This window comes from Podarcis erhardii (assembly GCF_964252035.2).
Source record: "Podarcis erhardii genome assembly, chromosome: 6".
Classification (NCBI taxonomy): Eukaryota; Metazoa; Chordata; class Lepidosauria; order Squamata; family Lacertidae; genus Podarcis; species Podarcis erhardii.
In genome coordinates, this window is record NC_138510.1 from 8,761,998 (window position 1) to 9,670,869 (window position 908,872).

General features: G+C 44.5%; 11 protein-coding genes and 2 long non-coding RNA genes across 32 annotated transcripts; 5 read left to right on the forward strand and 8 right to left on the reverse strand.

The window, feature by feature from the left end:
* Positions 1-7,782: 7,782 nt before the first annotated feature.
* NKAIN4 (sodium/potassium transporting ATPase interacting 4) lies at positions 7,783-571,993 on the forward strand (the record flags this gene model as incomplete). 4 transcript variants are annotated; one of them, XR_014158000.1, is made up of 8 exons in its annotated part: positions 7,786-8,132; positions 49,702-49,839; positions 53,891-53,971; positions 67,194-67,391; positions 89,790-89,850; positions 100,845-100,929; positions 103,695-105,161; positions 571,845-571,993. XR_014158000.1 is itself a non-coding variant. In XM_081868137.1 (7 exons), exons 1-7 carry the CDS (start codon positions 8,079-8,081, stop codon positions 103,702-103,704), a joined length of 627 nt encoding a protein of 208 aa, XP_081724263.1. In that variant the 5' UTR covers positions 7,786-8,078. The 4 variants fall into 4 exon arrangements, 3 of the variants coding, with proteins under 3 accessions (XP_081724265.1, XP_081724264.1, XP_081724263.1); XM_081868137.1 differs by lacking the exon at positions 571,845-571,993 and having other exon boundaries at positions 103,695-105,461; XM_081868139.1 differs by lacking the exons at positions 100,845-100,929; positions 571,845-571,993 and having other exon boundaries at positions 7,783-8,132; positions 103,695-105,461.
* On the reverse strand, positions 112,106-131,940 carry BIRC7 (baculoviral IAP repeat containing 7). The gene is made up of 8 exons (XM_081868013.1): positions 131,509-131,940; positions 122,475-123,236; positions 121,022-121,121; positions 116,562-116,640; positions 116,398-116,443; positions 115,454-115,525; positions 113,848-114,056; positions 112,106-112,550 (listed from the first exon to the last, which is right to left on the reverse strand). Exons 2-7 carry the CDS (start codon positions 123,076-123,078, stop codon positions 113,857-113,859), a joined length of 1,101 nt encoding a protein of 366 aa, XP_081724139.1. The 5' UTR covers positions 123,079-123,236; positions 131,509-131,940; the 3' UTR covers positions 112,106-112,550; positions 113,848-113,856.
* On the forward strand, positions 132,982-150,060 carry YTHDF1 (YTH N6-methyladenosine RNA binding protein F1). Of its 2 annotated transcripts, none has more exons than XM_081867748.1 (5): positions 132,982-133,023; positions 135,807-135,891; positions 138,171-138,250; positions 143,533-145,056; positions 148,397-150,060. In XM_081867748.1, the coding sequence occupies exons 1-5, from the start codon at positions 132,997-132,999 to the stop codon at positions 148,421-148,423; spliced, it is 1,743 nt and encodes a 580-aa protein (XP_081723874.1). In that variant the 5' UTR covers positions 132,982-132,996; the 3' UTR covers positions 148,424-150,060. The 2 variants fall into 2 exon arrangements, with proteins under 2 accessions (XP_081723874.1, XP_081723875.1); XM_081867749.1 differs by having other exon boundaries at positions 135,867-135,891.
* Positions 395,314-418,349, reverse strand: LOC309345215. 2 transcript variants are annotated; one of them, XR_014158105.1, is made up of 5 exons: positions 418,272-418,349; positions 416,160-416,250; positions 413,697-413,767; positions 412,888-413,006; positions 395,314-395,389 (listed from the first exon to the last, which is right to left on the reverse strand). It is a non-coding gene; the product is annotated as an uncharacterized lncRNA (long non-coding RNA). The 2 variants fall into 2 exon arrangements; XR_014158104.1 differs by lacking the exon at positions 413,697-413,767.
* Positions 571,994-580,888: 8,895 nt separating the features above from the next.
* Positions 580,889-583,254, forward strand: BHLHE23 (basic helix-loop-helix family member e23). The gene has a single exon (XM_081866275.1). The coding sequence runs from the start codon at positions 581,676-581,678 to the stop codon at positions 582,417-582,419; it is 744 nt and encodes a 247-aa protein (XP_081722401.1). The 5' UTR covers positions 580,889-581,675; the 3' UTR covers positions 582,420-583,254.
* Positions 583,255-650,215: 66,961 nt separating this feature from the next.
* On the reverse strand, positions 650,216-686,925 carry SLC17A9 (solute carrier family 17 member 9; the record flags this gene model as incomplete). Its single annotated transcript, XM_081867891.1, has 13 exons — positions 650,216-652,972; positions 654,271-654,300; positions 656,562-656,617; positions 659,160-659,275; positions 661,604-661,638; positions 662,709-662,796; positions 665,743-665,839; positions 669,903-669,999; positions 670,716-670,846; positions 671,871-671,970; positions 673,625-673,764; positions 674,716-674,913; positions 686,792-686,925. The coding sequence occupies 13 exons, from the start codon at positions 686,923-686,925 to the stop codon at positions 652,809-652,811; spliced, it is 1,386 nt and encodes a 461-aa protein (XP_081724017.1). The 3' UTR covers positions 650,216-652,808.
* A 4,845-nt stretch (positions 686,926-691,770) lies between these two features.
* GID8 (GID complex subunit 8 homolog) lies at positions 691,771-700,982 on the reverse strand. The gene is made up of 5 exons (XM_081868121.1): positions 700,865-700,982; positions 697,332-697,461; positions 696,665-696,861; positions 695,843-696,040; positions 691,771-694,651 (listed from the first exon to the last, which is right to left on the reverse strand). The coding sequence occupies exons 2-5, from the start codon at positions 697,447-697,449 to the stop codon at positions 694,478-694,480; spliced, it is 687 nt and encodes a 228-aa protein (XP_081724247.1). The 5' UTR covers positions 697,450-697,461; positions 700,865-700,982; the 3' UTR covers positions 691,771-694,477.
* Positions 700,983-703,518: 2,536 nt separating this feature from the next.
* On the forward strand, positions 703,519-770,665 carry DIDO1 (death inducer-obliterator 1). Of its 9 annotated transcripts, none has more exons than XM_081867429.1 (18): positions 703,519-703,648; positions 717,875-718,057; positions 719,064-719,262; positions 721,297-721,395; positions 723,919-724,792; positions 726,171-726,489; positions 728,724-728,930; positions 730,668-730,893; positions 748,433-748,913; positions 749,500-749,659; positions 750,193-750,309; positions 750,456-750,563; positions 751,515-751,650; positions 751,942-752,488; positions 753,419-753,572; positions 755,995-756,084; positions 757,203-757,398; positions 765,527-770,665. In XM_081867429.1, the coding sequence occupies exons 2-18, from the start codon at positions 717,890-717,892 to the stop codon at positions 768,820-768,822; spliced, it is 7,377 nt and encodes a 2,458-aa protein (XP_081723555.1). In that variant the 5' UTR covers positions 703,519-703,648; positions 717,875-717,889; the 3' UTR covers positions 768,823-770,665. The 9 variants fall into 9 exon arrangements, with proteins under 9 accessions (XP_081723555.1, XP_081723560.1, XP_081723554.1 ...); XM_081867428.1 differs by lacking the exon at positions 703,519-703,648 and adding an exon at positions 703,975-704,100; XM_081867430.1 differs by lacking the exon at positions 703,519-703,648 and adding an exon at positions 703,987-704,063.
* LOC309345158 lies at positions 724,802-774,850 on the reverse strand. Of its 3 annotated transcripts, XR_014158025.1 has the most exons (13): positions 773,579-774,850; positions 765,503-765,607; positions 759,690-759,807; positions 754,087-754,282; positions 751,935-752,070; positions 750,169-750,280; positions 748,342-748,422; positions 744,633-744,749; positions 735,760-736,424; positions 733,029-734,577; positions 730,599-730,707; positions 728,263-728,400; positions 724,802-725,856 (listed from the first exon to the last, which is right to left on the reverse strand). It is a non-coding gene; the product is annotated as an uncharacterized lncRNA (long non-coding RNA). The 3 variants fall into 3 exon arrangements; XR_014158023.1 differs by lacking the exon at positions 754,087-754,282 and having other exon boundaries at positions 748,355-748,387; XR_014158024.1 differs by lacking the exon at positions 754,087-754,282 and having other exon boundaries at positions 748,342-748,387.
* A 6-nt stretch (positions 774,851-774,856) lies between these two features.
* Positions 774,857-788,968, forward strand: TCFL5 (transcription factor like 5). Its single transcript, XM_081867787.1, has 6 exons — positions 774,857-776,941; positions 779,430-779,622; positions 781,204-781,360; positions 786,306-786,543; positions 787,108-787,249; positions 787,884-788,968. The coding sequence occupies exons 1-6, from the start codon at positions 776,211-776,213 to the stop codon at positions 788,004-788,006; spliced, it is 1,584 nt and encodes a 527-aa protein (XP_081723913.1). The 5' UTR covers positions 774,857-776,210; the 3' UTR covers positions 788,007-788,968.
* COL9A3 (collagen type IX alpha 3 chain) lies at positions 788,164-867,693 on the reverse strand. 4 transcript variants are annotated; one of them, XM_081867707.1, is made up of 33 exons: positions 867,331-867,693; positions 865,494-866,499; positions 855,729-855,797; positions 846,683-846,718; positions 842,156-842,227; positions 841,789-841,842; positions 836,746-836,781; positions 834,579-834,602; positions 833,472-833,525; positions 830,553-830,606; positions 827,286-827,327; positions 824,721-824,777; positions 821,758-821,811; positions 820,003-820,056; positions 818,626-818,679; positions 816,737-816,790; positions 814,101-814,154; positions 813,249-813,302; positions 810,723-810,776; positions 808,964-809,017; positions 808,697-808,741; positions 808,368-808,421; positions 807,363-807,416; positions 804,530-804,583; positions 802,854-802,925; positions 800,373-800,408; positions 795,941-795,985; positions 794,786-794,818; positions 794,046-794,192; positions 793,338-793,392; positions 791,619-791,801; positions 790,986-791,063; positions 788,164-790,253 (listed from the first exon to the last, which is right to left on the reverse strand). In XM_081867707.1, exons 2-33 carry the CDS (start codon positions 865,542-865,544, stop codon positions 790,078-790,080), a joined length of 2,013 nt encoding a protein of 670 aa, XP_081723833.1. In that variant the 5' UTR covers positions 865,545-866,499; positions 867,331-867,693; the 3' UTR covers positions 788,164-790,077. The 4 variants fall into 4 exon arrangements, with proteins under 4 accessions (XP_081723833.1, XP_081723831.1, XP_081723832.1 ...); XM_081867705.1 differs by lacking the exon at positions 867,331-867,693 and adding an exon at positions 858,044-858,290 and having other exon boundaries at positions 865,494-865,546; XM_081867706.1 differs by lacking the exons at positions 865,494-866,499; positions 867,331-867,693 and adding exons at positions 858,044-858,290; positions 865,317-865,445.
* Positions 867,694-869,082: 1,389 nt separating this feature from the next.
* On the reverse strand, positions 869,083-887,317 carry OGFR (opioid growth factor receptor). The gene is made up of 8 exons (XM_081867635.1): positions 886,902-887,317; positions 883,129-883,176; positions 879,768-879,830; positions 879,279-879,360; positions 874,816-874,894; positions 873,334-873,400; positions 872,126-872,274; positions 869,083-871,170 (listed from the first exon to the last, which is right to left on the reverse strand). The coding sequence occupies exons 1-8, from the start codon at positions 887,193-887,195 to the stop codon at positions 869,550-869,552; spliced, it is 2,403 nt and encodes an 800-aa protein (XP_081723761.1). The 5' UTR covers positions 887,196-887,317; the 3' UTR covers positions 869,083-869,549.
* Positions 887,318-891,732: 4,415 nt separating this feature from the next.
* Positions 891,733-899,952, reverse strand: MRGBP (MRG domain binding protein). 2 transcript variants are annotated; one of them, XM_081868104.1, is made up of 6 exons: positions 899,509-899,952; positions 898,533-898,654; positions 896,614-896,695; positions 894,702-894,776; positions 893,206-893,336; positions 891,733-892,392 (listed from the first exon to the last, which is right to left on the reverse strand). In XM_081868104.1, the coding sequence occupies exons 1-6, from the start codon at positions 899,804-899,806 to the stop codon at positions 892,345-892,347; spliced, it is 756 nt and encodes a 251-aa protein (XP_081724230.1). In that variant the 5' UTR covers positions 899,807-899,952; the 3' UTR covers positions 891,733-892,344. The 2 variants fall into 2 exon arrangements, with proteins under 2 accessions (XP_081724230.1, XP_081724229.1); XM_081868103.1 differs by having other exon boundaries at positions 891,733-893,336; positions 899,509-899,950.
* Between the last annotated feature and the right edge of the window lie 8,920 nt (positions 899,953-908,872).

The following is a 908,872-nucleotide window of genomic DNA, read 5'->3' on the forward strand; positions in this document are numbered from 1 at the left end:
TTCAGCCTCCCCTAGGTGGATGGGTATTTTAGCTTCACCTGAGTGCTCCTGCTGTTAAAGCTTAGGCAGGTGGCAATTGTGGAGAGGGAGGGCCTTTTTGGTACTGGCCCCCTACCAATGGAACAACCTCTTTAGACATGTTAGGCCAGCACTGATGCTTTTATTGTGATTTAGGGAGCAGATGGAGAACTTTTTGTTTTCCTAGGCAGGTTGTGGTTCTATCTCTTTGTTATAGTCACTCCGTTTTTGCCTTCTGTTCCCACTGAATGCTTTTATTGAATTGTTTGGTTGCAGACTCGTTTTTTCCACAATTAAAACACTGGCTATTCTTTTGGAAAAAAATATATGAAAAACAGCATGGAAATATTTTTAATCAAGTTAAAAAATACCTGGGTGAATTTGATGCCAGTCAGGTTTAGCTTGGCCCTGAATAACTCTCTTATTGGCATAGGTCCAAATTAGCAATGCTGATTTGGCGGAACATGCCTCTCTCTCAGACTGAACACTTCATACACATAGCCTCAAGGGAGCACTGTTGGACAGCCTTTCTCATTTCTCTCTCTCCCCCCCCCCCATTGTTTTCCCCTCTCATGCTCTGCCTTGGTTAATTTACCAGCCAAGAATATTCATGCACAGTCTGGACAGCTAAATCAGTGGCCGTGATCAAAATTGCCCCCAGTCAATTGGCAAGCGCTGATGCCGCTTTTCCACAGGAGTTATGATTTACAAATTGTCTGGAAAACACACAGCTAGTGCTTGGTTGGTATATTTGCCACAGTTCTTCAGTAGCTCAAGAGGGAGGCAGAAAGCACATTAAGGAATGGTTGTGGGTGTTCCACCGTGGGGTGCTCAGGCCCCCATAACTAAGGAAATTCATGATGGCTAGGGAATACTATGCATGACATGGGGGGCAACTGACGGGCTTGGACTTTCTCAGCTCTCCTGCAGTAAAATATGCCTGGATGGGAAAGGATAAAAGAGGCAGACTCTGACTACAGAGGGCTGCTTTGTACAAACAGTGTCAAATAATATTTCAGGAGGGCAGGTTAAGTCTGCTTGGCTTGCGGCTTCCTATCGCACAAGGAAATCACGCAGTGCCGTAGCGTGGGGGGTACAGGGGGGGCTGGCCGCACCGGGCGCAACATCTGGGGGTTAGGGTTAGGGGGCGCAAATCCACGGGTTAGGGGGGGCGCAAATTACTTGCCTTGCCCCGGGTGCTGACAACCCATGCTACGCCACTGAAATCACGTTGGCTATCTTTCATTGGGGTTTCCCATAATAAACAAGCTAAAAATGTGCAGGGTTGATGGACATTTAGAAGAAAAAAGATTTAGAAAAGATCATAAGATAATGTGAGCCCAGAAGCCCTGATTGGCTGTTCTATGGCACCTGTACACAGGTTTTTTAAAGAAGCATGCCCCCGTTCCCATTTTATATGCTGCAGGATATAAGATTGCTGCATAAGCCATGGAGGTACTTTAACGCTCAGAGGTGCTAGCTTTCACTGAGTTTCAAACAGGATTTGAACTCGGGTCTCTGTGAAGGCCGATTATTTGGCAGGAGGTATAGTAGGGAGAAAAACAGAATCTATGAGCAGTATTTGTCCAAAGCATCTGTGTGGGTTGTTTCATGATAATTATTCTTCAGGATCAGGTAGATTTCAAATCTTTTGCCCCATGTTGGGCAAAGAAAATCCCACATTGCAGGGGGTTGGGCTGGATGACCCTCGTGGTCTCTTCCAACTCTATGATTCTATGATCCCAATTCCCAGCAGTCCCTGCCAGCATGTGCAGGCACTGGGGATGGTGGGATATGCAGTCCAACGAAAGACGAAGGGTCAGAGGTTCTGCCTTATAGGATCCTCGGCTGCATCTGTTTCCCATAAGCCTGAAGTTGGATTGCTGTTGTTTAGTCATTTAGTTGTGTCCGACTCTTTGTGACCCCATGGACCAGAGAACGCCAGGCACTCCTGTCTTCCACTGCCTCCCGCTGTTTGGTCAAACTCATGCTGGTAGCTTCGAGAACACTGTCCAACCATCTCGTCCTCTGTCATCCCCTTCTCCTTGTGCCCTCCATCTCTCCCAACTTCAGGGTCTTTTCCAGGGAGTCTTCTCTTCTCATGAGGTGGCCAAAGTATTGGAGCCTCAGCTTCAGGATCTGTCCTTCCAGTGAGCCCTCAGGGCTGATTTCCTTCAGAATGGATAGGTTTGATCTTCTTGCAGTCCATGGGACTCTCAAGAGTCTCCTCCAGCACCATAATTCAAAAGCATCAATTCTTCGGTGATCAGCCTTCTTTATGGTCCAGCTCTCACTACAGTGGTACCTTGTGTTAAGTATTTAATTCGTTCCGGAGGTCCGTTCTTAACCTGAAACTGTTCTTAACCTGAAGCACCACTTTAGCTAATGCGGCCTCCTGCTGCCGCTGCACCGCCAGAGCCCGATTTCTGTTCTTATCCTGAAGCAAAGTTCTTAACCTGAAGCACTGTTTCTGGGTTAGCTGTGTAACCTGAAGCGTGTGTAACCTGAAGCATATGTAACCTGAGGTACCACTGTATTGGGAAAATCATAGCTTTAACTATACGGACTTTTGTCTGAAAGGTGATATCTCTGCTTTTTAAGATGCTGTCTAGGTTTGTCATTGCTTTTCTCCCAAGAAGCAGGCATCTTTTAATTTTGTGACTGCCGTCACCATCTGCAGTGATCATGGAGCCCAAGAAAGTAAAATCTCTCACTGCCTCCATTTCTTCCCCTTCTATTTGCCAGGAGGTGATGGGACCAGTGGCCATGATCTTAGTTGGGGGTTTTTATGTTGAGCTTCAGACCATATTTTGCGCTCTCCTCTTTCACCCTCATTAAAAGGTTCTTTAATTCTTCCTCACTTTCTGCCATCAAAGTTGTGTCATCTGCATATCTGAAGTTGTTGATATTTCTTCCGGCAATCCTAATTCCGGTTTGGGATTCATCCAGTACAGCCTTTCGCATGATGAATTCTGCATATAAATTAAATAAGCAGGGAGACAATATACAGCCTTGTCGTACTCCTTTCCCAATTTTGAACCAATCAGTTGTTCAGAAGTTGGATACCTTCAGCTAATTAATGTGATGTGTTTATTGAGCCACCAGATCACTGCAGAGTAAGTGTTTAAGAGCAGGGGGAAAGCCCTTTGGTTTTGCAGGAATCGCCATGTTCTTCTCCTTAATTTCCCTCGACAGCCCATGCCTGCCATGCCCCGCGGCTTCATTTTTCAGGAGTATTCACTTGTAAAAGTCTGAGGATTCCATTACAAGGAAATGTCAGAAAACCGTGCCCTTTCCCTTATTATTTCCCTTAGCCTTCTTCGTCTGTTCCGATTCACAAAATCCCACATCCCATAGAGAGATTTCTTCTGTGCGTGTCCCACTTGCTGCTCTCGACTCTCACAGGGTTGGAAGGATGCGAGTCAACAAACATCATTTTGTTAGAAACCGGCAGTTCCCATCTTCCAAGACTGATACCTTATAAAAAGAAGAAGTTATTCGCACAAACAGGCCCAACACTTCTCTCTGGGGGCTGCTATAAAATGTTTGGGAAACTGCCAAGCTATCAAACACTCAATTCGTGTTAGTGCTACGTGAAACTTGTTGTCTGTATTGAATTACTAGCTGGTCACACTCTGCAGTGTGTCTGCAGTAATGCTCTTGGCTTCGCCTACTGCGTGAGCCTAAGTCTTCCAACGCTGGCTGTGACAGCTGGCTTTACCATTCCTTTCTTGCAGGGCGTGGGACTAAATGAATCTCGGGGGGTCCCCTCCACCTCTACATTTCTATGATTGCATGATCATATACAATCGTAATGAAACCTCAAAGCGGGATAGCAGTCGCTTGACACAATATTGGTGGAATCTACACACATATAAAAAAACACAGCAGAAATGTTGTTGTTTTTTGGAAAACGTTTTGAAAAACACATTGCATTTGGCATAGCTCACTATAGCCATCTAGTGTCACATGTGTAGATTGCACTTTGCAACACATTTAAAATGTTTTATTGTACAACGTCCACTGTAAAGGTAGAAGGTAAGGTAAAGGACTCCTGGATGGTTAAGTCCAGTCAAAAGCGACTATGGGGTTGTGGCACACATCTTGCTTTCAGGCTGAGGGAGCCAGCATTTGTCCACAGACAGCTTTCTGGGTCATGTTGCCAGCAGGACTAAACCGCTTTTGGCACAACAGAACACCGTGACAGAGACCAGAGTGCATGGAAACGCCATTTACCTTCCTGCCACATGGTACCTATTTATCTTTTTGCACTGGCATGCTTTCGAACTGCTAGGTTGGCAGGAGCTGGGACAGAGCAATGGGAGCTCACTCCATCGCGGGGATTCGAATCGCCAACCTTCCAATCGGCAAGCCCAAGAGGCTCAGTGGTTTAGACCACAGCACCACCCGCTCCCTATTGAGTCCATTGTATACTATCCCTGCAAGCAAATCAGAACAAATCCTCTTTAAATGGCTTCTGTCATTTCAATGACCTCCCCGCAAACTTTGTGCAAACAAGCCAGGATCAATGCTCACCCAGAAGGAACCGTAGCCCCACCTGCAATGTGAGAGTGAGGATGATTGTGATTCTGCCTTGCAGGGTTGTTGTAAGGATTACCCAAACTACACTTATCCTAGAAGAACCAGTCAAACAGAACTGGGAAAGCAGGGAATGAAAAAAAGAGAAAAGCTATGTGTGGGTGTGTTGGTCTTCCCGCTAGATGTCAATCAGCTGAGCAGCAATTGGGTTTGTGGGGTTTTATCCATGACTGCGTCTGTCTCATGCGCAAGTCCCCACTTGCCATTGCCATTGTAATCAAGCCATAAATGTCACTCCTGTGCCAGGTGAGGAGACCTGCATTCTTATGGGCTTCAAATGGGGGGTGGGTTTTTTATTCTCCCTGCTGTTTTCTCTTCTCTTTTATTACTGTTTGCTGATTTTCAATATCCAGCCAGCTTGAATTAATCTTGTTGTGTTAGCCTTTTGGGGAGCCTTTGCTGAAAGGAGGTGTGGAAATCAAATAGCAAGACATGTGTGAATGGGCTCCTCAGCCCTGTTCCTGTGGCTGTAATTTAACTGTTTTTAATAATGCATTTCAAATTGTTGTATAGAGTGGGGAACAACTTTTGCCTCATGTTTTCATTTCTGCTTTACATTTCTCCTTTGTGTGTTCTATGTTCCGTTTGTCATTTTGATGGGCAAAGGCATCTGAATTATTTTATTTTTCTGCTCTTTTATACTCCTGCCATTTGATATACAGGTATCTCCTTTCTCTGTGTCTATCTCTTCCCTATCTATTCATTTCTCGTAGCCCACTGGGTGTATGATTCCAGCAAGTGTGTTCAATTTAGTTTGATGTTTTAATAATCAAATAAAATGGTATCACCTTCCTTCTTGCTCTTTATTGCTTATCTCTCTCTCTCTCTCAAAAGATATTTATTCAGGAAATGCAAAGGGGATTACAGCAAAGATGCTGTGCTCAGATTCTCTGCCACACCATCAATTTTGCAAAAGGGGAGACTGCTTCATCAGTCATGATTTATGAACGTAAGTAAATTTGACATTTCTATCCCATGAGCTACGGTGTGATCCAAGTACTACTGTAGGTTTCATCAGGTCAGGCAATGGAAAGTCCTGGCATTTCAAACCAGGGATTCCTAGAATCATAGAACCACATAACTGTAGAGTTGGAAGGGACCATGAGGGTCATCTAGTCCAACCCCCTGCAATGGAAGAGACTCCATCTCAGGATATTGCGAAAGAACGATGTCAATCAACATTTGATGATCTCCTTCTACTGGTGGACAATAGAAAGTGTCCTTTCATACTGCATCACGGTGTGGTGCGCTGGTTTGACATCAACTGATAGGAAGTGCCTACAGAGGGTGGTGAATACAGCACAAGATATTATGGGCTGTCCCGTGAATCCGCTGGATAAAATAGCGGAAGAATGTTGCCTCAGGAGAGTGAGGAAAATTCACGCCTTGGCCAGCACTTTCTTGATCTCCTGCCCTCAGGCAGAAGATATAGAAGCATGATGTCAGGGAACTGCCATTGGGGCCAGAGGGGGAGAGGGGGCTCCAGAGGGATTCCGGAGAGCATCCCGGGATGGGGAGAAGCAGCCCATCTTCTGGGGAAGGAAATCAGCGTAGCACCAGTGGAGAAGAGGGGCAGATGGGGGAATTGGCGAGGCGGTGCAATGACTCCTCGCCGGGGACCAGCGGGGAGAGCACGGGTCCTCCGCTGCCCACACCCTCCTTGCGCAGAAGGCTTCCGTGCAGGGAGAGTAGGCGGAGACTTGGCGTCAAAGAGCTTCTTTGCTGGAAGAAGTTCAAGAAACGCCCACTGACGGATTCTGCCAGCGATTGAGACAGCCACGGGCAAGTAGCTGTCCGGACAGAAAAGGTTCACTCAGGCAACCCAGCCAGGTGTGGCCGCCGGTTTACGCACGAGCAACCCCTAGAACCATTACACATGATTAGTCGCACCAACAGGGTAAAGAACAGCTTCTATCCATGGGCTGTTAGGCTGCTGAATGAAAAGATAACAACAGGGCAACTGACTTTTGGGTTTGGTGGGTGTGCGTCAGTAAAGGAGGGGAATTAAGACTAAGAGAGCTGAGTGGGGGGTGCTCGTGTAATCTCACTGTGTACAAGTTGTACAAGTGACAATTGTTGTTGTTGTTTAGTTGTTTAGTCATGTCCGACTCTTCGTGACCCCATGGACCAGAGCAGGCCAGGCACTCCTGTCTTCCACTGCCTCCCGCAGTTTGGTTAAACTCATGCTGGTAGCTTCGACAACACTGTCCAACAATCTTGTCCTCTGTCGTCCCCTTCTCCTTGTGCCCTCCATCTTTCCCAACTTCAGGGTCTTTTCCAGGGAGTCTTCTCTTCTCATGAGGTGGCCAAAGTATTGGATCCTCAGCTTCAGGATCTGTCCTTTCAGTGAGCACTCAGGGCTGATTTCCTTAAGAATGGAAAGGTTTGATCTTCTTGCAGTCCATGGGACTCTCAAGAGTCTCCTCCAGCACCATAATTCAAAAGCATCAATTCTTCAGTGATCAGCCCTCTTTATGGTCCAGCTCTCACTTCCATACATCACTACTGGGAAAACCGTAGCTTTAACTATACGGACCTCTGTTTGTACAATTAAAATTACAACCATTGCTATTGTTGACATGGTTTCAATTGAGTTTTTATGCACGTGCGCATGTGTGCGCACACACACACTGCTTTTTTTTCTAAAAGAAATGTTTAGGGGTACTCTCATTTTCCTACTCGTATTTAAATACTGCCTCTCAATGAGGCCAAACTTAGATTCACAAAAAGTTTAGGGGTATGTGTACCCCTGCCTCACCCCAGAAAAAAAACACTCTCTCTGTGTGTGTACATATACACATATATTTCCATACACATAAATAGTTCTAATTCTCTTTACTTGTTTCTTAACGGTTATTTACCTCCCCACCCCCTATGTTTTTAGCTGTTATTATTTTTACCTGTAAGCCGCCTAGAGTCCCTGTCAGGGTGGAAAGGCAGGGTATAAGCATATTATTATAATAACAGTAGTAGTAGTAGTAGCAATTTAATTGCAATTAAAATGCAAACCAGCAGACAATGGGGGCCACTCTCGTCTCTGCGAGGCAGCTTTCCAACCAATCGCGGGGAAGGTGGCCACCTCCGCGTGGCATGGCCCTTTTAAGAACCCACTCCCCCCCCCACCCGCGTTCCCAATCTCCCACCCACTCATCCATCCATCCAAGGTGGAGGTTCCCTGGCGGGGGCTCCTTCACAAAGCCCCAGGAGCACCTCCCTGGCTGCTCGGAGCAGCTGTTAGCTCAGCTCAAGCCCGGCTGCTTCCCAGGGTGGAGGGGGGTGAAAAGGAGGAGGGGAAGAAAAGAAGAAGAAAGTCTGGAAGAAGGACTCAGAAGCTTTGCGGGCTTTGGGGTCTCTTCCTCTCGCAGCGCAGCGCCGCTGAACTTGGAGATGGTAGCCGGGAGGTCGTGGTGAGGCGCTCCCTTGGATGAGGCGCCGGCGGGGTCCCCCAAGGCTCGGGAAGGATGGCGTGCTGTACGGGGCGCTGCACCCTAATTTTCCTCTGCACTTTACAGCTGGTAAGTGGAAGCGGCTGGCGCGCTGGGGGAGAGGATGCTCCCGGCGAGAACTCCTGCCTCCGGGGTGGTACCCAGGCCATTGGTAAAATCAAGGGTGTCGATGGTGGAGTTTCGTCTCCCTTTTGGGGAGCGTCCCATGGAAACAGGCGAATCGGGCTTCTTCGATGGACCACATAGCTCAGTGCTGTCTACACTGGCTGGCAGCAGCCAGGAAGGGGGCTGGGCAGTGGCAGACCCACATTTTGGGAGTTCTGAAGCTGGAACTGGTAAGGTGGTCTCTTTCCCAACCAGTTGTGGGTCACCACTGTTACCATCTTCGGTAGGGGTTGTCCCATGACAGATCTCCACTTTTTTAAAACTACTAGATCTCAGGTTTGGATTAAAATGGCTGTAGTGGATTGTCTCAAGTGTCCAAGTCACTGGTGTGAATTAAAAATATATATTAAGCAACGTGGATTAAAGTCGCTTCTGGGGCCCTCTGGGATCAGGGCCCCTTAAGGTTTATTAGTTTCCTAGTAGATCCATCTTCGGGGTGGGGGTCCTCCCCCAGCCTTACCAGGAGATGCTGGGGATCGAACCGACTATTTTCTGCACTCAACGCATCAGCTCTGCCAATGAGTTGCTTCCCTTTCCGCATGCCTTTTGAGTCAGTTTGTTGAATTTCTAACCTGCCCCACTTCTTGGGCTTAGGGTTGGGTGCAACCTTCTTATATTCCCCAAATGAAAGCAGTAATATCAAGAACAAAAACAGCAATAATAGGATAATTCCTGTTTTCTCAGCTGCCCTCACTTTTCTCTCTAAGTTTGCCTTGTGCGTCCAAAGCATGTCAAGTTATCAGCCTTTGTGTGCAGCACCTTGCAAAGTGTTAAGAGTTCAAATTCCATACAGTTTTAGTGACCTGTGTGCCTTGCAGCCATGGGTGTGATGGTGCAACTCTGACCCCTTCAAAAGGCTGCCTCCAATTAATCCGGAATAACAGCCACCTCCTTCTGGAAGTTGCTCCAAATTTGTTTCTGTGGATTAGGAAACTGGGTTCTGACATAGGAAGCCGTATCATTACAATGGCTTCAAGTGGATTAGTTCCCCCTTAACACGCTTTTAAGGCAACTTTTAACATTCCCTCCCATCGTGGTCACTGAAGAGCAGTGAAATAAAAGCAGATCTCCCTTTTGTAGGGCTGGAGGAGATTCTAATTCCGGTTAGTGATGGTCCAATTTATCACTAAGGTTCATGCTGTTCTGGATTAATTATGCCACAGACAGACAAGCAAGCAATAAATAAATAAATTCACCCTTGCAGATTCTGTGCACAGTGGTTAAAATGTTGTAAAAGGGCTAGCAAATCCCTGGTAAATCATTTCAGTACATACCACCGAAAGTCAGTCCTATAGCCTCTTGCATTTTTCCTCCATCTGCCTTTCTCAGAGGCGAAAACTGCACAGCATGAAGGGACATAAAAAATATTCAGGATAACAACAAACCAGAAAGATTGTTGCATGCCAGGTGAGGTCCACATCACCACCGCTGTTGACATGCGCTTAAGCTGGTTGTTGAGTTGCCCTACAGAACTAGTGGCTTTCGGAAACAATTTGGCTTCCAATTTCTTTTTGCCCTTCCATCCCACTTCTGTCCTGTTCCAAATTAGGGATTGCTGCATGGAAAACCCCAGACCTGGTTCATTTTGTGTGTGCATGATAGAGAAAACTTCCCATTGCTTTCAGCTCTGAAAGGAAAGGGAGGTCACACAGACAAAAGACACCTGGCTGCCAAATTCTTTCAAAAACCCTTATCCTTGAAAACTGGGTTTTCAACAGCTCCAGAAACGACTGCCTTTGCATCCACCTCGTTTTGGTAATAATGTGCTCGTGCTGTCCGCTGTTGTGACTTACAGATATTTTTCCTTCCAAGTTTTAAAATGTAATTTTTTTTTATTTTTGGGATGGAATCCCCCCGTTTCTCTGTCTGTTTGGGGAATAGGAGCGGTCTTGGCTATTCCGCTTGATCTGAAACTGGAATTGGAACGGCCAGGCTTCTCTCCACCCCCCACCCCACCCCCCGCTATCTGCTAACTGCTGAAGTTCCACACATAGTCTCTGGAATAGTCATGATGAGCAAAACTGCCAAAGGTCATAATTTATATTGAGTAGCATATAAGGCTCTATTGAGTGTGCTAATTCTTTTTCCCTGCTATAGCATGTGCTTGGCCAGTGAGCTGGGATGTCTGCCAACCTGAAACAAACAGCTTAAAGCATTCTCAGCGTTACAGATTGCAAAGTACAGTTGGTGGGGGATTTCGTCTCTCTCTCTCTCTCTTTGGGGGCAGGGGGACAAATTCTTGTCTGAACTGTGCATGGAGGTCAGCTCTCTGTTGAAATAAGGCTCCCACCCCACCCTTTTAGGCATTCCACATACTTGCCCAGCACTGGACAGCGATAAACAAAGGTTTGGCTGTTTTATGATTGTCTGCGGATTGAGCTCGTAGCTGGAAGTTTCCCTACATGTCAATTTCTAATAGGAGACAGGGTCTTTCTCGCCTTAAAAGGGCAATGCGCTCCGTTTGTTTCATTGTGAAGTTGGCACAGCTCCTCAAATGCGCTTCGTTTTAAAAAGAGACTCTTTAGGTCTTGCTTGGGAAAAGAGGGACGTTAAACAAACAGGTTGTAAGCTAACGTTAGGAAATGTTTCAGCTGAAATAAGGTGCTTTCGGGGATTAGAAGCGAAGAGGAAATTTTAATTTGGGATTGAATTTATGCTGATGGGCTGGTGTCTTCCGTTGTTCATCGTCACCAGTGAGCTCAGACGGTTTGTTCTTTTTGAAAACTTTAAATACTGATATAAAATTTGGGTGCTTGTTCAATGTAATCACTATATTTCTGCAGAAAAGTACACACGTTTGCGTTTCATGCATTAAAATCAATAACTAGTTCTCACTGTAGTGAATTGTTTTTTTTTTTAAGTGCATGTTTATCTTGGCTCATCTTGCTGTTTAAATATCATCGTTGTCCTTTAATATGCACTTTTGCATCGTTGGGGCTCTTCTTTAATTCCTCCCCCCCCCCCAGTAATTATTGTTGCTGGCCTTCACTTTTGACAAGCGTGGGAGTTCTCTGGTATCCAAGATACTGAAACAAAGAACCCCAGGCATGTTTTATTTATTTATTTATTTTGAAGAGGGAGAGGGAGAGAGACCCTCCTCCCCCTTGAAGAATCAGCTTGCTCATTTTCTCCAGCCAGTTTTGGATGCCATCGCCTTAGAGACTTCCCACGGCATTTGCCTCGGTGAAAACGGGGAGGTCAAAAAATGCAAAGTTGGGGGGTTTCTAAAGCACGCTATCTAGCATCCCTGCCCATGTCTCCCACCCCACGCTCTCCCCCTGCTTTCTCTCCGAAGAGTGAGATCACAAGTTATTGGCGAAACTCCCAGTGAGTTACTGGGTGAAACGATGAGATTTTGCCTGGTCTGTTTCCAATTGCTCTGGTTCTACTGTGTGACATCATGCATCTGGCCAGCGATGGAACCTAATGGGCGCCACCCAGCACACGTTGATGGACCCCATGAAGCATATAAAATAAGGAGATGTCCATGCTAATTCATAAAGTATAATGAGATGGAGCCTTTTTGTTCATCGCTGTGGCTTTTTTTTGCTGGCTGCTTTGAATTTGTGGTGTCCCATTGCTCTTCCCGGAGAACAACGCTGTGAAATCACTTGAGCCAGCGGGGAGGTTGGGTGCTGGGCAGCACTGTGCTAATGGTTAACTTCCTTGGCACCCCCTCCCCCAAAACACAGTTCTTTCCACCACCCCTCCTTGCCTTTTTCCTGGCAGGAGACTCTGCAAGTCCTTTTCTCTGTGTCTTTCTCTGAATAGTTTCCCTTCTGCATTTAGGTCTCCTTTGAAGAAGCTTTCTATTAGTATTACAGGAGCGAGCACTCTTTAGCCCTCTGGCCCTTAATGGATTTTACTGCTTCGGCAATCAGCTTCACAGCCTCCTCATTGTTGCATTTCCCCCTTTAAAAAAACCCACCCCTCCTAATTCCTGGTCTATGCATGTACAAGAATGAATGGGTGCCATGCCTCTTCCAGTAGGGCAAGGCAAGCTCCATGTGAGGTCAAGGAGACTCCATCAAACTTTTCAAGGTTTAGGAAAAGGCATGCTGCTGGCGAGTGCAACTTTTAATCTGGCAAGAGAAGCTCACTTTGAGGTCATCGGAAGCCCATCAAACTTCTCCAGGTTCAGGAGAAAGACAAATGGTCTCCCTGTTATCAAGCTGAACCTTTGATACACTCAAAACGCAGCAAGATGTCTTTATAGAGCAACATTGGAAAGGACACCCCCTGCCCCAAGTTGGGGAAGAAGCAGGGTGGGTGGCAAACACAGATTTCAGAAAGCAACCAAGGCTAATCCAAAATTGGTGGAGCTTTGTATGTAACTTTTTCATGATATACATAGGAAGCTGCCTTCTACAAAACCAAACCATTGGTCCCTCTAGCTCAGAATTGTCTATATCAGGGGTGGGGGGCCTTTTCTACAAGCTGCCAATCCCTTGTTGCCATAGTGACATCAGTTGACGCTGTGCTTTGAAGTCCCAACTGCCGGGACTTCAAAGTGCAGCATGGGGCTGTTTGAAAGCGCTTTTGCAAACAGCCCCACCTTGCTCATTGACCTTCTGAAAACCAATATAAGCAGCAACACAGTGTTGCTTGCAAAAGGGCTTTCAAAAAGCCTTGCCTTGAGCTTTGGGTGTGTGTGTGTCTGTTCTGAACTTGGGAACAGGTGTGGGCAGGCAAGCTGAGCAGGGTTGCACTTTGCGCTCACCAGCTGGTGAACAGAGTCTGCAAACCTGCCGACTCCAGAGGTTTGTTTCTTCAGAACATTTCCCACATTCCATCCAGGCGAAAACACTCAAGGAGGCTGTGAAGCAAGGGATGTTGCCTGGAGGGAGGGAAGTGTGGGCTGGAAGGAATTCCAAGGGTAACAAAGAGAGGCCTGGAGGCTGCATCCAGCCACTACACCTGAAGTTTCTCAAACCATCTGTACTGCCTGAGATTGCAGGACAAGGCCTGTATGATATGGAGGAGAATTTGAATTCCCTCCACCTAGAAACCTAGATATGAGGGAGAAGGCGTCTAACCTAGTCTTTTCTTGTCACACCAGATTTTTATGAAAAAGGAATTCCGCCCACCCTTACAACACACCAGTCTCACACTTGAGGTTTCAAAACAGATGAAGCCATGCTGAAGAATATTTCCTGCCTTATTTGCAGGTTTTTTTCTACGTGCATGGAAATGTTGGCATGCAAACTTCCATTCCAAGGTGGTATAGTCCTACTAAAAGGTTGTACCAGCTCAGAAACCACACACACACACACACAGAGAGAGAGAGAGAGAGAGAGAGAGAGAGAGAGAGAGAGAGAGTTCAGAACCGTCACCTTTCCTCTGGGTTGCATCCTGCTGCTCAGCTCCCCAGCTCTATCCTACTTGATGTCTTCTCATTTGAGCCAAGCCCTGGATACATTTGCTTCTTAATTGATGCCTGCTAATGGTTTCCTTTGTGCCAAAAAAAAAAAAAGTGGGAGGAGGGAGGAACAAACCCTCTGGATGGTACATAATCCAGACTTAAATGGACTGAGCCTCCGGACTGCACTGACTGCCATGGCCCCCTTTCTCACAGAAGGTCCCATCTGCCACCTTCACTCCAGGCTCCCCACCATCCATCTGCTTGGAAACCAGGTGCCTATGAGCACAACAGCATCACGTGGGATGTTTGGAGGAAAAAAACAGGGCGGAAAATCCCTTGCTACTAATCATCAGCACACGCAAGCACGGTTTTCAAATAAGCGGCAGCTTTTGCAAATTTGGTTACAGTAAAAAAGAAAAAGAAAAGTACACCAGAAGTAAATTTTGTTACACACATATAACTGTAGTTGGAAAACGAACAGGCGTATTATCATTGGCAGCTAATTTTCGGTCTTTCTGTAATGGTCAGAGACAAATGTGGTGCTGTGTTAATTCCAGGGTGTGGACCATGTCCAACTCCAAATATGTAGATATGCATGTTGAGTCAGGCTGAGGGTATCTAAACCCCCTACAGGTCTGAAGTGTGGGGTTGCCTCTTCCAACACCCCAGAGAATAGGAGGACATAGGAAGGTGCCGCATTGTGAGTCAGATCATTGCTCCATCTAGCTCAATGTTGTCTACTTTGACTGGCAGTGGTACCCCAGGGGTTTTCCCAGACCTAACTTGGAGGTGCTGGGATTGAACCTGGGATGTTCTGCATGCAAAACAAAGACTCTTCCACTGAGGATAACATGACTGGGGGTGCCACATGTCTCATGTTTGAAGGGATGTCCTGTCTAAGACCAATTTAAAGATACGTGAGCATAAGATGGACAGCAAATTAAGTAGGCACACAGGTCACTTCCACCATGGTGAGATGGATTGTTGTTGCTGTTTCGTCGTTGTTTAGGGACATGTTGAAAGGGTTCAGAAGGGTATTTCATATGCTTGTGGACCTATGCTTTGTTGTTGTTGTTGTCGTTTAGTCGTGCCCGACTCTTCGTGACCCCATGGACCAGAGCACGCCAGGCACTCCTGTCTTCCACTGCCTCTCACAGTTTGGTCAAACTCATGCTGGTAGCTTCCAGAACACTGTCCAACCATCTTGTCCTCTGTCGTCCCCTTCTCCTTGTGCCCTCCATCTTTCCCAACACCAGGGTCTTTTCCAGAGAATCTTCTCTTCTCATGAGGTGGCCAAAGTACTGGAGCCTCAGCTCCAATGGATGGATAGCATTTCTATTTAAATTATAGTAATTATTTATACCTTTGCACGTATACGTATAAACTAGCCCAGGCAATGTTTAGGGACACCTGCACCCTCTCTTTCAGCAGCATGCAAAAAAAAATTGCAAATATAATTCTGCTTGCTTGCATGCATTAGCGTGCTAAAAGAGTAGCGCTCAAGGAACTTCTTGGTTCATATAGCTCAGGCTCTCATCTACCGTGATGCTCCAGCTAGCAGGACTAGCCCAGCCCTGCAGATGGGAATCAAAAACACATTCTTCTTGACGGTTGGAATGTAAAGGTAGAATAATTCTGGCAGCTGTCCATGAATATTGGGTGCTGATGCCAGGCCTAGGTTTACATTCTGTGCAGCTAAAGGGGAAAATGTGCGTTCTCCACAATGCACAGCAGGGCATTCCCCATTCTAATTGCTGGCTGTAAAGGGAGGGGATGTGGGTGGCACTGTGGTCTAAACCGCTGGGCCCCTTGGACTTGCCGATCAGAAGGTCGACAGTTCAAAGCCCCATGACGGAGTGAGCTCCCATTGCTCTGTCCCAGCTCCTGCCAATCTAGCAGTTTGAAAGCACACCGGTGCAAAGAGATAAAAACAGGTAGGTACCACTGCAACGGGAAGGTAAATGGTGTTTCCGTGCACTCTGGTTTCCATCACGGTGTTCCATTGCACCAGAAGTGGTTTAGTTATGCTGGCCACATGACCCAGAAAGCTGTCTGTGGACAAACACTGGCTCCTTTGGCCTGAAAGTGAGATGAGCACCACAACCCCATAGTTTGACTGGACTTAACCGTCCAGGGGTCCTTTACCTTTTATAAAGGGAGAAGTATTTATTACACCCTATCCTTCATCCGAGTGACTTGAAGTGGCACACACACACACATTTGTGTACATGCATGCCCCTTTCTTTTATCAACACAACAACCCCGTGGGTGAGGTTGGATCTAGCTCAGCTCAGCTACTTGGCTGGGGGTGGTTCTGAATGTGAGGCACCACCGTTCTAACTCTGTAGCCGCAACATCATGATGACTTTTACCAGGTGTGGTCTTTGAAATTTGAAATACTTTCTTGTCACTTGTACAACTTGTATACAGTGAGATTACACGAGCACCCCCCACTCAGCTCTCTTAGTCTTAATTCCCCTCCTTTACTGACACACACCCACCAAACCCGAAAGCCAGTTGCCCTGCTGTTATCTTTTCATTCAGTAGCCTAACAGCCCATGGATAGAAGCTGTTCTTTACCCTGTTGGTGTGACTAATCATGCTTCTATATCTTCTGCCTGAGGGCAGGAGATCAAGAAAGTGCCAGACAGGGTGCAAATCATCTCTGAGAATTTTCCTCACTCTCCTGAGGCAACGTTCTTCTGCAGTGTCATCCAGAGGATTCATGGGACAGCCCATAATATCTTGCGCTGTATTGACCACCCTCTGTAGGCACTTCCAATCTGTCGATGTCAAACCAGGGGACCACACCGTGATGCAGTATGAAAGGACACCTTCTATTGTGGACCAGTAGAAGGAGATCATCAATTTTTTGTCTCTGGGCAAAAAAAAAAAAAAAAAAAAAAAAAGCACGCTCATTAAATAAAAACAAACAGCTTCACCAAGAGCTTGGCCAGAGATAAATAGCTTCTCAGGGAAATAGGAGAACCTCTTTAGGAGCCTTAAAGGATGGGTGGAGGGGCTTCAGTCCTGTAATGGCTCATTCACACATGAAGGTTACATGAATGACAGCTCACACAAACAATTTTTCATTGACGGGGGAATGTGCACCTGTAGATCTTTGTTGATCTCTTGGCTTTCAGTACCATTGACCATGGCATCCTTCTGGATCAGCTGTCCATGTGGGAAACAAGTGATATTCCTTTTCAGTGGGTTCAGCTCTTACTTTTGGGGACCTGACCCCAGAGGCTGGTACTGGGGAAGTCTTGTTTGGCCCTTCAGTGTGGGGTTCTGCAGGACTCACCCTTATTCCGTGTGTTATTCAACACCTGCATGAATTCATTTTGAGGAACCACCCAGGGTTTCTGAGGGCATTTTCAGCAGTGTGCTGATCGCCTGCAACCCTATTTCTCATGTTCGTCGCAAGCAGTTGTAGCAGTGGATGTGCTGAACCAGTGTCTGGCTGCATAATGGCCCCAGATAAACAGAAGCTCAATCTAGATAAGACACAGACACTATTAGTAATAATTAGTAAATTCAATAGGACTTAATCCCAAACAAATGTGTATAGGATTGCAGCCTCATTTCATTGGTTCTGGGGTGTACTTTTTAATTGCAGTGTGAGGAGAATTATAAATGAGGGGTGTGTGTGTGTGTGTGTGTGTGATGTGAAGCTTGCATAATGCCAACTCTCCCTCCCAATTCTCTCACCAGCAGAACAAGAAGCAGATTAAAGGGTCAGTTTGAGTGCCCCCTCTCTCTTTCTCTCCCTCCCTCCCTCTCCCCTTCTTCAACAGTCAGTTAGGGGTTGATGATGGTGCCTGTTGGCTCCTTTCCCCTCACACAGAGCTCCCTCCCCCTCTATGTTGTCCTCTGCCCCAGTTTTCCTGGTACTTGCTGTGGCTGGACTGTTGATGGGAATGGACTACCATGGCTTCGAACTACAATGCCTTAAATGGCTCAGGACCGCAATACCTCAAGGACTGCCTCTTTCCATATGAACCTACCCGGACCCTGAGATCATCTTCTGAGGCCATTCTTCGTGTGCCTCCTCCATGAGAGGTCCAGAGGGTGGCAACATGAGAATTGGCCTTTTCTGCAGTGGCTCCCCATCTGTGGAATGCGCTTCCCAGGGAAGATTGCCTGGCGCCTTCATTATACACCTTTAGGTGCCAGGCAAAAATGTTCCTCTTTAACTAGGTCTTTGGTTGATTGGATTGACATCCTATCCCCTTTTGGGGGAGGGTTATTGGGTTGTTGTATTTTGTGGTTTTATATTCTGATTTTATCCTGTGAGACCCGCAGGTATAGGGCGGTACATAAATTCAGATAATAATAATAATAATAATAATAATAATAATAATAATAATAATACAGTGGTACCTCTGGTTGCGAACGGGATCCATTCTGGAGCCCCGTTCGCAACCTGAAAGGAATGCAACTTGAGTCTGCGCACACGCGGGTTGTGATTCGTCACTTCTGCGCATCTGTGTGATGTCATTTTGTGCGTCTGCGCATGCGCGAGTGGTGAAACCCGGAAGTAACCCTTTCCAGTACTTCTGGGTCACCGCAGTCGCAACCTGAAAAATGTATCACGAAGCAAACGTAACAAAAGGTATGCCTGTATTACCATCAGCACATAATTCTGTTGCCCAAAATCTGGCACTGGCTTCATACCCTCCAATATCTTGAGTCCCAAAACCAGGATCTGCTTCTGTGAGAGTCATGTGACCCATGTGAAATCATTGAGCTTCAGTGACACTTTGTTCAGGGCTGTGCTCACATGACACCACACTTTTTAGAAGGTGAGCTCTCAACACAAGAAAACAGGATGTTCGTTTTTTCCAGGACACTCCCAAGATATGTGGCTGCCCATATATTACTGGGCCAGGTTCAGTGGCCTAATTTACAAGGCTAATAATAATAATAATAATAATTTTATTATTTATTGCCTGCCCATCTGGCTGGGTTTCCCCAGTCACTCTGGGCGGCTCCCAACAGAACATTAAAACAAAATAAAACTTCAAACATTAAAAACTTTCCTAAACAGGGCTGTCTTCAAATGCCTTCTGTAAGTCAGATAGTTGTTTATATCCTTGACATCTGATGGGAGGGTGTTCCACAGGGCGGACGCTACTACCGAGAAGGCCCTAGCAACTTGGGTTCAAGTAATGTTACATGTTGGGTTTAAGCCCAACCACTGAGAACTTTGGGGGATTCTCATGCACAGCTTTTAACTGCTAGAAGCCATGCATTCATTGCTGTTCACCTGTGGATATCCTTTCTGATCAAGATTAAGTTAAGAACCTCTGTCATATAACAAACACTTTCTTATTCCAGGAAGTGTTTCCCTTGGTTTCATGTTGACTTTTCACTCTTCCGTCTTCTGTTTGCTTCTTTCTACATCCATGCTTAAGAAATGCTAATGAGGAAGCAGACTACAAATAAAGAAATGGGTTGAGAACCATCCCCAAGGAGAAAACATAGGGGCGACAAGTTGCAAGGAAGAGGGACCAGGAAAACCAGCTCAGTCAGGACCTCTGGAGCACATGAGGCAACTGACGTGAAGCAGCCTCTTGCTTACCAGAGACTCTTGGAGCAATAAAGCGGCAAATCTCCAAGGTGCTGTAAGACCACTTTTACGAATCTAAATAAATAATGATTATAATGATCAGCAGGTCCGGAGGCCTCAGCTGGTGCAGAGCAACATATGGTGACTCCCATTAACTTTTGGATCACGCACACGGTTTCCAAATGGCCTCTTTCGAAGCTGCTCTCCTGTGTTTGGTTACGTTCCTTTGTAATAATAACAGAGGTCTCCCTTGTGAGTTTGCTCCACTGTCTCGATATGTATTGAGTAGCTGCAGATTCACGGCCGGGTGTATTCCCTTAGCGGGGAGAGCTGAATGCAATGTGTGTCAGGAGGCCAAGCTTTGATACGTCTCTGTCCTTGACCTTTCCCCTTTCCCTGGGCATTGTCTGGGAGAACATGGGGCACAAATTCAGGTGGAGGTCAATATTCTCTGGTTCCATCAGCTGTCTTTCTTGCACCACCATCACACAGCAGCTGTCACCGACTGAATTGCCAGTTTAAGGTGCTCACTCTAGTGTTTAAAGCCCTAAATGGCATTGGCCCCAGGTATCTGAAATGCAAGGTCCATATAGTTAAAGCTATGGTTTTCCCAGTAGTGATGTATGGAAGTGAGAGCTGGACCATAAAGAAGGCTGATCACCGAAGAATTGATACCGACTGCATTCACTGGATGGATTTCCATTCTGGACATGGCATGAGTTCGCAAACACCATCAATTTCTGCTCCTGTTTCTCTTTTATTTGGAATTGTCTGGAATTGTAACTAGAGGTGGTGTGGATTGAACCTGTGCGTTTGAACCCTATGACCAAGGATATGAATGCTGAGCTGTGCCTCCCAAACCACATAAGACACTTCATAGTCCATGCAGAAACCTGCTTGCTGCAGGGCACCAGTACCTCATAACATTGTGTGTGCATTCTGGATCTGGGCCACTTTAGGAGTGTAAATGGGGCAGTTCAAGTCTCCCCTAAAACCACACTTGGCTGTGAATTGTGCAACTGATGGCAAGAGAGCGAAAGGCGTAGTAACAGAATATGGTTTTCAACAAACGTCTGGGACAAAAAGGGGATTGTACGTCTTTCCAGCAGATGAATAATGTCCCCTTTGTTCCGTTTCCTAGATGACAGTTGACTTTACAAGTAGCAGGATCCATTCCGTTGCCAAATATACACTTGCAATCTGTGAACTGGGATGGAGAAAACTCTTGAATGAAACAAAGGGGAAATAAAGGGGAAAAAGAAGGCGACGGGCCAATAAATCTCAGAGTTGGAGTTAATTCACGTGATTAGCACAGCAGCCATTGCCAACCCAATATTTTATACTTTCTTTATTGCAAAGAATGGTCTTTGGCAGAAGTGGGTTTGTGGTGCAAGCCCTCCCAGCCAACTATTAATTGTGCAAACTGAATTTCCTGGTATGTGATCGAATTGTTATGTACTGAGCTGAATCCTAGAACAATAGGATCCAGAATGCAGCAGTCTGATTGGTCTGCAGGAGCCACCCAATCCAGCTCCAGGTGGAAGTGAACCAGCGACCTGATTGGCCTGCAGGAACAGCCAATCAGGCTCCTGGATGAAGTGAATCAGCAACCTGATTGGCCTGCAGGAGCAGCCAATCAGGCTTCTGAAGGAAGTGAAGCCGCAACCTGATTGGCCTACAGGAGCAGCATGGAATTAGCCAATCACGCAGGGCCCATTGTGTAAACAATGTATATATAGCTAGACGTTTTGGGGAAAGCTTCATTCATTGCTACTGTGAGCTGAATAAAAAGCAGTACAGTGGTGCCTCGCAAGACGAAATTAATCCGTTCCGTGAGGCTCTTCGTATAGCGGTTTTTTCGTCTTGCGAAGCAAGCCCATTGACAGCTTAGCGGATTATCGCTATTAGCGGTTTAGCGGCTTTTAGTGGATCAGCTGATAAGCGGCTTATCAGCGGATCAGCTGATAAGCGGCTTAGGGCTTAGGAAAAGGGGGATAAAGGGGAAAAACCCCGCAGGAACTCGCAAGACATTTTCGTCTTGCAAAGCAAGCCCATAGGGAAATTCGTTTTGCGAAGCGCCTCCAAGACGGAAAACCCTTTCGTCTAGCGGGTTTTCCGTCTTGCGAGGCATTCGTCTTGCGGGGCACCACTGTATTTCAAAACTCTTCCCCAAAACAGCAACATTCTGGAAGTACCTTCTGTCCAACTCATAGCCACTGTATTCCACCCAGCACTGGGGTTCCTCAGGACTGTGGTAACACACGAAACAGATCCTGCAAGCCTGAAGTCTGCCCATCCCTGAAATTACAGATAGAGTTGTTTACAGTTCTGCAATAATGGAAGGAGGAAGGCACTCAGGCATAAGATCATAAGAGGAGGCTGCTGGATCAGGCCATTGGCACATCTAGCCCAGCATCTTGCTCTCAAGGTGGCCAACCTTATGCCTGTGGGAAACCAGCAAGCAGGATTCGACCCTAAGACCACTCTTCCTTTCTGTGGTTTCTAGCAACTGGTATTCAGAAGCATTACTGTAGTAGTAGTAGTCTGTAGTCTGTAGTAGTCTCCCGCTTGGACTACTGCAATGCGCTCTACGTGGGGCTACCTTTGAAGGTGACCCGGAAACTAGAACTAATCCGGAATGCGGCAGCTAGACTGGTGACTGGGAGCAGCCGCCAGGACCATATAACACTGGTCCTGAAAGATCTTCATTGGCTCCCAGTACGTTTCCGAGCACAATTCAAAGTGTTGGTGCTGACCTTTAAAGCCCTAAACGGCCTTGGTCCAGTATACCTGAAGGAGCGTCTCCACCTCCATCGTTCTGCCTGGACACTGAGGTCCAGCATCAAGGGCCTTCTGGCAGTTCCCTCACTGCGAGAAGCCAAGGTACAGGGAACCAGGCAGAGGGCCTTCTCGGTAGTGGCGCCCACCCTGTGGAACACCCTCCCACCAGATGTCAAAGAGAACAACAACTACCAGACTTTTAGAAGACATCTGAAGGCAGTCCTGTTCAGGGAAGCTTTTAATGTTTGATATACTACAGTATTTTAATTTTTTTTTTTGAAGCCACCCAGAGTGGCTGGGGAAGCCCAGCCAGATGGGCGGGGTAATAATAATAATAATAATAATAATAATAATAATAATAATAATAATAATAATAACTGCCTCTGCCATCAACAGCGCTCTCCTCCACCAATTTGTCTAATCCTCTCTTAGATCGAAGAGCACAGCTTGAGCTATTTGCAGGGCTGTGTGTGAAATAAACCTAGATTCTTTTCAAACAAACAAAGCTGGCCTTCATTAGCTGTAGCCCAAAGGACATCATAAGAGTTTGCTGGATCAGGCCAATGGCCCATGTAGTCTGGCATCCTGTTCTCACAGTGGCCAACTTGTGAGATGCCATTGATAGCGGGATCCTCCATGAATTTGCCCCATCCTCTTTCAAAATCCACCCCCTCCTTCCTTATTATAATTTCAAATATTCCAAAGCAGAGACCTGGAGTGGAGAGCAGGTTCTAGGAGATAAAGCTGGGATTAAGAATAAAGCCCTTATTATGTTTTTGTCTCTTTTAAGATCCTTACGACAGGTTTGGCCTGCTGCCCTCTCGTAAAGAAGTCGATTCGCTTTTGAATAAAACATGAGTCAGCTGATGGGGGGGCTGCTAGCCTGGATGACAAACACAGGGAACGGGGCTTGTGAGCGAGCGAGCGAGGGATGGATGGACACGAGGGACCGTTGTGAACAGAAACTTAATTGGAGTGTTTGTTGGTTGGAGGCCAAAAAAGCATACATAATAATGGACTCGGGAGTCAAGTGTGCTGTTGAGAGATTCGGAGGAACCAAAACAAATTGCATAGGATGACAGGGGAGATAAATGACGCTCTTCACTGAATAAGCAGTGCTTAAACAATGCCACGTAAATATCCGTAGTTACCAACACACCTCCTCTTGGCTTCTCGAAGGAGCTGGCTACATGTTACACCCTGAAGTGTGCAATAGAATCCTAGCTTCTTCTTTTGTCTTTGAAGCCAAGACTCTTCAGCAAGGGGTTGTCATGGTCCAGTCTACGGGTGATCAAAGTCCTGGCAGAGGATGACTGGACTGGGGGCAAGATGGCAGGGTGGGAGCAGGAACAAGAGTCCAGAAGCCAGGGCTCCGAGGGTCAGGAAGCAAGGAGTCCCGAAGTCAAGGGTCCGAGGGCCGAGAAGCAAGGAGTCCCAAAGTCAAGGGTCCAAGGGTCGAGAAGCAAGGAGTCATGAAGTCAAGGGTCCAAGGGTCGAGAAGCAAGGAGTCATGAAGTTAAGGGTCCAAGGGTCGAGAAGCAAGGAGTCATGAAGTCAAGGGTCCAAGGGTCCAAGGGTTGAGAAGAAAGGAGTCATGAAGTTAAGGGTCCAAGGGTCAAGAAGCAAGGAGTCAAGGAACCGAGGTCCAAGGATCAGGAAGCAAAGCGCCAAACGCAGCAAGGCAGGAAACGTGTTCCTGTGGCAAAGAGCCAAAGGGAAATGCTGACCTTATATCTCTTCCAGGCTCTTGCCACCAGGTGCAGTGAATTACCAAGCGGCCTCACCTGTGTGGCCACGCCTTGCCTCTCCAGAACAAACTTAGGGAGGCCCCAGTCCTGCGAAGCCCTACTGGTCACAGGGCCTGGATCCTGCACACACTCCTGCCAGGGGAGAATGAAAGCAGCGAAGAAGGAATGCAGAAAGCTGCCCTTATACCCAGTAAGAGTACTGGTCTATCTAGAACAGAGGTTCCCAAACTTTTTTGGGGAGCGGCCACCGCATCCTTAGGTTCCATCAACTCATCCCCTGTGCCCCCTACTCTACTCTACTCTATATGATGCGTTTTTCAGAACAGTGGTTTGCCATGAAGGAAGATACCTGAAGGAGCATCTCCACCCCCATCTTTCTGCCTGGACACTGAGGTCCTGCTCTGAGGGCCCTCTGGCAGTTCCCTCACTGTGATAAGTGAGGTTACAGGGAACAAGGCAGAGGGCCTTCTCGGTAGTGCCACCCGCCCTGTGGAATGCCCTCCTGTCATATGTCAAGGAAATAAAACAACTATCTGACTTTTAGAAGACATCTGAAGGCAAGCCTGTTCAGGGAAGTTTTTAATGTTTGATGTTTTATCGTGTTTTGATCATTCTGTTGGAAGACGCCCAGAGTGTCTGGGGAAACCCAACCAGATGGGTTTTATATAAATGAATAAATAAATAAATGATGATGATGACAGCATAAAATTTGAAGCACTAATAATGGATTGTGCATTTACTCAAAATCCAATGAAAACTGTTTAGTTTGATTAGTTCAACAAAATGGTGAACTTGGTCCAGTGATACCAGCTTTTCAGCGCCTGACAATCATTTATACCTTGAGCTCCCCAATGCATCTTAGTACCACCCTAAGCAATCCCACCACTCCCTAGTGGGTGGTATCACCCACTCTGGGAATCTCTGATCTAGATCACGGATGGGGAACCATAGGGACCCCTCTATCTTGTCCTCTGGACTCTGTCTCAGGCCACAGAAAACATACAGTACATGCATACATATACATTTATTTTTATACTGCCTTTCTATAGTTTCATACCCATCAAATGTCCTGGGAAAAATGGGACATCCCAATTTTTTGTGCGAGATCACAGTGGCAATTTTGGGTGCCATGCTCTCACCCTGGAAAAAGCACTTTTGGAGGGCCACAATCTCGCTGGCATACAGTCCCTGGAAGGTTGTTCAAGAGGGAATGTGTCCCTCAGGCTATTACATGTTCCCCATCTCTGGTCAAGGCAAGCAGTAGCCTTGCTGCAGTTGTCACTTGTTTTCTGTTGCCGCCTGTTGTTTTACCCCATCCCTGTGGTCAAAAGGACTGAGCAAGTGAATAACATTGGCAATGAAGAAAAAGAGAATTGCTGTCACTTGCTTGCCCCACCCATCTTCTGCTTGGTGAGCAAATAGCCAGGAGTGATGGTGTTTCACACCAGATACATCTTGCTCAGGGACTACAAAAACTGAAGTTGGCAGTGTCCTTTTTCACCTATGTACGCCTGTCCTGTGATCTGGTCCTGCTCTTCTCCATACCAATGAGGTTTTGAAGAACAGCACACAATCTGAGGGCCCCTCCAGAATGTTCTTTATATTCTTTGTGGGTGTATTCTGCAACATGCTGTTGATGCAATTACAGTGGTACCTTGGGTTACATACGCTTCAGGTTACATACGCTTCAGGTTACAGACTCCGCTAACCCAGAAATAGTGCTTCAGGTTAAGAACTTTGCTTCAAGATGAGAACAGAAATCGTGCTCCGGCGGCACGGCAGCAGCAGCGGGAGGCCCCATTAGCTAAAGTGGTGCTTCAGGTTAAGAACAATTTCAGGTTAAGTACGGACCTCCGGAACGAATTAAATACTTAACCTAAGGTACCACTGTATAGTGCATTTGTGGAGGAATTATACTGGACCACTCATCCTCCCTTCAGCTTTATTAGTTGTTCTGTGATGCTACAACATTATCAGGCTATTGCCACCTACATGGGTACTCTTGCACTACAGAGCAACAAAAGCGGGACACAAAAAAAATATAGTGGAATAATTGCGGTATAAAAAGTTACAGGAAATTTTGGGATATGCACCGATTGGAAGCGAAGCACTGTGACACCCCCCCCCCATAAAACTTTTGCAGGGGCAAACAGTATTGAAAATGGGATAACATAGCACCGACCGCCAGTGAAGCAATTCAGTCCAGCCTGCAGCTTTTGGAGGTGCAAAGGGTATTGATAGTGGGATCACGTATAACCACCCCAATACCATCATGAGCACAAATAATTGGAAATGAACAATGAACAGACTGTCTGGAGGTGCCCTGAGTGATGAGGTAGGCAAATAGTTTCTAGGAGCAAAGGGAAAAGAAGTAGAAATGCCAGGTCAACTCAAGACTCTGAGTTATCAAGGCCCAAACATGAGACATAGGAGCAGCCCCTGGAGACGGAGGTTAATTGGGAGAAAGGAGTGGAGGAGGGTGGATCCCCTAGAGTAGTGGTTCTCAACCTGTGGGTCCCCAGATGTTGTTGGACTACAACATCCATCATCCCTGAGCTCTGGCCTTGCTAGCTAGGGGTGATGGGAGTTGTAGTCCAACAACATCTGGGGACCCACAGGTTGAGAAAGGCTGCGAGTGTCTGTGCTGTAATTTGCAGCCAGCTCTTCCTGGGATGAAATTTAAAAGCTGCATGCACTTCTTGGTACCCCACACCCCTCATTATTAAATACACTCTCACTTACCTAGAGATTGAAGCCTGTCACCTGGATGAGGCCAGGCAAACATGGAGGCTTCAGGTTAGCCCTGGAGATCTGGCAACTCCAGGCTGAAGCAGGATGCAGCAAGGCCAGAGAAGGGAATGTGGCTGTGATCGAGGAGGGAGGCGCATGACCAGAGCATGAACCCAGTGTTTTTGCCAAGGGGATGGAAAGGAAGAGGTCAGGAGCAAGTGAAATCTCTCTTCACGCTGGCTCGTGACTTCCTAAACCAAAGGGAAATCAGCTTGTCACAGCTCAGCATCCCCATCTTGCATTCCCTTCCCCATCCCTTGAGAAAATAAACACTGCTTTGCTGTATGTGGGGTGTTACCTTCCCCACTTGCCAGCAAAAACAGAATCTGGGCCTGCCTGCAATGCTTAACATACATTTATTCAAGGAAATAACAAAACTGTTGCTTCCTCTGCTCGTACTCCTGCCTCTCAAAAAGAAAGCCAGCCAAGCCTTTGCTACAAAATCCTATATCAAAAAAATCTAAGATCTTGTTTTCCCAAATTTGATCCCAATATTTATTCTTCCTGGTCTGAGAATAATTAGAGGCAAGTGACCCCAAAGATCCCAATTGTACATGGGGTGGAATTTTGATGTGTGTGTGGCTGTCCATCCATCCATCTGTCTGTTTGTCTGTAGCTTCATTTGGCATTTAGGTATAATAGGGAGTTACAGCTGTGAAGGTTAAGTCTAACCCACAGAGCTACAATTCTCAATGTGGTTTAACGATCGATTCCTCTTCCAGAATCTCTGGGAATTGTAGCACTGTGAGTGGAGTAGGGGGTCTCCTAACAGCGCCGGTGACCCACAACAAATTACACTCCCCAGAATTCTTTGGGGGAAGCCATGACTGTTTAAATGGTGTGAGTTACAGATAGGTAGCCGTGTTGGTCTGCCATGGTCAAAACAAAATAAAAAAATTCCTTCCAGTAGCACCTTAAAGACCAACTGAGTTAGTTCTAGGTATGAGCTTTCGTGTATCTGAAGAAGTGTGCATGCACACGAAAGCTCATACCTAGAACTAACTCAGTTGGTCTTTAAGGTGCTACTGGAAGGAATTTTTTTATTTTGTTTTAAATGGTGTGAGGCTACTTTAAATGTACAGTGGTACCTTGGTTTACGAACTTAATCCGTTCTGGAAGTCCGTTCTTAAACCAAAACAGTTCTTAAGCAAAGGCACGCTTTCCCTAATGAGGCCTCCTGTCGCCAGTGCCCTGCCACCATTCAGATTCCATTCTTAGACTGAAGTAAAGTTCTCAAACCAAGACACTATTTCCGGTTTTGCGGAGTTTGTAAACCAAATCTTTCTTAAACCGAGGTACCACTGTATAGTCCAGTAGGTGTCCTCCTTTTTTGGTGATGTGTTTCCTCTTTGGGGTTGAGGCATGAAGTGTCCACCCAACTCATTATCTACTCATTATCTAACAATCTCAGCCCACCAGATGAGTTGCATTGCCTCTGCGACTGTATTGCAACCCACTGGCCAGGAAACAGTCATTCTGGGTCTCTTCCACCTATTCTGTGGCTTCTGTCAAGAATGGATACATGGAGCTTCTCAACAGAAATTCCAGCTGTGCTATAAAGGACATTTTTCTGTGAAAAATCCCTGAGATTTTTCTTGTCCTTGCCTCTGAAAAATGAAGACCACTTTGCAGAACTCCAAATATATATTGTGTAGTGGAACAATGCTAGAGCCAGGATTGTGTGGATGATGCAAAATGGTAGCCAGGCTACCAACACAGCTGTGGCAAAACAAAACAAGACCCTAAGGAAGGAAGGAGCTATGTTGTGCAGATGCCTGATTATCGTCTTCCAAAGCAACTACTCTATTCAGAACTTTAAAACGGAAAGCGTAATGCTGGTGGTCAACAAAAGAGGCTTAAAGACTCTCTCAAGGCAATTTTTTTAAAAAATGTAGTATAAACACCAACAACTGGGAAGCAGTGGCTTGTGAGCACTCCAACTGGAGAACAGCCTTTACCAAAGGTGTCATGGGCTTTGAAGACACTCAAACGCAGGATTCAAGAGAGAAACGAGCTAAGAGGAAGGCACGCTTGGCAAACCCTCACCTTGATCAACTCCTGCCCGGAAACCAATGTCCCCACTGTGGAAAGACGTGTGGATCCAGAATTGGCCTCCGCAGTCACCTATGGACTCATTGTTAAAACCATGTTTATGAAGACAATCTTACTCAGCTACAAGGGATCACAGAAGAAGAAGAAGAAGAAGAAGAAGAAGAAGAAGAAGAAGAAGAAGGTGAACCACAGTTCATTTCATATTATTATTATTATTATTATTATTATTATTATTATTATTATTTCAAGGGCTGTGCATTTTCATTTTGCCCTGCATACATCACTGTTTCCATTCAGCTGCAGTTTGTCTTCTCCCCAAAACTCTTTTATTCACCTCTCTGTCTTTAGTGGTGAAATTTTTTGTTTTTTATTGCACAGCTTGCCTAAGTTACAGAAACTACATTGTCATTTCGTTATTTCGTCCCATTCATTTTGGTGCAAATGGGAGGCAGAGCGTAATTGATTGCCTACTGCTTGTGGACTGAAAGCAGCAACCTGGGATCTGCTGTGCGCAGAGCAGATGTTCTGCTACTGAGCTCACAGCCTCCAGCATTTCTCCAATGAAAATTGGGACGTCCTATTTCATCACCATCACAATAATTTTATTATTTATACCCCGCGCAGCTGACTAGGCTACCCCAGCCTCTCTGGGCGGCTTCCAACAAATATAAAAACCATAATAAAACATCAAACTTTTTTTTAAAGAAGTTCCCTATACAGGGCTGCCTTCAGATGTCTTCTAAAAGTTGTATAAAACAAAACAAATTCCTTCCAGTAGCACCTTAAAGACCAACTAAGTCAGTTCTTGGTATGAGCTTTCGTGTGCATGCACACTTCTTCAGATACACTGAAACAGAAGTTTCCAGACCCTTCGATATAGTGAGAAGGTGGGGAGGGGTATTACTCAGAAGGGTGGTGGGAATGGGTGATTGGCAGATAGCTGTGATGAGCCTGTTGACGACTCTTAACGACTGCAATAGGTCTTACAGGAAAAAGCAAGGGGTGAAAAGGTGAAAAATGGCTTTGTCATGTATAATGAGATAAGAATCCAAGGTCTTTGTTCAGACCAGGTTTCTCCATGGTTTTAAGTTTGGTGATAAGTTGTAATTCAGCAGCTTCTCTTTCCAGTCTATTTCTGAAATTCCTTTGTAGTAAAACAGCTACTTTGAGATCTTGTATAGAATGTCCTGGGAGATTGAAGTGTTCTCCTACTGGTTTCTCTGTCTTGTGATTCCTGATGTCCGATTTATGTCCGTTTATTCTTTGGCGTAAGGTCTGGCCTGTTTGTCCAATATAGAGAGCTGAAGGACACTGTTGGCATTTTATGGCATACACAATGTTAGACGATGAGCAATTAAATAGTCCCGAGATGGTATGTGTTTTCACACATCTCAAAGTAGCTGTTTTACTACAAAGGAATTTCAGAAATAGACTGGAAAGAGAAGCTGCTGAATTACAACTTATCACCAAACTTAAAACCATGGAGAAACCTGGTCTGAACAAAGACCTTGGATTCTTATCTCATTATACATGACAAAGCCATTTTTCACCTTTTCACCCCTTGCTTTTTCCTGTAAGACCTATTGCAGTCGTTAAGAGTCGTCAACAGGCTCATCACAGCTATCTGCCAATCACCCATTCCCACCACCCTTCTGAGTAATACCCCTCCCCACCTTCTCACTATATAGAAGGGTCTGGAAACTTCTGTTTCAGTGTATCTGAAGAAGTGTGCATGCACACGAAAGCTCATACCAAGAACTGACTTAGTTGGTCTTTAAGGTGCTACTGGAAGGAATTTGTTTTGTTTTGACTATGGCAGACCAACACGGCTACCTATCTGTAACTAAAAGTTGTATAGTTACTTATCTCCATGGCTTGGGCATAGCATCACTGAAGCCCTTCCACATTTTACTGAATAAGGCAGGTAGCTGGAGACATTTGGCACATTTACGGCCAAACTATGCATTCTGATAAACATGCTCTTTAAAACATGCTTGAACTGGTCACTACAGGCAGCACCTCTGGGGCAATTGGGAGCCGACCTTCCACCCCCCTTTTAAAAAACATGTTTTTCATATCTTGCTTTGCCCTTAGGCTGCAATCCTGTGCATTCTGGACCAGGAGTAAGCCCTGCTAAACATTGCAGGGCTTGCCTGTGTGAGTCTCTGGAGGCGGTTGGAGGATGAATGGTGGCTAACAGATTGAGGTTGAATCCTGACAAGACAGAAGTACTGTTTTGGGGGGACAGGAGGCGGGCGGGTGTGGGAGACTCCCTGGTCCTGAATGGGGTAACTGTGCCCCTGAAGGACCAGGTGCAGAGCCTGGGAGTTGTTTTGGACTCACAGCTGTCCATGGAGGCGCAGGTTAATTCTGTGTCCAGGGCAGCTGTTTACCAGCTCCATCTGGTGTGCAGTCTGAGACCCTACCTGCCTGCGGACTGTCTCGCCAGAGCGGTGCATGCTCTGGTTATCTCCCACTTGGACTACTGCAACACGCTCTACGTGGGGCTACCTTTGAAGGTGGCCGGGAAACTACAACTAATCCAGAATGTGGCAGCTAGACTGGTGACTGGAAGTGGCCGTCGAGACCACATAACACCAGTCTTGAAAGACCTACATTGGCTCCCAGTAGGTTTCCAAGCACAATTCAAAGTGTTGGTGCTGACCTTTAAAGCCCTAAACGGCCTCAGTCCAGTATATCTGAAGGAGCGTCTCCACCCCCATCATTCTACCTGGACACCTCAGTCCAGCGCCGAGGGCCTTCTGGCGGTTCCCTCAGTGCGAGAAACCAAGTTACAGGGAACCAGGCAGAGGGCCTTCTCGGTAGTGGCACCCGCCCTGTGGAACACCCTCCCACCAGATGTCAAAGAGAACAACAACTACCAGACTTTTAGAAGACATCTGAAGGCAGCCCTGTTTAGGGAAGCTTTTAATGTTTGATGTATTACAGTATTTTAATATTTGGTTGGAAGCTGCCCAGAGTGGGTGGGGTAGAAATAAATTATTATTATTATTATTATTATTAATAATAATATTATATTTCAGGGCTTGCTTCTGAGTAAACATGCATGGGATTGCCCTGTTAGTATCCTATGTGGAAACCTCCCTTAGCTCGTATCAAGGGCAGGGCAGAAATGTTTTATTATTATATCAAGGGTAGCAATCTCATATTGCGTGTGCCCCCTCCCTGCAAATGCACACTTTACTCAGCTAGTCTCTAATGAATTCCCTTCTTTTGCCTGACATCGGTTTGATTTGTAATGCAAATTAGCAGGCCCGGCATAGAGAGGAGAGCACTGCAGGGTTCTAATTACAATTTTCATTAAACTCCCGTCTGCTTCGAACATCCAAGCAGTTGTGGGGCTGCAGCAGGAGAAAGAGGAAATTAAAGTAGCATCATTGCTTAGCTGCAGAGGACAGAAAGGGTCAGCCTTGCCTAGCTGGCTTGGGAGGAAGCAAACCTGAATCTGTCACTCTGCTGCCTCCCTGCCTTGTGGGCAGAGTCCGGGAGAAAAAAAATCAAATTTCATTGGCTGATACCTTCCCCCCAGCCCCCACATGCCCTGAATGCAGAAAGAGATTTATATCAGAAATTGGCCCACTGGTGTGCTTTTTAAATTTTTATTTTTAAATCGAGCAATCCATTCTTGACCTAATTAGGAGGATTAGCCCTTCCAGTCTTGCCTAAAAGCTGCAAGGGCCAATCTTTGTTCCTGTAAAAGTAATTGACAGGGGTTGGCACCTGCCAGCAACGCACAGCGTGAAAAGAGGATCAGGCCCTTCCTTTTCTGGACTGAAGGTTTGGCAAAAGACGGGAAACTTGTGGGCATTTCCAGAGGGGACGCTCTGGGACAATTTGCCTGTTACTCCCAGCAGCGTGGAGAATGGTTTAAATTGATCCATGTGGCGGCTATCAGCTGTGATCAGCCGTGTGTGCCTTAGTGGCTTGCCACACTGAGTAGATTCCTCTCCTCCTTGCTGCAAACACACTCCTCCGTTGTCTCCCGAGACAGGAGGATGCCAACAACAACTGGGGATAATTATTATTATTACTATTATTATTATTATTTATACCCCGCTCATCTGTCTGGGTTTCCCCAGCCACTCTGGGCGGCTTCCAACAAATATTAAAATACAGTGGTCTGTTAAACATGAAAAGCTTCCCTAAACAGGGCTGCCTTCAGATGTCTTCTAAAAGTCTGGTAGTTGTTGTTCTCTTTGACATCTGGTGCGAGGGCGTTCCACAGGATGGGCGCCACTACCGAGAAGGCCCTCTGCCTGATTCTCTGTAACTTGGCTTCTCACAGCAAGGGAACTGCCAGAAGGCCCTCGGAGCTGGACCTCAGTGTCCGGGCTGAACGATGGGGGTGGAGACGCTCCTTCAGGTATACTGGACCGAGGCCGTTTAGGGCTTTAAAGCTCAGCACCAACACTTTGAATTGTGCTTGGAAACGTACTGGGAGCCAATGTAGGTCTTTCAGGACCAGTGCTATGTGATCTCGGCGGCCACTCCCAGTCACCAGTCTAGCTGCCACATTCTGGATTAGTTGCAGTTTCCGGGTCACCTTCAAAGGTAGCCCCACGTAGAGCTCATTGCAGTAGTCCAAGCGGGAGATAACTAGAGCATGCACCACTCTGGTGAGACAGTCTGCGGGCAGGTAGGGTCTCAGGTTTCATACTTATGCTATCCCAGTGAGCCTTGGGTTCAGATTTCTATGGAGCTTCTTGTGATCTAACGTTTTTCATCTAAAGAAAGCAGGAGAATGTTGTGCGCTAGGGGAACAAGCTCCTTCTTCTAAGCTGCAGGAGTAGATCCACAAACTGGTACCTGCAGCAAAATGGTGCTGTACGCAGTGCTGCTCTTCAGTATCCCAGCCAGCCAGCCATGCTCTCTAACAAGATGCTCCTTGGCCCATTCTCTTATCCTCTAGGTTTCCCTTTTTGTTACTCAAAAGGCAGTCAGTATCCTGCAGCCAGTGAGCTACTATTTTTTTAAAAAGATATTTTTATTAGTTTTTTAACATATCATTTTTAACAATTATTAAACATACTTTTATATCTTATACAATTTTTTTGACTTACATCAACCACATCTGAAAATTTTCCAATCTTTTCACTTAATATACATTTCTTTCTTTCACTATGACATTTAAATCTCATAACTAATGTCTCTCTTCTTTCTTTTCTTTGCAATATTTCAACCAACTAGCATTGTTGATTACAGCTGCTCTCCAAATAGTTTGTATATTTCTTCCAATCTTCTGTAAATCTCTGGTCCTACAGGTTTCGAATCCTTCCTGTCATTTTATCCAGTTCTGCGTAGTCCATTAATTTTGTCTGCCATTCTTCTTTTGTCGGTATTTCTTCTACTAAAGTCCTGATGACAGGCATGAGCCAGCAGTAAATCACATGAAGTACCGTAAGTGAACTCTGACATGTGGGGGGGGGTTCCCACAGTGATAACCACTGCACCATCCTGGCCCCTCATATGCATTAGAGCAGGCATAGGCAAACTCCGGACCTCCAGATGTTTGGGACTACAACTCCCATCATCCCTGACCACTGGTCCTGTTAGCTAGGGATGATGGGAATTGTAGTCACAAACATCTGGAGGGCTGGAGTTTGCCTATGCGTGTGTTTTAGAGCACCTCTATGAGCCTGAGAGCTCACGACTGGCCGGTTACCTCCCAAATTCCCATTGCCACCTAAAACATGGCATATCATGTTTTATAACAGCATGAAAAAAAAAAATCCAAGCAGATAAACTGCAGTGAAATAGGATACAGGGCATAACCACGTTGGCCATTAGATGAATTTCACCCACTCCCACTGCAAATGATTCCATCCTAAACAAACCACATGCGCTGAATTTGGCTCCCGCAAGTTGAATCTGTGCCTCCTCCTAATAAAATTAATATTCCAACACTTATCCCAAATTTGTAACACTACCCCCATCAGAAATAACGTCGAAATGCCTGGTAGATTGCCCTGGCTTACATCCTGGAGTGCCTGATTAAGCAGCATTATAAAGGGATTATTGTCTTGTCGTCTTGTGTTTAGCCAGGATATGCAAGCTGTGTGAAATTGCTGGCTGAAACAAGTTCAACATCCTATCGCTGTTCAGATGGGTGACTTCCCAGAATGACTCAAGGCTGAGATTTATTGCTCCTTCTTACCGGGTTTTGCAGAAGCTGGAGCTATCTGTCTGACAAAAGGGGGATGCCTGAGAGAGGTTCTCACACACCTTTCATTGCCCAACTACAGCACAACAGCCCTGCAGCGCTACCAGTGGGTCTTACTCTCTGGTAGTCACTGCTACTACCCTCCCATTTACTCCAGCAATATCAGATGGAAAGAAACCTGGGATACACTAAAGCAATCACTTTTTAAAAGGTTCATCTGGCACCTTTGTGGTTTACTTAGAGTGTAGCAGCAGCCCACACTCTCTCCGAGTCTCTCCCAGACCTCAGGAGAGCATGCTGGTAACTTATAGCTTCAGTCCTGAACTCCCAGTAGCCCAGAATGCTGAGTGAATAGGCATGTGGGGATTCTTAAACCCTGAAGCTAAAGCAAACACATGCACTCCAGCGGTCTGGTTGAAGAACTTTATTAGGACTCAAAGGTAGAGGGGAAACAGGCAGAGAGGGAAAGCAGAATCAAAATAAACCAGAACCCCGTGGCTCTAAAACTGAACTAATCCTGGCCTGTTCGCTGTGCTCGTTCATGTTTAAACCCAAAGAATCAGCAAGGCTAGTCAGCTTCATAAGGATCCTGTCTTAGATCCCTAGTTTGGGAAAGGGAACTGGTTCCCCTCATATTGGCAAGGGAACAACGGTTGCAAGAAGCAGCTCAGCTTTTTATAAACTCTTCCCCCTTTCATTGGCCCTTTCTGGTCAGGTATCTCACAGCTTCTCAGGTAAATGCGCTGTTTGCCTATGAAAGGGCTTGGCAGGAGATACGTGACAACTTGACTTAGGACTCCTTCACACTTCCGCTTATCCTGTGCCCAGAAAGCACAGATCCAAGCAATTTTGCCCTTGTGCCACTGCTTTCCTCCTGAAAAACCTGCTGTTTAGTGATAAATTGGAGCAAACGTCAATATGGGGGGACGGGACACCAATTGACGTTTGCTCCAATTCAGTGGTAAAGAGCAGGTTTTCCAGTGGGGAAAGCAGCAAGGCAAGGGCAGATCTGGCTGAGCCCTTAGAGAAACAGCCTCATTTGTCAGAATTTGTACATGTGAAAATTGAGGAGCAAGGAGAGAATGAAATGTCAACCCTTGTTTTGCATACACAGTTCAGCCCAGTTTTTTGCTTTAGATATGTGTTACCACTTTGGTAAGCAGAGACATCACCTTGCCAACAAAGGTCCATATACAGTACTTAAAGCTATGGTTTTCCCAGTAGTGATGTATGGAAGTGAGAGCTGGACCATAAAGAAGGCTGATTGCCGAAGAATTGATGCTTTTGAATTATGGTGCTGGAGGAGACTCTTGAGAGTCCCATGGACTGCAAGAAGATCAAACCTATCCATTCTGAAGGAAATCAGCCCTGAGTGCTCACTGGAAGGACAGATCCTGAAGCTGAGGCTCCAATACTTTGGCCACCTCATGAGAAGAGAAGACTCCCTGGAAAAGACCCTGATGCTGGGAAAGGTGGAGGGCACAAGGAGAAGGGGGCAACAGAGGACAAGATGGTTGGACAATGTTCTTGAAGCTACCAGCATGAGTTTAACCAAACTGTGGGAGGCAGTGGACGGCAGGAGTGCCTGGCGTGCTCTCGTCCATGGGGTCATGAAGAGTTGGATACAACTAAACGACTAAACAACAAACAACAACAACCACTTCAGACATTTTTGTGGAGGTGGACTGCGATCTTAGGGATAAGTGCAATGGAGCAGTTCTGTTCTGTGAATGTTCCAGGATTCCAGCATCCGGGCCAGTTCTCCCCTGCTTTAATTCCAACTGGAAATCCAGATTCTGGAATGTGTTGGGTGGGATAACTCTCCTGCAGCGAACCTATGCAAATCTTTGTCTGTCTTAGGTTGGCACTTTGCTTCGAACAACTTAATGGAACCGGTTTAAATTAATGCAGCAATGCAACCCTGCCTAAAATCAGCAAAGGGCAACCCTCCACATTGGGAGTTGTTGATCCAGTGGGCAATCCATGCTTTGGGCACAACTCACTTTGCTGTTGGTTGCAGAAATGGAGCCACAGGCAGACCTTTTTAACAGTTGGGCTGGTAGAAAGCTCATTTCCATCACCAGGCATGAGAAGATGTCTGCCTGAAGGAACCATCCTGAATGGACCATCAGCCTCTCTCTGCTTTTATTTCTGTTTTGCAATTTTGAATGTCAACAGCTTCAAGGTGCAAGAGCGTCCATCTCCCAGGAAGAAGAGAGACCGAACCTAATATGGAACAGTGTTTATTTATTAAATGGCAGTGCTGACCAAACATATTTTGGAGACGGAGTGGCAAACAGCCCCCTCTTGCTCAATTACTCTTTTGACCTCTCGGAGCTGGAGAGAGATGCTGGGGTGGAAGTTCAGAGCCCCCAAGGTATGTTTCCCTGACAACCATTGCTGGAAAAGGAGAGGAAGGGAAAAAAGAGAGATTTCATAAACTCAAGCAAGTATTGGGCAAGGGAGCCGTGACCTTAGGCTCTGCTGGGTGGCTTTTGAACCGGGAATGGTTATGGAAATGATGGAGTTGGGGGAAAAACACTAGACTTTGCCAAGTTTAAACTGGCAAGTGTGGGTCCCATGTACACAACAGCAACCAAGAAATAGCGACTGACCTAAGGTCATGTGACGAGCTCCGTGGCCAAGAGGCGATTTGAACCCTGGTCTCTCACGGGCTAGCCCAAAACTCTCACAACCAAACCACACTGGATTGCACTGTTAATTCCCCCTCCTTCCAATGCACATGCACACCCTCATTTTGACACTTTTAAATGGATTTCTGAATAGTGTTATCATTCCACAGGCAACAGCACATTTTCTGGCATTTTCCCTGCTCTTGCTGAGTTGGCACAGATAACCTAATGTCCCTGGCTATAATTCATAGTTAGGCTGTACTGCTTTCTCCTTAAGCCTCCCTGCCTCATCCTGCCCCCCTGCCCCCCAGCATGCAATGCATAAAATGAGGTGTGGGGGAGTGACTAATTGGTGCTAAGTGATCCAGGGGGGTGCCTTATGCTGGAGTAAGGAATTGCACGCATCTCAGTTGTGACAGTTGTGTCGGGCTTTGTTCTGGAATGCTGGTGAAAGTAAACCCCTTTATTTATCTTTTTTTAATAAAAGAAAAGAAAAATGCAACTTGGCTCTCACATAATTTGGCAAGCCACTGTTAAATCTTGGCACCTGAACCCCACAAGCCGCTAGGACTCTGAGTAGTTGTATTTAGGGACCACTTGTCTCAGCATCCTCTCTCTTTCATGAGAGTCGATAAAAGTTATTGATAGATCATCACTGGCCAGGGGAGCAGAGGCCTTTAAATCAACCTTCCCCAACCTGGTGCTCTCCAAATGTTTTGGATGACAACTCCCACTAGCACATGGGTAGGCAAACTAAGGCCCGGGGGCCGGATCTGGCCCAATCGCCTTCTAAATCCAGCCCACGGATGGTCAGGGAATTAGCATGTTTTTACATGAGTAGAATGTGTGCCTTTATTTAAAATGCATCTCTGGGTTATTTGTGGGTCATAGGAATTCATTCATTATTTTTTTCCTATTTGCTGATAGGAAGCTTCTGCCGGGCTTAGGGAGGGAGTCACGCTGTCAGGACTTTGCTCCCCCCAATCGCCCTCGCAAGCTGCTGTCTCTGGCCCTAACTGCCCCCCTACGAAAAATTTCACCGCACGCCAATGCTGACTGGTTTGCCCTCACTGGGCACCGAGCTGAACGGGTGCCGCAACAATGACTTAGAACAGAAGGCAAGAGGCAAGGGGCACCAATTTGGGTGTCCCACAGGGTGCCTCTGAAATTTGAAAGCCCAAAGTCCACCACTTGGCCCTCCCAGCTACAGTCCCTATTTGAGCTGGGACTTCTGCTTTGGCTCCCATGCCCCTGTGTGTTATTATGACACAGTTCCTGGGTTCCCCCAGGACACTCCTTTTCTGCAGGAAGCAGTCAAGCGCAAGCTGTAAATTTAGGTTTGTGCCATTAAAAGTGGATTAAAGCTCTGTTGCAACAAATCCACCTTTTAAAAAGCAACAACAGGCTTTTTGTTGTTAGGGGAATGATGGGGAAATGCACTGAGGATTAACGGGAAGGTGTAAAAAAATTAGAAAAGCCCTGATGGATGAGAAGAAAGGCAGATCTTGTTCAGCATTCTGTTTTCACATCGGCCAACCAGATGCCTGGGGGAAGCTTGAAAGCAGGACTTGAGTGCAATAGTAACTCTTCCTTCCTGTGGTTTCCAGTACTGTGGTACCTTGGAAGTTGACGGAATCCATTCTGGAAGTCCATTTGACTTCCAAAACATTTAGAAACCAAGGTGCGGCTTCCGATTGGCTGCAGGAAGCTCCTTCAGCCAATTGGAAGCAGCGTCGGACGTTCGGGTTCCTAAGAACATTTGCAAACTGGAACACTCACTTCCGGGTTTGCGGCATTTGAGAGCCAAAACGTTCAACTCGCAAGGCGTTCGGGATCCAAGGTACGACTCTAACTGGCATTCAGATGCCTACAGTATCTCTTTCAAGACTGGAGATGTATAAAAACCCCCACAAAGGATGAATGCTCAATAATCAGGTCATCTGGATGAACCCTGTGACTGAGATCAAGAAGGAAACAGATCCGTTCTTATAGTCCTCCTATCTCTTGAAAAACCAACAAGTTTGGACCAGTTTTGCCGATGAGTTTACTTAGCTGATCCTGTTGCGCTGTCTTGAGTACACAACTCATTTGAGTCATTCTGTTTGTTATTGCCTGTGGACCTTGGATAGTTTCTTTTTTCCCTCTTTTTAAAACCAGATGGTTGCTCTTCCCTGCCACTCCCCCGCATCCCTGTTGCTAATTAATAGAGTTGGAGCATTAAGCACTTTAGCAGATTTGTCCCCTTTGCACTAACATCCACCACAGGCCTCAAGGATCACTTGGGAAGGATTATCCAGGCTGGGTGTGTTTCCATGCATCGGTGACGTTGCTGTGCAAATATGGAATCTGGAAGGGAGTTTGGGAAACTGTGCCAGATTCTCCTATAGATATTTCTGCACTCACATTCCAGATGTCTCTGAAGATGCACATCTGTCTCATTCCTCTCCACTTTCTGAAGTTTCCTTTCCTGACAGTGCAAGGAGAATTACAGTCAGAGTGGCCGCAGGGAGGGAAAGGTAATAGATTGTGTTTGGGGACCACAAAGTCTTTTGCCTGAGAACAGTGGCGTAGCGTGGGTTGTCAGCACCCGGGGCAAGGCAAGTAATTTGCGCCCCCTAACCCATGGATTTGCGCCCCCTAACCCATCTATTTGCGCCCCCTAACCCTAACCCCCAGATGTTGCACCCGGTGCCTGAGAAATAAATGCCCCGTCTCAAACACATCGTACCATTAACTTAGGAACAGTAATGGTCACTTTATGGTCATGGCAGCAAAACTAAGTAGACCAGGCCCCGCCCTCTGTTCTCCTCACTTGCCTAAAACATCTGAGTATTAAAAAATGACATTTCCCACCAGAAGCTACCAAACACTGGCTGCCCAGAGAAGCGTTCTTGCCTGGACAAACAGCTCTCTGACTGTGATGGCCTGGGACTTGGACTTGGAACCAGAGGAGACTCAGTCTGCCTCTTTGCCTCAGGCATCATCTGAACCAAGTCTGGGGCCTGATCCTGAAGAGTCCCAGTCTGCACAGCTTCCCCTGCAACACCAGCTGGGCCGAGTCAGGGGCTCCAGATGCGGCGATGACCTTGTTGCCTTCAGCTGGGTCATCACTTACAGCTGCTCCACTACTGGTTTGGTCAGGGGAGGCTGAGGTGGCCCCTGGGTCTAGTAACCTGCCGACATCTCATGAGCTGCAGAGACTGAGGTCTGAGAGAAGGAGAGACCTGAGTACTCGCGGGAGGAGTGCTCGCCTTTGGGCGAGACAGGGAGGTGAGTTGCTGGGGGATCAGGATCGGCTGTTACCCCGACAGAGATAAAGGGCTGTCGGACCCTGCCCCAGGTTGCAGGAGCAACATTGCTGTATGCCAGATCCTGCCTGAGATCCTGTACCTGTCCTTGCCTGGGTTCCTGCCTCATGTCCTGCCTTGGTCCTGTTGGGCTGACTCCTTTGGATTCTGGACCAGTCCTGGACCGCGTTTCATTTTTTTTTTAAAAAAATAATATTTATTAACAGTTTAAAGATTACAAAAGAAAAGAAAAAGAATTAAACAAGACAATACAATACAAAAACAAAAACAAAAACAAAAACAAAAACAAAAACAAAAACAAAAACAAAAACAAAAACAAAAACAAAAACAAAAACAAAAACAAAAACAAAAACAAAAACAAAAACAAAAACAAAAACAAAAACAAAAACACCACACAACACAACACAAACCCTAAAACATTAAATCAACCAAACAAAACAAAAACAATTAAAAACACATCCAATAATTTCAATATCTTATCTTTCGTTCACTTGTTTCAGCGACCTCCTCACGCCTCCCTTTTTGTCTTCCACTTCAATTAACTGTTTCAGCAATTCCTTTCCATCTTCCTCTGTTTTCTGTCCTGTAATTTATCTTAACATATTCTAACCTTGTTTTTTCCCTTTGCTACATTAACAATCTGTACCTAATTCCTTATAACATTTCTGCTAAAGCCATATAACTTCATTCCATCATTTTTATAACATTCATTAATTTTACAATATTTCTGTAAATAATCTTTACATTTTTTCCAGTCTTCTTCCACCGACTCTTCTCCCTGGTCTCGGATTCTGCCAGTCATTTCCGCCAGTTCCATATAGTCCATCAACTTCATCTGCCATTCTTCCCTGGACCGCGTTTCATGGGTTACCCCCGGGCCCAGCACAGTGACAGAGTAGAGTTAATCTCTCCCTCCCCAAGGCAAGTTAAGTCTTTCTTCCCCAGCTATGACACCCCCTCTCTGAATACACCCTTCCTCTTCTGGTGGTGCATTTAGACTGGGTTGGGGGGAACTCTGGGGAAGAAGAGTCAAATTATGTCCCACCTCTCCCCTGCTGCATTTTATGTGAAGGCTCCCATTTAAATGCATGCTGTTAGTGCATACTGCTAGTAATGTATTAGTCCCTCTAATGAGTTGCTGACTCCCCACAATTTCTGCTTTTTTCATTGAATGCAAAAATCAGCCATGTACTCTCATACCTTCACTGCTGAAAATGTGGATATACTTGTAACAGTGGCCAGGTTGCTCATCGGAGCAAGACGGTTTGAGCATATTGCACAGATCCTGGTCCGACTGTACTGGCTACCAGTTAGTTTCCGGGCTCAATTCAAAGTGCTGGTTTTGACCTATAAAGCCTTAAATGGCTCAGGACCGCAATACCTCAAGGACCGCCTCTTTCCATATGAACCTACCTGGACCCTGAGATCATCTTCTGAAGCCCTCCTTCGTGTTCCTCCTCCTCGAGAGGTCCAGAGGGTGGGAACATGAGAACGGAGCCTTCTCTGCAGTGGCTCCCTGTCTGTGGAATGCTCTCCCCAGGGAAGTTCGCCTGCCACCTTCATTACAAACCTTTAGGTGCCAGGCAGAAACGTTCCTTTGGTTGATCCAATTTATATCCTATACCCTTTTAAAATGTGTTTTTTTGTGGGGAGGAGTGCTACTGGGTTGTTGCATTTATTTTTATTATGTCTTTTGTGATTTTATATCTTGATTTTATTCTGTGAACTGCCCTGAGACCCCCTGGGTATAGGGCGGTATATAAATTTGATGAATAAATAAAAATAATAAATAAATAACACACCTAACTTCACGCCAGGGATCTAAGGTTGCCAGGTCAGGAGCATCCCAGACTCTGAGATTTCAGGGCACAGACCTGAGACCCAGCCCCTGGTGATGTCAAGGGAGGAGAGCCCTGGTAATGTCATGGCCATGGGTCCTGGAGACGGAGGTCAAGTGGGAGAAAGCCATTTCTGAGCTTGGGAGGAGAGGGTGTTGCGGGCTATCCCCTCCCACACACGCGGGGGCTGGTCTTTTGCCACCGCGAGAACAGGGAATCCCTGGGCGTGCCTTCGACCCAGCCCGCCGGCTCTGGGCGGGTGCGTCATTGGCCACCCAAGCATCCAGTACAGCAACGAGGCCCTCTACAGATGGGATGGCGTGCATCTGTCAGATGCTGGAAACGATATTTGGTTGGGGGACATCATAGCAGGGATTAGGAATTGGTTACAGGTTTGAAGGTATTGGCGGCGAGCCTTGCTCGAGTGGCGGTTAGGAATTGGCAGGGGTTAATTTGTATGCAAATGCAGGCGGGGAAGGAAGCGCCATCACCTTCCCCCAATGAAAAGGGTAGTCCGGTAGAGGACTCCGGGGGGCGTTGCCTTGTCTGAAACCTAGGGAGGTAAGGGCCTCCGGCACGCCCCCGAGCGGTGACACCCGTGGGATCCTAGTTGGCGTACTTCAACAGGACTCCCACGGCTTGTGGATAACCCTTCCCGGTCTCCATGCCGGGTAGTCGATAGGAGCCAATGCCTAAGGCCAATACCTTTCAATTCTGTAATCAATAAAGTTGTGGCCTTTTTATGCCCATTAACCTTAAATAATGTGTCCAGTGTCTTCATTTTACATGGGGGAGGGGACTTGCCACGCAAAGTAGCAAATTCCCTAGAGTGTCTGTTCTATAAGTTACAACCAGTTCCTGCTGGGATGAAGCTTGCAAGTTCCTCTTAGTGTTATTGCTGCTGCTGCCTTTGTTGTTGTTATTATGACAATAAAAGACCCTCTGATCCATCTGGAGAGTCAAGCCCAGCGCCTGCCACCAGGAAGGGACCAGGCAAACCGGGAGACTTCAGGTCAGACCTGGAGGTCTGGCAACACCTACATGAATCAGTACTGAGCCTTCACTCTATCTGCATAATCACAATCATTGTGACAGACTCTGCTCCGCTCTGCCTGCTGCTTTCATTTAGCTTATCAGAGCCTGATCTGCATTCATTTAATCACAAAGAGCATGTATATGGAGGTAGGATTTTCCCTCCTATTACGGATATGCAGCTAGAAATAACAACAACAACCACAATAATAATAATACTGTTTTTTCCCCAGCCACTCTGGGCAGCTTCCAGCAAAATATAAAAAATAATAAAATGTCAGACATTAAAAACCTCTCTGAACAGGGCTGCCTTCAGATGTTTTCTAAAAGTTATGTAATTCTTTTATCTCCCTGACATCTGATGGGAGGGCGTTCCACAGGGAGGGCGCCACTGCCGAGAAGCCTGATTGAATTACAGTAGGTTACAGGAACAGGTCAAAACCTACATTGGCGTTCGCACAGTGGTGCAATGGCTAAAAGTGTTGTGATAGGACCTGAGAGTTCAGGGTTCAAATCTCATTCAGATAAAGAAGTTCACTGGCTGAGCTTCGCCTCTGGATCCTGAACCAGATGGGCCAATAGTCTGATCCATCAGGGCTTTAAAAATGCCTCTCTGAAATAAATCTGAGAAATAAATGATATTAGAGTGTGATGGCCTGGGAATCCGATTCAGAGGCTGAACCGGAGGAATCCCAGCCTGCACAGGAGTCCCCGCCTCCAGGGCCGGCTGACTTGGGGCAGGGCTTGGATTCTGAAGCGCCTGCACCTGTGTTAGATCCTCAGGAGCAGGCACCAGGTGATCCCACTCTGGCTCCAGAGGTGGTTGAGGACTCAGTGCCTGCAGGTGAGTCTCCCCCTGGGCCCAGTAACCCTTCAGCCTCTCCTGATCTGCAGAGGCTCAGGACAGAGAGGCGAAGGGAACTGGTTTCTCCCAGGAGGAGTGCTCACCTTAAGGCCAGGAGAGGTGGGTCTCCTGGGAGCCGGGAGCGCCCCTGGCCTCAGAGAAGATAAAGGCCAGTCAGCCCGGTCCCAGGTTGCGGGAGCAACGTTGTTGATGAGCTGTTTCGGCCAGCATCCAGTCCTGTTTCCCCCAGAGTTCCTGTCCTTGCCCGGCTTCCCGCTGTGGACCCCGAGGAGGACTGTCTGCCGACCCTCAACTCAGGTCCTGGACCTTGCCCCACGGTTACCTCCCCCTTGGACCAGCACATAGAGTGAGGTCCCAGTAACTAAGGACAGTCGTAGTATGTGCAATCTGATGAACTAATAACTTTGCATTTCCTAAATCAGGGGTCAGCAAACTTTTTCAGCAGGGGGCCGGTCCACTATCCCTCAGACCTTGGCTGGACTATATTTTGGAGAGAGAAAATGAACGAATTCCTATGCCCCACAAATAACCCAGAGATGCATTTTAAATGAAAGCACACATTCTACTCGTGTAAAAACACCAGGCAGGCCCCACAAATAACCCAGAGATGCATTTTAAATAAAAGGACACATTCTACTCATATAAAAACACGCTGATTCCCGGACTGCCTGCCGGCTGGATTGAGAAGGCGATTGGGCCGGAACTGGCCCACGGGCCTTAGTTTGCCTGCCCATGTTATAAACCTCTCAGACCTCTGTATGCCAATTTATACCAGCCAGCAGGTGCAGACTTTGGTCTTTCAAATTTCAGCGGAGCCCTGTGTGAGCCCAAAATTTGGTACCTCCTGCTTCTTGTATTCCGTTCTGTGCTTGCACTACGTCATAGTTGTGATGCCCCACCCCCCACCCAGTGCAGGGGAACTAGTCACACTGCCCTAAACCCACCTCTGCAGCCAGCATAGGCACTTGTTCCCTAGCCCTTGCCAAGATCAAATCCTGGCATCACAAGCTGCGATGCTGACAAAATGAGTAATTGCATATCAATGCAAGGCAAACCATGTAAGGAATGGCTACATGGCAGAAACAGAAGGGAACTGGCCGGCTGAGTCTGGCAGGTACTGGGCAGTAGTCAGGTAAACCTAAGAAGAGCACTGCTGGGATCAGACCAAGGTAAAGGTAAAGGTAAAGGTAAAGGTAAAGGACCGCTGGATGGTTAAGTCCAGTCACTGGTGACTATGGTGTTGTGGCGCTCATGGGAACTGGAGTCCAACTGCATCTGGAGGGCACCAGGTTGGGGAAGGATGGCAGGGCCACTGGGCATTCTTCTTGATAGAGCTCAGAGCAGTAGGTTCATCTTACCTTCTTATGCACTCATCTCAGCCCACCTACATGTTAATGTCAGTGGCAGGCACTCTCTCCTGCCCACCTCTGATAGCAGTTAGATAGTTGAGTTCTAGGAAAGCGCCATCTTTGTCATGGCCCTGTGTCTCTGGAAAGGCTTTCGTCTTGGGTCTGGCAGGCCTTATCATTATTACAGATGGAGGAAGGATCCACAGTACCAAAAGGGGTTCACCTCATCTGATCTGAGTAAAGGTAAAAGGTAAGGTAAAACTCAAGATTTGCCCACACTGGAAGATTGGCAGATGCAACTGATGGACTATATGGAACTGGCAGAGATGACTGGCAGAATCCGAGACCTCGGAGAGGAACTGGTGGAGGAGGATTGGAAGAAATTTAAGGACTATTTACAAAAACATTGTAAATTATATGAATGTTAAGAAAGATGTAAGATTCGTAATGATATGGCTCCAATAAATTAGTTATAAGGAATATAAGTATAAATGCAAAGGAGAGATAAGACAAATTTTGGATAAATAATATCTTAGAATTAAGATTTAAAGAATAAGAGTGATTTTAATTCTAAAATTTGAGACTTAATATTGGACAATTACATAATATAAATCGAAATAAGTAAATAATTTGCTAGAAAATTTATGTGTTTAGAGTGCAGGAACAAGAGTTGTGAGGAAGTCCAAAGATGAGAATGAAATGTGGTTATTGAAAAAGAATATGTTTTCATGTATGATGTTTATTGTTTAAAAATTTAATAAAAAATTATTATATATAAAAAAAGGTAAAGGACCCCTAGATTGTTAAGTCCAGTCAAAGGCGACTATGGGGTTGCGGTGCTCAGCTCGCTTTCAGGTTGAGGGAGCCGGCATTTGTCTGCAGACAGCTTTCCAGGTCATGTGGCCAGCATGACTAAACCGCTTCTGACACAACAAGACACCCTGATGGAAGCTAGAGGGCATGGAAACGCTGTTTACCTTCCCACCGCAGCAGTACCTATTTATCTACTTGTACTGGTGTGCTTTCGAACTGCTGGGTTGGCAGGAGCTTGGACAGAGCAACGAGAGCTCACTCGGTTGCAGGGATTCGAACTGCCGACCTTCCAATCGGCAAGCCCAAGAGGCTCAGTGGTTTAGACCACAGCGCCACCCGCATCCCTATGATCACACCAACAGTTCATTTAGTTCAGCATTCTGTTTCCTGCAGTGGCCAATCAGGCATCTCCAAGGATATCATAGGCGGGGCTTTGGGGGCAGGAAGCTCCCAACTCAGCAGACTATCTCAGGACATGGGAAGTTTCCTTATAGCCAAGTGGCTTCCCCTGGCAACCTGCAGCAAAATCCTCATCCCTTCATGCATGCTTTAAAAGTATAGAGCTGTGGTGTTCAATTAGTTAAATTTAATCCATCAGTTAAGAAGTTGCCACCGATTAAACAGACAGCAGACTCTCTTTTTTCCATGCAATTAAAAAATGCAATTAAAAATTGCAGATGGCAAGATGTCTAAAGAGGCATACCTCCCTTTCTCTCATGTAGGAGGGCATGAATGCCTTCGATGACGGCTACGATGAAACATAAAGAAATAAAGAAAGCCTCTGGCTTCAGGAGCATTGTTTTAGTGCATGCAAATTTATTCACATTTAATTGACAGATTAATTAAGTAAAACTCTGCCAAATAATTGATTAAGAAAAAATTCAATCAGGTTTCCGCCTTGTTTAATAGGAGTTGTTCTTTTAGAGGAGCATATGCTCTGATGTTTCCTGTGAGCTAGATAATGATTTGGTTGGGTTGCCCTCCCAACGCACAAGGACAACGACACTTACTGGAAAGTAAGGAAAATATCTTCATTCCGGCTGAGAGCAGTACAGGCACAGTGGCAAGCAGAAGGGACAGAAGTCAAGATTCCATGGCACATGAACAAGGCAACATACTTAGGACCAAATGGAAGCTATGGAGGTGTGCGGTGACAGCTTCCTCATTGATGGCCCAGCGCTGCCAGGCTGTCCCCACCAGGGGACACAACACTTACCCTGTCCTGGCCATCAGCAATCTGCGCTGTGCCACTGGGGAGAACACAACCCTTATGACTACTAGCTTTTGAAAGCCTTTTATTTCGTGAATCTGTCAGATCCTCTTTTAAAGCCATCTAAGTTGATGGCCACCAGTCCCTTTTGTAAGAATGTTTAACTACATCCTGTGTGGAATCTAGATATACAGTGGTACCTCAGGTTACGTAGGCTTCAGGTTACAGACTCCGCTAACCCAGAAATAGTGCTTCAGGATGAGAACAGAAATCGCGTAGCAGCAGCAGGAGGCCCCATTAGCTAAAGTGGTGCTTCCGGTTAAGAACAGTTTCTGGTTAAGAACGGACCTCTGGAACGAACTAAGTACTTAACCCGAGGTACCACTGTAGTTGCTGCTTTGGATCACGATACTCTTTGGTCCCAGCGATTGCAGGCAGGAAGCAAAGTCAAGCTCACTTCTCGCAAAATCCAGAAGGCATGGGGTTATCTCTCTGTAACATACACCACTGAAGGGTTTCCTTGCTAAATAGGTAAACTAATATATGGACGGGCTGGTGCTTTATCTACATTTCTGGGCTCAAAGTAACAAACAAAGCCAATTAAATGCCCGATTGGATAAAGTGATTGCGGTCACGTGTCCTCCAGCCAGCCAGCCAGAATCCGGGACTCCTAAATGTCGCTGCCATTTGTGCTTTGATCCTTCTAATGAAAGATTAAGGGCTTAACACATTGCTGCTGGCTCTGATGATGCAGAGAAAATTGATTTTGAAATGAATAATAACCTTCCAGTGCCACTTTCCCAGGTATGGGACTTGTTCATTCAGTAGCTCGCGTGCTTCCTGCAAGATTGCTGATGGCACCTGTCTGGCTGTTTAATTAAATTGGCTCCCTTGGAGTTGAAGAATGCGGCTTTCAAAGCTGTCAAAAAAAGAAGAGCGAGAATGATTGTTAGCTGTATCCCGCAAAGATGAGAGAAGAGGTAGTGGGCATGATCCCCAAAGTTCTCCTGCATGAGTCTATTAGACAGAAGGAGTGGGTGATACTCAGACAAGACACATGGAAATTAATGGACATGGGTAACTAAGGTACATTGGGTTGAATTCAACATGGCATTGTTCCATTTGTTCCATCTGTGCAAACATCTCTTTACTCTGAATACCACTGCTGTTCCTGGCTTATTAGGACCTCTTGTCTAGGCATCACATTGCCTCTTTGTGTGTGTGTGTAGTGTGTAGTCAATCCCATTTCTTTTGCAGCAACCTCCCCGCCCAAATCCACCCAGATGCAAATCACCCTCAAATATTTGCAGAATGAATGCATGTACGGCTGATGCATTGCACAGGGAATTGGCATGTGTTCATACTGCCCTGCAGAATTTATTGTGAGCATAAAAAACGTTTTAGTTTCTTTGGTACACAGTCAGTCTTGGCGTATGGTGAACTTTCAGAGGACATGGGGGAAAGGAACTAGACAGAGTTTTCATCCAGAGGTCCTTCCTATGGAGCATTCTTCCTGAGCTGCTGGCAGAAAAGTTAGAGCAATCATTCTAATTTGCTTGCATGCAGCCTATTCGACATCGCCCGATGTTGCTGCAATCTTGCACTTTCAAGTACATTTCCCCATCTTTTTCCTTACCCAAAAAAAGAGCTCTGCTTCTTTGTTGCACAAGAGTGCTCAAATCCACTTCAATCGTGCAACCTAAATTTGCTGCGTACGATTGTATCGTTTGCACTAAACTGTGGCAGTCCAGAGATTGCCACCAACAGAGGAACAATTCCATTTTTTGAAAAAAACAAGCATTTTCAAAGCAAGCCTTCAATTTGCAATTGTTCATCACAGGATTGTAGAAATTGTAGATTTGGAAAGGACCCAAAGGGTCATTCAGCCTAAGCCCCTTGCAGTGCAGAAATCACAGCCTCCTTTTCTTTCTTTTCCCAGCTTGCTGCCTTAGAGAGACAAGTGTTTGATTTCCTGGGATACCAATGGGCTCCAATTCTTGCCAATTTCCTCCACATAATCATTGTCATCCTTGGCCTGTTTGGTACAATCCAGTACAGGCCACGCTACATCGTGGTGGTAAGTAGCAAAGTTCTGTTTGGTTTTTTTAAAAAAAGATTCCTAAAGATGAATTTAAGACTGGCTCTTAGAAACCAGGGGGTGGTATTTAATGGAATATTGGTGCTAGCACAAGGATTAGGTCTAGTGCAATGGGATTTCCCCACTCTCCTCTCCCTGTGTGAGCTTCATGCCATCTTCAAATCTTTGAAAATATATGGATGCCTGTGACCCATGTATATGGGGTAAATAATAAAAGAATCAGCTGAATGCCTGGATTCAAAAAGCAGGACTAAACATACAATCCAGCAAGAGAGAGCTACAGCAGCAGAGTTTAAACTCACAAAGTCAAGCAACACAGTGAAGCGTTAGGAATGTAGGCTGTTAAGCCTTTTGTACATCCTGTTTAGTTGCATATAGCACTTTCCCCATTTTCTATTCCTCTCGCAATGAACAGATCACACTGTTAAGTAAGTTTAAAATGCTTTACTTACTAAATGTAAAGGTCTGGTTCATGCATTATTCCATGTAGCAGCAAGGAAAGCACAGGTAGATAACCCTTGGGTGCAAAATACAGCTTATAGTTTCAAACATGCGGTCTGAACTTGGAGCAAGTTTAGGCACACCCATCCCGGTAGGTTACCTGGTGCTGAGAAAGTGAGGGAAAGGAAATAGAAGCAGCTTCACTTCCTCCCTTACAGACCTAGCTTCCTAAGTGACCTAGCTGTGTCTAGGAAGAGCACTCTCTGATCTTAACACTTTCATGCACTAACTAGCAGCAGCTTAGCTGGGGTGGGGGGAGTGGAGTGCACTGGGCACCACTTACCCAGGGGTCAGCACTTACATTGGGGCCTGCAGCACACCTGAACCATGCGTCTCTCCTGAGAGTGACACAGTGGCTTGGGCACCTGCAGGCACTGCACTGCCTTGTAGCTGAGAGGAGGTGGCAGGCAGACTCCATGCAGACCCCACCCAGAGTGGGCATGGGGCACACATGCAGGGTGTAGCTACCACCCCAGATGCCTGAGCAGTTAGCTACACCGCTGCTAACTAGCACTCATGAATAGTTATGTTTGACTGCAATCTCCCACAAAATGTGCTCTGGAGGGTTGGGGGAAACCCCAGAACAGGTTTAGGAGAAGGAGACGGGGGGAGTGTACTGTTGCACAAGAAGAAATCCTTGCGCTGACGGAACCTTGTCCTCAGCGCTACCTTGAATACATCCCAGGGTCCAGCTCCCAGGTCCCTATTTGCCATTAAACTACTACTTGGTTAATTGGGTGATAAATTCATTTTATCATATGTCCTGAGGACTGAAGGGCAGCATTCCACAGTGCTGCCAGCAGCAGGGAGCAGGGGGAGAATGAAGGAAAGAAAGAAACTTATTTCTCCCCCATTCACCACTGTCAATGCATGTACAGAGGGAGCGAGAACAGTTTGGGTGAGCTGCAATGGGTGGGTTGGCAAGGTCAAGGTTAGTGGTGAGTTCGGAGAGGGGGAAGCGGGGTGCTGAAGTGTAAAGGTATGGAGAATGGTGAGGGGTGGGGTGGGGTGGGGTTGGAGGGGGAAGTGAGCAGGTATGTCATCCTGCAGTGTATACACACACACACACACACACACACACACACACACACACGTGTACAGTGGGTTTCTGTGTCACACTGACCTTGATAGTAGTGCACATAGTTCTCTTCATGGGCCCATAACCGGTTTGGATCTTTCCTAGATACAGTGCGCATATGCGTCACAAGACTTTGGCCGCCGGCTGACAGTGGGGCAGCTCCGATTATCAACAAATCTGCCCTTTCACTTGCTGCTTCCAACAGAGTGTGCATAATTTATTTTAATCAGGCCGCTTCACTTTATTACACAGCCTTTTGGATATAAATTAAATTACTGCGCTGTTAATGGGACGAGCAGCCACTGCCCTAATTGCCAGTTTGAAGCGTGCTGCTTTGTGCAAATGTCTTTCATTAAGGTGACCAATCGTGCCTCACCAACTCTGGCTTTTGCATTCTGTGATGGAAGGCTAGCACTTTGGTGCCATTGCTCAGCTCCAAATAGCTGTGGAGCTAAATGTTCCTGACTTGGCGGGTCAGAGCTAGGCAGAAAGTTTTCCTTGCCCACCAAAATGAAAGGCATCTTCCCCCCAGTTCTCTGAGATGCTCTGTTTCATTTCGGTGGTGTTGGAAACTTCCTTTCTGGAATGGGTCCATGCTATTTACTGTCTTTGAAGCCTCAGGTGCTCCTCGTGGTTTCTGGAAATCTATATCAAGGAGGCTTTTCTGCCTGACAGATGATTTGTATATTTTTTTAACCCTCTCTCCGCCACCTGTCTCCCACCCAAGCCTGGGTTTATCACTGCCAGTTAATGAAGAGGGAGATTCCTCATTGACCGGCATCATTGCTCAAGTGATAAAGTCCACCATCAATGATCTTGGCAAGCGAGGATTGCCAGTCAATCTATTGCCGCAAGGCTACAAACAAGCACAGAGTTTATCTCTGGACACAATGAACACATCGGTTGATTCACCCTCTGGTCTATAGCTGAAGGACAGGCTGCGATGGATCACCATCAGTACGGGAGGAGGGTGAAAGAAGGTCACTATAGTGACCTGATTTGGAATCCAGGGGATTCCACATGTACACTAAGGATGTCAGAAAATTCTGGCGGAAGCAGAAACGGGGGGTCGAAATTGCCAGCGTTTCTTGACTTGTCCCAAGTCCGGAATGGAAATCAGTCCAGCAAATATGATCAGTATTTACTGTTGCTGTTACTTTCAGACCTCAAATGATATGTAATTGATTATACCCCCCCCCCCATATATTTGCATTGTGCTTCTTTTGCTTTGAAATGGATGGGTTAGAATAACATAATGACATGGCTCTCTAATTAAGAGCTCCTCTCACACCCACTGCTGTGAACTGCCCTTTGCAGCCAAATCTGGACGGGGAACCACTGCTCCAGTCTTGAAACTGTTCAGTCTAAATTCCTAAGGCAGATATTCGGCGTCCCCACCTGTGTTCCAAACGCAGCATTACGACTCGAGGCCTGCCTTCCATCTGTAGAAACTCAGACCTGGCAAAGAACATTCAACTATTGGCTTCGTCTTAATCTAAATCCACCTGGTCTACTGCCTCTAGTAATGCAAGACCCTCACAAAAGCAAGTGGTTCAAAACTGTGCATCAAAAACTCCTTACATGCGGTTTGCATTCACAGTCCCTACTATCAATGGGCCTCATTAAAGCAAAGAGTCTAATAGGCCAGCGCCTGAAAGACATTGAACGGCAAAACAACCTGACTATCTTAAAGAAACTGTGCCCATGGTATACCTACTCTCCCCCTTCTCATTTTGACTCCCCAGCTTCATATCTGTTTAAATTAACCATCCCAAAATACAGACGTGCCTTTACATTGGCTAGATGGGATGTTCTTCCTTCTGCCGTACTCGAAGGTCGTTATCAAAAGACTCCATTTGAAAAACGTCTCTGCCCATGTGGAGATGGTAACACGGAAACAGTGTCCCACGTCCTCCTATCCTGCCCCATTTACAAAGACCTAAGGAATGAGATTATTACTCCACTCATTCTCTCCAACCCCGGCCGCTCACCAGACATTACACTGTATTTTCTCTTATCTGATACGGATAGTCAGATAACAGAGAAGGTCGCGAGGTACATCGAGAGAGCTGTGAAATTGAGGGCCACCATCTGAGTGACAGACTTGTTCATCTGACGGACCTCCTTTTGCCTGCTCTTTTCTTCTTTTTATTCTTATTTTTATTTTTAATTCTTGTATAGCTGTGGCCTGTTGGCTTTGCTAATAAAGTTTTGATCTGATCTGCCCTTTGCAGCAGCACCCAGGGGGGCCATTGTTGCTACCCAATGCTAAGTCTTTGTTCTTAGTTGAAATCCATCAGACCACCAGAAGCACATAGGGCTCTGACTTTGTTGCTGTTCAGACCATGGCGTTGAATGTTCTGCATCTGCAGTGCCAGCTTTGGAGAGCTTGTGCTCGTTTTGCTTTTTTCCTCTTCTGCAACTTTGACTTCTTTCTCTTTCTCCACCCAGTACGCCATCTGGACAGCCATCTGGGTCACTTGGAACATCTTCATCATCTGCTTTTATTTGGAGGTTGGCGGTCTTTCGAAGGTGAGCAAGGCTGGCATCTGAACGCAGCCAGAAACTGTCCAAGGGAAGGAAGGGACAGAGAAATGCCGAGAGGATTGAGAAGAGGGTGTGGGATGGAGACACACAAACACACGAACAGAGGGGAGGGGAGCATTCACATCAAAGTGTGGCCTGAGAGGGCCTTGTTGGACAAAACGCCGCCTGCACACTTTCAGATTAAGGGTAGAATGAAAAGGGGAGGGCCAGAGGGGATTAGATTACTCTTCCATAAACTGAATCCAATTCAGTGCTTTAATGCCTCTCCAAAAAAGGCTATCAATCATTGCAGGCTCCTAGCACGATTTGGGTGGAAAATTAATTTCCTCAACACTTTCAATGCAGATATAACACTGCTATTTGGGTTTCTGTTGCCCTTACATGTCCCTCTACCCCTTTCATTCCCTTTAAGCACTTGTAAAATTCCAGATTTGGAGGGGAACATCCCAGTTGCACTTAGAATATGCGTTATTCCATCCTGCACACTCCAATGGCTTAGATTTGTGGCAAATTTGGGCTCAAGGCCTTTGCGAGTTTTTGCTTGTGGCTCCTGCCTTTCTGTGCTGTTGCATGACATGAGTGAAATGTGTTGTGTTTGGGGCAATGGCCTCAACAGTATGGAGCTGAACCAAGGTTACAACAGTACCCTGGACAGCTCCGGAATGCTGTGCTGGAGACTCAGATGTTGTTTCAGCAGCAGTCATCTCCGGACTAAGCTTACCTAGGAGGAACAGCTCTATCTGATGATGATAAGAATTTACTGTTTAAGGACCAACCAGTATTGGAAAACAGCTAGTAGCTAAATTCTAAATTCTGGGATAGCCCCAGCCACTCTGGGTGGCTTCCAACACATATTAAAGCATAATAAAACATCAAACATTAATAATAACAATCTGATCCAATATGAGAAGTCACAATAACTTTGAAATAAACAACTTGTCTAAAATAAAGCAATATTCAATAATTCATTAGAATCTAATAGTAAACAGTAAAATTAAACATCAGCCAATATTTTTTTAAACAGTTTACACTTATCTATAATCAATAAAAAATAATGGCAAGTCTCCCTGCATAAATTGTGGTATGTTCCTGTTGTACATTTAAGCAGTCTCCATGTAGATGTGCACATATAAAGGCACATGCCTTAGAAACTCTTTGGGGGACAAGCAGAAAGAGAATATTTGGGAATGTCTTTGAGGAAATGCACTCAGATACTTGCAGGTTCGTCTCCACAATATTGACCTTACCTGTGGAGGAGTGACAGGCGTGGAAAAGAAATCTGTATAATACTGATGCTGCTGTCATGGCTTCCCCCAAGAACCCTGGGAAATGTAGTTCATTGAGGGTGCTTATGAGCCTCGGAAGGGGAAAAGTCTGATGAAGAAGGTTTGCATCTGGTGCCAACCTGGTGCCCCCCAGATGCCATGCTGGCTGGGGGCTGGTGCGAGTTTTCGTTTAAACCATCTGGAGGAAGGAGGACCTTGGGGTCAATATGCTTCAATAGGTTTCCCCTTCTTCTTTCTCTCTTTCTTTTTAATGAAATGTGGTGTGCTCCACCTTTCATTCACATGTGAACCAAACAAACCCCACTCACCCACCTGCCGGAACCCTAAAGGTAAAGGGACCCCTGACCATTATTAGGTCCAGTCGTGACCGACTCTGGGGCCGGCGTACAGCTTTCGGGTCATGTGGCCAGCATGACTAAGCTGCTTCTGGCGAACCAGAGCAGCGCACGGAAACGCCATTTACCTTCCCGCTGGAGCGGTACCTATTTATCTACTTGCACTTTGACGTGCTTTCGAACTGCTAGGTTGGCAGGAGCAGGGACCGAGTAATGGGAGCTCACTCCTTCTGATCGGCAAGTCCAAGGCTCTGTGGTTTAACCTACAGCGCCACCCGTGTCCCTGTCGGAACCCTAGTTTGGTCTACATAGGCAGCTGGTGAACTCTCAACCCCTGGAGAGAGAAAGAGAGAGAGGCTTCCTTTTGCTCTGCTCTAAGTCTCTAAAAAGGAAGAATTATCCTATTTTTCTGCCTTCCCTTCTGATCTCCTGGGGATTAGATGTTTAAGGCAAATGCATTCCGAACCCTCCTTGCTCTCCTCCTCACACACACCCTGCTCTTTTACATTTAATTTCTGACAAAGTAGCTTGGCTGTCTCAGCGGCCGGTTAATTTGTAGTGACAGAATGCAAGGAGGTGCAGCGAGGTGGAAAGAATGGAGATAGTCAACTGGCAGCTGGTGGTAACGGCTGCCCGTTTGAGTCTGCAGACAGGTGATCAGCCAGGTGGAGAGAAAGGTGTGTGTTTTAGGAGGGGAGGAGCTGGAGTTCAAATTGCTCTAATTGGTTTCATAAATATCTACTGCAAAGCTGGCAGTGGGGGTAGGGGGAGAGTAAACCTCCATAATTGCTTCTTTGGGAGAGCCTTCCCCATGATTTTTGGGTGTGGCAGTTTTCTGATTTGTTGTCCATAAAATCACAGTACTGCATACCCTCCAACATTAATAATAATAATAATAATAATAATAATAATAATAATAATAATATATTTATACCCTGCCCATCTGGCTGGGTTTCCCCAGCCACTCTGGGTGGCTCGCAACAGAATATTAAAAAAATGATGAAACAAGAAACATTAAAAACTCTCCTAAACAGGACTGCCTTCAGATGTCTTCTAAAAGTCAGATAGTTGTTTATTACATGACATCTGATGGGAGGGCATTCCACAGGGCAGACGCCACTACCAAGAAGGCCCTCTGCCTGGTTCCCTGTAACTTCACTTCTCCCAATGAGGGAACTGCCAGAAGGCCCTCGGAGCTGGACTTCAGTGTCCAGGCTGAATGATGGAGGTGGAGACGCTCCTTCAGGTATACAGGGCCGGGGCTGTTTTCTCTGATGAGGGACGTACTATTCTGTGATGATAATTTTACTATTTATACCCCACACATCTTACTGGGTTGCCAGTGCCACTCTAGGTGGTTTCCAACATATACGAAAACATAATAAAGCATTAAACATTTTTTTAAAAAAACCTTTCCTATGCAGGATTGCCTTCAGACTGCTCAGGGGTCGGATAACTTCATACCCTCCAACATTTCTCCAATGAAAATAGGGACCTCCTAAGGAAAAGTGGGACATTCCAGGATCAAATCAGAAACTGGGATGACTTCTGTAAATCTGAGATTGTCCCTGGAAAATAGGAACACCTAGAGGGACTGGGACATTCCTTGTTGTTGTTGTTGTTGTTGTTGTTGTTGTTGTTGTTGTTGTTGTCTAAATCAGGGATGTCCCTGGAAAATAGGGACACTTGGAGGGTCTGGTACTGTAGGGTTGGAAGCATCTAGCCCAATCCCTGCAATTCAAAGAATCACATCTAAATAATCCTTTTTTAAAAACCCCAATAACCTCTTAATTCCATGATCCAGCAAGGATTAAAATCTAATGGAGGATCCCACTGTTGAATTAGCCAGGCAAGGGTAAGAAAGGATTCTCTTCCTCCCTGTTTTATCTTCACAACAGTCCTGTGAGGTAGGTTAGGCTGAAAAGCGGGAACTGGCCCAAGGTCACCCAGTGAACTCCATGGCTGAGTGGGGATTTGAACCCTCATCTCCCAGGTCATAGTAAAATACTCTTAACAATTACAGTGGAACCTCAGGTTATGGTGGGGATCTGCCGCAACCCAAAAACGACACAGCCCAAAGTGTCAATTCTGCGCATGCGCGCACATGATTTAGTGCTTCTGCAAACCCGGAAGCTCAGTCCCTGCTCCTGCCAACCTAGCAGTTTGAAAGCACGACAAGGTGCAAGTAGATAAATAGGTTCCGCTCTGGTGGGAAGGTAAACGGCGTTTCCATGTGCTGCTCTGGTTCACCAGAAGCGGCTTAGTCATGCTGGCCACATGACCCGGAAGCTGTATGCCAGCTCCCTCGGCCAATAAAGCGAGATGAGCGCCACAACCCCAGAGTTGGCCACGACTGTTCCTAATGGTCAGGGGTCCTTTACTTAAACCCAGAAGTAACCCATTCCAGTACAGTGGTACCTCGGGTTACATACGCTTCAGGTTACATACGCTTCAGGTTACAGACTCCGCTAACCCAGAAATAGTACCTCAGGTTAAGAACTTTGCTTCAGGATGAGAACAGAAATCGTGCTCCAGCGGTGCGGCAGCAGCGGGAGCCCCTATTAGCTAAAGTGGTGCTTCAGGTTAAGAACAGTTTCAGGTTAAGAACGGACCTCCGGAACGAATTAAGTACTTACCGGTAACCCGAGGTACCACTGTACTTCTAGGTTTGTGCTGGTCTCAAGCCAAGGATGGCGTAAGCTGGAGGCAATGTAACCTGAGGCTCCACTGTACACTGCATGAGCTCTCTTCTCCAAACTTCCAGTTTATTCAGCATTTTTCCTGATTCGGCTGCAGCCTTCTAAAACCAGGCAAGGTTAAGCCGATTGGCTTTAGCTACTCTCACTCCTACACTCGCCTAGTGGAGTTATTTTGGTCCAAGAGTCCTCCTCTCACTGCCTTTCCCCTTTGCTCACATTTTCTACAGGGGGACAGGATGACATTTGGAAATGTTCTTTCTGAGTCCTGTCATCCCTTCTGCAGATGTTATATCTCCAAAGGAGACGGGAGCGGGGAGCAAAATCTTGTCTGCCAAAACTTTGCTAGGTGGACGGCAGAAGAATGGACAGGTTGGCTGGTATATTAATAGATCCTTTCTTTTCCCTGCCACCAACATCTCCCCAAAGGTCTTCATGACGTAGGTTTCGAGGGCACTGCAAGCATTTGAGCAGAGCTGTCTCAAAAAAGCAAGCACATTTCCTCAAACAGCTGAAGACGAGATGGAGGCGAACACAGCTGTGATTTCCGGACATGCTGTCGATACATAAGACAGTGTTTTGGTTTTCCTCACGGCACCATTAGCATACATTCTGATCTTTCTATTCCATTGATCCCTGCCACGAGGAGCCTTCTATGTACATTTTGACGGCAGAAAGACAGCAAAGTAGTACGAATCTTTTTGATGGTTTGCCCATCCTGGCAGGAAAGAGCAGATAACATAAAAGGCAAGCAGTGAGCTGGTCCTTTTTGCAGAATGGAGCCGAGCATTGTGCTGTTCCCTACTAGATCGCTGCAGAGTTATGGACAAGCCATGCGATCTAATTCAGGGTCCTTCTGTGATGCTAGAGTATCCCTTTTTTTTTTTTTTTTTTTTTGATGCTGAGTAGCAACAGGGAGTCAGTGGTACCTCGGGTTAAGTACTTAATTCATGCCGGAGGTCCGTTCTTAACCTGAAACTGTTCTTAACCTGAAGCACCACTTTAGCTAATGGGGCCTCCTGCTGCTGCCACACCGCTGGAGGACGATTTCTGTTCTCATCCTGAAGCAAAGTTCTTGACCTGGGGTACTATTTCTGGGTTAGCGGAGTCTGTAACCTGAAGCGTCTGTAACCCGAGGTACCACTGTAGTGGGAATGGTGAGGCAAAAGACCCTGGGCCCAAGCACACATGCATATTGTATAAAGTTGAAAGGCCCTTCTTTCACACCCTGTGAAACATAAATGCGCAGAGTTTTTTTAAAAACTGGGAAATGGCGCGCTGCTCGCCTGTTACTCCCGAGCGTCCCCCCATCAGTCAAAACAAAGGGGGAAGGGGGCAGGAGATGTGTACCACTGGATGTCCCTGGTTCCCCTTTGGCAGTGGCAATGACAGCGGCAGTGGCAATCAGCAGCCCAGAACCAGCCTGATAGCGCAGTTGGCTCTGGCTGGCTTCAGGAGCTGCTCGCTGCCGTGGAGCCCACCATTTTTCCTCACCGGAAGTCCCAAAATGATTTCATAGAATCATAGAGTTGGAAGAGACCACAAGGGCCATCGAGTCCAACCCCCTGCCAAGCAGGAAACACCATCAGAGCACTCCTGACATATGGTTGTCAAGCCTCTGCTTAAAGACCTCCAAAGAAGGAGACTCCACCACACTCCTTGGCAGCAAATTCCACTGTCGAACAGCGCTTACTGTCAGGAAGTTCTTCCTAATGTTTAGGTGGAATTTGTTGTGCACAAGACACATCATATGGGGACTTCCGTTGAGGGGAAATGGCAGGCGCCACCACAGCGAGCAGCTCCTGAAGCCAGCCAGAGCCAACTGCTCTACCAGGCTGACTCCAGGCTGCCGAGGCTGCTGCTGCCACATTTCCTGGGGACAGATTTGCAAATCTGGGGACATTCCGGGGGCGGAATTTGTCCGGGGACAGATTTGCAAATCCGAGGACTTCTGGTAACCCTTTGCTAGAGCAGCACTCCCATTGAGCGTGACGCTTCGTTTGCCCTTTGTCTGCCAGGGAATGTGGCATTTTGGTGCCTTGCCACACAGGGCAACTGCACCCAGGTCCAAAAACCATGTGCCAAATCCCAGCAGCTCCTGAAGGTGCCTTCAGTCCTTAGACCCTCCAGCTGGACCCATCTTGCACCTGGTGCCAGCATATCAGTGCTGTCAAACGTAGAGGAGTCCCCAGTGATAGTCATACAATTGGTTCATATAGCCCTGCGTTGTCAACAATGACTGGCAATGGCTCACCCAGGGTTTCAGGCAGGGGTCTCCCCTAGCCCAACCAGGAGATGGCAGGGATTCAGCCTGGGGCCATTTCGTAGCTCTGCCACTGAGCTATGGCCCTAAAACATCAGAACTGGGGGGATATGTGTGTGTGTGTGTGTGTGTGTGTGTGTGTGTTGTGCAATTTAAAGCACCAAATGGATGCTAATCGCCCCACCCCCATCAATCTTATCTTCCTAGGCTGTAACTAAAATCACATCCTCACCAAACATTTAAAGCACTCTTATGCCACTTCGACAGACACGGCTTCCCCTAAAGAATCATGTGAATTGTAGCTGGTTGAGGGTGCTGGGGACTATAGCTCTGTTACAAACTACAGTGTAGCTTCCATGGAAGTCACTGTTTTAGACAGGATATGAGGGTGTCGCAGGCCCAAGTCACAGCCTTTGCAGTTGCTTACAGACCCTTCAAGTGCCCCTATTTTCCAGAGCCAGTCCCTGATCTGCAGAAGCTGTCCCAGTTGCTGATTTCATCCCAGAATGTCCCAATTTTCCTTAGGACATCCCTATTTTCATCAGAGAAATGTTGGAGGGTATGGAGTTATCTGACCCCTGAGCCATCTGAAGGCAGCCCTTTATAGGAAAGTTTTAAAATAATGTTTTATCGTGTTTTTATATATGTTGGAAGCTGCCCAGAGTGGCTGGGGCAACCCAGTAAGATGGGTGGGGTATAAATAGTAAAATTATTATGATGGCGTAGGATGTCCCTATTTTCATTAGAGAAATGTTGGAGGTTATGTGCTTATACGAAGGCTTCATAAAGTACAGATTAGACATATCCTGTTCAAGTAATGGGTTCTTTTGGGGAAAAGCTGAACAGAGACCTCTAGTGTCCTTTTATTCCACGACTCAATAGCAACATCATATCCACAACCACACTCACCCCCTGAACCTGTTTTTTTGCCTAAAATCCGGCCCCGGAAACTCATTTGCCCACACCCCCATGTTTGCTGTGCCTCCAACACATGCAACCGGTGAGAGCTTCAGGCCAGAATAAAAGCTATCCCCTTGCCAGCTCAGCGAGACACAGCCGCTCATGCCACTGGGAGATAAAAAATGACGGTCTCCACTTTTTTAGCTGATAATAAATTTCCCCGCCTTAAAACATGCAAAATTATTCAACCGTCGAGCTCTCCCAGGACTTGCCTGGCTGGACTCAATTCGTCTGGAGGGCTATTCTCTGGTAATTAATGAAAGGGAACGAAGGAAGTAGCGAGTACAGGAGCCCAGCTGCTCTTAGACCCACCCAAAAAAGAAACACAAGGCGTGTGTGTGTGTGTGTTTGGAATGAGGATTACGTGTGTGCTGCATGGCTAATGGCGTGCATGGATGACAATAAAGAAAATTGCATATTATTTTCATAATCTTACAGAAATGCATTCTTGGTCTGCTTTCCTCTCCTCCAACCTTGCCTCTGCATTCAAGACATGAGTCGTGTGGTTCCCCCACAAACTCCTCTCTGAATGTCAAATGAAGTTGTCATTGGAGAGGGTCTGCAAGACTCTGACTCAGGGGATGGGAGAGGCCCTTAGCCTTGCATACAGTGGGTCCCAGATCAATCCCAGGAATCTCCAGGTTGGGATGAGAAAGACTGCTGTCTAAGACCCTAGAAAGCTGTTGCTGGTAGTCATTGCAATGTTCAGGTCCTTCCATGGTGATGGAAAAGGAGAAACCTCCAAGCTGAGGGACAGTGGACCACTGAGTTACATTTACTGGCGAGCAACTGCAAGAGAGGACTATTGCCTTCAAGCCCTGGCTGATGACTTGTCTACAACATCTAGAAGTCAGACCCATTGATGCATCTAGCTCTATATTGTATTCACTGACAGGCAGCTGGGTTTCTGGGTTTTCCATCTTGGAAATGGCTCTCCCATTCACTTCAGTGGAGGGAGCTGGTGCTTGTAGATGCCTCGTGTGCATGGAAGTTCAGATCTGCTCCTTCCGTTGAAATGAATGGGGAAAAGCTTGCTTGCGCAAGAGTTCCCCGTGCTAATGAAACTTCAGGTGGGTTGAAGATGGCAGTGTCCAAGTAGGAGAAAAGAAAGCTAAGGTGGGAAGATTGCAAAGGGGAACTTGAGGATGGTCGCTCTAGTCTCCCAGATAATGCTCTCTTTACTGACAGAGGTCAATAAGCTATTTGCCTTGAGTGCTTTCGCCTATTCCTCTCCATCAGTGCAGGTGTCCCCCGGAGAGTTGCAAAGATCCTGGTCAAAAGAGTATATTAGCCTTAGGGCACTGAGAAAACATCTGACTCAAAGCAGGGAAATGCTTGTAATAGTTCATTAAAATAATTTGGGTCCAGAATGGTTCTGAAGAGTGCAGAATCATAGAGCAAATGGAAACAAATTGGGGGGGGGGAGGAAACTCAGGTGTTGTTTATTTATTTAAAACATTTCTGCCCTTCCTACTCTTAATGGACCTCTCCTTTGGGCTGGGTTCAAGTCCTGCATGTTGGCTTCCCTGAAGCACCTGGGTGGCTGCTGTGGGAACAACATCTATGAAGTTGTTTTTAAAAGGTAAAGGGACCCCTGACCATTAGGTCCAGTCGTGACTGACTCTGGGGTTGAGGAGCTCATCTTGCTTTATTGGCCGAGGGAGCTGGCGTACAGCTTCCAGGTCATGTAGCCAGCATGACTAAGCTGCTTCTGGCAAACCAGAGCAGCACACGGAAACAACGTTTACCTTCCCACCGGAGTGGTACCTATTTATCTACTTGCACTTTGATGTGCTTTCAAACTCCTATGTTGGCAGGAGCAGGGACTGAGCAACGGGAGCTCACCCTGTCGTGGGGATTTGAGCTGCCTACCTTCTGATAGGCAAGTCCTAGGCTCTGTGGTTTAACCCACAGCGCCACCCGAAGTTGCTTTAGGCACGTGCAAAATGCAGACATGTGAGTGCCCCTTAGGAGGGGTGGGGAACCCCAGACCCGGATGCCAAATGCATCCCTTCACTGGATTCTCCCCACGCCAGGCCCTCACTGGATGTTCCTACCTGGCTGGACTGTGTGCTTAAACTCTGATAACGCCTCTTGCTCGCCTTGGTGGAGGACAGAGATGTGTTTGTGTGTGTATGTCAGGGCTGGCTCAGCTGCAGGTCAGCATGGAGACTCAGAGATGAGCAGTGAAGTTGGTTCTTTCTTCAAGGAAACTAAATACAAACAGAGAAACCTCTGGGCAAGGCTGGTTCCCAGTAAAGTAGTTGCCAGAACTGACGACCTGTGCCTCCCACTTCCCTCTACATCTCCTCATTGGCCAGATGTTTTCCAAGCAGACTTCAGCTCCATTGAGGAGGGGTCTTCTGTGCTCTTTGTTCTGTTACATGCAAGGCCCTCCATGCCGTTGGAGATAAGCAAGGAGGGGAGCTGAATACAGCAGGCAGGGCTGTCTTAAGCATATGTGGTGCCGGGGTGCAAAGATCCACCCAGCGCCCCCCCAATGCCCAGTCCCAGGTGTCTGGAGGCCAAAGCTGGCCATCCACCTCAGTGTCTCACTGGCTTGGCCGCCCCCAAACTCGCAGCACAGAGCCACCCACAGCAGAAGAGCCCGTCGCAGTGCTCCGACCAATGGGCGGGCTCTTCCCTGGACTCAACTCTCAGGCCCTGGACTCTCGGCCTGGTGCCCCTGAGAGCCTAGCGCCTGGGTGCCCCACCCTCTAGCACCTATGGGTAAGACGGCCCTGACAACAGGACTAGCAGGCTCCTGTGAAGTTGATGCAGCTTCTGTCCCCTCCTCCTCAGCCACTTGTCCTGTATCTGCAGGGCTTCCTGCCCCTGCTTCCTCTCTCTCACTCAAGCCTGTCGCTTGTTCAGCATCCAACCATTCTGCCTCTGCTTCATCCTCTGACCTGTCTTTGGTGTCCCACCACCACTTGCCCATAAGGAAATGCATCCCCCAGGTTGTAAAACGTCCCCTGACCTAGACAAAACAGTATCCATCCCTTCCCCTTCACAGTCCCCACTGCAAGGTGTAAGTGAAATTTATTGTTTTTGCTTGGAAACACTTTTTGGAGATGCCAGCCTTTAAATGGATTAAACTCATTGGATTATGGGGAGCACTGAGTCTTGGGCTTGGCGTGATTGATTCAGCTGCCTCTGCCAATTGCAGAGGGACATTCATGAGCGGCACGAGGAAGAGGCAAGACAATTAAATGATTGCAGCTTTATCTGCAATATAAAAGTAATCTGGCTGGGGTGCTTGCAGGGCGCATTATTTATCTGCCACCCGGAGTGAAAAGGTGTTTGGTTCTTTAAGCTGCGTTGAGTTAAGAGATGTTAACTGTGCCTCATTGCTCTGGTTAAGAAATCCTTTTGCAAGCTGAGAAATACTGTAAGCTTTCTCTCCTACCAATACTTCCATGCTGGGAAACTGGAGCAAGCACCTGAAATGAGCAGAAATTCTATGTTTGTGATGCTGAAGGCAGAGAGGGCCTTCTCAAAGAGAGGCCCAAACTTCCCAACCTGGTGCCCTCCAGTTATTTTGGACTAATGCACCCATCAGCCCCAGCCAGCAGATGAGAGTTGTAGTGCAGAACATCATACCCACCAACATTTCTCCAAGGGAAATAGGGGCATCCCAAGGAAAAGCTAATGGGACGCGGGTGGTGCTGTGGGTTAAACTACAGAGCCTAAGACTTGCTGATCAGAAGGTTGGCGGTTTGAATCCCCGTGATGGGGTGAGCTCCCGTTGCTCGGTCCCTGCTCCTGCCAACCAAGCAGTTCGAAAGCACGTCAAAGTGCAAGTAGATAAATAGGTACCACTCCGGCGGGAAGGTAAACGGCATTTCTGTGTGCTGTTCTGGTTCACCAGAAGAGGCTTAGTCATGCTGGCCACATGACCCAGAAGCTGTCCCTCGGCCAATAAAGCGAGATGAGCACCGCAACGCCAGATTCGGTCACGACTGGACTGGTCAGGGGTCCCTTTACCTTTACCTTTAAGGAAAAGCTGGACATTCCAGGATCAAATCAGAAACTGGGATGGCTTCTGTAAATCTGGGAGTGTCCCTGGAAAATAGGGACACTTGGAGGGTCTGGAACATCCGGGTGACACCAGTTTGTTCCTATTAGGAATTGGTGTGTCCTTCCTATTCCTTGCAGACTCCTGAACTGTCCCCAGCATACAGTGACCTATAAAATCAAGGGAAGCAAACATGGAACCGAGCAGGAAGGTGGGGAAAGGTGCAAGGGAACCACATAATAACTGAAACAGCAGAGGAGAGATGATTTGAAATTCTGTAGGGAGATGTACATTAAGCAGCTATTGATCATGCCAGGGGTCAGTTTCTTGGAGTAATTTGACCCAAGAGGTTAATTGTGACGGAGGTCAATAGAAGACCTGAACGTGCAATGCATCAGAATACCAAAGGGAATTGGCAAGAGAATTTATGGAGGATGCTTAGTGCCTCATGGCACAGAGGAAATTAAACCAGCCAGTTAGGAAAATATTTCTTATAACTCCAGTTCTGGCTTGTCATCTCGCATGAATGCAGATCCTGTGTTTCTCTCTGTGAGTACGCAGTATGCTATCTCTGTAGTTAGGGATGGAGGAGCAATTTGGTTTTGTTTGCGTGAGAATCTGTTTAATTTGCACTTCTTGAACCAGTGTGTGAACCATAGCCTTTGAAATTCACACTTTCCTGAATTTTGTGATCCAGCCAAACAAGGTGTTTAAAAGTGCATATGTGATGTACATAAAACATATATTAAGCAGAACTGCATGCCAAGCTGCATTATATAAATGGAAATCACCATAAAAATGGGCATATTTGTCAAAACCGCATACAAAAAGAAAAGTGTGTTTCTAAGAGAAATCTGCAATAAAAGGATGGCGAATTTCCAGGAGGATTTTATAAAAAATAAATAAATCACAAATTGCACAGAGATATGAGGCAGGATTCACCTAACTTGCCCCATCCGCGGAATCTCCATGGAAGGACTTTTGCTTGTGCAACTTTGAGCCAGTCAGCCTAACCTACTTTGCAGGGTCGTTGTGATGATAAAACGGGGAAGGGAGAGAACATGTACATCACCTTGAGATCCTTGGATTAAAAGTTGGGACATATATGTAATAACAAATAAATAAAACGGTACATGGTACTTATTTTTATTGCTATATTTTTGTAACCTGTCCAGGACCTTTTGGTGGGCTGCAAGTACAAATAATTAATAAATGAATAACATTTCTAAGGCATTTGCAGAGGGCCTTCTCGGTGGTGGTGCCTGCCCAGTGGAGCGCCCTCCCATCAGATGTCAAGGAAATAAACAACTATCTGACTTTTAGAAGACATTTGAAGGCAGGGAAGTTTTTAATGTTTGATGTATTTTCCTGTTTTTAATATTCTTTTGGGAGCTGCCCAGAGTGGCTGGGGAAACTCAGCCAGTTGGGCGGAGTATAATTAATAAATTATTATTATTATTATTATTATTATTATTATTATTATTATTATTATTAACCCTTTGCTCTCTTTAACTGAAGAAGCCAGGGAGTGGACCTGTGCAAAGTGAAAATCGATTCAGCAACAACAAGAGATTGGAAATGTGAAGTCTTTAATTAGATTAGTATTCTGGGTTGTTGTTTTTATTGTCTGCGTATTTCTCCCTCTGCAGGACAGCGAGCTGTTGACCTTCAACATCTCCCGACACCAGTCCTGGTGGAGTGAAAACGGTCCTGGATGTGTAAGGAAGGAGACTCCCATGGTCGGCATCAAGGGCTTGGACAGCCATTCCTACGTCTCCGTGATCGGTTGCGCTTTGGAATATCGCTACATCGAGGTCATGCACAGTGCAATGCAGATTCTGGTGGCGGTGAGTGATGCCCTCAAAACCCGCAAATCTGAAACTGGGCCTGTTTCAGCAATTCAAAACGGCCACGTCTGGGTATTGGATATCCTGGGTGCCAATTTCAATGCAAAACAGTCATACCTCTTCTTGTGAATACTTCATGTTGCGTTTTTTCGGGTTAAGAACGTGGCAAACCCAGAAGTGTTTACTTCCAGGTTTCACTGCACACGCAGAAGCATTCTGCGTGGTTTGCACATGCACAGAAACGTTCTGCACTGTTCGCGCATGCGTAGAAGCGCTCTATTGTCTTATTGTTGTTAGCCGCCCTGAGCCCGACTTCGGCTGGGGAGGGCGGGATATAAATAAAATTTATTATTATTATTATTATTATTATTATTATTATTATTATTGCACTTCGCACATGCACAGAAGTGCTGCTCTGGTTACAGACTTTTCGGGGTGCGAATGGCACCCCATAACAGATCGTGTCTGCAACCAGAGGTACCACTGTATACGGGGGGGGGGGGGCAGGTAAGCCCTGCCGTGCATAATCGGTCACAAGATGCGGCTCATGCACAACATTTGAATGGCAATGCCCATTAACTTGGGGCTGGGGGCTGGCCCCCTCTAATATTTTATTGGGGGAGCCAAAGGGACCTCAGCCCCTAGGAGTTGGCTCCTATGCTAGATATTTAAAAGACATATTTTGAAGACATGTGGGTTGTGCCACATGTTCTCGTGTGTGTGAAAGAGAGAGTTGGGGGGAGAGAGAAAGGGAAAGTGAATAAACCAGTTTGTATTGCATGCTGAGCCAAACCATGGCCCAGGGTAAGCCAAGGCTCTGAGAGAGATAGAACAGAAAGCGCAGAGACAACAAGCTCAGATTACCCGACGTAGGAGTGACATAGATTAATGGAGACAGAGGGGGTGAACCTTAACTGGGAGCAACACCATTTCTAGACAGCTATGCATTCCTTTGTCTCTCGCTATGATTATTAAAGAAACTATCTGGTAAGGAAGCTCCTTTCATTTGTTGTTGTTTAGTCGTTTAGTTGTGTCCGACTCTTCGTGACCCCATGGACCAGAGCACGTCAGGCACTCCTGTCTTCCACTGCCTCCCACAGTTTGGTCAAACTCATGCTGGTAGCTTTGAGAACACTGTCCAACCATCTCATCCTCTGTCATCCCCTTCTCCTTGTGCCCTCCATCTTTCCCAACATCAGGGTCTTTTCCAGGGAGTCTTCTCTTCTCATGAGGTGGCCAAAGTATTGGAGCCTCAGCTTCAGGATCTGCCCTTCCAGTGAGCACTCAGGGCTGATTTCCTTAGGAACTGATAGGTTTGATCTTTCATTTGATCTGCTTAATTACTGCCACCGGGGGTGGGACCCGATTCCCCAAAGACTGACACCTGAGGTGGTTGCTTCCCTCTGCCCAATGGCCATGCCGGCCTTGGACGTAGCATGTGTGTGTGGATACAAACTTGATTTTTGACTCCTGTTGGTGACAGGGGTCATCGTCAACTTGCTGATTTCAGTACTTGAACACTGTGGCTGAGATCTGAGGTGCTCTTTAGTGGGGACTTTTGACTCACACTGTTTGAACAGGATTGAGATCACACGGAAAATGCTTTTGAAATCCCCCTTGGTTTCATGGAGAGACTGTGGAGGAGAGACAACAGAAGCATGATGCCAAAACACCCTTGGGAACATACAAATAACTTCAAAGTTCTTTGGATCCTGCCCTCTCTGAAACAAACAAACAACAAACCCCTACACTCATTGCCCTAAATCCAACAGTAATTACAAATTACATAAACTTGGTGTGTGTGTGTGGGTGTGTGTGTGCAAGAATATGATGGATTTCCCCACTAGTCTCAAATTCTTTTTTCAATCTGTACAAAACAAGCCCTTCAGCCCATTACACCAGGATGTGACTCTGGTGCTGAGAGAGATTGTTCATTTAAAGTAAACCCAGGAAGAAGAAAAACAAAGAGAAGCAAGGCTCAGGCTGATATAGAAGGAGCATTTCCTCAGCAATAGGTACATCAAAAACTTTACCAGCCAGCGTGACTGCGATTTAAATATTTATGTGTGAGCGTCAGGGAGGAAGAAGAAGTTGCAGAAAGGGAGAGAATCCAATTAGGCAAAAGGCTGTGTGCGGCTCCCCCAAGGATATAATAATACACCCCGTCAGAAAACAAAGCCATTCTGACGCGCACTCCCGCCCCCCCTTCTGTTCCTGCAGACGCCAGCAGTTTGCACAAAAGTTGCCATCAAATGTCACAGCGCTTATGTTTATCCATACCCTCAATTATTTATTTTTTTCATTAACATGCCACAGTAATTGGTGCCGCCCGGTAATTGATTCTCGTTTGCTGCGGAGTAAACTGAAACAAAAAGTCTATTGTCTTCATAAAATGCCACTAGAGCCCATGTACATTTTCTAGCATCTCAACAATGGAAGCCACCGTCTTTTAAAATCTGCTTTGCTTTGTTTTGCATGAATATAACACTGTGTCTCTCTCTATATTTTCACCAAGGGAGCTGATCTTAGTCCTCCCTGTCGCATGACAAATGTCATGTGTGAATCAGAGAACCATAGCCATGGCAAGGCAGCAATTTTATAAACCAGGATGAATTCATGGTCAAATCTGTGGATGTGAGAGCAGGATGCTAGAATAGATGAGCCACTGGCCTGACCCAGCAGGTTCTTCTTACATTTTCATCCCCTGTATGAATATATTCCTAGGGATGGCCAACGCTGGCTGCATTCAGATATCACAGATATTTACTTTACCTGATAATTTCTGCACTCTATGTGATCTTTCTCACAATGCAAATGCCGCTTCTGGAAATCTAGTGGCATTCATTTCCAAGCTGTTTCCAGAAAAGAAAAGAAAAAACAGATTGCAACCCGATTAACTCAGAAAATCACGAGAGTTTGGTGTTGCAAATTCACGCAACAAAATATGTAAAGGTGTTCTAAAAGGTAAAGGCAAAGGTACTCCTGAGCATTAGGTCCAGCATGCTCATCTCGCTTTATTGGCCGAGGGAGCCGGCGTACAGCTTCCGGGTCATGTGGCCAGCATGACTAAACCACTTCTGGCGAACCAGAGCAGTGCACGGAAATGCCGTTTACCTTCCCGCCGGAGCGGTACCTATTTATTTACTTGCACTTTGACATGCTTTCAAACTGCTAGCAGGGACCGAGCAACAGGAGCTCACCCTGTCGTGGGGATTCGAACCGCCGACCTTCTGATCGGCAAGTCCTAGGCTCTGTGGTTTAACCCACAGTGCCACCTGCGTCCCTATTATTATTATTGACGACAAAAATATGAGGCCTTGCAAGACGTCCCTGAGAGACGGAAACTTGGTTGCTCACTAGGGAGGTCAACTTTAGAGTGTGCACACACAGAGGGGAACATCATGCACACTTGGGGGTGCATTGCGGACACTCGGCAGTCCACCAAAGCACAAATAAGGTTCATCTTTGGGGCAGATGATGCCATCTGTGGGTGCAATTGGGCTTGCACGCAGCCTTCATTTCCTTACCCTTGCTGGCTGAGTGGGGAAAGAGGCCCTTTCCTTTGTGAAAGATGTGGAGGGAAAAAAGCCCTTAGGGAAAACTGGGACTAATCAGATGCTGCTTGGCCATCCAGGGCCTTGCAGCCCTTGTCTCTGAGGGTTAAAGGCAGCCTTGCCTGTCTTCTTAATCTCATTTAAACGCAAATAGGAGCAGAACAGTCTTTACCCTTCCACTCCCCCTCCCTGACCCACTGTGCTACAGACAAGTCGAATGGCTATTTTTCGATGGCGTTCTTGACCCTGCCTCCCTGGAAAGTAAAAGAGAGGGGGAGATGTGAGGGGTTCGACCTGTTGCACTCCTCATTTGCTGAGTTTTTGCCAGGGTGCAGAGACCTGTGCTAATTGAAAGACACGTGTGTGTGTGTTTCTCAAGCCCTTTCTAGTCCTACACATGAAAGTAGCTTTCATATGCTACATCAAGGTGTGGATAGCATCTGTGCAGGTTTGCTGCACATCTCCCCTCCCTGTTTCCTGCTTTGTCTTTTCCAAAATATCCATTCCACTTTAATAGTTTTTGAAAGGCAGGAGGCAGGCAGGTGTGGAGGACTCCCTGGTCCTGAATGGGGTAACTGTGCCCCTGAAGGACCAGGTGCGCAGCCTGGGGTCATTCTGGACTCACAGCTGTCCATGGAGGCGCAGGTCAATTCTGTGTCCAGGGTAGGTGTCTACCAGTTCCATCTGGTATGCAGGCTGAGACCCTACCTGCCCGTAGACTGTCTTGCCAGAGTGGTGCATGCTCTAGTTATCTCTCGCTCTGTGTGGGGCTACCTTTGAAGGTGACCCGGAAACTACAACTAATCCAGAATGCGGCAGCTAGACTGGTGACTCGGAGCGGCCACCGAGACCACATAACACCGGTCTTGAAAGACCTACGTTGGCTCCCAGTACGTTTCCGAGCACAATTCAAAGTGTTGGTCCAGCGCTGAGGGCCTTCTGGTGGTTCCATCGCTGCGAGAAGCCAAGTTACAGGCAGAGGGCCTTCTCGGTAGTGGCACCCACCTGTGGAATGCCCTTGCACCAAATGTCAAAGAGAAAAACAACTACCAGACTTTTAGAAGACATCTGAAGGCAGCCCTGCTTAGGGAAGCGTTTAATGTTTGACGGTCTATTGTATTTTAATATTTTGTTGGAAGCCCCCCAGGGTGGCTGGGGAAACCCAGCCAGATGGGCAGGGTATAAATAATAATAATAATAATAATTACAGGCATGCCAATTGGGAGGGGGAGGCAGGGACTAGGCCCCCCAAATTTTTGAATGAAGGGGACAGGCCCCCTCAAAGTTCTGCGGCGGCCATGTGCCTCAGAGTTGGGACTCAGGATGAGGTTGAAGTGCTTGTATGCAATGCAGGAGGGAGGGAAGATGGATCGTTTAGTTCCAAGATCCCATGTGCCAAAATGGAGTTTTCATTGGAGAAGAACCTGCCTTGCCTGTTGGCTGTTTCCATTTCCAAACGACAGCCTGGAACGCTCCCAGGAAGATGGCAAATGTTGACTTTGATGGCAGATGCTACAGCGAAAGCTAGAATGAGAGCCACCGGCATATGCTACATTTCCACCAGTAATAATTGCCCCCCAGCAAATGAAGGGAGTGTGTGTGGGGGGAAACAAAGGTTGCAGGCTGCCATCTGCACATTGCTGTGATTTCGTCTTCACCAGCTGCTGGTGGGAGCTTGCCTGCAATTCTGAAATGCGGGCGAGAGCTTGGGTGTTGCTGGGGCCTGTCCCCCCCCCCCCCACTTCCAGCATGGCCAAAGAGAACAATTTTGCTCCATGGGATTTCATATGACACATAAAATTAAATATATGGCTGTATGGTGAAAGATTGCTGTTGTTTTTATTAATAAATTTTTAAGGGGTTGCTTTTAAGAGTAGCTTGCAGGATTAAAACATACAACAAAACCCTTTTAAACCAAAGTCAGCGGTAAACAATAAAGAGGCAGTCGGCCCCACAGTAAAAATGGAAAGCGTATTGCTGGTGGTCAACAAAAGAGGTTTAAAGGATCTCTCAAGGCAAATCTTTTAAAAATGTAGTATAAACACTGACAACTGGGAAACACTGGCCTGCGAGCGCTCCAGTTGGAGAACAGCCTTTGCCAAAGGTGTCATGGGTTTTGAAGACACTCGAACTCAGGACGCAAGGGAGAAAGGTGCTAAGAGGAAGGCATGCTTGGCAAACCCTCACCGTGATCAACTCCCGCCCAGAAACCAATGTCCCCACTGTGGAAGGACGTGTGGATCCAGAACTGGCCTCCACAGTCACTTACGGACTCATTGTTAAAACCGTGTTTATGGAAGACAATCTTACTCGGCTACGAGTGATCACCAAAGAAGAAGATAGAATACAATTCAGTAATAAAATGTTGCCAATGGCACATCTGCAAAATAAGTTTAAAGCGCTGTTATACTGGTTCGCCAGTGGTGACTCTCCACTCCCCACAAAGAATCCTGGGAACTGTAGTTTGCTAAGGGCATTGAGAGTTGTTAGGAGACCCCTATTCATCCTTACAGAGCTACGGTTCCCAGAGTGATTTAACAATCAACCCTTTCCCCCATGGATCTCTTGTAGCTTTTAGGAGGGGAACTAGGGTCTCAGCACCCTTACCTAATCTGGGACACAGGTGGCGCTGTGGTCTAAACCATAGAGCCTCTCGGGCTTCCCGATCAGAAGGTTTGCGGTTCAAATCCCTGCAACGGAGTGAGCTCCTATTGCTCTGTCCCAGCTCCTGCCAACTCCTTCCATCACAGTGTCCCGTTTGGCCAGAAGTGGTTTAGTCCTTGCTGGCCACATGACACAGAAAACTGTCTGTGGACAAACGCCGACTCCCTTGGCCTGAAGTGAGACGAGCACTGCACTGACTGGACTTAACAATCCAGGGGTCCTTTACCTTAGCTTTTACCTTTACTCAGATCAGATCAGGTGAACCCCTTTTGGTACGGTGGATCCTTCCTCCATCTGTAATAATGACAAGGCCTGCCAGACCCAAGACAAAAGGCTTTCCAGAGACAAGGGGCCACGACAAAGAAGGCGCTTTCCTAGAACTCAACTATCTACCATATTTTTTGCTCTATAAGGCGCACCAGACCACAAGACACAGCTAGTTTTTGGAGGAGGAAAACAAGAAAAAAAATATTTTGAATCTCAGAAGCCAGAACAGCAAGAGGGATTGCTGCGCAGTGAAAGCAGCAATCCCTCTTGCTGTTCTGGCTTCTGGGATAGCTGTGCAGCCTGCATTCGCTCCATAAGATGCACACACATTTCCCCTTACTTTTTAGGAGGGAAAAAGTGAGTCTTATAGAGCAAAAAATACAGTAACTGCTATCAGAGGTGGGCAGGAGAGAGCGCCTGCCGTTGACCTTAACATACAGGGGGCTGAGATGAGTGCATAAGAAGGCAAGATGAACCTACTGCTCTGAGCCCTAGCAAGAAGAATGCCCAGTGGCCCTGCCATCCTTCCCCAACCCGGTGCCCTCCAGATGCAGTTGGACTCCAGTTCCCATGATTTCCCAAGTTAATGGGATTGCAAATAGATTTGGGGGTTTTAACATGAAAAGGACCATGCTGGTGGGAATCAATCTCTGTGTAGCAGCGATGGGCTTTAAGCTTCCCAGCCAAGCCTCTATCACTGCACATTTGCGTATTTGCACATTTGCGCGAGGGCCCTTCCAGGCTGTCCTAGCCATCTGCCTGTATCCAAGAGAACGAGGGATGTGGGGCCACATTTGTCCTTTACTGTCTTTACTGGGGGTGCAAGGGTGCGGGGCACCTGGGCGCTGAATTCTGGGGGGTGCCAAATGTATACCTACTGTATACCGGTCCCTCTGGATTGGTGGCAGTGAAAAGCAATGGAGTGAAAGTCCCCTCCTCCATCGCTCTGTTACTCTTACTCTGTAGCGTCAAATATTCCCGACGAGTCAGGAAACAAAAGCAGTTTTTCCCCGCTGTGTTGTTGTTACAGGCGAGCAATCCCCCCTACAAAAAAGCTCAAAGCTCAACAACTTTGAGTTTGCCCCTCCTAAAAAAAAAAGCTCAATAAAAGTTAATTTGGGGGCGGCTAAACTAATTTTTTTGGGACGCGGGTGGTGCTGTGGGTTAAACCACAGAGCCTAGGACTTGCCAATCAGAAGGTCGGCGGTTCGAATCCCCGCGACGGGGTGAGCTCCTGTTGCTCAGTCCCTGCTCCTGCCAACCTAGGAGTTTGAAAGCACATCAAAAGTGTAAGTAGATAAATAGGTGCCGCTCCGGCAGGAAGGTAAACGGCGTTTCTGTGTGCTGCTCTGGTTTGCCAGAAGCGGTTTAGTCATGCTGGCCACATGACCTGGAAGCTGTACACATGAGCGCTGTAAACCCAGAGTTGACCACAACTGGACCTAAGGGTCAGGGGTCCCCTTTACCCTTAAACTAAATTTGGGGGCACTGGGAGGATCTTTGCACCCTGGCGGCACATATGCTAAAGCCAGCCCTGTTTGTCCTGCACTAGAACCAGAGGCGACCTCCAAACCAGCTAGGGAGACAACTTGCTGTAGCTTTTAGCACCTCCACAAGTGTTGAATGCGGCTGTTGTCAAACCAGCATCTGTTCAGGGTTGCCCCGAGTCGCCCGGTGACTTCCTGTAACAACTTCATGGTGTGTTCTGGCACCTATTTTTCTCGGGGTGGGGGTTGGAGAACGCTGCCCAGAACTGCAGTGCTGAAGGTCTAAGAATGCTTGATCTCTATTGCCATAAATAGTTCAGTTCTCTCCTCCTTCCCTTTAGGCTCCATCTGAAAGCAGAATAATGATGAGGTCTCTGCATAACCGTTTGGTTATCCGTGCAGCTCTTTTAATCTTCTCTCTGAAGTCCGCCCCTCCTACCTCTTTACCATTTTCCCCTCCTTCCAGCTCTCTTCGATTTCTGATTAAAATATTTAAAACTGGGCAAATGGAAAGGAACTTTAATGTAGGTCAGAACTTGACCCTCAAATATTTGAAGAGCATTACTTTTTAAATCTTGGGGGGCGTGCGTGGATGTCTGGAGGACAGGAGAGACATGAGGGAGGGTCTATTATTCATAGCACCGTTTTTCTTTCAAAGCAACTTTAATTTGAAAAGAAGTCTCCATATTTCACTTTATTTTATTTAAAGAAGAATAAGGGCCTGATTTCATGAGGTGCGGTATGAACTGTGCCGGTTAGAGTCATGTATAATTCAGGCTCTGAAATTACAAGTTGGAATCTCTTGTCTTTCAAATGGTAGATTTACATTTCCAGACAGTTACACAGATGAAGTTGAGGGAGCACCGTCAGGCCGCAGAGACTGGCACGGCTCCATTAAAGGCTTCTGGGAAATCGGGTCTTATATTTTAGCGCATTCTGGATATGTCTCCCAGAGGGACGAGAGAGCAGGGGCTGCTTAGCACTTGACGGATTCCTGCCTCCAACAAGAGGAAAAGAGATGGAGGGAAAGCGGCGAATGCGAAATCAAATGCCAAGTGGGATCAAAACCTGAGAGCCACCTCAATTGTCAGGGAACCATAGGAACGGAGGAAGCTGTCTCATACAGAGTCAGACCATTGGTCTGTCAACCTCTGTATTGTTTACTGTGTGTTGTCTATTGTCTAGCAGCAGCTCCACAGGGTTTGAGACAGAAGACCCCATACCCTCCAACATTTCTCTGGTGAAAATAGGGACGTCCTATTCAACAACAACAACAACAGGGAATGTCCCAGTCCCTCTAGGTGTCCCTATTTTCCAGGGACAATCTCAGATTTACAGAAGCTGTCCTGGTTTCTGATATGATCCTGGAATGTCCTGTTTTTCCTTAGGATGTCCCTATTTTCACTGGAGAAATGTTGGAGGGTATGGAGTTTTGCCACCCGGGCGCAAGGAAAGCTGGCCCATTGCCTCTGGGCAGGAATCGCCTGCTTAAGCAGAATTCTGTTTCCAGCCTGCCCAGCTGATGACCCAAGAAACTGAACACAGTTGACCAGCACATCTGCCGTGGTCTCCCAGATGTTTGACAAAGGAGCACAGGAAGCTATCTCATACAGAACCCGTTCATTGGTCCCTGTAGCTCATTATTGCCTACAATAACTTGGCTCTCCAGGACTAGAGAAAGGCATCTACTTTGAGATGCCAGGAACTGAACATAGCTGTCAAGCGTCCCTTATTTGGAGGGACAGTCCCTTATCCCAGCGCCATGTCCCGCTGCTGTCCCTTATTGATGATGTCCCTTAAATAAGCTACTGAAGGTAATGGGGCCCTTTCTATGTCCAGCTGTCCTTTGTCAACAACAAATTGTTGCTGTTTTTTTGTGTTGAATATATGCTATACGGTAATTTATGGACCTAATAGGTATCTAAAGCCATTTGCACGCAACAAAATATGTATTTTATCAAAGTAATTGTTGATCCCTTATTTTGGCTACTGATCCCTTATTTTCAAATCTGTAAGGTGACAGCTATGGAACTGAACCTGGGACCTTCTGCATGTAAAGGAACTTCCTTACTGCCGAGCTACAGCCCATGCCCCAGCGCTTGCCATGTTAATGCAGTTGACAGGAAGATGACAGTAGGAAAAGCAGGTTCAGTGACCCTTCAACAGCGGGCTGCCCTACATGCCTGGTGGGCTGCAGTTGGCTCTGCGGGTCAAAAGTTGTAACGCTTATAGGTATTTGTTGGGCTTTAATAGAATTCTAATGGGACCCATCTATCACGGAAAAATGCATTCTCGGTCTATTACAAGCTAGGCTTGTTCAGCACCTTTTGGATCACCATGGACTCTTCGTCTCTCATGGGTTCTCCCCGCCCCCCTTCCTTGCTCCCCTCCTTTCCATTGTCCTAATTCTCCTCTTGATAATTTCCTGCCTACGTTGACCTTGAAGCATCTTCTCCTGTGGGCAAACGCCTTGATGGATGGTGCTGTGATACATAGATCAAAAACTCTTTGCCTTCCATGCTGAGACAACGGGGGAAAAGTAATTTCCCTCCGCCCACTGCCACCCGATCCATTCTTGCTATTGCCAGAGGATGCTCGTCTTTAGAAGACTTTGGGGACATTTTAAGGCAATTGACTCTCTTTTCCACAGAACGGATTAATACACACGCACAGAAACACACACAAAGAGGTCTGCATGACGTATTTTTTGCAGGTGGGGTGATTGTGTAGGAAATTCATTAGCTCAGTGGTAGCAAGCCGACTTCAATCCCCAGCATGTGAAGGACATCCGTGAAGGATAACACTATCAATGGTACTGGTTTTGATGATTACATGTTACCAGGGATCATAACTAGGAGTGTGCTATTTCACTCATGTTTGTGCTGGTCCAGGGGGGAGGTTACTGTGGGGCGAGGTCCAGGGTTGGCAGACAGTCCTCCACGGGCGAAGCGGGGTCCACAGCAAGGAGCCGGGCAAGGACAGGAACTCTGGGGGAACAGGACTGGATGCTGGCCGAAAAAGCTCTTCAATGATGTTGCTCCCGCAACCTGGGACCGGGCTGACTGGCCTTTATCTTCTCTGAGGCCAGGGGCGGTCCTGGCCCCCAGGTGACCCGCCTCTCCTGGCCTTAAGGCGAGCACTCCTCCTGGGAGAAACCAGTTCCCTCCGCCTCTCTGCCCTGAGCCTCTGCAGCTCAGGAGAGGCTGGAGGGTTACTGGACCCAGGGGGAGATTCACTTTCCCCTGACAGGGCTGGGAGAGGCACACCTGTAGGCAATGCGTCCTCAATCACCTCTGGAGCCAGAGTGGATTCATCTGGTTTCTGCTCCTGAGGATCCGGCACAGGTGCAGGTTCTTCAGAATCAAGGCCCTGCCCCAGCTCAGCCGGCCCTGGAGGCGGGGACTCTTGTGCAGGCTGGGATTCCTCTGGTTCAGCCTCTGAATCGGATTCCCAGGCCATCACAATGTCCTTCTTGTGGGTTTCTCACACGTCATAGTTTGAATAAAGCTATAACAGGACGTATCAGAGCCAGCATGGTGTAGTGGTTAAGAGCGGTGGACTCATAATCTGGTGGACCGGGTTTGCTTCCCCGCTCCTCCACATGCAGCTGCTGGGTGACCTTGGGCTAGTCACACTTCTCTGAAGTCTCTCAGCCTCACTCACCTCACAGAGTGTTTGTTGTGGGGGAGGAATGGAAAGGAGATTGTTAGCCGCTTTGACACTCCTTAAGCGGAGTGAAAGGCGGGATATCAAATCCAAACTCTTCTTCTTCTTCTTCTGTGGCCAGAGAACATAATAGCTGCTTGAAGGAGAAGCAAGGAGGCTGTAGCTAAATGGAAGAACATTTGCATGCAGAAGGTTTCAAGTTCAATGCCTGGCATCTCGAGTTGGGCCGGGAGAGATTCCCTGAGAGATTCAGAGGGCTTCTGGTCAGACTAGTCAATGCTGAGCTAGATGAACCAGCCGTCTGACTCATTATAAGGCAACTTCCTATGTTCCTATATGCTCCTATCAATTCCTGTGGAGCAAGAATCAGCAATGGATTCACTTAAACGTTTACATACCTCAATGTTATGCTTCCTTCTTTGCATTGCGCTTTACTGCTGTGACCTTTCAGAGTTTGATTTTTCTCCTGCTATTGGCTTTATACCATTCATATTTCATGCAGAAGGCAAAACGTAGCAGAGCTTCCAGGCGTTTTCTATATCCCCGAGGTGCTGGCTTTCATTACAGCTTAGCATGGAAAGGCAGATCAGGCTCACATGATGTGCTCTTCCCTGAAACCCTCTGCTTGCTCTAGAAACCTCTCTGATCCTGATGAGCTGGGAGGCTGATGTAACCTCTTTGGGTAAAGTAGGAGAAGTGAAACAATTGAATAAACAGTAATTCATTATTGATGAAACCCTATGTTGGAAAGTCGTAGGCAGTGGGGGATGAGGTCAAAGCAGAACAAAGGATTTAATCACTAAGTGGGATGTGTTGGAAACAAAGTCAAAGGAGTAGGAGTGAGGAATAAGATGCACAAGGCCAACGAGAGGCCTTGGAAAACTGCTATCTAAGGATGTGTCCTTGGGGACATGTTGAAAGGGTTCAGAAGGGTATTTCATTTGCTTGTGGACCTATGCTTTGTTGTTGTTATTGTTGTTGTTGTTGTTGTTTAGTCATTTAGTCGTGTCTGACTCTTCATGACCCCATGGACCAGAGCACACCAGGCACTCCTGTCTTCCACTGCCTCCTGCAGTTTGGTCAAACTCATGCTGGTAGCTTCGAGAACACTGTCCAACCATCTCGTCCTCTGTCATCCCCTTCTCCTTGTGCCCTCTATCCTTCCCAACATCAGGGTCTTTTCCAGGGAGTCTTCTCTTCTCATGAGGTGGCCAAAGTCTTGGAGCCTCAGCTTCAGGATCTGTCCTTCCAGTGAGCACTCAGGGCTGATTTCCTTAAGAATGGAGTGGTTTGATCTTCTTGCAGTCCATGGGACTCTCAAGACTCTCCTCCAACACTATAATTCAAAAGCATCAATTCTTCAGCGATCAGCCTTCTTTATGGTCCAGCTCTCACTTCCATACATCATTACTGGGAAAACCATAGCTTTAACTATACAGACCTTGGACCTATGCTACAACCCTAGAAAGCTGTAGAGCAGTCTTTCTCAACCTGTGGGTCCCCAGATGTTGTTGAACTGCAACTCCCAGCACCCCTAGCAAGACCACAGCTCAGGGATGATGGGAGTTGTAGTCCAACAACATCTGGGGACCCACAGGTTGAGAACCGCTGCTGTAGAGAAATGCAAAGGACCCTTGAGCACAAGGGGAATCTGGGAGACAAGCAGGTACAACCGGCAGTCTAGTATCCCATTTTGTTGCCCTTCCATTTTGAGAGTGTAAGAAAGGACTTCTTATATTCTCAGAGATGGATATAAGTGACGTGCTAATTAAAAATTTCCTAAAATGCTACTCAAGGCCAGTGAGATCTCAGTGATGCCCAGAAAAACCTGGTTTCTGTCTTATGCCATTCAGAGACTTTGGCGTCCATTTCCTATGGACTCGATTATTAGATTCCTAGGCAGAGATTTAAGGTAGCTGGGTTAAATTTCCGTTACCCTAGTCTTGAGCCCATGGGATACAGTCAGCTATAAATAATCTGATCGAATTAATAAATGGAAGGATCCAGTTGCTTATTACCTTTTCAAGGACATGGGAAGTTATAAATGTCAGCAGCCAGGGTTCATATTTCTGGGGCAATGATGAATTTTTAATCCTTTGTCCAATGCTTAATGTATTTTGGTACTTAACTTTCCTACGTGTCATACAGTGGGCAAACAATTAGATTGAAGGATATTTGGTTTAAGCTTGCCGATAAAAGGAAGGTAAACGGAGTTTCCGCTTTGGGTCTTTGAAGCTGGGCAGGCTTCCGGCTTCTGATTTTTGGTGAGTTTCCTCATAGAGTTCAGGACATGTTCAGCTAGAGAAAGTGGGGATCTGAGAATTGTGCCACATCTGACAGCACATACATAGAAAGGCATGGGGGAAATTGTAAGAGATATCTCTCCCCTGAAAACCCAGCAAACCTGGATCTGGGTATCTTCCAAGAAAGTGCAAGATATAGTGGTACCTCGGGTTAAGTACTTAATTTGTTTTGGAGGTCCGTACTTAACCTGAAACTGTTCTTAACCTGAAGCACCACTTTAGCTAATGGGGCCTCCTGTGGCTGCCGCGCCACCGGAGCATGTTTTCTGTTCTCATCCTGAAGCAAAGTTCTTAACCTGAAGCACTATTTCTGGGCTAGCGGAGTCTGTAACCTGAAACGTATGTAACCTGAAGCGTATGTAACCCAAGGTGCCACTGTATTCTGCTTCTCATTGGCTTTTGGTGGCCCCAGATATAGCGTGATGATGTGAGATGAAGGTGATTTAATCAATGCACTTGGAACTTGATGATTTTAGGTTATTGTTACCTGGGTGTTTGGGATGTCATAAATCAAAGAAGTAAATAGTGAAACACCACTTCCACAACAAAAAACCCATGCTGGATGTTGCTCACAAAAGCAACACTCTATTCCGAACTTAAAAATGGAAAGCGTAATGCTGGTGGTCAACAAAAGAGGTTTAAAGACTGTCTCAAGGCAAATCTAAAAAAAAATGTAGCATAAACACTGACAACTGGGAAACACTGGCCTGCGAGTGCTCCAGTTGGAGAACAGCCTTTACCAAATGTGTCATGGGCTTTGAAGAAGCTCAAACTCAGGACGCAAGGGAGAAACGTGCTAAGAGGAAGGCATGCTTGGCAAACCCTCACCGTGATCAGCTCCTGCCTGGAAACCAATGTCCCCACTGTGGAAGGAAGAGTGGATCCAGAATTGGCCTCCACAGCCAATTATATGGAAGATAATCTTACTTGGCTACGAGGGATCGAAGAAGAAGAAGAAGAAGAAGAAGAAGAAGAGGAGGAAGAGGAAGAACAACAACAACAACAACAACAACAACCGTGTGCAGGTCATTGTTTCAGCACCATGGCCAGCTCCAGACCTGCATACCTCTAAAAGCTTTCACCTCCACTATCTCAAAGGGCATGCATGCACTGGGGTAAGAAATCATCAGGAACAGTCTGGGATTGTATTTTCCCTTGGCTTTTCAGCATCTTCTTTGCCCCAGGCTCCTGTGCCTTAGCCCACTACAGTGGTACCTCAGGTTACAGACGCTTCAGGTTACAGACGCTTCAGGTTACAGACTCCGCTAACCCAGAAATAGTACCTCGGGTTAAGAACTTTGCTTCAGGATGAGAACAGAAATCGTGCGGCAGCAGCGGGAGGCCCCATTAGCTAAAGTGGTACCTCATGTTAAGAATAGTTTCAGGTTAAGAACGGACCTCCAGAATGAATTAAGTTCTTAACCCAAGGTACCAATGTAGTGTCCTAAATGGTGTGCTGTTGTTTTTTCATCAAATCAATTTACATTACCAATTAAAATTCAAACATTAAACATCAACATCAACATTTAGGATTCCATGAATCCTTCAACTCCCTCTGCCCTTCCATGGTTACCATTATCAATCTTTTTTCAACTGCTTCTCTTATTTTTTCTTTTTTAAAAAATAGTCCATTTTTACCATAGTCTTTAACACATTACAAGCATTACTTAAATCCTGCCAAAGTGTTTAGTTGTTTACAGTGTTTTCTTAAATACATTGTGGATCTTCCCCATTCCTTCTCAAAGTTCTTCTCTTCCCGGCTTCTGATTTTCCCTGTCAACTTTGCCATTTTGGCATAGTCCATTTGTCTTTGGTTGGGACTTTATTTTCTTTCCATCTCTGGGCCAGTAGTAGATAGCTGTCAACTTTTCCCTTTTCTTGTGAGGAATCCTATTCAGAGTAAGGGAATTTCCCCTAAAAAAAGGAAAAGGTTGACAGCTAGGCAGTATCTGCACTGCTGTCATTGCATACATAAATAATTGTTTCTGCTCCTTCTACATGGTAGGTTTTGCCATGGTGACCCCTTGAGATGAATGGACTCATCCTGCTTTTCTTTCCTCCTCGTGAGTCATGTTGCTTTTTGTGTGTGTGAAAAACCTCTTACTAAAATTGTACAATGATGTGTTTGCACGGAAACCGGAAAAGCACAGTTGCTGTAGATTTCCGAAAGCTTGTGTTGACCATCTGGAAAGTGCTGGGTCCTCTTCTTGTTCCAGCCACTGAAGGATTTGAAGACCATCTGGAAACTGCTGTATCCTCTTCTTGTACAGGGGATTAAAGACTTCGCTTCAGCTGCATATTTATTTAGGCAGAATCCTTCATTTAGGACAGAATAGGTAGTCAGCCAGGGAGAGGCTGCCTCTGAGCAGCTTAGCATACACCTGAGCAATCAATGTCTGACACTGCAGTCATGCCAGTCGCAGCAGCTTTTATAGGACCAGGTGGAACCCCAATTGGCCGTTGATGTCACCTGATCTCTGTCAACTTGATAGCTGCAATGCCATCCATTAGCTGTGTGTGTGTGTGTGTGTGTGTGTGTGAGTGAGAGAGAGAGAGAGAGAGAGAGAGAGAGAAGAGTTTGGATTTGATATCCCGCTTTATCACTACCCGAAGGAGTCTCAAAGCGGCTAACATTCTCCTTTCCCTTCCTCCCCCACAACAAACACTCTGTGAGGTGAGTGGGGCTGAGAGACTTCAAAGAAGTGTGACTGGCCCAAGGTCACCCAGCAGCTGCATGTGGAGGAGCAGAGACGCGAACCCGGTTCCCCAGATTACGAGTCCACCGCTCTGAACCACTACACCACACTGGTGAGAGAGAGAGAGAGAGGTGCAGCATTTTCTTTCTCCTGGATGCAGCTACAGCTGTGGAGTGAGTTAGGTGCTCAGGCCCTGCCACTGGAACCCCCTGTACAAATACCGTATTGGCCTGAATATAAGCTGCACCTGAAAATAAGCCGCACCTTTAAAATTCGGGGGGGGGGGGGGAGTCCGCAACCAGAAGGAGGAGGAGTACCAAGAGGAATGGAAGAAATTTAAAGAGTATTTAGCTAAATATGTTAAGATAACTTAAACAGAATTACTTGCGAGCACCAGATTGGCCTAGGATTTAAATAAGTGATGTTGTAGAATACTATGGTTAAAAAAAATGAAAAGAAAGAAAGATGTTAATTAGTGTTTCCTGCTTGGCAGGGGGTTGGACTCGATGGCCCTTGTGGCCTCTTCCAACTCTATGATTCTATGATTCTATGACTAAATAAATTTTATGTGAAAATAGTTTTGGAAAACTGCTATAATGATTTATATGGAAATTCAGCCGGGGGATTCGAGGAAGTCACACAATAATGTTAGCAAAAGTGGAATTATTACAGTTAGGATTAATGTTTGTCCCTACAGGACCCGTGCAGTGCACTGGGAAATGTTGGGGGGCTACTGAAGAGGCCCCAACACTCCCCCGAAGCACCAGCCCTACAGGGTGCAGCTGGGGGGAGGTTTGCATAGGGTGGTGGCAGAGGCAATGGCCTGCCTGGGCAACTGCAACCCCCGCTCACTAGGGCTACAGCAGAAGTTAAAGACTTGGGAGCAGCGGGCAGCACGCTGTTGCCCCGCATTCCTGGGCTGCTCTCTGGGGGGGGGGGAGCTGCACCGCTTCCCCCTTCGTTCTGATGGCTCAGGGGAGGTTTGGGATTGGTGGGTGGGACGGGCACCATTGTATGGCACCCTCAACAGCCCTCTTGGTGGCATCCTGGGCTGTTTCAGCAGTGATATCGTGAGGTCGCGAATATAAGCCGCACTTTAACTTTTCATGGTCGGAATTTGGAAAAAAGGTGTAGGTTATATTTGGGCCAATACGGTATGCCCCCACGCCAGCGCTGCTTTCTTGGTTTTATGGTCTGTTTGAAATTTGTATAGGACACATCTGCCTACAGGCTTTTTGGCAGCAGGTGAAAGAATCTCCACAACTTTCTTGAAATGCTTACATAGGAGACGTAAGGTAGAGGCTTTTCAGAGCCTTTCCATGAGTCTGCGCAACATTGCTGGTGAAAGGAGGGTCTCAAACCAGGATCCCTGGCTCCTCCAGATCTGCCGGGCACCTCATTTTTAAGGTTATTGTAGGCCTTAATTATTTGTTTTCCACTGTGAACTCAATCCACTTTAACGAGGAATTAGGACCAAACAATTACTCACACCGCAGGAAAGCAGAATGATGTATGAGGGGACTCTGGAAAGTGGAGTCATTCATTTTTAATACAAGAGAAACATACATCACACCGCTGAACAAAAGGCAGGCTAATGAGGTTTCCGTGGGAGGGATTATGGAATGCATTTGGGTTTGGCAGGTCTCTTCTGAAAGCCCCGCTCTGAAGAGGTTGAGTAATGTTTTACATTGTTTTGCAAAAAAAAGCTGCCTCACCAACTCTGAATCTCCTGAGCATCTTATTAAGAGTTGCAAGGATGACGGAATGCTCACTTTATTCTCCTTGGTCTGATGGACACCAGGAAGTTCAAGCCAACAATACATGCGGGTAAAGGCATCCATTCTTTGGAAAGGTTGGAATTTGCTTTTGTGCCTGACAGAAGGAACAAAATGGATTCTATTGAACGATGGCAGGTGATTGTAGTGTTCGGGAAGAGACAATGGCATTAGGCATCCTGGGAATGTCAACATCTTATTCTTTTATAAAGCAAGTTTCTGCAAAATATAAGCTTGAAAGCTTGGGCAGCGTCTGCAAACATTCAGAAGGTGTCTCACTGAGAAGGCTAGCCAAAACCAGGATAAATTATGGAGGAACCACAACTCAGTGATGAAGTTTGAGTTTTGCATTGCAGAAGGTCCCAGGCTCAACTCCTGAAATCTCCAACTCAAAGGATTTAGGAAATGTAGGAAACTGTCTTATATCAAGTCAGACCATTGGTCCATCTGGCTCTGTATTGTCTACACAGACAGGCAGTAGCTCTCCAGGGTTTCAGTCAATGGATATTCCCAGCCCTAGTGAAGATGCCTGGGACTGAAGTTGAGACCCTCTGCATGCAAGATAGATGCTCTGCTGCTGAGCTTTCCCATGGACCTACGGTTCTTCTCCCAAAGTACCAGCTGATGAGAAAGTTGGCCTGGTAGACTGCTGTGAGAGTTAACAGTTCCGAACTAGATGAACAAACCATCTGTTTAGAGAAAAGAGCACTTCTTAGGTGTCTATGTAAAATCTATAGGGTTGCATCCAATATTAGTCTTACTCAAATTGACCCATTAAGATTTATCACCTTGACTAACACAAGTGGAACGGTCTCCCTTGGGGAGTTGTGGGAACGTGTCCAGAGGAGGGCAACCAAAATGGTCAAAGGCCTGGAAACGATGCCTTATGAGGAACGGCTAAGGGAGCTGGGCATGTTTAGCCTGGAGAAGAGGAGGTTAAGGGGTGATATGATAGCCATGTTCAAATATATAAAAGGATGTCACATAGAGGAGGGAGAAAGGTTGTTTTCTGCTGCTCCAGAGAAGCGGACACGGAGCAATGGATCCAAACTACAAGAAAGAAGATTCCAGCTAAACAGTAGGAAGAACTTCCTGACAGTAAGAGCTGTTTGACAGTGGAATTTGCTGCCAAGGAGTGTGGTGGAGTCTCCTTCTTTGGAGGTCTTTAAGCAGAGGCTTGACAACCATATGTCAGGAGTGCTCTGATGGTGTTTCCTGCTTGGCAGGGGGTTGGACCCGATGGCCCTTGTGGTCTCTTCCAACTCTATGATTCTATGATTCTATGATTCTCCTTCCTTGGAGGTTTTTAAGCAGTGGTCGGATGGCCATCTGTCATGGATTCTTCAGCTAAGATTCCTGCATTGCAGGGGGTTGGACTAGATGACCCTCGGGGTCCCTTCCAACTCTACAATCCTACGATTCTATGTTGTACGACATGGGTAAGTAGAAGGTGGATCAGAATCTGCTGGCTGATCGGACTTCCGGGTTAGCGCGAACGCGAATGGCGGATTCCCTCCGAGCTCCGGAGGGAATCGGCTCCGCTGAGGATGGGTCTTGCCGCGCCGGCGACGCGGGGACCCTCAGAAACCTCAGGCGCGGATGCCTGCGGACCTGGTGACTCGGTGGGCACCTTAAGCGCCCCCCGACTCATGAAGAGCCTTTTTAAAGGCTACGGAGGGGTACGGAGGGCGGCGTGGTGCTGTGAGTAGATCGCTACCTCAGTGGAGTGAAGCCGCGAGCCATGACCGGAGAGCGCTAACTTTCTTCCTGAAATTTGGACTGTAAAACAAGCTACCCGTGAGTAGAAGGGAATTTGGACTTAAAATTTCTTGGCTTTGAATTTGGTACAACCGGGGGATGTGCTAAAGGGAAGTCCGCACCCCCCCTATCTACAAACGATCTAAAGCAAGGATCGGAGAACTAAGGTGGAAAAATTGCTGTCTGATCAGGGAAAAAAAGATCTTTCCATGAATTTGACAGGTGAAGATTTTGTGCTGGAGGGAAAGGGAGGAATTTTGGAACTTTTAATGTAACCCCCCCCCCCGAACCCGAGAGCGTCTTGCCGGAGGGAAAAAGAACAAAGAGTTTGACAGCTGTCAAAGGAGCTGTCAAACGAGTGGCCAAAGTTAAAATCTTGCTATCTAATAACTCTCTCTTTTAAAAGTGATACATTTAAAATGAGATGGTTGGAAACAAAGTAGTAAATAAATGACAAAGTAACAGACTGTTGGAAAGGACTATCGAGCAATTGGAATCCCCCTAGGGGGGACTAGAGGCACTACAATGGCTGCAGAGGGAAAATTACTGGCAGAAATAGAAAAAATGTTTTTTCTCGTGGGAATTTTACAAGAGCAGACTACGGCTATGAGCAAAGTACTTATGACCTTGAACTCCAAAACAAACAATTCTGCCGAATGTACAAACGACACGCCTGAAAAAGAATGTACAAACGACACGCCTGAAAAAGAATCTGCAGCCGAGCCACAAGGAGGGATGGAAAGGAAAGGAGGAAGGGAGACAGTTCAAGTGGAAAATATCAACCAACTAAATATTAACCAAAAGCCTATACTGACAGAAAGTAAAGAAGAAGACCTTTGGATTACAACTCTGCAAAAGATGAGAAAGATGAAGAAGGAAGCCTCTGGATTACTTGGAACACTGGAATTTAAAAGAATAAAGAAATATGACCGAGACTTTCTTCTTAGGCATGGGCCTGATCTTCAGAAACAACAGCTTTTAAACTTTTTGGATGGAAGAAAACTTGATGGGACTGTGACAGAACTGTTTCGAGAACCGAAGACCAACAAAAAAGACTACCAACAAAACTGGCAGAGAGAGACTAACAGAGAATTAAGGGCCTCGGATGTGAGGAATCCGGGCTAGGAACTCTTTTTGGGGATGCTTCTCTGGGGACGGAAGCCGGGGTAGGGAGGGAGGGGAGAACAAAGACTTTTAAAACTTTATAATCTTTTATCAGGCCAATTGGATTTATAAGTAATATTAAAGGGAGAAATTCATGGAAGGGAAATGGGGTCGACCTTAGGAAAAAGAGAATTGGAAAGTGAAAAGTTAAATGTTTTTAAGTAAAATGTTTCTTCTTTTTTAAAAACAATAATAATAATAATAATAATATGTGTAAGATAATGGATAGGAACTTGCTGAAATACTTATTGAAATTGGGATGTAGGAAGAGGGGGTGGGGGAAGTCAGAGAAAGAGGGTAATGAAAGTAAGGGCATGAAATTACATACGTGTTGGTCTGTGTCTTTTTGTGTATGTATGTCTTTATAAAATGTGAAAATCTAATAAAAATTTATATATATATAAAAAAGAATCTGCTGGCTGATCTCTGGGTGATCTGTCGCAGATTGGCAAAGTTTCTATTGTTGGGAGACGATGAAGGAGAGCACCCTTGGGGGGTGAAGTCAAGTTGTTGGAGAATTACAGTGTCTGCTGTGATTGTAGAGACCGATACGGGAGAGACATGTTTTGTTGCAGCAGGGGCAGATGAAGGCGTCCGGTTGTCCTGCTGCAGATGCACCAGGGCGTTTCTTCTTTCTGCGCTCCCCCCAGTTGTCTAACAATAGCGATAACTAGTTAGCCAAAGGAGGCCCAAAACAAAATGTTAAAATAAGAAATAAGCTATAATCAAAGCTTTTCTCCCTCTCGTGTTATTCTGGAGCTCAGGGCTATCCAATGAAGCTGAATGTAGAAAGATTCAGGACAGACTAGAAGTAGAAGAAATTCTTCACACCACAAATACCCTCACGTTCAGACCCTCAAGATGTAGTGAGGGCCACCAACCTAGACAAATCCATGGGCCATATTGTTATCAATGACTTCCAGCCGTGATGGTTACATTCTACCTCCACTGTCGAAGGCAGCACTTTTGACTGTTGTTTGTACAGCGCGTATATTCCTTTATGTAAGCACTAGTTTTGGAGCAAATATTATGATTATGATTCCTTTTATCTTTTCCTCTTCCAGCTGGTGGGCTTCGTCTATGCCTGTTACGTTGTCAGTGTTTTTACAGAAGAAGAAGACAGCTGTAAGTATTTGCCGCTGGACAGATCCCTGGCCATGGGTCTAATCTGATGCCCTTCCTCTTAGAATGAAATTTATTTTATTTTATTTATTTATTTATTTATTTATTTATTGCATGTATATCTCACCAGGGAGCTTGAGGTGGCCTGCAGAGAGGTTTATTGAACACAGCACAAACATTCAGCGTCCGTTCACATCGTGTAGGTGCTCCCAGTTGAGTTCCTCCCTCTTCCCTCTAGTTACTTCCTGTGGGAATGTTTAGAGATGCGGGGGAGGATATATTGTCTAAGATATCCTATCCCAACTTGTCTTTACAAGTTCAACAAAATCAGCAGAGTTAACATTCCCCCTTTTTTAAACACATGCACAGCAGATAGCTTGCTCAGACTCGTTAGAGTCTCTGTAAATATTTCCTGGTATTTCCCCTGTTTAATCCCTCCTAAGATAAGACGCTACGCAGTCTTCTGTAGAGTATAAAACATTTACTCACAAGTAATCATCTGTTCACACAATGGTTCCCAGAAGGCAGACTTGAAAGGTTAGAACATAGTTTAAATGTGGTGACTATCTCCTTATGGGAGAAAGCCCCCCTTTTCTTCTCTTGGCCTGGAGCCAAGGGTGGATCTTAGTAGTGCTGTTGTTAAGGTGGCATCGATAGAGACAAGAGAGACAAGATGGTCGCCAGCCTGTGGTTCTTTCTACTTCTTGAGAGGCCATGCTCATCTCAATTTACACATAGGAAGTTTCATCTCAGTCCTGGGAAGCAGGAAGTTCTGGCTGGAGGACTGAGACAACCTTCATGTCTACTCTAGCAATGTTGTGTTTGACTGCACCTGATTCTTACATCCCACATTTCCGTCTTCCCGTTTCCTCACCACATGATCCCTCCACCACTGAGCCTTCTGAGACCCTATCCAGATGCCTGGCTCTAGGACTCATGCCCTGCACACTTTCTAGTGAGGGTGATCCAACCAGCTCTCTCTCTTCCCGTTCCTCTCCCTTTGATTGGTCTTCGCCCAGCTGTCAGTTTCCGAACTGTGTCCTTCCTCGAACCATTTTTCTAGGTCGATACTATCCTCCTGCTCCAGAGGAGTGTCAGGATCAGGCCCTTGTTCAGAGGGAGAGGGGGGGCTCCCACCATTTCTCCTCAGAGCAATACCCTTCAGTCTAGTTCCTGACATCTAGAAGCATTCTCGCTGCCGTGGTTGCGTACATGAACAGTTTCTTGTCTTCTTCTGGTATCTCTTCACCTATTATACATAACAAAAAGGCTGCTGGTTTTTCAACAAAGGTTTTCTTAAACATTTTCTTTAACTCATTATATATCATTTCCCAGAAGACTTTTACCACTCCACAAGGCCACCAGTCAATGACGAATTCTTCAGTCAGATGGCAACCCTAACAAGCTGATTTCTCAGTGTGGCAACATTTGGCTACTTATTCTGGCTCTGCAAGTCTACCCCAATGTTTGCTCTGTTGGGGGCTTCCAATGAGCTCATGCGGTGACATCTATTACATTTACTGTGGGGCTCAGTGTATTCTTTATTTAAAAAAATATTTATATTGCTATTCATAAAAAACATAAGAGTGGTTAACAACAATTGTACATCAAACCATGCAATAAAAGCCACGTGAAAAGTTGAAACCAGAAATTAGCTAACTATTAAGATCTGTTCTTAATTCCTTGCATAACGCTGGCAGAATAGAAAAGTTTGAGGCAGGTATTTATAAGTTGGAACAGAGGGTGCCTGTTGAAAACCAGCTAGCAGAGTATTCCACAATACAGGGATGGCTATAGTAAGTCTTGGTTTCTTGTTATTGTCAAATGAGCCTCACCAACTCGAGGAATGACCAGTGATGCTCTGCAGATGATCTCAGGGATCGAGTTGGGATAAAAGGGTTCAGAGGGATCTGCAAGAGGCCTGATTTCCACACCATATGGAACGAACCTCCTGAGGAGATAAGTGCAGTGATCAATTGTGTATAAAAGAGATGAGATTATAAGAAAGCAGGCAATTAAGAATACATACTTCCACCATGGTTAATCAATGTCTGCTTTCAACTTTTTGTGGTTTTTCTTGTACGGATTTATGTTTCGTTGCTGTAAACCGCTTGGATATATTTTTATGACAGTCTATAAATATTCATATAAATTAACAGAGCGCAGTTCTGGCACACCTCTCAGGTGGGCGCCATTGCAGGCTGGCACCCCCCCCTTGCTTTTACGTACTTGCCTTTATGTACATTTTGAGAAGCCCAAAATGAACATTTCAAGTCAGAATGGAAGCTGGCCAGTGTGTGCAAGTCTACACTTTTTTTTTTTTTAGATCTGTGACTCCACCTAGCTCCTTGCCACTCTTCCCAGTGATTGGTCAAGCTACAGGCCAGTTCCTATTTTCTTTTCGTCCATCCGTTTCCTGTGTAGCAGCAACAGGCTTTAAGCTTTCTAGCCAGGCCTCTCCCATTGCACATATTTCAAAAAGTAGACGCCATCTTTCTAAAAGTAGATGCCATCTTTCAAAAAGTAAAAACCAGGACACCCCAAAAGTTGTTGAGCTTTTTAAAGGAAACCCCCCAAATCACCTGCCTGAATCTAAGAGAATGGGGGATAAGGGGACACATTTATTTGGTCTGCACCAAAACCAGGGAGTGATTCTCAAACCAGCTAGGGAGACGGCTTGCCATAGTTTGTCCCCCCCCCCCAATTTTTTTTATTGATTTTCACAAAATTGTAAACAAACAAACAAACATAAATCATAACTTTACTAAAATTACACTTATTAACATTGCTAAGTGACTTCCTCGCTTCCCCTTGGTTGAATTTCAATGCATATCTTTTTAATGGCTCTCCTAATCAAAGTTCTTATAACTTAATCATTTAACATCCTTATATCTTTTCAATTCAAAATTTAACATGTTAAACATCACTTAACTTATATAAATTCCTTATATCTGTTTCCTGCAAGCTATTTCCCATTAGTTTAACTTAACAAATTTAACTAAGTAATCATTAGATTTTGTCCATTCTTCCTGATACTCCTCCTCCTTCTGGTCACGGACTCTTCCGGTTAGGTCGGCTAGCTCCGAAAAATCCATCATCTTCATCTGCTACTCTTCCACCGTTGGTAATTCTTGGGTTTTCCACATTTTTGCTAGTAAAATACGAGCAGCAGTTGTGGCATGCAAAAATAATTTAACATCTTTCTTGGGCAATTCCAAACCTGTTATTCCAAGAAGAAAGGCCTCTGGTTTCTTTATAAATGTATATTTCAACATTTTTTTCAATTCATTATAAATCTTTTCCCAGAAGTCTTTCACCTTGGGGCAGGGTCCACCACATGTGGTAAAAAAGCTTGCCATAGTTTTTAGCACCTCTGCGGGGAGTGAACTCAGCTGCTATCAAAACAGTATCTGTTCAGGGCTGCCCCGAGTTGCCCGACAACTTACTGTAACAACTTCTTGGTGTATCTGAAGAAGTGTGCATGCACACGAAAGCTCATACCAAGAACTGACTTAGTTGGTCTTTAAGGTGCTACTGGAAGGAATTTGTTTTGTTTTAACTTCTTGGTGAGTTCTGGCACCTATTTTGGGCGGCAGGGCAGGGGGAGGTACTGTAAGTAAATAAATAAAACATAGTAAGAGCCTGTTAGATCAGGCCAATGGCCAGGGCCAGATTTAGGTTTGATGAGGCCCTAAGCTACTGAAGGTAATGGAGCCCTTTATATGTCCAGCTGTCCTTTGTCAACAACAAATTGCCATGTTGAATATATGCTATATGGTAATTTAAGGCCCTAATAGGTATCTAAAGCCATTTGCACATAACAAAATACGTATTTTATCCAAGTAATTGTTACAACCAGTCCATGCAGAATGTAGGCACCCTATATATAGAAATGGGCAAACCAGTGATGTTTTAGGGAGCAGGCTAGCAGGCGGGGCCCATTACTTACATCACAGGATTATTATTTTATTTGTTTTTTATCTGATGTTTTGGAAATGTACATCCAGGGGTTTTTCCCCCCTTTTTTGGGGGGGGGGGTCAAGAGTGTTGGAATTCTGCCTCGGTCAGAGGAATATGCCTACCTCTCCAGGCACCGGCTGAATTCCTTTTGACCTCCCCCTGCGACTCCCGGCAGGTAAACAGGCGAGGTCTGTATCGGCGATTTTTCCCAGACTGTGAGAAAAACACACCATTGCTTCTCTCTCCTCCCTGCTACCCCAGGGAGGCGAATCAGACTCAGACAGAAATGTATCTACATGCTTTTATTCCTGTCTTTAGCAGCCATACAGATAAAGATGTCTGCACTCTTTATAAACAACAGCAGAGAGAGAAAAAAACTCCACCCATGTACATCCTGTACAGGTCATATGACACACACTGAGCTAACATCCGGTGCTCAATACGGAGAATGGACTGCCCCTTTCTTGCCATGGTAACAGTCACAAACATCCTGTCTGGCTTTCCAGCCACCTGCAGCTGGCTTAGCTGCTCCTTGCTTCTGCATTGCTTCTTTATGGTAACAAAGAGAGTGGGGCCCTAAGCTATAGCTTGTTCAGCTTATACACAGTGGCATCTCAACAGGGGTGGGGGGGCAGTGTTCCCCGGGTGCCATGTCTGAGGGGTGACAAGAAGCCCCCCCCCCCGAGGGCTCACGGCGGCGCAAGCAGCCATCACTCTGCCACAGTCACATGTGGAATATCCTCCGTTTGTGGCTGCAGCCGCAAGCAGAGGTTCCCGGCGCTGGTGGCAAACCACTATGTACAGTGCATGTGCTGCATGTAATGCTGCCGCACATGCGCTGTACATAGCGGTTTGCTGCCGGCACCACTCAAGCGCCATACAGACGGCAGTGGAATCCCTCCGTCGCCGCTACAGCCACATGTAATAACAACAACAACAACAACAATAATAATTGTAAATTATTATTGTAAAATATTATTATTATTATTATTATTATTATTATTATTATTATTATTATTATTTATACCCCGCCCTCCCCAGCCAAGACTGGGCTCAGGGCGGCTAACAACCAATAATAAAAACAAGTTGATTAAAATACAATTTAAAAGATTAAGATACAACATTAAAACATTAGGGTGCAATCTCTTCATAGGAGGAGAAAGGAAAAAGAAAGAGGACGAGTGAATCAAACTGATTCTAAGCCAAAGGCCAGGTGGAACAACTCTGTCTTACAGGCCCTGCGGAAAGAGATCAGATCCCGCAGGGCTGTGGTCTCAGGAGACAGAGAATTCCACCAGGCCGGAGGCAGTGTTGAGAAGGCCCTGGCTCTGGTTGAGGCTAATCTAACTTCCTTAGGGCCCGGGAGCTCTAGGGTGTTGCTGAAGGTCCTCCGTGGGGCATACCAGGAGAGGCGGTCCTGTAGGTATGAGGGTCCTAGTCTGTGAAGGGCTTTAAACGTCAAAATCAGCACCTTAAATCTGACCCTGTAATCCACTGGGAGCCGGTGCAGCTGGAAAAGCACTGGGTGAATATGCTCCCATGTGAGGAGCCTCGCTGCTGCATTCTGTACCCGCTGGAGTTTCTGGGACAGCTTCAAGGGCAGCCCCGCGTAGAGCGAATTACAGTAGTCAAGCCAGGAGGTTATCATCGCATGGATCACTGTGGCCAGGTCAGGGTAGAGGATCCTCTGTTCGCAGCTGCAGCCGCAAGCAGAGGATCCCGGCACCGGCCGTATGGCGCTGGAGCGCCAGCACCGGCAAACCACTATGCACAGCACATGTGTGGTGTCGCTGCGTACGGTGCATGAGTCGTACATAGTGACACCCGCCCTGGGTGTCACAACGCCTTCGTTCGCCCCTGCTTATATGTAAATCTGGCACTGCCAATGGCTCATTCAGCTTCCTGTCCTCCTGGTGAACAGCCAGATACCTATGAGAAACCCACAAACAGGACCTGAGCTAAACTTTAAGGTAGCCTGGTCTGTATTTATTGCGCTTATTCCTGGGGGACTGTGCTTTAGGGTTGCACTGTTTAAAGTGCTTAGCTTTGGCTGCACTGGGCCCTAAGTGTTTATTGGCTGGCTCGACAAGTATTGCAGCCAGGTCACTAATCTCCTGTTAAACAACGCATTAAGTTCAATTGCTGTAAGTGGCTGTATTTATTTCGAGTGGAGTAGTGCGAGTGCTTTTCCAAATTCTGGGGTGGGCGGAAAGAGCACTTACTCCAGCAATCTCTCTTTGAAACTGTCTAAAAGATGTGTTCTTCACGGTGGTTTTATTGATCGGCATTGCATCAGAAGCTGGCCTTCTAATTTACAACGCTCTAAAATGCCTGTAATGAACAGCTTGAACCACTTTCATTGCCACCCCCTCTAGTTAGGCTAATATATCTGTACTTGGTCGAGAACTGAGCTTAGGAAGATGCTAAGATACTTTGCACGTTACTGAGGATGTTGACTAGCAGCTGGGAGAGATGTTGTGTTTTTTTCTTCGGGTGGGGTGAGTCTATCCAATGGTAGCCAACTTGATACTCTCCAGATGTTGATGGACTAGCTTCCATCAGCCCCAGCCAGTGTGACCAATGATGCTGAAAGTTGTAGTCCAATAACATCTGGAGGGTACCAGCTTCTGAAGGGATTATCTGGTCCTCCAAATATTTTTAGATTGCAACTCCCATCATCCCTGACCATTGACCTTCTTGGCTGGGGATGTTGTTGGAGTCCAGTAGAAGAAGAAGAAGAGTTTAGATTTGATATCCTGTTTTATCACTACCCAAAGAAGTCTCAAAACGGCTTACATTCTCCTTTCCCTTCCTCCCCCACAACAAACACTCTGTGAGGTGAGTGGGGCTGAGAGACTTCAAAGAAGTGTGACTAGCCCAAGGTCACCCAGCAGCTGCATGTGGAGGAGCGGAGACGTGAACCCAGTTCACCAGATTATGAGTCTACAGCTCTTAACCACTATACCACACTGGCTCTCAGTAACATCTAGTTCCCCACACTGATTATAGACTTAAAATCTATCATTGTTGCTTGAGAATAAGAAATAATTTCTGTTCAGAAAACTGGGCTCAGGGCAGCTAACAACAAATTAAAAACACTTAACCATAATTGATGCAACAAAAAACCAGCATGTGCTTAAGATATGAAATCACCCCAAGGGGGCAACCGTTGAATTGAATTTGTGAAGCAATCTTAGTGGCCAAATCCTATCTATTGCCCCACTGGGAGATTAATTCTAAAAAGTTACATAATCTGGCCACATTCAGCTGGTTCACTAGTAACCTTAAGACTTGACTGCTGCAATGCACTCTGTGTGGGGCTGCCCTTGGAGGTGGTTCGGAAGCTGCAGTTACTGCAAAATGCTGCCGTGGGGTTGCTGCCTTGAGCTAACTGTGGTCAACATAGTACACCTTTGTTGAAGCAGCTGCACTGGCTGCATATATGCCACCTGGCAGGGTTCAAGGTCTTCTTACTTGCTTACAAAGTCCTAAACAACTCTCCCCTTCAACCTCTTTGCCAAGCTATTGCCTTCTATGGTAGAGAACCTTTTGGAGGTACAAAGAGATCCTAACATTTGCCTTCTGGCCCCAAGTAATGGGGCTGTCAGTGTAGGGGGCTCTTTTAACATGAAATTCATTTAACTCTTTGCTCCAATCATCTGTAATTTCAGGTGCATGTTTAAGACCTTGGTGTTTACCCACACCTGTTCTGAACGAAAACCCAGAATTAATGGATTAATAATTAAATAAAGACATGATTAAACCATTAATCATTAATCTTCCAATGTCATACTGTTATTCTAACCGTATTATTTTGGGTGTATGTTCTACACTTACTTTTGGTTCTCTGGATGCTGCTCTGATATTTTATAACTTGAGCAATATATATATAAAGAGAGAGATGGAGAAGAGAGAAATGGGAAATAACTTGTAATTTAATCAACCAAAACTCCCACTTATTGCTGGAGAGAAAAACTGGATTGTTAATTTTGGCTGTGGTTTGGTTAAAGGATTTTGTGGTATATATATGTATATATATATTAGTTTGGATTAAAATAACTATGGCTATATATTTGCAATAAAAGGAGTAACTTTGATGGGGGGTAGGGAGGAGGTTGATCAGGCTAGGTGAGGGAGGGTGAATCTCTAGAGAAAAGCCAATAAAATAAAAAGAGATGTCACCGAACTGGCGGGGGGAGAGTGATTTATTGAGAAATTCACAGCAGCTAATTTCAGCGCCCCCCCCCCACCATCCCCAGCAAATCCTTTCCCCCTCCCCTCTTCCGGCATTCCAATTCCGAAATGCCAGCCTCAATAATTAACACTGACAAACCATCAATATTTCACACTCTCAGCAGTAGAGCCTTCCAGTGACCTGAGCCAATTTGAGCTGCCTTTTAATTTTCTCTCCCATTTGTGGGTTTCTTTGAAAACGCTCCTTTGCTCTGGAGCAGGAAGTCCTTATAAGTGCAGAGGTGCCTTGCCAGGCGCTAACACAATTTACGCGCCATTGTGGAGTGGGGGTGGGAGGCGGAAACAATAACGCAACCCGCTATTCACACTTTACTCAGTTTGCGAGTGATAGTTCAACAACTGGGACCTGCATTATAATGTTGCAGCATAGAGTTGGCCTGTTCAGGGTTTCAACTGGCCACCCGTCCCCTTTCCCGGGCTACTTGTTGTTGCCATCTGTCTGTCTCAATAAACAATGGAGTGCGCTTCTGGGGGCAAAGTCAAACTGCTGTTTTAGCAGCACCAAAGTGACCTCTCTGGGGCGCAAACCTGGGCAGTGTGTATGGAGGTCCTGGGCCCCCCAGGCAAGACTCTTCTCTTGGCCTTGCTGGTGTGGTCCAAAGGAGAGCAGAGCAGTATGTTTGGTACCAGCTTAGCAGCAGGAGCTGCCAGAAGGAGGCATACAAGGCACCATCCAGCCATCTTAGGGACTCCATTCTGGGTTAACCTTTTCTTCTCCCAAAGATATCCCACACGGCAGCAGAGGTTTAGGCTCAGAGTTTTAGGCTCAGAGTTTTTCTTCCCAGCTTCCTTCCCAGGTTGATGGGCCCCATCTGCCCCTCACTTCCCTCTACAGCACATACAGAAACCACCTTCTTGACCGTTGGACCTACTATTGCTCCTGCCCGCTCAATCCACCAGAGCCTGTCTTCTCATGCAGGGGAAGTCCCTCAGTCACTGAGAGTTTGAGACCCATCGGCCACCGTCATTTAGCCAGCCATTTCCTGGGGTGTGATGGCTGTCGCATGTTGGCAGCTTCCAGGAGCTTCCAGGTGACAGCTAAGTGCAGGATGGGGACCAAAGGTGGACAAACTGTTTCTGAAGCACCATGACATGTTCTCCCACCAGAGGTACTACCCCTCCACTAATACCCCCCACACCCCACACAAATAATAATACCTGAAGGAGCGTCTCAACCCCCATCGTTCAGCCCAGACACTGAGGTCCAACGCCAAGGGCCTTCTGACGGTTCCCTCGCTGCAAGAAACCAAGTTACAGGGAACCAGGCAGAGGGCCTTCTCGGTAGTGGCGCCGCCCTGTGGAACGCCCTCCTACCAGATGTCAAAGAGAAAGCCCTTGGAGCTGAACCTCAGTGTCTGGGCTGAATGATGGGGGTGGAGACACTCCTTCAGGTATACCGGGCCGAATTGGGAGCCAACGTAGGTCTTTCAGGACCAGTGTAATGTGGTCTCAGTGGTCGCTCCCAGTCACCAGTCTTGCTGCCACATTCTGAATTAGTTGTAGTTTCTGGGTCACCTTCAAAGGTAGCCCTACATAGAGCACATTGCAGTAGTCCAAGTGGGAGATAACCAGAGCATGCACCACTCTGGCAAGATAGTCCACGGGCAGGTAGGGTCTCAGCCTGTGTACCAGATGGAGCTGGGGATGTGCTTGGAGTGGGCCAGAGGAACAAGGACTTCAAGAGCTGCTCTCAGACTCCAAGGCCTCTCAGACCTTCCTGCAGCTGGGCTGGAACCCCAAATCTTGAGCCACTGCATCACTGTGATAACTGTGGAAAGGAACCCATTCCTTTCTGGATTGTTTTACTGGTGCCTGACCAAAAGAAGTATGTTGTAGTCCTGGATGGTTATTTCATCATGGAAGTCCACATTGCCAGCATTTCCATTTTAAATGTTTATTTATTTTATCGCATTTATATCCCAAGGAACTCAAGTTGGCGCACATGGTTCTGCCCCATCTCATTTAATTTCCCGCAACAACCCTGTGAAGTAGGTTAGACTGAGAGACAGTGATGGGCCCACTGAGCTTCATGGCTGAGTGAGGGATTCAAGCCTTAGTCTCCCAGGTCACAGCCCAAGACTCTAACCACTACACCACACTGACTTTCTTGATAGGAATTTGCAAGGAACCCAGGGAACAAACTAGCTAAAGCTAAGGATGGTTAAAGGTAAAGGTGAAGGGACCCCTGACCATTAGGTCCAGTTGTGGCCGACTCTGGGGTTGCAGCGCTCATCTCATTTTACTGGCCAAGGGAGCCTGCATACAGCTTCCGGGTCATGTGGCCAGCATGCCTAAGCCGCTTCTGGCAAACCAGAGCAGCACACAGAAACGCTGTTTACCTTCCCACCGGAGCGGTACCTGTTTATCTACTTGCACTTTGAAGTGCTTTCGAACTGCTAGGTGGGCAGGAGCAGGGACCGAGCAATAGGAGCTCACCCCATCACGGGGATTCAAACCACCGACCTTCTGATTGGCAAGTCCTAGGCTCTGTGGTTTAACCCGCAGTGCCACCCATGTCCCTTAAGGATGGTTGCATTCATTTAATTTCAGTGCAGGCGAGTGAAGTCTGTCCTTTAGTCTCCCATTGAAATCACCAAGGCGTGCATGTGCTTAAATTTGGCAGGATTCTGCCCTCAGGCTTTGCTGGTGAGCACCTTTGCATTTGGTCTTTTCTGCACACCCCCTCACCCTTTGGTTTACTGTTTGCCATCTTCACCCTCCTTCTGTTTTGTTTCAACCACACCATTGTTTTATGCATGAGTTTTGGATTTTCTTTCTTTCAGTTGATTTCATTGGTGGATTTGACCCATTCCCTCTCTACCATGTCAATGAAAAGCCCTCCAACCTTTTGTTCAAGCAGACATACCTGTAAGTATGGGCCCCTCCAGACCTCTTTCCAACTGTGCATTCGGGATGATTTGTTCTCAGGATGGTAACCGGGGCGGATATATGTTGGACTCTCTGCTTTGTGCCTGCAAAGGTTTCAGGGTAGACATACTGCTCTGTTTCAAATTGGTGCATGGTCCATGGGTTCCCTGCTGGAATCCTGCAACAAATATTCCCAGGCCTGTTTTCATCCTGCTTCTGTTATGCGATAATGCAAGACTGGCCCTCCAAACATCAGTAACGCTGCAACATTGGGGAAACATCGGAGAACAACTTAAAAAGTGGAATGATGTTTGTACACTCCAGTATAAATCCACCACGAGTGCCCCATTATGATTGGAGACTGATGTTCCAGTCATAGCAGGAAGCCAAGGTAAAAGGTAAAGGACCCCTGGGCGGTTAAGTCCAGTCAAAGGCGACTATGGGGTTTGCAGCGCTCATCTCACTTTCAGGCCGAGGGAGCCGGCATTTGTCCACAGACAGTTTTCCAGGTCATGTGGCCAGCATGACTAAACTGTTATTGGCACATAGAGGACCGTGACGAGTGCCAGAGCACACAGAAACACCGTTTACCGCCCCACTGCAGCAGTACCTATTTATCTACTTGCACTGGCATGCTTTTGAATGGCAAGGTTGGCAGGAGCTGGGACAGAGTAACCGGAACTCACTCCACTGCGGGGATTCGAACCGCCAACCTTCCAATTGGCAAGCCCAAGATGCTCAGTGGCTTAGACCACAGCACCACCCGCATCCCTACAGGGAGGCCAACAGTAGGTGGAGCCAGTGCTAATTCTGATTTTGTGTCCCTCTACTTCCCTGTTGAGTTCTACAAGAGCAGTGCTAAGATTTAAGGGCTCATCTGGACTGCCTCTTTTTACAATAACTCCCAAGGCATGTTACAGATAGGTAGCCTTGTTGGTCTGCCATAGTCAAAACAAAAAATTCCTTCCAGTAGCACCTTAAAGACCAACTAAGTTAGTTCTAGGTATGAGTTTTCGTGTGCATGCACACTTCTTCAGATACCCATGCACACGAAAGCTCATACCTAGATCTAACTTAGTTGGTCTTTAAGGTGCTACTGGAAGGAATTTTTCCCAAGGCATGGATAGTCTAAGGCACTCTCCCTCTGATCCTGGGAGAAGCATATAGCCAACATGACCACAAAAACCTAAGAAGAGCCCAATGGCCAGCATCCTGTTCTCACAGTGGCCATCCCCTTTCAAGGATGTCAACGTTGGTGGCCATCACTATGTCTTGTGGCAGAAAATTCTGTAAGCGAACTGTGCTCAGCGTGAAGAAGTCTTTGCTTTTGTTGCTCCGAAATCTCGTTTTGTGACTGGTGCCAACAGTTTGCAAAAATGGCCTGAAGTCAGCTCTTAAAACGCCAGCACCTTTGGGTTTTGTTTTTGTTTTTGGTCCGGAACTGCATTTCCCCCCATTCTGTCACCCTGTTTAGATTGATGAGGCAAGAGATTAAATATTGATTTCCAGCACTGTAGGTTTTGCAAGGAGGGAATATGCAATGCCTTTGGAGGAGGATCTGAGGCAGCGCCTTGATTTACTAATCCAGCAGAAGGAAGCTTGAAGCTGAAGTAGAACAAAATGTACTTGGGGGGGGTTCTCTTTTGTGTGTGTGTGTGCGTGGTTGGGTTGGAGGACCCCCCAAAAAGGTGTAGTGTAGATTCAAAGGACAATCCTATGAAGGTCTACATGGAGTAGGAGTGTCCAGGGTCCATGTGTCAGTGGCAAGCTGGACCAGAGACACACAGGGAGGGAGGCTGGGGAGGAGCGTTGTGGCCTGGGGAGATTCCTGAGAGGTAGAAGAACAGGCATTTTTCTAGTACCGTAGTATTAGTAATAGGTAGCATTTTCTGAAGATACACCTTTTTACCCTAGCCTGAGATATGTGCTTCAGGACCCCACCTTATTCTGATTTTAATTCAGAATTTTAAAATGCTTTCCTGGGACATACCAGTGAAAACCAGATGATACATTTTAAAACGATAATACCACCAGCCTCATTAGTGGTACATGCAGGCATGCAGCCGAAGAAATATTATACTTCCTGTGTGCGTTGTAAGAGTCCCCTAATCGCACAGAAATGTGTTTAGAATTCAGCACCTCAATAACCTCGACCTGAACTTGTTTCTCGGTTGTTTGCTGCTTAAAAAGTTACTAGTCCTCAGGACTGCAATTGTAATGTAGAGGGGCCATGCTGGGTGCACTCTCTGAAAATGGTATGGAGGCTGAGCAGGATTTCCAAGGGACAAGAGGAAGGAGTTTCATTGGCCTACATAGCTCCTTGACTGCCATCTTTGCCCCTCCCCATGCTCAGTGATGTCCACACACATGCGCTGAATTTACATATTGCATATTTCACATATAAATGTTTTTGTTTAAAATATATTTTACATAAAAATATTCTTTTTTAAAAAAAATCAAAGGCAGAATTCGGGGTGTTTGAGGAGTGCGGCAGGGAGAGAAACGTTCTTTCTGCAATATACCATGCCCTGTTAATGCCTTACTTTACTCAATTTAGATACTCTTAGTGGGAGGAGGGTATTTGAGGAAAGGCACCCTGACAACTGCCTTTGAGTATGTGCCATATTCTGAGCTCTCATCTGATGTCTTTCTGTCCTTCTTTCCTTCCTTCCTTCCTTCCTTCCTTCCTTCCTTCCTTCCTTCCCTTCCTTCCTTCCTTCCTTCCTTCCTTCCTTCCCTCCCTCCCTCCCTCCCACTTTCTGCAGGCCTGCGTAAGTGACAAGGATCCAGACTCTGGACAGACTGAAACCATCCATCCAGATTCCCCAAATGCCAGATGTCCCAGATGCAAAGAGATGGGAAACACATTCCCCTTGAAAGAACACAAAAACACCGACACACATGCAGATACGCACATACACAGCAAGATGACTGAACTCCGACAAGTGGGCATTCAGGCCCAAATATCGTTTTGCTGGCCAGCCACTCATGCCAATGTCTCTTCAATGTGCTAGCTCATTAGTGGACTTGCAGGTTTTGCTGTGAATGAATGAATGAATGAATGAATGAATGAATGAATTGGGGAGGAAATACTGTTTCCCTTCCCCACACCACTCCATTGATAATCAGAAGAAGGTATTTGGAGAATCTCCACTTGACTCTGTAACACTCACCTTTCGTAGGAGCGCCCTTGAGTGCTGTTCACTTCCAAGATATCATTGCTTCCACTTCATTGTGACAAATGGACTGATCCAGTAGAGATTCAGATAGGTAGGGTGGAAGACAGGGAGGCCAACAGTAGGTGGCGCTAGACAGCATAGCTGAGCCAATGACAGGCAGGGCCAACCAATTCTGCTTTTGTCCCCACCCTCTTTCTCTACAGTTCTTCCCACTCCCCCAATCTCCAAACCCACTTTGAACTGTTTCACCTTACCGTTTCCCATAATGGACGACGTGTTGGTTGAACTTACAAGTTCCTTGGTGGTGGTTGTTTTTTTAGATGTCATAGGAAAACTATTTAGAACCCAATTCTATGTTATTCTGTCTCTCTGTACCCTCATCCATTAAGGTCTGCAGAGATGTGGAGAACTATGATGTCCGTCAGCCCAAGCAGGTATGACCAATGGCTAGGAATGATAGGAGCTATAGTTAAGCTATATTTGGAGGACCAAAGCTTCCATCCATATGGTCTATTGCTTGGGTGGCTACCTGGCAAGCCCCTTTGCTGGGTCCATCTTCCAAGGCTATTTTTAGCTGGCTTTCAGTGGGCCTACCTCGTTCCAACTGCAATGCTGTACAAAGCTACCCCACGGTTTCAGAACGGTGGTGAGACATCAAGTTTCTGCACTTGTAACAAGACATCCCACACTTAGTAGATCTCCACAAGCATATAGATCGTCCATGGATATCATGGGCCATGGCAGATTTCTCAAGCCCTTCATGCTAGAAGGATCCCGAGACTGATCTTTGCCCAAATGTTTTCTTCATCCTTGTGGTCTTATAAAGGGATTAGATAAATTCATGGGTGGCTATGTCCTTGACAGCAGCTGTCAGTCATGTCGGCATTCCTCCAAGCTCAGAGACAGCTTGCTGGTGAGTTCCAGTTGCTGGGGGGCACCAGAGAAGATTATTCCCTTCACGCCGTGCTTGGGGGCTTTTCAAAGGCCTCTGATCAGCCAGTGTGAGCAAACAGGATGCTCAACTAGAAGGACTTTTGCAGTGACCTAAGCAGAGTTCATCTTATCCCATTGTCCACAGAAAAAGTCACGTGCCACATATATTGCGGCTGAGAGTTTTCTCCTGTTCTTTCACTTCCATATAACAGGCCCCTCCCCAAACCGATGACTCCATCCCCCACCCTTTCCCACTGTCCCTGCACTACTTCTCCTTCTCTACAATTCACACCTACTCCATGCCATGTCTATCTGCTGCCTTCCATCTTCATCCCAGAACACAACCCCATGCTGAAGCTGCCGTCAGGCCTCCTTCAGCCGTCAATACCACTTTTTAGCTTCCCTCTCCCCCCCCCCCCCAATTATGGATGCCAAGCAGAACATTTTCTGGTTAACACACCCATGCGCATTCTCCTACATTCACTCTCTCTCGATTTGAGATCATGCCTACCGACAATGCCCTTTGTGCTAAACGGGGATGGGGAGTTGACTTTATTACACAACTTGACCACTTGCGAAGCTCTGGACTGTTGTCTGCAAAACCAAGTGGCCTTTTGAGAACACTGATGCATAGCAAGGCGGCAAGTGTTTCAAGCAAAAGAGCGCCTCTCTGCAGAATTGTTCCGTCTGCTGTGGTGCTAAGACCCTGCATCTGTCATAGGCAACCCACATGTGCCTTTAAAAATAAAAAGTTCATCTGCAACAGTCATATCGCAAGGACTTTCCAGATGCTAAAAAGGAGAAAGAAAGACTCTTGTTCTTAACATTCTTCTCTGGGGTTGAGAAGCCAGGCGACCGATGCTCAAATATGACATTGTGTGAATCGGATTGTGGGCTACCTAAGAGCCAAGTCAAGTTTCAGGACTCCCTTCTTCCCAGCCTTGCAAGATAGCTATGCCCTGCCTCTGCCACAGCTGGAGGCAGGGATGCTTCTGAATACCACGAGAGGGTACAGTTACTCATGTCCTCATGTCCTGCTCCCTGGTTTCCCACAGGCATTATGGTTGGACACTGTGAGAACTGGATGCTGGACTAGACCAGTGGACTAGATCAAGCCATTGGCCTGATCCAGCAGGCTCTTCTTATGTTCTTAAGAGCGAAGATCCACACGTGTGTCCACAGCCCACATTCACAGGCAGACAGCTTCTGCCCTCTCCATTAAGCCATATAACCTATAGGGTTATGCTAGTGACCATCAGCCATGACTTGCATGCCTGCACCTCTGAAGAGGACCACAATGTTCCAAGGAGAAAGCACGAAGGAAACACACAAGCAAATCATCGTAGTGGCACAGGACGCAAGGGTGCCAAGGATCGGGACCACCATTCAGCCCATTGCGTTGGTTTGGTTGAGCAGACATTTCCATGTGATCTGGCCTGGTGATCTGTGAAGGGCTCCATGGTGGAGTCCTCTAGAAGACAGTAGGAGGTTTTGGTTCGTTTGTTTTTAATTAGCATGATTCTCTCTGTTCTTTGTTACTGTTCTAATAAATTAATGCTTTAAATACACAAACCTCATTTGACTTGTCCATCACTCAAGTGTTTTTTTATCAGACATCACAGATATTGTCTTCTCCTGTTCCCCTCAAGGACGGTGACAATCCTGTTCTCCATAGCACAGCTGAGAGGGAATAATTGCTAGAGAGGGGAGGAGGCAGATATATTGCCATTTGCAATTTTTTCTCTGATTGGAAATAAGGCTAGATGAGGATTCTGGAATCACCTTGCCACACAGCCAAATCATTTCTGTAAACATCCTCAGTTGAGCTCAGTTCAAAATCAGTTTGGTATTTACTAGCTTTCTTGGATAATTCTCAGGGTGGGGGTGGGGATTCACCTTTCCCCCAAGCGCTCTGTTGGCTGATGCGTGATGATGGCACATGTGCATCTCATTACATTGCCCCTTGGAAATTGTAGTTTTCAATGCACCCTTCAAAAAATAACAACATACCAAGGAACAAAATTATGTTATCAGTGCTTCTACCCTCCCCCCAAGGATCTCAGGGGGTCTCTTCCCTTTGGAAAACACCTGGTGAGCTCTTCCCTTGGATGAGTTTAAAACTTTTCTCATCCTCAGAGCCCTTCTGAAATCTGTCCATTTAATCAGCCTTGTTTTCCCCTTAATCCCTCTATCACAATCCGTGTAGACCAGTGGTGGCCAAACTTGGCCCTCCAGCTGTTTTGGACTATAACTCCCATCATCCCTAGCTAACAGGACCAGTGGTCAGGGATGATGGGAACTGTAGTCCCAAAACAGCTGGAGGGCCAGGTTTGGCCACCACTGGCGTAGACAATACTGAGCTCTGTGGACCATTGGTCCAACTCTATATAAGGCAACTTCCTGTGTTCCTACCTTCAGTCAACCTTTTCCCTCATTGACTCACCACTGAGGTGGCTAGGCCCAGAGTTGCATCCTTTTCCTGTACCCTAAGCTGCTATAGAAGGGACACGGGTGGCGCTGTGGGTTAAACCACAGAGCCTAGGACTTGCTGATCAGAAGGTCGGCAGTTCGAATCCCCACGACGGGGTGAGCTCCTGTTGCTCAGTCCCTGCTCCTGCCAACCTAGCACTTCGAAAGCACATCAAAGTGCAAGTAGATAAATAGGTACCGCTCCAGCGGGAAGGTAAACAGTGTTTCTGTGCGCTACTCTGGTTCTCCAGAAGCGGCTTAGTCATGCTGGCCACATGACCTGGAAGCTGTACTCTGGCTCCCTCGGCCAATAAAGCGAGATGAGCACCGCAACCGCAGAGTCGGCCACGACTGGACCTAATGGTCAGGGGTCCCTTTACCTTTTAAAGCTGCTATAGAGCAAAGGTTGCCCACAGTCTAGGTCTTTACTCCTTTCATTTTCTGCTACTCCTCCATCCTTGATCTTTTCCTACTTGGGACCCTCACTAAATGTGCCATGCACCATGCCTTGATCCTTCTGGCTTATTGAGTGTCTCTCCTCCTCATGAGGGGAGGTCTTCTAGTCTATCTGCCTCTCTCCAAAGCTGACCATTGAGCTGGTAATCAGGGAGCTGTTGCCACAGCCACTCCTGGCAGGGTTCTAAACCCGGTTGAGGAAATAAGAGAATTGGCCCAAATGGAGGACAGACTCGCCAATCAGCAAGCTGTTTCTGATCAGGTGGTCTGGGCATGTTGCTTCTCAACTAGCGAGCCACAGTCAGGAGCCAACATGAACTACGATTGTGCAGTCATCTACAGAACAGCTTCATGAAGCTGAATGCTGGCTGATGCTTGATGAGCAATGTCTCATTTTGTGCTCTAAATATGAAACTCCCTAATTTGCAGTTCCTCAAGCAATATGCAAACACAGACATGCTTCCAATTTTGCACTTCTAATTTTACTGTACGGTTGTCCAACCCAACGATATACAGAATGATGTGTGCATTAGGGGGAAGCATGCATATGAACATAACAGACTAAGTTGCGGGAAATTGCTTTGGAAAAAAATGTATTAAGGGAAACTGCATACCATATTTACTCAAATCTAATGCTCAGCTTTTTTGGTCAAATTATGTTGCAAAAATTAAGGTGTGCATTAGATTTGGTGGCACATTTACATTCGCCAGCAAATATTTTTTTGGTTTCAAGGTTCTGAAATTGGAGGTACGCATTAGATTCGATGGCGCATTAGACTCAATTAAATGCGGCATAAAATTGTGTGTAGCAGGATAAATATGAATTAAAGTGCTGGGACATGAGGGCTTTTCTTGAAAATAAATCGCAAAATGAAGCAGAACTGTGGAAGACTGAACATAAACATTGGCAAAAGGTGAAACTGAGAGAAACCAACATTAGCAGATCAACCCATCCTGAATGTTGAGCCAGGAAATATCTCCCTGGGGAAATGGCACTTGATCTGTAATGCACCCAAGCATTTGAAGCTAGACGAATTCGTATTCTGAACCAGGCAGTAACAAGCCATGAATGAGGCTGCTCAGGTAAAGGCGCTAGTCTTGTTACTTTGGTACCTAAAAGAAATTGTGCCGAATGAATGTTTTTCAGCAGACAGCATCATGAGTGCGCTCACACACAAATAAAGTCACAAAATTGCTCTATCATTGTGGTAGAGAAGTGTTCACTGTAAGCGCATAGGGATGGAGATGAAATTTGATTCTGATCACATTTAAATGCAAATCGATAAAAAAAAATGCACTTCCCAAAACATGAGAATTGAAACACAATCATTCTTCAAAATTTGCAGTTGTCTGCAAAATTTGCAGTTGAAACACAATCATTCTTCAAAATTTGCAGTTGTCTGAATTTGAGATGCAGTTCTCAAACCAAACAATGATTACAAACATGCATATATTAGATGTGCATAAAAATGATTATATTCATGAAAACAAGATACAAAAACAAATTAGATTAGGAGAAATTGCTTGCAAAAATGTGTATGTTAGTCACATTCCCTAACCAATTCCCCCAGCCCTTCTTCGCAAGGCTTAGTTTCTAGACCTCTGCTCATCTTGGTTGCCCTCCTCTGCACATGTTCCAACTTGTCAACATCCTTCTTAAATTGTGGTGCCCAGAACTGGACACAGTATTCCAGGTGTGGTCTGACCAAGGCAGAATTGAGTGTTGCTATTACTTCCCTTGATCTGGACACTAGACTTCTGTTGATACAGCCTAGAACAGCTGTTGCATCACACTGTTGACTCATGTTAAGCTTAAGACCCCTAGCTCCTATTTCCTCCACCTACAGGCAGCCTCTATACCCTTGCCTTCTTAATTTAGCTTTGGGGGCATCTTACCAGAATGGAATGCAATTTTGCCCAAGTGGCACATAGTAATCTGCCTTACACCAAGTCAGAATACTGGCCCATCTATCTCAGTATGATCAGCAGTGACCAGGAGCAGCTCTCCCAAACTTTCAGACAGGGTGACACTGCCAGTTCTACCTGAAAATGTTAAGGGTCAAACCTGGGACTTCTGCATGCACCTCGGCTGCTCTACCCTGAGCTAGATCGTAAAACAATAGTGGTATTGATCTAGGGCAGTGATTATATATACAGCCTTTTCTCTGTCTCTCTCTTCTGGACCAAGTTCATAATCTACAGAGGAGGCTTATTACTAGGCTGATGCTGCCCTCTCCTGGAAAAAAGCAGATTAAATGCACTCATGGCTTCCCCCCTGCCTGTTATAGCAAAGTGCCATGTTTGCAGTCCTGTGCCCCACTGTGGAAGCATGGGTTGTAGGGAGTGGAGTGGCACTGTGCATGTAAACACATGCTATGTACAGCCCACACAGGCTCCTTCTCACTGAAGCCTGATCCTGCATTATTTAATTCCATGCTTTAGCTTATCCTAAAGAAGTGATTGGCAACCCTTCACCAATACAGGAGAGGTTAAAAGAATGCAGTGGGAATCAGAGACTATTTATTCCATTTCTATCCCACCTTTTCCTCTAAGCCCCCCCCCCCCATTTAATCCCAACAACCACCCTGTGAGGTAGGTTAGCAGCGACTGGCCCAAAGTAATCCAAGTGTGAGATTCATGGCCAAGTGGAAGTTCTTGATTCCTGGTCTCCCAGGTCTTAATCTGACACACCATACTGAGTGTGTCTTTCAAAGCAACCCTAACCCAATTCACTTTCCTCAACAATATACACAACCATCCTTTGAAATTCACACGTCTCCTAATTTTGCTATGCAGTGCCAAGTAATATGTATAAAACAAAGCCGCAGAAAGCTTTCTCTCAATTGAAGCGCAGAGTGTTTGAGGGAACATTCGCAGGGAAACCCAAATGCTTGTTTACAAAGCTGTTGTACTACCAACCTTACTGCATGCTTGTGAAACATGGACCACTTATCAACGCTATCTCCAACTCCTCGAAAGATTCCATCAACGGTGTCTCCAAAAAATTTGACACATCACTTGGGAAGACAGGCGAACTAATACCAGTGTATTGGAAGAAGCAAAGATCACCAGTGTTGAAGCAATGATTCTTCAACATCAACTTCGTAGGACTGGTCATGTTATGCAGATGCCTGATTGTCATCTTCCAAAGCTTCTACTCTATTCCGAACTTAAAAATAGAAAGTGTAATGCTGGTGGTCAACAAAAGAGGTTTAAAGACCGTCTTAAGGCAAATCTAAAAAAATGTAGTATAAACACCAACAATTGGGAAACACCAGCCTGCGAGCACTCCAATTGGAGAACAACCTTTACCAAAGGTGTCATGGGCTTTGAAGACACTCAAACTCAGGCACAAGGGAGAAACATGGTAAGAGGAAGGCACGCTTGGCAAATCCACACTGTGATCAACTCCCGCCCAGAAACCTATGTCCCCACTGTGGAAGGACGTGTGGATCCAGAATTGGCCTCCACAACCACTTACAGACTCATTGTTAAAACTGTGTTTATGGAAGACAATCTTACTCAGCTATGTGTGATCACCAAAGATGATAAAAAGTGCATACTATGGTTAAGTGTGCACAAAAGATGCATCTTTGTGAAAACATATAGAAATGCATTCCTTTAGGGAAAATTGCTATGCAAGCATGTGCATATTTGGAGAAATTTGTATGAAAATGCTGATTAATTTTCCATGAAACTTTGAAAAGTGTATCAGGAACGGATGTGGAAAATATGAAGAACTGAACTTAAGGATGGAAAAATGAGAAAGTGAAATTGACAGACTTGCCCATTCCTAGTAGGGATAGCATGAGGTCAAATGCTAAGCCCAATTTTGGTGATTCCAGCCAATCAGCATTATACCAGTTGCTAGCTGCGTGGCAAGAGCCTGCATTTTATTCAGCTAAAAAGTAGGTTGTAACAATATTAGGAACTAATTTTAAATAGGCAAAGTTAGGTTAATTTGTTTGTAAGTGGAGGGGTGCATTAATTGGGTGGGGGCATAATGACAGTATAGTTAAATAAATGTTATATAATAATAAGTGTTACAGCTTCTGTATAGGAAAAGCCATAGCATCTGAAATATTAAATTTATTGTTCGGTGAAAGTGCCTTGCAAGAATTTGTTACAAAGCAGTCCCCGAGGGTTAAAGGTACCTTTATTCAAACAATGTATGTTCCAAGGAAAAAATTAGTGGTAAAAAAATAGAAATAAACCACCAAGTTACTAAAGAACCTAGACAAAGTTTTCTGCTCCAAGACATTACATCAGCAAGGAAGGAACCATCTTTCAAATCTGAAGTACAGTAATCCCTTAAAAAAAAGAGAAAAGTCAATAGTTTCACAGAGCAGAAAGTCCTTTGGGATTATTTTGTCCTTGATCTTTTTTTATACTGCTGTAAGGGAAATCCCAACAGCCCCAAACAGCACACATGGAGAAGTCCTGCAAGATCATTTCAGCTGGGAAGGAGGTCCCTCGGGGTGCCAGCACCCATTTCAAAGCTCCTTCAGTTGATGCCCCCTCAGGCTGGGTCATTGTGGGCCAAAACGGGTCCATCAAGCAGCAAGTATCTGGCCTCTGAAGATTCTGAAAGAACAGAGGGAGCTATGTCATCATACAGAGTCAGACCATTGGTCCATCTAGCTCAGTACTATCTATATTGATGGGTAGCAGCTCTCCAGGATTTCAGGCAAGAGTCCTTTCCTGGAAATACCAATGTTTGAACCTGGGACCTTCATGCAAAGCAGATGTTGTGCCTTCCTCATGCAAATCATTTCCTTTCAATTCAGGAACGCTTTCTTCCGGCAACCTTTCCCATAGGAATTGCTACTTGCCAATTCCTCTCATGCATGAATGAGTGGCAGGTTTGTCTCCCACCTTTCTGTGCACAGTTGCAGTATTCTTCCCAATATCAGTTACTGGGGAATCACAAGCGGGGAGAGGACTCCAATACTCAGGGTCCTGCTGGCCGCTGTGAGATCAGGATGCTGGACTAGATGGGCCACTGGCCTCATCCAGAAAGCTCTTATGTTCGGTTGCTATTCTGGCATTCTGAACAGACAGCAATGAATCCACACACTATTCCAATGGATACATAAGGAGTGCTTCAATACAGGAGTACTGCCAACATGAAGCCTCTCCAGCTGACAAATGGCAGACGGGTCTTCACAACATCTCTCTGCTGGCAGGTTTACGCGAAATGGCTCTGCAAATCTGCATGGCCAGCTCCATCATGAGGAGAAATGACACAATTGGCAATTCTCCCCTTACTGGAGGCCCTGCATACCTCATTATTGGCTACTGAACCTGCTGCCAGCACCCTTGGCTAACCACCAGGCATACCAGTTCTAGAGGGCCAAGAGCTCTGCAGCCCCTTGAATATTTGTTGGAAGTGGGCTAGGCCCCCTCAATATTGAGGGGAGCTGGCTACATCGCACGCATGACATCACATGCATCACTTATTGTGCGTCGCAGTATCAATAGCCGGCTCCTCCAGAACACTCAGCTTCGTCCAGACAATGTGATGTCACACAGATGACATCATACACGTGTGATACATGCTGAGCCCCCTCAGTCTTGGGGCAACTTGGCACCTCTTCTGACCACTCAGTGAGAGTTTGTCACACACACACACACACACACACACACACACACACACACACACTGCCTTGCTTTGAGGAAGGGCGAGGTATTCTGGGCAGGGTGGTTGAGAACGTACCTGAACCTGCCACTATGGTTGGGTATGGCAGACCAAGGCTGTAAAAGTTACTTTGGCTTCTATCGCATGCACCATTAAGTAAGCATAAGGATTATCGCTTGTGCAATGGGGCTTGGACAAGATCCTCAGTTCAGCAATATTTTTTGTAGTCCCCTCTTTACCCACCTTCCCAGTTCAAGAGAGGAATGCCTTCATACTGTCATGGATGACCCCTCTGCAGATGGGGCAGCGTCTTAGATTAGGAGCGCATTCTGTGCAAACCACTAAGTGGCCACAAGGCACCAACACGATGGACACGTCTTTGTCCATGCACACTTTGCACATGCGCTCCTCCCGCAGCCGGCGCAGCTCCTCCTCCGTGTCCACAGGAGACTCTAGCAAGTGGAAAGAGAAAGGTTCAGGAACAGCCCCAAAAAGCCGTTTTGATTGCTTTGTGCCACACGACAATCTTGCAGTCCAGAGTTTCCATGTTGTGGAAAAAAGGGATTGGGCTGGAGCCCAGGAAGTCCGGGGAAAATCCCTGTTCTTCCGAAAGTTTATACTGACTTATTTGTCAAGGGAAATTAGCACCTTCAGTCAACATTCTTCCACGGTGAAAATTGGTCATATGAACCCAAACACTGGAATATTTTAAGAGCCAACTAACCCTTGACAAATGGACAAAGCAAATGGACTTAAGCAATATACATTTCACAACATGGCTCTTTTGAATGGTGCTCAGTGCACTGTTTTCTGAACAGTTTTTATTTTGCTGTGTTGCATATAGTGGAACAAATTACGTGTGTTTTTTTTATATAAAAAATTAGGAACTATGTTGATACCAAGCTAACACCGACAGACTAGACTTGCTTGGCAACAATCCCCCTAAGAAATATGTCACGTCAAGTTGCATCTACTTTGTAGCCATTAGTACTATAACCTCTTAATTCTATCAGCTGAAATTTTTCATACTCTTGAAGTAGTTGGGTCAAGAGTATGAGAAACTCTTAAACCACACAGACTATCCCTGCCACAGCTTTCTATCCACAAAAACCACATTAAAGCCACAAGCCAGCCATCAGAATAAACTCAGATATTCGGAGTTGTATCCATTGTTAGTCATAATCAATGAAATTAATGGGCAGGGCCGTCTGGTTTTAGTGGGTCTACTCAGAGTAGATTTTAGTTTCATGCTGGTAATTCCTAACAGTTGTGTCCAAGCCCTTTAGCATCCAAAAACATCCCCCAACAAGTGTGTTATGGGACACATGTTTATAGAGCTGCATTCACAACTTCTGTTTACTGTGCACTCGCTGCATTTCCAGCACTGGGTTCTTAATTTTTGTTCTCACAACATTGCTCCCAAATGCATATGCATCCTGTGCTTTGTTGTGAAACATTGCTATTTGATGCATTGTTTCCCAAACTAGCTTCACGCTGATTGAAGTCCTTAAGCCACTCCTAATTCGTCTCCAGCCAAGGTGGGGACACATTTGCAGGAGGTGAAGAAGACATCTCCACCCTGCCAATACTCAAAGAGAAATGAATCAGAAACTAATTAAACTGTACTGATGTGAACATCTGGGGAAGCACTGTGGAAACCACCAGGGAACACAACAAACCTCTTCATTGTGCTCCAAGACGGTAATGTGAAGACACCTTGGTCTCCAAGCGCTTTTGCCAGTCTTTAGATGTGTTACAGTGAAATGAGTTATTTTGCTTAGCCAAGAATTAGGCTACCTGCTCCTATCCCACCTGGCTGCTCTGGTTCCCTCTCTTCCACCAAACTTACCTCGTTCATTTGGACGTCCTGTTTCTGCCTCTCTCCTCACTCTCTGACAATCTGCTTGCCTCTGAGCAGGCTCTGAGCATAACACACAGAGAGAGAATATGACATGTTTTGGGAGTCCCCGTTCACAAGTTCGGTTTCCCTACTCCAAATATATTTAAGGTAAAGGGACCCCTAACCATTAGGTCTAGTCGTGACTGACTCTGGGGTTGCGGCGCTCATCTCGCTTTATTGGCCAAGGGAGCCGGCGTACAGCTTCCGGGTCACGTGGCCAGCATGACTAAGCCGCTTCTGGCAAACCAGAGCAGCACACAGAAACGCCGTTTACCTTCCCGCCGGAGCGGTACCTATTTATCTACTTGCACTTTGACGTGCTTTCGAACTGATAGGTTGGCAGGAGCAGGGACCGAGCAACGGGAGCTCACTCCGTTGTGGGGATTTGAACCACCAATCTTCTGATCAGCAAATCCTAGGCTCTGTGGTTTAACCCACAGCACTACCCGACTTTAGAAGTTCGAGTGTCTACATGAGAAGCAGTAGCATCTTAACATGTGTGAAGGAGTTATTTTGTACCAGAATGGGGCTTTTGGCATGAGCCTTGCAATAGTTGAAAAAAAGGCAGAACGATATTGGGTGCCTGACTATAGGAAAGGTGGGAGAGAAGCTTTGGGCTTCACTACTGCTCTGCTCCCTTCCTTTGGACTCCCTCCCTCCAAATTCAGGTGTAAATATGTGAATAAATCATATTTCTTAAAGCTAAGGAAGCCTCCACTGTGTCTGTGATTATCAAAGGAAAACAGACCCGGGAGTGAGCGCTTGGAACACCTCCTGGACTTTTGCCACAGCTTGGCAGAGATTGGAGGTGGCATCCAACCTTTGGAACAATATCAACAGAGGCAAGACAAACCTCCTGCTGAGCAAGAGCTCAACATTACAGAAGTACTTACCTTGGGAGCTGGTGGGATGTTGTTCAGGCCAATGTAAGTTGTCCTCCTGGAAACAAATGATATGCATCACTTTGGAATAACTGCATGTATGTGCACACTTGCACACACAAACAGACACATGCACAAGCACACACACACACACACACACACACACACACACTCACCGGGAGTATAGGATTGATATGTGCTTCTTGAACACTGTTGATGAAGTCACTCCCTCTGGACTGCTGCAAGAATTTACACCTATAGATGTGGGATGGGAGAAGAGAAGATGAAACAGTCACAATACTGTGACAGCCAACTGGCTTCCTTGAAAACACAGCCCCAAAATGAAACTAATGGAAAGACAGAGATTATTTGGAATATGCCCGAGTCCTTTCTCATTCCTGGATCCAGCAAGGACTCAATTGCTGGAATAGCCAGGCCAGCTTCCTGGTGAGGTAATGGCCTAAATATGGGTCATTAAGGTAACAAAGGAAGTGGCTCTGTGCCAGAGGACAAATGAGTGCCCTCCTCCCTCAACTGGCTGTTAGTTAGAAGGACAAAAGCCAGAGTTTTGGTGTGTGAGAGCTAGAAGCTAGAAGCAGGTGGGAGGCTGGAGCCTATGAGGAAGAGACATGCTTGACTTCTGCTGGAATCCAAGGCTATCGCTAAGGGAGAAGCACAGCCTTCTTGGAGTGTTAATGCTGTGAGCCCTGCCAATGTAGGCTCAAGTTGTATGTATGTGCAAATAAACAACATATCCTAAAGACACCACAGTCTCCGCTGTCCCTCATTCCAATGAAACAGAACCCTAGGTAAATGCCTAGACCCCCTGGATTCTCACACAGCTCAGAGATTGAGGTGGCATGCAACAATACTAATGAGACTATTGGTCCAAAGAATTTAGTATGTATGTAGTGGAGAAAAGAGAATCAGTTAATATAGCAAGTGGTCTTTCTTCTATGCAGAGACAGTTCCGCCTAGGGTCTGGCAGGATGAAATGGGTACTTAGATGAGGACTTTTCCCAGTTCTGCCAGCAAATAATTTTAATTAAATAAAGCCACACTTTCACTTTTGATTCCAGCTTCACTCTCCTTGCAGTGTCCAAGAACACCACCTTAACTTTCAAACCTCTGTAACAGGAAGCACATGTATCGTTCTCTGAAAACCTTCTTGCCATTTTGAAGGTTTTACTTCTTGCCATATGACATCTTTGCCAGCCTGGTTTCTACCTGCAGAGTTGACAGCAGTGTGCTGAAATGCCAGTCACTTAAGCTGAAACAGATGCACTTAAGTGTGTGTGCTTCTGGTCTAGTTAATAGATCCCCTTTCCAGTCTATGCACTGGGATAATGGGCAGGTGGGAACGACATTCAATGGCATGGTCATCAGATACTCTTAGATACACACACTTGCTTCTCAATTCAATGGGACTTACTTCCAGGTTTGCAGCGCAGCTCAAGCCTAGCAAGGGCAATTTTCACAGGTGCTTCTGGAAATGTTCACATTTTTGTCACCTATGGGCCAATTCTTGGGTTACATTTCCATTTGTCACCTATGGCTGATTCATGGGTCACATCTGTTTAATATACAGATGTGTTATCAATGAGGCAAAACGCAAGTATCATAAAAAGATATTCTTTTTTTAAAAAATAGAGTGTCAGAATTTGTTGCTGCTCTCCATCTCATGTAAAACTGGGTTTGATACCACAAAGCATGTAGCAAGAATCTAAAATCCAAACTCATATAGGAATAACAGTGATACTCCAAGCATCATAGATAGCATTTACTTTTATTTCAAGTCATTTCACCATCAGTCATAGCACATCACCAAAGTGGATTTCACTTGTGCTCAGACTGTGACATTTTGGCTTTCTGTCCTCCCTTTGAACTGTTGACTCAGACTGTATAACAAAATGCTTTGGGAATTTTCATTATTTTCCAGAAGTCACTTGCCACACAGGAGGAGGGGAGGAACCCCAGCCATAATAATATTACTATAAGGAAGGGGGGGGAATACCTGTGTTTGCAGCTGCAAATATGTGAAATGGTTTAGGAACTTTGTTGCTACACTTCTACATAAAAAAGCCAGCCAGCAGTGACCTCTTGCACAGAATGCAAAAAGGATGCAGAATAGCAAGCTGGTGTGTATTCAGGGGAAACTGCAATGCGTATCCATTCAGTCCAGTGTGTTCACTAGATAGTCAGGGGGTCTGTGCCTTTCTAGCAGAAATCATGTGCAATTAAGCTAGGTCTCTCTGCTTTCAAATCAGGAAAAGAACGCTAACATCTGAACGCTTAGGCAAACAATTGGAAAATCCTATCCTTGTAAACACTGAATATCTACTTCTGGGCACAGGTTTCCTGAACATGCAAGGTTATTGTTTAACAAGAGTTTCCAAGTTGAATCTGGGAAAGTTGGACTGAAAGCTTTTGCAGATGACTTGGTATTAACATTACAGGAGCCAGTCTCTAGCACTAAAAGAGTGTTAGAATTAATTTCTGATTTTGGTTGGGTGGCGGGATTTAAGCTGAACAAGCAAAAAACTAAGGTTCTAGCAAAGAATTTGACAACTACAGAAACAGATGAGTTCCTGAAAGAAACAGAATTAAATGTGGTTAAAAAAGTAAAATATCTAGGGGTGTACTTGACCTCCAAAAATTTGAATTTGTTTAAAGACAATTATGAGAAATGTTGGTCAGAAATCAAAAGAGATTTGGAAATATGGTCAAGATTGAAACTTTCCTTGTTGGGCCGGATAGCAGCTATAAAGATGAATGTATTGCCGAAAATGTTATTTCTGTTTCAGGCCCTACAGATCGTGGACAAAGTGGAATGTTTTGGAAAGTGGCAGAAGGATATTTCCAAGTTTGTTTGGCAGGGCAAAAAGCCCCGAATAAAGTTTAAAATACTAACTGATGCGAAAGAAAGAGGGGGATTTGCCCTGCCAGACTTGAGATTATATTATGAATCTGCAGCCTTCTGCTGGTTGAAAGATTGGATCTTATTGGAAAACACTGATGTCCTAGATCTGGAAGGGTTTGACAATGCTTTTGGGTGGCATGCATATTTGTGGTATGACAAGGTTAAAGTTCACAAATTGTTTAAAAACCATATTGTCAGAAGAGCAATTTTGATGGTCTGGACAAAATATAAGGACTTATTGGAGAGTAAGACTCCGAGGTGGCTCTCACCGGTGGAGGCCAAGGCACGTAAGAGACTTAACATGGAAGCCTACTGGCCTAAATATTGGGAAATAATTGAAAAAATTGGAGACAATTGGAGGCTGCTGAGCTTGGAAAAATTGAAAAACAAGGTGCGAGATTGGTTGCATTATGCTCAAATCCAGGTGGTTTTTAAAGTGGATAAAAAGGTTGGATTCCAGGTGGAAAAATCGAAACTAGAGACAGAACTGTTAGAGCCAAAAAATAAATTACTTTTGAGAATGTATAATTTGCTGCTTAAATGGAATACACAGGACGAGACAGTCAAATCCGCCAGGATAAAATGGGCACAGGACTTGGGGCACAACATTATGTTTGAAGACTGGGAAAGGTTATGGAACACCGGAACGAAATTTACGGCATGTAGTGCCTTGAAGGAAAATATTATGAAAATGATATACCGGTGGTACATGACCCCAGTCAAACTTGCTAAGATATATCACCTGTCTGATAACAAATGTTGGAAATGTAAAGAGGCGGAAGGGACATTCTTTCACCTCTGGTGGACTTGCCCGAAAGTGAAGGCCTTTTGGGAGATGATTCATAATGAACTAAAAAAGGTACTTAGATATACCTTACCTAAGAAACCGGAGGCCTTTCTTCTGGGCATTGTGGACCAGAGAGTACTTAAGAAAGATAGAACTTCTTTTATGTATGCTACCACAGCAGCAAGGATCCTGATTGCTAAGCATTGGAAGACACAAGATTTACCCACGCTAGAGGAATGGCAGACGCAGTTGATGGACTATATGGAACTGGCTGAAATGACTGGCAGAATCCGAGACTTGGGAGAAGAAACAATCGAGGAGGACTGGGAAAAATTTAAAGACTATTTGAAAAAACATTACAAGTTGTATGAATGTTAAAAAATGCTCTTTTTAGAAATTCTTGCTTCAGCATTGGTAAATTAATGAAATGGAAATTAAGGTACAAGAAGTTAAAGGTGGAATAATGAAATAACTTTATTATGTTTAAGTTAAAACATATAAGATTTGGGTTACAATAGTTTTGAAATTAGGCAACATGATAAAATGAAAGATACAATAATGTCTGGAAATAAGTTAACAAATTGCTGATTTTTTGTACTACAGAGAATGCAGGGTTTGGAGGATGTGGGGAAGTCCAATAGATGTGTTGGAAAAAAGGATTATGGAAATTTGTAATTTCTCTACTGTATTTTTCTATCTATGCCTTTATTTCTTTTTTCTGTACTTCATAAACTTAATAAAAATATTATAAAAAAAAAAGAATCTGGGAAAGTTGGCATCGCCAGTTAGGTGGGTCAACTTGCTATTGTCCTGTGGGACGTTACTAGCTATACGCAGGAGGTTTGTGAATCCACATATCAATTGTTCTCTGTTCCTGAAAGAGGGGTGTGTGTTTGTGAGTGTGTGAGGGACAAATAGGGATGTGTTACCTTGGAAACCAAACAGCATGCTCCATCCATGGGTCATCTCCATGCTCCCAGTTCCTCAAAGCGCCATCACAGTAGAAACACCGCACAAAATCCCCCTGGCCTGAAAACAGCCATGGCAAGAGGTCTCGTGTTAATCACTTAAAAGCTGAAACAGCTGCAGGGGCCCACCAACCTTTTGGGCCAGGGGACCCATTTACAATTTTGAGAAAGTGACATGGGCACTGGCCGCAAAAGGATTGTCTTCCGGGGCGGGGGGAGGGGGGGGAGTGGCACAACGCAAAATTGCTGGCATGCCTAAAAAGAAAATCAAATCAAATAATAGGGGAGCAGAATAAGGCACCTACATCAACCACCACTGCAGTTGCTCACAGAAAGCAGCTCTTTGCTCCTCTCCTCTGTGGGCATCCAATGTAATGTGGACATGTTTAAGGGTGTACGTTCCAAAGTGCAAGAGGTTAACCCAATGCAAACAGAAGTGAAGCAAGAAGACTGGTTTCTCTCGTATTGTGGCTTTCCAAGGAGATATTTACGGAGGCTTTTTGTGGGCACCATAAGGGGTACTGCTGGGCAAACTGTCACTTGTGGGCACCACATTGGCAACCACCACAGAGAATGTGCATACTTCATATTAGCTGCACACTGACACTCCATGATGATGCTGATACCTTACAGCAGGGCAAGGGAACCTTTCTGGCCCCATGGGCCAGATCCTTCTCAAGATCAGCCTTGTTGGCCAACTTTGGCAAGTGGATGGAGTTGACCAACTGTCCATCACATGATGTCACAATGACAACATTTGCAGAGTTCTTTGAAGTCGCAAGTGCTGTTAAATGGGAGGTTTGCCCCTCGCCCAACATTTTTGCAGGGGATTCCATGCTGGTTTGCTAAAATGGGAAGCACCATTTAGCAGGAGAATCCAGACTGGCAGCACTCCCTGGTTGGGACTGGAGACAGGGACGGGAAAGAGGAATAGCACCTCTGCATAGATGTTCCTCCACCTAACCCAACCAAGAGCCCCACAGCACCAAAGCCCCCATATACTCCAGGCAGAGTATCCTACCTTCCATGAGGAGCATGGGGTTTCGATCCTGCAGGTGCTGCTTTTGCATTTGGGGAAAGCTCTTGTGAAGCAGAACCCCAACAGTATCAAAAACCGCACCCATCTCAAACCAGAGCAGCACTTTCGCAAAGGAATTTCAGGCTGCCACCACTCGTTTGAGCTTCCCAAAACTTCTGAAAGTTAAATGCTTTATCAGCGCTGGTTTTATTTATTCATTTTTCATATAACTTTTTTTAACATTTGATATCTTTTGTTCATTGCAAACAGCTTAGGGGGAACTGCTTCATTCTAGAAAGCTGTATATTATTATTATTATTATTATTATTATTATTATTATTAATAATAATATAAAACAGCATAACCCCTTTTTTCAATTCTTTTGAGCTTACATACCTGTGTAGAAAAATCCTGCTCTGGCGAGCGACTCTGGAGTCACCCGAGCAGAAGCTGGCCAATTTTCAAAAGTCACCAGGCGATCTCCTTCCGTCTCCATATCTGGGTATTCTGGTTGAAAGTCTACAGTGGCCTCTTCCATGCTTAAGTTTTGCAACATGCCAAGGAACTGTCCATCCACAGCATCCTGAAGGCCCTGAGCCTGAAGCATCTCTTGGTTTCCTACATCCTTCCCCTGGATGAAAGAGCAGCTTGGGAAGAACTTCTTGTGCTCTGCCTTGGGGTCGTCCTCAGCAACCCAGTCAAACAACACCCCACCGCAGCAAAAACATTTCACCCTGTCCTCAGGCCCAATGAAAAAGAAGCCAGCAGCGGCCAGGTCAGCTGGGGAAGTAGGAAAGCTCTCCGACCAATGCTGGAAAGTCTGTAGGCGTCTCTCCTCAAATCGCATGCTGGACTGGGACAGCCAGGAACGTCTGTTCCTAGATGCTCTTGCAGATGAGCTGTCTTCCATGTCCCTCTTCATTGAAAGGATATTAGCCATTATATTATCGACAAGCTGGTTGATTTCAATGGAAGTCTGCCTCCAATAAGTAGCCTGCATCCCTTAGCTCTCTCTGGCTCAGCCTCCTGCGAATTCTGGAAAGCTCTTGAACTCAGAAAAGCCACACAGGCTCCCAAACAGCAGGCGGGCACAGGGTTCCGGCTTTTCTACAGCCTGCTGATTTGGTAGTTGCTGAAGTACAATTGCTGCCCTTCCACCTGGACAGAGAACAAAAAGTTTTACAGGAAGACAAGGGAGGGGGACATTTGTGTGTTTTGGTGAAAAAGAGGGACAGAGAAATTCAGCAGTGGCTTAAAGTGGAGGCAACAAATTTGTGCAATAACTCCTTTTTTACACTGAATGCATCCATTAATTCTGGGCATTGTAACAGCAGGACAAAAAAGGAGTCATCAGTGACTTATTTAATAACTAAACAAATTTTAACATTTTGTTCCATTTGCAGAGACAAGAAATGCAAAAGATCGATTTTAAATATCAAAGCTTCCAACTCACTGTTCCTATTTACAAAAACCTCCCTGTTACAAGTTACATTTGACAGCCAAATTGTCATCTACAGAGCCATTTCCCCTTAAGTATAGCTGATAATTAGGTGGGATGCGTCAATGGACTTGCTCCAGCCAACATCACTCAGTGAAGCTAGAGATGCTTGGGGAGAAAGGCAAACGTCTTGTAATTTCTTGCACACAATTGTCAAGGAAGTCAACTCTGTGGGGGCAGAATGAGATCACCCAATCTGCAGTTCTGAGATTATTTTGTTCCCACACCCACCCAAAACAGAGGTTCAAGTCAATGATGAAAGTGTTAAGAGGGCTTTCCGCCATCAAATACTGATGATTTGTACAAGAACAATGATCCAATTAAACCAGAATAAATGTGAACACAAGACAAAACAACAATTCTGAAAGCTCATGTGCTTTTTCTTTCTTTAAAGGGCAGGGGGAGATAATCTGTGACCTTTCAGATATTGCTGGACCACAGCTCCCATCACCCTTGAACATTAACCAGGCTGTCTGAGGCTGATGTGGGTTGTGGCAACATCTGGAGGGCTAGAGGTTATCCCCCCCCCAGCTCAAAGGTCTGTAAGTGTACAGTACAGCAGGTCCTTAAAAGAGGCATCTCCCTAATTTCCCATGCCTACACAGGAATGTCTTTAGTGCATTGCATAGTAGTTACAGTGCCGTATCAGACTATGCAGCTTAGCAGCTCAGAGCTCACTCTCTTCACAATCATGCAACCACACAAATCTATAGTTGCAGGTTTTGTAGCCTTATTTATTTATTACAGTAGTTATATCCCACATTCTTCTTCAAGGCAGAATACATGGTTCCCCTGCTGCCTCAATTAATCTCCACAACAATCCTGTGAGGCAAGTTAGGCTGGGAGGCAGCGACTGGTCCAGGTCACCCAGTGAGTTTCATGACCAAGTGGGAATTTGAAGCCTGGTCTCCCAGGTGCTAGTGAGACACACTTATCATTGCACCCTACATCTTAAGACTTCATTGTTATTTGCAGGTATAGCAATCCTGTTTTATAGACTGTAGAGGATAGGAACAAGATTTTAAAGAGAATTGTATGACCATTCAATCAACCCACATCAGAGAAAATATGCAAACTCCTGCCTTGTAGGATTTAATGTTACATACGTTTTCTGAAAACGGTTTTCATTACTCATTTTGTTTCTGTATATGTGATAAGTGAGTTATGATTCCTTCTTTGCTTTTTAACTCACTTCCTTTTTTTTAAGGGAGGGGATTACAACAAGTAGCCAAGCTTCCCAATGAACATGATAAGGCAGTGGTTCCCAATTAGATGATTACTGAGGACCCCCTATTTTAAAAAGCCAAGCCACTGGCCCCCTTCTTTTGAAAGTTTTGATAATTCTATAGTAGTTACCTCTGCAAAACATTTTTAAACAAACTGTGGGGCAGCACTAAAACAGACCAAAAATTTGAGATATTACCATGCAAAAATAACAAAAAAAAGTTGGGGGAGGCAAAGAATGGGGACATGGACCCCCTGGGTGTCCATGCAGTGTTCTGCAGACCTCTAAATGGGAACCACTAAGATAGGGGATTATTTGAGAGTTAGCACCCTGTGTAAAATGAGAGAAGCCAGACCAGCACAGCACATCTTCAAGCTCAGTTGCTACCTGAAGATTGCCAGCCATTTCTACCCCTCCTTTTCCCATTAACATGATAAAATATATCATGGCGTATACTCAGATAGGCAAAACATATCTGCACAATAAATAAGCTCTGTAGAGCTCAAGCAAATAAACCAAACCTCAGGACCAAGTTAATATCCACTACTGTACTTAAAGCCTCTAAATATGCAAGAGCATTATTACAATGCATTTTGTTGTTACGTATGCATGCAGGGTACTTACTTAACCAGAACAAACTGGAAGATCACTCAGTCCACAAAGCAGAGAACAAGTGTCTAACACTGGCTTTGGGGGCTCCTTTACCTTCCAATCTCCACCCAAGCAATTAACCAATTTGTGCCTTGAATCAAACATTTAAAGCTGCAAGCAGTTTGTAACCTGACCGAAGCAAAAAACCTGATAAGCCAGTGTGGTGCACAGACAGACACTGGAGTGTAGAAACCACCATCCCATGGAGACGTGGGTTTAGCTCTTCACTCGGGCAAGTAGCTCAGTGAAGTAGCTTTGGACACAAAAAGGGGAGTGTGAGGCAGAAGGATGCGTGTCATGCTCTGAGCCCCTTGGAGGGAGGGCGGAACAGAAATGTGATAATAAAGAAGATGCTCGTCCCCCTTGCTTGTCACTTCAGAGCTCGATCTCTCATTTGTGTTTGCCTTATTCTGAATAAGTTTAGTAGCAGTACCATCCAGATGCCCAAACTCTGAACCTTTCTAGAAGAGACCAGTCGAAGGGCAGATATTTGGATGTAGCAAGAAGTGTGCATGAGTTGGTTAGAGAATGGGGTGATAATGCCAGGGTTGCAAATTCGATCCCTGAATGGGACAGCTGCATGTTCCTGCATTGCAGGGGGTTGGATGAAATGATCCTCCGGGTCCCTTCCAACTCTACAATTCTATGAATGCCCTCCTCGCCCCTCATCAGGGGGGCTCCTTTAACAATTAAAGAACAAATGGGTGTGGTGATTTATTTTTTTTAAACCAACCCTGTTACTCTCACACAAGGCTTTTTTGTGACAGTACTCACATGTACAGAGTACCAGCCGCACTATGTGCATTCACTATCAGACTTGTTAAATGGCCAGGTTTTCAAATGTGCTCCAAAAGCAAGCAATACTCATATGATCAGGATTGCCTTTAAGATACCCCTAATTCAAAACAAACAAACACATATGGATTCACTGGTTTAAGGTGATAGCAAGTACCTATTAAACTCTGTATTGGTTGGGATCCAGGTAATTAAAGGAAGGCCTCCTCCCACATCAACCTCCCTAGACATCTATAAAATCAGTTTCAGGCTTCGGGGGCTTGGCTTCCCCCCTCCCTTGGTAGTAGATAAGCAGTACAAAGAGAAAGCAGTCTTTTACCAGTAACAGAAATGTTTAATGAATGCAGCAAAAGCACAAGCGGCCATTCTCGGAGTGCAGATGCTCCCAATGAAGGTTCCGCCCACTTCCCTCTAGTACGTCCGTCCTCTCATCTCCTAGCCACCTGTTGTTCTCGCAGCAACTGAGCCTTTTGCAAAGCCACCTTAACTAATCCCCTAGCCGTGGGACTGAGAGGCTGCCCATCTTCCAGTGAGAGAGAATCGGCTAGCTCGCTCTCTTCCCATTCTTCTTCTTCTTACTGTTCACCTCCCAGTTCTGCCCAACTATCATCTTCCAAACTGTGCCCCTCAGCAAACCATTGTTCCAAATCAACACTACTGCCCTGCTCCTGTGGAGTTTCAGGATCCTGGCCATGAACAGGGGGAGAGGTAGGCTCCCACCATTCCTCATAGTTGTACTCCTCAGCCTGGTCTCTGACAATCAGAAGGTTTGGGCAGGGTGATTTAGAAGCTCGTGCATGGACTGATTGGCCGCAGGGCTGTGCAATCTAAGGCTACTGGGGGGAGTCATTTCACCATTCCTTGAGGACTTCCAAGTGGCGGATAGAAGTGCATGAATTGTATGCATATATTGCTTGCTGCTTAGGAATGAAATCATCTTCTTCTCACTCGTGTTTTGTATTGTTTCTGAATCTTTTTAAAAAGAACCATTTTACATTTGGAAAGACCCCCCCCCCCCGGATATTGCCCAAAATGAAATGCGATCCTCAGGTTGGAAAAAAATGGTTGGTTCCAGGCAAAGTCTTGCAGGTAGTTTTCAGCACCACCTTCCAGTTATGACATTTATTGGCTTTTTTATGTTGCTGTTTTTATTTGCTGTTATAAGCCTACCCTGGGACCTTTTGGATAAACAGCAGTCTATAACATTGAAACAAACAAGCCTAGTTAAGGCTGCGAAGAAACCTTCTGCGCAAAGGTTTCCTCTGGATTCCCCAAACTTTGGCACTCTGGTCTGTCCCCTAGTGCAAACAGCAGCTCTGAGCTCATTGCTTGTGCTTTGAACCATTGGGAGCTCTGCAAAACCTTCGAAGAAGCTTTGTGTGTGTCACACATTGACAAAAAAGCCCAGGGTGGGATGCAATGGAATCACCAAGGGGAGGAAAGCTTCCTGAAACTCAGGGAAGTGTAACAAAGCCTGTTGTGAACTGACTGGTGATGGGTGAAGTGAAGGGTCATCTGTGGCCTCAGCCCAAACACATCATCCTGCCTTATTGCAACTCATGTATACAAAGTACTCTTCATTTAGTTGCATTTGACAGGCCTTTGAAAGTGGGCTTTTTGGAGGTTGGTGAGGTTTCTGCATTACTTCCATCAAGCCCTTTGTGGCAGGAGTCAGCTTGCTTCTACGGTGTGTCTCAGAAGAACCAGTTCTTTTCTATACATTCATTCTTCAACAACAACAAGAACAAGTGATAATAATAATAATAATCCTTTGCTACCGACATTGGATCTGTAAAGAATCCCTATAGTAAAGAATTTGTTGAAGGTTTGATGCATCACCCATCTATTCCCATGGAGACCTTTATTCAGAAGCAAGTCCCATTAAGTTAAATGGAATTCACTCCCAGGTGTGTATAATTGCAATTAATTTGTTGTGACACAGCAGAACCAGATGTTTAGTGCTGTGTCTTTAATTTCCCGGTTAGTGCCAGGAATTGGTTCTTAGGCTTTCTTCAGAGGTCTCCTTAAGCAGGAGAGCTTGCAGCCTTCCAGATGCTCTGGTCTCCAACTCACATCAGCCCTGAACAGAAGGGCCCAATGGTCAGGGATGATCGGAGCTGTAATCCAGCAACACCTTAAAGCAGTGGTTCTCAAACATTTTTCTCTGAGCCACGGAATAAAAATTTGATAGCACCACAACCATATTTTTTAATTGATTACAAATACATTAGGGGGCGGGACGCAACAACTCCTAGCAATGTTTGGCATGAGTCTAATGCACCACCAGACCTAATGCAGACTTCCATTTTCAGCACCTTGAAACCAAAAAAAGTATTTGCTGGCAAATGCCAAAGTGCCATTGGATCTAACACACCCCTTCATTTCTGCAACGTAATTTGGCCAAAAAAGGGCGAGCGTGAGATTTGAGTAAATGCAGTATTTTGTAGTATGATTGTGGAACACCCACAAAGTGTAAAGCAACACAGCTGCGCAAGAACACGAATTGTTCCCAACTATATAATTACAAATGAGCCTTTTTTTGACAGAATTACAAGCCTGGTAGATGAAGGGAACACAGTAGATGTAGCCTACCTTGATTTCAGCAAGGCATTTGACAAGGTGCCCCATGATATTCTTGTAAAGAAGCTGGTAAAATGCGGTCTTGACTATGCTACCACTCAGTGGATTTGTAACTGGCTGACTGACCGAACCCAAAGGGTGCTCATCAATGGTTCCTCTTCATCCTGGAGAAGAGTGACTAGTGGGGTGCCACAGGGTTCTGTCTTGGGCCCGGTCTTATTCAACATCTTTATCAACGACTTGGATGATGGACTCAAGGGCATCCTAATCAAATTTGCAGATGACACCAAACTGGGAGGGGTAGCTAACACCCCAGAGGACAGGATCACACTTCAAAACGACCTTGACAGATTAGAGAACTGGGCCAAAACAAACAAGATGAATTTTAACAGGAAGAAATGTAAAGTATTGCACTTGGGCAAAAAAAATAATGAGAGGCACAGAGTAGATCTCGGGGAAACTCCCACCTAAAGATGATTTTATTCCTTCTCGACAGGGCAACCAAATCTCCATAGTTAAATCTAAGATCCGAAAGGTATTTCAGGACGTCTTTCAAAATTTCCACTCTTGACTGTTGTTCTTCTAAGTTCCTCTGGTATTTCCAACAGTCTCTTATTTTGTTCTTCTCTTTTTTCCCTCCTCTTCCAAGTCCGAGAGTCCAAGATTAAAACTGGGAGTTTCCCCGAGATCTACTCTTTAGCCTCAAAGGAAGGAAAATGAAAATAAGATCAGTGGAAGACAAAGTAAAGTTCATGTATAAATATGAAGAAGACTCGCAGAAGGGACTTGGAAAAGAGTTAAGAGTATCGGACAGAAGATCACCAGGTTGATGGACTATAGGGAATTGGCGGATATGACAGGCAGAATCCGGGACCAGGGAGAAGAGTCGGTGGAAGAAGATTGGAAAAAGTTTAAAGACTATTTATAAAAATATTGTAAAATTAATGAGTGTTAGAAAAATGTTGGAAAGGAGCTTTAGTAGAAATGTTACAAGGAATTAAGTACAAATAGATTATTAGAGTATTAAAGGGAAAATAAAGTTAAAATATGTTAAGATAAATTTCAGGACAGAAAACAGAGGAAGATGGAAAGGAATTGCTGAAACAGTTAATTAAAGTGGAATACAAAAAGGGAGGTGTGAGTTCGTTGAAACAAGAAAATGAAAGTTAAGATACTGAACTTATTAGATGTGTTTTAAATTGTGTTTGTTTGGTTTTGTTAGTTTAATGTTTGGGGGTTGGTGTTGGGTGGTGTTTTTGTTTTTGTATTGTATTGTATTGTATTGTTTTAATTCTTTGTCTTTCTTTTGCAGTCTTTAAAATGTTAATAAATATTATTTATTAAAAAAAGAGAGGCACAAATACAAGATAGGTGACACCTGGCTTGAGAGCAGTACATGTGAAAAGGATCTAGGAGTCTTGGTTGACCACAAACTTGACATGAGCCAACAGTGTGACGCGGCAGCTAAAAAAGCCAATGCAATTCTGGGCTGCATCAATAGGAGTATAGTATCTAGATCAAGGGAAGTAATAGTGCCACTGTATTCTGCTCTGGTCACACCTCACCTGGAGTACTGTGTCCAGTTCTGGGCACCACAGTTCAATGACACTGACAAACTGGAACGTGTCCAGAGGAGGGCAACCAAAATGGTCAAAGGCCTGGAAACGATGCCTTATGAGGAACGGCTAAGGGAGCTGGGCATGTTTAGCCTGGAGAAGAGGAGGTGAAGGGGTGATATGATAGCCATGTTCAAATATATAAAAGGATGTCACATAGAGGAGGGAGAAAGGTTGTTTTCTGCTGCTCCAGAGAAGCGGACACGGAGCAATGGATCCAAACTACAAGAAAGAAGATTCCACCTAAACATTAGGAAGAACTTCCTGACAGTAAGAGCTGTTCGACAGTGGAATTTGCTGCCAAGGAGTGTGGTGGAGTCTCCTTCTTTGGAGGTCTTTAAGCAGAGGCTTGACAACCATATGTCAGGAGTGCTCTGATGGTGTTTCCTGCTTGGCAGGGGGTTGGACTCGATGGCCCTTGTGGTCTCTTCCAACGCTATGATTCTATGATTCTTTTACATAGGTACCTTACTTATGTATAGAAACATTCAACAGGAGGGGTGAACTTGCAGCATCAAGTGATGCTCTTGCTCTCATTTTGAAAGTAAAAATGTGTGTGTGTATAGAGCAGGGCCGGATTTAGGTTTGATGAAGCCTTAAGCTACTGAAGGTAATGGGGCCCTTTCTATTTCCAGCTGTCCTTTGTCAACAACAAACTGTCGCTGTTTTTCTATGTTTAATATATGCTATATGGTAATTTATGGACCTAATAGGTATCCAAAGCCATTTGCACATAACAAATAGCAGCCTACACAACACAAAACACTGTAGCTGTATGTAGATTTTATTTTTATTTTTTTAGCTTGTGGTTTGGAAATGTACATCCAGGGGGGTTTTTTTCCCCTTTAATTTTTTGGGGGGGCCACCAAGAGAGTGGGACCCTATACAGTGAAATGTTTAAATGCTTTTCTGAGTGCCCTGGAATCTCCCCGCCCCACTTGCCATCCTCTCCTCGTGCCAGACCCCTGGAGAACCAGCTCCAGCTCCGAGGAGGGACCAGTCGACGTGCATTTACTTCTGCCATTTTGGGTGCGCCAAAACCCCGCTCCCTGCCAGGGAACGTACCCAGAAGTCGGTGGCTGCGTCATGGCTCCCGTTCCTTAAATATCGCCGCCTGCCGTGTCTCGCCCGCCTTTCTTCCCTTCGCGGCGCAACGTGTGAAGAGCCCCTCATTACACGTGAAGCGGGCCGAGGGGGGGGGGGGCCGGGAGGCTGCCGCTTCCTCCCCGCCAGAAACTCAACAGGCGAAGCTTCTCGCGCCAACGGCCGCCGCCCGAGCAGCACCTGTTGGATTTCTGCCTGCGGGGACAAACCGCCCGAGCCACGCCATGGGGCAGCAGCAGCGGCATACGAAGACTTAAGGGGTCGGCAACCCCCTGCCCACTGTGTGTCAAAGGAACAAGTAGCCATTCCCCCCCCGCCGCCCTCATGAGGTAAAACAACAACCGGCCATCCCGCCTCTCCTCAGCGTTTTCCCTCCTTCTTATTGGCTCCTCGATTACAATAAGGCCCGCCTCCTGTCAATCACGCCCCCCCTGCAGTCAAACGACGGCGGGCTGGGCGGGAACTTAAAAAAAAACGGGGCCCGGGTGGAAAAATGGGCGGGGCCTGATCCGCGGAACTGCAGCCGCCGCCGCCGCCGCCACTCTCGCAGCGCATGCGCGGCAGATGATGCGTTTGCTCATTTTCCCCCTCCTCCCCTTCCCTCTCGGGTTAGCGTGAGAGGCTGGGGGGTGGTTCTTTTTTTTTTTTTTTTTTTTCCCTCGTCTCCTCCCGGCATGCCCCGCGCGGCAGTGGCGCTGACGTCACCGCCGCCCGGTCCCCGCCGCCATTGGAGTTGGAAGGCTCCTCCGGCAGCCAAATATATATATATAAATATATAGAAACATATCTATATATATCTCTCCAGCACCGCTGCCTCTTTCTCTGAGGGAGCCGCGGTCCAGCTGGGGAAGAAGGGGGAAAAGGAAAGAGCGGCCGGGGAAAGGCTTCTCCCGTCTCCCTCAGGCCCAGAGGGAGGCGAGCGGAGGCAACGGCAACAGCGGCTCCCTCAGCCCTGCGCGAGGAGGAGGAGGAGGAGGCCCGCGATGTGAGGGGAGCGGGGAGGAGGGACGGGCGCGCGCACGGACGGGCCGGCGAGGGCGCGCGCGCGCGCACGCACGAGGGCGGGGGGGGGCGGCGGCAGCCCTCCTTCCCCCCCTCCCCTCCTTCCCTTGACCTCAGACTCCCCCCCCCCTCACCACACATACACACCCCTCTTCGCCTTCCCCGCCACGCGCGTGCGCAGCGTGCCCCCGCCCCCACCACTCTCCCTCCTTGGACCCCCCCACCCCACCACGCCTGGGAGAAGCGGGAGGGGGGAGCGCGCCCGCCCACCCACATTCCAGCCATCTCCCTTTCTCTCTGCCTGGGTCTCTGGACACCCACCCCTACCCTCCTACTCCCCTGCCCTCCTCACCCGCGCCTGGCCTCGCCCCCCCTCCTTCTTCCTCCTCCTCCCTCCCCTCCCCCCCTCCCCTCGCTGCCACCACCACTTCAGGGCGCGCATGAGAGATGTCTGCCACCAGCGTTGACCCCCAGGTAAGCGGATCAAGGGTGGGCGTGGGGAGAGGGAAGAACGGGCAGCGCTCGCCCCCTTTCTCCCCTCCCAGCATTTCCTTCTGTTTGCAATTTAAACCTCGAGCTCCCTTTAATTCTCCTTTCTGGGCCTATGCAACCCACCCAGCCTGCCTTATCCACACTCGCCCTTGTTTCCCTTTCCCGTTTTATGCAAAACCAGCCCTGTCCTTTATTTATTTTTTGGAGGGGCGGGAGGGATGAGGTTTTTCTTTTATTTCTTCCGCCTCTTCCTTTCCCCCTCCTCCGGGCCTTTGTTCGGTCTCGTAAGAGTTTGGCTGTGTCACACGCACTACTAGGCCCTCGCAGGGGCTGTTACAAGCGTTGTGCATCCGAAGGTTGTGTACATTAAGTGCACGCTGAATGTGAGGGTGAGATAAACACATATGTGCCTCTACCAGGAGCTGCAATTGGCCGTGATTTTGTTGAGTACTTGGTGCCAAACCAGGGTTTGCATTTGTGCAATGTGTGAACTGGACATCTGCAGTCATTGTATGGGTCCTTTTTGAGGAAAGATAATTGGATGTTGCAATAAAGTCTTGCGACTTAAAGGCTAATAAATGTATTGTGGCGTAAGCTTGCATGGACTATGGTCCATGTCATCAGATTCATGAAGTATTATTCTGAAAGATGTACATGCACACATGCCTTGGGTTGCACTTCATGTACCAAACGCTTCACATCTCTTCCCCGCTGTACAGTGTAGGGTAGTGATGGGAAACATGGTCTTCCAGATGTTGCTGGACTACAGTTTCCATTGCCCCAGCTAGCAAGGTCAGGAATAAGGAGAATTGGAGTCCCAACAGCATCTGGAAGGCCACAAGCTACCTATTCAAGTGTAGGGCCTGTATTATCTTCAGCCCCCCTTCCACTTTCTGGATCTTTCCTCCTTTGAGATACATGCTCCACATCCTTCTCCTGGAGGAACTTTTTCTCTTTGCTGTCTTGGATTTTTGGGGAACTGCTTCTCCCTTTATTCATACATGACAATTCTGTAGGATTTTCAAATGGTCTTCTATTATCTCAGTAATTCTTAACAATAGTACTGTAAAGTAGGTAAATAGTATATATTTGTGTCTCAGTCTGTGGCTAAGAAGTAGTGGCTTGCTTAAGGCTACCTTGTGATACCATGACTGATACAAGCAGCCTCACAGTCATAGCCACAAAACTGTATCAAGGCTATGTATTTTCCAGAGGTGTAACTATGTCTGTTGCAGTAAAAACTGCAAAGAGACTTGTGGCATCTTGAAAGACTAACTAATTTACTTCATCAGCTTTGCCTGCAAAAGCTCATGCCATAATAAATTCGATAAGGTACCTAGATAGCCTTTCTGATTATTACTGTAAGTGCCCTTTGGCACTCTTTACAAAACTTTAGTTTATGGTTGCCATCAATTTTGATTTTAATTCATTTTAATCCATTTTTATAATGTTTTATAATGTTGTACTGTTTTAGTGTTGTTAGCCGCCCTGAGCCCGGCTTCGGCTGGGGAGGGCGGGATATAAATAAAATTTATTATTATTATTATTATTATTATGGTGTTCAATTTTATTTCCCACCTATTTCTTGCTTTCTTACCCTGTGTATATGTCATTCTTTGATGTGCTACTTCTTGATTTGTTTCTGAAGGGGGGGGTGTTTCTCTGGTTTCTACAAGACTTAACTTTGTTTTTTTGCTTTACTTATTTCTTAAATTTGGAAATGTGGCTACCTTCCCTTCCACCTTTCTCTTTGTGCTTGGGATGCCCAAAACTTTAGTGTTCCTCTTCATATGTCTTTCTTAACAGCCAACATTTCCCACATCTTTGGTTATCAACCTTTTTGGGCCCAATGGCATATCTGCAAATCACAGAAACTATCATGAGTGCAAAACACACACAGCAAACTTTTCTATTGAATGCAATAGGATGTTTCTTTGAAGTCTAATTTTAGCAGTAGAGTGGGACCCTGTAGGTACCAGGGAAGGCCCTTGTATGATGTGTGCCCACAGTGCCCCCTGTGTAAACTGTTGCAGCTACTCTGTCCCCCTGCAGGTTTTTAGGTATTCCTGAAGGTCCCAAAGAAGTCAACTGCTCTTTTCTTGGTTATCTCTCCCTAGCAATTCCTCCCTTGGCATTTCATACACATGCTAAAGCTAGGTGCTGTTTCCCTTATCTGTTTCTCTTTGTTTCTGCCTTTGCTCTTGAGTTGTAGTTCTTTTCCAGTGTGTGTCTGCCTTGCAGTCCCCAGCCTTGTCTCATGAGGTGGCGAGGGGTTTCTAAAAACATCAAAGAGCCTTCTGGATCAGGATAATGTCCCACATAGTCCAGCATCCTGTTCTCACATTGGCCTACCATATGCCTCTGGAAATCCTAAATGTAGGACCTGAATGCAACAGGAGTCTCCTCTTCCTCTCTTAAAAAATATCATGCTCAATACTTGACTGTCATCGTTCTCTACTACTGAGTGTTCATTTTGTACTAATTTCTTGGGAGTCATTGAATACTGTTCATGCAGTACCCTTGACCATTTTTAGCTGGAACTAACAAATACTTTGAGATGGTTCACTGTATATACTGACTGACTAAACTGGTAACAGATGCAGAAACCTAAGATCAGAAAGAAAGGGCTGTAGTTGGGAACTGTAGGACTTTACATGGTTTTGCCCTGTCTGTCAGTGTAGGTTACAATGTTATATATTCTTTATATATCATGGATTACTATATATATCTAAATTGGAATGATATTTTGCTTTATTGTGGCTCAGGAAGTGACATATTATCTGCTCTATCTCTCTTTATCTGAACATGTGCTTATGGCATCACAGAGACCGAAAGGACAAGATAATAAAGGTAAGGAAATTTTTAATTTAAAATAGATGGTTCATAAAGTAGATCTAGACTAAATATACTGGATGAAACTTGGCTTTCACTGTTGAAACAGATCTTATTAAAATGCAACAGGATCCTGTGTAGAAGTAAGTCTTATTGAATTTCAGTGGCATTTACTCAGGATGTTTGATTAGGATCAATGTGTTAAACTATTTGTATGTTTTCACACCATTGTTTCTGTGCAGACATTTGTCTAAGTTTTCGTTTAAAAACGATGCATACCTATTTATTTTTGCACCAGCATTGTTTTCATTTGTATAAAAGAAAAGATAAAATAGGTAAATTTTCCAAGAATGTATTAATTTTGTATTGCAGTTAGGCCACTTCCTCTTCTGTCACCAGAGTATTATTGGTAGTTATGGGATTATAGGTCATGGGAGTTGACACATCACTGCTCTTTTTTCCACTGAAACTATTTTTGGAGCACTCATCCCAAAGTTCAAACTCCTCTTGACTGCAAGATGCAGAGATTATGTATAAAATAGCAACATTTGACACAGCTGAATGTAGGAGAGCAAATAGTCACCATCACATTTGGATTATGCTGTTACCTATTTTATTTAGATTTATAGTCCACCCAATTCCGAAATTTAAAGGCGGACCACAATACATCAAAATCAAAAGTATAATTTGCATGTTCAGATGAGTCGTTCTTGTTTCCACAAGCAATTATGGAATCGTTTAGCATCATCTTCCAGATCTTTTCTTCATACTAGTTTAGTATTTGGAATTTTAAATCTGGTGGGAAGTTATTTAAGCCTATATGTTTTCAACAAAATTAAGAGGGGTTTAAAAAGGTTTAAAAACAGCTTTAAAAAGTAAGCATGGTAGACAAGGTGGAAAACTTCACCATATCATTTGCTATGCCATGCTATGCCGTCAGTTTCCTGTTTTTTGCTGGATCCCTGAGTACAACCCAGAACAGAGTTAGGCATGCTAGAGCCCATAGATTTCAGTAGTCCTTGGCTTTGGCATCTTCTGTCTAGTGTTCTTGAAGTGCCCTTCTACAGCGTTTTAATTGTTCGCACTGTGGTTAATCCCTCCCTAACAATTAAGTATAAATGCTTTCCCTTATTTTGTTACACTAAGCCGTTTAAAACTCATAATTGCCCTAAGCTATCATATTTGTTTCCAGTATGGGGGTTTGTAGTTTCATAAAGGCTTAATTTATTTATTTTTGCATAGCTTAAGGAAGATTCTGATTTTGTGTACATAAAAGAGGAGAGGTTTCCCCTCTAAAAGTTATCTTTTTGATATCTATCTAAGGTGGTATTTGAACATTTATTATGTTTTACTTATAAAACTCTTCTGGTAACTTAAATGCATGTGTTAACTAGTTAGTGACTTTGAAACCTCCTATCTTCTTGGAGTTCGTTTCATATCATCTGGTCTGCCATCAAATACCTGCACACTGTGAACAGTTCTGGATACGGAAGATTGCTGTAGGCTTCCCGCAGCAGACATGAAGTACTGGCCAGACTTGTTGGGCTTCAGTGTATCCCTGTGTCAACTGAGTGCACCTAAGACCATGCCTAGCACTCCCCTGAAGATGCACATTACAATGGAAATTATAATAACTGTCAATCTGTCTTTCAGGGATACTTGTCTGTATTGAAGGTCTTCTCAGTGAGGAACCTGTGATAAGCAAGAATCCCAGGGTTCCTTAGACTGCAGTCTGAAAAGCTGACTTAAAAAAACAAATATTTTTGCTAGTTATTATACACTAATAAAGAGCAATACCTATAATAATCCAGATTGTTATGAGAAAGTATAGAGTCTCCATTCTACATAAAGGATGGACTTGAACTTTAAAGACCATTCAGCTAGCATTTTATTGACCTCTTCCTGGCATGCCATGCTGACTTGGAGGCCTCTCAGATTTCTGCTCTTGCTTGCTAAACTTCTCTAGTCTTCATTCTCAGGCGAAGAGTATGTTAGCACTTTGTATGAATGTTACTCCTGTTCCTGCCAAAGCTGTGTTGCAGGTTGTTGAAAAACCTGCTTGCAAGCTGCTCAGTAAATGTCATTCAAACTAGTCTTATAGGCAACAATGGCATTTAGCGTTCCTGTGAAAGTTTTTTCCATCTTGTTGAAATCTGACCCCTCTGCCTTCTCTGAATTTACAGTGCCATAGGATAAAAACTGCTTTGTTTACATATGCTGTCACTGTGCTTTAGGAAATGGTTCTTACTGAAACTTCAAGAATGTACACGGCTATAACTTCAGCTCTTTTGTTTCAGTGCAAAATGGTTCTCTTCATCAGAAAGATACAGTTCACGACAACGATTTTGAGCCTTACCTTTCTGGACAGTCAAATCAGGTTAGTTAGCACTGCTGAAAATATTATTTGTTTCTTTTTTTCAAAAAAGGGCGAGAGTGAAGATAATCAGAAAGTTGTGTATTTTTTTTTTAAGGAAATCATTGTAATATATGGTAGAGAGAGCCAAACTTTTTCAGGCCGAGGGAGCTGGTGTTTGTCTGCAGACAGCTTTTTCCGGGTCATGTGGCCAGCATGACTAAACTGCTTCTGGCACACAGAACACTGTGACAGAAGCCAGAGTGCATGCAAATGCCGTTTACCTTCCCACTGCAGTGGTACCTATTTATCTACTCACACTGGTATGCTTTCAAACTGCTAGATTGGCAGGAGGTGGGACAGAGCAATGGGAGCTCACACTGTTGAACGCATTCAAACTGCCAAACTTACGATTGGCAAGCCCAAGAGGCTCAGTGGTTTAGACTACAGCTGCTACAGCAGCACCATAAATGAATTTGGGGGCTATTGGGAAGGTGTTCTGACCCTTTTACCCCCTCATTGATCCTTCAGCTTAAGTTATCCCCAAAGCTGCTATTTGATGCAGAGTTTTCCCTCTGGGGATAATGGCAGCTTCAGGGGTGTAGTTTGAATTGGAGGTAAAGGGTTCAACCATTTTCCATCATGTGTAGTTTGATCCTCAGTTGCATCGATGAATGATTATAATGGAAGTATAAAAGTATTTAACTGTCATGATAGCCCTGTGAGTTAAATCTGTATAAGAGGTACTGGCTCCCCAAAGGCCACCCTGTGAAAATAGTTGAACTGATATTTAACTTAGTTGGTACACACTTCAGCCCAGCTGCCTATGTTCAACACATCATGCTAGCCCAACACTTGAAATAGGCAAGTTGTTTGGGGGTTTCTTTTTCATGATGAGAGTTTTATTTTGTTGTAAAGTTGTCTTGACGTGCTTCTTTCTGTATAAAGCAACTAAGAAAGGCCAAATAATAATAATGTTACTTGTATGGCACTGCTGCTGAGCAGTTGCCCATCATCTTAATTAAATAACTAGTTTGTATAGGATTCTATACACTTTTTTCCTTCTCAGTCGTGGTAGTGACTTTGGAAAATTTTATCTTCCCCAGTAAAGTGATGCTTGACACACTTCGCTTGTCAGCTGAATTTGTTCCTTATCTTTTAAGTAGTTTGGGCATATCATGGTTTGCTCCTTTCTGTTAACTACAATGCTATAACTTATGCGATATAGAGTTCTCCCGGAAATAGTTAGATATGGAGAATCATGCTTTATTACAGGGTAATGAACTAGGTTACCTTACTGCTCTGCTTTTTAAGGATGGTAACTCATGGTAACTAATTGCTGAAAAGAAGTACTGGAACTTATATGGTGCATATTCTTGATGGCCTGTAGAAATTCATTTTTAATAAAAATATCATATTTGTATTAAAGAGTTTTAAAGTCTGAGTTTAAAAATGTATAGGTATTACCTTGAACAAATGACATGCTCAAATTTTAACAGACCACCCAAAGGCAGAATATTTTTATCAGTGGAATATTTTAACAAGTGGAATATTTTCAACTCAGAAAATAGGTTCCAGTGTAGGCATGTGTATCAACATTGACAGTGCTTGAGTAATTTGATTGAATAATCTGAACTGATCCATCATTTTTTTTGGGTAAGAGTAGTTTGGAAGAAGTCCACTATGAGTAGGTAGCTATTTGCATGGTCCTTTACTGTGACACAGTCCTTCCATGTAATTGTACATGAATTTTCAGCAAAGCTTGATGAGGCAATGCCTGCTGATGAGACTCTGGCCACTTTTTCAGCAGAAGGTAAAGGGACCCCTGACTGTTAGGTCCAGTCGTGGACAACTCTGGGGTTGCGGTGCTCATCTCACTTTACTGACCGAGGGAGCCAGTGTACAGCTTCCGGGTCATGTGGCCACCATGACAAAGCTGCTTCTGGCGATCCAGAGCAGCACACGGAAGCGCTGTTTACCTTCCCGCCAAAGCGATACCTATTTATCTACTTGCACTTTGACGTGCTTTTGAACTGCTAGGTTGGCAGGAGCAGGGACCGAGCAACGGGAGTTCACCCCGTGGCGGGGATTCAAACCACTGACCTTCTGATCGGCAAGCCCTAGGCTTTGCGGTTTAGACCACAGCACCACCCGTGTGGTCTAAACCGGGTCTAAAGTTAAGAGTGTATGAAATGTCACTTCTGGGTTTGTGGCATTCGGGAGCCAAAGCATCCGAGTACCAAGGCGTTCGAAACCAAGGTACAACTTGTCGTGAGGAAATTTACCAAAGATGAGTAAAACGGCTTTATTCCGCTACGGCTGCACATGGAAATGTTAGACTTGGAGTTATGAGATAGCGTCAGGTCACAAAGTTGTGCTAAAAAGGTTAGGATATCAAAAATACCTGAGGTTGAAGGTATGCTAGGTCACTTGGAATTACGGCTCCTTTTAGCTTGAATGGTGTGTGGTCTTGTAAAATAGCAAAAGTCTCCACGGTTAGATGTAGTGCAAAGTTAGGGTGTCAAAGTGTAAAAGCATCACCTGTTAGGTAGGAATCACTGTTTCTTCCTATGAATTATTAATGCTTACCTTTTGCATTTGTTGTATCCAGTGGCACTGAATAAAATGTGTCTATTTTAGCATAGACGCACCAGTAATATGGAACACTGCTCCTGTTGAAATCAGAGAGGTGCCTACAATCCTGATACTTTTTTGCCTGTTGAAAATGTATTTGTTTTGTCAACTGTGTGTAGAGAGTTAAATTGATTAAGTTTTGGCTTTTTGGTTCTATATTTTGAAAGAAGGTGATTAGTCAGGGCTGTGAGGAAAGGGAACGTAACAGGAAACTGGGCAATGTAGGTAAGGAGACATAATACCTTAGGACTGGAATGGCGAGTTATGTCCCACCACCTGTTCTTTGACTAAAACTCCATAATCCCTGGCTGCTGGCCATGGTGGTTGGGACTGATGGCAACAATATCCAAAGAGACACAGCTTCCCCATCCCTGCCTTGAGAACAAATTTGTCTTCCTGGGCTCCTTTGGGTGGAAGGGTGGATATAATAATAATAATAATAATAATAATAATAATAATAATAATTTTTATTTATACCCCGCCCTCCCCAGCCAAGGCCGGGCTCAGCGCGGCTAACAAGCAATAATAAAAACAAGTTAAATGATTACAACTTAAAACAAAATTAAAATACAACATTAAAATATTGAAACATTAAAATATTAAAATCCCTCATTAAAATGCCTCATCACAGGAGGAGAAGGAAAAGAAAAAAGAAAGAGAGGGAGGGAATCAAATTGGCTCCAAGCCAAAGGCCAGGCGGAGCAACTCTGTCTTACAGGCCCTGCGGAAAGAAATCAGATCCTGCAGGGCCCTGGTCTCATGAGGCAGAGCGTTCCACCAGGCCGGAGCCAGAGTTGAAAAGGCCCTGGCTCTGGTTGAAGCTAATCTAACTTCCTTAGGGCCCGGGACCACTAGGGTGTTGCTATTTATGGACCTTGAGGCTCTCCGTGGGGCATACTGGGAGAGGCGGTCTCGTAGGTACGATGGTTCTAGGCCGTGAAGGGCTTTAAAGGTCAAAAGCAGCACCTTAAATCTGACCCTGTACTTCACCGGGAGCCAGTGCAGCTTGAAAAGCACTGGGTGAATATGCTCCCATGGCAGAGATCCCGTGAGGAGCCTCGCTGCAGCATTCTGCACCCGCTGGAGTTTCTGGGACAGCTTCAAGGGCAGCCCCGCGTTGAGCGAATTACAGTAGTCAAGCCTGGAGGTGACCATCGCATGGATCACTCTGGCCAGGTCAGGTCAGGAAAGGGAAGGGACCAACTGCTTGATGAGGCGAAGGTGGAAAAATGTTGCCTTGGCTGTTGCTGTAACCTGTGCCTCCATGGAAAGGGAGGCGTCAAGGATTACACCCAAACTCTTAACGGAAGGCAATGGCACTAATTGGGCCCCCGCAAGAGAAGGGAGTTGGTCCCTCATCCCCATGCCATCCCGACGCAGCCATAGGACCTCTGTCTTCGAAGGATTTAGTTTCAATCGGCTCCCACGAAACAATCCCGCCACAGCTTCCAAGCATTGGTCAGTGCGTTTGGGGCTGAGTCGGTGTGGCTATCCATCAGCAGATAGAGCTGAGTGTCATCAGCATATTGGTGACAGCCCAGCCCAAAGCTCCGGATAATCTGGGCAAGGGGGCGCATAAAGATGTTAAAAATAAATAAATTAAAATGAACTGAAGAACTCCCTTGCTAGATCCAGTGACGACATTCACTGTAGCCGGCCAGTAGAGTAAAAGGACAATAAGATTGAGAGATGTGAAGTAGAACCAGTGAGTTGTAAAATGTGATTGAAATAGCTGGCAAGATGAAGAATGATGAGAACAATTCTGAACAGACAAACTGAATTACCGGTAATCTGAGTGAGAAATGCTAGTGAGATTAATGAGTGTGCAAAATAACCAGAGCCATGGGCCAAAGAGCAACAGAGAAGATTGCAAAGTGCCAGGACTTTTCAGGGAGGCAGAAGTGACATGTTCTAGCAGGTAGTTGAAACAGAGTGAACGAGGAGAGTCAAATACGAGAGTTGTGCATTTGCAATAATTGGGGGTGGAAATGTTATTAGAACTTGCATTTATATTATATTTTCTCTCTAGGAATGTTTGTGATTGCTTGCACAGTATCACATTTTTCATACACTTCGATTTTACCAACTAACTTCATGTGCTGAAATACTGCATTTGAGAGCATTCATATAAGTCGTTAGGCATAAGTAACCCATTTAATAATATTGTAATATTGTAACATTGGCATCTTATGAAAGTACTTTAGTCACAACTCACTAGTTGGCTTAACATGCCCAATGAAGCAGAGAAGACAAGGCTTATGGTTTAGGTTTATTAATTTTGTTTTTCAAAAAGTTTTGTGTTTCTAAAGTCTCAAAGTGATTTACAAGCAAGTAAAATACAGTAACAGAATTACGAAAGCAGATGAAAAACAGTTTTCTGCGTATAATAAAATGATAGTGGGGCTGCCCGGGAAAACAAAAACCTCTCCATGTCTCCAAGATTCACCCATGAAACTGTTCGTTGTAAAGCTTGTGAACTAATACTAAACCTGTTTTCATCTGAGAGGCTGAAGCAGTTGTTAAGAAAGGGGACACTTCTAAACATTGAGGGCATTTGATAGCTCTTTCAGTTACAGCAGCACATAAGATTTGTACTTTTCTGAAGCATCTCTTCTGGTTTGAATAACACTGTAAATATCTGAATCTGAAATTACTTTTCTTGTCTTTAACAGAATAACAGTTATCCATCAATGACAGATCCCTACCTGTCCAGTTATTACCCGCATTCTATTAGCTATCCCTACTCTCTCAGTGAAGCACCATGGTCAACTGGAGGAGACCCTCCTATTCCATACCTCACTCCCTATGGACAGCTCAGTAATGGTGATCATCATTTCATGCATGATGCTGTTTTTGGACAGCCTGGTGGACTGGGGAACAACATTTACCCGCACAGATTCAATTTTTTCCCTGAAAACCCACCTTTCTCAGCATGGGGAACAAGTGGATCCCAAGGGCAGCAGACTCAGAACTCAGCTTACGGAAGCAGCTACAGCTACCCGCCCAGTTCCCTCGGTGGTACTATGGTGGACGGGCAGACAGGATTTCATAATGATACTCTAAACAAAGCTCCTGGAATGAACAGCATCGAGCAGGGAATGGTTGGACTGAAGATTGGTGGGGACGTCACAGCTTCTGCCGTGAAAACAGTAGGTTCTGTGGTCAACAGTGCTGGGATGACAGGCCCTTTGTCTGGCAATGGGGGATCAAGTATAAACTTGCCGGTATCTAAGCCAACCTCTTGGGCTGCAATTGCTAGCAAACCCGCAAAGCCTCAGCCCAAGATGAAAGCAAAAAGTGGTCCTGTGATAGGAGGGGCTTTACCTCCGCCACCTATTAAACATAACATGGACATTGGTACCTGGGATAATAAGGGGCCTGTGGCCAAAGTTCCAACTCCTCAGCAGATCCCTTCCCCTCAATCAGTCCCACAGCCACAAATCATTCAGCCTATTCCTGCCCAGCCACCTCCACTGGCCCAGCTGCCATACCAGAACCCTCAGCCGCCGCCATCTCAAAACCGGTGGGTGGCGCCTCGTAACAGAAATGCAGCTTTTGGCCAAAGTGGAGGAACTGGTAATGAGAACAACTCGCCTGGCAATACCCCAGCAAACTCCATCCCAGGCAGCGAATCCCACCCTGTCCTTGAAAAACTGAAAGCTGCTCACAGTTATAACCCTAAGGATTTCGAATGGAACCTTAAAAATGGACGCGTGTTCATAATAAAGAGCTATTCTGAGGACGATATTCATCGTTCCATTAAATATTCCATTTGGTGTAGCACAGAACATGGCAACAAGCGTTTGGACAGTGCTTTCCGCTCTATGAATAGTAAGGGTCCAGTCTACTTATTATTCAGTGTCAACGGCAGTGGACATTTCTGTGGAGTGGCGGAAATGAGGTCGCCAGTAGATTACGGCACCAGTGCTGGTGTCTGGTCTCAGGACAAATGGAAGGGGAAGTTTGATGTCAAGTGGCTCTTTGTGAAAGATGTGCCCAACAACCAACTCCGACACATCCGACTGGAGAACAATGACAACAAACCAGTTACAAACTCCCGTGACACTCAGGAGGTGCCCTTAGAAAAAGCAAAACAAGTGCTTAAAATTATTGCTACGTACAAGCACACAACTTCTATCTTCGATGACTTTTCCCATTACGAAAAGCGCCAGGAGGAGGAAGAGGTGGTGCGGAAGGTAAACTGGCTCTAGAATGTTTTACTGAACTTGTGGAAATATAGGAGGGCAGGGGGAGAGAGACCTAAAGGCTTGAAAGGGGCTTCTGATTTGTTTTAAAAAGCAAATGCCTATGTTTCACGTCTTGTGGGTATTCCAGAGATCCACAGCATCCATACGTAGTAATCTCTGCTAGTTGGTCTAAGACAGTGGTGGCCAAATTTGGCCCACCAGCTGTTTTGGAACTACAAATCCCATCGTCCCTAGCTAACAGGACCAGTGGTCAGGGATGATGGAAATTGTAGTCCCAAAACAGCTGGAGGGCCAGGTTTGGCCACCACTGGTCTAAGATGTCAGATTTGGCTTTCATCTTAGAAGTAGTATGGGTGGAATCCAAACCCATCCACTACCACTTGCTACGTCTGCTTGTGGGCAGGGACAGGAATGCATTCTGAAGACAATCTCTTGTTCCTTATGAAATGTCATTCTGGGGAAGGTCTTCCCCCACCCCACAATATTGGAGGTCCCATTTGAGGAAGCTTAAAAGCCTCCCTGTGTGAGTGGAACAAGCACAGCTGGATCTTGACCTGTATTCAATAAAATTGGTGTCATTGTTAGTACTCATCAGCTGCACCAAATATTTTGATACCCATTGCAATTGAATTTGTACCCTTCTAATAAAACATTACAGGTCATATGTAAGACTGAGAAGGCAGCCGTTAAGTAACTTGCAAAATTTACTGAGCGATTTTTTTTCAACTGAACTCCACGAGGGAAGGCCCAGGAAAGGGGGGTTGAACAGTAAATGAGCTTTAACTTTGAAGTAAATGGTTCTTTACTGGTGTAACCCCTCCTTCCACTTTACGTGCACAGTACAACAATAATACAAGGCAGAAAATTAAAATCTGTTGAAATAATTGCCCTCAAAAATTGCAAAATGCAGTTCATTGGGAATTTATTGTACTTTTTTGTTGTGAACAGCCCTGGGATCTATGGATATAGGGCAGTATACTACTACTAATAGAAAGAAGATAAGCATAATAGCAGTAATCAACATGGATTTAAAGGGGCCAAGAATGTAGGAGAACTGGAGGGACAACTAGGCCAAGGATCTAGAACTTCCATCAGACTGGGCAAAAGGGCACATGATTCAGGCATTGGGGATAGTGCCCTCAGCTTCAGTCTGGAGAATGCTCCTTGTACATCTCTACCAAGTATAGGCAGCAAGTTGGCGTCTCAAGTCAGATGTGCTCCTTTCAGCTTCTCCACTTGCACTTGCTCCTACCTGATGAGGAGGCTGTCTCAGCTGCTGGTTGCTTCAGGTTCCAGGTTTATCCATTTTTTAAAAGAGAGCTTCTTGTCCATAAATTGCTGATAAACCTGGGAATGTGTTGTATATGTAATGCTTCCTAGGGAAAAAGTAAGGCTGAATGAGTTACCGTTGACTTACCTAAAATGCCTCCATTTTACAATTCCCTGGGGAGTAGGGAATAAAGTACTGTTTCCCTAAGGAAGTGTGGGATCTGGTTTTATGAGTAGTGCTTTAGAAAATACAGCAGTGGAATTTTTTATGCCACTTAAGTATATCAGAATAACATACAGAACAAATTCCAGCATTGTAGACTTGGCCTAATGCTTGTATTAAAAAATTCTAGTGACTGATAATGCAAAAACAAAATTCTTAGGCCACTTTCCAGAAAGTAATTGGTGTGAGCAAGGTCACTGTTTCTTGCAGCCTTTGTTGTTGTTTTTCTGAGCAGCAACTCCTGTTCCCAAAACAACAAGCTACTGTCAAGTTTAAAATACTACTTCGGGCCATAGTTTTGGAGTTGTTTCTTCATTACATAAAAGTGTGCCTTCAAACTCGGAGAGCAGGCCTGTTTAGGTGATCAGTAAGGCTGCCGTAGTTTCCTTCTAAAGAACAGTAGCAGGCTGGGATCCAGTGAGCCTCTTTCAGAAAGCCTAGGAACTTGCATGGTCCCAGTGTCATGTGGGGTAGACTGTGGTCGAAGAAACACAAGTCACAAGTCCCCTTCTGTGTGCTTGTGAGTCTTTGCAATAGTTCTTCTCTTGCTTTTCAGCCAAAGGACTCTGAAGAGTGGCTGACAAAGATTTAAAAGTGATAAAAACAACAGTAAAATGAACAGAGCAGCCAAAGCATATTGGTCCCAGACCAGCTTAAAAAAGCAGTTGCAAAATCATAAAAGAGGGTGTCAGATTTGCATTCACATGACATGCTAAACCACCCCTTGGCTTGGCAGGACCATGCCAAGCCGATGTCTGTTTTATATGTATCTTCTAAACTGGGACTTGTGGTTAAGCTCAGTAGCTCCAAGCTGCAGGCTTCTTGGAAAGTGCATGGAGTTTCATGTCGACAAATTAGGGGGCTGGCTCTGTGCCAGTAGCAGCGTGGGAAGGGCGGCATTCCTTGCCTAGCTTCCCAAAGATGTGCATTACTGCCAGTTCCCAAAACGGAGTTGGAGAGGCAGCAGCCAAGTGTGGTGCTGGCTCAGCAGCAAGAGCACAAGATTGGGTCCACCATTTTGCTCGCACTGCACTCCCTACTCCCTCACCCCTCAGTGTCTGGGTAACCAGAAGTGGCATACACTTCTGGAAAGACAGAGAAGCTGTGCCACTGGTCACTACTGGGCTGTGCCCAACATAAAAGGTGAGGTAGCTGCCAGGAGAGGTGGGCTTTTCTTTTTCTACCACACACTAGCAAGCTAGTGAAAAAGGTACAGGCCAGGGTCTATTGTGAAGTTCTTTGCAAGGTATTTTCTGTTTTAATTTGCAAGCAAACATTTTCCTCCGTACTGGGAAGTCTGCTGAAAATATAGAAGCCATTGTCTTGTTTTTGGGTGGCCCAGTTTTGCCTTGAGGCTGATGGGCACACAACCACCCGCGTTTGGCTTTATTTGTTTGCTTAGTTCACTGCTTACTATTTTTTAGCTGGCGCCGCAAAGAGTACAGTGGAAGGTCCTGCTTAATCTCCATAGGCAAGGGAGTTCCAAAGTTCAGGTGCTGCCACACTGAACGCTTGAGTTCATACCCAAAGGCTCGTTTATTAGAACAGATTGAGATCTTACCAAGGCACGCTCCTTCATCGTCTCCCAAGAGAGACGGATGCTGACCATTGATCATAGTAAGTTTTTAAAAATGTCTGTTGTATAACAGTAGAACCCAAGTTGTGTCCCCTTAATGAGGGAATTTTGTTGCATCCTTGTTCGTTGTGCACATGGAACAAAACTCCTGAAATACGGAGAGAATTCTATGTCCCAATACTATAAATCTGTGGTCATGGCAGTGCATCTAAGGTACAGGTACAAATAAGTGTTCTAATACGATGTTTTTTTCTTTACAGGAACGTCAGAATCGAAATAAACAATAAGAATAAACATATATATGGTTTGCTATAAATATATATATAAATATATATATATATATACTAGAACTGATATTAAATTTGATTATGAAAAATTGAATCTTTTTAAAAATTTGCTCTGATGCTGTATTCTGGCATCAGGAGACTGTAAAACTTTCAGCTCCAATATCTTTTTGTGCAGGGGAAATTAAATTGTTGCATCTTTTAAGTACATTGTAGTGTGTGTTTGGTTTTTGTTTTTTTGGTTTTGTTTTTGTTTTTTTTGCCCTAGTGAATATGCATTAATTTGTACCTTTTCTATGTAAAATGCTGTAGAATCCACAAATAAAGGTGTTTTGCTGGGGTTTTTTTAATGGTTAAAGAAGTTAATCTATAATTGAAGTTTCTGATAAATATTAGTATTTCCCAAAGACTTTTTACCTTCAACACAAATTATGTTTCTAATCTGAAAATTCACTATAATTTTATATTTATGTACTGCAGATCCTCTTGTTTCAACAGTCTCCAAAATTGTCTTGCTCCTTCATGGCAAGCATACAAAAAAAACCAACCTTGTGTGTGTTTTACTTTTTTGTCATTTATTTGGCGAAATAACATCCAAGTCAAAAGCATTGACAATGCAGCAAGTTCAGATCTCTTTGTATAATTCACTTTTTATCTGTTTTGTTGATTGGTTTTTTAAAAAATAATAATCCTGAAAGCACTTTTCTGTCTTGTAGAAAATGAAAAGGGAACAATTCACAAGTATCACATCTTGCATGGGCTGCATAGATGAAAATTGTACAAATGCAATTTTGCACTTGCAAAATTTTCAGTCCTTTTCAGTGAAGTTTGCATGAGAAATTTTCCCCTTGGGTTCTTCCTCATGCAATCTAAAAACAGCCTTTCATTCATATCTGATGAATTTTGTGTGCACCTGCTATATCATATCCTGCAACAAAAAGATGAAATTTTCTCTGCCATATTTTTTTTGTGTTGTAGTTTTTTAATGGTTTAAATGTTTTCAGCATTGCAGGGGCTTGGGGGCAATGTGGCTTTTAAAGGCTTTTTTCAGCTTTCTAATACCCATTAAATCATTTTTAATCTGTCCCCTGTTTTTGTTCTTCACCCACCTTCTCTAAAATGTCATTTAAAATTTTATACCAATAATGGTGAGCTTTAATATAGAATCTTAGTACAGACTCATATGATGGATTATGCTTCAGATGTTTAAAACTGTGTGTATGTGTCTTATTTTTTTTTCTGTTGGATGAGTAAAAACAACTGTTTTAAGAAACGGAATTTGCTGTCATGTTTTTGTGGAATGAGGAAGCTATTGAAGAAATGGCCACCAACCGGAGTTTCAAAATTAAGCATGAATTCTTGATGCTCATGCCTGTTGCTCTAGCACACCGAACCTGCACGTGTTTATTGTAGAGGATCTTTTACTTATATTAGAAAGCAAATATCTTCTGAAATCTACTTACTCAAGAGGACCTCCAATTTAAATGAAAGTTTAAGCTGTATCATTTAGACTTGTATTTAGAACATATAGCTTTGTCTCTGGACTGTTGCTTCCGATGTAAGGAGTAATGGGACAGCATCAGATTAACTTTTTTCCTCTAGGAGAATACAAGCCTTAATAAATAATACCTACTTCGCAAGTGTGATGTCATCTCATTTCTTCCCCCTTAGCACTTGGAAGCACTGGCTTGTTTGCCCTCTGCTGGTCAAACGCTGTGGGGAGGGAAACATGGTGGAGCCTTGCCATAGAGATCGCCTTGAGGGCTTGATAGCTGCTGACATGGCCTTATTGATGGATCAAAGCCCACTTTGATGGATCACAAGTGGTGCCTCCAAGGAGGAAGTGGCAGTTAATGTGAGCGAGATTGGTCTTCTTCTCGTGTTGTTGGTGCTGCTTACCTGGAGCAAGGAACAGTCATCCTCTGTTTCATTATGCTGCCACTTGTTGAATATGAGTGCATATGTGGAAAGTGGGCTGGATCCAACTAATAATACTCAGTGTCAACTCACTGAAATCAGTGGGTGTAAGTTTATCCTATCTATTGATTTTGATTAGTCTGTACTAAGATGACTTAGTTGGATTCAGTCCAAAAGAGTGTTACGGTCCTGGGAAAATAATCGTGATGCAATGTGTTGCCTGCTTTCAAACTCTGTATGGCTTTGAGACCAAAAGAGGCCTGCAGCCACAAAGCCTGCACTTACTTAGAAAAATCATAAAGCCTACTTAAATTACATTAAATCGTTTACATCACCTCTTTCCTCCAGCGTTGCAGCTAGGGTTATTGTTCATATAGTTTGAGAGGAGCCTTCTTTAACTTCTTTTAAACTTTCTATAATTTGTTGAAACTTCCTTCTGTCTTTAATGGGGTGGGCGGGGTGTGTGTGTGTGGACTCCAGCAGAATGGGAGAAGAGAGAAGCTCCAGCAATTCTTTCCCATCCCCTGACTCCCCTGACCTCCAAATCTGCTATGGAGGTTCTGCCAGCCTGTTGATTAAGTGTTTGCCCAATGAAGACTAGCTTCCAGCAGTTAATTCTTTAGTAGATGGATCCTTCAATTAAGAATTGCAACTCTGATCCATAATTTTTGATCTTGGTTTCAAAACAAAAGGTTACTCATTTCTTCCTCTGCTTTTGAGTTCCGGTTCAAAAGCCTACCCTTAGGTGCCTGGGCTCACTCTTTTGATATTTTCTTTAACTTTGCTATTTTTCCTGGTAATACAGATGCAGTAAAAACCTGTCTCTGGGCTGTATGGTTTAAGGTTGCAAGTGCATGTTCATAAGTCTGAATGTTCTATATAAAAATTCCACCACATAGAGAACTGATATATCAAAAGGATTCTAGCCTTTTCTCCCTACCACCCTACTTTTTATTGTGAAGTGGTTTGGGGTGAGGTATGCTTGGAGAAGAGTTTAATCATAAACCCCTTCCAGAGGCCTAAGGTAGTACAGTCCTCAAGATTACTGCCTTGGTTATGGCAGAACCCCTGCTTTTAACTTGTCATATGGCAGCAAAGCATTCCACATGCTTAAAAGGACTGGAGTTGATCCTGGTCTCCCACATCTTTTCCAAGAATCTTGAGTGCAACAGCTGTTGCCGTAAGGGCCAAACCGCTCTCTCATGAAGTTTCAGGCATCAATAGGGAAAAGCAGATGTGTGTGTGTGTGTGAAGCAAGCTTTGAGGTACTCCATAAACCAGGGGTGCCCAAACTTTTTTCAAAGAGGGGCCAGATTTGATGAAGTGAACATGTGTGAGGGCCGACCAAGATTGTTGACCCCCAAAGTTGTTGACTCCGTTGTGAATGCTCTGTATTCTTGAAACAGAAATTTAAATCAGAACCAGTGAAGGTTCTGTGTGAATGCCTGGAGGCGGTTTGAGGTTGGATGGTGACTAACAGATTGAGGTTGAATCCTGACAAGACAGAAGTACTGTTTTGGGGGGGACAGGAGGTGGGCAGGTGTGGAGGATTCCCTGGTCCTGAATGCGGTAACTGCCCCTGAAGGACCAGGTGCGCAGCCTGGGGGTCATTCTGAACTCACAGCTGTCCATGGAGGCGCAGGTCAAATCTGTGTCCAGGGCAGCTGTTTACCAGCTCCATCAGGTACGCAGGCTGAGACCCTCCCTGCCCGTGGACTGCCTTGCCAGAGTGGTGCATGCTCTGGTTATCTCCCACTTGGACTACTGCAATGCGCTCTACGTAGGGCTACCTTCGAAGGTGACCCGGAAACTACAACTAATCCAGAACGCCGGCAGCCAGACTGGTGACTGGGGGTGGCCGCAGAGACCACATAACACCGGTCTTGAAAGACCTACATTGGCTCCCAGTACGTTTCCGAGCACAATTCAAAGTGTTGGTGCTGACCTTTAAAGCCCTAAACGGCCTTGGTCCAGTATATCTGAAGGAGCGTCTCCACCCCCATCGTTCTACCCGGACACTGAGGTCCAGCACTGAGGACCTTCTGGCGGTTCCCTCCCTACGAGAAGCAAAGTTACAGGGAACCAGGCAGAGGGCCTTCTCGGAAGTGGCACCCGCCCTGTGGAACGCCCTCCCGCCAGATGTCAAAGAGAACAACAACTAGCAGACTTTTAGAAGACATCTGAAGGCAGCCCTGTTTAGGGAAGCTTTTAATGTTTGGTGTATTATAGTATTTTAATATATTTTTGGAAGCCGCCCAGAGTGGCTGGGGAAGCCCAGCCAGATGGGCGGGGTATAAATAATAAATTATTATTATTATTATTATTATTATTATTATTATTATTATTATTTGGCTGAGAGGAAAGCAAGATTCTGAACCATGGGTGGGAAACCTGTGACCACCCAGATATTGATGGACTACAAATCCCACCCTCCTCAACCACCACGACCAATGAGTCAGGGAAGATGAAAATTGTAAAAAGGTAAAGGACCCCTGGTAGTTCAGTCCGGTCGCAGACAACTGGGGTTGCAGCACTCATCTCGCTTTACAGGCCGAGGGAGCTGGCCTTTGTCCGCAGATAGATTTTCTGGGTCATGTGGCCAGCATGACTAGGCCGCTCCTGGTGCAACAGATCACTGAAACCAGAGCAGCGCAAGGAAGTGCCGTTTACCCCACCCCCAAAAAACTTGCAGTTTTTGGGTGTACAGTGGTGCCCCGCAAGACAGAAAACCCGCTAGACGAAAGGGTTTTCCGTTTTGGAGGCGCTTCGCAAAACGAATTTCCCTATGGGCTTGCTTCGCAAGACAAAATGTCTTGTGAGTTCCTGCGGGTTTTTTCCCCTTCCCCCCCCCTTTTCCTAAGCCGCTAAGCCGCTTATCAACTGATCCGTTAAAAGCTGCTAATAGCGCTAATCCGCTAAGCTGTCAATAGGCTTGCTTCACAAGACGAAAAAACCGCTATACGAAGAGCCTCACGGAACGGATTAATTTCGTCTTGCGAGGCACCACTGTACTTTTGAACTGCTAGTAGTCCATCAATATCCAGAGGGCAGCAAATTCTCCATCAAGATTCTGGTGGTTGAAAAGCTACAGGAACAATAGCTACAGGAACTAACAGCACACATGGCTTTCAGCTGATCCTGCCGCTGCAATTTCTTCCTCACGGTATCTGTATCAAACCTTTCCTCTGCTTAACCTTTGAAAGTTCATTTCTAGAGCTTAGTCCTTTAAGCTTATACCAAAGTCTGTTGCTGCAGCGCTACCAGTTGCCATCACTTAAAGGCGTCGACAATAGAGCTGGAATCCATTCCCCCTACAAATACCTGCAAATATTTGGTCTTCCACCGCAGCATTTGACATAAAGCTGTTTTTACGGTGTCTAACTAGGGCGAACGCAGTAGTTAATGAATTGCAAGAGGCGTTTTTGTTTCGTTCATTTCACCACTCAGAAGACATGAGTTCTCCACTCGCAGACAACGTAGGTTCAGAGAGACTGGGTCAACTTAATAGTAATGGCAAGATTGTGTAATGGGAGATGATCAGTTTAGGTAAAATGGCAACAATGGCATCTCCCATGTCTGAGTCCAAATGCTATGGTTGGCACCACTGTGTGCAGGCGAAGAAGAGGTGCCCTATCTTGTCAACTAGTAAGCTGCAGGATGGCACCTTTCTGGGAGCCCCTACCCAACCCACATTTGGTGGGATCAGTGCTTTTGACTACCAGTTCCTGGAAACCATGGCAAAAGAGTTGCTTTTGTATTCTTGTTCATCTGCCTGGTTTTTCTCTCAGGCATCTGGTTGGCCCCTGTGAGAACAGGGTGCTGGATTAGATGGGCCATCGGCCTCATCCAGCAGCCTCTTCTTGCATCCTCAACCCTGGAGTTGGCCCTGGGGCACTCCAAACGCATTGGTTCCCCTTTGGAAACAAAACAAGATCACTCAGAACTCCCCAACCGATGAGCACTTTCTCTGCCTACAGAAGGTCTCGGAGTCCGTCCTCAACATTACCTGGCGGGGTTGGGACGTTTGCCAATAAATGGTGTGACTCTGAATAAGGCAGCATCTTGTTTTCATCTAAATAAAGGTAAAGGGACCCCTGACCATTAGGTCCAGTTGTGGCCGACTCTGGGGTTGTGGCGCTCATCTCGCTTTATTGGCTGAGGGAGCTGGCGTACAGCTTCCGAGTCATGTGGCCAGCATGACTAAGCCGCTTCTGGCGAACCAGAGCAGCGCACGGAAATGCTGTTTACCTTCCCGCCGGAGTGCTACTTATTTATCTACTTGCTTTCGAACTGCTAGGTTGGCAGGAGCAGGGACCGATCAACGGGAGCTCACCCTGTCGCTGGGATTCGAACCGCCAACCTTCTGATCGGCAAGTCCTAGGCTCTGTGGTTTAACCCACAGCACCACCCGCGTCCCATGTTCATCTAAATACTTCCTTCAAAAAAACCCTGAAACCCTGCAGTCTGCAGAAAGTTAATGGTTTTTGTTTCTAAGTCTCTCCGTTTCGTCGTTCAGCAAAAGACCGTCTTTAGTTACTAATTCCTGACCTTGCAGTTTGCAGTCAGTGGGCCACACGGGGTTTTGCCACTGTTTGCATTTGGAGATGGAAGGGTGGAGGGGGAGAGAGATGCACACAGTTTTAAGAGGACTTGTTTTATAACCTGTCAGAGGGATTTTGTACCTGGAACGTTCCCATGACAACAGATTGCCGCTCCGTTTTTATTTAATGCCACAGCCGTGCCCAATTATCACGCAGTAACTGCTAAATCAATAGGGGTCAATAATGCTACATACTACTTTCATTAATGGAGGCGTCCTCCTTGGGCGGCAAATATTTGCCTTCCCAGATCTCTTCTCTTCAAGGCCTCCTACAGTTTGGATTGTTTTGTACCTGGGAGAAGAATTTTGTGCAGAGCTAGTGCAGCTCAACTTGGATATTGAAAGGGGTTTAGGTGGTGAGGTAGTTGGAAAGGTAAGAAAACTGTAGGAAGCAGGGAAACAAAAACAAGAGGAAAACAAAATCATTGCATATTTAATGGAGAAGGGTTTCAGTTCTCCCTCCCAATCAAAGATAGAGGCAGGGCTGTGCAGAGCAGTGGCGTAGCGTGGGGGTGCAGGGGGGGCTGGCCGCACCGGGCGCAACATCTGGGGGTGCGCGCTCGCCGCCCCCGGAGTCACCGAAGAGCCTCGGCACAGGCTGTAGCAGAGCCCCATGTCTCGCGGAACCGACGAGCTGTGCGTGCATCCGGGCTGAAGGCGTCCAGCAGGCAGCAGCTTTCAGTGCTCACCGTGGTCCCCGCACGTCAGGGCTGCGGAGGGTGCGCCAGGCAGCCCCTCCTCACAGCCCCGCCGCCGCCGCCGCTGCTGCAGCTGCTGGGCCATGTTGCATTTTCCTCGCCTCTCTGCCCTCCTCCTCCTCCGGGCAAGTGGCGTCGTTCGGGCGGCAGCGCCAGCGGCAACTCGCCTCAGATCACCTGACACGGACCCGCCGCCGTGGCTACCTTACCGTAAATACCCCAGCCCAGTCAGCAGCAAGAAGAAGCTGGCAGTGGCGGCAGGTTAGGAGTTAGGGGCGCAAATTACTTGCCTTGCCCCGGGTTAGGGGGCGCAAATTACTTGCCTTGCCCCGGGTGCTGACAACCCACGCTACGCCGCTGGTGCAGAGGTACTTCGTGCAAAACTAAAAACACACCAAGGAAATACAAATATAGCACCAAGATATACTGGGTTTTGCAAAGAATTTTCCATACATATTTTTTCCCTTTATGCGTAATTGGAATCTATTTAAAACGATTAAAATATATGGTATACCAATTGGGATTCTTGTTCTGCAACCTGTTTGGGGGTCTCAGATTTCAGCAGATAACTGCCCACAGTATATTCAGCTGACTTCCTGATTGGATTACTGGCATGCACTCGATGTGGGGCGCCCTTTGCACTTGACCCAGAAGCTGCAGCTAGCACAGAATGCTGCAGCGCAGTTGCTGGCAGGAGTGGGACCCTGTCAACCTCTTAACTCCTCTGCTCAGAGATCTGCACGGCCTGTTCCTGCTCCAGTCCTAAGCTCAAGGCGTTGCTGTTAGCATCAGGGCCGACCCAAGACCTTTTGGCACCTGAGGCAAACCACAAAATGGCGCCTCCCCCCAGCCAGGGAAGAAGGAGCAAGGAAAGATCTACACCAGGAAAAGGGGAATAAAGATCTATATTGGGAACAAGGGTGGGGAGAATCAAATCAATGTTATACGATGGTTGAAGTGGGAAGCAAAGCCATCATGGTGGGGGAAAGGAGCATGGCGGGTGGGTGCAGACCCCAGGAGACCCCAGAGGGCAGTGTTAAGTTGTGGGTGAACATATCAGACGACACAGCGATTCTTCAAACATCTCTTGTTTATTCACAGGCCAGAACAGAACTGAACTGAAGGCTTCAGCCAGCCTGCTTATATAAAGCTCCACTACAACGCAACAGTAACCACTTTCTGTAACTATCCAATCACTGAACGTCACTTTCAATCCCTTATTTGCGTATGTGGACCTGAGTGAAAACTATCTACAGTATCCCCCTGCTGGCCCAGGGTGAGAGCTTCAGTACATAACAGGCAGCCCTTGCCATTTCCTCCCAAGGAGTGGGAGAAGACCAGCAGCACCTCCTCACCAAGAGGCAGCTGTAGAGGCAGCATGGGTGCGGCTGCCAAGGAGCACACCACTGCTGTTGGCAGCAGCAGCAAGCAATGCACTCCTTAGAAGCTGGATCTGTTTCCCCTGTGGATCCTGCTGCCTAAGGCAGCCTCCTCACCTTGCCTCATGGGTGGGCCGGCCCTGGTTATTAATAATTTTATTAATTATATCCCACCCATCTGGCTGAGTTTCATCAGCCACTGGTTGGTATGCCTTATATTGCACCTTGGGACCAGTTTACCTGGATTGCCTGACTTTATATATGCCCACGCAGCTGCTCTGATCAGGGTTGCAAGTGCCCTGGAATATTTGCTCCGCGCTTGTAAGTCATTGACCTTTCAGCGTGGCAGTGCTTGTGCGTACCTCCCTTTCGCGTACGCAGGTGTCCAGCAACCCACATCCAGTGGAGCTGTGGGCACGCTAATGCAGTAGCAAAGAACCAGGAAGAAGTGAGTCTGTGGAGGCATTTGGCATCGCGAAAGCTGCTCTATTTTCAGCAAATCAAAACAACGAACATAGCTAGTGTGAGCAGCAGCTTCACACATGTCCTCTTCGAAAGCAGAGAACAAAGAGAGAAAGTACAAAAGCACACAGAACAGAAGTATAGTGTCTGAGTTCCATTCCCACACTCCTATCACTATGGAATGTAAACAGTGGGTCACAAGATCCAACAGCAATGAGAGAATGAAATTACTAATAGCACTTGCACTTTGGAATGCCCTTAAGTAGGCAATGCCAAGGTAGGTGGCCAAGCAAAGTCAAAATGGCCTGGGTGGCAGCCTCCTCTGTAAGCATGCTAGTCCAGTGGTTCCCAAACTTTTTTTGGCCATCTTGCTTCCCAAAACTCATCCCCCAGAGCTTGGCTGCAGGAGTTGCTGGAAGGAGGAGTAAAAGGCCCCCATCCATTAGGGGCTCCACTCTGGGTTTGTGGAGGGTTTCCTCCTTAGCCTTTTCTTCTCCCAAAGATGTCCCACAAGGAAGCAGAGGTTTAGGATCAGAGTTTTCCTTCTTCCCTCCCAGGTTGATGAGCCCCATCTGCCCCTCATTTCCCTCTACAGCAGGGGCAGAAGCCTCCTTCTTGACCGTTGGACCCACTCTTAGTCTTGTCCACTCAATCTGTGGGAGCTTGTCTTCGCATGCAAGAGAAGTCCCTAACTCACTGCAGGTTTATGTCAGGCTTCGGGGAAGCGGCTATCTCCTTCCCTTTGGCCGTGGATAAGCAGAACAAAGCAAAAATAGTCTCTTACCATTTAATGAGATCACAGTGAAAGAACAAAGAGTCCATTCTTGGAGTAAAGGTGCTCCCAATTAAGGTTTACTCCCACTCCCCCCCCCCCGAGTCACTTCCTCATCTTGCAACCTGATCTCGCAACCACTTTGCTTTCTGTGTTGCCACCTTATTTGCTCGTTGTGACCTTGGGCTGGGCGGATGTAGGCTTTCCAGCGAGAGAGTGTCCATTAACTCTCTCTCTCCCAGTTCTCCGTCTTCTAGCTGTTCACCACCCAGTTCTTCCCAACTTTTGTCTTCTGAACTGTGCCCCTCTGCAAACCACTGTTCCAAATCTATACTGTCCCACTGCTCCTGGGAAGATTCAGGATCCAGATCAAGAGCAGGGGGAGGGGGAGGGGAGGGGGAGGCTCCCAACATTCCTCATCTGTGCAGCCCTCCACACAGTCCCTGGCAGTTTAAAACCCATCATCTACCCTTTCTTGGTTTAGCCAGCCAGTTGAAGCCATTCTCGGAGTATGGATGCTGTCTCATGTTGTTAGATTCCAGGAGCCACAAGTGAGAGCTTCTACGGAGTGTGGGGTGGTAATTTATCCTCCTTTGGTTCCCACCCTGTACCTAGGTAGGATAGACATGGGTGTGGACGTATGAGCAGAAACTAGCCTACTATAAAAAGGTAAAACATTTACATCAGTTGCTCTGCCTACTTTTGCCCTGCCTCCCACTGCCATGTGGCCCCTGAAAGGTTCTCCAGAAGGCGAGGTGGCCCTCAAAATGTTCCCCCACCTCTGCTGTATGTCACTCAATAGACCTTTGATGTAAGTTAATGGGGGAAGGAGTAGAGACCACTGAGATAGCTTCAAAGTGTAAAAGCTCCACCATTCATGCTCCCAAGCACTTGAGTACCGAGATTTCACAGATCCCTGGATCTTACACAACTGCCTCAGAATCAATGGCGATGAAAATATTTGGGAGGAGGGAAATAAAAGAGGAGACGGGTAGCGTGCCAGGTGGATTGAAAGTTCATCTAGCAAACATTTCGTGGTGCTAAATTTGAGCAGTGATGTCTAATGAGATCCTAAGGGAGTGTTAGTCTAGCTGTGATGAGGAAAGATGAGTGATGAATGCTGAATCCAGAGCAAGCAATCAAAATATCATCATTCGTAAGCCGGGGAGACATTGTTTCCTCCAGATTCTTTTCCCTTGCCGTTTTAAGGCAACTGGAGGTAGATAAGGCTGGGCCGGGGAGTGCTTTTCTAATAGCTCCTAGGCTCTTCCTTGGCCATTTGAGCTGCAGAAACATGTGCTGATCTGTCCAAGTCCGTGGAAATTTGAAGGGTCTCTCCACAGTTCATGTATGGTGGTTTTGCCTGCAGAGAGAACCAGGGGAAATTGTGTGGCTGATCTTGTAGACTGGTGTTCTACAACCCTGAGCCTGCAGATATTTCTGGTCTAAGACTCCCATCTTCCCCAGGCAGCTTAGCCCATTTCCAGGGATGATGGGAATTGGAGTCCAGCAGTATCTGGGGCTCCAAAGCTGAAGGACACTGTTCTACACCTGAGCACCAGGTAAAGATGCTCCAATCCCCCATCCCTGGTGTATCTGCTGCTGCGACCGTAAATTATGTGTCAGTGGAGACAACAGTGCTTTTCAGTGACTCCTCTCTGGCTGGACTGGGGAAGAATTAACTTTGGATAGGTAGTGAATAGGAGAAGTAATTTGTGGCCTACATATGTGGAGTTATGCCCCTCCCTTGGCACTGCAACCCCTCCACGTGGCTTCGTTAAACTACAAAACTGCAAAAGTTGGATGGCGACAAGTCAGGGATTATTTAGCTGTGATTCCTGCATTGCAGGGGGTTGGTCTCTCATGGTCCCTTCCAACTCTACAGTTCTACGATTCCAGAGCATTGGGAGAGCCATCTCTTAATTATTATAATAATGCTCATCTGGCTGGGTTTCCCCAGCCACTCTGGGTGGCTCCCAACAGAATATTAAAAACACAATAAAACATCAAACATTTAAAACTTCCCTAAACAGGGCTGCCTTTGGATGTCTTTTAAAAGTCGGATAGTTGTTTATTTCCTTGACATCTGATGGGAGGGTGTTCCACAGGGCGGGCGCCACAGCCAAGGAGACCCTCTGTACAAGGGGTAAAGGGACCCCTGACAATTAAGTCCAGCCACAGACGGCTCTGGGGTTGTGGCGCTCATCTCGCTTTATTGGCCGAGGGAGCCGGTGTACAGCTTCTGGGTCATGTGGTCAGCATGACTAAGCTGCTTCTGGCGAACCAGAGCAGCACACGGAAACACCATTTACCTTCCCGCCAGAGTGGTACCTATTTATCTACTTGTACTTTGATGTGCTTTCGAACTGCTAGGTTGGCAGGAGCAGGGACCAAGCAATGGGAGCTCACCCTGTCACGGGGATTCGAACCGCCGACCTTCTGATCAGCAAGTCCTAGGCTCTGTGGTTTAACCCACAGCGTCACCTGCATCCCTGTACAAGGGGTACAACTCCTCAATTTTGTACTAGCTGTCATTTGATAAGCATTTCCCACACTTGTTTATCAATTTTACCGGAGAAGACATTAAACAGCCTTCCCTAAAGGTGCAGATTTTATTCTCTGAATGCAAACAAAGTTTTGGCATGTTCATTTTAAACCTTTGAAATGTCTTGAGAAAACCACAACCAGGGAGTGCAGGAAAATATTCTTGCCTTCAGTGAACATTAGCTATCCATTTGCCTCCCTCTTGTCATGTTCCATGCAAACCGGCAGAAATCTGATGTCAACAGACGTCATCACTGCAGGCCACAAAACTGGCTCAGCATGAGAGCTTCTGGGGACCAAATCTGTGGGGAAGGGAAAGAGTCAGCACAAGGGTAAGACAGTCAAATAAGCTGTTCCTAAGCAAAGGAAGAGTGCTTGATTTTTACAGGAATGGGACTGGATCATGCCAGGCCAGCTCCTGTTGTACCCTGTGCTGAGCAAACCCTGCTAGCGTACCATGAGAAATCAGGCAATGAAACAACGGGCTCCCTTGAGCCCAAATCTCCTGGTCCCATAGAGGATGCTCTCAGCATTTCTGTACAGCATTATATTGCTCTGGGCATGTCTCCTTCTAGTCAGGTAGTTGTTGGGTACAAGCAACCTTGCACACCTCCATCATCATCATCATCATCATCATCATCATAGAATCATAGAGTTGGAAGAGACCACAAGGGCTATCGAGTCCAACCCCCTGCCAAGCAGGAAACGCCATCAGAGCACTCCTGACATATGGTTGTCAAGCCTCTGCTTAAAGACCTCCAAAGAAGGAGACTCCACCACACTCCTTGGCAGCAAATTCCACTGTCGAACAGCTCTTACTGTCAGGAAGTTCTTCCTAATGTGTAGGTGGAATCTTCTTTCTTGTAGTTTGGAACCATTGCTCCGTGTCCGCTTCTCTGGAGCAGCAGAAAAGAACCTTTCTCCCTCCTCTATGTGACATCCTTTTATATATTTGAACATGGCTATCATATCACCCCTTCACCTCCTCTTCTCCAGGCTAAACATGCCCAGCTCCCTTAGCCGTTCCTCATAAGGCATCGTTTCCAGGCCTTTGACCATTTTGGTTGCCCTCCTCTGGACACGTTCCACTTTGTCAGTGTCCTTCTTGAACTGTGGTGCCCAGAACTGGACACAGTCCTCCAGGTGAGGTCTGACCAGAGCAGAATACAGTGGCACTATTACTTCCCTTGATCTAGATCATTTATTCCCTTGATCATTTATTACCATACTTTTCCGTGTATAGGACGAGGTTTTCTTACTCCAAAATAATGTTCAAAAACGTGCCTCGTCTTATACATGGATAGTGAATGGGGGGGACGGGTGATTGGCTGCAGCCGTAAGCAGGAGATTAGAAGGGCTGCTTCGGATTGGCTGCTGCTGCTCTACTTGGGTTGGTGATTGGTTTCTGCAGCAAGGAATGCTGTGGATTGACTGTCACTGCTGCAGTTGGTGGCTGCTGTTCTGAGGAAAGTGCAACAGTCAGCGTCCAGCTTTTCTCAGTTGGGTTAGTGATTTTCTGCTTGGGAGGGGTCTGTTGGTGATCGGCTGTTGCTGTGGCAAGTGGGCGGTGGATTGGCAGCTGCCGGTGATCATCAGCATCGGTGCTGCAGGTGAGCAATTTCCAGCAATCTTCCCCCCCCCAAATGCTGTTCAACTCTGGGCAATCCCCGCCTCATTTTCTTAAAATTTAGTTGCCCAAAATAGGGGGCTTCTTATACATGGGGGAGTCTTATACAAGGAAAAATACCGTCTTTCCCCAGCCACTCTGGACAGCTCCCAACAGAATATAAAAAACACAATCAAAATCAAACATAAAAACTTCCCTAAACAGGGCTGCCTTCAGATATCTTTAAAAGTCAGATAGTTGCTTATTTCCTTGACATCTGGTGGGAGGGTGTTCCACAGGGTGGGTGCCACTACTGAGAAGGCCCTCTGCAAATGCCTTAGAAATTTTATTCATTTATTAATTATTTGGTGGGATAGCTCAGTTGGTTGAGCATGAGACTCTTAATTCCTGGGTCATGGGTTTGAGCCCCACGTTGGGTGAAGATTCCTGCAGTGCAGGGCGTTGGGCCCCTTCCAACTCTTCTTTGTATACCTTGGAGGATGGAAAGAAAGGAACGAGCCCCAGAAACTGAAAAATGGTACCCCACCTATTCTTTAAGAAATGTTTGGTAGGTTGTGAGATTTTAATTAAAATGCCAGTAACTCAAGCTGACTGTAACAGTAAAGAAAGAAAATGCATCTAGGTGGTTTCTTACTTTTCATTTCTTTTCACCACATGGGGGAGATGTTGCTATACAATCTGAGCTTCTTTCCCTATATTCCCAAAGCAACACTACATTAAGCGCTTTATAAATACGGATCATCACTGCCATCCAGCATTTTTGTCCCTTGCAGAACTTAATGGTTCCTTAGCACATTAATAAATGCGGGGAGGGGAGGACAATGCACAGGATTCATTGTTGACAGGCTTATAAACTGGAGCTGGTTTATGAAATTGAACCTCTGGGTTCTGGGCTGGTTCTGAAATTCACAGGAGCCTCTGGCATGTGGGATGGGGCTTTCCTGCCTTGTTGGGGAAGGAGTGCAGCCCAGCTGGGAGAGCATCTGCCCTGCTTGCAGAAGGTTGCAGATTCAATCCCTGGTATCTCCAGGCAGGTTGGGAATGTTTGCTGCCTGAAACTTTGGAGATTCACTACTCGTCAGCATCAACAGCAGTTTGGGGTGGGTTCCTCAGGACTTTTCTGAGCCCTCAGGACTCTCTCCAGGACACACTTCTCCCTGGCTCAAATGTATCTTATATCTGTGACCCTGCTGGGGTCTAAACCACTGAGCCTCTTAGGCTTGCCGAGTAGAAGGTGGGTGGTTTGAATCCCCATGATAGGGTGAGCTCCCATTGCTCTGTCCCAGCTCCCGCCAACCTAGCAGTTCTAAAGCACACCAGTGCAAGTAGATAAATAGGTACTACTCAAATGGGAAGGTAAACAGCGTTTCTGTGTGCTCTGGTTTCCGTCATAGTGTTCCATTGCATCAGAAGCGGTTTAGTCATGCTGGCCACATGACCCAGAAAGCTGTCTGTGAACAAATCCCTCCCTTGGTCTGAAATCGAGATGAGTGCCCACCAGATGTCAAAGAGAACAACAACTACCAAACTTTTAGAAGACATCTGAAGGCAGCCCTCTTTAGGGAAGCTTTTAATGTTTGATGTATTACTGTATTTTAATATTTGGTTGGAAGCCGCCCAGAGTGGCTGGGGAAGCCCAGCCAGATAGGCGGTGTATAAATAATAAATTATTATTATTATTATTGTTGTTGTTGTTGTTGTTGTTGTTATTGTTATTGTTACCCCACAGTCACCTTTGACTGCACTTAACCATCCAGGGGTCCTTTACCTTTTACCTTTTTTATAATGCTGGTGCTTCTGTCTCATTTTCTTTTTCTTTTTTTAAATTCTTTTTATTAATTTTCACATTAAATCACCAAAAAGAAAAACAAATCAACGGTTACAACAGTTGCAAAAAAAACCCAACACACACCCACCAAAAAAAACTAAATATATATCAAAACATAACATATAAGTAATAGCTGTCTCATTTTCTAACGTTCCCTTCACATTGCACTACCTGTTGTGCTATTAAAGGGGGGGGGGGGTAAAATGCACCAGCATGTTGTGCCAAGTTTCATTCACCTATCTCCGTAATCTTCCCACATTCAGGTTCATTAGATGGCCTCGAATTCTAGCATGATGAAAGAGGGTGGGCCTCTTTCCTCTGTCCACTTTCTTGACACCACACATACAGTGGTACCTTGGGTTAAGAACTTAATTCGTTCTGAAGGTCCGCTCTTAACCTGAAACTGTTCTTAACCAGAGGTACCACTTTAGCTAATGGGGCCTCCCGCTGCTGCCACACCGTCGCTGCACGATTTCTGTTCTCATCCTGAAGCAAAGTTCTTAACCTGAGGTACTATTTCTGGGTTAGCGGAGTCTGTAACCTGAAGCGTCAGTAACCTGAAGCGTCTCTAACCCGAGGTACCACTGTAATTTGAATTCATCTAGACCAGGGTTTCCCCAAACTTGGGTCTTTAGCTGTTGTTGGACTATAACTCTCACCATCCTTAGCTAGCGGGACCAGTGGGCAGGGATAATGAAAGTTGTAGTCCAAAAACACCACAGGGTACCGGGTGGCAAGTCCAAAGTCTGGTTCCTGCCTCTGCAGCTGATCCAGGGGTCAGGGCACCCAGAGGTCAGTCTTGAAGAACTTCCTGGAACATCTTAGCCATGGTCCAACCTTAGCTTTGCTGCCCTTTTATATTTTGCATGCTAACTGCAGCATCGCGGCTTGGTGAGGCGTGTGACCCTCGCCTGTTCCAAGCCTGTTCCAGGGACTCAGCTACATTAGTAAAGAAAAAGCTTTTTCCATGCGTTATAACACCATGACACCAGATGGCGCTGTGGAGTCCCGTCTTTCACCGACGTGATTTCCCATGATGAGGTTGACAACGTGTTTTCCTGAGATGCCTTTTCAATGTGTCTAGATCCAGTCCAGCTGAGGAATCACACCCTTCCTCCCAGAGCTACACTAGTGGCCAAAATTGTGGAAACCTTTTGAGGAAAGGATATTTCCGTGGTTCGATGGCACATAACACCTGATTGGCTCTCTAAACACTCGTACTCATTGGCTACATTCAAATAAAGGAAAACTACTGCATATCAACCTAAGCAAGTTGTGCTTCCTTTTTCTGGTTATTTGGCTATACTTTTGAAAGACTACAGATAATTGAACAAACTTTTGTTGCATTACATTCTTCATTAAATTATCTTTCCATTGATATATAATTTTATGGTATTACTAAAAAAAAAGTGGTGTCATGAGCCATCAAATCTCAGAAATACACTTTTCCCAAAAGGTTTCCACAATTTTGACCACTAGTGTAGCAAGCCCACCGGGCCAGCTAGGGAGCTGGGCTGTGAGCATTTGTCTACCTTTTGGAGTGTACCTCCTGCTGCTCCCTACGCCTCAGAGCGCACCAGGGAGACAGGAGCACCTCTGGCTCTGCTGATGGGTCCCGCTGCTCTGGTTCCTGTGCACTGATCCCAATCCCCTCGCCATCCTCCGTCACCCCTAAATGGCCTCAGTCCTGTATACCTGAAGGAGAGTCTCCACCCCCATCGTTCAGCCCGGACATGAGGTCCAGCTCTGAGGGCCTTCTGGCAGTTCCTGCACTGTGAGAAGTAAGGTTACAGGGAACCAGGCAGAGGGCCTTCTCGGTGGTGGCGCCCACCCTGTGGAATGCCCTCCCTTCAGATGTGAAAGAAATAAGCAGCTATCCTATCTTTAAAAGACATCTAAAGGCAGCCCTGTTTAGGGAAGTTTTTAATATTTAATGCTGTACTGTTTTTAACACTCGATTGGGAGCCACCCAGAGTGGCTGGGGAAACCCCACCAGATGGGCGGGGTATAAATAATAAATTATTATTAGTAGTAGTTGTAGTGATAGTAGTTGTAGTACTGCCAACACTAACCACTCCTTCCCCATTCCCTGCCTGTCTTGGTGTGTCCCAGTCCTGGCTCCTTCCCTCACTGGGATCCCTGTCATTCTGCCAGTTTATGACATCTGCTTCACACCCTCATTGTTTTGTATTTTTTTTGCCTGGCTGGACTGTACCCTTCAACTCCAATGGTGCCTCTGTGTGGTGCCAGTGTGGTGTAGTGGTTAAGAGCGGTGGACTCATAATCTGGTGAACTGGGTTCGCTTCCCCGCTCCTCCACATGCAGCTGCTGGGTGACCTTGGGCTAGTCACACTTCTCTGAAGTCTCTCAGCCCCACTCACCTCACAGAGTGTTTGTTGTGGGGGAGGAAGGGAAAGGCAAATGTTAGCCACTTTGAGACTCCTTCGGGTAGTGATAAAGCGGGATATCAAATCCAAACTCCTCCTCCTCCTCTTGTCTGCCTGGCCAGAGGATAGAGAGTAGTGCTTGGGTGTGTGTGTGTAGAAACCAGACAATTGTGCAAAGATAAAATTCATATTTATAGCTCCACCCACTTTTGCCTCTGGCCCCACCCACTACTGCCATGTGGCCTCTGCAAGGTTGTGTAGTGGTTAAGCCAGTGTGGTGTAGTGGTTAAGAGCGGTGGACTCGTAATCTGGTGAACTGGGTTTGATTCTCTGCTCCTCCACATGCAGCTGCTGGGTGACCTTGGGCCAGTCACACTTCTCTGAAGTCTCTCAGCCCCACTCACCTCACAGAGTGTTTGTTGTGGGGGAGGAAGGGAAAGGAGAATGTTAGCCGCTTTGAGACTCCTTCGGGTAGTGATAAAGCGGGATATCAAATCCAAACTCTTCTTCTTCTTCTTGTCCAGATAGGAATGTGGCGCCTTGGATTGAGCAAAACCCTCCACCCTCTGTCCTAAAGTTATGTTTTCCTGGACATACATCTGTCACCAAAGTGCTCTAGAGCACTTGAAACATTCTCACATCTACAGAAAAAACCCTGATATCAGCATGTATGCAGCCATGCAAAGGGCAAAAATCCCACAATTCCCTGTGAGTGGGACTTCGGAGCAATTCTAGTACAGAGCATGTAATGAGATTATCAAACTGATCAACCAGTCTTTTCTATGGTTTTGGCAATGCAGGCCCAGTTCTTGAGGACCAGGAACTTGAAGTAGTTATGTCTTACAACCAATTTAATTGGGAAAGTGAGGTGGGGGTCCTTCTTAACCCAGGATTATATAGCTGGCTTCTGGTTTGGTTTGGTTTTTTGTTTTGTTTTGTTTGTAACCAGTGATATGAAGAAATTTGCTTGGGTTCAGTGTGTGAAGACCCAGCCTTAAGATAATCATACAAAATATGTTTCAAGTGGAAATGCCATAATTTGGGATCCCAGCAAAATCTCTGCCCCCCCCCCCCGCAGGCTAAGTGGCACCAGAAGGGACAGTGGCGAAATCTTTTCTTCCTGTGAAGCCACGCTTGAGAAGAGGAAATCAAGCACTAGCATGATTCAATTCGGAGATGGTTTTGATGGTTGTTTTCTTCTTAACACGTCCAGCTCATCAACTGGAATTCAACAGAATTGGCGCAATGCTAAGGAAGGAAAGGTTGGCTTGTACAAGGGGTTTTGGTAGTTCCTGGCTGGCTGGACAACTCACCCCCAAATCTCTCAAGGTTCCATTTTGAACCCCAAACTTCATGTTTGAGATGTGACTTTTAACATGGAAGCTATTTGTTTATCTTCCTATTGGAGTTTATCTCTAAGTAGGCCTTTGGCTGAAATATGTTCCCTACGCCACCTTAGGACCTTGGCAGAATCCCCAACAATTATCCCTACCCCACAGATGGAAATCACATTTTAAAAACACCTGTGCCTCAAATGTAAAGATGCATTTTGTGGGGCATTATTTCAGTCAGACCAACAATTCATGTTTTGCCAGGTAGGCAACATAAAGGGACTGAGGCTCACAGAGCTTTCATACAAAAATTGCTAGAGAGAACTCTGTGAGGTCACTCCCTTTGTCTGCCTTCTAGGAAGCTGTAGCACAACTTACTTACTTCCTGCCAGGGCAGCCTCTTCCTTCTTCATCATGCTTCCAAACTGACCACACTTGCATGTCTGTGCTATGCAGCTCAGATATGATTTTTGAACTTAAATTCTGCTCTTCTGGAGCTTAGATAGTAGTTATAAACCTGCCTTCATTTTGCTACTGTAATTGCTCCTTCAAGACCTAGGTTATGTAAGTAAATCCTACTTTTATTTCTTCACAAAACAATGTGTGTGTGGTGGTTGTTTTAAAGGGGCAGAAAAGGGGTAAAGGTAAAGGGACCCCTGACCATTAGGTCCAGTTGTGGCTGACTCTGGGGTTGCGGCGCTCATCTCGCTTTATTAGCCGAGGGAGCCAGCGTACAGCTTCCAGGTCATGTGGCCAGCATGACTAAGCCACATCTGGCAAACCAGAGCAGCGCATGGAAACACCGTTTATCTTCCCGCCAGAGCAGTACCTATTTATCTACTTGCACTTTGATGTGCTTTCGAACTGCTAAGTTGGCAGGAGCTGGGACTGAGCAACAGGACCTCACCCCGTCGCGGGGATTTGAACCGCCGACTTTCTGACTGGCAAGTCCTAGGCTCTGTGGTTTAACCCACAGCACCACCCGCGTCCCTAGAAAAGGGGTAACAGCAGGAAAATCCAATCTGCCTTAAAGCAACCTGGATTATTGTTCCTATAAGGCTAAATCAACCTTGTCTTAGCTTCCAAGTTTAGGATGGTACTCTGCTGATTTCACTCATGTGAGCAAGGAAGTTTAATGCCTAAACAATATCTCCTCTCCTAGTGTTTAACCCATTCCTACACATTTGACCTTTTGGGAGATGCAATGGTGTGGTGGCAGAAAACCACTGGAACTGAGCTAGCCTCTCCCGACACATGGCCATCTACCCCACAGGGACCCCAAAGCTTTCTGAAATGTATTTGCATCACCCAGACTCACCTGAATCCATCAGCAGCGGATGATCATTCTCAGCACAAATTGCAGCTGCAAACAAGGCTTTGTGTTCCCCATTCCTGTCATGTTGCTCCAAAAGGTCAGGCTCAGTTTTTTGGAAAGATGGTTAGGATTCCAAACAGACATGCTCAGTGGCATGTTGACCGGCTGTTGAGTAGAGAGCTGGGAATGGAAAACTGTAATAAGGGAGTGTAGGGCGGAATGGAGTGTAGGAGAAGAGGCCATGGCTAAACAGGAGCCCGATGATTGGAGTGAGCATGCTCAGTGGTCAATCAATCCGGTTCAGTCATCAGGAGTCCTGAATCATAGAATTGCAGAGTTGGTTGGGACCCTGAGGGCCACAGAGTGTTTACTGACAGCTGGGTGGGTGTGTAAAAGATGATGATAGGAGAATGGGAATGGAATGGAGTACCCAGAAATCTCTCCATGCAACAACAATTTGTTGCAGCTCCATTTGCATGGAATAAATTAGTTTGGCAAATATTTGTTTATTTATCACATTCACATCCTGCCCTTCCTCCCACAGGAGCCCAGGGCTGAATTGCAGGAATTTAAGTTGTAAAAACGGGCGTGGGTGGTGCTGTGGTCTAAACCACTGAGCCTAGGGCTTGCTGATTGGAAGGTCGGCAGTTCGAATCCCCGCGATGGGGTGAGCTCTTATGGTTCGGTCCCTACTCCTCCCCACCTAGCAGTTCGAAAACACATCAAAGTGCAAATAGATAAATAGGTACCACTCTGGCGGGAAGGTAAACAGCGTTTCCGTGCGCTGCTCTGGTTCGCCAGAAGCGGCTTAGTCATGCTGGCCACATGACCCGGAAGCTGTACACCGGCTCCCTCAGCCAGTAAAGCGAGATGAGCGCCGCAACCCCAGAGTCGGCCACGACTGGACCTAACGGTCAGGGGCCCCTTTACCTTTACCTATTGAGATATTGCAAACAGGACTTTGGCAACAGGGTTTCCCTGGAAGGAGTAAATCCGGGTTAAATTGGGGGAAACTATGGGCCGGCATTTTGATGACAATGGTGCTGTGTGGATGCTGGGGTAAAACCTGTGCACCTGGGCGGCACGGATCCCACAATAAACCGCTGTCTGGACACAACCTGTGATATCTTTGCCAAAACCTTGAATAACTGGAACTGTTAAAATCAAGCACCTTTATTTTCTCTTTGGAGCTGTTTCATTTTACTTTTTGGCCTTCCAGGCAGTGATGCTTTTTGGTTTAGATTGTTGATCCTTCCCTCCCCCCCCCCCCCCGTTTGCACTTCTGTTGCACTTGTTAATAAATCAATTTTTAAAATTACAAAGTAAAAATTAAACGCCTCCTTTATTCCATCTGCATGTCAAGCCTGGGCAATGAGACCACACAGAGGAGTTGTTGGTGCTTCTATAATGCCATTCCTCTCGAGTTGTTCCAGGGCCTGAGTATTCCCCACCCCACAAAAACAAGGAAAAGATTAAATCTTCCCATTTAATCTTGATTTTTAGTTAGGCAGAAGCTTTCAAGATCTGCAATTTGGGCATATACTCTGCTCTGAGTCTAGCTATATCTGGTGATGTGCTGCATAATATTTTAAAGTTATCGCTCTAACCCCTGAACCCTAAATCTGAAGTGATAGGCATCTTTTAAAATGTCAGAATTAAATGTATATATATACTTTTACTTCTTACAGCTTTGGGCAAAATCCAAAGATAGCAGCGCATGCTTAAATCTGACTGCAACCGGTGGGGATTTAGTGCGCTACCATGTGCAACCCAGTCATGCCCTGTCTTGTTACTTATAACTAATTTCATGTTGCTCCATGACCTAGAATCAGGACTGAGGAAAGATGAGATATAAAGCATTAAAAAAAAAAAAAAAGGATTTTTCAACTTAGTGTGCATGTGCTGGCATTGGTGTAGCATGGGGGGTGCAGGGGGGGCCGGCCGCACTGGGCGCAACATCGGGGGGGGCGCTCGCCGCCTCCGGAGTCGCCGAAGAGCCTCGGGCGCAGGCTGTAGCAGAGCTCCAAGGCAGCAGCCCAGGCAGCAGCAAGAAGAAGCTGGCAGCGGCGGCAGGTTAGGGGCGCAAATTACTTGCCTTGCCCCGGGTTAGGGGGTGCAAATTACTTGCCTTGCCCCGGGTTAGGGGGTGCAAATTACTTGCCTTGCCCCGGGTTAGGGGGCACAAATTACTTGCCTTGCCCCGGGTTAGGGGGTGCAAATTACTTGCCTTGCCCCGGGTGCTGACAACCCACGCTACGCCGCTGTGTGCTGGTTTATCAGGACCGAGCCTATTATGCAAAAGCACTTGACGTCTGTTTTAGTAGCAACCTTCAGTGCACACACTTCTGGACAGATGTTCCCAGGTGTCCTGCACAAGGATAGTGCAATACATTGCTTTGCATTCAACACATATTTGGATGGGTAAGAAGCACGCTCTGATCCTGCACACATTGGCCCCAGGCAAGATGGCTGCACATATAGCAGCTATACAGCATACATATAGAAAGTTAGCCTCATATCTTAGGAATTTGTACCCACCTATCGGCGTTTATTTACCAGCTAGATTAAATGTATTTCCATCGGAAGTACTCAATAATGGGTAGGCAAACTAAGGCCTGGGGGCTGGATCCAGACCAATCGCCTTCTCTATCTGGCCCGCGGACAGTCTGGGAATCAGCGTGTTTTTACATGAGTAGAATGTGTCCTTGTATTTAAAATGCGTCTCTGCGTTATTTGTGGGGCCTGCCTGGTGTTTCTACATGAGTAGAATGTGTGCTTTTATTTAAAACGCATCTCTGGGTTATTTGTGGGGCATAGGAATTCGTTCATTATTATTTTTTTCAAAATATAGTCTGGCCCACCACAAGGTCTGAGGGACAGTGGACCGGCTCCCTGCTGAAAAAATTTGCTGACCCCTGTTCTAAATGGTAGGCTGAGAGGCACCCCTACCAGAATAGACTTTGTTTATGTTCTCAGGACGTCGATTGCATAAACCATATCCTACTGCATTGTGGGCAGTATGAGCAAGCAAGAGATCAACTGATCAAACCTTTACTAGCAAATTTGCCAGGAAAATCTGAAGCCTCCCATATTAAATACCTTCTGGAGGAAGGTCACTGACCGCGACAAAGTTTCTTTCGGAGGTCACAAGAAACAAAGACCGTCACGCTCTAGACTTAACAAAATGACTACCTCGTTCACTTTGGCTTGTTGTTTGGTTGTCTTAACTGTATCTTGTTTTGAAACTGTTTTGTGGGTCTATGGACTGCAATACACACACACACACACACACACACACACACACAGTCCCCAAACCAATCATTGGCAAGAGCCCTGAACATCTCTGTAGACACTACAGTTTAGAGGAAAGGTACACAGGTAACATCTGAATGCAAGCTCAGCTTCCTCTTCCTGAACAGCTGGTGATATTGGGGTGATATGCATGCAACCCCCCATTCCAGCTGCTGGATTGAGCCAGAAACCACAAATATGGCATTATTTTATGCTACTCCAGCTAGTGCTGCTGCTTTCCAGAACCTAATCCAGCTAAAGGCAGCGGAAACTAAGTCCCTTTGGTAACCAACCCAGAATGGTCTTGCGCTGTTAATAAAGACCCGTTGATTTCAGTGGGAGTTTGGACAGTTATATTTTGCTGCACTGCATTCTCTTGGCTTGAATTCAGAGTTCTGCTGGCGTGCTAAAGGCTTCCCCCATGCATCTCAATGGAAGGTAGAGCTGTCGAAGACCCACGCTGCATTGCACCATCTATTGAAGTGAATGGGGAGTCTGCACAGATAGGAGCTCCAGATGCACATCGGAGCATCTGCAGAGTATCTGAATTTTATGTACTTATTATTACATTTCTATCCCGACGAGCTCAAGATGGCATACATGATTCTCCATTTCTATTGTCACAACAACCCTGTGAGGTAGGTTAGGCTGAGAGGCAGTGAGCTTCATGGCTAAGTGGGGAGTTGAAGCCTGGTACTCCAGGTCCTAATAATAATAATAATAATTTATTATTTATACCCCGCCCATCTGGCTGGGCCTCCCCAGCCACTCTGGGTGGCTTCCAACAAAACCCTAAAATACAATAACCTATTAAACATTCAAAGCTTCCCTAAACAGGGCTGCCTTTAGATGTTTTCTAAAAGTTTGGTAGTTATTTTTCTCTTTGACATCTGGTGGGAGGGCGTTCCACAGGGCGGGTGCCACTACCGAGACGGCCCTCTGCCTGGTTCCCTGTAACTTGGCTTCTTGCAGTGAGGGAACCGCCAGAAGGCACTCGGTGCTGGACCTCAGTGTCCGGGCAGAACGATGGGGGTGGAGACGCTCCTTCAGGTATACTGGACCGAGGCCGTTTAGGGCTTTAAAGGTCAGCACTAACACTTTGAATTGTGCTCAGAAACGTACTGGGAGCCAGTGTAGGTCTTTCAAGACCGGTGTTATATGGTCTCTAATATGACAATTCAACCACTGCACCACACTGGCTCTCTGAATCTCACAGTGAGTCAAAACTAGGAATGTATCTTTCTGATTTCTTTTGCTTATTGGTATCTGGTGTTGGTACAAATCATTGGTACAAATAACCAAGCTGGTGTACCGGATATGAAAAAAGTGCAAGGTGTCCTGTTTAAATCTGGCCTGAACTGAATGGAGGAAAAACTTTTTTTAAAACAACAACAACAACCTTGACAACCTTGAAATGAAAATGTTGTGGTCTTTCCTTCTTTCTTTCTTTCTTTCTTTCTTTCTTTCTCTAATAATTGAATCAATCTTCCAAAGGGGGAAAAAATGACACCATGGGCAGGACAAGGCCCCCACATAATGCGAATCTTCCCAAGAGACCTGTGGGAACCTTAAACGTGAATTTTTATCTGCAAAACCCTCCAATGCAGGCAATTTTGGAAGGCAAAAGCCAGTCCAGGCCCTACCAGCAGTGGAGCCAGTAGGTGGCGATATTTGACGCAGGAGAGGACCACAAACTTCGAAGGATGCTTCCTTCCCCCTTGGAAAATAAAATAAAAATAAATCAGTATAGCGGTTTGATATCATTAATTAGTGGCTCTGACATTTTAATTTAACTTCAGGAAAAATTAGTTTGCCTGAACAGGGTGGTGATGGGGGGCAGGCAGAGAGATTAGCCACATGAAACAACATAGGAATGGGCTTGTTGGATGAGGCCAAGGCATTGACTCCACATTCTGCCCATCCTCCTGGGATGGAAGGCTGTTTGCTCCCAGCCTGGGGCACTCAGAGATGCACTGCACCTCTTCAAGGAGGTTCCACCGTCGACATCCACTGACAGACCTCCCGGACCTTGAATTTCTCTAACCCAAACTATTTAAACTGGTTTCCCTCCTCACACCCGGCCCCTGCCAGCAAATTTCAACAAGTGATCATTTGCACCAACTGAAAGGAGGGCTCTCTCCTCCCCCCCCCCCATATTGAATATTTATTTATTGTTCATTTATCTCATAAAACGTATACACTGCTTGATTGTAAAAACCCTCAAAGTGGTTACGAAAAGAGAAAACAATAAACTTGAGAGAGAAATCGCAGGTCTGAAAAAGTTAAAATAGTGAAACGGATTAAAATGACCTCGAGTTTCTAAGCACCAGAGTCGGCTTGTCTGAACGGGAATGTTTTTAGCAGGCTCTGAAAAGAATAAGCGCCTGCTGGATCGCTATAGGCAGGGAGTTCCAAAGATCACTGAACGATTGAGTTCTTACAAACATGAAATGGTTTGGCACCTATAGTGCTGCCAGTTCCACCGACTGAAGTGGCTGAGTGGGCACATGGCAAAGTGATCTCCTAGGTAAACTGGCCCCGAGTTGTTAAAGGCTAACGGTAACATGTCAAAATTGACCTGGTAGCAAATGGGCAACCAATGCCAATCCCTGGGCCACAGGCGTTCTATGCCGACAAGGCCTCCCTCCCGTCAGCAATCGTGTTGCAGCATTCTGCCCCGACAACAGCTTCCAGATCAAACGCAAAGGAAGGCCCCCCAAATGGCGCATTGCAGTAATCCAGTCTCGAAGATTTGCCGTTCTGGTTTGAGGAGCCCTGCGTAATGTATTCCTGCATTTCAGATCTCAGCATCTTGCCCAAGCATTGTGCATTGTTCTGTAACCATCTGTTTTGGAGATGACACAAAAGGACGGCTCGGTGCTGGGCTAAGCACATTTGCAGCTCAACCCTATATATGTTTGCTCAGAAGTAATCCCCACTAGGTTCAATGTTGCTTACTGGCAGGAAAGCGTGCATAGAATTACACTGCAAAAACAAAACAAAACACAAAATATGTTGATTTTAATGGGCCGGATCCAGATTTAGTGATGCTTGCAGCAGCCGCAGTGAATGGAAGGAGACTTAAATATGACTAACTTTAAGTCCCACCGATTTCAGGAAATCTACTCACTGGTAAGCCTGGATTCAAGATGGTGGGTTTAAGACCAGGATTAACTCTGTGTTGGGTTGTATCTGCGGATCTTTAAACTGCCCCATAGTTTTGGGGTACACAGAAATACATTGCAATACAAGTACATAGATACACACATAGCATGTACCCTGGTTTTAAAATATATGGGTTGTACCCAGCTAAGCTTTACTCAAGAGTAGACCTACTGGAACAGATGGGCCTAAGTCAGTCTTGTTCATTTATTTAAGTGGGTCTCCTTGGAGGGCTAGCATTGGCTACACCCCTCTGTATACTTTGTAAGCCGGTTGTGTGACGCTGAAAGGGAAACAGAAATCTCGGCCGCGGAGCGGGTGCCTCAAAGCAATAAGGACAGTTGGAGGCTGGCGCACTCCTGCGATCAAAATAAATCTGAGTTAATTGCAAATGATCAGAACAAGATGTCAGTAAATCCATCTAAACCACCTGTGAGAAAAACAACAACAACAGATGAGAATTAAAACGTTATAAGTCTTTAACCAGCAGCCTTTATTTATTTGGGGTTGGGGGTTTTTTCCAATAGCATGGAAATACGTACTGGGGGGGGGGAGGAATCAGAAGGGTAATTCTGTTCATAACCAATCTTTGCACAAAAGAAAAACCAACAGCCTTAAAAATAGCAAAAATCCGTACAAGACAAGCCACCATGAATTAAAGCTGCATAAGAGCAATAAACAATAAACTTTCAAGGGAATAATTATAGATTTCCATTAATAATATAAATAAATGAATAAGAATGCATCTTTTTGGTATTTCAAAGTTTTTCTAGTGTCATCTAATTTAGCTGTCCTCTGGGCTGGGAATACTTAGATGTTATTCAACAGAATCATACGAAAGGCAGACTCAATAATATCATGGCCTTGGCTGTCTTAAGTCTGCCAGTTTCCATTGATAGGATGTCGTCAGAGACCATCAGTTTATTTTGCGAAAATTTAAAGAAGCGCTTCTGGAAATACCCATTGATGCAGAAGGAAGGGGGAAATGTTCTGTTATGAGGATGCATTTGGAGACCAAGTCAAGCTAAAGCAGGTCACACACACACACACACACACATGATTTGCCCCTAAGACGCCTTGCCTCAGTGCAACAGAAGGAAGGAGAAATGGCCTGTAGATGGATGGATCCTAGACTCAAATGGATGGATGGATCTGTCTCTGGATCAGTTATGTCCCACCACCTCATCCCTCGATTAAAAAAAGTAATTGCGTGAACCTGGGAGAATATTTGCAGCTACAAACCAGAGTGGCTCTGGGTCATCTATCCCAGAACCTGGAGCCCTCCAGTTCTGGCGGACTACGGTACCCATAATCCCTGACCATTGGCCAGGCTGGCTGGGGCTGATGGGAGTTGGAGTTCCGCCAACATCCCCAGGGTCTGGGAAGGTCGTTTTAGGCTGTGACAGGCCACTGGGAGCCTGTACAGTGGTACCTTGGGTTAAGAACTTAATTTGTTCCGGAGGTCCATTCTTAACCTGAAATTGTTCTTAACTTGAAGCACCACTTTAGCTAACAGGGCCTCCTGCTGCTGCCGCGCCGCTGGAGCACGATTTCTGTTCTCATTCTGAAGCAATGTTCTTAACCCGAGGTACTATTTCTGGGTTAGCAGAGTCTGTAACCTGAAGCGTCTGTAACCCGAAGTACCACTGTACTTTGGTGCTTTTTGGTGGTAGAATTGGAAGAGGTGGGTGGGAAGGTGTTAAAGGCGACCCCTGCTGGAATCTGCCAACATAGCAGCCTGACCTTATATTCGGTGTCCCCGGCCCAAGGGGGACTCTCTGGGTGCGGGGTGGGGAGTGCGGGGAAGGGGAAGGGGAAGGTTTCGGCTCAGCCTTTCTCCTCTTCTGCCCTTGTCGTGGTTGCGGCGCACCCTCTAGTTCTGGGGAGGCCCCAGCTGCTCTCCCCGTTGCAAGTCTGGGTTTGCAAAAGGAAAGAGGGACATTGGGGTTGGGGTGGGGCAAGAGGCAGGGGTTCGTAGTGGCGCCCCCCGATCTCAGCTGGGATGTCACGGGGACCCTGCTCTTGGCATTCACCGCGTGCCTTAATTGTATGGACATTAAATCAAGGTCCGCTGTGAACACGCAGAGAAGGGCCCGGGAGGGAGGGGGCGTGGGGGGGGGACCTTGGGAGGGGAGGGACAAAGCCAAGCAAGTTGGGGGCGAGTTGAATAAAGTCAAGGGCATAATTAGGATAGGGACAGCAAACCTGGTCCCTCTGCTGCCCTCCCCACCACCAACCAACACACCTAACACAAGGCGGCCATGCAGACTTCCATAAGAAGCGCATCCGAAGCCACCCGGTCCTGCACGCTGGCGCCCCCAACCGTTTCCCAAAAGCAGGCGCAACCTTGCACCCAGACTGCAACGCGCGCGTACTCGCATAAGATGTCCTCACTTCATTTTAGAGATAGTCCCTTTAGCACACGCATGTCAGTGCACACTCATAACACACGCAGGTCAGTGCGCACACGTAACCCCAGCTCTTTCACACATGCAAGCATACAACGAACTACTTTCTTGCTGTACCCCGGAAAACCTAGTTTTTACGCGGGCACGCACGCAGGCACACACACACACACACACACACACAGAGAGAGAGAGAGAGAGAGAGAGAGAGAGAGAGAGAGTCTGTCTTAATGCAGAGAAAGGACAAATAACCTTCTTTGCACGCGCCCATATCCACACACACACACACACACTACGCACTCTGGACAACACAGCTCAGGGTCATAACAGCGACACATCCCTCCTCTCTGTATTCGTCCCTGCGCAGGCCGAGGCAACCACACAAGCCAGCCTCCCTCCTGCGCAGGTTGCAGTGACGACGTGTGCTTAAGCAGGGTATCCAACTGAATAAATCAAAGATACGCAGAGCAAGGTGGATGCATTGCTCACCTTATCCCACAATAAGCAAAAGCGCGTGGGGGAAGGGGGAGGCGCAAAGGTCTCTGAAACACGCGCGGGTACGCGCATCATTGCCCAGCGCGCGCACTTTTGCGCACACGTCTTCCTCTTCTCCACCTTTCCCAAATCCTCTCCAGTCCAGAGTGCCCTGCACACATTCCCCCTCTCTCCCATCCCAAGGAAGCCTCCACGAACCCCATCGTGAAATTTTGCAAGGAGCCTGTTGTAATATTTTTAAAGGAGCGCAACGCTCTCAGAAATTGCTGCTTAGCTTACAGAGCGAGCCCAGGAAAATGGAGCGTGGCAAACGCACCCACGCGCACAATCACACGCAGGGGGTTTAACACTGCACTGGGGAAATATATATATATAGTGCCCCCCCACAAGAAAATAAAACATTATAAACAGCAGCCACGGGCACCCCGAAACAATCTGCTCCAGACTGCAGCAAACGGCTTGAGAGGAGTCCCAATCGCACAGTCAGGAAGGTTTTATATTTAAGGAGTGGGGAAGATAGGAAGAGAAGATGGGACTTTATCTAAGCGCTCCCCCAGCAACTCAAAGAAGGCCGCAGAGGAGCTGCAACGCCAGGCAACTTCGCCTGACGCCCCGATCAGCAAGCGCGCCATCCATCTCATCACAGGACACTCAGCAATTGCAGAAATCGACCAAGCCTTTGCCTCGACGGTTAAAAGCCTGCCCCATGCGCCGAATAAAATCCCGAGTAACACTTGCGCTTTCCCGAAAAGCCATAAAACGGAATCTAACAGAAAGAAGCGACTTTAAAAAATAAAAAAGAATATTAGAAATAATATAAGACTTGCCCCCAGGATCCAGAAAGGTGGGAGACAACAAGGAGGAAATCTACCCTGAGCAGCTCAGGTGGGGCAGACAGACTCAAGGAGAAAATGTCAAAAGTTTTGAGGCAAAGCGTTTGGGGATTTTTTTGTTTTGTTTCTCTAAAAAAAAAAGCAGCAGCTTTGATTTTTCAGATTATCGCCCCACCCCCACCGCCGTCCATCTGCTAATTTGGATAAGAAAGAACGGCTGCACTCAGTCTTACAATTTGCAATACACGGGGGGGGGGGGGGGAGATGTTAGAAAAAAGAATCCGATTTCGTGCCAAATAAATTTGACTGCTCCCCCTCACCCGCCTTCCCAACGCCACTCACCTCCCTCCCCCACAACATTTGCAACCGATATACTAACAGGACTCAAATTAAAGGCGTTGATCTTCTGATGGTGAGGGGGAACGCCATGTCCTTTCGCCGTCAGCTCCCAGCCTCGGCTTTAGCCGATTCAGCGCAGGCTGGGTTTTTTCTTGTTTCTTGGAAAGCCCATTCCGACCGAAGCATCTCCGGGACCCACAAAACGCGCCTCTGGTCCAGCGCCTGGGCGCGCGCATCATTGTATTTTTCTCTCGCGCCCGGAGAATTACATTAAGCGCATCTCTGAGGTTCTGTTTTGTTTTTAAAGCCCACCAAAATCGAACAAAAAAAAAACCTTGCAAAAAAATCTGTCGAAAAGACCTCTTTTGGAGAGTCATTTAGCTATTTTTATTTTTTAAAAAATAATCAGGTGCTATTTTTCTCTCTTTGAACGAAGAAAGCGGCTCTTGTTGGAGGACGCATGGAGAAGCGCCAAGATTGCAAGAATATAAAGATATTTTTTTAAAAAAAAACAACGGCAAAAACCAGATTCCTTTGCCGGCTGACCCGCTTTGCAACGAGGAGCGAATAGGCTTCCTACGCGCCGCCGCCGCCCTCCTCCGCCTCTCTTTTCTCTTTCCTCCTTTCCGTCCTCCAGCGCTCTTTTTCAAAAGACGCCCTTTCTCTCTCCACGCCTCCCCCTCTTAGATCTTCCTAGGCTAGCAAAGGAGGGCTTGGGGAAAGAGAGGGAGGCGGTGGGTCCTCTCTAGTCCTGGCTGGCTTGTGCTGATCCAAGCTAAAGGGTGAGACCTTCTTCCTCTCTTCTTCCTCCTCTTCTTCCCTTCTCTCTTTCTCTCCCTCCCTCCCTCTCTCTCTCTCCATCCATCCCAAGCTCCGGAGCGCATCTGCTGATTGAGGTTCAGCGCAAGAGGATTACATTGGGACGCAATGACGTCATGGCCAGGACAGAAGTTCGCTTCCATTAGCCAAATCCTCATCAGCAAAGATGCCCTTGAAACTGCGGGAGGGGGGGGAGGGAGAGGGAGATGTGGGGGGGAGGGCGAGTTTGGAGGTTGGTCGGGTGGCTGGGCCTCTGCAGGATTTGGGGAGTGAGGAGGGATGGGGTTGGGGTTCACATCTCCAAGGTGATTTTTTAAAAAATAAAAAATATTATCATTTTGCATGGTAGAGGCGGGTGGGTGGGAGGTTACTAAGACATAAAAGGCTCACGGAAGGGGTTGCAGATTTAGGTAGGACCCTGATCACCTCCCCCCCACACACTCTCTGTTGCAAAGCTGGGGTTGCCTAGGGGAGGGCGGCTCTTAAGAGTATGGAGGCATCCTGCAAAGGGCCTACGGGCCGGGTTGGAAACTGAAGAGGGCCACTGGTAGTCAGAAATAACCCAAAGACATCCTCCCTCCCCCCCCCTCAAAAAGAGGGAGAAGAGGAGAGGCAGAGAAAAGAAGGAGGAGGGCGGAAAAGGAGAGCGGTCTAACCCATAGTCCTTTTCCTTAGCTCAGAAGACACCCGCAAATCTCACCCACCCACCCGCGCGCTCGCCTCCACTCACGGCCCCCCCCCTCGGCCCTCCCCAGCTAGTTGACGTGCATATCATTTGAGAAACAGATCCCAAATCATTGGAAAGCCAGCCAGCCTCGCCCTCCCTCCGGCTTCCAGCCCTCCCCCCCCCAAATACCCCCTCCTCCCCACGAACACACACCTGGAAGGAAGGAAGGAAGGAAGGAAGGAAGGAAGGAAGGAAGGAAGGAAGAAAGAAAGAAGTCATGGAAACAAGGCGGAGAGAATCCGAGGACAGAAAGAAATCCCGCAAGGGGGAAAAATCCTCGAGTTGGGGAATGGGGTCCCTGATCTGCCACATAAAAGATCCCCTTCATCGCTCGCTTTTAGGGTTTGGAATGAGGGATCATTTTGCTTTCTCGGTCACGCGCGGAGAGAGAGATGGGCACGGTATACATTCTGATTTCATCGTCTCACATTCTGTCTCTCAGCAGCACATATACACACGTTCTCTTCCGGCCCGATCGCCTGTGCGTTTGCTCGGAAGAAGTACTACGGTGCGCATAAAGGGCCTTAAGCTTGCGTAAAATAACACACACACACGCATACATTAAGATTGCACGCGGAGATGGGGAAATTGGAGCTTAAATGCCGGAGTTCTGGATCCTGCCCCAAAGAAGGGTGTTCCCCCCCCCCCACCACAACTATTGGGAGAGGTCTGAGCAAGACCTGAATGCCTATCTGCTTGCCTTCAGTCCTTACGTTAGGCTGGATACGATCCTCACGCAGGATCTCTTTTTTCGGGAGGAGGGGGGGGTCAGGAATGGCCACGATTCTAGCCAAGCCAAGCGCTGCCACCAGCGGGATCCTATGGGCGTCCACTGAGAAGCAGGTCCCTGCGAAGGATGATTCCCAGGGCAGACTGGGCACAGAGGACGGCGCAGAATGGAAGGTCTATGCTGGATTGGGCCCCAGTGTAAAGGAAGGAGCAGGGATCCCAGCTCACGCAAGCGCGCTGGGAAAGATCGACGGCCTCCGGGTTACATAACCGTCCACTTGTATGAGATACGATGCCTGCGCTCGCCCCCACCGCGCCCTGCATCTAAACCCCTCTCGGTCCCTATCATTCTGGTTTTTCTGTTCCCTGAACTCGCAATAGCCCCTTCCCTTAAACTAGGTAAGCTAAACCAACCTTCTTCCGTCTGGTTCCAAAACACTGGGTCTCTCTCATCTCGATGTATATATATTTAAAAGTGTCCCTGACATCCGTCTTTCCAATCAAGTGTAGAATAAATAATATTATTATATTATTCAGAAGCATAAATATCAGGGAAGAGTCTTTTTTAAAAAAACAATTCTCATGTATCGAGATATATACGCACACCACGCAACTGCAAAACGCCAGACGCTCCTGATTTTTCGATATTTATAGCTGTAGAGACGGAAGATAGTGTACACACGAACACACCGCACTACTGCAAAAGCCAGCTCTGAACACACACACAAAACCTTCCACTGGTTCTATTGTTTCAAGGCAAGATTTTGGGGTGTTTTGTCATTCATGACTATATTTTCAAGATAAGAATATATATATATATATATATATATATATATATATATATATATATATATATATATATATATATAATTTAAAGGCGGCGACGTGGGGGAGGGGGGAGGTTTGCAAATACGAAGGGCTCTCCCTCCCTAAAAAGCACTGGGATGTAACCAATTTTTGTTCTGAACGTGGCACTCAAAGACGCCAGGGGCCAAACAAACGGACGGATTCTTCTTCTATTCCGCCCTTGGAATAGATCGTAAAACCATCCTGCGGTTGCTGGTGGCGAAGCGGGGCCGTATCCTTACCCAGACCGATCCACAAGCCTGTTAAGGCGCAGCACTGAACGGCAAAAGCCGCCCCAGTCCCAAGTTTTCCCCGTTTTGAAAAATTGAGCAGGGAACTGGCGGGTGGGTGGGTGGGGAGAAATAAAAGGGGAAAAGAAGGGGGGGGAATCATAATCCGGGTTTGCAAAGCAGCAGCAGATCTGTTGAGGGCTGCAGATTCTTGCAGCACCACCCGTGAGAAATCTCAGCCTTCGAGGTGTGTGGGGCGTGAGTTGGGGGGGGGGAGATAAACAGCAGCTACCCCCCCGCTTTTGTATGTGTGCATCTAAGCCCAACTGTATTTTTACACTCAAACACTTTTCTGCTTGAAATATTGGGGAGGGGGCGATAGGAAGAGGAGAGCCCAGCCAACGTTGCGCGCTCTCGGGTAGCGAATGCAGTTCCATTCTCTCCGTTTCTCTCTCCTCCTGCTTCCTGCGCAGTCAAGGACGAGCGAGGCTCGGACGCCTCGTAAACTGGTTTAGCCTCCCTCCAGCTACAAGGCCGCGGCCGGCGGAGCCGAAAGCGCATCGTTTACTCGGCATCCACTCCCCATCCTTCAGCTGCGTTGGGTCCTCGGCTGCATCTTTCCTTCCCAGCACAAGTAGAGTCACATCCCAGCTGGGGAGAAGCGAAAGGAAAAGTCCCAAAGCGTTTCCGGCTTGTGCATGTCCCCGAGATGGCACTTTAGGAAAATAACAATAAAGAGAAACGGATCTCTGGAAGCCGCGGTTCCGGCCACAGTGGAAGCGCTGATCCCACTGGGAAAAGACGCAAAGTTTGGGGTTTTTTTTTTTAAAAAAAAACGCGCGAGTGTCATTGCTGACTCTTTCAAGAGGACTGACTCCGGAGTAAACCTCCCCAATTGAAATAATAATAATAATAATAATAATAATAATAATAATACAACTTTGGCTAGCTGGTCTTCCTAGTTCCTGTCATCCAGCTAGGCCTTCCAAACGCCTCCAATCTTTCACATTTGAAGAATTCAAAGTCAGGCTGAATTTCTAGGACGAGGCTGCCTTTTTTTTTTTTTTAAGCCTTCCCCTCCACCTCCCGCATCTCTTGTATTCTTTAAATCTCTCCTCCCCCCGTTTCCCTTTTAAAAAGGCACCAAAATGTGGGAAAGGAGGACATTTTTTGGGAGGGGGTAGTAGCATAGGGCAAGTGATTATTTTTTGGGGGGGAAGTGAAACCCCCATTCCCTCTGGTGGGCACCCCCCAAAAAAACCCCATCAAAAAACCCCCACAAAAACAAAACACCGAGCACCAGTCACCCAAACCAGCTCACCCCTCTTGCCACCCGTGTCCCCTTATCTCTCCGGGCCCTTGTGCCCCCCCCCCCCGCCTCGCCGTTCTCTGCCTGACCTAGCAAAGTTAGACGGGGTGAGGTGCAGTGGACGGTGGCCATGCAGCTGTGCGGTCCAAATGGTGCTGAAGCGCCACCGCAGCCAACCGGCCCGGCTTCGAGTTTCGGCGGCGGCGGCGCGCAGCTTCGCTGTCCATGGTATTGATGCAACCGGCGCTCGCCTTCCCTGGTCACACTTGCACCCCACCTCCACGTAGGCTCAGTTTTGCTGCCTCTGCCTCCCTCCCTTCTGCTCCCCTCGCCCCCACCCGCTTCTCAGTCTTTTCTTTTCTTTAAGCTTGGATCCCCCTTCCCCCATAAATCAAAAGTATCTGTAAGATCAACGTCCTTCCTTCCTTCCTTCCTTCCTTCCTTCCTTCCTTCCTTCCTTCCTTTCGTTTAGGAATATAAAAAATCCCAGCGATAGATTTTGGGTCCTTCCTAACGCTACAATTCTATTATTCGAAATCCTTCGAAAGGCCGTGGCTTTTCACCGCGGAGCGGGACGTTAAACGGAAAAGGGGTAGTGGTTTTTTATTATCCGCGGGTGCATATTATCCACACAGCGACCTCAAGGCCACCTGCCTTCTCTCCGGGCGCCCTGCCGTTGTCCTTCCTCTTTCTTGATTGCATGTTCTTCGGGGCAGAGAGCCGCCCGCTCTCGCACTGAAATTGCTCTCTGAAGCGCCCCACTTGACAGGCGCCGGTGGGTGAGTCGCATGTGGCAAGCAGCAGCAGCAGTCGACACGTTAAAGCGCCTCCTGGGCTTCCTCAGTGAAGTCAATTGGGCTTTTAAAGGCGCCTTTTAAAGTTGCTAGTCCCCAGTAAAGACCGATCGGCTAAGTCCCATATAAAGTCTAGCAAAGTTGACTGAGGGAACGGAAAAGGCACCACAATACAAACAAGCGAGCGAGCAAGTACACTGAAAAGCAATTAACTAAAAAAAGCAAACGAAGCGATTTGCAACACAGCTAAGCTTACAGACACCAGGAACTGCTAGACTACAACCGCAGAGCCAATGCGTTCAGTACTATGAATGAGAATTGTTTGGCCTGCATTTCCAGCGTCTCCGGCTTAAGCGGGCTGAGGATCGGGGCAATTAAAGGTGGCGGTGAGAGATCTAGGCCGTGTTTCTACTCGGCTGAGTGTGCATTGCGGCGCGCGCGCGCGAGGGGCGGGGGGTGGGATGCGGATTAAAGTCCACCTGTCATTGAAATCACCATCGCGGCTCGTCCTAGCAATTTTGCATTTAATTGTTCAGCCTCGTGGTCTTGAAAAGAAAGGTGGGAGCTGTTCTTCCCTATCTCAGTGGGACCAGACCAAGAGAAGGGCGCAGGGAGGTGGGGAGACGTGAAATAAGAACTTTGGGGTTTTGAAAAAGCCGGAGAAGGAAAATCGAAAGGTTTGTGCGCGGAGCGCTGATCTCTATGCGCCATCTGAATACCGTTTTGTTTTATTTTATTGTTCAGTCCCAGGATTCGATTGTTTACAATCGACCTTATAAAGCGCCTTTTCTTTTCATTTGGAAGAGGGGTGTAGTTATATCTTATCCATTTCGCTGAACATTTCTCTGTTGGCATTTTCACCCTCTCCGCTTTAAGGCCAATTGCATTTCTTTAAATAATGCCCCCAAATGTGTCCATTTTCTTTCTCTTAATGATCAGAGGAGCCAATTGATTCGAAGACCTTTTCTTCCTTCCTTCCTTCCTTCCTTTCTTTCCTTCCCCTCCCCCCAGACCACCACCTACTGTTTCTCAAACAAAGAGATCGTAAACGTGCGAATTTCGCTCCTTCCTTCTCCAGACCTTCCAATACACCCGCAAAGGGGGGGGGGAGCGTATTAAAGGGGGGGGAACCACCCCACCACCCCATTCCCCAGTCCATAGGACCAGAAAATCCACCAAGTAAACGATTATCCTTAAAAACTTGCCGGTTCGGCACCTACCCCAAACGCAACACCCCCACACGCACCTCGGTAAAAATTTAAAATAAAATAAGAAACACACCAAAACCTCTCCATGCAATTGACTAAAAAAGCCAGACTTCTCTCTAAAAGCAAAACCCGTCGTTCATTTTGCTGATCTGAGCGATGCTCAAGAAATTTCTCCTCTCCGCATCTACAATCTTATTCGGGCTACCGATTTCGGCACCTCCATCGCTTATCCCCCCCCCCCCTAAATGCTTCCCAGTGATTTATAACTGGGAAGATACTATATATATAGTAAGAAGGTGCGTACACACAAACATCACACATCAGAGAGAAAGGGAGGGGGCAAAATGATATATTCGCAAACGGGCACATGTTGTCAGAGTCAGACCACATATTATAGATTCTCTCTCTCTCTCTCTCTCTCTCTCACACACACACACACACACACACACACACGTCCTGTATATTTTATAAAATATTCCCGCTTCACATTCTTATCAAGGCGCACACAAACAGGCGCTCCGTAAACGCAGGTGGATCTTTTGTTGCAATGTCCCAAAAAAAATCTAGATTTGGGGGGGGGGAGGGGAGAGGGAGAGAGAGAGAAAAAAAAAAATCCACGTGGAATTTGAAAAACGAGGACAAAACCCGCTTTCTGGTTGAACTTACAAAGGGGCTGCAATCTTCTCTGGTCTTCTTGTCCTTCCCTTCTTCTTGGCCTCCTTAAGAGTTGATGATATTATTATTATTATTATTATTATTATTATTATTATTATTATTATTAAAAAATAAAATAAAATAAAAAACATGGTGTGCAGATCTGCAATAAAAATAAATACCAGTGTCTCGCTCCCCATCATCACTCACCTTCGACAGCCCCCAATCTACCTCTGCGTGCCCCCCTTTCCTCCTCTGATTTCTCAGAGTCTTTCTCTAGGTTATAAAATGAGGGGACGCTGCGAGCTTTTCCCAAGGTACTTCTGAGATCCCGGCCCCTCAGCCCCTTAAGAAAGGAGGTGGGGCCCTTTGAAACGCATCCCCCATTCAATGGCATTCATTCTGCCCGCTCCTAACGGTCTTTGGCCAGCAAATCCACACCAAGGGGAGTGGGGAGGGGGGTCTCGAAGCCCCCCTCCCCCCTCTCCTCCTCACCTCCCTGTCTTACGAGCACACAATAGCCACCAGCTCACCAGCTCTTTCTCAAACATTCGCCGAGCAGAAGAATGCCTTCTCCTCCCGCCCCCCCTCGCCTCCACACACCCCTCACCGCAGCAAACTCCCACTGCCGCTTCCCTCTCTCTCACCCGCCCCCCCTCAGCCCCACACACTTCCCACCGGCTCCTGAATGTATGCAGAATCGCAAGGAGTGAGACCATCGCCTTCAGGGCGCATCGCCACGTTGGGGCTCCAACCCCCCGTTTCTCCTGCCCCGAGAAAATCCTGGTGCGACTCACAATGACAAGGAAATAAAAACAATTCCAAAAAATGCACCTTTATTAGCAGGAAGGGAGAAAGGAATGATGATTTTCCCAATCTACGCACCCAACACCTTCTCTCCCTTTTGTGAACTAGATAATGGATATATAATGTCATTTTATGCCGTTTTAGTCGTTTCTCAGGACAGCAAGGACTGAAATGGGGGTTTTGCTGCCCTGCTTTGGGCTGTCTGCACCCAGTGATTTTTTTTGGCTCATTGTGGGATGTTCTGCAGCTCTTAAGATCCTTGAAATTGCCACCCCACAAGTTAGGAGAAGATGGAGGAGGGGTTAATTTGCCCCTAGGAATGGTCAAGCAAATTTCCATTTATGCTCAGCCCTCTGATTGCAAGTGTGGGTTTGTGGGGATGCTATTTTGGGCTTTCTCTGGCCAGGTTGTGGTGCATTTCCCAGTAGCCAGTAAACACTGGTGCAGTAGAGAGTCTTGCTGGGTACTCACTTAGACCAGGCAAGAAAATGGGCACCTGAGATCATATTGATATTGACAGCGATAAAAGCATTGTTAAACAATGCCATGGTTTATCCCCACCCCACACTGAAGCTTGCTTTTAAGATGGCAGTGGTGGAGGAGGGGGTAAAGCAATATGTCAGTTTGTCCAGAGGCTTGGAAAGGGCAGCAGGTCTGCTGGGCAGAACTCCTGCCACTCTGGTTTGCTTCATGTCTGCAGCCTAACACTGCAAGGCACATTCAGCCACTGAACATTGGTGCTGGGGAAGAGGAAAAAAAAAGGCACATTGTGTCATCTTGCATTGTTGTTGTTGTTGTTGTTGTTGTTGTTGTTTAGTCGTTTAGTCGTGTCCAACTCCTCGTGACCCCATGGACTGGAGCACGCCAGGCACTCCTGTCTTCCACTGCCTCCCACAGTTTGATCAAACTCATGTTGGTAGCTTTGAGAACACTGTCCAACCATCTCGTCCTCTGTCCTCCCCATCTCCTTGTGCCCTCCATCTTTCCCAACATCAGGGTCTTTTCCAGGGAGTCTTCTCTTCTCATGAGGTGGCCAAAGTATTGGAGCCTCAGCTTCAGGATCTGTCCTTCCAGTGAACACTCAGGGCTGATTTCCTTCAGAATGGGTAGGTTTGATCTTCTTGCAGTCCATAGGACTCTCAAGAGTCTCCTCCAGCACCATAATTCAAAAGCATCAATTCTTCGGCGATCAGCCTTCTTTATGGTCCAGCTCTCACTTCCATACATCACTACTGGGAAAATATAGCTTTAACTATACGTACCTTTGTCGGCAAGGTGGTGTCTCTGCTTTTATGTTGCACTGGGGACACTGAAAGTGGCCTTCTGCTGAGTCAGCCCATTGGTCTACCTACTTTGACTGGCAGCAGCACTCCATTGTTTCAGGCAGGGTTCTCTCCCAGCCCTTCCTGGAGGTACTGGGGACTTAAACTGGGGCCTTCTGCATGAAAAACTGATGCTCTACCACTGAGATACCGCTGAGCCTGAAAGCAGCAAGATATTCTGCACAACAGCTTCTGAGCAGGAGCAGCCCATTCGGGTGGCGAGAGATTGGGTTGTTAGAAAGACGCTTGGTTGTTTCCTTATTTTAGCAGTTCCTGTGGCCTCCAATGATAAAGCGAGCTGAATTCATTTTGAACACACTGGACTATAATGAACTGGTTTGTGGGGAGCAAATTGGAGGCCTAGGCAGGTTTACCTGACAATTTATGCCTAATAGTATGACTGGGCCAATTTGTTAAAACATATTTTCAAGTCACATTGTTTTTAACTGGGGAGTTGGAGGGAAGAGAGACTGGAATTTGTAAAAAAATACTTAACTTTGGTGGGATTTGGAGGCGGGCATTTACCACAGGGAGGGAGGAAAAGAAAGACCTAAGGCAATCCATGCCCATATTAAACATTTAAAGCACATAAGCTTACCCCAGTAATCATGGGGACTGTAGCTATTTTAAAGGGTGCTGGGAATTGCAGTTCGGGGGGGGGGGTGGAGTGGGATAAAGTACAGACTAACAAGGCCAGAAAATGCTGTTTGGGAGAATGTGGCTCAGTGGTGGAACATCTGCTGGGCATGGAGAAGGTCTCAGGGTTGAGCTCCTGGCATCACCAGGTAGGGCTAGGAAACAGCCTGGCCTGAAAATCTGGAAAGCTGCTGCCAGTCAGTGTGGACAACATTGAACTAGACCAGGGTTTCCCAAACTTGGGTCTCCAGCTGTTTTTGAACTACAGTTCCCATCATCCCTGGCCACTGGTCCTGCGAGCTAGGGATATAATAATAATATAATAATTGCCCGGCTTAGTATATGATAGTTTCATATAACAAAGGTGAGGTTTTCACTCTCTATCCATTTTTCTTACCTTCCTTTGACCCTGTTTCATGCAAAGGGGGAAGAGAGAGACAAGGCAAAGTACGGTAAGTATTTCTGATCGTCAGGCCTATGAAGTTGCCTTTCGGAATCCCCTTTTCCAGAACAAAACCTGTTTGACTGGAATTAATATTTGCATTCCACTTTCCCAGCAACAATGCTGAGCTCAGAGTGGCTGACAACAATAACCTTAACACCAAAAATTAACATATGCCACAACCTCCTTAATGATGTCAAAAACACAGTTTCATATAAATAGGGCGAAAAGCCCCAGCGAAATTCATCAAACAATGAATAACACAAGCTCATAGTGATTCAAAGTATCAGAAATGGCTGCTAATAAACACAAAAGCCCTTTGCCAGTTGGACACACGGTATTTTGCTAAATTTTGAATCTGCAGCATTAATAACAGTAATAGATTTCCTTTAGATCTAAAAGTTCTCTCTCAAACAGCTGCACATTTTGCAGCATAGTAAACCATTCCAGGCTAGTTATTGCAGTTTCCATACATATGGCATGCCAAGATTTTGATTGCCTCTCTTTTATGTCACCTTAACAGTCATGGCTTCCTGCAAGGGATCCTGGGAATTGTAGTTTAGTGAACTGCGACAATTTTCCTGTCTGAGACCAGTAACCTTCCCTCGCAGCGTTAATTCCCACGGTGCCCTGTGGAAATAAATGACAAAACTGTGCAATAAATCTGCAGCGCAGAGGAGCACAGGCTAGGCTTTTCAAAACAGAGAAACGCACAGAAGCGGGATGGAAATTATGGAATGTGTTGCGGTTGTGCATAGGCCATATTTGCTGCTAAACGCATCTCTGCAGTGTGGCGAGTGGAAAAGAGTCTTGTGTGAAGATAATCAGCACTGATGCATTTATGTACTTTGTGCATTTACTTTGTAGGCAAATCTGAACTGCTGATGCCTTTCCACAGGGTTTCATGCAAAATCTCTCTCTCTCTCTCTCTCTCTCTCTCTCTCTCTCTCTCTCTCTCTCTCTCTCTCTCTCTCTCATTGCAATCAGTTCCTGCTTGCAGGCTTTCCACAGGCATCTGGCTGGCAAATGTGAGGGCAGGGTGCAGGATTAAATGGGACTTTGGTCTGGTCCAGCAGGGTGCTTCTTAAGTTCCAATGCCCACTAGACATTGGCTCCAGAAACAAAATGCCCCATTGAGGTGACTTGGATTGGTCTGCATGTCCTCCGATTGGCTCAAGCAGCTCAAAAAGGTACATACAAGTGTGGTGTAGTGGTTAAGAGCAGTGGACTCGTAATCTGGTGAACCGGGTTCGCTTCCCCGCTCCTCCACATGCAGCTGCTGGGTGACCTTGGGCTAGTCACACTTCTCTGAAGTCTCTCAGCCTCACTCACCTCACAGATACAGATAGGTAGCCGTGTTGGTCTGCCATAGTCAAAACAAAACAAATTCCTTCCAGTAGCACCTTAAAGACCAACTAAGTCAGTTCTTGGTATGAGCTTTCGTGTGCATGCACGTGTGTATCTGAAGAAGTGTGCATGCACACGAAAGCTCATACCAAGAACCAACTTAGTTGGTCTTTAAGGTGCTACTGGAAGGAATTTGTTTTGTTTTCACCTCACAGAGTTTTTGTTGTGGGGGAGGAAGGGAAAGGAGATTGTTAGTCGCTTTGAGACTCCTTTGCTGTTGTTGTTTAGTTGTGCCGGACTCTTCGTGACCCCCATGGACCAGAGCATGTCAGGCACTCTTGTCTTCCACTGCCTCCCACAGTTTGGTCTAGCTTCAAGAACACTGTCCAGCCATCTTGTCCTCTGTCATCCCCTTCTCCTTGTGCCCTCAATCTTTCCCAGCATCAGGGTCTTTTCCAGGGAGTCTTCTCTTCTTTGCTTCAGGATCTGCCCTTCCAGTGAGCACTCAGGACTGATTTCCTTCAGAATGGATAGGTTTGATCTTCTTGCAGTCCATGGGACTCTCAAGAGTCTCCTCCAGCACCATAATTCAAAAGCATCAATTCTTTGGCGATCAGCCTTCTTTATGGTCCAGCTCTCACTTCCATAGCGCAGTGATAAAGCAGGATATCAAATCCACTCCTCCTCCTCCTCCTCTCTTCTTCTTCTTCTTCTTCTTCTTCTTCTTCTTCTTCTTCTTCTTCTTCTTCTTCTTCTGTCATGTTGCAGATGCTACAGGGGTGAGATATGGAGCTTGCTCCCAAAATAAGTCCAGGTTACTGTCCTCTTGAATGGCCTTTCATCACATTGCAAAGCCTTTTTGATTAAATCATTCAGTCCTGCCAGAAGCTGTTTTGATTATTTTATGGAGCACCTTTGGATTATTATTTTCATTGAATGGGATTTTCAGGCCACTTAGTCATCCATAACCATTAAGTGGCTTGCAGAGTATATTTAAAAATATTGATAAAAGCAAAGATTAAAAGCGATTAAACCTAAAAAGCTGATCGCGAATTGATCAGTGTTTGTTTAAAATATGCATAGTAAAATGAAATTGTATGTTAAAATTGTATGCCTGGGTAGCATGTTATTACTATTTCAAGTTCCTCTGCTCCTGTATTTATTTTCATTCGGTTTTCATTTGCTGTTCGCCTTGAAGTCTTATGGGAAGAAAGGTGTGATAAAAAACAGACAAGCAAATAAACAGAATGAATCTAAAGCCTGATATAATGCTTGCTTATTCAGCCCGATTCATGCATGTTTACTTAGCAGAACCCTCCACCCCACCCCACCTGGAATTCAAGGTAATCTGTTCTTGCAAGACCTTTCTTGCCTCTTGAATCATCAGGGGTGGCTCTGCTCCATGTTTTACCTCCATCTAAACCACAGAGCCTAGGGCTTGCCGATCAGAAGGTCGGCGGTTCAAATCCCCGCAACGGGGTGAGCTCCTGTTGCTTGGTCCCTGCTCCTGCCAACCTAGCAGTTCGAAAGCATGTCAAAGTGCAAGTAGATAAATAGGTACTGCTCCGGGGGGAAGGTAAATGGCATTTCTGTGCGCTGCTCTGGTTCGCCAGAAGCGGCTTAGTCATGCTGGCCACATGACCCGGAAGATGTACGCCGGCTCCCTTGGCCAATAAAGCGAAATGAGCGCCGCCACCCCAGAGTCAGCCACAACTGGACCTAATGGTCAGGGATCCCTTTACCTTTACCTAAGGTTAAATTAGTGGGCATGTGGCTGGTGCCAGGTTTACAGGGCTTTGTTATTACTACATTTCTATCCCACTAAAGCAGCCCAGGACAGCAAATGCACAAGCAATAAAACAACTGAAATGTCTGAAAACGGAGGCAGGCTGGGAAAGATCTTTGCTTTAAAAAGCTTGTAGAAGAGGAAGGTCTCCAGCAGGTCCTGAAGAAACCACCAAGATAGCGCCAGTGTAATATTCGGGGTAGGGTGGGGGGATATTCCAAAGCGTAGGTGCCACAAAACAGAAGGCCTGGTTCCTATGTTGTGCAGAACACACCTCCTGATAGAAGGCATCTGCTACAGGTCCTTTCCTGCAGAACACAGTGATCAGTTGCACATATAAGAGGTGAAGTTGTCTTTCAGGTATGCTGGCTCCAAAGTGTGGGAATGTGCAGGGAGGCAGGAGAGGATATATTGTTTATTAATCTCCTTCCTAACTTGCGTTGGCAAGTTCCTTTACTTAGCAGAGTTTACATTCCCCTTTTACACGCACAGCAGATAGCTGGTTGCAGGCTTGTGTAAGCCTCTCACTATGAGGTTCCTGGTAAGTTCCCTTATATCCCTCTTAAAAGAATAAACAAGCCACAATCTTATTTAAAGTCAGTGAAAGAAGTTTACTCACATCATCAGTTCACAGTTGGATCCCTGAAGGCAGACTTAGTTATGGTTAGATACATGTGGATCTATCCCATATGGAGATAATCCCAATGTCCTCTGCTGCCAGAAAGCAACAGAGCATTTCTAGCTAAAAAGCTGCTCCAATTATGAATGGAGAGAGAGAGAGAGAGAGAGAGAGAGAGTGCTGTGTGTCCTGTCCTTTTGTGTTACCTGGACAGGTAAGGTCACACCCACCTCTAGTCACATGCAAAGGAAGGATGTTCCAGCCCAGGAGGAAACAGGAAGTTTTCGACTTGCTGGACCAAACATTCCCCTGCGTGTCCATTCTAGGAAAACAAGGAATGTTGTACTTGACTGCTTCTTATGTATCACATCCCACATGAATTTGTCCTCTTTTAAAGCCATCCAGGTAGGTGGCCATCTCTGCCTCCTGGGCAGTACCATAGTTTGACTGGGTGTTGGAAAATTTAGGACAGTTAAAAGAAAATATTTTCTTTTAACTGTCCTAAATTTTCCAACACCCAGATTCATTTGATGCCCGTGAGTTGTAGTGTTTGGAGAGAAGGGGAAAACTTTGTTTCTATCTGCTTTCTCCATGCAGACATAATTTCGTAAGCTTCTATCATGTGGGATGTGATCCATGAGAGGCAGTCAAGTACAACATTCCTTGAAATGCTAGAGAAGACATGCAAGGAAATGTTTGGTCCAGCCAGTCGAAACTTCCTGTTTGTCCTGGCTGGAGCATCCTTCCTTTTGCATGTGATAGAAGGTGGGCATGACCTAAGCTGTCCAGGTAACAAAAGGACGAGTCATGAAGCAACCTCTCTCTTTTTGACTCCCTTCTTCATTTGATCAGCTCTCAGTTAGCAGAAGCACTGGGATTATTCCCCCCTATGGAGTAGATCCACATGTACGTATTTGTAACTAAGTCTGCCTTCAGCAATCCAACTGTGAACTGATGTGAGTAAACTTCTTTTACTGACTTTGAATAAGATTGGGGCGTCTTTATTCTTTTAAGAGGGATTCAAGGGAACTTACCAGGAATGTACAATTCAATCTGAGACAGACTGAATTGTATAATAGTGAGAAGCTCACACGAGCCTGCAACCAGCTATTTGCTGTGCATGTAAAAGGGGGGGGGGAAATGTAACTCGGCTAAGTAAAGGAACTTGCTAGCACAAGTTAGGAAGGATATTAATAAACAATATATCCTCTCCTGCCACCCTGGACATTCCCACAATTCATGGTTGAGGGGGCTATCAATGGATACTAGCCAGGATGTCTATGTTGCACCTCCACAGCTGGAGGTCATAATGTTTCCAAATACCAGTTGCTTGAAACCATGGGGAGGGAGAGGGCTCTTGTGGTCACGGTCAGCTCCCTGGTTTCCCACAGGCATCTGGCTGGCCACTGTGAGAATGAGATGCTGGACTAGATGGACCACTGGACTGGTTCCAGCAGGCTATTCTCATGTTCTTATGTGCAGAGGAAAGGGAGAGGATGTAGCACTGGGCTGCCGTTCGCAATGACAGTCCCCTCTTTTGATCATCGCAGGTAGAGGCAGACTAACTTCCATGTTTCTGTGTGTAGCAGTATTTTATATACAGGCGGCGACCATTTTGAGTGGGCGAGAACATTCCATTGCAGAAAGAGAAATCCTTTCATTGATGGAATGTTCATTTTATGTTACCTTTGTATAGAACCAAAAGCAGGTAGCTCAGTAGCAGGCCGACTCAGTGCACAGCGGTTGTGAAAAATCAAATGCCATGTTAGATATCACTACGAAAGGCATCAGAACTAAAACTCTCAATATCATGATGCTGTCATACAAAATTTGTGGGTGTCCGCACTTAGAATACTGTGTTCAGTTGTGGTCACCACCTCAAATGAGGTCTTGTTGAGGTGGATTTTAGGTGCTGCAAGCCAATAACATCTACGGGGGCACAGGTTAGCTACTCCTGATGAAAGCACTGGGTGAGGTGAGTTTCATCATCATCATTTATTATTTATACCCCGCCCATCTGTCTGGGTTTCCCCAGCCATTCTGGGCGGCTTCCAACAAAAGATTAAAAATACATTAAAACATCAGTCATTAAAAACCTCCCTAACATGGCTGCTACCAGACGTCTTCTAAATGTCAGATAGTTGTTTATTTCTTTGACATCTGATGGGTGGGCATTCCACAGAGTGGATGCCACCACCGAGAAGGCCCTCTGCCTGGTTTCCTGTAACTTCACTTCTCGCAGGGAGGGAACTGTGGGATGTAAACACAGGAGCAGTCAATGACAACATTCCTAGAGTGTACATGTTAGAACATGGGGAGGGATGTCTGTCCAGCAAGCAGGTAAACTTCCTGGGGACGGACTTCCTCCGCATGTGACCAGAGGTGGGTGTGGCCTCACCTGTGCAGGTAATGATAAAAGCACAGGGCAAGCAGCCATTCTCTCTCTTGCCTCTCTCTCATCTTCATCTTCTGAAGGAGCAACATGCCCTCTTGGCTCTCAGCCAGGAGAGGACAGTACTATCTTCCTATAAGATAGATTCTAAGTGTATGTAACCTTTTTAAAGCTGTCTGCCTTCTGGGATCATATTGTGAACAGAACGTGAGTAAACTCTTTTATACTTTTATAAAGACTGTGTCGTGTCTTGTATTTTAAGAGGGAACAAAAGGGGAAATTACCAGAGTAATTATTATAGAGGTTCTAGCGAACCTGTGCAAGTGTTACTGTTGCGAACTTAAAGGGGAATGTCTATAAACTCTGCTGATATTTTGGGAACTTGTTAGCACAAGTTGGATAAGGATATAATTAGTCAATATATCCTCTCCTGCACCCCAGAACATTCCCACAGGAACCGCCAGAAGGCCCTCGGAGCTGGACCTCGGTGTCTGGGCTGAATGATGGAGATGGAGACACTCCTTCAGGTATACAGGAACGAGGCCGTTTAGGGCTTTAAAGGTTAGCACCAACACTTTAAATTGTGCTCGGAAATGTGCTGGGAGCCAATGTAGGTCTTTAAGGACTGGTGTTATGTGTTCTTGGTGGCCGCACCCAGTCACCAGTCTAGCTGCCACATCACACCTCCCCCTGATAGACCTGTGCTCATTTTTTAAAATAGAAAAATCAAACCAAAACCAACATGAGCCACTTTCAGAGACCATAATGGTCTGACATTTATCTTGCTTATTTACCACATGGCCTGGATGGCTCAGTTGGTAAGAGCGTGGTGCTGGTAATGCCAAGGCTGCAGGTTTGATCCCATATGGGACAGCTGGATTGCAAGGGGTTGGACTAGATGATCCTCAGGGTCCCTTACAATTCTATGATTCCATACCCCAACTTTTGTCCAAGGAGCTCAGATTGATGTACACAACTCCCCTTCTTTCCATTTTATCCTCACAACAGGCCTGTGAGGTAGGTTATGCTGAGAGTGAGGTCATCCAGTGAACTCCATGGCGGAGTGAGGATTCGAACCCTGCTCTCCCAAGCCGTAGCCCAACACTCTAACCACTACACCATGCTGTCTCTCCAGAGAGTGAGAGAGCATCATAGGAACCTGTCTTATGCTGAGCCAGTCATTCAGTTCCTCAAGCTCAGACTGGGTACATCTCCAGCCCAGCTTTACCTGAAAATGGAGGAGATTGAACCTGATAGCCTTCTGCATGAAAAGCAGATGTTCTACCAGGACAACAAAAACATAATAAATACTTTTGGAATGGTGTAGAAATGTAGGGGAGTTCTCTGCACTGTTTGGCAGGACAGAAGCTTGCGAAATGGTTGCATCAGTGATGGACTTAAAGGTAAAGGTAAAGGGTAAAGGGACACCTGACCATTAGGTCCAGTTGTGACCAACTCTGGGGTTGTGGCGCTCATCTCGTTTTATTGGCCGAGGAAGCCAGCGTACAGCTTCCAGGTCATGTGGCCAGCATGACTAAGCCACTTCTGGCGAAACAGAGCAGTGCACGGAAACGCCGTTTACCTTCCTGCCGGAGCGGTACCTATTTATCTACTTGCACTTTGATGTGCTTTTGAACTGCTAGGTTGGCAGGAGCAGGGACCGAGCAATGGGAGCTCACCCCGTTGCGGGGATTCGAACCACCGACCTTCTGATTGGCAAGTCCTAGGCTCTGTGGTTTAACCCACAGCACCACCCGCGTCCAGTGATGGACTTAGGGCTCTCAAATTTCAGCGGCACCCTGAGTGATGCTAAAATTTGGTGCCCACTGCCTCTCATGCTTTGTTCTACAGCATTGTTGATGTGTCCCTTGCAGTGTGGCGCCCAGTGCGACTCAACCAGTTGTGTTGCCCTAAAACTGCCTCTGGTTACATGCACCCAATGATATGCTCTCCCTCAGCAAGTGTGTATGCTATATAAGTTAACACTTGGTACATGAACATCTGCATTCAGCCACTCTTTCCTTAGGAAATGACTTATTCAGGCTTACGATCACAACATCTCAACATAACCCCAAATATGATGGATTCTCCCTATCTTCAAAGGACGCATAACGGCTTGAGTTCTACTTGCGGGGAGGGGAAGAGGGAGGACTTTGCTGACAGCATTTATTTCACCAATTCGTAGAACCAGCTGTCTCCTTGTCATTCCTGGACTCGGTTCTTAGTTGACTGCGAATCCTTAATTTGTAAATCTCTGTATCTTGCATGTGCTTCCTGCGTGGCTTGCTTCAGGATTCAGACGGCGACTTGTGAGTGAGCCCGCCTTCATGCCTAGCCGAGAATCTGCAAATGACAAATTGTGAAATATGGATTAAGCCGATTATCTTGCGCCAGTCAAAGTTTGTCAGAGTTTTTCCGAGGGTGTGAATGTGATTCTGAAGACTTGTCAAGAAGGGGGAAAGATGTGGCTGAATATGATTTGCGGAACTGAAAAAAAAAAGCCTCATGCGGTTTATAGGACTCCTTCTACCAGTTCAGTCCCGTGAATATTTCCTAGATCAAAGAGAATGATTTCAAAGTCCAACTTGACAAATGTTGGGGCAGGAGAGAGAAGCAGGCATACGTATTCCACATTTCATATCCATTTATCTGTTTCAATTCAGTCCTATCAGATCCAAAACTCACATTTAACTGCAGTCTGCAAGACCAGAGCCATGTTTTTACTGTTTGTTTGTGTTTGTTGCTGCTGCTGCTATTGTTGTTGTTAAATTTCTTGAGTTCACATTCTAGCGCTGCAATCTATGACTTAAAACAGAGTCATCTGCGCACTCAGCTTTACAAAGCAACCTTAGCATACCAGAAAGAACTCTGCCCCAAGGGGGTTCCAATCCCGAATTCAATGGATGTGTGTGTGTGTGTGTGTGTGTGTGTGTGGAAGGAAGGAAGAGGAGGCCAGGAAGGTGGGGAGGGGGAGGGGAGGAGAGACAAAGGAGCAAAACAACTGAGAGGGTGGGACTTTCTCTTTAGGGGTAGCAGATACACAGAGGGACATATCCTTTCTTCATTTTTACAGCTGTATGGAGGAAAGAGCTTGTCAGGGATAAGAAAAGCTCAGTCCCCTGAAATTCCCTGTTCTGCATAAGAACATTTGTTTGTGTCTCCTTTGTTTTCCTCCTCCCTATTCTTCCCTCTTCTCTTTAAACATCAAGAAAACCCTAAACCTAAAAAATTATGACTGGTCTAATCAACCACAGGTCAGGATGCAACCTCCTTCTGGGTCCCAGTCCGCTTTGTGTCCTCGTCTTCTTTCTCCACCAGAAAAGCAGTGGGGGAGAGGCAATGAACTCCCACCTTCCCAGCCAGGCTACCTCTACTCTCTTTTTTCCTCCTCGCAAAGGACCACCTCCTGGAGCAGAAAACAGGAAGTGATGCAGTAGTAGCAGTAGCAGCAGCAGCAGCCCAGGAGCTGCCCATGTGCCTGTTTTCTCCCTACGCTTTTGTGACCCGTGATTAAATGCTTTCTATACATTGCCCTCCTCGTCTTGTCAAGGCCAGTTGGCCCATGGCTGCCGCTTTCCCAGGCAAATCACACCAATTTCAGAGTTGATGTTGAAGGTCCATCTTAGCACAGCAGGAGTCCCCGAGAAAGCTCTCATCCATAGAGCAGGGGTCAGATACTGCCTTATTTCCTTAGCAGAGGGTTCTCTCTCCTCTCCCCCCCCAACACACTTTGCAAATTCATTGGTTACAATAAATCTCTCTCTCTCTCTCTCTTTCTCTCAAACCTTGGCCTTGCCAGATTAAGAAACTAGGACTGAAAAGAAAAGGATAGGAATGAATGGATGATACAGAATTCCCCCTCCCAGCAGTTCCTGCATGTTTAATATCCATTTTCTCAATGGCTTGTGGACTTCATACATGTAAATTTTGAGAAGGTATTTAAAAAAGGCTCCAAATTGCAGATAAATGCAAACATAGACACACAGAGAGAAGATAGATAGATATATGTGTGTTTGTACACACACACACACACACACACACACACACACACACAATGTATATATCTGACATAAGAGCATCCAGTGCTTTTCTGAATAATTTAAAGAAACTATTGTCTGCTGATCACCTTTTGATGTTGTATTGCAATTTTAACTGCTTTATTTCTCCTGAATATTTTACTTATTTTGGACTCCTGTTCACTGCTCTGATATTTTATAATGTGAACAGCATATAAACATTTTAAAATAAAATAAATACATGCATTATATATATATATATATATATATATATATATATATTACACTAGTGAATATGTCTACATATATCTGTGTACAATATGTTTATGTGTGCCAGTATTTACATGTTCATATAATATCCAGAAGTTAATACATTTGCACAAACCCATATGTATTTGTTTCCTTGTATGCCTGTACTACATTGTGTGAATGAAATATACATTTTTCTCGGTCTCTGTATGCAAACACAAACATACATACACATACATACACGCACACACACAAGAATTGGGGACTTACCTACACATAGGTCTGTGTGCAATATTACGTTGCCATATAAAATTTAGATATTGCAAAGGTGCCACCTGAAACTACCATTTTAAAACTTTTCCCCCCTTCCAGATAGCCATAGGGATAAATGGCAGTATGAGTAAATAGATGGATAATGGCTGCAGATATTTTGCAATAAAATATATTTTTGCCCCCAGACACTAAGAAGAGTGTTGGTTATTCACTGTCCCTCCCATTCATATATTTCTCTCTTCCAATAAAAAAAAATACTAGTATTTTTTAATTGAATTAAAGCCTCAATAATGTTTTCCTAACTACAGCCCTCTGCTCCCTTTCGGAGTTGCTGGCAGAAAGGTATAATTTTGCAAACACTTTCTTGAAGAGCTGAGACTGAAGGACCCTCAACAATGTGGGCAGAGAGAATGGGAAACACCTCCACAAAGGAAAGGATTCTTAATAGCGGAGAATCTAAAAGGGACCCAGAGCAGGCCTGTCCTTCACAATAAGGACAGAGGGCCATGATTTGAATGGAGGGGGCCCCTACTTTTTAATCTGGACAAAAACAAAATGGTAATTAGGTCTGAAATCCCTGACTGGTCAAAGCTGTGGGGGCAGCAACTGGAATCTTTAGCTCCCTCCACTGCCCCCCTCCACCCAGGCCCCAAACAAGAAGAACGCTGTCTGTCTCCTCCTCTTTAACTTTATTTCATCAATTAGCTCTTTAAAAAAAAGTGGCTAAGGAGAGAGAGAGTCCTAGTCAACCACAGAAACTTTTAAAGGGGTGGGCTTTCAAAAAGAGGGCTCTCTTCTTCTTCTTCTTCAGAACTGAGGGAGGCAAGACTTCCAAAGGGCAGGTAGGTTTTTGGAGATATTTTGAATTTTTAGCAGCACAAAGTGGACTGCTGAGGGAAGTTTCGTTTGCATTGAAATTTAGGTTGGCTCTCTTCCCATCTCTCAACATCCCCTTGGCTTTCCCCTCCTGCTTCTTCTAGATGCACCCAGCTCCTACAGATGTTACCTAATTTTGTAGATTTCTTTTGTTTTGTTTTGTTTTAAGTGTGCATATTCAGGACTGGATAGCTTCCTCTCCTCCCAGCCCCCCACCCCCTCCTGTGATCTTATGAACACATTTACTAAGGGGCAGATTCCACTGAACTCAGCTGAAGTTACTTTTGAGCAAGCGCACTTTGCTAGCTTAGCAGTGCACACACCTTTTTGAAGTTGCAGCCACTCAGTTAACATGGAGGAGGTGGGTGTGAAGTAATTTAAAACGAGCAGGTTGTAGCTGGTTTCGTCTCAGGATTTGTGCAGTTGGCATTTCATATTCCATTCATCCATGGGCCAGGAGCTGACTGTGCCACATGTTGGCGTTGTTCTGCAAAGTCGGTATGGTTGGAAACAGACAGTAATTATTTTTTTTATTTTGTCCCCAGGGTTTTGGGAGGGGGTAGCTGCATCCTTTCTCGGGGTCTGGGAATTTGCCCCCCCTGATGGTTTGGAGTCAAACCATATAGCACTAAAAGGAGAAAAACCCTGTAAGAACTATCTGAGCAAAGTTGAAAGCAGGATTATTATTATTATTATTATTATTATTATTGTTGTTGTTAAAAAGGAATTAGTTTGTGCAAACACCACAAATGACTTTGTGCCTGTGTCAGACCCGTTTCAGCTCTCTGAAAAGCTACTCTCTGCTGTCCAAAGCTATGGCTGCTGTCCATAATGCAGTTAAGCTGCAATGCTTGCATCTTTGATGCTGATGCTGAACAGGGCTTAACTCGTTTGTGGATGTGATTATGTCCTACATATTTTGGATTCGTTCATTCATGTTTAAAAAGTAAAAATCGTGTGGTTTTTCTTGGGGTGCGGGGTGGGAGGCCGGGAGTTTAAGCACCGAGATTTCAGCAAATATCCTGATTGATAAGCGAAGGCAATTTAGAGGAGGGAGAAGGGAGAATGTTCCTAATCACACTTCCTGTTTCCTAAGATTTGGGGTCGGTTGGCCTGGCATCTGTTCACCCCTTTGTTTGTTTGGAGGAAAACGAGTTTGGATCTTCCTACAAACTGATGGTCTTGTAAGCAACACAACCAGCCTCCGATGTTGAAGAGGGTTTTGTATACACGCGTCTGTGTGCGTTATGGGAATGTAGGACCGCCGTTATGTTTCCCGTGTCTAAAGACCGCATTGTTTCAGCGATACTCTCGGCTCCTGGGTTCTTTTGTCCCACAACTTTTATCCTCCCTTAAACAGAAGTCGTTCCTGTCCTCACGCAGATATATCCACACCTGTCCCGTTCACAAAATACGCCTTCCTCTGATCCGTATTAGTTAACCCCAAAACCTACCCCGGGATGAATATCAGGCATTTAGAAGCGAGCAGGAGGATCTGGACTCGCCGCTCTGGCCAGAAGAGGGTTCAGCATGTGTGTGCACGCGCGCGCTCGTGTGAATGGTGATGGAGAAGGCAGGGCAGCTAATCCGGAGGCAAAGCGATCTGGGTTGGTTCCTGTAAACGCAGACCAAAGTGTTCGTCTGTAGGAGCTGCTATATACTGAACAGGTCTAACCTCAGCCAGGTGGTTGTATCTGAATCGTGCAGAGTTAGAATGGACTCCAAGAGCCGTCTAGTCCAATTGTGTCTCTGTCTCTGTGTTTGTATTTCAGAAACTGATATGCTTCTAAGCAGATAATTCTTCGCGCACTATCAAGCCCTTTCAACCCCCCCCCCCGATTCCTTGCACAGTTGCCCGCAGATTTCAAGTGGGAGGACTTAAGCAACTGCCCTCTGATATAAAATGGGCCGCAGTGTTCTTAATTTTGGACCGAATGCTGCCTCCCGCCATTCCCAAACAGAGATCAACGAAATGGTTCATAAGAATTCCTGGTGCGTCGGTGGCAATCTGCCTTTCCTTTCGGAGAGCTCAGAGTTGCGTCTTTAAAATAAAATAAATAAATAAATCCTCGCACAACAACCTTGCGAGGTAGGCGACGCCCGGGAGAAAAGAGAGCTGTCGGGCGGAGGTCACCAGCCGGTGTGCTGGGTGCGGTTTGAACTCAGGCCCCAAAGCTCTGTTCAGCCAGAAAACACCCCGCTCCCCCCTCTTCTGATCAGATTCTGTGGATTCGATCTGAAACCGGTTCTAAGGAAAACCAAACACCTGTGATGCGCAGATTATCCTTCCTATCGAAATTTAAGAGACAGGGACACGCACATTCTGTCTGGTGCAGTGAAATATTTAGCTTAGCTTTTGCAAACGAGAGACTCCCCGTTTGGGAAAGCACTGCAATGTGTGCTTTGGGTGACACGCTCCGAAATGTATCATCTCTGCCCTGACGGGAGTTAATTGCAAGAGAGTTTGGCCACAGTTTTTTGGTTTTTTTTACTACGCTCGTTTTTCATTCGTTCCTTCGTCCGTCCGTTCATTCCATTCATTTATTTTTGTTTTTTTTTAAATGAGGCTAGGATGGTGCATAATTTTTCCTCCCTTACAGTCAGCACAGTGATTATTCTACTATAAAACCATTAATGCAAGAATCAAATCAAAATAGTTTATGGGCCAAAGCGCTCGTGCGTTACTGGAAGTAAATCACTTCCCACCCAGCCCCCTTCTCCAAAACGCAAACAGAAACCAGTCAGGGAAGGATCATAATTGTTGCATTAAAAAGAGGAGGGGGCGAGAAAAATACCCCCCCCCTCTTTAGACAATGCGAGCCTCAGCCCTTAATGTTTACAATTCCACCCCCACCAAAAAAACCTGGTGAATTTAGATGTGTTAGATTTCAAAGTATTTCGTTTTTCTAGGAGGTGTTTACAATTAAATACTTAAGAATACCTGAGCCCTGTGGGATGCCATCTTATAAAATGTGTCTTTTAAAACACACACACACACACACGAACACACGAACGCAAACGCCTCCTAAAACGATACCAATTAAAAGAACCCATTTTAGAAAATAAAAAACCCTACTTCCCTCTTGATGTGAAATTCTATTCTTCCAAGGAAAACGGCTTCCGCTTTAAAAACTTTGCAGACTTTTTTTTTTTTAATTCTTCTGCTCAGGTTAATATTATTAACTGTGAACAGTTTTTCGCTTTGCACCCACCCCCTTAAATGATGAAAAATCGCAGGGGGTCCCTTCCCCTCCCCAATCATTCTCCAACATCCCAAGCCGGAGCATAAAAAATATTTAATCGCAAACTTTATTGCGTGAATAACGCTGAGAGAAAGAGGCAATCTTTCAGTTTCAGTTTAGTTTTTGTTTTCTCTCTGAGTCATTAAATGTTGCCAGAGTGGGGCCAGAGAAGATGGATTTCTCTCTCCTGTTTTTCCTTTAGCAGGAAGCTGTGCGGCGGGGCGGGGGGGGGGGCGGGGAAGGCAGTTGCCTTTTGTTATTTATTTATTCATTCCTTTCTTCCTTAGATGTCCCAAAACGTTCTGAATTCTAAGGAAACAGCCAGCTGATTGATTCAGAAGAACTGCCTCCCCCCAGCCAAAAACGAAACAAAGAAAAAAAAACAAAAAAAAAAACCCCAATAGCACAACATAACCAGATATAGAGAGCATCTCTTTCTGGTACCCAGAAATGCTGGATGAAAACAAGCTTCCTTCCTTGATTCTGCTTGCAGGATGTGTGTGTGTGTGTGTGTGTGTGTGTGTTAAACATCAAGGAGAATCCATTGGTGGTTAAAATGGGTGCGCCAGAGATTATTTAAGGGATGGTGTGGGGCGCAGGGGAGGGAGAGCATAGTTCTTGTTGTGCTGTTTTCCTGAGAAACCATCACACAGATGCGATACGTTTATGGTTCTCTTAAGCAAGTAACTGCAAAAGCATTGGGGTGGTGATGGTCTCTCTCTCTCTCTCTCTCTCTCTCTCTCTCTCTCTCTCTCCCTCTCTCTCTTCCCTGTGTGTGTCTGCATTTGTGTGTGCTTTTATGTGCCAGTGTGTTGTGAGACCCATCGCCTCTTTGCCTCTCAGCATCAAACTCCCATCTATTCCCAACATGCAAGATGCAGCTTTCCTGTAGCATCAACTGGCCTAATGATGCACTCCTGCCAATCTCGTGGGGGCAGCTGCCTTGCCACTGGGGCGAAGGGGGTCACTGGGGTGGGGGCAAAGTGGGTGGGTGAGAGAAGGCGACCACGAGTCCTTTGCAGGTCTGCAAACTTCTGGGTGCGGCAGAGAGGAGGCAAAACTCTCTGTTGTTGTTGTTTAGTCGTTTAGTTGAGTCGACTTTTCATGACCCCACGGACCAGAGCAGGCCAGGCACTCCTGTCTTCCACTGCCTCCCGCAGTTTGGTCAAACTCATGCTGGTAGCTTCGAGAACACTGTCCAACCATCTCGTCCTCTGTCGTCTCCTTGTGCCCTCCATCTTTCCCAGCATCAGGGTCCTTTCCAGGAAGCCTGCTCTTCTCATGAGGTGGCCAAAGTATTGGAGCCTCAGCTTCAGGATCTGTCCTTCCAGTGAGCACTCAGGACTGATTTCCTTCCATATGGACGTTGGGAAGAGGGATGCTTTTAATAGAGGGGAGAGCCTTTGATACTAAGTCAACGGAAGGAGGGGGAAGAGGGGCCAGGGTTGTCCATCTCCCCCACTGCCCCACCCAAATAGTTGAGTTAAACTGAAGGGCTACTGGATGCAGCTCATTTGCATGCCCACGTGTAAATGAAGTCCTGCATAGTACAATAGATTCTATGCCAGTGTGGTGTAGTGGTTAAGAGTGGTGGACTCGTAATCTGGGGAAACGGGTTCGAGTCTCCGCTCCTCCACATGCAGCTGCTGGGTGACCTTGGGCCAGTCATACTTCTCTGAAGTCTCTCAGCCCCACTCACCTCACAGAGGGTTTGTTGTGGGGGAGGAAGGGAAAGGAGAATGCTAGCCGCTTTGAGACTCCTTCGGGTAGTGAGAAAGCGGGATATCAAATCTTAAACTCCTCCTCCTCCTCCTCCTCCTCCTCCTCCTCCTCCTCCTCCTCCTCTTCTTCTTCTTCAAGGGATAAGGAGAGCTAACCCATAGCAAGGTACCGTATTTTTCGCTCTGTAAGACACACCAGACTACAAGACGCACCTAGTTTTTGGAGGAGGAAAACAAGAAAAAAAATATTCTGAATCTCGGAAGCCAGAACAGCAAGAGGGATCACTGCGCAGTGAAAGCAGCAATCCCTCTTGCTGTTCTGGCTTCTGGGATAGCTGCACAGCCTGCATTCGCTCCATAAGACGCACACACATTTCCCCTTACTTTTTAGGAGGGAAAAAGTGAGTCTTATAGAGCAAAAATACGGTACTTGGGAGACAGTGGGTCTTCCTTCTTAGTAGATGTGTAAGGGGATCGGGCAGGAAGCTGGCAGTGGACTTTGCCTGCAATGGGTTGTGTGTGTATGTGTGGCTTTCATGCCACCATATCGCCTTCATTCAAAAAGGGGGGAAAAATGCCACCTTGGTTTCATATCCCCAGAAAGGAATCTCACTGCTCTGCTTGTTTGCCTCCTGAATCTGGGTCCCATTGCACCTTGTTTTAAAGAAAGCGACAAAGAAATATTTGCAAATGATTATGAGGGAGTTAATGCAGCTGGAGGCATGGAGCAATTCCTCAGCAATTCATGTGTGGAAATGGATTTCTAGCTCAGAAATCGGTCAGAGAAGAAACATTGCTCAGATCACGTCATCACCATCACTTAATCCTCAGAAGGTTTGATGCACAGAGCTCCAAGCTGAAATCCCCAAAGTCAATAATGTTCTTCCCAAAACCCTATTCATTTCAGAGGGACTTCTAAAACAGCATCCTTGAATATATCTCATCCATTTCAATAAGGCTTGCACGACTTCTCTGCTGCTCTCCTTCTTTCCCTTCTCCTCCAACCCCAGAACCACCTGGGATGAAATTCAGGGTGTGCAAGGCCAGGCCTGACCGACCTAGTTACTTTAAAGTGGGGGTGGGGAACAGCCTAGTCATTATTATCTTGGGGTCTCATTATTTCCTTATTGTAGGAAACAATACAAAAGTTTAGAAAAAGTGCCCTCAGTTCAATTCTTTAAAAAAATTCTTTCAGTCATAGTTGTCTATCTATCTATCTCACATCCAGTGTTAGAAATTAGCCAGGCGCATTTTGTCACTGGCGTAGGTCCAATTGTGACCTATATTTTTATTTTTTTATTATTATAAAATAAACATAATAAATAAAAATAATACATGGAAATTTCTGGGCATTAGGTTGGCAACCACATTTTAAAAACCGCTGCCTTAGTTCATAGTTAATTTCCACTGAGCATGTTTCTCCTTCTTGCATAGTGGCATAGTGAATTGTTGTAAGAGCAAGCTACAGTCAAGCAATGTAGTTTAGATAATAGAATCATAGAATTGTAGCATTGGAAGGGACCCCGAGGGTAGGGTTGCCATATTTCAGTCGGTGAAAATCCAGACACGACAGTTGTTCAGCTTTTGGGGGCAAAGTTGTTGAACTTTTCTATTTTTGACGGGGAGGCAAAGTTGTTGAGCTTTATGAGGAATAGCACACCAAAAATAATAATTGTTGTTGAGCTATTTTTAAGGAAAATCAGCAAAAACGACACTGCCGACATGGGTTGCCATACATCCAGACATTTTTGTCTGGGAAATTCTGGATGTATGGCAACCTTTCCTGAGTGCCATCTTGTTAAACCTCCTGGTGAATAGACATTCCGTTGTGGCGACTGCAACCTAGATTTAAGGTGGTATTTGGCACCTAGCTTATATTATCTGAATTTTTAACACTGCTCACATAACATCCTCAAATGCAGCTGGCTTCAGAACACCTCACACATTTTGTTGTATGCTTGTTTCTGCTCTCCTCTTGGCCTGGATGCTAGCTATGATGTAGGAGCATCCTGTCACCCATAGGAGGACTATATATTCTCCTTGAGTTTGAATCCCACCCCTGATTGCTGCCATTCTCACCACACAACAGCACTAGTCGGAAGTTGAGTCCTATAAGAAGTCACTAGTCGGAAGTTGAGTCCTATTGTCTTAAGTGGGGTTTTTAGACCCAAAATGCTGGGGATTAGGGTCACACATCTAGAGAATTAGCTGGAAGGAAGAATAAAAAGAGGGACCCAAGACATCACACCACAGCAAAAATCGCTCATTATTTTAATTCTTATTAAAGGGATCTTTATATCTCTTCCATTTGCAAGAAAAGAAATGAAATGCCAAATTGGTGTTTTGATGCGGCGTGTTACTTTTCATGCATTTTCTACTGCAACTGTTTCCTTCTCACGTTTCCCCCCCTGGTTTGGTTTCTCTGATGCTTAGGTCAGCCGAGCTACACAGGCACAAACTAGTGCATGCAATTTCCAATTTCTCTCCTTTGCTCCCCTCTCCTGGCTGGAATTCTTGCTCCATGCAGCTTTAGCAAAATGCAATTCAGGCTGTTCGGAGGACAAGGGGTCCAGATACCACCCAAGCTGGCCTCCAGCACCGCATGGCCTCCAAGATTAAAAATCTGTCACAATGGGGAGGTAACATCCACCTTCTCTTAATAGAGTTTCCCGAGGACATGGATTAGCCACGCTGGATCTCAGCTCTCAAACAAATAGGGAGGCTCCTCAGCTCTGTAAATGACCCAAGGTGCAGGGGGATTTTTGATATTATTATTATTAAGTTCTGTCCTTTAGCTCTTTCCATTTTCAGAATACCAGGGATGAGAACAGGCAACCCACCAGCCAACTAAGTCCAAAGTCATTGCCAGAAACACCACCAGAGAAATACCGTATTTTTTGCTCTATAGGACGCACTTTTCCCCCTCCAAAAATGAAGGGGAAATATGTGTGCATCCTATGGAGCGAATGCAGGTTCCTTGGCTTCAGCGATAGCAACGCGAAGCCTCCGAAGCGCAGAGGGAGAGCTCCCCCCGTGCTCTGGAGGCTTCGCGTTGCTTTCGCTGAAGCCGCCTGAAGCCCCCGGAGCGCAGGGAACTCCTGATGTGCCCCGGGGGCTTCAGGCAGCTATCCGCAAGCCTTCGGAGCGCAGCAGAAGTTCCTGCCGCACTCCAAAGGCTTGTGGATAGCTGCCTGAAGCCTGAAGCCACCGGAGCACTGTGCGAATGCCCACTGCGCTCTGGGGGCTTCAGGCAGCTATCCGCAAGCCTTTGGAATGCAGCAGGAGTTCCCGCTGCGCTCCGAAGGCTTGCGGATGGCCGCCTGAAGCCTGGAGAGCGAGAGGGGTCAGTGCACACCAATCCCTCTTGCTCTCCAGACTTCACTGCACTCCAGAGAGGCACTGCACAGTTTTCTCTCTCTGCGCAGCGCCCCTTCAGCGAAGCGGGAGGAGAAATGGAAGGGGCTCCGTTTCTCCTGCCCCTTCACTGAAGGGGCACTGAGCAGAGAGGGGGAGAATTTCCCCCCCCCCTGTTCTCCCCCTCCTATGGTCTGGTGCGTCTTATAGAGCGAAAAATACGGTGATCAGTCAAGAGACTTTCCTACACAAGTTTGTTTCAATGGACATAAAATATCGGAAGCTGCCTTATACTTGGTCCATCAAGTTCAATATGGTCCACAATGACTGGCTTTGGCTCTGCAAGGTTTCTGGCAGGGCTCTCTCCCAGCCCTACCTAGAGATGGTGGGCATTGAAGTTGGAACCTTCTGCTTGCAACGCAGAAGATGGTCTACCACTGAGCTACTGCCCTTCCTCTTAAAATAAAGTAAGATTCTAGTCCTCATGGTGGGTCTTTATCTGAGAGATCTGACTGCTTGGGGTAGCAGTGATGGATGTGTGTTGAGGAGTGAGTCCTTTGCCTTGATTTTATTTATTAGATTTGCATCTCACTTAATACTTTACAATATAGACCGGGCTAGCCAATGCAGATCCCTGACCATTGACCACACTGGCTGGGGCTGGTGGGAGTTGGAGTCTATAATATCTGGAGGGCCACAGGTTTCCCCTCCAATTTCACCCACACATCTACCCTATGAAGCATGTTAGGCTGAGAGATGGGGACTGACTTTGCCACCCAGTGAGTCTCAGGGCTGAATGGAGGTTTGGATTCCATCTTCCTGACTCTAGTCCAACTGCTACACCACACTGTCTCTGGGTTATACAGGGCTATGCTATCAATATATTCCCATGGCAACATCAAGGACAGTTTTTGTGCCTGAGGCAGATATGAATGCCCATCCCCCTATCTCAATAATCCACACTTGGTGGAGCACCCCAAACCATATCTTTCTGCTGCCATAATTTGTTGCCGCTTTAATTCTCTACGATTGCAACTCACCAGCTATGATTTAGTCAGGAGCATGAACTTGTGGATAACTCTGAACTGGTCTTCTAGAGCAGTGTTTCCCAACCTTTGGTCTCTAGCTGTTTTCGGACTACATTTCCCATCATCCCTGACCACTGGTACTGCTAGCTAGGGATGATGGGAGTTGTAGTCCAAAAGCAGCTGGAGACCCAAGGTTGGGAAACACTGTTCTAGAGGGTATATGGGTTGTCAAAGTGGCCTCCATGACATCATCAAAGGCATTCATTGGCACCCCTGGGGCCTTATACCCTGAGCCAGCACACCTACACATTGCAGCCAGGAAGAAAGTTATGGAACAAAATGTCCAGGTACTCTTCCAAGTGATATCTGTGAAATGAGCCCATCTGGCTGCTCCTACTCTCAGTGTTTTTAGCCAATGAATGAAGTCAGAGTTGTGATTGATAAGTGAGTTGTTTGGACATTAGACAATAGGAATCTCTGGGATTCCGAAGAGCTTCTGTTTCCCCTTCCCCTTTATTGCACTAATCCTGCTTCCTTATTTATAGTAGTTCTCAGAATCTTTGTAGTTTGCCTTTCAATTTGAAGCTTCCATTTTATTTTCAGGGATGCCATCCACAGGCACAAAGGTTTACCTTACCGCACAGTAATAATGGGACCGGCCATCAGAATGTAAACATGATGACCAATATCAACCCTCCTCATGAACAATATCTTGAAAAGCTCCATTTGCAAGGCCCAGGCACCTCCCCCTACTCAGCTTTTGCTTCCCCTCCTTGCTCAGTGAACCTATCCTTCTCTCCCGTACTTTTTAGAAAATGTAGGAAAACATAGGTTTATGCAAATGTGCCTGATTTGTATCATTTGTGTGGTTCGCTTTAAGTGTCAAAAGCCATTTATCTGCAATATCCCAATGATCCTTGGAATATTGATAGCTCAGTTGGTACAGCATGGGACTCTTAACCCCAAGGTTGTGGGTTCAAGCCCCACGTTGGGCAAAAAGATTCCTGCATTGCAGGGGGTTGGACTAGATGACCCTTGTGACCCCTTCCAACTCCAGGATTCTGTGATTTTATGAATCCCTGTAAGTTTGTCAGTATTATTATCCTCATATAGGAGCGTCTCCACCCCCATCGTTCAGCCCGGACACTGCTGAGGGCCTTCTGGCGGTTCCCTCACTTCAAGAAGCGAAGTTACTGAGAACCAGGCAGAGGGCCTTCTTGGTAGTGGCACCCGCCCTGTGGAACGTCTTCCTATCAGATATAAAGGAAATAAACAACTATCTTACTTTTAAAAGACATCTGAAGGCAGCCCTGTTTAGGGATGTTTTTGATGCTGTATTGTGTTTTTAACATTTGGTTGGGAGCTGCCCAGATGCGTGGGGTATAAATAATAAATAATAAATAATAAATTATCATCATCATCATCATCATCATCATCATCATCATTATCATTATCATATTGCAAAGGGTATGATCTAAAGCAGTATGTGTGTGTTTGTGTGTGTGTGTGTGTGTGTGTGTGTCTTGTCCAGGGCCACTGCAAGGGTTTGGGGACTATGGCTAGATTTGAACCAGGGTCTTTAAGGGTCTAATTCCAAAAGAACACAGGAAGCTGCCTTATACTGAGTTGGCCCGTATAGTGACTTGCAGGGTTCTAAACAGGGCCTGTTTCCCAGCCCTACCTGAAGATGCCAAGGATTGAACCTAGAACCTTTTGCATCAAGAGCAGAAGGCTAACCACTGAGCCATGTCCTTCTGTCATTGGAAGACAAGATGGTTAGGCCCACAGGCTAGTGGGGGCTTGCTACCAATCTACAGAAGCTTTGGCACTCCTACTTTACCTCCTAGACATTACTGTCTGTTATTCTGCCCTCTCCAAGCATTTGTGAACAAGTGAGAAGAAGCTTCTCTTTGCCCTACTCTCTCTCTTTGGACAGTGGTGGGACGGGCTGCTTCTCAGTGGCAGAACATGTTGAAGGTCCTGAATTCATTTCCTGGCATCTCCACATAGGATTGAGAGAGAATCCAACCGGAAACCCTGTACAGCCTTAGCCAGCCAGTGTAAAGGTAAAATATGGGTTTGACTCACTATAAAGCAGTTCCCTTTGTGGTGTAGACCAGGTTCAGAGGTCAAGTAAATGGGCAGCCCTAACAGCGATGCCCCCTTAGAAACCTATTGCCCAAACTCCTACCCCCAAATTCCTGGAACAGCCCCCACTCACAGCTTTCACTCTACGGCAGCGAGCGCAGAAATTAGAGGTTTTCTAGTAGAAGAATTCAAAACGCCTTTAATGCACGAAAATATACGCAATCCCCCAGCCGCAGGCATCTTTCAGGGATCAGCCCCAAGTTAACAATTTGCTGCAGTAACCAAGCTTTTAAGTCTAAATAATTGCATTTCACAAGCGTTCTGTTGCGAATGCCTCCCCCTATGGTCTCACAAAATGTCACCGTTCCTAAAATACAGATGAGCGCTAACAATAGCACAGTTTCGCGGGCGAAGGTGTCTAACGGCTTATGCCACACAAGATTAGGCAGCGGTGCCTAAATTAGCAATGTGTATCCTCCCCACCCCCATTGTTTGCCTGTGAATGCCTTCCCCCGGGCAACAGTTGAGCAGGATGATGGCTATAATAATTCGAGCACCACCACTCCCTAATCCCATCCGAAACAAACGGGAGTGTGGTTGCATTTGCATCAAATAAGAACCACCTCAGTAACTTCAAATTCTCCTTTATGTTGCCTGTAGGATGCTGAGGAAGGCTGCTAGATAGTTAAGAAGTGGGCTCCCCCTGCAGATTAACAGGCCATTTCTGATATGATTATCATTATTGCAGCTCCCTGGCTTGCAATCCGAAAAAGCACACAGGGAAATGGGTCAAAAAAGAACATGCAGGTGTTCCACCTTTTTTTCAGTGCTGGGACATTCAGAGGTGAGAGCACCAGAAATTTGACTTACGGGGTAGGGACTATGGAGCGTGCGAGAGGTTCATCTCCTTGCCAGCATGCCCATAAAGAAGACTCAGGAACCCCTTATTTGTGGAGAAAGGTTATGGTATTTTTTGTTCGTTTTTGTTTGCAAAATGTGACAACATAGAGGAGCTGCAAACAGGAAATAAATATAATTAAACCTAATCAGCTAAATCAATATATAGTCCAGGCGGGGAAGTTTCCTAAGGCTGGAGGGATCAACTGCTCCTCACTCCTGGGCAAGTTTACAGGCTCATTCTGTGGCAAAGGATTGAAAGCAATTTTTCCTCCTTGCTATGTGAACCTGGATAGGCCCACTGTGGCCCTGCCAGCTCAGTGTTCACTCCGGTGTCACCCGAGAGTGCCCGTAACCCATCAACACGTCAAGTATTTGTCTTATGAGATATCAAAGTTCTCTTTCCTGTCCAGACTAAAAGCCAATTGAACCAATTAAAAACATGATTTCCCTAAAGTGTGGAGAAGATAAAAAAGGAGAGTCCCAGGGCCAAAGAGGATTTTTTTTGTTTTTGTTTAAATGTTGTTGGTATCTTGTTTGTCTTGAGAGACCATGGAGTGCGCCTCTGGGAATGAAGTCAAACCACTGTGGTCGCAGCACCGAGAGGCTGAGGATTTATCCCTACACTAATCTGAAGGGCGATCCAGATGTTGCCTTGTAAACCTCCCTGCAACCAAAGAGTGTTTCCCTTCAAAATCCCCCTTCAGACCCTAAAGAGTCAACCAGCAAAGCCCCCATTGCACAGGGAAGAAGGGTGTTGCCGTGTGAAGAGAGAGGAGCCTGCTTGCAAAGCCAACTGGATTGGCTCCCCACTCTACATGATCGATTGCAAACTCCTCCCTAGGGACAAGCCATGCCAAGTCTTCTTCTGGGGGTGGAGTTTGGATGTGGCAAATAGATGCAATTTAACCCTTAATTGGCATTACACCAGCATGCTGAAGTTCTCCCACTCCTAATCTACACGTATGCCGTGGGATAATCTATTTGAATATACACCTATTCCAAAAGCTGCCATGCATGGGTCAAGATACATTGACATGGTGAAACCAATTCATCCATTCGTTCTCATAGCTTTCCCCCAACACCTTTATGCCAATGGTGCCACCCCAATGGCCTGCAAAAAGACTATTGTAACAAATTATAGTCAAGTGACAAAAAAAATTGAATTGATAAAGGATAAGATTTCAAAAAAATTGAATTGATAAAGGATAAGATTTCAAAAACCATAGAACCAAATAGCAACATAGTAGGAGGAATTGTCCCTGCCTCCTTACCCCTTGTAAAGACATAGCAAAAGGAAAAAATTCAAGTCTCCACCTGAAAGTTATCAAAGTGGAGGTCCTGCTGTTATTCAGAGGAAATTGGCTCCAGAGTGAGGGTGCTGTATCCAAAAGCACCCTGATCTTAATACGCATGAATGTCAATTTTTCTAAAGGCAGATCCTACCATTCATCTAGTCCAACCCCCTGCATTCTACCTTACATGATAGCTTTCCATAAGCAGCATGATTTTAGCCCAGAGAGGCATCAAAACATGCAGTCCTTTAAACTTCCTGGGGTTAATGTGAGGGACTGTGTCTTGTGCCCTTTCTAAGTCATAGGAATCTTAGAATGGTTATCATAAGCTCACATTCTGGGCCATTTAAAATATTCCCCCCATCCCAAATTCATCACTCACAAATGGTTTTTCCCTCTTGAAACCAGGGAAATTAATTGAATTTTCCTCATGAGATCTAGAACACAAGGGATAGAGTTTTCAGTTCAAAACAAAACAAAACACGATAGTTCTTTTAAGGTAGAACGTACCAACTTCCAGAATTGAAGTCCCTGTGTAGAATCTTTTGCTGTGACTGTCAAAGCTCTGTTAGTCTGTTCAAGCTGTTTGCCTCTAAAATAAAAATATAAATAAAATGAATTGAACTGGGCGAGTTTCTCCCAGAAATGGGGGTCACACGAGTGCCTAACCCAGAGAACCGTCCCCAGAAATAAGCCATCAGTGAAGCTGACATTTTTGAAGGATTTGGTCCAAAGATTGTATGATTCCAAACTGACAGAAAATGGCACATGGCCAGTTATTTACACATTAAATGCCCTTTCCTATCTCGATGATAAAAAAAAGCTTGGAAAGGTTAGCTAAGAACTGATCGATTGAAGCTGACAAACGGCAAAGGTGGCAGAGAGGTGGGGAGAAGACCCCGATAGTGTGTGTCTGTGTGTGCGTGTGTACGTCAAATAAACTGTTCCTTGGCTTTATTGCTTAGAAGGGCAATATCAGGTCAAACTTGCCTCTCTGTGAGTATGTGTTCTGGCTTTCGAAAAGCAAGCTTTCCCAAAGCTTGAGACCGATAAAAATTGATTGCGTAAAATTAAAACAAAATCCAATGGAAGAGTCAACCCTTTTGACACCTCATTTCCCACATCTCATTGACCCCTTATTTTTTTTTTTTTTTGGAAGCCATTCCACATTGCAGGAAGCAGGGAAAATGAAGACATACTTTTCTCTCTCCCCAATCCCCCCCCCCAACAATACTTCTGGGTTTTGCAAAATACAGCCTCTGCAGTCGAACCATATTTATTTTGACCAAGCAGGACTATTCACTATTGACCTCAATGATAACTCAGATGATAAATAATCAAGTGTGTCTTTGTTATCTTAATATGGTTTTGCTCCATGTTTCCCATCATTAGTTTCCCTTTAAAGGAAAGAGCCATGGAGTCTTGCAATTAAATTTGGAATACTGTTGTGCAAGATGATTGTGAGAGTAGTAGTTACTACCACCATCACTATGAGTAGTAGTACAACGACTGCTATTTGGTCTAGTGGTAGTACCAGACATACATAAAATTCTGTACTGAGCAATCCACATTCTGTGCCAAGAAAAGATTCTTGTGAGCTCAGCTGATGTGACTTGGTATATCTTCCTATATACATAAAAACACAAGGCTGTCAACATGCAATTCCTATTGGAGGAATTATAGTGCTGGACCACAGACCCAGATATGCATGAAGTTAGGTCAAGGGAAGGGAGCAGAAGAGAAAGGAGGTTTTTAAATGGCGGTTTTAATCTACAGCAGAGGTTAAAGTAAAGGAGGGATGGAAGGAAGCAAGGGAGTTGTGTGGGTATTGGGGGAAGGCCTTGAAGGAATTGTGACGAAAAGGGGATGGAGTGTGAAGGAGCTGTGAGGAGATGGGGAGGCTGCAAGGTTGGCAAACAGTGTGAGCAGGGGCAACAGTTCTGTGTGTGTGTTTACAGAGTCAGATAGTGAGTACATATGTTAGATATTCTATTCTAGTTACAAAAAACGGACTAACAGTGCTAAAATTAAACCTGTCTGACAGTTATCTAGGTAACTGGCTTTTCCCATACTGGATTGAGTCCTTAATTAGGAAAAAAAAAAAGCATGTGCACACACTGTACATTTGTTTCATTTGCTGACATAAATAAAATGCTTTAATGATCAGTTACTATTTCTGGCTTCTGCAGATTTTCTCGTCTGTCCATCTCTGTACCTGTGAAAATCTGTCACGCTGCAGTGTGACCAAGGAAGAGAACCTAGGATTGGGCTGAGCAGGCAGGAAGCAGGCGTCTCTCACTTCTTAATGGCTTGTCCGGGAGGGGGGTGTGTGTCACTAGGAGCAGGGAGCAGGTTTGGCCGCTCCCTTCAATGGTCTTCTCCTGAGTGCACCCCTTTCAGTCTCGCTCAAATAAAGGAAAGGCTGCTGTTTGTTGTAATGGTACGTAGGTGTCATAGCTCAGCTGCAATGCAGGCGGAAGGTCCCAGATCCGATCACTCAGTCATTTCCTTTTTCTTTAGGTATCATAGTAGTTGGGAGAGCTGTGGTTCTTCAGAAACTATTGGATTCCAAATTCCATAGGTCCAGGCTGCAAGGCCAATGGGATGATAGGAGTTTGATCAATTGTTTCAGAAAATTGATATACCTCTTGATTAAAACAAACAAGCACCACACAACAACAACAACCCTCCAAGAAGCTTGTTGTTGTTGTTTAGTCATTTAATCGTTTCCGACTCTTTGTGACCCCCTGGACCAGAGAACGCCAGGCCCTCCTGTCTTCCACTGCCTCCCGCAGTTTGGTCAAACTCATGCTGGTAGCTTCGAGAACACTGTCCAACCATCTCGTCCTCTGTCGTCCCCTTCTCCTTGTGCCCTCCATCTTTCCCAACATCAGGGTCTTTCCCAGGGAGTCTTCTCTTCTCATGAGGTGGCCAAAGTATTGGAGCCTCAGCTTCAGGATCTGTCCTTCCAGTGAGCACTCAGGGCTGATTTCCTTCAGAATGGAGAGGTTTGATCTTCTTGCAGTCCATGGGACTCTCAAGAGTCTCCCCCAGCACCATAATTCAAAAGCATCAATTCTTCGGCGATCAGCCTTCTTGATGGTCCAGCTCTCGCTTCCATACATCAGCCAGCTGGGCGGGGTACAAATAATAAATTATTATTATTATTATTACTACTGGGAAAACCATAGCTTTTACTATATGGACCTTTGTTGGCAAGAAGCTTAGAAATAGAATAAAACAAGAACACTATCAGGAAAAACTGTTAAAGAGAACTATTTACAGCATTCCAAAAAATAAAATCAGCAATAAACTAATACTCTCTCTTTTTCTTTTCTTAATTAATTTTCTGGTTTAAGCAAACAAATACAATAAATTTCATCAATCATCCACTCATTTCCTTATCCACCACTCCACCCAGCAATGACTTCCCTGCCTCCCTCCAACTGGTTTTCCTTTTTCAATCTACTTCCCGCAGTTTCTTCTTATTTTCCCAGTCCACATCGTAAAATTTATTTCAGTCCTGCTAGTGTCTTCAGATTCCTACAGTTACTATTTATATAATCCATAAATTGACTCCAATCTCTTTAGAATTTTGCTTCATCCAGGTTTTGGATCCTGCAGGTCAGTTTTGCTAGTTCCACATATTCCAACATCTTTGTCTGCCATTCCTCCGCTACTGGCAACTCCTGTACTTTCCATTTTTGGGCAAACGAGATTCTCACAGAGGTAATTGCATACATAAATAACCTTTGATCTGCTTTTTCAATTTCCTCTCCCATCAAGCCCCGCAAAAAAAGCTTCCAGCTTTTTGGGAAAGGTATATTTAAACATCTTTTTCACTTCGTTGTAAATCATTTCCCAAAATGATTTTGTTTTTTCACATGCATGCCCACCAAAATCACCAGAGCACGGGAGCCAAAATGGGATGTCTGAGATTGGGATCAATCCAGGATGTCCTGCTTAAAACGGGACAGTTGCGCAGTATGTGTTGGATATCTTGTGAATTTAATAAAACATGCATAGCCTCCTGCATTGTAGGGGGCAGGACTATATGATCCTCACGGCCCCTTTCAACTCTACAATTCTGTGATTCTATGACATGGCAAAAAAACAATTTCAGGACCCTCATCTGGGAACAGCGAAGTCTATGTTTACGATTTAATTCTTATCAAGTACCTGGGTGTAGAGATGGAGGAATGGGACTGGTGAACTCAGAATGGCTTCCTTGAGAAGCCCTCTAAGAAATCTTTTTTTAAAAAAACTTGTCATGGAAAAAAAATTGGTTTGCTGCTCAAACATCATTAGAGAAGCCTTCAATTCAGGTCCAGATCTCTCACAAAACAAGGTGACGCTTCCACATGTGAGGCTATATAGCACAGTGCTTTCTGTCATCTCAAAGCCGTTCTTATACGGCGCTACAAAATATTTTTATATATACTTCCTGTCCTCTCTCTCCCCCCCCCCGCCACCCCGTCTCCCGCACCTTCCTTCTGCTAGTCATTTAGAGAGCATCAAATAATTCCCAGGTTCCAGCAGAATGCTGTGATTCAGATGGAAGCAAAACAAAGGAAATGAAAGGGAGAGCCATGGAAAGTTTTGTTGCAATCAGATTGTGTGGGAAGGAGAAAGACAGAAAGCTTGTGATCAAAAGGGCCTTAAAAAAAAAAAAAAAGTACAATGCCTTAAAATAAGATTTTAAAAATCAGTTTACTTTTTTTTTTTTTGCAAGGCTTTTTTTTATAAGCCCCACATCTGCAGCACAGTTATATAAATACCAGCAAGCTGAGGTTGTTGACATGCCATTTTCTAATAGCGAGGAGCAGACATCCGAGTCACACATGCAGGGTGGAAAAAGAGGAGGCCAGCCTAAATGTGGTGCTGAAGAGAACTTCCCTCCACAGGTCAATAGTAGTGTTCTGGGGAGGGGGGTTGTGTGTGTCAGGATGGGAAAGGGCTGATTCCTCTCTCCTTGCTATGACCCTGATCCTGTGTGGGCATCATAAAAACCAACAAACGGAAAGAACCGTGAATGCTCAAAAACGCATTCAATGCCACATCGATTTTGGCTCATGCTGAACATTTCTGGAGTGGAAGGGGCAAGCCTGGAGCAGGGGCAAAACTAGGCTTTATTTCACCTGGGTCAAAGACCCAGTTGGGCACCACAACCACCCCATGTGCATTTATGTACACAAACACACACAGGCTGGGAGATTCAGTGGTTTCCCTCTGCAGGCTTCACCTGGGGCATAAAAACCGGCTAGCCCCCCCCCCCCAATAACTACTGCACTGCCCTAGAGCAACCTCTCTTTTCAACCCCAGACCCTCCAAGTGACTCTATTTTCCAGGGAAAGGTCCCATATTTACAGAAGTTGTCCTGATTTCTGATTTGGTCCTGGAATGTCCCACTTTCCCTTAAGCTGTCCCTATTTTCATTGGAGAAATGTCGGAGGGTATGGAGTTATGCAACCCTTGACCCAAGGAGATAAGTAATTATATAACCTTTAGAACAGGCTCCCTCAACCTTGGCCCTCCAGATGTTTTGAGACTACAGTTCCCATCATCCCTGACCACTGGTCCTAGCTAGGGATCATGGGAGTTGTAGGCCAAAAACATCTGGAGGGCCGAGGTTGAGGAAGCCTGCTTTAGAAGATATCTGAAGGCAGCCCTGTATGGGGAAGTTTTTTTTAAAAAAGTTTAATGCTTTATTATGTTTTTATATATGTTGGAAGCCACCCAGAATGGCTGGGGCAACCCCATCAGTTCATAAAATTATGATGAGGATGATGGAATAGGACGTCCCTATTTTCTTTGGGGAAAGTTTGCCGGACATGCAATCCAGATACACTTAAGCGGGTCACAGCTGAGGGGTACCACACCTGCTTTTCATGGGCAAAGTCCCAGGTTCAGCCCCTGACACCTCCAGGTAGGGCTGTCCAAAACCCTGGACCGCCACTGCCCATCAGCACATTTTCTACTGACCTAGATGGACCAATAGTCTTCCTTAGAATCATAGCGAAATGGACATTTTGCCTTCTGGATGGAGAGAAGTTAAATCTACTTAGAATCATAGAGTTGGAGGGGACCTTGGTGACCATCTAATTCAACCCCTGCAATGCAGGAATATGCAGCTGTCCCGTATGGGGAATCGAACCTGCAACCTGCACGGTATAAGACAGCTTCCTATGCTCCTCTAGGGTTGAAATCTGTACTACATTCCCCAGGATTCATTGTGGGGAGCCATGGCCATTTCAAGTGGTACAAGAGTGCTTTAAATGTGTACTGTGGGCATAACCTTTGTGGAAGCAAACCCGAACCCAACGCTCAGTAAACAGGTTGCATGTCTGTGTCCTTCTTGAGCAGCTCTTGCCCACAGGCTCTATTGTGCCAAGGAAGGAAGAATGGATGGTGGCTAAGCAAGGTGATGGTTTGCCAGCAGTTAACAAATTCACCCAACAGTATTCAGAGTCCCAACCCAACCTATCTAGAAGTTGCATTCAGGGGGTCAGAATTTATGACCCTTGGGATCACCCAGCTCTACAATTCTATGACACTATGATTCTAGGATTCAGAAGAACAAAGAAAAAAGACCTTTTGCTAAATCTAAGGACCAAGAGAGTTACACATACAGTGGTACCTTGGTTTAAGAACAGCTTAGTTTATGAACAACTTGGTTTAAGAACGCTGCAAACCTGGAAGTAGGTGTTTTGGTTTGTGAACTTTGCCTTGGAAGCAGAACATGTTCCGCTTCCTATTGAGTGTGTTCCATTTGTAAATTGAGTCCCTCGCTACTATGGGAAAGCACGCCTTGGACGCTTTGATTTAAGAACGGACTTCCGGAACGGATTAAGTTCATAAACCAAGGTACCACTGTACATAACTATCTCCTGAAAGGTTGTTCCAGTATGACTTTGGGGCTACAGCTGTAAAGGCCATGCCAGCTATCTCTATGGTCCCCACTCTCTATGGTCCCCACTCTACATAATACCATTATGTAGGGTCCCCAGGACCCTACATAATGGTATTAAGAAGCTGTGGACTCAGAAGGGGTAGGGCATGTTGATGATGATTTTATAAATCCATGCGGTTATCCTGCCCCTCCCCAAGCTTTCACACGTGTAGTTTATAAGGCATTTAGAATGGCTTATTAGAGCAAGTGGAATAAATGCCTACAGTTGTGACACGCACTGTGCCAAAAATAGCTGCGGAAGGTGGATCTGGAACACAGAGTAAAGACTGAGACACTTTGTAGTGAAGTTGAGAATTTCTTTTTGTTGTCTGAGTTAGCCTAGTAATTATGTTCTCATTGCAATTTTCTTAAGAGTGTTGATATGGAGGCTGTCAGTTCCTGAGACACTTGCCTGTCTTTCTGGGGCTTCTGGGGGGGGGGAGGGATTTTGTTGGTGGTGTGTGCATTTTTATGCCACAGACATTTAAAGAGGATTCTCTCATGGCATGTTTAGATCTGAAATCTTAAAGTCATTGGGCAAGATGGAGGCTACTGCATGGGGTGCAAGGAAGCTATGCTTGCATTCATTTTGAAAAAAAAAAGAATGAAAACCTACCCCCCCCCAAAAAAGAGACCAACCATTTTGGTTGCTGTGATCTCGTACTATTGCGCACCATGATTCCACCCCCAACAAAAGCACATTTTCTAGGCATGGCACCCCAAAACATGCATATTGGGGTGCTGCATAAGATCATGGGCCCCACAAAAGTGTTCTTTTTTGGGGTGAGGGAATTGTGGTGTGAAATCGTGTGAGATCATAGCAATCAAAATAGCTGCCACACTCTTGAGATAAGAAACAGGATGTCCTGGTTTTTCTGGGACACTTGTGGGTTATGCAGTCGTAGAAATGACCCAGGTTTGGGGGCTGTCTCGGTGGCACTACTGCCACTCAGATCTAGTCCCTGGAGATTCATTAACCCTTTGGGTCTACTTCCTTAACAGAGTCATGTATATACTATCGTATACTATTGTATGACCAATAGTATAATGTAGCAAATGTGGACTAGCAAACGTCAAACCTCTACATTTCCCAGATAGCTAGCTGTCCAGTGTCTCTGCTGGAATGCATAGGCTTGCACCTTCTCAGAATGCATTCAGAACTGAGCCCTGGCTTTGGTTGTAGGTAGGGTGGTTTGATACTGTCTCTGACTGATGCTGAATTGACATAGCAGTTAATTCCATTTTCCCTTTGCTTCCAGGAAAAACAAACTCCCAAAACCCATTGGCAAATAACACATAAATAAACACTAAAATTGTGCTATATTCGCTATATTTCTGGAAGCGGTTTTTATGTCGTGCAAAAACTCAAACATAATACGGAAATTAGCGGTTAAGGAAATGTCAGTGGAATAAAACTGCTCTGTGAATGCAGCCTGACTGAGACGTATTGTTGCTTATCTCTTTGGGTTTTGTTCATGATGCACCAGCCAGAAATGTTCCACAACTGTGACACGCTTGACGGATAAGTGCTGCTGACTTCACTGCACTCTAAAGGTGTCAGGGTTGTAGGTGAGGCACACATGAAACCAAAAGGAAGCAGCTCCCTCAATGGCAGATTTCAGGTATCGTCTGAAGGGGGCAAATGGTCCTTCTTTTTATATTTTTTACTCAGAGGCACTACCTGAACTAATGTCACAATGCCTCGACTCCGAAAGCTGTCTGGCGTACTTAAGCCTGCCTGCGTTGTGCCTTCTCTGCAAACCAGCAAAGCAGGAAATGTCTTCTAGGTAGTGCGAAATGGAAAGGAGAACGAGGCTGTAGAATTTCTCCTTCCACTATATACTGGGGGAGGGCAGGATTCTGTGAAGCATGTGGTGTATTCTGGATTTCAGTTTTGAGAACCGGAATGTGGATACAGTTGTCTTTGGCGCTGGGGTTTGGTGTGCTATTCCTCTCAAAGGTTAACAAATGGTATGCAAATCCTCTTAAGCCGCTGTGTTTACAGCAGGGCTTAGCAACCGCTGATTCTTATTTTTTACCTTTAAAACTTGGTAGCCTATCACCCGTCCCTTAGAGCGATTTGTTCTGAGATCAGGCTCTGTCGAGGGATTGGTGGTTGTGTGTGTGCGCGCTTTGGATGAGGAACAAACAAACAAACACCCTCCCCCAGATACAACCTGCCACATCATCCTTCTTTTTATACAAATGATGTTGCTGAATAAGCGGGCTAGGACAGGGGTAGACCTAATGAATGATGAATAAGGAGGAGAAAAGGCCAGTTCAACAGAGTAAATGCTCAATAACAGCTCATTTAATCATTGGCAGAACAGCTGCAATAGCCGCATTAGCATTAACGGAAGGCTGAAGTAGTGCCATCGGTGCCTCCCCAATGCCTGATCTTTCTATTGGACGTATCGGCTTTGAAAATGTCAGGTTCTCGCAGCCAGATCCTGTAAAGTGCTGTTGCGAGTTTGGGGAGTGGTGGAGATTAGGCTGTAGGCCCAAGTCCCTCCTGCTTCCTGGATCCAGAAAGGATCCAATTGTTGGAATGGCCAGGCCAGCTTCTTGGTAATGGCCTAAGTGGGTCATTAAGGTAACAAAGGAAGTGGCTTTGTGCTAGAAAACAAACAGGTGGGGCTCCTCCCTCCCTTGGCTGTTGGTGACAAGGTCCAGAGAGTTGTGTGTGAGAGAGAGCTAGAAGCTTGAGGCAGGTGGGAGGCCAGGAGTGCTGGTTCCTGGTGACCAATCCCTTTCGGCCCTCCTATATTTTGGGGGGTAGGGCCCAAGCCCCCCAATTGCCCCAAAGCACAGAGACGAAGCATGGAGAGCCCAACGAAACCGGACCAGTTGCTTCCTGGTGCAGTTCCACCCTCTTTCCCTCTTGGTTCTGGAGCTCTTTCCCCGCCTTCTCTTCTCCTTCCCTCCTCAGAGGAGAAACTTAGTGTGAGCTACAGGAAGTGACAGGATGCGTGCGCCAAGTTCCCTGCCTCCAGAGCCTGGAATGGGGAGGTAGGTTTGAGGCGGTGAGGACTACTGTGATGGCCTGGGATTCTGATTCAGAGGCTGAACCAGAGGAATCCCAGCCTGCACAGGAGTCCCCGCCTCCAGGGCTGGCTGATCTGGGGCAGGGCCTTGATTCTGAAGCGCCTGCACCTGTGCCGGATCCTCAGGAGCAGGCACCAGGTGATTCCACTCTGGCTCCAGAGGTGGTTGAGGACTCAGTGCCTGCAGGTGAGTCTCCCCCTGGGCCCAGTAACCCTTCAGCCTCTCCTGAACTGCAGAGGCTCAGGGCAGAGAGGCGAAGGGAACTGGTGTCTCCCAGGAGGAGTGCTCGCCTTAAGGCCAAGAGAGGCGGGTCTCCTAGGGGCCAGGACCGCCCCTGGCCTCAGAGAAGATAAAGGCCAGTCAGCCCGGTCCCAGGTTGCGGGAGCAACGTCGATGAAGAGCTGTTTCGGCCAGGATCCAGTTCCTCCAGCATTCCTGTCCACGCCCGGCTTCCTGCTTCGGACCTCACCCCGCTCCTTGTGGACTATTTCCAGGCTAGTGACCCAGGACCGGACTTTGACTGCGCCTACGGTAACCCTTTCCCCGGGACCAGCACAACTACTACAGGTCCCAAGAAGGCCATGCTCAAGAAGGGAGCCTAGAAGTCCTGGCCTCTCTTGCATCCTGAGACATGTACCAAGAGAAAAGAGCACACCAAGAACTTCTGACTTCTGCTCCATGATTGAAACTAAGACCTTCATGTCGAATCTGACTGTGGACTAACATGAACTTACTGGTTTCTGACCCTTAATTGGATATCCATATCCATATGAGTTTGAGTTTGTAATCTCTGTTTGAGTTTGTAATCCTTGTCAGAATACATACTTTTGAATGGATTAGTTTTTGTTACTATTGACTATTGATTTGTGAGTAGGGACCACTCCCACTATTGAAACTTATATTGGCCTGAGTTCTTGGTGTGCTCTTTTCTCTTGGTATATTTAATAACAAGAACTCCTACGTAAGACATGTAGATATCCAGCAGCTGCTCCAAAGGTGCAATAGCTTTGGAAGCATTGCATGCTGGGATTTCCAATTCTCATTCTGCAGAACTCGAGCTGCAAGCTCAGATCTGTGACTCAGCTGTTGCCAGGGGCTGGAGTGAGGAGGAGTGGTGGGGATCCTGAGAACAGGAGGACAGTATAGATTTAGAACAGTGGTTTGCAGAAGGACATAGTTCAGAGGCTGCAGAGCGGAGAAGCTGGGAAATACTGGGAGAGCAGCAAGAAGAAGCACCAGGGGACAGACAGCTGGCAGACTCAGTGTCTTTGGAAAGCATTCCTGACCCCACCTCTCCCACAACCAGGTGGGTGTTGAGGGTGATAGAACAGAAAGCTCAGAGGCAGAAAACTCATCTTAGGCAGTGGAGGGATGATGTAAAATAGGAGAGACAGAGGGGGTGGGACTTTACTTGGAGCAACTGCCATTATTTAAGGAATACTGCATTCCTTCTTCTTTCTGTGAATGTTAATAAATTGCATGGTAAGGACTGTTATTATTTCTCTGCTTCTTGGCTGCTACTGTCGGAGGGATTGGATTCCCCCGAAGTCTGACAGCTATACAGTTACAAATACTACTACTACTACTACTACTACTACTACTAATAATAATAATAATAACTTTTTATTTATATCCCACCCTCCCCAGCCGAAGCCGGGCTCAGAGCGGCTAACAACAATAAAAGTAACACAGCATTCTAAAACCAATTCATTCTAAAATCAATTCAAAATCAAATTAATGGCAACCATTGGACTAGAGTTTTAAGTGTGTTTAAAGTGCAATATGCAATGTGACACTAGATGGTGATGGTGAGCCTTATGGAAAATTCAATGTATTTTTTTTTAAAAAAAAACACGCTTTGAAAAAAAGCATTTTCAGAGCATTTTTTTATACGTGTGTAGATTCCACCCTGGCGTGCCTCTAGCAACCAGCTCCTTTCCCTCCAGCTGTGGAGGGGGAGGAGGGTCAAAGCGGCCTGTCCCCGGTGGCGGCACCAAGAGGCTGGCAGAGGAGAAGCCATTGAGCTGCTTGGCCACTGCATTCAGCTCTGCTCCTGGCTCTTCCTGATGTCCTAACATCATGCGCATTCCTTATGAGGAATGGTTGAAGGAGCTGGGTATGTTACACTTGGAAAAGATGAGGCTGAGATGAGATATGATTGTTGTTGTTTAGTCGTTTAGTCGTGTCCGACTCCTCGTGACCCCATGGACTGGAGCACGCCAGGCACTCCTGTCTTCCACTGCCTCCTGCAGTTTGGTCAAACTCATGCTGGTAGCTTCGAGAACACTGTCCAACCATCTCGTCTTCTGTCATCCCCTTCTCCTTGTGCCCTCCATCTTTCCCAACATCAGGGTCTTTTCCAGGGAGTCTTCTCTTCTCATGAGGTGGCCAAAGTATTGGAGCCTCAGCTTCAGGATCTGTCCTTCCGGTGAGCACTCAGGGCTGATTTCCTTCAGAATGGAGAGGTTTGATCTTATTGCAGTCCATGGGATATGATAGCCACCTTCAAATATCTAAAAGCCTGTCCCATGGAAGATGGAAAAAGCTTGTTTTCTCCTGCTCTGGAGGCGAGGACCTGAACCAATGGCTTCAACTTACATGAAAGGAGATTTCAGCTAAACATCAGGAAGAACTTTCTGACAGTAAGAGCTGTCCGACAGTGGAATGGTCTCTCTCTCGAGAGGTGGTGGACTCTCCTTCCTTGGAAGTTTTTAAGAATAAGCTGGATGGTCATCTGTCATGGATGATCTAGTTGAGATTCCTGCATTGTAGGGGGTTGGACTAGAGGACTCTTAGAGATCCCTTCCAACTCTTCGATTCTATGATTCTAACTCATCTTTTCTAGCATTGCAAAACCTGCAGCTTCCCTCTTTGGCACTTGAACCTTGATAGCAGTTATTAAGCTTGTCATTGTTATTTTATTGTATTTCTTTTTTTTAAAAGAATCAAGTGCCAATGGTTTATTTTATTGTGCTTAATGCTAACATTTATGAGGTTGATGGGTACTTTTTTGTCTTCCAAGGCACTACGGTATAACTACGTTTCCCGACAGAATCTATTTTTATCTTCAATGGTTTTCATAACAAGGTCATCATTTTTTCCCCCCGTCGCGTAATCGCTGGCTGATTTACTTTTGTGTTCTGTCTTTGCTTTTACACTCATTTTGATAGCCTGGAGTGACAGGCTTTGGTGCTTGCTTGGCTGATGAAGGGCACTTCAACAATTCTCTGTTGGCACGAATGTGTTTTCCTTTTTCCTTCTTATGCCCTTCTTTAAAAATCCTGTTGAAAAGACCTATTGTGCGCACATTAAACTCCGCTGATGTTTGTTTTAGAAAGACTTGTTCCTACATTTCACCGAACATCATCACAACAGCAGCAACAATAAAAATGTCTCAAATCATAGTGGCTTGGGTATGCATTTCCAGATGGGAGAGATGATACCAATGTTTTCATGTTATTTCATTCTGATTGCTTTCTGCGAGTTCAGACACCCTGGAAATGTACAGTTTGCAAAAATCGGTATATTTTGCTTATGGCTGGGGGAGAAATTCAGTTTAAAAACATATCTACCCTCCAGGAAATTCACAATCCCTGAAACAATACATGAACCAAAAACACTCAAAATTTGAGTGGGTATAAGTAATAAAATTGTCATTATTATTTGTCCTTCTCTGGATTTTTTCTCCAACTAAGTCATGTGTACGAGAATGCATATAGTAGGGGATGGCATGCAAAAAGATATATTTTAGTGAAAATAACATACAGAATGCATTATATTAGGGAAGATTGCTTGCAGATATCTGTGTTTCATGAAAAACAGCATACAAAAAAAATCGGAGGTATTTGCATGAAAATGTGGGCAGAATTTCAAGGAGGACTTAGAAAAAGAAAGAAAAGGATTTCTGCAGCCTAAAATAGGAGTGTGGAGAACTGAATTTAAGATTGGAAAAATGGGAGATGGAGAGAAACACACATTGACAGATATGTCCCCCCCCCCCCAATTTTATATTCATATGGCATGAATGAATCAGATGGAGGAGAAGCAGTCAGCTCAGGGTGTCTTAGTCCATGACAGGAGATCTTATAGGTCACAGATGCCAAGATACTCGGACCACGTTAGACTGTTTCTATTTAGCCTCATGCTTAAGCCTGCAGTGAGATAATGGACTGTTCCATTTTAGACTGCAGGTCTAAAACGGCCTGGTCTCAGTGACGGCCATGCAATCTGCACAACTCATTTTTTCTGGTCTCGAGACAGGGCTTTAGCATTTCAGGGAAAACCCATTTGTGCAGAAAACTGCTGTGTGGCTATCGCCGGCGCAAAGGCCATTTCGTGCAGCATCTTCCAGGTGGGATCCACGTGAAACAGACTTCACTGGAAGGGCTGAATTGTGTTTGGGACGGCGATGCTAGCATGCTCTTTTGCCTGCCAAGATTTGAGAGTGCGTTGAAAGAAACGTAGCCTTTGAGAATGAGGGCTGTCCGAGACAATGCATTTGAGAGGGGCACCGTGCATGTCATCAGATGCCTCGCGTGTAAGTAACACAGTAAAGTGTGAGTGTCAGAAAAGCAGGCATATAAATGCCTAGTGCAAAACTACCATACAGGGGATCTCTAAGTGAAACCAGGATTTGTTACAGGGTGTAATTACAAGGATTGGTTCCAAGACACAGAATCACAAGAAAGGAGAAACAACAACAACAATTTATTTATTATTTATACCCTGCCCATCTGGCTGGGTTTCCCCAGCCACTCTGGGCAGCTCCCAACCAAATATTAAAAACACAATACAGCATTAGACATTAAAAACTTCCCTAAACAGGGCAGCCTTCAGATGTCTTCTAAAAGTAAGATAGTTGCTTATTGCCTTGACATCTGATGGGAGGGCGTTCCACAGGGCGGGTGCCACTACCCAGAAAGCCCTCTGCCTGGTTGCCTGTAACTTCACTTCTCGCAGTGAGGGAACTGCCAGATGGCCCTTGGCACTGGACCTCAGTGTCCGGGCTGAACAATGGGGGTGGAGACGCTCCTTAAGGTATACAGGGCTGAGGCCGTTTAGGGCTTTAAAGGTCAGCACCAACACTTTGAATTGTGCTCGGAAACCTACTGGGAGCCAATGCAGATCTCTCAGGACTGGTGTTATATGGTCTTGGAGGCCACTCCCAGGCACCAGTCTAGCTGCCGCATTCTGGATTAATTGCAGTTTCTGAGTCACCTTCAAAGGTAGCCCCACGTAGAGCACATTGCAGTAGTCCAAACGGGAGATAACTAGAGCATGCACCACTCTGGCAAGACTGTCTGCGGCCAGGGAGGGTCTCAGCCTGTGTACCAGATGGAGCTGGTAGACAGCTGCCCTGGACACAGAATTGACCTTCCTAACTAAACCTTAGGAAGAACTTTCTGACTGTAAGGTCTGTTCAACAGGGGAACAGACTACCTTGAAAAGTGGATGGCCATCTGTCAGGGATTCTATACTGTAGCTGTGATTCCTGCACTGCAAAGGGTTGGACTAGATGTTCCTTGGAGTCCCTTCCAACTCAACAATTCTACAATTCTATGATTCCTGTCATAGGCACCAACTCTGTGTGGCTGAGGACACCTCAGCTACCCCAAAGTATATTGAGACAGAGGTGAGCGCTCCCAATCTTGAAGAGCTGGGACCCATCAGACCTCCCTGTGGCTGCGGCGGACCTCATGACATCATGTGCGTGTTGTATGTGTGACGTCACACGTGCACGACGACCCGCAAAAAAGTTGGGTGGAACCTGGTGCCTATGATTCCTGTTGAGCTGCCCCAAGGTGGTTGTCTCCAATGGAAGCAAAGGCTCTGAAAAGACTCAATATGGAGTCCAAATGGCTGAAATATTGGGAAATTTTGGAGCAAGAAGGTGATAAATTGAAATTGCAGAGTTTTGAGAAATTAAAAGATAAAGTGCGAGACTGGCTTCATTACCATCAGATAATGGAGGCTTTTAAACTGTATAGGAAAATTGGCTTCCAGATGGAAAAATCAAAACTGGAAACAGAATTGTTAGATCCTAAAACTAAGAATTTGTCAAGGATGTATAACCTGCTGTTGAAATGGAATACTCAAGATGAAACGGTGAAGTCTGTTATGATAAAATGGGCACAAGATCTTGGACACAACATTATGTTTGCTGACTGGGAACAGTTATGGACCACAGGTATGAAATTTACGGCATGTAATGCCTTAAGAGAGAATATTATGAAAATGATATACAGGTGGTACATAACCCCAGTCAAGCTCGCAAAAATTTATCATTTGCCCGATAATAAATGTTGGAAGTGTAAAGAAACTGAAGGTACATTCTATCACCTTTGGTGGACGTGCCCAAAGATTAAGGCTTTCTGGGAAATGATCTATAATGAACTGAAAAAGGTATTTAAATATACTTTCCTTAAGAAACCAGAGGCCTTTCTTCTGGGCATGGTCGGCCAATTGGTGCCAAAGAAAGACAGAACTTTTTTTATGTATGCTACAACAGCAGCAAGAATACTCATTGCGAAGTACTGGAAGACGCAAGATCTACCACTCTGGAAGAATGGCAGATGAAGGTGATAGACTATATGGGACTGGCAGAAATGACTGGCAGAATCTGAGACCAGGGAAAAGAGGCGGTGGAGGAAGACTGGAAGAAATTTAAAGACTATTTGCAGAGGCATCATAAAGTTAATGGACATTAGTGTGATGTTGGATAAAAATTAAGTGGTTACCATCTGTAATGTAGAGGTTGAGTAATAAGTCATAATAAGTTATAACAAGTTATAATAAGGATTTGCTGAATTAAGAATTTGAATTGGAATACAAAAGGGGGAGGTGAGAGGAGGTCTGGGAAACAAGTTAATGGAAATGAGTAATGGAAATTATATTTGTTTTAATTGTTCTTTTTATTTTTGTATTTTTATTATTTCTTTTTTGTGTATGTTTACTTTTGTTGTATTAATTGGAAACTTTAATAAATATTATATACATATATATATATATATATATATATATATATATATATATATGATTCCTGTTGAGCTGTTTGCTCAGTTGCAAGTCCAAGCTTACTGCCATGTACGTATGCAATACATGAAGCAGCCCTATATTGGCAACCCAGGTTCATTCTCCAGACTCCCCCATGATCTCCCCCCTCCTCTATTTCCCCTCCACCCTTTTGTACATGTGCAGAGGCACTGCCTTCTGTTTCCACTGTGAGCATCCGCATTCCAGAACTCCGATCTAGGACATTTTGTAGCCTAACATGCTTTCGGCTCCTGCTACTGCTTTTGGGGCTGCGCTGGAACTGCTAGAGTTAACAAACAGAAAAATATTCCTCTCATCTTCCCTCCCTCCCTCCCTCCCTTCATAATAATAATAAAAATAATGGCATGCTATTTTCAGGAAGAGATGGACTGTACTGGCCCAGTGCCAAAGGCAATAGTCTCAGTGCCAGGGAGCCAGATTCAGTAGTCTCATTGCCAGCCTATCTTTGGCAAGGACAGAGAAGCTTCAGCAGGTGTGATTAAAGAGCATACCAGAGTCTCAGTCTGGCATGGAACAACTGCCACCCAGGTGCCACTATGGCTGTTTTGATGCTTGAGGAGCCTGTTCAGCAAGTAAATGAGATGCCCTTGCTCTCTCCAGCTACTCCTAGGAAAGCGGGTGTCTTGCAAGTCATTCTGGTGGGTGCCAAAGCTGCCCCAAGGAGAGGGGGAGAGTGAGCCTCTGGTGACACATGCTGGTAAAGATCCTGGAGGTATGAAGGCAATTCCCCCCCCCCCCACTTAATTGACCCCCTACCCAAAAACAGGAGCCTTGTGTTGATTAATAACAACTAGAGGGTGCAAAGCTCATTGGAAGGACAGATTGTGAAGCTGAGGCTCCAATACTTTGGCCACCTCATGAGAAGAGAAGACTCCCTGGAAAAGACCCTGATGTTGGGAAAGATGGAGGGCACAAGGAGAAGGGGACGACAGAGGATGAGATGGTTGGAGTTGGACAGTGTTCTCAAAGCTACCAACATGAGTTTGACCAAACTGCGGGAGGCAGAGGAAGACAGGAGTGCCTGGCGTGTTCTGGTCCATGGGGTCACGAAGAGTCGGACACGACTAAACGACTAAAGAACAACAACAAGAGGGTGCAAATGAGCTATGCTGTGCAGGGCCAACCAAGATGAACAGGTCATTGTGGAGAGTTTTGACTAAATGTGATCCACCTGGAACAGGAACCGGCAAGCCACTCCAGTACCCCTGCCAAGAAAACTCCATGGAGAAAAACAACAGGCATATAAAAGTTATGATGCTGGGAGATCCCTGGAAAAGACCCTGATGTTGGGGAAGATGGAGGGCACAAGGAGAAGGGTACGACAGAGGATGAGATGGTTGGACAGTGTTCTCGAAGCTACCAGCATGAGTCTGACCAAACTGTGGGAGGCAGTGGAAGACAGGAGTGCCTGGCGTGCTCTGGTCCATGGGGTCACGAAGAGTCGGACATGACTAAAGGACTAAACAACAGCAGGGGGTGCAAATGCAGAATAAGAATCCTGAGGAGCAATGGCACTTGGGTACAGGCAGAAAGAGCACAAAAATGACCAATGGAGGGGGACGTTTCATGGAGTATTCTGTTCCAGCCCCAAAACTATAGTCCATGCAAGTTGGGGTGTCATTTCATAAGACTTCATAAAACACTTCCTAAAGAGGAGAGGGAGAGGGGAGGCCAAGAGTAGAGGGAGACAGAGAACATTCTGGGGAGAGGAACCAGTAGTACATATAGTTCAATTTCTAAAGACACAAACATGTTACTTCCAGGTAGGGATGGGCAAATCTATCAGATTTTGTTTCTCTCGGTTTCTCATTTTTTCAGCCTCACATCCAGTTCTCTGCATTTCCACATCCGTTGGCATTATATATATATATATAAAAAGACTTCATGAAAATTCATAACCATTTTATTGTGACTCTCCTAAATATGCACGTTTCTATATATGCAATTCTACATAATATACAGTTCTTTTTTTGCAAAGCTGTGTTCCCTAATATAATGCATTTTTGTATGTATTTGTATGCCATTTTCACTAATGGCATAGAGATTGCTTGCCTGCAGAAATGCACTGCAAAATTTCAAAATGCGCAAATTCTGGAGAATGCCTGCATTGTTTCAGAAAGTGCAAATTAGGTTGGTTCACCTTTGAATTTACAGAAGCTGTCGTGGTTTCTGATTTGATCCTGGAATGTCCCATTTTTCCTTAGGACATCCCTATTTTAATTGGAGAAATGTTGCAGGGTATGGAATAGAATGTTCCCTATTTTCACTGGAGAAATGTTGGAGGGTATGTATTCAGAAACCCTGGAGATTCAGAATAGACAGCGCAGCTTTGCATGTACTTATGGCCGCCTCCTTCAGCAATTGGTGCCAACAATTCATCGGCTCGCTCACAAGATGTTATTTTGGGGCCATTATGTCAAAACAAGAACAGAAAGTACCACTACCTTGAAAACCTCATTTTAAAATAAAATCCCCTGGCTTCTTAAACACAATGTCCCCGTGCTGCTGACGGAAATTTCATTTCAATCTGACTATGCAGAGCAAGGAACAAGCGCCAGGGTAATAAGTTCCCCTCCATCTCCCCGCTCCTGAAATCCTTCCGTACTCCTCAGCAATGTTGCTTGGAGATCAGGGAACTTGCAGTCAGCAGCCTGCTGTGGCAGATGGCTGGTCATAAGCCCTCGTGCTAATCTAATGCCTCTGCAAAACAAACGAGGCCTTGGGATGTGCAGGGAGGGGGGTGGCTGGGTGGAGGCAGTACCTCGGGCTCAAGGCAGGAGCATGATGGAAATCAGCGCTCCAGGTGACATGCCCTCGAAGGATCGCCTGATCCCCTAGGGGACTGTCACACATTTCGGCCAACAAAACGACGAACTGGAGATGCGCTTGCACAACGAGGCCAATGTGTTTTGGGGGAAAAAACAAAACCCCACAAGCTTCTTTTTTTAAAATAGCAATGGCTTAAGAAACCATATTATTATTAGCAACTAACATCTGAATCACCACCCTCTCCTCCTGTTAAAGACCTTTCAGTTCTCAACAATTCCAAAAGGGGAAGGGTCCCAGCTTGGTGTTAGAGCATCCTCCTTTCATGCAGAAGGTCCCAATCCCTCATGACTCCAGATAGAGCTGGGAGAGGAACTCTGTGTATGAAACAATGGAGAGTCACTGCCATCAGCACAGACAATACCGACCTCAATGGACCGCTGGGTCTGAGTCAGTGCAACGCAGCTTTCCCATATTCATTTTCTGCTGTCTGGGTTTGAAAACATATCCAGATCTGTTTCTATTAAGTGCAAACGTGCATTGTGGGTTTGACTGCATTGCAAATATCCCACAAGCTGCCTTACCTGCAGAAGGTGTCGGGTTCATTTTCTGGTTTCTCCAGGTGGGATTGGACATTGCCCCAGTCTGATAACCTGGGGAGCCATTGCCAGTCAGTGTAGCAATGGTCTGACTCACTATAAGGCAGTCCTCTGTTTCCAGTGACACCGACCAAGTGGTTACTGCATAGAAGCTGCAGTTCTTGCCACCCTTTCTATTTGTTCTGCTTCCTATTAACTTTTTTTGAAAAAATAAAATTGCATTTGTAACTTATTTCACTGTTTAGATTCATGACCTGCATGCATGATTTCCTACGCAACTTTGCACGCATGGAATTGCTCATATGCTCACTGTTTGCTCAATGGGCCCTGGTGTTCTACGTTTTCCCAGGAAGGAAAAGAAAGGAAAAGAAAAGAACATTACTGCAACACTGGCCAAGCAGGTCAGTGATGCCAGCTTTACAAATGAAGATGAACTGTCTGTACTGCTTTGCATTCAGTGGTTGAATGGGTACTTAAGTGTAGAGATAGCTCAGAACAGGTGCCCCCCCTCCCCCACCAAATCCCAGTGTCCCTGGCAGTTGCTAGGCTCGCCTGCACCAAATCTAGCCCTGGAAGGTGGAACACACAGATTTCCTCAATGGCAAAATGCACAAGAGGTATGTGCAACGGGCTGAAATGTCCTTTCCCTTCCCTTCCTCTGCTTCTTTATGTCATAAGCAGGACTCCGCCTGCATTCCTTAGCAGGCAGGGAATATGGATAGGTGAGGACAGCTGGAATGATGAGGTAAAAGGCTTGGCTATGGTTTAATCTTTCATTGCCTCTGAGCTCTTAGTAACTGGCAAAGTGCTGGTTCTAACTGGTGATACTGCTGAGAGGCATAATTAACCAGTTTGTGCTGTGAATCCACTTGGTTTGCATTTCTTATACATATAATAAGGCATGGCTCTGATGCACCAAAAATGTAGTATGTTCATAATAAAAAAATGAGTTTTATGATGGGTTAATTTCTCCCCTTTGCGCCTGCATGATTGGGGAAGTTGGCATGACTAAGCAGTCAAAGTCGGAGCCAGTGGTATGTTTCTGCATGCTCAGATATGACCCTGTTTACTTTAATTCTATGGTTATCCTTCGTCTATCTAGTAGTTTGTAAATAAACCACTTGCAGTGAGAGTCAGTTAGAGAACAGGGCACTGAGCAAACATGACTCTGTGATGCACCAAGACAGAAAAAGAACAGACCACATTTCCCGAGTGTATTTTGGTAATGTGCATGTGCTAAAATTCATGTGTGATTAGAGGCTCGGGGTGTAGGAGAGCTTTCTACCAAGTTTTCATTAAGCTGTGCCCATAATTCAGAGCCAATTCTGAATTGTAGCAGGATCACTCAGATCTAATGCAGATCCACATCTCTTGATACTAGTATGAATGTACTTTGCATGATTAACCCTAACCCAACTCAGAGTGGGCAGCTCCTGCCTGGCTCCCTTACGAACTATTGTGCTCAAAATGATAGGAAAGTCCGTTCCCACAGTTGTGGATCTGCAATGCCTCATTTACATGAGTCCAGAGTTGTTGGACACTGCAGTCAATGAGTGATCAGTGTGAATGTGGGAAGATCAGCATGCAGTCTTCAGGCTAGGAGCCCTACTGGAGGTGGGGAGATAAGGATGATTCAGAACGGGCTAAAAGGATCTGGTGTCCTGGTCTTGGTTTGGACTTGACAGATGAATCCAGCACAAAGGCGAAACTCCGCTGGCGCATCGTCCTCGTAAGATGCTTGTGAAATGTCGCCTTAATAATAAACAGCTCGGGCTAATGAGATGAGAGAGAATTTCTGTTTATATCCACTTGCACAAACCCTCCCTGGCATCCTAGCGAGGGAGGGCGCGTGTTGGGAACGGAATGCGCGGAAAATGAAAGGAAGAACAAAGCCAAAGCGAAAGCACAACAACAATAAAAAGGAGAGACTCAGAAGCGTCCCGGCGGAGTGCTTAAAGCAGAGCTGGGTGCTTTATTTTTAGAACCCTTTTCAAAACCAATATGCAAGTCCCCATTGTGCTTAGAAATCCTCACTCCAAATAGGCCACCCAAATGCCTTTCTGGAAAAGAAGGCAGGAGAGATGCTGAATATTAAAGGAGCCAACTCATCATCAAAGATGTCCCAATCTGTCTCCCTCTATCAGCATTTACTAGGATATATATATAGAGAGAGGGAAGGAGGGAGGGAGGGAGGGAGGGAGAGACAGACAGACAGACAGACTTATTCCTTACAGGGAGTTATACACACTCACGTGAAAGCAATGGATTGAATTCAATGTAGTACTAAGGAGAATGTACCATCAGCGCCAGGATTTCTCCTTGCTCAATGGACCGCTCTCCCCCTCCCTCTGTGCACCCCTAAATCTGTTCTGGGTCCCCCCCAACCCTCCAGTTGGGGGTGGTGTGGGTGTCCATGGGGGGGAGGAGAGAGGTGCAGTGGTGTAGCATTGGGGAGGCCCACATGGGAGCATAAAATTGTTAGGGGCATAAAATTTCAACACCCGGTGCTCTCTCAATACAGCTGTAAGCTTCCATTGCTGGGCTCCATTGAAAACAGCTTCTCCATGCAAACCAGGAAGTGGCCTCTCCAGACAACAGAACACCTCTTCTTTTCTTACCTCTGTGGCTGCAGTCTCCTGGGTGATGTGGACGCCATTAGGCAGCTGAATGTGCATGTGTACTCTATCCGTTTGCCTCACACCCCTCTGCATGCAGCCTTGGGACCTGGCAACCCATGCTACACCACTGGAGAGGTGGAAAGTCCCATTGTGCTAGCACTAATCTTTGTGCTACTGCAAATCTTTAGTCAAACACCACCCAATATTTTTAGAGTTGGTGTGGTGTGAATGTAGCAGGCTTACTGTCAGCCTGGAGAGCTCAGTATTTAAATCTCCACTCATCCCCGAAGCTCACTGGGTGACCTTGGGCTGGTCACTAGCTCAGAGTCCAACCTACCTCACAGGGGTCTTGTGAGGATATGATGGAGAAAGGAATGTAATAATAAGAATAATCACACAGAAGTTGGGTATAAGATGTACCTGCCTATTGCTTTCAACTGGACACCGAAATCTTACTAGGGGACCATTTAACTAGCCTGAGCATGCAATGAGAAAAAGCTGGGACAGGGCTAGGAGCATGAAGACAAACCCTCACTCCAATGTTGCTCTATATATCTTGTGTGTTGGGCTCTGAGCAGGAAAAGGGTGGGCGAACCTATCTAATTTATACTTCCCAAAACAACGCACTACCTGAAAAACAGATATCCTTCAAAATCCACTTCTATCAATGCAATCTCCAACCAAATATTGTGTACAAAAATACATGTGCTAGGGTAAAGTGTACATAAAAGCACAGACATATGTATTACTGAAAATAACAGTCTAAAATGCACCGTATTAGGAAACATTGCACACTAAAACGAATATATTATACAACATTGCAAACAAAAAATATATAAGGAGAGAGAGAAGTTGCTGTCATCTGTCTATCTCAGGAAACAATGGAGGAGTGTGCCTTTGGGGGTGAGGTCAAATTGTTGGAAATTTCAGCGCCTGTGTGGCTGGAGAGACTGATACGGGAGAGACATGTTTTGTTGCAGCTGGGAGAGGGAGGGGGCACTAAAATGCTGGTGAATTTTCGTGAATACTTTTTCAAAAATTTCAAATGGATAGGGAAATGTGATGAACTGGATTTAAGATTAGAAAAACGATAAACCAAAATGGTCAGATCTCTTCATCTCTATCGCAACAATGTTCTTGCAACAGCCACGTTTTATTCTTAAGGGATGTTGAGACCCTTGTGGTTTAGAAGTCTGACTCCACATTTACTAATACAGTGGTACCTCGGGTTAAGTACTTGATTTGTTCCAGAGGTCCGTTCTTAACCTGAAATTGTTCTTAACCTGAAGCACCACTTTAGCTAATGGGGCCTCCTGCTGCTGCCGCGCCGCTGGAGCATGATTTCTGTTCTCATCCTGAAGCAAAGTTCTTAACCTGAGGTAATATTTCTGGGTTAGCAGAGTCTGTAACCTGAAGTATATGTAACCTGAAGTGTATGTAACCCGAAGTACCACTGTATATCGTTCTTGCTTCTACAGCAAAGATTCCCTGGGTGAAAGTTCAAACATGGTATATGATATATATACAATATCTTTATTGTCATTGTCCCATACAGAACAATGAAATTGAAAAACTACATAAAACATTCAACCCCCCTAAAAACTCTGAACCCCCATTTTAAAATACACTATACTATAGAGACCCCTTATGCTGCGTTTAGAACCAGAATTGCATTTGCCTAGAAACTGTTTCTTAGGTGGCTAGTCTTGGCCTTTATAACCCTATACCTTCTTCCAGAAGGCAGAAGCTGAAAGAGATCATTTCCGGGGTGCGTACTATCCCGCGCAAAGGTGTTGAGCCCTTTTGGATTAATAAACGCTTTAACTCATCTGCATCTTCCTGTGGAAACTGTGGTTGTTTGGGAACAGCCCCTTGAGCCAGAATACAGCCAGGACCATTGCCAACAACCCCACCACCACCCCACCCCTGAAGGGCTAAAAACTGGAACTGGGGAGCTACCAATTCCCGTTTTGTGCCCATAAGCGCGTGCCGAGATCTCTGGGTGAAAGAGGCCTTGTCGAAGCAATGCTGATCCATGCCAAAAGTTGCAGCCGAACAGAAAGACAAGCGCACTCCGGCGCAGTGGAACCATCTCCAGGCAGGCGAGTTCAAGCAATTCCCTCAGCTGCGCTTATCTCTCCGTGCCTTTGCTTGGCACATTTGCTTGACAAAGGGGGCTTAGTGCAACTTGGCAAAGCAGCTGGAGTGGCGGTGGGGAGGAGGGGGGGGGGAAGGAACCTGTTTAAAATTTCCAGCAACTGGAACAATTAAGGGAGCTTTAGAAAGATTGTGAATAGGGGCTTTCCCTGAAGGATTCCTATCGCCAAAGGATAACATTTGCCAGCTTTATCCGGGGAGAGATGTTATTTTGTTGAACAGTGGTGCTGACAATGATGATGAGACCAGGATATTGCTTATTCTATCGGGGAGGGTATCATCTCCTACAGTTGCTGGAGCTTTTTGGAAGGAGGGGGCCAGGAGAAGGTTTTTTTTGGTGCTGCCGGCAGCAGATCTTTCAAAGCCCGATTTTTGCAAGCGCTAAAAATGAAAGCTGCCATCTTTCAGACGCAGTGATGTGCGGTCAGTAGACTAAGGAGGCTAGGCTAGTTGCCTGAATGTTCCCCTGGCACCCCCTTCCCCAATGGTGGGAAGCTTCTACCCAGCTTAGGGAGGGAGGCACGATGCTCCTGTCTGGCTTGGGGAAGGAGGAAGGAGGACTCTATAGCATCCTTTCACAGACCTGACACTTCCTTCTCAAAGCCCAGGTAGCTTCGGCCCGGCTTAGGGAGAGAGGTGCAATGTTCATGTGCACATCCGCCCTCGCAAGCTGGCATTTCTGGCCCTAACTGTTCCCCTGTGAAAAATTTCACCACTCGGCACTGTTCAGAAGGGAAGCTGATAGTGCAAGTTGAAGCTGGAAACAAGCAGTCGTTTTTAAGTGTTGAGAGGCACTGGCAGAGGAAGAAGAGTGTGGGGGGAGCGTACTGTCCCCAGCAGTGTGATCCCGATGGGGTGCCATCGCGGCTGCCCCCTGCCCGTGCTGGGCGCCACGCCCCTGCAGGTGGCATGCCACGCCCCCGGGATGCACGTCAGCCCCGCCCCTGCCTCCTCTCCACCACCACCCCGGTGCCGGAGCATGAAGCTTTGCCACTGTTGAGAGGGACTGTGGGAATAACAAGGACAACGGGAGGTTGACTGCAAGTGAGCTGTGCAGAATTACGCTGGTAAGCATGCTCCAAGCAAGCTGCCGACTAGCTCTGCAGAGGCTCCTTTTATTAGCAGAAGTCAACAACTGGAAACAGTAGTCAAACCACTCTGAACATGACATATTTCCATCTAAGCGCATTTCCAGCATTAGCAAATATACGTGTCAGCAGGTGTTTCCCTAAAATGTTCCCCGATACTTGATTACGTCTGCATCCCCCGTCATGCTCCAGCCAAGCGTTATATCTAGTAACCAAATCTGTGAGGGGACAAATGGTCAGGGGGAAAAGGCAAAAGGTCAGGGAGCGTGGGCGCAATGCTCCTTGGCACACTGTTGCATGCCTGGTGCGAGGTTTGCCTCAGCACAAGCAGAGCATCACCTCCACAAGGGACTTCATTTCCCATGGTGCAACATATACGCTGGTGTGGTTTTATTTTTTTGTTTTAATCCCACCAGTGCCTCTGGACAAAAAGGTCTGGCAGGTTTTTGAAACCTTGCAAAACTTGTTTGTGGAATGTGGCATGGGTGTGTTCACCAGCCTTCCCATCAACCTCTGCCAGCACATGCTGCTGGGATTTTACAGCTCAAAGCACCTGGGGGCACCTGCTTGGGAAAGGCCGGTATGCGCCCTCAGCAATGATCCCACTGGAAGAGCCTGTCTCATAGAATTGAGGAATTGTAGAGTTGGAAGGGACCCAAGGGTCATCTAGTCCAACCCCCTGCAATGCAGGAATCTCAGCTAAAGCATCCATGGCAGATGGCCACCCAACCTCTGCTTCAAAACCTCCAAGGAAAGAGAGTCCATAATCTCCCAAGGGAGACCGTTCTACTGTCAAACAGCTCCTACTGCCAGAGAGGTCTTTTTGATGTTTAGTTGGAATCTCCTGTTGGAAGTGTTGGGTGTGTGTGTGTGTACTGCACAGCCCCTGAACTGAGACACACCTCTCTGGGCATCTTATTTATGGAGCACAGCCCAGGATGTTCATAACTCTTCAGTCCCGGTGCGCAACAGCAACACATATCTGAAAATATGTGCACACTCAAACAGCAGAGTAAAGCTGGAAGCTGAGGTGATGAGGTTTGACATCTAAGTTATATTTATTAAGCTATATATACAGTATAGGACAAAGCAATCATGGCATCCTCACACATCTTCTCCAAGAGAAAGAGAGAAAAAGTACAAAAGTACAATACAACGGAAGAGATAGGACTGGCTTCCGTTCTCACACTTTCCAAGCATGGAATGTAAACACAGACATGTGAGGTAATAATCACACATTCAGGAATGGGAGAGAATGAAAATGCTGACATCTCCTTTCTTGTAATTTGAAGCCACTGGTTCAAGTCTTGGTCTCCAGAGCAGGAGAGCTTGCTCCATCTTTCATGTGACAGCCCTTGAGATAGTTGAAGATGGCGATCAAATCTCCTCTCAGTCTCCTCCTTCCCAGGCTAAACGTACCCTTAATTCAAAAGGAATTTGTCCTCATAAGGCTTGGTTTCCAGACACATGATCACTCTCCTCTGCACACTTTCCAGCTTCTTAAATTGTGGTACCCAGAAGTGGACACTACTCCAATTTGGGTCTGACCAAGGCAGAATAGAGTGGTACCATTACTTCCCTTGATCTGGACACTAGACTTCTGTTCTTGATGGGGTTACACAACCTGTGAAAGATCTGGTTTGTACCTTGGGGATCTATTACTGTCACTTGAGGATCAGGTAGCCTCAGTGGCGCAGAGTGCTTTCCATCAGCTTCAGCTGGTGGCCCAGCTGCACCCCTATCTTGGACAGGGATTGTCTAACTTCTGTTGCCTATGCTCTGGTAACCTCTAGGTTGGATTACTGCAATGGGCTATATGTAGGGCTGCCTATGAAGATGGTTTGGAGACTTCAGCTCATGCACAACTCAGCAACCCGGTTGCTCGCTGCAGAGATTTAGGGCAGCGCAACTGAGCGCTGAACTTAGGGGTCACTGCAGGATTTCACAATTATGATGTAGTGAATTAAACAGAATGGAAAGCGAGAGGCGGGGGTGCCAAATTTTGGCCTTGCACAGGGTGCCGCTGAAATGTGAAAATCCACTCCTGCTTGCTGAAACAAGGCAGTTTGAGCATATAATACCAATCCTGGCCCAACTGCATCGGCTGCCAATATGTTTCTGGGCCCGATTCAAATAAGTCAAAGAAATACATAAGTGAATATTGGGTCATTTTAATTGTTTGTAGGTATCTGGCCAGCAACGGCATATCCAGTTTTCAGGACCCAACTTATTTTTTGTAATCTTGTTTTGCATTGTTTTTTAATATTATTATTTAATATTAGTGATGTTTTCAGTTGTTGTAACCCAGGGGTGCCCAACAGGGACGCGGACTTATAAAAAATATTGGGGGGGCCCGGGAAAGCTCATGAATAATAAATAAGCTCATGAATATGCAAATAAAGTGGCGCCGCCTCCTCGTGAGCGAATAGGGGAGAGCGTGCTGCGCCTATTAATCAGCTCCAAAGGAAATTGGGTGGAGCTTTTGCTCGGGAGGGAGGGCAGGAGGCATGCAGCCCGCCCCTCCCTGTGCATTTTGGGCTGGGGGAGGGGCGGCGATGGCGCTCTGCTGGAGGGGCGCCGGAGATTATTGGGGGGGCGGAGCCCCCCCAAACGAATTTTTGAGGGGGCTCAGGCCCCCTCAAGCCCCATGGAGTCGGCGCCTATGGTGCCCAAACTTTTTTCAAAGAGGGCCAGATTTGATGAAGTGAACATATGTGAGAGCCAACCAGAGTTGTTGTTAACCTGTCCTTATACCTTATGGTAAACGACAACAACAACTATGTTTTTAGCATGTTCCAGCCTGTGATAATTTAAACCAGTGGTTCCCAATTAGCTAAGTACTGCACACACCCTGTTTTTCAAAGACCAAGCTATGGACCCCCTTACTTTTGAAAATTTTGGTATCTCTGTGGTAGTTGTTGTTATTTGAATGGTTCCACAGACCACCTGGGTGGGTTCTGCAGACTCCCTGTGGTCCAAGGACCACCCATTGGGAACCACACAATTGCTTTGCACACTTAGTTTGGGGGAATAGAGGGGTTGTTAAAAGAAGCATTAAGAAATATGTCATGGAGAAGCTGGAAATTCACCATACGGGCTTCAACCTTGCATATTATTACTGACATGATCCTGCTCTGTATAATCTGTTTTCATCTGTCAGGGGGAGAGGGGAGTCTGTTGTCCCTATTTAGTGTCGTCGCTGATCTTACATCCACCCTAGGCTCTTTTCCTTCTTTGTGCTTTAAATTTTATATTAAAACATTGCTGGAGAGATGCCATGCCGACACAAAAAAAATGGGGGCGAGCAGTGGGGAGGGCGATCAAGATTTTGGAGAAGGATCTGTAGACAAAAATAAATCCAATTCAGAAATGATTGCACGCTACAGCACAAACAGTTGCTTTATTATCATAAAGGGGAAGGCGGGGGAGGGGGAGAGAAAGGGAGAAAGACACTCAAAAAGATTTTAGGATCAAAATATACAAAAGGAAAATGCAAAACAAAATTAAAATGAAGTCAGTTTATTCACTTTGTCAGCAGTTACTTTGTCATGGCAAAACATCTCCTCAGAAGGAAATGCAGGGGCCTGAGCAGAAACCAAAAGGAGGAAGCAGACCCGGCATTGCCTGCAAATAAAATAAAATAATTAGGAGGAGGGATACACACTTTCAACTGCCGTAATGGGTCCCTGAGGTTCATCCGGAGCAAGCAGCTACCAGGAGAGCATTGTAACTTCAAATCAACCATGTGGACACTGAGGTGGGGACCCAGAGGGCACCCAGGCTACCGGGCTAAGATCAAGGTGCTTGTTCTGGGGTATATAGCCCCACAGCTGTGTAATGCAGTGGTCAGTGTGTTGGACTAAGACCTCCGAGACTGGGGTTCAAATTCCCATTTAGTCATGAACTTCTCTGGATGAACCTGGGCCAGTCAGTGTCTCGTGGCGTAACCTTCCTCACTGGGTGTTTGTGAGGTAAAATGTGGAGGGGGAGAACAGTGTGGGACACCCATCAATCACTGTGCTATGCAGGTTAGGGCCACCTTGTCAGGAGGTCCATTCTGCATGTATATTGTTGTAGCACCAACCCTTCGGAATCCCCTCCAATTGAATATTAGACGGGGGCCATCATTGTTGTCTTCTCAGCTTCTACTGAAGACCTTCGTCTTCCAACAAGCATTTCAAAGTAGAGATCTTTCCCACTCTGCGTTTGTATTGGAATGGGTTTGGTGGGGTCCCCTCCCCACCCGATGTTTTTAGATATCTTAATTGTTTCATTGCTTGTGTGTTTTGCTACCCTGAGGTAACCTCCGGGAGAAGGGGTGGGGTGTAAATTGAATACATGAATAAATGAATAAATAGCAAGTCACTAATTGTAGCATGAAAATTGCCTCCGAAATCAAAGGCTGTCTGGTAGTGAAAATATCCCTGCTTTGCTTGCTTCCCCTCACCACAGTGCTTGGTGAACAACTCTCATCAATTCATCTTTAAATTCTGGAGCTCAATATTATGTTTTTATATTCTGTTGGAAGCCGCCCAGTGTAGCTGGGGAAACCTAGCCAGATGGGCGGGGTATAAGGTATAAATAACAACAACAACAACAACAACAACATTTTTTTAAATTATTATTCCTATTATTATGGCAACAGCTACAGGTGATAATGCGGCCAGCCATTTACAAAGCACATATGCTCTTTCCATAAGACAGTCACCTAAATCCCATGCAGATCAGTGATGTAGCATGGGTTGACAGCGCCTGGGGCTGCATAGAGGGGGGGGTGGGAAGGAGGGAGGGAAAGTACAGATACACATTCAACTGCCTAATGGTGTCTGCGTCACCCAGGAGATCGTGGTGGCAGAGATAAGAAAAGAAGATTCATTCCATTGTCTGGAGCGATCACTTCCAGGTTCACATGGAGAAGCTGTTTTCAACAGAGCCCAGCGATGGAAGTGTGAAACTGTATTGAAATTTCACACCCCTAGCAATTTTCTGTCCTCTGTAGGGCACAGAGTTAGTACTTACTGATACAGACACAGGGTTCTTTCCAATCAAGAACAATGAAGGATGAAAGTGTTTGCATGGTGCTAAATATTTTGACAAATATGGGAAAGGGCAGCTTCCTTGATCCTGTTACCTACATGCTATGCATTGAAAAAAAAAAGATTTAAAAAGGATTTTCATGCTGCACACTCAAAGTGTTAAAAAGGCAGGTGTGAACCGACCCTTAGTGAACAATAATTCTGTTTACTAGTCGAACTACCATTATCTCCTTGCATTTGGAACTGCCTTCCTCTAAGAGCAAAATTGTGAAGAGTCTTGAATTTTCAGCACACATTCACCAGTTTGGGTATGTGAAAAACACACCTAACCATCCATGTAAGACATTTTATTTCAGAAAACCATTTTAATGACTTCCGGGGGGGGGGGGGGGAGGGAACGCTATAAGATGCTGGGGGAAATAAATCGTACTCTGTGTGTGTTTAACTGCTGCTTCCATCTTCTTTTCGTAGTGACCTTTTCGCAACAGTTTGACCCTCATTTTGCTTAAATTTCAAGGAGAGTTATTAAGCAATGGATTTGGCAGCCAGCTCACTATCACGCTGCAAAGGAGGCTGAGGACATGTATCGTGGAACCTCTCAAATATCAGAAAGTCAGGTTTCAGATTCAGAATTGCAGATTTTGGTCATGCAGATGTCCTGCTCCAATATTTCTGCAGGAAAGTGGCTATTGCTAAAATTCAAAAAAAAAGAAAAAAGAAAAGAAAAGAAAAGAAAAGAAAAAAGAAAAAAGAGGGAATCTGAGGCTGCACCTTGCCCTCTGATTCAGAAAATAACCACACCATTCACTTTAAGAAACTAAGCAAATTGCTCACTTTAAGAAACTAAGCAAATTGCTCACCCCAATTTCCCTTTGTATGCCTGGAAAATTGGCAATGTAAGGAAAACGAAGTTCGTTAAGTAAAATGCGGAGAGTTTAACTTTCTCCCCCTTCCGATAAGCACACAAACAGGAGGATTTTGTTGTTGTTGTTGTTGTTGTTTTAAAAAAGTCAGTGGACCTACTTAAATTAATAGGCATGGCAAGAAATATACGAACTATTTGAAGAGCAACTGCAATCAACAAATTACGCTAGTAGGACTACAAGAAGTTTTGTAAGGAGAAATATATGAAATATTACAAAGAAGAGAGACATTAGTTATGATATTTAAATGTAATAGTGAAAGTAAGAAATGTAAATTAAGTGAAAAGATTGGAAAATTTTCAGATGTGATTGAAGTAAAAAAATTGTATAAGATATAAAAGTATGTTTAATAATTGTTGAAAATGATATGTGTGTGTGTATATACACACACACACAATATATATATATATATATATATATATATATATATATATATATATATATATATATATATGATGTGGTGGGGAAAGAGAACCCTTGAACATGAAAAAAGAAAGAAAGAAATTAATAGGCATGACTAACAGGTTCATTTATTTCAGTGGGTTTATTCAGAGTAGGGCTGGTATCAGATATGCAACTCAATGTCACTCCCTGGCATCCATACATTGAATTGTTGAGGCGAGGCGAAGCAAATCAAATTGTATCATTCTTACTTGGGCTTGTGGTGCAAAACATGTCTGGAGTCTGCTAGGGGTGGAGGAAGGCTCCTATATCTGTGGGAGGAGCATGGCTGGGAGGAGGGCCAAGCCAGGGGAGGAGGGGGATACAACACAGACAATTTTGTGCTATGCCCTCTCCTGGCTCCTCTAACCAGGAATACAGGATTTGCCCTGTCAGCTAGTCCTCAGGTCTGTGGGTGCTGCTGCTGAATGCATGGTAAAGTTGGTCTCCTCCCAGTTATGCTCACCTGGGGTTCTGGTGCAACACCAGTGAAGATGTTATGTCTGGAGTTTGGATCCTAGAATAATCGGCAGGGAGGGTTTTAGAATGTAGCATTTGATTGGCCGTTGGAGCCGTCCAATCTGGCTCCAGAAGGGAAGTTTGAATGAGCCTATCAGGTTTGACCTAGGGTGTGAATAAAGGATATATAGCCTGGGTCTGGGAGGGGCCAGCTAGAGGGGACACACCCAATGACTGACTGTTTTTATCACAACACTGAAATAAACTCCATGAAACTGATGACTTTTCTCTGAGTATATTTCAGAAGACCTGATGGGATCCTCTCTCACCCACCCCCTAGCAGTGGCGTAGCGTGGGTTGTCAGCACCCGGGGCAAGCCAAGTAATTTGCGCCCCCTAAGCCCCAGATGTTGCGCCCGGTGCGGCCGGCCCCCCCTGCACCCCCCACGCTACGCCACTGCCCCCTGGGCCTGGTGTGAAGGGGCATTGGATTGCCAAGCCAATGTTTCTTGTGAGCTGCTTTGGCAACCGTGGAAAGCAGCACCTAAACAATAAACCATTGGGTTGTGTTTGTGGGGGGGGGGTTGCCCCCCATGAATCTCAGGCTGCTCAGTGTCAGTCCATTTAATTCAGGGGGGTGGGATGCGCTTAATGCCATCGCACCCCTGACATCTCTTTTCCTGGGTCATGTGTGGAAGGGTGACAGGGGGAGGCATAGACCTAGCAGCCCTCAGGTCACCTACAGTGTTAATTACATTGCTCCTGTGACATAATAAACACTAAGAACGAATCCAGGATGGATTATTTATGACGCCACCTGAACTCCAAGTAATTATAACCATGTAATTTAGCTCTCCCCCTTTGCCATTTCATATATAATGTAATATTTCAAAACATTCCGGTCTACACCTATCTCTGATTCTATATGCAGCCTAATAAATTGTGATCCTCTTTCACAGGTAATATATCAGCCGGGGTCCCTAAGGGAGGGAGCTGTAGTCTTGTCAAGAAAACCCATAAATTAATTTATATATAAACAGAGACAAGGAAGCTCTTAGCACCAGGGACACCCTGTTTGCAGCCAATGGATCTGCATTTGCCAACATCCAATACATTTTCGCTCTCCTTGTTCTTCAGAGAATGAAGCATTATAGACACTCTATCCGTCTCAGTCCAATAGCTTTCAACAAAACATTTCCCTGTCAGAAATATTAAATCTGCTGAGGTAAGCCGTGGAGGCAAGACGGAGAAGGAGTCAGCAGCTAACTCGTGGTGAAAGGAAGTAAAAGCTGCACATTTTAAGGCTGGTAATTATATATTTTTTAAATTACTTGGTGTGCATGCTTATCACATCTGAATCCCATTTACACTCTACCAAGGAGCTAAGGATACCCACCCCCATTTTATTGTCACAACAACCCTGCAAGGTAAATTTAGCCAATAGGTAAAGGGACCCCTGACCATTAGGTCCAGTCATGGCCGACTGGTGCTCATCTCGCTTTATTGGCCGAGGGAGCCGGCGTACAGCTTCCAGGTCATGTGGCCAGCATGACTAAGCTGTTTCTGGCAAACCAGAGCAGCTCACGGAAACGCTGTTTACCTTCCCGCCGGAGTGGTACCTATTTATCTGCTTGCACTTTGACGTGCTTTCAAACTGCTAGGTTGGCAGGAGCTGGGACTGAGCAACGGGAGCTCACCCCGTCACAGGGATTCGAACCACCGACCTTCTGATTGGCAAGCCCTAGGCTCTGTGGTTTAACCCACAGCGCCACCTGCATCCCTTTGCCAATAGGTAGAGACTGCCTAATTTTGCATGACTTGGATGCACCGGGAACCTCTCATCAGTTGCTGTCAGCATGGCCAAGGGTCAGGGATTGTGGGAGAGAACCCTGCCTGAAACCCTGGATTGCAGCTGCCAGTCAGAGTAGACAACACTGCTAGATGCAACAATGGCCTGACTGCAAGGCAGCTTCTTAAACCCTACTGTGTTTGCCAGTCCCATTTGAGCATTTGGTGCGATGACTGAAAGGGGACCCTGCGTATGTAAATCTAGCTGTACTTGTGCAATAGTCTCCCTACAAGATCAAAAGCAACTTGGATGACAGGCAAAACTCAGGATGGGAAAGAAATTAGTCTCAGTTCACATTTAACAGTCTTCTTCTTCTTTGGCAATCCCTCGTAGTCGAGTAAGATTGTCTTCCATATACAATGAGTCCGTAAGTGACTGTGGAGGCCAATTCTGGATCCACAAGTCCTTCCACAGTGGGGTCATTAGTTTCTGGGCGGGAATTGTTCATGGTGAGAGTTTGCCAAGCATGCCTTCCTCATTTCACTCTTGCGTCCTGAGTTTGAGTGTCTTCAAAACTCACAACACCTTTGGTAAAGGCTGTTCTCCAATTGGAGCAGTTGTCAGTGTTTATACTACATTTTTTTTAGATTTGCTTTGAAACTGTCTTTAAACCTCTTTTGTTGACTACCAGCTTTACACTTTCCATTTCTAAGTTCAGAATAGAGTAGTTGCTTTGGAAGACGATCATCAGGCATCTGCACAACATGACCAGTCCAAGGAAGTTGATGTTGAAGAATCATTGCTTCATCACTGGTGATCTTTGCTTCGTCCAGGATGAGGAGATTTCACCCCTCCCATATCCAAGAATCTCCTGACGAGTCTGCTGATTCTCCAGAGAGGAGGAGCAGTGTTCTGCTTTCTATTTATTCAGCTCCAGCACCAAGTCAGTCAGTCAGTCAGTGTGTCGGAGAGAGAGAGAGACTGAGTGTTAGAGATCGTGTGTAGAGATAAGGTTGCTGCTAAGAGCAGCTGCAGACACTCAGTGCAGCATTCATTTATGCTTAGACCTATTTAGCTCTGTATATAGTTTTGTATTATAGTTGTAGTTGTAGAATAAAAAAAGATATTCTACAGAGCTGCTCTCCGAGTCGTGTATACACTGCCAGACTCTGCTATACTCTGCTGTGCGACGACTGTATTGTGGAAGTGAATCCGGTGCTCACAACTCTAAGCTGTGAGTCCACAGCACTTTGACCTGGTGGTCTCTGGAAGTGCTACCCAGCTCGCCTAGCCCAGTCGGGGTTGAAGTGCATGAGTCCAGTTGGTGACACTGGCTCAAGGGCGATGCTGACACAGTACACTGGCATTAGTTCACCTGTCTACCAAAGTGATGTGTAAGATTTTTGGAGACCCTGTTGATGGAATCTTTCAAGAAGTTGGAGATGTCGTTTCTAAGTGGTCCATGTTTCACAAGCATACAGTCAGGTTGGTGGTACAATAGCTTTGTAAACACACATTCAGAAACAGCATACATGCTGAAACACAGGTATCATTCCAAATTCACGCTTCTCTGAATTTTGCAATGGAGATTTCCAGTCAAGTAAAGTGTATGGAAATGCATCCTCACGGGGTCTCTGCCATGGGAGCATATTCACCCAGTGCTTTTCAAGCTGCACTGGCTCCCGGTGAAGTACAGGGTCAGATTTAAGGTGCTGGTTTTGACCTTTAAAGCCCTTCACGGCCTAGGACCCTCGTACCTACGGGACCGCCTCTCCTGGTATGCCCCATGGAGGACCTTAAGGTCCATAAATAGCAGCACCCTAGAGGTCCAGGGCCCTAAGGAAGTCAGATTAGCCTCAACCAGAACCAGGGCCTTTTCAACACTGGCTCCGGCCTGGTGGAACACTCTGCCTCATGAGACCAGGGCCCTGCGGGATCTGATTTCTTTCCGCAGGGTCTGTAAGACAGAGTTGTTCCACCTGGCCTTTGGCTTAGAATCAATTTGATTCTCTCCCCCTCTTTCTTTTTTCCTTTCTCCTCCTGTGAAGAGGCTGCATCTTAATGTTTTAATGTTGTATCTTAATCTTTTAAATTGTATTTTAATCAACTTGTTTTTATTATTGGTTGTTAGCTGCCCTGAGCCCAGTCTTGGCTGGGGAGGGCAGGGTATAAATAAAATTTATTATTATTATTATTATTATATAACTAAAGTAAAGCATGCATAAAAATTTCCAGCGACTGGTATTCAGAAGCATTTCTCCCTCCAGCTGTGGAAGTAGAACATAGCCAACTTGGCTAGTGGCTGTCAAGAGCCCTCTCCTCCATGAATTTGTCCCATCCTCGTAATGATTAAATGGGCAAAGGATTTTGGACACTCCTTTCTGATGGATGATTAGGAAAAACTATGGAAAATAGATTTAAAACCCACAACTTGCTACACACTAAAGGAAAATTTTATGAAAATTCTCTATAAATGGTACTTGACCCCCAGCAAATTGGCCAAAATATATAAAACATACTCAAACATATGCTGGAGGTGTAAGCAAATGGAACAATGTACCACAAATGGAACAATGTACCACATGTGGTGGGGTTGTGAAAAAAAAAGGGCGGGATATGGTCTATGAAGAGTTTAAAAAAAAAGTTTAAACAATCATTTGTGAAAAAGCCAGAAGCCTTTCTAGGCATTTTGACCTCTGATGTACCAAGTGATAAGAGGAGGGTTTTCATAAATACAACAACAGCAGCAGCGAGAATGCTAATTGCTAAAAACTGGAAATGAGGGAAAACCCCTACAAAGGAAGAATGGCAAATCAAATTATGTGAATACCTAGAACCAGCAAAATTGACAGAGGCAATCAGGAACCAATCAAACCAAAAATTCAAACATGAGTGGGATTGTTACAGAGTGTATCTGGGGGAAAAACATTGTTCCCAGACAAAGTCCTTAATTTGCCTTGACTAAGTTTCACAAAGTAGACAACAGATAGATAATGTATATTATGAAAGATCAATGAATTAGAAGAAAAAAGGACACAGTAAAAAAGATAAGGAAGAAGTAAGGAACTATCAGATGTTGAATTATTTTGGTTTTGTGGTGTGTAGCTTATTATGTCTTGAATAATGTATGGATTAACTGTATAAATAATGAAACTCAATAAAGAATATATGGGGGGGGGGATTTGTCCCATCCTCTTTTTAAGCCATCCAAGTTCATGGCCATTATTGTCTCCTGCAGGTGTGAGATTCATAGTTCACCTACATGTTGCACAAAGAAGCACTTTCTTTAATCTGCACTGAATATTCAGAGATTGCAATTACATAAATAATTATAGTAAGTAGAAATGGGGGAGAGGAGCGGGGGGGAAGCAGTGAGTGTTTGCATTTTGGAGTTTGACTCGTATCTGTTGCGTTAGTCAAATCGGAGGAAGGGGTACAGTGGTATATTGACTGCGCTTGCAGTTGGCACTGGAGATGTTGCGCTGAAACATTCCCAGGTTTCCATGACATCATACAGTAAGCTGTGGAGCCCATCAGTTAATTAAATACTATATCCATGTGTTCTAGTTAATTGATGCTTCCTTTATATGGCACATTGTGCTGCAGCTCAGCAATGTTTCTGTCTCACTGAGCAAACACAGAGAAAGAGGAAGACATACGCTCCCACATTCACAGCAATGGTGCGTTTCTGCCCAGGGCAAAATTTTTGGAGGAACTGCTGTCTCCATAGCTCGAATAAGTGGGATTTCTGGCGGAAAAGGTCTCCTCCACTCACCTTGGTAGTATCATTCCAAAAGCGTTCCTCAGAACATTGAGACTCTTCAGCATCTTTTAGAACTGGGCCATTGACCAATGGTAGGCACATACCTTGCAAATGGCATGTCCCATGTACAGCCTTCAGCATCTCTTGTTTGAAGGGCCACATAGCAGTCCTGGGCCTTGGATCATAGAGCAGAGGTGTGGACCCTCAGGCCCAGGGAACAAATATAGCCCTCCATATTTCTCTGTCTGGCTCTCACACCTCTCCCTGGGCCATCGCCCCTTCACTCCTCTGCTCACTCATTCAGGTGGTCCATAACATGTCTGCCTAAATATTCATATTGATTCTTAATTGCTTCTTTTATTTCTCACGTTGTATTTTATTGTATTGCAAATGACTGGTATGAATAAGAAGGAGAGTCTTTCTGCATTCAGAAGAACGGGAGGGTTGCATACCATAGGGACAGAATCCTATATAATGGGAAAATTGGGTGGGGAGGGTGAAAGCTGAACCACAAGATTTCTCTCTGGGTGCAATAAATTGTTCACCAGCTTTATTTCCTGCTCCCTGGCTCTGCTCAAATACATTGGGAGAGCAAGCTTTGTTCCACATAGCAGAGAGGGCATGCCACAATCAATACAGCCGAGAGAATGTGTGTGTACTCACTTGGTCCTCAGAGGTCTCTTTGGCTGCAAAAAGCTTGCGCAACATCAGTGTCTGTGATTGGCTGGCAGTACTAAATATCCCCATAGACCATGACCAACTGGAGGGAGCTTTGTTGGACAGGGAAGAGGGAAGAAGGACACTGACAAACTGGAACGTGTCCAGAGGAGGGCAACCAAAATGGTCAAAGGCCTGGAAACGATGCCTTATGAGGAACGGCTAAGGGAGCTGGGCATGTTTAGCCTGGAGAAGAGGAGGTGAAGGGGTGATATGATAGCCATGTTCAAATATATAAAAGGATGTCACATAGAGGAGGGAGAAAGGTTGTTTTCTGCTGCTCCAGAGAAGCGGACACGGAGCAATGGTTCCAAACTACAAGAAAGAAGATTCCACCTAAACATTAGGAAGAACTTCCTGACAGTGAGAGCTGTTTGACAGTGGAATTTGCTGCCAAGGAGTGTGGTGGAGTCTCCTTCTTTGGAGGTCTTTAAGCAGAGGCTTGACAACCATATGTCAGGAGTGCTCTGATGGTGTTTCCTGCTTGGCAGGGGGTTGGACTCGATGGCCCTTGTGGTCTCTTCCAACTCTAGGATTCTATGTGTCAGAGCTGCCCAAGGTCCCAGCTCACAGAGGACCAACGCCAGGTCGTTGTTATATACAAAAGTCTTTATTGAAGTTCAGTCTCTATTTCAAAGCCGTGGCGCGCAGCTCTACGTCTTAAACCCTAGACCACCAAAGCTCCGTCTGAATCTCCTCCCCTCTGACACCAGTTTAAGACTCTAGCCCTGCTCCACCTCTTCCTCTGCTCTCTCCTCCTCTGGGTCCTCCTGTCCACTGGGGCATTCCCCTTTCTGGACTCTTCTGACGCTGAGTCCCCTGACTCCTCCCCCTGCCTCCGGCGGGCTTTAGGACCTGGTTCCCAATCCGGGTTCTCTGCTGTCCCGCGCGCCTGTACATTTGAACTTGGCGCTCGCGCCCAGCCAGTGACCTTCCTCCTGACCGTTACACTGCTTCTGTCACTGCTTCCCTCTTCCGGGATGCTGGCTGGACCTGACCTCCCCTCCGTTGCCTGACTCTCCGATGGAGGCGTGGTCAGCCCTGACTCATCTTCTCTCCCTGCTGGGGGATACGCTGGCCCCGATACCTGGGACTCTTCCCCCCCACTATGCTCTGGTGGGGAAGCTGGTCCTGATCTCCAACTGCTGCTCTGGGAGTCCCCGCTGGCCCCTTGCTTCTGGAGTGTCCCCCTTGGGACCCCCCTTGCCCTGGCCATCGGTGCCCCCTTCTGTGAATCTTCTGATTCGCTGGAGAGGCTCATGGAATCTCTCGGGCCACTGTCATCTTCTCCTACGCTGCCCTCAGATTCTTCCCCTTCGCTCTCCATTTCCTCTCTTCCCTGTGCCTCTGCTCCTGAGCCCCTGACACTATGATTCTATGATTCTATTCTAAACTAGTCCAGCCCCCAGCAATGCAGGAATCTCAGCTAAAGCATCCATGACAGATGGCCATCCAACCTCTGCTTAAAAACCTCCAAGGAAGGAGAGTCCATAACCTCCCAAGGGAGACCGTTCCACTGTTGAATAGCTCTTACTGTCAGAAAGTTCTCTGTTCTTGTAACTTGAATCCATTGGTTTGGGCCTACCCTCTGGAGCAGGAGAAAACAAGCTTCCTCCATCCTCCATGTGACAGCCCTTTAGATATTCAAAGATGGCTATCATATCTCCTCTCAGTCTCCTCTTTGTCAGGCTAAACATACCCAATTCCCTCAACTGTTCCTCATAAGACTTGGCTTCCAGACCCTTGATCATCTCGTTCGCCATCCTCTACATACCTTCCAACTTGTCGATATCCTTCTTAAACTGTAGTGCCCAGAATTGGACACAGGACTCCAGGTGTGGTCATACCAAGGCAGAATAGAGTGGTATTATTACTTCCCTTGATCCAGACACTATGTTTGTGTTGATCCTTAACCTCCTAGGAGGAAAGGCTAGATTTACATATAACAATAAATACCTCTGACCAAAAGTGGCTTCTCCAACTCCCCAGTCGATCGGAAGGTCAGTGGTTTAAATCCGCTTGATGGGTTGAGCTCCCATTGCTCTGTCCCAGCTTCTGCCAACCTAGCAGTTTGAAAGCACACCAGTGCGAGCAGATAAATAGGTACTGCTGCGGCGGGAAGGTAAACAGCTTTCCCATGCATTCTGACTTCCATCACAGTGTTCCGTTGCACCAGAAGAGGTTTAGTCGTGCTGGCCACGACCCGGAAAGCTGTCTGCGGACAAATGCTGGCTCCCTCAGCCTGAAAAGTGAGATGAGCACTGCAACCCCATAGTCACCTTTGACTGGACTTAACTGTCCAGGGGTCCTTAACCTTTTTTTTTACCAGTTCTCCAGTGATGGCTGCGCTGTGGGCTATGGTGATCAGGTACTCAAACTTTGAGTGGAGAATTTTCCTCCATAGGTGCACTGTTGATTTTTGTGAGTACTTCTCTCTTTGGGGCACATAAAATTTGTGCAGGTGATTTTATCCTCCTAATTGTGGTGGGAGATATTGTTTCTGAAAAGGAAATGTTCAGACTTCCTCAATTCTCCTCCTCGAATTTCCCTTTTTAATTTTAAAAATTTAAATTTAAATTTAAAAATCTACTGTTGAGGTGGAGATGATATACCCGTATTTTTCGCTCTATAAGACGCACCAGACCATAAGACGCACCTAGTTTTTGGAGGAGGAAAACAAGAAAAAAATTATTCTGAATCTCAGAAGCCAGAACAGCAAGAAAGCAGTGAAAAGCAGTGAAAGCAGCAATCCCTCTTGCTGTTCTGGCTTCTGTGATAGCTGCACAGACTGCATTCGCTCCATAAGACGCACACACATTTCCCCTTACTTTTTAGGAGGGAAAAAGTGAGTCTTATAAAGCAAAAAATAAGGTACACACTGAGTTTGGCCCATTGTCTGGTTAACACAGCCATGCATGTGGTGGCCTGCTGTCCTAGCCATGCCTCCGTGCACCCACCTTTCAAGGATTATAAAGGTGTTGTTCTTGGTCAAAGAGGGATGCCATAATAGGAAAGACAAGTAACCATCTTTTTTCCTGCACCCCTCTGTAGTCAGACACCTCTCACCTCGCCACCACTGCCACCAATCTGCCTTCTTTCTTTTCTAATTACTGCACATGCTTATTGCAATGGGAGGGGACAAAAGGGATGAGCAAGATGGTGGAGGGAGGGAAATTCTGCGGCAATTTGCATTTAAACCTGGCGTTCAGCATTATATCTCCCTGTTCACCCATTGTCTATAAGCATTTTAGCTCTTCCTTCTGCCTCATCAGAATGAATTCAGCATTTTCACTCCACCTCCAGCCTAATTAGAGTCATTTGCTATGTTGACACAAAGGTGGTTATATCTGAGAAGATCTCAGATTTCCAAATACACAATGGCAATGCAGGAAACCTCTGGTGGAAATGCTAAAGGATGGTTGGTTGGAGAGTTGACAGTGATATTTTCCTAAGATATCCATGAGAACTAAGGCAAATTCATAGAGGGCTATGTTATAAAGGATTACTAGCCATGATCGTCATCCCCTCTCCACGGTCTGAAGCATATAGAATTGTAGAATTGCATAGTTGGAAAGGGATCCCAAGGAATCTCAGCTAAAGCATCCATGGAAGATGACCATTCAACCTCTGCTTAAACTCCTCCAAGGAAGGAGAGTCCACCACCTTCTGAGGGAATCCGTCCCACTGTCAAACAGCTCTTGCCATCCGGAAATTCATACTAATGTTTAGTTGGAATCTCCTTCCTTGTAATTTGAATCCGTTGCTTCATGTCCTACCCTCTGGAGCAGATGAAAACAAGCTTGCTCCATCTTCCACCTGGTAGCCCTTTAGATATTTGAAGATGGCTATCATGTCACCTCTCCATCTCCCCTTCTCCAGGCTAAACATATGCAACTCCTTCAACTGTTCCTCATCAGGCTTGGTTTCCAGCCCCTTAATCATCTTTGTCATTTTTCCTCTGCACACATTCAAGATTCAGGATTACCTGATATGGTAGGGGATAGAACTATCTCTCTTTTTGCCTAGTTAAGTGGTTTGCAAAAAGAAGAAAACTAAAACTGCAAATATATATATGTGTGTGTGTGTGTAAAGGTAAAGGGACCCCTGACCATTAGGTCCAGTCGCGTACGACTCTGGAGTTGCGGTGCTCATCTCGCTTTATTGGCCGAGGGAGCCGGCTATACAGCTTCCAGGTCATGTGGCCGGCATGACTAAGCCGCTTCTGGTGAACCAGAGCAGCACACAGAAATGCTGTTTACCTTCCCACCAGAGGGGTACCTATTTATCTACTTGCACTTTGACGTGCTTTTGAACTGCTAGGTTGGCAGGAGCAGGGACCGAGCAACAGGAGCTCACCTTGTCGCAGGGATTCGAACCGCTGACCTTCCGATCGGCAAGTCTTAGGCTCTGTGGTTTAACCCACAGCACCACCCGTGTCCCATATATATATATATATATATATATAAAGCTCAAAGCTTTAAAAAAGTTAACGCAATGGAATCCTGCAGTTTTTACCCTTCATATAGTAGGTTTTTTAAAAACATATTATTTGTTATCTGGAGTAGAGAGGATGTATGAAAGAGCACAATAAACTGATCTAGCAAAGGTATTCCTTTTTGTATTGTGTCTTATTTATTTTATTTGTAATCAGTACAGCAAAGTACACATTATGTTAGATACATAGTTTGGTGGTATCTGCTTTTTTATTTTAAGAAAACCTCTTCTTACTGGGTTTTAAAAACTAAAATTGGTTGATGTATAGTTTGTATAGCTTGTAGAAGAGTTTAAAGCTGGGAAGCTGGATCTATCAAGTTCTTTTTTTATATAAATAATATTTATTAAAGTTTCCAGAATAAAAAAGGAAAGATAGAAAGAAAAGAAAAATAAAGTTTACACTTAATTTCATTGACATCTTTCCAGGACTTCCCCCCCTCCCCCTCTTGTATTCCATTTCCATTAAATTAACTCCACAAGTTCTTACCCCAAATTTTAAAGCCTTATTATAATTATAAATAACCCATTTATTCAAAATTAGTTTATCTTATTTAACCATTTCTCCTTGTATTTTTTATACTTCCCTAAGATCGACCCCAGTTCCCTTCCACGCATTCCCCTATTTTCATAAAACAAGAAAGAAAAAGAAAAAGAAGAAAGAAAAAATATGTAATTTTACAGCCTTTGGGTTCCAAATCTCCCCCCCCCCTTCCCTGGTTCCAATCCCCAAAGTTCATCCATCTGTCTACTGCCAGCCTGGAGAACCCACGTCCATGTCTCAGTTCCACTTTGCCGTCTTTTGATAGCTTTTAATTTCAGAAAGTCCAATCTCGGAGAAACTCTCAGAAAAAATCATTCTTCTTCCATCCAGACCTCTATGTTTAAGAGTATAACTCAAATTCTGTTTCTTGATCCTTTTAAAGTCTGGATGTCCCAAATGTTCCAACTTCGAGTTTAGTCCAGCTCTTATTCCTTAGGTTTCTTTTTCCTGTTCTGCTGCAAAAACCTTCTAATTCAGAAACTTCTTGTTCTCCACAGAGGCTTTATTTATTCAGGAACATAAACTTACGTCAAGTCCCTTCCTTTCTTCAATAGATAAATCCATTGTCTCCTTTAGTGTAGAGACCTCTGTAGACAAAATAATGCTTCGTTTTTGCAGCTTTCCCAAGAGATAACAAATCCTGCTCAATTTCATGGTATTTTTCCACTTGCTGCCACTGTTGCAATGTCCCGACCTCCCTCTAGAGGGAATATGGTAACTTAATTTCTTTCCAGATCAGACCCAAAAGTCAAATAACTTGTTGCCTTTATTTCCACTAATTTATGTCCAAATTGTAACAAATCTAACCAGCAAAGCCATCGTAACAAAGTTCTCTTTTATTTTCCTGCTTTGACAGCTACTTTGACAGCTGTCAAAGTTTCTGTGTCTCTTCACCAGTCTCTCATAGCGGATCGTTCCCGGTTCCCGGGGGGTTGCATCTTAGTTCCCACAAACCAATCTTCTCCTCCAGCACAATTATTGTAATTTCCCTTCGTGAAGTTAATTTTTTTTTTCAAATAAGCAAGCTCATCTCTCGATCTTAGTTGTCAAATCCTTGCGTTAAGACATCTACAACGGGGGGGGGGCGGACTTCCTTTTTGCACCTCCCCCGCTCGCTCCAAATTCAAAAATCAAATTTTCCTTTTAAGTCCGATAAATTTACTCACGGGTTGTTCTTTTTAATCCAAATCCAAAATTTCCAAAGAAGAAGTCGTTGCTCTCCGCCGAATGGCATGCGGCTTCGCTAGGCAGGGGAAGCAGTGGACTCATAGCACCACACCCCCCCGTCACCCGCTCCGCAGCCTTTAAAAAGGCTCCTTCGCGGGTCGGGGGGCGCAAGTCCATGGGCACCAAGTCCATGGGCATCACCGCCCATGATATTTTGAGGGTCCCTGCGTCACCGGCGAAGCAGGACCCAACCCCTACCCAGCAGGCTCCCTCCGGAGCTCGGAGGGAGTCCGCCATTCGGCGATGGCGCCGACCCGGAAGTGGATCTATCAAGTTCTTCTGCTACTTCCCATTCTGTCTCATTCACACATTACTAGCATGGCTTAAAAAGAGTTTTTAAGTACACAGATGTCCTATTGCTATTGAATGGGGAAATGTTTCTCCATATTTAGAAGGCTCGTGGCTTTGGATTCCTACATGGTTTCTCTGTAACCAGGCTTTTGGCTGTTTAAGCTATCTACGGTTTCTCTCCCCCCCTTTTAAAAGAATATAATATCTTTATTGATTTAAAATACTATCATACAAATAGCTACAACAGAATTTCACACGAAAATGAAAAAGGAATAACAAAAATAAAAATAAAAATCAAAGAAGAATTAACTTTAGAATAAAAGAATATCGGTTGTATTATCATATCTTGACCGATAAAGTCTTCTAGAACAAAAACTTCCAATCATACTTTTTCTAATATCTGATTTTATCGCACAGTTTATTTTATAGCTTTTTCTGCATGTTTTTCTAAGATATTTTTCCAATTATATATTATACACAAGTGGCATTCAATTTTGCCAGGATAGTTTCATTTTTACAGTGTGATCTTATATACTCCTTTGGATTCTAAGCCTACATGGTTTCTCTGTAACTAGGCCTTTGGCTGTTTAAGCTATCTATGGTTTCAATCTCCTCTTTTCCAGGCTAAACATAAATGGCCAGCTGCCTCACATGGAAGATGGAGCAAGCTTGTTCTCTCCTGCTCCAGATGCTAGAACCCAAACTGATGAATTTAAGTTACAAGAAAGGAGATTCCAGCTCAACATAAGGAAAAGCTTTCTGAAGGTAAGAGTGGTTCGACGGTGAAACAGACTCCAATGAGAGATGGTGGACTCTTCTTCCTTGAAGGTTTCTGAGTAGAGGTTGGATGGCCATCTGTCATGGATGATCTAGTTGAGATTCCTGCATTGCGGGAGTTGGAGTAGATGACTGTCCACAAAAGATTTGAAGGATAAAAGGATTTGAGATTCCTGCATTGCAGTGGGTTGGAGTATCATCACCAACATCATCATTTTACTTGTATGCCGCCTTTCCATAGTTGAAACGATGCTCAAGGCGGCTTACAACAAGACAAGATTTACATAATTACAAACAAAACAGAAGTCATAAACAATGAATAAAACACATCAAAAAGTACGCAACCAAATGGAAACAATTTCCACATAAATCATAAGATCTAAAACTAAAGATACTACAATAATATCAATAACAGCAAGAAGCTCGCTTAACCCCCCCCCCCCCATAAACAGTACTCCAGCCCAAGAATTTGTTCAACAGCCTCAGCTTTTGTAGCTGGAGTCAGTCCGCACTCCACTCTCCCAGGCCAGATGGGAAAAGGCCAGCAAAGCAGGGTGCAGGTCTTCCAGAGCTCACAGGCAAGATGGTCTCATTAGAAACAACACAGATGGAAATTAAAAACAATTTAAAAGAGGTGCCCTCTCTGCTGAGCAGCAGTCGCAGTCCTCGTGAAGCTTGTCAGGCCCCGTCCTAGGCCAGGTGGAAAGAGGCAAGGGCAGGGCCCTTCAGGCCCTCAGCAGGACTAGATGACCCCTGGGTAAAGGTAAAGGTAAAGGGACCCCTGACCATTGGGTCCAGTCGTGAGCGACTCTGGGGTTGGAGCACTCATCTCGCTTTATTGGCCGAGGGAGCCGGCGTACAGCTTCCAGGTCATGTGACCAGCATGACTAAGCCGCTTCTGGCGAACCAGAGCAGCGCACGGAAACATCGTTGACCTTCCCGCCAGAGCAGTACCTATTTATCTACTTGCACTTTGACGTGCTTTCGAACTGCAGGAGCAGGGACCGAGCAACGGGAGCTCACCCCATAACGGGAATTCAAACTGCAGACCTTCTGATCAGCAAGTCCTAGACTCTGTGGTTTAATCCACTGCACCATTCTACCATTCTATAAAAGGGGAATCTCATATTCCTAAAGGACTGAAACAGAGGGTTGTCCACAGTAAAGGAAGACAGATGGTCACCCTATAACATGTGTACTCCCCTCCCCCACAAATCATGTGTATTAATCGTCGTGCTAGAAGAAGAAACATCAGATTCAGCCTTGAACAGCTGTACAGGTAACTATGGTATTTCTGGAAAATAGAAATCAGTGAAACGACGGAGCTCGCTTTAGAATTCTAAACATACCTTCTGAAGAATCAATGGGACTTTAAAGTGTATTTGAAAGATCCTGGCCACTGAAAACCACTTTTTAAGAACAATTAAAGGGATTGAATTAAATGTCTGGAAGGAAAGGAATTCGGAATTGAGACTGGATGTGTTTTGCTGACACCGTTGACCTTAATTCACCTTACTGTCTTGAGGGGTGGGGGAAGGAAATGGCTGCAGCTCAGAAACCAGGCTTAGGACCTGAGCTCTGATTTTTTCCTTATATTTCCTTAAATTTTTGCGAGAATTCTCCTGGCTTCTAGCGATGGATTCTGTGCTTGAATATTTCATTGTTGCTTAATGAAATTTACTCAGGGAAAGAAATTGACTAGCAACTTCTAGCCGAGATAAAATGGAAGCGGGGGGAGGGGGGTGGAATCTTCCTCTGGTGCAATAGGTTTTGTAGGTTTCTTGAACAATGAAATAAAACCAGCAGCCTGTCTACCACTCCCCAAAGTGCCAAGTGACCCCCTTTCCAGCTCTTGGGGGGTGGGTACCACTCGTCTTCAGCATCTGACCCGGATATTATAGTCAGTTGAAAACCTATTAATCTTTTGAAGCTTGGTAGCTGCTGGACTGCTAGCAGGAGGTATTTATTTATTGGGGGGAGGGAGCGATTGAGAGCTGTGTCATTTGGACAAGTCGCCTTCCCAGGAAACAGAATGTTTAGGATTTAAAAAACATGCATTGAAGATAAACTCAACCTTCCGCTACAGGAACATTTGATGCTCATGGAATGCAGAGATTGAGAAAGCTAGCAGGTGCTGGGAGGGATTCCCTTGCATGAAGTTGTTAATGCGTCTTAATCCTGACCCTGTGTCACCCCTCCATGCTAATACCGTGGCCTCCTATGGCCAAGCGATTCTTAAACCTACCTCTTTGTTGGCTAGAGGGGCAGGTTTTTTTCTCCACGGACTGCATAGCATTAAGAAGATTCCCCAAGCTCATTCCGCATGCAGCCTAGATATTCTTTCACTCACAGAGATACTCCCGGTTATGTCAAAAACGGCTTGTGCTTTGCAGTAGATGATGAAGCCATGAAGTCGGAATTTGTCAGCCTTCCAGATGTGCTGGCTGGGGCTGATGGGACTTGGAGTCCAAAACATCTGGAGAGCACCAGGTTGGCAAAGGCTGCAACAAGCTTTGAGAACGATTGACACCACTCCCTGTAAGAGTAACCACCGGAGCAAATCCAAGCTTTTGTCTGAATTAGGCAGTTTTGGATGAGAAAGCTTGAAAATTGTTGGTTTTTCCTTTTCCTTTCCTTTTCTGTTTAGCTACTCTGCAATTTAAAACTGTTGTGATGTGCCTTCCAGTTTCACTAAATAAAAGCAAGCATACCCCAAGGGCCAATCTTGCACATGTTCCATCCGCCTGGAGCTGTTGTGGATAGCTGAAGCTCAAACATCTGAAATAATGCGAGGTGATAGGAAACAGACTTGGCTGAGAAACCCAGCGCCCTTCTCATATTTTGCTCCTGGTGGTGCTCGCAGTGATGCTTGCTTTGCACCCCTGTAAAAACGTTGCACAGCCAGGCCTCAGGTCCACTGTTTTTAAAATATACCAGTGGCAACACAACAAAGATAAGACAATGCAGTTACTGAACATCACCCATTTTGGGCCCTGCAATCAGCAGGGGAGGTCCTGTTGGTGCAGCGGCGGAGGAAGACACTCGGGCGCCTGGGGCGAACTGCTCATAGGGACTGGGTGCACCGTGGGCCTCTGGGCGCCCTAGAGCTGGGGGGGGGGGAGGCAGCGGGCAAACCGTTTGGGCAGAACAGAGCCTGTGCGTGCCCAAGCCAACCCGTCAACCAGTGTGGTGTAGTGGTTAAGAGCGGTAGACTCATAATCTGGTGAACTGGGTTCGCTTCCGCGCTCCTCCACATGCAGCTGCTGGGTGACCTTGGGCCAGTCACACTTCTTTGAAGTCTCTCAGCCGCACTCACCTCACAGAGTGTTTGTTGTGGGGGAAGAAGGGAAAGGAGAATGTTAGCTGCTTTGAGACTCCTTCGGGTAGTGATAAAGCGGGATATCAAATCCAAAACTCTTCTTCTTCTGCTTCTTCTCCCAGGAGAGACACATGGCTCAGGCACACTGCAGGCCCCGTGGTGAGTGCCGCCCGGCATTTTGTCACCCCCCTCAGTGGTAACACCCAGGGCAACCCACACCCACCGCACCCCCTTCCTCTGCCCCTATGTTGGTGGTGCCATCCTTGCCTGGCCTGCGCCGACCCATTACAGGGCTTTCTTGGTGGTGGCTCCCTATTTGTGAAAGGACCTCCTTGGTGACGCGGGTTTGTTTCTCTTATTATTAACTTTCAGGAGGAACTTGGAAACATTCCTGTTCACCCTGGCACTGCTGGCTGAAAGATACTGTTCCTGGAAACCTTGAAATTTATTAGCTGCAAGGATATGTGACTGTTTTGCATGCTCTTCAACATTTTAAAAATGTTTCTGGGTTTTAAAATTGCTTTTCCATATTTTAAATGTGCTTTGCTTTAATTTTAATTGCTGTTTACCCGCTAGACTCCTTTTTTTCAGGAAGGGCGGGATAGAAATTTAATAAATAAAAAAGTAATAAACGCAAATGGTATAGTTTTTATAATACAGGCCTGGTGCTGATATAGTGTAATTTTCATGGGAATGAAAAATATTTTTTATTGTTATTTTTGTGCGTGTGTTATGCCTCATGGATTTATTGTATTTGCACGTATGGCGAAATTTGCAGTCTATTTAGGGGAAGAGTCTGTAGTTGTGTGTTTGCATTTTATTTGAAGTCAGCCTACAGGAAATAATTATTGCCATAATAATATATACATGTTATCCTATGCTGCAGTTAATATCCACCATTTGGCAAATGACAACATTCACACATAAACGTTGACAGTCTGAAACAGAATTTTTGAAGGCCGACAAAACTCGGAAAAGGATAAGTTACTGAAACATGATTGCCAACAATAACACATTTGTGGAATTCGTGATTGTCAGAATTCAAATGTCAATATTCCCCAAATTTTGGACATCGCTATAATTTCAGATTCAGAGGTTAGGGGGAACTAAGCTTGAAGTGGATGGGGGGGAGAGAGAGAGAGAGAGAGAGAGTGTTGGGCAAAAAGTAATAATGTCAAAGCACATAGTGTTAACTTTTTCTACTAACTTTTAAAATATTCCACTGCTAACATTGTCCAATATAAAGCTACATGCATTTCTCTCCCCCTAACACAATATCATACAATTTTAGCACCTACATAGATTAAATGTCCCGATTCTCTCTCACACCTGCAAATCCACATTTTCCTTCTAAACCTTTATGGGTTAAATTTCCTGTTCACTCCTTGCCTCAAATTCACTTCTCTCTGCTCCTTCAGCTACCCAGAAATCTGAACAAGGGCATTTTGGTTGACGGGAAGGAGGGGTCAAAAGTAAACAGGTGTTTGCTTGCTTTTTAGTTTTTTAGTTTCTCCAAATTTATAAATGTAGTCATGGAATGGTTGAGAATCCCTTTAAAAATCTGTGTTTTGTTGTCAGTTTTGCCAGCTTTCTGTATTATTTTAATTCAATATTTCCTAAAGACAATGGGTCAATTATAATGGAAGCTGCTTCTTCTTCTTCTTCTTCTTCTTCTTCTTCTTCTTCTTCTTCGTCTTCGTCTTCTTCTTCTTCTTCTTCTTCCCAGTCTATTGCTTATATTAATTGCACCTATTAATATATCTCACACAGAAGAAGACTCAGAGCAGTGTCTCTCATCGGAGAGTCTCCATTTAGATTATAAATACCACATGAAGAAAATCATTCACATTAAAATTGGAGAATTTGCAAAATAAGATAGGAAAGGTCATAACACACACACACACCATCTATTTTTATATTTGTCTGAATGGTGCTTACAAAACACCAGGAATTATTCATGTTGATAGCAGGGCAAGAAATGGGATTCTACAGAAGTGTAACTTTAATTTCTTGGATGACATGTTTTTGAGAGAATATTTTGGAAAAATAATGTATAATTACAGAAGCGTCTATATGTACTATAATCTCATTTTCCTTTTTTAAAAAAACAACAATGTATCTCTATAAAACTTTGATGCCTTTGAGATATTATTTGATTTACCAGAATAGAATCATAGAATCATAGAATCATAGAGTTGGAAGAGACCACAAGGGCCATTGAGTCCAACCCCCTGCCAAGCAGGAAACACCATCAGAACACTCCTGTCATATGGTTGTCAACCACAATATTCCTATTTTTAAAAGGTGGCTATCTTGCCATTTTGCCTTGTTTTAACAGAAGCTTATTTCAAAACTATACTGCCCTTGACCTCTGCTGAGATCTCCCCTGTCTTGGAACTCGAGAGAGGTGCCAATTTGCGTGTGTTTGTGTTATTGCAGTATTCTGGTATTTAAATCTCCATCATGTTTTAAAGGAACTTAAGGCAAACCATGACCGCCTCAGCTTACCAGTAACAGAAGGCAGTAACCCTATAGAAGAGCCGAGTTTGCTGGTGATTTTTTTCTTTATTAAAAAACAAAAAACTGCTGTAAAAACCTGGAATAGGAGGTGTGATTGTCAGTAAAAAAAACCCAATAAAGCAAGAAATATACATAGCAATCCCTAGGAAACAGGGAGGGAGAGAAATAATGGCAAGGAGTATCTCTGCTCCCCAAATGCTGAAAAGCAAGGAAGAATATAATCAAGTTTGGGAGGCTTAAAAAAAAAAAAAGAGCAGTCAAGTAGTTAATTGACTTTGCTTTAATCAGCCCAATGAATATTCATTAGTGTGCTGGTCCTAATCACAGGGGCCATGTTGTCCGCATTTAGCAAGCACACGATCAGCATCATGCAATGCCTCAACAGCTTCCCTTCCTGTCTGCACTGACATTAAATTTAGAGGTTTTACGCCTTCACTAGCTCACAGTTAGCACTGATTGGCCCAGCTGCTCTACTCGAAAATGCCATAGCAACCCCTGGCTGGTTGCCTAGCAACTTTTGTGTGTGTGTGTGTGCAAAAGCCCAAGCCAGTAATCCATAGGCTCAGCATCGTTGAAAATATGGTTTTGTAGGCGTGGATTTGTGCATGTGTGCTGATTCCGCGGGGAAGAAGGTCAACCTTTTAAGTTACAGTTATATAGAATCCACTCTTGCTTATAGCGTCTCTCCTTAAGAATTGCTCAGATTTTTATAACCTGGCGGTTGCATGGTATCATATTTCTAGCGTGTGGCTCTTATACTATCTGATCTGGTGATCTGGGCTAAGCCAACACAAGGACGGCACAGAAACCACACACACAATGTGGCTGTAACCCCAAGATCTTCATCAGCAGTGACAGGAGCCTTTGCATAAAGCCCATCTGACCCGAACAGAGCAGAATCGTTCACTGGGCCTCTCCCTTCGGCAATGCAGGCTTGAGTTCTTCTGTGTTTCGCTATAATCTGTCCTAAATGAAACAGAGATTGCAAGCTGAATTTTGCAAGCTGTGCAATTTTCTAAAAGCTGGAGGATTGTGTGTATGAAGCTCTGACCAGGTCTTGCCCACTCTCTTTGATCTAGAGAGGTTCTTCCACTACCTGGAACGGCCCTGGGCTCCTCCGAGAGGAAGGGTAGGGTATAAATTCAACAAACAACTGCAAGTCTCACTTCTACCCTCAGAAAGACTGCAGTGGTACCTTGGTTTTCAAATGCCTTGGTACTCAAACAACTTGGAACCCAAACACTGCAAACCCAGAAGTAAGTGTTCGGGTTTGCGAACCTTTTTCAGAAGCCAAACGTGCTCCATTTTGAGTGTTACACTTCCGTTTTGAGTGCCACACTTCCATTTTGAGAGTTACGCTACCGATTTGAGTGCCATACTTCCAATTTGAGAGTTCTGCTGAGGTCTGTCTGTTTTTGCTATTTATTTTGCGTTTTTATTGCTCTTTTTTGTGTGACTGTGTGGAACCCAGTTTAGCTACTGATTGATTGATTGTGTGACTGCAGTACATTGTTTATTGCTTTCATTTTGTGGATCGATGGTCTCATTAGATAGTAAAATTCATGTTAAATTGCTGTTTTAGGGGTTGTTTTTAAAAGTCTGCAACGGATTAATCCATTTTGCATTACTTTATATGGGAAAGCACACCCTGGTTTTGGAATGCTTTGGTTTTGGAACGGACTTCCAGAATGAATTAGGTTTGAGAACCAAGGTACCACCGTATTTCCAACATAGCAGAAGAATGCTGTGTGAGAAAAGTGATCCAAAATCCATAGTAGTCTTTCCATTTGCACATGGGGTGCTAGGTCCGTAATAAGGGAGAGACTACCTTATCCTTTAAATACCCAGTAAATCACTGTGGTCTGCAGGAGTCTCTCTCTTGCGATTTTCAAATAACTCAGAAACCTGCTCTGTACTAGCTCAGACGAGGACTTTTAGTGTGGCTGCCCCTCTTGTGGACAGCATTCATGTTGAGATATGACAGGCACCCCCTATTTGCACTTTCCAGAAACAGTTGGTTTTCCACTGGTTCCAGCTGCTTCGTTGATGATTTTTTTTTTAATGGCCAGCACTGTCAAAATAATATGCATACATTCATGGACTCCATAGTCAGGCACAGTAAATTAACTGGGTGCTATCCCTTTTAGTACATCCCAGCATCCATATACCCTATGCACTCAAGCCCAATTCCCATTATTCTTTTCCTTTAAGTGATTGTAATATGGTGATGTTGGAGCATGCAGATCATGCCTGTGAATGCACATCGTATCTATGGCAATCTTTTTCACGATTGTTTCTTATGCATGAGGAGGAGGATACGCTCATTGTGCACAAGAAATGTACTACAGATACTGGATCCTGACTCAGGGCCAGTCCACTAGGTGGGGTGAGGCCTCAGGTGACAAAAGCCCCCAAGGCGCCACCACCAATGGTGCCCTGCTTGCCCTGCTGGCTACACCAGCAGCAGAGAAGTGGCACCGGCATTGGCACCAATTTCTGCCAAGATCTTCTGAGATCTTCTGGAGCACACAAGATCTTGCATGGTTTCAGGTGAGATCGTGCCCCAGTGAAGCATTTGTGAGGACTAAGGTCCTTCCCACCGCTCTCCAAAGCGACTCCTCCAGGTCCTTCCACAACAACCTGAGTCTCCTTCATCTTGTCTCCCTTTGCTCGACCCTCATCATTCCCCTTTTGTGTAATGGGAGATCATGGGAGGTGGGGAAGCTGGTCACAGCAGGAGGTGAAGGCTCCCTAGATTCTTCAGCAGCCCACCTCATCTCTGTTTCCTGACCCCACTCCTCCACTCCTGCCTCTGATTCTGGGCTGCTCTCTGCCATAGCTTCTTCTTGCTCACTAAATCCTGTTACCTGCTTGGCTTCCAACACCTCCTCCCCTCAGTCTGCTCCCTCTTCTCCCTTTGTCTGCTCAAAATCAAGTTACAATACACACCACCTGGCCACCTCTTAATTATTTTAAAGTAAGAAAGAGGAAGAGACAAAAGCTGATCCCTGTCTGGTTTTGGAGGTTTAGTTTGCCTAAGAAATGTATCATCCTAATATGGATTACGGAGGAATAGGAACTTCGATCTGCAATTTGGCAGGCTTAATCCATTCTGGCGGGGGGCTCCTGTGCCTGCAAATTTCATCTGCTTCTGCCAAAAAATGGAAAAAAAGGTTATAGTCAGATTTTGTCTCTCTGTGTGAATGTGTGTGGGGAAAGTAGCTCCGAATCTAAATCAGAGAGTGAAACAGGGTGAGCACAGAGTGATTCAGATCAGAGGAGTTGTTGTTTTTTAAGCACAGAAACAGATACAAGGGGAACTTGGGGGCCCGTGCACAACCCTAGTATACATACCCCCATGGACATGTTTGTGTCTCTGTGTGTGTTGTATTACAGAATCTGTGGCACATACACTGGGCATTTCATTTAGCTGGTATTTGCTATGTGCTATTAGTTGGGATCAACTGAGGGCATCTCAAGGGATAATCAGACAATCTGTTGTACTTGCAAATGTCCCAATCTTTCCAATCAACCAGGGAGACTTGTAAGAACATTGCAGTTGGGACAGAAGGCACTGATGCTAGGGATTGTTTGAGAAATATCCAAAGCAGCCTAAGACAATTTGCTTTGATTTGCAGTTGGTCCAGGATAGACACAAAGGAAACCCTTCTCCACACACTAAGAAGCAACTAGAGAGACACATACACACAGGCATCAGGGTAGATAATTAAGATTAATAGAGGATATTAGCAGAGAATAAGCATATCCATAACTACTGGGTGATTGCAATGGCAAGGAGAGGAAGTTCTGTTGCAAAAGTGGAAGTTCACCCATTGGTTCCAGCCTAAGCTTTTGCTTCCTAGTGATCTGGAAGGGTTTGGCAGGAGAAAGAGTGGACACACCTATACAGGTGTTATTATTGCTTAAAACCAACCAACTATGACTTAGATCTAGTGCAGAAGATATGTGAAATAATTAGCATATCCCACCTTTTGGACACAGGTTTGGAACTGCAGAGGTGAAATAAACCCTAGCAGAAAATGGACTCCTGCTGAAGACACCTTGCTGACATATTAAAAACCATTCCATTATCATGTACAAATGTTCATAAGTAAAGAGAAGCTTAGAGAAGTCTTCCTGCGTGAACCTTGGGCATGGATTAGAGCTGCCATTGGGTCTTTTTGTTTCTGGTAAGAGTTCTGAGTGGTCCTTTTTTTTCTAGGGACACGCAAGGGTATAAAGTACTGGCACCTTTTCTCTAGAAGAAAAGCACTGGTTCTGAGCCTTTAACCAGGAACCTGACAGGTGGACATTCAACCTGTTAAGGAAGCTTTGGGAGCTGACAGTTCTGTAGAGAATCACTAGACTGATCAAATTAACTCTGCATAAGATCTGGGCTGTGAGACAGAAGGCTTTCATTACTCTCCAGAAAGAACATGGGCACGAATATGGTTTTGTTGTTACTGGAGTCGCAGATAGAGTTTGTGGATTATGGAGATGATAGCCTTGCTCACTGATTATTTTCCATGGTCCTTTTGCCTCCTGCAACAGTTTCCTCTTCTCCTTTCTGTCAAAATCTTGATAAAATGTTAATTCAACAAATGAGAAAATGAAAGAACAGACAGACATTCTTTGGACACAGATGGGATGCTGTGGACATGCCACATCTATTTAATTTCTGCATCATGGGCAGCCTTTAAAGGCACAAGAACCCCGACAGGTGAGCAAATGAACTAGCAAACCCAGGAGGCAACTCTCACAAGTGGGATCTTCAAGCACTGCACACATCTAGCAGTTTAGGAGCAAATTTACGGAGCTCGGACCCATGCGTCGGAATTCAGTCCATGCCAATTCTCTAAGTTATAGAGCAGGAGTGGGGAAAGCTTTGCTGCTCAAGGGCCGCATGGATGATCTCCTGGGAGCCACGTTCCAGTGGTGGTCAAGGACCAGAGGCAAACGTGGATGGACTCTGGGGAAGATCTAGGTGGAGAAATTGTGGTGATATAGCTACATTTCAGCCACACAAAAGTCAGAGGTTTCTGACAGATCTCTCCAGTCTCCATCCAGGCGTGTACAATGCATGATTATCACAGTTCAAGGACTCATTCCAAGAAGGCAAAACTACACAAAGGGTGTGGAGAAGAGCTAGGGAAAGATGTGGCCTGGGAAAAGTCCACGTGGCCAGATAGACTTGGAGGGCCACATTTGGCTTTGGATCTCGGGTTCTCCACAGCTGTTATAAAAGCTTATAAACTGTGTTTTGGAGCATGTGAGTGTGTATGTGCTAGACCTCTTCTGAATGACTCTGTGGGGGGCTTGTCCCCACCAACCTTCCACACATTGAGGCCAAATGTTTGAAGGGAGAGTCTAACCACATCCAGCTGAATGCAGCTAGTATCTTCCCCTCTTTTGGGAACCCTTCTTATTTGGGTATTGGGGGCAGGAGGCATGACGGGTGGGGAAGCAGCCAGGCCGAGACAGAGGGGGGGCATATGGGCCACTTGGCCTGGGCCTCCGATTCCAAAGGGGGCTTCAGTCAGCATATTCACAACCTCAGGGGATGCACTGGGGCAGAGGTGCAAATGCGGCAGTGGTGGTGGGCAGATTCCCCGGGGCCATGACTGGCAGCACAGGAGGAAAAAAGGGGGGCACATTATTTACCTGGCCCGAGCCTCTGCCTGGCTCTGGAAGCAGCAGCAGAGCAAGTCGATCGGAGGCCTGGGGTGGTGTGCATGCCTTGCACCCAGAGGTGGGGCCAGCCACCCACGGTGCGGGGTGAACCGGGGCAGGACACTCAGTGGGGCCTCCAAGGAGTCTGCCTGCCTTATCCCACTCAGCCGCCCTACAGCTGAGGGGGAGGCAGCAGGCAGACCGTTTGGGGCAGCACAGAGCCTGTGGGCGCCCAAGCCACTGCATCACTTCCAGGAAAGATGTGTGGCTCAGGTGCGGTGCAGTGGTGAGTGCCGCCTGGCATTTTGTCACCCCCCCCAGTAGTGACACCCTGGGCGGACACGCCCCCACCTCACCCCCTTCCTCCACCCCTGTGGGGAAGTGCATATGCACCCACACAGTTTGAATAACTGAATAGGGCTTCTGAGATCATTATAGTCAATGAATTGGGCCAACCTTGGCTCTGAGGCTTCCATTGTAGGGCCAGGAGGACTCGCCTCACAATCCCGCCTTCATCAAACTGAACTGAGTGCAACTGGAGCTCAGCTGAGCTCAGTTGGGAGAGCATGGGAATCTTGATCTCAGGGTTGTGGGTTTGAGCTCCACGTTGGGTGAAAGATTCCTGCAGCGGGTTGTAACAAATGACCATTGTGGCCCCTTGCAACGTTATGATTCTAATTTGGTTGCCCGGGTTCTTCATTGCTCCTGAAATATGTCCAAAGTTGCCTGCTTTGATTCCAGAGTCGGGGCTCATCTGAATTCACTGCATACCCCTAATTTAAATGCAAAGAGTGAACACACAAATTGCACAGAACAACCTTAACTGTGTGCTATAGAGCGCTCTCTCGCTCTAAACCTGCTTGGCTGTCCTTAGACCTTTGTTTCTGACGCCTTCTGCTCCCTGTGGACACTCTCTGAGGCTCTAGCATTAATCACACAAGTTATTGTTTAATTTCCTGCCTTGCTCTGCAAGGCCTATGACACTGGGCTCTTAGAAGAACAAAGACAGCAGGAAAAAAATATTTTGCAGCAATCAACAACTGGGGTCATTACACCTTTGCCCTGGTGTTCCTGTTTGCATTAGGCATGTGTGCCTGTACACAAATTAGGCAGGCTGTACACAAATACTGCCGTCTCAACCACTAACACCTCTAATGAGATGAGAATGAATCGCAAAAGCTCTGTGGCTATGGGTCGCTGGGATATTAGGGCAGTTGTGCATCAAATTCCTTAAAAACACGAGATCTCTGCTGGATCAGCTCAGAGGCTTATGCGGTCAAGCATCCTGTTTTCCATAGTTGCCAACCAGTTCAGTGGTGTAGAATGGGGTGAGGAGCCACAGGGGTGCTTGTTGTTGTTGTTGTTGTTTAGTCATTTAGTTGTGCCTGACTCTTCGTGACCCCATGGACCAGAGCACGCCAGGCACTCCTGTCTTCCACTGCCTTCCGCAGTTTGGTCAAACTCATGCTGGTAGCTTCGAGAACACTGTCCAACCATCTCATCCTCTGTTGTCCCCTTCTCCTTGTGCCCTCCATCTTTCCCAACATCAGGTCTTTTCCAGGGAGTCTTCTCTTCTCATGAGGTGGCCAAAGTATTGGAGTCTCTGCTTCAGGATCTGTCCTTCCAGTGAGCACTCAGGGCTGATTTCCTTAAGAATGGATAGGTTTGATCTTCTTGCAGTCCATGGGACTCCCAAGGGGTGCTTAGCCAATAGTAAATGGCATTTTCATGTGCTCTGGCACTCGTCACGGTGCCCCGTTGCACCAGAAGCAGTTTAGTCATGCTTGCCATATGACCCAGAGGCTGTCTGCAGACAAACGCCAACTCCCTCGGCCTGAAGCAAGATGAGTGGCACACCCCCATAGTCAAGTTTGATTGGCCTTAACCTCCCAGAGGTCCTTTACCTTTACTTTTACCACGGGAGAGTTCAAGGAATCTGCAACACCTTTCTCATTTTCAGCTCTGAGAAGGAACAGGAGTGAATTGTGGAGCTGACACTTAAAGCTTGCTGTGGATTTGGCCAAGAAACATGATACTGCAGGATTTGATGAGAGTCTAAGCCATAGATGACAATACTGCAAGAAGAAGGTGTTACAGTGATACATGTTCTCTGACTTAAGCATGGCAACCGGGATGGGTAAATCTGCCACATGAGGTTTCTCTCAGTTTCTTATTTTTCTAATCTTAAATTCAGATCTTCACATTTCCACAGCAGTTTACAGACTCTTTTGAGTGTGTGTGAATTTCTCAATTTTGCCTAATAAACACATTTTTTTGCAAAGAGTTTCCCTGAACATTATTAATTTGTGCTTATATGTTACTTTCACCAGAATATGCATTTTTATGTACACTTTACCCCCCCCCCAAATATGCATTTAAAAAAAAAAAAAAATTGTACAAATGACCTGGTTGGAGCATTGTATTGCAAAATTCTGAATATTGCGGAAAAAGTGTGAATTTTGAAAAATAGCTGTACTTTGGCTCACAGATTTGGCAGGTTCATCTTTATATGAAAACCAAATCAAACTTCTCCTCCGTCCCTAATAACAGCAACATAAAAAGTACAAGTGTTTCAATATTATAGCATTAAAATTCATATATATATATATATATATATATATATATATGGTTTTGGTGTCCTCGGGTGTCCTCGGGTGTCCTCGGCTACGAAAGCATATATATATAGATATATATATACACACACACACAGATATACATATACATATACATATATATATCTCCTTCAAACACATGTCAAAAACTATACTGAAAATATTCAGATTTGTGTCAGTGTCTCTCTCTGTGTGTGCATGAATTCTGAAGTGTGTCCAAATTTAACATATGTGCGAAATTTGCTTTGCTGTGGATTTCACATTTATTCTGAAGCAGAAGCTCAGTTGTTTCTTCATCATCTTAACTGAGAAAGAGGCGTATGATCATTTTGAAGCAGGCTGATGCCCCTCGCTGAGTCCATCCACTACTGAATGTTGTCCAAGAGAGCCTCGGATGTAGGTTTATAAGGCTCCCAGCATCGCTGCAAAGGCTGAAAATTCAAACAGCAGGAGGGGGAGGGATCTTCTAATCCATTGTGCTCTATTTAGCAAGACCAGAATAGTCTACAAGCATTAACGTGAGCATTGGTACTTTGCGATAACTGGCTATTATCTCACCTGAAGCAGCTGCAGGGTGTCCAAAGTATCCAATTACTCAGACAAGAAGGAAATGAACCTTCAGCGTGAATCATTTTGGAAAATATGCTGTATAGCAACGCAACATTGTTCCAAGTTTCTCCCCTTGACCCTGCTAACATTCAACCTTAACACGGAATGTTAGATACATATTAACAACATTCCTTTTTTTTTAAAAAAAAGGAAAATATTATATTCTTATGTTTTTGAGACAAGAAAGGCTATAGCTGGCATGTCCAACTTCTCTCTCTCTCTCTCTCTCTCTCTCTCTCTCTCTCTCTCTCTCTCTCCCCCATAGGGGTGTGTATGTGTGTGTGTGTGTGTGTGTGTTGCCACTTTTGGTCCCTTTGGTTGTGATTACAAGGACAAAGACACCCCCCAAATTCCACACGCAGCCATTTTGTTTGCTGACGCTCATACTACACAATTGCAGTAGCATTCAAAATGGCAGTCCAGGCTCATATTTAATCATTCAAACAGCCATGAAATTGCTTGGGTCCTAGCAGTGTGTGTGGCAAAGCCACCCAAAAGATAACTGATGCCACATTTATATATTGCCTAGAGCTGCTCCAGGCTCTCTATTTCCCTCTCATTAAAAAAACAAACTTTTGCCTCACACTTTACCCTCAGAAAGCTTCAGTATAGCTTGCAGGTTTCTCTTCCCATGAAACCTTAGAAGGAAGGACCTTCTTAGCTTCAGCAGTAAAACTGCTTCATTGTGTCTCTTCAGGCTATTTGATGTCTCAATGCTATGGTGAAGTAGATTGTGTATCACTGATGACACAACCCTTCAATGGAAGGAGAGTCCCCAGAACACCTCTCCACAGTCTCCCTAATCCCATTGGGTGGAATATGTAGATATTCTATAGAGATGGGTCTGAGTGAGAGCAACCTGGAAGTACTGAAAGCCAGCCATTTCAAATTTCCCACAATGCCCTGGAGTGGCCAGCATAGTGCTGCACTGTGGTAACTTACAATTTTGGATACTCCTCAGATTCAGTTTCTGCCAACAGGTAAACCCAGGGCTGGACCAGAGAGTGAGGGAGTGGGCAAGGGGGCAACATTATTCTGGAGTTTAGCCCTAATCCGGATAGAGATTCAGAGGTGGTGCCAACACAGAAGGCACTAGACCCAAGTACCACCACTAAACTGGAGAACACCAAGCCCAAGATTTCATAGACTTCTGGAACTTGGGTGCCAAATTTCCCTGAGCTAGGGACTCCTGAGTCTGGTCTAGAGACTGCAGTCTAGTAAAAGACCTGCAGATGTGCTTCAAATGACCTCACACGTAGCCAGCAGTACCAATGCAGATTGTGTGTCCAACATGAGTTTCCACTTTGCTCCAGGGGTCTCCAGATCCCAAACAGGACACGGAGGGCCATCAGCATAACAAGGGCACTTGGTCAGGGGTGGGCTCTAACCTGGAGCCTGTACTAGTCATGGGAATACCCAAACTGGAAATTAGAAGGGTTGAGACATGGTACTTCAGACTTCAGATGGATAGCTCAGTTGGTTAGAGTGTAGTGCTGATAACTCCAAGGTTGCATGTTCAATCCCCATATGGGACAGCTGTATATGCCTGCATTGCAGGACTTGATGATCTTTAGTGTCCCAACAAAGGTCCCTATAGCTAAAGCTATGGTTTTCCCAGTAGTGATGTATGGAAGTGAGAGCTGGACCATAAAGAAGGCTGATTGCAGAAGAATTGATGCTTTTGAATTATGGTGCCGGAGGAGACTCTTGAGAGTCCCATGGACTGCAAGAAGATCAAACCTATCCATTCTGAAGGAAATCAGCCCTGAGTGCTCACTGGAAGGACAGATCCTGAAGCTGAAACTCCAATATTTTGGCCACCTCATGAGAAGAGAAGACTCCCTGGAAAAACCCCTGGTGTTGGGAAAGATGGAGGGCACAAGGAGAAGGGGACGACAGAGGACGAGATGGTTGGACAGTGTTCTCGAAGCTACCAGCATGAGCCTGACCAAACTGCGGGAGGCAGTGGAAGACAGGAGTGCCTGGCGTGCTCTGGTCCATGGGGTCACGAAGAGTCGGACACGACTAAATGACTAAACAACAACAGTGTCCCTTTCAACTCTACAATTCTCTGATTCTATGATGTCAAGTCTACTCCAGCTATGAGGCTCTCCGTACCACTCCTTCTATTGCTGCCAAATTTAATTTATAAAGTAATCTTGAAGAAGACATGCTATAGTACTTGGAGGGAAGGGCTGGAGGCCTTCCTTCTCCTCCTGTAAATTCAATTCCCTATCCTGATCCACCATTGGTGGAATGCCAGAAGCTGTATCTTCCGGCATACTTGACTGAGCCATCCATTATTTCTGCCACCTCTCTGCTGCTCCTAGTGGCCATGGCGCCGCACTGCATGCATGGTTTAGCCAGCAAAAGGATGGAGTCGCGGTGGGGGCGGGCGGGAGAGAAGCTTACCTCACTTGACCTCCAAATCCTTCCACCGTGTGGTTTATAAAGGGAAAAGCACGAGGCAAAAGACAACAGGAGAAAAGCAAGACCAAGGTGGTGTGTGTGTGTTTGTGTGTTTGGATAAGTAAAACCCATACAGCCGTCTGGTGCACAGACACACACACCCCCTTGCCATTTTGCTTCTCTTTCATCAGAAAAAGTCTCTGGTAAAGTCTGCAGCCGCATCTCTCAATGGGGCTGGTGGCATTCTGCAGGCGTTCTGCTGACCCTTGGCATCCTCTCTCCCTTTTGGCACGGCGGAGTCAATAAAATCAGATCAAGGCTTAGCAATCCTCAACAAAAGGTGGAGGAGGTGAATTGGCTTTTAAAGCGCTGGCCCCTCTCCAGCTCTCCGAGAAGCCGAGAAGGAGGCTGGAGGTGCCAGGCTTTGAGAAGAGGGCCACTCATGAGCAAAGTTGTTGGAAAGTCATCCCGCTGGCCTCTGCCTGCCAGCTCCCACTTACGTCGCAATTGCTGTGTGTGTTTGGAGGGTGGGGGGAAGGTTGCTGAACAGATTGGCAGGTCCTTGTACCCGTGGAAGAGGGAGGGGATGGAGAGAGGAGGAGGTTGGCTTGGAAGGATGCCAAGGCTTCATGGGCATTTTGCCATGAAAGGTTCTTCCCTCTCCCTCCCCCCCCGTTGCTCCCCCCCCCCAATTTGGTCTTCTTCCCCTCCTCCTCTTCCAAACACATTTGCACAGGCTGCCAGAGAGAAGCTCTCTGAAAAGGAGCTGACAGTTTGAACAACACTCGATGACTTAGTTCGTTGTTAACTCTGACTTGTTGCCAGCTGAGCTGGTTGGGTGGGTGGGTGGGAGATGAAAGACTTTATTAGGTGATTAAAGCCACTGACATCGGGTGTTTCTCTTCCTTTTGACCCAGCGTACTTGAGCAGAAATGGAAACAATGTGTAACCTTTCAGGAACACGGAAAGGATACCCCAACCAAAGAATAGTGTTTACACAGGATCCAGAGTGTGTCCCCTCTTGCCCCTTGCCAAAACAAAAAAACCCCCACTTCCTGCAGCGAAATGGAATAGAACATAGAAAGATCTCGTTCTCGTCAACAATGGGGGAAATAAAAATATGCAAGATGTCAGCGAGTCCAGCAAAGAAGCAATCCAGCAAAGAATCAAGGGGAATCAAAAAGTTGATTCCAACCACAAGTCATCGCTCATCTACCAGCCAAGCATGGCTTTATGGGGAGAAAGTATTTGGAAAGAACAGGGAAGTCCCCGTCTCAGGGGGGAAATCTTTGTGGGGAAATGAAGAGATAAGTCTCAGCTACTCATTTCCTGCCTTCGTGGTGAGATATGGACTCTCACAACCTACAATTAGTTATGAAAAGCAAGCTATCCAACTGCCTGCTACATATTTAAGTGTATGTGCATGTCTAGATTGGCCCTAAGAATATTTCCTCTAAAGGGCAGAAATTATATAAACAAAAACATTTCATGAATTCGAGGAAATGTCTTGGGGAGAGGGAGTCCATGCACCTCTGTCACCACATGCTTGAGGTGGTAGGCAATTTTGTCTACCTGGGTTCCACCATAACCATCAACCTCTCCATCAATGCTGATAATGTGATGCTAGCAAACCAATACCAAGATGAAGGTCTACCAGGCTGGTGTGTTGAGCATGCTGCCTTATGGAAGTGAGTCAAGAGCAACTTACAACCATCAGGAGTGATGCCTTAACGGCTTGCACATGCCACCAGGAAGATTTTGGGCATCACATGGCGGAACAGAGTCTCAAAGAAAGATGAGAGGCACAAATACAAGATGGGTGACACCTGGCTTGAGAGCAGTACATGTGAAAAGGATCTAGGAGTCTTGGTTGACCACAAACTTGACATGAGCCAACAGTGTGACGCGGCAGCTAAAAAAGCCAATGCAATTCTGGGCTGCATCAATAGGAGTATAGCATCTAGATCAAGGGAAGTAATAGTGCCACTGTATTCTGCTCTGGTCAGACCTCACCTGGAGTACTGTGTCCAGTTCTGGGCACCACAGTTCAAGAAGGACACTGACAAACTGGAACGTGTCCAGAGGAGGGCAACCAAAATGGTCAAAGGCCTGGAAACGATGCCTTATGAGGAATGGCTAAGGGAGCTGGGCATGTTTAGCCTGGAGAAGAGGAGGTTAAGGGGTGATATGATAGCCATGTTCAAATATATAAAAGGATGTCACATAGAGGAGGGAGAAAGGTTGTTTTCTGCTGCTCCAGAGAAGCGGACAAGGAGCAATGGATCCAAACTACAAGAAAGAAGATTCCACCTAAACATTAGGAAGAACTTCCTGACAGTAAGAGCTGTTCGACAGTGGAATTTGCCGCCAAGGAGTGTGGTGGAGTCTCCTTCTTTGGAGGTCTTTAAGCAGAGGCTTGACAACCATATGTCAGGAGTGTTCTGATGGTGTTTCCTGCTTGGCAGGGGGTTGGACTCGATGGCCCTTGTGGTCTCTTCCAACTCTATGATTCTATGATTCTATGTGCTCTCCCAAGCTCACATTCCCAGCATGTTCACATTTCTGCCTGTGCTGGCTTGGTCATGTTCGCAGAATGGAAGATGGCAGGATCCCCAAGGGCGTGTTCTATGGGGAGCTGGATTCTGGCTCCAGGCCCATTGGCAGACCAACTCTGTGCTACAAAGATGTCTGCAAAAAGGACACGAATGCTGGTAACCTCAAACCCACCATGTGGGAATCCCTTGCAGATGACCCCGGTACCTAGAGACAGACGGTCAGGTTGCGTATCCATTGCAGTGGACAGAGCAGGAATGACTGCAGAGAGAAGAAACGCCATGATGCATCTGCATCTGCACAACCGGACTCCTTGATCTGCCCCAGCTGCAACAAAACATGTCTCTCCTGAATCAGTTACAGATAGGTAGCCGTGTTGGTCTGCCATAGTCAAAACAAAACAAATTCCTTCCAGTAGCACCTTAAAGACCAACTAAGTCAGTTCTTGGTATGAGCTTTCGTGTGCATGCACACGAAAGCTCATACCAAGAACTGACTTAGTTGGTCTTTAAGGTGCTACTGGAAGGAATTTGTTTTCTCCTGAATCAGTCTCTACAGTCACAGCAGGCGCTGAAACCTCCCAACACCCTGACTTCACCTCGCAAGGCTGCACTGTTCCATTGTCTTCATAGTGGTGCCCTCCCTGTGGAAGAAATTTTAGAAGACATCTGAAGACAGCCCTGTATCAGGCAGTTTTTAACGCTTGATGCTTTTATTATGTTTTTAGATATGCTGTAAGCCGCCCAGAGTGGCTGGGGAAACCCAGTCAGGTGGGCGGGGTATAAATAAAATTGTTGTTGTTGTTGTTGTTGTTGTTGTTGTTGTTGTTGTTGTTGTCGTCGTCTCCATCTCCCAAGACAGATGGATGACAGCAACAACAACAGGGATGCATAGGATTAGATTTTTACATTTCCCCCACCCCAGATTATATATTTTGCATAGTTTATGTATGTAGATACTGATTCTCCTTCTTGAACTATGGTGATGCTGCTCTTTAGCTTTTAAGATTCCATTATTATTATTATTATTATTATTATTATTATTATTATTATTATTATTATTTCTATACTGCCCTATACCCGAAGGTCTCGGATTCTACTCACACTGGTTATGTCTTCACATCCATGAGAACCAGGATCTTAGTTTTTGCTTTGTTTTAATGAAAGTGGGCAGTGTTAGGTTCAGCTCATAAAACTTCACAGCACAAACACAGCCATTTCCTTGGGCGGGTCAGAGGCACTATGCTAGCTTCCTGGCAGGTGAGTTGCTATTGTTTCCCAGCAGGGAGAGGTGGGGGTGTCAACACAGCAGGAGGTAAGTGAGGTACAAATGCACCAGTAGGGGCACTGGACTGCCTCATCCTTATCCAGTGAGCCACTTCTGCCACACTCCTCTGAAACTGGTGATGCTGTTCTCCAACAAACAAATGAAAAGTGTGCAAGAATGTGTATGTTTAGGGGGAATGTGTGCTTAGAATACATGTTTCAAAACACACCCACACCAAAAAAATAAAAAATAAAAAATTCATTCTATTATGGAAAACAGATTGCAAAAATGTGCTCATACAAAATTGCATGCCGAAATGTGTATATTAGGAGAAATGTTCTCTAAAATACTGACAGGTTTTTGTGAGGACTTAAAAAATAATAATAATCAAAGACTGATGTGAAAATGTGGCAAGGTAAACTTAAGACTGGCCAAATAAGAAAGTTGGGGAATCTAGAGTTGACAGATTTTTCCATCCCTAGTCTAAGCCCTCGGGACATCATGTCATTCGTCAGTTATACCCAATAACATTACATTGAAAGCTAACTTGTGCCTAACTCTGATGATTATTTTGATGTCTTGTTGACATGGACATGGTAAAGTCACCACCAGCTTGTTTTTTGGGAGGGGTAGGGTTAGGGTAGTCTTCCCCGGCCTGGTATTTCTGAGATGTTCTGGACCTCATTTTTTGTTTCCTGACGACACATCCCATGCTGGACAGAATTGATGGGAACTGTAGGCCCAAAACATCTAGAGGACACCAGTCTGGAGAAGGCAGATGTCTGGGGATTGTTGTCAATCCCTTGATATGAAGGTGCCATCACAACTCACCACCAGAGAGACACAGTTAAACCCAAGGCTCTTCTTAGTCTCCTTTATATGACAACGTTTGTTTCCTTGGCAAACCAAGCCTATTTCATTTGTCACATGCTGGAGTTCCTAAAGTGTCATGGACAGTTTTCCTTTACACATGTAATAGTTCTTTGATATACTTTAGATTCCCCTTAGCCAATGTGTGATGTGCCTTGAATAAATGCTGAAAGAACGGGAGTATTCTCAAACACTCCCTGTTCGAGCATCTTTTATCCATATAGAACTACTTTTTTAAAAAAAGAATAATGAAGGACCCCTGCCAGTGTTCCTTCCCTCTCCACAGCCCTTTCAAATACTTTCTGCATCTCTGAACGGGAACATACCTTCCCTTTAATTTTCTAATAAACCAAAGGCCCCCAATAAAAGTCTGCAGCCTGCAATAAGCCAGGAGCTACTGTGCATGTCCTCTTCCCCCCATTTTTTTTTAAAATAACCATCCATTGGGTTTTATAAACAGGGATCATACTAATAAATAGACTAAGTCTTCTCATGTCATTTGTACATCCCAAAAATAGCACAATAAATTTGCAGTAGCGTCTACAGCATATGGCTCATTATTCATGGTCAATGTACAAGTTATTGGTTCGTGGAGTGGTTTAAATAAAAAAGCAATAACAATAATAACAATGGGGAAACAGGAAAGAACAGATAACATTCACCGTTGCAAAGAGAAAACGCCTAATCAGGAGCCCCTGTGGTTGTGCTTAGATTAGGTATGAGTAACAGCCATTTTTCCTCTTATGTTACCAACGAAACAATATAAAGCGTTGGTATATTGATGAATGTGGGAGTGGGGTTCAAAGTGAAGATAATAATCTGTGTTTCAATTTAAACTCTTCCCCCCCTTTTATGGAATTTACATTGCAGCCTCAATTCTCTTTGCATCTTCACATCAGCGATTTTGCAGTTGTGACAAGATCTCAGACGATAAACATCAGAGGCTCAGTGGCCTCAAAATAGACAACGAGAGCTTCGGAAACAGCCTCTCCTCTATCCTGCTCCTTTCCCTAAAGGCACGGCTGTGTAGAGGAAAGAGGGTAGACAAAACCAGAGTGATGAGGGCAGGATTTCAGTCAGATTCACACAGGATGAAGCCCACTTCTGCCTGGGGGAATGTTCCTGCCTGTGGGGAGCCTCCTACTCCGGATGATGGCCAGACCAGCTCTGTGTCCTCTGGGGCCAAATACAGCCAGGGAAATTATTATTTATTTTATTTCTTAAATGCATATACCACCCTTTATCCCGAAGGTCACAGGGCAGTTTACAACACGAAAATACAAAATGAAAATACAAAATATTTTATCATAATAAGAGCAACAACAAAAACCAAGAAACCCCTTTCACAAACACATTTAAAAGGCCATTTAAAGATATACAGTGGTACCTCGGGTTACAGATGCTTCAGGTTATGCAATTTCGGGTTGCGCACCATGCCGAACCTGGAAGTACCGGAACGGGTTACTTCCAGGTTTTGGCGCTTGCGACTGGCGTGTGCGCAGACGCGGCGCTGTGGGTTGCGAACGCTGCGGGTTGCGAACGTGCCTCCTGTACGGATCATGTGAGAGCATTTGGGTCAAAATTAAGGGAGAGAAGAATAACAGTGACCTCATTGTGGGAGTTTACTATAGATCCCCAAGCCAAACGGAGGACATAGATGATGCCTTCCTGGAACAGATGGCCAAGCATGCAAAAGGAAGGGAGATAGTAGTAATGGGGGACTTCAATTACCCGGATATTTGTTGGATGTCAAACTCAGCCAAGAGCATAAGGTCAAACAGATTCCTCACTGGCCTTGCAGACAACTTCATTGTCCAGAAAGTGGGAGAAGCAACAAGAGGAACAGCCATTTTAGATCTGGTCCTAACCAATGTTGATGACCTGGTTAGTGGGGTAGAAGTGGAAGGATCATTAGGCGCGAGTGATCATGCTCTTCTGAAGTTTACTATACAGCGGAAAGGAGCAGCCAAGCATACTAGGACTCAATTTCTTGACTTTAAGAAAGCCGACTTCATAAAACTTAGGGAAGTGCTGGGTGAGATCCCATGGACAGTAATACTAAAAGGAAAGGGAGTTCATGATGGCTGGGAGTTTGTTAAGAGGGAGATAGTAAAAGTACAACTTCAGGCAATACCAATGAGATGGAAACATGGAAGGTGCCTAAAGAAGCCAGGGTGGCTATCTAAAGAACTTTTAACTGAGTTAAGATTAAAAAAGGATGTGTACAAAAAATGGAAAAGGGGGGAAACCACCAAAGAGGAATTCAAACAAATAGCCAGCACGTGTAGACACAAAGTCAGAAAAGCTAAAGCACAGAATGAACTCAGGCTTGCTAGAGAGGTTAAAAGCAACAAAAAAGGCTTTTATGGGTATGTTCGTAGCAAAAGGAAGAACAAAGAAACCGTGGGGTCACTCAGAGGAGAAGATGGTGAAATGCAAACAGGGGACACAAAAAGGGATGAACTCCTCAATGCTTTCTTTGCCTCAGTCTTCTCTGATAAAGAAAACAATGCCCGACCTGAAGAATTTGGAGCAAATGATTAGGCAGAGGAAACACAGCCCAGAATAACTAAGGAGATAGTACAAGAATACTTGGCTAGTTTAGATGTATTCAAGTCTCCAGGGCCAGATGAACTGCATCCAAGAGTATTAAAAGAACTGGCAGATGTGATCTCAGAACCACTGGCAGTCATCTTTGAGAATTCCTGGAGAACAGGCGAAGTCCCGGCAGACTGGAGGAGGGCAAATGTTGTCCCTATTTTCAAAAAGGGGAAAAGAGAGGACCCAAATAATTACCACCCAGTCAGTCTGACATCAATACCAGGGAAGATTCTGGAGCAGATCATTAAGCAAACAGTCTGTGAGCACCTAGAAAGGAATGCTGTGATCACCAATAGTCAGCATGGATTTCTGAAAAATAAGTCATGTCAGACTAACCTGATCTCGGTTTTTTGACAGAATTACAACCCTGGTAGATGAAGGGAACACAGAGGATGTAGCCTACCTTGATTTCAGCAAGGCATGTGACAAGGTGCCCCATGATATTCTTGTAAAGAAGCTGGTAAAATGCAGTCTTGACTATGCTACCACTCAGTAGATTTGTAACTGGCTGACTGACCGAACCCAAAGGGTGCTCATCAATGGTTCCTCTTCATCCTGGAGAAGAGTGACTAGTGGGGTGCCACAGGGTTCTGTCTTGGGCCCGGTCTTATTCAACATCTTTATCAACGACTTGGATGATGGACTCAAGGGCACCCTGATCAAATTTGCAGATGACACCAAACTGGGAGGGGTGGCTAACACCCCAGAGGACAGGATCACACTTCAAAACGACCTTGACAGATTAGGGAACTGGGCCAAAACAAACAAGATGAATTTTAACAGGGAGAAATGTAAAGTATTGCACTTGGGCAAAAAAAATGAGAGGCACAAATACAAGATGGGTGACACCTGGCTTGAGAGCAGTACATGTGACAAGGATCTAGGAGTCTTGGTTGACCACAAACTTGACATGAGCCAACAGTGTGACGCGGCAGCTAAAAAAGCCAATGCAATTCTGGGCTGCATCAATAGGAGTATAGCATCTAGATCAAGGGAAGTAATAGTGCCACTGTATTCTGCTCTGGTCAGACCTCACCTGGAGTACTGTGTCCAGTTCTGGGCACCACAGTTCAAGAAGGACACTGACAAACTGGAACGTGTCCAGAGGAGGGCAACCCAAATGGTCAAAGGCCTGGAAACGATGCCTTATGAGGAACGGCTAAGGGAGCTGGGCATGTTTAGCCTGGAGAAGAGGAGGTTAAGGGGTGATATGATAGCCATGTTCAAATATATAAAAGGATGTCACATAGAGGAGGGAGAAAGGTTGTTTTCTGCTGCTCCAGAGAAGCGGACACGGAGCAATGGTTCCAAACTACAAGAAAGAAGATTCCACCTAAACATTAGGAAGAACTTCCTGACAGTAAGAGCTGTTCGACAGTGGAATTTGCTGCCAAGGAGTGTGGTGGAGTCTCCGTCTTTGGAGATCTTTAAGCAGAGGCTTGACAACCATATGTCAGGAGTGCTCTGATGGTTTTTCCTGCTTGGCAGGGGGTTGGACTTGATGGCCCTTGTGGTCTCTTCCAACTCTATGATTCTATGATTCTATGATTCTATGATTCTATGATTCTATGATTCTATGATTCTATGATTCTATGATTCTATGTTCGCAACAAGAAGTTCCACTGTATAAGGAAGGTGACAGGCAAGCCTCCCTGGGAAGAGCATTCCACAAATGGAGAGCCACTGCAGAAAAGGCCCCGTTCTTCCCTCCAGACCTCTCTTGGCAAAAGGCACATGAAGAAGGGTGTCAGATGATGATCGCAGGGTTTGGGTTGGTTCATACGGAGAGAGGCGGTCCTTGAGGCATTGCAGTCCTGAGCCGTTTAAGGCTTTACACATCAAAACCAGCACTTTACATTGGGTCCAGAAACTAATTGGCAACCATTGCAGTGGGACCAGGATTGGTTTCATATGCTCAAACCTAGTTGCTGAATTCTGCACCAGCTGAAGTTTCTGAACCCTTTATTATGGTTTGGAGACTGTTATACCCACCTCTCCCTTCCTGAACCAGTGGGTGGGTGAATAACTCAGCAACTCATATAATCAACTTTGTGGGTGTTGCTATGGTAACCCAGTGCACCTGGCACCCTACCTTAGAACTTCCAGATATGGAGGATTTCCTCCTCAAGACATGAGCCCAAGAACTGTGTAAGTTAGCCCATTATTCACATTACACCAACAAACATCTCTCCATCCTTCATCCAAGCAAGCAAGAGGTGCTAACACAGTTTAGAGGCACTTTCCAGCTAAGCAAAAGCACTTAAGTGGAGCAGGAGCAGTGAGCAATGGTGCCTGGGGAGAAGCGGTGTTGCCTCAGGAGAGTTCAGAGGGCCAAGTGGACAGGTGCGAAGGGCCATGTTTGGTCCATGGGATGGAGGCTCCCTACATCTGATCCAGATACTGTTGTTTTCCCAGGCTAGGGATGGAGGATAAATTCAACTTTGCATGCATTTAAGGCAGAATCCATCAAATTTGCACTTTCTGAAACAGTAAGTGAACTGAAACACAACCGTGATTAGAAATTCACCCTTATTTACATGTTTTTAGTGCAGTTCTCCAACCAAACCATGTTCAGCAATAGGGAAATATGAGCATACCAGTGAAAACCACAAGACAAAATTGTGTGCACCAGTCAAAGCAACAGAGAAAAACAAGTTTTATTGGGAGAAATTTGTGCGAACATGCAGGTGAAATTTCATGTGGGTTGTTGGTTTTTTTTACTCACAGATGTGGAGAGTGGAATTGTGGCGAGTGGAATTTAAGATTGGGAAAATTAGAAATGGAGAGAGAATTCAAATTGACAGATCCTTCCATCTTAATTCCAGGCTTACAATTCTATACAATTTCCCCCGGCGTTCTGAAAGGCAGTCAAATCCCATCTCGAAGAGTGACATGAAAAATTAGTCGGGCACATCCTTCTCTGACGGAACCAGGTGACCTCACAACTCTGGAGAGCTATGGCTTTGCTAACATTCACATGAAATGTCTCCACTGGTTGTCGCCCTGGGACGGATCATTAAGGCTAGAGGACACAGATACACACTCTGTCCTCCAATCGTTCACAACAGCACTGGCCTCTTCCCCCCTCCACTTCCTCCCCCAGATTAGGGAAAGGAATCATTTCTGGAAATGAGCATAGTGACCTCCTCTGAATAACTATCCTTTTCACCCAAGGTGCAGGGAGAGTTCTGTGTCAAGGGCAAACATAGTTATCAAGGAAGACAAACAGAACCTTCTTCATTGTTGCCTTGTGTATATCCCATGCTGCGTGTGACTTTTTAAGTGGCAGAATGCTATTCTGCTCAAAAGGACGGTGAAAGGACATGGGTCTGGTCCTCTGTTTTTCCTCGCAGAAGCTGAATCCAGGCCAGATTTACAGTTTGGCAAACACACTCTGCCTTAAGTTTGTTCACATTAGCACCATTCTGTGGGTTAGTTCCACATTGGAACGATTGGGCTATTGTCTAAAGGAACTGCACTATGCCACATATTAGCTGCATGGGAGAGTTGCGTGCACAACAACATTATAGCTTGCATGAACTGTAAATCTGATTATGCTGGGAGAGTCTACAATGAGCGAGAAAGTGGGTGGAGCAATGTTACCATTATCTGGGTGGTTTTCCGGAAATACTTCAAGGATTCGAAATATTCTCTCTCTCTCTTTGCTACCTCACTCTTTGCTTATTTTAGGAGTGTGCATTGAGGGAATAGTAATTTGAAACTGCTTCAGATAGGGGGCCACTTCACTTCAGTCTGCTTAGGGCAAAGCCCACCTTGCTTTGAACCCAGAGCAGTGTGTTCTCTAGCTTTGGATGTTCTCTGACTGGCAAGCAGGGCCTGTTCTGTAGAATCATCAAAGGGACCACCCCAAAGGGGCCCTTGCTAAGAGAGGCAGACGTTTCCCCTTCAGTTACAGATAGGTAGCCGTGTTGGTCTGCCATAGTCAAAACAAAAAATTCCTTCCAGTAGCACCTTAAAGACCAACTAAGTTAGTTCTTGGTATGAGCTTTCGTGTGCTCATAAGTTAGTTCTAGGTATGAGCTTAGTTAGTTAGGTATGAGCTTTCTTCAGTGTATCTGAAGAAGTGTGCATGCACACGAAAGCTCATACCTAGAACTAACTTAGTTGGTCTTTAAGGTGCTACTGGAAGGAATTTTTTGTTTCCCCTTCAGCTGCCATTCTTTTGGGTGCCATTCTTTGTTTTCCTCTGTGCAAGTCAGTAGAGGCAACATTCTCTCAACTGACTTGCATGGAGGGGGGTTATCAACTGAAGCCCTGAAAACAGCTGAGGGAGGGAAAAATACCACCCCATCAAGGACCCCTGGGACAATGGGATTCCACTGGGCTTCACCCGCAACCAGTCATTTTCACAGGCACAGTTTTTCATTTCCCCTCTTTGATAGCCACCCTGATCTTCTTCTTCTTCTTCTTCTTCTTCTTCTTCTTCTTCTTCTTCTTCGATCACTCGTAGCCGAGTAAGATTGTCTTCCATAAACACGGTTTTAACAATGAGTCCGTAAGTGACTGTGGAGGCCAGTTCTGGATCCACACATCCTTCCACCGTGGGGACATAGGTTTCCGGGCAGGAGCTGATCATGGTGAGGGTTTGCCAAGCGTGCCTTCCTCTTAGTGCATTTCTCCCTTGTGTCCTGAGTTCAAGTGTCTTCTTTTTTTAAAAAATATATATTTTATTAAAGTTTTTAAACATAAATGCAAAGATAGAAAACAGTATAACATATATCATAACATACTTTCGTAACTTCTTTGGACTCCCTCACATCTCCCGCTCCCATTTGCATCATTGTCAATTCTTGCCTGCAATTTATCATCTTGTTTACAATCTTGTGTCACATTCATTTAACTCTAATCTGTTAATTCTCCAATAGGTTTATAATTTTCCCTCAACTTACTTGTCATCTTAATTCTATCTAGTTTAGTGGTGCACAATTATTTATGATCTAGCATCCTTTCTTAACATTCAACCAAATTACAATGTTTTTTTAAATAAATCTTAAATTTCTTCCAGTCTTCTTCAACCCTCTCCTCTCCCAGGTCTCGGATTCTGCCAGTCATCTCGGCCAGTTCCATATAGTCCATCAGTTGCATCTGCCACTCTTCCAGTGTGGGTAGATCTTGAGTTTTCCATTTCTTAGCGATGAGTATCCTTGCTGCCGTTGTTGCGTACATAAAAAATGTTCGGTCCTTCTTTAACACCTTCGGGCCGACAATACCCAGGAGGAAGGCCTCTGGTTTCTTGGTGAAGGTATACTTAAATACCTTTTTCAGCTCATTATATATCATTTCCCAGAAAGCCTTCACCCTAGGGCAAGTCCACCAGAGGTGAAAGAATGTACCTTCATTTTCTTTACATTTCCAACATTTATTATCAGACAAATGGTATATCTTGGCAAGTTTAACTGGGGTCATGTACCATGTATATATCATTTTCATTACATTTTTCTTCAAAGCATTACATGCAGTGAAGTTCAACCCAATGGTCCACAACCTTTCCCAGTCCTCAAACATAACGTTATGCCCAATATCCTGTGCCCACTTTATCATAGCCGATTTAACCATTTCATCTTGTGTGTTCCATTTTAACAGCAAGTTATACATTCTTGAAAGTACCTTAGTCTTAGGTTCTAACAGTTCTGTTTCCAACTTCGATTTCTCCACCTGGAACCCTAACTTTTTGTCATTTTTTAAAACTTCTTTAATCTGAGCGTAGTGTAACCAGTCTCGCACTTTATCCTTCATTTTCTCCAAACTCTGCAATTTCCAATTGTCTCCATCTTTTTCTAATATTTCCCAATATTTTGGCCATTTGGCCTCCATATTGGGTCTTTTTCGGGCCTTAGCTTCCAGAGGTGAAAGCCACCTTGGAGTTTTGTTTTCCAATAAGTCTTTGTATTTTGTCCAGACATTAAACACTGCTTTCCTGACAATATGGTTCTTAAAGGCCTTATTGATCTTAACCTTGTCATACCATAAGTATGCATGCCAACCAAAAGCATTGTTAAAACCTTCCAGGTCCAGTACGTCAGTGTCTTCGAGAAGTAGCCAGTCTTTTAGCCAGCAGAAAGCTGCGGCTTCATAGTACAACTTTAGGTCTGGCAGGGCAAAGCCCCCTCTTTATTTCGCATCCGTTAATATCTTAAACTTGATTCTGGGCTTTTTGCCCTGCCAGACAAATTTGGAGATATCTCTCTGCCACTTCCGGAAGCACTCCGTCTTGTCCACAATCTGTAGTGTTTGAAACAAAAACAACATTTTTTGGCAATACATTCATCTTAATAGCAGCAATTCGGCCTAGCAAAGAAAGTTTTAATTTTGTCCAACTGTCCAAGTCTCTTTTTATTTCAGACCAACATTTTTCATAATTATCCTTAAATAGACTCAGATTTTTTGCTGTTATGTTTACCCCTAGGTACTTTACTTTTTTAACCACAATTAGTTCTGTCTCTCTCTGAAACCGTTCTGACTCTGTATCTGTCAGATTTTTTCCCAACACCTTAGTTTTCTGTTTGTTTAATTTAAATCCCGCCACCCGACCAAAGTCTTGAATCAATTGTAATACTCTTTTTGTGCTAGATTCTGGCTCCTGCAGGGTCAAAACTAGGTCATCTGCAAAGGCTTTAAGTTTATATTGTTTCGCTCCGACCTGAATCCCTTCCACCAACCGGTCCCCTCTGATCATATTCAAGAGCACCTCCAGAACCGAAATAAATAACAAAGGGGAAATCGGGCAGCCTTGTCGTGTTCCTTTTTCAATTTTGAACTCTTCTGTAACCACATTGTTAACTATCAATTTGGCCTTTTGTTCTGAGTATATTGCATCGATCCCATTCTCAAAACCCCGTCCCACTCCCATTTCTTTTAAATTTCCCTTCATAAATTTCCAAGAGATATTATCAAAGGCCTTCTCCGCATCTATAAAGATTAACACTGCTTTTGTGTTTATGTCTGTTTGCAAAAGTTCCAAAATGTCAATAATGTTCCTTGTATTAGCAAACATGTGTCTGCCTGGGAGAAAGCCTGCCTGGTCTTTATGAATTACTTCATTTAGAACTTTTTAAAATCTACTTGCCAAAACTTCTGCAAATATTTTGTAATCCACATTTAAAAGGGAGATGGGACGATAGTTCTTGAGTTGTGTCTTTTCGGTTTCCAATTTTGGTATCAATGTGATGAAAGCTTCCTTCCACGATTCCGGCGCCCTCTTCCCCTCCATAATTTCATTGCTTACCTCCATCAATGGTTGTATCAAGTAGTCTTTTAATGTCTTATAATACTTGGAGGTAAGCCCATCTGGCCCTGGAGATTTGCCCAGTTGCATGTTCTAATGGCTTGTTCAATCTCTTGTCGTGTTATTTTGCTATTCAGGATTGATCTATTTTCTTGTGACAATTTTGTTAGTCCATTTTTTTCCAAAAATTGTTTAATCTCAACCTCATCTTGCGGCCCTTGGGTATATAGTTTTTTGAAGTATCTCTGGAAGCACTTTCTGGTCTCCACGGGGTTCTGAATGTTTCTTCCTTCAATTTCTAAATTTGTAACTGTGTTTAATTTTTGTCTCCTCTTCAACTGCCAAGCTAGCAGTTTCCCACATTTATTTGCCGATTCAAAAGTTTTTTGTTTCATTAGTTTAATCTTCCACTCTATTTCCTGATTTATCAATTTAGAATATTGTGCTTGGTGAAGTTTGATTTCTCTCAAAATCGGCTGTGACTTCGGATTTGATCTTAACTTCTTCTCTAGTTCTTTAATTTTCTCCAAGATCTTATCTTTCCTCTCATTTTGTGTCCTTTTCTTTACAGCATTCTGTTGTATCAAGAACCCCCTCATCACGGCTTTGCTTGCGTCCCAGATAGTTCTTTTTTCCACCGTACTGTTCATGTTTATCTCAAAGTAATCCTTCAAAGCTTTTTGGGCCTTCTTAATAATCTCCTGATCTCTAAACAAATTGTCATTCATCTTCCATCTAAAGGAACCGGTTGGTAGTAATGTCATGTCCATCTTCAGTGCGTTATGGTCGGAGCAGGTCTTTGGGCAGATTTCCACCTTTCTGACCTTGGGTGCCAGACCTCTAGTTATCCATATTTGGTCGATTCTTGTCCAAGTCAGCTGGGCTTCAGAGAAAAATGTCCCTTCTCTTCCCAAGGGGTTCTTCGTTCTCCAGATGTCAATCCAATCCATATTGTCTGTCATTTCAAAAAAAAGTCTTTGGTAGTCTGCCGTCTTTTGTAACATTTTGGCTTTGTGACTTATCCATATTAGTTGATACGACCCCGTTCATGTCTCCCATCATAATGATGTTGTTATAGTCCAGATAGTCCAGCATAATCTCATGCAACTTCTTGTAAAATTCCGATTTCCCCTCGTTTGGTGCGTAGATTCCTAATATCAAAATCTTCTCTCCTTGATGTTGTATCTCAATTGCTAAAATTCTTCCATGTTCATCTTTAAATAAAAATTTAGGTGACAGGCTCTCTTTTGCATATATCACCACGCCTCTCTTCTTTACTCTGTCCGAAGATATGAATTCCTGGCCAAGTCTTTTGTTTATTAACACTTTTCTGTGGAGCCTAGTCACATGTGTTTCTTGTAAACAAATAATGTCCAATTGTTCCTTTTTTAATATATGAAAAATTTTCCTCCTTTTTTCCGGGATGTTACAGCCATTTATATTCCAGCTCAAAAGTTGCAGAGACATCCTGAATAAATCTGGTTAATTTCCTGGGGGTGGTACCTTGTTCACTGGATCTTCCGAGTCCAAGGGTGCAGGTACCCCTGGTGCTCCAGGCCCAGAAGGTAGTTCAATTCCTTTTTGAAGGTCCTCTCCGTATGCAGTCAGAAATTTATCTCTGTCTTCCAATGTTCTAATTTTAACCTTCTTCCCTCTAAAAGTGAAAGATAATCCTTGGGGAAATTCCCACCTGAAGATAATTGAATTGCTCCTCAACAGTCTAACCAGTTCCAAATAGTCAGATCTAAGGTCCAACAGTTGTTTAGGAATATCCTTGTAAATTTCAATTCTTTTGTCCGAAACGTCCAGTGACTTTCCGTAGTGTAGGCCCAAAATCTTATCCCTTTCCTCCTTTGATCTCAATATTATCAGACAGTCTCTGGGCTTCTCTTTCTTTATAAGTCTTCCAAGCCTAAAAGCTGATACAATTTTAAAGTCCTTTTCCTCTAGTTTCCAAAACTTGGAAAATTCTTTAGTCAGAAACTCAGCTAGGTTGCCTTCTTCCGCTTCTGGTACCGACCTTATCCTTAAGTTACTCTCCCTGTTTCGCAGTTCTAACATAGAAAGATAGGTCTGGTGTTCATCTACTTGTTTGCAGAGTGGTCTTACCTCTTGTTCTAACTTTCCAAGTCTTTGGCTGGTATCCTCAGCCAATTTCCGATTTTCACCTGTAGCCACCGTCAGTTCTCCAATTGCTTGTACGTTCTGTGCTACTTGTCCAGTTAATCTATTTAGACATTCTGTGTTTTGATCAATTTTGGCTGTTTGCTCATCAGCTTTTTTATCCAGAGATTCCACTCTCTTGTCCAAAGATTCCAATTTTTCATAGATTTTCTCTAAAATAGAAGCAGTTGCTCCTGAGGCCATATCTTCCAGTTGTAATTCCTCAGTTTCTCCCTCCCCTGCCCGTGGCAGAGAAGCAGCTTCTTCCTCAGAAGGCAAAGTAGGCACAGATGATCTACGTGTCTGTGAGGCTGCAGTTAAAGTTGTTAAAGTTGTTTGTCTAGTTCTTCCCCTCTTTCTTGCGCCACTCATTCCAGAGTTATCTAAAAGTCAAGGTCATGCTGAGTTGTTCCCATGAGAAAGCAACAGCCCAGATGGTAACAGTCAAACAAGAGGCCGGGAAAAGGAAAGTAAAATAATGTCACTGCTGTAAATCCCAAATCCTCTAGGGGGAGCTTAAAATGTCTTTAGGGAAGAGATTAAAGTCAAATTTAATGTCCAGGAACCTTCAATAGTAAGTTTTTGCAGAGTTAGTATTAGCAGCCACAATGTTTCAAACAGTGCGTACTGGTATTCCAAATGATGCTTCAAAGTATCAAGTCCAAACTCCCTCAGATTGTTTCAAAGTTTAAATTCAAAGTATCCAAATCTGCAAACTGACTGCTCAGTTACTCAGGCAGCTCCAGCACCTGGGTTTCTTACTTAAATTGTAGTTCCAATAGAAGAAAGGTATCACAATACAGATAGAAAGCATAAAATCCAACGCTTTAAGTCCTTATTCAACTTACAAAGAAGTTCAGTAGGTGCTCAGATCCATTAGGTTAAAAGTTCTCTCTTTGCCTCCACTCCTCCAGCTCTTTGCTTTGAAGTTCAATGACAGCGGAAGACGGACTTCCTGTTTTTCGTCACTCCGCTTTCAGCCAAATTCAGTATTTTTAAGTCCCGAAATTTTATAGAGTCCTTTGTTACTCACGGGTTGTTGCTTTTCCGAGTCGAAAATTTCCAGGAAGAGAGGTCAGCGCTCACCGGCAGCAGCAGCGCGGCTTCACTCCGTTGATTGCGAAACGACCCACAGCGCCGCTACCCCCTCCCCGTTCCGGAGCCCCTTACGGGGTTCCTTCAACGTTTCGGGGGTTGCTCCTGGCGCCCGCCGGGTCCCGAGACCACAGGCTTTTGCTGCCTGTGGATTTCCAATGTGGGTCTCCGCTTCGCCGTAGCGGACGACCCATTCTCAACGGAGCTCCCTCTCCGCAATTAGAAGAGGGCAGCCATTGCCGTTTGCGCCGCCTCCGGAAGTCCGAGTTCAAGTGTCTTCAAAGCCCATGACACCTTTGGTCAATACCAGGGAAGATTCTGGAGCAGATCATTAAGCAAACAGTCTGTGAGCACCTAGAAAGGAATACTGTGATCACCAATAGTCAGCATGGATTTCTGAAAAATAAGTCATGTCAGACTAACCTGATCTCATTTTTTGACAGAATTACAAGCCTGGTAGATGAAGGGAATGCAGTGGATGTAGCCTACCTTGATTTCAGCAAGGCATTTGACAAGGTGCCCCATGATATTCTTGTAAAAAAGCTGGTAAAATGCGGTCTTGACTATGCTACCACTCAGTGGATTTGTAACTGGCTGACTGACCGAACCCAAAGGGTGCTCATCAATGGTTCCTCTTCATCCTGGAGAAGAGTGACTAGTGGGGTGCCACAGGGTTCTGTCTTGGGCCCGGTCTTATTCAACATCTTTATCAACGACTTGGAAGATGGACTCAAGGGCATCCTGATCAAATTTGCAGATGACATCAAACTGGGAGGGGTGGCTAACACCCCAGAGGACAGGATCACACTTCAAAACGACCTTGACAGATTAGAGAACTGGGCCAAAACAAACAAGATGAATTTTAACAGGGAGAAATGTAAAGTATTGCACTTGGGCAAAAAAAAATGAGAGGCACAAATACAAGATGGGTGACACCTGGCTTGAGAGCAGTACATGTGAAAAGGATCTAGGGCACTGTGGACCAGAAAGTGTTAAAGAAAGATAGAACCTTTTTTTATGTATGCTACCACAGCAGCAAGGATCCTGATCGCAAAGTATTGGAAGACACAAGATCTACCCACGCTGGAGGAATGGCAGACGCAGTTGATGGACTACATGGAACTGGGTGAAATGACTGGCAGAATCCGAGACTTGGGAGAAGAAACAATGGAGGAGGACTGGAAAAAATTTAAGGACTATTTGCAAAAACATTATAAGCTGTATGAATGTTAAGAAATTGCACTTTTTAGGAAATGCTAGCTTCAGCAACCGTAATTAATGAAATGAAAACTAAGGTAACAAGAAGTTGGAGGTGGAATTATGAAATAACTTTATTGTGGTTAATTTAAAACATATGGGAACTGGGATACAACACTTTGAAAATTGGTAACACGATAAAATGGAAGATACAATAAGCTGTGAAACAAGTTAACAAATTGCTGATGTTTTATAATATAAAGAATGCAGGGTCCGGTAGATGTGGGGAAGTCCGTTAGATTTGCTGAAAAAAGGAATATGGAAATATGAAATTTTTCTATTCTATTTCTGTTATCTGTTTTCTACTTTTCTGTCTTTTTTTTTTTCTGTATTTCATAAACTCAATAAAAAATATTTTTTAAAAAAAAGAAAGAAAAGGATCTAGGAGTCTTGGTTGACCGCAAACTTGACATGAGCCAACAGTGTGACGCGGCAGCTAAAAAAGCCAATGCAATTCTGGGCTGCATCAATAGGAATATAGCATCTAGATCAAGGGAAGTAATAGTGCCACTGTATTCTGCTCTGGTCAGACCTCACCTGGAGTACTGTGTCCAGTTCTGGGCACCACAGTTCAAGAAGGACACTGACAAACTGGAACGTGTCCAGAGGAGGGCAACCCAAATGGTCAAAGGCCTGGAAACGATGCCTTATGAGGAACGACTAAGGGAGCTGGGCATGTTTAGCCTGGAGAAGAGGAGGTTAAGGGGTGATATGATAGCCATGTTCAAATATATAAAAGGATGTCACATAGAGGAGGGAGAAAGGTTGTTTTCTGCTGCTCCAGAGAAGCGGACACGGAGCAATGGATCCAAACTACAAGAAAGAAGATTCCACCTAAACATTAGGAAGAACTTCCTGACAGTAAGAGCTGTTCGACAGTGGAATTTGCTGCCAAGGAGTGTGGTGGAGTCTCCTTCTTTGGAGGTCTTTAAGCAGAGGCTTGACAACCATATGTCAGGAGTGCTCTGATGGTGTTTCCTGCTTGGCAGGGGGTTGGACTCGATGGCCCTTGTGGTCTCTTCCAACTCTATGATTCTATGATTCTATGATTCTGTAAAGGCTGTTCTCCAATTGGAGTGCTCGCAGGCAAGTGTTTCCCAATTGTTCGCATTTATACTACTTTTTTTTTAGATTTGCCTTGAGACAGTCTTTAAACCTCTTTTGTTAACCACCAGCATTGTGCTTTCCATTTTTAAGTTCGGAATAGAGCAGTTGCTTTGGAATACGAAACAAGGAAGTTTCAGAACCAGACCACTTTGCTTCCATCTGCTTCCGGGGAACACCAGCCTTGCTGGTCCAAATACTCCTGAAATGGTCCACTTTGATTCGAGGTTCATCCAAAGAGGGTGGTACACCCCTTAGTTGGTTTAGGTTAAATCAGGCATGTCCAAAATCTGTTTTGGGGGCCTAATCCGGCCCGCCAGTTGGTTTAATCCGGCCCCTGCTGTGGCAGTTTATTTCCTGGGGCAAAATCCTAAAAAAAAAACCTCAACAACTCTGGGGTAAAATCATAAAAAAGCTCAACAGCTGCAATCCTAAAAAAACAATTTTGGTTGGCCCTCACAGCCCTTCACTTCATCAAATCTGGTCCTCTTTGAAAAAAGTTTGGACACCACTGGGTTAAGTGGTTTCAACTGTGAAGTTACAGCAGTGATGACTGGTGCTTTGTAGGGACAGTTTCTTCAGGAATTGTCCGTGGCTAACATCTTGTTGAGTAAGTGATGCTTCAGCGTTTATTCAATGGTGCTATTGTCTTGCAGAATTGCTGGTGGGCAAGTCTAGGATCTCCAGATCGTTGTGCTGCTTGAGATCTGAGATTAGGATCTGAATGAGGAACTGGATCACTTGAGGAAAGCCACCATCTTGGCCTCAGGGTCCCATTTTCCTGTTGAAATAACAAGGGGAAATAACCAATTCTGGCATAATTTACAAAGGTTTCAAGACCAGTATTCGGAAAATACATTGAAAGCACTCTCACAATTTAGGAGCTTTACCTCGTTCCTTGTTACAACAGCTTTCCAGGTTATGCTACAATGATCACCAACATGAGGATGATGATTCTATGATAATGGATAATAATGTTATGCACAGAAAAGGATTCCCTATAGTGAGCTAGGTGCTTAGGGTGTCCTTCTGTGTCTGCACAACATTTTACTAGATCCTGGTCTTGGCTTGGGAACATATTTGTATCTTTAAATATTAATCCAGCTTTCATCAGGATGAACCACGAAACATTCCCTTAAATAAAGGCACCAGGAGCTTACAGCAGATGTAATGAAGAGGGATATTCCAGTCTTAGAGGAACAGAATTTTTGCCCCAGTTAAGATACCAATACTTGTTGATTTCCTGCAAAATTTAAAACAGGTAAGAAGAAAGTAAGTTAAAGGCAGAAGCCAGAGGAAGATGGACGGAAGTGGGTGGGTAGAGGTGGCACAGGCACTAAATATGAGGTAGGCTATTATTAGGGTGTGTTGAATTTTTCAACTTTCCAAACAAGGAGTGCCAGAAAGTTGTGACTTGGGAATTCAAAAGATATTTTGGTTAAATTAATACAATTTAGTTTTGCTTGGTAAAATGTGTGTAAAATTGCATAGACATCATTAAAAATGATTGCCAAGTGCTTGCCATTGTGTTATATTATATATATTATATTATATTATATTATATATATAATATTATATTTAGCATTACCTGACATTTTCAGAAGGTAAAATTAAAATTCTTTGGTTTTCCAAAAGCAGTTTGTGTGCTTCTTCATCAAATGTAGACTTATCACGCTAAATGTTGTCCAATCACAAAAGTCACAGCAGAGTTGAATGCTTCACACCCTCAAAATTAAATGTGTCCCTGAATTACACTGATTATTTGTTTTTGTTTTTTTAAAAAAACTCTGTATACCACAATTTCTTTTTTTAAAAAAAAAATGAATGGGTTTACAATGCAATAAAAAACAACCCATGCAAAAATTGAAACGCATTATCTGCGGACTCTTACACAAAATGTCATCAGTTGGACAATGCCTTTTGCTTGCCTAGATGATAGATGAAGAGGAACATTGTGGGTGGGTGTAGAAATTAGCTTCCTGGTCAGAGGTAAACTTTGCAACCATCCAGCAAGGCTTATGTTCTCATGGCTTTTGGAGATGATTAGAAAATTCATGGAGGAGTAGCCTATTAGTCATTCTGGCTGTGTAGAACCACCACCTTCAGGGGCAATCTACCCCCTGAATATTAGATGCTGGGGAACAATAGTAGAAGATTATGGCCCTTGTGTTCTGCTTATGAGCTTCCAAGAGGCAGCTGGTTATCTACTGTGCAAAACAGGATTCTGAATTAAGAAGGCTGTTGGTTTGCTCTCGGAGAATAATTCGTGCTTAATGGAGATTCTGACTAGATGATCTGTAAAACTGGTGCTTCAGTGATACTGCAAAAGATCTTAAGGATTCCATGTCCATTCTCAGAAACCCTCGTATTTGCTGATTGTCATTTCCAAGATCTCATCAGATGCTACTTGGAGGTAACCATTTTTTCCATGGGCGTGAGGAGTAGAACAATGGTTCCACCCCCAAAAAACAATGAAAAAGTCCTGGTTTTCAGAGACTAAATGTTGTTCCACTTTTGGGCAGTGAATTTGGAAAGACTGGAGCTCCCGGGCATCATCTGCTGTTGATCAGGTGGGTTGGAATCCTTTCTGTGACCTTTGTCTAAATATAGGTTTGATAATAACACAAAATACATCCAAAATAACTTTTAGAAAACCCCACTGGAGAACTCTAATTACACTAGATGCATTTATCCCAAACCCCCTCCCCTCCCAAAAATCTAATTAAAATGGAAAGGGAGCCTTCCATATTACAACAGCCTTATGGCACCCCAGGGTGTGTTTAACTGGGCTATAAATGCATTTCTCAGGTGGTTCAAACGCCTTCGGCCGTCACCCTGTGCCTCTCATGGCCCCACTAATAGGCCCGTACATCATGGCTCTGTCACATTTTTAATCGTACGTGGCACAGCAGGGTTACAGCTGAGATTTTTTTAAAAAAAGAAGAACTCCCCAGTCACTTAATGGGTTGAGATTCCTATTGAGTAGCACAGGAAAAAAAGGCAGACTGTAATGAAGGGGGGAGGAATAAGCAAATACAACCATTATTGGAGTTAGTGTTTGATCTAGGTTGGACTGATGGGTTGAGGGGACCCATGGAATGGTGTCTCCTGATGGGCCCCTGCTTCTCGCAGTTGCCAGTTTTCCCATAATGCCGTGGTGTTCTATTGTTCTGGGGTAGTGTGGGTTAAAAAAATGGGGTCTTTACCACAAGCCCCTCCCCTCACGCTATCACTCATGTGTTCACCAACTGCAATGAGGGGTTATCATCTGCGTACCCCTAGACTATTGGGAGAAAAGCAATGGCAAACCTAGACAGCATCTTAAAAAGCAGAGACATCACCTTGCCAACAAAGGTCCGTATAGTTAAAGCTATAGTTTTCCCAGTAGTGATGTATGGAAGTGAGAGCTGGACCATAAAGAAGGCTGATCACCAAAGGATTGATGCTTTTGAATTATGGTGCTGGAGGAGACTCTTGAGAGTCCCAAGGGCTGCAAGAAGATCAACCCTATCCATTCTTAAGGAAATCAGCCCTGAGTGCTCACTGGAAGGACAGATCCTGAAGCTGAGACTCCAATACTTTGGCCACCTCATGAGAAGAGAAGACTCCCTGGAAAAGACTCTAATGTTGGGAAAGATGGATGGCACAAGGAGAAGGGGATGACAGAGAACGAGATGGTTGGACAGTGTTCTCAAAGCTACCAGCATGAGTTTGACCAAACTGCAGGAGGTAGTGGAAGACAGGAGTGCCTGGTGTGCTCTGGTCCATGGGGTCACAAAGAGTCGGACATGACTAAACAACAACCCCTGGAGTCAAAACTCAGGGTTGCAGGGCTGCCCCCCACCAAGGCAAGGTGAGGGGACAGCAGGATCTGCAGGGGCAGGGACACTCCCACTGCCCCAACCAGTCAGGGATGATGGGAGTTGTAGTCCAACAACATCGGGGGGGGTGTCGCTGGTTCCCCCAGACCTGCTGTACACCTGTCAAAGAAGGTAGAATTTACCAGGTAACTCACCAGTTCCTTAAACTAATACTATGCTGAATTTCTGGCTAGTATCACCAGGACCAGTGAAACTCACATCTTGAAAAGACAAGGCAACTTCACCAGGAACCAATTTCACTCATCCTAGGATGAAAGGGAAGTAAGCACAGAAGTATTCAAAGCTAGGAGAGTACCTTTCAGATCTCTCCAAGATCTAACATTTGATGTCACCATTCCAGGGGAAGGGCTGTAGCTCAGTGGTCGAGCTTCTACTCCAGGTAGAGGTGGGAGAGAACTTTGTCCAAAACCATGGAGAGCTGTTGCCAGTCAGTGCAGACAACACTGCACTATATGGACAAATAGTCTAAATCAGTATAAGACAGTTTTCATTGACTCTGCAAGCAGACGTCAGCTTTTCCCATCTAGATTTCCAACTCCAGTCAACATTATCACATTTGGTACATGAGAGAGTTTTTCTTCAAATTGATTGTCTGTACAAGTGATTTCAAATTAATTCAGTGTGACTGAGCTGGAGACATTTTACAACAATCTTCTGGGTCCTCAATATGTCCTTGTTTATTTTATTTTATTTTTATTATTTATCTTGCCATTATTATGCTTTGATCTAAAATTCAAGACTCATTAGATACCATAAAAAGAAACATTTACATAATTTTCTCCCCAAGATCTTAGGAGTGTTTTAATAAAAGAACCCACCTTTAAATTGAGTCACATAGTTAAATTGGTATCTTTGAAGGAGTAGATTCTATTCCCAAACACAATAAACAGCCTTCTATTACTATGCTAATTTGAAAAGCAGGTCATGGGAAATTAAATTGCTTAAAATAGGTCACCAATTATAATTCTGCATTCTATTAAAAACATGTGCATCTCTGAAATCTTTATTAGTTTATTTTAATTACAAGCACAAAAATATTCAGCGCTAAACGATGACTGTTCTGTGTGTTTTACACTGGTCTGGATATATCTTTTGTTGCTGTTTGGTTTTCTCCAGTGCTGAATTCTGCAGATCACACTCTCTTAGGTCGTGTGTATTTTTCTTAATTTATTTACTCATAATTGTAATGTTATGATCGAGTTGCATTTTAAACCAAAATGGAGGACGGGAGAGGAGGGAGAACACGCAGAATATTAAATATTGATGCGCTCTTAATTAGCTCCCCATTGATACGCCAGAAATACAGTGCCTATTTGAGAACTACCAGTAAGTAACCACTAGTCAACCACCGTAGTGTTATCCACAGCAGCCCAAATTAAATTCTTCAGCAGGCGATTCATTATTTTGAAATTGCTGGAATAAATCCTGCTTCTGAACACCCGCAATCGCATTTCCTCCTACTGGAAGCCAAATGATGACTTTGGCAGTTATGCCCACCTCGTCTTTCTTTCCCCAGGGGTGCCACATCAGATTTTAGTTGGGGAGGGAGAAAAAATTAGGAAGGGGTGGGCAGAATGACAGTTATGTTCTCAACAGCTTGAACTAGGGTATAGTCAAGATGAATTGCTTTCTCCCAAAGCAGGTTGTTTTGCACAGTTGTACGGTGTTTAATGTGTGCATGTATTCAATCAATTTATTGATTTAATTTTAATCATACCTGATCCAGCTTTACAAATATTCCCTGAATGTTACAAATAGAGATGGGTGAAACTATCAATTTTGGTTCCTCTCAGTTCCTCATATTTCAGATCTTAAGTTCATTTTTCCATATCAGTTTGCGTCAAAAAGAGAGAGAAAAAGTCCCATTGAAAATCCCTAAGCGTATTTCTTCCAACAGACACAGTTTTGCAAAGCCATTTTCTTAATACGTTGCACTTTTGTCTGTTATTTTCACTAATAAATGCATTATTACATGCATTTTTGTACTTGCAACTTGGCTGGAAAACTGCACTGCAAAATTCAGAGAACTGCAAATTACAAAGGAAGGCTGTGTTTCAGTTTGCGTATTGTTTTGGGAACTGCAAATTAGGTTAAATGTGAACTGGGTCGAAATTCTTCCCCATTCCCAGATAACTAAATGTTTAAGTCACCTTGAGGCTTAACAAGGGATGAAAGTCCCATCGACACATACAATTTAAAATCTCAGCAGAAATATTGCAACCTCCCAAATTAACCCTCCTTCTCAGAGTTTTGCCAAATCCATTGGCTTCCATCTTGCCCTTGTTATCTCCTCCTGAAGACATGGCTATCTTTGATCAGTGACGGAAGGGAAAGAATGATGGCCCAGTTGCAGAACATCTGCTTTGCATGTAGACGTTCCCAAAGTTCATGTTGGAGAGAGACGTTTGGAAGAAAGCAAGAATCTCTCTCTCCCCAACAGTTTAATCCCTGACATCTCCTCTGGCTCAAACATTTGGTGGAAATGTAAAGAAAAGAAAGGGACCTTTTATCATATGTGGTGGGAGTGTAGAGAAGTTAAAAATTGTTGGGAAATGATATACAATGAATTGAAAAAAATGTTTTAAATGACATTTGTAAAAAAAAAACCCAGAAGCATTTCTGTTAGGGATTGTAGGACAAGACCTGCCAAGGAAAACAAAGAACTTATTTATGTATGCTACAACAGCGGCAAGAGTCTTGTTAGCACAAGGATGGGAGAATGAGGAAATCCCGATGAAAGAACAGTGGCAAGAGAAATTGATGAATTACGCAGAACTGGCCAAATTGACTTATGAATTGCAGGACAAGGACAACTGTGACTTTAAGGAGGAATGGGAACTTTTTACAAACTAAGTAAAAAGACAACAAAATGAATTGGACTCCTTGGCAGGTTTTGAATAAACATCCACAAATTTATTGGTTAATAACATGATGGATGGATATGTAGCTGCAGAAGTTGCTGGAAGGAGGAGTACAAGGCACCATCTAACCATATTCGGGGCTCCACTCCAAATTTGTGTAGTGTTTGCTCCTCAGTCTTTCCTTGTCCTGAAGATATCCTTCAAGGAAGCGGAGGTGTAGAACCAGAGTTTCTGAAGGTAGGAAGTTGCCTTATACTACCTGGGACTCTTGGCTGTCTATACCAGGGGTCAGCAAACTTCTTCAGCAGGGGGCTGGTCCACCGTTCCTCAGATCTTGTGGGGGGCCGGACTATATTTTGAAAAATAATAATAATGAATGAATGAATTCCTATGCCCCACAAATAACCCAGAGGTGCATTTTAAATCAGACATTTGACACATGTAAAAACACCAGGCAGGCCCCACAAATAACCCAGAGATGCATTTTAAATAAAAGGACACATTCTACTCATGGAAAAACACTCTGACTGTCTGCAGGCTGGATTTAGAAGGCGACTGGGCCAGATCCGGCTCCCGGGCCTTAGTTTGCCTACGTATGGTCTATACTAACTAGCAGAAGCAGCTCTCTGAGTTTTCAGAAGAAGAAGAAGAAGAAGAAGAAGAAGAAGAAGAAGAAGAAGAATTTGGATTTGATATCCCGCTTTATCACTACCCGAAGGAGTCTCAAAGCGGTTCACAATCTCCTTTGCCTTCCTCTCCCACAACAAACACTCTGTGAGGTGAGTGAGGCTGAGAGACTTCAGAGAAGTGTGACTAGCCCAAGGTCACCCAGCAGCTGCATGTGGAGGAGCAGAGACGCGAACCTGGTTCCACAGATTACGAGTCTACCGCTCTTAACCACTACACCACACTGGCTCTCTGACAGGTTTCAGACAGGTTTTCCTCCAGCTCTACCTGAAGATACTGGGGATCAAACCTGGGACTTTTCCGTTCCTTACTTGCTTCTCCTCCACAGAGCTCAGAGAGGCTCATCCATGCAGGCTGAGACCGGCCTGGTTTTAGCAGCAGAGCTTCCGCATTTGCTTTCAAACTGTTTGCTGGACCAGAGCACAAAGACCTTTCTGTTGTAGCACATGGGAAGTTGAGGGCAGAAGGCCTTGGAAATGTCTTGGAAGAGCTCTAAGTCTACAGAAGGATAAGCCCATTAGGCAACTAAGAGGCTGCAGATATAGCTCCCGGGGCAGCCCTCCATGAATTATGCAATGGAACATTTCTGTGTGGTGTGTTTAGGAACCACGCAGATTATTTACTCAGTGGATTATAATAGCTCCGAAGGAGTTGTTTACGATCAAAGGTAAATATGTGGTTTGGTTCATAGGCAGTCAAGGTGAAAATCCAAGCCTAACACAGTCTTGCTCACAGAGGCTGCATCTCCAACACTGTTTACCCCAAAGAGTCCCAAATAAATTGGGAGAAATAAATTGGGAAAAATGGGTTGTATCCAGCAGTAGTCATAGTAGACTCATTGAAATCAGAAGGAGCATCTCCACCCGCATCATTCAGCCCGGACACTGAGGTCCAGCTCCGAGAGCCTTCTTTTTTTTAAAAAAAATAAAAAATTATTAAGATTTCAAAAAAGTTGCAATAATAAAAAAGAAAAGAAAAAGAAGAGAAAAATACAAAACACAAAAACATAAAAAACAATTAAAAACAAATCAACCTTTCCATATCTTAACTTTCATTTACTTGGTTCCCTGACCTCCTCGCACCTCCCTTTTTTGTATTCTAGTTCAATTAATTATTTCAGCAAATCCTTTCCATTTTTGCTTTTATCCTAATAGTTTATCTTAATATATTATAACTTTACATTTTCACCTGTTAACAATCCATCTTTAAATACTCCTTTATAACATTACTGCTAAAGCCACATAACTTCATTCCAGCATCCTTCTAACATTCCTTAATTTTACAATATTTCTGTAAATAGTCTTTAAATTTCTTCCAATCTTCTTCTACCAACTCTTCTCCCAGGTCTCGGATTCTGCCAGTCATTTCTGCCAGTTCCATGTATTCCTTCACCTTCATCTGCCATTCTTTCCGGGTGGGTAAATCTTGTGTCTTCCAATACTTCGCGATGAGTATTCTTGCTGCTGTTGTGGCATACATGAAAAAAGTTCTATCCTTCTTTAACACCAGTTGGCCAACCATGCCCAGGAGAAAGGCCTCTGGTTTCTTCAGGAAGGTATATCTAAAAACTTTTTTCATTTCATTATAAATCATCTCCCAGAAAGCCTTAATCCTTGGGCACGTCCACCAAAGGTGAACAGCTCCGAGAGCCTTCTGGTCGTTCCCTCCCTACGAGAAGTGAGGTTATAGGGAACCAGGCAGAGGGCCTTCTCTGTAGTGGTGCCCACCTTGTGGAACGTCCTCCCATCAGATGTCAAGGAAATAAACAACTATTTGACTTTTAGAAGGCATCTGAAGGCAGCTCTGTTTAGGGAAGTTTTTAATGTTTGATGTTTTATCGTGTTTTTAATACTCTGTTGGGAGCCGCCCAGGGTGGCTGGGGAGACCCAGCCAGATGGGCAGGGAATGAATGAATGAATGGATATTATTAATAATCATTGAAATCAGTGGGCATGACTATCTTAGGCCTATTAATTTCAATGGGTCTAAAATATTGTTGCAACCACCTAAGGCAGGCTCATTGAAATCCATGAACCTAAGTTAGTCATATTTATTAACTACAATGGGTCTACTCTGAGTACAATTTAGTTGAATGCACTCCCTAAACTCCCAGTGCTGATGGCTGCAGGAGAGTTGGAATAGTATTGCCTATGAGATGATGTGGCAGCACTTACACTTATGAACACCCCACCCATTGAGATCAAGCAGGTGCCTTTGCATTCTGGTTTAGACAAGCCTACCCAGATGCTTAGAATATTGAAGTAGTTTTAAATCAGGGTTGCAAATATTTCTTGATTTTACTGTTTTACCTTTTGCAAACTGCTTTGGGATTTTTTTAAACAAGCAGTGTATAAATTTTATGAAATAAAATACGTCATTTATTATGTTGTGAGTTTGAGGGGTAGCCTGCATGATGCCTGAGATCCTTGTAATTCTCAGGGTCCTGGATACAGAAAAGGTTAATATCTGATGATGATGATGATGATGATGATGATAATTTATTTATACTCTGCCCTCCCTGGCCAGAGCCGGGCTCAGGGCGGCTAACACCAGTAAAATTACAATAAAAACATAATGGGGGGGGAAACCAATTTAAGATACAGGTTAAAATACAATTTAAAATGCAGCCTCATTTTAATAATAGCCCATAGATCAAAACCATAAGAGGAGGGCAACATAAGGGTCAGACTGAGTCCAAACCAAAGGCCAGGTGGAACAGCTCTGTCTTGCAGGCCCTGCGGAAAGATGTCAAGTCCTGCAGGGCCCTAGTCTCTTGTGACAGAGCATTCCACGGGGGCCAGTACTGAAAAGGCCCTGGCCCTAGTTGAGACCAATCTAACCACTTTGCGACTTGGGACCTCCAAGGTGTTATCATTTGCGGACCTTAAGGTCCTCTGCAGGGGATAGAGGATTCCACTGCTGAATAAGCCAGGCAAGGGACCTTGTTGCCACTTAAGTATGGTTTGCCTGACAAAGGAAGCCGCTCTGTGCCAGAGAAGAAATGGGTAGGCCCACCTCTCTCACCAGCTGGTGAGAGGGACAATAGAGAGAGCTGGGCTAGAAGCAGGAAGGAGCCAGAGAGTGAGAGCCATGCTTGACTTCTGCTGGAATCCAAGGCTGTGACTATGGGAGAAGCAGGTCTTTCTGTGTGGCCAATACTGCGGACCCCTCTATTGTAGGCTCAGGTTGTACATATGCGTAAATAAACCATATATCCTAAAGACACTACAGTCTCCACTGTCTCTCATTTCAAGGAAACTGAATCCTGGAACCCCTGGATCCGCTTAGAGATTGGGGTCATGTGCAATAATTACTGTTGTTGTTAATTGCCTGCCTTTCAGCCTAAGGTCCCAGAACAGGTTACAACATTATATGACAATATTGCAAAGAGTTTGAAACAACTTACAACCATAGAAGTAACTTCAGTCCTAAAAAAATGCACCTCAACTGTCAAAAGTCAGGGTGAAGAAGCATGTCTTCAATGTCTGCTGAAAGATCTACAATGAAGGTGTCAGATGCATTCTGTGGGGAGGGTGTTCCGCAACCTAGGGGCTGCCACAGAGAAGGCCCTCTCCCAGGCCACTGTATCCTGAGCTTCTGAAGGTGGAGGAACTACCGAGTGCCCTGCTCTGCAGATCTTAGTGCCCGAGAGAGTCTGCGTCAGACCAACACGGCCACCTACCTTAATCTAGAATGTAGGGAAGGAGGCCATGTTTCAGAAAGCTGAAGCCTGAGTCATTTATGTTTTAAACACTGATATGAGCACCTTGAGGGATGCGGGTGGCGCTGTGGGTTAAACCACAGAGCCTAGGACTTGCTGATCAGAAGTTTGGCGGTTCGAATCCCCGTGACGGGATGAGCTCTCGTTGCTCAGTCCCTGCGCCTGCCAACCTAGCAGTTCAAAAGCATGTCAAAGTGCAAGTAGATAAATAGGTAAATGGCGGGAAGGTAAATGGCGTTTCTGTGTGTTGTTCTGGTTCACCAGAAGTGGCTTAGTCATGCTGGCCACATGACCTGGAAGCTGTCTGTGAACAAACGCAGACTCCCTCGATCTATAGAGCGAGATGAGCGCGCAACCCCAGAGTCGGTCACGACTAGACCTAATGGTCAGGGGTCCCTTTACCTTTACCTTTATGAGCACCTTGAACTGGGCCTGGAAATGAACTTGCAACCCATGTAGCTGTGTTAAAACTGGGATTTTATGAGATCTAAATGGAACCCCAGCCAGAAATTTGGCAGCTGCATTTTGGACCAATTGAAGCTTCAGATCCAGTCAATAACCAAACAACCAAGGCCATTAATATACTTTGCTATCTTAGCATTTTGGTTCCCAAGTCCAGAAATCTGTTTTCTAGTCTCTAGTTTTATCATTAAAAAAAAAAAAAAATACTTAGGACCCTGCTCTCATTTGACCTGTTTTTTCTGATTTATCTTTCAGCTCCTTTGCCAACCTGACTCTCAGTGTCAAGTATCTGAGGATTTTAAGCAGAAAATGGGGGTGCAGCAATAGAGGGTGCAAGGAGAGTGAGCAAGTTTATCTTACGCACAACTGCACAAACAGCATGGCTATATTCTGCATAAAAATGTACACAGAAGACCGGCAGCATTAGCAATTCATTAATATGCAATGAAAAGCTTATTTGTACTTTGTCTAAAAGTAAAAGTAATTCTTTTTTTTCAAAAAAAGAATTATTTCCCTTTCATTTGCATAAGTGATGAAGCGCAGAAAGCTTAGCCTTTTTAGCAATGGCCCTTTTCTAGGGGAGTAATAATTTAAAGATTTTATGTATAGGATGGTGAACTGTCCATTTAAGCGCATTTAGGCTAATGTACAACAGAGAACCCGAGTGATTGCGTTAAGGAACATGCTAATTTACTGCATCTCGTTTCCACGAAGCCATTTATTGGGGTCATTTTTCATGGACCGCGGTAGTCACTTAAATCATCATATTTCATAATAAGCATTGAGGGTTACTATACAGTGGGGATTGTAAAAAAATAAAGGAGAACTGCTTGGAGGTTTCCACTAATCTCTGCTATATTTAGGATGTGTGTGCCGAAGATGGTAAGTGCTGGCCTTGTGGGTGCAGGCTTTGAGCCTAAAACAGGGTTTTGATTTATGCTTTTTATTGATCACATTCATATTGTTCTTCTTCCGGGGATTTTAAGAATGTCTTCTGGAAACGCTGCCTGCTCCAGCTTCACAACAGCCTTCGTGAAGGTGCGCAGTGATTGCAGACCTCCAAGTCTCCCTATTTTCCAGGGACAGCCCCAGATTTACAGAAGCCACGCCCAGTTTCTGATTTAATCCTGCAATGTCCAGCTTTTCCTTAAAGGTAAAGGGACCCCTGACCATTAGGTCCAGTCGTGGCCGACTCTGGGGTTGCGGCGTTCATCTTGCTTTATTGGCCGAGGGAGCCAGAATACAGTTTCTGGGTCATGTGGCCAGCATGACTAAGCCTCTTCTGGCAAACCAGAGCAGTGCACAGAAATGCCGTTTACTTTGCTGCTGGAGTGGTACCTATTTATCTACTTGCACTTTGACATGTTTTCAAACTGCTAGGCTGGCAGGAGCAGGGACCAAGCAATGGGAGCTCACCCCATCGTGGGGATTTGAACCGCTGACCTTCTGATCGGCAAGCCCTAGGCTCTATTGGAGGGTATGGTGGGATGTCTCTGTTTTCCTTGGAAAAATATTGGAGGGTATCGAGTTATGCAACACCCTGAGTCAAAGAGATAAGTAGCTATATGGGTGGCGCTGTGGTCTAAACCACTGAGCCTCTTGGGCTTGCCAATCAGAAGGTTGGCGGCTCAAATCCCCACGATGGGGTGAGCTCCTGTTGCTCGGTCCCAGCTCCTGCCAACCTAGCAGTTTGAAAGCACGCATGTGCAAGTAAGATAAATAGGTACCACTGTGGCGGGAAGGTAAACAGTGTTTCCGTGTGCTCTGGTTTCTATCACGGTGTTCCATTGCACCAGAAGCGGTTTAGTCACACTGGTCACATGTCCCAGAAAGCTGTCTGTGGACAAATGCCAGCTTCCTCAGCCTGAAAACAAGATGAGCACTGAAACCCCATAGTTGCCTTTGACTGGATTTTACCATCCAGGGGTCCTTTACCTTTACCTTTTAGAAGACATCTGTAGGCAGCCCTGTATAGGGAAGTTTTTTTAAAAAAAAATTAATGCTTTCTTATGCTTTCATATATTTTGGAAGCTGCCCAGAATGGCTGGTAATAGTAATTATTATTATTATTATTATTATTATTATTATTATTATTGAATAAAGGTAAAGGTAAAGGTACCCCTGCCCATCAGGGCCAGTTGTGACCGACTCTAGGGTTGCACGCTCATCTCGCTCAAGAGGCCGGGAGCTGGCGCTCTCCGAAGACACTTCCGGGTCACGTGGCCAGCGTGACGAAGCTGCATCTGGCGAGCCAGCACCAGCGCCGCACATGGAAACGCCGTTTACCTTCCCGCTAGAAAGCGGTCCCTATTTATCTACTTGCACTTAGGGGTGCTTTTGAACTGCTAGGTAGGCAGAAGCTGGGCCCGAACGACGGGAGCTCACCCCGCCACGGGGATTCGAACCGCTGACTTTTGATCGGCAGGTCCTAGGCTCTGTGGTTTAAACTTATAATTGAATAGGATGTCCCTATTTCCAACCAAAAAATGTTGGAGGGTATGTGTTTGCTCCTTCGGCAAATATTTAATAAATGAGACAAAATGAACTGAAAATATAAGACTCATGCTGGAATGGACTGAAAATGTCCATCTGCTCCAGAGGCAAGGAAAACTTTTCAAACTGAGGGCCACATTCCATTCTCAGAAACATTGCAAGTGGGCGAGGCCAAGGGCAAAAGTGGGCAGAGAAACAAATTAACAGTTTACCTTTGTGAAATAGTCTAGTTTTGACACACGCACCTCTTTATCCTTTAACCTGGCCAGCAACAGGCATTATCAGAGTTCAGGGACCCATGCCAGTCAGCAAGGGCAGACTTTGGTAATGTGGCACCCTGAGCGATGAAAAAATTAGGTGCCCCCCCTTCCTAAATATTTCTTATTTTCACAATAACTCCTTATTTACTTCTGATTATTTTGCTCCCCCTCAGTTCGGTACCCTGTGCGGAGGAACTAGCCATGCCACCCTAAACCTGGGACTGCAGCCATGCATTTGGAACACAGATTCACAATTATTTTTTGACTTGTTGTTGTTTAGTCATTTAGTCGTGTCCGACTCTTTGTGACCCCATGGACCAGAGCACGCCAGGCACTCCTGTCTTCCACTGCCTGCTGTAGTTTGGTGAGACTCATGTTGGCAACCTCGAGAACACTGTCCAACCATCTCGTCCTCTGTCGTCCCCTTCTCCTTGTGCCCTCCATCTTTCCCAACATCAGGGTCTTTTCCAGGGAGTCTTCTGTTCTCATGAGGTGGCCAAAGTATTGGAGCCTCAGCTTCAGGATCTGTCCTTCCAGTGAGCACTCAGGACTGATTTCCTTAAGAATGGATAGGGTTGATCTTTTTGCAGCCCATGGGACTCTCAAGAGTCTCCTCCAGCACCAGAATTCAAAAGCATCAATTCTTTGGCGATGACCATAAAGCCTTCTTTATGGTCCAGCTCTCACTTCCATACATAACTCCTGGGAAATTTTTTTGACTTACTTATTTAAAATCTTCTACTGTCTCCCCTGCTCACTATTCAAACCTGAGGGATGCAAAGAATTCAATAAGAACATAATCACTCAGACCTATCAAAGTAAGAATATCAGAGCACCGATCTAGGATCAGGAACAATGTAACAGATGCTCCTCTAGTGCAATATTTTATTGAAGCATCTCATTCTGATGAGGACTTGACATTTTTTTGTAATTTGGACGTATTTAGGTCCTATTGAACGAGCTAAAAAAATCCTAAACTAGGTTTATTTTCTTATTGAATTCTTTGCATCCCAGGTCCTCTTACCGCTTCTGTCTTACATTTGTGTTGGGTAGACCAGCAAAGGAGCAAGCTGCTTTGGGGTGCTGCAGAATTTCATTCCAGATTAATTGCTGGACAGGCATCTGTTAGAGATGGGCAGATGAGCTCAGTTCCTGCCATCGCAGGATAGTCCCTCGCCTATCCTGGGCATGGAATCAAGAGAGCTGAAAGGGACCCAGAGCTCTCTAGTCCAACTCCCACTGCAGGCAGGCAGGCAGGCAGGCGTCTGTGTGCTGGGCTGCCCACAGATGAAACCACACAATGTGGACCAAAACTGTGCCAGAATCAAGGAGCAGGGGCACCAGATAATGGTGCCAGCTGCTCCAGAAGACTCAAGCCAAGCGAGCCCAAAGTGTGCTGGAAATGAGAGAGGGGGAAAAAAAATAACCAGCCTTTCAACTGCCATCTTTCCTCTCTGGATGTTTGTCACGCTAGTGTAAGGATGGCATTTGGCCACAAAATAGCCTCTGCTGTGTGATTCATGAAATCTGGCAGGTTGTCTGATGTGCTTCCCAGAGGTTCAGGCTGTATATGTAGAGGAATGCTATCACACAGCCCAGCAGCTTGGCACGCCGCTACAACTCTCTCTTTCCCTCCCTCCCTCTCCCTCCATCCTTCCCCGTTTGTGTTTGGGATGCAAACGACGACCAGTATGAATGTCTGCAATTTCAAATCCTTCAATAATTAACTCCAAGACTTGTGCATTCAGGTTCTGCATAAGTGTGGATTAAGGATGGGGAAATTCTCTCAGTTTTGTTTTCTCTCCTCTTCTCATCTTTTATCCCCAATCTTCAATTCAGTTTTCCACGTTTCCATATCAGTTTGCAGTAAAATAACAACAACAATAAATTAAGTCCTCATGAAAATTCAGCAGCATTTTGGTGTGACTCTCTTCCAGCAGATACCCCTTATTTTGGCTTCAGGTTTTGTCCAATATACACATTTTCATTCCCCCCTAATATGATGCATTTTTATGTAAGTTTCGCCAGTAGATGCACTGTATGTCAGCATCGCCCCTGAGCCAGTGCCACCAACTGGACTCATCCACTTCAGCCTGACTGGGCTAGGCGAGCTGGGTAGCACTTCCAGAGACCACCTTCTGCACAGGAACAGGTCAACGTGCTGTGGACTCACAGCTTAGAGTTGTGAGTACCGGATTCACTTCCACAAGAAGACAGTCGTCGCACAGCAGAGTCTAGCAGAGCATATAAATGACTTGGAGAGCAGCTCTGTAGAATATCTTCTTTATTCTATCTACAACTATAATACACAACTATATACAGAGCTAAATAGGTCTAAGCATAAATGAATGCTGCACTGAGTGTCTGCAGTTGCTCTTAGCAGCAACCTTATCTATACACACGATCTCTAACACTCAGTCTCTCTCTCTCTCTCCCCGACACTGACTGACTGACTGATGTTAGGCTGGAGCGGAATAAGTAGAGAGCAGAACACCGCCCCCCCCTCTGGAAAATCACCAGACTCATCAGCAGATTCTTGGATATGGGAGGGGTGAAATCTCCTCACTGTACACTAGCGCGTGCATTTTAATCGGGTGAAGAACTGTGCTGCAAAATTTGGAGAAGAGTGGATGTTGAAGGGTGGCTATGTTTCATAAATCACAGAACTGTAACGTTGGAAGGGGCTCCAAGGGTCATCTAGTCCAACCCCTTGCAATGCAGGAATCTCTGCTAGATCATACATGACAGGTGGCCATCCAACCTCTGCTTAAAAACCTCCAAGGAAGGGAAGTCCATCACTTTCCGAGGGTATTCTCATTGACAGCAATGTGCATACGTTTCTTCAGTCTCATGGGGAGATATTCCCAGAAGGTTGCATCCAGCCAGGGATTAGTTCAAGGTAAGTAGCTTTAAGATTACAACCTAAAAAATTGAAGTCCCTCAACCTTCTATGGTTTTAACCCAGCATTCCCAAAAGTCAGAACATGAGTGCAGTGGTGCTCTTTTAATTGGTGATGCCTGGAACTGAATCTTCAACCTTCCATAGCCCCTTGAACTGTGGGCCCATAGAATGGGGTTGACCAGGGATCCTTCTGTTCCCCCATAGCGGTGAAAGCAATCCTGAAGGAGCCTTCACTCCTAGGAAACCTTGGTCCACTTTGTACATCTCATTCTGTGACCCAGCTTCAAGCACCTTGCTGATCTGACAGCACATGAGCACCATTGTTTCCTTTGAAGTTGTGGAGGTGAAAAAGCGACTGTCACCAAGATTGCCCCACATCGCCAGTTTCAGTGTTGCGGAATCCATCCTCCTCCCTGCAGTGAGGCCGATTGCAACTGAGCAATTTCAGCTGAGTCAGCCAGAAAGGCTTTGTGAATGAATGGGCAGAGTGCAGGATGTCAAGTCGTTCCAACTATGACTCAGGCGGCTCCATTACAAGACAGCGGGAGAGGGTGGGAGAAGGAAAGGAAGGCATATCTGTTGCGGAAACATTACCAGTAATGTGCCTCCATCAAGAATGGGTCTTGTTATTTTGAGAGTTTCCACCATATGTGCATATATACACATGTACTAGGCAGAAGTAGATGAAAGACTCACTGTTACAAGAGGAAGGTCTGGGTGCAGGTCAGGTGCACATCCCCCAAGCCCAATTACTTCCATCAAATACTTTAAGTAGCATAGAAGCCTTCAAAGCAACCTCTTCCAAACTGGTGCCTTTCAGATGCTCTGGACCAGAGTTCTGACTATGTTGGCTGATGAGAGTCGATGCCCAAAGCAACATCTTGAAGGCCACAGGGTTGGGGAGTCTGCTCTAAAGAGAAGATGAGCCTCTCAGGATCATAGAATCATAGAATCATAGAGTTGGAAGAGACCACAAGGGCCATCGAGTCCAACCCCCTGCCAAGCAGGAAACACCATCAGAGCACTCCTGACATATGGTTGTCAAGCTTCTGCTTAAAGACCTCCAAAGAAGGAGACTCCACCACACTCCTTATAGAATCACAGAATCATAGAGTTGGAAGAGACCACAAGGGCCATCGAGTCCAACCCCCTGCCAAGCAGAAAACACCATCAGAGTACTCCTGACATATGGTCGTCGAACTTGAAGGATTCACACCTGCAAGTTCTTCTCCCTTTCTCCAGCTTAGCAGAAGGATGAGGAACCTGTGGCCGTTTTGTACTGCTGGACTACAACTCCCATCATCTCCAGCTATCATGGTCAGGGATGATGGGCAGTGGAGACCCAGCAACATCTAGAAGGCCACAGGTCCCTCTTCCCTGGCTTGGCATAAACCTCCACAATGGCTTTTGGAGGCAAAAGAGGAGGAAGAACACTCACTGTAGCTTCAATGCCACCACAGAGTGCAGATGCCTGATTATCGTCTTCCAAAGCAACTACTCTATTCCGAACTTAAAAATGGAAAGTGTAATGCTGGTGGTCAACAAAAGAGGTTTAAAGACGCTCTCAAGACAAATCTTTAAAAATGTAGTATAAACACCGACAACTGGGAAACATTGACCTGCGAGCGCTCCAATTGGAGAACAGCCTTTACCAAAGGTGTCATGGGCTTTGAAGACACTCAAACTCAGGACGCAAGGGAGAAACGTGCTAAGAGGAAGGCATACTTGGCAAATCCACACCGTGATCAACTCCCTCCTGGAAACCAATGTCCCCACTGTGGAAGGATGTGTGGATCCAGAATTAGCCTCCACAGTCACTTATGGACCGTGTTTATGGAAGACAATCTTACTCGACTATGAGTGATCACCAAAGAAGAAGAAGAGTGTCTTGAACTCAGGGATCTCTACTTGTGTAGTTTGACAAAACTGTGGGAGGCAGTGGAAGACAGGAGTGCCTGGCGTGCTCTGGTCCATGGGGTCATGAAGAGTCGGACACAACTAAACGACTAAACAACAACAACTCATGTAGTTGTTGATGGAATCCATCTGTCTTGAGTGCACCTCCAGGTGGAAACTCAAACTGCTGCATTAGCAGCACCAAAGTGACCTCCCTGGAGTGCAAGCCTGGGCAGTGCGTATGGAGGTCCTGGGCTGCCTAGACAACAATACCTCCTTCTTGGCCTCACTGATGTGGTCCACAGGAAAGCAGAGCAAAACATCTGGCACCAGCTTGGCTGCAGGAGTTGCTGGAAGGAGGTTGCAAGGCGCCATCCAACCACCAAAGGGACTCCACTCCAGAATTGTGTAGGGTTTACCCCTTAGTCTTGTCTTCTCCCAAAGATATCCACAAACCAGCAGAGATTTAGGCTCAATGTTTTCCATCTCTTGGATGAGCTCCCTTCCCAGGATGATGAGCCCTATCTGCCCCTCACTTCCCTCTACAGCAGCCTTTCTCAACCTGTGGGTCCCCAGATGTTGTTGAACTACAACTCCCATCAGCCCAAGGTGAGAGCTCAGGGATGATGGGAGTTGTAGTCCAACAACATCTGGGGACCCACAGGTTGAGAACTGCTGCTCTACAGCATGGGCAGAAACCACCTTCTTGACCATTGTAATCACTATCAGTCTTGGCCTCTTAATCTGCTGGAGTGTGTCTTCACATGCAAGGGAAGTCCCAAGCTCAGCAGTGGTTTGAAACACATCAGCTACCCTCACCTGCTTTAGCCGGATAGTCAAAGCCATTCCTAAGGTGTTGCCGCTGTCACATGCTGACACCTTCTGAGTACCCCAGAAGGAGCGCAATGTGGATTGTGGATAAGTCATGACACAAACACCCCAAAAGAAATATTCCTTTGATTTTTATCATGGTGCAACTTCACATAGAAGACTTTCTCCTTTGTGCTGCAAGCCGGTAAAAGGAAATCCGCTGCCCAGTTGCTTTCATTTTCTGCATCATGCTAAATCGTTCCAGCACTGGCCTTTTACAAGACTGTTTTCTCCAGCTATAAAATCTTAATGCACTCGAGTGCCTTCGGTCGTGCTTTCCAGCAGGGAATTGGGGGGGGGGGAGGGAGGGAGAGAGAGAGAGAGAGAGAGAAGGTGAGCCCCCAGTAGTAAATGAAATATTAAGTATTATTAAGTATGAACTAGCAAAACCTGTTATCCATTAAAATGAATCTTTCATGCTTTCACGGGCTTTATTTATTTATTTGCTCATTCCCCACGAGGGCATGGCACAATCTCGTGAGTTTTGGATATAGCCTTTACAGTATGTAAAACACACGCACACAGGTAATTTATGGCCCTGCTCTGTATTGCCCCAAGGAAACAAATCAAGGACACAAACCTTCCCTTTTTAGGGGGAAGGCCTGAGCTCAGAAGTGGAGCATCTTGATTTGAATGCAAAAAATCCCAGGTTCAAGCTACAGCGTCTGCATGTAGGGCTGGGATAGACTCTTATCCTGAAACCTTGCAGATCCTCAATCAGTCAGTGCAGATAGACCATTGGTCTGTCTGACCCTGTATAGGGCAGTTCCCTATATTTTCTTCAGCTTCATATACCATCGGTGAGCCACTTTGTGATCTATTATCAAAGGTTCACTTAACAGCTCTGGCACAATGTAAACTGACAGCTGCCACCAATGCGGAAACCTTGCTTCCAGTTACGTTAGCGACTTTTGTTTGTTGCAGTTTTAATCTTTCACTTATTCCCCCCCCCCTTTACAAACCTTCCTTTATTATTAATAATAATAATAATTTTTATTTATACCCCGCCCTCCCCAGCCAAGGCCGGGCTCAGGGTGGCTAACAAGCAATAATAAAAACAAGTTGAATGAATACAACTTAAAAACAAGATTAAAATACAACATTAAAATATTAAAATATTAAAATATTAAAATATTAAAATGCAGCCTCATCACAGGAGGAGAAAGGAAAAAGAAAGAAGAAAGAGGGAGAGGGAACCAAATTGGCTCCAAGCCAAAGGCCAGGCCGAACAACTCTGTCTTACAGGCCCTGCGGAAAGAAATCAGATCCTGCAGGACCCTAGTCTCATGAGGCAGAGCGTTCCAGCAGGCTGGAGCCAGTGTTGAAAAGGCCCTGGCTCTGGTTGAAGCTAATCTGACTTCCTTAGGGCCCGGGACCACTAGGGTGTTGCTATTTATGGACCTTGAGGCTCTCTGTGGAGCGGTCCCGTAGGTACGAGGGTCCTAGGCCATGAGAGTCCTATTAGGCAAGCAGTCTTTTTAAAAAACAAAACAAAATGAAACACATTATCATTGTTTTACTTGTGTTTCCCTGGAGTTGGCATCCAACTGGAAGAAGATAGGGTTGTGCATAGCTGCTACCCTAGCATCCCAGTAGGTGGGTTGCTGTTGCTTACTGGGTAAGGGAGGAGAGCGGGCAAGGCACAGTGAAAACACACTGGCAGGAAGGGCAAATTAGTTCATGCCAGCGCATTCGCACCACAGCAACCTCTCTGCTGCCCTGCCCCTTCTCCTCTCCCTCCTGGTAAGCAACAGTAACCCACCTGACAGGAAGCTAGGGTAGTGGCCCCACCCACTCAGCAAGCTACTTCCTACAGGAAAGCCCCACCTGCATAATTCATTTCTGTCAGCTGTTATAAAGCCCCCACCCCACACTGCTACTGGGTATGGCTACTAGGGATAGCGAAAAGGAAGCAGGAAACCCTAGAATCGCCAGTACCACCAACGGGCTTGCTACCCCCAGAGCTCTTCAAGCGAGAGGCAATAGCCCTGCAAAACCTAAGGAGCTCATCACGTTTTCGTCTCCCTTGCAAGATGCCGCTTTGAGATTGCAGGCCGTCAGAGCTCTGATCCATTTAACGAGAGAAAGAAAAGACAGCTTGAAGCACACGAAATCACAGAAAATTGGGGGAAATGGAGCAAAATGACTGGCAGGTTGATGCCTGTTGTTTTTTGTTTTTGTTTTTTTGGAAAACATGAAAACAAAAATGAGACAGATAAGCGCAGTCCCGTCCCAAGTTTCTGCATGCCCTGAGCTTGACGGCAGGTTGAGCTATAAACATAAATCAATACATCTGCTGACACATGATGATGGAACAAGGTCATTCACAGGTTTTCCAAGTTGGTTGCAATTTTCCCTGAAGAATTTGGAATGAAACTTCAAGCTGACTGTCTGACTGTGATTGGTCTTACTGTAAAGCTCTCTGTCATGAGTAGGGAGTATTTTTCCAAGTGGGGGCCAGATTCTCTTTCTGGGTAACCTTTCAAAGTGGTGGGCGTGGCCAGATGCCAGAGGCAATACTGGGTATACTTTGTACAGTAAGCTGGTTTCTTCTTCTTCGGCGTCTTCTTCTTCAGCAATCACTCATGGCCAAATAAGATTGTCTTCCAGTCTTAACAGTGAGTCCATAAGTGACTGTGGAGGCCAACTCTGGATCCACGCATCCTTCCACAGTGGGGACATAGGTTTCCGGGCAGGAGTTGATCATGGTGTGGATTTGCCAAGTGTGCCTTCCTCTTAGCATGTTTCTCCCTTGCGTCCTGAGTTTGTGCTTCTTTGAAGTCCATGACACCTTTGGAAAAGGCTGTTCTGCAATTGGAGCCCTTGCAGGTCAGTGTTTCTCAATTTTCTGTGCTTATCCTGCATTTTTAAAGGTTTGCCTTGAGAGTGTCTTTAAACCCTATTTGTTATGCTCTGGTATTTCGCTTCCCATTCTTAAGTTGGGAATAGAGGAGTTGCTTCGGAAGACAATAATCAGGCATCCAAACAACATCACCAGTCCTGTTGGGAAACTGTGTATGTGCAGCTACTCGCACAGAGTCAATTAAGGTTTGGCAGACAGTCAGAAGGAAATCTGAAGGAGTAAGTCTGCCTGGTGATAACAGAGACATGGAGACCGCTCCCTGATTGGTCAAGCTCTCTCAAGGGAGTGATAATGGCCTACTAACTGGAATGTTCGGTGTTCAGAGGTTCAGAGTTCGTGAGTTCAGTGTGTCAGTGAGTGTAGGAGTTGTGAGCCGTGTCAGAGAGAGCTAGCATAAGATCCGTGTTCTGTTCCTGTAAATAGTCCACTGTATATAATAAACACCTAACTACAAGTTCCTGGTTCCTGCTTCGTCTATCCTGTCTGCAGCCAATTGCTTCCGTGGATTCTGCGTGTACTCTGCTAGGTCTGGCTAAGGTCCCGCAACTAGTCAGAAAGTTGCGAAACACCAAATAGGTTTTGCCAATACAATACAATACACAATTTCTAAACACGCTCACCCACCCCTCCCTGTCCTCCATCCAAGCAAGCAAGAGGCATCATCAGAATTCCAGCCAGGCAGAAACACTCAGTATGGTGGCACAAAGCAGGGCAAATGAAGGGTAGGGCCTAGAGCAGGGGTCAGCAACCTTTTTCAGCTGTGGGCTGGTCCACCGTCCCTCAGACCATGTGGAGGGCCAGACTATATTGGGGGGGTGAATGAATTCCTTTGCCCCACAAATAACCCAGAGATGCATTTTAAATAAAAGAACACATTCTACTCATGTAAAAACACGCTGATTCCCAGACCGTCCGCGGGCTGGATTGAGAAGGAGATTGGGCCGCATCCGGCCCCTGGGCCTTAGGTTGCCTACACTTGGGCTAGAGAGAGTCTCCAGAGCCAGATAACAAGAACTGGAGGGCCATGTTCCCACCGTGGATCTACAGCTAGTTTGTTATTAAAGGCACAGGGACCATAAAGAGCTGAATTTGCCCTTATTCAACCCTCCAGGAACTGCATGGTGGTGGTGGTGGTGGTGGTGATGATGATAATTTATACCCCGCTCATCTGGCTGGGTTTCCCCAGCCACTCTGGGTGGCTCCCAACAGAATATTAAAAACACGATAAAACATCAAACATTAAAAACTTCCCTAAACAGGGCTGCCTTCAGATGTCTTCTAAAAGTCAGATAGTTGTTTATTTCCTTGACATCTGATGGGAGGGCATTCCACAGGGTGGGTGCCACTACCGAGAAGGCCCTCTGCCTGGTTCCCTGTAACCTCACTTCTCGCAGTGAGGGAGCTGCCAGAAGGCCCTCGGTGCTGGACCTCAGTGAATGATGGGGGTGTGGACACTCCTTCAGGTATACTGGTGTATATTGATAATGGGGTCTGTGGCCACCCCCACACTCTTGCTCTCATGAACACACCCACCCAGAGAGACAGAGAGAGATGTCTGGAGACACAAAGGGACACCATCCTTCATTTCAGCTGATCCACACAGATGAACGGAGGATAGGGTGTCCCGCTCACCAATTGATTGAAAGTCCATTTGTACCCCCATCAAGGTGCTGGGTTGGGTAGAGCATCCCAGTGTGGTCTGCGTTGCTAATATTTATTCATATTTTGCTTTCACTGCCAAAACTTGTGAGGTAATGGAGATGATAGATGATAGATAGATAGATAGATAGATAGATAGATAGATAGAGGGGTTGCAAGGTAAAGGTTCGAAACCTAGCAATTCGAAAGCACACCAGTGCGAGTAGATAAATAGGTACCACTGTGGCGGGAAGGTAAATGGTGTTTCTGTGCACCCTAGCACTCATTACAGTGTCCCATTGCACCACAAACAGTTTAGTCATGCTGGCCACATGACCAGGAAAGCTGTCTGTGGACAAACACCAGCTCCCTCAGCCTGAAAGCAAGATGAGCGCTGCAACCCCATAGTCACTTTTGTTGAATAGTGCAAAAGATGGACGAAGGACACAGCTCTGTTGGATTCGCAGCTCTTTATTGCAGCAGTTAGAACTGTTCCTGGAATCAGATTGACTGCAGCCTAGCTGGCTGCTTTATATAATACTAAGTAACTTGAAACAGTAACAACTTACAACTAGTTACAGATAGGTAGCCGTGTTGGTCTGCCATGGTCAAAACAAAATAAAAAAATTCCTTCCAGTAGCACCTTAAAGACCAACTGAGTTAGTTCCAGGTATGAGCTTTCGTGTGCATGCACTGTGTATCTGAAGAAGTGTGCATGCACACGAAAGCTCATACCTAGAACTAACTCAGTTGGTCTTTAAGGTGCTACTGGAAGGAATTTTTTTATTTTGTTTTAACTTACAACTAGCTAACCAATCAGGAGCGACAGTTTTCAATCCTTCATTTACATACGGGTGGCCCTGAGTGAGAACTGCAACTAATCTTAATACATAACACCCTTTGACTGGACTGTCTAGGGGTCCTTTACCTTTACCTTTTTAGGGGGAGGGGTTGCGTCAGGCCTTTGGGCTGGGTGTTAGCAAATGCCCAGAAGGACAGTTAGTAAAAAGCAAAACGTTAAGCATCTTACTGATCTTGTCCTGCTTCCTTGAATTTATCTTCACTTTCTTAATTCTTTGAACTGGTCTCGTTGTCCTGAAAACAGGCAATCAAATGCATTTGCCTTACTGTTCCTTCTTCAGTTTCAGGAGGTGGAATGGCACTCTCACCCTCCACACACACACACACACACACACACACACACACACACACACAGACTCCCCCCAAATGCTTGATTTAAATGGCTTACCCTTACTGATTTGCTTGCTCACCGCTGCCTTGGACAGCTTTGCATTCTGCCCTATGATATCAACAGGAGCGTGCCAAGTGGCTGATCTACACGAGAAGAGATAGAACTGACATTTAGCGGCCGTATTTCATGAGCTTAGAAAAAGGGGGTGCTGTCACTTTAAGTACATCTCACTCAGGATCCTTGGCATTTTAATATGCACCAAAATAAAGAAAGTAAAAAGAGCATTTGAAGCACAATGAGACATCCCGGCTTGCTTCATACAGCCAAGTGCAGCTTGCTCCCCATGAACAGAAGGTTGATGCATGGACAGGACAGACAAATCGGCATAACGAATTTATGGGATCGAAAATTGGTCACAACTTTAATGCTTAGAGGTGTAGGTAGGCTTGGGCTCAGGCATGTATCCTGAATTAGCCTTCTGATTAAAGGTGGAAATTTTGAACAGCGTCACTCCTGGCTTATGGACCATCTCAAGATGCAGGTGAACTAAGCTGAGCCTCCCCAGGCTGCTATTGTGTTATGTACTGAGTTGAATAGGATCCAAAATGCAGCAGTCTGATTGGTCCAAGAATAATAGGATCCAAAATGCAGCAGTCTGATTGGTCCTAGAACAATAGGATTCAGAATGCAGCAGTCTGATTGGTCCTAGAACAATAGGATTCAGAATGCAGCAGTCTGATTGGTCCTAGAACAATAGGATTCAGAATGCAGCAGTCTGATTGGTCCTAGAACAATAGGATTCAGAATGCAGCAGTCTGATTGGTCCTAGAACAATGCAGCAGTATGATTGCTCTGCAGGAGCCACCCAATCCAGCTCCAGATGGAAGTGAATCCACAACCTGATTGGCCTACAGGAGAATTCCGGAATTAGCCAATCACGTGCAGCCCATGGTGTAAATAATGTATATAAAGCAGATACTTTGGGGAAACATTCATTCCTCCTCACCACTATGAGCTGAATAAAGAGCATGAAATCCACTCTCGACTCTGAGTCTATTTCATATTGGAAGTTCTCCACTTGGCTTTAGGACAGGAACTTCCACCCAGACACTATGCAGAACTGGCAAAAATGACAGATAGATTAAGAGAAAAAAGACAACAGCGACTTTGAAAAAGATTGAGAAACATTTATATTATATGTGCAGAAACAAAGAAAGTCAATAGACTTGATGGCAGAATTTAAATAAACATTCACATTATTAGTATTAGAAAGTGTTTAGAAAACAGTGAAATATTATGGTGTATTTACTTTTATTTTTATGTTTTTAGGCTTGATGTTATGTTATTAATAACTTTTTCTGTTAGGAGATATCAAAGTGGGTGAAAAGAGAAACAAACCAGAAGTAGAAGTTGGGGGAAGACCTGGAGGGGAGGGAGGGAGGAATATATAGTAAATGTTAAGAATTTGAGATGTATGTAATGAATGAAAAAGAAGAAAGTTCCACCCAGACTCCTTTATTGCTAGTGAAACCAGGGATTGCTTAAACCCTCCCATGGCAGACCTGAGTGAAGTCTTGTTCTCTCAGCTCCGTCACTCTTGCCCCACACCATACAAGGCTATGTTTTGCCAATTTAAATGAAAATGTTTTTGGTGGGCAATCCCTTGAGCCCTCACTGCCAGCCAAGGAAGATTCCAACGGCTGGCCATAAGGCTAAACTGATTTTCTCCATGCCCAGGCTGTAACCACCACGCACCAATAATAATAATAATAACAATGATAATTTATTATTTATACCCCGCCCATTTGACTGGGCTTCCCCAGCCACTCCGGACGGCTCCTAACAAAATATTAAAATATTAAAATATTAAAAATACAATAAAACATCAAACATCAAAAACTTCCCTGAACAGGGGTGCTTTCAGATGTCTTCTAAAAGTTAGATAGTTGTTTCTTTCCTTGACATCTGATGGGAGGACATTCCACAGGGCAGGCACCGCTACCGAGGTAATATTTCTGGGTTAGCGGAGTCTGTAACCTGAAGCGTATGTAAGCTGAAGCATCTGTAACCCGAGGTACCACTGTATTTCTGAAATTCTTTTGTAATAAGGTAGCTGCTTTGCTGTTTAGGGCTTTAAATTCGGGTGAGCAACACTTATGCTACTTAAGGGTGTTCCTTGATATCTATGGGTTGTATCCAATACTAGTCCCACTCAGAGTAGACCCACTGAAGTTAATGACCATGCTTGCCTTTGTTCCATTGCTTTCAGTGGGTCTACTCTGTGTACAACTTGGTTGTGTGCAACACTGTATATCTCTGCAAATGTTTATTGGCATCCCCTTTACAAATAAATGATGCACAACACCATTGGGATACTGACCAAGTTCCTTCCTCGTCCCTTCTCACAACCCTCACATCCCGGTGTGGCTTTCTGAAAGGTTGATCTATTGTTCGAGAGGGCAGGCTGAGAAAGGACTGGGTGGAAATTGCAAGGAAGCAGATTTTGGCAAAATGGGAGAAACATCCCAATGGTAAGAGTTTCCTTTGCTGGGGGCATTTAAGCAGAAGCTGCCTGGACATCTCTATCAGACATGCTGAAGCTACAAGATTCCTGTATAGCGTGTTCTCCTTCATGGAGAGCACGTGTTGCGGTGGGGTCTGCTGAGCCACCCCTCTGTTACCAGGCAGGGTCTCTAAAGATGGCCTGGGTCAGTGATTGGTTCACTGGGTTGCTGGGGTAAAAGTTATGTTGCAATTTTGGTGGGAGGGGTAAAATGTTTAAATACTCTGCACACAGCCTGGAGCTTTCTCTTTGCTGCGTGCAACGGATCACCTGCCCACCCGCCCTTGAGTAAGGGGTTGTTGCACTGACCTTGCTATGCCTGTCATGGGGTTGTCTGTTGTTGGGGCAGGGGCCTGGTAGGAATTTTGTCCATCTGGCTGATTGGCTGGGCCATTTGGTTTTCGCCTACTGCTTAGCAAATCATCACAACTTGTAAGGTTGCAGTTAGGCATTGATTATAAATTGATGGAGGAGGGGTTAGGATAGGCTGGGCCTGCCCCTTCATGGTTGGTGCGGAAAGGGAATTCCGTTAAAGGAATCCTGGGGCTTGCCATCTTTTCGTCCAATCCCTGGAATGGGACTAGGGCCGGCAAGCCTTCGGGGAGCATGCGGATGAGAATTGAGGGTCTGTGGCCCAGCTCCATTTCTCCCCGACTTGCTTTCCCCCACACTATCTTTCGGTGGTGCCCGGAAGTCAGTTCTGTCCCCAGGTGGGGGGACAGATAGTCTTAACCAATGCCTAAACAACCACTCACGGTTTTGTATTAAAATAAAGTTGTGGCCAAAATTATGCCAAAAACCTTAAACAAAAATTAAGTGTGCGTTGTGAGTTATTTGGGGGGTGGCTTGGGGACCTTGACATGCAATGAGCAAACTAGGGCCCATCTGCAGTGTGCATTTAAAGCACTGACAGCACTTTAAACAGTCATGGCTTCCCCCGAAGGATCCTGGGAACTGCTGTTTGTTAAGGATAACAAGAGTTGCTGTTGTTTAGTCGTTTAGTCATGTCTGACTCTTCATGACCCCATGGACCAGAGCACACCAGGCACTCCTGTCTTCCACTGCCTCCCGCAGTTTAGTCAGACTCATGCTGGTAGCTTCGAGAACAATATCGAACCATCTCGTCCTCTGTCATCCCCTTCTCCTTGTGCTCTCAATCTTTCCCAGCATCAGGGTCTTTTCCAGGGAGTCTTCTCTTCTCATGAGGTGGCCAAAGTATTGGAGTCTCAGCTTCAGGATCTGTCCTTCCAGTAAGCAATCAGGGCTGATTTCCTTAAGAATGGATAGGTTTGATCTTCTTGCAGTCCATGGGACTGCAAGCACCATAATTCAAAAGCATCAATTCTTCGGCGATCAGCCTTCTTTATGGTCCAGCTCTCACTTCCATACATCACTACTGGGAAAACCATAGCTTTAACTATATGGACCTTTGCTGGTAAGGTGATGTCTCTGCTTTTTAAGATGCTGCTAGGGGACACCAATTCCTCTCACAGAGCTACAATTTCCAGAGTGGTTTAATGATCAATTCCTCTTCACAGAGAATTCTGGGAAATGTAGCTCTGCAAGGGGAATGGGGGGTGTCTCCCCCGAATGCTCAGCACCTTTGACAATATTATTTGGGGGAAACCAGGCTGTTTAAAGTGCTGTGAAACTGGTTTGACTGTATAGTGGCCTAACTGACCTCAGAGGTCCCTTTCAACTCGCAAATTCTCTGTTCTTTACCACTAACGAGGAAGGCCATCAATTACTAAGGAATGGGCAGCTTCTGCTGCTGCATAATTACTATATGAAATTCTTTGCAACAAGATATGATAATGTCCACTGGCTTAGTTAGCTATTACAAAGATTTATAGAGGATAGCTCTATTGATATTCAGAGGCTGTATACCTCTGTTTATCCAAATCTGGGGACAAACAATGGTGTAGGGCTATTTCCCATCCTGAGCAGGTTTCTAGGGAAATTTGCTCAGCCACTGCTGAAAATGCAGTGCTAGTCTACATAAGTATTCTGATGTAGCAATTCATTTGTGTGTGTGTGATGGGGGGCGGCTTTCTATATACTGTATTTTTCGCTCGATAACACGCACCTGACCATAACACACACATAGTTTTTAGAGGAGGAAAACAAGAAAAAAAAATTCTGAATGAAACAGTGGATGTATCATTTTTGTGCTTCATGCTGTGGCCACAGACATGTGATTTGACGGTGATTTTGGGGTAACCCAATGCAAAAATCCTGAGAATCCATGTGGACCCATGCTTTGTAACCACGTTTTTGTACCATTGCAGCCCCAGGCAACAGTGGGTGCGTGATTTTTTTTGGTGCAGGCTGTAGCCATGGACACGCTATGTGATCTGATGGTGAATTTGGGGTGACCCAATGCAAAGATCCTGAGGATCCATGCAGATCGGTGCTTTGTAACCACATTTTAAGTGGGGAGGGAAGGAAAAACATAGAAGGGACAAGGAGCACGAGAGGGGTGTGCGGAGAAGCAGCTGGCTAAGAATGCAGGAGAGGGGTTTTACCGGAGGGAGGAAAGGAAGGCAAAAGTTCCCCCACCCACCCACCCAAGCCAGCCAGCTCTCTCTCTCTCCCCCCCCCCCACCTGCATGTTGCCTGCGAGTCCCTAGATGCAGCAGCAGCAGCAGCAGCAGCACCGGAGCACAGAGAGGAATTAGAAGGAAGGATGCTCTGCTTTTCCCTCTGCTTGCCTGGAGGGGAGGGGCTTTCCCTGCTCTTTGTTCCGTTTGAGCAAACACAGTAACGAAACAGAAGAGAGTGGGCAGTAAGACCCTGAGGCAGAATGCAGGAAAGCAACAGCTTTCTCTCTCGGGAGGCTCGAACGCACGTGTGGCTGCCTGCAATCAGTTTACCACACCGAGAATGAAGATGAACTGGTAAAATAAGGGGGCTGGGTTAAAGCTAAAGGGAAAACCCCAAAGATCCCTCAAGAACAAGGCAGGGGTTCAGGGCTCCCAAAGCCGAGCTGCAGCCTTAGAAGGGAAAAATGGGGCTTTCGGAGGTGGCTTTTACTGCCCCGCTGCTTCCCATTTTTTAAAAGGCAAATTGCAGGAGAAGATGCAGCAGTCCGTCACTCTCTCCCTCCCTCCAAGCACCCACGCAAGCGAACAAACACACAGGCAACTACAAACTCACAAAGCACACACACGAGCAAACACACAGTCGCGCTGCACACACAACACAGCGATCAGAGTAGCCAAACCTCCTAGCAAGCACTTCCCTGTCTTCTGCTGACCGCAACAAAGACGACCCTCGAAGAAAATGTCTGATGCACTCGGGCCAGTCAGCTCCAGGGACCACACATGCGCTCAGTAACACGCATAGACATTTCCCCTTACTTTTTAGGAGGAAAAAATCTGCGTGTTATAGAGGGGGAAATACGGTATTATTAGGGATGAAGGCAAATGTCAGATATTCGCAGCTGCAGTTCGTGGTCCTAAATATAGCTTGAGCTTTCCAAATTGTTGTTGTGGATCTGCAGGGGTGGAAAAGATCAGTGCAGGGTGCCAAAGATGTTGTGCTCTCAAGCGCAGCTGTGCAGAATGGGAAAGGATGGGCAATGGCATGCCAGTCAGAGAGGCAGCAGAGGGGTAACTGTGGGGCAGATGACTTACCGGTAGACTGGAGGGATGTACAATAGCTAGAAGACCTGTGATTTAAATGGGGAGAACAAGGATGTCCTTTGCCACCATAATTTCTGTTGGGAACCATGGGCAACGAATCCCCATTTCTGTAACTGATAATGGTGAGCAGTAGTAGTAATAATAATGCTAATACTAATAATAATAAATTTTATTTATACCCCACCCTCCCCAGCCAAGACCGGGCTCAGGGCAGCTAACAACCTATAATAAAAACAAGGTGATTAAAATACAACTTAAAAAACAAGATTAAAATACAACATTGAAACATTAAGATGCAGCCTCTTCATAGGAGGAGAAAGGAAAAAAGAAAGAGGGGGAGGGAATCAAACTGATTCTAAGCCAAAGGCCAGGCGGAACAACTCTGTCTTACAGGCCATGTGGAAAGAAATCAGATGCTGCAGAACCCTGCTCTCATGAGACAGAGCATTCCACCAGGGCGGAGCCAGTGTTGAAAAGGCCCTGGTTGAGACTAATCTAACTTCCTTAGGGCCCGGGACCTCTGGGATGTTGCTATTTATGGACCTTAAGGTCCTCCACGGGGCATACCGGGAGAGGCGGTCCCCTAGATACGAGGGTCCTAGGCTGGGAAGGGCTTTAAAGGTCAAAAGCAGCACCTTAAATCTGACCCTGTACTCCACCGGGAGCCAGCGCAGCTGGAAAAGCACTGGGTGAATATGCTCCCATGGCAGAGACCCCGTGAGGAGCCTCGCTGCAGCATTCTGCACCCGCTGGAGTTTCTGGGACAGTACAAGTCATACCTCAGGTTACAGACGTTTCAGGTTGCGGTTTTTTGAGTTGCACATCGCCCCAAACCAGGAAGTACCAGAACGGGTTACTTCCAGGTTTCAGTGCTTGTGCATGTGCAGAAGCACTAAATCACAACCTGCATGTGCGCAGACGCAGCACTGTGGGTTGTGAACGCTGTGGGTTGCGAACGTGCCTCCCGCATGGATCACATTCACAACCCGTCTCCCACTGTACCTCATTCACCCTAATGATGCGGTTCCACTGTGCCTAACCCATTCTCTCCCATCTCATCTCCCTTGCTGATTTTCACCCAGCGTGTGTTAATTTTTTTTATTTTTTGAATTTATATACTGCCCTCTACCCGGAGGTCTCAGGGCAGTTCACCAAAATAAGATCAAGATCACAATATAGAAAATCAAAATAAAATCAATAACCGCTCCCCAAAGAGCCACATTTTAAAAGGGTGTAGAATGTTGATCAGGTCAACCAAAGACCTGGTTGAAAAGGAACGTTTCTGCCTGGCACCTAAAGGTGTATAATGAAGGCACCAGGCGAACTTCCCTGGGGAGAGCATTCCACAGATGGGGAGCCACTGCAGAGAAGGCCCTGTTCTCATGTTGCCACCCTCCAGACCTCTCGAGGAGGAAGCACATAAAGGAGGGCCTCAGAAGATGAACTCAAGGTCCGGGTAGGTTCATATGGAAAGAGGAGGTCCTTGAGGTATTGGGGTCCTGAGCTGTTTAAGGCTTTATAAGAAAAACCAGCACTTTGAATTGGGCCCAGAAACTAATTGGTAGCCAGTGCAGTCCGATCAGGATCTGTGCAATATGCTCAAACAGCCGTGCTCCTTTGAGCAACCTGGCTGCTGGATTCTGCAGCCATGTTCCATTGCAAACCTCAATCTGAAATCCTGACTTTGGGATGATCTTAGTTGCAGAGGAAAAAATGAGTGGGGTGAGGAAGGGTTAAACATTCCTCTGGCCACTTTCCCTTCCTCCTCATTCCAGCTTTCTAGAGAAGTGGTGTGTCCTGAGTCTCAAGGCATGAGGTAGAGACGAATTCTTCTGTTCTGCCTGAGAAGGCCTTTGACTCTCGGGGAGAATTTGCAAAGGCAATAGCAGATAACACATGAATCTTAATGTAGCTAGATTTGAAAATATGATGAGGCGCCAACATTTCATTCCTTTGCCGAGTGCCAAGTGTACAGGTCCCGATGATGGATGCGCATATTTATCTGCTTGGTGAGTTCGAGGCCAGGTTTGTCAAATTTCCTTACATTTCTAGTTAAGCCATGTTCTGGGTTATTTGGAGCTCTGTTATCATTGCTCCCAAAGCTTTTGGGCCGTGTGTCCTTTACACACACACACACACACACACACACACACACACACACCCTACTTTCAAGTTGGAATTTTATCTGCTTCATACATCAAATGTGACAAGAACAAATTCAAAATCGGAGCTCACACCTTGAAGCTGAACTTTGTCAATGATAATGTATGAAGTTCAGAGCTGGATTTTTTCATACTCTGCAATAACAACAACATGGATAAAACACTGCAAAAAAAATGTGTGAGTGAAATCCGTAGAGAGTTGACACCAGCACTTATGAGGAGCAATGTACACACAGAATGGAATACCGAAGTTTTATTTCCAGCACAATGTGGGCATGTAACTGTGCATGGATAACTCAGAATACAGTGGTACCTTGGTTCTCAAACTTAATCCGTTCCGGAAGTCTGTTCCAAAACCAAAGTGTTCCAAAACCAACGTGCGCTTTCCCATAGAAAGTAATGCAAAACGGAACAAAATGTTCCAGACTTTTAAAAACAACCCCTAAAACAGCAATTTAACATGGATTTTACTATCTAACAAGACCATTGATCCATAAAATGAAAGCAATAATCAATTTACTGTACTATAAAATAAATAAGACAGTATTGTAGATGACAGGAATTAAAATTTATTTATTTTTATTACGTGCTACCGGTAGCTCTGTGAGGGGATTGGGGTGTCTCCTAACTCTTAGCATCCCTAACAAATTACAGCTCCCAGAATTCTTTAGGGGAAACCAGGACTGCTTAAAGTGGTATCATAGTGCTTTAAATATAAGATGTGAATGTGGCCTTAAGAAGCTGCTTCCAGAAACCAAATAGCAGGGGCCACCACCATCAGCCGAGCATATTCCCACGCTGCCCATGGTGGGCACACTTCCGAGGGGAGCGGAGGGTGCCCTCCCATAGCTGCTTGGGTGCATGGAGCGGCTCGCGGATCCTGCAGCCGGGGGTGGAGCAAGCCGCCCACGGGGGCGGAACAAGCCGCCAATGGCGGGCATTTGGCACGCCGCCTGCCTGAGGCTCCCAAGCCTCCCCCAACTTGTTAAAACGAAGGGGTAGTGGGGAATGCCGTCGGCAAAGCAGCGCAGCTCCCCCCTTCCCTCAATGGCTCAGGGTAGGCTTGGGAGACATCACTTTTCCAACAAAGGTCCATATAGTTAAAGCCATGGTTTTCCTAGTAGTGATGTATGGAAGCGAGAGCTGGACCATAAAGAAGGCTGATCACCAAAGAATTGATGCATTTGAATTATGGTGCTGGAGGAGACTCTTGAGAGTCCCATGGGCTGCAAGAAGATCAAACCTATCCATTCTGAAGGAAATCAGCCCTGAGTGCTCACTGGAAGGACAGATCCTGAAGCTGAGACTCCAATACTTTGGCCACCTCATGAGAAGAGAAGACTCCCTGGAAAAGACCCTGATGTTGGGAAAGATGGAGGGCACAAGGAGAAGGGGACGACAGAGGGCGAGATGGTTGGACAGTGTTCTTGAAGCTACTGCATGAGTTTGACCAAACTGCGGTAGGCAGTGGAAGACAGGAGTGCCTGGTGTGCTCTGGTCCATGGGGTCACGAAGACACGACTAAACACAACAAGGCTTGGGAGTCGCGGGTGGGCTGTGTGCCAAATGTCACCCCCCTCAGCAAAGACACCCAGAGCGGTCTGCCCCCCCCTTCCTCCACTCCTGGCTCCCACCAGGAAAGTTTGTTAAGCAGTGCTCACTGGCCTAGAAGATGGTGCAATCTCCCAACCGCCCACAACAAAAACAAAAACTGCTCAACAGATATTTTTTAAGGTATTCTGTAAGATCCATTGCACATTTATTCCAGAATGTTCTGTGTTCTCCTACAGCCTTGCATTATCTGTTTTTTTCTCCTCAGGGCCTTTTAATCAACACTTTCCAGGGACAGAAGAGCTGACTAGTCCTGAAGCCTTTGGCCAGAAGAGCCCAAGCGATTTACAAGGTTCAGGCTGTTCGTGAGTACCCAACTTGTTAAAACACACAACCTCCCTCCCCGCGAGAGTGTTTCCTTTTCTGCTGAATCAGGCACCTGGATTTCCACACACACCTACGTTCGACAAAAGCTGTTATTATGCCAATACAGTAGTTGACGCTCAGCGAAGAGAGTGAAATTTTCCACCGGCGCTAAGCTGTGATTGAATTTGTTCAGATTAGGCCTGGAGCTGAGCAAACTGGAAATGCATCATTTGAGGGATGCTCTTTCATTTTTATGGAAATGTTCCGCCGTCTTCAGATCTAATTGAAGGTCCTGACATTCCAATTTCCCTATAAGAATGTATTCAAACACCAGCTCAATTCTTATTCTTTATTTTCTTTGCAGAATTGAAACGGCAATGCGTCAGATGCACGCTCGTTTCAAAGCCTGCAATCTCGGTGATCGTGTTTTCCTTTAAATGGGTACTCGATAACTCCCATTCAAGCCACGTCCTACAGCCTGATCCATGATCCACACAAACCCAGGATAGCTCAGCTAGAGGATTAAGGCCACCCCTCCCACTTAGAACAAACAAACAAACAAACAAACAAACAAACGAGGGCTATGATAGGATTCTTGCAAGCATGGATTAAAATGCACAGAAGAATTTGTGCGTTTGTCATACACAGACAAAAGAAAACTTGACATGTGATAAGAGAGAATGGAGAAGTGATTACTTCCCCACCCCTTCTTTTTATACAATACAAACTACTGATAGGTGGTTTTACTTTAAAAAAAAAGCATGTGATAAGAACATCAAACTCCTAAAAATAATACTTAGCATTTGTATAGCACTTTCAAATATTCAAAGTGTTTCACTTGCATTATCCAGTTGTAAGCCTCATCTACAATCCCGAAGACAAAGCTCTGATTTCCTTATTTATTTATTTGTCTGTCGCCTTTCCACAGTTAAAACAATGCTCAAGGCGGCTTACAATATGAAAAGATTTATATGATTACACTGGATGCTTGGGTTGCGAATGTGATCTGTGCGGGAGGCACATTCACAACCCACAGCATTCGCAACCCGCAGCGCAGCGTCTGCGCACGCGCGGGCCACAATTCGGGACTTCTGCGCATGCGCAAAGTGCAATTTAGCACTTGTGTGCATGCATGAGTGCCAAAACCCGGAAGTAAACCGTTCCGGTACTTCTGGATTCGGCGTGGTACGCAACCAAAAACGCGTAACCTGAAGTGTCTGTAACCCGAGGTATGGACTGTACAAACATAGCAAAGTAGTCAAAAATAAATAAAACACATTTAAAACTACATAACCATGTGGAAGAATTTCCACATTAAAATAAAGATACGAAAAGTTAATATCAGTAGTGTGGTACCTCCAGCTACATACGCGTCAGGTTACAGACTCCACTAGCCCAGAAATAGTGCTTCATGTTAAGAACTTTGCTTCAGGATGAGAACAGAAATCATGCTCGGGCGGCACGGTGGCAGCTGGAGGCCCCATTAACTAAAGTGGTGCTTCAGGTTAAGAACAGTTTCAGGTTAAGAACGGACCTCCAGAACGAATTAAGTACTTAACCCAAGGTACCACTGAAATATCAGTAATATCAGTTGATATCAGTAACAACAGCAAAAACTCCCAACAAAACTTCCCCCCAAACACCCCAGTTCTTGCTGGGCAGCAGCCGCAGTCCTTATGAGGCCTGTCAGGCCCCGCCCTGGGCCAGGTGGAGAGTGGCAGGACCAGGGCCTCAGGCGCTCAGCAGGGGAGTCCTCCTGGGTATCATCCCCCCCCCAATAGATTACTTGCCTGTGACCACCAGGGACTCCCTGACTCAGAGCTCTACCTATGGACAAGATCAGCTCTGCACTTACCAGAAGGTGAGTGAGGAGGCCAATGTCCAAAGGATGCTCATTGTTGCTGGATCCCAGGGATGGTTGGTTATGGGTCTGGGAAAGTACTCCAAAAGTAGCCCTCCTCCCCATAAGAGTGAACTCCCAAAGTGCTTAGACTTTGGGCAGCACCAAGCATAGAGCTGGCAAAGCAAACAAAGCCAGTGTGGTGTAGTGGTTAAGAGCAGTAGACTTGTAATCTGGTGAACCGGGTTCGCTTCCCCGCTCCTCCACATGCAGCTGCTGGGTGACCTTGGGCTAGTCACACTTCTTGGAAGTCTCTCAGCCCCACTCACCTCACAGAGTGTTTGTTGTGGGGGAGGAAGGGAAAGGAGAATGTTAGCCACTTTGAGACTCCTTCGGGTAGTGATAAAGCAGGATATCAAATACAAGCTTCTTCTTCTTCTTCCTCTTCTTCTTCTTCTTCTTCTTCTTCTTCTTGCCTTCCCAACAAGTGGTGTAGAGTGGGGAGAGAGAAAGAAACCAGCACTGCGCAGCCATCAGCAAGGGATGACAACAGATGGTCAGGTCCCATTAACCTATCAGAGTTGGTCCACAGGGTGGGGACAAACTAGGCCCACCCCACCCCTGGTTTAGTGTGTAGCTTTTGGGTTTGTGATGCACTGTGAAGATGGAAAAGTGATGCCCAAGGAAGAGTGGTTCTCCTTCATGACAGCAGACCTTTTCCTTGTACCCCAACGAGAATATACCCAGACCTTAGTGTCACCTGAGGCCCTTCTTCACGTGTTCCCTCCAAGAGAGGCTTGAGGGTGACAACAAGAGAGAGAGTCTTTCATTTTTCCGAGCAACAGGAATTATGGGAGTGGCCGCAGGGACCACATAACACCGGTCCTGAGAGATCTGCACTGGCTCCCAGTATGCTTCCGAGCACAATTCAAAGTGTCGATGCTGACCTTTAAAGCCTTAAACTGCCTCGGTCCAGTATACCTGAAGGAGCATCTCCACCCCCATCATCCAGCCCAGACACTGAGGTCCAGCGCCAAGGGCCTTCTGGCTGTTCCCTCACTGTGAGAAGTGAGGTTACAGGAGACCAGACAGAGGGCCTTCTCAGTGGTGGCACCTGCCCTGTGGAACGCCCTCCCATCAGATGTCAAGGAAATAAGCAGCTATCTTATCTTTAAAAGACATCTGAAGGCAGCCCTGTTTAGGGAAGTTTTTAATATTTAATGCTGTATTGTTTTTAACACGCGATTGGGAGCTGCCCAGAGTGGCTGGGGAAACTCAGCCAGATGGGCGGGGTATAAATATATTATTATTATTATTATTATTATTATTATTATTATTATTATTATTATTCATGGTAGACCACAAGCTTTGCATGCAGATGGTCCCAAGTCCATCCTCTACTAGCGGCATTGATTAGATGTATTTCAGGGGCGCAAACAGGGAAATGATCTCCGATGCTGCTGTAAGTCAAAGCAGACATACACAAACCCATGGTATGACTCTGCCTAAGGCAACTTCATAAGTCCATTGTAATGTTTCCATCTCTCTTTTGGATGTAATAAATATTCAAGTGTGGGAGAGCTCTTTTGTTTTGTTATAAAGACACTATAAAAATGTTTTAAGAACGTTTCCCCCTGCTTTTCCTTATGTGTAAAACTATGGGCAACTTCCATCTAGACTCGTTGAACATATGGACATGTCTTAGTAGGGTACCTAAAGACCAGCTGAAATTGATCTGGGGCCACATCCAGCCCCTCAAACTGCTACTTAGCAATTTTTGACTATTGTACTGTATACTATTGTATACTATTTTATTTTATTTGCGTGAGGCAGTGGAAGACAGGAGCCTGGCGTGCAATGGTCCATGGGGTCACGAAGAGTCGGACACGACTAAACAACAACAATTTTATTTGTATACCACCCTTCATCTGAAAATCTCAGGGTCGTTCACAGCATAAAAATACAATATACAAATACAATACAAAATAACCACCCCTCCACTCTCACAAACACATTTACAAGGATATAGGATATTAATCACCCAAAGGCCTAATTGAAGAGGAACATTTCTGCCTGGCACCTGGCTGGAAGCACATTCTGATGCCACACTTTTAAACACCACTGATTCATCTACAAACAAACAAACAAACAAACAAACAAACGGGTTTCTCAGTTTATGAGTTGTGCTTTATTATATATCCATGCTATTAATTGTTTTGCTACTTTTCTTTAGCGGGGGTGAAAAAATGTGCATGCTTCTTTTTGTAGTTTGCATTGTCGTCTGGGATCCTGCATTTAATTCTTTTAATTTGTGTGAGCTGCCTGGAAAACATAAATATATCTCTATTGCTCAGCCGTACCAGCCTAGTTAATAAATGCACAAATAAACCGGGTGAAAAGTCTGCAGCTGGGTAATTTTTGCATCATCTTTCTAAAGTAAACCTTAGCACCATATTTCTGCACCAGAAATTAATTTAGACATGTGCCACTATTTATTTATTTATTTATTTATTTATTTATTTATTTATTTAGGAAGCCTTGTCCATTTTTGTTTTGGCTTGGCGACTGTGTGCAAGGCAAGAATTGCCTCTGCTCCTCCCAGATAGGGTCAAAGGCATTATTCTTGCAGGACACCTGCAGAAACCAGCCATTTCCCGCGGCATTCCATCAGATCTGCAAGTAAGGGCAGCTTCTGCGATGACTTCACTTCTCTGCATTGCAACACTGCACTGAACTGTGGCCAACTGCTGGAGTTTGCTCATTTGTGTGTTTCCACTGGAGACCTGCTGATTCAATCATTTTAAAGCTGCCCATTTCTTCCACGTCAGAGATTTTATAGCTCCAAGGATTAGCAGCTTTTATCCCAACAAACCCCGAAGCTCTATATATTCTGATTTTTATGGTAAGCTTCACTAATAAACTGCTTAAAACATATGCTAATTGTGTTTATTGTATCCTTTAATTATCATATGTATCATTAAGGATGTGCCATCCCATTTAGAATCTTAATCCACATTACCCTTTGCTCTTTAGAGTTCCCCTCCTTAACACATTCTGGATCAAAACCCAGAAAGGAAATGTTACCTTAAAATCCAGTCTTTTAACAACACACACACACACACACACACACACACACACACACACACACAGTGTATATTCAGTTCTTGCACCTCTGCCAATCATTCTCAGCGGCACTTTTGCAGGATAACTTCCATATGGATTGCGCCCAAAGGTTATAATATGCAATTCTCTTCTTTTGGAACAGCTGTGGAGCAACCCCATTGACTTCTATGAGACTACCTGGAAGTAAGTGCATTGAAACGATAATGCTTCATTTGGTTTTTCTGTGTTGTGTGCATATGGGTGATAAAAACATGTATAAGTTCCTGTAATTCTTGTTATTTTTCTTTAAGAAAGAGTCTGGAGCAGATTATTCATTAACGGTCATGAAAATGCACAGCACAACCAAAGATAAGCACTTTTAAATCTCATTGATTTGAAGAGGGGAGATTTAAGTGCATGTCTGACTTTCCCACTGAAATCAATGGGGCTTAAAAGCACTTATTTTGTCTGGATTGTGTTGAATACTTATTATTCAAGACAGGGGATAATTCTTCCATATGCCTCATTCCAAATAGAAGCTTAGAAGCGATATTTTGCTGTAGCTGTTGCACACCTGAGGAATCCCTTAGAGCCTTATGATTCTTGGAAGACTGGGGTTTGGTCAGGAGAGTGTTAATGGGGCAAGCAGGACTGCTGGACATAATTCCTCACTGAAAATGGTTTTGTTAAAAAAAAATATGCCTTTCACATAGGGATAGACAGACCTGTCAATTTTCACTTCTCCCAGTTTCTCATTTTTCCAAACCTAAACTCAGTTCTCCACATTCCTGCAGCAATTTGCTTTTTTTAAAAAAATCCTTATTAAAATTATTGAGCATGTTAGTGTAAATCTGTCCCAACAAACACATTTTGATCGGTTTTGACAAATGCACACATTTTAAATCAGTTTTGACAAATACACAGGTTTGCAAGCAATTTCCTCCAATACAAAGCATTCCATATGTTAGTGACACTAATATATGCAATTACATACACACTTCCCCCTAATATATGTCTCTTTGCACACTTCACTTAGCTGGAGAACTGCATTGCAAAATTCAGAAAAGTGCAAATTTCAAAGGATGGCAGTGTTTTGATTCGTATATCGTTTTGGAAAGCTGCTCAGAGATCTGGGACAATGAACAGAATCCTACACCCTTTGGCTTGTTGTTGATATACATGAGCCTGGAAAATATCTCTTTCATTGCCGAATCCAGGCTAAAAACAGAACTGAAATGGATTTGGATAACCTGAATCCTTGAAGAGTGTCTGGAGTTGTATATTGGCCACCCACCCAAGTCCCTTGACCAGGAAAGGTTTGTTTGTAATATCAGATTCAGACTGTCTTGCAACATGGGTTAGGCCAGGCTTCCTTAACCTCAGCCCTCCAGATGTTTTTGGCCTACAACTCCCATGATCCCTAGCTAGCAGGACCAGTGATCAGGGATGCTGGGAATTGTAGTCTCAAAACATCTGGAGGGCCGAGGTTAAGGAAGCCTGACCTAGAGCTCCAGCACCCTAAGGAAGCCCACCTGACACCTAATCTGAATTCTCACCCCCCCCGCCCTGCCCCCCAAAAATCTGGCCCAGTGTTCCAAGCACTACCAAGCAAACAGATTTAGCTGTGTTTTCTTAGTGGTAAGCTTGGTGTTGCAATGCTACCTGCTTTTCAGGTGTCACCTGGCTAGCATCGCCCTCTGAGGTCGTGATATAATGCAGGCACCCTCAAACTTGGACCTCTAGATGTTTTTTTGGGACTACAACTCCCATCATCCCTAGCTAACAGGACCAGTGGTCAGGGATGCTGGGAATTGTAGTCTCAAAACATCTGGAGGCCTGAGTTTGGGGAAGCCTGGGTTAGGCCATGGGCATGTGGGGAAAGCCCCATGGTTCATTGCAGTCATGAAATCCTGAGCTGCCCTTGAGAAAGCAGTGTCAGAAAAATAAAAAATAAAAATGAGTGTAGAAGGAGTCAAGCCTTTCCATCTGAATTAGAAGTGGGGCGCCAAAGCAGTTCCGGGAACAATTTCCAATCAAAGCATAGCTAAAGTGAAGTTAAATGTACAAGCTAATAATCAAAACGATGCAATGAATACAAAGTGAGCCAGGAGCCAGCTTTCATTCAATCCAAGGTGTGTGTGTGTGTGTGTGTGTGTGTAATGAGCAATTGTAAAAAGAACTTTCTGAATAAGATCAGTCAGTTGAGCATGGGACTCTTAATTTCAGGGTCATGGGTTCAAGTCCTACCCCGGGCAAAAGAGGCTCCTGCATCGCAGGGGGTTGGACTACTAGATGACCCTTGTGGTCCCTTCCAGCTGTACAATTTTGTGATTCTACAGGATGTCATCAAAAGGGAAAGGGTCATCCAGGACTCTTACAAGAATGCAAGAAGAGACCTGCTGGTTCAGACCACAAGCTCATATGGAATCCTTTTCCTGGAACTGTCAATCTGATGCCTATGTGAAGTCTGCAAACAGGGCATGAGGCAACTAGGAATTGGAGGTGTCTCTGAATCCAGGAGAGAGGACAGCAATGCTGACTGGCAGCAGTGACAGCCTTATTCTCTAGGACAGGCATAGGCAAACTTGGCCCTCCAGATGTTTTGGGACTACAACTCCCATCATCCCTGGATAACAGGACCAGTGGTCAGGGATGATGGGAATTGTAGTCTCAAAACAATTTTTTACATCTCTCAGAGCACTCCAATATCCCATTTACCCTGATGAGCCCTAGTTCCCCCTGGCTGGGGGGCTGGGAGGGATACACGCCCAAGGCCTAAGCCAAGGTCTTCCTAAATTTGGAAGTTTAATACAGTTGTGGCCTAATTTTAATTCCATATAACGTTGTCAGAGTCTTTATCCCTTCCCTATGATCCCTGGGGGCTTGGGCTGTCGCCGCCTGGTCACGCAACATGTCTAATCCACATCACCACATCTTGCATTGGAAGTTAATTCCATGTTTTAACTATGCATTGTGTGGAGATGTGTTGCCTTTTGTATATCCCAAATCCAGGGCACCACCACTGAGAAGGCCCCGCTCCATATACCTGCCAACTATCCTCAGACAAGCAGGCAAACTAGATGAGAGCAAGCATTTCTCCAGATATCCTGGACCCAAACCGCAAAGATAGACGTCTCTGATCTAATGAGGCTCACTCACCTTTTCTCTCTCTCTTTTTACAGGAACTCTTTAAACACTCTCACCAAGGAGCAAAACACACACACACACACACACACACACACACACACACACAGGGTAATGCCATATCCCTTGACAATGCAAATATCTGCAAGGGAAAATTCCATCTTGGGAATTTGCCAGTCTTTGGGGACGATGGGAAGGAATCAGTGTTACAGCAACAAGGAGAGAGTGCCATTTTTTAAGGTGTGCCAGATACTAATCCAATATCATGAAGGAAACAGCTTAAGCAAATTAAATAACACCCCTTGCATCCCTTTTTAGAGGATGAGATTAAAAACACACACACAGCTTTGAAACAGGGCTGTTTACAGTTTCCAAAAATTAACAAGTGTCCAAACAATGTTCCTGTCTAGATCCAATGTTCCTGTGGAATGTGTTTCTCCTCTTTCTGACATTAAGAGCTGTTCAACAGTGAAATGGGCTTCCTTGGAGGTTTTTAAGCAGAGGTTGGATGGTCATCTGTCATGGATGCTTTAGTTGAGATTCCTGCATTGCAGACGATTCTATGATTCTATGACCAACCACAACTCTTTGAGAAGTTCACAAAGCAAGACTTGAATGTGGCAGGCCTCCACCACCCTTTCTTGCCAACAACTGATATTCAGAGAGACATTGTCTCTGAACATGGAGGTTCCCCATTTCTCACAACCATTTATTAAAGGAAAGTGTTGTGATGTTAGCATATGAGAGTGCTGGAGGCGAAATAGTTAAACAAGTTACCCAATCAGAAGCCAGGGGGTAGAATCAGAGGGACTATAAAACCAGCTCTGGGAGGGGCGAAGGGGGGAGTTTGTTGCTAGTTGGGTGGTTGGTTGGAGTGGGAGTGAATTGGGATAGAGTCTGTGGGGAGGTTGAGTTAGGGTAGCGAAATAAGCTGAGTCAGGAACAGTTAGGAACTAGGAAGACAAGAAAATATCTGAGAGGTGGTTTAGTGAGTGAGAGCAGTTAGCGGAAGTTATAGGTCTGGATAGGCACCCCATGATTGTAATTGACTGATACTGTTTCTGAAACCACACGCTTGTTAAACTGCAATAAATAAACAGAAGTTTATGTTCCAATTTAACCCTGACTGGACTCAGTATTGTACCAGCTTGGGCCTGGGTGGTGGCAGCGAGAAATAAAGTGGTGGCACAGGGATCAATAGACGGTGAAACATTCAGGGACCCTGTGTGATTGCCACAAGTATCATCTCTTTTTTACAGGTGTGGTCCTTTAGAAGTTGGAACATAGGGAGACACCTTGTACTCAGTAAGTTCATTGGTCCAGTTGCTCAGCAATGTCAACACTGGCTGGTAGTGGCTCTCTGAAATTTCAAGACGATCTCTTCCAGTTGATGCCGGGGACTGAACCAGGGATGTTCTGCATGGAAAGCAGTTTGCACTTCCACTGAGCAATGGCCTTCCTCTTGCCTTCCTCATCCCTAACCATTGGGCATGCTGGCTGGGGCTCATGGGAGTTGGGGTTCAACAACATCTGGAAGGCCGCAGGTTGCCTACCCCGCAGCCCTGTTAAATAACATTGTACACATCCCCCTTGTCCTCTGTTCTACAAAGAAACAATTATGCTGTTTCCGTATTGGAACAGATTTTGAATGTCAGGCTCTTGTAGCCAAATAGAAATGTCAGGACCTCAACATGTCTCCCGTGTGTAGCGGCTAATTTAATCAGCATTCCAAGATGTGATTTCGATTCAATCATTTTGCTGGAGTGGCTGGGCTTATGAGGAGTGTGTCCAGCAAAAAGGAGATCACTTAGATATTATTAAGGGCCGCATGTTTCTTACCAGAGAGAAAAAGGGGAGAGAGACGGGGGATGGGGGAAGAACATCTTGGATGGGATCTGGACAGTTACGGTAGTTCATCCTGGGCTTGCCAAATGGGGAAGCTTAATTCTGGACTGAGTTGTTTCCATCAAACTTGGGGGAAAGGGGGAAAGTGGGAAAGTGGGAAGCAAGGGAGAGGTTCTTATCCTTCCCCTCCATCCGCCATGTGCCGCTGTATTATTTCCCCAGTCATTTGCCCCCCAACTGCACCAGTGAGGTATGAACATTAGAAGAGCTCTGCTGGATCAGGCCAATGGACCATTTAGACCAGCCTCATGCTCTCACAGTGGCCAAACAGGTGCCTGTGGGAAGCCCCCAAGCATGTTGTTGTTGTTTAGTCATGTCTGACTCTTTGTGACCCCCTGGACCAGAGCACGCCAGGCACTCCTGTCTTCCACTGCCTCCCACAGTTTGGTCAAACTCATGTTGGTAGCTTCAAGAACACTGTCCAACCATCTCGTCCTCTGTCGTCCCCTTCTCCTTGTGCCCTCCATCTTTTCCAACATCAGGGTCTTTTCCAGGGAGTCTTCTCTTCTCATGAAGTATTGCAGCCTCAGCTTCAGGATCTGAGCTTCCAGTGAGCACTCAGGGCTGATTTCCTTAAGAATGGAGAGGTTTGATCTTCTTGCAGTCCATGGGACTCTCAAGAGTCTCCTCCAGCACCATAATTCAAAAGCATCAATTCTTTGGCGATCAGCCTTCTTTATGGTCCAGCTTTCACTTCCATACATCACTAAAGCATACTCTCCACAAGCATACTCTCCAACATTTCTCCGATGAAAACAGGAACATATGTGGTGGACTTGTTCTAAAGTGAAAGCCTTCTGGGATATGATATACAATGAGTTAAAAAGGTTTTGAAATATAATTTTAATTAAAAAACCAGAGGCATTTTTATTAGGCTTAATTGGTGAGGGAATACATAAAAGTGATGTAAACATGTTTATGTATGCCACAATGGCTTCAAGGACACTTCTGGCTCAGAAATGGAAGCAGCAGGAACTTCCAACACTGGAAGATTGGCAGGTCTAGATGATGGAGTACGTAGAGATGGCCAAGTTGACGGGAAAGATCTGGAATCAGCGTGACGAACTGTTTCAAAAGGACTGGAACAAATTTCTACTTTATATGACAGAAAATTGTAAACATCTGAAAACGTTTGTAGGCTTGAATTGAAATGTTTTGTAATGTAAATATAAGGAACTGATTTACCAACAATAAGGTGAAGTATTATAATTTGACAAAGGGTAAATAAGTGCTTATAGAAATGCGAAGAATATGGAAAGTTATGTGGAAGTCAGAAAGAGGGAGGAAAGGAGGTCGATGCTCTTACAGACTAGTATATTAAGTCATAGAATTATGTAACAAAATGTAAATATGATTTAAGTGGAAAACTCAATAAAAAAATATTTTTTTAAAAAAAGAAAGAAAACAGGAACATCTTATTCTATATCCTCCAACATTTCTCTGATGGCAATAGGGATGCCCTAAGGTAAAGTGGGACATTCTGGGATCAAATCAGTAACCGGGACGGCTTCTGTAAATCCAGGAATGTCCCTGGAAAATAGGGACACTTGGAGGGCAGGACCTGAGTACAAGAGCGCTCTTTCTTCTTGTGGTTTCCAGCAGCTGGTATGCAGAAGCATATAGCAACTGTGGGAGCAGAGCACAGCCTTCATGCCTATCTTTATCTTCCAGAAATTTGTCCAAACCTCTCTTAAAGCCACCCAAGCGGACAGTCATTGAGGCCTCCTGTGGGAGCCAGTTCCATAGGTTAATGATGTGCGGTGTGAAGAAGCACTTTATTTTATCTCCCAGAATTTCGACCAAAGGCATCTGGCGAGGCAAACATCTCACAGAATCAGCCAGATCTATTCCACACCAGTGGTTTACACAACCAGCTCCTGAATTTTTAAAGGGGCTCTTATTTTTATTTTTATTTTTGCAGTGGAAACATTGTGCTTACAAAAGACTGCGTCAGCAGCATCGCGCTGGCACTTCGCCACTTTGCCGCAGATGCAATACCAGGACGTAAGGTGGAGCAAAGGAACATCTGCACAGAGGTGGGGAGGTAGCATCTGATGATGGCCAGGTGTGCTGCAGGTACAACTGACCACTTTGAGATGGTAAACGGTTTTGTCTGCCTGGGTTCCGCCATAAGCAGCAACCTCTCCATCAACCCTGAGCTGGATGAGCACATTGGCAAGGCAGCTATGGTAATGGCTTGCCTCTCCAAAAGGGTATGGGAGAATGTGATGCTAACATCCAGTGTCAAGATGAAGGTCTACAAGGCTTGTGTGTTGTGCCTTCCTCAACTGTCTCCCAAGATGCCAACCACAACTGCTACATCATGATTGGGGAACCTCAGACCCAGGAGTTCACCGTGACCCTCCAGGCCAGTGGAGACTCAGTTTTCTCTACACTGAAATCGAACAACTAGGACCAGTGTTGTCGATAATTGCCTGGGTGTACTGGGATGATTAGGGACATGGGTGGCACTGTGGGTTAAACCACAGAGCCTAGGACTTGCTGATCAAAAGGTTGGCGGTTTGAATCCCCACGACGGGGTGAGCTCCCATTGCTCAGTCCCTGCTCCTGCCAACCTAGCAGTTCGAAAGCGCGTCAAAGTGCAAGTAGATAAATAGGTACTGCTCTGGCGGGAAGGTAAATGGCATTTCTATGCACTGCCCTGGTTCACCAGAAGCGGCTTAGTCATGCTGGCCAAGAGTGGACCTGATGGTCAGGGGTCCCTTTACCTTTTTACTGGGATGATTCTGCAAGGAACCAAATAGACATCAGGTTTCATATAATATGGTTTCATGGGCATGGAGGGTAATGTGCTTTGCACATTTCCTTTATACCTGTGCAACAAATCCATGCTGGGAGAGCAATGGCTATCGCTGAAGTAAGAGCTTGTTCTCCTACCCACCCCCATGAATTCTCAAAATTGTATTTTTCTTTTTAATTGCTATATTTTATTAAATGTCACCCCAAAACATTATTATTTTTTTACTTCCCCTCCCATTTTCCATGGTGTTTTTAATTTTTCCCCTTTGCTACACCATACCTTCTCTCTGTTATAGCCACCGTACCATATCTCAAAATTGTAATTATTCATCCAAATGGCTATCATCTCAAACAGAAAAGAAGGAGGCTAACACAGAAAGTGGGTTCGCCCTGTTGCACTTGAGGTGTAGGGCAGAAAGCACATTCCCTCACCCCCTTAAAAAATTTTGTTTTATAATTTACTCAAAATGCAAAGAATTAGAGGGGAAGGTCAATATTGTTCGAACTGAAACGAACATTGTCACAGATCAGTGGCCGGATTGTTTCCAGTTGATTGGCAATTTCACTGCTGGGGCAGGGAAAGGAAGAGGGGAGGGGAAGGGTTCAACTTTGCCCATGGAAACGGCAGCAATTTATTCCTGTCTCTTTGTGTCAAATTAACCTATCTTAAAGGCATGCTGATCCTCATCATCCAGCTTGGAGGGAGGAAAGGATGGGGGTCATTGTGTCTTCTACGTGTGCTCACGACGGAAAGGCGTGATAATGTCCGCAAGACTCAAGTGCTTGGAAGCTCACGCTGTGAATGTGCCACTGAGAAGAAGCTTCTGAAAAAGCCCCTTCTTCGAATCTCCCAAAATTAATAGTTGCAGAACCTTTTGCAGCTCGAAATCCACATTCCTTTCTCGGCAACAACCCAGGGGCTGCATCAGTGGTGGGCGGAGCCAGAGGTGAAAGTGGGTGGAGCTATGAATGTGGAGTTCATTTTTATAAATACCATATTAGATTAAGGTCTTGTTAACTACAAAAACAATTTTTCCCTTATTTTGTAATGTACACAGTATCTTTTGTTGCTGTTGTTCTGTTTTGTTTTCTCCATGGGTACTATTTCTTGCTGCTGCTTCTTTTTTGTGTCTTATCTTACTCTGTACACTTGCAATTTTTCACTTTTTTATTTTTCAATAAAGAATATATAAAGGTAAAGGGACCCCTGACCATTAGGTCCTGTCGTGGATAACTGGGGTTGCGGCGCTTATCTCGCTTTAGTGGCTGAGGGAGCTGGCATACAGCTTCTGGGTCATGTAGCCAGCATGGCTAAGCCACTTCTGGAAAACCAGAACAGTGCACGGAAACGCCGTTTACCTTCCTGCTGGAGTGGTACCTATTTATCTACTTGCACTTTGATGTGCTTTCGAACTGCTAGGTTGGCAGGAGCAGGGACTGAGCAATGGGAGCTCACCCCGTTGCGGGGATTCGAACCGCTGACCTTCTGATCGGCAAGTCCCAGGCTCTGTGGTTTAACCCACAGTGCCACCCGTGTCCCGAAAGAATATATACAATAAAACAAAAATGAATGTGGATGTCAGTAGGTATGTTTCTAACTGCACTTGGACATGGCTTTTGTCCTGTACCCAGCTGAGCAAGAAGCATCATTTTCGTTCAAGGACACGTTCTAACCAGCAAAAACACCCAAGGAGATGTGAGTGTGGCTGAGGAGGGGATGATAGCCTGAGTAGAGTCTCAAGGGCCAGATGGAAAGCTCTGGAGGGCCACATATGACACCCCCGAACCCTAAGATTATTGTTATTATTGTTATTATATATTAAATTTCTATGCCACCCTTCATCTGACAATCACATGGCATTTTAAAATATAAAAAACACAAAATACATAGCATAGCATAAAACAAAACCATTGACTTCCATAGACTCAGTTTAAAAAGCTGTAGATTGTTTAATGAGCCAAACGCTTGGGAGAAGAGGAATGCTTTTGCCTGGTGCCTAAAGATGTACAATAAAGATTTCAGGGAAGCCTCAAGCCACAGCTTTGAATCCAGCCCAGAGCAAGACAAGTCTCCCTGTATCCATCTTCTGGCATCAGTCAAAATTCACACACAACGCCTCTTTGGTCTATTGTTCTCCATCCTAGGATGATGTGGCATCTAGCACACCCACTTGTCTCTATGGCAACAGGACAACATTTTTGGACATGCAAATGGGGGTACTTAACTGGCCAACTTCTTACAAAGAAACTGGTCTGACCATTCTACTAGATTCTAAATCTCCTTGAAACAGAACCACAGGCCTGGAAGGGGCCCACAGATATCATCCAGACTGACCCTCCCAATCTGACCAAAATATTTTGAGGCTTTCAAGAGCAGTTCTACCCCAAGTGGAAAATGCAAGGTTTAGGCATTGCAGATTGGCTGGTGCTTTATTTTCCCTTGCGTAATTTCCAAAACTGCTGCTGTTTCAACAGAGCTGGTTCAAGACATTTTGCTGCCTACAGTGATGTTCTCTGACACCTTGCTGCCTTTCTGTATCCATGGCCCCAAGCCTCAGTCTGCCAAATGGTAGGGGCGGCCCTGCATTTTAATTTTCAGCAATGCTAAGAAAAGATGGGTGCATCAACTGCACTCTATATGCCCTAAATATACAGTAAATGAAATCTATCTATTTTATCTTATTATTCTGAAAAAAATGATAACGCTCATGTACCTTGGAGAGCTCTGTAATCTTCCAAGGTGCCCCCAAGGCCAACAGAATAGGCCATAATAGATGGATGTGTCGTCCACCCCAATTCATTTTGCTACTGTCTACCAGCATGGGGTGGGAAGGATCAGAGTGGAGGAGGGTTAATTACTCAGAAACAATATGTGAAACTGATCTAGTCGAATCAGTTCAAGGAACTGAGTGCGGACAAGCCCCAAAAGACGTGAACAAAGATTTTTCTGTGCTGAAATTATGCTGAAGAGCTTCCCGCTCACCCAGGGTTGTCAGTATCGCCAACAGCTCAAATTCCAGGAACTTGACAAGATAATTAAGTATGAAAGGACACTGGATTTAGTAAGGCCCTCATGAGTCAACAATCTCCGATTGCTTCAGCATCCAGGCTTTGTTCTCTTTCTATCTCATCAGATTAGATAATAATCCAGGCTTTCTACATGCTTGAATTGCCACGAGGAAAACCTGCAATGCTAGGTCACCTGAAACACACACACACACACCAACACACACACCAATAGACATTTGAATAATCTCATTTTCAAAAACCTTTAGATGAGAAGTGACCAAGCTCTTTAAATCAAAGGAATATCCTCTGGCAAAAAGGAAAGAAGAAGAAGAAGAGGAGGAGGAGGAGGAGGAAAAAGAAGAAGACTGGTCTGATTGCTTGTTCAGGGATATAAAAGGTATCCCTAATCAAATGCTATCACTAATATAATTCACCCAAGCCCAGAAAGGCGTCATGGCTTCTAATCAAATTATTAAATAACAGGACAGCCCAAATCTATTTAATTGTATATAAATGGGTATAAAAGAACAAAGTCCAGGTGAGATAGGAGATGGTTTTATTTTGAATTCCAGGATGGAGTGAATTCTAATCTGGCCAGGACACTTTGCACCAAGTGACCAGTTGTGATTTTGTAATGTGGGATATGGATGGTTGTGTGGTGTTGTGGACTACTGGATGAATAATATAATGCTATCTATCTACACACACACACACACACACACACACACACACACACACTATTAATAATATATTGTATTGTATTTCTGTTTTGTATGTCACTTTGAGATTCTTTCAAGCATAAAGCGATTAAGAAGATTTCTAAATAAAATCAATTACTATTTAAGTTGACCAGCCTATGACTAATGTGAACATTAGGATATATACTGTGCTTAGCTGTGATTTTGCTGGTCGTGTTTTGGAAGGTTATGTGGAACCTCATTTGAATTTTGGCATATTTAGACTGTAAGCAAATTTAAAAGGTTAAAAGGAGGTTTTCTCTCTGGGATGCATAGAGCTCCTTCCCATCTCAGGAATAAGAGTCGATAACATAATTATTGAAAACTTTTCTCACTTCTGTTTAATGGAGGTGGACACCTGGCTTGACAGGAGTATGCGTTAACTCCTCCCAGTGTGGCATAAATTGTTCTCCTCACCCCCATGTTATTTTTACAACAACCCTATGAAGTAGGTCAGGCTGAGAGGCCTGACGTATAGTCACCCAATGAGTTTTGTTGATGAGTGACCATTTGAATCTGGGTTTCTCCTGTCCTACCAAGTCTACCACTGTGAAGAGCTGCACCACAAAGATGTTTCCAAGAAGAAGAAGAAGAAGAAGAAGAAGAAGAAGAAGAAGAAGAAGAAGAAGAAAGCACCAGTTCCAAGGAGGTAATTTATGAAACAGCAAACAGAGAATGTTTGCCTTTACACAAAAGGATGGAACTGATAGATAAATTGGTGAACCAAACTGACAGGCAACACTTGAGAAAGGAGTAATTGCATCCCTAATAATATTAAACCTGACTCCCGACTTGGCTGATACAATGCAAACCTGACAATTTAGTTATGAATGAGGACACATGAAATGGACGGAGAGGGAGAAAAAGACAGAGAGAGGAGGGGAGAGAAGCAAATTGCCTGTCTGAAGTCACATAGGGGGGGAAATCCCCAAATATTGCTGATTGCCCAAGAATTAATTGATTAATTCCATTAAGAAGCTTTTATAATGCATTAAACCACAGAGCCTAGGACTTGCCAATCAGAAGGTCGGCGGTTCGAATCCCCACAACGGGGTGAGCTCCCGTTACTCGGTCCCAGCTCCTGCCAACCTAGCAGTTCGAAAGCACATCAAAGTGCAAGTAGATAAATAGGTACCACTTCGGCGGGAAGGTAAACGGCATTTCTGTACGCTGCTCTGGTTCGCCAGAAGCGGCTTAGTCATGCTGGCCACATGACCCGGAAGCTGTACACCGGCTCCCTCGGCCAGTAAAGCGAGATGAGCGCCGCAACCCCAGAGTCGGTCATGACTGGACCTAACGGTCAGGGGTCCCTTTACCCTTTACCTTTACTCCTACTACTACTACTACATTTACCTCTGATTCCTGCATTGCAGGGGGTTAGACCCCTCCCAACTCTACAGTTTCATGAGTCTACTTTCCCTCCAAGCAGTTCAAGGTGGCGTCTCTGGTTCTCCCCCTCCCCATTATATCCTCACAACAGCCCTGTGAGGTAAGTTAGGCTGAGAGACTGTGACTGGGCCAAGGACAACTAGCCAAGTTCATGGCTCAGTAGGGATTTGAACCCTGGTCTCCCAGGCCCTAGCCCAACACTGGGATTAAGACTGCATTTGTTTCCTGTACCCCCCAAAATGGTGTCTATTTTCTGGTGCTGGCACGGAGTTTGTTTTGGAGCAAGCGAAAACAGAATCAAATGGACCCCAATCCCTTCCATTTTTCATTTGCTGCGAAGTGAATTGTCCTCCCCAAATGCCAGCTGTGTCTCTTGTCTATAATGCTTAGGGATTTAACAGGAAAATCCGAGCTTCTTTCCCCCCTTAATTATGCAAGGAGAGTGGCATAATGATACAGGGAATGAAATGGCAAGGGATTTTGAGGACAAGAGGACGAGGCTGCTAGCTGACTAGGAACAAGAAATGTCCTGGACGTTTGTTGAGGTTTGGGGTGCACAGTTTTCTTTGAACTAGTTGCCAGAAATGCAAGCGAAAGGCTGACACCCTCCCTCGCTTGCATTCAATCATCATTATTTTTTTCTTAGCGATATAACTTCGGCCAGGTGCAGCCCATATGGTCCTCTCTGCACGTTATGGGACTACAGCTCCTGTCATGCTTGGACAACTGGCCGTATTGACTAGGGCTCATGGGTATCAGAGTCCATCAATATCTGGAGACCACCACATCAACTTCCCCTGAATTAGGTAAAGAGACAGTGAAAAGACTTGCAAGAAACCTGTGGATTCCCCACTAGTTGCTTCCGGAGAAGACCCCCCTACAAAACATCAAGAAGTTTTGATTCCAAGAGTTGACAGCCTCAGCTTCTGCTGAGCCTGTTCTGGAATATATAAAGTCAATGTCTAGATTGCCAACCAGCCAATACTTGCATTGCCGTGTTGCAGCCTATAAAGCTAATATCATCATCAAACCTTTATTGGCATCACATACAAACATTTAGAATAAATAGGCCAGTGCGATCTCGTCACCATAGAATCATAGAATCATAGAGTTGGAAGAGACCACAAGGGCCATCGAGTCCAACCCTCTGCCAAGCAGGAAACACCATCAGAGCACTCCTGACATATGGTTGTCAAGCCTCTGCTTAAAGACCTCCAAATAAGGAGACTCCACCACACTCCTTGGCAGCAAATTCCACTGTCAAACAGCTCTTACTGTTTAGGTGGAATGTTTAGGTGGAATCTTTTTTCTTGTAGTTTGGAACCATTGCTCCTTGTCCGCTTCTCTGGAGCAGCAGAAAGCAACCTTTCTCCCTCCTCTATGTGACATCCTTCTATATATTTGAACATGGCTATCATATCACCCCTTAATCTCCTCTTCTCCAGGCTAAACATGCCCAGCTCCCTTAGCCGTTCCTCATAAGGCATCGTTTCCAGGCCTTTGACCATTTTGGTTGCCCTCCTCTGGACACGTTCCAGTTTGTCAGTGTCCTTCTTGAACTGTGGTGCCCAGAACTGGACACAGTACTCCAGGTGAGGTCTGACCAGAGCAGAATACAGTGGCACTATTACTTCCCTTGATCTAGATGCTATACTCCTATTGATGCAGCCCAGAATTGCATTGGCTGATGCCATGCTGTTTCTCGTGCACCCATATACAGCCCACCTCTTCAGCGCCTGCATGGGCTTGATGACAGGAGCACCTTCTCTGACCTTCCGATCACAGGAATACAGGAACAGCAGCACAGCATTCCCGAGGAATAGGTCCTGGCGCTGTGGACTCACATTTGCTCATATGAGCACCTCAAATGCAGCAGAGTAACGGAAGCAAAGCTGTGGAGGTTTTGTTGCATACCTACTTTATTTCATCTAATTAAACAAATAAAAAAACATAACAAACATGTACGAGAGAAGCAGCTCTCTCATACTGCCATCCTGTCTCTAGACAGATCACAGAAAAAACACAGAGTACTAGGCTAGGGACGGAAATCTGGAAAAGTAGCTTCTGCCCCCTATTTTCTCACAGACAGAAAGTAAAACAAACATGATCTGGTGATCCCTGCAATGGGAGGGATCAGAATACTGACAGCTGGTGCATTCCAGGATGTTCCAATTTGTCTTTTCCACCTTCCCAGACCTGATTTCTGGAACGTATACAAAAATATGTTAAGTCACATGTCCACTACAGACAGGCAAAACGCTTTTCAGTGCTACTGTCTCTTTAGTTAGTAGCTTCCTCCTGGATCTCCCTTTTGTTTTTAATGGCCAATTGGCAACTTCCTGTTTCATCAAACTTAGTTTTCTTTCCCATAGTCAGCAGCACTGTGTGTGTGCGCGTGCGCTAGTTATCCGTTTCTCCTTTGCAGCCAAAGCAATAGCTCATTAATTTACAGTGCAATATGAACAATTATGATTCTAAAAAATGATAAAGCAAAAGAAAGGAGAAATTGTTCTGACTGCAAACAGGGAATCCAGCTTGTAATAAAACGTACAGTCACAGGAACACATGGAAAAAAGTGGTGGGACCACCTTTTCAATGGCAAAAGTAGTCCCTATATTCTTCTTCCATGCTGTGAGACCTGACATTCCATGGGGCAGTGACCCCCCCCCCCACACACACACACTACACATATAATGTCTCTAGGTGCAAGACAATGTGATCTAGTAGCAACCTTTCCAGGGATATTTTTCTGGCTTTCTGGGGGAAGGAAATATTTATAGACACTGTACATTTAGATAATTATAACAAAGATGAGAAGTAGAGATAGCAATTTAGTTTATCTGATTTTTCATAGAATCATAGAATCATAGAGTTGGAAGAGACCCCCTGCCAAGCAGGAAACACCATCAGAGCACTCCTGACATATGGTTGTCAAGCCTCTGCTTAAAGACCTCCAAAGAAGGAGACTCCACCACACTCCTTGGCAGCAAATTCCACTGTCGAACAGCTCTTACTATCAGGAAGTTCTTCCTAATGTTTAGGTGGAATCTTCTTTCTTGTATATATATATATTCCCACTCTTAAGATCAGGTTGCCACATTTTCATGTCAATTTGCAATTTTTCTATTTTTAAAAAAACTAAAACTCTGCATGCAAACGCATAAGCATTTTCATGGTGATTTCCCCCAGTGCATGTATTTCTGCATGCAAATTTGCCTTATATACACATTTTTTTTGCAAGCAATTTCCCCCAACACACACCACTTTGGTATGCTTCACTAATATATGAATGCTGGTGTATACCCTTACACTTGTTTTTTTGGTCAAAGAATTTCATCTCAAAATTAGGAGACATGCATGTTTCAAAGGATAGCTTTGTGTTTCAAATCCCTCCTTGGTGTGAATTAGGAACTTTCGCATTAAAATGAGAAGGGGAAGAATTTATCCACCCTCCCTACATATATGCCAGTTTGTTCACCTCTATGAAAAGAGATTAATTTTTCAAAAAAATCCCTGTGTAACTTATAGTAGAAATGACTCTTCATATCAGAAAGCATAGTTGCGTTTGGTTCAATCGTTTTAAAAACCCACAGGGCTCGTGTATGTATATTACATTGTGTTGTACATCGAATATTAGATGCTGTTCTCCTGTAACCTACAGAAGAATTTAAGATCTCTGAAGAATTCATGGCTTTGCTTATTGCATTCGCCTCCCCTTGCCCACTCCTTTAATTCTTGGTCCAAGACTTGGCTCTGTTTCACCTCCTTTAATCTCCTTCCCTCCCCTCTTCCATCTTATCCTTTCCAGTTGTGCTAGGACATCAGTAAAGTAGCTGGCATGCCATTGCGAATTTTCAAATATAAAAACTCTGACTTTGACCATTTTACTCCTTTGAATTTGGATTGGTGGCTTTAGCTTTTCCACAGCAGCTCTGAGCGAGTTTCTCTGATATTCCTGGAGGAAAGAGGTGGGGGCATGGGGGCTGTGAATGAATATATATATATATATATATATATATATTCCAGTAGAGTTTATCGTGTTAACAAAGGCAGTACTACAGTGCTTTCAGAAGCTGCATAAAAGCACTTTAACATCGAGAGGCATTCCAGCGAAAGAGGGAGTCAGGATAGATAACCAAACACACATCAAAAGATAGCATGGAGAATTAAAGCAACACAACACAAAGGGGCCTTCAGAATACCATGGGACTCGTAGGGCCCCGGGAGATGATCTGAGCTCCGCTGCCTGTGATAATCATCTTAGAGAATAATGTGCATCTTGGAAAGTGGGTTTTTCTTTTCCTTTTTAAGAAAGTATATACAGAAGACGAGAGGGAAAATCCCATGGACCTCTATCCCAGCATCGCTGGAGAAGATCCAGCCCATCTATTGGTCAGATGGGACACTTTGTCCCAGATGTGTCATTGAAGAGGATGCTTAGGAATCGGCTGTGTAGAGATGCAAGGAAAATAGGTATGGTGGTATAGAGTATTATTATTATTATTATTATTATTATTATTATTATTATTATTTGTATACTGCCCTATACCTGTAGATCCCAGGGTGGTTCACAACATAAAACTGCAATATAAAAAACACAAAATACACAAAATACATAATAAAAACAAAGACAACCCAATAATCCCCTCCTTCCACAACATATTTTACAAGAGAATTAAATATCAGTCAGCCCAAGGCCTGGTTAAAGAGGAATGTTTTCTGCAGGCACCTAAAGGTGTATAATGAAGGTGCCAGCTGAGCCTCCCTGGGGAGAGCTTTCCACTATTAGGGAGCAGCTGAAGAAAAGACCCGTTTTTGTGTTGCCACCTTCTGGACCTCTCATGGAGGAGGCACAGGGCCTCAGAGGATGATCTCAGGGTCTGGGTAGGTTCATATGGAAAGAGGCGGTCCTTGAAGTATTGCGATCCTGAGCCATTTAAGGCTTTAGAGGTCAAAACCAGCACTTTAAATTGGGCCTGGAAACTAACTGGTAGCCAGTGCAGTTGGACCAGAATCGGTGCAATATGCTCAAGGTATTTTACCCCAGTGAGGAGGGCTGTCTTACCCATAGGCACTAGGGGTGCAGGGCACCCAGGCACCGGGGCTCTCAGGGGCACCAGGCCGAGAGTCTGGGGCCCGAGAGTTGAGGAAGAGCCTGCCCGTTGGTCAGAGTGCTGCAATGGGCTCTTGTGCCGCGAGTTCGGGCGTGACTGAGCCAGTGAGACACTGAGCTAGCTGGCCGGCTCCACCACCTGCACGCCTGGGACTGGGCAACCTGGGGGGGTGGGGTGCCGGGCGGATCTTTGCACCCCGGTGCCACATATGTTTAAGACAGCCCTGCCAGTAAGCAACCTGGCAGCTGAATTCTGCACTAGTGGAAGTTTCCTAACTGTCTTCAGAGGTAGCCCTCCATATAACACATTGTAGTAATCTAACCTAGAGGTTACCAAAGCATAAACAACAGTAGTTAGGTTGACCCTTTCCAGATTAGGACACAGTTGGGGCACCAGCCAAACCTGATAGAAGATACTCCGAGCCACAGAGGCCACCTCAGCCTCAAGTGACCTCAGCAAAGGATCCAGGAGTACCCTGAAGCTATGTACCCACTCCTTCAGAGGGAACGTCACCCTGTAGGGAATCTTTCATCTATCCAGTCTACGGAACCACCTACTAACAGTGCCTCAGTCTTAACTGGATTGAGCTTCAGTTTGTTGGTTCTCATCCAATCCATCATCGGGATAATGGACGATAACAGAAGATAACAAGGAAGAGGAGACCACACCCTCTTTGGCTGGCTGAACTGTGTCCATGAGTGGCGATGCTTCCTCTTGCTTGCTTGGCTGTAGGTAGGAAAGATATTATGATGGCATGTGTCTGTAGAAGCTTCTGATGTTTGTGTGGCCAGGATGTAGGAAGATAAATATCAGATCTGTTGTTCTGTCCACCATTCCGCCTCTGGCCTTGCTCATCGATCGCATGCAGTGTGCCCCACCACCAGAAGATTGCTCCCAAGGGAATGTGGCCTCCAGAGATGGGTAGCAAATACTTTTGATAGATATGTGGGGGTAGGGTGGGGAAAACGTTAAAAAGCCTTCTTCTCTTACAGCCTCTGGGTCAGTAAATTCTGCGTCACAATACTTCCAGAGCAAAAATGTCTGTACTTAACTCGAGGAAAGCTAAGTTGTGGAACTTGTTGCCATGAGGAAAATGTTGTGGGAAATAATTCAGTCATTTCCAATGGTGGATTAGCGGTCAGTAGAAAGCGATTCTCTAACAAACTCTGCCTTCATCTGCCACCATTTTGTGGCAGTTCAGTTCCCTCCTTCTCCAATTTAAAGATGTCTTTGCTCCAAGCTGGAGGCAGGTCTTGAAATGAGAGCAAGGGATTTAATTCCTCTATTACCTGTGTTAAAAACAGGACAAACAACTGGACTGACACAGACAGAAGAGATGGAATGGGGCCATTTCTAAACGCATTTTTATTTCAAAGGCAAAAATGGATCTGAAAGGCCACAGACTTATTTCACCGACGAGGGGTGGTGAATGGTGCATTGATATTCTTAGCTAAGGAGATATAATCCTGTTGGAAGCAGGTATTCATTATTATTGATGGATGGTCTCAGGAGAGCCCTTGGAAGTTGCTTAATGGCTTGATCTAATATGCCATCACCGGGAAAGGAAATAGCAAGAGTGAAAGATGTTGTGAACCGCAAAGTGATGGGGTCTGCGGAGCTGCGGTTGGTCCTTTAATTACTCATGTTGGGAGAGAAGAGCATGCAAAGGCCAAGATGGCTTCTCTGACAAGTCCTTGGAGGTTGGCTCCTTCCAGCTTGTTAGTCTCACAGGCCTCAAAGCTGATCAGACATGGCAAAATTGTTTCATGCTTCCTTCCGCCCCAAGTGGTGCCGAAGTCCAGGATCATTTTTACGCAGTTGGGCCTTTTCTTGGAGGAGAGGGAAACTGGAGATATTGGGGCAATGGCAACCAACTAACCCCTTTATGGCAGCAAAATGTGGCCAGTGAGCAGTAGCAGATACTAGCACATGGGGGGACCACCTCTGGTCCTCCAGATGCTGCAAGACCCCAATTACCATCAGCCCCAGCTTGGGTTGCCAATTGTCAGAAATGATGGGAGCTGTAATCCAGCAACATCTGAAAGGTCCCAGTTTCCCCAGCCTAACATTTCACTGACAATAGATTGCGAAGGAAATCTGGGAGTTCCTCCTCAGGGGAAACTTCTAGCTTCTAGCAGGTGGATACTTTATCATGTTCAGCATTCACAAGCAAACATCTCCTAAGACTTCTTCAATTTATCTGCACACACCCTGTAGCACGTCTCAGGCTCGCAACTGTCACTGGATACAGGACTTTGTTCTGCATGCCAGAGCATGCAGGATCTATCATTTATGTGTATTATTTTATTCGTAAGGTGTCCACCTTGGTTTTTTCTAGTTTGGAACTCAAGGCAGGTCATGTGGGGCTCCCAGGTGGTCTTCCTCACAGGCATAGACCACGTCCAAACCCCCTTAGCTTCAGCAAGACGGCTGGACCATTATGTGCCCCAACATGGTGGGAAATTTGTGTTCACTAACCCAATCTTTTGCAGGAAAAAACCCTTCTTCTTTGTGACATTTCCCTTAAAAAAGAAGAAGAGAGAAATCCGATGAAGAATGTTTACCATATTTTCTGAAACACCCACTGAAAGTGAAGAGGAGGCCATGTAGAACTTTGTGAAAAGTAGCGGGAAGTTAACACTTTTTTTGTGGAAAACGGTCGCTATGTTTTCACTTTGCAAAGTAACACCTTAATTGCACTCCATGTTGTGTTGTTCTCCCTCCCTCTCTCTCTCTCTCCAAAGCAAAATCTCCAAATGAAACTTGGATACACACTGAAAGTGTTATTTCACACTTTGGTTCCCAGCTGGCAAAAAGAAAGGAAGAAACTGAAGCGTAGCAATAGGACAGGAATTCAATTCAGTTCACATTTAAAGGCAAACCTACCTTGTTCACATTTTTCCAAAAACAATGCCTGAATCAAAACATAGGCATCCTTCAAAATTTGCACATTTCTCTGAATTTTGCAATGCATATTCCCAGTCAGGTAATGTGTACGAAAATGCAAATACTGGGTTAAAGTGTGCTTGTATCCAGCACTTCACTAAGCAAGCATCCCCTAAGTGCAAGGATCTACACTTGTGCAGTGGGACTTTATCCGTTTCTTCTTCCCCTGCACACCCCTTAAATCTATTCTGAGTGTTCTCCCAACCCTTTGGAGCAGATTTCAGGAAAGTGTGTGGCACATATGGGAGGGAAGGGGGGGGGGAATCCTATTGTCCAAGTTTCCAAAGTGGTTTAACAGCCAATCCCTCTTCACAGGGAACTCTGAAAATCAAAGCTCTGGGAGGGGAATAGGACTCTCCCAACAACTCTCAGGACCCTTCATGAACTACAGCTCCCAGAATTCTTTGGTGGAAGCCATGACTATTTAAAGTGAGATCACAGTGCTTTAAATGTATGAATGTGCCCTATGTCCCTGAGCTTGAGTCTACCAAGTAGAAGCAGCAGTTGTAGACACCTCGTTGATATTCCTACAAAGCACTGGGCAGTGCTGGTGGATCTCGCTATTACTTGTTTCTTACAAGTGTGCCTGGTGTGGCACAAGATACAAGAAGGTGGGTCTTTTATCATAGGAGCTTACAATCTAAACTTCAGCATAGGGGAAACAAGGAAGGCCAGGGAAGGGGAGTCAGGATATCACTGGGGTTAGGACAGTGGTTCTCAAACATCATTCTCTGGACCACACTTATGGTTCCTTGTGTCACACCAAAACTTTTATTGATAAGGAATGCATTGGAAAACAAAAAGAAACAACTCCTATCAATGACTGATTTATAGCATGGAACATGGGACTTCTAAAAAGTATAAAACAATGCATTTGCATAAGAACGTGAATTATAAACGAGCCCCTTACATGTGTACCTTAAATAAATGTACAAACTCAGTCTGCATTTGCTGGGTAATCTCATTTATATTAGATCTAATTTGAGATAGACAAACTCTCACCTCCTCATCAACAACAAACAAGCATTTCTCTTTTCTGATTGCTCATATTTGTCAGAGCTCTCTGTTCAAACAGCAATTCTGGATGACAGCTAGGTTTGTCCTGGGTATCGCCTGATGCTTTTGCTCTCATTTTGGAAAGATATCTATCCATATTCTGCAAATTAAAAAATATTATTACTATACTATCCTACAATGAAATGTTTAAATGTTTCTTTTATTTTCCTTGAATCTTTCCACCATATTGCCACCCTCTCCTGCCACACCAGTGTGGCACGCCAAACTGTTTGGAAACCACTGTGTCAGGGCATCAAAATGCTAGTTGGCTCATGGGCATCTGGCACTGTCCATGGTGCTGCTGCTGCTTGCCACCAGCACCCCTGTTGGGTGGGATGGGGGCCCATTGGGGAACACTTCGGCTGGCATTGCCCTTGCCACATCAGGAGATCTACAGATCAATGAAGCGCCATCACTCAGTGGCAGAATGCATTCAGAAGGTCCCAGGTTCAGTCACCAGAAACCTCATGTAGTTCTGGGAGAGACCTCAGACTGAAGCTCTGGGGAGCCGCTGCCTGTCAGTGCTGGCAATGCTGAGCTAGATAGACCAATGGCCTGACACAGTATGAGGCAACTGGCTAATACTGGCTTGTAATCTGTAGTAGTATTTGTTTATTAATGCTGGGCTATAGGCCATTGACATCACCTTGCCAACAAAGGTCCGTATAGTAAAAGCTATGGTTTTCCCAGTAGTGATGTATGGAAGTGAGAGCTGGACCATAAAGAAGGCTGATCGCCGAAGAATTGATGCTTTTGAATTATGGTGCTGGAGGAGACTCTTCAGAGTTCCATGGACTGCAAGAAGATCAAACCTCTCCATTCTGAAGGAAATCAGCCCTGAGCGCTCACTGGAAGGACAGATCGTGAAGCTGAGGCTCCAATACTTTGGCCACCTCATGAGAAGAGAAGACTCCCTGGAAAAGACCCTGATGTTGGGAAAGATGGAGGGCACAAGGAGAAGGGGATGACAGAGGACGAGATGGCTGGACAGTGTTCTCGAAGCTACCAGCATGAGTTTGACCAAACTGCGGGAAGCAGTGGAAGACAGGAGTGCCTGGCGTGCTCTGGTCCATGGGGTCACGAAGAGTCGGACACGACTAAACGACTAAACAACAACAAATAGGCCATTCACATATAAGATAAATAGGTACAGTGCAAAAACCAAGAATATGAAATACTGCATAAAATCACGCTGCCTAGAATCACATTAAAACCCAAATCTTTAAAATACTACATAAATTACATGTAATATATACAAAACTTACATATTGAAAGGGTAAAATTTAATACAGCTGTTATTATTTTTTAATCATTATTAAAAGATAGGATGGTGAAATCGGAGCATCCCCAAAGCAATCTCCTTGATAACTCTTGTCTGGGGGGGGCACTAGGGGGCGCATCGGAAGATGGCTGACAATAACATCTCTCCGACCCACACGAGGTAATTTGGAGGCTATGATGGGAGTAATTAGCCTCCCTACCTCCCCCCCCAGGATGGTGGGGGGGACTGCCCTTGCCTGCTGTGCCCTATACCACCCACAAATTTGTGGGGATGGGGGCACTAGGCACAAAGCCCTCCTGTGGGATTCCGGCACTCCTGGACGCTGTCCCTGATCCGCACCACTAGCTGCAAGAACTTCAAAAGAAACAATGTGGATGAAGGAATGCACATATCTCAAGGAAGGAGGGGGAGTAAAGACTGCTAACAGAAGAGATCTCTGATAAAACAAGACAAGAATAAAACATGAGAAGATACGCCAAGATACGGTATGGCAAATGACTGATGGGGGAGGGGGGAAAACTTTCCTTTCTTTCCTTATGTGATTAAACAAGAACCCCTCCCCTCACGAGTCAGAATTGTCGTTTTAAGGACTTAAGCTGTGGATTTAAGGCTGTGTGGAGATAAACTTTCGATCCAAAGCATGTTTTAAGAAGAGCGTGGAATGTATAAGAGCTTTGGAATGACGCAGTTAAAAATGCCATCGCCATATTGGGAAGTTCTGTCGGAGGACTTAAGTCTGAGAGGAGAAATAGAGAAATAAAGATGTTTTTATATTGTGGGTGAAACTCCTCAGTGGGACTTAAGAATGACAGTTCTGTAATTAGTGATGGAAAGAGCGCTGTTATCTATGAAGGTGATGATATATGGAAACCATCTCGATTTGAGGACTGGAAGAACGGAAAATTCACACAGGATTATTATTGGTGTTTATCGGCTTAAGGAGACTATCAGAAGAGATCATAAAGAAAAAAGAGAAAATATATGAACAAGATGTGATGTGGAAACAGCAAGATAAGACTGGATAGAATTATGAACTCTGTTTGGACTGATTTGGATTGATTTGGACATTAACGCAGTAGCAAGAAGATGATCAGAATCCCCCTTCGGATCTTGAAATATGGGTCCCCCCAACAAAATTTAAAATTCGGCTTTGTAATTCAGAATTTATGTGATGTGATTTAATTTGATTTGATTGGCTGGTTAATAAAAATTATTTTTTTTAAAAAAAGATAACTCTTGTCTGGGTTTTCATTGCTGCTAGGGCAAAAAGAGAGACCTTGTGGGTTACTCTATAATCGGTGTCTGACAGGAGGTAGAAAACCTTTTCTGGAATGGTATTGGGACTAGATTCCAGAAATTTAGTTCTTGGTTCAGAGTAAAGTGAACAAAAGAACAAACAGTGAGGCAGATCCTCAATTTCTGGGGCTCCTCAAATACACAAGCAGAGCACCAAGGGGGTATGACAGTACCTGCCGTCAATCATAGCTGTGTTCATCGCTTGGAAATGAAGGCGTGTACATGCTTGCCTAAGCTTTGGAACGCGGGTTCAGGGTTCAGGGACACGGGTGGTGCTGTGGGTTAAACCACAGAGCCTAGGACTTGCTGATCAGAAGGTCGGCGGTTCGAATCCCCGCAACGGGGTGAGCTCCTGTTGCTCGGTCCCTGCTCCTGCCAACCTAGCAGTTCGAAAGCACGTCAAAGTGCAAGTAGATAAATAGGTACCGCTCCGGCGGGAAGGTAAACGGCATTTCCGTGCGCTGCTCTGGTTTGCCAGAAGTGGCTTAGTCATGCTGGCCACATGACCCGGAAGCTGTATGCCGGCTCCCTTGGCCAGTAAAGCGAGATGAGTGCTGCAACCCCAGAGTCTGTCATGACTGGACCTAATGGTCAGGGGTCCCTTTACCTTTACCTTTAAGCTTTGGAAATGTCAGCTTTACAAGGTAAGCTTGGAATCTGATAACCCAACTGCTAACTCGTGTAGCCCACCTAAGCTTAAGGACCTGACCATCATTGGAACACGCCAGCAGCCTCTTAAAGGGATTTCCATGAACAAGCCGGCTGAAACTGAGACACCCATCAGTCATTTTCCTTCAGGCATCATCTCTGAAGCTTTCAATGCAGCAGTTCCCCTTTCAGGGTTAGGTTGACGGTTGGGGAGTCACTGGCCTTAGGATCTCTGGAACAGCGCCAGATTCCCAGCAAGCCTTCCACCCACCCACCTGGTGCCAAAATTCAGCACCGTGCCTGGGCCGCGCAAGTGCTGACATGCCGGTGAAACAGAGCCGAGCCTCGGTCTTTCCAATCGGAAGCATGGGCCCTGATCCAGCTGCTCCGCCACCTGCCAACAAGCCTCCCCAACCTCCACATACTGATGAAACCTCCTCCCCAGCTGCCGAAAACTGCTGGGGCATCGGCGTGCCAGCTGGCAGGCAGGAAAAGAAAGCAAAAAAGAAACCAGAACAGGAGTTGGAAGCTGGAACCACAAAGGAGGGGGTGGGAAGACTTCTGGCACTGGGCCTTGCATGTACATGGTGCCAGTTGTACAGATAACGGTGGGTGGAGGGGAGAGATCTGTAAGCAGCATTTTTTGCAGCTGGAGCTTCTGTCTGCTTTCCTGGAAACAGAAGCTTCCCCTGGCTGCCTTCGCTTACGCTGGGAATGCTGCGTTCCCACTCCGTAACCCCAAAATGGAGGTCATGGTAAAAGACATCGCAAGAGGCTTGCTGGACCAGGCCAAAGGACCTTCTAGTTCAGCAGTCTCTTCTCACTGTGGCCAACCAGATGTCTATAAGAAGCAGGGGAACAAGATCTGAGTGTGACAGCATTGTCCCCGCTCAAAATTTCCAGCAGCTGGTATTTGAAGGCACATGTTTGCCCCCAAAACTGGAAGGAGTAGCCATCATGGCTGGTAGCCATGGAATTTAAGGACATAACTAAAGCCCTGCTGGTTCAGTGCGGTATTCGTCTCACCAAGTGGCCAACCAAGATGCCTGTGGGAAACCCTCAAGCGAAATCTGAGCACGAACAGCTTTCTCCCTTTTTGCGACCCCCAGCAGCTAATATTCAGTACCTCTGGCAGTTAGAAGCAGAGCGTTGCCCTCTTAGCCACCACGGTTTTGCCTAATCCCCTTTCAAAACCGTCCAAGTTGGGGGCCATTTTGTGGAAGAGAATTCCTCCCAAACTGTCAAATTTGGACTTCTGGAGGTATATGTCGATTCCAGGCTTGAAGGGTTGGATGCTAAAGTGAAATTTTGACAGCAAAACCCCAAATGCTGTTTCTGAACACATCTCAAGGCCTGGGGGGGGGGGGAGAGAATAGTTTCAGCTCTTATCAGAACAATTCTGTCATTTTAGCGCTGCATACACAACAGGACAAAGACACATTCCTGTGGGCTGAGTGTGATACTGGTCCATTGTTCTGAACTGGGCAAAGCCTTACACCACCAGACTGCTGTCTATATGGATCATCTTGTGCTCCCACCTTGGTGTCTCATTCCCCCACCCCCTTTCAAGGAGCAAAAGGCAGCACACATGGAACTATCCCATTTAATGCTCACAGTAAGGGACTGGTGCAAGATCACCACACAAGCTTCGTGGATGAGCAGGGATTTGAAAGCCATGTCCCCCCAGCCCAATAAAAAACCCCAATGCTTTGGCTCTCATGAATGAACATGAATGCAGCATGTATTCTGGGGGCTTGGCTTAGCGGTAGAGCACATCTATCTCAGCTTCAATCCCAGGTACCACCACTTAGAGAGCAGAAGAAGGTAGCCCACAGTCCTCCAGATGTTGTTGGACTACAACTCCCAACATCCCTGGTCAATGGATATGCTGGTGGGATCTGGAGTAGGGCAACAGCCAGTGTGTGGGCACAAGTTAGCCATCCCTGACTTATAGCATTTCATACAGCATTTCAAGTAAAGTACAGTGGTACCTTGGTTTAAGGACAGCTTAGTTTATGAACAACTTGGAAATAGAACGCCGCAGCAAACCCAGAAGTAGGTGTTCCGGTTTGTGAACTTTGCCTTGGAAGCAGAACATGTTCCGTTTCCTGTTCAGTGTGTTCCATTTGTAAACTGAGTCCCCTGCTGCTAATCAGAGGCTTCCTATTGAGTCTGTTGGCTGTTGAGTCCCGAGCGCCCATGCAACACAGAGGTAATATTTGGAGTTTGTTTTTAGTTGTTTTTTTCATTTTTCTTTGTGTGGCTTTTCTGTTGTTGTTTTTACTGTGGCTTGTTCTTCGTTTTATGGAACTGACTTGTGACTGTGACTGTGGCTTGTGACTTGTGACTTCGTTTTGTGACTTCTTTTTGTGACTCTGTGGAACCCAGTTCAGCTACTGATTGATTGATTGATTGATTGATTGATTGATTGTGTGACTGCAGAAATGGATAAATGCCTCCCATGCAAACAATGACTATCATCAGTGCACATAATAAAAATAAATAAATTTTAATTCCTATCATCTGCAATACTGTCTTATTTATTTTATAGTACAGTACATTGATTATTGGTTTCATTTTATGGCTCAATGGTCTCACTAGATAGTAAAATTCATGTTAAATTGCTGCTTTGGGGTTGCTTTTAAAAGTCTGGAATGGATTAATCCATTTTGTTTTACTTTCTATGGAAAAGTGCGCCTTGGGTTTGGAAAGCTTTGGTTTTGGAACAGACTTCCAGAACGGATTAAGTTTGGGAACCAAGGTACCACTGTAATGAAAGAGCTCCGATACTCTCTGTTGCCCACTGGAAGAGATGGAAGAAGACATAATGGATTAATAGTCCAGCATGACATAGAGCATTTTCTCATAGATGCATACCTGCTCCAGGTTTGAGGGACCTTTTGAGAACTGGTGGATGTTTTCTTATGTCATTCAGCTCACTCTGATGAACTTTTTTGGTAGCAGTTAGATGGCAACAGTCCAGTCAGGAAGTGACAGCTGGGTCTGACCACCATTTTACTTTCCCACAATGCCTTTCGCCCTCCATTTCAGTTTCACACATTTTACCAATGGTCATATCCAATCTTTTTATTTTTATTTTTTCATTAAACTGCAAAAAAATCATCTCAAAATCCAAATTTAAATACTTTTTTAAAAAAAATAAAAAACACATTTTTAAATGCATGGCTTCTCTCAAACTGTTCATTTAAAGAACCTTTTTCTTTCAAAAGCTGGTACAGTGTGGTGGCTGAGACTGAAATCATATACCTGGAATTAAGTCCTATTGAAAGTAGTGGAATTTGGTTCTAAGTAGAATTTACTTCTAACACAAAGCATAGGGGTGGTGCAGGGGGAGGGAGAAAAGTCAGTAAACAAAGATAAATTCATTTAGGACAAAAAAATACATGCAATCAGTATTACAAAAGAAATAATCCTGACTTAAATGCATAAAGGCGGTGAAGGTCCTGTGTGAGTGCCTGGAGGCGGTTGGAGGATGGATGGTGGCTAACAGATTGAGGTTGAATCCTGACAAGACAGAAGTGCTGTTTTTGGGGGACAGGAGGCGGGCAGGTGTGGAGGATTCCCTGGTCCTGAATGGGGTAACTGTGCCCCTGAAGGACCAGGTGCGCAGCCTGGGAGTCATTTTGGACTCACAGCTGTCCATGGAGGCACAGGTCAAATCTGTGTCCAGGGCAGCTGTTTACCAGCTCCATCTGGTACGTAGGCGGAGACCCCATCTGCCTGCGGACTGTCTCGCCAGAGTGGTGCATGCTCTGGTTATCTCCCGCTTGGACTACTGCAATGCACTCTACGTGGGGCTACCATTGAAGGTGACTCGGAAACTACAACTAATCCAGAATGCAGCAGCTAGACTGGTGACTGGGGGCGGCCGCCAAGACCATATAACACCGGTCTTGAAAGACCTACATTGGCTCCCAGTACGTTTCCGAGCACAATTCAAAGTGTTGGTGCTGACCTTTAAAGCCCTAAACGGCCTCGGTCCAATATACCTGAAGGAGCGTCTCCACCCCCATCATTCTGCCCGGACGCTGAGGTCCAGCGCCGAGGGCCTTCTGGCGGTTCCCTCATTGCGAGAAGCAAAGCTACAGGGAACCAGGCAGAGGGCCTTCTCGGTAGTGGCGCCCGCCCTGTGGAACGCCCTCCCATCAGATGTCAAAGCGATAAACAACAACCTGACATTCAGAAGACATCTTAAGGCAGCCCTGTTCAGGGAAGTTTTTAACGTGTGATATTTTATTGTATTTTTGCTTTCTATGGAAGCTGCCCAGAGTGGCTGGGGAGGCCCAGCCAGATGGGCGGGGTATAAATAATAAATTATTATTATTATTATTATTATTATTATTATTATTATTATAAATTCAGAGCAGCAGGAAAAATAAAAAAACCCAGTAAAGTGGCACTTGCTAGTGGGGGTCTCATGAAACCTCAGTACAGGCTTAAATACAGTTCAGATGAGAGGGGTCCTTTTACCAGGCTAGATGGCTTACACTACAACAAACTCCCTCTACTCTCCTTGGGGAGAGAGAGAGAGAGAGAGAGAGAGTAAGAGAGAGAGAGGGAGAATTATGATATGAACTTGCTTGATTCGCAACTCCTGAACTCATGCACAGATCAAAACAAAGACCTTGTTTAGATTTCTCCAAATTTTGCGATATAGTTTCCTGGCTCTAAATCCATCTAAAAAGAAGCTTTTTTGTACAAAAAAAATGTTCAAAAATGCATTCTTTGAGGGGAAATGCATCTAGAAATTTCACTTCTGTAGCAAAATATGTTCTAAAATAGGTGGTTTAAAAACTGTGAGATGGAAACAGGGTAGAATGACAGAAAGTAACACAAAGTGGAAGTAGACTGGTCCATTCTTAGTGCCCATCCAAGGGCAAGTATATCTCTGTCTGCCACTCAATCTATCAGTGTATCTATGCATCTACCTATTGACTTATGTATCTGTCAGTTGGTCTATGTATCTATCTAGCGATGAAATTTCAGTCTGCCAGGAAGCCCCTGCTGTTTGCAGAGGTTAATTGACAGCTGGGAAGCAGACACATTTTAGTCCAAACATGGCTTCACATGCAGACTGATACATAAGAAATATTTATACAACAACTTTGCTGGAACAGCTTGAGCTGCTAAGAGACAAGGGGGATACTTCAACCGTAGAGGAAGTGTTGGCTTCTCAATGTCCACCCCCACTCCTCTTTAAAGAGGTTGTTTTATGCAGCCACAGCAGAGTCAAATATTCAGAATAAGCATCATATTATCATAGAATTGTAGAGTTGGAAGAGATCCAAAGGTATCGTCCACCTACCTGAAAACCTACCTCACAATCCTAAGGTGGGAGTTTTGTCACCTTGGGACTCCTTTGGGCTGTGTGAAGGATAATGAAATCTAATAAAATAATCTATGAATTGTGATCCTGAGGGCTAGAAACTTGATTTTAAAAGCAGTGAAAGCTGAAGGTCATAGATGGTGGAGATAGAACTAGTAGCCATTGACAGCTATCGATAGCCCTCTACTCTATGAATTTGTCAGGATTCACAGTCTACCTTGTGCCAACCACCTCACTGTGTCACATCTAAAGCTGATCCAAAATGGCGCCTCTTCTAGTACAATTTTGGTGGCTTTCTGGAGGGATGGGAGGAATTCTAGTAATTTTTCAGGACCGGGGTTTATTGAGGGAAGAGGCGCCAGTCTCTTGTATATGTATTTATTTCTGCCACAGTTTTCCTGCTACCACAAGTGGCCAGGGAACACCTTTCGGTGGCCCAGCAAAGGGCACCTTTCCGCACAGCGACCCCCCTTGGAACAATTGTTACAGCATGATGTAATGCAGAAAAAAATGCCCCCCCCGACACACACAAAGGGAACTGGAAGTGGGGGTGGAGAGAAGGTAGTCAAAAGAGATATTTATAGAGCCAGTGTTTCAGTCCCTACTGAAGAAGGGTCAAATTTTGAGCCTTTGTCTATCCAAATTTCCACAAGCAATGGCTGGTGGGATTTCTCTTTTGACTATCCCATAGCTGATTGTTCTGACATCATGATATAAGCTCGTTCCAAGGGCATTGTATGTGTGGGACACACACACACACACACACACACACACACACACACACACAGTTGAGCTCTTTTGAATAAGGCTATACAGTCATACCTCATGTTACGTTTGCTTCATGTTACATTCTTTCAGGTTACGTCGCGTGATGACCCGGAAGGGGTTACTTCTGGGTTTCACCGCTCGTGCATGCGCAGAAGCGGAAAATGACGTCACACGCATGCGCAGAAGCGGCAAATCACAACCCGCGCGTGCACAGACACGCCACTGCGGGTTACGCTCTTTTCATGTTGTGAACTGGCCTCCGGAACGGATCCCGTTCGCAACCAAAGGTACCACTGTATTATGACTGTTCCAAGAGGAACATTGTGGAACTTGTGCACTTGCCACTCAACCTACAACAGTTCTGCCATTTTCTTGCACCAGGAAAACTTATTCAAAGAAAAGAAACCATTGCTGCAGCCACCTAACTTAGTAAGCTCTGCTGAAAATGGTGAGATGTTCTCCACCCACCTGGAAGAAGAAAGGCAAGGATGATTTGCCTACTCTTTCTCTCAGCCTTCCCCCACCCACATGCGTCAAATTTGCACACACACACAATCAACAGAGATTTTGAAACTCTGTGCTATTCCTATGTTAGAACCACAATTGCCCCCAGTGAACCATTGGGCGCTTTTGAACTGTTTGGATTGCCAAGAGTCTCTTAGCAGAGCCTTCTGCCAGGTGCTGAAAGGCATTGACTACCCCAAAGAGCTTGGGGATTTGAACCCTAATCTCCCAAGTCCTAGTCCAATACTCTAACCACTACACTACCACTGGCTTCCTTAGCCTCTGGTCCCCATATGCTGTTGTTCTACAAACCTAACCAGAGAATCATAGAACTGTAGGATTTTAAGGGACCCCAAGGAGCATCTAGTCCAGCTCCCCACAGTGCAGGAATACGCAGCTGTCCCATATGGGAACTGAACCTGCAACACTGGAGTTATTAGTACCACAATCTAACCAACTGAGCTGCCCAGCCATCATGTCCAATATTCGGGGATGATGGGATTTCTGCTTCAGCAACATCTGCTGGGGACCCAACACTGGGGGAGGCTGCCCTACATAATTGCTAGTTCCCTTCCAGCTATTTTTGCCATGCAATGCCGTGAGATTCCCTCCTGCTCCCCCTCCTGAGAGTTATACAGAAATCTAGTTGTGCTTTCTTCTCCCCATCAAGATCATTGCTCCCAATCTAAACTGCGTGAAAACTCCTCCTTCTCCTCCTTCGTCTTCTTTGCAAATTCACCCTCCTTCATTAATCAGAATGGCTGCACCAAACAGTGTCCTGCTCTCCCCAATCTGTGGGGCACCCACTCCACAGGGCTCCTGTTTGAATTTACGATTGTTTCATGTGTTGTAGTTCTTTAAGCAGACCCCAAACAAAAGGGAACCAGATGCCCGGAACTTATTTGCATATGCCAGCCAAAGCAGGCATCTGAGAGACTGTACCCAGCTTCAATAACCACACTCGGCTCCATCTGGTGACACCCCAGCACAACAGCAGTGGGGAATCTGTACTGCCAGAGGCACTGTCCTTTAACAGCTGAATGGTTGAACAGCTGGGAAATCAACCAAGGACACTTTTCATAGACGAATGGGGGCCTCGCCGTCCTCCCTTTCTTCTTTGTCTGCATTGCACATTGCGTGGCAAACGCAGAGGAGTCAGCCACTACACAGAGGCAAAAATAAAAATAGCTGAAGCAATAGCAGACAATAGAGATCAAATAAAGAGCCTTCTCATTTTATCATACACACAGAAAGAGACCCTTCAATTGTCCTTATTTTCCAGATTCAGTTTTGGAGTTACAGAAGCCATCCTGGTTTCTGATTTGAACCCAAAATGTCCCCCCCCCCCTTTGGATTTCCCTATTTTCATCAGAGAAATGTTGGAGGATATGGAGTTATGCGGCCCCTAAGCCAAGGAAATGTAACTATACAACCTTTGGAAGACATTTGAAGACAGCCATGTATGGGGAAGGTTTTTTAAATGTTCAATGTTTCATTATGCTTTTATATACAGTGGTACCTCGCAAGACGAATGCCTCGTAAGACGAAAAACTCGCAAGACGAGTTTTTCGTTTTTTGAGTTGCTTCGCAAGACGAATTTCCCATGGGCTTGCTTCGCAAGACGAAAATGTCTTGCAAGTTTGTTTCCTTTGTCTTGCAAGTTTGTTTCCTTTTTCTTAAAACCGTGCATTCAGGGGGTGCAGTTGCGACTTGACTTCGAGGAGCAACTCATAGCACGTGGTGTGGTAGCCTTTTTTGAGGTTTTTGAAGACTTTGGTGATTTTTGAAGCTTTTCCAAAATCAGTGCTTCGCAAGACGAAAAAATCGCAAGACGGAAAAACTCGCAGAATGAATTAATTTCGTCTTGCGAGGTACCACTGTATGTTGGAAGCTGCCCAGATGGGTGGGGTATTATTATTATTATTATTATTATTATTATTATTATTATTATTGAATATGATGTCCCTATTTTCATCAGAGAAATGTTGGAGGGTATGGTATATAACATAAAAGGTGAACGCTTAAATTATAAGCATGGAATGACTCTTGGACTGATGCCTTTGTGGATATTACTGAAGTGAACCAGTTTCCTCATTTTGGAAGATTCAGGACGAATAAGAGAAAGTACTTTTTCAGGCAGTGCATTGTTAAACGGTGGAACTCACTCCCACAGGAGACAATGATGGCCACCAATCTGGATGGCTTTGAAAGGTGATAGGACAAATTCATCGAGATTAAGGTTATCAGCAGCTACTAACCATGAAGGCTAAGTTCTGCTTCCATTGTCAGGACGGGAGAGCGCTCTTGTGTCCAGGTCTTGCTTGTGTGCTTCCCATAGACATCTGGTTGGCCGCACAAGCCTGACATGAGTTAACAATGTGTTGCAGCAGCAAAAATAGCGAATGCTACTCTAAGCTGCATCAATAGAAGTATAGTGTCAAGGGAAGTAATCATACCACTCTGTTCTGCTTTGGTCAGACCACACCTGGAATACTGTGTCCAGCTCTGGGGACCACAATTTAAGAAGGATGTTGACAAGCTGGAACATGTGCAGAGGAGGCAACCAAGATGATCAGGGGTCTGGAAACCAAGCCTGATGAGGAACAGTTGAGGGAGCTGGGTATGTTTGGCCTGGGAAAAAGAAGAAGAAGAGAAGAGTTTGGATTTGATATCCCGCTTTATCACTACCCAAAGGAGTCTCAAAGCGGCTAACATTCTCCTTTCCCTTCCTCCCCCACAACAAACCCTCTGTGAGGTGAGTGGGGCTAAGAGACTTCAAAGAAGTGTGACTAGCCCAAGGTCACCCAGCAGCTGCATGTGGAGGAGCGGGGAATCGAACCCGGTTCACCAGCTTACGAGTCCACTGTTCTTAACCACTATACCACACTGGTTCTCTGAAAGGAGACTGAAAGAAGATATGATAGCCATCTTTAAATATCTAAAGGGCCATCACATGGAAGATGGAGCAAGCTTGTTTTCTCCCGCTCTGGAGGGTTGGACTCAAACCAATGGCTTCAAATGACAAGAAAGGAGATTATGTTTAAACATCAGGAACAATTTTTTGACAGTAAGAGCTGTTTGACAGTGGAACGGTCTCCCTCAGGAAGTGGTGGCCTCTCCTTCCTTGGAGGTTTTTAAGCAGAGGTTGGATGGGCACCTGTCTTGGATGCTTTAGCTCAGATTCCTGCATTGCAGGGGGTTGGACTAGATGGCCCTCAGGGTCCCTTCCAACTTTATGATTCTATGACTGGATGGATCATTGGCCTGATCCAGTAGGCTTTTCTTACGTTCTCATTAGGATACACTACGGTTGCAATCCTGTGCACATTTACTGGTACTTGAGAGCCAGTGTGAACTCTGTGTTGCCTACTCCTGAGTAGACATGTATATCGTTCCACAGTTAAGTTATCTAAATCTCATTGCACTTGCGGAAAAGAAGCTCCCTGACACTGACTGGCTGAGCTGGTTTGGTAGCTCAGGATATTCAGAAGCTCACGGGATTAAGCTGTCCAAATTCCATGAGGGAAGGGGAAGTTGTCAGCTTGGTTGGGTTTAAGACTTCACACACAAGGGCAGGCTAAGGACTGGGATGGATGTTCAGTGTGTCAGGAAGCTAAGTGGTAAGGAGCCTAGAGGCGAGGAGACTGAACAAAGGGTGCAGAGCAGATGAAAGAGGGGAAAGTGAAGGAAGGGAAAGATGAGGCCTGAGGAAAAGGACAAGGGAGGCATGAAATTGAGGTAGGAAAGATATAATGAGAAAAGGGACTTGAAGCATCTTCACAGCATTTAAGATGAAAGGTGGGCTGTATGAAAGGGGGTGAGAAAGGAGTGACAGGTGTTTAACATTATTTTAATAGCTGCAGACTTGCTATCTGCAATCTTGCGGCCCCATCCAGGTTGTGTTTAGTGTACAATCCCTGTTTCACTATTGGTTAGCATATGAGGCATGAAATATAGACTGGACATAGCCATGCCTACCCCATAAGGAAGTAAGGTATTAGCATATCACATTCCATGGCAAGGCAATAGCTCTCTCAATCTGTGAAAGTTTCCTCTAAGTCGGAGGGTTATGTTCCTTCTGCCTGTAGCAGCTGGTTGGTGTGCCTTCTCCCAAGCAGTTCTGCTTATGAGAAGAGCATTTATCACAGATATCATCAACGTGCCCTCAAAGTGTTTTGATAGGCAGTATGAAAAACAAAGGGCCACTTGAGGCATGCCCAGTGGGATTTTGTGGAATCTTTCCCCTTTGAACAATAAAGGTAAAGGTAAAGGATCCCTGACACTGAGGTCTAGTCACGAACAACTCTGGGGTTGTGGCGCTCTTCTAGCTTTACTGGCCAAGGGAGCCGGCATTTGTCTGCAGGCAGTTTTTCCGGGTCATGTGGCTAGCATGACTAAGCCGCTTCTGGCAAAACCAGAGCAGCGCACGGAAACACCATTTTCCTTCCCGCTGGAGTGGTACCTATTTATCTACTTGCACTTTGACGTGCTTTTGAACTGCTATGTTGGCAGGAGCTAGGACCGAGCAACGGGAGCTCACCCCATCGTGGGGATTCAAACTGCTGACCTTCTGATCGGCAAGCCCAAGAGGCTCAGTGGTTTAGACCACACAAATTCCCCTCCATTTCAAAGGCCATTTTCCATGTGCTATTGGAGGGACCTGTTGTCCTTCAGATGTTGTTGAACTACAACTCCCATCAGGCCCAGCAAGCACGGCAATTGGTCAGGAATGGTGGGATATGTGATCCAACAGCTTCTGGAAGGAAACCGCTTCCTCACCCTAGTTGTCAGGGACTGGCTGGATGAGGAAGAGTGGTAGGAGCTGCCCAACCAAGAACCCCCCAGGAAAGGCACAGAAGATGATGGCGTAGATCCTGGATCCTGGTGGCAGGACACTGAAGAGCAGTCTGCAGAAGGGACAAGCTGGGAGGTGATGAAAGCAGGGGTTCAAGCAATAAAGGAGAGTCATGAGAAGGAGAGCCTTCCAGGACAGGGTTAGAGGCTGAGAGACACAGTATGAGTGCAGACTCAGACAGAGAAAAGTCAGAAGTTGCCCCCACTGCACAGCAGCAGGACAGTACCAATCCTGTGGCTCTCCTCCCCCTCTGACACCTTACTCGAGGAGAGTCCTGCACATTGCTGAGCAATGGACCAGACCGGTCCTGAGGGGGAACCCATCCCGTCGACTTTGTCTGCTTGGGAGCAATAATAATAATAATAATAATAATAATAATAATAATAATAATAATAATAATACAGTGGTACCTTGGGTTAATTCATTCCAGAGGCCTGTTCTTAAACTGAGACTATTCTTAACCTGAATTACTACTTTAGCTAATGGGGCCTCCTGCTGCCGCCGCATCACCACCACACGATTTCTGTTCTCATCCTGAAGCAAAGTTCTTAACCTGAGGTACTATTTATGGGTTAGCAGAGTCTGTAACCTGAAGCGTATGTAACCTGAAGCACCTGTAACCCGAGGTACCACTGTAATTTATTTATTTATTTATTTATTTATTTATTTATACCCCACTTTGGGCAGCTTCCAACCAAATATTAAAAACACAACACAGCATCAAACATTAACAAACTTCCCTAAACAGGGCCACCTTCAGATGTCTTTTAAAAGTAAGATACAGTGGTACCTCGGGTTACAGGTGCTTCAGGTTACAGACTCCGCTAACCCAGAAATAGTACCTCAGGTTAAGAACTTTGCTTCAGGATGAGAACAGAAATCGTGTGGCGGTGATGTGGCGGCAGCAGGAGGCCCCATTAGCTAAAGTGGTATCTCAGGTTAAGAACAGTCTCAGGTTAAGAACAGACCTCCACTACGAATTAAGTTCTTAACCTGAGGTACCACTGTAGTTGCTTATTGCCTTGACATCTGCTGGGAGGGCGTTCCACAGGGCAGGTGCCACTACTGAGAAGGCCCTCTGCCTGGTTCCCTGTAACCTCACTTCTCACAGCGAGGGAACCGCCAGAAGGCCCTCGGCGTTGGACCTCAATGTCCGGCTGAACGATGGGGGTGGAGACGCTCCTTCAGGTATACAGGGATCCAGAGTGAGAGGGCTAAGGGCAGAGCTAGTGGTCAGTTTCAGCAATGTCTCAGCTGGATTATGGAGAACCAGAGGACTCTGCTGTGTTGCTATTATCAGTTAATAAAAAGCTAATTGCATTCCACACCTCTCATGTGTGTGTCTGCCCTGTGGTTGACCTGGCTTGTTTGACAGCTCCTTGACACTACTGTTATTGGGCATGAATTGTTCCTTTTTTTAAGAAAACCAATGCAAGATCGAAAGGCCCCCCCCCCCCGATCACTTGAAATTCAGCTGTTGGCTTGGGAAGAGCCATAGCTGAGTGGTAGAGCTATGGTTTGAATAGGGAAGATACCAGGTTCAATCTGGGTATCTCCACGTAGGGTTGGGAGAGAACAAAGCCTGAAACCCTGGAGGTGCCAAGCAAACCCCTTCACCCAGTTACAGATAGGTAGCCGTGTTGGTCTGCCATAGTCAAAACAAAACAAATTCCTTCCAGTAGCACCTTAAAGACCAACTAAGTCAGTTCTTGGTATGAGCTTTCGTGTGCATGCACACTTCTTCAGATACCCTTCACCCAGGTCACACTTGGAGACCTGGCAACCCTTCCTATCAAGGCCCATAACCACCCCAGTCCTGCCCAGGGAGGGTGATCAAGTGGGGAGTCTGCCCCAGGTGTATAAGTGAGTAGTTATGACACACAAATACACACACAAACAGTTGGGAGCAATGACAAATAACCCCGCTAGGATTGCACCCTCCTTCCTTCTCCCTCCTCCCAAAAGAAACCTCCCGCCGCCCAAATAATTCTGTGATTCTTATTCAGCTGGTGCTTTTCTTAAAGACCAAAGAGCCTATATGATAAGCATATTTTACAAATTAGGTAGCGATTTATCCTGCTTTTGTTTTAATGATGGAAATGAATGATGTCGTGCCGCTTGCTGCCGCAGCCGTGCTCAGCGCCCGCTGTTCTCCGGAGCCGGAGACAGGCCCACATTTGCATACTTAATGCCAGGAACTGGCACGGGCTAAATAGCTTCTTTTCTTTTCCTCTGTGTTTGTAGATTTAGTGCTGGGCTTAATCAAAGACTTTTTTAAAAAGCAGGCCGTGTGCCATTTCACAATGCTGAGCTCGCCCGGTGACAAAAGGCTCCTATTTATTACTTATCTGCTTTAGGGCAAAGACCACAGGCCATTCTAATTAAAGGTAGAGGGGGCTCCTGCACCCAGCTGCTGAAAATTGCATTTGTCAGTTTATATTTCTAATCCCTAGTTGAGTCGCGGCAAGGATTTCTATTATATCTTTTTTTACAAAAAAATAAAATTGCTTAAAATATTTTGTGGAAATATCCAGCCATGAGACTAGGAGAAGAGGCGCTGGAGCAAGAAGTTTCTCATAGCCTAGGATATGAGGGGTGTTTCCTGGAGCCAAACTGGGGAGATTCCATTTGAGTCCAGGCGGAGGAGCCCATTTGACTCCTTCCTTAACCCTTGTGTTTTTCTCCCATAGTCAAGCATAGTGTCAACTGAGAAAGGGCTCTCCATTGGCCAATCAGGTCTGGAGGCTACTTGGCATCTTACAGGAAAGGCTTTCGCAAGAGGAGAAGGATCGACTCGTGCAATCCCGGCAGGTTAGCTGCAGGGAATTCAGTTGCTGACCAGCCAGAATTTTATCAGCCCAGCCAGAATTGTGTTTCCCTGTCCTGTTGCCAGAAGAGTGAGAGACTTGGGAGTGAAAGAGGGAAATTTGACGTTGTGTGGCTATTTCCCCACTTTAAGGTTTTTAAGACAAAAGATTACACCCTATTGGCACTCTATTGCCAATTGACCACAAATATTGTTGTTGCCTGTGTTATATATGTGTTGTCCTTCTGCATGCAAAGCAGGTGCTCTACCCATCCAGCTGTGGCTCCTGCCGCCCTCACAGCAATCTCTGGCCATAAAATGGGCCTTTCATTCCCCTCCACCCCCCCCAAAAGACCATGTGAGCAGGACCAGCAATAGGCATCGTGTGGGGGAGCATGACTGCAGCTTTCTTCCGATTGAAGTGCAGAGTGTTTGAGGACCGGGACATTAACAGGGAAACCAAAATGCTTGTTTACAAAGCTATTGTACTACCAACCTTCCTGCAAGCTTGTGAAGCATGGACCACTTATAAACGCCATCTCCAACCCCTCGAAAGATTCCATCAACGGGGTCTCCAAAAAAATTTTACACATCATTTCGGAAGACAGGCGAACTAATGCCAATGTTCTGGAAGAAGCAAAGATCACAAGTGTTGAAGCAAGATTCTTCAACATCAAATTTGTTGGATGGGTCATGTTGATCGGATGCCTGATTATCATCTTCCAAAGCAACTACTCTATTCCAAACTTAAAAATGGAAAGCGTAATGCTGGTGGTCATCAAAAGAGGCTCTTTCAAAGCAAATCTTAAAAAATGTAGTATAAACACCAACAACTGGAAAACACTGGCCTGTGAGCGCTCCAGTTGGAGAACAGCCTTTACCAAAGGTTTCATGGGCTTTGAAGAGGCTCGAACTCAGGACTGAAAGGGAGAAATGCGCTAAGAGGAAGGCACACTTGGCAAACCCTCACCATGATCAACTCCCCGAAACCTATGTGGAAGGACGTGTGGATCCAGAATCAGCCTCCGCAGTCACTAACGGACTCACTGTTAAGACCGTGTTCATGGAAGACACTCTTACTGGGCTACAAGTGATTGCCAAAGAAAGAAGGATTCATCCAACCTGGAATCCTGTTTTCAACCATTGACAGTCAGATGTTTCCAGGAAACCCACAAGCAGGACATGACGATAACAGTTATTCTTTTGAAATCAGTCCACCAGGACAGCTACTTGTTCAGAGGTACACTTCTTCTGGCTGTGGAGGTTCAATTTTGCTAGCCTGGCTAATTGCCATGATTCAGACTTGCTGGCATTCCTTCGTTGCTTTGATGAGTGCCAACTATGAAATCTCTTAAGCTGTCCCCAGTCCAGTACTACCATTGCATGTCATCTATCAAATACACCCAGCTACTCGTAATTACCATTGCATGCCAAGTATCAAACACTATCAGATGCCAAACACCATTGCATGCCAGCTCTCAAATGCTGACACCCACCAAATACTATTGAATGCCAACTCTAAAATATTGTCACATGCGAAACTTTACAATCGAGCATCAAAGTCAAATGAAATCATTTGAATCAAATATTGCCGGAAATTGCAGAGCTATCCATTAGTTGGCAAATGCTCAGGAAAGATCTGAAGGACTATTCAGAGAACATCTTGTGAAGTGTACAATCAAAATTCACAGAGGACATTTTGGGGACTGAAGTTAGTTGTTTAAGCTCTAGCTTGGAATCCGTTCTGAGCACAGCTTCCTAGCAAGGCATTTGTTTTTTTAAAAAAAACTAGCAGCCTTCTGCAAGCAAGGAAAAATTGTTTTTCCTCTTTCCAAAGAACAAGCCTGGCGCACAGCATTCTGGGTAACCATATGCAACCTCCCTTGACACCAATCAGTAAGCAAAATCATTAGTGCAGCCAAAGTGTTGAAAGGGACAGGAGAGGTTTGCATTCCATCCACTGCACTTGTGGCCACATTTACATGCCATAATGGCCTATTTGGGTCTCATAAGGCCGGTGCAGCTGTTACTTCTGCTTGGGCTGCAGTAGCCTAAAGGAGGGAAAGATGCTTAGGTTTGGCTATTGCTGCTGCTTCAGCAGCCTGATTTATAGGCTCTTTTCCATTTATTCGCTTGCTTAAAGTCAAGGTCCTTTCGAAAACCATGCGTTCCCATGCAGGAAAAGGAGGCATCTTAGCTACCTAGCCTGGGTTACTGTGTTCCTCTTTGCTAAGCTGTTCAGCAGATTACTGCATTATGCTAAATTTGGAACTGAATTCAGGGCCAGCCCTATCATTGGACAGAGTGAAGTAGCCATCTTAGATGGAATGCTGCTGCAGCCCCTGATGATTCCCTCTGATGGGGGCACTGCTTGCTGACTGCTTCACCTAGTCATCTTCTCCCGGTGCATTACAGACGACAGTGCTAAGGGAAGGGTCCCTTGTGGGATGTGATCCATGAGAGGCCGTCAAGTACAACATTCCTTGTAATGCTAGAGAAGACATGCGAGGGAATGTTTGGTCCAGCCAGTCGAAACCTCTTGTTCCTCCTGGCTGGAGCATCCTTTCTTTTGCATGTGATAGAAGGTGGGCATTACCTAACCTGTCCAAAGGTCGAGTCACAGGTGTAGTGGTTAAGAGCGGTAGATTCGTAATCTGGGGAACCGGTTTCGCGTCTCTGCTCCTCCACATGCAGCTGCTGGATGACCTTGGGCCAGTCACACTTCTCTGAAGTCTCTCAGCCCCACTCACCTCACAGAGTGTTTGTTGTGGGGGAGGAAGGGAAAGGAGAATGCTAGCCGCTTTGAGACTCCTACGGGTAGTGATAAAGCGGGATATCAAATCCAAATCCAAACACCTTACTCTTTTTTACTTCCTTCTTCATTTGACCAGCTTTTAGCCAGGACTGCTCTGCTAGCTCTCAGCTAGCAGAAGCACTGGGATTATTCCCCCATATGGGGTAGATGCACATGTACATATTTGTAACTAAGTCTGCCTTCAGGAATACAACTGTGAACTGATGTGAGTAAAATTCTTTTATTGCCTTTAAATAAGATTGTTGTGTTTTTATTCTTTTAAGAGGAATTAAAGGGAATTTACCAGGAATGTACAATTCATTCTGAGACAGACTGAATTGTATACATTGGTACCTTGGTTTGCATACGTCTTGGTTTGCATACATTTTGGATTACAAATACATCAAACCCAGAAGTACGTGTTCCAGTTTGCAACCTTTTTTGGGATTACAACCCTTTTCTTTTCTTTTGTGGATTACGAACAATATGGGGGGAGACCCCATTGGCGAAAGTGTGCCTTGGGTTACAACCTGTTTTGGTTTACAAACGGACCTCCGGAATGGATTATGGTTGTAAACCAAGGTACCACTGTAATAGTGAGAGGCTCACACGAGCCTGCAACCAGCTATCTGCTGTCATATAAAAAGAGGAATGTAACTCTGCTACATAAAAGAACTTGCTAGTGCAAGTTAGGAAGGATATTAATAAACAATATATCCTCTCCTGCCACCTTAGAATCATAGAATAGAATCATAGAATCATAGAGTTGGAAGAGACCACAAGGGCCATCGAGTCCAACCCCCTGCCAAGCAGGAAACACCATCAGAGCACTCCTGACATATGGTTGTCAAGCCTCTGCTTAAAGACCTCCAAAGAAGGAGACTCCACCACACTCCTTGGCAGCAAATTCCACTGTCGAACAGCTCTTACTGTCAGGAAGTTCTTCCTAATGTTTAGGTGGAATCTTCTTTCTTGTAGTTTGGAACCATTGCTCCATGTCCGCTTCTCTGGAGCATTCCCACATCCCTGAATGAATGAGAAAGCCAAAAGGCAGCTACCCCGTGCTACACATGGCAGCATTCATCACACATGCATGTATGTTGCCCTACTAACATGCTGGTGCACTCTTGTATTTAAGCCTACTGCAAGCAAGTACCAGGCAGAAGAGGAGGCAGTGAAAATGTGCTGGACGACAGTTTGTGACACACAGCCTGTCCTGAGCTCCCTAAGCTTAGGACCGCAATACCTCAAGGACCACCTCTCCCCATATAAACTGACCCAGACCCAGCGTTCATCATCCGAGGCCCATTTTTGGGGTGCCTTCTCCATGTGAGATCCAAAGGGTGGCAACACAAGAAGGGGCCTTTTCTGCAGTGGCTCCCCATTTGTGGAATGCTCTCCCCCAGGGAGGTACGTCTGGTGCCTTCATTATACATCTTTGGGTGCCAGGCAAAAATATTCCTCTTCAATCAGGCCATTGGCTGATTAATATTCTACAACCTTTTGAATGTGTTTGCAGGCAGCCGGGGGGGGGGGGTATTGTTCTGTTGTTTGTGTTTTAACTATTTATTTTGATGAGATATTTTCATGAGAGGCAATATATAAATATAATTAGATGGATAGATGATAGATATAGATAGATAGATGATAGATAGATGATAGATAGATAGATAGATAGATAGATAGATAGATAGATAGATAGATGATATAGATAGATAGAGATAGATAGATAGATAGATAGATAGATAGATAGATAGATGATAGATAGATAGATAGATAGATAGATAGATAGATAGATAGATAGATAGATGATAGATAGATAGAGATAGACAGATAGACAGATAGACAGATAGACAGATAGATAGATAGATAGATAGATAGATAGATAGATAGATAGATAGATAGACAGACAGACAGACAGATAGATGATAGATAGATAGATGATAGATAGACAGATAGATGATAGATAGATAGATAGATAGATAGATAGATAGATAGATAGATAGATAGATAGATGATAGATAGATATAGATAGATAGACAGACAGACAGACAGACAGATTCAGTTCACAAGTACAAACCCTACTGAAATGAGAATGGGGTTTATGCAATATGCCTTTGGACAAACTCCATTAATTTCCATGAGACTTGCATGTAAGAATTTCCTGGTGGATTTTATCCAGTGCTAGAATAGTTTACCTGGAAACATTAATAGGGGTTTGGTTTATTTGCTTTGCATAACTGATTATTGTAGCAGAGTTTCTTTAAAAGCCAACAAATAAATCAATACAGGTTTGAATTTTGGTCCGAATGAGGGGGAAAATGAAACTCTCGTTTCAGGCTGACAAATATAACTTTGCACGTGTGATGTTCTGGACATCAGTGCTTCTACATTTCAAAAATCTGGCCTTTTAAATTTTACAAATGCCGAAGTTTAAAATCGTTTCAGCACTGCAATCCATTTCTCAAAGTTTTTTTTTTTTTAAAAAAATCAAAAATAACATTTACATTTCAAGAGTTCTCGAAACGCATGCTTCACATTCCAGATTTGCCAAATCTGAAAGTGACGCCTGTCTCCGTATTTGAAATCCAGCAAATTTAAATCCAGCAAAACAGAAGCTTACTTGGTCAAGTCTCCTGAGCAGGGCTGTGATTGCCTCAGATGTGGATTAGTTCTGTTCTGCATGTTGTTGTGTTTTATCCCTACTTGTCAAGGGAGCTTCAATGCACACAGCAGCACTCCATGCCCATAAACCACTTTACAGCCCCAGATTTTTCCAGTGTACTGGTGATATGACACCGTGCTCCCTTCCCACCCCTTATGAGCCATCAGCCTTTGCTCTTTGCTTCTCTATCCATAAGCAAAGGCATTAAAATAATGTCTCCCAAAGAAAAATGTCTCACGGCCTTTTCTCTGAATTGTAGCCCTTCTCTTACTGGAAAAAGGAAGAATCTCCTTAGGAGGTTAAACTGCTGGCTCATTTGCTGAAGTCTAGAGTACCAAAGCATGGAATCATCAAAGCTGGAAAACTGACCCACTCGGCGTGACCTCAAGGTGTGCGGACGCATGACTGCACAGACATGCATACACGCATAATGCATCTTGAACTGCACAGGCAATATCATAGTAATAAATCCACTTGGCCATTATTTATTTATTGGTATTTATGAGAGGTTTTTCTGCTGAAAGGAACACCACACGAACAAACACACAAAAACTTACACACACAAAAAAAAATCTGTCTTGCAGCTTTGTGCAGATAGAAAAGGAGAAGATGTTGTGTCCAACGCTGTTGGAACAGACAGTTCCACTGCACAATGGGAATTCCCCTTTCTCTTCTGTCCATGGGTGGCTTCAAAATCTGCTCCATAGGGTCCTGCAACCCCCCAGGAACAGATTTCGAGGGTGTGCGGGGATTGCAGGACAGAGGAGGCCACTTGCAGACACCAAAACAGGACAAAATGCACCATCAGAAGGGATAAAAGAGGACACCGGTTTGCAGAAAAACATGGCATGTGCTCTTCTGTGCGTGTCAATATTACATTGTTCTAATTTGAACAGAAATCGCAATCAATCTCACCATACAGGGGTAAGACTGTGACCTGCGGATCTGTGTGCTTGCTCAGTTAGCCGTCATGCAGCCCCAGCTGCCATAGGAGCAAACTCTAGGGACCAAGGTGTCTTTGCCCCCCCCCAATAAAATATTTGGGGGGACTGCCCTCCCCCAAGTTGGCAGCCATTGCCATTCAAATGGTGTGTATGTGCCATGCCTCATGATTGATATTTTATTTTATTTATTTATTTTATTTTAATTATTTATTATTTTATTTTATTTTATTTGTTGACCCCATATTTTATGCAAGTTGGCACCCCTGCCAGGTGTGGATGGGCAAATTCAAGGCCCTTTCCCCTCTCCCTTCTGACTCCCCTTTATCTTACAACTGTAATGATGCCTTGAAATAAGATGACAGTCCTTTGTAAGGCATGTGCAAATATCATGGCTGTCATACTCGCCAACACCAGAGTGTGGCAAATTGAGACACGACCTCGAAGGCAGACCTGTTCCCTCCCTCCCTCCCTCCCTCCTTTTTACCTTCACCTGCTACTGCCACCACTGCCTCTGCCTCCACAAGCAGGTTAATTATCTACACCTGTCTCATCACATGGTTTTGATTATTAATGGTGTAATGAGACTCATTGGCCATTACTATTGAGAATGGTCCAAGAACCATTGCTTACATAATCTGTTACACACTTTGATGGTATGTACAACCTCTGTTCACTGCAAATGGTGACAGGAGTCACGAAATTAAAAGACGCCTGCTTCTTGGGAGGAAAGCAATGACAAACCTTAGTAGCATCTTAAAAAGCAGGACAGATCCTGAAGCTGAGACTCCAATACTTTGGCCACCTCATGAGAAGAGAAGACTCCCTGGAAAAGACCCTGATGTTGGGAAAGATGGAGGGCACAAGGAGAAGGGGACGACAGAGGACAAGATGGTTGGATATTGTTCTCAAAGCTACCAGCATGAGTTTGACCAAACTGCGGGAGGCAATGGAAGACAGGAGTGCCTGGCGTGCTCTGGTCCATGGGGTCACGAAGAGTCGGACACGACTAAACGACTAAACAACAACAACAAAATAAGGTCTTGTATTTGTTTTCCCATAACCAGTGCAGCAGCACCACCACCACAGCCACGGCCTACATCATAGCCAACGCCATACTTCCCAAAGCCGGTGCTGATTCCTGAGGTGCAGCGCTGGCTTCCGGAAGTATGTTGGCTGGAAGGTGGTTGGTGCACGGGCTCCATTTTTGGGTCCTGCACTCTGGTGTGAAGCAGCTTGGCCCTGAAGGAGCGTCTCCACCCACATCATTTTGCCTGGACACAAGTTCAGCGCCGAGGGCCTTCTGGCGGTTCCCTCACTGCTAGAAGCAAAGTTACAGGGAACCAGGCAGAGGGCCTTCTCGGTAGTGGCACCCACCCTGTGGAACACCCTCCCAGCAGATGTCAAAGAAATAAACAACTACCTGACATTTAGAAGACATCTGAAGGCAGCCCAGTTTAGGGAAGCTTTTAATGTGTGACATTTTAATGTATTTTTAATCTTTGTTGGAAGCCGCCGAGAGTAGCTGGGGAGACCCAGCCAGATGGGCGGGATACAAATTATTATTATTATTATTATTATTATTATTATTATTATTATTATTGATTCATGCCAGAGCACAGGAGCCAAAATGGGACAATCTGGGATTGCAATCAGAAGCTGCGGTGGCTTCTGTAAATCCAGGATGTCCCACCTAAAATGGGACAGTTGTGTGGTATGGGATGTGCACCGTCTTTTTTAGTGATGCATTTCCTTTTTTATGGTTCTTTAGTGTAATTAACATTAGCCCTGTTCCTGAATTTATTCAGAACTGGGTACAGGTCATATGTTCCCCAGACTGATTTGGGGGCAATTTGAGCTCCTGGATCAAGTTAGTGAGGCTCCGTCAGCCCTAATAAACACTGATTATATCTTGTGTCTATATGTTTGATGCCAGCTGCTTTGGAAAGACGTTGCCCTACACGGACTAAAAATCCTTCAATAACTGAGGCAGCCATTCTCACCCCACTTCCCTGGGAGTAAGCCCCTGTGAATTCACTAAGGCTTACTTCCGAGTACACGTGGTGAGGCTTCCTCTGCAGCCGACAAAATATGAAATTAAATGGCAATTTCCTGTGCAATTGCTCTTCACAATAGTAGGAGCAAAAGCCTAGCAGAGAGTTATTCCAGATTGCCCTCATTCCCTTTTGCTAGCCGCAGTCCTGAGATGAGAAATTTGGAAATGGAGGGAGCTGCCTTTCCCTGGAAGGCCCTAATCAATATATCTGACAGGCTCGCTTCTGCACTGCTGCCTGTGTCCTTGGACTGAAGCCCACAGCCCATCCTTCTTCCTTGTATGGGAAAGCAGGTGCCCATCTGGTTAATGCTGATGAGACAGAGCTTCCATTTTGCCCAGGTTGTCTCGCAGGTCACCCTGTTGAGCCGATTATTAATGGGAGCTGTGAAACACCGGGTGGTTTTATATACACCATATGGGCAAGGAAACTGATAACAGTTCATCCGGCGGCGTGGCATCTTCAGTTCTCAGTCTTGTTGTCGCTCCCCACTTCATAAGCAACAATGCAATTTGATATCAAGTTGAGAACTTAGCAGACTGAACAGCATTTTCACGATACCTTTGGGTGCAATTCCATAGTCCCTGGGTGTCAGGGCAAGATGCAGAAGAAGGTCTGCAAGACGAAGAAGAAGAGTTTGGATTTGATATCCCGCTTCATCACTACCCGAAGGAGTCTCAAAGCAGCTAACAATCTCCTTTCCCTTCCTCCCCCACAACAAACACTCTGTGAGGTGAGTGGGGCTGAGAGACTTCAGAGAGAAGTGTGACTAGCCCAAGGTCACCGAGCAGCTGCATGTGGAGGAGTGGGGAAGCAAACCCGGTTCCCCAGATTACGAGTCTACCACTCTTAACCACTACACCACCAACCACAAAGACCAAAAGAGGGTGTGAGGTGGGACAAACTGGGGCAGGCTCCCATTCCTGCAACATGGTGGGTCAGGGGAAGTCCACCAGCTCTGGAGGTGGCATGCTTACTTTCTTGTCAGCTGCCTTTGGTCCACCCTCCGCCTCTGCTGGTATCTTCTTCTTCTTCTTCTTTGGCGATAACTTGTAGCCGAGTAAGTTTGTCTTCCATCAACACGGTTTTAAAAGTGAGTCCCTAAGTGACTGTGGAGGCCAATTCTGGATCCACAAGTCCTTCCACAGTGGGGACAGAGGTTTCCAGGCAGAAGCTGATCACGGTGATGGTTTGCCAAGCATGCCTTCCTCTTAGTGCATTTCTCCCTTTCAAACCTGAGTTTGAGTGTCTTCAAAGCCCATGACACTTTTGGTAAAGGCTGTTCTCCAACTGGAGCATTCACAAGCCAGTGTTTCCCAGTTGTTGGTGTTTATACTACATTTTTTAAGATTTACGTTGAGAGTCTTTGAACCTCTTTTGTTGTCCACCAGCATCACGCTTTCCATTTTTAAGTTTGGAATAGAGTAGCTGCTTTGGAAGACGATAATCAGGCATCTGCACAACATGACTCATCCAACAAAGTTGATGTTGAAGAATCATTCATTTGAATAGGATCCAAAATGCAGCAGTCTGACTGGTCCTAGAACAATAGGATTCAGAATGCAGCAGTCTGATTGGTCCACAGGAACCACCCAATCCAGCTCCAGGTGGAAGCGAATCCGCAACCTGATTGGCCTACAGGAGAATCCCGGAATTAGCCAATCACGTGGGGCCCATTGTGTAAATAATGTATATAAAGCAGACATTCTGGGGGAACTTCCATTCCTCCTCACCACTATGAGCTGAAAAAAGAGCATGAGATCCACTCTTGACTCCGAATATATTTCACATTGCTTCAACACTTGTGATCTTTGCTTCTTTCAGTACACTGGCATTAGTTCACCTCTCTTCCCAAGTGAAGTGTAAAAATTTTCACCATTGATGGAATCTTTTGAGGAGCTGGAGATGGCATTTATAACTGGTCCCACTGGTGTGAGACATGCAGGACACAGGATTGGGCATATCTTCTGCAATGATTTCTTCTTCCTCAACCCCTGTTGGGTTTCTTTGCACAAGCCACTTGATTCTCAGCCCCAAATACAAAACTAAACAAAGCTTGCACATATTAAGAACCCAAAATGAACTTGCTGGATCAGCCAAAGACCTGTCTAGTCCAGTGTCCTGTTCCCACAGTGGCTGGTCAAATTAAGATTCAAATGCAATTAAGATTCAAATACAAGAGATTTTGCCCACTTCAGATACCCAGCCACCCGTATTCAGAAGCATTCTTGCCTCCAACAATGTAGGCCCCTGTTCCCCTCTCAGGCCTACAATTCCCAAAGTCCTCTGGGAAGAGGGATTGGCTGTGAAACCAGACTGGAAACTGTGGCTCTGGGAGTGGAGCTCTGTGAACTCTCAGCACCCGTGACAAACTACAGCTCCCACAATTCCTCAGAGGAAGCCATAATTCTTTAAACTGGCATCACAGTGCTTTAAAGGTGTGGTGTGAATGTGGCCACACACAAAATTCAGTCTTGGGGTGCCCTTTAGTTGTTAGGTATGAAGATGCAACTCACTGCAGATCAATGGCAGAGCAAAAGAAAGCTGTCAACAGGTTTATTTATCTATCTGTTTTAACATGCACCGTAGGTTGGCTTGATGTTGCAGACGATCACATGACCCAGTGCGGGAGGGGAGGATAATAAATTATATCCCCACTTTATTTTTTGTTACAGGAAACCTTGTGGGATTTTTCAGCAAGCTGGAGCTCTTATCTGCCTTTGGGCAACAGCATTATCAAGCGTTCATTTTTGCTCCCCAGCAGGATAGATGGCCTGCAACATACGATAACCTCTGCTTATGAAACATACTACAGAAATTGCGGATAATAGCTCAGCTTAAAGGGGGAAAGCAGTGAGCAAAGTGCTCAGCTTTTCGGTCTCCGAGGAGGATTAAAGGCACAAGCCCCCTGGGTACACGCGACACAAATACATGCAAAGCATAACTGTGCAACCCATGTGTCCGTCAAACGGCAGCAGTGTTTGAAACCTGCAGCAAGGGACTAAACTGTTGTGCAGTGCTCAGATTGTTTGGGGAGGGGGTGGCAAAGAAAAAAAGTCTGGCCTGTGGGCTGCTGATGGGGTCACAGTGGGTAGGATCTATGCATAGGCACTGTTGCAGGAATTTATGTACCGTATTTTTTGCTCTATAAGACTCATTTTTCCCTCCTAAAAAGGGGAAATGTGTGTGCGTCTTATGGAGTGAATGCAGGCTGCGCAGCTATCCCAGAAGCCAGAACAGCAAGAGGGATTGCTGCTTTCACTGCACAGCGATCCCTCTTGCTGTTCTGGCTTCCGAGATTCAGAATATTTTTTTTCTTGTTTTCCTCCTCCAAAAACTAGGTGCGTCTTGTGGTCTGGTGCGTCTTATAGAGTGAAAAATATGGTGAATGTAGGGGGTGGTTGCTCCTTCAGCAGATACCATACACACACACACCGACTACCAAAATCAACACAATCACTTCTGCAAATGTCCTCACAAAACACTTCATCACAGTTTTTCCTCTCTCTATTCAAAGCGCCTCTGCTGCACATTACAGTTCACTGATAAATGTCTTCTTCTTCAGCGATCACTCATAGCCGACTAAGGTTGCCTTCCATCAACACAGTTTTAACAACGAGTCCATAAATGACTGTGGAGGCCAATTCTGGGTCCACATGTCCTACCACAGTGGGGACAATGGTTCCCGAGCGGGAGTTGATCACGGTGCGGATTTGCCAAGAATGTCTTCCTCTTAGCACATTTCTCCCTTGCGTTCTGAGTTTGAGCGTCTTCAATGTCCATGACACCTTTGGTAAAGGCTGTTCTCCAACTGGAGTGCTCACAGGCCAGTGTTTCCCAGTTGTCAGTGTTTATACTACATTTTTTTTTTTAGATTTGCCTTGAGACAGTCTTTAAACCTCTTTTGTTGACCACCAGCATTACGCTTTCCATAGAGTAGCTGCTTTGGAAGACGATAATCAGGCATATTAATATAACCAGTCCAACGAAGTTGATGTTGAAGAATCATTGCTTCAATACTGGTGATATTTGCTTCATCCAGTACACTGATATTAATTCGCCTGTCTACCCAAGTGATGTGTAAGATTTTCGGAGAAACTGTTGATGGAATCTTTCGAGAAGTTAGAGATGGTGTTTGTAAGTGGTCTATGTTTCAAAAGCATACAGTAAGGTTGGTAGTACAATAGCTTTGTAAACAAGCATTTTGGTTTCCCTGTGATTGTAAATGTATATATAGAGATGTACAGAGATATATAGAATATATATTGATAAATGTATCTATGTAATGGCTCACTGGGAAAACTTTAGAAAGTCATATAAAATCGTTCCAGTAGGGATTTGCACCATTCCAACTTTGTTCTGGAAAGTAATGGCTACGAAGGTGGGGGGGGGGAGTCTGGGATGCAGGCAGCCATGATCCACGAAACCTGGGATCATGTACACAGCAGCCTTGTAATGGTTCTAGGGGTTGCTCGTGCGTAAAATCAGCGCCACACCTGGCTGGGCTGCCTGAGTGAACCCTTTCTGTCCGGATAGCCACTCACCCGTCGCTGTCTCAATCGCTGGCAGAATCCGTCAGTGGGCGTTTCTTGAACTTCTTCCAGCAAAGAAGCTCTTTGACGCCTAGTCTCCGCCTACTCTCCCTGCGCAGAAGCCTTCTGCGCAGGAAGGGTGTGGGCAGCGGAGGACCCGTGCTCTCCCCGCTGGTCTCCGGCGAGGAGTCATGGAGCCACCTCGCCAATTCCCCCATCTGCCCCCCTTCTCCACTGGTGCTACGCTGATTTCCTTCCCCAGAAGATGGGCTGCTTCTCTCCCTCCCGGGACGCTCTCTGGAATCCCTCTGGAGCCCTCCCTCTCCCTCTGGCTCCGATGGCAGTTCCCTGACAAGCCTCTTGCACAAGAGATAATCACTGGCATCCTGGCAGATGGGTGCCAGATGGGCAGTCATCCCAGGAATGGATTACGGTAGGTTCTCAATCAGGACAAAGGAGTGTGATTACCTGACTGGGAAACCCAGGAACTTATAAACAACAACAAAAGAAATGATAGTGCACCCTGGAATGCCACCATGGGCAGAAGCTAACTAGAAAGGCTCTTGAGTGACAGGTCTAGGGCATTGTGAAGGATGCAAACTGGTGTCCAGGCTACCCACAAAGTAACTGTTGGTGCCATTTGCAGCGCAGGAGGGATGGGAAAAAAGAAGGATCATGAGCTAACTCCCAGAAGCAGTTCAGGTAGGGCAAAGCTGCACTGCGTCCCTTACTAGGATGGAGATAATGAGATATGGGGCTGTGTGGGTGCACTAGCAAGAGTGCTGGATGGACTCCACAGATACGATCTCCACTTGCCTGCGGCGCCCCCACCTTTCTATCTCAGTGCAGGGCAGCAACACCACTGTCAGGAAGTGAATGCTGTAGCTTCACCCCATTGAACGAGCCACTTCTGGCTGCAGCTACTGCAAATGGTGATTCCCCACCTCCTAGAAACTGTTTGAACTGTGCTTAACTTTGACACTGCCTGGCTCTGTGGCACCAAAATCAAGCAGTTTAGCTTAAGTGACGTTGCACACTCTGCCTAATGCAAGAGCCGGCCCCAGCTGCATCACACTGAGACTCAATTGCATTTGTTGAGCAGGAGGTTCTCTCAAGAAGGCCAAAAGTTCCCTCGTAAAACTAAGCCAGGCCTTGGTGGTGGTTGACGGTCTCTTAAAGCACAAGACATCTGCCAGGTTCTATTTTACACAACCAGCAACCACCGCCATCGAAACAACTTCTGCTCATGCACACACACCAACCCACAGTGCTCAATTTCCTACCCCTTAATTACTCCTACAGGTCTAATTATTTGCATTTCACACACGCTCCTGTCTTAGGGTGCAGACAGTTGGAAGGAGATAGAATTCACCCTTGTTCTCATCTCCTTGCTAAGAGTAGGTAATTATCTTTGCATTCCTGGAGGAATGTTACAATAAATATGGCTGTCATTTTTCATTACTGCACAGCGAACAAAGAAAGTGAAGAGAACAAAAGAGAATGTGATTATGCTAACCTGTGTATGGGAGCGCGTGTTTGCTGGGGATAGTGATGAAGGGGAGTTTATTGCTATTATTTATTTGGTACACAAAGGACTGGGCAGCTGTGTTGCAAACAATCGCTGATACATTGGTTGTTGTTTTTTAAAAAAGAATAAGTCATCATCACCATTATTCATATATATATATATATATATATATATATATATATGCTTTCGTAGATTTTCACGGGTACAGGAATGCAGGTTTTGGTGTCCTCGGGTGTCTTCCCGTGTAAAAGTTGGGGTGTCTAGGCGACGTTTTGACGAGGTCTCACTCGTCATCTTCAGGCTGGTGCTTTCGGCTTCTTGTTACTGGAACAGTAACAATAATATATATATGAGAAACCCTGCAGATTTAAGACCAGAGTTTAGGTTGACTTGAGCTACACAAAACTAAGTAACTGGAAGCTAAGCTGTGCCCTGTATATAAGTAATGTTGTTGTGTGATGTCACAAATTGTGCTTGCTCACAACTTATGCATCATGCACAGATGTTTTTTCTTGGTCTTTAAGGTCAAAAATGGAGATGATGGAGTGTCTGTTGTACTGGTCCTGTACTGCCTTATGAAGTATCCGAGTCTTACTATGTTTCTAAAGCAGGGATGTCCCACAGGTCGACTGTGGGATCCTGATCGCCACCCCCCTCCAAAAACAGTCAACAACTTTGGTCAATCCAATGGGTAGATCATTGCCAGGTTTGTTATAGTGGGAGTAGATCTGTCTCTTGGAAGTTGGACATGCCTATGCTAGAGGAATCTTCCTGGGAGTTTACCCATGCCTTTGCTGGTCACAAATTTGGTTTTAGATCTGAAAGCCCAAGGAAAAGTGGAGGTGTATATTCAAGGTGTAATTCAGCAAAATTTGTGACTTTGCACATTGGGTTAAACCACAGAGCCTAGGACTTGCCAATCAGAAGGTTGGCAGTTCAAATCCCTGCGACGGGCTGAGCTCCTGTTGCCAACCTAGCAGTTCGAAAGCACACCAGTGCAAGTAGATAAATAGGTACCGCTCCGGTGGGAAGATAAACGGCGTTTCCATGCGCTGCTCTGGTTTGCCAGAAGCGACTTAGCCATGCTGGACACGTGACTCGGAAGCTGTACGCCAGCTCCCTCGGCCAATAAAACGATATGAATGCCGCAACCCCAGAGTCAGTCACGACTGACCTAATGGTCAGGGGTCCCTTTACCTTTACCTTTAATGACCACAGGACACAACCATTAAGGCAACACCCTCTGGGAGTTGTAGTTTATTAAGGGTTCTGAGAGTTGTTAGGAGGCCCCTATTTGCTGAGCAACAATTCCCAGAGTGGTTTAACTATCAATCCCACTTCACAAGGAACTTTGAGAATTGTAGCTCTGAGCTGGGTACGAATGGGTCTTCCTCAGCACCCTTAACAAACTACAACCTGCAGAATTCTTTTGGGGGGAGCTGTAAGTGTTTAAAGTGGTATAAATGTGCTTTAAACGTATGCTGTGAATGAGGCCTTTGTGTCATGTGTTAGGATACGTGGGCTAGGAAGAGAGTAGCTAAAGTAAGAGAGTTGTGGGTGGGAGAGGATGAACAGCAAAGGAAGGGTTAAGCACCTTCTCACATTCAAACACTGGTGGCACCAGAAACAGATTGGGTGGGTGGGTGAGGGGTTGGCACAGAAGGGGCAAAATATATTTCTAGGTGAGGGAGTTGTACCCCACATGTTAAGGGGTGCTTACTGCCCACCCACTTCTGGTCGCTGCCTGTGGGATATAGCGTGTTCTCCTTCATGGAGAGCATGTGTTGCGGTGGGGGCCACCAGGACACTCCAAAGTTGGGGGGCGGGCTAATTGATCGTTGGCCACTGATGCGATTGGGGCTTCCCTTGTTGTTGGGAAGAAGTTAATGTTGCCATTTATTGATTGACAGCCAGAAATAGTAAAACTCCTTGCACGAGGCTAGGGCTTCCTCTTTTCGCCCGTCCCTCCCTCCCTAGAATAGGGTTGTTTGCTTTGACCTTGCTATGCCTGTCATGGGGTCGTCTGCTTTGGAGCGGGGGCCTGGTAGGAATTTTGTCCATCTGGCTGATTGGCTGGGGCCATTTGGTTTTTGCCTACTGCGTAGCAAATCGTCACAACTTGTAAGGTTCGCGGTTAGGCATTGGTTTATGGTTTGGTTGGTTGAGGGGCATGGATTGGCTGTGCCTGCCCCTCTAATGCTGCTGCTGCAAGGGATTCCGTTAAAGGAATTGGGGGCTAACTATTGCTTGTCCACTCTGTCAAGGGGGCTCGGGCCATAGCAATGAGCTCCTGGTTGCATTTGGGGTGAGGGTAGGTTCCCTGCTCCGCGTAACCCCCAAGTGTATTCCCCCATTCTGACTTTCGCATCGTGCGGAATGTCAGTCTGTCCCCCATGGTGGGGGCAGATAGTCGCAACCAATGCCTACGCAACCACTCACAAATTTGTATTTTAATAAAGTTGTGGCCAAAATTATGCCAAAAATCTTAAACAAAAATTTCTGTGTGATGTGTGAGTTATCGGGGTGGACCTGGGGACCTCGACACGCAATTACAATGCAGTCAAACCAACAATGCATGTTTGCTAGATAGGCACACGAGAGGAGCCGAATCTCACAGAGTTTTCCTGACAGTTTGCTAGAGAGAACTCTGTGAGAGACACTCTCACTGTGCCCTAAGAGGGGGAGGGCATAGCCATATATATTCTCCTTACCTGCCCGGGCACATGCTCTTTTGCATCTCTCTTACCTCTTCATCTCAACACCAGAAACGTGAGAATAATCTGCCTGTCTGAGCTCCATTGCCCGGACACCATCTTAAACTAGGCTTAACCAGTTACAGATAGGTAGCCGTGTTGGTCTGCCATAGTCAAAACAAAAAAATTCCTTCCAGTAGCACCTTAAAGACCAACTAAGTCAGTTCTTGGTATGAGCTTTCGTGTGCATGCACACTTCTTCAGATAAGTGTGCATGCACACGAAAGCTCATACCAAGAACTGACTTAGTTGGTCTTTAAGGTGCTACTGGAAGGAATTTTTTTGTTTAGGCTTAACCAGGTCTTTGTAACTGAATGGCAATTTTATGCCTCTGCCTGGACAAAGCAGCTGCATCTTTTATTCTTACTCTGAGTAAATGTTACCTTTTGCAAGACTGTTGTGATTATTGTTTTAAGGGGGAGAAAAAGCGGAAATACCAGTCTGCCTTATATCATCCTAGATTACTTAAACTAAAAGGCTAAAACTAGCCTCTCTAAGCTTCCTCTTAAACAGCAAAGGGATGCATTCTGCTGAACTCCCAAACACGAGGAAGGAAGAATAATAACTAGCAAATATGGGGTATGAATGGGGTAACTGTGCCCCTGAAGGACCAGGTGCGCAGCCTGGGAGTCATTTTGGACTCACAGCTGTCCATGGAGGCACAGGTCAAATCTGTATCCAGGGCAGCTGTTTACCAGCTCCATCTGGTACGTAGGCTGAGACCCTATCTGCCTGCGGACTGTCTCGCCAGAGTGGTACATGCTCTGGTTATCTCCCGCTTGGACTACTGCAATGCGCTCTACGTGGGGCTACCTTTGAAGGTGACCCGGAAACTACAACTAATACAGAATGCGGCAGCTAGACTGGTGACTGGGAGCGGCCGCCGAGACCATATAACACCGGTCTTGAAAGACCTACATTGGCTCCCAGTACGTTTCCGAGCACAATTCAAAGTGTTGGTGCTGACCTTTAAAGCCCTAAATGGCCTCGGTCCAGTATATCTGAAGGAGCGTCTCCTCCCCCATCGTTCTGCCCGGACACTGAGGTCCAGCTCCGAGGGCCTTCTGGCGGTTCCCTCACTGCGAGAGGCCAAGTTGCAGGGAACCAGGCAGAGGGCCTTCTCGGTGGTGGCGCCCGCCCTGTGGAATGCCCTCCCATCGGATGTCAAGGCGATGGACAACTACCTGACATTCAGAAGACACCTGAAGGCAGCCCTGTTCAGGGAAGTTTTTAATATGTGACATTTTAGTGTATTTTTTATCTCTGTTGGAAGCCGCCCAGAGTGGCTGGGGAAACCCAGCCAGATGGGCGGGGTACAAATAATAAATTATTATTATTATTATTATTATTATTATTATTATTATTATATATCATCTCCCAACATCTATCAACATCCCTATGCCGCTTGACATGTCAGAAGAAGAAGCCAGCTCAACGTATTTCCAGTGTGCCAGTGTGGGAAGAACGCTGGCAGACAGCACTGGGAACGTCTACCATTTCCTGGGTTCACAGTGAACTTGTCTGACACATACGATTCAGTTAGTTTACCTTGGTAGGGTATTACTTTCTTATCTCCTTACATTAATTGATTCTACATCCCTTAATAGCTCAATAGCTTATCGGGCTCTTCCACTCAGTAGACCTGCCGAATGTCTGGAGGCAATTAGAGTGTCATTTTCAGTAATAACAAGTTTCCTTGAGAAGTTCCTGATGAGCCGGCTTTATTGCTCAGATTATAAACTGAAGCTCTGTCCTGTTATGAACACAGGTACAAATTGAAATGACTTCTCGAGAGCAACAGAAATCTCCCTGTTCCAGCCCTGGAAAGGGGATTTCAGGCTTTTACATCGAGGGCAGCCTCTTGCCTTGCCATTCCCACTGGCCACCAGACTCTCCACTTCATATCATTGCATAGTCCGCTTCCAATTTGCTGTCAGGTGAATGTCATTTACAACCCTGGAGTTTCTGCGACAAAGTCCCTAGCTGTGTTCATTCCGTTCGTTTCTACCTCAAGGGTACCGGGGCTCAACATCGCAGTGTAATTATTATCGCCCTTGTTCGTGGTTGCCAATTGCATGGTTAAGTGTGAAGTCGGGGATATAAATACCCTGCCTTCAAATTCACATGTTCAGTTGGCCAGCTGAGAACTAGCAGCTTTAAAAAGGAAAAAGGAAATAATTCTAATTATTTACTCTGCGACAGGCTTCGTTTCCACCTCTCCCCCTTTTGCTGGAAGTGAACAGCACCGGGGTATTTGGATCCAATCAAACCGGATTTCTGATCTCAGCATGGGGGAGCAAAGAGAGAGGTAGAGAGGAGGTTTACAAGCCCTTTATTGGGATATAGACAAGATTAATGTGTTGGGAAAGCAGAGACATCACCTTGCCAACAAAGGTTCGTATAGTTAAAGCTATGGTTTTCCCAGTAGTGATGTATGGAAGTGAGAGCTGGACCATAAAGAAGGCTGATGGCCGAAGAATGGATGCTTTTGAATTGTGGTGCTGGAGGAGACTCTTGAGAGTCCCATGGACTGCAAGAAGGTCAAACCTCTCCATTCTGAAGGAAATCAGCCCTGAGTGCTCACTGGAAGGGCAGATCCTGAAGCTGAGGCTCCAATACTTTGGCCACCTCATGAGAAGAGAAGACTCCTTGGAAAAGACCCTGATGTTGGGAAAGATGGAGGGCACAAGGAGAAGGGGATGACAGAGGACAAGATGGTTGGACAGTGTTCTCAAAGCTACCAGCGTGAGTTTGACCAAACTGCGGGAGGCAGTGAAGACAGGAGTGCCTGGCATGCTCTGGTCCATGTGGTCACAAAGAGTCGGACATGACTAAACGACTAAACAACAACAACAACAAATGTGTTGGGAGAGCAGGCAACAGTGTATTTTAAAATATTTTGTTGCGGTTACTTTTTAATAAAAAGTACAAAAGTATCGATGCAGATCAAACATCTTCATCTTCTCCTCACCCCCAACCAAAGGTGATTTGTGCTTCTGGTATTTGCATATGCATTGACCCACTTACTGTAATTGTTTATAACAAGTCACTTAGGTAAAGAAGTAATTGAGTTTGGTCAGGAGTTTTGTTGCTGCTGAGGAATAATCACAAGTGGTCTGAAATTGTCTCTGCAAGACTTCTGAAACGTCCTTGAAACCTGAGAAGTTTCACATCTTCCCTACTAGGTTATATATAGTAAGGAGTTCCTTGTTAGTCTGTGCAGCTGCAAATGAGTGAGAAATTAGAAGGGTAGAGGCCAGCCAAGAGGCAAAACTTCCCCACAGGAAAGACTAAAAGTGAAATACACAACAAGAATAAGCAACGGTTGCTTACCCATAGCTTAAAAGGGGAATTGCACAAATTCATAGGGAAGGTTTTATTACCCATGAGAACAACCAGTAGTATAGCTCTGAATATAAGTTGCTAGCAGGTTGGTAGGTAAACAATGGGAAAGGGTTGACCTGGGTGAGAGTTGTTGGGTGATAATTGTTGAAAACAAGATTCTGGACTAAATTGGGGTGGGGGGATTGCCAAGCTTTTTGGCCCTGTGGGGATCTTTGGGAATTTTAGCAAGTGTTGGAGGTGCCACTTACAAAATGGCTGCCCTTGGGTGTGGCGTAACACAAAATGGCTGCCACATCTAAATGAGCAGAAGGGACAGGAGCACAAATGGTGAAGACATGTCTGGGAATCTCTTTAAAATGGCATCGGGGAGGATTTCTGCTGAATCGGAAAAGCCAGACATACGGTAAGTTGGAGTATTGTTTAAAAAAATTAAAAATCAAGGAAAAGCTCCAAAACAAATTTTTTGGAGAGGAGATGGAAAAGGGCACCTACACCAGCCACTGCTGTGCTCACTCACAGAGAAAAGAAGCTACTGGATCTCTCCTCTGTTCAGAAGGGAAGGTGGGTAACCAATCCTGGTATCCAAGGTAGCTATCTGGTGCCTCCCAGCCCATCTCTGCATCCAGCCAGTCCATGACAACCTACAACGTAGTGCATCTAGCCATTCAGTTGGAGCCAGCAGGGCACTGCCACTTATGGAGAGCAATTGGGATCCACCAATGGTGTCAATTACATTGGCACTGGATTTCAGCCTATAGGTTTCCACACATGTCCTTTCCATTCATGTATTTTTAATCTTTTGTTGGAAGCCGCCCAGAGTGGCTGGGGAAACCCAGCCAGATGGGCGGGGTAGAAATAATAAATTTTATTATTATTATTATTCACATGAACATGAACATGTTAATCAAAAGCCGAGTTCCTTCTTCACCAACAAAAATTGCAGTATTACTTCCAATCAGACTAGGAAGGCTGGGCCAACACTCTTTGGGTCTTCACATGCGCACAAAATCTAGTAAAGTATTATCACATGCAAATACCAAACCTGAGGATTTAAAGTAGTCCCCCTCACCTACTAAACCAATTTCAGCTTAAGCAATAATTTGCTCCAGCTCTGAAGATAATTGATGGATTGCTTAATAGCGGCCATTTTCCACTGTAAGGAGAGAATCATACAGTACAGTGGACGCTTGGGTTGCAAACGTGATCTGTGGAGGAGGCACGTTTGCAACCCACATCGTTCACAACCCGCAGCGCCGCGTCTGGGCACACGTAGGTTGCGATTCGGTGCTTCTGAACATGCACAAAGCGCGATTTCGTGCTTCTGCGCATGCGCGACCGCCAAAACCAGGAAGTAACCCGTTCCAGTACTTCCGGGTTTCAGCACGTCCGTAACCCAAAAAAACACAACCTGAAACAACTGTAACCCGAGGTATGACTGTATTACATCAATAGCAAGTAGCACACAGGTCAGTCACTACATTATTTTTGTTGGGTTGTTGAAATAGCACACATATATTATTACTCTTCATTGTAAATTAAAATATCAGAATTATTTGTGGATGTTACACCCAAAAAAAGACCCGTCTGACACCCAGATTATCAGTATACAAGAGCCTCAAGGGTGTCTATTGGAACCCGCCATGAATGATTAACCAATGAGTTAAAAAAATAAATAAATGGAATTCAGTTAGTATTGAATGCTGCAAAGCTGGTGTCAAAAGCTTGGCTTCTTCACCAATTTGCAATTTGTAGTTCCAACACACTGGGTTCTCTCTCCCTTTTTAACGAACAGCTCAAGTTTACTTATTTAATTTCATTGTCACCTTTTCATTCTCAGCTGATTTTCTTACCAAATCTGTGCTTTGCATTCATCTCCTCCACACACCCCCCCCATAAAAGAGATGTCTTGTTTTCCTATCCTCCCCATCACCCCCACCCTTGGGTGCAGCTGCTTCTCCTGATGGCGTTATCTTGCGGGCTGCCAGATAAATGTTTCCCATCCATTTTTATTTATTTTATTGACATTTTCCCTCTTCCCATCCATCCATGGGCATTTAACATTCTGCCAAAGAAAAGACGTCGAAATCAGACTCATATACACCTGAATGTGCGTGTGTATCGCGATAATTTACAACATTTAAATAGTTTAATATCAGTCTTGTTCCTGTCGGCACAAATATTAAAATACGAATCTCAGGAACAGAACATTTTGTGCACAAGAGAACTTCCTTCCTTCCTCTTCCTGTTCATTTTCATCAGAAATGCATATAGACTTCAGAACCAAACTGGAAATTGGGCATAAATTGCACAGTGTAGTGAATTGGAGACTTCCTGTCTTAACTGTGGCTAACCACAAAAGGATCGAAGGACCTTTATCTTGGTTTATTAAGATGAGATATGATCAACCAAACCAGTCAGAGACGCTATCATAATGGTCTTGTTTTGTTCTAATAATAATAATTTTGATATTTACCGTATTTTTCGCTCCATAAGATGTACCTGACCATAAGACACATCTAGTTTTTAGAGGAAAACAAGAAAAAAAATATTCTGAACGAAACAGTGGATGTATGATTTTCATGATTGTCGTGCTGTGGCCACAAACATGTGATTTGACGGTGAGTTTGGGGGAGCACAATGCAAAAATCCTGAGTATCCATGTGGATCTGTGCTTTGTAACCACATTTTTGCACCATTGCGGCTCCACAAAACAGTGGATTATTTTTTTTGGTGCAGGCTGAGGATCCATGGGCTTTTACCTCCCCACTCCCAGGCAGCCTCCTTTATTGCTAGCATCCCTTATCTCCCTCCCTGATCACTTGCCGATCAGCTGCTTCCTTTCAACACCCTCTTCCCTTTTTCAGAAAAAAAGAAGAAGCATGATCTGCTTTTCACCCCTGGGCAATTCAGCTCCGGGGACCACACATTCGCTCCATAAGATGCACAGACATTTCCCCTTACTTTTTAGGAAGAAAAAAGTGCATCTTATGGAGCGAAAGATACGGTACACCCCACCCACCTTGTCAGGCATGCTAGTCAATTTTGGTGCTGAATCGCCCGTTCCCAAGTCTAGAAAAGTCCTTGCTACAGCTCCTCCTGTTGAGTGGAGGAGCTATTGCAACAAGACTTTTCTGAGTCACTCTTTGGCACTGATCCACTTGGACACTAGTGTCGTGAATTCTTCAGGTACAAGCTCAGCATACATGATAACAGGTGTTAATGAACTCCTCTTAGTCCACAGGGAATTAGGATACCTGTTCAACCTCTCATAAGGCAAGAATATACATGGATTCCTACTGTAGCTTTACTGTAAAGAGTCCTCTCTCTCTGTCTGTCTGTCTCTCTCTCTCTCTCTCTCTGTGTGTGTGTGTGTGTGTGTGTTTAAACTGCCCATATAGTTTATCTCATGTTTGCTAAATATTTAAATTGAACTCAAACATTGTGACCACAATATCCAGCGATTAAAATTGTTTTAGAATGCAGTTAGCTCTTGACTTCTTGTTAAAAGATTAGGAAGTGATGATATATATATATTTTTAATTTCAAGAGGGCAGTGGCAGGGCGGGGGAGGAGTGAAATGTGTGTAAGTGCTAATAAATTGCTATTAAACAGTATTAATCCCTCCTGCTTGAACAGAGATAATGTCAGCTATTGGTACTTAACCACACAATTTATTGCAACTGCCTTATCTTGGGTTAGTGCTTTTTCATTCACACATAAACTTGAGATTTTGTTCCGAGCCATTTTTTTAATGGAGTCCTTCAATTTTTAAAAAATAAATAAATAAATCCAAACCTTAATTTCTTCTTTCCTCATCTCCTGCTGGGCTTTGCATGAAAGTTTAATTTGGCTGAGATTCCTTTTTAAAAAAATCATTTCTGTTTAACGCTTTGCAGATTTTCTGTCACCAAACTGCCCTTCCTTTTGCACAAAAGCCTGAGGAGTGGTAATCAGGAGCTCTTTCCTGTGCTTGCAGTAAATGTCAGGTTTTCTTCAGCTGGATTTTGGGAGGGGGGTTTAATGGGAAAGGATATACTTGCACTCCTCTGGGCAAGACAAATTACTCAGCCTGTCTTTAAGAACTGCTGGCACAAAGAGTTCCCACACTGGCGCTTTCTTGGTGAATAGGAAACAGGACATGTTGCAATGTGAGGAGTTAGGACCACAGTGGGTACTGCACCTGGGACTAAAAGGTAAAGGTAAAGGTACCCCTGACCATTAGGTCCAGTCGTGACTGACTCTGGGGTTGCAGCGCTCATCTCGCTCTATGGGCTGAGGGAGCCGGCGTTTGCCCTCAGACAGCTTCCGGGTCATGTGGCCAGCATGACCAAGCCGCTTCTGGCGAACCAGAGCAGCGCACGGAAACACCGTTTACCTTCCCGCCAGAGACTAAAAGGTAAAGGTAAAGGTACCCCTGACCATTAGGTGACCTTCCCGCCAGAGCGGTACCCATTTATCTACTTGCACTTTGATGTGCTTTCGAACTGCTAGGTTGGCAGGAGCTGGGACCGAGCAATGGGAGCTCACCCCATCGCAGGGATTCGAACCGCCAACCTTCTGATCAGCAAGTCCTAGGCTCTGTGGTTTAACCCATAGCACCACCCGTGTCCGCACCTGGGACTACCTGTGGCCTATCTGTTAAAGATTCAGCCATCACCTGGTTCAATAAATTGTCAGTAGCTCCAACTACAATCTGGCCCCATGATGGAGCCCTCGCAAGACCTCTTCACCACAAGCAATCAGCACTCTTATTCTTTAAATAGGCTGTTTTATTAAGATATTCCACAGATCCTGTTTGGGTGCAAGATTTGAGGTAGAAATGATTTCATAAACAAATGAATCTAGGTCAGGGTATCTTTGCGGTTTTGCCTTAAGAGATGCCATCCATATTGAGAAATGGTTTCTCCAGCAGGTCTTAGCAGGCTGTCAGTCACACAACTAACTTCCAGCTTTCTCTGTACATGTGAGAGAAAGAGGCTTATTTCCATATCTTAATTAAAATTTCTATTAATCCCATCTGAGGCTTTGTAACTTCAGGATGCATGCACAGAAAATAATAGCATTATTATTTCCGATAAACACTTGAGGCAGATTATTCCATAGGGTTTACCATGTCTTGTGTTGATGAACAGCAGTGACAAATCTGTGTTACAGGACAAGAGTTTAGAAAGCAGAAATTGTGTGTGTGTGCATTTGCATGTGCGCAAGAGTCTGGAAAAATTAACTCACGTGCACCACAGTTTGGTCTGCTATGCCGGATTGCACACTGATGTGCACAGTGGGTACATGGTGGCAGCGAATGCGCATCAGAGAAGGAGATGGAAGAGAAATGTATGGCGTCTTGTGTTTGGTTGTCCTCTAGTGTCGAAATGTCCAGAGCCAGCCCTGGATTCTGTGGATGCAGGGACATGCCTGGCACGCTCTGTTTTTGGACCCATTGCCCACAGGGCACAACCAGCAGAAGAGAAACATTCCTGGACTTTGGAAAAAGAATTCTGCAACATTCTATGGGCCCTCATCTGCCCTTCCAGGGAACATAAGTGTGATGGCCTGGAATTCAGACTCAGAGGCTGAACCTGAGGAATCCCAGCCTGCACAGGATTCCCTGCCTCCAGAACCAGCTGAGCCTGGGCTGGGGCTTGAGCCTGAAGGGTCCTCACCTGTGCTGGATCCTCAGGTGCAGGCACCAGCTGAGTCTGCTCTGGCCCCTGAATAGGGCAGACCCGGCCAGGATTCCCCTGTTCTCGCGGGGGCTGAAACCAGCCCCCGCTCACGTGGGGGTGGGCGTGAAGGCCGCAACCCCACCTCCTGGGCAGGCCGGAAGTGGCTTTGCCTGCAGGTGCTCCACTCTCAGCCCTGTCAGGGGAAGGTGAGGTTGCCTCTGGGTCCAGTAACCCTCCAGCCTCTCCTGAGCTGCAGAGGCTCAGGGCAGAGAGGCAGAGGGAACTAAGTTCCTGCAGGAGGAGTGCTCGCCTCCAGGCCAGGAGAGGCGAGTCACCTGTGGACCGGAGCCGCCCTTTGCCTCGGGGCAGATAAAAGCCGGCCATCCCAGTCCCAAGTTGCAGGAGCAACGTTGTTGCTAACCTGTTCCTGCCTGCACCCTGTCCTGCTCTTCTGCCAGAGTTCCTGACCTCACCCGACTCCCTGCCTTGGACCCAGCTACAGCTTTGGCGGACAGCCTCCATACCGCACCATCGACCTCGGACTGGACTCGGACCTCGCCTCTCAGTTAGCCCCAGGACCAGCACAATAAGGTTCCTCCCTCAATCAGGGGAGGAGGAAGGGGGCAGTGGGGGAGTTTTGCCCCGGGTGTCACCACTGAGGGCGGGTGACAAAATGCCAGGCGGCATTCACTGCGGGGCCAGAAGCGCGACCAAGCCATGCGTCTCTCCTGGGAGTGGCGCAGTGGCTTGGGCGCCCGCAAGCTCTGCGCTGCCCTAAATGGTCTGCCCACCTCCTCTCCCTCAGCTGTAGGGCGGCTGAGTGGGAAGAGGCAGGCAGACTCCTCGGAGACCCCGCAGAGCATCCTGCCCCAGCTGGCCCCGCCCCCACGGGCAGCTGGCCCCGCCCCCACGGGCAGCTGGTCCCGCCCCCACGGGCAGCTGGCCCTGCCCCCACGGGCAGCTGGCCCCGCCCCTGGGTGCAGGTCACACACGCCACCCCTGGCATCCAATCAGCTTGCTCCACCGCTGCCATCAATGACTGATGGCATAGCCCTGTTTTCTTCAAGATATTTTGGGGGAAAGTCACTCAGATTTTTAAAGGATCAATGTCGAGCTGAGGGTACATGTCTTAAAGGGACTGGTGTTCCCCAATTCAAATAGCACAGGCGTCACCAACCTTTTTGGGTCTCTAAGCATATTTACATATTGGATAAAGCATTGTGAGCTTTAAATGAATTATAAAAAGAAGCCCGTCCCCCACTGCAGTCCAGCACACAGGGAAACCTATTCTATTGGATAATTTCAGGACAGGGTACCAGGTGCACCCATAAGTGCTATACTAGCAACCTCTAAAGCAGCGTAACAGGAATGAATAAAGATTTATTTATAAACCAAATATTTTATTTTTATGATAGGTGTGAGAGTGTGTGTGTGTGTGTGTGTGTGTGAATGCATGTATGTATGTCTATGTGTAAGGTACATCTCCAGCTCATAAATGTGAGGAATGTGGGCCATAGAATCCAATGCACAGCAGCAAAGCGTCTCCGTTATTAAGTCTGTAATTGCCAATAATTAATTTGCTAATTGCATGCAACTAATCTGTGTCCTTTTGTTTTATATCAATTAACAGAGTATTTTTTTAAAAAGCAATCTACTTGATAGTTCCTCACTGGCAGACCTAGCCCAGCAGAGCTAATGAAACAGTGCAGCCCCTTTAACTAACCTCATTAGGATCCCTCCTTTTATTGAACATCCTGGAAGAAATAGTTAATTCTGCTGCAGGAGAGCCTTTGATGTTAAGAGTGCTAATGAGGGGACTGAGTTGCTCTGATGATGTTTGTTTAGAAGGCTGTTTTGCTAGTCGCAGTGGAATCCAGTAGTTTTTTCCCCTCTCCTCTCTATTTCTGAAATCTTGGTACAACCAGATTAATTCCCCCCACCCTCCATCAAGGCATTACAGAGCACTGCATAGCTGACGTGGTCACTAATCCATTGTATATCTTCAGGTTTTATGGGGAGAGCAGTTTTGCACCCACCAGCCATCCCTGAGGGGTTTCCAAATTCCCCCTGCCCCCAGCAGTATGTGGAGGGGAGAACTCAACTCTTCTTTATGTCTCACAAGTAGTATCGTTTTGTTACTGTGGTTGTTAAGTCATTTAGTCGCGTCCGACTCTTCGTGACCCCATGGACCAGAGCACGCCAGGCACTCCTGTCTTCCACTGCCTCCCGCAGTTTGGTCAAACTCATGCTGGTAGCTTCGAGAACACTGTCCAACCATCTCGTCCTCTGTCGTCCCCTTCTCCTTGTGCCCTCCATCTTTCCCAACATCAGGGTCTTTTCCAGGGAGTCTTCTCTTCTCATGAGGTAGCCAGCTTCAGGATCTGTTAGTTACCAAAGGTCTCCAAGTGACCGAAAACTCATTTAAAAACAGTAGAGCATCACAACTGTCAGCTGGATCAGACCAATGGCCCATTTAGTCCAGCATCCTGTTCTCACAGTAGCCAAACAGATGCCTGTGAGAAACCAAGGAGCAGAAAACAAGCACAAAAGCCCTCTCCCCTCCCTGTCGCGAATTCTTCATGGCGCTTTAGCAGAAATGCTCAGAGCTCCAGGTTCTTCAGTGCAGTATATTTATTGTGAGCTATATAGAAGAGAAAAAGAGTGTGGATTTGATATCCCGCTTTATCACTACTCTAAGGAGTCTCAAAGCAGCTAACCATCTCCTTTCCCTTCCTCCCTCACAACAAACACTCTGTGAGGTAAGTGAGTCTCTCAGACTTCAGAGAAGTGTGACTGGCCCAAGGTCACTCAGCAGCTGCATGTGGAGGAGCGGGGAAGCGAACCCGGTTTACCAGATTACGAGTCTACTGCTCTTAACCACTACACCACACTGGCTCTCTACAAGCTATAATACACGAACAGTTCATACAGTCAAACAGAGCACCTGGCTGCACCTTAAGCTAAATAGGAAGACCTCTAACTCTCTCTCTCTCTGACCACACTCCTCTACACCACCACCTTTACTGCTGGACATGTTTCCCTTTAAAACCAATGACAGCCAATCAACTGACAGCACATTACTGGCGAGTCATTCTGACCCAGCACTTGCATAGAAAGTATTGCAGGCTGATTGCATCAGCCATTTGCATCAGCTAGCAAACTCAAGCCTGCAGACTTACTATCTCACACAGCATTCTGTGATCCCGACACTCCCATGGTTTCAAACAACTAGGAGTCACTGACAGCCCTCTCTTCCTCCTTGAATTTGTCCAATCCTCTTTTAAAGCCATCTGAGTTGGTGACCATCACTGTCTCCTGGGGGAGCGAGTTCCATAGTTTAACTACATCCTGTGTGAAGAAGAACTATCTTTTATCTGTCCTAAATCTTCCAACATTCAGCTTCATTAATGTCCGTGAGTTCTTGTGTTATAAGAGGAGAAAAAAATTCTCTCTATCCACTTTCTCCATGCTACGCATAATCTTATAGACACCTATCCTATTGCTTCTTACTCACCTTTTGTCTAAACTAAAAAGTCCCAAACACTGCAACCTTTCTTTATATTAATGCCATTGGCTAAACAGCATTTCCCTCTCTTTTAAACAGCACCATTGCTTATTGCCTTGCCTGCCATTTCTCATACTGGAGTTGGCGTGGCTGCCTATCAACGGCCATACAAACTGCAGGGTGACGGCAGCCTTACATTTTTATGTATATAGGAGGAAAGCAGTTTGAAAGCACAAAGTGCAAGTAGATAAATAGGTACCACTCCAGCGGGAAGGTAAATGGTGTTTCCATGCGCTGCTTTGGTTCACCAGAAATGGCTTAGTCATGCTGGCCACATGACCCAGAAGCTGTACACCGGATCCCTCAGCCAGCAAAGCGAGATGAGCACCGCAACCCCAGAGTCGTCCGCGACTGGACCAAATGGTCGGGGTCCCTTTAACTTTACCATCAAAACAAAGAAACCTCCGTAACAGGAAGCTTTGGCAGCACAATAGTAACATTAGTAACGCTAGTTACTACTTCCATCTGGAGTAATTCTTGCAGACAGGGATGGCCCTAGGACATTCTGCTTCCTGGGAACGAGGGGACGGCTCTCCATGCTCCATATACAAAGAACAACTAGATGGGCAGTTTAGCCTTACTTCATTGTTGCAAATGGGGCAATGTCCTCTACAGCATGTGCAGGGGCAGCCCAGCTTTGAGGGTACACCACATGGCACACATAGCTCTGTCCTTCAGCTCCTTCTCTGTGCACCCTGCCCCTCAGCATCTGCTGCCTGTGGTAGATACCTCACTCTGCCCAATGGTAGGACTGGTCTTGCGCTGTGATTGTTTGTCAGCTACAGGACTTCCTCTAGGGCTCAGCCAAAGTTGTGTCCTGGCAATAGCCTATCCTTCACTTCCAACAATACCTCTTGGTTTTTTGGGTGGAGGGTAGAGAAAGATGTGCAACTAGCATACAAAGGCAAAAATTGCATTCCTTGCTCTGCCCAGTTTTGCCTGTGGCTCCACCCTCCACTGGAATATGGCCCCCAGAAAGGAAGGTGGCCCTTGGACTGGAACAGGTCCCCAGGCCCTGTGTTACAGAGTACAAGAAGAAAGCAGCCCCAAGCAACTTATAATATAAATCTTGGCACAGGGAGGGAGCAGGGAACAGAGGAAGGAGAAGGGAATAGGTGGGGTAAAAATGCGACTGGGAAGCAATCTATGATTGTTTGGGGTGCATATGCTTAGGCTTGGTTACAGGCTGAGGTACAGTCATATGGCCTGACAACTAATAATAATAATAATAAATTTTATTTATATCCCGCCCTCCCCAGCCGAAGCCGGGCTCAGGGCGGCTAACAACAATCAACAATCAAACAATCAAATATTCACACATTCTAAAAATATTACATTATAAAAATCAATTAAAATCAAATTAATGGCAACTAATTAAGCAAGATTCTAAGCAGGTTGCCAGAGGAGGGAGTCAGGCTGCGCCCTGACCAAAGGCCTGGTGGAACAACTCTGTCTTGCAGGCCCTGCGGAAGGATGTCAGGTCCCGCAGGGCCCTAGTCTCTTGTGACAGAGCGTTCCACCAGATTGGAGCCGCAGCCGAGAAGGCCCTGGCTCTAGTTGAGGCCAGCCTAACCTCTCTGAGGCCTGGGACCTTGAGGATGTTATTATTTGCAGACCGTAGGTTTCTCTGTGGGGCATACCAGGAGAGGCGGTCCTCTAGGAGGTTGTGCCAATAACAGCTTTCTTAATGAGTTTTTAATGAGTTCCTCGGTGAGCTGGCAACTTTCTGGCTCATGGCCAATGCTCCTAACCACTACTCCACACACAGCAAATTAGTCAAACCCTCCCAGTGAGAACTGAGACCAAATTTGCATGATGATCATTACTACTGATGGCAATCAAGATCTTTTGTCAATTTCTTGACACCTAGTCCCACCCCAAAAAAGATCTTGTCCTCTAATCAGCAGTGGCTAGCTCAGACTAAAGGTCACCATTTCAATTTCCCATGGTGCCTCTGAGACAAGCTATATGTGAGGCATTGTGGGAAAATAAAAACCATGTCTCCTGGCTTCCTGATACTTATTGGAGCAACTACCACTACTGGAAGGGTAGATGGAAAAAAGGGCAGTGCTCCTATACCTTTAATAGTGAGAAATTATACCTGCTGAAATTCCCTCTTCTACATTACTATTAAAGGTGCAGTAGCTCTGTCCTTTTTTCCCCTCTTCCTTTTTTTTGGGGGGGGGGGATATTATATTGGAAGGGGCCAGAGATGTAGGATTGGAATCACCAGGTGACACTTCGTTGATGATCTCCTCAAACCTGCAACTTGCCATGCTAATTCTCATGGAGAGGTAATCCTGTGACTTAACTGTGTTGCTTCATACTTTTAAGACAGTGTCCCTGAGTCCTTTTTCCGTGGGGAGTTATTGAAATCTGCTTGGAAATATTCCTTCCACATAGAAAACTAGCTTGTTAGAGAGTTGCCTAGCCTATATTTCTATATGCAGGGAGAAGCATTCATGTGCTGTGTTTCCATGTGCTGGGAGAAGTAACTGCCTGTGTAAAAGGAAAGAACTCAACAGTGCCCATGTGCACCTGAACTGCAAGCCCTCCCTCACAACTATTCAAAGCCTCAACTTCCATCTGCAACAGAATCCCGAAAATTGCACATGCGTAGCCGCGAAATGCAGGGATGACTTTTTGCATCTTTTTGAACCTCCCAGATGCACGCTCCCGCGCCCCCCCCCCCCGTGCTTTGATGATCTGGCAGCAGATCTTCTTGCAGATGGAATAGCTGCTGCTGCATGCTTCACACAACATCAAAGTCCTGCTGCCTCTCATCCGCTCCCTGCTAAGCAGCTGATGGGCAGGAGAGGACCCAGAGGACCTGGCAAAACCCTGCTGTCAGCTGGAGTTCCTTACTCCTGATGTACAACGTAAGTGGAATGCTCTTGCTGGAGTGCCTTAAAAAAAATTAAACAGCAATGGTATTTTGTAAACAAGTAACCAGGCACAAAATACAGGGAGAGATAGAAAGGATAACTCACAGGGTTCCTGGTGCATTCAGTATTCAATATATATGTCACATTTGCTGTGACCTCACTTCTTACAAGCTTCTCTTGGCTTTTGTTGTGATGTTCCGGGGGAGGTCTATTCCCGCTGTGCTCTGCAGAAAGTGTGATAAAAGCAAAATAAACTGGGATATCAACCCTCTCTCTTTCTCAGCCTCCCTCCCTCATTCTCTCTTTCTCATGCACACAAAACATACACTTCCAAGATGGATAGATTAGTCATATTTTCCTCCGCCAGCAGTTTATGCGCTAAGGTTAAATGAACTGAGCGGAGGGTATGGTAGTGACATCACACAAAAAAGAGGAGATGTATCGTGGGGGGAAACAAGAGCACAGATCTGCATAAAAACTGCATAATTTAGTCCATTTTAGAAATAATTGCCCTAATTTAAATCGGACCACAGTAGAGCTTAGCGATGATGATGAAGAAGAGTTTGGATTTGATATCCCGCTTTATCACTACCCTAAGGAGTCTCAAAGCGGCTAACAATCTCCTTTCCCTTCCTCCCCCACAACAAACACTCTGTCAGGTGAATGAGGCTGAGAGACTTCAGGGAAGTGTGACTAGCCCAAGGTCACCCAGCAGCTGCATGTGGAGGAGCAGGGAAGCGAACCCGGTTCACCAGATTGCGAGTCCACCGCTCTTAACCACTACACACTGGCTCACTGTGACCAGGTGCTGTTGATGGGCAACATCAAGTTGTACTTTGACCTGTTCCAGCCCTTCCCACCCCAGTCTCCCTTTAGCTTTAAACCAGACATCGGCTGCCCTTCAACAAGAGTACCCTCATCCAAAGAGTAGGAGACACAGAAACCCTAGCAGAGGCAGGCTGGTGTGGCCAGACAGGGTGGTCATCTGGAAAATCAGATATCATTTGTCAAGTTGAGAAAAACATGCAAGCGTGGAAGTGTGCATCCTTCTCTTCTGAAGGAGCGTCTCCACCCCCATCGTTCAGACCAGACACTGAGGTCCAGCTCTGAGGACCTTCTGGCAGTTCCCTCCCTGCGAGAAGTGAGGTTACAGGGAACCAGGCAGGGGGCCTTCTTGGTAGTGGCGCCCACCCTGTGGCATGCCCTCCCATCAGATGTCAACTATCTGACTTTTAAAAGACATCTGAAGGTAGCCCTGTTTAGGGAAGTTTTAAATGTTTGATGTTTATCATGTTTTTAAAATTCTGTTGGGAGCCGCCCAGAGTGGCTGGAGAAACCCAGCCAGATGGGTGAGGTATAAATTTATTATTATTATTATTATTATTATTATTATTATTATTATTATTATCCCATGGCCGCCTCTAGTCAAGCAGATTTCTCAAATAATACGATACCCTGCAAAACATGTTCAATATAGATGAAAATGGAGTGTAGATCAGAGGTGGAAGAAACTGTTCTCTCGATTTCTCATTTTTCCAGCCTTAAGTTCTGTTCTCCACATCTCTTTGTGATGGTGAAATAATTGAAGTCCTCATGAAAATTCACCAGCACATTAGTGCAAATGATTCCTAACATACACATTCTTAGCTATGATATTGCCTAACATAAACATTTTTTTGCACATCCATTTCATTTTTACGTTCTCTTCGCAAACATTTTTGCATGTTATTTTCACAAACATTTTTATGCATGCTTTATCACCGTATGTGGTGCTTTATTCCCCATGTTACTTGACTGGAGAGCTGCATTGCAAAATTCAGAGAAGTGTGAATTTCAAAGGATAGCCGCGTTTCGGTTTGTGCATTGTTTCTGAAAGTGTGAATGGGGCAGGTTCACCTTTAAATGTGAACTGAATCTGACTTCTCCCCCATTCGCGGCAGAGAGGGTGGTTGGAAGAGTCTGGATTTGCCTAGAAGCAGGTGCAAGGGGCCGAATCGCAGCTCCAGCTCTGAGCATTTCTCCTCCCCCCTCCTACCAGGCAGCATGTCAAGGAGCAGCTGAGATAAATTGCAATGCCTCCCACTCTCCTAGCCCATTTCTTTCTTATGAATCTGTAATGTATGCTAATGAATTCCTCACTTTGGGGGCATATGGTTAAGACATATAGATAGAGCCTAATCTTAGGAGGAGGAGGAAGAAAGGGGCTTCCATGCTACAAGCTGGGGGTGGGCAGGGAAGGAGAGAGGGAGGGGTGTGTACTGGGTGGTGCCAAATAGACATTTGGGCCAGTGGGAGCAACGATATTTACCGTATTTATTTATTTTGGAGGAAAGGAAGAGGAGGAAAGCGCATGACTGATTTCTCTATGGAGAGGGTGGAATGAGAGAGAGAGAGAGAAAATGTATGGCAAAGTTATGGAATAGAGGCAAATCTATTGTTAAAGAGAAAAGAGAGGAGGGAGGCATAAATTATTTGATTGATTGGTTGATTGATTGATTGATTGATTGATTGATTTTTATTGATTAAACTTATATCCCACCCTTCTTCCCAAAGGAGCCCAGGGCAGCACCAGGAAGTCTCCAAGGTGCCCCACCCCCAAGAAAGCATATTAAACTCCCTCCTGACCCCTTCCATACTGCCTCTGTCTCTGGAGGTGGTACATAGCCATCGTGACTAGTAGCCACTGGTGATAGCCTTCATCTCCCATGAATCTGGTCCAAACTGGTCCCAGTTGAAAGCCATCACTACATCTTGTGACAGCACACACGGACACAGAACAAAAGAACATAGAAATCAAGGGTCCTCTCCTGCCCACTGCAACACACGTCGTTCCTGGTCTCTGTGCTGATCAGAGCCACAGCGGAAAAGAACCTTGCAAGCATGTCCCTGGAGTTGTTACACATCTAGACCAAGGAAGTTCTCCCATCTTAAAGGTCTTCCTCTTCTTCTCAAAGGCAAGAGTAGTTTTCCACAGGCAAGAGCTGGAGGCATGGAGCCACTCTCCTTGCAGTTTGAAATAAAACAGGGAAGCCTACAGAGACAAGAGTCCCCTGCACATCACAACATCCCCAAAGGTCTTTCCCTCTTGTCCGCTGAGTTTCAAAACAAAAGGCCTGCAGGCATTTGGAGAATACTAAAAAGAAGGCTGTATCTCTCTCTCTCTCTCTCTCTCTCTCTCTCTCTCTCTCTGTGTGTGTGTGTGTGTCAGATAAAGCCCAGTGATGGAGCCCCTTATCCCAGCTGTTGTGCGCTCTGTGGCTGGTACATCATAATGACATGAAAATGAGACTGAGTGACACTGTTATTAACCTTTGTTACCTCAATAAATCACAGCAAACAGCAGCAATTACTCTGGTTTTCTGACAAATACTACTTACACAGCAGATCTTTCCCTTGTTCTCGGCTCTGACGCGCTCTGTCTTTTAACAACTGGAAGTGGAGCCACGCAGCTGCACACATATCAATTTGCTGAAAAGCAATGGCAATAATTGAGTGCTCTTTCATAATGGCCCATAACAGACTTTCGTACAGTTCTTCTCTCGCCGCATAGTCAACGGGTGGGTGGGGACAGGCGATGGAATTCCTGCAGTGCAAAGCACTGGCAGAACAGTGGTAAGATACACCTGTCAGCACCGCTTGATGGGGAAGTGATCTCCATGCAGGTGCCATAGGAATGGGGAGAGCCCTCAGCTCAGCTGTGCATCCCAGTTAAAAGGCTCTCAGGCATTAGGGCATGGGCTTTGGCTCAGCAGTAGGGCATCTGTTTTTGCACACAGAAGGTTCCAAGTTCAATCCTCATTATCTCCAGGTAGGTCAGGAGAGTCCTCTGCCTGAAACCTGGGAGAGCTGTTGCCTGTCAGTCTGTCTGATTATTATTATTATTATTATTATTATTATTATTATTATTATTTGTATGCTTGCTGCCCTATATCTGTAGATCTCAGGGTGGTTCACAACATAAAATCACAATATAAAAGGGAAATATACTCGGAGTCGAGTGTGGATTTCATGCTCTTTATTCAGCTCAGAGTAGTGAGGAATGGAAGTTCCCCCAGAATGTCTGCTTTATATACATTATTTACACAATGGGCCCCATGTGATTGGCTAATTCTGGGATACTCCTGTAGGCCAATCAGGTTGTGGATTCACTTCCACCCGGAGTTGGATTGGGTGGCTCCTGCGGACCAATCAGACTGCTGCATTCTGGATCCTATTATTCTAGGACCAATCAGACTGCTGCATTCTAAATCCTATTGTTCTAGGACCAATCAGACTGCTGCATTTTGGATCCTATTCAACTCAGTACATAACAAAAAAAGACAAAATACATAATAAAAACCAAGACAACCCAATAATTCCCTCACCCACAACACATTTTTAAAAGGGCATCAAATGTCAATCAGCCAAAGGCCTGGTTGAAGAGGAACATTTTTTTCTGGCACCTAAAGGTGTATAATTAAGGTGCCAGGTGGACCTCCCTGGGGAGAGTATTTCACAAATGGGGAGCCACTGCAGAGAAGGCCCCGTTCTCGTGTTGCCACCCTCCGGACCTCTCATGGAGGAGACACACAAAGAAGGGCCTCAGATGATAATCGCAGGGTTTGGGTAGGTTCAAGAGGTAGTCCTTGAGGTATTGCGGTCCTGAGGCATTTAAGGCTTTATAGGTCTATGCCAGCACTTTCCATGGAGCCTGGAAAGTATTTGGTAGCCAGTACAGTCGGAATAGGATCTGTGTAATATGATCAAATTGTTTCACCCCAGTGAGAAACCTGGCTGCTAAATCCTGCACCAGCTAAAGTTTCCATACTGTCTTCAGAGGCATATAATATTTTACAGTAATCTGGGATGCTATTGCCTATCAGTGTACAGAGCAAATTGGACCAGTGGTCTGACTCAATATTAGGCAGCTTTCTGTATTCTTAGAGAGAGCAAAGGCTACAAACATTTTTTCTGTCAATGTAGGCAGTCTTCCAGAGAGGGATATAAGAAGGCATTGTTTTTCATTCTGCTCTGTATTTGTTGTACAGTGGTACCTCGGGTTACAGATGCTTCAGATTACAGATACTTGAGGTTACAGACTCCGCTAACCCAGAAATGGTACCTCGGGTTAACAACTTTGCTTCAGGATGAGAACAGAAATCACGCAGCAGCAGCGGGAGGCCCCATTAGCTCAAGTGGTACCTCAGGTTAAGAACAGTTTCAGGTTAAGAACGGACCTCCAGAACGAATGAAGTTCTTAACCCGAGATAACTGTATGTAGTGCTGTTTCCATTTCACTGCAGTTTGCCTTCCAGCAAAAGCTATGTTACTTCTCTCACTGTCCGCTGTGGCAAAATTACATAGCTTACTGAACTGATGTAACTGATCATGTAAATTACCATGAGTATAGCCAGGGGGCAGGGGGGCAACTCTGCCTAAATCGAATAAATAAAAATATATACTTAACTGAAAGTAGAAATACTCGGAATATTTGAAAATGAAATGCTCACCAAGGTCACTTGGATAATTTTGTGGCGCATTCTAGCAATGCAACTGTCAAGCCAACTAAGTGATAGACGTGGCTTCTGTGAACTCACCAATTGCGTCACAGGTAGCTCGGTTCTGGAAGAGGACAGGTGGGTATACTCCCCCCCCTCCATCATAGATCCTGGCTACGCCCACATAAATTACATTGTCATTATGTTATTCCACCCCACTCACGTCAATACAAAGGAAATGCCATGCAAATGGGATGGAAATTTAATCAATTTGCAAACTGATCGTGTTCACTGGATTGATTTCCATTCAGGACATGGAATTGATAAGCGAGCATTGGCAGTTTCCACTCTCATTTCTGTTCCTATCCCGACATCCAGAGTACCTATTTATATAGTGTTTATCCTGATTTGCTTGCACAGGGGTTAAACTATGTCCAGTCTTTATTGAGTATTATATTGGATTTGTTTCCAGAACTGTTACAGTGGTACCTCGGGTTAAGAACTTCATTCGTTCCGGAGGTCCGTTCTTAACCTGAAACTGTTCTTAACCTGAGGTACCACTTTAGCTAATGGGGCCTCCCACTGCCGCCGTGCGATTTCTGTTCTCATCCTGAAGCAAAGTTCTTAACCTGAGGTACTATTTCTGGGTTAGTGGAGTCTGTAACCTGAAGCATCTGTAACCCGAGGTACCACTGTATATGACAATGAGCATTCATCTTGATTTGCTTGTATATGCCTTCCCATTAATCATTCATTCCTCCTGCAGTTTTCAATGAATTTCTCATCACTTTCCTAACTGTGAAAAATCATTAAAAAGGAGGGGGGTTTGTTGAGCTGGGGCAAATGAGTACTTAAATTCCCCTGGCACCATTTTCTTTCTGCAAACATAAATTTCCTACCTGTGCTTGAACTTGTAAACAGAGCTACAAATCCCAGAGTTCTCTAGGAAGAGAGATTCCTTGTTAAACCACTCTGAAAATTGTAGCTCTGTGGGGTGGGGTGGGGGAGGGAGAGGAGTCTCCTAACAACTCTCTGCGCCCTTAACAAACTACAGTTCCCATGATTCTTTGAGGGACGCCATGACTGCTCAAAGTGGTATGATACCGCTTTAAATATCTCATGCAGATGGGGCCTAAAACTGTTCACCCTCTTCTCCCTCCCGTATTAGTTCAGCAATTTAAGAGTAATTATTCTGAAATGAGAAGCCCCTTCGACACCCTCTCAAAATATCCAATGTTTGTTTTTAAATTAAGTAACTGCTTGCAGCAGTCATTGTGTTATTGATGGATGTTGGGAGGAAAAGTGGCCTCTGTTGCAAACCCTCTTGAATCTAATTTGGGAGAGGAAAGCTTTGTCATACTCATCTCCCTGTGACTTATGTGTTCAGAGTTGACTTTATTTCCCCCCAATCTTATTAAGAACCTATTACACAATGAACAGGGCTGCAGAGGATGTAAGGTTAGGGGAAAGCCAAGCTTTATTGCTGACTGAGGAGGTATATACACAAAGGACAGAAAGAGGGAGAAGAAACCAAATGGACATAAATCACCCGGCTTGTCACCAATAAGTCCAAAAACCCTCCAAGAGTTATTTATTTTGCTGTCTCCCTTCAGCACAGAATCCAAATTAACATGGAGCCCGACAGCGGAAATGGAACTGGTGACTCACGTGGTCTTGATCTGAGCATGTGCATGACCAAAAGCCAGCAAAAACTTATCTTCTTGCTTAAAGGTAAAAGGTAAAGGGACCCCTGACCATCAGGTCCAGTTGTGGCCGACTCTGGGGTTGTAGCGCTCATCTCGCTTTACTGGCCGAGGGAGCCAGCATACAGCTTCCAAGTCATGTGGCCAGCATGACTAAGCCGCTTCTGGCGAACCAGAGCAATGCATGGAAACGCTGTTTACCTTCCCACCGGAGCGGTACCTATTTATCTACTTGCACTTTGATGTGCTTTTGAACTGCTAGGTTGGCAGGAGCAGGGACCGAGCAACAGGAGCTCACCTCACCCCGTCGCGGGGATTCGAACCACCGACCTTCTGATCGGCAAGCCCTAGGTTCTGAGGTTTAACCCACAGCGCCACCCACATCCCAAGACTAGACAGAGATGCAACCTATTCTAGGCTCGGCTCACCTTGGTTTCCCTTTGTTTTCTTTAATAGCTTTAAAGGGAAAGGAAAGAAATCTGATAGTAAGAGGTGAAAAAAACAGGACAATTTTTTTAAAAAAGAATAAAGAAAACTCTGGATGACCATGGCTTTTCTCAGATGATGATGATGATGATGATGATGATGATGATGATGATGATAACAACAACAATCATAATCATAATCATAATAATCATAATACTGCTTCTGTCAAAAGTGGAAAGAATGCCTTCCTGTCAATTACAAGAGGGACAGCTGGAGCCTCTCCTCTCACTGTCAGAATGTGGACATATTGCATGTCAGGGGGAAGGTAACAAATGCACAGGGCAGCATCCCCATCTGTCACCAACAGAGACATTGCAGAAACAAAGGTCCAGGCTTTCCCGGGGAAAAGAGGCCTGATCCAGAGCGAGAGTCTGACTTCAGCTCGACTTTTTCAAAACACGGCTTGCCTCATTTGCAGCAATGTGGACATATTCAGGGCTGGCCCTGGGGGCAATGTGGTCAGGCATTTGCTTATGGCCCTGGGGCCAGAAAAGGGCTCACTGCGCCACCCTGGCTGCCCCTCTCATTTTGCATAGAGAATCCAAATCCAGGGGTCAGCCACTGGTGTTGCCAACATTTGTATTTCCTGGTTTTGTACAATGTGAAGTTGGGCAGCTCATAATGTTTGCCACCAGTGCAGGGTGAGGATTTTGACCCTAAAGGTTTTTCTCTTGTTTGACGTTCTCCTTCCTTGCCTCCTTTCTTCCTGCCTGCCCACCTCAAAATCACTCTATATCTTAGAATAGAGGGATATCTCCCTCTTCCCCCATCTGCTATTGCTTGGCATGCTGCTGCGAATATAAAATGGGAGCAGGGAAGACATTATTATTATTATTATTATTATTATTATTATTATTATTATTATTATTATTATTACCCCACCCATCTGGCTGGGTTTCCCCAGCCACTCTGGGCAGCTTCCAACAGAATATTAACATATAATATATTAAACATTAAAAGCTTCCCTAAACAGGGCTGCCTTCAGATGTCTTCTGAAAGTCTGGTAGTTGTTTTTCTCTTTGACATCTGGTGGGAGGGCATTCCACAGGGTGTGTGCCACTACCGAGAAGGCCCTCTACCTGGTTCTCTGTAACTTGGCTTCTTGCAGTGAGGGAACAGCCAGAACGCCCTCAGCACTGGACCTCAGAGCTCAGAATAAACCATTTTATGTTATGTTAACATATTTCAGTTTTTCTAAGCCTTCGGTTTTTCTCCTTACCACTATGGGGAACATTTGGCCCTACTGATGTTCCTGGAGTCCCAGCCCCATGGCCAAGGTATGGGACATAGGAGCCAACTCCTAGGGGCCAATGAGGCTTCATCCCACCCCCATAAAATATTTGAAGGGGCCACCCACCCCAAAGTTGATGGGCATTGCCTTTCAAATGGTGTGCATGCACAGCATCATATGATCAATTATGTGGGACGGGTCTTAGCTGCCCCCCCATATTGTATTCCAGTTGGCACCCCTGGTACGGTATGATGGGCGCTATAGTCCAACAACATCTGCAGGGCCAAAGGTTCCTCACCTCTGGCTAATGTCCATTGACAGAATTTCCCTATATGAATGGTCTTGGGCTCCATGATCACTGCAGATGGTGACAGCAGTCACGAAATTAAAAGACGCCTGCTTCTTGGGAGAAAGGCAATGACAAACCTAGACAGCATCTTAAAAAGCATAGACATCACCTTGCCAACAAAGGTCTGTATAGTTAAAGCCATGGTTTTCCCAGTAGTGATGTATGGAAGTGAGAGCTGGACCATAAAGAAGGCTGATCACCGAAGAATTGATGCTTTTGAATTATGGTGCTGGAAGAGACTCTTGAGAGTCCCATGGACTGCAAGAAGATCAAACATATCCATTCTTAAGGAAATCAGCCCTGAGTGCTCACTGGAAGGACAGATTGTGAAGCTGAGGCTCCAGTACTTTGGCCACCTCATGAGAAGAGAAGTGAGATGAGGCCACGACTGGACCTAATGGTCAGGGGTCCCTTTACCTTAACCTATTCCACCACCATCATCATAATTTTATTATTTATACTCCACACATCTTACTATGTTGCCCCAGTCACTCTGGATGGCTTCCAACATATATGTAAACATAATAAAACTTTAAACATTAAGAAACCTCCCTATCCAGGGCTGCCTTCAGATGTCTTCTAAAGGTTGTACTCCTTGGCTCAGGGGCAGGGGTCCCTCATAACTCCACATCCTTCAACATTTCACCAGTGAAAACAGGAAAAGTGGGATATTCCAGGATCAAATCAGAAACTGGGACGAATTCTGAAAATCCAGGACTGCCCGTTGAAAATAGGGACACTTGGAGTGTCTGCAAATGCGGTCAGAAAGGGGATGAACCCATTTAGCTGCGCATAGTGCTGAGATCCAGCCCCTAACAGATTAATATGCCCACCTTGCTTTATATCATCCTTTAACCCTGATAGCAAGTGGTGAAGAATTTGCTATTCCCTGAACCCACACCTCAAGTCCACAGGTAGGACTGACCGTTGTGTATCCTTCCGATCTTTTACCATTCCCCGTTCAAATTTACAAACTAAATGAACATTTTAAAGAAGAGAAAGATTGGGAACAGTTACTCTCCCCAACCCCCCGCCGCCCCCTGTTTTCAATTACATCAGCTATCTCATGCTCATTAGGAAGACAGTCCCATATTCATTAAGTGCATAAACTAACTTTCCAGCAAGAAGGGGGATTGGGTGAAGAGGGTTAATGATTTAATTTTCTTCATTTCAGAGAATTACATCTCTTGTCCTGGGGCAATATGCCTGTAAATGCAGACAAAGTGCCATTTCAGACTCCATTTGCGGTGCTAATTTGGCAGAAGCGCGACGGTGCCTGGGTAAAATGTGGTAGGCCTCTCGGCGCCACCATTTTGTTCGAAAGTTTTCTGCTTCTCCCCACAAACTTTGTACCTTGTTCATCATGTCATATGAGAGAACACTCTTTGTGCTCCACAGAAACACTAGGTGGCTATTGTTTTTAAAATAATAATAATAATAATAATAATAATAATAATAATAATTATTATTATTATTATTATTATTATTATTATTTATTTATACACCGCCCATCTGGCTGGGTTTCCCCAGTCACCCTGGGTAGCTCCCCACAGAATTAATGATGATGATGATAATGCGATAAAACATCAGACATTAAAATCTTTCCTAAACAGGGCTGCCTTCAGATGTCTTCTAAAAGTAAGATAGATGTTTACTTGACATCGTATGGGAGGGCATTTCACAGGGCGGGCACTAATAATAATAATAATAATAATAATAATAATAATAATAATAATAATTTATTATTCATACCCTGCCCATCTGGCTAGGGAAACCCAGCCACTTTGGGCGGCTTCCAACTAAATATTAAAATACAATAGTCCTTCAGATATTAAAAGCTTCCCTAAACAGAGCTGCCTTCAGATGTCTTCTAAAAGTCTGGTAGTTGTTTTTTTCCTTTGACATCTGGTGGGAGGGCATTCCACAGGGTGGGCATCACTACCGAGAAGACCTTCTGATTGGTTCCCTGTAACTTTGCTTCTCACAGTGAGGGAACCGCCAGAAGGACCTCGGCTCTGGACCTCAGTGTCCGGGCTGAAAGATGGGGGGTGGAGACGCTCCTTCAGGTATACTGGACCGATGCCGTTTAGGGCTTTAAAGGTCAATACCGACACTTTGAATTGTGCCCAGAAATGTACTGGGAACCAGTGTAGGTCTTTCAAGGCTCACTGCTGCAGCTTAAACACTCTTATGATCATATGTCATACCCTCCAAGTGTCCCTGTTTTCCAGAATTGCAAAAGCCATCCCAGCTTCTGATTTGATCTTGGCATGCCCCTAGGCCTATTTCCCCTGCCAGCCCTGCCAGCACCAGCGGCGTAGCATGGGTTGTCAGCACCCGGGGCAAGGCAAGTAATTTGCGCCCCCTAACCCGGGGCAAGGCAAGTAATTTGCGCCCCTAACCCCTAACCTGCCGCCGCTGCCAGCTTCTTCTTGCTGCTGCCTGGGCTGGGGTATTTACGGTAAGGTAGCCACGGCGGCGGCGGCGGGTCCGTGTCAGGTGATCTGAGGTGAGTTGCCGCTGGCGCTGCTGCCCAAACAACGCTGCTTGCCCGGAGGAGGAGGAGGGCAGAGAGGCGAGGAAAATGCAACATGGCCCAGCCACTGCATGCGGGGACCGTGGCGAGCGCTGAGAGCCGCTGCCTGCTGGACGCCTTCAGCCCAGACGCGCGCACAGCTCGTCGGTTCTGCGAGACATGGGGCTCTGCTACAGCCTGCGCCCGAGGCTCTTCGGCGACTCTGGAGGCGGCGAGCGCGCGCCCCCCCCAGATGTTGCGCCCGGTGCGGCCGGGGCCCCCTGCACCCCCCCACGCTATGCCACTGGCTAGCACCGAGCTCAGGGAGGAGGATGAGCTGGCGTTTGTCCGGTCGATGGCAACAGCGTCTGCAAGAGAGCGTCCCGTTGCCTCTCCATGGCCATCGCAACCAGGTTCCTCCCTTCTGGCAGCTTGTAGTGGCTGCTGGAGAGCAGGCAAGGAGAAGGAGGAGAGCTTGTCCCCATTTACTCGTGGGTTACGTTGTGAGGCGCCATGCACATCAGTGAAATCATGTACTTTTGAAACACAATTGGAAAAGCCTACAAACCCCCCAACCCACCCACTTTCAGTGCCTTTCTTGTGACATTTGTGGTCACTTCCAGGTTCGCCACAATTCACGTGTGCACAGTTGCGCACAAATTGAACGTGTGCTGTTAACGGAGAAATCTGAGGGCTCCTTTGGACAAAAACCAAGGACACCGGCCAGGAATATCAAAGCAAAACAACAGCCAGTAGACTTGGTCTTTATTGAAGACTGTCACAACAGGACTCCCACCTGCCACAATGTGAAACAAGATGGAAGGCCCGTACAAAAGAAAACCCAAACTTTTATTAGCTACTAATCCCCATGTTACACCCCCCAAACTACATCACTAATACATCATGGTTACATCATGAAAGGGGAGGTCTGGTGGCAGTAATCTGAGCATCCTGGACCCTGCCCCATGGTTCCCCTTGCCCTCCACCAAACACCCATCAAGTGTAACAAAAGCAATATTTACATTTCCCTGTTTCCCAGTCAAGTTAATCACACCCTTTTGTCTTCATCTGGGTTTGTTATTTCTGGAATGGCTACCTGTCTGGCACTCAGGTATCAGGACACCAGGACTTATCACTCAGGCAGAGGGGCTGCTGAGTAGCTGAGCTCACATGTCTATATGAATTTCTGAAGTTTTCCCAGTACATAGATACATTTATCAGTGAATTGTTACATTTCATATTGTGCAGCAGAGGCCCTTTGAATAGATAGGAAGGAACTGTGATGAAGTGTTTTGTGGGGATAAATCACAAAAGTCACAAAAGTGATTGTGCTCATTTTGGTACTGGGCTGCATGTGCATAATATCTGCTGGAGGGGCAACCCCCCCAACCTATATATAAATTCCTGCAACAGTGTAAATATTTTATTTGCTTTTTATCTTATGTTTTGGAAATACACATCCAGGTTTTTCTTTTAGTTTTGTTTTTTTAAAATAATATTTATTAAAGTTTCATAAATTACAGAAAGAAAAAGTAAAAATACCACATTAAACAAAAACAAAACAACACATCGCAATATAAAATAAGAAAAAAACAGAGAAATAAAACCCATTAAACAAAAACAAAAACACAAAGAAAAATGCATCAAATCTCCTCATTTCTAATCTTTCATTAGCTTATTTCCTTGACCTCCTCACACCTCCCTTTTTTGTATTCTAGGTCAATTATCCATTTCAGCAAATCCTTTCCCTCTTTTAAAATTTTTGTCCTGTAAATTGTCTTAATATAGTGTAACTTTACTTTTCCTCCTTTCACCAATTAACAGTCAGTTATTCCCAAATCCTTTATATCATTCCTGCTAAAATCATATAATATTATTCCAACATCCTTCTAACAGATATTAATTTTACAATGTTTCTGTAAATAGTCTTTAAATTTCCTCCAATCTTCCTCCACCGACTCTTCTCCCTGGTCTCGGATTCTGCCAGTCATTTCTGCCAGTTCCATGTAGTCCATCACCTTCATCTGCCATTCTTCCCGGGTGGGTAAATCTTGTGTCTTCCCTGCAACAGTGTAAATAGGGGGACCAAACTGCGGGAGGCAGTGGAAGACAGGAGTGCCTGGCGTGCTCCGGTCCATGGGGTCATGAAGAGTTGGACACGACTAAATGACTAAACAACAACAAAAATGGGGGGGGGGGATTATTATACTAAAAAAAATTGAAAAATGAGAATTGCAATGAACCAAGTATGGGCTGTGAGTCTGACAAATCATCACCTGAAATAGTACCCAGAATCCAACAACATCCCTCCTAGAGACCAAAGTGAGGAAAGACTGTTCAATCTGGAGAGCTGGATTTTGCAGCAACTAAGTTGCCATACTACAGGTAGCAGTTGGGCAAGAACACTTGCCCTTCTATGTGCAATTACTATAATCAATGTGCATTTTTTAAAAAAACAGTTACCCTTTCCTTTTTCCATTTCTCTCTTCTAATTGAGTTCTCTTCTTTTTTTAAAAAAAAAATGGTTTAGGCGTAGTCAGGGGAAAATATTGACGACAGGCCTTAGCACTAGCAAAGATGTTGCCTTCTTATTAAATTGCTAATAACATTTCAAGTGCTTGTTTCTTCACTTTTCATCATTGTAGAGAAGAAGGAATGGAGCAGCACAGTGGGCCAAAGTGATATTTGAGTGCTGATCTCTCTCTTAATTGCATGTTTTTTCTACTTCTATTTATTTTTGTAATCCCAAAGCTTGATTCTGACCACATAGAACAACTTCAAAGGGCAATCTTTTAAAGATAGCTGCTGCTAGAAGATAGATTTGGGGAAAGGGGAGCTTTTCATTATTATTATTATTTGATATGTTTGAGTCATTTATGCTAAATTATTATCAGCTTTTAGTGAAAACTGATGTGTAGTTGCCAAAAAATGGGTGGGCAGGGTAGTGTCTTCCTCGCCCATACAGGCTGTTGTCTTCCCTCGTTTTTTTCCCTCTTCAGGCTGACTCACACTTTATCCCTTGAAAATATAGTTGAAATCCCACCCTTAGACAAAACAAAATAAAAAAATTCCTTCCAATAGCACCTTAAAGACCAACTAAGTTAGTTCTTGCTATGAGCTTTCGTGTGCATGCACACTTCTTCAGATACACTGAAACAGAAGTCACCAGACCCTTCTATATAGTGAGAAGGTGGGGAGGGGTAATACTCAGAAGGGTGGTGGGAATGGGTGATTGGCAGATAGCTGTGATGAGCCTGTTGACGACTCTTAACGACTGCAATAGGTCTTACAGGAAAAAGCAACGGGTGAGAAGGTGAAAAATGGCTTTGTCATGTATAATGAGATAAGAATCCAATGTCTTTGTTCAGACCAGGTCTCTCCATGGTTTTAAGTTTGGTAATAAGTTGCAATTCAGCAGCTTCTCTTTCCAGTCTATTTCTGAAATTCCTTTGTAATAGAACAGCTACTTTGAGATCTTGTATAGAATGTCCTGGGAGATTGAAGTGTTCTCCTACTGGTTTCTCTGTCTTGTGATTCCTGATGTCAGATTTATGTCCATTTATTCTTTGGCGTAAGGTTTGGCCTGTTTGTCCAATATAGAGAGCTGAAGGACACTGTTGGCATTTGATGGCATACACAATGTTAGACGATGAGCAATTAAATAGTCCCGAGATGGTATGTGTGATGTTGTTGGGGCCAGTAATGGTGTTGTCCAGGTGTATGTGGCAGCAAAGTTGGCATCTGGGTTTATTGCAGGCTCTGGTGCCAGTGTCCGTGTTAAGTCTGGTTGTAGTATTATTGTGGGTTAGGAGTTGTTTAAGATTGGGTGGCTGTCTGTAGGCAATGAAAGGTCTTCCTCCCAGAGCTTGAGAAAGAGAACTGTCATTTGTCCAGGAGAGGTTGTAGATCTCTGATGATGTGTTGTATCATCTATCATCTACATGCTTCATTACTCTCAGACCTGGAATGTTTTCATACAGCAAGACTGGGAAAGGGCCACATTCCATTCTGGACAAGCTCCTGAGGTCCACATGCCGATATTGGTCAGGGCCTAAGGAAAAAGTGGGCGGAGCAAAAAAATACATTTACTTTTGTGCAGTAGGCTCATTTCTACACAAGCTTGCACAAACCTCTCTATTCTCTATCAGGCAAGCGAGAGTTGAAAGGCTCATTCAAGGAGGGAAAGCAACAAGGCTGGGAGGCGATGTGGCTGGGTGTGTTGTGGTCTGGGAAGAGTCCACAGGACCAGATAGATAGACCTGTGGGGACACATTTGAGTCTCGGGCAAGAGATTCCCTGTCATAAAGCCTGCCACCTCCTCGCCACTGAAGACGGAAAAGGTGATATCAAAAAATAATTGAGATGATAGGTGATAGATAGATGATAGATAGATAGATGATTGATGATAGATAGATAGATAGATAGATAGATAGATAGATAGATAGATAGACAGATAGATGATAGATAGATAGATAGATAGATAGATAGATAGATAGATAGATGATAGATGATAGATAGACAGACAGACAGACAGACAGACAGACAGATAGATGATAGATAGATGATAGATAGATAGATATAGATAGATAGATAGATGATAGATCAGTGGCGTAGCGTGGGTTGTCAGCACCCGGGGCAAGGCAAGTAATTTGCGCCCCCTAACCCGTGGATTTGCGCCCCCTAACCCGTGGATTTGCCCTAACCCCAGATGTTGCGCCCGGTGCGGCCGGCCCCCCCTGCACCCCCCACGCTACGCCACTGTGATAGATAGATAGATAGATATAGATATAGATATAGATAGATAGATAGATAGATGATAGATAGATGATAGATAGATAGATAGATAGATAGATAGATAGATAGATAGAGATAGATGATAGATGATAGATAGATAGATAGATAGATAGATAGATAGATAGATAGATGATAGATAGATAGATAGATAGATAGATAGATAGATGATAGATATAGATAGATAGATGAGAGAGAGAGAGAGAGAGAGAGAGAGAGAGAGATGATAGATAGATAGATAGATAGATAGATAGATAGATAGATAGATAGATAGATAGATATAGATAGATAGATAGATATAGATAGATAGATAGATGATAAATCAAACCGGGGCTCATAGTTAATACCCCAAAACCCAACATTGTCTGATTCACTCCAAACTGGTCCTTCAATGTCACAAAGAGGGATGTTCCTAGGATGGTTTGGAGCAGTGAAGGACCAGGAAAAGGCATGAACCCAAATAATCCATAGCCTTCCCAACTAATAATAATAATAATAATAATAATAATAATAATAATAATAATACCTTTATTGTCAATGTACAACCTGTGTACAATGAAATTAACCGTGTCTCCCTCCCTGCCCCCAAACACTCAGTCTCATTGCACTCTGTGTGCTTGTCGCACAACACACCATCCCCAAAAGTCAGTTGCACAATATTATTTTCCGTTCAGCAGCCTAACAGCCCACGGATAGAAACTGTTTCTTAGCCTGTTGGTACGACTGATTATACTTCTATATCTCCTGCCCGAAGGTAGAAGATTAAAGAGGTGCTGGCCGGGGTGTGAATCGTCCCTGAGAATTTTTCTCGCTATCCTAAGGCAACAATCCCTTGCGATGTCATCTAGCGGGCTCAGGGGACAGCCCATGATATCATGTGCTGTGTTCACCACCCTCTGTAAAGACTTTCTGTCCATGGCTGTCAAGCCAACGTACCACACTGTGTTACAATATGAGAGGACACTTTCTATTGTGGCCCAGAGAAGGAGGTCATCAATTGTTGTTTAACATAGTTCTTTTGCAAGAACCTGAGAAAATTGAGTTTCTGTTGGGCCTTCCTAACCACCTGAGTTACCGTATTTTTCGCTCTATAACACACTTTTTCCCTCCTAAAAAGTAAGAGAAAATGTGTGTGCGTCTTATGGAGCGATTGCAGGCTGCGCGGCTAAGCTAGAACAGGGAGAGGGAGCACTGCGCAGTGCTCCGTCTCACTGTTCTAGCTTCGGGGTTAGCGGCGCAAACCTCTGCAGGGCAGCAGGGTGCCTTCATCCCGCTGCCCTGCGGAGGCTTCGCAGGCTGTCCCAGAAGCTTCAGCAGGACATGGAGATGAAGGCTCCCCGTGCCCTGAGAAGGCTTCACACGAAGCTAAAACAGCAAGAGGGAGCACTGCGCAGCGCTCCCTTTAGCTATTCTGGCTTTTGGATGGCCCCGCGAAGCTAGACCAGCTATCCCAGCGGCTATCCCAGAAGCCAGAACAGCAAGAGGCTATCCCAGAAGCCAGGTCCCTCTTGCTGTTCTAGCTTCTGGGATTCAGAATTTTTTTTCCTTGTTTCCTCCCCCCCAAACTAGGTGCGTCCTATCGTCTGGTGCGTCCTACAGAGCAAAAAATACGGTATATTTTTTTTCCAAGTGAGGTCTTCACTAAGGTAAACTCCCAGGAATTTGAAGCAAGAAACTCTGAGCATGCCACCAAACCTGGTAGCTGGATGTGCAGCTCAGTTGCACTTCATTCCCACCAACTGAAGGGAATTGAAGGAGATATATATATATATATATATATATATATATATATATATATATACACACACACACATATACAATGAAAGCTGCTCACCCCTCTCACCCTGGTATCAAGAGCCTAGCAAGGCACTGGATAAGCAGAAGAGCCCCATTGGACTCCCTCCAACCCCCAGCCAAATCAAGTTACTGCGAACATTTTTCTAAATTTCACCGTGACTCTGTTGCTATCTATTGCTAACTCCTGCTACATGCCAACTGTTTGATACTGTCAAATATTGACTGCTCCATGTCAGATCCTGTCTGTTGCTGCATGCCAGCTGTCAGAGGCTATCAAATTGCAACTGCTACTTGTCAGATGCTGTCAAAAACTGATGGCGACTGCAGGTCTGCTGTCAAATATTATCAAATGATGACTGCCACGTGTCAGATCAAATGCAGATACAGGATGCCCAGTGTTCTCCAAAGCTTCTGAGAATATCTGCAAGCCCAGAGAATTTTCAGAAAATGTTCACCAGTGAAGTCAAGATGTTCTTTGGCCCCTGTTCTTGCTTTGACTCTCCTCACTTCTCAGCCCTGACTACGCCTGTGTTTTCTCTCATCCTGCTTATTTGGACTTCCTATAAAGTACTGACCTCTGCTTGTCTCCTTGGCCATAAATCTGGCTACTCCCTTGACAAAATAAAAAAATTGCTTCCAGTAGCACCTTAGAGACCAACTAAATTTGTTATTGGTATGAGCTTTCGTGTGCATGCACACTTCTTCAGATACACAGTGTGCATACACATGAAAGCTCATACCAATGACAAACTTAGTTGGTCTCTAAGTTGCTACTGGAAGGAATTTTTTAATTTTGTTTTGACTATGGCAGACCAACACGGCTACCTACCTATATCTACTCCCTTGACAGTATGTCTACACTTTCTCTGTACCTCTGGGACCACAAACAGTGTGATTTCATAGTATAGGTTTGGACCACACTCAGTCCTAGGGGCTGAATGCTGCCCTACAGCCCTTGGGATTCTCAGTAGGCCACACCTACTCCTTCAGGCACACCCCTCACTGGTCCTACCCTGTACATGGGGTCCCCCAAGCTGATGTCTATGGGTAACATGGGGCCTGCAAAAGTCTTCACTTGAGGCCCCAGGCAGGGCCCCGAGATCCCTACCCTTCTTTCTTTTTTAAAAAGAAGTCTCTAGCCCTCCTAGAAAGAAAGTTATGAAGCAAAATGTGTGGGCAACCTTCTAAGCGAATTCTGCAAAACGAGCTAATAAGTCAGAGCTATGATTGATAAGCGAGTTGTTTGGACACCAGGCAATGGGACTCTCTGGAGTTCTAAAGGGCTTATGTTTTGCTTTCCCCTTTTGTGTGCTTCTCCTGCATTTGTCTTAGTTTCAAGTAGTCCTTGGAATCGCCATAGTTTACCCTTCCACATTTCCTAGCATCCTATGCATCTTTCCTATGGTGGGTTTCTCTGAGAGCAGATACTTCCCAGAAGTTATTTTCTGCAAACACTACTGCACAGCAAGTATGGGTGGATTTCATAATATCCACACACACAAATGCAAAATGTGAATACATAGCAAAGAGGCTTAAGCATGCCTTCTGTTGTGCTAGAGAAGTCCAGGCACTCATTAGGCATTTGTTGTATAGTTTATACATGTCTCATTAGAAGTCACTCTCTCTGTGCTTAATCGGGTTCTCCCTTAAAGAGGGCACATGTTGCGGTAAGACCTGGCAACCTAACCCTGTGTTGTGGGTGGGTACGTTTGGATAGCCACAACACCTGATTTGTAGGTCCCTTGATGCAGCGTTCAATCAGGCCAATGGGATGCAGGCTAAACAGATCAGGGACCTATATATACCTATGCACGTGACCCAGAGCTTCCTCTTTCAGTGCGTGCATCGGAACACCCGCCCACCTCTCCCTATATTTAGGGCTTGTGTGCTTGACCTTGCTATGCCGTCATGTGTCATCTGTCGTTGGGACAGGGGCATGGCAGGAATTTCCCCCACATGGCTGATTGGCTGTTGCCATTTGGGTTTTGCCTGCTGCGTAGCAAATCGTCACAACTTGTAAGGTTGCGAATAGGCTCTGGTTCAGGTGATAGGGATGGGAGAACATTCTCACCATCCCTATGTGAAGGGTATTCCGTTAAAGGAATCCAGGGACTCGATGGTTTGGTCAACCCCTGTGAGGGGGTTGTGCCTGTGCCTGAGTCCAGGGGGGCATTTGGGTGGTGGAGATAGCCTGTTCCCGGCTTTCTGCTTATCCAGGTGTTCACCCTAGGCTGACCTATGCTGGTGCCCTGGGTCAGCGCTACCTGCAACACTGCAGGGAACTAGTCGAACCAGAGCCTATGAAACCATTCACTTGCTGTAATCAATAAAGTTGTGGCCTAAATTCTGCCAAAAACCAAACCAAGATTTGAGTCAAGTGTGTCTGAATTTATTTAAGGGGGAGGTTTAAAGGTCTAAACATGCAAATGGGGAAAGGTGGGTACAGAATCAAAGAACTGTAGAGTTGGAAAGGTTTCCAAGGGTTATTTAGTCCAACCCTCTGCAATGCAGGAATTATAGCTAAAGAGTTCGTGGCAGATGGCAATCCAATCTCTCTTTTGAAACCTCCAACGAAGGATAGTCAACCACTGCCAGATGGTGGTGTGGTTGCTCGAGAGCAAACAGGCAAGAGTCCGACCTGTCTTTTACAGGCTTTATTCTTAGTGCAAAACTACTTACAGTGAAGAGCGTCGCAAGTTCATGTTTGGCTCAGTTGCTAGCAGAATCTGGGAGAGGTCGGTCCTTGTAGCCTCCCCCAGCATAACAGTCGTTTGACCCCCAACCTTCTCCTCCCCTCCCTGCGCCGAAACCTACTGCGCAGAGTGGGCACTGGCAAAGGGGTACTTCCCTCTTCTCCAGCTTGCTCAGGGTCAGTGTTGAGGTTCTCCCTAGCATCCCCTGGTCCCACCACCTCCTCCCCACTGGCGGTGGGGCTTTCCTCCTCACCAGAGGAGGAACTGCTTCGCAAGACTTTCGGAGGTTCCCTATAACACAACTGCCCTTCCACCTCTCGCCTCTGAGCTGATGGCAGTTCCCTGACAACCACCTTCTGAAATAATCTGTTCCACTGTAGTATTTGGTTTGAGTGGGGAGGAGCGGAAGAGAAAAATGTGCTTTTCTGGCAACTGGCCTAAAATCAAAACATGAAAAGAAGCAGAGGTCCCAGGAAAAGAAGAAAGAATACAAAAACTTTCGGAATATGCAGAAACGGCAAACCTACCGGAAGAATAAGAAATCAAGGTAACAAACTTTTTATAAAGGAATGGAAATGGTTTATTGAATATTTGCAGGTAAACAGATAAGAACATTGGCAGGATTATTGTAATAACCTGCCGTTTTATAAGAGTAGATATTTAAAGTAGATAAATAAATGAGTAAATTAACTGAATTGGGATATGCAGAAGATGTTAAAAATAAATTTAAGGAACCACAGAAAGAGGGGGAAGGAAGTCATGTTTTGACTCATTAAAATGACTGCAAAATTAATGAAATGTATAAAACTGAAAAGCATAAATAAAATTATTAAGAAGCAAAACAAACAAATCTCTAGCCACACACCCTTTTATGATGGGCTGGAAATCATACCTTGACTGTATGTATAATTTCCCCTGAAATATATATATATCCCCCCCCCAAACACACAGACAGTTCGATATATGCTTATTAGCTGGGAGTGCATTTTGCTGAATTCAAAGTTGTTTTCTGATCGCATAGGGTTGCACTGTTCACATTATACTTAATAGAGAAACTGCCCCCCAAAAAACGATTAATGCCAGGAATCTCATGCATTTCATAGAACTGTACAGTTTGAAAGGGTGACGGGGGTCATCTAGTCCAACCCCTGCAATGCAGGAATATTTCACCCAACATGGGGCTTGAACCCACAACCTTGAGATGAAGAAGTCTTATGCTCTACCGACTGAGCTATCCCAGCTGCACTGGAAGGGGTGCAACCGATTCTGAACCAATTCCCACTCTTCTTTCATACCCAGGAAACCTGACCTGAGTACACAGCCTTGTGAGATGCAACCTGCCTTTGAATGATGAAGGGCTTGATGTGGCAAGATGCAGAGACCTCGAGTCACAGCGGAGGGTATTCCACGCTTCCCAGAAGCCCTTCAGCTCCTTGCAGGATAGGGCCCTCGAACTTCCCATGTGCTAAATTGGCTGGTGAGTGCCCTAGCAATTAAAATGTCATTGCTCACCCATTATGTGTAAAGACCCCCTTTGCTCACAAGAATTTCTTCAGAGAAGCACAAAGGACTGTTCTCCTGTGTGTTCCCCCCCCCTTGCTTTCTTTTATTTAGTGCCAGGGAGGGGGGCTGGGGACTGTGGTTCTTTTTATTGTCCTTCATTAACACTTTCCAATTTGGGAGGGGAAGAGGGATGGGGATTATAACTGTTTCAACGCATGACATCATAATAAGTTCCTGTCCCAGGAAACAAAAGTCTCTGGGAGACAGCTACGAGACAAGTCCTATTTATGATGTCACCGAGAAGACAGTAGTGGAAATAAAGAATGGGAGGAGGAGGACTGGAGGGGGGGGAATAAGAATAAACATCTGTATATTGAGGATAACAATAACATTTGTTCCATCTTTTGTATTTCTCAGAGTCCCACCAAATTGTGCGCCTCGCATGAGAGAGAAAAACAGATTTTGTGCGTGTGCAGGTGTAATAATAGTAAAAGTAAAGTTTGGGGTTCCTTTTTAAAGTTAGATTCTGTTATGCTGTGTGTGTAAGGAAGGGAGAGAGAAATGCAGGTCTTTTTAGGTATCTGTTGAAGCCACTCCTGTATGAAGCACATTTGTACTAAACGTATTTATTTAAAGAATTTTAATTCCAATCTTTGGCCAAAGAAGGCTCCCAATACAGCTTAAGGACCAGTTGGGGGGGGTTATATATAAAAAACGAGAGAGTTCCAGCTCATAGGTTTGCAATCTAAAAAGACACAACATGAAAGGAAAATGGATTGGGAGGGAGGAGGAGATAAGCAAGCACAGTTCTTGGTTACATGTTCTGCTAATGTCCAGCCAGGGTAGAAAAGTTCAAGGAGAGGAGGCACCAGAAGTTGCTGATGTTTCAATTCTGTATTAAAGAAAGTTCTGCCAGTAAAAGTTTGAATAATATTCCCATGGCCCTGGACGATGCTTCATTTCCAAAGGTGTCAGTTCTTATGCTTCCAGTCGCTTCAAACTGTGCAATATTTAATATCTGTGACAGCGGCCAGCGGGGCAGAGCAGGGGTGTGTGCTGACCTGGCTTCTCAACTTGGACGCTGCTGCTGGTAACAGAGAGGGAGTGGGGTGAGGCACTGGGGAGGCTACCTCAGTGCAGGCCCGGTGGCAAGAGCATTGGATTGGTCCAAAGGATCTTCAGGGGGAGGTTGGTAACCCTGGACCACCCCTGCAGCATTAGCTACAATCCAAAGAATCCAAAGTGGCTGCTCTGACAAATATCAGGGTTTTGTGAGCATTTGGGATTGAACTTTACTGCCTCCTCAAATGAAATGTGCATGCACACATACACACAGTGCCGGATTTATGTACAGGTACAGTGGGCACATGGGTTGTGAACATGATCCGTGTGGGAGGAACGTTCGCAACCCGCAGCGCCACGTCTGCACACACACGGGTTGCGATTTGGCACTTTTCCGCATGCGCAACACAGGATTTAACATTTCTGTGCATGCACGAGTGCTGAAACCCAGAAGTAACCCGTTCCGATACTTCCGGGTTCGGCGTGGTGCGCAACCCAAAAATGCGCAACCTGAAGAATCTGTAACACGAGGTATGACTGTATAAGCTAAACAAGCTATAGCTTAGGGCCCCTGTGGCCCCAAAAAAATTTAAAGGAAGAAAACTGGATGTACATTTCCAAAATAAAAAACAAGAAACAAATGCTGTAAAGAAAACCTACATACAGTGGTGCCCCGCAAGACGAACGCCTCGCAAGACGGAAAACCCGCTAGACGAAAGGGTTTTCCGTTTTGGAGGCGCTTCGCAAAACGAATTTCCCTATGGGCTTGCTTCGCAAGACGAAAATGTCTTGCGAGTTCCTGCGGGTTTTTTTCCCTCCCCCCCCCTTTTCCTAAGCCCTAAGCCGCTTATCAGCTGATCCGCTAAAAGCCACTAAACCGCTAATAGCGCTAATCCGCTAAGCTGTCAATGGGCTTGCTTCGCAAGACGAAAAAACCGCTATACAAAGAGCCTCACGGAACGGATTAATTTCGTCTTGCGAGGCACCACTGTACAGCAACATTGTTTTGTGTTGTGTAGGCTCCTATGACATAAGCAATGGGCCCTGCCTGCTAACCTGCTCCTTAAGATATAACTGGTATGCTCATTTCTATATATAGGGTGCCTACATTCTGCATGGACCGGTTGTATGGCAAACATGTACAAATGGCTTTTGATATCTATTAGGTCCATAAATTACCATATACCATATATTCAGCACAAAAAACAGTGACAATTTGTTGTTGACAAAAGACAGCTGGACATATAAAGGGCCCCATTACCTTCAGCAGCTTAGGGCCTCATCAAACCTAAATCCAGCCCTGCATATGCACACACACCAAAAAAACCCCCAACCCTTAACTGTTTTTGAACCAAACACCCCTGAGTTTGTGGATCCATAGCTGAAACTGCTAACATATTGTGCCAGATGGTGCTTATCTAACAAGCATAGCTTTGCTGGGCGGTAGCATTGATCAACAATCTGCCTTCCTAAGGTAGAGTTCTGAGGATTTTCTTTCCCTCTGAACTTATCGAGGGCAAATGACTGGGCAATTGCTCTGAGCTACTCCAGGGCTATGGATCTTATATGCATCCCTGCAACAGTCTGAAGAGACTGGGAGCTGTTTCAATTTCAGATCATTTCGCAGCTGCGAAGTGTAATCGCAGGGATAATAAACTCGAAGCTGTGCCATCCATTAGAAAAGAACCTCAGACGCCACTGACGCCTCTCTGCTTTGCCTTCTGATCCAGGCATTAGGCAACAGCTGAAAACGTTCAGACGCGCTCCGTGAAGGCACCTTAGATTGTGCTGCAACAGCCCATGTGGAGCTGTAGAATAGCCAGCTTATACAACCAGCGGGGGCAAGGGATAAAACTCCCCCACCCAGGATTTTACCATTTCACATGGCATGTGGAACGTAGGAAACTTGCATTATACTTATGTCAGACAACTGGTCTATCTAGCTGAATATTGCATGCATTGACTGGCAGCAGCTCTCTGGGGTTTCAGGCAGAAAATCTTTGCCAGCTATAGCTGGAGATACAAGGGACATGCAAAGGAGATGCTCTGTCACCAAGCTGTTGTTGTTGTTGTTGTTATTGTTTAGTCGTTTAGTCGTGTCTGACTCTTCGTGACCCCATGGACCAGAGCACGCCAGGCACTCCTGTCTTCCACTGCCTCCCACAGTTTGGTCAAACTCATGCTGGTAGCTTCGAGAACACGGTCCAGCCATCTCGTCCTCTGTCGTGCCCTTCTCCTTGTGCCCTCAATCTTTCCCAACATCAGGGTCTTTTCCAGGGAGTCTTCTCTTCTCATGAGTGGCCAAAATATTGGAGCCTCAGCTTCAGGATCTGTCCTTCCAGTGAGCACTCAGGGCTGATTTCCCTAAGAATGGATAGGTTTGATCTCCTTGCAGTCCATGGGACTCTCAAGGGTTTCCTCCAGCACCATAATTCAAAAGCCTCAATTCTTCGGCGATCAGCCTTCTTTACGGTCCAGCTTTCACTTCCATACATCACTACTGGGAAAACCAATCTATAGCCCTACAAATATCTTAAATTATCAGAGTGGTGCACAGCAATATGTACACAATAATGATTTGAGAGGGGGACACCCCCCTAAACCTTAGAAATTAATAAATGGTAGGATTTTGATGATTTGGGATGTGAAGGGAAAATACCAGCTGCAGAGGAATTCCTGGGCTAGCCTATGCAAAATGACCTGAGCCAAGCTAGGGCCATTAAGAAACAATACAGGGCCATTGAGAGCAATGCAGGAAAATTGCCCTTCTCTCTGCCCTGTGGTGTGAACAGAGATTGAGGATTTGGAAGCTTGCCAGAGTAACTGGGTGACACGAAAAGAGAGTCTTGGTTGCTGGGAAGAAGGAGAGAAGAAAGATGGGGATCCATCTTGGGCAGGTTGGCTGCAGGTGGGCTGCAGAGATGCCTTGGACTCCATGTTGTGGGGTACAAGGCCCTCTTGAAAGATCTTCCCATTCTGTAAGATTTGGACTCCCTCCATGCAGGCTGAAGGTGTAAATAGGTGATTAAACCATATTTCTTAAAGCTATGACATTCTCCGCTGTGCCAAAGGACCCCAGACCCCAGTGAGTGCCTGGAACCCCAGTTTAGCATCTGAAAAAGTTGGATGGCATGCAATGAAAGCTTTGGATAACTGTATAACTACAGTGGAAATAGTGAACTTCAGCAATAAGTAAAAGCAAAGTTTTATTGGGTTTTATTGTTTCTGCTTCATTCTAACCAGTAAAGGTAAAAGGTAAAGGTACCCCTGCCTGTCAGGGCCAGTCGTGACCGACTCTAGGGTTGCGCGCTCATCTCGCTCAAGAGGCCGGGAGCCGGCGCTGTCTGAAGACACTTCCGGGTCACGTGGCCAGCATGACGAAGCTGCATCTGGCGAGCCAGCACCAGCGCCGCACACGGAAACGCTGTTTACCTTCCCGCTAGAAAGCGGTCCCTATTTATCTACTTGCACTTAGGGGTGCTTTCGAACTGCTAGATGGGCAGGAGCTGGGACCGAACGACGGGAGCTCACCCCGCCACGGGGATTCGAACCGCCGACCTTTCGATCTGCAATCCTAGGCTCTGTGGTTTAACCCACAGCGCCACCCGCGTCCTGCATTCTAACCAACGGCATTGTAATTCTAGCTTTGATATAATTCCATCCTTTTGTTCTAACACAAGTTAGAATGCTATGATTGAATCGACCAAATGGTGTTCTCTTATTGGATGTTTACTCATAAGTAACCCCACCGAGTTCAAAGACACTTGCCCCCTAAGGCTACAGTCTTATACGGTGGAACCTCGGTTGTCGAATGTAATCCGTTCCAGAAGACTATTTGACTTCCAAAATGTTCGACAACCAAGGCACAATTGCCAGTTGGCAAAATCCATTGGAAAAACGGAGAAACGTGCCTCAGAAGACGTTCAATTTCTTAGGCATGTTCGAAAATGGAAGCTTTCAATTCCAGGTTCTCAGCATTTGGGTTCCGAATTGTTCGGTTTCTGAAGCATTTGACAACCGAGGTTCCACTGTACACCCTTTCCTATGGGAGTAAGTCCCATTGAAGTCCTTGGGACTTACTCCTGAGTAGACATCCCTAGGATGACACTGTAAACGTTGACACAACAGTTCGAAAAGCTAAGGAGGGTCAATGGTAATCTCTGAACAGGACAATTTGCACATGGATCTCTCATGTCCAGTTTTCTTTTTGAGCAAAGCAAGAACATGTTAAAAAAGCATGTTACTAAATTAATGAAACAGTGTCCTGTTAGGCAACATAGGGTAAAATAACCTAAAGATATTGCTTTTCAACTAGGGATGGCAGAAAAATTGGATCCAGTTCACATTTAAAAGCAAACCTACCTAATAAAATAAAAAAATTCCTTCCAGTAGCACCTTAAAGACCAACTAAGTTAGTTCTTGGTATGAGCTTTCGTGTGCATGCACACTTCTTCAGATGGCAGACCAACACGGCTACCTATCTGCAACTGAAACCTACCTAATGCGAGCCTTTCTACAAGAATTTTGGAACCTAAATACAGCTGACTCGCAAAATTCACACTTTTCATAATTTTTGCAGTGCGATTCTCCAGCCATGTGTCCAAAAATGCATTCTCAAGGATAAAGTGTGCATAGAAATGTATATATTAGTGGGGGGGGAGCACACAGAGATGCATTATACAAGGGGGATATTGCTTTGCGAAAGTGTGTTTTGGGCAGAACCGAATAAAAATGTGTGTATTAGGAGAAAATTTCACTCAAATGCTGATGAATTTTCATGAGGTCTTCAAATAAATAGATTCACAAACTAATGTGGACAACTGAACTTAAGGCTTGTGAAATGAGAAGCTGAAAGGAACCAGAACAGACCAATTCACCCATCCCTACTCAGAAAAGCCATATGTGAGAGTTTAGCTGGTTTGCTCAAATTATGTAGAACTTGAAGTTAAGTTTGTGATTTTAAAAATTAAACAGTATTTTATTTTATTTTATTTTATTTTATTAGGAACAAAGCATACGCATGCCAGAAACAAACAACCAAAAAATATTGCCTTTTTTAAGCCTCCACAAAGGGAGAGGCCCTGAAGGTTTATGTGCCTCTGAAGGTTCCGTTTTCTGAGGTAAAACTGCGAGGAACTTTTTCTGAAGCAAGCTATTAATGGACAAAAGATTTCTGAGGTACTTTGGCAGGCCCTGAACAATTTGGTACAGGTCACCAGGAAGTAAAAGAAAGGTTATTAGAGTTTTATTTTATGTCTCTCTCTGTGTTATTGTATTCTGCCCTGGGTTTTATGATTCTGTGACAGGCTTTCCTTGCTGGCATTCAAAGCAAAGAAAGAGAAATGATTCCCGTACTTTGACTTTTCCTCGCTGCTAACAGTAGTTTACATAACCAAGATATGATTTCCATGGATGATCAAATAAGCCCTTATTCCCCCTATTACAATGTAGAAACACACTTTAATGCTATTTTGCTTGTGTTTCTTTTATAGTCATACCTTGGTTTACAGACACTTCAGGTTGCATTTTTTCGGGTTACGGACTCACCGAAACCTGGAAGTACCAGAATGGGTTACTTCCAGGTTTGGGTGGCTGTGCATGCGCAGGAGCGCTAAATCACGTTTTGCGCATGCGCAGATGCGCCAAATCGCAACCCGTGCATGCAGAGACATGCTGCTGCGGGTTGCGGACGCTGTGGGTTGCGAACGTGCATCCCACATTGATTGCACTTTGCGCATGCGCAGAAGCACCGAATCGCAACCTGCGCATGCTCAGGCATCTCACAGCATCAACCAGACTTGGGTTAGGGAATATATCATATATATCAGGAAAGGGGCACAAAAGTGTTCCGTCTCCACTGCTAGGGCCAGTATGCTTCTGAATACCAGTTGCTGGAAGCTGCAGAAGGGGAGTGGGCCACTGCAGCCAGAGACTGGGCTCCACATAAGCATCAGGTTGGCCATTGGGAGAATGGTCAAATTATTGGGAGAATGCCAAATTTTCACAATGCTGGCAACGTTGATTTCTTTCCCCTTTTTTGCAACTTCTCAATGGACGTGGAGGCTTGACTCTAGCCAGGCTTAACTTTTTCTAACAGGGAGGGGGCCGAACACTGGTAAATATGTTGTTACTGATTTAAAAATCTATTTGTTCAGTAATTTCGGCTGGAGCCGTCATTATCTTGCCAAGGCAGCTGTTGGAATATTAACTAGGCACAGCAGTAACAAGTGGAATATAATTAGCCCTCCTTGTTCCAGTGAATTTTTCAGTTATAACTGGGAACAATTTGCAATGAATCTCCACACGGTTGTAATTAACTTAACGAATGTGCCACGCATACCGTACGGCGCTGCCAAGTGCCACAGGAAATCACAAAGGTTTTCTGCTGATGGGGCAAAGCTATTTCTTAATTTTGACCTGATATCACACACCAGGGATATGATATCTTCCCCTTGTTTTAGCAAAGGCCAGTTCCCGTTAGAGATTTTATAGGTAGCACTTAGGAAATGATGACAGCCAGAACTGTAAAGGTGTTCCTATTATTGTATACCGACACATGGACAACATCTTTCTAGAATAAGTGGGACTGCTCTTGTTCTCTTACAATTAGAGATCTTTCTTTCGTTCTTTTTCTCCTTCATTGATTCCCCCCCTCCCACCCCGCAGCACAAAGACCATGAAAGACGTGTGCCTTCCAGGCAAGTTCAAAAGATTGCTTCTGAGCACTGCACTACAATTTGCAAAAGCAAACAATGAGGGTTAGGCCTGGGGTTGCCAACTGACCAGAAATAAGTCCGCAGAGCCTGCTCTTGTACCTGGCATAGCAGATTGATATACAGTGGTACCTTGGTTCTCAAACGCCTTGGTACTCAAACAACTTGGAACCCAAACACCGCAAACCCAGAAGTAAGTGTTTTAGGTTGCGAACTTTTATCGGAAGCTGAACATGCTCAATTTGGAGTGTTACGCTTCTGTTTTGAGTACGACACTTCCATTTTGAATGTTATGCTGAGGTCTGTCTCTCTTTGCGATTCTGTGGCTCTTTTTTTGTTTTGTTTTTGTGACTGTGTGGAACCCAGTTCAGCTACTGATTGATTGATTGATTGATTGATTGATTGTGCGATGACAGTACATTGTTTATTGCTTTCATTGTATGGATCAATGGTCTCATTAGATAGTAAAAATCATGTTAAATTGCTGTTTTAGGGGTTGTTTTTAAAAGTCTAGAACGGATTAATCCATTTTGCATTACTTTCTATGGGAAAGCGCGCCTCGGTTTTGGAACGCTTTGGTTTTGGAACGGACTTCCGGAACGGATTAAGTTTGAGAACCAAGGTACCACTGTATAGGCACTGGCAAATGGTGTTATCACCTGCAAAATGTAAAAACAACAACAACAACAACAACAAAACATTACAGCTGCTTGAGCTGCGGTTAAAGGCAATGATACAGGGGTTGTTTGAAAAGCTGGCAGCCACAGCCAAGCTAAAAATAATGATCTCTGTGTGTGAAGGGAGGAACTGTGTCATCAGAAGCATGACTGCTCTCTAAAAGAGGACAGAAATGCAATACCCCTCACTATAGTGGGGAAGAATGGTTGATGGGCAACTTTAAGGCCCCTATTCTCCCTTCAACTGGGCTTGAACTGGACAGCCCTTCAAAAATCAACACCTCCAAACAGAGGACTGTCCTCTGTACAGTAGGACACCTGGCCACCCTAGAGCTCAACCATCCTCCTCCCCCCAAAGGTCTCTCTTAATTCAGTCCCTCGGTCATGTGTAAGCTTTGCACACCAACGAGATCAAAAGGAAAGAAGAAGAAGAAATCAATTGGACCTGCCTCATCCTGGAGACAGAGATAAAATGATGTCAACCAAAAGTGTCATTGGAGCGTAAGATGCCATCCTGGGGGAGGAGCAGGGAAATTTATGAAGCCGTGCTCTCGAAAGCCCCCATGCTTGACATGTAATCCCTTGAACGTGAGAGGGAGAGGAGGCAGCGGGATGGGATGCCTGCTTCCTTTCCTATTACTTCACGTTCTATCATCTTTTCCCATTAAGAAACAGCACACATGGCCATTCATCCCCCTCAGCACGCTACAGCCAGACTGTTTGCTGTAGTGATAGATGAAAAATTCATTTTGTTTCCCCCCACCCACTGCCCTCCTTCAGAGGACGCTTAAACATTCAAAGCAGGCCTGTGGCTGACTGCCGTGTAACTGGGTTAATAGTCTTGCTCTGGATTGCATGTCTCGGGCCGCAGATTTATTCATTTGTTTATACATAATTATTTCAGTTTAATTTTGGAGCCGGTGTCTGTTAAAGAAAATTCTGGGTTGAGAGACTACTCAACAGCCCAGCTCGCCCGGGTCCAAGTCCCCCGCAGGTCCATGCGGTCAGTAAAAGAAGGAAATTCCAGCCAAGCAATTTGGAGCAAAACAGCGGTCAGTAGGCTTAGATTCTTTATTGTTGATCAACAGGTTCCAACAGCAGCGAGTAAACCCAGAATGTGGGGCGACATTGACTTTTAAAACTTCCCACCATATCCCAGAATACAGCATCATCACTACATCACTGACATGTCACAAAAGGGGAGGGGTAGACAGGGTTTACACTAGTTCAACCTTGGCAAACATGTCCAGACAAGTCCTTGGCACCAGATTAGCATAGGCGAAACATGTCAGGGCAAGACCCAGGTATAAGATTAGCTTAGGCAAACACCTCTGAAGTCCCACCACCCAAAGTACAATAGAACTTCCTTTGTGTGTCTGGACCCCTAGGCAACTCTGGTGATGGGATTAGGCCAGGGGTCAGTAAACTTTTTTCAGCATTGGGCCGGTCTACTGTCCCTCAGACCTTGTTGGGGGCCAGACTATATTTTGGATAGAGAAAAATGAACGAATTCCTATGCCCTACAAATAACCCAGAGATGCATTTTAAATAAAAGGGCACATTCTACTCATGTAAAAACATGCTGATTCCTGGACCGTCCGCAGGCCAGATTTAGATGGCGATGTTGATAAGCAGTAGTCCCGTGCACAGCGGAAGGATGAGGAGTACGTGCTACATACTGTATATTTCTTTATTTACACTTCAAAGCTGGTATGTTACAGAAAACATCTTGCCTCTGCCGGAGCAGAGAAAAGCATCCTCTCTCCTCTAAAGCTTACACTGAACTGCAAAGAACAGTGAAAAACAGGAAACCAGTGTACGTCACATCCAGTCTCCCTTTCCCATGGGAAAACCCAACAGTAACTCTGACTGTGGAATGTAAACATTGTCTTGTGACAAGCATTTCGCTGCACAGTGAAGAGAGCAGAAACCAACATCCTCCCCCTTTCTGTGAACATCACTGGGCAGCGTGTTCGTACAATATCAGTACAAACCCAACTTCTGCACATAGGTACAGTGTTGATCCCTTGATACAATCTTGGACAATACATCAGCAGGAATTTCATTACCTGGCATATAGGACACTGTTACGAGTCCCTTCTGAATACGTTCCCTAGCATGTTGCAACTTCAATTGCGAGTGCTTCGTGCTTTGCTTACAACCTTCAGAATTCAGCAAAGCCAAACATGCTTTGTTGTCCTGGTAAACCTGGATTGGACATTTGACAGGAATTTTCATGTCTTTGCACAATTGCAACAACCATTCACAATCTTTAAGTGAATAAGACAGTGCATTCAGTTCAGCTTCACAAGTACTTAAGCTAACTGTTGTTTGCTTCTTGCATGACCAATCAAATAGACCCTGATTGTACATATAGCAAACCCCAGATGTACTTTTCCTGTCTGTAGTGTCACTTCCAAAACTTGCATCTGCAAATATTTCAAGACCACCAGACTTCTGATTGTTAAATCTCAGTCTGTAATGCATAGTGCCTTTCAAATACCGCGCTATGCGTTTCAGAGCTTTCCAATCCTTAACAGTAGGATTGTTGACTTGTCTGCTTAGCAAATTACAGCTAACAGCAATGTCTGGTCTTGAACATTTGGCAATGAAATTTAGCTTGCCTAGCACACTTCTGTACAGAGTAGTGTCAGAAAATGCTTCTTCAGTGTCATCTACCTGATAACCTGTTATCATCGGTGTGTCTACAGGGTTAGCATCCATCAGGTTTAGTTTGTTTAACACATCAGCAATTTTCCGTGACTGGTGTACTAGAATGTTACCATCTTGATCTCTCTCTATTTCCAGAGATAGGTAGTTGTTTACCTCACCAAGATCTTTCATGTCAAAGTGCTCTTTCAGTTGAGCTAGGGCATTATTGTACATTGTGACATCCTTCCAAAAGAATAAAAGATCATCAACATAAAACAAACAATACAGTTTCTTTTGCCCCTCCTCTTTGACAAATACACATGGATCAGCTTTCCCTTGCTTAAAACCTAGAGAAAACAATACTTCAGTGAGTTTTGTGTGCCAACACCTTGCACTTTGTTTGAGACCATAAAGGGATTTCTTCAGAGCACAAACAAATCCCTGTTTTACCTGTACGCCATCAGGTGAAAGCATATAAAGTGATTCATCTAGAGATCCGTACAGAAAAGCTGTATTCACATCATGGTGACTAATGTGTAGATTTTCCTCTGCAGCTAGCTTGAGCATAAGCCTAATGCTCTCATACCTCACTGTGGGTGAGTAGGTCTCGTGATAGTCTTCACCTGGTACCTGTGCAAAACCTCTGGCTACCAATCTGGCTTTGTGTCTGACTATCTTGCCATTTTGATCAGTCTTCGCTTTGAAGACCCATTTGCTTCCAAGCAATTTCATTCCTGGAACTACTGGAACTAGGTCCCATGTTTTGTTCCTTTCCAAGGAATCAAGCTCAGCCTTCATTGCATTTAACCATGGCTCAGCTTCCTTTGAATCCAAATCCTGGATTTCTTGGAAACTTGAAGGTTCAAATACCTTCTTGGAGCTTTTAACAGCTGTTACTGCTATTTTAGCAAATTCATCAGCAAATCTCTTTGGAGGTCTGCCTTTTGTGGCTCTTTGTGATCTGCGAATTAGCCGTAGGTCTTCAACACTTTCCTCTTCCTTCTTGGGAGAAAAGTGACCTATTGTGAACAATGGTTCCTCCAATTCTTGATCAGAGCTTTCAGAGGGTCGCATAGAGGCTTTCGCACTCTTGAAATCCTCTGAATCACCCGATTCAGTTTCAGACTCAGAATCAGAACCTTCATCAGTGGGTGTGGGTTGTTGTGGTTGCTTTTGACTATCCTCAGTTTTATCACTGTCATCAGGATAACATTGGAAAATTCCCACATTCTCCCCCCACTTGGCATTGTACTCAACACTTCTTGTGAGCTTAATTGCCTTTGAGTCAGTCATCATTATTCTGTAAGACCCTTTCTGATAACCTAGAAAGATACCATGCAATCCACGCTTGTCTAACTTGGAGTTTTGTGGTGAGTGAACCCACATGTCAGAAACAAAAATTTTCATGTGTTTGATGTATGGCTTTTTGCCAAACATCTTCTCATACGGGGTACAACCAATCGCTGAAGATAACCTGCGATTATAACTGTAAGTGAAACATGAGAGAGCTTCGGCCCAATAACTCTCTGGAAGATTTGCATCATGCAGCAAGGTTTTTAACCCTTGAAGCAATGTCTGATTTGCTCGTTCCGCAAGTCCATTCTGCCATGGCGAGCGAGGACTAGACAAATCGTGTTGAATTCCTTTCTCAGTCAGAAAAGCTTCAAACTGCTGAGAAGTGAATTCTCCCCCGCGATCACTGAAAAGAGTCTTTACCTTCTTACCATGCACATTTTCCAACCAAGCACAGAATTCCTTGAACCTTGGAAAAGCCTCTGATTTCTGCTTGAGATTGTACACATAAATATACCTGGAAAATGCATCAATGAGAACCATGAAGTACCTATTTCCTCCCAAAGAGGGCGCTAGTGGTCCAACCAAATCAGCATGAACAATTTGGTATGGTTCTGTAGCTTGCCTACTAGACACCTTACCTTTCGCAGCCATTTTTACCTTGTTTGCTGCGCATGCCTTGCACTTCATGTGGTACCTGCAGGGTTTAATATTCATACCTTCAACTAAGGCAGGCATCTTAGATACTGCCTCAAAATGCAAATGACCAAGTTTTCGATGAAAATCGTGAATACATTCTGCATGCAAACTTTTGTTAGTACCTGCAATGCAACAAGTGTCATCCTGCACAACATCATCATAATACAAAACATATAAACGATCAACATATTCAGCATACAATACATAATCATTTTTCTTTGTGATGATGCACCTTTTGTTCTTAAAGGAAACGTCAATATTCCGCTCATTCAGCTGTCCAACGCTGAGCAGATTATGTTTGGCATCCGGCACATAAAGCACATTCTGTATCGATAAGTCCAAACTGTGAAGAACAACAGTTCCGTAGCCTTTACTGGGGATTGTGTTGTCATCCGCCTGGTGAATTGCACCTTCCTGCGGTGTAAAAGACACGAACAGTCGCTTATCGTTGCACATGTGGTGGGTCGCCGCTGAATCAACCACGAAGAAAGATCTAGACATCTTCTGGACCTCTGCATCTTTTGGAGTGAAGCGTGAGACCATTGCCTTGTGCTGCGTTGTCCTGGACACCGGACCTTTGCCTTTGCTCTGGCCTCTTCCACGCGATGAGCTTCCACTGCGCTGCTCTGTCTTGGCCCTGGGATATTTGCATTCCCTCTTCATATGGCCTAGACGTCCACACGAGTAGCATTTCACTGCCTTCAAAGCTTTAGCGCCATCTGGTGGTTCCACTGCACTATGGGATGACGACTGTGAAGTCTCCCCATTGCCCATGCAGCTAACACCCCGCCGATCTGCTTCATTCTGAATCATGGCAGTATCACAGGCTACTGTGAGTTGAGCATTTGGCTGATCAGTGGTATCAAATTCCCCACTTGCCTCATCCAGCCTTCTGCAGCTAGCCATCATAACTCTGGCACTAGCCTTTTGCATCATCTTTGCAGCTTTAAATCAGGCTACTTTATACAAGCTGTGTCTGTGCTGCTTCATTCCAAAGGCAAGTTCAAAACAGCCTCTGTGAGCCTGTGCCACTCTGCTTATTCCAAGAGCACTTTTAAAAGTTACTTTCGATTTCCCCAGCCCGGCAAAACTGCCTTAAAAGTTCAAAGTCCAGCCATAAAGCCATTAATTAGAAGCTGGCAGGCTGCCCGGAGCAGTAGCACATACCTCATCAATCATCTTGACGCGCAGAGCAGATTCCGTTCCGATCTGTCCCCCTGCATTCCGATCCTTTGCCGGCACTCCGATTCGACTTCTGAAGCCCATTCTTAAGATGACTGCGATTTTCTGGGCCCGGAACCAAATATTGTTGATAAGCAGTAGTCCCGTGCACAGCGGAAGGATGAGGAGTACGTGCTACATACTGTATATTTCTTTATTTACACTTCAAAGCTGGTATGTTACAGAAAACATCTTGCCTCTGCCGGAGCAGAGAAAAGCATCCTCTCTCCTCTAAAGCTTACACTGAACTGCAAAGAACAGTGAAAAACAGGAAACCAGTGTACGTCACATCCAGTCTCCCTTTCCCATGGGAAAACCCAACAGTAACTCTGACTGTGGAATGTAAACATTGTCTTGTGACAAGCACTTCGCTGCACAGTGAAGAGAGCAGAAACCAACAGGCGATTGGGCCGGATCTGGCCCCTGAGCCTTAGTTTGCCTACCCATGGATTAGGCTTTCCTTGGCCAACAATCAGCTCAGCAATTGGCACCTCTCGGCACTTCCTGGAGTCCCTTTTTCAAGGGCAAAATAGCGCTGGAATGCAGGAAACTGGCAAAGGAGTTGATTTTAGCATTTTATTAAAGGGATTATATGCTGCTTGGTGTGACGCCATGTAAGGGCTGTAGCGGGACCTGAGCTCATTGTCTCGCCCGTGGGTGTGGGTCAGGTGGGAGGGTGGAACGGAAACAGGCTTCTGCTTATGTGCCCCCCCTCCTATCTGTAACAGCAGCAAAGACAGGATACATGTGGCTATATTGTTGTTGTTTATGTTGGTTTCTGCTCTCTTCACTGTGCAGCGAAAGTGCTTGTCACGAGACAGGTGTTTACATTTCACAGTCAGCGTACTGTTGGAGTTTTCCCACGGGAAAGGGAGACTGGATGTGACGTACACTGGTTTCCTGTTTTTCACTGTTCTTTGCAGTTCAGTGTGTGCTTTAGAGGAGAGAGGATGCTTTTCTCTGCTCCGGCAGAGGCAATATGTTTTTCTGTAACATACCTGCTTTGAAGTGTAAATAAAGCAATATACAGTATGTAGCACGTACTCCTCATCCTTCCGCTGTGCACGGGACTGCTGCTTATCAACAACATTTGGTTATGGGCCCAGAAAAACGCAGTCATCTTAAGAATGGGCTCCAGAAGTCGAATCGGAGTGCCGGCAAAGGATCGGAATGCAGGGGGACAGATCGGAACGGAATCTGCTCTGCGCGTCAAGATGATTGATGAGGTATGTGCTACTGCTCCGGGCAGCCTGCCAGCTTCTAATTAATGGCTTTATGGCTGGACTTTGAACTTTTAAGGCAGTTTTGCCGGGCTGGGGAAATCGAAAGTAACTTTTAAAAGTGCTCTTGGAGGAAAGCAGCTGCAGAAAATAATGACGCAGCACTATTTATGGCAGCAGAGAGAAAGCACTTTAGAACTTTCCTTTTGAACTTGCCTTTGGTTTGAAGCAGCTGTACACAGACACAGCTTGTATAAAGCAGCCTGATTTAAAGCAGCAGAGATGACACAGAAGGCTAATGCCAGAGTCATGATGGCTAGCTGCAGAAGGCTGGCTGAGGCAAGTGGGGAATTTGATACCACTGATCAGCCAAATGCTCAACTCACAGTAGCCTGTGATACTGCCATGATTCAGAATCAAGCAGACCGGCGGGGTGCTAGCTGCATGGGCAAGTGGGAGACTTCACAGACGTCATCCCATAGTGCAGTGGAACCACCAGATGGCGCCAAAGCTTTGAAGGCAGTGAAATGCTACTCGTGTGGACGTCTAGGCCATATGAAGAGGGAATGCAAATATCCCAGGGCCAAGACAGAGCAGCGCAGCGAAAGCTCATCGCGTGGAAAAGGCCGAGGCAAAGGCAAAGGTCCAGTGTCCAGGACAACGCAGCCCAAGGCAATGGTCTCACGCTTCACTCCAAAAGTTGCAGAGGTCCAGAAGACGTCTAGATCTTTCTTCGTTGTTGATTCAGCGGCGACCCATCACATGTGCAACGATAAGCGACTGTTCGTGTCTTTTACACCGCAGGAAGGTGCAATTCACCAGGCGGATGACCACACAATCCCCAGTAAAGGCTACGGAACTGTTGTTCTTCACAGTTTGGACTTATCGATACAGAATGTGCTTTATGTGCCGGATGCCAAACATAATCTGCTCAGCGTTGGACAGCTGAATGAGCGGAATATTGACGTTTCCTTTAAGAACAAAAGGTGCATCATCACAAAGAAAAATGATTATGTATTGTATGCTGAATATGTTGATCGTTTGTATGTTTTGTATTATGATGATGTTGTGCAGGATGACACTTGTTGCATTGCAGGTTCTAACAAAAGTTTGCATGCAGAATGTATTCATGATTTTCACAGGAAACTTGGTCATTTGCATTTTGAGGCAGTATCTAAAATGCCTGCCTTGGTTGAAGGTATGACTATTAAACCCTGCAGGTACCACATGAAGTGCAAGGCATGCGCAGCAAACAAGGTGAAAATGGCTGCAAAAGGTAAGGTGTCTAGTAGGCAAGCTACAGAACCATACCAAATTGTTCATGCTGATTTGGTTGGACCACTAGCGCCCTCTTTGGGAGGAAACAGGTACTTCATGGTTCTCATTGATGCATTTTCCAGGTATATTTATGTGTACAATCTCAAGCAGAAATCAGAGGCTTTTCCTAGGTTCAAGGAATTCTGTGCTTGGTTGGAAAATGTGCATGGTAAGAAGGTAAAGACTCTTTTCAGTGATCGCGGGGGAGAATTCACTTCTCAGCAGTTTGAAGCTTTTCTGACTGAGAAAGGAATTCAACACGATTTGTCTAGTCCTCGCTCGCCATGGCAGAATGGACTTGCGGAACGAGCAAATCAGACATTGCTTCAAGGGTTAAAAACCTTGCTGCATGATGCTAATCTTCCAGAGAGTTATTGGGCCGAAGCTCTCTCATGTTTCACTTACAGTTATAATCGCAGGTTATCTTCAGCGATTGGTTGTACCCCGTATGAGAAGATGTTTGGCAAAAAGCCATACATCAAACACATGAAAATTTTTGGTTCTGACATGTGGGTTCACTCACCACAAAACTCCAAGTTAGACAAGCGTGGATTGCATGGTATCTTTCTAGGTTATCAGAAAGGGTCTTACAGAATAATGATGACTGACTCAAAGGCAATTAAGCTCACAAGAAGTGTTGAGTACAATGCCAAGTGGGGGGAGAATGTGGGAATTTTCCAATGTTATCCTGATGACAGTGATGAGACTGAGGATAGTCAAAAGCAACCACAACAGCCCACACCCACTGATGAAGGTTCTGATTCTGAGTCTGAAACTGAATCGGGTGATTCAGAGGATTTCGAGAGTGCGAAAGCCTCTATGCGACCCTCTGAAAGCTCTGATCAAGAATTGGAGGAACCATTGTTCACAATAGGTCACTTTTCTCCCAAGAAGGAGGAGGAGAGTGTTGAAGATCTACGGCTAATTCGCAGGTCACAAAGAGCCACAAAAGGCAGACCTCCGAAGAGATTTGCTGATGAATTTGCTAAGATAGCAGTAACAGCTGTTAAAAGCTCCAAGAAGGTATTTGAACCTTCAAGTTTCCAAGAAATCCAGGATTTGGATTCAAAGGAAGCTGAGCCATGGTTAAATGCCATGAAGGCTGAGCTTGATTCCTTGGAAAGGAACAAAACATGGGACCTAGTTCCAGTAGTTCCAGGAATGAAACTGCTTGGAAGCAAATGGGTCTTCAAAGCGAAGACTGATCAAAATGGCAAGATAGTCAGACACAAAGCCAGATTGGTAGCCAGAGGTTTTGCACAGGTACCGGGTGAAGACTATCACGAGACCTACTCACCCACAGTGAGGTATGAGAGCATTAGGCTTATGCTCAAGCTAGCTGCAGAGGAGAATCTACACATTAGTCACCATGATGTAAATACAGCTTTTCTGTACGGATCTCTAGATGAATCACTTTATATGCTTCCACCTGATGGCGTACAGGTAAAACAGGGATTTGTTTGTGCTCTGAAGAAGTCCCTTTATGGTCTCAAACAAAGTGCAAGGTGTTGGCACACAAAACTCACTGAAGTATTGTTTTCTCTAGGTTTTAAGCAAGGGAAAGCTGATCCATGTGTATTTGTCAAAGAGGAGGGGCAAAAGAAACTGTATTGTTTGTTTTATGTTGATGATCTTTTATTCTTTTGGAAGGATGTCACAATGTACAATAATGCCCTAGCTCAACTGAAAGAGCATTTTGACATGAAAGATCTTGGTGAGGTAAACAACTACCTATCTCTGGAAATAGAGAGAGATCAAGATGGTAACATTCTAGTACACCAGTCACGGAAAATTGCTGATGTGTTAAGCAAACTGAACCTGATGGATGCTAACCCTGTAGACACACCGATGATAACAGGTTATCAGGTAGATGACACTGAAGAAGCATTTTCTGACACTACACTGTACAGAAGTGTGCTAGGCAAGCTAAACTTCATTGCCAGATGTTCAAGACCAGACATTGCTGTTAGCTGTAATTTGCTAAGCAGACAAGTCAACAATCCTACTGTTAAGGATTGGAAAGCTCTGAAACGCATAGCACGGTATTTAAAAGGCACTATGCATTACAGACTGAGATTTAACAATCAGAAGTCTGGTGGTCTTGAAATATTTGCAGATGCAAGTTTTGGAAGTGACACTACAGACAGGAAAAGTACGTCTGGAGTTTGCTATATGTACAATCAGGGTCTATTTGATTGGTCATGCAAGAAGCAAACAACAGTTTGCTTAAGTACTTGTGAAGCTGAACTGAACGCACTGTCTTATTCACTTAAAGATTGTGAATGGTTGTTACAATTGTGCAAAGACATGAAAATTCCTGTCAAATGTCCAATCCAGGTTTATCAGGACAACAAAGCATGTTTGGCTTTGCTGAATTCTGAAGGTTGTAAGCAAAACACGAAGCACTTGCAATTGAAGTTGCAACATGCTAGGGAACGTATTCAGAAGGGACTCGTAACGGTGTCCTATATGCCAGGTAATGAAATTCCTGCTGATGTATTGTCCAAGATTGTATCAAGGGATCAACACTGTACCTATGTGCAGAAGTTGGGTTTGTACTGATATTGTACGAACACGCTGCCCAGTGGTGTTCACAGAAAGGGGGAGGATGTTGGTTTCTGCTCTCTTCACTGTGCAGCGAAAGTGCTTGTCACGAGACAGGTGTTTACATTTCACAGTCAGCGTACTGTTGGAGTTTTCCCACGGGAAAGGGAGACTGGATGTGACGTACACTGGTTTCCTGTTTTTCACTGTTCTTTGCAGTTCAGTGTGTGCTTTAGAGGAGAGAGGATGCTTTTCTCTGCTCCGGCAGAGGCAATATGTTTTTCTGTAACATACCAGCTTTGAAATGTAAATAAAGAAATATACAGTATGTAGCACGTACTCCTCATCCTTCCGCTGTGCACGGGACTGCTGCTTATCAACAACAGTTTAGTCGTTTAGTCGTGTCCAGCTCTTCGTGACCCCCTGGACCAGAGCACGTCAGGCACTCCTGTCTTCCACTGCCTCCCGCAGTTTGGTCAAACTCATGCTGGTAGCTTCGAGAACACTGTCCAACCATCTCTCCTCTGTCGTCCCCTTCTCCTTGTGCCCTCCATCTTCCCCAACATCAGGGTCTTTTCCTGGGAGTCTTCTCTTCTCATGAGGTGGCCAAAGTATTGGAGCCTCAGCTTCAGGATCTGTCCTTCCAGTGAGCACTCAGGGCTGATTTCCTTAAGAATGTGGCTATATAAAAACATTTTTAAAAAATAAGAAGGGCTGTGCTGGACCAGTCCAAAGGCCCATCTATTTTCTTCTGTGAATTGCACTTCAATCTCTTGGTGAAGAGCAGTGTATAAATTTAATTACCGTATTTTTTACTCTATAGGACGCACCGGACCATAGGAGGGGGAGAACAGGGGGGGGGGAATTCTCCCCCTCTCTGCGCAGCGCCCCTTCAGCGAAGCGGTAGGAGAAACGGGGCCCCTTCCATTTCTCCTCCCGCTTCACTGAAGGGGCGCTGCACAGAGAGGGAAAACTGTGCAGCGCCTCTCCAGTGAAGTGGAGAGCAAGAATGATCGGTGTGCACCGATCCCTCCCGCTCTCCAGGCTTCAGACAGCTATCTGCAAGCCTTCTGAGCACAGCAAGAACTCCCACTGCTCTCCGAAGGCTTGTGAATAGCTGCCTGAAGCCCCCAGAGCACAGCGGCAGTTCGTGAGCTTCAGACTTCTCCTTTTTAGCCACGGGGCTGGGGTGGGGGAAGCCCGAGCTTCCCCTGACCCCAGCCCCCAGAACAGGTCGGGGAGCGGTAGTCCCTTCTCCCTCCTGGAGAAAAGCCCGCAAGAGCCACGTGAAGCTTTTGTGCGGCTCTTGGGAGCTTTTCCTGCCTGCCTCCCCCCTGCATTAGCTCCATAGGACGCACAGACTTTTCCCCTTAGTTTTTAAGAGGGAAAAAGTGCGTCCTATGGAGCGAAAAATACGGTAATAATATTAATAATATAATAATAATAGTCCAGCTTCTGACGGATGTGTGTGCGAAACCCACAAGCAGGACAAGAGCATAAAAACACTCTACCTTTTTTTTATTCCTCCCCCACTTTCTTTTTTCTTTTTCCTTTCTCCTCCTGTGATGAGGCTGCATTTTAATATTTTAATGTTTCAATATTTTAATGTTGTATTTTAATGTTTTTAAGTTGTATTCATTCAACTTGTTTTTATTATTGCTTGTTAGCCACCCTGAGCCCGGCCTTGGCTGGGGAGGGCGGGGTATAAATAAATTATTATTATTATTATTATTATTATTATTATTATTATTATTATTATTCCCAGCAGCTGTTATTCTAAGGCAAAATGCCTCCAACCATGGAGGCGCAGAGCACAAACATCATGTATTGCTGATATTAACACGGTGCAGTTTGAAGCGACTGGATGACTCCTTCTGGAAATACGACATTGTCAAGCCCCACAAGTAATAATAATAATATAATAATAATTTATTATTTATACCCCGCCCATCGGGCTTGGTTTCCCCAGCCACTCTGGGCGGCATCCAACAAAATATTAAAATACAATAGTCTGTTAAACATTAAAAGCTTCCCTAAACAATGCAGCCTTCAGATGTCTTCTAAAAGTCTGGTAGTTGTTGTTCTCTTTGACATCTGATGGGAGGGCGTTCCACAGGGCGGGTGCCACTACCGAGAAGGCCCTCTGCCTGGTTCCCTGTAACTTGGCTTCTCACAGCGAGGGAACCACCAGAAGGCCCTTGGCATTGGACCTCAGTCTGGGCAGAACGATGGGGGTGGAAACACTCCTTCACGTATACTGGACCGAGGCTGTTTAGGACTTTAAAGGTCAGCACCAACACTTTGAATTGTGCTCAGAAACGTACTGGGAGCCAATGTAGATCTCTCAGGACCGGTGCTATGTGGTCTCGGCGGCCGCTCCCAGTCACCAGTCTAGCTGCCACATTCTGGATTAGTTGTAGTTTCCGGGTTACCTTCAAAGGTAGCCCCATGTAGAGCACATTGCAGTAGTCCAGGCAAGAGATAACTAGAGCATGCACTACTCTGGCGAGACAGTCCACAGGCAGATAGGGTCTCAGTCTGCGTACCAGATGGAGCTGGTAAACAGCTGCCCTGGACACAGAATTGACCTGTGCCTCCATGGACAGCTGTGAGTCCAGAATGACTCCCAGGCTGCACACCTGGTCCTTCAGGGGCACAGTTACCCCATTCAGGACCAGGGAGTCCTCCACACCTGCCCGCCCCCTGTTCCCCAAAAACAGCCCTTCTGTCTTGTCAGTATTCAACCTAATCTGTTAACCACCATCCATCCTCCAACCATCTCCAGACACTCACACAGGACCTTCACTGCCTTCACTGGTTCTGATTTGAAATAGAGGTAGAGCTGGGTATCATCCACATTGATTTAAAGCTTTACTTGCAGAACGTTCTTCAAAAAACAGAAGAAAAACAGTCAAAGATACATCCAATGGTTCCATACAGTATCTTGCACACGGGCTTCACATGAGGATAGAGGAGAAATTTGGTTCACTTTAAATTTTAGTGCATTGAGCACATTAAATGCACTCATTGCAATTAATGCAAACCTTCCTGTTCACACAAATAACATCGGAAATTCTCATTTCTCTGAACTGAGCAATGCAGTTCCCCTGCTTTTAAAAGAAGTGCATATTAGTGGGTAAATGTGTATAAAAAACTCCTTCCTTGCAAGTGCATTTTGCAAAATCAGCTACAAATATGCATGTATTAGTTGGGAAATGCACAGAAATGCTGACAAATTTTTTTAAAAAAGCAAACCTTTTTTTAAAAAAGCAAACCTATGTGAAAATACCTTTTTTTAAAAAAGCAAACCTATGTGAAAATACAGTGGTACCTCGGGATGTGAACGGGATCCGTTTCAGAGCCCCGTTCGCATCCTGAATGGAACATAAGACGCGACGGTGCGTCTGCGCATGTGTGGGTCATGTTTTGCCACTTCCGCGCATGTGCGTGATGTCATTGGGCATCTGCGCATGTGTGAGTGGCGAAACCCGGAAGTAACATGCTCCGTTACTTCTGGGTTGCCACGGAGCGCAACCCGAAAGCGCTCAACTTGAAGCACATTCAACCCGAGGTATGACTGTACAGCGAACTGAACGAATAATTCAAAACATGAGAAATCAGAACTAAAATTGACAGATTTGTCTATCCCTACCACTCAGCTCACCACATAGGTGCCCTATGAAGGGCCTCTGAAAATCTAAATCCTATGGTAGACTCATGTGGGAACATGTGGCTCGTGAAGCTACCATCTTGTTTCTCCAAGAAGAATGTGGTCGTTCCAGCCAAGGAACCTTCGCCAGCTTGTGGTGTCTCTCCTCAACCATCCGCACTGCATTTAAAAGCAGCATCACGTTAACAGCCATGATGTATCCCAAAGAAACTTGGGAGTTGTGGTTTGTTAAGGGTTCTGAGAGTTGTCAGGGGACCCCTACTCCTCTCACAAAGCTAGAATTCTCAGGTTGGTTTAACAACCAATCTCTGCAGGGAGCTCTGGGAACTGTAGTCCTTTGAGGGGAATGAGGGGGGTCTTCTCTTAGCCCCCTTACCAAATTATGCTTCCCATGATTCTTTGGAGGGAGCCCTGGCTGTTTAAAGTGGTATGATATCATTTCAATGTGATATTATTTGATATTATTTCAAATGCATAATGCAGATGTGGTCTTTGAATTCTTTCAGACACTAGGTAAAAACCCACCTTTTCAGTATGTTGTTTTTTTTAACAGCTAATTGGTTAAGTGAATTCTCTTAAAGGAAATTAAAAATATTATACATTGTTTATCGGCTGATTCTTTTTGTTTGCTTCCATCTAAAATCTCCCAAAGCCGTTTAACAATAATAACAGCAATGCAAACAATTATAACCATTTCCAATATAAAAACAATTTCACATCCAACACAGATATGGGCTGGGTTAAAGGCCTTTGCTTAAGAAGCTCGTTGAAAAAGGAAGGTGTTCAACAGGTGGCAGAAACACAGCAAAGATGCCGCCTGTATAATATGAAATGGGAGGGAGTCACAAGGTGTGGGGCTGCTCCCACACTAAATGCCCAATTCCTGTGTTGTATAGAATAGACCTCCTAATGAGAAGGCATTTGTGGGAGGTCCTCTCCTGCAAAGAGCAGTGATCACTTGGGTACATGAGAGGTGAGATGATAACAAATGTATACCTAATAGCAAATATAATAATAATAATAATAATAATAATAATAATAATAATAATAATAATAATTTATTTATACCTTGCCCTCTCCAGACGGAGCTGGGCTCAGGGCGGCTAACACCAGTAAAATTACAATAAAAACATAATGGGGGGGAACCAATTTAAAATACAGGTTAAAAATACAATTTAAAATGCAGTCTCATTTTAATAGTAGCCCATCGATCAAAACCATAAGGGGAGAGAAACATAAGGGTCAGACTGAGTCCAAACCAAAGGCCAGGTGGAACAGCTCTGACTTGCAGGCCCTGCGGAAAGATGTCAAATCCTGCAGGGCCCTAGTCTCTTGTGACAGACCGTTCCACCAAGTCGGGGCCAGTATTGAAAAGGCCCTGGCCCTAGTTGAGACCAATCTAACCACCTTGTGTTGTTATTTGTGGACCTTAAGGTCCTCTCCGGGGCATACCAGGAGAGGCGGTCCCGTAGGTACTGGTACATGGGTCCTAGGCCGCATAGGGCTTTAAAGGTCAAAACCAGCACCTTAAACCTGACCCTTAAAAGTCAAAACCAGCACTTTAAATCTGCATGAGCAACATACTTTCGACAGCCTCTTTCCCAGCCTCTGATCCTGAGATATTGTTGGACGTCCTAAAACTGGTTCCTGTAAGTGTTTCTGGGATGGATGAGGGTAAATTAACTCAAGTTACATACCAACAAGGCAGAGGTGCTGTAGGCTGGGAAATCCCAAGTCCAAAGGGAAGTTTGCAGCTGGTTCTGGAAGGGTTGACACTCCCCCTGAAGTGCAAAGTGTGCAATTTTGGAATGTTCCCAGATATGGTACTAACAGGGTAAACCCGGGTGCTGTTGGTAGCCAGGGATACATTTTGTCAACTTCAGCTGGTGCACCAGTATGGTGGCCAGAGGCCCAGAGGAAATGAGTGTTGAAGTTACAATATGTCACAGACTGGCTGGTTGGAGAGAAGTGATGGGAGGCACCAGCTAGGGTACCCCCAAGAGAAAGAAGGCTCAGAGCCAAGGGATTGGTGGTGGGAGGATGACAAGTGATCAGAGGGAGAAGAGGGAGCAGACTGGGAAGAGGTCTTGGAAGCTGAAGAGGTAACAGGACTTAGTGAGCAGGAAGAGGCTGTGACAGAGAGGAGTCCAGAAGCAGAGGCAGAAGCAGAGGCTGGAGAGGAGGAGGACCAAGAGGCAGAGTGGAGGCAGGCTGCTCCTTTGAGGCATTTTTGGGAATGTTAGTAGGAAGAGAATATTGAATAAATATTATCCTTCCTTCACTCACGCTAGTAAGTGATGTAGCAGAGCAGATTCCCCTCAATATAGCTGGAAGCTAGTTTGCAGATTCGTCTGAATTTCTTAGTTAAGATCATTTCCTGGTGTCCCCTTTTGTCCCTCCTGAAAGAATAAAGACACAAGTCTTTCTGAGTAAAGTAACAAAAAGTTTACTCACATTTCAGTTCATGATATGATCCCCGAAAAGCAGGCTTTTCTTAGTCGTTACGCAAACAAAGTGTGAGTTAATCTCAAATGAAGACTGAATTTGTGCTGCTGTCTAAGAGCCAGCAGACAGCAAAATTATATTAATAGAACTGGGGGATGCACCAGACCAGTGGAACAGAAAGTTACACTGACTGGATGTCCTCCTGCTTGTGCCCACTCTAGGGAAAAAAGGAATGTTGCATTTGACTATACCAATGGATTATATCCCACTTCATTGTGCATTTGAAATATACGCAGAGTCGAGAGTGGATTTCATGCTCTTTATTCAGCTCATAGTGGTGAGGAGGAATGAAAGTTCCCCCCCAAATATCTGCTTTATATACATTATTTACACAATGGGCCCCACGTGATTGGCTAATTCCGGGATTCTCCTGTAGGCCAATCAGGTTGTGGATTCACTTTTATCTGGAGCTGGATTGGGTAGCTCCTGCAGACCAATAATACTGCTGCTTTGTTCTAGGACCAATCAGACTGCTGCATTCTGAGTCCTATTGTTCTAGGACCAATCAGGCTGCTGCATTTTGGATCCTATTGTTTTAGGACCAATCAGACTGCTGCATTTTGGATCCTATTCAACTCAGTACATAACAGCATTGTATATTTCTCTTTCCTGCAAGTCGCTTGGAGACCTTTGGGTGACAACTAATAAGTCGAATAAATAAAAATGAATGAGCCATTTAACAAAAGTGTCCTATTCACAGTTTAGGAACATAGGAAGCTGACTTATACTGAGACGGATCATTGGTCCATCTAGCTCAGTACTGCATACACTGACTGGCAGCGACACAACCAGGGTTTTTAGGAAGGGGCTGTTCCCTTGAGCTGCCAGGGACTGATCCTAGAACTATCTGCATGCCCGGCAAATGCTCTGCCACTGCAACACAGCCCTTCCGCTTTTTAATGACACATTTGCATTTTAATGGCAAGTTCGTTAGTACAGCATCTAAGAAGGCGCAGGTTTCATAACTGGGCTCTACCACATAGTGGGTTCCCCCCCACCAATGAAATGACATATGAAACGTGTGCGCATTGCTTCACTTTCTTGATCTTTGTAATGATGCACCATAGACTTGTTTTTATTCCTTAAAAAGCATCACACTCCACACAGAATGCAACCCGGGTGTGCTTTTTTGCATCAAAGGCAACGAGGGAGATTTCATGTATAAAAACATCTCTCCTGCTCAGACCCGTATCTAATAGGGAGGAAAGGTCAGTAACAGAAAGATTCCGCCCCGGTATGGGAGAGGATTCAGAAACTGCCATTAATCACAGGCAGCAGAACAAAGCCTTGCGTCTTCTTAAGCTTGTAAAATTTCAATATGTAATAAAGCTATGATTTTAGCTCGTAAACGCTCAATACGCAATAAATACAAGTAACACCAGCATTTCATTTGCACCGAGTCTTTATTGCCCACCAGATATCCAGCACATTTTTACAAGGGTATTCTAGTAATAGAATTTAGCAAATTTAGAGAAAGCGCTGACCTTAGCCACCTGCCTTTGAACATCTACTAAAATGATGCCTTTTTCAGAGACGCTGCTGATCTTTCGTAGTAGGAGCTTTAACTCTGTATTTTTGTTAGGGTTGCCATATTTTGAAGAGCAAAAAAGGGGACACATTTGACGACTTCTGCTTCTAGCTATGGATCGCTAGGATGACTCTACCCATGAAAAAGAGGACCTGTCCTGGAAAAAGAAGGCATATGGCAACCCTCGTTGTCCCAAAACTCTGCATGCTGACCTGGTATCACCTTTGGGGAACTGGACCTCCAACCCCATGCCAACACATTGGAGTCAACCATGGCAACTTAGTTAAACCACCATGTGCAGCTACAGAGGCAACCCACCTCTGAATACAGTGGAACCTCAGGTTACAGATGCTTCAGGTTACAGACACTTCAGGTTACAGACTCCGCTAACCCAGAAATAGTACCTCGGTTTAAGAACTTTGCTTCAGGATGAGAACAGAAATTGTGCTCCAGCGGCGCGGCGGCAGCGGGAGGCCCCATTAGCTAAAATGGTGCTTCAGGTTAAGAACAGTTTCAGGTTAAAAACAGACCTCCGGAATGAATTAAGTTCTGAACCCAAGGTACCACTGTACTAGACGCAAGGAGAGAGGCCGGGGGAGGCCATCATTTTTATTCCCTGATTGTGAGCTCCCAGAAGCATCTGACTAGCTGTTGGTGAAGCAGAATGCTGAGCTAAATAGTTCCATGAGCTCTTGCATATATATTGTTTTGTTAGACATGCATCTTGCTCCCACTTGCAAAGAGACGAACATATGAAGAGCCGGTTGGATGTGGCCAACGACCCATCAAGTCCAGCATTCTGTTCTGACAGTGACCAATCAAAGATGCCTGTGGGAAACCCACAAGCACAATAGCCCTCTCTTCTCCTGTGGTTTCCAACAACTGGTATTCAGAAGCATTAGTGCCTCTGAACTTGGATGGCAGAGCACAGCCATCATGGCTAGTGGCCATTGGCAGCATTATCCTCCATCAGTTTGTCTAATCCTCTTTTGGACCAAACCTTTGGTTTGGACTCAGTCTGACCCTTATGTTTCCCTCCCCTTATGGTCTTCATTTATCAGCTACTTTAAATGAGGCTAAATTTTAAATTGCATTTTAAAATATATTTTAAATTGGTGTGTCCCCACCCCCTCTCTTTTTCCCCTATTATGTTTTTACTGTGATTTTATTGGTGTTAGCCACCATGAGCCCCGCTTTGGCCGGGGAGGGCGGGGTATAAATAAAATTTATTTTTGTTTTTGTTTTTGTTTTTATTTTTATTTTTATTTTTATTTTTATTTTTATTTTTATTTTTATTTTTATTTTTATTTTTATTTTTATTTTTATTTTTATTTTTATTTTTATTTTTATTTTTATTTTTAAGTGCTCTATGTGGGGCTACCTTTGAAGGTGACCCAGAAACTGCAACTAATCCAGAATGCGGCAGCTAGACTGGGGACTGGGAGCGGCTGCCGAGACCATATAACACCAGTCTTGAAAGACCTACACTGGCTCCCAGTACATTTCTGAGCACAATTCAAAGTGTTGGTGCTGACCTTTAAAGCCCTAAACGGCCTCGGTCCAGTATACCTGAAGGAGCGTCTCGACCCCCATCATTCTGCCCAGACACTGAGGTCCAGCGCTGAGGATCTTCTGGCGGTTCCCTCGCTGCAAGAAGCCAAATTACAGGGAACCAGGCAGAGGGCCTTCTCAGTAGTGGCGCCCGCCCTGTGGAACACCCTCCCACCAGATGACAAAGAGAAAAATAACTACCAGACTTTTAGAAGACATCTAAAGGCAGCCCTGTTTAGGGAAGCTTTTAATGTTTAATAGGTTATTATATTTTAGTGTTTTGTTGGAAGCTGCCCAGAGTGGCTGGGGAAACCCAGCCAGATGGGCGGGGCATAAATAATAAATTATTATTATTATTATTATTATTATTATTATTATTATTATTATTAAGCCATCCAAGTTGGTAGTCATCATTGCCTCCTGGGAAGTGAACTCCACTGTGTGAAGAAGTTCTTTTATTTTATCTGTCCTGAATCTTCATTGGATTTCTGCAAGTGTACACACACACAAACGAAATTCACTGTAAAATTCAATTGGGTAAATATCGGAAATTTACCAGACCGCTTTACAATGAGAGCCACAGCACGACTCTTTCCTTTATGTGAAAGGTTGACCTAACACAGCTGTCCGAGTCTGATCTTCCTTTATTTTTAAAGTAGAAAAGTGTGTTTGTGTGTGTTTTGCGTGTGTCAGATGATGGCTGGAGGGAAAGAAGGTGCTTGGCAAAATCTAACAATATTGCTCATCACAGAAGCAAGCAATATGCAAAAACATCTGGATAGAGGTTCCGTGGTTTCCAGGTCACATATGTCAACACATTCTCATTTTTTACCTTCAAACATTAAACACCTGGACAGCTGTAGCACTGTATAAAGCTTCTATTAGGTGAGCACCTATATTGCAAAACTTAACTAAAGCCCAGCCCATGGACCTCTGAGTTACTGGGTAGAAATTCATTTGGTGAGAGAACGCCAGCTAAGATTTAAAATCTCAAAATATGCAGCAAGGTAAAGCAAGGAAATAACGTATGTTAGACCTTCAAAATATCCCCTTCTAAGTTGCTTCCAATGGTTCCCACTTCTCTTAGCATAGAAAAAGACCATATGCTTGATAAGTTAGAAATGGTATACTTACAAACTCTTCAAAGGTCAGGTTCATGTGCTTTTTCAAACAGCAGCAAGAAAAGACAGGCAGTATAACAGGTTCCCCAATGGCAAGTGTTTCTAACTTATTTGTATAGAAACACAAAGATGGGTTGCTTAAGTCACATGGTCTAAACTTGGAGCATCCATCTTAGACCTCCTTAGTAGCAGGGTTCACATGGTGGAAGGGGGACAGTGGGAGAACAAAGAGCTTGATAACCCTTCTTCCCAGGCCTTTGTTTAATTAATCTATGGCCTTTTAAACTGTGTGTGTGTGTGTGTGTGTGTGTGTGTGTTTATTTGATGCTATGGTATGTATTTTTGTGTTTTTATATTGTAAACTACCCTGTGATCCTTGGATGAAGGGTGGTATAGAAATTATTATTATTATTATTATTATTATTATTATTATTATTATTATTTAGGCAATCCTATCCAGCCACATAGGTATTGGTGTGTCTCACTCTCTTTCACTGTTAATTTTAATTCTTCACAATTGTCTTTAACTGCTTTTATTGATTATTTTAGTATTTGCTATAAGCTTCTTAGAGCTTTCATTGCGATCAAGCAGTGTATACAATTTGTCTGATAAGTACAGTCATACCTCGGGTTATAGACGCTTCAGGGTGTGTTTTTTCGGGTTACAGACCGCCAAAACCCAGAAGTACCAGAACGCGTTACTTCCAGGTTTCGGCGGCCGCGCATGTGCAGAAGCACTAAATCACGCTTTGTGCATGTTCAGAAGCACCGAATCGCAACCCACACATGCACAGATGCACCACTGCGGGTTGCAGACACTGTGGGTTGCGGACGTGCATCTCGCATGGATCACATTCGCAACCCAAGTGTCCACTGTAAATAAAATGCAAAGCCCTTGCTATACTACTGAGCTATGGCCCTTTAAGCACAAAGACAACCACAGTACTCTGGACTGATCTACCCTTTCTCTGTTGAGGTGTACTCAGCAGCAAATAGAATCCATAAACAGCTGGATTCTGGAAATAAAGGACTTGGTTTGTGGTTTGTCACTGTGGGGGTGTTTCACAGTGATCTCCAGCCCATCCTGGCTCTTTGATGTCACTAGTCTAACCATTAGATTACAGCAAGATAATCCATGCTAAGTGCTGTGATCGTTCAAAGGTGTTATATAAAGGAATGCCAAGTAATATGACTGTGAACAAATAATCAATGTGCCATAATGGTAGCCATGCAATTTATGTGCTGATTGGATGGGGGGGGGGATGGTGGAAAGAGTCTAAGGTTCAAATAAAAGCATACTTAATAATAAACATCTTTCCTCCTCTTCCTTTCTTGCTTCCCTTCCTTCCCTTCCCTTCCCTTTCCTTGTTTTCTTTTTTGCAAAGTTTCTGCCTTTTGGCTGTTGTTGCATTACATCCTGAGCGCGGTGCAGAGGACAAGAACATTACATGGCTTTTCCTGTCTTTGAAAGCAGAGTGCATGTCTCAGAGTAATTACTCTGTAATTACCAGCTGATCTGCAGGCACAAACAGAGCAGAAGTGGCAAGGCTTTGCGATGTGGCACCATTAGCGCCCTATTAGAACTGCGCGGCATCATTAGCACTTAGTGCATTCCCAGCTTCCGTTGTCTTGGGCGTCTGTTGCTCCCTCTCTCTCCAGAAAGCTGTGCCCACCAGAAATCCTACAAAGTAAGCCTCCGGTGCTTGGCATTGCCCACCTACCTGCAAACCTACCTAACAACCCTAAAATAGGGAGGTTATCACCTTGGGACTCCTTTTGGGCTATGTGAAGGGATAACGGAATCTAATGAAATAATATTGACCTCTGATCATGAGGGCTAGAAACCTGGCTTTAAAAGCAATAAGCACTGAAGGTCATAGAATCACAGAACTGTAAAGTTGGAAGTTACCTCCAGGGTTATCCAACCCCCCTGCAATGCAGGAATCTCAACTAAAAGATTCTTGACAGATATGGTCATCCAACCTCTGCTTAAAAACCTCCAAGGAAGAGGAGTCCAAAAGTTTCTGAGGGAGTCTTTTCCACTGTTGAACAGCTCTTACTGTCACAAAGTTCTTCCTAATGTTTAGTTGGAATTTCCTTTCTTCTAGCTTGAACCCTTCTCTGTACATGTTCCATTTTATCAATATCCTTCTCGAACTGGTTACAGGTAGGTAGCCGTGTTGGTCTGCCATAGTCGAAACAAAATTAAAAAAATTCCTTCTGGTTGCACCTTAGAGACCAACTAAGTTTGTTATTGGTATGAACTTTCGTGTGCATGTACGAATCGTGCATGCACGATGTATCTGAAGAAGTGTGCATGCACATGAAGGCTCATACCAATGACAAACTTAGTTGGTCTCTAAGGTGCTACTGGAAGGAATTTTTTTTATTTTGTTCTGTCTCAAACTGGTATGCCCAGAATTGGATACAGTAATCTAAGTGGGGTTTCACCAAGGCAGAATAAAGGTTAAGATAAAGGTACCCCTGACCGTTAGGTCCAGTCGCGGACAACTCTGGGGTTGCGGCACTCATCTCGCTTTACTGGCCAAGGGAGCGAGACAGTTTTTCCATGTCATGTGGCCAGCATGACTAAGCCACTTCTGGCGAATCAGAGCAGCGCATGGAAACAGTGTTTCCCTTCCCGTTGGAGTGGTACCTACTTATCTATTTGCACTTTGACGTGCTTTTGAACTGCTAGGTTGGCAGGAGCAGGGACTGAGCAACGGGAGATCATCCTGTCATGGGGATTCAAACCACCAACCAGTTGCCCTGTCAGGGCCTGGCTGAACACTAGGAATGCTTGGAGCCTATAACTCTTATGTTAGCTTTCAGTCTGAGCTGCAACAGCTCCAAGCATCTCAACCCCAAGTGGGGATTTGAACCGCTGACCTTCCAATCAGCAAGCCCTAGGCTCTGTGGTTTACAAGTGTGGTGCTATTACTTACATTTTTCTGTACTTGGTTTTTTTTCTCTTTTGCTTTTAATTAGTTTTTATTAAAGCTTTTCCTGTGTTACAGATCAAGCAAACAAGGGAAAGTACATATAGCATCTCCACTTTTGATTCAGAGTCTGTTGCAGCCTACTCCCTTGCATTGTTGACCCATGTTAATCTTAGGCATAGCATTCAGGATATGACTGGTCCTTGTGGATCAGGACAGGAAAATAGCATGGAGGGGGACTCTAATCCTTTGTTCCCAACATGATTCTTATCCTGATCTACACAAACATGTACAGCTGCTATTTGCCCAGGGAGAAAAGCTCCCATTGGTTTTGATGGAGACATTCTTCCTGATGTAAATAGCAGTTGTATTTCTTTGAGCGTCCAGATCAATGCTGCAGAAGGAAGAAACAGTTACAAAAACCCCTGCCCCCACACTATGGTCCCGATCCAGGACAGGACTCCCTTGGTTGCTGTTTAGTAGAAGAGCTTGTGTCCTAAAGGAAAGATCAAATCCGACACCTGTTTCACCTCTGCAGTGTCGGAATAGAGACTGCGCATTACCCAACCAAGCCTTCACCACAGGGAAGTAAAACTAGATTTATAATAGGTCAGATTTCATCAGAATAATTTATCCAGCGAGACTTCCAAACCCTCTTCTTCTTTTTTACACAAACTCCCGCTGCTTCCTTCACAGTTACGATCAGAGCACTTAATCAATCATCCTCCTAGGACTGATATAAGTAACCCCAATTAGAATAAACTGGGGCGCATTTTCCATGGGAACAGCCCAGTTTTGAAAAGAAAAGGCTTTGACAGGGAAATTGTATGAGGCAAAACCTGCCTTATTCTAAAAAAATCTCAGACAATCAAGTGACCTTGGACTAAAACAGAACACATTCTGGTCTCAGATCTTGCAGCCCTCTGGCATTCATTTATGTCAGCACTAGTAGCTGTTAGGGCTGAGCAATAGATTCAGTTGAGGCCTGAGCCAAATCTGACAAATGCAGAGGAACTCAGGCACTGGATGACTCAGGTGCAGAAAGCCATGGATCATTGCAGATCATGTTGGGTGTCCCAGAGCCATCTGTGGCTCTCAGGGGTGAGGCATCAGGCAGGAAGGAGAGGCAGGCATTGGGCAGAAAACCCTACAAAAGGGCCCAGACCTTTGCCAAGAGACTCTTCTGCTGCCTGATTCTCCTTGCTGAGAGAATAATAATAATATTATTTTTTTATTTATACCCCACCCTTCCTGGTTCAGAAAACTGGGCTCAGGGTGGCTAACAACAAATTTAAAACACTTAATTGCTGCAACAAAAAACAGCATAAAATATGGTATAAAACGTGAATAACAATAAAATCAAAAATCAATTTTGGGGGAAAGTCCCTCCAATAAACATTAGATGATCACCAGGGCTAGCTGGCTAAATTAGTCCTATTTGGACCAGCGAGGAGACCAGGGGAGAATTAGCTGTGGGATCCCAGAGTGGGTAATCTTCGTAAAAAGGGGAGGGGGAGGGAAGGAAGGGGAATAAAAGATCAGGCTAAGTTCAAATTGAAGGCCAGGCAGAACAGCTCTGTCTTACAGGCCCTGCGGAAGGAAGTTAAATCCTGCAGGGCCCTGGTCTCATGGGACAGAGCATTCCACCAGGTCGGAGCCATCACTGAGAAGACCCTGGCCCTGGTGGAGGATAATCTGACTTCTTTAGGGAAGCAGCTTGCAAGAAGCAAGATCAATGCCTCTGTAGAGGTGTTAATCCTGCCATATACACAACACTCCCTTTCAAGCAGCTTCCCTGCAAATAAGCCATTTGCAATGAAGCAGGATGAACTTCTTTGCTGTTCAATGGAAGCACCACTCTTGCATGGTTCAGGTAACCCCTTTGCAATTTGCTTCCCTGCAGAGAATCATCACCCCGGCATTAATGAGCTGTTTCTGAGTGTTGCGGACATTTTAAGCTGTGTTGCATATTTAAAATCCACAAGTTGTATGGGGCATTTTATCTTAGAAGGGAAAGGGAAAGGAAAGCATCTAAAAATGAAATTAAAATGCACATGGGCAAATAAAATACAAGCAGAGTAGTCTTTGCGCCTTAGACATGATACAAAGCATTCATGTGGAAGGGGCAAGCTGTGGCCCGCTGTATGTTGCTAGACTACAATTCCCACAATCCCCAACTATTTGATAAGCTCGCTGGGGCTGATGGGACTTGGAGTCCAACGTGTAGCTACGCTCCAAAGAATTAGAGAGCTGGAGCTCTTCTTGGAAGCAACAGAGCACACCATCTCCACCAAGGAGGAGACAGGGGACTCCCCTGAGAAGGAGGCTAGTTCACCAACACAGGAGCCAGATATATGGAGAAACGTGACTCAAAGAAGTAGGAAGCCCAGGGTTCGCTCTGATTGTTTAGAAATACACAATCGCTTTGAGGTCCTCTCCCCTAGCATGGAAGACGAAGAGCAGACTCCATTTGAGGATCTCTCCCTCATTACAGTTGATCAGGTATATGAAGACGAGCAGCAAAGTCAGTCCTCAGGGAATGTGCAGGCGACCTGGGAACGGACAGCTCACGGAAGAACCCCGACCAAACCTAAGAGGAGGCGTGTAGTGGTGATTCCCTACTGAGGGGAACAGAAGCAGTGATCTGTGGGCCTGATAAGATGTCTCGGGAAGTGTACTGTCTCCCTGGGGCTAAGATCCAAGATGTAACTGAATGACTGCAAGGAATCATAAAACCCACTGACAAATACCCCTTCCTCTTGGTTCATGTGGGAACCAATGACACTGCAAGCAATAGCCTACAGAAGATCAAAAGAGACTACGAGGCTCTGGGCAGGAAATTGAAGCAAATAAATGCACAAATTGTCATCCTATCTGTCCTCCCAGTTGAACGACGTGGCCCAGGGAGAGAGGGAAAAATAGTGGAAGTGAACAGCTGGCTTCGCAAATGGTGTAAACAGGAACGGTTTGGATTCTTAGATCACGGACTGCAGTTTCTTGAAGATGGACTTCTGGCAAGCGATGGGCTTCACCTCACAACGGTTGGGAGGAATGTTTTTGCCAAAAATCTCAGAAACCTCATCAGGAGGGCTTTAAACTGACTAATGTGGGGGAGGGAGACAGTGCTCCTGAAGGTAGGAGTCTATCAATTGATGAAGATGATCGTCCAAATGTCATAGACCAAATGGAGCAAACAGCATGCAGACCTAGTGGTGGGAGGAAAAAATCCTTAAATAAGAGACACGGGGGAATGATTAATGGACTTCAATGTCTGTACACTAATGCGCAAAGCATGGGTAATAAACAAGATGAGCTTGAGCTCTTGGTACAGCAAACTAAATATGACATAATAGGCATCACTGAAACCTGGTGGGATAAGTCCCACGACTGGAATGTAATAATGGAGGGATACAATCTATTTCAGAGAAACAGACCAGACAAGAAAGGAGGAGGAGTGGTGTTATATGTCAGGGATGTGTATACCTGTGAAGAGATCCAAGATTTAGAACCTCAAAGCCAAAGTGAGAGCATTTGGGTCAAAATTATGGGAGAGAAGAATAACAGGGACCTCATTGTGGGAGTTTACTATAGATCCCCAAGCCAAATGGAGGACATAGATGATGCCTTCCTAGAACAGATGGCCAAGCATGCAAAAGGAAGGGAGATAGTAGTAATGGGGGACTTCAATTATCCGGATATTTGTTGGATGTCAAACTCAGCTAAGAGCATAAGGTCAAACAGATTCCTCACTGGCCTTGCAGACAACTTCGTTGTCCAGAAAGTGGGAGAAGCAACAAGAGGAACAGCCATTTTAGATCTGGTCCTAACCAATGTTGATGACCTGGTTAGTGGGGTAGAAGTGGAAGGATCATTAGGCGCGAGTGATCATGCTCTTCTGAAGTTTACTATACAGCGGAAAGGAGCAGCCAAGCATACTAGGACTCAATTTCTTTAAGAAAGCCGACTTCATAAAACTTAGGGAAGTGCTGGGTGAGATCCCATGGACAGTAATACTAAAAGGAAAGGGAGTTCATGATGGCTGGGAGTTTGTTAAGAGGGAGACAGTAAAAGCACAACTTCAGGCAATACCAATGAGACGGAAACATGGAAGGTGCCTAAAGAAGCCAGGGTGGCTATCTAAAGAACTTTTAACTGAGTTAAGATTAAAAAAGGATGTGTACAAAAAAATGGAAAAGGGGGGAAACCACCAAAGAGGAATTCAAACAAATAGCCAGCACGTGTAGACACAAAGTCAGAAAAGCTGAAGCACAGAATGAACTCAGGCTTGCTAGAGAGGTTAAAAGCAACAAAAAAGGCTTTTATGGGTATGTTCGTAGCAAAAGGAAGAACAAAGAAACAGTGGGGTCACTCAGAGGAGAAGATGGTGAAATGCAAACAGGGGACACAGAAAGGGCTGAACTCCTCAATGCCTTCTTTGCCTCAGTCTTCTCTGATAAAGAAAACAATGCCCGACCTGAAGAATTTGGAGCAAATGATTCAGCAGAGGAAACACAGCCCAGAATAACTAAGGAGATAGTACAAGAATACTTGGCTAGTTTAGATGTATTCAAGTCTCCAGGGCCAGATGAACTGCATCCAAGAGTATTAAGAGAACTGGCAGATGTGATCTCAGAACCACTGGCAGTCATCTTTGAGAATTCCTGGAGAACAGGCGAAGTCCCGGCAGACTGGAGGAGGGCAAATGTTGTCCCTATTTTCAAAAAGGGGAAAAGAGAGGACCCAAATAATTACCGCCCAGTCAGTCTGACATCAATACCAGGGAAGATTCTGGAGCAGATCATTAAGCATACAGTCTGTGAGCACCTAGAAAGGAATACTGTGATCACCAATAGTCAGCATGGATTTCTGAAAAATAAGTCATGTCAGACTAACCTGATCTCGTTTTTTGACAGAATTACAAGCCTGGTAGATGAAGGGAACGCAGTGGATGTAGCCTACCTTGATGTCAGCAAGGCATTTGACAAGGTGCCCCATGATATTCTTGTAAAGAAGCTGGTAAAATGCGGACTTGACTATGCTACCACTCAGTGGATTTGTAACTGGCTGACTGACCGAACCCAAAGGGTGCTCATCAATGGTTCCTCTTCATCCTGGAGAAGAGTGACTAGTGGGGTGCCACAGGGTTCTGTCTTGGGCCCGGTCTTATTCAACATCTTTATCAACGACTTGGATGATGGACTCAAGGGCATCCTGATCAAATTTGCAGATGACACCAAACTGGGAGGGGTGGCTAACACCCCAGAGGACAGGATCACACTTCAAAACGACCTTGACAGATTAGAGAACTGGGCCAAAACAAACAAGATGAATTTTAACAGGGAGAAATGTAAAGTATTGCACTTGGGCAAAAAAAAATGAGAGGCACAAATACAAGACGGGTGACACCTGGCTTGAGAGCAGTACATGTGAAAAGGATCTAGGAGTCTTGGTTGACCACAAACTTGACATGAGCCAACAGTGTGATGCGGCAGCTAAAAAAGCCAATGCAATTCTGGGCTGCATCAATAGGGGTATAGCATCTAGATCAAGGGAAGTAATAGTGCCACTGTATTCTGCTCTGGTCAGACCTCACCTGGAGTACTGTGTCCAGTTCTGGGCACCACGGTTCAAGAAGGACACTGACAAACTGGAACGTGTCCAGAGGAGGGCAACCAAAATGGTCAAAGTCCTGGAAACGATGCCTTATGAGGAACAGCCAAGGGAGCTGGGCATGTTTAGCCTGGAGAAGAGGAGATTAAGGGGTGATATTATAGCCATGTTCAAATATATAAAAGGATGTCACATAGAGGAGGGAGAAAGGTTGTTTTCTGCTGCTCCAGAGAAGCGGACACGGTGCAATGGATCCAAACTACAAGAAAGAAGATTCCACCTAAACATTAGGAAGAACTTCCTGACAGTAAGAGCTGTTCTACAGTGGAATTTGCTGCCAAGGATTGTGGTGGAGTCTCCTTCTTTGGAGGTCTTTAAGCAGAGGCTTGACAACCATATGTCAGGAGTGCTCTGATGGTGTTTCCTGCTTGGCAGGGGGTTGGACTCGATGGCCCTTGTGGTCTCTTCCAGCTCTATGATTCTATGATCACCTGGAGGGCTGCATTGAATGTCGTGGTTTTGAGCACATTGCGCTTTGTCCAGTGATATATCCAGCATGGGTAAAGGTAAAGGGACCCCTGACCGTTAGGTCCAGTCGCAGATGACTCTGGGGTTGCAGCGCTCATCTCACTTTACTGGCCGAGGGAGCCGGCGTATAGCTTCCGGGTCATGTGGCCAGCATGGCAGAGCTATTTTGGCAAACCAGAGCAGCGCACGGAAACGCTGTTTACCTTCTCGTTGGAGCTGTACCTATTTATCTACTTTCACTTTTGGTGTGCTTTCGAACTGCTGGGTTGGCAGGAGCTGGGACCAAGCAACGGGAGCTCACCCCATTGCGGGGATTCAAACCGCTGACCTTCTGATCGGCAAGCCCTAGGCTCTGTGGCTTAGACCACAGCACCACCCGCGTCCCATATCCAGCATACTTCAAGAGGAAACACCCCCCCCAAAGCAAATATTCTCCCCCTTTTCTCTATCCACCTCGCATCATTCTCCAACACTGCTGGTGTCAGAACAGTTAATTTGCACATCCTACCCCACCTCTCACCCCAGCAGTGGCCAATTTTTGTTTTCTGTCTCACGTAATGTCCATCTTTGAAAAAGTGCTACCCGATATCGAGACCGACACCTTCATCCTGGCCAGACAGTTTAATCATCCAAATACTCCAGAGGTCCTTTGTTTTCAGACTCACTGTCTTTGCTGTTCCCCAGTGGTGTGGTAAGTGAGTCGCTTGCAGTGTTGGAAGAAAACGGACTAATTGAACTGGTGTGAGGTGGCTTCCATCCCAGCAACCCATGGTCCTCTGCAAAAGGAAGCCTGTGGCTGGATGGTGCTGTTGGTTTCTTAGTCACACTGTGTGGTGCTGCTGCTGGTCACACATTTTACCCTGTTCTTCTAAATTACAAATGAAATGACCACTTCCTTGGGGAACTCATTGTCAGAGCAAGTGAGCGGATGCCTCGGCAGGTGAAGTTTGCAGCGACTCGGCATAAGAAACCAAGCCAGACTCAGCAGACAGGATCTGATTGGCTCCTCAGGTCACCTGATCCTGCTGGGCTATAAAAACTGCAGTACCGTCTCCAGCCATCTTCAGGGTGGCGCTGTAGTCAAACTGACATCCCTGTGCAAGATGACTTACAGTGCTGTAAAGAGTACGATTTTTTTAAAAAAAAATATTTCTATTTATTAAATTTGTATACTGCCCTATACCCGCAGGTCTCTACATCCTGTTAACAAGAGTCCCGGGATTTGAACCCCGGGCCGCTGGTGAGCCCTTGCCCACAGAGAGACAGCATACAGCTCTTTCAGATGAGGATAGCTCTAGAAAAAGTCATAAGGCTTGCAAATGTGAAGCCTAGCCGGCTTAATTTTATTCAGCACCTCCTCTTCTCGCCAAATCTCCCCTCTCCCTCCCTCCTTCCTTCTATTCCTCCTTTCCCATCTCTCCGCTCTGCTCCTCGGGAGCTGTCGGCCAGAGTGTTCCAGTTCAGGGACTCTTGCAACAGAAAAGATCAGCTGTTGGAGAAACGCAAGAAAGGCCTTTGGGGAGTGCCGTGGCCGCAAGGTAATCAGCAGGCGAAGTTATTATCATTATGCTGCTAATTAATTCCCAGCTCATTACATTTCCTGTGGCTAATTTGTACTCGCCACTGATTTGATTAAACTCATCTCTATGCTAATAAATGTGTTTTTTCCATTTGTTTCAGCGACTGTAGGAAGGAGAGCTCTGTATTTACATACTTTGACGTTTATCAAATAAAACACAGGGTCTGAATAAATCCTACTCTGATTTACAATTCTGGTTAATCAACAACCAAAAGAGAGCAAAAAGGGGGGCGACCCAAGAAGTTAAGGGCACTTCTTTATTCAAAGCAAGCATGCCTCTCTCTCTCTCTCTCTCTCTCTCTCTCTCTCTCTCTCTCTGTGTGTGTGTGTGTGTGTGTGTGTGTTGCATGCACAACTGTGTATTGACACACACACATTAAAAAAACACACACACTTCGCCCTGTAATTGACCCAGCACAGCTTCCGCAAACGAAAATAACTTTTATAAGAAATGTCCATGTTGGGAGCCCACCTTATAATTGAGTTCTTTGCCAGATCATGGACTGCTTACCTAAGGACCATTGCATATTAAATAGCCACTGCAAGGGGACTAATTTAAATTACTTCTCCACAGCAGCTTTTTCCACACAGCCGGTCATTCGTTCTCTGCGGCTTGCCATTCACATGGCTTCATTACTAACCGTTTCACTCAGTTGTGAATGGATGCCAGTAAAAGTGTTGTGTTTCGGGTGATGTGACATTTCTGTCCATGTTGAATTTATTTCATACTCCCTTTTCTAAATGCATACTTTACCCAGTGCTGGATTTATGCACCAGCAAAGTAAGCTACAGGTCAGTGCCTGAAATTAAGAGAGGGCCTCTTAGTACAGAGGGTGGGGTCCAACTAACTTGTCCTACCGGTGCAAGGAACCAGGCAGAGGGCCTTCTCAGTAGTGGCGCCCACCCTGTGAAACGCCCTCCCGTCAGATGTCAAGGAAATAAACAACTATCTAACTTTTAGAAGACATCTGAAGGCAGCCCTGTTTAGGGAAGTTTTTGCATGTTTGATATTTTATCGTGTTTTTAATGTTCTGTTGAAAGCCACCCAGAGTGACTGGGGAAACCCAGCCAGATGGGCGGGTTATAAATTTGTTGTTGTTGTTGTTGTTGTTGTTGTTGTTGTTGTTGTTGTTGTTGTTTAGTTATTTAGTCGTGTCCGACTCTTCATGACCCCATGGACCAGAGCACGGCAGGCACTCCTGTCTTCCACGTTATTATTATTATTATTATTATTATTATTATTATTATTATTAATTATTCCACTTGAACAAGGAAACTTTTGCCTATTGTCCTCTCCCTGAGCACATCCATGCCCTTCCCAAATCTGCTCCAGTGGGTTGGAGGGAAACCCAGAACAGATTTAGCGGAATGCAGGAGAGAGGCAGAAATTTCATTGTGTAAACCAATGTCCATGCATAGACATAATGAATTTGTTAGCTACCATCCCACTCACCCCCCAAAAATCCTAAATCTCAAATTTTACATTATTACCTTTTGCTTAGATTGTTAGTTTGCAGTCTGCTGGGTTGCAAGTGTGAACGTTCATTATTTCTATTTTCATTGTTCATTCTGTCAGAATGAGATGGGCTTTTTTAAAATATAATGCTATGGGGGCATCTTAAATTAGGCATTGTTTAGAGCCTTGACTTGCCTTAATCTGGCCCTGACTGTGTCTTATGACATATGACAAGTTCTAAAGGCAGTTTAGGAGGATTTAAAAAAGAACAATGCAAGTAGCATCAGCTTGGATGTTCCTTAGAAGAGGGTTGCTCATTGCTGAAGGTACTCTTCTCATACTTGGGGCAGCAGAATGCAAGCACAGGGGGATCCACAATGAAGAGAAGATTCAAGCTGCAATGTGAGGTCATTCAACAATGCATGTACATCAAAAGGTTTTATGAGATTACTGGATTATCAGAAGACTGCAGAAGCCCAGTCTTCTTGATAAGGGATGACTCCAGCATTCCATGTACCTCAGCGGTGCTGGATGTGGATACAAGCTGTGTGAACTAAAGAAAAACTTCTGGGAAGCATCTAGCAATGGAGGAAGTTGGGCCACGTCACATCTGAATGCAAACCCACTTCATTTGCACTTCTCAAAACAACACCAGGACCAAAATGCCACTGTCCTTTCAATTTTGCACTTCTCCAACTTTTGTGATGTGCTTCTTCAACCTAAAAAGATACTAAAAATGTGTAAGTTAAAATGTAATAGTAAGAATAAGAATAATTTATACTCCGCCCATCTGGCTGGGTTTCTCCAGCCACTCTGTGTGGCTTCCAGCAAAATATAAAAAAATAATAAAATGTCAGATATTAAAAACTTCCCAAAACAGGGCTGTCTTCAGATGTTATCTAAAAGTTGTGTAATTCTTTATCTGCCTGACATCTGATGACAGGGCATTCCACAGGGAGGGCAGCATCACCAGGAAGGCCCTCTGTCTGGTTCCCTGTAACTTTACTTCTCGCAGTGAGGGAACCACCAGAAGACCCTCGGAAGTGGACCTCAGTATCCGGTCTGAATGATTATATTGGGGAAAGTTGCATTATAAGTATGCAATAATGCTGATAAGGACTGTATTGCCCCACAAGAAGCAGCAGGACACAGTACTGTCAAACAGTTTCCAAGCTTGAAAAAATGTGTATAATATTTAGTAAAATTGTACGGAAAAATGTTTATCATAGGAGAAATGCATACGCAAATGTGAATGCATTTTTGTGTGGACTTCTTTTTTAAAAAAAAAAATGCAGACTGTTGCAGAAATGTGGGTGCAGAAAACTGAATTTAAGCTTGGATAAATAAGAAACTGAGAGGAACTAAAATGCACACATTCACCCATCTCTATTTACATCTGAGCTATGTCAGAGAAGGTAGACAGATACCCTTCCTCCTCCTTTCATAACACTAGGTGGTAGTCAACTAAGTTTTACTCAGGTCCATTAGTTTCAGTGGACCTACTCTGAGTAAAGCTTAGTTGACTATCACTTGCCAAACTCAGGGTTATTCTACAAGTTACTGGTTCTGTTCTACAAGAGCTCAAGGTTCACAAAGGGAGACTGGCAGTGTCCCATCAAGAGGTCACTGAAAGCCTCTTCAGGACCTTGGAGAGCTCCAAGCGTCTAATGAAATATCTATGCAATCTGTTGTCTTGCCAAGGACCTAGCTCCAGCTAAAGCCTTATATAGACATGGTCTGAACTATAATGCTTAAGTCCTCCTTCCCCAGAGGAGCTGGCTAGCTCTTAATAATAATAATAATAATAATAATAATAATAATAAATTTTATTTATATCCCGCCCTCCCCAGCCGAAGCCGGGCTCAGGGCAGCTAACAACAATAAAACAGTACAAAAGTACAGCACAAACAACACTCTAAAATCATTCATTATAAAATTAATTAAATTCAAGCCACTGGCCACCATTGGACCAGAGCTCCGCGAAGATTGCCGAGGGAGGGAGTCAGGCTGTGCCCTGGCCAAAGGCCTGGCGGAACAGCTCTGTCCTGCAGGCCCTGCGGAAAAATGTCAAGTCCCGCAGGGCCCTAGTCTCTTGTGACAGAGTGTTCCACCAGGTCGGAGCCACAGCCGAAAAAGCCCTGGCTCTAGTTGAGGCCAGCCTAACTTCTCTGTGGCCTGGGACCTTCAAGATGTTTTTTATTTGAAGACCGTAAGTTTCTCTGTGGGGCATACCAGGAGAGGCGGTCCCGTAGGTACGAGGGTCCTAGGCCATATAGGGCTTTAAAGGTTAAAACCAGCACCTTAAACCTGATCCTGTACTCCACCGGGAGCCAGTGCAGCTGGTATAGCACTGGGTGAGTGTGATCTCACAGCGAAGACTCCGTAAGGAGTCTTGCTGCAGCATTCTGCACCCGCTGGAGTTTCTGGGTCAGTCTCAAGGGCAGCCCCACGTAGAGCGAGTTACAATAATCCAGTCTGGAGGTGACCGTCGTGTGGATCACAGTGGCTAGGTCAGGGCGAGAGAGGTAAGGAGCCAACTGCTTAGCTTGGCGGAGATGGAAAAATGCCACCTTTGTTATAGCTGCAATCTGCGCCTCCATGGAAAGGGAGGTGTCGAAGATTACACCCAAACTCTTAACGGACGGTGCTGGCACTAATTGCGCCCCCGCAAGAGATGGGAGTTGCCCCCCCAATCCCATATCATCCCGTCCCAGCCACAGGACCTCTGTCTTCAAAGGATTTAGCTTCAACCAGCTCCCACATAACCATCCAGCCACAGCTTCCAATCATCTGGTCAGTAAAGGACTTAAAGGGCTCTCACCTGATTCTTCAGCCTTTGGGTTCTGTGGGGCAAGGGAGACCAGGGTAGTGTGGGGGATTCGAGGAGGAGAGCAGCAAGGTTGTGTCCTCTGGTTAAGAAAGTTCTGGAGATGGTTGTGGCCGTTCCTTCCCCAGAGAAAGAACTAGAGTCTCATGCTCTTCTGACTCTGTCACACAATGCAGTATCTCTGGGTTATGACATTAATTTGCAGCCCATCCAGGATAGTTAAAATAAACTACTTATTCACACAACCTATAATTAGCTGGTGGAATTTACTGCCGCACAATGTGGCGACAGCCATCCGACCCAGGAATGAAATAAAGTTACTTTTTAATTTACTAACACTAGTGAAAATATTAATAGCAAAGAAATGAACTCTGAAGAATTGCCTCCAGTGCATCAATGGATTAATAAATCTTTGGCAATAATTGGTCTTTTAAAATTAAGCATAAATTTAAGTTTAGAAAGCAAAGAGCTCTCGCTCTACAGGTATATTCACATTACTTAGAAAGTTGTAGACCCTTGTGAGCTGCGGTACGTCAGGAAAGAACTGATTATAGGTACAATCCTATACCGACTTAGCTGGGAGTAAGTTCCACTGGATTCAACTGGGCTTGCTTGAGAGACAGTGTGGTGTAGTGGTTAAGAGCAGTAGGCTCGTAATCTGGTGAACTGGATTCACGTCCCCGCTCCTCCACATGCAGCTGCTGGGTGACCTTGAGCTAGTCACACTTCTCTGAAATCTCTCAGCCTCACTCACCTCATCGAGTGTTTGTTGTGGGGGAGGAAGGGAAAGGAGATTGTTGGCTGCTTTGAGATGCCTGAGGGTAGTGAGAAAACAGGATATCAAATCTAAACCCTTCTTCTTCTTCTTGCTTATTAGTAGACATGCCTAGAATTGCACTCAAGCATATTCAAGAATTTGTGATTGAGGACAGTCTTCAAATTCTAAATGCCATTGCATGTCTGCTATAAAATTCTGTCAAATACTGAATACAGTGGTACCTCGGGTTACATACACTTCAGGTTACATATGCTTCAGATTACAGTCTCTGCTAACCCAGAAATAGTACCTCAGGTTAAGAACTTTGCTTCAGGATGAGAACAGAAATTGTGCTCCGGCAGCACGGCAGCAGCAGGAGGCCCCATTAGCTAAAGTGGTGCTTCAGGTTAAGAACAGTTTCAGGTTAAGTATGGACCTCCTGAATGAATTACGTGCTTAACCTGAGGTACCACTGTATAGTAATATGTCATCCAGCGAAAGCTATGAGATATTTAAGGTTGTGGATCTGCCAGCTATCAAACACTGTCAAATGTCAGGTCAGCTATCAGGTATTGATACCTAATATCATATGATATCAAGCTCAGAAATCAAGTAGGTCATGCATTTTGAGACTTGTGTGGAGAATATTTAGCACTTTATTTTGCCAAGGAGAAATTTGAAGTGAATTTTCAGGGAGAAAATCATTTCGGCTAGTGTCTACAGCGCAACAATTTTTCTTTTCTTTCTTTTTCTTTTAATGCCACATCTTGTAATCTTACATTTGTGTTTAAGGCAAACTTACAATTCACTCCCTTTACTGCTCTGGAATTTTATACATGAACAAGGAAGCGAAATTACCATTAATGCTATTCCCTCAGTATAGATGCTCTTTGATTATGTAGTTGGGTCCAGGGAGAGGAGGATAACAATAGCTCATTGCACCAAAACATAGGAATTAACATCAAAGCAATGCAAAGCGAATGACATTACGGCATGCATATTAATAAGGAAGCAGCTAAGCAAAGATCATGGGCAAAGCAGCCGTACAAGAGAGAAAGTGAAATCATGCTAACAAGATATCTTCTGAAGACATTGGAAAGATGTGTTCTGAAGTCATTAGACCTGAGCTTGATTATGCCTCAGTTATATCTTCATTTCAATAGTTCATATTCTGTCTTTATTTCCTTGGAAACACATGGCGCTTTTGCTAGGCATCCTTGAAAGCCACCAGTAGAAAACTGTTTTGTGTTATGTTCTGAAATCTCTGAGCAAGAGCCCAATCCATCCGTAGAGTCATATTTCCGCCATCTCGATTTGCATTTCCATTGCTTTGAGCTTGCCACTGTATTAGATCATTGAGAGCTCTGGGGTGTTTCATGCCTGGATGTTTAACTCACAGTCTCATCGCATCATGGGTTTTGCAGTTGGAAAGAAGTGTAAAGCTGCATTCTTCTGTGTGCATTTTTCTCACAGGACAAAAGTAAAATAAGAATGGCTTGGCATATGAGTGTTAAAAGAGCACAAGAATAAAGATGGAGGAAGGGGTTAGTTATGGTCAGGGTTCAGCCCTGACCAGACTTGGAACCTGAGAGGAGCAGCAGGGTACAAAAGGACCTTCAATAGATCTCTGCACCAGCAGTGATCCTGAGGAGGTTCAGATCCAGACATCATCACCTCAGGACCAGAGGTCTCAGCACCACCTGCTGAGGAACTGGGTTGTCTACTTGGCATGCCCAGGGCCACAGAAGCAAAGGAGATGATAAGCAAGGCAAAAGTATCAGGGGCTTGTTAACTACGTGTGAGGCTTCTTAGGAGGAAAGGTAAAGGTAAAGGACCCCTGGAGAATGACTCTGGGGTTGCAGCACTCATCTCGCTTTACTGGCCAAGGGAGCCAACGTTTGTCCACAGACAGTTTTTCTGGGTCATGTGGCCAGCATGACTAAGCCACTTCTGGTGAAACCAGAGCAGCACACATAAACGCCGTTTACCTTCCCGCCGGAACCGTACCTATTTATCTACTTGCACTTTGACGTGCTTTCGAACTGCTAGGCTGGCAGGAGCAGGGACCGAACAATGTGAGCTCACCCCGTCGCCGGGATTCGAACCGCCGACCACTTGCCCTATCATGGCCTGGCTGAACACCAGGAATGGTTGGAGCCTATAACTCTTATGTAAGCTTTCAGTCTGAGCTGCAACAGCTCCAAGCATCTCAACCCCAAGCCTTCCTGAAACAGGGAAATGACAAATGTTATGGGAAGGAGTAAGAGGAACTGGACACAAACTCACTGTTCCCAGTAGCAAGCACATGATCAGAGTCACATGTAGTTTAGGCATGAGGGGGAAAATCAGTTTGGTTCACATTTCAATGCAACCCTACTTCATTCTCAGTTCTCCGAACTATATGGAAACTGAAACACAGCTAGTTTGTGGTTTCCTGAATTTTGCAATGCAATCCTCCAGCAAAGTAAAACGTGCAAAGATATGGACATTAGAGAAATGTGTGCATTAAAATGCATATATTGGTGAAAGTAACATACAAAAACACAGGGAGAATTGCTTGCAAAATGTGCCTGTTAGGAAAAATGGTATTTAAAAAACATTAAACACAATTTACATACCACTTTTTAAACAAGGAAAACAAGGATGCAGAAATGTAGCAAAATTAAGGTTGGAAAACTGAGAAAGCAAAAAGGACAGATGTGCTCATTCCTGTTGTAGTGCCACCCACAGCTGAGCACTGAAATGAGCTGACGGAATGGTCACTTGGACCCAGTGCCGGATATACATATAAGCTAAACAAGCTATAGCTTAGGCCCCACTCTCTTGGGGGCCCCAAAAAAATTTAGAGGGGGAAAAACCCCTGGATGTACATTTCTAAAATATAAGATAAAGAAACAAATAAAATAAAACCTACATACAGTAACAGTGTTTTGTGTTTTGTAGGCTTCTGTGATATAAGTAATGGGCCCTGCCTGCTTGCCTGCTCCCTAAACTATCCCTAGTTTGCTCATTTCTATATCTAGGGTGCCTACGTTCTGCATGGACTGGTTGCACGGCAACATGTGCAAATGGCTTTAGATACCTATTAGGTCCATAAAATACCAAATAGCATATATTGAACACAAAAAACAGTGACAATTTGTTGTTGACAAAGGACAGCTGGACATACAAAGCATGCATAGGCAAACTTGGCCCTCCAGATGTTTTGGAACTACAACTCCCATCATCCCTAGCTAACTGGACCAGTGGTCAGGGATGATGGGAATTGTAGTCTCAAAACATCTGGAGGGCCGAGTTTGCCTATGCCTGATCTAAAGGGCCCCTTCAGGGCCCTTCAGTAGCTTAGGGCCCTTCAGTAGCTTAGGGCCTTGTCAAACCTAAATCTGGCCCTGCTTGGACCCCTGAAGTGTGACATTACCATTTTGGGCTCTTGAGCCTTCTCAAATGTATGTCTGCATATCCACCTCATACTGTACTTGGGATGGATATCAGTATTAATGGTGACTGGGAGGGGCCTCTGGGACTATATAACACTGGTGTTAAAGGATCTACATTGACTCCCAATACATTTTCCAGCACAAGAGTTGGTGCTGACCTTTAAAGCCCTAAACAGCCTCTGCTCTGTATACCTAAAGGAGCATCTCTACCCCCATCATTCAGCCCGGACACTGAGATCCAGTGCTGAGGGCCTTCTGGCAGTTCCCTCATTGTGAGAAGTGAGGTTACAGGGAACCATACAGAGGGCCTTCTCGGTGGTGGCACCCGCCCTGTGGAACGCCCTCCCATCAGATGTTAGGAGATTAAGAACTATACAACTTTTAGAAGACATCTGAAGGCAGCCCTGAATCAGGAAGTTTTTAATGTTTCACATTTTGTTATGTTTTTATATGTGTTGGAAGCTGCTCAGAGTCGTCGGGGCAACCCAGCCAGATGGGTAGGGTATAAATAATAACATTTTATTGTCATTGTCATTGTCGTTAGCAGTTATGCTACTGTGCCTCTCCTGCCCAGTTTGAGGAGACTTGCACAAGAGAAGACCCCACCCCCACCACAGGATTAGGGCCATATCTTCTTCCCTAAGTAACCTCAATGGTACCTCTGGTTAAGAACTTAATTCGTTCCGAAGGTCTGTTCTTAACCTGAAATGGTTCTTAGCCTGAGGTACCACTTTAGCTAATGGGGCCTCCTGCTGCTACCACGCTGCCACCACGCCATTTCTGTTCTCATCCTGAAGCAAAGTTCTTAACCCGAGGATTTTGAATTGAATTGAATTGTAACCCGAGGTACTAATTCTGGGTTAGCAGAGTCTGTAACCTGAAGCGTCTGTAACCCAAGGTACCACTGTATTCAAAGGAGGGAGGGACGTCAACCTATATCCAAAAGGCTGCTGGAGGGGTGGCAATTTCTAGCAGAGCAAAAGACCACATCTCTCGATGCAGCAGCAAACAGCAGCTGTGTTATATGTTCCGACTATTTTCCCCAGACGCCGGCGGACTTCATGGACTCTTCTGCCTCCTTTTGAATTAACTCGTGTTACTGTGTATACAGGGTGGAATCAAACAGTGCGACACAGTAAACCCCAAGGACTCTTTCCCTTCCCTTCATAGCGACCTCATCTGTGACTGATTCGGTAAACAGACCTATCACACAAAGTAATGACTGAGACATACGTGTGTGAGAGAGGGAGGGAGGTGGGGGGGGAGGAGAGAGAGGGAGTTCCAAAAGAGAGCCACAGGGACTTCATTTTCACTCTCCTGCAATTTCACAAAACACATAAATAATGGTGTAAGGATTCAGTGGTGCTGGCAACTCTTTGTAAGCATGCAGAGTGGTGAATTTAGCTCACTGCTGTGTGGCCCATTGGCAATGATAGCCGGCAACATTGCATCTGTCCAGAATATAATGGAATGAAGAGGAGGATATTGAGAGATGAGATTAATCCCTTTCCTCAGACTCTAGGGACTATGTGCCCGCCTTCAGTCACTAGGCTCCAGAAACTAAATGCTTATTTTCTTGCCAAATCAGGCATGCGTGAGCACACACACATACATGTTCTTTTTCTTTTCTTTTTATATTTTTTATTAATTTTTATCATACAACATTTTTTAAGACATACCACAGAAATTATTATACATATGTCCTTGTTTGGACTTCCTTCAGCATCTCTGATAGCCTTCCGTCTTGATTATTTCTCCTGCAATTCTTAACTTAATATTGCTTTTACCTTTTCTAACAAATCGTTTCTCCCTTTCCATTTTTACAATATTTCTTAAATTCCTCCTCACAGAACTTCTTGTAGTTCTATAAACGTAATCTGATCATCACAAATACTTTTCAGATACTCAGTAAATTTAGTCCAGTCTTTGGTAAACCTCTGGTCCCACCAGTCTCGGATCCTTCCTGTTAGCTTGTCTAATTCAGCGTAGTCCATCAATTTCACCCTCCATTCTTCCAATGTTGGTAGTTCTTCTTGCTTCCATTTTTGAGCCAATAATATTCTTTCTGCTGTTACTTATACTTACCTGGCAGGGGAGACACCTTGACCACACACATACATTTTCAGTGGGGATGTGCACTGAAAATTGGTAAAAATACATGGGAGTGTCAGGGTGAAATGGAGAGGATCTCAGAGTTGGACTGGGTGAACTCAGTTACAAATCCCACCCAAGCTACAAAGTAAGTGGGTGATTTCGAATCTCTTTACTGCTTCTGAACTTCACAAGGGTGTTATGAAGCGTGATTGAGATAAACCTAGTGACTGCTAGTCAGCATTAATGCCACTTAATATATTTTTAAAAATCTCCAAGCGATGTACAGAAAACTGAAGCAACAACAGACAACATGAACAAAAATATTACAAAAATACAGTGATACCTTGGTTCTCAAACACCTTGGTTCTCAAACGCCCCAAACCGGGAAGTAAGTGTTCCATTTTTCGAACGTTTTCCGGAAGCCGGACGTCCGAGGCGGCTGTCGGCTATTGTTTCTGGGGCACCTGCACCAATCAGAATCTGCACCTTAGTTTTTGAACATTTTGGAAGTCAAACGGACTTCTGGAATGGATTAATTTTGGTGCTTTTGTTTTTGCTATTTATTTTGCGTTTTTGTTTTTGAGGCTTTTGGGGTTAATTTGTTTTTGTGACTGAGTGGAACCCAGTTCAGCTACTGAATGATTGATCGTGTGATTGTGGAAATGGATAAAAGCCCCTCACTCAAACAATGACTATAATCAGTGCAGGTAAGAAAAAATAATAATTTAATTTTTTATCACCTACAGTACTGTCTTATTTATTTTATAGTACAGTACATTGATTATTGCTTTCATTATATGGCTCAATGGTCTTGTTAGATAGTAAAATTCATGTTAAATAGCTGTTTTAGGGGTTGTTTTTAAAAGTCTGGAACGGATTAATCCGTTTTGCATTACTTTCTATGGGAAAGCGCACCTTGGTTTTGGAACGGACTTCCGGAACGGATTAAGTTTGGGAACCAAGGTACCACTGTACACAGTTACGTACATATCAAAAGATTACATAGATACAAAGTTTATATATCAATCGATATCAAGTCACTTTCCTTCTGACACAACCTCCCTCACAGCCACTGGGTTCTCACACAGGGTCCAAGAGAACTCTTGGCTCACCCACAAAAGTCTGGCAATGAGAGGAGTTCCTGAAAACAGTTGACATCACTCTAGTCTTTCACTTGGGACTTGGTTTTGATGGGCAGGCCCAAGGTAGATGTTGCTTCCTCAGGCAGCCTACAGCTGTGCCTCATTCAGGTACACTCTCCACATCCAATTCCAGGTACAGCACGTTTGTTGAGTTTCCCTGGGGATCCAGAGGACTGAGAAAAGGGCCCCTCTCCATTCATAGGTCTTTCTTCACCCTTTGCCCTCTCCGCCCCCTCCAGCTGATGGTTCTCAGTGATGAGTTGCCCAGACTGGTCTGGGACTAGTTCAGCTGACCTTGAAGCTTTATAGCAGGACACTGACATGGAACTGGCTCTCTGGAATCGCTTGGTGGACCACCTTGGACCAGAGGGGGTCAGGTATTTGGAGTTACCATATCTCAGCTGGACAGTGCTGCCCTAATCCACTAACAGGTAGTGAGGGATGCATGGGCAGCCAATGCAGTGTCCTCTAGGTGTGATTTGGCCCCAGCTGGCATGGCCAATGGTCATGGATGAAGGGAGCTGGAATTTGACAGCTTCTAGAGAGCACCATGTGGGACGCGGGTGGCGCTGTGGGTTAAACCACAGAGCCTAGGACTTGCCGATCAGAAGGTCGGCGGTTCGAATCCCGGTGACGGGGTGAGCTCCCGTCCCTGATCCTCCCACCTAGCAGTTTGAAAGCACGTCAAAGTGCAAGTAGATAAATAGGTACCACTCCGGCGGGAAGGTAAACGGTGTTTCTGTACGCTGCTCTGGTTCGCCAGAAGCGGCTTAGTCATGCTGGCCACATGACCCAGAAGCTGTACGCCGGCCTCCCTCAGCCAATAAAGCAAGATGAGCGCCACAACCCCAGAGTCGGCCACGACTGGACCTAATGGTCAGGGGTCCCTTTACCCTTTACTTTAGAGGGCACCATGTTGGGTACCTCCCAAGAGGGGAATCAGTTCTCCCGAGTTGCAGGTTTGAGCTCTGAGTTGTCTGCCTGACAGAAAGAAAGAAAGAGATTGGGTATATGTTTGATATAACAGACCATTTTTGCTCCTTCTGTTTCCTCTGCAAGAATTCCCTACTAGCAAGTAGGGGGTATTTTGTTTTGTTTTTTTACACCATAGGTTTCTGTAGGAATATAAAAGCAGAACGAAATTCTGCCTGCAAGACTCCTTGTTTTTAGTATTATTGTTTCTGAAACCAAAAACATTTCTCCCCACTGGCTAAATGATGTCCTGGCGTATTTGACAACATACGTCAAGCATTCTCTGTTGCCCTGAGCCCTCTCATCTCCATCTGTAGAGTGAATGTTAACAGGAGGAGGTTGCTATGATTATTCTAATTTCTTTGGCATCCAAAAGGATTACATTTTTTCGACTCACAACCACAGTTTGTTTGTTTGTTTGTTTGTTTGTTTGTTTGTTTGTTTTTAAACCTTGTGACTAGGTGAGATATCCATCCCACATTTGTTCCAGTTAAGCAACGGAATTCATGGAGAGTCTGTGTGGCGTAGTGGTTTGAGTATTGGCCTAAGACTTTTGAGACCAGGGTTCAAATCCCCACTCGACCATGAAGCTCAATGGGCGACCTTGGATCTCTCAACCTAACCTACCTCAAAGGGTTGTTGTGGGAATTAAATGAAGTGGCGGAGAACTGTGGAGCTCCTTGGAGGAAAAAGTGGGATATAAATGCAATTAATATATAAAATAAATAAATAAAGATGGATTCTCCTTCAAACACTGATCTGGTCTCCAACTAACTTGACTTGTGTGTCAGGTGATGCACACACATGCACACACACACAAACCCATCTAGAGGGATACCATGTCTACTTGTGAGTCCTACTGAGCTCAGTGGGACCTTGGTCCCTGGCACAGTAAGTGTTTAGGGGTTTGCAGCCCTAAATGAAAGACCTTTTAGCCAACATGATAGACCAGGGATAGGCAAACTAAGCCCCGGGGGCCGAATGCGGCCCAATCACCTTCTCAATCTGGCCTGCAGACGGTTTGGGAATCAGCGTGTTTTTACATGAGTAGAATGTGTCCTTTTATTTTAAATGCATCTCTGGGTTATTTGTGGGGCATAGGAATTCATTCATATATATTTTTCAAAATATAGCCTGGCCCACCACATGGTCTGAGGAACGGTGGACCAGCCCATGGCTGAAAAGGTTGCTGACCCCTGTGATAGACTGTTACAAATGGGTGAATCTGTCTATTCCAATCCAGGTCAATTTTGAAGGTTTTATCCATAATTCACTTTCATTTCCACATTAACCTGCACACACACACACAAACACACACACTAGTTTCAAACTAGCAGTCTTCCACTACATCTGCATATTGTAGTTATTGTCTTCTACTGCAACTGCTAAAACTACATGTTTTAATGCCTGTTTCAATGTGCATGCTCTCTCCCAATAACAATTCAGATGTGCATTTTCTGTCAAAATATGTGTTAGTCTGAGAGCTCCTTTCTTATAGGAACCTGCAAGGCTGAATTTCTCAACCATCGCTAAGTAGTGTGGTGCGGAGAATGAGTACAGGATTCAAATGCTGGAGACCCTACATTTAATTTCCACTATCTCCAGATAAAAGATGTGTGGTAGTGAGATAGGAGAGACCTTTGACAAGAGTTTCTAGAGAGATTTTCTGCCATTCTCAGTTAACAATATGCAGTTTACTGTACCATTAATCTGACAGTCCAAGGCAGCTTCTTGCAAACAAGTGTGTTATTCAAATATGATTTTTTTTCTCTCCACACAGTCCAAAGCATCTATATTGGAGCAGTGGATTACAGGACACAGATGGAGCAGAGTGTACTGGATCTCACCATGGCTTCATCAGACAAACCGATCCAAATTCCTATGTATGTGTTCATGTGTGTGCAACTGAACACCATCCCCATTTCAGATTTTGCAGAACACAGCCGTTGTTTATTTTAAAGGTGGAAACCGGCGCTTTGAAAGCAGGAAGCTTTGCTCATCTCCAGCTTAAAAGGATGGCGATGGAAGATTACAACAGCACCGAGATGAGCTTCTGGCTCCCAGCCTTTTCTTCAGAATCAGCCTTCTCCTTGCCTTGGGCTTTTGGTCTAGCGGTAGCTAATGCGAGATGACAGGTTGGGCTCCCTTAGGGGCTAACGTGGGCAATTTCAATCCTGGCATTTCAATTTATCTTTAACCAGCAGTTTTCAAAAGGGTAGAGCTAAAAAAGAACTTGGCTAAGTCTCTCTCTCTCTCTCTCTTTCACACACACACACACACACAATCAGGGGTGCAAAATGTATTAAAAAGGATTAACTCCTTAAGAATGAGTTTTACACAAAATGGATTGCGTTCTCTCTATGCCAGGTCTTCCTTTTGCTCCTTCCATTTTGCCCCTCTCTCTTTTTAACATGTTTTCCTTCTCTTGGTGAACAAAGTCCCCCTGAATTTGATGGCCTCCAGCTTTACGGCTGATAACAACTGCTATGCTGAATATATGACCAAGAAAATAAAAGGTTCCATCCTCTAGGCAGGGTTTCAAAGAGCTATTTAGGGCATACCCAAGCCTCAACATTCCTAGTGGGATTTTTGACCTCTTCCCTCTTTGATATGCAGATGTTCAGAACCTATCACAAACCGCTTTTGAATGCCCCATAGAGATTCAAAAGAGGTTCACTATTCAGCATGGCAGTTGCCCTTTGCTAAAAAACAACCCCTCTCAAAAAAAGAAAGGAAAACAACCCCCAAAGTGCCTTTTGGTGTTCTTTGGATCCTAGCCTTATCATATCTTGATTCCCATCCTAACCCAAATGCCAAATGCAGGGAATTCCAGAGCTAAAGACTAGATAAAGGTAAAGGTAAAGGGGCCCCTGACCATTAGGTCCAGTCATGACCGACTCTGGGATTGCGGTGCTCATTTAGCTTTATTGGCCGAGGGAGCCGGCGTACAGCTTCCGGGTCATGTGGCCAGCATGACTAAGCCGCTTCTGGTGAACCACAGCAGTGCATGGAAATGCCGTTTACCTTCCCACCGGAGTGGTACCTATTTATCTACTTGCACTTTGACGTGCTTTCGAACTGTTAGGTTGGCAGGAGCAGGGACCAAGCTACAGGAGCTCACCCCGTCGCGGGGATTCGAACCGCCAACCTTCTGATCAGCAAGTCCTAGGCTCTGTGGTTTAACCCACAGCGCCACCCACATCCCATAAGGGCTCCTCTTTTAACCATTAATAACTCTTAGGTCCTGGCATAGGTCCATCCGGGCTGTACAGGAGAACATGGATTAAGTCTGCATGGGAACCTTTGGACTGAAAGTACAGGATGGAGATGGAGGCATTATATCAAATGGCATTATTTTGATACAGTTCCTGAAATAATAATAATAATAATAATAATAATAATAATAATAATAATAATAATAATGTTATTTATATCCCGCCCTCCCCCAGCCGAAGCCGGGCTCAGGGCGGCTAACAACAATAAAACAGTACAAAAGTACAGCACAAACAACATTCTAAAATCATTCATTATAAAATTAATTAAATTCAAGCCACTGGCCACCATTGGGCCAGAGCTCCGCGAAGATTGCCGAAGGAGGGAGTCAGGCTGTGCCCTGGCCAAAGGCCTGGCGGAACAGCTCTGTCTTGCAGGCCCTGTGGAAAGATGTCAAGTCCCGCAGGGCCCTAGTCTCTTGTGACAGAGTGTTCCACCAGGTCGGAGCCACAGCCCTGGCTCTGCTTGAGGCCAGCCTAACTTCTCTGTGGCCTGGGACCTTCAAGATGTTTTTATTTGAAGCTTATTCATAAGCTTCTGCCGAGATATTTAGGATGGTTTGGAGATCATCCTCTGAATGTGCACACACTTGGTTTTCATCAGCATGTTGTTGTTGTTTAGTCATTTAGTTGTGTCTGACTCTTTGTGACCCCATGGACCAGAGCACACCATGCACTCCTGTCTTCCACTGCCTCCCGCAGTTTGGTCAAACTCATGCTGGTAGCTTTGAGAACACTGTCCAACCATCTCGCCCTCTGTCTTCCCCTTCTCCTTGTACCCTCCATCTTCCCCAACATCAGGGTCTTTTCCTGGGAGTCTTCTCTTCTCATGAGGTAGCCGAAGTATTGGAGCCTCAGCTTCAGGATCTGTTCTTCCAGTGAGCACTCAGGGCTGATTTCCTTCAGATTGGATAGGTTTGATCTTCTTGCAGTCCATGGGACTCTCAAGAGTCTCCTCCAGCACCATAATTCAAAAGCATCAATTCTTCGGCGATCAGTCTTCTTTATGGTTCAGCTCTTACTTCCATACATCACTACTGGGAAAACCATGGCTTTAACTATACGGGCCTTTGTTGGCAAGATGATGTCTCTGCTTTTTAAGATGCTGTCTAGGTTTGTCATTGCTTTTCTCTCAAGAAGCAGGCGTCTTTTAATTTCATGACTGCTGTCACCATCTGCAGTGATCATGGAGCCCAAGAAAGTAAAATCTCTCACTGCCTCCATTTCTTTCCCCTTCCATTTGCCAGGAGGTGATGGGACCAGTGGCCATGATCTTCATTTTTTTGATGTTTGAGCTTCAGACCATATTTTGCTCTCCCCTCTTTCACCCTCATTAAAAAGTTATTTAATTCCTCCTCACTTTCTGCCATCAAGGTTGTGTCATCTGCATATCTGAGGCTGCTGATATTTCTTCCGGCAATCTTTATTCTGGCTTGGGATTCATTCAGCCCAGCCTTTTGCATGATGAATTCTGTATATAAGTTAAATAAGCAGGGAGACAATATACAGCCTTGTCATACTCCTTTCCTAAAGGGAACGACGAGTAAGCTTCCATAAGTTCTGTAATGGAAGAATGGTGAGACCTAACCTAAATGATCCCACAACTGTCATAGATGGTTTTGTGAAACTCCAGGAAGAAATACAATAATGAATATTGTTAGCATTTTTATAGCTCTGCCATTGTAGATGGCACCATACAGACCATCATAAGCAACAACTGTTGGAAGTATGACAGCAAAGATCATCAAATTAGTAGACAAAGGGTTAATTCTGATTACAGTTCACCTGTCAATCAAGAAGAGCAGGTGGAGATGTTGCTTAGCAACCAGTCAGAATAGTATGATCCTTGCTGATATAACTCATGCTCTGACAGGCTGTGTAGTTCATGTAGGCATCACCCCCCCCCCAGTAAATGTTGCTGAATATCTTCCTGGTATGGACTAGGCCTGGATTACTAAGAAAGGCTAAACCCCTGTGTTTATTTCTTCTCAAGTTGTACACTGTTCTTGTTGAGTTTACCCAATGAAGTATTAACAGTATCTTTTCTCTCTGGACTCTGTATGTGTTATTCAAGTGACTCATCTAGCAATGTCAAAAGAAATGGGCTTTTTTTAACTGTGATGGCCCCCAAGGAGTTTACAATCTAAATATCAAGTGAGCTGGAGTGACAAATAGAAGGGAGAGATTGGAGAGGAAAGACTAACAAACAACAGAGAGATGAAGGAAAGCAAAGATAACAAGGGACCAACGCTAACAAATATACACAAGATGTGGGGCAAAAATGTTTCCCATTCAGAGTTCCAAAGAGATCCAAAAGCATTCCTCACTAAGGTACCGACTCCTTTGCTTTCCACACCTAGGAATGGATATATCTGTCAACTTCAGTTTCTGATCTTCCCCAATCTTGATTTTGGTTTGCTACATTCCCCATCAGCTCACAAAAAAAAAAAGTGTCCATCACTTTGCTGCACAATTCTACCATAAATATAACACCAGTCTTGAAAGACCTACATTGGCTCCCAGTACGTTTCTGAACACAATTCAAAGTGTTGGTGCTGACCTTGAAAGCCCTAAATGGCCTCGGTCCAGTATACCTGAAGGAGCGTCTCCACCCCCATCGTTCAGCCTGGACACTGAGGTCCAGTGTCGAGGGCCTTCTGGCAGTTACCTCACTGCAAGAAGCCAAGTTACAGGGAACCAGGCAGAGGGCCTTCTCGGTAGTGGCACCCGCCCTGTGGAACGCCCTCCCACCAGATGTCAAAGAGAAGAACAACTACCAGACTTTTAGGAGACATCTGAAGGCAGCCCTGTTTAGGGAAGCTTTTAATGTTTGATGCATTACTGTATTTAATATTTTGTTGGAAGCCCCCCAGAGTGGCTGGGGAGACCTGACCAGATGGGTGGGGTATAAATAAATTATTATTATTATTATTATTATTATTATTATTATTATTATTATTATCATCCTAATACACACTTTTTTGCAAGCAATTTCCCCTGATATGCTGCATTTTGGATGTTATTTCCACTAATATATGCATGTTTGTGCACAATTCTTACTAATATGTGCAATTTTTACATACCGTATTTTTCGCTCTATAAGATGCACCAGACCACAAGACGCACCTAGTTTTTGAAGGTGGAAAACAAGAAAAAAAAATATTCTGAATCTCAGAAGCCAGAACAGCACGAGGGATCGCTGTGCAGCGAAAGCAGCAATCCCTCTTGCTGTTCTGGCTTCTGGGATAGCTGCGCAGCCTGCATTCGCTCCATAAGACGCACACACATTTCCACTTACTTTTTAGGAGGGAAAAAGTGAGTCTGATAGAGCAAAAAATATGGTATTTCTACAGTTGGCGAACTACATCGCAAAATGAAAAGAAGTGTGAATTCAGAGGGACAGCTGTGCTTCAGTTTGCCTGTTGATTTGAGAAGCACCAATAAGAAAATTTTCATTAAAATGCAAATCAAACTGAATTTCTCCTCCAACTCTATACATGTTAACCTTGTTCCATCCACTGCTTCCCCCCCTGGGGGGTACTCAAAGGTCCGCAGTACAGGCACTTCTTCTTTTTTGTTATTAAAATGTGTGGCACTCACTGTAACAACTTCATGATGAGTACCGGCACGTATTTTTCTAGAGAGAAAAAAAAGCACTGGCTCCATCCCTGTCATGAACTGTTGGTGTACAAATGCAATGGATTGGCCACACACACCTTTAATAAAAAAATACTGAGGTCCCTTCTGCATTATGCATTTAAAGCGGTATCATACCACTTTAAAATGTAATGGCTTCCCCCCTGCAAAATAAAATAAAATAATAATAATCTGGAAACTATAGTTTGCTACGGGGGCCAGCAATTACTAGGAGACTGCTATTCCCTTCACAATGCTATGATTCCCAGTGGAGTACAGGGTGCCCGTGGAGTACAGGGTCAGGTTTAAGCTGCTGGTTTTGACCTTTAAAGCCCTATGCAGCTTAGGACCCTCGTACCTACAGGACTGCCTCTCCTGGTATGCCCCACGGAGGACCTTAAGGTCCACAAGTGGCAACATTTTGGAGGTCCCAGGTCGCAAGGTGGTTAGATGGGTCTCAACTAGGGCCAGGGCCTTTTCAGTACTGGCCCCGACTTGGTGGAATGCTCTGTCACAAGAGACTAGGGCCCTGCGGGACTTGACATCTTTCCGCAGGGCCTGCAAGACAGAGCTGTTCCACCTGGCCTTTGGTTTGGACTCAGTCTGACCCTTATGCTTCCCTCCCCTTATGGTTTTGATTTATGGGCTACTATTAAAATGAGACTGTATTTTAAATTGTATTTTAACCTGTATTTTAATAAACTGGTTTTTGTTTGTTTGTTTGTCCCCCCCCCATTATGTTTTATTGTAATTTTATTGGTGTTAGCTGGCCTGAACCCGGTTCTGGCTGGCGAGGGCAGGGTATAAATATTATTATTAATTCTCTGGGAAGAGTGTTAAACTGCTGTGGAAACTGTAGCTCTTTAAGGAGAATAGGAACCTCTTAGCAACTCTCAGCATGCTTAACAAACTACAACTCCCAGGATTCTTTGGGGGAAGCCATGACTGTTGGAACTGAGGTGATGCTTCTTTAAACGTAGAGTGTTGATGGGCCCTGAACTAAGTGGGCAAAAGTGTTGGGTGCAGCCCCCACATCCTCCTGCAAAACAACCACAAGTGACTTAAGCCAAAAAGTGGGGTGGTTAGAAGGAAGAGAAACATAGCCTCAAAGAGAGGTTGTTGTTGTTGTTGTTGTTGTTGTTGTTGTTGTTTAGTCATTTAGTCGTGTCTGACTCTTCGTGACCCCATGGACCAGAGCACGCCAGGCACTCCTGTCTTCCACGGCCTCCCGCAGTTTGGTCAACTCATGCTGGTAGCTTCGAGAACACTGTCCAACCATCTCATTTTCTGTTGTCCCCTTCTCCTTGTGCCCTCCATCTTTCCCAACATCACGTTCTTTTCCAGGGAGTCTTCTCTTCTCAGGAGGTGGCCAAAGTGATGGAGCCTCAGCTTCAGGATCTGTCCTTCCAGTGAGCCCTCAGGGCTGATTTCCTTAAGAATGGATAGGTTTGATCTTCTTGCAGTCCCTGGGACTCTCAAAAGTCTCCTCCAGCACCATAATTCAAAAGCATCAATTCTTCGGCGATCAGCCTTCTTTATGGTCCAGCTCTCACTTCCATACATCACTATCAAAGAGAGGTACCCTACCCATAATCAAAGGGAAATGATTCCAGGTCTGAATGGGTTAAAGTGCTCTCTCTCCCACCCACTTCAGTTTCCACAAAAGAGTGTGTCTTTGCCTCTCATCCCACCCTCCTCTGCCCTCCCTCCCTCCTTCCCGCCGCAGCCCCCAGAGATGCAGGCGATTTCAAGCAGAATCCTAGCAGATGGTTTTGGTGATGTGATGCGCAAGAGGGTCGCTCCCAGGAGCTGGTGAGTCAGTTAAGTTAAAAATGAAGTGACGAGTGCACAAATGTTGCCTCCTCTCTGCTGGCCTATTTTGGAGGCTGCCATGTATATACATTTACCGTCAGCCAAAGGACTGTTGTGTAAGCAGAAAACCTGAGAAGCGTCCTCAACCCATGTATCTGCTCCATTTGAAGCCAGAAAATTTGTTCGTTCTCTCTTTCTCTTTTCCTTCCTTCCTTCCTTCCTTCCTGCCTGCCTGCCTGCAAAACAAGTTCAGTTATTTCAGTAAAACCCCATGATCAAATACCAAGTCGTTCTCTCTCTCATTCATATATTTATATGTATATATTTATGTCAGAAAGAAAGCACAGAAAACGTCCCAGACGTCCTTTTCTTTTTGCCTGATTCGATGTAAGCTGTCTCTACATCCACATTGTGTGCTTGTATTTGTATTGATTATTTCAGTCAGTTTATTATGTGGTCCAAAGGTTTCAGGCAGTGGAGCTGGTGAAACCTCTTGCTTGCTTGCTTGCTGTGAGCTTCTATAAAATATAATTTACAGAGGGGCTGTTGAAAGGGGAGAAAACACTCAAAAATATTGGGCCCCTTAAAGGTTAACAAATTTATCGTGGCTTAGACTTTCACGGAATACAATCCTGTTCATCAGATCCATGAAATGTTATCCTGAGTTACAGGTATGTAAAATTAGATCCCCTCAAATCATTTTTATCAAGCATGTGTTTCCTTATTGGAATGTCCCCCTTAACCTTTTACACCAAGGTAATATCTTGTGAGCTGCTTGACCTCATCTGGCAAACACAGACCTATCCCCAGTGCTAGCCAGTGCTAGCTAAACAGAAGGGGAGGTGGATAGAACTAAATGTATATTTTCCACATAGCCAAGAACCATAAAATAAGGAAAATAAGAACACACACACACAAACCCCTTGTTTCTGTTGCTCCAATCTTCCGTTAATAATTCTTGCAAATGTACAGCAAGGGATTGTGATTCGACAGCATGTTCCAAAAGAGGTTTCTGTGCCGTGTTATAAATAGATGCTCCTTCAGTGCACCACATATATACCCTAAGTTGCTCATACACAATAGAGGCACGTTTTACTCACGGATGAAACAATTCGCCGAAAGAAACAGAGAAGAGCCCATAAATTGCAATTGGCTCCAGGTTCAAAAATCACATGGTACGACCCGCTGACCTTCCATTCGGGAGGAAGGCTGTTATGTGTTTCTCGCCATGGTCCACCCACCGTTGGAGGGTGAAAAGGTTAGTCTCTGTTTCAAATGGCACAGCAGACATCTGACTGTATTCTGTCATTAAGTGCAATATAGCACCATGGGAATGAAAAATACAACTAGCGGACATGGATTAAAATACAGATCTAAAAACTCAGGTCCCTGTTCTGGCCTGTGAATGAATCTTTCTCTGCAATTCAGTCTTGGGTTTCCTTTTCTTTTAATCTCTAGGACGTGGGTAGGCAAACTAAGGCCAGGGGCCGGATCCGGCCCAATCGCCATCTAAATCCGGCCCCCAAACCGTCTGAGAATCAGCATGTTTTTACATTAGTAGAATGTGTCCTTTTATTTAAAATGCATCTCTGGGTTGTTTGTGGGGCCTGCCTGGTGTTTTTACATTAGTAGAATGTGTGCTTTTATTTAAAATGCATCCCTGGGTTATTTGTGGGGCATAGCAATTTGTTCATTTATTTATTTTTTAAAATATAGTCCGGCCCCCCACAAGGTCTGAGGGACAGTGGACCGGCCCCCTGCTGAAAAAGTTTGCTGACGCCTGCCTAGGACCTGGAATCTACGTGGCATTCAACCCAAATTGAATAACAGTGCAGTTCTTTATTTGTTTACTCAGAGGTAGGTCCCACTAAACTCAATGGGAACTTACTCCCAAGTAGACAGCAGTGGGGGAGAGTTTTCATTCAGTTAGGATTTTAATGTGAATACAACCTGCAGGTTCTTAGAAAATATATGAGCTGAAGCATAGCTGTCCTTCAAATTCACACTTCTCCAAGTGTTGACCAGCCAGCAATGTACAAAAATGTGTGGTGTTAGGGGATAGTGTGGATAAAACGTTACATTAAAAACATTACAAAAATACATTAGGGAAATGCAGTATATATTTAATGAATTATATTAGGAGAAATGCTTGCATAAATGTGTATATTAGGCAAAACTGCATAGAGAATGTGTATGTTGTGATAAATCTGCACTAAATGCTCCTGAAATTTCATGGCAACCTTTTCTTAGACCCAAAATGTGAATTGATGCAGAAATGTTCAAAGCTGAAATTAAGACTTCAGGAAAATGAGAAACTGAGAGAAACCAAAACTGGCAACTATGTCCATCCCAAAACCCAAGGAGGTACGTATAAGATTGCAGCCTTATAAAGACAAATCAATACACCTTATCCCCACACCTGACTTTCAGGAGTTTATTCCACAAGACAGCTAACATTTTGCAAGAATGTTAAGAATACAAAATTGTTCCCTCCCCCCCCCCCCCGATTTTTTTTTCTTTTCCATTTCTGGTGCTTTATTCGCTTATAATAATGGTAACAATTTTCACATACTTCCATAGTCAAGCCTTTATTATCTTAAAGATCAACTTTCAATTTATTTATTTTTCCAAAAAAAATGAAATGGAAAATAAATATAGATGCTACAGTAAATGGGGAATGATTGATATACGAATTCTCGGCTAGGGTGAGACATCACAAAAAGACACCAAAAATGCGCAGTGACAACTCTGCGTCCCATTACATTTTTATTGACAAATGTCAGAAGCAGGAGGTGGCTATTCTGTGAACAATCCCTGTCCAGGAAATATTAAGACTGCTTTTAAATATGCATAGATCTCAACTAGCATAATAAATGGTGACATTTTAATGTCCACCAGACCAGGAAGATAGCTGATATAATTTCTTTTCTTTTTCTTTTTCATAATAAAAAAAGATGACAACAACAGTATCTCAACCACTCCAACAAAAGACACTGAACTCAAATGCAGGGCCCAAATCAGTCCCGGGTGAAACTCAAGTAAGAGAGATAGAACCTATGCTGAGAATTCCACTAAAGCAGGACTGGACTCTCTTCAACCTTTAGCCAGCAACTGACTGTGATTCCCAAGCAAGCCCTTTGACCTCCCGACCTTGTAGTCAACTGTGAAAATGGCTCCCATCTAACAAAGCCTTTTCCCCAACAAAGGTGGGGTCTCCATTTCCCTCCCCTCCCTCTTTTTCTGCACGGATTCAATGACTCAGCCCAGAGACCAGCTTCTGTAGGCGGTAGATCTAATAGTCTAATCCACAAATCAAAATACTTGAATCTAAAGCAATCTAATCTGGCTGGCCTCTGTGGGATTAAGCCTGCCATCCTGTACCCATTTACCTGGGAGCAAGTCATGTTGACTGAATTGGACTTCTGAGTCAACATGTACAGGGTTTTGCAAAGTCCAGCGTGTTGTCTGAACTGAGATTTCACAAAGGGTTGCTTAATAATGTGCATTAGGCCACCCTAGAGCAGGGTCGGGTGGGGAACAGAGACCTGAAACCTCCCCCAGGTCATACCATTCTCTGACTTTGCACTGTGCACTCCCAGAGTGCTTTTGCCTAGGTGAAATATTTTCCTGAACTGTGGCGATGCCTCTTGCATTGAACTGTATGTGTATATGGAACCTTTGCATAGCTGGACTGCAGCCTACTTATACTAAGGGATGCGGGTGGCACTGTGGTCTAAACCACTGAGCCTCTTGCTGATCAGAAGGTCGGCAGTTCGAATCCCCATGACAGAGTGAGCTTCCATTGTTCTGTCCCAGCTCCTGCCAACCTAGCAGTTCGAAAGCATACCAGTGCAAGTAGATAAATAGGTACCACTGTCGTGGAAAGGCAAACGGCATTTTCGTGCACTCTGGTTTCCATCACAGTGTTCCACTGGACCAGAAGCAGTTTAGTCATGCTGGCCACATGACCCAGAAATCTGTCTGTGGACAAACGCCGAGTCCCTCAGCCTGAATGCAAGATGAGCACCGCAACCCCATAGTCGCCTTTGACTGGACTTAACCATCCAGGGGTCCTTTACCTTTTACCTTTCCCTACTTATAAGGTAAGAGTCACATTCATTGATCCACCTAATTTTTGCTTCAGGCCCCACCCACCACTGGCATGCAGCCCCCTGAAGAACTGCCAACAAGGGCATGCAGCCCTTGGACTGATAGCGGCTCCCTGTTCCTAGCACATTTTGTTGTTGTTGTTGGCACCTGTCTGTCATCAGAGACAACAGAGTGCACCTCCAGGGATGGTGCCAAATTGCTGTGTTAGCAACACCAAAATGACACACACACCCCTGGGGCCACAAGCCTGGGCAGTGTGTCTGAAGATCCTGGGCTGCCCAGGCCCACCTCTCGGCCTCACTGATGAGGTCCAAAAGAAAGCAGAGCAAGACGTTTGGCACCAGCTTGGCTGCAGGACTTGCCGGAAGGAGGCGTACAAGGTGCCATCCAGCTATTTTAGTGCCAGGCGTGGAGACTCCTCCCCTCCCTTCGGTGACTTCACAGATAAGAATTAATGAGCAGTTGATAGATTTATAGTCCTTTTATTACAGCATCATGTAGCAAGCACAAATACACAGCTCTCCACAAGGAGGGCAGTTGGCTAGTCTAATCCGACTTCTGACTTTTGCAGCATTTTGTGTGCCAACGGGTAATTCCACACTGCCTCTGACTCCTTTGCTCTCTGATACGTTCAGACCTCCAAGTCCATGGTGAGGGGAGCGGGTCCCCCACGCTCTCAAGTGACGACTCAACTAGCTGCCCCCTCTCTTCTGGTTCTGATGTCGTTATCTCATAACTGGGTAACTCCCCGCTAAGCTGTTCAGCTCCTGTCTCTCTTTCTGCTTCTGAACACACTTTGGACAAGGGGGGCGACTCTTCCCCCTCCAGCTCTCCATCAGAGTGAAGCTGGTCTGCCATAGAATGCATTCCCCAGTCCATTCTTCAGACCATTCCCTGACACTTAGGGACTCCACTCTGGATTGGTGCAGGCTTTGGTCCTTAGCTTCTCCCGAAGATATTTCACAAGGCAGAGGAGGTTTAGAAGCAGAGTTTTCCTTCTCCTAGGTGGGCTACCTTCCCAGGTTGATGATCCTCACCTGCCCCTCTTTTCCCTGTACAGCACACACAGAAACCGCCTTCTTGACCACCGAAACCACTATTGGTCTTATCCACTCAGGAACAGTGAGGATCATCTAGTCCAACCCCTTGCAACACAGGAATATGCCACTGTCTCATACGGGGATCAAACCTGCAATCTTGGCCGTTATCAGCACTATGCTCTACCAACTGAGCTATCCAGGCAGCTTGGAAAACTACACTGCCAAATTCAGAGAAGTGTGAATTTCAAAAGATGGGCGTGTTTCAGTTTGTGGATTTTTCCAGAAACTGCAGATCCAATAAGTTCATCTTTAAAAACAAACTGGATTTCATTTCTTTCCATCCCTAAACATAAAGTTATAGCAAGAAAAAAGTACACAAGACTGTAGTCTGCCCATTCCTGCTCTAAAATAACTTGCATGAGGCAAGGAACCAAAATGAGGCTTTTGTTTCCTGAAGGAATTTAAGACAGTGAAACTTGTTTCTCAGAAAGATACGGCCTGGCAGGGAGAGTTTGATGTTAAGCAGAGGTCCGATGATTGGTCACATTACAAATTAAACATAACTTTCCCCCTCCGACTTTTAGATAGATATTGTTTCACCAGACTGCGACACCGAGGCAGTAAGTGTGTATTTAGTTATGGGTCAAAGGTTTAAAATTAAATCAAACAGAGAAATTGAGTCTTGACAGAAGCAAACGGGATAATGTCTTGACTTCCCCAATGATGCAGTTCCACATTTGGATAAATCATTCCAAAGTAAGCATTTAGCCTCTTTTCCCCCGCAATCACTATTACTAAGAACAAAATGGGAGCTGGGGACAGAGGGAAAGAGTTTTGACAAGATAAATAGCATATGGGTGCTGTTGTCAGCCGCAGACATATCTGACTGCTTGTTCAAATCTCTGAGCAGCAGCAGAGGGCTGGGAGGGGAACAGAGCGAGGAAAACAGGAACTGGGAACATGTCCTTATTAATGATATATGTGGGGAAACGCATCTCAGTGTCGGCTGACATCGCTGATGCATCAGCATAAAATTAGGTGTGAGCAAGAGTGTCACGTGGTTAAACAACTCAGATCGCAGCTTGCATGTATACTGGTGACCTCAAATAGCCAAGAGTACACAGCAATGTGTACTGAATTCTGTAGTTCTGAGGATTTGCTTTCCTTTGATCCATAACTAATACTTGGTTGGTTGGTTGGTTGGTTGGTTGGTTGGTTGGTTGGTTGGCATCCATCTGTCTCCAGATACAATGGAGGAGTGCCTCTTTAGGGATGAAGCCCAACGGTTGGAAGATTATAGTGTCTGCTCCAACTGAAGAGACTGATTCCTGCATTGCAGAGGGTTGGACCAGATGACCCTCAAGGTCTCTTCCAGCTCTACTGTTCTATGATTCCTTGATCTCAGGAGCCATCGATGATACAGGAGAGACATGTTTTGTTGCAGCTGGAGCAGATGAAGACATCCAGTTGTTCTGCTGCAGGTGCACCATGGCTGTTGTTCTCTTGGCTCTCCTCCATGTGGTCGTTTCTCCTCTGGTCACTGCTATGGATGCATGACCTGTCTGTCTGTCTGTCTCTAGCCAGGGATTTGATGTTGCCAGCTTCCATGTCATATTTGCAGAAAGATGATGATGATGATAGAGCCCTCCTGGATCAGGCCAAAGGTCCATCTAGTCTCACATTGAGCAACCATTGGGAAACCCACAAGCAGGACCCGTGCCAGAATGTTCTCCCCACTGGACTTCCTTCATGAGAAACACCCCATAGTCAATTAGATGTTGACTAGATGTCAGCTAGACGTTGTTAGATGTTGACTATGTGACAATATTACAATACCAGTTCGTGGCCTGCAACCTGGACTCCCAAACGATTTTAGAAGAGGACATTTCAGGCATCAAGGCCCTTGATAATGTGAAAGAGCCTCTTCTTGGAACACCTTAGGAAGCATCTACAAAGGCTTGCAGAAATCTTGGACAGAGAGGCGGATGAACCCAATAGACCATGCTTTCTTTAGCCACTGCTTTTGAGAATGTCCCCATCCAACATCCTCAGATTCCACTGGTGGCTTCTCAGAAATCCCCCCACAACTGGATGCTCTTCATTTGCTGCATGCCAGTGTCAGAGACAACAAGCTGCAAGGGAGGATTCTTGAAGTGTACACCTCTGGAGCAGAGCACTGACCACATATCTCTTTCAGGCTTGTAGTACCTACACACTGCATGCATATTTCAACCCTCAGTAGGCTTCAAACTAGTTCTGGAACAAGGCTTGATTGGATTATTCCATGATGATCTTCAATACTGTTTGCCTGCCAAGATCTCCAATCTATCCATGGCCAATACTGCAAGAACTCCATAAGCTGTTCTAAGACCACCAGGCAGAGGCTCCTGTGTATGCATTAGTTAAAAAGACAAAGACCAAGGCTGACATCAATGCATCATCCACTCCTGCTCATTCCCATCCCTGATCTGCAGTCCGCCTTCCTTCCCATTCCTGCAGCACTAGCCTGCAGCGCTAGCAAATGCAACAAAATTGAAAATATTTGCAAATGGACAACCATTGCAAATTTGACATGCAATTTCTAAAGGCATGCATTTTCAAGGCAGCACCTCCATGTGGATCTTTGCAGAACGACTGATAAGTGAGTAATGAAGTTACTGTGCGATTAACATGGCGAAGAGGATCTCATGCTTTTGCCCAGATGCAGAACCATGGAAAATGAACAGCCTTGATCGTTCCATGAAATGGAACAGCTCAATAATCTTTGACTAGGTGATAGTTTTCATCCACAGTGTTGAAGACAGTACAATAGAGGCACTGATACTGCACTTTCATCTTCCATAAACAAGCTTCTCAGGGTTTTGCAGTACATTAAAAAAAAAGATGCTAACCTACAAAATCAGTTTGATCAGTGGAACCAAAACAGTTAATGGCTTCTTTTGTCTAGAGATGCAGCTCTGTTGTCCAAACGATACCAGATTATGACAGCAAAATCCTCTTGTCCATCAAACATTGTGCCACAAAAAGATTTGTTAGCTTTTACGGTGCAACAGAGTCCTTTATGTTGTTTATGGAAAACAGTGGGTGTCCTGTGGATATACATGTATCACCGTGTTCTGTTTGGATAAAGAACGTTATATAACCTACACATCAAGCAAGCAACCTAGCAAGCAGCGGAGGAAGAGGCTATTTTGATGTCTCATGCAACATTAACAGATTAAGCACTGCGGCGGGGGGCAGGGGGGAATCAGTGAATCACTGGAAAAGAGGGCATCAAATAAAACAGCTGGCTGCTCTCATCCCACCCCAAGTAAGAGTGTTCTTATGGTGGCAAACTTCAAAGAGAGTGGGTGATTTGTGATGGGTTGGGTGCTCTATACCTGCTGAGTTATGAATACGCAGGGCATTGTGGAAGCTACATACACAGAAGAGGAAGGGGAAATATTCGAAGGAAATCAGAGAAGCAACCCCAAACTGCCCCAGAACATATGGAGGAACTTGGAAGAGCTTCCCCTGTGGGTTTTAGTTGTGCAAGTAAATATTAATCTGGGGACAAAGGGGTGCAACGGGTGGAGATCAAAAGAATGATTCTTGTTCCTGTAGAGAGAAGGAGGTGCTTTGATGTCCCAAATTCCTGCCTTCAGAGACTAATGAAGTGAAATTGTGACATGATGACACCTCAGAAGGTTTGAAAGCCTTTAACACAAAGGCATATTTTTAGGTTTACCTTTTCTTGGGGAAAATAAGTGATACATCATACTTCATTCCCATTGATTAGGTTCTGAGTGTATAAAAATATTTTTCCCCTATGCAGTTAAAATGTTGATGAAGAGAAATCAGGGTGGAGAACATGAGCACAGTTGTGCATCTTATTCTGGATTCTAGGAAGGGTTTTAGGACCATGGCTGCATGGGGAGAAAAACAAATCATATTCAAGGGGAATTGTGCAGGAAATGTGCCACTCTCCTCTCCTCTTTCACTTGCTACCATCCATTGCCCTGGTGCTTATCTTCAGGGCATTTACCAGTATAGTATGTTTGCTTACTCATCCCCTAATTGCAGATTACATCGGTAGCAGGTAAAAAGAGATGGCTGTGATTTTCTGTTGTCTATGCTCTGGTAACCTCTAAGTTAGATTGCTGCGATGTGTTATATGTAGGAGTGCTTCTGAGGCCTTTCTCCTGCGCATGGTCGGCCAATTGGTGCCAAAGAAGGATAGAACTTTCTTTATGTATGCTACAACAGCAGCAAGAATACTCATCGCAAAGTATTGGAAGACACAAGATCTACCCACCCGGGAAGAATGGCAGATGAAGCTGATGGACTATATGGAACTGGTGGAAATGACTGGCAGAATCCGAGACCAGGGAGAAGAGTCGGTGAAAGAAGATTGGAAGAAATTTAAAGTTTATTTACAGAAACATTGTAAAATTAAGGAATGTTTGAAGGAGGCTGGAATGAAGTTATGTGGCTTTAGCAGAAATATTATAAAGGACTAAGTAAAAATAGACTGTTAATGGATGAAAGGAGGAAAGGTAAAGTTACATTATTTTAAGATAAATTATAGGATAAAAATTGGGAAGGATGGAAAGGATTTGCTGAAATAGCTAACCGAACTAGAATACAAAAAAGGGAGGTGCTAGGAGGTCAAGGAAACAAGCAAATGAAAGATAAGCTATGGGAAGGTTCGTTGTGGTGTTTTTTTTAATTGTTTCTATTTTTCTATTTTTCTGTTTTTTATAATTATTTTTGTGACGTGTTGTTAAGTTTGTGTTTAACTTGGTGTTTTTTCTTTTTCTTTTTGTAACCTTTAAAACTTTAATAAATATTATTTATATATATATATATATATATATATATATATATATATATATATATGTAGGACTGCTTCTGAAGATGGTTCAGAGACTTCTTCTGGTACAAAATATGGCAACCAGGTTGCTCACCGGGCAAGGATTGGGTTTGAGCAAATGACGCTGATCCTGGCCTGACTGCACTGACAGCCAATTCAAAGTGCTGGTTTAAAACTATAAAGCCCTAAACAACTCAGGAGCGCAATAAATCAAGAATCATTCCTCCCAATCTGAACCTGAACCTACCCAGAGCTTGCGATCACCACCAGAGGCCCTTATTTGTGTGCGTCCTCCCAGAGAATTCTGGAGGGTGGCAACATGAGAACAGGGCCTTTTTAGCAGTGGTTCCCCGTTTGTGGAATGCTCTCCCCAGGAAGGCTCATCTGGCTCCTTCATTACACACCTTTAGGTGCCAGGCGAACACATTCCTCTTCAACCAGGCTTTTTAAATGTATGGCGGGGTATTGTATTGTTTTTGTTTTTCTTATCTATTTTGTTTATTTATCTTGTATTTGTACAAGTTCTCCACATTTCTGCATCAGTTTGTTGTTATTATTTATTGAAGTCCTCGTGTAAGTTCATCAGCACTTTAGTGCAAATTTCTCCCTATATACACATTCATTTGCAATTCTCCCCTGCTGTACACATTTTTGTGGTGCACTTTCCCTTATATAACACAATTTTGTATGCCGATTTCACTAATATATGCATTTTAGGCACAATTCAGAACAAACATTTTTGTACACATTATGTGGCTGGAAAACTGCATTTGTAAAAGTTCAAATGTTGAATGATGGCTGTGTTTTATTTCCTGTATTGTTTCAAAATTCTGTACATTTGCCTTTAAGCATGAACTGAATCCCTTTTCTCCTCCATCCCTATGAGATGGCCATGTGTACTTCTTGTGGAAGAGCATTCCCAACCTCTGGGACTGCAGCTCCTACCATGGCCTCATTGATAGTCCTTACATGCTGAGCTCAGTGGTAGAGAATGGAAGCAGTCTCAAGTTCAGCTGAGGACTAAAGTAGCTAGAGCAGGCATCCCCAAATTCAGCCCTCCAGATGTTTTGGGGACTACAATTCCCATCATCCCTGACCACTGGTCCTGTTTGCTAGGGATGCTTGGAGTTGTAGTCCCAAAACATATGAAGGGCCGAGTTTGGGGGTGCCTGAGCTAGAGCAACTTCAGCTTTCCTTGGGAACTCTCCAAGGTCCTGCAGAGCCATCCTCTGCCTGGCTCCCTGCCTGGAAGCTACTTTTGTGATGCTGAATTAAACCTGCTCTTTGTTTCATGTGCTACCTTCCTTCAGTCTGTCTCCTTCAAAACTTGCCACACATCTATGGGCTCCTAGCCTGACTAGAACAGGACACAAAAGGCTCCCATAGACATCACCTTGTAAACAGTTCATAAACGCTGCTGAAGCTAATGTGGGGCTCAAACGTCTGCTGTTTGAGCAGGTACATATAGGAAACGGCTTCATACTGAGTCGAACCTATTGATCCATCTAGTTCTGTATTGTTTACCCTGGTTGGCAGTGTCTCTCCAGGTGTTCAGCTCTCCCTGCCCTACGTAGAGATGCTGGAGATTAAACCTGAGACCTGAGGCATGCAAGGCAGATGCTCTACCATTGAGCTATAGCCCTTCTCCAATAAACATAAGAAGCTGCCTTATACCAAATCAGACCATTGGTCCATGTAGCTTAGTACTGTCCACAATGACTGACAGTGGCTCACAATGATTTCAGGCAGGGGACATTCTCAGCCCTATCTGAAGATGATGAGGAGTGAACCAGGGACATTCTGCAAGCAAATCACTGAGCTTCAACTCTTCCATGAGCATGAGAAACGCAGGTGTTGCCATCTATGAGCTCCTGATCTTACCTGCCACTCATCTCTTCCCTGTTAGAGAATAGATGGTGCCATGCTGTGACTAATCTTTGAAGAGTCAGCACAAAGAAAAACATTTCCCATTCTTCCTATCACCTCTCTTCCTTGCTCATTTAGCCCAGATCTAACCTGAATAGACTTAGTAGGCATAGCGTGAGATCCAGCAGGAGAGAGCTATGAGCGCAGCCAAGCTTTTCCCTATCATTGGCGATGGAATTGGCTGGAACGCTTAGTTCTTTGCCTGTTACAGGCAAGCAACACAAGACCTGGCTGCACATGCAGTTCTTTGGATTGAAGCCACGGGGCACCATAGCAAGAGAAGGCATTGCATACATATGCAGCACCCATTGAAACAAAGGTCTAGTAGCCATTGATAGCCTTGTCCTCCACAAATCCATCTAATCCTTTTTTAAAGCCACCGAATTTGCAAGTTCAACATGCATTGTCCATCTCCTCCTCTGCCTTTAAGCAAGCACAATATGGACAAAGAGGAGCCTTGGTAACCTGGATTAGTTTCAAAAGGGAAATGTTAGGCACATTCACCCCTTGGAACATGAATCAGGTCCTGCAAGAACTGTTCCCTGCTCTTCTTTTTCACCTGGGAAGGTGGGGCCCCAAGTGATTTCAGCATCAAAAGCTGCCGATGTTGTAAGCCACCTTAAAAAGGTAAAGGTAAAGGACCCCTGACAGTTAAGTCCAGTCACAGACAACTCTGGGGTTGCAGCGCTCATCTCGCTTTACAGGCCGAGGGAGCCAGTGTTTGTCCACAGACAGTTTTTCCAGGTCATGTGGCCAGCATGACTAAGCCACTTCTGGCAAAACCAGAGCAGTGCATGGAAACGCCATTTACCTTTCCGCTGGGGTGGTACCTATTTATCTACTTGCACCGGCATACTTTCAAACTGCTAGGTTGGCGGGAGCTGGGACAGAGCAACGGGAGCTCACCCTGTCGCAGGGATTCGAACCGCTGACCTTCTGATCGGCAAGCCCAAGAGGCTCAGTGGTTTAGACCACGTCCCTCTTGCCGCCTTAAGTTTAGTTTACTATGGAAAGGCAGCCTAAGTGACGGTGCTGAAATCCCACCTCACCCATACTCTTGTGCCTGGGAAGCTGGAGTTTTGCTCACAGGTACAGAACTTGCAGCAGGGCTCTGGGAGTGAAACCCTTCCACGTGGTGCTACCAAGCTGAGGCCACAAACTGTTGTTTCAGCGGGCGCGGGAGGCAGCCTTTATCAAGAAGGGCATGATATGCCTGCTTTCAAGCACTCTCCATCAGGGGAACATTTATCCCACAAGCCTCCTTTCGTGCTCTCCAAGAGGAGCTGCCTAAGGAATGGAGCCTGGCAAGAGTTGTCTTCCTGGCAATAATAATCTGCAAATTTGTGACCTCAAGATCTGAAAATGCACTCCACGCATTGAAGAGAAAATGGATGTTTTGATTGAAGTTAATACGGAAAAATACGCTCGCATTTAACACCGGCAGACATCTGAAGAAGCGGCTTGCTTGTTTACATTGTGCTCACTCACATGATATGAAGTGAGCATGCTGTCGCTTTCCATCATGTGATGCAGGTTATGAAGTCTGCTTTCAGGATGCCTGGAAACTTTTCCACCTTGCAGCAAGGAGCAGAGTTGCTGGGTGGAAAGGAGGACAGAGCCCTTGCATCTTCTTCTTCTTTCTTTTTTTTGGTTCAGCACATTCAGCATCCTGTTGTCTCAATGGTCAACCAGCTGCCTATGGGAAACCCCCAAACAGGATCCAAGCACAATCGCACTCTCCCGATTTGTGATTGTCACCTACAGGTATTCAAAGGCTCACTGCTTCCAACCGTAAGTAGGGGGAGTACATACGTAATGTCGAAGGGATTGTTCTCTGGTGAGCCTCCGACAAGCCAGGAGTGGCTAACATGTTGCCTCCAGATGTTGTTGGACTACAACTCCCATCATCCCTGACTATTGACTCTACTGACTGGGGCTTCTGGGAGGGGTAGTCCAACAACAGCAAGCCTTTGCTGAAGGATGACCCTGGCCTGGCCACTGTTTTGGTTTTGGAACTGTTATTTTAATATTTTTAAATTGTGTTTTAATATAAATCCTATCTTCTTCCGTATTTGCACGTTTGTATGTTCTTTTGAATATTAAGCACTTAAGAGGTTTTCAGAATAAATAAACCTATGGGGCAGGATTTGCCTAAAAAGCCACATGAGTTCTCCCCCCCCCCCCGCACCCGCCTGAATTTGGCTTTAGGGCATTGTGTGAACCCCCAGAAGAGCATAAAATGGGACACGAAGGGAGTTCATTCTGTCGGGCAAATTGATATGCTTGTACAGCCAGAATGTTTGTAACAGCATGTAATTCTGCCCATTGAGTGTACCCCCTTGACTGCTCCTGTCCTTTAGAATCCAGCTACCCAGTTAGGCAGCCCATAGATCAAATTTCCCCAACTCAGTACTCTCCAGTGACTCATAGGATGGATCCAAGTTGCTGTGCTAGCTTCCTGGCAGGTGGGGTGCTGTTGCTTAGTGGAAGAGACAATGTGGTGAAGACTCACAGGCACACCAGATTAGTTCCACCAGTGCATTTGCACCGCACTGACCTCCCTGCTGTTCTCATATGCCTTTAAGGCAGCTTCTTCTTCTTCCTCCTCCTCCTCCTCCTCCTCCTCCTCCTCCTCCTCCTCTTCTTCTTCTTCTTCTTCTTCTTCTTCTCAAACAGCATAAAAATGTTTTCAAACCAAGAAATAAAAATAGAGACTGACCAACTTGCTGATCAAGTCTCCTGGCCATGCTGCTATTGCATCTGAGCAGTTCAAGCTAAGACAGTTTGCGCAACAACCTTGCCCAAATAAACGGCATCAACTTTCCACCAATATACGTCTGCATTCGCATTTTGTGAAAAGCTGGGGCAAACAGGTATCACCATCTCTATTCCTTGAGAAACTACAGCTTGTTGTATTAGCAATTGTTGCGGTCAGCTCTCACATTTCTCTCTGCTAACATTCAGCTGGGAAAAGTCTAGGACTCAGAACCTTGATGCCTGAGGTGGAAAACCCACTTAATCTCCACTGCCCAAATTACTTGCTGTTGTTGCTGTTCAACAATTTGACATTTTTTGTCCATGAATGGAGACCCAAACCAGCTATTTGCTTCTTTAGCCGTCCTCTGCCCAAATGGTAGGGACGATTCCTTCCAGACCGCACAGAGAAATGAATAATGTCCACAGTGTTTCAGAAATAGAGTGAAGTTCCTTCAAAAATATGTGCTGCGCAGTTTTGATGGCAAGATTTATATAGTTCGCAAGAGACAATTTGTGGTTTTATTGTAGTCAATATTTTTCCATCTTCAGCCCGTCAAAAGCTCCTCAACGGTGCAATGTGAAGGGAATCACACTGGGGGAAGTCTAAGAACAATTTGAGGGCATAGGGATAGCCTGCAATTATTCCTCATTCCTTATTTAAAGAAGGACCGCCATATAACCCACATACAACTATGTCTGCTTCTTGTTGATCACATTTTAAAGAAATAAATATGCAAGGGGAAGGGAATTCCTCCAGCAAATGTCAAATCGTTAGAAATTACAGCACTGTTTAAGGGAAACAACAGGAAAGATCTTTTCTCGCATTACCTAGATTCAAACCTAACCCAAACCTATAATGCTCCAAATGTCAATTCAAAACCCAGAGATTTTATTTTCAGGGAGGTTTTTTTAAAAAAAAAAAAAATCCCAACTAAGCTAAACTTGCTTCCTCTGATCAATACCACCCCCCAAAAAGAAATAGGAAATTCTGCCACTTGCTGGAATTGGATGATGGAAGAAAACATCCTCAGATGATCAAAGCCTCATCATTAATCCAACACACACACAAACACACATTTTTCCTTTACTGCGAAACAGTTAACATGGTTGAAGTTGGCCGCAGCTGGGTTTCAGCGCATTATCTGCAGATCGCAATCCTGTGGCAAGAATCGTCTGTTACCGGGACTGCCTTGTCAGCAAGTTGACAAGAGCTCATTGCATTGACAAATGGACTTAGGACCAATGGTTTGTTGGGTGGGTTTTTTTTAAATAAAAATAGAGAGGGGAGGAGGAGGTGTGGGTCATCCAGTCTAAGTGGCAGAAGAGGTAAGAAATGGGGTAACCACATCATCCACAACCCACAGAAGAGCAGGTGAGATAGCCCTTTTGTTGTCCACCGACCGGGTTTCTCTCCTCCTCCTCCACACTGGCGAGAGCCAGTGTGGTGTAGTGGTTAAGAGCAGTAGTCACGTAATCTGGGGAACTGGGTTCGTGTCTCCGCTCCTCCACATGCAGCTGCTGGGTGACCTTGGGCCAGTCACACTTCTTTGAAGTCTCTCAGCCCCACTCACCCCACAGAGTGTTTGTTGTGGGGGAGGAAGGGAAAGGAGAATGTTAGCCGCTTTGAGACTCCTTAAAGGGAGTGAAAGGCAGGATATCAAATCCAAACTCTTCTTCTTCTTCTTCTTCTTCTCCTCCTCCTCCTCCTCCTCCTCCTCCTCCTCCTCCTGCGTGGTGTCCCTGCACACAGAAGGCACACGTAAAAATCCATGTCCGTCCACTAATAGTTCAGACCTTTCCGTTTGGAGGCAACTGTTTCTAATTTGGGTGATTCCGCTCGGGCCTCTCTCCCAGCAGTCCTGAGGCAGAGCTGCCCTCTTCTGTCCTTGTGGGGGCTCTGCAGGCACGATCGGGGAGAGCTGGGGGGGGAGGAGGGAGGGAGGGAGGGAGGCGTTGCCGAGAGGGCGGGTTAAATTGGGACAGTGTCAGCTCCAGTGAGCATCACCATTCCTGTTGCCATGGAAACGGGAAGGGGGGCGGCAGCGGCTGCCACAGAGGCTTGTGGGAAGGGATGCGACTGCAGAGGTTCAGCCTAACGCCTCATTGCCTTGCAGGAAAGATGGGAAGGGCTCTGGGATGTGGGGGGTGGGGAGGTGGGGGGGTGGAGAGAGTGAGGAGGGCTTGCAAATTCCCTTCTTACAGATCCTACCAAATATCCCCTAAGAGGAGCTCCCAAGGAATTCGGAGAATTTAGACGTAGAGAGGGGGTGAACCTCTCTCTCTTCCCCCGCCTTTGCTCCTTAATTGCCAATATTTTGTGCATTCTGCTACATGTGAGATTAAACCAGAGAAGGAGTGCCCAAGGGACCTTGAGTAGCCTCCCACCCCCAGTCTATTGCAGGGGGCTAGCAAAAGCACGGGTGTTGAAAGCGTTGTTTATATTGCTACAACCTCAGCTTACCAGGGATGGTAATTAGCCATCCCATTAAATCCACCTAGGATCAGGACTCCCTAATTAGCTCATTTCAGATTCTTTTCAAGTCATATTTCTCCTATTAAGCATCTGCAGTGGCGCAAAGCCATGTGCTTCTTGGTAACTGGTTGGCTTGGAAGAGTCATTAAGCCCTCTCTTTGAAGATGACTCGGACAATAATAATAACAATGAAGTGGGATAAACAAAAGGGGAGCAGAAACAAAATAAAAATAAAAATTGCTGGTGTTCCTGCAGCAAAGCTAGCCCGTTGTGGGTTTGTTGAGCTTGCTTGATGTTGTCTTTTTGCAGATGCAACCACAGGAGAACCCGACTACATGTGGCTCACGGAAGAATGAGGTGTGTCCACACAGGATAGTTGTTATGTACTGAGTTGAATAGGATCCAAAATGCAGCAGTCTGATTGGTCCTAGAGCAATAGTATTCAGAATGCAGCAGTCTGATTGGTCCTAGAACAATAAGATTCAGAATGCAGCAGTCTTATTGGTCCACAGGAGGCACCCAATCCAGCTCCAGGTGGAAGTGAATCCGCAACCTGATTGGCCTACAGGAGAATCCCGGAATTAGCCAATCACATGGGGCCCATTGTGTAAATAATGTATATAAAGCAGACGTTCTGGGGGAACTTCCATTCCTCCTCACCACTATGAGCTGAATAAAGAACATGAAATCCACTCTCGACTCCGAGTATATTTCATGCAACCCATGAAATCCATGCAACCCATGTGCATTCCCATGTGCATTCTCATGCAACCCATGAAATCTCAGTCTCCTGAGAGCAATGTATACTGCTGGTTACCAGCAGGGGTTGAAGGGGGCAGCAAGGGTGAGGTTGCATGGGTGCACCAGCAGAGCAGTCTAGTGCTCCTGCCCCACCCGGGCAGCAGTGGCCTGGCTGTCACCTCACCCTTTCTGGTATGTGGCAGTGAAGCTACTGCCCAGAAGCTATGGCCTGCTGCAAAAGTCACTTCTGCCTTGGAGCCTGCCTCATGCTCAGAGGTGGCGCATCTGCTTTGCATGCAGAGAACACCCCAAATTCAGTCTGCAACATCTCCAGGTTGGACTGAGAGAGATTCCCTGCCTGAAATCCTGGAGAGCTGCTGCCAATTAGTGTAGACCAGCGGTTCTCAACCTGTGGGTTCCCAGATGTTGTTGGACTACAACTCCCATCATTCCTGCTGGCTAGGAATGATGGGAGTTGTAGTCCAGCAACATCTGGGGACCCACAGGTTGAGAAACACTGGTGTAGACCATGGGTAGGCAAACTAAGGCCCAGGGGCCGGATCCGGCCCAATCACCTTCTCAATTGCCTGTGGACAATCTGGGAATCAGCGTGTTTTTACATGAGTAGATGTGTGCCCTTTTATGTAAAATGCACCTCTGGGTTATTTGTGGGGCCTGCCTGGTGTTTTTACATGAATAGAATGTGTGCTTTTATTTAAAATGCATCTCTGGGTTATTTGTGGGGCATAGGAATTCGTTCATTTTCCCCCAAATGTAGTCCGGCCCCCCACAAGGTCTGAGGGACAGTGGACCAGCCCCCTGCTGAAAAAATTTGCTGACCCCTGGTGTAGACAATATTGAGCAAGGGTCAGACCGGCATTGTCTTGTGTTCCAATGTGTGAATGCTACTAATCCTTGTTTTGAGTTACGTGGAGGGTGAAAATTAGGGGAAATAGGGAAATGCTATATACACATTTAGGGGCATGGGTGGTGCTGTGGGCTAAACCACAGAGCCTAGGGCTTGCCGATCAGAAGGTTGCCGGTTCGAATCCCCATGACGGGGTGAGCGCCCGTTGCTCGGTCCCTGCTCCTGCCAACCTAGCAGTTCGAAAGCACATCAAAGTGCAAGTAGATAAATAGGTACCGCTCCAGCGGGAAGGTAAACAGCATTTCCATGCACTGCTCTGGTTCGCCAGAAGCGGCTTATTCACGACCAGGAAGCTGTACGCCGGCTCCCATGGCCACTAAAGCGAGATGAGCCCCACAACCCCAGAGTCGTCCGCAACTGGACCTAACGGTCAGGGGTCCCTTTATCTTTATATACACATTTGATGCACTTTTTAATGCAAAAATAATTAAGCAATGTGGACTAGTGTCTCTTCTGCGGCCCTTCCCAGATTAGGGGCCATGAATCTTAAGATTCATTAGTTTCATAGTAGACCTCCCCCCATGACCCATTCCCCCACAACTCTTCAATACAGTGGTATCTCTGGTTACGTACTTAATTCGTCCCAGAGGTCCGTTCTTAACCTGAAACTGTTCTTAACCTGAAGCACCACTTTAGCTAATGGGGATTCCTGCTGCCGCCACGCTGCCGGAGCCCGATTTCTGTTCTCATCCTGAAGCAAAGTTCTTAACCTGAAGCACTATTTCTCGGTTAGTGGAGTGAAGCGTATGTAACCTGAGGTACCACTGTAATTTGATTCTAGCCAATCTATGCCTGAAACATAATCTGCAAAAATAAAGAAATACCCAACAGAAACAAGGCATTGCTTAGCCCAATTGCCTAATGTTATCTAAGGGTCAATTTATGTTGTCTGAAACAAGAGGCATTCAGTGTGGAACAATCTGGGGGGGAGACTATTAAGCCCACAATACATGAGAACACACACACACGCCTTAAAATATAACAGCATCTCTTAACCCTGATTATTCAGGTGGAGAGTGGTTAAGTATGGTTGCTATGGAAACAAATTTTGCTGATCAGGAAATATTAATTTCTATTTTAGGCAACTCTTTGATCCTTGTCCCAGTCCTCCAGCTGGTTTAGCTAAAGTACTTGGATTCTAAATGGGCTGTGCTTGGGGCTTTTTTTACTTTGGTGGGGGGAAGACAAGTAAGGGTGGGGACGCACAATGGAGGTTTATAACGTTATGTACAGTGTGGAGACTGCGAATAGAGAGAGATTTTTCTCCCCGGCTCTTTCACGATGCTAGAACTTAGGGTCGTCAGTGGAAATCATTGCTGGTAAATTCAGGGCAATCAAAGGGAAATACAAAAAAAAAATATGCACTGTGTTTATGGACTTCATTTCTACTGTTCTAAGGCTGGTGGCCACATAGTTAAAGGTAAAGGTAAAGGGACCCCTGACCATTAGGTCCAGTCATGACTGACTCTGGGGTTCCGGCGCTCATCTCGCTTTATTGGCCGAGGGAGCCGGCGTACAGCTTCCGGGTCATGTGGCCAGCATGACTAAGCCGCTTCTGGCAAACCAGAGCAGTGCACGGAAACGCCGTTTACCTTCCCGCCGGAGCAGTACCTATTTATCTACTTGCACTTTGACGTGCTTTCAAACTGCTAGGTTGGCAGGAGCAGGGACCGAGCCACGGGCGCTCACACCATCGTGGGAGTTCGAACCGTCGACCTTCTGATTGGCAAGTCCTAGGCTCTGTGGTTTAACCCACAGTGCCACCCGTGACCCTACTAGTGTCCACATACTTAGACTGCTTTAAAGGGGGATTAGATAAGGATGGATGCATCGTCTCACAGCAGGTGGTTTGAAATATACTCGGAGTTGAGTGTGGATTTCATGCTCTTTATTCAGCTCAGAGTAGTGAGGAATGTAAGTTCTCTCGAAATGTCTGCTTTATATACATTATTTACACAATGGGCCCCACATGCTTGGCTAATTCTGGGATTCTCCTGTAGGCCAATCAGGAGGATTCACTTCCACCCGGATTTGGATTGGGTGGCTCCTGTGGACCACTCAGACTGCTCCATTCTGGATCCTATTATTCTAGGACCAATCAGACTGCTGCATTCTGAATCCTATTGTTCTAGGACCAATCAGACTGCTGCATTCTGAGTCCTATTGTTCTAGGACCAATCAGACTGCTGCATTCTGAATCCTATTGTTCTAGGACCAATCAGACTGCTGCATTTTGGATCCTATTCAACTCAGTACATAACATGGTTAATTTATGGAACACACACCAGTGCGAGGTGTTGTGGTGGCTAAGGCAATGAAAGGCAAGTCTATTCACAGTGGTGTGCAGTGAAATTTTGCACAGGGGAATAGTTAGCGCCAGAGACACTAACTTGTGAGGGCGATTGGCAGGGGGGACGTTGCATGCGTGAGCACCGCTCCTCCCTCCCTAAGCTGGGCAGAAGCGTCCTGGGCTTTGGGAAGCAGGTATCAAGGGAACATTTAAGAGACTAGCCTCGTCCCAGCAGCAGAGCTAGCCACTCAGGTGCCTGGAGTGGCGCATGCACCCTGCAGCTGGGGGAGGAGCGAGCTGCCCACAGGGGAAGCGAGCCACCCATGGCGGACATTTGGCGCACTGCCCACGATTCCCAAGCCTCCCCCGAGCTGTCAAAATGAAGGGGGAAGGGGGGAATGCTGCCAGCAAAGCGGCGCAGCTCACCCCCTTCCCTCAACAACTCGGGGTAGGCTTGGGAGTCGCAGGTGGGCGGCAGGTCGAATGTGACCCCCCCCCCGTAATGACACCCAGGGTGGACCGCCCCCACCACCTCCCCTTCCTACATCCCTGCCTAGTCCCCCTAGTTCACTAACCAGACACCCACAGCTAGTCGTCATGATGACTCTATGCAACCTGCAAGTTTCTTGAGGCAGCATGTCTCTGAAGGCCAGTTGCTGGAGAGCAATGGCAGGAAAGAACTACAGTCGCACCTCAAAAGTCGAACAGAATCCGTTCCGGAAGTCCGTTCGACTTCCGGAATGTTCAGCTTCCAAAGCATGGCTTCTGATTGGCTGTAGGAAGCTCCTGCAGCCAATCAGAAACCGCAGAAGCCCCGTTGCATGTTCAGCTTCCAAAAGAACGTTCAAAAACCGGAACAATCGCTTCCGGTTTTCGATCGTGCGGGAGCCGGAGTGTTAGACTCCCAAGGCATTTGGGAGCAGAGGTACGACTTTACTGCCTTTGTGCCTTGCTAATGCGTTTCTCAGAAGCACCTATCCAGCCACTAGGAGGAAGGGAGGAGGAGGAAGAAAAATTTGCAGTTTTTTTCTTACAAATGAATTTAAAAAATAGTTTTCTTTCAAGGAGGTGGAAGAGGAGAAGCTCCTAAATAGCCGTGTTTTTGCAAAACAATTTTCCCAGGTGCAAGGCATTTATAAATGTTATTCTTCACTGATCAATGAATTTTAAGCACACTTTGCTCAAAGGCAGATGTGAGGGACCTGTATACAGGGCCATCTTTACCCGGGGGTCCAAGGGGTGTGGGACACCTGGGCGCCGAATTTGGGGGGGGGGGCACCAGGTGCCCACTGCTGAAGCCGCCTAAGCTCTTAACTATCTACCTGTTACGAAATAATAAATAATTTTGATCAAGCTAGAAAAACAAAATACAAAAAACAAAAACAAAATACAAATATGTATTACTGAAATGTATACCTACTGTTTCACTAAAGGACTTTTGACTTTGTGTGCTCATTTAACAAAGACGCGACGCGCCAGCGGCGGTGCTAGTCATTCACAACGGCGCCGTGCACACAAAATTAACTCTTACATCAAAATATTATATTACGTATTGTATTGAGCTGCTATGCGGCAGCAGGGTCAGTGGCAGCTTTGACACAACTGATGTTTCTCCTAAGTAGGTGCCTAAACAATACTTATAAGTTTCAGTGTGGTGGTGTTGTATACTTAAGTATAAGTGTACTTTAAATAAAAGAGCAAATAAAAAAGTTTGTTCCTTTTTCCACCCTTCTTTCGTAAACAAGAGATAAGGCGCAAGCGTGGTGTCTGACATAAGCATAATAAAAGTTAATTTGGGGGCTAAACTAAATTTGGGGGTGCTGGGCAGATCTTTGCACCCCAGCGGCTCATATGCTAAAGACAGCGCTGCCTTTAGCACCCCAGATATTGTTGCTTAGTCGTTTAGTCGTGTCTGACTCTTCGTGACCCCACGGACCAGAGCACGCCAGGCACTTCTGTCCTCCACTGCCTCCCGCAGTTTGGTGAAACTCATGTTTGTAGCTTCGAGAACGCTGTCCAACCATCTCATCCTCTGTCGTCCCCTTCTCCTTGTGCCCTCCATCTTTCCCAACATCAGGGTCTTTTCCAGGGAGTCGTCTCTTCTCATGAGGTGGTCAAAGTATTGGAGCCTCAGCTTCAGGATTTGTCCTTCCAGTGAGCACTCAGGGCTGATTTCCTTAAGAATGGATACGTTTGATCTTCTTGCAGCCCATGGGACTCTCAAGAGTCTCCTCCAGCACCATAATTCAAAAGCATCAATTCTTCAATTCTTCAACTCCAGATATTGCTGAACTACAACTCCCATCAGCCTCAGCAAGCAATGACCAATGACTAGAGATGATGGGACCTGTAATTCAACAACATCTGGAAGGCAACGGGTCAAAGAGAGAGAGAGCTGAGACCTGTCCTAGTACAGTGGTACCTTGGGTTACAGACGCTTCAGGTTACAGACACCGCTAACCCAAAAATAGTACCTTGGGTTAAGAACTTTGCTTCAGGATGAGAACAGAAATTGCGCGGTGGCAGCAGAGGGAGGCCCCATTAGCTAAAGTGGTACCTCAGGTTAAGAACAGTTTCAGGTTAAGAACGGACCTCCGGAATGAATTAAGTTCTTAACCCGAGGTACCACTGTATGTGGGTTTTTGTGCACACTGCTTGCTTGGAGAACTGCACTGCAAAAATCCAGAGAAGCGCAAATTTCAAAGGGTGGCTGGACTTCAGTTTGTGCACGTTTTCACAACGTGTGAATGAGACAGGTTTGCCTTTAAATGTGAAATGAAATGGATTTCTCCCCCACCCCTCGTTTGGCGGGGGTGGCCAGGTGAAAAACAGGCCAGGGCTCCTGTGCAGGAGAGAGAATCTGAGCAGGTGCAGCGTGCCATAGAAGCTGCAGCTGGTGTTATCGCCTCTTCTCCACAACTGTCAATGATGTAGGAGCCTCCCTAGTCCTCCTTTTGTTTAACGGGCCACTCTAATCTACAGAGCTGACCGTCCGCGTTCAGGCCGGTGTGCCGCTTCTTGCAGCTGCAGCCTGGAAATTTGGGTTGCTGCGACGAGGCCATCCGTCCTGCGGCCTCTCTTAATTAGTATGTATGCTGCGTCCAGATGGAGGAGGGACATACAAATCCCAGCATGCAACTGGACCGAAATTGCAGCCTTGCGCGCGGTGCAGCAGCGCAGCAGCCATCTGCTACAGAAAACAACCAGCCAAGCAGTTTAAAGGCAAAGCATCGCGTTATGAACTGTGGAAGGGGGAGAGGAGGAGAGGATGGGGGGAGGTAAAAATGTAGGGGATGCGGGGAAACGGGGAGGGTAAGATATATGTTCCTGCTCTACAGGTTTTAAAAGATTTCTCCCCACATTAAATGAGGATGTGTACAAAAGCGTCTTTAACCCACTGTCTGCTCCTACAGCTTATGGAATATTGAGCAGCGGAAGATCTAGCACTTTTGTGTCATTGCAAAGAATTATACCATGGTTAAATTTTGTACTGGAGAGAGGGGGGGAGCAGAGATCTCCCCTCTAGCTGTTTAATTTGGTTACACATGAACACACATGCAAGCACACAAACACACAAACACAGTCATCTTCCGCTTGTTGCTTTCTATAAACAAGCATGACAGCTCCTCCCACCCCAAATAAAGTTATTTGCCTCCACAAATTAATATCTCATGCCCGCTGCTGAAGTATCAAGAGTTATTTGTCTCTGGAGAAATCATGTTGAAGACTGACGTCGTGGAAACCACCAGCAGCCCCCTTTCATTTGCATATGCAGATCTGCCTAATTATTCAGCTTGCAATTAAAAGGCTTGCATGTCAGCAAATGAGACTAATTAGATGCATTTATCTATGATAATCAGCTTTATTACAAACAACATAGATTCCCCTTGACTTCACAAGGAAGAGGGCGCCCGTTGGCAGGGGTGAGCTGGTCAGGGGTGGGTTCCCGGGCGAGGGAGGGAAGCCGCAAATTGACAATCAGAGCTTCCTGACTCATCCAAAGAGGCTTGAGGTAACGAGGAAGCAGCAGCTCTTTTACGGGTTGGAATCGGAGAAAGAGTTAGTGCGCTGATCTCCTGGCCTGCTTAATTTGTCGCTGAGTGGCCAACCACGGGTCAACTTAATTGGATGCTGGTTGCTGCAAATAAAGACATCACCTTCAGCCATGAAGCTGCTGTCTCTTTGGCCTCCTCCTCCACAGGATTCCTCCTCAGCTTTCCTTGGAATCTTATGCCGAGAACATAAGGCGCTCCTTGCTGGATGAGGCCAATGACCCATCCCCTGAAGGACCAGGTGTGCAGCCTGGAAGTCATTTTGGACTCTCAGCTGTTCATGGAGGCGCAGGTTAATTCTGTGTCCAGGGCAGCTGTCTACCAGCTCCATCTGGTGCGCAGGCTGAGACCCTACCTGCCCGCAGACTGTCTCACCAGAGTGGTGCATGCTCTAGTTATCTCCCGCTTGGACTACTGCAATGCACTCTACGTGGGGCTACCTTTGAAGGTGACCCAGAAACTGCAATTAATCCAGAATGTGGCAACTAGACTGGTGACTGGGAGAGGCCGCCGGGGCCACATAACACCGGTCCTGAGAGATCTGCATTGGCTCCCAGTATGTTTCCGAGCACAATTCAAAGTGTTGGTGCTCGGTCCTGTATACCTGAAGGAGCATCTCCACCCCCATCGTTCTGCCCGGACACTGAGATCCAGCGCCAAGGGCCTTCTGGCGGTTCCCTCATTGCATCTTCTAAAAGTCAGATAGTTGTTTATTTCCTTGACATCTGATGGGAGGGTGTTCCACAGGGTGGGCGCCACCACCGAGAAGGCCCTATGCCTGGTTCCCTGTAACCTCACAGTGAGGGAACCACCAGAAGACCCTCAGAGAAGGACCTCAGTGTCCAGGCTGAATGATGGGGGTGGAGACGCTCCTTCAGGTATACTTCAGGTATAGGATGTCCCTGTTTTCATTGGAGAAATGTTGAGGGGTGTGGAGTTATTCGACCCCCGAGCCATCTGAAGGCAGCCCTGAAGGAAGGTTCCCTACACTGGAGTAACAGATAAGGCCCTTGGGCTTTCATAAGTCCTTGCTGGCAGCAGCTCTGCAGAGTCTCAGGAAGAAAAGACTTCCTTTCACCAGCTAGCCCAGGGCTGTCCAACCTCTCAGACCAAATGGGACGCAATAGTCCTTAGAGACAGAACCCAGTGCTTTTAAGCAGGAGATGCAAAAGGATGGAGTCTTCCCATAAAAAGCAACTACCATGGGGCTATGGTTCCACCTAGCTATTGGGTGGCATAACAGATTTCTGAAAGATCACCTAGCATAATTCCGCTTGCTGTTTTTCATTTTTGAGGAAAGCATTCCGCAACATAGAGGCGTTATCCGTGTCCCATCGTGTAAATAGCACCGTGATTTTTCATTAAATAAAGCATGAGCGCTTTTCCAGTCTCCTGCTGCCATGTGAGAAATGGCTTGCTAAACCCCACTCGCTCTGTTTCAATGAAGCTAATTTCGAAGCAATTAGCACTAAACTGTGGTGTCTGCTAACGAGGGACGTGACAGTTCCCTAATTCAGAATACATCTGTACACAGAGCTGCACCAATTTTGAATATCTGGAGTCGCTGATTACACTAATGTTAAGCCAAAGCGGCAACACACACATACACAAATATGAGGGGAGATGGGGGGGGGGAGAATGTTGGTATCAGATAACAAGCTACCAATTGGTAACATCAAGCAACATTGCCAGAGACACCTAGATCCATTACATTCAGTGAGGTTAATTTCCAATAATGAATGAGTGTGCATACATGCGCACATTAGGATTGCACACCAAATTTTCATTGGGTGCATTTTTTCACAGCAAAAGGCATCATTTTGGATGGCTGGGGGGGAGGAGTGAAGTTTCCTTCAAAACAACAGCACTCCCCTAGAAGAATATCACCTTTCTCTAAGTGATCTGCACCTAGAAAAGCATTGTGGGAATGTTCAGGGTGGCAGGAGAGGATTTATTGTTTATTAATAACCTTCCTAACTTGCGCTAGCAAGTTCCTTTATGTAGCAGAGTTACAGTCCCCCTTTTAAAGTGCACAGCAGTTAGCTGGTTGCAGGCTCGTGTGAGCCTCTCACTGTTAGACAATTCAGTCTGTCTCAGATTGAATTGTATGTTCCTGGTAAGTTCCTTTGAATCCCTCTTAAAAGAATAAAGACGCCACAATCTTATTCAAAGTCAGTAAAAGAAGTTTACTCACATCAGTTCACAGTTCGATTCCTGAAAGCTAACTTAGCTACAAATATGTACATGTGGATCTGCCCCATATGGGGGAATGAGCCCAGTGCTTCTGCTAGCTGAGAGCTAGCAGAGCAGTCCTAGCTAAAAAGCTGGTCAAATGAAGAAGGAAGTCAAAAAGAGGAAAGTGTGCTGTGTGACTCGTCCTTTGGTTACCTGGACAGGTTAGGTCACGCCCACCTTCTATCACGTGCAAAAGGAAGGATGCTCCAGCCAGGAGGAACAGGAAGTTTTTGACTGGCTGGACCAAACATTCCCTCGCATGTCTTCTCTAGCATTACAAGGAATGTTGTACTTGACTGCCTCTCGTGGATCACATCTCACAAGCATCAGGCTGAGTGTCGTGCTGCTGATCATCTCATTTAAAGCTGCTATAGTTGTCACTTTAAAAAGGGTGAAGATCTTCAAAAGGTGTGTGTAGCGTTTCACAAAAAGGAGTCTCCCTGCTTTCACTATGTGTTGTGATTTCTGCATTGCAGGGGGTTGGACTAGATGATCCTCGGGAACCCCTTCCAATTCTACAATTCTATAATTCTGTGATTCGTTTAATCCATTTGTTTGTTCATTCCTTGGTAGGGATGAGGGAGAAATTGGATTCAGTTTGTGTTTAAAGGTGTACCTGCACATTGATGTGGAAATGTAGAGAACCAAATTAGAAAAAAATGAGAAGCTGATAGAAATCAAAATTGACGGATTTTCCCATCTCTACTCTGAGGTGCCTTTAGACTTTCAAGACAACTAAAATCAACTGAAGAACTATATGTGTAAATGAGCTATTGCAAATTAACCACCACAGCTCAAGCACAGTGCACAACAATGGGAACAGCTCACACATTGTGACTTAGAGTCAAGTAGGGTTGCCAGTAATCAGGGTGTGAAATGGCTTGCTATTGTGCCTTTAAATATATATACCATATTTTTTGCTCTATAAGACTCACTTTTCCCTCCTAAAAAGTAAAGGGAAATGTGTGTGTGTCTTATGGAGCGAATGCAGGCTGCACATCTATCCCAGAAGCCAGAACAGCAAGAGGGATTGCTGCTTTCACTGCGTAGCGATCCCCCTTGCTGTGCTGGCTTCTGAGATTCAGAATATTTTTTTTTCTTGTTTTCCTCCTCCAAAAGCTAGGTGCGTCTTGTGGTCTGGTGCGTCTGGTGCGTCTTATAGAGCGAAAAATACAGTATATATTAAGAAGACTGTGTGTGCAGCTTAGGAGCTGCAGCCTGGCAGCAGCTGGCTACAAATTATTGCATAGAATCTTTGGAAGGTCTGCCCTCCTCAGCTTCCTCTTCTCCTCTCCCAATTAACTTCCATCTCCAGGGCTCAGCAGTGGGAGAGAGCCTATTGGATAAATCACCAGGGACCGCCCCATGACATCACCAAGAGGCCGCCCTTACGTCTCAGGTTTGGACCCTGAAATCTCATGGTCTGAGATGCTCCTGACATGGCTCATTCAATAGTCAATGGCGTCTAAACCTCCCTGTAAACCAGTCAGGATGATGACCCAATAAGCATGTCACCCAGAAGCTCCCTTTGCTTAATAGCCGTGGGAAGACAACTCCCTCGCAAACAACAGACGAGAGAGGAAGCCCATATTGGAGTGCTACAACTTCAGACTGTGGGGGTGGGCTCACATGACTGCCTCTTCCTTGATTTAAAAATAAAAAAATAAAAAATCTGCACAAAGAATTTTTTAAAAACCTTTCCTTGGCGCACCAGTTTTCTATGTGTGGAGAGAAGTATTTATTATTTTGGTACAACCAATCGCATGTGACCCCAAACCTGCCTGCAATATGAAGTGGTACAGTTCAGAAAAAGCCCCCACACAATTTCATCTGCTGTTTGGGATAACTAGGCCTCAGGCTAAGCATGTCTCAGAATCACATGGGGGTGCAGATATAAATATTCCCAGGACTGCGCCCCATAAAAGAGAGAGAGAGAATTTCCATAAGAAAGCACATACCAGTATATATGTTATTATATATATATATATATATATATATATATATATATATATGAATGAGACAACAACATAAGGAGAAAAGAAAGAGCAGCTACTCCTTTAAATTATAATGTTGTACCAGGCTGTCCACTGGGAGTTGATGGATATCTAATTATTCAGGCAATCTGGCATCAAATGTCCTCATTTCCCAAATCCATGTGGGAATGAAGAATTCACTTATTCAGCCCAAACTCTGGTAGCGTCTTCCGCATTGTTCTTTTGTTCGTCTCTGCAGACTCGCAACAAGGGAGAAAACCGCTTTTGCCAGAAACCGTTCTCTCTCCCCTCTCCCCTCTTGTCTCGCTTTCCTGCTCCACCAACCTTTAATTAATTAGTTCAAGGCTCCGAAGGGAGTTGGGACATGAAGACCGCAGGTCAGTTTAGCTCAGAAGTGTCCGCACCCAGTCTGTGGCTCACCAGGGTTTGGGGCGGGAATTTTCCCCAGCCCTTCCTGGAGATGGCTGGGATTCAATTTGGGACCACCTCTACCACAGATCTAACCCCCCCCCCCAACTTTCTGTTTAGGAAACAAACATTCAAAGGATTTCGAGGGAAACTAAGAGAACTTCACTAAAACCAGAGACATTCCTGAGGGCAGTTCAACACTTCACGCATCAGTGTTATGCATACAGCTTACCGGAAAATAAGGGCAATTGCTTTTCTCCCTCCCGCACTCCATTGTCACACTCAGAAAGGCTACACCTGTTTAATGTCTGACTGCCATGCAGAGCCCCACCCAAACAAAAGGGTAAGGAGTCCCATTCAAATCTCACATTCCCATTCAAAGCCTCTAACACTCAAAGCAACTAACCTGGTAAAAATCTGCTGAGGCAAAATTTGAGAATTTAAATTTATCTCCCCGGCATCACCGCCTCTGATTTGTTTGATTTTTGGCACATATCCTTTTTTCCCAATTTTTTTTATTGGTTTTCCAAATTTAAAACAAACATATCAACAAACATAAAAAGAAAACATCAAAAAATAAGCAAACAAACTGTTTACCTTGTTAGGTGACTTCCTCAAATCCCCCTGGCTGAGTTTCCATATAAATCATTATAGCAGTTTTCCAAAACTAGTTTCACATAAAATTTACTTAGACCAATTAACATCTTTCTTTCTTATTATTTTAACTTTTATCCATAGTATTCTACAACACCATATGTTTAAATCCTAGGCCATTTTGGTACTCGCAAGTAATTCTATTTAAGTTATCTTAACATATTTAACTAAATAATCTTTAAATTTCTTCCATTCCTCTTGATACTTCTCCTCCTTCTGGTGGCGGACTTTTCCGGTCAGGTTGGCTAGCTCCCGAAAGTCCATCATCTTCATCTGCCATTCTTCCACTGTTGGTAATTCTTGTAGTTTCCAGTTTTTGGCTAACAAAATTCTTGCTGCAGTTGTGGCATACAGAAACAATCTAACATCTTTCTTGGGCAATTCCAAGCCTATTATTCCAAGAAGAAAGACCTCTGGTTTCTTAATAAATGTATATTTCAACATTTTTTTCAGTTCATTATAAATCTTTTCCCAGAAGTCTTTCACCTTGGGACAAGTCCACCACATAGGGTAAAATGTACCTTCTTTTTCTTTACATTTCCAACATCACTCTTATGGTATATCTTTGCTAATTTTACAGGGGTTAAGTACCATCTATACATCATTTTCATAACATTTTCCTTTAACAACGTACATACAGTGGGATTTTTGGCATGTATCCTAGTAAAGCCAATCACTGTTTGGACATTGCTTCCTTGATATCAGCTGCTATTTGAAAGCAGGCTTCCCAGCAGATATTCGTTTTAAACAGATCTTTTCTCTGATTTTCTTTCCAAAGCTCATCCGCACACTAGCCTGGATGGAGAAGAGTTCAGGGGCCCTTTATAAATATTCAGTCCCTATTGAGGCAACGGTCAAAAACATTTAAGCACAGTCTTCTGGCCTGGCATGCCAATAACTCACTGATTTTGCCTTTTTAGCTCCTTCAGAGTGCTGCTTTGATACAATAGCACATCTCTGATCTGGGAAGGGGCCTCGGAAGCTATTGTACCAACGCTTGTGTGATTAAGAGACCCAGTGATAAAACCTTGACATGGCAGGTCAAGGCAATCTCAGTGGAAGGGAGCAGGATTCTTTTAGCACTACAAAAAGATGGATGTCAGTTCCTCTCTGGTGTCACTGAGAGTTCAAGGGTGCGGAACATTTCCTTGGAAAGGGATGTCAACAGACCAGGAAAAATAAACAGCATGTTCTGCTCTTCTGCAGTTTGTGCAGCAGAAATAAGCTTTGCATGGCGTTGGAGACAAAACATGTTCTCATTTCACATCTGCGCATCAAGGTGCTGCTAGTAGCTTCTTCTTCTTTCTTTGGCGATCACTCGTAGCCGAGTAAGATTGTCTTCCATCAACACGGTCTTAACCGTGAGTCCGTAAGTGACTGTGGGAGCCAATTCTGGATCTACACGTCCTTCCACAGTGGGGACATAGGTTTCCAGGCAGGAGTTGATCACAGTGAGGGTTTGCCAAACATGCCTTCCTCTTAGCATGTTTCTCCCTTGCATCCTGAGTTTGAGCGTCTTCAAAGTCCATGATGCCTTTGGTAAAGGCTGTTCTCCAACTGGAGCGCTCGCAGGCCAGTGTTTCCCAGTTGTCAGTGTTTATACCACATTTTTTTAGGTTTGCCTTGAGAGAGTCTTTGAACCTCTTTCATTGACCACCAGCATTACGCTTTCCATTTTTAAGTTCAGAATAGAGTAGTTGCTTTGGATGACGATACTCAGGCATCCGAACAACATGACCAGTCCAACGAAGTTGATATTGAAGAATCATTGCTTTGACACTGGTGATCTTTGCTTCTTCCAGTACACTAGCATTAGTTTGACATTTGACGATGCGGGATTTCGGCATCAATGTCAACCCTTGTGGAAAAATAACTGCCCAGATAGGAAAAGTGATTGACACTTTCCAACATTACACCATTGAGCTGGATTTGTGGCGCTGCAGAGGGGTTGTTTTGTGCTTGTGGGTGCACCACTTTGGCTTTTTTGGATGTTGAGGAATAGGCCAAGCTTTTCATAAGCTTCTGCCGAGATATTTAGGATGGTTTGGAGATCTTCCTCTGAGTGTGCACACACTTGGTTGTCATCAGCATGTTGTTGTTGTTTAGTCATTTAGTTGTGTCTGACTCTTTGTGACCTCATGGACCAGAGCACACCATGCACTCCTGTCTTCCACGGCCTCCTGCAGTTTGGTCAAACTCATGCTGGTAGCTTCGAGAACACTGTCCAGCCATCTCATCCTCTGTCGTCCCCTTCTCCTTGTGCCCTCCATCTTTCCCAACATCAGGGTCTTTTCCAGGGAGTCTTCTCTTCTCATGAGGTGGCCAAAGTATTGGAGCCTCAGCTTCAAGATCTGTCCTTCCAGTGAGCACTCAGGGCTGATTTCCTTCAGAATGGAGAGGTCTGATCTTCTTGCAGTCCATGGGACTCTCAAGAGTCTCCTCCAGCACCATAATTCAAAAGCATCAATTCTTCGGCAATCAGCCTTCTTTATGGTCCAGCTCTCACTTCCATACATCACTACTGGGAAAACCATAGCTTTAACTATACAGACCTTTGTTGTCATCAGCATACTGAAGCTCAATAATGGAAGTTACGGTAACCTTTCAGCCTACTTTTCAACCAGCATAGCTATCGTGGCTGGTTGAAAAATTGGCAACGCTGTCCTAGAAAGAAGGCCAGCTGCTCCAAGAAGGTTCTAAGCTGATTGGTGAGGATGTCTGCTTGCACAAACTGCACAGCAATTCCTGGCCTCCATTCTTTCAATCTGCAGCTGAGGCAATTGCTTACTGTAACTCATGGGCAGCCAAGGAGTTATTGAACTCCAAATCCCATCAGCCCCAGACAGCATGCCCAATGGTCAAGGATGATGGGAGTTATGGTTCAAAAAGTCTGTGGGGCACCAGACTGGGGAATGTTGACCTAACAGATATTGAAAGCTCCAGCCCTGAATGTCTAGCTTCATCTGAAGGGCAGCATATTACATATCCCTGATGCAACTGAAAGGGCTGTTTTTGATGTTTGATGTTTTATTATGTTTTTATATACAGTGGTACCTCAGGTTACATACGCTTCAGGCTACAGTCTCCGCTAACCCAGAAATAGTACTTCAGGTTAAGAACTTTGCTTCAGGATGAGAACACAAATCATGCTCTTGCGGCACAGCAGCAGCAGGAGGCCCCATTAGCTAAAGTGGTGCTTCAGGTTAAGATCAGTTTCACGTTAAGAACAGACCTCTGGAATGAATTAAGTACTTAACCCAAGGTACCACTGTATACTGGAAGCCACCTAGAGTGGCTGTTGCAACCTAGCCAGATGCTTGGGGTATAATAATAATAATAATAATAATAATAATAATGGTAAAGGGACCCCTGACCATTAGGTCCAGTCGTGGCCGACTCTGGGGTTGCGGCACTCATCTCGCTTTATTGGCCGAGGGAGCCGACGTACAGCTTCTGGGTCACGTGGCCAGCATGACTAAGCTGCTTCTGGCGAACCAGAGCAGTGCACGGAAACGCCATTTACCTTCCCACCGGAGCGGTACCTATTTATCTACTTGCACTTTGATGTGCTTTCGAACTGCTAGGTGGGCAGGAGCAAGGATCGGGCAACAGGCACTCAGCCCGTTGCGGGGATTCGAACCGCCGACCTTCTGATCGGCAAGTCCTAGGCTCTGTGGTTTAACCCACAGTGCCATCCGCGTCCCTCAATAATAATAATACATATCTATAAATGTATATCTCCAACCCACCTCATGGCCCCAATCTGTGCATTGCCCCCCTGTCTCAGATCCAGTCCTGAATTAGTTCAGGGGTGGAGCTAGTGTTTAATTAGGGTTTTTATTTACTTATTTATTTAAAAAAATGAATTGCCATGAAGGGAGGAGGAGACATTACATCCCCTTTCCACCCCACCCCCAACTGACTGTCAGCTAAGCGGGGGGGGGGGGGCTCAATTCTGCATAGTGCTCCTTGTGATGGATGCCTCCACTTAACAGCTGTTCGTTTTTGCAGGAAACTGAAGCTTAGAGAAAGCAGCTTGCCTAAGGCCCCTTTGAGAGTTTATAGCTGAGCAAGGATTTGAACCTGCATATCCCAGATATCAAATCTGATATTAGATCTACAATATACAGGCAGCAGGATGTGGTGTGGACTGCTGGTGTGGCAAAATGTACCACAGTGGTACCTCGGGTTAAATACTTAATTCGTTCCAGAGGTCCGTTCTTAACCTGAAACTGTTCTTAACCTGAAGCACCACTTTTAGCTAATGGGGCCTCCTGCTGCCGCCGGGCCGCCGGAACACGATTTCTGTTCTCATCCTGAAGCAAAGTTCTTAACCTGAGGTACTATTTCTGGGTTAGCGGAGTCTGTATCCTGAAGCGTATGTAACCTGAAGCGATGTAACCCGAGGTACCACTGTATAAGAAAGGCAAGTCAGATAACCCACTTTTTAATGCTGTTTTACATATATACCACTCCCTGCAGATAGAAAACTAACACATAAAGGAAAAAAAGCTGTTGTTCGGTCCATTGTCTGAGGGGCTAGTTATCCACTGACACAGAGTTTTTGACGTAAGAAATCCCCCATTTGCTGTCTAAAGAGGTACAGTCCTCTTTCACTGCCACCATATTCTGCTGTATATAGAGATATTGCCTTAAATGATCAACTGTTGGATCCAGCTTTCTAGGAGAGAGATGTTCACACAAGATGCATCTCTGATGGCTAACGCTGCAGATAAGGGTAAAGGGTAAAGGGGACACCTGACCATTAGGTCCAGTCATGGCCGACTCTGGGGTTGCGGTGCTCATCTCGCTTTATTGGCCAAGAGAGCCGGCGTACAGCTTCCGGGTCATGTGGCCAGCATGACTAAGCCGCTTCTGGTGAACCAGAGCAGCACATGGAAATGCCATAGGTACCTGAAATACCGGAGCGGTACCTATTTATCTACTTGCACTTTGACATGCTTTCGAACTGCTAGGTTGGCAGGAGCAGGGACCGAGCAATGGAAGCTCACCCCGCCGCGGGGATTCGAACTGCCGACCTTCTGATCAGCAAGTCCTAGGCTCTGTGGTTTAACCCACAGCGCCACCCCAAATCCCAACGCTGCAGATACACACATATAAATGTGCTGAAGAAATATGCTCAGGTGGTTTCTGTTTTTCCTGCTTCTGGTGCCTCTAAAATCAATGGGCCACACGCTTGTCAACTGAGACTCTTTGTATCCCTTCACCCCTCCTCCCCTCAACAGGTTCAACTTAATAGAGACATCTGAAGAAAACCATACATTTCCTTCCAGATATCTCCCCAAACATTGTTAGCATTTGCAATTGCAGGAGGCAGCTGTGTCAGGATGATGGCATTTGAGCTTGGCTTGGTTCCAAAGGCTGCATCTCCCACAAGGGCAGCATTCTTTGAGTGTAAAATAGCTCTTCCTGGTTTCCATCATTCTAATGAACATGTCTGCAAAGATAACTGAGTTTCTCTGCACAGCTGATGGCTTGGGTTTCTTGGCGCATGTGTGCACACAGTCTGCCCAATGGGGAGCATCACAGAGTGCAATCCCACAGCTGCTAGCTGAACCACTGTGAAATCTTCTGGTCTGATGGCTCAGGCTGCCATTTTTAACCTCTAGCCACGTTGTGAGCTGAAACACCTCCCTATTTTCTATTAATTTTGAAAAGCAAATTATTAACTGGCTTTCCACACATTATTATTTTTTTAACTGCTGCATAATACTTTCAAGTCAGTGAGTTTTAATAAGGTCAGATTTTTTAAAAAAAATAAATGTAGAAGGACAAGCCTGGCTGAAGAAGAACAAGCATGACCTCTGCAACAGAAAGCATTGCCTCGCTGATGTTTCAAATAAAAATAGTGTAAAATTAGAGCTAACACTGGTGAAGCGTGCCCCAATCTAAAAACAATGAATGATGAATCCTTAGTCAAAAATGTTCTCTCCCTCTCTCACTGAAACACTGCAAATCTTTCCAAAGCAAATTACGGGATGGCATGGTCAAACATCACTAGGGCATGAAGTGAAAGAATCAAGTAGCCAGTCCTTGTGAAGTCAATGTTTAGCCAGGCAACCGCCTCCCACTACTCTGCAATGGGAATTGGCATTTGTATAGTCTGGTCACTTTCAGTCTTTTGATCTCCAGCCTTCAAATTAGGACTGCCATGCATAGGAGGGGTATCATGTGTGCCCCTTCTCATTTTCTGCCTCTCTTCTGCTTCTCTTTATCTATCTATCTATCTATCTATCTATCTATCTTTTTTTTTTTTAGGGTATTCAGTAATGCATTGCTAAATTTATATTGTACAACACTTAGATATTAAGTGATTTATAAATCTTTTTAAATAAAACAGAGGGGAAGAAGGATTTGCATTGAATTTGCACAGGTTCATTTATACAAAGATGCAAACGTAAAATGTAAAGATATAATTTTTTTTAAAAAAATTAATTTTTATTAAGGATTTTCTTGTTTTACAGAAGTGTAGTGCCTCGTTTTTTTTTTCCTTCTTCTTCTTCCATGTAACGTTTTTACAAATCCGTTTCATTTGCTGAGGCATTAGGGGGAGAAGAAAACAGAAAGAAAAAAGAAAGGGGGGGTGGGGAGAGGGAGGATGGATGGGGGTGGGGTCGGGTGGCGGTGTTTCTATTATGTTTAATGTATGTAGAGTTTGGTGTCAGCGTTGCTTGTGTTGTTCACTTGTGTTCCTTTGGTGGTGAGAGAGGTTGGGGTTGGCTTAGGGTGTGATTGTTTGCTTGTGATTGGCTGTGGTGATCTTTGTTTTCGTGTGTGAGTGAGGTGGGTGGGTGTTTTGGATCAGGTTAGCCATATTGATTTGTATGCTGTTGGTGGATTATTGTCGTTGTCCTGTTGGGCTGTGTATGTGATAAAGGGGAGCCATACCGGGGTGAAGGCGTCTTCTTCTGTTTGTCCCCGTGTCAGTTTCAGTTTATTAGTTAATTTTTCTAGTAGGGCTGTTTCCCATACTATTTGGTACCATTGGTCCATGCTTACTCCTGACAGGTCTCTCCAGTGTCTGGTTATGATGTTTCTGGTTGCTGAGAGCAGGTGGGTTATAAGTTCTTTGTGGTGTAAATGGGCATTGTTGTCTTGGAAGATGTTTAGTAGGGCCAATTCTGGGGTGATGTCTATTACTTGCTTAGTTATTTTACATATTTCTTGTATGGCTGTTGTCCAGAATAGTTGAATTTTGGGACACTCCCACCACATGTGGAGGTATGTGCCTGAGGAGGTGCACCCTCTCCAGCATTTTGGTGAGGTTCCTGGGTGTATTAGCGCTAGTTTCCTTGGTGTTAGGTACCACCTGTAGGTGAGTTTCAGTGTGAGTTCTTTTCTTTTTGTTGATATGGATTTAAAGGGGGGTTTAGACCACATTCTGGTCCATTGAGTGGGGTTAATCTCATAGCCTATGTCATTCTCCCATTGTTTTTTGATTGTGTCTAGGGGATTTGTGGGATTTTGGAGTAGTATTTTGTATATTGCGGATACCGTCCCTTTACCATTTCCCTTTGTTGTTAGGAGGAGGTTTTCGAAGGCTGTCAGGGGCCTAGTTGCTGCTGATTTTACTGTTGGGTTGTTTAAGAAGGCATGTAGTTGGTGTTGTGTTAACCAGGTCATTTGGGTGTCTTCTAGTTTGTCTTGTATTTCTTGTGTTGACAAGGGTTTGTTATTTTTATAAAAGTCTATTAGGCGATATAAGCCTTTGGTTCACCAGGTTTTTGTCTGGAGGTTTTGTGCTGCATGGTAGAATAATGGGTGGTACGCCAGGGGGATTAGTGGGGATGGGGTTGGGGATAGTTTGCCTATTTGTGTTTTCCATGCTTTGAGCATGGTCTGTGTGTACCTGTTAAGTGTTGTGGGAATTTTCTTTAGTTTGTTTGGGAGGAGTGGGTATGTTGTGGTGCAGATGTTTTCAATTGTGTCCCTCTCTAGGTGTACCCATTGTTTTGTCTCATCTTCTAGTATATATGGGATTATATGGCGTATTTGGTTGTCATTGTAATATGCTTCTATGTTGGGGATTCCCCATCCTCCTTCTGAGGTGGGGAGGTGCAGGTATTTGGGGCTTATTCTTGGTTTTTTATGTGAGAAGATGAAAGAGTGTAGTTTTCTCTGCCAACTGCAAAGTTGGGTTGAGGGGATCCAGATTGGGAGGGTTTGGAATAGGTAGGTTAGTTTTGGGAGTGTGATCATTTTGATCATGGCTATTTTGTCTGAGAGAGTGAAATTCGTATTATTCCATCTCTTTAGGTCTTTGTTAATTTGTCGCCACAGGGGCTTGTAGTTGTGGAGGTACAGTTTATTGAGGTTTCTGGTTATTTGTACCCCTAGGTATCTGAACTTGGTGTGGCAAAGTTTTATTTTGGTGACCTTCGTGAGTTCTTTTTGGGTGTGAGGAGGGGTGTTGAAGCACATAGCTTCTGACTTTGTAAAATTTACCTGTAGGCCCGACACCATTGCAAATGTGTTGATTTCTCTGATTAGGGAGGTTGCTGTGCTTATGGGGTCTGGTGTTGTGACCATTAGGTCATCTGCAAAGAGCCCTAATTTATAGGTTCTGCCTTTTATTTCCACTCCCTTGATGTCTGTGGCTGCTCGGATGCGGATTGCCAAGGGTTCCAGAGCCAGGATAAATAAGAAGGGAGACAGTGGGCATCCTTGTTTCGTGCCTCTTTGGATAGCTATATTATTAGAATCCATATTGTTAGTTCTGCATTTTGCTGAGGCTTGGGAGTATATTTGTTTGAGGATTTGTAGGAAGTTGGGGCCAAATTTCATGTTAGTTGGTACTGCTAATATGTATTTCCACTCCAAGCAATCAAAGGCTTTGAGGATGTCTAGGGACATAATTGTCATTGGGAGTTTGGTTGCCTTGCTGTGTTCGATCAGGTTCAGTAGTTTCCTGATGGGGTCTGTTATATTGCGGCCAGGGACAAAACCAGTCTGGTCTGGGGCTATTAACTTGTGTAGGAAGATTTTTAGGCGGTTGGCCAAGATTGATGTGAATATCTTGTAGTCTTGGTTTATTAATGAGATTGGGCGGTATGATTCTACTTTGAGGCTGTCTTTTAGTGGTTTTGGGATGGAGACTATTTTGGAGTGGGTCCAGGTTTTGGGGATGGGGGCCCCTTTTATGATGTCGTTGAATAGGCGGGTCATGTAGGGCATCAAGGGTTCTTTGAATTTCCTATAGAATTCTGCTGTGAAGCCATCTGGGCCTGGGGCTTTGTGTGGTTTCAGGTTTTTGAGGACCGCATCTATTTCCTCTGGGGTAATAGGGCTGTCCATGAATTCCTGTTCCTCATCAGTTAGGGTAGGCATGGTCAGTCCTGCTAGAAATGTTCTGATTTCCTTCTCTGGTGGGTTATGGGAGGTGTATAGGTTGGAGTAGAATTCTGCAAATTCTGAGGTTATTTCTTCGGGGGAGAATGTTATGTTGCCGTCTTTTTTGGTGATGCAGTGTATTCTTGTTTTGAGTGCTTTTTTCCTACATCTATTTGCTAGTAATCTGGAGTTTTTCCCTCCATATTCGTAGAAACGTTGTTTAGAGTAAAGAATGTTGATCATTGTTTTGTTAATTTCTAGGGAGTCTAGTTCTCTCCTTTTTTGTTCTATAAGTTTGAGGAGTTTTTTAGATCCTGTTTGTTTGTAGCGTGATGAGAGGGCTGTGATGTCTTGTTCTATTTTGCTAATTTTTGAGGAGGTTTGTTTTTTAAGGAATGTTTTCTCTTTTATGCAAGCTCCTCTGGTGACCGCTTTCATTGCGTCCCATAGGAGGGGGGTTGTTATATTGTTTACATCGTTTTCCTTGAAGTAGTTTTGGAGGGTTTTTGTGAGACTCTCTCTAATTTGTTTGTTTGTAGTTAGGATGGGACTGAAGGACCATGATGGGGTGGTTTGTGTTCCTTCTCCTATTTTAACGATGACTTCTACTGGGGCGTGATCTGTGATTTTAATGTTACCTATGTTTGTTGATTCCACTGAGGGGATCAGACCCTGTGTGAGTAGAATGCTGTCCAGTCTGGACACTGTATCATGGCGTCCTGATTGGAATGTATGGCTGATGTCTCCCGGGTTTTGCTCACCCCAAATGTCGTAGAGACCCCTGTTTTTTAGCATTTTTAGTAACTTGTAAGAGTTCCTAGTTGTTGGGGGTTTCCTTCGGAGGAAGGTTGCCCATGGGGTTGTGGGGTGGATATCTTTCAGGGATAAACCTTTCATATTTAGATTGAGGTCCCCTCCTAGGATTGCTTCCCCTTCAGAGAAGGAGAGGAATTTGTTTAGTGTCTTCTGGAAGAATTCTAATTGTTTCATGTTTGGGGCATATATGGAGCCGATTGTCAGTTTGATTTTGCCATCTAGTGTCCCTTTAGCGAAAATGAATCTGCCTTTTTTGTCCTTGAGGACTGTTGTGGCAGTGAATTTCAGGTCTCTACTGAGTATTATGGCTACACCACGAGCTTTCCCTGAGCCTTGTGCGACCCACTGTTGACTGAAGCGGGGGTTGCTCAGGAGTTTGCTGCCTTTGGGTGGGTTGTGTATTTCTTGTAGGAAGGTGATGTGTGGTTTCATGGTGTTTATGTATGAGGTGATGCGTTTTCTTTTGATGGGGTTTCCCAGCCCCCTCACATTTAATGTAATTGCTTTTAGGTTAGCCATCTTGCTTATCTATTATGTAGGGCGATTCCCTGCCAACCCGTTCGGGTTGTCTTGTGTCTCTCTCTTCGTGTTGTTTAAAGAACCAATGGGGTTGCGCTGACCTAGGGTGTGGTGGGTGGGGGGCTAGTGGGAGTAGAGTGAGATTTGGGTTAAAGAGTAGGGGGTAAGTTGTAGGGAGTTTCCTATATGTAGTCATATAGGTGTTTGTTTGGGGTATTTTGGGCCATTTGGCATTTAGCCGGTTGGTCCTAGGTCTCAGCTGGTGTGGAAGGCCATGTTCAAGGACAGGCCATCCCCCCTGTTGTCTGCGATAGGGGGTGATCAGCGAGACAGTGTGAAGTGACTTTGTAACGTCGCTGTCAGGTATAAGGTTCGTAAGCAATGTTGCCAATGTTATAAGCAACATTGTTGGTGTGTTGGGGTGGGGATGTGGGTGCTGGTACGCTCTGGTGCCACCATATTGCTGGTTGGGTATCAGATTTTAGCCTGATTGTGGGTTGTGTTATTAAGGTTGGAGTTGTTTTTCCTTAGTATGGAGTATGAGGATGTTGAAGGTGTGGGTGATGGGGAATGTGGTTGAGGTCGTCTGGACTGGTGTTGGGGTGGGGGGTTTCTGTGGGGGTGCGGGGCTGGGGGGGATGTTGATGGTGTTAACTAAATCTATGTTTTGGGGGGGGAGAGGGGGAAAGGGGGGGGAGAAATCACCAGTCCTTCGGTTTGTGGGGTTTTTTTCCTGGTTGCTTCATTCAGCTGCGGTTGTTGTTGTTGTTGTTGTAGGGTTGTCCATCTGCGATGAATTGGTTTGGTTAATCTTGGTCTGGTTTCTTGTGTCGTATGGCCGGCGGGACGGTATCTATCTATCTATCTATCATCTATCATCTATCATCTATCTATCTATCTATCTATCTATCTATCTATCTATCTATCTATCTATATACTGTATTATTTGTTCAGATAGTATAAATAATGCTTGATATTTAATTACAGATAGGTAGCCATGTTGGTCTGCCATAGTCAAAACAAAACAAATTCCTTCCAGTAGCACCTTAAAGACCAACTAAGTCAGTTCTTGGTATGAGCTTTCGTGTGCATGCACACTTCTTCAGATTCTTCAGTGTGTATCTGAAGAAGTGTGCATGCACACGAAAGCTCATACCAAGAACTGACTTAGTTGGTCTTTAAGGTGCTACTGGAAGGAATTTGTTTTGTCTTGATATTTAATGTTAACATTTAATAATAAGTAAAGGTAAAGGGACCCCTGACAGTTAAGTCCAGTCGTGGACGACTCTGGGGTTGTGGCGCTCATCTCGCTTTATTGGCCGAGGGAGCCAGCGTACAGCTCCCGGGTCATGTGGCCAGCATGACTAAGCCACTTCTGGTGAACCAGAGCAGCGCACGGAAACGCCATTTACCTTCCTGCCAGAGCGGTACCTATTTATCTACTTGCACTTTGATGTGCTTTCGAACTGCTAGGTGGGATGGTGCTGGGACCAAACAATGGGAGCTCACCCAGTGGCGAGGATTCGAACTGCTGATCGGCAAGCCGTAAGCTCTGTGGTTTAGACCACAGCGCCACCCGCGTCCCTTTAAAAATAAGAAGAACTAATAATTAATCCATCTATCTATCTATGAACTGTTATTTGTTCAGACAGATAGATAGATGTATTATTAATTATTAGTTGCTGTTGTTGTTAATTATTAGTTGTTGTTGTTATTAAATGTTAACATTAAATATTAAGCATAATTTATAACAGCTTACAATTACAGAATCACATAAATAAGGTGGGTTCTAATAATATACACCTCAAGTGTCAAAAACCAGGATAAAGAGGTTCATCTTCAGCATTTGCTGAAATCTGCGCCATGAAGGTGTCTGATGCACCTCTGTGGTGTGGGAGTTCCACAACTTAGGAGCTGCCACAGAGAAGGCCCTGTCCTAGGCCGCCACCCTGAGCCTCTGAAGCTGGAGGAACTACCAAGAGAAGAGCCTTCTGTTAATCTTAGCAACCGAAAGGTTCCTTGGGGAAGGAGGAGGTCATTCACGTATTTGGGGGTTTGAGTCACTAAGGTCTTTAAATGCTAATGTGAGCGCCTTGAATCGGGCCCATAAACAAACTAACAACTAGTGCAGCTGTTTTAAAACAATCAGGCTGCTGCAAATTTGGACCAAACTGAAGTTTCTGAGTGGTCTTCTAGGGCAGCCCCAGGTAGAGTACATTGCAGTAATCTAGTCTAGATGTTGCCAGAGCATCCCTGCCTTGCTGGCAAAGCAGACGGAGCTAAAAAGGCAACTGTTTATTGTAAATCCCATCCCTCGGGGACCAGAGGTGTCATCCACAGTCCTCCAGGGAGGTTTACCATCTAAAAGGACCTCAGAAAAGGAAATATACCTTGTAGCAATGCACAAAGAAGATATAGAATCATAGAATCATAGAATCATAGAGTTGGAAGAGACCACAAGGGCCATCGAGTCCAACCCCCTGCCAAGGAGGGTGAGAACTTTACCTGGTTGTTTCCAAAGACTTGCTTTTAACACTTTAGTGTTATTAGCATCATATTTGCAGTAAAAATTTATCACACCTTTTGCTCACGCTCTGAAGCATGTTGCTATTTTTCTCAACATTTCAGGGGTGGAGGGGTAGAAAACAATGTATATGGAAATGCCAGAATTGCCTCTTTCTCTTCCATGATGACTTCAGATGTATGAAAATTCAATAGGAATATGATATCATGTGAATTTGGGGTGCCTGGGAATCCCAGTTGCTTTTTCTTAAATCTTGTACTCCTAGTAGTTCTTTGTCATTTAATAATTTATTGGCTAAAATCTGCGTTGCCCCAGGCAACTTACAACAGGGGGGGAAATACAGAAAAAGTAAAAATACACCTGCAACTTTTACGTACATCTTTGTCCTTTCCCATCCTCTTTGGGGGTTTTCCTGGTGAAACCTAAGTAGACACTTTGAAAGCAGGAGATCTGGAGGCTGAGATGGAGGAGGGAAAGTCACAAGCAAGATGTATTTTGGGAAATAAGGTCAGAAGACCGGGCAGGACAAAACAGAATCACACAGAGAGCATTCAAGGTTTCAAGGTATAGTTAAGGGATTTGCTCTGGAAGGAGAAGGCAAGTTAAATTCAAAAGACTCACGTTTTTCTGCTATTAAGGCCAATGATTTACATAATAGATAGACCTTTTTTTTTTTTGTTTCTTTTACAACTCTCTCGCCTAATGAGAGTATTAGGAAAAGGATGTTTCCAATTAGAGTGGCCTGAATAACATCAAATTCTCCCCAATTCTTTCCAATGCTTGCAGAAAAGGAATCATAGAATAGAATCATAGAATCATAGAGTTGGAAGAGACCACAAGGGCCATTGAGTCCAACCCCCTGCCAAGCAGGAAACACCATCAGAGTACTCCTGACATATGGTCGTCAAGCCTCTGCTTAAAGACCTCCAAAGAAGGAGACTCCACCACACTCCTTGGCAGCAAATTCCACTGTCGAACAGCTCTCACTGTCAGGAAGTTCTTCCTAATGTTTAGGTGGAATCTTCTTTCTTGTAGTTTGGAACCATTGCTCCGTGTCCGCTTCTCTGGAGCAGCAGAAAACAACCTTTCTCCCTCCTCTATGTGACATCCTTTTATATATTTGAACATGGCTATCATATCACCCCTTAACCTCCTCTTCTCCAGGCTAAACATGCCCAGCTCCCTTAGCCGTTCCTCATAAGGCATCGTTTCCAGGCCTTTGACCATTTTGGTTGCCCTCCTCTGGACACGTTCCAGTTTGTCAGTGTCCTTCTTGAACTGTGGTGCCCAGAACTGGACACAGTACTCCAGGTGAGGTCTGACCAGAGCAGAATATAGTGGCACTATTACTTCCCTTGATCTAGATGCTATACTCCTATTGATGCAGCCCAGAATTGCATTGGCTTTTTTAGCTGCCGCATCACACTGTTGGCTCATGTCAAGCTTGTGGTCAACCAAGACTCCTAGATCCTTTTCACATGTACTGCTCTCAAGCCAGGTGTCACTCATCTTGTATTTCTGCCTCTCATTTTTTTTGCCCAAGTGCAATACTTTACATTTCTCCCTGTTAAAATTCATCTTGTTTGTTTGGGCCCAGTTCTCTAATCTGTCAAGGTCGTTTTGAAGTGTGATCCTGTCCTCTGGGGTGTTAGCCACCCCTCCCAGTTTGGTGTCATCTGCAAATTTGATCAGGATGCCCTTGAGTCCATCATCCAAGTCGTTGATAAAGATGTTGAATAAGACCGGGCCCAAGACAGAACCCTGTGGCACCCCACTAGTCACTCTTCTCCAGAAGATGCGCCGCTTCTAATCTTCTCTCGATTGGGAGTGAAATGGCTGTTTGCCAGCAACAAAAACACCATTGCCAAGAGGAGGCTGCATCCTAGTTAGAACGACCTTTCTCTCTCTCCCCACCCCCCTTCAAAGGCCATTTTTCTGCAAACGACCCAGATGCTCTGCAGTTCCATATCATCCGCTCACCTCCACAATCTGCCCGGGGCGTTTCTAGCCCATAATGTTATGCTGAGAAGTGGGATGGAAAGGCATGGAGGTGATTTCAGCAAGGATGGCTTCCTGCATGCAAGCAAGATCGCCTTGCCTCTCTCGTTTCGCCACAAACAGGGAAAGCGAAGTCATTTGCCTCGGCCTCTTCTGTGTCAGTAACACCATAATCTCTCCTGCTCTGCCTGGGCAACAAGCAGCCTGGCTTTGCTTTCAGCAGGAAGAATGGATCTGAGGACTGCAATTGTTCCAGCGGGCTGGGTTGGCATCTCTCCTTGCATTGTTAAGGGATGAGGCTGTTCCATTGTGCAAAGGGAGAAAGGCATGCCCATCTCTCCTGGATTCTGCATCTCCTGATAACTAAAGGTGGAATGATGATGGTGTGGATGGTCCATCTTAGTGTTCCCAAAGCCTGGAATGTGCAGGTCACGCTCCCTGGAGCACACTCATAACTGGAGCAAAAGCTGAATGACGCTGCTGGTTGGGTGGGTGGTCATGTGTCTTCCTTTACAGAAGAAAGTCCTCTGTTTGGGGGACCAGGTGTCAGGAACTGGCCAGATGAAGATTGGTAGGCGCTGTTTCCTCCCAGGGAGGAAGCAGAAGATGATGACTTAGATCCAGGATCCTGGTGGTGGAACACTGAGGAGCAGTCTTGGGAAGGGACAAACTGGGAGGTGCTAGAAGCAGGAGGGGGGTCAGGAGAAGGAGGGCCTTCCAGGACAGGGTTAGGGACTGTCAGGAGTCCCGGTTCCCAGCTTGATAACTCAGTAAGTGTAGGTAATTGAAAAGAAGGATTTATTGCAAAAACAAACAGATAGCTCTGGACAGCTCTAACAAAGCCTCCGGCATCATTACTCAAGATGACCCTTCTGAAGACTCCTTCCGGCATTAACAGAAGATGTTGACCATTACGTCTCTTGTTTTGCTTCCTATCTAGCAGCCCTCCCATTTGCCGACTTTTTGGACTTAGTGGATCAGCTCGGTTATGTACTGAAGTTCTCACCCTGGGCCAGCAGGGGGACACTGTAGATAGTTTTCACTCAGGTCCACATATGCAAATAAGAGATTGAAAGTGATGTTCAGTGATTGGATAGTTACAGAAAGTTGTTACAGTTGTGTTGTACTGGAGCTCTATATAAGCAGGCTGGCTGAATCCTTCAGTTCAGTTCTGTTCTGGCCGTGAATAAACAAGAGCTGTTTGAAAAATCTTTTTTTACTGGGAGGAATGACAGCTTTCAGAGAAAGATCTAAAAAACAACCCGCACCCCTTAGCAACAAGCGTTCCATAAGCGCAGGAGAAAAAAAACCTACCCTGTTTCCTCGCCTCCCCCTCTTTGTTTCATTACCAGCAATTTATTTAAAGCTTGCTTTCATAAACAAACTGAAGTCAATGTTTAATGTAATGTTTTGCTTTGCATAGGTGATCATGAAAAAAATACAAATACAATTTATATATTGAAAAACTGCAGGTACATTATATACATAAATTAGCATATGCAAATCTTGTGCAAGTCTGCCATCTTTTGTTCCAATCTAACACCAGGCATGGTTGTTGCTTCGGTCAGAAAAATAATTATTGTGAGTTGTTTCAACTGGCTGGCAATATGAGATCCTGAAGAGACACAGCAGTAAGTGTAATTTTTAAATACTGGAAATTGATGAAACCATATATATCTGACTATATCTATCTATTTATTATCTATCTATCCATCCATCCATCATTGCTTTTAGAGAGACTGCTGAAGCTGTTTCAGGGCTCATGCCTGAAATGTTATCTCAGGGTTGTTAGCCACAGTTACTCCTAAAACAAAAAATAATAACAGGAATTGCCCTTCTTACTAATGCAGCCATGTGGTAAGAAGCTCAGGATATGGTACAATGAATCCCCACACCCTTAAATAATAATAATAATAATAATAATAATAATAATAATAATAATAATAATAATGTTTGCTTGCTCTTCTCTACAGCCTCAGCTACAGCCAGCCTTAGAGAACGTCCCTTAGAAAATGAGATTTTATGGCGCGCACTGAAAACCATTGGCAACAGAGAGAAAGGAGTCCCCGCACGTGCTGGCGGAAACACAATGCTTGCAAATTATAAGCCTTTGTTGGAATTAATAACACACACCCAGTCACCTAAAGTGTCAGAATTAATCGACATTGTTACAAGCAAAGTCGGAGAGGGAGAACATTGGCCTACTTTCTGCCGTAAAAGTCTCTTTCTGCCATAGCGCCTTACCGTGTGGTAGAGTGGATGTTGCCCCAATGGCAGTTGCTAGGGAGTTAAGTCTCACTTTGCTCACTGGGGGTTGTTCCTGAGCGAGTGCAGTCAGCACAGAGGAGCAGTGGTGTCACCCTCTTGACAGCTGTCATCGCCTCCTGAGTGAGCAGTGCTTCAGATCGTAAAATAAGTGGCATGTTGCCCATATTTCTCTAGGATCTGTCTCAAGAAGATGGGGGGAAAGGAAAAGCCCAGCTCAACTCTTCTTTGAAGGATGAGAACACCAGCATGTTCTGGAAATCTAGCAAGCAAGTGGTTCAGCTCATTGTTGCAGAAAGCCAATTACAGGAAACGGGACTCAGCCATAGAGGAGAGAGAGCAACCTCATTGCTTCATCAAAATAACATGCCCTCCAACATTTCTCCAAGGGAAATAGGGACGTCCTAGTCAATAATAATAGATATATTATTTATACCCCACCCCTGGAAAAGACCCTGATGTTGGGAATGATGGAGGGCACAAGGAGAAGGGGACGACAGAGGACGAGGTGGTTGGGCAGTGTTCTCGAAGCTACCAGCACGAGTTTGACCAAACTGCGGGAGGCAGTGGAAGACAGGAGTGCCTGGCGTGCTCTGGTCCAGCGGGTCACGAAGAGTTGGACACAACTAAATGACTAAACAACAACAACCCCACCCACCTGTCTTCTAAAGGTTGTATAGTTACTTATCTCCTTGGCTCAAGGGGTCGCATAACTCCATACCCTCCAACATTTCTCTGATGAGAATAGGGATGTCCTAAGGAAAAGCGAGAGATTCCGGGATCAAATCAGCAACCGAGACGGCTTTTGTGAACCTGGGACCATCCCTGGAAAATGTGGGAATGTTCAGGGTGGCAGGAGAGGATATCTTGTTTATTGATAGCCTTCCTAACTAGTGCTAGCAAGTTCCTCTACTTACCAGAGTTACATTCCCCTTTTTACATGCACAGCAGATAGCTGATTGCAGGCTCGTGTGAGCCTCTCACTATTATACAATTTGGTCTGTCTTCAGATTGAATAGTACGTTCCTGGTAAGTTCCCTTGAATCCCTCTTAAAAGAATAAAATGCCACAATCTTATTCAAAGTCAATAAAAGAAGTTCACAGCCAGATTCCTGAAAGCAGACTTAGTTACAAATATGTACATGTGGATAATCCCAGTGCTTCTGCTAGCTGAGAGCTAGCAGAGCAGTTCTAGCTAAAAAGCTGGTCAAACAAAGAAGGAAATCAAAAAAGAGAGACGTTGCTGTGTGACTCGTCCTTTTGTTACCTGGACAGGTTAGGTCACGCCCACCTTCTATCACGTGCAAAAGGAAGGATGCTCCAGCCAGGAGGAACAGGAAGTTTTGACTGGCTGGACCAAACATTCCCTCGCATGCCTTCTCTAGCATTTCAAGGAATGTTGCACTTGACTGCCTCTCATGGATCACATCCCACAGAAAATAGGGACTGTTATGGAAAAATCTAGGTGTGAGGCTGCTCAGTCACCCAGCTCGTCGGGCAGAGCCCGCGGGTCCCTGTGGAATAAAGGAAGGAGTCCAGCTACCAACCAGAGCAAATAGCTGTAGAGCAGTTTATTGTGCAACAGGTGCAAAGAGGAATTTTGAACCTTGAGGATGGGGTGACAAAGACTTTTAAAACTTTCCCACCATATCCCAGAATACACTTCGTACAGCATCATTGCTACATCATTGCTACATCACTGACATGTCACAAAAGGGGAGGGGTAGACAGGGGTTACCCTAATTTAACCTTGGCAAACATGTCCAGACAAGTCCTTGGTACAAGATTAGCATAAGCAGACATGGCAGGGCAAGACTCAGGTATAAGATTAGTGTAGACAAATATGTCTTAAGTACCCACCACCCAAAAGTACAATAGAACTTCCTTTGCATGTCTGGAGCCTGAGGCAAGTCAGGTGATGAGATTTGGCTTCCCTTGGCTAACAACGAGCCCAGCAATTGTCACCTCTGGGAACTTCCTGGAGTCCTTTTTCAAGGGGAAAATAGCTTTGGAATGGAGGAAACTGGCAAAGGAATTGGTTTTATATTATTTTTAAAGCTAGGTAACTTCCCTGAGCTTACATTCAGGGAATACATTCAAGGATACATTCAGGCATAATATTTGTAACATTTAACTTTAAAGATGTGCCCCCGTCCCCGTAATTTCCGTAACAGGGACACTTGGAGGGTCTGGACTCAGGGGCCACCACCTACTACATTCATTCTGGGGTTTACCACCCTCCATGCGGTTACACCAGGAGTTTACAGTTTTATTTGCACTGCCCGTTAAACCACCTGTTATCCTCAGTTCTTCTTCGTTCTTAAGCCGGAAAGATGCACAGACACGCACAAAAGTACAGCGGGAGCCTGCAAAGAATGCTCGTTTCGTTTCATTTCCCTCCCTGGATGGGCATCTATTTGGGCTTTGAAAGTTTTTCCCTCTTGTGACCGCCTGCGGCAAATAAACAAAATTCCCAGGGACGTGGCGGCGGCATACGGCACTCAAACAGCCCCCTGAATGTTATTGTTCTCAGAGTTGTAAGGCGTTGACTACAAACAACCTCTGGATGGCAAAGGGAGCGGGCTTGCTGAAGGCAAGGTGATATTCCCTCATTAAAATACAGTCGTAAGAAGTGTGTATGTGTGTGTTCAAGAGGGTAGAAAGCTCTGCCTTAGCGCAGATCAGAAACCACTTGGAAGTCCTTGTTTGCAAAAGCAGGGAAAAAGGGGAAACATATATTGTACTTGTGCACAGAGTGACCCCCTGAGAACCGTTAATGCTGCCGCGTGTTAAAAGGAAACTTTTGTTAACTAAGTATGGATCACAACAATTGCATTTTGGGAACATTATTCGAAATGGGCCTCCCAGGTTGTGCTTGCTGAACACACAGCTGAAAGGAGGACACAGAGTTTGTGCCTTGTTATATCTGGTGTTTCTGAAGTATTTCTAGAATTTCAGGCAACTCACAATATGCCGGGCCGACTTATGCATCATGAAAACAAGGACACTGATTGGCACAATATTTACATATGCTAATATAAAGTAAAGGTAAAGGGACCCCTGACTATTAGGTCCAGTTGCGGCCGACTCTGGGGTTGTGGCGCTCATCTCGATTTATTGGCCGAGGGAGCCGGCATGACTGAGCTGCTTCTGGCGAACCAGAGCAGCACACGGAAACGCCGTTTACCTTCCCGCTGGAGCGGTACCTATTTATCTACTTGCACTTTGACGTGCTTTCAAACTGCTAGGTTGGCAGGAGCAGAAACCGAGCAATGGGAGCTCACCCCATTGCGGGGATTAGAACCACCGACCTTCTGATCGGCAAGCCCTAGGCTTGGTGGTTTAACCCACAGTGCCACCCGCGTCCCATATGCTAATACAGAGACACACAAAATTAGAAATGATTGCTACAATTTAAATAGAACTATATCTCACTGTAGTTGGGAAGAAGTTGCATGCAGAAGGTCCCAGATTCAGTTCCCGACATCTCCAGGTAGAGCTGGGAGAAACCCGTGTCTGAAACTCTGGAGAGCTGCTGCCAGTCAGTGCAGGCAATCCTGAGCTACATGGACCAATGGTCTAATTCAGTATAAAGCAGCTTCCTATGTTATGCTGCTATGAAAGACCGACAGGTTAGCTGTGCACCTGCTCCGTCTTCTCTCTAGTTGCGAACTGTTGATGGGCCCCTGTTGCTCTCTCTCCTTAGGCTGCCTTATCGTTAAATTGGACTTAGATTGAGCAGCCCATTGGATAGAGAACACCTTTAAATGTCCTCTGTGAAGCAGGAGAAACAGACATCCTATTTACACCTGGTCAGGTGATTTGCCCATCTAGACCAGTATTGCCAGTTCTGGCTGACAGCAGCTTACCAGTATCACAGGGTCCTCCCCCATCACCTATTTGACCTTATATCTTGAGGTTCCAGGAGCTGAAACTGGGGACTTCTATAATCTGTGATTCTCCAAGTTGGATCCCCAGCAGTTATTGGACTACAACTCCCATCATCCATACCTAGCAGGACCAGTGGTCAGGGATGATGGGAGCTGAAGTCCAACAGCAGCTGGGGACCAACTTTGAGAAACACTTGAAGCGCCTTGAACGAAGAGGCACTTAGGGAATCTGCCACAGCATCATTACACATAACTTTGCCCTTGTGCGTGGATGGGTTTTTCCAGCACTTTCATAGAATCATAGAGAGTCGAGAGGGACCGCTAAAGGCCATCTAGCCCAGCCCCCAGCAATGCAGGAATCACAACTCAGGAATCCCTGACAGATGGCCATCCAACCTCTGCTTTAAAACCTCCAGCGAAGGAGAGCCCACCATCTTACTTTGGAAGTGGGCCCTGTCGCTTTGCCAGCTTGATCCTTGCCAATTCACGGTCTTTAACTTCATGTCATGAAAAGCTTCCTTTGCTGATTTTGTTTCGGTCGAATGTGTGTTGAGGTGCCATACGACTGAATGGCAGAGGGGGAGCTTTTCACCTGCCGCTTTCAAATGGCTACACCCAGTCTAGGTCCATTCCCAAGTCCAGGGTGGAAATATACTCGGAGTCGAGAGTGGATTTCATGTTCTTTATTCAGCTCATAGTGGTGAGGAGGAATGGAAGTTCCCCCAGAATGTCTGCTTTATATACATTATTTACACAATGGGCCCCACGTAATTGGCTAATTCCGGGATTCTCCTGTAGGCCAATCAGGTTGCAGATTCACTTCCACCTGGAGCTGGATTGGCTGGTTCCTGTGGACCAATCAGACTGCTGCGTTCTGAATCCTATTGTTCTAGGACCAATCAGACTGCTGCATTTTGAATCCTATTGTTCTAGGACCAATCAGACTGCTGCATTTTGGATCCTATTCAACTCAGTACATAACAAGGGTCAAGATCCATTCGAAAGCAGCACATCGCGCCACAACGAGATTCAGCCCAAGCAAAGCCACGGCCTTCCAGTTGAGTTGCGCTTGGGTTTTCTGGATGTTGTTAGAAATTGACAGCAGAGAGTGCAGACGCGTGTAACCCAAGTGGACGGCTGAATCAGCAGAATGAGCCCTCGTTGGTAAAGATTTATTATACGTTATCAGTAGCATCCACAATCTTTCTGTGATTAGAGCTCCATTGTGCGTAATTATCTCATAGGAATCTGGCTCTTTGATGTGTGTTTCATCCACCAGGCTGAAATACAGTTCAATTTGAGTGGCTTTTTCATGGTTGGGTGGAATTTACATTAATTCTTCTAGGCCTGCAGGGCTGGATTGGACTGTCACTAGTAAGATCATCATAAATATTCATATGTACAGCGTTCTTGTAATGCCGGCAAAGAGGCAATCAAGGAATCCCAATAATGACCAGCTCTGGCGCCATTGTGGAAACAGAAGCCTGTGTAGAACTGATGTAAAAGGTAAAAAAAAGTAAAGGAACCCTGGACGGTTAAGTCCAGTCAAAGGCGACTATGGGGTTGTGGTGCTCATCTTGCTTTCAGGCCGAGGGAGCCGGCGTTTGTCCGCAGGCAGCTTTCCGGGTCATGTGGCCAGCAGGACTAAACCACTTCTGGTGCAACGGAACACAGTGACGGAAACCAGAGCACACAGAAATGCTGTTTACCTTCCTGCCACAGTGGTACCTATTTATCTACTTGCACTGGTGTGCTTTCGAACTGCTAGGTAGGCAGGAGCTGAGACAGAGCAACGTGAACTCACCCCACCATGCGGATTTGAACCGCCGACCTTCTGATCAGCAAGCCCAAGAGGCTCCGTGGTTTAGACCACAGCGCCACCCGTGTCCCTTCTGTGTGGAACTGATGTGGAAGCCTATAGAAATTGTGCCTCCCCACGTCCAAGAGCAACCACACCAACCACACCATGTGACTCCAAGGTAGTCCTATGGGTGATTCCAGTGCATGTAGGAGATTCCTAGCTCATTTCCTGGCATCTCCTGATAGGGCTGAGAGTGTTCCCAGTTAGAAACACTGGAGAGCTGCTGCTACCAGTCAGTGTAGGCAATGCTGGGCTGGAGAGACCAATTGTCTGACTCCCCTGGTTTGATGTGGCTTGTGCGCGGCTGTCCATTTTAAAGGAGAAGCGTCTTAACCCAGCTCCAAGTCAGAGCAGAACTGAAACAAGCTACGAGCACTATGCCTATTAGCTCTTCAGAGACAAATAATCTGCCATTGAGAGCTAACATGGGGGAGATCAGGCTGAGCGAGCGGAGATGAAGATCACTTTAATAGCTCTTCTCAAAGCAGCAGCAATCAGGCAGCAGCACAAGACAGAGGAGGAGGAGGAGGCCTCTGTGTAGGTAAAGACTTTGTTACAGGGAGGCGAGGAAGAAGCTGAAACGCTGTTGTCAAGCAGCACCGGGCTTTAATTTCATGCCACATTATGACAATTGGCTCTGCAAAGCACTCGATGCGTGCGGCGGCCGAGCTGGTCTATTACAACTTGTGCCACCATGGCCAATGGGCCTGCGAGACTCATGATAAACCTGATTAAATAGCAATGTGGAGGGAAGGGGGGTTGATTAATTCAATCTAGCAGCGTCTAGATCCAGTCTGTGGGGAGAGCTTCGCCCCGCTGCTTCAGCCCTCCGATCCTAGCTTTGCGAGATGGGGGATCCTACGCTACTCTGCTTTCACAAAACAAAACATAAACAAGCATTTGTTTTGTTTTGCTTTTATTTATTTAATTATTGCATTTATTTAATTATTGCCTTTTCCTCAAAGGAGCTCCAGGTGGTGTACATAGTTGCCCCCCCCCCTTATTTAATTCCCATAATAATTCTGTGAGCTAGGTTGGGCTGAGAGGTCCAAGGTCACCCAGTGAGCTTCATGGCTGAGCAGGGATTTGAACCCTGGTGTGGCGTTTGCCTCCTAGATGGGTCATAAGGAAAGGGTTAAATGAGTGTGATGTGATTGGCCAGAGAGAAACTGATAGGAGGAGTTAGGGTTAGAGTTGGAATTGTGTGGAAGTCAGTTGAGAGTTGTTGGGAGTTGGAGAAGGAAGAGGGAGGATACGTCTGTGGGTTGGTCGAGTTGTGTTGTGAGAGAGTGAGAGGAACTGTTAGATGGAGTCAGATAGATAGTTGGGATAATCAGTGGCCCTTGTGGTCTCTTCCAACTCTATGATTCTGTGATTCTATAAGGAGTGTGGTGGAGTCTCCTTCTTTGGAGGTCTTTAAGCAGAAGCTTGACAACCATATGTCAGGAGTGCTCTGATGGTGTTTTCTGCTTCGCAGGGGGTTGGACTTGATGGCCCTTGTGGTCTCTTCCAACTCTATGATTCTATGATTCTATAAGTTTGAAGTTGTTAGGGACGAATAGGTCAGTAAAGAAACTAAGATTAAGAAACTGACAAGAAAAATTAACTGAAACCTTAAACTTGTTCATGCTTCTAAAAAGAAACTTGATTATTTGTTAATGTTATCAACTGACTGGACTCCGTGTGTACCCGAGGGAAACGGGTTGGTGGCACAGGGATCAATAGACCGTCAAACGTCCGGGGACCCTGTGCGAGCGCCACACCTGGTCTCCCAGCTCCCAGTCCAACACTCCAACCCGTACGGATCTCACAGAGCTCTTCAGTACTCCATAAGCAGCATTTTAGACAGCCACAGGTTGAGAGACCTGTCCGGGCTTACTAAAGGACACAAACCACCACCAGAAATAAGCTGCAGTAATAATAATAATAATAATAATAATAATAATAATAATAATAATAATGTGCAAGCAGGAATACACACCACTCAGTCACCTCTTAATTATGTTAAGGGAAGAAGGAGACTCCCCACTTCCCACCGCCACTGAGGGATTATGGGGGAAAGTCAATCCCTCTTACTTCAGCCACATAAATCCCCTGTATCTATTTGTCTGAAATTTGTCAGGCTTAATCCACTCTGCACTTGTAAATTTCATCCACGTTTGCCAAAGGGAGGCAGCCATAGCTGTTTTTAGATTCCACGTTATAGTGAACTAGCAGAAAGTACTAGGCATTGCTCGGTAATTCTATTTTAAACAACAACAAAACCCCAAAAAGACAACCCTGAGATTTATAAATGGGTAATGCAATTTGTTAAGTTTCCTGCCAAATTTTGTCAACACCAGTTTTAAAAGATTCTGTCTGATTCAAAATGGCCTCTGATGTTATCCAAACAAAGACCAAAAATCCTCTCCTTAATCTCAGGAACCATCATGTCAAATTGGGAGATAGTATGGTCAGAGGTGCTCTAATCAGCACAGTTTAAAATGGTTTAGTCTGCCATCTGGATTCAAAATGGCATCCTCCTACGCCATTCGAACATAGACCATGCCCTGCTCCTCTATCTCAGGAACTAGCATGCCAAACTGAGTGATGATGTGTGTCAGTGCACAAAAAACAGCTGACAGACAGATAAGCAGACAACTTTCCAGGGTTCTGTCTATGTTTGTGAAATATACTTGGAGTTGAGTGTGGATTTCATGCTCTTTATTCAGCTCATAGTAGTGAGGAATGCCAGTTCCCCCAAAATGTCTGTTTTATATACATTATTTACACAATGAGCCCCACATGATTGGCTAATTCCGGGATTCTCCTGTAGGCGAATCAGGTTGCGGATTCACTTCCACCTGGAGTTGAATTGGGTGGCTCCTGTGGACCAGTCAGAATGCTGCATTCTGAATCCTATTGTTCTAGGACCAATCAGACTGCTGCATTCTGAATCCTATTGTTCTAGGACCAATCAGACGGCTGCGTTCTGAATCCTATTGTTCTAGGACCAATCAGACTGCTGCATTTTGGATCCTATTCAACTCAGTACATAACAGTTTGGATACCACTGGATGCCATTTTGAATCAAGATGGCGAACTACATTGTTCCCAGCATGCATTTGGACACCTATTCAGATATCATCGCCCAATTCTACATGAAAGTTCCCTAGATCAAGGAGCAGGCCTTTTGTCTATGTTAGCTACACTGGACACCATTTTGAATCAAAAGAGTAAATGGAATCATTCTCAACTTCACCGATTCTTTGGTTTCTGAGAATTCCTGAGCAATGCTGAGTACAAGGCTGCTAGTCTCCCATTATGTGTAGTAAGACCGTGAGCATTCAGGCCCTGAATTTCTCATGGAAGAGATGAAGAACTGTTTGGGTACACAGCTTGCGATTCAGCAAAGGTAAAAGCATCCCATGTAGGCTGGTGGCCTGCCAAGCACTTGACAGCTGCCCTATGCAGAAAAATCAGGAGCTTTACTTGGGATTCAAAAACACTGTTTTGAATGCGTTATAAACATGCAACACCAGATGGCACCAGAGAGTAAAAAGAAAAAATCTATGTGATTTTCTGTAGCATTTTTTCTTCTTTTGTTATAGCAATTTAATTTCTGACTTATATTGGTTTTTTCCTAGACTCGCCCAAGGATAGCTGATGAGTTTGATTTAGCTTAATAGTTGTCTTAATTGTAGATTTAATGCACCGTATATAACCCAAAGTCCAGTATTTTTCTGGGGAAACCCAGCCAGATGGGTGGGGTATAAATAAATTATTATTGTTGTTGATATTGATATTGATATAACTGCAAACTGCTTCATATTCCCTCCCTCCTTGCTGAGGCTTCAAAGAGGCTCCTGATCTGCAATTACAGCAAATCTTTTTTTATTGGTGCTGAAAGACTGTCTTCAGAGGAGGTTTGCTGCAGCATCTGACTGGCACTTAGTCACCTCCTTTGACCTTTCACTGGTGTCAGTCACCTGATTTCATTATGACATCAGATGACTGGCAGGTGGGTACGCCGGTCTACTTGACAAAGTTGGTCTGGGGGGGGGGCAGGTTTAGGAACCCAGCCCATGGGCTGGATCCAGATTGCCACCCCTCTTTTACAATGTTAAATGTTTAGCCCATACCTAAGGATTTCGGGACGCAGGTGGCGCTGTGGGTTAAACCACAGAGCCTAGGACTTGCCGATCAGAAGGTCGGTGGTTCGAATCCCCACAATGGGGTGAGCTCCCGTTGCTCGGTCCCTGCTCCTGTCAACCTAGCAGTTCGAAAGCATATCAAAGTGCAAGTAGATAAATAGGAACTGCTCCAGCGGGAAGGTAAATGGCGTTTCTGTGCACTGCTCTGGTTCTCCAGAAGCGGCCTAGTCATGCTGGCCACATGACCCGGAAGCTCTACGCCGGCTCCCTCGGCCACTAAAGCGAGATGAGCGCCGCAAACCCAGAGTTGGCCACAACTAAACCTAATGGTCAGGGGTCCCTTTACCCTTTACCTAAAGGATTCCCAGTGCCCGGCTGAGTTGATACATACACCTCGGAGCCCTATACGAGTTATCAGAGCTTCTAGGACACAGCAGTCACCAAGATTGGAATTCACTTTCCTAGAAAGCTATAAATAATGGTAAATAGAAACTATTGCCGCTATCCTCCCCCCCCCCCCCCCGCCTCTCTGTTTTAGTGCAATTCAGATCCTTCACTTTAAACTGTGGAAAGGCAGATTTGCTCCAAATCAGTTTGTTTATGAAAGCAAGCTTTAAATAAATTGCTGGTAATGAAACAAAGAGGGGGAGGCGAGGAAACAGGGTGGGTTTTTTTTCTCCTGCGCTTATGGAACGCTTGTTGCTAAGGGGTGGGGGTTGTTTTTTTAGATCTTTCTTTGAAAGCTGTCATTCCTCCCAGTAAAAAAAGAAAACGCATTTCCCTATCCATTTGTGCAAGCCGTAATTTCCTGCTGCTCTCGCTGCAAATGCAGAATGGGAATTGCAAAGGGAGAAACCCATCTTGGAATTGCAAGAGAGAGAGATCAGCAAAGCCTTATTGTGCATTTGCCACCAGGGAAGCAGCGACGGGGAGAGCGGGGTGAGTGTGTGCGTGGAGTGACTTGCCTTCTGAAATACATACGAAGGCCTACCGCTGGCGCTACCATGGTCAAATCTGTTTCAATTTAGGAGGGTCATACCATTATCCCCCCCCCCCCAATTTTGTGCAGATAGGAGCCGGCGGGTAGCTGCAAAACTGTGGACAGCAGAAGCGGCCGAGTCTGCAGGAAGCCACTTTGCGTTTGGGTTTTGCCGGCTCTTGTCAAGCCACGGCAGTGATGAAAACCAGCAATAATTTAATATCACTCAACGCTTGGCTGTGTTAACAGTAATATTGCAAGTAATGCTATTAATATAATGATGCATTAGGAACCGCGTCGCTTTCAAATACGGTTGGCCTCAGCAAATTGGAAGCAAAAGGCCCAAAAGAACGAATTCTCAGCACTTTGCAAAGCCGCAAAAACCAGGAATCGTTGTTTGTGTGTGTGTGTCTTTGTATGGAACAAAGCCGTGGCAGTTAAGCTGGTGTGAAACTGAGACAAATTTGTAGTCTTTGGGCCTACTTCTACCACCTAAAAAAGACTACAATTCCCAGCTTTGTTCTTCAGCAGAGGTGGGGAAGCTCTGCACGAGCCAGGCCAGCCCATCTGTTGGGTAGGATGAAGCATGTGCCTCAGGAGATGGAAGCATAAGAGGGAGTGCCACGCCTACCCTACTCCTGTGGTGTAGTTGTTAAGAGCGGTGGACTCGTATACCTGGTGAACTGGGTTCACTTCCCCGCTCCTCCACATGCAGCTGCTGGGTGACCTTGGACTAGTCACACATCTCTGAAGTCTCTCAGCCTCACTCACCTCACAGAGTGTTTGTTGTGGGGGAGGAAGGGAAAGGAGATTGTTAGCTGTTTTGAGACTCCTTATGGGGGTGAAAGGCGGGATATCAAGTCCAAACTCTTCTTCTTCCACTCCCACCGGAACATGCCCCCCCCTTCCAGCTTTCCATTGTGTGCCATAACCACGCATCTTCACCACCCCTTGATATCGAGAATCCTTGATAACTTCAGCAATGGGGTGTGGTAGTTCGAGCATTGGACTTTGACCAGGGAGGCCAGGGTTCAAATCCCCGCTCGGCCACAAAGCTCAATGGGTGGCCTCGGCTGGGCAATGCCTCTGGGCCAAAACTAACCTCTCAGGATAGCTGCAAGGATAAAAATATGAGGAGGTGGAAGAACTATGTACATGTCAAGCTTCAGGGAATCGGATTCCTTCCCTCCGCCCCCCAGTGGCAGTAGATAAGCAGAACAAAGGAAAAGGAGTCTTCTTACCAGTTAGGAACTTTAATAATCACAGCAAGAAAAAATAATCCATTTCCTAGAAATGGCGGTGCTCCCAATTAAGTTCACTCCCCCCCCCCCTTCCCAGGGCCGTCTTTACCTGGGGGTGCAAGGGGTGTGGGGCACCCAGGCGCCGAATTCTGGGTGGTGCCGGGCACCCACTGCTGAAGCCACCTAAGCACATTGTATTGAGCTGCTATGTGGCAGCGGTGGCAGCAGCACCTTTGACACAACTGATCTCGCGCCGCCTGCCTGCCGGGAGGAGGGGGAGTGACAGGAAAGAGGGAGAGACAGACAGAAAGAGAACGCGCCTATCTAGCAATGAGAGCACACACAGGCTCCGGAAGAAGAACTCGTATATGCACGCTCACAAGGGCCCTCCCAGCTCCTCTGGTAATAAGGTTGCTCCCACAATGAAAGGCTGCCCAAGATGGCTCTCCCACACATGCGCACAATGCCCACCAGTCTCATCTTTCAGACACCTCCCTATTACCATAAGTGCATGTGTGGAGTCTTTACACTGACTCCCAATGTGTTCTTTGTCTTCTTTAGAAAAGCTGGTTTTAAACAAACAAAACAACTCCTTTTGGAGCCACGCAGGCGTGAGTGCTATTTATCAAATGATAATAGTAACATAAGCATGTTGTTGTTGTTTAGTCGTTTAGTCATGTCCGACTCTTCATGACCCCATGGACCAGAGCACGCCAGGCACTCCTGTCTTCCACTGCCTCCCGCAGTTTGGTCAGACTCATGCTGGTACCTTCAAGAACACTGTCCAACCATCTCGTCCTCTGTCGTCCCCTTCTCCTTGTGCCCTCAATCTTTCCCAACATCAGGGAAACGTAAACATAATAAACGTTAATTTGGGGGGCTAAACTAAATTTGGGGGCGCTGAGCGGATCTTTGCACCCTGTCCATACCTATTAATGTACCTCACCTCTTCTAATCTGAGTTTGTAGCCTCTGTGTTTTCTCTTCTGCAACTTTCTGAGCTCTCCGGGACTTTGGGGGAGGGGGGTGGATGCTATCCAGAGACTGTGAATCTGTTAACTCTCTCTCTCTCCCAGTGTTTTTTCTCCTAGCTGTTCCCCATCCAGTATTTCCCAGCTTCTGCCTTCTAAACTGTGCCCCTCTGCAAACCACTGTTCCAAATCTATACTGTCCTCCTGCTCCTGGGAAGATTCAGGAGCAGGGGGAGGGGGAGACTCCCACCATTCCTCCTCACTGCAGCCCTCCTCAGCACAGTCCCTGACAGTATACCACCTTGAGCTCCTTTGGAGGAAAGGTAGGGTGAAAACATTGAATAAATGAATGAATAAGAGTTGCAGCCACAGACCTCTAGAGGGCATCACATTACCAATTCACTGGATGCAGTGGGGCTTTGTTCAAAGACAGCCTGTGCAGCGCAGTGCTGCTTTCTGTTTGCAAGAACAGTGACCAAATTCATGCTTTGCAATGACCACGTTCATCACTTATTGGCCTTTTGGCTAAGATCAAGTGTAGGACCACATTTATGTTTTGCAAGGGAAATCAGCGCTGGAAGAACAGCCGGTGTGTTTGTGCGTGTTTCTGTGTGAGTGCAAAGCACCATCGCTCCCCTCTTGCTGTCAATAATCCACACCAGAACTACATAATCACGGCGTTTAATTAAACAACAGAGGGGAAAGGCCCATGTATTAATAATGCAGCCCAGCACTTCAGCACGTCGGGCTAAATACTATTTGCAAATTCACAAAGGAGCACCTCAGCATTTGCAAGAAAACTAAATGTTATTAGCAGCTTAAGAAAGTCCTTTCTTCGCTCAGAGTTCTTGCATCCCAATAGCGAGAAGACGAAAGGGTATCTGTGGGTGAGGGCGGTGGAAAGGAAGGGTGGATTTTCAACCCCATTTTCCTTAGCTGAACAACCAGGGAGGTAAAGTGCCAGATTACCAAACAGGCAGAGTAAGCACCATCCTATGGGCCTAACGCCTTTTAGGGGGGGCCCTGTGACAAGGGATCAAAATAATATTGATTTGATCTTGAAAGAAAATTACAGTCAAGTATTGGGAGATGTTGTCTTTGTCCATGGCAGGGATACTGGACTGGCTTGCCGGTTCCTGCTCCAGGTGGATCACATTTGGTCAAAACTCTCCACTATGATATGTCCATCTTGGGTGCCCTGCTTGGCATAGCTCATAGCTTCTCTGAGTTATTCAAGCCCCTTCGCCACGGCAAGGCAGTGATCCATGAAGGGGACCATAAAGAAGGCTGATCGCCGAAGATTGATGCTTTTGAATTATGGTGCTAGAGGAGACTCTTGAGAGTCCCATGGACTGCAAGAAGATCAAACCTATCCATTCTGAAGGAAATCAGCCCTGAGTGCTCACTGGAAGGACAGATCCTGAAGCTGAGGCTCCAATACTTTGGCCACCTCATGAGAAGAGAAGACTCCCTGGAAAAGACCCTGATGATGGGGAAGATGGAGGGCACAAGGAGAAGGGGACGACAGCAGACGAGATGGTTGGACAGTGTTCTCGAAGCTACCAGCATGAGTTTGACCAAACTGCGGGAGGCAGTGGAAGACAGGAGTGCCTGGCATGCACTGGTCCATGGGGTCACGAAGAGTCGGACACGACTAAACGACTAAACAACAACAACATTGGGAGATGTTAGGTGTTGAGCGTTATTGTATCTTTCTGTTATTGTCTCTTTCTGTTGTCTTTCTTTCTGATATTGTCATCTTTCTGTCTCGAGAGACAACGCCTCCAAGGGTGAAGTCAACCTGAGTTGTTTTTGCTACGTTAGCAGCACCAAAGTGAACTCTTCAGGAAAATGCTATTCCTCTCACGGAGGTACAATTCCCAGGGTGCTTAATCAATCATTCCCTCTTCTGAGGGATCTCTGGGAATGTCTTATAAGCTGCCGTAGGTGTTTGAGCTGGAAGACCGTATAAAAATAAAGGTATAAATAATGCCAAGGCAACCAGATTGATATAAGTGCTATTTAGTGCCAAGCTGCAGTTGACACTAAATACACCGTTATTCGCTAATTTACTTAAAATATTTCTAACTTGCCCTTTATTGAAAAACGATCCCAGCATGGGGTACGATGAGATTCAAAACACAGAACTTAAAACCCATAAATAAAATTCCAGTCCCCGTAACTATAAGGAGGGATTAAAAATGCAGTAAATAACAGTGATCATCAAAAGTAAAGAGCAGGTTCATCCTTCAAAATAAATTCACAACAACTAACATCCTATAAATGCCCGAGAAATTAGAAAAGGAGAGGGAGTGTCGGTGTGAAATGTACTTCGGAGAAGAGGGCTTTCAGTTTTGGTTGCCTTACTTCAAAAAGGATATTGTAGATTAGGAAAAGGGCAACCAAAGTGATCAAGAGGATGGAGGAAAGGCTGTGTCATAGACTCATAGAATTTGTAGAGTTGGAAGAGACCACAAGGGTCATCTAGTCCAACCCCCTGCAATGCAGGAATATTCTGTCCAGCTTCGGACTCGAACCCGGTGTTATGTATTCAGTGGCCTGTGTTTGCCTGAGCTTGAGACTGGACTAAGGATTCTGAGCTCCTGTGTTCTGATTCGATACATGATGCCTGTTATGTACTGAGTTGAATAGGATTCAAACTGCAGCAGTCTGATTGGTCCTAGAACAATAGGATCCAAAACGCAGCAGTCTGATTGGTCCTAGAACAATGCAGCAGTATGATTGGTTGGCAGGAACCACCCAATCATTCTCCAGATAGAAGCGAATCCACAACCTGATTGGCTTACAGTAGAATTCCGGAATTATTATTATTATTATTTTAAATAATATTTATTACTATTTAAAAAGGAAAAAGAGACAAAAGAGAAAAAAAATCAAGAAGATCAAGAAAAAATAAAACAATACAATACAATATGTAACCCATACAAAACACAACCTTAACACATTATCTAACACAATGAACTAAACAAAACAAAACAAAAACAATTTTAAAACATACATCATACCCTTTTCCATATTCTAACTTTCATTCCCTTATATCATCAACCTCCTCTCACCTCCCTCTTTGTATTCCACTTCCATTAATTGTTTCAGCAATTCCTTTCCATCTTTCTCCATTTTCTATCATATAAATATCTTAACCTATTTTTAATCTTATTTCCATTAAAATTAGTATACTTATTTAAGCTTAACTCCTTATAGCATTTCTACTAAGGCCATAAAAATTCATTCCAACATTTTCCTGTCACTCATTAATTTTACAATATATCTATAGATAGACTTTAAATCTTCCAATCTTCTTCCACCATCTCCTCTCCCCGGTCTCGGGCTCTGCCAGACACTTCTGTCCACTCCATACAGTCCATCAATCTGGAGATCTTATGTCTGAGGCTCTTAACTCTTTTCCACGTCCCTTCTGCAGTTCTTCTTCATATTCTTTGATGCTAAAGAGCAGATCTCGAGGAAGCTCCAATCCAACGACACCTCCACTCCCTCTCGACAGGTCAGCCAAATTTCCACAATTAAAGCTAGGATCCATAAAGTATTTCAGGGCCTATTTCAAAATTCCTCCAACTCCAAAGGCCCCCCGAACTCCAATCTCCTCCTGACCCAAGTCCATATTCCAAAAGTCAGTTAATCCCTGCATAGAGGGATCTTTCCAACTTTCCTTTTCCAGTCCAGACCGGGTTCCGATCTTCAGAGTCTGACTTTTTCTAGTTTCAATCATAAAGGGCCTCAACATAGTCTTCAATTTGCCTCTGTAAGACTAAGGCTCCCCCTTGTATTGCTTTAGGTTCGACAACAGCAACTTTCTCCTTCTCCTTTTCAACAATTTGTCCTGTTAAAATAGATTCCTGTGCCAAATCCTGAATAATTTCTGTATTGGTGCTCACTTTTGGTCCCAAAATGTCAGTTTTAGTAGTCATAACATCCATTTTTTTATGAAGCTGTTCCAACAAATAGTTTATCTTGCAAAATGCAGTTACTAAGTCTTCTCCTGTTGACATCTCGAATGTCCAAGGTCAGTCTCTAGTTCTCACACTATTAAGAATGCTGTTGACCCCATCTTGTGCCTTCTCTCTGTTTTCTCAGGAATTCAAGCTGAACTCCCTTTAAAACCTTGGCTAATTCTCCTTTCAGTTGCTTCTAGACTGGCTGTAACACAGCTGTGATGGCCTGGGACTCGGGCTCGGACTCGGTCTGCACCAGATCCTTTGCCTCAGGCATTATCTGAACCAAGTCTGGGGCCTGATCCTGAAGAGTCCCTGTCTGCACAGGTTTCCCTGCAACAAACACCAGCTGGGCTGAGTCAGGGGCCAGAGCCTACCCTGGCTCCAGATGCAGGGATTACCTCATTGCCTTCAGCTGGGCTGTCACATACAGCTGCTCCACTACTGGTTTGGTCAGGGGAGGCTGAGGCGGCCCCTGGGTCTAGTAACCCACCAACGTCTCCTGAGCTGCAGAGACTGAGGCCTGAGAGAAGGAGAGACCTGAGTACTCGCAGGAGGAGTGCTCACCTTCGGGCGAAACAGGGAGGTGAGTCACTGGGGGATCAGGACCGGCCGGTACCCCGACAAAGATAAAAGGCTGTCGGACCCAGCCCCAGGTTGTGGAAGCAACGTTGCTGTGTGCTAGATCCTGCCTGAAATCCTGTACCTGTCCTTGCCTGGTTTCCTGCCTTGTGTCCTGCCTTGGCCCTGTCGGACTGACTCCCAGCAGAACCTTCGGATTCAAGTCCGGTCCTGGACCGTGTTTCACGGGTTACCCCCGGGCCCAGCACAACACTGCAGGATGAGGAACTGAGGAGGGTGCCCATTGCAGACCTTAAAGGCTGGTGCAGGAAGGGAGGGTACTTCAAGTACAGTCATACCTCCGCGAATGTCTGCCCCCTCGATCGTCCATTTCGGTGGATGTCCGCGGCAAACCCTGAGGTACCGGAGCAGGTTACTTCCAGGTTTGCCACTTTGTGCATGTGCAGAAGCTCTAAATTGTGCAGAAGCGCATGCGGAGAAGTGCAAAACCGCTCCATGCACACGTGCAGAGCGACGCTCTTTCGAGCATCTCTTTCGTCGAGCGTCTGGGGCTCCGGAACGGATCCCGGACGCTCAGCGAGGTACCACTGTATCTAGTTCTCAAGTTGTATGGGTTTTAGAAGTAATTTCTCAGGTACACATCTAAATTATCCATCCATTACTTTCACATACTTCATACGACTAATATTTCTAATCACATAGTCGTATATCTTGCATCCTGTTTACATTAACAGTGTCTTTCTTGTGCCTAAAAATGCATATACATTAATTGCATCTTGTGCCTTATTATTACAATATATTATAAATAAACTCCATTGTGCAGCGAATTCATCAACCGGTGGATTTTTGTGAGGACTTAAAGAAACAAATGCAAACTGCTGCAGAAATAAGGTGAATTAAGCTTAACATTGGAGAAATGAGGAACTGATTCAGAGGATAGATTTAATCCATGCATTCCAACTAAAATTGTGTCCCCCTTGCACATGCATTTAGCCCCAGAAGCAAAGCTTCCATTGACAGTATAACAAACACTGACAATATTCCATTGTTGTTGTTTTTTATTATGACAATTGATTAAATTGTATTGGCTGCCTCTGAAATCAGTGGTGGTGTAGTGCCTCAATTAACCAGCAGAGGGCTCAGCGACATGTTTGGCTCTCATGCTTTCTTTCCAATTAGAGGCACACTTCAAGATACGGGTTACGATGTTGCATTAATGACTCCAAATGCATGTATTAAAACAACAACAACAACCTGGCTCTGCAATTCTCCTTTCCACTCTCTGGGCAGGGGAACTAGTCCTAGCTGTTTTGCACTTCCCTGGGTGCAGGAGAGAGGACAGGGCAATGGTTGCCCAAAATGCGATGCTACAGCTCTTGCTTGAGCTGTGAAAAGAACAGCCCAGCTAAGGATCATAGATGCTGTAATGCTACCACCTAGTGAAGGAAAAGAAAGTTGCCATAGGCTTTTGGCAAGTATATCCAGAAGAGACAAAACGATGTGGTTTGTGCTCCAACTGCCACAAGTCGTGAGACAGCATGGTGTAGTGGTTAAAGGACTAGGACTGGGGTGGTGGTGGGAAGGTTCATATCCCTACACAGCCAGAAAGCTCTTGGGCCCCTGTTGCATTCTCTCTGCTTAATGCCTAACCTACTTTGCAGGGTTATTGTGACAATAAATATGGAGATGGGGGAGAAAATCATGGGTTGCATCCACAGTGGTGCTGAGTAACATGTCCCATCAGCACAGGAAATTGTCTTACATGATCTTCTGGAATTATAGATTTGGAAGGCAAACCAACGGTCATCTAGTCCAACCCCCTGCAATGCTGGATATATACACATTACAATCCAAAATATCACTTTGTGGCCGATTTTCACTGGAGGGTTATTCCACAAAATCAGCTCCATGTGAGTCAAAGGGTCAAAGCATGCAATGCACCTAATGATCCCCAAGCATTTCTGGTTTATTATAAGTGAATGAGATATATATGGATATTATGGGACATCCATTTGTAAGAGCCGGGTCATCCACTGGTCATCTGCACTAACAACCTTGTCAACAGGGATGGAGAACCTGTGTCCCTCCAGACTGGTTGCTGCACCACAACTCCCATCATACCTGACCACTGGTTTCCTAACTGGGGCTGATGGGAGTTGTGGTCCAACAATATTTGGAGGACCACAGGCTCCCCATCCCTGAACTAGAGGATTCCATCCATCCACACCAGGTGAGCAGAGGAATCCTCTAGTTGAGATGTTCTGTTGGAGAAACTAGCATGGGAAGGGAAAGAAAGAAACATTTTTTTTATATATCAAACGAGCCTTAAAAATCATCCTCATTGTGGGAAAATCTGGGCCAAAAAGCCAGTTTATGTTTACTTTACAAGTGTATGAAAGAGTTTGTTGTTGTTGTTTAGTCATTTAGTCGTGTCCGACTCTTTGTGACCCCATGGACCAGAGCATGCCAGGCACTCCTGTCTTCCACTGCCTCCCGCAGTTTGGTCAAACTCATGTTGGTACCTTCAAGAACACTGTCCAACCACCTCGTCCTCTGTCGTCCCCTTCTCCTTGTGCCCTCCATCTTTCCCAACATCAGGGTCTTTTCCAGGGAGTCTTCTCTTCTCATGAGCTGGCCAAAGTATGGGAGCCTCAGCTTCAGGATCTGTCCTTCCAGTGAGCACTCAGGGCTGGTTTCCTTCAGAATGGATAGGTTTGATCTTCTTGCAGCCCATGGGACTCACAAGAGTCTCCCCCAGCACCATAATCCAAAAGCAAAAAGCAAAAAGAGTTAAGACTCTCAAAAAGCTGAATTCCTAGATAGAACACCTCTGTGATGTCATTTCCCTTGAACCTCTGTGGCGGGAAACTCAGACAAAGGATTTTAATGCTTAGTATTTCCTCCTTACCTCAGAATGTCCTCTTCTTCATCTGCCTGCTGATGAAGATGTCTGTGTCATTTGTTCTCTTTTGAGAGCAAACGCCATCTTAGGATATTTTACTATGCAGGAAGTAACATAAAAGTATCACTGCCTTCCTCGTATTCTTCACTGTTTACGTTGCTGAACCCTGGCAAGGCTTATATGTAAGTAAACCTATTTTCTTATGCTTACTATAGTCTGTAGGAGCGAAAGAGGGTGAATCCAGACTGCTGGGGCAATCCGGATAAGCATATTTAAGGCTAAGCAGCGTAGTCTCAAGTCTCCGTTTTACTCTGCAAAGGGATGGTAATATTTTAACCCAGAAAAAAGATCTAAACCTCACTTGAGGGAGAGTGGGAAGATAAATTAGGTTTGATACATCCTCTCCTACTTCTCAAAATCCACCCAAAACTCATAACCCCTTCAAACACTGCTAGTTTAATAAGCTCTACCACTAGCTATAGGGACGAGGGTGGTGCTGTGGGTTAAACCACAGAGCCTAGGACTTGCCGATCAGAAGGTCGGCAGTTTGAATCTCCACAACGGGGTGAGTTCCCATTGTTCGGTCCCTGCTCCTGCCAACCTAGCAGTTCAAAAGCACGTCAAAGTGCAAGTAGATAAATAGGTACCACTCCGACGGGAAGGTAAACAGCATTTCCGTGTGCTGCTCTGGTTCGCCAGAAGCGGCTTAGTCATGCTATTCACATGACCCGGAAGCTGTACGCCGGCTCCCTCGGCCGATAAAGCGAGATGAGCGCCGCAACCCCAGAGTTGGTCACGACTGGACCTAATGGTCAGGGGTCCCTTTACCTTTATGTGCTAACAGGAATCTTGGAGTGGAACCTAAGGGTGGAATGTCAGCAGCAGGATGTCAGATGCATCCTGTCATGTCCCCACCCCCACCCCTTTGATCTGAGATGGTCTGGCACTGCCCACACTCCCTGTACCACCTTCCCACTTTGGCCAATATACTGCTATGAGCTGGGTCTTTACTGTGTATTTCACAACTCCCGCTGCCACATTTATTCCTGCTGCCACTGCAGATAACTCTCATCTGAACACTTTGCTCCTAACGTAGCCAAGAATGAGTGTAATGCAACTGATTTATTAAAACCAAACACGGGTTTCAGGAGAACTTTGTGTGGGTTTCAAATGTTTCTATACCTTCTTTGTTACTTCATTCCAACCGAAACGATGACTATTGTTCCTATGATGCTAATCTAACCAACCCAACTTCATATCCAACTGTCACGGCCATCCTGCACATCTCGGCACCTGCAATTCCACCCTCCAAAACACAATTCCAGCTCTTTCCACTAGTCACCAAAACTCAGCCGATGCATCACTCACTGTCAGGACGCTTGTCAGCGGCTCCCGGCTGGTTGCCCAGGAAAGTATAAAGATAAGGAAAAGTTTCTTACCATCCTTTTTTTATTTCAATCTTTACAGAGAGAGGATATAGAACCCAGCCTCTTGAAATAATGACGTTGTCCCGAGTGAATCTCCATCCCCGTGTCTCCCTCTCCCTCATTCGTCATTCCCATCATCTCCTCTATGGGTGCTGACAAGTGCTCTCTGTCTTTGAGCTCTTTGCTCTCCTACTTTCACGGCTCGCCGGGTTCTGGGAGACGGAGGGTCTGGAATGCTGTGTAATGACAACCTGTCAGCTATGTGTTGTTCTGGCTCTCCCATGATTTCCCAGCTTTCCCCCTCATCTGCCTCTGAGCTGCGACCTCCCGCAAACCCCTGCTGTAAATCTATACTGTCTTCCTCTTCCTCCTCCCTGGAAGGGTCAGGGAGGGGAGGTGGTCTCCACCATTCCTCCTCTGCTCACTCCCTGACACTCACATTCAAACCTTCACTCACCAGCCATCAGTCCAGACTCACTCTCTTCCCCATCTCACTTACCTTAATTTTGCTAGTCTAAATGTCATTATTACATTTTAACTGGAATACATTTTAATTTAATACATGTGTACGCGACTTTGTATTCAAGAAGTCCACTGTCCCTCAGGCCTTGTAGGGGGCCAGACTATATTTTGGGGAAAAACATGAATGAATTCCTATGCCTCACAAATAACCCAGAGATGCATTTTAAATAAAAGCACACATTCTACTCATGTAAAAACACGATGTTTCCTGTGGGCCGGATTTAGAAGGTGACTGGGCCAGATCCAGCCTCAGTTTGCCTACCCATGCACTAGAACAGCCTTTCTCAACCTGTGGGTCCCCAGATGTTGTTGAACTACAACTCCCATCACCCCTAGCTAGCAAGGCCAGAGCTCAGGGATGATGGGAGTTGTAGTCCAACAACATATGGGGACCCACAGGTTGAGAACTGCCACAATAGAAAATCCTACACACCACTGGGCATTTTTCTGTGGAAAGGAGAGAGGATAAGCTTCCGCAAAGGCCTCATTTTCACTCCCCTCCCTACTGCCTCCATCAATTATGCCAGATGATCATCACTGCATCATCTTCTGGAAGCAATTGTAACAGCTGACTATGAGCACACGTCTCGCACCCAGGACTCTCCCTTTGCAAATCCTCCTCCTCATCATCGTCATCATCAAATGCTTGACATTGGTGTGCAGACTGCCTGTTGTTAACTTACAAACATCTTTGACGTAATTAGTGAAATTAGCTAAAATGTATAAAATAAGTAATAAATGTTGGAAATGTAAGGAAAAGGATGGCACTTTTTCTCATCTGTGGTGGGAATATAAGAAAGTGAAAGGCTTCTGGGAAATGATTTATAATGAGATGAAAAAGATGTTGAAATATACATTTATTTAAAAAAAAAACAACCAGAAAGATTTTTACTTGGTATTGTAGGCACTGACATTAAAAGACAAGATAAAAAACTGTTTTTATATGTGACAACTGCAGCAAGAGTATTATTGGCACAGAAATGGAAGCAGGAAGAACTACCAATGAAAGAGGAATGGCAGATGAAATTGATGGACTATGCAGAATTGGATAAGATGGCAGGGAGAATTCGAAACCAGCAGGACCAGAAATTATTGAAAGATTGGAGTAAATATACAAGTTATCTGAAAGACAATTGTAACCAACTGACTACACTTGTAGGACTACAAGAAGTTTTGTAAGGAGAACTATAAGTTATGGATTATTAAAAGTAATAGTTAGGTTAACAAATGTAAGATTAAGAGATGAGGTTTGAAAATCATTAGATGTGATTGATGGATGTCTCAGGCTAAAATAGCCAAAATGTTGTATAAGACTAGATGAGATGATATGTTCTGTTTGGAAAATATATGTAAAAACTAATAAAAATGTATATTAAAAAAAAAAAAAACTTTGACGTAACTAGATTTTCTGTAGCACATTGTCCAGAATGAAAGAGTGCCTGTCACCAAGAAGACCTCCCTCCCCCTACCTTAAGATCTCTAATGGGAGGCCTTCACCCTCTGAGAGAGGATCTACCAGAAGCAGGGCCTTTTCAGTGGTGGCATATTCTCCCAGAGTGTCTTTCCTGCACTAGGCAAAGGCCATTTGTTTTTCTGAGCCTTTCAGATACAATTTTTACCTTGCTTACTGTTTTATGCTGTTTTCGTGATCGTCATAACCTAGAATTAATTTAAAATTATCCTATTGTTTCATGTGAACCACCCTAGGAATGTAATTGAAGGGTGCTTTTAAAGAAACTTCTAATAAGTAAATAATGCTCCCCCTCCCTTTATTCCTCTTTTCAAAATGCATTTTTCTACAATGCCAGTAGATGTCAGCATATGACTGCAGATATAGGGAGAGAGCTCTAGGTAGAGAAAGAGAACAGCATTGAAAGCTGGTTTTACCCATCACAGATAAAGCGTTTGCCTAAGGCTGCATGGATTTATAACAGCTACTTTATTGCTGGCTGCACCACTGAGCCCAAAAAAGGATGAATTTCACTTCTACACAGCTACCAAAAGTATAGGAGCATTGCCTTCTTTTGCATCTGATCACTAAACACACACAAAGGGGGGGATTGCATTGGCCTTACAGCTGTCAATATCTTAGGAACATACAAACACAAAACCTTCTTTATATTGAATCAGACAAATTCTCTGTTTAGCAGAGTAGAGTTTACACTTTTTCCCCCAGCCCTGGGATAAAGGTAAAGATAAAGGGACCCCTGACCGTTAGGTCCAGTCAAAACGACTGGGGTTACAGTGCTCATCTTGCTTTACTGGCCAAGGGAGCCAGCGTTTGTTTGCAGACAGTTTTTCCGGGTCAGGGGGCCAGCATGACAAAGCTGCTTCTAGCGAACCAGAGCAGCACACGGAAACACCGTTTACCTTCCCACCGGAGCAGTACCTATTTATCTACTCACACTTTGACGTGCTTTCAAACTGCTAGGTTGGCAGGAGCTGGGACCGAACAATGGGAGCTCACCCCGTTGCAGGGATTCAAACTGCCGACCTGATTGGCAAGTCCTAGGCTCTGTGGTTTAGACCACAGCACCACCTGCATCCCTTATCCCTGGGATACCACTGACTAAATTCGGGACCTACTGCAGGCCTAGCACCTGCTCTGCCACTGAACAATGAGCCCTTTCCCAAGGCCACCTGCCCATTCGATATTTTAGTTTCACATTCTATTCCAAATAGTTTGCTGGAAAAAATGTGATTGGCTCCCCACCCTTTATGCCCATCAGGCTATAGACCAATGCATCAGAGTCTCCGCCCCACCTCCAATAGACAGGATCGATCCCTAACTCATCATAAAACTGCCATGGTTCTCGTCCATACCACCCAAAACCTGCTTTGGCTCCAGCCACTTAACAGGGAACTATTTTTAAAACTTAATGTTGACTATTTTAATTGCCATTGCTGAAGCCCATATATTCCCACTGTGTGTGGAGAGAGAGAGAGAGAGAGAGAGAGAGAGAGAGAGAGAGAGAGAGAGAAAGAAAGAAAGAAAGAAAGAAAGAAAGAAAGAAAGACAGGCCCATTTACCAGCCACAGCCTCAGTTGTCTCCTGCCCTTCCCTAGTGACCCTGGTTTCTGAAATGTGCAAAGCACATGGAAATGTAAAGAATCTGGAAATCTGAGCTGGCACAAAACACATTGGTTTCTGTTGATTATATCACTCCAATCTTGCTTTATCTGCAATGACTCCTAAATTGTTTCCAGGTTTAGGTCAAAGTGCTCATCCTTATCTAAAGGTAAAGGGACCCCTGATCATTAGGTCCAGTCATGACCGACTCTGGGGTTGTGGTGCTCATCTCGCTTTATTGGCCGAGGGAGCCGGCGTACAGCTTCCGGGTCATGTGGCCCACATGACTGAGCTGCTTCTGGTGAACCGGAGCAGCGCACGGAAACGCCGTTTACCTTCCCGTTGGAGCAGTACCTATTTATCTATTTGCACTTTGACATGCTTTCGAACTGCTAGGTTGGCAGGAGCAGGGACCGAGCAACGGGAGCTCGCCCCGTTGCGGGGATTTGAACCGCCAACCTTCTGATCAGCAAGCCCTAGGCTCTGTGATTTAGACCACAGCGCCACCCGCATCCCTTTCATCCTTATCTATAAAGCCCTAAATCAGCTTTTTTTTTCCCAGCCTGGTGCCTTTCAGGCATTTTGGACCACAACTCCCGCCATTCATGACCATTGGCAGTGCTGGCTGGGGCTGATGGGAGTTGTAGTCTAAAGACCGAGAGAAGGCACCAAGTTAGGAAAGGCTCTCCTTGGCCTATAGAAAGCAGTTGCTCTTCCAGTGCTACCGAATGAGTCAGGGAAAACTACCTGAGAAAATTATCAGCTCATCTCTTGAGCCACACAGTTATCCCTACCATGCGTGTGCACATTCGCACATCCGCACACCACTCGCCATCTAAGCACTGTCATTTATTATGCCAGTGACAAGGAAGGGAGAGCAAGCCAGTCACTTTGCATTGCACCTCACGGGAACAGGAGGTGATGAGGGAGAAAAGGGCACACATGAGATTTTCTGCATGGAAAGGAACTTGAAGCACACACCACGGATGCAAAATAAAAGCATAGACTTGTAGAGTTTGAAGGGGTCATATCTGCTGAAAGCCACCCAGAGCAGCTGAGGAAACCCAGTCAGATGAACTGGGTATAAATAAGAAGAATTATAATTATTATTTAGTCCAACCCCCTGTAATGCAGGAATCTTTCACCCAGTGTGGGGCTTGAACCCACAACCCTGGAATTAAGTGTCTCATACTCTACCGCAGATAGGGATGCGGGTGGCGCTGTGGGTTAAACCACAGAGCCTAGGACTTGCCGATCAGAAGGTCGGCAGTTTGAATCCCCGTGACGGGGTGAGCTCCTGTTGCTCGGTCCCAGCTCCTGCCAACCTAGCAGTTCGAAAGCACATCAAAGTGCAAGTAGATAAATAGGTACCACTCCGGCAGGATGGTAAACGGCGTTTCCGTGTGCTGCTCTGGTTTACCAGAAGCGGCTTAGTCATGCTGGCCACATGACCCAGAAGCTGTACGCCGGCTCCCTCGGCCGATAAAGCGAGATGAGCGCCGCAACCCCAGAGTCGGTCATGACTGGACCTAATGGTCAGGGGTCCCTTTACCTTTTTACTCTACCGCAGGGGACGGCAAACTAAGGCCCATGGGCCACAAGTGGCTCACTGGGGTCATTTAACCAGCCCATGAGCCAACCCTGAACTGAGCTGCCTGCTTGGTGAGTCTCCACCTACTGCACTAAACTGGCGCAGTACGGCGCTGGGACTTGCTTCCACGGCGCAGAAAATAGCATCTGCACAGACACAGATGCCGAAAATCGCGGGCGCACAGGCACAGATGCTGGAAATCGCGTCTGCACAAATGCAGACTCCAGAAATCACAGATGTGCAGACATTGGAAATCACGTCTGAGGTGAAGGACATGAGGCAGGAGTTGATAATGCAGGTGAGCTGCACACAGGTGAGCTGCATGCAAGCTGCCGGCCAGCTCTGTGGAGCCTCCTTTTATTGACACAAATATGCAAACCCAGACAGATACATTTTGGGCTGTGACCTTTACACATCTTCCAGTCCCGAGATCGTGGGGTGGTACAAAGCTATTTGGGCACCTGTTTCCACCGCGTCATTTTCCCCTTGCACAGCGTATGACGAAGGAGACAAAAGGTCTCAGAGACAAAAGGTCACAGACAGGACACCGCAGACTACTGAGATCGCAAAAGGTTAGAGAGAGGGCACGATGTTCAGATAGGTCACGCGTGCAGGCAGTCTGAGGCTGCCTGCGGGTGGGGAGTGTGCTCCCTCCGGGCCCTGCGATCATCCCTACACATGTCTGCACAGACGCTGGAAATTGCATCTGTGCAGACGCAGACGCCGGGAATTGTGGGCATGCACACTCACACATGCACACAATCTGGCCCACAAAGGGATCTCCGCTGGAGTGAACCAACCCAGGTGAGGTAAACCTTTCTGACCCCTGCTCTGCCAACTAAGCTATCCAGCCTCACTTTCCCTCCCGGGCAGGGAGGTCCATGCACTGGTAACCTCAAGGTTGGATAACTGCAATTTGCCCTATGTGGGGCTGCCCTTGGAGATGGTTCAGAAGCTCCAGCTGGTGCAGACTGTGGCGGTCAGACTGCTGAAGGGGGTACCTGCCTGACAGCATGTGATATCATTGTTAAATCATCTGCCCTGGCTGCTCATCTACTGCCAAGCCAGGTTCAAGGTTCCTTGCATTAATTGACCAAGCCATGAACAACTTAGCTCCAAGGAACCTCAGAAACCCACTGAACCCTTAAATCTCAGCTCAGTCACTGAGATCATCTGCAGGAGAATCGCTGGCCATTCTGCCTGCTGATGGGGCTCGTTTGACAGCAACAAGAAACTGAGCTTTTACTGCCATCAACCCAGTATTGTGGAATACTCTGCCAATAGAGGTTCAGCAGGTGTATTCAAGTTTCAAACACTTGTTCTATTCCTTCAGGCTTATGCAGGCGATTAAGAACACATCTTTCCATAATAGTTCACTGATTTCTGGTTTTAACATTTTAGTATGGGTTTTATAGCATGGTTTCATGTATAACTCTTGTAAACCACTCTGATATTTTTATTTTTTTAATGAACAGTGGTCTATAAATAAAATAGATAAAAAATAATGTTTGGGTACATTCATCAGAGGAAGCTCCAGCAAACTTTATTATTATTGAAAATACACTTTTCAAATTTATACATTTCACTAATTTTACACATTTCACTAATTTTACAATCATTTTGACATTTCAAAACTTGACTTCCTTCCCCCTCTTTCTGCAGTTCCTTAAATTTATTTTTAATATCTTCTGCATATCCAAATTAACGTAATTTGCTCATTTATTAATCTTCTTTTAAAAAAACTACTGCAGGTTATTACAATAATCCAGCCAATGTTTTTAATCCGTTTACAATTTATCTGTAAATATTCAATAAACCATTTCCATTCTTTCATAAAAAGTTTGTTATTTTGATTTCTTATTCTTTTGGCAAGTTTGGCCATTTCTGCATATTCCATAAGTTTTTGCATCCATTCTTCCTTTGCCAGGACTTCTGCTTCTTTCCTGCAATCTTGAAATGGGTTTTATAGCACTCAAGTGTTCAAAGTGGTGACCAGTGGGGTGGGAGGCAGGAAACTCAGTGGTAGCTAAAATCGAAACCAATGATACGTGGATTGGACTAGATGACCCTCAGAGTCCCGTCCAACTCTACCATTCTATGATTCCATATCCATTTCTTTGTTTGGGGCCTGCTTCTTGGGAGAAAAGCAATGACAAACCTAGACAGAATCTTAAAAAGGAGACATCACCTTACCAACAAAGGTCCGTATAGTAAAAGCTATGGTTTTCCCGGTAGTGATGTATGGAAGTGAGAGCTGGACCGTAAAGAAGGCTGATCACCAAAGAATTGGTGTTTTTGAATTATGGTGCTGGAGGAGACTCTTGAGAGTCCCATGGGCTGCAAGAAGATCAAACCTATCCATTCTTAAGGAAATCAGCCCTGAGTGCTCACTGGAAGGACAGATCCTGAAGCTGAGGCTCCAGTACTTTGGCCACCTCATGAGAAGAGAAGACTCCCTGGAAAAGACCCTGATGTTGGGAAAGATGGAGGGCACAAGGAGAAGGAGACGACAGAAGACGAGATGGCTGGATAGTGTTCTCAAAACTACGAACATGAGTTTGACCAAACTGCGGGAGGCAGTGGAAGACAGGAGTGCCTGGCGTGCTCTGGTCCATGGGGTCACGAAGAGTCGAACGTGACTAAACTACTAAATAACAACAACAGCCTCCCTGCTGAGTTCTGCAAGGGGGAAAACTGAGCCTAAGGAGGAGGAAGCTGAGAGCCAGGGCCACCCCCTAGTCCAGTTTTAAGTAAGATAGCAGGTGGACAGTAAGTAAGATAGCATGTGAAATTTCACTCATTTCACATGCTAGCAAGGTTATGCTTAAAATCCTACAAGGAAGGCTCAAGCAGTATGTGGACCGAGAACTCCCAGAAGTGCAAGCTGGATTTAGAAGAGGCAGAGGAACCAGAGACCAAATTGCAAACATGCGCTGGATTATGGAGAAAGCTAGAGAGTTCCAGAAAGACATCTACTTCTGCTTCATTGACTATGCAAAAGCCTTTGACTGTGTCGACCACAGCAAACTATGGCAAGCTCTTAAAGAAATGGGAGTGCCTGATCACCTCATCTGTCTCCTGAGAAATCTCTATGTGGGACAAGAAGCTACAGTTAGAACTGGATATGGAACAACTGATTGGTTCAAAATTGGGAAAGGAGTACGACAAGGCTGTATATTGTCTCCCTGCTTATTTAACTTATATGCAGAATTCATCATGCGAAAGGCTGGGCTAGATGAATCCGAAGCCGGAATTAAGATTGCCGGAAGAAATATCAACAACCTCAGATATGCAGATGACACAACATTGATGGCAGAAAGTGAGGAGGAATTAAAGAACCTTTTATTGAGGGTGAAAGAGGAGAGCGCAAAATATGGTCTGAAGCTCAACATCAAAAAAACGAAGATCATGGCCATTGGGCCCATCACCACCTGGCAAATAGAAGGAGAAGAAATGGAGGCAGTGAGAGATTTTACTTTCTTGGGCTCCATGATCACTGCAGATGGTGACAGCAGCCACGAAATTAAAAGACGCCTGCTTCTTGGGAGGAAAGCAATGACAAACCTAGACAGCATCTTAAAAAGTAGAGACATCACCTTGCCAACAAAGGTCCGTATAGTAAAAGCTATGGTTTTCCCAGTAGTGATGTATGGAAGTGAGAGCTGGACCATAAAGAAGGCAGATCGCCGAAGAATTGATGCTTTTGAATTATGGTGCTGGAGGAGACTCTTGAGAGTCCCATGGACTGCAAGAAGAACAAACCGATCCATTCTTAAGGAAATCAGCCCTGAGTGCTCACTGGAAGGACAGATCGTGAAGCTGAGGCTCCAATACTTTGGCCACCTCATGAGAAGAGAAGACTACCTGGAAAAGACCCTGATGTTGGGAAAGATGGAGGGCACAAGGAGAAGGGGACGACAGAGGACAAGATGGTTGGATAGTGTCTTTGAAGCTACAAACATGAGTCTGACCAAACTGCGGGAGGCAGTGGAAGACAGAAGTGCCTGGCGTGGTCTGGTCCATGGGGTCACGAAGAGTCGGACACGACTAAACGACTAAACAACAACAACAACAGCAGGTGGACATATATTTCTAAGACCCACTTTATTGTTTATTGTTGTGATCCTAAGCTGTTTTAAACTCTCTTTAACATTGTGTTTTAATTGTTGTAACCCACCTTAGGATGAGGACAAGGAGCTTTTAGGGCAACAAATTTCATCCAAATGGCACAACAGGTGTACCCAGTTTAAATATATGAACAGCCCTGTTCCCAATTTAAAAACAAAGATGCCAAGCCAAAGCTTTAAGGCTGCCAGCTAAGCTCCGTTCTCAAAAGAGCACCGTCCCATTTCCCAAAGTACAGCTGAATTAGGAACTATCTTGGGATCTTGTAGGAATGACAACTTGTACATAATTTGGCACAGATGATGCTCCCCCTAAACCAAATAGCAGTTCCATAAATAAATTGGGAGGTTATCCTAGCATTAAAAAACTTTTAATAGCTGCAAGGACATACAAAACCCCTTGGGTGTAAAACAAAAACCCTGTAGTGTAGTTTGAATTTCCTGGGAAGCAAAGGATCTGTGAGTGGTTCATGATATAGTATGATGAAATACCACCCCCCCAATTATTGGAAGCTTTAAACTTATCCCATAATTTAGGCATCCCAAACTCACTTATGCTGGGAAAACTTTTCTAAAATTATTTAACTTCCCATAATTGATCTTCAGTCAATTGTGGTTAAAGGTAAATGTTAAAGGTACCCCTGACCGTTAGGTCTAGTCACAGACGACTCTGGGGTTGTGCGCTCATCTCACTCTATAGACCGAGGGAGCCAGCGTTTGTCCGCAGAGAGCTTCCGGGTCATGTGGCCAGCATGACTAAGCCACTTCTGGCAAACCAGAACAGCGCACGGAAACGCCATTTACCTTCCCGCCAGAGCGTTACCTATTTATTTACTTGCACTTTGACGTGCTTTCGAACTGCTAGGTTGGCAGGTGCAGGGACCGAGCAATGGGAGCTCACCCCATCACAGGGATTCGAACCACCGACCTTCTAATTGGCAAGCCCTAGGCTCTGTGGTTTAACCCACAGCGCCACCCACGTCCCCTTCAATTGTGGTTACAATAGATTAAATACGTGTGTGTGTGTTTGTGTGTGTGTGTGAAGGGTTGCTAGGAACTGCTGCTCTATGATGAGTGAACTACAGAGGCCAGAATTATCTCAGAGTAAGAAAATGCTTGGAAGGGACAGTGTGTACACAGCCTTAGATAAGAAATGTTTTAATCCAAGTCTAGAGCGGAAAATAGCAGTTATATCACAAGGATAAAGGAGGATACAATTATTTTCTATTTCCTAGTTTGGATAGGTGCCCATCGAGAAGTGGATGGATTCCTGAGGATGCCCCTACCTTGAAGTCTTAACGGGAAGCCCAATGGGGAAATGAAATCACCATCCCAAGTAATATTTGTCATTCTCTGCAGACAAGGCCAGGCCCTACAGAGTAAAGCGGTCATTTCAGACAACAGTTGCTGGGAGGAGGGACAGTGGAGGGTTGGAGGAGTCGTAGTGAGATGGAAAACAGAGTTGTGTGTGCCATGCTATATGCCTTCAATGGGGGTCAAGTCTGGCTGAGCTTTGTGCAGAAGGGTGTTATCCTGTGCTTTTTCTCAAGCAGCAAAATGTCTTGGGTTGGCCCTGCCTGAGCAATGTGGCTTGGCTCACTTATTTGAGTCATCCTGAGCAATTTGAGCATTGCTGTGTGACGCGCTTGCTCTGTATACACAGAAGCTAAGGAGGACACCACAAGCCATACAACTGAACAATGCTATATGGTGACCCAGTTTGCGTCTTGGTGGACCTCTCAAAAGCTGCTGCACGGATGGTCTCGGAATTGTGCTAAATGTTTTCTCAGCCCCTTCTAAATCTGTGTTACCGTTGATTCTCTGTTACGGCCACAAATGTCACACTTTTCCAAAGAAGGTAAAACTGTCAAATTGCATTGAGGCAGCTAAGAGCCGACTGACTTTGCAAAGGTCTGTTTCAATTTAGATCTCAGTGAAAGCCAGGAGTCAACAAAAAGGCATGAATTAAATGGGAGCAGACAGGGTCCCTGCTTCAGAAGTTCCTCTCCAACAGCCAACCAGCATCACTAAGCCTCTCCTAAATCGAGATGATCTTGCCAGCTATCCAACATTGCTCACTTCCAGTTCCTTCATATGTATCATGAAGATAAAGTTAGAAAAAAACTTTTCAGTATGGAGCTCAGATTTCCCCAAACTCTCATGCTTCTTTTTTAAAAAAATTATTCAGTTTCACAGTATACAATTGAATTAAAACATTAATCATAATCATCAGCATTTAGTATTCCCTGAACCCTTAGACTTCCTTCCACCCCTCCATGGTTTCCATTATCAAACTTTTTCTGCTGCAACATATATTTTCTCTATTTTTCTTGAAATAATCCATTTTCACCCAAGTTTTTAAGATTAAAAGCGTTACTCAATTCCTGCCAAGGTTTTTAATTGTCTACAGTGTTCTCTTAAGTAAATTGTAATTTTTCCCTCATTCCTTATTAAAGCTTCTATTTTCCTGGTTTTTGACTTTCCCGGTCATTTTTGCCATTTTATCGTGGTTCATCATCTTCATCGACCATTTGTCTCTGGTCGGGACTTCATCTTCTTTCCATCTCCGGGCTAGTAGCATCTGGCTGCTGTCATCATAGAGTTGGAAGAGACCACAAGGGCCATCGAGTCCAACCCCCTGCCAAGCAGGAAACACCATCAGAGCACTCCTGACATATGGTTGTCAAGCCTCTGCTTAAAGACCTCCAAAGAAGGAGACTCCACCACACTCCTTGGCAGCAAATTCCACTGTCGAACTGCTCTTACTGTCAGGAAGTTCTTCCTAATGTTTAGGTGGAATCTTCTTTCTTGTAGTTTGGAACCATTGCTCCGTGTCCGCTTCTCTGGAGCAGCAGAAATCAACCTTTCTGTCCTTTGTCAACAACAAATTGTCGCTGTTTTTTGTGTTGAACATATGCTATATGGTAATTTATGGACCTTAGACAACGCCAACGTTGTCCCCTTGTTCTCTGAACACAGCCACAAAATAGACCCTTAACCAAACCAGTTTTGAAGCCAGCATAGTAAGACCCCTTCCTTTGCAATAGATGAGGAACTCATTACAAAACACCTGCCCTCTCAGTCCCCACCTGGACTGCAGTAAAAGGGCTTAGGAAGTGTGGTACCTTTGCCACATCAACAACTACAAATCCAGGATGCAGCAGCTAGACTGGTGACTGGGAGTGGCTGCTGGGACCATATAACACTGGTCCTGAAAGACCTACATTGACTCCCAGTACGTTTCCAAGCCCAATTCAAAGTGTTGGTGCTGACCTCTAAAGCCCTAAACAGCTTTGGCCCTGTCTCCTCTCCCATCATTCAGCCCAGACACTGAGGTCCAGCTCCGAGGGTCTTCTGGTGGTTCCTTCACTGCGAGAAGTGGAGTTACAGGGAACTAAGCAGAGGGCCTTTTCGGTAGTGGCACACACCTTGTGGAAGACCCTCCCATAGATATCAATGAGATAAATACCTATACAACTTTTAGAAGACATCTGAAGACAGCTCTCTGTTGGGAGGTTTTTAATGTTTGATGCTTTATTATGTTTTTTTTGGGGGGAAAGCTGCCCAGAGTTGTTGTTATTGTTGCTGTTGTTAGGATATTGACAAGCTGGAATGTGTGCAAAGGAGAGCAACCAGAATGATTAAGAATTTGAAAACCAAGCCTTATGAGGAATGTTTGAGAGAGTTGTTTAGTTTGGATAAGAGAAGACAGAGATTAAAGCCATCTTCAAATATCAATAGGGCTGTCACATGGAAGAGAGAGCAAGTTTGCTTTCTCCTGCCCTGTAGGGAAGGAGTTGAACCCATGGCTTCAAGTTACAAGAAAGGAGATTCTGACTAAACATCAGGAAGGACTTTCTGACACTAAGAACTGATGGACAGTGGAAGGGTCTCCCTCAGGAGGTTATGGACTCTCCTTCCTTGGAGGTTTTTAAGCAGAGAAGCTGGATGGCCATCTGTCATGGATGCTTTGGTGAGATTCCTGCATTGCAATGGGTTGGACTGGATGACTCTTGGGGTCCCAATTCCACTGTTCTGTTATTCTGTTATTCATATTCCTATACAGTGGTACCTCGGGTTAAGAACTTAATTCGTTCTGGAGGTCTGTTCTTAACCTGAAACTGTTCTTAACCTGAAGCACCACTTTAGCTAATGGGGCCTCCCACTGCGTCGCCGCACAATATGTGTTCTCATCCTGAAGCAAAGTTCTTAACCCGAGGTAATATTTCTGGGTTAGTGGAGTCTGTAACCTGAAGCATATGTAACCCGAGGAACCACTGTACTAGTTTACCTAAAAAGAGATCATGGGTTCACTGACCAGCCCAGTAAAATGCTACCTGGGTTTGTAATTCTAATTAAGCTGTAGGGTATTTAAAGAAATACAGTAAAAAAAAAAAAAAAAAAGTTCAGGAAAGCTCTTGGCTGCAGGTCGCAATTCTCCACCGAGACAGGGTGGCCCCTGCTTAGCGCAAGGAAGGCGAGTCTTCAGTTTCTGGGATGCGGCTAAATGGCACTCCTCCTTGACCAGGCACTTTTGCCTTCTCTTTTCCTGATGATTTTAAAATGCCATTAATTAAGCAGATCGCTCTGATTGGACGGCTGCTGAGTCCCGGCGGGCCCCTCGCTGCCATATAATGGACAACTTGGGCAATGATTAATATCCCGCCCCCGGTCAGGGCACCGCGCGGTGCCAGCTGGCTCCGGAACGAGCGAGCGCATCCAACAGGACCAGCCTTTCTCTCTGGTAGGAGAGGGACAGCAGAAAGCGCGACCAGCCGCCGCCGCCCCAAGCTAGGCAGAGAAGTGGGGAGGCGAAGCGGAGAGAAACACCCCACTACCGCAGCAATCACCCAAACACTCCGGTTTGGATCCAAGAGGGAATCCGGCGAAGCGAGAGCGCCGCGAAGCCCCCGGCTCCGGATCCCAGACGGCAGCAGGAAGGAAGAGGGAAGCGCGCGTCCGGAGCGCAGGAGCAGTGCGCACAGATTACAAAGGCGATCAGCACCCGGTCCCGGGAGAAGACCTCAGCACCTAGACGATCCTCGAGTGGGGCACAAAGCCATCCCTGGAAGGGGCGTGCAGGACTCTCCCTGCCCCGAGGTGAGGCACGGAAAAGCGAAGGGGGCGCACGTCTTCTTCGCCCATCCCAGCGCAAGAGCGCACGCCCCGGGGTCCCGTAAGAGGGCCGCGGGGCTCCGAGCGGAGCAAAGCGGGCACCCTCCTGCTCTTCTTCTTCGCGCAAAGGGGCGCACGTAGCTTCCCTCCGGTCCCCGGCCGGCTCGGCGCTGTGGAGAGAGCTCCGACGGGCGGCGGCGCCGATGAGCGTGGCTCCGGGCGCGCAGCTCTTCGCTGGCTCGGCGGAGCTGCCGGAGAAAGCCATGGCCGAACTCAAGTCCTTGGGCGGAGAGTCGTACCTGGCTCTGGCGCAGAGCTACAATCAGACGGCGTTCGCCTACGGCGCCGTGCGAGGCGGCGAGGCCGGGCGCGGGTACCCCGGCGGCGCGGGCGGCCTGGACTTCCATGCCGCGCAGCTGGGGAAGTCGGCGGAGAGCAGCGGCGAGCAGAGCTGCGACGAGGAGGACGCCTTCGACGGCGCCAAGGAGGGCAGCCCGGCGTTTGAGCGCGACGGCAAGCTGAAGGCGCCCGGTGCCCTCGGGGGGACCAAGAAGCCCAAGGAGCAGCGCTCGCTGCGCCTCAGCATCAACGCCCGCGAGCGGCGCAGGATGCACGACCTGAACGACGCCCTGGACGGCCTGCGCTCCGTCATCCCTTACGCGCACAGCCCGTCGGTGCGCAAGCTCTCCAAAATCGCCACGCTCCTCCTGGCCAAGAACTACATCCTGATGCAGGCGCAGGCCCTGGAAGAGATGCGGCGCCTCGTGGCCTACCTCAACCAAGGCCAGACGCTCAGCGCGCCCATCCCGGCCGCGCTGGCCCCCTTCGGACAGTCGGCTGCCGTCTACCCTTTCACGGGCGCTGCTTTGACCAGCTGCCCCGAGAAATGCACTGCCTTCCCCGGGGCCACCTCTGGCCTTTGCAAACACTGCAACGAAAAACCTTGATGTAGCCGTTTGACCTTAGAACAAACTCCAAAAAAACCCCCACCCGACTCCCCTTTTCACTCCATCAGCCCCGCCTTCTTGCCATCAGTTAAGTTGCAATTGTTTTGCTTTCAGCTGTTTTCCCGGCTTCTTTTGCTTTCCATCGTCTCCCCTGTGAAAATAATCCGGATTCTCCTTCCTCACCTCTCCATGCACACACGCAAACCATGGTTTAATCATTTCACCTTCTTCCCCAAACTCTGTAGATTTTTTCCCCCCTTTCCTCTCTCAGATCTGTCACGGATTAATTTTGTGCATAACTTTTTATTGCTACTACTATTATTATTATTCTCGTTTTCAGGCTGCCTTAAGCCAGGCTTTGAAATATGTCTCTACCTAGAGTAAAAGAGAAGGGGAGGTTTTGGAAAGGAAACTGCAGTGAGAGTCTCTCTGGAATGAACCGACTTGTGTACAAACTATGCAATGTTTACAGAATGCAAAAGTTACTAAAAATGGAAAATATCCTCCAGATATAATTGGCAGTATCTGTACAATCAAACATTCAAATGACACCTGATCTTTCTATTATTATTTTTTCATTTTCATTTTGGGTGCCGCTTGTGAAATTCAAGAACGCTTCTTAATGGGTTGGTCAACTTATTTATACACACACACATATTTTTAAGCATTGAACCCATCCTTGGACTTTTGACTACAGTCTTTCTATTGTACGCTGTTGCCTGCTCTCTGTCTCTCGCTCTTTCGCTCTTTCTCTTTTTTGCCTGTTTCTGAGCTTTGGCAGGACCACTTTTCAAAGTCGGCCACACATCTTGGTAAACAAGGAAACTAAAAATTCATTGAGCTTATTTATATGTATTTATAATAAATAAAAAGGACATCAACTAACTTGGGTTCTGTCCTAAATCTCTCAAAAGGTCAGTTTGCTAAGCAAACCAATCCTAAAAAGAGACATTGATGGCACTGAACTGAGTAAATCTTCCACCGTCTTCCTAAATACCAAGGGCATAACCTGGCCAGATTTAAGCCCTCTTGTTGATTTCAGTGGAAGACAATTAAAACGAAGAGTTGATTCTTCCACTGAAAATGAAGAAAATTATACCTGTGCATGCTTACACCCAAGTAACTCCCATTGAACTGTGGAGGACTGGCTGCCTCTTGAGTGAACAGTCATGCAAAATTGTCTGTGTGATTGCATAAATTTGGATTGTGCCCGTAGGAAGCAATTTTTTTCCTGGTAGTTGGTAGTAAGTTTTGCTGATTTTAAGTGAAGTTTTATTGCAAGGAAAATATATTTGGAATTGGAGTGGGCCAGATTTAGGGGGTGGGGGTGGGACTGAGGATTCTTAACCCCCTGCTCCTTTGCATGGGAAGGGTCCACAGGTCCCTGGCAGCACACCTGCTGTGCATGTAGAAGTTTCCAGGTTCAATCCCCAGCTTCACCAGGTAGGGCAGGGAGAGATCTCTGCCCAAAACCCTGAAGCACTTCTGCAAGCCAGTGTAGAGACAAAACTGAACTAGATGGACTCGGTAAAAGACAGCTTCCTATGTTCTTACTCAGCAGTAAGTCCCACTGAAGTTTTTAGCTAATGTGATTATCTTAGCTCTGCACCCTTATTCAGAAACGTTGCACTGAAATCTATGGAGCATCCTTCTAAGTAAGTATGTTTAACATTTGAGTATATATGTTTTTTAAAAAATCTGTTTCTCTCTGCATTCAAGATCTTTAATCTTCCACAGCTGTACAACCTACAAACCTCAGAAATCCAATGTAAGTACATTTGTGTGACCTTTGTCCATTGGAAATCAACAGTGATTGGACTTTGGGTCAAGTGGTGTCCGAGTGAGAAGCACTGCTTATTTACCTCCCCAACCCCACCCCGTTGCAACTGAGAATGAAACAGAAGTGAGCATTGAACTTGATGGATCGGCACAGTTGACTAGCAAGTTCTTCCTCCTGGAAGCTGCAGGGTACGTGGAGGAAAAGGGAGATGGATTTGGATTTTAAGGAGATGAAAACCAACGAGGTGGTGTCCAGTGTCTTAAGAGAACGATCCAGTGGTCTACAGGAGGGAAGGCAGGAAAAGATTATGCAGTTCCGTGTGGGGAAGAGCAAGCCTTGCACAGCTAACGTTGCGCCATCAGCTGTGCAAAACAGGTTTTTGCGCATGGGAACCAATGATCTTGTTACAGTGCACATTGGTGGGAAGGCTGCATTTCCTTGCAACTCTGTTGTATCTGCAATTTGTTTAACCAACAGTCATGAATGAAGCCTGTAGATTGGGCTGCTTACCTAGATATGCTGCCCAGCCTACAGTTGCAGTCTTGTGCACACTGATTTGTGTTGAATTCAGTGAATCTTTCTCCCAGACTTGCAGCCTTAGACTTGATCTAGTTCATTTAAAGGGACGGTCTCCTTAATCAATACAGCTCAAGGCAACTGTATTTTTGTTCCTTTACTTGAAATACCATAGTTCTCATTGAAGTCAGGAGGACTTAGGATTGGCTAATATCTTGGTTTTGAATGGTTGCTTGGACTTCAGCCACATGAGAAATGGCATGTATTACTAGCAAATCAATGAGGCAGTCAATTCAGCCCATTAAAGACTACTATGATTAGCATGTACAGTACTTAAATGAGCTGAAATAGTTGGTGCACCCAATAGTCATGTCTTTGGTCTTTCAGGTCTTAAGACGTGGCTGGTTTGTGGGTCATTGTGTTACCGCCTTTCTAGCATTTGCCTCATTGATAAGTGATGTCGAGTGAACTTTTGGGTGGGGAAAGCGAACGCCTGGGTTTGGAGGGGATTTTCTGGGGTTTCCAGTGCAGTCATAATAAATACGTACTTTGCGATTTGCGTTCGGATAGGAGAAATCTCACCATTCAATGTCAGAGCAGCCACACAAATTGGTACAATGGAAGCCTTGGGGGCTTGATCTGTCCAGGGCTATTTAAGTTAGAGGTGGGGGGTGTAAGTATTTAAGGTTATTAAACCAATTTCCTGGGCTGTCGCAAATGTTATGCTAATGCAAAAGGGACTCGCAGTGCCTCCAAACCTGCTTGTCTCAAGCATTTAATTTTAATTAATACACTTTTTCCCCCAGAAACCCTTTTTTTTTACCTCATGTGTTTGCAAAAAAAGGAATATGTGATTAACCCTCATTCAGAAAGACATATGGTTTCAAATTGGTTCTACTCATTTCCATTTTAATTTCTTCATTTTATTCTTCAGAAGCCTAGTTTATCTACATTCTGCCCCACAAAGGCTATATTAAAACAACAAAAACTGGTGGGGTTTTTTTTTGGGGGGGGTGCAATATCAGATACGTCCATAAAAGAAAGGAAGCGAGAGAAAGGGAAAGAAAGGCAGTAATCATTTTCAATATTGCAGACTGCTGAGATGCCAGAAACATTTGTGTGTGTTTTAAATAGAGGTTTAATTTAGGAGTGAATCATGATGTTCAGATAAACGTTTATTAATTCTGGCACAGAGCCCTAGAAATTAGAGTTAACTGGGATTATTTAAATGCAGAATGTTATTAATTGTTCAACTTTCACTCTTCCCACCCCCTCCCCACCAAAGAACCGCAGAATAAAAAGTATTTAAAGAGCCTGATTTTTTAAAAAGAAACAAGCTCTTCTTCTTCTTTTTCAAATCAGCAACTTCTATTAATAACAATGGGATTTATAATTGCTCTCTTTTTAGATAATAATGACTGAAAAGCTTCGATTCTCCTACAACTGCCAGCTTATGAAAAAACCTCCCATATTGTTAAAAGATGTACTGTCTGCGGCAGAGGTAAAATGGGGTTTTACCATTACATTATTGCAAGCAGAAATGTTGACTGAGTCATATGCTACTCTGGTCTGGTGGATGGTGCGATCCAGGCAAAACTGAGCCCATTACGTTCAGCTGAAGTAGTTAGGTGAAATTTCTCCCAGTGGAATGAATGGGACTTAAATGTGCTTATCTTTGCAGGTGGATTTCACCTGCCCCAAATTTTCAGAGAGGGGGGAAAGCCTCACATACGTTGACATGCCAGTCTTTCAATGTGAAACCATTTCCCACAAGCAGACCCATGTTCTATGAGATAACCGTGGTGAGACCTTGAAAAGGAGAATTAGTGATGGATGAGCGAAGGTTCCTCCATTTTCTCGTTGTTCTCTACGAATACCTGTTCTCAGATCTCTTTCTTGCTTTTTATCCAGCCGGCCAGGCTCCAAACCAACTGGGGTAGAAGCAGTGAGGGACTGTGGGTGTGCTTGCAAGGGATAAATCAGAAGGTCTGGGATTTACCGTAATCACTCTCCTTTCCCACCTACCAATTCTCTTCCCAAGCCCACGTTTATCTTGGCAAATGTTTTGGGAACTTCTGTTTGCTCAGAAATAATGTCCTCCTGCTCTGAGGCTGCAGCTTTCAAATTGCTCTCACTCTGGAAAAGTCCCACAGACCTTGCAAGTTTGCTTATGTCTACTCCAAAGTGAGGACCATTGAATTCAGTGAGCTTTGCAACCGCTAGTCACGTTGTGCATTTTTTTCAGGGGAAATAGCTGTTTTTAGTAACAGTAAAATCAGTCTCAGCAAAGTCTGAATGAAACAATGGTTTGGGTTTCAGCAAAAAAAAAATTCAACCATGCCGATGCTGTGAGCTGGTTTTATTTGTATAAATATATCACTGTAACTTGATTAGGATATGAAATGTATTACTGAACATATTGGCAAGATTTGTGTGTGTTTATCTGTATGTATAGTTATGGATTATGTTGTTTGCCCCTCATGTGGTAAATAATCAACATTAACATGTGAATGTGGATAATCCCAAACAATTTTTCTGAATGCCCCCAAATACATATATATCTTCCTACTTTTTTGGACATGAACCACTGAAAGGCAATTATCGCTAGCTGGATGACTGTCCACATTCACTGGTATATTGCTTTGTTTTTTGGACATTTGCATAATTCATATGGCAGAGACTAACATATCATCTTCTTGTTCTTCGTGCTGCAGTCCAATGCAATATCTGCAATCTTCATTTAGACAGCAATTGCCCAAACTAACATAGGAGGAGGTTTGGGGTGTAACTACAACTAAAGATAGCTGAATTTGGGACTGTGCTTGATGTGGGCCCCTCAGTTTTTTGACAGAGCCTTCTTTTAAATAAGGCTGCAGCCCTATATGTTGGGAGTGTAAGAACTGTTGAATGCTGGGGGCAGGTGACTTTCTTCCAAATGAACATTCATAAGATCGGGCTTAGATTATGTTTGGGTTTAAGGTAGTAAACGTTTACTAATGTATTATTGGAGATGCTGTTGTATCTGGCACTGGGAGCCTCCCATCATCCCCAAATAATATTATTGTTAAAAATTATATTCCTCCCAAAGGAAGCCAAGGTGGCACAGAAATGGTAAAACATCCGAAAACAATTCCAGTGCGGATGCAGACATGGGACATGATGGAGGAGGGCCAGACTAGGAGGAAACCAAAGGTTCTCCATGGTTGTGAATTTCTTTGCACTGCTCTGTTAGCACAGGAAATAGGTACCTTGTGGTGTATTTAAACAAAACAGGCAAGTGTTTCTGCTATCACACTTTACAGGGCAAGCTTTATCAGGTGGGAAGGTAAAGGAGGGTAAATTTTAAGCATATGCCATATTGGCTTGAATATAAGTCGCATCTTTTTTCCAAATTCTGATCTTGAAAACTTAAAAGTGCGGCTTAAATTTTCAACCTTACAAAAATTGGCTTGTACGATATCTCTGCTAAAACAGACATGCTGTAAAACAGAACCAAAAAAATTGTTTTATTGCTGATTTGCGAGCTTGAGACTGTTGTGCAATTAATTTTAATATCATTCATCACTTTCCCTGTTTTTTTACAGTGCAATATTGATTTTTTTATTTTGCATTTACGGTACTACGAACAGGTGGTTAACCCACTTGCGGGTCCTCTCTAGGACCCGTAGGATTTTCTTCTACATTTGCAATTTATGGGTGTGAGTGCCTGCAGAATTTTAAGGGAGCAGCAATTTTAAGGGATTCAGGTATTGTCTCCCCTCCCCCACCCCCCTGGATTTTAAAGGTGCGGCATATTTGTGGGTGCGGCTTATATTTGGGTCAATACAGTACTGGAGAGCAGCCGATAAGGAGCTGACCTCCTTGTTTGATTAGAGCTACTGTTTATTTTGACAACCCTTTGGTCAGGATCCAAAGAGATGGTGACTGTTTATAGGATTCCCCCCTTTTTTTAACCTGCTGTTCTCCATAAGGTTCCAGAGCAGATTGCAATAATTTTTTAAAAATGCAATTTTAAAATAAGTTACGGTGATTTGCAGAATAGGATGGTTCCAGGGAAAAAACAAAACAGATTTGCACATCTGGTAGGATTTTTAATCTCTCCCTGGCATGTTGCAAACTGGGTTTGTTTATTTGTTTCTTTGCCATTAGTAAGGAGGACTTGGTGATTTAGAAACAAGAGACCAAAGCACCCCACATTTCCTAAATGTATAGAATAAGTTTTATACTCTGCTGTTTCTAGGGTTTCCTTTTTGTATTATGGGTAGAGAACAGACTAAAAGAAGGCGTTTTTTAACACTTAAAAATTAACGTTGGGAAATCTGCAACCAGTTATTGCTTAGTTAGGTATGTTTGCAGCACCAGAATAATGACATATTTTGTGATGGTGTAATGGGCCTTTTTTCTGTCTTATTCGCTTGTGCAGTACCTCAGGCCAAAAGAGACTGAAGTGCAGCCACAAAATGTTTCTGATACCCAGTTTAGAGTTTTCGCTTGCTTCCTGATTCCAAACACACTTTCTTTGAAGTGCCGTATTTTTCGCTCCATAAGACGCACCTAGTTTTTAGAGGAGGAAAGGTGGAAAGCCCTATTTTGGGGGGATCAGCTCACAATTGTGCAGCTTCTTTTGCAAAGGGGAAAAGCCCTGTTTTTTTGAGGTTCAGCTCAAAGTTGTTGAGCTTACTTTGCGAAGGGAAGAAAATCCTGTTTTTATGGGGTTCAACTTACAGTTATGCAGCTTCTTTAGGAAAGGAAAGGGAGCCGTTTCTACAGTTTCCAGACAGATCAGCCAGTCACTTGTTGCTGGGGAAACAAACAGCCTCCGTCTGTAGAACATTCAACAATGGAGGCCTGGGCAAGCGGGCAGGGCTGGAAAGGGAGCCAGCGATCAACCACACATTCGCTCCATAAGATGCACAGACATTTCCCCTTACTTTTTAGGAGGGAAAAAGAGTGTCTTATGGAGCGAAAAATACGGTAGGTCCCAATGATTTCAGTGGAGCTCCCTGTCAAGCAAGTATGTGGAGGACCATAAGCTTTTGAAAGGATGCGGTACACAGATGTCTAGCATTGGAAGACTCAAGCAGTGGACGGACTTCTTCAGATACTAGCTTTCAAATCCGCAGGGTTGTCTCTGTGGATTCTTATTGAAAGCAGTGTCAGCAGATCTATTTCAGAAGTAAGGAATCCCCTCTTCTTCCCTGATAGCTAGTCTTGCTTCTTTCTTAGTCCAGTAGCTGATGGCCACAGTTTTTAAAAATAACAATAAAAGTATCAGGTACAAGGAGCTGGATTGGGACGCAGGGGAACAAGGGTGGGGTCCTAAGGTCTTTTAATCTTTCCCCTCCCTGTGGTACCAATCCAGATCAAGTCTCCTGTGCCTGCAGTTTCCACTGGAACGAACATTCGTAGCAATGGAAGCTTTTTGTTCCCTCTCCTTCCAGGGCAAATAGCAGGCATGGGGTGGCACTGAGCTGAATCTGGACTTCAGTGTGGGAGCAAATAATTGAAGACCCCTGTCTCCATGTCGGTGCCTTTACTGGGACAGCCCTCAATGGCTTCACGGAGGACTGATTGATCAGGAGCTGTTGGCCATGCTAACAAATAGAACTTCCATGTTCAGCAATAGTATATCTTTAAATGCCAGGTACAGAGGATGTGCTTCTCTGTGGCATTGCACCAGCCAGTGCTGGAAGCAGGATGCGAGACAGACCTTTGGTCTGAAGACTCCAACACTACTCTTTATTATTGTCATGTCATGCATCATACTTAGCCAGAAGAAAGGAAACTTTTGTTCAAATTATTCAATAGTGGTCAGACAGCTGGTTAGTAGGAGCTTTGAGTAAATAATTTCTATATTATTGATCCCAGAGAACATGAACTGCAAATTAGTAAGGTGGCCTTTCCTACCTGCCTTCTGCTGATAAAGGAATGTGAAAGCTTCTGAATTACACAGAACTCTTCCTTAGCCTGAGGAAGAGTTCTGTGGGCATATACCTCTTTAGCACCAGGATCTGGGCCAAGCTATTTAGAATGGTTCAGCTGAGTTATATTTAATTGTGACAGATGGAAGTACTCAAAACTTATTGAAAGACCTGGATCTAGAAGGCCCTGGTTTTTATTTCATTCCATTTTCTTGCTAAGCCAAAATAGCATATTTTGGCTTAACTTTGAACCTTCTTTCCGTGGGTACTGTACTTGTTAGGGAAGGTTTTGATGTGTTCTAAGGCCACGACACTAAGAATGCTTCCTGTGGAAATGGGTCACTTTGATACAAAAGACATGGGTTCATGAGGTTCCCATTGTCTGCAAACACAAAGATCGGCATATGGCTCAGTGTGGGTACAAACCTTTGACTTTTTAACAACTGGCTGCACATTTGTTAAACCCATTTGCACTTTGGAGCCTTCTAAGCTGGAATCACTGCGTTTAGACAGGAAGAATAGGCTCAAATCTCCCCATCTCATAAAGGATACTGTAGAGATGCAGAAAGGATGACTGAAATGATAAGAGGGATGGATGCAATGTTCTAGGATGAAAGACTAAAAGGTTTTTTTAGGGGGGTCTTTTCAGTTAGGAAAAGAAGGGGACTTGATAGATTTTTGTACTGTAGAGTGATGCACATTATAGAAAAAGTGCATCGGAAGTTTTCCTGCTTCTCAATAATTCTAGAACTTTGGGTCAGCCAAAACATGGATTGGCAGTACAGTGGTACCTCGGGTTACATATCCTTCAGGTTACAGACTCTGCTAACCCAGAAATATTGCTTCAGGTTAAGAACTCTGCTTCAGGATAAGAACAGAAATTGTGCTCTGGCAGCGCAGCGGCAGCAGGAGGTCCCGTTAGCTAAAGTGGTGCTTCAGGTTAAGTACAGTTTCAGGTTAAGTACGGACCTCCGGAACGAATTAAGTACTTAACCTGAGGTACCACTGTAGATTTCTGGTGGACAAAAAATAATAATTAATTAAAATCATGACGGTGTAATTAGTTGTTGCCACCACGTGGTGATGAAGGCCATTCACTCAGATGGCTTTAATCATAGAGTTGTCTTCTAGTGCAGCCAGCTGGAATGCAGGAATCCTGCTCTCAACTGTCCCTGGTTGAGCTTGAACCACCAACGTTCTGGTTAATAGCCAGACACACTGAGATGGAAAGGAATTGCTGAAACAATTAATGGAAGTGGAATACAAAGAGGGAGGTGAGAGGAGGTCAATGATACAAGGGAATGAAAGATAGAATATGGAAAAGGTATGATGTATGTTTTTAAATTGTTTTTGTTTTGTTTGGTTTAGTTTATAGTGTTAGTTTAATGTGTTAAGGTTGTGTTTTGTATTGTATTGTTTTTTCTCTTTTTTGTTCTCCCCCCCCCCCTTCTCTTCTTTCTTCCTTTTCTTTTTTGTAAGCTTTAAAAGTAATAAATATTATTTAAAATAAAAATAAAAATAGCCATACACACTGACCCATTGTGCTGCTGAGACTGTTAAAAGGGGATTGGGCAAATTTATGGAAGGAGGCGCAGTCTATAGGAACTGAGGAAGTTGCCTTATACCGAGTCAGGTCACTGGTCCACCTTGCTCAATATTCTCCACGCTGAGTGGCAGTGGCTCTCCAGGATTTAAAGCAGGGTGTGTCTTCTAGTTCTTCCTAGAGATAACAGGGATTGAACCTTCTGTATTCAAAGCAGATACTCTCCTGTGTAGCTACAGCCCTTCCCCCATGAGTGACTACTACTAGTCATGATGGTTAAATGGAACCTCCTGTTTCAGTGGCAGTATGACTCTAAACAGTTGCCTGGGGTACAATAGCAGGAGAGGGCTAATACCTTCATGCCCTGCTTGGGGGCTCCCATCAACATCAGGCTACCCACTAGAGAAAATGAGGAGGTGTGCAAGGTGGTAGACCTTTGGTTTGATGCAGTATGGCTTTTCTTATGCTTTTAAGTCAATTACACTCAGCGATTTCAGTTAGTTCAGGGTGATGCTAGGCTAGAACACCCTTCAGTGCATGCATTATGCATGCCACTGTCACAAATGCGCTAACTAGATTCTCTAGGTTGCACCTGCAAAGGTTCTGTTTCCTGCCTTCCCTGTTACATGAGGCTTGCAAATAGTCACTGGCCTGTGGCAAGTAAGCCTTGCTTTCAGATGAGCAGGTGAGGTGTTGTTCCTTTTCTAGTTATATGAGAATGAACTACAGGTAAGCCAGAACTGGGTTTTGTGCGCTAGTAAGAATTGATGTGGGCAAGGTTTCTTGAGAGTCAGTGTGGTGTAGTGGTTAAGAGCAGTGGACTCGTAATCTGGGGAACCGGGTTCGCGTCTCTGCTCCTCCACATGCAGCTGCTGGGTGACCTTGGGCTAGTCACACTTCTCTGAAGTCTCTCAGCCCCACTCACCTCACAGAGTGTTTGTTGTGGGGGAGGAAGGGAAAGGAGATGGTTAGCCGCTTTGAGACTCCTTCGGGTAGTGATAAAGCGGGATATCAAATCCAAACTACTCCTCCTCCTCCTCCTCCTCCTCCTCCTCCTCTTCTTCTTCTTCTTCTTCTTCTTCTTCTTCTGGCAATGATATTTTATATAGCAGTTGGTTGGCTGGTTGTTGAAAGTGGTAGGTTGCATAGCTCATATCACTTAAAAACCCAAATAAGGGTTACCTAGCAGGTAAGAAATAAAATTATAAAAGCAAATGGGTCCATAGTGTTACTACCAATTCTTATGACATTTAGGGTTGCCATATTCCCAAAAATGAAAACGTTTTTTGCCTTTTCTTTGATTGATTGATTTTTTAATCGTCCAACTTGCCATATACCCAAGTTTTCCTGGACATGTTGCCGATTCAGCAAAAATCTGCACGGACACCATTTTGCTGCCCGATTCTCAGACGTATGGCAGCCCTAAAAACGCAAAAGAAAATAAAAGTACCTGGCAACTGAACCATCCAGAAAATACAAGGATCCAGAAATTAAACATCAGATAGTTGCTTTCTGCTGCCTGCTGCCTCTGGTCTTAAATTAATTTATTTGAAGAAAGTACTAAGCAAATCAAAGATGAAGAATTAGGGAGAGGTGGATGCAAACTAGTTCCCTTCTCTCAACCCCTCAAAAATTACAAGACTGTGGGGGTTTTGTGTTTTTTTTAAAAAAAAAACTTTTAAGTGTTTATTTCTGTTGTTTCTTATTCAGGTGGTTTGCACAGTGTAAAAGTAATTTATTTTTGCTAGGTAAAATCAGTGCTTTTGATGCCATCTTACAGGAATGTGTATTTCAATTCTGACTGTTGCATACATGATAAAAAAAAATGGGGGGGGGGGAATCAGGGGGTGGATGACCCAGAATGAATTTACTTTAATGAGCTTTTAAATTCCACGATTCAACATGGTTAACTCATGTTGTTGGTTTGAAATTGATTTGTCTATTAACAATTTCTTTCCCTTTCAATTTAATTTTTTTTTTGGGGGGAGGGGGAGCCCACTGAATTCCTCCCTTAAAATAGATAGCAGTTACCCAGTAATCTCATCTTGAGAACTTTAATAACTGCCACTGTTGAATAGCTTTAGGAAGATAAGCAAAGGAATAGATGAAATTGTTTAGTAACTACTGCTGGTAAAAGATTTAATCAGGTAGATAAAGAAGAACCTTAAAAGAAAAATAATAACGCAAAAGTGAGTGGGGGGGTTGTACTTTTGATTTGTAATATGATTCAAGCCTGCAAATCTTTCCAATGCAGCTAATGAGATTAAAGGAAATTCATAATCATAGATGTGGATGGAGGAACTGGTTTCAGAGGAACCCTTGACTTTGACCTGCTTTTTTTGTAACAGATTTGAGCTGGCTAGGTTCTGCTGCTTCTTTGAAAGAAGATGTGTGTGTCCTCCTTAATTGCCACAATCTGCTTCTCAGGTAGAAAAAAATTGTGTGCTTGTGTGTGGAGAGAGAGAGATAGAGAGATTTAAATTTGTTTAAAAGCACCCTTGCAATAAGGAGATAACATCCCCTCCCTGTTCCCTGGGAACTATAGGTCTTTACGGAGGAGCTGTGGGTTCACCCAGTGCTTTTTTTCCCTAAAAAAAATGTTTAGAGGTACTCTAATTTTCCTACTCATATTTAAATACTGCCCCTCAATTAGACCAAACTTAGATTCACACAGTGGCGTAGCGTGGGTTGTCAGCACCTGGGGCAAGGCAAGTAATTTGCGCCCCATAACCCGTGGATTTGCGCCCCCTAACCCGTGGATTTGCGCCCCCTAACCCGTGGATTTGCGCCCCCTAACCCTAACACCCAGATGTTGCGCCCGGTGCGGCCGGCCCCCCCTGCACCCCATGCTACACCACTGGATTCACAAAATGTTTAGGGGTATGCGTACCCCCAGAAAAAAAGCACTGGGTTCACCTCCATCGAAGGAATCACAAAGTATTGTGACAAAGGTAGTTAAAATGAGGCAAAGTGTGCTATGGAGGAAGGGGCTTTAAAAAGTGCTTTCAGAAGTATGTCACACTTTAAGGAGGGATTTCTATAATTCCTCACCAAACTCCAGTTCCCAGTACTGTTCTCGTTAAACAGGTATAAAATGAGATAAAAGAAAGGTATAAATTTTAAAAATTTGTAATGCAATATTGGGGTGTTTGGGGGTCAGATAGCATTCTGGGCTCTCAGAAGCAATCTGTTCCCTTTATGTCATTTAGGGGAGGTGCGAAGTGTTTTTATCCTTCGTTCACTATTTCTGTAAGCAGCTAGAAGTCTATGCATGTTGTGTGTTGAAGGAGCAAGACTTTGCCTTCTAAGATTACTGCCGTGTTCTGTGGGGCCTGCTTCTGAACAAGGAGAACACATCACACCAATTTTTCTATTATTATTATTCATATGCACTAGCTTCCCATTTGCTTTCAAGATTACTTAGATACTTGCAAGCTAAGGTTCCTTCCGGTTCAAGGTTACCAGAGTAGCCAATGCAGGGTCCTCCAGATCTTGATGGACTCCCATCAGCCCCAGCCAGCATGGTCAATTATCAGGGATGATAGGAACTGTAGTTCAAAACATCTGGAGGACAACATATTGACTATCCATACCTTAAAGACGCCTGCTTCTTGGAGAAAAGCAATGACAAACCTAGACAGCATCTTAAAAAGCAGAGACATCACCTTGCCGACAAAGGTCCATATAGTTAAAGCTATGGTTTTCCCAGTAGTGATGTATGGAAGTGAGAGCTGGACCATAAAGAAGGCTGATTGCCGAAGAATTGATGCTTTGGAATTATGGTGCTGGAGGAGACTCTTGAGAGTCCCATGGACTGCAAGAAGATCAAACCGATCCATTCTGAAGGAAATCAGCCCCGAGTGCTCACTGGAAGGACAGATCGTGAAGCTGAGGCTCCAATACTTTGGCCACCTCATGAGAAGAGAAGACTCCCTGGAAAAGACCCTGATGATGGGAAAGATGGAGGGCACAAGGAGAAGGGGACGACAGAGGACGAGGTGGTTGGACAGTGTTCTCGAAGCTACCAGCATGAGTTTGACCAGACTGCGAGAAGCAGTGGAAGACAGGAGTGCCTGGCGTGCTCTGGTCCCTGGGGTCACAAAGAGTTGGACACGACTAAACAACTAAACAAAAACAACAACCTTAAAGCCAGGGCCCTCCACACCTAAGGAGACCATTTGTTCAATGAACAGTCCTTTGTTCAGTGATCACTCTTCTAAGGGTGCAGAATGCTGCAGCGAGGCTCCTCACGGGGTCTCTGCCATGGGAGCATATTCACCCAGTGCTTTTCAAGCTGCACTGGCTCCCGGTGGAGTACAGGGTCAGATTTAAGGTGCTGCTTTTGACCTTTAAAGCCCTTCACGGCCTAGGACCCTCGTACCTACGGGACCGCCTCTTCCGGTATGCCCCACGGAGAGCCTCAAGGTCCATAAAAAGCAACACCCTAGTAGTCCCTAAGGAAGTTAGATTAGCTTCAACCAGAGCCAGGGCCTTTTCAACTCTGGCTCCGGCTTGGTGGAACACTCTGCCTCATGAGACCAGGGCCCTGCAGGATCTGATTTCTTTCTGCAGGGCCTGTAAGACAGAGTTGCTCCGCCTGGCCTTTGGCTTGGAGCCAATTTGATTCCTTCCCTCTCTTTCTTTTTTCTTTTCCTTCTCCTCCTGAAATGAGGCTACATTTTAATATTTTAATGTTTCAATATTTTAATGTTGTATTTTAATTTTGTTTTTAAGTTGTAATCATTCAACTTGTTTTTATTATTGCTTGTAAGCCGCCCTGAGCCTGGCCTTGGCTGGGGAGGGCGGGGTATAAATAAAAAAATATTATTATTATTGTTATTGTTATTGTTATTAAGATAAGGCTATCAATAGCGACTAGACATGATGGCCATGTTCTACCTTCACATTTGGATGCAGCATGTCTCTGTGTGTCAACTGCTGGGAATCAGAAGTGAAGAGGGTGCTGTTGTGCTCAGTTCCTGCTTGCAGGCTTCTCATGGGTGTTCAACCAGATGGACCATTGGCCTGATTCTGCAGCCAGGCCCTTCTTATGTTCTTCAGAAGTGAAATCTGTTGGGGGCAGGAATTTTGTCATTGTGGTACCCATGGCAGAGGAATATCGGCTTAAGGAGATCAACCAGGTTGTTTCCGTTATCCAGTGAAAATGTTTCTGAGTTCTGTCTTATATCTTGTGCTTTAAGATATAAATGATGCTGTTTAAGGGTTTTTAATGCTGATTTTCCAGCTCTGTTCAAGAGAGCTGCTTCCTTGGACACTTATCATGGTTTTGTTTGTTCTTCATTGAGAAGATAGTAGTGGCAGATGAGCTTCTATGAAAGATGATTTGCCCTCTACTGCTGATGTTCCACCACAGTGTGTAGCCGCAGGAGAGCACTGGGTGTGCTCTCAATAGACACAGGGCATCCATGTTGCCCAGTGGCCTTGGCCAGCACTTTGCAATTGCAATAATTCTGTCTGCTCTATAATCTGGAATTTGCTCTGGAATCAAATCAGTATGAAAGGGCTTCTCCGACATTAGCAAGTTTAAAAACTGTCTTCCTTCCTTCCTTCCTTCCTTCCTTCCTTCCTTCCTTCCTTCTTTTTTAGATTAATGCTTATGCAAAGGTGCAAATAATAGTAAATTTTATTGTTGTTAAGGTTTAAATTTTATTTATTTTTTTGCTACAAGGGTGTGTTTATAATGGTGGTTTGCCGGTGCTTATTTGATATCCCATGTAGAATCAATTTAATTTATTAGTGGCACAAAATGCACATTTACTACTAAATAGATTTTGGACTGGAAGGCATGCAGTGCAATGATGAGGAAAGGACTAATAACTAATAGCGTATGTTTTGCAGGTAAAAGCTGTGACATGTTCCATTGAAAAATGACAGTGTGCATAGGCATATAATATTCAAAGTGCTGGTTTTGACCTATAAAGCTTCAAATGGCTCAGGTCGCAATACCTCAAGGACCACCTCTCCCCATATAACCCCCCCCTCCGGACCCTGCAGCCATCATCTGAGACCCTTCTTCGTGTGCCCTTTTTCCATGAGAGGTCTGGAAGGTGGCAGGGCCTTTTCTGCCATGGCTCCCCGTTTGTGCAATGCTCTGTCCAAGGAGGTTTGGCTGGCTCTTTCCCTACATATATTTAGGCATCAGCTGAAAATGTTTCTCTATAACTAGACCTTTGGGTGATTGAATATTCTATGGCCTTTTAAATGTGTTTGTGGGAGGAAGCTTATTGGTTTGTTCTTGTTCTTGCTTTATTATGTATGTTATGCTCTCATTTTGTATTTTTATGCTGTGATCTTCAGATGACGGGCAGTATACATATTATTATTATTATTATTATTATTGAAATTCCCCAATACAAAATGCAGTATGCAATGATGCCCATGCCACAGGATCTGGGCATTGTTGCACACTCTGTCGCATTGACAGGGCGCAAATTGTACATCTTGATAGAGGCTTTCAGTCGCACACACTGGAGCATGCAGGCGCATGAGAAACTTGCACTCAAGCCCCAGGGCACACAAGGGCTTTGGGGACAGCTGGGTCTATATCTTTAATGCTTGCATGGACTGCTGCACTGGAGCTCCCACAGGAAGACAGATCATGTTCGTAAAGCACCAACCAATTATATCAATGAGAACTTCCGGCCTTCTCCCTACTTGATTTCAGTTTCGGCCCAGTTTTCCTTTTTGCCAGTCTGTGGCACACAGCTAGAATTCCACCTGCCCCACTGCCTGCTTCCAGGGCAGAGCATCCCAGAGAGTCACATGCCTAACCTGTTGTTCCATGAGACACAAAAATACGTTCGACAATTGACAGTTAACAGAGTCACCATTTATCACTGGGCATAGCGAACACAGCATCTTCGGGCAGCTGTTCCTCCTTAGCCCACCGTTCCCCTTTGGGTGCTGCCCCAGACAGAGCTCTGTGCACCCCCTGAGCTACCCTTCTTGGCTCAGGTGCCGTGAAGGATGCCACCCCATTGCTAATAGCACTGAAGCCAGAGTCAAGCTACCTGTCTGATGACTTTCTGTACATGCAGCCGGAGAGCAACAGCTTGTCTTGCACCCCAGGCCCCAAGATGCGTTGGGCCAGCCGTGACAACTGGGACATTTCACACCCAAGCGGTGGCCCTGGTGAAACTCCTCCAGTTGATGTTAATGGCCTGGCTCACATCATTGCCAGTCTAGTGTCATTCTTCAGAGGATGGAGGAGCAAGGGTTGCTGAAATATTCCACCCAGCGGTTTTAAGCCTGTTGTCTGGAGCAACAGAGTATAGGCCTGCTGCATTGTCTGTGTGACAGCCCTTTGGATATTTTTTGACTGCTGTCATGTCTCCTATTTAGCTTCTCTTCTCCAGGCTAAACATAGCCAGCTCTTCAACTGCTTTCCAAATCCCCACCTGGTCATCGTCCTCTAGGCACACTCCAGTTTATTAATGTCCTTCTTAAAATATGGTACCCGGAACTGTACAGTGGTGCTTCAGATGTGGACTGTAAAAGGTAAAGGGACCCCTGACCATTAGGTCCAGTCGTGGCCAACTCTGGAGTTGCGGCGCTCATCTCACTTTATTGGCCGAGGGAGCCGGCATTCAGCTTCCAGGTCATGTGGCCAGCATGACTAAGCCGCTTCTGGCGAACCAGAGCAGTGCACGGAAACGCCGTTTACCTTTCCGCCACAAATAGGACCTATTTATCTACTTGCACTTTTGACGTGCTTTCGAACTGCTAGGTTGGCAGGAGCAGGGACCGAGCAACGGGAGCTCACCCCGTCGCGGGGATTCGAACCGCCAACCTTCTGATCGGCAGGCCCTAGGCTCTGTGGTTTAACCCACAGCACCACCCACATCCATAATAGAATAGAATTACTTCTTCCCATGAGCTCAGCATTCTGCTTCTGCTAGCATGGGCAAGATTGCACTAGCCTTTTCAGCAGCCACATCAAGCTGCTGGCTCATGTTCCTTAAGACTCACGCAGTTCTTTCCAAACTTTTTTCAAAGAGGGCCAGATTTGATTAAGTGAAGGGCTGTGAACTGCCACAGGGGCCGGATTAAACCAACCGGCAGGCTGGATTAGGCCCCTGAAGTGGACTTTAGACATGCATAAGAGGAACAATAACAGCACAGTCCTGTGTATGCTAAACTCAGAAGACAAACCCACTGTTCAATTGGGCTTATTTCCAGGCCAATGTATGGGACTCCAGCCTGAATGCCTTTCTGAATTCACCCCTAACTCCTTCTTCCTCTTCAAACTATTGTGATTTGCAAATCTCAGCCAAAAGTAACCTAACTATACTTTCTAGGAACCAAGGCCATAGGCAAACAAATCTATTTTTATGCCACTTGTGCTATTGTGGAATTCCTTTTTTATCCCCTAGAGGCTTAAAGAAGATGGAGTCAAGAGGCATCTTTTCCATTTTTTCCCAAAAATTTTTTTTTTTAAACTTATCTCTTATTCTAAAGCTACAACCCTGAGAACAGTAGACCAGGGTGCAAGACAACAGAGGCATTTTGAATGCACCATCTTTGAAATGCTTAGTGATCTTTTTAGGAGGGCCGGATTTATTTTTTCAAAACTCTCACCTTTAGGGTTGTGCTCTCTGCGGAAATATGAGATGCTGCATCTGTATTGGCATTCTGCCGCCTTTTGAAGATTTACCCAGGCATTTCCTTAATCTATTAGGGACCCCTGACCATTAGGTCCAGTCGTGGCCGACTCTGGGGTTGCGGCGCTCATCTTGTTTTATTGTCCGAGGGAGCCGGAGTACAGCTTCCGGGTCATGTGGCCAGCATGACTAAGCCGCCTCTGGCAAACCAGAGCAGCACATGGAAATGCCATTTACCTTCCCGCCGGAGCGGTACCTATTTATCTACTTGCACTGGTGTGATTTCGAACTGCTAGGTTGGCAGGAGCAGGGACCGAGCAATGGGAGCTCACCCTGTCGCAGGGATTCGAACAGCTGACCTTCTGATCGGCAAGTCCTAGGCTCTGTGATTTAACCCACAGTGCCACCCGCATCCCTAATCTATTAACTCCTGTGTTTATTGCTGTGTTGTTTAGGATGGGATTAGTTTATTGTGTCTTTTTATTTATTTAAGGAATTTCTACGGCACTTATTTATTTGCATTTCTAAGCGGAGTACACAAAAAGCAATGCACTGGGTATGGGACGATAGCTGAAAGAAGAGCTTCAATAGCATTTTAGTTTCGCTTTCAAAGAATCCTTTTTTGCTGCGATGCACAAACCAGAGATCACAGAGACCACACTGGAAGACACTGTAATCCTGGATTGTAAAGCCAAGGTTTATAACATAATAGCTCAACATTATATGTGGACCAGATCAGTGTCTGCATCTGCCGGCCACACAGTTTTCTAAAGGTGCAAAGTCTCCATTTTTTTTAAAAAAAAAATCATCCATCAGTTGACATTGTCTCTCTATCAAATAATAACCCGAGAAAGCTTAGAGGTTCCATTGTTTGGCATTCGATGCTGTTGGTTATTGAAACATACAGTGAGCATATAAAGATCCCTCATTGGTCCATTTTGCCCAGTAGCAGATTCCCAAGATCCTGTAGAGGCTTTTCTTCGTCTTGCTGACCATCATCTCATTAGCTGGAGATGTTTGGGATTGAACCAGTGATCTTACGTTTCACAAGGCATATGCTCAACCACTGATCTACAGGCCCTCCCATAGAAAATCCCATGAATTGTACTCCATTGTCCTGACATTACCCTTAGTGTTGTTGTTTAGTGGTGTTGTCGTGTCCGACTCTTCGTGACCCCATGGACCAGAGCACGCCAGGCACTCCTGTCTTCCATTGCCTCCCGCAGTTTGGTCAAACTCATGCTGGTAGCTTCGAGAACACTGTCCAACCATCTCGTCCTCTGTCGTCCCCTTCTCCTTGTGCCCTCCATCTTTCCCAACATCAGGGTCTTTTCCAGGTAGTCTTCTCTTCTCATGAGGTGGCCAAAGTATTGGAGCCTCAGCTTCAAGATCTGTCCTTCCAGTGAGCACTCAGGGCTGATTTCCTTCAGAATGGATAGGTTTGATCTTCTTGCAATCCATGGGATTCTCAAGAGTCTCCTCCAGCACCATAATTCAAAAGCATCAATTCTTCGTCGATCAGCCTTCTTTATGGTCCAGCTCTCACTTCCATACATCACTACTGGGAAAACCATAGCTTTAACTATACGGACCTTTATTGGCAAGGTGATGTCTCTGCTTTTTAAGATGCTGTCTAGGTTTGTCATTGCTTTTATCCCAAGAAGCAGGTGTCTTTTAATTTCGTGGCTGCTGTCACCATCTGCAGTGATCATGGAGCCCAAGAAAGTAAAATCTCTTACAGCCTCCATTTCTTCCCCTTCTATTTGCCAGGAGGTGATGGGACCAGTGTCCATGATCTTCGTTCTTTTGATGTTGAGCTTCAAACCATATTTTGCGCTCTCCTCTTTAACCCTCATTAAAAGGTTCTTATTACCCTTAGTAGCACAATTAAAATAAGGGGGTAAATTTAGAAATGCTACTTAACTAAATGAAAGCAGCAAGCAATCAATTTTGATTGATGCTATTCTAAACTGAAGCAGGTTGTTGTTGTTGTTACTTTTACAAGCATTAGCAAAATTTATTTGAATATGTATGGATTTACATTTCCTTTGCTAGCTATAGCATTTTTGCAAGGGAAAAGCACCTAGGCAATGCATTTGGGTCCCAGGGGAGTGCTGTTCTGTGTTGTGTTGTGTTGTGGTTTTTTTGTTTTGTTTTGTTTTGTTTTGTTTTGTTTTGTTTTGTTTTGTTTTGTTTTGTTTTGTTTTGTTTTGTTTTGTTTTGTTTTGTTTTTAATTGCTTTAATGCAGAGAACAATTTTAATTACTTTGTGCAATTCTGTACCTGACTGCTCAGAAGTAATCCCTATTGAGTTCAATAGCACTTACTCCCAAGTATAGGATTGCAGCCTAAATCTGTTTGCTGTTTTGTAGTCTTTCCATTGTGCATTACAAAGCAGAAAAGTTCCTAAATCCTGGTTAATGCTGAAAACACTCTGATTACAGTAATTTTGGTAATGTAAATTTATTTGTGATAGGTCTTTTGTATTTAATCGCCTTTGGCAGTTTGTTGTGAGGGAGGGGAGGGTGGAATATGTTGAAGGATTTGTTGTGCTTTAAATCGCCCGTTTTATCCTTCTCATTCAGTTCCTTTTGTGTAAAGGACCAAAGCATAAATACTCATTGGCAAATCTAATTGAATATTCTCCTTCCAAATGAGGAATAACTACAAGGGCAAACTTAGTCAGGGGATAGGGAACCTTTTTTAGGGGGACACTGCATTCCCTGTGGGCAACTTTCTAAGAACTGCATGCAAGTGGTGGGCGGGGCCTGATGAAAAGTGGGTGGAGCAAAGGATGTGACTCTTACCTTTGTATATTTCGCTACATTCCAGAGATTTCTGTATGTCCCCTAAGGCAGGCACGTCCAACAGGTAGATCACCAGACATCTGCGGTGGATCACTGGCTCCCCCCATAGGAGCTCAACAGCTTTGGCTCCCCCCCCCCAAAAAAAGCTCAGCTCAGTACTCCCTAAAAAAAGCTCAACAACTTTGACCTGAACCCCCTAAAATCACTGCCAGTTTTTAACTCTGTGAGTTGGCCACCCCTACCCTAAGGGAAATGAGTGAAAGATTAAAGTTTAATATCCCAGCAAGGGACCAGAAGAGATGTTGGGTTGGATCTGATATCTCACATGAGCAGAGTTCGTGCAGATGCAGGGGTAGCCAATGTGATGTCTTCCCAATGTTGCGGGATCACAACTCCCATTATCCCTGGCCATTGGCCATGTTGACAGGGGGTGATGGCAATTGTCCAAAACATTTTAGGCTACTAGGTTGGCCACCCCCACCCTAATGGAGCACTCCGTTGGAGGAGAAGAGGGAAGCAGTTATCAGATTCCTGCAGACCCTTGTGTGCTACCTGGAAAGCTTTTTCTGAGTTTCAGGGGACCCTCCACAATAACATGAGAATTCCTATGCTGGTGCTACAAGGAGAAGGTGGGCTGGCCAAAAACAGCCTCCTCCAGAAGCCGCTGTTGGATTGGAGTCCTTTTTGTGAATGGAAGGAGACTTTCCATTCACAGAAGGAAATGTCTGGATCCAGCCCATCATCATCATCATCATCATCATCATCATTATTATTATTTTGGTTTAATTGCATATATCATTCCTCCCTCCCTCACTCCCAAATTGGATGTGCAAACGTGAATAACATCAGCCCAAGAATTACCTGACTGCCAGCCATTGTTGTCACTACAGTGGTACCTTGGGTTACAGACTCTGGTAACCCAGAAATAGTACCTCGGGTTAAAAACTTTGCTTCAGGATGAGAACAGAAATCGTGTGGCGGTGGCAGTGGGAGGCCCCATTAGCCAAAGTGGTACCTCAAGTTAAGAACAGTTTCAGGTTAAGAACGGACCTCCAAAACGAATTAAGTTCTTAACCCAAGGTACCACGGTATTATTTTACCTTTTATTTAAACAGCACAACATGGAGGTACCAAACATACATCAGGGATTTATCTATGTTGCCACAACTCTTACAAAAGGTATGCTGATCTCCTTTCTGCATTTCGTTCATGCATATATGTATACAGATAACTTATAACTTGCAACTTGCATGCATTTAACTTGTGCACATAGAGCTTTACACACTTGACACAAAAGAAAAGAAAACCCCAATAAATTTAAAGGGCGGGGTCTTTGGCAATCCTACCCAGCGTTGAACCCAATGTGTTTTGACTATATGCAGTTTTGGCTTTACACCCCAGAACGAGCCTGCTGTTAAAATTAAATCTAAATATCAAAAGCATCTGCATTCAATTAAGTCCCAAAGCCAAAGTGAATGCATTTAAGTGGCTGGGAAATCCCATACCTTCTGTTTGCATTGGGAGAGAGAATTTGAAACATAACAGGACCCACCCCCATTCTGCAGGTCTGGTAACGAGTTGCCATCCTTTCAGCCTTAAGTATGTGAAAGAAACAAGGCTGAAGAAAAGGCATCGCCACCATTTCTCTCCCCCCCCCCGCCCTCCGAGCCCACTTTTGTCTAAAGTAATGAGGCTATAGTCAATTGCTTCGCAAACGCGTTGTGATTTGGTGTGACGTACAGCCAGGCACTGCAGATCCGTTTGGACTGCCTGCGTTGTTTTAATGAGACGCAGGCAAATCTGGGGTTTCTGTGGCCGCAAACTGTAAGATGCAAAGCACAACGCGAAATGTTTGCTGATTGCCACAAGGCAACTGACATTATAGATTCTTATCGCCACCGTTGCAGTGGCATAAAATCCCCCCACTTTCTAAGATACTCCTTCCCCTCCTCTCCCCCACCTTCTCCAGCTACCGCAAATGACGCCGTAGTTGCAAAATCTAAGAAGGAAGCATATTTTAAGCTTCTGTGCTTAATGCGCAAAGGCCTACGCAATTTCCATGCTAATACGTTTGCCCCCCAAAAAAACGGGAAGAAGGAGATATGGGGGTGAAGGGAGAAGGGAAGCCACCATGCTGCAGAACCTGAATGCAGTCACCCAAAAAGGTCACCATCAATTGGGCGACATCACCAGTAGGGACCTACCAACATTGGCTTGACGTAGTATGAGAAATGACAAAGAGGGCAGGCATATCTCTGCACAAACACTAATCACAGTAATGGTGTTCTTTAAGACTTTACGTGGGGTTGAACTTTTGCAGAGACTGTAGAAATATTTCCCACTTCTCTTGTGATCACCAGCAAAGTGGGGGGGGGGCGGAATTGCTGTGTACTCATTTGCCTTGAAGCCAGAGGCAGGTCAGTCCATGGTGGGGAAGGGACTAAGTGACGTTTATTTATAACTGCAAGTACACTTGCATATGTGCTGAACAGAAACTGTGTTTAATGCTATGCAAATCGCATGGTCAGGTGACAAGATGCAAGGCCTTCTCAGTAGTGGCACCCTGCTTTTGGAATGCCCTCCCCCCGAGAGATTCTATTGGCTGCCTTCGTGTTGAGTTTTTGGCAGAGCTTTAAGATACAGCTCTCCACTCGAGGCTTTTGGGAGAGCTTTATGTGGTTTCAGTTCAGCTGCATTGCTGTGGTTTGACCGTTGCAGGATTTAGGTCTTCAATTTCCAATATTTATGTGGTTTTATTTTATGTATTGTGTTAGCCTGCCGGCCTGGGATCTCGAGACTGATAAACAGAATAAACAAACAAAATGAACCATTCCATGGATAAAGCTAAGCATGGATTTGTGCGTAGAGGCCTGTGTCTGACCACGAGTGACCCGATCCAAATTTCTGTGCTTCCTCTTAACGTGAGCAGAGAGTTTCTGATTGCACACGACTGCCTGTTCCCTTTTTGGAGGGAGCTTTGTGATGCTTTGAGCTCATAGTGCTAATACTCTTTTTGAAGTGAATGGAGGAAAGCCATGCATGAATGGGAATTGAATTGAATGGTGGGATTGATTGATTTATTACCGGGACTGGACAACATGTGGCTCAAGATGCTGCTGGAACACCATCCTCCACGACCATCGATCATGTTTGCTGGGGGATCCTGGGATCTGCACTCCAACAAAACTGGAGGGTGGCGAGTTCCCTATCCTTGTTTTATGTGCAGAACCGCTGGTTTGGGATGAAGGATCCTTCTTCATCTTTCTTTCTTTCACCCACCCCCTCCTCCAAGTTAATGATTAGGTGTGTCCATCACAACTACCTTTGGTGGCTGCCTGGGGCAGCACTGTGCAAATGGTACCACATTTGACTCTTCAGCCAACATAACAGTGGTGAATGGTGCCCATGGGGAGTAAGGCAGAGAGACTCACAGTGGGTGGAGGCATAGCCAACTAGAAGTGTAACCCTGGGACTAAGGAAGAGGAGGCTGACAGCCATGGCCTCCCTCTGCGCTGGTTGTAAGTAAGAAGGCATGAGAACATAAGGAGAACCCGCTGGACCACACCAATGGCCCATTTGCCCGGCCTGCACTACAACAGAAAATACCGGTACCTGCTTTTTCTGAGCATCACTGGGTGCTTTCAGCTTGAGAACAGCAGAGGATTCCTGCCTAAGGGACTCCTGCCTAAGGGAACGGAATCAGTCCTAAGCAACCAGAAGAGCAGGATGGGAGGCCAGGATGAACGGGGAGCAGCTGTGATTCATGACGCTTACCTGACCTCCCATCACCAACGCCAGGCCTCTCTGAATAAGGTTTCTAGTGGCTGAGTGTCAACTTTCAGAGCCATTCCTTGCCCATCTTCATGGCTATCGGAAGCAGAATGAATCATGCAAAAATCATAAACATTGCAGAATACATTGTGCAAAACAGGAAACATTATTTTACAGAGCACCTTGTGTGAAACAGGAGACATTGTGCACATGCTTGTCATTCACGGTGTTCTGATGTGTGCAGCTTGAAGAAAGAAGCTTTTATTTTGTGTCTACAGATATACCTGCATGCATATATGCACACATTCGTGAATACGCTTTTCACATTCCTTCTCTCCTTTGATGCACAGTATCAACAGCAACTGTTGGCACTCTTGAAGATTAAATAAGGGAAAGCTACAGTGTGGGTGGGGGGGCAGGAGGATGGGGAAACTCTTGCTGCAGAGGCTGCCGACTTGAAGGCCTCTGGCTGGTCTACATGCTTCCCAGCGTCCAAGAACAATGCAAATATTCCAAACAAGATTTTCTCCTCCAGGGGAATTTTTTTGTTTTTATTGCCATCTTCCCTCAATCTGTTCCTAAAAGATTTGAGGAGAGAAAACAATTTTTCTTCCAGAAGCTCTGTTACTCCTAAAACGCGGTTTTGTGATTCACTCTGGCAGGGTGACAACTAATACAATGCCAGGAGACTGGTTTGAACAAGGAGAGCTTATTCCGGCAATGCTCAGCATCAGACACTTGCAAAGAGAACAGCCGTCTTCGCTTCCAGCGGTGGCTGGTTATAATACGCCGAGTTTCTCCTGGTATGGTTGGTTTCCTCCCAGAACAACTTGACTGGCTTTTTGCTCTCTTTTTTTCCCTTTCTCTCCTAGGGCCTGACAGCTGCACAGACACTTTTTAAGGGCAGAATCCTGCTTTCTCTGCTTGTGGAGAGCAGGGCACAGGGTGGTAAAGTCATCTCAAAGCAAGCTGCCTTCACACCAATTCCTTTCCTTGTTTACTATTCTTTGGCCTGAGAGTGGTGCAGGGAAGGCCAGTGTTTCAGGACATTGGAGAGCTCCAAGGGAGCCACTACAGTGGTACCTCTGGTTGCAAACGGGATCCGTTCCAGAGGCCCATTCACAACCTGAAGAGAATGCAACCCATATCTGCGCACACACAGGTTGCAATTCACCACTTCTGCGCATGCGCATGATGTCATTTTGCGCATCTGTGCATGCACAAGCAGCGAAACATGGAAGTAACCCTTTCCAGTACTTCCAGGTCGCCGTGGGACGCAACCTGAAGCAAACATAACATGAGGTATGACTGTATTATGGTTGCATACACACTAAACATTGAAAGCACATTTCCCCTCCACCCCAAAAATATTAAAAAGCAAACAAACCAGGAGCTAGGGATTGTAGCTCTGTGACAGTGAACTACAGCTCCTTAGGTTTCTGAGAAGTGGAGGGTGCGCTTTAAATGTATGGTGTGTATGCAACCTATAATGTGCAAATCACAGAAGTGTAGAGTTGGAAGGGAGAACCCCAAGAATCACCTAGTCCAACCCCCTGCTGTACAGGAACCACAGCTAAATAATCCCTGACAGATGGCCATCCAACCTCTGCTTGGAAATCTTTCCCATTTTCCTCCTAGTCCATTGCTTGCATTGGTGATCTAGTGATGGGGAGCGTGAGATCTCAGGTGAGGAGGCAGCCAGTCGTGGTCTCTCAAGATCTCAGGGAAGGGTGATAGCTTCCGAGAGGCTGTTGCTGTGCCTTATCTTTCCCCAGCAGTGACAATTACAAAGAGGATATTTCTGGGCTCTTGGACAGTGGAAATGGGCAATGGGACAGTATAGGTTCATGAAATCATAGAACTGTAGAGTTGGAAGGGACCCTGGGGGTCATGCCGTGCAGGAATCACCACTAAAGTATCCATCCTAGGTGATCATCCAACCCCTGTTGAAAAATCTCCAATGAAAGAGAGTCCACCACCATCTGAGGGCATCCGTACCACTGTAGATTTTTAACTCCATGATCTGTAGGTTTTTAACTCCATGATCTGGAAACTAGTAGTAGTAGTAGTAGTAGTAGTAATATAATTTATTATTTGTACCCCGCCCATCTGGCTGGGTTTCCCCAGCCACTCTGGGCGGCTTCCAACAAAGACTAAAAATACATTAAAATGTCACACATTAAAAACTTCCCTGGACAGGGCTGCCTTCAGATGTCTTCTGAATGTCAGGTAGTTGTTTATCTCTTTGACATCTGATGGGAGGGTGTTCCACAGGGCGGGCGCCACTACCAAGAAGGCCCTCTGCCTGGTTCCCTGTAGCTTTGCTTCTCGCAATGAGGGAACCACCAGAAGGCCCTCGGCGCTAGAACTCAGCATCCGGGCAGAACGATGGGGGTGGAGATGCTCCTTCAGGTATACTGGGCCGAGGCCGTTTAGGGCTTCAACACCAACACTTTGAATTGTGCTCAGAAATGTACTAGTAGTCTTGCATATACTTTCACAATCCAAGCTGTAACAGCAAAGTGCTAAGTCACCCAACTTTTCTGAGAAGATGGTTTCTTAGAAAGGTCCTCTCCATGTCGATGAGGTGAGCTGCATTGCCACTATCAATTTTGAAAGGTAAGTTGAAAAGCGGCTTGCCTCTTTGGCACTGCGAGTGCCAAGCTTCTAAAAGGGTGAAAGGATGATAGCTAGAACCCAGTAGACAGAATCAAGGTCCAAACCGAAGGATTATTGTTGCTGTTAAGTACTACAATTTATTGAGCAAGCGATCTACAGTCACCTGTTTAATAAACAAACAGCAGTGGCGAGAGGAGCAATGGCAGGGATAGGAGGTTCTGGTGGTCAGCAGTGGGCCTCAGAAAGTTCCCCTATATCCCTGGAATGAGGATACAAAGGAGCCGTGCATTTTAACTATTAAAAAAGGGGAATATTGAGTGTCAAAGCCAATGTTCTGAACTCGAAGACAGCTAGAAATAGGATGTCAGCTAGTTAGCTGGGGTGCAAGCACTGCTTTTGCAACATCTCTTTCTGAGAGCTGATAGGACTGTGCCATTTTGCATGCAATGTAGACAAGGGCAGGCAGCGAAATGCAATGAATTCTGGCTGGATGTACAGGACTCTCCCAAATTGGAAAATGATAGGTTAGGGGGAGAGAAGCAAATGAAAGGTAAGATTAATAGCATTTATCATGGCAGAGAGACTAGCAGTTTGCTAATTAAAGATGTTAGAACATAGAAGCAGCCAAGGATCAGTGGCTTTTAATGAGGATGGTGTATGGTGATTTAGGTCTAATTTTCTGCTTAATAAGGCTGGTTTAAAAAGTAATTTTGTTGGGATGTGACTCTCCTAAACCTGTTCATTATCAGTGCCGGGGCTTCACTTCAACACTTCAGGAAATGTTGTGTTTAATTAATATTGTGTCGGCAAGTGGACATGCTGACAGATGAAGGGGGGGTGGAATTGATGAAGAACTTTCAAGGACATTGACTTCATTAAGCGGCTTCATTATGGCCCTGAATAACTAGCTAAATATGTCGCTTAGAGAGATAATGTGCATCTCTTCAAGTACGGGGGGTTGTACTTGTTGTTGATAAAGAATGTTGCCCAAATAATTGCTAATGCAAGGGAAACTTATATGCAGGTCATGGCATAGTCAAAGCCCGGATGCTGGAAGTGGCCAAAGGCCCATCTAGTCCAGTATGTTCTCAGAGTAACCCACCAGATGCCCATGGAAACTCGCAAGCAGGACCTGAGCGCAAGACTACCCTCTCCAGCTGTGATTCCCAGCAGCTGGAGTTCAGATGCATACCAAGAGTGGAGGTGGAACATAGATATTGCGGCTAGTAGCCTTGGATCGCTTTGGCTCTGTGGCTTCCATCTGAGCCCAGAGATGCAGCCTGTTTTGGATGGGGTGGGGGCTGTCCTTGAAGCATCAGGTTCGGTGTGGGGGCTGTTAGTTTATGTTTGCCACTGAGCAGTGCTTTGGAGTCACAAGACTCTGTTTACATTCCATACTGTTGGAAATCTCACGGGAGACGGATATGATGTTAGTGGTTTCCTGTTCCTTTGTTGTTCAGGTGCTCTCTGCTCTCACAGAGAGAGGGTGTGTTTTTTGTCTGCGTAGTTAGGAAAATAAAACTCCTAGCAATGTAGCTCAAACCTCTCGTCTCTTCCCTGTGCTGGAAACTCTGCTGAATGGGGGGGGTGCCTGGAGCCTTATCAGAGGCTCAGGTCGTCAATCACATTGAGGGTGATTCCGAAGCACTCAGCCAGAGGAGGATGAGCTTTAGCAGCTCGGTTGAACGGAGATCCCGACAGGGGCACCCCTGTATTCAGCCTCACACCTGGATATATTAGTGGCGTGGGATGCTTTAATAATAATAATAATAATAATAATAATAATAATAATAATAATAATACATTTTATTTATACCCCACCTTCCCCAGCCAAGACCAGGCTCAGGGCAGCTAACACCAATTAGAAAAACAATTGATTAGAATACAGCTTAAAAAACAAAATTAAAATACAACATTTAAACATTAAAATGAAGCCTCATTTCAGTGGAACTCAATCAAAAACCTTTTTGGGGATAAAAACGTCAAGTCTTCACCAAGGCTAACTATCCAGACTGGTCCTACATGGGCCAGAAAAAAGCCAGGGAAGTCCCCAAATCAGAGTTCCAACACAGAAGGAGAAAGGAAAAAAGAAAGAGGGGGAGGGGATCAAGTTGATTCCAAGCCAAAGGCCAGGCGGAACAACTCTGTTTTGCAGGCCCTACAGAAAGAAATCTGCAGGGCCCTGGTCTCATGAGACAGAGCGTTCCACCAGGCCGGAGCCAGTGTTGAAAAGGCCCTGGCTCTGGTTGAGGCTAATCTTAGGCTGGTGTACCAGCTGCACCTGCTCCTGAAGAGGTCATAGAATCACAGTTAGAAGGGACCCTGGGGGTCATCAAGTCCAGCCCCCTGCATTGCAGGAACCTCAGCTAAAGCATTCATGACAGATGGCCGTCCAACCTCTGATTCCCCTTTAGTCCCAATAACTCAACACTCTCCCTTTCGCACTGCACCAAATCAGGCTCATTTGCTAGGCAGGAAACAGTGGGATTACAGAAACTCAGAGACTTCTACACTAATCAGAACAAAAACAAAAAACCCTTACAGCTCCAGAAATAAGTTTTATATTTGGAGATATACCATGTGGCTGGTTAGAGATACACCAGATTGTATATTTTCTAAATCAGCCAAGGACTCAAGAATTAATGCAGCTTAAATAGTTCTGAGCAACTACTCAACTCAACCCACTGGGAAAGGGAATCATCTCCCAACTATATAAAATCTTTGGGGGCCAGATTTGCTGACCTTGTGGCTCCTGCTGCCCAAGGCGGTTGACTCACCTTGCCTTGTGGATGGGCTGACCCTGGAGGGGGGGAAGCCAGAGGGATGGAAGGAGGGCTAGCAATGAGCTCAGACTTCTAGAAACAGCAACCTGACCCTCCCCTGGACAGAGAGGGAAGGAGAGAGAGAAAAGGGGGTGGCAGAGAGGAAAAAAGAGAGGAAAAAAGAGAAAAACTTTTTGCTCCTCCCCCTCCCACCTCTTGTGGAAAAACTTTTTGCTCCTCCCCCTCCCACCTCTTGTGAAACGCCCTAGAGGTAGTCAACATTTGGGTGCCAATGGGCATAGTCAGAATTTTGAGAAAGTGCCACACGGGTGTAGAATAGTGGCATCAATACGGGAAAGGATGAGCTGGTGCATGTTAGAATTCCTGCTCCATGATTGCAGTCATGGGATTTTTGTCTCCACAGAGTGGGAAGTGACGGAGGCAAGATGTTTGTGTTACTGTGTTCGTGAAGTGGGACTATTGTCCTTTGTTCTTTTTCTCTTTGCTGTCTAATGCTAGAGAGAGGGGGAGCCATGTTGCAGTGCTCTGTGTGTGTTTATATGTAAATAAAGTAGATTAGCCAAAATGCTGAGTTCTGTCACGCTCATGATGCGCAAACTCCGCGGATCCCTAAGTGTGCCGGTGTCAGTTGGCATCCGGCACTGTGATGTTCGGGCTGAAGAAAGCTTATGAAGCTCCTGAATGAAAGACCAGGAGGGAGAGAAGATGCCAGTCAGGTATGTGACTCTACCATGGTCCTACTCGAGTGTAGGCTGAACTCCTGACAGTGCAAACACGAGCTGAGCAGGAATTGCAAACAGCCTGCCATGCAGCGTGAATTTTTTCCCCAGTGGATATTTTCTGACACCTTTTGCAGGCCCCAGAGAAGGTTCTGTCAGCCTCGCTGGCACCCACGGGCACCATTTTGGTTACCCCATATAGTTTGCTCCCAAGGGACGGCATCCCTCCGGAGAATAGTTCCCCCACAACGTTTTGCAAGCCGGGGTGTGCTTACAACGTTATTTTGATGGTTCCCAAAGTCAAACGCAACATGGCTGGCAAGAATTTGAGGCAAAGTTTGCCTGTCGCAATAATAATTATAGCAGGCATAAATTTGGAAAGCCCCACAGAATTATAATGGACCCCATTGGAAATAGTCATTATTAATTTACAAAACATCTAAAAACATGTGAGACCAGAAAATTGCTACATAATTTGAGACAGATTTTAGTTCATAGTTAGCCTTTCCTTTAGTGTGTACCAGAATCTCAACAGTCAGAATGAAAAGGAAGGTAAATACTGGGTTTTCTCTCTCTACGAAGCTCCCAGTGGAGATTCTTGTAAGCAAAGTGTATGTACATTATTAAAAATCATATTTTATGTTACCCACCGGACATAAAGATAATCAGAAAGCTATCTCCATAAACAGAGGGTTATTCATAATCCCTAGCATGGCATTTCAATTATCAGCCGATGACGATGTGACATTATGGATGGGGTTGTGATTAAATTTTCTTGTGTAATGACCCTAAGTAAATCTTTGCAATTTTCATTTTGTGGAGATTTAATATAGATCAGTGGCCTGTTGTTTGGGCCCCCCTCGTTTAATCCGAAATCACTCATTAAATTGGGACCAGCAACCCTCTGATTGCATTTCATGGGCCTGAGCTATGAACTTAACATATTAAATCTGCATTCCAGATGGATGTAAACATCTGTTCTCATTATGGTTATTGGTGTTAATCTCAAATGCTGACCTGCTTCTCCTAACATTATGCATATTAAATTTGATACAAACCGGGAAGAAATCGTGTCGGTACATCAGGACATGAGGTAGTTAACATACCTTTGCAGCAGCATCTCCTGACATGGAACACAGAAGTGGAGAAGTCTTAGGAAGCAGTAAAACCACTCGGACTCCCACGGAACAATGTGCTTACTTGCTTATCCGCTGCAACCGCCTTAGCTTTGCAGGATAACGAAGAGCTTGAAAAATTGCACAGGAGCCAATTCTTTTTCGATTGGCTAATAAAGATCGAGGGTCATATTACAATGTGGAGCAGTGCTGTGGAACTTATCTGTGTGCTGTGATTAGCTGTAATTATTAATCCCAAGGAAAGCAAGATGAATCAATTCTGTGCCTTTTGAGAGGGAGAGTAATCAGGGTTCAAGCCTTTGCAAGGTCCCAGGCTCAACTTCAAGGCAACCTATTTTATTTCAACACTGGCTGAGTGTCTAAACTGGGGCATGGTCCCTCTTGCCCCCCTCCCATCGTCCAATACAATTACTTGCACCCATTTTACAGATCCACGGTTATGAAGCACCCATTTTGCCCCAAACAACTTGGTTACACCCATTGCATGAACCCAGTTTACCAGATCCAATGCTTCTTACGCCGAATATCGACAGTGTTTCAGGAGGAGGCGCAGTCATTAGTAAACCCGTCATTAGTAATTAAGACAACTTCATTCAGAGGAGAGCCACCACCCATAATATGCAGCGCAGCTAATTATCACGGATTGTTTTTGCTTTTGGAAAAAGTTCTCATCTCACACAAAAGATCCAGATTGGCTCAACATGCCACCGCGCAGCCAGATTTGGCATCGCATCAGATGGAGCAGTGTGACTGAGCCGCTTGTTGCCTCGAAAACGGGTGCTGAAGACAGTCGCTGCTATCAACGCATCCGCTTCAAAGGAGATGAGAGAATGGGGAAAGGGGGAGGAAGAGAGATACAGCGAAGTCGGCCCATGAGGGCAATGCCGGATCATTTGTCTTACGAACTGGTCTGGCTGCTTGACTTGTTAAAGAGATTTTTGCACCGCAGTCTTAGTCTGCTCAGAAGTTAAGCCCCATTGAGTTCAATGGGGTTACTCCCAGGTAAGTGGGGACAGAATTGTGGCTTTAATCAGGCAGGCATTGGCTTTTTTGCTTCATTTATCTGTCACCTCGCCTTAAAATGCTCAAGGTGTAATGTTGTCATTTGCTATATCATACGGCGCTTTTCTTATCACTTGCTTCTACGTGGCTTTCTAGAAAGGCCCCCAAGGAAGCTCGTAAAGGTTAAAATGCATAATTTCAAACTATGCAATCAAATGTGACCTGCTGCAAATTAATTTGAAACAGTGATGTGGATCTGATACCTGTTGTTTTTTTCCTAGGGGAGAGATGCCGCATGAAGGTCCACTACAATCCACTTAGCTATTGTGAGGAGCTCAGTGAAAAAGAATTATCTGTACCATGTCAGAAGCAGGAAGAAGCCTCATGTGCCTTCTGGGAAAAACCAAGGGGCCACCACAGAAAAGTCCCAGTCTTGTATTCCCACCAGCCTATCCTAAAACAATGGCAGGAACTACAAAATGATGCCCCTGGCAAATATCTCAATTGGCTGACAGTCTCATATGGGGCAAGATAGGAAGCTATCTTATACTGAGTCAGGCCATTGGCCATCTTTTTCCTACAAAGCATGTGGTCTCCTGCTGAACCACAGTCCTTCAGTTCACAGCCCAGGCTTTTGGTGAAGTGAGATGAGATGGTGTTTTTCTTTAGTTCCACCCCTTGCCACTGGACCATATTCTTATGCTACTGCTTATATATTATTTGTACTGTGGGTTTATATTTTTAATGGCTTTGCACTGACCCTAAGACTGGAGTGAAGGGCAGAAAATGCATTTTCAAAAATGACTGAATTAAGATACGTGGAGGCTCCCAGCAATGTAGGGCTTGAACTGAATTAAGACAAACCAGAAACCAACGTCTCTCCAGTAGCATAGGAGTGATTCGTTTTAAAAACTTAATCGTATCAAGCTGGAAGTACTTTTTAAAAGTTTTTACTGTCTGGTAAAGGTAGAAGCTGATGGGTCTTTATGGATGAGGATTCCTAGTCTTTTGGAATTGTAGTTCGAATATCTCTACACATTAATACGCAGAGCAGTGCATCATCCCAGATCTTGGAGCCCAGGAAGGAATGTTGCAGGTTTCATACAGTACAGTGATCCTTGGCTCATAGCATTTCAGACTGCAGAAAAAGAATTACATGATTGAGTGCAAAAACTCCCTTCCTTTGGAAACTCAGCACATCAAGGACACAATCTGTATAGCCTAGACTTCTCCTTGACATTCTGTTGCTATATATCTTTGGGCAGGAACATTTTTATATGTGTATGTGTGAATGCACACACACTCATGGGCTGCATCCAACCTTTATACTCTTAAAAAAAAAAATAGACTCCTATCCTATCTCCCACATAACACACGGTTCGAATAGACATGCTACATTTATAGTAGATTGCTGCTGTCGATCTAGTTTGGCTCTGAACCTTGGGATGGATCACAGAAATTCTGTAAGTCAGAATTTAAATCGTTATAACAAAAGAAAAAAAGCGCTATGTAAAAATTGCGTAGAAGTTTTGCTTTCTCTATGGTACCATCTGGTGTTGCATGTCTATAACGAATTCAGAACGTCATCTTTTGACTAATGTAGCTGAGTCCTTGGTCTCTCTAGACCAAGTGCAAAACAGCATCCCCTACACTACGCTGGCACTCGTTAATCAACTAAAGCAGTGGTTGATTAACCCACCCGTTGAAGTTTGCAGTCTTCCTGCTTCTTCTCTCACATCTGCCTTCCACAAGCCCCGTCTTGCTCTATATACCTTTGTCTCATCTGTTTTATGTAGATCGCTTCCTCACCAAAGGAAAGCACATCACTTCTCTATTCTGTTCAGTGCTAAGTAAATGTTAAAGACCCAGTTGCAGCGGTGATGAAGTACACTCTGTCTGTGCGCTGTCACCTGGCATCCACCACATGCACACACCAATGTTGTGCGTTCAGCAATATATGCAAATGAGATGCGGGTGTCGAGGTCATTGCCGGCTTCCAAGGTGGCTGCAGGCCAGAACAAATTGCCCAGCCCTTCTTGACAGCATATGGGGGAGGAAAACCAGTTGAGAGACAACGGCGGAATAAACCAACAAACATGCCTTGGAAAGAGTCGCTGGCCACTTCCCAGAACCGGTTGCCTGGGAGATCCCAGCCGACAGAACCTTTCTGTGTGTGGGAAAAGGTTCTTGCTGCACCTTCAAGGGCAGCGAGTGAATCTGTCTTCCTCTGTTAGATGACAAAGAGGAGGTTGCAATTAAGTGTTAGTCCAAAGGAGCCTTTGTAGCTGCCGGCAAAATGGATTGGAAAAGGCTTTAATTGGTTGTTAACGACTATTGTGGCTCCAGAGCTAGGAAAGCCGAAGCTGTCAGGCGTAAATCAAATGTATCAGCCCAATAAATCTCCCCTCTAAGTGACAGTTCGGGAGCCAGCACTAAATTAGAACGGCCACTGCGTGCAACTTCGCTCGGCGGCCGTTGGGGGCAAAGCGGAGAGGGCGGCCATTGCTCCAACCAAAACACTTGCCATTCTGCTAATGCCTATCATTATTGTGATGGATAGAGCCTTCCGTATCATGTTTTGCAGTTGCCGACACTCTCCGAGCTTCACTAAATTACCTTGCCTTCCAAATGTCATCTGCAATCAGAGGAATGAAATTATCAAGAGTCACCGGCAGGGGCAACACAAACTTTTGACATTGATAAAGACGCTCAGTAGCCGTACAATGTGGGCTTCGGAGGCCAGTGGCCCAGAGGTGGCTGCTGGTGCTGGCTTCTGGGCGATGGAGATGGTTCTAGAGAGCCCATGTTGCCTATTATGGCTGTCAGGTGTGATTTCCTGTGGCCTGAGCCACCAGCTCTGCTCTTTGAAGCAGGGGGGGTGGGGTGTCCCAGGTTATTCAAACTGAGATGCAAAGACCACAAACCAATAATTCTCTGGACCTGGGAGCAAGATGCCCCCAGAGACCCTGTGAGCCTGTCCACTCCATAAGTTCTGCATCAGAGGACCAGATCCAGGTGCCTCTGCCTTCTGAGTTAAGACGGATAGGGTCTTTTTGGTGGTGGCACCCCAGTTGCAAAATAGAACTCTCACAAAGACATTCGGGCCAGCTCCTGTTTTTCTAGTTCTTTGGCTCCAGGCAAAGAAAATTTTGTGTTCCAGCAGGCATCTTAACAATTCTGATTTTATAGAATCATAGAAACATAGAATTATAGAGTTGGAAGGGACCCTGAGGATCATCTAGTCCAACCCCCTGCAATGCAGCTGTCACATACGGGAATTGAACCTGCAACCTTGGCATTATTAGCACCACACTCTAACCAACTGAGCTATCCAGGCTTACATTATAGTTTTAACTATACCTGTGTGCTTAAGCTATAGTTTTAAGCATATCATTGTTGTTGTTATTGTTATGAGTTACTGCACACAGCATAGAGGCAAATGTAATTAAGTGGGGTATAAATAATAAATACCCAAGCTTTGAATGGTTAGTTTTCTTCCTGCTTTTTCTGTTTTTATTGCTGCTGTACTTGCTGCTTTTTGCTATCATCGTTTTTAAAAACTGCTGAAGCCCACATGGGATGGGCATGCCCAGTTGGTGAACACATTGTGGACTAAAGTTTTCCATGAAACTGATCATCACACCACCACTTTCTGCCTTGACCAGCACAAGCCTGGCAGGGTGTTGGTAGAGCGGCCATCCGTCCTCTTTCCCTTGCATCTATCTCTGAACGTTAACACTGGTTAATCTAAGAACATTCGAAGAACCTCCTGGATCAGGCCAGTGGCCCATATAGTCCAGCCTCCTTTTCTCACAGTGGCCAACAAGTTGCCTGTGGGAAACCAACAAGCAGGACCCAAGCACAAGAAAACTCTCCCTTTCTCTGGCTTCCAGTAACTGGCATTCAGAAGCACAGCTGCCTCTGACCATAGAGCCAAAGCATAGCCATCATTGCTTGTAATCATTGATAGCACTTTTGTTGTTGTTGTTTAGTCATTTAGTCGTGTCCGACTCTTTGTGACCCCATGGACAAGAGCACGCCAGGCACTCCTGTCTTCCACTGCCTCTTGCAGTTTGGTCAAACTCATGTTAGTAGTTTGGAGAACACTGTCCAACCATCTCGTCCTCTGTGTTCCCCTTCTCCTTGTGCCCTCAATCTTTCCCAACATCAGGGCCCTTTCCAGGGAGTCTTCTCTTCTCATGAGGTGGCCAAAGTACTGGAGCCTCAGCTTCACGATCTGTCCTTCCAGTGAGCACTCAGGGCTAATTTCCTTCAGATTGGATAGGTTTGATCTTCTTGCAGTCCATGGGACTCTCAAGAGTCTCCTCCAGCACCATAATTCAAAAGCATCAATTCTTCGGCGATCAGCCTTCTTTATGGTCCAGCTCTCACTTCTATACATCACTACTGGGAAAACCATAGCTTTAACTATACAGACCTTTGTTGGCAAGGTGATGTCTCTGCTTTTAAGATGCTGTCTAGGTTTGTCATTGTTTTTCTCCCAAGAAGCAGGCATCTTTTAATTTCGTGACGGCTGTCACCAATTGATAGCACTACCCTCCATCAATTTGTCCAATCCTTTTGTAAAGTCATCCAATGACTGTTGACGGATCTGTTTCTCTGGAACGGCATGTCCACACTACAAATGTGAATGTGCATTGTATGTTCAGAGTTCCTTTGCTTCGTTAGCCCCCAGACAATGCCTCTGGTTCATAAACACATTTTTTAGGCTCTCGGGGATAGCTGGGGGGGGGGGACTTGCATTTTGCAATTCCCCTTGACCTGCTTTTAGCTATGGCTATGGTAACAGGCCCTTTTACGCATTGCTCCTCTGTACACCTGTCTTTGCAGTGGCAGCAGGAGTGTGAATACATATACAGATATATTGATTCTATAAATCCCCTGTTATTATCTTTTACCGGCAGTAATAAATGTCCATATTAATTAACTTAATGGTTTTAACTGCAGTAATGACTTTGTATTAAACTAGTGCTCATTTCATGTTCCCTATAAAAGCTGTAATAATAAAAAATTTGTCTGCAGTATCTTTCTTTTTTTTAAAGTTTCCATTGTGCTGAAACAAAGCAAATCACCTGCTCAGATATTCCAAACTCTTAGATCAGGAGATTAATTGGGCTGGAATGAGATCTCCTTTCATTCTGAAATAAAAAGCGGGATTTGGTTTCAGAAACTTTTTGAGCACCTTGCTAAAGGGCAGTTCTGCCATCGTCACCACCAATAATTTTATTTTTTTTAAAAAAAAAAACAGAGGCTGATCCTGTCTCATTCAAATCGAGGGGAATGGGCTGGTTTATGTTCAAACGAGTTAGCTTGAAATCCAAGGAGAGGAAACACAAGATGTTTAGGCAGATAAGTTTTTTTTTTTGTGGTTGGTTGCTGACATCACAGGCTTTAATGTAGATTTACAGCAGGGATTGAGGAACCTGCGGCCCCACAGCTGTTGTTGGACTACAATTCCCATCATCCCTCACCTCGGACCATGCTGGCTAGGGCTGATGGGAGCTGTAGTCCAACAAGATCTAGAGGTCCCCTGGCTCTCCATCACTTATTGAAATGCTGTTACTGAAATAAGATTAAATCACCCCATGTTTTATTTTCAGTTTGGTGCAGTGAAGATCCCCTGCTGGGTGACATGCAGCCCGTAAAGTAAACTCTTTGCAGGGAACAGCAGATTTGTGTTCGAATAGCAGCTGGGAGAGGGGCCATTTCCAGCATGAAAGCAGGGTAGGGTTCCCAATCCAGGCTAGAGGCATATTCCATTTTCACGCCCTGTGCCTGATTTTGCATCGACGTAAAAGTGGATAATTTAATCCCACTTGTTTAAAAATAAAAACCATGTTTAGCACAAGATGTGATTTGGCCCTTTGACACCTTTAAAAAAATAGTTTTATTTGGATTGCCGCGAGCCAGGTACTTACTCTGGCAGTTTTATGTAAATATTTTTTTAAGTGCTGCATCTGCCAGAACGAGAGCTATGCACTCCTGGGTTGCTAATTGTAGGTTTTAATTTGGCTGTAATGATCGGTTTGTGCAAATTAAGTAGTTGCTGCTATGCAAGCCCTAAAGAGTTGGATGTAAACTAGCACCGTTTGGGGGCTGGCGTGGGTGGGGATAGGAATGAGACGCTGTTAAATTCAAAACTGGAGAGTGTCATGACCAGATGATGATTTTCACTTGAAAGTTGATTTATTTAATCCACCTAGAGGGTTTTTTTGGGGGGAAGGGGTAGGGCAGGGGGCACTGGAGATGAGTTGTTTATTATTATTACAGTGCTACCTCAGGTTAAGAACTTAATTCATTCTGGATGTCCATTCTTAACCTGAAACTGATCTTAACCTGAGGTACCACTTTAGCTAATGGGGCCTCCTGCTGCCGCTGTGCCACAGGCACACAATTTCTGTTCTCATCCTGAAGTAAAGTTCTTAACCTGAGGTACTATTTTTGGGTTAGTGGAGTAACCTGTAACCTGAAGCGTCTGTAACACGAGGTACCACTACATTATAATTATTATTTGAATTTATATACCACCCTATACCAGGAGGTCTCAGGACGGTTCACAGAAAAGATCACAATATATAAAATCAAAATAAGAGCAATAACCCAATAAACACCACCCCCAAAAGATCCACATTTTAAAAGGGTATAGGATGCCCATCAGGTCAACCAAAGGCCTGATTAAAAAGAAATATTTTTGCCTGGCGCCTAAAGGTGTGCAGTCGTACCTCGGGTTAAGTACTTAATTCGTTCCGGAGGTCCGTTCTTAACCTGAAACTGTTCTTAACCTGAAGACCACTTTAGCTAATGGGGCCTCCTGCTGCTGCCATGCCGCCGGAGCACGATTTCTGTTCTCATCCTGAAGCAAAGTTCTTAACCCGAGGTGCTATTTCTGGGTTAGTGGACTCTGTAACCTGAAGCGTCTGTAACCTGAAGCGTATGTAACCCAAGGTACCACTGTATAATGAACGCGCCAGGCAAACTTCCCTCAGGAGAGCATTCTGTAGATGGGGAACCACTGCAGAGAAGGCCCCGTTGCTACCCTCTGGACCTCTCAAGGAGGAGGCACACAAAGGAGGGCCTCAACTCAAGAAGGCAGCGGTCCGACAAAGTTTGGGAACTCCTGCAATAAACAGACCTTCCAAGTGTCCCTATTTTCCAGGGACAGTCCCAGATTACAGAAGCTGTCCTGGTTTCTGATTTGATCCCAGAATGTCTCACTTTTCCTTAGGTAAAGGTAAAGGGACCCCTGACCATTAGGTCTAGTCGTGGCCGACTCTGGGGTTGCGGCGCTCATCTCACTTTACTGGCTGAGGGAGCCGGCGTACAGCTTCCGGGTCATGTGGCCAGCATGACTAAGCCACTTCTGGCGAACCAGAGCAGCGCACGGAAACACCATTTACCTTCCCGCCGGAGCGGTACCTATTTATCTACTTGCACTTTGATGTGCTTTCGAACTGCTAGGTTGGCAGGAGCAGGGACCGAGCAATGGGAGCTCACCCCGTTGTGGGGATTCAATCCACCGACCTTCTGATCGGCAAGTCCTAGGCTCTGTGGTTTAACCCACAGCGCCACCCGCGTCCTTATTTTCATCAGAGAAATATTGGACTGTATGGTAGGACGTACCTGTTTTCATCAGAAAAATGTTGGAGGGAATGGGAGGGTGTCAATGAAATAAATAATAATGTCAGCTTATATTATGGATGTATTGTTGGTCACAGCCTTTGGCTAGAACAATAAACCTATGAATTCGGACTAATAATAATTCATGTACTAGATGACTAATAATAATAATAATTCATGTACTAGTTGTTATCTTAGATGGCCTAGTCCTTCTCTTCCCCCACCCCCTCCCCAAAAAGCTTGAGTATTCACTTTTCACTGACAGGTCCTTCCTAACCAATCTTCCCAAGGACCAGGTTGTGGGTCCCCTAATTGTAACGCTCGTGTCACCCTCATAAATACTGAATGCTCCTTCCGAGAGAGGCAGAGGATTCTCTTTTAAGGCACAAAGCACAGATTTCCCAGCTGAAGCTATTATATTCCACTGCCGGTGCCCACCGCAAAAGAAGCGACCGCGGTTCAAAATATTTATCAACACTTTGTAGAATCGGGAGAATGTTCAGTGACAGATGGACATCCTCTTTAAAAACCTCGGCGTATGCAAATCTCCATACAAAAGAGCCCAGGACGTTTTTAATTTCACACTCTTTGCCTCGGGACATGTTTTGAAAATCCCCACTTACCCAGGTCCTTTGCCTTTTTATCAGTCAAACGCCTTAAGCACTGTGTCAGTGTGGACATCTGGCCGCGTGCTGGGGGAGGGTGTGTGTGTTGGAAACGGCAGTGGCGGAAGGAGAAAATCTTTATTTGCTAAAATATTTAGAAATGTGACAGGGGTTTTCTCTGGGGACGGCGGGCACCCAAGGCATATGCTCCAGCCCAAACAATGGCGAGATCAATATCTGAGCGTGGTCCGGAGTTTACGAACAGAAATATCACAAGATCCCTAATCTGTCAAGGATAATGCATGTCCCTATTTAGGCACAAGACTGAACCTGGAGACGGAATTCTTGAGCCAAGCAAAACTAGCCTCTTAAAATCTGCCACCTCCTGCTCAGGGATCACATTTGCAGAAGTGCCTGGCCGTGTTGACTATTTGGCCTCGGATCCATAATTTCTTCTCCTGCCTTCCACCCCTGACCAATTTTTGGCTGCAGATGCAGTGATGTAGAGGAGCAGGCAAAGCCAAAGGACCGCTGCTTAGTTTGCAGCAAAAATGATGCTGCCCTCTTTTGAGATGCTATCTGTCAATCCTATTTTCCCACCCCATTCTTTATAATCACACTTTCATCCAGGGATGTCGAATAACTTACCAAAAAATCATTCAGTCGAAAATCTAACAATAGTATGTATCAAAATCATCCTCCTATTAGGTGGAATGAAGTTATATGGCTTTGGCAGAAATGTTATAAGGAACTAGGTACAGATAGATTGTTAATGTATTAAAGGGGGGGGAAAAACAAGGTTAGAATATGTTAAGATTAATTACAGGACAGAAAACAGAGGAAGATGGAAAGAAATTGCTGAAACAGTTAATTGAAGTGGAATACAAAAAGGGAGGCGTGAAGAAGTCAATGAAACAAGTGAATGAAAGCTAAGATTGAAAAGATTGGAAGTTTTTTTTTAATTGTTTTTGTTTTGTTTTGTTAATTCAATGTTCTACGTAGTGTTTTTGTTTTTGTATTGTATTATATTGATTTGTTTAATTCCTCCTTTTTTGTAATCTTTAAACTCTTAATAAATATTATTTTTAAAAAACTAATAAAAAAAACATCCTCCTATTAGTTATACATAACAGTATATACTTTTGTCCTCATTTTCCCCCCTTCCTCCCTCCCCTTTAACCCCTCCCCCAAAAACTTGCTCCCTCTTCAAATCTTTAACCATGTGCACAGATTATTCATTCTAATTTGGATGCTTGGGTTGGCTTCCCCCCGCGCTATCCAATTCCTATAACTTGTCCTTTTATTCAAAATCCTTTGACATTTGTTTTCCCATGTATCTTCCATCATTACCTGTTCAAATATAGATCAGACTGTATATTTTCAAAAAATATTCCATTTTTCCATTGTCCATTTATCCTTTTCTTTCCATCCTAAAGCAATAACAAGCAGACCATATTTGATAATCCTCGCAACAATCCAAACACAACACGTGGGCTAATAGTTAGTAGAGAATATATAATAGAATAAGGATATCATTCAAATTATAGGAATAAGCCAATCAAAGTTCATATGTACAGTATAACTGAGTGGTAACGAGGACCATCAAGCCGTGTGTTCAGAACAGATGTCTAAGGACAGCCTCACAATAGTCTTTCAAAAGTTTCAGTGGAAGATGTCTCAAAAGTCTCAAAAGGACGGTGTCTCCAGAATGATACTACTGTTTCGCAATAGTCTTCATCAGCTGGAAATAAGATACAAGGCATACAGCCGATGAATGATACAAAAACTGAGCTACCTGCATACACATCGTAAAATAAAGCAGAATGTGCAAAACAGAATATATATAAAAAAGGTACATGCCCGATATTTTTCAACAGAATATGTAAGTAAGATTTCAGGCCAAAGAAATAAGCTTTTCTCAGGGGAAAAACAACAGCAAACAGAGGAAGAGGTGGGTTTATATATTAGCATGCACATGGGTTAAATTTCCACTTTCGTTTTTTTTTTGGGGGGGGGAGGAATCGCTTAGATCTCTTTTCTGTGGCCATCAGTAATGTCACAAAACAATGAGCAAGCTTTTGAGTCCTCCAGAACTCTTCATCAGGCTGGGTGTTAAGCATTGCTCAAGGGCAGGGATGGGGGAGGGAGAGACAGAAGAAATACAGCTTTGTACTGAAGCTATAATGGCCACAAGAAGAATGACAAACCAAGTTGATGGACTATGCCGAAATGGCAGAATTAACTGGGAAGCTTAGAAATCAAGAAGACAAAAACTTTAATAAGGAATGGAAAAAGTTTATAATTTATTTATAAGACCATAGTAAGCAGAGTAATCTTGATATTTGGATTCAGAACGGTTTTTTCTTGTATGTTTATGCTTTTTAAAATCAAAGAAAAGAAGAAGAAGAAGCTATAATGGTCACATACACACCATACATTCAAAGCATGTTTAAAACACACGGCACCTCCATGAATTCTGGGAACTGTAGTTTGTTATGGGTGCTGGGAATTGCAGCTCAGTTGTGGTTAAACTACAGTTCCTGGGATCCGGGGGGGGGGGGGGAGGCATGTGCTTCAAATGCAATGTGTCAATATGGCCATGCCTGCATTGGTCAAAACTTTATTTTGTTGTATGGTCTTAGAAATGTTTCACAAGGTTAACAAGGTTAAAGTTCACAAATTGTTTAAAAACCATATTGTCAGAAGAGCAATTTTGATGGTCTGGACAAAATATAAAGACTTATTGGAGAGTAAGACTCCGAGGTGGCTCTCACCGGTGGAGGCCAAGGCACGTAAGAGACTTAACATGGAAGCCTACTGGCCTAAATATTGGGAAATAATTGAAAAAATTGGAGACAATTGGAGGTTGCTGAGCTTGGAAAAATTGAAAAACAAGGTGCGAGATTGGTTGCACTATGCTCAAATCCAGGAGGTTTTTAAAGTGGATAAAAAGGTTGGATTCCAGGTGGAAAAATCGAAATTAGAGACAGAACTGTTAGAGCCAAAAAATAAACTACTTTCGAGAATGTATAACTTGCTGCTTAAATGGAATACACAGGACGAGACAGTCAAATCCGCCATGATAAAATGGGCGCAGGACTTGAGGCACAACATTATGTTTGAAGACTGGGAAAGGTTATGGAACACCGGAATGAAATTTACGGCATGCAGTGCCTTGAAGGAAAATATTATGAAAATGATATACCGGTGGTACATGACCCCAGTTAAACTTGCTAAGATATATCACCTGTCTGATAACAAATGTTGGAAATGTAAAGAGGCGGAAGGGACATTTTTTCATCTCTGGTGGACTTGCCCGAAAGTGAAGGCCTTTTGGGAGATGATTCATAATGAACTAAAAAAGGTACTTAGATATACCTTACCTAAGAAACCGGAGGCCTTTCTTCTGGGCATTGTGGACCAGAGAGTACTTAAGAAAGATAGAACTTTTTTTATGTATGCTACCACAGCAGCAAGGATCCTGACTGCTAAGCATTGGAAGACACAAGATTTACCCACGCTGGAGGATTGGCAGACGCAGTTGATGGACTATATGGAACTGGCTGAAATGACTGGCAGAATCCGAGACTTGGGAGAAGAAACAATCGAGGAGGATTGGAAAAAAATTCAAAGACTATTTGAAAAAACATTACAAGTTGTATGAATGTTAAAAAATGCTCTTTTCAGAAATTTTTGCTTCAGCATTGGTAAACTAATGAAATGGAAATTAAGGCACAAGAATTTAAAGGTGGAATAATGAAATAACTTTATTATGTTTAAGTCAAAACATATAAGATTTGAATTAAAACAGCATGAAAACTAGGAAACATGATAAAATGAAAGATACAACAAGTTTGGAAATAAGTTAACAAATTGCTGATATTCTGTATTACAGAGAATGCAGGGTTTGGAGGATGTGGGGAAGTCCAATAGATGGAAAAAAGGATTATGGAAATTTGTAATCTCTTTATTGTATTTTTCTCTCTATGTCTTTATTTCTTTTTTCTGTACTTTATAAACTTAATAAAAATATTATAAAAAAAAAAAGAAATGTTTCACAAATGGTTATTTCAACCCGTGACCTGTGGACTGGGCTTTAGAAACCCACCAAAAACTTACCTGCTCTGCGGTTAGATCAGAGCTTGTATGTTTTGAAAGTGTATCTTTTAACCCAGCCATGAAGAAGAAGAGGAGGAGTTTGGATTTGATATCCTGCTTTATCACTACTCTAAGGAGTCTCAAAGTGGCCAACAATCTCCTTTCCCTCCCTCCCCCAAAACAAACACTCTGTGAGATGAGTGAGGCTGAGAGACTTCAGAGAAGTGTGACTAGCCCAAGGTCACCCAGCAGCTGCATGTGGAGGAGCGGGGAAGCGAACCCAACTAAACCAGAAGGTTGAGCCATTGGACCAGCTGGAGGGACCCCCCACCAAAAAAAAAAAAAAAACCAACCCATTGGAGATGATAAAGTTACGTTAGTGAAGCATTAAATCTTCTCCTAAGGAGCAGCATGAAGAATTGGGATTGAAGGTTCCCAATGGAATACTCAATTTTCAGCTCTTGCCTCCTCAGTGCCTTTATGCAAAATGAGTTAAGTCACACAAACCAGTGTTTCCAGGGTTATAGCATTTAGGGGGGAGGTGTTCTGGGGTTCTGCTCCCACTTAAAGAATATTCAGACTGTAGCTCTTTTAACTTACAAAGGAAAATAAAGATAAAGTTTGCAGGTAGTTTCTGTTCGGTTGGGGAACATTTCTGAGAAGTCCCCACCACCACCACCCAAAAATGTTTTTCTTATCATTTGCAAACTTCTATACTTCTGCCTGTAGAATCTCCAGTGTGGTTTCCTGTTTTGCTTCCAAACAGATTAATCACTAAACTGCCAGTTTGCTATTAGAGGGAATGATATGCAGCAGAGCTTTCCAAACTTTTCATGTTGGTGACACGCTTTTTAGACATGCATCATTTCGCGACACAGTAATTCAGAGCAAACCAGAGGTTAAGCTAACCCCTTTCCAGCCCCGGAAGGAGCACGGGGAGCGTTTGTGCGACACACCTACACACTGCAGCCGACACACTAGTGTGTTGTGACACACAGTTTGGAAAGATATACAGATAATAGCTATGGTGGCAATGGAAGTTTAGTAAAATGGGCACAGCAGATCACTGAAGCTGCAATCTGAAGATTCTGATTTTGGAATAGGAATGCGTTAAGTGAACAGGATGGTCTCTGATCGAGTTTCGATATTTTCCCCCCAAATCAACTTCGGTATGAAAACCATCCACACACAAAGCTGCACGTCAGTTTATTTATTATTTCCACGTACTTCATTTATTTCCCACCTTTTTCTCCAAAGAGCTCAAGGTGGTTCTCCCTTTCCTCAATTAATCCTCACAATTACCCCAATGAGTTAGGTTAGGGCTGAGGGGCAGTGACTGACCCAAAATCTTCCAGCGAGCTGCATGACCAAGTGGTGATTTGAACCCAGGTCCTAGCCTGACATTCTAATGACTACAAAGGGTGAGGCCATTGTGGATATTATGCCACCCATGGGGTTCTGCTTGCATAGTTCCTGCAACAATGAGGGCTAGAAACACTAAAAGTCAAGATTCCCAAAAGTTGTCATGTGCAAACTGGCAGATTCCACGCCAGTTGCCAAATTCTGTGTGTGCAGAAGCATGGAAAACCACCAAGTGTTGAGAGTTATCACTAACAGCCAAACTTACTTACTTACTTTTCCTTTAATCAAAATGTGTTTCTTTTTGTCTTTCACCCGGTACTTTTTATGTCGTATTTATCTCTGCTTTGTTTCTCCAGGACAGCTGGTCACTCTATTTTTATAAAGTATTAATATGCTACCAGTGATATTTGTGTACCCAGATCTTTTTCTTTTTTTGGTTTTACCTTTAGATGTTCAACAGCATGAATACTCTTATTTTTTATTTAAAACTAATTTGGAGTTCTTACTCTCCAAGGGGCTTCTAATCACCAAAAAGAGCCGGAGGCTAAAAATGATTGACAGGAAAACGTAGCAGCTTCTGAAAAGTAAATTGGCTATTTGACAGAGCGGTATACAAAGGAAAATGCTAAATGATTATTATTTATGAGCTATTAGGGGAAATGCTATTAGCATCTGTTTCCCACATGGGCAAAAACACCTGTCAGACATCAGGAAACTATAAAATGACGCACAGTTAAATAGTTACTTTGTTTTAAAAAGCCATTAAAATTGAATGTCAGCGAAAACTTAGGCAAACATTTGTCTTCAAACAACTTTTAATCTTGAGCTTCAAAACAAAGCAACCTACCACATTTTAATTTCAGGAGGCGCAGAGGAGAAAAGATGTTTGATGGCACACTCCAGTACACAACAAATACCCGATGAAAGGGAAACAGTGGCATCCCTCCCCAGAAATTCATAAACAGAAGGAAAGAGCAAGGTCAGACCTTGGAAGGATGTTTCTGTATGGACCAGCCAGGAAGTGAACATGTCAAACGATAAATGACCCTTCAGATAACTCACCTAATCTCAGCAGCCTGAAACATCATGGCCAGACATTGGAGAGACCTGTCAGGAGTAAGCATGGACCATTGGTACCAAACAGTATGGGAAACAGTCTAAAAATTAACCAATAAACTGAGACTGACATGGGGACAAATGGAAGAAGACGCCTTCACCCTGGTATGGCTCCCCTTTATCACATACACAGCCCAACAAGACAACGACACGAATCCACCAAGAGCATACAAATCAATCTGGCTAACCTGATCCAAAAATGCCCACCCACCCTACTCACACATGAAAACAAAGACCACCACAGCCAATCACAAACGAACAACCACACCCTAGGCCAACCCCAACCTCTCTCACCACCAAAGGAACACAAGCGAATAGCAACAAGAACCTGCACAAGCGACGCTGACACAAAACTCCACACATACATTAAGTAAAATAGAAACATTGCCACCCCACCCTGACCCCACTCAAGATGGCCCCCTCCACCTCTTTCCCCAGTGTGGTGTAGTGGTTAAGAGCGGTGGTCTCGTAATCTGGTGAACCGGGTTCGCTTCTCCGCTCCTCCATGTGCAGCTGCTGGGTGACCTTGGGCCAGTCACACTTCTCTGAAGTCTCTCAGCCCCATTGACCTCACAGAGTGTTTGTTGTGGGGGAGGAAGGGAAAGGAAATGGTTAGCCGCTTTGAAACTCCTTAGGGTAGTGATAAAGCGGGATACCAAATCCAAAAAAACCCTCTTTTCTTCCTATTGTAACACTAATGTCTCAACAAGTGAAACTGATTTGTAGAAAATGTAACTTGAAAAAGAGACATTGCACATACTTTTGTTAATCAAGAAATCTTTATTTAAGAAAACGTTTTAAAAAAGGACCCTTCAGATCTCTATGGTTCCCTTTCTACTTTCTGGCGCAACCTCAGTCTCTATGGTCAACTGAACACAGGAAGTTACTTTCTCCTGGGCCAGACCATGGAGTCCATCTAGCTCAGAAGGTCTACACTGACTGGCCTTGGTGCCTCCAAGGTTTTCAAGGAGGGGACATTCCTGGAGATGCCAGGGATTAAAACATAGCTGTCAACTTTTCCCTTTTCTTGCGTGGAATCCTATTTGGAATAAGGGAATTTCCCTTAAAAAAAGGGAAATGTTGACAGCTATGGATTAAACCCGAGACCTTCTCCTTGCAAAGGAGAGGTGCTCTGCTGCTGAGCGAAGACCCTTTCCAAATACAGAAGGAGGAAGTTGCCTTCTCCATTGTCTCCTCCAACTGCAGGATTGAAGATGGCGATAATACCTGGGAGCTTCCATGTGCAAATCAAGGGATGTTCTACTTAAGAGCTGAGTCGAAATTTCCTGAAAGATATTTTCACACCCTCCAATGCCTCACGGCAAAATCTGGGACACGGCCTTCCCGCATTCCATCTTCTTGGTTTTTTTTCTCTTGAGAGAATGGCGGCCATTTTGGACACACTGATCTCACATGATTGCGCACTGCGATTCCACCCTGAAAAAGCATGGGGGGGATCACAGCATGAAATTGTGAAGATCACGGCATCCAAAATGGACACCGTTCTCACATGAGGAAAAAACAGGACGCCCCAGTTTTCTGGGACACTTGTATAATATGTGCTTTGGGGGAGGGGGCCCCTCAGATTTCTCTTTTTCTCACCCTCTAGAGAAAGAAGAGCAAGTTGCAAAGGTTGTGTGATACTAGATCTGGTGGTTTGTGTATAGAATCACTGTTCTGTAGAGTCGGAAGGGATCCCAAGGATCATTTAGTCCAACCTCTAGCGATGTAGGATCCACAGCTAGGGGGCAAAATGCTGGGCAAGGTGCAGGAGCAACGAAGCAACCTTTGGGGTAGGGGAATAAAGAAGCTTTTCTATTGCCACTGGTAAAAGATAGCCTCACACCAATAAACTATCAGAGAATTTCTTCTCCCTCTGGAGAGATTCTGGTGACAGGCTCCCCTCAGTTTCTTGGGCTCCAAATAAAGTGATGGATTTTGAGAGGCCATCTGCACCCTGCTGCAGAATCCCTCAGCTATGGCACTTTCCCAAACAGCTTGTGGTACTATCCCATGCACAGAGCCCACCAGCAGGAAATGTCTGGTGAGTTGAGAGATGCCACGCAAGACAGACACAGCCAACGTGGTGCCCTACAGGTGTTACGAACCACAACTCTCAGGTCCACAGCACCTCAGCGTTCACCGCCATATCCAGAGCAATGCCCATTGGAATCCCGAGGACTTAAATACTATTATCTTGTGCTCTAGCCGATTCTTCGCTCCCAACCACCCGACATTATCCTTCGTGTTAAATGCCACTGACAGCATCCGAAATGGCCTTTTTTACACAAGGAGAAACCCATTGCAACACCAGTAAAAATGCCAAGGAATTACAACATAAAATATTGCCTGTCGACTAAAATTATTTAGTGTTATTAACATTGATTGCCATTGATGGATACTGTGAGTGATTCATGCCTGTGTGTGTGTGCTCCTCCCCCCCCCCCCCCACAACTTCTGCAGCAAAGTTTAAGCTTTAAATGAAGTGCTCTTTCCTTTTTTTCCCCTTGCCTTGTTGTCTTAAAGGGACAGTAATAGACAACATTGACTGGTAGCTGTTGTCACCAGCAACCACCAGGGATGGGGAGAGACTTGATGGGTATGTGTGTGTGTGTGTGTGTGTCTTTTAACCCACAGCTGGCCCTGCACACTTGCTTTGCAAATCTAAGAGACATCTATCGTTCTGCCAGGACACTGAGGTCCAGCGCCAAGGGCCTTCTGGCTGTTCCCTCGCTGTGAGATGCCAAGTTACAGGAAACTAGGCAGAGGGCCTTCTTGGTAGTGGCACCTGCCCTGTGGAATGCCCTCCCACCAGATGTCAAAGAGAACAACATCTACCAGACTTTTAGAAGACATCTGAAGGCAGCCCTGTTTAGGGAAGCGTTTAATGTTTAATAGATTATTGTATTTTAATATTCTGTTGAAAGCCGCCCAGAGTGGCTGGGGAAACCCAGCCAGATGGGCGGGATATAAATATATTATTATTATTATTATTATTATTATTATTATTATTATTATTATTATTATTGATGGACCACAGCATTGCTTGTGGGGAGGGAAGTTTTAAAATGTGCCAGTAAATGACTGAAGCCAGCCCACTTCTGGGTTGCACACACTGAGCTAACATCTGCACATGGCCAGGAATCTTCTGCTCTCTCCGTCGTTTTACAAAAACAGAAAGCACAAGCAAGAAGGCACCCAATGTTCTGCTATGCCTGTGCATCACTGGGAAAGACTGGAGGTGCTGGGCAAACTATCTACAGTGGTACCTCGCAAGACGAATGCCTCGAAAGACGAAAAACTCGCAAAACGAAATAGTTTTTCGTTTTTTGAGTTGCTTCGCAAGACGGATTTCCCTATGGGCTTGATTCGCAAGACGGAAACGTCTTGCAAGTTTGTTTCCTTTGTCTTGCAAGTTTGTTTCCTTTTTCTTAAAACCGTGCATTCACTTCGAGGAGCAACTCATAGCATAGTGTGGTAGCCTTTTTTGAGGTTTTTGAAGACTTTGGTGATTTTTGAAGCTTTTCCAAAGTCCGTGCTTCGCAAGACGAAAAAAATCGCAAGACGAAAAAACTCGCAGAACGAATTAATTTCGTCTTGTGAGGCACCACTGTACTGTGAAATCTTGTCCATTGTATCTGCTTTGCATGCAAAAAGTCCCTATTTCATTTTATATATATATATAATTTTTATTCATTTTCAAACATAATAATTATCATACATTTCACCAAATTTCACATCTTATACAATCTTTTTTGGACTTCCATCAGCACCTCTGCTGACCTTCCATTTTTATAATTTCTTCAGCATTACTTAAATTCATATTGCCTTTAATTATCATAACTAACATCATCCTTTTCGTTCAATAATGCAATATTTCCAATTATTCCCCTCACAAAACTTCCTGCAAACCTACAAATGTACCGGTAATCTGGTCATCACAACTACTTTTCAAATAGTCCGTAAATTTACGCCACTCTTCTGTGAATCTCTGGTCCCGCCGGTTTCAAATTCTTCCCGTTAGTTTGTCTAGTTCTGCATAGTCCATCAATTTCATCCTCCAATCTTCTTTCGTTGGTAATTCTTCTTGCTTCCATTTTTGTGCCAATAATATTCTTGCTGCCATCATTGCGTATCAAAACAACTTACGGTCATTTCTATTTATATCATCCCCTACAATGCCTAGTAAAAATGCTTCTGTTTTTTTAATGAACATATATTTCAACATTTTTTTCATCTCATTATATATCATTTCCCAGAAGTTTTTCACCTTTTTACATTCCCACCACATGTGATAAAAAGTTCCTTCTTTTTCTTTGCATTTCCAACATTTATTGCTTACCTTATACATTTTAGCCAGTTTAATACCATCCATAAAACATTTTCATCACATTTTCTTTTAAGGCATTGCATGCAGTAAATTTTAAACCTTCCTTCCACAGTTTTACCCAGTCATTCAGCTATATATTATACCCAAAATCTTGACTTTTGGCAAAAAGTCCCTATTTCTAGCCCTGACATTTCCAGTTAAAAGGGTTAGGTAGCAGGTGAGATGAAGGATTCTTGACATGAGATGCTGGATACCCGCTGCCAGTCAGAGTTGAGGATACAAGGCCAGATGGACGAACAGTCCGGTCTGGTATAAGGCAGCTCTGTTATTTGCATCCCCACAGATAGCAGCAGCTGCTGCCTCCACCTCGTCCAGCTCCCGCTGCTCCAAAGTCAGAAGTCCCCTGGGCAAAGGGTTTGGTTTGCCACACTTGTCTCTCACTTGATCTGCTGTTTTCCCTTTCAGATGAAGCACTTCATTCATTTAGTCCAACTCCCATTTGGAATGCGGCTTCCTTTTCATGCCCTCCCATCAAGGACGCCAGGGGAGTAAGGCTTAAAATCAAAACAGAAAGAGGGCATGGTGAGCTTGAAGCAGCTCATTTGTTTTAACAAAAAAAAAAAAAAAAGATACTTTAAAGAGAAAGAGAGAGAAAAAAAAACAGAGTGCAATTTAAATACAATTAGATGGTTTGTCAATCGCTTGCATTATTATTATTTGCTCCCATTTAGGATTTTGCACATCAGCCTTAAGAAAGATCTTTGTCTCTATACTATTTTGAGCTTCTGTTTTGTTTTAAATATATATGTGGTCAATATGCATGTGAGATATAACACAGGGAATTATTTGAATGTTGCTACCTACAAATGTGGCACTAACTCCTTCTAATAGCAAACTCAGGTGGTGATGTGCTGATGCTTTGGGGAGTGAAATATACTCGGAGTCGAGAGTGGATTTCATGCTCTTTATTCAGCTCATAGTGGTGAGGAGGAATGGAAATTCCCCCAGAATGTCTGCCTTATATACATTATTTATACAACGGGCCCCACATGATTGGCTAATTCTGGGATTCTCCTGTAGGCCAATCAGGTTGCGGATTCACTTCCACCCGGAGTTGGATTGGGTGGCTCCTGCAGACCAATCAGACTGCTCTACTTTGGATCCTATTGTTCAAGGACCAATCAGACTGCTGCATTCTGAATCCTGTTGTTCTAGGACCAATCAGACTGCTGCATTCTGAATCCTATTCAACTCAGTACATAACATGGAGGGACATAAAATTGCACCTCTCTCCCTGCCCCCCCCGCCCCAGTCTCTAAATAGAAATAAAATGGAGAATGTGGGGGGGGGGGAATTATCCCTCTCGCTTAACACTAGAACTCAGGGGCACCTAATGGATGTTAGAAGATTCAAGATGGCTGAAAGCAAGTACTTCTTTGTACAACCAATCGTGAAACAATGGATTTCACTCCTACAGCAGTCAGTGATGGCTACCAGATTAGACAAGTTCATGAAGGGTAAGACTGTCATAGACTTGGAAAGGACCCTGAGGGTCATCTAGTCCAACAATTTGCAATGCAGGAATCTCAACTAAAGCATCCATGTTAGACGGCCATTCAACCTCTGCTTAAAAACCTCCAAGGAAGGAGAGCCCACAACCTTCCAAGGGAGACCGTTCCACTGTTGAACAGCTTTTACTGTCAGAAAGTTCTTCCTGATGTTCAGCCAGAATCTCCTTTCTTGTAACTTGAATCCCTTGGTTTGAGTCCTCTCCTCCAGAGCAGGAGAAAACAAGCTTGCTCCCTTTTCCATCTGACAACTCTTGAGATGTTTAAAGATGGCTATCATGTCTCCTTTCAGTCTCTTCTTTTCCAGGCTAAACATACCCAGCTCCTTCAACCGTTCCTCATAGGGCTTAGTTTGCAGACCCTTGATCATCTTGGTCACCCTCCTCTGCACACGTTCCAGCGTGTCAACATCCTTCCTAAATTGTGGTGCGCAGAATCGGACACAGTATTCCAGGTGGGGTCTGAACGAGGCAGAATGTTGTTGTTCTTTAGTCGTTTAGTCGTGTCCAACTCTTCGTGACCCCATGGACCAGAGCACGCCAGGCACCCCTGTCCTCCACTGCCTCCCGCAGTTTGGTCAAACTCATGCTGGTAGCTTCGAGAACACTGTCCAACCATCTCGTCCTCTGTTGTCCCCTTTTCCTTGTGCTCTCCATCTTTCCCAACATCAGGGTCTTTTCCAGGGAGTCTTCTCTTCTCATGAGCTGGCCAAAGTATTGGAGCCTCAGCTTCAGGATCTGTCCTTCCAGTGAGCACTCAGGGCTGATTTCCTTAAGAATGAATAGGTTTGATCTTCTTGCAGTCCACAGGACTCTCAAGAGTCTCCTCCAGCACCATAATTCAAAAGCATCAGTTCAAGGCACCATAGAACAGGACTATTAATTCCCTTGATCTGGACACTGTCAATGGCTTAGGCCTGTTGGCTTAGGCCTTCACTATCGCAGAGGCAGATTTAGAGCAGCGCGACCAGTTTTCTTGCACTGGGCTCTGGGCATTCTTATCAGTTGCAGCTCCTGGACCAATCCCAAGGGCAGCCCCACATAAAGCACATTGCAGTAGTCTAGCCATGAGGTTGCCAATGCATGGACAACTGTGGCCAAGCTATCTCTCTCCAAGAATGGCAGTAGTAGCTGTCTTACCAACCAAAGGGATGAGAGTTGAGATTGTTTCTTGGCTTTGCACGGGATGAGAAGCAGAATGATGGGTTGTGACGAACGCTTTCCAAATCGCTGCCTCCACACCGAGCGGCGGTAGATCATCCCAGCGATCGTGGCTGGCAAAGGCTCACTTTGAAACCTCCCTCCCTCCCTGGCTCTCTCTCTCTTTATAGACCCTAACCTTTCCTCCTCCTTGTCTTCCTTTTGCTTCTCGAAAGTTGGAAACATCTTTTGTATTCCGAAAGGCCAAAGGGCCGAAGTTTGCCTTTTAATTAAAATGCATATTCCGTAATTAAAGGCCCCATAACACATGAAGGGCATTCATTGAAATACGATGGGTGACATAGTCATTACCCCGCTGTTAATTACTAATTAATGAAGCTATTTCAATTAATAGCTTCCCCACTGTCACTCTCGCTTTGACAGGGCTCCGTGCTGCGAAGCCGTGGCAGAATCACAGACAATCATAACTCCTGGAACATCACCAAAAGGCCTCTGTTGAATATTCATGTCAGAGGACTTTAACAGTTTTCAATTAAACATAATAAAGTAAAATCTCCGTCAAAAGTGTATATCAAACATGTGTCAGCTCCCCGCCCCTCCTGCAACACCACTCTGACTTCTCTTTCGACGGCTTTCCCCCGGCTTTTCAAAAATAACTAGCAGGAAAGAAGGGGGGGCTGTTTCTTCACCTCCTTTGGCACCTCAGGCAGAGTGGTAAACACACTGAGCTGCCACACAGCGATTGAGTTTGGTTTGTATGGAGATGCATTTTAAACAACAGAACGAAAAACACCCGAGTCGCCTTGCTTTTCTTTTGCCTTATGCCAGGTTTCATCAGAACATCAGAAAAGCTTGTTGGGCAGGCCAATGGCCCATGTAGACCAGCACCCTGTTCTCACAGTGGCCAACCAAATGCCTGTGGGAAACTCACAAGCAGGATTCGAGCACAATCCTGCCCTCTCCCCTCAGAGGCTTCCAGAAACTGTTTTTCAGAAGTACTACTGCCTTCCAGCTGTGTAGGCAGAGCATAGCCACCGTGGCTAGTAGCCTTGTATAGACTTGTTCTCCGTGATTTTTTCTCAAACTTGGGTCTTCAGCTGTTGTTGGACTACAACTCCCATAATCCCTTGCTAGCAGGACTGGTGGTCAGGGGTGATGGTAGTTGTAGTCCAGCAACAGCTGGAGACCCAAGTTTCAGAAACACTGGTTTATTCTTGTTGTTGTTGTTTAGTTGTTTAGTCGTGTCCGACTCTTCGTGACCCCATGGACCGGAGCACGCCAGGCACTTCTGTCTTCCACTGCCTCCTGCAGTTTGGTCAAACTCATGTTAGTAGTTTCGAGAACACTGTCCAACCATCTCGTCCTCTGTTGTCCCCTTCTCTTTGTGCCCAACATCAGGGTCTTTTCCAGGGAGTCTTCTCGTTTCATGAGGTGGCCAAAGTATTGGAGCCTCAGCTTCAGAATCTGTCCTTCCAGTGAGCACTCAGGGCTGATTTCCTTCAGAATGGAGAGGTTTGATCTTCTTGCAGTCCATGGGACTCTCAAGAGTCTCCTCCAGCACCATAATTCAAAAGCATCAATTCTTTGGCGATCAGCCTTCTTTATGGTCCAGCTCTCACTTCCATACATCACTACTGGGAAAACCATAGCTTTAACTATATGGACCTTTGTTGGCAAGGTGATGTCTCTGCTTTTTAAGATGCTGTCTAGGTTTGTCATTGCTTTTCTCCCAAAAAGCAGGCGTCTTTTAATTTCGTGGCTGCTCGTGGTTTATTCTATTGTGGTTTTAATTTTCTGTATGATTTAAGTTATGATTGTAAATTTTTTAGCGATAAATTTGTTGCTTCTTTTTTTTTTCTGTAAACCATTTTGAGGTTCTGTTTTATTATTACAATTAAGCAGTATATAGTCGTACCTTGGTTTTTGAACAGAATGCATTCTGGAAGTCCGTTCGACTTCCAAAACGTTCAGAAACCAATTGGCTTCTGATTGCATAGGTGCACTGGAAACAATAGCGGAAGCCACATGGGATGTTTGGCTTCTAAAAAAACCGTTTGAAAACCAGAACCCTCACTTCTGGATTTCAATCATTTGGGAGCTGAAACGTACGAGTACCAAGGCGTTCGACAACCAAGGTACGACTGTATATTTTTTATGAAATAAATAAATATGTGTCTTTGACTGCTCAGCTGAATGTCCCATGTATGCTGGCCAACTCACATGCAGGGTTACCATACCAGTGGCTCAGACACACACACTCAGGAGCAATGTGGTCTTCTAGTATCCTCTCTGTCCCTGGGCCTAGGAGACTTAAAGTAGCATCTGTGTTTCCACCGTGGCTTATCCAATCTCAGAAAAAACCTCCTCAAATGTGGCCACGTCTAAGTGAAGATTAAGCTAATTCTGTTCCTCTTCCCCTGCCCTGTTGGTCTCCAAGGTCTCAATTAGGTGGGACTTTGGCTTAATCTCTCCTGGGATATATTTCGCCTGTTCCGATCAATTATAGGGGGCAATTTTATCATGCGCAAGGGGAAAGCTCAGGGGAAAGCAGATTTAGTTACACCTTGCCGTTAACCTCAGGTCCTTCTTTCATGAGCCCTTGTAACGCCCTGATCGATCAGGAGGCAGTGGGCCAGGCAAATTATCTTTCCAGTTCCTGGTTTTTTATTTTAAGCCAGACTCTCTCCCCAACGCTGGGGTTCATTGCAATCCAGGAAAAAAATACGGGACATGTTTTCTGCTCCGCAAAATGAACCCATTCCACAATGCAAACTCCCCAGTTTTTCCTTGTTGATGTGGATGAATTCAGACAACCTTCCTTCCGTAACTCTATACCAGCTGCACATCACTGAACATCCTAACTCCAGTGGAGAAGCTCATATAAGGAATTCTGAGCATGAGTTGAACAGTTCATATAGTTCCCAGTTCTCCAAAAGATAGAACACTCAACAATCAAATTATCTGAGCCTGTTTCATTGTTGTTGTTGTTTAGTCGTGTCCAACTCTTCATGACCCCATAGACCAGAGCACGCCAGGTACTCCTGTCTTCCACTGCCTCCCGCGGTTTGGTCAAACTCATGCTGGTAGCTTCGAGAACACTATCCAACCATCTCGTCCTCTGTCTCCCCCTTCTCCTTGTGCCCTCCATCTTTCCCAACATCAGGGTCTTTTCCAGGGAGTCTTCTCTTCTCATGAGCTGGCCAAAGTATTGGAGCCTCAGCTTCAGGATCTGTCCTTCCAGTGAGCACTCAGGGCTGATTTCCTTAAGAATGGATAGGTTTGATCTCCTTGCAGTCCACAGGACTCTCAAGAGTCTCCTCCAGCACCATAATTCAAAAACATCAATTCTTCAGCTATCAGCCTTCTCTATGGTCCAGCTATCACTTCCATACATCACTACTGGGAAAACCATAGCTTTAACTGTATGGATCTTTGTTGGCAAGGTGATGTTTCATTATGGTCACTTAATTTGAGTATGACATCACTTAAGGAAGGGTGACTACATCCATTTCCATTTCTCTCAGTGTCTCATATGTTCAGTTCTCCACATTTCCAAGTCAACTTGTGGGTGTGGGTGCATGTTTTTAAAGTTGTCCTGAAAATTCATCAGGATTTAAGTACAACTTTCTCCTAATATTGTATGCCATTTGGCCTAATACACACATCCCTCCCCACCTAATGATTTTTTGTATGTTATATTCCACTAATATATGCATTTTTATGCACACTTTACTGTAGTACATGCAATTGTTGTACTCGTTACCTGACTGGAGAACAGCACTGCAACATTTTGGGTATCTTTTGGTTCATGTGTTGTTTTTGGAAGTGTGGATTAGATCTGTTATCTTGAAGGAAAGGTGGGATACAAAGATAAAGGTAATTTTTTAAAAAGAAGTGAAAAAAAGACAGAAAGAATAGTCAATTCCCCTATTATTTTGATTATGATTATGATTATGATTATGATTTTATTAATTAGATTTCTATACCACCTTTCATCCAAGGATCAGAGGGTAGTTTGCAGTACAGTGGTATCTTGGTTTAAGAACAGCTTAGTTTATGAACAACTTGGATTAAGAACGCTGCAAATCCAGAAGTATGTGTTTTGGTTTGCAAACTTTGCCTTGGAATAAGAACATGTTTCACTTCCTATTGAGTGTGTTCCATTTGTAAATTGAGTCCCCTGGTGCTATGGGAAAGCACGCCTTGGTTTAATAACGCTTTGGTTTAAGAACAGACTCCCGGAACGGATTAAGTTCGTAAACCAAGGTAAAGGTACCCCCTGACTGTTAGGTCTAGTCGCGGACGACTCTGGGGTTGCAGTGCTCATCTCGCTCTATAGGCCAAGGGAGCTGGTGTTTGTCCACAGACAGCTTCTGGGTCATGTGGCCAGCATGACTAAGCCGCTTCTGGCGAAACCAGAGCAGCACATGGAAGCGCCATTTATCTTCCCGCTGGAGCAGTACCTATTTATCTACTTGCACTTTGAAGTGCTTTTGAACTGCTAGGCGGGCAGGAGCAGGGACAGAGCAACGGAATCTCACCCCATTGCGGGGATTCGAACTGCCAACCTTCTGATCAGCAAGCCCTAGGCTCAGTGGTTTAGACCCAGCGCCACCCACATCCCAAACCAAGGTACTACTGTATACAAACACAAAAATACACAACATAGTAACAAACAAAAATAATAACACACACACAGTTTAAAAGGCCGTAGATTCTTGAATTAGCCTGGAAGAAGAGGATTGTATTTGCCTGGAACCTAAAGATATGTAACGAAGGCACCAGGCAAGCCTTCCTGGGTTGCTTATACAAAGGTTTGATCTGAAGACATCAGTAAGCCTGATAAACAAAAGAAGAAGTGTGCATGCCTGATAAACAAAAGAAGAAGTGTGCATGCACACGAAAGCTCATACCAAGAACTGACTTAGTTGGTCTTTAAGGTGCTACTGGAAGGAATTTGTTTTGTTTAAACAAAAGATAAACCTGCAAGACAGTCATCCCTTTTAAAACCAAACTTGCACCTTAATCAAAAAATACAAAAATGCATATCGAGAGTGCAGAAAAGCAATCAATCCACTGCCTGCAAGACTTATAGTGTAAGTAGCTAATGTCCGTCTTGGTTTCCCATAGCCTTATCATCTCTTCTGATCCTTAAATGTATTTTCACTGCCTTAAGTTGTCTGTGCCTGGGTATTATTGAGAGGGGGCAGGAGAGGGCTGGCTTGGTAAATCTGGTATTAAAGGTAGCTTTCAATTGGAACATTTCACTGTTATTAAATGGGCTATGAAGAGAAGCAATTGTGCGGTGCAAAATGATTTGCAGTTAATCTAATGTGTCTGACTGGTTGGTTGTCGTTGTTTTTATATAAAAAAAACCTTAATCTTATGCGTGGAAACAATCTAATTTCTTTGTTGGTGTGGGTCATTCTTTAGTGCAATATTTATAGCGGATTCTGCTGTAAATGCCCTTCTGTGCCACAGGATACAGCGTGCACAATAATCTAAAGGCCAAACCAGACATTGGAAACCAGACTTGGATCTACGAGAGAGTAGAAGCGACAGGCGAGGGGGTCCTCATCCCTGCTCATGTTAGTGTCTGCTCCAGGTGCACCTCCAGGTAATACTGTTTGAAATACTGCCTTCTGTTTGAAACCTGGAAAGTTACTGCCAGCCAGTGTCAACAAGCCTGACACTGCAAGCCTGCATCAATAGGAGTATAGCATCTAGATCAAGGGAAGTAATAGTGCCACTGTATTCTGCTCTGGTCAGACCTCACCTGGAGTACTGTGTCCAGTTCTGGGCACCACAGTTCAAGAAGGACACTGACAAACTGGAACGTGTCCAGAGGAGGGCAACCAAAATGGTCAAAGGCCTGGAAACGATGCCTTATGAGGAACGGCTAAAGGAGCTGGGCATGTTTAACCTGGAGAAGAGGAGATTAAGGGGTGATATGATAGCCATGTTCAAATATATAAAAGGATGTCACATAGAGGAGGGAGAAAGGTTGTTTTCTGCTGCTCTAGAGAAGCGGACACGGAGCAATGGATCCAAACTACAAGAAAGAAGATTCCACCTAAACATTAGGAAGAACTTCCTGACAGTAAGAGCTGTTCGACAGTGGAATTTGCTGCCAAGGAGTGTGGTGGAGTCTCCTTCTTTGGAGGTCTTTAAGCAGAAGCTTGACAACCATATGTCAGGAGTGCTCTGATGGTGTTTCCTGCTTGGCAGGGGGTTGGACTCAATGGCCCTTGTGGTCTCTTCCAACTCTATGATTCTATGATTCTAGATGGACCAGTGGCCCGTCTCCGTGAAAGGCAGCTTTTTTTAAAAAAAAATAATTTAAACAATTTCAACATAACAAATTATCAATCCAAGTAATCAATTGCATTATTTTCCACCTCCCCCCTCTCCCCCCCACCAAGGACTTCCCTCGGCTCCCCTCTCTGATTTCTTTGCACATATTGTTCTCTGCATGTTATAAAATTGTACATATCCTTGCCTTATCTATCATGTATTCAACTAATAAATTTGTGGATGTTTATTCAAAACCTGCCAAGGAGTCCAGTTCATTTTGTTGTCTTTTTAGGTAATTTGTAAAAAGTTCCCATTCTTCCTTGAAGTCACAGTTGTCCTTAAAACGCAGTTTGTATGTCAATTTAGCCAATTCTGCATAGCTCATTAGTTTTTCTTGCCGGAATTTCCTCATTCTTCCATCCTTGTGCTAACAAGACTCTTGCTGCTATTGTAACATACATAAATAAGTTCTTTATTTTTCTTGGCAGGTCTTGTCCTACAGTCCCTAACAAAAATGCTTCTGGTTGTTTTACAAATGTCATTTTAAACATTTTTTTCAATTCATCATATATCATTTCCCATTTTTTAAAAAAAACTTCTCTACATTCCCACCACATATGATATAAAGTACCTTCTTTTTCTTTACATTTCCAACATATGTTTGACCCGGTTTTGTACATTTTTGCTATTTGTAGTGGTGTGATATACCATCTGTACATCATTTTCATATAGTTTTCTTTCTAAAGAGAACAATCTCTAAATTTCAGATCTACCTTCCACAATTTTTCCCAGCCCTCAAATTGTACATTATGTCCTATATCTTGTGCCCATTTGATCATGACTGATTTGACCTCCTTATCTTTTGTTTCCCATTCTTCTTGTTGTTGTTTAGTCGTTTAGTCGTGTCCGACTCTTTGTGACCCCATGGACCAGAGCACGCCAGGCACTCCTGTCTTCCACTGCCTCCTGCAGTTTGGTCAGACTCATGTTTGTAGCTTCGAGAACGCTGTCCAACCATCTCGTCTTCTGTCGTCCCCTTCTCCTTGTGCCCTCCATCTTTCCCAGCATCAGGGTCTTTTCCAGGGAGTCTTCTCTTCTCATGAGCTGGCCAAAGTATTGGAGCCTCAGCTTCAGGATCTGTCCTTCCAGTGAGCACTCAGGGCTGATTTCCTTCAGAATGGAGAGGTTTGATCTTCTTGCAGTCCATGGGACTCTCAAGAGTCTCCTCCAGCACCATAATTCAAAAGCAATTCCCATTCTAGCAGAATACTATATGTTTTCTTCAGCAGCTTCACTTCTTCTGAAAGGCAGCTTTCCGTGGCAAGAGGTAGAGAATATCCACATCTGAAGCTCTGGAGAGCCACTGCCACACAGTGTAAAAAACTTTTAAAAAAATATATTTATGCTTTTCAAATTTATACATTTCACTAATTTTACAATCATTTTAACGTTCAAAACTTGGCTTCCTTCCCCCTCTTCCTTAATTTTTTTAATATCTTCTGCATATCCAAATTCATTTAATTTTCTCATTTATTTATCTTCTTTAAATATATACTGTTATGAAACTGCAGGTTATTACAATAATCCTGCCAATGTTCTTATGTGTTTGCAGTTTATCTGTAATGATTCAATAAACAATTTCCATTCTTTTATTAAAAAAAAAGATTGTTATCTTGATTTCTTTTTCTTCTGGTAAGTTTTGCCATTCCTGCATATTCTATAAGTTTTTGTATCCATTCCTCCTTTGCTGGGACTTCTGCTTCTTTCCATTTTCGGGCGAGTAGCATCCTTGCTGCTGTAGTAGCATACATGAATAAGTTTCTATACAGTTTTGGTCGTTCTGTCCCTATAATTCCCAAAAGAAAAGTTTCTGTGGATTTTTGTTTTTTTTAACAAACATTGTTTTAAACATCCTTTCTGATTGCTCAGTATAAATGATGTTGAGTGAGATGAGTCTGACTCTGTGTAAAACGATTTCCAACATCCCTCACTATCTTCAGAAAACTTGCGTGGGCAGCGGCTTACAAGAGGTTCCAGTGGGTAATAATAATAATAATAATAATAATAATAGCAGCAATACCCTGCCCATCTGACTGGATTGCCCCAGCCACTCTGCGAGGCTTCTGCCATAATAAAAACACAACAAAACATCAAATATTAAAAACTTCCCTGTACAGGGTTGCCTTCAGACATCTGATGGGAGGACATTCCACAGGGCAGGCACCACACCCGAGAAGGCCCTGTACTTGGTTCCCTGTAACCTCACTTCTCACAGCGAGGGAACCGCCAGAAGGCCCTTGACGCTAGACCTCAGTGTCCAGGCAGAATGATGGGGGCGGAGACGCTCCTTCAGGTATACAGGACTGAGGCTGTTTAGGGCTTTAAAGGTCAGCACCAACACTACAGACTACATAACCCATCATCCCTGGCTTTAGCCTGTGCTGGCTAGGGAGGATGGCAGGTGGAGTCTAGCATCCTTTCAAGGGCACTGTGTTGGCCACCCCTGCCGTAGCATCTGTTGTATGCCAGCCATTCACCAGGCAGAGCCAAGCTGCCAGTGCCTGAAGTGTCTACGCTGGAAAGTTCTCGAGAAAAACCGTGCCACCCCTGCCCCCCAAGTGTGCTTTGTTTGCTTGGAAGGCTGCCCCAAGAGGAGGGTCACAACTGAGACTTCAAAAAGACCTGAAGATCCTTTCATTGACGGCGCTTCCCCCTCCCTCTGATCACAGCCATGGACTGGAAAGGTGATAAATTAACGTTTTTATAGGAGAAGTGATGGGGAGGTGGGGGGGGGTGAGAGGAAACAACATGAAAGGAAGTGAACAGCTGCAATGAGCCTGAAAGGCAACAATGGAAAGTCCCCTGTCAATGGCTGCCTCTTTTCCATTAATGAGGATTCAGGACAGGTTTCTGGTAGCTTTATAATTCTTTGTATAGAAAGTCATAACACAGATAATTGCTACACATGTAACTTGCCGACGTCTCCTGTGATTTTAATTCTCTCCTCTCTCCCCCCCCCCCCGCCCCTTTTCCATTAGACCCGGAATTAACAGCAATTTGTTGGAGAACGGTTTAACGACAACGCGGTAATGTGCTACTCAAGATCTTGAGTTGACTGTGCAAGTCCTGGTGAATTTGTGCTGTGATCACCGTTCCTAAGCTCCGTATGACTTCTGAGTGTGCAAAATGCTTTAGAGCTCCTCAGTTTTATTTACTTAGGAGATGCGTCCTTGTGGCAAAATGCCCTTGACAGTCTTGAAGGTGCCGTAAGACTTGTGTCTTCTCTACAATCAAACCCACGGTCAGAGGCAGCGATGCTTCTGAATACCATTTGCTGGAAGCCACACGAGGGGCTCTTGTGTTCGAATCCTGCTGGTGGTGGTGAGGGTTTGCCACAGGTACCTGGTTGGCCACTGTGAGAATAGGATGTTGGGACTAGATGGACCACTGGCCTGATCCAGCAAGTATTTCTTATGTCCTATTGACACTAGAAGGCATAGGAAGCCACTGCAGATGTGCTCAACCCTACTGCAAAATGTACACAATAAGTTGCAAAGCTTTAGCATTTAGCTTGAATTATAATGCGCTGTTTGTCCAATTATTAATAGTGCTGTGGCACACCACCCCGATCTCCTAATGGTGCAAGACTAAACGACAACTCTAAGCCCATAGAAAATGAGACTGTTGTTACTCCACGGGGGGGGGGGGGGTGTTAGGAGGGGAAAAAAACCCTGCTCCTTTTCCCTTATGGGGTACCCAAGAGCCCATATAGAGTCCTTTTGTAGGTTCTCTATCGGTAGGAGAAAATAAGTGACCAGCCAGAGAATATTGAGAAGCAAAGCAGCTAGTAAGCCTGATCTTTATTAAAGCAGTTGCAACAGGGTGCTCCCCCCAAAAACACACAGGAGGGGGGAAGGGACCCAGAACAAAGGTGTGCCCGCCCTTATATAGACTTTGAAGTTGCCTACCCTCAAACTCCAGACCACCTCCAGAAACATCATACATACGTCATAGAAGGGGTGTAGCCCAGGACCACCTCCTCCAATACAGTGGTACCTCGGGTTAAGAACTTAATTCGTTCTGGAGGTCCGTTCTTAACCTGAAACTGCTGTTCTCATCCTGAAGCAAAGTTCTTAACCCAAGGTACTATTTCTGGGTTAGTGGAGTCTGTAACCTGAAGTGTCTGTAACCCGAGGAACCACTGTACAGCATACCGTGGTACCTCGGGTTACATACGCTTCAGGTTACACACTCCGCTAACCCAGAAATAGTGCTTCAGGTTAAGAACTTTGCTTCAGGATAAGAACAGAAATCGTGTTCCGGCAGCGCGGCGGCAGCAGGAGGCCCCATTCGCTAAAGTGGTGCTGCAGGTTAAGAACAGATTCAGGTTAAGAATGGACCTCTGGAATGAATTAAGTAATTAACCCGAGGTACCACTGTACATACATCACAGGGGGCGGTCTAAAACAGAATCCTGAGTGTGTTGTTTATCTCCTGTCGGCCATTTACCTGATTGCATTATCTGGGTTTTGGCCACTCTTTTGTTATTATAACTACTTAATTCCTGAATCCAGGTCACAGGTTCACCCTATTCACACCTTAAATGTGCCCCTTAAGGAAGAGAGACAATGGGGAGATTTCCCATTTCCTTCCACCTTGCAGAGAAATATTTGAGCTCATTTTGGGAGAGAGAAAATGGTTTCAGGACTTTTCTGTGGCTTTCAGACATATGGTTTACATATTTGTATGTGTTTGCTTGATACATTTATGAACATCTATTTTATATATACAAGACCTTAAAATTCTTACAACAGGGGGAAACAGGAGCAAAGAAGGAACTATGAGATGTTTGGTCACAGTGTCCTATGCCAATCTGGTTCCCTCCAGAATTTTTCAACTACAACTCCCATCAGCCCCAGGCAGGTTGGGCTTGCTGGGGCTGATGGTAATAATAGTCCAAAACGTATGAAAGTAATCCAGCTAGCAAAGGCTGTTCTAAGCAATTATCAGCTCAAGTCATGTAAATTTAATGGAGATCATCTGCAATGCAGACTTGGCCTTAAGCAGCCAGTTTGACTCTGAACTCTGTGGTGTTGCTGCTTTTTACAGCCTTTCAGAAGGGAATTCAACAGGAGTCTTGAAATCTAGACTTGGGTTGACCCAGATCCCAGTTCTTGCAGCTCCCTCTGTTGGACTCCGCATGTAGCTGTTTCTCTGAAATGCATGGAAAAGTAATCCCCCTGCAAAGTAATGTGTGCATCATAGAGATGTCTGTGTTGTTACAGGTACAGTAGAAATGAAGAAAAGAATGGCATTCAAAGCCCCAAAAATTAGAAGAGGGAAAACAGGCTTCATATCCCACACACAGAGAGAGATTGAAGCCAAAATACAGTAGCAGACAGAGAGCCAATTAGGAAATGCCAGCCTGCACCTAAAGAGGCAGAACTCCCATTTAATTGCAGTGAGAGTTGTACAAAAGATTTTCAATGTGAGGCACATTTGCATATCCACACACTTAAAACTGCTTTAATAATTCCATTTCCACAGGGAACCCTGGACATTGCAACTTTCTCGGGAGAGAGGTCTCCAAACGAAAACAATCAGCACCACACGAAGTTTAAAACCAACGAAGGTTTGCATTTTAGCTATTCCGGCAGTTTCCCAATCCTTCAAACCATCCTTCTGCTGCGCTTTGCACACAGGTAAATTTACTCACGAGGAGGCACTGCAGCACACCGCTTGAGAAAGGCATGTTTCTGTGTCTACTTTTATTCAAAAGTACAGATGAGGGATGAGGAGCCTTAAGCCCTCCAGATATCGATCCCATCAGACCCAGGCAGCATGACCAATGGCCAAAGATGGGATTTGTAGTCCATCATCCTCAGCACAGCCACCTCAACCCTGGGATAGATGCGGTGCCATGCCAGTTCAACTTACAACACAGTTGTCCTTGTTCTTAAGAACATTCCCCCAAAGTACGCGTAGCGGCAATCAGTCCTGAAGTGTATAATTTGTCTGGTCTCTCACTGCTTGGCATTACGGTTTTTCCGTGTGATGGGCAGAGCTCTGACAGTGACTCTTCCTTCCAGAGTGGAGGACGGAGAGAGGTGTGCAAGTCTGGAAAGAAGCCAGCCGTGGTAAAATGTGCATTCACTGCTACTCCCACTTTTTGCTTCTGGCCCCACCCATCACTGCCAAGCGGCCCCCGGGAGGCTGCTTAGCAGGGTTATGCGGCCCTGAAAAAGATCCTGCACTCCTGAGGCACAGTTATAATGAAGTATCAAAGAAACAAAAGCGGCTCATTACGGGCGTCCAGATTTGGTACGCGATTCAAATTCCGCTTAATCGAATTCCTGCTTTATTATTGGCAGAGCAACACAGACCTTGCTCATTTAAAGACGACGATGGCCTGGTTTTGTCTCCTTTATTTGGGGCTGATGAGATTCAGCCAAAAAAACTAACAACAACCCAGGCCTGGCGGTGGTTCTCTTTCAAAAACCACCCATGGACCAGGGGCCAAAGGATCTCTCTCTCGAAAGGCGCAGACCATATGAAACACCTGCATAGATTGCATCCACGTACATAAATGCTACATTTACAAAAGGGGAAAAAATGAGGTCATTTGAACACAACTGGTAGCTGCCATTGAGTGTAACAGGCAGGGGGACCCTTTCAAGTATTGCAACGTGAAAATACACAGGACATTGCAAGGAACAAACAGCTGCTTCTCACCCTCTCTGTCTATAGTACAACCTAGCCACAAGTCCTGATGCACGGAGATGCTGAATTTCACCACATCGTTGTCTGCTAGTGATGGGGAATAGGAGAAGACATGGGACATCAGGGTTTCAGGACACAGTAAGATGTACTAGATGTTGCTGAACTACAACTCCCGACACCTCTGGGACTTGTAGTTAATCAACATCTCAAGGACCAAAGACTCCCCACAGCTGCACCAGATGTTACTAAGAAATGAGCGGCACTAAGACACACAGCTGTGCATTAACCATAACATTAACTTTGGTATTTAACAGCTCCACAGAGATCTCTGAGAAATTCAAACTTTGCTTGTCTGCTAGTTCCTGGAACATTCAAAGAGGAGGCTTAGGATCAGACTTACAGGGTAGTATTCCACCAAGTTTTACTCAAAGAAGGCCTAATAAAATTAATGGGCCTAGCTCAGTCATGTTTAGTTATTTCAGTGGGTTCACTCTGAGCAAATGCCACCCATGCTGCAGAAGGGCACCGCCATATTAAGTTTTTCTGACGGAGGGCTGTCTGCAGAATTCTTCCCACTGCTGGTGTCAGAAACATGGGCCGAAGCCATCCCTGAGCCTGGCCTCCAGGACGACCAGATTTTTGCTCCTTCCAGCAATTGCAGACTTAAGGCACAAAAGGGTGAGTTAAGGACTAACATTCAGTTCTTTCAACATTCTCAGTTCACGTAAACACTGATGAAATATATAAACAGGCAATCTTGTAGAGAGAAAAGGTAGAGAACTAAGGATTTTACAGAAGGTGCTTTTCCCTTGACTTAACCCGACACAGTTTCCATCTGAACCTTGATCTGGAATAGGGAAGAAGAGTCAAACAGCTCTCTCCCAAGAAGCCCAGTACACTATTTTATGCTGAAGGCTCAGAGCTTTCATGCTCCTCTGGTTAAAGGGACTCTCATAAGACACTCTATGGATCCACATTCCTCTTTCAAATTCCTGAGGCTACTGCCCCACAGCCCTTGGAAGAAAGTGAGAGCTAGCAGGAAATCTATATGGCCTCACTGTACATTATATATAAAACAAACTACATTGTCTCCTTTGCACGAACCTCTAGCAAGCTCTATGTCCTCGTTTCTTTGCTTATGTAACACAGCACACAACCTACAATGAACCAAAATCCCTACATCCTATTAAAATACAAATACACAAACACACGCACAAACATACAATAAGCAAAATGGAATGGTTCTGGAATAAAGGGGGGAAATTGTTGCCTATTTCTAGTGACGTTACAGGTACTAGCCAATTCCACCAGAGCACTTCAACCTAGACCAGGGTTTCCCAAACTTGGTCTCTAGCAGTTTTTGGACTACAGTTCCCATCATCCTTGACCACGGGTCCTGCTAGCTAGGGTTTATGGGAACTGTAGTCCAAAGACCCAAGTTTGGGAAACCCTGACCTAGACAAAAAATACATTAAGAGGACCAGTGGGAGGAGCCAGAGCCCACATGGAATCTGGCAGGTTTATGGGCAGAGTCTGACAGAATCCAGAGTTTACTGACTTTTCAGAGTCCTGGTTTTCTGAGAGGACACGGTTTTACCAGTCAAACCAGTTAAAATGCTGACTGAGTGGCAAGCCTACCTGCTGGCAGTGGAGAGAGGCCTAAATTCACATTTTCCTTAGAGATTAAAAAAAATAATAATACTGGTGTGTGCAGGAAATATATCCCTCCCTCCCAACAACAGGAACTCTTCCCTGGAGAAAACTGTCAGGATGTCATCTAAGAACTGAGAAGAAAGAAAAACAACTAACCCATTATTGCTCACATACACGCTCTCACACAAAGTCATTATCTGGAAGTCTACCGGCTGAGAAAACTCACAACTGCGTTGCGTCATTTTTGATAGGAGACCCACCAACGAGGGTCTCTGGAACAGAGAATCAAAATGGTACAGAAAAACTGCATGTTTCACAAACACTTCAGCTGCAACCCAGAAGACCAATGTTAAGGCTGCAGAAAACAATTTCTCTTTTTAACGGGCAGATTAGGCCTTGACTCTGCTCTTCCTGGGACAACGTTAAGTAGCCACAACTCTGTTGCAGTGGACTTTTGTGGGTGCACATTGATGGAACTGAAAATATCAGTAAGCCACTGGATATCCATTTGTCAATTTCTTCATTCATTCTTCATCCATTTCTTCATCCATAAAAACTATCTCGGTGTCCTGTTTAAATTCTGCGTTCTCCCATTCCAGTCTTTGTGTCCTGTCTAAATCTTGGTCCCTACAGTTCTACAAAAGCAGAGTCTGTGTCCACTCTGTGGGCTTTCCCAAAGATGAGGAAAGTGCAAAGTCCAAAGGCGTTTACTGCTGCCACAAGATTGAAAACAGATACCCATGAACCAGTGATCTCGATCAGATGTCCGGCTAGGTACACACAAACAACACCTACGTGCAGAAAGAAAGGGAACAGATTGGCAATTTTTTTAAAAATCCATACAATTAGCCTCTTGGGGTTTTTTGCTCATGGGGTAAAAAACCAAGCCAAAACCAAAATCCCTATTGATTTGATTACACCAGTTTACTTGAAAGATCTCCTGAACCCAGTCAACTGCTTTGACCTGCAGAACAGTCACTTCTACAAACCTTTCCATTTTCATATATAACATTATTACATAGATTTGTTTGAAAACCGCCGATGTGATTTATATTTACATTTTAATCTGTTTTTAATGTTGATTTTTATCGGCATTTTTTAATTAATATGCCGTTTCATGCAAACTGCTTGGAAGGTTTTTGCGAATCGAGTGGTATGGAAATCTCGATAAATAAAAATACAGTAAAAAAATGTGCTGCAAACACATTGACTATCTTTACACTTAGGTTGGCGGTCGCGGCTTGCTCCCTCCCATCCCACACAAAGGTTTTAAGTTCAGTCCTTGATTTATTTATTTATTGATTGATTATCGATTGATTGATTTTTTGCAGGGGGAAAACAGGTAGACAGGGCCCTTAATGAATTCCACAAGCTCCACATCCAGCTCGACTGATATTTTGGCTAAGTAATGACCCAACCCCCTTACCCCACCCCTCCAGTAGCTAAGGAGCTAACTAAGGAGTCTGGGGCTCCCTTTAATTCAATTACAGTTGTACCTTGGTTCTCAAATGCCTTGGTACTCAAACAACTTGGAACTCAAACACTGTAAACCCAGAAGTAAGTGTTCCGGTTTGTGAACTTTTTCCAGAAGCCAAACGTGCACCGTTTTGAGCGCCACACTTCCGTTTTGAGTGTTACACTGAGGTCTGTCTGTTTTTGCTATTAATTTTGCATTTTTGTAGCTTTTTTTTGTGACTGTGTGGAACCCAGTTCAGTTACCGATTGATTGATTGTGTGTGACTGCAGTACATTGTTGATTGCTTTCATTTTATGGATCAATGGTCTCGTTAGATAGTAAAATTCATGTTAAATTGCTGTTTTTAAAAGTCTGAACAGATTAATCCATTTTGCATTACTTTCTATGGGAAAGCGCACCTTGGTTTTGGAATGCTTTGGTTTTGGAATGGACTTCCGGAACGGATTAAGTTTGAGAACCAAGGTACCACTGTACATAAATTATTTGTCAGGGCTCCCTGGTCATCCTCAGAGGGCCAAAATCCCCAGGGTTCTATGTGCGAAGGGACTGCTTAACAAATCAGTCCTTTGTGTGGACAGACTTAATGGAGCAAATTCCTGAACAATCACTTACCTAATAAGGCCCCGCCAGTATTTGCCACACCTGTGGAGAGAAATGAAACTGAGGCATGGCTTTGAAAAAAATGCACAATGCATTTAATCCATGGTTGGAAAACCCTGCAACTTTCTAGCTGTTGTGTAGACTCTCAAACTCCAACCATCCCCAGCCAGCATGGCCAATGATCAGGGATGATGGGAGTTGTAGTCTAATTACCTGGAGAGCATCAGGTTGGGAAAGGGTGCGCTGTTCCTTTCTCTAACCCCTTTGTCTGGGTTGCCATTTCACTTAAAAACAAGGGATGTCCTTTTACTTGCAAGCGCATCAGTCTGTACTGCTGGGCGTGGGAAAACGTCACAGATCCCATCAATTTTTGAATGGTTTTTTTATACAAAATCTGGATTGAAAAATATTATTAGGGGGAACCATGGAGGGAGGCGAAGTTGCAGATGGAGTGACTGATTGCTAAACTTGAAATGTTGTTGAATTGCTTATTTGTTTAAAATATATAATAATAATGATGATGATAATAATAATAATAATAATAATAATAATAATAATAATAATAATTTATACCCCACCCATCTGGCTAGGTTTCCCCAGCCACTCTGGGCAGCTTCCAGCAAAATATTAAAATACAATAATTCATCAAATATTAAAAGTTTCCCCAAACAGGGCTGCCTTCAGATGTCTTCTAAAAGCCAGATAGTTGTTTATTTCTTTGACATCTGATGGGAGGGCGTTCCACAGGGCGGGTGCCACTACCGAGAAGGCCCTCTGCCTCGTTCCCTGTAACTTGGTTTCTCACAGGGTAGGAACTGCCAGAAGGCCCTCAGAGCTGGACCTCAGTGTCCGGGCTGAACGATGGGGGTGGAGACGCTCCTTCAGGTATGCTGGGCCGAGGCTGTTTAGGGCTTTAAAGGTCAGCACCAACACTTTGAATTGTGCTCGGAAACGTACTGGGAGCCAATGTAGGTCTTTCAGGACCGGTGTTATGTGGCCACTCCCAGTCACCAGTCTAGCTGCTGCATTCTGGATTAGTTGTAGTTTCTGCAGCCCTGGGACACCCCAGTTCTCAGGAAGTCACTTAAGAAATGAAGACCTGAGGTTTATTAATGGATGGCCCTTTCTTACAAATTACTGGAATACTAACAGTAGGTAAGGCTGAATCTTTTAAGTTTTCTTAACGGGGGAGGGCACAGGTCTCCCCGCCCCCAACTGTGGTTGAATCCTGTGCCCCACTGACCCATTTCCACTGGTTCACGCAGCTCATATGCTGACATGTGATCTGTACAAGCTCATCCTTACGTCCTGAACTGGCTTTCCCTCTTGATCTCTCAGGGTACATCTCCCCCAAGTCACTTTTCACGCAGCTCTTCTGTTATGTACTGAGTTGAATAGGATCCAAAATGCAGCAGTCTGATTGGTCCTAGAACAACAGGATTCAGAATGCAGCAGTTTGATTGGTCCTAGAACAATAGGACCCAGAATGCAGCAGTCTGATTGGTCCACAGGAGCCACCCAATCCAGCTCTAGGTGGAAGTGAATCCACAACCTGATTGGCCTACAGGAGAATCCCGGAATTAGCCAATCACGTGGGGCCCATTGTGTAAATAACGTATATAAAGCAGACATTCTGGGGGAACTTCCATTCCTCACCACTATGAGCTGAATAAAGAGCATGAAATCCACTCTCGACTCCGAGTATATTTCATCTTCTCAAACAAAGCCTTCCCTAACTTACTTTGGCTCCCCTCTGCTAGAACCTCCACGGCCACTCCATGATCCACAAAACTGGTGGTGCTCACAATTTGGCATCTAAATGCAAGTTTGCAAAAAATAGGGCTACCATATGTCCTCTTTTTCCAGGATATGTCCTCTCTTTCAGGCCTGGTTGCCACATGCCCTCTTTTCCCAGGACATGTCCTCTTTCTCAGGATTAAATTTTTTGTTGGGGCGGATTTTAAAAATTTGGCTAAACGTCTGGGTTGTTTTTTGTTTTGTTTCGTTTATGGCAACCCAAGAAAATTTCAAAATAAAAACAATTTTAAAAGCCCCGCGTTTCAAGCTCCTTGCCGTTTTTTGTGAATGGAACAGGAGTGCTCTGCAGCTGACCAATTTTCCGTCTGGTGCAGAAATGTGAAGACACCGAAATTCCTATTCATCCCTATCTAATACAGGAATGCCAGTAAATACCACAGAAACTGGTTCACTTTTCCTGGCCTCTGATGCCTTCCTAATATTGAAATGTGATATTTTGTTTTCCTTGTTGAATATAAAATTTATAATATATAATTTATCCTCACCAAACAGCAAGCCAGCGCACGAAGGAGCCAGGTCTTGTATATTGACTGAGATGCCACTGTTTAGGAGAAGGAAAGAAGAGGAAAGAATATGAAATTGAGACCAAGGCTGGGTGAAGGAAGCTGTGAATGAGACGGCTGCAATATTTGAGAAGCAGCTACCATATTTATAGCACTTTTGGTTGCAAACCTTCACTTCCTGTTTCAGAGAGTAGCATGACTGAGAAAGCAAGCTACTATTTATTACAGCGGTGGGGAACCTTTTTGGGATGGACAGGCCAGATCTTTATTTTACCCATCCCTGCAGGCCAGCACCAGCAGGGGGGCAAAACTACTTACTGTATTTTTCACTCCATAAGATGCACTTTTTTCTTCCTAAAATGTAAGGGGAAATGTCTGTGCCTCTTATGAAGGAAATGCGTGGTCCATGGAGCTGAATTGCCCAGGGGCCAAAAGCAGATCATGCTTTTTTCTTTTTGAAAGAGGGAAGTGGGTGTTGAAACAAAGCCGCTGATTGGCAAGTGATCGGGAGGGAGATAAGGCTGCTGGTAAAGGAGGCTGCCTGGGAGGGGGGAGGTAAAGACAGCAAACTTGCAAGGAGAGGAGACAGGAAGACTAAAGCAATGAGGAGAGAAATTAGAAGAAAAGGAGGAGCAAAAAACTGCTCCAGTTAAGGAAAAGACACCAAGGCAAACAAGAGGGAAGGGGGTGTTGAAAGGAAACAGCTGATTGGCAAGTGATCGGGGAGGGAGATAAGGAGATAAAGGAGGCTGCCTGGGAGGGGGGAGGTAAAAGCCCATGGATCCTCAGGATTTTTGCACTGGGTCACCCCACATTCACCACCAGATCACATAGCATGTCCATGGCTACAGCCGGCACCAAAAAAAGCACACATCCACTGTTTTGTGGGGCCGCAATGGTGCAAAAACGTGGTTACAAAGCACGGATCCACATGCATTCTCAGGATTTTTGCATTGGGCTACCCCAAACTCTGTCCAATCATCCCCTTGTTTTCCTCCTCTAAAAACTAGGTGCGTCTTATGGTCAGGTGCGTCTTATGGAACGAAAAATACAGCACGTTCTTTCGCATCATAATGGTGCCAGGTGATTGACAAGCAGACTGAGCAATCCACTTGTCAAAGTTGGCCCATGCAGGGTGGGGAGATGTTGGAATATTCTAGAAGAAATTTGAAAAATGGTCTTGAAGAAGTTGCTAGGCAACGGAAAGTTTTCCCAGCAACAGGTGTCCTTATTAGGACATGTGATCAACTAAGTCTGGGTCAGTGTAAGTGAGCAGGTGAATGAGTCAGCATTAGGTCTCTGGCTGGATGGCTAAAGGAGAAAAAGATTATGTTTCTTTCTTTATTTTTCTTTATTCATGACCAGTGTAAAGCTTTTGTAAATAATAAAGACTCTTAGAAGCAGAACCCAATGGTGTTTATTCCTGTTACGGGAATTTCACTAAGTGCATGGGTAGACAAACTAAGGCCCGGGGGCCGGATCTGGCTCAATCTCCTTCTAAATCCGGCCCACGGACGATCCAGGAATCAGTGTGTTTTTACATGAGTAGAATGTGTGCTTTTATTTAAAATGCATCTCTGGGTTATTTGCGGTGCATAGGAATTTGTTCATTTTATATTTTATTTTTTCAAAATACAGTGTGCCCCCCCCAAGGTCTGAGGGACAGTGGACCGGCCCCCTACTGAAAAAGTTTGCTGACCCCCGACTAAGAGAGAGCTGGAATGCTGCTGCTGCAAAGAAGTAAAAGATGCAGGAAAAGTTTTCTGGAAAAGGAACCCTGCTGAAGAAAGAATGAAAACCTAAGCATAGATGCTCACACACTAGCAGGAGATACCGTCCTAGCAGGATTGAACTCCCCACACAGTTCAATCCTGCTTTCTGCAAGCTTTGGGCAGGCCAGACCGTTCCCAGCAAGGATTGGCTAGGGCAGTCGAAGCAAGCATGACCGAACTCTCCTGCTCTGGAGGGTAGGACTCGAACCCAGGGCTTCAAGTGGCAGGAAAGGAGAATCCGAATAAACATCAAGAAAAACTTTCTGGCAGTAAGAGCTGTTCCACAGTGGACTCCCACGAGAGGTTGTGGAATCTCCTTCCTTGGGAGCTTTTTAAGCAGAGGTTGGGTGCCCGTCTGCCATGGATGTTTGGCGGAGATTCCTGCATTTCAGGGGGTTGGACTAGATGATCCTTGGGGTCCCAACTCTACAATTCCATGATCAGCTGATGCATGGGAAGCTCAGTCCTGCCTTCTGCAACATTGCCTCTACCTGCCCCATACCTGGCGTCGCAGGTGAGGACTTAGGGAGAACAGCCTCGCAGAACTAACTGGGGAGGCCTGGTAGGCTGCAACTGGCTCGCAAAACGAAGGTTCCCCACTCCAACTCATCACATCTTTCTTCCAAGAAATGCGTGCAGTACAACCTCACAACTGCCTTGCGAGGCAGGCCAAGCTGAGGTCCAGCCAGCAGGTTCCATGGCTGGCCAGGGAACTGAACTCAGGTCTCCGCAACCCAATCCCACCACCATAGCTAGCCTTTGGGTTCCCCAAGAGCGCTTCTGGACTGAGAAGGTGTTCCACTATTACCTGTGGTTGAAGGTCTGTAGTCCCACGCAGGCCGATGCAAACACAACCGCATGGCAGAAACTGTTGGTGTGACCTATGCACAGGGCAAACATGCTGGAAACCCCTGAGCCGACGACCTCAAAGGAGAAGAAAGCCAAAATACCAAATTTAGCTGGCGTGGAATTTAGCAGATGGGGCGACAGCAGCTTCAGCTATCGTTACCTGACCACTGTTTCCCAACCTCCATCAAGGCCAACAATCCACTATCTGTATCAAATTCTGAACAAAACAAAATAAAAAAATTCCTTCCAGTAGCACCTTAAAGACCAACTGAGTTAGTTCTAGGTATGAGCTCATACGAAAAGACCACCTTAAAGACCAACTGAGTTAGTTCTAGGTATGAGCACACGAAAGCTCATACCTAGAACTAACTCAGTTGGTCTTTAAGGTGCTACTGGAAGGAATTTTTTTATTTTGTTTTGACCATGGCAGACCAACACGGCTACCTATCTGTAACTGAAATTCTGAACAATGGGGGAAGCCAGCTGGCTACTCCTCCGAAGGTTTACTCAGAACAAAGTTCCACAGCGTTCAATGGGACATAGGAAGTTTGTCAACCAAGGCCAATATTGCCTACTCAGACTGGCAGCAGCTCTTCTCCACATTTAACTTAAAGGTAAAGGTAAAGGTACCCCTAGGGACGTGGGTGGCGCTGTGGGTTAAACCACAGAGCCTAGGGCTTGCCGATCAGAAGGTCGGCGGTTCGAATCCATGCGACGGGGTGAGCTCCCGTTGCTAAGTCCCTGCTCCTGCCCACCTAGCAGTTTGAAAGCACACCAGTGCTAGTAGATAAATAGGTACCACTCCGGCGGGAAGGTAAACGGCGTTTCCGTGCGCTGCTCTGGTTCGCCAGAAGTGGCTTAGCCAGGCTGGCCACATGACCCGGAAGCTGTACGCCGGCTCCCTCGGCCAATAAAGTGAGATGAGTGCCACAACCCCAGAGTCGGTCACGACTGGACCTAATGATCAGGGGTACCTTTTACCTTTTAAAGGTACCCTTGACAGTTAGGTCCAGTCATGGACGACTCTGGTGTTGCGCGCTCATCTGGCTCTACAGGCCGAGGGAGCGGGCGTTTGTCCGCAGACAGCTTCTGGGTCATGTGGCCAGCATGGCGAACCAGAGCAGCACACAGAAACACCATTTACCTTCCTGCCGGAGTGGTACCTATTTATCTACTTGCACTTGATGTGCTTTCGAACTACTAGGTGGGCAGGAGCAGGGACTGAACAACAGGAATTTACCTCATCGCGGGGCTTCGAACCGCCAACCTTCTGATCCGCAAGCCCTAGGCTCTGTGGTTTAACCCACAGCACTACCTGCATCCCTCACATTTAACTTACTACTCAGTAAAGGCCCATATAAAGCTCATTGTATTGCTGCGAACCATGTTGTGTGTTTTGTAATTTAGTTACAATGGGAATTGTGATTTTAACTGGGAAAGCAGTACAGTGGTGCCCCGCAAGACGAACGCCTCGCAAGACGGAAAACCCGCTAGACGAAAGGGTTTTCTGTTTTTGGAGGCGCTTCGCTAAACGAATTTCTCTATGGGGTTGCTTCGCAAGACGAAAAAATCTTGCGAGTTCCCGTGTCCCCCCCCGCTTTTTTCCGCCCTTTCCCTAAGTGCTAAGCCGCTTATCAGCTGTTCCGCTGATAAGCCGCTTCTCAGCTGATCGCTAAAAGCCACTAGACCGCTAATAGCGCTAATCCGCTAAGCTGTCAATGGGCTTGCTTCGCAAGACGAAAAAACCGCTAGACGAAGAGAATCGCGGAACGGATTAATTTCGTCTTGCGAGGCACCACTGTACATGGAGCAAGGATGTATAATCCCGCCCCCAACCCATTGCAGCAAAAAACCCCTCCCCATCCTGCAGTTATGGGCTGGTGGAAGTAACTATCATGAGTGCCAAAATCAACTCCCCTCTGCATGCCCTGTAATTACTTATTTAAAAATCACAATTGGAAGGGACGTACTTAGACCTCATGTGTCCTCAGAACGGCAAGCAAGAAGGTCAGGGCACCATAAACTATTCTCTCCTACCTCCTTGCTTTTAACAGGACAAGAAACACCTTCTAAGGAAGGCCAGATGAAGAGATAAATGATCACCCTAGGTAACACAGTAAGTTGCATAGCTGGGCAGGGATTTCTACCCAATGAAGTCACTGGGCAAGCCTATCTTCCACTTGGCCATCGGAACTTTATCTCTTCCTTCTCTGCACATCCACACCAATGGATAGTTCAGTTGGTTGAGCGCGAGACTCTTTATCCGAGGGTTGTGGGTTCGAGCCCCATACTGGGCAAATGATTTCTGCTTTGCAGGGGGTTGGACTAGATGGCCGCTGGGGTTCCCCTTCCAACTCTACAATTTCGACACCCCAAAACACATTCATGGTCTTTTTCTCTCACCTGCATGAACTTACGGACAGTGATTGCTTTATATCCTGGAAGGAGAAAGAAAGAGTGTCAGAAAGTCTGGAGCAGTTTAAAGAGCCGAGCAGCTGTCCTTAAATATCCAAAGGGCTGTTACACGGAAGTTTCTGCAGTGCAAGGGCTGCATTGCATAGTTCAGCCTGGACGCTGAGGTCCAGCTCTGAGGGCCTTGTGGCGGTTCCCTCACTGTGAGAAGTGAGATTACAGGGAACCAGGCAGAGGGCCTTCTTGGTAGTGGCGCCCGCCCTGTGGAACGCCCTCCCGTCAGATGTCAAGGAAATAAACAACTACTGGACTTTTAGAAGACATCTGAAGGCAGCCCTGTTTAGGGAAGTTTTTAATGTTCGAAGTTTTATTCTGTTTTTTGTTTAATGTTCGAAGTTTTATTCTGTTTGTAGTGTTGTGTTGGGAGACACCCAGAGTGGGTGGGGTATAAACAATAAAATACTACTACTTCTTTTTCTTCTTATTATTATTATCAGCAACTTTTCGGGGGCAGGACCGGAGGCAAAAGTGGGTGGAGATTGGATTAGATGTTTCAAGACGTGCCTTCACTTATTATAAAACCAAAACACCCTAAAAGAGCAATACAGTGGAGGCTCGGGTTGCGACCGTGATCTGTGCGGGATGCACATTCGCAACCTGCAGCTGCGCATGTGTGAGTTGCGATTTGGAGCTTTTGCGCATGTGCAAAGCGCGATTTAGCGCTTCTGCGCATCTGCCAAAACCCAGAAGTAACCCATTCTGGTACTTCCGGGTTTCGGCGTTCCATAACTCGAAAAAACAGAACTTGAAGCATCTGTAACCTGAGGTATGACTGTACAATTGTGGCAGACAATGAAAAATTGACGATAGGTTTCTACTTGCCTCTCCTACGAGACCCCATCTCTGGCGATGGGCTATATTCTTCCTGGCAAGAGTCCTGTGCTTTTTAAGAGGCATGCAAGCCCACAACAAGCAGAAGTTCTGCAGGTGACGCTTTGGAATAAAAGCTACACCTGTTGGATTTTCATCCATGCTCCTGCCCAACCGCCAGCATGGAGAGATGAAAGAGGGAAAACATCCCAAGGGGTTAAGTTACCTTGATTGATAAACTGGTCGGAAAGAAATCCGCTGAACAAACTTGTCGGGATCGCCACCAGCCAAGGCACAACATTAAATACCCACCCCTGAAAGGAGAGAGAAGGGAAATGTGAACACAAACAAAAAAATGGCCAGCCCACTAACAGAGGCCTTGAGAGTGCAAGAGAATATGGATCAAGATCTGGCCCTGAATCAGGCATCTTTGAATGTTTACAAGAACATGGCCTGATCCTGCATGGCCCCTGTGTCGGAAGCCTCTTGAGGTCGTGTGGTGCTGGCACAACAAGCAAGACCAAGTCAATTTCTTTGTCTATTTGGTTCAGTGCTGTCTCATCGCCTTCAACCTTGAGTTCCCATATGATGGTGGACTACAACTCCCATCATTCCCTAGCCAGCTTAGCCATTGCTCAGGGATGATGGGAGTTGAAGCCCAACAATATCAGGGGACCCTTGGTTGAAGAATGTCCCATCTTTTAAATATTTAATTTAACTTCTATACCACTTAATATATTTTTAAAATATGTGTGTACAGAAAAGCGGAAGCAACAACAAATAGCATCAACGAAAGTATTACACGGTTACATATAAATATGTCATATTACTATGAAGTGAGCAATATATAAAAATCAGGGTCAATTCACTTTCCTTTCTGACACACCCTCCCTCTCAGCCTCTGGGTTCTCAGCCAGGGTCCAAACAAACTCTCAGCTCAGCCGCCAAAGAGTTCCTGGACCGTTACCTCAGGCAGCAAAATGTCTTCAGCTAACCCTGTTTTTAAAAATCATTGCTGATTGAGCACCCGTTTATAGGAAGAATTCATTTGCTGTGTGCACATTTGAACAGAAGGTGGTGCAGTTTTACCACACTGAGTTTTCTGACAGAGGATTAAAATTCACAGCCATATTAAAACGAGGACAAAAAGGTTGTTGAGCTTTTTTTGCAAAAAAGAAAAATCGCCAAATTAATTCTGGACACATGGCAGCCCTAATTATACAATTATTAAGTAACAGCAGAGTGCAGACAACAGGACATTTGGAACAAATGTTTTCCAGAGTTCTTTGTGAGCCTAGTTGATGTACACTTATCCAGTTCTGGACGCTTCTTTGAAAGCACCATGTGTGCACTAGCGCAACCGTAAGAACATGTGGTTTGCAGTTATTTTAAAAGATGCAAACCTCCTCTTCTTGCAGCGCAGCTTTAGAGACCACCTGAACCCTTAAATCCCAGTGTGATCACAGAGAGATCATCACTGGTTATACCCCTGAGTTGGTAAGGCTCATATGACAGACTCTTCCGTGTCCAACCCTCTGGAATGCTCTTCTAAGAGATTCAGCACGGAATGTCTCTACACAGACCTTTAGACATTTGCTGAAAACTTCTCTGTGCCACCAAAGTATACACAGACCATTTTGGATAAACACGCCCTGTAACAGTTGATCTGTTTTACTTTTTTGGCAAAAAAAAAAAAAAATCAAAGCTTTTTTTTAAATGATACAAGAAGATAGCAAACCCAATCTATATAAAAACAAAAGCCTAAAAAGAGAGCAAGAAAGGAAAAAAATAAGCAGTTTCTACTGCTATAAATGGCTTTGATTTTTTTCATGTGGGTATACAGGTGTGGTTTTTTATAAATAAATGGCTAAATAAATACGACGCATAAGCAAAAAGAACACCACCTTAGAGATTTTGCAGAAAATAGGAATTATTATTAATTCAGAGTACTGGTTGCCTCCCATGTAAAGTGTCTCGAAGCGACTTACAGTTAGCGTAGGGGAAACTCTTTTAATTGCTACTAAGGACAAATCTCTTGGCCCCAAAGGTCATGCGTGTCCCTTGAAATTTGCTTTTATGTTTGGGCCAGCTGTTCCCCTACCTGGAGCCCAGGGTCTTGGCAGCGACTGGGACAAGCGAGGGCAAAGATCTACCTCTGCGAGTCCCACCACTGCCCAGCACACTCTGGATGGCATCATGTGACATGTCACATGGCCAGGCCCCCTCAGTGTGGGAGAGGGGCAAGTCGCCACCCCTGCCAATCATCAACATTTCTCTGATCTAATTACTAAATGAAAAATCAAGGCCTTGAGACAAAGTGTAATGGCCTAGGGTTCGGACTCGGATGCTGAACCTGAGGGATCCCAGCCTGCACAGGATTCCCCGCCTCCAGAACCAGCTGAGCCAGGGCTGGTTATGAGCCTGAAGGGTCCTCACCTGTGCTGGGTCCTCAGGTGCAGGCACCAGCTGAGTCTGCTCTGGCTCCTGAGGTGATGGAGGACCCATTGCCTGCAGGTGCTCCACTCTCAGCCCCGTCAGAGGAAGGTGAGGTTGCCTCTGGGTCCGGTAACTCTCCGACCTCTCCTAAGCTGCAGAGGCTCAGGGCAGAGAGGCGGAGGGAACTAAGGAGGAGTGCTCACCTCCAGGCCAGGAGAGGCGAGTCACCAGAGGATCGGGGCCACCCTATGCCTCGGGGCAGATAAAAGCCGGCCATCCCCAGTCCCAAGTTGCAGGAGCAACATTGTTGGTTGCTAGTTCCTGCCTGGACCCTGTCCCGCTTCCCTGCTTTCCTGCCTGAGCTCCTGACCCGCCCTAGCTCCCTGCTTGCATGCCTGTTCCGACTCCCTGCATGCTTCACCCGACTCCCTGCCCTGCACCCAGCTTCAGCTACTTCAGACCGCCTGCCCGTTGCACCTTTGACCACGGACCGGACTTGGACCTCGCCTCTCGGGTAACCCACGGAACCAGCACACAAAGGTTGCCTTAATGCAACAGTGATAGGGAACCTATGCTCTTCCAGATGTTTCTGGACTACAACTCCCATCATCCCCGACCTCTGGGCATCAGCTGGGGCTGGTGGGAGTTGAGTTCAACCATATCTGGAGGCCACAGGTTCATCCAATCCTGCTTTTAAAGGGGCAGGCAGGAGTTGCCACTTGCGATTCCTACTGACAGCTGAAAGCTCTGTTTATGCTTCCGGGAGCCGTTCACAACCCCTCGACTGTCCTTCTCTTTCCTTCTTATCCACAATGCCAGCTTACTTTGGAATCAGGAAAAGTCTCCTTGAAGAAAGTCGGAAGCCAGGAGAGGAGGGTGAAAAAGGAGCCAGCTGCACACAGTTGAGCTGTGATCACTGCCCTGGGGGGAGATATACAGGAGAAGCCACAGTTAGATGTGGTGGATCATTAGGGTACTGTATGCACAAAACTAACAATAACAATAACAATATTTTTTTATTTATACCCCGCCCTCCCTGGCCAGAGCTGGGCTCAGGGCAGCTAACACCAGTAAAATTACAATAAAAACATAATAGGGGAGGGGGGAAAACCAACAATTTAAAATACAGGTTAAAAATACAATTTAAAATGCAGCCTCATTTTAATAATAGCCCATAAATCAAAACCATAAGGGGAGGGAAACATAAGGGTCAGACTGAGTCCACACCAAAGGCCAGGCAGAACAGCTCTGTCTTGCAGGCCCTGTGGAAAGATGTCAAGTCCCGCAGGGCTCTAGTCTCTTGTGACAGAGCGTTCCACCAAGTCGGGGCCAGTACTGAAAAGGCCCTGGCCCTAGTTGAGACCAATCTAACCACCTTGCCACCTGGGACCTCCAAAATGTTGTCATTTCAGGACCTTAAGGTCCTCCGCGGGGCATACCAGGAGAGGCGGTCCTGTAGGTACGTGGGTCCTAGGCCGCATAGGGCTTTAAAGGTCAAAACCAGCACCTTAAACCTGACCCTGTACTCCACCATGACCCTGTACTCCACTGGGAATCGTAGCATTGTGAAGGGAATAGCAGTCTCCTAGTAATTCCTGGCCCCCGTAGCAAACTATAGTTTCCAGATTATTAAACCTGACCCCGTACTCCACCGGGAGCCAGTGCAGTTGGTAAAGCACTGGATGAATGTGATCCTGCAGGAAAGACCCCGTAAGGAGCCTCGCCGTAGCATTCTGCACCAGCTGGAGTTTCTGGATCAGCTTCAAGGGCATACACATACACGTTTTCAAGGAAACTGAGCAAGCACTATAACTGGCAGCTCAGGCGCAGAGCATGTGCAGAACAGGGATGGGGAAACTTTGGCCCTCTGGCTGTTGCTGGACAACTACTCCCATCACCCCTGACCACATGGGGCTGAGGCTCCTGGGGAGTCCAACAATACCTGGAAGGTCCAAGGCTCTCTAGCCCTGATTTGGAAGGTCTCAGGTTTAGTCCCTAGTATCTCCACTTGAAGAAGACTCAGGTACAGTGGAAGACCTCTCCCTGAGACCCTGGAGGTTACCGGTACCTGCCAGCCAAAATAGATGACATGGGACTTGCTTAGAAGGACAAATAGCGAAATGGGATATAAGCAGGGATGTTGGAGGATTCTGATGGAATAAGATGTCCGCTTGTTTGTTCTATGTCCAGAAAGGAAATCAATCTGGCAAACATGATTGATATTCACTGTTGTTGGTGCCTTCGGTCCGCAAACAATATGCATTTGATTATTCCAACACACACACACACCCCCCGTTTGAATTACGTTTCATTTGCACTGGAATGAATGGGGTGGGGTAACATAATGACAATGTAATTTGAGTACAGGGGAACGTTGGTTCTCGAACTTAATCCATTCTGAAAGTCCGTTCCGATTCCCGAAACGTTCGAAAACCAATTGGCACCGGCGCCCCAGAAACAATAGCTGACAGCCGCATTGGACGTTTTGCTTCCAAAAAATGTTCGAAAACTGGAACACTCACTTCCGGGCAGTGGCGTAGCGTGGGTTGTCAGCACCCGGGGCAAGGCAAGTAATTTGCGCCCCCTAACCCGTGGATTTGCGCCCCCTAACCCTAACCCCCAGATGTTGTGCCCAGTGCGCCCGGCCCCCCCACGCAACGCCACTGCTTCCGGGTTTTCAGTGTTTGGGAGCTGATTTGTTTGTCAACTAAGCCGTTCAGGAACCAAGGTTCCACTGTAATTAATCATGTAATTTCATCATAGTGGAAAGTGAGACAAATAACGGTATTTGACAGAAGATGAACTGAAGCGGAAGGGAAACAGTGCTGCATGTGACAAATGCAGGATGGAAAGGGTAACAACATCTTTTTACCCCCTGGGTATAAGGTAGCTGCTGATGTATTGTGAACTACGGGGTGGATGTGGGGTTTACTGGGGGAAGCAGAGGGAGACGGACAAACAGCAAGCTACCATGAGGGCTAGAAACTTACTTTTAAAGAAATTGAAAGCAGAGCCAGCTGAGCACCAGTCACGGCCAGAATGGAAAAAGAAGTAAAAATGATTTGTAGGTGGAATAAATGCAAACGTAAGCCCTGATCATATATCTCAAAGCATAGAGGCACCAGTTGACTCTACTCCAGGTATCCCCAACCTGCGGCCCTCCAGATGTTTTAGCCTACAACTCCCATGATCCCTAGCTAACATGACCAATGGTCAGGGATAATGGGAATTGTAGTCCAAAACATCTGGAGGGCCGAAGGTTGGGGATGCCTGCTCTACTCTGCTTGACTTCTGCTTCTTTGCTGGCATATCTGGAGAACTCTTCGCGTGGTCAGGAACCCCACTTGCATGAAGGGCCCCTGCACATATAGCTGTATCAGCAAAGGTTGGCCTTTATGGCTGTGGCTGATAGCAGCCATGGTGCAAAATATTTGTGGGTCCCAGGCTGACAAAGAACTGGATGGATGAATACATGACTATGACTTACCGGCATGCATATTTGTGGTACGACAAGGTAAAAGCTAATAGAGCATTCAAAAGCCATATTGTCAGAAAAGCTTTGTTTAATGTCTGGACAAGATACAAAGATTTACTGGAAAACAAGACTCCAAGGTGGCTATCGCCTATGGAGGCTAAGGCTCTGAAAAAACTTAATATGGAGGCTAAATGGCCAAAATATTGGGAGATATTGGAACAAGACCGAGACACATTCAGATTGCAGAGTTTTGAGAAACTAAAAGATAAAGTGCGAGATTGGCTACACTACTATCAAATAAGAGAAGCCTTTAATTTGAACAAAAAAATAGGCTTCCAGGTGGAAAAATCGAAATTGGAATCAGAATTGTTAGAACCTAAAACTAAGATACTTTCGAGAATGTACAACTTGCTGCTAAAATGGAATACTCAGGATGAAACGGTTAAATCGGCCATGATTAAATGGGCACAAGACATTGGTTATAATATTATGTTCGCTGACTGGGAAAGGTTGTGGACCACTGATATGAAGTTTACGGCATTTAATGCCTTAAGAGAAAATATTATGAAAATGATATATACATGACCCCAGTCAAGCTTGCAAAAATCTACCATCTGCCCGATAATAAATGTTGGAAATGTAAAGCAACTGAGGGAACATTCTTTCACCTTTGGTGGACATGCCCAAAGGTTAAGGCTTTCTGGGAAATGATATATAATGAACTAAAAAAGGTATTCAAATATACCTTCTCTAAGAAACCAGAGGCCTTCCTTCTGGGCATTATCGGCCAATTGGTGCTAAAGAAAGATAGAACATTTTTTATGTATGCAACAACTGCAGCAAGAGTGCTTATTGCAAAGTACTGGAAGACACAAGATTTGCCCACCTTGGAAGAATGGCAGACGCAAGTGATCGGCTACATGGAATTGGCAGAAATGACCGGCAGAATCCGAGACCGGGGAGAAGAATCGATGGAAGAGGATTGGAAGAAATTTAAAGACTACCTCCAAAAACATTGCAAAATGTTTGAATGTTAGAAAGATGTTGGATATAAAAATAATATGGCATTAGGGAATTGATATAAAGAAGTATGTAAAAAAAAAGATTTGGAAAAGAAGGGATAAGACTGAAGTAATATTATGTTGTGATTAAACAAACGACATAAAGGATTAAGCTATAAAGAGCATGTGAGAAAATGGTTTTAAAAGAAAAGGAAACTAAATGCATAATAGCCTGAAATATATAATATTGAATATGATTTGGAAAGAGGGTAGGAAATTGCTAAAATTGATTGTGTAAAGGGGAACACAGAAAAGGGAGATGTGAGGAAGTCAGGAAAGAAGGTTATAAAGATAGTAATGCAAATAATAATTTTTTCTTTTTTGTATTTGTTGTATTTGTTGTATTTGTTGTATTTGTTGTATTGTTTTTGATTTTGTGTTTGTGATTTGGATTTGTTTTGAAAAACCTTAATAAATATCTTTAAAAAAAAAAAAGACAATGACTTACCATACAGGGGCCTTTTTGAATATCTGTTTCCAAGGCACTTTGGTCTGTTTGGATAAGGAGAGGCCCTTTGCTAAGTCTTCCAAAGGGATGATGAGTTCTATGTAAAGCAAAGAAGACATATCTAAACCCAGGGTTTAATAATATCCAGAATCAATGCATACAGGGGCTGAAACGGACGTATATAACATCTAAACGTTCTCCCTATCTATTAGCATTAAGAGAGAACTATCTTTTAACAAGGGATGCAGGTGGTGCTGTGGGTTAAACCACAGAGCCTAGGACTTGCCGATCAGAAGGTTGGCGGTTCGAATCCCCGCAACGGGGTGAGCTCCCGTTGCTCGGTCCCTGCTCCTGCTAACCTAGCAGTTTGAAAGCAAGTCAAAGTGCAAGTAGATAAATAGGTACAGCTCCGGCGGGAAGGTAAACGCCGTTTCCGTGCGCTGCTCTGGTTCGCCAGAAGCGGCTTAGTCATGCTGGCCACATGACCCGGAAGCTGTATGCTGGCTCCCTCCGCCAATAAATCTAGATGAGCGCCGCAACCCCAGAGTCGTTCATGACTGGACCTAATGGTCAGGGGTCCCTTTACTTTATCTTTTAACAAGAACCTAATTCAAACCTGCCTTGTCATAATGCTGGCTTCTTTCGAAACATTTTCTGGCAATTGCAAAGCTTATTTTGCTCATCCTTCCCACAATCCCTTATTCACCCCCTGTGCCAAATGCCACTTTAGTCCACAATGGGGTCCACTAAAGCACACTTCAGGTTTCTGATGATCAGCTGGGAGGGAGGGCTTGCACTGAAAGTGTCATTTACCCTTTCCATTCATGAGGTATTTGCGCATGCAGTAAACCCACAGCAATGTCAGGGCCCCCGAGAAGTAGAAGACGCTCTTCCAGCCATACCAGTCGAGCAGCAGGGACCCAGCGGCCCCCATCACCAGTGTCCTGGAAGGGGGAGGGAGAATTAGGAGGACAGGAGGGGAAATGGGAGTTTCTGCTAACCTGGCAAGGACTTTCCCCACCTGCCTGACCCCACCCTCCGGACTTCAAAAGGGGGCTGTTTCCTCTGCGAGAGTCATGGGGGTGGGTAGAGTGAATTTTGCGAATTCAGCAGTGCTGTTTGTTTTGGGCTGTTCGTTCATTAACGTTGTTAATATTGTTTCGTGGATCATGAGTGCTGTAATGCTTTGCCAGTTTTATTGTGTTTTTAATATTCTGTTGGGAGCCACCCAGAGTGGCTGGGGAAATCGAACAGATGGGCGGGGTATAAATAACAAATAATAATAATAATAATAATAATTTTTGATGGATTTTTCAGAGCTAGCCGACCTGACCGAAAGAGTCCGTGATCAGGAGGAGGAGGAGCACCAGGAAGAATGGAAGAATTTCAAAGACTATTTACTTAAATATGCTAAGATAAATTGAATAGAAATGCTTGCAAAGAAATAGATAGGCTAAGGATTTAAATATATAAAGTTATAGAATAATATGTGTAAAGTAAAGATGAAAAGAAACAAAGATGTTAAGAGGATTAAGTAAATTTTATGAGATTTTGTTTTGGAAAACTGTTACAATGATATATAATGAAATTCAGTCAAGGGGATTTGAGGAAGTCACTTAACAATGTCATTAAGATTGGAATAAGTACAGTTATGATGCATGTTTGTTTGTTAGTTTAAAATTTTGGAAAATTTATTTAATAATTTGGGGAAATTTTTTTTTATTATAATATGACTTTTCTTGCGGTTGCGCTGTTTAGCCTCTTTTTTATTTTACTGTCAGGCTGCAAAAAAACAGACTTGGAGAGGCGGAAAAAGGAGCATGAGTAGTTCAGTCAGTAGAGTAAGTCTCAGGTTTGAGACCCAAATTGGGCAAAAGATTCCTGCACTGCAGGGGGTTGGACTAGATGACCCTAAGGGTCCCCTTCCCCTTCTACGACTCTACTAGTAGAATTTATCTTGTAACTTACCCAAACTGAGATCCTGTCCCAACTGTGCTGTATGTGAATGCCCTTTCGTTCTCCCGCACTTTCCGGGAAAACAGGCTTGCCAAGGCAGGAAAGTAAACCCCTAATAAAAGGTCGAGAGGGAGGAAATTCCGTTATAATCAGCAACAGGTTTGATGCAGGTCCTGTGAACACTACACAGCTCCTCTTTGCCACTGATTGTCTAAGAAATTCCTCTCTCTTTTTTAATTCCACACCCAACAGAGTACAGCGGATGCTCGGGTTGTGAAGGTGATCCGTGTGGGATGCATGTTCACAACCCGTGTCTGTGCATGCGCAGGTTGCGATTCGGGGCTTCTGTGCATGTGAAAAACGCGATTTAGTGCTTCTGCGCATGCGCGACTGCCGAAACCCGGAAGTATACTTCTGGGTTTCAGCAGTCCGCAACCTGAAAAAACCAACCTGAAGCGGACACAACCTGAGGTATGACTAATGTCGCTGTTTGTCAACATTTTGTTGCTGGCACCTTTCCCTCCCAAACCTTGTATATTGTGAGCACTGCCTATCCAAACGTTTGCCAGGAGGGGCATTCAGGGCCTTTTTTACCACATGCGTCTTTGGATAAAGGTTGACACATGCTGTGTAGGATGTGATACATAAGTATATCCCTCTTAAAATAAGTACAACATTCCTTGTTTTCCTAGAGAGGACATGCGGGGGAATGTTTGGTCCAGCCAGTCAAAAACTTCCTGTTTCCTCCTGGCTGGGACGTACTTCCTCTGCATGTGACTAGAGGTGGACGTGACCTTACCAGTCCAGATAACAAAAGGACAAGGCACGCAGCACTCTCTTTCTTTTTGACTTCCTCCGTCGTTGGAGCAACTTTTAGCTAGAGATGCTCTGTTGACTTTCAGCCCACAGAGGACACTGGGATTATCCCCATATCAGATACCTCCACATGTATATACTTTGTAACTAAGTCTGCCTTCTCTGGGAGCCAACTGTGAACAGAATGTGAGTAAACTACTTTTACATACTTTACACAAGATTGTGGCGTGTTTATTATTTTAAGAGGGATATAAGGGAACTTACTAGGAACCTAATAGTGAGAGGCTTACACAAGCCTGCAACCAGCTACCTGCTGCAGTAGGGCGGTTCATAAAAAACTTTTTTTTGAAAATGCCTGCTCCAAAGGTCTTATCTTACTACACTAGGGATTATATAGCTATATCTGAAATTTCATGCATTTCAGTTAATATCTTTGCCCTCCTCCACGAAAATAGCTGTTTACTTGGCCCTCTTCGTATGTCGTGAAGGCTGAAATTTCAATTCAGTGGAGCAGGGTCAAGATATTAACTGATATGCATGAAATTTCAGATATAGCTATATAATCCCTAGTGTGGTAAAATAAGACCTTTGGAGCAGGCATTTTTTTAAAAAATAAGTTTTTTATGAACCGCCCTACTGCTAAGTAAAGGAGGTTAGGAAGGATATTAATAAACAATATATCCTCTCCTGTCTCCCTGAACATTCCCACAAGCTGCAGTGTGCATGCTGCCTGCAAGCCCATTTTGGCAAACGGTCATGGTGTGATACGAGTGGTCCAGGTGAAGGAGAGAACTGGTGAAACATTTTAGTTAGGCTGCACTTTTTTGTGGGTGCACCTAAGTAAATTCATTCATTCATTTCCTTCCTTCCTTTTGGATCATGAATCGGCTGAGCTCCCCCAGTCCGTTTCTTGGAAATTTTGAGACAGTCTTGGAAGCAGATCGCCTCACCTTGCAGCAAGCCCATAAGGAACCGGGAGAAAGCGATGAGAACCAGGTGAGCAGAGCCGACATAGGTGAGCAGAGGGGTGATGGCCGTGATGGAGCCCCAGACGGATGCAGAGAGAAGGATAACTTTCTCTCCTCCTATCCTAGAAGGCAGAGAAGAGTCAGGGTACCGGCCCCAAGGTGGCTTTCTGCACTCCAGGTCCCATGTTCCCAACCTTACGCCTATGCAAAGCCCGCAAGCAGGACCTAAGTGCCACTACTGATATTCAAAAGCATGCTGCCTCCAACAGAAGGATATAGCCGTCAGGCAGGGTGGATAAAAATCAATAATATAAATAAATAAATCAGATTTTAAAAATTTAAATCAATTTTTTTTTAAAAAAAATTAAATCGGATTTATAAATAAAATGCTTTTGGAGGAAAAAGTTTTCTAAAGATAGTTTTCTGTTTAAGTTACATTACAGTCCAAAGGCTATTCATCAGGAAATAAGGATTTTTTAAAAGTTTTTTTATGTGTGCTAAAACTCACTCTCAGTTTGTTTGTATTTAAAAAGTTGTTTAACCACATCAGTTAACAAACAGGGATATTTATATGCTATAATGCTATTGTTTTAGTTGAATAAGTTGTTTAAATTGTTATTAAGGAAATGATTATTTTTCTCCTTCCAATAAAGTACAGCAGAAAAGTTGCCCAAATATAAACAGTTATTAAACCTCACAATAATTTCATAATTATCTGTCTATGTATTTCTAATAGTATAACCAAATGAGTAATTTTTTGATGTAACTGTAAAAACTACTCTGAAAATTTATTATTCCAAAAATCTGGTTGTAAATATTAAGATGATACCAGCAAAAATGAGTTTTTCTGTGAAAAAAATGATTTAAATCAAGTCTTACGGACTAGTGATTTAAATTGATTTGATTTAAATCAAATCCAGCCCCCCGCCCCCCCTTTACAGGGTTAGTAGCCATGGACAGCTGCCACTCAGAATCCAAGCGGCGAAATAAAAAGTTCTAAATCTAGCGGATTTCAAATAAGCGTGGCTCTTCCCTTCGGCTCCAAAAGGGGCACAGTGTGAGACAAGTCATACCGATCGCTCAGGTGGCCTCCGACAATTTGGGTCAGACAGTAGCCCCAGAAGAAGCTGCTCAGCACAATGCCTGACTGCCTCTTGTCCCAGTCGAAGTGAGCGCTCATGGCGGCAACAGAGATGGGCAGGCCAACCCTCGTGCAGTACAGCAAGCAGGTCCCAAGTAGCAACGCTATGGTCCATATTCGAGATTCAGGCCTGCAAACATCAAGAGAAAGGAACGCCCATTTTAAAAAATGTTTTCAATAATGGTGGTTGCATGCACACGAAAGCTCATACCTAGAACTAACTTAGTTGGTCTTTAAGGTGCTACTGGAAGGAATTTTTTGTTTTGACTATGGCAGACCAACACGGCTACCTATCTGTAGGTGGTGGTTGTTGTTGTTGTTGTTATTTATTATTTTTATTTATACCCCGCCCATCTGGCTGGGTTTCCCCAGCCACTCTGGGCAGCTCCCAACAGAATATAAAAAACACGCTAAAACATCAAACATTAAAAACTTCCCTAAACAGGGCTGCCTTCAGATGTCTTCTAAAAGTCAGATAGTTGTTTATTTCTTTGACATCTGGTGGGAGGGCGTTACACAGGGCGGGCGCCACTACCGAGAAGGCCCTCTGCCTGGTTCCCTGTAACTTCAGTTCTCACAGTGAGGGAATCGCCAGAAGGCCCTCGGCGCTGGACCTCAGTGAACGATGGGAGACGCTCCTTCAGGTATACTGGAGGTATACAATTCAACACTTTGAACTGTGCCTGGAAACGTACAGTGCTGCCCCGCAAGACGAACGCCTCGGAAGACGAAAAACTCGCTAGACGAAGGAGTTTTTCGTTTTCTTAGCCGCTTCGCAAGACGCATCTCCCTATGGGCTTGCTTCGCAAAATGAAGCTTGCCCCGAAAGCTCCGGGGATAGCGGGGAAGCGCAGCACGCCTTCTCCTGTCCCCGGACCTGTTTTAAAGCAAGGGAAGGGGCAGCGGGGAGAATCGCTTCTCCCTGTTGCCGCCCCTTGGTTCAAAAGGGGTCCGGGGACAGAGGGGAAGGCGTGCGCCTCCCCGCTGCCCCTTCCCTTGCTTTAAAACTCCCCGCTGCCCCTTCCCTTGCTTTAAAACAGGTCCGCGGACAGAGGGGAAGGCGCGCGCCTTCCCCTCTGTCCCCGGACGGTCTCCATAGGAACGCATTGATTGATTTTCAATGCATTCCTATGGGAAACCGTGCTTCGCAAGACGAAAAACTGGCAAGAAGAAAAAAATTGCGGAACGAATTAATTTCGTCTTGCGAGGCACCACTGTACTGGGAGCCAATGTAGGTGTCTTCCCAAAAACTCATCCCAAACCCAAACTCCCCAAAGTGCCATGATGATCGGGAAATGGTAACAGGGGCAGGATTGTGAAATCTGGAAGCCCCTAGTCATGAACCGGCACATGGGCGGTGGATTCAGAGTCAGTCGTTCTGACTCAAGGAATGAGGCAGTTGAGCAGCTCAGCAGCTGTATCCATGACTGAGCAGCAGAATCTTACTTGGCTACCAATGATCGCCAAAAAAGAAGGAGACTTGGCAATGCTTTTAAACGCCTCTGCTGTTACTTCTGTGCTGTTTACAACTGTCTTTATTGCATTTTGAGCCTTGCTGTGAGACATGTGTGTGAAAGGCGATTTAATAATTTTCCTACACTGGAAACAGGGACGGACTCAGCAACCTCTGAGGTCCTTCCTGACTCTTATGACTTTGCAGAGGAACAGCCGAGGACGAGAGAGGCTGGCTTTCCAGAGGCAAGATTCGAAGCAGGGGCTTCCTGACTTGCAGGCCGGCTGTCACCTCCCCATCACCCTTCGTGCCTGTTACACTGAATCTGATTCAGATCACATAGCACAGGCAAGGCAGGTTCCCTTCAGGGCCTCGGCAAGTCCAACTGGTCTCCCTTCCCGTAGCAGCTCCTCACATTGTCACAGGCCTTCAAAAGGCCTGCCACTCACCTGTCATCCTGAACTGAGCTGGCACAGCAGCCCCAGCAGTGGATTAGCAATCCTGATGGTAACTTGGCACGGCGCCTAAATCCTTTGCGGGAGGGCAAAAAGAGAACGCGCTCGCTCCTGCCTTCCGCGAACACAGTTCTTGGCAAGGGATGCCTTCTCCAACTCCACAGCAGTTTTGACCGAACAAAATTTATTTATAATACATTAGCAAACCTGCTAGCCAGTTAGTTGCAAATGGAATACAGATCCGGATTTGTTTATTTTTTAGCACTGTAGATTTCCCTTAATAGCCTGTGTTTCCCACTGAGGTAGAAAGGAAGAATTTAAGAGCTGGCCTTTTTGCTTTGCTCTGCTGAATAAGACCCATCTAAATGGGGACTGCAACTAACCCAGGTCATTTGTTCCAGTTCTCATGAAAATATTTAACTCTCATCATCATCATCACCATCAAGAATTACTGAATGCCTTCAGCATACATTGCGGGCAAAATACCATGTGCAATTGACAATGATGATCACCATTAAGCCATGTAAAAATGGTGTGCATTTTTTAAAATTTCTATGTAATGTACATTTTTAATTGCTGGTTTTATTTATATTTTGATTTTTTACCCCAAGGACTTCCTGCTTTTAGGCTCCTGGCTTTGCATTGACCATTTTAACGTATGTAAACTGCTTAGAGCTTGGAGTGTTTTTACAGTTAAGCAGTATCCACTCATTCTGTTAAATAAAAATGAAAGCAAGCAGTGAAGCCAATTTATAATGTTTAACAACCAGCAACCAACAGGACAAATATTTTTCCAGCAAGAAAAGAAGGGTCAATTCCACGCTCAGCCGAAACAATTCTCTCCCCCCCCCCTTATTTTTTAGGGTCCATGCAAGCATGTGGGGAGTTTGCTATCTGATTAGGTAAAGGTAAAGGGACCCTTGACCATTAGGTCCAGTCGTGAGTGACTCTGGGGTTGCGGCGCTCATCTCGCTTTATTGGCCGAGGGAGCCAGCGTACAGCTTCTGGGTCATGTGGCCAGCATGACTAAGCTGCTTCTGGCGAAACAGAGCTGCACACGGAAATGCCATTTACCTTCCCACCAGAGCGGTACCTATTTATCTACTTGCACTTTGACGTGCTTTTGAACTGCTAGGTTGGCAGGAGCAGGGACCGAGCAACAGGAGCTCACCCCGTCACGGGGATTCGAACCGCCGACCTTCTGATCGGCAAGTCCTAGGCTCTGTGGTTTAACCCACAGCGCCACCCGCATCCCATGCTATCTGATTACCATGTCCATCATGGTGGCTTGACCCAAAATGTCTCAGAATGGGAGCCCGGGTTTTGACAAAAGAACTTTAACTTTCCTGTTCCGGCTCTGGATGTTCCCTGAATAAGCTCATCCACCTGCAAGGATGGGGTCCAAAGGGTTTGCTTGGCAGACTGTGCAAGAGAAGCAACACAGTTCTGAATTTTGAGAAAGAGGGACAGAGGAAGACCTGTGCGCTGGCTGAAACACGGAGAGATCACAGTGAAAGCGGGCAATTACAACATAATTCTCCATTCGAATTGCAAACACCAGTTTGACCCCTTGCACACATTTTGCAGGAGGGAAAGGGGGAAATGCAAAAGGCATTATAGATTACTATCTTGTTTTCCAAATACTCTGCTGGTGTAATAGGATCTTGGCCTTCCTTCGGAAACCAAGGCCTCTTGGGTCTGTGGACATTGTGGCTTTAATATCGTCCCTACTCCTTAGCCTTATACCCCTTTCTCCCTACCCTTTTTCTTAACACCCAGCGCGATGAAGGGCTCTGCAGAACTCATATGTTTGCTCACAAAAGAACTCCGGCGTTTTGGTTGGTCCTCCTGTCATACATTTGCACCCTGCCTTTCCTCTCAGAACTTTCGAACATGGCCTTTCGCCAATCCGCCATTTTATCCTCTTAGCAACCAACCCTGCAAAGTAGGCAGAGAGGTAGCACCTGGCTAAAAGATCACTCAGCACATTTCGTGGGTAAAAGTACGGCTTTACTGTCCATTTTAGATTCCGCCTCCCCATGGACCAATACAGTGGAGTATTAAGAAAGAAAGTCATTTAGTGAGAAGTCAAGTTACAGGGAACCAGGCAGAGGGCCTTCTCGGTAGTGGCACCCACCCTGTGGAACGCCCTCCCACCAGATGTCAAAGAGAAAAACAACTACCAGACTTTTTTAGAAGACATCTGAAGGCAGCCCTGTATAGGGAAGCCTTTAATGTTTAATAGACTACTGTATTTTAATATTCTGTTGGGTGGCTGGGGAAACCCAGCCAGATGGGTGGGGAATAAATCAATGATAGATAGATAGATAGATAGATAGATAGATAGATAGATAGATAGATAATGATAATAATAATAATAAAAGCCCATTGCTCCCAAATTCCAGGCTACAAGACACTTGGATTCAGTGTTCAAAATTTGCCTGGTGCATTTTCCACCTTGCTACTGGCCACATGCGACCAAGTGAAGATACCCAGGAGCCAGGATGATGCATCTTGAGGTGCCTTCCTAGGCATAGCTGTCAACTTTTCCCTTTTCTTGCGAGGAATCCTATTCAGAATAAGGGAAAAACGTTGACAGCTACGTTCCTAGGGACACTTGGATCTTGAATGTTTTCAAACGCTAGAACCCATCCTGTAGAATTCTATCCATTATATTTTTATCTGCACAATCAGAATGAATTTCAGGAACCAAAATGTCATATTGAAGAATACGACTTCCGAGCCGCCTGGCCCCCAAATGGCAACCGGACATTCCGTTTTGGTGACTGTAACCCTGGTTTAAGGAGCCATTTTGCGCCTAGCTTATATATCTTGAGTTTCTAACATTGCTGGGGTTGAATGAAGGATTCCGCTGATGCAAGAAGACTTCCTTTTCCTCTTCTACCCCACACGACCCCCTTCCAAATCTGCTCTGGGGGGGTCTCCCAAATGCCCAGAAAATATTTTGAGAGGCAGGGACTGGAAGGGACAGGAGAGGAAATTCAAGTCAACTGCCTGCTGAGAACTCTGGAGCTCTAAGCCTTTGACAAACAGCCTCCTTCTCTGTTTGTCATAACTTCTTCCCACCTTTACGCAACAATTAACTAACCAGCCTACGTATATTTATCATGTTGTGGAGAATGATTAACCAAGCCTTGGCCATGCATTCAAAAACAGCTTAGAACTGCATTAGCCCCACTGGTTTCAGTCAGGTTCAGTCCATGTCTACAACAGAGGCAAAGGAGCCAACTAAATCACTGTATGAGTGGGAATGACTTTTGCAAGGTCAACGGCGCCTATGCCTATTCTGCTCCCAAATTTGGGGCAACCAACCATGAGAGCACATTTGTGGGAAGCTGGGGGAAGGACTGGCAGTGGGACGTTGTTCAGCTTGCTCAATTATTTAGTGTTATAAGCAGTGCTTTTTTTTTCTAAAAAAAATGTTTAGAAGGCAGCCCTGTCCAGGGGAGTTTTTAATGTGTGACATTTTAATGCATTTTTAATCCTTGTTGGAAGTCACCCAGAGTGGCTGGGGAAACCCAGCCAGATGGGTGGGGTACAAATAATAATAAATTATTATTTAGACTCAAGAAAATCACCATTTTATAGTTCAAATCGGGGAAAATAAATAGAGTAAATGGGAAAAAGTACAAAGATTCACAAAATGTTTTGGGGTATCCGTACCCCTGCGTCCCCCCCCCCCAAAAAGCACTGGTTATAAGAATTTCAAGGTCTCTGTATAGAATATTCATATATGCACACAATCTAAATATATGAACCATGTGTCTGTCATAGTATGGGGGGGGGGAATAAAAAAATTCCTTTCAGTAGCACCTTAGAGATCAAGTAAGTTTGTTATTGGTATGAGCTTTCGTGTGCATGCACACTTCTTCAGAAGTGTGCTACTGAAAGGATTTTTTTTTATTATTTTGTTTCAACTACGGCAGACCAACACAGCTACTTACCTGTATCTAATAGTATGGGAAAGCAATCCTGAAGCCATTTTGACTCTCCCAATGACCTCAAATATTCCTCTGCAGTAAGGGAGGCAAATGGGGAAAGTCTTCCCATTGGCCTTTTGCTTGCAAATCGTGTCCTAGGGGCGTATTTGTGTATGAATAGGGTGAGCCTGTGTCCTGGATTCAGGAACTAACCATCACAAAAGAATGGCCAGACTGCCCAGGTAATGCAATCAATGACCACTATCAGGTATCCTAGAAGACAGGATTTCTGCTGTAGATCATCTCCTTCTGTGATGTATGTATGATGTTTCTTGGCGGTTGGTCTTGGGCTACAGGGTGGGCAATTTCAAAAGTCTATATAAGGGCCTGTGCACCATTGTTTAGGGTTCTCCTCCCTCCTGCCTGGTGAGTAGGGAACCTGTTGCAACCGTTCCTTGAATAACGATCAGTCTTACTAGCTGATTTGCTTCTCAATATACTCTGGTGGCCTCTGTTATTTTCTCCTACTGACAGGGCACCCACTTAAGGACTCCATACAGGCTCTGGAATACCCCATAAGGGAAAGGGAGCAGTTTTTCTTATAACATTAGTTAGCATCAACCAAAGAATCTGAGTTCTAGACCAAAGCTTGGGGTGAATTATGAATTTCCCCCTTTCCACCTACTGGCTGCATTTTGGAAATCTGATGCAAGCCGTGTTTAGTGTTACAAGAGAGAAAGCAGGCGAGGAGGTCTTGACAAAAATTTCAACCTGTTCAAGGGCAAGGCACCCAATTTGGAAGTGGGTAGGAGTTATAGAAGGGATACGGGTGGCTCTGTGGGTTAAACCACAGAGCCTAGGACTTGCTGATCAGAAGGTCGGCGGTTCGAATCCCTGCAACGGGGTGAGCTCCTGTTGCTCGGACCCTGCTCCTGCCAACCTAGGAGTTTGAAAGCACATCAAAAGTGTAAGTAGATAAATAGGTACCGCTCCGGCGGGAAGGTAAACAGCGTTTCCGTGTGCTGCTCTGGTTTGCCAGAAGCGGCTTAGTCATGCTGGCCACATGACCCGGAAGCTGTACGCTGGCTCCCTCAGCCAGTAAAGCGAGATGAGCGCCGCAACCCCAGAGTCGGTCACGACTGGACCTAATGGTCAGGGGTCCCTTTACCTATAGTAGTTGTAGCCAGACACAAAGCATTGCTTAAGACAACTGGTTTGTTGCTTTTGAAAAGGGGAGCTTTGCTAAGTCTGTCGCAGGAAAAGCAATGCAGTAGTCTTGTGACATCTCCAAGACTTAAGCCACATTCCCACCAAATGTTTAAAGCACTATTGATACCACTTTAAACAGCCCTGGCTTCTCTCACCAAAGAACTCTGGGAGCTGTAGTTCATTATGGGTGCTGAGAGTTGCTAGGAGACCCCCCTCCAGAACTACAATTCCCAGAGTGGTTTAACAAATGAATCTCTCTCCTTTTTGGGAACTGTAGGCTTGTGAACGGAATGTGTTAACGTATAAGGTTTTATGCATGCAGAGGAAAAGGGAAAGAAAGGACTAATTTCGGTGTGCTGTCCATTAAATATTGGGGCGGGAAGCGATAATGACAGCATCTTACTTGCAGAACAGACTTTAACTTTGTATCCAAGATACACCATTTCATTTGTTCTACGGGGTTAAATCCAGTGCTTTCCCCCCTAAAAAACTCAAGAAAATCACCATTTTATAGTTCAAATCAGGAAAAATATATACAGTACACTGATGTAAACAAAATCGACTCCTTTTCCCTTATGGGGTATCCAAGAGCCTCTACAGAGTTCTTAAGTGGGTTCTCTGTTGGTCAGAGATTGGTTTAGCTGGGCAGCCTGGCCATTCTTTTGTGATGGTAAATACTTCAATTCCTGAATCCAGGTCACAGGCTCACCCTATTCATATACAAACACGCCCTTAAGACAGGTAAGCAAAATACAATGAAGAGGCTTTCCCCTTTCCTTCCTCCTTGCAGAGAAACATTTGAGGTCAATTTGGGAGAGTCAAAATGGTTTCAGGATTGTTCTCCTGTACTATTTCAGACACGTGGTTTACATACTTATGTATGTGTTTGCCTTGTAAATTTAGGGACATTTAATCTATGTATTTGAGACCTTAAATTCTTACAACAACCGTAAATGGACAAAACTACAAAGATTCACAAAATGTTTAGGGGTATGCGTACCCCTAAGTCCCCCCCCCCCAAAAAAAAGAAGGCTGATCGCCGTAGAATTGATGCTTTTGAATTATGGTGCTGGAGGAGACTCTTGAGAGTCCCATGCACTGCAAGAACAAACCTATCAATTCTGAAGGAAATCAGCCCTGAGTGCTCACTGGAAGGATAGATCCTGAAGATGAGGCTCCAATACTTTGGCCACCTCATGAGAAGAGAAGACTCCCTGGAAAAGACCCTGATGTTGGGAAAGATGGAGGGCACAAGGAGAAGGGGATGACAGAGGACAAGATGGTTGGACAATGTTCTCGAAGCTACCAGCATGAGTCTGACCAAATTGCGGGAGGCAGTGGAAGACAGGAGTGCCTGGTGTGCTCTGGTCCATGGGGTCACGAAGAGTCGGACACAACTAAACGACTAAACAACAAGTCCCCCCAGAAAAAAAGCACTGGGTAAACCTAAAGTGCAGCTTCCTAGAACTGTTTAAGTGTTTCTCTGTTCCTTGGGCACACTTCGTTGGCATGAGGATGGGCACTCTGCACATGCCCCAACAGAATAGGGATCTCCAAATAACCACTGGCACCCTTAACGATCTAGAGCTCTCAGGATTGTATTAAAGATAGCTTAAAAAACAAAATCAAAAGATCTCAGGTTGGCTAATCAGGGGCACCTTTTTAATTGATCTGTGAAGTGCTGTAAGCCCTGCAGTTCCAATTTCCATTGTCTAATTTTCCATTGTCTTGGAAGCTGTTTCCTAAGCTCACTAGAAGGCATTCCGATGACTTGAAGGAGTGGCTCATAGCCTACTTAATGAACCCTTTCTCTCTATACACAGGTCACAAACCAGAACAACAACACTTTAGCTTGTTATGCTTGAGTAGGAGGACTTCATTTGCCAGACTAGTAAAGCCTTGCCAAAACAAACCCAGGGTTTGTGGAAATGCCCCAAATTAGATGTGAATAAAATGGTTTGAAAGCACTGTACTTTTCACAGGTACAAGCTAAGCTTTTTACAGCCCAAGTCCTGTCAGAGAGGCAAGTTTCAGCCTTAGCTCTTAGCACATTCAAGAGGGCCAAATCATAATTCTTTTTAATTCTAGCCTTAAAAAATAAAAATAAAGACTAACATTTGCATTTCTCTGAAGCAAATGCAATTTTGATGCGTAAGAAACAGAAAATAATGAACTAAAAGTGAATAATGCATGTTTACAAAATAAATGCATGGAAGCAATGCGATTCATTGGGGGAGGGATAGCCTAATAATAATGATGATGATGATGATGATGATGATGATTTATTTATACCCCACCCATCTGGCTGGGTTTCCCAGCCACTCTGGACGGCTTCCAACAAAATATTAAAAATACAATAAAATAGGTTTAGAATCAAAGAACTGTAGATTTGAAAAGGATCCAAAAGGTCATGTTGCCCAACCCTTTGCAATGCAGGGATAACAGCTGAAGAATTCCTGGCCACCAGCCACCCAGCTCCAATGAAGAGGCTGCATTGTGCTTATCTACATGACGTCTTCAAGAGCCCCAATATTTTTTGGGAATCGAACCCGCTGTTTTGCACGGCACTTGTAAATAATATACAATGACTCCACATGACAATTGCAAAGAAAGGGAATTGAGGGTGCAATAATAAGCTGTGGGCAAATCCGAACGAAATAGCTTTGAATCATATCCAGCAATAAAGAAAAGGGAATATGCGGCCAGCTTCAGAATCAAAGCATTGCATAATTTATGTGCAAGTTATTTATGTACTTCTGCACAGTACAAATTAGCACCAGAGCTTAATGTTCTGTCATGGGACAGGGAATAACTAACCACACACCACAGGGAGCAAAATAGGAGTTTGGGGAATACAGTGCTCATAAATCCACAAACAGGAACTGTAACAGAAAGGAGAGAAGAGGACTGCCACACAACCGTTTATTATGGGAACTCAGCGTTGGCTCAGGAATGCAAGTTTTTCGCTGCACCCACAGATTCCCACCATCGTCAAAATGACACCCTGGTTCTTCCCCCCTCCAATCAGCCTCGGCCCAGTATACCTGAAGGAGTGTCTCCACCCCCATCATTCAGCCAGGACACTGAGGTCCAGCTCCAAGGGACTTCTGGCGGTTCCCTCCCTGCGAGAAGTGAGGTTAACAGGGAAGCAGGCAGAGGGCCTTCTCGGTAGTGGCACCCGCACTCTGGAACGTCCTTCTATCAAATGTCAAAGAAATAAACAACTATCTGACTTTTAGAAGACATCTGAAGGCAGCCCTGTATGGGGAAGCTTTTTAATGTTTAATGTTTTATTGCATTAATAATAATACAGTGGTACCTCAGGTTACATACGCTTCAGGTTACAGACTCTGCTAACCCAGAAATAGTGCTTCAAGTTAAGAACTTTGCTTCAGGATGAGAACAGAAATCGTGCTCTGGCGGAGTGGCGGCAGCAGGAGGCCCCATTAGCTAAAGTGGTGCTTCAGGTTAAGAACAGTTTCAGGTTAAGAACGGACCTCCAGAACAAATTAAGTACTTAACCCTAGGAATTAAGTACTTAACCCTAGGCTTGAGAGCAGTACATGTGAAAAGGATCTAGGAGTCTTGGTTGACCACAAACTTGACATGAGCCAACAGTGTGACGCGGCAGCTAAAAAAGCCAATGCAATTCTGGGCTGCATCAATAGGAGTATTGCATCTAGATCAAGGGAAGAAATAGTGCCACTGTATTCTGCTCTGGTCAGACCTCACCTGGAGTACTGTGTCCAGTTCTGGGCACCACAGTTCAAGAAGGACACTGACAAACTGGAATGTGTCCAGAGGAGGACAACCAAAATGGTCAAAGGCCTGGAAACGATGCCTTATGAAGAACGGCTAAGGGAGCTGGGCATGTTTAGCCTGGAGAAGAGGAGGTTAAGGGGTGATATGATAGCCATGTTCAAATATATAAAAGGATGTCACATAGAGGAGGGAGAAAGGTTGTTTTCTGCTGCTCCAGAGAAGCGGACACGGAGCAATGGTTCCAAACTACAAGAAAAAAGATTCCACCTAAACATTAGGAAGAACTTCCTGACAGTAAGAGCTGTTCGACAGTGGAATTTGCTGCCAAGGAGTGTGGTGGAGTCTCCTTCTTTGGAGGTCTTTAAGCAGAGGCTTGACAACCATATGTCAGGAGTGCTCTGATGGTGTTTCCTGCTTGGCAGGGGGTTGGACTCGATGGCCCTTGTGGTTTCTTCCAACTCTATGATTCTATGATTCTATGATTCTACCACTGTAATAATATTCAGATGGGAGCCACCCAGAGTGGCTGGGGAAATTACTATTAATAAATTATTATTATTCAGATTTAGCCTTTTCATGGGTTTCCCCCCCCCCACACCCCATTTATCGTATTTTCTGCAGAAATGGTTAAATCCAGGAAATGGGATGGCATTTTGGGGCAGATAGTCCTTGCATGAACCATGCGTGTATTAACAGTGCTACCGGTATATAGCTGTGTACTCACCTTACATTTATTTAAAGCACACACACACCCCGCCCCCGAATCCTGGGAAATGCAGTTTGTTAAGGGTGCTGGAAGTTGTAGTATAAATTACAGTTCCCAATATTCTTTTTATTTGGGGGGGGTTGCTATAAATGTATGGTATGTGCACAAGCCTAAATGCACATTAAACTGCCATGTGGAAGTTTCCCAAGAGAGAGAGAAAGAGATGGAGCTGGAAACCACCATTTTTGAAAGTTTTCCTTCTGCAGTTTGCTTCCTCCAGGTCTGGCCAGTGGCGTAGCGTGGGGGGTGCAGGGGGGGCTGGCCGCACCGGGCGCAACATCTGGGGGTTAGGGTTAGGGGGCTCAAATCCATGGGTTAGGGGGTGCAAATTACTTGCCTTGCCCTGGGTGCTGACAACCCACGCTACGCCACTGGGTCTGGCACAGGGTGGCCTCCCCAAAGCTAATGATGCTGAAACTTACCTGGACCAATAAGAATCATCGCCATCCTTTTTCATGCCCTCCTCCGTGGTCTTCAGCTGCTGCTTGAGATGATGGAGAGAGTGCACATCAGCCCCGCACACCTGCGCTCCATTTTCACTGACACTCAGGGCCATTCAACTTTTTATTTTTTAAAAATAATAATCAGTACAAGGCAAAAGTCCTCTTGTACCACGGCTTGTCGCCGCTGCCGAAATCTACGAAGCAACGGGATGCCAGCGAACAGATGGTGACACCCGCCCACCGCCCCCGGGGAATAGGGGGGGGGGTCCAAAAAAGAAAGCGCGATGTTTTTGCTATTTTTTCTGATTCAATGACTCGTTTATTGGCCATGCTGATTGAATTTAAAAGCGGGAGGGGAAAGCCAGCCACCGGCCCCTCGGCCAAGTGAATCCATTCGCCCTGACAGTTTGCTGGCAGAGGAAGCGAAAAGCTGCGCGCGGCGCGTTTGGGCTGGCGAGGGGAGTTTTTATTTCGCCCTTCTGCAATAAGCACCAAGTCCACGTGTCACTTTTTTCAGCGTCTCCTCTTCCTGTGTGGGGATTTCTGCAGGAAGTCTCGCCGCAGAAGGTCGAGGCTGCTCGGGGGCGATGCTTGCAAAAGGAGGAGCCCGGGAGAGACGCGTTTGCAGACAGATGCAGAAGTCGGAAAAGGCCAAGGTCTCGCCGGAGGCGGAGATATTTCAAGAAGCAGGTCAGGATGATGCTATCCAAGATCCGAAACAAGATGCGTTGTTGTGCTGGGCGATTTGGAGATCGCGCGCGCGCGGTTTTGCTCTTTCGTTCTTTTGCAAAATCTACTGCCGAGCGCGCGAAGCAGCGTCTCCTTTCCCGTCCCTAGAACTTTGCGCTCTGAGATTGACGTCTCCCTTCTCTCTCCAGCAGCGCCTTTTGATCCTGTTCATCATGTTTGCAAACAGGATCCGGTGGAGGGATCGACGGATGGTGGAAATTGCCAGGGGCTTCGGCACCCGCAAACGGAAAACTGAAAGCAGATGCGTAAGAAAGGGTGTGCCTGCGCGCCCCTGCTATTGCTGGTTCTCTGTGAAGCCAAAACAAAATAAAAAAATTCTTTCCAGTAGCACCTTAAAAGACCAACTAAGTTAGTTCTTGGTATGAGCTTTCGTGTGCATGCACACTTCTTCAGATACACTGAAGAAGTATCTGAAGAAGTGTGCATGCACATGAAAGCTCATACCAAGAACTAACTTAGTTGGTCTTTAAGGTGCTACTGGAAGGATTTTTTTTATTTTGTTTTGACTATGGGAGACCAACACGGCTACCTATCTGTATCTGTGAAGCCAGAATGTGCAAACTTAGTGCATCAAGTCAGTGCTGCCCTCTTAGAAGAAATGAAATGAAATATAGTACGCACTTCCCAGAATGGGTGCAAGACACACAGCCAATAAAAAAAATAAAAAAATAAAAAAAATGACAGCATGTTTCAACTCCTTTACCAAATCTGCCACTTTGGAAATAGGAGTTGCTGGGCAGGGTAAAGGTAAGGGGACCCCTGACCATTAGGTCCAGTTGTGACCGACTCTGGGGTTGCGGAGCTCATCTTGTTTTACTGGCCGAGGGAGCCGGCGTTCAGCTTCCGGGTCATGAGCTCACCCAGTCGCGGGGATTCGAACCACCGACCACCTTCAGATCGGCGAGTCCTAGGCCAACCACATCCCCGCTGGGCAGGGTAGGGTAGTGAACTATTAATTGTGTTGCATATATATTTATTCCTCAAATCAGTAAAGGTGCTTCAAGGTGGTTTACAACACTATCGTGTTTTTTTATTTTTATTTTGTAGGAAATCTCTGGAGCATTGGCTATGGTGCATCGTAACAAGTTCAATAAGAAAACTGCAAAAATGTTGTGAAAGGGGCAGGAAAACAGCTAGCAATCCCAGGAGATTTTGCATCCGTCTTTGAGGCCTGTGGAGAGTTGGAGCTTGAGAAAGGTTTGGAGGGAGCAATTGTGGCGGAGTTTGGCTTTTTAGATGGGTCTTCCACGCTGTACACAATTTTACATATTCATGCGGTAATCAGGAACGTAACCCCTGGGCAACTGGAGAGACACCTGTATTTATTGTAAGCAGGTGAAAACATGGTTACTGGACACTGCCCTAATCCCCTCCATTTTCTACTCATTTTGCCCGTTAAATTGATTGGATTGGCTATAAATTTGCCACATTTAACCCATGACAGCTCTTGGCCCAGTTGCATGAACATCAGTTGGAGGCTTATAGGCCAAGTCCACCATCCAGAAAATGTGCATTGGCTGAGTCTGCCCACATATCTAAATATATGAACCAGGTGTCTAAAATAGTATGGGAGAGCAATCCAATCGGACTTTCTCTAGTGTAAATGTACACTGTTGCAAAGGATCCCAAATCCTCAGTGTTTAGGAAAGGCAGGCTTAGGCAGTAATACAGTCATTTTGGACACTACAGGGATTAACACATCAACTTAAGCAGCTCTTATAGCGCAGCTTGAACCATGCGCACATCGTTTACTCAGAAGTATAGCTTTGCTTTCTTTGCATTGTTATGTGGCCCATACGTTCTTAATACATGTAGAAAAAACAAACAAGGCACTTTCACCGGTTATATTTTCATATTTATGACTGCTAATTTGGTTCATGTTGACAAAATTATAATTGACAACCACTTTTGAGCACGTAGCTCTTAACATTTTAGGAATGTGTGGGATAGAAAATATCAAATGTACATACTGCTTACAAAAATGTAGGTTTTACAGTACTTTTCTTAGATTCTCTTACACATTTGGAAATGTGCATTAGTCCCAGCGCAGGGATGTTGCTTAAATTGACTCAATTAGTTATCTTACAAGGACAAAGTTCTTTTGCATACTGAAGAGTGCAGTGACATTAAATTCTTTGCCTAGTCTACAGCTAAGGATCATGTTGCACCCTTATTGAAAGTGTGTTTTACATAATACAGTGTTCTGTATGCATACTCTTCCATTGTCATAATAACCTCTCCTCTTTGAAGAGAGTTCTAATCTGCTTGAGAAATAATGAGGGGAGAATCAGGATATTGTAGCTCTCGCAGGTTTAATGAATGCAGCGTGCATAGCTGTCATGTTCTATAAAATCTGTACCTTCTTTAAAACAAGCACCTATTCCCAGAGAATCCCACCCACCCAATCACATTTTGAAACAGAGATCCTGTTTGTCTCAGCTGATCTCAGAAATACAACTTCTGGACTGTGGCACTTGTGACTCCTGGGTTCCAGTTCAGCATGCTTTGGGTGTTAATTCTTCCTCCTTCTTACAATAGCTTCGCTTTTAGGAAGCTCTAGCATTCCGTGCAAATTGCATTCATGTCTTTTCTACTGCTCAAGTCCATACTTTTATTATATATTCTTTTAAATGGCCTTGAAGTCCCCCTTCATAGGGGAATTTTTAAACTATAAATCAAAGAGCACAATAACTAGAGAAGGAAAATAGAAACTGTGTGCCTTTGGAAATGCTGATTTTTTTAAAAAAGAAATATGGCTTTCATTAAAAGGAAAGAACATTGGTGACTTACCTGTAGCCTCAGTTCAAAGCTAGGTATGGGTTTCTTCTTTTTCTGACTTTTAAAATATTCCATGAATGTGGTCTCCACTGAGCCAAGAAATCTATGCTAGGAATGTTGGTTTTTATGGAAATTTAAGGATTGTCAGTTTAGAGCAATATATGGGGTAGTATGGCCCCCTCTGGTCCTCACCCTGTACTCAGCTCTCACTTGTGGCTCCTAGAAGTTGTCAGCATGCTACAGCAGCCACACCCCAGGAGCAGCTTCGACTGGCCAACTAAACCAGGTGAGGGTACCCAATGGGTCTCAAATCCTAGGTGAGTTTGGGACTTCCCTGCATGTGAAGATTAAGCGGATGAGACTAATAGTGGGTCCAGTGGTCAAGAAGACAGTTTCTGCCCCTGCTGTAGAGGAAGTGAGGGGCAGATGGGGCTCATCAACCTGGGAAGAAGGAAAACTCTGATCCTAAACCTCTGCTTCCTTTGGGAGAAGAAAGGGCTAAGGAGTAAACTCTACACAAATCCGGAGTGGAGTCCCTGAGATGGTTGGATTGCGTCTTGTACAACTCCTGCAGCCAGGCTGATGCCAAACGTATTACTCTGCTTTCCTTTGGAACACATCAGAGAGGCTGAGAAGGCTGCCTTGTTGTCTGGGCAGCCCAGGACCCCCATACATACTGCTCAGGCTTAAACACCATGGAAGGTCATTTTGGTGTTGCCAATGCAGGGGTTTGACTTCACCCCCAGAAGTGTACTCTATTGTCTCTTGAAACAGATGGAAGCCAGAAACAGATGGAAGCCAGCAACACTACGGATCATTTTCCTCATAAACACCACAGGTTGTGTCCAACGCTGCGTTGCAAGCTGAATGTATTTTTGTTGGTGAAGCAGAACGCCACCTCTTCCTCCTTCCCCCTGCAGCATGCTGCCCTGCCCTCAAGTTCTGTTCCAGAGCAATGGAAAAAAGTAGGTCTATAATCCAATTAAATATGTCTTAAGACTATAAAACTCGTACAATTGAATCACTTAAATTTTCATATCAGTAAAAAAAAGTTGTCATCACCAGCCATGCACACGTGTTTGCCTTTTAAGATAGTGCTCATCATATATTTTAGTATTTGCTTTTTTAAAAAATTAAATTTACTCTAATTATCACTTTTTAGGTCATAAAAATATCACTTGATTATACTAAACATTGCCACACACAAAATCACAACTTGATATATAAAGGTCTCAGAAATGAAAATCTTCTTGATATGAAATTCGAACCTGGTTGAGGAATATTAATATTATTTCAAGGGTACACACAACCCTGCCTCCTCTAAAGTGACGGTTAGCAGTTTCTAAGTGTGAAGGAGTGGGAAGCATTTAAACTTATTTTCCACACATACTTTTTATGACAGCATTTCAAAAACACAAATGTAAAACGTATTGTTGAAAGTGGTATTTAATGCTAAGCAGTTAAGAGTGGCGATCTAACATTATGGAGCTAACAAAATTGCAACCATTCATCCATAGCCACCAGGATAAGACATTTCTCATGCATATGACAAATCCATTTACATAGCGAGGGCTGATTCCTGTGTACAATATTTCATAAGTTATGGTTCACAGCCTCCCCCATTTGAGAATAATTCAAACTGATTATATTATATTTTGTATATGCAAACTATTTTATATACACATGAATATAAAGATCCCTAAAAGTACGATTGGGATGACACCCTTGAACTTTCTGTAAAATGCATAGCTTTCTTTCATACCATTTTAAATATTTTCTCTCAAGTTACCCAAAAAACTTTACAGATTAAAGCTGCTTCAGTGTGTGATATTTTAAAAAAACCCAAAGGAAATAAATCTCAACTGTCATATTTAAACCTCTTGGGGAAATCTCACATATTTGGCTCTGAAATTAAATGAATTAAGTAAGCTAATGGAAGTTCCAGTTATCTTTGCACTCTTGGAAGAAACCTTGTGCTCTAAACACACAGGAATCTTCTTAAGCAGGGTTGCAGTTTCTGGTGCAGTGACCTGTTCAACTTTGCGCTGAAAGCTGAAACTCCAAATATTTTCCAAACCTGCACTTTTACATCCAAACCTGCAATTTTACATCCAGCAGCCAAGAACAGGAAGAAAAGCTAGTCATAGTTGAGGAAAGGTTTAGAGCCATTTCACTTTCACTGTTTCACATTGTACTTAAAACAAAAGATCTTTATCCACACGAATTGCAACTCTCTGTTCTTGGTTAAATGCAGCTACAGGTCATTTAACAGGAAACAAATGTCAGGTTTAAAAAGCTAGCCCATGACACTAAAAGTCAGGTGGTCCATTTCGCAACAGCTTAAAACTGTGTGGCATCAGAGCTTCAGTCGGTGAAGACGGACTATATTCAACTAGACTTGTGAAACTAGTATATCTCAAAAGCTTGCACAAGAGTGCCTTCTCTAGAGCCAAGCTTCATACAAATGCCAACAAGTTTTCACAGTAGTCATCAGCAACTATGGACGCACATTTCCCCAGGAACCTCTCCCAAACAATTTCCATATATTTCTTTGAGGTTTGCATGGAAGGGATTCCAAGTATGAGATTTATTGTACTAGCGAGTCCCACTGACTAGCTAAGCATGCTAGAAGCCAAATCGTTTTAGGTTTATCATCTACCCACTAAGTTTAGGTTCTGAATGAATCATCTAAAACGTTACTGAATTGATTGTGCAAACCAGTAGGAAGCTGCTTTCATGTAAGATTTGCATGGGAGGCTTGTGTATGTGTCGGAATTAAAACTACAGTGGCCAGATAGCCACAGGACTATAAGCAGCATTATTAACAGCTTTTCTACTGAATTCTGCCGTTTCCTCAACAGCCCTGCTGGCAACTTAACTGAATGGGTGTTTTGTATCGCCATCTTTGAAATAGCAAGGGTTAGTGCTTAATACTAAACAGCGGAACAAGTGAACATTCCTTTAAGACAGTCATACATGCGATGCAGCATCCCACACCTTAGCAAAAATTACAAGGCAGCAACAAAATAAAGAGGGACTTCATGGAATTACAGGGCCTTTAGCTGGTGTAGAAATAAGCTCTATCACCGTGATTCAAAATACCAGATGGGAATTCCAAGATGGAAGATTTGTAAAATCACAGTTCTCTTTACCCAAGGCAGGAAACTTGATAAAACCTCCATCATCATTATTATAAATTACAGCCCAAGAACTTCCATGCTATTTCAGGGTATCGCCATTACACCAGACGTTTATTCTAACTGGAAATGGCCCCAGCCATAACAACAAAGCTGAATATTTTATACCCACCCCCCAAGACACACTGTTGGCATTAAGGATGTAGCTACCACCCACACCAATACTACAGCTGGTATTATTATTATTTTTTAAAAAATAAACAAAACCCCAATGAAATAAAATCTAATTACCAAGTGATTTCATGTCTTGTTTCAGAGGCATATTTTTGTCATTCTTGAAAACTATAAAATAAAAAGCCTTTATTGTCAGCAATACTTCGAAGAGAACTAGGCCCATCATGAATATAACATTCAGCCCCATATAAATAAGTCACCAAGGTGTGAAAAGCAAGGGAATTATTTCCAATTACAGCGTACAAGCTTCCTATGCTATACTCTATGCAGAAAACAACATTGCCATGAGGTTTACAAAATGATCACTTCAACCAGTTGCTAGTTTATAAATAGGGAATGCATATTTGGCTATAAATTAACACAGAAAATAGTCAATATTCAAGTGAGAGACAGGTTAACTGGAGAGTTGCCAGGAGCTTCAACATTAATTCACTGGCCACTGAAATGTGTTTCAGTAGCCAGACATTACAAACCTTCAGCACAGTATATATATATATAAGAAAGACTTGGTTTTTTGCTTAAAATGTATGACAGTGCATAGCCTAAGTCAGATGGTCAAAGTGATAACAATGCTTCTCAATGCTGATCTGCTGCATTTTAAAAAGGGACCCATCTCCCTTTAAGTATGCTTGCCAAGAAAAACAAAAAAACCCACACACAACCAAATTGCAAAGTCCTGAACTGTAGTAAAAATATTTCAGTCACAGACTGATTAAAAATGTATATAACTGTGCAGTTCCGAGTGTTAAATGTCCACCTGCACATTTTACTTGGGTTCCTCAATTGTCCCCTTGCTGAGGTCTGTCATTTTGGGATATTTTACTTTCTTCTGGTCCAGCTCGTTCTGAGCCCACAGTAGTAATTTCAGTAATTTAGCCAGCTTGGGTGTCGACTCACGATTTTCATAGTCTAGAACAGCTTGGTTAACTTCGCTCCAAACCTAGAGAGAGATGAGCAACTCAGTTTAGCACAATATATGCATATGTCACAGAGAGTCAACGTGATCCACCAACAGTTTTTGACCTGAAGGACTAAATTCCTCTGCAGGTATCATGACCTTGTGCAAGCGACTAAATATCAGTCTCAAGCCCCCCTCCCCCCCCGTAAAATACGAACTATAGAGCTGCAGGATACTGCATAGCACTTTGCAAAATAGAAATATTATAAAAAGTAATCGTCTTTTTCAATTTCCAAAGAAAGAGGTCATGCCAAGAGGCTCTCGGTGGCTATTTCCCAGCTCTGTAACTTCCTTTCAACAAAGCTCAGACGTTAGTATCAAATTCCACAAAAACATCAGCATTTAATTGAAGAGTGTTCCTCTGATAAAAATAAAGCTCCTTATCAAAACCTCAGTATGGGTCTTTTTGAGATAAAGGGAGTGGTAACTTAGAAAGCCTACTGGAGTGGTAAAGGTCATCTATATTTTCCTTTTTCATCCTGTTAGAATAAAACAGAACAAAAGTAACTTCTTGTTCTAATGTTCACCAAGTAAAAGTTGCTCCCAGCAACTGACCAGCTAAAGCAGCAATTCTAACCCCCCTTACCTGGGACCCATTTAATTTAATAGGACTTCCTTCTGCGTAGACACATTGTGCTGTAAAATGTCAGTTGATCAATCCAGAGATTAAACTGGTTCAAGCTTGCTTTTTCAAAACATTTTAAAAATGCTACTCATCCTCAAACTTTGGGGCATAAGATGAACTAAAAATCTAAATAAGCTAACTGAAAGCCACCAGCAAACTTTCAGAAAAAAGCAACATGATTTATTAAAAAAGATGGTGGAAAGTGAAAACCTGTACAGACAGCTTTTCTTTATAATGTACAGTGCTACCTCAGGTTAAGTACTTAATTCGTTCCGGAGGTCTATACTTAACCTGAAATTGTTCTTAACCTGAAGCAACACTTTAGCTAATGGGGCCTCCTGCTGCTGCCACGCTGCCGGAGCCCGATTTCTGTTCTCATCCTGAAGCAAAGTTCTTAACCTGAGGTACTATTTCTAGGTTAGTGGAGTCTGTAACCTGAAGCGTATGTAACCTGAGGTACCACTGTAATAAAGGGCAAATCTTAAAAGTGCCCTTTTAAGAGGCATGTAGCATCTAATTTTTTGTTACAAGGGATTAAGCGCAATTACTTTCTGTCTCTGCATCATGTTGAGCAAGTCTCCAAAAGGTGATTCTTCTGGGTTATCGAAAGCAAGCAGGGCAAGAGTGCGCTCCATCTCAGTCAGGCATTCCCGGCTCTCCTCGCCTTGTTCCGCTAACTGCGTCTGAGCAAACTCCAGTGCAGCTTCTGTTTCACGCTGCCGAATCAACTCAATTAAATGCTGTTGCTGCACCAGCCAACCAAAAAAAGGAAACAAAAAAGAAATAGGGAGACTGTACAGAAAAATTAAATACAGTTCATTCAGTTTCTTTCACTTGATCAATGTTCTTCTAAAAATATGTCAGCTGAGCATTCAAGTGAAGCCTTTAAATTAGAACTTGGGAACTAGCTACTGAAAAGAGTGTTAAAAGCAGCAATGTCAGAGAAATCAGGTTACATTTCCTAGCATGAATTTTCTCTTGCTTCCCTATGTTAACTGTGGTTTAATAGTATGCCTGAATCAGCACTAACAGTGGTTAATGGTAACTAGTTTCCCTCTCAAAACAGGCGCTACAGTTTTCTTCAATTCCTAATTTGAAACTCAGGTTAAGATGGAAACTATGGTTGACCAAGACAACGGTTAACAACACTGAATGCTAAACAATGGTTAAAGCCCCCAGGAGAAGGAAGCGGGCATACAATTCTGCTGCTTATTCCTATCTACACCAGGCCAAAGTGTGTTAAGAACGCACACCATACATACAGGATACCAAAACAGAAGAAGAAAAGGCTTTCCGAATATAGCAACCTTCCTTCACCACTGTCAATTAGTTTTAAATGTAATCAATGCCAGTTTCAATGTGAATCTTACCTGTAAGTGGAAGTAAAGGTACCGGTTCGTATCTAACAATTCTGGGTGAAGGCTGTTGATCAGTGCAATGGCTTCCTGAATCTGGCCTTTGAGGATCATCTCTCGAATTTTTATTCTTTCATCCAGGGTCTCTAAATCAACACTGGGCTCAATTCCAGACTCCATCCGAAACTTTTCTGCTGCCTCTTTGAAGCCTTCTGAAATGCAAAAAGAAACTGCTTGCAGAAAATGGAAATCAATTCAATCAATCAATCAATCAATCAATCATATTTGTTTGTCACCTTTCCAAAATTAAGACAGCTTACAACATTAAAAATCACATAATTAGAAACACAGCAAAAGCAGTCATAAACAATAAACAAAACATCAAAAAGTGCAAAACCAAATCAAACAATATCTACATAAATGGCTAAATTGGAACAGTAGTACACTCGATATTTCCATAAATCCAGTTTCTTAAAACAGGATTCATCTAATGAATTGACAAAGGCCTCTTCTTGCTCCCCCCAATTGGTCAGGTATGCTGTCAGGAGAACCTCCAGAACAGTGTACAGGGGGAAAGGTTAGTAAATTCTTGCAATACACAAATACTCCCATGATGTCTCAAATGAATACCCGTACATGGTTATTGTGGTAACTTTATTTTCTAAACCAGCTGACTGATTACCTGTAACAAGGTAGTTCATGATCAAGCGGTTCATGTCAGCTCTCTGGATGTGCAAATTATTAAGTTTTTCCATCCACTCGTCTTTTGTGATTTCATCGGGTTTTTCGGCATAACTCATTCTTGTCCCTCACTAGGGTGAGAAAAAAAACAGGCAAGATAAATTACTGTGAGTGAGCAGATACAAGAGAACAAGCAAATACCTCATTACTTTTCCGAGATGGCTTTTACTGTTCACTCCGTAAAAAACAGCAACCAGAGACAGTAAACTTATGCACGTCCTGATTTCACAGCTTGTACTCCATCAGGACAGCAGCTCAGTTTAGAACACAAATGTTCTGTGTGCAGAACATCCCAGGTTCTATTCCCCTGCCAGTTAAAACATTCTCAGATAAACAAGGGTTCCGGTTGGGACACAGAACAGCCACTATCAATCAGAAGAGACAATTCTGGTCTAGATGGTCCAGTAATCAGTCTTGGCATAAGCAAACTTTCTATGCATAGATCAGCTGGCAGGGGTGTGTGTTTGAAGACTAGAAAGACTAGTAAGCGCAAATCATGAAGTCAGGATATAGGTGAGTTGTCCCATATATTAAAGAGGGAGTAGGGGGAAATCAAACCCACCTGTTATATGCAAGGGTCACATATTTAATGAGCAGTTCTACCCTAAAACATGGCATAAGTATAGAATGGTTAATACATCTTATCAAATGCTCATCACAGTACATACACTGTTAACTACAATAAAAACAGCACTACATATTATTTGTATGTTGTAAACAATTTTTATATGTACATAGTTGTAATTCTATCAGTGTTTATTGTTTTTAATAATTGTTTATATATTTTGAGATTGTTTTTATCTGTAAGCTGCCTTGAGTCCCATAAGGGAAAAAGGCAGGGTATAAATAAATAAATATATAATAGTAGTGCTATTGTGACGTGTAGTGGCAAGCACCTAATTATTAGCATTTATACATGTAGTGTTTTTTGAGTGCACAAAGGAGTTTTATATATATCCTCACAGTAATTCTCACAACAATCCTACAAAGTAGACAAGTGTCTTTACACCCCCGTGTCACAGAACAAAGGCAGAGGAAATGTTGGCTTGAATATTGACACACATTGGCGGAGCTGAGATTTGATTTTCTGGTTCACAGCTCATCTTCTGATGACATATTACTAATTAGAGCAAATGGCCATGTCACAAATATGAAGGCATTTCAGATCTGCTTTCACACCTAGCTGTTCTTGCTGTTCTCTCTTAACTTTGCCATGATCCAAAAGCACTTTTCAAACTATCAAACACTGCAGAAGTGGGGTAACTGGGGGCAGGCACAATAATGGAATGGTTTGAACCCTGAACAGAAGCATTCCACGCTGCAATGTTTTGTGGCAGGGTCTTATTCACAGCCTTTAAAGTGACTGGACAAATTGATGGGGGACAGGTGTGGAAGCACATTTAAAAATGACAGAAAAAAGAATTTGGTCGGCATGCCTCTGGTTACAAGATGTGAGGTAAACAGCAGATGAAGGTTATCCCCTACACAGTTTGTCAACTTTAGAAACACTAAAATAGAAAGACACTGGTCTGATCCAGTTACACAATTTATACTTTCTTATGATAGAAGGAATTAACAAAGAAAAATGCTTCCTGCTTACACATCTCAGTCACAAAGAAACATTTCCAGCACAACCATAACCATTTCTACTCATATGTTAAGTCCTAGAGAATTCAGTGTCATGTAGCCTTAACAAGATGTGTAATTTCTTACACATTCTTATTTATAGATAAGTTAATTGACCCTAGAATTGCTCTTAATAATGGGCAGGCAGCACAGAAATATAATATTCAATACAGACCGAAAATGATTTGAAATGCCTTTCTTTCAACTTGTTTCCATAGAACTGTAGCTTAAAAATGAACAGAAAATATGCAAAGCACTATGGCTCCAATGAAGCATTAAAGAGGTGAAATACTTAATTGGGTGTAGCACAGAAAGCTACTGTAGTCAGACTACCACATTCAAAACAAGTCAGAACAAAATCTTGGGAATAAGTTTCAGTGAGGCTTTGCAGCAACTAAACATACATATGCTATTAGTTTCACTGTTAATAATGGGTCCTGAGCAATCACTCCCTCAAACACTAAGCTTCCTGTTTGTAAAATAAATGAACTAAGTCCCATGTTTATTTGTTGGAAGGATAGGTAAATAATCTTGGAATTGCTATTAAGCTGTATGGTTTAATCCCACCCTTTTTGGGTGCACCAAGGCTGAACACCAGACTGAAAACTGGTGTCTTGCTGCCATGAAATGTATCTTACTCAGTCTAGATGATTCCTTGACAAAATTTTAGGTTTAGTCACTTATCACTCACTAGCAACACTACCACCTCTGTACAGTCTCATTAGGTCTTCAAGGATAGCATAGGCTGAACTGAAAAAACTGCTGAGGACTGTGTTGCAAAATATACACCTCGTAGGAGTCTCCAGTGATGAGCTAACCGGAAGCCCTTTAAAGATAAAGCTCAAGCAATGTGTCACAATAAACACCTAAACGGAACTGCTGCGGAATCTATTAGGATAGATGCATCCCTTTGATACAGCTCCATCCAGAACTGAAACCGCTTTCCTCTTTCCAAAGCTCTGTTAAAAACCAACTCGTCCCTAATTAAGACACGTGACATCCGAGGATGGTTACGAAGTTCACGGGTCGAGAAAAGATCGGTCTTTCTTTTTTCATTTTGCTTGCACGGTATATAGGTTCACACGTGTACTGAGTGCCGAACGCTCCGGTTTCCGATAGAACACAAACAAAAGTCACTCCGAATATGAACCACGTGTGTTGTTTCTGGGTAAAACCGAAACGTAAAGAAAGCCTTTCCCCTCCTCCCCCCCCATACACACACAAAAAAAGGTTCAGAACGAGAAGCGCCTTTTTAAAACTTGAGAAGAAGAGGCGCTCCAAATCCGTTTCGCACAACGCAGGAATCGGATCCAGTTTCTCCCTTTCGTTCTCCCCCCTTTTTTTTTAAAAAAAGGGCTCCATGAAAGCTTGCATTTCCTTGAAATAAAAACGAGAGGGAGCATCGCACAAATAATAACAATAAAAAGAAGCGAAACCCCGAAGCTTGTCCCTGCCCCTTCAGGGAAAGGGCGAGACAGGCGCGAAGCGGCGGGGAGGCCGCGTCGTGTCAAATGGGGGGGGGGGAGAAAGAAGGGAAAAGCCCCAGTAAGGAAGAAGAAGAGGCGGCGGCGGCGGCGGCAGAGTCTCCCGCGACAGGAGCTGCCCGCCCACCGCTCCTCCCGGTCCTTCCTCTCGCCCGCCGAGAGCAGGCCCAGGCGGGGGCGGACCCCTCGGCGCCACCAGGCAGGCCTCACGCCGCCCCAAAATGGCTGCTTCCCCCTCAGCCGCCGCCACGGAGAAGGCCTCCAGGCCCCTCACGGGGTGCCGCCGCCGCCGCCGCCGCCGCCGCCTTTCCTTCCCCCCTCCCACAGGTGACCCTCTCCCCACCGGCGCCGCCATTTTACTCACCGACCGAGCTCGCCGCCTCCTCCGCCGGGCCTTCAACGCCAGGCCCCGTCACCTGCTCCGCCCCCCTCCTCCCTGCGCCGCTCTCGCTCCCGCTCCCCCCCCCTCACACCCCCGCCGCCGGCCTCTCGCAGGCCGCGCCTCTCGCGAGAGCTCCGCCAAAGCCGCCCTCAGCCAATCGCCTCCGAAAGGTCGCGTGGATCATAGAGACGAGGGAGAGGGGGGGGGATCGGCACTGAGGGGAAAGAGGGAGAGACGGTCTATAGAGAATGGGCGTCCTAGAACGGCCTAAGAAATCGTAGCGTTTGAAGGCGCGGCAAGGGAATCTTTGGCCCGGCGTGGGATTCGAACCCACGACCCCGTGATTGAGAGCCTCATGCGCTACCGGCTGAAGCTGTTAAGTTCTAATTTATAAAAAAATAATAATAATTCTCAAGCGAAATACAAAAAGGAAACGATAAAGCTGTTTAGTAAAAACAGTAAAACAGCATTATAGAACCTGATGACTACAGGTGCAGGTAATTCATTCTGATGGAAGTGGTAAAGCCTGGGTGAAAAGACGTCCTTCTTGTGGCTCAGCGTTAGAACTAGTGACTTGCGTGCAGAAGGTTGGAGATTCATTTCCAGGTGTGTCTAGTTCGGGCTGGCAAGGTCCCCTGCAAACTGAGTAGATGTTATTGGGATACACATTGAGGAAGTGCAGGTCCCTAAGAAGAATCCCAAATTGCTTGGAAGAGCTATCCAGCAGAAGCCTATTTGCAATTCTGGCAACAAAATTGTTTCTATCTGTGGTTGTGTCTCCACCCTGTGCACCAAACCAGTTTCACAGGTTCTTCCACGACTGATTGGCTAAGGTGATTTATTTACCGTAAGTCATACAAATAATTACACTGATATTCATCAGTATCAAACTTTATTTCAGTCACAGACCAGCGTAAGATAAAACACATGGATAAATGGAACACATAAGACTTTAAACAGGTAAAGAATAAAAACTAGTAATTAAGAGGTAAAGGTAAAGGGACCCCCTGACTGTTTAGTCCAGTCGTGGACGACTCTGGGGTTGCGGCGCTCATCTTGCTTTATTGGCCGAGGGAGCCGGTGTACAGCTTCCAGGTCATGTGGCCAGCATGACTAAGCCGCTTCTGGCGAACCAGAGCAGCACACTAAGCCGCTTCTGGCGAACCAGAGCAGCCCTTCCCACCAGAGCGGTACCTATTTATCTACTTGCACTGCGTGCTTTCAAACTGCTAGGTTGGCAAGAGCAGGGACCGAGGCGGGGATTTGAACTGCTGACCTTCTAATCGGCAAGCCCTAGGCTCTGTGGTTTAACCCACAGCGCCACCCAGGCCCCAATTAAGAGGTGATTATATCATTAAAATATCAGAGCCATTTACTACTATTACACAAAAAACATTTTTTTAAAGGTACAATCAGAAATCAGTTATTATGGAGAGAGGTATTCTTCTTTGCCTTATTTTTTATTTATAAAAATAGTTATACGTGTACAACTATTTTTTTAAAAAAAATTGAGCAAATGATCTGCTGCTCAGATAGCCCACTATCTGGTAAAATAGTAAATAGGTAGTTTGCTTCCTTTTGTCAAGTTACTTTTTGTGCAAGCATATGAAAGGTAACTTTTCAGTTGCATTATCTACATACACGTTAGTTTCCAGGTATAGGTCTGGTAGAGGTAAAAGGTTAAGAAGGTTAATTGTAAAAGGATTTCAACTGTTTCCCATGTAGCTGCTTTTGACATATATAAAAACAACACATTTACAAACCTCCCTATACAGGGCTGCCTTCAGATGTCTTCTAATCTAAAGGTTGTAGAGTTTATCACAGGCATAGGCAAATTTGGCCCTCTGCATGTTTTGGGACTACAACTCCCATCATCCCTAGCTAACAGGACTAGTGGTCAGGGATGATGGGAGTTGTAGTCCCAAAACATCTGGAGGGCCGAGTTTGCCTATGCCTGTCCTAAGGGAAAGTGGGACATTCTGGCATGCAAATCAGAAACCTGGAGGGCATCTGTAAATCCAGCACTGTCCCTGGAAAATAGGGACACTTGGAAGGGCTGAACCTATAACCATAGCTGTCAACTTTTCCCTTTTCTTGCAAGGAATCCTATTCGGAATAAGGGAATTTCACTTTAAAAAGGGAAAACGTTGACAGCTATGCCTATAACCCACCCGTAATGGAAATCCAGAACGCTTCTCAATACTGTAGAGTGGTACCTTGGTTTAAGAGCAGCTTAGTTCATGAACAACTTGGATTAAGAACGTTGCGCCACTTCCTCCTCCCGCTCAGAGGGGGCGCTCGATGCCTTTCCTTGCCGCTCTGCACTGCTCTCCCACCAGAGAGAAAGACCTTCGTAAGTTTCCGCTCTCTCTGTGGTTCCTTCCCCGCCCGGATTCCCTCTGGGCGCCTTCCCAACTGCCACTGCGCGAGACGGGGCAGAGCGTCCTCCTCCCCCCCCCCTCCCCGCAGCCCAACGCGCACCGCCTCGCGCGCAGCTACCTCGGGCGGCCATTTTGGCGACGGGTTCCTCTCAGCCTCGGCGCGGGCGGAGCAACAAGTCTGAAGGGAGCCGTGAGGGAAGGAGAGGAGGAGGCGGAGGGAATGGAAATGGCGGACTCCGCCGCCGCCGCCGCCGCTCGTCTCGGCTGAGGCCCAGGGAGGGAGAGAGGCGCCGGCACCGAGGCGGGAACGCGCTCCCTTTCTCCCCCATCCCGAGTCTCTTTGCCCCCCCTAGTTTTCTTCGACCCCCTTTTCCCCTCCTCTACGGTGAGTGAGGGACAGCCGCTTCGGGCCTGGCTGGAATATGGAGGAGGAGGAAGGCGGCAGGCAGCGCGGGCGGTGGGGGGGGGGCGGGCGGGAGGAGCGACCTCGCCCCTATCTCGCCGTTTCTCACCCCCCCCCCGGGGGGGGTTAGGTCGAGATCAGGGCCTTTAAAACCGCCGCTCGTGCAAGCCCCGCGGTGTGAGACCACAATTGGGTGACGTCGGAGGGCTTCGTGACGCCCCCGGTAAAAGGCACCCCCCGACACCTGAACGTGGGAGGCTGTGGGGGCTGTTGTTGTTTTTTTTGGGGGGGGTGAGGTGGAGGTGAGGGAGGGGCGCCCAGGAAATAGCTCCCCCGCCCGATGTGCGATAACGTGGCCACCAGAGAGAGAGGGAAACGGAGGAAGGGCGAGCTTGCGGTGTGTCCCCCCCCCCCTTTAATTACAGGCCTTCCGGGTAATTGTTTCAGGATCCGCTTGGCGTGTTAACAGCACTGTAGTAAGTAGACTCCGGCCCTCGCCGCTCTAAACCCTGCAATTCGTGGTTTGGGGGGGGAGGGCGGCATCATCTCTCCCTCCTCTTTATTGTCTAACAGGAAGAGTGACCTTATTTGAGCTTGCCGGCCTGTTTTTCGGTGGCGAGCCTGACCCCACCTTCCTTTGGTTTTCGATTAAAAATCTCTGATTTTTCCTCCGGCTGCTTTTGCCGCGATCTTTATTTTCACTTTATTTCTCCAGCGGTAGCCGCCTTTCCCTTCGCTTGCATGTGTGAAGCTTCGGTTTGTGGTTTTAGTTAAGGTGATCACGTTCCAGGGGTGGGTGTGTATTATTTATTTGCACACACATATGGTGATCACGTTGCAGGTATATATATACATACACCTGGAATGTGATCACCATATGTGTGTGTGTGTGTGTGTGTCATCGTAAACGTAAGCCCTGTTCAGTCCAGCAGAACTTAATTCATAGGTAAGCGTATAGACGATTGTAGCCTAGGGCTAGAATCTTGTACACTCTTACTTGGGAGTTAGTCTCATTGAATTCAATGGGGTCTACTACTGAATAGGCATAGAATTGCACAGTGAATAGTTCAAAGTGGAGGTTACGACCTCTTGCCTGTTCGGTAAGGTCGATTTTATTTTTGTCTGGAAGGCTGTTCCTGCCCACCAATGAAGCTGCCTCCTTTAAGTGTAGTCAGTCTCCCCTGCCCACTATAAATGGTTTTCATGCCTTACTGTTTTGTGTGCTTAGAATTTGGCAAAGGGTAAAATTCTAATTTTTGCTCCAAATACACTGAATAATATAAAAAATGAGGTGTTTCAATAATAGCATGGTTAGGGCAAGTTGTATGCATAACACTTTCGAAAGGGAGAACTGGACATTATTTTTGTTACATTAAGATACTTATTAATACACGTGTGTAGCTAGATTCCAGTTAAGTCTGTTGTGGCAGGCCTTCATAAGCTTCTGCACAAAAATAACAACTGTATGGTTAATAATACCTAATAATAGGATTGAAGCAGTGCTTTTTTCTGGGGGGACGCAGGGGTATACCCCTAAACATTTTGTGAAACTAAATTTGGCCTCATTGAGGGGCAGTATTTCAATATGAGTAGGAAAATGAGAGTATCGCTAAATATTTTTTTAGGAGAAAAGCACTGGATTGAAGAGTCTAATCTTCTGTTCCATGCAATCCTATAAGTTCCATTGAACTATTGTTTCGTAGTCATGTATAGGATTGTGCTATAAAAGTGCAACTGTTTGCAGGCAGTGTTTGAAATTAGCCAGGCGCGTTTTGCGACTAGTGTGGGTCCAATTGTGACCACGCAGAGATCTCTGGATGCCAGGTTATTCCTGGGGGAAAACAAAATGTCACTTCAAGAAGGATCAGAAATATTTTCCTTGAAACTTGATTTGTTTTATTCTGGATTGTTTTATTTGATGTTTTAATGGGTTGTAAACAACTTTGAGATTTGTTTTTTAAAATACAGTGGTGCCCCGCAAGACGAACACCTCGCAAGACGGAAAACCCGCTAGACGAAAGGGTTTTCCGTTTTGGAGGCGCTTCGCTAAACAAATTTCTCTATGGGGTTGCTGCGCAAGACGAAAAAATCTTGCGAGTTCCTGCGGTTCCCCCCCGCTTTTTCCCCCTTTTCCTAAGCCGCTATGCCGCTTATCAGCTGTTCCGCTGATAAGCCGCTTAACAGCTGATCGCTAAAAGCCGCTAGACCGCTAATAGCGCTAAGCCGCTAAGCCATCAATGGGCTTGCTTCGCAAGACGAAAAAACCGCTAGATGAAGAGAATCGCGGAACGGATTCTTTTCGTCTTGCGAGGCACCACTGTATAAAGTGTTATACAAATGAGATGAATAATAACAACAACAACCACCCCCATCGGGTGCAGGGGGTGGCGCCTAAACAATCCATTGTGGTGACTGCAACCTTGGTTTAAGGTGCAATTTGACAATTAGCTTATATATGTGAGTTTCTAACATTGTGTGCTTACTCAGGAGTAAGTCTCATTGTGTTCAGTATCTTCCTTTCCCCAATAATATGTATTTTGGATTGCAGTCTAGTGCTTACAATAAAGTGTGTGAGAACTGGAAGAACTGGCAGTTTCCCAGCAGTAGATAGGTAGATAACTCAGTTGTAGGATACGGTTCTTACTACTGCATGCTTACTCAAGTGACTTTAGAATCTTTTTATATGTTACCTTTTTAACTTCTGAAGCTGACTTTATTATACTTCTTAATACTAAACTGTGTGTAGTCTGCTGTGGTAATGGAATGGAAAAGCTTTAATTTAATTTTTGTTTCCCTATTTTGGTGCTGGATGGTTTTTAAGGACAGTAAAAGTCTAAATTTTACTTTCTTTAAACTTCCCAATAAGATGACCCACCTTGAATTTGGAAATGTGTGGAATTCAGTCCAGGTGATTAATTCCTATCGACAGAACTCCTATTCTGAGAAGTTCAATTTTGCTTGTGTGTAATTTCCTTTGTCCTTTATGGTTCCTTCTGGAGCAGAAGGTACATTTCCATCTTGCTGTCCTTCGCATCATATGATAACCCTACCATGGTGACATAATAGGTCATTATGAATTTCATAACAATGCAGGTTTCACTCCTTTTAGTATTGTTTTTGTGGTAAAGTAAATGGTAAATGCCTTTGATGGGGTTTGTTTTGCTCGGTGCCCAGCAGTAGGGCATTGATAACATAAGATACCAACTTTTGTTCATGTATAGTTTGACAGTTTACCATTCTGTCTGCTAGTGCTTCATTGTTGCTTCTCCTTAGATATATCCTGTACTGTACTGTAGTAAATTCTCTCCCTTCTTCCAATTTCTGGGTAGCAAATACAATCATTTTATCTTCTGTACTACTATTAGTACACTTCTGATGTTGCATAAATGTATAATAGTATTACTTAACTTTATATATTGATATGATTACTCAAGATGGCTTTGGGTCCTGGTCTCAGATTGTGCTCAGGGTTGCAATTCAGCAGAAGTGAAGAGAAAAACGTTCTATGTAGAGGTTGTTAGGCTACATCTGTTTTCTCAGACATTTTCAGGCGGTTAATTCTTAGTACAACTGATGGATATATTTTTGTATATTTTAGCTGTATTGTTTTATTGTACAGTGGTACCTCGGGTTACAGACGCTTCAGGTTGACTCTGCTAACCCAGAAATAGTACCTCGGATTAAGAACTTTGCTTCAGGATGAGAACAGAAATCGTGCAATGGTGCTGCAGCAGGCCCCATTAGCTAAAGTGGTGCTTCAGGTTAAGAACAGTTTCAGGTTAAGAACAGACCTCCGGAATGAATTAAGTTCTTAACCCAAGGTACCACTGTATTGCCCTTATTTTTGTAAACTGCCTCATAATCATTCTGGTGAAAGGCAGTATATAAGTTACTTTAAATAAAAGTGTTCATATTTTTTGAACTAGCTTACCAGTATATGTTTTCAGGTGGAATTAATCCTGGGTTTATTACATATCTTTCTAGGGACATAGGAATAAACATACTCCTTTGACTGCCTTGAAGTTTGGTTAGAAGAGTTCTGTAGTGATGTATTTAAAATATTTTTCCGCCTAGGCCAATAGTTGTGTCATGTAAAATTTAAGCATTGGGTGTGCTAATCTGTAAGTTGTTGGTTCAGCTCTCAGAACTGAACCACCACACAAAAAGCATTGGCAGCCGACGCTTCTAAATCAGGGCTAGGGAACATGTGGCCTACCAGATTGCTTAAATACATGTCCCATCATTCCTGACTATTGGCCATTCTGCATGGGGGTAATGGGAGTTGAAGTCCAATAACACATGAAGGGCCTGCATTAAAGAAATCAACTTGGGCAACAGGACTTTTGGTTAACTCTTCTTGCCCTGCAGTTGGCTGTATGCCCCCCAAAATCTGCTTTGCAGGGTTTCTTAACCATCCTCAGCAGATTTGTGAGACCGTAGGAAGAAAGATATGAAGGAGTGTGTGAGAGCAGGAAAAAGTAGTTCTGAGAGCTAGAAGGTGAGATGGAATTGATTTTTGCAGCTGGTTTGAAAGTAGGATCTCTGACAGAGTCATCAATCTCACATCCATTGGATGACCAAATTATCCAGCCAGCAGATGCCATGGAGCCACACCCTAAAATTTTTAAATGATAGAACCTGAGGAATTTAAATAAAAACAATCCGAACTATCCAATTCCAGTGTACTACTCTTTCGTTTATTGTCTTCTGTCCCCTCCAGTCTCCAAATTGCCAGCTCTCCCATGGTTGGCTTGAATTATCCCTGCAGTGCCAAACTTGAATACATTAGTCAACTTCTCATAAGTCATTTCTTGCTCTCCAGAAAACATTCCTCGGCCCAAATAATTGTCCTCTGCCCCAATTTTGGTAGAGCAGACATCGCTATCATTTAGTTGTCCTTCTCACAGTTCACCACATATCATTCTGCACCATCCCTCTTTGCTGTAAATACAGGAAAATTATAAATTATGTGTTCTTTTCTCTCCAGTTCACAGTACTATACTCCACATTTCTTGGCACATGGCGCTACTAATTAAAGGGACTAGTGGTGGAAGAAGCAGATGCTATGGCAAGAAAGATCGCAATTGCTGGGTTAACTCCATTGCTCTTCTAAGAAACTCAGATTTTTTGATCTGAAAATGGTTTGGTAATTTGCTTAGCTTATGGTAGGGTTGTTGCAGGCCACACTCAGACCCCAAAGGGTTCGCTCTGGAAAGGCCCATGTTGGACCCGACAGATTTATGGCACTGGGGACTCAAAATTCATGTCTTGTTTGAATATATGCTGTTTTGCTTATTGTTATCTCTGGATGTCTGTATGGTTCTCCATGATCGGTGTGTTTACTTGTAAATACAGAAGTATTACAAAGATACCATATGTCTCCAGTGTTCACCCTTATTGTTAGGAAGCAAACCTTGAGCTTTCTACCTCTTGAGAACAGTACTAGTTCAAGGAATTTTGCTTCCTGAAGCAGAGGCCAAGTAGTACCCTCCTGCAACCTGTTTGGGCCAGCACTTTGAAAAAAAAACATTACTCAGGAATTGGAGCTGTGTGAAGCAGGCTGCTTCATTCTGTTGTGTCCTGCTTGAGAAAGTGGAGCAAGCAAGCTCCCCTTGTTATAATGGTACGATTGACTAGAGAATGACCTGGGATAAACTGAAATATAGTGAAAATATTTTGTAACTTAGAAGCAGAAAATAATTTGAGGTATTTTATATGAGATATCTAGTGTATTGTTCTTTTGGTGAGGCTGTACAGCATGCATGATAGAAGCATATACAGTAAGTCATATCTCAAATAAGTCTGGTGCAGAATGGTGCCTTGGTAGTAGTCTTTTTTTCTGAGAAGTCAAAATTCAGTGACATTTTAGGAAGGAAATAAGTATTACTCAGTTTTGTAACAGAATGTAAAGGGCTTATCAGGTGATTACAAAAAGAAACACCATCACCTTAATCATTGAAACCTGAGAGACTTTATGGGCTTTGTGCTTTTCTCAGCACAACTAAACTAGAACCCCAGTCATGAGAGAGTTTACTTTAAGTAAATTTGATTCAGTGACCCTTGCCTACAAGTAGTCAGCTTAGTCTCACTAAGAGATTTAAGTTGGGTCTGGAGCAATTGGAGGTAGAATTATGTTGGAGGAAAGTAATAAAATCTCAGGAGAGTTGAAGGTTGAATTAATAGTACAACCATACTATCAAGTATGGTTCAGCTTGGTAGACAGAGGATAAGATGAGGGAGGTATCACTAAAAACCTCCTTCCTCCCTGTTCTGCTGACAGATTTTTTTGGTCAGTGGATGGTTTCCGTTGAATACTACCCAAAGTCTAGATTTGTTTAGGCTTCTGTTAACTTATTGGGCCTCGTGCTGGTAGAACCCATCCTGCAACCTTAGGGTGAAGGGTGGGTAATTAATAACAACACTTTGGGGATGAAGCAAATAATTATTTCTCAAAATCCACATCACATTTCTGCAGTCACCACAAAAGCAATAGAGATGGAAGAACAAAAGGAGGAATAAGATACGTGTAAAGAATGCACACTGTTCTCATCAATAGGCTAAGCATTTCCACAAATTATAGTTAGATGGGAAAGCCTTTAAAAAAACGGGGAAAATTGGAGAAAAACAGGTTTTCCCCCGTTCCCCCCCCCCAAGTGTTTCCCCCCCCAGAAAAAAAGGTCTGGAATATTCAAACTATATCAAACTCCCCCCCCCCCAAAAAAAAAAATTTCCCTGTTTTTCCCAAGGCCTTTTCATCTGTATTCCTTCCTCCTCAAATAAATTCCAGAGATTAAAGAATCTTAAAACACTATGTTTTAATTTAGTGTTTAGACATGCTATACTGTTTAAATGAGTGAAGTCTGAATATAACTCTTTATTATTGGAAATCAAGGAAGTGTCACAATTCACTGGCAAAGGCCTACTCTACTTTGCCAAACCTGTGTTAGGCATTACAAATATAGGCCATCATAAAACATCCATATATAAAATTTTAAAATATATACAAATAAACAGCCATGTAAAAATATGTAATAATGAGGATTTTCATTGGAGTTTCTTCCTGCTAAATAGTGCCATTCATCGCTGTAAGAAATAATTTTGATAAAAACTCAGCCACCCTTGCTGGTTACTTCCAGGTTAATGTCAGACAAATAGAATTTGATATTTTCATTGTGCCATTATGTTAGACTACCCCGAAAAGGAGATAGCACTCATTTGCATAGCTGGTTGTACAAAGGCCTACTCTGCCATTTCAGTGAAATAATTGCAAATTATACATGGGTATGTTCACCTCAGAGTGTTTGGTGAAAGGGACCTTCCAGGTAGATTGTGCTAAGTGTGGACAATGTTTTCTCTGATCTTGGAACATTCACAAAAATGTCTTCACTTTGGAAGAAAAGCTCATTTTGCCTATTAAGCTGATTATTTCTTTAGCTTATTGAAAGGATATTTGTGTTGGCTTTGAAGAATTACATGTATGCAAAACAGCCAACCAAAAAACTGCAAATGAAATGGATTAGAATAAAATAGCAAGTGCAATATGATATGTAAGGTATGTTCCTTTGCATTTCCACTAGCATGTTGGCTGGTGTCAAAATGGTACATGAGGATATAGGGAAAAATCAGTTCATTTAAATCAATAGGGTGGTATAATTTCATCTCAAAATGCTTGCTAGCATGCTGGTTGTGATTAAAAGTACTTGCATAGTTCAGCAGCAATGTCCCAGGGAGGTGACACCTTGAACAAAATATGCACTGAAAGCTTTGCAAACAACAACAACAACCCAATAAAAGCAGTATACTAGGTGCACACTTCATACATTGAACTAAAGTGTATGGATGTGTATGGAAAAAAATTGAACTGGCTTTCTGACAGAGGATATTGGAGGATCAGCTACAAAATTTCTATAAATTGCATAAGCTGCAGGATTCATGCACAAATGAACTGTAGGAAGGGAGAGTAACTTGCTTTATGCTATGTTTTTCAACCTATGTTTCCCTTTGTAATGTGTACACATTCTGTGTACAGGTCTCTGGTCTTTATATACTGTATTGCTGTGATGTAGATGGCATTAGTGTGAGAATGGTACTGCATCATAGTGCGAAATTGTATACATGAGCCGTCCTTTTTTTTATCTTCCACTTATTTGATTGTATAAATCCTAGATATAATCCCTGCCAGCCTTCAGTTAAAGAATGTTCATGTTAGAGTTGGTCCCTGTCTAAAATGCTGGAGACAAGAGTTTATTGTGGTTTTCTGACAGTTAGATGTAGCAGAATTGAGTTGGCTTACTGATGTCACTGTAAGAGTTGGATATTGATAGTTCCATGTTTCATAAGGGTTATTGGAAAATTAAAATCTAGGCCAAATTTTCTTTCTGGAATTGTTGAATGTCACTGTGAACTAAGGATGTTTTCAGCAGTTGACTCTATCCATAGCCTGCAGCTTTGGTCAAAAAACATCTGCCGCAGCTTTGCACAGTTCTGGCTCTTAGCCGCCTTTGGCAGCAGTCTGCAGCATTCCATCATACCCGGTTGTAAAACATCTCTATTGTTTTGGCAACATCTGTTTTCTCTGGAGTACTCCACTAGAGTAACAAGGAGTTAAGGAAGCGTGTGAGGGAGCGAGAGTGATGTTGGAGGCCAGGACTATAGATTGTGGTGGTGGAACCCTCTTGGCTGGGAGCTTTGAGCATTACAAAAGACAGAGCAAGTGTCAGAATTTGTAGTTGCTTTATTTTGCTCACCACCTCCCTTCTTCTGAAGAGTTAGTACAGTCAGAAACAGGGTTCTGTAATATATCCATTAACAGGCTAATGTGTGAACCCACCGTTGTACCAACACCATTTGTGGAAAGTTTGGGATTATGCTTTTAGCTCCGCTTTCCCCCCGTTAGATTTTTGAGTACATTGTACTGTAATCATGACAGTTCTTCTTGCAAGGGTTCCACTAGCATTATTCTACTAGCATGTTACAGGAAGCAGAATGTCATTGTAAACGCCGCTAAAGTCTGTATAGGTTGTTGATAGGAGGAACAAAATAAATAACCTTATATGTGGAATTTGTGGACTGACTACTCACCATTCATGCACGTTTCAGTGTGCAAAAATTAACAATCCTTCTTCAGAGCAGCATCTGACCAGTGCAGAGCCAAGCTGAGAGATAAACCCAAGCTGTGCACGGCCAAATTGGCTTCCTTCTCCCCTCATCTAGCTTTGAGCTGGAGTGGGAAGGAAGAGGCATGTTGACTTGGCTCTGTGCAAGCTCCAGAGAGCCTTGTTTAGGTTGAGCTCTCCGCTGTGTGTATAGGTCCTGCTGAGCACCGATACATATCTTTATATGGCTTGTGCGTGTATAGTTGTATATAATATTATTGTATTAATAGAGTTTTATACACTAGGGAATTCGTTATTCAGGAGACATAAAAACATTACAGGCATTTCTGATGCATTTTTGTGACATCCTTAGAGAAACTCCTCAAAGTGTGGTGGATCGTTGGTGACGTCTGTCCTATTGCAATGTCCAGGACAGGATGTTAGAATAGCTTACATAATGCAATATTTGATTAAAATGCTTTCATTGCTCATTTCTGCCCCCTCTTAAATTAGGCTTTTTTTGTTGTTGAATAGCATAGCTCTTGATGATCAGTGGTTTTTCCTATGTACTCTGTGAAAAGATTTTAAGAAGTGACCTCTTTGCAGTTATTCCTACCATTGTACTTTCTCTTCCACCAGTCTTGCTAGAATGCATTTTTACTTCGTTTACAAAGGGCCTACTTTTTACTTTCCATCTCCATGCATTATAATTACTTAAATTCTCCTAAGCATTTCTAGCTATTTCCTAACAATGAAAATTTTGAAATGTTTGCTGATCTTTGGGTTACACTGTTGGTGAAATGGGGAGAGAGATATAAAGCAAAAGATCAGATTGGCTGTAGACACATTCAGCTAACTGTGAAAAGGTTGACAGCTTAAGAGTCTTTATCTTCAGAGATCCACTGCTCAGTTTTGCTGGTGAAAATAATATACAGCATGAAGACTTTGCATAGCTTGGCTGCTTATTTTCATGTTTTTTTCTTTTAACTGCTGTTCCAAGATCTTGGCTAGAATGAAAAGATTGATGTATTTCAAATAAGCTGATAACTGGGATGGCAAAGTCTGGTTTTGTTATAATAATAGCGACAATGAAGAAATGACACTTTTGAGTGCCTATGGAAAAGAGAAGTAAAATACTTAAAACTAAAGCTCTTTTGACTAGTGCTGGATGAGTTTCAATAGAAATATAACTAGAAAAAAACTAGACACTTGTCACTTAAATAATTCCAGTACTTGGTATACCATGTGTTTTTGGTTGCAAAATAGACATCTATGCACAAATGCTGTGTTGGTGATTCCCACAAGTCATACTAAGAGAAAACTAATATCTTATTGCTTAATATAGTTTTATAGCTGTGATTGCTCTTGTAGTATGTTAAAATACTTGGCTTGCTTCTGTGAGTGTTTTTTTGTTGCAAACCCAGAAAAGCAATAAGGTTGTGAAGATGTTAGGGTGTTAGTTGTTTTATGTTGTGAAGCAGGGCTAGAGCAGAATCCTATCTGGTAGGTTTCTAATTATGTACTGTAAAAGAGTCATTTTATTTTGTTATAAATACTGTGCATGATTATAATTATACAGTACTGTAACATGAGATGTTTTGATGGTGGCAGCATCTGGTTTGTAGGCACTATTAGATAATGTTAGATAGGATTCTCCTTTCTTCCTTACTACATAGATTGATTTAATGGTCATAATGCACAGTTTAGTGTTTCTGTCACATTACTTTCAACAATCTGATGTTAACAGGTCATATTCCAAATAATTGCAGCACTGTTGAAACTGAGGGATGCTTCAGAGGCAGATTGGGTGATAGGAGATGGGTTCTTCTAACAGATAAAATTCTGTTAGGCATGTTCAGTCTTTTAAGTATATACAAGTAACTCTTTGAGATCCCAGCCATGAATTTTAGCTATTTCTTAAAAATACACATTTCTTAAATAAGCTTAAAACAAAATCAACATATAATACAAATGTTCTAAACCCTACAGTGTATTTTTAATTCTATTTCATTGCCATTTGTAAAACAGGTGTGTGTGTGTGTGTGTGCTTATTTTTTAATCCAAAAAAGAGCTTTGGCAGAGTAAGCAGATGTTACAACTGATATTTATTATAATTCCTACTGGCATGGATTGTGAGTCATCATATGTGCTAGAATCCAGGGAGTTTCATCCTGTACTCAGATGGGTGACTGCTAAGCCATACTGTGTGATCTTGTACTCTATATTACCTCACTAACTGAGCTCACAGCAGTGTCTTGTTTCCCAAATTTATGTTAAGAAAACACGTTTGGTCCAACTAACATCAACTCTAGCTTTTGAAAAGTTCTGAACAATTAAGTTTTCCAGTAAGTGATCCTAAAGTGGTTGCATATGTATTCACATATTTCGCAATCCCTAGTCTCTATGCATATATTTCAGTTACTGAATTTATATTCCATCCTTCCTCTCACATAAATAAACTATTTCAGTACAAATGTAGATATATTTCTGTAGTCAAAAGATTGTGATCAAAGGTTCTGAAATATATTGCAACCCAACACATTAGTGTTATAAGAACCTTTGAATCTATCAGAATACTGATAGCATAGTAAGGAAGGAAATTGTATTTATGTTTAGGAAAAATGGCTGTTTTAAATGGAAAGCCACGACAATCAGTAATGTCACATTGGTATTCCTTGGAATGATTTAGATCAGTCATTTTAAATTTCCCTTGCATGTCAGCTGCTGTGGAGGGGCTGAGCTGGGAAGGGCAGAAGGGAAATGTGGGTTGGCCAAGGCTGCTACTCTTATTTCTGGTGTTTCTGCCACAACTTGCTCTTAGTGACCCCTTCACATTATGGACTTACTGACTAATAACACTTGTCTGTGTTTTGCATCTAATATTGCAGACATTGCAATCTCCAGTGCTAGTTTTAAAACTTAATCACATCCCCATATGTTGTAATTCGTTAATAGTTATTTGAAGCTTGCAAATCCTAACACCATAGACAATGTATATGCAGGTCAGTATCCAACATGCCAGATAGGGAAATTACTCATTTGTTTGAGCAAGAGTTAAGGTTCTCTTTAGACTGTAGCTCCCTTTTGACTGTGGCTCCACCAGAACTTGAGGGATTTTCAGAAGCTGCATTCAGAAAAGGCAAATGGCTTTACATGCAAGTGTGTGCACGGATTGCACACAAATATACACAAAACTTAGGTTGCTAACTGTTACTTGATAATGTTAGAAGAAAGAAATAGAAAATATTTTCAAGTTAGTGAACACTTTCTACCAGATGGTTGTAGAAGCAGACTGGAGATGTGACTGAAACATTAATGCAGCTTTCCTTAAGCTTGCAGTGTAGCTTCAGGAGCCTGGAATAGGATCTTCCTGATTTGGCATTTACGTAAAAGGGAACATCTGTAGGCAAGCCTAGCAGTGCTGGAATTGAAGCCTGCCTTTTGTTAAGGGTTCTGCTGTACATAAATACTGTAACACCCATTCCAATTTTCAAGTGATGAGAGACTTCAAGGGTTATTCTTTAAGTGGTTATCCTGGCTTTGATTTCCTTAGAATAAAAGTCACTGGAGTCTGTAGTGTCTCCACGTTGTGTGATTTTATTTACACACATATACAAACTGAGCAATAAGTTTGAAGGGCTTACAGAGTCCCAACGGATCTTGCTCTTCCATTGGATTTCTAGGGAGGGTCCTGAAAGCCATAGCTTTGGTTTAATCACAAAGAGCAAGTCAGGCCTCTGTGTCTTCCCGGCTCCAGAGGACACGAGGCAAAAGCTAGACCCTGACTTCTTATTCTTCTACTGCTAGGGTGCCTTGGTCTCCAGCCTGGTGAGGGATGAAGACCTACCCTCTCCTTCTGGAAACAACACTAGCTAGTTGTTTCTATGACAACACATCTGTACATTATCAATTCTCTAGACATAAAAATGGATGACTTGGTCCAGGCTTCCTCAGCCTCGGCCCTCCAGATGTTTTTGGCCTGCAACTCCCATGATCCGTAGCTAGCAGGAGCAGTGGTCAGGGATGCTGGGAACTGTGCTCAAAACATCTGGAGGGCCGAGGTTGAAGAAGCCTGACTTGGTCAGTCCCATTCACTTGACTATCCAATGCAATCACCAATCATGTGACAGCACTTATATTCACTCTAATGACACCTTTGTGCCTGCGTCCACCCAATTCAAACCCAAGATCCCCCTCCCCTCATTGTGTATAAATATGCTTGCAAAATCGGTAAACCTTTTGAAAGCTGTTTACCTTACCTTTTGAAAGCTGTTTATAAATAGGCCTGTTCCCTGCAGCATTTTTTGCATGCTGCCCTTGCTCTTGGTTTGGGGGAGTTTGAGAAAAGGGGCCTCTGTTAAGTCTTGTGGGAGTCATCCACATGTGGTAGCTGACCCTGCTCAGCCAGCTTGTGTTTAACATACAGTGGTGCCCCGCAAGACGAACGCCTCGCAAGACGAAAAACCCGCTAGACGAAAGGGTTTTCCGTTTTGGAGGCGCTTCGCAAAACGAATTCCCCTATGGGGTTGCTTCGCAAGACGAAAAAAATCTTGCATCCCCCCGCGGGTTTTTTTCGCTTTTTTCGCCCTTTTCTTAAGCCGCTAAGCCGCTTATCGGCTGTTCCGCTGATAAGCCGCTTGACAGCTGTAGCGCTAATCCGCTAAGCTGTCAATGGGCTTGCTTCGCAAGACGAAAAAACCGCTAGACGAAGAGAATCGCGGAACGGATTCTTTTCGTCTAGCGAGGCACCACTGTACAATATTATCTCCTTGCTCCAGGGCAGAGTAGAATTGCAATGTATTCTCCAATGCAGTGGAGAATTTCCAGCAGAAGGAAGTGAACAAATTGTATGCCAACTGCTCTTTATGCTAAAGTAATGTCTAATTACTTTTCCCCCAAATTAAACACATTAGGGGTTTAGTGTATAATATGCGTTCTTTGCATAATGGCCAATTATTCTGTCATCTAACTGATGGGATATGACTTTTAGTATTATTAAAGTATAAGCTGATGATTAGGCTTTTAGTTTTGCTTTAGAATTAAAGAGATACTTTTATAAAGAAATTGAACAAGAAATGATTAGCCAACTTTTCCCCCCTCTTCCTTCTGGCAGATCTTTTAAAATTGCATGATGTGTGATGAGTTGGAGCTTCTTAACAGGGAGATTGGGAGGTTATTACAAAGCAGCATCGTGGAAGGAAGCTCCTTAAACTCAGAATCTCTTCAGCCGTCAAGCTCTGATTCCTGGAATGTAGCCACTGCTTCAAGCAGTGAAACACAAGGCAGTTTAGTAAAGGTATCAAATACCTTATTGTTGTTACAGGGCTCCCATGATAACTGGTCCTATCATAGTAGACTTTATTTGCATAGTATTTAGAAAGCCATCTAGGATATGTGTTGGCACACATCTGTAAGTGGTGTTGAATTATAATGTTGCTTAAAGGTTGACACAATTCAAGGAGGAATACCTATGCCCTGTTTATTTGAGAAAGATACATTTCAAAAGTCTATGCTAACATAAATTTCCCCTGGGGTAACCAAATAATAAGCCCTATCTTAAAATGCAGTTTAGGGAAGAATTATCCTTTTGTCTGAAGATGGCACTTACAACAGTTTTGGCCATATTTAATTCAACCCCCCAATCTCTCTTTTTATTTTCTGCGCTGAACAAATGGTATTGACACAGTATTTAAAGTGCTGGCCCTTTAAATGAGATGGGGTAGAATCTTCAAGCTTTTGATTTCTGGTGGTTGGGATTTGTCGGTTGGGCAAATCCCTGTGTTGGTTAGTGATGGAGAGAGCGAGAACTGGCAGCAGAAGCTCTAGAGAGAAAAACTCAAAAGTAAGAAATTGAAACAAGGGGATGTTTTAATACTGAAGAGCTGTTCAAAAACCTTAACATGTAACTTGTTCTTCAAATCATCCCTTAAACAGGAATACCCATATTTTATAGTAGGATGAAGATTTTTCTTTTGCAAGTATTCATTCTGTGACTTCACAATAATTTGAAGCTATAAATTACCTTAGTACTCTTTGATTTATAAAAATACCTGTGCCCAATTCCATTCCTGTAAAACACTGATAGAGGCAAAATTTTGAAAGTTGTGGTCGAGTGTAGCATTCACAAATGGTTAATGCTTAATAGGTTTCATCCTGTATATAATGTAATGAAATTATCCCCTTTAAAAATACGTTGGTGCAAGTTCTAATAATTTAGTTAGTGTGAGCAGGATCTCTTATTTCAAATGGGTAAGAAGTGGTAACGCAAGTGAACAACAATCTAAATACATTTTTTGTAACAGGCAGCCAAACCAAGTGCAGCATTGCTGGTTTCGGAGTCAACAGGATGGCATCAAGATGAACTTTGTGCTTCTGACTTCCCCAGAACAGCCTGCACTGTAGGGCTTATGCTGAGTGAATGGCTTCTGCCCTCCAGTGATTCTTCCTTTGGTTTAAGTAAAGAGGGAGAAAAAATACTGGCATCCTCTAATGCTATGTCAGGTAAAAGCATTTAGAGGATATTGGAGCCTATTCTATTTCATTTGCTTTTTCTGGAAATTAGCATCCACCTTCTTATTTCATAACCTTTCTTTACTATCCAAAGTAAACATATATTAAGATCTTAATTATATACTGTGTTCTGTTGTATTGCAGTCTCTTCAGAATTCTATTGTACTTTATTTTTCTGTGTATAAGACAATGTTGTTTGCTAAAAAAAAAAATTAGTCAAAAATTAAGGGGGGTCTTATACATGGATGGTGAATGCACAGGGATTAAACCGTCCGTCCCGGGTGCCTGGCTTAGGCAATCTCCCCCAAAAAGCTCAACTTTGGGTGATCTTGAGTGTTGGTGGGGCACGCCTCGCTGCTGCCCCAGGCGCCAGTGGGGGTTGTCATGCTGTTGCCAGTGCTTTGAATGTTTAATAAAATATCAAAGTTGTTCTGTTTGCTGTTTAAAATATTGATTTCTTAATTTTGGGTTTGGAAAAATAGGAGTCATCTTATACATGGGGGCATCTTATACACGGGAAAATACAATAATTATGAAAGCAAGTCCTAGCTGTGTCCACATTGCTGTGTGACATTGTGTCATATAACATGTTTGTGGAGTTTTGCGGCTCAAAGCTGGGGACTTTGTTGATAATTAGGCAGGGGACAGTTGTCTGAAGAAATTCAGTTCTGAAAAGTTGGAAGTCCAACTTGAGAAGGCTTGCTGTAAGCAGAATAAATTATAGAAATAGTGTTATGACACACCCAGTACAAAGATTGTGTAAGGCTGTTACTCATTTCCCTGCTATTCCATAGGACAAAAGGCATGGACCCCAATCCAGAAGATTTTTCCAATATATGGTGAACGAGTCTTGCCTAGATTCAGTATCTCAGGAAGTCCTTTAATGGAATGTGCTGTCTCTCTAATACTGTATGGGGTGACTGGTGAAAATTGTCAGGGTCCCAGTGGGCATGGAAAATGTAGGAAGGCAGACTTACAGACCAGTTTGTGATGTACAGAACATGCTTCCTATTCAGGCACCATTATTGGATTATGAGCAGTCACTAGAGTGGGAGCCCATAGTGTCGCTGATGTGTATGGTAACAGTTGCTCTATTCAGAGTAGCATAACTGAGGTTATAGGTAAAAAGGAGACTGGAAAGCTATATGGTTGGTGTCTGTGTTCAGTCAATGTGCACTGTCAGAATCCCTGAGGTGGGCAGGGGAGCAACTGGAAGTACCTTGTATTATGCTGCAGCACACCTAGAGTACTGCTACATTTGTTTCTGGCAGACAGCGATTGTGGAGTTGGGAAGAAGGCAAGTGTGGGAACATGTTTCAGCAAGTGCATGCTTTAATTGTCTAACCTGTTCCCTTCAAGCTATATTTAATGTAACAGACAACATACTTTAGATTCCACACATGCTAAAATAAACAGAATGCTGCATTCATAGGGTAGCAAGCTGCCTTATACAGAGTCAGGCTGTTGGCCCATCTAGCTTGGCATTGTCGATAGTGACTGGTAGGAGCTGTCCACGGTTTCAGACAGAAGCATTTCCCAGCTCTACCTTGAAGATTGACCCTTTAGACAATATGTGTGCTGTGTTCAAAATACGCTGTATCTGTAGGACCATTACAAAGTTCTGCTTTTTTAATAGTCATCAGCTGTCTAAATCCCTTCAGGACTCTTTCCAGGTCTCACCCCTCATTGGCCCTGCTTCACACCCAGAGTGTTTCTGCCTAGCTGCAATGTGTCCTTGAATGCTGATGAAGTCTCTAGCTGCTTGCCTGGATGGATGGATAATAGAGGGTGTGTGTATGTGTCTATAGAAAGTAGTTTACTCCAAAAACAAACCTACATTAGTTGCTGTACCCACTTTTGTCTCTGTCCTCACCTGTGATCCTCAGAGGGGAATGTCACTTCAGGCTGAAAAAGGTGCCCTATCCCAATCTAAATATTTTAATGAAATAGCCAATTTGCTTTTCCATGTTTATCAGTTTGAAAGTAAATCAGTGTTAAAAACCTTTTGTGTTTGTTCTTTTTCAGGGGTGATATTTGGGAATAGTGTTATCACTGGTGTGAAAGAAGAGAATCTGGAATCTCTGGCACTGGATTCTGAATCTAATATGGAAACCCGTTCTCTTGGTAAATTATTTTGTTTAGGAAAGTGTCTATTCTGAATAAAGGCTTCTAATTGTAATTACTTCCATTTCTGATTATTAGGCTGTGAGTGCTGTTGCTTATATAGCCAAAACTGTACCACCCATTCACAAGAGATATATATTGGAAGGTTTGGTGGTGACCTCAAGGTTTGCAGAAGTACAAAAGTATTTCTTTAAACAAAATAAGTAGCAGGAAACAGCCCAGTGAGGACTGAGCATGTGCCCTTTTCACAAAATGCTGATTGGTGGGGAAAGGTGAATGAAGTAGCTGGAACCTCAAACACCTGACACTGAAACCTTTTGTTAAAGGTTCCAATTGCCTATACAGTGGTACCTTGGTTCTCGAGTTTAATCCGTTCTGAGAGTCAGTTTGACTCCCAAAACGGTTCAAAAACCAAAGTGTAGCTTCTGATTGGCCGCAGGAGCTTCCTGCACTCAAGTGGAAGCCGTGTTGGATGTTAGGCTTCCGAAAAATGGGTTTGCAGTGTTTGAAAGCCAATTTGTTCGGGAGGCAAGCCATTCGAGTACCAAGGTACCACTGTAATAATACTGATCATAGTCTGCATTGATTTGCAATGGAAGTTAATAGTTTTAATAGTTATTGGTCTCTGACTCAACTCTTAAGAATAAGAATAATTTATTTATACCCCGCCCATCTGGCTGGGTTTCCCCAGCCACTCTGGGCGGCTTCCAACAGAGTATTAAAATACAATAGTCTATTAAACATTAAAAGCTTCCCTAAACAGGGCTGCCTTCAGATGTCTTCTAAAAGTCTGATAGTTGTTTTTCTCTTTGACATCTGGTGAGAGGGCGTTCCACAGAGTGGGTGCCACTACTGAGAAGGCCCTCTGTCTGGTTCCCTGTAACTTGGCTTCTCGCAGCGAGGGAACCACCAGAAGGCCCTTGGTGCTGGTCCTCAGTGTCCAAGCAGAACGATGGGGGTGGAGACGCTCCTTCAGGTATACTGGACCGAGGCCGTTTAGGGTTTTAAAGGTCAGCACCGACATTTTGAATTGTGCTCGGAAATGTACTGGGAGCCAGTGTAGGTCTTTCAAGACCGGTGTTATGTGGTCTCAGCGGCCGCTCCCAGTCACTAGTCTAGCTGCCGCATTCTGGATTAGTTGTAGTTTTCGGGTCACCTTCAAAGGTAGCCCCAGGTAGAGCGCATTGCAGTAGTCCAAGCGAGAGATAACTAGAGCATGCACCACTTTGGCGAGACAGTCCGCGGGCAGGTAGGGTCTCAGCTTGAGTACCAGATGGAGCTGATAAACATTTGCCCAGAACACAGAATTGACCTATGCCTCCATGGACAGCTGTGAGTCCAGAATGACTCCCAGGCTGCGCACCTGGTCTTTCCCCATTCAGTTACCCCATTCAGGACCAGGGAGTCCTCCACACCTGCCAACCTCCTGTCCCCCCAAAAACAGTACTTCTCTCTTGTCAGGATTCAACCTCAATCTGTTAGCCACCATCCATCTTCCAGCCGGCCGCCTCCAGACACTCACACAGGACCTTCACTGGTTCTGATTTGAAAGAGAGTTAGAGCTGGGTATCATCTGCATAATGATGAACACCCAGCCCAAACCCCCTGATGATCTCTCCCAGTGGCTGCATGTAGATGTTGAAAAGCAAGGGGGAGAGGACAGAACCCTGAGGCACCCCACATGAGAGCCCAGGGGTCTGAACCTCATCTTCCCAACTTTCTGAACATGGCCTAGGAGGAAGGAGCAGAACCACTGTATAACAGTGCCCCCAGCTCCCAGCCCACTAGACGGTCCAGAAGGATGTTATACTCGATGGTGTCAAGAGCCGCTGAGAGATCCAGCAGAACTAGGAAACATATATATATATATAGATGTAAACTGCTTTGATATTTTTATGCTAATAGTGGTATATAGATATTTTTTAAAAATAAATAAGTAAAACTTTTCAGTTACTTGACTCTCATATACTGCTACAGAACATAAATAATTGTATCTCTTGTATTCCAATGTGTTGGGCTACAATTTTTATCATACTATCCAGGGCTGATGGGAGTTGTAACCTAAAGCATTTGTAGGTTACCAGGTTGGGGAAGATGGATCCAAGCCAATAGACAAGTGGCTAGTTTTACATGTGAATTCATAGCCCTGAGCAGACTTTTATATAATAAGCTGAGTAATATGTTGTCCATTCATCTTGATCATAGTCTCCACCTACCCATTGCCAGGATAGGTAGCTGCCATATTGGTGAGCTGACAGTCCTTTGTTGATGAAGCCTGAAAGGGAAGAGGTGCGGAAAAACAAGGTGCAATGGACAGAGAAACTTAACACTATGCCCCGTTTCTGCTATAACCTTGCATTCTGTTTAGTTGGAATTTCAAGAGGAAGTATGTTTTTGCTCAAAAGTTCAAAAATGAAGCATACACAGAAAGAAGTGTAAAACATGTTACTGTTTATGGGAAGAAAATTTTAAAATCCATGTTTAAAATATGCTATTCTTTGTATCATTTCTCTTCAACATCAGCTTTGGATGACAAAAGTGAGCAAAGCAATGACGATGAACAAAAAACAATTAAACCCACAAGTAAGGAGTTCAAGAAAACTTGGGGGTTTCGGAGAACTACAATTGCAAAGCGTGAAGGTTTAGGGGATGCTGAAATGGACATCACCGAACAGTCATCTCCACAGCAGCAAAGTCTGGCTCTTAGGCGTAGTGGGCGACAGCCCAAACGCACTGAACGCGTAGAAGAATTTCTTACAACTGTAAGGCGCAGAGGAAGAAAGAATCTTCCCACAGCTCTTGAGGACTTGAGCGAGCCAGCCTCCTGCCATGTTACTGACATTGAAACTGCTTCTGAAGGCAGTGTAGAAAGCATGTCAGATGTAAAAGCCATGTCTCAGAAGTGTCACTCCAAGGACATTAAGGGCCAGCCAGCTGGGAAAGGGAGAGCCACTAAAGAACATGACTATGAGGAAAGGGAGGATGATTCATCTGACAGTGATAGTGATGGGTTAACACTGAAAGAGCTACAGAACCGTCTAAGAAAGAAATGTGTTGAGCAGAAACCTACAGAACTAACTCTGAAAGAGTTACAGAATCGCCTCAGGAAAAAACATCAAGAACAAAATCCTACAGAGACAGTTGATGTCCAAGCAGGCAACCAAATTAAGACCGAAATAGCTGTAAAGCAAGAACCAGAAAGTATAGGCAATACCGAGGCTGGAGATCAAGGAACAGTTCCCAAAGAAATGAGTGAAGCAGTTCAGGTTAAGAAAGAAGGAAGATCTCCTGCGCATACTGGGGATGAACCTGAAGAATCCAAAAAGAGGAAATCAGAGTCTGAAGTTTATGATCCTAGTACTCTGTACTGTATCTGTCAGCAGCCTCACAACAACAGGTATTACCTACTTATTTATTTCATAAAATTTATACACTGCTTGATTGTAAAAAAAACACCCTCAGAGTGGTTTAAAAAAGATAAATGAGGAAAATCAAGAAAAATTCACGCCCATACTTTATAATATACAGAAGTTAAAATAGTTTTTCACAAACTCCCCTGCACCCCGCCACCAAATAGTTTCTAAAATAGCTACAGTGGTACCTCTGGTTATGAACTTAATTCATTTTGGAGGTCCATTCTTAACCGGAAACCGTTCTTAACCTGAGGTACCACTTTAGCTAATGGGCCTGCCGTGCCGCCGGCACGTGATTTCTGTTCTCATCCTGAGGTAAAGTTCTTAACCTGAGGTACCACTTCTGGATTAGCAGAGTTTGTAACCTGAAGTGTTTGTAACCCGAGGTACCACTGTACAGTAGTTGGATAAAATCTTTAAACATGAAATAGACAGTTTTGAAATTTCTGCTATTAAGAGACAGTCTATTATGTACAAGAACTTTTTATAGAGGTTTGAAAGTTTTGAGTGATAGAGGGATAGTTGTTGAATACAATTGAGAGAGCATGTATATGGAACTTTCAAACAACAATTTAATTTTGTGTTGCTCGAAATGCACAATTTAAAATACATCTGCTGTGATACCACATGGCTCTTCACATACATCTACCACTATTGTTCAGTCCCAGTAGTCTGAAATACAGAAGTTCTAATTTAGGGCGGAAGCGTTCATATGGTCTAATCTGTCAAGAGGGAAGTAGTACTCTGAATTTTCAAGAAGGGAAAATGCAGTTTTGGGAAGGCTTGTTATAGGATCATGGAATCGTAGAGTTGGAAGGGACCCCGAGAGTCATGTGGTCCAACCCCCTGCAATGCAGGAATCTCAGATAAAGCAAACATTACAGATAGCCATCCAACCTCTGCTTAAAAACCCAAAGAAGGAGAGTCCACAACCTCCCGAGGGAGTCTGTTCCACCGTTGAACAGCTCTTAACATCAGAAAGCTTTCCCATAAGTTTAGTCAGAATCTCCTTTCTTGTAACTTGAAGCCATTGTTGTTCCTGAGTAGGCTGTAGGAATGCAGAGGTGCAAAGAAAGACAATTGTATATGGGTTTAGCAAAGCAGTGGGAGTCATATGTAGGGGTGAAATTGCATCAATTACTGAGACATTTGGGCATTTAATTATGTAAAGAAAAGAGTTAAATGGGATAACGAAGTAAGCTTTTGTCTGATTTCATATAGATGTGGGAGCTTTTTTATTTACTGTTTTGGTGGTGATATGACTAATTTTATTGGCTGTATTTGATTGTAATCAGACAGATTTTGTAAAACTGAAGTATTTCACATTAATGATATATTTTTGCCAACCCTTTCCTTTTTTAGGTTTATGATTTGTTGTGATAGATGTGAGGAATGGTTTCATGGAAACTGCGTAGGGATTTCAGAGGCTCGTGGGCGACTCTTGGAAAGGAATGGGGAGGACTATATCTGCCCAAATTGCACCATTCTGCAGGTGCATGATGAGACAGTTGTGGATGCAGACCAACAACAAACCATGTTGGGACAGGTAACAGGTGATGGCACAGAGCTTACAAGCATAGGAACTGTTGAGCAAAAGTCCATTGAAGACCAAGGAATCAAGGGACGGATTGAAAAGGCTGCTAATCCCAGTGGAAAGAAAAAGCTCAAAATATTTCAACCAGTGAGTATTTAATTTGTAGTGACATGAGGCTAAGTGTGCTTCTAGTGCAACTGTTCTGGTTCCGAACTGAAGTGAAAGAAAAAGTCACCCTAGGTATAATTAAATTTTGTATTTTTTGTATGTTAGTTATTGTATTAAGCAAATACACTACTTAGATATAGGTAATTCATTATACTTAGTGAATCAGAATACTAATATATTTTAGAAGAGGAAATAGGGGAAGTATTGCTCATTCTTAGCTACCTTGGTTGCATCTGTATGCTGTTCTGTCATTCTGTCTTGGTTCTCCCTTGCTATAGGGCTATAATTTGATGTTTGTTTGTTTAAATGTTACCAAGTTTCTTAGACATTACATTAACAAAATGCTTTCTCTTTTCTCTCTGTTTCCTATCCCCTAAGTATCTCCTTCCACAATTCTCCTATTTATCCTATATACAAAGAAGGAAAAGGTGGGGTGAGGGAACAACATATTTGTATGGAATAGTCATAGCACACACACCCTGCTGCATGAATATCAGTTTAAGATATGTAAGAGCTATCCATAACCATAATTTCTTTTTGTCTTGTACTTCAGTTATTTTAAAAATAGGGAACAGATTATTATGAAAGCCTCTACTCATTTCTGAATCTCAGAAGTTGCTAATTGCTTCCTAGGTTTCTGTATATCAGGAATAGGAAGTCTTTGACCCTGCAAATGTTAGTCTGCAATTCCCATCATCCCTAACTATTGGCTATTTTGGCTAGGTTTGATGGAAGTTGGAGTCCAAGAACATTTGGAGGATCACGCTCCATGCCTATCAAGGCTATACAGTGGACCCTCCGGATATGAACTTAATTCATCCAGGGGGTCCGTACTCACCCCGAAAAGTCCATATCCGGTGGCGCCGCTTATGCGCATGCACACGGCGCAGTAGAGCGCTTCTGTGCGGCGAAACCTGGAAGTATACACTTCCGGGTTTGCCACGTTTGTAACTCGAAATTATATCACCCGACGGTAATATAACCTAAGGTACCACTGTACATGATTTCAATTTCTGTTGTTAATTTTGTTGCAGAGTTGATTAGATGTTACTAGAGAGTTCTGGCATTTTTATTGCAATGTGCCATAATCTAAATCCTTTTTCTATTGGTCTTGCCTGTAAAGGCCCAAATCTACTTTCACTTTATAAAATAAGTAAGATTTATAAAAATAATCAGCATAACTGTTGGGAGATGAATTATTAAAGCAGATCCTTCCTCCACACATTTGATAACAAACCAGATGACAGCACCAGATTCTGGAGGCAAATTATTATAGTAGACAAATTATGCAAATTTCACTTAATCTTATACTATACATGATCTATAACTCCATGAGTAGAACTTACCATGAACTAATATGGAATTTGCTAATCCCTAGTTTCTAGTAAAAACATAATTCAAGACATATTCTGGAATAGATTATCAAAGTGTGGAACATACCAGAAATTGGGGTGGAGGAAACAGAACAGAGTTGAGAGATGGGAGACCAACCAAAGAGTATTTAGAAAGTGAGGAATGGAGTACAGGGGGATGCAAAGGGAAGGAGAAATGTCCCAAATCAAATGAGATGTCTGCATTTCAGATTATCTCTTTACTTTCCCTACACTCATTCCGATGAGGTTCAGGCGGGGGCCCCAGTCTTCCAGGGAGCCTTGGGGGGGGGGGGAGAGAGAAAGGGTGGAAAGCATTCTTTCTGTGAACTCCTTTCATTCACTTATGAATTCACACTGATTAGTCTAGATAACAGCTCACCTTTACGTGGGAGGAATCCTCCCAGAAGGCAAAAAGTAGATTTCGCATCCCCACTGGCCTTGCTCGTAGAGGTCGCCACTGTGTCAGAACTTAACGTTGCCCTTCTTAGTCAAGTAGACTAAGTAGACTTGACTATTTCTAAAAAAACAAAAACCCAAGTTCTACAAATCTTTTTAGAATGTACATCCAAACATACATGCAGAAACTTTGAGTAAGAAAAACACCTATAGATTGCAAAATGCAGACTTTAGCACATGAACACATATAAAAAAGATAGAAACAGATGAAAAATAGAAGAGCAAACCACCATTAAGAAAAGCAAGTCTTAAAAATATATCTGAGCTTTGTCAAAGTGCATGTAAGACAGCTCTGTTATTAGCATTGTTGTGTCAAAATCTTGCCAGTGATAAAGAGGTTAAACATTTTTCTTTTCTTTTTTAATTTCTTGTGCTGTTCTTCAGGTAGTTGAAGAGCCTGAAGCAGCCAGTTGCATTGGCCCAGGGTGTTCTAATGTTGCTCAGTCAGGTTCTGTGTACTGTGGTCATGAATGCATTCTCAAACATGCTGCAGCCACCATGAAGTTTCTAAGTGAAGGCAAAGAGCAAAAGCCAAAAGAGAAGACCAAACCAAAAGTTGAACGAGCTGTTGCCGTAAAACCTCAGCCTATGGTAAGTCTGAATTGTTTTTGAAGTAAATAGCCCTTCCCACACCACACACAGAGAGAGATCTTGGAGGAACAGACATTTTGTAAAATAGAAAAAAATATCATTTTCATGGTAAAAGATCCAGATTTTTCATCAAGTTATTTTGAGTGCTCCCTTGATGAGATCCCATCATTCTATCTAACTAAGAACATAATATCTTTGCTGGATCAGAACAAATGCCTATCTAGTCCACCATCCTGTTCCCTCTGTGGCTTCTGAGAAATGCACAAGCAGGGCATTTCCACTGTTGTTTACCTTAGTATGGTAATTAATTTTCTTCCTGTAGTATATAACCATTGATAGCCTTATACTCAAGAAATTTAACTAATTCCCATTTAAAGCAGTCTATGTTGGTTAGTATCATGCTTCGATGATTTTATACTGTGTGAAGAAGTATTTCCTTTTGTGTGTCCTGAATCTTCTATCCATTTAGCTAATTTGAATGAGCACAACTTCTGGTGTTGTGGGGGGGGGGGATATCACAGTTTCCATCCTAAATCCCACCACCACTTTTGCTGTGAGAGCAGCATTATCATATACCGTATTTTTTGCTCTATAAGACTCACTTTTTCCCTCCTAAAAAGTAAGCGGAAATGTGTGTGCGTCTTATGGAGCGAATGCAGGCTGCGCAGCTATCCCAGAAGCCAGAACAGCAAGAGGGATTGCTGCTTTCACTGCGCAGCAATCCCTCTTGCTGTTCTGGCTTCTGAGATTCAGAATATTGTTTTTCTTGTTTTCCTCCTCCAAAAACTAGGTGCGTCTTGTGGTCTGGTGCGCCTTATAGAGCGAAAAATACGGTATATGTCTGCTTTCCTTTACAGAATCATAAAAAGAACTGCTGTCTCTCCTAAGAATATGCTGTTTTATAGCACTAGTTACAAAGCAATCTACAACTTAGATTGTTAGCCACATTAAGACCAGAAGGTATCAAAAAACAAACAAACTCAAAACCAGTAACATTCCTTGAAAAAGACATTTGATACATCGCTGGCACACACATGTTCACAATTGCAGATTAGTGCCCCATTTGATCTCATTAAGCTGATACAGTTCTCATAATAGTCTCATACAGAGGTTCTTGTTTGTAAAAGCATACATGAGAACAGGGATCAGCACACTAAGCTGTGCCTCACTGTTGCTCACCAACTCATGGAGAGCAAAGATCTACGTGTTTAATGGTCATAGCAATAGCATAAAAAATTATTGCAGAATAGAGAATGATTTTGAAAACATTTGCCCTGTGCAGTCACTTGATCACGAGTGCACTAAACACAGTTTCTTCCCTGTCCCCTGCTGTCACCCACCAGTTCAGGGAAGGGAAACCGCTGAAGTGGGGAACTTCCTGTACTCATGGAGGCTGCCCAAACAAATTAGAACCACGGTTAGGCGCAGGTTGTTCTTTGCTTCAGATCCTTTGCACCCATGTTAATCTATGGGTTGGCGGAACATCAGCTACAAACAGGTGCTCAACCACTTATTATGATCTGCATTCACTTTGCTATAGTTTTGTGTTGTGCATACTATTGATCACAAGCCAGGGTTATAGTTTCTGGAGCTGGCATGCAGAGAAATATAATACGGAATTTTGTTGTATGAGATGTTTGCAAGTTCTCTAATACACAACGAACTGACCTCTACTCCTGTGTTATGATGACTGTATTATTGCAATACTTAGTGATTAAGGTTCTGCTGGTTACACAGGCCGGTATCAAACCTCTCTCCGCACAGAAGAGACCAGCTCCTGAAAAAAGAGAGATTATCATGAAGAAAACCGTGGCAGCACCCGTAAAGACCGAAGCAAATACTCAGACAGTTGCTAAAGAGCCAGCTTCAGAAAGCAGCACACCATCCTGGGCAAGCGATCATAATTATAATGCAGTAAAGCCAGAAAAGACTCCTGCCATTTCATCATCACTGTTGTTCAAATGTATGTATTTCACAGGGATATACCTCTGCAATCATTACACTTTCCTTGAGTACCTTTCAACTTTTGACCCTGTTAAATTAGAAAGGGGTTTTAATTACGGTCTTTCCCCATCTTCAAAGATTTGCACACATACCTCTCAGGGAGAGTTTCAAGGCTCATATATAGAAATGACAACTTGGGGTTTTCTCTCAGGTTGTATAAAATGGCACTTAAGCGTATACTTGCAGGTTAACAAACCTATTATTTTTCATAGATGATAGGTATGTTCTAATAGAAGGTAGGTAATGATAAACATTTATTTGTTTCCTAAGTTTATATAATGTACAGAGTAACTGTTTTGTTCACTTTCATTTAAGTCCCTATCTGCCTTTGCATTATGACTTAGGAATGTCAGGTCTACAAGGTTTCTGAATGATTCAAATGGATAATTTACATGCATACACAACCACACAACTTTTAGGTATTAATTTTGGGGAGTTTTGGGAGGGGCTGATCCTCCTTCCAAGAATGTGACTTACATGAAATCATGTCAAGGCCCATCTTAAACCATAGGGATTTTGATCTATGAAAGGTATGTGTCAGAGGCATTCGTCAAGGTAGAACAATAGGAGGAGAGTTCTCACCTTGAATGTCACAACTTTAAAGTATTTGAAGAACATTTTTGGCAATGTTTAGCTTATAAAGGTAAGTAAGTTAGCGCTTTGCAATGTAAAAATGATTGTTCTCTTAGGCCTGTTTTACTTCCTTCATTTAAACAGTGTTGCAGGTTTTTTTTATTGCATGGCAAAAGGTAAAGGACTTAATGCTCAAATGTGTCAGACATATTTGTAATCCCCGATATAAGGCTCTGCATCAGTAACAGTAGAAAAAGACAAAACTCTTAGGTCTGCTACTAAAATAACAGTCTCTAAATGTTTGCTTGATTTCCACTGGAAGATGGCTTTGGTGAAACCCTGAAAGAATGGAGTTCCAGGGCTTGAGGAGAAGCCACCTTTCATTTCGGCCTGCTTTCATTTTGGGGGGTTTGACCAACAAAGTAATGCCTTTTGCTTGTCAGTGGCAGCCAAGAGCAGGAGGACTTGGTATCTAAGGCATGTAGGATTCAAACACCTTTATTTAAAACCTCCCGTAGGTTTGTTTCTCCTTGTCACTTTCATTAACCCAGCCCAGCCTTTCAACGAAATCTACGAAGCTTGCTAGTCCACCTGCCTGCACATAGCCCTATGGGTCATTTCTGGCACAACAGTCTGAAAGAGCCTGTTATCTTCCAGCTTACTAAAGCTTCCTTACCTAGTCACTTCAAGGCTACTTTGCCAGGCAAGTGGCTATTGAGAAGCCAAATCTCAGCAATGTCTATATCAATTGCATATTAACTGGTACATTATCAAAATATGAGCATTTTTGTGAAATCCCATAACTAGCGGGGAAATTTAGAGTTGGAACTATCTTTTTGTCGTTGCTGTTATGCTTGAAAATGGACATATTCATTTAGTTTGCATTTAGTGAAGAGCTTTCACCATCTCTAGAAGCTGCTCCATTTCAAGGTAAGTTCTATGAATGTCTTCAAGTTATTTGTATCACTGCTAAACTACCAAATATAAATTCATTCATTGAAACGACTCCTTTCTCCTTCAGTGGTGGAGGTTATCCAGGAGTGGTTACTCCTCCCCCTTTCTTGGGAGGCAGTGTTATACAAGATTTGTATCTGTAGACTGATTAGTCCTGGCACTCTGTGGGGTTGGGCATGTACAGAAGTCTTATTGATCATCACCTGATGGAGTAGATCTGGATCTCACATACATTACATGAAACTTCATTCATTTCCTTTCTGATCTCTGAAAAACACACTATTATGGTAGATAGCAATAAGCTCTACAGCATTAGAGACATGGCACCCTACTATGCTCCATCTACTCTTGCATGTCTTTGCACTCCTCAGAAATATCTAAAGTACTTATGACCCCATGATGATTGGATGCTCGCTGCACTGTAGTGCCTGGTCGTGAGTGTTCATTTTCCTGAAAAATGACCTTAAAAACATCATCACACTCTTAAATTAGATGTTAGTAAAGGGAACTTCTTAGATAACTGCACTAGTTTCCTTTCATAATAGCTATAAGTTACTCTAGAGTTACTTTAGAGCACAGGTTCCCAAACTGGTCTGCAGGCTTCATTCAAGTGGTCCATGACATGTCTCCAACAGTACAGTCTAGCACAGTGCATCACAGTCACTACAACAAACAGAGAAATAATTAAGTAGTCCTCCAAGACCCTCAGTAATTTTCAGGTGGTTTGTGTCTGTGTGTGGGGGATTTGGGGAAATGCTGCTCTAGAGTAATTTTGTACAGTAAGGTCCTTTTCAGAGTTCTGCTCAATACTTCACCCAGCACCTAGTGGGATCCTACTACACATTAAGCGAACACATGATACTGCTGTTCTGAGGAACTTCAGATGCAAAGAATAAAGGAGACACCATGAATATTGCTCTGGGCAAAACAATAACACTGTAGGGAGGAAAAGGATTCCCTGTTGCTCTAGTATACCTTGTAGGCTGATAGTGTACTGTGGGGAGGGGAAGAAGTAGCTTCAGCGTTATATATCCTATTACTGTGACAGGTATCTTACTATAACATCAAATGTCCCTTTTCCATGATTACATTTTTTTAAAAAAATGCTCGTAGGGAGAGGGTTGGGAATTAGCAGATCAAGTTCTCAATTTGGACTTCTAGTCCTTGGCTATTGAGTCACTATCAATGATTCAATGAAACTGTTCAAGTACTGAGGAAGGGAAGCCGTGTTCTGTACCCGAACATTCCTGTCACACCTTTGTCACTGTTTACAGGTACTCAGCCACTGGAGGCAAAATTTCTGTTACTCAGAAAAAGAGTGGGGTTTTCTTTCAGTCTTATTAGAGTGATTTATTGTGGGTTATCCCATTTTACCCTGACAACAGCTTTGTAAGGCACGTCAGGCTGAGAGATAGTAACTTCCCAGTGAATGTTCTAATTGAACAAGGTTTTGAACCTGAGTTCCCCACATTAAATTCAAAAAGTTCAGCTATTTGACTATGCTTGAATTTATTTGTTTCTTAACAGCAAACTATACAATCATACCCTGCTTTACGAGAGTAGGATGGAAAGGAGAATTTCAGATTACTTAAACATGCTGTTCAGTACACAACTTCAACATTAAAAACACAGCTATAAAACCAAATCTGTATTGCCATAATTATGTATATGTGTCTATTGCGATAGCATTTTTGATGCAGCATTTTAATGCAGATCAGTAGGGAATTTACTTACTCTGTCATTCTGAAAGTATGATGGTGTCATACATTACTTCTTATTACAAAACCAATCCAGAAATCCGATGGATGAACCTTCTGCCACCTACTGGGCAGGAGAGAGATTAAAGTTTCTTAATTTTTGTTGTTCTTAGTTGATTCTGACCGTCTAGAATCAGAACACTGATGATAGGATTTAAAACTAACATCTCATTTCAACACACCATCTGCTTTTCCTTTGCAGTTGAGAAAAACGAAATTGATAGATTTACTGGCCACAATGAAAGCTTTAATGTACTTCTGACTTCAAAACACAATTTCATTGTAGCTTTTATTTCTCTCTGTAAAAACTAGAATATTAATGAGTCACTGGGAGTTGAAAATGTTTTGTCAGTGGAAAGCTGTGAAAGAAAAAGCATTAATGAAATTAGGGGAAGTATATATGACAAGCCCTTATAAAAATAACATCTTACTAACACACCACCTATCTGATTGGGTTGCACCTGCCACTCTGGGTGGCTGGGTCCATAAGCAAAAGAGGAATTCAAAAAGAAATTCTAGCAATGAAATGGTTTAATCAGTATATAGTTGGTCCTGCTTTAAGCTGCTTTTTCTAATAAGTCAGGAGTAGTCTTTAATACTCCCCTCACCTCTTCCTTTTCATTAAAGTTGGTTTTAAAGTGCTAGAATGCTTTAACATCACATTGATCTATACTGAGGTCAAGAGTAGTGTCAGAGTGCTGTTGTAAACTCCATTTCTCAGGTAGTAGTAATCAATTAAAAGTGCTTAAATTGAAGGAAGTAATTAGCAGTCTGGTGAGAAGAGAAAGGGGCTGGCAACATCTCAAGATGCAGCCAGGATTTCTAAACAGTAGAGGAAGCATATCACTATTTTTTATTCAAAATCAACAAAACACCTTGAAGTTCAATGTTTTCTCATTGTAGAGTTTTTTCAGATGAGAATTGTTGAAAACCAGAGAGTAGTATTTATGGGACTAGAAAGACTACAAGAACTCTAATAATCCAGCCTTGTTAATTAGTGACTGAACTGCAAAAAACATTTACTCATGAGAGGGTTTCCTTTTATGAGTAAAAAGGCTAGTAAAAATGTAGGAGGCTGACAGAGGAGATATTTGTTGACAGCCTTCCAACACTGACAGCCCGGTTGCTTTATATGCTAGGTGTACAAGAAGGGACTGTGCCTCCTGTGCAAGCAATATAAAAGCCTGCTCTCTAGGTTCTGCTGCACTTCTGTGCTGGCAAAGGAGGAAGGGGCTTTCCTTTTCGCACAGCCAGGGTAGAAGCTAGTAAAATTGCAACAAATTGGTCGGGAGCGAATTTTGTGCCCTTGCCTATGTGGTATTCCTTATCACCAGGGGCAGCCAGACAAGTGCTCTTATATATAAGAGTGTTCTAATCACTTGAGCATTTGTTCTGATCAGAGCAAGTCATATTTTGCGCCCTAGAGCATTTGCGAGATGTTCCATCCTGGGTAGGTGTAGGAAAGTACATACTAGCCTAGAATTAAAAAGATGATTATATAGAAGTAAGGGTAGTGTGCAAAATCAGGGGCAAGTTCTTACCTGAAGAAAATCTCTTGTGTGAGAGCAGTGACCCAGCTCGGTTAGCAGGTGTAATTCAACCATTTGGGGCTGTCATGTGTCTACCTCGTCAACTCTTTCTTCGCTAATCAAATATAAAGGGAATGTAAGGTTCCTTTCTACTATATATGTTTTGAGTTTTTTATCATCATTACCTTAAACTGGCTGAGTGACTAATTGGAACTCTTCCTCCTCCCCTCCAAATAAAAGGGGTTCTCCATGCTGATGTCTCATACTTCTAGTATTACAGACAAAGGAGCAGATCTGGACTGCTGCGTGGCTTCTGACTGTGCCTGAAAGCAGTGAATGGGAGCTGAAGATGCCCTCCGTGGAGCTACATCTTCAAGATCTGTGCAAGAAGACTTAAGCGGTGGGCTGCACCACATATTGCAGGGGAGGTGTATAAGCTGCAGAAACATCCACTTACCTGGGTTGGGTTTGGGAGTGTGTGAAGATTTTTCTTGTCCCACAGGCCAACTGATGAGGTTCTAGATGTCCAAGGAAGGCATGCTAGACCTTGCCAGGATAGGTTTCCATTAGAGCTTGAGCACCAGGGCTCGCCAATTCAATGTCCATTTGCAATTGGTGCCATCTTGGATGATTCAGAGGAAGAAAACCCTCCCTGAAAAGCGGCTATCCTTCCCTCCCTATAGTAGATCACTCCTGATAAGGCTGGTTAAAGTTCATCACACAGCATGTCACAATTACTCAGCTAAGTTGAAAACGGGTTCATCACTAATCATTTCTAAAAGGCTATATCAAACACACATGAAGCAATGCCTTATATTTATTTTCTGTACAGCACTGAGTATAGACAGCATTAATTTTCCTTCAGTTCACCTTTTGTAAGGCTGGAGAAAATTAATTCACCCATATCTAGAATATGATCATGGTTAAAATGCAGAGAAGCTGCCTTAATCAAGTTATACGAGTTCGAAACCTGATTGTAGGCAGCAGCAAACAGTTGCAGTTTACATTTGTTCCAAGTGGAGAGTAGTACAAGTGAAAATAGTTTGATCCAACAAGCGGTCCTGGGTGACTCGAATTGGGCAAATGCTCATAGACTTGCCTCACTATTACGAAGAAATCCTGACACAGATGAACAGCCTGTCCTAACACTTGCGAGTCCAGAATCTGGGTTTAAAGCAAGCCTTGCTTTCAAGCCTGATTTGATGACTCTCGAGAGGGGTGGGCAATGCAGTGTGTTTTGAGGTTTGGGGGGGGGGGTAGATGCACTTTAGAAGGTGCTTAGTGGGTCCAGAAGGAGAACCAGGAACAAAAAATAACTGATACATAATACAGATTTAAAAGCGTAACAGGAACTATCTTCCTCCAACCACAGACAGGAGGATTTGAGGCAGATTTTGGTGACACATCTAGGAACCAAAGATTCAGGGCTACATTAGGGTGCTTGAGCGTCTTTCAGGCATGGCTCTACATGCTGCTGATGCTCTGAAGTGTTGCATTCATCTCCCAACAGTGAACATGCGGAGGCAACACTTGAGTTACAGTTTGTGGTAAGTAATATTGTGGAATGGCTGCAGCACCTGCTTATCTTTGCCATTTATACTATTCAACATTATGGAAGTGCTTGGAATGGGTTTTGCTTTTTGAGGGTTTAAAATACCCCTCCCTCAAGCCTTCACACCTATCTTTGCACTGTGAATGGGGGCTTGGGTACTTTTTTATTTACCTGGGGATTGTTCATTCCTACAAGAACATTCCACTTCCATTGTCTTAAATAGACTGGATGTTCTCTGTTAAAGAGAACATTACACACTCCATAGCACAATTATGTAATAGGGCTGCATATAAATATTTTCAGTGCATAATAAAAAAGTTAGGAAAATCCAGTGAATACTAGAACTGATTAGGCATATGTGATTAGCATCATATGAAAATTACCTCAAGTTTGGCCCATTGATAAGACAGTTTGTCTATGCAGTTACTAAGATCTTCCACACACTACTAGTGAATTACTAGCTTAGCCTTCTATTTCAGTTTCCCTGTTCAGCAAAGGGGAAACATAGTAAATTCAGTAAAAAGCCATCTTGGCTTTTAGGGGAGTTGCAATGAGAGCAAACTTCTCCCCATTCTGACCATCTGGTTTCTTGACAACAAGGCCTGCAGAGGTTTCCATCTACTTTTAGCCTTGCACAAATAGGCAACCCAAGAACAGCACACAAGATTCTCTTAAGCCACTCGCCGGGAAACATTAGATTATTGCAAATTGTGCCACACGGAGACTTGGCAGAAACTGCTTTCTCAGAAATCTGCAATGAAATGCATTTGGGATTTTTGTACATTTTAGCTACAGCAAACAAAACTAGCACAATCCATGTACTAAATTCTCAAATCAACCTAAGCGGAGCTCGCATTGACAATCCTCACGATGCTTACCAACTATCTCACTCATGATACTAAATCTTGCTTCTTGCCAGAAGATGCCACCTGAGCCCTGTTACTTCAGTTTACATTTCATGTGATACTAAGGGTGTACAACTGGATCATGGGGTTGCTTTGCCCTATTTCAACCAGTTACTGAGGCAGCAATGTAATAACAGTCTACCGGTGCAGTGGTTACCAAAGCATTTTGGCCCTAGCTTTATTACTGAAATTTTGCATTGTTGCATGGTATCCCAGTAATATGGGCAGCAAAGCATAATCATCTCAACAGAACCGCCTGTGTTTTGCTGAAATGGTTTCAAATTGGTATTTCAGGTAGGGTATTCTTAGCGCACATAATTTCCCACAATTTGGCAAGAACCTTCCCTGACAATGATTGCCATTTCACAAGGAGAAAATTAGATTCATGCCTTTGTTTTAGATGAGGTTTTGTTTTTTGTTTGTTTTTTGTTTAATAAATTGCTCCTGGTTTCATCTGATGCAGATTATTAAGTTAGCCATTTCAAAGATTTGGTTATTTTTTTGTAAGTAAAGTCAAATTTCTAAGTCAAATGTAGGCGCTCTTTGAACTGAATCTGCAACAGTGGTAGTTCACTCAAAACTACTTCTGAAAGGTTAGCTTTTCTGAAATCATTAGAGAATCGTGCAGTAGAAGACAAGATGGGGAGTCATGTGTGGACTGGTAGGTGAGCTCTGAGGTGATCTATGCGAAGCAGCTCCATATACATACCACAACAGACACTTCTTTTCATGAGGACTAGAAACTTGATTAAGCTGAAATTTCTAGAAATCTGAAAAATACGCTGGGTATGATTTTGTGATTTTCATCCTTGCCGTGAATTAGTGTCACTGGGTAAACCTGGAAACCACATTTAATCTCCTCATTACTATCATATCTAAAGTGAATACTTTTTGAAGAAGCCATATATTATGAATAGGTATGCCAAGTTTTAGACTTGAGAAAGATTTAAATTATATGACCTTTCTGCACCCCCCCCACTCAGCCTTCCATATAATGTTTTAAAATCTCTGTTTACTGGCTCATATTTTTGTGGTATTCACTTACGAAAGATACATACGCTTTGTGATGATGGTATACAGAACCTGACTGTATATGGGCTTGCAAACAAAGGCTTAAGCATGTGTACCACATTATGTGCCTACACAGATGATGTGCTTTGCACCCTCAACATAGTCATGTGTGCTATTCAGCAATTAAGGAAAGGTGGTGTGTTCTTTTCCCCTTATGGAAGTTACCAGTCTACCAATGAAACTGCTAGGGATGTTTTGATATTTTAGGTAATTGGAGGGTAATTGCTGACCAGCCAACTGGCATTTCCAATATTGGAGCATGTAATGTTGCATTCATTAATGGAACACACTGTTCAGTTGCTAACCATAGGATTTCAGATTCATTTGTGACTAGTTCCATCACTCCTTCTAAAGTGAAAGAAGATCCCCTCTGGGGAGTATTGAATCACTTCCCAATGTCCCTGTGTTGTCAGCATGAGCTTAGTGTAGAATTGTTAGCTTGTGGGAGAAAAGGACTTGATTACAACTACTTTCTCCTCTGCCACCTAAATCCAAATTACATGAATATCCTAATATGGGCCCTGAACAAACAAGATTCCTACTGGCAGCTTACTCCTTTCAACAGAATGACCAAAGTAGACTAATTTTATGGCTGGACTTTCCAACATCTTATGGTGTCATCAAATGAGAACTGCAAACAACTAATAGGGGTACCAGAACTGCAGTACCAATTATGGCAAGGTGGGGAGCTTGTTAAACCTGTATGCATATACCCCCATCTAGGGTCTGCCGGCACACTGTAAGGAATTGGCAGTCATTTTCTATTGAACGCCTCTTGCAACTGATGGAAGCAAGTTGGAACCTGTAGTTGCACACATCAAATTCTAATGCTAACCCAAATTTCATTGGGAAGGAGCAGATTTCCCTACCCAAATGCAACTTGTTGAGCAAGTCTAAACTTCATATCCCATCGGTAAATCTACAATGAATGGGCTGAACAGGTTTCTCTTAGCCTCCTTTGCCTGCCTTCTTGTTGCCTTACCTAATTTACAGGACATCTAAACGTAACTCTGGTGTCCCATTTTTCCAGTGAGCATGTGCATATCAACAAATTGCCGTATGGGCTAATCTGGTCATGCTGCTTTAGTATATATGCAACTATGTTTTTCTTTTGAAAAGTACTGGCAGGCAGACAAACCCCATGCCTGGGGGGAGGGTGTAAAATAAACCAGTGTTGTGTAATTGGCACTTAAAGGAGTGTGGTCTAAACTGACTTAAATAAGATAATGGTACTAGAAAGAAGGTTAGTAGGATGTAACTGACACACATACAGAACCGGGGGGAAGGGGGAACCTCTTGCCTTCTAAATGCTGCATTACAGCTCCCATCCCTGACCATTTGTGATCCTGGCAGGGGCTGATGGGAGTTTGGAAATGCCATATTTGAATAATCACAAGTTCTGCAGCACAGTATAGAAAGGGACCAAACTTAGTACTAAGGAGTCAACAACATACAGGGATTTTTTCAAAAAGCAAAACAAGAATGACAAAGCTGATTTAAAAATATTAAATGGCATATTTAAATTGGTTTTTTAAAAAATCTAATGTGCTATTGATTACTGCATCTTAATGTTTGTTGAATTGAAATAGTGATAATTAATCCTGTTCATAGGCATTCCTGTAAGCTTCAACCCTATAAATACCCTAGGCTCTAGCAAGTAGGCAGACCTCTCTTACCTATGTCTTTTATGTATATAACAGGTGCTACTACTTTTAAGAGATTGTTTTTACTGCATAATCAAGCCATATATTTAGATAAGCTGTATAAAACTTCTGCGACTTTTAAGATTCCCATCCAGCTGCAATCTTCAGTATTAAGCCAAAAGCTAGCTACTACCTACAGAACTGATGGTGGTGAGTGCATGCCTTGTGCAGTAGCTATGAGTAGAATGCAATCATTTCCCTTTCCTATTTGACTCTAGAAATTCTATGCATTTCCTACCACCACCACCACATTCCTGAATAACGTACATGCATGAGCTGTTTGTGGTTTTCTGGCTGTAATACTATACATTGCCTTTCTGGGGGGGGGGGGGAGTTTCAGCTCAAATGTTCTAGACTAGGTGTGAGGAATGTTTGACCCTCCAGATGTTGCTGAACTACACATCTGATAAACTGCAGCAAGCACAGCCAATGGCCAAAGATGATGGGAGTTGTAGTTCAGCAACATCTGGAGAGCCAAAGGTTCTGACACCTGGTCTAGACAGTGAGCTGTTTTTATGAGGGATTCTGCTGTGTCGGAATACCATCACACAGATCTGAACAAATGCAGGTCACTAAATGGCACTGCAAATGAATGCTGTGTCCAAGACGGCTTAAACTATCCCCTTTGATTTTATGCAGGCTCTCTTTGCTTGAGAACTGCATTTACAGCCACAATGGGATGGCTTTCAATTTTAGGTGAAATAGAATTCTGTCTTTTATATCAGCTAATTAAAGTTTCTGGTCACTTCCCCCTAAGCTATACCTTCAGCTGCATCAGTGCTTTTTTCAACAAATGACATGTATAAAGATAAGTCTACTCAATATGAGCCTAGTTTTTGACTATATTCATGCAATCATGGCCATGTGTAGGTTGCTGAGGCTAGACCCATGAAAAGTTGGCAAGAATTCCCTGACTCCCAAGTCGTACCGTTTGTCAATTAACTCCACTTCCCCTCAGATGGATGTTTAACAGATGCACAAACAATTTTGATTTCCTATATGAGGGTGGTCCAACATGCAGCCCGGGGGTTGCATGCAGCCCTCAAGGCCATTTTCGACAGCCTTTGGCAGTGTTCGGGACTTCTTAAAGTGACTCAAGTAGCTGGCTTTTTTTCTTATTTCTGTGAGGCACACAAGAAAACAAACGGCAAAGGCGCTTGTCTCTCTCATCCCCTTCAAGGCCAAACGGGCCAACCCTCCCCTGCTGTATCCTCTAACCTTGCCCAGGATTGCTCTGGACAACAAAATAATGTATTAATGTGAGGGAGGTATTTTCCACACACTGATAATGAACAACTGGATACCTCCACATATATAAGGCTCAGTGAACTTAACAGCATTTGCTTAAGTCTTGCACTGCATTTTGACCACACATGGAGTTATAATCCTATTTTGCGGATCACAGCCTAGCACACTGATTCAGCCCATACTAACTCAGGAGCATAGCTGTCGACCATCCCTTATTTGGCGGGAAAGTCCCTTATCCCAGCACCGTGTCCCGCTGCTGTCCCTTATTGATGATGTCCCTTAAATTTCCCGGGTTTCAAAGGAAGCAGCTCCTCTCCCTCCCTCCCTGCCGGCCAGGGAGGAGGGAGGCTCCATCTGTGTTGCTTGGCTGCGTTGCTCACCCAATAAGGAGTCTAAGAATGACTGGGGGGTGGAGCTTGCATGCCTTGTGCCGCTCAATTCGGCCATGTTGCCTGGGGACTCGCCTTTGCTCAGCGCTTCCCAGCAGAGAGGGGATGGTGGTTTTCCTTGTTGCATCCCCTTTGCCAGGTTGCTGCGCTGTGGGAACCACTGCTTGAGGCTTCATTTGGCTGCTGACTGGGCTTTCTGCCTTTGGCTCGGAGGGGCTCAGAAGGTGAACATACCTGTGCTGGGAAAATCCCTTATTTTGGCTGCTGATCCCTTATTTTCAAGGCTGCTGGCCCCTTATTTTCAAATCCGTAAGTTGACAGCTATGCTCAGGAGTAGGTCCCATTATGCTTATACTTAAATATACTAATGGTGTATATTAAATAATAATAGCTATATTGCAAATACTTAAGTAACAATATAAAAATTTGATTCACTCTGGAGCCTCTGGTTTCTGTGTCAAACTACTCTTGCCGCACACTTTGGGAGGTTGGACCACTCTGTCCCATATTATGGACCAGAGTAATCCGTGCAGACTTGTGGAGTGGAATGTGAATTGTACAGTTAATATAAGTAATTGTCTAGATTTGTGTTAGTCTGGTGTAATAGCCTTCTGTATTAAGATTTGCTACAATTTCGATCTAAGAAAATTTTATTTGGGTTGGTGGCTATGGAAAAGGTCAGTCCTGCACTTCTTCCTACTGCTCAGTTCAGTAAACTCCACAGCAGACCCCTGCTTGGTATAATGTGCACCTGAATGATATTTTTTCATACTTTCGACTTGATTTGTGGCATACTTGCCCAAAAGAATGGTCACCACTTAGTATTCAACTTACGAAGACCACTAAAACCATGTGTCAGTAGAAGTGATTTTACAAAAGCAGCTGCAAGTAACAGTTATTGGAATTTGTGAATATAATTCCCATAATTCTGCATACGGTGATCAGCAGCCTTTGAGCATTTGAAGGCAAACACTGTAAACTACTTTGCCCCAAAATGTCTGGATGGAGCTGTTTAGTTGGTATGAAGATGTGGACACTGGCTAGGATAGGATGGAGTCCCCCTTACAGTAGCAGCTAGCCGTGTCTCCAGGTAGCTGCTTAGTCGGGCACTTGGGGAGCTACCAATACGATTGTCATGCAGCTACTGTGCTATCGCTGTTGATATTCCCTCTTCACCTTCAAGGCCTCAAAGCTTCCTGCCCACAAACAACAGATCAGGGCTGACATCTGTTGCAGCCGTTTTCTCTGCGCCCCTGCCCTGGACTGCAGCTCTGCAATTATACTTGTTTTCAAAGCCCCCAGCCCCCATTTCACGAATGGGAGCACAACAAGCCTGCAGGCAATTTGAGACCCCATCTGTTCTGAAGTGTTTTTCTCGTGTGTGGCGCCTGAGGATACAGCTTGTTTGTTTTTCTCTGTCCCGCTCTTATCCTCCAAGACACAAAATATGTACGTTGCTGTGGCAATGCACAAGTATGGGCAGTAACAGGAGAAAAGAAGGCAGAAAAATCAGGCCAAGTATGCATGTTGGGATTTTATGTTTGGCTGTCTATAGTCTGCTCTCGAATCAGGTATCCTTTCTCAGCATTTGCTCATCTGTTGCTCTTGGGTTCTTAGGCGATTTTATCTCCCTAAAGCTGGATCCCTGCCTCCGGTAGTGTTTTTCTTGCCCTTTCCTTATATGGGGCCTTCAGGGGTCTCCTGGTCAAGAGACTAAAAAGGTTTACATCATCTTCACTTCAGCAATTCTGCATCAGGCGATTCCAGACCACACACTTCAGCCCTCATTCTTAAAATGTAGCATTGGAGTTACTTTCAGGGGAAGGGTTTGATACTACATAAAAACACAGTAAAACTAGTACGGGCCCTTGTATTCATAGACTGCAGGAATTTCTCAACACATCTTGACAGGCTGGGTGGGTGGTTTTTTATGATGAAATACATGTGCTTCAGAATGCCAAATAACCCCCGGGAACTTATGAAGAAGGGCAGGCAAGAAATTGAATTAATACCTTACTTTGTATGCATAAGCAGGGAAGCCCATAGTGTGTTGTCACTCTGTGGCTGCTGTAAATTCCTCACAACTCTTCCACCCTTCACAGCCAGAACGGACATTGCTGGCATGGTCAGTTACCTGGAGGTTAAAATGAAAGAGTGAAAAACTAGGTTCTTAGTTACTTCAACTCCCAATTGCTTTGGTAGATTTGTTTATGCTACAGCTGAAGAAAACAGAAAGCTTGCTACTGTGCGGCAAATGCCTCCTGTTGTGTCTAATCATTTGCATAGTGGCTTTTGCAGATATGCCAGTATTTTTCAGGCTGTCAGTGTTCAACCGCTAAAATGGAAAAAATAAGAAGAGGTTAGATCTTGTTAACTTTTCAGATGTAAAACCAACAACTTAAACTAAATGCAAGTTTCAGTAGCAAAAAAGTACCATAGCCATTTGAAAAAAAATTAAAGTCTTAATCCTGCATTTCCTGAGAGAACTTACTGCAGCCCTTGGGAGAATCTGTGTCTCTTCTATAAGAGAACACTCGTTACACAAAAGAGCATCTCAGGATCTTTTGTTTATAAGAAGGCAAGCCAAAAAGCATTTCCTGAATGTTCTTATCTAACATTTTCTGTATATGTTTTATAACTTGGCATCACAGAGCTGCAGAGTTGGAAGGGACCTCAAGGGTCATCTAGTCCAACCCCCTGCAGTGCAGGAATCCTGATCATAGCTGTCCCTTGGTTGGCTCAAACCACCAACCTTCTGGCTGGCAACCACCAGCCATTCTTCAAACCAGTTTGTGCGTAAGAGCAGAGTTATGTTTCAGTGAGACCCTATGCCAAACACCCACTTCTCCCACACTAGACATCAGAGGTGTCTAGTTTATATGCCACTTTCCCACAGCAAACTGTCCAAAGTGGCTCCCAGTATTACTCAATTATAAAAAGGCAAAACATTTTTTGTCAAGGGTGCATTGTCCACATGATTTAAGGTGTATCAACAATAAGGTACAGAAACTTGATTTAAAAATAAAAAGAGCTGGGCTTTTCAGAATGCTGCAGTTTACGCCAAATGATATATTCTGAGCTTTTCCAGAATTAGCAAGTACATAGAGTCCTGTGTTTGCTCTGTGCTATTGCCAGATTCTAATTTATTGCAAAAACGAGTAATGATAAAAAGCAGGGTGATCAGATTCCTCAAAGGAATCCTCGTGGAGGAGCATCCCTGGGGATAAGGTGAACACTTAGTGATTTGTGTAGATTAGGAAAAGAGACTACTAGGAGTTCCAACGGGGCAGCTACAATTGGCTTTGAAGCATGGAGGGGACAGGGATTTGGGAAGAGCAAATTATGTACAAGTATCAAAAGGAAAACTTGAATAACTGGGATGAACACATCAGATGCTGCATCTCCAATCTTAAGAAGCCTAATTGCAATGAGTGAACAAGTTATCTGTTTCTGAATCTATTTGTGTGCTAAATCAAAAATATTGTGCGAAACTAAACTTTAATAGGTGTAAAAAGTCAACATTATAGTATAATGAAGTACATATTTTTATTGTCTCCATATGAAACGTAACTTGCAAGTTTCGAAACTCTAAATTAAAATTATTTAAATGCTAAAGATTTGAGTTTTAACTTGGAACCATAGGCATTAGAATTTGTCTTTCTAGCAACCTGGTTTTATTGGACCACTGTTCTGCCATGTGGTTATTTAGTATGGGATGCCATGGTCAGAATGCTAACTCAGTGTCAACGGTTTGTGCTGTGCTGCTGCCACAAGCCGACCTTGGAACACACATAGTTGTGTGTGTAACTCTATGGGTTGTATCCAGTTGGTGTCCTTACACAAAAGCTTTTACTGCTAAAGAAAGGCAAGGTAACAATCTTAGATTACAAAACATTTCTGTGGTTAAATATTCCTTTCTGAAAAGTGAGTTCTGTATAATTTTTCAGAAGTATAAACATTATAGTATAAACATCAAGATTATTGTGCTTATCTCCTATTGCTCTTGAACCTCTGTAAAGAACTATTTATAGTAAGGGCATAGTATTCTCTTCAACAGGAGTATTTATTCACTTATTTCAACTAAATCACATGAAACAGCCTAATCGCAAATGCAAACATCAGTGGCTCTTCATTTCCAGGTCTCTTCTCAGTCTGGCAATAAGTGCCATGCCATTCACAATGCTATCATACATATAGATACACCGACTTGATCGAGTGGTCAGAACACTAGCTCACCGTGAGTATTTTGAATTATCTGATGTGGTTGGACTCTGATCCCATCCAGTATGCTAAACATTAATGAATGCAAAGTTTTACTCCTAATGTAGTAGTTTACATAAACTCATTTGCTCAAGATAGCAGCACTTTGCAGAGGTAGCTGCAACAAAAGCCACAAAGATGGTTTATCTTGGAATAACTACAAGTATATTGCTATATGCTGCGTGATGGAAAGAACACACTGAACGTGAGTACATGATACCTAATGAATTTCTAAAACAGCAGATCTCTCATTCAATGTTACTTCAGAGATCATATATAAATACCTCTAATGAGAATAGGATTCAGATGTCTATTTAGAGATTTTTAGCAAGTGTGGTTTTCAGCTACCAAAATTACGGCCTATATTTTAAGATGCTGCTTCAAAAATGATGACTGAAAACTGCATAATAACAAACAGTTCACACTACATTCCTTCTGTTAACGAGTGTTATACTGTTCCTCATTCCAGCCATTGTCCAGATCTATTCCATTGTTAATAGAGGTTATTTTTCTTTTGAATGTGAGTTATTTCACATGTGCATCTATATATCTAGATACCTTAGTTTCTATAGTTTAAATAGAACTAAACCTTGCAATTTCATTTTAATGCAAGTGTTTGTTTTCGAGGGAGGCACTTATTTACAGAAAACACTTGTGAATAGCATAGTATGTTACAATCCTACAAGTTTCTTACTGAGCATGTGTTGAAATGCTAGGAAAGTTGTGGTTCATTGCGGCCACACATATACAGGTAGGAATGAAAGCTGATCTTACGATGCAATAATTCACATGATGTTACAAGCAGAATTCTAAAGTGTTTCAGTTGAAATGGGGAGAGATGCAATAAAGTCATCTTTGTTTAATCAGATGCTATTCTAATGAGTGCTCTTCTGAAACGTTCAGCTTAAGTACTTGTTTTGATGTGTTGTGACCATTACTTCACACTGATAATTCAACATATCTGATAAAAGTATAATAAATGTTAGAATTGTTTGCATGATTTAGAAAGTGCATATTCTTTCTTTTCCTTAAAAAACAGCTTGTATGCCTGAGCCTTATACTTGCTGTTTTGTATATGTGTTAGCTTAACGTTAGCTCATGTGTGCAATCTTTGAAGATGGGTTTACTTTTGTTTTAAAAGTGTTAAAAACACGTATTTGAAATAGCTTTCTTTTTGATATGTTTTCTCTCCTTATGAGATTGTACCCTTTCCTGTTGGTAAACTTTGGGCCTGATTCATTGTGCATGATACATTTGCATCATGGGCACAGCCCATCTCTCCCTGTGTCTTGTAAGTTTATTGTGTCAAATCAATTTGTACAAAAATAAGGCACCTTCTTCATAAAACCAATATAGGTTTCTATCATTTCTACAAGATAGATTTAAACAACAAATATTGTTTGTCCATAATCTAGCCTAAATTGATCTTCTTTAATCTCTTTATTTTCATTAAAAGAATTACGCACATGTTTGGCTTACTGGATCGTTTCTCTTGTTGAATCTTTGCAGCACCTGTTGAAAAAAATATAATTTATTGTGTTTTGTTCCTGTTAACAGCACAGAAAGAGGAACGTAAGAATGAGGATAAGCCAGCTGAATCTTCAGTAGCATCAAAGAAAATGGTTGTGTCAACTACTGCAGCGTCTCAACCCACTTCTGCAGTGTCTACTCAAAACAGAAATCCACCCTTAAAGAAACCCTCTACGTTTACTAGTTCTAAGCATCCAATTAAATACTCTGCCGCAGGTTTCAAAGGGGTGATACCTAAGAAATCTTCACTTTCTTCTGGTCCACCTACATCAAGCAATGTGTCATCATCAAAGCCTTCACCTTTGTCCTATGGTACATCCTCAGTTTATAAAAAAACAATTTCCTCTTCAAGCATTGGTGGAGGACTCAGGAAGCCCATGGTGTCCTCTGCTTCTTCAACAACTTCCTCAGCTACACAAGCAAAATCTGCAAGTGCTAGTCAATCGCAGCCTAACTCTCAGATTCGCCAAAATATACGGAGATCCCTTAAGGAGATATTGTGGAAAAGGTAGGCACTAAGTGCACTTGCTCTGTGCAAATAATCTGTATAGTTTAGGATAATCATTAGTTGTAATGCTGCATGAACAGTGATATTCATCTCTTCTCACCTTTCATAGCACTTTAGATAATGTATCTGAAATAAGTTTAGTGCTAAAATAGTTGTGAATATTTTTGACTGAGAAGGAAATACCTTAGTAAATGTCAACATTTCTTGAAGGTTTTAAACAAGAATAGAAGGCCCCAAAGGCAATCTTACTTTCTTGAAAACTAGATTTTTTATAAAAAAAAACATGGTATTCACAAAACAGATAAGCACTCTCCAATATAAATGCATGTGCTCATCACCAGTTTTCCCAAACTATCATTAGTACTTTAAGCAGCAGAACAATCCTCCTGAGTACATGATATTCAGAGGATGTTGCAGCAGTGGATAGTGGGAATCAAAGAAGGAAAATTCATCCTTGAATTAAGTAGGCCATTTTTGAGACTTAAGTCATAGAAGATTCTTCCTGCATATAGATAGATCAAGCTACTTAGCAGTGCTGTCATTTTTGACCCCCTTTTCTTTCTTTCCTAACTCTTTCTTTTGGCAGAGTAAATGATAGTGATGATCTGGCTATGACAGAGAGTGAGGTGGGAAAGATTGCACTGAACATTGAAAAGGAGATGTTTAATTTATTCCAGGCTACAGACAATCGGTATAAGAGTAAATATCGCAGCATTATGTTCAATCTGAAGGACCCTAAAAATCAGGTTTGTATGAAAGCGAATGAATGACTTCTCAACAGCCTTTTTTTTTTTACGTGGACAGCCTTTGATTTGACTGCATCATTTATTTTATAGCTCTTTTTGTAAACTGCTTTGAGATTTCTTTACAATCAAGAGGATTGTAAATTTTATTGGGGTAGGGGGCTTTCGAAGCATGAATGGCTAAAGCTAACAAGCTTGGGGCTTTTTGGTTTAGAAAAGAGGCAAGGGAATATGATAGAGATATATAAAATTCTGCATGTGGAGAAAATGCCTGTGGAATGCTCAGTCACAGCTATTGTTTGTGCCCATTCCTGATACAGACGTGCTTCAAATTATGTTATAGACTCTTAATATTTTGCTAACCTGGCAATATTTTTAAAAAAATGCATTTTAAATATTTCATTCTGTTTACACGTAAGACCTTTTAGAAGGAATTCATGAACTGGATGACAGCATTTACTTGCCTATTGGAAGATTCTCATTTGCTAGTTGTGTAAGTAGTTACTGCTCACCTCGAATCACTCCTCTCTCTTTAGGGACTTTTCCATCGTGTTCTTAGGGAAGACCTTCCTTTGTCAAGGCTTGTAAGAATGAAGCCAGAAGAACTCGTATCCAAAGAGCTATCTACATGGAAAGAAAAGCCAGTCAAAGCAGTAAGCAATAAAATTTTGTGCTGTTTATTATGTAAGGATGATTGATGAGCAATTCTAGCTGATGTGGTAATTGACTACAGATTAATGATTAAAGTCTAGTTCACTGACTTTGTGTGTGTATACAAATCACATTATTGTTTTCATAGGTAATGGCAGCTAGACGTAAATCTTTTGAAAACAAGAAATCTGCTGTAAAACAAGAACCCATCCCAGATGCTAATATGGAAGATTCCCCACCAGTGTCTGATTCAGATGTAAGTATAAGCCACTCATGTCACTGGTTTACAATTAATTATATAGACCATTTACCAAAATTTAGTTCTTTACATGAAGATATTGTATAATTTAAAATGTCATGTTTTAAGATCTCAAGTATAGTTTATCTGCTTGCTTGCCTTTTTTTATTTTAGAGGGCACAATCCAGTAATGCTCTATAGCAGCTTACACACACGCTGCACAATTCCTGCAGTACTCTATATTTATTCTGAGGTACATGTACACAGTATTGATGATGATGATGATGATGATGATGATGATGATGATGATTATATTAAATTTGTATACTGCCCTTCATCAAAAGATCTCAGGATGGTTCACAGCATAAAATATAGAATAAAACCACAATGAATATGATGAAAACAAGAACAAACCAAACCAATAGCCCACCCACCACTGTACACTGTAGTACACTGCCTATTACCTGGAATGTTGCTTTGGCATGGTTCCTATTGCAAAGAGACCAATGATAAAGAGGCAACCCCTGATTTGTGCGTGGCTGTGTTTTGGGTCATTGTGCATGAGGGCGGAGCACACACAAGCTTGTTCCCACCCCCTTTTCCTGCCACTTCTGGGTCACCACGATGCACACGTGTGTGAATGTCAATCGGTTGTTGCCCGTACATTAATTAATTTGCCCAAGACAGGGGACCAGCACACTTTCTGTTTTCCCACTTGGGTGCTGTCGAAACCTGTGGTGCCAGTAATTAATTTACGCAAACCTTAAAAGGATCTCTTTCTGCATATGAGCTTGCACTTGTTGAAAGGTCAAGTTATGTTAGATTTTAGTAATATCAATTGCTTTATTTATTTTTTTGAGCTGTGGATGTTTGGTTTCAAATCGGTGCATATCTACAGGAATTTGCATGTGTATAGTTGAAATGAGCCTGATACCAGCAAATCATACCATTGCCTCAATTCCTTTTTAGGAGCAGCAAGAGGCAGATCGAGCAGCTCCTGAGAAAAGCAGCGCTCCAATTCTTGATGTTTTCAGCAGTATGTTACAGGACACAACAAGTCAACACCGAGCCCATCTTTTTGACCTGAACTGCAAAATCTGTACAGGTATGCACATGGATTACCAAGGTTGTGTGAACACCCATGTGGTAGAAATGCAAAGCAGAAATTTAAATTACCATATCACTTCTGTTCTGAGTAAACTGAAATCTGGCTGGAGCCTCAATTATACAAATGGCCAGACTTTCTTCTTGCAGTAAAATAAACTTTTTGCTTCTATAAATTAAAACAGCAACAAGCAAGAAGTGATTTCCCTGTCTCCAAGGGAAATAGAGCACCATGTCCATGAAATGGCACAGACTCACAATGCTACAAGTTACCTTTTTTTTTACCATTTAGGTCAGATGTCAGCATCTGATGAAGAACCAGCTTCAAAGAAACTAAAATCGTCCTCTGTTAAGAAGGCGGAACCAAAGCCAGAAATGAAGTCAAAATTTGAAAGCTCAACACCAACAGATGAAGTGGAGGCTGCAAAAGAAGAGGAAATGGAGACTGCTGCAGAACCTGTTGTTGAATCTGTAGCTGAAGTAGTTTCTCAGCCAAGCATAGAAAAAGCTTACATTCCTTTAACACAAGGACAAAGCAATCCATTATCTTCTCTACCCAATGAGAGCTCTCCCTACCCCACATCTTATGCTGGCGGTGTTATCACTACTGTGACAGTCTCTGGGAAGGATCCCAGAACAGCCATGAGCACTTTGTCAACCTCTGCTTCTACTGTGACTTCTGCATTGCATCCCAACCCGGCATCTGACAAAGGTTCTGTAGGGGAAAGTAAACCAGAAATATCCAGAAATACTGTAGCAGCTCCAAAATCAATATTAACGAAGCCATCCTCGTCATCGGACCCAAGATACTTGGCAGCTCAACCATCCCTAAATGTTAGGTATGTGTGTGTCAGTCTGCAAGCGGGTCACTAGGCCTGCGGTATTGTGCAAAGGGGACCATGCAACCCAATGGTGTGTGTGTATCTAGGTGCAGGGGGAGCCTTCAGATTCCTTCTAAGGAAGAAAGCTTCCCACAGTAAGTAAAATGGGGAGCAAGGTGGGTGGGCAAGTTAATGGGCATGGCTAGGTTCCCCCCCTCCCAGCAGGTAGCTCCTTGCTGACCCCCAATTGTGCAAGGAGGAGAAAAGCTCAGACCAAACCCCCTTGCTGCCATTGCTCTGCAAGTACTCTGATGCTAAGTGACAGTGAGGGATCATTCTTTGCCTCTCCTCAAGATGTGAAGGAGAGATAACTAGTGCTAATCTCGCAGAAGCCACTAGGAGGAAAGGACAGCAAAGCCATGAACAGGAGGATTTTTTACTACCACTGCATACTTTGAAGATTTGCCAAGATGTATTTTCTCATGTAGCACGCTTCTCAACCTCTAGTAGCAGTGATGCACAGGAGGAGCCAGTGTTTGTAAGAACTGGGGAACGTGGGGTCACACACTGCCTTCACTCAAGGCAGGTTTATGAACTTCAGTGTCTCTCCATGCTTGACCCACTCTTTCATGCAAAAGAGAATCAGTCACAAGTCTCACAATATCAACTCAATCCCTAATAATAACAGGAATTCTATTCATGGGTTAGCAAATTAATGGTCCGTCTTTTGTGATCACTAGCCTTCCACTGAATGTGCTGGAAGTCTCAAAAATTGATTTCTAGCCCATTAATTTAATTTACTAAAAGTATATTTCATAAGATTTAGGATCATTTGATGTGGAATTTGAAAAATATTTGGGTTGCCTGGGATGGAGGGGCATTTGTAGAGATACAATTTGTAGAGCCACACTTGACGCAATTCTCCCTCCTGGGTTTTCTGTTTTGCAGTATGTCGGAGATACGGTCCCCTCAAGAAGCAGATACATCCGTCTTTCTCTCTCGCCTTAACACCATATGGAAAGGCTTTATCAACATGCAAAGCGTGGCCAAGTTTGTCACCAAAGCTTACCCTGTCTCTGGATCCTTTGACTACCTCAGTGAGGTGCGACTTTGAAGTGCTTGTGCTTTCTTTGTAAACTATATCTAAAATCATATTTCTAACTAAATTTGCTTTGCGGTAAGAGGTTAGCTATATAATATGTTATCATGTTTACTCAACGTGATAGCTTGAAAGCTAAGCAAATTGCCCTATTAACATTTTCAAATTTCATTTAGGTCTGAGTTTTAATAACTCACTGTTCAGACAGTGGCCTGACTGCAAATAATGTAGCAGTGTAGCATAAGAAATCGGACATAGATAATGTGTACATTGACTTGGCAACCATTTCATGCAGGGATTCTGTTCCCAGCCCCTGCGTGTGTCAGCGGAACACGGATAAGCAGCCCCTGCCCCATTATGTTCCCATTCTGTCTTCTTCTGGGTCCAAAAAGACCATGCGTCGGTGATTGTGCGTCAATTGGATGCACCTAAAATGGTCACCGCCTCTATTGTATAGGACAGCAATTTATTTTAAAAATAATAAAATAGTTTTGGTGATCTGTAAGTACAATGGTACCTCGTGTTACATACCGTTCCCCTTGTGAATGCTTCGGGTTGCGCGCTCCGCTAACCCGGAAGTAGATGCCCCTTATTGTGAACTTTGCCCTGGGATGTGAGCGGAAGTCACACTCCGGTGGCGCGGCAACAGCGGGAGGTGCCATTAGCGAAAGCAAGCCTCATGTTATGAGCGGTTTCCGGTTACGAACGGACCTCTGGAATGAATTAAGTTTGTAACAGGAGGTACCACTGTAAGGGGAAAATAGTAGCACTGAAATGGCATGCTGGATATTCCATTTTTAGTATTAATACTTCATATCAGTAACTGATAAGGCACTGTTTATCATTTTCTGTTAATCACACTCTTGATTTTCATTTTGATCTGATGGTAAGAAGCAGTGATCTGTAATAACTGAACACACAGTGAACAGTAACCAGGAAGTGTGACACTGTTAACTAAGTGATGATTGCCACTGTCATGGGATGACTGCAATATTCAGTGACCTCCCAGTTTCCTGTATTAAACCCAAAAAAGAAAAAGAAACATAGGAAGGAAGTTCGGTGTAGTTGATTATCAAGTGTCAAACCAACAACTGCAAACTGTTCATAAATTCCATTATTTGAGGAAAAGCCACCTTGTTTCTTGCATACATTCAAATAGATTTCACTTATTGCTCTGCTTTGTGTAAGAACTGGTGGGAGGGTGGGGAGTAGAACAGTAGCTGAAACAGTTGTATATCTTTCCTGTGTATTCAACTCTTTTATTTAGCCTAAATGTGCTCCTTTTATGGTCAATATGAACAGGGTGCTTGGAATTTTGATTCCTGTGCACCAACAAATTCTGTCAGTGGAATTAGTGTATCTTTCTTCCTGTGTTTTGAAGCAGGGATAGGAAGACTCCTAAACTTATGGATGTAAGAATAACCCTTTTCCTCCTAGTTTGGAAAACAAGTATGTTACGATCTTAGGCTCAGTGGGCTATGAATATGATATAGTAGCAATGTTTATATGCTGAATTCTGAGACAAACTGTGGTTAATGCAAACAAATAGAAATATGTTTGCCCCTTCAACTATAGATAAGACAGCTTTATAAATATAAACACATTGTGCCTCAACAGCATGTTTTAGTGACAATTTTTTACTCTATGAAAATAGGCTAGGAATGTTTTGTCACAATTTTCAAAATAATTATATATTTAAGAACTTTTTGTAGCTTTAAAGTACAAAAGTATTACTTCTTTATGTAAAAGCTATCTCTCACAGTGCTCAGGTGTTACTGTCTGAGCCTAATATGAGAGGGAGCGAGCCTCAGGTTCTTAGCACACCAATAGCCAGCCTTTCCAGCTCATTTTCCTTGTACAAAAAGTCATGTTTGACCCATACAAATACTGCGTTCATCAGTTCCCAAGATCTTGTGGCACCTATCCCCCTTGATGTGGACAGAGCATGTAAATAAAAGCAACATCCTACTACAGTGTCAGACCTTTTTCTTCATTCCCAGATAAGAAACTATAGTAGGGGTACCCAAGTGTGAGATGTGCTCCCTCTCATAGCAGATTCAGAAAGGAACATATGAACAACCTCAAAATGAGCTGTGGTTTGTGGAATTAAAAGGGGACTGTTTTCTGCTAGCAGTTTGAAAGTGGAAGGATGAACAGAATTGTGAACATAATGGTAAAATCACTATATACCATATTTTTCCATGTATAAGACTAGGCTTTTAAAAAAATGTCAAAAATTAGGGGGCGTCTTATACACGGATAGTGCCAAGGGTGGACTGGTGATTGGTTGTTGCTGCAAAAATAGGGAGCTATATGGGGGTGTCTTATATTCTGTTGGTATAATTCTATTTACTGGAAGGTGTGGGGCAATATACTTTGCCCTCAAACTGCCCTCTTCTCACATTATGTAATGCTTCTTATCTAGGATTTACCTGATACAATTCATATTGGAGGGAGGATCTCACCGAAGACAGTATGGGATTATATTGGCAAACTGAAATCATCTGTGTCAAAGGTACTTTTAAAAAATCCTGTTTGGGTAATGGTGAAAGAAATGAACTTTATTTGAAATAATAATTGTGGATGGGATCCAGTGAACTATACAACTAAGTTCTTCTACCCAACGGAGGAAGACACTGCTGGCTTGAATTTATGGTACAGCAGCAACTTCTAATGTTTTTCACACGCCTCTTTTGAAATGTGAAGGAGACTTCTTTTTTAAACATGGCATGCAGGCCTATTCATCAAAATAGAAAGATAAAATTGTTCCTACCCACCTGCACCCCAGCAGCAGTTTGGATTCTTGTCAGTAATTTGCATCTGAAATTCTTTAAGACAAGCAAAATACTATAATGGCTTTTCCTCCTGGCTATTACTTCCCTTCCGTATACTCTCACCACTTCTTCCCTGCCCCAACCAGTTCTGTGTTAGTAACATTTCAGTTTCTAGCACAGCATAAATTATCACTGACTTCCTGTGAACCATCATAGTAAGAATCCTTACTAGATCTAACCCTAAAAGTGTTTTAATAACGAAAAATTCAGCAACCTTAAATAATGTAAAGTAAAATTATATTGATAATTAATTTTACATAATCTTTGCTTATTTGATGGCAGTGAAATAAGGCATTTTTTTAAAGCTGCACCATCTTTTGGATCACCAACATAACTCTATATTTACTGCTGCAGACCCTGCAATCAGTGTCTGAGGCCCTTCTTCATGTGCTCCTCCAAGAGAGGTCCAGATAGTGGCCATACGGGAGTGGGCCCTTTCTGCAGTGGCTCCCTGTTTGTGGAATGCTATCCCCAAGAAGGCTAACCTGGTGCCTTCATTACCTATCTTTTAGTGCCAGGCAAAAACATTCCTCTTTTCCCAGGCCTTTGGCTAATTATACAATTTATGGCTTTTAAAACTTTATGTGGAGGGGGGGGTGTTGTTGTTTCTGTTTGTTATTATGGTATGCATTTTTGTAAACTACCTTGTGATCCTTAGATGAAGGACGGTATAGAAATTGAATAAGAATAATTCTGAAATTATTACTTCAAAAGTGAAGTGCATTGATGCCATGTTGCCCTCACTTGCTATTTATTTAGCAATAGGTTGGTATTTTTCCTTTATATTTTTGTATTATAGGAACTATGTTTGATCCGCTTCCATCCTGCAACAGAAGAGGAGGTGCCTTCCTACATTTCTCTGTACTCCTATTTTAGCAGTCGTGGCCGATTTGGTGTTGTTGCTAATAACAACAGACATGTCAAGGACCTCTATTTGATTCCTCTCAGTGCAAAGGATCCTATTCCATCCAAACTTTTACCCTTTGAGGGACCAGGTAAGCAATGAATTGTAGGAAACCCAAATACTGCTGCCCTTCTATGTTACAACTATAAATACCATACCAGACATCATTCATAAAACACACTTCAGTTGGATAAATGTAGAAAGGAAAAGCACTATATACTGGTTGATTGCGGTATGTCCCTGGTCGATCGCGGGATCATGCCCCCTCCCCCCAAAGCTCAACAACTTTGATGCTTTCCCAACAAAAGCTCAACAACTCTGGTCAGTCCAATGGGTAGCTCACTGCCATTTTTTAATAGATCGCAGTCTACTGGAAGTTGGACGTGCCTGCTATATAAAAATCATAGTTTGGGAAATTGGGAGACATAACCACAAGAACTTTGATCTTTTAAAAAGGCACAGGGAGGTTAGTTAAGTTTTAAAATATTGGTACGCAACATGACATGCTCCAAATGAGCAGAAGTGGTCAGCATCTTTGAACAGAAGCAAACACAGAAAGCCCACGGAACATCATTGACGTTGAAAGGTAAGATTGTCATTTCCAGACTATATTATAGGTGTACTTGAACTCCTACAATCAAAAACTCACAAGATCTCAAGATTTCAACACTGAGCTCGCCCAGTGGTGTGAGGAATGTCCCAAGGAACTCAAGCTTTCATAGCTGAAAGAGACACACACATAAATAAGGTGTAGTTACACACTAGTCCATCAGCTGTCTTGACACTGATAGATTCATTGCCCCAGGGAAGAGAACCACAGTCTCTGTCTTATTTCTAGAGGGAATGCTGTTTTTCTATCTAAATTAGTTTTTAATCAAACAGATACGGCATACTAATTAGTCAGAACTGATTAGAAATAAGGTTTATTTCAATACTATATTCCTGAGCTTCTGCACTCTTAAGAGATCACCCTGCTATTTATGTATGTTGTCCTTCTGAATAAATAATCACACAATACTGCACATATGCTTGTAAGGAAATTCTCTTCGGCTCCAGGATAAATCACAAGAAATTTCCATTTTGACTGGAAAAAAAGACTTTCATCCAGTCTCTTTAGTTTGTGGCAAACAAGCTGGGTAGGGGAGAGAAAATTGAGGTTTTCTCCTTTTGTATCTAAAGTAGTATTTCTTGTAACTTTGAATCTTGAACTTCAACCCCTTTCCATTTGTGTATATTGCTGAGGATTCTCAGGAAAAGTCTAGGGCACATACTCAGTTTACAGGCCTATTAGGCATAGCTGTCAGCCTGTTGGAACTGAGATTACAACATAGAAGTTGTAAAAATCTGACACTTCCCCACAACTGTGCATTTCATGGTTTGGTTATGGCAAACTAACTTCCTTGAAACCGTACCAGTCATTTAAGGAACTCCTCATAAGCTTTTGATAAACCCAAGCATCCCTAGAGCACCGTCTGAAAACCATACTAACATAGGGCACACTCTAAAATCCTATAAACAAAGAACCTTATTTCAAACTACTTGAATCTGAAAAAACAACCACTATTTCAAAATATGGACTGCCTGAAGCATTTTTTCAGATTCCACGTTGCTCTTGATTCTGAAGGCCTAGTTAAATGTTCAGGGGAAGAGAAGTCTTCTAATAGGGTTGTGACAACTCAGAAAGCATGTGAAATTTGTTTGAAAGCACCCCCATCATAATCCTCCTTGATGACAGCATACACATACTTCTATCAACAGGTTTTTTAAAAAAATAAATAGAGGAAACGGTCCAAATCATAATTTTCTGTGTGTGTTTTGAGGTGAGTCATATACATGAAGCCTATTAGAACCGTCTCAGTATACGCGGACATGTACGGGGAGAGGTATAAAATCTGCTATCCATTTATTTTAATGAAATTTACTGCTCTTATTACATGATCTTAATAAAATGTATTTTGTGCAAAGTGGTCATTGTCTCTTTCAATTCAGATGTTTTAGTGGCTGTAACCATGTATTGGACTCGGTCTAGTTAGTAAAATAAGTCTTATTTTATAGTGACACCTGCTAGGCTGCTAAAAATGTTATTCACACACATAGTTGAGACATATATTCTGTATCACAGGATCAATTCTGGCTTTCAGACTGTTGCTTTACCAGGCTGGCACAAAATATTTTAACAAAACAAATATCCTAAAGCATTTCGGTATTAGTTGGTATCAGTTATTCAGTAGAGCTTGCTCTGATATGTTTAAGATAGAGACTACAATATGCTTGACAGTATAATCCTCTACATATCTACTTCGAAGTTAATCCTCTTCAATTTCATAGGACTAGGACTAAGTTTGGTTTACAGAGGTTGTAGGTGAAATGGTTGTGACATACCTAGTGGTGATCATAAATAGTAGAGCTGGAGTACATCATGCGAATTCCTCATCTTTGCCTGAACCATTAGATGACTGTGCTGCATGGCAGACTTCTGTTCTACAAGAAGTCACTTCAGCTGATGTCAAAACCAAGAAAGAAAAAGAAAACATAATTTGTACTGGAACTGAAACTTGTTAATGTCACTAAACTTTAGGAGTTAAAAGTTGTAATTAGTTAAATCATTCTGTGTTTGGTGAAATAAGCTTCATTGCTACCTGCTTTTTCTTCTCAATAAGTAATGGGGAATGGAAATATGGGAAATGGATCAGAATGGCTGTCCCAGCCCCCACTCCCCGCAAGGAAATCTGCAGTGATATTGTTCCAAACTACATGAATTATCACACCTCCTCCATCATCAGTCCGATGTGTGTGATTCACATACCTGACACTGCTAAGCAGTAGAATGTCCAAAGAGCACTTGGTCATCTTATCTGACTGTTTCTTTTCCTACACTGACTAATGCAGGGCAGGGGAGGTGGGATAACCTAGGTGGATCCTTCAAGTATATGGCCCCATGCCAGCTGCCACAATTGCAACAAGCATGCCTTCTTGGAATCAGGTTCTATTCACTAAAAACCTTTTCAGCACTTGCAGACATTTATGCTGAAACTTGATGAAGATTTTCTATTTTGTTCCACAGACCATTTTGACTTACATATTTTCAAACACTGGCAGTCTCTCTTTCCCCCCAAGGAAGTTAGCATGTTCTCAAATCTACAAGTGAAATCATTGAGTGGTGGAATCGGGAGTGGATATCTGCAGAACTCATCTCCATACACTATTGAAGCTTGGTGTTTCTTTCATCAAAAGCTTAATATTTTAGTCAATAGGTATTCCCTAGCCCAAAGCTAGAAGAATATTAAAAGAAGAATATTGAGTATCTTGGTAATTGGAAGGAGGATCTTCGCAGTGAAAAAGCACCACTTGTACCTTTGATGCATTATTTATAATACAATACTACGTGCAGTCCGGATCATCAACATGAGACTCTCAGGTGCACATGTGCCTACAAGAGCCTTTCCTGCTTCTGGAATTAAGACTTGAAGAAAGCATTCAATTCTAGTCAACAGAATAGGTTCCTGTGCATGTTTGGCTCCTCATTCTCTCTCTCTCGTGTGTGTGTGTATCCCCCACAACTTTTCCAATATGCACATTGCTCACTGGCCCAAAATGATTGGTGACTCTAAAGAGCAGCAATATTTACAGGGCACCACACCCTTCCACAGCCTTTTTTTTTACTGAAATTCATTTTCTGCTTTCCTCAAAAGCAACTATAATAATCATATTGCTTACTAGATAGCTGGCGCTTGTTGGTCAGGCTGAGCACAACTAACATTGAGGGATTGTGTAAACTAGTCTTAGTACTGCTGCCAATTCCAATTATGAATAAGGGACATTACGGTGGATGCTTGGGTTGTGAGCGTGGTTCGTGCGGGAGGCACGCTCGCAACCTGCAGCACACACGCGGGTCGCGATTCAGCGCTTCTGCACATTCACAAAGTGAGATTTAGTGCTTCGCATGCGCAAGCGCCGAAACCTGGAAGTAACCCATTTTGGTACTTCTGGGTTCGGCACGGTGCACAACCTGAAAATACACAGCCTGAGGTATGACTGTATTGAGGTTCAGGTAAAGAAGGCTATAAAAAAGATCACTGAAGTAGCCCTACAGCTGCTTAATGAGCAGCACTGGTTTGCACCTACAGTGGTGACAAATCTTTTATGAAAACTTACTTTATAAAAATTCTTGGTTTTATGTCAAGAAATAAGCGTTCAGGGCTTTTTAAAAGTTTATGGGAGTGATGACATGAATGTCTTAATTTCTTAGAAACAGTAAGCCTCCATATACTTACCTGAATTCATAATATGGGCAGCAGCAACTAGACAGGAATTGATAAGTTTCCCTTAGGGGTCATATTTTTAATACAGTTTACATTCTTTCCTCTGATTCATATTCAGATCAATCTAGGAATATAGTGTACAGTAAAAAATACTAGTGGGTTTTTTTAAAAGGACTAGCTTAAAAAAAAAAATCAATATTTTTAACCTTCCTCCGGAAACAAATGTTGGTATACACTTTTGTAACTAGGCTCTTTTTTAACTAGGCTCTTATAAGAATCTAAGATGAACCTGCTGAATCAGGCCATTGGCCCATCTAGACCAGCATCATGTTCTCAATGGGGCCAACCTGTGAGATGCCTGCAAACTAGACCATGAGCACAACAGCACTGTGCCCACCTTAGATCCCCAGGAACTGGTATTTAGAGCCATAATGCCTCTGACTGGAGGTTGAATAGAGCCATTGAGGCATGTAGGAGCCATTGATAAACTTTAATAAATAAATAGGCTTACATGGTTGCTCATTATGCCTCCACAAAGAGTATAGTCTCTTTGTCACATTATCCCCAATAGTCATTGCTTGTAATCTGGCTTGCTTCATGTTTCCATTATCCACAGAGGCTAAACAGCCACGCAGAAGCTGCTTTCTTAAGTAGTGGTTTTAAAATTTATAGGGTTTGTATTTATAAGCTGGTTTATAAAACATTTCTGCCCACCCTTTCTAAATTAACTAGGTTAGTTACTTATAACCAGTTATTCAATACTTCTTAGCTGTGCACAAGAGATTGTAGTTAACTAATGCAAAATCATTTTTATTTCCATGTAACTTCTCACCTACATCCCCATTGGTTTTAAAACTGGGTTGGCCACCTTGAGGGCAATATAAGTATATATAGTTTGAACCCAGTAAGCCTAGCTCAACACTACACACTTTTGAATGCCAGCATTACAGTAGAACTGCTCAGTGTGTCAAAAAAATGATGGAAGGAGAAAACACGGCTTGACAGAAGTGTAGGTGGATTGTTCTGAGAACACCAAAGTTTATGTGGAGTACCACAGATCTTTGTAAGATTAATAGGCAAAAGCTGATCAAATTGTCCATGAAAGATTAGGCACAATTCTCTGCATGGTCACTCAGAAGTGTGCCCAGTGAGTTCAATGGGAATTACTCCCAGGTAATGGTGTAAAGGACTGGAAGATAAATTAATCAGAACAGTTAAGGGGATGCAAATGACAGCTTCCTTCGGAATTACAAACTAATTTTTTTAAAGGTCAGAGTAAACTTTTTTCACAACCATGTTTTTTTTTAATATGGAGTTATTAGTAATGGTCATTCTACATTTATTCTTTGCTGTTCTAAAACATTTTCTCTTCCAAAAGTACTTTCCTGTTTCATGCAATACATTTGTTAAGTCGTTGGTTTTTATCCTTATTCAGCAGACTTTCTGAGCACATGCTACATTTTAAACAGCCAAACAATTTATACTTTTCAACTGAAATGCCAACTTCCTTCATTTTAAGAGAAACAAAGTGAAGTTTTTTCCTATTAAATATATTTAGGACAACTTAAGTTAATAAACATGATCAGTGTTAAGATCAAAATCTTAAGAAGTAATAGTAATGGAAATGATTAGTACTTCAGCTTTACTTAAATATCACACACAAAAGAGAATTGAACACAACCAACTAAAACGAGAAAATCAAAATAATGCATTGACTGTCAAAATGTAGAGTAGTAGCCACTCCAGTAATTATTACTTTAGTGATTGTGGGAGGCATCTGATGGGCTAAATCACTGGGATTGCTAGATGAAAGTATTGGATATAATGCAGAACTAAGATATAAAAAGACTACAAATTTGGAAATAATGCATCAGTTGAATATTGTACTTGCCCTTATCTTCCTCCAAATGATAATACATTTAATGCAAATCGGAAATAAAATTATTCTCAGAAGATGAGATCCTTCATCCTCATTACATAGCACTCTTCTAATAAATTGAAATAGGCTACTTAATATTTGATCTGTTTTACTGTAACCTATTAGGGGGTGAACTATCATGGCATTTAACTATTCTTAAGTCTATAATATTCATATACTCTTAACTATATTCCTGAACATTTGCACAAGTGGGCAGAATGGACGGTAAAATTGGAGTTGAGGAAAGAAAAAGCAATGCATTATCAGACTCATCTACATGACTGTCCAGTTCTTAGGGCTGGAGTCTCTGTTGTATGTATAGTAATGAAAAACTTAAGCGCAACCTTATGAAACAACAACAGTGGTTTCCAGGGGCTTTATTGTTACTCATTTTCCATATATAATAGTATGAATGGTAAAAGCCTAGGTGTATGTATAATTCTATTTGTTGACCTAGTGATACTAACCTTGTAAGGTTATATCTCCATTGAAACATTTAACTAAACTGGAAATTGCTGGATCTCTCTCTCTCAGCAGTCTATTCCATAATTACCTCTGTTCCATTTCTCCTTTGAGTAATTCTGTATTTCCCCCAGTCATTATGCAGTGCTTTGTTAACCATCATTATGACTTACAGAAAGATCAGATGTTTGTATGTCTGCTGAAAGCAGGACTGGCAAAACTGGTGGTAGTGGTGGTCGTAATAATAATAATAATAATAATAATAATAATAATAATAATAAACAAGACCCTACTCATTTGACTGTTGATTTGTTAATTATTTGGAAATCATAAAAATGCACAGTTTTCTATTACCCTCTGATAATTTATATAGTTACTTGTGGAATCCTAAATTTGAGGATTCCACAAGTAACTAATAATAATAAGAGCCACTCTTTATTAAGGATCTAATCAGTCTCTGAAAGGTTAATTGGTTAAAAAATACAGCAGCCAAATTACTGGGATTCCATTTAGAACTCATGTTACCCTAATCCAGGATGCTCATGCTAGTGTTTAAAGCCCTAAACCACAAGTCCCAGTGTCTAAAACACCTTATTTCCTACAGATCCTCTTGGGTGTTAAAATCAGCAGAGAGGGCCCTCTTTATAGTTCTGCCACCCTGGGTGGTGATGGCCTGGGAGAGGGCACTATGCAGCAGCTGCTAAGTTATATAATTCCTCCTCCACAGAGATGCATTCAGCACCTTTTAAAAACGTAGTTTCTGATGCATGATGAAGACACACCTCTTTACCCTGGCCTTTGACACCTGAGATATATATTTTTGTTTCCCACCCTATTATTTTGATTGTATTTGTTTTAAATTGATATTAATATTGTGCATTACATTGCTGTAACCTGACATGTGACCTTGTCGGATGGATGATAAACAAATTAATAATGCACGCTCACCTGGGAGTTAAGTACCATTGGACTTAATGGGACTTGGTTGTGGGTAGGCATAGGACTGTACTGCAAGGGTTGTGCTTTGTAGATAAGTGACATGATCCATGGAGGAATCTCATAGACATCACGAACATACGCAGAGAAGTTCGACTGGCTCCCTCCTTGCTGTCCTTCGGCCAGCAGGTGAAGCCATTCTTATTCCAACAGGCCTTTTGGTACTGATTTTTAAGGAAAGGGCTGGTGCTGTGAATTAAATAGTTTCCCCCTCCCCTAAGTTTTTAGCTGTTTCTATTTTATCTGTAAGCAGCCTTGAGTATCTGGGAGAAAGTTAAGGATGATGATAAGAACATCATCATCATCAAGTGACAATCACCAGTTTTACTACATAAAAGCATATATTGGTTTCTCAGTAATATTGAGAAGAAAATACAGTTTTTGACTTAGTTACAGTCTGACAGTTACTTTAATGTGCTGTTTTCCGCTAATTATTATTACATTCATTAATAAAGTAGAGTATGCATAGTGTTCTGTAACATTTTTCATATTGTTTGTTACAAATCTTAGCAATGACTGATTTCAAGCTTAAATTTTTTTAAAAAAAAAAATCTTACATGAAATCTTGTTTTGTCTTACAGGTCTTGAATCAGCACGTCCAAACTTAATTCTTGGATTAGTAATTTGTCAGAAAACTAAGCGACCTGCAGCTGTACTGGAAACTGAAAAGATGGAAGAAAAGAAAAGCAGGATTCAGTTGCAGGAAGAAACCGAAGTATCTGCGTACCCTAAAGGCAATATGGCTTCTCAGCAAGAGAAAAAACCTGCAAAATTCTCTCTCTATACTGGAGAAACAATTGTCAGTACAACACCCCCTGGATCTCCTCCACCTCCACCCCCAGAGCCAACTTCTGCGTTAAAAATATTGTCATCAATTAAATCTGGAAGCTCAGCCACTGTTGCACAATCAAGTGCTTCTGTGTTGGGAATTAACACAGCTACTGCATCTTCTACTGCTTCCTCATCTTCAAAATCAGCCACACCACTTGATCACATCCTGCAAACTCTTTTCGGGAAAAAGAAATCTTTTGATCCTGTTTCCAAGGATTCTGAAGGTGCTCAGACTGAAATGCAGACTGTTGGTGAGGAAGGATTACCAGCAGCTCCCATACTTGATCCCATTGTGCAGCAATTTGGACAAATGTCGAAAGACAAAGCTATAGAAGAGGAGGAAGATGACAGGCCTTATGATCCTGAGGAAGAGTATGCTCCACAGAAAGCTTTTGAAATGCAAAGTTGTGAAAGTGGTCTTGAAAAAAGATGTGAAACTTCAGAGCAAGAAGATGAAGCCTATGATCCAGAAGATGAAACTATCTTAGAAGAGGCAAAGGTTACTGTTGATGATTTGCCTAATAAAATGTTTTCGGAATCTAAAAGCCACTCCTTGACAGCATCATCTTCATTTGTGCCCGATGTATCTGCTCCACCATCTTTGGTAGAGCAACAGAAAATGTTAGAAGAATTAAACAAACAAATAGAAGAACAGAAAAGACAGCTGGAAGAACAAGAAGAAGCCCTCAGGCAACAACGAGCAGCTGTTGGTGTATCAATGGCTCATTTTTCAGTTTCTGATGCTTTGATGTCACCACCTCCAAAATCATCTCTAGCAAAAAATGAGCTATTCCAACATGAAAAACAGACTACTGAAAAATCTGAATTGCCTACATCTACAAGTCAAACTCAATTGTTAAATCAGGGAAGTGATCCTAGACAAAGTAGAGATCCCAGACAAGCTAGAAGGATTCTAACAGAGTGTAATGAAAATGCTGACTCTAATGTAAAGCAGCATGTTATAGAATCGCCTACAGTACAAATTCCTCCACCCAGCTATGCAGGTCCATTGCAAACTGCACTTGACAAAGCAGATAAAACATTGATTTCTGTCCCTCATCCTAGTCATAAAGATACATGGGTTACTAGTGAAAAAGGTTCTGTTATGTCTGAACAAGATGTGCCCACTATCAACCCTGAAAATGCCCCACAGGTTCACCAGGAAACTGTAAATAAACCAGCTTTTATTGAAACATCTACAACTGCACCTGTTCGTAAAGTACTGCTACCCACTCCTGTCAATCCATGTTTCCTCCCTACTTTCTCTTCACCTAACAGTGTTCAGTCTGTAGCTTGGTCAAATGAATCTCAGGAGAAAAATGTTCCAGGGGTAGCAAAGGATTCTTTCCCAAGCCCAGTGTTCCCATCTCAGGAGAAGGCTCCTGGCCATTTTGAAACAGAAAGAGGTCCATCACATTATGAAGACCAAAGAAATCCACAGCCTTGCCACTTTTATGAACAAATGGAGTCACCCACAATTAAAAATGATGAAGAAAGAGGTGGGCCCCCATTTTCTTCTCTTGGGCACAAAAGCGGTCCTCCATTAATGAGTGGTGCTCCAGATTTCCATGGACAGAGGGGTCTACCACAACAATTTACTGAAGGGCATAATCCTCTACCAAATAATGATGGACAAAGGGGGCCTCCACCCAACAGGTTTGGAGCCCCAAGAGCACCTATCCCTTCCTTATTTTCTGCACAACATGGACCACCACCAGCACATTTTGGTGATAATAGGGGCCCTTCACAATCATTTCCTGATGGGCCAAGAGAAATTGCACCTTCTCAATTTGAAGAGCATAGGGAACCTCACATGGAACACAGGGATTCCCAATATGCAGATCCCCAATATCATGAGATGAGTGGTGGTTCTGGACAATTTGAAGGACCTGAGCCTCCGCAGTTTATGGGAAATAGAGGACCTTCACCCTTTCCTTTCGGGAACCCAAGAAGGCCTCCACCAAATCAATTTAAAGGTCAAAGAGGAGGCCCGTCACCTCAGTTTGGAGGGCCAAGAGGTCCATCACCTAATCATTTTGGTGGTTCAAGAGGTCCTCCTCCAAATCAGTTTGAAGGACAAAGAGGACCTGCTCCAAGTCACATGCCAGGACCAAGAGGACTTCTACCACCACCGTTTGAAGAACGGAGAGGGAGCCCACCACCCAGGTTTCCAAATCAGAGAGGTCCAGCACCACATCAGTTTGGAGGACCAAGGGGACCTGCACCTGGTCTATTTCCAGAAAAAAATGAACCTCCCCCAAATAGACATAACTTTCCAGGACAATCTCAGCAAGGTATGAAGCCAAGCCCCAGACCACTCTTGGATCTTCCAAGTCATCCACCTCAGCACAGGAAAGAGATGTGGGATGAAACTGGACCACCTGCCTCTCATCCTAATACTTCAGGGCAGGGTTCTGAGACAGAAGCACAGTGGTCAGCATCTGATTTTCGAGATGGCCGAAGTAATGACTATAGAGCGCAGACTTTTGAAGGGAGACAAAGAGAGAGATTTGAGGGAGGTAATAAGGAAAAAATACTAGAGCAGTCTGATCAGTCAGATAATCGATCAAATAGAGTAACGGATGATAGACGACGAGATCGTGACCACAACTGGGCTTGGGAAAGGGACCGTGGCAGAAACTGGAATAGGGGGAGAGAAAGGGAATGGGAGAGACATAAAGAAAAAGACTGGGATAAAAACAGAGAGAGAACCTATAACAAAGACAGGGATAGAGATTCAGAACGGGGGAAAGACTGGGAAAGAACCAGAGAGAGAGCCAGAACCAGAGATGGAGATACTTACCGAAGACGAGACAGATCAAGAAGCAGAGACCGTGATTATGACAGATTCAGGGACAGAGAACGAGCTCGAAGTAGAGACAGAGAAAGGGATAGAGAAAGAGATAGAGACCGTGACAAAGACAGAGCAAGAGATCGCAAGGACCGGAGTAAAAGTAAGGAGTGCGATAAGGACTCTAAGCAAGAAACACAAACTGGTGGCCAAAGGGCATCACATGCAGAAGCTTCTTCCGCTAAGCAGACATAGAAACATAATTATTCTTCAATAATGAGCCACATGAGGAAGAAAAACATGACTCTTTATTACTTGTACATATTGTATATTCTGATCGTTAGGCATAGTTTGGTAAAACCTGTTTCACAAATGAGATTTTGGATTGTAAATGCATATATTCATATATTAAGCAGGTACATGCTGGACTTGCTACATTTTGTTCACCTCCTCCCTCTATAAGATATGTAAGGCACAATCCTTTCCCGCATGGGCACAGTGCCTGAGTACTGTTTCCCCCTAGCCTTGGACCATTGCACTGCCTGCTAGACCAGGGGTCTGGGACCAGGGGATCCAATATTCCATCCACACAGAAAAACTAATGCCTATAGCATTACAGTTCTAAAATGTTGCTTTTTTCCTACTTACTTTGTCTTTAAATTTCCATTTACAGAAGTAAAAATGGGAACTCTCTTCAATGAGCACATTGCTTTTTATGGATGTAAAGTTATGTTTTCCACTAACTTGAAATGTGATTTTATGAAAATTTAAACAATATCTTAGAAGCCATACCATTACATCTTAAATATATAGTATTTTGGTGTTTCAGTACAGTAGTTCCTACATTCAGGAGAGCCCAACATTTCTGTCCTGAGCTAATTAGGGCAGGATTTTGTGTATTTAAAGAAAGATTGCTGGGGAGCAGTATTTCTAGCAGCTGGCAGAGTATTTGAATAATAAACATTAAGCTTCTAGGTTCATTATCTTCCTTTTTACATGAGGGCATTTTGAGTTAGATTTCAACTAAGACAAAAAAATGCCTGAGTAAGTAACCATATTTCCTGTTTAGTTTAAGGTTTTTAATGTTGAATTTGTACAAAAAGTGTAATTGATTAAAAATTAATGACACCTCTATACAAAGCAACTAAACTTTTAAAACATACTTATTGGAAAACATTTTATAAATGGTTCAAGTGACTGACTGAAAAGAGAGTAGTTTGCAGATCTAATCCTTTGTGCAGAATAAATATGGATAATTTAAGCAGTTTGACTTTTCCAGTGCTCAAAGTAAAATATTTGGACAAGTTGTGTTAAGTACCTTTGAGTCTTACTAATAACAATGGGAGACATTTAAGTATGTAATAATTGCCCCATTGAAATATGTGGAGCTTAAAAGTGCTTAAATTAGGCTAGAATACATCCTCAGTCCTGTTCTTGCCACACTCATGGCTATCTTGATAACATTGGAAATAAATATTTGTGTAAAAAATGGAGTAGTAAAACTGATACTAACAAATCTGCTTTAAAGAGGAGAGCTTTTCACTGTGAAATAATGCAGTATACTATTACTTTTCCTGTATCTTTCAAGTTCATAATTCAAAAGAATGCATGGGGGGAAATCCTACCAGTTTAACTGAATTTATGCACTTATAGTTGAGCAGTTACTTTGATATTTTTATAAACATTTTGCAAATGTAAAAATAGATTCGTAACATTGGCATTTTCAGATCTGCATTTCAAGTAGCACTACTCCTATAAATAAATCACTACAGATTTACACTTTATATTGGTACATCTTACACTTTAAACATCAAGGACAAACTGATTTAAACAATGACCTGTATGCAAAACTCTTTTGCAGAAATATTAAAAAGAAAGAGGTAGTGTAGAACATAAATATCTACTATGATGTAATTTTTCTATTCAAAATGTTTCTAACTTAGATATATATGAAAGTATGCAAAATCAAGTGTTTGTTTAGGTTTATTTGAAAGGGGTTTCTGTAAATTGTATTTTATATTTCAGAATATATCACTGTACATTAAATGTGGAACTTCATAGGTTTTGTTACTGTAAGTCAAATAAACATCTAAAGAAAGCCGTTGTATCAAAATTTTCATAGGAACTGATGGCAGAATCTGCCACATTAATCCTACTCTAATGTTTCAGTTTCTTTGGATGGTTGATTCCAGAACAGGGTATCTCTATTTTGAGAATGAGGAATGGCAAGAGGAATGGGTAGCTGACTTTGCAACCACTAGATGAGCTCTTCAGCCAGAGATCACTTAGTAAAACGAGGAATACGTCACTCAAATAGTCTAACAACAACAAAAAAGTATGGTCATTTGGTTGGCTGTTGGCCAAACAGTCCTATGACATGATGCTCAGTGCTCCATCTGCATGTCAGTATAGCAGTCATGCCTCTCAGTACTACACTGAACCCAGGTCTTCCCTTGTACTCATGCAGCAATTGATGCAAACCCCAGTGCTCTTTATTGGAAAGATAAAGATTGTTACTCTACAAAACTGTAGCCATAAAGTATATTTGAGAATGATCAAGGTACTTCAAACACTCACAAAACAAAATAATAATAAATTCCTTCCAGTAGCACCTTAGAAACCAATTAAGTTATTGGTATGAGCTTTTGTGTGCATGCACACTTCTTCAGATACGCACATGAAAGCTCATACCAATAACAAACTTAGTTGGTCTCGTAAGGTGCTACTGGAAGGAATTTGTTTGTTTGTTTTGACTACGGCAGACCAACACGGCTACCTACCTGTAACTCACAAAACTGATACTACAAAACTGATACTACTTCTTCAGGTATCTGAAGAAGTGTGCATGCACACGAAAGCTCATACCTAGAACTAACTTAGTTGGTCTTTAAGGTGCTACTGGAAGGAATTTTTTTTCTTTTATTTTGTTTTGACTATGGCAGACCAACACGGCTACCTACCTGTAACTAAAACTGATACTGTACTAGGAAAGCCTCACCTGGGGGATGGCTGGCATTTGTAAACCTATTATTGAAAGAGGGTGTGTGAAATGTACCCCCCCCCATGACCATTGTACTTGTACATTAACAATAACTGAGATTTGGTACACACATGAGCTGTATGCAGAGCTCCAAGTTTAGGCTGAATTTATGTTGAAGGGAATGGGATTACACCACCCATCCTGTCCCTTGAATGTACATGTTCAGTGCAGAAGCTAAAGCGGTGTCCTTCCTGTATTACCGTGTGTGTGTGTGTGTGTGTGTGTGTGTGAGTGTGTGTGTGAGAGAAAATGGGGAGTTTACTTAGGTGAGTCAAATCTTGGCACACAAAAATCTAGATTCCAGTATTCCAGCACAGTGTAAGCCAAACCCTATGGAATATTGCTCTGAATATCTCAGCACATGGTTAAATTGGGCTGGGAAGTGGAGGAGGTGCACCACTGCCTGCCAATAATAATGACAGTTTTTAGAGCAAAGTTGGGACACATTAGCATATGATATGGATCTTTGATTACAGAATGCAAGCTAAAAGAATTCAATAGTTTCAAGAGACCCTAAAGTCTGCTCAGAACTGCCGCAGTGATAAAGGAGGCCAAATACTTCAAACAATTCGTCCGGTATTTTTACTCCAAATCTGAGCACCCTCATTTATGTAGCCAGAACAACAGCTGTGCAAAGAGGCAGAGTATGTAGAATGCTGATAGGGTGTTGAGAGGGGGAAATTGAAAATAAGTGGGAGGGGAAAGGAGATGGGAGTAGCTGGAAAAAACGGCATGGTCAAATACCATAGGTCAGGGGTTAGCAAACTTTTTCAGCAGGGGGCCGGTCCACTGTCCCTCAGACCTTGTGGGGGGCCGGACAATATTTTGAAAAAAATAAATGAACGAATTCCTAGGCCCCACAAATATCCCAGAGATGCATTTTAAATAAAAGCACACATTCTACTCATGTAAAAACATGCTGATTCCCAGACCGTCCGCGGGCTGGATTGAGAAGGTGATCCCCCCGGGCCTTAGTTTGCCTACCCATGCCATAGGTGCCAACTCCCTGGGTGCCTGAGCACTCACAAATTTTGGTGCCAGGGCCATGCACCCTGCATGGCACCCATGGTCACGGGGCCAAGCTGCCACTCCTGTAAGATACATATGTTCTTCTGTGACAGATTTCAAACATTTTGTTTTCTTGCACAAAAGAGCGATGAAAGACAGCTGACTTACAGGAATTGGCTACCTCTTATTTGGTAGAAGGGGAATGTAGGATTAAAACAGGCAGCAGGGCTGTTTCACATACAGTGGTGCCCCACAAGACGAATGCCTCGCAAGATGAAAAACCCGCTAGACAAAAGGGTTTTCGGTTTTCGAGGCGCTTCGCAAGACGAATTTCCCTATGGGCTTGCTTCGCAAGACGAAAACGTCTTGCGAGTCTTGCAATTTTTTTTGCTCCACCCCCCCCCTTTTTCTAAGCCGCTAATAGCGCTAATCCGCTAATAGGGTTGCTTCGCAAGACGAAAAAACCGCAAGACGAAGAGACTCGCGGAACGGATTCTTTTCGTCTTGCGAGGCACCACTGTACAGTAGTACCTCAGGTTACATACGCTTCAGGTTACAGACTCCGCTAACCCAGAAATAGTACCTCAGGTTAAGTACTTAATTCGTTCCGGAGGTCCGTACTTAACCTGAAACTGTTCTTAACCTGAAGCACCACTTTAGCTAATGGGGCCTCCTGCTGCCGCCACACCGCCAGAGCATGATTTCTGTTTTCATCCTGAAGCAAAGTTCTTAACCCGAGGTACTATTTCTGGGTTAGCGGAGTCTGTAGCCTGAAGCGTATGTAACCCAAGGTACCACTGTACATTTATCACTCAGTAAAGCACTGCCCAGTAGCCATCACAGTCTGAATGCATCAGGACACTGTAGCAGCTGAAATTATTGCAAATACATTTTAATAGTGGCAATTCACCTGCAAATTATCAGGTATTAGGTCTTGTGATACTGCAGCAAGCTAGAACTTACCTTTCCACCCAGCCATCGCTATAGCAAACTTTGGTGGGAAAGTATGGATAGGACTGTCGTCCAAATGGTGACTCACCAAGAAACAGCGGAGCTATCCATGTACTTGCAGAAGCCGCAAAAATCCATAAAATAAAAAAATCTTCAAAACAGCCCAGTGAGCTAGCCAGCAAAAGAATTTGATGCAGCTGACAGCATTATGTCAGTAATATATTCTATAATACATGGAAGTCCTGAGAGGAAATTGTTCTTTTATTTTTGCAACGACTGCAAAGTTAGGCTAGGAAAACCTAATGGGAAAGGTGATTTCTTTTGGAGATAGGTACTTAAGAGAAAAGAATTTAGCTTAAGGAACATTTCCCCATTGTGGAACAGTTGCCTCTTCCGGAAGTTTAACATTTAAAAGTAACAATTATGTAAATATAAATGGTAATGCATATATTTATTTAGAAGCATTTATGCTGTATACTACTTAATATTTCAAAACTCTCTTAATGAGTTTGAACTGTTCTTGGCTTTTATCCTAGAGATTCAGGGCCAGCCCAAACTAGCAAAACGAAACGAAATTTTTTTTTTAATACTCAAAGCAATTAAGCAAAACAAAAGTCATATTTAAATGTTTTATGGTTCAGAGGGTGCAATACGCGATTCCAAAAAAAAAAAGTGCATGTGTAGCCGGACTTTTGCAAATTAGGGTTTACAATCCCGGGAGTTTAATCCTATTTTCTGAACAGATGTGCAAATAATTGTGCAGAAGGAAGCGAAACCTGCCTTTGCAATTGGACGCAAGGGCATTCATGGGTTGTTGTTTTTTTAATTTTTCAGTGTACTGTACATCCTTCTCGTAAACGCGGAGGATAATTTATGATTTGATGTGATTTCTATACCGCTTTATGCGGTATTTATTTTATTTTTAAAAAATATTTTGTGTTGCCCAATGTGGAGCGGGATGCTCTGGATCCAAGGGGATCTTGTCCTTGGAAGAGATGCTGCTGCTGCTGCGCCCAGCATCTCTCCAAGGAGCCCCTTTACCTAGGAGCAAGCCCCGCAGGATTCAGCGGCGTTTACTTCCGAGTAGGCATGGATTGAGCCCCTCATGCTTAAGGGACAGGCCCGCCGAAGCCGACGGGGCAAGAAGCTTCGGTTCCCGAACGCCGCACGTCCCTTGGCTTCCAACGGGCCTACTCGAGAGGAGCAGCAGGATTCGAGTCTGGCCTCCAAGCCCCCCAAATAACGAAAGTAATAACCGCGACTGGCAACCTCCACACGTAGGGAGTAAGTACCTCGCACTGTGGGGAGCAGCCGCTTAAGGAAACGAAACACTGAGGGAACGAGGCGAATGCCGCCTCCCTATTCATTCTTCGCAGGTGAAGAGGAACCTGCGGCCCGTGAGGCGCCATATTGTGTGTGGAAGCTTTATAACGACGGCGGCGGGGGCAAGTTTTGTTGAGGGGTTTAACGCTCCCCCCCCCAAAAAAAACCCCCGTCCATTACATGCAAGTTTATGACGGGGGAATTCGCTTCCTAGGGCAGGGAATAACGTGGAGGGATTTTTTTGTTTTGTTGTTTGGGGGGGGGGTGTATGGAGAGCAGAGACCGTGAGGTGGAAGACATGGCGGGCGACAGTTGCACACCCTAGCCCCAAAGGCACTAGCTGAGGGAGCTGGCGCGGCCGTTGCTCCCTCGGCCTCCAACGAGGCGCGGGCGGGGCTTCCCAACGCCCCTCCCCTCCGCGGTTTGGGCCGTTGGAGGGGTAGTTTGGGGAGGCGGGGCTTCGGCCCCCCTCGGGGAGCCCAGGGGCCGTTTGGAGGCGGCGCGAGGGCTGAGAGGCGGGTGGTGGGCGGGGCCGCCCTCCCGTCGGTTGCTAAGGGGGTGCTTGGTTACCTGGTTTGGGCCTGCCCTCAGAGGTGGGCAGGTAGGGGGGCTGACGCCATTGGTTACCTGCCAGGAGCTGGCCAGGTTTCCTCCCCAATTCGCATCCCCCCCCCACCAGAAAGGAGCTTTGATTGCATGCTTCACCTGCCACTGGAGAAGAGGGGGGTCTCATTCAGAAGGGGCTCAGTCCCACTTTCCCCTTGAAAAGTTTGATTGCCAGGGGCTGAAGACACCCTCTAATTGTTTTTAAAAATATTATATTATGCATTTTTAAAGGGTGGTGTGCAATTATCTTGTGCTTTTCCTTTTTGGCTCTGGGTTTTGAAGTACCCTGTGCTTCTCCTTTTAAAAAAAGACTAGGACCCCCTTTCCCTCCCCCAAGCCCATCCACACACACACACATCCCAAGGGAGGATTGGATATTTCATTTGACAGCTTTTAACTTCAGGCACTTTTTGGAGAATGTAATGTTTCAATTTTTAAAAAAACATTGAGCCACTCATATGCTTTGGATGCCATCGATGTTTTTTAGCTGGTGATAGTGCTGTCCAGAATTGGGAAAGTTAATGTCCCGAGGAAGTAATGGAAGCATAAGGCAATGCAACAACTGTTTTGTGCAGGCTAATCAGCACATCTTTAAAAGCACTAGCTCCTGATTGCACCTATTATTTGCAAAGTTTTGCTGCACCAAGCTGGTGGTGTTTACTCCCTGTACATTCAGTTTTCTGAAGACTTTGAGACATTGGTATTCGCCAGTATCATGTCAGACTCAACCTCCAAGGTGTCGGAAACTTCCAACCCTCGGGCTGTGGTTACAGATCCAGCTTCTACTGCTTCTGCTGCCGAAGGCCCAGCAGATTCCTCTTTTGGTGAGCAAAACCTGAGCTTCACCACCACGGATCTCAGCCTGGTGGAAATGACAGAAATAGAATACACACAACTTCAGCACATACTCTATTCCCATATGGAGGCGCAAGCAAATGAAAATGAAGCAGAAAATAGGCTGAATTCAAGTTCCTTCTCCACTAACAATCCCGCAAATCAATCACAATACCTGTCATCATCTAGTAACAGTCTAAGTGGCTTTTCATCAAACAGTTCTGGAAACCAGTCGCTTTATCCCATTATCTGTCAGTCTGGTTTAGCCTCTGACAGCAATTTCATGGGTCCTAATCAGTGTCTAGGGCACATTGACTTCCAGGAGCTAAGAATGATGTTGCTCAGTGAGTCTAGCATCCCTCCAAACCAAGCTGAAAAAACTCCTAATAGTAGCTCTGTGGAGATGACTGGGCAGAGTTCAGTTAAAGCCAAACATAGTGAAAACTTGGGCGGGCTAAATAAAGAAAATTTGCCTGTGGAAAATTCAGCACCAATTCTTGAATCCAGAGCCAAATCTGCAGTCCGTGTTCGATTGGAAGACAGATTCAACAGTATCCAGGCTGAACTTCCCAGATGTCAAGAAACCCAGGAAACTGGAGTAGCTATTAACAAGTGTGTTACATTTTTATTTCCTTTAATCTCAGCTTAATCATGTATATTAACTGTGGCCTCTGTCAATCGAACATTAGAAATACTAGGGTGCATACCCAAGATGCTTTGCATTTATTAATAAGGAATAATTCCAATCTGTAAGTTCTGATTTCTATCAATTAAAATTGTGTGGATTCACCGTTTTATACATATATACAAAGGGGTGGATAGGCAAGATTAATTGGTAGTAAGTGATTTTAGACCTGTCTCCAATATTCCTTAACTATATCATGTGTGCGTCCTAGATCTTACCTGGTGTTAGAAAAACTAGCATTTAAACTGAGCCACACTATAGTGTATATGTAAGCTTTCGGGGTGTTCCTCAAGTTCTTTGGATCTACATGATTTTTTTATCTCCTGCACTTTGTTTTGCTGCTATACGAAGACCACTAGAGTGCAAGCTGTGGCAAAATGCCAATTACTTTTACTTTTGAGGAAGCTCTAGCTCTGGATCTCCTGTATCAAGTGGGGGATTATACCAGAGTAGGAGGGTCATGTGTACTGAGTGAAGTCTTCTGTTTGAAGGGCTTCTGGTTCAAATGTGTTTAATTATAAATAAGCATTAGAAAGGAAAGCAGAGGTCTTGAAGTTCTGCATCAGTAGCAACTGGAAACAGACTAAGCAGGCACACAAGACACCTAGTCACTGTTTTGTGAGATTTTCATATAAAGATTGCATTTGTATTGAAATTGTGGTAATTATTTCTAAATTTGCATTTTTGCATATAAATTAAAACATGCAGCTTATGGGCAAATCTGTTCTCTATTGTGGTGGTGTATTTCATCCTTTTGGCAATTCATAAGTTGCCACTCTAGACCAGGTGGTCTACAAGGCCCCCTCCAATTCTTTGATTCTGTATCAATTCTATATCAAACTGTAGATTTTAAGATTTCAGTGTCATTACATTATCCACCTGTGGATGGATCCATCAGCATACTCGCACTCTAAAAACTGCAGGGTGCGACTTTTCCAGCAACTTGCTTCTTTTATTTATTTGTGACTGGCATCATTTGATGAACATGGTTAAAGCCAAGCCTTGGCTGGTGGATTTATACTGCACTTTTCTTTTTACAATAACCCTAAAATTCTGAGTGCCCATGAAGTAAGCCCATAATGCTGAGCTTATAGTTGCAATCCTACCAGTGATTGCTACCATATATCACAGCATTGCAAGTCAGTACCAAACAACCAACCCAGACTTCCTGTCCATGTACCCAAGGGCCACTCCACACCATGTGCCAGCAAAGCTTGGTTTGCTACACAACAGGGAGCTGCAGGCAGTCCAGGTGTATGATGTGTCCTTTCTTTACATATAATAAAAATGCAAACATTTCATCACACTGCAGTTCATCTGGCCACAGACAGGTGGTGCTGTGAACTATAGTGTGAAAAAGGTGGTGGATGGGTGGCCCAGGCAAGCTTCAGAGGGACAATCAGAACAGGCTATAGCAGTTCCCCAGAAGCTTCCCTGCTCTGCTGGCTCCTCCACTTGCCAGCTGTGGGGTCCTTGCTCCCATGATCCAGAGCCCCAGGCTAGCTGGTGCCACTCCAACTTGGGGATCTTCTGCTTCTGCTATGGCTGATTAGAAGCATGGTAAGGTCTGCTAGTCTGCTGCTGTTGCCACCAATTAAAATGAAGAGTTGGCCTGGATCTGGCCAGCAGCAGATCTTCAGCCTGACCTGCTTCTACTTCTGGCCTCCTCCCATTGCCTGCCAGGCCAACTCATCATCCCACCTGGCTAAGCCAGCAGCATGAAGCGGAAAGGGGAAGATCTTAGGAGAGCTCTTTGCTCTAGGACGGGCACATGGTTTCCATCCAGTGGAAACTGCTTCTCCCAGCGTTGCTCCTGGAAGCTGCCCCTCACAGATGCTTTCCACCTTTGACATAGGAGATGGAATGCAGCTGTGCTTGGAGGCTATGAAAGCCCTTTGCAATCCTTCCCTGTTGTACCTCTAATATCATGGGTGCAGAGGAGAAGGGGAGAGGATTACAAAGGGCTTTGCACATCAGAGGTGCAAAGAAGTGTGTGGTGGCTCATAAAGTCTTTTCCCATCCTCCCCTTTTCATCCTCCAAGGTTGCAGCTTGAACGGAGGAATGCAGAGAATGAAGAATGCTGCCGCCGCTGCTGTAAAAAGCAAGAGAGAATCCTGCTGTTTAGAATACAGGCTTTTTTCTGTCTTTGCTCATCTCCAACTCCCATTAGCCCCAGCCAGCATGACCAGTGGTCAGGGATGATGGGATTTGTAGTCCATGTACAGCAGAAAGGCTGTAGGTTCCCCATGCCTGAATCATTAGTTTATATATTAAAATATATGTTTGAGATGGGTCATATTAGAATTCTGAACCTATACTGGGTTGTCTACTGATGTGGAAGATTATGCAGCAAAATGGCTATTCTAATCCAGTCATTTCAAATAAGTGCCTTTGTTTATTCACTCCTTTTATAGTTTAGTAACTCTAATTCGCCATCCTTCAGAAGTGATGGGTGTTCCTCTCCACCAGCAACAGAATAAATGTACCACATTAGTGAAAAATAAGACTGCTGCTACTACGACTACTGCATTGCAGTTTACATGCCCACTGTTTAATCCGAGTGTTGCTTCTCCTGTAACTGGAAATGCAAACCCTTCACAAACACAGGTTGGTATTTTTGAATTATTATTATTATTATTATTTAAATTGCAGCCATTTTGTTTCAAAGCTTTATATTAGTCATAGTAAAACTTCTGAAGAGAATGCAGTAAACAAGAGAATTGTCAATCTGAGTTTTGAATTGTCAAGTTATCTGACACTTGTTTCATGTTATTTGCTGAAATAAATTAATTAGCATTGGCCAGGATATGAAGAACCATTAGTCCAAGTGGACTTTAGATTTGTTTTTCTTGAGCAGAAAAAAATGGCTTCTTATCTGTTCTTGAATTCATTTCAACTTTTCTGTCTTCATTCTTTAGCTTCTACTGTAAAGTTCTTTCAGTTCCTTCTTATAATCGTGACACTTATCTTGAGTTGTAATCTTATTTTTTTATAACTCCCATTGCTCTATGTCACTTTGATTTGTCAGTATTTGGAACAACCCTCTCTTCCCAAAATTGGAAATTTGCATCTTACATAAACCTTTCTAGACTGAAAGCTATTCAGATGAACTATTTCTTTGCCGGTTTTTAAAAACCCATACCTTACTATAATACTTTGTGAAGTTGGCAGTGGTAATAGCCTAAGAATCATAAATGGTATTTATATTAGGATGAGAGACAGAGCTAAAGTCTACATGCCAGGTTGTATTAGCAATGAGATACAAATTGTAAAGCACTGTATTCATTGAACAGGGCTTTATAAATTTCAAAAAATATTGCAATGCCTAGCCTAGAGCTAATATAACAAAAATATGAGCATCATCCAATATCTAGAGCTACATTATAACTATAAGGAATGTGATCCAGGGTCTGATCAGCACAAGGTTTACTTCTAGTGCAATGGAATTTCCCCTCTCACCCTATGAACCCCTAAATCTGTTTTAGGGGTTCCCACAACGTTCCAGAGCAGTTTTAGAGAAGGTGTGGGGTGTGCTTGGGGGAGGAGAGGGACAGAGTAGTAGAATTCTGCCCCCAGTAAATGAGAGGGCCAATTGTAGTTAAAATTAACAACTTCATGACTAAAAGGGCAATCCTAACCATGCCTACTCAGAAGTAAGATCTATTTAATTCAGTGGTGCTTACTCCCAGGTAAGTGGGTTAGAATTAACCATTTCATTACAATTAACCATTCCATGACTAGCAGCAAATCCAAACTCAAGATTGGAATAGGCAGTTCTTGGGCTGCACTAGATGAGACTTTTCTGAGTACAGTGGTACCTCGGGTTACAGATGCTTCAGGTTACAGACTCCGCTAACCCAGAAATAGTACCTCGGGTTATGAACTTTGCTTCAGGATGAGAAGAGAAATTGTGCAGCGGCAGCAGCAGCAGGAGGCCCCATTAGCTAAAGTGGTGCTTCAGGTTAAGAACAGTTTCAGGTTAAGAATGGACCTCCAGAACGAATTAAGTTCTTAACTCAAGGTACCACTGTATGTGGAGTCATTGGATGGTGGAAGGAGAAGCTTAGCAGGAGCAGCACCAATGCAGCTTTAGGACTACAATGCCTGTATTGTTCAATAAAATGGGAGGATGGCCAACATGATTTACAGTTGGCTTCATTTCATACTGATACATACATTTTCTTTTAGAGCTCTGGAGCCTCTGTTCTGGAAACAGCCAAACATCAAGATCTTGGGTTACCTCGAGCTTTTTCTATTTGTTACCAGCAGGAAATTGAGGCTACAAAACAGACTGTTGGGCCTAGAAATAAGGCACTGCCTGAACATGTTTGGATTAAATTAGGAGGTAAATTGCTGAATTTTGACTGTTTGTTGTCAAGTAATTCATTCTGATTTGTTGTTCAAGTAATTCATTCTGATTTCTTAAGTTAGCTTTTTTTCAGAGAAGAGTAATCAAAGTATCATGCTTCTGTTTGATAATATGCTTAATAAAAATGCATTCGCCAAGCATTTAAGGCTGCTTAGCTGTCTTGGAAGCTAGGAGGAAGCCCATGTGACAATTATCTTTTGCATGGGGTGGTTTTGAGGTTGGGTGAAATGGGGTTTTTAGTGCTATGCGTGCCCTTGGATGAAGTAACAGAACTGGAGGAAGTAACACAGAGCTCCAGAGAGAAACTGGCAAACAAATCCTTGGCCAGCCTTTTGCTGCCTTTTCTGAGATCCAGCTGTGATGGGTGCTCCAGGTTCTAGACCTTGGAGGCTCTGAAGCAGAGAGCCTGGGGCCAACCTATGTATGTACCTTCTCACAGCATTTGTTGCGCTGCATTACGGTATATAGAAATGTTTCCACTGCCATATTAAGCAAGTTTAGCCATTAACTTAAGATCTTAGCTTACTAATCATAGGGATTTATTTATTTATTTATTTATTTTTATAAATATTTATTAAGAATTTTTTAAACAATCAAAGACATAGATAGTAACATAGTATTTTCAAATATCCACATTTCATACTCCTCCTTGGACTTCCTCACAGCTCTTGCTCCTGCATTCTAGACTTATAAATTTTGCTAGCAAATTATTAAATTAGTTCCATTCATATGATAAAATTTCCCCAAATTAAATCTCAAATTTCGGAATTTAAAATGACACCTGTAAAATACTTAGTTCTAAAGTACTATTTAACCAAAATTTATCTTTTCTTCCAATTACACTTAAATTTGTATTTTTCATATTTAATTTGTTGAAGCCAAATTATAACTAATCTTACATCTTTCTTAACATTCATACAATTTACAATATTTTTGTAAATAGTCCTTAAATTTATTCCAATCCTCCTCCACCAGTTCTCCCAGGTTTCGGATTCTGCCCGTCATTTCTGCCAATTCCTTTTTTTTTTTTAATAATATTTATTAAGGGTTTTTTTGTTACAACACACAAAAAAAACATACAAAAATATCACATTTTATAACATATTTTCTTATCCTCTTTGGACTTCCTCACATCTCCCGCTCCTGCGTTCCAAATTTATAAAAATTAATCCAGCAAATTTATCACCTTGTCCCCACCTTACAATCTAGTTTTCCAATGTTATATCTTAAATTTTAGATATATTCATTTCACTCTATTAAAACATTAAGCTCAGCCTAATAGTTACCTAAAAAATTGATTTTTTCGTAAATTTAACTTATCTTCATAATTCACGTCATCTGTTCCGATGGTGCCAAATTGTTTATGATCAAGCATCCTGCTTAACATTCATACAATTTACAATATTTTTGCAAATAAATCTTAAATTTTTTCCAGTCTTCTTCCACCGTCTCCTCTCCCAGGTCTTGGATTCTGCCCGTCATCTCGGCCAATTCCATATAGTCTATCAGTTGCATCTGCCATTCTTCCAGTGTGGGTATATCTTGAGTTTTCCAATGCTTGGCAACGAGTATCCTTGCTGCTGTTGTTGCATACATAAAAAATGTTCGATCCTTCTTTAACACCCCGTGGCCAACAATACCCAAAAGGAAGGCCTCTGGTTTCTTAAGGAAGGTATACTTGAATACCTTTTTCAGCTCATTATATATCATTTCCCAGAAAGCCTTCACTTTGGGGCAAGTCCACCAAAGGTGAAAGAACGTTCCTTCATTTTCCTTACATTTCCAACACTTATTATTAGACAAGTGGTATATTTTTGCAAGTTTGACTGGGGTCATGTACCATCTATATATCATTTTCATTACATTTTCTTTCAAAGCATTACATGCAGTGAAATTCAGCCCAGTAGTCCATAACTTTTCCCAGTCCTCAAACATAATATTATACCCAATGTCCTGTGCCCACTTTATCATAGCCGATTTAACCATTTCATCTTGTGTGTTCCATTTTAACAGCAAGTTATACATTCTTGAGAGTACCTTAGTCTTAGGCTCTAACAGTTCCGTTTCTAACTTCGATTTTTCCACCTGGAATCCTAACTTTTTATCAAGTTTAAAAACTTCTTTAATCTGAGCATAATGTAACCAATCTCGCACTTTGTCTTTCATTTTCTCCTGACTCTGCAATTTCCAGTTATCTCCATCTTTTTCTAATATTTCCCAATACTTCGGCCATTTGGCCTCCATATTGAGTCTTTTCCAGGCCTTAGCTTCCAATGGTGAAAGCCACCTTGGAGTTATATTTTCCAATAAGTCTTTGTATTTTGTCCAGACATTAAACACTGCTTTTCTGACAATATGGTTCTTGAAATTCTTATTAATCTTAACCTTGTCATACCATAAATATGCATGCCAGCCATTCATACAATTTACAATATTTTTGTAAATAGTCCTTAAATTTATTCCAATCCTCCTCCACCAGTTCTCCCAGGTTTCGGATTCTGCCCGTCATTTCTGCCAATTCCTTTTTTTTTTTTAATAATATTTATTAAGGGTTTTTTTGTTACAACACACAAAAAAACCATACAAAAATATCACATTTTATAACATATTTTCTTATCCTCTTTGGACTTCCTCACATCTCCCGCTCCTGCGTTCCAAATTTATAAAAATTAATCCAGCAAATTTATCACCTTGTCCCCACCTTACAATCTAGTTTTCCAATGTTATATCTTAAATTTTAGATATATTCATTTCACTCTATTAAAACATTAAGCTCAGCCTAATAGTTACCTAAAAAATTGATTTTTTCGTAAATTTAACTTATCTTCATAATTCACGTCATCTGTTCCGATGGTGCCAAATTGTTTATGATCAAGCATCCTGCTTAACATTCATACAATTTACAATATTTTTGCAAATAAATCTTAAATTTTTTCCAGTCTTCTTCCACCGTCTCCTCTCCCAGGTCTTGGATTCTGCCCGTCATCTCGGCCAATTCCATATAGTCTATCAGTTGCATCTGCCATTCTTCCAGTGTGGGTATATCTTGAGTTTTCCAATGCTTGGCAACGAGTATCCTTGCTGCTGTTGTTGCATACATAAAAAATGTTCGATCCTTCTTTAACACCCCTTGGCCAACAATACCCAAAAGGAAGGCCTCTGGTTTCTTAAGGAAGGTATACTTGAATACCTTTTTCAGCTCATTATATATCATTTCCCAGAAAGCCTTCACTTTGGGGCAAGTCCACCAAAGGTGAAAGAACGTTCCTTCATTTTCCTTACATTTCCAACACTTATTATTAGACAAGTGGTATATTTTTGCAAGTTTGACTGGGGTCATGTACCATCTATATATCATTTTCATTACATTTTCTTTCAAAGCATTACATGCAGTGAAATTCAGCCCAGTAGTCCATAACTTTTCCCAGTCCTCAAACATAATATTATACCCAATGTCCTGTGCCCACTTTATCATAGCCGATTTAACCATTTCATCTTGTGTGTTCCATTTTAACAGCAAGTTATACATTCTTGAGAGTACCTTAGTCTTAGGCTCTAACAGTTCCGTTTCTAACTTCGATTTTTCCACCTGGAATCCTAACTTTTTATCAAGTTTAAAAACTTCTTTAATCTGAGCATAATGTAACCAATCTCGCACTTTGTCTTTCATTTTCTCCTGACTCTGCAATTTCCAGTTATCTCCATCTTTTTCTAATATTTCCCAATACTTCGGCCATTTGGCCTCCATATTGAGTCTTTTCCAGGCCTTAGCTTCCAATGGTGAAAGCCACCTTGGAGTTATATTTTCCAATAAGTCTTTGTATTTTGTCCAGACATTAAACACTGCTTTTCTGACAATATGGTTCTTGAAATTCTTATTAATCTTAACCTTGTCATACCATAAATATGCATGCCAGCCAAACGCATTGTCAAAACCTTCCAAATCTAATACATCAGTGTCCTCGAGAAGCAGCCAATCTTTCAACCAGCAGAAAGCTGCTGATTCATAATACAGCCTTAAGTTCTGCCATTTCTGCCAATTCCATGTAGTCCATCAGTTGCATCTGCCATTCTTCCAGTGTGGGCAAGTCTTGAGTTTTCCAGCATTTAGCGATGAGTATCCTTGCTGCTGTTGTAGCATACATAAAGAAAGTTCGGTCCTTCTTTTGCACACTCTGGCCGACAATGCCTAAAAGAAAGGCCTCTGGTTTCTTAGGGAAGGTATACTTAAATACCCTTTTCAGCTCATTATATCATTTCCCAGAAAGCCTTCACTCTAGGACAAGTCCACCAGAGGTGAAAGAATGTTCCTTCAGCTTCTTTACACTTCCAACATTTATTGTCAGACACATGGTATATCTTTGCGAGCTTGACTGGAGTCATGTACCATCTGTATATCATTTTCATAATGTTTTCTTTCAAGGCATTGCATGCCGTAAATCTCAAACCTGTGGTCCATAACTTTTCCCAGTCAGCAAACATAATGTTATGCCCTATGTCCTGTGCCCATTTTATCATGGGATTAATTTAAACAGTGGGGTACCTTTTAATTAGCAGGAGGGCTAAGAGATAAAATGCCCACTTGTTTATCTTTAAGGTTACTTTGGTTCTGGTGCGGTAGTAAAATAGGGAACAATAACGACAGGCAGCGTTTGTTTATTTAATTGTGCAAGGTCTCTCATATTTCCTTCAGTAGCTGTACTGATGTCTTTGCTAAGCTGCATTATTATTTAAGAGTTATTTACATGTAAAAAGCAACTGATTACTGATCCACAACAATTATTTTAGTGGTGGACAGCCTTAGAAGCAGTAAACCAAAGTTGAGCTTGATACAAGGTGAAATTTCAGTTCAACCATACAATTTACTTATGGCAAAAAAAAGAAGAAAAGAAAAATGGCAACACATTTCTTTTTCCTCTAGGAGATGCTATATGTAAGCAAACAATAAACAAAAGAAGTCGTAGTCGAATACATCCCTTGGACACCAGTGTGCAGCGCAAACCTCTTGGTGATATTCAGAATGTGTGTGATACTCAAAATGCTGGCCCAGCTCATAGCACCTGGCAAGCAACACAACCAACCCAGAGCACGCAAAGTGGAACTCAAGGTGGTGTCTCTCAGCGTCGGGAGAGACATAACCGGATGGAAAGAGACAGAAGGTAATTGCTAGTGGTGGCCTCTGAAAAGAACACCTTTTGTGTTTGGTTCTTAAGTTATCAGGTCTATACGAATGAATTTGTTTCAACGTGAATTTGGTGTTGATTTACATGCCACAATGTCATATATCTGGATATTTATGACATTGATGTACTGCCTTTCTGCCGGTGTACAATAGAGCATATATTAAATAGTGGCTCATACTCCAGATACTGTACAAAAGGCGTGCGTGGAGTATGTTCTTATGTGGATTCAATCACAGTCAACTGTATAAATATTTGCAAAATTTTAATACAAACCTTACAGGCTCGCGTCCCATAACCAGAAAACTTAGGATTGATTTTAAGAATCCTCATGTCAGTACACTTGTGGTCTTTGATTCAGCATTGCAGGGAGGAATAATGAGCATTTTGTAAGCCTTGAAAACTTATATAACATGTGTGACTGATGCTTTGCCACTATCTTCATCAAATAATTGGCTTTTAAGTTGCTTCACCTAATTAATAAATGTTTTAAGTTACCATTTCAAGCACTACTAGAACTCTCCATGTTGTATGCAATTCTAGGCGCAGAATTAGGATTTGTTGCGATGAACTTAATCTTCTGGTTCCATTTTGCACTTCGGATACTGACAAGGCAACAACTTTACAATGGACAACAGCATTTCTAAAATATATTCAGGAACGACATGGGGATTCTCTGAAAAAGGTCAGTAAGTTTCACATAAATGTGCAGAACAAAATGCATTAAAGCAATAACAAAATGCCTTGTGGAATTATGATAGGTAGCTTGACCATTTACTTCAGTGGATACAGGAACACACATCTTCAGTGGCCGATGATCTTAAGCAGGATACAATCTCAGCCTCAGCCTTTAACTACCCGTTCATTTGAAAAATGAGGATAAAAATAATACTGTCATACATCACAAGATTGTTGTATAGAAATCTGAACCTTATCTACCTATTATTAAATATTATTAGGACATACTCTCCACATTTTGGAACTACTATATTGCAAGCAATACCCACCTAGTATTTTCACTTCAGTTGTCTCCCCCCAGGTTAAATAGCTCCATCTGGACACCAGCTATTGTGCTGACAATAATGGAAGGGCAGCTTTTTATTTCTGGAGCTGCTCCACTCTGAAATAAAATAAATGGCATCTCCTGTGCTGCAACTCTGCGTGTTTTGTTTTTTAAATACCTTCAAAAGTTTGCTAGGATAAGCTAAAAGTTGCTTAGTAGGTTCTCTCCTTTAGGGATAGCTGTGTGCCCACACTTTTCCCAAGGTTTGCTCTTTCACAAGTCCATATCGTAATTATTCTCTGTGTTTGGCTTTTAGGAATTTGAGACCGTGTTCTGTGGTAAAACAGGCAGAAGACTAAAGTTAACAAGATCCGATTCACTAGCAACGTGCTCGACACAGGAGATTACTCAGAATGGCACACCTATGGAGATAAAATAGTTGGCTCTCTATAGTCAAAAACTGGTGTAAAGGGTGAACATGCAAGGATTTGTATGAACTTCTAATTGAAATTCACCTGCTGAACTTCTCATGTGACTTAATGTACTTTGAAAAATACATAAGCGTTAAAGAAATGACACACTTTATTCCAAACAAAGAAGAAAAGCAAGACACCAACAACATTTATTTATTAGTGCTGCCCTAAGAAAAGTGTTGCACCAGAGGGAAGTAGAAAACAGCAGTACAAGCTAGCAACCCACTTTCTGTATTTTTGTTTGTTTGTTTGCCAAGTATAATATAATTCAGATGTGTCAAACAGCAGCTTGTTCTTTTCAACCTTGTACACACTTGTACTGATATAGATAATTATTAGAATGTCGTAACAACCAGTTTGGAAGAAGAAGAAGAAATGTAACTAGTTTATAAATTATATAAAATATAGTAACTTGTATATAGTAACTGAGATTTACCTTCCATTTCAAAATGTTCATACCTGTGAAACTAAAGTATATAGAAAAAGCTTTTTGACAGTGTGTTATAAATACACTACTATTTAAAATATGTTTTGCATTCTCCAACGATTTTTAGTGCAGGATACAGTAAAGGAATTATCTGCTGCACAAATACCCACTGAAATGAACAGGAGAAATACAGCTGTGTGCTCTGGTGCAAATCTGATTTATTTCAATTGGGCTTCCATACGGAAAAAAAAATCCAGATAATTGCATGATTTCAGTGCAAAAGTGGTATTTTGTAAACAGTACATGATTTTTAAGTGCACATAATATTTTCTTTTTTAAAAAAGACTAGTATTAGCAGTATGTGTTAGGAAAGCTGAAGCATTTGAGAAATAGTATATTTATTGAATTGAAAGTGGCTTCATTTATCTATCAAACAGATGATGCCAGTAAGTATTTCTTATACAGAACTCATCCCAAAATAAATACTGTTTAAATCACGGATATTCACATTTGTGTAGCACCTTTATTTCCAATCAGCAAAAGGAAAAATAAAAGTATTAACAAAACAAGCCTATTATAAAACAGGCAAACACAATGTTACAAAAAAAGTGATTTTTTTTTCTTTTAAAAAATTACAATAATGCATATACTAATTTTGGGCAGTGTTCATCTGTAATGTAAAATGTCATTACTAAATATAATATGCAAATGTTTGAAATTAACCCCATGTAAGAGAGAGATACATTCTACCTCATACGGAATTTATTGGAAAAAAATTACTTGTGGTACATATCTAAGAGATAAGGCCATTTGGCAAGCTCTGTGTACCGCAACACATTTGTGGTTCCCCTTTTCCAGAGACTGTTTCCTGTGCTGCTGGGACAAACCACCCTTGAAAACTGGGAGGATCTTCAGTAGAGACTTCTGACACAGTATAGAGATCAGCCTTAGGAAAACTCTGGTGTGCGCATATAGAGGGGCTCTTTGGATTGTGTCCATCGTATGAACAATCAGGGTTGTCAATAGTTCTATCTGAATAATGTTTATTTAGCCCACTACTTCTGTATTTACTTGACACTGTCCAACGAAGCATGCCTACTTAGCTGGATGGAGTTGTTCCTGGTCTCAAGTGATGAGACTGTGTGCACATAGCCCTGGCTAGATAATTGTGCCTCTTGTTTATCTGACCAGGGTTAGCCCTCTGCAGCCCTGGCCTCAGCACTCACACATAATAAGGTTGGAACAGAGTTTACCATTAACATAAACTGGCGCAGGTTCGAGCCATCCTAAAAATTGCATAAAACACAGTCCAGTTGATTTGTGGTGGTGCTGGGGAAAACACCTCTTACATCAGAATAAGTGGGGAAGTCTCTCTTCAGTGGGGCAAGGAGCAAACAACAATGTAGTGAAAATTGGGGAACAATTGTAGGGGATATAGTACAAATTTCCATCTGATGATTTCCTGTTTCATTGAACTAAAAGTCTCCATTTCATTCATTCTTACAGGCGAACTGCCCCTCCAAATTTTTCAAAGGGTGGTTTCCTCTTCACGTATGAACAATTTGCTTAAATACTCCGTACCCTTTTTCTGACTTCCATTAAATGCAGTTTTATGACTTTTTGGATTTTCCTCCAGCAACAGCTCCCATGCAGGCAGATGTATCACAGACTCCTGGAGTTCCTTGGACTCCAATTGCACCTGGTCTTCCAGGATCCCCTGGCAACCCAGGTTCACCAGGAGAGCCATCCCGGCCATCTTTACTAGTCCCTGGGACACCCGGCGGACCTTTTCAGGGGGAAAGAGATAAAGGTTCGGCATGATATTCTGCACTTTCCCCTGGATAAAATTATTGGTTGCAAAAAATAGCCCTTGCTTAGATGGGTAACTTCCCGAAAACCACATGTACGCCACCCTGAGTTCCATGACAGAAGATAGATTTATTATAAAATAAATAGAAACCTTCCTACATTGCAGTCCATGTGAAACCCCCCCCCCCAAAAGCTGCTGTTTGCATCAGGAGGGAAGCTCTCATTGGTACCAATGGGCAGTCCCCGCCTCCCATTGCAAATAGCAGAAGGTGGGAAACAGTTTTTAAAAAGAACCATCCCTATATACAACAATGTTGAGCAGAGTCCTTGGCCCCTGGCTGCTGTTTTTAGTGTTTTAAAAAGATACATTCAGAGGCAAATCAGTATTCTCTCCTCCAAGGGAAATCAAACCTAAGATGTGCTTCCCTTGCTAACTTCTAACAGCTCAGGGAAGTGGGGAGTACACAATTATATCATAGAATCATAGAATCTTCCTTGTGGAAGAGACCACAAGGGCCATCGAGTCCAACCCCCTGCCAAGCAGGAAACACCATCAGAGCACTCCTGACATATGGTTGTCAAGCCTCTGCTTAAAGACCTCCAAAGAAGGAGACTCCACCACACTCCTTGGCAGCAAATTCCACTGTCGAACAGCTCTTCGACAGTGGAATTTGCTGCCAAGGAGTGTGGTGGCACCCGATCAACTTACCTTGAGGTCCTTGATCCCCATCTGGTCCGTCAACACCTTTCCCCATGGCACCTTTGTCTCCCCTCTCGCCATGGTCACCTACAGTGTCGTAACAAAAGCATAAACGACTTCAGTTGAGTAGTGGTCCAACAACATACGGAGATCCAAGTTTGGGAAACACTGGGCTAGAAGTTTCTCACTACTGATGCACTTGTCTGCTATATTATTTATCGGGCAAGTTTTATACGCTGCTTAATCAACAAAAATCTTCAAGCGCTTTTATTAAGATAAGCTATGTTGAATGCTGCATTGGAGGCACTGGGCAGAAAAGCAGTCTATAAACAAGAAATGAGGCATTTGTAGTATTGCCTTAATCCCAGAGCTCTACTCTTGCAAACATATGCAAGCCTGAACACTGCATTTCCACCCGTGACCGTCCTTCAGTTTATCCACTGGGAGCACATATGTTTGTCTTCATAAATTGGTAGATTCCCACATCATTTGGGAAGCACCCAACTTGATACAAGCTGCAAACCTGGGAAGCAAGCCCCACTCAACTCAGAGGTGTTTATTTCCAAACAGGCAGGCACAGGACCGAGTTTGCGGTCTTTCGCTGGCACTCGCTGGTCTGCTTCCGGTGTCAATCTGACTCACCTCTAGGACCAGGATCTCCTAGGTCTCCTGGTGGTCCTCGGTATCCGGGTGGGCCACGAGCTCCAGGGTGCCCAATAATTCCCGTTGCCCCGGGAGGGCCTGGGGGACCAGCAGGCCCGGGCCGCCCCGTCATTCCAGGAGCGAGGGGCTTCCTCAAGTTAGCAGCTAACTGTGCAATTTGCTCTGGAATTGAAAACAATAACGGACTGGTTTCAATATCATCAATTATACAAGACATTCAAAATAGACAAACAAAAAGGTTTCGCCAGAGAGACTTCCAGATTCGAAGCCGATATAGTAAATTCTAAATCTAAAACACTCTCCAAAGCATACCGACTCCTCCTTGACTGGGAAGGAGGAGGAGGTCACTGCAGCCATGGTTAAATGGGCGCATGACTTTGGGTACAAGATAACCATGAGACAGTGGGAACATCTGTCGAAAACAGATTGGAAATTTACAGCTTGTTACTCACTCTTTAAGAGAGAACTTCCTTAAAATGCAACATCGGTGGTATATAACCCCTTGGAAGCTCTCCAAAATGTATAAAAGTGTACCAAGCAATTCTTGGAGGTGTAAAGAAAAACCAGGTAATCTATATCACATGTGGTGGCAATGTAAAGAAATCAAAGTGTTCTGGGAGGATATCCATTCCAAATTGGAAAAAATGTTTTAAAAAATATATTTCAGAAAACAAACAAACAAAAAAATGAACTGTATGCTGCCTGGGGCTGATGAGAAGTGGAGGAAGCAGTTTGGGGGGACTGGCCTGTATGCATCATTGTACACTTTTAGGACAAGTCCATGCATTTTTCACCGTTCCCTGGGAAGAGGGATTGATTGTTAAACCACTCAGGGAATGGCAGCTCTGTGAGGCAAATAGGGGTTGCCTAACAACTCACAGCACCTGTAACACAATACTATTCCCAGAAGTCTTGAGTTGGGGAGCCATTGCTGCTTAAAGTGGTTTCAAATAGCTTTTAATGTATGGTGTGAATGTGACACATCCCTTGGGAAGACAGGTGAACTGATGCCAGTGTCCTGGAAGAAGCAAAGATCACCAGTGTCAAAGCAATGATTCTTCAGCATCAACTTCATTGGACTGGTCATGTTGTGCCAATGCCTGATTATCATCTTCCAAAGCAACTACTCTATTCTGAACTTAAAAATGGAAAGCGCAATGCTGGTGGTCAACAAAAGAGGTTTAAAGACTCTCTCAAGGCAAATCTAAAAAATTGTAGCATAAACACTGACTACACAAAAACACTGGCCTGCGAGTGGTCCAATTGGAGAACAGCATTTTCCAAAGGTGTCACAAACTCAGGATTGAAAGGGAGAAACGTGCTAAGAGGAAGGCATGCTTGGCAAACCCTCACCATGATCAACTCCTACCCAGAAACCTCTGTCCCCACTGTGGAAGGCCATGTGGATCCAGAATTGGCCTCCACAATCACTTACGGACTCACTGTTAAAACCGTGTTTATGGAAGACAATCTTACTCGGCTACGAGTGGTCAACAAAGGAGGAGGAGGAGATCTGAGATTCAATCCCAAATATTTGACTTGAAGGGTGTTAGGTGACAGGATCAGAGTAAAACTCCCAGCTGGGATCCTGGAAAGCTAGTCGGAAGTCAACAACTCTGGGTTAGACGGACTCATTTTTTATCTTCTCACCACTGGCAATTCCATTCAGAGAAATCACATTATCTGGTTAATACTCACCACGGATCATTCCACCACAGAGTTCTCTTATGTGTTGCTCACTGGCTTCCTTGCCCTGGAATGACACAAAGATATTATGAAGCATACTTTAAAAGCAACAGTTCTTAAAACAACTACGCTTCCTTCTCTCACACATAGGAATGGTACATCTATGTCCTACTGCAACACACACACATGCATCTCCTAAGCTAGAGGGTGTGTTTTTTTCTTCCATTAAGAACTACTTTACATATATGCACATCAATTTCATTCACTGATTCAGACTCATACACGGGTGCTTCCAGACTGCTGCCATTTTCAGATGGGAATCAATCACACCCTGGCCATTCAGGAGGTGCCATTATAGATGATGGGGAGCTCTTGTGCAACAAAAACTCTGCTCCAAAAGATCAGAATATTTGCAAGAATGGAAATGGCATTGAAAGCATGAGATGGCACTTGCTTCAATGCAACATCTAACCTCCCCATGAACAAATCGGAAAGAACGCTCAATAAATAGCCGTCATTTTTCAATCTCCTCCACTTTGCAAACAAATCAGAGCGAATCCTCAATAATCATGTCGTCTGCAAGTGCCCCAAGATGGTCTTTCAATCAGCTGACAATCATTGCTATGAGGAATAGTGAGTAGAGAAAGCAGAGTAGGAAAAACTGGAGAAGGCCAATGAAGGGAAGGGTGAGACAGCAAAAGAGTTGGACAGGCTACTTACTGGAGGACCTGGCTTGCCGGTGATCCCTGGGATCCCTTGTTCGCCTTGCAAACCCAGCTTGCCCGGGTGTCCTGGAATTCCTGGAACTCCCACTGTTCCATTGGGACCTTGAACTCCTTTGGGGCCCAGCTCGCCCCTGCTTCCTGCCTTCCAAAGGAAGAAAACAGACAGACAACCATCAGTCATAATATGTTGGTCCCAGGCTCTGAAGGCACATAGAGGAGGGAGAAAGGTTGTTTTCTGCTGCTCCAGAGAAGCGGACACGGAGCAATGGCTCCAAACTACAAGAAAGAAGATTCCACCTAAACATTAGGAAGAACTTCCTGACAGTAAGAGCTGTTCGACAGTGGAATTTGCTGCCAAGGAGTGTGGTGGAGTCTCCTTCTTTGGAGGTCTTTAAGCAGAGGCTTGACAACCATATGTCAGGAGTACTCTGATGGTGTTTCCTGCTTGGCAGGGAGTTGGACTCAATGGCCCTTGTGGTCTCTTCCAACTCTATGATTCTATGATGCTGCAACTGGGGCTGGTTCCGGGGATGGTCAAGAGACTACCCATCCCATTTTGATTTTAAAGAAAGGAAGATGGGGTGCAAATGGGACCAATAGCGGCTTCACTTCCTGGGCAAATCTTTTTTTTCCATTCTATCCCGTGCCCTTGTCCAAAGAGACTCACGGGATCTACCAAGCAGCAAATAGGAACACGCAGAATAATTTTACAACGAAACAATATATGAAACTTACCTCCCCTTTTTGCCCGGGAGGGCCGAAAGGACCCTAAAGAAAGAGCCAGGAGAAGCAGACAATGAATATTCTGAACAAGTGGGATCTGTAACATGGTGTTGCAGCCAGCCAGCCAAGCCCTTTTCCAGATTCTTGCATCCTGATCCCCATCTTGGTTCTCTAGTTCCTCATCTACCTATAACAGTCAGTCAACATTGCATGCCCCGTGATCTTAGGTCCTTACTGGGTTGGGGTTTTGTGTGAGTCTTGTTTGTTCTTCTTCTGCAAAACTTTGGGCTTCCTCAAGTCCACTTAAAGTGCAGTTTTAGCTATATTCAAAGAATGGATTTGCTATTAGCAGTGCTTTTTTCTGGGGGGATGCAGGGAGACATGTACCCCTAAACATTTTGTGAATCTAACAGGAGAGGAAACTTAAAAAATTAGTTTCTTCTCTAGCATGGTGAATCATCAGTTCCGTTGCTCCCCCCAATGGCAGTCTCACTTCCTGTCACGGTGTTTCCTGAGTCTCAGACGGAAGCGAGCGTTTAATGTGTGTAGTAGGAGTTGGAATCTAGCACAGTGATTGGTCAGTTTCGTGGTTGTTGAAAGGACGACATTTGGCGACGGACACCAAGAGAACAGCCACCAACCAGCAGAGGAATCGGGAATATGTTGGTGCACACAACCTCATGCAAATGTGGAAGACTGTGAGCTGTCAGCTGCGTAATATGAGGTAATGCATTTTCTTTGTACTTTTGTCCATTTACTGTATTTATTTTCCCCAATTTGAACTACAAAATGGTGATTTTCCTGAGTCAAAATGAAAGTACCCCTAAACCCTTTTTAAAGAAAAAAAGCATTGGCTATGAGTATGTAGTCCTGATGATATAAATCCCACTATTAGTGCTATACTGTTGCATCCTTCCCTTTCCGGTTACTTGGCGGAAAAGCCACACTTTTGTCCTCTCCTGTATCTTCTCTGCACTAGTTGACCATTGGAGGAGAGTTCTTTCCCCTTTCCCATGAGATATTTCATGGTAGGCTACAAAGCTTAAGATGTGTGTGGGATTTATTTTTGAGGCTAACCCCGACTTGAGATGCTATTATCCATTTTCTAGAACCGCTAGACTCATCCTTTTCATGCATTAGGAGGTTCTGCAAATTAACACCACCTACCAACTCTCCTTTGTCTCCCGGAAGCCCATCTGCTCCAGCGATGCCCTTGAAGAAAAAACAAGAACAGCAATAGGTACTGCTATTACTTATTTTATTTATTTAAAAAAAATCTCAAACTGTGCTGCTTTATTCTCCTGTAAAAAAAGGAGATTCCATCTAAACATTTGGGAAAGCTTTCTGACAGTAAGAGCTGTTCAACAGTGGAACAGTCTCCCTCGGGAGGTTCTTGACTCTCCTTCCTTGGAGATTTTTAAGCAGAGGTTGGATGGCCATCTGTCATGGATGCTTTAGCTGAGATTCCTGCATTGCAGGGAGTTGGACTAGATGACCCTTGGGTCGCTTCCAGCTCTATGATTCTGTGCTCCCAGGCTCCCTTATTAGGAGCTTTATTATTTATTTGTACACCTTTATAGGGGACGCGGGTGGCACTATGGGTTAAACCACAGAGCCTAGGACTTGCCGATCAGAAGGTCGGTGGTTCGAATCCCCATGATGGGATGAGCTCCTGTTGCTCAGTCCCAGCTCCTGCCAACCTAGCAGTTCGAAAGCACGTCAAAGTGCAAGTAGATAAATAGGTACCGCTCCAGCGGGAAGGTAAACGGTGTTTCCGTGCGCTGCTCTGGTTCGCCAGAAGCGGCTTAGTCATGCTGGCCACGTGACCTGGAAGCTGTATGCCGGCTCCCTCAGCCAATAAAGCGAGATGAGTGCTGCAACCCCAGAGGCGGTCACGACTGGACCTAATGGTCAGGGGTCCCTTTACCTTTACACCTTTATAGATCGCTGGACTATTTACAAAACTCGTAAGTGGGGTGCAAAACTGGTAAAACACACAACATGAAAACTGTTCAAAACTACCAAAAATCTGTATGGAGGTCCTTGCATCAGTACCAGGGAGAGCTGGATTGGCAGACATCTGGATTCACCCTGGCTCTTACCAGCTGAATGGGGAAATTTATTATTATGAACACATTCCTGTTATCAGACAAACTAGCCAGAAAGTGAACCTGGGTGTTGCTAATAGTTCTCTGAGGCACTCTGCAGTTGATGAACTAAGATGCAATTTTGCATCAGAGTTAGGGCTTACCGACAGCTTCCTCCTGCCCCACTGCTTTCCCGGGGGATCGCTCTTTAGCAAGTCAAAATTCAGAGTTTTTCCGGATTGCTGTTTGTTCCCATCTATTGCTAAAAGAGCAGGTTTTCCTTTGGAAAGGAGCAGGGCAGGGCAAGACAAAAACCGCTCAGACCTTTGCTTTCTACGCATGGCGCAAGCAGATGTGTGAACGAGCCCTTAAGCCTTGTATGAAGGGACCTGTTTCTTCAGGGCAGTTGGTCAACAGTCTTGTGCAAGGGTAAGCAACCTAAGGCCCGGGGGCTGGATGCGGCCCAATCGCCTTCTCAATCCAGCCTGCGGACGGTCCAGCAATCAGCGTGTTTTTACATGAGTAGAATGTGTGCCTTTATTTAAAATGCATCTCTGGGTTATTTGTGGGGCATAGGGGACTTCCGGGTCGGCGCCATCGCCGAATGGCGGACTCCCTCCGAGCTCCGGAGGGAGCCTGCACGGCAGGGGCTGGGTCCTACCGCACCGGCGATGCGGGGACCCTTAAAAACCACGGCCACGGGGGCCGTGGACATGGAGACTCGGCTGACACCATTAGCGCCCTCCCGACTCGTGAAGGAGCCTTTTTAAAGGCTACGGATCGGGTGCCGGGGAGAAGCGTGGTGTTTTGAGTCCTCTGCTATCCCTGCCGTGCGAAGCCGCATGCCATTCGGCGGAGAGCGCTGGCTTCTTCCTTTGAAAATTCGGACCTAAAAGAATAACCTGTAAGTAATTGGAACTTGGACTAAAAAGAGGGACAAAAATTTTAAAAATTTCGGAGCGAGCGGGGGAGGCGCAAAAAAGGAAGTCAGCCACCCCCTCCATTGTAGAAGGGTCAAAGCAAAGGATCTGATAACTAAGATCGGAGTAACATCATTTTGGCAAGTTTTTAACCTCACGAGTGAAGAATATGAGATTGAGCTGGAGGAGGAAAGTAGAATTCGGACTTAAAAACAACCCCCCCTGGAACCCCGGGAGCGATCGATGACGGAGTTTGGAGAGGAGAAAGGCAAGTTTTGACAGCTGTCAAAGAGCTGTCAAAGCGGAAAATAAGATAGAGACTATGTTACAAGGACTTTGCTGGTTATATTTGTTATAAATTGGATACAAATTGTTTTAAATAAGGATTACAAAGTTACTAGGGCTAATGGATGCGATCTGGAAGAGAACTCAGTTTCTGCAATCCACCTAGAGGAGCCGAGGGACATTACAAGTTTTAGCTGGAAATTGAAACTGAACTGTTTATCTCCTGGGAAACTGCAGAAATGGAACATTATTATGACTACAGAGGCCACTACACCGAAGAAGACAATGGAATCATCTGTTGTGGAATGAAAGGAACTTGACGTAATGTTTTGTTTCTGAATAACAAGCCTCTGTAAAGGAACTAACTTTTGGAATTAGGACATTTGTGCAGGAAAACAGGGACAGAAAGAAATAGAAAGAGGAGTGTGATCAATAAGAACAACAAAATAACAAGAATTGGACCAAGTTAAAAGTGGGGACATTTGGGACATCCAGATTTGACAAGCTTAAGGATTATAATTTGGAGTTTTTCACTCCTGGATATAAAAATCTGGATGGAAAAAATGGGCCTCTCTTTGAGACAGAATCCTTCCATGATTGGACATTCGAAACTAAAGAGGACTGGCAAAGGACTATGATTTAGAGAGACGTGGAAATATCGGACATTGAGGAACATTGGGAACGCAACCGGGAAAAGGGGGGGTGGGAAATGTGGAATCCTTAAAGGCGTAAACTATGTTTTATTTAGGCTATATACATCTACATGGTATTCTAAAGTGGGGAACTCGTGGTGGGAATAAGCCGATTTTAGGGGAATGGAAAATAATGTGTTTTTAAAAAAAAAAAAAAAAAAAATTGGGTTAAGGATAACAAGTTTGAATTGAGGAGAAGAACTTGTTGAGATCATTTGAGAGATTTGGAATACAAGGGGGGGAGGGAAGGGGAAGTCCTGAAAGGATGTAATTGGAAAAAGATTTGAAATTGGATGTTTTATTAATTTGTAATTAATTGGAAAATTTTAATAAATATTATTAAAAAAAAAAAAAATATTTGTGGGGCATAGGAATTCATTCATATATTTTTTAAAAATATAGTCTGGCACCCCACAAGGCCTGAGGGATGGTGGACCGGCCCATGGCTGAAAAAGGTTGCTGACCCCTGGGTCTTGTGTGATATTATGCAAACACACCATTCTGGTGATCTTGAATGTGCCTGTACTCTGTTCAAGCAAAAGGTGGCGCCAGTTGCCCAGGTATGAGAGAAAGCCTAGCAGCTATACAGAGAATGATCAATGCCAGGAAGAAGCAAAGATCACCAGTGTTTAAGAAATGATTCTTCAGCATCACCTTCGTAGGACTGGTCAGGTTGTGCAGATGCCTGATGATCGTCTTTCAAAGCAACTACTCTATTCCATACATAAAAATGGTCAGCAAAAGAGGTTCAAAATCACAAATTAAAAAAGGAATGGAAATGTTTCAAAGATTATATGTTAAAGTATTGTTCTAAGAAAGATATGCTAATATGCCTAGAATAAAAATGTAAAGTATATGCGTGAATTGGAAAAGAAAAGAGATAAAAGATGTCCAAATAACGATAAATTTGGTGAATGCAAGCATAAATGTGGAGATAGAGATTTAAAGAAGTCGAATTGTGGAAGAGGGAAGCTGTGGGTGGGTGAGGGGGAGTACTATACAATAAGTATGTTTGTTTTCAATGATTTTGAACTGGTCCCCCCCCCCCCAATTTCATTTTTCCTTTTCTGTTGGTGCTCTGTTTTTGCTGTATTATTTAAATAAATAAAAAAAGAGGTTCAAAGACTCTCTCAAGGCAAATATTAAAAAATGTAGCATAAACTCTGACAACTGGAAAACACTGGCCTGTGAGCGTTCCAATTGGAGAACAGCCTTTACCAAAGGTGTCATGGGCTTTGAAGACACTCAAACTCAGGACGCAAGGGAGAAACGTGCTAAGAGGAAGGCACTCTCGGCAAATCCACACCGTGATCAACTCCCGTCCAGAAACCAATCTCCACCACTGTGGAAGGACGTGTGGATCCAGAATTGGCCTCCGCAGTCACTTACAGACTCACTGTTAAAACCATGTTTATGGAAGACAAATTTACTCGGCTACGAGTGATCCATCATCAAAGAAGAAGAAGAGCCACCTCTTACCTTCTGAGAGCGGGAATCATTTTTAAATATTTGAACCAGACCCTAAGTTTGAGTGGGGATGGGATGGGATGGAAGGGGAGGAGAAGGGACAAAGAAGATACAGATACGGGCACAGATGATTGACATTATTGCTTACCTGGTTACCTTTCGGTCCAGAAACTCCACCAGGGCCCTGGGAACAAGAAGAAAGTTGGCACAACAATGAAGCAATTTTATGGATAAAGACATAAGAAGCTAACCAGGTGGCCCAATGGGAAGCCTGCACAGGTTGATTCATAGGTTATAGAAAGAGATCAGGCTTGCACCTAACCTGTACCATGCACAATGGCAGCAGGTCTTTTTCATTTTATTTTCCTACCCCTTGTGCATGCTTGCAGAAGCACAGTCAGGAGGAAGGGCAAAACGTGGCACCTTCCAGCAGGGAACATGTGCCATGTGCTCAAATGGATTTTTAAAAAACCCAAGTGATTAATCAGTTTTAAATGCCTTAACTGGGTGACAGCATCAGTTTCCCTTAGGGCTGTCCATGCCCCTCCCCTGATCCAGGCCCTGACTAATAATAATAATAATAATAATAATAATAATAATAATAATAATTCATTTATGGCCAGTCAGTCAGTTTTATTGCACATAGCCAAAGGCTGCTGCAATGTACACAGAATCATTCAACAATTAAAATAAAATATACTGGATTGATACAAAAAACTTAAAACATTTATATTACCAAGACATTACCTACTTTCAACACAGCTATAAAAGTACCTTAATATACAAGTTAAGACATTAAACAATAAAATTTATAAGCTAAAATTATCACATGGCCACTAATATATTAAAAAATAATATTAATTAATACAATGTGCAATTATATTCAGAGTTTGGTAATAAAGCTAGAATATAGCTTGATGTAGAAAGGGTCAAATAAATTCATCTCCTTTACACTTGGTGGCTACCTTGGCTATATAATTTGCTCTAATTTTCCTAGCGGCAGTTGCAAACAGTGCTACACGCCAGGTCACATACTTATCTGTGTTTGCGAGGAGATATAAAATTAATTTATTTATATGCCACCCATCTGACTGGGTTGCCCCAGTCACTCTGGGCAGCTTGCAACAAATTGAAAACAATAAACACACTAAAACATCAAACATTGAAAACTTCCCTACACAGAGGGCTGCCTTCAGATGTCTTCTAAAAGTCAGATAGTTGACATCTGGTGGGAGGGCGTTCCACAGGGCGGGTGCCACTACTGAGAAGACCCTCTGCCTGCTTCCCTTTAACTTCACTTCTTGTAGAGAGGGAACTGCCAGAAGGCCCTCAGAGCTGGACTTCAGTGTCCAGGCTGAACGATGGGGGTGGAGATGCTCCTTCAGGTATACAGGGCCAAACTGAATCAATTGGGATGGGGGAGCAGCCCTAATGCTTAATTAGGGTTTTAAAGCCCCTTTAAACGTGCATATGGGAGGTGCCTTCTGGACTGCACTGTAGAGAGCAGGAACTGAGTCTTCTGCTCACTAGCTGTCAGGTGCTTCACTTGCTATCAAGAAAGAGCTTCACCTGCAGCAAGGAGGTGGGTTTTGCCGCACATCACTCTGCAGGCAGAACGTCTGCAGAGGAGAAACCCCACACAATGCAGGCAGGTGTTGCAATTGTTAGAATATTCTGTTCTACCTTAAGAGGAACAGGTATGACTGTTGTGTGTCACATGCCTGTTTACATTCCAGCACAGCTTGCTGGGAACTTCCGTTTTGTGTTTAGCTTTTGCTTATGCTGCTTGCTCTTAGACACGAAGGGAGAAGGCATGTTTTTCCTTTGTCCTGATGTATGCTGAATAAACTGCCTGTAAATATGCTCTCACAGCTGTCTCCTGCCACTTCTGTTGCGTAGCGTTATTTACTCTGCTAAGTGTTGCGTGCTTCAGCTTCTGAAGGCTTCTGAAGCTGTGGGTCGCAGTTTCACGCTGATCCAAGGACTGGAGATAGCCCGGCTTACGGCCGGTGGGCTGGGGCCAGCTGGGGGCTTGCAAATTGCTCCTGTTTCCTTGGATGCATCCCAACAGCAATGTCATCATTTGAAAGAAGCATTCCCTGCCCTTTCTTATGGGATGCTTCATTTGGAACTTTGGAACTCCCTGCCTCTTGAGACCAAGCCTTCCCTGCACGTATACCTGGGAATAAGTATCATTGAATCTAATAGGACTTAGGTCTATGCACATGTTGATATGTTAATATGGCAACCCTACATAGCAAAAATAGTGCTGTTATTTTGTGTGAAGTTAAGTAAGCCTCTGTTCTCAACTTTCCCACTTTCTTTATTATAATAATAATTTATTATTTGTACCCCGCCCATCTGGCTGGGTTTCTCCAGCCACTGTGGGCGGCTTCCAACAAATATTAAAAATACATTAAAATGTGACACATTAAAAACTTCCCTGAACAGGGCTGCCTTCAGATGTCTTCTAAATGTCAGGTGGTTGTTTATCTCTTTGACATCTGATGGGGGGGGGGCGTTCCACAGGGCGGGAGCCACCACCAAGAAGGCTCTCTGCCTGGTTCCTTGTAGCTTTGCTTCTCGCATTGAGGGAATGATGGGGGTGGAGACGCTCCTTCTTTCTTACCCTTTCACCAGACTCGCCACGGATTCCGGTGGGACCAGGAAGGCCCGGCTCCCCACTGGACCCTTTACGACCCTAAAAAAATAATAATAAGCAACAAAGGCATTTTACCACAAAGCAACAGAAGCAGGTCACCGGGTGGAGCTGCTATGCTGGTTTCCCAGCAAGTGGTTTTTACTCAGAGGGTGAGGGACGAGGACATCAGCATGGTGCAAATGCACTGACGGAGCCAAGCCAGTGATGGATTATTAAGGGTGCTGGGAACTACAGATCTGTAAGGGGGCAAACTACAGTTCCCAGAATTCTCTGGGGGAAGCCACGTGCTTTAAAAGTATGAGGTGGGATTTAACATAGATGTTACACAAGTGGAAAGAGGTCCACTCATGCAATGGGACTTTCCTTTTCATCCCTCTCCCACATGCCTCCTAAATCTGCTTTGGAGGATTTTGGGGAACCCAAAGCAGGTTTGGGGGCCATGGAGGGAATGGGGAGGAGTCTCATTGTGCAAGTGGACCTCATTCCACTCTTGAATTCCCCACATTGAATTCTACCCATGGTGCATATGCACCCTATGTCTGTGGGGGCCCTTAATGGGTCACAGCACTGACAGCTGCCCCATCTTACTGACCCCTAACTCCAGCCACACTTGGAAGGGACCCAAGATTAAAAGGCATTTGCCAGGGGTGAGGAGGAGGAAAGGAAATGTTCTGTTGTGTTGCATGTGGCCTTGAATGAAGCCAACTCCAACCAACTCCTACTCAGAGTAGACCCACTGAAAGCAATGAACCTAAATTAGTCATACTTATTAATGTGGAATGGTTTCTTTAATTTTTAGGTTTCATTATTGTTCCACAGTATGTCTTTAAGGGCCAGAGCAAATAACTTGACTTGGTTTTACAGCTGTGAAGCAGTATAGCAGGTGCTGTTAAGTTATGTTAATTAAGCTGTTGCGTATAGTATATAAGGGATGCGGGTGGTGCTGTGGGTTAAACCACAGAGCCTAGGACTTGCCGATCAGAAGGTTGGTGGTTCAAATCCCTGCGACAGGGTGAGCTCCCGTTGCTCGGTCCCTGCTCCTGCCAACCTAGCCGATTGAAAGCATGTCAAAGTGCAAGTAGATAAATAGGTACCGCTCTGGCGGGAAGGTAAACAGTTTTTCCGTTTGCTGCTCTGGTTCGCCAGAAGTGGCTTAGTCATGCTGGCCACATGACCCAGAAGCTGTACGCCGGCTCCCTTGGCCAATAAAGCGAGATGAGTGCCGCAACCCCAGTGTCGGTCATGACTAGACCTAATGGTCAGGGGTCCCTTTACCTTTTATAGTATATAAAGAGCAGCACCTAGCTCTCTCAGTACCCTGGTGGATGGGTCATGCTTATTGATATATTGTAAAAGGAGTTTTTGTTTTTGTTATTAAAACCTGGCAAAAGTTACTTTTGCGTTCCTTGTAATGTGTGGTGTCCCCAGTACGCCTTCTGCAGCGCAACTAATCTGCAAATAGCCAACAATTACTCTGCATAATAAGTCTACTCTGAGCAGGACTAGCATAGAATATCCCCTCTACTCAACTGTTCTCATAAGATAGCTTCCCCAATTGTGCCCCACTTATCTCTTGAAGTCCACGATGCAGAGAAGGTTCCTCAGCTGTGTGCTAAGTTGTCGCTGTTGCTTAATGGACTCACCTGAAACCCTCTTACACCTGGTGCTCCCATGGGGCCTTGCAAACCAATTGGTCCCTGAAAAGGAAAGAAATGGTATTTGCATAGCTGTCAACCGTCCCTTATTTGGCGGGAAACTCCCTTACCCCAGTGCCGTGCCCCGCTGCTGTCCCTTATTGATGATGTCCCTTAAATTTCCCAGGTTTCATGCTCGCCTGGCTCGAGAGGGAAGCAGCAGCTCGGGGTCCTCCACTGCGAGAGAGAGCACGCGCACGAGCTGCCGCGTCTCCGTCTCTCCTTTTCCCCCCTCAGGGGCGCGTTGTGAGGAGACAGGTGGCGGTGGACGGGTAGGCAGCCCCTCTCTTGTGAGACTTCCGCCGTGCTTCCAGGGGAAGCCAGAGGCGGCAGCGGTGGCTAAGGAGGCGGCCTGAGGGAGGAGGAAGAGGCGGGGATGCGGAGGGACGCAGAAGGGTGGCGCTTCAGTGGCTGCCGCGGTGCTGCAACCACCTCATGCCGGGCTTGCAGGCGGTGTGGGTGAGAGTCTCTCTCCCTCTCTCTCGGACGGGGAAGGGCCGATGGAACTCCTCGCACCAGGACGATGGCAGCCCCCATGTGCTGCTTAGCATACCCTCCAACCAGTGCAGCATCTTAATGCAGTGATTTCCCCCTCTGCATCCCTTTCATAACTCTTTCATAACTGCAAAGCAGCATGGCTCCATCAGTGCCGGATTTATGTATAAGCTAAGCAAAATCCCTTATTTTGGCTGCTGATCCCTTATTTTCGAGGCTGCTGGTCCCTTATTTTTAAATCTGTAAGTTGACAGCTATGGGTATTTGTGGCAGCATGACCACTTTGCGAAGCTTGGGGCGAGCAGAAATCTCCAAAGAGGGCTCTCCCACTCAGCTTGAAGATAAAATACCCTAGGAAGGTAGAAAATGACAGGCCTTGAAGTTGCTCTGGGCAGAAGGAGCAGGCCCAGTCATCACTTGGTCATGGTCTTCCCTACAACAGTGTTCTGCCTTGGGAATCCTCCAGACAACCTGTTTATTGAACAATCATTCTGATTTGCTCACACAGAGCTTACATGGAGGTTAGATTATTATGGAGCATTTATGTCATGAACAGCCCTAAGATCTGCAGATCAAGGGCAGTTTACAAATTTATTTATGGCGACAACGGATAAAGAGTACACCCAAAGGGTTTTTTAAATAGACTAAAGCTTTGGAAGAAGAAAATCAATGAAATTTGTACCAACAATGATCAGAACTTTGTGCATGTAAGGTGAAAGGAAAGGAAAGTTTTTAATATGGATTATTTCTGTGGTTTGGCAAAGTGAAGAGTAATTTGGTTTTCTATGGGAAATATAGTCAATAAAAGGAGGGGCAGGGATTGAAATATGCACAGCCAATGGAAAATGATGATCTTAAGTATATAATGGCAAGTAGATAAAAATATGTTTTATAATGCAGCGAGAGAGAGAGAGAAGAAGGACACAAGTGTAAGAAAAGGTGGGAGGTCAACTTTTAAATATGTGTTAAATTTAAATTAATTTTATGTAAATTCGTTAATTTTTTTGAAAAGCAATAAAAAAATTGAATTTAATTTTTAAAAAAGAAATGTTCTGATTTGTTTCTGGAGCGTTTACATGATGACAAAGCCATCATCCTGAATTTGTCCTGACTTACTTGCGTGATGGTTACAAACTTTACTATCAGCCATTCACTCATATCACACTTTTCAGTGTATTTCCTATCCACAAAAAGTTTGCCATCTTTCTTTTTTTAAAAAAGTGTATTTGTTGCACCAGGGCGAAAGAGCCCTTCAATCCATTGTGCAAACCTAAACCGATGTGTTTGAATTCCCTGATGCAGAATGCTGTCAGGCCGGAGGCAACTTTGGAAGAATTTGAGGAGCAACATGGAAAAACAATACATGGAATCTGAGCATCCTTTCCGTCCTGGAAATCTGAGTGCACTTTGAGACTTTCACTATTTTCAGATGGGATTCCATCACATACCAGCAATGCAGGTTGTGTAACTGTAGTCATCTGGGAGCTTTTGCACAAGAAACTCGCTTCCCCCAAAGATCAGAATTCTTGCAATAAGGAAAGTGATGAAAAAAAATGCCTTGTGGATGACAATGCGGCAGCATCTACAAGTTGGAATAAATGCTCATTAAAGAGCCAACATTGTTCAATTTGCCTTGCAAGCAAATCAAGGTGAGTCCTCAATAAACAGGTTGTCTGCAAGAGCCCTTAGGATAGAACGTGCTTCTCATGCAACCATCACCACATACAGTTTTCCTGTTATTTTCTCGCAGTTCTTCAGTTACCCTTTTATTCCTTCGCTTTATAATTATGAACAAGGAGTCTGGTTTTCCAGCTTATTTCCTTCCCCTTGGAAATGCCTTATTCTGCTGCTTAATGACTGGCCCAAGGCACTCGCAAGAAATCAGCTAAGATGCCCTGTGTGTGCGTTTTTGATCAAATAAAAGAGAAGAAAGAGATTTAAAACACACAAACATACTGCCTGCTGCGAGTCAATTGCTAAAGCTCATTAGATGCAAAATGAAAACAAATATTTACCATGAGCTGAAGACTCCAAATTAAAGTGGCTTCTTAATGCCGTGATATTTTAAGAGGAAGGCAATTGACAGGCAGATGTTGAAAAATTCACCATCCATTATCCTTTCTACTCTTAACTTAATTTTGGTAAGCACTGGGTAGGAATCGCAGTCACAGAGAGCACAGGACAGGTGTATTCTGGGACGAAAGGAGATGGACTCCACCTCAATGGAAGTTTAGCATGTGACTAAGATGAGCAATAATGCTTTCAAACAGGATTACTGGATACTTACAGAAGATCCCCTTGGACCAGGGTCGCCTCTCTCCCCAGGGATCCCACGATCTCCCTGAGAAAAATAACAGAAGATCATATGTGGTGCATTTGCAAACAATCCAGTCCCACTATTCAAAGCCATTGTTCTGCATCATGGTGGGCGGGACCCACATGGAGATCTATCCGCTGGTGGATCTCAGGGAGGTTTGCAATAGATCTACAAGGGTCCTGAGCTCAAATCGTTGCAGTGTGGCGTGTGTCCTGCTCAGGGTTCCAAGGAAACCGGAATTCTCGATTCCACTCCTAATTCTCCTGTCCACACACCCCAGAATGTCCCTCAGAAACTGTTAGGATTTTTATCTCACCAGCTGCTCAGAGATGGCTATTTACATCATGTGAGTGTCTGAGAGCGTGAGACAGGAAGTCTCAGCACAGTCTCAGTACTGTGAAAAGTTACTTTTGCTTCTGTGTGAAGTGTGCTCTTCTGTACTGCTGCTCAGAGAGAGCAGACACGCTCATGGAGTTCTCTGTATATAGACAATGAATAAAGTAGTCAATAGCTACTGATTGTCTCTTTCTTCTGCAATGGGATGCCAGAAGACGAGTGTGCTCCTCTCAGGAGGGAGGGGTCGCTTATTACCTCTCTCTCTACCTCTCTCTGGAATGAGGAAGATTTACAGCCAGAGGGTGTCTTGGTGTCTTGGGAAGGTGGCGTTTTTCCAACAGAAACCATGAGTCAACCTTTCATTGAACGCAACCATTGCTGAGTTTGCTGGTTCCTTGCTTTTGGTCTTTCCCCTAGAGCTTTGTTGCAGTCAGCAAGCCTCAGGAGAACTGATAACTATCTCTCTCTCTCTCTGTCCCATGTGTGGGCAGAGCCATTTTGGACTGGCACCTGCAATCTGTACGTCAGAGGCAGAGGGAATGAAGATGGCTCTGAGCTCGTCATCAACAGTGACGCAGAGCAACCTGGAAGGATGAGTGTTATCGACAAGTGTGGAGCATTCATGGATGAGATACGTACAGGTATACCTGGCTCTCCTGAAGGACCGGTTCCTCCCATCTCTCCCGGAACGCCCTACCGGAGGACAGAGAATGAAAAGTGACCAGGGCATTCCATTAAGTCTGCGTTTCCATTTGCAAAAGTTCGCCACCCGGTCAGATGGGGGACAGACCCCCAGGCTAGCTGTCAAAAGCAGGTGAGCAAAGCTGAGGAGATGCTGTGGTGGTCTTGCCGACAGGTGGCGACCCAGGACAACCTTTGGTGGCAAAGAATATCCATCACAGAGTAAACACCCTGGCTTAAAGTAACTCACATACTTCCAAGGACGTTAAATAAAAGGCCTTACTTACTGGTTGACCCTTTTCTCCTTTAGTTCCAGGTCTTCCAGGTAGTCCCTGAAGGGGAGAGAGTCACCAATGTCAGAAAACATGGAAGCAACAGAGAATTAAATTCACCACTGAGTGTTCTAGAAAACAGGAAATGGTTGCAGCCCTACCCAAGCTGTTGATATGGTTGGACGTACACATACAACACCTCAAACTCCTTGGATGAATGTAATAAATATATAAATTATTCCCGCTCCCGCCCCCTGATGTTTTCTGTGGAAGAATACTCACAGGAAGTCCATTCGGACCCTTTTCTCCAGGAACACCAAAGCGAGCTGCATCACCCTGTAAAATGCAAAATAATGTGGGTGTGCGGGTTGTTCAGCCTATTCTCACCAGAGAAATTTAAAAGAGGGTCCAGCAATTCAGCCCATTGTACACTTCTGTAGAATATTGCCCTTTCTTTTTCCTTTGGGGTTCAGGGTTCATTTCAAGCCAAGAGAATCAATGCATTTACTTAATGACAGTAAACTGGCACCACGCAGTAGAACCACTGAATACAATCTTTGAAAATAAGTGGGTTTTTAAAGGCTGGCGGCAGCTGTGCTATGTAAACATGAATTAGAGATGGGAGAATCTATTAATTTCTGTTTTTCATTTTCCCTTTTCTAAGCTTCAAAAATATCCCCTTCCCTCCCTCCCTTCCTTCCTTCCTTCCTTCCTTCCTTCCTTCCTTCCGACTTTAAATAATTTCCCCCCACAATATAGTAAAATAGTGACTTCAACAAATATGAATCAAGTAAGTAAAATACTGAGTTTTTCATTTATCCAAGTTGATGTGCAGTTCTCCCTATTTCGTATCAGCTTGCTTTTTTTTAAAAAAAAAAGAGTCCTCACGAAAATTCATCAACATGTTTCTCCCAATATACACATCTTTAAATGGAATTCCCCCTCAATAGACACATTTTGGCAAAGCAATTGTATAATGCATTTTTGTACATGTTACTGTTAGGCAAAGATCATAAGACGACCCGGATGGTCGCCAGATTCTGTGTACAGATCTGTAGGTGCAAACCATCCCCCAACCTAAACTAGTTCGTTAAGAAAATCCCCAAACTCGGTTCCATGGGTGACTCTGGGTCATCTCTCTGCGGTAGCTTATCTTAAAGTTTAAGTGTCTATATGCTTATTGCATTTATAAATTTTAAATTTATTGTTGTACATTGTTTTAAATGTTAGTTTCCCTTCTGGGATTGTACCTCCCAAGTGTGTTTTATAAGCTGGTCTCCTACCGTAATAAATTATCTATCTATCTATCTATCTATCTATCTATCTATCTATCTATCTATCTACATGTTACTGAATCTTATTTCTACACCAGCAGCAAGGCAATGTCCTGGCTGCACTAGGGGGCAGCAGTCTACTTCAAGGAGTGTGTGATGGCTCCATGTGGCACACAGAGCCCTGATCTCCAGGGCAGTGGGGTGGAAAGCGGCCAGGAAGCATAGGAGGAATGACCAGGGTTTTCCCCACAGATGTCTGACTGGCCACCGTAAGAAAAGGAGGCTGGACTCGGTAGCCTTTGGGCCTGATCCGGCAAAGCAGTTCTTTATGCCTCGGATGCTGCTTTTCAACAGATTTTCTTTATGTCCTTTTTCTTGGGGGGGACGGACAGACGTAGTTTTATTCATTTCCACCTTTGAACTGTTTAACATGGTTGCACGGAGATATACCTTTGTTTGCATTTGACCATATGATGTGCAAGCATTATGCAAAAAATAAGAAGAAAACAACAACAAACGCTCAGATAAGCATTTCTGAATAAACTGACAATGCTGCGTCAAAGTGTATACCAAAATCATTGCAATTGTTACAGATACGAAATTACGCATGGCAATGTGTATTGCTTAGATTGGCAACCGTAATTCAAAGGTATTTTGCATCAATAACAATTTGGACTTACAGGAATTTGCAGGAAGAGGGTAAGGGAAAGCGTTAAACTATGTGCTTTGTGCATACTTTGACAGGGTTCGTAAAAAGGACTACAAACCTTCTCACCATCGAGTCCATGAGTTCCATCTCTTCCATCTTTTCCAGGCATGCCCTGAAATAGTGGAGGACACCCTGTTTAAGTGGGGGGCGGCGGCATGGAATTAAATAAACATCACAAATGCCCCTGTCCACCCAAGACCCTTAATTGTTTAGTTCTGCCTTTAAGTGCAGCGCTCTACCCTCTCAGCACAAATTACCAGTGTTATAAGAAAAAACTGCTCTTTTTCCCCTTATGGGGTACCCAAGAACCCGTATAGAGTCTTTAAGTAGGTTCTCTATCGGTAGGAGAAAATAACAGAGGCCAACCAGAGAATGTTGAGAAGCAAAGCAGCTAGTAAGCCTGATCTTTATTAAACTGTTGCAACAGGATTCCCCCATTCCCCCCACGCAGGGAGGGAGGAGAGGAACCCAGAACATTGGTGTGCAAGCTCTTATATAGACTTTTGAAACTGCCTACCCTGTAGCTCAAGACCACCCCCCCCCCAAAACATTATACATACATCACAGAAAGAGGTGCTCCCCAGCAGAAATTTGAGTGTGTTGCTTCTCTCCTGTCTGCCAGGATACCTGATAATGCCTTATCTGATTGCCTTTTCTGGGTAGCCTGGCCATTCCTTGGAGATGGTAAATACTTAGTTCCTGAATCTCTTACGCATATTGATAGTGTGCTCAGCTTAACAGATACTTGCCAGACTGTATTTACAGGGAGGTGTGTAAGCCCCTACAGTTCAAAGACAATTGGAAAGCTTTCCCCATTTCCTTTCTCCTTGCAGAGAAATATTTGAGGTCAATTTGGGAGAGTCAAAACGGCTTCAGGATTGCCCTCCTGTACTGTTTCAGACACTATACTTATGCATGTGTGTTTGCCTTGTACATTTATGAATATATATATATATATATATATATGCAGGTTTTGGTGTCCTCGGGTGTCTTCCCGTGTAAAAGTTGGGGTGTCTAGGCGACGTTTCGACGAGGTCTCACTCGTCATCTTCAGGCTGGTGCTTTCGGCTTCTTGTTACTGGAACAGAGCAGGATCTCAGTGTTTGAGTTCCTATAAATACTGTAGAGGGGGTGTGGTGTATAGCCTCCAATGTTCTGGGCAGAGAGGAAGTTCCCAGGCTAGTGTGCCTTTTCTTCTTTTGTTCCTTAATTACTTGAGAGATATCTTGAGTGATTTCTTGAGTGATATCCTGAGTACCACTTAGGTGGGTCATTAGGTGTGGATTAGTTGTTAAAGTCTTTGTGTCTTGACCTCTTGAACTTTGTGAAGAGTTTTCCTGAGAAGATGGCTGTACTGTACTTCCTCTCTGCCCAGAACATTGGAGGCTATACACCACACCCCCTCTACAGTATTTATAGGAACTCAAACACTGAGATCCTGCTCTGTTCCAGTAACAAGAAGCCGAAAGCACCAGCCTGAAGATGACGAGTGAGACCTCGTCGAAACGTCGCCTAGACACCCCAACTTTTACACGGGAAGACACCCGAGGACACCAAAACCTGCATTCCTGTACCCGTGAAAATCTACGAAAGCATATATATATATATATATATATATATATATATATATATATATATATATATGACCTTGGGATGCGGGTGGCACTGTGGGTTAAACCACAGAGCCTAGGACTTGCTGATCAGAAGGTCGGCGGTTCGAATCCCCGTGATGGGGTGAGCTACTGTTGCTCAGTCCCCGCTCCTGCCAACCTAGCAGTTCGAAAGCACATCAAAGTGCAAGTAGATAAATAGGTACCGCTCCAGCGGGAAGGTAAACAGCGTTTCCATGCGCTGCTCTGGTTCACCAGAAGCGGCTTAGTCATGCTGGCCACATGACCCGGAAGCTGTATGCCAGCTCCCTCGGCCAATAAAGCGAGATGAGCGCCGCAACCCCAGAGTCGGTCACGACTAGACTTAATGGTCAGGGGTCCCTTTACCTTTACTTATATAAGACCTTAGCATTATTATAGCACCAGCATGTCAGGCTCCATCTGCACTATGTGTTTAAAGCTGTATCATTCCTTTTTCAACAGGCATCCCCCAAAGAACCCTGGAAACTGAAGGGTGTTGAGAGTTATTTGGAGACCCCCCCCCATTTACCCTCACAGAGCTATAGTTCTCAGAGTGGTTTAAGGGCCAGTCTGAACTCTGGGAATTGTAGTTCAGTGAAGGGAACAGAGGGTCACCTAACAACTCTCATCACCCTTAAGAAACTAAAGTTCCTGGGATTATTGGGGTGGGGTGGGGGAGGCATGACTGTTTAAAGCGGTATGACACTGATTTAAATGCACAGTGCAGACGGGGACTCAAGAGATACGGAGAACGCCAGTCACCATACTGAGAGACACATCCTGTAACTCAGACTGAGGTTTAGATGATTAAGTGGCATGCAAATCCCGTTCAATAAAAGTAATATCTTGAGCTTCAGGGTCACCATATTTCTACCAAACAGGGCACGCACGTTCCCTTGCTACGAACTTAGCATCAAAAATAGCTTCATGTTAACGACTACAGCAAGACTTACAGGTTCTCCTAAAGGTCCAGCAGTTCCTGGAGTTCCTTTGGGTCCTGGTCTGCCCTAGGAGCAGAGAGCAAAAAACTATTAACAAGCATTACTTGTGGCCAACGAAGTATCATCAAAACATATGAACCTAACCAGGCCCTGAGATCATCTTCTGAAGCCCTTCTTCATGTGCCTCCTCCTCGAGAGGTCCAGAGAGTGGCAACACAAGAACGGGGCCTTCTCTGCAGTGGCTCCCCATCTGTGGAATGCTCTCTCCAGGGAAGTTTGCATAGCGCCTTCATTGTACACCTTTAGGCCCCAGGCAAAAACGTTCCTCTTTAACCAGGCCTTTGGTTAATCCGATTTACATCTTATGCCCTTTTAAAAGGTGGCTCTATTTTGCGGAGGGATGTTATTGGGTTATTGTTCTTATTTTGATTTTATATATTGTGATCTTTTCCATGAACTGCCCTGAGACCTCCGGGTATAGGGCGGTATATAAGTTCAATAATCGAAAGAAAAAATAAATAAATAAAACAAAGAGAGGGGTAAATGCTGAAAGGAATCTTCCTTCAGAAGTCTTCCTTACAGCACTAGCAAAACTTAGAGAATGCAGTGGAGCCTTAAAGGCTGCATCATTCTCCGTCAGACACAACAGCCATTTCTCTTAGTAATGGTTCCTTTGACGTTTTCACATTTCTTGTCGTCCTAGTTCTCTCTGCACTCCAGCACCTTTCAAATATAGGCAGTGGAACAAACTCTTAATGGCACAAAAACGTAACGTTAAGTAAAATAACACATACCTAGAAATAATATAGATAACGATGATGGTAATATTAGTAAGTATAGTAAAAAAAATAGAAATGTACTTACAGTATCGCCTTTGGGTCCCCGGAACCCCTGAGGACCCCGATCGCCACGAGGCCCCTGAAATGAAAAAGCAGAAAAAGTGTTTTTTCATTCTATTTCACAATGGCCTGGGCCATTTTCACACATTAATAATAATAATAATATAATAATAATTTATTATTTATACCCCGCCCATCTGGCTGGACTTCCCCAGCCACTCTGGGCGGCTTCCAACCCAATATTAAAATACAGTAATACATCAAACATAAAAAACAGGGCTGCCTTCAGATGTCTTCTAAAAGTTTGGTAGTTGTTGATCTCTTTGACATCTGGTGGGAGGGCGTTCCACAGGGCTGGCGCCACTACCGAGAAGGCCCTCTGCCTGGTTCCCTGTAACTTGGCCTCTCGCAGCGAGGGAACCGCCAGAAGGCCCTCAGAGCTGGACCTCAGTGTCCGGGTAGAACGATGGGGGTGGAGACGCTCCTTCAGATATACTGGGCCGAGGCCGTTTAGGGCTTGAAAGGTCAGCACCAACACTTTGAATTGTGCTCGGAAACGTACTGGGAGCCAATGTTGGTCTTTCAAGACCGTTGTTATGTGGTCTCGGTGGCCGCTCCCAGTCACCAGTCTAGCTGCCGCATTCTGGATTAGTTGTAGTTTTTGGGTCACCTTCAAAGGTAGCCCCACGTAGAGTGCATTGCAGTGGTCCAAGCGGGAGATAACTAGAGCATGCACTACTATTAAGTTGTGTGAAAGCCAACTGATATGCTCTGGAAACATGAAGTCTGGGGAGAAAGACGTATCAGCAAGCAAATATGTGTCTATTCAGGGAGAGACAGGATTATCTATGCCCCCTGGTCTTTCAAGATTTTGCATCCTTTTGTTTTATTGCTACTTGTCCAGTCTCGAATTGGTGACAAGCCCCTGTGACCCCCACTTATGTAAAAGTATCTTAAAAGAATTTATCATAGAAAATGTCTTTTTCAGGATCCCGTTTTGAATCTTGTGCTAGTTTAAAATATATATACTCACATTTTTTTAATTTTTTTTATTTATTTTATGTGCCAAATGCAATTTATCTGCAGCATTCTTTGGCTACATGCATTTTTTAAAAGGAATATTATGGAGTGAACCCCAATTTTCATGCTTAAGAGTAGACCCACTGAAATTTAAGTCCCATTGATGCTCTACTATTCCAACCATGGAAAGATTTGGCTCCAGTTCCCATATGCGCTATTAAATCATTTCCCAAAATAAGTGTCATATTTTCATTCATTCCTGTTCTACTAGCGGACGTGGTTTTCAAAAGTTTTCTTCCCTGTTCCTTTCATTTAGCAAAAATAAAGAACCTCTAAATTTAAATTTATTCAAGTTGTATGATGAAGTTGAATTTATCTTTCTGTCTGAATAGTGTATGGTTTAGGTTCACTACCCATTCTTGCTCAAAGTCGAAGGTCATGTCCAGGTGACCATATATTGGCTTAATAATATGCAGAAAAATCAAGATCTCTCCAATTAAACATAGTTTCACATTTCAGCCAAACCAGGAAACTATGGTTACCAGCTTTGGAAGAAGCCAGGTTCCCTAAACCACATTTTGAAGTATTTTTAGGACCTTGGCTTATTCTGAAGCTGGAAACCACATTTTCTGAGTTTGCAGGAACCTGGAAATGATGGCTAATTGGAGACTTCAGCACTGTAGTCAGAGAAGAGCAAAGGGGCTTATGTGCGCGGGCAGAAATCATGTTCATACCTTGATTTATTAAGCCAAAATAGGGGTGTCCCAAATAGAGCAGCAATATTTGTTGCTTGCTCTGCTTAGTTTTTCTTTTGATACCCCTTTTCTTGAAGTTTTCCCTTTTCTGGATGTTTGCTTGCTAGAATTGCAAAGTTCTCAACACTGCCTAGAGAGGGCACTGTCCTGTAAAAAAACAACCACCAAACACTCAAATCTACTCTGTATTTCAGAAAGTTGCTTGTCTGTCCTCTGCGCACCTTTTAAGATATTGTAACCAAACTCTGCACGATGGTTCCTGAGATCAAGGAGCAGGTTTTCATCTACGTTTGTGAAATATACTCAAAGTCGAGAGTAGCTTTCATGCTCTTTATTCAGCTCATAGTGATGAGAAGGAATGGAAGTTCCCCCAGAAGGTCTGCTTTATATACATTATTTACATAATGGGCCCCACATGATTGGCTAATTCCGGGATTCTCCTGTAGGCCAATCAGGCTGCAGATTCACTTCCACCTGGAGCTGGATCAGGTGCCTCCTGTGAACCAATCAGACTGCTGCATTCTGGATCCTATTGTTCTAGGACCAATCAGACTGCTGCATTCTGAATCCTATTGTTCTAGGACCAATCAGACTGCTGCATTCTGAATCCTATTGTTCTAGGACCAATGAGACTGCTGCATTTTGGATCCTATTCAACTCAGCACATAACAGTTTGGATGCAATGGGACACCATCTTGAATCATGGTGGTGGGCTGAATTTTTCAAAACTGCACTTATTTTAACCACTGGTTTCCAAGCTGCACAAGTTTCTTTGTTTAGAATTCCTGAGCAACCCTAGGTGCACAGCTGATAGTAAAAAAATGAAGACAAATACATCTGGAAATGCGCACTAGAGAAACCTAGCAATATAAAAAGAGGCACATACCGCTTTTCCTGGGGGCCCCGGAAGACCGGGAGGTCCTCTGAAACCAATTGTTCCCTGAAAACAAGAAATGAACATGGTCAGACCTTTGCCTAGAAGAGAGACTTATCCTTAATAAGCAAATTGCTGTGAAAAAGGGCAAGAAAGCACACAGAACTTTTCATGCATTCTCTGACCTTCCAACACCCACCCACAAACAAAAAGAGGTGTTATTGCCAGTTTGCATTTCTTAGTGCAGAAAGTATTGATCTGATGTGTACAGATCTTTCCTATTCTAATTGATTCAAGAGGGTTCTGGAAGCTTCTCTGTGTGAAAGAAACAAGCAGAAAGTTTGTGATTTTTTGGGTTATTCCTTCAAAGAAGCTGAGTACAGATGGTTTAAACTGGTTCTGTTATCTCTTCTGCAAGGTAGAGATAATAGTAGAGGCCAGAAGGAGCCTGGGTTTCACTCACTTTCTCTTTCCGTCTCTCTTTTGTTCTAGTGTGGTGTTCTGTACATAGTATGTTTAGTGTTAAGGTTTTGTCTTATAAGTTAAGTTCTAAGGTTATTATTAAGGGACGTGGGTGGTGCTGTGGTCTAAACCACAGAGCCTAGGGCTTGCCGATCAGAAGGTCGGCAGTTCGAATCCCTGCGACGGGGTGAGCTCCCGTTGCTTGGTCCCTGCTCCTGCCAACCTAGCAGTTCAAAAGCACGTCAAAGTGCAAGTAGATAAATAGGTACCACTCTGGCGGGAAGGTAAACGGCGTTTCCATGCTCTGCTCTGGTTCACCAGAAGTGGTTTAGTCATGCTGGCCACATGACCCGGAAGCTGTACACTGGCTCCCTTGGCCAATAAAGCGAGATGAGTGCCGCAACCCGAGTCGGCCACGACTGGACCTAATGGTCAGGGGTACCTTTAAGTTTATCAAGTCTGCAGCAACTGGATTTCTTATGGACAGTGCCAATCCTGAATGTATTAGATTTGTGACCATGATGCTCATTTGCCTTCAGTAGCAGTAAAGCTCTGCCGGATGGAATATTAATTGCCTCAGGTCAATTTTGGGGAACCCTGCAACCTGTTTAGGTTTTTACTCTGCTAACTATACATTAGAATCTACTCCGGATCAATACTGAGTAGACTTTCAATGACAGTTATCCCCGATCAAGGATGAACCAATTCCAGGCAAAGGGAACCCTTGAGGTGGGCATGGCGAGAGGCACAGCCTGGTGAGCGAACCAAGAGCCAAACAGACCATCCTGGGGGACTGCCTTTGCCTCATGATCTTGAGGTTCGCCACCCCTCCTGCAAGGTAATCCAGTATTCTGCGAAGACTGAGAGGAAACTGCTTGCCAAAGGTGGCCTAGTTGCATCTGAGGCCAAGGAAAGATCTGAAGTAGGGGAACCTTTCTCATGGTCAATTTCCACTCTCTTTTTTTGCTTTTTTAAAAATTAACGTTCTTATGTCACATATGTATACATTATCATATTACAGAGCATATTATAATATATTTTCCAACATGTATACAAAGTTTATATACCAAATTTATGTAGCTAAAGAAAGAAAAAAGACAAAGAAAAAACAAAGACATAAAGCCATTTCAAAATAATATTTGTACCAACACTACAGACTTCCTGTCAATCTCGTTGTATATTCTTTTTTAACAGTGAATGTACTCTTATTATTGTATATTTCTTTACATTTTATCAAAGGCATTCCTATTTCAATATGTATGTTCAATATGTACCCTTAATCTTGTTTCTCATCTCAATTTCTCTCCAACGTCAATCAATGTCAAACAACATCAATTTCCACTCTTACTCACACATTACACAGAAGCGCTGGATTCGAGAACAGCCTTCTTTGGTGCAAGGGTCTGAGAAGAGTCAAGAGGAAAGGAAGCTGGACTTACCCTGTCTCCAACAGGCCCCACGGGGCCAACCAGACCTCTTAACCCTCGTGGTCCCTAGGAATGAAAAGTATCTGTTGATTTATTTAGAAAACTCAGGATTAAATGAAGTTTTGGAAGTGGCATGCAGGCCAAGGCATTGTTTGGTGGGAAAAGACAGAGATCAGAGTCTAGGGCTCTTTTTTTGTGAGTTGGGCAGTACTACGGGCAGAACTATGCCCAGAGCATTTGGAGTAAAGAAGATGGTGGAGTGAAAGGAGGGACTACCCAGAGGACTGCATCTTAAAAACAACTAATGGAAAACAACATGGAATAAAAATTTTGCCTCTTGCAGGATAACAGATATATGGACTTTGTTAAATAAGATATATGGACTTTGTTAAATAACACATCAGTGGCTGATGGAGAAGATAAGAACAGTTAAGATCAGAACTATGAAAGTGGAGAACAACAAGGAAGAAAAGCAGAAAACAAATGAAGGGCATCTCTCGATATCCAGAACGCGGGAAGCCCCCTTTTGAATTTATTTTTTAAATTTGGAATGTTGAATTGGCTGTATTTTGGTTAAACCACAGAGCCTAGGACTTGCTGATCAGAAGGTCAGTGGTTCGAATCCCCGCGATGGGGTGAGCTCCCATTGCTTGGTCCCTGTTCCTGCCAACCCAGCAGTTCGAAAGCACGTCAAAGTGCAAGTAGATAAATAGGTACCGCTCTAGCGGGAAGGTAAACGGCATTTTTGTGTGCTGCTCTGGTTCGCCAGAAGCGGCTTAGTCATGCTGGCCACATGACCTGGAAGCTGTCTGCGGACAAACGCTGGCTCCCTCGGCCTATAGAGCGAGATGAGTGCCGCAACCCCAGAGTCGGTCATGACCGGACCTAATGGTCAGGGGTCCCTTTACCTTTTACTATTTTTGGTTTAATGATTTGGTATGATTGGAATTGATTTGTCATTAATTGGAAGGTTTTACAGTGGTGCCCCGCAAGACGAACGCCTTGCAAGATGGAAAACTCGCTAGACGAAAGGGTTTTCCGTTTTGGAGGCGCTTCACAAAACGAATTTCCCTATGGGCTTGCTTCGCAAGACGAAATGTCTTGCGAGTTCCTGCGGGTTTTTCCCCCTTTACCCCCTTTTCCTAAGCCGCTAAGCCACTTATCAGCTGACCTGCTGAGAAGCCGCTTATCAGCTGATCCGCTAAAAGCCGCTAAACCGCTAATAGCGCTAATCCACTAAGCTGTCAATGGGCTTGCTTCGCAAGACGAAAAAACCGCTATACGAAGAGCCTCACGGAACGGATTAATTTTGTCTTGCGAGGCACCATTGTAAATTGAAAACAAATAAAAAATATTTTAAAAATAAATAAAAACGGTGGCCTATTTTACCTGCAAGCCAACAGTTCCTGGAGGTCCTGCAGGACCTGGGGGTCCTGGTGAACCCTGGAAGAAGAGAACAAGAAATGAAAGACGCAAAGTGTGTTGACAAGGCCTACAACCCTCCCCCATGGCTTCCAGCAACAGGTATTTGCAAGCATCGCTCCCTTTGACTGTGGAGGCGGAGGACTGCCATCATGGCCATCATTGAAAGCTCTCCTCCATGAAATAGTCTAATCCATTAACCTTAACATGGTGGAATCATGTGTCCCAAATAGCATTGCTGTATACATATTGGCTACCAATTCAAGCCTCCATCTAACCCAGGGGTCAGCAAACTGTTTCAGCAGGGGGCCGGTCCACTGTCGCTCAGACCTTGCGGGGGCCCAGACTATATTTTGAAGGGGGAAAAAATGAACAAATTCCTATGCCCCACAAATAGCCCAGAGATGCATTTTAAATAAAAGGACACATTCTACTCATGTAAAAACACGCTGATTCTTGGACCATCCGCGGGCCGGATTGAGAAGGCGATTGGGCTGGATCCGGCCCCTGGGCCTTAGTTTGCCTACCCATGATTTAACCCTTGCCAACATCTGGATTGCTGTAGAAATTATCTTGCAACCCAAACAGTGGCCTTATTTCTGGACAGGAGTATATTTTAGGAACAAAACCAGTCATCCAATGACCTGTAATATACTCACTCCCCAGAAAGTTTACTAGAGACAGACAGATCTTTCCATTTAAGTTTCTTTCGGTTTTTCATTTTCCATTCTCCACATTTCCAAATCACTTTGCATTTTTAAAAAAATTATTATTATTACTATTATTAAAAGTCCTCATGAAAATTCATCAGCATTTCAGTTTTCAGATTTGTGTGCAATTTTGCCTAATAGACACGTTTCTGGAACATGTAATACACTTCCATGTGCTGCTTGCATTGATATAGGCATTTACACGCACGCTTTACAGAAATGCAAAGTTCGCAAGCATCATTTGGACACATTGATTGGCTGGAGAACCACACTGTAAAATTTGGCGAAGTGCAAATGTCAAAAGGTGGCGATGTTTCGGCGCACATATTACTGTTTCACGAAAGTGCAAATTAAGTAGGTTAACCTTCAAATGCAAACTGGATTTAATTTCTCTCATATCCCTACTCAGCCCACATAGTGTTACTCAGTACAGCTCATGCTTTAGGCTTCTAACACCTGAACAGCACTGGCAGCCTTGTCCTACAAAAATCTGCCTACACTGACTCATCGTTTTTATAATTTGGCATGAACTAGCCCAGTGTTGTTGAAGTGTGTATTTCAGGGATGAATATTTCAACTGCCCCGGGATTCCTACGTTCTCTACCCTCTCCTCTTCTTGGACTCAACTACACTCGTCAATTATAACATTATAAAAATGTCACACCAGATGGCACTATAGAACAGAAATCTGAAGTCAACAATAATTTCCATTATGAGCTTTTATAGCGTTTCTTTTCATAATGCTTTTTCTTTTTTATAGCTGTGTAGATCCGGCCCTTGACTGAACACTCTACATCGAAAAATGCAACAATGCCAAACATCCAAGGCTGGGCATGGAACCTGATATAAAACAGCATTTATTTTCTTAATTCATTCATCTCCCATCCCTTAAGCCTACTCCTCACAACACTGTTGATTACAATCTATTCTGGCTGATTGACAGCCCAATTTCCTTGAAGCTTTCGCTGGGGAACAAAATTGACGCTTAAGAAAAAAGGGGTGTTTGTGTTACCTTCTCGCCATCTTTGCCTACTTCTCCAGGTTCGCCTTTATAACCCGTATGTCCCTAAAAATAAAACCAGAGTAATCAGTATCCTATTACTGTAGACATGCAGTTTGTTTGGGTCAAAAAGGTGCACACCTCTGGAACGTGTCCAGAGGAGGGCAACCAAAATGGTCAAAGGCCTGGAAACGATGCCTTATGAGGAATGGCTAAGGGAGCTGGGCATGTTTAGCCTGGAGAAGAGGAGGTTAAGGGGTGGTATGATAGCCATGTTCAAATATATAAAAGGGTGTCACATAGAGGTGGGAGAAAGGTTGTTTTCTGCTGCTCCAGAGAAGCGGACACGGAGCAATGGATCCAAACTACAAGAAAGAAGATTCCACCTAAACATTAGGAAGAACTTCCTGACAGTAAGAGCTGTTCGACAGTGGAATTTGCTGCCAAGGAGTGTGGTGGAGTCTCCTTCTTTGGAGGTCTTTAAGCAGAGGCTTGACAACCATATGTCAGGAGTGCTCTGATGGTGTTTCCTGCTTGGCAGGGGGTTGGACTCGATGGCCCTTGTGGTCTCTTCCAACTCTATGATTCTATGATTCTACACAGCTTTTAGAAAACCAAACTATATTGAGTCTATTCAATGAGAAACATTTCATGGAGTAATAGTGAGTATATATCTACATGTTGTGTCAGGGAACCAGCAAGCAATAAATCACACAGACTAAGCAGTGGGGTGGGGGGGAAGCCACTCAGGTGCCTGGGGCGGTGCGCCCAGGAGCAGGGCGAGCCACCCATAGGGGCAGGGCACATCGTGGGGCCTCCGGAGTCTGCCTGCCTCCTTCCACTCAGCCACCCTACAGCTGGAGGGAGGCAGTGGGTGGACCATTTGGGCAATGCGGAGCCTGCGGGCGTCCAAGCCATCGCGTCTCTCGCAGCATTAATTATACCCATTTGCTTACGAGATACTCTGATGTTCATTTTCCTATTTCGTTCTGTTCTAAACTGCTTAGAAATTTACTGTTACATGTAATTCATGTATAATTTAAATTAGTAAATTAATCATTTCTGCACAGATACAGTCTGTACAAATCCATCGGGGGGAAAGCCCAGTGCTTGGGAAACAGATAATTGGGTCCCTCTACCTGGGTGTTTCGAATCCCTGCGATGGGCTGAGCTCCCGTTGCTCGGTCCCTGCTCCTGCCAACCTAGCAGTTCAAAAGCATGTCAAAGTAGGGACCGCTCCGGTGGGAAGGTAAACGGCGTTTCCGTGCGCTGCTCTGGTTCGCCAGAAGTGGCTTAGTCATGCTGGCCACATGACCCAGAAGCTAGGCCAGTAAAGCGAGATGAGCACTGCAACCCCAGAGTCGGTCACGACTGGACCTAATGGTCAGGGGTCCCCCCCTACCTGGGTGTTGTCTACACACTGACTAGCACAGACTCTCCATGGCTTCACACATTCCAAATCTGGAGATGCTAGGAATTCAATCTGGGATCTTCTGCATGTGAAACAGATGCTCTGCCACTGAGCTATGGCTCTTTCTCAACAAAAGCTTGCCCCACCTTTTTCTCAAAACCTCCACACAAGGAGAATCCACAAGGATAAATTCAATGTTACACTAAGGTGATCATTTCATCATTTTTGCTTGCTGGACAGAACAATCTCCCATCTCCTCCTACTGTGTGCTGATCTTAGGGCTCTCCTGACCCTCCCAGAGCAGATTTGATAGAGAGGAGAGAGGGGCAGTGCTCTTTTCCCGCCCCCTTAAAAAAATGTTTAGGGGTATTATTTTGACTCAAGAAAATCACCATTTTATAGTTCGTATCAGGGGAAAATAAATACAGTGGTACCTCTGGTTATGAACTTATTTTTTTCCGGAGGTCTGTTCTTAACTGGAAACTGTTCTTAACCTGAGGTACCACTGTAGCTAATGGGGCCTCCCACTGCCACCGCACTGCCGGCACACGATTTCTGTTCCCATCCTGAGGTAAAGTTCTTAACCCGAGGTACTACTTCTGGGTTAGCAGAATCTGTCACCTGAAGTGTTTGTAACCCGTGGTGTTTGTAACCCGAGGTACCACTGTACAGTAAATGGACAAAAGTACAAAGATTCACAAAATTTTAAGGGGTATGCGTACCCCTCCATAACCCCAGAAAAAAGCACTGGAGGGGGTTAAAGGTCTATTGCACTAGTGGGACTCTGTCTATGGCTACAGAAACAAAACATTGCATTGTACATTCAATGCACCTGAGATCTTGCGTTTCTCCTACCCAGGTCTGGTGGCCATCTGTCATGGATGCTTCAGCTGAGACCCCTGAGCGACTAGATCAGTGGTTCTCAACCTATGGGTCCCAGATGTTGTTGGACTACAACTCCCATCAACCCTGACCACTGGTCATGCTGGCTAGGAATGATGGGAGTTGTAGTCCAACAAGATCTGGGGACCCACAGGTTGAGAACCACTGGACTAGATGATCGTCAGGGTCCTTCCCAACCCTACAATTCTGATTCAGTTTGGACCTGTTGAATATTTTATACCCCTCAAGAGCACTTTTCCATGAACTAGTTTAATTCCAGAGATCAAAGCTCATTGGAGATAGATGCTGCATAATCCCACCACCTGCCATGGATGGACTTGGTCCTAGAGATATCCCCACCTCCTTAATGATGTTGTGGGTGGGAATACGCTAAGATCACCATTGGCACTTGCTTCTACATTCACCTTCTGGGAGGGGAAAGTGTGGATAATCAAATTAAGGGGAGGGTTTTCAAATGTATGTTGTTTCATCACCCACCCTTATAGACAACCGGATCTAGAATCCATCTAGATTGGAAGCTGCATTGCTGAAGATGAGCATGCATGATTCTGTATCTAGGAAACCTACTTATCTGGGCTGCAGATGGGTTATGCAGCCTCTGTTTCTCTTTACATTATGTCAGGCCATGGCTACTCTAAATTCACCAAAGAGCATTCCTCACCTTGAATCCTGGTATCCCTGGTGGTCCTGGAGGGCCAGGTGGACAGACAGCTGGACACTGTACTCAAAACAAATGGGAAATATAATATAAATATAACACACAACCAGATTCAACCAGAACAAAAATAATTAATCCACGAGGGGAGAAGGCAGTGATATTAACAAGCCTGGAAATTTCTGTTACTGTGTTTCATGGACAATATTCAACTCTAGATCGCTGGTGGTTAAGGGAAATTCAGGATTTGGTGAAACTGCTTAAGCCGATTGCTTATTACAACATTCCAGCAATTTGTTTGTTTTTTAAATAAAACAACAACAAGTCTGCATTTCTTTGTTACAAGAGTCACAATGCATCAAATAGCAGTTTTGCACAATGTGGGGATGTTACATCCAACCAAGGTTTACTCAGAGTAAACCCACTGAAATTAATGGGCCTAAGTTCTTTTCATCAATACCAATGGGAATACTTGAAGTAGGACTAGCACTGGTTAACAACCACTGTCTCCGTTTTTCTACTGAGTGAAATTAAATGTGTTTTTTTAAAAAAAGAAATACAATGGACGAATAAAGTGTAAGGAACTGTACAAAAGCAGGAGAAAGTCTGTGCCACGCCTTTAGCTGTAAAATGGGTCAAGGCAGAGGTTTCCTGCGAGGAACCACTGTTGTGGCTGTTTCTGAGCAACAGGGATTTGTTCTTCCTGGGAAACACCAGGGAATGCAGTTCTGTAATACAGTCATACCTCATGTTACGTTTGCTTCATGTTACGTTCTTTCAGGATACGTCCTGTGGCGACCCGGAAGTACCAGAAAGGGTTACTTCTGGGTTTCGCCACTTGCGCATGCGCAGACATGCAAAATGACATCACGCACACGCACAGAAGCGGCAAATCGCAACCCATGTGTGCGCAGATGCGCCGCTGCAAGTTGCGCTCTTTTCATGTTGCGAACGAGCCTCCGGAACGGATCCCGTTCGTAACCAGTGGTACCACTGTAATAATAATAGATTATTATTAAATCCTACCCTAACTCACTATGATGGGATGCGGGTGGCGCTGTGGGTTAAACCACAGAGCCTAGGACTTGCTGATCAGAAGGTCGGCAGTTCGAATCCTTGTGATGGGGTGAGCTCCTGTTGCTCGGTCCCTGCTCGTGCCAACCTAGCAGTTTGAAAGCACGTCAAAGTGCAAGTAGATAAATAGGTACTGTTCTGTTGGGAAGGTAAACGGCGTTTCCGTGCGCTGCTCTGGTTCGCCAGAAGCGGCTTTGTCATGGTGGCCACATGATCCGGAAGCTGTACGCCGGCTCCCTTGGCCAATAAAGCGAGATGAGCACCGCAACCCCAGAGTCGGCCACGACTGGGCCTAATGGTAAGGGGTCCCTTTACCTTTAACTCACTATGGCTTCTAAGAACAGTAGCTTGGGGCAGCTTTGGCCAGCCTGCTGTCCTTCAAATGTGTTGGACTACAACTCCCATCAGCCCCTGCCAGCTGCAGTTCAACACATCTGGAGGGCACCAGGTCGGTGAAGCCTTGTGTCCTGGGATACCTCAAAAAGTAAGCAAGACATTTTCCTTGGTATTTCACCCCTTCAAAAAATAATAATAATAATGTCATTTCACAGCAAGGTTATAATTTTCTATTAGCTTCTATAGGATGCTCTTTTGAAAATGGAAAAGAAGGGAGGGGAACGCTGTCATTTCCCATCCAACCTCTAAAAAGGTTTTCCAATAAGGCGGTTCAAGGAAATTATTAGCTTCTCCTTGAGGGCTCCAATTAGAAAATGAAGGGAACTGTCATAACAACAGATGGGGAGCGCTGAAATGTTGCTTTGCCGACTCGCGTTAATGTCATGTTTGTTTCAGCGCAAAGAATCAAGACTTTCTTGTGCGTGCGCAAAGCCCACAGAACAAACAACTGCCCTGCCCATGGAAACAAGGTGCTGTTGTCAACCGCGGAGCAAATTTGACCATTCCTATTTCAAAGGCGTGAACAAAAGCGATGATTTAAACGAAGAGGAAGAAGATGCTTGTGATTTGATGAAGCCGTCGGCACCAGTTGTGCAGAACCAGTGCTCACCACCAGGGCATTCTTTGTGTATTTATTTATATGCCACTACATCACAAGTATTTGTCAAAGCTGTTTACAAAGGTTAAAAAAAAAAAAGAACATGCAATAAAAGCACAAGGACTTTTAATAGCTTGCATGGAGAAACAGAAAGGTTTTCTGCAGGCATTTAAAAATTGGCATCACTCAATTGTAATTCTTATTTTTTTTACAATTAGGGATTGTAAACAAACAAACAAACAAAACCACCCTGAAAGTCATTTCCAAAGAGAATAAAACAGAATTATCAGTAAAAACCAGTAAAACATTCAAAGGATTGTCTACACAAATTTTTTTTTTAGCAGGCGCCAAAAAGAGTACAGTGAATGCGCCTGCCTGGTGTCAACAGGCAAGGAATTCCAGAGTGTAAGTTCTGTCACACTAAAAGATATATAGAGCTTAAGCATTTGTGCAGTTGGAAAATAACTCAGACAGTTTGATAGGTGTGTAAAAGGAAACAGTACCTGAAGGTCTCCATTGCCGTCGGGCATAACTCCAGGAATACCCTGCAACAAAGAGTGTGGGTTTTAAATATGTCGCCAATACATGCCAAGGGTAACAAAGAATATATCTGAATTCAGACAGGCTGCAAGCCGCTTTTATTGTGTTCCGTTTGAGTGTCTAATCAGCTCTGAACAATTTGTAATTTTTATTTGGAAGATTCAAGAGCTGGAAATAATCAAAACTGCGTTTTATTTATTTATATCCCGCCTTTCTCCCAGTCGGGACCCAAGATAGCTCTCAGCACAAATGAAAAATAACATTATTATTATTATTATTATTATTATTATTATTATTATTATTTAAAAAACCAGCACTGAAACCCCTAAAAATGATGGAAAGGAAACAATATACAGTGGTGCCCCGCAAGACAAATGTCTCGCAAGACGGAAAACCCGCTAGACGAAAGGGTTTTCCATTTTGGAGGCGCTTCGCAAAACGAATTTCCCTATGGGCTTGCTTCGCAAGACGAAAATGTCTTGCGAGTTCCTGCGGGGGTTTTTTCCTCCCCCCCTTTTTCTAAGCCGCTAAGCCGCTTATCAGCTGATCTGATAAGCCGATAAGCCGCTAAAAGCCGCTAAGCCACTAATAGCGCTAATCCGCTAAGCCGTCAATGGGCTTGCTTCGCAAGACGAAAAAACCGCTAGACGAAGAGAATCGCGGAACGGATTCTTTTCGTCTTGCGAGGCACCACTGTACAACACCCAATCCCAGAAGACTTTCACAACAGCCAGTTGATGGCCAAAACTGCCAGTGAAAAAAGGCGGGGGGGGGGGCAATCTAGCCTTCCATGGGAGGTATTTCCACAATCTTGGAGCAGCCACCAAGAAGGCCCTGCCTCAGGTCCTCACCAAACGTACCTGTGGAATAGGACCAAGCGATATATGGTTTTCAACATTGTGATGTATCACTAGCTAAACATCACAACATACCGATATATCTCAATGTCTGAAATAAGGACGGAGCTTGGTAGAGGCGCTGGCTGGCTTCACGGTTTTCCCCACATTGTGATTTTTGCATAGCGCGCGCGCACACACACACACACACGATTCGTGATATATTGCCAGGTCAAAAATTATGAAACCAATATCACCATATGGACTGAGAGCCAGTGTGGTGTAGTGGTTAAGAGCGGTAGACTTGTAATCTGGGGAACCGGGTTCGCTTCCCCGCTCCTCTACAAGCAGCTGCTGGGTGACCTTGGGCCAGTCACACTTCTCTGAAGTCTCTCAGCCCCACTCACCTCACAGAGTGTTTGTTGTGGGGGAGAAAGGGAAAGGAGATGGTTAGCCGCTTTGAGACTCCTTCGGATCGTGATAAAGCGGGATATCAAATCCAAACTCTTCTTCAAACCACTTTTGGACAATACAGGATATTGATAAATCACTCAGCCCTACCATGGGGGTGGCAGGACTGAGAGAATGGCCTCCTCAGAAGATCTCAAAGCCTGGGCAGGCTCATAGAGGGAGATACATTCCTTCAGAGAGCTTGGACCCAAGCCAAAAGGGCTTTGTAGGTCATAACCATGTCTCCGAATTGTGACCAGACTCGCAGTCAGTACAGCTGTAGCTAACCAAATGTTTCTGTTCTCCCTGTAACCAGAGAACTGGCCACTGCAGCTTTGACCCACTGAAATTTCCAAACGTTTTTCAAAGGAAGTCCCAGTTAGAGTAATAGTAATCCAAATGGGGTATAAGTTGTCAGGAGCTTGTCCTACTCTCGAGTAGGACCCTGGCAGAGACACCTGCCTGACTGGCATGTTCTCTCCCTCCTGGTCGATTGTTCAGGAGCTTCAAAAGCTTTCTTCTGACCGAACATCACAGCGCCCGATGCTGATAATAATAATAATAATAATAATAATAATAATAATAATAATAATAATAATAATTTATTTATACCCCGACCATCTGGCTGGGTCCCCCCAGCCACTCTGGGCGGCTTCCAACAAAACACTAAAATACAATAACCTATTAAACATTAAAAGCTTCCCTAAACAGGGCTGCCAACAGACATCGGCACACTTAGGGATCCGCAGAGTCTTCGCAACTTGCGTGACAGACCTCAGCAACTGAGCATTTTGGCTAATCTACTTTATTTACATATAAACACACATGGAGCACTGCAACATGGCTCCCTCTCTCTCTAGCATCAGACAGCAAAGAGAGAAAAAGAACAAATAGTCCCACTTCACGGAACACAGTAACACAAACATCCTGTCTCCGTCACTTCCCACTTTGTGGAGTCAAAACATACACCGTCATGTGAAAGACAAAAATCCCATGACTGCAGCCATGGAGCAGGAATTCTAACATGTAAGTAAAGCGGTGTATCATCGTGGCACGTCAGACATCTCCAGGAATGGCCCATTTTACTCACTGCCCTGCTCTGCAGGCTAATGCTATTCAGCCCATAATCAACTCATCTGAAGTCAATCTATGCACATCAGATCTTACTACGCTGCAAGAAAAAATAATGGCTCCAAAAGACAAGTCACATGCTATGAGGGGTGCTTGACCTTTCAAATAAGTGCCGTATTTTTCCATGTATAACATCGTCTGTCCCCTCGCCGACAGAAGCTGCCAATCGCCCGCCCAATTGCCACAGCGACAGCCAATCAACTCCAGCATTTGCCACAGCCACCAATAACACATCCAATAGCCGCTGACGATTACCGGCTCACAGCAGGAACCAATCAAACATCTCGTCGTCCCCCCCCAGCATTATCAATGTATAAGACGACCCCCAATTTTTAGCATAACTGTTAAAGAAAAAAACCTAGCCTTATACACAGAAAGGTACGGTACTTGTTCACCTCACCTGAAGCACTGGGCAATATGTGTCTCCAATTCATTATTGCGTTAGTAGAAGAAGAAGAGGAGTTTGGATTTGATATCCCGCCTTTCACTCCCCTTCAGGAGTCTCAAAGCGGCTAACCATCTCCTTTCCCTTCCTCCCCCACAACAAACACTCTGTGAGGTGAGTGGGGCTGAGAGACTTCAGAGAAGTGTGACTGGCCCAAGTATTCACTGAACAGCACTCATGTGCATTGAAGTGCATTACAATTTTTCATCAGCTGTCAGCAGTGAAAGCCATTGCTTTCCTGAACATAATGCTAAGAACTGGCATCCCTTGTGCGTTCCCCCGAAAGGATACAGTGATGGGCAGCTGAGCCAGGAATTTTCCCCAAGTGCAATAGTATGATCTGAAAAAAAACAAAACTCTAAACTTACTGGTGGTCCTGGGGGTCCCGGTGGTCCAGCAAAACCAGGAAGTCCAGCTGGTCCCTAAACAGAATGAGAAATAGCAAAGGTTTCAATGCAGGTACAGCCAATTTATATTTGTGGAGAAATTATTTCCAGCTTCAGCCAATGCAGATCTGGGAGAAGATTGTGAAGAACTGGAGGTTAGACATAAAGGCACCCCAAATTTATGAAATCCCATCACCATGCAAATTGTGGGTAGCTTCCATGGCACTCAATAAATCTTAAAAAGGTTTCTGATTCTTGAAAATGAGGGGAGGATTTGTCCTGCAAAACCTGGGGGAACGGATTAGCATTGATTTTATGACACAGTGCAAAGAATGCGTACTGTGGTGGGTTTCAAACAAGCCAGCAGTTACCAAATAAGATCTATTTAAATTAATGCACCTAGGTTAGTCAGGCCCATAGATTGCAATGGGTCTACTCTGAGTAGGGCTAATATTGGAGACAACCCAATACATGGGACACAGGTAAAGGCTGCCTGTACAAGTCTTTGGGCTTTGACTGATTTGCACATCTCAACCATTGGTTACACAGCCAATGTTGAATGCACAAACACTCCTTATATAGTCCATTTTCCTGGTGTAGAATTTATACCACCTGTTCACATCGTAACTGTCCCCCACCCTGCCCAGATTATATGCCTAGTTTATTTTGCGGTTCCCAAATACCGGAAAATAGGAGAAGGAGGGGGTCAATTTTCGTCACCCTCCCCTTTGTGGCAGGACACAGACTGCGTCTCCCAGGGTTCCAAAATGTGCTGAACGCCTCCGCAGGTATAAAAATCACCCCACAAGTCTTCCACAATTTGGAAGGTGATGGAAAAAGAGATAAAGGGGGCAGAGCTAGCATGTTCATCCGCACTAAGCCCCCTGACATTTTTGCAGTCTCCAACTAATGCATCCCAGCGGCAGAAGGATTTCTAGTTGCACAATGGGAATTTATTCCTTCTTCTCCTCCCACATGCTTCCCAAATCTGCTCCAGAGGGTTGGGGGGGAGACCCAGTAACAGATTTAGTGGAGGGGGGTGGAGAGGGGGCAAAATCCTGTGGCACCATCAGAAATCCTTGCGCTGATGTGTTTTACTTGGTGATATTTTGCACACATCCACCTATTTGGATTATCTGAATGAAGATCTTGTTGCATTCTGTGTCTGTTTACACTGATGCTCCAAAGCCACTCTTGCAGTGGAAATGTTGCCAGGGACTTAATATTTGCTCTCCCGGTCTCTCCGGGCTTTTCTGATGCAGCAGCTTCGCACAGCCAATCCCAACAACAATTTGAGCAGGCAAACAGTTTGATTTCCCTGCTGTGATTGTTATGTGAGGCCAAACGAGGTGGATGCCGTAAAGGTGAAAGCCCAGCCTGGCTGGGAAAGGATCACATGGGAGCCAGAAGAAAAACAGAAGAGAACAGGATACTAGCGGCAGGAAGTCTTGCACAGTCAAACTCACTGAGTGGAAGAGGACCCCAGGAGCAGGGGAGTTAATGGCCAAGACGGGGGACAAAACAAAACATTTTTCAGAGGTCAAGTGCCATGCTCCGTCCCTAAAGCAGGGATCGCCAGCTTTTGCAGCAGGGCATATTTGCAAACTGGAGAAACCGCTGTGTGCAAACAGATTATGAAAAACAAGATAAAACACCAAACATTAAAAACTTCCCTAAACAGGGCTGCCTTCAGATGTCTTCGAAAGGTCAGATAGTTGTTTATTTCCTTGACATCTGATGGGAGGGTATTCCACAGGGTGGGTGCCACCACCGAGAAGGCCCTCTGCCTGGTTCCCTGTAACCTCACTTCTCGCAGGGAGGGAACTGCCAGAAGGCCCTCGGAGCTGGACCTCAGTGTCTGGGTTGGAAGATAGAGGTGGAGATGCTCCTTCAGGTATTCTGGACCGAGGCTGTTTAGGGCTTTAAAGGTCAGCACCAACACTTTGAATTGTGCTTGGAAACCTACTGGGAGCCAATGTAGGTCTTTCAGGACTGGTGTTATATGGTCTCAGTGGCCACTCACTGTCACCAGTCTAGCTGCTGCATTCTGGATTAATTGCAGTTTCTGGGTCACCTTCAAAGGTAGCTTCTTTCAAGCCTCATTTCTGGGTGGTATGGTGGGGAACCAGGCAAGCACCGAGGAAGTTGTCTGTGGGCATGTGTGTGCCCATGGGCACCTCCCTGGAGAACTCTGCTTTAGGGCATTCTGAGCGCCGCTGAGTTATCGACAAATAAGGTGGTTGGCTGTAAAGAAGGGGAATTATGTTATAGGAGGGCAGCTTATTCCTTGGGTACCCAAAGGCATCCCAGCTCCCCACTGGGCCATCGTCATGCAAAGGGAGCTTCAAGCAAGGTTGATGCTACAACCCTGCATTCTTCTCAGCAAAAACAAAAATTGCGCAAACCACCTCCATGAATTGTTTTTTGTGTGGCTGTTCCCTTCCAAGCAGTGCTGGGTTTAGGGCGGTTCCACAGTACAGGCCGCCGAGCCGAGGAGGCACAAAATAACAATAACAATCAACCTACATTTATATGACTACATACGGAGAAGATTGATAAAAAACCACTGTGCCAAAAAGAGTTGTTGTGAAAATAAGAAATATTTCCGGGGGGAAGGGGACAAAGGTTGTGCTCACTCAGGGTGCCAAATGACCAAAGTCTGTCTCTGCTCCAAGAGCTGCACCCTTCTCAGCCACAACAGCCAGATTTTGAATCGATTCAGCACTTGGCTCTGAGAGGGTGCCATTATGCTGGCAGGCGTTGCTTATAAAGGAAATATCGCCACCTGGTCGTTTGGACATACAGTGGCAACACCTGAAAAACGCAGTGCTGAAAGGCAAGAGATTTGTCCCTTTGGGGCGCATCCTGGCATGGGAAACTTCAGAAGGAAGGGGAACTCACGGGTGGTCCTGGGTATCCATTTCCACCTGGGAGCCCACTGGGGCCTGGAGGTCCCTGCAAAAGAAAGCGTGTTATATGAGCCAGAATCGTAAGACAGGAGCTCTGAACGTCCAAGGTATTTGAATCATCTTGCTAAGGAGCTCTTCTTACTTCGCAATCCAACCCATCATTTATTGCGTTTGACTAAAAGCCATTACAAAGTCAATTACGGATCCAGCAAGTCAATTAAAACCTGTTAAATATATATATATATCCAGAGATATACATCCATTTACAATAAGTCAAATTAATGAATCGCCTGCACTGTCTACAGCGTTGTCTTTTATATAGCTAGCATGAATACTTTTAGCTGCTTTAGCAAACAGGGCTGTTTTGTATGGCACAACCGGATCACAATCAGATAACAGCCAACATATTTTCACTTCAGGGTTCTGTCCCTGTAGTGTTGCCAGCATCTGTTCCAAAAAAATCTCTTTCTGGGGTTTGGATAGGGGTGACAGGGATTATATAATGGGGGAGATCGTCTACCTCACCTACCCCACAAATAGGGACGCGGGTGGTGCTGTGGGTTAAGCCACAGAGCCTAGGACTTGCCGATCAGAAGGTCGGCGGTTCGAATCCCCGTGACGGGGTGAGCTCTCGTTGCTTGGTCCCTGCTCCTGCCAACCTAGCAGTTCAAAAGCACATCAAAGTGCAAGTAGATAAATAGGTACCGCTCCAGCAGGAAGGTAAACAGCGTTTCCATGCACTGCTCTGGTTCGCCAGAAACGGCTTAGTCATGCTGGCCACATGACCTGGAAGCTGTATGCCGGCTCCCTCAGCCAGTAAAGCGAGATGAGCGCCGCAACCCCAAAGTCAGCCACAACTGGACCTAAGGGTCAGGGATCCCTTTACCTTTACCTTTACCTTTACCTTTACCTTTACCTTTACCCCACAAATACAAAGTCTTAAATGCCTTGGAACATTTCTAGATCTTCCATCTAAAACTGATGTAGGCATTGTTTGAAAACAGAGAGCTGTGAAGGCAGTTTTCAGGGAGGCAAAGGTAAGTATTGAGCTCTGGTGTGGTTAGATTTCAGCAAATAGTACCAAGCTGTTCTTGCTTACCGGAGGCCCTGGAAGTCCTTTGCCCTGAAAGTGAGATCAAAATTACATTTTAAAAATAGAAGATTCACAAAAAATAGATATTGTGTGAAAACCCACTCTCTCCTCTCTTTTCCCTTCCCTTTATTCAAACATAAAATGTGCAATTTTAAAACATTAGCAAACTATTTTGCCCTTTTCCTGCTAAGGGAATGGATGTTCTTAAATGGACGTAAGAGGCTGTGAGGAAATGTGAAAACTGATGCAGTGAACTAAGTTGCACATGGTGGTTTTGTTAAGTATAATTGTTTAATGCACATTGAAATGGAAAATAACTCTATAATGTGCCTGCATGTATACTGTGAAGCATGGCATGGAAATTTCCACTGAAGCTGCAGAGAGCCTAACAGGATAATCATTAAGTGGGGCTGTATCTCTGCTGGCTCAGTCACAAGGGGTTTAGCTAGAATCCCATAGGTCTATGCATATGCTTTGTTTTCCAGCTGCTGAAGAGAACGGACATGCTAATCTCTCCAGTAAAACAGCCACAGGCTAAATGGAGGCTGTTTGAAGAGAGATACTGTATAGCTTTGATTTTTTAGCTCAGGATGCAAGATGCTAGTAATCTAAAAGGTTTATACCTATGCTGGAATCAGTATAAAGAAATAGGCAACTATCTGAATGTAACTTTTATTGTTTCAAGTTGTTTGGAGTTAAAGTTCTGCAAGTAAAGTTTTTGAACCATATTTTTGGACTGGAGAATTTTTATTTCAAAGAAGAGTCCGTTTGTATTCATCCAACAGCTTCCATAGGCGCAATATTAATAACCTCAATAGGTTTCTCATCCAACAGGTGATGCTACTGTGACTGCCCATAACTGCCCATCAGGAAGACCAAAGTGACTTATCCTTTGAGCCCAGTAAGACAAACACCCACCATCTATTAAATGATCATCTGAGGACCTTGCTGGCCTTGCTACATTTGAACATATGTCTAATAATTGTCAATATTGTTCAGCTGTCTGTCAGGACATTTGGGTGCTATATATCAACTTGTAGGTTTAAACTGAGATGGATATATTGATGGTTTTTGTATTATTATTATTGGGAGCCGGGGTTTATTTTTTGCCTTTTCGATTCTTTCGTTAAATTTGCTATAAAAATAAAGAAATGTCAGCAATTGCGCATGTTAGCTGTTTAATGGAGAGGACCAACTCTGACCAATGCAGCATGCACAATTCCTTCTTCAGCTACAAAAACCCAAACAAAAACACATGTGGTTTCCTCCCCTGAAATGATCCAGGTGACAGAACATCAGTTCACATCATGATGTAACATTAACAACAGAGACAAAAGGCAATACTGTGAACTATTGGCGCAATAACTTCATAGCTTTCCGCAGCGATGGCACAAGATTTAACAAAATGGTATTTTGCACCTGTATAACTTTTATGAGCTGATCCAAATCCTTGGTGATTCCAGTGGAAATAATATTCCTAATGACTTCGCCACCCCAGTAACTAACTGTGGCCAAATGTACCCATCTGTTGGCGCTGGCTAATTTTCAGGCCCAGCAGACATAGAGTTGGAAATTGAACACTGGACCAGATCTAGCATCTCCTCTCTTGGCTATTGTTGGACACACAAAGCTTCCTTGTGCCATCGGGTACTATCGGGTACTATCTGCTATGACTTCCCATTTTCCAGCTCCTTTAAACAGGAGGTGCTGGGAACACCTGGATCAGGGGTCGGCAAGGTTTATCTTGCCTGGGCCGGTTCACTCCAGCGGAGATTGCTCCATGGGCGGGATTGCGCATGCCTCCGCGATTTCTGGCGTCTACATCTGCGCAGACGCAATTTCCGGCGTCTGCGTCTGCGCAGACGTGATTTCCAGTGCCACGAAAGTGAGTCCCTGTGCTGCACAGCTCACAGGGACTTGCCAAGTGGGTGGCTCGGTTCGGGGGCTGGTTAAGCAACCCCCGCTTGTGGCCCATGGGCCTTAGGTTGCCGACCCCTGACCTGGATGCAAAAAGTGTGTTCTGCCCCTTAGCTATGCCCTTGCCTTATTCCTGTGACTTCAGAAACAGCAGCACAAAGGATCCTCATTGACATTGCACTACACAGCAATGTGCGTGATGCACAACCTACTCCATACTTATATGTGAGAGATATAAAATTGTAGGTTCACTTACGGCTGGTCCAGCTGGCCCCGGAGGTCCTATGGCGCCCTGCCAGATAGAAACATTAAAATTAGTGCTGCACTGAATTTGGATTCCACTGTGAAAGTTCCAGTTACAGATAGGTAGCCGTGTTGGTCTGCCATAGTCAAAACAAAAAATTCCTTCCAGTAGCACCTTAAAGACCAACTAAATTAGTTCTAGGTATGAGCTTTCATGTGCATGCACACTTCTTCAGATACCAGATATCTGAAGAAGTGTGCATGCACACGAAAGCTCATACCTAGAACTAACTTAGTTGGTCTTTAAGGTGCTACTGGAAGGAATTTTTTGTTTTGACTGTGAAAGTTGCCATTTAGGGACAGATGTCAAAATGATCACAGAAACCCTGCATTCTGCTCTTTCATGAACACCTCTTTGCAGTCATGGTTCCTCTGATTTCATTTTTATTTGTTTGTTTTTGCATATATATGCCACCTTTATCTTCCAAGGAGCTCTCCTTCTCCCTGTTTCATCTGCAAAACAACCCTGAAAGGCAGGTTAGGTTGAGAGGCGATGACTGGCCCAAGCTCACCCAGTGAGTTTCAGGGCTGAGTGGGGATCCTAACTCTGGTCTCTCCCTGGTCAAAGTTCAACACTCTAACCATTACACAACACTGCTGCTGCTGCTTTGGGATGTGGGGAAGTGGGAATTCATGCCTACTGCTGAACCATCTGAGAAGGTGCTCCCAGCCTTGTCAAATGGTGCTGAGCACCGGTGGTCACAAAACCAGTTCTACCTTGTGCATAATAACACACAAGTGGTTGGTGCAGAAAGAGACTCATGTCGCCTTGCACAACTGAATGCACACCCCAGTTCAGCGTGAATGGGTGTACCTCTGCATTGGCCATTTGCACTAGATCGCTTTGAACTAGTTGTGCAAAAAACAACAACACCCCAACCTCTTCATGTTGATGCTGCTAGATGTATAGAGATGCAGGTATAGATAAATTGCAGGAAATAATAAATTGCATATATATTTGCCCTCCCCTCCCCTTCAACTCAGTAATAAGAAGTGATCAGGCTTTCTAAAAAACAGAAAACAGAAAAATCAGTTCCACCCATTGGCCTACTGAAAAACCTTTCTGACCAACGTCACAAATTCACACCAGGCAGAGTGGTAACTTTCCTCGTTTGCTTTATACCAAGGCAGAGGGTTCTCTCTGTTTTTTGAATTTTTTAAAATTAGTTTTCTAACATAACCCCAATAAAGTGGTACCTCGGTTTCCGAACATAATCCGTTCCGGAAGACTGTTCCGAGTTCCAAAACGTTCAAAAATGGAAAACTCAATACGGAAAACATGGAAGCCGTGTGGCATGTTCGACTTTCGAGGTACTTTCGAAAACCGAAGCATTTACTTCTGGGTTTACGGTGTTTGTAAACTGAAATGTTTGTCAACGGAAACATTTGAAAACCAAGGTACCACTGGTACCCTGCCAAATTATAATAGTAATGATTAATTCCCAAATTATCAAAATTATCAAAATGTCAATCAACTTCCAATTAATTCATTTTAGGTAAAGTGGCTCCCCGCATGGTGGACTGGGTGCAATTTCCGATCTTATATCACTGCGTTCCATAATCTTAATTAATATCAGTTACTTTTCAGTTATATTAATAATCCCTTAGTCAACAGCTGCATAATTAATGGTTTCCATCCATGATGTTACAATATATAAATTTATAAACCTTCAAGTGAGGAACTCAAACTGTTATCTTTATTCTGCCCTGCATGTGAAAACTGTTATGTTCATGGAGGTCATGTGACTTGTGTGGCAGCACAACCCGGAAGATGCATGTCCAAGTTTTGTGCTGGGGCATGTCAGAGGGTATGGTAGCACCATTCATGTTGAAAGAAAGGAGATTCCAACTAAACATCAGGAAGAACTTTCTAACAGAAAGAGTTGTTCTGGTTGTGGACTCTCCTTCCTTGAGAGCCAGTGTGGTGTAGTGGTTAAGAGCAGTGGACTCGTAATCTGGAGAACCGGGTTCGTGTCTCCGCTCCTCCACCTGCAGCTGCTGGATGACCTTGGGCCAGTCACACTTCTCTGAAGTCTCTCAGCCTCACTCACCTCACAGAGTGTTTGTTGTGAGAGAGGAAGGGAAAGGAGAATGTTAGCTGCTTTGAGACTCCTTCAGGCAGTGATAAAGCGGGGTATCAAATCCAAACTCTTCTTCTTCTTCTCTTCTTCCTTGGAGGTTTTTAAGCAGAGGTAGGAGGGTCATCTGTTGTGGATGCTTTAGCTGAGATTCCTGCATTGCAGGGAGTTGGACTACAATGACTCTTGGGTCATTGGGTCTTGGCAGATGAAAACTAACAGGCACAGGAGGAGTTCAGCACCCCTCCTGCCCGTCATTTGCAAAGCACCTCCCCCTTTCCCACCATTGCTATAATATTGGCAAGCATGTCTCTGAACCCTGTTTGAGGATGTAAGTGCCTTTAAGCAGGGACCTGTCACAGCAACATAAGGAGAGAAAGCTGGATGATAATAATAATAATAATAATAATAATAATAATAATAATAATAATAATAATTTATTATTTGTACCCCGCCCATCTGGCTGGGTTTCCCCAGCCACTCTGGGCGGCTTCCATAAAAACCAAAAATACACTAAAATATCACAGATTAAAAACTTCCCTGAACAGGGCTGCCTTAAGATGTCTTCTGAATGTCAGGTAGTTATTTATCGCTTTGACATCTGATGGGAGGGCGTTCCACAGGGCAGGCGCCACTACCGAGAAGGCCCTCTGCTTTGCTTCTCGCAATGAGGGAACCGCCAGAAGGCCCTCGGCGCTGGACCTCTGCGTCCAGGCAGAACAATAGGGGTGGAGATGCTCCTTCAGGTATACAGGCGAATGGCCCATTTAGTCCAGCATCCTGTTCTCACAGTGGAAAATCGGATGCTTGTGGGAGGCCCGCAATCAGGATTCGAACACAAAGAGCATTCCCCTTTCTTGCGACTTCCAGTAACTGGTTTGTTGTTGTTTAGTCGTTTAGTTGTGTCCGACTCTTTGTGACCCCATGGACCAGAGCACGCCAGGCACTCCTGTCTTCCACTGCCTCCCGCAGTTTGGTCAAACTCATGTTCGTAGCTTCGAGAACACTGTCCAACCACCTCGTCCTCTGTCGTCCCCTTCTCCTTGTGCCCTCCATCTTTCCCAACATCAGGGTCTTTTCCAGGGAGTCTTCTCTTCTCATGAGGTGGCCAAAGTATTGGAGCCTCAGCTTCAGGATCTGTCCTTCCAGTGAGCACTCAGGGCTGATTTCCTTCAGAATGGCTAGGTTTGATCTTCTTGCAGTCCATGGGACTCTCAAGAGTCTCCTCCAGCACCATAATTCAAAAGCATCAACTCTTTGGCAATCAGCCTTCTTTATGGTCCAGCTCTCACTTCCATACATCACTACTGGAAAAACCATAGCTTTAAGTATACGGACCTATAGTCCAGTACTATACTATATTCCAGTAACTGGTACTGAGAAGCATTGCTGGCTATGACCATGGAGGCAGAACAGAGATAATCCTGTTGAAAGCTTTCTCCTCCATGAATTTGCCTTAAAAAAAGCGACTTGGTTTACGAAAACATCTGAAAAGCTGTTGCTTGATTTGGAGTTCAAAAGGAAGGGCACCCTGGCATTCTGCATACCACACCAAAGCAGATTAGTAGGGTTTTTTCCCCCCTGTTAAATTTAAAGACAACCCTCTAATCAGATGGACAGCTTCTGAGAGCTCAAAGCCATAATTAATTCCATTTCCACCCCCTTAAGATCAGGCTGTAATCCCATCAAGATCAACTTTGTTTACAAATGCCAGCTTAGTTATATATTTTTAAAAGCTCGGTTATTCACATTTTTTTGTTCCTGGACTACTTCCTGACAGATCCTAAACTAGTCTTTTACAGTGCTGGCTGCTGGAAGGAAAGAGTGCATTGTTGTCCTTCTTAATGACTGAAGAAATGATGAGTTCTCAGAGAAAGCTTGCTAATTCTTACATCAAATCTGCTGCAGAACTCGCACAAATCCTGAGCTAAAATCCCTTAAAATATGGAAAGTAATTCACACACTGGTTAGCTGTATGTGCAGTGGGTAACAGCAAAGTTGGGGGACCTGTGGACCTCTCCAGAGATTGTTTAGGCTGGATAAAAGGAGACTGAGAGGAGAGATGAGAGCCATCTTCAAATATCTAAAGGACTGTCACATGGAGGATGGCGCAACCTTGTCTTCTCCTGCTTTGGAGGGTAGGACTCCAACCAATGGCTTCAAGTTGCAAGAAAGGAGATTCCAACTAAACATCAGGAAGAACTTTCTGAGAGTAAGAGCTGTTCAACCATGGAATTGTCTCCCTAGGGAGATGGTGGACTCTCCTTCTTTGGAGCTTTTTAAGCAGAGGTTGGATGGCCATCTGCCATGGATGCTTTAGCTGAGATTCCTGCATTGCAGGGGGTTGGACTAGATCAGAGTTTCTCAAATTTGGATCTCCAGCTGGTTTTGGACTACAGTTCCCATCATCCCTCACCACTGGTCTTGCTGCCTAGGGATGATGGGAGTTGTAGTCCAACAACAGCTGGAGACGAGGTCGGGAAACACTGGACTAGACGAATCTCAGGGTCCCTTCCAACTCTACGATTCTATTCTCCCATCAACCCCAGCCAGCACAACCAATGGTCAGGGATGCTGGGACTTGCAGAAGAACAACATCTAGAGGGCTGCACATTCCTCACCCCCCATTCTAGATCAACTATCACAGGGGCAGGGGACCATTTTTAGCTTGAGGGCCACATTCACTTCTGGGCAAACCATCTGAGAGCCACATGGCAGAGGTGGGCGGGGCCAGAGGCAGAATTGGGTGGAACAGTTAATTGCCAATTTCACCTTTTCTGAAGGAGAACCCAGCAACACCTAGATGACCTCAGGTTTTCCATCCCTCGCATGCAGATTAATATTGCCATTCCACTTTGGTTAATGAGCTTGCTTTTGCCCCAATGGTCCTTCAAGTTTTTAAAAGTTCTGGTACTTACTCTGTCCCCTGGTGGCCCTACTGGTCCAGGTGGGCCATCGGATCCTGTTAAACCCTGACGAAGAAGCAGCAGAGAAAATATTAACATTTTCATTTATGAGATTTCTTACCCATCCTTCACCATGAGGTCCAGAGGCGGGATACAACGACTGACAAAATTCAATATTAAAACCAGTCTTTAAAAATTATAGCCTAGAGAACAGAGTGGGGTCCTTTTTTAAAAAAGAAAAGAAAAGAGAATGACTATATTGAAGAACACAGAGAGAGAGATTTCCGCCCCATAATTTGAGCACTGGGATGTGAGCAAAGCATGCTGGGAATCGCTCTCACTAATGAGGAGGGAGCAGGAAGGAATATTCAATACTTACATCTACTCCCGGAAGGCCAGGCAATCCGGCATTTCCTGCTTTCCCAGGCTTCCCTGGTGCTCCTTTCGGCCCCTAAAACCAGATTAAGAGGCAGGCACTGTTAATATAACAACCACAGAGATATAACAGGATAGCATGGCTTCAGCGTTGACACTTTCTCAAAGCATGGACTCTGCAGCATATATAAGCGCGGAATTTCTTTCAAGTCTCGGAATTGGAATCCATGCTTGACTCCCACCAGCAGGAAGGTCCCCCTCAGCGGAATTCTATCCCTGTGGCCTGCCTAATGAGTTGTTAAGTATTTCTCAAGGCTCTGAGCACTTCTCTGCTCTGGGATGTGGAGAAAGAGAAATGGCTTTGCGCTCCCCAGGCATTCCTCTGCAGCCCCACAAGCTACAACAGTGGTTCTCAAAGGGTGTGATGTGCCACATGGCCGGAGAAGGTGGCAAGCGTGGCAGGAAGACCCAAGGGCAATCAATATGCCAAGGGCACTTCCCGGCCAAAGCAATGTGCACTGCAGATAGCTAAGTATTTATTGCCAAAGATAACACAGTCGCTTCTACAGCTCTGGGTAGATAATTTATTACGGTCGGAGACCAGCTTATAAAACACACTTGGGGGTACAGTCCCAGAAGGAAAACAAACATTTAAAACAATGTACAACAATAAATTAAAAATTTATAAATGCGATAAGCATATACTTAAAACTTTAAGATAAGCTACCGCAGAGAGATGACCCAGAGTCACCCATGGAACCGAGTTTGGGGATTTTCTTAACGAACTAGTTTGAGTCAAGGGGTGGTCTGCGCCTACAGATCTGTACACAGAATCTGGCGACCATCCGGGTCGTCGTACGATCTTTGCCTAACCGGAAAAGGTCGAATTTTTGCTTTTCCGGGAGGCCAGCGAGCCTCACCAGCAGGGGATCAATGGTCTCACTACAGTGGTACCTCAGGTTAAGTACTTATTTGTTCTGGAGGTCCATTCTTGAAACTGTTCTTAACCTGAAGCACCACTTTAGCTAATGGGGCCTCCTGCTCCTGCCGCGCCGCCAGAGCACAATTTCTGTTCTCATCCTGAAGCAAAGTTCTTAACCTGAAGCACTATTTCTCGGTTAGTGGAGACTGTAACCTGAAGCATATGTAACCTGAAACGTATGTAACCTGAGGTACCACTGTATGTGTCTCTTCATAAAAGAACAAGCACTCTGGGCTTCCTATCTCCCCCAATGAACAGACGCAAAGTCTCTGAGCATATGGGACTTTTTAAAAGGAACAGCTCTGGGTATCAATGCACACCAATCCAGTGGCTAGGCAGCTGTGCCCAGGTCCACGCTTTGTGGAGCAGTGGCAGCGACAGAGGACCACTTGCTGCAGCCGGAGACTGCGCCTTCATGGAAACTTTCTCTGCTCATCCCTTTTCAGTCCCCTCCTGGTTCTGGGAGACAGTGGTGCAGGAAAAGGTGGGGAAGCATCCAGCCCTTCACTTGCCTGACCTGCGTCTTCTTCCTCCTGTGCTCCACCCTCCAGCTCTGAAGCTCCCCCTGCCTCCGAGTCTTGCCTCCTGGGTGGTACAGGTCCCCCACAAACCACTGCCCTCCTCTTGCGAGTCAGACTCCAGGCTCCCTTCTACTGCTGCACCCTCCACAATGCCCTGCCAGTCCCAGACACAATATTATACTTTGGAAACGATCCGTGTTCTTATGTAGCTGCATTGTTCTATGCTTCCTGTAAGTCCCGTGATCATATTCTAAAAAAATAAATCTGTGATATAAATCAAACACTGCTAGGATGTCAGGCTTATGGGAATCTGTTTCCACCCCCCATGGAAGTAGATACAGTGGTGCCCCGCAAGACGAACGCCTCGCAAGACGGAAAACCCGCTAGACAAAAGGGTTTTCCGTTTTGGAGGCGCTTCGCAAAACAAATTTCCCTATGGGCTTGCTTCGCAAGACGAAAATGTCTTGCGAGTTTTTCCGACTTTTTTTTCCTTCCCCCCTTTTTCTAAGCCGCTAAGCTGCTTATCAGCTGATCCGATAAGCCGATAAGCCGCTAAAAGCCGCTAAAAGCCGCTAATAGCGCTAATCCGATAAGCCGTCAATGGGCTTGCTTCGCAAGACGAAAAAACCGCTACATGAAGAGACTCGCGGAACGGATTAATTTCGTCTTGCGAGGCACCACTGTAAGCAGAACAAAGGAAAAGGAGTCTTCTTACCAGTTAGAAACTTTAATAATCAGAGCGAGAGAACAAAGAACACATCTCCTAGAAATGGCAGTGCTCCCAATTAAGGATCACACCCTGAAATATACTCAGAGTCCTGTAGTGATTTTATGCTCTTTATTGCAGCTTGTAAAAAAGGGATGGAATTGCCCCCCAAACCTCAGGCTTTTATATGCATTATTTACACAATGAGTCCCGTCTGATTGGCTGGTTCTGCCTCCCTCCTGGAGCCTGATTGGTCTTTTCCTGCAGGCCAATCAGTTGTTGCATTCTAGGATCCTACTTGCCTATTGTTCTAGGATCCAAGTAATCTGAGTTTATACCCTCTGTGCTTTCTATTCTGCCACTTTCTCAGCTCTTCTTGACCTTGGGGAGAGCAGAGGAATGCTTTCTGGAGACAGTGGATCTGTTAACCCTCTCTCTCCCACTGTTTCTTCTCCTAGCTGTTCCCCAGCCAGTATTTCCCAGCTACTGCCTTCTGAACTGTGCCCCTCTGCAAACCACTGTTCCAAATCTATGCTGTCCTCCTACTCCTGGGAAGATTCAGGATCAGGGGAGGGGGAGGCTCCCACCATTCCTCCTCACTGCAGCCCCCCTCAGCATGGTCCCTGACGTAGGAGTTGTTTCTTTTCACTTCCCAACGAATTTCTTATCAGTAAAAAAAAATCGGTGTCGCATGAGCAAATTTTTATTCTGAAAAGGTGGCCCAGGGGAGAAAGTTTGATAACCACTGAGCTAGAGGCTCTCAAGTTTTTCATCCCTACCTATCCTCCTTTCACAAATAAAAGTTACTGGAAGCTGCTTTTAATTCCCAGAGAAGTGTGTTCCTTGGTCCTTTGCCGTCTCTACTCCTCCTGTACCCTTCTGGTCTCTTTCTTGTACCACAGGTGCTTCTGATCATTCCTTGGGTCCATCTATCTTTGTATTGTCTACACTGACTGACAGCAACTCTCCAGGGTTTCAGGGTCTCTCTCAACCCTACTTGGAGATGCTGGGGATTTGAACCCAGGACCTTCTGTATCAACCTCATTACTATTATTAACTTTTTTATTATCCATTGTGTAATGGTTCTAGGGGGTTGATCGTGCGTAAGTCGTCACCACACCTGGCTGAGTTACCTGGGTGAACCCTTTCTGTCCGGACAGCCACCCATCCGTGGCTGTCTCAATCGCTGGCAGAATCCGTCAGTGGGCGTTTCTTGAACTTCTTCCAGCAAAGAAGTTCTTTGACGCCTAGTCTCCGCCTACTCTCCCTGCGCGGAAGTCTTCTGCGCAGAGAGGGTGTGGGCAGCGGAGGACCCATGCTCTCCCCGCTGGTCTCCAGTGAGGAGTCCTGGAGCCCCCTTACCGATTCCCCCCTCTGCCCCCCTTCTCCACTGGTGTTGCGCTGATTTCCTTCCCCAGCAGATGGGCTGTCCCTCTTCCTGCTGGGACCCTCTCCGCCATCCCTCTGGAGCCCTCTCTCCTCCTCTGTCTCCGATGGCAGTTCCCTGACACATTGTTATTACTATTATTATTAAAAACTTGCATACCAGCCTTTGTCAAAAGACCACGGGGCAGTTTACAACACAGCACACAAAGCACACTACAGAATGCAATATCTATGCAATATACAGATCTGAACAGTTACAGAAATAAAATGACAAGAAGGAAAAAAGCACAACAGAAGACAGCTTCTCATAAAATGCAGATTCTCACCGCAGCAAATAAATAAATAAATAAATAAATAAATAAGGGAGGAGAAAATGGGCAGTGGGGTATCTAAAAATACAGTAACAGAGCACACATGCAGAATCTTCCCTCTATCCAAAGTACAGTGGCACCTCGCAAGACGAAATTAATTCGTTCCGCGAGTTTTTTTGTCTTGCGAATTTTTTGTCTTGCGAAACACGGATTTTGGAAAAGCTTCAAAAATCACCAAAGTCTTCAAAAACCTCAAAGAAGGCTACCACACCGCGTGCTATGAGTTGCTCCTCGAAGTCAAGTCGCAACTGCACCCCCTGAATGCACCCTGGGTATTAACGGTTTTAGGAAAAAGGAAACAAACTTGCAAGACGTTTTTGTCTTGCGAAGCAAGCCCATAGGGAAATTCGTCTTGTGAAGCAACTCAAAAATCGAAAAACTATTTCGTCTTGCGAGTTTTTCGCCTTACGGGGCATTCGTCTTGCGAGGTACCACTGTACCTCTTAATCCCAGCCACCCACAAAGAGCATCTGCATGCAAAGTCTCTGGTCTACCACCGAGCGATGGCTCTTGTTGGACTCCCCCAAGGACAACATTAAGGAATGTTAAATGAGCAAATACTTACTGCTGGACCAGGCAAACCAGGAGGACCAGGCTCTCCCTAAGTATTTTAAAAGAAAGCAGAATTAAGAGTTAGGTTCCTATCTCCACCGTCAGCTGCCATATTTACACCCAATCTTTCCCCAGCTCCACTAAAAGCACATGAAGATTTCCTGTAAGTCCAGATGCTTGAGTACTTGCTAGAACTTCACTGCCCACTAAGATTTAGGAACTCCTAAAGCATCATTTTGGGACGCGGGTGGCGCTGTGGGTTAAACCATAGAGCCTAGGACTTGCCGATCAGAAGGTTGGCAGTTCAAATCCCCGCGACGGGGTGAGCTCCCGTTGCTCGGTCCCAGCTCCTGCCAACCTAGCAGTTCGAAAGCAGGTCAAAGTGCAAGCTGATAAATAGGTACGGCTCCAGCGGGAAGGTAAACGGTGTTTCCGTGTGCTGCTCTGGTTCGCCAGAAGCGGCTTAGTCATGCTGGCCACATGACCCGGAAGCTGTATGCCGGCTCCCTCGACCAATAAAGCGAGATGAGCACCGCAACCCCAGAGTCGGCCACGACTGGACCTAATGGTCAGGGGTCCCTTTACCTTTACCAAAAGCATCATTTGTTTTGATTGCCAAAGAAAGCATTGATACACCAAGGTTGCAGGTTTGATCCCCATACGGGACAGCTGCATATTCCTGCATAGAATCGTAGAGTTGGAAGGGACCATGAGGGTCATCTAGTCTGACCCCCTGAGATGCAGGAAACTTTTGACCACTGTGGGGTTCGAACCCACAACCTTGAGCTTCACAGTCTGTAAAGCCTGCGCTGAAGAGCAGGTTTTCCAGGGGGAAGTGGCAGGGCCAAGGCAAAACCACTTAGACTCGTGCTTTCTAGGCATGGGGCAAGCAGGTGAGCCCAGAGTCAGGCCATTGCTCCATCTAGGCCAGTGCTGTCTACACAGACTGGCAGCAGCTCTCCAGGATTTCAGGCAGGTGACGTTCCCAAGATGTCGGGGATTCAACCTGGGATCTTCTGCACACAAAGCATGTCCTCCCACCAATAAGCTACAATCTTTGCCTCACCATCCAAAAAGCCAAAAGAAGCATGGAAGAATTTCTGTGGGGGTTTTTTCATCCCATGCATTGATATGTTCACATACAGCCAACAGATTACTGGGCTGTGCTGGGGAGACGGTCTCCTGCAGATAACAACTCATAGGGAAGTCCATTCCATATAATGTAGGAATTGGGCCTTTAGTGGGTGCCATCCATCATTTAGAAGTGCCTTCTGTTACACATTAGGCAGGTGCCATCTCTACTGTCTTACTGGTGTCTATTGAAGACTTTCCTTTTTCAGCAACCATTTTAAGTGCAGACTGTTTAAGGTAAAGGGACCCCTGACCATTAGGTCCAGTTGTGACCGACTCTGGAGTTGCAGCGCTCATCTCGCTTTATTGGCCGAGGGAGCTGGCGTACAGCTTCCGGGTCATGTGGCCAGCATGACTAAGCCGCTTCTGGCGAACCAGAGCAGCGCACGTAAACGCCGTTTACCTTCCCGCCAGAGCGGTACCTATTTATCTACTTGCACTTTGACGTGCTTTCGAACGGCTAGGTTGGCAGGAGCAGGGACCGAGGAACGGGAGCTCGCCCCGTTGTGCGGATTCGAACCGCCAACCTTCTGATCGGCAAGTCCTAGGCTCTGTGGTTTAACCCACAGCGCTACCCGCGTCCCACAGAATGTTTATTCCTGTCCATATCTGGTCTTGGATTTGAAAACTGCTTTTCTATAAAAACTGTTTTAGCTGTTTTTAGAAAGAGAGTGCCTGGATCACAGCTCCTGGAGACAGGGCTGTCTTAAGCATATGCGGCGCCGGGGTGCAAAAATCCACCCGGCGCCAGCCCACTGCCCCAGGTTGCCCACTCCCAGGCGTGCAGGAGGGTGGAGTTGGCTGGCCGCCTCAGCGTCTCGCTGGCTCGGTCGCCCCCGAGCTCACGGCACAGAGCTGCCTGCAGCAGAAGAGCCCACTGCGGTGCTCCAACTGACAGATGGGCTCTTCCCTGGACTCAACTCTCGGGCTCCAGACTCTTGGCCTGGTGCCCCTGGGAGCCCGGCGCCCAGGTGCCCCTCACGCCTAGCGCCTATGGGTAAGACGGCTCGGCCTGGAGACAAGACAGCCAGGTTGTGCATCTAGAGCAGTGGCCAGAGGAGGAATGACCACTGGGAAGAGCAAAGAGAGAAGAAACGCCATGATGCATCTGGAGCAGCAAAACCGGACGCCTTCATCTGCCTCAGCTGCAACAAAACATGTCTCTCCCCTATTGGTCTCCGCAGCAACAGCAGGCGTTGCAGCCTTCTAACAGTTTGACTTCACCCCCAAAGGCACACTCCTCCTTTGTCTCTCGAAACAGACAGATGCCAACCAACCGAGACCGATGCATGTATTGTTCAATAGCTTTGAGATGGTTAACAGGAGGTGATTCTTGAATGGAACGAAATACAGAAAATAAACATTCCTAATTTTGAAAAATAAATTTGTTATGAGTTGTCCCACGTGTCCAGAAAAAGTAGACACATTTGCTGCCAAGAGCAAGCTAAGTTGGACCACCCAGACAGATGGCTTTAAAAAAGAACGGGGCAAAGTCATGGATATCGGTGGCTACTCATCGTGATGGCTATATGCTACCTCTGGGATGAGAGAATAAGTAGGAGCTTATGCACTTCCCAGAAACACGGGTAAAATCTGAAGGCCCATGAAACCACCACCATGCTGAAGCTAAGCCGGGTCTGGTCAGAGCACAATTCATTGTGTTGGTGCTGACCTTTAAAGCCCTAAACGGCCTCAGTCCTGTATACCTGAAGGAGCGTCTCCACCCCCATCGTTCTGCCCGGACATTGAGATCCAGCTTCAAGGGCCTTCTGGTGGTTCCCTTCCTGCGAGATGTGAGGTTACAGGAAACCAGGCATAGGGCCTTCTCGGTAGTGGCGCCCACCCTGTGGAACGCCCTCCCATCAGATGTCAAGGAAATAAACAACTATCTTACTTTTAGAAGACATCTGAAGGCAGCCCTGTTCAGGGAAGTTTTTAATGTTTGATGTTTTATGGTGTTTTTAATATTCCATTGGGAGCTGCCCAGTGTGGCTGGGGAAACCCAGCGAGGTGGGCAGGATATATATAATAAATTAATTATAATTATCATCATCATCATCATCATCTGGAAGGGATACCTCCTGGGAACCCTATCGTTCCCCTTGCATTCCACGAGAGAGCAGAATATAAATGTAAGAAAAATGAACCAGCCTGCCCACTGTGGGAGAAAGGACAAGGCAGGCCAGGTGCAGTGAACCTCTCCCTCCAGACGCTACTGAACTACAACTCCCAGAAGCCCCAGCAAGCATGGTTAACGGCCAGGGATGATGGGAGTTGTAGTTCAGCAAATACCTGGAGGACCAAGGGGTACCCACACCTGATGCCTTTGGTCTGATCCTATGCCTAGAAGAGTATGGAGTCCTCCAACTGCAGGGGACCTGCTGAATTCATCTAATCAAACTTCTTGCCTGATGGATGCCTAGATCACTAAAATAGACTGCTGGAACTGCGGTTGGGGTAGGTGTTGGGTCACAGAATTGGAGAGTGTCATCCAGTCCAACCCCATGAAATGCAGGAATCAAAGCATCCATGACAGATGGCCATCTGAAAAATCTCCAGTGGAGGAGATTCTGCAACCTCCTTCTAGGAATTTTAAATGATGATATTCCAAAAGACGAAACTAAATTTTTCCTATACGCGACGTCTGCAGCAAGAATCCTGGTGGCTAAGTATTGGAAAAGAAATCAGTTACCCACTAGGGGAGACTGGTTATGTAAGCTTTCAGAATATTTCGAATTAGCCAAATTGACAGATATAATAAGACAAAAAGTGAAAAAGGAATGGGAGTGTCTAAATGAATACCTTAAAAGCCAAGGTTCGAGGACAGAAATCTGGCTGAGTCTGGAATAACCTTGTGAAGTGAAAGGATAAAAAAGAGGGATTTATATTTGGATGCTAGGATAGAGATGATAAGGAAAACAGGAAGACACAATGAGAGGTAAAAGAGGTGCTGCGGGATTGGTGGAAGTCAATGTTTGTTTTTCTTTTTAGTGTTTATATTACTAACTTGTAAGATATGGATTTTTTTGTTTTTTTGAATGTCGGTTTTTGTGTTTTGTGTATCGTTATTTTTTGAATTTTTTGTGTTGTTGTTGTTGTTGTGTGGAAAATACTAATAATATATATATATATATATATATATATATATATATATGCTTTCGTAGATTTTCACGGGTACAGGAATGCAGGTTTTGGTGTCCTCGGGTGTCTTCCCGTGTAAAAGTTGGGGTGTCTAGGCGACGTTTCGACGAGGTCTCACTCGTCATCTTCAGGCTGGTGCTTTCGGCTTCTTGTTACTGGAACAGAGCTCTGTTCCAGTAACAAGAAGCCGAAAGCACCAGCCTGAAGATGACGAGTGAGACCTCGTCGAAACGTCGCCTAGACACCCCAACTTTTACACGGGAAGACACCCGAGGACACCAAAACCTGCATATATATATATATATATATATATATATATATATATATATATAAAAAAAAAGATCTTCCTGGATCTCAACAGTTGGCAAGATCATCAATGTGTGTGGTCATCTGACTTCTCACCCTTAGGTGGCAGCGTTCTTGAACCTGTTCTTCCTTGACTGCTACCATATCATAAAGCAAAGAGAGTCCGGTGTGTGTGTGTGTGCAGGTTGGTTGCTCGGCTAGCATCCTTCTGTCTCTGGGGGGGGGGGGGCAATGGAGGAGTACGCATCGAAATGAGGCTACTTTGCAAGGTGCTGTGCAATTTGCACCTGTGATTGCCTGCAAGGAGGAGCATGCAAATGATTTGCCCCCTCATTTTTGAAAATATAAAAATCCACCTAATAGCCCAGCTCTGCCTTGACCCTTTGGCCTAACACAGGTTCCTTGGTAGGTGGAAAACAGGAAAGGGGGAAAACTAAGCTGTGTCCATATTAATAAAGCTGGAGGTTAATTTTAGGTTAAAATAAGATCCACACCAGGTAGCTTTACTCACTAATGGCTGGGAATGTTCGTTCAGAGAATATATGTTGGGAAACTGTGTACGTGCAGCCACTCACACAGAGTCAGTTAAGGTTTGGCAGACAGCCAGAAGGCAATCTGAAGGAGTAAGTCTGCCTGGTGATAACAGAGACATGGAGACCGCTCCCTGATTGGTCAAGCTCTCTCAAGGGAGTGACAATTAACGGCCTACTAACTTAAATGTGTTAGTTCAGGAGTTCAGTGTTCAGAGTTCTGTGTCAGTGTAGGGGTTGTGAGTCGTATCAGAGAGAGCTAGCAAAAGATCCGTGTTCTGTTCCTGTAAATAGTCCACTGTATATAATAAACACATAACTACAAGTTCCTGGTTTCTGCTTCGTCTATCCTGTCTGCAGCCAAGTTGCCAATTGCTTCCGTGGATTCTGCATGTACTCTGCTAGGCCTGGCTAAGGTCCTCCAACTAGTCAGAAAGTTGCGAAACACCAAATAGCTTTTGCCAATAACTCTCACTGGCAAGTTTCCCTCCTTGCTTTGCTTGCCCCCATGAAGAATTCTGTTGAGCTGAAAAGCTTGCATGCTGTTTTGTGACACATCCGCCTAATCAATAGGTTTGGCCCTAATGTCAATTTTGGGCAAAGCAAGGTCTGCACATCATGTCAAATGCCCTCACCCTGAGCTGGATTCAGCATTTCACCTTCAGCACAGAATCACAGAGTCAGAAGGGATCTCTGAGGGTCCTCAAGTCCAACCCCCTGCAACGCAGGAATCTTTTGCATGTGACCTGCTGACTTCTGATCGTGCAATTAAGCCTGGAGTTAGCTAGCCCCTTCCCATGGGAAAAGCCTCGGTAGCAGAGGAACATAGGAAGAAGCTGTCTCGCACTGCATCGGGCGTTTGGGCAATCTGGCTTAGTACTGTCTACACAGACTGGTAGCAGCTCTGCAGGGTTTCAAGCTAGAAAAACTCCCAGCCCTGCTTGGGGATTGAACCCAGGACTGTCTGCAGATGCTGAGCTCTGGCAGAGGGGTATGTTAGGTTCAGCCACTAGGTATGAGGCTTAAGCACCAACCAACTCGCCACATGCTGACATTTAACATCTTTTAAAAGCAGCTACCCTGTGGGTCCCAGTCCTCTGAATCCACCTTCCTGATCCTCCGTAGAACAGACAAGAAGAAAAACATTTTTTTTGGGGGGGGGGAGGTCAGAATTAATCAATCAGCCGCTAATAATTATATTTACGGGTGCTCAGCAAAAATCCCTTTCCACAAGCTTGTTTATTTCTATGAAATCTGTATCATATGATCACATAAAAGTCAACTTCAGACACAAATACATTTTAAAAATTGATTAACCCCCCCTCCACACACACACACACACACAAGTTTTTAATGTCAGTTAAATCAATTCCCATTTGACAGCTGTTCTATTCTTAGGAGCTAAGCTAAGCAATTACCTTGTTAGATCATGACAAGAATATCAGTGTGTGTTTTTTGGGAGGTGGGGATGGGAAGGGTTTATTGTACAAAACTTTCCTAGAATCATAGATTTGTAGAGTTGGAAGGGACCCTGAGAGTCATGTAGTCCAACCCCCTAGTTCACAACTCGCGTGAGTGGAACAATGCTCAGAGGGCACTTTTGCTGGCGGAAGTGGAAAGCAGTTTCCTCATTCCGTCTGAAGCCCCCTGGATCTCCTGAAAATCTGCTCAGGAGGGCGAGAGACTGTATGGAACTGCATGAGTTTCCTGCATTTCAGGGCACTGTGCTAAATGGCCCCTTCCGACTCTACAATTATATGATTCTATGAAACATGGAGGCACACAGGTGGTGCTGTGGGTTAAACCACTGAGCCTAGGGGTTGCCGATCAGAAGGTCGGTGGTTCAAATCCCCACGACAGGGTGAGCTCCCGTTCCTCAGTCCCTGTTCCTGCCAACCTAGCAGTTCGAAAGCAAGTCAAAGTGCAAATAGATAAAAGGTATCGCTCCGGCGGGAAGGTAAACGGCGTTTCCGTGTGCTGCTCTGGTTTTGCCAGAAGTGGCTTAGTCATGCTGGCCACATGACCCGGAAAAACTGTCTGCGGACAAACGCTGGCTCCCTTGGCCAGTAAAGCGAGATGAGCACCGCAACCCCAGAGTCGTCCGCGACTGGACTTAACTGTCAGGGGTCCTTTACCTTTACCTTTTTATGAAACAGGGGCTACAGAGGCAATGGCTTCAAAATGCCCTTCTCCTTTTCCTACAAAGCAAAGGGAATACAGCTTTCTGCCTTATGCCTTAGGTCTACCCAGTTCAGTATAGCCAACACTGGCTGGCAGCAGCAGCTTCTCCTGGGTTTCTAGCAGAGTTCTTTCCCAGCCCTACTTTGAAATGGCAAGGACTGAAGCTAGGAGCTTCTGAGGGCAGGCAGATGATCTGCTGCTGAGCTGGAGACCCTTCCCCTTTCTTACTCCGGTGGGAGCATTTGCTAGATCCCGGTAATGCCGCCCCAGCCCAAAGCATTTATGCTCCCAAGGCAACAGCAAAATGAGAAGCTGCTTGTGGTGGTGCATGCTGGGTTCTCCAAAAACTGTTTTCACTCATGCATCTGTCGGTAGAAATTAGCCCTGCTCTCGATCCTGATTGTTGTTTTCCTAACTTGTGACCCAGAAGGAAGGCCTTTTGCAGTTGCATTGCTTCTAGCGCCCCCAGCTGGCAGCTGGATGATCTGTGCAGATGTAAAAGAATCTGGGGTCCTGCCCACCATCCTCAGATGAAGGAGAGTAGGTAAATTCAATAATTTTAAACAATAAAATAATGAAATTTGGAATCATGCGCTGGAAGAAATGCAACTCCACGGGTGGCTCCCCCATGTTCCCAGTTCAGTGGGATCTGAGCTGTGGGATAAAGGTAAAGTGACCCCTGACCATTAGGTCCAGCTGTGGCTAACTCTGGGGTTGCAGCGCTCATCTCGCTTTATTGGCCGAGGGTGCCAGCGTACAGCTTCCAGGTCATGTGGCCAGCATGACTAAGCCGCTTCTGGCGAACCAGAGCAGCACACGGAAACGCCGTTTACCTTCCCGCCGGAGCGGTACCTATTTATCTACTTGCACCTCGTGCTTTCGAACTGCTAGGTTGTCAGGAGCAGGGACTGAACAACGGGAGCTCACCCCGTCGCGGAGATTTGAACCGCCGACCTTCTGATCGGCAAGGTCTAGGCTCTGTGGTTTAACCCACAGCACCACCCGTGTCCCTTCTGAGTTGTGGGATACATCTTCTCCATTTCTCTTCCTTCTGAAACAGCACACTTCGTTTAAAATGTATATGCATTTTCTGGCATGAATATGACCTGAAAAGCACAGTACAAGCACAGTACCAAGAACAAGAACAAATACCAATAAAGCTTAAGAACAACAGTTTAAACTGGACGAAAGACAGGGAGATTTACTGAGTGCTCATGCTGGTACAGCCATGTGTCGTGATTCTGTGATTCTAAACTTGTGCAGAGGTTATATGACACCGCCTGTTTATTGAAACAAGGCACACACTCAAAAAAAATTCAACCTAGCAAGTAATATTCAGGTTTAATTCTATGAAGGATTATTTATCTGGGTTTGGGTTCAAGCCCCATGTTGGGCAAAAGATTTATGCATTTGTAAGGGGCTGGACTGGATGACCCTCGTGGTCACTTCCAATTCTACAATTCTATGATCTCGGTGCTTCATTTTGCCCAGCAAGAAGCAGAGGCCTGTCCAAGAAGATGTGGTCATTTTTCGCCCATGTTCTTGACAAACTAGATGTTCTGAGGTTGGAGGAAAGATTGCTTAAGACTCTCTCAGGAAGGAGAGATGAAAGAGACACATTCTGCACTATAAATAGCAAGTCTTCAAGCCAGACAGGAGGTTAGAGGTTGACCCATCAGTAATCCTACTCAGCCTATTAGGTTGGCCCACCGATGCTCCGCCCATTTCTCCCTCAAGCTTGGTCCAATCCTGGGCTGCTCAGATACTTACATCTATGCCATCTTTGCCAGATGTTCCAGGAGGTCCTCGTGGTCCAGGAGGGCCCCGTGGTCCTGGCCTCTGGGAAGGGAAGCAGGAGAAAAATGAGGCTTTGCATCAGGTGAAACGTAAGGAAATAGATCAAGAAATTCATGGACAACCAGAGACTTCTAAATCCCCTTCTGTTTGGGACAGGCACCTAAGGAACTCTTTAAGTGGAAACCTAACCAGCTCAGATGCTAGGGAGACATAACCTCCAGCCTTCATTAAAACATGTTGCTCAAATTCCCCCTCGCCCTGTTTCTGGGGTTAGCTTTCGTGGAACTTTCAAACAAGGACACATTCAATTCCAGACCCTTAATTTAGCGACACCCTTTCAGAAATGGGGGAGGACCCCATTCCACAACTATAATTTATCACACTTGTATCCAAGGCTGGATTTAGGTTTGATGAGGCCCTCGGCTACTGAAGGTAATGGGGCCCTTTATATGTCCAGCTGTCCTTTGTCAACAACAAATTGTCGCTGTTTTTTGTGTTGAATATATGCTATATGGTAATTTATGGACCTAATAGGTATCTAAAGCCATTTGCACATAACAAAATATGTATTTTATCAAAGTAATTATTTTTTATCTTATATTTTGGAAATGTACACCCAAGGTTTTTTTCCTTTAAATTTTTTTGGGGGGCCCCTAAGCTATAGCTTGTTTAGCTTATATGTAAATCCGGCACTGCTTGTATCTTCTGTTCTCAGGGTCATTCCACTTGATCCTAATTGCCAATATTATGGCAATCACTTATTCCGAACAACTCAATTGGTATCATAGCTGAGTGAGGGGACTTGAACCTCAGCATTTTATTTAATTGGTTTAAAAGATGCATCAAGTGCCAACACCAGGATGGTGTATATTATAAAATACATTTTACCAGCCATCATTAAAAACAAAGGCAACTACAAACAGCTTGTATCCCTGTCCTAAATTTTTTCCCTTTGAAATACAGATTCTCCGACTCACACTTGACTTCCATCTCTCACCTGTATGTTTCTGTTGGCTGTCTATTTCTAAACTTTCAGACAAATTTGCGGCTCAGCAGATTAAAAGGATTTCTTTCTTCCCCCCTCCCCTGGTGGCTAATGGGTCAAAGACCTTCTTCCTTTGCAGCACAGAATTTATAGTGCAGAAAAGATTTAGCAAGCACGGTTCCCAATTACATTAATTGCACATCTTAACCCTACTGAGTCTTACAGAACCACTTTCCAATGTCGTGTTGGCGAATTAAAGTTACAACAGTCTACAATTTGCCATCTTTATAATATAGGAGACATAGGGGTCTGCAGTCAATTTCCGCGAGCTGCGTCAAATTCTACTCAATGAATGAATGCACACACTGTTTGGTGCTAAGGTGGGGGGGGGGGAGAGAAATGCTATAAATGCTTTTCTATGTGGAAAAAAAAGGCCCCAGAGAGTAACTTGCAACCAGGCATTGGTCAACAAAGCTTTCTTTGTACAGCAAGGTTTGCTCACGGATGGGACAGGACGACTCTAGATTCCTGAACCCGGCTGCAGACAAACTTCACTGGCAACTTTAGAGAAAAGAATCCCTTTTAATTCCCCCATAATTCAGTAATTAATATTCCTTGCAGGGTGCTCTTTAGGAATGGGACCTCTGCTGGATGAAGGATTTGCCATAAGGCCATTATTTCCCCCTTAAAAGTTAGTTCAGAGGAGATCAACTGATGGGAAAAGGAGGGGGGAGCTCACACCTCCAAAAAGGCTGAAAATACAGAACACTGGAGTTTTTGTTCTGTCTGAAACCTGATGCTTTCATGTTAAACAAAACGGTTACTCTCCAAGTCAACTCCCCGACATCTTAGTGTTAATATCTTATAGCGAGGAAAAAGGTATTTGTGTGTTAGAAACTTGTAAACTTGCAATGAAGTTGGTTTATGACACGGACCATACAACAGCATTGCAGAAATCATATAGATAAGGATCTTGGAAACAACACAGTTTTCATAATCACTAAAGACTCTTTGAATCACAGCCCAATTCCGAAGACCAAGACCGCTCTCGTATTCTGCTATCTGGACTGCGCAAACGAAAATGTGAGCATTGAAGATTAATTTCTACTGATCCTATCCACACCAACCCAGATATAAGTCCTGCTGCTTTCAGGCTGAAACCTCACAGACCTATCTATACATAACGGAAAAGTGATACGGTCTGTCCTTTTATGGGAGATGTGGATGATTGTTCCAGAAGATGGAGCTCAACTGCAGCTGGGAAGCTCTGTCCTTTCGAAAAGGCAGAAGGAACAATCCTTACCTGAGCTGAGGAGGAGGCCAAAAGTTGAGAAAGAAGTAGTAATCCGAGGGCTGAGAACCCAGCCATAGCCGTCACAAATTAATTCCTCTTGGCTCCAGAAGCCTTCTCCCCCTGCTGCCTATTATTCCGTCCTGTGCTTTTCAGAATCTCCACTCCTGAACGAATCCCTTCCACCGCCAGGGAAACCTGTGTCTCCTGTCTGGAAGGGAACCGACACGCCAGCCAAGGAGGCAGAGGGGGCTGGACTCTGATGGAGAACGAGACCGGGCCACTGAGAAAGGGGAGGAGGAAAGGAAGAGCTGGACACCTCCATTCATAACTCAATATATTTTTTCCAGCTTGCTGGAGGATAGCAGCGGAAGGGGCCCAGGCACAGGGAGAGTGTTGATTGGCTTGGGTTAGCTGATTTAGGCTACATCCACACCATATGAAGGGACGCGGGTGGTGCTGTGGTCTAAACCACAGAGCCTAGGGCTTGCCGATCAGAAGGTCGGCGGTCGAATCCCTATGACGGGATGAGCTCCCGTTGCTCGGTCCCTGCTCCTGCCAACAAAGCAGTTTGAAAGCACTTCAAAGTGCAAGTAGATAAATAGGTACCACTCCGGCGGGAAGGTAAATGGCGTTTCCGTGCACTGCTCTGGTTCGCCAGAAGCGGCTTAATCGTGCTGGCCACATGACCCGGACCCGGAAGCTGTACGCCGGCTCCCTCGGCCAGTAAAGCGAGATGAGTGTCACAACCCCGGCCACGACTGGACCTAATGGTCAGGGGTCCCTTTACCTTTACTTTTTACCACATCATATATATTTTTTTTTTTTAAATATTTTTATTAGTTTTACAGAATAATAAAGAACAAAGAATAAAATACAAAAGTTTCATAAATCATATTTCTTTTACAGAATCTTTTGGACTTCCCCACATCTTCCCGAATCTGCATTATTTATAATACTAACTTCAGCATTTTGTTATCTTATTTCGTCGCTTATTGTATCTTTCATTTTGTCATATTACCCATTTCAATATATTTGTAACCCAATATTCATAATACAAAGTCTTCAGCTATTTATTATCTTATTTCATTACTTATTGTATCTTTCAGTTCATTATTGTATCTTTCAATTCATTACTTATTGTATCTTTCAATTTCATGTTACCAAAGTCAAAGTTATTGTAACCATGGTCTTATATATTGTGATTAAAACATAATGCAATAAATTTTTTTCTTAATTTCACCTCTCTTTTCTTGTGCCTTAATTTTCATTTCACCTAATTACCATTGCTGGGGCTAATATTTCCTAAAAAGTGCATTTTCTTAACATTCATACAGCTTATAATATTTTTGTAAATAGTCCTTAAATTTTTTCCAGTCCTCTTCCATTTTTTCTTCTCCCAAGTCTCGGATTCTGCCAGTCATTTCCGCCAGTTCCATATAGTCCATCAACTGCGTCTGCCATTCCTCCAGTGTGGGTAAATCTTGTGTCTTCCAACACTTTGCGATGAGAATTCTTGCTGCTGTTGTAGCATACATAAAAAAAGTTCTATCCTTCTTTAACACATTCTGGTCTACAATGCCCAGAAGGAAGGCCTCCGGTTTCTTAGGCAAGGTATATCTAAATACCTTTTTTAACTCATTATAGATCATTTCCCAAAAGGCCTTCACTTTCGGACATGTCCACCAGAGATGAAAGAACGTCCCTTCCGCCTCTTTACACTTCCAGCATTTATTATCAGACAGGTGATATATCTTAGCCAGCTTGACTGGGGTCATGTACCACCGGTATATCATTTTCATAATATTTTCTTTCAGGGCACTACATGCCGTGAATTTCAATCCGGTGGTCCATAACCTTTCCCAGTCCTCAAACATAATGTTATGTCCAATATCCTGTGCCCACTTTATCATGGCGGATTTGACTGTCTCATCCTGTGTATTCCATTTAAGCAGCAAGTTATACATTCTTGATAGTAATTTGTCTTTAGGTTCTAACAATTCTGTCTCTAATTTCGATTTTTCCACCTGAAACCCAACCTTTTTATCTGTTTTGAAAACTTCCCGAATTTGAGCATAATGCAACCAATCTCGCACCTTGCTTTTTACATTTTCAAAACTCTGCAGCTTCCAATTGTCACCATCTTTTTCAATTAATTCCCAATATTTTGGCCAGTAGGCCTCCATGTTAAGTCTCTTACGTGCCTTGGCCTCTGCCGGTGAAAGCCACCTTGGTGTTTTGCTCTCCAATAAGTCTTTATATTTTGTCCAGACCATAAAAATTGCTCTTCTAACAATATGATTTTTGAACATTTTATGAACTTTAACCTTGTCGTACCACAAATACGCATGCCACCCAAAAGCGTTATCAAACCCTTCCAGATCTAGGACATCAGTGTTCTCTAACAAAAGCCAATCTTTCATCCAGCAGAAGGCTGTAGATTCATAATATAACCTCAAGTCTGGCAGGGCAAATCCCCCCCTTTCTTTCGCATCTGTTAGTATTTTAAACTTAATTCGGGGCTTTTTGCCCTGCCAAACGAACTTAGAGATATCCTTCTGCCACTTTCCAAAACATACCACTTTGTCCACAATCTGCAGGGTCTGAAACAAGAATAACATTTTCGGCAAAACATTCATCTTTATAGCTGCTATTCGGCCTAACAAGGAAAGTTTTAGTCTTGTCCAAGTTTCCAAATCCCTTTTGATTTCTGACCAACATTTCTCATAGTTGTCCTTAAACAAATTCAAGTTTTTAGAAGTCAGGTACACCCCTAGGTATTTTACCTTTTTAACCACATTTAATCCTGTCTCTTTCAAAAACTCATCTGCTTCTGTAGACGTTAGGTTCTTTGCTAAGACCTTAGTCTTTTGCTTGTTCAACTTAAATCCCGCCACCCGACCATAATCGGAAATTAAATCCAAAACTCTTTTTGTACTAGAAACTGGCTCCTGTAATGTTAATACCAAATCATCTGCAAACGCTTTCAGTTTGTATTGTTTCACTCCGACCTCAATGCCCCGAACTGACCGGTCCCTTCTGATCATATTCAAAAGCACCTCCAGGACCGAGATAAACAATAATGGGGATAGAGGGCACCCTTGTCGTGTCCCTTTTTCAATATTGAATTCCTCCGTCACCACATTGTTTACTATCAATTTAGCTTTTTGATCTGAATATATTGCATCTATACCATTTTCAAACCCCCGTCCCACTCCCATCCCTTCCAAATTTTTCTTCATGAACATCCAAGAAATATTGTCAAAGGCTTTCTCCGCATCAATAAAAATTAGAACCGCTCTAGTATTAATATTTGTTTGTAAGAGTTCCAAAATGTCAATAATGTTTCTCGTATTGTCAAACAAATGCCTACCCGGGAGAAAGCCTGCTTGATCTTTGTGAATCACCTCGTTCAGTACTTTTTTAAATCTATTTGCCAAAATATCTGCAAAAATTTTGTAATCCACATTTAGGAGTGAGATGGGATGGTAGTTCTTAAGTTGAGTCTTTTCAGTTTCTGTTTTAGAAATCAATGTGATGAAGGCTTCTTTCCACGTTTCTGGTGCCTTCTTACCCTCCATGATCTGGTTACATACCTCCATCAAGGGTTGTATCAAATAGTCTTTCAAAACCTTATAATATTTGGAGGTAAGTCCGTCAGGGCCTGGAGATTTGCCTAATTGGAGATTCTGTATGGCACTCTCGATTTCCTGCTGTGAAACTTTAACATTCAGGGTTGTTCTCATTTCCTGGGAAATTTTTTGTAATCCGTTAGTTTGGATAAATTGATCTATCTCAGATTCTTTCTGCGGCCCTTGTGCATAAAGATCTTTGAAATATCTCTGGAAACATTTCCTAATTTCTTCAGGCTTCTGAACCATTCTTCCTTCAATCTCTAGATTTGTAACTGTATTTAGTTTTTGTCTTTTTTTCAACTGCCATGCTAGCAGTTTCCCACACTTGTTTGCTGACTCGAAAGATCTTTGTCTCATTTGTTTAATTTTCCACTCCACTTCTTGGTTTATCAATTTCATGTATTGGGCCTGGAAAAATTTCACTTCTCTCAGCACTTCCTTAGACTTGGGCCTGGATCTTAATTTCCTTTCACCCTCACTTATTCTCTCCAATATCTTCTGCTTCTTTTCATTCCAGAGTCTTTTCTTTACAGTGTTTTGTTGTATGAGAAACCCTCTCATCACCGCTTTACTTGCGTCCCAGATTGTTCTTTTTTCCACCGTAGTGTTTAAGTTTATCTCAAAATAATCTTTTAAAGTTTTTTGGGCCTTCTTCACAATCTCCTGATCTCTGAATAAAGTGTCATTCATTTTCCATCGGAAGGATCCGGTTATGTTTAGTCTCAATTCCATTTTCAAAGCATTATGGTCGGAGCAAGTTTTTGGGCAGATTTCCACTTTTCTAGTTTTAGGTGCCAGTCCTTTAGTTATCCATATTTGGTCGATTCGTGTCCATGACTGATGAGCTTCAGAGAAGAAAGTTCCTTCTTTTCCTAGGGGGTTCTTGACTCTCCATATATCAATCAAATCCATATTGTCTGTCATTTCAAAAAAAGTTTTAGGTAGTCTGCCTTCTTTTGTTATATTTACACTCTGCGACTTATCCATATTTACAGAGACAACCCCATTCATATCTCCCAACATAATGATGTTGTTATAGTCTAGATAGTCCAGTAAAGTCTCATGCAGCTTCTTAAAGAATTCCGATTTTCCATCGTTTGGTGCATAGATTCCTAATATCAAAAATTTTTCTCCATGTGTATAAATTTCAATAGCCAAAATTCTGCCTTGTTCATCTTTAAATAGAAATTTCGGTGACAGGCTCTCCTTTGCATAAATCACTACTCCTCTTTTCTTAACTCTGTCCGAAGAAATAAATTCTTGGCCTAACCTTTTATTAATTAGCACTTTCCGATGAAGCCTTGTCACATGTGTTTCTTGCAGGCAGATAATGTCCAATTGTTCTTTCTTCAATATATGAAATACTTTCCTTCTTTTTTCTGGAGAATTTCCGCCATTTATATTCCAACTAAGAAGTTGCAGAGACATCCTGAATCAATTTATAGGCCTTACAATGGGGTGTCTAGATCACCCGTTCCCGGCGGTGGCAGTGATGGTCCAGCTCCAGGCTGTTTGGTTTCTGGTGGTGGGGGTGGCCAAGTCGCAACTGCTCCTTTCTGGAGGTCTTCCCCGTTGTCGTAAATAAACTTCTGCTGGTCCTCTGGTGTTCTGATTCTTATTTTCCTTCCTTTATAGCTGAATGATAGTCCTTGCGGGAACTCCCACCTATAAGGGATTGTGTTGTTTCTCAACAGCTTTGCCAATTCTAAGTATGAGGCTCTAAGATCCAATAACAATTTGGGTATGTCTCTGTAAATTTCAGCCTTTTTACCTTCTATCTCTAGGGATTTTTTGAAATGTAGGCCTAGTATCTTGTCTCTTTCTTCTCTTGATCTCAAAATAACCAAACAGTCTCTGGACTTGTCTTTCTTCACCGATCTGCCCAATCTAAATGCAGTCACAATTTTAAAGTCTTTATCTTCTTCTATTCCCCAAAATTTGGAGAATAAAAGTGTCAAAAATCCCTCCAAATTACCTTCCTCCAATTCTGGGACAGCTCTCAACCTAAGGTTATTCTCCTTGTTTCTCAATTCCACCATCGACAGGTAGGCCTGTTGTTCCCCTACCTGTCTTTGCAGGGGCTTGATTTCACCTTTAATCTCATCAACTTTTTTGCTTGCTTGCTCCGCTTTTTGATAGGCTTCCACAGCTAATTTATGGTTTTCAGCTGTAGCTCCTTGTAGATTCTCAATTGCCTGTGTATTCTGGGAGACCTTTTCAGATAATGCACCAATAGTAGTTGTTGCTTGGTCTATTTTTAGTGATTGATTGTCCACTTTTTGATTTAAAATTGCTAATTGTTCTAAAATTTGTTTCAAAACTGTGTCAGATCCTCCTGTTGCCATGTCCTCTTCAGCAGGCTGTTCAGCCTCCACCTCCTGTGCTGTCAGGACGGTTGGAACAGATGATCTGCGATGATGAGCTAAAGTTGTTTGGACAAGTTGCACAGGCTTCCTTTCTTTTTCTTTCTCTTTTTCTCTTTCTTTAGCTTTGGCTGCTCTTGTTTTCCCTGTGCCACTCATTCCACACCTGCCTCTTGTTCAAGGTCAAATTTTCCTTTATTCCATGAGAAAGCAAGTCCAGAGTACAAACAATTAAACCACAGAAATTCCAAACAAAGTATGTTTCCCAGGCCTCTGTAACTCCACAATCCTCTAGGGGGAGTATCTTAAAGTTTCAGGGAAGGCGAGGATTTTTCCGCCATTTAAAGTTTCTATAATCTCTTTTTTTTAATTTGTAATTCCAAGACAATAAGGAAGGTTCGCAGAGTCCTCTACTTTTTAGGCTAAAACCGCTAGGAGCCAGATTGGTAATTGCAACAGTGTTTTAAAGTCTCAATATATGTAGCAGCTTAAAATCTTGTTACTGTAGTCCGCAGTTTGACAGCTCAGTTACGACTGACAGCCCGACGACTTGCGTTCTTGAAACAAAGTCCCAAATACAAGTCCCATAGGCAGAAATAAAGTCTCTCTTGGTCTTTTAAATAAGAAGACTGCAAATTCTGTAAATGCACAATAGTTCCACTTTGCAAAGCTCCCATTAAGCGCCTCAGCGCTCCTCTGTGCCTTTGCTTTGATCTTGTAAGCAGTATCGGGAGACGGACTTCCTTTTACTCGTCACCCGTTTTCAAACCCGAAAAAAGATATTTTAAGTCCAAATTGTAGTTCACTTTACTCACGGGTATGTTACTTGCCAAATTGATGTTCACAGGAAGAAAGGTCGGCGCTCATCAGCAGCAGCTGCGCGGCTTCGCCTCCCGCAGAAAGAGCGATGAACTCACAGCGCCGCTCCCCCTTTCGCGCTCCGGAGCCCCTTACGGGGTCCCTTCCACACTTCTGGGGGAGTTCCTGGCGCCCGCCGAGTCCCACAGCCACGGGCTCCCTCTGCCCGTGGTTTTTTCTAACGGGTCGTCGCTATGCCGCAGCGAACGACCCTTTCCTGCGGAGCCCCTCTTCAGACAGTGAAGAGGACCGCCATCGCCGTTTCGCGCCGCCTCCGGAAAGCACTATGATACCACTATAAACAATCACTGCCTCCCCCAAATAATTCTGGGAGATGTAGTTTGTTAAGGGTGCCAAGAGTTGTTAGGCAAACTCTATTCCCCTGAGTTATAATTCCTAGAGTTCCCTGGGAAGAGTAGATCAAGTCACCCTGGTAATTGTGGCTCTGGGAGGGGAATAGGGGCCTCCTAACTCTCAGCACACTTCAACGGCAGTGCCCAGAATTATTTGGGGGAAGCTGTGACTGTTCTAAGTGGGTTAAATATATGTTGTGGCCGATCCCTTTGGCAATGCAAAAAGGCCTTGATCTCTCTTGACACCACTTACATGGAAAAACATTAACAGGGTGTTAGCTGGGTGACCAAAGGATGTATCCATGTGAGTCAGAGTCCCACCATGATTGGAATGGTTGCAGGGGTCATATCCAGAACAACTTAACTCTCACATTTTAGTTTATCCATTAGAATTTGTACCCATGGATAAGCAGGACAGCGTTAGTGAACAAACCGGCAACAAGAGTTCAGACAAACTTATTGATCCCTTGATTAGCGACGAGCTGCAAGTGTGAATTAACCAGAGTCACCAGAGATCAACTACTGCTGTCTGGGCCAATGCCAGGCAATGTGGATATTCTAAAGTGATAATTCTTACAGGAAACACTTCCGCTCTGCTCCTTAAGAGATTGATTGTGAAACCCTTTTTGAGGCAATCAAACTGTACAGCATTCCAGGCGCTTCTGCACCATAATGCCATTATGATACAGTGGTACCTCGGGTTAAGTACTTAATTTGTTCCGGAGGTCCATACTTAACCTGAAACTGTTCTTAAACTGAAGCACCACTTTAGCTAATGGGGCCTCCCGCTGCCGCCGCAGCACGATTTCTGTTCTCATCCTGAAGCAAAGTTCTTAACCTGAAGCACTATTTCTGGGTTAGCAGAGTCTGTAACCTGAAGCGTATGTAACCTGAAGCGTATGTAACCCGAGGTACCACTGTACTAGCATTTTATTTTCAGTTGCTTTCCTAAAGATGATCATTAGCATTTGTATTTTTCACAGCTGCAGCATGCTGGAAAAAATGTGAGGTGTGCGATTTTTGGGTGGGGATGCTTAGGTCCAGCAGTGTTCACTCAGAGCGCCTTATCAGATCAGAGAGAAACTTGTGAATTATCCATGCTCTGGTAACCTCCTGGTTGGAGAACTACCTGTTCTACGTAGTCTGGAAACTTCAGCTGGTCCAGACCTGGGCAGGCATAGCACCACTGCTTGGTCATCTGCACTAGCTTCCAGTCCCTTTTCATTCCCAATTCAAAGTGTTTGTCTTAAACTTTAAACCTGGTGTCAGGGGCTCAGGAGCAGAAGCACAGGGAAGGGAGGAAATGGAGAGCGAAGGGGAAGAATCTGAGGGCAGCGTAGGAGAAGATGACAGTGGCCCGAGAGATTCCATGAGCCTCTCCAGCGAATCGGAAGATTCTCAGAAGGGGGTGCCGGTGGCCAGGGCAAGGGGGGTCCCAAGGGGGACACTCCAGAAGCAAGGGGCCAGCGGGGACTCCCAGAGCAGCAGTTGGGAGATCAGAACCAGCTTCCCCACCAGAGCATAGTGGGGGGGAAGAGTCCCAGGTATCGGGGCCAGCGTATCCCCCAGCAGGGAGAGAAGATGAGTCAGGGCTGACCACGCCTCCATCGGAGAGTCAGGCAACGGAGGGGAGGTCAGGTCCAGCCAGCATCCCGGAAGAGGGAAGCAGTGATAGAAGCAGTGTAACGGTCAGGAGGAAGGCCACTGGGTTGGCGCGAGAGCCAAGTTCAAATATACAGGCGCGCAGGACAGCAGAGAACGAGGATTGGGAACCAGGTCCTAAAGCCGCCGGAGGCAGGGGGAGGAGTCAGGCGACTCAGCGTCAGAAGAGTCCAGAAAGGGGAATGCCTCAGCAGACAGGAGGACCCAGAGGAGGAGAGAGCAGAGGAAGAGGTGGAGCAGGGCTAGAATCTTAAACTGGTGTCAGGGGGGAGGAGATTCAGACGGAACTTCGGCGGTCTAGGGTTTAAGACGTAGAGCTGCGCGCTACGGCTTTGAAATGGAAACTGAACTTCAATAAAGACTTTTGTATATAACGACGACCTGGCGTTGGTCCTCTGTGAGCTGGGACCTTGGGGCAGCTCTGACACCTGGATTGCTGGACTTTCCCACTGTCCCAAACCATTGGACATTCTGGGTGGGGCTGGTGGGAATTGTCAGCCTACTAGCAGCTGGAGGGCCACTGGTTCCCCCAACACGCTTTAAAACCTATGCAGCTTGCAGTGAGGTTATCTGAAGGATTGTGGCCTCCTGAATATACCTGCCTGGCCCCCAAGACCTTCATACGAGGCCGCCTCCCGCTTTCTCCTATTGCACAGCAGACACCCTAGAGAGGTTCACCTGGTGCCACTGATCTTACGGTCCTTTTACCACATAAGACCATTGGGAGACCATCACTTCCCCTGACTGGGTTTACATTGCACTTAACACCGCCGTGTGCTGGCTTTTATTCTATATTGTGTTGAGATTGCTATAAGGTTCTGATTGCATTTGTTTGCATGTTTTGAATTACCGTATTTTTTGCTCTATAACACGCACCCGACCATAACACGCACGTAGTTTTTAGAGGAGGAAAACAAGAAAAAAAATATTCTACACGAAACAGTGGGCGTATGATTTTTGTGGTTCATGCTGTGGCCACAGACATGTGATCTGATGGCGAGTTTGGGGTAGCCCAATGCAAAAATCCTGAGGATCCATGTTTGTAACCACGTTTTTGCACCACTGCGGCCCCAGACAAAAGTGGATGCGTGATTTTTTTGGTGCAAACTGTAGCCATGGACATGCTATGTGATCTGATGGTGAATTTGGGGTGACCCAGTGCAAAAATCCTGAGGATCCATGTGGATCTGTGCTTTGTAACCACGTTTTAAGTGGGGAGGGAAGGAAAAGCACTCAAGGGACAAGGAGCAAGCTCTGCTTCTCTCCCCCCCCCCCCTTAGCGAGCTGAAAAACTTTGCTGGAGGGACAGAGAGCCTGCTTGCTTTAAAGGAGCCTACCGGACAGGAGCCGCTTACATGAGTGTAAGCGGCTCCTGTCCGGTAGGCTCCTTGGCTCCTTTAAAGCAAGCAGGTTCTGCTCCTCTCCCTCCCCCCCCCCCCTTAGCGAGCTGAAAATCTTTCCTGCTATTTCCAGCAAAGCGGGAGAAGAGCCGCAGAGTGGGGACGAGAGATACAGAGACCCTGCTTGCTTTAAAGGAGCCAACCGGACTTCTTCTCTTTAAAGAAGCAGGCACTCTGTCCCTCTCTCCTCCCCATTCAGCGGCTCTTCTCCCGCTGGAAACCACGGAGGAGGGAAGCATTCGCTCCGTAACATGCACAGACATTTCCCCTTACTTTCTAGGAGGAAAAAAATGCGTGTAATGGAGCGAAAACTACGGTATAAGTTTGCAAACCACCCAGAGGCCTTGGTTGATGGTGCGGTATAGGAATGTCACCAAGACGCCTTCAGCTGCATTGAGGGGCAATGCCAGTCACTAGAGACCCCCCCCCCCAAGTCCCATCTTGCTACCTTTTTAGACTCTCCTCATATGGACAAGTAGTTAAGTAGCAGGAAGCAGAGAGTGAAAATAAACTGACAGTTCTCCCAATGAAGATGTAGAAAGTGGAGTCCTCCAATGATCAATTTTGAGATCTGTTTTTTAACTTGTTCATAAACCAAAGTCTATGGGGGGTAAATGGAGGAAAACAACTGTTGTTCCTTACTTCTCTACATTTAAGAACATGAAACCAGACGTCTCAAAAATTCTTCTCCCCGGAGATCTTTGCAAGATTGTTTAGTTTGGTTTCATTCTCAAACATGCCCAGTTTAATGATGAAGAAAAGAAACTAGAATCTCTTAACTAGAAGTTAGGAACTTTTATTTTAACAAAGCAAGATTAATTTAACAAATAGATTCCTTTCGGACCGTCTAGTAAATACTGGAAAATTTGCCCACAAAGTGGCATTTACTTGCTCAAAAAATGATTTCCGTTTCGAAACCAGAGCTGTTTGGAATCATTTATAAAGCAAAGGCGAAAACCCACACGCATTATTTTAGAATTCAGAAGATCAAGTATGCAAGTCAACAACTGGGGGAGTTTCATCTCAAAGCCTTTGTTGTCTGTCCCCAGTGAAAACAACACATTATGAAGGTCCTGGGCTTCATAACCAAGTATACAAAAAAAGAGGAACCAAAACACACACACACACACACACACACACACACACAGGCAGTGGACTGGTGCTGTTCTGATCAACTTGTAAAAAGATATGTCCTTTTAACTGCCTCCAGAATCAGTGGAACCACCTCATTCTTATCCAGGATAAAGCTATTCTGCTTCTAGACCTGATACAGAATTCACACCCTCCAAAGATTCAGGTGTTTCATTCCTATCTGCCACTCCTTCTGCCTTTCCTTCAACGCCCCCCTCTTCCTGTCCTGGGCTTTTGCCACCCACATCCTTCTTTTCACTGAATGGCAGAGTTTCGCTGGCCTGCAATCTCTTGACTTCCAAGGCAGAGGTAGTTCCTTCCTTGCCAGACTGGGCTGGCGCACAGCTGTCCGGCGAAAGGCTCGACTCGGCGTTAGTTTTGGAATTAACCAATAAATCCACACCCGGCGTTCTACAGTCGCTGTCTGTAGGAGTGTTGTCAATTGTTTCTGTCGCATCGTGGCAGGCTCGATCCGTCCTTTCGGTGCTGGCAGAGTTTATCTGGCCCTCAGAGGACGCCACCTTGATGCCCGCCTCTTCAGGTGTCCCCAAGGCACTGCCTTCCGATGTCATCTCAACTTTCCGCCTTTTTCTCATTGCGTCAGTGGCTTCTGTCTCCTTCATGTATCCACCATCCATACCACCTCCTCGGGGCAGCAAAGGGCAGGCCTTCTCCTCCATGAACCGAAGGTCATCGATTCCCTTCTGACCAATCACAACCTCTCCGAGGTTGGCAGAGATCTTCTCAATGTCGGTGGGGCTTCTCACCACCCTGACGCTTTCCTCGCTCAACCTGCTCATCTCCAGCTTCCTCTTCTTGCATTCCTTCGGACTTTCACCGGACGCTCCGCTCTCACCCTCGTCCGCGGGATCCTGCCTTTCCAGCTGGGGAGATGAAGAACCTGGAGCTCCATCTTTCCTCTTGCCCTTCTGTGCCCCGCTCTCGCCCTCCTCCACAAGATCCTGCCTTCCCAAGTTGACAAACGAAGAAACTGTTGTGTCTTCTTTCCCGCCGTCCTCCTCCGCCTTGACTTCCTCTGCTGTTAAGAGCCCACGTTGACTCGCCTTACCTGAAGCTTCGTGTTCACCTGCGGGACTCGTTTGGGGTCCCAGACCATCTCCGGCCTGCAATCCATCACCACAGATCACAGAGGAAGGCTCTCCCTCGATAACTTTGCTAAGGACAGAGTCACTGGATGAAAACCCAGGCTCATCATCACTTTTGGATACAGGCTCCTCAATCAGATTATCGGTTGTTTGGTCTACAGTAGGGCAAACGGTGCCTGTCATGTCCAGCAGCTCATCTTGATCGTTTTCCACACTCTCCCTCCTCGCAGGCTCTTCCTCAAGTCTCTGGCATGTTTTATGTTGCTGCTCGACTTCACTCTTTCCTGCGGTCTCCTCTCCATCCTCACTCTGCTCCCCCTCCAGCCGCTCGCTATTCAGGAATTCTGGGGACCGGGGTTTGAATCGCCGGAGCTTCCTGTGCGGGCCCCAGACGAAATCCCGCTTGGGCGTGAAGTGCCGCCATGCAAAATGCACCAGCTCCTTCCGCTGCTGCTTGTTCCGGACAGTGAACACAAAGTAGTCCAAGGCACTTCTCAGCACCCGCGGGAGCTCCTGGTGGACCAGGATCTCCGTCAGGAAGAACTTCACCAGGTGCATCTGGTAGTTTTCGTAGCCCAGCTCTCCCAAGCACTTCAGGATGCGAGTGATCCGCAAATTATTGTGGCTGAACCTGAAAGGGGGAGAAAGAAGGGGAAGTAAGTCTCACATTGTGAAGGCAAACGACTAGCACGGAAGGGAGCTACTATCCAAATATCCTACAAAGGACATTCCCACTTACTTTTTGGAATGGAACAAGCCGGCCGTGAAGTTACAGGAAACCAGGAAGAGGGCCTTCTTGGTAGTGGCGCCTTCCCTGTGGAATGCCCTCCCATTAGATGTCAAAGGAGATAAAAAAAACTACAGTCGTACCTTGGAAGTCGAACAGCTTGGTTCTCAAACATTTTGGCTTCAGAACGATCGAAACCCGGAAATGACTGTTCCAGTTTTCGAACGTTCTTTTGGAAGCCAAACGTCCAACAGGGCTTCAGCGGCTTCTGATTGGCTGCAGGAGCTTCCCACAATATACTCCCACAGAGACTACCTTACACAGCGTTTAAAACCAAAATCGCATTTGGATAGAAACTGTTTCTCACGCAGCTAGTCCTAGTCTTTCTAACCCTGTACCTTCTTCCAGAAGGCAGAAGCTGAAAGAGATCATTTCTGGGGTGTGCACTATCCTGCGCTATCTCTGCCGCTTTCTTATGGCACCTGGAAGCATAGATTTGATCCAAGGTGGGAAGAGTGCACCCAATTATTCTCTCCGCAGTCTTTACAACCCTGGACAGCATTGTTTTCCCCCTGACCGTGCAGCTCCCAAACCACACACACAGACCATAAGTTAATACACTCTCAACAGTACAATGGTAAAATGCCATCAACAGGTCCTTTGAGAGTTTATTTTTCCGGAGGATTCTCAGAAAATATAACCTCTGCTGTGCTCTCTTCATTGTGTCTTTACTGTTTTTTCCCCAGGTTAGGTCATCACTCAACTCCATTCCCAGAATGATGACTGCAGTAGTCAAGAGACGGCCGTGCAGGCGACTTGGTGACTTTTATGCTCAAGTATGTCTAGCAAAGCAACTCACTGGTTGAGGTTCTCGAATCTCTCTCTCCAGTTCTTTGCTCGCCGCAGTTCGCCCGTTTTCTCATTTAGCAGCTCGATTCCATAGAAGTCCAACATGAGCTTGTAAGCCCGGACGAACCTCGCCATGACTTCCTTCGATTTCTTGAAGGCCTGAAATACCCAACGGGCAGGACACAAAACGGTTGTTCTTTACTAATGACTTCATTGTTTCATTCTACTCGAAAACCGCTTTGAGGTTTTTATTACAATCCAGAGGTATAAATATATTGTGAAACTTTTTTTTTTTAATTAAGCACTGTTCGTTTAAACTTTTTTGTTTATTTGGTACTATTTTACTGCTTGATTTTGTGGGTGTCGTTTTTGACCTATGCAACCTGCTGCAAGATACTGCAAAGGTAAAGGGACCCCTGACCATTAGGTCCAGTCGTGGCCGACTCTGTGGTTGCGGCGCTCATCTCGCTTTATTGGCCGAGGGAGCCGGCGTACAGCTTCCAGGTCATGTGGCCAGCATGACTAAGCCGTTTCTGGCGAACCAGAGCAGCGCACGGAAACGCCGTTTACCTTCCCACCGGAGCGGTACCTGTTTATCTACTTGCACTTTGATGTGCTTTTGAACTGCTAGGTTGGCAGGAGCTGGGACCGAGCAACGGGAGCTCACCCCGTCGCGGGGATTTGAACCGCCGACCTTCTGATTGACAAGTCCTAGGCTTGGTGGTTTAACCCACAGCACCACCCGCAGCCCTAGTGCAAGATGCTGTATGAACAGCTATACAGGAACATTTTAGAGCTGAAACAACAGCAGCAACTTTAGAAGTTGGCCAAAGTGTTCCATCAAGGAGCAACTCAACAACCTTCATTCTGGTGCCCTCCATATTTTTTGAGCTATAACTCCCTTCAGTCCTGATAGCTAGCAATGCAGGTTGTGGGTCACCTCACTGGCTGAACCATAGGGATGTCTCCATCCTCTGACCGAAAGCTAGAGGGAAGACACCTCTGGGGATTCCTGGGTTCGGTGACTGGTGCTAGCGTGGAAGTAGGGAAATCGAGACACAGGTCTTATGGGCCCCAGCAGTCATAGCGCCAAAGCCACCACAGTCAGAGTTGCTATTATTTCATAAATGGGTGTAAAAAGAAGGCAGAAAACTCAGAATCCATTTTCCCCTACCTGTGGTTTTAAAGCCAATGTTTAAAGGGCAAGAGGACTCCTACCTGGATTTCTTGGCAGGTGAGAAGCCGCGCTCGCCAGTTCCTTCCCGGCTCACGCAAAGGAAATAACCTGGAAGGAAGTCAAACAAAGAGGGGAATCAAGTCTGCAAAGAAAACAAGAATTTAGCCCAGAAACAGGCAGGACATCCCAACTGCTGAGAGGCACAGAATCCAGCATGGTGCCCCTCAAGATGTTGTTGGATCCCAACTCTCACCGCCACTGCCCAGCTTCCTGGAAGGTGGGCCGCTGCTGCTGCTGCAGCAGGAAGGTTGATGGGGTGCAAACACACTGGCAGGAGCACCAGATTGTTTCCACCGGTGCAGCTGCACTGCGCTGACTTCCTTATTCTCTCATCCCTTCTGGCAAGCAACAGTGACCCCGCTTGGTCAGGAGCGAGTATAAAGGTTCTGCCTCGCCTGATGAGCCACTTCTGGAAGCAGCCATTTAGAAGAGACAATTATGCCCCTGGCTCAAGTTTTCTTACCAACTGCCATGATTGTGACAGAGTTGCAAAGATTCTTCCGCATTGCACAGAAACCTTAACTTCTGCAGAAATACCCAAGAAACCCTGATTAAGCCAGAAAACGGGTCAGTTTATTTAGGTATGATCCACATCTTCAAGACTTCAGAAAGTTGGCTACACATTAAAACAGAGGTCTGCAACATGGTGCCCGCAGGTGCACAGGTGGCCTCAGAGGCCTTCCCTGGTACCCCCAACCCCCAAAGTTAGGCTTGAGAGGAGGATACACTATTAATGGGATCTGCACTGGCTGGCAACTGGTTTAAGGTTTTATTCAGTATACCTGAAGAATCGTCTCCACCCCCATCGTTCTGCCCGGACACTGAAGTCCAGTGCCGAGGGCATTCTCGGTTCCCTCGCTGCGAGAAGCCAAGTTACAGGGAACCAGGCAGAGGGCCTTCTCGGTAGTGGCACCCGCCCTGTGGAACACCCTCCCACCAGATGTCAAAAAGAAAAACAACTACCGGACCTTTAGAAGACATCTGAAGGCAGCCCTGTTTAGGGAAGCTTTTAATGTTTAATAGATTATTGTATTTTAATATTCTATTGAAAGCTGCCCAGAGTTGCTGGGGAAACCCAGCCTGATGGGTGGGGTATAAATAAATTATAATCATCATCATCAAAACCTTGAATATGCATACAGCACAAGGACTGATGCTTTTTAACGTTATGCTCATTGGTGGGTGAGGGCACGAACCGTGGTAGCCCAGTACACGTCTATGTTTCTAGAATGCAAGCTGCAATTCACTATTAACAATATTTGATGGAAATAACCTTGTTTTTCATTGCAGTCCCGCCCAAAGGAAGTGTGTTACAGCCCCTCTGGAAGATGCTCTGGCTCAGATTTTGGAGAGCCTCCAAAAGAAGTGGAAAGGAAAGAACAGGAATGTCCAAAAACAAAAAAACAGCCTACAGCACTCCCAGTCCCCATGTGTCATTAGAATATCTAACGGGGGCCATTTACCACTGGATATACGAATGGTTTTCTTCCAGAGTTACATAGTCGTTATGCCACATCTCAAGGAGATCTTCAATAAGGAGGCCTAGAAGAGGATGGGAAACATAAGAAGGGTCTAAAATTAGACACAGCATGTAAATGAAGAGATTCCCCCATTGTTATTCTTATTAATTGAATTTATACCCCGCCTTTCCTCCCGAAGATGCCCAGGGTGGCAAACAGATACCCAATTCAAAACAAAACCCAAGCAGAACGTTCAAAAACAGCTAAAACATTCCCAAAACAATTAAAGACATATAAAGTCAGTTGCAGTTATATAATAAACAGCAATCTTGTGGATGCCAGGAATAGTATTACGCAGCCACCAAATGCCCGGGTAAAAAGGTAAAGGACCCCTGGACAGTTAAGTCCAGTCAAAGGCAACTATGGGGTTGCGGCGCTCATCTCGCTTTCAGGCTGAGGGAGCTGGTGTTTGTCCACAGACAGCTTTCTGGGTCATGTGGCCAGCAGGACTAAAATGCTTCTGGTACAACGGAACACTGTGACGGAAACCAGAGCACACGGAAATGCTGTTTACCTTCCCACCACAATGGTACCTATTTATCTACTTGCAATGGCATACTTTTGAACTGCTAGGTTGGCAGGAGCTGGGACAGAGCAACGGGAGCTCATTTTGTTGTGGGGATTCGAAGAACCACCAACCTTCTGATCGGCAAGCCCAAGAGGCTCCGTGGTTTAGACCACAGCGCCACCCATGTCCCTTTGACACTGGAGGGAGGGAGATTCAGAATGGGCAAAACAGTTTCTTCACACAGTGCAAAAACTATAGGATTCGCTGCTACAAGAGGCAGCAATGGCCACTGACTTGGGTGTCGTGAAAAGAGGATTAGACAAAGGAAACGGACTATGAAATAGATAGCTTTTTCCAAGAACAACATCTACAACAAATTGCAAAGGAAGAAAAAGAGCTATTAGACCAAATGATTACACAAGAAGAGATTAAAAAGGCCATAAAAAAGATGAAAATCGGGAAAGCACCGGGGCCGGACGGCCTACCGGCTAAATATTACAAAACATTAAGCGAACAAATATCCCCAATCCTGTGTGAAGTGATGAATAATACTCTAAAAGAGGGGGAAATCCCCAACTCCTGGAAGGAAGCATATATTACATTAATTTCTAAAAAAGATGTAGATGCTCTAGAGGTGAAAAACTACAGACCGATTTCGTTATTAAACAACGATTATAAGCTGTTTGCAGATGTGATGGCAGAAAGATTAAAAAAGGTCTTGAATAACAGAATTCACAAAGATCAAACGGGCTTCCTCCCAGGGAGACAACTGAGGGATAACGTAAGAAATGTAATAGACATAATTGAATACCTAGATACTAGAATAGACGTGCAGGCCGCCCTGGTATTCATAGATGCCGAAAAGGCATTTGATAATATTTCATGGGACTTCCTGAAGAAAAGTCTGACAGTGTTGGGGATGGGTGAAAGATTTAGAAAAGGCATAGAAGCTATCTATCATGAACAAAAGGCAAAACTTGTAATAAACAATACAACTTCAGAATTCTTTAATATACATAAAGGTACTAGACAAGGCTGCCCTCTATCTCCCCTACTATTTATAACAGTACTGGAAATATTCATTAAAAGATTGAGGGAAACAACAGAAGTTAAAGGAATCAAGATAGGATTGAATGAATATAAAATCAAAGCCTTTGCCGATGATATTGTACTAACCCTTCAAGACCCAAAGCATAGCGTAAAAGAAGCTCTACAAAAATTTGAAGAATTTGGCACTGTGTCAGGACTCAAGGTTAATAAGAACAAAACTAAGATGTTGGTTAAAAATTTAACTAAGGAAGAAATGGTAGATCTAGAGCAAAGGGTGGGAATAATGATGGCAAAAAAGGTAAAATACCTTGGGGTATGGATTACGGCTAAGAATATTAACCTGTTTAAAGATAATTATGAGACCACCTGGAAAAACATTAAGAAAGATTTGGAAATTTGGGACAGAATGAGACTATCCTTCTTAGGAAGGATAGCAGTTGTAAAAATGAACATTCTACCCAGAATGCTGTTTTTATTTCAAACTATCCCGGTACTCAAAGGTCCAAAGCAATGCCAAGAATGGCAGAGAACCTTGGCGAGATACATCTGGCAGGGAAAAAGACCGCGAATTAAAATGAAAATATTAGTAGATAAAAAGGAAAGAGGGGGCTTTTCCCTACCAGACCTGAGTCTATATTATGAAGCAGCATGTTTATTGTGGTTAAAAGATTGGATAAGTTTGGAAAACAGAGAATTACTAGATCTGGAGGGCTTCGACAACAGGTTCGGGTGGCACTCGTACCTGTGGTACGGAAAGGTGAAGGCACACAGGGGCTTCCTAAACCATATTTTTAGGGGTCCAATACTCCAGGTATGGGAGAGGAATAAAAATCTTTTGGAAAGGAAGACTCCTTGGTGGATTTCACCAATAGAGGTGTTGACTGTTAAGAAAACTAATATGGAAGAGAAGAATGCCACTTATGAAGAACTTATAACCAAATCAGAACAAGGTTTGAAACTTAGACCATACGAGCAGATAAAATCTTTTTTCACAAGTTGGCTACAATACCACCAGGTGAATGGTTTGTTAATTGAAGACAAAAAGAATTCAGGATTTGAAGATAAAAAATCTAGGTTTAGTGTGGAGGTAATAGAGGGAAAGAGTAAAACACTGTCTAGGATTTACGACATATTACTGGAGTGGTACACTAAAGACGAGGAGGTGAAGGAGGCAATGACAAAGTGGGCGATAGACGTGGGTTATAACATTGATTTTGAAAGGTGGTTAGAATTATGGAATAATAACACAAAGTTTACGGCGTGTATGGCACTGAGGGAAAATATGTGGAAGATGATATATAGGTGGCATCTTACACCTGTGAAACTAGCTAAAATCTACAGGTTAAAGAACAAAAGATGCTGGAAATGTGGGGAAGCAGAAGGCGATTTTTACCACATGTGGTGGTTATGTAATAAAGTGAAAAAATTTTGGGAACTAATATATAATGAACTTTAAAAAATTCTTAAATATACTTTTCCCAAAAAACCTGAAGCCTTTCTGCTAGGAATGTTGGGTAAAGAGATTAAAAAAGAAGACAAGAATATATTCCTCTATGCCACCACAGCCGCAAGAACTATGCTGGCACAAAACTGGAAAATGGAAACCATACCTAGTATAAGTGATTGGCAGGTTAAAATGGTGGAATACGCCGAACTTGCTAGATTAACGGGTAGAATACGAGACCAAGATGAGCAAAAATTTCATAAAAATTGGAGTAAATACTGGAAATATATTGAAAATAAATAGTAGAAGACACTGGTGGGCCTGGATTAACTCTAACAGAGAATGTCTAATATTTAAGATTAAGAGAAAATACGTGAATGTAGGATTATTTGATACTTACCAATAGGGTGGAGGGAAGTCCAGGACTAAATAAAGTCCAAAGGGTTTTTTGTTTTTTTTTGATGATAAGAAATTTTTGTTTTTTGATCCTTTTTTTTTCTTTCCTCTTTTGTAAAAAAGAAAAAATGAACAATAATTTATTTATATGTATGTTTATACGTTCAGTGATATGGTGATTTGTACAATGTATATTTATATAGACATGTGTATTATTTAAAGCTCGAATAAAAAAGTATTTAAAAAAAAAAAAAAAAAGAGGATTAGACAAAATTATGGAGGACAGAGCTAGCAATTTGCTACCAGCCATGACGGCTGTGCTGTACTTCCACAGTTGGTGGTCATATGCCTCTGAATGCCAATTGATGGAGGTTTCAGGAAAAGAGAATCAGAGCTGGAAGGGACCCTCAGGATCATCTAGTCTAACCCCCTGCAATGCAGGAGGATTGAACTTGCAACCTCGGTGATATCAGCACCATGCTCTAACCAACTGAGCTATCCAGGCTGAGAGTACTTGTGTCCCCCGCTTACAACCCTGGAGAGCTGCTGCCAGTCCGTGCAGGCAATACTAAGTTAGATGTGCCAATGGCCTGACTTGATACAATGCAACTTCCAGTGTTCCAAGCCGTGTGGATTTCCCAGGCAATCTCCACCACTCAGGGACTGTAGGAATTACTGCATGGCTGACCTATCGTGGTGTATTGTGAGGAAGAATTCATAAACACCTGCAGGAGAAACAGAGGCCTTTTGCCCCGGGAAAAGAGAGAACGAAACCTGCTCCTTGCAACAGCAGAATGCAACGGGTTCCCTTTTACAGATTTAATTTTGCCTTCCAGGGGGAACAGCTGTAGGAAATATATATAGGCCTTCAATCATTTCTGCAGGAACAGGCATAAATAAATAGCGTTCTAAAACCAAATACAATTCACTCCCCTGTCAAGGGCCAGTGGGGGTGCAAGAGCTAACATTTGCCTTGGGGAAAAGAGAGAATAATATCAAAAGCCATACCATTAGGCTGAAAACTCATCTCGTTTTTGTAAAACCTCAAATTCCACATTTTCTCCTCTCTCATTTCTGTTTCTTCCAAACCCTGAGGAAGGAAGGAAGAAACATCATTGGAGAATGTGGATGATCTATTACTGAGCTACCCCAGGAAAATCTTGACCACACACAACCTGTTGCGTGCCACACCCCTTTAGCAGACTTAATTGGGACATCAGAAATAGCCTTTTCTCTTTTTTTGGAACCAATGATTTCTTTGCTGGAGAGAAGCTCCCATCACTCCTAGCCATGGGCGTGATGCTGACTGGGGCTGATGTGACAACATCTGGAGAGCACCCGGTTGGCTACCCCTGACTGGGAGGTTTCCTTTCTAAATTAAGCGCCATTCAATCTTAGTTATGTGGATCACTGGGGGCTTATATACAAGATACAATAAATGAATGGCACAGCCAGCTAGCAGTCTCTTGTTATGAACGATGATCAACACACTCTTACCGGATAATGTTGCCTGTATTTCTGCATGTCTTTTGCTGCCATCCAGTTGCGACCAGCTGCGTTCTAAGAGAGGGGGGGTGAGAGTTAAGGGAGGGTCTGTGAAGCTGAATTATCCCTATAAAAAACCCTCCAGACCACCACAAAAACCAATGTAGTCCTTCCATATTGACAATGCAAAGTGCAAAGTTACTTAGATCGAAGGGATGAAAATTCCAGAGAAGCCTGGATAGCTCAGCTGGTTACAGTGTGGTGCTGAAAACACCAATGTTGCAGGTTCGATCCCTGTATGGGACACCTGATTATTCCTACATTGTAGGGGGTTGGACTAGAAGATCCCCAGGGTCCCTTGAAACTCTAGAATTCTATGAAAATCTATTTTAGATGCAGTGCTCATGTTTAGTGGATGATAATGATAATAATTATTTATTATTTATACCCCGCCCATCTGGCTGGGCTTCCCCAGCCACTCTGGGCGGCTTCCAACAAAATACAATAATCCATCAAACATTAAAAGTTTCCCTAAACAGGGCTGCCTTCAGATGTCTTCTAAAAATCTGGTAGTTGTTGTTCTCTTTGACATCTGGTGGGAGGGCGTTCCACAGGGAGGGCACCACTACCGAGAAGGCCCTCTGCCAGGTTCCCTGTAACTCGGCTTCTCCCAGTGAGGGAACTGCCACAAGGCCCTCGGCGCTGGACCTCAGTGTCCAGGTAGAACAATGGGGGTGGAGATGCTCCTTCAGGTATGCTGGACCGAGGCCGTTTAGGGCTTGAAAGGTCAGCACCAACACTTTGAATTGTGCTAAGAAACGTAGTGGGAGCCAATGTAGGTCTTTCAAGACCTATGTGGTCTCGGTGGCCACTCCCAGTCACCAGTCTAGCTGCCGCATTCTGAATTAGTTGTAGTTTCCGAGTCACCTTCAAAGGTAGCCCCACGTAGAGCGCTTTGCAGTAGTCCAAACAAGAGATAACCAGAGCATGCACCACTCTGGCGAGACAGTCTGGCTTGCCACATAATCTCTCACACTCTTGACATTCCTAAATCAGCAGGACCTTTAAATCAGCAGGCCTATGCTCAGTGAAGGCACAGGGGTGACTTTTACGGGGTTCTGCACAACCCCACACACCCACCAAGCTCTGGGAACCACCACCCTGCCCCAGATACGGCCCCAAGTAAGCTGCGCTGAGCAGGGTGATCGATCTTGGTTGCGAAGGGGTGTTCCCAAATAAAAGCTGTTTGCAGAGTATCACCTGCATGCTGTAGAATTCCTCGCTCGCCTCAACAGAGTGGCTGGGGAAACCCAGCCAGATGGACAGGGTAGAAACAGTAAAATTATTATTATCAACAGCTGTTGAGCAGAAGCGGTGATCAAAGGCAGGGAGTCATCAGGCAGGAAGGAGAGTGCAAGGCAGGCAGGAAGTTGGGTCTGGTCCTTGGATTTTTTGCTGGGATTTTATGGTCTGCTCCCCAACAGCCATGGATTGCTCTGGGCCCCCCAACCCGACCCACAGCAAACCATGGCTGTCTGGACCCAACTCACCCGACTCCCTCTGAATAGGCCTGATTCGGCTCAGGGTGGGGCTGAATCTGGTGCACAGCCCTAGTGATGTGGATGCCATGGGAAGAGAATGCCATTGGCGTGCTTTGCCATGGGGGTTATAGCTAGCTAGCACCAACCCGCCATATGTTTACTGAACATAGGGCTGCTTTGCTAGAAGAGACCTTGAGCGCTCCGTCTGTGAGCCTTGGGCTTCCTGCTTAATTGCCAACCTTACCTCCTTGTATCGACTCTCTGTGCAGTTTGCAAACAGACTTCACCATGGCTTTATTTTTAGTATCTCACATCACGGAACAAGCAGTCAGGGTTCCATGAATAGTGAATCACTGCATGCCAAATGGTTTACTGGTTCACTCCCATCATGCTCTCAAGTGATATTTTTACGGGAAGCCATGCCCTCAGAGTGCTCCTTGGCCGAGAGCCACATTCTCTTCTGTGCAACCTTGGGAGGGCCACAGCTCAGTTGGATAGAGCGTGGTGCTGATAATGCCAAGGCTGCAGGTTCAATCCCCGTACGGGACAGCTGCCTATTCCTGCGCTGTAGGAAGTCTGACTAGATCAGGGTTTGCCAAACTTGGGTCTCCAGCTGTTTCTGGACTACAACTCCCATCATCCCTAGCTAGCAGGAGCAGTGGTCAGGGATGCTGGGAACTGTAGTCCCAAAACAGCTGGAGACCCAGGTTTGGGAAGCCCTGGACTAGATGAACCCAAGGGCCCCTTCCAAGTCCAAGTGAGTGGAACAGGAAGTGTAAATTTGACCCTTGGGCAGCAGGTCAGTTTCTATGCGTGCACGCACAACCCTCTCTCTCTTTCTCCCCCATGCCTCCACCAAGAAGCATCAGTAGAGTTCAAGGAGGACAAGTTCCAGCCAGGCAAAAACATATGGGGTGGGATGCAGGGCCAGTGACAGGTCTGGGCTGGGGACAGTTCCAAGGGCCAGATAGAGACACATTTGCTGCTCAGTGTTGAGGATCCCCTACCCTCACACTGGACTAACGTGGCGAGAAGCGGCATCCCAATAACGGGAAGGGCGATAACATCCACACGAACACATGCTGCAGGAGCAAGTCCATGATGGCTCCTTATTAAAGGGACAAGTGCAACTTTTGCACCACTCTCCTCTACAGTACAGTGGTACCTCGGGTTACAGACGCTTCAGGTTACAGACGCTTCAGGTTACAAAGTCCGCTAACCCAGAAATAGTACCTCGGGTTAAGAAATTTGCTTCAGGATGAGAACAGAAATCGTGCTCCGGCAGCACAAGGCCCATTAGCTAAAGTGGTGCTTCAGGTTAAGAACAGTTTCAGGTTAAGAACGGACCTCCAGAACAAATTAAGTACTTAACCCGAGGTACCACTGTACATAAGTTTGCAAAGTAGCTATGCTATTTGATGTCTTGCCTCCTACCCTTCCTCGTACAGAGCTCATAGAGGGTGGCTAACAACAGTCCTGCAAAAATTAAACTGGTCTTAAGGCGATGCCTGAGAGAAAATGGTATTGGAGAGGTTGGGCAACCAGAAGGGAGATTGGGGTCTTGGGCCTCGTAAGTCTTTATAGATCAAAACCAACACTTCCAAATGAGCCCGGAAACTAATTGGAAGTTACTGGGCCTAACAAGCTACTTTAGCGTTTATAGTTTAGATTCTTTGCAGCTCAAAACTGGTCCTTCAGCTCAGGAAGGCATGAAAACAGCAAGACCACCAAATTTGCTCACTTGCATCGGATCAAACACACAAAGGCCACAGGAGAAGACCACACAGTCCAATTCTTTAAAAGGCATAAAACTTTAAAAAGAAAACACCTACCGTGCGTTTTCTAAAGCTCATGGAGGCAAGGCTTGGCCGTTGCCACTCCTGCAGAGAGAAAACAGGACATTTAAAAGTTTTAGAAACATTTGGGATATTGGTATCAACAGTCAGAACGAATGTATTTCACCAACACCTGACAAAAAACCTCTTCATTTGGTTCATCGTGGTTCTTCGTTATTTCTGGGAATATTAAGCGGTCATAGAATTGCAAGGTCAAGAAAGGAGAGTCATGTTGGTTGTGCAACTCCTATGACCACTATCAGAAAACTAAACAAGAATCAGTGAATAGTTTGTGGCATTCTTTTCCAATCTGGAATCCCACTAGATTTGGGGACTACAACTCACATCGGCCCTGGTTGATGGCTGGCGCTGATGGGATTTGTAGTCCAAAACATCTGAAACGCACCAGGTTGAAGAAAATTGTTGTGTGGAATAACTCAGAAATAATATTTCTTTGTTGCTTGAAGACAAATGGCTAAACAAATGGCTTCACGGGAACCTTTTTTCAAGCATTGCATTCAATAGTTCTGGTAACTGGCCAAGAGTAGAAAATTTGCTTTTCTGGCCAAGGAGCGCCTCAGCCCAGTATACCTGAAGGAGAGTCTCCACCGCCATCGTTCAGCCTGGACACTGATGTCCAGTGCCGAGGGACTTCTGGCAGTTCCCTCCCTGCGAGAAGTGAGGTTACAAGGAACCAGGCAGAGGGCATTCTCGGTGGTGGCGCCTGCCCTGTGGAACGACCTCCCATCAGATGTCATGGAAATAAACAACTCTCTGACTTTTAGAAGATATCTGAAGGCAGCCCTGTTTAGGGAAGTTTTTAATGTTTGATGTTCTGCCGTATTATTTATATTCTGTTGGGAGCCGCCCAGAGTGACTGGAGGAACCCAGCCAGATTGATGGGGTATAAATAATAAACTATTATATTATTATTTACCCGGAACATCCCAGCCTGGACCAAAGAAAGTTTTGAACTTCATGAAAAAGCAGTCAATTAATTTCATACCTGGAAATGGTTACCCCCCTTTTTAATTCATGTTCGCTTATTAATACTTTCTATTATGTAACTCTATTATGTAATGGGGATGTTTAACTCCCAGTATGAGAACTGGATGTGGCTTCCCAAGCAACTTTTGTGGGTGACCCACCCCACTAATTTTGACAGCAGCAGCAGCAAAAAACAACAACACAGATACACAACTGGGAGGCGACTCTCCTACTCAGCTGATCTGGGTGAATCAGCCAAAAAGCAGACAAGCTCCAAAAAGCAGATTGGTATTAAATTTGGCATCTACACCAGCAATCCTGACCTTCTCAGGTTGCTTCCTAAGAATCAGTGCAAACTTAGAAACTGAAATATGAGAGTGCCTTACACAGGCACTATTGTATTTCAGTTTTGTTTCTTGCAAGTTGCACAGCAAGACCAAATCCAAATATTAGTTTCAATTTCTCTGTTGGTGGGAGATGCAAGATATATCTGAAGGAGCGTCTCCACCTCTATCGTCCAACCCAGACACTGAGGTCCAGCTCCGAGGGCCTTCTGGCAGTTCCCTCTCTGCGAGAAGTGAGGTGACAGGGAACCAGGCAGAGGGCCTTCTCGGTAGTGGCGCCCTCCCATCAGATGTCAAGGAAACAAACAACTATCTGACTTTTAGAAGACATCTGAAGGCAGCCCTGTTTAGGGAAATTTTTTATGTTTGATGTTTTATCGTGCTTTTAATATTCTGTTGGGAGCCGCGCAGAGTGGCTGGGGAAACCCAGCCAGATGGGTGGAGTATAAATAATAAATTATTATTTTCTTGCGGCCCTTTAATTCTCTTTTCCCCTAGGCTGAAGAAACAGAATAGGTCTACTCACCTTCAATATCCAATGGGAGTTGATTTATTAAAAGGAAGGCTGGATAAGCCTTGTTTGCACGTCACACTAAACTGTAGTTAAAAACAAAGCACGGTTTATGTGAATGAGCTGTGTGCTTTCATTTGTTCCTCCCCTGCTCCTGTTGAGCTGGGGAGGGAACAAACCAGAAGCCGGCCGCACTTTACATATGTAACCCAGTGCTCATGGTTTGTTTCTCTCCAAACAAACCATCAGTGCTGGTTCACACGTAATATGATAGCAGCCTGTGGCTTGCTCCCTCGCCAATACTGTGACAGAAGGAGCAGAGGAGGAGCAAAATTTTGTGCAGCGTGCAACTAAAAGCTGGCCATTTGAATTAAACCACAGCTTATTTTTAACTATGGTTAAGCTTTAAAGTGACATGTGAAAATGCATAAAATAAGAAGTAACAGACTTATTTTTTAAGTTTCATAACTATGCAACTATCGCCTAGTAAATTTATTTTTATTTTTTTACCATGGTCTTAATTGTTTCATCTGCTGGGTTTAAGGTTTTTTGGGCTGTGTTTTCTGCTTTGTAACTTTGTTTTTAAGAGTTTTATTGTGAAATGCACATCATCGTTGTTTTTTTATCAGACTGTACATCATTATTGCGTACCTTACTGTGAATGCCCCCAAGAATTCAGCTGGATGTGTGGTATATTAATGTAGTAATAATAATAATAATTTATTATTTATACCCCACCCATCTGGCTGGGTTTCCCCAGCCACTCTGGGCGGCTCCCAATCGGATATTAAAAACACAATACAGCATTAAACATTAATGTAACAAATTAGAACGGTGGTTAATGTTTTGGGTTTCAAGTAAAACACAAAATGTTTCTATAAACTGCTGCATTAGCCAAGCAATTAAAAGATGGCTGGCCTAGAACCTTTCTTCCCCGGGGGAGAAACTTTTCTACATACGAACATTTATGTTTTTTTAAAAAAATCACGAGCTTTCAGAAGTGCGACTGTACACCTTCCGCATTCTGAAGGCTTCTGCAATGCAAGGCCTGCCATTGAAAAATATGGTTTCAAGATGCCAGTTAAGCCAAAAACTCCTTTGAGCGGCCTTAGGCAAATTCCATTGCCCAGCTTCCCACAACCCTAGACCAGAGCAGAAAAATATAAATAAATGAGAATCAACCACTGAGAGTGTTCCTGCAATTAGGAGGAAGGAACAGGACAGTTAAAAACACATTTGCACCCTCCCCAACACCACTATCGGGGCTGAATAACAGTATTAGCCATCGCCCAACTTCCTGCATCCCCGCAAGTTTGGGCAACGCTGGACAAGAGACCCCTTTGCAAATGCACTGATCTGCAACAAGACGTGCGCCCGACCCTTTGAGGCCGAGGAAGACGGGAGTAGCGTCCCGTGCCCGGCTGGCACTTTCTCAAATATTTCTGATCGTCTAAGAGGGCTTTTCGTTTCTGTTTCCTCGTTTTCCCGGGAGGGAGAGGTCGAGTTACGCAAGGCGAACCGTAGCAGTGATCTCCCTTCCGATCACGCCGCCCCTCCCCACAATAATAGCCGCAAACGAGCCCCTTCTAAAAAAACACCACCACCACGTTGGGAAAAAAATCGTGCGCTGCAACCTCTCCAGTAAATGGATTTATTTATATGCCCTAAACAGGCAGCTCTGTTTAGGGGAGCTTTTAAGGTTTAATAGGTTTTTGTATTTTAATATTCTGTTGGAAGCCACCTAGAGGGGCTGGGGAAACCCAGCCAGACGGGAGGGGTATAAATAATAAATAATAATAATAATTAAAAGCGCGCGCACACACACGACCCCCCCCTTGCCTCCTTCTCTGCAGAGACCCGGAAGGGATCAAAGGCCACTTTATATGCAACCTCCCCCCCCCCCCCAAGCCATAGGCAAAGACCCTCACCTGGCTACTGGAGGGCGACCACCAGCCTGGGCTGCTGCTGGGCTGGGGCTTCTCTTGAATTCCTGCGTCTTTGTCAGCGGCTGGAGCCGCCCCCGAGTCCTTCCTCCCCACATCTCCCCCCAGCTGCCTTGCACCTTCTTCTTCTTCTTCTTCTCCTCCCTCCCCCTCTTCTTCCTCCTCTTCCCAGGTGGAATCGTACTCCCAGAATCCTTCCTCCTCCTCCTCTTCCTCGCCTGCTCGGTCCTCCTCCTCCTCCTCCTCCTCCTCCTCCGTCCCCCACCGCCATTCCGCCATCCTCGCCGAAGAAGACGCGCGCAAGAAAGGAAACCGAAAGAAAAGCGGATGCAGCCGGGCGGCGAGAGAGACGAGGAGGAGGCGGCGGCGGCGGCGGCGGCGATGCAAAGCGAAAGGCACGTGGGAGGAGGAGGCGGGGGCGGCCGCGGGTGGCCCCACCCCGAGCTGCTCTCTCATTGGCCGGCGAGCTCTCCTTCCGAACGTTGGGGACCCGATGGAACGCGGGCGCAGACTCAAGACTGTTTTATCAATGACGGCGCCCGTCTGTACGGGAAACGGGGCGACCTTGCAAGGCTGGCGCCGCCTTAGCCGCGCGCTGCTCCTCGTATATACGCCTCGCGTATTTTCAGTGCGTACCGGTGGCGGGGTTTTTTTTTTACAGAGTTCCGCTCTGTTCAGCGCGGCTTTTCCTTCCCAATACACACAGGATGTGCAGCCTCAGGCAACAATACTAGGAGATAATATAAGCTGCTGGGACTAAACCGATGTTTTTGTTCTTTATCCATAGCTACTCCTGTCGATTATTTCTTAAACGAAGAGGGGGGTTCAAAATGTTAAATAATCTGGTTTTTTCCCCTGTGATTATTACTACCATGGTGCTATGTAAATTTATGTTTTTGATGTTGTACGCCACCCTGAGATCTTTGGATAAAGCTCAGTTTACGAATTAAATTAATATTTTATGTGGAGATCGGGGTGTTCAAAGTGCCATACAATGAAGTCAAAGGGGGTGGGTGATAACGGTTGAAAAGGCAAAACACCCCACATTTTAGCAGTAAAGGAGCTCATCGGCCCCAAACATCCCAGGAAAACCATCACAAACAGCCACTCCCCCCCCCCAAGACAGTAGGAAGAATATGGATAGGTATGGTAAGGCTGAGAGCATGGCATCCTAGGGAATGTATTGTTATAGGATTGGTGGGTTGGTTTGGATGATGCCTGGGGGCCCCAACCAAGCCTGTGATTTTGCCTCTGTAAGATGGCAGTTTGTAGTAGAAGGGACTGCTGAAATGGCAAAATCGGTGGTTTGTTTGTTTGTAGTTAGCATGCCAAAGAGAGTTGGTCAAAAACAAATGTGTTAAGGGCTGCCAAACGTCTGGGTTTTCCCAGACATGTCCAGGAATTGGACTGTCAAAATGGCGTCCGGGCAAAATGTCTGGGAAAACCTGGATGTATGGCAACTAGGGCGCAAAAAAAAGAAAACCACCCACCCACTTTTGGGAAAATGGCAACCCTAGATGTGTTGCCATAGAAACTAGCTAGCTAGTGATGCTTTCAGGAGGAGAGCATGTGCCTTTTCCCCTCTCACTTTGCTGGATGAGGAGTAAGAAGACTAGGCCAGGAGCCAGCTTTTGTCTAGGCCTATTCTGGAGCTGGGCCGACACAGCGGCTAGACTTGCCCTGTGTGCTAAAACCAAAGCTGTGACTTTACGGGGAAACCTCTTCTCCCCAAGAATCCTCATGGGGAAAGGAAGATCTTTTGAAGTGTGAATGTTGAGACCTGCCATCTCATGCTCAAGCTGCATATATGGGAAAATAAAACCATATACCCTAAACACATCACTGTCTCCAGCGACTTTCATTTCAAGGGGACCAACCCCTGCTGAAGCGCTGGAACCCTTGAACTCTCTTACCACTCAAGAGACTGGGGTGTGTATAACAAGATTTTGGCTTTCCTTAATTTTGAAAAAAAGTATTATGCTTAAGAGGTACCTCCTTTTGTGGCCCCTGAATCTTCCTTGCCAGTTAGTTTCACTGATGACTCATAGTTCCTAGTAGCTCTCTGTGTGGGAGGTAGGATTATATCCACTGCCTCACCATACTATGAAAACCAAAGTATTTCCCTGTGAACAGACAATACAGGCCATGCCTGTACCATGACAGCCAGGATCTGTCCAAGGTTTAGCAAGAACTTGAATTTCCCACTTGATTATGAAGCTCACTGGATTACCTTAAACCAGACACATGCTGTTGACCAATTTGTCTTACAGAATCAGAAGATAAACCAGGGAAACAAAATAGTTGTGATTATATTCTTTGTTCCATCCTAGATGATGATGATGATGATTTTATTAAATTCATCCGTAGATCTTAGGGCAGCTCACAACATAAAATTACAGTATATTCATTATATATACTATATTCATTATTCATTATTCAAATATACTGTATTCATTATATATACTATATATAATGAATGAACAGAAACAATCCACTAACACGCCCCCACTCCCGAGATTTAAAAGGACACTGGATGTTAGTCAACCAAAGGCCTGGTTGAAGATGGCAGCATTATTATTATTATTATTATTATTATTATTATTATTATTATTATTATCTCCCATCCAGCCACTGACCAGACATGAACATCTTTAGCTTTAGCCTGAATCATGTTCTTTTAAAATAAGCTACATGCAGACCCCACATCTTCTTTCTTCTTTCTTTGGTGATCGCTTGTAGCCAACTAAGATTGTCTTCCATGGACATGGTCTTAACTGTGAGTCCGTAAGTGACTGTGGAGGCCAATTCTGCATCCAACACGTCCTTCCACAGTGGGGACATTGGTTTCTAGGCGGGAGTTGACCATGGTGAGAGTTTGCCAAATGTGCCTTCCTCTTAGCTTGTTTCTCCTTTTCGCTGTGAGTTTCTACTTCTTCAAAATCCATGACACCTTTGGTAAAGGCTGTTCTCCCATTGGACCGCTTGCAGGCCAGTGTTTCCCAGTTATCAGTGCTTATACCACATTTTTAAAGATTTGCCTTGAGAGAGTCTTTAATCCTCTTTTGTTGTCCACTGGTATTTCGTTTTCCAATCTTAGTTGGAAATAGAGTAGCTGCTTTGGAAGACGATAATCAGGCATCCGCACATAACCTGTCCAGCGAAGTTGATGTTGAAGAATCATTGCTTCGACATTGGTGATCTCTGCTTCCTTCATTACACAGACATTTGTTCGCCTGTCTTCCCACGTGATGTGCAAATTTTTTTGGAGACACTGTTGATGGAAGCTTTCGAGGAGTTGGAGATGGCATTTATTGTACAGGTTATAAAAATAAATTCACAGGCATCTTAAGGGACTGGCTTAAATTATTGAGTTGTTCTATCTAGGCTTCCACAGTTAGTCAAACTATATTAAAAGAACTTTGTCAACTTCAATATGATCTAGCAGTGTATAAATCTTCAGTGTTGGCCTTTCCCCAACTAAAGCTCCAGAAGAGTTTAAAATAATGTCATCACTGTTTTGGTAGAATCTAGGCACTTTGTGCTTAAAACCTTATATGATCTGAATATATATATTATAAAAATAGTTAAAATGTGTTCATTTTCCAGAACTTTGCATACTTTGTGGACTCGTTCTAGAATGGAGAATGGGTACTTGAGCTCTTGCAGGACATGTGGGGAGCCTGAGAAGTAGGGAGTTAGCAATTCAGGGTACTAAAATTCCACGCTGTTGAATACTTAAGCCCTTTTTAGGCAATGCTCCTGAAATAAGCGCCTCTATATATATATGCGCTGCTGTTCATACAACAGAGGACAGGTCACCATGTGCATCCCGTTTTCGCTCCTCCATTATCCCATTGAAGTGAATGGAGGAAGCCCTTGCATTGAAGCAAAGGTGAACTGTTCCAGAAACCCTTCCTGCAATCCCTATCCTGGAAGTCAAGATAACCCCACAATTAACTGGTAGTTGCTGTAACAATGAGCTCATATATGTTTATATTCACTTGCTTTGATATAAGCTAATTGGCATGCTTTGATGCTGTCCTTATCTGTGGAGGGCTTGGGGTGCTGGGCTCTGAGCCCAGAAAGTGGAACTGTCTGTAAGATTAGGGCATTTGCACCTATGTCCTCATCTGGTGAGGGGAAGTCCTGAGCCATGACGTATGCTACCTTGTGTATAAAGAATGTATTAATGTTTGCTTGAGTGTGGACAAGCCATCTCCTTGCTGCGGTGTCCGTCCCATGTCTCTAAAGGCTGAGAGGCTTGGCAGGCTGATTTGCTGCAAGTCTACAGCTTTCTTTAATAAAGAACTAAAACTGATCCCTCTGGTGTTTTGGACACCCTTCTTTGATATCCTTGCACCAAACCACTCCCACAAGTCCTCCTTTGGGCCGGCGGTTCACAGCAGCCCTTGTGCACAAGGTGCTTGGAGTAAGCATGGAACTGCTGGATTGGGCAACTGCCGTCAAAACTATCAGGGCTGGGGGTGGGGGGTGGGAAGCAATTGTTAGAAATCTTGATCCTCTGATCACACTCCATGTGCAATTCAAAAGCACATGATAGCAACTCTGTACCATGGCCTTCATTATAATTACAGAACAACCTGATGCTAAAGTTCATCTTAGGCCTAATTCTCACAGATGAGATGAAAAAACCTACAGTTTTATTTCTTCATCTGATGTTTGTGATGAATCTTAGTTAAGAAGCTGGGATACAGGGAAGACGGATTCTTTTCTAGAACAAAGCTAACCTGGTATATGCAGTGGAATGAAAGTGTTTGGTATATCCCTGATAATTAGGATGAGAGACACTGCGATATGAAGCGTGGGCTGGAACTCTTTATTGCATAGCAAAGGATAATACAAATGCATAACTCCGTAGCTTTTCAGCTACCTTTTCATTCCTTTGCTTGTTTTGTTTTTCTTTATAAAATACATGTTTCCCAACTTCACTAAAATAAGAGGAAATTTTACTATCTGATCATCAGGAAATGATGAATAACTGGATCTCTGGTTTTAGCAACTTTGCATACAAATCCAAAACATTAAGTGAAAACTACTTTTGAAAGTAGAGTAACAAGACAAAATTATCATTTTCAACACTTCCATTTAAGAACTCCTGGCAAAAATAACGTTTTGTTTTTTTCAAAAAAAAAGGAATTAAATAATGAATATAAAATACATACATACATATATATATATTTGTCCCGATCTGGCAAATGCCTCTCATGCAAGTGATTTCACTTACTTGAATGGAAGTGCTCACATTAAAGGCTTTGCAGCTAGGACATTAATATAGTACAAGTGGTTAAGACAAGAGTCACCATTTCTTCTACTCTTACCAGTTTGTGCTGAACCTTCCAATATACATATGACATTTTCTTTTAAGCCTCCTTAGAGAGAATATGTAGCCCAGTTATGAGGAAATTGTTCATCCTGGTTTTAAGATGTTTAATGACCTTTGTTCTGCTTCGGCAATCTGAAAAAATAAATGTATACCTCCAGTTTGGAAGAGGCAAAGCTGATCATAATTTAAGCAAAGAATGCTCCTTCTTCATTTTGCAGGCAGTGTGTATTTTTTGCATGCTTATTCAGCCAGAACCGGTGGCATTTGGAACTAATTCTCACAGAACAGTAACCGACTTAAGACACTTATTACGTCACTAAAATTAGCAACTGCAGCTCAAGATACAAACATCACCCAAGGTTGAAACCAGCCATTCGAGAACCATGGTCCTGTGTTTCCATGAATGGTTGTTCCAAGAGGGATGTTTAATACGTAGGTTGGAATTCAATCATTCTGTCTCCGCAAGAATTACAGCTTGCCTGATGGAATGATCCCCCCAACTTCCCACAAACAAGAAATTGGGTTCTCATTTTGGAAGGCATGTGAAGGAAGGAAAGCGGGAAAAGTCCCACTGTGTAAGCAGCAGTCCTTGTGCTGGGCTTCCCCTAATGGGGCTGGTTAGGTGAATTCCATTCAAGAGTGTGCAACTGGTATGTAAAAAAAAATGCCACATCCTGACTTTTTCAGTAAACACACGTTCTTAATGCTGCCAGCTTCCCATGCATCCCAAAGCTGTAAGGCTAAAGATACTGTTCAGCTCCTTTCCGCCGCTCTATGCTAACCAATAGAGCCCAGGCATTTATCTCTCATTTCCACCCGCATTGTGCTAACTAGACTCTAAAATCTCTTTGCTGCCTGCATGCTTATGCCTTGCTCGGCCACTGCTTATGTTCTGCGCCGTTTTGCAGCACTTGGACTGGAAGGATTGCTATTTGCGTTCAAAACCTTCTCAGTGACTCTGTTCCGCTTTCTCTTATCTGCTCCTTCTTTGGATCCAGATTCAGACGAGCTTCTCTCTTTCTCCTTACTGCTTGGTTTCTCAGATGCTTTGGCCAGGCTTCCCATAGATGCATATACTGAAAGAGAATTAAATGAAAGATTATGCATCAAATGGCATCCATCGCATTATGGCCATGATCCAAGGCAGAGTCAGGTGCATGCGAGCCCTGCCCAATGGGCAGGTGGGCCAACTTTTTTTAAAAAAGGAAATACAAGCTCTTTGCAGAAGCACACTCAACTCACTTTAATTATATGGGCAGGAATTCTAATAATAGAAAAATGCCCCTGATTAAAGCTACAAAACAAAATATTAAAGGTCTGATCTGGAGTTTGTCTGCCCCATGAAAATACCTCTCAGCCCCTGATCTTGGGGTTGCCTTGGAACAATATTCTGAACACTTCTGAAAGAACCTGGGGATGCTCCCAGGAGTTTCATGATCACATTTTTGCAAACCACTTTGATGCTTTCCCTTACAATTATGTGGTATATAAATTTTATGAAATAAAAAATAAAGAATCATGAAAGCATAGATGGAGCAAAACTGAAGGAGCACTTCTGTTTCAATATATGTTCGCTGGATGGGGCAATGCATTTGCAGAAATCCTTTGCTCTGTGACTATTAGAAGTGCACCCAAACCTTTCCGAAAGAATGAAGGGAATTATCTTCAAGGTGCTTTCAAGAAGGTTCTCGGGTATCCGGCACATGGGCACCCCTGACCCCCACAAACCATAAAGACACTGCCAATCAAAACAGCAGGCCCAGGACAAAAAAGATCATGCCAAATTATTATTAATTAAGTTTACTTGGCACCTTTTCCTACAAAAGTAACTCAAGGTGACTTAACAAAAATAAATAAATAACACATACATTACAGCCAGCATAAAACAAAACACGAAAAAACATAAAAACACAATTCAGAACTCATTCTTGTGAGAATCAGAATGTGGACCTCCTTTCTCCCCACTTCTGATTTAGAACTAACCCAACTGTAGAGGAACCGGCTATATTTCACAATCCAATAGCGGCTATTTTCTCTGTACTATCCTACCTTGTTAGAATATGTTAGCTGGAACCAGGACCCACATGTGACGTGGCTGAAAATCAGATCCCAGAACACTGTGGCCCCATTAGTTTGTTTAAATTGGTTAAATTATGAATGACTCTCCACCCCAGATTTCAACTAGAAATAAGCCAAGAAATAAACCCTTGGCTTATTTCTACCTTGCCACTTGTGATTTGTTTGAAACAAAACAAGTCACAATCTGAGTTTTAGTGACAAAAAGCAGTGTGCTGGAGATCAGTGCAGTTGCCCAGGGTGGCGGTAGGAAGGAACATTTGTGATTAAACCAGAGATCAAAACAAACTATGGCTTAAGAGTGATGAGCGAACCAGGCCTATGGATGACAATCATTTTCATATGCTAAAATGATTAACTCATACCTTCTTCAGGACCTGCGTGCGATTCCATCTCTTCCTTTATCTCTTCTTTCACGTCATCTTCAATCATCACTTTACCTGTGGGAATGATTATGAGTGGAGTGATGGTGAAGATGGCACTGATTCAAATTCAATTTCCTCTTTACTTCTCCAGGCATGCTCATGGCAGCAATATGCACTGAATTAAAGGGATCAGTCATTGCCAACAGCCCCCGGCTCCCAATAAGGCTATTTTAAATCACTTAGGAAGCAAAACTAGATTGTTTCAAGCAGTAAGCTGACAACAGCAACTGAAGTAGAAAAATGCAAAGAAATGATAAGAAGGGAGCTATCATCCAAGCACAGATGGTGTTTTCTTTTGAAACTTGTGAATATAAATATGCATTGTTTTTCATATTGAGAGTACATCCACCTCAACCATTCCAAGCACTTTAAAATTACCTCTGCAAATGAGGTGTAAAGGCTACTGATTTTTGGGTGCAATCCAAATCTCAACCCCTTGTTGGCAGGAATGTGTAGAGCAGCATAGTTTCGGCTACATCTGCAGCCCAGCTGCTCGTAGCGACAACTGTTGTTGTTTTTTCTGGGGTGTGTGTGTTTGTGAGCAGGAAATCCCCATACCAGCTCCAGGTTCCAGATCAGGCCTGATGCCATTGGGTGACAGCAGTGAGACTGTCTCAGGATCTAGCAGATCCTGGGCTGTTTGGGCCAAATTCCCTCCCTGCTCTCAAAATATCCTATATCAGGGCTTTCTACTGGCCTACGCTGGTGAGGATTCTGCCAGTGTTCTGCAGCTGGCTGACTCAGCAGCTGGAGTGAAGGGCCCCTCTACTCAACTGAACCACCCCCTCAAACTGACATAAAGGGGGCTTGGACTGCTTTGTTAATATATATCTGCAAACGACTGCATTTTGTTTTTCTTTAATTTTAAACAGAATGCTCTTCCCAACAGACAGTTCTGGAATTGCTCCACTACTGAAAAGACAAGAGTACAAAAGAAAAAGTAAAAGTGGGGGGAGCTTTAAAAATATTTTAAAACCTAGCCATATCGAACTGATATCTGTTGAATCATTTTCTAACAAATGTGAACACCCACAACCCAAATTCAGTCCAGATTCCATCAATATTCGGTCTCATTATTCTTTCGTTGCTTACTAAAGCACCAATCAAAATTGTTCAAATGCTGTAATCAGGCTTTTGAATACATTTGTGTCTGCTTTCCATTTTTCTTAAATAGAAGCATTAAAAAGAAATCTAGATTTGAACATCTTCAGACTTTATCCAGGCCTTTGGCTAATTAAACTATCTCTGGCCTTTTAAACCCTATGGGGTTTGTGTGTTATTTTTGACACGTATTTTTGTGTTTTTATTTTGTAAACCGCCCTTTAATCTTTTGATGAAGGGTGGTATATAAATTTCATCATCATCATCATGATCAAGTGTAGTGGTTTAGGCTGCAATCCTATACACTACAGGCTAGCCAACTCCTGGTGTTGCTTCGCTATAGCCCCCAGCATCTCCTGCCAGCATGGCCAATGATGATTCGATTTATTATACTTCTCTGCTGCTTTGCATTCAAATGAATGCCAAAGCAGCTCACAAACAACAAATCATAATAATAACACAATAGGACATGATGGCAGTCGTACTCAAGCAACATCTGGAGGTTATGTACACTTCCTTAAGGCTACATCCCTTTAAACCGAATGGAATATATTTCTTTTAAAAATCCTATGCATCCTTGCTGGGAAGGCAGCCCCACTGAACACAACAGGACTTACCACTGAGTAAAAAGGCATCAGAGCATACTGAAAGAGACTGGGTCATGAAAGAGGAAGTCCTAGAATAAAATCTTGCCTGTGGTATATAAATAGTAAGTAGTGTTGTTATTATTAAGACTGCTTTTGGGTCTCACCTTCTTTTACCTCTTGAATAATTTCTTCAGGGAGGTTGAAGTTTTTTTCTGAGTTGGGGAAGGGAAGAATCTCAGATTCATGCTTAGAAATGTTTTAAAGAGAAAGAAATCTATAAATAATTTGGTTATACGAACAATTCAGATTTTCTAAACCAAGGGTGGCTAACATGGGGCCCTCCAAACGTAGCTGGACTTCAACATCCATCATCCCTGACATAGGCCACAATGGCCAGGACTAAGGGGAGTTGTAGCTTAACAACATCTGGAGGGCCACAGGTTAGCCAACCATATGCTAAACAATTGCAAAGGTAATCGTCATCACATACAATTTATACTTATTACCCAACCACAACAAAAGAAAATATTGAAATGACCCTTGCATTTCAGGGACAACAAGGAATATATTTTATTTTGTAATGAAATTGCATAATAAAACTACAGTCATTTAAACCTGTTCATCCAGAACTAAAGAAACAAAAGTCCCCGCTTAATTTTTTTAATGAGTGTTCCAGATATGCAATTTAGCATGTTCCAGGCATGGACAGAATTGGTGTCAATTAGAATGCACAGAGCTGCCATATCAGATTCTGCAGTTATTTAAAAATGCACGTTTAAAAATATCATTGGTCAACTATGCCCAAGCAAAGCAGAATAACATGAACATCGGTGAAATCAATATGTTTCAGACAATCAGCCAGAAGAATGGATAATACAAATTAAACACACCTGCTGTCCATTTGGGTTCTTGTGTATTACAATGATAAATGAAAAAGAAATATCAAAGATGATATTTCCTTTCAGAAATGGTTTTGTGGAAGGAAGCAAAACAAAATCCAAGACATTCTTTCACTTGTACCTTGTATGAGAACTTTGGTTCCCTTAAAGAACCGTGCAGATTCTTATGCAAGTTACTGATTAGTTAAGGCACCTTCCTGGGATCATATGAAGCCTTTATGACAAACTGTGAAACTTAGATGCTAATAAGGCCTAGTTGCTGTGGACAGCAACCATGCTAACAGCAACCATGCTGAAGAAGTGTACATGCACACGAAAGCTCATACCAAGAACTAACTTAGTTGGTCTTTAAGGTGCTACTGGAAGGAATTTTTTTATTTTGTTCATGCTAACAAGGATAGCACAGATTTAGGACATATTGCATACTGTAACCCTATCACAAGTTGCCGGGACCAGAGCATCAAACCAAACATACCATGGCTTTTTTGCGTGTTGGACTCTGTGTGAGCAGCTTCCACAGGCCAGATGGATGCCTCAGAATTCACCTGAAGGCAGGAAAAAGCCGTTCACAAGGGATCATCTCCCTTAGGCTTTATCTGCACCATACAGAGGGAATGGGAGGATGAACAACACAGCAAATTGTTTCCCTTTAATCAAGAGATCATGCACTAATAGGGGACACAACGGTACCCAATTCTGCTTGTGGTACATAGAATCATAGAGTTGGAAGAGACCGCAAGGGCCATCGAGTCCAACCCCCTGCCAAGCAGGAAACGCCATCAGAGTACTCCTGACATATGGTCGTCAAGCCTCTGCTTAAAGACCTCCAAAGAAGGAGACTCCACCACACTCCTTGGCAGCAAATTCCACTGTCAAACAGCTCTTACTGTCAGGAAGTTCTTCCTAATGTTTAGGTCGAATCTTTTTTCTTGTAGTTTGGAACCATTGCTCCGTGTCCGCTTCTCTGGAGCAGCAGAAAACAACCTTTCTCCCTCCTCTATGTGACATCCTTTTATATATTTGAACATAGCTATCATATCACCCCTTAACCTCCTCTTCTCCAGGCTAAACATGCTCAGCTCCTTTAGTCGTTCTTTACATCTGCACATACGGATTGGACCTCTGACCTGTGGAGCAGGAGCATCTCAGGCAGCGGCCTCAGTTTCTTGGTTGGTGACACTTACCAGCGCTTGCATGTCATACATGGTGCTTAAATGGTCCCAGATGACTTTGGAAGAAATCTGCCTCCCGATATTCTGGCTGAATTTATCTCGGATGCAGATCATGTGAAAATGGCGATTCACACCTGGAATGGCAGAGGGGAGTGAGAAGGAGAAAACATACAGAGAGAGTAGTGGGGTTTTTTTAAAGACTTGATTAAAATCCTGTAAAGCACTATGCACCCTGACGGCACTATAAATAATGACCAAAATCTGGCCCCACCCTATGCCCTTCCTTGCACTAACACAGATTATTTCAGACTATGAAGTCCTAGGGGCAGGGATCCATCTTAATGACCTTTATCTTTCACGCTGATCATAGAATTATAATGTTGGAAGGGATCCCTAAAGGCCATTTAGCCCAACCCTGTGAAATGCAATAATCTCAACCAAAACATCCATGATGGGGCTACATAGATCTTAAACTAGGGAAACAAGTAGTTTACAAGCTTAAAGCACACTTGGAGGTAGGAGGAATCCAGCCCTATTGAACACAGTGAGCATTAATTCTGGGTAAAAAAAGAGAAAAAAGCTCTGTTTTGTAAAACGAATGTTAAAAGAGCACTTTAACCACCTCAGGCTATAAAAGATCACAACTAAGCGATCGAACCATTTTAAGTCTATGTACTTTTTTTTTTAGGAGGAGGGTGCAAGAAATGGCATCGAGGGGACTCCATAGATAATGATAATGATAATAATAATAATAATAATAATAATAATAATAATATCTTTAAATTGGCACCCCGCCCCCTGTAGATGTCAGGGCGTTTCACAGCCTATAAGGCGTGTGTGTCCCGTCCCCCCCCCCTCTATATGCCCTTTCTCCTGACAGGCGCCACCCCGCCTTCAGCGCTCTCGTCCGCGGCCGGCGCCTCTACTCGAGCCCGAGGCTCGTTCCGCGGCCTACGCCCCATTCCCCCACCCGCCGCCTTCTCCTCACCGACGGGCTTGTGGCCCAGCATGGCGTGAAAGAGGCACACCTCCACCTCGGGGCTCCACACCACCGGCACCGGCAGCGGCGGGGGAGGAGGAGGGGGAGCCGCCGCCGCCGCAGCCGCCGCCGTCATGACGGTCATCGCCGAGGCCGCTGAGGAGACGCTCGACGCCGCCGAAGCCGCTTCCTCGAGCGCCGCTTGCGGGGCGGGCTCGGTCGACACGGGCGCCGCAGGCCCTGCGGCCGGGCAGGGGGCCTTCAACCCCGCGTCCGCCGCCGCCGCCGAGCTCTCCGCTTCGCCCATGGCCGCCGCCGCCGCCTCCTCCACGGCGAGCGGGCTGGGCGGGAGCGGAGCGTCCCCTGTCGGCCGCCCTCCCCGAGGGAAGCGACCGAGGGCGGGAAGCTGAGGGGAGATGCCTCTTCGGGGGGGGGGAGAGGAAGAAGAAGGTGCCCCCCCGGGACTCAAGGCCTCGCTCACAACCCGGCCTCTTTTTCTCAGGCGTCTGGTTCGAAAGGGGGGGGGGGCGGATTGCACTCTGCGCTGGCTCAGGAGCGCTTTTGCCCGGGGGCGTGTTGTGTGTACCACCCCAAGGAAGCAAGCTTCAAGGAAAGAGAGAAAGAGAGAGAGAGAACAGGCAGATAAGAAAGAAAGAAAGAAAGAAAGAGGCAGATAGACACAGAAAGGAAAAAGAAAGAAAGAAAGAAAGAAAGAAAGAAAGAAAGAAAGAAAGAAAGAACACAGGCAAATAGACCCAGAAAGAAAAGAGAAAGAAAGAAAGAAAGAAAGAAAGAAAGAAAGAACACAGGCAAATAGACCCAGAAAGAAAAGAGAAAGAAAGAAAGAAAGAAAGAAAGAGGCAGATAGACACAGAAAGGAAAAAGAAAGAAAGAAAGAAAGAAAGAAAGAAAGAAAGAAAGAAAGAACACAGGCAAATAGACCCAGAAAGAAAAGAGAAAGAAAGAAAGAAAGAAAGAAAGAAAGAAAGAAAGAAAGAAAGAAAGAAAACAAGCAGATAGACACAAAGAAAGCAGAAAACAATCAGATAGACAAGAAAGAAAGAAAGAAAGAAAGAAAGAAAGAAAGAAAGAAAACAAGTAGATAGATAGAAAGAAAACAGGCAAATAGACACAGAAAGAAAAGAGAAAGAAAGAAAACAAGCAGACACTAAGAAAGCAGAAAATAAGCAGATAGACACAGAAAGAGAGAGAGAAAGAAAGAAAAGAAGCAGATAGAAAGGAAGGAAGGGTTCAAACGGGGGGGGGTACTCTTTTCACTCTTTTCCCTTTATTTTTGTTATTAGATATACCTGACACGGGATATCGTGGACTCTCCTTCCTTGGAGGCTTTTTAGGCAGAGGTTGGGTGGCCGTCTGTCATGGATGCTTTAGCTGCATTGCAGGGGGTTGGGCTGGATGACCCTCGAGGTCCCTTCCAACTACATTTCTATGGTTCTATGCCAGTTGAGAAGCCTGCCATGGAGGGAATTTTATCCCCAGAATCAGTAAAAGCTCGGCATTAAAGTCAGGATGAAGCTGGCATAATCCCTCTCTCTCTCTCTCTTGCTGACTGACCCTCTCCTTCTCACTTGTGTGTGAGAGCGAGAGATTATGTCAGATTTATCTTTGTTTTAATGCCGAGTTTTTACTGATTCTGGGGATAAAATTCCTTTCCTGGCAGGCTTCACAAGTGGCATGTGTACACAATAAAAAAGGAAGGAAAAACAAGGAAAACAATGCTTTCATCTCCCTGTTCTTTATTTCTTCTCATTGTTGTGCATACAGTTGTGATAAGAGTGCTCCTGAGCAGGCGCAGAGTGTGTTTCCCTCTCCATCGAACAGCTCTGAGGGCAGTCACACTGTGTGGGAGAGAGTGTGTGTCTTAGGGCTACCTCTCTCAAACATTACTGTACTAGTTTTAATCAGTGGCTTGATGGATTAAATATGTGTAAAGGTAAAGGGACCCCTGACCATTAGGTCCAGTTGTGACTGACTCTGGGGTTGCGGCGCTCATCTCGCTTTATTGGCCAAGGGAGCCGGCGTACAGCTTCCGGGTCATGTGGCCAGCAGGACTAAGCCGCTTCTGGTGAACCAGAGCAGCGCACAGAAACACCGTTTACCTTCCTGCCGGAGTGGTACCTATTTATCTACTTGCATTTTGACGTGCTAGGTTGGCAAGAGCAGGGACCGAGCAACAAGAGCTCACCCCGTCATGGGGATTTGAACCGCTGACCTTCTGATCAGCAAGTCCTAGGATCTGTGGTTTAACCCACCCGCCACCCAGGTCCCTAAATATGTATAAATCTGCATGCAAACAAAACAATAGTTTTGAAGGGGCAGGGAATGGCTTTCCATCTATTTCGATGCAGACTAGGAGTCTAACTTCTCAGCCGTCTGTTTGAAGAGCTGTCTCCTTTAAAGATTTAAAAAACCCTAAGAAGGGAGAATGGGAAACGACCTTGAAATTTCTTATCCACAATAAGCATTTTGATAGCAACTGAGCAGGCATGCATGTCTCCTGGGCGTAGACTTGAGGTTTATAGTTTCTATTGAAATCATAGCACTTGTATGCATGCTTATGTTACGTTATCATAAGGAAATTCCTTGCAAAACTCTTTCTTCTTTGTGATGCGTTCCCATTTTCGCTGGTTACTTAAATGCAGGTATGTGTGCCAGGCATGCACGATCTCAGAAGACCATCTCCTTTCCATTGTTGTTGTTTAGTCATGTCTGACTGTTCGTGACCCCATGGACCAGATCACACCAGGCACTCCTGTCTTCCGCTGCCTCCCGCAGTTGGGTCAAACTCATGCTGGTAGCTTCGAGAACACTGTCCAACCATCTCAACCTCTGTCGTCCCCTTCTCCTCGTGCCCTCCACCTTTCCCAACATCAGGGTCTTTTCCAGGGAGTCTTCTCTTCTCATGAGGTAGCCAAAGTATTGGAGCCTCAGCTTCAGGATCTGTCCTTCCAGTGAGCACTCAGGGCTGATTTCCTTAAGAATGGAGAGGTTTGATCTTCTTGCAGTCCATGGGACTCTCAAGAGTCTCCTCCAGCACCATAATTCAAAAGCATCAATTCTTCAGCGATCAGCCTTCTTTATGGTCCAGCTCTCACTTCCATACATCACTACTGGGAAAACCATAGCTTTAACTATACGGACCTTTGTCAGCAAGGTGATGTCTCTGCTTTTTAAGATGCTGTTTAGGTTTGTCATTGCTTTTCTCCCAAGAAACAGGTAGCAACTGACATTTCTTATCAGATATATAATACAGACACATGTGCCAGTACAAAAGCTTGGGTTTAGGGTATTAATTGTTACCTTTTGTGGCATGCATTTACCCCTTTCTGCTCAGTGTAAGCAAATTGTTCCAATAAGTGCTCACAGTAAAAGCAGAATTATTACTCTATAATCCACATGTTATGCCCTGTTCCTCTGTTTCTTTTTCTTTTTAGGCATATAAGCAAAGCCTCTATTGTTTAGGAGATCAGTTGCTCCCATGGCTGGTTATTAATTTGAAACCTTAATCCACCGTTTGACATTAGAATAAATAACCAGCACAAATAAATCTGGTATCTTAGAAACAGACTTTGGGGAGCTAATGAACTCCAAAGGATGCATGCTCCATTTTTGCCAAATGATCTTAATAAGAAGTCTGTTTTTTTAAGGGGAAACAGGCTTGTTGCAGAAGTGTTCCAAATCAACTTTAATTGCGCAACCTGAATTTGTGGGTACATGACCGAATCCCACCAGAAAACAGCAGCAGTCTGGAAGGGGGAAAAAACAGTCGACAAACACAACCCCTCCACTTGCAACTAAGGGTAATTCATACTTCAGAAGAACTTGCCTGTCAAGGTGACAGTTTCCTCTAAACACGTAAAACAAGTTAATGAAACCATGGGTGAGTCAGCTAAACATCACAAATTGAGAAACATCAGACTTCTAAATGCAGAACACTAAACGTAAACGAAGTGCTCTTGTTTATGAATGTGCAATTTATCTGAATTCTAGACAGGAGTGCAAAATGGAAGGGATGGGTCTACAAGTCTTTTATGTCAGTGCTATGAGCATCTATTTGCTGCAGATGCTATATTTTAATGTAATTCTGTGTCATATGCTGACTGGGTTTTAAAAGTTCACAGTTCATAATTTCTTTCTCGGATAGATTGCCACACAGTCTCATTTTACGCAACCATCTTTGAAGCCTCCATCCTAATGCATATGACATTTTAAAAGATGCATTATCTTTTATTCGGCTCCCTCTCCAACATACTTTACACCTCTCTTGGGACCACTGTTGCATTTCAGTGAAATACTGCACAGCAGTAAGGAATTGATCTATTTTGCAGTATCAAAATTCAGAATGCATCACTTGACAACTGCACAGAGAAGTTAATAAGTAGAAAGGGAAAAATCCATAACAAATAAATACAGCTTTGTTTTCAAGCACCCAAGAAGTTTAACATCTGACCTTACTAGGTCTAATGAAGGACTGCTATACAGGCACTACAGTGCTAAAACTACTCTTAAAAAAGACAAGATAGTATGGCAGTGCTTCTCTTTTATTTACTCCTCCCTTAGGATTACTCTCAACGTAAGAGATAAAATTAGAGGGTGGTGATGGATGAATGTAGGGTGCGAAAGGGGTTTCATGTGCATAATTTAGGTGGCTGTTACTAACCTTGATGAATGCAAAATGGGCATTCAGGCAAAGCCACAATTCAAAAAATCCAAACCACAAACCCAGCATTGCAATAAAATATATATAGTATTCTTTGACCTTGCATATTGAACTGAGCAAAGTGGGTTGTGCCTATGTTAATTGTAATAAATGGATTCAGGGGTACCTGGCTATGCATAGCATCAATGATCTGAATTGACAATTATAATTAGTGATTTAGGTTCCAGAGACCAGATCTTGCTGGAAGCTCATATCCCCTAGGCGCTGGCTTCCTAATCTCAGGTATATGGGCACTGTCCATGGTGATTCATTGGTAGGAATCATCTCTTTTTGTTTCATTTGTCTCCGCCAACCTCTGGTGTGCATCAGCATGCTAACCTGACATTGGCTTAGCTCCAAAGGAAGGTAGCAGCAATTTGTGTACACTACGCTTTTAAAGCCCAGTGAAAACCCATTCCCCCTCTAGTTTACTCCTCACAGAGTTACAATTTTCAGCAACCTTTGACAAACTACAGTGCTCCGAATTCTTTGAGAGATAGGTTTTGAATGTACAGTACTTTATAGTGTGTGCACAACCTAAATCCACACTGGAACCAGAGGAACTTAAGTTAATAATGGCAAACTTTCCATCTTGATTTCAGTGGGACCTAACAGCATCTACAAGGATGCGGGTGGCGCTGTGGTCTAAACCACAGAGCCTAGGGCTTGCTGATCAGAAGGTCTGTGGTTCGAATCCCCATGACGGGGTGAGCTCCCATTGCTCAGTCCCAGCTCCTGCCAACCTAGCAGTTCGAAAGCACGTCAAAGTGCAAGTAGATAAATAGGTACCGCTCTGGCGGGAAGGTAAACGGTGTTTCCGTGCATTGCTCTGGTTCACCAGAAGTGGCTTAGTCATGCTGGCCACATGACCCAGAAGCTGTCTGTGGACCAACACCAGCTCCCTCGGCCTTTAGAGCGGGATGAGCGCTGCAACCCCAGAGTTGTCTGCGACTGGACTTAACTGCCAGGGTTCTGTTACCTTTACCTTTTAACATCATCTATGCTGGTCTCAATGAAACACATTATAATTTGATTTTTAATCTTAGCTTTCCACTTCGTCTGTTGGTGGTCCTGTAAAAAAACAACCCAACAGGATTATAAATTGTTACAGGTGATTAAAAGATTGCAATCCTAAACTCACTTACTTGGGTGAGTGAATTCAATGGGATTTACAGAACCATAGAACTGTAGAGTTGGAAGGGACCCTGAGTAGAATCTAGTCCAACTCCCTTGGAATACAGGAATCTCAACTAAATCCTAGTCGATTTATGTATGTAATACACAGCTGCAGCTCTGTAGACCTCTGATTGTGGGATCAAAATAAGTAATAACTGTTCTAGGACCAAATAATATTTTTTAAACTAACCTACCTTAAGGAGCTGTAAGGACTATTATAGTCCAAAACACATGGAAGACATCATGTTGGTTATCTTAGCTGAAGGTGTTTCACCTCCCCAGGAGGGAGATAACAACAACAACAACAACAACAATTTATTATTTATACCCTGCCCATCTGGCTGGGCTTTCCCAGCCACTCTGGGCGGCCTCCAACTGAATATCAAAAACACAATACAGCATCAAACATTAAAAACTTCCCTAAACAGGGCCACCTTCGGTTGTCTTTTAAAAGTAAAACAGTTGCTTATTGCCTAGACATCTGCTGGGAGGGTGTTCCACAAGGCGGGCACCACTACTGAGAAGGCCCTTTGCCTGGTTCCCTGTAACCTCACTTCTCGCAGGGAGGGAACCGCCAGAAGGCCCTCGGAGCTGAAGACTTTTATGAAGGTGATAGACTCGGGGAGATTTCTTACAAATAGCTGTTGCACCCAGAGCCCATCTTTTAAGACCTAACACTCAGATTCCAAAAGAACTTAACAGGGTGTGTCAGTGGGACAACTCTTCTGCAAGGCAGAATCTGCTGCTACCATGATGCCAAGGCTTCTTGTAGCTCTGTGTGTGTGTAGATTGTAAGTATTTATACAGGAATGTTAATGTTTCATATGAATTCGCAATGGTACAGTGCAGGGCTACCCAATCTGTTGGTCTATGGACCATCAGTGGTCTGTCAGCTTCATTCAGATCACCCCATGGTGCGCCTGTTGATTTGTGGTTGTGGCCAGGATACGGCCCACCCATTATATGAAACTTTCATATTTCATATTGATTTTTAATTGTATTTTCTTTGTTTCTTTTAGTCCTTAAATCGGATTTAATGGCATTACGACTGGGATTTTATGGAATTCAAACTAATGCAATGTATAATAAATAAAAGAAGCAATAAAAACACGATTATAAACCATTGATCATCCAGCACAACACATTACAACAGGAGAAAAAACTATTAAGTGGTCCGCCAAGACCCTGGGCAATTTGCAAGTGATCCACGGGGAAGAGAGTTTCATAACCACTGGGATAATGTATTTATGTTTACCTTTTCAAAACTAACTCACTTGGAGACCTTGGTAAGAAGTGACTAAGTAAATAATAATACAGTACTCCAACCTGAGACTAATTCTAGATGCATAGTGAGTGTTAGTTGTTGCCTTTAAAGGTTCCTTAGTTTAAAATATAGGCTTTTTATTTATTGTTGAATTAAGGCATGGGTGGAAAGTTTAATCTCAGGAGGATATGTGATGCAGTCTAAAGTGTTTTGGCTTTCCATTGTTGCTGCTGGCAGAGACCTAGGAAGTCCCCCCTCAAGACTTCTGCAGCTGGCATTAGATGTGACGGGTAAAATTTACTACACTGATTATTGTTTTTGCACAGGTATTTGATATATATTCCAAAATCGCTAGACATCTTTTAAGCCGTTGTATTGTTCCCCTTGCATGTGCAACTTCTCAAGAAACAAGAAACAAAGGATGCCTCTGGACTGTTGCTACCTTATTTTTTGCTCTATAAGACTCACTTTTTCCCTCCTAAAAAGTAAGGGGAGATGTATGTGCGTCTTATGGAGCGAATGCAGGCTGCACAGCTATCCCAGAAGCCAGAACAGCAAGAGGGATTGCTGCTTTCACTGCGCAGCTATCCCTCTTGCTGTTCTGGCTTCTGAGATTCAGAATATATTTTTTCTTGTTTTCCTCCTCCAAAAACTAGGTGCGTCTTGTGGTCTGGTGTATCTTATAGAGCGAAAAATACGGTATTTTGCAGAAGCGATTCAGTTGCATCCTGGAACTTTAAGTTTATGCTCCAAGCTAAGTCCTCCCTCTCTGTCTTCCTCACCCAGTCACTCCCTTCCACTTGTTGTTGTTTAGTCATGTCCGACTCTTCGTGATCCCATTCCACCTTCCACCTACCTACCCTAAATATCTCCCTTCTTGTTCCCATGGGAGAAATAGAAGAAGAGAGGGAGGTCTCTCTCCTCACCTGGCCTGGCATGCTGCTATAGAGTTAATCCAAGTGCTAGGAGTGATGGGAACTGTAGTTTTTCCATTAGGCTTAGGGAACTTGCCCCTGAGCAAAAAGCTGGAAGATGGGCGTTGCTATATGGACTGCAAGAAGATCAAACCTCTCCATTCTTAAGGAAATAAGCCCTGAGTGCTCACTGGAAGGACAGATCCTGAAGCTGAGGCTCCAATACTTTGGTCACCTCATGAGAAGAGAAGACTCCCTGGAAAAGACCCAGATGTTGGGAAAGATTGAGGACACAAGGAGAAGGGGACGACAGAGGATGAGATGGTGGGACAGTGTTCTCGAAGCTACCAGCATGAGTTTGACCAAACTGCGGGAGGCAGTGGAAGACAGGAGTGCCTGGCGTGCTCTGGTCCATGGGTTCACGAAGAGTCAGACACGACTAAACGACTAAACAACAACAACAACAACAACAACAATATGTGTGTTGGGGGGGGGGAACCTGTGGAGAGGTTGGGGGTGTGACAGTGAGTGGGCTTGGTGAATGGTGTTCCCCTCCTCTTCCACGAACCCTGTGTTAAAGAAATGCCCTCTTCCTTTTTAATTGAGACTACCTTTGATTTGGACCCTTAAGTTCTGCTTGTTCCAGACCCAAGTGAGAGGCCAAATGGAAAAAGCCATTGGTATGGATTGTCCCAAAGGCACAATTTATTTAAGATTCATTTCAGGTAAGGATACATAATGTCCTCATTAGAACTTGATAGATAAACCTATCAGTCAGCATTCTCACTTCGCTGCACTCTGACGGTTTTAATGAGGTACTGTTGTGTGCTAAAAGCACCTCTTAATTATGCTATTAACAGTAATGATGCTCATCAAACATGATGAAGACAGGCCTTTTTTCCCCTTTTCGTTTTGCAAGACTTTAAAGGTTATGCACTTCTGACTTTCAGTTATGTGAACTCGACCTGAGTTATAAACGGACTGGCGCTTAAAAGTTTTAGTTTTAACTTGGGGCCAAAGCTTCATTACAGCAAATGCATTTAATTGTAGCCTTGTTCTTAAGGTGGAGGGCTGATTTAGAAAGAAAGCTATTAGAGCAAATAAGCAGTGGAAGAGATGGGTGCATCCTGTTTCTCTGCTCCAAATTCAAATGTATGTTTGCTCCAAAGACTTCCAAGGCTCAGATTTTAGCATCTCTTCTTCATAGTGCCAAATAAATCTTTTCTGGTTACTGGTAGTTCTGGCATTGTGTAAACGTGGTGCTTTGATCCTTAGCATAAAAAAAAAACTACCTTAGCG

Excerpts from the sequence above, each read along its gene's own strand:
- GID8 (XM_081868121.1), bottom strand. The coding sequence starts at position 697,449 with ATGAGTTATGCCGAAAAACCCGATGAAATCACAAAAGACGAGTGGATG. Across the intron at positions 696,862-697,331 it reads CATGAACTACCTTGTTACAG|AAGGCTTCAAAGAGGCAGCA; the intron begins GTAATCAGTCAG and ends TTTGCATTTCAG. Across the intron at positions 696,041-696,664 it reads ACCTTTACTTCCACTTACAG|CAACAGCATTTAATTGAGTT; the intron begins GTAAGATTCACA and ends TGGCTGGTGCAG.
- BIRC7 (XM_081868013.1), bottom strand. The coding sequence starts at position 123,078 with ATGCAGGCTACTTATTGGAGGCAGACTTCCATTGAAATCAACCAGCTT. Across the intron at positions 121,122-122,474 it reads AGCAGGATTTTTCTACACAG|GCCAGGGGGATTTTGTGCGG; the intron begins GTATGTAAGCTC and ends GGCTGTTTTCAG. Across the intron at positions 115,526-116,397 it reads ACATCCCACCAGCTCCCAAG|AGCCTGCTCAGAGGCAAGCA; the intron begins GTAAGTACTTCT and ends TGTTATGCTCAG.
- BHLHE23 (XM_081866275.1), top strand. The coding sequence starts at position 581,676 with ATGAGCGTGGCTCCGGGCGCGCAGCTCTTCGCTGGCTCGGCGGAGCTG.
- TCFL5 (XM_081867787.1), top strand. The coding sequence starts at position 776,211 with ATGTCAGACTCAACCTCCAAGGTGTCGGAAACTTCCAACCCTCGGGCT. Across the intron at positions 779,623-781,203 it reads CAAACCCTTCACAAACACAG|AGCTCTGGAGCCTCTGTTCT; the intron begins GTTGGTATTTTT and ends ATTTTCTTTTAG. Across the intron at positions 781,361-786,305 it reads TGTTTGGATTAAATTAGGAG|GAGATGCTATATGTAAGCAA; the intron begins GTAAATTGCTGA and ends TTTTTCCTCTAG.
- DIDO1 (XM_081867429.1), top strand. The coding sequence starts at position 717,890 with ATGATGTGTGATGAGTTGGAGCTTCTTAACAGGGAGATTGGGAGGTTA. Across the intron at positions 756,085-757,202 it reads TGAAATCATCTGTGTCAAAG|GAACTATGTTTGATCCGCTT; the intron begins GTACTTTTAAAA and ends TTTGTATTATAG. Across the intron at positions 757,399-765,526 it reads TTTACCCTTTGAGGGACCAG|GTCTTGAATCAGCACGTCCA; the intron begins GTAAGCAATGAA and ends TTTGTCTTACAG.
- YTHDF1 (XM_081867748.1), top strand. The coding sequence starts at position 132,997 with ATGTCTGCCACCAGCGTTGACCCCCAG. Across the intron at positions 133,024-135,806 it reads CCACCAGCGTTGACCCCCAG|GAAGTGACATATTATCTGCT; the intron begins GTAAGCGGATCA and ends ATTGTGGCTCAG. Across the intron at positions 135,892-138,170 it reads GAAAGGACAAGATAATAAAG|TGCAAAATGGTTCTCTTCAT; the intron begins GTAAGGAAATTT and ends CTTTTGTTTCAG.
- MRGBP (XM_081868103.1), bottom strand. The coding sequence starts at position 899,806 with ATGGGCGAAGCGGAGAGCTCGGCGGCGGCGGCGGACGCGGGGTTGAAG. Across the intron at positions 896,696-898,532 it reads TGTATGACATGCAAGCGCTG|CATGAATCTGAGATTCTTCC; the intron begins GTAAGTGTCACC and ends AACATTTCTAAG. Across the intron at positions 893,337-894,701 it reads GCACGCAGGTCCTGAAGAAG|TATATGCATCTATGGGAAGC; the intron begins GTATGAGTTAAT and ends ATTCTCTTTCAG.
- COL9A3 (XM_081867705.1), bottom strand. The coding sequence starts at position 858,109 with ATGGCTGGGTTCTCAGCCCTCGGATTACTACTTCTTTCTCAACTTTTG. Across the intron at positions 834,603-836,745 it reads CGGGGCCAGCTGGACCAGCC|GGCAAAGGACTTCCAGGGCC; the intron begins GTAAGTGAACCT and ends TCTCACTTTCAG. Across the intron at positions 793,393-794,045 it reads CCGGCAAGCCAGGTCCTCCA|GGCAAGGAAGCCAGTGAGCA; the intron begins GTAAGTAGCCTG and ends GTGTCATTCCAG.
- OGFR (XM_081867635.1), bottom strand. The coding sequence starts at position 887,195 with ATGGCGGAATGGCGGTGGGGGACGGAGGAGGAGGAGGAGGAGGAGGAG. Across the intron at positions 872,275-873,333 it reads TCACCTGCCAAGAAATCCAG|GCCTTCAAGAAATCGAAGGA; the intron begins GTAGGAGTCCTC and ends TGGGTATTTCAG. Across the intron at positions 871,171-872,125 it reads AGATTCGAGAACCTCAACCA|GTTCAGCCACAATAATTTGC; the intron begins GTGAGTTGCTTT and ends TCCCCCTTTCAG.